This window comes from Scyliorhinus canicula, chromosome 1, assembly GCF_902713615.1.
Source record: "Scyliorhinus canicula chromosome 1, sScyCan1.1, whole genome shotgun sequence".
Lineage (NCBI taxonomy): Eukaryota > Metazoa > Chordata > Chondrichthyes > Carcharhiniformes > Scyliorhinidae > Scyliorhinus > Scyliorhinus canicula.
Window position 1 is genome coordinate 270,446,576 of NC_052146.1, and position 1,153,433 is coordinate 271,600,008.

At 46.3% G+C, this 1,153,433-nt stretch overlaps 2 protein-coding genes and 1 long non-coding RNA gene across 4 annotated transcripts; 2 read left to right on the top strand and 1 right to left on the bottom strand.

The window, feature by feature from the left end:
- Window positions 1-6,619: 6,619 nt before the first annotated feature.
- Window positions 6,620-703,967, bottom strand: prkcea (protein kinase C, epsilon a). Of its 2 annotated transcripts, XM_038813231.1 has the most exons (16): window positions 703,415-703,967; window positions 517,524-517,587; window positions 335,522-335,587; window positions 328,369-328,528; window positions 319,323-319,357; window positions 316,048-316,133; window positions 311,875-312,004; window positions 288,732-288,874; window positions 281,552-281,648; window positions 278,125-278,330; window positions 265,144-265,317; window positions 143,785-143,939; window positions 59,843-59,981; window positions 55,579-55,767; window positions 23,573-23,719; window positions 6,620-9,357 (listed from the first exon to the last, which is right to left on the bottom strand). In XM_038813231.1, the coding sequence occupies exons 1-16, from the start codon at window positions 703,760-703,762 to the stop codon at window positions 9,211-9,213; spliced, it is 2,286 nt and encodes a 761-aa protein (XP_038669159.1). In that variant the 5' UTR covers window positions 703,763-703,967; the 3' UTR covers window positions 6,620-9,210. The 2 variants fall into 2 exon arrangements, with proteins under 2 accessions (XP_038669159.1, XP_038669166.1); XM_038813238.1 differs by lacking the exon at window positions 335,522-335,587 and having other exon boundaries at window positions 6,823-9,357; window positions 703,415-703,966.
- Window positions 703,861-720,248, top strand: LOC119974408. Its single transcript, XR_005462503.1, has 3 exons — window positions 703,861-703,928; window positions 709,896-710,127; window positions 719,320-720,248. It is a non-coding gene; the product is annotated as an uncharacterized LOC119974408 (long non-coding RNA).
- A 56,897-nt stretch (window positions 720,249-777,145) lies between these two features.
- On the top strand, window positions 777,146-1,118,479 carry srbd1 (S1 RNA binding domain 1). Its single transcript, XM_038813261.1, has 22 exons — window positions 777,146-777,293; window positions 783,863-783,898; window positions 787,035-787,105; window positions 795,483-795,714; window positions 797,379-797,696; window positions 808,991-809,157; window positions 812,883-813,000; window positions 815,535-815,673; window positions 845,334-845,430; window positions 851,733-851,877; window positions 860,003-860,106; window positions 863,013-863,120; window positions 875,367-875,524; window positions 887,576-887,666; window positions 889,662-889,769; window positions 931,131-931,222; window positions 958,448-958,530; window positions 1,034,450-1,034,556; window positions 1,043,334-1,043,510; window positions 1,043,796-1,043,990; window positions 1,102,577-1,102,761; window positions 1,117,070-1,118,479. The coding sequence occupies exons 2-22, from the start codon at window positions 783,896-783,898 to the stop codon at window positions 1,117,357-1,117,359; spliced, it is 2,988 nt and encodes a 995-aa protein (XP_038669189.1). The 5' UTR covers window positions 777,146-777,293; window positions 783,863-783,895; the 3' UTR covers window positions 1,117,360-1,118,479.
- Window positions 1,118,480-1,153,433: the final 34,954 nt, after the last annotated feature.

Genomic DNA, 1,153,433 nt, shown 5'->3' on the forward strand with positions numbered 1-1,153,433 from the left:
CCGATGCCGGGCGGCGAGTGGCAAAGGCCGTTAGCGCCGGTTTTGGCACCAGTCGGCGTGGCGGAAAACACTCCGGCGCGGGCCTAGCCCCTAAAGGTGCAGAATTCGCCGCACCTTTGGGGAGGCCCGACGCCGGAGTGGTTGGCGCCACTCCGCTACGCCGGGACCCCCCGCCCCGCTGGGTAGGGGAGAATCCCGGCCCAGAAGTCTAAAGGTAACCATGAGACCATTGTCAATTATCTTAAAAACCCATCTGGTTCACGAGCGTCCTTTAGGGAAAGAAATCTGCAATCCTTAGTGGTCTGGCTTCCATGTGACTCCAGATCCACAGCAATGTGGTTGACTCTTAAATGCTCTCAGGATGAACATATAAATGCTGGTCCAGCCAGCAATGCCCACATCCTATGAACGAATAAAAACATTTTATTTACAGGATGTGCATTTCGCTGGCGAGGCCAGAATGCTGCCCATCCCTAATTGCCATTGAGAAGGTGGTGGTGAGTTGTCTTCTTGTACCACTGCAGTTCATGAGGTGTAGGTACACCCATAGTGCTGTTAGGGAAGAAGTTCCAGGATTTTGACCCAACGACAGTGAACAAATGGTGATATATTTCCAAATCAGGATGGTGAGAGATTTGGAGGGGTACCGCCAGGTGGTGGTGGTCCCGTGTATCTACTACCCTTGTCCTTCGAGATGGTAGTGGTTGTGTCTTTGGAAGGTGCTGCTGAAGAAGACTTGGTCAGTTCCTGCAGTGCATCTTGTAGATGGCAGCTACTGTACGTCAGTGGTGAGAGAGTCAATGTTTGTAGAAGGGGTGCTTTGTCCTGGATGGTGTTGGGTTTTGAATCTTGTTGGAGCTGCACTCATCGAGGCAAGTGGGGTGTATTCCATCACACTCCTGACTTGTGTCTCGTAGGTGGTGGAAAGGCTTCTGGGAGTCCGGGAGGATTCCTAACCTCTGACCTGCTCTTGTAACCACGGTATTAATATGGCTAGTCCAGTTCAGTTTCTGTTTAATGATAACCCTCAGGATGCTGATAGTGGGGAACTCAGTGATGGTAATGCCATTGAATGTCAAGGGGCGATGGTTAGATTCTCTCTTATTGAAGATGGTCATTGCCTGGCACTTGTGTGGCCCGAATGTCACGTGCCACTTGTTAGCCCACGGCTGGATATTGTCTAGATGTTGCTGCATTTGTACGTGGTCTGCTTCAGTGTCTGAGGAGTGATGAATGATGCTGAACATTGTGCAGTCATCAGCAAATAGTGAAGGAAGGTCATTGATGAAGCAGCTGAAGATGGTTAGATTGAGGATACTACCCTGAGGAACTCCTGCAGTGATGTTCTAGGACTGAGATGACTGACCTCCAACAACCACAATCATCTTCTGTTGTGCTAGGTATGATTCCAACCAGTGGAGAGTTTTTCCCTTGATTCGCATTGATTCCAGTTTTGCTTACGCTTCTTGATGCCATACTTGAGCAAATGTTGCCCTGATGTCTAGGACAGTCACCTTACCGTTGGAGTTCAGCTCTTTTGTCCATGTTTGACCAAGACCATAATGAAGTCAGCACCTGACTGACCCTGGCGGAATCCAAACTGAGCATCAGTCAACAGGCGTTTGCTAAGAAGGTGCCACTTAATAGTACTGTTGATGACTCCTTCTATCACTTTACTGATAATTGGGAGTAGACTGATAGAGCGGTAATATGCCAGGTTGGATTTGTCCCGCTTTTTGTGTACAGGACACACCTGGGCAATTTTCCACATTGCCAGGAAGATCCTAATGTTGTAGCTGTACTGGAACAGCTTGGCTGGGGGCGCGGCAAGTTCTGGAGCAAAATTCTTCAGTACTATTGCCGAAATGTTGTCAGGGCCCATAGCCTTTGCCATATGCAGTGCCTTCAGCTGTTTCTTGATATCACATGGGGTGAATCGAATTGGCTGAAGACTGACATCTGTAATGTTGGGGCTCTGGAGACTGAGATAGATCATCTACTCGGCACTCTGACTGAAGATTACTGCGATGCTTCAGCCTTGTTATTTACAGAGATTTTCTGGGTTCCTCCATCAGTGAGCATAGGGATACAACTGAGTGGCTTGCTGGGCCATTTCAGAGGGCATTTAAGAGTCAACCACATTGCTGTGGATCTGGAGGCCAGACCAGGTGAGGACTGCATTAGTGAACCAGTTAAATGAATCCTGTGAGGTATGATAGTTGGAACTGAACGTAGTACTCTAAATCAGGTCCAACCAGAGCTTTATATAATTATCACATAACTTCCACCCCTTCATATTTCTTTTTTTTAATTTTTATTCAAAATTTTTCAAATTATTCAAACATAACTTTTGCATAACTGTGCGCAACCATTAACATAACAAAATAAAATAAAAGTTAACCATATATACAGAGAAAAGAACAATACAACGTAATGATTCCCCCTGCCCCCCCCCCCCCCCCCCCCCCCCCCGGGATGCTGCTGCTGTTGAACATTACTGCTCTCCTAGAAAGTCGAGGAACGGCTGTCATCTCCGAGAGAACCCCGCCATGGACCCTCTCAAGGCAAACTTTATTTTCTCGAGACTGAGAAACCCAGCCATGTCACTAACCCAGGTCTCGACGCTCGGGGGCTTCGAGTCCCTCCACATTAAAAGGATCCGCTCCGGGCTACCAGGGAAGCAAAGGCCAATAGGTCGGCCTCTTTCGCTTCCTGAACTCCCAGATCGTCTGACACACCAAAGATCGCTATCTCTGGACTCGGCACCACCCGCGTGTCTACGATCGTGGACGTTGCGTGAGCAAAACCCTTCCAGAATGCCTTAAGAGCCGGGCATGCCCAGAACATATGGACATGATCTGCAGTGCTTCCTGCACACCTCGCACATTTATCCTCAACCCCAAAGAGCTTGCTCATCCTGGTTGCCGTCATATGCGCCCAATGGACCACCTGAAACTGGATTAAGCTTAGCCTGGCACATGATGAAGATGGGGCAGCACGGTAGCATGGTGGTTAGCATAAATGCTTCACAGCTCCAGGGTCCCAGGTTCGGTTCCCGGCTGGGTCACTGTCTGTGCGGAGTCTGCACGTCCTCCCCGTGTGTGCGTGGGTTTCCTACGGGTGCTCCGGTTTCCTCCCACAGTCCAAAGATGTGCGGGTTAGGTGGATTGGCCATGATAAATTGCCCGTAGTGTCCTTAAAAAAGTAAGGTTGGGTTACGGGTATAGGGTGGATATGTGGGGTTGAGTAGGGTGATCATTGCTCAGCACAACATCGAGGGCCGAAGGGCCTGTTCTGTGCTGTACTGTTCTATGTTCTATGAATTGACCCTACTTAGGACGTCCGCCCACAGGCCCGCATCCAGCTCCCCACCTAGCTCCTCCTCCCATTTGCCCTTAAGCTCCTCTACTGGGGCTTCCTCCGCCTCCTGAAATTCCCGGTAGATGTCCGAAACATTCCCCTCCCCTACCCAGGTGCCAGAGACCACCCTATCCTGCGTGGAGGTAGCAGCAGGAATGATACCCCCTGTTTTTTTTCAGAAAGGCGCGCACCTGAAGGTATCTGAAAGCATTTCCAGAGGGCAAACTGAATTTCTCCTCCTGCGCTTTCAGGCTGGGAAAGGTCCCGTTTATGAACAGGTTCCCCATCCTTTTAATGCTTGCCCTATGCCAGCTTTGAAACCCTCCGTCTATCTTGTCCAGGACAAATCTGTGATTGCTGCGTATTGGGGTCTAGACTGAGGCTCCCTCTACCTTTCTGGGTCTCAACCATTTTTTCCATTGAGGCCTTCATTGGAGCCAGCATCTCCGTTTTCAGGTCAGCAAAGCAACTTCTAAGGAACTGCTGCTGTCCCTGCGACCACTGGGCCCACACTGCCTGATCCAAGCTGGCCGCCATTTTCTGTTTCCGTGCCCGTTCTTGCTGCTTCTCGTTGCTCATTTGTTTAGCCGTCCTGCTCCTGGTCCCCTCAATAAACTACTGTGGAGAGCCTTCTAGCGCGTTTGCCTGCCGATTTGTGCCGATAAGGGGCTGGCAAAGGTCCTTGAAAGGGCCCGTTGGTCCGTTAGCGGTGGGGGCTGCCAAAAACACGACCTACCTGTGCATGGCCGCCACCGGATGTCCACCCCTTCATATATCATCCCCCTTCAGATAAAGGTCAACTTTCCATTAATCCTTTCGAATTATTTTTGTGAATTTGATAGCCCCCAGAGCCTGGCAGAGGCAGCAGATGTTGAAAGAATAGAAACACTGGGCGAAATTCTCCGACCCCCATGACGGGTCGGAGAATAGCGGGAGGGCCTTCCCGACATTTTTCCCGCCCTACCGCTATTCTCCCCCCCACCCCCCCCCGCGCCCAACTCCCGACACGAATCGATGCCGCCATTTTTTTACGGCCGGCAGCGATTCACAGCTGTTCGATGGGCCGAAGTCCCAGCCCTTTACGCTGTTTTTACGAACGGCAAACAGACCTGGTCTGGCCGTTCGTAAAAACGGCAGGAACAACTCGCTTTTTATAACCATGGCACCGATTGGCACGGCAGTACCACGGCCGTGCCAAGGGTGCCATGGGCCCGCGATCGGTGCCCACCGATCGCGGGCAGCGGGCCCGATGCCAGCGCACTATTTGTCCTTCCGCCGCCCCGCAGTATCCATTCGCGGGGCGGCTGAGGGGCATCCCGGCCCGCGCATACGCGGGTTTCGCGCAAATACGCGATGACGTCATCCGCGCATGCGCGGGTTGGAGTCTTCCAATCCGCGCATGCGCGGCTGACGTCATATGACGCGTCAGCCGGCGCTAACTCCGGGAAGTGGGCTTAACGAAATTCGTTAGGCCCGTGATGCCGGAGCTTGCGGCGTCGGGCTGCTAGCCCCGACCGGGGACCAGAATCGGTTCCCGGTCGGGAAGGGGCGCGCTGGCGTCAAACCCGCCCGGGTTTGACGCCAGCCTTACGATTTCTCCCGTTTTGGGAGAATCGCGCCCATTATTCTTGGGCAGAATCTCTTGTCAATGAGAGTTACGTGACAAGGTTGGCCAATTTTCATCGAATTTAATGAGTGGTCAGTTGACGAGGTGAGCTGTTTGTGAGTGTGTGATCTTCTCAGCACAACCTTTCACTATGCATCATGTTCAAGTAATCCAATAAACCCAGGCACAATTGTCGGAAAATATGTCCCTTTAGACTTTTCATCATTCTGATTGTTTTCACAAGTCAAAGTCGCAATTCTGTATAAAAGACTTGGTGAAATTTCTTGTTTTCGGCCCTTCCTTTTCTGCTTCTATTTGGGGAACAAATGTATCTCCAGGGTGAAACCAAAATTCAGCAAAAGGGAAAAAAGTCAGAAAATGCTGCATGTCTGGCAGCATCTATGGAGAAAGACACAGACTTAACAATTCAAGTACATGTGGCTCTTCTTCAGAACTGAAGAAAGATAGAAATATACTGAATGATATAGTTGGAGCAGGGGGTGGAAGAGGTGGGGCAGAGCATTGAAAGTGAATCAGAAAAATAACTGAAACACATTACTGCGTGTTCACAAACTATCATTCAGCAAAAAAACAGTAAAATCTTCTGCGTAAAGTTGGAATCACCGGAAAATGGCATTAATAGCTTTTCATTCCTTGGATGGCATGGAAAACAAGGTGCACAATGCTCTGGAGAAAAACAGAAAGGCGTTGTATTAATAATCACTTACAAAGTATTTCCAAGATAAAACCCTATAACGTGCTTAGATGGGCATATATTGGTCACAACCCCGAAAATGCGCAATGGAACCCTCAGGGATTCTAACACAATGACTCCTTGGGAATTTCCCAGAGGGGTTGAAATTCCGATCGCGAATTCCCCTGTCTCCAACTTTGAGTTAGAGTCGGAAACTTTGGATGGTTCTGACTTACTTTCTTGAATAGTGACCCAGAAAATGTTGAGACAGAAAAGTCCTAATTCCGTGGTAGCTATACAACCAGTCCCGACTCCCCACATGACCCTCTGACCTGACCACCTGACTCCCCACCGACATCTTAACTACCGCCACCCACACCTCGACTACCTCAAGCCCAGCCACGATGACTCCCACAGTGACCCCCCCCGACCTGACCTCACCACTTGACTCTCCCCTGACCCTCACTGATTTGCTCCCACCACCCGACTCTCCACACCACCTTAAATCTCTCCACACCACCTTACCTTATCAATCCTGCCCCCTCACCCACACTACTCCCTTACCCACTTATCTTACCCACCCTACCCACTTACCTCACCAGCATTCCCCATACATTCTCTCTGCAGCTTCACAAAGAAGCTTTGGGACTTTTTATTACTTTTATCTCTTTACTTACCAGAATATGACAGGTCGTGCCGTGAAAAGGGGACATGGTTTCTGTGTGGTTTCCCTTTGCTGATGTCTCCAAGGTTTCCTGCTCTGAGACTGTTTGGAAGGGTCCTCCATTGGAAGGGTGTTCACAAAAATCAGAGGAAGGTAAGTGGGTACTCTTTGGCTAGGGTCAGGATCAGAACAGGAAGTACCAACATTGAATGGAAGGTCTGGGCCATTAAGTGATACAGTACAATGATTTTGACATAAATTGTACAATGCAGAAAGAAATCAAACAGACCTTGCCTTGACATTGTTTTTTTTATTATTGGGTTTTAAAACAAACATTACACATTCACGTCCTGCTGAATACAGTACATTTGGCACACAGTAATAATGTTTACAATAAAATAACACTAATGATGGCAGGAAATTTAAAATACATCCATGAAGAAAATACCTTTTGTACAAACAAAGCATCACAAAAAAACAGAAACTAAACTTAAAACATTTTGATTCAGCCAGACTCATGTTTTGTACATTGTTTAAGTTAAAAAGAGGTAATTTTTTGCCTTGTTTTTGGAGACAAACCTTTTATCGCTCTCCATAAAGCAGACATGCGATTCTTTTCTTCCATGTAAAATAGAGGAGGAAGGAGAAGCAAGGAGACCGAGATACTGTCGCTTTTTTTTGCACTTAAGTACTCCAGAGGCAGGCAGACACAGGAAAGGGGAAGATCTAACCACAGACAGGGAAGCAATGCAGTAGTGCATTCACATTTAAGAGAAAAAAAAATCAACAGTCAAGCAAAAAGGTAACACTTTTCTGTGAATGTAAACCAATAATAAATGGTCAGACAGGCAAAAGCTGATAATGGAGCAACACCTGTCCATGCAAAGACTTCACAATGAACCGACTTGACCACCTGTTTTACTTGTCATATACTGTACAAACCAAACACAAGTGTGTTTAAGTCTGAGACCTGATCTATATCACTAATACTATGAATGCTCATGCTCAACACAGCAGACTGAAGAACATATCTGTAGAAGCGCAGGAATGTACGGAATAAGAAAAATGTACTAATTTTTACGTCTTTTGCTTCACATAAATAATCAAAAAATGCCCTTCGACTTTGAGTCTCCATTCTAAAATATCTTGCTTTAAGAGAGCAACTGTGACAGCATTGCAAATGTCTGCATTAATTTCCATCCTAATGTTTAATAACACCCTTAAATACAGTTTGAGCACTGTACTTGAGGTCCAGTATAGCTTAATACAAGGTTATGATGTTGGACAAAAAAAATAACCCAACTTGTTAGACTTGAGTTAGCAACTTGAACAAATACACATACAGAGTATTGCACATGGACATTATCATTAATTACTTTTTTCAATGACTAATATATATATATATATATATATTTATAATATATATATAATATGCCTGAACATGCAGCAGTTGATACTGTTCAATGAACTCCACAGGCCTTGCAGCAAACAGTATTTACAACTTCTTGCCTGTACAAAAAGCAAAGAGCCCTTTTTTGTGCTACTTTGCCACTCACAAGTATTTCTGTGCATCTGGCAATCCAGATGCATCAGATAATATGGATCCCAGAGACTGGGAAACCAGTCCAGTAAAATTCTAAGTGACTTTAGGACACGCACGCATGCATGCTCACACACATATACGCACACACACACACGTTCACACACACACACATGAAACAGTAAAATAGAACACAACCAGACATGACCTGCTCAAACTGGTAGCATGTGTGTACATTGTCACTTCCTCAACCACAGCCACACTTATCATAGCATAACTCATAAAAAGCTAAACAATGTACACCATCATATATCTTGTCAGTTTTTGTGTCATTTGATCGTCAGTCATCCATTATGTCTCGGTATAATGCTCAATATTTCATAGTCTATTCTTTGTTAAAAAAATAAGATACACACTTGAAAATATAGTACAGATAAGGGACAGTAGTATAAATAAGGATTTGTGCAATGTGCCAAAGTAACACACTACTATAACAAAAAAATCTCAAACAACTCTGGTCTTGGTGATGAACATTGGTTGTGAAGTAAGCCTACTATTCAGTGCAAGGTGATTGTTCAAGATCTAAGTTACAGTAAAATATTACACTGTAAGTTGTAGGACTGTCACCAAAGAACAGAGTAGTTAACTAGGTGAGCACAATAATCATGACTGACTCGCAATCTACTAGTTTGAGTATTTATCTAGGCTGGGTAACAGCCAGATGTGTGAAGTAATTTCAAACACCCTAATTCACTCGAAATTGCACAAAATAGTGACAACTTAAAACAGTGTAACATCTCCACAATAAGATAAAAAATAACTAAATAAAACTTTCTGTTCGCCTGAGCAATTTCCATAATGTTGGAATAATCAACTGATTGACAAGACAAGCTGGCCAACTGGTTGACTTTCCTCGGCTTCTATTTCTAAGTCAAGCTCTGGTATGTAGTTCTGCTTCACATGCCTTTGTTGTAAGGTTGTTCCACTTCCTTGTACCGGAGTTCCTGCTGTATATGAATGAACCTGCAGTACTACAAGTATAACAGTACATTACTGTTTGCATTACACACACAAGTCTCCTCTGAAAAGTCCAGATGGAGCGGAGGGCTTGAAACACAAGCAAAAATAACTATTTATTTAAATAGAAATCAAACGAAAATCCTTGGAGTGCATTAATTTAAACAGACACCAGGAAATGGAAACAAGGTAGAAACATTAAACACTTACTACTGCAGGGAAACGCAGGTACTACACAGTACTGAACAAAAACTCAATCCTAATGACTTGCTAGATTTCTAGGACCATTGCATTGTAATGACAAGTCGTGGCAGCACCATGAAAATGTCTTAGGCTATTGATTCTTCACCAAAATAGGAGAAACCTTTAAATTCATCTTGGTTTATCTGCTTAACAATGGCATCATCCACCAGCGTCAACACAGGTTCCTCACGTGTGAAGTCTTGGTCAAAGTTATTCACGTCCCTTTTGGTTTTCTAAGGAACAATGAGAAGGATTTCAGGAGAGCAGATAATGACAATTGCATTGAAATCTGAGACAGAAAGCAAGTTAATACTTGGAGGGGAGACTGCATAAGTGATTCCAAAGGCTTGAAATCAAGCTGTGCAATATTAATAACTATGGGTGGGACTTTCCACCCCCTACAGCGTGTATTGTGGCAGCCCACCATTGGCAGAAGGCGGGGGTTTCCCATTGTTTGCACTCACTGCAGCCGGGGAACTCACTTGGCGGGGGAGAGGGGTGGAGGGGTTTACCACCTGCGGGACTGGACGATCTTTTTGGCATGACGGGCTCGAAAATCCCACCCTTGTCCTAACATGTCCACATGCAGTGGCCCTGTCCACTGTCTTAAACATAGAAAGACTTGTGGCACAGAAGGAGGTCATTCAGCCCATCATGTCAATGCTGGCTAAATATGACATTAACTTCTTATTTGAAACAGGAATTAGAAGCATTTTTAATAAGATTGACTTTGTGGCAAATATTTCAGCCTCCAAATTCTCTTTATTGATTTAAAATGCTTATTTTCCATCTTTAATGCCCCGTCTAATTTCACATAGAAATTATTCTGTTGAATTCTCTCACCCAGACCGTAGTGGAGGCTGGGTCATTGAATATATGCAAGCCTGAGTTGGACTGATTTTTGGGGGACATGGGAGTCAAGAGTTGTGGGGTGCAAATAAGAAAGTGGAGTTGAGACCACAACCAGAATAGCCATGATCTTATTAAATGGAGCAGCAGTCTCAAAGGGCTGAATAACCTAAGTCCTATCTTCTCAAGGTGGCATATATATATATATATATGTATGTACAGTTCCTTTGACAAATTAAACATCATAGGAATTTTCTCAAACACATTTGACATTTTGTACAAAGAGTGGTTTTCAGAGCACCAAAACCCAAGAAAACATATTCTTCAACATTTCTTATAGGATAAGTCCTTCATCCCAAGAATGATTCGGGTGCACTGCTCTCTGTACTGCTTCTAATACGATTATATATTATTAATCAAATAAGTAGATCAAAACTGTGCACAGTGTTCCAGATGTGGTCTCACTAAGGCCCTGTATAGCTACAGTAAAGCTCCTGTGATATTCCATTCCCCGTTGCAATAAACACCAATATTCCATTAGGCTTCCTAATCACTTGCTGTACCTGCATACTAACCTTTAGTGATTCATGTACCAGGACTCCCAGATCCCTCTGCAATCTCTCTTTTTAATTGTATAGTGCTTTTCCATTCTTCCTCCCAAAATGGACAAGTTCACATTTTCCCACAGTAAACTCAATCTGTAAAATGTTTGCCCACTCACTTAACCTGTCTAATTCTTCTCCCGGCTCTCGACCTGCTCTTGACAACATACTTTTCTATCTATTTTGGTGCCATCAGTAAATTTAACTGCCATACATTTGGTTCCTTCTTTCAAGTTATTGATATAGATTGTAAGTAGTTGAGGCCCCAGCATTGGTCCATGTGGTACTCCACATGTCACAGCTTGTCAACCCAAAAGAGACCCATTTATTCCAATTCTCTGCTTCCTGTGAGCTAACCAATCCTTTATCTATGCTAATATGTTACTCACTACACCATGTACTCATATGTTGTGTGTTAGCCTTTGATGTGGCACCTTATCAAATGTCGTTTGGAAATCCAAGTGTACCACATGCACAGGTTTCCCTTTATTCAGCTTGTTTGTACTTTTTTATTCATTTATGGGTTGTGGGCATCGCTGGCTAGACCAGCCTTGCTTCCCATCCCGAGTTGCCCTTGATAAGGTGGTGGTGAGCAGTCTTCTTGAATCATTGCAGTCCCTGAGGTGTATGTACGTCCACAGTGCTGTTAGGGAGGGAGTTCCAGGTTTTTGACCCAGTGACAGTGAAGCAACGGTGATATAGTTCCAAGTCAGGATGGTGACTGATATCAAGGAGCCCAAGCAAAACTAGAGTCAATGGGAATCAGGGAGGAAACTCTCCGCTGGTTGGAGTTACACCTAGCACAAAGGAAGATGGTTATGGTGATTGGACGTCAATCATCTCGGCTCCAGGATATCACTGTTCCTGCAGTGCATCTCGTAGATGGTACACACGACTGCCATTGCTCGTTAGTGGTGCAGGGGCTGGATGTTTGTGAAAGAGGGAACAAACAAGCGAGTTACTTTGTCCTGGAAGGTTTCAAGCCTCTTAGTGTTGCTGGAGCTGTAGCCATCCAGGCAAGTGGAAAGTACTCTATTACATTCTTGACTTGTGCCTTGAAGATGGTGGACAGGCTTTAGGGAGTCAGCAGATGAGTTACTCGCCATAGGATTCTAGTCTTTGACCTGCTCTGGTACCCACAATATTTAGATGGCTAGTCCAGTTGAGTTTCTGATCAATGGTAATGCATAGGATGTTGATAGTGGGGAATTCAAGAATGGAAATGCTTTTGAATGTTAAGAGGTGATGGCTAGAACATCTCTCGTTGCTGATGGTCATTGCCTGGCACTGGTGTAGCGGTAATGTCGCTGGCCACCTGTCAACCCAAGCCTGCCTATTGTCCAAGTCTTGCTGCATATGGACTGCTTCAGTGACTGAGGAGTCACAAATGATACTGAACGAACGTCCCCACCTCTGACCTTATGATGGAAGGAAGGCCATTGATGAAGCAGCTGAAGATGGTTGGGTGTAGGATATTACCCTGAGGAACTCTTTCAGTGATGGAACTGAAACAAGCTTGGCTGGGGCGCGGCAGGTTCTGGAGCAGATGTCTTCCGTATTATTGCTGGGGCCTAAAACCGTTGCAGTATCCAGTGCTTTCAGCTGTTTCTTGATATCACATGGATTGAATTGAATTGGCTGAGGACTGACATCTGTGAGGCTGGGGATCTCCTCAAAAAACTCTAATAAATTAGTTAAACACTATTTTACAATAAGACGCAATGCCGCCTGATCACATTATGATTTTCTCAGTGTCGTGCTATAAACTTCTTAAAAATGGATTCCAGCATCTTCCCTCTGACAGATGTTAAGCAAATTGGCCTGCAGTTTCCTGCTTTCTGTTTCCATCCTTTCTTGAATAAACACGTTAGATTATCTATTTGCCAATCCACTGGATCCTTCTAAAATCAAAGGAATTTCAGAAAATTATAACCAATGTCGCTACTATATCTGCAGCCACTTACTTTAAGATCCTAGGATGCTGGCCATGTGGTCTGACGAACCTGTCACCCTTTAGGTCTAATAGTTTTCACAACACTTTTTCCCTAGTGATGATGCTTGTTTTAAGTCCTCTTGATTTTCAAGCATTGTTTCATCTTCCATGAAGGAAGACCCAATATACCTGCCCAACACCTCCACAATTTCCTCATTTTCCATTATCAATTCCCCAGACTCACTCTCTCGCCAAACTATCTTTAATTATTCTTTTCCTATTTGAATACTTTCATAAACTCTTACTATCTGTTTCGATATTACCAGCTAGCTTTCTTTCATACTCAATTTCCTCTCTCTTTGTTTTTTAATCATTCTTTACATGTTCTTAGAATCTGCCCTACCTTCTGGCCTGCCAATAATCTTTGCAGATTTGTACAGTGTTTCTTTCAATTTGATACAATCCTTAAGTTTTGTTTATTCAGCCATGTCTGATGCATCCTTCCCAAAGTCTTTTTTCCGACTGGGATAAATCTTTGCTCAGAGTTATTAAATATCCCCTTAGTAGTCTGCCATTGCGCCTCTACTGTCCTACCGTTTGAACTAATTTGCCAGTTCACTTTCTTATCCTAATAATTAATTACCCTTATTCGTGCGTAAAACACTAGTCTCAGATCTACAATTCACCCCTTCAAACTGAACATGAAAGTCTATCATGTTAGGATCGCTATCACCTAAAGGCTTCTTTAACATGAGATTATTGATTAATCCAATCTCATCACCAAGACTAGCGTAGTCTGCTCCATGATTGGCTCTAGAACATTCTCTCCAAGGATTGTCCCACATACATCCTGTGAACTAATTTTTCAGGCTACACTTGCCAATTGGATTCTTATAATCTACATGTAGATTAAAGTTACACATGATTATTGTGGTATCTTTCTTACACGCCCCATTTATTTATTCCCTGTTAAGGCAAACAGACACCAAATTTATATTTTCAGTGCTCCTCATGAATATTTTCTATTTTATTCGCCACGCCTCAGACTGGTATTCTGGGGGTGGTCATAGGAAAAGGGAACGCCTTTAAAATATGTCTGCTCTCTGTTGCTCTTGGAAGCAGCACTTAGAAACTGACTGTTGCCATTGATTTCTTTCATGATTCTGTTGCGTATTCGGTAAATTAATGCGGTACATTCTTAACTTTTTTACTGTCGTTAACCTGCTCCTTAAATTCAATAGCCACACAAGTTCAACACGCTTTGTGTGTTTATATATGTGTGTGCATGTGTGTGAGAATGAAGTGACACTCATCTGAAAGTTCACACATCTGAAAGTTTGTGACCTTTTTCAAGGTTTCGGGTCACTTTCAGGCACCAAAGATCGACAGTTATCGTTGTGGTTACTTGTCGAAAAATAAGTTGGCACTAGGTCACTGCGGTTAGACCACATACCAGTGCCCTCTCCATCACCTTTCTCAAGAATCTCCCTGAAACCTCAATGCAGATGTCAGGCAAGATTCTCGCAGACAGACACTATCCTATAATTAGTGTGCACTCAAGCGTCAGACTAGCAGGAAATGGAATAGCTGCACAGGCTGGTTGGATGAGCCACCCAAACCACAAAGTGCACACTTAGAAGCCCTTCGCTCTTTGATGTGAGCTTCTTCAAATAAGGTTCATTCTGCGTATCTAATGGTTCATCGTTACCGAATCTCGTGTGTGACCTCCGCCCTTAGACATTAGCTTTGTCATTATTTTAGTTACTTTCCCAAACCTTCCATCAGCCACATTTAAGTTGCTGACATAATTCGACAACAATGGGGAAAGTATAATCAACAACATTTTTAAATTTGAGAAACTAAGGCTTTTTAAAATTGAAGGACAATGCACTAATTACAGAACATGAGTGCAGTTGGAACCAATAGCATATGAGGTAAGTCAAACAATAATGATCAGAAAACCCTTAGATTTTTTGTTTACAACTGTCCACTGGAGTTGGTATGGCCCTTGATGTTTCGTTCTCACTTCTTTTGCTCTCTCCGAGAATTACACTCGAGTTCCCTTTGTGCTCCCATAATACCCCACACGCCTCTGCATTCAATAGGTCTACTCTGCCATTTCTGCTGCGTCAGGCAAGATGGCACCAGCAAATATAGCTTCCCCTCCATTCTCCATTGAGCATTGTAAAGAGACCATTCCATTCATGACACACTTTCCCATTTCTCAATCATCTCCAACACCCTCCCCTTCCCACAGCATCTTCCTGTGAAAGCACAAAACATGCAATACCGTTACTTCGCTTCCGCTCCGCCCATTGTCCATGGCCCCAACACTCTTCCTGGAGTAACAGTATTTCACTTGCACTTAAAATTTAAAAAGCCGGGGGGGAGGGGGGGCACGTGGCACAGTGGTTAGCACTGCTGCCTACAGTGCTGAGGACCTGGGTTCGAATCCAGGCCCTGGGTCACTGTCCGTGTGGAGTTTGCACATTCTCCCCGTGTCTGCGTGGGTTTCACTCCCACAACCCAAAGATGTGCAGGTTAGGTGGATTGGAAACGTTAAATTGCCCCTTTAATGGAAAAAAAAGTTGCGTACTCTAAATTTATTTTTTAAAAGTTAAAAAGCCATATCCTCAGCTCAAAGCATGGCCTCTACTGGGGAGAGCAAATGTCACCTGGGTGATCATTTTGCTGAACCACTTGATCCTTGGCCTCCGATACCATTCCAGTGATGCTCAACACAAACTCAAAAGACCGCATCTCATTCCACCGGGCAGTTTGCACAACAAGTTGGCCACAACATTGAGCTCAATAACTTTGGAGATATACCATCACTTCCATTCTCTTGGAGAGCAAGTCCTGGTAGTAGAGCTCTGTAACAGAGCCCCTGAGAGTTGAGTGGTTGGGAACTGGTGGTTAGGGTCGATAAGCTGATCCATTTCAATGGAGTCCACCAACCTTTCTCGATCACATTTCCAAACCATCAGAACCTTCAGCTCTTTGCCAGCTTTTCCATGTCCCCCTGGCCCTCTGCTATTGTCCTTTAGACCTCCTCTCAAATCACCGTTTGTTTCTCTACTCACTCCATTACAACCCCTTTTTGCCTTGCACCATCACCCCATTTGTTGTTTCATCATTTCTGCCCTACACCCGATCATAGACCTTCCCCGTTGTTCTTTCCTCCACCACCACCCTCTCTCACATGTCCTGACTGTGTGCTTGCTCATAAATTGTTTAACCTTTTTAACATTCTCTAGTTCTGATAAAATATCAATGACTGAAAAAGCTGACCTTTCTTCTCTCTCCACAGATGCCGCCTCACCTGCTGAATGTTTCTGGCATTTTCTATTTTTAAGGTTTAAAAACCTTATGATTATTGGATGAAAAGAGAAACATCACCTGCATGAAGTATATATAAATATAACAGGTCGGATTTTAACCCTCTGGAAATGATTGGGCTTTGAATGAGTTTTAAAATCTTGCCCAATAAGTTAACAGCGGAAGAGATAAGCATTGAATGCAACATCATGAAGCTGCAAAGATAACTTTAAATAATTTCCAAGTTATTCATGCAAGGCGAACATGGTCAAATCTCCCTGGGGTTAATTTATTTTCAAAATACAGAAGCAGGTAGGTTGTGGTTTTACAAAATCCCTCACGAAAGATGTGAACATGTCAGAGATACAGTATCTTTGAAGACTCAACCTATGAGCATGGTGCTCTGGCAGTTTTGACTTCCTGACTGCTTTCAGAAGATGTGCAGACAGCATGCGTGACATATCATCAGGCTTGATGGAACCTTTCTCTGCTGCTTGAGAAATATGTGGGCAGAGGCAATGTGGGTGTGTCACACTTATGATGCAAAATGTTCAAATCAATGCAAACAAATTAAATAAAAAGCAAATTTTCCAGTAATTGAGCTGGAGTAAGTTTTTCAGAGGTGTGATTATTTTCCTTTGCGGGCTTCTGTATCAGCAGACCAGCTAAGAACTGCTCCTCGAGGGTTTTATCCAATGGCCTTTTGAACTGGTCATTAGGATGTACAACTAGGAATGATTTTGTTTCCTCTGATGCACTTCCCAAACCTGGAGAAAGCACTTCACCATCAATGCTGATCAGTGAATTTACAGTGCAGAAGGAGGCCATTTGGCCCATCGAGTCTGCACCAGCCCTTGGAAAGAGAACCCTACTTAAGCCCATGCCTCCACCTCATCCCTGTAACCCAGGAACCCCACCTAACCTTTTGGACACTCAGGGGCAATTTTATCATATCTGATGCACCTAACCTGCACAGCTTTGGACAGTGGGAGGAAACTGGAGCACCCGGAGGAAACCCACGCAGGCACGGGAAGAAAGTGCAAACTCCACACAGACAGCCATCTGAGGCCGGAATTGAACCCGGGTCCTTGGCGCTGTGAGGTTGCAGTGCTAACCACTGTGCCATCATGCCATCCACTGTGCCACCGTGCTGCCCACAATGATCCAATGATTCTTACACGGATGTTCCCAGAGTTGACTCTTTGTTACAGAAATATGCATGGGTGAGTGGTATTTTCTTCTCTAAAGACTGTGTTGGCTAGATTAGGAGACAAATTTCATCAGGCTGCAGGGCGCTCAAAGCTAGAGTGGCATGGGGGCACAGTGGTTAGTCCTGCTGCCTCACAGCTCCAGGGTCCCGGGTTTAGTTCCGGCCTCGGGTGACTGTCTGCGTGGACTGTCTTGGGTGGAGGCATGGGCTTAGGTGAGTTGCTCTTTCCAAGGGCCAGTGCGGACTCAATGGACCAATTGGCCTCCTTCTGCACTGTAAATTCTAAAATTATATCAGTTTTGATCAGAATCCCACCCAGGGTTACCTTAAATTTGTCCCTAGGTTTTCTTTACAGCTAAAATCTTCAACTAAAATTTGCATAAGGAATTTTCCTAATTTGTTGAATTTCTCCACTGAAGTAAACCTTTCAGGACCTTAGTATCTCATTGTGACACAATGCATGAATTGTTTTCTTACAGTGAAGCAAATTGAGTACAGGTATAAGGCTTGCCTGAGTTTTCTACAGCTCCAGTGTTTCTGAATTATGGGCACCATTTTTCGGATGGTGGAGTTTCCCAACAGGAGAGTCAGCAGTACCATCTGCCCTACGGCCATTTAATGCCCCAAGACAGCTCCCTGGTCCCAGCAGCGCCAGTAGCAGCAGTGGCCAGGACTGGGAATACAGGCAGTCCCAGCTTCAAAGTCCAGAGTCCAGGACCGGTGGAATGAGGGACGCGGAATGGGAAGTACACGATCCGCTTTTGCCGTTTCAGCAGAGTGAATCGAGCGTTGACCAGCCTATTGGTGGCTCCCAGTGAGATGGTCGGCCAAATAGCACTGGGAGCATTGTTCCGCGCTCAATTTGGTTTGTAGGGTAGGACATTCGCCAGAGCGGGTTAGGCTGTGAACCAAAATAAGACATGCTGGCATTGGGTGGGTGGCAGCATCATAAGAAAACCACATTTGACGACAACATTTTGAAAAAGGCAGCATCCATAGCCGCCACTCAAGCAGTGAAGCAACAGCAGGTGAGAGTGTGGTTTTCCATCCTGTGGATGATTGTGCCAGCAGTGTCGTTCAAGACCCACTTCCCCTTCTGAATAATAAATGTTCAGAAAAAGTATCGCATTCTACTCTGTAACCCTATTTGTCTTTCATCCAAGTCTGAAAGACAAACTGACTATTTTCTGTTTTGAATCGTCACCACCTCTTGCAGCTGCTAAGCCAAATGGTTGGGCTTTGAATATGGTTCAACGATGATTTCCTGCTCGTCCTTAGACTCGTTGTCAGAGGATGCGGCTCACTCATAGTAACATAGAAAAGAGGAGCAGGAGGGGGCCATTCGGCCCGTCGAACCTGCTCCGCCATTCAATGTGATCATGGCTGATCATCCAAGTCAGTAACCTGTTCCCGCTTTCCCCCATATCCTTTGATCCCTTTAGCCCCAACAACTATATCTAACTTCCTCTTGAAAACATATGTTTTGGCCTGCACTGCTTTATGTAGTAACAAATTCCATAGGCTCACCACTCGCTGGGCGAAGAAATTTGTCCTCATTTCAGTTCTAAAAGATTTACCCCGTATCCTTAGACTGTGACCCCTGGTTATGGGCTCCCCTGCTATTGGCAACATACTTCCTGCATCTGCCCTGTCTAGTACCAATGTGTACCACAACCACTGGCTGTTCACTTCCCCCCTCCAGAATGTCCTGCAGCTGCTCTGAGACATCCTTGACCCTAGCACCAAGCAGACAACATACCATCCTGGGGTATCGTTTGCGGCCACGGAAACGCCTATCTATTTCCCTTCCAATTGAATTCCCTGGAAATATTGCCTTCCCACATTTTTTACTCCACCCCGATGCAGCAGAGCAAACCGTGATGCAAATTTGGCCGTTGCTGCTTTCACCTGATTCAAATAATATAAATTCTCAAGGGCCCTTCTTCCCTGGTTCTTGTTACAACAGATATAGCTCTTACAAACATAGACCACGAAACATAAACCATACAAACTATAGGCAATAAAATTAGTAGACACTTTTCTAACCATACTCACCCACTCAGCTGCTTCCACTTGTCTCCCGTCACTTTTGAAGCCTGACATCATCTCAGTTGAGATCCAAACTTACACTCCACTCTCAGTCTTGCTGTTCCTTACACTCTTTTATCCTCCCGGCCCCGCGCTCAGTCTCGCTCTTTCTCACACTCTTTTATCCTCCTGGTTCCGTGCTCAGTCTCGCTCTTTCTCACACTCTTTTATCCTCTCGCTCCGTGCTCAGTCTCGCTCTTTCTCACGCTCTTTATTCTCTCAGCTCCGTGCTCAGTCTCGCTCTTTCTCATACTCTTTTACCCTCCTGGTTCCGCACTCAGTCTCGCTCTTTCTCACACTCTTTTATCCTCTCAGCTCCGTGCTCAGTCTCGCTCTTTCTCACACTCTTTTAGCCTCCTGGTTCCATGCTCAGTCTCGCTCTCTCTCACACTCTTTTATCCTCTCAGCTCCGTGCTCAGTCTCGCTCTTTCTCACACTCTTTTATCCTCTCAGCACCGTGCTCAGTCTCCCTCTTTCTCACACTCTTTTACCCTCCTGGTTCCACGCTCAGTCTCGCTCTTTCTCACACTCTTTTATCCTCTCAGCTCCGTGCTCAGTCTCGCTCTTTCTCACATTCTTTTATCCTCCTGGTTCCGTGCTCAGTCTCGCTCTTTCTCACACTCTTTTATCCTCCTGGTTCTGCGCTCAGTCTCGCTCTTTCTCACACTCTTTTATCCTCTCGCTCCGTGCTCAGTCTCCCTCTTTCTCACACTCTTTTATTCTCTCAGCTCCATGCTCAGTCTCGCTCGTTCTCACACTCTTTTATCCTCTCAGCTCCGTGCTCAGTCTCGCTCTTTCTCACACTCTTTTACCCTCCTGGTTCCACGCTCAGTCTCGCTCTTTCTCACACTCTTTTATCCTCTCGCTCCGTGCTCAGTCTCGCTCTTTCTCACACTCTTTTATCCTCTCAGCTCCGTGCTCAGTCTCGCTCTTTCTCACACTCTTTTATCCTCTCAGCTCCGTGCTCAGTCTCGCTCTTTCTCACACTCTTTTACCCTCCTGGTTACACGCTCAGTCTCGCTCTTTCTCACACTCTTCTATCCTCCTGGTTCCTCGCTCAGTCTCGCTCATTCTCACACTCTTTTATCCTCTCAGCTCCGTGCTCAGTCTCGCTCTTTCTCACACTCTTTTATCCTCCTGGTTCTGCGCTCAGTCGCGCTCTTTCTCACACTCTTTTATCCTCCTGGTTCCGTGCTCAGTCTCGCTCTCTCTCACACTCTTTAATCCTCTCAGCTCCGTGCTCAGTCTCCCTCTTTTTCACACTCTTTTATCCTCTCAGCTCCATGCTCAGTCTCGCTCTTTCTCACACTCTTTTTTATCCTCCTGGTTCCACGCTCAGTCTCGCTCTTTCTCACACTCTTTTATCCTCTCAGCTCCGTACTCAGTCTCGCTCTGTCTCACACTCTTTTATCCTCCTGGTTCCGTGCTCAGTCTCCCTCTTTCTCACACTCTTTTATCCTCTCAGCCCCGTGCTCAGTCTCTCTCTTTCTCACACTCTTTTATCCTCCTGGTTCCGTGCTCAGTCTCCCTCTCTCTCACACTCTTTTATCCTCTCAGCTCCGTGCTCAGTCTCGCTCTTTCTCACACTCTTTTATCCTCTCAGCACCGTGCTCAGTCTGGCTCTTTCTCACACTCTTTTACCCTCCTGGTTCCACGCTCAGTCTCGCTCGTTCTCACACTCTTTCATCCTCTCAGCTCCGTGCTCAGTCTCGCTCTTTCTCACACTCTTTTATCCTCCTGGTTCCATGCTCAGTCTCGCTCTTTCTCACACTCTTTTATCCTCTCGCTCCGTGCTCAGTCTTGCTCTTTCTCACACTCTTTTATCCTCTCAGCTCCGTGCTCAGTCTCGCTCTTTCTCACACTCTTTTATCTTCTCAGCTCCGTGCTCAGTCTCGCTCTTTCTCACATTCTTAAATCCTCCTGGTTCCGTGCTCAGTCTCGCACTTTCTCACACTCTTTTATCCTCCTGGTTCTGCGCTCAGTCTCGCTCTTTCTCACACTCTTTTATCATCTCGCTCCGTGCTCAGTCTCGCTCTTTCTCACGTTCTTTTATTCTCTCAGCTCCGTACTCAGTCTCGCTCTTTTTCACACTCTTTTATCCTCCTGGTTCCGCGCTCAGTCTCGCTCTTTCTCACACTCTGTTATCCTCTCAGCTCCGTGCTCAGTCTCGCTCTTTCTCACACTCTTTTAACCTCCTGGTTCCACGCTCAGTCTCGCTCTTTCTCACACTCTTTTATCTTCTCAGCTCCGTGCTCAGTCTCGCTCTTTCTCACATTCTTTTATCCTTCTGGTTCCGTGCTCAGTCTCGCTCTTTCTCACACTCTTTTATCCTCCTGGTTCTGCGCTCAGTCTCGCTCTTTCTCACACTCTTTTATCCTCTCGCTCCGTGCTCAGTCTCCCTCTTTCTCACATTCTTTTATTCTCTCAGCTCCGTGCTCAGTCTCGCTCTTTTTCACACTCTTTTATCCTCCTGGTTCCGCGCTCAGTCTCGCTCTTTCTCACACTCTGTTATCCTCTCAGCTCCGTGCTCAGTCTCGCTCTTTCTCACACTCTTTTAACCTCCTGGTTCCGCGCTCAGTCTCGCTCTTTCTCACACTCTTTTATCCTCTCAGCTCCGTGCTCAGTCTCGCTCTTTCTCACGCTCTTTTATCCTCACAGCTCCGTGCTCAGTCTCCCTCTTTCTCACACTCTTTTACCCTCCTGGTTCCACACTCAGTCTCGCTCGTTCTCACACTCTTTTATCCTCTCAGCTCTGTGCTCAGTCTCGCTCTTTCTCACACTCTTTTATCATCCTGGTTCCGCGCTCAGTCTTGCTCTTTCTCACACTCTTTAACCTCCTGGTTCCGTGCTCAGTCTCGCTTTTTCTCACACTCTTTTAACCTCCTGGTTCCGTGCTCAGTCTCGCTCTTTTTCACACTCTTTTATCCTCCTGGTTCCACGCTCAGTCTCGCTCTTTCTCACACTCTTTTATCCTCTCGCTCCGTGCTCAGTCTCGCTCTTTCGCACACTATTTTATCCTCCTGGTTCCACGCTCAGTCTCGCTCTTTCTCACACTCTTTTATCCTGCGAGTTCCACGCTCAGTCTCGCTCATTCTCACACTCTTTTATTCTACTGGTTCCACGCGCAGTCTCGCTCTTTTTGCTCTCTTTTAACCTCCTGGTTCCGCGCTCAGTCTCACTCTTTCTTGCTCTCTGTTATCCACCTGGTTCCACGCTCAGTCTCGCTCTTTCTTGCTCTCTGTTATCCACCTGGTTCCACGCTCAGTCTCGCTCTTTTTGTTCTCTTTTATCCTCCTGGTTCCACGCTCAGTCTTGCTCTTTCTTGCTCTCTTTTAGCCTCCTGGTTCCGATCTCCATTAGATTATTAGATCATATCTGCCAGCGCCACTCGCTCTGGAATGCCAGGTGGTGTCCTGCTCCGTCTCTCCATCACCTTGCTGTTCCCTATCTCTGTATTCTCCTCAAGCTCGACAACTGTCCTGAATACAGTAAGTCCTCACTGTCAGCCACTCTGCTTAAAGACGTTTTGTTTTAACGATTTTTATTCTTTTGCAATTTGTTTTGATTTGTACCACCATTCCCGGTTTTACATCATCTGCACTCTCCCACCCTTCCCGTGTTGCACTCTCGGCCAGTTGACGCCATGTTCTGATGCTAGAGCTGCCTTTGCCTTTGCAGTCACCAGAGGCCCAGGCTGCAGAGAGAGCAAGGCCTGAGATCAAGAAGCAGGAGCACAAGGAAGGGAGAGGATGCTCCCTTCCACTTCTACATCGTTTTTTCCAGAAAAGACATGCCTAAAGGAACCTAACTCTGAATTGAACATTGATTCCTATGATTCACTTAAGTTGCTTCATTTAAAACCGTGGCTTTCACGGATGCAACCACAACTTTAGGTGAAGACTTACTGTATTTGCATTTATCTACTTCCTGCCAATTGAACATCCCTAATTTTAATTGCTCCAGCTTCCTCGGCCCTATCCTCTGGAATTCCCACCCTAAGCCAACCCAACTGGCTCTGTCTCTTTTTTCATTCAAGACACTCCTTAAAGCCTACTTCTGGGACTAAACTTTTGGTTATCTCTAATAAGGCTCCATAACTTCCATAACTTTCAAAGTTGGACATCCCCAGTTTCCGGAGGCCTTGTGTCGAAGGCAGGCGAGTCGGAGGTAAGGAAGTCATGCCTCCTTTTTATAGCAATGGCTGCCATAAAGCACATAAGCTTAAAGATCAAGCCACTTTGAGAAGCTAGGGAGCAGCAAGTCTGTAAGGTAAGTGGAAAGGATTGGGGGGGGGGGGGGGTTGGATGGTAAGTGACAGGGAGGGGGGGTCAGGTACTCAGGGGGCATGCTAGCTCTTCCATTTTTACACATGAATAGTTTCTCAATAATTCTGGAAAGAAATTTCCATTAATTTCCCTGTAAATGAATTGCTGATCAAAGGTACTTACAATCCTGGGTTTAAATGGTGGTTTTATTTTCTTCTGTTCCAGCAGGACCCAATCAATTTCCTTGAAAAATGGGTGCTGTTTAATGGCTTCCTCCCCACCTTGTGATGTAACACAACCCAAACGTTTATTTGGGCTCTTTGTCATAAACTGAAATCAAAAAAGTAAAATGTAAGATCTTTGACTTGTAAGTTATTTCATAGAAAAAGTTACAGAGTATTTCCTCATTGTCTTCAATTATATAACAGTAGAACAGTAACAAATGATGTAGCTTCCTGTTATGAGTAAAATTTCAACAGACCAGATGCACACTGTGCCGTTAACACTTTTGGTTTAAAGAAGTTATCAAAGCCAACTGTAGGGACAAGACATCAATGCAAACATACAGATCCAGTCTTAGGCCAGGCTTGGGCCAGGAAGCAAGGGAGGGTAAGGGAGGCTCTGGTAATCAGAAAAGTAGATGCACTTGACGTCAAAATGGCTGACATTTATTAAAGGCGGTTAGAAATATTGCCAATTTAGGTCACAATTATCTGAGATTTGTGACGCTGGGCCCAACTTTAAATAATCCAATGAGAATATATCCCAAAACTGGTCTCAGGAATATCTGCACTGTAATCAGGCTAATGGTCACTTAAGCTTCTGAAAATGTTAGTTTCTAACTCTTTGTAATGTTTGGCTACCATTGAACACTTCAAAGAACAAATGCCAGGAAGTATTTCTTTACATAAAGGGTGGCCAACTAGGACTACCAGGAAGCATAATTGAAATCAAGACAATTGACTCATTTTGGAAAAAGCTAGATGCTGTAATGGGAAAGCAGTAGGTTTGGTATTCTGAGAGGGTGAGATCAAATAGGCCAAAGGATTTTCTTCATGTGAACCATTTGTGTGATCTTAAGAAAATCCTTTAAATTAGCTGTGTAGAGAAAAGCCAATTAGACTGTGGAGCACAAGCTTGAACGATACGAGGGCAGCACGGTAGCACAGTGGTTAGTAGGGTGGCTTAACAGCGCAGGGTCCCAGATTTGATTCCCGGCTGGGTCACTATCTGTGTGGAGTCTGCACGTTCTACCCGTGTCTGCGTGGGTTTCCTCCGGGTGCTCCGGTTTGTTCCCACTAGTCCCGAAAGATGTGCTATTAGGTAATTTGGACATTCTGAAATTCTCCCTCGGTGTACCCGAACAGGCGCCGGAATGTGGCAGCTAGTGACTTTTCACAGTAACTTCATTGAAATATGAAATGAAATGAAAATCGCTTATTGTCACGAGAAGGCTTCAATGAAGTTACTGTGAAAAGCCCCTAGTCGCCACATTCCGGCGCCTGTCCGGGGAGGCTGGTACGGGAATCAAACCGTGCTGCTGGCCTGCTTGGTCTGCTTTAAAAGCCAGCGATTTAGCCGAGTGAGCTAAACCAGCCCCTCTTTATTAATCTATTAATCTAAGCCTACTTGTGACAATAAAGATTATTAAAAAAAAGGTTTAAAATAGCACATTTAATAATGTAACAGGTTTGTTTCAAACACAAGCTTTCGGAGCGCAGCTCCTTCCTCAGGTGAAGTGAGAGGTATGATCCAGAAACATTTATATAGACAAAGTCAGAGATGCCGGACAATGCTTGGCATGCAAGCATTTGCAGGTAATCAAATCATTACAGATCCAGGGAGAGGGATAATCACAGGTTAAAGAGGTGTGAATTGTCTCAAGCCAGAAGAGTTGGTGGAATTTTGCAAGTCCAGGCCAGATGGTGGGGGGTGGATGTAATGCGACATGAATCCAAGATCCCGGTTGAGGCCGCACTTATGCGTGCGGAACTTAGCTATAAATTTTTGCTCGGCAATTCTGCGTTTTCACGTGTCCTGAAGACCGCCTTGGAGAACTCTTACCCGGAGATCAGAGGCTGAATGCCCTTGACTGCTGAAGTGTTCCCCGACTGGAAGGGAACATTCCTGCCTGGTGATTGTCGCACGGTGCCCGTTCATTCGTTGTCGCAGTGTATGCATGGCGAGACCGGGATCTTGGATTCATGTCGCATTACATCCACCCCCCACCATCTGGCCTGGACTTGCAAAATCCCACCAACTGTTCTGGCTTGAGACAATTCACACCTCTTTAACCTGTGATTATCCCTCTCCCCGGATCTGTAATGATTTGATTACCTGCAAATGCTTGCATGCCAAGCATTGTCCGGCATCTCTGACTTTGTCTATATAAATGTTTCTGGATCATACCTCTCCATTCACCTGAGGAAGGAGCTGCGCTCCGAAAGCTCGTGTTTGAAATACACCTGTTGGACTTTAACCTGGTGTTGTAAGACTTCTTACTGGTGTTTAGCCATACAGATCTGGAAGATGTCAACATGACTCGTGAGTTGTGCTGTGTGAGCTGATCTCACCAGAGGTTACAGTAGGGACACTACAATTACCCTCAAGATCAATAGACTAAAGAGACAGTGGGGAAAATGGTCAATTTCCTTCAGGTGATTTCCGTTTATGGTCCTTCTGACGTCCACCCGCCATATTTAGATAGATAGTCAATTAGGCTTGCTTCCAATCCAATTGACCCTGATAACACGTTCATATCGTAAACCTGTGCATTGGCAGCCAAATGTTTTGTTAAAATCGAGTGGCAAGGAAAGGGTAGCTCTATCTTCGAGACTGCACTTTGCAGATAGGGCGACCCTTGTAAGATAGAACACCACCCCCCTCCTTTTCTTCCAACCACCTGTTGCCTTAAATTCACCACCGCTGACCGCCCGTCCACCTCCATAACCTGTCCAAACACTGCCCACCCAAGACCCTACATGTAGCCACTTCAGGGATCTATTGGGCCTACTTCTGTTTCCTCGCTGCCGTCTCAGCAGTGCCCACTAATGCCCTCTTGGCACTGTTGGGACTGGTGGTGCTACCGGCCAATCGGATTGGTTGACAGCTCCCAAGGAAGGGACGTCCTCCCCAGTCAGGGGCAGAAGTCCCACTCTGCCTCTTTTTGGCCTGCCCACAGTGCGGGGTGGGCTAACATAGAACATGTTGGCTCCACGCTGACTTTTCTATCAGGGCAGGGGAGTGAGCCCAATTCAAAAATATAAGTATTGGTGAAGGGTGCGGGATTTGGTGGAGAAATTCAAAAAGATCTTTGTTTCCCAAACAGCAATAAATATTAATTTGATAGTACAGACTTGAGCATTGCTGAATAAACACATTTTGTCAAAGTTTTTTGTCTTGCACTCATCAGGGTAATCACAAGAATACCAATGTCAGACAAAACAACAACTTTATACTGTGTGAAACAAGGGTGCCGATTGGTTGGCAAGTGGACTTTGATTGGGGAAACTTGCAGTGGGGGGTCACCTTTGGGGTACCAGAAGATCCTGCCAGCGGGAATGGCTGTGAAAACTTCAGTCACAGTCTTTAAATCATGTAGGTATTTCAATGGATCACATGCGTTTTGGCATTGACAGTCCATCCAGAAGACGCCAGTTGAGAGCATTGAAGGTTTGTACCCTAAGTGGCTTTTGTTTATAATGTGTTTTCACAGGTCTATACTCAGCTGGTATCCTGCCCTTCAAATCTTCCACTTCAGCTCTGATGTGAACATTTTCCTGTAGAACTGCTTCGTTAATCTTCAGTTTGGTCTGACGTGGTCGTCAACTATCTTGTGGTTTACCTGAATATTGTCTCCCTCTCTCTGGGTTCTTCTGTCGTCCTCGCTCCGGAGTGTTTTGTTTTCCATTCTCTGGGCGGGAATTTCCTCCTCGCCAGTGGCTGGTGGTGGGATTTCCTGGTCCCACCGTTGTCAACAGGTTTTCCCGTTGAATGCACCCCTCACTGGCGCTGGTGTGAACGGCCAGAAAATATCGCCCTCTGTATTTTTTCTGTTGTCCTTCTCGGTGGTCTGTTGTTGCCCTTTCGCTTTTGGCACGTTCAGGGTTAGTGGCCCAAGCTTTAGACTTGCTCCAGGTGAGATGAGTGGGTGTTGCGTCCCATCTATGATCTGGAACTCACGATTTTCCGTCCTGCCACTGCATTGGGCTCTCAGACTAATTTGTCCTCTTGGTAAGAGTACCATCCCTTCATATAACCTCAACCTCACTTTTGAAGGTTTCATTTTCAGATCGCTACGTTGAGCCACTTTGTATAGATCTGTAAAGTTTATGATGTTGCATGACGCACCAGTGTCTATGACATTTTTCTTTGCTTGATACTCTCCCCCCTGTGGTCATCATTGTAACAGTCACAACTTTTGCCACCTTTAGACTTGACTAAACCAACCTGTTGTATCATTTTTAGTTCTTCATCAGTCTCCTCTCCTGATATCTCTCCAGTGGCCATTTGTATAGGCTTATTTTCCTTTTTTCTCGGCAAGCACTTGTGTGTGAAATGATCCTGCGTCTTACATGGAACATACAGTGTAGAAAGAGGCCATTCGGCCTATCGAGTCTGCATGACCCACTTAAGCCCTCACTTCAACCCTATCCCCCTAACCCAATAACCCCTCCCAACCTTTTTTTGGACACTAAGGGCAATTTAGCATGGCCAATCCACCTAACCTGCACATCTTTGGTCTTGTAGTTAAAACACTGTTTTTCCCATTCTGAACAATCTTTATTTTCCTTTGTCTCTCTCCTCCGCATATCTGCATCCTGCCCTGTGTCTGTAATTGCTTCTGGACTGTCTCTCAGCATAATGTATCCCTGGTCTGCTCTGCCATACTTATTGCTCCAGTTGATGTTTAACAACATCTGCATTTCAACACATCAATCACTTTCTTTAGAATCAGTTTTTGAACTTTCAGTAGACTTCCTCTCATTGAGGGGTCACACATGTTTAAGACTAATCTATCTTCAATCAGGTAATTTGTAAGTTGTCCGAATTCATATGATTCTCAAAGCTGCATACCTGCTGTTAGATACTGTTCAGTGATCTAATTTTCACCCTGAACTCTACTGTTGAAGATATGGCGTTCATACATTAGATTTAAGGCAGTGTACAATATGTAGCAGCCCCTCCCTAACAGTGTTAGGAGTGCTGTTACTATTATTGGTTCCGGCTTTTTAATTAAGTCCGTTGCAATCTCATAGTTTTGCCATTGTAGGTGGAGAAAAGCCATGTTACTCACTCAGTATTTACATTGCAGACTTTGTCTGCTTTCCTTGTCATTTTGCATTTCCTTTTGCTGTAGTTTTCTGCAGATTTGAACTTTTCTTAGCTGCGCCTTCTCTGCAGCCATTGTGTGCTTTTCCTTTGTCCTTGTTTGAGCAGTTTGTTTTTGCAGATTTAACCTTTCTGTGTGCCTGGGATTTCAGTGTCTTCTCTGAAGAAATGCAGGATTCAAAAATCTGTTTTATCACCACTTCTGTTTCATGTACAAAGACAGCAGAGATTCTTCAGTGCGAGGCTTGATGGAACTGATCAGAAATGGCAATCTACGGTGCATACCTCATGTCAGTGTCACATGACTATGCCAAGCCAGATCAGGCCAGTGGTACTGTTGCTTTTCAAAACCCAAACAGATATACATAATCAAAATCATCAAATAAAAATGGTGGTTCTTGAAGTTTTGCTGCCATGCTAATGCATTTCAATGAAACGCAATTGGTTAAGATTAAATAATATAAATTGTGCAATTTAGATCTTGTGAACAGTCACCTAATTTCCTTTGGGGGGTAGCCGAAAGAAAATCTGTAGCACTTTACAACGATATATATATATATATACATATTTGAAACCCGTTCTGTACTCATGGAGAGTGACTGACCTGAAACACTGACATCTCTCGATGGTGCCAGACCTGCCTAGAATTTCCACCAACTTCTGTTTTTATTTCAGATTCCTGGCATCCACAGTATTTTTCTGTTGTATCATTTTAATCATGTTTACCGTACCAATGGTTTTATATTTCCCAATATTGTGATACACAGAACCATAGGCAGTATTCAACTCTGGCCTAACCATATATAAATAAACCATTCCTTTTTTGTTTTTATTCAATGTCTTTGTATATAAAAAATGGCAGCAGGGAAGGGATTGGGGGGTATGGCCAAGATTGCCCAACTTAATGTGCAGCATAGTGGCGCAGTGGTTAGCACTGCTGCCTCACGGTGCTGAGGACCCGGTTTCGATCCCTGCCCCCGGGTCACTGCCCGTGTGGAGTTTTCACAGTCTCCTCGTGTTTGCGTGGGTCTCACCATCACTATCCAAATATGTGAGTGTAGGTGGATTGGCCACGCTAAATTGCCCCTTAATTTAAAAATTAAAAAAAAAACATTATCCAACTTCATTACCTGGAGCTGCCTATTGCTGATGTTTGCTTATTTTAATTTGCACGACTGAGCGGAGCTGACAATCGCAGACCAAAACTAACAGTGACTATTTCTACACTTCTGAGGCCTGACTCTAAAGTTAAGGCGACAGCTTTTGTGAAAAGCTGCAGTGACTTTCCCACCAGGTAAAAATAACGGGAACAGAATCTCGGGCCAGAAGTGGTCTAAATGGGTGAGCATTTTACTTTCCTTGTGGGCCCACAGACTTCCCCAACCCCCACTCCAAGCTACCTTCCTCACTGACAGAATCTTCCTCCCATGGGGTGACCTGTGCAGTCGGTGTCGGCACCAACCCACTGGTGGCCAGCCATTCCGCTCAATATTCCCCCATTTCTCAGCAACTGCTCCCTGGAGCAGGAGCCCAGTTGACTGGAAGGATTTAAAGGAGACTTCAGAGTTAAAATATCTAAGGCCTCACTTTTGGAGCAACAAGTGAGTCCGGAATTTACTTCACAGTGCTAACCGCTAGCCCAAAGTTGGTCCAGATTTAAACTTTAGCGTCAGTATCCCATTTGCTATTTTTACGGCCTTTGTTAGAAGACTGCATTCTTACTTTTAAAGGGCTTTGCACTTATTTCCCTGGATTTCTCTGTTGTTATTCCTTTTTTCTAATAAATATTTTATTGAGGTATTTATGGTTTTACAACAACAACAAAATAAACAATGTACATGAATTTATAAACATAGTGAAAAAGCCGTCTTCCTCCCTTGCAGGTCCCACCTTTACTAACCCCCTGCTCTAAACTAAGATAACCACCCCCCCCGCCCGCACTCCCCCCCTTCTGCTGACGGTTAATTTGCCGCAAAGATGTCGACGAATGGCTGCCGCCTCACGTTGATCCTCTCAAGGCAAACTTGATTTTCTCCAGAAAGAGAAAGCTAGCCATGTCAGTGTGGTGGTATGATTTGCACAGCTGTCTGCCATTGGTGCAGAACACCGGCTTACCATTGGCCCTGGTCGGTCATGTGCCTCTCGACCGATTGGTTGAGACCAGTCATGTGACGACTCTCCGATTGGTCGAGAGGCTGAGTTAACCACGCCTCCATACCGAGGTATAAATAGTCAGAACGCCTGGTCGTCTCACGTGCAATTGATGGCTCATCAATTTAATAAGCGAGATTTTTGAAGGTGGAGTTCCGGATCAAGCCCGAATGCCTCCGCATCAGCCCGCAAACTCAGAACGCTTCAGAAATTTTTCAACATTGGCTGGCATGTCTCGAAGGATACCTGGAGTCTGCAAACAGCCCCCCCCACCATGGCACAGAAGCTTCACGTCCTCCACTCCAGCGAGGGCACAGCAGCCTATGCGATAATCAAGGAAGAGGAAGATTACGATGCGGCCATACTTAAGCTGAATGGACAGTTTCTTAAACCAGTCAACAGAGTATTCGCCCGACATCTGCTGGCCACCAGACAACAGCTCCCCGGTGAGTCATTAGACCAATTTTACCAGGCCCTCGCTGTCCTGGGGAGGAATTGCTCCTGCCTCCCAGTTTCAGCCACGGAGCACATGGAACTGCTGATCAGAGATGCTTACGTGGCTGGGATGCAGTCCCCCGCTGTCCGCCAGCGGATGCTGGAGAAAGACGACCTCAGCTTAACTGAGGCACGGACTCTCTCCACCTCCCTGGAGGTCGCCGCTTTACACGCCTGCACCTATGTCTCCAGCCGCGCTGCACCACCCTGGGCCTCCTGGCACGCTTCCCCACTGCCATCCACCGCGCCAATCTCCCCCCCACCCCCTCTGGGCCTTTCTGGGTCCCTCCAGTGCACCGCGCTATCTCTCCCCCCCACCCCCTGCGCTCGGCATGCGCACCTCCCCCTCTCCTCCGGGGCCTTCCAGGCCCTTCCAGCGCACCGCGCAACTCTCTCCCCCCCCCGCCCCCGGGCCCGTGCGCCTGGCCTGCGCGCCTCTCGGCCCCCGCTCTTAGCCGCCAAATCAGCCGCTCCTGTGCCGCGCTGCGACCGGGGATCTCCTCCGCCGGGCCTTTCCAGGCCCCTCCAGCGCACCGCGCTAATCTCCCCCCCCCCCCCCCCCCCCCGCCGCCGGGTCCCTGTGCCCGGCCTGCGCGCCTCCCTCTGTCCTCCGGGGCCTTCCGGGCCACCCAGTGCACCGCGCAACTCTCTCCCCCCCCGCCCCCGGGCCTCTCGGCCCCCGCTCTCAGCCGCTCCGGTCGGCCCGCTGGCACCGCTAACCCCGCCCCTCTCAACCACGAGGGCCCCACGGGCGCCGCCATCTTGGGGCGCCGACTCCACGTGCGGGTCCTGGGCGCCGCCATCTTGGGCCGCCGACTCCACGTGCGGGTCCTGGGCGCCGCCATCTTGGGGCCCCGACTCCACGTGCGGGTCCTGGGCGCCGCCATCTTGGGATCCCGACTCCACGTGCGGATCCAGGGCACCACCTTCCGGGACTGGCACGCAAGGTTCTTCCAGCACCTACTCGGCCGACGACGACGACTATGGATCTTCTCCACGGCTCGCCATTCAGCTCGACCAGTCACGTCCACGCACGCTCGTCAAAACGACAATGCTGATCCACCTCAACGGCCACGAGACGGGCTGCCTGCTGGACTCCGGGAGCACGGAAAGCTTCGTTCACCCTACCACGGGAAGACGCTGCGCGCTCCCTCTCCACCCTGTAAAACACAAAATCGGGTTAGCCTCAGGTTCACACTCCGTCCGCATCACCAGGTGCTGCATCGCGGACCTCACGGTCTAAGGGAAGGTTTTTTAAAATTATAAACTCCTCATCCTCCCTGACCTTTGCGCAGCGGCACTCCTAGGACTGGACTTCCAGTGTAACCTGCAGAGCTTGACCTTCCAATTCGGCGGCCCTATACCCCCCCCTCACTGTCTGCAGCCTCGCGTCCCTCAAAGTGGACCCCCCCTCCTTGTTTGCTAATCTCACCCCCGATTGCAAACCCATTGCGACACGGAGCAGACGGTACAGCGCCCAGGACCGGACCTTCATCAGGTCAGAGGTCCAGAGGTTACTGAAGGAAGGGGTCATCGAGGGCAGCAACAGTCCCTGGCGAGCCCAAGTGCTGGTGGTCCGGACTGGGGAGAAAAACCGGATGGTCATCGAATATAGCCAGACCATCAACTGGTTTACGCAACTGGACGCGTATCCTCGTATTTCCGCCATGGTAAACGATATCGCGAAATACAAAGTATTCTCCACTATGGGCCTTAAGTCTGCTTACCACCAGCTCCCCCTCCGCGCGAGTGACCACAAATACACCGCGTTTGAGGCAGATGGGCGCCTCTACCACTTCCTCAGGGTTCCATTTGGTGTCACAAATGGGATCTCGGTCTACCGATTACGGGCTACCTTCCCGTATCTCGATAATGTCACCATCTGCGGCCACGATCAGCAGGACCATGACGCCAACCTCCAGAAATTCCTCCAAACCGCAAAACTCCTTAACCTCACATACAATAAGGATAAGTGCGTGTTTAGCACCGACCGTCTAGCCATCCTCGGCTACGTAGTGCGTAAAGGAGTGATAGGCCCCGACCCCGAACGCATGCGCCCCCTGATGGAACTCCCTCTCCCCAATACCCTCAAATTCCTTAAACGCTGCCTGGGTTTCTTCGCTTACTACACCCAATGGGTTCCCAATTACGCTGACAAGGCCCGTCCCTTCATTCAAACCACGACCTTCCCGCCGTCGACAGAGGCCTGCCAGGCCTTTAGCCGCATCAAAGCGGACATCGCAAAGGCCAAGATGCGCGCCATCGACGAGTCCCTCCCCTTCCAGGTCGAGAGCGATGCATCAGAAGTAGCTCAGGCGGCCACCCTGAACCAAACGGGCAGACCCGTGGCCTTCTTCTCCAGAACCCTCCAGGCTTCCGAACTCCGACACCCCTCTGTGGAAAAGGAATCCCAGGCCATAGTCGAAGTGGTGCGACATTGGAGGCACTATTTGGCCGGCAGGAGGTTTTCCCTCCTCACAGACCAACGGTCAGTAGCCTTCATGTTTGATAATGCACAAAGGGGCAAGATTAAGAATGACAAGATCTTATGGCGGCGGATCGAGTTGTCCACGTACAACTATGAGATCTTGTATCGTCCTGGGAAGCTCAATGAGCCTCCTGATGCCCTGTCCCGCGGTACCTGCGCCAGCGCGCAGATAGACCGCCTCTGCTCCCTCCATGCGGACCTCTGCCATCCAGGGGTGACCCGTCTCTACCATTTCATTAAGGCCCGCAAGCTGCTTTTCTCCATCGCGGAAGTCAGGACAGTAACCCGTGACTGCCACATCTGCGCAGAGTGCACTTCTACCGCCCCGAGCGCGCACACCTGATCAAAGCATCCTGCCCCTTCGAACGTCTCAGCATTGACTTCTAGGGGCCCCTTCCCTCTAACAACCGCAACATTTACTTCCTGGCGGTAATTGACGAATACTCCCGCTTCCCCTTTGCCATTTCCTGCCCCTACATGACCACATTGACCGTCATTAAGGCCTTCCTCTCCATCTTCTCCCTGTTCGGCTACCCCGCATACATCCATAGCGATCGGGGGTCCTCATTTATGAGCGACGAACTGCGTCAATTCCAGCTCAACAGGGGCATTGCCTCTAGCAGGACGACCAGCTATAACCCTCGGGGTAACGGACAGGTCGAGCGGGAGAATGGTACCATCTGGAAGGCCATACTACTGGCCCTCCGGACCAGAGATCTCCCTATTTCCCGATGGCAAGAGGTTATCCCCGATGCCCTACTCCGCTCACTCCTCTGTACCACAAAAAATCAGACACCTCATGAACGTCTTCTTGTTTTCCCCCGGAAGTCGTCCTCCGGATCCCCTCTTCCGACGTGGCTGGCCGCCCCCGGACCCATCTTGCTCCAGAAGCATATGCGGGTGCACAGGTCCGACCCGTTGGTGGAACAAGTCCAGTTACTCCAAGCTAACCGGCAGTACGCGTATGTGGAGTACCCCGACGGTCGGCAGGACACGGTCTCCCTCCGGGACCTGGCACCCGCCGGCGTGCGGCCTTCACCCCCTTCACCACAGACACCCCCCCTGTTTTTTTTCCCCCAGCGCCCCACCCAGGCCACTCCTTCCCCATCCATGGCGTCTCCACAGCCAGCTCGGGTGACGGAGACTGTTCAAGGACCATTGCTCCCGGACTCTAGGACGTCAGCGGAACCACCACCATCGGCTGAACCAGCATCACCAACTCCACTGCGGCGGTCTGCCAGAACGTCACGGGCCACGAAAAGACTGATCAAATCGATTTAAATTACAACAGCTCCATGGACTTTGTTGGGACTTTGTGTACTATTGCTAATTGTCTGGGCCAGTGGGAAGCCAAAATTGTAATAAAAGAAAAGAGAAAATATTTGTTCTCCCGGCTGCTACTCATACCACCAGCTCCCCCCCCCCCCCCCCCCCCCGGCTCTCGTTGATCCCCCCCCCGGGGCTTCTTTCTCCGCAAGGGGTGAATGTGGTGGTATGATTTGCATTTCTGTCTGCCATTGGTGCAGAACACCGGCTTACCATTGGCCCTGGTCGGTCATGTGCCTCTCGACCGATTGGTTGAGACCAGTCATGTGACGACTCTCCGATTGGTCGAGAGGCTGAGTTAACCACGCCTCCATACCGAGGTATAAATAGTCAGAACGCCCGGCGGTCGTCCATTTATTGTAGTCAACCGCAGGGCTAAGTTCTAGCTTATTAAAGCCTAACTTTTGTACAGCAACTCGTCTCACGTGCAATTGATGGCTCATCAGTCAGTTAGCCAGGTCTCCGACTTCAGGGGCTTTGAGTCCCTCCAAGCTAATAATATCCGTCTCCGGGCGACCAGGAAAGCAAAGGCCAGAACATCTGCCTCTTTCTCCTCCTGAATTCCCGGGTCTTCCGACACCCCAAAAATTGCCACCTATGGACTCATTGCCACCCTTGTTTTCAATACTTTGGACATGACATCCGCAGACCCCTGCCAAAATCCCCTAAGCTTCGGGCATGTCCAGAACATGTGGACATGGTTCGCTGGTCCTCCCACACACCTTGCGCACCTGTCTTCCACCCCAAAGAACCTGCTCATCCGGGCCACTGTCATGTGAGCCTGGTGAACAACCTTGAATTGTATCAGGCTGAGCCTGGCACATGCTGTGGACATGTTGACTCTACTCAACGCATCCGCCCATAGACCATCCTCTATCTCTCCTCCCAACTCCTCTTCCCACTTGCACTTCAGCTCCTCCTTCTGTGTCCCCTCTAACCCCATGAGTTCCTTGTAAATGTCAGAGACCCTCCCTTCTCCCACCCACCCTCTGGAAACTACCCTGTCCTGTATCCCCCTTGGTGGTAGGAGCGGGAAGGTTGAAACCTGCCTGCGTAGGAAGTCCCGCACCTGCAGGTACCTAAATTCATTTCCCCATGCCAATCCAAATTTCTCCTCCAGCTCCCTCAGGCTAGGAAAGCTCCCCTCTCTAAACATACCCCCATCCTCTCAATCCCTGCTCTTTGCTATCTCCGAAACCCTCCATCCATCCTTCCCAGGGCAAATATTACAGATTGGGGACCAGACCGATGCTCCCTCCGCTCCCACATTCCTCCTCCATTGCCCCCAGACCCTCAGGGCCGCCACCACCATGGTGGAGTACCCAGCCGGTGGGAACAGCAAAGGCGCTGTTATCAACCCCCCCAAGCTGGTGCCCTTGCATGAGGTCACCTCCACATGCTCCCATACCACCCACTTCCTGATCATGGCTATATTCGCCACCCAATAGTAATTACTGAAGTTTGACAGCGCCAGCCCTCCCCCCCCCCCCCCCCCCCCCCCACCCCGGCTCCGCTCAAGCATCCCCTTTTTTACTCGCGGGGCCTTACCTGCCCATACAAAGCCAGTGACCACCTTATTGACCCGTTTAAAAAAGGACCGCGGAATAAAGATGGGGAGACACTGAAACACAAACAGGAATCTCGGGAGGACCGTAATTTTCATTGTCTGCACCCTCCCAGCTAGTGTCAATGGGAGCACATCCCATCTCCGAAAATCCTCCTTCATTTGGTCTACTAGTCGGGCCAGATTAAGCTTGTGCAGCCGTTCCCATTACCGCCCCACCTGGATGCCAAGGTACCGAAAGCTTCTCCCTTCCACTCTAAACGGCATCTCCCCCAGTCGCCTCTCCTGCCCCCTCACCTGGACCACAAACATCTCACTTTTCCCCATATTTAGTTTATACCCCGAAAACCGGCCAAACTCCCCCAGCATCCTCATAATTTCTTCCATCCCCTCTAATGGGTCCGATACATACAGGAGCAGATCGACTGCGTAAAGCAAGACTCTGTGTTCCACTCCCCCTGGACCAACCCCTTCCAGCCCCTTGAGGCTCTCAGCGCAATTGCCAGTGGCTCTATGGTGTGGTGCATGTATAAATACTGTTAATTCACCAGTATACTGTGTTGCATTATACCATGCTATTAACCCTGTGGGCTCCATCTGTGGGCCATTGTATGGTTTCACCCACAGGGGGCGATGTGGAGCATGTACGGGCTCTGCCCATGGCTCCGACCCTAATAGGAAGTATAAGAGCAGCAGACCTGCGGGACTGCCTTCAGTATTGTACCAGTCGCAGGCAGGCAAAGTTGTAAGCTGGGAGTACCACTAATGTACCCCCACACTATACCCCACCCAACCTCCCATGTCCTGCCCCCCCGCACCTATTTGGTTTCCGTGCTCCCTTCCACCCGGCACACCGGTCCGCAGGAACGAAGCTCAGGAAGAACCGCCCCCGGAGTCCACCCCCGGGCCCGCACCAGACGCACTTCCACAGCCACCAGAAACAGCTGCGACACCAGTGCTTCGTCAGTCGCAACATATGATCCGGGCACCGGACCGACTGAATTTGTGAACCCGTCACCCCCGCCGGACTTAATTCTTTTACAGGGGGTGAATGCGGTGAATGTATAAATACTGTTAATTCACCAGTATACTGTGTTAGATTATACCATGCTATTAACCCTGTGGGCTCCATCTATGGGCCATTGTGTGGTTTCACCCACAGGGGGAGATGTGGAGCATGTACGGGCTCTGCCCCTTATAGGAAATATAAGAGCAGCAGACCTGCGGGACCGCCTTCAGTATTGTATCGGTCGCAGGCAGGCAAAGTTGTAAGCTGATTAAAACCACTGTTTACTTCGACTCGAGTCTCCGAGTGAATTGATGGTCGCATCATATGGCACGCGAACAACAGTGGGGAGAGGAGACAGCCTAAAATAGTCCGATGTTGTCCTATTCGTCCGTAAGCTCGCAACAGGAGCCTGATACAACAACCAGACCCAGTCAATAAAGCACCACCCAAATCCGAACCGTCTCAGTACCTCCCACAGATATTCCCATTCTACCCGATCAAAATCCTTCTCTGCGTCCATTGTGGCCACTACCTCCACCTCCCTACCTTCCGGGGGCATCATGATTACACTTAACAACCTTCTTACACTGGCCACCAACTGCCATACCTTAACAAACCCCGTCTGGTCCTCCCCAATAATGTCCGGGACACAATCCTCAATCCTAGAGGATAAGATTTTGGCCAGCAGTTTGGCGTCCACATTCAATAGGGATATGGGCCTATAGGACCTACACAGCTCCGGGACCTTGTCCCGCTTCAGGATCAATGAGATTGTGGCCTGTGACATCGTTGGGGGAATCGCTCCCTTGCCTCATTGAATGTCATCAACAGCGGCCCCAATATCCCAGAGAACTTTTTATGGAACTCCACTGGGTACCCATCTGCTTTACCCAGGGCTTTACCCGACTGCATGGCCTTCAGACCCTCCGCTATATCTTCCAACCCGATCGGGGGTCCTTCTACCAACCCCTTGTCCAGCTTCGGGAAATTCAGCCCCCGTAAGAAGTCCCTTTTCTCCTCCGGCCCCACTGGCGGTTCCGACCCATACAGCCTACTGTAAAACTCCTTGAATGCCTTATTCACCCCCGCTGAGTCCCCAACCAGGCTCCCGTCCCCATCCTTTACTTTCCCAATCTCCCTGGCCGCCTCCCTTTTTCTAAGCTGCTGTGCAAGCTTCCTGCTGGCCTTCTCCCCATGCTCATAAATCAACCCCCTTGCCTTTCTCAGCTGCTCTACTGCCCTCCCTGTAGTTAACAAGCCAAACTCCGCCTGTAGCCTCCATCGTTCCCTTAAAAGCCCTGCCTCTGGGGTCTCCGCCTACCTCCTGTCAACCTACAATATCTCCTTTATCAGTCGGTTTATCTCTGCTCTGTCTACCGTCTCCCTTTGGGCCTGTACCAAGATCAGCTCCCCTCTAACCACCGCCTTCAATGCCTCCCAGACCACCACTGCCGAAACTTCACCCGTGTCGTTGACTTCCAGGTTGTTCTGAATACATTTCCACAGCCGCTGGCACACCTCCCCATCAGCTAAAAGTCCCATGTCCAGCTTCCAGTGCGGCTGCTGGCTACTCTTCTTACTCACCTGCAGGTCAACCCAGTGCGGAGCATGGTTTGAGATTGTGATCGCTGAGTACCCCGTGTCCATCACCCCTGCCAGTAAGGCCCTGCTCAAAATGAAGAAATCGATCCGGAGTACACTTTATGCATGTGCGGTAGAAGGAATACCCCTTCACTATCGGCTGCCCAAATCTCCATGGATCCCCCCCCCCCCCCCTTTCTCCCTGAACCCCTTTAGCTCCTTTGCCATTGCTGGCACCCTGCCCATCTTTGAGCTCGACTGGTCTAAACCAGGGTCAATAACTGTGTTAAAGTCCCCTCCCATGACCAACTTCTGCAAACCTAGGTCCACGATCTTCCCCAGCATCCTCTTTATAAACTCCACATCATCCCAATTTGGTGCATACACATTTACTACTACCACCTGCACCCCTTCCAGTTTCCCACTGACCATAATGTACCAGCCTCCCACATCCGTAACTATTCTTCCCGCCTTGAACACCACTCGTTTATTAATCAGGATAGCGACTCCTCTAGTCTTCGAGTCCAGCCCCGAGTGAAAAACCTGCCCGACCCATCCCTTCCTTAATCTGATCTGATTCAGTTACTCTGGGGTGCGCCTCCTGCAGCATTACCACGTCCGCCTTCACTGCCTTCACTGCCCTCAATGAACCCACACAGAGCTTGCTTGAGACAGTCACACCTGCATATGAACATACAAATTAGGTGCAGGAGTACATCGTCATGGCTGATCTGACTGTGACCTCAACTCCACATTCTGCCCACCCCCCAATAACCTTTGACCCCCTTGTTAGTCAAGAATCTTACTATCTCTGCCTTGGAAATATTCAATAACCCTGCCTTCACTGTTCTCTGGGTAGAGAGTTGCAAAGGTTCACAATCCTCAGAGGAATAAATTCTTCTCACCTCCAGTTTGAAATGGAAGACCCCTTATTTTTAAACCTTTCTAGTCTCTCCCACAAGGAGAAACACCCTTTCAGCATCAATCCTGTCAAGTCCACTCGGATAAGTTTCAATAAGATCACCTCTCAATCTTCTAAACTGCAATAGATACAGACCCAGCCTGTCCAACCTTTCCTCACAAGGTAACCCCCCTATCCCAGGGATCAATGAGTGAAAATTTTCTGAACATCTCCTGATGCATTTGTGTCTTTTCTCAAATAGAGAGATCTAAGCTGTACAAGGTAGTCCAGGTGTGGTCTGTACAACTGTAACAAAACATTCCTGTTTTTATATTTCATTCCCCCTGCAATAAACAGCTACTTTCATTTACATTCCTCATCACTTGCTGTACCTGCATTCTAACCTTTCCTGATTCATGGACCAGGACACCCAGATCTTTCTGTACCGCAGAATCCTGCACTCGCTCTCCATTTAAATAATATGCCGCTTTTCTATTCTTCCTGCCAAAGTGCACATTTTCCCATATTATGGCTCATCTGTCAAACATTTGCCCACTCACTTAACCTATCTACATCCCTGTGCAGACTCCTTGGTCTGGATTCTCCAGCTTTCCAGCTGCACCATTCGTTGGTTGTGGGATTCTCTGTTCCCACCACTGTCAATGGAAATTCCCATTGAAACCACCCTGCTCTGCTGGAAACCCACGGGTGGTAATGCGCTGCCAGTGGGGATCAGAGAACGGCCGGAGAATTCCGGCCGTTATGTACTCTTCACAACTTACTTCTCTACATAACTTTGCATAGGAAACCAATAATAAACCAAATTTATTTTATATATGGGGATTAAAAATCCAAATAAATATACTTAGAACAGCACAATCCTATCTTTTCTGCACAGTGGTTTGTTACATAATTCAGAAGTAAGTTAACTATTTTGCTTTTGTCCAAGCTTTTGGGATACAGTATAGACAACATTGTGTCATAACCAAGATCAAATGTCAAGTTGCACAATGTTAGGAAACCAAACCTTCCAATTCGAATCCCCAGCTAGCATACAAAAATAAATCTCCCCAGTTGCCTGCTTAATTCCAGTGCCTCTTCCTGTTCTCTACCTATACAACTGACAGAAGCTAGACAACAAAAGCTGCAGGGACTCGACGCTCTGCAGTTACTGTGGCAACTACTGTGCGTAATATTAACTCATACTTTGTTAATTGTGGGATTGCTAATGACACAGTAAAAGCCAGCAATGCTCCCAAGAAAACTCTCTCAGGAAAAAGAGCACTGATTGATAAAGACCTTAGAAATTGCTTTGAAAGCAGTCTCAATCAAACAATTAGAAAGTACCACCATTGTAATCACATGCCACTGAAGCAGCATCCACTCAAAACTTGTTTCATTTCGCTCTTCGAATTACGTGTAAAAGCAAACAAAATTGTCAGTGTGATGGTTCAACTGAACCTTTGCAGAGTCGCCAAAATTACACAATGTTTTCTCACATAAGAGAGGAGGAAATGGTCATACCTTCCGAAAAAGTACTGTTAATGCCTTCGTGAAGAGGGAAAAACAGGTTTTAAAGTCACAGAAATGTGAGAAATGACTATGGACAAATGGGACCAGAATAATCCAAACAATATATATAGGCCATAAAACAGATCCTGGGAGTATTTGCCACTTGCTAACGTGTGATTTACATTTTTCACTTCATCAATTTGTGTCAAATTATTACAGGCATAAAAATTGAGATTGCACAGCTCAAAAGGAGCTAACTTGAGTGTAATTCTCTTGGAATTTGGCGAATATCTTAATGAAGGATTTCTGAGGTATCGAGAGGACCGAGAGGTATAGGTACACCCACCGTGCTAGTATTTGCAACAAAAAAATAGATCGAGGTCCATTCATACCACCGTTTGATTTTCACAACTATCATGTATCTTATTCGTCTGAGGTCAGGTAATGTGCCCTAAGGGGGTGTTGGTGACCATGGACTCCCATGTGTTGGTCAATGGTTACGCTTGGCAAGGTACTGAAGCGGTTTGCCATTGGTTACTGTAGGTTCAGACTCTCCCACTCTTAGTGCCCACCATAGTCATACTGGCTGGATTTGCAGGTTGTTACTCAACCACTTTAGCTGTGTTTTGAATGAACCTTCCATGGCCATCATGCCCAGGAGTGGGAATGGCACCCAAAGCTTCTGGCTCAGGGATATGGATGCTATCCACTCTACCACAAGGTCTGCCTTAATATTAGTTTGGTGAAAACCTCATGAAGTGCTGTTACTGGGTTATCATTGAAACTTCTTTTCCCTTTCCTCTTGTTTAGTTTAACATTTCTCTCTTCCCCTCCAGATGTTGTTCTTCCATCAACTACCGTCAGTCTACACTACAGCTTTGAGGTAGGATAGTCTGGTCAAATGGAGGTTCAAATTAGTGCATGGTGCATCATCTGAGTTACTTTCCTTTCTGAACGGAAATGTGTAGCCCACAACAGCACCATAGTTTAGTGCAGTGAGGCACAGGTAGTTTCCAGAAGCAGTTTCAAAGGCTTCACAATCAGACAACAAGATGTAAAAGATCAAGGGCGGGATTCTCCTTCTCCAAGCCCCGCGCCGGGCCGGAGAATTGGCGCAACCACGCCACGCCGCTCCAAGGCCGGCACGTGATTCTCCGAGGAGCGGAGAATCAGCGGCATTTGCGCTGCACGTTTGGCGCGTCGCCGGTCGCGGGCTGCTGTCTGCGCCCAGGCTGCTGATTTTCCGACCTTGATGGGCAGAGCGGCCGCGCAGAAACGGCAGAGTCCCACCGGCGCCGTCCACACCTGGCGGGAACTCTGCGCGCAGGGTCGGGGGGCGGCGTCCTGTGAGGGGGCGAGCTCCTTCCCCGGGGGGGGGCCTCCAATGGGGTCTGGCCCGCGATCGGGGCCCACCGATCAGCGGGCCGGCCGCTCCAGCCTCGGCCCTATTTTGTTACGCCGCCGGACTCTGAACCCCCACGCCATGTTGCGTTGGGGTCGGCGCCTTGAGGAAGTCTCCAGTGCATGCATGGGTTGGCGCGGCGCCACTGCGCATACACGGGTTGGCATGGTGCCCAGTTGGCACCGGGAAGGGAGGCTGGAGCGGCATGAACCCTGTGGTGGCCAGAATCGAGTGCCCGCGCCCGTTTCGCATCGTCGTGAAATGCGACGGCGTTCACGATGGCGTGGACACTGCCTCCATTTCAGAGAATCCCACCCCAAATTTAGTGAAAGTGTACTACTTCAAAGTGACATTTTAACCATGTATTTCTGAGTGTATTAGCTGGTATGCTGCTGAGCCATACAGACCAGAAAAGTCCCAGGATCAATGCTCAATGTGTACTGCATTAACTGATCTCAGTGAGGGCTGTAATAGGGGAACTACCATTGACCTTTGCACCTCTGAGCTATTGAGGGTTAAAAATTAACAAAGGTTATTTCTCTAGATCATTACCCAGTAACTCTCATTGGATCATATATGTATACATTGGGAAAGACATTGGACGAGGATGTGCCTCAAAGGTAGAAGCCTGCTGGCATGTTCTGTCTTCACTCAAGCCTGAAGGATAGCTAACTCGGAAAGGTATAAGAAAGTACTTAACATTTATGGAGCCATTGTCCAGAGTGAGGCAACACTCTTAGGAGTTTCAGTGCATCAATTTTAAACACTGCATTTGATGAGAAGACAAAGTTGAACATTTGATTTGATGATTAAACCAGCAGAGTTTCTTAGCACAATTGATGGGTGGGTCCAAGGAAGTTTTGGAGACCATTGAAGCAATGAGATAAAAATTGAGGACAGAAAAACTGTCCCTTCTTCAAATGAACATTAGGAAAAGCACATCAATAAGAGAGCAAGAGGGTGGTAGATAGAGTAGATATGGTGGTAGATAAAGTAATGCAGGGCATGAATGAATGACAAGAAAGTGAAGGAAATGAGTATAAACATAGAAATATGAAAGTGGACAACAAAGAGCAGGTAATCAAGATGAAAATATGCTGGAAATGTATATTAAAAGAAGAAAAAGGAAAACTAATTTGCAAATGATCCTAAAGCCAATGCTATAATTTTTTTCTATATTAACGTGGACATGTACAATTGATTGTCTTTTATCCTTCATATGTCCAACATAATAAGGTCATTTGAACCACATTTTCTGACACAAAAGCAAAATACTGGAAATCTAAGATGAAAGCAGAAAATGCTGCAAGTTCTCAGGGGGTCAGGCATCATGTGTGGAGAGAGAAACAATGCTAACTGGCCGCATTTAATGCCCCCCACCACTCCAAGACATGGGGTTTGGAGGCAGGGAAAGCTATGTGATTGGGCAAGATGGGGAAAGATGGAGATCACACCACCCGCCCATCTCCCTCCAAGGGCCTCCCCACCTAAAGGCCAATTGACACCCTCAAGAGTACACTTAAGTGTTTGATCTCGTCGCTGCCTGTATTTAACCAGAGGCCATTTAATCAGGGTCTAGACATGTGGGCAATTTGCTAAGCAAGCCCCGCACACTAGTGGTGGCGGTGGGAGACATGGGGGTCCAAAACCCTGAATAATAACTCCCCTTCCTCATTCAGTCAGGGCCTCCCTATCTGGTTCCAGAAAACCCATGCCTTATCTCTGGGGCACCATCACCAAGCCTCTGTCTGGGCTCCAGGCCCGGCGCTGGTCATCCCTCCCAGTGCTCTGCTGATGCTAGAGAGCTGCCCATCTCTGATCATCCAGCAGCTCTTGGGAGCGGCATGTCCACCCTCCACAAGCCAGGAAGCTCGACGACAGGAAGGAAAGGCAGAGAAAAAGCAGGAAGGCAGTGCAGGTGTCACCTGCGGTCATCTCCCTCCAAAACAGGTATACCGTTTTGGATACTGTTGGGGGAGATGGCTCACCAGGGGAAGGCAGCAGTAGCCAGGTTCATGGCACCATGGCTGGCTCTGCTGTACAGAAGGGCGGGAAAAAGAGTGGAAGGGCTATAGTCATAGGGGATTCAATTGTAAGGGGAGTAGATAGGCGGTTCTGTGGTCGAAAACGAGACTCCCGAATGGTATGTTGCCTCCCAGGTGCACGGGTCAGTGATGTCTCAGATCAGCTGCAGAACATTCTGAAGGAGGAGGGTGAACAGTGAGTTGTTGTGGTGCATATAGTCACTAATGATATAGATAAAAAAGAGAATGAGGTCCTACAAGCAGAATTTAGGGAGTTAGGAGCCAGGTTAAAAAGTCGGGCCTCAGATGTAGTAATCTCAGGATTGCTACCAGTGCCACGTGGTAGTCAGAGTAGAAATGAAAGAATAGGTAGGATGAATGGGTGGGTTGAGAGATGGTGCAAGAGGGAGGGGTTCAGATTTTTGGAACATTGGGACCGGTTCTGGGGGAGGTGGGACTACTACAAATTGGACGGTGTACACCTGGGCCGGACTGGAACCAATGTCCTTGGGGGTGCTTTTGCTAACACTGTTGGGGAGGGTTTAAACTAATGTGGGGATGGGAACCAAATGAGGAGGTTAGTGGACAGTAAGGAGGTAGTAACTAAAGCCTGTAAGGAACTGGATCATTAAGTCAGCGTAACTAAGGGGAAGAGTAGGCAGGGAGCAGATGATAAACGCAAAGGGACTGGTGGTCTGAGGTGCATTTGTTTTAATGCAAGAAGTGTAGTAGATAAGACAGATGAATTTAGGGCTTGGATTAGTACCTGGGAGTATGATGTTATCGCTATTACTGAGAATTGGTTGAGGGAAGGGCATGATTGGCAACTAAATATCACAGGATTTCGATGCTTCAGGCGGGATAGAGAGGGAGGTAAAAGGGATGGAGGAGTTGCATTACTGGTCAGAGAGGATATCACAGCTGTGCTGAAGGAGGGCACTATGGAGGACTCGAGCAGTGAGGCGATATGGGCAGAGCTCAGAAATAGGAAGGGTGTGGTAACAATGTTGGCGCTGTACTACAGACCTCCCAACAGCAAGCGTGAGATTGTGGTACAAATATGTACCCAGATTATGGCAAGATGTAGGAGCAACAGGGTGGTGGTGATAGGAGATTTTAATTTTCCCAAAATTGACTGGGATACACTTAGTGTCAAAGGTCTAGATGGAGCAGAACTTGTAAGGAGCATCCAGGAGTGTTTTCTCGAGCTGTATGTAGATAGTCCAACTCGGGAAGGGGCCATACTGAACCTGGTGTTGGGGAATGAGCCCGGCCAGGTGGTTGAAGTTTCAATCGGGGATTACTTTGTAAGTTTTAGAATACTCATGGACAAAGACGAGAGTGATCCTAAAGGAAGAGTGCTAAATTGGAGGAAGGCCAACTATACCAAAATTCGGCAGGAGCTGGGGAATGTGGATTGGGAGCAGCTGTTTGAAGGTAAATCCACATTTGATATGTGGGAGGCTTTTAAAGAGAGGTTGTTTAGAGTGCAGGACAGACATGTCCCTGTGAAAATGAGGGATAGAAATGGCAAGATTAGGGAACCATGGATGACAGGTGAAATTGTGAGACTAGCTGAGAGGAAAAAGGAAGCATACATAACGTCTAGGCGACTGAAGACAGACGAAGCTCTGTACGAATATCGGGAATGTAGGACCAATCTGAAATGGGGATGTTGTCCCTTTGTTTAAGAAGGGTAGCAGGGATAATCCAGGTAATTATAGACCGGTGAGCCTGACGTGAGTGGTAGGGAAGCTGCTGGAGAAGATACTGAGGGATAGGATCTATTCCCATTTCGAAGAAAATGGGCTTATCAGTGATAGGCAACATGGTTTTGTGCAGGGAAAATCATGTCTTACCAACTTAATAGAATTCTTTGAGGAAGTGACAAAGTTGATTGATGAGGGAAGGGCTGTAGATGTCATATACATGGACTTCAGTAAGGCATTTGAAAAGGTTTCCCATGGTAGGCTGATGGAGAAAGTGAAGTCTCATGGGATCCAGGGTGTACTAGCTAGATGGATAAAGAACTGGCTGGGCAACAGGAGACAGAGAGTAGTAGTGGAAGGGAGTTTCTCAAAACGGAGAACTGTGACCAGTGGTGTTCCACAGGGATCCGTGCTGGGACCACTGTTGTTTGTGATATACATAAATAATCAGGAGGAAGGTATAGGTGGTCTGATTAGCAAGTTTGCAGATGACACTAAGATTGGTGGAGTAGCAGATAGCGAGGAGGACTGTCAGAGAATACAGCAAAATATAGATAGATTGGAGAGTTGGGCGGTGGTGATGCATTTTGGATGATCGAATTCAAGAGCGAACTATACGGTAAATGAAAAAGCCCTGGGGAAAATTGATGTACAGAGAGATCTGCGTGTTCAGGTCCATTGCACCGTGAAGGTGGCTGCGCAGCTCGATAGAGTGGTCAAGGAAGCATACGGCATTCTTTCCTTCATCGGAAGGGGTATTGAGTACAAGAGTTGGCAGGTCATGTTACAGTTGTATAAGCCTTTGGTTCGGCCACATTTGGAATACTGCGTACAGTTCTGGTTGCCACATTACCAAAAGGATGTGGATGCTTTGGAGAAGGTGTAGAGGAGGTTCACCAGGATGATGCCTGGTATGGACGGCGCTAGCTATGAAGAGAGGTTGAGTAGATTAGGATTATTTTCATTAGAGAGATGGAGGTTGAGGGGGGCCTCTTTGCGGTCTACAAAATCATGAGAGGTATAGACAGGGTGGATAGCAAGAACCTTTTTCCCCAGAGTGGGGGACTCAATTACTAGGGGTCACGAGTTCAAGGTGAGAGGGGAAAAGTTTAAGGGAGATGTGCGTGGAAAGTTCTTTACGCAGAGGGTGGTGGGTGCCTGGAACGCATCGCCGGCGGAGGTGGCAGAGGCGGGCACGATAGCGTCATTTAAGATGTATCTAGACTGATACATGAATGGGCAGGGAGCAGAGGGATACAGATCCTTAGAAAATAGGCAACAGTTTTAGATGGAGGATCTGGATCAGCGCAGGCTTGGAGGGCCGAAGGGCCTGTTCCTGTGCTGTAATTTTTCTTTGTTCTTTGTAAGTATCCAATTGGGACTTAATACCACTGGCCCTGCAGAAAAAGGCTGTGGCAGGGTTGCCACCAGCATTCCAGCTGGGGGAGTCCCCCTCACCTTGACCACTAAATTCCAAGCAAAGTTTCAGATTGATGACTTTTCATCAGAACTCTGATGGAAGATCATTGACCTGAAACGTTAACACTTTTTTGATAGATCTTAATCTCACCCATTTACACTTAATACTTTTTTCTGTTCTCCATAAACCTCTTTGATTATCTAGTGAGCTATTTATACGGTTTTCTTTAATGGGCTTCCATGGTATCTTACACCACATTGACCAATTTTACAGTGGCCAGGATTTAATGTTAAGAAAGCAGCATCAAATGGATTGCTAATGGACATGTTGGATGGAAGTCACCAAACATTACTGTTTCAGTTGTTTTTCTGGTCTAAAATGTCTAGGCTCTGACCGCTCTGAAGGGAGCTATGCCACTCGTGATTTAGAATTCAATTTTAATTTTTGCGTGGCTCCGTTCATATTGAATCCTATAAAATTCCATTGGTGGGACCTTAGATGGGCTTCCTGGCTCTGGACTGACACGATACTGGGTGGATTGGAGGCCCGCCTGGCTAGCTGAAAGGTAGATTCTGCTCCTTCTGACCCCACAAAAATAACTTTAGGCCTATATTTTGGAGGCATCTTTCTCTTGATCACCAATCTTTACTAAGGGGAGAATTCAACACACACTCTCCAACAAGCCGGCAGTCTAGATTGCGTAAGGTCCTCATTGGAGGACTCAAATTTGCACAGATCAATGAGACTCCTGGCTGATTTAGTCAGGTCCTTGGGCCGGCCTATATCAGGCAGATTCAACTGGAGGGGGAGCAGTTATGGGCTGGTAAGTTGACCACCTCAATTTACACCCTGCAATGGCCTTGTTTTCTGTTCAATTATTTTAAATATCATAAAGAACCCATTTCCAATCTGTGCTTGAACTTTACCTTAAAAAGTTCTCTAAAAGACTTCCGGTGGCAGTTATGCAGCGATAAGCCACACAGGTGGGAGCTCCCGTTTTAAAGAGATTTTTCGGCTCTTTTGAGAGCCCAAAACGGAAATTTTTCAACGTCTCCCGGTGGGGGAAGGTGTGCTGAACGACTTTCCCTGCAGTCCATGACTCGAACTCGGAGTGGAAAGGTGGAAAAAACAGCAGCAGCTCCTCAGAAAAAACGGGGGAAGGGATCCAAGATGGCCACTGACAAAGCTCCAGGGGAGTGGAGACTCTGGGCCCAGAAACAACAAACTGATCTCCTGCGCTGCTTTAAAGAATTCAAGGATGAAGTACTGAGCTCTCTGCAGGAAACAAACAGAAGGCTGTCAGAGATTCAGTCCACCCAGGGTGCTGCCATCAAGAAGTTGCAGACGCAGGCCATTGAACGAGAGGAGGAGGCCGTGGTCCTCGTGAGTAAGGTGGAGGGGCACGAAGCACTCCACAAGAAGTGGCAGGAACACTTCGAGGAGCTGGATCACCGCATGAGGCGGAAAAACCTGCGGATCTTGGGCCTTGCGGAGGGGCTGGAGGGATCGGACCTGACAGCCTATGTGGCTGTAATGCTGGGTTCGCTAGTGGGGGCCGGGTCTCTCCATCTGCCCCTGGAGCTGAAGGGAGCACACAGAGTACTGGCCAGGAGGCCTAAGGAGAATGAACCCCCGCGTGCGGTGCTGGGGAGGTTCCACCGGTTCAGTGATCGGGACTGCGTGCTGCGCTGGGCCAAGAAGGTGAAGAGCAGCAATTGGGAGAATGGGGTAGTGCGGATCTACCAGGACTGGAGTGCGGAGGTGGCTAAGCGGCGGTCCGGATTTAATCGGACGAAAGAGGTGCTTTATAGAAAAAAGATAAAGTTTCGAATGTTGCCGCCCGCGCGCCTGTGGGTAACTTATTCGGACCGGGACCATTATTTCGATTCCCCGGAGGAGGCGTGGGCCTTCGTGCGGACGGAGAAACTGGACTTGAACTAGGGGTTGGGGGTTGCGAGGTCGGCTGTAAGATATTAGTGCTGGATTCGGCTGTTGCTGTGTTCTCTTTTTCTTCTGTTTTTTTCTTCTTGTTTTAGTACTTTTGCAATTTTGATATGGTTATTTACGGGGGGGTTGTTCTGCTATGTTTTTGTTTTTGTGCTTGGGGCATTGTTTGGGCTGTGTATCTTGCGGGGAGGGTCGGGGGGGTATGTTGTATTCTATGTCGGAGTGGGGGTATGGAGGGGGGCTGATATTTGGAAGCTGCGTCAGAAGGGTGTGGTGGGGCAGGGCGAAAGCACGGGCTTTCCTCTGGTTTCCCGCGCTGCGGGGCTGGGGGGGCGGAGATGGTGACGGGGGAGGTGGGGCCTTAACTGGTTCTTCCCCGCGCTGGAGCGGTGCCAGGAGGAGGGATAGATTGGGGGATGATCCCACTTCGGGACGGGTCGGGCTATTGGCGGGAGTTTCCGGGGTCAGCAGAAGTTAGCTGACCCACGGAAGTACAATGGAGGACGGTTCGCGGCTGGGAGGGTTCCTAGCCTGGGGGGGAAGGGAGGGGGGGAAAGGGGAATACCGGGTTGCTGCTGGTAGGGTCAAGAAGGAGCTGGTGGGGGCTGGGGGGACAGAGGTGAGGGGTTGTCGCTATGGGGACGGGGTCGAGCAGGGGACGCTGGCCTGGGGCGGGCAGTCGACGGGCTATGGCTAGCTGACGGGGGAGGGGGGCGGGATGCCCTCTGATCCGGTTGGTCACCTGGAATGTGAGAGGGTTGAATGGGCCGGTGAAGCGGTCAAGGGTACTGGCTCACCTGAAGGGGCTAAAGGCGGATGTGGCAATGCTTCAGGAGACCCACCTGAGGGTGGCGGACCAGGTCCGCCTGAGGAAGGGATGGGTGGGGCAGGTTTTCCACTCGGGGTTGGATGTGAGGAACCGGGGAGTGGCGATTCTGGTGGGGAAAAATGTGTTGTTTGAGGCATCGGAGGTGGTGGCGGATAAGGGGGGTAGGTATGTGATGGTTAGGGGCAGGCTACAAGGAGAGAAGGTGGTACTGGCTAGTGTGTATGCCCCAAATTGGGACAATGCGGGCTTTATGAGGCGTATGTTGGGACGGATCCCGGATCTGGAGGCGGGAGGTCTGATCATAGGGGGGACTTTAATACGGTGTTGGATCCTTCACTGGATCGGTCCAGCTCTAGGACGGGTAGGAGGCCGGTGGCGGCCAAGGTACTGAGAGGGTTTATGGATCAGATGGGTGGAGTGGATCCATGGAGGTTTGTGAGGCCGAGGGCACGTGAGTACTCTTTCTTCTCCCACGTACATAGGGTCTACTCTCGGATAGATTTCTTCGTAATGAGTAGGGGACTGATTCCGAGAGTGGAGGAGGCCGAGTATTCGGCCATTGCAATCTCTGACCACGCTCCGCATTGGATAGAGTTGGAAATGGGGGAGGTGCGAGACCAACGTCCGTTGTGGCGGTTGGATGTGGGGTTGTTGGCGGAGGAGGAGGTGTGTAGGAGGGTCCGGGCAAGTATTGAGGGGAATGATACGGGGGAGGTTCAGGTGGGGATGGTCTGGGAAGCCCTGAAGGCAGTAATTCGCGGGGAGCTGATATCCATCCGGGCACACAGGGAGAGGAGCGAGAGGAGTGAGAGGGATAGACTGGTGGGAAAGATGCTGGAGGTGGACAGGAGGTATGCAGAGGCACCAGAGGAGGGACTGTTGGGGGAGAGGCGCAGCCTGCAGGCTAAATTTGATTTGCTGACCACTAGAAAGGCTGAGGCACAGTGGAGGAAGGCACAAGGGGCAGTGTACGAACATGGTGAAAAGGCGAGTAGGATGCTGGCTCATCAGCTCCGTAAGCGGGATGCGGCTAAGGAGATTGCTGGAGTGAGAGACAAGAGTGGGAATGTGGTGCGGAAGGGGGTAGAGGTGAATGAGGTCTTCAAGGACTTTTACGGGGAACTGTACCAGTCGGAGCCAACAGGGGAGAGGAGGGGAATGGAGAGGTTCCTTGACAGGCTTTCTTTCCCGAAGGTGCAGGAGGAGAAGGTGGAGGGGCTGGGTGCGCCGATTGAGCTGGAGGAGCTAGTTAAGGGGATCGGGCAGATGCAGTCAGGGAAGGCACCGGGGCCGGATGGGTTCCCGGTGGAATTTTATAAAAAGTTCGTGGACCTAGTGGGCCCCTTGCTGGTGCGGACACTCAACGAAGCGTGGGAAGGGGGGACTTTGCCCCCGACGATGTCACGGGCGCTGATCTCGTTAATTTTAAAGAAGGACAAGGACCTCCAGCAGTGTGGTTCATACAGGCCCATATCTCTCCTCAACGTGGATGCTAAGGTGCTGGCAAAAATCTTGGCCACCAGGATAGAGGACTGTGTGCCAGGGGTTGTGCATGAGGACCAGACAGGTTTTGTGAAGGGAAGGCAGCTGAACACGAATGTGCGGAGATTGCTGAATGTCATTATGATGCCGGCGATTGAGGGGGAGGCAGAGATAGTGATGGCGCTGGATGCGGAGAAGGCCTTCGATAGAGTGGAGTGGGGGTACCTATGGGAGGTGTTGGGGAGGTTTGGATTTGGTGAAGGGTTCATTAGATGGGTAAGGCTGCTATATGAGGCCCCGATGGCGTGCGTGGCCACGAATAGGAGGAGGTCGGAGTACTTCCGGCTTTACCGAGGGACCAGGCAGGGTTGCCCCTTGTCCCCCTTGTTGTTTGCACTGGCAATCGAGCCGCTGGCGATGGCATTGAGAGATTCAGAGAGGTGGAGAGACTTGGTGCGAGGTGGAGAGGAACATAGGGTGTCGTTGTATGTCGACGACCTGTTACTGTATGTGGCGGACCCGGTGGGAGGGATGCCGGGAGTGATGGAGTTACTAGCCGAGTTTGGGACCTTCTCAGGTTATAATTAAACTTAGGCAAGAGCGAGGTGTTTGTGGTGCACCCTGGAGACCAGGAGGAAGGAATTGGTAGGCTCCCGCTTAGGCGTGCAGGGGTGAGCTTTAGGTACCTGGGGGTGCAAGTGGCCAGGGACTGGGGGACTCTCCACAAGCATAACTTTACCAGACTGGTAGATCAGATGGAGGAGGAGTTCAGGAGGTGGGACATGCTGCCATTGTCGTTGGCGGGGAGGGTGCAGTCCGTCAAAATGACAGTGCTTCCGAGGTTCTTGTTCCTTTTTCAGTGCCTGCCCATATTTATCCCCAGGGCCTTCTTTAGGAGAGTGACCGGCAGTATTCTGAGCTTTGTGTGGGCACATGGGACTCCGAGAGTGAGGAGGGTATTCCTGGAGCGAGGAAGGGATAGAGGCGGGCTGGCGCTGCCCAACCTTCTGGGGTACTATTGGGCAGCCAATGTGTCAATGGTGCGTAAATGGGTGATGGAGGGGGGAGGGGCGGCGTGGAAAAGAATGGAGATGGCGTCATGTAGAGGTACAAGCCTGGGTGCCATGGTAACGGCACCGTTGCCGCTCTCCCCCAAGAGGGTTACCACGAGCCCGGTGGTGGCGGCGACCCTAAGAATCTGGGGACAGTGGAGACGGCATCGGGGGGAATCAGGGGGCTCGATGGAGGCTCCACTGGGTGGCAACCATCGGTTCATCAGCAAATTGAGGGACCTGCTTATTGGCGGGAGGTTTGCGGACCTGGGGGAACTGGAAGATAAATTTGGCCTTCCCCAGGGGAACATGTTCAGATACCTGCAGGTAAAGGCGTTTGCTAGGCGACAGGTAGAGGGATTCCCTTTGCTGCCCTCGCAGGGGACGATGGACAGAATGCTTTCGGGGGTGTGGGTAGGAGAGGGGAAGGTGTCTGACATCTATAATATAATGCAGGAGGTGGAGGAGTCGTCAGTGGAGGAGCTGAAGGCTAAATGGGAGGAGGAACTCGGGGAGCAGATAGAGGATGGGACTTGGGCGGAGGCCTTGGAGAGAGTCAACTCCTCCTCCTCATGTGCGAGGCTTAGTCTCATCCAATTTAAGGTGCTGCACCGGGCCCATATGTCCGGGACTAGGATGAGTAGGTTCTTCGGGGGTGAGGACAGGTGCACCAGATGTTCGGGGAGTCCTGCGAACCACGCCCATATGTTCTGGGCATGCCCAGCACTGGAAGAATTCTGGAAGGGGGTGGCGGGGACGGTGTCGAGGGTGGTTGGATCCAGGGTCAAACCAGGGTGGGGACTCGCGATTTTTGGGGTTGGGGTGGAGCCGGGAGTGCAGGAGGCGAAAGAGGCCGGTGTCCTGGCCTTTGCGTCCCTAGTAGCCCGTCGAAGGATTCTGTTACAATGGAAGTATGCAAGGCCCCCAAGCGTGGAGACCTGGATCAGTGACATGGCGGGATTTATAAAATTGGAAAAGGTCAAATTTGCCCTGAGAGGATCAATACAAGGGTTCTATAAACGATGGCAGCCTTTTCTGGACTTCCTGGCTCAGAGATAGGTAACTGGGTCAATAGCAGCAGCAACCCGGGGGGGGGGGGGGGGGGGGGGGGGGGGGTGCATTATTGTAGTGTTTATTCTGTAACTTTATAGTGTGTTAATTTGCGTTGTTGTTAAAATGCTGGGTTGTTCATGGGGATGGGGCGAATGTATATGATTGTTAATATTATTGTTATTTTCGGTATTTTACTAAGGTGCGTTATTGTTGTATAAAATCAAAATTTCTCAATAAAAATTATTTAAAAAAAAAAGTTCTCTAAAAGCCATAAACAAGTTGTCATTGTAGCTTCTCTCCATTTCTCCCACTTTTCCCACAAATCACTCCCCACTCTCTCTTTACTTGTTGCTGTCCCCTCAACTCCCCATAAGTTTCCCAACTCTGAGGCAGAATAGAGAGTGCAAACTGAACTTCAGACTGGGGGGGGGGGGGGGGGGGGGGGGTGGGGGGGGGGGGGGGGGGGGTTAGTGTTCACAGATGACCAGAAGTCTTAGCAATTACCCCCTGGGCCACATTGCTCGGAGGTTGCTGGTAACTCGTTAATTGGAATCGTTGGACAAAATATCTTAAAACTTTGTCCCACCAGCTGGCAGCAAAACAGATAATATTTGTGGCATTTGATAAGTTTGGAAGGAACAGATCTCTCTGCTGTGTAAATATAAGCCAGTATAAACATATACACATCACAAAACATTCTGTCCTTTTCCCACAAGTTGTGTAATTTATCCCAAGCCCTCGTGTCCTAGCCGTGACACTATGAACTGTGTTTCAACTCCCACTGGTGGATATGCAAAGTTGATAAATCCAGTTTTAATTGCAACTAATTCAAAGCAAAATTGTGGCAAGGGACAGGTGGGGGGATTGGGGGGTGGGGTTGTGGACAACAGTAGAAATGGGGTGAGGAACTCACCGCTTTCAGAATACTGACTGCTTCCTTACTGAGCCAGACTGGGTAGAGCACGTCATCGTGTAAGATGGACTCGAATAGGTCGTCTTCATTGTCAGCCTCGAAAGGTGGCTGGCCGGCCATCATCTCGTACATCAGGACCCCTAAAGCCCACCAGTCCACTGAAGGGCCATACTCTAATTCTTGTAGGATCTATTCAGAAAGACAAGCAGATGTTAAACGAATGTACTGCACTGCTCAGCTGATACAATTCATTACTTATTTTAGACCGTCACTTTGAGAATGTTTACCCTCTAGCCACTTCCTTGATGCACAACATTTTTACTCAAAGCTTCCAGTATTTTCTCATGGGTTTTCTAGGATGGTCATAAATGGACAGTTTTTATAATTTGTTGTTTGAATACCTTTTGACCTGTTTTTAACAAATCATCTACTCCTCTTAAACAACAAATAACCTTCATAAATAATGGGGACGAAATTAATTTGGGCAGAGATGAAAGAAAGATGGGTAGTTGTTAATTGTATGCAGGCAGTGTGCATTAACTGGAAATTCTCTTGATCCTCTTAGAGGAGCAGATAAGGGAACTTTAAGGGTAAGGAATTATGAATCATTAAAAAGATAAATGTAAAAATGCTGCAACGTCAATACCAAACCCAATGGGCACGATCCAATGGTCACGCTGCGCCCAAAAAGCAGATCACTGTGGTGCAGTGTGGCTGACAGAAGCTGGGACATCCTGTTCCTTAGATCTACCCGGCTCACAGCACCACACGGGATTTAACGCAATCTCATGAGTTGTTGCAATGTAAATCCCACCCATTATGGGCAGGATCCCTTTCTTTTTTTTAGCAAATCTGAGACAGTTAGTCTTACTTTAAGTGCAGATTCCCAAGTTATCCGGGGTGTGGGATCAATCCCCTTCACCTCGGAGATCTCGGGCGTGCACCGTTTAGTACGTGTCTCCAGAAATGGAGACCAGGTGGAATGGCACTCGTGCGGGTCTCCCAGTAGATATCGGAGGCCCCCAGGTGCATGCCCTTTGGGAAGGGTGATGCCACCCTATCACTGCCAGGGTGCCAGGTTGGCACTGCCAAGGTTCCAAGTTGGCATTTTCTGTGCCCTGTGTGGTTGATGGAGGGAGGCACATGGGGGGGGGGGGGGGGGGGACCCTCCCATATTGCATTTGGGCTTGGTGGGTAGGGGGTTGCATCGGGGGGGGGGGGCTAGGAGATTGGATTTTTAAATGGCGTCCTGAAATCCCGCCACACTGAGGGGTTCCGGCGAGCGGAGCTCCTCAATGCACAAAATGGGGCTATGGGCGGCCTCGGCCGTGCGTTCCCCGCTGAGGCCTTCTATCAATGAATGTGGCATTTTATAGCCTTGTGCTTCTCGGCATTGTGAGCATTGGGAAATTCGACGCTAAAAGTGCTCGCTATGGGTCTTTGTTCCCTTTCCGTAAAATTGCTCCCATTGAGTTTACAGACGGATATAGATAGGCAAGGACAATGCACCAAAATCTGGCAGATGGAGTTACATGTGGATAAATGTAAGGTTATCCCTTTTGGCCATAAAAATAAAAAGGCAAATTATTATCTAAATGGAAAGCAGGTTTAAAATGTGTCTGAGCAGAGGCATCTGGGTGTCTTTTTTCATGAATCGCAGAAAGTTGGTATGTAGGTGTAGCATGTAATAAAAAAGGCATGAGAGATTAAACAGTTTGGGCTCATACTTGCTGGAGTTTAGAAGAATGAGAGGAGGTAGATTTAAAACTGAGATGAGGAGGAACTACTTCCGGCAAAAGGTGGTTAATTTGTGGAACTCATTTGGGAACTTTTGTCCCATACTGCAATGGAATCCGAATCATTACATGATTTCAAGAAGGCGATAGATATATTTCTGATTTTAAAAACGGGTGAAAGGGATATGGGGAACAGGCAGGGAGCTGGACTTAAGATCAGGAAGAGATCAACCATGATCTGATTGAATGGCGGAGCAGGTTCAAGGGGATGAATTGCCTACTTCTGCTCCCAGTACCTATGTTTCTAATCTCAGCATCAATATATTACTACGTCAATGCAAGCAATATAAAATGACAATTTCTTATATTCATCCGCAGTTGCTGGATAAATATTGTTCACAATGTCAAAGAGCACTCCGCCATTCATCTTTGAATTGTGTTTGGAGTACTTTAGACAGATGGAAGCTCAACTTAATATCTCATTCGAAAAATTTAGTACAGTACTGAAGTGTCAATCTGGATTACGTGCTCAAGAATCTCGAGTGGGACTTGAACTCACAATGTTCTGATTCAAAGCTAAACGTGCGACCACTGAGCTAAGATTTGACATCTTAAAAATTTGAAGACTTCAGTGACAGAGTTCAGGTTTGTACCCATAAATGACTCCACCATTAATGAGCCTAATGCATCCAACTTGATAGAACAGTCACTTGACAGACATCAGTATTTGAAATGCTGTCCGGTCATTTTGAGTTATAGCATTACATTGAATGCTCTACTTGGCTTCATTCATATGCTGCACTACAAAGCAATAGGGACGAACATTTCTGCTCATGATTTGTTAGTTAAGATTCTAATCTCGGCTGGCTTTTCTGCAGGATGTGCAATGTGTACACTTCCTGAAAGAAAAAGAACAAAAATCAGGGAGCCAATAAACTGTGCACATTTCCTGCTGTCCAGGCTACAATACAGAATTGGCAGCCCAATTCTTTCAGCTATAGGAAAACCCCCAAAAATAAACATTTATCAAAAAGGTGGGTGGAAATATATTCAAACATAAAGCAAAACTATACAATTATACTGTATTTGGTGCATTTTACAAGAATTGATTTGCAAGAATTGATTCAATTATAGGGTGCGCTGAACAACATTGTAGTCCTGATCATTTTTATCTTGAGCACCACGGTATTATGATCACATTGGTGTGGGACAGGAGTCACATATAACCAAGCCTGGGTCAGAATGCCACTTTTACTTCCTTTGGGATGGACAATGAATCCAGCTTTGTATAGAACCAAGATGCGAGAGCACCTGCAGTATTGTATACAGTTTTGGTCTCCTTACCTAAGGAAGGATATGCTTGTCATAGAGGTAGTGCAACGGAGGTTCAACGGACTGATTCCCACGATGGTGAGATTGTCCTATGAGGAGGGGTTGAGGAGATTGGGCTTGTATTCTCGACAGTTTAGAAGAATGAGAGATGGCTTCACTGAGAAACGCAAAATTCTTACAAGGTTCGCCAGATACCGTCTCAGAATAAGAGGAAGGCCATGTCGGGCTGAGATGAGGAATTTCCTCACTTTGGAATTCGCTCTCCCAGAGGGCTGTGGAGGCTTAGTCCTTGAGCATGTTCAAGACAGAGATAGATAGATTGCTAGTTATTAAAGACATCAAGGGATATGGAGTTACTGTGGGAAAATTACCTTGAGGTAGAAGTTCAACCATGATCTAGTGATAAGCTGACCAGGCTCGAGTGGCTGAATAGCCTAGTCCTGTTCCTATTTCTTATGTTCCTTTGTTGTTATGTTCCTTTGCCAGCCTCACCCACATCACATTAACAACACTTTAAGCATTGCAAAAGGTTGACTTCACGATTTCAGCTGGGTCATGGAGACAACCGTGAACCACAGGTCTTCTCTGTCTCTTGCTGATTATTTCCAAATCATCAGCAACAGTGGTCCAACCTTTTGCTTTTATATCATACATAAGATGTAAAGATAGGAGCTACAGAAAGATCCGAAAGAAATAATGGCTGAGAGACAATTGGTGATTTATATAAACAAATTGCAAATCTTATTATTAAATCCAATTTATTTATTTTTTATCTGAAAACTACACCCCGAGAACGGAGACAGTCTGGCCTGCCAACCTGTCCATAACCAACCTGATGAGGCTGGTCACTGCTTGGTACTGTTTGGCACTTTTGTGGAAAGGATAGGTTTTCCTGCTAATTGTCCTCTCGCTTGAAATTGACATCTGTGCCCCGGCATAATACTTCCGCCAACAGACCAGCCAAGTACCAACTTAACTCACCAATTGAGGGGAATCCAATTGTGAATATTAATCCCGTCTGGGATTTGAAGTCACATTCTCTGTAGGCATCTGACAGGTTATGGCGAGATTTAAATTAGAATTTTTAAAACTTCTTACTGTAAAGGCAATGCAAAACCAATTGTTTCACCTACACGAACGGCTAATTTGCTACGGTGTATTGGTACATAAAGATCAATGGGACAAAACAAACATACCTCAGGGGCAATGTAATCTGGTGTACCACAGAAAGTAGTTGTTGTGATTCCGTTCAGAATTCCTTCCTTGCACATGCCGAAGTCAGCCAACTTGCAGTGCCCCTCAGCATCCAGCAAGATATTGTCCAGCTTAAGATCTCTGCAAGTAGCAAACAGACACTCTAATTATTAGTATTGATGTACTGTAGGAAATCATTTTAATAGATAGATAGATAGATAGAACAGTACAGCACAGAACAGGCCCTTCGGCCCTCAATGTTGTGCCGAGCAATGGTCACCCTACTTAAACCCACGTAACCCGTATACCTGTAACCCAACAATCCCCCCATTAACCTTACACTACGGGCAATTTAGCATGGCCAATCCACCTAACCCGCACATCTTTGGACTGTGGGAGGAAACCGGAGCACCCGGAGGAAACCCACGCACACACGGGGAAACACACGCACACACACAATTTTATTAAATTCTGAGAAATGTATTGATTATAGGAATAGCACTCTTTCTCTCTTATAAAATAGTTTGCATACCAGCTTCAATGAATATTGAATAAATGATTTGCAGAAGCCTCCCAGAAATAAAGTATATAAGACGATTCGCGAGAAAGAATTATGTTGGAAAAGGGCTTCTCGAGGTGGACCAATGCTAGGTCTTGCCGAGCACCTTGGTTAGCCCAGAGCTTTTTAAAGTGATTCATGCTGACCGCACCCCAACACTTTGTCTAGCTCCAGAAGCTTGAAGAAAACACATGAGACTGCCATTGCCAGTCATGGAGATCAACTTCATCATCTGTTGGTCTGATCCTGGACTAGTAAATTGTTCAGAGGAGACTGCCACCGTCAGCCATGAAGATCAACACCCCCCCCCCCCCCCGCCCACACTTCTCCCCCCATCCATTTTCCGATCCAGGATCAGTAAATCATTCTCAACCTGTCCCATATCTTTTCTGCTTATTTAATAATAATAATAATCACTTATTGTCACAAGTAGGCTTCAATTAAGTTATTTTGAAAAGCCCCTAGTTGCCACATTCCGGCGCCTGTTCGGGGAGGCTGGTACGGGAATTTAGATCATGTATCATATCTGAATTGTTGCTTCTTAATAAACTTAAGAAACTACCTTAAAATCACTTATCAATTTTCTTTTTGGAAAAGATTTTAATTAAAGTTTTTGATATTTTAACATTTGAAACACACATTCCAAAGCGAAAACCATCACATAATCCCCCCACCTCCCCCACCACCTGAGCAGTTGAAGGTATCCAGCTCCTTGAAATGTAGTGCAAACAAACCCCATCTCTTGTGGAACCCCTCACTCGTTCCCCTCAAAGCAAATTTCACCGATTCCAAATACAAAACCTCCATTAAATTCCCCCAGCCACACCGAGGCGCAGGTGGAGAGACAGACCTCCGCCCCAACAGGACCCGCCTGCGAGTGATCAATGAGGCGTAGACTAAAACATCTGTCCCGCTCCCGTCTGCAGCTCCGGTAAGTCCGACACCCCAAATATGGCCCCCAGGAGGTTGGGCTCTAAATCCACATGTAAGGCCGCCAACATGGAGCTGAAGAACGAGCTCCAAAATCTCTCCACCTTCGGGCAGAACCAGATCATATGTAGGTGATTGGCCGGGCCCCTCCCATACCATCCACAGGTGCCCTCCACCCCCTCAACCAACCGGCCCATCTTCAACTTTATCAGGTACGCTCTATGTACCACCTTTAGCTGTATCAGCCCTGGCCTCACACACGAGGTCAAGGCATTCCGCAGCACCTCACAACATAACCCCACCTCCAGCACCATCCCCAGCTCCTCCTCCCGCTTGGCCTTAATCCCCTCCAGAGATGCCCTATCCTCCTCCAAGATCCTCCCATAGATCGGTGAGGTGACCCCTCCCCCTCCACCGACAGTTCCCCATCCAGAAACAAGGATGGCGCTGCCAACAGAAAATTCGGAAATCTCCCCCCTGGGGACCTCAAACATCTCCCTCAACTCCTTCAAACTCGCAAACCACCTTTCTAAAAATAAGTCCTTCATTTCCACCACCCTCACTCCTCCCAAACCCGAAACCTACCATCCATCCTCCCTGGCTCCAACCCTTGGTTCCCTCGGATTGGCATCAATTTCAACCCCACTCTCAACCTAATGTGCTTCTGAAATTGCCTCCATATTTTCAGCATGGCCACCACCACCAGACTTCCTGAGTACTTCCCTGGGCAAACATGAGTGGCACCATTGCCAGCACCCACAACCCTGACCCCCGGCAAGAGCCCTACTCCATCCGCACCCACATAGCCTCTGGCTCCCTGCTCCAGCACCGCACATTCTCAGCGTTTGCCACACAATAATAGTACAACAGGTATGGAAGGGCCAGACAACCTCACTGACGCCCTGTCTGAAGTACCAGTGTTCTAATCCTTGCCACCTTACCTGCCCAAATGACAAAATCAACTGTTCCACCCCACAAAAAACGACTTTGGCAAAAAGACAGGTAGGCACTGAAACAAAAATAAAAACCATGGCAAAATGTTCACCTTAACCGCCTGCACCCGGCTAGGCAACAATAGGGGAATGCTATCCCATCTCAATAAATCTGCCTTGACCCTACCCACAGACCTAAAAATCAACTTATGGAGCCAGGCCCAATCCTGAGCCACCTGCACTCCCAGGCACCTAATGGGCATAATTGCCACCCGAAATGACAACCCCCCCAAATCGATTCCCACCCCTGGAGAAGACACCACAAAATGCACTTTTCCCCAAATTTAGCTGAAAGCCTGAAAACCCCAAATCTCCTCACCACTCCCATTATATCCCAACTGAAGAGCCCGGGTTGGAGATACATAACAACAAATCATCAGCATACAGGGACACCCTATGCTCCAGCAGCCCCCTCCCCTCTCTTTATCCCCCTCCATTTACCCTAACCCCTCAGCGTTCTATCGCTAAGGGCTCTATCACCAGTGCAAACAGGAGTGGAGACATGGGGCACCCCTGCCTCCTTCCCTATCCAACGGAAAGGACTCCATATCACCTCATTCGTATATACACCCACCGTCGGTTCCTGGTACAGTAATTTTTCTTTTACAATTAAGGGGCAATTTAGCGTGGCCAATCCAGCAACCCTGCACATTTTTGGGTTGTGGGCTTGAGACTCATGCAAACACGTGGAGAATGTGTAAACTCCACACGGACAATAACCCGGGGCCTGGATCGAACCCGGGTTTTCGGCGCCATGAGGCAGCAGTGCTAACCACTGTGCCCCCTTGTACAGCAATTTAACCCACTCCACAAACTTGGGCCCAATCCCAAATCTCTCCAACACTACAATCAAATAGCTCCACTCCACACGATCAAACACCTTCTCTGCTCATCCAGCGCCAGCTCCGACTTTCTCTCTTCTGCCAGAAAAAGCACCACATTCAACAGACGCTGCACATTTGACGACAACTGCCTACCCCTTACGAACCCCGTCTGATCCTCCCCAATCACCTTTGGAAAGCACTCCTCCAACCTGAGCACCTTAGCCACAGTCTTAGCATCCACATTCAACATACGACCTATATGACCCATACTCCACCGAGTCCTTGTACTTTTTTTGCATCAATTAAATGGATGCCTATCCCATTAACCCCTTAACCACTGTGTCCTCAAACATCTCGACCAACAGAGGAGCCAGCTTATCCAAATCTTTTTATAAAACTACACTGGGAAACCATCCGGTCCAGGTGCCTTACCCATCTGCATCTTCCCTATCACTGCCCACACTTCTTCCATCCACTGGCTCTTCCATCCACTGGCTCTTCCAACCATGCCCTCTTCTCCTCTCTTACTTCAGGACACTCCAACTGCCCCAAAAACACCCTCATGTCTGACTCATCCTCCGGAGGCTCCAACCTATACAATGTTTTGTAGAACTCCTGAAATGCCTCTTTCACCTACTCGGGTGCCACCACCAGCTCCCTCGCCCCATCCCGAACCCACACAATCTCTCTTGCAGATGCCTGCTGGCGGAGCTGGCCCACCAACAAGCGGCTGGCCTTCTCCCCATACTCGTGCAAGGACCCCCTCGCCCGCGTCAACTGCTGAAGCGCCTTTCCTGTGGACAGAAAATCAATCCTTGTCTATAATTCCTCTCTCCTCACGGGAAGATCTGGAGTAGGATCCTTCGCATACTTTCCATCCACCTCCAAAATGTCCTCGATCAGCTGCTACTGCAGCTCTCTTGCCTCTCTGTCCACCTGGAGCCTCAAACAAGATGATCTTGCACCTCACTACTGCTTTTCCCACTAAAGCTGAAACCATGCTATTCCTATTCAACCCCACATAATCCTCAATCACTTTTCCCACTTTTGTACAAATATTTGGGTCTGCCAACAACCCCACCTCCAACCTCCACACAGGCCTCTGTGCTGGCCCCTTCTCCAGAACTACATCCACCCAATATGGAGCTAGGCCCGAGATAACAATCGCCGAGTATTCTGCCTTCCTCATCCCGGCTGGCAACGCCTTCCCCATAACGAAAAGGTCAATCCTTGAACACGCATTGTGTACTGGCGAAAAGAACGAATACACTCGTCCCATGGATGCAGAAACCTCCATGGGTCCGCCACCCCATCTCACTCATAAATGCAGCCAACACCTTCGCCATCTGCCTCCACCCCCTGAGGGGGTCAGCGAATACAGCTTGGACACATCCACCTTTGGATTCAGCACTGTATTTAAGTCCCCCCTCAGTATTTACTGGTGCGTATCCAAATTCGGCATGGCAGCCAACATCTTCTTCATAAATCCTACGTCATCCCAATTAGGGGCACAAACACTAGCCAGCGCTATCAATTCCAAAGCACCCATTACTGTAATGTATCTGCCCCCGGGTCAGCCAGCACCTTCCCCATCTGGAGCCTCACCCTCTTACCCACTTGTATTCACTTATGAATCTTGGGCGAGATTTAACATCCAAAAAACATAGTCACGTTTTGGGCATCTATACACTAGATTATTTTCTCAGGATAAAGGATCTCTGGCTACAGGAGTGCAACCTTCTTTTTAAAAAAATGCCACTGTATGGTTTTATCCTTTTTAGTCCAGTTAAAAAAACCCTGTAAATCATCACTGCCTCGATCTACTTTCAGGACGAGTAGCTGACATCCTGTCAGGCCACAACTGATGCAACGTACAGCCTGTGCCTGGAGGCTCTCCAACCTTTGAGGTGGGATCTGTCCATCTTATTTTCCTTCAGTTCTGTCGGAGTTGTTGCAGCTTCTGCTTTGGTCCTCCGACCTTATATCTCAAAGCTGCAACAGCAATGTACAGTGCAATGTACATTGCGCAACTTAAACTTTATGCCTCAACTGGAAAGGGTGCCAAATAAAATGACGTAGCAGCATTAGAAAGAAAGGCTTAAAGAACTCAGTTCACGTTCGAAAGAAAGGAGAAGACTGAGGGACTCACAAACCAAAGAGGAAACTGGTAATTTAGCACACTAGTGTCCCACTGCGGTGTTCCACCCTTGATAAGGCAGAGGGTTATGACTACGAGGCAAGATTTCAATCACCTCTGTGGAAAAGAGCGATTTCCATAAGAAATTAGCAAGTCAGCAGGACAATTCAGCAACACCATCTAGCACTTGTATAGTTGCTTTTATGTAATGGATCTCCCGAGGTGCTTTACAGGAGATCAGTTGATAAGGAGCAGATATTGAAAGACATGTTCCAATGGATGACTAAAGGGGTAAGTGAAGAGGTGGATAGAATCATACAAACTGACAGCACAGAAGGGGGCCAGTTCATCTGTTTTATCTGCATTGGTCCTTTGAAAGAGTGGTCATGCTTAGAACCGCTTTTTGTCTGTAACCCTGTATGATCTTCAGCCACAATTCCCTTTTAAAATTATTTATGAAATCAGCTTCCATCACCTTTTCAGGTGCAGAGTTCTAGATCCTGACAAAACCGAGAAAGAATTCCCATCATCTGCCCCCTCGATTCTGTGACACTGAATTGGAATCTATGACTTCTGGTTATTGACCCGCATTTCAGAGGGAACGGGCAGGATTGTCCGTCTGCGAGGTCCTCCGCTTCGCCGTCAGCACACCCATGCCCGCGGGTTTCCCGACAGCGTGGGGTGGGCCCCAATGGGAAACCCCATCGGGCAGCTACGGGAACGGAGAATCCCGCTGCCAGCGAGGGCACGCCTCGCCGGAAAACGGGGATGGTGGGACAGAGATTCCTGCCCAATATACTTTCTCTATCAAATCCCAGCAACCTTGAAAACCTTTATTAGGGACACGATTTAATGGCCTTATCGTGTCCGACTTTGTGTCAGGACGAGGCTGTCAAATCTTGCGAGGTTTGCGATGCTTAAAGTGCCTCGCGAGATTTCACTAAAATCTCGTGAGACGTCGCAATCTGGACCTCATCTTCGCTGGGACACCTCTCAGGATGCCCTGTAGTACTGCTTTCCACAAACGTGGCCCAGTCCTAATGGCATCAGGGAGGGTTCCCAAGACCACTAGAGCATTAGAGACCCCCAGGTGGTTGGGGACACGGAAAGGTGACACCCTGGCATTCCCTCAGGCGCATTGGCATTGCCTGGCACCCTGACAGTGCAACCGAGCACCTTGGCAGAACCAGGGTGCCAGCATCGCATTACCAGGCTGGCAGGTGCACTGCCAGGGTAACAGCCTGGCAGTGCCAAGGTGCCAGGTTGGCACTGCCAGGGATCAGGCCCCGGGGAGGGGGGCGCAGCAGATGGAGGGACGGTGAGGGGGTGTTCCAGGGGGCCGCCCTGAGGTTGGAGGTTAGGCTTGGGAGCTGATGACAGAAGTGGAGGGGAAGGTTCGGGGCAGTCAGACAAAATGGCGCCCCGATCTGTGAGGAACGTTTCCTGCTGGCAAACCAATGCAGCCTTGGCGGGCAGAAACTCCCCAAGACCAATTAAATGGCAAAGTAACGCGGTGTTTCTTGGTGTTGCAGCTGCCGAGAAACAGCCGCTAAATGCACTCAAAACCGGACATCGATTTGTTTCTGGTTGAATTGTGCATTAGGTCTCTACTTAAGCTGCTCTGTTATAAAGAGAACAGTACAAACATTTCTTAAAGTAAACTTGGGAGAAAATTTTTCTTTTGTTGAAAAATAGATGGTGGAAGCTGAATCCAATAAACATCTGGGGCTGGATTCTCCAAAAATGGGGCTATGTCCCCACCCTGGTGTAAAAACGCTGGCGTTCCACTCCTGGCATTCCTAAAAAAAGTCAAGAGCGATTCTCCTACTTTCAGGGAGCTAGCAGGGCCCCGGAGTGCGTCTTCAGCTCTGGCTGCAGATACAGGTCCCCGCATTTCCGGTCAGGAGTCCGCGCATGCGCACGGCGATGGCCGCGCCACGAACCATGGCGGACTTGGACCGACATCGACAATGTAGCCCCCCCCGAGCTGGCACGTGCCCACGGATTGGAGTCGGCCAATTGTTGCCCTGGCCGCACATGGCCCCCTACTCACACCCCACCCCAGTGCTCAATCCCCTCACCCCTCCACCAGGGCGGCCTGACCGGCGATACGTGGTTAGAACCATGCCGTCAGGAACTTGGCCAGTTATGCCCAGAGAATTGCTGGGGGGGGGTGCCTCTGCCAATGGCCCCCCAGCTGTGCTGCGTAATCAGCAGGCGAGCGATTCCCTGGAGACCGGAAAATCGCAGGAGGGCGCAGGGCACATTTCCCCGATAATCATCGATTCGCCGCCCCCACGTCAGAGGTGATTTCGGAGCGAGGCTACGGAGAATCCAGCCCCTGGAATTAAAAGTCTTATGATGACCATGAAACCATTGTCGCTTTTCGGATAAAAATCCATCAGGTTCACTAATGGCCTTTAGGGAAGGTAATCTGCAGTCCTCACCTGGTCAGGCCTACATTGACTCCAGGTTCACAGCAATATGGTTGACCCTTACCATAGGAATCGTACAATTTACAGTGCAGAAGGAGGCCATTCGACCCATTGAGCCTGCACTGGCTCTTGGAAAGAGCACTCTACCCAAGCCCACACGTCCACCTTATCCACATAACCCAGTAACCCCACCTAACACTCAGGGCAATTTTGGACACTAAGGGCAATTTAGCATGGCCAATCCACCTAACCTGCACATCTTTGGACTGCGGGAGAAAACTGAAGCACTCGGAGGAAACCCAAGCAGACATGGGGAGAATGTGCCGACTCTGCCCAGACAGTGACCCAAGCCGGGACTCGAACCTGGGACCCTGGAGATGTGAAGCAATTGTGCTAACCGCTATGCTACTGTGCTGCCCCACCTCTTAAATGCCCTCTGAAATGGCATAGCAAGCCACTCAATTGTATCAAACCACTGCAAAGTCAATAAAAAGGAAACTGGGTGGACCAGCTTGCATCGTTCTAGGCACTGGAAACGACAACGGCAAACCCAGCCCTGCCGACCCAGCAAAGTCCTCCTTACTAACATCTGGGGGCTTGTACCAAAATTGGGAGAGCTGTCTCACAAACTACTCATGCAACAGGCCGACATAGTCATGCTCACGGAATCATACCTTACAGATAACATCCCAGACACCATTATCACCATCCCTGGATATGTCATTTCCCACCGGAGGGAAAGACCCAGCAGAGGTGGCGGCGGCACAGTGTTATACAGTCAGGAACGAGTTGCCTTGGGAGTGCTCAACATCGACTCTGGACCCCACAACATCTCATGGTTTCAGGTCAAGCATGGGCAAGGGAACCTCCTGTTGATTGCCACGTATACTGTCAGCTGATGAATCAGTATTCTTCCACAGTCCTTGTGGAGACAAAGTCCTATCTTCACATTGAGGATACCCTCCATCATGTTGTGTGCCACTACCATTGTGCTAAATGGGATAGACTCAGAACAGATCTAGCAACACAAGACTGGGCATCCATGAGGCACTGTGGGCCATCAGCAGCAGCAGAATTGTACACAGCCACAATCTTCAACATCAAGGTGGCATATCCAACACTGTACCTTTACCACTAAGCCAGGAGATTAACATTGGTTCAATCAAGAGTCCAGGAGGGCATTCAGGAGCAACACTATGCATACCGTAAAATGAGGTGTCAACCTGGTGTAGCTACAACACAGCGCAACTTTCATACCATACAACATAAGCAGCATGTAATGTGCAGAGCTAAGCGATTCCACAACCACCTGATCAGATCTAAGCTCATCAGTCCTGCCACATTCAGTCATGAATGGTGATGGACAATTAAACAACTCACAGGAGGGGATCCACAAATATTCCCATCCACAATGATGGAGGAGCCCTGAACTTCCGTGCAAAGGGCAAGGCTGAAGCATTCACAATAATCTTCAGACAGATGTACCGAATGCATGATCTATCTCAGTCTCCTCCAGAGGTCTCCAGCATCACAGACGCCAATTCAACTAAGCGGCTATTGGATAGGTACATGGATTAGGGTAGAATAATGGAGTGTAGATTAATTTCTTCTTAAGGGCAGCACGGTAGCATTGTGGATAGCACAATAGCTTCACAGCTCCAGGGTCCCAGGTTCGATTCTGGCTTGGGTCACTGTCTGTGTGGAGTCTGCACATCCTCCCTGTGTGTGCGTGGGTTTCCTCCGGGTGCTCCGGTTTCCTCCCACAGTCCAAAGATGTGCAAATTAGGTGGATTGGACATGATAAATTGCCCTTAGTGTCCAAAATTGCCCTTAGTGTTGGGTGGGGTTACTGGGTTATGGGGATAGGGTGGAGGTGTTAACCTTGGGTAGGGTGCTCTTTCCAAGAGCCGGTGCAGACTCGATGGGCCGAATGGCCTCCTTCTGCACTATATATTCTATGTAAATGATGGTTTTGCATGGATCCACTGGCATGGGGTGCAAACATCCATACCATCGCCATGGCGTCAAAATCGGTGCCAGGCACAAACCTTGATTTTATGATTACCCGCAATTCTCTGCCTGATTGTGATTCATTTTTCCGGCATTGCAAAGTGGAGAATCCAGGCCACAATGTTCAGCACCATTCATCACTCCTCACACACTGAAGCAGTCCATGTGTAAATGCAGCAAGACCTGGACAATATCCAGATTTGGACTTACATGTAGCAAATAACATTCACACCACAAAAGTGCCAGGAAATGACCATCTCCAATAAGACAGAATCAGACCATTGCCCCTTGATATTCAAGGACATTGCCACCACTGACTCCCCCAATATCAACGGCCTGCCGGTTAACATTGATCAGAAACTGAATTGGACTAGCCATACAAATACCGTAGCCAAAAGAGCAGGTCAGAGGTTAGGAATTCCTGTGGTGAGTAACTCACCCCCTGACTCCCCAAAGCCTGTCCATCACCTACAAGATACAAGTCAGGAGTGTGATGGAATATTCCCCACTTGCATGGATGAGTGCAGCTCCAACACTCAAGAAGCTCGACCCCATTCAGAACAAAGCAACCTGCTTGACTGACTCCCTTCTGCAAACATTAATTTCTCCACTAGTGATGCACAGTAGCAGTATTGTGCACCATCTACAAGATGCACTGCAGGAACTTACCAAAGCTCCTTAGGCAGCACCCTTCAAACCCACAAATATTACCATCCAGAAACCCAAGGGCAGCAGATATCTGGGATCACCACTACCTGGAGGTTCCCCTCCAAGTCACTCACCATCCTGACTTGGAAATATATCGCCACTCCTTCACTGTCAATGGGCAAAAATCGTGGAGCTCCCTCTCTAACATCACTGTGGGTGTACCTGAGCCACATGGAGAGCAGCGGTTCAAGATGGCAGCTCACCATCACCTTCTCAGGGGCAATTAAGGATGTGCAACAAATTCCGGCCTAGCTGGTGGCGGCCACATCCTGTAAAATGAGTTTTTAAAAAACTGATGTCTACCATTCTGATGGTGAAATTCTTGCTAAACCTGTATAGGGTCGACAAGCAAAAAGGAGTTAAGATCACACACAGCAAATTCTTCCGCATGGTTTTGAAACATGGAAGTGATTGTTGTTTCTTTCTTGCATAATTTCTACATTTTCTTTCACCGTCAGTTAGGCCACACTTGGAGTACAATTCTGGTCGCCACATTACCTAAGGGCGTGTAGGCTTCATAGAGGGTGCAGAAGAAATTTACCAGGATGTTGCCTGGTATGGAGGGCATTAGCTATGAGGAGAGGTTGAATAAACTTGGTTTGTTCTCACTGGAACGAAGGAGGTTGAGGGGCTACCTGATAGAGGTCTACTAAATTATGAGGGGCATAGACAGAGTGGATAGTCACAGACTTTTTCCCAGGGTAGAGGGGTCAATTACTTGGGCATAAGTTTAAGGTGCGAGGGGCAAGGATTAGAGGAGATGTATGAGGCAAGTTTTTTACACAGAGGATAGTGGGTGCCTGGCATTCGCTGCCGGAGGAGGTGGTAGAAGCAGGGACGATAGTGACGTTTAAGGGGCATCTTGACAAATACATGAATAGGATGGGAATAGAGGGATACAAACCCCGGAAATGTAGAAGATTTTAGTTTCAACGGGGGGCATGATCGGCACAGGGTTGGAGGGCCGAAGGGCCTGTTCCTGGGCTGTACTTTTCTTTATTCTTTGTTAGTTTATTTGTTATCATCAACCTGAGGAAACTTAAGTTTCTTTTTCTCCAGATGCTGAAAACCTGCTGAGTATTTTTGCTGTTTGTATGCCAAGAACAATTAAGGTAGATACTGAGAAATCTTTTTCAAGGAAGCTGACACAAAATTAAGATAGAGAATGCAAATATAAATTAAGAATGAGCAAGGTAGAGGTGTGAATGTACGTGTTAATAAATCAGGAATTAATCCTCAATCAGGAGTTCAACTGGTTGCATGCGGGAGACTTTAACCTGTAGACATGAATTGGGGAACAATAGTCACATGAAAAGCCTGGAAAACATTACAGAGTGAATCTAGACAATTAAAAAATTTTTTTTTAGTGTATCCAATTATTTTTCTTTCCAATTAAGGAGCAATTTAGTGTGGCCGATCCACCTACCCTGCACATCTTTGGGTTGTGGGGGTGAAATCCACGCAAACACGGGGAGAATGTGGAAACTCCACACGGACAGTGACCCAGAGCCGGGATCGAACCTGGGACCTCGGCGCCGTGAGGCTGCCCCATGAATCTAGACAATTGCCAGAATCAGGCTGGTTAGACTTCACCATCATATTCATCATAATCAGACTTCTCTCCTGTCAACTCCTGCAATTCTCCACCCATTGTCAATCTTGCATTCAGTCCCAGCATCTCAGCTTAAGAATCACCAACTCTTCAAAGACTGAAACTAATTTTCTCGTTGTCTAAATACTCCAATAAATGGCGTTATGGATGATGCTTCTGCAGTACATTGGCGCGACTGCATGTGTTGATGAAATTATAGGACAACTAATATCGGCACAGTAGGACAGTCATTAGCACTGTTGCTTCACAGCTCCAGGGGTCCCAGGTTTAATTCCCGGCTTGGGTCACTGTCTGTGCGGAGTCTGCACGTTCTCCCCGTGTCTGCGTGCGTTTCCTCCAGGTGCTCCAATTTCCTCCCACAAGTCCTGAAAGACGTGCTTGTTAGGTGAATTGGACATTCTAAATTCTTCCTCAGCGTACGCGAACAGCTGCCGGAGTGTGGCGACCAGGGGATTGTCACTGTCACTCCATTACAGTGTTAATGTAAGCCTACTTGTGACAATAAAGATTATTATTATATCTTACAGTCAGCATCTTGAGCCCAGCCCCATCCTTCCCCTGGCTAATTTGTTCCATTTATCCAGCTGAGATATGTGAGGCCTGAAAACCAAAAAGATAAAGCAGATTGTCTCGTGATCAGAAATTGCTGAGTTTACAAAATGTATTTCTCTGTCCCAGTCCAGTTTATTGAGAAGTACGTAATTTATTTGTATCAGATTCATACTTCCTCTCAAGATGTTCTCACATGGGGCATTCAACGTGAACAAGATCCATGCTTTGGCTGTTAGAAGGTCTAAGACAGCCAGTTTTTGTTTATTTATATGCTTCGCGGATGCTCGATTGGATTTTCAAATCTCCTCCTTGAACTCAAATCACCAAGTCACAGAAACTAAGACTACCATCCTCGAAAAAGAGTTAGAGCAGAAGTGTCAACATTTTTTCCCCTCACTACTCCTCTTCTATTTGCTTTCCTCTCATGAAGACATTTTACTGTAAGATCATACCGCTGCAAGGCCAGCAACCCAGTTACTCAACACCAATCCTTTGCTAGCAGACTAACCACCATCCAGGCATGATGGACAAGTCAGTTCCTGTCCTTGTCCACCATTCCATACTAGCACTATTCAACAGAGATCATTGGAATTGGAAAATGTGCCGAAATATTCCCCTGCCTAGCCTGAGAATACTATTACCATTTGTAGTGCCTCCAACATCCACTATGATCAGCTGAGTGCAGCAGAGTCCAAAAATCGGAATTGGAGTATTTCTGGTCTGCATAGCTTCGTATCATTTCATAGGGTGGAATTTAATGGCAGCGATGGAGGTTTCACCCACCAGCTGAACAGCTGACAAGAGTCCTATGTTGCTACTTTTCAGGAAAGCCTGTTGCATTAAGTACAAATTAGGCATTTTACTGGACAATGGCAGGGCCTTTCCTGGGCTAACCAAACCCTACCAAGACCTGTGAGCAGAAGGTCCCTCCCATCCAAGAGTCAGTGATCAATCAGGCCCCAGCAGTCCTTCATTGCTTGGCAGTACCACCAGAGAAGCTGGTAATCCACCCGCCCAGGGGATTGCTAAGGGACCTAGGCCACAAGTGGGTGTTGGTGGGAGGGAATAGTTGGTTTGGGATCATAGGGGTAGGTCAGCTCTCAGTAAGTCCCCCTATCTTCAGTCCTTTGAATGAGTCCCACCCTGGCACTGAAGTCTGCAAACAACCATAACAGGGCTTGCTTTTCAGGCTTCGTGTATGGCAAACCCTCCCCCCCACCTGCACCTTCGGTCAATACTCACAGGGGTGGGATGAGGCATTTAAGCAGGTATTATTTGTCAACTTAAGAGCCTCAATTGACAACAGTGTGGGAAGACTGTCCATGATCATTCCTGCCACAGGCTTAACTGGGCAAAGGTGAGAAGGCAGCAGGGCCCCTATCCGTCACCAAACTCCACATGGGGGAGGGCATTAATTCCAGCCAAAAAGTGCATTTATCCATCAATCCGATAAAGGAAGAGAAATTTTCAGTAACAATAATAGAGAAAGTTAACGCTAACAAGCGTTTTAAAAATAAAATCATGAATGTATGGCAAAATTACAAATTTTAGTTATTAGAAACTTGGATCCCTACAGTGCAGAAGGAGGCTATTCAGCCCATCTGAACTGACCCTCTGAAAGAACATCCTACCTAGGCTCACTCCCTCACCCTATCCCTGTAACCCCACCTAACCTACACATCCCCGGACACTAAGGCAAACTTTTATCATGGCCAATCTACCTAACCTGCAGATCTTTGGGCTGTGGGAGGAAACCAGAGCACCTGGAAGAAACCAACGCAGACATTGGGAGAAAGTGGAAATTTCACACAGACGGTCACCCAAGGTCAGAATCGAACCCTGGTGCCTGGCGCTGTGAGGCAGCAGTTCTAACCACTGTGCCGCCATGCCACCCTGGTGGGATTCAAACCCAAGTCCCCAGAACATTACCCGGGTCTATGGATGAGAAGTCCATCATCGACAAGGCCACTGCACCACTGCTTTAAGAAAGTTGAGACAAGTAACAAAGGTGCATATGAAGGCAAGCTAGGTGAACACATACGAGAGCAAGGAAGAGCAGGTTATGCTCCCAGTGTTAGGTGAGGAGGGGTGAGAGGAGGTTCATGTGGGGACAGCAATAGGCAGAATTATCCTATCGCTATACTGTACATTCTACATCATTCTCTAGAATTAAGAAGTCAGGAGTTAATCATGGATTATTACAGAATTGTTAACGTGCAGGGGAAAAATAACTTCCACCCCGTGCAGTGAATGCTGGGTCTGTGGAATGTTACAAAAGAAAACTGACCAGATTTCTGTCACGTGATAAAAGTCTTAAATCTTGTGCCAAATGTTGATAGAGGAAATCTGGTCTGGAGCTGGGAGAATTAAAGAATACAATAGACTGGGACTGTAAGCAACACTGGTAGACAGACGAAACAAGACATGGTCTGAACAGTCTTTTCTTGATCCAGATATCCTTATTTCTATTGTTATTCTTGTATCAAAGATCAAGAGACATGAGTATTACAGGAAAAATGTCATATTGTTTACACTAAATAAACTACTGCTTGATTGTTCTGAGTTTGTTGAATTGAATAACCTTTCCCTATTATTCTATCAGATCTCCTCTCAATTTATGCTTCTCATTTGAGGTAAAAGCTTAGCCAATATCTTAGGTACCTTGCGCACAGCGATGACAACATTCCTAAAGTAGGGTGGTTTTATCATAAGTGGTTCAGGCACAGATTTTTCTCAAGGGCGTGATAAATATTAGAGGCAGAGGAAGGTATGCAACTACGGGGAGAGAGAGCAAGAACTATGGAACTAGCATTAGATTGCACCAGAAAATGCATCAAGCGTGAGGCTGAATTTTTGGGGTCCCTGAAGGCGGGTATGGAGATGGGGGCGGGCCTCAAAAATACCGACATTGGGGCGCATGCAAATTTCAAGGTGCTGGCAGGGTAGCAGGAGGATAGACCAAAAGTCCCACTCTCCTCTCAATTAATGCTAAAACATCAGTTCAAAAACACATTACGAAGTGACCTTTAAATTTTTGTGAGATTGGACAGATTTCCTGCCCCTTCAGAAACTGACCAGCTGGAAGTAGGTGGATAAAGAAAGGGGAGACTGCCACACCCTCCCCAGAGCAGTGCAGAGTCAGCAAGGCATGGGCAGGCTGAGCTCTTGGTAAGAGGGTGCCAAAACAATTTTCCCCTTGGTTCGACACAGGTGGTAGGGAAGAGTTATGGAGCAGTTATAATAGAGGATATCAATTATCCAAATATAAGGTGGAATGCTCCCATCTGAGACTGAGTCCTGTGACAGGAGCGGGGACAAGGAATGTTTCCCTTTTAGAGGCCGAAGGGAAACCAACCATTATCTTCTGTCCTCGGCATAATTAATTATACGTCCAGGGGTTTTGTGCCACCTTCTCTAGTGCGGCAGGCTTGATGGCACCAGTCCCGCCATCATAGCTGGATGCCAACTTTAAAAGATGCCCAACATCACCAACCCACTATTGCAGAAAGAAAATGGACCTCCCGAAGAAAGTTGATGAATCTCCAAGAACACTCTGAGATTGGAATATGAACTTGCTCGATGGCACTGAAGCTGTGAGATCCACCTGATGGCTGCTCCCCCCACCCACTGCTTTGGTGTTCCAGGGTCGGTGTCGGCCTCCTTACCGAACTCCGAAGGCACCCCCGGTTTTCCGCAGGTAAGTCCTGACATTCTGCATTCCACATTGCTCTGGACATATTTCAGGCTGGAGTGTATGCCGCTGGCGTCGTGGAGAATAGGGGTTGGGCATTCATTGGCATCCCATTAACAGGATGCAAACTGGTTTCACACTGGCCTCCATAAGTATTCCCCATCTGCCATGAAAAACAGCATTGGAAGATCCCACTGCAAATTCACACTAGTGTGAAACCGATCGTTGGGCTTCCCGCCAAATTCCCTCCCCCTCAACCCACAGCCTGCCATTCATCCCGCCAATGGGGCATGGGACAATTCCATCCATACACAGGGTGGTAGTAGTATTAGTGCAAAGGGCAGAGAAGGTCAAGAGTTGCAACTGGGTGTTCAGGAGAACTTTGTGCAGCAGTATGTTCCGGATATGAGTCCAGTGCAAAGGAGGCATTGGTGCACATGATCTTGGGGAATGATGAGGGCCAAGTAGATCAAGTGGTGGCAGGGGAACATTTAGGGAACACTGATAATTGTATCATAAGGTTTAAGATAGCTGTGGGAAAGGATAAAGAACAATCCAGATGAAGAATAATTAACTGTTGGGGAAAAGCCAATTTCAATGAGGCAATAATTGATTAAAGCCAGAGAATTAGAAGGTTAACAAAAAAATCTATAAGTGAACAATGGGCTGTATTTAAAGAAGATATAATTTAACTAGAGTCAAGGTATATTGCCATGAAGGAGAAAGATAGGGCAAATAAATCCAGAGTTCCCTGTTTGATCAAAGAGATAGAGGGCGCGATTACCCGCTGCAATGCACCCAAACTGGGCGAAACGCGACCGGTAAATGCCGGAAGGGGCCTTCCCTGGGCTTCCCAATGGTCGTTGCGCCTCAAGAGATCTAACCAGACCTCGCAAGGTATTGCGATCATGATCCCACTCACAATAGGGAGGACCCAGTTTTGCGCGGCTAAGTGGGTCTGAGCACGCACTTAACCTTTTAGTACAAGGATTAGTACAACGGGCAGCACGGTAGCATTGTGGATAGCACAATGGCTTCACAGCTCCAGGGTCCCAGGTTCAATTCCGGCTTGGGTCACTGTCTGTGCGGAGTCTGCACATCCTCCCCGTGTGTGCGTGGGTTTCCTCCGGGTGCTCCGGTTTCCTCCCACAGCCCAAAGATGTGCACGATAGGTGGATTGGCCATGATAAATTGCCCTTAGTGTCCAAAACTTGCCCTTAGTGTTGGGTGGGGTTACTGGGTTATTGGGATAGGGTGGAGGTGTTGAACTTGGGTAGGGTGCTCTTTCCAGGAGCCGGTGCAGACTCGATGGGCCGAATGACCTCCTTCTGCACTGTAAATTCTATGATTCTATGATCTAACTAGCATCCGGCATCTACCAGCCTCGCCAGAGAGACTGCAGCTGGGGATTATTATTCAATTATTAGGAGCGACCCCATATCTAATGGCCTCCCATCAATCAGAGGCCTCCCCAGCAAGTGCTCAAGCTGCCACCGATTAGTACTCCTGTTGAAAAACATGAACCTGACGGAAGGGAGTCTGTGGGGAGCCGAGGAGGGGAGTAACCATTTTTGTTTTCAGGCAAAGAGCGCGGGGGCGCTGGGCTTGCCATCAAAGTGCTCAGCGGTGGGTGGGTGGGGGACCTTCTGCAGGGGTGGGCCACCATGGGAGGGTGGGTGGGTGGCATTGGAGGGGCAACCGGGAGCCAAATGCGCGCAGCACCACCATGCCAATCCCTGGATTATGTGCACCCATTCTGCCCGTTTGCCCCATTGACCACCCATTAGCCTAACCGATTGCTGAGGCCTCTGACTGGTGGCTGAGGTTATTTCTAACAGGGAATTGGTAATCGTGGTTAAGTGAGCACCTCATACAACCCAAGTGGATTCCTGTGGGTGGGCGGGCCATGTAGCATGTGGGAGCAATTGCCTAGCATCCCAATCAGACCACGATACCTGGGCACTGTCTGAACACTGGGAGAGGCAACACCACACACGCAGCAGCCAACATTCAAACACCCAGAGGACATGGAGAGGATTTAAATTATTTTTACAGAATAGCAAATGCACAGAGTACTTACATATAACATTGCTGCAGGAAAGTGTGGGAATCACTGTATTTGGCTCTGGCCTGCTAATGCAGCGCCTCGGCCATTCCCATCTGAGAGCGGGACATGTCCCGCAGAACCTCATCAAGGTCGGCCTGGTACTGGGTGACATCCCCCAGTGAAGCGGTCACTGTGTCAAGACCTTCAGCCATGGCCATCACCGACTGCGCGACGCCTTGGCCGCCAATGCTGCCAACGTCGTGCAGAAGGCTCTCCACTGCAGTCACCACCCTAGCTGTGTTGGCGTCGGTGCCAGGTGTTGCCGGCAACATCTCATGTGCCCAAACCTTTCGGTCTCCTCCAATCGGCAATGGATTTGCTGGAGTGTTGCTGACATCTGTCTCTGCTTTTGCTGTCTCAGAGCAGGAGCCGGAGCTAGGGAGGCAGAGCCGGACTTGGAGCATGAAAGAGAGGAGTGTGTGAGAGAGATGGGTGAGTGTGTGAGAGAGGAGGGTGAGTGTGTGACAGAGGTGGGTGAGTGTGAGAAGAGAGTGAGTTGTGAGAGAGAGGAGGGTGAGTGTTTGAGAGAGGTGTGAGTGTGTGACAGAGGGGGTGAGTGTGTACCAGAGGAGGGTGAATGTGAGAGGAGAGTGAGTGTGTGTGAGAGAAGAGGGTGGGTGTGTGTGAAAGAGGGGGTAGTGCCTGTGCAATAGAGGGGGAAGAGTGTGTCTGAGGGGATAAAGTATGTATAAGAGAAGGGGTAGAGCATGTCTGAGAAAGAGGGTGAGTGTGTGAGAGAAGAAGACGTGTTTGTCAGAGAGGGAGATGTGTGGAAGAGTGTATGTGTATGTGTGAGTGAGGGAGAGAGAATTGCCTGTGTCCGATATGAGTATTAGCTGTATAACATCACTACTCCCATTAAAAATGACAAAAGGTAAGACATAGAGCCACTGGAGGGTGACAAGGCCAGGGTTGAAAGGGAGGGGGCGTGTAGCTGGTGAATGTATTAATCATTATGAGCCCCTTGCTAATTCCCCATAGATGCAGAAATACATATGGAAAAGACTCGTTTACATTAGATTTCTGTGTCTGCACTAATTTTGTGGCAAAAAAGGGGCGTCGACATTATGAGAAGGCTTGGGGTTCCATGATGTACTTGGACGGTCACTAAGGGTTCTGGGGTTCAAACAATTTGAGAAACCATGTACTAGGCCATTTTGGAGGGCAGTTAACCACTTGGTTGTGGGTGTGGAGTCACATGCAGGCCAGACCAAGTAAGGGTGGCCGACTGCCTTTCGTAAATGACACTGGTAAAATAGATAGATTGTTATGACAATTGGTGATAGCTTCACCGTCACCATTGCTGAGACTAGTTTTTAATTCCAAATTTTGTAATTTAATTTGAATTCCACCTGCTGATGGGATTTGAACCTGTACCGCCTGGACATTAGCCTGGGCCTCTGGATTACTTGTCCAGTGACCTTACCACTACTCCGTCATCCACCTCCCCCACACAATCCAAGGAGGTGTAGGAGCAGGAAACTTGGATGCTGATAGAAATATAGAAAATAGAATCAGAAGGAGGCCATTCGGCCCTTCGTGTCTGCTCGCCATTTATTTTGATCATAGCTGATCATCCAGCTCAATAGCCTAATCCCACTTTCCCCCCATATCCTTTGATTCCCCTTCACCCTAAGTGCTATATCTAATTGCTTCTTGAAAACATACAATGTTTTGGTCTCATCTACGTCGTGTGGTAACTAATTCCACCAGCTCATCACTCTCTGGTGAAGAAATTTCTCTTCATCTATGTGCATCAATCTTTGAAAGTGACAGGTTAGGTTGAGAGAGAGGCTAAGAAAGCACACATCATCCTGAGTTTTATCAACAGAGACCTCGAGTACAAAAGCAAGTATGTTAAGGTAAATCCATATAAAACGCTGGTTTGGGTTCAACTGGAGTATTGCATTCGGTTCTGGGCACCACATTTTAGGGTGGATGTGATGACATTAGAGAGAGTGCAGATAAGGTGGCATGGTAGTGCAGTGGTTAGCACTGCTGCCTCATGACGCCATAGACCCAGGTTCATTTTCCGTTTGCAGTTTGAACATTTTCCCCGTGCTTGTGTGGGACTCATCCCAACAACCCAAAGATGTGCAGGCTTGGTGGATTGGCCACATTAAATTGCCCCTTAATTGGAAGAAAAAGAATTGGGTACTCTAAATTTATATTTTCTTCAAAAGAGAGGGTGCAGAAAGAAATTACGATAAAAATTCCAGGCCAAGGAACATAAGTTACTTAGAAAGCTTAGAGAGATTAGGCTGTTCTCCTGGGAAACAAGAAGGTTGAGAGGGGATTTGATAGAAGGATTCAAAATCATGAGGCGTCTAGATAGATGGGGGAGAAAATATTTCCATTGGTGGAAGGATCAAGAACCGGAGGCCACAGATTTAAGATAATTGGCAAAAGAAGCAATGGTGACTTGAGGAAAAACGTTATCACGCAGCGAGTGTTTAGGATCTGGAATGCACTGCCTGAGAGCGTGGTGGAGGCAGGGTTTCAAAAGGAAATTGATTATGTGAAAAGCGAAAGATCGCATGACTACAGGGAAAAGGCAGGGGAGTAGCACTAAGTGAATTGCTCCATCAGATGGCCAGCACAGACACAATGGACTGAATGGCCTCACGCTGTACTGTAACCACTATATGATTCCACGACTTATTTACCTTCGCAGAAGAACTAAAATCTAGAGGACTCAGACTTAAAGTAATTAGTAAAAGGATTAGAGGGAACATAAGGAATTTTTTTTTCAGGTGATGGGCCTGGAATTCACTGCCTGAGGGCTGGTGGAGGCAGAAACTCTCACCACATTTATCTGTCTCCTTGAAGCACTGTGATCTGCAGGCCCAGGGATCTAGCACAGAAAGGTAGAATTAGGCCAGGTAGCTCTTGGCTGGCTAGCACAGGTATAATGGCCTTCATGGCCTCCTGCTGTGTCACGTATGATGCCCATGATAACCCTGTTCCAGTTGGAAATTTCAGGTAGTGCAAGTCATTTTATTTTAAATAAGGAATGGATCAGTCATAGAAGTGTAAGGACTGTCATATTCAGTAATAAATAAAAGGCCATTAATGTCTGGTTACTGGCTTCAAAAGATTGTGAACTTTTGCCCTTTGCTTTCCTATTGTTCTGTTCCCGAGTGAACTCATTGTTTGCAAATCATACAGAAAATGTTGCTGACTCTTCAAGGGAATGTTCAATGATTATACTGTATGCATAGTCACTGCTTATTCTATAAGCTTGGAAAATGTTCACATGCACAATAAGTCTACAATTTAAGTTTCTCCATTACAAATTTGTGTGGTGAACTTTACTTTTATTACAATTCACGGTAATAGGGCAAAGTGAAAATACCATTATATTTTATTTGTCTAATAAGGTTGGGTTTCCTGAAAAATTTGAAAAATACACAACATTTCTTTTCTGATTCAAAGTATTTTAGATGAACAACAATTTATAGTCTTCTGACTGAAAAGAGATTACACATTTATTAAACATCCTTTTTCAAAGGGAAAAAACGATTTCTACTGCGTTTGCAGTTAGAAACCACAATTGGTCAAACTGTCCCTTCACTAAAATAGGCAGAACGGATAACTCCCAAGTAAGTGACCCCCCTCGTCTACAAAGTGTACTACGATTGGTGAAAATGGGGTGTGGGGACCCCATGAATGAATAGCCCAATAATACTCATTATCAAAACTCATTTGAATTTCAAACCAAACTACTGAACAAACCCATGGGCAGAACTTATGTGTGTACACTCTCTTCCCATGGGGTATATTCCACTAAAGTCCAGAACAATTATGCACAGATTGACAGGTCTATGGCTTAAAGTGTTGACTACTCCCAGGAATTAATGAGCTACAACCCCGCAGTTTACCAACACTCGGCACTGGTAAGATACCCGCTATTGTTCAGCTGGGGTCGCCAACGTGTTGGGGCACTTGTTTGGAGGGTTATTTGGAACAATCCCCAGCTCCATTTCATAGGTTCACTGCTCCGGGTCATATTACAGGACCAGGTTGGTTACCATTCAGTGGGCGTGCCTCTGGTTTGCCTCTCAGATTACTGCATCTGCCACAGAGGATCCACTCAATTACTGTCTCCAATTGCTGGGTGTCAACACTGTGCTTGCTGACTTACATTAGTCCACAGAAAAGCAACATCTTGATTTTTAAAATCTCATCCTTGGTTTCAAATCCCTCCATGGCCCTTCCCCTCCCGAGCTCTTTAATCTCCTCTGAGATTATATTCTGAGATATCTGCGCTCATCTAATTCTGGCCTTTTCAGCATCCTCAATTTTAAACATCCCATCATTGGGAGCTGCATCTTCAATTGCCTAGGACCAAAGCTCTAGAACTTAATACGGCTGATGGGCTTCCAAAAGGCATTTAAGAAATTATCACATAATTGTGTTGCCTGCAAAACTGAAGCCAACAGAATAGAAGGCACAGTGGCAGACGGGATATGGAGTTGGCTGAGTGACAGGAAAGAGTAGTGGTGAACAATTGTTTTTCGGCCAGATGCAGGTAGATAGTGGGGTTCCCCAGGGATGGGTACTTAGACTACGATTTTTCTTCATAGTTCTTCTGTTCTTATGTTAATGATTTAGGGCGTGATTTAATGGAAGCATTTCTAAGTGTCATTTCAGGTGCGATTGGCGGGGTGTGCCTTGATGGCCGTGTTGGCGAGATCGCAGCCTGTATTTATCTAGTGCTGGAAACGATCCCCCACAAGCCTCTTGCCATAACTGGTTGTCCCACCATCTGATTCGCCAAACTCATGCCTCAGAAGCCTGCCGCTAACAAGGGGGATCCGCTTTTAAACATTCCCTCACCACTCACCCCAGTCAACACGCAAACATGGCAGCATGCAGAGCTGCTCCTCGCTTTGGGGGTGCCGACCTGGTCAGGCTTCTCGACGCTGTGGAGGCCAGATGGGGTTGGAGGACTTGTTTGACCAGGAGGACCCCCGCCCAATGTAGGAAGAAACCAATGACCTCCACCGAGCTACAGGGGTAGGTTACCGCCTCTCTCCTGCCATTACTTCCGTCTGCCACCCCTCAAATTCCCAACATCCCACCATAAATCACTGGCTGACACATTGCACTCTCCCTACAACCGATCATGTTCCTCAGCACCCCCGGCACAACCCCTTCATGCCCAGTTGCGGTGCCCACACATGCCACCTGCCATAGACCTCCCGATCCATCAGGTGCATGGCTCACAAAGCCCTCTCTTTGACCCTGCAGGAGAAAATGGCCCTAAACAAGTGGGAAAGGGCTAAGCTGCGGGGTTGAGTACTAGAGGTCCGACTCCTCACCCCCTATGAGGAACAGTCTCTAGAATTTGCAGGGTTGCCTGAGGAGAGAGCAATCACTGACAGTGAGATTGGCCTGTGCCCCAGAGGTGAGGATTCACTGCCCCTTCACCCAGATAACCTGTCTCAAGTGAGTTGCTTATGTCAGACAAAATGATCCTTCCCTCTCACTGACCGCATGTCTATTATCTTGCAGGATCTCCATCTGATGAGTCTGGGCAATCCGGAGTCATTTCCCGCCCACCATCCAAGAGGCCCTCCAAGGAGACCACCATCAAGGTGTCACAGCCATCGCCCCCACCTTCCACTAGCGCAGAGAGACGTACCTTGGAGGGCGGCATTAGGGACATGCTTCTGGGGCACAAGCTGGTGAGCACCACACAGTTGCTGATGCACATCAGGGGGAGGCAGGAACATCCAAGGGAGTCAACAGTCAGAGGTCTGCGGGATCACGGGATTCAGCTGAGTCCCAGTCAGATGCCAAGCCTCTGGAGAAGGTTATTCCACAGAGCTGATGCAGATGCTATGGCACAGTCGTGAAATTCAGGCGGGGATGTCAGCAACATTCTAGTGAGTGCATAGCCGATCGGAGGAGTCCCAAAAACTACGGGCGCAAAAGATGGTGACAATGTGTGGAACCGAGGCCAACACTGCTAGGGTGGCAACCGCAGTGGGAAGCCTGCAGCACAAGGTCAACTCTTGAATAGTGGTATCCAAGGCTGGATTTGGATTTTGTTTATTGTCACGCGCACCGAGTTACAGTGACAAGTATTTTTCTGCGAGCAACTCAACAGATCATTAAGTACTTGAAAAGAAAAGGAAATAAAAGAAAATATATATTTGCGCAACACAAGGTGCACAGTGTACATAACACCGGCATCGGGTGAAACATACAGGGGTGCAGTGTTAATGAGTTCAGTCCATAAGAGGTTCATTCAGGAGTCTGGTAACAGCGGAGAAGAAGGTGTTTTTGAGTCTGTTTGTACGTGATCTCAGACTTTTGTATCTCCTGCCCGATGGAAGAAGTTGGAAGACTGAGTAAGCAGATGGGAGGGGTCTTTAATTATGCTGTCCGCTTTCCCCAGGCAGCAGGAGGTGTAGATTGAGTCAATGGATAGGAGGCAGGTTCGTGTGATGGACTGGGCTGTGTTCACGACTCTCTGAAGTTTCTTGAGATCTTAGGCCGAGCAGTTGCTATACCAGGCTGTGATGCAGCCAGATAGGATGCTTTCTATGGTGCATCTGTGAAAATTGGTAAGAGTTAATGTGGACATGCTGAATTTCCTTAGTTTCCTGAGAAAGTATAGGCGCTGTTGTGCTTTCTTGGTGGTAACGTCGACGTGGGTGGACCAGGACAGATTTTTGGAGACATGCACCTCGAGGAATTTGAAACTGCTAACCATCTCCACCTCGACCCCGTTTATTCTGACAGGGGTGTGTACAGTACTTTGCTTCCTGAAGTCAATAATGTGGCTCAGTCTGTGATCGCCATGGCTGAGGGCCTGGGCATCATGTCCTATTTGATGAGGCACATGTCCCATAGCAGGTGGAGGTTGCCGAGGCATTGCAGAGCATGACCCAGCCAATGAGAAGCATTGCTGAGGGCGTCGACACCATGGTGCAGGTAACGGGGAGGTACCAGAACTGGCAGAGCCAGATGACACAGAGGCCTCTGGAGCTCACTCCAGTGCCAGGCTGGCACTGCGAAGATGGCATTTTGCCCATGCCAGGGATCGGCACTAGGGGTGCCCTGCTCTTATGACGTGGGGTGACGGTGCTTGAGGATCCCAAAACAGCTGAGTTGGGGTGTTGGGTGGTGTTCGAGGGTTGCTTTGGACGTCGAGAGATCGGGACGCAAATTTGAAAATGGTGGCCCGATCACTTCTGCACTGGTAAATGGAGCTACTCAGTGCACCTAGATGGCATGCCAGGGTGCCAAGCTGGTACCACCAGGGTACCAAGGTGGCATCAGCAGTACTAGGACACCACTCAGCTCAACGGGCATGCAGCTGGGGGCGTCCGATTCCCTAGGAGGCCCTGGGCTGGATTCTCCACGAGTGCCATTCCATCTGGTCCCCATTTGTGGGGAACAGTCCTGAACAACACACGCCCAAGGTCCGAGGCGAAGGGGTTGAATTCCAAAGCCTCAGGCACCTCGGGAATCAGCGTATTAGAGTGAGGCTTACTGCATGCTTTATTTTGAAGGTAATTGATCCACTCTGAGATTGATAACAACAGTCCAGGCAATTTACAGGAACTTTTCAATACATCTGAGAAGCCCCAAACCAGTAGTTCATTCGTGAGACTTCCATTGGGGACTTCGAACTGCATACTGGATGGACTTTCCAAAATAGCCTCGGACTTCCCCAGGCATCGGGTGGAGGGTTGGGCAGAAGACTGTACTTGTCCCCTGCTACTTGAATTTAAAATGGGACTTTGTGCATGGCAGCATTCTGATGGAAATGGATACTGTCCCAAATAGTAGCCCCTATCAGACTTCTAAATTAAGTCCTGGCACCTCATCAGAATGGCAACGACTTAGATTTTTTAAAAGTACAGCACTAGAGGAATGATACAAAGTAACTCTTCACTCCTTCAATCCCTTTCTAGCTTTTGATACATGTTTACACAGGAAGAGAATCAGAGAAAGCAGACCAAAGCACAAGTGAACAAATCCACCAAAGACTCAAAGCACTATGATTTGCATTTTGCAGCATATATCACCATTTCTACATGTCAGGGCAGATTAACCGGATCAGTTTAAGGACACTCTTGTGGAAATGCACCAACAGATCGGGCGAAATTCTCCGACCTCCACGACGGGTGGGAGAATAGCGGGAGGGCCTTCCCGACATTTTTGCCGCCTTCCCGCTATTCTCCCCCCCCCCCCCCCCCGCCGAAGTCCCGACCCGAATCGCTGCCGCCGTTTTTTTTACGGCCGGCAGCGATTCTCAGCTATTAGATGGGCCGAAGTCCCAGCCCTTTCCGCCGCTTTTACGAACGGCAAACACACCTGGTCTTGCCGTTCGTAAACACGGCGTCACAAACTCGCTTTTTATAACCATGGCACCGATTGGCATGGCAGTACCACGGCCGTGCCAAGGGTGCCATGGGCCCGCGATCGGTGCCCACCGATCGCGGGCAGCGGGCCCGATGCCTGCGCACTACTTGTCCTTCCGCCGCCCCGCAGTATCCATTCGCGGGGCGGCTGAGGGGCAACCCGGCCCGCGCATGCGCGGGTTTCGCGCAAAAACGCGATGACGTCACCCGCGCATGCGCGGGTTGGAGTCTTCCAAACTGCGCATGCGCGGCTGACGTCATATGACGCGTCAGCCGGCGCTAACTCCGGCAAGCGGGCTTAACGATTTTCGTTAAGCCCGTCTTGCCGGAGCCTACGGCGTCGGGCTGCTAGCCCCGACCGGGGACCAGAATCGGTCCCCGGTCGGGAAGGGGCGCGCTGCCGTAAAACCCGCCCGGGTTTTACGGCAGCTTTACGATTTCTCCCGTTTTGGGAGAATCTCGCCCATCATGTCTTGAGCATGGTTTCCCACAGTAAGTCTGAACAGAAACAAGGTTCCACCTGCAAAAACCCATCCTGGAGATGAATTCATGCCAGGTTCACCTCAAAACAAAGGCGGCAAACCCAAGGGAGCGATTTGTTTGGCTCTCACACTGTTGCCCTGAGGCTCATTCAGAGGTTATGCAATCTGAGAAAAAAATTAATGTATCTCTAAAGTTCAACCATGAAATTAAATGAGGAACACTCATGAGGGTCTGTCTTCAATTTGACTTGAAGCTTGCACACTTAACTGCCCGAGTATTTCCTGGGAGTGCCAGCAATCGACGCAGTCATCACTTGGGGCAAGTGCTCCAGGACACTAGGTGCAGTGTTCAATGGCTTGTTTGATTATGTTTGCCTGTCCTCTGATTCTTGTGACTGTGCTTGATTGCTTAAGCCTGTGGATGGGGAATGTGTAAATAAATACGGCGGGAAAGGCTGGTAGCAGCCGTCAGGCTACTCTCAGCTTTTCCTGCCTGAAATGACACTTTGTCAATAAATGACAAAATTCCACCCTCTGTTGCAGACTCCCCTCTCTCCGCAGAGACATTTGCTGATTTAAAACAGTGATCAAACTTTCAAATGTGATCTGCATGATTAAGCGTTTCTGACACCCTCTGTACTTAAGGGTCATAAAAAGACACATACTGGAAAAAAGAGACGATTTGTCTATATTGTGATCAGATGTCTGCCAGCAATGGGGCAATATGTGTGCATATTTGGGAGTACACTACCAGTGCCCCTACTATGACAAAGCTTTCAGCAAAATGCATATGAGAATTAACACATGCGAAATATTACCAGTGTGCACAATGTAACAAGTCTGAAGAGGGGTCTAGATGAACGCATGAGAACAGTGACGATGAGGATAATTCCTATTCCTATGGGTGATAGTGATCATCTGTTTCATCCAGTTGGTCACACAGAACTGCATTAAATTCATAGATCTCACCACAGATTGGAGACCTTAATATCTCAAACTATTTCTGTACTTAGAGGAAACAGACAAGTTGAACTCTAAAGACCTGCTTTTTTGTTAATAATTTCTTAAAAGGTGAAAAAATGTTGGTCTAGAGTTTGGCCACGACAAAGAAAATGGCGAGAAGTTCTCAGCCATGTCCTGAACACGGCATGTTCTACTTTTGAGGGGGTTGGAGTGTAGTAGTACATGCATGGTTTACAAAGACAGTTGACCATTTAAATCACCAGTAGCCCCCATTGAAGTAGGATTTTGATAGGACAGTCGTGTGAAATCTGCAGCTTGCAGATTAGAGCAGATAAGAGAACTTTGTATATATTCCAAAATACCCCTTTCAGTATGGTCCTAGGGCACCTTTGGGAGAGGTAAACACTCTTTGGAATTGTTAAATGTAAGCATGATTGCGCATAAATTAATTGGAACATTCAAGCTGTCAAAGAACCGTCCATCTGTCAAGGAACTGTCAAAGCGGCCAATGACCTGTCAAAGCAATAAAGGGACAGTCAAAGGATACTAAGTGAATTGACATGGAGGGTGTAGGGGAAAAGGGTGGTGGGTGAGGCACATGGGTTGGCATGAATTTGCACTAAATTAGCATAGGGGCTATAAAGGGCCATGGGGATGAGGGGGTAAAGGGGATATGGGTGGGTAGAGGAGCATATGTTGACATAGTGTGTATAAAAGGGATGGAGTGAGTGAGGCAACATGAGCTGGCATGGGTTGGCACAGATATGGCTTGTGCAATGAGTGTGAAGGGGGTGGAGTTCTGTTTTCTGTTTAATTAATTTTCAAAATTTAATTCAACATAATCCAGGGGCAGAGAGGGAAGCCTGCCACTCAACCTGCCTCCACATCTAGCAGCCTCGGCATTCATTCCAGCGACAGTGCGCCTGACTTCCAAACCACCCTACACCTTCAGAGCAAAAGTCCAACCTGCTGACGGTCAATTCTCCGAGCCTCCGTGCCAAAATCTCGCTCGGCATGGGGGCGGAGAATGGGGTCTCAGATCCGCGATCGGCTCCGATATCGGGACGTGATTCTCCAGTCGACCGACCGAGTTCCCGCCGGTGTGGTTCCCGTATGGTATCACCCAGCGGGAGCTCCGACTCGCGGCCACGGTGGCCGTCCTGGTGGGGGGGGGCGGGGGGAATCAGACTCCAGGGGAGGGCCTCCACGATGGCCAGACCCCCGTTCGGGGGCTACCGATCGGCGGGTGTGTGCGATCCGGGGGGGGGGGGGCTATCTTCTTCCGCGCCAGCCCGCTGTGTGGCTCCGATATGTTACGCATGGGCAGGCGTGAAAACGGCCGCCGTACGCATACGGCCGGAAGTGCAGGGCCCCGTTTCCCTCTTGAAGTCGGAGAATCACTCCGGACTTGTTGAAAAAAGACGAGTGATTTGTGCCTGTTTTCCGATGGGTATGGGGACATAGCCCCATATTCAGAGAATCCTGGCCCAGATTCGCAGAACTGGCAATTCTCACATCTTTGCGGATCCAATGCAGCAGCACAAATCTGGGCCATAGTGTTCAGTGGATTAATCGATGTGTGTTTGATTCTGATTTTTTGTTCTCTGGTCCTTGGAGCACTATTTAAGCCTATGGGTGGAACTAGAGAAATCTGAGACTGTTCCAATAATCCTCTGAACACTCAGGCAATCCGCAGAAGTGTGTACAACATCCTGCGTGTCCTGAGATGCTTTGAAGTTTTGTAAATAAATCTTTGGATTTAGAATTTGAGTCATCTTCACATTGCTGTGAGATTAATAACACACACAGCAAACAGGTGAACACATAATACCAGGTATCTGAGCCAGAGAAACATGTCTGCAATAATTTGCTGTCCAGATTCTTTCTGGTGTCTGATAAAATCTCCCTTTCTCAAAGCCTATTTAATATACTGCTAAATGTTTGAAAATATTTACAAATCATGCATTTGGTATGCAAACTGATGTCAGTTAAAATACCAGGTGTAGGCCTAAGTACCAGAAATAGAACATATGACAAACATTGTGCGGTACCTTAATTATCAACAATTGTAATCAACTATATAAAACTACTAAAAAGAGATAAAACCAACTGATAAAAGACTAAAGAAATGGTGAGGGACAGTATGGAACAAATTTGATGGTTGACTGCACAAAAAATGTCAACATCTCTTCGATGTCAGACTTTGTACCTCAGTTCTATATTAAACTTTTATTTCATCAGTGTACTTGAAGGTCTCTTTCACTTAGGGTGAAATCTTTTCTGATGGGCCTCCCTAGAGTGTATGTATTTTTTTTTCACTTTTTGCCTTTTCCTTTTTGTACATAATCGGGAAATTGTTACAAACAAATAAAACAATAACAAGCACAGATCTCGCAAAGATTTTCACTGTTTGGTGGTCGCACAACAGAAAGACGCGATTGGAGGCAACAAATTTTCCATCAATAGATTTCTCATGACCTGGCGCACATTACAGTAGTTAAATTTACTTTTTTTGATGTTTTCTGCATCTTTATAGGGCCTTGCAAATAGAGTGCAACAGGAAAGATTCATGCAGTCACAAGCTCACTGATGGTTTGCCTGGCGGGAGCCTATAAAACAAAACTGGACCTAAAATATTTTTTTTTTGTCCACCTCAAATAAATCAATACCAATTATATGAATAAATCTGTTCACAGATTTACAGATTACATGTCGGATATTTTGTCGCTCTTCAAATTCTCAGCTGTGACTATTTAGAATGCATCATAAAATATAAAGGGCGGGATTCTCCGTCCAAACCCGCTGCAATGAATGGGAGATTTGGCTGAGCGCCTAATTCTCCGTTCTTGCTAACAGCCGTAGCGGGTGCACTGGGATCTGAGAATCCTGGACATCAAGTTTCTACTTTGAAATCCCGCATTGTACAATGATTCATTTTTCACATGGGGATACCTAGATTGATCTCTCTGCAAGAACTCTGGCATTTGTTACATCGTTGAGTGGGGCTTTTGCCTGCCTGATAACTGATCCCCTGAGTTGGGGTCATTTCTCATGATTAGTTTACTTTAGGTTTTCCTGTGGGCTCCCAGCAGGGTTCCCTCTGCATTAAGTCGGTGTCGGGGTTTGGGCAGGAGGGGGTAGAAAGTCACTCCCATTGCTTCAGGACTGTGCAAACGGTACTGGTTATAACCCAGTCAGAAACAGATGGGGCAAAATTGGGCATGTGCGGTGTTGTCCAACAGTTGATATCAACATCAGCCATCTGATTTACCTTCTGCCTGACATTCGCTTGTATTGGTTTTGACATATAATGCTCAGTAAATACGACCGTCTTTTTCAATATCATGCCTCCCTTCCCTGTCCTCCACTGATTTGTGGACTATACGCATCCAAGCTGAATCTGCCAATATGGGGGATGGAGTGCATTAACTGCACTCTGAGGTGCAGAACCTTAGTTGACAGTAACCATTTTGCTATCTACTATAGAGAGATGTTCTTAATACTGAGCATCACTTGAGCAACAATAATAGAAAATGTGATGTATGACATGTTAGGAGGGGTTATTGGGTTAAGTGGGTCGGTGCAGACTCAATGGCCCGAATGGCCTCCTTCTGCACTGTATTTTCTATGTTTCCATTCATAGCATCTCATTTTGCACAAATATGGATGTATCCGTTGGGGATCTGTCACTTCCAGCAATAAATACCTCTGAAATGGGCAGTGAATCAGTGATATAGGTCCTACCCTGCACAATACACACCAGCAAAATGTTATCAAGAAAGAAGAAAGTACTGCCTGTATCATACTCCTTGAATACATTCAACCTGCTTCTCTGAGTTGGGTTCAAGAATTATCCTTGTTACTGATGCTTAATACAATGACCATTTTTCAGTTTCTTTCAAATTCCTAAAAATGTTCCAAACAGGAGGAAAAAAAGGGACTTGAAATGAGTGTATCTGCAGAAGCCAACTTAACAGCCACAATTTCTCTACATATTATAACTACTTGGGTCACTGATAAAGAATTCAGGTCCTCGGAGGATGCAAAAGAGGTTGAATCCTAGCACCAACTAAAAATATTTAACATATAAAATTATTACTCGCTGTATTGATCATGACAGAAGGCACTGGTAACAGAAGATTCTAAAACCTTGATGACTTTGATATTACTTGAATAAACATCCGGGACAGGGCTTAAACTGCTCTTCTTTAAGGCCCTCCTTTAATTGGACCACTTTGGCAAAGCCTATAGTCACCCTTAATATTTATTTATCTGACACTTTGTCTATTTTTGTGAAGCACCTGGAAACATTTTTCGACATTAAATGTGCTATATCCATACAAATTGTTACCCTTATATTGACCTCAAGAAATGTTCAAATGTTTTGCTCCTTTTTGAACTGCCTTTGGTTTTACGGATAGCTGTAGGCCATACTTGTCTTGAAAGCCTAACTTCACACTGTTTCCAGTATTTTGTATAGTTAGTGAACTAATTGAGAAGAGGGCATGTTTCCCTCACAGATAAACACTCCTCTCTTCAAGCAGCATTTTTGCTCCTGTATTCAATATCAGCTTTGGTTTTCCTCTGCCATCAACTGATCCACAAATAAATTGCAGAACCTGCTAAAATGAAGAACCACTTGGGGAGTTACATGTTTTAATTCGCCCATTTGTTGAAATCAATAAACAAAATGTGCAATTTAGATTCAGGATCACTTCTCGTTGAACTTCAACAAGGGTTACATTAGCTTTGATGGAAGCTGACCAACTATTATATTCTCACTGTGCTCCCTGACATGAAGACACATACGCAGCAAGACATGGCTATGGTTGAAAAGACTTGGAAAGAAGACAGGAAACATCAAGAAGTGGTGATTAAGTGATGGGGTTTAAAAGTCTGAGTATTGTAAGCAAAGTGTAATCTGAGGGGTGATATGGAATTCCATAGTTTAGAGATTCTCGGCTGCCATGAGTTGGACTAGGTGATACTGAGAGACCTCGAGTGGCTGTGGAGAGGATGTTTCCACTAGTAGGAAAAGCTAGAACCCACGCCTACAGCCTCAGACTGAAGTAACGACCCTTTAAAATTGAGATGAGGAGGAATTTCTTCAGGCAGAGGGTGGTGAATCTGTGATCTCATTGCGGCAGAAAACGGTGGAGGCCAAATTACTGAATGGCTTTGAGACAGGGATATATAGGTTCTTGATTAATAAAGGGATCAGGGATTATGGGGAGAACGCAGAAGAGTGGGGATGAGAAACATATCAGCTATGATTGAATGACGGAGCAGTCTCGATGGGCCAAATGGCCTAACTTTTCTCTTACGTCTATGGTCTTATGGAATGTGTGATAGCTAAATAGCAAGAAAGCAGGATGAAGGAGCAGCGCATTGAACAAAAGATACAGGGCAAGATTCTCTGGCTTCCACGTGACATATTTCTCGGCGGTGGGAGGCAGCCCGCTGTTGGCCAGTGGCAGGATATTCCAATCCCACTGCTTCCATCCCATTGAATCCATCCAGTCCCGCTGGAAAACCTGCGTTAGGGGTGTGCTGCCAGTGGGACTGGAAGATCCTGATGGCATGAACAGCCGAAAGATCTCGCCCACAGTATTGTAACAGAAATCTAAGTTGAAACCAAATAGTTTAAATACAAGGATAAAAGGTTAGTCTTGTCTGCTTCATTTGATTCAAGAATGATATTTGGACCAATGAAGATATTGGGTACAATTCAACAGACACGGGTTAAAATGCACTGAATGGTGCATTTAGCAGGGGTGTTAATTCAACGCAACTTTGCCATTTCCTTTGGCCTCAGCAAGGAATTCCCTCTCGAGGTTGAACTTCAGTCATTTCCGGCACTGGCGAGGAAGACTACTCGCAGATCTGGGCGCCATTTTTAAAGGCAGCCCCAAATTTTCGGACCCTTTAGTGCCATCACCATGGCCTTCGAACCCCCACTTAACCCAACTTACCTCTTCCGGTGTCCTCGAACACCGCCCATCCCCCATCTCCTCACCCCATCTCTTATGTCCAAGGCACTCCTGAGAGTGACCCCTGGCATAAGCAACCTGGCACTGCCAGTCTTGCACCCTGACAGTGCCCCTGCCTGCTTTGCAGTACCAGGATGTCAGTGCCAAGGTGCCCAGGTGCCACAGTGAGTTCCAGGGTGCCACCCTCCCCAGTGCCCAACCACCAGGAGGTCTCCAAGGGCCTGGGAGACCCCCCCCCCCCCCCCCCCCCCCGTGCCGTTACGACCGGTCCACGTTTGTCTGGACCAATACTAAACGATGCCCTGGCAAGGTCTCCCAGGTGCAGCTGGTGAATCCTGGGCCCCGGGTGAATCCAGTGAGCGCATACTGAAATGAGCCTAATGGATAATTTCAATATGCAGATCTGGATCTTGCCCAGCGAGAGCGGAATCCAGATCGCGACGTCTTGCAAAATTCTATTGAATCTCGCCAGACATTTCAAGCACCACGGAAAATTCAATGGCCTTGTTGCACTCATTATTTTTTAAACAACTGCAAGGTACGCTTACTGCTCTGAATATGTTGGAAGAGAAATTTTAAAAAGCTAAATTTTGGGTTGGGTCAGGCCTTGAGATTTTTGTGGTATAGTTGCCACTAGAAATAAACACAAGTGCCAACAAGCTAAAAATATCATAATGTTAATTGGACGGTATGCAAAACCATCAGTCACATTATTGCATCTATCAACCCATCTAGTATTTATTTTCCCGGCTTGTAGCTATCAAGTTTAAACTGGTTGTATTAAGTAATCTTGAAGGGCATCATCTTCAAGAAAATCCTGTTGGAAAACCTTTCCCATTTGTCGATAGAAATATATCTGATTATGGTTTTGCAACCCGATCATTTTGAACATATTGCGCAGCTTGAACAGCTTTTGGCTCGCTCCTCAACAGAACGTTTGCCAAGTATTTTTTTCCATGAAGGTAATGTCCTTTTGGCGTCCCGAACTCTTCCTGCACTGAGGAGTTCCGGCGGGCAGAGCTGAGGCCTCATATCTTCCCGAATGGCCATACAGTAGCGTGGTATTTCTTGATGCTCCGAGCGCCGGGAAACACTTAAGTAATCGTGCGCTACGGGACTCTGTTGACTTTCGAGTAGGTCACGCCCCATCTTTATAATTTGGGAGAAGGCATGTGGGGAGGCAAAAACTTTCAATAAACAAATAATGTTAACTCGGGTGTTGTGAGACCACACCTGGAGTTTTGTGTCCAATTTTGGTCTTGTTATTTGAGGGAGGATGTGGTGGCATTGGAGGCAGTTCAGAGGAGTTTCACCAGATTGATTCCAGGGATGAAAGGATTGATGTATGAGGGGAGATTGAGCAGTTAGGGCTTCTACCCGCTGGGTTTAGAATAATATTTTAATTTTTTTTCCAATTAAAGGGCAATTTAGTGTGGCCAATCTACCTACCTCGCACATCTTTGGGGTGTGGGGGTGTGACCCATGCAGACATGGGGGGAATGTGCAAACTCCACACGGACAGTGGCCCGGGGCCAGGATTGAATCCGGGTCCTAGGTGCTGTGAGGCAGCAGTGCTGCCCATTGCGCCACTGTGCCGCCTTGGAGTTTAGAAAAATGAGAGGGGATCTGATCAAGATATATAAAATACTAAGAGGGATTGATAAAGCAAACGTAAACCAAATGTTCCCCCTTGTGGGGCAATCTAGAACGAGAGGTCACAGGTATAGGTTGAGAGGTGGTAGATTTAAAACTGAAATAAGGAGGATCTACTTCTGGCAGAGGATGATGAATTTGTGGAACTCGCTGCCCCATAGTGTGGTAGGGTTTGGATCATTAAATGGTTTCAAGAAGAGGATACATATATTTCTGACTTTAAAAAAAGAGTTAAAGGGAAATGGTAAACAGGCAGGGAGGTGCATTCGAGACCATGAAGAGATTAGCCATGATCTGGTTGAATGATGGAGCAGGCTCGACGGGCCGAATTGCCCACTTCTGCTCTTAATTCCTATGTTAACTGTACTCAAAGCATATGTAAGCAATTTTAGCAGACCTGAACCATGTGAAGAACTGATAAGAATTACCCCTCAACCCAACCAAGATTTTATGGGAATTTTAATCCTGATTCTCTGATCCTCCCTTCCATGCAACGTGGCTCCATGTTGGGAAGTGTGCAATTGTGGAACTGCCACTGGAATGCAAAAATACAAATTCTAGAGTACAAACCGTTCCTTTGTGCTTCTAATTAAAAAAATGGTAAAATAATATTTGAAAAATCAGAAAAATGCTCACAAAAATGAATTACAATAACAGGTAATTTCTTGATGTATCCTAATTAGAGCTTCAGCTGTGTCACAAATGAAGTATCATTCATAATTTGCTGCATTAGGCTGGAGGAGCAGGGAGGCGAGCGGGTGGTGAAGGTCAAGGAGAAATGGGAAGCGGAGTTGGAAGGGGAGATCAATTGGGGCGTATGGAGTGAGGCACTGCGTAGGATAATCGGGATCTCCTCATGTGCAAGGATGAGCCTGATACGGTTTAAGATGGTGTGCAGGGTGCATATGGCTTGGGCGAGAATGAGTGGGTTCTTTCAGGGGGTAGCAGATGAGTGTGAGAGGAGTGGATGGGGGCCAACAAATCACGTGCACATGTTTTGGGGTTGCGAAAAACTGGGAAGATTCTGGGCATGAGTGTTCGCAGTCTTAGCCAGGTAGTGGATGAGGAGGTGGATCCGGACCCTTTGGTGGCGATATTTGGGGTTTCAGAGAAGCCGGAGCTCATGGAGGGGAGGAAGGCCGATGTTTTGGCCTTCGCCTCTCTGATTGCACGGAGGCAAATTTTGCTGGAGTGGCGGTCGGCATCGGGGGTCGTGGCTTTGTTGGTTGACCTGTACGACTTCCTGGAACTAGAGAAGATAAAGTATGAGTTAAGGGGCTCTTCAGGGAGGTTTGAGGAAAGGTGGGGGATGTTTGTGACCATGTTTGAGGAGCTGTTCGTCGCGGGGGAGGGGGGTGAAAAAGTGGAAAAATCTTTACAGAGTGTACAGTTGATTGTTGGTAAGTTTGTTTCCCGGGGTGTTGTTCGCTGTAACTTGTTTTGATACATGTTTGTAATGAAATACATTTTTTTTAAAAAGTAATTTGCTGCACTCTTAATTTTCTGGTTTTCAAACGATTGTCTTGTATTTTCACTTTGCAGGGACAGAAGAATACCTATGCCACACAAAGTTAATAATTAGCAGCAAAGCAATGTCTGAGGTGCCCTTGTTTCTTCATCTTGTAACTAAAAGAGTGGCAATGCTCTATTGGGGTGTTTTAATTAGTTCTATGTCGTCTTTATCTTTCAGAACAGTTTTTCTTTGCCGGGATTGTGGGCTGAGGATCAGAGCTCTCCGATGTCGAAGAGCACGGATCACAGGGCACCTGATGCTACAGTGAAACAGCAAAGCAGTTTTACATGAAAATAGTTATACATCCCCCCCCCCCCCCCCCCCCCCACGCTCCACAAAAAAAGTTAATTCACAGATAAGTGTCATGGGAACCATTTGAAAAGCAGCCAAAACAGAAGTACAATGCAGCAAAGCAGTCAGGCAGGCCAGCGCCATATTTCCTTTGTGGAACTGTGCCATTGTATGAATGGATACCAACTAGGAAAAAAATCTGATTCAAACAAGGAACAATATAGCACAGGAGGCCATTTGACCCATCGTCCCTCTGCCAGCTCTTTGAAATAGCTTTCTAATTGGTCCCACTTCCCTGCTCTTTCCCCCACCTCCTTGCAATTGTTCCGATTCCCTTTTGAAAGCTATTATTAAATCTGCTTTGCAAGCAGTGCAATCCAGATCACAGCAAATTACCGTGTAATATTTTCCACCCTCATGTCATCTCTGGTTCTTTCGCAATCATCTTAAATCTGTGTCCTTTGGTAATCAACCCGTCTGCCAGTAGGGATAAGGAGAAACTATCAAAGCCCTTTATTATTTTGAAGACTTCTGGGCAGCATGGTGGAGCAGTGGGTTAGCCCTGCTGCCCCACGGCGCCGAGGTCCCAAGTTCGATTCCGGCTCTGGGTCACTGTCTGTGTGGAGTTTGCACATTCTCCCTGTGTTTGCGTGGGTTTCGCCCCCACAACCCAAAGATGAGCAGGCTAGATCGATTGGCCATGCTAAATTGCCCCTTAATTGGAAAAAAATGAATTGGGTACTCCAAATGTATTTTAGTAAACTGTAAACTGTAGGTCATCAAGCACAGGGATGATAGGGGAATGGGACTTTTAAAAAAAATAGGGCAGCACGGTAGCACAAGTGGATAGCACTGTGGCTTCACAGTGCTAGGGTCCCAGGTTAGATTCCCCACTGGGTCACTGTGTGTGGAGTCTACACGTTCTCCCCGTGTGTGCGTGGGTTTCCTCCGGGTGCTCTGGTTTCTTCCCACAGTCCAAAGACGTGCAGGTTAGGTGGATTGGCCATGATAAATTACCCTTAGTGACCAAAATGGTTCGGAGGGGTTATTGGGTTATGGGGATAGAGTGGAAGAGAGGGCTTAAGTGGGTCGGTGCAGACTCAATGGGTCGAATGGTACAGAATCTTTCCTTTACCATGTCCACTCTGAGGAAAACAACCCAGTTTTCTCCGATGTGCCCACCCGACTAAAATGTTTCACCCATTTTGATTCTGGTAAATTCCCTCTGGATCACTTCAAAAGCCTTGACAGTGGTAGCCTAACTTGAGTTTTATAACATTTCAGTATAACCTGTTTGCTTTTGGACTGTATACTTCAATTTATAAAGCCATCATTATCATAGGTTTTTTCAACAACTTTCCAACTTGCCCTGTTACCTTAAAAGATGAGAGTATGTACAGCCCTAGGTTTCTCTCTTCCTGTATTCCATATAAAATTGTAGCATTTAATTTATATTACCTTTTCTTATTCTTCCTAGTAAAATGAATCACTTCATACTTCTCTGTTAAATTTCAACTGTGATGCGTCAATCTATTTTATTAGTCTATATCCTCTTCATAGTTTACTACCTTCCTGAGTTTTGTGTCATCTGCAAACTTATGCACTGCATGCACAAGTCCAGGTCATTAATGTATATTAAAAGGAGCACTGGTCTTAACTGGTCTTAGTGGGTTTCCTCCGGGTGCTCCGGTTTCCTCCCACAGTCCAAAGATGTGCGGGTTAGGTGGATTGGCCATGCTAAATTGCCCGTAGTGTAAGGTTAATGGGGGGATTGTTGGGTTACGGGGTTACGTGGGTTTAAGTGGGGTGGTCATGGCTCGGCACAACATTGAGGGCCGAAGGGCCTGTTCTGTGCTGTACTGTTCTATGTTAACATCTACCCCTGGGGAAGACCACTTTCCTCTTGTCTGAAAACCAGATGTTCACCAATGATCCAAAGATGTGCAGGTTAGATAGATTGGCCATGCTAAATTGCCCTTAGTGTCCAAAAATATTGGGTTAGGTGGGGTTACGAGGATGGGGTGGAGGTGTGGGGGTAGGGTGGAGGTGTGGTTTCGATAGGGTGCTCTTTCCATGGGCTGGTGCAGACTCGATGGGCCGAATGGCCTCCTTCTGCATGGTAAATTCTATGATTCTATGATCCCTACTCTGTTAGTCAAGTTAATATCTATGCAGCAGCTTCCCCTTTATTCGCAAGGGTTTGAATTATATTAACACGTCTATTACGTGGTACGTCAATAAATGCCTTTTGAAAGTAGATACACACAATTCCAGTTCCACTACCCTTATCAATCGTCTCCATTTTTCCAATGATACTGGAATCCCAATCCAGCTCCATAATGTAACCTTCACACAATGGTCTTAATCTCAATCCATTAATTACAACCCCCATTTTGAGCGCGTAACACTTCCAATATCACAGCAGCTAACCTGTGTGACACGGACAATTTAGTGCCAATAGTTTGTAAACTGGTGGCAGTAATTACGTTATTTGTTTGTACTTACTTGGAATCAGTTAAACCATCAAACATAAAAGGCTTTCATCTCATCACCCTGGGCTGGTTCAAACTCAGGTACATCTGAATCCATGAAGTGCCACCCAATTGCCTTCCACTTGTAAATATAGCATCAATTCTTTAACAGCAACGTAATGAGTTACATCTGGTCTTATTTTCTGTCTGATGCAGGTTGCTAACAAACCAGAAATGTTGCTGCAAATGCTTCACTTTAAACTAAGCATCTGACTGTTTAGTTCTGTTCACCATTCACCCTTAGACATCCTCTAATTACTATAAACCATTTAATAAATACAACAAACAAAGTTATTCCATTAAAGCCAACCAAACAGGATGGAGATTTAATTTATTTATTTTCATGTGTATTCTCGTAGAATGTCTGTTTCTTTCTAGATCCTTGTTATGTTAAATTTTTAAACTTTGGACTAGTAGGTTCTCAAAATTCTGTGGGTGTGAAACTCAATGACTTTGTGCTTCTTTTAGCCACTTAGATTACTGACGTGACATGTGCAGTTGTGCCTGACAGAAGCCCAAAGGGTTCAAAAGGGCAAGATCATGACATCACAGATACTTTTGGGCTGATGTTGTGCAAAAGTACAAAAACTAACCAATCAATGTGCTGGGTTGTATTCCTTATTCACTCCTGAAACAACAAGTGGTGGCAGAAACAAATGAGCCTTGGTTTGGGGTCTATGATGATGGAGAGTGCCACTCAACAAATTGACGCTGAGTTGCTTTTGACTTACTTATGCTCAGGCCAAGTTGGGTGGAAACACTGTGGTGAGTTGGTGGATGAAATTGAAGGTTTCTGCTGGCCATATGCAGAAAGACTGAAAGGGTTACAAAACCTTTGATAATGAGAGCAGTAGCTGCAGTCCACTTGCTCTGCAGTATGAGCAGGACAGACAGTAAAGGAAGAGATGGGAATTGGTGTGAGGAGGTAGAAGGAGGACTCTACCTCCTTCAAAGGCTCTATCCTGAGAGAGTCTTGAGGGTGCACCTCTCCTACCTTAGGTCGAGTTAGTTTTGCCGCAGGAGGTTTCACTTTGCTCAGAGGTAGTGAAAGAGTTGTGTTATCTGCTTCACAATGAAATGCAGATTCAAACCAGGGTGCGATTGCTATCCCAGTGCCAGTGAAGATCACTGTTGTTCTTTGCAATCCGTTCCTTCCAGGTGATGTCACAAAAGTATCTGGGGCTGACAGAGGCACTCCACTGGAGAAGAGGGGGACCTCACCATTCTCCATGGGGAGGGAAGATCAGGGAGGGAAGGCCTCTGAGTGTGGCAAGTTATAGACTTCCTGATATCTGGGCCTTCTCATCAATGGTGAGTGATGCTACTATTACAAATGCTATAAATAAATGTGGAATTGGTAGGCAATGACGAGATATTTTGACTGGTGAATGCTGTTAACTTTGAGGCATCCATGATGCTTTCATCCTGTGGCAGTCAGTAATTGTCAAAATCTTTGGGTTTCCAAGACAGGCAAAAAGATGGCTACCTGGAGGCAAGAGATATTCCCTCGTTGATGGCCCTTGACCTTCTCCCACCATTCTATCATGCAAGGTCAGAATGCCTTCAAAGAGTCTTGGATCCGCAGGTTTCATTGTAGAGTAGCCAATTAATTTTTCCAATTAAGGGGCAATTTAGCATGGCCAACCCACCTACTCTGCACATCTTTGGGTTGTGGGGGTGAAATCCACGCAAACACGGGGAGAATGTGAAAACTCCACACGAACAGAGACCCAGAGTCGGGATTGAACCTGGCACCTCGGTGCCGTGAGGCTGCAGTGCTAACCACTGCGCCACTGTGCTGCCCCCTAAATTTTTAAAGTTACAGCAAGGTAACAAATACAATTTTTATGGTCACAGAGGAGAGTATAACAAATTGATTTATTGTTAAAGCAAACTATTTACAAGTCACAATCCAGGTCCCAGCCGGGACTTCTCTGCTCAGGCTCTTTTGTGGGCTGGCTTTTATGTACATCTTCAATTATCTTGTACTCCACGAGGTTTATGGAGAGACTAATCGGTCTCTCCCTGTAGAATTTGTGAGGGTTACAACAACAACCAAATAAAGACTTCAGTTCCTCAATGTTGTAAAAGTGTCTGGCTCATATAGGGTAATTGGGACTGAGTTCCGTACTGCCCTCACAGTGATGCAAGAGAGCACATGGCCTATGTGCATGGCCAATCCAGTGTTAGACAGAGCCATGTCGATCAGCAAACTGCACCACCGTGCTGCCCTGTGGAGCCTCATACCTGAAGCATACTGAAGCAGAAGTTTCACTGCCTAATTCATTTGTGAGACCCTCTGCACTATGTGCCTGAGATAATCTCCATATTTATGGTACTGTGTCATCTACAACTTTGTTGCTATCATGGCCCAGCCAGTGCCCCTTGGGATTTGGAAGCCACCTCTGGATGGGATGGAGGTGGAGGTGGCAGAAGAGTGAAGACCACACACACACCATCTACAACTCAATGGAGCAAACATAGCTGCAGTGAATTTTCATTTTAGTGGAACTTTCTCACTCCCAACGCAGACGCACCATCCTCTCACAGTACATCCATGACAAAGTCCCTTAGCCAAAATCACTCTCTAAAGGTCAGCAGCAAAAATGTTTACTCAACAACTTGATCCAGCAGTACTCATACAATATATAAAAACATATATATAAACACCCTTGTGAATTCCCTTAGTGCCTGCCTTGCAGGTGACCTTGCCTGGCTTACACTGCTATCCCACTGGCTATTTCCAAGGGATGGAGAAATGGTGGTTAATGAATTTCTCCCCTCTGTTTCTGTCTGTCTTAATTATAGAGAAAAATCAGTATTTGTGATCCAGTATGCAGTTTGTATTTGACTGGACCAGCAATCCAGAGCTTATGAGTATAAATCCCATTGCAGCAAGTTGTGAAACTGAATCCAATCAATCTAGTAATTCATGAGCAAACACCAGAAATATAATCATGAACCATCTTCCAGGCAGAGGCCTTACAACCCCTACCCAGTCTGGCCTGCAAGTTACTTCAGTTGCAGAGTACATGATAAAATATTAATGGCTTTTGGCAATGAAAATGGCAATATATTTGGGGCGGGATTCTCCCTCCCGCGGCGTGTCCCCATTGGGATTCTCCATCTCGCCAGCCGGCCAATGGGGTTTCCTATTGAAGGGAGCCCCACGGCGTCGGGAAATCCCCGGCGTGGGTGCGCTGCCAGTGCAACGGAGAGTCCCGACAGAGGAGAATCTAGCCCTTGGTCATTCCAGTACCATCCACATCTTAAGAATTAATTATCTAGAATGTTTCATTTTATAGCTGTGCGTTGAACACACTGTGGAAATGATAACTCACGTGAAGGTAATTTGCAGATAATCCCAGGACTCCAATGCATATCTTTCTCATCAGAAACTTTTAGAAAATCTTCCAGTTCTGGCACTGAAACGATGTCCTATCTGTTGACATTGTTGTGGGTCAATTTCACTGAGTTTTTTGGATTTTATATGAGATTCACGGTGAGCTGCCAGATTGGGTATATTGCCTCACTGTCACAAGAAGTAGAGCTGCTATAAATAGCTGCCAGAAAAATTGCTGCTATTTATTGAAAGTGTTTCATTCTTGCTGGACACATATGAGTAATGGCTGATACAAAGGTACAGCGATATCTTAGAGGTGTTTATGGAGTCTCCTGAATGACTCTCTTATGGACTGAACTAATCTCTTCACACATCTTCTCTACTGAGTAGTACTAAACTCCGTATGTTTTCTGATGCCTGTGTCTATGTAATTATAGTGTGTATTTCTGTATGTCCGATTTTTTTTTTCATGTATGGAACGATCTGTCTAGACTGTACGCCGAACAATACTTTTCACTGTACCTCGGTACACGTGACAATAAATCAAATCCAAATACCATTTTTGGTCCTCCAAGAGAGGAGGATGCGTCGGCCAGAGTTCCTCCAAGAGCCTGTAAGGAGCAGCAAAGTGGTGCATTCAAAAGACATTTCATAGAAGGAATGTTCAGGCCATCAGTCAGTGCAGCGGCAAGCACCAAGACAATGTGGGAGCATTTGTGGAAAAAAGGTTAATTTCATAGCCATCTCATTCTGGGGAAAATAATTAAATTGTTCCTGAGTCATCTGACCGGCACATCTGTGAGTTGCAGATAGACAGATGTTGTCATCCAATGCTGCAGCTTGGAATGGGTCAATTGCACAGAGGTTCAAGGCTGTGGTAACCTCGAAGGCCAGTTGCAGTGAAGCTCCCGTGATGGGGGTTGGCTGGAGGTCAAAATCTAGGAGACACTACAACGTTTCTGAACGCTGAAATAAAATAATCACTCAAAAAAACCTATTTAGTACTAAACAGAAAAAAAAGAAGGTATGTTTGGATATTCTTTTCAAAGCACAGCAACTGACTTCCTATCAGCAAGTGCATTACTGTTCTCAATGCCTGGCTGATATCAGTGAACTCAATAAATCGCTGAAAATTGTGCGTGCATTTTATAATATATTAACATATTAAAATCAAGTTCTTGCTTGCAATCAGCTAAGGCGTTCTACTTCTGCATTAAGATTTAATCAGCCAATAATCATCACAGGAAGAATGAAGTTCTGACCCCCATGCACCCATTCAGATCCAGCACCTTGAGTATTGTTTGAAAAATGTACCTGCAGCTGAACTACAACAATCCTCAGTTCTGCTGTCTACAAATAAATGTGAGGATGCCAAGATAGACATCTTGCGAACCGCTTTAAAAACACGTGATTCTTTCTGGTGAGAGGGCACTGGAAAAATGATGAGCCAGTTCCTTCCCTTGAGATGAGAGGCAGCGTGTGTACGGAAACATATCCCATTCAAATTTGATTTATAATAATAACAATCTTTATTGTCACAAGTAGTCTTACATTAACACTGCAATGAAGTTACTGTGAAAAGCAACATTCCGGTGCCTGTTTGGGTACACAGAGGGAGAATTCAGAATGTCCAAATTACCCAACAGCACGTCTTTCGGGACTTGTGGGAGGAAACCGCAGCACCCGGAGGAAACCCACGCAGACACGGGGAGAACGTGCAGACTCCACACAGACAGTGACCCAAGCTGGGAATCAAACTTGGGACCATGGAGCTGTGAAGCAACAGTGCTAACCACTGTGCTACCATGCTACCCAATTTTGATTGCTAGTGAAAAATTAAAAGGCAAAGCACATAATTAGCAAACCTCAAGTGAGGAACTTGATAAGGATGTGAACCAGGCTCCAAGCAAAAATAAATTGATGCTGCCTGCTGATGACACCTACTCTAAAGCAATGAAGTGCTTTGTGCAGAGAAAAAGAGGAAGTGAGAAGTCACATCATTAGGAAATTGCTTGTACTAGGCAGCGATTGACTGCTTTGACACAGCCAGCTGTCTGGATTGTTTAATTTCATTTCCCTTCATGCTTGAATGGATCTCAAGTACCCTGCTGTTTATTAACCACAATGTTTATCAACATCTAGCTATGATAAACAGCTCTTGACCACATCAAAATCAGTTAAGTGCGCAAAGAAAAAAGAGGAGAGCAAGGGCTGAGGGGGGGGGGGGGGGGGGGGGACTGCTGGGGGGTGGCCAGGGGGTGGGCTGTGGGGTCGCAGTTGGCAGGTTAGCGTTCAAGCATGGCCGGCGCCATGTTTTCCAGCGTGACTGGTGCAGGTGTCAGACCTGCGCATGCGCGGCCCGGGACCCAGTCATTCTCCGGCCGTTTTCAGCACATTCCGTGGGCATTTCACTCGGCGCTGGTGCTAGCCCCTCACCTGCATCGCAATGGGTGAGGGGTTCGTGCTGACTTTCCTGTTGTGGAACACCTGCGGATTCCCCATTGGAGCCGGCACTTAGCCTCAGGAACAGAGAATCCAGCCCAGAGTGCCCAAACCTATGGGTGCATCTGCAGATAAGATTAGAGGTTACAAAAGTAGCATCTTAAAGAGTTTAGCATTCGTAACAAGACAGATGAATTGACAGCACAAAGAGAAATAAATATGTATGACCTGATGCCATTACAGGGACATCATTGTCGGATGAAAAAGGCTGGGATCTGAATATTCAAGGATACAAGAGAAAGCTAGCTAGAATTATAAAAACAGATAGTAAGAGTTTCTACAGGTATTCAAAAAGGAAAAGAGTTAGTACAGTGAACTTTGGTCCTCTAGAGGATGAGAACATGGAATTAATAATGGAAAATAAGGAAATGGCAGATGAATTCAACAGATATTTTACATCCCTCTTCACTGTAGAAGATATAAGTAACATCCCAGCAATAATTGTGAATCAGGAAAGAAAGGGGGAAGGAGGAACTTAAAACACAGCAACCATGAGGAAAAAGGTGTTGAAAAAATTAGGAAAACTAAAAGCTGACAAGTCCCGGGTCCTGAGGAACTTCATTCGAGTGTCTTTTAAAAAGTGGTTGCTGATGTTGTAGATGCACTGGTTTTAATTTTCCAAAATTCCATAGATTCAGGACAGTGTCATCAGATTGGAAAATAGCTACTCTATTTAAGAAAGGAGGGAGACGGTGCCGGGGGCACTGGCAGTGGGGATTATTTTTCATTTATTTATTTATTATTCATTTACAGGATGTGGATGTCGCTGGTTAGGCCAGAATTTATTGCCAATCCCTAGTTGCCTTTCAGAAGGTGGTGGTGAGTTGCCTTCTTGAACTGCTGCAGTCCCTCAGTTGTAGGAGTTCCAGGATCTTGCCCTGGCGACAGTGAAGGAACGGCGATATATTTCCAAGTTTTATTGGGGAAGTTTGGGGTTGGGGTTCCCTGGGGGAGGTGGGTCCCAGGTATGTGGGGGGAGAGGTTCATAAGTTCAAGGGTGGAATGTTTTTTGAGACCATTGGGGGGGGGGTTCCTGAGTGAGGGAGGGTATCGAGTCCATGGGGGGGGTTCAGATTTGTCAGTGGATGGGGTGTTGTGGGGTGGGCTCTGCCATCCAGGATCCAGCAACCCAACTCCAGGATTCTTTTTTCTTTTGGACACAATGGCAAAACATATGGTGGATAAAGCTGGCAGTATGGTCGGTGGGCTACACACCACTTTATCACTTGACTTGACACATTGTCAAAAAAGAAAATTCCGCTCATTATTTTTATTAAAAGAGGGATCTTATATTATTCATCAGGAGTTAGGGACTAATTATATATATCCAGGGTGCCACATTTACTGCTGCACTGCAGTCAGGTGCTTAAGCAAGAATGTCTTCTGTCAATCCTTCTGAAATTCTAGCCTTGAATCCATCAACAACTGCTGGCTGGCATCTCAAGCTATGTCTAGAAGTGCAGATCCTTGACACTCAGTTCAACCCTGAGTTCAATTCCTCAGCAGCTCATCTATTTCTTTGTCAAAACCATTGCTCCAAATTGTTTTTTTTCTTTCGTTAAAATGCAGGTCCATGCCTTCGGCAATCAAGGCTTAACTCTCCAATTTGTTTTCGCTAACCTTCCAGCGTCAAACTTCAACAATCTCCAATTTATTCTAAATGCTGCATTACAAGTATTATCAACTGCATGAAATGCCACATTCACACCCAGCCCCACCTTCTCTAAGTTCTAATGATCATGCTGGTCCAGAATGCTGATTTCAATTTTTTTTCTTCAAATCTCATTGTGGCCTTCCCAGTGTACCTTAGTGTGCTACGCCTACCTTAGTGTGCTACCCCAACCTTAGTGTGCTACCTCTTATTTCTATGCAAACGCCACACCCCGTTCATTTACAATTTACTGTTCTCTTTCTTTCGGAATCTTTCACTCAGTTCTCGCTACTTTGCCACCTTTTGTTTTCAAAAGCCATCAACCACGTTCCCCACCTCAGTCTCTCCATTCTTCTCACCTTCCCCATTCTTAATGCCCATCATAACTCGTTTTGTTCCCCTATTGTGAAGCATTTCCTGTGTGTAAGGAGCACCACACAATTGTGAGTTGTTTATCAAGAGGAAGCTAGATAACTTCAAAGAATGAACAAGAGGCTACAGAGAAGTACTGATAGAGTAAACTGCAATGATCAAATACTCAACAAGACGTTATGCTGCAGTCATGAGAGGGGACAGTCTTGGAGCCTTTCTGGTGGACAATGACCAGGTATTACAGTAGCAAGAGCCAATCAGTGGCCAATCAAACAATAATGGAGAAGCAGATCCAGAGAAGGCGTGGTGCAAACTACCATCCAAAGAATAACTTTAATTGATTACACAGCATTAGGCAGTTAAAGTTTGGTGAAATGAAAACAGAACAAGCTGAAATTGCACAACACTTTTATCAACATCTACAAGAAAAGGTATGAGGTTTTGGGTGCGGACAGTTCATCACTTCAATTCTGACAAATGGTCTTCTTCTGACACCAAAGTTTGTCTTCTCCGCAGCCACAGATGACCTGTAGTACGTTTCGTGTACTTTTGTTTTTACTTTATTTTTTTTACTTCAGTTAATATTTTTCCCTCATGTTTTGGATGGAATTTAATGAAGTTAACGGCCATCTCACCTGCTGGATGGAGAGCCTCGAGAACTCCACGTCGCTTCTTTTCAGGAAGGTCTGTCACTTAGGCATTTAATTGGGCAGTGCCAGGTCTTCCCCAGAATCAAGGACCCAGAGGTGGAAGGGCTGCCCGTCAAGAGGTGCCAGTCAATCAGACAATTTAAGGCCAGCAGCAATGCCCTGCTCGTCAGCGCCACGAGGGGAGTGGTGGTAGCTGCCGGTAATGAATGCACCTAAGGCCCAGGATCGCTGAGGGACCCTGGCCATGGATAGTGATGGTGGGAGGGGGATCATGGTTGGTGGTCGTGGGGTTGAAGGTCAGCTGGAAGGGCAGGAAGATGATTTTCAGTGGGCCCCTAGGCTAGCTTCCTGATGCCAGGTCCCTTGATCAGGCACCAACTGTCTTTAAACGAGGGGCACCCCTAGAAGCCTGCAAGCAACCCTGACAGGGTTTTCTTTTCTGGCTTCCCGCATGGTGAGCTCCCTGCCTGCTGCTGAGTAAATATCAGTGATGACAGGCTAAGGCCCTTAAGTGAACATTAGTTGCCCATTTAAGGTCCTCAGCTGGTGACGGGATGAGAAAGGCTGTCGATGAGCCTTCCTTTTCTGGACTTAAATGGATCAGAAACAGAAAGGTGACAGGGTTCCTACTTACCACCCTCCTTGCCAATTAAATGCCCCTTCCATCAAACTCACCAAAGGGAGAGTATTAAACTCTATGTATGATCGTTCCAACAAGCTGAATTTGCAAATGTAGGCAAAGTTCACATTTTCCACAAAATGCTCTGAACAAATAAAACACATACCACATGGCTACTCTGTTCAGATGTTTAGTGGACAATCTAAGCCATAGTTACATGAAAAAAGTATCAAAGTTTACCAACGAATTGAGGCATTTCCTGTTTTTTCACATCAAACAAGGGTTATTTTCCATTACACATCAGTGAACTTGAGCTGGGTTAGAGCTCATGAAAACACAGAACCAGCAGCTGCCTTAAATTGTACAGAACAATTTAATTAATCCCATACCCAGATTTATTTTATCAAAAAAATGCAGACCTCCTGTATTGCTACTCACAGACATTTGGAAGGGCGTGTGATGGGAAAGTGTGACAAGAGGTATGTGACGCTATGAGGAAGTGCATATAATAGGTGAGACTTCATACCTTTACTAGTGGGCTGCCCAAAAGTTCATGACTACTCATGGTAAGAATGCAATGTGGTTTGAATGATATTCTCACTTCAAGCACTTCTCCCAATGCTGAAGGTTCTGATGTGTATTGTCAGTTACCTTTAGTTCTGTGGCCATCATCTTGTCGATACCCACCTTTCCTGTGAACTGAACTGGTGTACGTGGTTCACATGTAAAATGCCCTAATCTAATTGGTACTTTTCTTCCCTGGAACTCCCTTCCTCTGTAATGTCACCAGGACCAATGCTTTGTCCTGTATATATGTTTCTCACCTAAAGCCCGTTCTCCATAAATACCTTAATGATTTTTACGAAGATTTTTACCATTTCCCTTTTAATGCCTTGCACATCCTGCATCGCTCACCTATTGCTCTAGAATGTTGTTGCCAACTGTCCAGCATTTAATCGCATTTCTTGTCTCTATTGTTATTATTATATTCAATTCCACGGACTCTGAGACCAGCTTGTTGGTATTGTGGCCTAAGAAGCGGGAGTAATACAGGCTTCGAGGTGGGGCTGTGAAGTGGTCAAGCAGCAACAGAGTTTCCAAGAAGCAGAGTAACAAAACAAAATTGTGGCAGGGTCTAAGGAGGGTCTTGGGCAGCAGCAGTACTGGGGTGGGCCAGGTTGGTGAAATCAGACTGTAATAAAAATAAAATAAAGAGCAGGTCCATAAATTCTGCAAGGAATAATGGACTCACTGGGATTAATATCTGAAACATACGAGAAGGGTGATTAAATGAACAAGTGGAAACGAGGGAACTGTAGCAGCTGTGGCTAAACGCAACATAAATATTCATTCAAAATTAAGACAGCAGTAAGAAGAGGTGAAAATAGTAAAAGATACAAACAAGCTTGAAACTGAGCCTGAATGTAAATAGTAGATATTCTGAATATTTTTCCAATGATTTACAAGAGAGACATGAGTAATATACATTCCTCAAAAAGAGATTCCCTCGGAAAAAGGTTGGGCGGAATTCTCCGACCACTCGCCGGAGAATCGGCACCATCGGCGCCGGCATGGTCGGCGCAGCGCCGGTTGGGGTATGCGCCAACACTCCGGCCCGGGCCGGCGCGCCGATTCTCCGGGTCAGATAGACCAAGTGGCCGTCAGCAAAAAGCCAAGTCCCGCCGGCGCCGTTCTAACATCCTCTGAGCTGGCGGAATCTCAGCATTGAAGGGTCCGGGTGCGGCCTGTGGTAGGGGGTCCGACCCTGGGGGGTGCCTCCATAGTGGCCTGGCCCGCGATCGGGGCCCACCGATTGGCGGGCCGGCCTCTCTGCCCCCCGGCCTCCTTTCCTCCGTGCTGGGTCCTGTAGCTCTGTGCCATTTGGCGTTGGGGCCGCCACGGGGAAGAAGGCCGCTGCGCATGCGCTAGTTGGTGCCAGCTCAACTACGCATGCGCGGCCCCCACGGCGCTGGGTTCAGGTCGGGATCGGTGGAGGCTGCTCCAGAGCCGTCCTAGCCCCCTGTGGGCCGCAGAATGGGATCCCGGAACGGGCGCTGACGCCGGAGTAAAACACCCCCGTTTTTACTACGGTGTCGGCACTTAACAGCCCGTTGGGAGTATCCTGCCCGTTGTTTTTAATACAAACTAGATGGAAGCACAGGCTGCCTTCGTGAACCATTGTGTTAAATGGTTTGATAAAATAGGGGGTGAAATTCATTGTTTTGGCAAGTATTGATGCCAGACTGAATGGCATGCGGTTCTTGAGGGGCGCTATTTGTGAAGCAATTCAGGGCATGTTAATGAGCCAACACTCTGCTGGTGAGAATTGAGAGCAATTTCCGGCCCAGTGGATGTCGTAGCCGCCGGTTGGTGCCAAAGAGCCTGGCAGCTGGAGCTGTTTTTAAGCCCTCCACTTGCCACACACTCACTGCAGCCACCAAGATGACTCAGAGAAGACCTGTCCCCTGAGGTCAGGAGTCTGAGGTGGACCCACAGCTCCATGCGAGTGTGGAGTGGAGGGACACCCTCTTCTGCAGCGTGGGCCGCAGATTCAAGCCTGACCTCCTGGACGCAGCCTGGAAGGTGATGGCAGAGGCAGTCAGTGCTGCCAGCCTCACCAAGAGACAGCTGGTGATCTGGAGGAGTGGAGGTCACTGGTAAGTTCAATGCCCTGAGAAAGGCAGAGAACCAGGGAGGGTTCCAAAGGCTGCAGTGTAGGTGTCCTCTGGTTGGGATGAGCTCTGCTGATCCCCTGCTTCCTCTGCATTGGGGCAGCGCTTCTGAGGAGTGCCAACACCTGGTGGGAAACTGAATGATTTGTGGGTTGTCATTTTATTACTTCTAGAACACTGTCAAATGAATAACAATGAACATGAGGAACTGCTTTCTCTGATCGACAGTAACATTTCTAGCCGAAGACATCTGATTTATGAAATCAGAATAAATCCTGGTAGATACAAAATGCAGGTCAAGGATAAGTCTAATTAAAAAAACTACATAACCAGCCTGAAGTGAAGCACAATATTTTGCACTAAATTAAGAAGTGCACAAGAACTTGACACCCTGCAATAAATTGATTAGAATCTGATAGCGAATGCATTTTGCGGGATTTCAAGGGCTTGGCTGATATTCACATGCAATGCGAATGTCTGGTAGTGTTGAGGCCTGAAGGCCAACCCAAACATACATATCTGTAAACCCAACAAAGGGGCTGGATTAGTAATTCTCAACAAGTGTGACTATATCAACAAAATGCAAGCATTCTTAATGAAAAGTCGAAAAACATATCCATTGGATCTGTTGCTCAGCAACACCAGACAGCCTTATTCAATAGCATGTTTGGGAATTAGTTGATAGTTAACCAGTTATATTTGTTGTTTATTTCATTATAGTTCTTGTCATAAATTAAAGTAATTGTGTTCAAATTTACAAATCTGGAGGCTGTAATTATTGGGCGATATTTTTCGAAGAATTACTGGTTAATTCACTTGTATTGTGACTCTGGATCAAGGGGGCTGAAATTGATCGCGTCCTAGCCCAGGGTGTCAAAACAGAATGTATGGGCTGTCAATACATATGTGCACCATGAACTTGCCAAATAGTTGGGCAAGTTGCTAAAATCAGTTCTGAGCATGCTAAAGGATTCCTCCACTTTTGCAAAGACCATGTAGGACTTGCATATTGATAATGATGCCATGTCTATTTGACATTTTGCTCGCCTATTCATCAATTTGCTGCTGAAGGAAGCCATACACATTTGCAATGCAGCAGTATTGGGTGAATCAGTATTCAGTAAACATTTTTTAAAAATTTATTTATTTATTTTTAAAATTTAGAGTACCAATTCATTTTTTTCCAATTAAGGGGCAATTTAGTGTGGCCAATCCACCTAGCCTGCACATCTTTGGGTTGTGGGAGCGAAACCTACTCAAACACGGGGAGAATGCGCAAACTCCACACGGACAGTGACCCAGAGCCGAGATCGAACCTGAGACCTCGGCGCCGTGAGGGAGCATGGCTAACACTCTGCCCTGTATTCATTGAACTAATGAACTCAGAAAATTGCCCAGTTGAGCTCAATTTTAACAACACCAGGGGCGGGATTCTCCGAGCCTCTGCACTGAAATCGCACTCGGCGTGGGGGCGGAGAATGGAGCTTCAGACCTGCGATCGGGTCCGATCGCGATTCTCCGTGGACCGGAGAATCGCTGCCAGTCGCACATGCTTGGTCGATGTGGCGCTGGTCGGGAACCATTGAAAGAGGCCCCGCGGCTATTCTCCGCCAACAACTGGCCGAGTTCCCGCCAGCGTGGTTCACTCATGGTTCCACCCGGCAAGAGCTCGGAGTGGCGGCTGCGGACCACTTGCCAAACAATCAGCATTCTCTTCTCATGAAGTACAAATTGTAGTACTCTTTATATTAATAACAGTGATGGTGGGAAGGGGTTCTTCAGTGGGCTATTAATTGGTCACTTCAGGACCTCAGTTGGCTGAAGGACAAATGGGTGACCCACCACCTCTCCTTCCGCTGATAGTTTACTTGTAGCGGCAGGAAAGTGAATGGCATGGTACATCCGATTTTACTCATTCCTTTACCTCCCAGTCTGCCCTCGGTCCGCGTGTGTGTGTGTGTGTTGGGGGGAGGGGTGCAAAGAGAGGATAACTGCCCCATCTTCTCATGCAGCGACTTCCCTCTCCTTTAGCAGCTATATGGGACTCAGTGGGGAAGTGGACATGTTACATATATTACCTTTTGAATATTTTTAATTTTACTTAATATTCCTCCGCTTGAATCCATAACAATAGTCAAGCTAGCAGTGAAAGCGAGACCTTGCTCTTGGGAGGTTACAGCACTAGACGTCTCTGCAATTTTCTCAAGCCTGATGTCCCCTACCTTGCTCTCTGGTATTCTGACTTTCATTCCAATGTACCCATCACCATGTCTTCACCATTAATGAAGGCAGAGCCTTCACTGCCTTAGTTCTACATTGTTGTTTTTATAAATTTCAAGTACCCAATTATTTCCTTTTCAATTAAGAGGCAATTTAGCATCATCAATCCACCTAACCTGCACATCATTGGGTGGTGGGGGTGAAACCCACGCAAACACGGGGAGAATGTGCCAACTCCACATGGACAGTGACCCAGGGCCGGGATTCGAACCTGTGTCCTCAACGCCGTAGGCAGCAATGCTAAACATTGTGCCACGTGCTGCCCCTTAGTTTTACATTTTATACCCTACTCAATTCTTTCTACTCCTTGTTTAAAAATCTTTTGAAAACACAGAGTTTAGAGTAAAATTTTGCTTTCCATTCCTAAAGCTCCTATACATTCCTATACTGCATGGCGCATGTTCATTTTCCTCTATTTTTCACCCTTGGGTGTTATTCTACACAACTATGTAATGCTGGCATGTAATGGAAAACAAAAATGTTGAATTATAATGATCATAATGCTAACTCACTTATCACAGTCTAGGTATTGCTGTGCATGGGAGAGGGTAAAGGGGGAAAGAATATAGGGTTGGAAAATTGATAAGGCCTGTTAGCGGGCATGGAGATTATAATGCATGACTAACTCGCACCTGGTCAACATCCTAACAAGATTCCATCGTACCCTTGGTCTAAAAAATTGTAACATTGCCCACATTGTGCTCCTAGCTAGTCAGTATTTTTTCAGGTTTCCAACCATCAGACAATTAAAGGATACCTCAAGTATGGACACAGTGAGTGTAATGTTCAGTTTGTTTGATACACCTGAGGAGATCATATCGGAGAACAGGGCGCAGTACCTTTTAGGGACCTGTGTGCTAAATGGGGCAGAAACTATGTGATAACCTCATCACATTACCCCAGATCCAATGGTCTTGCCAAGCAAATGGTTTGCACAATTAAGATACCAATCATAAAGTGAAGAAAGACAAAAAAAAACTCTGCATTGCCATGTTACATTTAGAGCAACACCTTTGGGTATAGGCTTACGGTCAGCAGTGGAAATCACGTTCAGAAGGCAGGTCAGGGTAACCCCGGCAAGCCATCACCTGTCCAGTTCTCAGAAATCCAGGTGAAACGTCTGGAAAAAGAAGGGAGAATGAAGATGGCACACGACCGATATGGGGGTGTGAACCTGCTTAGGCTGTGAGTATGACAAAAGGTACGGGTTATATATCCAACCCAGGGAAACTAGTCACCCACAGAAGTATCCAAAGTGTGTAATCAGCCTGGATCCTATGAGGTCGCAACACTGAATGGAGCTACGCGCAGGAGAAACAGAAGCTAGCTCAGGGAATTGAACAACTGTATAATACCCAGCACTACAACTGCATCCTACAACGTACCCAAAAGTAAACTTTGAAAATGAAATTAGTGGAAGACCACCATGAAAACAATCAATATTACGATAACACACAAGGTGCCAACATACTTCCAATCAAGACTACCTAAGTGACAAGTCTAGATCTCAGGAAGGTTATACCATCATGAGATCTGGAAGGAATATGATGTGACCCAAAGTTTGTCCAGACTTTTGATCCTTTAAAATCTTAAACAGGCATCTAACTTCTGCTTTCACGACCACTCTACTGTGCACATCCACCTGGAAAAAGCAGCTATCAGACCGGCTGACAATTGCCTTTTGGGACAGTTGACCATGATTGATCATCAGTCATCACATGTGATTTACCAGACCTGTGTGCGAAATTGGTAAGCTTGTCTAAAGCAAACGAGAAACGAAACACTTACCTCCGCTCCTGGTGCTGTTCCATATAGTGGTAGAATGACCTAATCTTGCAAGAATTCTTTCCCTAGTGTACAGCGGTGGTCAAACAACTACAACAATAAGAGAATATGGGAACTCTGGTGCGGCACTGGGAACAGGAAGGGGTAACAAGGAGGAGACCATGCCACAATGATTTTCATCCATGAAAGTGGGCATGCAGACTGTCTCTACAACACAGAAGTATTCATATCAAACGTGAACATTTGGCACGCTAAGTCTGAATTGAATCTAAATTAGTTTTAGATGTTAACTGTGAAAGTAGTCCGAGGTTAATGAGGGCCACAAATAAAGAAAGCTTTTGCTGTTGTGGCTATTTAGATTTTCTTCACAGCACAATGCGTTCTGTATTAAATTTTCTTAACTGATCTCTCTGCAAGCCATAACATGCTTGTGAGAACACGTGATGAAGAACAACACAGTTTACTGTTGAGATTTTCAACAATTTTTCCTCTCAGTTACACATCAGCATAATAAGCACTGGGAAAAGGTCAAATAAAGTTAAATGAAATGTGATGAAAAGGAAAGATTTCTACCAGCGTTCTACACAAAGCAGTGGCGAGTAGTGTAAGCCTTTCTCTTCTACCTTTCTGATGATCAAACTTTTTACCAATGAGACAGAAATCCCTGTGATAAGATATTAAAGAAGCTTAAAGATCAAAGGCAGAATCGTCCAAGCAAAATAAGGCTAATTCCATCCAAGGAACAAATTAATGCTGGTTGTAAAATGCTCGAGGTTTATATATATCTTAATATCTCCGTTTGATTTACAGTGCCTGCATCATTTGCAGGAAGGACTTTTCAAACCATTTAGTTTCAGGGTAACTCTTGCATCAAGCAGCAATTAAAAGAACAAACAGAAACTCAAAAAGAAAATGCCTGTCCCTCTTCCCCAGCAGAAAAACCAATACTTCATAATGATAAAATATAAAGGCTGATGTCAGCTTAAGTTTGAATGTGTGGTGGTAAAGATCTTGCAAGATACTGACAGAAGTGTATTTTCACTGTATAACTGAGATTTTTCTTGTCATATTAATATATTTCCTTCCTCAGGTGGCTAACTGCTTGAACTATTCCGAGCTCCACAGACCAAAAAGCAAACTCAAATTTCTCACTGCACTTGGAATTTATTTATATTCGTTCATGGGATGTGGCCATTACTGTCGATGCAACAATTTATTGCTCATTTCTAATTGCCCTTGAGATGGTGGTGGTGAGCTGCCTTCTTGGTCCGCTGTAGTCCATGTGGTGTAGGTTTTGACCCAACAACAGTGAAGAAATGGCGAAATGGTTCCAAGTTAGGATGGTGTGTGGTTTGGCAGGGAACTTGCAGGTGGAGGTGTTCCCATGCATTTCCTGACCTTGTCCTTCTAGATGATAGAATTGCAGGTTTGGAATAGTTTGTCGATAGCATCTTGGTGAGTTTATAATAATCTTTATTATTGTCACAAGTAGGCTTACATTTACACTGCAATGAAGTTACTGTGAAAATTCCCTATTCGCCACACTCCGGCGCCTGTTCGGGTACACAGAGGGAGCACGCCCTTTGGGACCTGGGGGAGGAAACTGGAGCACCCGGAGGAAACCCACGCAGACACAGGTAGAACGTGCAGACACCGCTCAGACAGTGACCCAAGCCGGAATTGAACCCAGGTCCCTGGTGCTGTGAAGCAACAGTGCTAACCACTATGAGTTACTGCAGATGGTATACCTGCTGCTATTGTTCATTGGTGGTGGAGGGAGTGAATATTTAGGATAGTGGATGGAGTGACAATCAAGCGGGCTGTTTGCCACCTGCAATGTATCAAACTTCTTTAGTGTTATTGGAGCTGCCCTCATCCAGACAAGTGTAAAGTATTCCATCACACTCCTGACTTGCGCTTTGTCGATGGCGAACAGGCTTTGGGGAGTCAGGCTGAGTTGAGTTGCACATCACAGAATTCCCATTTTCTGAAATGCTCTTGTAACCACAATGTTTGTATGCCTGGACAAGTTCAATTTCTAGTCAATGGTAAACCTCAGGATGTTGATGGGGGAATTCAGTGATGGTAATGCCATTGAATGTCAAGAGGGGATGGTTGGATTCTCTCTTGTTGGAGATGATAATTTCCTGGCCATTGTGTGGTGTAAATGTTACTTGTCACCTATCAGCCCAAAGCTGGATTTTGTCCAGGTCTTGCTGCATATGGATATGGACTGCTTCAGTATCTGAGGAGTTGCAACTGGTGCTGAACACAGTGCAATCGTTAGTGAATATCCCTACCGCTGACCTTATGATGAAGCAGCTGAAGATGGTTGGTCCTTGGACACTACCCTGAGGAATTCCTGCAGTGATGTTCTGGAACTGAGATGATTGACTTCCAACAACCAGAACCATCTTCCTTCGTGTTAGGTATGACATCAACCAGTGGAGAGTTTTGCCCCTAATTCCCATCGACTCCAGTTTTGCTTAGGTTCCTTGACGCCATATTTGTTCAAATGCTGCTTTTATGTCAAGGGCAGTTACTCTCAGCCCATGCTTTGAGTTCAGTTCTTTTGTCCATGTTTGCATGAAGGCTGCAATGAGATCAGGAGTAGAATGGTCCTGGCGGAACCCATTGAGCAGACTATTGCTGAGTAAAGTGCCACTTGACAGCACTTTAGACAACACCACAACATCATTCATCACTTTGCTGATGGTTGAGAGCAGACTGATGGGGCTGTAATTGGCTGATTGTATTTGTCCTGCTTCTTGTGTACAGGACATACCTGGACAATTTTCCACATTAATAGATAGATACCAGTGTTACAGCTACACTGGAACAACCTGGCTAAGGGTGTGGCAAGTTCTGGAGCGTAACTTTTCAGTATGATTGCTGGAATATTATCAGGCCTTTAGTCTTTTCAGTGTACAAAATGAATCTAGATATCTTTAACAGTCCTTAAGGAATGCTGATTATAATTTGCCCTGCTCTTTGAAAATTATTTCTCATTTACTTCCTAAGCTAACTGATGGGAACGATCCTGGAAACCAAGTGAGCAGACTTTCATAGTCGATCGGGCACAGAAGGAGGCCTTTTGGCCCATGAAAGCCATATTGGTTCTTTGTGGAGATGCAGCATGACTTCCCTACTTTTATACTCCACCCCTCTTTCAATAAAAGCCAACATTCTATATGCCTTCCAAATTAACTTGTTCTATCTGCATGCGGACTTATTGTGATTCATATATGAGGACACTTAGATCACTCTGGACCACCGTATTCTGTAATCTCTTTCTATTTAAATAACATTCAGCTTTTCCACTCTTCCTGCCAAAGTGAACTTCATATTTTCCAACATTACACCCCATCTGCTAAATTCTACCCCATTCACTTAACATTTCCATCTACTTTGCACACTCTGTCCTCGCACAACTTTCAGTCCTACCTATCTTTGTATTATGAAGAAATGTGGCGACTATACATCATGCCACTTCATCCAAGTCATTAAATAGATTGTAATAATTGAGGCCCCAGCACAGACCCCTGTGGCACCCCACTATCCCAGTTTGCCAACCTAAAAATAACCCATTTTCCGCCACACTCTGTTTTCTGTTTGTTAACCAATCCACTATTCATACTCATATATTACACCCAACACCAAGAGTATCTTGTGTAGTAAATCTTTATGTGGCACCTTATCGAATGCCTTGCGGAAAAGAAAATACAACACATCTACTGATTTCCATCCATTCACACTGCTTATTACATCCTGAAAGAACTGGAATGAATTTGTCAAACATGATTTCCCTTTCATAAAACCGGTTTGATTGTATTAAAATTTTCCAATTCTTTTGCTCTGAAATCCTTATTAATGGATTCCAGCATTTTCCAAGCGACAACTGTTGGGTTAAATGGTCATCGTTTCCTGCGTTCTGTCTCCCTCCATTCTCCATCAACTGTGGCTGCTGGATGCTCCATGCTTAACTAAGGCGCCGGAATGTGGCGACTAGGGGCTTTTCACAGTAACTTCATTTATTATTATTTTGCTTTGATTTGAATGTTTTACACCAGCACTGCTGAACAGATCATACCACTCTTTTAAACTAGCTAAGGCAACACTTGTGGTAGTATCACAATAAAATACATTTTTATCCACGTCACTTGGGACTCAGGCTACTGATTTCAGATGAGAGCTAGCTGAATAAAGGAGATCTTTTGAAAATCAGACTTGGCTTCCACCCTGACATCATATTTCACCTGCTCAGGGACTAAACTAGTTTTCTTTAGTCTTTGTCTTCCCAAAACTCTTCTTTTTGACATGTTCCCAGTGTAAATTAGTAGTTTTGCATATTTAATTGTAAATTATGAAACAGGTTTCTGTTTTATAATAAACAGTGACTAATGCTCTCAAATCTTGGGTTTATTTTACTGTATACATTTACTTTATGAATATTTGTCATCTAATATGTGCCTATTTTGAATTATTATTAATTTTTAAATTTATGTTTATGTAGCGCTTTTCAAGTCCTCTGGATATCCTGAAATCATTCATAGCTAATTAGCTACGTTTGAAGTGATTAAATAGAAAACTTCACAGAGCAAGCTCCCACAAATGGTAATGAGGTAAATGATCAGATACACAGTTTTGTTGGTTTTCATTGAGAGAGAGAAGTTGGCAAACTCCCTGCTCCCCTGCTTTTTTTCAAGCAATGCCAAGGATCACTCCTGCTGAGGAGATGCAGCATCAGACTCTAGTCAAACTCGAATCCCAGCAGCCTATTGTCTTTTTCAGATTGCCTTTTATCATAATTAAAATCCCACTAATGCTTCATTCCTCCCAGGATATTCCATTTTTAATGGATCCCAATGTATACTCAAGGAAAGATAAGATGGTCAAAAACAATTCTGCAAGCTTGAAATTGTAAGAGTTCATTTACATTAATAATGATAGAACTACCAAGAACATAGAAGCCTATGAGGTTGATTTGATACAGTCTCATTTTTCTGTCTTTCGTCCCAAACTAACCTCATATATCTATTTTCTCCCCAGATGAACCAATTTTCCTGTCGCTTCCGCAGACACTTTTATATTTTAAGTTATTAGTCAGTACCTTTTCAAATGCTCTAATCAGTTGATTATTGATCAGTAATTACTGCATCTAAATTTCCTCTAACCTTCCTTTTTATCTATCTAATGTTTACCATAAGATCATGACATTTTGGGCTGAATTATACAACATAAAAATAATCTACCTTCTAATTTCAAGGATGATGAGCTTTCAGGGCGCACTGGCTATTGCTGTTTCCCTATCATTAGAGTAATACTCAGATTTATAATACAAAATGTAACCCTTACTGTATAACTTGGGATGCAGAGGGCATTACCTCAAGGGCATCGTACTCTCTGAATTTGTTTGCAGTGTGTGGGCGATCACTTAAAATGTACGTGTCCCTTAAATTATTTAGCGTGGCTGCATATATGCGGTAACTTAAGGGTTAACTTGTTGGGACCTGCGTGGAAATGTTTGGGCCATGGCCAAGCAGTTTAGAGGGAGAATTGCTCAGGAGCCAATTTTGTTCTTCATCTCCAGATATAAAGACAGCTTGCCAGCACATGGGATGGCTGACATCAACATTGTTTGCTATCAGGTGTAATACCATACTATGGTTGTGGACGAAGTGAACTCTCAGCTCACACTGTACGTGTCACTGATGTGGGGCGGCATTCCCCTACCCGGCGTGACGGAGGGTGCCGGCGTAGGGGAGTAGCGCCAACCACTCAGGGGTCGGGCCTCCCCAAAGGTGGGGTCTCCCCACCTTTGGGGGCCAGCCCCGCGCCGGAGCGGTTTGCACCAGAAGACTGGCGCAAAAAACCGGCGCCCCCGGCAGCGGGGCTGGCCGAAAGGCTATCGCCGGTCGGCGCATGCGCCGGCAGTGACATCAGCGGCAGGTGGCCGCTGACGTCACTGCCGGCGCATGCGCGATGTGGGGTTCTCTTCCGCTTCCACCATGGCGAAGGCCATGGCGGCCGCGGAGGAGAAATAGTGCACCCAGGGCACTGGCCCGGAGTCTGAGCGGGGGGCCCCGATCGCGGGCCAGGCCACCGTGGGGGCACCCCCCGGGGTTCGATCGCCCCCCCGCCAGGACCCCGGGGCCCGCTCGCGCCGCTGATCCCACCATTCCAGAGGTGGTTCAAACCTCGGCGGCGGGAGAGGCCTCCCAGCGGCGGGACTTCGGCCCATCCGGGCCGGAGAATCACCGCAGGGGCCTCTCCGATCAGAGTGGCGAGATTCCCGCCACTGCCACTTCCCGGGTGGCGGAGAATCTCTGCCATGGCAGGGGCGGGATTTTCGGCGGCCCCAGGCGATTCTCCGACCCTGCTGGGGGTCGGAGAATTTCGCCCATGATCTTTAAATTGGCGTTCGATTCAGATTTTCTCTGCCATCTCAGTAATTGAATGGGCTCAAATCGCAGGTGTGTAAAGCTTCTCTGCATCAACAAGTTTCCCTGCAACATAAATTCTGTCAGATTGCAGAACCACTTCCAGAATGTCTTATGGTTTTAAGTCACAGATTGTGTGTCGAGTCAAAGAAGAATGTGTGCATGAAATATTTTCACTTTCACTCCTGTATTGTGTCCAGAATGCTGGATTAAAGAGGGATGGAAGTTATGTTCAGCTGTTTGGCGAGACCCCCTCTGTAGTACTGCATTTAGTTCTGAGCACCACACTGCACTGTCAGAAGGAGATGTTGACCTTGAACCGGGCTTCACCAGACTGATATAGCAGCTAAAAGGCTTAAATAATGAGAATAGGTTTCAGACGGTAGACTTGTGTTCTCCTAAATATAAAGGTTAAGGCGGTATTTAATTGAGGTGGTTGAGATCATGAATGGATTTGATAGAGTAGATAGAAGCTATTTCCTCTGGTGTAGAGATCCAGAATAGGCACAAACTTAAAATCAGAGCTCAGCCAATCGGGAATGACAACAGGAAGCATTCTTTCACACACATACAGTAGTGGACATCTGGAATTCTCCTACCAAAAATGCTGTTGATGCTAGGTCAAATTAAAATGTCAAAACTGAGGTTGATACCGACTTTTGTTAGCCTGGGGTACAACGTGTTACAAAATGAAGGTTAATGGACTGAAGGTACAGATCAGTTATAATCTAACTTGAGTTGTGGAACAGCCTCAGAAGGCTGAATGGATGCTCTTATGTCAAAGATGTGTAATCAAGCAGATCCTACGATAATCCTGGCCAAAAGCATACATGTTGCTGACAGAACCCCTTTTTCCGCTGATTCGGGGATTGCCCTAATTGCCTTGGTTTAACAAAGCATCTAAATAAAATAAAATAAACCTTTTCTTTTAAAAGGTCATTTCCATCAACACATTGTTTTTTAATTGCAATGTTTAGAATATCATTAAACAATAGGGCTTTGCAGACAGCTGGGGCCATTGACAGAGTGTCAAGGTGGGGAGGTCTATAATGGTGTCCATTCAGCACAACGTTTCCAGGATTTGCTGAGGAATAGAATCAGAATGTGGGACAATGCAGCCAGAAGCATTTTGTAAACCGTCAAATAACTTGTCAGTAATTATCTGGGACCCACACTGTTCACTATACCTTTGAATGACAGGGAGAAAGTTTAGGAGCTAAAGTGGATACCGCTGGAAAACAGGGGCACTGATCATGATTAACCTGCACCTTTTGGATGTAATGCAGGAGGCATGACGTGCTCATGCTGCCAGCGCAGTATTATGATTGCCACAGGCACTCAGTACTAAAATCAGGGTTAACCCGCTGCATGCATCGGCAGGGGTCCAAAGTCAATACTTAGACAAAACTGAATCTCTTAAAGGGGTGTCGCATTGCAGTTAAAGCAGATTTGAGAGCACTATGGGAGCTGAATATGACCAAGAAAAGAGAGAACAATGGTTGGGCATGGAACTATGCGGCACCCAGCTTTTCCGGTGCTGAACTGCACATCCCGGGAGCAGGAGGTAAAAAGCAGGAAAGTGGTTGTACAGATGCCAGTCACATGGTGAAAAAGCAGTAGGATCACATAGCTATGTAGATTAATGCCACATGTCTAGCCTCAAGGGCCTGGATGAAAAGTCACCAGGATGTTTAAGGACCGTATCTTCATATGCCATATCCTACCTAATGCACCACAAGCCTCAGTGGCTGCTCAAATAACCAGAGCACCTCCCAAACCCACACACTTTATTACTTAGAAGAACACCTCAGAAGGCTCATGGGCGCACTGCCACCTGCAATTTCCTCTCCAAGACACACACCATCATGACTCAGAAATATATGACTGTTCCTTCATTGTCGCTGATTCAAAGTCCTGGGAGTCCCTCCCAAACAGCACTCTGGGTATACCAACACTGCACAAACTGCAGTTGTTCACCAACGCCACAAGAGCAATTAGGAATAGATAATAATTACTGGCCTTATCAGAAATGCTGACAACCCATGAATGGGAGAAAATAAAATCACCATCATCCGCTGGCCACCAATCTCTATCAGTTGGGACTCATATCTGATTGCACATGCTTCACCTCAAGCTCACACATTTAGCACCGTTGAAACGCTTACACCCACACCACACAGCCTGCGCACATATCCAGCTTTTCAACTGTGACCATAAGAAATTAGGAACAGGACTCAGCTGTTTGGCCCCTCGAGACTGCTCCACCATTCAATAGGATCATGGCTGATCCGACATTCCTCACGTTCACTTTCCTGCCCTTTCCCCATAACCCTTGATTCCCTTTTAGTTCAGGAATCTATGTATCTCAGACTTAAATATACGCAAGGAGTCTGCCCGCACAGCTCTGTCTGTCAAGGAGTGGCAAAGACTCAGAACATTTAGAGAAGAAATTGTTCCTCATATCAGTCTTTAAATTTTATTGTGAGATTAACCCCCTGGTCCTAGACCCTCCCATGAGGGGAAACATCCTTTCAGCATTTACCTTGCCAAACCCTTTAAGAATCCTATATGCTTCAATTAGATCACCTCTCATTCTTTGAAGTTCCAATGAGTAGAATCCCAACCTGTTTCACCTTTTCCTCATCAGACAATCATCCTAATGAACCTTCCCTGAAGCTCCTTCAGCGAAACAATGGGCGGGTTTCTCCGTCCCGCCGCACCAGATTTGTGGTGCGGCACGCGGTCAGGATTCCCCGTTTCGCCGGCTGGTCAGTGGGGTTTCCCAGTGTGGGGTAGCCACGTGCCGTCAGGAAACCCCCTGGGCTGCCGGCAAAATGGAGCACCCCGCCGGCGGAGAATCCAGCCCAATATCTTTCCTCAAATAAGGGGACCAAACCTGCTCACAGTACTCCAGATGCGGTCCCACCAGTATCTTGTGACAACCATATTACCCAAACATTACCCAATCAGAAGACACTGATTTGATTGGCAAATGAAGCAAAGGAAACATAATGAAAAACTTTTCTACACATCATATAGTTGGGATCTGGAATGCACTACCTACGAGTGTGGTAAGGCAGGTTCAATGAGGCATTCGAAAAGGAATTGGATTATTATCTGTAAAGGAAAATGTGCATGGCTATGGGGAAAATAAAGGGAAATGATACTAAATCAATTCCTCCTGCAGCGGGCCCGCTGAGACACAATGAGCCAACTGCCTCCTTCTGTACTGTAATCTTGCTATGGTTCTACATTGCTCAACATTCATTGGCATGCAGCATAGCGGCGCAGTGGCACAATGGTTAGCACTGCTGTCTTATAGCGCCAGAGACCCAGATTTGATTCCCACATTGGGTGACTGTCTGTGGAGAGTTTCCTCCGAGTTTTCGGGTTTCCTCCCACAGTCCAAAGATGAGCAGGTTAGGTGGATTAGACATGCTAAATTGACCCGTTGGGTGAGCTTATAGACTGGGCATAGGGCCTAGGTTGGGTGGTCTTTCAAAGAGTCGGTGCAGACTCGATGGGCCAAATGGCCTTTTTCAATACTGTAGGGATTTTATGCTTCTCTGCCCATTGCAGAAGGTGGTGCACAGCCAGACGCAGCAAGAACTAACTGCAGGGAGAGAGACTTCCCTGTATGTTCCATTGCCCATGGGTGAGATGGTTCAGGCCAATGTTGGAAGGGCCATTGCATAGAACATGGTCAGCAACAGAACTGAAACCATTGAAGATAGCTGTATCCTCATACTTAATCTTCCTTTTTCATCCCACTTTACTCCCATCCTGCTATCTCGGGGCAGCATGGTGTCATTGCGGATAGCACAATTGCTTCACAGCTCCAGGGTCCCAGGTTCAATTCCGGCTTGGGTCACTGTCTGTGCGGAGTCTGCACATCCTCCCCGTGTTGTGTGTGGGTTTCCCCCGGGTGCTCCGGTTTCCTCCCACAGTCCAAAGATGTGCAGGTTAGGTGGATTGGCCATGATAAATTGCCCTTAGTGTCCAAAATTGCCCTTAAGTGTTGGGTGGGGTTACTAGGCTATGGGGATAGGGTTGAGGTGTTGACCTTGGGTAGGGTGCTCTTTCCAAGAGCCGGTGCAGACTCGATGGGCCGAATGGCCTCCTTCTGCACTGTAAATTCTATGATAATCTCTTCTGCTTTGCAAGCTGAAGATGGTGTGAACATGCAATTCTTTACTTTCCCCTCTCCCCTCACCACAACCTTTCCTGACAGTGGAGAAACAAAAAGAAGTCAGTTGTAATGGAAAAGGAAAGACCCTTCAGCCCTCATTCCTCACCCAGCCCCGTGCCAAGGTTGCCTCCTCAACTACCCCATGGCCACTCACCCACACCCTATGTCTCCTTATCCGCACATGCCAAGCTATACTCCCCCTCCACACCCAATGTCCCTTATATGCCTATGCCAAGCCACAGAACTTCCATGTCCACTGTATAAAACCAATGACTCAATAATGATAACAATAGGTTTTTAAAAAGCTTTAAAAAACAGTAATTCACTGGTAACTTTCCACTTCCTTGAAAAAAAAACTAATTTTTTCTACAGCACAATACGATTACCAATCGTCCAGACCATTTAAAGTATCAATAGCAGAAACAACAAGCACATCATCAAGTACTCTTGGCTGAGAGCCCATAAATTCATTAGAGTACTGAAACACCTGTGACACTCAGAGAAAACATTAGTTGATTGATAGCTCTAGCTTTCACTCCAGGCCCGAATGCTCATGACTCATGACCCAAACCAGTCTGCACCTTTAAGAGGCCGCCTTTTCGTCCCTCCCAAGGAGTTTCCCGAACTCCATTAAATTGTAGCCACGAGAGTGGACTTTATTGGCAAGGAGGGCATGTGTCTTTTAACATTTGAGTTTGCGGTTTAATGTAGCCAGTTAGTGGAACTTTTTCTCTCTGTTTCATTTGCAACAACGTTGTAAAAAGCTGACAGTGCATGGGGGATTTTGTCTCGCAAAGGAAAGGAAAACATCTTGTTTACTGTCTTGCCCATGAATCCTGCAATACACATACTGATTTCCACTGATCACAAGACAATTTTGACTTTACTTTCAACAGACATATTCCACCTGTCAATAAAGGGGGCTTACCGTAATAGAAGCTTAAGTTTTATTGCAAAAACTGAGGTACAGCTGGGCTGGAGAACCAGGTTTTGCAACTGGATCCAAAGCAGCCAATCTGGACTTGGTCGGAGTGTATTATATATTTTTGACATGCATCATGCAGCTACATGTAAATGTGCACACGCAACACACAAACCTATAAGGAATGTTATTATGATTATGCCATGAGATTATACAAGTTAGGGCAGTCGTTTTTTGTTCAGTACATACTTTTGCTAATTACTTCACTAGTGTAGTTTCGTTTGCATAGGAATGTCTGAGGCTATTAATTGAAAATTGGGTGACACTGGTAAACAAATGGGAGAGAATGTATGGGAAATTAAGAAAGGTGTGGTCACAGGGGGTTTTTGAAGGTGGGGAGTGGTAGCCAGGTAGAAAGGCTCAGGGAGTTTTAAAGTGAAGGGCATTATTGCTGGCACTTTGCATTGATCATCGAGTGGATGGGAGAAGACGCCAATTGGACCAGAGTTGGAACAGTGGAGAATGCGTGCTGAAGTAAGGTGGAAGAAATATCAGGGTTAGGCTGGAGTAGTATTGCCCCTCTATGATCCTATGGTCTCTCATACCCTCCATACCAATCTGTGTCCCTCTACCCACCCAGTGGTCCCTCATATCCTTCATGCCAAATGGGATAGCATGGCCCCTTTAAGGTTCCATGGACTATGTGACTGGCTCAGGGCCAATCACACAGGAGCTCGCAAAGTCAGGCCAAAAGGGAGCTTGCTCGGGGCCCTGGTAGCAGGACCCTGGGCAGTGTGGACCAGGGTGCCGAAATGTTAAGACCTGTTGTATAGTGTTCTGTGCTTGTTAATTAACTGCCTTTGCCTTTCATCAATAAACCCCTTTGTTAACCACTCAAAGCCTCCAGAGTATGTCTTGAACCACCAAATTGGCGATGAGGTAAAGGTTTTCAATCGTAGCTGACAGTAATTGTGAATTGAAGGGGGAAGGGAGGAATAGTTGAGAAAGTAGAGAAGCTCCAACGAGACTCGGAATTATTCAAACCATGGGCGAAATTCTCCGACCCCTAGCAGGGTCGGAGAATCGCCTGGGGCCGCGGAAAATCCCGCCCCCGCCATGGCAGAGATTCTCCGCCACCCGGGGAGTGGCGGTGGCGGGAATCTCGCCACTCCGATCGGAGAGGCCCCTGCGGTGATTCTCCGGCCCAGGATGGGCTGAAGTCCCGCCGCTGGGAGGCCTCTCCCGCCGCCGAGGTTTGAACCACCTCTGGAACGGTGGGATCAGCGGCGTGAACGGGCCCCGGGGTCCTGGGGGGGCGGGGGGGGCAATCGAACCCCGGGGGGTGCCCCCACGGTGGCCTGGCCTGCGATCGGGGCCCCCCGCTCAGACTCCGGGCCAGTTCTCTGGGTGCACTATTTTCCTCCGCGGCCGCCACGGCCTTCGCCATGGCGGAAGTGGAAGAGAACCCCACATCGCGCATGCGCCGGCAGTGACGTCAGCGGCCAGCGGCCATATCCTTGGAGGCACCCGACTCGAAGACTTTTGACCCGATATCCAATGTTATACGTTTAACTTCTGCAGTGAGGGACCATGAAAGCTCTGTCTCAGCCTTCATAGCCAGGCTTCACTTGCTGAGCACTGTAAGTTCTAGACCACATTCAGCGACATGTGCAATTAGCTGGTTTGTGGGATGGATAACCTTAAGATCCAGATGAAGCACCTGGCAGCGACCACAATTATGTTGGAAAAAGCAATTATGATGGCTCTGGCAATGGAGTGCGCTTAAAAAGGCTCCACTGAGCTTCAAAGCATGATTGAAGGGGAGGTTAACCAGATATGGGGCAATATGACCACAAGGTCTGCAGCAGGATCAACAAGCACAGTGCAGAACCAGACGGTCCTTGCCACAGGACTGGAACCCAAGAAGTGGGAAGGAGCCAGGGCGTCAACCCAATTCCGAAGTGGACTGCTATCGTTGTCGGGGAGGCTATCCCCTGAAGACCAGTTTGGGAGTTTGTGTGCTTCCAATACAACCAAATATGTAGCCACATGAGGCAAAGCATGCCAATGCAAAAACAAACATCAGCAGCATTCCACAGCACCATTGACCATAATGGAGAAGAACTCTGAAGAAGAGCATGCAATGTATTGGTTGAATGCAGTCCAATTGAATAAGGTGGCACCAACTGTCATTGTCTTAAGGGTAAATAGTAGACCCCTTAAAATGGAAGCCGGCACCGGGCTTTGGTGATCGTAGTGGGTGAGCAGACATCCCAATATCTTCGTGAGAAACATAGGGCGGGATACTCTGACCCCCGTCGGGTCGGAGAAGCCCCAGGGGATGGCGTGAATGCTGACCCGTCGCTCAATGCCAGCTGGTGGATTCTCCGGCGCCGGTTTGCGGGTTGCACCCCCCCCCCCCCCCCCCCCCCCCCCGGCAATTCGTCAGGCCCCGATGGGCCGGGTGGCCACCCGTTTTCGGCCAGTCCCTGCTGCCGTGAAATGGACATGGTCCATCACAGCGGGACCTGGTTTGTTGGCCATCTAGCGGGGGGATACGGCTCCAGGGCGGGAGGGAGGAGGCCCCCACAGTGGGCTGGCCCGCGATCGGGGCCCACCGATCTGCGGGCGGGCCTGTGCCATGGGGGCACTCTTTCCCTCCACGCCGGCCTCTGTAGGGCTCCGCCATGGCTGGCGCGCAGAAGAACCCCCCTGCGCATGCGCAGGAACACGCCGGCGATTCTGCGCATGTGCCAGAACACGCTGGCGATCCTGCGCATGCGCGGGATGAGAGCGGCCCTTCGGCGCCGGTTGGCATGGCGCCAACCCTTCCGGCACTGGCCTAGCCACTGGAAGTGTGAGGATTCCACAACTTCTGGGTGGCCCGACGCTGGAGTGGATGGCGCCGGCGTAGGGCCATCCCGCCAATTGCAGGAGAATCCCGCCCATAGACTTTAAGCTTGAAGAATATCATAGCCAAACTTTCTACACGTACAGGCGAAATTCTGAAGATCCTCAGAACAGACAATACCCCAGTGGCCTACAAAGAGCAGGAGCCCAATCTACCTTTGGTTGTCATCAAAGGACATAGACCCAGTCTGTTGGGATGAGGCTGGTTACAGAAGATTAAACTCAATTGACTGGAAACGGTCAAAATATCTAACGGGGTCCTCCAAGGTGCCTTAAAGAGGTATGAAGGTGTTTCCACAAGAAATTTGGCCAGATAAAGGGTGTCAAAGCCTTTATATATGTTAATCCGGATTCAATGCCCAAGTTCTTCAGAGCCAGGCCGGTGCCATTTGCATTGCATCAGAATGTTGAAGCAGAACTAAAGTGATTGGAAGAACTGGGTATAATCAAGCTGGTCCAGTTTTCCAGAGTGGGAGGCACCGATAGTCGCTGTCCTTAAACCTAGTCGTTCGATAAGGATTTGTTGGACTATAAGATGACAATAAATCAAGCTGCCTAGGTTGATCGATATCCTGTTTCCCGAATTGATGATTCCTATGCTAAGCTGGAAGAAGGGGCCTCGTCTATTAACTTGGAGTATAGTGTTCAATTCTGGTTGCCTCACTACCAGAAGGATGTGGAAGATTTAGAGAGGGTGCAGAAGAGATTTACCAGGATGTTGCCTGGTATGGAGGGCATTAGCTATGAGGAGCGGTTGAATAAACTCGGTTTGTTCTCACTGGAACGACGGAGGTTGAGGGGTGACCTGATAGAGGTCTACAAAATTATGAGGGGCATAGACAGAGTGGATAGTCAGAGGCTTTTCCCCAGGGTAGAGGGGTCAATTACTAGGGGGCGTAGGTTTAAGGTGCGAGGGGCAAGTTTTCGAGTAGATGTACGAGGCAAGTTTTTTACACAGAGGGTAGTGGGTGACTGGAACCCGCTGCTAGAGGAGGTGGTGGAAGCAGGGACGATAGTGACGTTTAAGGGGCATCTTGACAAATACATGAATAGGATGGGAATAGAGGGATATGGACCCAGGAAGTGTAGAAGATTGTAGTTTAGTCGGGCAGCATGGTCGGCACTGGCTTGGAGGGCCGACGGGCCTGTTCCTGTGCTGTACTTTTCTTTGTTCTTTGTTCTGTTCAAAATTGGATCTCAGTCACGTCTACCCGCAACTAGGGCTGGATGAGGAGTCTCAGAGGTTTGCTAGAATCAACACTCACAAATGTCTCATCCAGTATACCAGACTGCCGTTGAGAATCACTTCAGCCTGCGCTACCTTCTAGCGCACGATGGAAAATCTCCTCCAGGAAATTCCCAAACTGATGATTTTCCATGATGACGTGGTAATCACCGGCACCAAACCAGAAGAACACATGGCCAGACTAGAGGAAGTATAAAAAGGTTTGTGATGCAGGAGTCTGCCTAAAACGCAAAAAAAAATACTTTTCGTGCCTCAGAGGTGACATACCTTGGATTCTGCACTGCTGCAACAGGGTTGCACCCCCTGGAGAAACGTTCAAGGCCATAGATATATTCCTCCACTCAAAAATGTCACTAAACTTAAATCCTTCCTCAGTATAGTCAAATATTATGGAAGGTTTATTCTGAATTTAGCCACAACATTGGCAGCATTACATCTGCTTTTAAAGAATAATCAGCAGTGGTAATGGCGAGAGCCCAAGAGGAAGTCTTCCGAGTCATGAAGCATGCATTACAGTTTTCAAACCTCTTGGTGCAATTTGGATTGGATTTTGTTTATTGTCACGTGTACTGAGGTACAGTGAAAAGTATTTTTCTGCGAGCAGCTCAACAGATCATTAAGTACATGAAAGGAAAGGAAATAAAACAAAATGCATAATAGGGCAACACAAGGTATACAATGTAACTACAGAACACCCAACATCATATAAAGCACACAGGGGTGTTAATGAGGTCAGTCCATAAGAGGGTAGTTTAGGAGTCTGATAACAGCGGGGAAGAAGCTGTTTTTAAGTCTGTTTGTGTGTGTTCTCAGACTTTTGTATCTCCCGCCCGATGGAAGAAGTTGAAAGAGTGAGTAAGCAGATGGGCAGGTTCTTTGATTATGCTGCCGTGGGTTTCCGGAGAGGGGAGGCCCGAGGTGGGGGAGCTGGGATTAGGCCGTGAAAGGGAGCTGCGCCAGAGGGGGCGAGGCCGGCTTGGTGGAAAGCGCGGGCTTTTTCTCGCGCTAGGGGAGGAAGGGGGCGGGGTCGGGGGGAAGGGTGGTGCCGGAGAGGAGCGTCCGCTGATGGACTGGAGGAGGGAGGGGAGATTCTCACACTGGGGGGTTGATGGAGAGGCGGGAGCGGCCGGGGTCAGCAGGAGTCAGCCGACTTACGGGAGTGCTATGGGGGAGCAACACAACTAGGGGGGGTACCTAGCTGGGGGGGAAACTGGGTTGCTGCTGCAATGGCCAAGGGGGAGCTGGAGTCTGTAGAGAGAATCGGGGCGGGGGTCTGCTGCTGGGGGGAACGTAGAGTGCGGGAGGCGCGGGCACGTGGCTGGCCTAGAAAGGGTGATGGCTAATCGGCTGGGGGGGGGGCTAGCCCCTTGATTCAGCTGACAACTTGGAAGGTGAGAGGCCTGAACGGGCCAGTCAAGAGGGCCCGGATGTTCGCGCACCTGAAGGGAACAAAGGCAGATGTGGTAATGATCCAGGACACGCACCTGAGGGTGGCAGACCAGGGGTGAAATTCTCCGACCCCCAGCAGGGTCGGAGAATCGCTTGGGGGCGCCTAAAATCCCGCCCCCGCCGTGGCAGAGATTCTCTGCCACCCGGGAAGTGGCAGGGGCAGGAATCTCGCCCCGCCGTTCGGAGAGGCCCCTGCAGCGATTCTCCGGCCCGGATGGGCCGAGGTCCCGCCGCTGGGAGGCCTCTCCCGCCGCCGAGGTTTAAACCACCTCTGGAACGGCGGGCACAGCGGCGCGAGCAGGCCCCCGGGGTCCTGGGGGGGCGGGGGGCGATCGGACCCCGGGGGGTGCCCCCACGGTGGCCTGGCCCGAGATCGGGGTCCCCCGCTCAGAGGCCGGGCCAGTGCCCTGGGTGCACTATGTTCCTCCGCGACAGCCACGGCCTCCACCATGGCGGAGGCGGAAGGGAACACCACATCGCGCATGCGCCGACCGGCGAAAGCCTTTCGGCCAGCCCCGCTGCCGGGGGCGCAGGGTGTTTGCACCGGTCTTCTGGTGCAAACCGCTCCGGCGCGGGGCTGGCCCAAAAGGTGGGGAGAATTCCCCACCTTTGGGGAGGCGCGACCCCTGAGTGGTTGGCGCTCCTCCCCTACTCCGGCACCCTCCGTCACGCCGGGTAGGGGAGAATGCCGCCCCAGGTTAGGCTGAGAAAGGGGTGGGTAGGGCAGGTCTTGCATTCGGGGCTGGACGCAAAGAATCGAGGGGTGGCGATTTTGGTGGGGAAGCGGGTGTCGTTTGAGGCCCTGAGCATTGTGGCAGACAATGGAGGTAGCTACGTGATGGTGAGTGATAGGCTGCAGGGGGTGCGGCTGGTGAATGTGTATGCCCCGAAGTGGACGATGCCGGATTTATGCAGCGCATGTTGGGCCGCATCCCGGACCTGGAGGCAGGGACTTCAATACGGTATTGGATACAGCATTGGACCGCTCTAGGTCCAACACGGGTAGGAGGCCGGCGGCGGCCAAGGTGCTGAGGGGGTTTATGGACCAGATGGGATGAGTGGACCCATGGAGGTTTGTTAGGCCGGGGGCCAGGGAATTCTCATTCTTTTCCCACGTCCACAGAGCCTACTCCCGGATTGACTTTTTCATGATGAGCAGGGCGCTGATTCCGAGGGTGGAGGACATGGAGTATTCGGCCATAGCCATCTCTGACCATGCTCCGCACTGGGTGGACCTCGAGTTTGGGGAGGAGGGGGACCAGCGCCCGCTGTGGCACCTGGAGGTGCGGTTGTTGGCAGATGAAGAGGCGAGCGGGCGGATCCGGGGGTGCATAGAAAGATACCTAGAGGTCAACGATAATGGGGAGATGCAGGTAGGGGTGGTCTGGCAGGCGCTGAAGGCGGAGATCAGGGAAGAGCTAATCTCCATTTGGGCCCACAAGGAGGGGAAGGAGAGGAGAGAAAGGGAGAGGCTGGTGGGGGAGATGGTAAGGGTAGATAGGAGGTACGCAGAGGTCCCGAGGAGGAACTACTCAAGGAGCGACAAAGCCTCCAGGCTGAGTTTGACCTGTTGACTACCAAAAAGGTGGTGTATGAACACGGGGAGAAGGCTAGCCGGATGCTGGCCCACCAGCTTCGGAAGCGGGAGGCAGCGAGGGAGATCGGGGGAATTGGTGATAAAGGGGGAACACGGTGCGGAGTGTGGTGGGGATAAACGGGGTATTTAGAGACTTTTATGAGGTCAGAGCCCCCGACGGAGGAGGGGGGGATGTGCCGGTTTCTGGTCCGGCTGAGGTTCCCGGGGGTAGAGGAGGGGCAGGTGGTGGGGCTTGGGGCACCGGTAGGGCTGGAGGAACTGGCTAAGGGACTGGGGCGTATGCAGGCGGGGAAGGCACCGGGGCCAGATGGGTTCCCGGTGGAATTTTACAGGAAGTATATGGACCTGCTGGACCCACTACTAGTGAGGACTTTCAATGAGGCAAGAGAGGGGGCGGTCCTACCCCCGACAATGTCTAGGGCGCTGATCTCGCTGATCTTGAAGTGGGACAAGGACCCCTTACAGTGTGGAGCGTATAGGCCAATCTCGCTCCTCAATGCGGATGCAAAACTGTTAGCGAAGGTGTTGGCTACTAGAATTGAGGACTGTGTCCCGGGGGTCATCCGCAAGGACCAGACGGGTTATGTGAAAGGAAGGCAGCTAAACACCAACATGCGGAGGCTCCTAAACGTTATCATGATGCCGGCAGTGGAGGGGGAGGCGGAGATAGTGGCGGCTATGGATGCGGAGAAGGTGGAGTGGGGGTACCTCTTGGAGGTATTGAGGAGATTCGGGGAGGGGAGGGGTTCGTCAGTTGGGTTAGGTTACTATATGAGGCCCCGGTGGCTAGTGTGGCCACGAATCGGAGGAGGTCGGAATACTTTCGGCTGTATCGGGGGACGAGGCAGGGGTGCCCCCTACCCCCCTGCTATTTGCATTGGCAATTGAGCTTTTGGCGATGGCTTTGAGGGAGTCCAGGAACTGGAGGGGGGTGGTGGGGGGGGGGGGGGGGGGGGGGGGGGGGAAGGAGGAACACCGGGTATCGCTGTATGCCGACGATCTGTTATTGTATGTGGGACCCGGGAGCGGGGGTGGATGCCGGAGGTGATGCGGATCCTCAGGGAGTTTGGGGACTTCTCCGGGTATAAGCTCAACATGGGGAAGAGCGAGCTGTTTGTGGTACACCCAGGGGGCCAGGGAAGGGGGATAGATGAGCTTCCACTTAAAAGGGTGGAAAGGAGTTTTAGGTACCTGGGGATCCAGGGGATTATGGGGTTTGTATGGGCGAAGAAGACCCCGAGGGTGAGAAGGGTGTTTCTGGAGCGGAGCAGGGACAGAGGAGGGCTAGCGTTGCCTAATCTATGCGGGTACTACTGGGCTGCTAATGTGGCGATGATACGCAAGTGGGTAATGGAGGGGGAGGGGGCGGCGTGGAAGAGGCTGGAGATGGCGTCCTGTGTGGGCACATGCCTGAGAGCACTGGTGACGGCACCGCTGCCGCTCCCGCCGACAATGTACACCACGAGTCCAGTGGTGGCGGTGTCCCTCAAAATTTGCGGGCAATGCAGACGCCACAGGGGGGAGGTAGAGGCTTTGGTGTGGTCCCCGATCCGAGAGAACCATCGGTTTGTCCTGGGGAGAATGGATGGGGGGATCCTGAGCTGACACAGGGCATGTATTAGAAGGATGGGGGACCTGTTTATAGTCGGGACGTTCGCGATCCTTGGGCCGTTGGAGGAAAAATTCAGGCTCCCCCCTGGAAATGCCTTCAGGTACATGCAGGTAAGGGCGTTCGTAACACGGCAGGTGAGGGCATTCCCGCTGTTGCCAGCATGCAGGATCCAGGATAGGGTGCTCTCGGGGGCATGGGTTGGAGAGGGCAAGGTCTCGGCGATCTACCAGAGATGCAGGAGGAGGAGGAGGCCTCGGTGGAGGAACTAAAAGGTAAATGGGAGGAGGAGCTTGGGGAGGAGATAGACGATGGTACGTGGGCGGACGCCCTGGGTAGGCTAAATTCTTCCTCCTCCTGTGCCAGGCTTAGCCTGATACAATTTAAGGTTCTGCACAGGGCGCACATGACTGGGGCAAGGCTGAGTCGGTTTTTTGGGGTAGAGGACAAGTGTGTGAGGTGTTCGGGGAGCCCGGAAAACCACGCCCATATGTTCTGGGCGTGCCCAGCGCTGGATGAGTTCTGGAGCGGCGTTGCGAGGACGGTGTCGAAGGTGGTGAACACCCGGGTAAGCCGAGCTAAGGAGGCGAAAGAGGCCGGTATTCTGGCCTTTGCGTCCCTGGTAGCCCGGCGGTGGATTCTGTTGCAGTGGAAGGATGCAGGGCCCCCGAGTGTGGAAGCCTGGATCAGCAACATGGCAGGGTTTATTAAATTAGAGAGGGTAAAATTTGCCTTAAGAGGATCCGTGCAAGGGTTCTTCAGATGGTGGCAACCGTTCCTAGACTTTCTAGCGGAGCGTTAGGAGATGGTCAGCAGCAACCCGGGACGGGACGGACGGGACGGGGGGGGGGGGGGGGGGTAACTTTGTGTTTACTGTTGTATTTATTATTGTTTATCGTTTCATGGGGGGCATGTAGTCTGGGGGGAATGTGTGATATAGCTATAATCTGTTTATTTATGCGTTTTTTGTTGTTTCTCTTATTTTTGTAAGGGGGGGTTTGTTTTTTGTTGAAAATATGTGAAAAATTTTGAATAAAAATTATTTAAAAAAAAAGATTATGCTGCCCGCTTTCCCCAGGCAGCGGGAGTTGTAGATGGAGTCAATGGATGAGAGGCAAGTTCGAGTGATGCACTGGGCGGTGTTCGCGACTCTGATGTTTCTTGCGGTCCTGGGCCGAGCAGTTGCCATACCAGGCTGTGAAGCAGCCCGATAGGATGCTTTCTATGGTGCATCTGTAAAAGTTGGTAAGGGTTAATGTGGACATGCCGAATTTCCTTAGTTTCCTGAGGAAGTATAGGCACTGTTGTGCATTCTTGGTGGTATAGTCGGCATGGCTGGAGCAGGACAGATTTTTGGAGATGTGTACCCCTAGGAATTTGAAACTGCTAACCATCTCCACCTCGGCTCCGTTAATGCTGACAGGGGTGTGTACAATACTTTGCTTCCTGAAGTCAATGACCAGCTCTTGAGTTTTGCTGGCATTGAGGGATAGATTGTTGTCGCTGCACCACTCCACTAGGTTCTCTATCTCCCTCCTGTATTCAGACTCGTCATTATTCGAAAACCGGCCCACTATGGTTGTATCGTCGGCAAACATGTAGATGGCGTTGGTATCAAATTTTGCCACGCAGTCGTGTGTGTACAGAGAGTATAGTAGGGGGCTAAGTACACAGCCTTGCGGGGCCCCAGTATTGAGGACTATTGTGGAGGATGTGATACTGATAGTGGTCTGTGGGTCAGAAAGTCGAGGATCCAGTTGCAGAGTGAGGAGCCAAGTCCTAGGTTTTGGAGCTTTGATATGAACTTGGCTGGGATTATGGTGTTGAAGGCGGAGTTGTAGTCAATAAATAGAAATCTGATGTAAGAGTCCTTGTTGTCGAGATGCTCTAGGGATGCATATGGGGCAAGGGAAATGGCATCTGATGTGGACCGGTTGCGGCGGTATGCAAATTGCAGTGGATCAAGGCGTTCTGGAAGTATGAAGATGATGCGCTTCATGACCAACCTCTCGAAGCACTTCATTACGACTGAAGTCAGGGCCACCGGACGGGAGTTATTGAGGCACGTTGTCTGGTTCTTCTTTGGCACCGGTATGATGCTGGTCTTCTTGAAGCAGGTGGGGAACTCTGAGCGGAGTAGGGACAGGTTAAAGATGTCCGCGAACACATCTGCCAGCTGATCCACGTAGGCTCTGAGTGCATGACCAGGGATCCCATCCAGACCCGTCGCCTTCTGAGGGTTCACTTTCAGGAAAGCCGATCTGACTTTGGAAATTGTGATGGTGGGTATGGGTGTGTTGTGGGCTACTGGGGCACTCGTCAGCAGATCGTTGGTTTCCTGCTCGAACCGAACATAGTATGCATTGATCCAGAGAAACCAATTATGTTGACATATAATGCGTCGTCTTACGGTACAAGGGCAGTTTTATCCCACAAAATGGGGGTCAGTTTGCAATGCCATATCATTTATGCCTCAATTACCCTTTCTGAAGCAGAACAAAACTATGCCCAGTTTGAAAATGAGAGCTTAGCAGTTATATTTGGTGGGAAGAAATTCCACCTGTATGTGTACATTCGATGGTTCGACAGAGTGCCAAACCACACACTATTCTAAGGTCTTTTAAGGGAAGATACACCCATACCTCCCATGGCCTCGGTGAAGGTACAGCATTGGGCATAGTTGTTGCTGGCCTACAACTATGCATTTCAGCATCGGCCTGGGCCGCAAATTGCTAATGTGGATGCATTAAGTCACCTGTCCCAACCCAAGAACATTCTGCTACCACCTGCACCCCAGGTCATTCTAGCTTCAAACCTCCTAGACAGTCTGCTAATGTCCGCAGGGCAGATCTGCAACTTTACCCAAAGAAACTCTATTTAAAAGGTCAAATTACTGGCATTGCGAGAAGTCCAAACAGCTGAGACCCTACTTCACTAGTCAGGATGATTTGACGTGAAGACAGCGTGATTCTGTGGGGGTCATGGTTGATTGTCCTGTCTCAGGCAAGGGGGCCCTCCTTCAAGAGCTACAAACATCCACCCAGGGCACACAAAAATTAAGGTATTGGTGCGGAGTTATGTCTGGTGGCCAGGCATAAATGAAGCCATTGACGAACTCGTACAACAGTGACACCCTTGCCAAATGCGGCAATCTTTGCTGCCTTCACCTTTGGGAATAGCCAGGCTGCGCATGGACTCGGGTCCACGTTGATCTTGCGGGCCCCTTTATGGGTAAGAAGTTTTTGATGCTCACAAGTGGCCACCCCTTCAAGGTATGGACCCACTACCTCAGTGGCCACAGTAGATGTGTTGCACAAACTGTTTGCCATTCATGGGCTTCCCGAATCAATTGTTTCGGACAATCCCACCCCCTTCACCAACGATGATCTCCAGGTTTTTGTGTGAGCCGATGGCACATGCCACATGAGGACAGCCCCCTAACACCCAGTGTCAAATGGTCTGGCTGAGAGCGCGGTCCAAACAATCACGAATGTCATGAAAACACAATCTGACAAACCCCTTTGCCAGAGGTTGGCTAATTCTTTGTTGCTGTACAACTCAACCCCTCATTCAACCACAGGGGTCACACCAGCTGAACTGCTCCTGGCTCATTGGTTGAGAACCCATTTTGATCTTCTGTTGGCGGGGAAGATGGAGAAGGCACATCAGGCGTCCCGGAAGAGTCATCGGTAAGAGCAGAGAGGTGACAGGTCGTTCCGGGTGATAGATCTGGTTTTGGTCCATAATTTTGCCTCATGTTTGCCTTGGTCAGAAGGACAGGTTGTGGCCCAGCCAGGGCCAGTGCCTTATGTGGTCAATGTAAATGGCAAGACTGTCAGAAAGCACGTCAACCACTTGAAGAGTTGAGGGATGGCGACCACCTACTTGCCATCGACAAGTCCAGCGAGTATTGTGAATACTCCTGGAACTCGGTCTGACCAAGTGGTGTCAGGGACTTCAATTTCTGCTCAACCAGCTGCACCTGTTGAGACTGGTTCGTCTGTCGTTGAAGTGGTGTGCCACCGATTGTTGACCGCTCGATCACCCTAAAAAGTCCTGAGCTTGTGTCAGGGCTATGGAGCTCCAGGTCGATTGGATTTCTGATGTATTCTCTCTCCCCTGTTCTCTCTGTAAACATTTGTAAATTCTGTATATGGTTTTTGGGTTGTAATAGGGATGTAAAGGGGGAGGGATGTGGTAGCATAGACCACTTAACTGACTTGGCACCAATCACATGGGAGCGTGTCAACCCTGACCAATGGGGAGTTTGAGTGGGGCCCTGGGGCCAGGACCTTGGGCAATGTAGACCAATGGAGCTGAAGTGTTAATAAATATAAAACCAAATTACTGCGGATGCTGGAATCTTAAACAAAAACAGAAAATACTGGTTTGACAGAATCTATGGAAAGAGAAAGAAGCTAATGTTTTGAGTCTGGATGACTCTTTAACAAAGAGCTGAACTGTTGAGACCTGTCGTATAGTGTTCTGTGCCTGTTACTTAATTACCCTTGCCTTTCATCAATAAACCCCTTTTTTAACTACTGAAAGCCTCCAGTGTATGGCTCGAGACACCACACCAATCTAAGCCTTCTAACTACCTCAAAGTCCCTCAACACCTCCATGCCAACTATATCTCCGTTCATCCCCATGGTCCTGTATATCCCCTATACCAACTTAGTGGCAACACATGCCAATCCATGACCCTCCACCCACAACCCTCCATGCCAATATCCACCATTGGCAGACCTCAGGAGCCATGATGAGATGAAATAAAATAAAGATCTAAGTATCTATTACAGACCTCATAAGAAAGGAAAGTACTCTAATTGATAAAAGCCCATTCTGTACATTTAAATCCATTACTCTCTCGTAAGAAACAAAGGGCACAGACGAGCAGCCACGTTGCGCCCAAAAGGCAGCGCGCCACAGAGCCATTAGAAGCAGGAGGACCCTGCTCCCAGGATCTACCCAGCTCGCAATGCCTTGAGACGTTGCAAAATAAATCCTGCCCATTGTGGGCGGGTTCACTTTTTGGAAAATCTGCATAATAGAGCAAGACAGCTAGTCTCACTTTAATATACAGTTTTCCAAGGCATTGGGATCTATCCCCTTCGCCTCGGAGGCCATGGGCCAGCGCCATTCAGTACTGGTTTCCGCAAATGGGAACCAGATGGAACGGCACTCATGGGGGTCTCCCAGGTGATCAGAGACCCCTAGGTGCATTCTCTTTGTGCAGGGTGACGCCCTGGCAGTGATATGGCTACCTGGGCACCCTGGCAGTGGCAGCTGGTTGCCAGCCTAGCACTTCCAGGTGGCACTGCCAGTTGGCAGGGGCACTGCCAGGGTACCAAGTTGGCACAGCCAAGGTGCAAAATTAGCATTTTGGTGGCAATTGGATCTGGGGTGCCCTTTCCAAGTATTGGTGGGGTGCAGGGTAGCCTGCCCCCCCCCCCTCATTGTGGGTTGGGACTTGGGGGGGGTCAGGGGTCACGTTTGGGGCTCCACAGATTGGGACACCATTTAAAAATGGCATCCCAATCTCTTCTACACTGGGGAGTTCCGGCGAGGGAATTTCCTCAGTGCAGAAAACGGGGCTATAGGCACTCGCTATGGGACTTTATTCCTATTTAGTTAAATCGCACCCAAGCATTTGGATTCATAGCCTCACATCAAAGATAGGTCATCTCTTTATCGCTATTTGGAGCTGGTTTTCATACTGTGAACTTACAGGGCATATATTGTATAATGATATGTTGTGGAAGCAGTCAAACAAATGTGTGAAATGCCTCCCAACCCCATTCTCCATCCAGAAATAATAGTGTATGCCGGGTTTAAGGGAAGGACTTCTGGAACTACAACTCCATTTTGGCTAAGGCCTTTCTGACTTGGTGAAAATTCCTATATGATTGACATCTATATGTCAGACTTCCATGTGTCAAACTTCTATGTGTCAGACATCTATATGTTAGTCATCTATAGGTCAGACTTCTATGTCAGACTTTGATATGTCGTCCAAAATGTTGCCAATACACGGAGAAAAGTAAATGCAGACAAGTCCCACTCATATAGCATACAAAGTTCCAGGAACAAAAGTGAATTACTTCTGCCTGAAATGACTATGTTAGGAGTTGACTTCCAATTTTCTGGATTTGCAGTGTTCACATTAAGTATGTGTATTTGTGAAACTCACTGTCTTGGTGCAGCAGTTCAGTTTTTGGTCATGGATTTCCAAGCCCCCACCCACCCAACCCTCCTATATTTCTCACCTACTCACAGTTAGGAGAAGCTCTGCACAATCCAGCAACGTGAAAGGTGACCGAGAAATTATTCAGAGAGTCATGCTCTGACAAAATGGCCACAGTTTGCTGGGAGTTGATTTCCTGGGATCCGCAGCACTGGCTTTACAGGCCAGAACAAAGTTCTGGTCCTCAGTGAATTGAATGGAGCTGCTCTGGGATCCAAGCCATTCACTGCTGACATAATTGGGGGAAATTGGCTTTGGGGGAAAGAAACCCCAAAGTGTTTAGTCTCCGTGAAGCCACACAAACTTTGAGAACTGTAAAAGTATTTTGATGTATTTCCTTGACAGATGTTGGGCAAGCCACTTCTTGAGCAGCAAATACTTTGCCTCGACACTCCTCGCCATTGAACAATTTTGATCACTGGGTTCGAGCAACCGCAGTTAGTTTTTGCGAATGTGTAGATTTACACTGATTATTTTTTTAAACTCTGAGAAGCATTGCAAGGTTTGCTTATCCTGGAGGTAAAACACAGGCTCTTGGCTCAATAATGCAACTGGCAGAGCCTTTCCTTACACTTCATTAACAGCTACTTCCTGCGAGTGACTCATGGTTTGTCCTGGTTTGTCCGCTGAGAGAAAGAGGGAAGAAACAAGGATCCTGTGACTGTTGTCCTATTCAATCAATAAGAGGACAACACAAATAAACAAAGAAAATAGGAGAATGTTTCTTTTTGGAGATGGGAGTGGGGGGAGTGCGCACAGGGGAGGTGGAAATGAAAGGCCTTTTTTGAGGTTTGCACTGAATTTGGAGAGAAAGTAAAAAGCTTTGTGTCCCTCCGTTGGCAGGCAGTCAGGCTGTGCCAAACATTTTGTAAAAGCCCCAAGTCCATCATAATACAAGCCTGGCTTCGCCTCTGACTGCAGCTTCTGGTGCTATTCAAATGTAAACATTTTGAATGACAAACAAAAAAAAATACAACACAGACCCATGTCTCAACATGCACGAGAACTAAGGCAGTGTGCTTTGACCCAAACTGGTTGCTAAGCTATGAAAGTGTTCTGGACAAGCCAACCATGAACCCCAGCTGTTCTTTTTCAGCAAGTACCTGTAGATGACACCATTTTGGTGAAGGAACATGAGGGCTGAGGTGACCTCCGCTGCATAAAACCTCGATCGAGCTTCATCAAACTTGCGGGAACGCTGGATTTGAAACATTAAGTCACCTCCGTTTACGTATTCCATGACGAAAAAAAGGCGGTCCTAAACGAAGAAAGAAAGACCTTTTTCAATTAAGTTTCTGAAAGCCCGACAAGTAGCTGTTGTTGTGGGTAAACAACTAAACACTTGTACAGAAGGGGTTTCATTATGTCAGCAAAAGCTGATCAGTACAAACAGCAATTAGCTGATGATAAAGGAAGAATACATTTCAAAAGCACATCTGAATGAACCATTATACCAAATAGCTTTCATTCTTCAATCGTTTTAGTCCCACTGACCTATATGCTCCGGCAAATCCAAAGGTTTTTAGTTTATTGTTCTGCATTTGGAGATGACACAGATCTCAGAGAGTACTTCCACCTAATGCCACTCGACCAAAAGCTATTGGTAATATTCTAACCCATTTTTATACAGTGAAGTTAACTCAATATTAAATATAAAATAAGGAATGAGAAGGAAATATCTGATCCCAAGTAAAGTTACCGTACGTTTTCCTTTAGTGCCTCTCTCACGCACACATTTGGCGAAAGTGTTCAGTAAACAGATCTACGATTTTGTTAACAATGTGAACAAGAAATCTCCTATTCAGTGCTAGAATTGTCCAAGCAAACTCTCAAACACTCATTTATTTATATGTGTTCTCTCACAGCACAAACGCACTGGACGGGTTCTCCGTTCCTGAGACAAAGCGTTGAGGCCGGGGCATGATTCGTGGACTTATACAACAGCAAAACTGGCACCGCCACCTGGACCGATTCAACGATCATTGAGGGGCTAGCAGCGACGCCACGTGGAACACAATCGGTTCCAATGAGAAACAGTGCTGGATTCGCCAGGTTCGATATTGACACGCAGGAGGCTGACAGGCTGTAGCCCCATACATGCACATCACTCCCAACACACACACTCAGCCCAGCCAACAAGATGGCACTGGTTGCGCTGGAGTGCGTCCGTCCATTGATGGGTCAGCTGGGGCCAAAGGGGACCTAGGAGGGTGGCCATGGGGACACCCATACAACCCGTGACACTAGGTTCACAGTGTGCAGTTGCCGACGTGTGTAGATTCATGGCTGCCTTGCAGGCTGCGGCAACGGTGTTCCATGCCCGTCCACCCCGACCCCATAGCCCACCTCCTGGCCATCTACCGTCACTACCCCATGTCCTGGCAGAAGCCCCCCGGCCAGCGGCACACTATGGCGATGTTGGACACTTTCCATACCCCCCTCTTTCCCCCCCCAGCAGCCACTGCGTCTGTTTCATGATTTTTAAAAGCACAGGTGAATCTTGCTGTTGGGAATTCCCCCCCAGTGATCCTCCGGAGGCACTAATTTATACAGCCCCCGGTAGAAAGCCTCAAATGTGCCATTACTTTTATCTGGAGTAATAACCAGCTTTCCTCCCTTGTCCTTGACCTGGGCAATCTCCCGCATGGCCACATGCTGCCTCAACTGGTGAGCTAATAAATGGTTGGCGTTCTCACAGTACTCATCAAAGGCCCCATGTGAACGTGAAGCAGGCTCAACCTCGAACTCCATCTGTAGCCTCTTCCTCTGTGCTAACAACTCCTTGTCAGGGCTGTGGAGCATTGTCAGTCCAATTCCAGAATGGAGTCAACCAACCTCTGCCTTTCCGCCCTTCCAACCTTATTCCTGTGGGCGTTATACAAAATTATCTCCCCCCCCCGATCACCACCTTCAATGCCTCCCAGAACGTTGAGGGTGAGACCTTCTCATTGTTGTTAAAACCCACATAGTTCCCGAGGCTGAAGCCATCCTCTCACAAAACCCCTTATCTGCAAGGAGTGTCATGCCCATCCTCCACAGGGGACACTGGGCTTGGCCAGTCTGCAGCCACATATCCACATAATGTGGGGAGTGGTCTGATATTACATTCACCGAGTACCCAGCCCTCACCATCCCTGGGAATAATGATTTCCCCGCCACAAAGAAATCCATTCAGGAGTAGACCAGGTGCACGTGCGAGAAGAAGATAAACTCCCTCCCTCTTGGGTATCTATACCTCCACGGATCCACCCCGATCTGCTCCATGAACACTGCCATTCCTGAAGTTACAAAGACTTGCGACTCGGCCTATCTATCCTTGGGTCCATAACACAATTGAAACTCCCCCCCCCTTAATCAATTGGTGCGAATCTAGCACTGGGATGGCCGCCAACACCATCTTGATAAATTCCACGTCATCCCAATTCGGTGCATATGTGTTCTAAAACCACCGGAGTGCCCGCCAGAGCCCCACTCACTATCACATATCACCCCCTCAGGGTCAGTCAAAATATTGGCTGCTGTAAAGGCTATCCTCCTGTTAATCTAGTCCCTTGTCCTCACATCCCTTCCTTCGCCTCGTCTGATCCCTAATCCTCAAATATGTCTCCTGCAATATGTCTACATCCGCCTTCAAACTCTTCAAATGGGTAAACACCCAGACTGCTTAATCCCCTCATATTCCATGTAACCATCCCAACTGGGGGTCTCTGGACCCCACCTCTGCTAGAATCAGCCATATCCCACCCATGAGGAGAACCAACCAGACCCAAATCTACCCCAATTCCAGGCCCAACCAAAATGTCCGCCTTCACCACCCTCACACAAACTCATAAAGAAACCGTCATCGCCAGCACTCTACCTTCCCCCACCAATGCCCGCCCTCGACATCCAATCCAACACCCCTCTCCAGTCCTCACCCCCCCTCTTCGAACCTCAGCTAACCAACCCACCCAGCTCCAAAAGGTACCCTACCCCACCCCGTAAACAAAGAAAACCCAACTAACATAGGCTTGTTACTTTACCACACAAAAAATACAGAAAGCACCACATCACCAAGTAACCAGTTGCAGTCCTCTCACCCACTTCGCTCCCGTTAATTAGCATCCACCTCTGGAGGGTTTGCACAGACCTCTCCCACACCAACCTCCGGAATATCTTCGCCACGTACTCCATGGAGTTCATACCTTCAATGCCCTCTGCTAGCCTGACAATCCTCAAGTTCTGGCGCCTGAACTTGTTCTCCCAGTCATCCACCTTAGCCTTCCAATGCTTTTTGAGTCTCCACCAACAACGTCACTTCTGCCTCCCAAGAGGCAATCCGGTCACTGTGGTCTGAGACAGCCTTCTCCCGAATCGTCGTGCCCAACCGCTGCTCTACCCTATACAAAGTCACATGAATGGGTGAAAGCGTCACCTCAATCACTTTGGACAGGTCCACCAACATCGCCAGTGCTTCATTCTGGAATTCCCCAAAAGGAACTCCACTAACTTCTCCACTGTCCTTTGGGAGGGCGTCAGTGACACAGAGGGCTCCACCATTTTTCTCTTCCACTTTGCCATGAGAGCCTTCTCCGTTTACCCAACTTCTGTCTTGTGTAGTATCCTATAGACATCCCACATTTTGTTCCCAAAAACGGGCCTGTAAATCGGGCCAAAAACTAAGTCTCCAAGAGGAAGGCACCTTGCGTGCGACAGCCCCATCTCAGCTGCCACTGGGAGTCATTAGAGGCTTTCATAAATCAAGAAAGTTGAACATAGGAACATGCATACAAACATACAGGAGTGGACCTTTTGGCCCCTTGAGCCATTTGATAAGGCAATGGTCAATCTGATTGCGGCCTCAAAACTACTTTCCTGACTACCCAACATATGCTTTGACTCTCCAATCAAGAATCTATCTAACTCGGTCTTAAAAATATTCAACGGCACTGCCTCTACCATTCTTTGGGGAAGAGAATTCCAAGGACACATAACCTTCAGGGAAAAGAAAATCCCATTTCCATCTCAAATGGAAGACCCCTTATTTTTAAATTGTATTCTGTGTTCTAGTCTCTAACAGGGAAATACCTTCTCAGCATCCACCCTGTCAAATCTCCTCAGGAGCTTATGTTTCAATAAAATCACCCTTCAATCTTTCAAACTCGAATGGATACAGGCTCAATCTGTGAAACCTTTTCTTGTAAGATAACCCCTGCTCCCAGCTCACAGTTGAGTGATCCTTTTCTGAACTCCTTCGAATGCAATTATATAATTTCTTAAGTAAGGAGACCAAAACTGAACACAGTACTCCAGCTGGGGTCTCACCAACAGCCTTTACAACTGTAGCAAAACTTCCCTACTTTCATATTCCATTCCCCTTGCAATAAACAGCAACATTCTATATTTCTTCCTAATCACTTGCTGTGCCTGCATACTAACTTTTTGTGATTCACGTACCAGGACACCCAGATCTCTCTGGATCTCCGAGTTCTGAAATCTCTCTTCATTAAAAAATTCTACAGGCGGGATTTTCCAGTTCCCCAGCCGCGTGTTTCAGATTGGCTGGTCAATCCCAGGAATCACATGTGGGCCAGACTAGGTAAGGATGGCAGATTTCCTTCCCCAAAGGACATTAGTAAACCAGATGGGTTTTTACGACAATCGACAATGGTTTCAGGATCATCATTAGACTTTTAATTTCAGATTTTTATTTTAATTGAATTCAAATTTCACCATCTACAGTGACGGGATTTGAACCTGGGTCCCAGAGCATTACTCTGGGTCTGGTCAATGTGGTAGCATAGGTAGCATGGTAGCATAGTGGTTAGCATAAATGCTTCACAGCTCCAGGGTCCCAGGTTCGGTTCCTGGCTGGGTCACTGTCTGTGCGGAGTCTGCATGTCCTCCCCGTGTGTGCGTGGGTTTCCTCCGGGTGCTCCGGTTTCCTCCCACAGTCCAAAGATGTGCGGGTTAGGTGGATTGGCCATGCTAAATTGCCCGTAGTGTAAGGTTAATGGGGGGATTGTTGGGTTACGGGTATATGGGTTACGTGGGTTTAAGTAGGGTGATCATTGTTCGGCACAACATCGAGGGCCGAAGGGCCTGTTCTGTGCTGTACTGTTCTATGTTCTATGTTCTATGTGCGGGGTTAGGTGGATTGGCCATGCTAAATTGCCCGTAGTGTCCTAAAAAGTAAGGTTAAGGGGAGTTGTTGGGTTACGGGTATAGGGTAGATACGTGAGTTTGAGTAGGGTGATCATTGCTCGGCACAACATCGAGGGCCGAAGGGCCTGTTCTGTGCTGTACTGTTCTAAATTCTAAATTAGTCCAGTGACAAACCACTATAACACCACTTCCTGCATGGAAGGCTCAGGGCTGTGATCCAGCGGATACTCCTCCTTCCGGGTGCTCGTGAACCCCTGGGTTACTCCATGGGATGGAAGGGCAGCTTAGTGAGATCCAGATGCCTCTGGCGCTGCCAGTCCTGGAGGTCCATCATTATCTACACCATGCAGCTGCTCCTCAGCCATGGTCCTCAAGGTTTGAACCATGCTTTGGAATTCTCCCACCATGGATCTAACCTCAAGCCCCAGGCTTTCCACTGTGGACGTCACCCTTGCAATGTCTGCCTGGGTGTCATGCATCGTGACAACATCTCCTGCAATAGAAGGCTATGGTGCTCCTCCATTCAGCCTTGTAGTCGCAGGTTTGTCGACAACACCTACTGGCATTTCCGGCTCTGCCTTTGTATCTCAAGCAGCTAAGGGACCTGTGTGTCAAGAGGCACAGCACCTGGCTGGGGCACAGCTGAGTTCTGGGATCCAGCAGATCTCTAACTGCCCAAACGTTGGGACATTCCTGCCTCCACCTGATGTGTATCAAAAGCTGTGCGGTGTCCACCAGTTAGTGACCCAGAAGCCTGCCTGCTAAGATCACTAACCGAAGTGTGATTATTGTGACAAACCTTTGAGATTGTGTTGAGGGTGGGCAGTGGGTCACTGCTGGTGGACATTCCAGAATATTTTTCGTCTAGATAAACATGCAGTGTCTCCTCACATTTCTCCCACTGGCCCACTTCTGCTCCTCCCGCGGGAGCTCCAGGGCTCTCTCCTCAAAGGGAGTCAGGATCCTCAGCTTGGGCATCCCACCACTTGGCTTCTATCACTCGCAGCGGTTGTGAGCAAGCTTCTGCTGCAGGAACACAAATGAGGATGAAGCGAGCTGGCTGCCTGGTGGATCAGGTATGAATAATACCTGGCATGTGTGGACATGGTGAGTGAGCAGTGATGGGGTCTGAAGAGCAGTGAGCGGTTCTGAAGAGGAGTGCCGTGGAGATATGATGAGGCTTGTGGAAGGTGGGGCGCTGGGGCTCTGCTGGGTGGCAGCATGTGGGTTCGAGGTGACATTCCGAGGGGTGACAGCAAGGTGCCATCCTATTGTGCAGGCTGCTGGCACTGACCAGTGCTGTGACCATCTCCCAGGTGGGATTTGTTATCTTTCAGGAAGATCTCCTGTAGCCCGAGGGTATATTGTTGCCTGTCCCTCCTCAACTGCATCCAGCATTGGGGTGAAAGCCCCCTCCGTGAATCGAGGAGCTGTCTTCCTCGCCGCCATCCTTCTGGCTTGAATGAGAGCAAGTGCTGCGGAGCTGGTTAACGGCAGCGCCCTCTTCATTGAAGTGCTCAGATGACCTCCACCGCCCGGGGTGGACGATTCAGATGCTTTACGCCTCAGATTTTTCACGTGGAAAAAATATTTTCTTCAAAGTGCCTATAAAGTACGGTCTGGATCGCGACACTGGGGCCGGCGGGAGTCACAGTAGTTTTCACGCCGAGATTGACATTTTGCCATTTTGGGGGAAAATGCCAGCCCCAGCCTTTTCTTTGAACTGCTTCCCTCTTAATCTAAATATGGAGTAATGCAGCATGTGTTTTTTTTTAAATTTAGAGTACCCAATTATTTTTTCCAATTAAGGGGCAATTTAGCGTGGCCAATCCACCTACCCTGCACAACTTTGGGTTGTGGGGGTGAAACCCACGCAGACACGGGGAGAATGTGCAAACTCCACATGGACAGTGACCCAGGGCCGGGATTCGAACCCAGGTCCTCAGCGCCGTAGGCAGCAAAGCTAACCACTGTGCCATCGTGCTGCCCTTTGCAGCATGTGTTAAGAACCACGGTTGGAAAGCAGCCATTCCAAGGTGATCTGTGTCTGTAAACCAAAGGTTTGATTTCTTCCTTTGCAACATATTTATGTATGTCCTATGTTTTTTCATGGATGGTACGATCTGTCTGGACTGTAGCAGAACAATACTTTTCACTGCACCTCAGTACATGTAACAATAAATCAAATCAATAAATCAAATCAGGGCAGCACGGTGGCGCAGAGGGTTAGCCCTGTTGCCTCACGGCGCCGAGGTCCCAGGTTCGATCCCGGCTCTGGGTCACTGTCTGTGTGGAGTTTGCACATTCTCCCCATGTTTGCGTGGGTTTCGCCCCCACAACACAAAGATGTGCAGAGTAGGTGGATTGGCCATGCTAAATTGCCCCTTAATTGGAAAAAAATAATTGGCTACTCTAAATTTTTTTTAAAATCAAATCAATCAATCAATGTATGCCCAGCGACTAGGTGCCTGAGAAAGTGCTTGTATTAACCAGTTCACCAATCAGACCAGTGAATTATCCTGCCAAAATGCTCAACTCCATGCTGTGCTTTAGCGAGTAAATGGTGTTCTTTTCCTTCCCGCTTTCTATTAATTGCTTTAGAATTCCTGAAACGGTCCCTTGTCAAGGTGTGTCTACTGCATGTGGATTCAGAGGTGAGAAAAATTTCATAAAAACTAAAGCTTGAATGCAAACAAAAATCTCACTTCATGTTATCTGGAGTTCAGTCTATCTGAATTCTAAACGTGGGTTTGGGCAGGGAAAGCCGGAATGAAGACATTCTCATCAGTAGCACATCCATTAAATTGAGAGCTGGAAGCACTTTGTGTACTCTTCCAGCCTAAAATGTTCCCACAGACAAAATAGGACTGTTGAGCATTTCATCATTTATTAATTTTCATTCATATCTCTGCAGTTAATCGTTTAAGTAGTACATTGGTGTGGCTTAATATTCAGTAATAATGTGGGAGCCCAGTGTATCCGAGATATAAGGAACATCAGGAACAAATGATGAATGTGCAAGTGAGCACACAAAGTTAGATAGCTCTTCCAGCATAACTGGTTAAAAGAAAATAAGTCAAAGAGGACCAGCCCTAAATTTAAGTCTGCGTTACATTCGTTTTTATTAAATAATTGTATTCCTTTCTCAGAGTTGCAAAGCCAATGCCCAAAATGGACTGGGGAAGCGTTGAATCCATCTCCTTGCTTGCTCCGCAAAACAATTCAAATCAAATCCAATTCATGATCTCCACAAAAGTGACGACCAGGTCCAAGCTGACAAGAATGAGCATTACACCTGGTCTTGCGCTTGATCCTACACTTGACCTTAGACAAAAGGCTGAGACACTAGTTGATTGCATCCAAGGTATTGGGTGAGGCACAATATTTGACGAGAGAGCAACAATTGGCATGAGTTTCCACCTTTAATCACTACACAGTGACACTTGCTGGAAAGGTTGATAATGTGCATTGGCTGAGGACAAGATGGGGTTTGACTGTGATGTGGTTTGCTGTCAGAAAGCCTCCCACGGCTAAGCTCACAAATGAAGAACTGTTGGATTAAGTTCGAGAAGATGGGTATGTGGAATCAAACCCTAATGCGTTTACAAAAATCTGGAGGGCTTTGACTGATTGGACAGTCAAAATTGAACAATCGGGTCGACTAAGGGATGATCAAAGACATGGTAGGGAGTCAGACAACAGCCCTTCTATTTGCCAGCAGCTGTGTTTCAATAAGGGGAGCAAATGATAAAAGTTGCAAGGAGGCAGAGCACAGAATCAGGCAGCATCAAATCCAATAAGTAAATCAGAATGCAGAAATTACACGAGAACCGAAGGACAAACTTCTGATTCTCAAAGCCCCATCTGGTGACGGATTACTGACAAATGATTCATTTAGAAAATAATCAGTTTTTGATACCAATGGCTGCTCAAGATGCAGATTCCTTTGGGTCTTACTGCTACTGAAATTATTTTCAAGGTAATGTTGATGCGAATTGTTTCGCTGCTTTTCCTGAAGTCCTCATAACTTTCTGAATTACGTTCTCTCTCCAATTCGCCTGGATAAAATAAGGAACATTCTGTCAGTGGAACCACAGACATGGTCCCACGTACTGTCACAGTATACTGAGGCAAAACTGCACACCTATTTGGAACTACCAATGGAATTCTTTTCAGTAGTCTTTATATTTCTTTTGTTCCTCAAGATGGCTGGGGAGGCAGGATTTTTAGATTTTTAAAATCAGATTTATGAAAATAAAAATGTATTGCTCCAAGATTTTCCTGGTACAATTGGTGAATCCATGTTTCTTTGGCCCTCTCCTGCTGGAATATGGCCTGCCCTCTGAGACATCGCTCATATGACTTACACACACAAATGCACGCTCGCACACACATATTTATACTCACCAATGCACTCGGACGTTTGTTGGATTGGGGCTGGGAATCTAATAACACTTGGAAAAGCCAAATATCCAGGTCCAATTTCCTTGCATGCTCTACAGCCTGAATGCCATGGAGTGTGATGGTTGGCCCTGACAGGTTACCCACTTTGTTATCCTGACTGACAGACTTGGCTTCATGTTGGGCAGGGAGCATGCTGGTGGAAGCCACAGAACCAGGAAGTTATCTGAGGCCTGTGAAACCCAGCTATCCACAGTTTAATCTACAAAGCAGGTTACATCTGAGACTTTTAACACCTCCTCAGATCAGGTTAACTGCCATCGCCTTGTTCCACCTCAGTGAAATCTGGAAGTTGGTGGGTTGAAGCCCAAGTTCTAAATGTATTTGGGTTTTATTTGCCAATTTAACCCCCCGTCCATACCCAATCCCACCCATTCGCTCACACTTTCCAGTGGGAGTCACTGAAGATGTTTGCAAGGAGTTGGGAGACTGATTGCTCTACTCTTCCTTGAGCACGGGGCACTTATGTCAACTGCTGCACCATTATTCTCGTACCTAGTGAGTTCAGTTAACCTGGAAATCTCTGGGTTTGTGTGGCCCAGTTTCACCTCCAAAGTGGAGAGTGCACTGACCAATTCAGCCAACAGGGAAATAGTCTGAATTGTACTAGATCAAATGCTAAACTCAAACATAGGCTAATACATTTCATGGAACAATTTCCAAATTGTCACATGGCCTGGGTCATTGAGGATAACTTCACTACTTAGCCTGATATAGATTTCATAGAATTTACAGTGCAGAAGGAGGCCACTCTGCCCATTGAGTCTACACTGGCCCTTGGGAAGAGCACCCTACCCAGGCCCACACTTCCACCCTATCCCTCCACCCTATCCCCATAACCCAGTAACCCCACCCAACACTAAGGGCAATTTTGGACATTAAGGGCAATTTAGCATGGCCAATCCACCTAACCTGCACATCTTTGGACTGTGGGAGGAAACCGGAGCACCTGGAGGAAACCCACGCACACACGGGGAGAACGTGCAGACTCCGCACAGACAGTGACCCAAGCCGGGAATCGAACCTGGGACCCTGGAGCTGTGAATCAATTGTGCTAACCACTATGCTACCGTGCTGCCCTTATATGTGCCATATAAGTTGCTTTTGATCCCAGAATTCCATGCATACTACTTCAAAAACTATTTTATAATCATGCACTAGAAATTAAACAGGATGAAAGAGAAGTTTGTTTAAATGTGCCTAAAATTACAGAGCTGTCTCCACCCACTGAAAACTTCAATAAACATTTCCTGCCTTCTAATTAGGATTGTACAATATTTGGCTCTTATAAAATGGTGGAAAGAAAGTCTGGAGATGGAACGATAATGGGAGAGTTACACAGTTCATTTGGCCTCACCGTTTTTCTTTCAGTTGTGTTACAATTCAGCAATTTGAATACATTTAGAACTTTATGATGTGTACTTTGTCATTTTTTTGTTTTACACAGCAGCAAGTAATGAAAATTAATTCAACTGTGTTTGTTTTACTAATTTAGGTAACTTAATAGTTGAGTGAAATACGTATGCTCCCTGTGTAAAGAGGCATTAGCAAGAAGTGAAGCAAAGCAGAACACTCTTGTAATATGGAACTTCTAAGTGGTCCAACAGGTTCAGTGAGGTTGTGTATGTTTTGTTTTAAATTAGTCTCCCCTCTGAGTCTTTGACAATATACCACAACCGAATGAAGAGTTGACCATTACTACTCTGTAACTGGTTACTCAAAGGGGTTGAGTGCAGTCTCTGTGATTCCCTGTCTAATTATAATTGTGGAGTGGTAATGTTACTGGCCTAGTAATCCAGAGGCATTACTAATGTACTGGAGACATGAGTTCAAATCCCACCATAGCAGGTGGGCAATTTAAATTCAATCATTAATTAATCTGGAAATTCTAGTTTATAAAAAATGATCATGAAACTATCAGATAGTTGTAAATATCCTGGTTCACTAACACCTGACAGGGGAGGAAATCTGCCATTCTACCTGGTCTGGCCCACATGTAACTCCAGATCCACAGCAAAGTGGTTGTGCCTTAGCTGCCACTCAGATCTAACAAACTGGTACAGGGAACTCGGGTAAGAATAAATTGGGTGGCCAGCCCAGCATTGATCTGGGAACGAGAAACAACAAAGGCCCAGTTAGTTCTGCAAAGTCCTCCACAGTAACGTCTGTGGGCAGTACCAAAATTGGGAAAGCTGCCAAGCAACAGTCTGACATAATCATACTCACCTTACAGCCAATAACGCAGACCCCCTCATCACCAGCCCCCATTGAAGGACAGACCCACTAACGGTTGTGCACCGTGCTATACAACTGGGAGGGGGTGTTCCTATGCATCCTCAGTATTAACTCTGCATTCCATGAAATCTCATGGCATCAGGTCAAACGTAGCAAAGAAATCGGCTGCAGATTACCACCTGCTGCTCTCTCTCAGCTGATAAATTGGTGCATTGAACACCACTGGTAAGAAGCTCGGAGGGTAGCAAGGAACACAGATTATACACAGAATGGGGCACTTCAAAATCCATTGTATTCAACCACAATCTGTAACCGCGTGGCCTGGCTTATCCCCGCTCTACTATTATCATCAAGACAGAGGACCTATCCTGGTTCAATGAGAAATGTAGCAGAGCACGCCAGGAGCAGCAGCAGAAATACCAAAAAATGAGGTATCAATTTTGTGAAGCTACAACTCAGGACAAGATGCATTCTAGTTAGTGACAGCATGCTATGGTCACAATAAAGCAACCCCACAACCAATGGAGCAGGTCAAATCCTGCCACATCCAGTTGTAAATAGCAGTGGACAAGTAAAAAACTAACAGGAGAAGGCTCCCCATGCTCAATGATAGCAGAGTCCAGCATGCCATTGCAAAAGACAAAGCTGAAGCATTTGTAACCACCTTCACCGGAAGTATTGATCAGATGATCTATCTGGGGTTCCTGATACCTCTACCATAATAGTCAGTCAAACTGAGAGAGAAAAATCAAATAAGAAAAAAATGGATGGATCACCAACATCACCCCGGACACCGGAAATGCCAAAAGCAGACCAACTAGTATACAAACACTGAAGGCACTGGATAATGCAAAGGCTTTAGGCTCTCCAGAACTAGCCATGTCCTTATTCAAGCTCTTCCAGTATAGCTACAACACTGGCATCAACACAACAATGTAGAATGACCTACCCTCAAAAAGTAGAACAACTCCAATCTGGCCAATTACCACCCCATCAATCTACTCTCCACCATTGGCAGTAACTTGCTCAACGATACTCAGTTTGGGTTCTGGCAGGGCCACTTGGTCCCTAGCCTCACTGCAGCCTTGGTCCAAACATGATTGAAAGAGCTGAATTTCATGGATGACTGTCTGTGTGGAGTTTGCACTTTCTCCCCATGTCAGTGTGGGTTTCCTCCGGGTGCTTCAGTTTCTACCCACAGTCCAAAGATGTGCAGGTTAGGTGGGGTTACAGGGATAGGGTGGGGGATTGGGCCTAGGGAGGGTTTTCTTTCAGAATGTTGGTGCAGACTTGAAGGGCCGAATGCCCTCTTTCTGCACTGTAGGAATTCTATGATATGAGAATAACTGGTCTTGATATTAGGACAGCATTTGACCAAGGCTGCAAAGAGCCCCAGTAAAAGTGAAGCCAGGGGAATGATGGAGAAAACCCCGCTGGTTGGAGTCATGCCTAGCACAAAGGAAGGTGGCTGTGGTTATTGGAACAATCATCTCAGTCTCAGGACATCGACTTCACCAGAGTCGCGTGCTAGGCCTGATTGTTGTCAGCTGCTTCATCAATTATGATCCCCCATCATAAAGTCAGAAGCGGGGAAGTTCGCTGATGACTGTACAATATTCAATACCATATGCAACTCCTCAGATACCATAACAGTCCGTGTCCATATGCAGCAAGACCTGGACAACATTCAGACTTGGTCTGGTAAGCGGCGAGAACCATTCTGGTCACACAATATTTACCTCCAACAAGAGAGAATCTAACCATTTCCACTGGACAATTAATGGCATTACCATTGCTGAATCATCTATCAATAAAATCGTGTGTGACCATTGACCAAAATCTGAACTGGACCAGCTATAAAAATACTGTGGCTACAACAGCAGTTCGGAGGCTGGGAATTCTGTGGCAAGTAACTCACCTCCTACCTCCCCAAAACCTGTCCACCATCTACAAGGCACAAGTAAGGATGTACAATCGAGTAACAAAACACTTGCTTGGAAGACAGCAGCTCCAACAATGTTCAAGAAGCTCAACATCACCAAAGCAAAGTAGTCCACTTGTTTGGCATCTCGTTTGTCACCGTAATCATTTACTCCTTCTCCCACTGGCACAGAGTGGCAGTAGGTGTGACCATCCACAAGAGGCACTGCAGGAACTCGTAAAGGCTTCTTCCCAAGATCTTCTTAACCTGTGACCTCGAGAAGGACAAGGGCAGTAGACAGATGGGAACACCACCAGCTGCATATTTGCCTCCAAGTCAAGGGCAGCAGATAGTTGGAAAACCACCTGTCAAGATCCCTGACTTGGAAATATATCAAAGTTCCCTCATTGTCACAAGGTCAAAATCCTCCAACTTATTTCCTAATGGTCCGTGCAGTGGGACAAGAAGGCAGCTCACCTTTCCTTTCTCAAAGGCAATTGGGAATGGGCAATAAATGCTGCCCTAGCCAATGGCGCCCGCATCCCATAAATGGATAAAGTAAAAAGTTAAACTTCTTCTTCCTTGGAACTGTATCACTGCTATTCCTTCACTGTCGCTGGATCAAATATCTAAAACTCCTTCCTTAACAGCACTGCTGCATCACATGGGCTGGAGTAGTTCAAGGAGGTGCTGATGATCACCTTCTCAAGGGCAATTTGGGACAACAACTTATTTTATGGAGCACCTTTAATGTAATGAACGTCCGAAGGTGCTTCGCTGAAGCATTACAAAATAAAGTATGACACCCAATCCCAAAAGCAGGCATTAGGTCAGATAACCAAATCTTGGTCAAAGAGATAGGTTTTAAGGAGTGACTTGAAGATGGAAAGTGAAGTAAAGAATCATTAAATTTATCCTACCCACTGAGGCACAGAGTATCAGAATGCCAATGCATTGCTGTCAATTATTTGGTCTTTGTTGAAATTATAACTAAAAGTGCCACAAATATATATCAGTGTGTTGAAGCACATAAGGAGTGGCATCAGCTCTGAATGTGGAAATGTGGGCTTGAGGTAACAATCAAAAGTGCTGTTAGTTGAATTGGACATTCTGAATTCTCCCAGTGTACCTGAAGAGTTGCCAGAATGTGGCGACTAGGGGATTTTCACAGTAGCTTCATTGCAGTGTTAATGTAAGCCTACTTGTGACAGTAATAAAAAATATTATTATTATGTAATTCTCAGGCCTTTACGCCTGATCGTTCCCCCTCAGCTCCCATTAGAGTGTCCATTCAAGTCAGCCTCCCCGAACAGGCACTGGAATGTGGCGACTAGGGGCTTTTCACAGTAACTTCATTTGAACCCTACTTGTGACAATAAGCGATTTTCAATCTGTTGGTCAGGACATCAACAAACACAAACAAAATCACCATTCTGGCCCCCAGGATGTTCAGAGGAAAAAGAAGCAACAAAGACAGACTCACTCATGGGCCTGTTTTTAGATTATGATATATTCCAAACATCTCAATCTTAATAACTCTTAATATTCAGTTTTCAGAATCCATTACTCTCCATCCTTCTGTCTTATATACAGGCAGCAGAAAATACTTTCAAGACAGTGATCAAATGTCAGGATTTATGTGAAAACGATAAATTCTGTAATTTTCCCTCTCAATGATCTTGGACATTATTAGAAGACTGCTGGCCAATTGTCCTAGGGTAGTCAGACATCAGTTGCATAACCGGTTGATGAGTTGATCTTGTATTAAAGTGCTGGTGCGCCATTAAACTATCTGCTAAATGAACACTGAATTTATCAGATTATTTCATGCATATTTGCAACAAAAATTCTTACCACTTGAATTTAACACAATATTTTAAAAATAAAATTAAGAAGATTAATGTACCGACAGTTAACAACAGTTCGGACTGCAAACTGCACCAAGGAGTGGAGGTTATAGGTTTGTACCACATCCTCTCACTTTGCGAGTTCCTGATTTCAGTCTGATAATCAAGGAGAAGTGCCAAGCCATATGCTTCTCTACGTGAAGGAAGCTAAAAACTCCAAAGGTGAGTCACATACTTTTGAGCACTTCCTAGTTTATAAGCAGAGACAAAGGGCACGATCTAATTGGAAAGGTTTTAAGTATCATTTTGGGTACTATTTCCTGGGTGTTTCCTGACAGTCAGGCAGCTGAGGTCGCGGCCCATATGTAACCACTCAGTACCGAAAATGTGTCTCCACGAGCTTCACGCCAAACCGCCTGTCCCACCAGCTGATTCACTAGACTCATGCCCGGTAGCTCTTGGCTATCATAGGGAGGGCTGCTTTTAAACGCTACCCCCAATGCATTCCCAGTCAGCACACAAGCATGGTACCACGCAAACCTGCTCCACGCTTCGGGGTGCCGATCTGGCCAGGGTTCTGGATGATGTAGAGGCGAGACAGGACACCCTGTTCCCCCAAGGGGGTCGGAGGTCCAGCTGCAGAGCTACCAATGCCACCTGTGAGGCAGTAGCAGCGGCCATCAGTTCAGACAGAGTGACCAGGAGGACTGTCTACAGCGCAGGAAGACGACCAACGCCTTCAAATGAGCCGTAAGGGCTCCCTGGCATCAGTTCCGCCAGCCTGCCTCCTGGAATCAGTTCCGCCAGCTCGCCCATGATCACGGGCCCCTGACATCAGTTCCGCCAGCCCGCCCCGACCTCCGCCCTCCCACCCAGTTAGTGGCTGGCACCTCACACCCGCCGCACATCCAAGCACTGCGTTTGTGGTAGATGCCCAAGTTATGGGTATGCACAATATTGGAGAATGGCCTGGAGGCCCCACAGACGCTAAGCCTCTTATCCCTGAGAGGCGACCCCAACCTATGATGTCCAGCCACACACCCTCCCCCCGAATCAAGCCTATCCCCCCAGCCCCCCCACACCATCCAGCACTGGGGCAGCAGCTCCAGAGCCACTGGGCTGCGTGCTGGGAATGGAAGCGGCTTCTCACCTCTTCAGCTCCCCTCGGCAGCCATTGCGCCAGCTTCCTGTTTTTAAATAATGGCGCCCGCGAGATCACTGGCTGGGGAGCCGGTTAGTTCCTGGGAGGCAATTGAAATTCCATCTCGCAAATGAGATGGAGTTGGTCTTATTTGGTCTCAATGATCTTCTTGCCACATTTGGGCAGGATCTGGAACCTGCCACCGGGAGCGGGCCGGTTAGATAGCAAATTGATTTGCAGGCAGCTCGGATCCCTGCCTTTGGCCTCTCACCTAATCACGTCCAAAGGACGGAATTTAAAAATGTGACAAGTTGTTCGAAACTCCACTGACTTTGGCGGGACCAGAAAACCCCGCAGGTGTGAAATTCTGCTCGAAGACCAGGGAGCAGATTATCAGCATACCCATTCATTGCAGCAAATACAACATGGCATTTGGAGACTAAAAGGGAAGGGGGAGTTTGTCTTGCAGCATTAATACAACCTGACTGAGTAACATCTTGCTTTAAGATGAACTTTCAGAGTGGGCTAATTCTGCTAGGCACAAAGGATTGCCAACATGGATTTAATTTTCAAACCCCCCCAGCTGTCTCTCAGGATTTTCAGTTTTCCTCTCATTTCCTGAAGGACCACAGATGCCAGAGGCTCTAACAGCTCACCAAACTGAGCCCTCCTCAACTGTGAATTTATGCAGTTAAGTTAAATGCAGAGAGAAGACTATCATCCCTTCAACTGAACTTGTCCACACCGGCACCAAGATGACACTTTCCAAAGTGAGCTCCTGGATAGTGTCAGGAACATAAATCCTGGATGATTTGTTCCCGCCCTGTACTCAGGGATGCTCATGTCCAATTTTACAATCTTACAAATGCCCTGGTTGAAAATGATTCGTGGAGGACAGATGAAACACTCATATAAAATAGAAGCTGGATGAGGCCATTCGGCCCCTCGAGCCTGCTCTGCCATTCATTATGACCATGACTGATCATCATGTTCAAGAAATACCCTGATCCCTTCTTCCCCCCCCCCCCCCCCCCCTCATAATCCCTTAATCCCTTCAGCCCCAATAGCTTTATCTAATTCCTTTTTGAAATTCCACAATGTCTTCGCCTCAACTATTTTCTGTGGTAGTGAATTCCACAGATTCACCACTCTCGTGCTGAAGAAATTTCTCCTCGCCTCATTCCTAAAAGGTTTACCCATTATTCTCAAACTATGACCTCTAGTTCTGGACTCCCCCGCCATTGGGAACATTCTTTCTGAATCTACCCGGTCTAATCCTGTTAGAATGTTATAGGTTTCTAAGAATCAAACCTGAGTCCTTTTAATCAGTATTACATTACATGGTGAATTTATCAAAACAATCAGTTCAGAATCTGCACCCATATAACTCTACAATCTTGTAACTCGGTTAAAGATTGATTTTTAAAAAACAATCCTTTTACTTAATTTTTCCTTGGTCTTGCTTACTTCAAATGGTAATTTTAAGCTGATGGTTAAGATTCAAGAACTCACGCATACCCAAAGTCACCAATGACCCTATGAACTAAAAATGTAAACAATACAAACAGTGCCCCATCACCCAGCCACCACTCCCCAGTCACATGGCAGAGAATAGCATGCAACAGGGCAAAGTAATCCATTTACTGGAAACTATATTTAGTCTACTTGTGCTACAAACTCTTAATTAAGTTAATCAAATAATCAGTGAACCATTAATTAGTTCTCAGCAGCATGAGGCAAATTTGACTTGGCTGTTTAGAAATCCATGTCCTCCCTGTGTGCAACAAGATTTTCTCAGTAATCAGGACTTTTACCAAAGTGCAGCAGGAAGCAATTATAAGTGTAGTACAGAATGTATTTTGTGTGGCCCTAGATTGTCTTCAGGAATGTTTATCCCAATGCTTAATACCATGCAAAAGTACAGTGACCTCTCCATGGTAGGACTTACAGTTGTTTTTCCTCTTCTCTTGAGATTTAGCTTCTGAAATTCCTTCCTTCAATGCATTTTGCAGCCTTTGTCAAAATACTTTGAGCTGGATCACACACCACCACTGGCAGAAATGAACACAAGTGAAGGATGAACTGAGGTATTTTTTAAAAGGATAGGCTTGTAGACAACGAAGGTACAAACAAGAGCTTTATTTAAGGTGTTTATTCTTCAGGCTGTTAGGATAGCCTGCCAGCAAATGGCTGATTATGTCATCAATATATCACATGATCAGACTCTCAAAGTGACCTTGTTCCAGCTAGGAACAAACATGAATACACTACACGTTCTTCCCCCTTTACATTAGAGGTTCCTGCAATGAAACACAATGTAATGTTAATCGGAATTTACAATATGAACAATTAGTGAACACAAAGTTTCGGACGACGTCGATTTCTGTGCGGTTGTTGGCGATCCTCAGGTGCCTTCTTTGTCATGTTGACTGCAACCTCTGATGTTTTTGGTTTTGTTTGGATGTCATCCGTAGTTGTCTCACCTATAGTTGAGTGTTCTGAGGTTGACTCAGTGGTGAAGTGTCCTCAGCTGGGGTACAGTCTTCCACAGTTGTTTCTGGTATTGTCAGGTTCTTTACTTGGCACAGTTTGTTGCGGACTCTCGGTTGACTCTTTCTCTGTTAAACTAGTTGCTAAATGTTGATCAGCGTGTTTCCTCCACACTATATCATCCCGAGTGTGAACGGTGTAGGAGACCGGTCCTGTCTGTGCCAAAACAATGGCAGGTATGCACTTCTCACCGGTGGTATACGTCTTTGCCAATACTTCCTGACCTTTCTGAAAAACAAGGCATTTAACCCTGTTCTCACATCGCAAAACCTGACTTTGCTGTTTCCTCTCAACAAAATAAATTAAAAGTTCTCTTCTCTTCGCCGGTTTCAGCAAATCAAAAACTGTGCTTAACTGAGGTTTTGCCATGAGTAATGCCGGAGAACTTTGGGTTTTCAAATGTGCTGTATTCCTGCATGTTATTAGGGATTAGCTTATTCGTTCGGACAATGATCCTTGCTCATGAGTTAACCTCAATGAATGTTTCATTGTCTGAACAAACCTTTCAGCCATCCCATCTGTGGCAGGATGATAAGGAGTGAATTGGATGTGTTGGATTCCATTCTCCTTTAGATCATTTGTGAATTCTCTGAAATGAACTGGCCCATCGCCACTAGCATGTTGTTCAGGGTAATCGATTCTTGCAAAAATCTCACCCAGTCTTTCTGTTGTTCTCTTCACAATAGCGGCTTCAGGCCATTGTGAGTGCATGTCTACCACAATGGAAAACATTCATCCTTCGAATGGCCTGGCATAATCTATATGAAATGCTTGCGATGGTCCTTCTGGTCATTCCTAAAGGGGTGACGGTGCTAGGGGTGGCAGACTTCAAACTTTTTCACAAGACGAACACATGTCGGCCTTCTCGAATTCACTATCGAGTCCTGGCCACCAAAAATGCTTTGACATCTCCTTCACCCATAATAACCTTCATTAAGCTGGTTCAGGACACATTTCATTATGATGACCCTCATTCCCCAGAGGAGACAACCAGCCTGCACAGATAGTTTGAGTCTGCGGGTAACATATGGCTTCAACTCTAGATTTTATCCTGTGGTCTTGCCACAAAGTCCAATGTCCATAGATTCTGACAGTTGTGGATTATTTCTGGTACACCTTTTACCTTGTCCTGCGGTTACAGGAGTGCTATCGACTTCTTCGAAGTAGAAAATATTACCACTCAAACTATTCATTGATGAATCAATAAGTAAATGTAATCTAGAGAGTCCATCAGTGTTCCCATGGTGATCTGATTGAAGATATTTTAGCGAGTATGTATGTGCTGACAACAGCAATGCCCATCTCTGCATCTGGCTCGCAGCTAGAGGTGGAATACCCGTGTATGGCCCAAGCATCGTTGCCAATGGTTGATGATCCATGAGTAAAGTAAGTTTCCTTCCATTGGTAAAAACATTTGATTCCAAAAATGATGCCTAATGCTTCCTTCTCTATCTGTGCATCTTTCATTTCTGCTTTGTTCAAGGCTCTTGGTGCAAACGCTATTGGCTTCTCTTCACCATTGGGAATTATGTGAGAAACCACTGCTCCCATCCCATAAGGTGATGCGTCGCAAGTCAGTTGCAAGTGTAACTTCGGATCAAAGTGTGTAAGGACTTCGGACTTTAGTTGTGCTTCTTTAGCTCTTGCGAAAGCCTTCTCGCACTGATCCACCACTTACATTTCCTGTTTTGACACAAGTTGTGTAAAGGTTGAGATCAGCTGCTAGATTAAGGATGGACCTTCCTTTATAGTTGAATAAACACATAAACAATTGAAGTTGATTTATGTTTTGAAGTGCAGGTTCCTCAGTTATGGCTTTTACACTTGAAGGTGATTTGTGCTGTCCCTTTGCATGCATGGTGTACCTCAGGTATTCAATAGAAGATTTTATGAATTCACATTTATGGTTCCGTATTCGTAGTCCGTAATTTTCTATTCTGGAATGTAGCATCTAAATTTTGAAGATGCTCTTCTTCATTCCTTCCAGTAACTGAGATATTGTCGAAGTACCAATGGACTCTTTCTAGTCCACTTAGAATGTTATCCATGGCACGCTGGTACAATGCAGTGGTGAACGTGATACTAAATGGTGGTCTTTTGTATCTGAATGGTGGCACGGTGGTTAGCACTGCTGCCTCATAGCGGCAGACCTGGGTTCAATTTCAGCGTTGGGTGACTGTGTGGAGTTTGCACATTCTCCCTATGTCTGCGTGGGTTTCCTCACAGTCCAAAGATGTGCAGGTTAGGTGGATAGGCCATGCTAAGTTGCTCCTTAGTGTCCAAAAAGTTAGTTGGGGTTACAGGGATAGGGTGGAAGGAGTGCTCTTTTTGGAAGGGCAGTGCAGACTTGATGGACCTAATGGCCTCCGCTGTAGGGTATCTATGATTCTATGAATAGTTTATATGTGTCACGATTGTCTAATATTGTTGTGAATCTTGTAACCGCATTTATCTGGAGACAAGCCCCACTAAGGTCAACTTTACTGAATTGCTGGTCTCCAGCCAACCCAGCAAATAAATCATCAATTAATGGCAGAGGGTACTGCTCTGCACAAAGTACTGAATTGATCGTGACTTTAAAATTGCCACACATGCGTACCAAATCATCTTTCTTCATCATGGATACTATCAGCATGGCCCAATCACTTACATCAACAGTTCAAGGAAACCCCCCCCCCCCTGACCAGTTCCTTGACCTTAGGCCTTATGGCTTATGGCACTGAGCTGACCTTTAAGAATCTTATTTGGCTTTCATCGTTAATCTTTAGCTTGACTGAGATCTCTTTCATGCTTCCCAGCTCTCCATTAAAGGCAATGGCATGTTTCTTTAAAATCTTCGATAGACCTGCTTCGGATTCCGACATGAGGTTCACCTCTGCCCAGTTTAGCTTGATTCTCTGGGCTGGACGGTTATTTTTAACAATGTGCAGGGACAAGACTGTGGTTTGTCTGTTTAGCTGCACATTCACATCAATACAGCCACTCAATGGAACCACTCCCCCAGTATCAGTTTTCAGTACTATCTTTGAGATATAAGGTGATAAGTCGCAGTTTTTCTTCGTAAACAATTTTTCGTACCAAAGAAACTGCTGCTCCAATGTCCACCTCCATTTTCACTGGTTACCAGTCCAGTAAAGGTGTGACCCAGTAGAGGTTTGGTGTGCCCACAATGGTCAGTACATTCAATGTCAGTTCATCAGCTGAATGTGACTCTGGTCCTTTCGTGCACACTTTTGTATCATTTTTAGGTATGCCTGGTGTTGCTCCTGGCATGTCCTCCTGTACTCTTCATTAGATATTCAAAACTTAGAGTGCTGTGCCTGCCTATAACTTAACAATGTTGATACTTTAAGAGTAAATCATGCTTTCAGACTCATTCAGGGTGGTGATGAACTTTAGGAATCCCTGAAGATGTGATAAATACAATCAAAATACAAGTCTTTATCCGAAATTTGAATTTCACCACTTTGATTCTAAATTCCGTTTACTATTTCTATGAAATAACCTGCTCGAATCGATGCTCCAAATGAGCCTATTCTTTACCATTGTATATAATTCTATTACTCCCTCCATCAAACACCTCCGTCCAGGGCTGAAGAACTAAGATTTGACCAGACTTTCCTCATAATTGAATCCCCATAATAGGAATCATCTACGAGGCTCTTCCATTATGTCGAATGTTTTCCCTGGGTCTTGGACACAGGGAAGTCAATTATAATTTCGGAAGTGAAAGGAAAATGGGTGATAGTGGATTGACCACTTTTATAAACTCTGCTCCATTTTCCTTCCCATGTCTGTTAATAGTAATCCACCCCAGCCAGAGCTGCAGTAACATGGCACAGATTTAAAAGAAAAATGCCTATAGTAGTCATATGAATTATTTATGTTTTCACATAAGCTCTACTTGTTGTGAGGAATTTTAAATATATGTGGTATGCTTGTCCTTTTCTACCTTATTATCAGTCTACATGCAAATATTGAAATACCAATCCAAAATGACTGCAGAATTTCATTAAAAAGTGTGTTCAGGGCATCAATGTGGCGCAGTGGATAGCACTGGGACTGCGGCGCTGAGGACCCGGGTTCGAATCCTGGCCCTGGGTCACTGTCCGTGTGGAGTTTGCACATTCTCCCCATGTCTGCGTGGGTTTCATCCCCGCAACCCAAAGATATGCAGGTTATGTGGATTGGTCACGCTAAATTGTCCCTTAATGGGAAAAAAATAAATAATTGGGTACTCTAAATTTATTTTTTTAAATGTGTGTGTGTGTAAATTGCATAAGTTTAGTTCGCTTGGCTCGACAGCTGGTTCATGATGCAGAGAGAGGCCAGCAGCACGGGTTCAATTCCCATACTGCTGAAGTTATTCATGAAGGTCCCACCTTCTCAACCTTGCCTTTGCCTGAGGTGTGGTGATCCTCAGGTTAAATCGCCACCAGTCAGCTCTTCCCCTCAAAGGGGAAAAGCAACCCATGGTCATCGGGGACAATGGCGACTTTACTGTACCTGTGTAAAATTTACAGCGAGTCAGACTCATGACTCACCTTAATATAGTTGAGCTGCAGCCATGGATGAGAAGGCCACATTTTGTTTGCTGAATTTTAAATGATGGAAAACCGATTAGAGGGCAGTTAGAAGTGGGAGACTAATCTTTCGGAATTCCATTTCTGCCGTCTGTATTTTAAAATTAAAATTCAACTGCGTTAGTCAGGTAAGATGAGCAAATAGTAAATGAGATGTGGATGCTTGCGTCTGTCTGTGCCGACTAATTCAGCCACTGGTTTTCGAGATGGGTGTGGGCACATGAGGCTTGTGTTGCTCCGGGCTGGAAAATCGCCGGTGGGCGGCGTGAATCCCGCCCCGCCGCCAGCTGCCGAATTCTCTGGTGCCGGTTTTTTGGCAGGGGCGGGAACTGCGCTGTGCTGGTCAGGGGCCATTGGCAGTGCCCCCCACCCCCGCCGGCGATTCTCTGCTCCGCGATGGGCCGAGCGGCCACCCGTTTTTGGCCAGTCCCGCCGGCGTAAATTACACAAGGTTCTTACTGGCGGTACCTGGTTCTGCGGGTGGACTGCGGAGTCCTTGGGGGCGTGCGGGGGGATCTGACCCGGGGGGAGGGGGGGGGCCACAGTGGCCTGGCCCGCGATCGGGTCCCATCGATCTGCGGGCGGGCCTGTGCCGTGGGGGCACTCTTTCCCTCCACGCCAGCCTCGGTAAAGCTCTGCCATGGCTGGCGCAGAGAAGAACCCCCCCTGCGCATGCGCTGGGATCACGCTGGATCCTCCTGGCGCTCGCGTGCATGCACCAACTCGCGCCGGCTGGCGAAGGCCCTTCAGCGCCGGTTGGTGTAGGGCCACCCCGCCGGCGCCGGCCTAACCCCCAAAGGTGCGAAGGATTCCTCACCTTCCGGGCAACCCGACGCCGGAGTGGTTCACGCCACTCCTCGGCGCCGGTACGGCAACCACCTGAGGGCATATCTTTTATTGACCTGGATATTATGGCACATAGGGCGGGATTGTCCGACCATCCCCCGAGGGATCTACCAACACCGCCATTGCCAATGGGATCTACCAGTGTCAGCACCCCTCGTTGCCAGGAAACCTGTGCGCCAACATGGTACCAGAATTTTCTGCTGGCGTTAACATCAAGTAAACCCCACCCATTATGTCCTTACAATGAGGCCAGCATAAATAGTTTTCATAAATTGGAGCTCGCTGTATTCCAGATTTCGTGCCTTCACTGGAGGGAATTTTAACCTTGGCACAACCGGAGTTTAGATATCCTGTATGGAAATTCTAATCTGTTGCTCTAGATTTGGATGTGCTCAAATTAACAGTGGGACCTCCATTTTTTTTCTCTCTGCATTCAATATTACAAAATTCAGGAAGTAAGGAATCAGGAAGTAAGGTACTAGTTAGCAACTGTGCAATCTTAATTTGTAGTGACGGATTTCTCAGGATTAGATAAACACATTAATCCATCTGTCAAATCAAATTTTGTTCTACCTTAAGGTTTGCTTTACATGAGGGTTAAGAGTTGGGAGTGCTTCGGTACAAACTTTCTGGAAAGGTCAAGTGGAGTTTCATGCCTCCATGGTGCCAACTAACTTATCTGTCATCATTTGTTGACAGACAAGGTACAGCAAAGTTTTCATTCAAGTCTTTTATCTCTTCAATTTCTGTTTTATTTAATCTTGGAATGATCTACTGAAATCAGGATGAGGACATGTTGAGGAATGCCCTGTGAAACTGCTTATTTGGCTCCCTAGACCGACAGAGACTACAAGGATAATCTAGCAGGAGTCTCCTATTTCAAGCAAGCTGTCTGACAACGTATCCATCTTTAAAAACTCAAAATCCTGCCAACTTGTAATTCAAAGGGATTCTTCCATAACATAATTTATTGATATCCCAACATTTTTACAATAAAAGAATAATGGTCTGGAGCCTCCATTTCTGCAGCTAAGTGTCGGTGTCAACGGAGAATCAGTGCAAATCCCTCACCGAGGGAGGCTGGGGAGGGGCTAGCACCGGCGCCGCATGGAACACCCAATGATCGTGCAGAGAACAGCCAGAGAATCGCTGGGTCCCGGGCCACGCATGCGCAGGGCTGATAAGCTGCAGCCGTGCACACCTGCGCCCCACCGGTTGCGCCAGGAAACATGCGCCGGCCATGCTGGACCACATACCTGCCCACCCCGACCCGCAGCCCACACCCTCGCCATCCCCCACCACTCTCCCCAGCCCTAGCAGAAGCCTCCCGGCCAGGGGCATGGATCCCAGCGGAGTGTGGTGGCGGAGACTACGCAGACGTCTTTCTCCGCCCAATCGCCGATCCCGATTTCGGCATCGAGCTATGGAGAACCCCACCCAACATGTTTGTTTCCCTTTCTTGTTTTTTCATTTGGATTACTCTCCCCTGAGATGCCCATAGGCGGGCAGTTAGCCAATTTGCCAAAACGATTCTCGAATTGCCTGTTTGTCAGAAAATGCAGGAGAGTGACTAGTTAACTCACTCTTTTGTTTTCACCCTCTCTCTATTCGCCACCTCATCAGAGAGACTATCTGAGATTGGAAAGAGGGAATTAGGAAGAAAGAGAATGGAGCTAACCTGCCCGACAGTGCATCATACATTATCAAAGAACAACACCGAAGACCAGGCCCTTCGACCCTCCAAGCCTGTACCGGTCATGATACCACCCTTGGCCAAAACCCTCAGCACTTCCTAGTGCTGTATCCCTTGATACCCATCCTATCCATGTATTTGTCAAGATGCCTTTTGAATGCCATTAATGTGTCTGGTTCCACAACCTCCCCTGGCAATGCGTCCCAGGCACTCATCACCCTCTGTGTAAAAAACCTGCCTCGCATATCTCCTCTAAACTTTGCCCCACGGACCTTATACCTATGCCCCCTGGTAACTGACCCCTCCACCCTAGGAAAGAGTACCTATCTAATCAGACCAGCTACATTTTCCTCCAAATCGTTTACATATACTACAAACAACAGAGGCCTCAGCACAGATCCCTGTGGAACACCACTAGTCACAACCTTCCATTCAGAAAAACACCCTTCTACTGATAGCCTTTGCCATCTGACCGAGCCACTTCCATATCCATCTTTCCACCTCACCTCTGAGCCCGTGTGACGTCACTTTTTGTACCAGTCTGCCATGAGGCACCTTGTCAGGCTTACTGAAGTCCACGTAAACAAAATCCATCGCCCTCCCCTCATCAATCATCTTTGCCACCTCCTCAAAAAACTCGACCAAGTAAGTGAGACACGACCGTCCCTTCACAAAACCATGCTGTCTATCGCTAATGAGTCAATTTGTTTCCAAATGGGTATAAATCCCGGTCCGGCCCAGCACTGGGAGAATCCCGGAGAACGGACCACGCCAGCCCGACGCCAGCACGTGATTCTCCGCAGAGCAGAGAATGGCGCCATTGGTGCTGGCATGGTTGGCGTGGCGCTGGTTGCAGGCCGCACTATGTAGCCGGCCCGCCGATTCTCCGGCCTTGATGGGCCGTGTGGCCGTAAGTAAAGAGCCGATTCCCGCCGGCACCGTTCTAACCTGCTCTGGGACGGCGGGACCACGGTGTGGAAGGGTTGGGTGGCGGCCTGTGGAGTGGGGGGGGGGGGGGGGATCCCAGGGGGGGCCTCCGATGAGACCTGGCCCACGATCGGGGCCCACCAATCGGCGGGCCGGCTTCTGTAGCTGGGGGCCTCCTTTCCTACGCATCGGCCCCTGTAGTCCTGAGCCATGTTGCGTCGGGGCCGGCGCATTGAAGGAGGCCATTGTGCATGCGCGTGTTGGCGCCGGCGCCACTGCACATGTCCTCGTTGGCGCAGGTGCAACTGCGCATCCGTGGATCCCGCGGCACACAATTCGCACTGGGATCGGTAGCTGGAGCGGCACAAACTGCTCCAGCGCCGTGCTGGCCCCCTGTAGAGGCCAGAATTAGTACTGGGTGCGGCCCGTTCACACCGTCGTAAAACACGACGGCGTTTATGACGGCGTGGACACTCTGCCACGGGCTTGAAGAACCCCGCCCCCCCGTCTCTGATAATTTTCTCCAATAATTTACCAACTACCGATGTGGGCTCACCGGCCTATGGTTTCCAGGATTACCCCTGCTACCTTTCTTAAACAGCGGTACCACATTAGCTATTCTCCAGTCTTCTGGGATCTCACCTGTCGCCAATAAGGATACAAAGATGTCAGTTAAGGCACCAGCAATTTCCTCTCTTGCTTCCCTCAGTATTCTGGGGTAAATCCCATCCGGCCCAGGGGACTTATCTACCTTAATGTCTTTTAAAACACCCAACATCTCCTTTTTTTCGATGTCAACATGACCCAGACTGTTCACACATACCCTACCCAAGAATCATCTCCTACAAAGTCCTTTTCTTTGGGGAACACTGATGCAATGTACTCATTTAGTACCTCGCCCATTTCTTCTGCTTCAACACAAAGATTCCCCACATTGTCCTTAAGTGGTCCAATCCTTTCTCTGGCCATCCTCTTGCTTTTTTAATATGAATACAAAGCTTTGGGATTTACCTTAATCCTACTCGCCAAGGACTTTTCACGACCCCTCCTAGCCCTCCTCATTTCCCGCTTAAGTACCTTCCTACTTTATTTATACTCCTAAAGGGTTCTGACTGTCCCCAACCTTCTAGACAGTACAAAAACATTATTTTTCTTTTTGATGAGGTTCACAATATCTTTCGCTGTCCAAGAATGCCTAAACTTCCCATACTTATCCTTCATTCTCTCAGGAACCTGACTTTCCTGGGTCCTAATCAACTTTGGCTTGAAAGACTCCCACATGTCCGATGTTGATTTACCCTCCATCAGCCACACCCAATCCAAATTCTTCAATTCCTGTCTAATGTTATCGCAATTTGCCTGTCCTCAGTTTAGCACCATGAGGGTTACCCTCATACCTATCCAAATGTATCTTAAAATGAACGGAATTATGGTCACTACTCCCGAAATGTTCCCCTACTGAAACCTCAACCACCTGTTCAGGCTCATTTCCCAACATCAGATCCAGTACTGCCCCTTCCCTAGTTGGACTATCTACATATTGCATCAAGAAACCTTCCTGGATACACCTTACAAACTCTGCCCTTCCAAGCCCCCAGCACTAAGTGAGTCCCAGTCAATAACTTCGGTAATAGGGAAGATGCTGGAATCTATCATCAAGGAAGAAATTGCGAGGCATCTGGATAGAAATTGTCCCATTGGGCAGACGCAGCATGGGTTCGTAAAAGGCAGGTCATGCCTAACTAATTTAGTGGAATTTTTTGAGGACATTACCAGTGCAGTAGATAACGGGGAGCCGATGGATGTGGTATATCTGGATTTCCAGAAAGCCTTTGACAAGGTGCCACACAAAAGGTTGCTGCATAAGATAAAGATGCATGGCATTAAGGGTAAAGTAGTAGCATGGATAGAGGATTGGTTAATTAATAGAAAGCAAAGAGTTGGGATAAATGGGTGTTTCTCTGGTTGGCAATCAGTAGCTAGTGGTGTCCCCCAGGGATCCGTGTTGGGCCCACAATTGTTCACAATTTACATTGATGATTTGGAGTTGGGGACCAAGGGCAATGTGTCCAAGTTTGCAGATGACACTAAGATGAGTGGTAAAGCGAAAAGTGCAGAGGATACTGGAAGTCTGCAGAGGGATTTGGATAGGTTAAGTGAATGGGCTCGGGTCTGGCAGATGGAATACAATGTTGACAAATGTGAGGTTATCCATTTTGGTAGGAATAACAGCAAACGGGATTATTATTTAAACGATAAAATATTAAAGCATGCCGCTGTTCAGAGAGACTTGGGTGTGCTAGTGCATGAGTCACAGAAGGTTGGTTTACAAGTGCAACAGGTGATTAAGAAGGCAAATGGAATTTTGTCCTTCATTGCTAGAGGGATGGAGTTTAAGACTAGGGAGGTTATGTTGCAATTGTATAAGGTGTTAGTGCGGCCACACCTGGAGTATTGTGTTCAGTTTTGGTCTCCTTACTTGAGAAAGGACGTACTGGCGCTGGAGGGTGTGCAGAGGAGATTCACTAGGTTAATCCCAGAGCTGAAGGGGTTGGATTATGAGGAGAGGTTGAGTAGACTGGGACTGTACTCGTTGGAATTTAGAAGGATGAGGGGGGATCTTATAGAAACATTAAAAATTATGAAGGGAATAGATAGGATAGATGCGGGCAGGTTGTTTCCACTGGCGGGTGACAGCAGAACTAGGGGGCATAGCCTCAAAATAAGGGGAAGTAGATTTAGGACTGAGTTTAGGAGGAACTTCTTCACCCAAAGGGTTGTGAATCTATGGAATTCCTTGCCCAGTGAAGCAGTTGAGGCTCCTTCATTACATGTTTTTAAGGTAAAGATAGATAGTTTTTTGAAGAATAAAGGGATTAAGGGTTATGGTGTTCGGGCCGGAAAGTGGAGCTGAGTCCACAAAAGATCAGCCATGATCTCATTGAATGGCGGAGCAGGCTCGAGGGGCCAGATGGCCTACTCCTGCTCCTAGTTCTTATGTTCTTATGTAATATAGGGGAAGTTAAAATCCCCTACCACAACAACCCTGTTACTTTTGCACCTACCCAAAATCTCTCTACTCCTCTATCTCTCGCTGGCAGTTGTGGAGCCTGTAATAAACACCCAAGATTATGATTGCCCCCTTCCTGTTCCTGAGCTCAAACCAGATTGCCTCATTGTATGAGCCCTCCAAGGTGTCTTCCCACAGTATGGCTATAATATTCTCCTTAACCAGTAATGCTACTCTCCCACCCCTTTTACATCCCCCTCAATCTCTCCTGAAGCATCTATATCCTCCAACGTTTAGCTGCCAATCCTGCCCTTCCTTGAACCACATTTCTATGATAGCCACAACATCGTAGTTCCAAGTACTAATAAGTGCTCTAAGTTCATCAGTCTTACCTGCTATACCTCTGGCATTGAAACAAATACACTTCAAACCACCGCGTTTCACCAGACAGGGTGATGCTTTTCTCTTATTTCTGTCCTCAATTTCCCCTTCAGTTATTTCAGCTTCTAAGCTAACACTCTGGTTCTTACCCCCCTGCCATACTAGTTTAAGTCCTCCCGAGTGACTCTAGCAAACCTCCCACTCAGGATATTGGTGCCCCTTCAGTTTAGGTGCAACCCGTCATTCGTCCTTCTTGTACAGGCCCCACCTGCCCAGAAGAGATTGCAATGGCCCAGAAATCTTAAATCCTCCATCCTTCACCACCAGTTTAGCCACTTACTTAGCTGCACTATCCTCCTAATTCTAGCCTCACTGGCATGTGGCACAGGGAGTAATCCTGAGATTACAACCCTAGAGGTCCTGTTTTTTAACTTACTGCCTAACTCCCTGAACTCCTTCTGCAGAACCTCATCGTTCTTCCTGCCTATGCCTTTAGTACCTATGCATACTACAACCTCTGGCTGTTCATCCTCCCCCTTCAGGATATCCTGTGTTCGTTCAGAGATATCCTTGACCCTGGCACCAGGGAGGCAACATACCATCCTGGAATCTCTTTCACATCCACAGAAGTGCCTGTCTGCGCCTTATTATGCTGGGTCACTGGGAAAAACATAACAATTACCTTTATAGAAACCTAACTTAGCAGGAAACTGACATTACTTTTAGGTTATAAACTTATCACCCTTCCCTGTGCAATGAATATTACTCTATCAATCCTGGCCATACCATACTGGGCGTGGGGGCCCAATTGCTGTTCTCAGAACTCTACATATGCTGATTTGTGACTAATTACTAAGAGGTAAAAGTGGTGGTTCAATTCGACTGCCTCTGTTTTCTCCCATTTCAGGATGAGTCTTGACTTCTTCCCCATCAGTTTTTCAGCTTAGATTAGACAATCATCTTGTGGATACTCAAAAGGTTGCACTCCCTCTGTGCTGAATACATCCCGCTGGCGAGAACGGCTGGAAAATCCCCCCAATGTAGACTGAGAAGTTAAATCAAAATGTGTTTCTTTAATCAAATGTAATCAAGCAGAATAAATTAATTCATACATATCAGCTCTATCTATGAAGGTTTTATTCACAATGTTGTCCACAAATGAAAAAATGGAATAAAAATGTATTTTGTTTAGTCGTGCAGTTTCTTATATTAAAACAGTGATCTAACTGCAATACTACTTGATTGGCTGGAAAGCATTTTTGGGAGGTTGTTAAACAAAACTCCTTGGGCAGGATTCTCCTGTCTCCGACGCCAAAATTGCGTTCAGTGATTAGCCGGAGAATCCACGTTGGCGGCGAAATCGTGGGCGGCGCCGCTTTTGCGATGGTCTAATCAAAGCCCAACTTCAGTGGAAGCATCTGATAAATAAAATGCCCCAATAAACATTGCATGTGCAAATCCTGGCCCGACTCTATTCCTGCCCCTGCGAAAATAGGAAGTGCCATATTCAGGGGCGAGACTTTTGATTTCCAGGCTTGTCCCCAATTTTTTCCACAGCAAAAGAGGCCCTCTGCCACGGTGAAAATCCAGGCCTCGGTGTTTGTATAACACAGTGTAATGTGATTCCCAGGTATACTAAAGCATTTATGTCTCTCCTTATACCATGGTTAAATTCTCAAATACACAACACTATGTTAAATCACCAGAGATCAATATTATGGATTTATAAGCTCTGTCATTATTATTTTAAGCCACAAAGAGATTTGACAAATCACCCTAGGGTGCTCCTCCAATCTTCCCCGTCACCCAATGGGAAGTCACCTAACTTCAGATTCCACCTCCTTACAAATATAGAAGTGAGGTAGTACCATACTTGTCGATATTGTAGATACATAACCCCTGCCCTATCAGTAAACAATGTAGCCTGCTGGTTCTAATGTGTTGTATCTGTGTGGCGTTCTCAGACATATATTAAATAACACAAAATGCTAATAAATGAAGCCGGCCAGTAATAATTACTAAAATTCGGCAGGCAAGCCCCCCCCCCCCCCCCCCCCCCCGATTCCTCTCAAGCATCACCTTTTTCACCCGTGGGGACTTACTCGCCCAAACAAAGCCCAAAATGATTTTGTTGTTCCTCTTAAAAGACCGTGGTATGAAGATCGGGAGGCATTGGAACACAAATAAAAATCTCGGCAATATCGTCACCTTAACCGTCTGCACCCTCCCCGCCAGTGATAGCGGAAGCACATCCCATCTCCGAAACTCACCCCTCATCTGCTCAACCAGCCGGGGCAAGTTCAGCTTGTGTAACCGCCCCAGTCGCGCGCCACTTGTATCCCGAGATATCTAAAGCTGTCCCTCACTGACCTGAACGGTAGCTCCCCCAGCCGACCCTCCTGGCCTCTTGCCACTCTTTGTCATATTCAGTTTGTATCCTGAAAACCAGCCAAATTCCCCCAGAATCGTCATAATCTCCCTCATCCCTGCCGCTGGATTCGGCACATATAGGAGTAAATCATCCGCATACAGCGATACCCTATGCTCCAACCCCCCCCCCCCCACCACCACCGAACCAGCCCTTTCCAGCCCCTAGAATCTCTCAGTGCAATTGCCAGTGGCTCTATGGCTAGCGCAAACAGCAGCGGGAAGAGGGGACATCCCTGTCTTGTCCCCCAGTACAGCCTAAAATAGTTTGAGGTTGTCTTGTTTGTCCTTCAACTAGCTTCCAGAGCCTGGTACAGCAGCCTGACCCAGTCGATAAAGCCCCTACCAAACCCAAAGCGGCCCAACACCTCCCATAAATTGTCCCACTCTACCCGGTCAAACGCCTTCTCTGCATCCATGGCCACAACTACCTCTACTTTCCTACCCTCCGGGGGCATCATAATCACATTAAGCAACCTTCTAATATTGGCCACCAACTGCCTACCCTTGACAAATCCGGTTTGGTCCTCCATAATCACCTCCGGCACACAATCTTCAATCCTGGAGGCCCACACTTCGGCCAGCAGCTTAGCGTCCACATTAAGCAACAAGATCGGCCTGTAGGACCCACACAGCTCCGGGTTTTTGTCCCACTTCAATATTAACAAAATGGTGGCCTGTGACATCGTCGGGGGCAGCACCCCTCTATCCCTAACCTCGTTAAAAACCTTAACCAGCAACGGTCCTAATATCCACGAATATTTCTTGTAAAATTCTACCGGGAACCCATCCGGCCCCGGAGCTTTGCCCGACTGCATTGCCTTCAAGCCCTGTAATTTCTTCGGCCCTAATCGGAGCCCCCAGCCTGTCCACCAGCTCCCTGCCCACCCTTGGGGAAAGTCCACCCATTCCACCCACCTGCTCCCTGCCCACCCTTGGGAATGTCAACCCGTCCAGAAAGCGTTTCATCCCCTTGGGCCCCATGGGGGGCTCCGAGTGGTAAAGTTTGCTATAAAAATCCCTGAATGCCCTTTTTAGCCCAGCCGAATCCCCTACCAGGTTCCCATCCCCGCCGACCACCTTATTGATTCCCCTGGCCGCCTCCCTCTTCCTCAACTGCTGTGCCAGCATTCTGCTGGCCTTCTCCCCATATTCATACAGCACCCCCCTCGCCGTTCTAAGCTGCTCCACTGCCTTACCCGTGGACAGTACCCCAAATTCCGCCTGCAGCCTCCGACACTCCCATAACAGTTCCACGCCTGGGGTCACCGCATACCTCCTATCTATCCATAGGATCTCCTTGATCAGTCGGTCCATCTCTGCCCTATCCATCCTATCTCTATGAGCTTGGATTGAAATCAATTCGCCTCTTACCACTGCCTTCAGCACCTCCCAGACCACCGCTGCTGAGACTTCCCCCGTGTTGTTGACCTGCAGGTAGTCCAGCACACACTTCCTTACCCTCTCACACACCGCCTCATCCGCCAACAGGCCCAAGTCCAATTGCCACTGCGGGCGCTGAAAGCTCTCCTCACTGACCTGCAGTTCCACCCAATGTGGGGCATGGTCCGAGATAGTGATGGCTGAGTACCCTGTGTCCACCACCCCCGCCAGCAGATCCCTACCCAAAATGAAAAAGTCGATCTGCGAATACACTCTGTGTACATGCGAGTAGAAAGAAAACTCCTTGGCCGTCGGCTGTCTACGCCTCCATGGGTCAATCCCCCCCATCTGCTCCATGAACCCTATCAACTCCTTTGCCATTGCTGGCACCTTCCCCGTTCTCGAGCACGACGGGTCCTGGCCGGGGTCAATAATCCCCTCCCATCACCAGCTTGTGTGAGTCCAATCTGGTATCTTCCTCAGTACCCTCCTAATGAAATCAACATCGTCCCAGTTTGGCGTATAGACGTTAACCAATACCATCTTCCTCCCCTCCAGCTTGCCGCTCACCATGACATAATGGCACCCCCCCCCCCCCGTCCAAAACAATACTGCCCGCCTGGAATTGCACCCGCTTATTAATTAAAATCTTCACCCCTTTCGTCTTAGTATCCAGCCCCGAATGGAAGACCTGACTGACCCAACTCTTCCTCAGCCTAACTTGATCCGCCACTGTCAGGTGCGTCTCTTGCAGCATCACCACGTCCGCCTTCAGAGCCCTCAGATGCACGAGCACATGTGCCCTCTTGACAGGCCCATTCAGCCCTCTAAAATTCCAGGTGAGCAGCCTGGGGGGCACCGCCCCCCTACCCCCCCCCCCCCCCCCCCCCCCCCGCCATCAGCCATCCCCTTCTGGACCGCCCATGTGTCATGCCACCAACTGCCCGCCTCCAGGCAGCCCCCACCCCCGACCTCCTCTCCATCCCCAGACCCAAGTCCCTCCCTCGTCAGCAGAATAGCTTCCCCCCTCCCCCCCCCCCCCAGCAACATCATTCTATAGCCCAACCCCAGCCCTGTATTGAACCAGTATACACCCCCCAATGTGCTTCAGTGTGGCCCTCGCCTCCGGCACCACAAAATCTCTCGCCTATTGATCCCTACTGCCCCCCGCCCATCGAAACCACTTCCCTCATCAAACCAAGATCGAACAATCTCTTAATTACTATAGGAGACAGCCCAAGACAGACAGAGACCCCCCACAGCACACCCCTCAATAGTGCAATATAAAACATAGAAAGCCCCCACCAACCACCCCCATCAAAACACCAAATAAAACCTCAACAAAGACCGAATATCTTTTACCTCCCCCGTCTTCACCCAAACTTCAAAGACAAACAAAAAAAAGGACAACAAATCAAACCATATATACATCGTTCAAAAAAGAAGAGAAAGACACTGCTGCTTAAGTCCGAAAAAGTCCTCAGTTCTGTGCCAGACCCTCATTCTTAGCAAGGTTCATTGCCTCTTCGGGCGGTTCAAAGTAGTGGTGCTGGTCCTCATGGGTGACCCAGAGGTGGGCCGGGTAGTGGAGCCCAAATTTCACTTTCCTCTTAAACAGGATCTCCTCCTCAAGTCTGCCCTCCTTCTGGCCACCTCCACACTCAGGTCCTGATAGACACGCAGTACATTATTGTCCCACTTGCAGCTCCTGGTACGTTTGGCCCACTGGAGGACACACTCTTTATCCAGAAATCTGTGGAACCGCACCACCATCACCCTTGGGGGGGGGGGGGGGCCCAGACGTGGCTTCCTCGCCATCGCCCTGTACGCCCTGTCCACCTCCAGCGGCCGGGAGAAAGTCCCCTCCCCAGAAGCTTCTGGAACATATTTACCACAAATGCGCCCGCACCAGCCCCCTCAGGGTGACCGACAATTCTCAAATTCTGTCGGCGCGCGCTGTTCTCCAGCTCTTCCACTTTTTCTAACAGCCTCTTCTGCTGATCCCTCAGCATCCCCACCTCCAGCTCGACCACCGTTTGGTGCTCCTCCTGGTCTGCCAGTGCTTTCTCCAACTTCTGGATCGTCCGATCCTGGGCATCCAGCCTACGTTCCATCTGATCAATCAACTCCTTTATTGGGTCGAGACAATCTCGTTTCTGTCTGGCAAAGCCCTCTTGAATGACCTGCATCAGCTCCTCCATCGATGGCTGGGTCATCACAGCAGGGGTCCGAACCTCGGCCATGTTAACTTCAGCAGCCACTTCTATCCCGCCCTCGCTTATCTTTCTGTTTCTTCCCTTACGGTTCCTTGGGGTTCTCTGTTCCATGCACCACTGTGTGGATCCAGTACTTAAATGTCCGCACTTTCCAAATCAGGAGTCAAAACCACGAAAAAGTTGGGGGAAAAGGTCGAAAAGCCCGGCCAGAGCGGGAGCCACCAAGTATGTGACCTGCTCCCTCATAGCCGTCACTGGAAGTCCGACCAAGGCAGTTCTGATGAACAATATCACCCAACATGTTATCCTGCTTGACTTTTTCTTCCAGATAGACAATCTGTTCATACTCATTTTTGAAACAGAATTTTTTTTTTTTTAATTTAGAGTACCCAATTCATTTTTTCCAATTAAGGGCAATTTAGCGTGTTCAATCCATCTACATTGCACATCTTTGGGTTGTGGGGGTGAAACCCACACAAACAATGTGCAAACTCCACACGGACAGTGACCCAGAGCCAGGATCGAACCTGGGACCTCAGCGCCGTGAGACTGCATTGCTACCACGTGCTGCCCGAAACAGAATTCTTTAATAGTCTGTTAGATATACCGTAGAATAAGTGATTGTTAGAATCATCAAATCCCTACAGAGCAGAAGGAAGCCATTCGACCCTTAAAGTCTGCACCAACCCATCAAAAGACCACCCTAGCTAGACCCAATCCCCCGCCTTATTTCTGCAATATTTCTTGGTCTTGCACCCTAAGGGGCAATTGATCATGACCAATCCACCTAACCTGCACATCTTTGGACTGTGGGAAGAAACCAGAGCACCCGGAGGAAACCCACGCAGACACGGGGAGAATGTGCAAACACCTCACAAGACAGTCACCTGCGGTTGGAATCGAGCCCGGGTCCCTGGCGCTGTGAGGCAGCAATGCTAATCACTGTGCCGCAATGGCAAGGCTTTCAATGAATGTTATCCAGTATTTTAATTACAGGGTCAGATAACTAAACATAAATGACTCTAGCTCTGTTCTCCTGGATTATGATCTCATCTAAAACTCAACTCTATTGTCTTATAACTCAGCGACAGCCATCAGAATCCTGAGTATAATACCCTCTGTGTGCTTGAAATATCCACATTAACAAATTAATTGTAATAAAAACTCAGTTCTGCTCAGTTATCTTTAATCACTTACCATCCAGGGCCCTCACAGTGCTGTTTTATAAAATGTCATCATAGCAGAGCTACCGCGCTTTACAGTGACATAGAAGATAAGAAAGAAGTATAGTTCAGAAACAAACCACATTATCAGCAGTATCTGAGACACAGACACAGAATACTGAAAATGAGTGTTATCATCAAAATGCTTTGGTTTTTAGCTAAATAGTTTAAAATAGACCAATCGTGAGATAACAAGTGTCGATTCTGAAACACATCTGCAATCATTTGTTTCATAACAAGGTGACAGAAATATTACATTCCAGTAAAAGAGAATGTGCGCGGTTCTCCCAAAGATTTATGTTCTCGTCAGCTAGTTAGAACACCATTCTGATGTCAATAACCCTGCATTTTTTTAAGAAAAAAGGTCTCCTCCGAAACACATGACAACTTGGAGACTGCCATGATGGTAAATAGCAGAAGTAAGGAAAAAATTGGTGCTGATAAGAGACGATGGGCGCAATTTATCAGCCCCGTCATGCTAGACTTGGTGTCGCGACAAGGCTGTTGACTCTCACGAGATGTCGCGATCTGATCTCGCCGGTGCTGGATGAGATCCAGATCAGCATATTTCAATGAGCCACTAGGCTCCTTTGAATATGCATGCACTGGATTCTCTGGCCTTCCCAGTGAGGCACTGTTTAGTACGGGTCCATACAAACGTGGTCCAGGCGTAACCGGGTGGTTGGGGAAAGGGCAAGGTGGCATCGTAGTTCTTCCTCTGGCACCTGGCACCACCAACCTGGCAGTGCCTGGGTGCCTGGGTGGTACTGTCAAAGATTGGGGCCTGAGGGGGGCCATGTCAATAAAAGGAGGGATGAGGTGGGGTATAAAAGGTTGGGGTGTTGTTGTCGGGATGCTCCAGGGATGATTGTTGGGCCAGGGAAATAGTTCCTGCTATGAGCCTGTTGTGGTGGTATGCGAATTGCAGTGGATCAAGGCATTCTGGGAGTATGAGGTTGATGTGTTTCATGACCAACCTCTCGAGTGCTGAAGTGTTCCCCAACTGGAACGGACATCATGCAACAATCGCCAGGCAGGAATATTCCCTTCCATTCGGAGAACACTTCTGCAGTCAAGGGCATTCAGCCTCTGATCTTCAGGTAAGTGTTCTCCATGACGGCCTTCAGGACGCGTGACAACGCAGAATCGTCGAGCAGAAACCTGTAGCCAAGTTCCGCACACCTGCGTACGGCCTCAACCGGGACCTTGGATTCATGTCACATTACATTCGCCCCCCACCATCTGGCCTGGGCTTGTGAAAACCTACCAACTGTCCTGGCTTGAGACAATTCACATCTCTTTAACCTGTGATTATCTCTCTCTCCAGTTGCTCCGTTTGGACCTGTAAAGACTTAATTACCTGCAAAGTATCATCTTGCATCTTTGACTTTGTCTATATAAATGTTTCTGGAACCTACATCTTCATTCACCTGAAAAAGGAGCAGTGCTACGAAAGCTAGTGATTCGAAACAAACCAGTTGGACTTTAACCTGGTGTTGTAATTCTTACTGTGCTCACCCCAGTCCAATGCCGGCATCTCCACATCTTGAATGGACTGGGAATTAACCAGCATTTGTATAATAGGTTGACCTTTGTAGTAGCCGACAGGAAGGAGTAAGGATCCGGTAATGTGTAACAGGGCCCTATGTTTGTGCTGTTGTAAAGCTGAATAAACGTCTCCCTGTGAACCAACCGGACTAACCTTGACATTACTATACTGAAAATAACAGCAAAAAGAGCAAAGCCGCATAAGACAATATTCAGGCAAAAGTTAAAAGAGGTAGGATTTAAAGAGCTTTTTAAAGATAGAAAGAAAATGAGAGAGCTGAAGAAGTTTAGAGAGGGAATTACAAAGCTGAGGGCCACGGCAGCTTTGGTTCGGATGGTGGCACAATTAAAATCGGAATTCCTCAAAAGCTCGGAATTAGACGATCGCATTATAAATCTCAGAGGGTTTGCGGGTCTGGAGAGGAGCTTGAGGTCATGGAGGCATTTACAAATGTATAAGATTTCTAAAATCAAGGATTCGTTTGACTGGGGCCAATGTAGGTCAGCGAGTGTAGGGGTGAAGGAGGAATGGGATTGATGCATGTGAGGACATGGCAGAAGAGTCTTTGATGATTGCAAGTTTCTGTCGGGAGAATATGAGAGTCTAGGCAAGAGTGCAGTGGAATACTCCAGTTGGGATGTAACAAAACGCACGAATGAGGCTCAGCAGGTGGGCAGTGGCGTGAGTAAAATCTGGTGCTGACATGGAGGTGGAAATAAGCAGTTTTAGTGATGGTCAGAAGCACATCTCAAGAGTCAAATAAATTACGTAGAACGCAGATCTAAAGAATAGGGATGGCATGGTGGTTAGCACTGCTGCCTCACAGCACCAGTTACCTGGGTTCAATTCCGGCCTTGGGTGACTGTGTGGAATTTGCACTTTCTCCCCATGTCTGTGTGGGTTTCCTCTGGGAGCTCTGGTTTCCTCCCATAGTCCAATGATGTGCAGGTTAAGTAGATTGTCCATGAACAATGCATGGGGTTGTGGGGAAAGGGTGGGGGAATGGGCCTAGGTGGAGTGCTCTTTAGGAGGGTTGGTGCAGATTTTATGGGCTGAATGGTCTCCTTCCACACTGTAGGGATTCTATGGAATAAGCGCTGTGATTGTAAAGGTCAAGTGCATCACAGGGTTATCTGAATCTCTTCCTACGAAAGTTGATAAAAACAAAGGAAATGCTGATAGAATGCTATGAGCAACTCTTCTATGGATCACTTCCCTCAAACTCATCTGTAGTTTTTTTTTTAAACAAACTGAATATACTATTTGTCCATGTATGCACCTCACAAGCAAATGTTCATGGCATGCTATCTGAATCGTAAATTGTCAATTCTATTTCTGTACCTGCAATGTCTCGATGTCGCATCATTCTGCTGGTGAATTTGATCTGCAAATATGCAAAACTTTCAAAGGACAGATGTCTGAACTGTGTGTGCCACAATTGAGAATGTTCTTGACATATATATTTAATTTAAAAAGTGACTAGTAGCTATATTAAAAAGATAGGGACTTAACCACTGAAACAAATACAGGCATTCTTCAAATTATTTAGCTGGATGAAAATCCATATCCTAATAAAAGTTTCATCAATTTTTATTTTTTTAATTTAACTTTCCCAATTAAGAGCAATTTAGCATGGCCAATTCAACTACCCTGCACACCTTTGGGTTGTGGGGTGAGACCCACGTAGACACGGGGAGAATGTGCAAACTCCACACGGACAGTGACCCAGGGCCAGGATTGAGCCTGAATCCTCGGCACCACCATGAGGCAACAGTGCTAGCCACTGTGCCACTGTGCTGCCCTCGCATCATCTACTTTAAGCTATCAGCACATCAGCATCCTTGATTGTGACAAATTTAAGAAACCAAGTGACTAAGGTGCTTAATTCTTCTGTTAATTCTTTCATTTTTTAAGATAAATTTAGAGTACCCAATTATTTTTTTCCATTTAAGGGGCAATTTAGCGCGATCAATTCACCTAACCTGCACATTTTTGGGTTGTGGGGTGAGACCCCGCAGACACGGGGAGAACGTGCAAACTCCACACTGACAGTGACTTGGGCAGAGATCGAACCCGGGTCTTCGGCGCCGTGTGGCAACAGAGAGCGATATGTGTCCCTAAACCTGGCCTTGTAAAATAAGAATGGGCAAAGCACGGGCTACGTTTTCACAAGGCAAGCTGCATGTTTTAGTCCAAATACAATAGAGAAATTGCAAAAGAGTGAGAAAAATAAAGGTACATCTCATTTACAACATCAATAACTTACATTTATATAGTGCCTTTATCATAATGAAATAGGAGCAAAAAGACACCCCCACAACCACATAAGGCAATATTAGGCCATAAGGATATCAATACAGCTAGGATTTATAGACCCTCTTAAAGGAAGAAAGAAAACTAGAGAGCTGAAAAGGTTTAGAGAGGGAATTACAAAGCTCAGGGTAGCGGCAGCTTTATCACTGATGGGGGCACAATTAAAATTGGAGTTCCTCAAAAGATCGGCCTTCAATGATGGCAGTATAAATCTCAGACATTCAGATGCATAATGCATTCTTTTTTGTGAAACAAATAGCTTTAGTCATCCAAAATGGTGTGATGCATGGGTACATTTCTGATGTGAGTCATGCCAGTTGCCATTTTATGAGCATCGCTGGATGTATGTCGAATAGGCGGATCATCACGCCACTCAGTGTGTAATGCTGATTTGACTTCAGTGCTGCTATTTTGGAGTTCAACACTCCTGCTAATCTTGCACATTTGAACAAATTAAGTAGCAGGAAGGACCTCCCACCAGTGCTGTTTAAAGGGATTATGAATTACTTTAGCAGGCATTCTGCTTGGAAAACAGGTCTGACTGGGAGATTGCACCGAGGGCACACAGAGCAGGGCAAACTGATGAAAGAGGGAGGAGGAGGATGAGAAGATTCTCAGAAAGAAGCCTTATCTTCCCTAGATACTCAAGGAATAATTCTAACTGAACATTGCTGAAGAACAGTGTGCCAGACATCTACATTTCACTAAGGATACTGCCATTGAAATCTGCCACTGCTGTAGCAGCAACTGAAACCTCAGAACAGGATAAAGATTGCCTGGCCAGTGGCTGTGACGTGACAGTGGCCTTGAACATCTGTGAATGGATTCCTTCTAAGATAGAAGCACGGGGGAGCACGGTAGCATTGTGGATAGCACAATCGCTTCACAGCTCCAGGGTCCCAGGTTCGATTCCGGCTTGGGTCACTGTCTGTGCAGAGTCTGCACATCCTCCCCGTGTGTGCGTGGGTTTCCTCCGGGTGTTCCGGTTTCCTCCCACAGTCCAAAGATGTGTAGGTTAGGTGGCTTGGCCATGATAAATTGCCCTTAGTGTCCAAAATTGCCCTTAGTGTTGGGTGGGGTTGCAGGGTTATGGGGATAGGGTGGAGGTGTTAATCTTGGGTGGGGTGCTCTTTCCAGGAGCAGGTGCAGACTCGATGGGCCGAATGGCCTCCTTCTGCACTGTAAATTCTATGAAAGATCTTGAACTATTTGCAACATCTTTCAGTTTGTCATCCATTCTTGCGGAAGGGATCTCTCTATTCAAAAAACTAATTAGATTTAATTCTCTCTTGCCAGAGAGCACAAGATGGAGCGAGCACATTTTTCTATAGTTCAGGGTAACACCAGTCAACTCTAAAATCTACAGAAATTAAAAGGATTACTACTCCCTTAACATTCATAAGGTCTACATCCATGGGCAGTGAATGATGCAGGTCAATCACCAGTATCCTGGTAGCAGTCATGATGCCTTCACTCCGCAGCAGTCTGCACCTGCATCTGAGCCACCACAGCAAACCAAAGTGCAGTACTGGGTGAAAAGGGCTATTCACTGACCGTACTGGCTAATGACACTTGCGTGTAACTCATGCAAACTTGGCAGCACAAATAAGATGAAAGTCATGCAGCTAGGATAGACCACTGGTGTGTGGATAAAATGCTTTCACTATCCGGAAGGCACTGCAGGGCCATGCAGTATTTGGCAGAGTGCGTGGCGGGATACATAAGGGTCTGCTGTATGCTGTCTAACCTCATCATCATGAAGGCACTGCCCTTGCCACCAGCTACAGTGAGCAGCTTTGGAAGAGGTTAGATGGGAAGATGAAAAGGAAGGCAGGAGGGAACCGACAAAGTCCCTTTCTGTTGGGGGCCATCCTTAACCGGATCATCCAACTCTCGTACCAGTAAATGCAACCCAAATTTCCCATTCACCAACAGACCATATACTGACCATCACAGCATGTGAATGGCCACAATGCAAAAGCCAACAAAAATAAATATCTGACACCAAATAAAAAAGCAAGCCAAGCCATATGACACACAAGCGTGAACCAATAATCCATGTGTATTCCCTTAGTGTCTGTCTTTAATTTCCCTTTGCCTGTTCCAGAGCTCCTACACAGTGCTTATCCCTGTGGCTGCAGCATGGCTTGTAGAAGGTTGCTGACTTCTGATGAGGAGACAGCAGATGAAATTGGAGGATGATCTGCGAGTAGAAATCCTGGCCTTGGACGCCATCATCTGGGCATGCCTGACAGCAGCTGGGGCTGAATATTTGACAGGAAACAGGAAGACCATTGGTGGAGTAGCAGTGCTGGGAGGATGGATGATGGCCTGAGAAAGGACAGTCAGTCTATGAGTTGTGGTGCCTCTGCCACTCCTCAAGCAGCATCTCAGCATTTGATAGACAGATTGATGGACTCATGTGACACAATCTCAGCTTAGGCGACATCAGCCTGTAGTTCCACTGCAGCATTCATATGTTGGATGGCTCCTGGTTGTGCCACAGTGGAAGCTGCTCCATCGGCCATCAGGCACTGCACGGTGGTTTGGCGCACAATTATGACAATGGTCTTTACTGTCATTCTTATGCTGAAAAAGAGGCTCTAGGAGTCTAGGTGCTGCACAGTGCCCTGACATTGCACACAGGCTTTTTAGCAGCCCTGAAGCCCCAAGAATTTCATTATGCATACACATTGGCCATCTTTTGTAGCCTGCCCTATTGAGGTTTCCATTGGAGTCCTTCCACTGCCCCACATTCTTCTCAAACAATGCATGTGGGCATCACTATGAATTTTGTCAATACATAAGACCACTGCACATTGTAATTCAGTGATAAAAAGGTTGTAATTCTAAAATTGAGCGACACGATACTGTCAGTGATCATGCTTGCTATGGGGTCCGATCATAAGTTAGCTTGAAATGTTCCCACGTTCTATAAAAGGAGGACAGCCACGCACAACAGTCAGTCCTGCTCATCCTCCCAGCAGGATGCTAGTACTAGTGTCACCAGCTGCTACACTGCTGCTTATATTGGTCGAGTTTATTTGTGGCAGCCTGTCACTAAACATGTGTAATAGTTAATGTGCCGTAAAATGGCCAATATGCTGGACTCGATTCCGAAATAATAGCCAGTTCAGATTCAGTTGAATAGATTTATTCGAATGCAATTTTAAACCCGCCCTCACACAATTTCAGTCAGTGCTGCTGAATCTTTCAGCGGCTAGGGCAAATCTCTCTGCTAGTTTCTGCCAATTCAAATTCTGAGATATCTTCCAATGTTGCATCCAAGATTCTGATTTAACTTTTTCACATGAAGTAACTGCAGAGACTGTGAGGAGCATCTGATTGGCCTTTTGCCACCTAGACACTAAACCATGTTTATGTCCCACTTTGAATGACTACAGTCAAGAATGAGGATGCGGCAAATCCCTGGGAAACACAATGAGCACAGCTTTTATGCTGCATGCAAGGAATGGTCTTGGAAACAGGAAAATTTAGGCACTATGTCACTTGCTAAGGATGCATAACATGACCGTTCTGGCTGAACATTAGGGGAAATCCAGAAATTATGCAAGAATATTTAGCAATACAAAAAATGTCACGAGGTACAAACTGTTATGTCAAGCCCTTGCACAGGGTGATACATTGAACTTTATGATTTATTTTCATTTGACAAACTCAGTCTAGTTTTGGGTCCAAGTAGCAAATATATATATTTTAATTTCTAACATGATAAGTCAAAACTGTTTGTACTGCATTTAGTGACACAATAGTTGACATGGGCTGAAATGTACACTCCGCTCACATACAAGTTGGGGGTGAACCCGGCTGTAATTGCCCGCTCATCCTGCAGCCATTTTACAGCCATAGGGCCTTTAATTGGTTCAAGGTGTGACTCTCCCCACCAGCCCCCCACCAGAGAAGAATTCCTGCCTCGGAGACCTGCTGGCCAATCAAATAGCTAGCAGTTCTCTTGTCCCAGAAGTGGCACCAGGAGCATCACGGACTGTCCTGAAGGAGAGGAGTCAGAAGCCCAGTCAGGTCAGGGGTCTCATGGGGACAGGGGTCAGGAGAAAGGTGGTCTGATTGTTAGGATCCTGTCACAATGAAGTGCATGCTCTAGTTGCAAGTGAAAGCAGCTGTTATTAATTGTGGAAAAATTAGGGCATTGTTGTTCAGTATATAAGAACTGGTTTCCATCTGTGTGGGAGGAAGGGAAAGGTAGTCTGTGGGTGGAATTCTCTCGAATATCGGCAAAGCTTGAAAGCGGGTGGGAAAAGCAGCGTTGAATTCGCTGGCACCAGTGGAGGCTTTCTTTGCTGTATCATTCAGTGCATACTGAAAAGTGAAGGAATGGGGCGGGTCCCACAAAATCATGCTGGTGGAATGGGGTCTGATTGAGCCTGTCCTGCCAGCAACTTAGTTTTTTTGAAAATTGGGGCACCATTCTGAAAGTCCGCCCCAGTGCACAGAGGTTCACTTGGAACCCCTGCCCGCACCACTCACACCCCCACATAACCCTTCCCCTTGACAATGCCCCTTAGGCACTGCCCAGGCATGACCCTCTCCACCATGAGTTATGCACTTGCCTGAGGTCCTCTGAGACATCTGTTCACCATCAGCATATATGGGAAGGGGCCGGTGGAGTGCTCGTATGGGTTGGGGTTGTTAGGATCCTGTGTGTTGGAGTTGGAAGGCAGTTTATTTTTATCGCAGATCAGGGCGCCATCTTTCTCTGTGGAGCTGGCCTTGCTGGCTCTCCCTGCCCTTCCAGAGTGATGGCGCAAACCAAGTCCCCAGATTTCCTATGCACTGAGTGCCAGAAAATCTGGTCTGAAAACTTGGCTGTGATTCTGGAGAGAAACACGTCGGTTTTCAGTCATGGCCTGAGAGCAAATATCTTTTTTAACCTTTTTTTTCATTAAAGATTGTCAGTAAAGTCATCTTTAAAATAAACCATAAACTAGGACGTACTGAATGAAGACAATTTTTTGGCCTATTGATTCTCGCAATAAAAAAAGTTTCAAGTAGCACACTGAGAATAATTAGCAACTCACCTATAAGAGAGACAATAATAGTTCTAACCATAAAATGTGCTCCTTAGACCAAAGGCATATCTATAAGCACAGTATAGTGATGCCTCTCAAACAGCTTTATTTATGTTCAGGTGATTAAAATAATGAAGTGAAGCCATAATGTGCTGCGTAATGATTAGACTTTTATCCCCACAATAAAACACAGCTCGTACTTTTCTTGGCTGAATTTGTTGTTTAGGTTTTTCGTGTCAATACGATCCAAGTTGAAAAGGTTGGGAACCACAAACGAGATGCTAAAGAGCTGCATGCAGCTCCATAGCTGCAGATGTAATCCCGAGATGAGGCAAATGTTAATGCATTTTACCGTGTTTTTCGATAAAACAAGTTAACTTTAGAAATTTCCAGTTGTACCAGATTCACAAACAAAGTTAAAGGAGGATGAGTATTAACATAAAAACATTTTCTCCCCCAATATCTAGGCCAACCATTTGATTTTGGAGTTCCCTTTCTTTCAAATAAATCGTGCTGCGTTCAACTGGATGTTGGTATCTATTGCTAAATATTTGAATCTATTCATTTTAATGCCAAATATTTGTACCCCAATAGCGCAGGAAGTCCTGAGGAACAAAGAGACCTTGGTGTGTTTTTAAATAGATCTCTGAAGGCAGAAGGGCAGATTAATAGGGCGGTGAAAATGGCATATGGTACACTTTATCAATCGTGGCATAGATTACAAAAGCAGGGAGGTCATGTTGGAGTTATATAGAACATTGGTGAGGTCGCAGCTGGAGTACTGTGTGCAGTTCTGGTCGCCATATTATAGGAAAAATGTGATTGCATTGGAGCGGGTGCAGAAGCGTTTCACCAGGACGTTGCTTGGGATGGAACATTTAAGTTGGAGAGGTTGGATGGGCTTGGTTTGTTTTCACTGGAGCAGAGAAGGCCAAGAGGCGACCTGATCGAGGTGTACAGGATTATGTGGGGCATGGACATGGTGGATAGGGAACAGCTGTTCCCTTTAGTTGAAGAATTGGTTACGAGGGGACACAAGTTCAAGTTGAGGGGTGGGAGGTTCAGGGGGGATTTGAGGAAAAACTTTTTTACCCAGAGGGTGATGACGGTCTGGAACGCACTGCCTGGGAGGGTGGTAGAGGCTGGTTGCCTTAAATCCTTTAAAAAATACCTGGATGAGCACTTGCTACGTCTTAACATTTGAGGCTATGGGCCAAGTGCTGGCAAATGGGATTAAGATTGGCAGATCAGGTGCCTTTTATGCAGTGGTGCAGAATCAATGGGTCAAAGGGCCTTTTCTGCACTGTATTTTTATGTGATTCTGTGAAGGCATTTTTCTGAAGTATCAGAAAATCCATAGAATCCCTACAGTGCAGGAGGCCATTCGGCCCATCAAGTCTGCACCGACCCTCCAAAAGAGTACTCTACCTACGCCCACTCCCCGCCCTATCCCCGTGACCCCACCTAACCTGCACATCGTTGGACACTAAGGGGCAATTTGACATGGCTAATCCACCTAACCTGCACATCATTGGACACTGAGGGGCAATTTGACATGGCCAATCTACCTAACCTGCACATATTTGAACTATGGGAAGAAACCGGAGCACCTGGAGGAAACCCACATGGATACGGGGAGACAGTGCAAACACCACACAGTCTGTGACGCAAGCCACACAGACAGTCAGCAACCCTAAATCTTAAATGAATAATTTCTCAGAACCGTGCTCTTTTGTTAGTTTATCAATGCTTCTATTTTGTTCCATCTTATTTCTCTATAAAAAGGTCAATTCCCTGCTTGTAAACCAAGAAATATGAAAAGGATAGTACAATTGTTAAAAAAAAAACTTGGCCACGCGTGCACATCATGGTGTAAATTTAGTTTTACTTCATTCCTGAGTTCCTCAATCTCAACCTTGTGTATTAAGTTTTGCATCACAGCCAATTCACGTATTCCCTATTCCCAAGAATTTTTTCCAAAGACCCACGCTGATGTTACCATATACTAGGTCACTATAAAATTGACTGTGATGTCCACATATACCTCTTACACCTGTGCTTGCTGGCGTACACTAGTTCCTGGTCCACCAATATTTAGATATTAAAATTCGAATCCTCATAATCAATCTTGATGCCCCCCCCTCGCTCACTTCCTAGCTTGGAAACCTCGACAGGTCCCACAATATCTAAAATCTCTGCACCACTTAAATTCTGCGAATTCTTCACCACCTTTGTCCCACCATTGGGGCTCTGCTTTCAACCATTTCGGCCCTAAACTCTGGAATTCCCTACCCAAGGTTCTCCACAGAACCTTCATCCTTTAAAATCATCAGCTTTTTAACCAAGTTATTTGTCACCCCTTCCCACTGATAACATAGGGTTTTACCAAGCTCTTTCTGCTGTACTATATTTCCAACGTCAACTCAAATGAAATCCCTATTGTAGGGTGTATAATGCCTACAAATGAATATATTACTTGGAAGGGTCCTTCCTGTTTATTCCCAATTTCCCCTTTCTTTAATTTTGCTGTTATCATTATTGATTCATGGATAATTAAGGGACATGTATCTTTAAATCAAGCAGCACTGAGAAATTCAGACGTGTTAGGAGAGAACACTCTGCTAATTTGAATTGGAGACCTCAGACCTTTCTGCACCAGGGAGAGAGGTTGGTGGGACTCAGTTGGATTGATTGGCTGATGGCCAATAATTGGTGAAAAGATCATACTCGGCATGGTAGCAAGTGGTGATTGGATCCTATCCCAGTGGGATGGATCTCAGAGACTTCACGGAATAGCTGAGTCCGAGACACACAGATACATGAAGCTACTCACTCTCTCTCCTCCATGTTTTTACCAGAAAGGCTGTGAGTGCTGTATTTCTGAAGCTGTAGTGAGCCTGAATGAATGAATCTACAGGGAAAACTTCATAGGCTCAAACAAAGTCCAGAGGCGGAATTCTCTGCAACGGCCGACGTGAAACCCAGAGTGTTTCACGACGGCGTCGGAGGCCTCTCCTCACCCCCTATTCTCCCCCCCCCCCCCCCCGGGCTAGGAGCGGCTTTTCGTTAAACTTGGCCGCCTTGACGCTGGCGTCAAGGCGGCGCGCCGATAATGACGCGGCCAGCGGCGCCTTAGTGACGTCAGCCGCGCAGGTTGGCCGGCGCCAACCCGCGCATGCGCGGTTGCCGTCTTCCCCTCCGTTGCCCCGCAAGACGTGGCGGATTGATCTTGCGGGGCGGCGGAGGGGAAAGAATGCGTCTCTTAGAGATGCCGGCCCAATGATCAGTGGGCACCGATCGCAGGCCAGCTCCCTCCTGAGCACAGCCGTGGTGCTCGATGCCCTCTCCATCCTCCACAGCCCCCAAACTTACCTTTCGTGCTATGTTCACGCCAGCAGCGACCAGGTGTGGTTGCCGCCGGCGTGAACAGGTCAGGAACGGCAGGCCACTCAGCCCATCAGGGCCGGACAATTGCGGGTCGCCGTGAAAAACGGCGACCCGCAATTCTTCAAAATGCAACACACCATTTTGGGGGGGGGGAGAATCGCGGGGGGTGCCAGAGCAGCCCTCCCGCAATTCTCCCACCTTGCCTGGTGAGCGGAGAATCGCGCCCCAGGACTTGCTCTATCTCTCCAGAAAGACTGTGAGTGCTGTATTTCTGAAATTACAAAGGCCTGAAGGAGTCTACAGTAAAAGCCATGGATTGAAATCAAACTTTGAAGAGGAGTCAGGTGCAACTATCTGAAACACAGAGGGCGCGATTCTCCGCTCCCCACGCCGGGTGGGAGAATCGCAGGAGGGCCGGGCGACTCACGACACGCCGTCCTGGCACCCCCCGCTCTCAGAATCGCCGCTCGCCGTTTTTCACGGTGTCCGGCAATTCTCCAGCCCGGATAGGCTGAGCGGCCTGACGTTCCCAACCTGTTCACGCCTGGGGCAACCACACCTGGTCGCTGCCATCGTGAACATGGCGCCAAATCTTCGTTTGTGGCTTGTGGGGGGCGGAGAGGGGAGTGAGCACCACGGCCGTGCTAGGGTGGGGACTGGCCCGCGATCGGTGCCCACCGATCGTCGGGCCGGCGTCTCCAAGCGACACACTCTTTCCCCTTCGACACCCCACAAGATCAAGCCGCCACGTCTTGCGGGGCAGCGGAGGGGAAGACGTCAACCGCGCATGCGCAGGTTGGAGCCGGCAGCCGTTGTGATGTCAGCTGCGCATGCGTGGGCTGGAGCCGGCCAACCTGCGCATGCGCGGCTAACGTCACTTACGCTCCGCTGTCGCGTTATTCTCGGCGCGCCGCCTTGACGCAAGCGTCAAGGCCCGGCTGCCGAGATTTACGGAGCGCCGCTCCTAGCCCCCTGGCGGGGGGTGAATAGGGTGCGAGGAGAGACCTCCGAGGCCATCGTGAAACTCGGCCGAGTTCACGATGGCCTTCCCGATGCCGCGCGTGAGCGGAGAATTCCGCCCAGACTCTTTTTTCCTTTTACTTTGGGTTTTTACCCATTTTGTCCCTTCTGTGTTTGTCTGTCGTGTCTGTATGTGGACACAGGGTGGGGGCAAGTAAAAATTAAAGTGGGTAATTAGGAATTAGATGACAGTTAACCAGTTGTATTTGCTGCATATGTCATTATAGTTCTTGTTATAAATAGAAAGTAATTGTGTTCACATTTACAAACTGGTGACTGTGATTATTGGGCAGCCAAGAGCCAAAGTCTTTGGGTATTATTCTGAGATTTATCGATTAATTCACTTATGTTAATTCTGAGTCAGGTGCCGCCAGAATTGACCACGCACTAGTCCAGGGTGTCATAACATACTCGAAAAATGAAATGCTATAATTTTGTACATTAGATTTCCGACGACAATAATCAATAACACAGTTTATTCAAACTGTTCTCTGTGAACAATACATTGGCTTTTTTTTAGACAATAGTGTCATCTTTCAACCAGTTGGCTGTTGGGTTTTTTTGCACTCTAATGACAAAGTGTTCAGCTTTTGCAATGTAATTGCATAGTCAAGTATATTTGATAACCAGTTGCTATATTTGCAAAAAATAGGTGGCACACCATTCAAAAAGATTAGTTGAAAGAGTACAGGAATGTTGATTTTCCTCTCCGGGTCTGTGCTGGCCAACTAACAAGTGCAGTGGACCAGAGTGCATTGTATCCATACATGGAGAATGTTGGGTTATTGTTTCTGCCCTGGCTCTCTACCAGTCCAGGTTCTACCCCTGGCAGTGCCAACCTACCCTTTGCTTACATACCCACTCTATTGCAGCCATCTGAGAAACTGCAGCAATATTAAAAAACATTCCACGGAGGACTTTAACATAAGATAGGCTGACTTCACCTCAGTATGGAGGTGCCGTCTTTTAGGCAAGTCATTGTTGTTTTTCTGACGTTCAGAGTGTAAACTGGCTGCTATTGTTCCTTCATTACAACTGTGACCACACGTCAAAGATACTCTATTGGTTGTAAAATGTTTTGGGATGTCCTCGGGTAGTGAACAGCATATTTCTTTCTAAAATAAATATATTAAAAGATGACACTGTTGGTCCAAATCTTTTACCAGAGAACAGAAAGAAACCACCTTAGTTTGACCTTTTCCTGCATAGTTGGTACAGTTGTGGGTAGGAAGCTACTGTTCTAAGGAGTTCCTCTTTTGGAGGCAGTTAACCAAAATCATCTTATTTTTAAACTCATATATTATAACTTTTAAAAAGGCCTATGGGCACAAGCTGTTGGACAAGGTTGGCTTGTGTGCTGCATACAGCTCGTGACAGAGAAAATTCCTGTCCAAGATTGCACTACCATCTGAAAAGATGTGCTGACCATGACATTAAGGCTATGACCTTGACATTAATATAAAGGTAAGTGTAGAAACCAGTAAAGTCAACTTTCTGATATCAATTTAAATGAGGCAGTTACTTTGGAGTCAATGTGCATCCTTATATTGTGATCTGGGATCCATTATTTAAAAAGTCAATGCATAAATGGAATCTGTGAATCAAGGTGTGGGCAGCAGGGGTTTGAAAGATCTCGGGGCTGGATACTCCCTTTGAGAGACTAAGTGCTGATGGCGGGACTGAATCATGAGAGTTCTACGCTGCCAAAAGCGGTACCAGTCTCAGAGCAATTTAGAACATCCTAAGTGGCTACCACGGGCGCCACATGGACCTCGTGCAATTCCAATGGACGCTAGCATGTGATTCGCTGGGTTCGGGACTGCCACTGGACGGCCTGACAAGCAGGAACTGCATATAAGCACTCCATTCCCCACACACCTCATCCCAGACAGGAGGATGGCACAGGTTGAGCTGGAGGACACCCATCCCTTTGATGGGTCAGCTGGGGTCAGAGGGTACCTAGGGGGGTGGCCTCAGCAGCACGAATGGCGCTATATTCACAGTGAGCAGTCAGTGGTATGCACATCCGCATGGCTTTCGTGCAGGCTTTGGAAATGGTGGTCCATGCCCGTCTACCCCGACCCCTCAGCTGACCTTCTGGCCACCCCGCTACACCCCCAGGCCCTGGAAGAAGCCCCCTTGGCCAGCGGCACTACTGTCAGCATACTACAGCGATGTTGGACACTTACCCCGTATTCCGCCCTCTCCCTCAGCAGCCACAGTGCCTGTTTCCCAATTTAAAATAAATAAATAAGGGTGTAGCATCACGGGGGCCCCCAGAAATTGCCGGCTCAGGGCGTTAATGTTGTGCCAAAGGCGTTTACTGTACAATTTGCATGGCCATGCCAGCTTGCGGTGTGGAACATATTCACACTGCTGTCGATGCACAGGAGCGTGGCATTCCATATGGCGTCGGCCTTGATGTTCGGCTGACATGCAATTCTCCAGCCGATTGTATTTTGCGATTCTGGCGTCGCTGGACGGAGAATCCCGCCCCCTCAGGTTTACGGTTGGGGGGGGGGGGGGGAGAGAATATGAAAGGCTAACTAAGAATGCATCAGAATAGTCAAGTGTAGGGGTAATGAACACATCAGTGAGGGTTTCAGCAGCGGATAAGCTGAAACAGGGCGGATTCTGGCCATGTCACGGAAGTGGAACTATGCAATCTTAGCAGTGGCCCGTACATGAGGTCGGGAGCTTGTCTCAGGATCAAATGAAAGACCAAGCTGTGTACAGACTTTTGCAATCTCAGACTGTTGCCAGGGAGAGAGAGAGGGAATGGGAGAAAGAAAAATGTCGCTCTTACCGGGAAGGAATGGTTGAAGGTGGCTGAGAAGCTGTAATGTATATAGTCCACAGATGCTGTACAGGAAGCAGTTCAATGATCAAAACCAGTCAGGAAAATGAGCACCAAAATAAAAGCAAAATACCGCGGATGCTGAGAATCGGTAATAAAAACAGAAAATGCTGGAAAACTCAGCAACTCTGGCAGCACTCTGCAGAGGGACAAACAGGATTATCGGTTCGGGTTCAGCATTCTTCTGGAATTGTTCACTTTGTTTCTCTCGTCACAGGAAAATTTGCTGATTCAGCCCTCATCTGGCGGTGTAAACTGCTCCATCCATTCCCATTCACCCTGTCTTCCTTCCCATCACTCCACTCAGCAGCAGACATTTCAACAGCGCTCATCCTTCACTTGCTGTGTATTGCCTCACCTTCCCATTTATTCATGCACAGCTGCCACTCACCCGAATATAGGTGCAACGGGTTATCTCTGCCTGATAGTCACTCTCACCGGGTGCACTGCACCCATCAATAAGTTTCTGACCTTCAGTGCGTCACAGGCCTCGTTCTGCTCGAGTGGACAAAACGCAAGGGGGAAAGGCGGACAGAACTGGAGTTGAACTGCCATAAAATGTGTAGCTCCCAGAAGCAAAGATGGGTAGCCCAAGCACAGCTGCATCCCTCTTAATTGGAAGTGGTGAGATTGAGAACTCACAGATGACTGGTGGCAAACTGGAAGCAAATCATTGTGGAAATTAGAAATAAAAACAAAGTGTTGGAAAAGCTCAGCAGGTCTGACAGAATCTGTGGAGATTGAAACAGAGTTGACATTCTGTGTCGAATATAACTCTTCGGTATTCAGAAGGAACTTATGGTGGTATTGTCACTGGGCTAGTAATCCAGAGACCCAGAGAAATGCTCTGGGGCCACAGGTTCAAATCCCACCATGGCAGATGGTGAAATTTGAATTGAATAAAAGCCTAATGATGACCATTAAACCATTGTCGAGTGTTGTAAATAAAATCCTTCAGGGAAGGAAATCTGCCGTCCTTACCTGGTCTGGCCTACATGTGAAGACAGACCCACACAGTGATATGGTTGACTCTCAACTGCCCCCCACTGAAATAGCCTAGCAAGCCACTCGATTCGAGGGCAATTAAAGATGGGTAACAAATGCTGGCTTGGACGCCCATATCCTAAGAACGAATACACTAAAAAAAAAACTCAAAACATTCACACAGAATGAAAACGATCTCTCACACACATTGGGCGCGATTCTCCCAAAACGGGAGAAATCGTAAGGCTGGCGTCAAACCCGGGCGGGTTTGACGCCAGCGCGCCCCTTCCCGACTGGGAACCGATTCTGGTCCCCGGTCGGGGCTAGCAGCCCGACGCCGTAAGCTCTGGCATCACGGGCTTAACGAATTTCGTTAAGCCCGCTTGCCGGAGTTAGCGCTGGCTGACGCGTCATATGACGTCAGCCGCGCATGCGCGGATTGGAAGACTCCAACCCGCGCATGCGCGGATGACGTCATCGCGTATTTGCGCGAAACCCACGCATGCGCGGGCTGGGATGCCCCTCAGCCGCCCCGCGAATGGATACTGCGGGGCGGCGGAAGGAGAAATAGTGCGCGGGCATCGGGCGTGGTACTGCCGTGCCAATCGGTGCCATGGTTATAAAAGCGAGTTGTTCCCGCCGTTTTTACGAACGGCCAGACCAGGTGTGTTTGCCGTTCGTAAAAACAGCGTAAAGGGCTGGGACTTCGGCCCATCTATCAGCTGTGAATCGCTGCCGGCCGTAAAAAAACGGCGGCAGCGATTCGTGTCGGGAGTTGGGCGGGGGGGGGGGGGGGGGAGAATAGCGGGAGGGCAGGAAAAATGTCGGGAAGGCCCTCCCGCTATTCTCCGACCCGTCGTGGGGGGCGGAGAATCGCGCCCATTGACTTTCGTTAATCAACAGCTGATCTATAAGAAGACTGAATGGTGTCAGACCATATTGTTACTTTGCCAGAACTAATTCATATCCCTGATTTTTGTCTGCCAGAGTTTTTATACATAGAAAGAAAGTGATTGGAGATGCATGATGATGGTTCCTCAGAAGATCTCATTCCTGTCAGAGAATATATAGTCAGCACAGCTATTCACACTTTTGTCGGTGCAGTTGTGGGACTTCAGCTGTTAGGTTTTCTTAGTTCACAGGTGTGCATGAGCAGACACTGATGGCAGGAACAGGTGCAGTTACATCCACCTGCATCCCAAATCGCTTAACTCCTGAAGTACTTTTGAAGTGTAGTCACTGTTGTAATGTGGCGGGGGTAGGAAATCCTCTTCAAGCTATGCTTAGCTGGACAAAGATGCTGAACTCCATGGGTTAGGTGCGTGATATAGATAATTCAGCAACTTAGTTGGGGCTGACGGACATGATGTATTACTGAATCCTTCAATCACTTCAACAGTGTGTTCAGCAAAAAAAAAAAGACAGGTTGACAGTCTAATGGGACGCCAAGTCTCAATTTGCACAACTGGCTGCAAATACTGCATATGAGGTCGGTGTTGGAAAGATGGATGGAGGCATTGGTTTTGTGCCGGGCTGACTTGCCAGAAGGCACTTCATTCCATTCTCCTCAAATGTTGAAATCCCTTGATGACAGAGATTTCTCCATTTGCGTCTGCGCAAGGTTATTTTTCCCCATGTACTAAGAACCAACTTGCAAGTTCTGAGGTTGGCTTTCAGATGTCTTGATATCTAAATCTGGAATGTTCTGTGTTGCGGGTTCCCATGCTCAGCTGCCTATACAGTCCTGTCTTTGGTATATATGGTATCATCCATGTGAACCACATGACTGACACAGCAGAGCTGAGCACTGCTGAACATACTCTCGATTCCAGTTACGCAGCACCTTGCAGGAGCCTCGATGTTGGGGATTTTGTCCTGCCTGATAATGTTTCAAATAGATCTGAGAGAGCGAAGGTGGAATTCTTCCAGGTGCTTCAAGTGATGCCGGTAGGTTGTCCAAAACTCGAACCCAGAAAGAAGTGATATTAAAATCCACTGCCTGGTAAACTTTGATCTTTGTTCTGAGATAAATTCCATGCTCTTTGCAAAGTTTGTGAGTGAGCATATCAAATGCTAAGCTTGTTTTTGCAAGGTGATGGTTGGTGGTGTCATCCAGTGTAGTATTATTCGAGAGGAGTATCCCAAGATACCAAAACCTCTATGGAGGGGTGTGTTGTTGACAGTGACTGTGGGGTCTTGGAATACGTGATCAGGAATGGGCTGATACAAGACCTCTGTCTTCTTCAGGCTTATGGTCAGGCTAAAGTGTTCTGAGGTTAAGGCAAAAGCAATCAACAAGCAGCTGAAAGTCCTCTGGAGTATGTGATACAGAACACAGTTATCAGAGAACAAGAGTTCACTCAGTAGTTGTTCAGTAACCTTTGTGCAAGCCGTGAGTATTTGCAAACTGAAGAGGTTGCTGTCTGCCCTGAATTGATGTGTTCTTCTGTGCAAAGATCTTTGAGCACAACCTGGAGGATAGTTGAGAAGTATATGTCGAACAAAGCTGGGGTCATTCATTACACAGCTTTTCAGGGGGTTGGTGACATGAAGGTTATCCAATGACATACCACTCTGCATAACCCTGGTCATCTTGACATTGTGAAACAAGTGAATGACACTGATCGTCATTTCAGAGCAGCCATATTAGTACAGAACCTCCCACGGGCCTTTCTGTTTTACTGCGTAAAATGCCTTGGACAGGTTAACGAACACCGTCACAGAGGTCCTTATTCTGTTTGCGGGACTATTGCTTGATTTGGTGTGCTACAAGGATCATGGACATGATTTAACGGGACAAAAACAGAGTCCCGTTTTGGGTGTGTTTAGGGGTGTTTATAGGTGTCTGCAGCGCTGAGAACGACACTGCTATTCAACGAGACATTGCGGGGTTTTCTGCCCTCGGGGAGGAAAGCCCAGACGAGGCCGCACTTAACTTAATTTCCTGCACTGATGAGCTCAGCTTGCCAGTGCAGGAAGAGTCTTTGTGGATCAGGAAGCACTACCCTCAGTCGCCCCACTGCAGCCTCCGGACCCCACCCCATTGCACCCAACCTGCCTCTCAGGGGGTCCTTCAGCCCCCCCCCCCCCTCACCCTCACCTTAAGGGCAAGGCACCCCTGGGCCTGGCTCCTGGTGGCACCAGCAACCTGGGCACTGCCAGCCTGACAGTGTCCCCGCCAGCCTGGCAGTGCCACTTGGGTGCCCTGGTAATGCCAGCAGGAGTGCGAAGGTACCAATCTGCCTAGAGCCCAACCACCCAGGGGCCTCCAATTGCCTCGGTTCCTCCCATTGCCGTTACGCCTGGTCCACGTTTTTATGGACCACGGCTAAGTGGCGCCATGGCAAGGTCTCTCAGGCAAGGCCGTTAGTTCCTGGGTGTCTGGAGAATATGGTGTAGACACCAGCTGGGCGAGATCCAGATCATGACATCTCGTGAGGCGTTTCAAGCATCACAAATCCCGGGAGAGACCGCTCGCAAGATTCAGTGGCCTCATCGCGTCACCAAGTTTGCCTTTTTTTCTTGAAAAATACTTTTATTGGTGTTTTGACATTTAGTAAAAACATATATAACAGAACAAAACAGCGGCATTGGCAAACACATAAACAAAGAAACTAGGAAACAACACACAACTGTACAAATTGCTGTCTCCTTGCCTGTGATGAAGGTTCGCCTTCTGTTATTTACATTCGTATTTACAGTCCATGTAAGAACTCTTGACTTTCTTTATGTGTGCACGTGTCATGTTCCCCTGTTGTGTTCTAAAAGAAAGTTACAATCATCCGCATCCCCAGTTTTCCATTTGTGTGTGTGGGGGGGGGGGGGGGGGGGGCCGCCACAGATGGGCACTGCTCCATCTCAACACCCACGACCTTGGACATGGCCTCAAAAAAGGCTGTCCAGAACTCACTGAGTCCGGGGCAGGTCCAGAACATGTGGGTGTGGTTGGGCAGGCCCCCTGACACTGCTCGCACTTATCGTCCGCCTCCGGGAAGAACCCACTCATGCGTGTCTTAGTAACCTGTGCTCTATGCACCACCTTGAGTTGCAAAGTTTTTCTTTTAATGAATCCTAGGACCTCAAAAGCTGTCTTGTAGGTAGCATCCTTTAATATTTTCCCAGAATCTTCAATGGCAATGTTGTCCTCCGGGATATCAATAATTCTTAGTTTGTGTTCTTGTCTCTTGGCATGCCTTTAAGAACTGTTACATCAAGCTTCCTCTGCGGGTTGACTCCGTGCTGAAGCAGCTTAGATTTTATCTTCAAAGACACAATGCTCCTGACAAGCCGACAGCCAGACCAGCATTCTGCACATCCAAGGGAGCGTGCAGAACGCACGTCCTGGAGATCTCTCCCACCCGGCTTACTCACTTTTCCAACTTCTTCCATCGGACAGGAGATTCAGAAGTCTGAGAACACGGACGAACAGACTCAAAAACAGCTTCTTCCCCACTGTCACCAGACTCCTAAATGACTCTTTTATGGACTGTCCTCATTAACACTACACCCTGTCTGCTTCATCCGATGCCAATGCTTATGTAGTTACATTGTAGATCTTGTGTTGCCCTATTATGTATTCTCATGTATTTTCTTGAATTCTGTTCAATTCCCTTTTCTTCCCATGTACTGAATGATCTGTTGAGCTGCTTGCAGAAAAAGACTTTTCACTGTACCTCGGTACACGTGACAATAAACAAATCCAATCCAATCCAATCCAATCTCCCTGTTGGACAATAACAGAGTCCAACATGTCCCAGTGTTTGGATCGGCAGTACAACCATGTTGTTCTGATGTTGTCTGCTTGCTGGAAGTCTGTGTTTCTGATGGTTAAACCAAAATTGCTTCACTTACAGAGAAGGAGCTGACTTTGCTGTGCCAATAACACAGAAATATTTTTGTTATTTCTCTCCCTGCATCTAGTGGTGCGCATCTGTTCTCATAGACAGGTTTTTACTGGAAAGGGTAGCTAGTCTGTCGCCAGAGGCTTACAGCTTGAGGGGTGCCGCTCCATATCAAGCATGGCTGACCAGGAAGCTCTCCCATTATCATCACCCGCCATTGGCGTATGTTGGAGGGATTTTGTAGGTTAATATTCAACTTATGAACGCATATTTCGTGGTCAACGAGTCCTGAGTGGATTTCAAACCGGGAGCTTCAGGCTCAAAGGCAGAGACGCTACCCATGCACCAGAAGACCTCCCTGAGCTTAAATACCCCTCTGCATATATTACAGGCTAGGCTCACTCATCATCAAAAGTAATTAGTTTGCCCTGTTTGGGCATGCCTCTAGCTTGCTGAAGTCATCATAGAATGCTTCTTTGACTTCGCTGGATGTGTCATTGTTGGAGGAGAGGTGCTAATGAGTGTTGCATGCTGGTTACAGGCAAGCCTTAAATGAAGAGTATGAGTCAATCACTGATTCCTGAAGGAAGTGAGTCAAGCTTGCATGGCAGTTCAGGTTGAATAGCAAAGCCATTTGAGATGATCCTTGGACTTGTCAATGCAGTAGAAGGCCAATTTCTTGGTGAGAGCCCTCAGCGAGCCTTATTTTGCTCAGGGCGGCTATGTCAAAGTCGAATAGCATTCTGGCTATGCGGGCTATTCTGCACTCTGGGGCACGATTCAGTGACCTCCTCCTCTACATTCGCTGCGATCTGCAGAGAGCGATTATCATCCTGAGACCATCTTTGTGCTGGGTTATGACTGAAGACTGCAAGTACCTCTACCTGTCCCCATCGGCACTTCCAAATTATCGAAGGGCTTGGCACATCTGCTGATTTGGTTGATGACTTGCTGAATAACCTGCACAGTATATTTAAGTGGATAGGGTCTCCTCGTCCAAGGTGGCTAATACTACACTGGTACACTGCATGCCACATGCCAAGCAGCTGAAAAGATGCAAGTTTAATTTTGGGGTTGAGCTGCTTTTCCTAGAAGTGCTGCTAAGCAGGCTGAAGGGCCTCATCTACTGTTGCCATTGTCATCCAGTCCGTTGGTACAGTTTGTGATCTTCCCCACTGTCAGCCGGTATATACGTGTCATAGCTAACCCATAGCTGGGGGTTTTGAAATCAGAGTTACCCTCTCTTTGGTAGGCTGCCAATGAAGCCTGACAAGCCCTCTGGAGCTGTGTGGATGAGAGGATTCAAACACCGGCCTTCATACTGTGCCCACAGTTCTAAACATAATCACAGAATTGTTACGTCACAAAAGGAGGCTATTTGGCTCATTGTATCTGTACCAGGATCAGCGCATGAAGGCAGGACTTTGATCAGAAGAGGTTATTTGAGACAGTGACCATGTGGAACCTCTTGTGAATGAAGAACATCTTAACGTTCTTTATATCCAGATTCTTTCCTAAAATTCTACCCTTGCACTGTACACTTTCCTCGATAAAGGATGAAAAAGTCCAATTTGAACACCGTGGAGGTGACAAAGTGAATTGTAAGAATTTCAGCCATGAAGAGAGAGACTCTCTCCAAAGAGCTTCAAGCGTTGCTCTCAAATTAGTCCAAGCAGGTCATGGCCATACCCATGCAGTCCAAGCTATCAGCCATCTTTGAGAAGAGCTTTCAGTTTCTCATGGGTTTTGCTGAAAGGTCACTGTCTTTTCACTGGTGAATTTTGCGAGTCCCAGGAAACAAGTGCAGGAAATGTTAAATTAAAAAGATGATAAATCATGTGACAGGCCCCTCATTTACATGGAAATTATGCTTTGATACTGAGAGAAAAAAAAAGGTTGTGATATGTGGGCCAAGTTTCCCTTCGATTTGCACGGCAACTAACACCTGCTAGATCATGACACTGCTTCTTTTTCTTCTTTCATGTTGGCTTCCCACCCAAGCTAACCCACCCACCCATTCCTGAGTGTAAAACGTTGTTCCCCACAACCCCTGCAAGTCTACAAATAAACACAGTTGAAACAAATCGCAAGGTTGAGCACCAGAAGCGCCACTTGACGTGAGTGCCACCCACTGTTGCTGTGATGTAAAGTCCAGTTTTGTGAAATGGTGCAAGGCACAAACATGATGTGCAGACAACTGCAGTCAGGTTAGAGTGCGCGCTAACAGGTTGTGGCCACAGGGTAATTTTTCTTTAAAAGACCATGCTGAAGGATTACAAATTAAGTTTCACCGAATACACAAACAACGCAAAAGAGAGGAAATATGCTTGACCTCTTGAACCTCTACCGCTGCACTTCTAAAAGGTTCCCTCTTGATGCAATCATTACAAATTTCAACGGGTGCTCTGCTGTTTTCTACTGTAATCAAAAATAGGAAAAAATAAAACTCAGCAAGCACCAGTTCACACAGCCCCAGTGAGCTTTTACAAAGCTGAGACCAACCCGGTCAGGTGGACAGGCCAATCGTTTTGCCAACAAAAACATGTTCCTTCATCTCTGTTGAACATGACCAAAACAATGAAAGATTATTTCAGCTGCTGGGTGTTCAGGAAGTGGAACTGAAAACATTCTAAGTGCAGGAGAAGATGAAATGAAATCCTCGGTCCCAATTTCCCAGTTGTTTCTTGTCCGCCTCTTTATCCCAGTGCTAAAGAAAGGATGGCGTAATGTCGCTTTACCTCCAACTCTATTGACCCCCTGAGTTGACATGTAGAAAAAGGAAATGTTCCTGCAATGCCATCTTTGCAGGCCAAACTTATGTCAAAATACGTACAACGTAAATAGGGATTCAGGGCAAGTTGTTAATAAACCGTACTTACCATTAGGTGTGGTGGTGGCAAAGTTATATTAAAAGCAGGAAACATTGGAAATTCACAAGCCCATTGCATCTGAAAGAGGAATGCTAGGAGATTTTGCTGATAAAATATCCCTCATGAACCTGTTCCTGTTCTCTCAGATACTGACGGTTCTACAGTGTATCTCCAGCACTTTTGGCATTTCAGGTTCGCAAATTATCGTTTTTTCCCCATTGTATAAGCTACATTAAATTTAGAAACGGAAACTAACTGCTGTGTTACACTACTCATTGGCTTGTAGAATTATAATTGCTCACCTGAAGACTCCTTTGGTTCACAGGTAGAAATATATGTGTCCCTCAGTTGGAGATGAGGGGCGGGAATCGCCCGGGGCCGGCGTCAATCCCGCCCCCGCCGTGTCCCAAATTCTCCACACCCCTGAGATTCGGCGGGGGCTGGAATCGTGCCGTGCCAGTTGGCGGGCCCCCGCGGCGATTCTCTAGCCCACGATGGGCCGAAGTCCCGCCGCTGACAGGCCTCTCCCGCCGGCGTGCATTAAACCACCTACCTGACCAGCGGGATTGGTGGCACAGGCGGGCTCCGGAGTCCTGGGGAGGGGCGCGAGGCGATCTGACCCCGGGGGGGGGGGGGGGAGAGGTGCCCCCACGGTGGCCTGGCCCGCGATCGGGACCTTCCGATCGGCGGGCGGGCCTGTGCCGTGGGGGCTCTTTTTCTTCTGCCTTCGCCATGGTCTTCACCATGGCGGAGGCGGAAGCGACCACCTCCCCTGCGCATGCGCCGGTATGACGTCAGCAGCCGCTGACGCTCTGGCGCATGCGCGGACTTACGCCGGCAGGCGAAGTCCTTTCGGCCCCGGCTGGTGTGGCGCCAAAGGCCATTCACGCCAGCCAGCGGAGTGGGAACTACTCTGGCGCGGGCCTAGCCCCTCAATGTGAGGGCTTGGCCCCTAAAAGTGCGGAGAATTCCGCACCTTTGGGGCAGCTCGACGCCGGAATGGTTCACGCCACTTCGACACGCCGGGACCCCCCGCCCCGCTGGGTAGGGGAGAATTCCGGCCGAGGTTTCTTAATAGGTGTGATAAAGACATAAGGCGTGATTTAACTAAATGGGGGTAAAGTCCCACAGCGAGCGCGTTTAGCCGCGTGTTTCCTGGCACTCACAGTGTCAAAAAACACAACACAATTAAACGTCACTCGGGTTAGATAGGGGACCTCAGCGGCGAACGTGTGGCTGAGGACGCACATTGCCCCATTTTCTGCACTGAGGAGCTCTGCTCGTTGAAAATCCACAGTGTAATGTGATTCGAGACGCCATTTTAAATGGAATCCTGATCTCTGAAGCCCCCGACATGACCCCTCACCCCCCCCCCCCCCACAAGCCCCAATTCACTATGAAGGGTCCCATGACCCCCCCCCCCCCCCGGCACCTCCAAAACCTGTGCAGCACATCCCCAGCCTGACCACTGCTATGTGAAAATTGACATCTTGGCAGTGCCAACCTGGTACCATGGCAGAGCTCTTGCTAGCTGGCAGTGCCACCTGGGCACCTTGGCAGTGCCAGGCTGACACCCATGCGGCACTGCCAGACTGGCACTGCCAGCTAGCAGGGTACTAATAGAGTGCCCAGCTTGCACTAGCAGTGCCAGGGTACCACCCTGCCCAAAGGGAACCCATCTGGGGGTCTCCGATCCCCTGGGAGACCCCCACAGGTGCCATTCCGTCTGGTCGCCAATTGTGGAGACCAGTACTGAATGGCTCTCGCTCAAGGTCTCCGAGATGAACGGGATAGATCCCAATGCCTCGGGAAACTGCATATTACAGTGAGACTAGCTATCTCGCTCACACATGCAGATTTGCCAAAAGGTGATCCTGCCCACAATGGACGAAATTTACATCGTAATGTTTCGTGAGATCGCGTGAGATTTCGCGAGGCGCTGCGAGCCGGGTATAGCCCGGGAGCGCTGCAGCGTGTTGCTTTTCGGGTGCAGCGTGGCCGTTCGATCGCGCCCGATAATGCTCATGGATGCATACAATGGTAAAACAGTGGTGAGTGAATTGTTTCAACAAGAATTAAAATGATGGATTCAATGTCTGACTTGAAAACACTATGCCCCTGAAATGAGACAGAATCTGAAAAATGGTGTGGCTTCCACAATGCAGAATGATCCTGCTCGTGCCTATACCACCTAGAGCCATCCTGCACCTCCTAAAGGAGAGGGGCACTGTGGCTGCAGCAGGCACTTGAAGCCATCCTGAAAGTGATTGGCACAGCGTAAGCTCCAATATTTTCTGGTGCTGCACTGGAGACTTTGGTGAAGAACTCTGTGGGGAGTCGCGATCACTCTGGATAAACTTGGCAAAGGCAGCAAGACTGGATATTCATGGCAGTAAATACCGGAGTCTGGCCCACACTCCCATCACCTACCAATCAAAATAGTTTTCAGTCAAGACCCCAACCTGCTTCATCTAATCTTCACTCTGCTACAAACCTCACATTCACTTCTCACAACTTCGCACACATTACCAGCTAATCACCACAACAGTCATATCACCCAAATTCATTGCACCAAACTCACTGGCACACTTCTCTCTTTCTTGCAGGACAAGGTGCCACATAACTGGAGGCAGCAAGGGTTAGCAGTTAGGGACAGCCATATTTGGTTGCCTTTCTCCCCAACTGGGATGGTGTTCACCATCATTATCGAGGTTGTGGCCCGTGGCATGCTCAAACCATTGATGATAGTCGCATTCTCACACCTAGGGGCGGAATGCTCCGACCCCCGCAGGGTCGGGGAATCGCCCGGGGCCGGCATAAATCCCGCCCCCACCGTGGCCGGAATTCTCCGGCACCCGGGAATCGGCGGGAGCGGGAATCAAGCCGCGCCGATCGATGTGCCCCCCGCGGTGATTCTCCAGCCCGCGATGGGCCGAACACCCTCCGCTGACAATCCTCTCCCGCCGGCGGGAATTTTGGAGCACCTCTGGTGCCGGCGAGATTGGCGGCGCGAGCGGGCCCCGGGGGGGGGGGGGGGGGGGGGGGGGGGAGAGGGGGGGGGCGCACGCGGGTCGATCGGACCCCACGGTGGCCTGGCCCGCGATTGGCAGATGGCCTAGTGCCGCATTGGCACTCTTTTTCTTCTGCTGCCGCCACGGTCTCCACAATGGCGGAGGCGGAAGAGACCCCCCTTACCGCGCATGCGCCGGTGGTGACGTCGGCGACCGCTGTCGGCCAGCCCCGACTGCGGGCGGCGGGCATCAAAGGCCGTTGGCGCCGGTTTTGGCGCCAGTTGGCGTGGCACCAACCATTCCGGCGCGGGCCTAGCCCGCACCTTTGGGGAGGCCCGACGCCGGAGTGGTTGGTGCCACTCCGCTACGCCGGGACCCCCCGCCCCGCCGGGAGAATCGCGGCCCTAACCTACCATCTCTCATCCCACTTAACGCTCAATGTCTTCTGATTTACAAGCCACAGGTAGAAAAGACAAACACCTCTTACTTCACTCCCTCTCCTCACCATCAATATACCCTTGTACCTTTTTCTTTTCAGATACTTCAGAACTGCACCCTGGTCAGGCAATGGTGGAAGAGTAAAAGATGGAAGAGCAGAAGGATAATTATGAAGGAGAAACGGCATTACTTGCTTACACTCAGACACTAACAATGCACACAGCCTAAAGGATGACTTTGAGATAGGATCTGCACGTGGCGAGACAGGACAACAGGAGTGCCAAGTTGCCAGAAGGTGAAGGTACACATGAGTTTTTGCTGCACAGGACTCAGAGGTGAAGTTCAATGGAATGCCTACAGAAGAAGGCTCATGGTTACACAAAATGAAATGACTGACGCATTGGCAGACCTGCCAAAAACCCTAAAGTCCATGCCAAGAGTCATGGCGAAGTTCAGCACTAATATGGCACAGGTCTGTGTGCAAAGCTTGGAGCTCAACCTTTCCAACATAGAAGTGATGGCCAAATATACTTGCGCAAGTGTGGACCCAACCATGATACAAAGCCTCATGGCCATTGTCGCAGTTTCCATCAGAGCTCAAGGAAAAGCCTGGATGTTCTGACTGAAGTCATACTGGTGAGAGTGAACCAGCCCAGACTGCTGCTCCCATTCTGAGATAGTACAATCTGAATCCAGGCCCTCAAGGTCCAGAACTGTGCATGCCACTCGGAAAGATCATTTGTCAGCCCTGCAAGTGAAAGTCACCAAACATATTGCAACCGCAGGGAAACTGCTGTGAAGGAGCATTAGAACTGGCAAAGGCACATAGAAAACAGATAATAAGGGTGATTAGTTGACACGCGTGCAATAAAACATCATTTGACGTATAATTTTCATTTGGAATGTTTACTTTCAGGCGAGGCGGCATTTATTTTAGCATTGTGGCCAGGGAAATGCTGTGATGGTCAGTGAAAGGGAAGGTGTAGGAGGACTGTTGGTGAATGGGGAATGAGGGCTATGGTTATAAATTCATAGAATGGTTACATCACAGAAGGCCATTTGGCCCATCATGTCAGTGATGGCTCCCTGTATGCGCAACTCCACCAGTCCCACTCCCCTGCCCTTTCCCTTTTGCCCTGCAGTTATTTTTCTCTTCAGTTCATTTCAAATTCCACTTTTAAAGCCATGATTGACTCTGCCTCAACCACACTCTCAGACAATGCATTCCACAGCCTAATCACACACAACGTGAAAATCGTTTTCATGTTGCCTTTGGTTTTTTTTTGCCATCCACCTTAAATTTATGCCCTCTCGTTCTCAACCCTTCCATCAATCCCTGTACCAGCCTCCCCGAACAGGCACCGGAATGTGGCGACTAAGGGCTTTTCACAGTAACTTCATTGAAGCCTACTTGTGACAATAGGTGATTATTAATGGGAATAGCTTCTGCCATCTTCTCTGTCTAGTCCTCTCATGATTTTGAGCACCTCAATCAAACCTCTCAATCTTTTTTCCTCGAAGGAAATCAGCTTCCCCAATCTATTGATGGAACAAGTCCCTCGTCCCTGGAATCATTACCATTTCCTACATGCTCTGTAACACCTTCACATTCTTCATGAAGTGCGGTGTTTTGAACTGGACTGAATATGCCGGTTGGCAAGACCTGTTATGCCAGTTAAGACCAGCCTAGTGCATTATAAAAGTTCACCATAACATTCTTGCTTTTGTACTCTAGGCTTCTATCTATAAAAAACAGGATTCTATATGTCTTAATCACTTTCTCAACCTGCCCTGCTATCATCAACAACTGGTGCACATACACCCCCATGTCCCTTTGCTCTTGCATCGCCTTCAGAAGTGTATCCTTTATTTTCATATCACTATCCTCATCACAGTTCACAATACTTCCAAGTTTTATTTAACTGTACATTTTCAAACTGTACCCTGTACACCCAAGTCAAAGTCATTAATATGGAGCAAGAAAATCCTGGGGAACCCCACTCTCTGCCATCATCCAGTCACAAAGGCAACTGTTCACCACTACTCTAGTTTCCTTTCATTCAGCTAATTCTGTATACATGCTGCATCTTGACCTTCAACTTTGATGCATGTCTACTATGTTACACTTTATCAGATACCGCTTGGAAGTCCATGGAAACCAAATCATTCACATGACCCTCATGGGTGGCAAGGTTCTGGATTCACTGCCCGAAGAGTGTGATGGAGACAGATTCAATCATGACTTTCAAAAGGAAATTGGCTAATCATCTGAAGAGAAAAGACTGCAAACTAACAGGGAAGATTGGGGAGTAGGACTAGCTGAATAGTCCTTACAGAGTGCCAACATGGAAACAATGGGATGAATGCTGTAACCATTCTATGATTGTATGATTTTATGAGGGTGAGGATTTCACTTCCGGTGGCGGCCATGGAGTAGGTCGCACATTTGATAGCTCCCGACTGTGACGGACGTTTGGACCCTTTCCCCCTGTTTTTTTCTGGATTTTATGGGATAACTCGGTGAAGAGTGAGACAGTAAGGAGAAATCGCACTCCGGTGTATGGAGAATTGGACCAGAAATAGCCATGTGAGAAGACAAAGTCCAATAAGGAAGACGCGAGCAGAGCTGGTAACGCGGGAAAGCACGGCGGACAGCAAGGGCCGCAGGGCGATGGCACAGTGGTCGACGGAGCAGCTGGTGAAGTTTTTCGAAGGCTGCTTCGCCAAGCTGAAGGAGGACACGCTGGACCTGATTAAGACTTCGATTGATCAAGTTGTGCAGAATCAAGAGACCCACAGGACAGCGGTCCAGGAGGTGGAGAAAAAGGTGACCGAGCACGAGGAGTACATAACCGTGCTGGAGACCAAAATGGAGATGATGAACGACCACCAGAAAAAAATGTAGGAGAAGCTGGAGGACTTGGAGAACAGGTCCAGGAGGCAGAATCTTAGAATTGTTGGCATCCCTGAAGGCATGAGGGATCGGATGCAAGGACGTTTGTGACGGATATTTTGGAGAAGTTGATGGGGGCTAGGGCGTTCCCTCGGCCCAGGAAGTGGATAGAGCGCACAGAGCCCTCGCAAAGAAGCCCCGAGCGAACGAGCCGCCGAGGGCGATGGTGGTATGCTTTCACCGTTTCCTGGACAAGGAACGCATTCTGCGGTGGGCCAAGAAGGAACGGAGCAGCAAATGGGAGAACTGTGAGCTGCGCATTTATCAGGATCTTGGCGCGGATCTGGCCAAGAGGCGAGCTGGGTTTAATCGGGCAAAACGGCCTCTTTAAGAAGGGGGTGAAGTTCGGGATGTTATACCCAGCCCGTCTGTGGGTCACACATGAGAAACGGGACTTCTACTTTGAAACACCAGACGAAGTATGGACTTTGATTAAAGAAAGAGGCTGGAGGCAAATTAAAAGACACTGAAGCCTTGGAGAAGTAGTGTGGCTGCGATTTGTTGTGCTGGGTTGTGTAAATATAAGTAGTGCTATGTGTAATAAGAGGCTGTTTGGATGGCTTAAGGTAACTTTGTCTTGCAGGAAGCTGGTTAGAGGGGGGATGGGCTTTGGGGTTGGTGCTGCTTTTTAGGTGATTATTTTTCTAAAGTGGCTGTTTCTTCACTGTTTTTTCTGATGTTTTTTACTGGGCAATGTGATGCTTTTAAAATGTTTGTCCATGTGGGAGGAGAGGGGAGAGAACAATGGGGACAAATGGGAGGTCGGGAACGGCGACTGCCCGAGGGGGGGGGGGGCTTGAGGAGGCGGAGGCTGGAGGCTGGCCTAAAAAGGGCTATGGCTAGTCGGCGGGGGTGGGGAGCAGCTGGAAGCCCCCCGATCAGGCTGATTACATGGAACGTCAGAGGGCTGAATGGGCCGGTCAAGAGGGCTCGTGTATTTATGCATTTGAGGGTTCTGAAGGCAGACGTGGCAATGCTACAAGAGACACACCTGAAGGTTACAGACCAGACGAGATTGAGAAAGGGGTGGGTTGGCCAAGTATTCCATTTACAGCTGGACTCAAAGACCAGGGAGGTAACGATCTTGATCAGAAAATGAGTGGCATTCGAGGCGGGTAGAATCGTGTCAGACAAGGGTGGTAGGTACATAATGGTGAGTGGGAAGCTGGAGCTCTGAGAATCTGGGGGCAATGGAGGAGATATAAGAAGATGGAGGGAGCATCGATTTGGACCACAATTTATAATAACCACAGGTTTGTGTCGGGTAGGCTAAATGGTGGATTCCGTAGTTGGCAAAGGGCAGGAATTAGGAGGATGGGGGAATCAATTTATAGATGGCAGCTTCTCCCAGCTTGAAAGCTTTGGAGGATAAATTTAAATTGCCAGCAGGGAATGGTTTCAGGTATTTGTAGGTGCGAGACTTCTTGAGAAAACAGGTGCCAGCCTTTCCGCTGCTGCCGCCACGGGGGATACAGTATAGAGCGGTCGCCAGTATCTGGGTGGGAGAGGGGAAGGAGCTTAAGGACAAGTGGGAGGACGAGCTAGGAGGAGAGATAGAGGCGGGTCCATGGGTGGATGCCCTAAGCAGGGTTAATACATCCTCATCATGTGCCAGGCTTGGCCTGATACAATTTAAGGTAGTCCACCGGGCACACATGATAGTGGCTAGGATGAGCAGGTTTTTCGGGGGAGAGGATAGATGTGCGAGGTGCGCGGGAAGCCCAGCAAATCATGTCCACATGTTTTGGGCATGCCCAAAGCTTAGAAGGTTTTGGCAGGGTTTTGCTAAGGCAATGTCCACGGTGCTAAAAACACGGGTGGTGTCGAGTCCGGAGATAGCGATCTTGGGAGTGTCAGAAGAGCCGGGAGTTCAGGGGGCGAAAGAGGCCGACGTCTTGGCCTTTGCCTCTCTGGTAGCCTGGAGACGGTTCTTGTTAATGTGGAGGGATTCAAAGCCCCCGAGTGTAGAGACTTGGGTTAGTGACATGGCTGGGTTTCTCAGTCTCGAGAAAATAAAGTTCGCCTTAAGAGGGTCAATGGTCAGGTTCACCCGGAGGTGACAGCCTCTCGTCGACTTTCTCGGGGAAAATTGAAAATGTCAGCAGATGCAGTATTCCGGAGGGGGGGATCTGCAGCATTCAGCAGACCACCATGACTCGAGATAGTCACTCTGCCGAGTACTACTGGGCTCTTTCAGAATGGTTCAGTCGTGAAGGTTTTGTTTAAGCATCCCAATGATCTGCCAAATTACATATTGGATGGTAAAATATCTTTTGGTATGTGCATGCTGCTCACATGTGGATAATATTTGTACATCAGCCATAACCATTATCAAATCACAGCCTGCGCTGCCTAGTAGCTAGCCTGTGGTTTGTCCTGGTGACTCAAATAGAGGTGGCATAGTGAACTGATGCGAAATGACGGCATGACTGCTGTCAGGATTCTGGACATTAACGTGCTTTTTATACAATGAACAGTTGCTCACCTGCTGCATGTTGAGGGAATGTAATACATTTGGTTGTGGTACAGGGCAGAGTTGACTTGTGAAGCCTGCAGAGGTGCAATCATTGGCTCACTCCAACATGGGGAAGCTGGCAATCCTCACAAAGCCACCTGCTTGATCCTTCTGCTTGAAAGAATGAAATGCATTTGGTTTTCTTTTTTTTTTATAAATTTAGATTACCCAATTATTTTTTCCAATTAAGGGGCAATTTAGCGTGGCCAATCCACCTACTCTGCACATTTTTGGGTTGTGCGGGCGAAACCCACACAGACACGGGGAGAATATGCAAACTCCACACGGACAGTGACCCAGAGCCGGGATCGAACCTGGGGCCTCAGCGCCGTGAGGCGGTTGTGCTAACCACTAGGCCACCGTGCTGCCTTGCATTTGGTTTTCTTGGAATACAGAGCCACAGTGACCTCCCTTATGCAGCAGTGGACAGTAAACAGTGAGATGTAGCAAATATCCCTAGCTCCCAGCTTGGAGGGAGCCAGATGCATAGAGGTTTATTGCCAATGCCGTCTTCGCCCTGCTGTGAGGATGTAGTTGTGCTCGCACTGGCAGCAGATTTCAGTGAGGCAATCTGAATGGAGCAAAGACTTCTGTAATTGTTCCTTTCTGAAATTCAGGCAGGATGATTTTTCCACGAACACCTTGGTCAGAAATGGACATCAGCTGATGATCCTTCTTCCCCCTCCTCTGACCCCCTTTTCCAGAAGTGTGTCCTTCTCTGACACCCCTGCTCTTTTCCTGCTATGTTAGTAGTTTGCGCATAATCCTAGGAGTCAGATTAAAGTCCTTTTATGCCATACCACTTACTGTAGCCTTCAGCAAATTTAGACAACTCTGGAAACCAACAAAACCTCAACCATTACACAAACCACCAATAGAAATCAATCAGTAGCTAACGTACAAGTAGTTAATGATCCTTTGAAATAGCGTTGGTGGAAGATCCTGCTGCTGAATGCTTGCTTAACCATGCAAGGTGGAGCGTTGAACACTACAATGATATAGTGGTGTTAAATCAGTGTTACACGTTGATTGAGGTCAGTGTCTGCTGATGCTGCGTGACTGCTAATGGCCTCATTAAAATGGTATCGGGTGCTGCACTATTTTGTTTGAAAAATGGCCACCACGGCACTGAAGATTGGGTGCTCCAGAGTCAGCCTTTGCAGCAACTAAACGGAGCAACTGAGTCAGATTGCGAATATGGATGTTTCTTGAACAAGGAAAATTCAAAGCACGCTCGTCAAATAGGAAAATAGGACCAGCTTATCTCAACTGTCACAACCACCCTGCCATATATTTAGATCAACACAAAGGTTACTGGTTAATTTCCTATTCTCTGCATATCTTGATAGGCAATTTCTTTCTCTCTGACATTTGGATTTCCTACCTCTGTTCAAAATTATATGCAGTCATTTAATCTGAATACCATGTGCTGCTTCCTTTAATAGCTATCCGTTGCTGCATTTAAATTTTTTTGAAGGATAATTTATGATGCCAAAAACAAGGGGATTTGTTGCTTAGATGGGACAGCTGCTGTCACTTTGTACATAAACAGTCCCCGCGCTGCTGAATATCGCTAGAAGTAATTAAACTGCACACTGTTTACCAGAAACTCAACCTGGACTCTCATGTTTCTTATTTTGAGAAAAGGCAGTTAGTAATCGAGTTGATTATCACTGAAGTAATAAATTACCACAAAAAGGCTGCTCTTCACAAAATAAAAGGGAACAGATGTCGATCAAATGCAGAGGAAAAGCACAACAACAACAACAACCTACCAGCAGCAAAACATGCATCAAAAATTTACAAATGATTACTGAGCTAATTGAAGATGAGTGCAGATCATGCAGCTATTAGTGCACTGTCCCTTCTCGGTAATGATCTGGTTTTGAGTGCAGCACACACTGACAGGATGAACATTTCTTTTTACATCCCTGTTGATTATAAGCATCGTACATGAAATGTGCAGTGCAGTCTCAACCCAGGTGGTCAGTGGCATGAATAAACAGTCTACAATATCCACAATTCTGTTCGAATTGACACAAAACTGTCAATCGTCAACCACAGTAGCAGTTTGCATTAACGCTGTAACTTGGGCAGCACGGTAGCACAAGTGGATAGCACTGTGGCTTCACATCGAGAGGGTCCCAGGTTCGATTCCCTGCTGGGTCACTGTGCGGAGTCTGCACGTTCTCCTCGTGTCTGCGTGGGTTTCCTCCGGGTGCTCTGGTTTCCTCCCACAGTCCAAAGACATGCAGGTTAGGTGGATTGGCCATGCTAAATTGCCCTTCATGACCAATAAGGATAGGAGGGGTCATTGGGTTGCAGGGGTAGGGTGGAAGTGAGGACTTAAGTGGGTCGGTGCAGACTCGATGGGCCGAATGGCCTCCTTCTGCACATATGTTCTATGTTTAACACAGGGAAACCTACCGAGGAGCTTTAATGAAATCACCCTCATTCTTTTAAACTCCAGTGAATGTATGCACAGTCTCCTCAATCTCTTCACACAGGGCAATCCCACCATCCCCAGGATCAGTCTGCTGAACCTTTGCTGCACTCACTCAATGGCAGGTATATCCCTCCTTATAGAGACCACTTGTGCTGGTGGACAAGGATAAGAGTGGTCCTAGGGTGAATGTGCTAAATTGGGGGAAGGCTAATTATAACAATATTAGGCGGGAACTGAAGAACCTAGATTGGGGGCGGATGTTTGAGGGTAAATCAATATCTGACATGTGGGAGGCTTTCAAATATCAGTTGAAAGGAATTCAGGACCGGCATGTTCCTGTGAGGAAGAAGGATAAATATGGAAAATGTTGGGAACCTTGGATAACGAGAGATATTGTAGGCCTCGTCAAAAAGAAAAAGGGAGCATTTGTCAGGGTTGGAAGGCTGGGAACAGACGAAGCCTGTGTGGAATATAACGAAAGTAGGAAGGAACTTAAGCAAGGAGTCAGGAGGGCTAAAAGTGGTCACGAAAAGTCACTGGCAAACAGAGTTAAGGAAAATCCCAAGGCTTTTTACACGTACATTAAAAGCAAGAGGGTAGCCAGGGAAAGGGTTGGCCCACTGAAGGACAGGGGAGGGAATCAATGTGTGGAGCCAGAGGGAATGGGCGAGGTACTAAATGAATACTCTGCATCAGTATTCACCAATTAGAAGGAATTGGTGGATGTTGAGTCTGGAGAAGGGTGCGTAGATAGCCTGGGTCACATTGAGATCCAAAATGAAGAGGTGTTGGGCGTCTTGAAAAATATTAAGGTGGATAAGTCCTCAGGGCCTGATGGGATCTACCCCAGAATACTGAAGGAGGCAAGAGAGAAACTTGCTGAGGCCTTGACAGAAATCTTTGGATCCTCACTGTCTTCAGGTGATTCATAGATTCATAGAATTTACAGTGCAGAAGGAGGCCATTCGGCCCATCGAGTCTGCACCGGCTCCTGGAAAGAGCACCCTACCCAAGGTTAACTGGGTAACTGTCTGAGCGGAGTCTGCACATCCTCCCCGTGTGTGCGTGGGTTTCCTCCGGGTCTTCCGGTTTCCTCCCACAGTCCAAAGATGTGCGGGTTAGGTGGATTGGCCATGATAAATTGCCCTTAGTGTTGGGTGGGGTTACTGGGTTATGGGGATAAAACATAAGAACATAAGAACTAGGAGCAGGAGTAGGCCATCTGGCCCCTCGAGCCTGCTCCGCCATTCAATTAGATCATGGCTGATCTTTTGTGGACTCAGCTCCACTTTCCGGCCCGAACACCATAACCCTTAATCCCTTTATTCTTCAAAAAACTATCTATCTTTACCTTAAAAACATGTAATGAAGGAGCCTCAACTGCTTCACTGGGCAAGGAATTCCATAGATTCACAACCCTTTGGGTGAAGAAGTTCCTCCTAAACTCAGTCCTAAATCTACTTCCCCTTATTTTGAGGCTATGCCCCCTAGTTCTGCTGTCACCCGCCAGTGGAAACAACCTGCCCGCATCTATCCTATCTATTCCCTTCATAATTTTAAATGTTTCTATAAGATCCCCCCTCATCCTTCTAAATTCCAACGAGTACAGTCCCAGTCTACTCAACCTCTCCTCATAATCCAACCCCTTCAGCTCTGGGATTAACCTAGTGAATCTCCTGTGCACACCCTCCAGTGCCAGTACGTCCTTTCTCAAGTAAGGAGACCAGAACTGAACACAATACTCCAGGTGTGGCCGCACTAACACCTTATACAATTGCAACATAACCTCCCTAGTCTTAAACTCCATCCCTCTAGCAATGAAGGACAAAATTCCATTTGCCTTCTTAATCACCTGTTGCACTTGTAAACCAACCTTCTGTGACTCATGCACTAGCACACCCAAGTCTCTCTGAACAGCGGCATGCTTTAATATTTTATCGTTTAAATAATAATCCCGTTTGCTGTTATTCCTACCAAAATGGATAACCTTACATTTGTCAACATTGTATTCCATCTGCCAGACCCGAGCCCATTCACTTAACCTATCCAAATCCCTCTGCAGACTTCCAGTATCCTCTGCACTTTTCGCTTTACCACTCATCTTAGTGTCATCTGCAAACTTGGACACATTGCCCTTGGTCCCCAACTCCAAATCATCTATGTAAATTGTGAACAATTGTGGGCCCAACACGGATCCCTGAGGGACACCACTAGCTACTGATTGCCAACCAGAGAAACACCCATTTATCCCAACTCTTTGCTTTCTATTAATTAACCAATCCTCTATCCATGCTACTACTTTACCCTTAATGCCATGCATCTTTATCTTATGCAGCAACCTTTTGTGTGGCACCTTGTCAAAGGCTTTCTGGAAATCCAGATATACCACATCCATCGGCTCCCCGTTATCTACTGCACTGGTAATGTCCTCAAAAAATTCCACTAAATTAGTTAGGCATGACATGCCTTTAACGAACCCATGCTGCGTCTGCCCAATGGGACAATTTCTATCCAGATGCCTCGCAATTTCTTCCTTGATGATAGATTCCAGCATCTTCCCTATTACCGAAGTTAAACTCACTGGCCTATAATTTCCTGCTTTCTGCCTACCTCCTTTTTTAAACAGTGGCGTCACGTTTGCTAATTTCCAATCCACCGGGACCACCCCAGAGTCTAGTGAATTTCGGTAAATTATCACTAGTGCATCTGCAATTTCCCTAGCCATCTCTTTTAGCACTCTGGGATGCATTCCATCAGGGCCAGGAGACTTGTCTACCTTTAGCCCCATTAGCTTGCCCATCACTCCCTCCTTAGTGATAACAATCCTCTCAAGGTCCTCACCTGTCATAGCCTCATTTCTATCAGTCGCTGGCATGTTATTTGTGTCTTCCACTGTGAAGACCGACCCAAAAAACTTGTTCAGTTCCTCAGCCATTTCCTCATTTCCCATTATTAAAACTCCCTTCTCATCCTCTAAAGGACCAATATTTACCTTAGCCACTCTTTTTTGTCTTATATATTTGTAAAAACTTTTACTGTCTGTTTTTATATTCTGAGCAAGTTTACTCTCAGGGTGGAGTTGTTGACCTCGGGTAGGGTGCTCTTTCCAAGAGCCGGTGCAGACTCGATGGGCTGAATGGCCTCCTTCTGCACTGTAAATTCTATGATTCTATGATTCCTTTGATCTAATACAATCTTTAACTTCTCTTGTTAGCCATGGTTGGATCGCTTTTGCTGCTGCGATTTTGTTCCTCAAAAGGAATGTAAATGGTTTAAACCAGGAGAAGCTACAAGCTAAATACAACTGAGAAAAGGAGAAAGCATTGGGGTGAAACTCAATTTTAGGAAGAGAATCTTGACTCAGTGGAAAATAAGATCAGGCAGGGAGGACAATTTGTGACCATCCATTTTGCATACCTACCCACGTTAAATTTCCTCCCTCCCCACTATATACATCAATAATCTCCTGCTTTGTGCAAAATAAATTATAGAATAAGATGGAACGGACTGGATGACTATTATATCTACATTTTTATGTTTTGTGGTTTTTAAAGAAAAGCAATGCTGATATTTGAGAAATATTAATTTTCTTGAACATCACAATGGGTTTTCAAGGATGATGCAGGGTGGATGAAGACAGTACTTACAATTAATGATTGCTCCTATTAGAAGCCTTATATCACCATACACAGCAGATAATATGAAGCTGCATCCAAATAATTATGTAAATTCAGTGGTAGGGAAAAAGTAAAGTTTATCAGCTTTTGGTTCACTGAAAACTTATTTGAAAAGCTATTGCGTTTGGAAAGGAATTATGAGATTACATTTGATCAAAGGGGCTAAATTAGATAGCCTGTGAAAACAGGCATGAGGATCACAGTGTGTGGCTTTGATGTAATGCAGGCAGTACATACTGTGTGCAGCCAGCGCCAACCACATGGATCAGCAGGGGGCCCAAACTCGTAAATTGCTTGCACTACATAAAACCATCCTGCACTACTTAAAGTTCGCCTGTAGCTCTTAAAATAAGATGCATTATGTCAAATGCTAGGAGTCCTTTGTGCACGGAATCTGAACTGGGAAAGAGAGAAAAATGACAGAATGTAGGGGAGAGTGGGCAGCTAGGTGTTCTGACATATTGGAGGTCTTGGTGGAAGAGATGGAAAGAGGGAGAGATGTCCTATATCCACAGGGCGCAGAAGGCCCTCCAAACCTACAGTGAAAGGTCAGTGGCAGTAGATTTCTGTGGAGGTCAATGACAGGAGTGCAGCACTAATAATCTGGATGCAGTATCGTAAAAAGCTAAAGGACCTCACATGAATGGTCAAGGTCAAGGGATACGTCTTCAAATGCTCCGTCTTACCAACTGCACTACATCTGAAGACAATGCATTAATCACCACACCCCCATCACTCATAAACCAATAATCTCTATCAATCAGGCCTCATACCGAATATTAATAGCTCCATCTTTCCCGCTCATCACTCATATGCTGCCTCTGCCTTGCTGTTGCCTGTCATCCAGCCCAGGCATATGCTTGTTATGTCAAAGACCTTCTAATCAGAGAGCTGCTAGAGTTCATCCTCAAGGACCATCTACAGTCTCCGCCAATGAAAGTCAGCAGCTTTTCACCAGTAATGTTGCCTCTGGGGTAGCACTGCATCTTTTGATTTCTCTGTCAAAGAAGGCGGCGGCGGCAGGGTCATTGAATATTTTTCTGGCGTATGTAGACAGATTCTCGTTAAGCTAGGAAATGAAAGGTTATCAGGGGTAGATGGAAATGTAAAATTGGAAACACAAACAGATCAGCCAAGAACTTACTGAATGGCAGAGAGGCTGGAGAGGTCAAATGGTCTACTTCTGCTGCTCTTTCGTATATACATATACTGGTGACCGGACGTTTGACCGAAGATGCGCATCGAGAACCTTGTGGAAGTCCTGACACACAGACCTCGATGGGACTTGCCCAGGAAGGTTCAACTTCCAATGCACAATTCCCCTGTTGCCCAAGACCATCCACAAATGTCTCCAACTCTGAACTAGAATTGATACTTACCTGTGTAGTTAACAGATAAGACAGATTAAAACCTAGTCTAGCTCATGGGTAATTACGCATTCAAACTCCAATCAGCCCTCTCACCCTCCAATCACACTCACTTGAGTACCTCCCTGACCCAACCCGACTAGCAACCCCACCCCCCCCCCCCCTCCCCCCACCGACCTGACCCAACCAAACCCCTCACCCGACCTGACAACCATGGACCACCCAACTCGCCGCCAACTTTGCTCCAATCCTACTCAACCACCTATCTTACCCACCCTACCCACTTACCCCCACCCACCTCACCTACTTATCCCTACCCATCCACCCATTTGCCCAAATCATCCACTTACTTACGTCATCCACATGCTCCCCTATCCTCACTCACCTATCCTCTACACACCTCAATTATCTACCCACCTATCCACTTACCTTCCTCACCTACATACCCAAACACCCACTTATCCCCTACCCAGTTACTCACCTTACCACCTACCACCCTGCCCGCATACCAACCTACCCATTCACTCGCTCACCCCGTCACTCATTCTACTCTCCTGTTCACTATTATTCAAACTGGAGTTTTAAACCTACCTTACAGTAACTAGTGCCATCAAAAGGGGGCATGCCCTGTCTTCCCTGGACTCTACTCCCCTCCAAAGGATTTCCCCAGGAGATGCTGTGCTGTGGATTTCTGTGAAAGTTAGGTTTGGAAAACCCCGGTAGAAGTGCAAAGCAGTGGCGAATCAGAGGATTTAACATTCATTGTCACTACTCAGAAGATCCATGCCATTAAGTGCTTGCTACTATCTTTACCAAAAGGTTTCTTGTTTGCATGTGTCGCAAGTTATGCTGCAGGCATCGCTTACCGATCCCTAAGAGCACTCTAAGCACCAACAGGGCTGGTGCTGTGGTGCCTAATTTCTTGCCACAACTGTTCTACATGTATTGAAGTCATGCACCATTCCTATGTACAAAACACCTCAACGTATTCCTGGCATTTTTGACCGAAGCATAACATTTTCTCCTGATTAACCAGCGTTTTATTTTTAAATTTTCTCTCTATTTCTCCTGGCTCATGCTGAGGCACAGGTCTACATGTGCAAGAACCCCGCATCTCACCTGTGTGGACACTCTCCATCATACGATCTTAAATAACAATTTCAGCAGAGTATTTAATCCTGATGGCCTCACATCCAAGTGGCAATCATGTTCTTAATGGGCATGGGTAAATCCTCACTATCCAGCAAAGACCACTGGACGCAATCAGGAGCAAGGTCGATGGCCAATTCTTCACCTCTTTAACCCAGCTTTTATGGCTCAACTCAGTAAAGTCTATTACCAACTCCTGCCTTTTGAAATGGCACGTTCCATTTAATTAATTTTACATAACTATTTGGAGCATGATTGGGAAATTTGTAGATGACACAAAGATTGACCGAGTAGTGACAGTGCAGGGGATATCTATAATCTTCAAAACGATATAGATGGATTGGAGAAGTGGGCGATAAAGTGGCAGATGGAATTTAATTCAGCGAAGTGTGAGGTCATGGATTTAGGGAGGTCAAACAGTTGTTGGGAGTACACAATAAATGTTAATATAAGAGGGGTAGATGAAGTGAGAGATCTTGGTGTACAGGTACACAGGTCCCTAAAGGCAGCAGTTCAAGTAGACAAGACTGTTAAGAAAGCATATGGAATGCTCTCCTTCATTGGCAGAGGTATAGAATCTAAAAGTAAGGATATAATGTTGGATTTGTACAAAACACTCGTGAGGCCACAACTGGAATATTGTGTGCAGTTCTGGTTGCACATTACAGGAAGGACATTATTGCTCTGGAGAGAGCGTAGAGGAGGTTTTCAAGAATATTGGCAGGGTTAGAAACGTGTGGTTACGAGGAGAGATTGTATACTTGGGGTTATTTTCCTTGAAACAAAGAAGGCTGAGGTGACTTAATTGAGGCGTACAAAATTATGAGGGAAGAGATAGGGTGGACAGAATAAAATTGTTTCCTGTGGTGGAGAATAGTAGAACCAGGGGACATAGATACAAGATAAGTGGCAGAAAGTGTAGAGGGGACATGAGGAAGAATGTTTTTATGCAGAGGGCAATGGGAGTCTGGAATTTGCTGTCCGAGTTGGTGGTGGAGGCAGAAACCCTAAACTCTTTTAAAAGGTACCTGGATCTCCACCTTAAGTGCTGTAAGCTACAGGGCTATGGACCGGATGCAGAAAGGTGGGATTAGAAAGGGCACCTAGTGGCTAGCACTGGGACTGCGGCCCTGAGGACCCGGGTTCAAATCCTGGCCCTGGGTCACTGTCCGTGTAGAGTTTGCACATTCTCTCCATGTCCCCCACAACCGAAAGATGTGCAGGCTAGGTAGATTTGGCCACGCTAAATTGCTCCTTAATTGGAAAAAAATAAATAAATAATTGGGTACTTAAGGGCACCTGGGTGTACTTGGGCTGACATGGACAAGATGGACTGAATGGCCTCCTTCTGAGCAAAATATTTTCTATGATTCTATTTTGATATCTATGTTCCATTTTAGGTTATTTTTCTTCCACCATTAGTCGAGAATGGACAGATGACGATGCCCAAAAGGGCAGTTCTGCAAAAATTTGAATTCTAAATTTACAGACATCCTGAAGCAAACAGCATAACATTTGTACAGCATGCAAGAAACAATACTTTTCACTGTATACTAATACATGTGACAATAATAAATCAAATCAAATCAAAAATCAAAACATTTCTTGACAAACAAGTCACATACATAGCAGGATTTGACGGTCCGGGTACATAACTGCTTATCCATGTTGTTGCTCTACAGTCACAATTCAACCAGGACCACGGGTCAGAAGAAAATAAATACTGTGGTTACATAACCTACACTTTGTCAAAAAAAAATCTTGTTTATCTGTAGCAACCACAGCAAATTATCACTGTGTGTTAGTTAATCCCCCCATTTTGAATTGCAGCTGATTTGCGAGATATTTTCTCTGCAATGCAAGCATGTCTATAAGAAGTACAAACATGTTCCAAAATGGTTGCATAATGTTATTTACATTTCAGAGCTGTAATTACCATGCTAAAATTTGGCAAGGATTCCCAATCAGAGATAAAGGAAGAAATGCTGTGAAGTGGCTTGGCTTGTTAACAGTCGGACCTGCAAAACCCATAAGAATACTTTTTCTGTCACTTAATATGTTTTCATCTCTGGGCCTTGGATGTGTGAGCTTAATGTTCTGCATTGCTGGGTTCTTGATTTTTAAAAACAATTGATGGGTCAAATGTCACAGGAGCATTGAGTGAAATCAGGAAGAATTACGGTTTTCTATTTCAACCTGAAAATGTGCGCACTGCCTGTGGGTTCTGTCCCGTTTCTGGTCGCTGTTTTTCACTCAATGGTTTCGGATCCCACTGATGCAAACCTAGCAAGTATGAAATGGAAGTGACCTTTCTATCCACAAGCAAACAGTTGTCTGATGGCAATCTAATGGGCTACTGGTAGATAGTTGATCATTTACTTTTACATGTGAAACTATAGTTGCTTCAGTCCCTGAAATCAGATTTTGGGGTACTATCGCACAGATATTTAATGCATTTATTTGAAATTGCTCTCTCTACTATTTCGATAGCTCAACCAAAGTAGACGGTATTTTCAGATAGGTGCATTAAGCATATGAAACATAGTACATGAGTAATCTGTGACACAGAGTGCAGCATGCTTGAGAGAAACAGTTGATTTAGAGTGCTGGATTTTCACAAGGTCGCAATGACTCCAGGGACCTTCAGAAATGGCAGGCATGTCCTGACCGAGGTTCCTGCCTCTATCCCATTTCCGGCAATTTTTGCCAGCCGGATAGGTAAACTCCCAAACTGGCTGGCCCTTTTGTAGGGGTTGGCATCTCAAACCGCCTCCTCCCTCCCCAGCACCACCTCCCAAGATTTCTGTGCAGTTTCCCGAGGACCCATAAGTGTTGTGAGCCATAGTCTGGGTTTGGGTACCTTTTGGCAGGCAGTTTATAAGTTTTACCCATGTCCCCTCATAACCACCATGCCCATATGCCTGCCCTTTGCAATCCATGCACCTTCGTGCCTTGATGTGCCCTCCATGCGCACCCCCACCCCCGCATTCTCCATCCCCACTCACCCAGAATGAACTATGTACAGAACCAATGAATCACTTAATAAAAGTGGCAAGTCTTAATGAGGCCACCTGGAGAAACCGATGTCACCCCATCTATTTATGTTGATACAGTTGCCAGATGGCCTAATTTTGAATACTTCCCTGAGCTCCAAGACCGACGAATGGAATTGGCTCAGCAGGGCTTGTTGAAAGGAAATGTTAGGTTTGATTATTTGCCAACTTTATGAGGTTATGGTAATATTCTTGTATTATTATAATATTCTATAATACCTAGTATGCCTTTCTTGAATTAGTTTTCTCAATGTATATATGTTTATTTGGATAAGATTAAAAAGTGTAAAGTTCGGTAAAGCCTATGCTAGTGAGACTATGAATGGCTGTGTCTGATTGATGCTTTTATAATGTTGTATGAGCAGTAGTTCTTTCAGAAGGATATTTCCAAATCTTGTGGTTTTTCTCATGAGCTTTTCAATATTCCGCAGGCCGAACACTGTCTAATGTATTTGCATAAAATGCCATCTTCATTTCGGCCAAGTGAAGATGGCACTGTATAACATCAGGGTGTGGTTCAGCATAGTGTACCCAGCTAAATTGAGGGTGACCTACAACTCCAAAGACCTTTATTTCGAGACGGTGGAAGTGGCAGAGGTATTTGTGAAGGCAGAAGGACTGGGGCAGAAGTGAGAAATGGGACTGAGGATGGGTCTTGGACTGAGGGTAGGGGGGTGGAGGAGTGTATATAGCTCTATTTTTCACTGCATGTTGTTGTTATATGTGCTAAATGAGTTGAAGTTGCTGATCTGGACAAGGCAAGAGTTGACGGGCGTGATTCTCCGCTCCCCACGCCGGGTGGGAGAATCGCGGAGGGCCAGGCGACTCACGACACGCACCCCTGGCGCCCCCCGCGATTCTCCCACACCCTGCTCGGAAGAATCGGCGCTCGCCATTTTTCACGGCGACCGGATATTCTCCGACCCGGATGGGCTGAGCGGCCTGGCGTTCGCGACGGGTTCACGAGGGTGGCAACCACACCTGGTCGCTGCTGTCGTGAACATTGGCGCCAAACGCTGGTTTGACGCTTGTGGGGGGCAGAGAGGGGAGTGAGCACCTCGGCCGTGCTCGGGAGGGGACTGGCCTGCGATCGGTGCCCACCGATCGCCGGGCCGGCGTCTCAAGGGGACGGACGCTTTCCCCTCCGCCGCCCCGCAAGATCAAGCCGCCACGTCTTGTGGGGCGGTGGAGGGGAAGACGGTAACCGCGCATGTGCGGGTTGGCGCCGGCCAACCTGCGCATACACGGCTGACGTCATTGGGCGCGCCGGCTGCGTCATTCTCGGCGCGTCAGGCCTTGACGCCAGCGACGTCACGACAGCTGACGGCTGAAACCCGTGCATGCGCGGTTGACGTCTTCCTCTCCGCTGCCCCGCAAGACGTGGCGGCTTGATCTTGCGGGGCGGCAGAGGGGAAAGAGTCCGTCCCCTTGAGACGCCGGCCCGACGATCGGTGGGCACCGATCGCGGGCCAGTCCCCTCCCGAGCACGGTAGTGGTGCTCACTCCCCTCTCTGCCCCCCACAAGCCACAAAACAGCTGCTGGCGCCATGTTCATGCCGGCAGCGACCAGGTGTGGTTTCCGCCAGCGTGAACCTGTCAGGAACGGCGACCCGCGATTCTCCGAGCGGCGTGTCGCGTTTTGGGGGGGTGGGGGAATCGCGGGCGGTGCCAGAGCGGCCCTCCCGCGATTCTCCCACACGGCGTAGGAGCGGAGTATCGCGTCCAAGGAGAGGGGGGAAATATATATATATAAAGAAAGACAAGAAATAAATAAAAGGTTAAAGACAGTTAAAATGAAAACAAAAGTGTTGAGGTGAGATAGATCGAATCATCTGAAGTTGTTTGTCAAAGTCGGATCCACAGACCAGGGGTAGTAATCCAGAGACCCGGAGTAGTAACCCAGAGACCCAGGGTAGTAATCCAGAGACCCGGGGTAGTAATCCACAGACCCAGGGTAGTAATCCACAGACCCGGGGTAGTAATCCAGAGACCCGGGGTAGTAATCCACAGACCCGGGGTAGTAATCCACAGACCCGGGGTAGTAATCCACAGACCCGGGGTAGTAATCCAGAGACCGGGGATAGTAATCCAGAGACCTGGGGTAGTAATCCAGAGACCCGGGGTAGTAATCCACACACCCGGGGTAGTAATCCAGAGACCCGGGGTAGTAATCCAGAGACCCGGGGTAGAAATCCAGAGACCGGGCGTAGTAATCCAGAGACCCAGGGTAGTAATCCACAGACCCTGGGTAGTAATCCACAGACCCGGGGTAGTAATCCACAGACCCGGGGTAGTAATCCACAGACCCGGGGTAGTAATCCACAGACCTGGGGTAGTAATCCACAGACCCGGGGTAGTAATCCACAGACCCGGGGTAGTAATCCAGAGACCGGGGATAGTATTCCAGAGACCTGGGGTAGTAATCCAGAGACCCGGGGTAGTAATCCACAGACCCGGGGTAGTAATCCAGAGACCCGGGGTAGTAATCCAGAGACCCGGGGTAGAAATCCAGAGACCGGGGGTAGTAATCCAGAGACCCAGGGTAGTAATCCACAGACCCTGGGTAGTAATCCACAGACCCGGGGTAGTAATCCACAGACCCGGGGTAGTAATCCACAGACCCGGGGTAGTAATCCACAGACCCGGGGTAGTAATCCACAGACCCGGGGTAGCAATCCACAGACCCGGGGTAGTAATCCACAGACCCAGGGTAGTAATCCACAGACCCGGGGTAGTAATCCAGAGACCCGGGGTAGTAATCCAGAGACCTGGGGTAGTAATCCACAGACCCGGGGTAGTAATCCAGAGACCGGGGATAGTAATCCAGAGACCCGGGGTAGTAATCCAGAGACCCGGGGTAGTAATCCAGAGACCGGGGATAGTAATCCAGAGACCTGGGGTAGTAATCCAGAGACCCTGGGTAGTAATCCACAGACCCGGGGTAGTAATCCACAGACCCGGGGTAGTAATCCAGAGACCCGGGGTAGTAATCCAGAGACCGGGGGTAGTAATCCAGAGACCCAGGGTAGTAATCCACAGACCCTGGGTAGTAATCCACAGACCCGGAGTAGGAATCCACAGACCCGGGGTAGTAATCCAGAGACCCGGGGTAGTAATCCAGAGATCCGGGGTAGTAATCCAGAGACCCGGGGTAGTAATCCAGAGACCGGGGATAGTAATCCAGAGACCCGGAGTAGTATCCACAGACCCGGGATAGTAGTCCAGAGACCCGGGGTAGTAATCCAGAGACCTGGGGTAGTAATCCAGAGACCCGGGATAGTAGTCCAGAGACCCGGGGTAGTAATCCACAGACCCGGGGTAGTAATCCAGAGACCCGGGATAGTAATCCAGAGACCCGGGGTAGTAATCCAGAGACCCGGAATAGTAATCCACAGACCCGGGGTAGTAATCCAGAGACCCGGAGTAGTAATCCACAGTCCCGGGATAGTAATCCAGAGACCCGGGATAGTAATCCAGAGACCCGGGGTAGTAATCCAGAGACCCGGGGTAGTAATCCAGAGACCCGGGGTAGTAATCCAGAGACCCGGGGTAGTAATCCAGAGACCCGGGGTAGTAATCCAGAGACCCGGGGTAGTAATCCAGAGACCCGGGGCAGTAATCCACAGACCCAGGGTAGTAATCCAGAGACCCGGGGTAGTAAACCAGAGACCCAGGGTAGTAATCCAGAGACCCGGGGTAGTAATCCAGAGATCCGGGGTAGTAATCCACAGACCCGGGGTAGTAATCCAGAGACCGGGGTAGTAATCCAGAGACCCGGGGTAGTAATCCAGAGACCCGGGGTAGTAATCCACAGACCCGGGGTAGTAATCCACAGACCCGGGGTAGTAATCCACAGACCCGGGGTAGTAATCCACAGACCCGGGGTAGCAATCCACAGACCCGGGGTAGTAATCCACAGACCCGGGGTAGTAATCCACAGACCCGGGGTAGTAATCCAGAGACCCGGGGTAGTAATCCAGAGACCTGGGGTAGTAATCCACAGACCCGGGGTAGTAATCCAGAGACCGGGGATAGTAATCCAGAGACCCGGGGTAGTAATCCAGAGACCCGGGGTAGTAATCCAGAGACCGGGGATAGTAATCCAGAGACCTGGGGTAGTAATCCAGAGACCCTGGGTAGTAATCCACAGACCCGGGGTAGTAATCCACAGACCCGGGGTAGTAATCCAGAGACCCGGGGTAGTAATCCAGAGACCGGGGTAGTAATCCAGAGACCCAGGGTAGTAATCCACAGACCCTGGGTAGTAATCCACAGACCCGAAGTAGGAATCCACAGACCCGGGGTAGTAATCCAGAGACCCGGGGTAGTAATCCAGAGATCCGGGGTAGTAATCCAGAGACCCGGGGTAGTAATCCAGAGACCGGGGATAGTAATCCAGAGACCCGGAGTAGTATCCACAGACCCGGGATAGTAGTCCAGAGACCCGGGGTAGTAATCCAGAGACCTGGGGTAGTAATCCAGAGACCCGGGATAGTAGTCCAGAGACCCGGGGTAGTAATCCACAGACCCGGGGTAGTAATCCAGAGACCCGGGATAGTAATCCAGAGACCCGGGGTAGTAATCCAGAGACCCGGAATAGTAATCCACAGACCCGGGGTAGTAATCCAGAGACCCGGAGTAGTAATCCACAGTCCCGGGATAGTAATCCAGAGACCCGGGATAGTAATCCAGAGACCCGGGGTAGTAATCCAGAGACCCGGGGTAGTAATCCAGAGACCCGGGGTAGTAATCCAGAGACCCGGGATAGTAATCCAGAGACCCGGGGTAGTAATCCAGAGACCCGGGGTAGTAATCCAGAGACCCGGGGCAGTAATCCACAGACCCAGGGTAGTAATCCAGAGACCCGGGGTAGTAAACCAGAGACCCAGGGTAGTAATCCAGAGACCCGGGGTAGTAATCCAGAGATCCGGGGTAGTAATCCACAGACCCGGGGTAGTAATCCAGAGACCGGGGTAGTAATCCAGAGACCCGGGGTAGTAATCCAGAGACCCGGGGTAGTAATCCAGAGACCCGGGGTAGTAATCCAGAGACCCGGGGTAGTAATCCACAGACCCGGGGTAGAAATCCAGAGACCCGGGGTAGTAATCCAGAGACCCGGGGTGGTAATACAGAGACCCAGGGTAGTAATCCACAGACCCGGGGTAGTAATCCAGAGACCCAGGGTAGTAATCCACAGACCCGGGGTAGTAATCCACAGACCTGGGGTAGTAATCCAGAGACCCGGGATAGTAATCCAGAGACCCGGAGTACAAATCCAGAGACCCGGGGTAGTAATCCACAGAACCGGGGTAGTAATCCAGAGACCCGGAGTACAAATCCAGAGACCCGGGATAGTAATCCAGAGACCTGGGGTAGTAATCCAGAGACCTGGGGTAGTAATCCAGAGACCTGGGGTAGTAATCCAGAGACCCGGGGTAGTAATCCACAGACCCGGGGTAGTAATCCACAGACCTGGGGTAGTAATCCAGAGACCTGGGATAGTAATCCAGAGACCCGGGGTAGTAATCCACAGACCCGGGGTAGTAATCCACAGACCCGGGGTAGTAATCCACAGACCCGGGGTAGTAATCCACAGACCTGGGGTAGTAATCCAGAGACCCGGGATAGTAATCCAGAGACCCGGAGTACAAATCCAGAGACCCGGGATAGTAATCCAGAGACCCGGGGTAGTAATCCAGAGACCCGGAGTAGTAATCCACAGACCCGGGGTAGTAATCCACAGACCCGGGGTAGTAATCCAGAAACCCGGAGTACAAATCCAGAGACCCGGGATAGTAATCCACAGACCCGGGGTAGTAATCCAGAGACCCAGGGTAGTAATCCACAGACCCGGAGTACAAATCCAGAGACCCGGGATAGTAATCCAGAGACCCGGGATAGTAATCCAGAGACCCGGAGTACAAATCCAGAGACCCGGGATAGTAATCCAGAGACCTGGGGTAGTAATCCAGAAACCCGGAGTACAAATCCAGAGACCCGGGATAGTAATCCAGAGACCTGGGGTAGTAATCCAGAGAACCGGGGTAGTAATCCAGAGACCCGGGGTAGTAATCCAGAGTCCCGGGGTAGTAATCCACAGACCCGGGGATAGTAATCCAGAGACCCGGGGTAGTAATCCAGAGACCCGGGGTAGTAATCCAGAGTCCCGGGGTAGTAATCCACAGACCCGGGATAGTAATCCAGAGACCCGGGGTAGTAATCCAGAGACCCGGGATAGTAATCCAGAGACCCGGGGTAGTAATCCAGAGTCCCGGGGTAGTAATCCACAGACCCGGGATAATAATCCAGAGACCCGGGGTAGTAATCCAGAGTCCCGGGGTAGTAATCCACAGACCCGGGATAGTAATCCAGAGTCCCGGGGTAGTAATCCACAGACCCGGGATAGTAATCCAGAGACCCGGGGTAGTAATCCAGAGACCCGGGGTAGTAATCCAGAGACCTGGGGTAGTAATCCAGAGACCCGGAGTACAAATCCAGAGACCCGGGATAATAATCCAGAGACCCGGGGTAGTAAGTCAGAGACCCGGAGTACAAATCCAGAGACCCGGGGTAGTAATCCACAGACCCGGGGTAGTAATCCAGAGACCCGGAGTACAAATCCACAGACCCGGGATAGTAATCCAGAGACCTGGGGTAGTAATCCAGAGACCTGGGGTAGTAATCCAGAGACCTGGAGTAGTAATCCAGAGAACCGGGGTAGTAATCCAGAGACCCGGGGTAGTAATCCAGAATCCCGGGGTAGTAATCCACAGTCCCGGGGATAGTAATCCAGAGACCCGGGGTAGTAATCCAGAGACCCGGGGTAGTAATCCAGAGTCCCGGGGTAGTAATCCACAGACCCGGGATAGTAATCCAGAGACCCGGGGTAGTAATCCAGAGACCCGGGATAGTAATCCAGAGAACCGGGGTAGTAATCCAGAGTCCCGGGGTAGTAATCCACAGACCCGGGATAGTAATCCAGAGACCCGGGGTAGTAATCCAGAGTCCCGGGGTAGTAATCCACAGACCCGGGATAGTAATCCAGAGTCCCGGGGTAGTAATCCACAGACCCGGGACAGTAATCCAGAGACCCGGGGTAGTAATCCAGAGACCCGGGGTAGTAATCCAGAGACCTGGGGTAGTAATCCAGAGACCCGGAGTACAAATCCAGAGACCCGGGATAATAATCCAGAGACCCGGGGTAGTAATCCAGAGACCCGGAGTACAAATCCAGAGACCCGGGGTAGTAATCCACAGACCCGGGGTAGTAATCCAGAGACCCGGAGTACAAATCCACAGACCCGGGATAGTAATCCAGAGACCTGGGGTAGTAATCCAGAGACCTGGGGTAGTAATCCAGAGACCTGGAGTAGTAATCCAGAGACCGGGGGTAGTAATCCAGAGACCCGGAGTACAAATCCACAGACCCGGGATAGTAATCCAGAGACCTGGGGTAGTAATCCAGAGACCTGGGGTAGTAATCCAGAGACCTGGAGTAGTAATCCAGAGACTCAGGGTAGTAATCCACAGACCCGGGGTAGTAATCCAGAGACCCGGGGTAGTAATCCAGAGACCAGGGGTAGTAAACCAGAGACCTGGAGTAGTAATCCAGAGACCCGGGGTAGTAATCCAGAGACCCAGGGTAGTAATCCAGAGACCCGGGGTAGCAATCCAGAGACCCAGGGTAGTAATCCTGAGACCCTGGGTAGTAATCCAGAGACCCGGGGTAGTAAACCAGAGACCCGGGGCAGCAATCCAGAGACCCAGGGCAGTAATCCAGTGACCCGGGGTAGTAAACCAGAGACCCGGGGCAGTAATCCAGAGACCCGGGGTAGTAATCCACAGACCCGGGGTAGTAATCCAGAGACCCGGGGTAGTAATCCACAGACCCGGGGTAGTAATCCACAGACCCGGAGTAGTAATCCAGAGACCCGGGGTAGTAATCCAGAGACCCGGGGTAGTAATCCACAGACCCAGGGTAGTAATCCACAGACCCAGGGTAGTAATCCAGAGACCCGGGGTAGTAATCCAGAGACCCGGGGTAGTTATCCAGAGACCTGGGGTAGTAATCCAGAGACCCGGGGTAGTAATCCACAGACCCGGGGTAGTAATCCACAGACCCGGGGTAATGCCCTGCAGTCCCAGGTTCAAATTCCTACACTGCAGATGGAATTAAAAGTCGAGTGATGACCATGAAACCACTGTCGATTGTCATAAACACCCATCTGGTTCCCTAATGTCCTATAGAGAAGGAAATCTGCCATCCTTACTTGGTCTGGCTGACATGTGACTCTACACCCACAGCAATGTGCTTGACTTCAACTGTCCCCTCAAGGCTATTTAGGAATGGGGATAAATACTTGCATTTGTAATGCAACTTTCACATCTTGGGGAAGTCCAGAAGTTTACAGCCAATGAAGTACTTTTGAAGTGTTGTTCTAATGTGGGAAACATAGCTCAAATCATAGCACAAGCACTTCACAATAGAACACTGAGCTGCTGTGTTTCTGGGCTGCCTGATTGGATTGGATTGGATTTGTTTATTGTCACGTGTACCGAGGTAAAGTGAAAAGTATTTTTCTGCGAGCAGTTCAATAGATCATTAAGTACATGGGAAGAAAAGGGAACAAAAGAAAATACATAATAGGGCAACACAAGGTATACAATGTAACTACATAAGCACCGGCATCGGATGAAGCATACAGGGTTCAGTGTAATGAGATCAGTCCATAAGAGGGTCATTTAGGAGTCTGGTAACAGCGGAGAAGAAGCTGTTTTTGAAGAAGCTGTTAGTACGTGTTCTCAGACTTCTGTGTCTCCTGCCCGATGGAAGAATCCCAATTCAATATATGTCAAAGAGTGACTTGAAGCCCATGGAATGTGGTACAGTAGATGTGTCTGCATTAATTAGTAAATATAGGTGAAATGTAGGAATTAAATTGTATTTCATCTCATGCTAGGCCACATGGAAGTCACAGTGCATGCGGTTTGCCGCACTGATTCTCTTTTGGTTGAACCTGATTAAATCAATCGAGAAACTGATCACAGTGAACCAATCAGAAAAGCTCTTACATGAGGCCTTGGAATGATAGATAAATCAATGGATCGAAAGCGATCTATCAGGCAATAAATGAATTCACCTCCTCTCTCAAGGTAATTGTGTATATCTTAGACACTAGCCAATGTCAAGCAACATTCTCCAACCAAGAAGGTTGGCAGGAAACCTGCTAGCGGCCTCTTGGAAAACACAATAGGTATTCCTCCCTAAAGAAATGATGTGGAGATGCCGGCGTTGGACTGGGGTGAGCACAGTAAGAAGTCTTACAACACCAGGTTAAAGTCCAACAGGTTTGTTTCAAACACGAGCTTTCGGAGCACGGCTCCTTCTTCAGGTGAATGGAAAGGCTTGTTCCAGAAATGTTTATATAGACACAGTCAGAGATGCCCCGGAATGCGAGCACCTGCAGGCAATCAAATCATCAAAGATGCAGAGAGAGAGGTAACTCCAGGTTAAAGAGGTGTGAATTGTCCCAAGCCAGTTCAGTCGGTAGGCCTCTGCAAGTCCAGGCTTGTTGGTGGGGGCCGAATGTAATGCGACATGAATCCCAGATCCCGGTTGAGTCCGCATTCATGCGTGCGGAACTTAGCTATAAGTTTTTGCTCAGCAATTTTGCGTTGTCGCGTCTCCTGAAGGCCTCCTTGTAGAATGCTGACCCGGAGATCAGAGGCTGAATGTCCTTGACTGCTGAAGTGTTCCCCAACTGGAAGGGAACAGTCCTGCCTGTTGATAGTCGCACGATGCCCGTTTATTCGTTGTCGCAGTGTCTGCATGGTCTCGCCAATGTACCACGCTTCGGGACATCCTTTCCTGCAGCGTATGAGGTAGACTACATTGGTCGAGTCGCACGAGTATGCGCCGCGTACCTGGTGGGTGGTGTTTCCACGTGTAATGGTGGTGTCCATGTCGATGATCTGGCATGTCTTGCAGAGATTACCCTGGCAGGGTTTTGTGGTGTTGTGGTTGCTGTTCTGAAGGCTGGGTAATTTGCTGCAAACAATGGTTTGTTTGAGGTTGCGCGGTTGTTTGAAGGCCAGTAGTGGGGGTGTGGGGATGACCTTGGCAAGATGTCCATCCTCGCTGATGATGTGTTGGAGGCTGCGAAGAAGATGTCGTAGTTTCTCCGCCCCAGGAAAGTACTGGACGACGAAGGGTACTCTGTCAGTGGTGTCCCGTGTTTGTCTTCTGAGGAGGTCGGTGCGGTTTTTTGCTGTGGCGCGGTGGAACTGTCGATCAATGAGTCGAGCGCCATATCCCGTTCGTACGAGGGCATCTTTCAGCATCTGTAGGTGTCTGTTGCGCTCCTCCTTGTCTGAGCAGATCCTGTGTATACGGAGGGCTTGTCCATAGGGGATGGCTTCTTTAATGTGTTTCGGGTGAAAGCTGGAGAAGTGGAGCATCGTGAGATTATCTGTGGGCTTGCGGTAAAGCGAGGTGCTGAGGTGACCGTCCTTGATGGAGACGAGTGTGTCCAAGAATGGAACTGAATTTGGAGAATAGTCCATGGTGAGTTTGATGGTGGGATGGAACTTATTGATGTCATCGTGTAGTCGTTTCAGTGATGTCTCGCCGTGGGTCCAAAGGAAAAAAATGTCATCGATGTATCTGGTGTATAGCATCGGTTGAAAGTCCTGTGTGGTGAGGAAGTCCTGTTCAAACTTGTGCATGAAGATGTTGGCATATTGAGGTGCAAATTTGGTCCCCATGGCTGTTCCGTGCGTCTGGATGAAGAATTTGTTGTCGAAGGTGAAGACGTTGTGGTCTAGAATGAAACGGATGAGTTGCAGAATTGCGTCTGGAGATTGGCAGCTGTCGGTGTTGAGGACTGAGGCTGTTGCAGCAATGCCGTCGTCATGGGGGATGCTGGTGTAGAGTGCCGAGACATCCATTGTGACGAGGAATGTTCCTGGTTCAACTGGTCCATGGGTGCTGAGTTTCTGTAGGAAGTCCGTCGTGTCGCGACAGAAGCTGGGTGTACCTTGTACGATGGGTTTCAAGATGCCCTCGATGTGGCCAGAGAGGTTCTCACACAGGGTCCCATTGCCTGAAACGATAGGACGGCCTGGTGTGTTGGCCTTGTGTATTTTCGGGAGGCAGTAGAGATCTCCAATGCGGGGATTACGTGGGATGAGAGCACGTAGGGTGTTCTGAAGGTCTGGATCTAAGGTCTTGATCAGTCTGCTGAGTTGGCGGATGTGTTCCTTGGTTGGATCTGCGGGTAACTGCCTGTAGTGTTCCTGGTTGTCGAGTTGTCGGTATACTTCTTTGCAGTAGGACCCCTCCGGAAGGCCGCTGCCCTAGACTCGACATGTATGCTCAAGCTGTCAGAAGTCGTGTCAATGCCAGATTCATCACTCGCAATCACAAGGCAGCCTCAAACGTCACCCAAGCACAACGCAACGCCATCCGCACTCTCAAGACCAACCGCAACATCGTCATCAAACCAGCAGACAAAGGAGGGGCCACCGTCATACTGAACAGAACAGACTACTGCAAAGAAGTATACCGACAACTCGACAACCAGGAACACTACAGGCAGTTACCCGCAGATCCAACCAAGGAACACATCCGCCAACTCAGCAGACTGATCAAGACCTTAGATCCAGACCTTCAGAACACCCTACGTGCTCTCATCCCACGTAATCCCCGCATTGGAGATCTCTACTGCCTCCCGAAAATACACAAGGCCAACACACCAGGCCATCCTATCGTTTCAGGCAATGGGACCCTGTGTGAGAACCTCTCTGGCCACATCGAGGGCATCTTGAAACCCATCGTACAAGGTACACCCAGCTTCTGTCGCGACACGACGGACTTCCTACAGAAACTCAGCACCCATGGACCAGTTGAACCAGGAACATTCCTCGTCACAATGGATGTCTCGGCACTCTACACCAGCATCCCCCATGACGACGGCATTGCTGCAACAGCCTCAGTCCTCAACACCGACAGCTGCCAATCTCCAGACGCAATTCTGCAACTCATCCGTTTCATTCTAGACCACAACGTCTTCACCTTCGACAACAAATTCTTCATCCAGACGCACGGAACAGCCATGGGGACCAAATTTGCACCTCAATATGCCAACATCTTCATGCACAAGTTTGAACAGGACTTCCTCACCACACAGGACTTTCAACCGATGCTATACACCAGATACATCGATGACATTTTTTTTCCTTTGGACCCACGGCGAGACATCACTGAAACGACTACACGATGACATCAATAAGTTCCATCCCACCATCAAACTCACCATGGACTATTCTCCAAATTCAGTTCCATTCTTGGACACACTCGTCTCCATCAAGGACGGTCACCTCAGCACCTCGCTTTACCGCAAGCCCACAGATAATCTCACGATGCTCCACTTCTCCAGCTTTCACCCGAAACACATTAAAGAAGCCATCCCCTATGGACAAGCCCTCCGTATACACAGGATCTGCTCAGACAAGGAGGAGCGCAACAGACACCTACAGATGCTGAAAGATGCCCTCGTACGAACGGGATATGGCGCTCGACTCATTGATCGACAGTTCCACCGCGCCACAGCAAAAAACCGCACCGACCTCCTCAGAAGACAAACACGGGACACCACTGACAGAGTACCCTTCGTCGTCCAGTACTTTCCTGGGGCGGAGAAACTACGACATCTTCTTCGCAGCCTCCAACACATCATCAGCGAGGATGGACATCTTGCCAAGGTCATCCCCACACCCCCACTACTGGCCTTCAAACAACCGCGCAACCTCAAACAAACCATTGTTTGCAGCAAATTACCCAGCCTTCAGAACAGCAACCACAACACCACAAAACCCTGCCAGGGTAATCTCTGCAAGACATGCCAGATCATCGACATGGACACCACCATTACACGTGGAAACACCACCCACCAGGTACGCGGCGCATACTCGTGCGACTCGACCAATGTAGTCTACCTCATACGCTGCAGGAAAGGATGTCCCGAAGCGTGGTACATTGGCGAGACCATGCAGACACTGCGACAACGAATAAACGGGCATCGTGCGACTATCAACAGGCAGGACTGTTCCCTTCCAGTTGGGGAACACTTCAGCAGTCAAGGACATTCAGCCTCTGATCTCCGGGTCAGCATTCTACAAGGAGGCCTTCAGGAGACGCGACAACGCAAAATTGCTGAGCAAAAACTTATAGCTAAGTTCCGCACGCATGAATGCGGACTCAACCGGGATCTGGGATTCATGTCGCATTACATTCGGCCCCCACCAACAAGCCTGGACTTGCAGAGGCCTACCGACTGAACTGGCTTGGGACAATTCACACCTCTTTAACCTGGAGTTACCTCTCTCTCTGCATCTTTGATGATTTGATTGCCTGCAGGTGCTCGCATTCCGGGGCATCTCTGACTGTGTCTATATAAACATTTCTGGAACAAGCCTTTCCATTCACCTGAAGAAGGAGCCGTGCTCCGAAAGCTCGTGTTTGAAACAAACCTGTTGGACTTTAACCTGGTGTTGTAAGACTTCTTACTGTGCTCCCTAAAGAAAAGTCACATTGCTACCTGGAAACAGAGCTGCCAAGGTGATGGATAAACTACCCCATGTGGGGAATTGTGTGCATAAACCTGTGCCTTTCCTGCCAGTGCACCATCCAGCAGCCCCATCGGCAAAGTGGAATTGAATTGTCACTCACTTTTCCCCTTGGATTATCTCAAGGATTTTCACTTTCTCATTACTTCTCTAATACATGTGTTTTCCCAGCCGGTCTGAATGAGCAATGTGCGAAAATCACAGGAAGCTGCAGTTGTAGTTCAAAAGGTCACTCATTTATGTTATAATGATGTATTGCAAAATAATATAAATCTTGAGCATTTCTTTCGAGAAAAAGACATCCCCACCCTGTTGTGAAATCGTTTGACAGTCAATTTCTGGGGTCAGCAAGTGGAAAGTGTTGATAGATGGATTCCACTATATAGATAGAAAAATATATACACATGTATATGCACACCACATAGACGTATATGTATATATAAAACTGCACCAGCAATGCAGACAGCTCAGGTAGCTATTATCAAAGGCATCTGTAACTGTTATCAGCAATGTTATAAAGTTCAGTCCTAGGTCATGTCCCCTTGAATGCCTCAATGTTATTTTAAACTTGGGAGTACAAAACTTATCACTCATTTGCGACAGAACATGTTGCTGAGAAAGTTTTTTTTCTTTTTTTTGATGTTTATACATAACTTATCAACGTACAGAATGATAAGATCTGAGGGGGAAAAAAGCTTTTCACAATACAGGTCTCCCGAAAGGAACACAGGAATGAAATTCTCCACCCATTGTGTGAGGATATGTTTGGAAAATGAAGGAACATCATTAACATTCATCCGTAATCAGAATCCATATCAGGGGACGTGCAAAATGCTGAAAGACTTCGGAAAGAAAATGCTTGCTCTAAAGATGTAATTATTTTCTGTGGCATACAATCACATTGCTGACATCTTCTTATCTATTATCTATCAAATGGTTGTATTACTAGTTACCCAGTACCACAAATGTTCATTTTCAGTCAGAGACGTCTCACCCTGTTCAACTTGTTCCACCAAATATGGACGACACACTGCTTCAGTTATGAACAACTGCAGGCCAAAGCCATGCACATTATTTGGAGCCCTAATAAAATGGGTCTGCAGCATTTAATAGACCTCAAATGGGGTAAAGTAATGGGGTGAAGCACAGACTATTTAATAATGAATGACCACCTGTACCCTTCTCTCAGTCACTCAGAAGAAACAATTAGAGTCCAGAGCAATTAGTCCCTTACTATTCAGACTTAGATTCTGTTACAATTTAATGCGTTTTATTGTTTTGTGATCATTTGCAACTTTCAAAAATCACCTGTACAGGGATGTGAAATCCCAACTGCTGAAGGTAAAGATGATTTTTTTTGACACCTCATTTGTTTACTTTAAGGGCTCCTCAAACAGACTTGACTGTCTGCAGTATTCACTTTGTAATAGCTCAATGGTAAATGAATACCCTGCAGAATAGAATCACTTTTGTTCTTATTCTGGTGTGTTCCCAGTATAATTTTAATGCAGATTCCACTCCATGATTTCTGCACGTGTGGTGTAAGAATCACTTCTCTTTGTTCTTCTGCTCGTATAATATGCTCCGAATAGCAGTATACTGACGGCATCCAACAACAATAAACACAACTTACATCTTTGTTCGTATAGCACCTTTACCATAATGAAATGTCCCAAGGAGATTCATAAGAGCATTACACCACCAAGCCACAGGAGATATTTGGCCGGATAACCTTGGTCAAAGAGGAAAGTTCTAAAGAAGTGCCTTAAACAGTACAAGCGAGATCAAGAGGGGTAGGGAGGGTAGTCCAGCACTTGGAACCATTGCAACTGAAGGCATGGCCACCATGATGGAGCAATTGTGACTGGAAATGCAGAAGTGGCCAGAATTAGATGACTGCGTTTATTTGGAGAATTGTGCGGTTGAAGGAAATTACAGAGATAGGGAGAGGCAAGGTCATGGAGGGATTGGGAAACAGGGATGAGAATTTGAAAATCAAGGCATTGCATGGGAATATTGAACAGGAAAGTGTTCTGAGAAGACCAAGACTAGAAGTTCCATTTGAAGTAGATTTACTATGATCAGCAGTGCAGTGTGAGATGCCACCAGAGCAATGGATTCATGAAAATACTTGCACTTCTACTGTACCTAATAAAATGTTTGAGGAATTACTTTTGGAACACATTTGTTATAAAGGTAAAAGTAGGGCAGCATGGTAGCATGGTGGTTAGCATAAATGCTTCACAGCTCCAGGGTCCCAGGTTCGATTCCCGGCTGGGTCACTGTCTGTGCGGAGTCTGCACGTCCTCCCCGTGTGTGCGTGGGTTTCCTCCGGGTGCTCCGGTTTCCTCCCACAGTCCAAAGATGTGCGGGTTAGGTGGATTGGCCAGGCTAAATTGCCCTTAGTGTCCTAAAAATAAGGTTAATGGGGGTTGTTGGGTTACTGGTATAGGGTGGATACGTGGGCTTGAGTAGGGTGATCATTGCTCGGCACAACATCGAGGGCCGAAGGGCCTGTTCTGTGCTGTACTGTTCTATGTTCTATGCACTCACAATATACCACAAACATCTGTTAAATGAATGGCCAATTCATCAACTTCTGGATGATGGAAGATTATTGGCTGGAATACCTATAGAACTCTCTGATATGGGTAGAGTACCTACAGGCATGGGTGGGGATATTTTTTTATCACACTGCTGGACATAAATTTAACTTTTGCAAGTGACTGCCAGCTGCTTGCAGGCATAGGCTCCCTGCATTCTCATGGTACTAGACTTCCACAAGGTGTCTGTCACTGGCAGCCACCTCCTGCCTCCCCCAGCCAGGTATCGTTCTCTGCCAACTTGTCACGTTGTGCGTGCTCTTCTGCAAGGAGAGAAAACAGGGAGGTGGGAGTCACCATCATGGCTTGCTTACAGAGGGGTGAAGGTGACCATTTGTGGAAGGCGACTGGGAGGCATGGGTGTGAGAGGGGTGGCAAACTTCCCAAGCATTGCCTCAATTCCTGTGGGAGCAGCTGGGTAAAAAAAACTCAACTGCTGGTGACCTCCTCCGCAGCACTCCATTACGCAGAGATGCTACCTCCTCAAGTAGATGTGACAAAATCTATGAGACACTTCAGCGATGTGCTATCTTCATGAGCGATTAAGGAAACTGACTGAAGGAAATGCCACTGAATGTTAGACACCCACATGAGAAATGAAGGAGGCTAGGCTTGTTTAAAGATGCTTCTAATAAACGTGGACCGTTGCTTCTTATAAAGGTTCCCCATAGCTGCTGTGTCTCACGCACTGGCAACCCTTATCACGCTTTCACATGAGCAATCAAAAATCTCACTACCAATCTCTGGAATAAAAAATATGTTTCACAAAAATCCCAGATAAGAAGCATCCATGTTATGGAGACTGCCTGTTGTTTCATATTTTTTAAAATGTTGTTTCACAGGAGCTCTTATTGTAAAAAGTGGTAAGAGATGTCAAATTTTAAATTTTGTTAAATTAATTTTTTTGGCTTGAAACTTTAAAAATCAGTCTGCTGCAAAAAACTGATTCATATCTTTGTTTAAATAATGACTGTTGGTATGGTTCAGGAGGTGGGTCTGACTGGAAGGGGTTACCCAGAACTAAACTGAGTTAAAATGAGATACGTGGAATGCCGTTGCTTACTGAAAAACGCTTATCGTAACTGTCATTACATTTTGTCATTCTGTCATATGACAGAACAACTGGTAACAACTTCTTACAGAGGAGATTGATAGGAAACAGTAGACGCCTTGACCCGTGACATGTCTTTGCAGCATCTTAACCATTGCATACTGAAATAACACTGGTGTAGGGGTGAGTGTTGGAGGCTGCAATAATCTTGGCAACCAGAAAACATTCATAAGGTGCTTGAGCTTTGTTCCTGTGGTTTATGACATAATTGAATCAGCTATAAAACCTTTGAATGCCGACAGCTCTATTGTATTTAATCCAGTTGGCAGGACAGTGGTTATTTTAAAAACACAAAAAATAACTGGGATATGTCTAAACCAACATGGTCGCAATGTACCTGTGGTATATTGCAGCTGGTTCTCTGTTGTCCTCTGAATTGGGAAGGCAAAAATAAATTTGCTCAATGATGGCTGCCCGCTGCTGGGTATGTGTTAGTTTTATGCAGGCAATATGCAACAGAAAGTTGATGATTGGGATAGGGTGACTCTCTTTTACATTTCATTTGAAAAATTAAGAACTGATGAACATTTGGTCACACTTTTTATAACTCCTAAATTTGATTTTGAAGACATTTCCTGTATTTCTCCTATTCTTATGTTTCTTGCAGCCTTGGTGCTTACTGCACATGCACTGCCTTCCTGGAGTTGGACCTGAGCCAGGAAGGGGCCTGAGGGGTGTTTGAGGATGGACATGTCTCAGTTTGGTGGGTGGGGAAGGGGGGTAACGGCACAGCCCAAGGTTCGGTGGAAGGTTCAAGCCCAAGGCTTGGTCAGGGAGTGAAGGACTGAAGTGCAGTTGGGGGACAAGAGCTCAGGTCTCATGGCGAGCGTCCAGGTTACTCCATACCGTCCCCTCCTCCCCCCTTACAGGTTTCATCACCCCTTCCTTGTCTCAACAACCCCACAGTTTCACCGACAACGACTGCCCAAGCTCGCCAACAATCCCTGACCCCCTGCTTTCTGCCTTTCTAGCCAACATCTTGACAACAATGTCTACATTCCTGTCCTCAGCCCTTGGCTGACCCATCCCATTAATTAACCTTACTAGCACCCCTGTTCCGGTTGGTAGCTACACCAGGCCTCCCTCCACCTTGATTGCTGGTCCTAGCACTCCACAACCTGCGAAGCGTCCCTTAATTTACTTCCTTGGAGTTGGCCACCCTGCTATTCATGTCATAATGAGGTACAGCTTAATAAATCAGCACAGTGCATAATTGAAGAAATGGCACTGAGGTTCCAAGTTACAGCCATGCACCGTGAAGGCCCTGGTAAATCTAAAGCTAGTTCAGGAGTCTACAAATAAAATCGTCAAAGGCTCATCTGATAAGATATGGATACTGAAGTTATGGAACAGGAAGATCAAGACCTGCACTGAGATGGGAGGAAAAGGGCTGAAGATAAAATTCCACTGTCCACATTTGAAATGAAAGTTGGGAGGTTCACAACTTGCTTTCGTCGTTGGAATTGACTGAAGAAAATATGGTAAAACTGGGCAGGGTTATTTACAGTAAAGATCAGTAAGAGTACGTGTGTCTGTCGTTGGAAAAGTGCTAAGGGAGTACAATGTGATCTTTGAGCAAGGAGGACCAACTGATAAAAGTGGCCATCACACAGCAACAGTCAAGATAAAGGAAACTATACAGCTGACATTTTGCAAAAGGAGGCCAGTACCTTATGCACAATTAGAAGCAGTCAGTCAAGAGCTGAATCGATTAGCAAGTACAGGGCAAAGAAGAAGCTGAAGAGTGGTGAATGGCCACACCCATTGTGTTGTTCAAAAAGCAGAAGGGTCCATTTGGATTTGTGCAGATTATAAATGACTGGTGATTGAGAATGATACTGCCTTACCTGTGAAGATTTGTTTTCTAATTTGGCCAATAAAAAGGTGTTCAGCAAGATTGATTTGTTGAATGCATTTTTGCAATCAGAATTAACTGACAAGAGCAAAAGCCTGATTTCTATTCATACACAAAGGGTATCACCAGTATGAAAGATTACCATTTGGTATGACTGCTGCTCCCACAGGGTTCTAGAGCATTATAGATCATGAATGAAAATGAAAATCACTTATTGTCACGAGTAGGCTTCAATGAAGTTACTGTGAAAAGCCCCTAGTCGCCACATTCCGGCACCTGCCCGGGGAGGCTGATACGGGAATCGAACCGTGCTGCTGTCCTGCTTGGTCTGCTTTTTTAAAAAGCCAGCGATTTAGCCCAGTGAGCTAGATCATGTACTAATTGTGATGAAAGGAATGGCCTGCTTCTTAAATAGCTTTCTAATTTGTGGTAATATTGAGAAATAGCACATTGTAAAGTTGGACAAAGTCTTGGATTGAATTTAAGAATATGGCATCAAAGCTAAAGGCTTCATGGTGTCAAGTATGGGTCATCAAATAGATAGTGAAAATATCGAGCCAATGCAAGAGATGGTGGGGTGGGGGGATTTTGATAGCAAAGGGAAAGAGAACAAAGATGAATTTAAAACATTCATAGGAATTGTTGTGTATTATTCGAAGTTCATCCTCAGCTTAGCTAATACACTTGCTCCATTAAATTAACCGCTCAAAGATGGAATAGGTTAAGACTGGTCTGTGGAGCGCCAGAAGGTATTTGAAGAAGCAAAGAAAATACTGATTAGCGTTACAGATGGGGAGAGGTGTGGGACAAATTCCATCCCTCACTCCTTTATCAAAAGAATGGATAAACATTTACTTTCATTTACTTTAAGGGCAGCACGGTAGCATAGTGGTTAGCACAATTGCTTCACAGCTCCAGGGTCCCAGGTTCGATTCCGGCTTGGGTCACTGTCTGTGCGGAGTCTGCACATCCTCCCCGTGTGTGCGTGGGTTTCCTCCGGGTGTTCCGGTTTCCTCCCACAGTCCAAAGATGTGCAGGTTAGGTGGATTGGCCATGATAAATTGCCCTTAGTGTCCAAAATTGCCCTTAGTGTTGGGTGGGGTTACTGGGTTAGGGGGATAGGGTGGAGGTGTTGACCTTGGGTAGTGTGCTCTTTCCAAGAGCCAGTGCAGACTCGATGGGCCGAATGGCCTCCTTCTGCACTGTGAATTCTATGATAATCTATGATAATTTCACAATACCCAATATACAACCACAACAAATGCTCACTCAGCAAACACACTGATACACACAAACAAGAAAAGATGGTATCTAGAGATGTAACATGCACCTAGATTATTAACAGAGTAACAATAAACCGGTCACTTGTTTATAGTCCTTAAGATGGCTGTTGAAAATGTTACAGGCCTGAAGGATTCTCTCAGTTTATGGAGGTTGGAACGCACACTTCGCAGACCTGTCCTCCACCCCAAAAAATCTGCTCAGCCGGGCCACTGTCATGTGAGCCCGGTGAACAACCTCAAATTGGATCAGGCTGAGGCTGGCACATGTTGCGGTCGCATTGACCCTTCCTAACCCGTCTGCCCAAAGGCCCTCCTCTATCTCCCCCGCCCCCCCCCCCAGCTCCTCCTCCCACTTTCACTTGAGCTCCTCGGTTTGCGTCCCCTCCAAACCCATAAGCTCTCTATATATAGAACATAGAACATAGAACAGTACAGCACAGAACAGGCCCTTCGACCCTCGATGTTGTGCCGAACAATGATCACCCCACTTAAACCCACGTAACCCGTATACCCGTAACCCAACAATCCCCCCATGTCCGAGACGCTCCACTCCCCTATCCATCCTCTAGGGACCACCCTGTCCTGAATCCCCCTTAACGGCAGGAGTGGGAAGGTTGGTATCTGCCTCTGCAAAAAGTCCCGTACCTGTAAATATCGGAGTTAATTTCCCCCCGCCAATGCAAACTTTTCCTCCAGCGCCCTCGTATTGGGAAGCTGCCTTCCAAGAACAAGTCCCCCATCCTCTCAATCACTGCGCTCTGCCAAATACGGAACCCCCCTGTCCATCCTCCCCGGGGCAAACCTATGATTGTCGCAGATTGGGACAACACCGATGCCCCCTCTGCTCCCACATGCCTCCTCCACTGCACCCAGACTCTCAGAGCCACCACCACCACCGGACTGGTAGAGTACCGTGCCGGCGGGAACGGCAGGGGCGCCGTCACCAGTGCCACTAAACTTGTGCCCTTACACAAAGCCGCCATCATGCGCACCCATGCCGGCTCTCTCCCCCCCCCCCCCACCCCCCCCACCCACCCACCAACCACCTCCTCACCATGGCTATGTTAGCCGCCCAGTAGTAATTACTGAAATTTGGCAGCGCCAGTTCAGCATCTCCCCGATTCCGCTCGAGCATTGCCCTTTTCACCCGCGGTGGCTTACCCCCACCCCACAGAAAGCCCAGAATAATCTTATTAATCCGCTTAAAAAAGGACAGCGGGATGAAGATGGGAGGCACTGGAAAACGAGAAGAAACCTCGGGCGGACAGTCATTTTACCGACTGCACCCTACCCGCCAGAGACAATGGGAACGCGTCCCATCACCGGAAATCCTCCTTCATCTGGTCCACCAACCGGGCCAGGTTCAATTTGTGTAACCTGTCCCAATCCCTCACCACCTAAATACCTGATGCACGATCAATTGCACAAAGACGAGAGTTGAATACAACTGAGGCTTTATTACACTAAGATGTGTGGCCTCCTACAGCAGCTGGCGAAATGGCTACTGTACGGGGAGCACATATATTTATACTCCGCCTACTGGGCGGAACCAGCAGGCAGGAACTATCCCCATACCTGTAGTACAGGGCCTTACCACACCTCTCCTAATATATACAACAGTGGTGATTGCCACAATACCCAAGTACCTAAAACTGTCCCCTACCACTCTAAACGGCAGTTCCCCTAGTCACCTCTCCTGACCTCTTGCCTGAACCACAAACAACTCGCTCTTCCCCATATAAAGCTTGTACCCCGAAAACCGGCCAAATTCCCCTGGGATTCCCATAATTGGAACTTCCTTCTTAATAACACAGTTGGTGTACCTACCCCGTGTTGACTGCAGTAGTTGAAGAAGGTGGCTCCCCACTACCTTTGCAAGGGAAGTAAGGGATGGACAATGACATTCACATCTTGTGAAAGTATTTTTAAAAATTATAGTATTGATGTATTCTATTGTCCATACAATGGTTGGAGCTGATGGCACACAGTGGGAAAACGCTTGATATGCCATTAACATTCCTATGAATCCCATCTTCATGAGGCTGGCAGATCTGGCAGCCATTTCCATTTTAAGGTTCTTCCATTGAAATGGTGAAGAATAGTCAATTAGCACCTGATAAAACAATTTACATTTTAAGTAGTTTCCCAGAGTTATGTTGCCATGTCTGTCTTGATCAGTCCAAAAAGACAAAAGGAATCCTTTCCTGGGGCAATTTTATGAAGGTACAATGTCAAAATCCATGTTACTGTTTTCTTTTAAAAATAAAGTGTCCATTTCTCAATAGGCCTTATGGGCATATTGTGACTGTCACACCAGCAATACTATTTTTTTAATTTTAGTTTTTGGAGTACCCAATTCATTTTTTCCAATTAAGGGGCAATTTAGCATGGCCAATCCACCTACCGTGCACATTTTTGGGTCTGGGGGCAAAACCCACGCAAACACGGGGAGGATGTGCAAACTCCACACAGACAGTGACCCAGAGCCGGGATCAAACCTGGGACCTCAGCGCCATGGGGCCACAGTGCTAACCCACTGCGCCACTGTGTTGCCCTCAGCAATGCTATTTTTGATCCACTATGATCCCAAGAAGCAATTGGATTTGGTGTGTGCTGCCTCGCTACAGGGTTAAGAATGGTGTTATCTCACATAATAGAAGATGGCATGGGGAAGCTTGCAGCATATGCTTCACGTATTTTAATTACATCAGAGCAAAATTACTCACAAGTTGATAAAGAGGCATTAGCGAACAAATTTATTGTCACTGGGTTCCACAGATACATGTAATGAAATGAAAATCGCTTATTGTCACGAGTAGGCTTCAATGAAGTTACTGTGAAAAGCCCCTAGTCGCCACATTCCGGCGCCTGTCCGGGGAGGCTGGTACGGGAATCGAACCGTGCTGCTGGCCTGCTTGGTCTGCTTTAAAAGCCAGCGATTTAGCTGAGTGAGCTAAACCAGCCCCTTGTTTATTGTCACAAGTAGGCTTCAATGAAGTTACTGTGAAAAGCCCCTAGTCGCCACATTCCAGCGCCTGTTTGGGGAGTCCGGTACGGGAATTGAACCTGCGCTGCTGACATTGTTCTGCATTACAAGCCAGCTGTTTAGCCCATGGTACTAAAGCAGCCCCTGTAGCCCCTGTACGGTCCGTAGTTCGCATTGCCTCCTGACCCCCAAGCCCTAATGGTTCAAAGAAGGGAGTATCATCCCTAGAGGCAGTATCGATTTTGATAGCTCATCTATATATTAAATACAATAAGAAAATGCACACAATCTTTCAAGATTTCCTGTGAAAACTGATCAAATCAAGATTCCTTACATTCCATGGTCAAACAAAAGAAAACATTGGCAATGTCAATTTCTTTGATGTTGAAGGGAAAGAGTATGTTGTTGTGGTCGATAGCTAAAGCATATGTTGAGTGTCTGCCCAGTACAATAAGTGCCAAAACCAGTCAGGTTTTGACAAGTTGGTTTGCATTTTATGAATTGACAGAGCTGTTGAATAATGGTCCACAGTTTACATCAGAATATTTCTGAGTAAGAATGGAGTCAAATTTGGCCAGATACCACCATATCACCCAGCATCAAATGGACCTGCAGAAAGAAGGGTACAGATTGTTGTGCAGAGGTCTTTACTGAAGTATTTTGCTAGGTGACAAGCTAGGCTGTAATTCACTTGTTTCTCTTCGACACAGGCTAGACAATTGTCTGCACTCTTCCAGAATAATGTCTAGCCTATAACAGGTTGCTCACCATACAAATTTGTATGTGAACACACTCCGAGGACAAGGCATAAGATGTCTAATTCTGATGTCAATAGCAAAATCAGAGGAAATCAATCCAAAGTGAAGATGAGTCATGATACATGAGGCATGAAACTTGTAGAGTTTGTTGCTGGTCAGAAAATCACTGACATGATAAGGAGCAAAATGTGATTGAAGTTGTATAATGAGGCTAGGTGTAGTGACATAGGCACTGAGGATTGGAGAGAAACCATGTAATTTGCTGAAAGAGGAAATCTAACAAAGGGAGAGCATGACAATCCTCTAATAGTTCAAATTGCTCCTGGAGTCCGACATGAAAATCATATAGAAAGTGAAAGTTTGCCAGAATTACAGAATCCACTCACAGAGCAAAGTGAGTAGTGGGCAGGATTCGCCATCCCGCCACACCTGTTTTCTGGTGTGGCACGCGCCCCCCTCCGCCAGCAGGGGGATCCTCCGTTCTCTCAGCTGGCCAATTAGGTTTCCCATTGTGAGCATCCCCACGGCGTCGGGAAACTCGCTGGCATGAGTGCGCTGCTCCCACCAATGGAGAATCCGGCCCATGGTCTTTGATTAAGATGTATAAATCAATTTCACAGTTCAAACCGTTCAGTGGTGTTGGAAGTCAAAATCAAACTTCAGGATTAATGCAGTCAGAGCTGTTCAAAGAGCAGAGTCAGGCGAATGAAAATGGTAGGATATATTTGGTCATTAATGGCAGGATTCTACATTCCAGAGTGTTCCCGCCAGCGGAGAATCAGGACTGGTCCCCGCTGGTGCTAGGAGTGGCACCCAGGTGCGTGTCACAGTCCTTTGACATGCAAATATTTACAGAATGGCAAGTGCATCAGATTCCTATCACTCTCTGGCTCAGGCTGCCATTTGGAATGGGCTCCCTGTCCCAGAGTCCAGCGGTAGATTCCCCTTCCCATTCACAGTGCACATTTCGACCCCCTCTCCCTCCAGCTGATAAGTGGACATGCAGCCAGCCCCTCAGGAAGGAGGGTAATTTTCTCCCCAACCATGGGAATAATGGGTAACCCCTCCCCACTCTACACATACACAGCAGTGACCCAAGCCCCCAGCATCCCCTTCAACCCTCCACCCCCTTTCAGGTCCCCCACCCCTTTGACTAACACTCTTCAGACGCTGCCCCCTGTCATTGCCAATGGCGCACTGCCACTGGCACTATGGCACTGACACCCTGGCCTGATGTGATGGACCCGAGGGGGGGGGTCAAGGGAGTCATCTCATTGCTAATGTGCCCCTCTATCATTGCCAGGCTGCAGACGGGGGTTCCCCAAGGTGCTAGGAGGTTGGATGGGCTTGGGACATGGGGTGAGGGCTTGATCCCGGGACCCTCCCCTGGGATTGGGGTCCAGTGTCTAGACTTGTCCCTTCCGACCCTCAGCAACTTGAAGATAACCCTTGACATGGTGATTTAAGGCAGCTCTCTGTTCAACAGCATCATTCTGGTCAGACATTTTAAACTATGAAGTGGCTTCCTCATCCTGAAATGCTCTGCCTGACAACTGATGAACACTTCAGTCAGTTACGTGAAGAATCAATACAGGAACAATTTCCCTTTCCTAACATCTGCTCCCTCAGCCCTATGCCTTTTAAATTGCAGCTGTTTGACGTGGCAGAGCCTTCACAGAAAGCCCTCAACACTTCAAAAGGCTGGGAATCCCCTGTGATTCTTTGAATTGCTAAGCATCCATTCAATTTCATAGAGAATACCTTTCACTAGCCTGTGATAGACAGCTTAATGCTGTTAGAGGGTTTGTTTATTTATATTTCTCTTCAAGCTTGAATGCATCTCAAGTACCCTCCATTGATCCTAACCACAGTATTTATAAATGCTCTTGTCATGATTGCCAGTTCCTGACCACTTTAACAATGCTAAGTGCTTTTTGTGGTTACAAAAAAGGAAGTGAAACCACTTAACTGCTTTGTGGCAGAGGAGCACATTAACAATGGGATAACCACCCACCCTCGGGGCCCCACCGTGCCAGGGTTGCGGTTGGTCATAGCCCGCCCAGTGGATTTTCCGCTGTGGGGGTCATAGCAACACGCAGGTGGAGATTGGGCTTCCAGCCCATTAATTTCATGTAAATCAGCACTTTGCATGTTCCCGCCGGTGCGGGTGGGTAGCCCTCGACAGGCGGTGGCGTGGGAATGGAGTTTGAGGATGGATCTGTCGTCTGTCACCGATCCCATTTTTCAGCTGACGCTCAATTCTCTGTACGATCGGGATTCCCGATCGCAGCGGCAGAGAACGGAGAATCCCGGCCAAAGAGAAAGAAGCCAGGGAGGTTAACTAAAAGTATATCGGAAAGAAGAAGAGAGAAGCTGATTGTTCCATTATTTCTTGTCAAATGATACTTTTGCCAAATACATGTTGGTGTTATGGAGAAATGTTTTTTTATATGTAAACTACTCTGGGAATATTGGTCATATATGTACTGGTTATTACTACAATAAAGTTAAATATGCAACCTAACCTGTCACATTTTCCGGTGTTGCTGATGTTGGTTTAGTCATATTGTATTCTGGGACATTATGTGCATGTATCATTTTACATTTTAATGTATACATTGTTTTCTTTGAAGTGGGGAGTGAGTGTAGTATATTACAGCTGCCTCTTTGCTGCTGTCTCAGTTGTGGAGCTGTGAGTAAAGTTGATCAATAATGGTTGTCTGCTGTAAGCTCCCATGTTAATCTGCCACACAGCACCAATAGTAGCCACGAGTGACAGCAGGACAGATACTTATTAAAATGTGAAATAATGGGCGGGATTCTCCGATAATGAGGCAGAGTGTCCGTGCCGTAGTGAAAGCCGTTGTGTTTCACGATGGCGCGAAACGGCCTCGGGCACGATCAATTCAGGCCCCGATAAGGGGCCAGCAACGGGGCTGTGAGAAACGCGGTGGGCGTGGCGCCAGAGCGGCGTCATCATCGCACGACGACCGGCTGACGCCACGCCGTGTCAGCTAAAGTGCGTGATCCACGCACAGAGGACCCGACCGATGGAGATGGCTGTACCCCGCCGTGCCGCTCCCAGGTTCAGCGACAGTGATCTGGACACGATGCTGAACGTCGTGGAAGAGCGCAGGGCCATCTTGTGTCCAAGACGTGGGCACCGGCAACCAGCAAGCACTGTGAGGTGCAGCTGGCGTGAGGTGCGCACCGCGGTAAGCGCTGTGGGGCACACTCTCCGGTCTGGAGAACAGTGCCGCAAGAAGCTGCACAACCTCACGAGGGCTGCCAGGGTAAGTACCCCGAGGTTTCCCCCGGGCCATCCACCCCCTCCCCCCCTCCCCAAAGCCCACCATCACGTATCGTGGCCCCACCTTCTGCCCACGCAGGGGGGTGTGGGGGATACCACGTTGTACCTGACCCACAAGGGCCCCCCCTAACCCAGTCATAATGGTGACAACATCTGCGCATCTTGATGGCGAACGCCTAACTCGGATGCTCTCTCTCCCCCCCCCCCCCCCCCCCCCCCAACCACCTCTGCCCCCGCAGGACAAGACTGCTCACAACCTTCGTGAGCGTTCAAGAACCGGAGGGGGATCAGCTGTGCTTCACCCCCTCACCGTCCATGAGCAGAGGGCTCTGGACCTCGCTGGGGGAGCCGCCACCCGGGAGGTAGCACTATGCCAGGTCGGAGGCGCAGGAATAAGTGAGACTCCCCTGCCTGGCTACACCCCCTCAGCTCGTCACCTCCTCCCCCCCACCACTGCCCCAAGCCCCCCTTTTCAACCCACCCCGTGACACATACCCCCCACACTCTAACCATGCCAATACTGCACCCACTCACAATGCCCCCTCACCCCCTAACCCCCCAACACTGCACCCACTCACAATGCCACCCCCACCCCATAACCCCCCGACACTGCACTCACTCACAATGTCCCCCACCCCCTAAACCCCCCCTGACAATGCACCCACTCACAATGCCCCCCACCCCAAACTCCGAGTGTCTAGCAATGAAGGCCTCATTGTCGTCAGCAGGGCCCCTCCAGAGCGGTCCAGGCACCGAAACCTCATCTTCAGGAGGCCAAAGCACCTCTCCACAACACCCCTGGTTGCAGCATGGGCCTCATTACAGCGGGTCTCCACGTCGGACTGTGGCCTCCGTATAGGCGTCATCAGCTACGACCGCAACGTCTAACCCCTGCCGCCCAGCAACCAGCCCCTCAGCCGGTGGGGAGGGGGTGGGGTCCCTCGAAAATAGTGGGGATGAACAAATAAGCGAGTATGAAGGCATCATGCACACTGCCAGGGTATTGGGCGCACACGTGCATAATCCTGATGCAATGAATGCACTTGAATGTTCATATAGTTGCCCTTTCTGTTCAGGAAAATGTCCTTGTCGTCCAAGGGTGGACACATGCCGACATGCACCCAATCAATCACTCCCTGAACCATCGGCATCCTGGCCACGGAGGCGAATCCTGCTTCCCGGTCAGCCTGGTGTGCGCGGTCCTCTGGAAAATTAATGTATCTGTCCACGATGTCATACAGGGCATCGGTGACGGCCTGGAGCATCGGTGCACCAGTGCCTGCGAGATTCCAGAGAGGTCCCCACTCGGCGCCTGGAAGGACCCCGTTGCGAAGAAATTAAGGGCAACCGTCACCTTGACGGCCAACGGAATAGAATGTCCTCCCCTCGTTCCACGTGGTGCCAGGTGCATATTTGTGCCACGGTCTCCCGACTCAATCAGAGTCTCCTGCTGCATGCCGCATCCGGAGGCTCCTGGAATGACATGCTGTCCCGATACACTCAAGGCCGCATGGGGCGCCTCTGGCTCCTTGGCACCACCACCTGCTCCTGCTCTTTCCCCTGCGCCCCAGAAGGATTCAGCATCCTCCGCATGCCCGACAATGTGGTGGTCATTGTCACCCTCCGCCTCCTCATGCACCTGTCGGGCGGGAGGCCCTGCAGCATGACCCGCTGGCACTTGGTCCTCTGCAGCCAGTCCCTCTGCTGCAGCCGCCGCTACAGCAGCTGCTCTGAGCCACCTTCGTTGGCGGCAAAGAATCAGCCGCTCCTGCCACGGCGGCAAACATTGCTGGATGGTGCGCGAACATAACGACGTACGCGAATGGAGGGGGGGGTGGTTGGGAAGGAGAGACGACAACAACATGTTTAACGATGGCGCTTTGACACCTTGACAGCCAGGGGCATGGGATACATGGGTGCCCTGGCTGCCCTGTACCGCTGCAGACACACATGCAACCTCCGCCCTGCCCACTGTCTCCGTCCACCACGCTCTCAACCCCATCCCACCTCACTGAGGCGCTACTTGCCTCGGCCCATCAGCGTGACCTGCACCTGCACTTGGAAGCGTGTCTTCGCCACCGTTCTGCCATGGAAGGCTGGCTGGCATGTCGTTCCCGCGGGTAACCACGCCCGACCCCCCCCTCCCCCCAACAGCACGGCGGCATTATTTCCTCCACCCCCTCCTCCTTCCTCCACCCCTCCTCCTCCCTCCACCTCCCACCACCCCCTCCTCCTCCTTCCTCCAACCCCTCCTCCTTCCTCTACCCCCCCTCCTACCTCCACCCCCTCCAACTTCCTCCACCTCCTACCTCCACCCCCTCCTCCCACCACCCCTCCTCCTTCCTCCACCCCCTCCTCCTTCCTCCACCCATCCTCCTACCTCCACCCCCTCCTCCTACCTCCACCCCTCCTCCTTCCTGCACCCCCTCCTCCACACCCTCCTCCTTCCTCCACCCCCTCCTCCACCCCCTCCTTCCTCCACCCCTTCCTCCTACCTCCACCCCTCCTCCTCCTCCTTCCACCCCCTCCTCCTTCCCCCACCCCACCTCCTTCCTCCACCCGTCCTCCTACCTCCACCCCATCCTCCTCCTACCTCCACCCCATCCTCCTCCTCCCTCCACCCCCTCCTCCTACCTCCATCCCCTCCTCCTTCCTCCACCCCCTCCTCCACCACCTCCTCCAACCTCTCCTCCTCCCTCCACCCCTCCTCCTACCTCCACCCCCCTCCTCCTACCTCCACCCCCTCCTCCTTCCTCCACCCCCTCCTCCTTCCTCCACCCCCTCCTCCTCCCCCTCCTCCTACCTCCACCCCGTTTCCTCCACCCCTCCTCCTACCTCCACCCCATCCTCCTCCTACCTCCACCCATCCTCCTCCTCCCTCCACCCCCTCCTCCTACCTCCATCCCCTCCTCCTTCCTCCACCCCCTCCTCCTTCCTCCACCCCCTCCTCCAACCTCTCCTCCTCCCTCCACCCCCTCCTCCTACCTCCACCCCATCCTCCTCCTCCCTCCATCCCATCTCCTTCCTCCACCCCTCCTCCTTCCTCCACCCCCTCCTCCTACCTCCACCCCCTCCTCCTACCTCCACTCCCTCCTCCTACCTCCACCCCCTCCTCCTACCTCCACCCCCTCCTCCTTCCTCCACCCCCTCCTCCACCCCACCTCCTTCCTCCACCCCTCCTTCCTCCACCCCCTCCTTCCTCCACCTCTTCCTCCTTCCTCCACCCCTTCCTCCTACCTCCACCCCCTCCTCCAACCTCTCCTCCTACCTCCACCCCCTCCTCCTCCATCCACCCCCTCCTCCTACCTCCACCCCTCCTCCTACCTCCACCCCTCCTCCTTCCTCCACCCCCTCTTCCACCCCACCTCCTTCCTCCACCCCTCCTCTTTCCTCCACCCCTCCTCCTACCTCCACCCCTCCTCCTCCTCCTCCTCCTTCCACCACCCCTCCTCCTACCTCCACCCCCTCCTCCTACCTCCACCCCATCCTCCTTCTCCCTCCACCCCATCTCCTTCCTCCACCCCTCCTCCTTCCTCCACCCCCTCCTCCAACCCCCCCCCCCTGCCGAGCACTGTGATATCCTACTCCAAGAGCCCCCCCCCCACCTCCTGCTGCCGACGGTGAAGCCGGCCACTCACCTCCTTCCTCCACAACGTCAGCCAGCATGACTGGCTGATGAATGTATTTACCAGGTGTGAACCTGCAGTCACGCCGTCAGGCCTTCGGCCCATCCGGGCCATTGAATAGCTGGGGCCCGGAGAATCACCGTACTTGGTACCTCGGGCGATTCTCCAGCAGGCGCGGCGTCGACCTCGATGACACCGTTCTCGCCGTCTGGGAGAATTGTGGAATGGCGTCAGACCGGCGCCGCGGGAACCAAATGGCGCGAAAGACGATTCTCCCATACAGCGCAGCATGGGAGAATCGCGCCCAGGATGTTTAGACTGAAATAGAAAGCTGCAGCTACACAAGCTAAACCTCCATTTTTACAAAAAATCATCTTAGAATAGATATTTAAAAATCAGATGAGTCAGCACTTAAGGAAAATGTTTTCACAGGAAGGCGACTGGGTACAGAGCTGCATGTAAAGAACGCTACAGGAAGGTGGAAAATTGCAAATTGTTTTTGAAAAATTCTATCTTCCAACTAGTGGATAGACTTGACAGAGGAACGCATGGAAAACATCTGAAGCAAATTCAGGTACGAGATGCCGCATGGGTCACTGTAAATTCAAATCAGGGTTCTGTTGATTCACTCTTGCATCCTGGAGGTCAGATTAGATACAATTGGTGCATTTTCTGACTGAAGGAATCAAATGGGAAAAATGCATGAAGAAATGATTTATGATCGATCTCATCTGTATAGCATGCTATCCTGAACTTTCAGGTCACTGGCACCAGAAATACCTGTTTGTTTGCTTTTACCTAGACCCAAAGTATCCGCTCAATAATGTGCATAAGCAAACCATTTCCGATGATTATATTGCTGCTCCAGCTAATCATATGCCCATCAAGGCTTTTAAGGTGTACCTTCAAAGAAGGTTATAGAAAGACTTGCAGCAGAGGGGCTGAATGAACACTTTTCTTGTTTTTTTCCCCCACTTCATAGAATTTACAGAGCAGAAGGAGGCCATTCGGTCCATCGACTCTGCATTGGCCCCCGGAAAGAGCACCCCACTTAATCCCACGACTCCACCCTATCCCCGTAACCCAGTAACCCCAACTAGCCTCTTTGCACACCAAGGCCAAATTATCATGGCCAATCCACCTAACCTGCACATCTTTGGACTGTGGGAGGAAACCGGAGCACCCGGGGGAAACCCACGCAGACACAGGGAGAACGTGCAGACTCCGCACAGCCAGTGACCCAAGCCGGGAATCAAACTTGGGACCTTGGAGCTGTGAAGCAAGTGTGCTAACCACTGTGCTACCGTGTTGCCTTAAGTTGTAGATGCCAAGCGTGTGGCTTTTGAGCAAGAGATGCATTTTATGCTACTTACCTGTTGTCCCTAATTCCTGCACATCTTAACTTGCCGTTGCTATGTCTTACATCTCATCCCTTCTGTGCACATGCAATGTTTCAGCATGTATGCAGAAATGAAAGGGTGCAAGGCATTGTAGTGCTTTTTGGTCCCCCAAAGCAGCTTGCTCAGTTTGACAAGCCCCATATTCTGCCCAAAGTTTACTCCATGCTCTTTCTTCTGATTCATACACACATCATTTGCAGAGGTCAATACCAGTGCAGGGCAAAAGTCTTTTATAATTACTTGTCATTTTGATAAATCAAAGTTTTTCTTTTTTGCAGGTCACCGAAATTAAATTTTCATTCACTGAAAACTATAGCAAAGTTCAAACAGCGGGTGGAACTTGTTCTGTCACGAGAAGTGTTCCTAGTGATATTGGCAAGCACCAGTGTCTAGAAATACAGTTTTTAAGAGGATTCTGTTTTTTTTTAATATATTTTTTTAATATTTGAAGCTTTTAATTTGCCTGAGGCTACAGGGAATGATGAAACGCATATGTCAAATAGTAGCTGCAGTTAATTTTTTAACTCTATGGATACAAAAGCTTGAGGTTGAGGTTTCTTTGCTCCCTTTTTGAAGTCAGGGTACCAGCTTTTAGATTGGAAAATGTAACTACTTAACGAAGAGCGAAGCACATTCAAACAACTTGCACACAATCACACTGAGGAACTGTTGCAACCATCCATTACAATGTCCTGCTCGTCATTAACACATGTCTAAATTATGTAGACGAAACACTTTAACAATACTGTAGAACCTGAGAGGGTCACTTTATGTTCCATGCAAATAAAGCATTCTTTTGTTATCAATAAAAATTAATTACGATGGCTGCTTACAAATCATGAAATTGCATAATTCAACAGTTTTACCACTGATGGTGCCCTCTTAATAGAAATACATTAATGTGGCTGATGTACCATCAATTGGACTCGAGACACGATGAAGATCCAAACTGTGGCTTTAATCAGCTTGTTGTTAGCCCGGTGGTCGACTACAGAGAAAGGCCGACCGCCAGGAAACCTGGGTACTTATACCCCGCCTCAGAGGCGGGTTCTACTTGCCTCTCGACCAATTGGTGAGCTGTCACATGACTAGTCCCAGCCAATCGGATGAGAGGCACATGACCAGCCAGAGCCTATGGGGAACCAATGCTCTGCACCAATGGCAGTGCTCACATTCATACCACCACAGTGACCAATTTTCATTGGGGGTATTTTAGGCTATCACTGTAGACATTTATGGTATATACTCAACTGTGGCGTGCTCCCATATAAAGTAGGTCACAATTGTACTAATAAATTCTTCTCAGTCTCCACGGCCACAGCAACTGACATGAATGTATAAGGTGCATCGACGATACACCTCCTGACTCTAACTAACAAGGCTGATACCTTTGTGAACTGGAGGAGGTTTAATTTTCTTGATGTGCAGTGATATGGCCACCGTCTTTCCAGGTCGACATCCTGCAACACTCCAAAATAACCCCTTTTTGAGGTGCAAGGTGCCGTAGGTTAGGAAACCAGGGATATCCCCTGCAGACCTTGGCTATGATTCAATAAATGTTGGCAGAGATCAGATATAAAAACAGAACATCCCTGAGCAGTCAATAGGCGGCCTTGAACAATAATTCCACTACCCGGACCTGTTTAGGAGTTGCTGAGCTGGGGTGGGGGTTTCCTGCAGTACAGCCCTGAGACAGTGCTGATATTCCCGGTAGTTGCTGCCTCCCTCATAATATTGCCATGCAATGAGGAGAGCCAATGTTGCTAACAGACAAAGAGAACCATCTGTTGCATGAACAGGAAGAAACATATGAAGCGGATGATGCAGTTGCAGTGGGAGATCTCCAAGAGTAGCCTGTCTAATGCCAGTAACTCACTTAACACAGCTTCTCGTAAACTGCTCTACCACACCCTTGCCATTTCCTGCTCGGAATGCGATCAAAACTAGTCCATCCCTATGCCAGTAAAGACATTCCATCCCACTGACTATCTTTCATAAACTGCCTTCCTTTGCCATGTTCACAGTTCTGATAGAAATACTCCATAAGGGTGGCACGGTGGCGTAGTGGTTCGCAATGCTGCCTCACGGCACTGAGGACACGGGTTCGATCCCGGCCCCGGGTCATTGTCCTTGTGGAGTTTAAACATTCTCCCATGTCTGCGTGTGTCTCACCTCCATAATCCAAAGATGTGCAAGGTAGGTGAATTGGCCACGCTAAATTGCCCCTTAATTGGAAAAAAATGAAAAAGAAATACTCTATCGACACGATCAGAATAAAAAAGGTTTTACACTTTAATCATGTTCACAAATGCAAAGACAAATTATATGCATCTCGGTATCAGTCTTCCGCGCCTTTTTACATCACCATTATAATGAACTGCTCATCCAGTGACTTGGGCACAGAAAATGAAAGGCTGCTGAGAAAGTGAGATGTAAGATTGACTTGGGTGAGATGTGGGAGGGAAAATGATGCAGCAGCATGAATTGTAACTTTAAAAACTTGGAAGAAGAACTGTGTGCCTAAAAAAAACGAAGAATTTGGCCTGCATCAAGCAATTTGCAACAGAATTACCCAATACTTTAAGTCTACCATAAACAGCTTATAATAATAATCTTTGAGTGTCACAAGTAGGCTTATATTAACACTGCAATGAAGCTACTGTGAAAATCCCCTAGTCGTCATACTACGGCGCCTGTTCGGGTACACTGAGGGAGAATTCAGAATGTCCAAATCACCAAACAGCACGCCTTTTGGCTTATATAATACATAGTCTCTCACCTCCCAATAAAAAAATTAAAAAATCCTTTCACTTGATGTGGGCGTCACCGGCTAGGCCAGCATTTCTTTCCCATCCCTAATGGCCCTTGAGAAGGTGGTGGTGCGCACTCTGCCATTATTTCCACAGACCATGTGGCAGAGGTACAGCAAGATTTTGACTCAGCGACAGTGAAGGAATGTCGATAGAATTCCAAATCAAGATGGTGTGTGGCATCGAGGGGAACTTAGGTGTGGTGGTGTTCCCTGCATCTGCTGCCCTTGTTCTTCTCGGTGGTAGAGGTTGAAGGTTTGGAAAGTGCTGTTGATGGAGCCTCAGTGAGTTGCTGTGGTGTATTTTGTATATGGTATACAATGCTGTCACTGTGCATTGGTGGTGCAGGGAGTGAATGTTTCAGCTGGTGGATGGGGTGCCAACCAAGCGGATTGCTTTGTCCTGGACGGTATTGAGTTTCTTGAGTGTTGAGCTGCACTCATTCAGGCAAGTGGCAAGCATTCCATCACACTCCTGACTTGTGCCTTGTAAGTGATGGACAGGCTTTGGACAATCAGAAGGTGAGTTACGTGCAGCAGAATTCCCAGTCTCTGACCTGCTCTTGTAGCCACAGTATTTATATGGCTTGTCCAGTTCAGTTTCTGGTAAATGGTTATCCCTAGGATGTTGAGTGTGGGAGATTCAGTGATGGTAATACCATTCAATGCCAAGGGGTTAGATTATCTCTTGTTGGAGTTGGCCAGTGCCTGGTACTGTGTGGTGCAATTGATACTTGCCACTTTTCAGCCCAAGCCTGAAAGTATCTTGATTTTGCTGCATGTGGCCATGGGCTGCTTCAGTATCTACGTTGTAAATGGTGCTGAACATTGTGCAATCATCAGCAAACATCCCCACTTCTGACCTTAAAATAGAGAAAAGGTAATTGATGAAGCAGCTAAGACGATTGGGCCGAGGTCACTACCCTGAGGAACTCCCGCAACAATAGCTTGGACTGAGACAATTGACCACCAACAACCACAACCTTTGTGCAAATATGATTTCAACCTGTGGAGAGTTTCCCCCCTGATTCCCATTGATGCCAGTTTTGCTCGGGCTCCTTGATGCTACACTTAGTCAAATGGTGCCCTGATGTCAAGGGTAGTCACTCTCTCATCTCGCGAATTCAGCTTTTTTACCATGTTTGGACCAAGGCTGTAATGAGGTCAGGAGTTGAGTGGCCCTTGCTGGACCAAATCTGAGCAACTATCATAGGCTTTTACTGTGTAAGTGCCAGTTGATAGCACCTTCCATCACTTTGTTGATGGTCGAGAGTGGACTGATGGTGCGGTAATTGGCTGGGTTGGATTGTACAAAAAGACCTCATGAGTAGTGGTGGTTGTGGGCCTGTGCCAGAGCGAAGGGGATGTGAAGGGTTCCAAGGAACCTTGGAGCTGTACTTGCTGCGGCTTTGAATTCCTGCTCACTTGTAGACTTTACACATCTCTGAAACAGATTGGGGTATGTAACAAAAGAAACATGCCAACTCCTTCACAAGCCATATATCATGCAAAAAGGACTGAAGCAGTTATAACGTTGAGTTGACACTTACGAGTGCGTGCTTTAAAATGACATGACGAAAACGTTGTAGAACATATGTTTTCAATGTAATGAATGGCACTCTGAAGATAAAATGAAAATAGATCTCCAAGAGGATCAGAAACTTTTGAAAGTTTCTTATCAGCACTCCAAATGACAGCGGGGAGATTTTCAACTGACTTAATGAATGGCAATAGTGAGATTGCAATAGATCAGTATCTGGACAGACCTTATAGGAGCAGTTGAAACTGGTAACAGTGTGAGTTTGAGAGCAGATTGAAAATCAGATTATCTTCAATCAAGTTTTAATGTTTTCCTCTCAGTTTCCTCCCCCTCACTTGGCTCCTAAACACGTTAACTCCTTGCTGAGACTTAGTACCATGGGTGCCCTTTCGTACTATTCATGTGTAAGTAGTAAGTTATGGCAGGCTAGTAGATCAACTACGTGGATACCATAACCAAGTTAGACGCTGTCCTCGTCCAATGCCCACACACAAAGGGGTCACTACATAGGAGATAATGATCACAAGCAAAAAGCTGAAATGACATCTCCATCCTGAACCCAGGGGGCCTTGCATACCCTTAAAGCTACCTTAATTGGAATCAGTTGATTCAGTGCAAGTCCCTGAGATAAAATCGAGAGTCCTCCTGATTTGACTGGTCCATGTGTCCACAGAAGTGCAATGTTGGCTGAGCCATCGAGTTGTACCTTCATAGGGTGGCATGGTGGCACAGTGGTTAGCACAGCTGCCTCAAGGCGCTGAGGACCCAGGTTCGATCCTGGCCCCGGACACTGCCGTGTGGAGTTTGCACATCCTCCCTGTACCTGCGTGGATCTCACCCCCACAACCCAAAGTTGTGCAGACTAAGTGGACTGGCCACGCTAAATTGCCCCTTTATTGGAAAAGAAAATAATTGAATACTGTAAATTTATAATACAAAAAAGAGTTGTAACTTCTTCTGTTGCACAATACCTATCTTTACATCGAAAATGCTCCTCACACAACCATATTGCATTGGGACTTTCAGAATATAAGTGTAATTCATCTGTACATTCTGGGGTGAATGAAGTGTTGGTCCGGAAACACTTACCTTTGTCTGGAAGCAGCAGAATAGTTGGGTCAGGTAGGGGTGCTTTCTTGCTAACGCCAGTATCCTCTTCTCAGTCATTGTGCAGTCCACGTCATCGTCTTGGAGAATGACATCTTTCTTTAGCACTTTTACAGCGTAGACTTCATCGGTACCTTTTAACTCAGCTAACATGACCTACAATTTATAAATAAGAACAAGAAACATTTGTGCCCTATAACAAGAAGTGGATCCAGAGATGTATAATGCAAGGACAGGATACTCCCACATCATGGAGATTCGGTTGGAGAACAGGGATCCAGGAAAATACCATGTCGGAATATTTCCCTGATGTATTCCTGCCATATAGGGAACCTTTCTTGAGTGGCAGGCCGGGATGCGGATTAGCTGCCCACTCCATGGAGGTGGGCAGCAAATTTAAAGCCCCAGTTAGTAATGATTTTCCAGGCTCACCAGCATTTTATCAGAAGCAGAGTCGTTCCCCTGCCAGGTGGGGAGCCTGCTAACTCTGCGGAGGCAATCTCCCTGTGATAGGCCAGGGTCTATAGAGCTGAAGGCTCCATGCACCACTGATGGGGCCACAGGAAGGTAAAGCTGCCCATGTGGTCCCAATAATCCCCCCAATGGCCTTTCCCTTCCATTCCACAGGGCATTCAGTGTTCGCCGCTCTGCACTGTTAATTTAATTCTATGCCTCTGAGGGCACCTCTATGTATTCGACTTGCTTCAGTAGTGCCAACCTCTCCCCATGGGTCTGCCACAGCTCCAGAGCTGTCAGCCTCTGAAATGACCAGCAAATTTAAGGGTGCATCCACCATTCTTAATGGGCCACCTTTGAGAAAATTGTAATGCCAGTCTTGTTGGCAGCAAGTGGTGGGCTTGGAATCCCCATTTGATCTTGATGTCTGGGTTCCGATGCCCATGGGAAAACCCTGCCCCGTGTCCATTCATATTCTTGTAGGTAATTTTCTAAATGCAATCAGTGGACAGGAACATCGGCCAGAGTGTAAATTGTGCAGTTGATCTGATTCTCCCAATTTCTCGCTGGATTAAGTGACAATTTCTTTGACAGAACAATGCAGACCTGTCAAGTCTCATTTAAAGCTAAACAGGGCTCTGCGGGGTACCAATTCATTTTGCCCTCTTTTCTGACAGCATGTTCCAGAAACCTTAGTCCTGAGATTCATCTGAAATTAGGCCTTGCCAGCAAATTTCCAGTGAGCTGCAAATGCCAACTGCGCATCCAGAGGTAGCCCAGGGGATCCTTGAGGAGAAATCTGGGCCAGTTGTGTCCCTGGCAAAGGGCTCTCTGGTCGACCGTCAATGGCCGATGATTGGGGAAGGTGAGTAGCAGAATGATCAAGAGCAGGATTGATCTTCCAAGCTCTACATTCCCATCAAGCTCACAGTGAGTTTCGACAAAGCATTGACATCTGAAATGCTAACTTCCCTCCTGATTGATGATCGCGTGTTTTCAGCATTTTCTGTTTTTTTTATGATGAGAAGTTAATGATTGTCTTGCATAAGAACAAAAGAACACAAAGGTAGGATTGTCCGTTTGAGAGACTACGTCCTCCCGCTGTGGCTGAATTGCACCTGATTTGCGCTCACGCCGGAACTTCTGCATAGTGAGGATTGTAACGGATTCCTGCTATTGGGCCACTATTTTGAGCAGGCGGCCCGATAGCGAGGCTCCATGCTGGGACGCCCGGCAACACAATTCAGCACACCCTCTCTTCCCCCCCCTGCCACCCCACCGGATTTTCTTTTTTTTTTTGTAAATAATTTTTATTGAAGAAATTTTTCAAAATACAAACATTTTAACCCCCCCTACATTTACATTTAAATTATAACAAAACAAAGTCAAACCCCCCTACTTAACAAGAAAAAGAAAAAAAGTCCCCCCCCCCACCTACTCGCGCGTGTCCCCCCCCCCCCCCCCCCCCGCCGGCGAACCGACAGTCAGACCAACTTATCATTTCTAGCAGCGTCCTCGGGCAGGCCTTGCCCGTGCCACCACCGCTACCGTACTTCCTTCGTCTTTGTCCCCCCTCCCCCCCCCTCCTCCCCCCTCCCTCCCGCCCTCCCCTCCCCTCCCGGGTTGCTGCTGTCACGGCCTCAGTTTCTATCTCTGATCCAAGAGGTCTAGGAAGGGTTGCCATCGCCTGAAAAACCCCTGCACCGACCCTCTCAGGGCGAATTTGATCCTTTCCAATTGGATGAAGTTTGCCATGTCGTTTAACCAGGTGTTAACACTCGGAGGCCTTTCGTCCCTCCACTGAATCAGGATCCTCCTCCGAGCCACCAAGGACGCAAAGGCTAATATTCCAGCCTCCCTCGCCTCCTGTACCCCCGGTTCCACCCCAACCCCGAAGATCGCAAGTCCCCATCCAGGCTTGACCCTGGACCCCACCACTCTCGACACCGTCCCTGCCACCCCCTTCCAGAACTCCTCCAGTGCCGGACATGCCCAAAACATATGTGCATGATTCGCAGGGCTTCCCGAACATCTAATACACCTGTCTTCACCCCCGAAAAACCGACTCATCCTTGTCCCCGTCATGTGGGCTCTATGCAGTACCTTAAATTGAATGAGACTTAGTCTCGCACATGACGACGACGAGTTGACCCTCTCCAGGGCGTCTGCCCATGTCCCGTCCTCTATCTGTTCCCCCAGCTCTAACTCCCACTTATCTTTCAGCTCCTCTACTGGTACCTCCTCCACCTCCCGCATAATCTTATAGATGTCCGAGATCTTCCCCTCCCCGACCCAGACCCCTGATAGCACCCTATCACTCACCCCCCTGTCGGGGAGCGCGGGGAACCCCGCTACCTGTCGTCTGGCAAATGCCTTCACTTGGAGGTACCTGAACGTGTTCCCCGGGGGGAGCCCAAATTTCTCCTCCAGCTCTCCCAGGCTCGCAAACCACCCCTCTATAAACAAGTCCCTCAGTTGTCTAATACCCACCCTCTGCCAGCTCTGGAATCCCCCTCCTGTGTTTCCCGGCGCAAATCTGTGGTTCCCTCTTAGTGGTGCCCCTATCAGACCTCCCACTTCCCCCCTGTGTCGCCTCCACTGCCCCCAGATCTTGAGGGTGGCCGCCACCACCGGGCTCGTGGTATACCTCGTGGGAGGGAGCGGCCATGGTGCCGTTACCAGTGCCCCTAAGCTTATGTTGCTGCAGGACGCCCTCTCCATGCGCTTCCAGGCTGCCCCCTCCCCTTCCATCATCCACTTTCGTACCATCGATGTATTTGCCGCCCAGTAATATCCTGAAAGGTTGAGTAACGCCAGCCCTCCACTATCCCTACTCCGCTCCAAAAAGACCCTTCTAACTCTCGGGGTGCCATGTGCCCACACATACCCCATGATACTACTCGTTACCTTCTTGAGAAAGGCCCTGGGGAGGAAGATGGGCAGACACTGGAACAAAAACAAGAACCTCGGGAGGACCGTCATTTTAACTGACTGCACCCTCCCTGCCAGCGACAGCGGCACCATGTCCCACCTCTTAAACTCCTCCTCCATCTGTTCCACCAGTCTGGAAAAGTTCAACTTGTGGAGGGTCCCCCAGTTCTTTGCCACCTGCACCCCCAAATACCTAAAACTTTTAACTGCTCTTTTGAAGGGGAGCCTCCCAATTCCCTCCCCTTGGTCTCCCGGGTGTATTACAAAGACCTCACTTTTCCCCAGATTTAATTTATATCCCGAAAAGTCCCCGAACTCCGCTAGTATCCCCATTACCTCCGGCATTCCCCCCTCCGGGTCTGCCACATACAACAACAAATCATCCGCATAGAGCGAGACCCGATGTTCCTCCCCTCCCCTTGTCAGTCCTCTCCACCCCCCTGAACCCCTCAGTGCCATCGCCAACGGCTCAATCGCTAATGCAAAGAGTAAGGGAGATAGGGGACATCCCTGCCTAGTACCTCGATGTAGCCCAAAATATTCTGACCTCCTCCCGTTTGTTACCACACTTGCCATCGGAGCTGAATAGAGCAGTTTTACCCACTTGATAAATCCCTCCCCAAACCCAAACCTTTCCAACGTCTCCCACAAGTATTCCCACTCCACCCTGTCAAATGCCTTCTCCGCGTCCAGCGCTACCACTATCTCCGCCTCCCCTTCCACTGCTGGCATCATAATCACATTTAACAATCTCCGGACATTTGTGTTAAGTTGGCGTCCCTTCACGAACCCCGTCTGGTCTTCATGGACTACCCCTGGCACACAGTCCTCTATCCTGGTTGCCAGGACCTTTGCTAACAGCTTGGCGTCAACATTCAGGAGGGAGATGGGCCTGTAGGACCCGCACTGGACCGGGTCCTTGTCCCGCTTCAAAATCAAGGAGATCAGGGCCTGCGACATTGTTGGGGGCAGAACCCCCCCCTCGCGCGCCTCATTAAAGGCTCGCACCAGCACTGGACCCACCAAGTCCACAAATTTCCTGTAAAACTCCACCGGGAACCCATCCGGCCCCGGCGCCTTCCCCGCCTGCATCTGGCCTATCCCTTTAATTAGCTGCTGCAGCTCTATCGGCGCCCCCAACCCTTCCACCAGCTCCTCCTGTACCTTTGGGAACCCCAATTTGTCGAGAAAGTTCTTCATTCCCCCTCTCCTCTTCGGCGGTTCAGACCTATACAATTCCCTATAGAAGTCCCTAAAGACCCTATTCACCTCTTGCCCCTTCTGCACTACATCCCCACCCCTCTCTCTCACTCCCCCAATCTCTCTGGCTGCATCTCGCTTACGAAGCTGGTGTGCCAGCATCCTGCTCGCCTTTTCCCCGTACTCATACGCCGCACCCTGCGCCCTTCTCCACTGCATTTCCGCCTTCCTAGTGGTCAGTAGGTCGAACCTGGCCTGCAAGCTACGCCGCTCCCTTAATAGCCCCTCCTCTGGTGCCGCCGCATATTTCCTATCTACTTCTAGGAGCTCCCCCACCAGCCTCTCCCTTTCCTGCCTCTCCTTCCTCTCTCTGTGTGCCCTTATGGAGATCAGCTCTCCTCTGATCACTGCTTTCAAGGCCTCCCAGACCGTCCCCACCTGCACCTCACCTGTGTCATTCGTACCCAGATAGTTCTCAATGCCCGTTCTCACCCTTCTGCACACCTCTTCGTCCGCCAACAGCCCTACATCCAGGCGCCACAACGGGCGTTGGTCCCGCGCCTCCCCCATGTCCACGTCCACCCAATGTGGTGCATGGTCCGATATCGCAATGGCCGAGTACTCCGTGTCCTGCACTCTCGGTATCAGCCCCCTGTTCAATACGAAAAAAATCGATCCTAGAGTACACTCTGTGGACGTGGGAGAAAAAAGAATACTCCCTCGCCCTAGGCCTACCAAATCTCCATGGGTCTACCCCTCCCATCTGCTCCATGAACCCCCTTAACACCTCTGCCGCTGCCGGCCTCCTATTCGTCCTGGAACTCGATCTATCCAGCCCAGGGTCTAACACCGTATTAAAGTCCCCTCCCATGATCAGGCCCCCTGCCTCCAGTCCCGGGATGAGGCCCAGCAGGCGCCTCATAAAACCCGCGTCGTCCCAGTTCGGGGCATACACATTTACCAGTACCACATTCTCTCCCTGCAGCCTACCCCTCACCATCACGTACCTGCCCTCCTTGTCTGCCACCACCTCTGCCGCCACAAACGACACCCTCTTTCCCACCAAAATCGCCACCCCCCCGGTTCTTGATATCCAAGCCTGAGTGGAACACCTGTCCCACCCACCCCCTTCTCAGGCGGACCTGATCTGCTACCCTCAAATGAGTCTCCTGCAGCATTGCTACATCAGCCTTCAGTCCCTTCAGGTGTGAGAAGACCCTTGATCTTTTGACCGGCCCATTCAGCCCCCTTACGTTCCACGTGATCAATCGGGTCGCAGAGCGACCCGTCCCTACTCCCTGTCGATTAGCCATGTCTTGTCCCTTGCTCGCCCCGGGTCATCCCTTCTTTTCTGACCCGCTTCCCATAGCGATGGCCCCCCCCCCCCCCCCCCCCACCCCCCCCGGCTCTCCCCTTCTCGTCCCTGGTCTTTCCAGCAGCACCCCGGTGTCCCCCCACAGCCCCCCCCCCCCCTTCCCCCCCCCCCTGGCTAGGACCCCTCCTAGCCGCGATGTACCCCACATCGTACTCCCGAGAGTCAGCTGGTCTCCGCTGACCCGGCTGCTCCTGCCACATTCCGACTCCTCCCGGTTCACCCCATCTGCGCCCGTGAAAGATCCCCTTAAAACCCCCGAGAAAGACCCGCATAATCAACCCGCTCCCCCCCGTCCCGTCTCCCCAACTTAACGATATAAATACCCAATGGCAACTAAATACATAAATACTTAACTACATACTTAAATAACAAAATAATTAACTAACTATCAACTAACAGTGTGCCCAACCATCACCCTCCATCAAACAGTATAAATAACCGCAGATAACCATAACCCGAAAAGAAAAGAAAAAAAAAGGAACAAAAAAAAAAACCCCCCCCAAGCACCCAAAGAAAAAGGGTAAGAGGGGTAAATACCTAAGGGAAATTGGAAACGGGAAAAAACACCCCATAAGAAGCCAACGACCCACAATAGAGATTTCAACAGTACAAATATACAGAAACACCCAACAACTCGAAACCTTCAAAATATTCAGAAAAGTCAACCGTTCGAGAAAAAAACACCCCAAACAATCCACGAAACTGTTACCCAGTTCCGACCTGGCCTGAAAAAGAAAAGGGCCACTTGCTCAATCAAGAGTCCCCCGGCGGCTACGACCGCCGGTGCTCCCAGGTTTTAGTTCGTGTCCAACTTTTCCTCTTGTACAAAGGTCCAGGCCTCCTCTGGGGACTCGAAATAATGATGTTGGTCCTTGTAGGTGACCCACAAGCGCGCCGGCTGCAGCATTCCAAATTTGATCTTTTTCGCGTGTAGCACCGCCTTTGTCCGGTTGTACCGGGCCCGCCGCTTTGCCACCTCCGCACTCCAGTCCTGGTACACCCTTACCGTCGAGTTCTGCCACTTGCTGCTTTTCTCCCTTTTTGCCCACCTCAGGACTTTCTCTCGATCACTTAGCCGCTGGAACCGCACCAGCACCGCCCTCGGGGGCTCGTTTGCCCTAGGCCTCCTGGCCATGACCCGGTATGCCTCTTCCAATTCCAGGGGCGCCGGACCGGCCCCTTCCCCCATCAGGGAGCTCAACATCTCCGCCACATATCCCGGGAGATCCGACCCCTCCAGGCCTTCTTCCAGGCCCAGGATCCTCAAATTTTTCCTCCTCATCCGAGTGTCCAGCTCCTCGAAGCGGCTCTGCCACTTCATGTGGAGTGCCTCGTGCACCTCCACCTTTGCCCCGATGACTGTGGCCTCCTCCTCCCTCGCGGTCATCTCCTGCTGCAGATCTTTAATCGACGCCTCTTGGATCGCCTGGGCTCCCACCAACCTGGTGGCCGTCGCGTTCATGCACTCTAAGAGCTCCACTTTCATCTCCGTGAAAAAACGGAGGAGAGCGGCCTGCTGCTCCTCCGCCCATTTCTTCCACTCCTCCGATGCACCGCCGGCCGCCATTTTGATTTTCTTCCCCCGCTTTTTTTGGGGAGCTGCTGCCGTTTTTCTTGCCGCTCCACTCCGGGTACCGACCATAAAATCGGTCTAGTTCTCCTCAGGGGACCTTCCCCCACCGGGATTCGTTTTTTCAGCGCCGTTGGGGCCCTCCAATTGGCCCAAAAACACCTTTGTTGCAGGAGCTTCCAAATGTGCGGCTTAGCTAGTCATAGCCGCAACCGGAAGTCCCCACCGGATTTTCTGAGTCAACTCCAGGGCTCCTGGTACGGGGTGACCCAATCCCCCTTCCCAGCGACCAGAGGCCTCCAAATTAAAGAGACCAACCCTGAGACCCCCTAATTAAATAGGTTGTGTTTGACAGCTTCCACACACACTTACAGCTACCAGTATTGTTCCATTCATCTCTCTTTAGCTTGAGTGACTTTGAAGTAGTCAGTAGTGAAAGTAACAGAAAGCACTTAACTCCCTTTGATGTGGTCCAGGAGCTGTCAATCATGGCTTGATGTTTATAAACATTGCTCAGTTTCCCAGCTGACCACTTCAATGTCACTCAATGTGAAGGGGGATAAATGGAACAATGTAGACAGCTGGGTGTGGGTGGAAGCTGTCAATCACAGCATAGTAAAATCAATATCTCCGAGAAATGAATGAATGACTTGCAGGTCAAAGAACTGAGGGGGTTCAAACCCAGCTGACTGGTTTTCTCTTTCCAGGTATTGGTAGGTGCTGTTTCCTCTGCCTGAGTCAACAGGTGTATTGCCCAGGTGAGTTTTAAAGCAGTGATTTTTTTTTCACTGCCTCTGTCTGGACTGTTCTAGCTTCAGACAGAGGGCTCTCTTCTGGGAGACTTCCAGACAGGGGGCTCACTTCTGGAAGGCTTCCAGACAGGGGGCTCTCTTCTGCAGGGGTTCCAGAAAGGGGTCTCTCCTCTGGGGGTCTTCCAGATACAGTCTCTCTTCTAGTGGGGGGCTTACAGACAGGGGTCTTGCTTCTGGGATGATTCCAAATCGGGTCTCTTTTCTGCGGGGTTATAGACAGGGGACCGGTGAATCATGCCAGCCCAAAGAATTTGATACATATAGGTCTTAAATACTCCTTCTGGCACAGAGCGCGAACCTCAATCCCAATGCCTCCAGAGGACTGGTGCCCTTTTTCCCCCCAAAGCTGGCTTCCCTGTTGCATCGGGAACTCTGCTACTGGCGGTAGGAGGCGGAGAATCCAGCCCAAGGAATAGGACTAAGTAGAGGACATTTAGTCTTCAAGGCTGGTCCACGATTCAACAAAATCATGGCTGATCTTCTACCTCCAATCCACTTTCCCGTATTATCCCCATATCCCTTCATTTCGTCAGTAACCAAAAATCTGGCAACCCCTATACTGAATATATTCAGGGACTAGGCAACCACAGCTCTGTGGGTCACAGAATGCCAAAGATTTGCAAATCTTAGCGCGAGGAAATTTCCCCTCATCTCAGTTCTAAATGACTTGACCTCTAAGACTGTGATCCCACATTCTAGTGCCCCAGGGAAACATTTTCTTGCCATCTACCCTGTTGAACTACACAATAATTTTATATATTTCAATTCACTCGCCTCTCACTCTTCCGACAACCAGGGAATATAGACTTAGTCTATTCTCTCCTCGTGCTCTATCCCTTCATCCCGGGAACCAGCCTAGTGGATGTTTGTTGGGTCCCACTCGGACAAGTAAGGAGACCACAACTGCACACAGTACTCCAGGTGTGGCCTTGCTAGTGCCCTGGATAACTATATTAAGATTTCCTTGCCCTTATATTCTAAGCTCTTTGTAACAAAAGCTAACATACCATTTGACCTCCAAACAGCTTGCTGCAGCTGCATGCTAACTTTCTGGGATACATGTGCAAGGTTACTCAGGTTCCTCTGAATGTATGCATTTCCTGGTCTCTTACTATTCAAAACATATTCCACTTTTCCTTTATTTACTGAGGGTATAATATTTGCTTTACATCTGATTTACTAAGAAACGCAGGTTGCCTTTTTTACGGCACTAGCTGCTGTAAAGCAGGTAAACTTAAAGGTTCAGCCACTTTGAGAAGCCGGGGAGAAGGAAAGCTTGCAAAGTAAATAGTTAGGATTGAGGGGTGGGGAGACGTGGGGTCTTGGGGAAGGTTGAGTGGGGGCAAGGGCATTGGGTGGTCAGTGGTCAGTTGGGGTGTGGTCAGTTTGGCGGTGCTAGTTGGTCAGTGGGCAGGTCAGATGTTCAGGTTTGTCTGTCTGTCAGGGGATAGTCAATGGGCAGCTTGGGTGGTGATGGAGGTAGTGGTCAGTAGTAGAGATGGTCAGGTGGTCAGTGTGGGGTGGTCAATGCGGGGTCAGGCGGTCGGAGGGTGTGTTGAGTACGGGATTGGCGAGGGTAACGCATGGGTCCGTTTTTGTCCAATGTGTGCAGGAGGGTTTCCTGAGACAATATGTAGATAGGCCAACAAAAGGTGAGGCCATATTGGATTTGGTACTGGTAACGAACCAGGAAAGGTGCTAGATTTGGAGGAAGGTGAGCACTTTGGTGATAGTGACCACAATTCAGCTACGTTTACTTTAGCGATGGAAAGGGATAGGTATATACCGCAGGGCAAGAGTTATAGCTGGGGGAAAGGCCACTGCTGTTTGTCATTTTTATAAATGACCTGGTGGAGGGCGTAGAAGGATGGATGAATAAATTTGCAGATGACACTAAAGTCGGTGGAGTTGTGGACAGTGCGGAAGGATGTTGCAGGTTACAGAGGGACATAGATAAGCTGCAGAGCTGGGCTGCCAGGTGGCAAACGGAGGTTAATGCAGGAAAGTGTGAGGTGATTCATTTCGGAAGGAGCAGGAAGACAGAGTACTGGGCTAAAGGTAAGATTCTTGGTAGTGTGGATGAGCAGAGAGATCTCAGTGTCCATGTACATAGGTCCCTGGAAGTTGCTACCCAGGTTGATAGGGTTGTTAAGAAGGCATACGGTGTGTTAGCTTTTATTTGTAGAGGGATTGAGTTTCGAAGCCATGAGGTCATGTTGCAGCTGTACAAAACTCTGGTGCAGCCACATTTGGAGTATTGCGTGCAGCTCTGGTTGCCGCATTATAGGAAGGATGTGGAAGCATTGGAAAGGGTACAGAGGAGATTTACCAGGATGTTGCCTGGTATGGAGGGAAGATCTTACAAGGAAAGGCTGAGGGACTTCAGGCTGTTTTTGTTAGAGAGAAGAAGGTTAAGAGGTGACTTAATTGAGGCATACAAGAGGATCAGAGGATTAGATAGGGTGGACATTGAGAGCCTTTTTCCTTGGATGGTGATGGCTAGCATGAGGGGACATAGCTTTAAATTGAGGGGAGATAGATATAGGACAGATGTCAGAGGTAGGTTCCTTACTCAGAGAGTAGTAAAGGCGTGGAATGCCCTGCCTGCAACAGTAGTGGACTCGCCAACATTAAGGGCATTTAAATGGTCATTGGATAAACATGGATGTTAGGGGAATAGTGTAGATGGGCTTTAGAGTCGTTTCACAGGTAGGCGCAACATTGAGAGCCGAAGGGCCTGTACTGCGCTGTAATGTTCTATGTAACTGGAAGTCCTGTAGGGAGGTCAGGGGGGGGGGGGGGGGGGGGTCCATTTGGAGAATCGGATGGGGTGGAGGGAGTCATATGGTATCTGGTTGGGGGAGGGGGGTGTTAATACTACAGTAACAAAGAAGTTAGCGGAGGTTTTACTTCTTCTGACCTTTTCTGGATAAATATTACCATAAGAGAGTCAAAACCATCTGAAGTTTGCAATTTACATCATACTTTCCGGTGTCCAACTGAAGTTTGTACTTCTCAGGCATTTGCTGTGCAACCCTCATCTGGGGACCTCAAGGTGGGGGTTTACTGAGTGCATTTTTGGAGTACCCCGAGTTACAACGCCCTAGAACTCGGAGGTACAGGCCTATATTTTTAAATTGTATGTCAAAAATTTATTATGGGTTGCAGAATACCCCTAAGTCAAAAATTGATCACTGATTTTCCCACTGGCAATCAGCACCTACAGCATTCCCTTTGGGCTGGGAGAACTCTACCTGCTGTGCACAAACAATAACGGATAAAGCACAGGAATAACAGTGTAATACTGATCTGCAGTTAAAACTATATTGGTTATTGATACTAAGTGTATTCTTTGTTTGATGTTGGATTGAATGTTTAAGCTACCTTTCAGACCCCAGCTGAGTAACATGAAGCAGGATGTGCTCTCCCAAACTGACAGAGTGATCGATGCTTCCCTTCCCTGGCAGGATGTGATTCCCTCCTGAAGTTGCAGAGTATTAACACCGTCAGTCATCGATGGAACGTCTGGAAGACCAGCGTGATTGACTGCGTTCAGACGGGCGGCTAGCTGTCATCGATGGGCACAGTAACAGATAACATAGAACATACAGTGCAGAAGGAGGCCATTCGGCCCATCGAGTCTGCACCGACCCACTTAAGCTCTCACTTTCTCCCTATCCCTGTAACCCAATAGCCCCTCCTAACCTTTTTGGACACTAAGGGCAATTTCACATGGCCAATCTACCTAACCTGCACGCCTTTGGACTGTGGGAGGAAACCGGAGCACCCAGAGGAAACCCATGAAGACACGGGGAGAATATGTAAGTACGTGCCTGAAACCAGGGCCTGGTAACGGAGGTCAACTACCTTGTGGGTACGGCTGTTGGGGGGGTGGAGGCCTGATCCTGGAGGCTCCTCAAGAAGGCACTAGTTTCATGGGTGATGCTCGATCAATGGCTCCAGAAACAAGATTGGACGACAATTGAAGGCTTTATTGGACTAGATGTTTCCCCCAGCAGCACAGGTACAGAATGCAGTTACTAGGGAGACACAGGCTCTTATACGCCGCCTTACTGGGCGGAACCAGCAGGCAGGCTTCACCAATGATATTGCTGTCTCAGGTACCTCCCACACAGGTGGTCTTACAGCATCAACCTGGATACCGTAATACCCCGAATACCGACTACCACATTGGGTAGTGTGATGCACTTACCTCATAAATCCACCAAGTCTTCACCTTGAGAAATCTGAGAGCTCCCACAGCTCGGGAGCTGTCAAATTTCAAAAGCAGAAATATGATGAGGCTCACCACCTTATTGTCATACGTAAAGTTACAACTCGCCTCCTTGGAGCTGGTCGGTCGATCAATCCCCTCACAGCCTCAGTTAAAGCTAGAAATGGGCAGGTTAGGGTCAGGAGACAGACTCCTGACACGTTAACCTATTCTCCCACCACCTGACCAAAGCTATCGGTTTATTAAAATTCACCTCAAAGAAAATACTGGTGAGAGGAATCACAGTGGGCATTACACCACCGATAATTAACATCCGTAATGTAGAATGTCTCCTTGATAAGTATGATGTTGAAACAGATATTTTGCACAATTGTTGAGTACTCACCTTGCCAAAGCTGCCTTTTCCTAATACTTTTATGAAGGAGAAGTCTTCTAAGTTATAATGTTTGGTCTGGAATGTTTTCAGCTCTCCATTTTCACCATTTTCACCGGGTGTCACCGCTTGTTTATCTGCTCCTGCTACTTTGTGTTCTTCACCTCTATTATCGAACGAAAGAGCTTTTCTAATGTTATTTTCAAGCTCCTTGAGTTCTGGGGGAACAAAGTGAACATTTGATTGAGGATTTAACTTAAGTCCATTTCTGTTACACAACTAAATCTTCACTTACTACCAAATTCCAGCTCTTCAAACTTTAGTCTCCTCTTATTGTCAATCTTACAATCCGCTTCTCGCACCATCTCTCACTGAGAAAATAACTTGCATTTATATAGGACCTTTCAGATCCTTGGCACATCCTAAGATTTCTTCACAGTCCAATAAAGTGCTTTTGAAATGATGCAGGCAGTAATCCTGCTGCCAGACTCCTGTAAATACCACCAATGGCTGGATATGTCAGCAAATGTGCATGAGTAATTTGGGTAGATTTAGAATCATACTGGGGTGGCATGGTGGCGTAGTGGATAGCACTGCTGTTTCACGGTGCCGAGGGCCCGGGTTCGATCCCAGCCCCTGCTCACTTTCCATGTGGAGTTTGCACATTCTCCCCGTGTCTGCATGGGTCTTACCCTCACAACCCAAAGAAGGGCAGCACGGTAGCATAGTGGTTAGCACAATTGCTTCACAGCTCCAGGATCCCAGGTTCGATTCCCGGCTGGCTCACTGTCTGTGCGGAGTTTGCTCGTTCTCCCCGTGTGTGCGTGGGTTTCCTCCGGGTGCTCCGGTTTCCTCCCACAGTCCAAAGATGTGCAGGTTAGGTGGATTGGCCATGCTAAATTGCCCTTAGTGTCCAAAATTGCCCTTAGTATTGGGTGAGTGGGGTTACTGGGTTATGGGGATAGGGTGGAGGTGTGGGCTTGGGTAGGGTGCTCTTTCCAAGAGCCGGTGCAGACTCGATGGGCCGAATGGCCTCCTTCTGCACTGTAAAGTCTATGATAATGAATGTGCAGCGTAGGTGGTTCGGCCTTCTTGAACCGCTGCAGTCCAGGATTCCTCAGTTTCCATTCCATCTCCGTCGCCGTGCCAAAAAAATGTCAAGCCCAGCCCATTATCAAATCTCCTCTTAAGCCTGAGGGGACCCAGGTTCTCTAATCTCTAGTTTGGTGTATCTCACTTTTTGCTGAGTGCCTCTCCTGGCGGTTGATAGCAAAGATCACGTACATGCCCAGTAAATTGGCCAACTGTGTGTATGCATCCTACTTGATGGCAAAATTTGAGAACAACAGTGGTGTGGCAATTGCTTACATCAGCTCCATTCTTGACCATCATCACCTTGTGATCAAATTCTGGAACAACCCACCGAACAGGAATATAGGAGGAGCAAGTTCACCATATGGTCTGCAGCGATTCAAGACAAAGGTACATGACCAGCCTTTGAGGGGCCAACGCGGGATGGATAATAAATGCTGCCCATGTCAGTTGGCACCCACATCGCAAGAATGAGCATTCACAATAAAAATATATATTGAACGACTTTTAAAGAGACTACATTTCTTTGTTTTCATTCATATTCCTCATTGCTTTTTGGACAATACTCAGCCTTGCTATCTACAGGGTGAAGAGGGACCAGCGGCACTTGGGTACCTGTAGCACCAGGTCATTTACATGTAGAAGGCTAGTGATGACGTATCAGTTGATAATGGGTTACAATGCAGTTGCACCCATCTCCTCGCCCAGCACATGTGCATTCCTAGCATGGGCGCCACCAGATCCTGATCCAGCTTAATTAGACATCCTGCTTAATTTCTCCTTTTCCTGACCCAGTGGCATTGAGCTAAATTGAATCCCCTATCATTGATGGAATTGGCTAACACTCCACAAACTGAGGATTGAACATTAACAACAGCACTATAGCAGACAGTACCTTCACTTACTGAGTTATGAGGGGAGCTCAATGAGTAGTTTCATGAACAATCTAAACACAAACATTGATCAGTAAACCTTGAGTTCCAAAATGAACCAGAAAATTCAGAAGCATCAAACATATTCTGGACTGCAGTGCTTTGTTAGCCACAATTATTTTGGAGGAGTCCCTTTATGTTTAAAACTACAGTGCATGTTGCTCTGGCAGGAACCTTTCTGAATATTTGAGCTGCCTGGAGCTCAGCTGGAACTGTGTGGTCAGTTCTTAGGTCAGCAGCTGAGATATCCGCTGTTGCGTTTGCAATTTTGCTGCAAAAACTGGGTAATCGAAGGATGGGATTTACCGACCAACCCGCCGGATGTTTTCCGGCAATGGTGGCAGACGCCAGCGGGAATTACCAACCCCGTCGCTGTCAATAGGATTTCCCGGTGAGTGCACCCCTCATCACCGGGAAACCCGTGCGTCGGCGTGGGACCGGAATATCCCGCCGACGTGACAGACGGTAGATTGCACACAAGGGGTGGTGCTCTCTGTTTTAGCGGCAGAGTGTTGACGCTGTCGTAAACGCCTGAGCGTTTAACATTGACGTCATCTGGCCACTAGGAGCAGCGATCCCCCAACCCACAGGGGGCCAACATGGCACTGGAGCACTTCATACAGCTCCAGCTGCCGATACGCACCCCAGCACGGCTGGTGCGGATCCACGCATGCGCGCCATGACTGGCGTGGGTCCGCACATGCACGCCACGGCCGGCGTGGGTCTGTGCATACGCGCGGGATGCCGTCTCCGCGACGGCCCCCACGCAACATGGCGGAGACTTACAGGGGTCCGGAACGGAGGAACATAGGGCTCCCCCCCCGAAATTAGCCCGCCCGACGATCGGTAGCCCCCGATCGTGGGCCTGGCCACCGTGCAGGCCCCCCCCCCAGAGTCGGATACCCCCTGCCCCCCACCTGGACGGCCCCCGCAGCCAGAACGCCGAGGTCCCACCAGGTAGGACCACACGCAAACGACGCCAGCGGGACTTGGCCCGTCGAGCGCGGAGAATCGCTGCGGGAGCCACTCTCAAGGGCACCCAACCGTGCCGACGCTGATTCTCCAGAGAATCAGTGGCCCGGCGTCAGAGCGGCGTGGCAGGATTCACATGCCCCCCCCCCCCCCCCCCCAGCGGTTCTCCGACCCAGCGTGGGCTAGGAGAATCCCGCCCAAGATCTTTCCTGACTGGAATACGACTATTAAATGACACGAGTCAGAGAGGGAAGGAGAGGAAATATTAACATCTCATGTTTTTGTCTGGATCAACTGTGCCCTTGCCCACTGGGCCATGACAATAGGAGGGCATTTTGCGTTTTTGCGTGGGGGGGTGAGAAGCAAAGTCTGAATCATAATTGGTAAAGAAAGGAATCAAGTTTTTACAAATCATCTACAATTTGACAATTTCTTGATCTTACCCTGATCACACGGTGACGTTGGTGCTGATTTTGATCTGTCTTCCTCAGATGGTGCCGCTCCAGGGATTGATTGTTGTGGGTCCTGACCGGTGTTCAACTAAAAAGGAAAGACGTACATAAATGTATATATATAGATATACGGGACATAAAAACAACCAGAACAAACATTCTACTTACACAATATTATAACACAAGTGCAACTGTACTTGATAGAATGAAGACACATTTTGTTTGGGTTAGAATAAATTATTTGTGGTATTATTTTATTTCCAATAGTTACCAAATTATTCTGTATTGTTCAAAAGCTGAAATTCAAACTCAGAGTAGACTGACCACACTGTCCTTTCTTCACAGAGTAACTCACTTCTTCACTGTTGTTGCTACTTAATTTCTGGGTGCTTAGAAGATCAACGTAAAAATTTACATACCCCGCATGCCTGATTTATAATAGCCATTAGTCATATATCTGAAAATGAAGAATGCCGCACAATTGTGAAATTCATTTGTATCCGAGTTTAATGTGGGTCCAAAATAAATGCATTGCTAATTCACTTAAAGTGAAAAATTCTGCCTGAGTAAAAGCAGGCAGTTGCCTTGCCAGCACGGGCTCCACGGCAAATTCTCGGAACAGGAGTTGTGGCAACTGGTGAGGGGGTGGAAGCGATCACTAATACTGAGCCTGGGAGGGCTCCTTGCCCGCCTGGTTTCAGAGCTGGATTTGCGAAGAAGTCACTTTTGTTGCCGACGGCTGCCTTGCCCCTTTCATTGCAGAATGACCTCTATAAGGGCCACAAACAGATGTCAACCACTCATTTATCTTCGTAAGGGGTCTAACACGCTGTTTGCCTGAAAAACGGCCTGACCCAACACTGGGCGCCGAAATTGGGCTGTGTTGCCCTGGTCTTACATCTGTAGAACCGGTGCGAGGAGATTCAACTTCCCCCCAGAGGGCATAAGACTCTGGAATCCTGTCTGCCAGCAGAGGCTTGGCAAGGCGGAACCACCAGCCAACGATGTTTAATTTATGGGGGTGATGATATTACTTGTAAAATTGGAGTGAATGGCCCACGGGCTCCCTCGGCCTGCAAAATCACAGCAGCGTCCTGTCATTCTGAGGCAGGAAGAGAATCCCTTGAAGGTTCTACTGAACAAGGATATTCATTACTCCTTCAGCTCTCAATTGAGCTTTTGGGTCTTGAGCTTAAGGTAATTGATCATCTCTGAGAACAATAACCTTTGACTGCGGATGGTCTGGAACTTTTCTTGGTCCCTCAATCACACGCTTGCCAACTCTGGTGAGTGTTCTCCTGAAATTTTCAAGGAGCACATGGCAGAGACACCGGCACAGCCCTCTAACTCCTCCGAACATGTCCTTCAATATGGAAGGTACAAGCCGTAGATGTGCTGAAGCCCTCTCCACTGGAAATTCATTCACTGTAAAACATGAAATTCCCAGGAATCCTGTCCTGGCCCTGTTTAGAGTTGCAAGTCCAAATTTTAACCGGATTAACTCAGAAAGGAATCTCTTCTGAATATTCAGAACCAGGCAGAAATTCCGGCAGCAGGAGGCTTCTGCCCACGGTCTCACCGGAATGGCCTACGACAGTCAGGGAGGAGACGGCAGGTGGTGTGGGGACGGGGGCGAGGGTGCAAAGGAGGAGGGGGCAGTGGGAAAGATTGAAAATAGAAAAGAACATTTCAGAAGGTGCTTGAACTCTATCTGCACAGTGCGAACGAATGAAGTGACTGAAAGCATGTTCTCACATTCATCAAATCTGCTCTGGTGTTTATACTTCTGTCCTGTGATTTCTCTCTGCTGCCAAACTCCAGTTGATGTATAATACCAGTCCCATATGTGTGATGTAATGGTAGATTAGCTCTTCATAATACAGTAGCTACTTAGGGAAGACCAATATAACATTATCAAAGAAAATGAAGGTCCATCCACAGAATAATATACTTTAATATCGTATTCAGGATAATAATGTTTGCTGAACTCAGAGACCACACACTGGGAGGGAGAACTGGCGAGGATGGGGAAGAACTGGGTTTCTGCCAAGAAGGCATGAAACACGATTCTGTTTTGCGATGTTTGGTATGTTAATCTTTAAGGTATGGTGCAAATATAAGTTACTGTCTTCACTTGTGAAATTGTACCATACAAAACTGAGCTTCACAGCCAAGTCTGTTGAACATAAATTGTTCTGGTACTCATTAGGTGCACACAAACCTCTATCATAGGATGTGACCCAACAGTTTCTCTTGGTAATATTTATAAAATCCTACCCTTGATTTACTTCCACCCTTAATGACAGATCACGCAACCATCAACAGAAATGGGTGTATGCCTTTTTAAGAAAGAACAGTTAATATTAACTAACTTATCATATAAAGTGCTGCCAATGAAGTCACTTTGTAATTCTATCTCTTTAAGCGAAGGTACAAGCAAAGACAATTGGCCTTCATTCAAGAGGTTATAAGATTGGCAGAAATAATAGACCAAAAAAAAGGACAAGGAGCAAAGCTGAATGGATTAGGGCGATCCAAAATACATTCTGCCTCAAGGCCATGGGAAAATAGCGATCATACAAAACAACAGGAAAAAAAATCATTTAAAGCTGTGGCTTTTAACTCAGTTAACTCCTTGTGTACTGGAGGAACAAAATTAATGCCATTACTACCACCCATCTTTATTTGCAGTTTTGCTATTAATGCAGCCCCAACATTAGTGCAGCCTGCTCATGATAAGGTGCTGCTACCTCTGGAGGAGTTCAGGTTCACTAAAGGTGGTGATCTTTACTGACACTTTCAGCATGTTCTGCCACCTTCTCTGGTTGTGGATGCCTTGCCAGTCTCTCCAGACCCAATAGCAAGAACAAAATTATACGTAACTGTTTTGAAGCAACCGCACAAAACACAACTTTGCTTTCTTCAGCAGCTTGTCTTTTATTCCAGTGCTGTAACACCCAGCCCTCAATAAAAAAGACACACTGCTAAAAGTGTCAGCAGTCCCACAGTAAACTGCAAAACCATTTGTCAAATTGGCTTTGGAATGAGAGCAATGTTATAAGGATAACTTCCATCAGATTCATTTCCAGAAAGGAAACAAGATACATGCATGAGAGCTTTAGTAATGGGTCTGCCCAGGTAAGCAAGGGAAGACTGGCGGTGCAATTTAACCTGAAAAAAGCTGGGTGGGATTCACTGTCCCGCCAGCCAGCCCCGTTTTCTGGTGCCCCCCCCCCCCCTCGCGCAGCAGGATCCTCCGTTCCAGCAGTCACCGATGGGGTTTCCAATTGTGGACATCCCACGCCACCTGGAAACGAGAGGGCCCGAGGGCATGGGTGCGCTGCCGACGAAGCAGAGGATCCACCAACAGAGAATCCCGCAGTTTATGCCGATTTGGGGTGCATTTACCGGGGTATTGATCGGCGGATGCAGTGCTGAGAAACACCTGGCTATTCAATGGCAATTTGCTGTTTCTTTTGGCCTCGGGTGTTTCTCTCTGCCGAGGCCACACCTACAGTAATTTCCTTCTGGTGAGCTTCAGGGAGTGCCATTTTGGAAGGCTGCCCCAATCTTTTCCACCCCGCCTTTCAACCCCCCCTCCCCCGGGAACTCCTTTTCATCCCGTGGGCACAATTCCTGGCAGTGCCAACTTGGCATCCAGACACCCATGGACTGCCACACTGGCAGTTCCCCGACCAGCCTTGCAGTGGCACCAAAGCACTCTGGGATTGCCAGGGTGCCAGGCTGGCAATGCCAAGGTGCCCAGGTGCCAGTGGGAGTGCTAGGGTGCCATCCTCTGCCCAACCACCATTCTAATGGCCTGGAAGATCCCCCCAGGTGCCATTAGGACTGGTCCACATTTGAGGAAACCAGCACTAAATGACGTCCTGGCAAGGTCTCCCACTGAGGGCGAGATCCAGATCGTGACGTCTTACAATATTTTGTTTCAAAGTGTCACAAACCTCACAAGGGGCCTCTTGGGAAATTCAGTGGCCTCGTCCCCAACCCAACTCGGGCACGATGAGGCATTTAAATCCGCCCCAAGTTTTAAACACACTCCCATCTGCCTCATGGCTGGCAGAAAGCAGGTCAGCCGGGGGGCAACAAGGGGAGGAGGGGGAAAGATAAAATAAACTGGACGGTGTAACCACTCCAAATTGGCCATTGGTAATTTGAAATTGGGCAGCAAGGACACTCACCACAAGTCAGAGGGGTCTCTTTTGAACATGCAGGTTAGGCTCAGTTACCATAATCTGCTATTTTAATCAAATGCCTGAGTGAGAAAGAGCAGTGATGGTTCCCGTGCCAGAAATCCTGCTGGGAAATGGTTCCCGGGCTAGGAGACACCCTACCAGAAGAGATTTTTAAAAAAGTTTCCTTGTTAAGTCCCATCTCCACAAGTAGCTGGTGAGTCAGATGACCGGCAGCTGTCTACTCCCATTAGTGCCACTGGGAGCGGTGGCCACTGTTGGAACTGAAGGCAGTGCACCACGCTGAGGAGCCAGAGGTGCTGGAATGTAAGGTGAGTGAGGTTTTGCTGAGCCCAGTCAGAGGACCTGGTTCGGGGATGACCTACAGGGACCACAAAACCTTGCCACTGATAAAATACCAACAGAGCAGGCTGGCGATGGCTATGGTGCTGCCGTAAAGCCACCCGATTTTATGCCAGCTCAGCCTGCCAACCCATTCCCGGGGGGCGGCAAACTCCACCACATATCGCCAAGGTTGAATAGGATGTAGCTCACTAGGAGTGCATATAGAAAAGAAACAAAGCTCATTCAGACCGTGGGAGGGTTTCTCCCTCCCGGCGCAGCACATTTCTGGTGCAGCACGCTGTCCGGATTCTCCGTTTTGCCGGCTGGTCAATGGGGTTTCCCATCGTGGGGCAGCCCCACACCATGGGGAAACCCCCGGGCTGCCAGCAGAATGGAGAATCCTGATGGTGGAGAATTCAGCCCCATAGCTTTCATGTATATTTTAGGTTCTCACCTTTTCAGTAGGTGATTCAGAGGTCTTAGAATAATTGAGCTTTTTTTCTCTCGAGTTTCCCTGTCCTTCCATTGTGGGCACTCCTCTTCGCTGCATCTTTATGATTTCCCTTGTAGGTCTACCCTCAAAAAGGTTTTTTCTCCCCCCAATTGAAACATGTGCACAGACTGAGAATCAAACCTGGGGAATGATCACTCAATGTGCCTGCAGCTTTATGACAGAAAACAATGTTATCAAAGAGGGTGTAATTCCAGATTCAAAATATGGTCTGACTCCAGAACAAGGCAATGTCAGATTCCTCATCGAGATCTTCCCTTCACTACCTGGGTGTCACCATACAGATTGTCGCACCCGCAAAAGTTCAAGTCGAGGTTAAAAAGGGCAAACAGACCGTGCACATTCTCATTCAACTAGAGGAGGCCTACTGGATTCATAACCAGTTATCAAAGTGACTAGTTACCATAAGAGACTGCTGGGGCCATTACTTTGAAAAACGTTAACTTCAGGGAGAATATGGCTGAGGCCTTATCAATAATGGAAGAGTTAGACTTTGCTCAGGCAGATAGGCTATTTGAGCTGGATAGGTTCACCAATACCAGGGACACAAGCATAAGTTACAAAAGCATAAAGCTAAGTTAAATTCCAGGGACACTGAATTTTACAGAGCTGCCAGTCTATGAAATAGTTTGCCGGCAGGTGAAGCGAGTGCAAGTTTGCTGAGAACCTTCAAAATGGAGCTGCATGGTCACCCTGTGTGGAGTTTGCACATTCTCCCCGTGTCTGCATGGGTTTCACCCCCACAACCCAAAGATGTGCTGGTTAGGTGGATTGGCCACGCTAAATTTCCCCTTAATTGGAAAAAAAACAATTGGGTAGTCTAAATTTAAAATAAAATGGAGCTGCATGAGAAAGGCCAACAGATATGCAAATAGATTGCAGGTGGGTCCTCCTAAATTATGTCACCCAGTCCTACCTATGTCATTAATGCCCTGATTTGCGTAGAAAAGAGACCTCATTTTTACTTCAGAGAGGTGCCTCAGTTTCCCAGAGTTAGGCCACTGTGAAAATCACAGCACGATGATCATCGGGGTGAACAGGGTGGTAAAAATTCATCTGTAAGCCCTTTCCCCTTTGAATGCAGACCTTCCCCAGTGTTGAATAGGACACATTAGTTGACTGTACTGGCAAGACATGGTTGACACAGTGGCCCAATCCATTGGAGCATCAAGATGAGAGTAGATAAATGACAACACTCACTTAAAGATCCCGGTGGCACAGTGGTTAGCACCGCTGCCTCACAGCGACAGGGACCCAGGTTCAATTCCGACCTCGGGTAACTGTCTGTGTGGAGTTTGCACATTCTCCCCGTGTGTGCGTGCATTTCCTCCAGGTGCTCCGGTTTCCTCCCACATTCCAAAAATGTGCAGGTTAGGTGGATTGGCCAGAACAAATTGTTCCTTAGGGTGGGGTTAGAGGGCAGGGGAATTGGGCCTCGGTAGGGTGGTCTTTCGAAGTGTCTGTGCAAATTCGATGGGCCGAATGGTCTCGTTCTACACTGTAGGGATTCCATGGTTCTATGGTCCCAAAATTGCTTAATTGCTGTGCAGCGATGACTTTCCCACAGCAGGGATTGTGAAAATGAAGAGTGGTGGGAAGGAGAGGTGGCGAAGTGGCTCTCTCATAATGTCTAAAGACTAGATAAGAGAAACACTGCTAGACATCCAGGAACAAACCTTTCAATACCAACTATCCACCTTTGTTCCCTGCATTCTCCACCATTGTATAACCCCTCAGTCATTGCTGAGGACAGCAGCAGGGCGAATATTGCCATCACAGATGAAATTAGCCCGATTGGGTTAAGGATCAAATCTGGAACTTCACTGGACTGCAGAGCTTTGTTTTATTGCTTCATAGTAATTTTAACAATTCAGACATTTTAAGCTGTTGGGTAGTTAGGTCAAAGAACTTTATAGAGAGACCAAATACCTGAATATCTATTTGTGCACAGACAGTTCTATTTTGAAGAGGAGCCATAACCACGATTTATTACATCACTGGTTTTAATTTTTCAGGGTACCTGATCTCAGTTAGACTGACGACGACAGTGTGTTGTAGTGCAAGAGCACATTATACCACATTCAGTCACACATCCAGCTGTACACCCCTACTTTTAATACTCTACCTTTTTCTTCCGTTGTCCACTGTTGGTGATCTTATCTGGAGTGACACCGAGATCCGCTAGCACTTTAGCAATCCCTCGAGCATCGACGCCACAATTTGGTGCCACGTTGGTCTCACAGCGTCTATGGACGTTCATCTTACACACTAGATAAAGGACAGGAACATTTCATTAGCAAACAGGGGATTTATCTGCCTTTGTCGCAACTGTTTCGCTTTGAAACAAAAGCTAAAGGTTAAAGCTAAAATGGAATTCGTTTTTTTGAAGACTATACCCATCATTTTAACAGCTTGAGACAGTTCATCATTCATAGACAAATGAAAAACAATGAAACAGTTATCGATGAGCACCCGGCCCCAAGAGAGAAGCAAGGTCAATGGAGTATAATACATCATATAGTTGTTGGCTTCCTTTCATAATATTGTTCTCATCACAACACCTTTCAGGCTAAGGAAGCCTCTAAGAGTTGAACAATATTGCACCCTGAGCCCTGTCATTGATCAGAAATGCATTGTGTAAAACAGCATTAAGAAAATAATTGGTCTTTCCAAAAAGGATTTCACAAAAGCAATCTATTTATTGGAAAACAAAATTCCTGAAAAGTGTCAAGATCCTGAAACCGTCACCAAGCAAGTTTGCAACATGCATGGCAATTGAGGTTGCAGTTGCTCAGTTGTTCAATTGGTCACTTCTTCCCCTTCTGACGAGTAGGAAAGAATCAAGAGTGAGACAGACCACTGTTACTTTCTGCACTAAATCTCAAACTGAAAATCTGTCTGAATTTGACAGAAAACTGACTGTGAAAGGTTCTGGGGAAATAAACGGACTGAACTGGAACTACTCAAGTTGATTCCCAGGATTACAAAAGAAATACGGAGACAGTCAGAAAGCAGTGGCCAAAGCCAAATCAAACAAAATCCAGCAGCTAAAAGCTTGCTGTCCCTTCAGCTGCTACTAATTTCAATAACTGTTAGTCATTTCTGATTTTGATTAAAAGGTAGGATCTGATCAGTAATCACTGAAGACTTTTTTTTTCATTAATTGTTAGTGAAGCAAAAAGTTACAGGAAGGAAGATTTTCTTTGTTCATTATTTATAGAAACTCAGAGTAACGTAGAGAAAGGACCTGGTTTATTACAAAAGTGAATTTTTAAAAGTCTTTCTCCACAAGGTTTATTAAAAGTTGTGAAAGCCCAGAAAGGGCGGGGCACCCGTGACATGTCGATGAGGGTCACAACAGATTCTCGAGGATGGGAAACAGTTGAGGGAATCCTGCTGAGGATGCCAAGGTAAGAACAGCCCCCCCCCCCCCCCCCCCCCCCCGGAAAGGAGCGTGCTGAGCAGCGCCCTGGCACATATGGACACTGCCAAGTTAGCACAGTGCCACCCTGTCCTAGGGGTCAGTGACAGGCTCTCTGGGAGCCCAATGGGTGGGGAAGGAGGGGTTCCCATTATGTGTGGTGGTGGTAGAGCGCACCGTGGTGGAGATTCAGCAGAGCGGTGGGACACCTGGCACTGGACGATGGAGCACCGGCAATAATGTTGTGGTGGTTGGTAGCCATGGGTGTGAGGGGACCAGAAGTCTGATTGTGCCATCCATTGGGGGGGGGGGGGGGGGGGGGGGGGGCCTTTTAAAGATGGTGCCCCGATCCCTGTGAAGCTGGCCTTCCTGTCTCTATTACCCCACCACACTGGCAGGGTAAATCATGCCGCCAGGTTTTATTTTATCAGAATGTCAGAAAATCTGGTCTGAAAACTCAGCTGTGCACTGGAGAGATACATGGTGCCAGTTTTCAGTCAGGCCTGACACTCTGACAAATTATGGAAACATTCCGCCCCGTATATGTTTAGGCGCCAGTGTTGTTGCGCCTGCAGAATTGACGTGCAGCATCACTGTTCTAGGCCTTGACATTGTTACTTTCACATAACATGATTGCGCAGAACAGCTTTACAGGGTCAGCAGCTCTCTGCAATTTTATCTGCAAGCCAAGATACTAAGTACTATCTGGCCTGCTCCCCTCCAATGTTGGAGTCCACACTGCAGTCTGTTCCTGTCAGGGGGATTATTAACCTGGTGTTGTAAGACTTCTTACTAGGGGGATTATTATCACTCTTCTAACAGCCCCAGGGATTTGAAGGTTAGCAAAGTAAGGCAGGTAAGTGGGGGTGGCTTGCTCCATGCCATCACCCCTCCAGCATTTGGATAGGATAATAAAGCTCTTGAGGCCCACGCATGGGAATTCCTTCTTTAATCCTCTCTACCTCTTTATCTCTTTCTCCTCCATTAAGATGTGCCTTAAAATCCACATCTTTGACCAAGCATTTAGCCAGCATTCCTAACATCCCTTTATGTGCATCAGTGTCAAAGTCTGTTTGTTTTTGCTATACAAATGCAAGAATCGAACCTGGGACCCTGGAGCTGTGAAGCAACAAAAAAAGTCTGTATAAATGCAAGTTATTCTGTCTGTTGTTGAAGGTTTTCTGACAATATCCAAAGAAAAGCAGAACAAGTTTCCTGATGTCCTGACCAATATTTAATCTTGAACCAACATTAAGGCTAACCAGTTATTCATCTCACTGTTGTTTTTCTACATTACAGAAGTGACTCGACTTCAGATTCATTTAGTGGACCGGTGGTATCCTAAAGTAATGAAAGGTGCCATGTTGCTTACATGGACAGGAGATATTGAGGGAACAAAAAGAAGGAAGCAGCGAACTGCTCATCAATTAATTTTGTTACATGCCCATTTCCTCAGGTTGGATCGTCAGGTAAATTCCTTTACAGCACTGTGTGTGAGCCAGGAGGAATAGGAGCCCTTTCTCATGTCCACCATGTGTACCTGCTTCCCTCCCTGCCATCAGATCTGCCAGTCTGCTCATGGCCCCCAATGTCTTCTCTGGTTTCCCCATGTTTTATTCAGATTCAACCCTTCCCTCCCGGACTGAATCCATGAAACTCCCAGCCCCAATCTCTCCCAGCCTGCTCCCAACTCCACAGCTGTGGGCTGGTGCTACAGGCCTTCTCACCACCCAGAAAACAGAGTGAAAAACTTCAAAAGAGATCCTCCTATTAAGCTCAGCAAGGGATCAAGTGAGCCCATACCACCTGCCTCGTTAGTCCCCCACCAATATCAAGGCCCAAGTGTCTGTACTTCGTAACGCAAGCTTCAAAACTTGGAAATGGGCAGATCTAGTGAGAAGTCAGTGCCCAGGTTTTCTTCTTCTTAATACTGAGAATGAAAAACATTTTATCGCAGGTGCCTGGCATCAGCAAAAAGCTTGATCAGCTCAAACGTGCCAAGGAACTGATGCTAGCTTTTCTCTGTTCCAACAATAACACTGAGCTTCACCTTCAGATAGGCTTGGGTCACTGTCTGTGCAGAGGATGCACGCTCTCCCTGTGTCTGCGTGGGTTTCCTCCGGGTGCTCCTGATTTCTCCCACAAATCCCGAAAGACATACTGTTAGGTCAATTGGACATTCTGAATTCTCCCTCTGTGTACCCGGACAGGCGCTGGAATGTGGCGACTAGGGGACTTTCACAGTAGCTTCATTGCAGTGTTATTGTAAGCCTACTTGTGACAATAAAGATTACTAGAAAATGACGCTTAACCATTTGTGGGGCATTTCTTTCCCAGTTAATCTTCTTTGTTTTTGTAATTTTCTTTGTTCTTTTAGATCCTTGGAAAATAGACGACAGGTTTAGGTAAAGGATCTGGATCGGCGCAGGCTGGGAGGGCCGAAGGGCCTGTTCCTGTGCTGTAATTTTCTTTGTTCTTTGTAGTTCCTTTCCAAACCCGGCATAATTATACTGACAATTTTGGTCAGATTTTGTGGTGCAGGGCCACACCTGCCAGTCACTTGACTGACACGATCCAAATTAATTTTGTGGACCCTTAGAGCCAATAGAGGAGACTTTGATCCAAAGAGATTGAGTTGTGCAAGTGAATGTCTAACCCACTGCACAGCCCAATTCCCAAGGCAAAGGTGCCCTTTGTTATAACTGCAAAGTGACCAAGTAACTATTGTTTCACCCAACAGGATAAGAAGCTTGTCAACATCACTCAAGAAGCAGTCAGAGAAGCTAAAGAGATACAAAGCTCCAATGTCATTATAAGTTAAAAATCAATTAGCGCTAAAACCTACTCAAAGCTTTTGCCTTTGATTTTTGAATTTCTCTTAAACATTTGATTGTGAAGGAGTTGGCAAGAAACGTAAATAAGTGAAACCCTCAACAATACCACTAAACCTAATTATGCTACTTCAACTACCCTTGCCCATAAAGACAGCTGACAGCACAGATGTTAGAACTCTAATCTCAGTAACCCACGAGGACAAATCCACATAATTGGAGGGAAAGTATTTTCATACCTTTACAGTTAAAATGGAAAGTTAAGTTGTCGCCAATTCTATGGTGAATATAATAATCTTAATTGACATTTTTTATATTCGGCAGGATATGCACAAGGTTGCATCTCCCTCCTTAAACCTGCTCCATTGGAAAGTTCATCCGTGCACCCCAGAATATCTCCGTTATGAAGAACTGTGGACATGAAGTCGGGGTAGCTTTGAGAACCATGAAACCTGGGAAGTCACATCTCTAGCTGGCTGAGGGTAGGAGCGTACAACTAGTATTACAATTTTGGACAATCTCTCAGAACACGCTGTACACCTCAGCTCCTCTTGCCAAAGCCCTTTGAAGGATGTGCTGGATTACTGTCCATTGGGGACATGAACAGAACATCTTACCAGGCAGGTTATTAATAATTAATAATTATATTAAAATCAACCGAGAAATTAATAAGTTGTTTATCATGTAAAATGCGTAACTACTCTGAAGAAAAGGTCATTAAAGATTTATATCTTCCTTTGAATTGAAGAGGATCCGAGCAGCCTCTATTATAGGGCACCATCGAATAGCCTCATGCGCCCGACTAGGTGATGCAATGCTGACGTTGAGTCTCCTCTTGCAAGATCTGCGACCCTCGGAATGCCTTGCAAGATCGAACGAGATTAATGTATTTAAGTGAGCTATTAGGCTCATTTAAATATGTGAGCGCCTGACTCTCCCGGGGCACAGACCTGGACCAGGTGCAACAGAACCTGGGGGGGGGGGGGGGTCTCCCAGAGGCCAGCGGAGGCCCCCTGGGTGGCCGGGCACTGGGAAGGATGGTACCCTGGCACACCCACTGACACCTGGTTACCTCGGCACTGCCAGACTAGCACCTTCACTCTGTCTCGTGGGTACTCTGGCAGTAACATCCTGGCACTGCCAGGGTGCCCTGCTGGTACTGCCAGGCTGGCAAGGGCATTGAAACTGGCAGCACCAAGGTTCCCGGGTGCCAGGTTGCCTGTGGCAGGGATTGGGCCCAGGGGTGCCCTGCCCTTCAGTGGTGGTGGGAGGGTGGGGGGCTTGAGGACTCCCGAAGAGGTAAGTTGGGGGAGTTGGGGGGGGTGTCTGGAAGCTGCAGTGGGGCGTATGAGGAGTTTGAGAGATGAGAGCGGCGTTTAAAATGGAAATGAGGTAAGTGTGGCCTTGGTGGGGCATTTCTCGCCGAGGCCAAAAGGCAAGTTTAATAGTGGAGTCATTAGCAGACAGTCAAAATCTTGCTCCTAAATAATTACTGAAAAACCTTCTTCTGGCCCTGGGTCTGTTTTCACCATGTTCAGCTTGACAGGGCAGACATCATTGTTAGATCCCTGCTCTACCTATGCATCCCATCCCAGCCTGAGTGAAAACTCCCCTATCATTGCCAGCTTTTCAATTCTGATATGTTAAATCCCTTAACCGACACCAAAGAAATATTTGAATGAAAATCACTTATTGTCACAAGTAGGCTTCAAATGAAGTTACTGTGAAAAGCCCCTAGTCGCCACATTCCGGCCCCTGTTCGGGGAGGCCGGTACGGGAATTGAACCCGGGCTGCTGGCCTTGGTCTGCTTTACAACCAAGCTATTTAGCCCACTGTGCTAAACCAGCCCCTGTCTAAAAAATATTTTAGCTACCTTGTCCATCAAATATTGCGGGCAGGATTTTCACTCCTGGGACATACCACCTCAGGAAAACGTCCTGTGAATGGCAACATCTTTGATCCAGGGAAGGGGTTTGGGGGTGGATGCGGGATGGAGTTGGATCCAATGCTCCTGGACACAGATGGGAGGCAGACACAGGGAATGCCTCGTGCTGAGGTGAGATGTCTAAAAGGCTCACCTCAGTTCTCTAGGACTTGATTACATTAGACCCTGTAGCCCTTACCCCTCGCATCCCAACCACTCGCTTTGTTCATAAATACCAACCCATGCCAACCTACACACCCCATCCACTGCCAATGGCTTCTCATACCCTTCATGCCAATCCATGCCCTCCACCAAACCCAATGGCCCCTCATACCCTCCATGCCAACTCATGTCGCCTATCCACCCTATAGTCCATTATATCCCATTTGCCCTTACAGCCTCCATGCCAACTAACCCAGTATATGCCATAGGCAGACCTCAGGAGCCATGCTGAAATGTGACATAATAAAGTTCTAAATATTTATTACAGAGTTCACTATATATTTAAAAATTCCCATTCATGAAAGCCCATTCAAAGAATTTGAATCCCCTCAAGTACTTAAACCCATGTAAAAACTAACATTTGTATTCATAATCCTATATCAAGACAGCTAATTCTTTAGAAAACCTCTTTGGGCTGTCAATAAAACCAAACTTACAAACCCCCACTGTGATGGCAGGTTGTGGAAATCAGCCAATCAATAATAATGCTGTAATGATAGCACTTAAGGTTGTGCCAATGAACAGCTACTGACACTTTGAAAACTGATTTATTTTCAATTTTCATAAATACATGATGTGGAGATGCCGGCATTGGACTGGGGTGAACACAGTAAGAAGTCTTACAACACCAGGTTAAAGTCCAACAGGTTTGTTTCAAATCACTAGCTTTCACCTCCTCAGGTGAATGAAGAGGTATGTTCCAGAAACATATACATAGACAAAGTCAAAGATACAAGACAATGGCTTGAATGCGAGCATTTGCAGGTAATTAAGTCTTTACAGATCCAGAGATAGGGGTAACCCCAGTTAAAGAGGTGTGAATTGTCTCATGCCAGGACAGTTGGTAGGATTTTGCAAGCCCAGGCCAGATGGTGGGGGATGAATGTAATGCGATATGAATCCAAGGTCTTGGTTGAGGCCGTACTCATGCGTGCGGAACTTGGCGCTAGGTTTCTGCTCAGTGATTCTGCGTTGTCGCGTGTCCTGAAGGCCACCTTGGAGAACACTTACCCGGAGATCAGAGGCTGAATGCCCTTGACTGCTGAAGTGTTCCCCGACTGGAAGGGAACATTCCTGCCTGGCGATTGTCGCGCGATGTCCGTTCATCCGTTGTCGCAGCGTCTGCATGGCCTTGCCGATGTACCATCCTTCGGGACATCCTTTCTTGCAGCGTATGAGGTAGACAACGTTGGTCGAGTCCTACGAGTCGTACCTGGTGGGTGGTGCACTCACGTGTAATGGTGGTACCCATGTTGATGATCTGGCACGTCTTGCAGAGATTGCCATGGCAGGGTTGAATGGTGTTGTGGCCGCTGTTCTGAAGGCTGGGTAGTTTGCTGTAAACAATGGTTTGTTTGAAGTTGCGTGGTTGTTTGAAGGCAAGTAGTGGGGGTGTGGGGATGACCTTGGCAAGATGTTCATCTTCATCGATGACGTGTTGAAGAAGATATCATAGTTTCTCCGCTCCGGAGAAAGGAACTTGTGCAGCAATACCGAATAACTTTAGTTGCAGCCTTGTCAACAGGTGTTGGAAGAGAAGTTTTTTGGGCCTCAGCGAGGAAAGTCCTGCCAAGGTCACATTTAGATACATTTCCTGCAGTAATATGCAGGAAGAGGCCGGATGCCATTTTTAAATGGTGCCCTGAACTCCCAACTCCCCTACCACACCATCTTATCAATTAGGGGGTCCCAGAGGCCCCCCCCCCCACTCACAAGGGCAGGGCACCCCAAGGCCCAACACCTGACGCAGGCCGCCTGGCGCCTTGGCACTGCCAGCATGTCACTTCCAGTTTGCCAGGGTGGCACTGCCAGGCAGGCCGTGCCAAGTTGGGCCATTCGGGGGGGGGGGGGGGGGGGGGGGGGGGGGATTCCAGGGGTCGCGTTGGGAAGTCAAAAGCTCAGGGCGCTATTTAAGATCCTCAGTGCAGGGAATTACGGTAAGTACGGCCTCGGGGGGCACTTCCTCACTAAGACCCGAAAAAGGAACGGAGTCCCGTTTAATAGCGGGGTTGTTCTCAGCACTGCCTCCTTTGAGGATGAACATTAATGACCTGACCAGAATAGCTACGCACTCCTTACCCTTTCCTGCAATCTCTTTATTTTTCTCGCACTCATTCATCAGTACACTGCAATTTTGGACTGCACTCTAAATCTTGGGACATTTTTCCATCCTGTGTTACCTGCTACCTAAAAATGTCCTCGCCCTCAAGAGCGTATCAAGTGTGAGCAATAGTAGCTCACTTACAACACCATTACTTTATTGTTTTTCCTGTTAGAACTCCACGGATCAAACTGTTCTAATAAAAACTCATTCATCACTGATGTAGACATGCTTCCTCTTTGCTTTACTCTTGTACGAGAGAGTAGCTCATAATATCTGGAAACCTAAGGTCATGTCAGTTGCATTGAAAATAGCTCTCTAGTCACCCATGATGAGAAAGCTCTTGACATCCCGATGTGCCAATGCAACTTAATTTGTTGTGGTTGGGGATGTTTGCCGAGCAACTTGGTTTATGGGTGAAAACACAGCAATGAGAAATTTGCATTGTCAAAACAGGGGAATAAACAGTTTTAATAAAAACAGACCTCGCTGGAAATACTCTGCACATCTGGCATCAGTTTCTGATAAAGGATCACAGACTGAAACATTGGCCTGGATTTTATGCTACCCCTGCCAACGGATTTGAAGGCTTGTTATTTATCTAATGGGTTGCCCGCCCACCCGCCTCGTCCCACTGCAATTAAAGCAGCGGCAGGGTTGGTGGCCAACTGACCACTTGAGGCCCTCACCCCGCCAGTGTTGGGGTTTAACTGGCAGCGAAAGAGACCCATCCAAAGTAGCCGGCCCAGCAGGTTTCCCTACATGGGCCGATGATGGGGAAGGGGATTGTCCCTCATTAACAGGCCTCCTGGGACCATTGGATGGTCCCCTCCAAGGTTTCACTCCCCCCCTCCTAGTTTGCCCTCCCCCAAGACCTCTCAGACCCCAGCACCCCCATCCCCCCATCCTGGGGCCTGCCAACTTGGCACCTGGCAAGGCCCTCAAGCACTTACCCAAATTCTGATCCAATGCCACACATCTTTGTCGCAGTGTGCTGGAGAGCTGCCAGCCTTTGATTGAGTGTAAACTCTCCAAGGCGGTACTTGTCCCTGAGGGGCAGGATGGCCTGTCTTGAGTCTAATAACGGCCCCCCAGCCAGGGCCTAGGAATTTCTCCACAAATGCTGCCAAGCCTGCTGAATGTTTCAAGCATTTTCTTTTGTTTTCCTCTCTCAGATCATCCACAGTGTTTTGCTTTTGTAATAAAAAGCTGTATGTGTGAGTGACTGTATGTGGGAATGTACATGGGAATGACTGTGGATCGAAGAAGGGCACTTCTGAATATTTATTTGCAGAGAGTAGGAGCTGCGGAGATGCACATGGATTTTGATGTTCATCTTCACAAATCACTCACTCCAAGTCAGCGAAAAGGTACAATAGCAATCGCAAGGATAACAGAGCATTGGCTTTTATATCAGAGGAACCAGAATGCAAATGTGAGGAGATAATGCTTTGGTGAGGTTGCATCTGAAGTGCTGCATTAATTCTGGGCACCAATCCTCGGGGAGGATACATTTGGCTTTGAGTGGACACAACACACATTCACTTGAATGACACCGGGGTTAAAGTAGGAGAACAGGTTAGGTGAACGTGCCTTGTAGCCTCTTGAGTTTAAAAGGCTGAGGAGTGATGAAAACAAAGATGTTCAAAATGATAAAGGGTTGCCACAAATGAACTATTTATTCCCTCTACTTGAGGAAATCCACAACAAGAGGGAATAAACTTAAATTAGAGGTGTGTCATTTCAGAGTGAAAGGCAGTGGAAATCTGATACCGGCTCCCCAAAGGTGTGCTGGGACAAATTCAATTTTCCAGACTGAGATGGAAAGATTTTTCTTTGTTAGCTGAGGGTATCAATAGCTATGGAGGAAAGTTGGATAAATGGTGCACAGGTCCAGATCCGTCATGCTCTAAGAGAATGGTGAACCTGACTATGGAGGGTTCTGAGTGGCCTGCTGCGGTTCATATTGTCTAAAAGCTACAGAGGAGCTATTGGGAATGTCTTCCTTTTCTCTCTCTACAAAGTCCAAGGCAAGGTACGCGTCAGGGAGGAGGAAGAAAAAGGAAAGTGACCTTCCACCTCTGCTCAATCAGCGCATGTCCGCTGCACTGCTCAATTCACCTCTTTCTCTCTCTCAGCCCAGAGAAAAAAGAAATCAACACCTCAGGGCGGAGGGGGGTGAGGGATGAGGGGGGAGTGGGGTATCACAATATGGATCGGATGCTCTGCAGCACAAAGAACAAAGAACAAAGAAAAGTACAGCACAGGAACAGGCCCTTCGGCCCTCCAAGCCCATGCCACCATGCTGCCCGACTAAACTACAATCTTCTACACTTCCTGGGTCCATATCCCTCTATTCCCATCCTATTCATGTATTTATCAAGATGCCCCTTAAATGTCACTATCGTCCCTGCTTCCACCACCTCCTCCGGCAGCGAGTTCCAGGCACCCACTACCCTCTGTGTTAAAAACTTGCCTCGTACATCTGCTCTAAACCTTACCCCTTGCACCTTAAACCTATGCCCCCTAGTAATTGACCCCTTTACCCTGGAGAAAAGCCGCTGACAATCCACTCTGTCTATGCCCCTCATAATTTTGTAGACCTCTATCAGGTCGCCCCTCAACCTCCGTCGTTCCAGTGAGAACAAATCGAGTTTATTCAACAGCTCCTCATAGCTAATGCCCTCCATACCAGGCAACATCCTGGTAAATCTCTTCTGCACCCTCTCTAAATCCTCCACATCCTTCTGGTAGTGTGGCGATCAGAAATGAACACTAAGTATGGTCTAACTAAGGTTCTATACAGCTGCAACATGACTTGTCAATTCTTATACTCAATGTGCTGGCCAATGAAGGCAGGCATGCCGTATGCCTTTTTGACTACCTTCTCCACCTGTGTTGCCCCTTTCAGTAACCGGTGGACCTGTACACCTAGATCTCTTTGACTTTCAATACTCTTTAGAGTTCTACCATTCACTGTATATTCCCTACCTGCATCCGACCTTCTAAAATGAATTACCTCACATTTGTCCAGATTAAACTCCATCTGCCATCTCTCCGCCAAATTCTCCAAACAATCTAAATCCTGCTGTTTGGGCAGCATGGTAGTATGGTGGTTAGCATAAATGCTTCACAGCTCCAGGGTCCCAGGTTCAGTTCCCGGCTGGGTCACTGTCTGTGCGGAGTCTGCACGTCCTCCCCGTGTGTGCGTGTGTTTCCTCCGGGTGCTCTGGTTTCCTCCCACAGTCCAAAGATGTGCGGGTTAGGTAGATTGGCCATGCTAAATTGCCCGTAGTGTCCTAAAAAGTAAGGTTAAGGGGGGTGGGGTTGTTGGGTTACGGGTATAGGGTGGATACGTGGGTTTGAGTAGGGTGATCATTGCTCGGCACAACATCGAGGGCCGAAGGGCCTGTTCTGTGCTGTACTGTTCTATGTATCCTCTGACAGTCCTCATCGCTATCCACAATTCCACCAACCTTTGTGTCAGCCACAAACTTACTAATCAGACCAGTTACATTTTCCTCCAAATCATTTATATATACTACGAACAGCAAAGGTCCCAGCACTGATCCCTGCGGAACACCACTAGCCACAGCCCTCCAATTAGAAAAGCACCTTTCCATTGTTACTCTCTGCCTTCTGTGACCTCGCCAGTTCTGTATCCACCTTGCCAGCTGACCCCTGATCCTGTGTGACTTCACCTTTTGTACCAGTCTACCATGAGGGACCTTGTCAAAGGCCTTACTGAAGTCCATATAGACAAGCAGTCAGCCTGCAGCTAAAAGGAAAGATGCTGAAAGAGTATAACACTCACATGGAGGCAATGCGGGCCATCTCAGAAAGGCCTGATTCCAGTTGCATGTGCCGAAATCAAATATAATAATAATCTTTTATTGTCACAAGTAGGCTTACATTAACACTGCAATGAAGGTATTGTGAAAAGCCCCTCAGCGCCTGTTCGGGTAAACAGAGGTAGAATTCAGAATGTTCAAATTACCGATCAGCACGTCTTTCGGGACTTGTGGGAGGAAACCGGAGCACCCGGAGGAAACCCACGCAGACACAGGGAGAATGTGCAGACTTCACACAGTGACCCAAGCCGGGGATCGAACCTGGGACCCTGGAGCTGTGAACCAACAGTGCTAACCACTGTGCTCATCTGCTCCAGTATTTCAGAGTTATGGTGAGGAGCAGCCATATCAAACAAGCTGCATTTTCACCTCTCCCTTCTGGTTGGCCTTGACCTGACCCCAATACTCAAACACCCTGTGACCTTTCACGTTTTAATACCTTGCAGACTCTCCTAACTTGTCTCAACAGCTCTGTATCCACCCCTTCGGCTTGAGTTGCTGATTAACATCAGAACCTAATTGTTATTTTGTAACCCTAATGGTTACAAATTTCCACACACTTTGTTTCTGCCGTCTCCTCTTGTTCCAACAGCTGACAATTCAATGCCTTTTTATGATCCTGTAAACCTAATGACATGTCTTCACTTAGTAAACAGCTCTATTTTCAACGATCGTCCCATTCCCAACCTATATCCGACTTTTCTCCACATTTTAGCGAGACAAATACACATTCAGTTCAGGAGATTATTGTTAAAGTGTCTTTCATCAGTTGAAACATCATTTAAGCTTCTTCTCCGACACACACTTCACCTCCTATTGCGCTATTCATTTATATACTCAGCTGTAAACATGAAAATATTAGCTCAATGTAACAAATCTCTTTTACATTCATGTTTAAATTCTCATGACCTTGAAAATGACTGGTTACAAAAATATTTGATTGTTCTGCATTTCACTGCCATCTATTGGGGGATGTTGGTACAATCTGTTCTCACTCACACCGTCAGATCAATTTTTGAGTTCTCAGGAAATAAGGGGCTGAATCTTGGGCGGGATTCTTTGAAAACTGGCAGGGCGGGCAACTCCGGCGGGAAGGAGTGGCGTGAACCACTCCGGCATCGATCCGCCCCGAAGGTGTGGAATCCTCCGCACCTTCAGGAGCTAGGCCGGCTCCGGACCGGAGTGGTTTGCGCCGTGCCGGCCGGCGTGGAAGGGGCTTGGCGCCACGTCAACCGGCGGCGAAGGGCCTCTGCCTGCCGGCGTGATTTGGCGCATGCGCGGGAGCGCCAGCGTGAGCTGGCATCATCCCAGTGCATGCACAGGGGGGTTCACCTCCGCGTCAGCTATCACGGACTGTTACAGTGGCCGACGCAGAGGAATAGAGTGCCCCCGTGGCACAGGCCCGCCCACAGATCGGTGGGCTCCGATCGCAGGCCAGGCCACCATGGGTGCAGCCCCCGGGACCAGATCCCCCCGGAACCCCCCCCCCCCGGACCACTCCGGAGGCTGCCCGCGGAGCCAGGTCCCGCCGGTAAGTACCTGTCGCCCCCGCCAAATCCCCGCCATTGGTGAATGCGGCAGGCGGCGTGGGCGGGATTCCTGCTACCCCCCCGGCAATTCTCCGATTCTCCAACCTGGCAGGGGGTCGGAGAATCCCGCCCAATATGTTCTTCCTCATGGGTCAGTTGGTGGTTGGGGGGAGAGGTTGTGGCCCTGCCGTCCTCCGGCCTTAATCATGATTACATCTGTGACGGGAAGGACCGTGGACCGCGTTCACGCCCAGTCGCCAACTAATGCCTAAATAAGGGTCTCATCTCGATGCCGCTGGTATTAACCAAGCAGCAGGCAGGGGGCTTGCCATGAAGGGGGCACAACAAGCAAGCCTGTGCAGGCTTGCCTCCATGCTCCTCAGGTGTGGGGCTGGTAGTTGTTTTTCATTCAAAGGCACTCAGTGTATGATCACGGGACCCAGCATCGGGAGGGACGGGGGCGGGGGCGGGGGGCAGTCCCTGGCCTTGTTGAAAGCCATAAGTCCCCTGTCTTCCCTGCCAACCACACCCCTTCAACTGCAGCCCCCACCCCCTGACCCCCCTCCCCAAATCCTGCTATGGTATTCAGCGACGATACCAGACCTCAGATGGATGCCTCCCTGGTGACACTTCTGATTGACCAGCAGCTCGCAGTTGACAGAACTTCGATCCGTGCGGTCCTTGATTCAGGGATACGGCCTGCTGCTGGTCTGTCAAGTGGAACAAGACATGGTGGTCTAAAAGGGCAATGGGGCTCTGTCTGACTCTCCAGCTGGCGGCTGAGACCCCTATTGCCCGCACAAATATTCCACTTGAAGCAGGAAAATGGGCTTACAGCAAAGGATCAGCTATGGGGCTGGATTCTCCAGTTCCCTGGCCACACGCCATTCACTGGCGACGGGATTCTCTGTTCTCGTCGTTTGTCAGCGGGATTTCCCATTGAAGCCACTCCAGGTCACCGGGAAACCCATGGGCAGGAGTGCACTGCCGGCGGGAATTACGTTCTCTTATATACTAGCTTCCCGCAATAACCAAGACCATTACAACAATAACAACAACAACTTGTGTTTACGTAGCACGTTTAACATCGTAAAACATTTCAATGTACTTCAAAGGAACATTATCAGACAAATAATGGCACCGAGCCACAAATTAGGAGAGCTGGTCAAAACGCTTGCTCAAAGAGTTCGTCTTTAAGGAGCATATTAAAGAAGGAAATAGGGTAGAGAGGTGTCGAGGTTTATACTGTGGGCTCGAGTTGTTTGAAGGACAGGACTGTCATTAATTTTAGGTTGGACCACTTCATTGTACAACTGCCAAGTTTCCTTTTTATTGTCGGTGTCACATGCAAGTAACATTATCACAACATTATCATAAGTGATACTTATCCCACATGAATGACATTTCTGTAACGTGGATAGTATTACATTGTAGCCTATTTATAAAAAGCAATCTTACCAGTTTAGTTTTCTGAAATTTTTCTCAACCTTTCTGTGAGTAACAGAGTGGTGGATTTCTTTTGATGGAAGCTGGCAGTGTAATATACAGTGTAATATACAGTCCGAACCTGGCCTCCACACCCAATTTGAGACTTGGGCTTTACAGACTGCCACGGTCCCAGCCGCCGGCTGAGACGTCAGGTGGCAGGTTGACCAGGTGAGAAGCAGCTGCCCCACAGCCATTTAATGGCAAATTGACATTTAGTAGACTAAAAGTGGCACTTCGCCTGCTCTTGGAGACAAGAAGTCCTGCCTCAAGGAGGCTCCTGGCCAGTCAGAGGCTGGTAGCCTGTTAAATGCCAGCAGCAGTGGGATGAGGCCATTAGTGTCCACCTAAGGGCCTCAACTGACCCACTGGTGGTGGGCCACCGACCACAGCTGACAGAGGTGCAATAGGGCAGGGACTGGTCCACTGGCATGAGGGTGTAATAGTGAGCCTTAGGTGTTCGCTGTAAAAAACTCTGGATGAGGCAGTGTATGCCAGTTTTGTGGGGAGTCAGTTTGGGCCTATATATCTAGCTTAATACATCCAGATACATAAATATATTTTTGCCATGTAATTTTTATGCATTATTTCAATGTTATTGCTTTTAAAGTTATTTACTGGGAAAATAATTTATAGATTGTTAAATAGCACGGTAGCATGGTGGTTAGCATAAATGCTTCACAGCTCCAGGGTCCCAGGTTCGATTCCCGGCTGGGTCACTGTCTGTGCGGAGTCTGCACGTCCTCCCCGTGTGTGCGTGGGTTTCCTCCGGGTGCTCCGGTTTCCTCCCACAGTCCAAAGATGTGCGGGTTAGGTGGATTGGCCATGCTAAATTGCCCGTAGTGACCTAAAAAGTAAGGTTAAGGGGTGGGGCTTGTTGGGTTACGGGTATAGGGTGGATACTTGGGTTTGAGTAGGGTGATCATGGCTCGGCACAACATCGAGGGCCGAAGGGCCTGTTCTGTGCTGTACTGTTCTATGTTCTAAAACTTGAATTATCAAGGTTAAACCTTACATGCAAAATTACCTTTATTCCATTAGAAATAAATGCAACACTTAAAGACACCATGAAATGGAAACTTACATTCTTTACCCTGCTGTGATATACTATTAGCTTAGTTGTCATCGAAAGTGACACAGCAAGAGAAATTACTGACAAAAACATGTTGACTTCTTACATCTCTAAAATATGACACCATTTCTATAACTGCACACATTGTTCAGTGACAAAGTCGGGAACACTAGTTGTCCATGGCTCAGAATATTTATTTATCAGTTTTCCTGTAGTTTGTTTTATTTGTAAGTGCATCAGCAGCGCTGATATCGACCGGGCACCATTTAGTATGGGCCACACAAACATGAGTGAGGCGGAATGGCACCTTGGTGGGGGGTGGGGGTCTCCCAGGCCATCGGAGGCCCTGGGATGGTCGGGCTCTGGGCAAGGTGGTACCCTGGTAATCCCACTGCCATATGGACACCATTGCACTGTCAGCCTGGCACCTTAGCAGTGCCACCCGGACACTGTCAGAGTGTCAGGCTGGCACTCCCAAGGTGCCTGGGTGGCAGGTTGCCCGTGTCTAGGATCGGGCCCGGGGGGGTGTCCTGCCCTTAAGAGGTGGGGTGAGGGGGGGGGCTCCAGGATCCTCTCAGAGGTAAGTTGCGGGGGATGGGGGGGTGTCCCCGGATGCCGTGGTGGGGGTCCAGAGATCTCTGCCCCCGCCAATAAACGGGCGCCGGAGAATTCGGCAGCCGGCGTCGGAGCGGTGGGGCAGGATTCACTGCGCCCCAGGATGGTTTTTAAAAATGGTGTCCCGATCTCTTCCTGAACTGACAAGCCGAGTTCATCACTGCAGGAAGTGAGGTCTGTGCGGCCTCAGCCGAGCATTCCCTGCAAAGGCCCTTCAAGAAATAAAGGGCAGCACGGTAGCATAGTGGTTAGCATCAATGCTTCACAGCTCCAGGGTCCCAGGTTCGGTTCCCGGCTGGGTCACTGTCTGTGTGGAGTCTGCACGTCCTCCCCCTGTGTGCATGGGTTTCCTCCGGGTGCTCCGGTTTCCTCCCACAGTCCAAAGATGTGCGGGTTAGGTGGATTGGCCATGCTAAATTCCCCTTAGTGTCCTAAAAAGTAAGGTTAAGGGGGAATTGTTGGGTTACGGGTATAGGGTGGATACGTGGGTTTGAGTAGGGTGATCATTGCTCGGCACAACATCAAGGGCCTGTTCTGTGCTGTACTGTTCTAAATCTAAAAGTCCCATTCGATAGCAGGGTCGTCTCAGCATTTTGGGCGATGAGAAGCACCCTGCTGTTCACACCCACTAGCTTTCGGAACGCAGCTCTTTCATCAGGTGTCTCACTTGATGAAGGAGATGCGCTCCGAAAGCTCGTGATTTCAAACAAACCTATTGGACTTTAACCTGGTGTTTTAGACTTCTTACAATCACCAGAAAAGTAAACCATGTCACACACTGCCACCTGCAGGTAAAATGAGGCACTGTTTCATCGCAAAAATTACATTTATCGTTTTCCCCTTGCAGTTTGTAATATCAACTTAAAATTCATAGCTCTCAAAACCTGGCACCTAGAGAAAATATTTTCTGCTACGCTTACATTCACTTCACTGAGTGTCAGAAAATTGTGCAGGCAGAATATGTGAAACATCTCCAACTTGGTCCATTGTTAACTTTGTTTCCATATTTGTGAGCATCCTCACAATGTACATGTACAGATGTAAGTGCATTACAGGGTCCACTCACACATACAACATAACACAACAGCAATAATAATTGGTTTCATTTATACAGTACATTTAATACTGAAATGTTTTGTAATTGGACAAAAATGGATGCTGATTCAAAGAAAGAGACAGCAGGAGAGGTTGCCAAAAAGCTTGGCCAAAGAGGTGGGTTTTAAGGATGGCCTTAAGAAAGGGTAAGAGGTGTAGAAGTGAAGTGGTTTCGGGGCAGAATTCCAGAGCGTACTGCTCAGAAGGCAGTGGGTATTAAGAGAGAGAGTGTCGCACAAAAGGACCAGAATCAGGTTAGAGTTTGGTGCAGTACTCAGCTGGAGGTTGCACAGAGCAAGCAGGTATTTTAACACAAACTGGAGAGTTTTAAATTGAATGCACTGGCATGAGAGGCAATGCAGGTCAACACTCACAGGGGTACTACATGATCTGGAACTGCTGTGGGTTATGATACAGGTAGCTGCATTTTGCAAACGCCGATGTTTACAGAGTGTGGGGCCTGGGAGACTGAGCAGAAGATCTTTGGAAGCCAAGTCAGCAATTGACAGATTTGCTGAACACACCCTATGCTCCCCCTCACCCCCGCCAATATCCCCTTCCACTTATCCGAGTACCTCAGTGCAATGGCCAAGGGCTCTATCACCAGCGCAAACAGGAGGGCGAACATGGGACGCCCTTGCCTCGTTCGTCTATGTAACTGAAAATACCTCAAATTCACCTCATTCATGTGCATGCTCTCCTTCGGTTCCCTATAACAATTTAATCCACGCCAAAAACTTAGGCCTAATCCCAAACCTCTCCAACACCACGAAGAAGTAATTCCACTCTACACAACAAACACCTTCTCTGCATCCAGTACCATCAACACCTCCGGCTCCCTCCCCTCCGACTGGGAGAGCACCACGTTTAACAAACAACGCACATTCAAAGACAACTGCCTACCCTTTACGAACCCCGTCTGATCCTTGCTAATCATCTGCGGGAGGCACTCATCAAACTTAAGCGGCAACACATAGGCAAGAACCTTGGCATCCACATTTCGCAGAGATATTGGCCTGTGCGATCCACATTCCTCCAGGTCCTTAGCTTTTTCAGCAACAATGAAATGGATGCCTGGCCCATAATCTCGGGGAGTCTCCCCTTAGCTACCATATCCTCAAACACCTCCGGTCCCAGTGCCTTGCCCATTTAAATCTTCCCTATCTCCATCCAAATCACCTTAATCCCCACTGACTGCTCCAACCCAGTCTCCTCCTCCTCACCTAATCCCAAAGAAATCCCTCATATCTGCATCGTCCCCCGGGGGCTCCGACCTGTACATTTTATAAAATGCCTTGTTCACCTGCTCCGGCACGACCACCAGCTCCCATGCCCCATCCCAGGCCCGCACAATCTCTCGCGCAGCTGCCTGCCGGCGAAGCTGGCCGACCAACAAGAGACCGGCCTTCTCCCCATACTCATATACTACCCACTTCGCCGCCTCAACTGACACGGACAACACGTCACACTGTGCCTGCAATTTCCTCCTACTCACCAGAGGTTCCGGAGCGGGATCATCCACATACTTCCCATCCCTTCCAAGATTTTCTCTCCCAGCCACTGCCACTACTCTCTTGCCTCCCTATTCACCTGAGCCTTAAACAAGATTATCTCGCTCCTTACCACCACCTTCAACACTTCCCAAACCACACAGTGAGACCTTCCCATTCCAATGAAACCCACATAATTACCAATCACCTTTTCCATCTTTACACAAACATTTGGATTCGCTAACAGCCCCACATCTAACCTCCAATCTGGCCTCTGTGCAGCCTCTTTCTCCAAGACCACATCCACCAAATGCGGAGCATAATCTGAAATATCAATCGCTGAGTACTCCGTCATTTCTCACCCCCGACAATGATGACTTCCCCATACGAAAGAAGTTGATCCTTGAGTACACATTATACACTGGCGAAAAGAAGGAATACTCCCTACCCCCTGGGTGCAAAAACCACCACTGCTCCCCACATCTCCTTCATAAACCCAGCCAACAACTTCGCCCCTCCCCTGAGGTGGTCAGCGAGCTCACCCTAGACCAATCCACCTTCGGATTCAGCACTGTATTTAAATCCCCACTCAGAACAAACTGATGGCAGCCACCATCCTCTTCATAAACCCTACATCATACCAATTCGGGGCATAAATACTAACCAGCACAACAAACCTCCACTTCAAGGCACGCATTACTGTAACAAACCTGCCTCCCTGGTCTTCCGCCACCTTCTCCATCTGAAACCTCATTCTCTTCACCAGTATCGCAATCCCCCTGCCCTGCTATCGAAGCCCGAGTGCAGCACCTGACTCACTCACTCCTTCCGCAGCCTCATCTGGTCCTTCACCCTCAAGTGGGTCTCCTGCAACAGCACAACATTCGCCTCTCAAGCTCTTCAAATGCAAAAATACTCTCGCTCGCTTCACCGGTCCACCGAACCCCTGCATGTTCCAAGTTACCATTCTGACCGAGGGTGTCATCCCCCCTGTCAGTCATGATCACCACCCTGGCCCCGCCCAGTGAGTGGAACCCGATCCTGCCCCAAGTCACTGTCAACCAGCTACCCCTCCCACCCTCCCCAGAAACCTCCCAGCCACTTCTTTCTGCATACCCCCCCCCCCCCCCCCCCCCCCCACATTCATACCTCACAGGCCCATTGAAATCTGTCCACACAGGCTCTGACGACTGCGTCCCCTCCCCCCACCTCGCTTCTGTTCACTAGCCAACTTACACTTGCTAGCAAGGTGGCCCCTGACAGAGCCCCCTTCCCCCACATGCAACTATCGAAAAACAAATACAAAGCCCCCCCAACATCCAGACAAAGGGAGACAAACCCCAGCATATGACCCCTAAAAACCATCCCCTCCCAGCCACAACATGAAGAAAAACAAAGCTCAAACTCAGCTCAGTCCCAGTCCTTCAGCCTTCACAAAACCTCTGCCTCTTCCGCCGTCTCAAAGTAATTATCCTTGGAGTTATGCGAGACTCTCAACCTCACCGGGTAGACCACCCCAAACCGCACATTATTTTTATACAATGCAGCCTTCGCCCTGTTGAAGGCCGCTCGCCGTTTTGCCAGCTCCACTGTACGGTCTTGGTATATATGAAGACCACTGCCTTCCCACCTCACCTCTCGAATCTACTTCACCCATTTCAGCACCTTCTCCTTCATCTGGTAGCTATGAAAGCAGACTATCACAGCTCTCGGTGGTTCATTTGCCTTTGGATTTGGCTGGAGCAACCAGTGAGCCCTATCCAGCTCAAAGAGCGACGCATCCGCCCCCAACAACTGAGCGACCATTTCTGCAAAGTACTCTGTGGGCCTCCGGCCCCCCAGCCCCTCAGGCAGTCCCACAATCCACAAATTCTGCTGCCGTGACCTGTTCTGCAGGCCCTCCACTTTGTCTCTCTGCCCTCTGCTGCTCTCCTCCACAGCACCTCACCCATCGAGGTGAACTGGTCACTGTGCTGCGAAAATGCCTCCTCCATCCCCGTCAACACCTCTCCCTGCTCCCGCACTGCTGTGGGTGTCTTTCCCAAAAACTCCCTTATCGGGGCCAGTGTATCATCCACTAACTGCTTACGCAAAGCATTCGTCTCCTTCCCCTGCTGCTCAAAAAGCTTGGCGAACTGCCGCTCAAATTCCACTACCATCACCTCAGCTAAGCTATTAGCCATACCCGCCAAGCTTGGTCCTGCCATCTTTCCTCCCACAGAGCTTTGCACCTCAGGCGGATTTTCACTCACACCTGTATTTTTCCGCTGGGTTTTCGGCATCCTTTAGTTCCCACAACTTTATTGGAGATCAATGATATGAAATTTCTCCCCAAATCCGGGTGAAATGGGCCAAAAAACTCACACAGCAGCCACCCAACCTGTGACCTCCACCTACATGTCGCCACCAGAAGTCTGCACAAACCTAGAAGATCCCATTACGTTCACAGACTTTAGAGAGGTGAGGTTAGATACGGGCAGGTAATTTTTGTAGAATTTACAGAATCATAGAATTTACAGTGCAGAAGGAGGCCATTTGAGTTTCAAAATCAAAGAGGTCAAATGTAAGTCTTTTGAAGGGAGGGATGGCTTTGATGGTGTCTGATTTGAAAGCGGGGAGGACCGTACCGAAGAACTGTTAACGAATATCAACTAAAATGGAAATCAGGAGGGGGGTGATCATATGTTTAGTGAAAATGGGGACATGGGAACAAATTATGGATTTACAGGCAAGGTGAGCTTGTAAAGGGCAGGGTGGTAGTTATGAGAGAAACTAAAGATGATGCAGACTCAAGACCACAGCAAGGTAAATCTGAAGGGAGGTTTTGTAGAGGCAACTGGAAATGTGATCTCAATCTTACTGGTAAAGAAGCCCATTACTTGTTGGAGGTGAGGGTGGAAGGGGTAGGGGAGAGGTTTTTAAGGAGACTGTTGGCAAGATTGAAAAGAATTTGTCCTTTGTTTTGCAAGGTGATTGTGGAGTAGTGGACAGTTCTGGTGAAGGAGAGTCAAAGCCGATCAGTGCTTGATGTGACCAGCGAGCATGTATTACTGGGCTCCTTAGTGTGGGGGAAATTATGTTTTTAAGCTTTAAAATCCAATTTCATATCCCCATGCAACATGAGAAATAAATACCATGTTATGCAGCTCTGTAAACCAGAAATAAACAAAATACAAAATAAAAATCCATCTTTCGGATAAGATATTCATCTGAGGTCCTGCCTCTCAGGTGAACAGAACAGGTCCCATGGCACCATTGCGAAGAAGCACGTGAGAGTTCTCTCCAGTATCCTGGTCCACATCACTGAAACAAACGATCTGGTCACGAGCACACTGCTGCTCATGGGGACTTGCTGTCTGCAAATTGGTTTGTGCATTTCATACATTACCACTGTGACTACACTTCAAAAGTATTACAACGCCTGTAAAACATTTTGGGACATCCAGAGGTTGTGACAAGGGCTGTATAAATGTAAGTTTTTCTTTCTTCAGACTCACTTACCTCTTCTTCCAAGAGCAGATATTGTTGATTAAAACGTTATTGTGTGAAAACATTGTTAAACGATCAGCATTTGACATTTTTCGCTTACGAAGTAACTCACTAAAAGGAAAAGTGATCATGGATTTCTTACCTTTGCACTGTAACCCTTGTTTCATCAAACCCCAGAGCAAAGAGCCACAATGATCACAGAACGTGGGTACTTTGAAATTGTGAATGCTAAACTTATGAGGCATGTTGACGCTGAAGCGCTGGGAGCCCACCTGCACAGAAAGTAAATAGAAAAGATGCTTTTCAGCCAATTACTCTGAAGACTCTCACACCCAAAACAGTTGTAGGAACCATAGAACTGAAACAGAACTGTATTATCCAGAGCCAATGATAGGTAGTACGCAAATGTGTACAGTATGATGCTGATGCACTTTCTGTTAACTTTGTTACCGCTCAGCTACTATTACTCTATCAATATGAGTGTGTTGTCACATTTGGTCACGGTCAAAGTAAGTTAGTGAAGTCAGAGAGGCTGCTAAGCCAACAATGTCATCATACTATTTATTGTTGGCAATGTGACAAAAAAACCAATTCCATTAGTCCCCTTCCCTCACAGAAATATGGCTGTTGTCTATTCCAAGTCACTATAACAGTAACTTATATTTGTATTCTGTATTTAGTCATAAAACATATCAAGGTGCTTCACAGGAGTATTATTGAACATAATGTGATGCTGAGCCAAGTAGAAAAGATATAAGGTAAGATGAAAGCAAGATATAATGAAAGAAAGAAAGCAAGAACGAAAGAAAGAAAGCAAGCAAGAAAGGAAGAAAGCAAGCAAGAGCGAAAGAAAGAAAGCAAGCAAGCAAGGAAGAAAGAAAGAAAACAAGAAAGAAAGCAAAAAAGAAAGAAAGCAAGAAAACAAGAAAGAAAGAAAACAAGAAAGAAAGAAAGCAAAAAAGAAAGAAAGCAAGAAAGAAAGGAGAGAAAGCAAGAAAGAAAGAGAGAACGCAAGAAAGAAAGAAAGAAAGAAAGCAAGAAAGAAAGCAAGAAAGAAAGCAAAAAAGAAAGAAAGCAAGAAAGAAAGAAACAAAGAATGAAAGAAAAAAAGAAAGCAAGAAAGAAAGGAAGAAAGAAAGAAAACAAGAAAGAAAGCAAGAAAGAAAGCAAGAAAGAAAGAAAGAAAGCAAGAAAGAAAGCAAGAATGAAAGAAAGAAAGAAAGAAAGAAAGAAAGCAAGAAAGAAAGCAAGAAAGAAAGAGAGAAAGCAAGAAAGAAAGCAAGAAAGCAAGAAAGAAAGCAAGAAAGAAAGCAAGAAAGCAAGAAAGAAAGAAAGAAAGAAAGAAAGAAAGAAGAAAGAAAGAAAGAAAGAATAAAGAAAGAAAGAAGAAAGAAAGAAAGAAAGAAAGAAAGAAAGAAAGAAAGAAAGAAAAAAAAGATCTAGGATGGAAATTCCAGAACTTAAGTCATAGGCAGCTGAAGGTATGGCCACAAAGAGAAGAATGATTAATGAGGCCTGAATTAGAGGGGCACAGATATCTGGAAGAATTATGGAGCTGTAGACGATTATTGAGATAGAGAGGAGAGAGACTATGGAGGGATTGGAAAACAAGGATGAGAATTTTTAAATCAAGGAATTACTTAACCAGAAGTTAATGTTCATTAGCAAGCACCGAGGTGATGGATGAATAGGACTTGGTGTGAGTTAGACCATATATAACTGAGTTTTGGATGACCTCAAATTTACATAGAGTAGAACATGGGCTGCCAGCCAGGATGGGTTAGAATAGCCAAGGATGGTTGCAGAGGAAGGTTTCAGCAGCAGGTGAGCTGAGACGGAGGCAAAGTGGGACAATGTTACACCTCTGCCCTCACCCCTTCCCCTCCCTCCCAGAAACATGACAGGGTCCCTCTTGTCCTCACTTTCTACCCCACCAGCCTCCACATTCATGGGATCATCCTCTGCTATTTCCATCAACCGCAGCATGATGCGACCACCAAACACAAATTCCCCTCACCCCATTCAAGGCCACAAACACTCCTTTTCAGGTTAAGCAGTGTTTCATTTGTACTTCCTTTAATCTGTTTTATTGCATTCGCTGTTCCCAATGCGGTCTCCTCTACATTGGGGAGACTGAATGCAGTCTGGGTGACCGCTTTGCGGAACACCTTCGTTCAGCTCGCAACCATGAGCCCAATGGTGGTAGAGTCTTCAACTAAGATTTGGAACCAGCTGAGGAGGCACTTTATACTAGGGTTTACGTCAGCATTGACCTCAATATGTGGGAACCACAGGTTTATATAGGAGGGGATGGATGGAATGTGGCGGGAGGGAAGGGATAGAATGGTTAAGAGACCAGTTTGTAGAGGGAAATTTGTAGGGCAGGAGGAAGTGCGAGAGAGGTTTGACTTACCGAGGGGGAGTGAGTTTAGATACTGGCAGGTCCGGGACTTTGCGTGGAAGGAACTGCTCTTGTTTCCTCAGTTGCCAGAGTATACCTTGTGAAAGAAGGTGTTGTCCCGGATGAGTGGGGAGAAGGGAAAATTGGAGATATCTTCTGGTGGTTGTGTCAGACGGAAATGGCGCTATGGAATGCATCAGGCATAGGTCGGAGGAAGAATTGGGGATCGAGGTGGGGTGAGGAGTTTGGAGTGAAATAATGCGTTGGATCAACTCCCCCTCCTCTTGTTCGAGGATGAGCCTTATACAGTTTAAGGTGGTACACAGCGTTCACATGACTCGGGCCCGGATGAGTGGGTTTTTCTCATGAGTAGAGGAGGTGTGGGAAGGGGCTGGTGGATCATGCTCACATGTTCTGGACGGTTTTTGGGAGGTGGTGTTTGAGAGCTTGTCGGGTATTGTGGGGATTAAGATAATGCCATGCCCCCTGGTGGCAATATTGGTGGTCTCGGAGGCGCCGGGGTTGCAGGAGGGAAAGGAGCCAATGTCGTGGCCTTCACCTCTCTGATTGCTTGGCAAAGGATAGTATTGAACTGGAGGTCGGCAGCGCCGCTGGGGGTCATGGCATGGTTGGGGGATTTGCATGAATTTCTTATGCTGTACAAGATAAAGTTCGCCCTGAGGGAGGTTGTTTCTGTCCGTGTTTGAGGAATTGTTTGGCACCGGGGAGCGTGGAGGGATTAAAAGGGGGGGAAATTAACAAACTCTATGTACCCTATTTATTTTGAGGTGTTATGTGGTGATGTGTTTGACTGTATTTGGAATATATATATTTTTTAGAAAGCATGACACCAACCTTCCCATTGGTTGCCATTTTAACTCATCACCTTGCTCTCATGCCCACATGTCTGTCCTTGGCCTGCTGCAATGTTCCAATGAAGCCCATAAGCTGGAGCAGCAGAATCTCATCTTCTGATTCGGCACGTGACAGCCTCAGAGCTCAACGTTGAGTTCAACAACTTTAGACTGTAACCTTTCTCCTCCATCTTAACCCTTTTTTTATATTCCAGACATTGTTTATCTCAATACAAAAGCTCTCCATTCCTATTCTTCCCCCCCCCCCCCCCCCCCCCCCACCCCCCCCCACGCCTGCTCATCTCTCCGGAGCTCTTAAGTTTGCTACACTTTGTTGCAATCTCTTCCAGCTACAGTATAGTATCCAACAGATTTTCCCTCTTTCTCAGTTCCAGTGAAGAGCCAAAGAGACTCGAAACGTTAACTCTGTTTGCTCTTCCTACAGATGCTGCCAGATATCCTGAGTTTTTCCTGCATTCGGTATCCGCAGTACTTTGATTCTGTTACACCGGGGATAATAGGCAATTTTAGTGATGGTGTGGATACATGGTTGAAAGATCATCTTGTGGTTGAATATGACTCCAAGGTTACAACCAATCTGGTTCAACCTCAGTTACCAGGGAGAGGGATGTAGTTAGTGGCTAGGGAACAGTGTGTATGGCAGGGGCCAAGGACGATAGCTTCTCTCTTCCCCAGTATTTAGTTGGAGAAAATGTCTGCCATTCCAGTACTGGATGTTGGACATGCAGTTGGACAAGTCTTGGAGACAGTAAAGGAGTGTTGGTGGTGAGGTAGAGTCGGCATCATCAGCCTAAATGTGGGTCAGAAATAAGAGATGGACCCAGGACAGGTTCTTGGGAAACACCAGAGGTAATGGTGCAGGACTGAGAAGGTACATTTCTGTCAATGATTAGATAGCTAGCAATTCAACGAGGCAGTCCTACCCAATTGGAAGATGGTTGAGAGATGCTGGAGGGCGATAGTCAACTGTGTCAAAGGCACAGGCTGAGAAGTGTGAGGTTGCTAGGGATCAATGGCTCAATTCCAGACAAATACATACCTCATCCTGCGTTTCTTGCTTCTTCAAACCAGCACACTTGGTTATGATGAGTTCATGACATCGTTTATGCACCACACAGGTACAGACTGCAAATTCAAATAAATAACACTCTTTAGTTCACTGTCAGCTTTAAATTTCACTGAATATCAATCAAAGTGAGAAACAAAAAGTGCGAAAAACAAGATGAATTACCAGCAACCAAATCCATCGATTCAAATTGTCAGTCAAGGTTTCATTACATTTGCTCTCTTTACAGTTTATTTTCTTTCTTTCAATATAGAAAGTTAAAAAAATTGTACGAGCATCAAAATTAGTGTGTGGGCAAAACTGCAACTGGAATCAAGCAGAAGGACTAATGGGGTTTGGCCCCAATCACAAATGCAATGTTTGCTCTGAAGCTTTGCATTTTCTGTCTGATTTGAGGAACTAATATCATGAGATGATCAGAGCAGCCACAGATGCATCTTTGATGTCCTAACATCAGTTTATTATACTTAGTCTAGCCATAATCATTCAGTGCTGATTTACTCGCTTTTCAACATGATGCTACTTTATGGACCTTCATCATTACAATTTGAAATAGTACAGCATTCTGTAATGTCAGCAGTTTCGTTCAATATTACCAAATATTTAAAAATCCACCAAACACTATGGGCGGGTTTCTCCAGTCCGTCCGGCGACCGGAGAACCTCGCCCGAGATCAATGGACTTTTCCATTGTCCGCATCCCGCCCGTGGCGATCGTGCGGCGGGCGGGGCAAAATAATCCAGCCCCCTATGTCCTGGGCAAGAGGAGAGTCAGACAATATTTGTTTTTGCTTCTTTGCTTAGTAAAACAGAAGGTTAGTGCACACACTGTGAACCACAGGCTGTTCTTGGTGCAATGATCACAATGACAGCCAATTTAACCATAGAATTTACAGTACAGAAGGAGGCCATTCGGCCTATCGAGTCTGCACCGGCTCCTGGAAAGAACACCCTACCCAAGGTTAACACCTCCACCCTATCCCCATAACCCAGTAACCCCACCCAACACTAAGGGCAATTTTGGACACTAAGGGCAATTTATCATGGCCAATCCACCTAACCTGCACATCTTTGGACAGAGAGTTCCGCTGCTGCACCAGTTCCTTAATATATCAGCAAAATGAATGATTTATTAACATTGGTAAACCTTTTATCAACACATCTCAGATTTAGGGTCAATTTCTCAACATCAGTTGGCTGCACAAAGCAAAAGAAATCCTGTAAAATGTTCAAAAACAATCTTTGTTAACCAGTCTCTCTGGATTTCTTGATTGTCTGTAAGCAGTAGTAGGTAACCTGTACTCTCAAGAAATATCCAATGTAGTAATTGGAACAATTGTACGTAAACACAGCTAAGGCTGAATGGTGAATAAACTGTTCCCTGCCAACCTACTGTTTAATTCATTGAAATATTTTTTTAAACTGGCATGAAAAAGTCAATAAGGCTGTCAATGGAAAATTAGTTCACTGATAACAGACTCTTCTGCAAATAGATTAATTCAATTACATATCCTTCCTGCCCACTGTGGTGGTGACCGTGATCCATTAATTGTACTGATGTCAAGTGGATAATTTGTTCCCGAGTTACTACTTTCATTTTTTTTTTTTCTAATGTGTTTTTGTGACAATTGATGTTGTGGCTCCGCCACAGTAGGCCAGATGAGTTCCCTCTCACCCCTACCCTTGAGTAGCTAGTTGCATTTTAAAGATTCTCACAAATGACTAAACATTAAATACATTTCAACATCAGACAGATGATTCCCACCTGATGGCAAGTTTTGCATTTATACTGTATTCCTTCTCGAGGAATAGCATCCAGCAGCAGGAATAATGTTGAGCTTTTTTCCCCCTCATAAAACATACCAGGTGGTTTGGGACAGTCACCCCCAATAGGCCACTGAAGTATAGGCCATTATTTGGCCAGGAGGCCTGAAAAGTCAGGCGGTAAAGAAGGATCTCCACCCCGCCACATACAAGATATCCTCAATTATTAATGTAATGAACTCCAATTGGCTTTATTGGTTGGCCAATTGGAGTATGAGCTCCTTCAATGATAGCTCATTGAGGGGGCCCATATAATCACCTGTGTAGGATTTGTGAGCAGTCTTAAGTTGACTGGACTGCTAGCAGCACTGTTTGTAGCTGCTCCTGTAATATCGTTATTGTAAATAAATATTGGTGTGGTGACGGAACTCCTGCCTCCCGTGGATTACTACAATTAATAATTCACAGCATTTCACACCTGGAAGATTCAAGAGTCGGAGAGTTCTACAATTCGGTTAAACGGGAACATAAATGCTGCAAATATTTGTGAATGATATCTCCAAGCAATTTTATTGGCACAGTGGAGAGCTCTTTCAGGCATTGAGCTAAAAGCCAAAAAGCCCATCAGGGATGTGAACAACAGTCATTTAACCAGTGTTCTTTCAGCAAACACATCCATTGAGGCATGAAGGGCTGGTCGGCCTGTTCAGGGTGCCACATCATGAAAGGATCATCTGAAGAGGAAAGGTTGGACATGCTGGGCTGGTAACTATTGTGTTTAGAAGAGTGAGAGGTGACCATATTGAGAAGATGTTTCCCTTTTGGGAGATTCTAGAACTAGGGGGACACATTTTTAAAATAAGAAGCGCGATTCTGCGGTCCACCAACCGTGTTTGCAAGTGCCAGCAGCGGGATTCTCCATTAATCCACAGCCGGCCAATGGGATTTCCCATTGTAGCCACTCCACGCTGCCGAGAAATTGCGGGCATGGGTGCGCTGCCGGTGGACTGGAGAATCCCACCGATGGAGAATTCCGCTGAAGCTGTCTCCAATTTAAGACGCAGATTTGGATTATTTCTTCCTCTCAGAGTTTGTGTGGAATTGTCTTCCCCAGAGAGCAGTGCAGGGAGGGTCACTGAATATTTTTAAAGCTGCATTAGATAGAGTCTTGATTGGCAAGCGTGTAGGCAGGCAAGTAGAGTTGAGGCCACAATCAGATCCGCCATGATCTTATCAAATGGTGGAGCAGGCGGGAGGGGCCAAACAGCCTACTCTTGCTCCTAATTCATATGTTCATACGTCGGTGACATGAACTTCACAAATTCAAACTTGGCCTATCAGAAATCCACGTTTATCTTTTGTTTCAACATGCATCTGTCATAAAACCCCATACAGCCAACTGAAATAGAACAGTGAAACTGTAGAGAACAGCAAAAGTATAAAGACAAATAACTGTTAATATAGAAATTTGAACTAATTTCTTACCCTGGCATTGGTATCCTTGTTTACCTATTACTCCCCTGTAAAATAACACAAAACAAACAAGTGTTAATTAGATTATTGGTATATTGCCATTTATGCATTAATTTTCAAAAACACAATCTCAGTTTAGTACAAACAATATTTCCACATGTTTAATGTGGAGAAAAGGGTTCCTTTTAATCTGTTTTGGACGGGAGGGGTTTAATTTAAACAGCTCTGATTTCTCCTCTTGTCACTATTCCAAAAGTGTTGATTTCCTTTCCCCTTTATAAACGGTGGTGTATTTCCAAACCCCTCAGTTTTGGTGTGATCCAATTTCTATAAATAACCCCACAGAAAGTCGAAATAGCGTAAACTCTGAGGGTTAGTTTATTTGCACACACTCAAACAGGAGATAAGGATCACAATGTAGCCCCCTGTGCACTCACACAGTAAAAGAACAATAGAGAAAAGAAAGATCTACAAGGCAAAGACCACAAAGAAAATAATTATTGTTTCATGTGTGTCCAAAGTCCTGAAATAAAGTCTGATGAGGTATCCCTTCGTGGAGGCCTGCAGGTTGCAACCCAATACTGTATAATTCACTTTTCTAAAATAGTGTAGCTGGACCAGGTATTCTACCTGGCAGAACTTATTTTCTGTGAGGTTGCTTGCAGATGGTAAAATGGCAGACTGCGTTTTCATTACAGCAAGACGATATAACTGGTTCCATCAGCTAGAGTCTCATGACTCCCACTTCTCCATTCTGACTTTGACAAAGGGTGAGTATCCTTTTGTCTGGGTCCCCTAGATTGTTAAATGTTCCAACCATTAAGACTTGAAAGGAACATTGCATGGCCCTTGGTCCTCGCAGATGAACAGCCGGCTGATTAGGCCTGGGTTATGAAATGCAAGTGACCTTTGTATACTTCTCTTTGAGTTTGGTCTCTTCAGCACACAGGGGGCATTAGCGAGATAATGAAGTGCACATTTCTGCAAAAGCGCCATGGTAGCTCTTTTTATTCAGGATTCTAGGCAGACATAGCTTCAGCCATTTGAAATGTTCACTGTCTAGTTTAAAAGTTTATAAATTAGCCATGAGGATATATATACATATATAAACATCCAGTGTGAGATCATAGTACCTGGGCAAATCTATCATGCCAGTCTATGATTTGTGCGGGATTTTGAGCACACCCACTGCGTGTTTTGCATCACCGGAGATGGCCGGCCATTGGTCCCGCCCTTGTCAACGGAGTTTCCCGTTGAATGTACCTATCGGCGCTGTGAAACCCATGGCACGGGTGCACCTTTGCCGGGACTGGAAGCTCACTCTGTCGTGAATGGCCAGAAAATTCAAGACTTTATGTCAAAGCCAGTCAAGATTTCAAAAACAGAAGCACAACATCATGAAGAATAAGTTTTCATTTCCCCTAGTTTGCATTTTAATTAATTTTTATGCTCCACGACTTCACATTCACATAATATGTTATTAAACATTTGCATGTATTTATTGTATGATGCTGTCTAGAGGAGCAGACTGATATATTAAAGTTTCACTGAGGGTAATAGAGGTCTAAATACTGAAAGTATTTTATTGTCCTCGGTTGCCAAGGTTCAGTTGTTTGGGAAGTGAGAGGATTCTATTTACTTAGCTCTCTTTGTTCTATATACCAATTAATATATCATATGGCTTATGGATTCATGTTCACAAGGAGTTGCACAGGGTCTGACAGTATCATTTAAATTGAGACTAACAAACAATAAAAAGTAATAAATAGCAAGGGGAGTAGATCGTACAGCTCCTTACCAACCTGATCTGCCATTCAACACAAAAAGGGTGGATCTTATGTTTCAACTGCACTTTCCTGCTCATTTCTCATGTCCCTCAATTCGCTGAAAAGCTAACTATTTATCTATCTCAGCCTATATTCATCGATGTAGCATCCACAACACTCTGGTGTAGAGAATTCCCAAGATTCACAACACTGTGAGTGGATAAGTTTATCCTCAAATTTATCCAGCCAGTGTGAAACCCCTTCAGGAATGACATAGAATGTAAGAAACCCATTGGTACAATCATCACACTTGAACATAAAGGGCGCATTTCAGCCACCACGATGTGCCAGGCACAGAGATGGGGGACAATGGGTGAATCCCGCAAAAGCCAAAACAGGGCTCCGTGCCGGGCCGATCGCAAGTCACCCGACTCGTCCCGCCCTGCAAGATCTGGATGACGCCCTCAGCATCATCCAGATGACATTTAAATGAGACTTAAATATCTTGACGCCGCTTTCACCCGGCACCCGGAAGTCAACGGCCGCGCCTGCGAGACCTCAACCGAATGCCGTTTAGTGTTGGTTCCCACAAACGTGGATCAGGCGTGATGGCATCTTGGGGGGTCTCACTAGTCATTAGAGACCCTCAGGTGGTCGAGGACAGAGCAGGGTAGTACCCTGGCACTTCCCTGACACCATAGGTGGGATTCTGCAGGAATAGGCGGGGCGGGCAACACCGGCGGAAAGCAGTGGCATGAACCACTCCGGCGTCGGGCCACCCCAAAGGTGTGGAATCCTCCACACCTTCAGGGGCTAGGCCGGCGCCGGAGTGGTTTGTGCACGCCGGCCGGCGGGGAAGGGGCTTGGCGCCACACCTACCGGCGCCAAAGGGCCTCCGCTGGCTGTTGCGAGTTGGCACATGCGCGGGAGCGCCAGCGTGTGCTGGTGTCATCCCAGCGCATGTGCATGGGGCCTCTTCTCCGTGTCGGCCATGGCGGAGGACCACAGCAGCCGACGCAGAGAAATAGAGTGCCCCCACGGCAGAGGCCTACCCGCAGATCGGTGGGCCCCGATCGCCGGCCAGGCTACCATGGGGGAACCTCCCGGGGCCAGATCCCCCCGCGCCACCCCTAGATCGCCTACACTGCCAGGTCCCACTGGTAAGAACCTACTCTAATTTACGCCGGCAGGACCGGCAAAAAATGGGCAGCCACTCGGCCCATCGCGGGCCGGACAATCGCCGGGGGGGGGCTGCACTGCCAGTGGACCAATCGGTGTGCCGCAATTCCCGCCCCCGCCAAATCCCCGGCGCCGGAGAATTCAGCAGCAGGCGGATGCCGCCCCCCCCCCCCCCCCCACCCCCCTCGATTCTCCGACCCAGTGGAGGGTCGGAGAATCCCGCCCCTGAGCACTGCCAGCCTGGCACCCTTACAGTGACATCCTGGCACTGCTGGGGTGCCAGGGGTACTTCCAGGATGGTAGTGCCAAGGTGCCTGGGTGCCAGGTTGACACTGCCAGTGGTCGGGCCCTGGGAGGCCTTGCCCATGAGAGGAGGGTATAAGAGGTCAAGAAAAGGTTGAGGGGAGGCTAAGAGGGGGGAGGGAGGGGGGAGGGAGGGGTTCTTCTGAAAGCGGGAGGGGACTGAAAGGGGGAAGGGGACAGTGTAGAGATTAAGGCAGCCAGTCAAAACGGCACCCCAGCTGCGAAGAGCTGGTCCTGCTCGCCAGTGCAAGAAATCTGTGTAAGTGTGGCCTCGACGGGATGAAACTCCTCAAGGCCCAAAAAACCGGCAATGCCGATGAATAGCGGGGTGAATCTAGGTGCTGCAGCCACCATGAAAGGAAGGGAAGGGAGGTGCCTGACATGGACCAGGTGAAAGTGAAGGAAGGGTGGAAACTAGAAACAAAGTTGATGAATTTTTCCAGGTCCGGACGAGAGCATGAAGCAGCATCAAAATAGTCATTGATGTACCGGTAAGGGAGTTGTGGGAGGGGACCGGGTAGGCCTGGAACAAGGAATATTCCACATCCCCATAAAAAGGCAAGCGTAGCTAGGACCCATGCGGGGTACCCATTCTTGCGCCTTTGATTTGGAGAAAGCCGGATGAGGGAAAGGAGAAGTTGTTGTGAGATTAGAACTAGTTCAGTCACACGGAGTAGAGTGGTGGTGGATGGGAATTTTTCAGGCCTATTTTCGAGAAAGAAGCAAAGAGCTCTCAGGCCATCCTGGTGTTGGACGGAGGTGTAGAGAAATTGCACATCCATGTTAAATAGGAGGCGGTGAGGGCCTGCAAACTGTAAGTTGTCAATATGACGCAGGGCATCAGTGGAATCTCGGATGGAGGTGGGGAGAGAATGGACCAGAGAAGTGAGGAGCCAAGATAAGAGGAAATACGTTTGGTGGGGCAAGAGCATGCTGACACAATGGGTCCACTGGGCAGTCCTTTTTGTGGATTTTGGGAAGTAGGCAAAAGCGTGCTGCCCGGGGTTGGGAGACTTTGAGGTTGGAAGCCTTACGGTGAAGGCATCTGGAGGAAATGAGGTCACTAACAGTGTTGGAGATAATGGCTTGATGTTCACTGGTCTGGTCATAGTCCTGAGAGTTGGCGCTCAGCCTGTGCAACGTAGAGGTCAGTACGCCAGACGACAACGGCACCCGCTTTGTTGGCAGGTTTGATGACAAAGTCGGGGTTCGACCTGACAGAGTGAAGAGCAGACAGTTCGGAAGGAGAGAGGTTGGAATGGGTGAGGGGGACAGAAAAATTAAGACTTCCAAAGTCCCGTCGACAGTTCTCAATGAAAAGATCGAGGGCAGGTAATTGTCCCAGAGATCCAGAGTAATGTTCTGGGGGATCCAGGTTGAAATCCCGCCACTGCAGATGTGAAATTTCAATTCAATAGAAAAAATCTGCAATTAATAGACTAATACTGACCCATGAAACCATTGTCGATTGTCTTAAAAAACCTATCTGGTTCACTAATGGTTCACTAATGTCATTTAGGCAAGGTAATCCTTACCTGGTCTGGCCTACATGTGACTCCAGACCCCACAGCAATGTGCTTCACTCTTAACTGCCCCTTCAAGAGCAATTAGCTGGCACAGCTTGTGATGCCCATGATGAATTAAAAAAAACAATAAATATTTTATATATTATTAAACTTACTGATTTAATAGTCCAAAGATATACCTATGACATGAGGGTTTTACAAATGCTAAATTTTAAAAACATTTTGCCATGGTTAAATAAAATCTGTTGATTGCCATATGTATGAGATGGCTTTCGAAACTTTGGACTTGATGTGTTTTATGTATCGCCTGCATATTCTAGGCCATGAATTTCCTGCCTCAGAGCAAATGCAAATTTGAAATGCTGGATTCTGACCTGCATTCCATACTGCATTCTGAATTGAGTCGTTAGGCATTTCTGCTCTCAGCTGAGAAAATAGACATATAGTGAGGATCTGTAATGGCTACTTTAACCTTCCCTCCCGTTGAAACGGGCTCAGCATCAATCAGAAACATTTCAATTATCTTTGCAGCTGCTAAACTGTGACGCGTGTACGTTTTTCTTTAACTTTCTCTCCTTTTTTGAAGGCATTAGTTCACTTTCCTCTACCTTTGCCTCAAGACCTTCAGAAACCCGCAGTTTTAATCAGGAATTCCTTTTGCCGAACTCCACTACCTCTTCCATTCTTCTCAGAACCCATTTCCTCAGTCGTGCTCTGCAGGCTCACAGTTGCCAATCTCTCTTTAATTGGTTTCTAAGTTTGGGGCATTTTTACGTTTTCACTCTTTTCTTCGCTAACTTTCACAGAATGTTGAATGTTCACAAAAATATGTTGTGACTGCATGAATCAGTGGACAAATTTGCTTCTGCCATTCACAGCTGCTCATGGGTGTTACATTTACAATACCGTTACTAAAATAAAATCTGTAATTATAGCTTTAAACAAAGCCACGCATAAGGAGTTAATCAAAAAATGGAACAAGTCAAAGCATATCAATTACATCTGCCTCTCATTCAAACTACTGACCCTTGACCTTGCATAATGTCTTCCATCAGGTTCAACTTGTCTGTGAGAAGACAACAGCAGGTTTCCAGTTGACAGTAATGGAAATTACCACTCTAATGTCCAAATTTATTACTGCTGCACTGACTAAAGACTGACCACCAACTTATCTGAGCAGACTTGTCAGTGCTGTGCACAGCCCGAGAACAACTAAAAAGGTATGTAGCAAATGAACAATTTGGCTTGTGCTGTTCTTTTCTGAAAGGTTTATTGGCTTCGTAGCTCAAATGTCCTACTAAGGATGCATATCCAAGCCATAAGTTTTTGTTTTATTCGTTCATGGGACGTGGGCACGCTGGCTGGGCCAGCAATTATTACCATCCCTGCCTGCCCTTGAGGGGACAGTTAAGAATCACCCATGTTGCTATGGATCTGGAGTCACATGTAGGCCAGACCAGGTAAGGATGGCAGATTACCTTCCCTGAAGGACATTAGTCCCTAGAGACACCAACGGTGACAAATAATTTACTATAGTAAATAAGCCAACAATATTGGTGCAGTTCTTCTGGACCTGCAAGGAATTTATACTGACCCACAGTGTCTCGAGGACCAAAATTATGGGCCATCAATTCTAAAGAATGAAAAATGCACTGGGGCCCACAGTGCCCAAGCAAAGAAAGGAACATGGTCAATGTGTTAACATGCCATCCCTAGTCAGATCATTAAGCCTCATATGGTACTGGTCTGTAAGATAATCAGGAATGCAGAGTGGGATTCTCTGATCCTGAGACTAATTGTTGACATCGTCGGAAAAGCTGTCGCGATCAGGATTAACAATTCTGGCCCCGATAGGGGGCCAGCATGGCACTGGAGCACTAACGCGCGCATGCGCAGTGGGACTGGCGTCAACACGCGCATGTGCGCAGTGACTCCCTCTCTGCGCCGGCCCCGACGCAACATGGCGTAGGGCCGAAGAGGCCGGCGCAGAAGGAGGCCCCCAGCCCGAGAGGCCGATCGCTGGGCACCGACTGTGGGCCAGGCCCCCCCCACCCCCCCCAGGGTTGGACTCCCCAACCACCCCCCTCCTCCCACAGGCCGCCCCAGACCCTCCCACGCCAAGGTCCCGCCGAGATAAGACCACACATGGACAGCGCTGGCAGGACTCGGGTGTTTTGTTACAACCTCTCGGCGCATCCCGGGCCTAGAATTGGCGGGGGGCCACGTAGAGCAACCCCCAACCGGTGCCACGCCGACTATGCCGGTGCCAATGGTGCCGATTCTCCGCAGAGCAGAGATTCGCGGTGGGCGGCATGGCACAATTCGTGCCGGTCGCGGTGATTCTCCGGCCCGGTTGCACTCTGGTTTTGAAACACTCCTAGCATTCCTACGGACACGATCTGGCAGAAAGGTTCTCAGCGTCATTTATGGCAGGTTTTGCTGGGAGTTTCCTGCTGTCTCTGTCAGCGAGTTTTCCACAGTGATCTAACCATGTTTAATCACTTTTCTGGGCCCTGGCGAGTTTCGCCCCGGTCAAGCCCACACTAGAATTATTTTCATCACTGGGGAGTTGAACTCGCAGGCCAGACTAGCTCCTCAGAGATTGGGTCACCATTTTGAAAATCTCTAAGAGGGCTTGTGGGTCCCTCCACAACCCCACCATGGACAAAGTCACCCCCATACACACACACACACATGGATATTACCCCACACACCCTCAAGTGGGCCCCCCATTTCAGGCCTTCCCAACCCCCCCTTATGCTTCCCCCCCCTTTCCAGGATCCCCACCCTTCACTCCCCCAAAATCTTCCAGAGGTCCCTTGAGACTCACCCTGCACCTCCCTACCCTTCATACGCCTTCACCCTCCTTTCAGGGGCAGGGCTCCCCAGGCCCTGACCTTGGCAATGCCACACTGGCATGCTGGTAGTGTTCCTGCTGGCTTTGCAATGCCACCCCAGCACCTTGGCAGCGCCAGCCTGGCAGTGCCAAGGTATCCATGTTCCAGTGGAGGCAGGGGGTCATCCTGCACTGTCCCTGACCACCCAGGGCCCACGACGGCCCAGATGACCAGCGGATGCTGTTCCACCAGGTCCACGTTTGTGTGGACCAGTACTGAATGGCATCTGGCTGGGGACTCCATGAGGAGGCCGTTAAAGGCCAGGAGCCCGGTAGCTCCTGGGTGAGCACGCCTCAGTAGGTTCAAAACCTACTTAGACACGGGAGGCTGGGTCCCACTCATTGTGGGTGGCATCCTGATCATGATGCCTCACTTTACTGGTTGCCGAAAGCGTGTGGGAGGCTTCTCTCGGCATCTACGTTCAGCCACGCTGTGTTCATGTTCGGGTGCGTCACTGCCGGTAGATAGCGCGCTATGATTTTCTAAGTGATTTTCACTGGAGACCATTCACCAGATGGTATATGAAGTTTAGGCAGATATAGCTCGGTTGAGCATCAGTAGGTAGAGCTCTGGGCATGTTGGTATAAGTCCAACAAACTCTACGCATGGACTTTCAGGGCTAACATTCTGAGCACAACTTTTTTTATGAATTATCTTATTATCATATTTTTAAACTGTAATGCAGCACAAGTTAATCCTAAATTTATATATAGCGATGGCCATTGAACATTTTCACTTTGAAACAATATTTCTCCGCTTGAACACAAACTGGACTATTGTCACACAAATAAATTAGAGTTAAAAAAATATACGACATTGTTGCATGCAGACCTCTATATTGCACAGCCATTGAGTGCTTAAGCATTGTACCTTTCTCGTATCAACAAATAAAATCAAAGGCCTCTTAATGGTTAATCTGGAATACACCATCTGTACAATCTACAACATATAAGTACAAATATATTTGCAGGTTCTCATTCTTTTCCTGACCTGTTCCATTTACTCCACACCATTAGTTCACAACTATTCATCAAATTCTCCAATTTACATGCATTGTTAACACCATGTTTAGAAATGTAAAAATTGCTAATAAAACATGATGATATGTCTTTCTTTTTACCAAGCCACGTCAATAATAAATGCTCACGACAGCTTAATTGATATCAGAGTCAACATTGAGGAGCTTGTAGGACAGTTTATATTTCTCGATTGGTTTGTCTCCATTAATGTGTGATCTCACACTCGTATCTTTCACCTTACCTCATCATCTGCAAAGAAAAGTTGCAACATATTGTATTCTTCATGTCCTCAACAGAAATTGGTTGAGATCTACTTATCTGCAATCAGGGCATGATGCAATACACTTTGACAGCTTTCTTGCTCTTACCAAATAAAGTCCCGACAATGTGAACAATATGTTGGTTGTCTAAGGTAGGTGGCCATAAACTTGTGCCCGTTGACTTGATGGACCCTGCGCCGTACAGCTCCTTGTCTCTTCCTGGGCCGCATTCGCTCTCTGAACACACGTTCTTCATTCTCCTTTGGTGCTACAGAAAGCAAAGAAATTATTACTGAAACAAATCTGAGGTAACAAAATTCAGGGAGAATCACAGCTGCCAATTCTCCTGGCATAAAATCTCTATGAGCCTTTCCAAGTTTCATGAACATTGGAATGTTCAAATTGAGTCTGACCCATATTGTCTTAGCTGGCATTTGGGTCCCGAAACAGGACCCAAATGTGAAAGTCAGGTACGAATGGGCAGAGCTTGCTCTATCTCACTGCACCGCGCGTAGGGCAGCCTAAACAACAATCAATGATTAACATGGCAGCGACAGCCTGTTCTCTTCCTGAAAAGGCAGCGGCAGCAGGGTCTTTGAATATTTTGAAGGCAGAGGTGGATGAGTTCTTCGTGAGCAAGGGGGTGATAAGTTATCCGGGGTAGGCGGGATGCAGGTTTGAGATTACTATCAGATCAGCCATGATCTTATTGAATGGGAAAGCAGGCTCGAGGGGCTGAATGGCCTCCTCCTGCTCCTTGTTTGTCTGCTCGTAACACAATACACCACAGAATGTAGGCTGGACATTCATATTCATGATTCCTGAATTTCCTCATACAGACCTCAGTGGGACCCCGTGAGGGTCTTCCACACAGGAAGACAGAGTGCAAATGAACACATTGCCTTCTCGAACTAGAAATTGGTTGAGACCTCAGATTAGGCTGTCTGAAGCAATCCTCAATCTAGGCATGATGCAATAAACTAAAAAAATTCAAAGATATCTAGAAATGGTTCCTAAAGGGGACTTTGGGATTCATATGAATAGTAAAAATGGGTGGATAAAGTAGTACTCCATGGTGCATAAATTTTCCCATTTTCTCATTTTATAAATGGAAAAAAAGTAAATTGCTGCCAATAATTTAAACAGATTGTTCAACTGGTGCAAGAGGTGTTTACTCTGAAGAGAGTTAAACCCATTGGTGCACTTTCCAAGAGTAGAGTGTGCAATTAACACTTGATGCATATTTAATTATTCCTAATTTTTTTTGAACACACATTTACAGGGGTTATTACTGTTGTCGGGCTCTATTTCAAAAGCATGGATAATTTATACAACAGTTTTGAAATATATATATAGCTGTACCAAGTACATCAGAATATGCCCAGAATATGCAAAAGTTATAATGAAATGAAATGAAATGAAAATCGCTTATTGTCACAAGTAGGCTTCAAATGAAGTTACTTTGAAAAGCCCCTAGTCGCCACATTCCGGTGCCTGTTCGGGGAGGCTGGTACGGGAATTGAACTGTGCTGCTGGCCTGCCTTGGTCTGCTTTCAAAGCCAGTGATTTAGCCCTGTGCTAAACCAGTTTTTAATTTCAGAATTGGTTCATAAAAATGGACGGCCCTATATATTCTACACACCCAAATTTTAAAAAGCTTTCAAACTTCCAAGGCAGGCAATTTTTAAGGGACAAATCACCTCAAACTTTAGTGAAAGGATGAAAATATAGCCCGTAACTTCAAACTAAGATTTCATACACCAAAAAAATGTTAATTTAAATCTCATTTTTTCTCTGCTTAGCATCACAGTTATACTTCTTGAAAGATAGCACACTTGTTTGGGTGTAAATTAATGTTAAAATACATCATAAATTGCACCAATGTCGCAATCTTGATTCTCGTTAATAACAGACTGTAACTCACAACAGCATATAAAGTTTTTAATGAGAGGAACTGAAAATATGCACAAGGTGTAATGTGCATTCTAGTAAGGGCACCTAAAACATGCATAAGGTGTGACTTAGAACCAATGAGAGGAATTTAAATATATTTAAGACACGACTTACGAACCATATTCAAATGAGGGGATTTTAAGTCCACATGAAATGAGACTTAGTCTACATTTTAGTAAGAGACATATAAAAAAAACGGACGTGACTTATAGCCCACAATATGGAGGCACTGGCCATAATGTTCCAATCTTTCTTTGACTTGGGGTGGAGTCAGAAGGCTGGCTTATTGCAAAAGTTATACTCTTGGCCAAATGAGGGTGTAAAGATGAAATGAAATGAAAATGAAAATTGCTTATTGTCACAAGTAGGCTTCAATTAAGTTACTGTGAAAAGCCCCTAGTCGCCACATTCCGGCACCTGTCCGGGGAGGCTGGTACGGGCATCGAACCGTGCTGCTGGCCTGCTTGGTCTGCTTTAAAAGCCAGCGATTTAGCCCAGTGAGCTAAACCAGCCTCTAGGATAAGCCCACCATCTACAGGTCAGCCAGTTTAACTTTGTTGCCGGGGCAATGCAGGGGGGGGGGGACTTCTAGAAACAATAATTTGGAACAAATGTAGGTAAATTAAAGAGAGCTAGTAGGGATTTGTTAAGAGAAAATCATGTTTAACTACCTTCCCGGAGCTTTTTTAAGAGGTGACAGAAGGTTCATGAGGGCAATGTAGTTGATGTGTGGTGTATATGCTGTGGGATTCTCCTTCGGGAGAGGGTTCCTCCGTTTCGACGGAATGTGGCCGGAGAACCACCTGCGCCCATAGTTTCCCAACGGTATAGGGGTAGCCATAATGGCAAGCCCCATTGGCCGGCTGCGGCAGAATCCCATTGCCGCCGCAGGTGAACCGTGACGGAAAACGGGGCGGGCGGGACGGAGAATACCGCCTCACGGTGTTCCAAAAGGCATTTGATACAGGATTGTGAGCAGTTATAGGTCAGGGAATAAAAGGGAAAGTAGCAACATGCATATGGAACTGTCTCGAGTGACAGGAAACAGAAAGTTAATGGCTGCTTTTCAGGCTGGAGGAAGATTTATATTGGTGTTCCATGGGGATCAGTGTTGGGACCCCTGCCTCTCCTGATATATCTATATCTTAATGACCTAGATCTTGGTGTGCAGATCATAATTTCAAAGTTCGCAAATGATACAAAACTTGGAAGCAATGTCAACTGTGAGGAAGATAGAACTTCAAAGACACAGGCAAAATATTGGAATGGACACAAATGTGGCAAATGAAGTTCATTGCAGAGAAGTGTGAAGTGATTTAATTTGGTTGGAAGAACATAGAGAAACAATATATCATAAAGGGCACAATTCTAAAGGAATTGCAGGGGCAGAGGGACCTGGGTGTATTTATGCATAAGTCATTTGAAGTAGCAGGATAGGTTGAGCGAGCAGTTAATCAAGCAAGTGACTCGTGGGACACCTCAGGGATCTGTCCTGGAACCCCAACTTTTAACATTATATATTAATGATTTGGACAAAGGAACTAAATGTAGTGGTCTGGATTCTCCGGTCGCTGACGACAGAATCGGGGGCGGCGCCGTTTTTGCAATGCTCCACCCCTTCCAAAGCGACGTAGTCTCCGAGTACGCCATGCCACGTATCGACGGCCTCAGGACATTGCCTGAGGTCCATCCCCGATGCTCCGACCCCAAGCAGCCGAGGGCCCGATGGCATCGGTCGCGTGTGGTCTCAAACATCGTGAACTCGGCGTGAAGGCTGCGGACTCAGTCCAGGACCGCCATAGTCGGGGAGGGCCAATTCGCGGGCAGGGGGTGACTTTATCAGGGGCTGGGGGCACTGTGGGGGGTGGTCCAGGGCATGTGAGCTGGCCAAAGAGGGGGACTATTTTGTGGGCCGGGTCCGCGAGTGGCCGCCGCCATGTTGCACCGTGCGGGCGCAGTAGGCCCCACTGTGCGCATGCGCAGCCACGGACCTGGCAATTCTCTGGACTGTATCGGCAGCTAGAGCATGCTAGCCCCCGGCCAAATGGCGGATCGGTGGCCGTTTTACACCATTTTTTCTGTCGTAAAACGACACCGTTCCCACGCCAGCATGAGGACATAGCCTTAGATTCGGAGAATCCAGCCTATTATCTCCAAATTTGCAGATGATACACAGATGTGAGCTGTGAGGAGCATGCAGAGATGCTTCAGCGTGATTTGGACAGGCTGAGTGAGTAGATATGCATGGCAGATGCAGTATAATGTGGATAAATGTGAGGTTATCCACTTCAGTTGCTAAAATAGGAAAGCAGATTATTATTTGAATGGGTGTAAAATTGAGAGAGTTGGATAATCAGTAAGACCTTGGTGTCCTTATGCATCAGTCTCTGAAAGTAAGCGTGCAGGTACTGATGGCAGAAAGAAGGAAAATAGTATGTTGAACTTCATAACGAAAGGATTTGAGTCTAGGAGTAGGTGCGTTTTACTGTAATTGTATAGGGCATTGGTGAGGCCACACCTGGAGTATTGTGTGCAGTTTTGGTGTCCTTATCTGAGGAAGGATGTTCCTGTGATGGAGGAAGTGCAACAAAGGTTTACCAGGTTGATCCCTGGGATGGCAGGAATGTCATATAAGGAGAGACTGTGTCAGTTAGGATTATATTCATCGGAAGGCTGAGCGGGGATCTCATACAAATGCATACAATTCTAACATGATTAAACAGGGTAGAGTCAGAAAGAATGCTCCCGATCGTGGGGGAGTCCAGAACTGTGGGTCATAGTTTGAGGATAAGAGATAAACCTTTTAGGGCTGAGGTGAGGATAAATTTCTTCTCCCAGAGAGTGGTGAATCTGTGGAATCGCCGATCACAGGAAGTAGTTGAGGCCAAAACGTTGTATGATTTCAAGAATAAATTGATATAGCTCTTGGGTCTAAAGTGATTAAGGGATATTGGGGATCAGGATATTGAACATGATGATCAGTCACGATCATAATGAATGGCATAGAAAGCTCGAAAGGCCGAATGTCCTCCTCCAACTTCTATTTTCTGTGCATGTTCCTAGGCATACAATATCCTAAGTTTTTTTAATAGGGTCATAGAGTAAAAGGGCAAGGAGGTTATGTTGAACTTGTAAAGGACACTCGTTTGGCCTCAGCTGGATGATTGCGGCCAGTTCTGGACGATGCACTTTAGGAAGGGCATGAAGATGTTGGACAGAGCGCAGAAAAGATTCATGAGAAATGTTCCCGGGATGAGGAATTTCAGTTTTGAAGATAATTTTGAAAAAAAAGGACTGTTTTCTTTGGAGAAAAGACAGCAGCGAGAGATTTCACAGAGGTGTTTAAAATCATGAGGATTCTGGACAGAGCAGATAGGGAGAAACTGTTCCTACTCATCCAAGTATCGCGTGCAAGAGGGCACGGATTTAAAATAATGTGTAAAAGAAAGAAAAGCGAATGGCAAAGGTCTGGAATGCCCTGGTGGAGAGTGTGGTGAAGGTTGGGTGAAGCGTTCGAAAGGGAATTCGGCAATTATCTAAAAAGCAAGTATGTTCAAGCAAGTATGGAGCAAAGGCAAGAGAGGGCATTCATTCAATAGCTCATTCAGCGAGCTGGAATGGCCCCTTTCTGCACTATAACATTTCTGTGTTCTGTGGTCCTGAGTATTTAAATATACATAAGGTATGACTCACAATGCAGATTTAATAAGGGGAATTTAAACGTAGATACATTTTGAATTAAAACCCATATTTTGCACCCACACAAAGAACTGAAAACAAGGTGTTGCTGAATTTTACATGTGAATCGCTCCCACAATTCACACTGGCATTCATCTGAATTGATACAAATACAGCACAAATAAGATTGTGCTGGCAGAAAACAGGCTCGCGCTATATCTAAAGAGGGAAAAGGAACTCAGCAGAGAAGTGTTTTATGCTTTCAGAAAAAGTTTTGAAAACAGTATCTGTGATATCTTGCAGCTTGGTAGCAGGCAAACGTTGAAGAAGCACAAGCAAGCAAACTCCAGAATTTATACTATCAATCAACACAGGTTAAACCTGGATCAAAATCACAACCTTCTCGATTCCGGCTGCATTTCTTAGCAACCTCCCCTGTGGGTGTCAAATGAATCATTTCAGTACCAGAGAGGTTAATGAATGCATAAGATGACTTTAAGTAACATGCATTAACCCTTCTCACTACATCCAGACACACTTATCTTCGCACTTGGCTTGATACCGTACTAATTTTTAATCAAACTACATCTTCTTCAAGAAGAGGGAACGTTGAGCAGAAATTAATATATTAATTAAACACAGTGTAAAAAAAAGTCGGTAGTGCAACAAAAGAATTATGTTACTCCATGCAACATGTAAAGTCTATATATATATTTGACAAACAATCGCTTTGCCAACTGTTTTGGACTGGGGAATGACAACCTCAGTGAGTAAATTTAAGGAGCAGATAGATTTTTAATTACTAATGGGTTGAAGGGTTATGGAGAACGGGTGGGAAAGTGAAGTTGAGGACAAGATGAGATCAGCCGTGATTGTTTTTGAATGGTGGAGCAGGCTCAAGAAGCTGAAAAAGTGCCTACTCCTAGTTCTTGTGTTCTTCTGTTATTGTGATATCTCGAAGATTAAAGCACTAGTCCAGGAAGAAAAATATATTGTTCCTCTCTGACCAACGTAAACACTCTGCCTGGTATCACTTAAGGAAACAATCCATCTGTGACTGGGTTACAATTGCATCTCTGCCATTGCACATTAAAACCATCTACAAGTATCAATCGCAGCAACTCAACATTGCAATGAATACGCCTTCAAGTGGTATGCGAGAAAAATACATCAAGTTTTAATCAAATACACCACTTCATGGAATCTTTCTAAAGCGATAAAAACGTCAAACAAGATGGTGCCTGTAGGAGATCAGAGTATTCTATACAAAAGAATATCAACAAAAACTTGATGACAGTAAGGCTGCACTATAACATTGGTCAGTATCTGACAGCAGAGTGTTGTGGCTATTTCCTTTTGTTTTCTAAACTCTCCTCTTCTGTCTGGTATAAGTTAGTAAGAATTTAGAATCCTAGTAAAGAGTGAGTTGAAATAAGAGCAAAAGTAAGAGTTGAAAGGTGGAGCATTGCAGTAGCTGCGATAGGTCAGAAAGGTGATTCGAAAGGAGTCTGCAAGCATCTTGTGTAACTATCATGAAGTTGCAAAATTATGCATCAGTTTTACAGGCTGTTAATCATGTGACAGGTTTAAAATTTCAAGTGTTGGTGCCTTTTGACGAAAAATACCCTACCTGATTTTTGGAGACCAGATAGCGGATCAGTTCCCAGCATGCCCATTTTCGAAAGGAAACCAGTGCCTGATGAGAGGAAGTCACCTGTGAAGTTTGGTTAAAATCTACTTTTTTAAAACTTACTGAGGTGAAAAGGCAATGTTTATGTGCACAAGGACATAAGTTCGCAACATATCCATTCTCAAGAGAATCGTGGTGTCGGATGAGAGGAAATCACTAGTGCAAAAACAGATTTCCATTGGGGGTCCTGGGCTGCAGCTCCCCATTTCTAGAGGGGGGGGGGGTAGACAACTGGTAGGTTCCACCCACTGGGTCAGCCGGCAGTCAAAGCCTAATAATGTAGGGAGGTAATCCCTTCCAAGGTTTGGTAGAAGGGGTCTAAATATGCTTCTTACAGGCCAGGTGTTTGGCGTGAACCCAGGAGATCCTCCTCTTCTGGCTCATTCTAAAGAATTACATTGGGTCCAATTGGGCTGATTGTTTGAGCAGCCTCCAGCTGTCCCTGTAAGGACCCAGGTTAGATCGCCCCCACTTGTAGCTCAAACTTTAAACCAGGATACAGAATGCATTTCCCCAATCTGCATAGATTAACATGGCTCCTGTCCAGTTCAGATGGGTGACTGCAGTGCCATTATAAATGCTCTGGGCAGTGAGCAGCAGTAAGTACAGCACTCTGATCCGAGGGCTGCTACAACCCACGTCCTGGCCGGCAGACCAAGTTAAAATGAGCTCCATAAGAATAAAAATTAAAGATTGATTCTGAGGTGACACATTAATATGTAAGCAAAGTGCTTTTATGGTGATCCCGTCTAATCACTACATTCATTTTTAAAAGGAAGCCCGAGGAAGACAAGCAGGTGCCCAATTAGGCCCCCTTTCAAAAGAAACCTACTGTCTCGGGCTTCCTGCCTAGATAGGAACTAATTATGATGAGCAGGAAGCTGAGTGAGTTGTAACTTGAATGTGGCATCATGGGAGAAGCTCTGCCAAGATTGCTACACCTGGCACAACCAAATAACAAAATGGTGGGACTTCCCTCAAAAGCTTATCAGAACAGAGAGAGAACGCAAGGGCAGGGCATTCTAAGCCACCGACTTGTCCAAAAGTGAAAACCAGTCTTATCTGCACTGAACCTTCCATGCACAGATCATCTTTAGCAGTTGGAACTCTACCGAAGACCTCAGATGAACATAATGACATTTGCGTCAAAGAATGCACAACAAAAGTAAACAATTATCAGCTGTTGCAAAGAGCGGTAATGATCAGAGTGCACCGTAAACAAAGTGCAATGTTTGGGAATTTTGTGAGAGTAGAAACCCAGTGCAAAATGGGAAGGAGGTGCTGCTTACTGCCTCCGCTATTTACAGTGGGTCACGATGCAGGTAAATATTTAATTTAATATACCTGTAACTTAAACTAGATCAAGTAATTTGTTAAAAATTAACAATTATGTTCATTTTGTACATAACTTACTGTAGTAGAGAACATCAATCCAGTGGGCCGAGTGTAAAGGACTGTGGCAGAGGTAGACGGGTATATAGTCAGGGGAATAGATACTATTTGCTGCAGATCTGCAAGTTCTAATGGTAGTTTTTGCCCTCCCGGTGCCAGGATTAAAGGCATCTCCTCACGGCTTGAGAAGAACTTGGAGGGGCAGGGAAGACCCACTTGTCGTGGTTCAGGTAGGACTAATAATATAGGCCCAATCAACGGTGAGGGTGTTTGAGGAGTTAGGATCCGAATAAATAAGCAGAGTCTATGGATTACTCCCTGAGCCACAGGTAAATTGGCATGGTGACAAACAGGTCAGAGAGTTCAGTGTGGCCCAAGAATGACATGAGAGACTGGAGTTTCAATTCCTGGAGCAGTGTCACCAATACTGGGAAAAGAGGGAGCTGTTCAATTCGGACAGGCTCCATTTAAACTGGGCTGAAAGCAGTGCCCTGGGGAATTGAACAACTCGGTTTGTAGGTAAAGCTTTACAATAAAAAGAGGGGTTCAGAACAGTGTGTATGTGTGTGTGTGTGTGTGTGGGGGGGGGGGGGGGTTGGATTTATAATTCTAAAGAGAAAAATTAAGGCCAGTGGTTAGTGTAGCAATTTTGATGAAGATAAGCACAGTATGACAGGAAGAGGCAAAGAGTTAAATAGTAAATGTGCATCAGAGAATAAGGTCAAATCAGGGGGAAATGGTAATATTAAAATTTAAGAAACTTTTTCTAAATGTATGAAGCATTCAGCAAAATAAAAAGAATGAATTAATGGCACAAATAGAAATAAATGGATTTGATCTAATAGCTATTGCAGGTTGGATAGTGGTCAAGGTAGGAAACAAAATATTTTATGGTATGTGAAGTTTTGAAAAGAAAAGGAAGAAAAGGGGATGGAGGAAAGCCTTGATAATGAATCTTCAAGACAGCAATGAGTATGGATCTTGCTTTGAAAGAGGAAGAAACCGCACCAGTGGAAATAAGAAATAACGAGAGACAGTAAACAGTGGTGGGGATAGTTTATAGCCCCCCCCAACAACAGCCCAAAGAATAAGATGAACTTGCAATTAACAGAGGGCTCTAATCTTCATGTAAACAGGACAAATTCAAAGTGCAAAATCAGTCTGAACCTTCAGTTCGCAGGAGACATTCAAGAAAGTTCCGAGGACAATGCATGTGGAACCAAGCAGGGAGCAAGTTACTTTTTAAGATCTTGTCTTGTATGATAAAACAGGGTTCTCATAGTAATCTCAATGTAAGGGATCCTGTGGGGAAGAGCAATCATAATATGATGGAATTTCATGATTTTTTTGGGAAAACGTACATATCTGAAACGAGAGCATTAAATTTAAGTGAAGTCAATTTGTAAGTCGGCTAATGTAGATTGGGAAATTATGGGCGGGATTCATCATCCGTTCATATCAGCGGGATTCTCTGTTCCTTCACGTCAGCGGGATTCTCCAATCCCGCTGCAGTGGATGGGAAATTTGGCTGAGTGTTAAATTCCCCCTCCTCGCTAGCAACGGTGAATCCCGGCCCATAAGGAAAGTTATAGTGGGAGATAAGCAATTTAAATAAACCATTCTTAGCTTTCAACAAATATGCATTATATCTGGAAATAAAAATCTACGGGAAAGGTAAACCATCCATGGTTACCTAGCCTCCACGAACAGGCACAGGAATGTAGTGATGAGGGGCTTTTCACAGTAACTTCATTGAAGCCTACTTGTGACAATAAGTGCTTATTATTATTATCAAAGAGATTAAAAATAGCAGCATCTTGAAAGAAGACAGTTATAATATTGCCAAGAATATTAATAAGCCAGAGCACTGGTAAAATTAAAGAACCTAACAAAGGATCAGCAAAAAATAATAACTAGGGAGAAAGAGAATATCAAAGAAGCAAGAAATTCTGAAACCATCATGTAACAAGCGAGTGGCAAAAATTAATCTGGGTCCCTTGGAGACTGAGGCAGGTGAAATTATAATAGGAAATATGAAAATGGCAGAATCATTAAAGAAATTATTTGTGTCTGTTTTCACAGGCGAAGACACAAAAAGAACAGCAGAAATAATTAGAAACCAAGGGTCGAATGAGAATGAGGAACTTTAAATAATTAATGTTGGTAAGGAAGTAACACTGAAAATTAAAGGGACTGAAAGATGTTTGTCTTCAGTTGTTGTGATGCATCAACTGTGTTACAGTAGTGCAGTGTTAGTCCGCTGAGTGGTTAGTCCGCTTGTTACTTCCTACTTTCGCTTTCACTAGCGGCACAACTATTGTTTGGGCGGGAAAGTGGAGATGAGTCCACAAAAGATCAGCCATGATCTCATTGAATGGCGGAGCAGGCTCGAAGGGCAGATGGCCTACTCCTGCTCCTAGTTCTTATGTTCTTATGTATTGAGAAAAGAGAGAGGAGTATTCAAGCATCTCCCACTATTACATACTATTACGCCCGCAGGATCGGCACCGAAAGAGGAAAATCTTGCGAGAATCGTGAAATGCAATTCTTGTCGGAGAAATCGCGGGTGCGATTCAGCAGACTTGAGTTAAAGTCCACTGAACGGCGCGATTATTTTGGCCTTAAGGAGATTCTCCCGCCCGAAGCCACATTTAGAGGAATTTCCTGCTGGTGAGCTGATTTGCAGATCAGAGTGCCATTTTGATTGGCTGCCCAATCCCCCCCCCCCCCCCCCCCACCCCTTCAGACCCTCCCTTCCGTTTTTGTGACCCGCCCCTCACCCCCCCCCCCCAACCTTTGGGAGGTAACCTAGAACCCCCTTAATTACCTCCCATTCTACCTGGCAAGGTCGCAGCCAGACCCAACCCCTGGCAGTGCCAACCTAGCACCCAGACACCACCAGCCTGATACACGGTCAGTGCCACCCGGGAACACTGGCAACGCCTGGGTGACCCTGGCGGTGCTAGACTGACAGTAAAAAGGTGGCTGAGTGCCAGGGAATGCCAGAGTGCCACCCTACTCTATCCATTGGGGTCTCCAATAGCCTGGGAGACCGTGCCATTACGCCTTGTCCACATTTGTGTGGGCCAGTACTAAAGAGCGCCCTGGTAAGGTCTCCCAGGCGCGGCCGTTGACTCCCAAGCGTCGATTAAACCCGGGTATTTAAATGAGCAATTATGCTCATTAAAATATGCTGATCTGGATCTCGCCCAGCGAGGCCTCTCGCAAGAGGTTTCGAGCCACGAATCTTATAAGAGGCCTCTCACGAGATTCAACGGCATCACCCCACATTTCCCAATTTTCCCTGCCCCTCGTCGGCGATGCCACAAAATGCGTGGCCGAAGGCCTATACCTCATTTTCATAAATTTGAATACATTTCCATGTTTGGGGAAGATGGTGGCACAGTGGTTAGCACTACTGTTTCACAGTGCCAGGGACCTGGGTTCAATTCTGATCTTGGTTGACTGTCTGGGTGGACTTTAGACGTTCTCTCCGTGTCTGCGTGTGTTTCCTCCGAGTGCTCCGGTTTCCTCCCACAGTCCAAAGATGTGCAGGCTGGGTAGTTTGAACATGCGAAATTTTCCCTTCATGTCCAAAGATGTGTAGGTTGGGTTATGCGTTTGCAGGGATGGGGAGGGGAGTGAGGCTAGGTGGAGGCTTTTCAGAGGGTCGGTGCAGACTCAATGGGCTCAATGGCTTCCTTCTGCACTGTATCAATTCTATAATTAGCCCCCCATGCCAAATAATCCCTCCTTACTAAATATTCATGCCTCATGGATGTGACATCACGTCAGGGAGGTTTACAAAAGGTTTGGCCAGGTGAGAGACAATCGAGGAAATTCTTCTGGGGGCACAGAGGAGGAGGACCCCGGCACAGTTTGGCACTGCCAGTTTGGCACTGAAATCCATTAAAGTGGAAAAGCAGCTACATCTCAGGGAAAACATTGCTTGATTGACAACCCTTGTTCTGTGATCTATTCCGGCAACTGCACCATGTTTATGAACACAAGATAAAGAGGTTTTAAGTACTTGCAATTTCTGCACTTGATACTTTAAAGGGTTTGGATAACAGACATTTTTAGAGGGCGAACGAAGGGAGATTTTTAAATTAAACAGTAGAAAGGTATAAATGAATAAATGCATTTGTTACAGCTTTTTCACATATACTGGGCCTTCATGAATCACCTCAGCCGGTACGGGAATTGAACCCACGTCCGTCAGCACCTGCTCCTCCGACACCGTCTCTGCTGGCACTTTCTCTGGAGGCAGCTGGGCAGAGCCAATAAACTTCCTGGGCAGGATTCTCCGAAATAGAGGCAGAGTGTCCACGCCGTCGTGAACGCCATTGTGTTGCATGACGGCGCAAAACGGGCGTGGGCACTACCACAGGGGGCCAGCACGGTGCTGGATTGGTTCACGCCGCTCCAGCCTCCTTGGCGCCGCAGCAACCCGTGCATGCGCAGTGGCGCCGCAGCAACCCGTGCATACGCTGGGGACTTCCTCAACATGCCGGCCCCGCGCAACATGGCGAGGGGGTTCAGGGGCCGGCCGCGTAACAAAATAGGGCCGGGGCTGGAGAGGCCAGACCCCATCGGAGCCCCCCCCCCCTCCCCCCGACCACCCCCGACCCTGCACGCAGAGTTCCCGCCATCTGCGAGCAGGTGTGGCCAACGCCATTTCCGCGCGGCCGCTTGGCCCATCAAGGCCGGAGAATCGCCGGTCATGGGCCGGTGCAAATGGCGTTGATTCTCTGCTCCTCGGAGAATCGCATGCCGGCGTCGGGCAGCATGGCGCGGTTGCAGCGATTCTCCGGCCCGGCGCGGGGCTCGGAGAATCCCGCCTCCTGACTACCGCTACCTGCCTCTAGGATGAAAATCAAACCCAGTAACTGTGTTCGAATAATGAGGCAGTGTTTGCAGACAGAGTGCTTCTAAATGATGTTCCCAGACTTTAACCATTGTCGAGAGTTCAATCTAAAGAAGAAATTTTTTAAAAACAATCATTTGACAATGGATATAGAGAAGAATAAATGAAAAGGAAATTTACAACCTGCGGAAGTAGAAAAGACTATCCCTAAAACCTGACAGCTCAAAAGCAGCCCACAATTTAGGTTTTGACATGCAGCTACATTCAAATCATAGTGGAGAATGGGCCTGACAAATCTTAAGCACAGGGATACTTCATCACTTGCATGCCAGAAAAATGGATCAAAATTAAGCTCTGCAGTCCTGCCACATCCAGCCGAGAAAGGTGGTGGCCAATTAAACAACTTGCTGGAGAAGGAGGAGGCTCCACAAATATCTCCATCCTCAAAGACGAAGAGGCCCAGCACATCAGTACAAAAGATAAGGCTGAAGCATTCACAGCAATCTTTAGCCAGAAGTGCTGAGTGGATGATCCATCTTGGCCTCCCCTCAGGCAGCCTCCAGCATCACAGATGTCAGTCTTCAGCCAATTTGATTCACTCCACGTAATATCAAAAGCACTGGATACTGCAAAAGGCCAGGACTCTGACAATATTCCAGGATTAGCACTAATGACTTGTGCTGCAGAATTTGCTGTGCCCCTAGCCAAGTTCCCGTACAATTACTGGCATCTACCTGGAAATGTGGAAAATTGCCCATGTATGTTCGACACACAAAAGGCAGGAATCCAGTCAATTCCCAGCCTATCAGTCTACTCTCAAATATCAGGGGCGAAATTCTCCGACCCCCAGCAGGGTCGGAGAATCGCCTGGGGCCGCCGAAAATCCCGCCCCCGCCATGGCAGAGATTCTCCGCCACCCGGGAATTGGCGGGGGCGGGAATCACGCCACTCCGATCGGCGAAGCCCCTGCGGCGATTCTCCGGCCCAGATGGGCCGAAGTCCCGCCGCTGGGAGGCCTCTCCCGCCGCCGAGGTTTGAACCACCTCTGGTGGCGGCGGGATCGGCGCCGTGACCGGGCCCCCGGGGTCCTGGGGGGGGCGCGAGGCGATCGGACCCCGGGGGGTGCCCCCACGGTGGCCAGGCCTGCGATCGGGGCCCCCCGCTCAGACCCCGGGCCAGTGCCCTGGGTGCACTCTTTCTCCTCCACCGCCACCACGGCCTCCGCCATGGCGGAGGCGGAAGAGAAACCCACGTCGCGCATGCGCCGGTGGTGACGGCATGCGCCGGTGGTGACGTCAGCGGCAGCTGGCCGCTGATGTCACCACCGGCGCATGCGCCAACCGCCGAAAGCCTTTCGGCCAGCCCCGCTGCCGGGCGGCGGGCCTGAAAGGCCGCTGGCGCCGGTTTTTTGCGCCAGTCCTCTGGTGCCAACCGCTCCGGCGCGGGGCTAGTCCCCAAAGGTGCGGAGAATTCCCCACATTTGGGGAGGCCCGACCCCGGAGTGGTTGGCGCCACTCCCCTACGCCGGGACCCCCCCGTCACGCTGGGTAGGGGAGAATCCCGCCCCAGTAAAGTAATGGAAGGGGTCATTAACAGTGCTATTAGTTTAACAATAGTTTGCTCACTGACTTTCAGTTTGGGTACCACCAGGTTACTCACTACCTGACCTAATTACAGACTTGAGTCAAACATGGACAAAGAGCTGAATGCCAGAGGTGAGGTGAGAGTGACTGGTCTTAACATTGAGGCAGCATTTGACTGAGTATGGCATCAAGGAGCCCCAGCCAAACTCGAGTCAATGGGAATCCAAGGAGGGAAACCCTCCACTTGCTAGAGCCATACGTGGCATACAGGAAGCTGGTTATGGTGGTTGGAGGTCAATCATCCTAACTCCAGGATATCACTGCAGGAATTCCTCAGTAAAGAGGCCCAACCATCTTCAGCTGCTTCATCAATGACCTTCTTTTCATCGTAGGGTCAGAAGTGGGGATGTTTGCGGATGACTGCAAAATGTTCAGCTCCATTCATGGCTCTTCAGATACTGAAGCAGTCCATGTCCAAATGCAACAAGACCTGGACAATATGCAGACTTGGTCTGACAAATGGCAAGTTACATTCGCACCACACAAGTGCCAGGCAATGACCATCGCCAACAAGGATCAATCCTTCACATCTTGACATTTAATGGCATTATCTCACTGAATCATACTGCTATCAACAACTTGAGTGTTCCACTGGCCAGAAGCTGAAATGGACCAGCCATATAAACACTGTGGTTACAAAAGCAGGTCAGAGTCTAGGAATCTGGCAGCAAGTAACTCTACCTCCTGAGCCTGTCCACCACCTAGAAGGTACAGGTCCAGAGCGTGAAGGAATATTCCCCACTTGCCTGGATGAGGGCATCTCCAACAACACTAGCTCAAAACCATCCAGGACAGAGATGTCACTTGACTGGCATCCCTTCCACAAACATTCAATCCCTCCCCACTGATGCACACTTGCAGCCGTGTGCATATCTACAAGATGGACTGCAGGAACTCACCAAGGCTCCTTAGGCAACACCTTTAAAACCCATGGCCCTTACTATCTAGAAGGACAGGCCCATGTGATACCTGAGAACACTAACACCTGAGGGCTCCCCTCCAAGTCACTCACCTTCCTGACTTGAGAATATTTTGCAGCTCCTTCACTTTTTTAATTATCATTATTAAATGATGAATCAGATCTGACTTCTTATAAGCTTCTCACTGGTTTCATACATTTCTAGAAATTCCATAGTCCTGTTCTGTTCAAGTGTGAAATATCAAGGGAATGCTTCCTTGGCCTCACATTATTCATGCAATGGTGCTACGATGTACAACACTACTGTAAAAGTCATTGCTGACTCACTGTATGAGAACAATCAAATGTAACACTGGCCCCTGAGCAATAAAAGTGTTTTACACATTCAGCGAGAACAGATTCATTTTCCAAAATTGATTATTCGGTAGTCGTTCTTCAAAATATAAAAAGCAAATATGCACTGGGACATCAAGCAGTCTAAATGGCCATCGACCTTTTTAAAAATAAGATTCACATTATTATTACAACTGCTGGTGTTTCAATATTGTTCATTTTATGTAATGTGTTTGAACTTTGTGTGCACAGGGAGAATTTGATGCACAGCCTGGTCCTTATATTTCATTGTGATCAAACTGCCTGCTCTGTAATGAATTTTGAACAGCACAGTCCTTAAAGCCATTACATCCTGTATTAAAACGTCCACAGAATAATTCCAACCACAGCTGTCAATGTTAAATCTGTTTTACAGTCAAACACCTGATAGATTACACCATCAGGATTTAAACGGTCAAAAACTAAGCTGTATGAATATCATTATAGACGGGAATTCCCCCAGACTGATAAATAGAGTGCGCTTGACTTTCAAACAGAAGGTTACAAATTTGAGTCCCAGGCTGCCTAGCAAACTCATTTATCTAATTGACATGAGTGCAATTGGCTTTCTCCCATGCCCCTGGGTAAAGAAACAAGGGACTGATGATGTGCACAATCTTAAAATGGATGCAAATATCCACCACAGCCTGACTCACCTTGAGTCGGCTGCCTACTAATCTCAGAGCAGCACAGATGGCAACGGCAAAGAAAATGTTTTTTTTTTAAATATAATTTTTTTTTAAATGGATTTAGAGTACCCAATTCATCTTTTCCAATTAAGGGGCAATTTAGCGTGGCCAATCCACCTATCCAGCACATCTTTGGGTTGTGGGGGTGAAACCCACACGTCTTTAAAAAAGCAAGAAAGTAAGAATATCTGGAAAAAGCAACTAAGGAGTCCTTGGGATTGTATTCTTTTTTGGTGTTTGGTCATTACATGAAGTTTTCTGCATAAAGTCTTCCTTGAATGTCCAGACGATAGATACTTGCATGATTACACAAACAAAAATACTTCCTGTGTTCAGTAATTTGGGCTTCATTTTTAAATGTTGTCTCACCTTTTGAAAATGTCACTGGGAGAATGTGCAAACTCCACACGGTCAGGGACCCAGAGCCGGGATTGAACCTGGGACCTTGGAACTGTGAGGCAGCAATGCTAACCACTGCGCCACCGCGCTGCCCCAAAGAATGTGGTTTTGCTCTGCAAAGCTAGCACTGCACGAGAGAATATTAGAAGTCTATATGGCGAGAAGAAAATAAGAAATGAGAAGGGTTTGAATTTTACTTGTCGCTTGGTGACAGAGGAGGTGGTGGGAAAGCTGGCAAAACAGTGCGGGGCGGCATTAGCGGGGCCCAACACCTTCTTGCCACCATGCCATTTTGCCAGTGACAGGAAAATTGGCAGATTGGCTGTCCACCAGGAGCCCAATTAAGCCACTCAGGTGGGCTTCTTCCTGCCTCTGTGGGCATTTTGCCCATGTGAGACAGGCCTGCCATCATTGAGGAGATCCCCGGGCTCCGGAGGAGTGGGGAGGGATCTCCTTTTTGAGCATTTACAAGGGGCCCCGTGCACCTGCAGCCTCCACACTGGACACCGCTAGCGCTAACAGTGCAGCTGGCAGCCTTCTGATTTGGCTGGCATCTTTGGGGGCGGGCCACCATTCCTAATTGGACTGCTGCCCTGGCAGTGCCGCTGCCAGCAATATGCTTCGCCAGGTTCACCTCCCACATTCAGCTCAAGCGGATGAAGTTTTCCCTCCTGCATAAAATCCAACCCATATTATTGTCCGAGTAGTAGACTGACAACAATGCATGATTACCTAGTGCCTTTAATGTAATAAAGGGCAGGTTTCTCCGAACTCCGCCAGGTCGGAGAATTGCCAGGGGCGGCGTGAATCCCGCCCCCGCCGGCTGCTGAATTCTCCGGCACCGGGGATTTGGCGGCGACGGGAATCGCGGCAGTCGGCGGCCGCTGGCAGCGCCCCCCCCCCCCCCCAGTGGGTGTTGGGCCCCGCTAATGCCGCCCGATTTTTTTTTTGTTGGTCCCACCGGCGTATATCGGAGTAGGTCCTTACCGGTGGCATCTGGTGGCTTGGGCGGTCTCCGGGGGGGGGGGTCCGGGAGGTGCCCCCATGGTGGCCTGGCCCGAGGTTCCCGACGGCGTCAACATGGCCTCAGGATCATCAATTCCGGCCCCTACAGGGGGCCAGCACGGCCCTGGAGCAGTCCACGCCACTCCAGCACCTGATCCTGGCGTCAACTGTGTGCCGAGGGGTCCGTGCATGCGCAGTGGTACTGGCGCCAATCCACGCATGTGTAGTGGCACCGGCGCCACCCTTCTCTGCGCCGGCCCCGACACAATATGGCGTAGGGCTACAGGAGCCGGCGCGGAAAAAAGCAGGCCCCAGCCCGAGAAGCCGGCCTGCCGATCGGTTGGCCCTGATCGCGGGCCAGACCACAACGGAGGCCCACCCCCTCCATCCCCTGGGGTTGGACCCTCCTCCCCCGCAACAGGTGCCCCCAGACCCTTCCACGCCGAGGTCCCACCGGATAGGTGCAGGTTAGAACAGTGCCGGCGGGACTCGGGTTTTTTTGTGATGGCCGCTCGGCCCATCCCGGGCTGCGAATCGGCCGGGGGGGTCGCGTAGAGCGCCCCCCCAACTGGTGGCGCGCCGACCTTGCCGGCATTGCATGCCGGTGGCGTGGCACGATTCGCGCTGATCACGGCGATTCTCCAGCCTGGCCCTGGGCTGAGAGAATCCCGTCCATTGAGTCTCAGACCTTCAGTTTTATTTTAATATAAATTTAGAGTACCCAATTCATTTTTTTTTTCCAATTTAGCATGGCCAATCTTTGGATTGTGGGAGCGAAACCCACGCAAACACGGGGGGAATGTGCAAACTCCACACGGACAGTGACCCAGAGCCAGGATCAAACCTGGGACCTCGGCGCCGTGAGGCAGCAGCACTAACTACTGCACCACCGTGGTGTCTATCAGTTTTATTTGTTATTAAATATTAGAATAAGTGCAAAATATTCAATTTGACGTTTTTTTATTCTCCTTTCTTTTTTTCTCTCTCTTAATTCAGTCTTTCTTTCTCTTTCTTATTTCTCTTTCTGTACCTGATCTGACTTTGAACTCATCCACCCTTCTTGATATTTCCTCCTCAGTATTCATGCTGTTAATTTCAGAATCCTTCTATTATATTGCCTGAGAAGATAGTCTGTTGCTTGTCCTGTTCATCCAGGCCTCAGATGCCCTGCTTCTTTCGCCGCACTGCTCTCACCTTCAGAAACATGCTGTACAAAAATAATGTAAAAACCTAAACATGTTGTGACATGATGGTGACAAAATGTCATTCAACATCAAGATACACCAAATTGTAGCCTACAGTAAAGTCACCATTGTCCCAGATGACCACAGGCTGCTTTCCCCTGTGAGGGGGAAAACTGACTGGTGGTGATTTAACCTGAGGATCACCACACCTCAAGTGAGGGGCAAGGTTGAGAAGCCGGGGCCTTCATTAATAACCACAGCCAGTAGGGGAATTGAACCCGCACAGTTGGTATCGCTCTGCATCATTAAACCAGCTGTTCAGCCAACTGAGCTAAACTGGCTCCCAAAGGAATGTCAGGAGTAGGAGCTCATGATGTTTCGCATGTGGGGACAGCCTTGTCCGGCTGCAAAGTAGTGCCAAGAAATGGCTATGATGCAGGGGTAAAATGGGTGCTCATCCGTTATACTGCTGACTGGCACCGCACATACACTTCCTCTCTGACTTTCTCCGTGCCAACATTTGACTGCACTTCCAGAGAGTCCACCAATATAAGTGACAAGCAAATTAAATTGCAGACATTTGTGTACTTAAATTTGGAGGAAACTACTCATGATAAACCTGTCAGTACTGATTTCATAGTTGATGTTTCAGCGATACCTGTCTGATATTGCCAAGAAAGGTTTCTACATTTGATTTTTTGAGTAAAAGTATTGATCTTGCATTTTTACGCTTCCTGTTGGTAACCTTTTCAGTTCTCAGCCACTCTTTCCTCGGTGATTGGGCTTGTTTGGAAATGGATGGGTGGAAACAAACACAATCCCCTTGACAGCAACGGAAGAAATTGTCTGCCTTCTGCTGAAATGCAGATCCCAATGTTCCTCTCCAACAGTGTAGCAATTCCCCTATCCTCGGACCAGACACCTGCAACATGCTCCTAAAATCGGAGCTTTCCTCAGTTGAGACCGAGAGCAGGATTTACCCTCCAGGGGCTGTAAACCGAGGCTGGCATCGTTTCCAGTGCCTTAGCTGCCCTCGGGGGGAAGCAGTCTCTCTTTGTGAATTTCTTCAGGATGTCCAATTAATGGCTAGAGGGCAGGCTCGTTGCCCAATTAGGGTCAACGGGCAGGTTCTCAAAGCTGGGGGACCAATTAGACACCGTCCAGTGCAATAGGAGCAACAGGCAGCAGTAGAAGGTGAGTTAGGGAGAGGGTGCTTCAAAAATGAAGACGTCATTCTCCAACTTTCTTAATCTGTTTAAAAATTAATCTCGAAGACAGGTCAGTCAGGGAGGGTCACAAAGTCTGCATGCAGCACTGGCCCCAGAGTCTGCAGTTTGGAGATTGCCTGCAGGTACCTAATGGTCCCCACAGCCTGCAGCAACCAACACTGTTTGGAAAATCCCATTAATTGGCTCCAGTAAGTCTCGATTTCGGCTCCCCACTAATTTCAAGCTTGATCGTTATCCTGACATAGCCACTGGGATTGGAGCTGAAGGAATTTTCTCTTCTTGGGGTAAGTCACAATCCAGCATTCATTCCTGATGGAATTTCACATGGGAATCTGTATCTGTGGTATATCACAGTGGATGCCAGGATGCACCACACAGAAACAGTTCATTTTCTATTAATTACTGTACTGTTTATATCATTCGGGTTACATCATTATTACGCTGTGCTCAGCAGACAGGAGATTTCGCACCACTCGGCTCAGCTGACCTTTCATTTCCACCTGATCTGAATATTAATTTCTTTGATACTCTCTTGGGAAATATCCTGCTCGGGAAATGCAGCTGCCTTTTCTTTCAAAAAAAAGTTACATATATTGTCAAAGTGCTAAAAGGCGAAAACAAAACAATGATATGAGAGTTTTACAAGATTGTTACAGGTTCAGATACAGTAGGCAAAAAGAGCTATGCCCATGGTTCAAGGACAAGGAGACACAGACACTGGGGAGGACATGAGGATGAACAGTCTATACAGTGAGTGGTAATGACCTGGAACTCACTGCTGGGAGGGTGGTGGAAGCGAAGACGATGAATGATTTCAAAGAGAAATTGGATGGGTGCTTGAGGGAGATAAACCGGCAGAGCTATGGGGATAGATCTGTGGAATTGGAGTGACTGGATTGCTCTGCAAAGAGCTGACGTATGGGCTGGATGGACTAAATGGGGCCTTATTTGTGCTGCACTGATTCTCTAATGGCTGAGACTGTTCCGGGAACCACATAAGCAGATTTTTCCAGCAGATGGAGAGGCCCATCATTGTTCAAACCTAATCCTGTTCTAACCTAACCTAACCTAACCTCCAGAGCATTCTCAGCTGGTGACCAGAAGCAGTAAGCTACCTGGTGTTCGACTCCCTAATCTAAGTGTGAAGGTAAGTGTACCTGCCATCCCAGTTGAGATCAGTCGAAAGATGTGCAGGTCAGGTGGATTGGTCATGATCAATGCGCCAGGTTACGGAGAAAGGGAGGGGGAGTGGGCCTAGGTCGAGTCCTCACTTGGAGGGTCAGTACAGACTCGATGGGCTGAAAGACCTCTTCCTGCACTCTAAGGATTCTATGAACTGAGCAGAGAGAAATTTGTGGTCGCTGTGGCTCAGCTACTCCCTAGAGCCATTATGGGAGCCCTGCTGCCAATTATCTTCATTTTTCCAGGAAAATGAAACAAATAAAATGTAAAAATTGAAAACTTTCCAAGTAGGTGAGGGGAATGCCCGCAGATCTCATGATAAAGTAAATCTCATGTTGTCAGTTCTCACTCATCCTCAAATTTTCAAATCCATCACTACCGCAAGATGCATGTTTGTATCCTTGAGATTTTGCTCCATTATAAAAATGGTTGAATACGGGACATGTCTGCAGCTGAATCTATGACTAACTTGGATTGGATCCCACTGCGCTTTGAATCTAACTCTTTATTTTAGGTATCACCGGTTAATATTCCACAAATGCTCTGAAGCTGTCAGCAACCATTTCTTTAAAAATTGCTCGTCATGGGAAAACGATCAGAAGTGAGAATAATAAAAAAAAGCCGAGAGACGCGATTTGTTTACTTCAAAAAAACACCGAGATGTTTGAAAATTAAAATCTTCTGAGAAATTCATTCTGCATTTAGAAATGTTAAAAATGGAAAAGAATGTTGCAATTGTGATGTTTGATGTGTCTAAAATACCTGAGTATAAATTGTGAAATTGAGGGACCAGAGTGGCCCGAAGCATTTTGGGCTAATACCCTTTCTGATCATATATTTTGAGGGACGCGTATTCAGTTAGTTTTCCGGTAAAACATTGTTTTTTACACTTTTGATATATGCACGGCTGGTTGAAATTTCCATTATGAAAATGATCTGTCAGGCTGCATTAACAAGATCTGCAGTAACTGAATCACTCCCCTAAAATAAGCAAGCTCTTGTTTTTCAACGTCTGATGAAGCCAACAGTAAACCTAAGAAACAGTTCCTATCCAGCAGAAGGAACTGAACCCATACTGTTGGCACCATTCAGCACTACATTCTTCACCATTGGAGCTCCTTGAGCCTTCAACCTTCCATTACATCAATGTGCTTCTCATTCTCGCCCCTCTTCAGCAGGCCCTGTTTTAATTGTTCCACCTTTGGTAACTGTGTCTTCAGCTGCCTAGGCCGACAGGTCCTGGAATCCCCCAAACTCTTCGGGCTAGATTCTCCGATTTTGAGGCTATGTCCAGAGGAAGTGTCCAGTCTTACGATGAAAAAGTCAGCAGCGCCCCCGCACCGATGCTCTGCCCAGTGGGGGGCTAGCAGCCATGCCACATAAAACCCCTGGCATTCCCGACAGAAAGCACCGGAGGATTTCCGGATCCGTGGCCGCTCATGTGCACGGCGACAACTTGCAGCGGCTGCGCCGTACAACATGGCACCGACCGTGTGAGGACCCGGCCTGCCAGATAGTGCCCCCCCGTAAACCCGTTGCCCCCCCCCCCCCCGACCACCTCCCACCAGTCCCCCCCAGCCCTCGCCGAAGCCCACCCCGGCCAGCAGAATGCACCCCCCCCCCCCTCGCCCTGACTGTGGCACCTCTGGGCACAGTCTGCAGCCGCCACACATGGTTGGCGAAAACTCAGCGCATAAGTGAGCCACAACGTCGGGAAGTGGGTCCATTAGCGGCGGAGCATCGGGAGAGGGCTTTTGGGTGACGTCCTGAGTCTGTCCCACCAGCGTGCTGGGTACTCACCGATGACGCCGTTTTGGAGGTGGCGAAGCATCCAAAAACAGGCGCGGCTCCCGATTTCAGCGTCAAAAGGGATTCTCAGTCCGATCGCTGAATACGATTTTGTCATCGGCAAGCGGACAATCCCGCCCTTCATCTCCCAACCTCATTCTCCTTTTGAATACACCTACCACTTTGGCCAGGCATTTGGCAGTCCTATGTGGTTCGTTATCATATGCTGTTTTATAACGTTTCTGTGAAGCACCATTGGGACATTTTGGGCGGGATTCTCCCCTACCCGGCGGGGCGATGGGTCCCGGAGCCGAGGAGTGGCGTGAACCACTCCGGCGTCGGGCCGCCCCAAAGGTACGGAATCCTCCGCACCTTCAGGGGCTAGGCCCGCCCCAGAGTGGTTGCACCCCGCCGGCCGGCAGGGAAGGGGCTTGGTGCCACGCCAGCCGGCGCCGAAGGGCCTCCGCCGGCCGGCGCGGTTTGGCGCATGCGCGGAAGCACCAGCGTGTGGTGTCGTCATCCCCGCGCATGCGCAGGGGGCTTCATTTCCGCAGCGGCCATGGCGGACTGCTACAGGTACATGGCGCTGGACTGAGTCCGCAGCCGCCACACCGAGTTCCCGACGGATGAGACCACACACGACCGACGCCGTAAGAAACTCGTCGGTCGGGGGCGGAGCATCGGGGGGCCGGCCTTAGGCAACGTCTTGAGTCCGTCGATATGCGGCTTTGGAAGGGAGGAGCATCGCGAAAGCGGCGCCACCCTGATTTGGTCGGGAACTTTGATTCTCTGGCCAATCGCCGAACGCAATTCCGGTGTCGGCTACCGGAGAATCCATTCTCCCCAAGAAGCTCACTGACATATTCTGCACAAGAAATGGACGGAATGCATCTCACTTCAAAATCAAACCAAATAATCTTCAAATTATAACTACGATTAGATTAAGCTACATTGCTTAAGATGCCTGAGCAGTCAATCACAGTGACACTTTGGACAGCAGTATCCTGCAGATTTATTGCACAACTAGTTAGTCTACAGAGAAATTAGTACCTATGCTGCACGTGAACAGCAATTTTATAGCATTCTCATCATCAGTCTGACACCATGTCGGCCCCAGTTTGTCTTGGCAATGTCATACAGCAACAGTGTCAACAAAATCCAATCACTCATACAGGGAGGCCTGAGAATGACTTTTAAGCAGCTTCATTCAACAAATTGAACACCTCATGAGTACTCTGACAATACATTTCTACAAGCATTAATCCAAACATTAACACCTTCATTATCCAGTCACTGAAGAACATAAGAAAAGCAAGGAGTGAAAATAGACCATCGAGCCCTGAAGCTCATCCTCACGCACACTCCCTGAGACTTTGGGAGAACAGATCTGATACCTTTTTTTGAAAACATGCTCCACAAAGTGTAAGGGCAGCACGGTAGCATAGTGGCAAGCACAATTGTTTCACAGCTCCAGGGTCCCAGGTTCGATTCCTGGCTTGGGTCACTGTCTGTGCGGAGTCTGCACGTTCTCCCCGTGTGTGCGTGGGTTTCCTCCGGGTGCTCCGGTTTCCTCCCACAGTCCAAAGATGTGCAGGTTAGGTGGATTGGCCATGCTAAATTGCCCTTAGTGTCCAAAATTGCCCTTAGTGTTGGGTGGGGTTACTGGGTTATGGGGATAGGGTGGAGATGTGGGCTTGGGTAGGGTGCTCTTTCCAAGAGCCGGTGCAGACTCGATGGGCTGAATGGCCTCCTTCTGCACTGTAAATTCTATCTATGATTTGCCTGTGCGATAGGAGAGATTTTCACTCGGAGGGATAGAAACTTGGCAGTAAAGACAGGGCACTCGTTCTATAGCCTGCCCGTTTTTCTTTCATTTCCATAGAATCCACAGAATCCCTACTTTGCAGAGCGAGGCCATTCGGTCCATTGGGTCTGCACCAACCCTCTGAAAGAGCACTCTACCAAGGCCCACTCCCCCCACCCAATCCTATAACTGCACCTAATATGCACATCTTTGGACACTGAGGGGCAAATTTCTAGCATGGCAAATCCACCTAACCTGCACATCTTGGGACTTTCCATCTCTTCCAAAAGTGAAAATGACCCTGAATGACACGTATAAATGGAATTGTAGAATGACTGTTACTCTCAAAATTCATCAAAACAATTTTACAATTTCTTGTGAGGCAGTTCCTTGCATCCGTAGCATTAGCCCACTATTCAAAAAAAGGAGGTAGTGAGAAATCAGGGAACTACAGACCAGTGAACGTAATGTTGGTAATAGAGAGGTTGCCAGAGTTCATTATCAAGGAAAATTCCAGGAGAATTCCATAGCACAGCATTTGGAAACCAGCAGGGTAAGACAATGCCAGCATGGATTTATGAAAGGGAAATCATGCTTGGCAAACCTTTGAGTTGATTTGATTTATTGTCACATGTACCGAAGTATAGTGAAAAGTATTTTTCTGTGGCCAAGGGAACGTACACAGTACGTATATTGTAGACAAGGCTGCGTACTTAGCCCCCTACTATACTCCCTGTACACACACGACAGCATGGAAAAATTTGGTTCCAACTCCATCTACAAGTTTGCTGATGATACGACCATAGTGGGCCGGATCTCGAATAACGACGAGTCAGAATACAGGAGGGAGATAGAGAACCTGGTGGAGTGGTTCAGCCCCGACCGCGGTACAGGTCACATCGGAGGCCGCCCCGGGGTTGGACCCCCTCCCCCCGCCCCACAGGCCGCTACCCGACCGTTCAATGCCGATTCTCCTGGATGGGCCATAATTAAAGAGCCGGGTCCCGCCGCCGGCATTCTGACCTGCTCTGGGCCGACGGGACCCAGCTCTTTACTTACGGCCCATCCAGGAGAATCGGCGGGCCGGCCTCATAGAGCGCCCGTGACCGGCGCAGCACCAACTACGCTGCTGCCGATTCTCCATTCTGCGGAGAATCGCGTGCCGGCATTTGGGCGGCGTGGCCCATTCGCGGGGATTCTCCATCCTGGCCCAGGGCTGGGAGAATCCCGCCCATGAGAGGTTATCCACTTCGGTAGCAAAATTAGGAAGGCAGATTATTACTTGAATGGGTGTTAATTGAGAAAGTTGGGGACCCAGCGAGACCTTGGTGTTCTCATGCATCAGTTGCTGAAAGTAAATGCGTGTGTACAGCAGGTAGTAAAGAAGGCAAATGATATGTTGGCCTTCATAGCAAGCGGATTTGAGTATAGAAATAGGAATGCTTTACTGCAATTGTACAGGGTATTGGTAAGGCTACACCTGGAATAGTATGTGCAATTTTAGTGTCCATATCTGTTCTTGTTATAGAGGGAGTGCAATGAAGGCCGATGCCTGGGATGGCAGGATTGTCATATGAGGAGAGATTAAGTCAGTTGGGATTATATTCATGTTGTTTCAGAAGAATGAAAGGGGATCTCACTGAAACATATAAAATTCTAACAGGATTAGACAGGGTAGATTCAGAAAGAATGTTCCCGATTTGGGGGTGCAGGGGTGGAATAAGGGGCAAACCTTTTAGAACTGAGGTGAGGATGAATTTCTTCACGCAGATTGTGGTGAATCTTTGGAATTTACTACCACAGAAAGTAGTTGAGACATAGCGTGTGTGATTTCATGAAGGAATTAGACATAGTCCCATCTCTTGGGGCTAAAGAGACCAAGGGATATTGGGGGGGGGGAGAAGGTGAGATCAGGGTACTGGATTTGATGATCAGCCATTATCATAATGAATGGCGGAGCAGGCTCGAAGTGCCGAATGTCCTCTTTCTGCTTCTATTTCCTGTGTATGTTTCCATTTTATGTTATGCCTCATATTCCCATTAATCTCATATGTGATTGGGCGGCAACAGGAAGGTACAGCTAAAATCATTGAATGAACACAAACTAATAGAGTTGGTGAAATGTGAAGAAGGAAAGGAAAGCTCTATTTTCAGGGAAACATACATATTAAGAACCTTGCACTTGTGGTTATTTCCTCCAAAACCTTTCTTACTGCTGTCAGATTTTTTTGCATCAGCTTTTCCTATTGTAATTTGCTTTGCAAATATTTATATTGGAACATGAGTTACATCCCCCTAGCAGCGCAGTGATGTAATGCCTCAGTTTTGCTTCTCCCATTGAATTACCTCTGCATTATCTCATTGCGTTCTGCCCCATGGCTGCGCACTCCACCTGGTACCCCAACTGGAACACCAATGGGAGATGATTCTGTGCATTTGGCCTTGGTTGAATCGCAGCATTCCTATCCCTGAACCAGAAATTATGGATTCAAGCTCCCGGGATTTAAGTACGTAACCGAGGCTATCAATTCAGTGCACTATTAAGGGAGTGTTGAAGATGTTGGGCTACATTTTACCAGCCACCAACGGGCATATTTTCGGCAGAGTGGCATGTAAAATAGAGCGGGTCGGATGTCCAGCCCACCATCTTCTCACCTACCCCCATAATGCTGTAATTGGCAGCCTGACAGCCATATTTAAATAGATAATTAAAGGTCAATTTGGCTTGCCAATTGACCCCAATAATATGCTGCCCATGCCAGGTTTACACGGGCAGTCGGGTGGGAGTAGGCTGTCCAATTTCAGAAAGAAATTCGTCAAAGGGCGGGAAGGAAGGCACGGTGACACAGTTGCTAGCACTGCTGCCTCACAGCACCAGGGACCTGCATTCAATTGCGACCGTTGGTGATTAGTGTGGAGTTTGCACTTTCTCTCCGTGTCTGCGTGGGTTTCCTCCGGGTGCTCCGGTTTCCTCCCACAGTCCAAAGATGTTCAGGTTTGGTGGACTGGCCATGCTAAAATCGCCTCTTAGTGTCCAGGAATGTGCAGGTGTGGTGGGGTTAAGGAATTACGGGTAGTGGGATAGGGCATGGGCCTAGCTAGGGTGCTCTTTCAAAAGGTGGGTCCAGACTCGATGGGCTGAATGGCCTCCTTCTGAACTGTAGATATTCTATGGTTCTATCTTCGGGTGCTGCTCTTTCTGGATTGGGAGGGATTGGCCCACCTGAGAGAGAAGCCCCCCCCCCCTCCCCCGCTTTTGTCCCACCTGCCTGCTGTCTTAGACCCACCACCCCCACATCCCCGCCCCCCTCCTAACCTGCCCAAACGCCATGTGCCCACGGTCCTGGATTTACCTGTTTCTAGGGAAAACATTGGTCTTCTTCTGCTTCCTTGTTGCAGTCCTGGCAGCGCCCACTAATACGCACTTGGCACTGCCAATCGGCTTAGCCGGCAGCTCCCGGGGTGGGACTTCCTCCGCTGTGAGAAGCTTCAGTCCCACACTGGCCCTTTCTAGCCTGTCTGCAATGCATTATGGCTGGTGGCAGGCTGGCATGGAGTGGGTTGGCACCACATCAACTTTGCTTTCAGGTGGATGTGAAGGGTCCATGGGTAACATTTATCTCATTTATCCAACACCATCAAGACCAGCCTATCTGTTTATTTATCTCTTTTCGGTATGTGGTTCCTCACTGTGTCCAAAGTGACTGCCAGGTCCCTACATTATAATAGGGAGTTGAAAGAAAGCACTTGGGTCATTCTGAGTGAGTGAAAGTTGCCCCGTGAATATTAGCTCTTTTATATACAAGCAGCTTGAAAGTGGGATCTAGTAAACTATATGTTTAGGATACAAGTCCTTTAATCACAATGGAAAATGGAAGACAAATTAAGGTTTATGCTAATTTCTTTGCTTGTTTTAATAGGAAGTTGAAGGCAGGAGGAAGTATCAAAGAATGCTTTTCCATACAATCTCATTCTCTATACAGGGTGCATTAACTTGTGTTATGACCAAACTAAATAATTAGGAATGTGATACTTTGATGTTACATTCCTTCCTCCGTTACAAGTTATTCATTTGAGAGCTTGCAGTAAAGGAGTCAGCACCGCTTCCTGCATTCATTCTCAAGCACCACTTTTATAACAGTTAGCAGGGAAGAACACGCACATGTATACACACACGTACACACACAAGAGGAAACACTTCCCAAATTTCTCTACAGCATAAATTAACTGCTCTAAAGAAACATCATTTCAATATCAATGCCATGAACCGAAGTAATCATCAACATAAGCAGTCACATTTCCGCTGCAAATTAACATAACAGTATTAGTTCAACAGAAACATACATTATGGCACGATCTAATGACCTTGTCATCCCCAACTCGGTGATGCAACACGGCCGTTAAATCTCGCGAGAGGTTGAGACGCTTGGTAAGCCTCGCGAGATATTGCGATCTGAATCTCGCCCTCGCTGGGCAAGATCCAGATCAATATATTTAAGTGAGCCATTAGGTCTGAAGCCCAGGAACTAATATCCTCTCCTGGGTGACCTAGCCATAGCACCGTTTAGCACTGGGCCACACAAACGAGACTAGGCGTAATGGCACCCATGCCATTCGAGGCCCCCGGGCCATTGGCTCTCGGTAGGATGATACCCTAGCACTCCCCCTGGCACCCGGGCACATTGGCAGTGCCCCCTGTCATCTGGGCACCCTGGTAGTGTCACCCTGTCACTGCCAGTGTGCCTGGGTAGCACCTCCAGGATGGCAGCGGGCAGTCCCAAGGTGGCAGATTGCCTGTGCCAGGGATTGGGCCTGGGCTGCCCTGCCCTCAAGAGGTGGGGTGGGGGAGGGGGTGTCTAGGACCCCTTAAGCAGTAAATTGGATCAGTGGTGGTGGTGGGGGGTCGGGGTCCAGTAGCCACGGTGGTGGAGCAGAGAAGCTCAAAAGATCAGGGCAACATTTAAAAATGCCACCCCGAGGGCAGCACTATGGCGCCGTGGTTAGCACTGCTGCCTCATGGTGCTGTGATCCAAGGTTCGATCCCGGCTCTGGGTCCGGGTCCTTGTGGAAATTGCGCCCCATGTATCTTAATGTAAAACTGAATACATGATATTAGATCATAGAATTTACAGTGCAGAAGGAGGCCATTCGGCCCATCGAGTCTGCACCGGCTCTTGGAAAGAGCACCCTACCCAAGGTCAACACCTCCACCCTATCCCAATAACCCCACCCAACACTAAGGGCAATTTTGGACACTAAGGGCAATTTATCATGGGCAATCCACCTAACTGCACATCTTTGGACTGTGGGAGGAAACCGGAGCATCCGGAGGAAACCCACGCACACACGGGGAGGATGTGCAGACTCCACACAGACAGTGACCCAAGCTGGAATTGAACCTGGGACCCTGGAGCTGTGAAGCCATTGTGCTATCCACAATGCTACCGTGCTGCCCAAATTGCCCAATTCAGAATGAAATAGCATTCATCAACCCAAAATAGCCACAAGCTATATAACATCAACCGCCCAAAATTTCCATGATGTTAAATATTCCTTTTATTCCCATACACATCATTCAACAGAACAATATACAACTGGAAATCAGAGCAGGGTAATGGCCCGTGGCTTAGACCTACGCTTCAAGGCAACTGAATAAGTGGATCACATTTTCCAAAACAGTTTGTTTTCCTGTGAAAATCAGACTGCGGGCCCCGGTTTAATATATGAAAAGAGCGTCTCTGAGTAGGATATGTCATGTCTTAGCCTTCAGCTATACCCAATCTTCCATCAGCCGTATTACAGGGGAATAAACAAAACTGAGCAGTGGAGCAGCCAGATAACACCTCCCAGCCCACATCCAATTGAATCACTCACATGGCCTCTGTGTACTGGCACTGACAGATGGTGATACCATTAAGAAGTATTCAAATATGTAGAAGATAGTTCAAGATTAAGAAAGCAGAGAAATAACTTCTATCTAACTAAGATAGCCTCTAAAGACTAAATAAGGTAGCCTCAACGACTACCATCCGGTGGCCTTGACATCTATCATTATGAAGTGCTTCGAGAGGTTGGTCATGAGACATATCAACTCCATACACCCAGAATGCCTTGATCCACTGCCGTTTGCATATCACCACAACCAGTCGATGTCAAACGCTATCTCCCTGGCCCTGCACTCATCCCTGGAGCATCGCGACCACAAGTACCTCTACGTCAGACTCCTATTCATTGACTATAGTTCCGCCTTCAACACCATAATCCCAGCGAAGCTCATATCAAAACTCTAAAACCTAGGACTTGGCTCCTCCCTCTGCAACTGGATCCTCAACTTCCTGACCCATAGACCAGAATCAGCAAGGATAAACAACGACACCTCCTCCATGATAGTCCTCATTACCGAGGCACCTCAGGGCTGCGTATTTAGCCCCCTACTATACTCCCTATAAACACATGACTGTGTGGCAAAATTCAGCTCAAACTCCACAAGTTTGCTGATGACAAGCCGTAGTGGGTCAGATCTCAAACAATGATGAGTCAGATTACAAGAGAGAGATAGAGAACCTAGTGGCATGGCGTAACAACAACAATCACTCTCTCAATGTCAACGAAACTAAAGAGCTGGTCACTGACTTCAGGAAGCGAAGTGTCATTCATGCCCCTGCCTGCATCAATGGTGCCGAAGCGAAGATGTTGACAGCTGCAAATTCCTAGGTCTGCACATCACCAACAATCTGCATTGGTCCACCCACATTGGCGCTGCGACCAAGAAAGCACAACAGTGCCTATACTTCCTCAGGAATCTAAGGAAATTCGGCATGTCCACATTGATTCTTACCAATTTTTAAAGATGCACCTTGGAAAGCATCCTATCTGGCTGCATCACAGCCTGGTATGGCAACTGCTCGGCCCAAGGCTGACCTGTAAGAAACTACAGAGAGTCGTGAACAGTGTCCAGTCCATCAAGCGAACCCGCCTCCCATCCAGTGACTCTGTTTACACCTCCTGCTGCCTTGGGAAAGTGGGCAGCATAATCAAAGACCCCTCCCACCCGGGCTATTCTTCTTCCAACCTCTTCAATTGGGCAAAAGATAGGCTGAGATCACACACTAACAGATTCAAAGACAGCTTCTTCCCCGCTGTCATCAGACTCCTGAATGACCCTCTTACGGAAACTGATCTCTCCACACATATTCTCTACTGTTGTAGACCTACATTCTGTATGCTTCACCCGATGTCTATGTCTATATATTTACATTGTGTATTTATCGTCTGACGCATGTTTTTCATGTATGGAACAATCTGCCTGGACTGCATGCAAAACAATACTTTTCACTGTACCTCATTACATGTGATAAGAAATCTAAATCTAATCTAAGAGAAATAGCACCAAAACCGTTGCGTCTGAATTTACAGAAAACTCAACTTCTTAGGTCTCTGAATGGGGATTGGAGCTAGATTAATGAGCCAAGTTGATTTTTGGTAAACCTCACATGAGAATAGTGCAAAGGGTCAAGAAAGGTAGTCCATGGTAATGTGACATAAAATCAGCACATATCAGCCACATGTAAATTTTTCTCAGCAACAAAATTGTGCAAATGCACTCTTACATTGAAACTTTCTAGGAGAATCATCGCTGCTTGTAGAAGATGTATTATCCCACACAGGACCTACGGGGTGGGAATGCTTGTCTTCCCTGTGCTCCTTGCGGAGTACGAGCTCCCCCTCTAGGGATGGGATATCTTAATTTACCACATGTAAATAAGATCGGCTGAAAAGGCACCGACCAGAGAGGAGTCCGGTAGGGATCTACCGGGTAGTAGATATATTGTTTGGGTAAATAAAATGTTTTCATATTTTGCTCGATGTGGGGAATCTCCCTTCTGGGGACTAAGTCCCCACTCCGGCGGGAAAACCGATGCCAACCACACCGGCGTCAACAGCCCCCGAAAGTGAGGAATTCTCGGAATTTCCGGGGGCTAGGTGGACACCGGAGGGGTTGACGCCACTCCAGCCGGCACCGAAGGGCCGGTGGCAGTTCGCGCATGCGCGGAATGGCCAGCGTGATCTCGTGCATGCGAAGAACGGCTGGTGTATTTCTGCGCATACGCAGACCGGCCGGCATATTTCTGCGCATGCGCGAGGGTTCTCTTCTCCGCGCCGGCCCCTGGGCAACATGACGGAGCCCTACAGGGGCCTGGTGCGGAGGAAAGAAGTCCCCCCATGGAACAAGCCCGCCCGCAGATCAGTAGACCCCGATTGCACGCCAGGCCAACGTGGGCCCCCCCCCCCCCCCCCCCCCCCCCCCCCCCCCGGGTCGGATCCCCCCCACCCCCGAGGACCGCCCCCTCACACTTACCTGCCAGGCCCCGCCATGAGTAAGGTGGGTAATTCACGCCGGCGGGACTGGCCAAAACTGGACAGCCACTCGGCCCATCGGGGCCCGGAGAATCAACGCTGCCAACAGCCCCCGACTGGCATGGTGGGAATCCCGCCATCACCTGAAAAATGGCGCCGGAGAATAGGGCAGCCGGCGTTGGGGCAGTACTCGCGCCTCCTCCCGGGGATTCTCGACCGGCGGGGGTTTGGAGAATCCCGGCCCCCGTGTCTTTATTAAAGCGACGTCCAGTTTTTTATCAGCTTTGGGCAAGGGTCAGAGTATTTTCTCAGGGTAACATTTTTATTCAAAACTTCTTGAGATTGAGACTGCACAAATATTTATTTTAGTTAATTTGTGAAATTAAATAAATTTTCCACACTGGACCTTTGTAACGTGTCGAATTGTTTTGAAAATAGCACCCCGCCATGTTTTCGCGGTGGAAAGGAGTGCGTCCAACGGGAAACCCCGTTGACAATGGCGGGACCAAGGGCGGCACATGGCGCCATGGTTAGCAGTGGGACTACGGCGCAGAGGACCTGGGTTCGAATCCCGGCCTTGGGTCACTGCCCGTGTGGAGTTTGCACATTCTCCCGTGTCTGCGTGGGTTTCACTCCCACAACCCAAAGATGTGCAGGTTAGGTAGATTGGCCATGTTAAATTGCCCCCTAAATGTAAAAAATAATTGGATACTCTAAATTTATTTTTAAAAAGACAACGGCGGACCCAGAAGATCGCTTCACTGGCCACTGTCAAGTCGTCCTATGCTGCTGCAGTACACACCGCGGAGGGGAAAGAAAATCTCACCTTCTATCTTTTTAGAAATGATCATTGTGTGGCGCAAACATAACCTGAATGCTAACAAGTAGTCAATTGTGAGTCAAACCAGGCATCTTCCAGGTCTGTGTGGTTGGGTGTACACAAGTCAGGGGGGGCTGGTTTAGCTCAGTTGGCTGGACAGCTAATTCGTGATGCAGAGCGAGGCCAACAGCGCAGATTCAATTCCAGTACTGGCTGAGGTTACGCATGAAGGCCCTGCCTTCTCAACCTTACCCCTTGCCTGAGGTGTGGTGATCCTCAGGTTAAATCACCACCAGTCAGCTCTCGCTCTCAAAGGGGAAAGCAGCCTATGGTCCTCTGCACCAATGCCACTGTTACTTTACTCACTCTAGTCAGTGCCTTGGCTCGTCTCTCCATTAGGCCTATTAGACATGGGGACTTGTGCAACATAAATAATGAAAAAACAAACTTACAATAACGTTGATACTTTCATAAAATGTGCCGCAGTGTTCTGGAAAATAATCTATACGGTCAACATTACATTAGACAGTCAAAGATATACTAAATTGGCTATTTGTTACCAGCTCCTGAATACTGGGCGATTCATTTTAAAGCTCTTTCTCCCATCCACCTCAAATTTTGATGTAATGTGTGCTTATTTAAGAGAACAGAAACACGGGAAATGTGTCATACATTATATCAATCTTAGTGGTTTGTAATGAAACCACAAGAGGGCAGTACATTCTAAACTCTCCATTCATGTGAATCAGAATGGATTCAGTAAACCGGTGTCATTAATTGTGGAATTGATTTTTTTTGCCAATAATTTTAATGATGTTAGTCACAGAACACACCATGCTGGTGTCTGAGAAACGTAATCCTCTATTTTTTATTTCAGTTACATAGAAGAGCTTTTTTTTTATTTCAATTAGCGCTATCAATTTTGGCCTAAAGCAATCCCTGTTTAAGTTACCATGGAGGCCACTGTGTTTTCCGTTATCACATCACATAACCGCTTCTCAGCCAAGAGGTCAGGGTAGTTGCACTCACTGTGCAGCTGAAAAGGTGCCACCAACATTGTTCCTCTACGGACCAAATGAAGGGGTAGCTGAGCAATTAATGTAACACAGAGGTCAGGGGCTTCGGTGGCAATGCTTACAGTGATTCAATATCCAACCTTATTTATTGATGTAAATTCCAGATGAATATTCAATGAGCAAATAATGTTCACCTGGATAGTAGACTCGGATTCGCTCCTTTCACCTGGTTTGCGTCACTGTAAAATCAATGTTGGGTCTGTTGACTGCAAATGGTAGTGGTCAGATTTTCATCTCACTTGTTAAACAGGAACATTACCGCTGAGTCCATTATTCCCTGTGCAGTAAACGGGTTGGGGGGGGGGGGGGGGGGGGGGTCACAGTGAAGCTGGCTAGTGTTCCTGCTCCTGATTCATATGGAGCCAATCCTGCAGCAAACTGATGAGAGTGCAATTCAGGTGAGAAACTGTGCGTGGCTTCTCACGGGCATCGAAATCCTAAGATTTGTATCCAGGCTATGTGTAAAGCGATATGAAAACATGGTAGATTGAGGAAGTCAGCAGATGTAAAGCTTCACTTTTCAGTCCCTATACGACATTGAGCGGTAGCGACGTAACTGAGTGGCGCAATGTGGGAGAAAACATTCTCTTTCATTTTTCAATTATCTTCTATCCCCTAGTTGCAAACCTACCCTCAGAATAAAACACAGTAAAACTCTTGGGCTGTCCTGCCGTATACTGGTTTAATGAATATAGACTGTGTCAGGTACCTAAGAGCAGCCACAGCCTGCATAACATGTACTGAACGTGAACTTAAAATAGAATGTTGGAAACACACGTCAGGACAGCCAGCATCCGAGAAAGGAAAAGGCAGTTCCACATTTTGCATGTGGCATGTATACCCTCCCTCAGAACTATTTTAATGAAGCATACGCATAGTTGAAACTTTTTTTTCTGTTTATAGATGCCGATTTATCTTCCATGTAATTCTAGTCTGCCCCTGTTTTTATTTCTGATTTGCAGCTCTTTTTCTCTTTTTTCATAACCTCCACCCTCATGGAAGAATGAGATAAACATGAGAAGATAAGAAAAACACTGCATAGCTACCAGCTGCAAAGAAAACACTTCTTTCACAGGATTTCTTAGCTGCCAGGCGTTCCCTGGTTTTTCCACCACTGGCATCTCTTGCGAGTGTCAACTAAACTTCAATCTTAGCCGAGTAAGGCATCACCATCAAACCCCATTTAAATCTAGTGGGGCGGCGTGGTTAGCACTGTTGCTTCACAGCGCCAGGGTCCCAGGTTAGATTCCTGGCTGGGGTCACTGACCGTGCGGCGTCAGCACGTTCTCCCAGTGTCTGTGTGGGTTTCCTCCAGGTGCTCCGGTTTCCTCCCACAGGTCCTGAAAGACGTGCTTATTAGGTGAATTGGACATTCTAAATTCTCCCTCTGTGTACCCAAACAGGGGCCAGAATGTGGCAACTAGGGGATTTTCACAGTAACTTCATTGCAGTGTTAATGTAAGCCTACTTGTGACACTAATAAAGATTATTTTAAAAAAGGACGTCAGGAATTCCCAGATAGCAATCAGGTAAAGGATCTACTCAAATTATACCTAGTTTGAGTTCAAGAGTTGGAAGTACCTACTTCAAATGGCACTGCACTGACTAACTTCTTCATGCCCAATCTGGGAGTAATTTGCAGCAAACAGACTTGACAACTCCCATTAAACAAAGTTTCTACTGTTACTGCAGCCAATTAGTCGATCACCGGACTGGAAATACAAAATGAACACCCTTTGATGAAAACTGGTAGAATGTCCAAGTTAATGAAGTTTCCTGTAATTTTACGCATTAAAATACTCCGGATGCTAGAAATCTCAGTAATAACAGAAAATGCTGGAAGTATAAGCAGCATGCGTGGAAAGAGAAATGGAGTTTGCGTTTCAGGTCGGGAATCTTTGGTCAAAACTGGAAACAAAATTCGAGATTTAACAGATTTTAAGGAAGTACAGGGAAAGGAGAAAAGGGGAAGGTACCCAGAACAAAAGGGAGGTCTATGATAGGGTGGAAAGTTGGAGAGATTACAAGGCAAAAACATACAAGGCCAAAGGCGATGGTAACGGGTAAGTAAAGGGGAAAATAGATGCAGGTCAAAGAGATGTAAATGGCAATGGGATAATCATCAGCCACTGCTGCTGTGACCCACATCACCGAAGAATCAGGTATGGATGGAAGTGGCCGAGAAAGTCAGCAGCAGGAATATGCTCCCTTCAATCTGGAGACGGTGCAGCAAGAGCATCCAGGAATTCAGGAGGGTGGTGAAGGCAAGTGGCATAACAACTTCAGATGTCAAACCCCACACTCTGACCTTCCCAGCATTCATTAGGTCACACACCATGCAGCTCCACTCATTCCTCTCTCCGCGCATACCCATCTAAGCAGCGATACGCTTACCCTCTCTCAGCCTATTGCCTTCTCATACCCTCAGTCACCCTCCACCAATGATGTTTTTCCTTCTCCACACAAGTCATCACAAACGAACAGACACACACACCTCTCTGTTTTCTCTCCTTGCGGACGACAACATACAATTTGGTAAGATGAAGGGACCTATCTTGGGGTTGGGGCGGGGAGTTGGGGGCAGACTCTGAGATGCCGAGAAGGCTGATCCTCTGCCTGTAGATCTTGTATTGGGTGCCTCGCCTCCTTCCAGCTGGATCTCGGTATCCAGCCCATCTACCATTTGGAAGAGCATGCGTCTGAGGAGATGTCAGCTGGTGCTGCTTCTGGTGTTACTCCTGCTCCTAGTGGAGATGTTGGTAGTGATGTGGCCTCTGCTCTTGACCCTCAGCAGAGGTGCAAGGTGAAGCTACAAATGATGCTCCCTGGTCATGGTGAAGGCTGCATTACAAAAGCATGGCAATCACCTCTCAAGGAGTGAAAGCACTCTCTGTGAGAAGAAATGCTTTGAAATGGACATGGTTGGAACTCTTCAGTGACCCTGATCAAAGCCTTCCCAGCTTGTCAGTTTCAGTGAAGAAGCTCTTCCTGCTGTGCACCACCTCGGTGACCCTGCTGAGTTGTTGACAGGTCAGGAAACAAAGCCAGGATTTTCTAGTCCGGCCTACACGGGAGTTGCCATAGGCCAGAGAGAAAATTTAGCTGACCAGCCAAAGTTCCATTCCCGGCCTAGGTTTGCACAGCTGGGAAATTCAGGATTCAAGGCTAGGCAGCACATAATTAGTGTTTTAACAACCTCAACCATTTTTTAATTACACAGCTGGCAGCGCCAAGTGGCTCCCCGCTCACCTTCAATGCTGCCTTGGGGAAAGTTGGAACGCAGTATCACATCGAGATCTCAATATGACATTAATTTCTGGGACTTTTCCACCCTGCTCCATTCACTCCTAACCTGCTTCCAAAGGTGTGGGAAAATATTTGTATATGTGTGTATGTATTTGTGTGTGTATATGTGCGTGTGTGTGTCTGTATGTATATACAGTAAGAAGTCTTAAAACAACAGGTTATGTGTATATTCTTGTGTCTATGTGTGCATGTATTTGTGTGTCTGCATATATGTGTATCTGTGTATAAGTGTGTGTGTGTACATAAGCTTGTCTATATATGTGTGTGTGTGTGAGTGCGCCCACATGTTTGTGGTTGTATGTGTATATGTACGTGTATATATGTACATGTGTGTGTGTATATATGTGTGTGTGCATAGGTGTGTGTATGCATGTGGGTGTGTGGTTTGTGTGTGTGTGTGTACATATGTACAACACTAACCTTAACCGTACCTAATGTGTTTTTATGTATGTATGTATATATGTCTGTGTGTATGCATGTGTGCACGCATGTTGACAGCTGCACATTAAGGAGAGCAGCTGGGCCAGTTCTGCCTGGGTGGTGGAAATACCAGTGTGCCCTGAACATTTCATTAATAATGCACGTTTTACAATGCACTTCACTTCACAAGTCACTTAATATGAGCAGCTTCCTCTTGAGGGTAACTGATCCCCGCACAGCAGTTGACTGAGCAAGAAATAACATGGAAAGATTAAATGTACACAACAGAAATCTGGGCTCCACTATATTTATCCTGTACTGTTTATCTTCAAAAAGAAACATTTGTTTTGGGGACATAAAAGCACAAGAGGCTGAATTATACAAGGTCAGGCAACATCTGAATAAGAAAAGAAATAGATTAATGTCTCTGGAGAAGGGCCATTGTCAGCACTGCTCTGACAAAGAACCCCAAATCAAAGTGTTAAGCTACCTCATTTCTTCCTTTTCCTGATGCTGACTGACCTGTCGGCAATTTTTAAGCACCTTGCTTGTATCTCACAATTCCAACATTCATTATCTACCTTTAAGTCTGCTAAATTGCACTTTTATCCTGTGTTTTTACAAGCTTCTAACACACTGAGCTGTGTTAATACTGCCTGTGCTGGTACAATGACTTTCGATCAGCAACGTCACGCAAATATATGTGAAGAAAAGAATGAAAACTCTGCAGAGGCCCGAGACTCTGAAATTCCCTCTCTAAAACCTACCCCTCCTCCTTTATCATGCTCCATAAAACATTCCACTCGTGTGTTCTAATATCTCCTCGTAAGACCCTGTTTGGTCTATCTGTTTGGTATCACTCCTGTGATGCACATTCGGGCATTTTCTTGCTTTAAATGTTTCCTGTTGCAGTGGTTGAAGAATTTGAGCATGTATTGCAATGGGATCACTGCAGAATAATAAGAACAGATGGTGCACGAAACGGCCTCAGAAAAAAACTGTCACATTGATTTTGAAGCAGGAACAGGAATGAGAATCCAGGAATATACTCAGTGGGCTAAGACAGCTGGCTTGTAATGCAGAACAAGACCAGCTGCGCGGGTTCAATTCCTGTTCCAGCCTCCCCGAACAGGTGCAGGAATGTGGCAACTAGGGGCTTTTCACAGTAACGTCATTGAAGCCTACTTGTGACAATAAGCGATTATTATTATTATTATTATTATTATTATTATTATTATTAAATGGAATTCTGGGTGGTTTGCTAAGATTAGTGATTTTATGAATTACAGAATTAAAGTTCTGATCTATGAAAATAATCACGACTCCATGACTAAATTACACCCTCATTATCCATTCTTAGCCACCCAAAGTAGTATTGCTAGGCTGTATGCTGACACATTTGCACTTGATTTACTCGTCATCTGGCATGATTTTAATACGGCGTCTAGATCAGAGTCTGCTTTTGAATTTGCAACTCACCCAATAATGGCTAGATCGCTTTCTGACTGAAGTTTTGTTGACCAGAGTCATGGCAATGTATGATAGCCCCAAATTACATATGTACACATTAAACTTTAAGACATGTGTTTTTATTCTTTTTTTTAAGAAGGACCTACAAGCCGAAATTGGCTGAAACTGCAAAGTAACCATTTGCTGGAATTCCAATGTGGAGATAATGGAAGGTGATTACCATCCCAGCAGAAACTACCACCATCCTGTGATGGTGTTTGCTGTTTCCCGTTTCCAGGAATACACAAGTAAAGGGGTTAAAAACTAACTGCAACTATGGTCTCTATGTGCCAGTCTGGTGTTCTAGTTCCACTGTGCCAGTTTATGCTGTGAGAATCACAGCTCCAGAACATCAAGTAGGTTCCCCTGCTGTTTGCAGGGAAAATCTTACTCTCGCTGATTGCTGGAAGCAGGTCAAGTCAGCAAAGTCAGAGTTGAAAAGGACGCAGGACAACTCCTTCCAGTTACCTTTCAACCAAGAATCTCCAAACCAACTGCTCAACAGTCGAAGTCAGCGCTACCGGAATGAAAAACTTAACGGCCGCAACATTTCACCATCTCCTCTACATGTACAAGTTAAAGACTGGTTCGTATATTTTTTTTACTTTTATTTTTCGGCTCACTTCATTTCTAATATGTCTGTATATGTGTTGCATTTTATTATTTTCTTCTTGGGTTTTAGTAACTAGTAAACTCACTTGTTCTTTAACTCAAAAAGCCTGGTTAAACTGGCTCCTTTTAAAACATAAATACATTTGAACTAGAAAAATGGCTCCACAAGGGAAGGGATGCTTTTTAAAATAACCTTGTTGTGACTGGCCAGGAGGGTTGAATAAGGATGGGGAGCCAGTTCATCCCTCCCCACCCAGGACCATAACAATTTGGGGGCATCCCGCCCAGAATCATAACACATTTGGGGACCTCGCCCAGGAACCAGTCGTGACGCCAGGTTAACAACATAATTCAGGGTGCGATGTAATAGTTTTGGCTTCCATCAATACTGATCTGTGCAATTTAACTCTGCCCAAAGTCACTTTGAGCTGTCTTTAACCAAGAGTTTGAGACAACCTCCATGGGGTGGTCTTTGTTGTCTAATGCCAAGTTTGAGTGCTTCCCAGGTGGTCCAACCTCAAAATGTAACCATTACTAACCCTTAAAGAATTTGTTGAATTCTTTGAGACCTGTACATAGGCCAAGAACAGTTTCTGAAATTAAGCCAAGGCACCATGGACGTTCGGCTAACAACAATGAATTGAAAAAAAAAACCATCACACAAATATTGATGGCTAAGTCACTAAATGGGTGAATAACTTTCAGGGCTGTATTTTCATGGAGTCTTGCCTACTCCACAAACTTTTAAAAATGGTGACTGGGCCCCACTGCCAGGATTCGCAACCTCGTTCACCGATTTCCAATTTTCAACGTTGCCTTTTAAGGATGTGGGCTGGTTCAGTTCGCAGGCCCGCAATCTGCATTCCCAATCTGGACGTCCCAGGCCTCCGCAATGAAGTTGGACCAACTTTTCAGATGTGTCCTGAACCACTGTCTGCATCAGGGAATCTGTTGAGAGGTAGGTTCAAAAGGTGCTCCTCATGTCCCATCCCCCCCTCCTATGGTCCCTCATGCTCCCCATGCCAAACTACAATAAACTGTGTAGAAACAATGAACCTCATTGTGACAATAGGATGTGAAAGGAAAAGCTTTATAAAATGTAATTCATTGTTAACTTTCCACTTTCTCTACAAAAACTCCTCCGTACTACAGGCCAATAAAAGTATCAATCATCCAGACCCATTAAAGTATCAACAGCAGAAATTTCATGCAGTTGATAAAAATGATATTGTCCACATAAACAAATAAACATTCCAAAATTGACTGCATAGATCAGAGAACTAAAACTGTTAATCAACCAATGTTTTCTCAGGTGTCAGACTTTTGAGTAATTTAATATATTTTGAGGCTCTCAGCCAAGCCCTATTATGTATTCTTGGCTTCGGAAACTGGAAAGTTATAAATGAATGGCTTTTAAAAAAAAGTAAATTTTACAGATACTACTTTCACTGTAAGGTTCATTGGTTAGGTACAGTGCATTGTCGGTGAATGGGCATGGACGTTCCCAAGCTTGGCATGCGGGCATGAGGCGCCATACGGGGTGGGTGGGGGATACCTTGCTATGGGAGGGCATGAGCAGCTATAGGAGTTGGGACATATCTGGACATGGGAGCCTAGGGGTTGGTGTGGCATCACAGTTTAGCATAGAGGGCATAAGGGGTGTCAGGAACATTAGGGCTGCCAGGGCTTTCTGGGGAGAATAGCTTGGCATGGAGGGTGTGACTGGTCATGGGGTGTGTGGAGGGGCTTAGCTTGCCCTGGGAAAATGAGAGACCATAGGCGATGAGTGATGGAAGCGTGAGGAATGAGTGGTGAATGAAGGGGTTGAGGGCAAGGAAGTCTTACCTTTTTCATTATAACTGTGATGATGTTCCCCAGCACCAAGGCAATTTAATAAGGACACAGGGAGTCCACTCCAAGTAATATAAGAAACAAAGTCTTATTTACATAAATGATATGTACACTACCCGGTACGTCCCTACCAGGTTCTTATTCTGGTTGGTGCCTTACTGGCTGACCTTTTATACATTGGCTATCTAAGGTACCCCATCCCTAGTGGGGGAGCTTGTACACCGCAAGAAGCACAGTGTCATGTGAGGGTCCCTTTAAGAAAAGTGTGTTTTATCAAATAGCTGCAGTGATGTCATTGTGTGGGTGGAGCTGGGTTGTGATTCCGTCTTTTACTTTCATTTTGAGCTGGAAGCTGCTTTGTGGCTCTGAGTTTTTTGGTTTTGTTTTCAGTTGGGTGCTGCATTCAAACAAAGAAGGTGTATTTTTGATCTCTCTCTCTGCTTGTTAAAGAATGTCTCCAGACCACTTGACAACTTCAAAGTAATGCCTGTTTTCTGCAAGGAATTCAAACCTACTGTTTTGTAGAAAAAGGGTGGTTTGGCTTAAGGATGTTATTAGGAAAGTTATTAAGAGTTACCTATGGAGTACTGTGGGCGGGATTCTCTCAGCCCGGGTCAGGGCCGGAGAATCCCTGTGGCTGGCGTGAATCGCGCCACGCTGCCCCGATGCCGGCACGCGATTCTCCACAGAGCGGAAAGTCAGCACATGGTTGGTGCAGCGGTGGTTGCGGGCCGTTCTACGCGGCTGGCCCACCGATTCTTGGCCCAGAGTCTCGCCGGCGCCGTCCACACCTGCTCTCAGCCGGGAAATCGGCGAGGAAGGGTCAGGGGGCAGCCTGTGGGGGGGGGGGGGGGTCCCAACCCCGGGGGGGCCTCCAATGTGGCCTGGCCCACGATCGGGGCCCATCCTCTCTGGCTGGGGGCCTTGTTTCCTCCGCCCTGATACAACATGGCGCAGGGCTACAGGGGCTGATGTGTTGAAGGAAGGCGCTGCGCATGCGTGTGTTGGTGCTGGTGCCATTGCGCATGTGCGCATTGGCACCGGTGCCACTGTCCCTGTAGGGGCCAGAATTAGTCGTGGGGTCGGACAGTTCATGGTGTCGTAGAACGCAATGGCGTTTACGACGGCGTGGACACTCTGCCGCGGGATTAAAGAATCCTGCCCCGTATCTTTGGGGGGGGTGGGGTGGTATTTGTGTTGGTAGTTGATAAGATGTTTATGTGTGTTTATAAATTGTTAACTGGATTCATAGAATAAACATTGTTTTGTTTAAAAATACTTAAGATCCCTATTGCATCACACCTGTAAAGTGGGCCCTTGTGCTCCTCATAACCAAAATTTATTAAAAGTTGTAGGTCAGGTGAACTCCATGATCTACTTTGGTGTTCTCTAAACCCTGGCCCATAAAACCCTGGTCCATCCCGTAGGACCCGTATGGGATAATATAGTCGGGTCTTCTAAACAGTCGTCTTGAGGGCCCCTGTAGCTGCCTCTGAATTTATTCCCAGGTTGACTGGCCCAACTGCACAAATCAAACTTATAGTCTGAGATTCTAACTAATCAGTGGGGCTGGAGATTTACCCAGAGAGCCAATGGGCAGAATACATAACAATGATCACTCAGACAAGGGAGAGCAGACTCACACTCTCCAAATCCAGCTACCTCAACAGCACCTCCCAAACACATGACCTGTGCAGCTGATGCACAGGAACATGCCACCAAATTTACCTCAAAGCCACACACCATCCTGACTTGGAACTATATCACTGTTCCTTTGTTACTGGGTCAAAATCCTGCAACTGCCTTTCTAACAGCACTGTAGGTGTACCTACACCATATGGACCACCGAAGGCAGGCCACCACCACCTTCTCCAGGGCAATTAGGCCAGTGCAACAAATGCTGGCCGAGCGAGTAACACCCACATCCCGCGAAAGAATGAAAACCAGTCACAAAACTGAAGACAGAAAAACCTCAACAACTCCAGTGCCATCGAGAAAACAGCCGCTAAAGAAACACAAAGAAATGTGACGACCCACGGCCCAACAAATTTCACCTCGTTGAACCTTCCTTCATTGTTGAGCATCATACAAAAATTAATGTGTAAGTTCGGCCTCTATCTGACTTGCTCTTTAACTGTGCTTCGTTCCCTAAGCTTTTCAGAATTGTTATTCTGATATTTTGGTACTTTTATTAGCATACATATAAACGCCTGAAGTTGATTGGCACAGGGAGTTCCCCTGGGAGTCTTCAACATCAACTCTGCACCCAATGAAGTCTCATGGCTTCAGGTTAAACATGGGAAAGGAAACCTCCTGCTGATTAACACGCAGTGGTTACCATCAGCTGGTGAATCAGTACGCCTCCATGTTGGACAGCACTTGGAAGAAGCACTGAGGGTGGCAAAGGTGCAGAATATGCTCTGGTGGGGGACTTCAATGTCCATCACCAAGAGTGGCTTGGTAGTATCACCACAGACAGAGCTGGCCATGTCCTAAAGGACATAGCTGCTAGACTGGGACTACAGGAGGTGGTGAGGGAACCAACACGAGGGAAAAACATACTTGACCTCATCTTCACCAATCTGCCTGCTGCAGATGCTTCTGTCCACGATAGTATCGGTAGAAGTGACCACTGTACAGTCTTTGTGGAGACAATGTACCGTCTTCACATTGAGGATACTCCCTACCACCGTGCTAAATGGAATAGACTTCAAACAGGTCCAGCAATGCAAGATTGGGCATCCATGAGGCGCTGTGGGCCATCAGCAGCAGCAGAATTGTAATCAACCACAATCTGAAACCTCATGGCCCGGCATATCTCCCACTCTACCATTATCACCAAGCCAGGGGATCAACCCTGGTTCAATGAAGAGTGCAGGCCAGGAGAAGCATCAGGTATACCAAAAAATGAGGTGTAACCTGGTGAAGCTACAAACAGGACTACCTGTATGCCACACAGCATAGGCAGCAAATAACAGACAGAGCTAAGCAATTCCACAGCAAACGCATCAGATCTAAGCTCTGTAGTCCTGCCACATCCAGCCTTGAATGGTGATGGACAATTAAACAAGTCATTGGAGGAGGAGGCTCCACAAATATCCCATCCATGATGATGGAAGAGCCTAGCACATATGTGTAAAACAAGGCTAAGGCATTCGCAACAATCATCAGCCAGAAATGCCAATGGTCTGTCGGGAAGGTAAGTTTCCCGCTTTAAAAACTTACCTTTCAGGAGAAGGGACTTTCAGTTGTTCTGTGATAGCAGCGAGAGCAGTAACCAGGGGTCTGTCGGGAAGGTAAGTTTCCCGCTTTAAAAACTTACCTGACAGGAGAAGCGGCCTTTGTTTTTTTAGCTAACTTTTTTTTTGGAGTTGTTTTTTTTTGTTGTTTGTTTCAGAGCAGAAGGAAACCGGAAGTCGGCCGTGGGAATTTCTGGGACGGTGTGTAGTACCTGTATATAAGTTGGCGGTTGCTAAACCCGAGACACTACACTTGTAGTGTCCCCCACCCTTCCACCTCCTCTAACCTAATATCAGGTAAGCTCTTCCTTTCTTTTTCTTCTTTTATCGAGAGGGGATGGCAGGGAAGGCAGTGAAATGTTCCTCCTGCAGAATGTTTGAGGTGAGGGACGCCGTTAGTGTCCCTGCTGATTTCATCTGTGGGAAGTGCACCCATTTCCAGCTCCTCAGAAACCGTGTTAGGGAACTGGAGCTGGAGTTGGATGAACTTCGGATCATTCGGGAGGCAGAGGTGGTCATAGATAGAAGCTTCAGGGAGGTAGTTACGCCAAAGAATAAAGTTAGATGGTGACGGTGAGAGGGGCTGGGAGGACGCAGTCACTACAGGGATCCCCTGTGGTTGTTCCCCTTACTAACAAGTATACCGCTTTAGATACTGGTGGGGGGGGGGGGGGGGAGACTTACCAGGGGTAAGCCATGGGGTACAGGTCTCTGGCACAGAGTCTGTCCCTGTTGCTCAGAAGGGAAGGGGGGAGAGGAGTAGAGCATTAGTCATTGGAGACTCCATAGATAGGAGATTCTGTGGGAACGAGAGAGAGTCGCTGTTGGTGTGTTGCCTCCCAGGTGCCAGGGCCCGTGATGTCTCGGATCGTGTTTTCGGGATCCTTAAGGGGAGGGGGAGCAGCCCCAAGTCGTGGTCCACATAGGCACAAACGACATAGGTAGGAAAAGGGATAGGGATGTAAGGCAGGAATTCAGGGAGCTATGGTGGAAACTTAGAGCTAGAACAAGCAGAGTTATTATATCTGGGTTGTTACCCGTGCCACGTGCGAGCAAGGCAAGGAATAGGGAGAGAGAACAGTTGAACACGTGGCTACAGGGATGGTGCAGGAGGGAGGGTTTCAGATACCTGGGTAATTGGGGCTCATTCTGGGGTAGATATGACCTCTACAAACGTGATGGTCTACACATGGACCAGAGGGGTACCAATATCCTGGGGGAAAAATTTGCGAATGCTCTTCGGGAGGGTTTAAGCTAATTCAGAGGGGGTTTGGGCACCTGATTTGTAGCTCCAGTATACAGGAGGTTGAGAGTAGTGAGGTTATGAGTAAGGTTTCAAGGTTGCAGGAGTGTACCAGCAGGCAGGAAGATGGTTTGAAGTATGTCTACCTCAACACCAGGAGCATCCGGAATAAGGTGGGTGAACTTGCAGCATGGAATGGTACCTGGGACTTCGCTGTTGTGGCCATTTTGGAGAGATGGACAGAGCTGGGACAGGAATGGTTGTTACAGGTTCCGGGGTTTAGATATTTCAGTAAGCTCAGGGAAGGTGGTAAAAGAGGTGCAGGTGTGGCATTGTTAGTCAAGGACAGTATTACGGTGGCATAAAGGACGTTTGATGAGGACTCGCCTACTAAGGTAGTATGGGCTGAGGTTAGAAACAGGAAAGGGGAGGTCACCCTGTTGGGAGTTTTCTATAGGCCTCCTAAAAGTTCCAGAGATGTAGAGGAAAGCATTGCAAAGATGATTCTGGATAGGAGCGAAAGTAACAGGGTAGTTGTTATGGGGGACTTTATCTTTCCAAATATTGGCTGGAAACGGTATAGTTCGAGTACTTTAGATGGGTCCATTTTTGTCCAATGTGTGCAGGAGGATTTCCTGACACAGTATGTAGATAGACCAACAAGAGGCAAGACCACATTGGATATGGGACTGGGTAATGAACCAGGCCAGGTGTTAGATTTGGAGGTAGGTGAGCACTTTGGTGATAGTGACCACAATTCAGTTGTGTTTACTTTAGCGATGGAAAGGGATCAGTGCATGTCGCAGGGCAAGAGTTATATCTAGGGGAAAGGCAATTATGATGCAATGAGGCAAGACTTCGGATGCATTGGATGGGGAAGGAAACTGCAGCGGATGGGCACAATTGAAATGTGGAGCTCGTTCAAGGAACAGCTACTGAGTGTCCTTGATAAGTATGTACATGTCAGACAGGGAGGAAGTGGTCGAGCGAGGGAACCGTGGTTTACTAAAGTAGTTGAATCACTTGTCAAGAGGAAGAAAGAGGCTTATGTAAAGATGAGACGTGAAGGTTCAGTTAGGGTGCTCGAAAGTTACAAGTTAGCTAGGAAGGACCTAAAGAGAGAGCTAAGAAGAGCCAGGAGGGGACATGAGAAGTCTTTGGCAGGTAGGATTAAGAATAACCCTAAAGCTTTCTATAGGTATGGCAGGAATAAAAGAATGACGAGGGTAATAGTAGGGCCAGTAAAGCACAGTAGTGGGAAGTAGTGTGTGGAGTCCAAGGACATAGGAGAGGTGCGAAAATAATATCTTTCGTCAGTATTCACACAGGAAAAAGACAATATTGTCGAGGAGAATACTGAGATACAGGCTACTAGACTAGAAGGGCTTGAGGTTCATAAGGAGGAGGTGTTAGCAATTCTGGAAAGTGTGAAAATAGATAAGTTCCCTGGGCCGGATGGGATTTATCCTAGGATTCTCTGGGAAGCTAGGGAAGAGATTGCTGAGCCTTTGGCTTTGATCTTAATGTTGTCATTGTCCACAGGAATAGTGCCAGAAGACTGGAGGATAGCAAATGTTGTCCCCTTGTTCAAGAAGGGGAGTAGAGTTAACCCCGGTAACTATAGACCAGTGAGCCTTACTTCTGTCGTGGGAAAAGTCTTGGAAAGGTTTATAAGAAATAGGATTTATAAACATCTAGAAAGGAATAATTTGATTAGGGATAGTCAACATGGTTTTGTAAACGGCAGGCCGTGCCTCACAAACCTTATTGGGTTCTTTGAGAAGGTGACCAAACAGGTGGACGAGGGTAAAGCAGTTGATGTGGTGTATATGGATTTCAGTAAATCGTTTGATAAGGTTCCCCACGGTAGGCTATTGCAGAAAATACGGAGGCATGGGATTCAGGGTGATTTAGCAGTTTGGATCAGAAATTGGCTAGCTGCAAAAGGACAGAGGGTGGTGGTTGATGGGAAATGTTCAGACTGGAGTCCAGTTACTAGTGGTGTACCACAAGGATCTGTTCTGGGGCCACTGCTGTTTGTCATTTTTATAAATGACATGGAAGAGGGCATAGAAGGATGGGTGAGTAAATTTGCAGATGACACTAAAGTCGGTGGAGTTGTGGACAGTGCAGAAGGATGTTACAAGTTACAGAGGGACATAGATAAGTTGCAGAGCTGGGCTGACAGGTGGCAAATTGAGTTTAATGCAGAAAAGTGTGATGTGATTCATTTTGGAAGGAGTAACAGGGATACAGAGGACTGGGCTAATGGTAAGATTCTTGGTAGTGTGGATGAGCAGAGAGATCTCGGTGTCCATGTACATAGATACCTGAAAGTTGCTACCCAGGTTGATAGGGTTGTTAAGTAGGCGTACGGTGTGTTAGCTTTTATTGGTTGAGGGATTGAGTTTCGGAGCCATGAGGTCATGTTGCAGCTGTACAAAACTCTGGTGCGGCCGCATTTGGAGTATTGCGTGCAGTTCTGGTCACCGCATTATAGGAAGGATGTGGAAGCATTGTAAAGGGTGCAGAGGAGATTTACCAGGATGTTGCCTGGTATGGAGGGAAGATCTTATGAGGAAAGGCTGAGCGACTTAAGGCTGTTTTCGTTAGAGAGAAGAAGGTTAAGAGGTGACTTAATTGAGGCATATAGGATGATCAGAGGATTAGATAAGGTGGACAGTGAGAGCCTTTTTCCTCGGATGGTGATGTCTTGCACGAGGGGACATCGCTTTAAATTGAGGGGAGATAGATATAGGACAGATGTCAGAGGTAGGTTCTTTATTCAGAGAGTAGTAGGGGCATGGAATGCCCTGCCTGCAACAGTCGTGGACTCACCAACATTAAGGGCATTTAAATGGTCATTGGATAAAAATATGGATGATAATTGAATAGTGTAGATTGGCTTTAGATTGGTTTCACAGGTCGGCGCAACATCGAGGGACGAAGGGCCTGTACTGTGCTGTAATGTTCTATGTTCTATGTTCTAAGTGGATGATCCATCTCAGTCTCCTCCAGATGTCCCCAGCATCACAGATGTCAGTCTTCAGCCAATATGATTCACTCCACGTGATATCAAGAAACGACCAAAGGCACTGGATACTGCAAAGGCTATGGGCCCTGACAATATTCTGGCAATAGTACTGAAGACTTCTGCTCCAGAACTTGCCATACTCCTAGCCAAGCTGTTCCAGTACAGCGACAACACTGATATCTACCCAGCAATGTGGAAAATTGCCCAGGTGTGTCCTGTACACAAGAAACAGGACAAATCCAACCCAGCCAATTACTGCCCTATCGGTCTACTCTCCATCATCACCAATGTGATGGAAGGAGTCATCAACAGTGCTATCAAGCAGCACTTACTCAGCAATAACCTACTCACAGCCCCTCAGTTTTGTTCTGCCAGGGTCACTAAGCTCCTCGGCAAAAGAGCTGAATGCTAGAGGTGAGGTGAGAGTGACGGCCCTTAACATCAAGGCAGCATTTGACCCAGTATGGCATCAAGGATCCCGAGCTAAACTGGAGTCAATGGGAATCAGGAGGAAAAATCTCTGCTGATTAGAGTCATACCTGGCAAAGGTATGAAGCAAAGCGGCTTTGCAAAATATTCATGGTCACATTTTGAGAACTAAATCCGAATGTAAAATATTGACGCTCAATTTATGCTATTCATGCATGATTAATGTTTTAAAATATTATCTCAACTTCAGGACATCATTGCTGGAGTTCCTCAGGGTAGTGCCCTAGGCCCAACCATCTTCAGCTGGTTCATCAATGACCTCCCTTCCATCAGAAGGTCAGAAGTGGACATGTTTGCAGATGACTGCACAATGTTCAGCACCATTTGTGACTCCTCAGATAATGAAGCAGTCCACGTCCAAATGCAGCAGGACCGTGACAATATCCGGGCTTGAGCTCAGAAGTGGCAAGTTACATTCACGCCACACAAGTGCCGGGCAATGATCATCACCGACAAGAGAGAATCCAACCACCGCCCCATGACATTCAATGGTATTACCATCGGTGAATTCCCCACAATCAAATGGGGTTACCATTGATCAGAAACTAGCCATACTAATGCTGTGCCTACCAGGGCAGGTCAAAGGCTAAGAATTCTACGGCAAGTAACGCACCTGCTGACCCCCCAAAGCCTATCCACCATCTACAGGGCGCATGTCAGGAGTGTGATCGAATACTCTCCACTTGTCTGGATGAGTGCAGCTCCAACAACACTCAACAAGCTCAACGCCATCTAGGACAAAGCAGCCCGCTTCATTGCTCCGCCCTCCACATTCAAATTCTCCACCACCGATGAACAGTGGCAGCCATGTGTACCATCAACAAGATGCACTGCAGTAACTCACCAAGATTCCTTAGACAGCACCTTCCAAACCCCATGACCACTACCATCTAGAAGGACAAGAGCAGCAGATGCATGGGAACACCACCACATGGAGCTTCCCCTCCAAGTCACTCACCACCCTAACTTGGAAATATATCGCCATTCCTTCACTGTCACTGAGGCAAATTCCTGGAATTCCCTCCCTAACAGCACAGTGGGTTTACCTACACCTCAAGGACTGCAATGTTTCAAGAAGGCAACACCAGCACCTTCTGAAGGGCCCTAGGGATGGGCAATAAATGCTGGCCTAACCAGCGAAGCCCACATCCTGTAAATTAATTAAATTATAAAAAAATCCTTCTCGATTAAAATGTCAAGATGTTTTGCACAGTTGTCACTTCGTTGAATACCACATTGTGTTCGAACTACTAGCATTAATACAAGGACATTAAATTATTGAGTGGGTAACTGAAAATTACATATTCATTTATAGTCAGGTGGTTCCAGTAAGGGCCTCTGTACATCCTTCAGGAACTGACAAATGCATCATAGACGAAGGGGGAACTATGGGAAAATGATTGCATTGACCACCACACAGTTTTTGATAGCACTAAACAACAACTTCTCAGTACCTCACTCATCAACAATTCGAGCCACAAGCTGGTAAGTCTGAAGTCCACATCCAAGCGCAGTTCGAAATCAAAAGTATTCCACAGAACTCTCCAAATCGGGCACAGGAAAGGCAAAAATGGAAATCAGGAACAAACAAGCATACAAAATAAGAGGGAGTCCACTCAGACGACCGAGCCTGCTCCACCATTGGATAAGATTATGGTCGATCTGTTTGTGTTTTGAATTCCACATTACCTTCTACCCCCAATAACCTACGATTTCCTCGGCAAAGTCAGACAACCCTCTAAGGGAAAAGGTTGTTCCCCATCTCGGTCCTGAAAGGGTGATTCCTCATTTCAAAACAGTGTCCCCTAGTTCATTGCTCACCCACAAGAGGAAACATGCTTTCCACATCCATCTTGTGGAACTAGCAGAACTGGGGGCATAGCCTCAAAATAAGGGGAAGTAGATTTAGGACTGAGGAGGACTTTAGGAGGAACTTCTTCACCCAAAGGGTTGTGAATCCATGGAATTCCTTGCCCAGTGAAGCAGTTGAGGCTCCTTCATTAACTGTTTTTAAGATAAAGATAGATAGTTTTTTGAAGAATAAAGGGATTATGGGTTACGGTGTTCAGGCCAGAAAATGGAGCTGAGTCCACAAAAGATCAACCATGATCTCATTGAATGGTGGAGCAGGCTCGAGGGGCCATATAGAACATAGAACATGGCCTACTCCTGCTCCTAGTTCTTACGTTCTTATGTTCTTGTCAAGACCATTCAGGACCATACATACTTCAATCGAATCATCCCTCACTCTTCAAAACATCAGTGGAAACAAGCCCATTCTGTCTAACCTTTCCCTATCAGACAACCTGCTTATTCTTGGTATAAATCTAGTTAAACTCCCCTGAATTGCCTCCAATGCACTTACATCTTTCCTTAAATAAGGAGACCAAAACTGCGCACAGTATTCAAGGTGCGATCTCACCAATACCCTGTATAACTGAAGCATAATATTCGTACAATCAATTCTTCTCGTAAAAGAATAGAATTCCATTAGCCACCTTAATCACTTGTTGCGCCTACATTCTAACTTTTTGTGACTTGCACTAGAATACCTAGAACCCTCTATACCCTGGAATTCTGCAGTCATTCTCCATTTAAGTAATACTCTGCTTTTTTATCCTTCCTGCAAAATTAACAACTTCACATTTTCCCACATTATACTCCATCTTCCAGATTTTTGCCTGCTCACTCAACCTATTTTTATCCATCTGCAACCTCCTTATATCTGCTTCGCAACATATTTTCCTACCTATCTTTCTGTCATTTGCTAATTTAGCTACCGTTCTTCACTCCCCCCATCCAAGTCATTGATATAAATTGTAAAAGGCTGATGCCCCAGTACAGGCCCCTGTGGCACTCCAATGTGGACTATCAATTAATTTACTTTGTTCTGAATGCTACGCACAGTCCTACACAGAGTCATTAGTTTGTCTTTTGATTATCTTTGTAACATCTAACCTTGACTTTGATGTCAGGTTATTATTTTATTTTTGGGGACGGAGAAGCAATTAATAAAGGACATTAAGGCAACGGTCATGTTCTTCCATTAGGCCAGGTCTTAAGCTTTTCCCTTCCACATTCAAAGTTGATGTGTTTTCGTACATTCTGAATTCTTCCTCTGTGTACCCGAACAGGTGTTGGAGTGTGGCGACTAGGGGCTTTTCACAGTAACTTCATTGCAGTGTTAATGTAAGGCTACTTGTGACACAAATAACGATTATTATTATTATATCCAGTCCTACATTGAAGTACTCTGTTGAATTCTCAATCTCAGCAACTCTAAAGTGAAGGGATACCCCCAGGGCACCCTTCTCGTAGCCAGGTTAATGCTGATGGAGTGTTAAGGACGACTTCCCTACTTGTGTTTTCCCTAAACTGAAGTCATGAAATTTTTGAGGAATTGGGAAGAAAACAGAGAAAATGATAAATACCAGTTTGCCCTCAAGCTCAACAGCAAGTTCCCAGGAGGTAAATGCCTCATTGTTGCAGGAACGTTTAGCTCACAGATTTGAATTCAATTTTCAGTAATCATCTTTCATGTAAATAATTCTTGGCACGGTCCACAAGGGAGGAAAGATTCTATTAATTAGCGGGTTTTTTTGCAGTCAGTGGCACTGATTAAATTGCTGAGAAATGTTTTTAATTTTAAAACTCCAGCATAAGCTCCCTTCTGCAGCTTTGTTGAACAGGTGACCTTTAAATAATTTGTAACCCTCATATACTGCAAGTAGAGAGAAAACAGGGTTGACAGCAGTTTGTGGGCAGCACGGTAGCATGGTGGTTAGCATAAATGCTTCACAGCTCCAGGGTCCCAGGTTCAGTTCCCGGCTGGGTCACTGTCTGTGTGGAGTCTGCACGTCCTCCCCGTGTGTGCGTGGGTTTCCTCCGGGTGCTCCGGTTTCCTCCCACAGTCCAAAGATGTGCGGCTTAGGTAGATTGGCCATGCTAAATTGCCCGTAGTGTCCTAAAAAGTAAGGTTAAGGTTGGGTTACGGGTACAGGGTGGATACGTGGGTTTGAGTAGGGTGATCATTGCTCGGCACAACATCGAGGGCTGAAGGGCCTGTTCTGTGCTGTACTGTTCTATGTTCTATGTTCTATGACAGGTAGTGAAAATTTCAAGTATCAATACTGTGGATTGAACGGGAATTTATTTTGAATGGACAAAGAGTTCACATCACCATTCCGGAATTTAGTTCATACACATTTAAAACTGCACAATACATCCAGCTTGGACATGTGCAGGTACAGGCACACAATTACATTGGGTTGGGCAATATTACAGCAAACAATTGAGAAAAGCAGAGAAAAGCAGCATCTTAAACAAATGCTACAAAAGTTAAATGTCAGAAAAACAGAAATACTGGACAATCTCAGCAGGTCTGACAGCGCCTGTGGAGAGAGAAGTGAGCTAACGTTTTGAGTCTGGATGACTCTGTCAAAGCTGGAGAGAACTGGAAATAGGATGAGATTTATATTGTTGTAGGGGGTGGAGGGGAGCAATGGGCCTGGATAGGGGGCCAGCAATAGATGGAGATTGACAAAGATGCCATGGACAAAAAGTCAAGGGAATGTAAATGGGGTGATAATGACTAAGAAAGGTGCTGATGGTGGCAAATGAAGAGATCAGAATGTATTAATGACAGAACAAAGGTGAGCATTGTGTCAAGGACAACCTGGAACAGGGAACGGATGGCCCAAGTGGGGTGGGGCGGGGGGGAGGGGAGACAGTGGCGAGGGAAAAACGGATCAATGAAGAAATGAAAGTGAATTGACAGAAATAAAAATGGGGTGAGGGTGGAGGAGAGAGTTCACAGGCTGAAATTGTTGAACTCAATGTTAAGTCCAGAAGGCTGTAACATGCCTAATCAGAAGATGAGGTGTTGCTCCTCCATTTTGAGTTGGGCTTCACTGGAACATTGCAGCAGATCAAGGATGGAGATGTGGACATGAGAGCAGGACGGTGAGTTGAAATTGTAAGCGACAGGAAGGTCTGGGTCCTGCTGAGAGCAGACCGAAGATATTCTGCAAAGCGGTCATCCAGTCTGCATTTAGTCCAATGTGAAATGTTACCATCTAACCTGAGGTGTGGTCTATCATACCTGTGTTGTATGGGTCAGCCGTTGTGACTTAAAAACACAATATACAATGGAAAGGACAAGGACAAATGACACTCCTACAGTAATCAAAGACAAGCTGGAATAACTTTGTGCCACAATGGCAGGCTGTCCGGGAACATGACCATTGAACGTTTGTGTGTTGTTTATTTTATCAATGCAAGCAGACAGAGGTTTTACAGCAAGGGAGTGCAGGAAGGAAAGAGAGAGAAAGAGAGAGAGAGAAAGCCTGGAAAAGGATTTTAAAAAACAGGTGTTAGCTGTGACTCAGTGATGTCATGCACACCTCTCGAGTCAGACTTTGTGAAGGTTCAAGAATCACTCCAAAGATTTGAGCACATAATCAAGCTGATGTTTCACTGACGTTTTAAGGAAACAACATGTTGGAAGACGTTCTGTTTTTTCAATGAACATACAGTGCAGAAGGAGGCCATTCGGCCCATCGAGTCTGCACCGACCCACTTAAGACTTCACTTCCACCCTATCCCTGTAACCCAATAACCCCTTCTAACCTTTCTGGACACTAAGGGCAATTTAGCATGGCCAATCCACCTAATCTGCACGTTTTTGGACTGTGGGAGGAAACCGGAGCACCTGAAGGAAACCCACACACACACGGGGAGAAAGTGCAAACTCCACACAGACTTGTACCTGGGACGCGAGAACTGTGAGGCAGCAGAGCACTTTAGAAAGGGCACTTGAGAAAAGTAATCTGGTTCTTTTTAACAGAGACTACACGAGGAAGGAAACACATCGAGGGGAACAGGGAAACAGGGAGAAGGCAGTAGCGAGAAAGAAACTGGAACAAGGAGGGGCAGAAAAAAGTCTTGAACAAGGGGAAATGAATGAGCTCAGTGTGGAGCGAAAAACATACACAATGAAGCTGGAACTGCAATACAGCAATTGGGGGGGGGGGGGCTTTGAGCAAAAGAGGACAAAGCTTTGAAGAAGGAAGGGGAAAGAGTTAAATGTGCAGTGTTTGAAAAACAAAGATAGCTTTAGGGAATTAGATGTGTATTGGTGGGGGTAGCGCGGTGGCACAGTGGCTAGCATTGCTTCCTACGGCGCTGAGGGCCCAGGTTCGAATCCCGGCCCTGGGTCACTGTCCGTGTGGAGTTTGCACGTTCTCCCCGTGTCTGCGTGGGTTTCACCCCCACAACCCAAAGATGGGGCGCGATTCTCCAACCCCCACGCCGGGTGGGAGAATCGCGGGAGGGCCGGGCAAATCACGCCACGCCGCCCTGGCACCCCCCGCTATTCTCCCACCACCCCCCCAAAATGGCGTGCCGCGTTTTGCGACAGGCCGCTCGGAGAATCGCAGCTCGCCGTTTCTAACGGCGACCGGCGATTCTCCGGCCCGGATGGGCCAAGCAGCCTGCCGAACCCAACCGGTTCACGCCGGCACCAACCACACCTGGTCGCTGCCGGCGTGAACAGCGCGCGACTGTGTGTGGGGCCTGTGGGGAGCGGAGGGAGGATCGAGCACCACGGGCGTGCTCAGGAGGTGTCTGGCCCGTGATCGGTGCCCACCGATCGTCGGGCCGGCGTCTCTAAAAGACGCACTCTTTTCCCTCCGCCCTCCCGCAAGGTCAAGCTGCCATGTCTTGCGGGGCAGCGGAGGGGAAGAGGGCAACCGCGCATGCGCGGCTGATGTCAATTAGGCGCCGCCGGCCGCATCATTCCCGGCTCGCGCTTTAACGCAAGCGTCAAGGCCCGGCACCCGAGATTCACGCGCCGCCACTCCTAGCCCCCTGGGGGCGGGAGAATAGGGGGCGAGGAGCGGCCTCCGATGCCGGAGTGAAACAGCGTCGGCTGTTTGTCTCCCTTTGGGAGAATTGCGCCCAAGGGCAGGGTAGGTGGATTGGCCACGCTAAATTGCCCCTTAAAATGTAAAAAATAATTGGGTACACCAAATTTATTGGAAAAAAAAATTTGTATTGGTAAACGTTAGAAATAAGGGTGGGATTGTCCGGTCTGCCAGTCGCATTTTCTGGCGCAGCGTGCCTCACCAGCAGCACAATCCTCCATTCCTGTAGCTGGTCAATGGTGTTTCCCATTATGGACACTTCACGCCATCTGGAAATACGGGCATGGGTGTGCTGCCGGCAGACTGGAGGATCCCACCAATGGAGAATTCCGCTTTAAGTGTGTTTAATTTAATATTTATGTGCAATGGAAGGGTAAAACATATAGTTAGATTCATGAAAGACAAAGGTGTTTGTGTGTGTGTGGTGGTTGGTTTCCATTTCCAAATGTGCTTAGAGAGGGTTATGGCGCGAAGAATAAATAGGCCAGCAGAGGTATGTGGATGTTGCTTAGCAACTAGGGCCTTTTAAGGCAGAGAAGCTTCTAAATTTTAGTTTAGCTAATTTGATTGCGGTTGGAGATACAAAGAAGGCAGGTCTCACTGCTCTGCTAGAAGCAGTTGCTTTAGAAGACTAGAGAGGCAACGGGCGAGATTCTCCGCAAATGCGGAGAATCGTAAAGGCTGCCGTGGGACAGGCCATGACCCACGGCAGCCTTCACGGTCACTTCCGGGGCCGATTCTCCCCCCCCGGGTGGGGCTAGGAGCGCGGCCCCGTGCGTCACGGCGGCGCGGCCTTGACGACGGTCAAGGCCGCACGTCAAGCGTCATGGCGGCTGCCGTGGCCGATGACGTCAGCCGTGCATGCGCAGGTTGGAAAACGCCAACCCGCACATGCGCAGTTGCCGTCTTTCTCCTCAGCCGCCGGGAAAGACGTGGCGGCTGGATCTTGCCGGGCGGCGGAGGGGAAAGAGTGCATCTGTTTTAGATGTGGGCACCGATCGCGGGCCTGTCTCCTTCCGAGCACAGTCGTGGTGCTCCCATGCCAATCGGGCCTCTAGATGCCCCAAACGAGCATCTGGTGCCCGTTTCACGACGGCAACGAGCAGGTGTGTTTGCTGCCGTGTTGAAACGGGCGTAAAGGCCCAGCCGCTCGGCCTCAGAGAATCGCCGCAAAAAACGGCGAGCGGCGATTCATGGCGTGTTTCGGGCGTGGGGGGGGGGGGCGGAGAATAGTGGCAGGGCGTGAAAAATGTCGGGAGGCCCTCCCGCTATTCTCCAACCCGGCGTGGGGGGCGGAGAATCGCGCCCAACATCTCTCAGCATTGTTGGATGAAAAGCCATTTCACGCAGTAATGGTTAAGAAAACAAGTGCAGAGATCAGGAAGGTAAGAAAACTTACCTTTATTGTTTTGCTATTGGGCAGCCAATATTCAGAAGATATTGTCGTAGTTTAGAGAACCTGGTTCCATATGGGGAAGCAAGCTCCTACATTGTTTCTAGCCTTTACACAATAGTTACTGCACCATTGCTTTTCTCTCTGGGGTAATTTTCTTTGAATCCAGTAGTAGTCTCCACCCTGAACATTTGGAAGCTGTTCAGGCAACATTTCAAGCTCTGTTCCCTGCCTTCACTAGCCCGTATCTGTAACAATACGCTTTTTCTACCAGTGGTTTTGAACTCAAAAGTTTATGGCTCGGGAGGGGGAGGGTCTGGAGGGGTTTTAAGACCTGTTCTTGGAGGGGACATTTGCAAGTGTCAAGGTGTTGGCTGAGAAATTTCAACTGCGTGGTTCCAGACTTTTTTGGTATTTTCAAATTCACGATTTTGCACTCAAGGCTTTCCCCTGGTACCACCCTCTTCCTTGTTGAAGAAGATTACGTCTTTGGCCAAATTTGATGGGGGGGGGGGGATTATTTTGGAGGCTGCTCCATTGAGTGAGGTGAAGACAAAATGGGAGGGTGAATTGGGTCTCATTCCTGATAGTGAGGAAGGCCCTTCACAGGGTCAACTTCACATCTTCATGTTTAGCAAAGTGTTTTTCAATTCAAGGTTTTGCCCAAGATGTATCTGACTAGAGTGAGCACGAGTGGATTCTTCCCCAGGGTAGAGGGTAGGTAAGTGCTTCCGGGTTCCAGCCAACCATACACATATGTTCTGGTCCTGTCCCAAATTGGTAAGCTTCTGTGCCTCTTTCTTTTACACCAAGATGGAGATACTCCATGTAGATTTGGATCTATGTCCATCAGTGGGCATATTTGGGGTATCGGACTCACCGGTGCTTCAGTCGGGGAGAAGACACGTGCTTGTGTGGAAGTCTCCTACTCTGCCCAGTGCCTCAGCCTGGTTGGGTGACCTCATGTCTTTTCTACATTGAGAGAAGGTTAAGTACATCATTAGAGGGTTGGTGGAGGGGTTCTACCTAAGATGTCAGCCATTCATTTGCTTCTGCAAGGAACTAGTCACTGTCAGCTGTTAGGGGATTTAGTTTAGCGTTTGTATTAAAGTTAATATGACTTTTGCTTTTTGTCTCTTTCTGCTATTGTGTATTTTTGTTTGATTGTTTCGGGCGGTTTTGCTGAATGTGAAATTTTTTAAATAAACATATTTTACAGAAAAGAAAACAAGCGCAGAGATCTCAAGAGTAGCGAGGTGAGGAGACTAGAGAAATTAATAGAAGTTTCCAATAATTCTGAGGTTAAAAGTACTAGAATAGAGAACTTTTTAGTAAAGACAGACCATGCTAAGAAGAAGGCTGAGATGCCAGAAAAATATCTGAAGTGATTTTCATGTTCGTGAAATTTTACTCCAGTCTGTGGAATAAAGATGAAATTAAGATGGAAATCGGGGGCTGGATTTCAAGGTTTGTGTGAAAGCAGTTATGAAGGAAACCTAGAAGGAGGTGGCGTAAAATTCTGGACTAGATTCTCTGTTAAAAGTGGAATAGAAGCTTTGTCTAAAAGTGTCATTTGGAAACCATTTTGGATTGCAAACCGCTAAGAAAAAGCCTCATCATAAAAGAAGATTTTAGAGCTTGTTTTTGGGAGTGGAGTTTGGAAACTCTCACATGACAATCATCTATCTGGTGGTGATTCTGAGAAAGCATGCACAAACATTCACTTGGGGTTCAGAGTGGAGAGTGTATTTGCTCACTGTCATCTTGTGTGCTTAAAAGGAACTTGGTGATCATGAGATTATTGTAGATTCAGATGTACTTTGTAATCCGTGTTAATCCTAAAACGTGGGAGTATTTGTTAAGATAAGGGGGGACGGAGTAATGTATCATAATCCAATTTTTTAATGTTTAATAAATGTTTTTCCTTGTTGTTAAAACTAATTAACAGTGCTCTGACTTTGTTCCTCCACATTTTATACTTTAAAAAAGTTAGGAGACAGGGTTGCATTATTGGATCTTCCCATCCAGTTACAACATCAACTGGGACCGTAACAGAAGTGGGGGGCTCTTGGGGGATTTCAGAATGTCTAGAAAGGGTTATTGGATACTGATTAGTAGCAATTCTTTGGGATATTTCGAAATATGGAAAGCAAGTTACTGGATGTTGAACAGTGAAACTTGTGCTGGGACATATTGTTAAGTAGTGGAATTTGTGAATCCTTAAGTAAAATTGAATAGGGTCCTGAGATACAGGACACCGTGGCGGCATGGTAGCACAGTGGTTAGCACTGTTGCCTCACAGCGACAGGGTCCCAGGTTCAATTCCGGCTTGGGTCACTGTCTGTGAGGAGTCTGCACGTTCTCCCTGGGTCTGCGTGGGTTTCCTCCGGGTGCTCCGGTTTCCTCCCACAGTCCCGAAAGACGTGCTGTTAGGTAATTTGGACATTCTGAAATTCTCCCTGAAAAGGCGCCAGAATGTGGCGATCAGGGGCTTTTCACAGTGACTTCATTGCAGTGTTAATGTAAGCCTACTTGTGACAATAAAGATTATTATTATTATTATTATTAAAAGAACTGGAGTTACTGTGAGGTATATGGCACAGGTTAGAATCCACAATGACATTGCCAAGACTTTCCTGAAGATGGAAGATTTAAGTCTGACAGATTTACAGGAAGTAACTAAGTGTTAGTTAACTGAATTGGCAGCTTAATTAGAATTAGGGTTACCTGCAGGAGTGAAGAAAACTGAGATTATCGAAAGCAGAACAAAAACTGTAAAATTTCAAGGGTTGCCTGATGGACCAAGGGCTGGATTCTCGAATTTTCAGGTTATGTCCTGGCGCCAGCGTGGGAACGTGGCGTTTTACCATCGACAAATTGGCACGAAACGGCCACCGATCCCCCATTTGGTGGGGGGCTAGCAGGTAGGCAGCATAGAGCACCTGGCTGTAGCTGCCGATACGGCCGGGAATTGCCGGGTCCATGGCCGTGCACGCACACGATGGCGGCCTGCAGCGGCCGCGCCTTGCAACATGGCCTGTCCTGCCAAATAGTGCTTCCCTTTGGTCAGGCTCGCGACCCCCGGACCACGCTTCAACAGACCCCCTGCCCGCGAATCGGCTCTCCCCTGACTTCAGCGGCGCTGGACTGAATCCACAGCCGCCATGCCGGGTTCACGACAAAAAATAGCATGAGAGACCCACGCTGTTGGGAATTCTGCCGGTCGGGGGCGGAGCATCAGGGCATCTGTATCGTCCTGTGGCCGTCGGTACAGAGAGCACGCCGCTTTGGAGGGGGCGGAGCATCGCAAAAGAGGCGCCGCTCCCGATTTCATTGCAATACAGGGATTCTCCGGCCGATCGCCGAACGCAATTTCGGCGTCGGAGACCGGAGGATCCCGCCCCAAGTTCTCCAAAAAGCGGGGCAACTGAATTGGCTAAAATTCAATTACAAAGAGAAATAGGAATGGAAATTAAGAAATATTAAATGCAGGAAAAGGAAAGGGGAAAGCTTTTTGAAGGAAATTGGTAATGAGTTGGGAAGGTTCTGCAGGTCAGTTTTTAGCACCATTGAGGCGGGTCTGTATGTAAACATGGAGCCCGGTCCCCGGAGGCCATATTCGATGTGCTGGACCTGCTGGAGTTGCAGACAGGTGCGGGGGCAGATGTTTCAGCCTTTGCCTCAGCGATTGCTTGCAGGCAGATCCTGTTGGGGTGGAGGTCAGTTTCTCCACCCTTGCCTCGGTGTGGCGGGGTCCAAATGGAGTGATGGGTTGCACAAGAGCTGGTGTTTGTTCATTTTGAATTTTGGAGAGCTGGTTACCGTCTACTGTTAAGGGGCGGACAGGAGGTGGGGGAGGGGATATTCTTGTATAGGGGGTTTAATAAGTTGGGTGTTTTTCTTTGTTATTGTAAAATGTACAAATGTTGAAAATTGCAAAATCAATACTTTAAAAAAGGGTAATTGGTAATGGAGAACTGAGCAATGGTAGAAAAGGAAAAGGGGAAAGAAAGAGTTTCAGCTTAATATGCAGGAAGTTAAAACAGAGGCACGAAAGCAGATTGAGGAAGGAAGTAGTTCTCGACCTGAACCTTGTGGGAAAAGTTTAAATTTGAATAAACTCTACTAACATTTGAAGAAATGGGTGTGGAAGCATTCTTTATTTATTTTGAAATGGTAGCCAAATGGATGAAATAGTCAGAAGAAATTTGGACATTACTTTTAAAAAGTAGACTGATAGGTACAGCGAGTGATGTATGTGCATCATTGTTGGAAGATGCATCTGTAGATTATGATATAGTTCAGAAAGTTATCTTTAGTATGTATGAGTTGGTTCCTGAGGAGTGCTGGCAGAAATAGCAAAACGCGAGAAAACAGCCTGGACAAATTCATATTGAATTTGAGAGTGTGAAACAAAATAATTTTGCCTAATGGATACAGGCATTAAAGATAGAGAAAGCATATGATGCCCTTAAAAAGGTGATTCGTTTAGAAGAATTCAAATATTCACTTCCTTTGGTTATTACGACTCATGTTGAAGAGCAAAAGGTTAAACGTGCTAGCAGGCAGCAGTTAGATGATTACAAGCTGGTTCATTGAAACAAACTTTTTTCTGTTATCCTTTTAACCATGAAAAGGAAAGAAAATGGGAAGGAGAAAATCAAGCAAAGAGTCAAGAAAGGGATGACACAATTGGAAATGGTCAAGAAATTACACCTCAGATCAGAAAACAAGGTGTTGAGGGTGGAAGGGGCATTCAGAGGCCTTAGTGTTTTCATTGTAACAAAGTGAGATGTATGCAGGCGGTTTGTTGGAAATCAAATGGAAGAGCAGTTGCTGTCATAGAAAAGGAAGCGTCTGAAAAGGAAATGGCTGTTAAAACTGTCGCAGTGGTGCAGGCAAATTGCTCTCCTTCAGAATCAATGATAAAGAGGGATAGGTCTGAAGATAATTCAGAGAATTATTTGAATACTAACAAAGTAAATCAAGCTATTGGAGGTTCTGGATGTTTTATTTCAAAGGGAGAAGTATTCCCTTGCTCGCCTAACAAAATAAGTAAACAAATTAAAATTTTGAGTGATATAGGAGCAGATCGATCATCGAAGGTAGCTGATGATACAATTTGTATTCCAGGGAGTTTTATGAAGAAAAAAGTTTTAATAAGGGACATTAATGGAAGGGATGTGTAAAGTTAATTTAAGGAGTAATTTTGTAAATAGAACATAGAACACAGAACATACAGTGCAGAAGGAGGCCATTCGGCCCATCGAGTCTGCACCGACCCACTTAAGCCCTCACTTGCACCCTATCCCTGCACTCTGTAACCCCTCCTCACCTTTTTGGTCACTAAGGGCAATTTATCATGGCCAATCCACCTAACCTGCACGTCTTTGGACTGTGGGAGGAAACCGGAGCACCCGGAGGAAACCCACGCAGACATGGGGAGAATGTGCAGACTCCACACAGTGACGCAACAGGGAATCGAACCTGGGATCCTGGCACTGTGAAGCCACAGTGCTATCCACTTGTGCTACCGTGCTGCCCAAATGGAATTGCTACAGTGGGAATTATTCACAAATTACCTATTGGAGGAATAGATTTCATCCTAGGCAATGATTTAAAATCAGTTAAAATTTGATGAACAGAAGTATCTATGAAGTATCGTGGAAAATGCCTTGAACAAGGAGGTTCTGGTAAGTCAGAATAATTGGCTGAATGCAGAATTAAAAAGCAGGGAAGCAAGATGACGCAGTGGTTAGCACTGCAGCCTCACAGCACCGAGGTCCCAGGTTCGATCCTGGTCCTGGGTCACTGTGGAGTTTGCACATTCTCTCCGGGCTTGCATGGGATTCACTCCCACAATCCAAAGATGTGCAGGTGAGGCGGGTTGGTCTCGCTAAATTGCCCCTTAATTGGAAAAAATGAATTGGGCACTCTACATTTATTTTAAAAAAGGAAAAAAAAGAAAGAAAACGAACAAACTGTTAGAATTTTGTCGTGAGAAGATGGAAAGAGCAGGAATAGCTGAGGAAAGAGGGCAGGAAGGAGAGGATGGAATAAGAGAGAAGCTAAACTGGGAGAGAAAAGCTGTAGCATGGAAAGACGGTCAGAAGATGGAAGGGAAAGGGAATCGGGAACGAGAAGACAGCAGGGAGACACAGTAAATGTTCAAGTTGGCATGAGATGAGAGAATCTAGTCCAAAGGAGAGAGGGGGACTGTTAGTTCCTGAGGGAGAGAGCAGAAGGGAAGCAGGTTAATGCAAAATAATATTGAATGGAAAATCTAGCTGAGATGTTTAGGAGCAGAAATTTTATGTTGACACTCAAAAACCTTGGGATGAATTCTCCTCCTCCCCAGCCGCACGTTCCTCGGCAGTGTACCGTTTCCAGCAGCAGAATTCTCCGTTCCCGCCGCCGGCCAATGGAATTTCCCGTTGTAGCATCCCCACCCTGCCAGGCGGAAGGGAAAGTCCCACAGGCAGGGAATTCACCCCCTTGTAAATTTTTGTTTTAGGATCATTCTCATATGACTGCAGTGTCACTGTTACATTCTTGGACTAACATCAGCCAATATTATACCAGATGAATGAATACAGTTGGAGGTCCAGTGTCAGCAATTTATTTTTCAGGATTTAATTAATGATGTATTGATGAATGGAAATTTCCATGATTACATAATATCAGTGTTGCAATTAAGCATGAAACAGTACAACTTCAGGAAAGCCTGAGCTTCAACCATTAAACTTTTTTTTTACCCAATCATTTTTTTCCAATTAAGGGGCAATTTAGCATGGCCGATCCACCTAACCTGCACATCTTTGGGTTGTGGGGGTGAAACCCACGCAAACACGGGGAGAATGTGCAAACTCCACACGGACAGTGACCCAGAGCCGGGATCGAACCTGGGACCTCGGCGCCGTGAGGCTGCAGGGCTAATCCACTGCGCCACCGTGCTGCCCATAACCATTAAACTTTAATGCTGGACTATTATGGTAAACTATGTGATAGTAAATGACAAAACTGAATGGACTTCTAAAAATGAGGTGCTTTGGAATGCCCTCATGACATGGTAAAGCATTACATCAGGATGTCAGCCTTCCTTGTGAGGTGGCACTCTGGCCTCGGAATCAGAGGATTGTGGACTCAAACCCTATTCCAGAGAGGGCAACACCTAAGCCATGCTGGCGATCCATTGCTCTACTGAGTGGGATACTGCACAGTCACACGAGCTGTCTTACAGAACAATATTAAATCAAAGCCCCCTCTGTCCTCTCAGTTGGGAATAACTTTTCAATGGCACTATGTGTAGAACAGCAAAGGAGTTCTTCCAGTTGTGCTGATCAATATTTATCCCTTCACCAACACCACTGACAAAGAGATTTTTAAAAAAAATTATTTCATGGGAGGGTCTTCTTGGAGCGTGGTAGAGATGGGGGGGGGGGGGGGCTGGCATTACCCAATCTCTCGGGGTATTATTGGGCGGCCAATGTGTCAATGGTGCGCAAGTGGGTGATGGAGGGGGAGGGGGCAGCATGGAAACGGATGGAGAGGGTGTCCTGTGGAGATACAAGCCTGGGGGCCCTGGTAATGGCGCCGTGGCCTCTCCCTCCCACGAGGTATACCACGAGTCCGGTGGTGGCGGCTACCCTCAAGATTTGGGGGCAGTGGAGGCGACATAGGGGAGAAGTGGGGGGCTCGATGGAGGCTCCGTTAAGGGGGAACCATAGGTTCGTCCCGGGGAACATTGATGGGGGATTTCAGGGTTGGCACAGAGCGGGCATCAGACAGCTGAGGGACCTGTTTATTGATGGGAGGTTTGCGAGCCTGGGGGAGTTGGAGGAGAAATTTGGACTCCCCCCGGGGAACATGTTCAGGTATCTGCAGGTAAAGGCGTTTGCTAGGCGGCAGGTGGAGGGGTTCCCTTCGCTTCCCGCGAGGGGGGTGAGTGACAGGGTGCTTTTGGGGGTCTGGGTCGGAGAGGGGAAGATATCTGATATCTACAAGGTTATGCAGGAGGTGGAGGAGGCGTCAGTAGAGGAGCTGAAAGCTAAGTGGGAGGGGGAACTGGGGGAACAGATCGAAGACGGGACATGGGCTGATGCCCTGGAGAGGGTTAATTCTTCCTCCTCATGTGCGCGGCTTAGCCTCATCCAATTCAAGGTGCTGGGTCTAGGATGAGTAGGTTCTTTGGGGGTGAAGACAGGTGTGTCAGGTGTTCGGGGAGTCCAGCGAACCATGCCCAAATGTTCTGGGCATGCCCGGCACTGGAGGAGTTCTGGAAGGGGGTGGCGAGGACGGTGTCGAGGGTGGTGGGATCCAGGGTCAAGCCAGGATGGGGACTCGCGATTTTTGGGGTTGGGGTGGAGCCGGGAGTGCAGGAGGCGAAAGAGGCCGGTGTGCTGGCCTTTGCGTCCCTAGTAGCCCGGCGAAGGATCTTGCTAAAATGGAAGGATGCGAGGCCCCCAAGCGTGGAGACCTGGATCAACGACATGGTGGGTTTTATCAAGCTAGAGAGGGTCAAATTCGCCCTGAGAGGGTCGGTACAAGGGTTCTTTAGGCGGTGGCAACCTTTCCTCGACTTTCTGGCTCAACGATAGGGTACTGGGATAGCAGCAGCAACAACCCGGGGGGGAGGGGGGGAAGGGGGAGGGAAAAGGGGAGGGACGGGGGGACGATGACTATGTTTGTTTATTTAATTTTAATTTATTTTTAAGTTCTCTTGTTCATTGGGGTTGGGGGGGTGGGGGGGATGTGATACATGCGTTGATACGGTCTGGGGGGTGTTACAGTTATTATGGAGTTATTTTGTTGCATTTCATTGTTTGTTGTTATATTTTCTGTAAAAAATTCCAATAAAAATTATTTAAAAAAAAAAAATTTATTTCATGGGATGTGGGCATCACTCGCAAGGCCAACATTTATTCCCCGTCCCTAAATGGCCATGAACTCAGTGCCTTCAGTTAAGACTCAACTGTGGGTCTGGAGTCACATGAGGCCAGCCCAGGTAAAGATGGCAGATTTCCTTCCCTGAAGGACATGAGTGAACCAGATGGATTTTTCCAACAATCAATGATAATTTCATGGTCGACATTGCTTTCAATTCCAGTTTTATAAATTAAATTTGCATTCCATCAGCTGCTGTGTTGGAATTTGAAGCCCTGCCCCCAGAGTCCGAGCCTTTGGATTATTATTCCAGTGACGTACTCCGCAGTTCCCCTTTTTTCCTGCTGTTAGTGGGATCTTACTTTGCAGAAGTTGGTTGTTGCATTTCCTATATTATACCAATGATCACACTTTATAAAAAAATTTCTTGTTAACAAACTATTTCAGGGCAACGCTATGAGATCAAGAACGGCACTATGCAAATTCTTTCTTCTATAAATAAATCCAAGCTGGGAATTCACCACGGGTGCACATAGTAGACACCAGGACCTAACCCTCCTTCACATGTTTTCTCCAGACTTATACCCAAGTTTGGAAGAATCCGTAACAGTGCTGGCTATATTGTTTTACAGTCCAAGTGAACATAGTTTAAAAGTTAAATACATTCACCATTAAACTATAGGAATCCAAATGAGAAAACTGCAACAATCTGGACTATATTCTTGGATTTTCACTGTGACATTAACTATAGTAAAAGGAACCGCGTTGTGGTTGAACAAGCAGAACAAATCAAAACAACAAGCTATGATACTGGAAGAATCAAAGCACCTGCAATCATATTTGGGAAGGAAGTTGAGAAATGCATCTAATTTAATGATCTATGTAAAGAAAATAAACAAAAGATACTACTTAGAAATACACCATTTTTAACACTGTTCTAAAGCTTGCGGTTTGATAGGTTAATCCTCTGACAACTCAACGACTGTGTGGCAAAATTCGGCTCCATCGACAAGTTTGTTGATGACATGACCGTGTTGGGTCTGATCTCGAACCACGATGAGTCAGAGCATAGGAGGGAGATAGAGAACCTAGTGGAGTAGTGTAACGACAGCACTCTCTCCCTCGAAGTGAGCAAAACTAAGAAGCTGGTCATTGACTTCAGGAAGCAAAGTATCGTACACACCCTATTTGCATCAATGATGCTGAGGTGTAGATGGTTGACAGCTTCACATTCCCAGGTCTATACATCACCAACAATCTGTCCTGGTCCACCCATGTTGGCACTACGACCAAGAAAGCACAACAGCACCTATACTTTCTCAGGAATCTAAGGAACTTTGGCATGTCCACACTGACTCTTTCCAATTTTTACAGATGTACCATTGAAAGCATCTTATCTGGCTGCATCACAGCTTGAAATGGCAACTGCTCGGCCCAAGACCATAAGGAACTCCAGAGAGTCGTGAACACAGCCCAGTTCATCACACGAACCTGCCTCCCAACCATTGACTGTCCACACCTCCCGTTGCCTTGGGAAAGCAGGCAGCATAATCAAAGACCCATCACACCTGAGTTATTCTCTCTTCCAACCTCTTCCATCAGGCAGGAGATTATAAAGTCTGAGAACATGCACTAACAGGTTCAAAAACAGCTTCTTCCCCGCTATTACCAGACTCCTGACTGAACTGATCTCTCTATGCATCTTCTGTACTGTGGTAGCAGTATCCTCCGTATGCTTCATCCGATGTCTATTTATTTTTTTCTCTAATCATCCAAAATCTCTCTAGATTGGAGCTTATCCTTCTCCCCCTCTATCCTCAACCTCTGCCTCTTGTGAAATCTTTTTCTGGAACTACAGAGAGTCGTGAACACAGCCCAGTCCATCACGTGAACCCGCCTCCCATCCAGGATTTTCCGGCTCGCTCTTCCAGTCCTACTGATGAGAATCCTCTCTTCGGGTTCCCCGGCTGCGGAGGGGGTTGAAGGTTGAAACCCCGTTGATAGCTGGGGGGATCAGACGCTCTCGCCGCCAGCCAATGGCGGGTCATCTCAGTTGCCGCAAAACACACATTGGGGAGTGCGGAAAATCCCACCCCTTTATCTGCCTCTGTTTTAGCAATACTGTACCAATATTGGCATTGCTCCTTTGAAATTCCCTCTCTTGCATCTCCTAAGCTACAAGTATGCTGTGCCGAGGGTTATTGTTCCTCCCTACACCTTCATGTATTGAAATCGAAGGGCAGAACTTCTGACAGGTGAAAGTCACATCAAAGCACTTAATGGTACGTTTGTATAACCTCGCTGTGTACAGTATTTTTAATGTGACTGTTAACCTGTTTACAAGTGGATCAGTGGTGTCTCTACTGCTTCCTTCCATCCTTCCAAGCATTTTCAAACAGTGGAACTCCTTACCCCTCTCAGTTGTTGCTTGTCACTAAAACTTTAAAACTCAATCTTGCCATCATCTAAATTACTTTGGTTGTGTCTCAGTGTTACTCAAACTCTCAACTATAGATAACCATCAGCTTAGCAATTGTAATGACGTGAAGTGTAAAGATCCTCAATGTCAATATCCCAAGCATAACGATCTTCATTCTAAAGATCCTCAGTGTCAAGATGCTGAACATAATGATCTTCATTCTAAAGATCCTCTGTGTAAATATCCCAAGCATAACAATCTTTCTTCTAAAGGTCCTGAGTGTAAATATCCTTAGCCTCCGCCTTTAATTCACAAAGTTCCCATAGCCATTATCATTTTCTCCTGTTTGATGTAGACATTAAAATTACGGAACCATACCTCACAGCAGTCAGTTTTCGACATTACCAAATGGTTTCATGAACACAGCACGGACAAACTGGTCCATCTGCTGTGCTCTCTCGGAGAATGTATACCACCATTGCACACAGTTTCTAAAACTCACGTAACACTTAAAACATGGCAATTTAATAAAATATACCACGCCCAATGTTTAACTGCAACTGCCCAATGCAAATGGCAAGTCGTGGTCTGAGTGTCACCTGTCAACCTGTTTGTGTTGACACTCCAGCTGTTTATATCTTAGTAAGGCTCTTTAAAAAGATGTCAAAATGCCCACCCATTTCATGGAGAAAGCCACTTACAATGAAATCAGGATGACGAACATAAGGCACCAAACACAATCTGTGCTCTAAATGGGCTGAGACTTCTCAAAAATGGGCACAAACCTCTTCCACATTTTATTTTGTGATTTCAGTTGGAGCAGAAATGTTTCTCAAAAATTCTCCAGCTCGCTATTGATTATCTGTGCTGCCATCTCCTTGATCCCCATTTGCAGCCCCCCACCCAACCCGTTTCCTCCTGGATTTGATTTGTACAACTAGCTGGACACATTAAATGGGACGCGGGTCTCCATGCAATAAAAGGCAATAAGTGTGCTCCACTTGCCAATATCGTACAAAAGGTTAAAATAAGCCTCATAAGGTGGCTAAAAGCAGTTTTGAGAGCAATATCTGCCCAGAGCAATGAGAGCCAGCAAACCAGATATCTCCCCATCTAGCTGGACAGGGAAAGCAGAATATGTGCAAATGTGGATGTATTCATTTGCATGCAAATAAATGTACATTTTACATTAGCAGTCAACTTTCTTTGCTCACATCCAAGAGATGGAAAGCTCCCAGGGAGCTTATGGCAGTTAGAGTGAAGTTCAAGCAATGTGGACACGCGTACTAGAGATGGTCTCACATCTCTTACTTCAAAATCATCTGGATAGCTTGACACTCCCAATTATACTGAGCAGTTTCCATTCACATGAAACTAAAGTACTTTATGATGATGCAGTATATGAAGCACACTGGTCAATTTGGTTAGCAGCTGATTAAATTGATGTTGAACAGCACCTTTGAGGGCAATTTTGAGCCCACATTAGCCGTGTGCGGAATTAGCGACGCGGGCGGAAAATCCAGAGAGAATGGGGAAACGGAATTCTCTCCGGAGAGATCATGGCCGGGATTCTCCGACCCCGCACCGGGTCGGAGAATCCCCGGAGGGAAGCGAGAATCGCACCCTGCCGCCAACTTCCCGATTCTCCGGCACCGATTCTCGGGCACCCGCGGGATTCCCGTTGCGCCGGTCGGGGGCCATTGAAAGCGCGCCCCCACCCCCCCTCCCCTGGCGATTCTCCGGGCCCCGACGGGCTAAGTGGCCGCCGAGTTCGGCCGAGTCCTGCTGGCGTGGGTTACTCAGGCGGGACCTGGAAGGTGTGTCTGCGGGGACCATCCTGGAAGGGGGGGTGGGCGAATACCCCGGGGTGGGTGGGGGCCCCCAAGGTGGCCTGGCCCGCGATCGGGGCCAAACGATCGGTTGCCGGGCTGGTTCCGTGGGGGCCTATGTTCCTCCATGCCGGACCCCTGTAGGGCTCCGCCATATTGCCCGGGGGCCGGCGTGGAGAAGGGAAACCCGCGCATGCATGGAATCACGGCAACTGTAGCGCGCATGCGCGGAATCGCGCCGGCCGTTCCATGCATGCGTAAACACGCGCCGGCCATTCCGCGCCAGATGGAGCTGCGGGGACCACTCCGGCGCTGACCTAGCCCCCTAGGAAGGCGAGCATTCCTCAGTATTGGGCACCGTTGATGCCGAAGTGCTTGGCGCCGCTTTTCACACCGGCTTGGGGACATAACTCCATTATTGGAGAATCCTGTCCCTTACTTCTAATTTTCCATGCCCCTCACCAGCAACATCACGAGCTTCACACCCACAAAGGGGCGGAAACCTCATACAGACAGATTTCAATGCATTTAAATATAGTTAACCGCCCTCACTCCACCACATGATGCCCCCCCTCACTAAACATTCGTACCTCACTGAGGTACCGTCATGTCGGCGAAGTTTGCAACAGGTTTGGCCAAACAAGAATCAGTCGAGGGGATCCCTCTGGAGGTTCAGAGGTAGGTTTAGAGGTACTCCCCACGGCACAGGTTGATACTGTCAGGTTGTCACAGTGCCGGGGGTAGTGCCAGTGGAGTGCCCTAGTGGGAGGGAGCCCCATTGTTGGGGGGGAGGGGGTTCATTTATGTGTGGTGGTGAGGCGGAGGCCGAGGTCCCTCCATGGTGGTGGGGGAAGGGAGCCCCCGATACCTCCTTGGTGGGGGCTGGCGCCACTAGTGCTGATTAGAGTATCCTTTAACGATGGCGCCCTGGTCTCTATGTAAAACCCAAGCAGACGCGAGAAGAATGTGCAAACTCCACACGGACAGTGACCCGGGGCCGGGATTGAACCCAGGTGCAGGGCGGCGGGCGGCAGCAGTGCTAACCACTGGACCACCGTGCCGCCCAATGGCATTCAAGCATGCTCAAATGCCATCTTCAGAATTAAATTCACAATCCGTGCTTTCGCATTTCCAAATTGACAGAACCAGTAGAGAGTCAAAGCTAATTTCAGCAGTCTTTAAAATGCAACACAGTCAGTTAAAATAAGAGCAGGACACAGGGAGGAGATTACCTCTGGCTGCTGCCCGTTTGTGACATTGTAAACCACGGAAGGTTTCCAATTATTATTTCCAGTTAAAGCAACGTAGAATAATATGTTTATGATGTCACTACGAATAGTAATCAGAGCAAATCCTCTCCTCTAGTTGACATGGCAAACAGTGAAATTTAGCTCCTCTTCCCTCACCTTTTCCATTCTTTCTAACGTGTGACATCTAAATAGTGTTGCAGCTTGTGGAACATCTAACCTCTCTTAGGTTTTCATTTTAAAATCTAAGTTTGGTATCAAGCTTTCTCTTTTATTCTATTCATTTCATAGATTACTTCAGGCATTTCATACTCAAGAGTACTTCAGGACTTGCATATAAATTTCTCAATATAAAAAATGCTATGTAGATGTAATTATGTTCCAAATAGCATGATTGATTTTTATGAGTAATTCTTCATTCAACATTGAGTACTGAATGAATCTTAAAATTAACTTTGCCTGAACCTAAGTCGTGCAAAGCTTTCTCAGCGCAGGAATAACAGTGATGGAATACATTTTTGAAGAGGTTAGCACAGAAGATCACTGAAATATGACAAAGGTTTTCAGTAGGGTTGTTTCTTTTGGCGAGGTTAGAGACTGAGAGCTGGGCGAGAGAGAAATTTGTAATCTATCAAAATGGTGAGCTCGTTGGGCCTGACGGCTTTCTCCCCCACTCTAAAAATGTCTTCTTACCTTAAACTCATTCCTCCCCACATATTACAAACACACATTCAATTTTGACCCATGTTGAAAAGACGGTTAGGATTCCGGCTTATGATACTTTCCAGCTTGTGCGCTTAAAAAAAAATATTATATGTACTTGTCAGAGATTCTCCATAATCTGCTGCAGATCAGTTCTTGATGAGGCTTGCAATAATGACGACAGTCTTTAATTCTTCACACACTAATAACATGGAGTGTATCAGCAATTGTGACCATCAACAGCTGCACAAAAATGGACCTCAAAGTGGATACGACCAACCCGATAACAGTATTCAATGTACTAATGACATCCTGCAGTGATTTCAAGGCAGCAATCGAATCTCAAGGTTGCGTTGGCAGTTATTAACTATTTCAATGAATGTTACACAAACCCCTTCATTAGATTTCTGCCTTGTATTGACTCATAAATATACATTATTCCTTTCGTAATCGTTTGTGACTTTCGACATGTTGATTTTAACAGATCACTGCAGATTAGCATTAAAAGCCATTCATCGCCTTAAAACAAAACCTCCTAAATTCAGTTCAAAGGATAATTCCAGTGAAAGTGCAGTGGAACACAGATTCATTATACCCTAAGCTTCCAACTCACCTAGAATTCCATTGTTTAAACAATGCGAGGGGAGGCCTGGCGTGGGGTGGGTGTAAAGTACATCAGGTTGAGTTTTGACAGTGGAAGATTCGGAAGTAATCAAAACAAAATCTGAGTGCTCTGGTGAGAGACTAACTTTGGTGGAAATTGGGGGATCTAGCTGCCCATACTGAAACGAGGTTTTTGAAACTGCTATTTGGGACATTTCCCAGTATTTTGGGATGTACTGCAAGCCTACGTTTCAAGCCAACAACGATTAGTCCTATAACAGTTACAGATATTTTAAGTATAAAACTAAAGCAGCAGTGCAGACTTCAGTGCAAATGTCATGGGATCCATCCGCAACATTCGGAATTTAACCCAGCCACATGTGATTGGGGAGTGGTGTTGTGCTGCACTGGCTCCTAAATACCCTGTGAAATTGCTCAACAAGCCACTCAGTTCAAGATGAGCAATAAATGCTGGCCCAGCCAGCGAGAACGAATGGGGGAAACAAACCTCTGTTCCAGAAGCTTTGGGTCAAGTCCCACTTCAGGACTTGATGATCACAGAAGGAACATTAATTCATAAGATGGCCAAACAGGTTGATCATCATGGTAACTGAAGGAGGAGGACATCATAAACGACAGGCCACAGGGTCATGAAAAAGATCATTTGAGCCAAAACTATTCGCTGGCGTGTAGAATCTTCATTAGGTCTCAATTTTTTAATTCCCTCTAATTGTTCAATATAAATTTGCATAAACGTGACAGCAAAATGATTTCTAATCATTGTTCGATAATGAATAATAGCACTTTCAACAGGATCAGTGGCCTAGCACTGACTGCTACATAAAATATGGGCAATAGGAATGTGGAGATTGTTAATGCACTTAGAAATTAAAAAGGTGCCTGGGGAAATTGTGTGCTTAATAAAAGAGACAACTATTTAAAATCTATCTGAAACTGCTGCAATTACACAGGTTCCAAGTCAGCATCAGTATGAGGAAAGGAGAGTCAATAATTCAGAAGAGCTTTAATCGGGCAGCACAGTGGCGCAGTGGTTAGCACTGCTGCCTCACAGCGCCGAGGTCCCAGGTTCGATCCTGGCTCTGGGCCACTGTCCATATGGAGTTGGCACATTCTCCCCGTGTTTGCGTGGGTTTCACCCCCACAATCCAAAGATGTGCAGGGTAGGTGGATTTGCCATGCTAAAATTGCCCCTTAAATGGAAAAAATGAATTGGGCACCTTAAATTTATCAAAGAAAAAAAAAAGAGATCAACTCTCCAGCCCAAAGGTTAATTCATCTTCCTTTTTTGAGGCACTGGTTTTATTTCCTACAAAATAATATCTTTTCTCAACAGTTCCAATATAAGCACATATTGCTGACAAGATATTTGTTTTCTGCACTTTCATGTCATGTTGGATGGAAGCTATTATAATGGGTGGGTTCAACCCCAAGGGCAGCAGAAGACTGCCAGAGAATAGAAACCGCCCCTAACATTCAGGATAAGGATTACTCAGAGTGCACCCCAGATGATGATATGCTTGAGTGCATCACCTGAGAGGCAGGCATACTGGGATTATAAAGCGCAAACGCACAGATAATTACAGGGAAAATGAAGAAACACGGAACATTGACATCAACTATTCAGTTAACTCACTTGCAATATCAAGCAAACAATGGTTAAGCTTAGAGTGGTACTAATTTGCTTCGCAGCATTTAATTCATTTCTAACAACTGTACCCTGCTGGCCAATCAGTTTGGATCCCATAGAAGAACAATTTGCATCTTACTTGGCATTGTGTCCCCTTATTCAGCTGCTTCATTCCCCGGTTCCCTGATTAAGCCACTGTTAATTAATTAACAGTGGCAAGCAATAAAATTCAACGGCTAAAATTATCAAAGGCTTTTTATTTCTGACACCAATATGCAGTAAATAATGAAAAGATGTGAAAGTTCATAAATTATAGGTCAGCAATGCTTAATGAACTTATACCAAATTGCTCTCTTTCACTTTAATGGCACTATTGCCCACTTAAAATCATAAAATCATATAATGATATGGCACAAAATGATTCCGCCCATTGTGTCCACTATTTGGTACAATTCTACAAAAGTCCCAACTCATAGATCATAGAGTCATAGATGTTTACAGCATAGAAACAGGCCCTTCGGCCCAGCATGTCCATGCCGCCCAGTTTCTATCACTAAGCTAGTCCCACTTGCCCACATTTAGCCCATATCCCTCTATTCCCACCTTGCCAATGTAACTGTCTAACTTTTTTAAAGGAAAATGTTGTAGCCACCTCTACCACTGCCTCTGGCAGCTCGTTCCAGATGCTCACCACCCTCTGTGTGAAGAAATTTCTATGCCCCTCATTATTTCATACTAGGTCCAATAGACATTTTAAATATCTATGCTCCTTATTATTTTATAGACCTCTATAAGATCACCCCAAAGCCTCCTCCGCTTCAGGGAAAAAGCCCCAGCCTATCCAGCCTCTCCTTATAGCTCAGACCATTAAGTCCTGGTAGCATCATCGTAAATCTCTTCTGCACTCTTTCTAGTTTAACAATATCCTTCCTATAATAGGGTGACCAGGACTGAACATAGTATTCCATGTGTGGTCTGACTAATGTCTTGTACAATCCCTTATCTAGTGAAGACAAATGCAAAATACTCATTTAATGGACTAAATTCTCTGCCTCGCAACACCGCAAATGTGAACCACGATCGGGTGGAGAACCTGGCATCCGGCCAAAATAGAGGTCCACGCACCACGTGGAATCAGGCCGTCGTCGCTGGCACGTCCCAGTTCCAGGGGGTGATCAACGGAACACATGTCCCCCTACAAGCACTAGCTCATCAATCAGAAGGGCTTCCCTCGCTGAATGTGCAGTTGGTGTTTGACCACCATGCTGCACATCATGCACACCTGTGCCCGATATCCAGGCAGCGTGCATGATGCATTCATCCTGGGGCACTCGTCAGTTCCTCGAACCTTTGAGACGCTCCCTCAGGTGAGGGGTTGGCTCTTGAGCGACAAGGGTTACCCGCTGATGTCTTAATTAATGACGCCTGTGCGGGAGCCCCGACCGACGTGGAGAACCGTTATCACGATGCCCATTCATCAACCAGGAGTGTCATTGAGCTGTGCATCGGTCCAGTGCCTGGACCGCTCTGGTGGGATGCTCCAATATAGCCTCGAACATTGTGCTGAGCTGCACAACATCGCATAGCAGAGGGGGCAGGCTGGAGGAGGAGGAAGAATGCCAGGTCTCATCTGATGAGGAGGATAGCCATGAAGAATCGGGGATGCAGTCTGGGCTGGCACGGCCGGCTGCTCGTATGCTCCAGGGCCACCGTACACGGGAAATCCTCATCACCTCCAGATTTGCGAAGTAAGAGGCCTGGCTACTAGCAGTTCTGCCACCCTGTTCCACCTCTCCATACTCTATACCCTCCACTTCCTTCCAAGTGGTGCCCCCTTCACCATAGTTGCTCACATCCTCCGGTCTTCTCCTGCTCCCTTCTGTTTTGGGCCGTCTTTGCTAGGGGACACATATAGGACATAGTGAGATGCATGGTGAGTTACACAGGGCGGAGTCAGTAGCTGGTGGCATGTGTGAGCAAGGCACCTGGCCAAAGTGAACAATGGAGTTTGGTCCTGGGTGGGATGTGAGGGAGATGCGAGTAGGTGGGATTTGAATGGCATCTATGGGAGTGGGGTGTGATGTGAGGAGTGAGGGACAGGAGTGTTGCCAGGGGAACAGAGATGGTGCCTCACCAAAGCTGTCCTAAGGAGGTCTCTCATCTTCTTGCGACACTGCGTGCCAGTCCGCCTGATGTAACTCACCACACTGAGCACCTCGGACACCTCCACCCAGGCCCGGTTGATCACTGCGGGCAGTATGATCACTGGTGAAGAGGGTGTCTCTCCCTTTTCCTCCGCCGTATCCAATATTCTCTCGTGTTCCGCATTCGCGAAACGTGGTGCTGCTCTTCGTGAAGACATCTTCTTGGCTGGAATGAGAGTGTGTCAAGCTCTCCAGCGCTAATTCCAGCCCCAGTGAATCCGACACCAGGGGGAATGAGAATTGCTCTAGGTCCACATGGGCAGAGTGCTGGCCCATTAGCATACCATGAATTGCTCTGGAATGGGAACCAATGGGAAAGCGAACAGCACACAGTTCAGTCCCGGCATCAACACTGAGGGCATGATCTACCGTGGGCAGCACGGTAGCATTGTGGATAGCACAATCGCTTCACAGCTCCAGGGTCCCAGGTTCGATTCCGGCTTGGGTCACTGTCTGTGCGGAGTCTGCACATCCTCCCCGTGTGTGCGTGGGTTTCCTCCGGGTGCTCCGGTTTCCTCCCACAGTCCAAAGATGTGCGGGTTAGGTGGATTGGCCATGATAAATTGCCCTTAGTGTCCAAAATTGCTCTTAGTGTTGGGTGGGGTTACTGAGTTATTGGGATAGGGTTGAGGTGTTGACCTTGGGTAGGGGGTAGGGTGCTCTTTCCAAGAGCCGGTGCAGACTCGATGGGCCGAATGGCCTCCTTCTGCACTGTAAATTCTATGCAAATAGGGGCAGAGTTCAGCAGCGCAAGGTTAACCGGCTGTTTCCTGGCACTCACAATGCTGAGATACACTGTGCTATCTAACGATCTAACGCCATTCCAGGTAGATACACAGCCTCAGCAGGGAACTATAAATGAGGCCGCACTTAGCCCCATTTTCTGCTCTGAGCAACTCCGCCATTTTTAAATGGGGCCTTGATCTCTCGAGCTCCCACGCGACCCCCGAACCCCCACTCACTAGCCCAATCACTGCCAGTACACACACACATAAACCAAGCACCACAATTTTATCAGCTTTAAAAGGAGATTCAATTCAGAACTTTCAAATTTCTCAATGCTATATAAAGCACTTGTGTGTTCGAAAGCACTCCATAATTCAAAAAAGAGAGTGCTAATTTTTGCTGCTGACACATGCAGAATATGATAGTCACCTGGCAACAAAGATAGCTGCCAAGCAACTGGAAGAGCTGCAGCTAAATCACTGCATAATTTGCAGCCTCTTGGGAGAAAATAGTTTGAAGCCAAATGTCGCTTGCATCAGGTCCAACACTTTTATTTTGCAGGTGATCAGCTCACTGTGTTGCAAGTAACCTCAGTTGCACCAACTACATTTTATAGCCTCGTCTCCTTCCATCATCCTCTTCGGTTTATAACCCTCCGAGGGAAAGTGTCATTTGGGAGAGAATTCCTAGGCAAGTTCGTTGAGGGTGGAAATTGGAAGTCCTTGTGATTCCAAATCAACTTGTTGGACTTTAACCTGATGTTGTAAGACTTCTTATGGTATAGTTGATGGAAAGGGATAGTGTGATGTGCCTCCTATACTGACGTTTGTACTGAAATCTTTTCAACCATTTTGTCTTGTATAATAGTTATTTTTTTTCTTGTTTAATTAACATGTTACTATTTATGTTTAAAGTACACAAAGAGACTCCTGTGAATGTGTTTAGTAACTGCCCTCCATGGTTTCTGGAAATAATAAAAGTTAGACACTATCAAGCCAGGTTTCACTCTGGGATCTGATTTGTTCAACATTAACATCAGCTGGGATCATAACATCTCCATAAAACCTATCTCTTTGATCAAACATTTAATTACTAACACCTCTCCCCCAATGTCTCTTTCTTTGGTTAAGTGTCAATTTTCGCCTGAAACCACTTTATTGGGATACTTTCCTATATTAAAGACGCAATAGAAACATAAGTTATTGTAAACGTGAGTTAGCCAAAGTACACCAAATGTTTGAACACTATTCCCATAACTTGCATGTTTATTGCTTGATGTAGAAAACTCCTCTCTCCCCTCCAGCCTCCACCATACCTCACCTTCTTATTGAGTCCCTTTTAATTCCTAACTATGATGATCCTGTTTGTTTCCTCTTTTTTTAATCACTTTATCTTACTCACTTCCTTCTTGCATTCTCAGTGTTGTGATCAAAATGTGTACTTATTCTTTCCAAGCAGTGAATCAACACTGAAAGTGCTAGAAATTCACAGCAGGTCTGGCAACATTTGTTGAGAGTCAAACAGGATTGACGTTTCGAATCGATATGAATCTTCTTCAGGACCATTCTTCTGAAGAAGACATATTCAGCAAGAAACTTTGGGTGCGGGGCGGCATGTGGCGCAGTGGATAGCACTGGGACTGCGGCGCTGAGGACCCGGGTTCGAATCCCGGCCCTGGGTCACTGTCCGTGTGGAGTTTGCACATTCTCTCCATGTCTGCGTGGGTTTCACCCCCACAACCCAAAGATGTGCAGGCTAGGTGGATTGGCCACGCTAAATTGCCCCTTAATTGGAAAATAAAAATAATTGGCTACTCTAAATTTATTGAAAAAAAAACTTTGGGTGCAACCTACCAGCCACGTTGTGCCCGAAAGGCAGCGTGGTGGGTAGGTGTCGGAAATCCCTCTTCCGGGATCTACATGGCTCGCCACATCTCCTGAGATTTAACGCGACCTCGCGAGACGTCGAGGTCTGAATACCACCCGTTGTGGGAAGATCACAGCTAGTCTCACTCTAATATGCTCTGCCATGGTCTACCCAAGGTGATCTAACCCCTTTGCCGTGGATCCTTCTGTAGGCGAGTTGGGGGTTTGGGGGGTCACTTAGGGGAGCCAAGAGATCGGGACACCATTTTTAAATGGCATCCCAATCTCCTCCTGCATTTAGGAATTTCAGCGAGCGGTGCTCCTCAGTGCAGGAAATGGGACTAAGTGTGGCCTCACGTGCGTTCCCAGCTGAGGCCCTGAATAGATAGTGCAGTGTTTCTCGGCGCTGCGAGCACAGGCAAACACCTGGCTAAACACGTTCATTACAGGACTCTGTTCCCATTTGGTTAGATCGTGCCCTTTAACTCTGCTTTTCTCTCTCTACAGATGCTGCCAGACCTGCTGAGAATTTTCAAGACTTTGTTATTATTATATATCCCAGCATCCATAGTGCTTTGTTTTTATTTTAGTGAACATCCGTCTTCTCTCAGTGTTTACAAGCCCCCTTGTGTAAATGCCTTTATATTTTCATAGTGGGGTTGAGAAGAATTTAACTGCAGGCACCTTTCAGTAGGGTCCTGTCCATGGGCAGCCTGATTGTCAGGCCACAGGTCTTAGGTGCAGGAAATCACCTGCACAGGGCCAAAGCCTTCAACAGCAGTTAGGTACATTGGAGAATGTGATGGATCATGGCATGGAGAGGTGACCATGTTGCGGGGAGGAAGGGGGGATTTTGCATTGCAGGGACAGGGGCTAACTGTGGTCTGGGATTCATGGTTGAAAGGTGGGATTGCGGTAGATTGTTCAATCGGAATTGGAGGTGGGAAGAGGCTGGGGAGGAAGAGGGATTACAGTTGGTGGACAGGAGTATCAATTGGTGATCAGAGAGGGTGTTCATGGTGGTGGTGGTGGGGGGGGGGGGCGGTTTGCAGAGAGACGGGGAGCAGATTGTATTTACTGAGTGGCTTGTTTGGCCAGTGAGCAGCTTCTCCTGAGATGATTGGTTTGCCATCCCTGTCCACCTTCCGTTGGTGGCATGCTGGCACAGTGGTTAGCACTGTTGCTTCACAGCACCAGGGTCCAAGATTTGTTTCCCAGCTTGGGTCACTGTGCGGAGTTTACGCGTTCTCCCCGTGTCTGCGTGGGTTTCCTCTGGGTGCTCCGGTTTCCTCCCACAAGTCCCGAAAGACGTGCTGTTCGATGAATTGGACAGGCGCCAGAATGTGGTGACTCGGGGCTTTTCACAGTAACTTCATTGCAGTCTTAATGTAAGCCTACTTGTGACAATAAAGATAATTAGAAAACGGGGGTGGCATGTGGTGCAGTGGTTAGCACTGGGACTGCGGCGCTGAGGACCCGGGTTCGAATCCTGGCCCTGGGTCACTGTCCGTGTGGAGTTTGCACATTCTCCCCGTGTCTGCGTGGGTTTCACCCCCACAACCCAAAGATGTGCAGGTTAGGTGGATTGGCCACGCTAAATTTCCCCTTATTTGGAAAATAAAAAAACAATAATTGGGTACTCTAAATTTATTAGAAAACAACAAGTGGCCAAGCTTAAGGCAGGTTAAGCTAAGTTCAAAAGTGTTTGCGTTTTAACTTCCGACACTGCCGTAACACACCCATTTTTGGGAGTCAAGATTCTGCCCAGGAAGTGGAGATAACAAATGCGAAATCAGTGAAAGTGATGTGCTGCAAAATGTGCTGAACTACCTGTATTCGTTTCACTGAGCACACTTGCAGCCTTTAGAGAGTGGGGACTTCATCTCATCAGTTGTACCTGATTTCGAGCTGAGATTCAAAAAGTCCAAACTATAGTTTCCCAACACTTCTTCCATTGTCCCTTTAAAAGGAATGTTCGGAATAGAAACTTATCTCGTCTTTCCACTGCTCTTACAGGAACAGTGTTCAGACAACTAGATTAAACCACAGTGACCAAAAAGAGGAATCTCAAATTCATTGCTGTGGTTTAACATTGCCATGTCATTGCAGCCTTTTGTTTGCCAATGTGTTTATTGGCCTGTTGGTTACATAACTGATTCCCTGAAAAGAAGAAAATCCACTAATATATTCCAGAAATCAGCTGGGGTTTTCCATGAAGCTAAAATATTCATCTCTTTATAATTGTTCCCACTAAATATGCTCGACAGATTGTATTTAATAATAATGAAAGCTGCCATTTCTGACCTGTCGATTTATGCCCAAAGTATTAAGGCCCACTAAATTCTCTCCCGCAGCAGATTAGGCTTTGCTCCATAAGTCTTTAATGGCATGAAATAACTGAACAGACAGCACAATCATGAATAACACTGAATAACCACTTTAATAGATATTAAACTCTGACATCCGAGTGGCAGCACGGTAGTACAGTGGTTAGCACAGTTGCTTCACAGCTCCAGGGTCCCAGGTTCGATCCCCGGCTTGGGTCACTGCCTGTGCGGAGTCTGCACGTCCTCCCCGTGTGTGCGTGGGTTTCCTCTGGGTGCTCCAGTTTCCTCCCACAGTCCAAAGATGTGCAGGTTAGGTGGACTGGTCCTGCTAAATTGCCCTTAGTGTCCAAAAAGGTTGGGTTCGGTCACTGGGATAGGGTGGAGAGTGCTCTTTCCAAAGACCGGTGCAGCCTCGATGGGCCGAATGGCCTCCTTCTGACTGTGAATTCTATGAGTGATGAATGTGCAACAGGCATTTGACAAGTGTCAGTTTCGCTCACTGTTGAGTCAGAAGGTTGCATTTTCAACTTCACTCCAGGATTCGAGCATGTAATCCAGGCTGGTACTTCAGTGCAATATTGAGTGCTTCATTGTCAAAGATGCACCCACGCAGCTAATTCTGTTCCAAAACAATAATCAGGAGGGCAGATGAGCAAATCATGGCACAGCCTGAAAAACAGCTGTCATGGCCACTATCAAGGTTGCTTCACAATTTAAAAAGTGTGCATTTCTTTTTTTTTGAATGGGCTAATACAACACTTTATTTTTTTTTAATAAACAATCTTAATGAGGTATTTTTGGCATTACAAACAGCAACAGTATAAAAACAATGTACAAAGAACAATGGACATGGTGCAATCACCGACTCCCATCCCACCAAGACCCGCCTAATTGACCCCCTAGTCTACGCTACCCTAACCTCCCCACCCGCCCCCCGACGATTAATTCTCCGCGAAGACATCGATGAATGGTTGCCACCTTCGCGCAAACTCTAACAGTGACCCTCTCAAGGCGACCTTCTCTAGGCCGAGAAAGCTCGCCATGTCAGTTAACCAGGTCTCCGACTTCGGGGGTTTTGAGCCCCTCCAATCTAGCAGTATCGTCTCTGGGCTACCAGGGAAGCAAAGGCCAGAACATCTGCCTCTTTCGCCTCCTGGCTTCCCGGGTCTTCCGACACCCTGAAAATCGCCCCCTCTGGACTCATTGCCACCCTTGTTTTCAATACTCTGGACATGACGTCCACAAACCCCTACCAATACCCCCTAAGTTTTGGACATGCCCAGAACATGTTGTAGCCACCTGGGATGGCCACTTCCAACTAGGTACAGGGAAACTCGCAAAGCCTAGTGGGTAAAATGGGCAAGCCAAGACTCAGGCAGGCTCAGAGCCTGAAATGCATATTTGTAAGGCAAGAAGTCCAGACGGTATCAAAACTCTGACCAATTAGCATTGTGATGGGGCGATTAGCATTTGATGGCCCATCTTCACCAAGACAAAGAACAGGTTCTCGAGCAACCGGGACAGTCCCAGACATTTCGGCGCCACTCCCTGTTCAGGGGACGCGTAAACAACGGGGTCAGTGACCGCTTGGGACACGCTCAGCCATCCAGATCCCTGCCCACTTATTGGTTAGGAATCGAACAGAGTGATCAGGGTTCACCCAATTAGTAGGGCCCAAACCGAAGGACCGCCCAAAAGAGTGCGAAAACACCCAAGTATAAGAAGAAGAGCTTGCCATATGTTCGTCCTCTCCTGGACCTGGTGCCCTGGTCACGGCCATCTCCAATTGCAGCAACACCAGAAGCAAGTATAAGTTCAACGCCCGCTACCAGACGGATGAGCCTAGCTGAGCAGCAGTTACTCCTTCGGACTCGATAAGATCCAGAATCGAATAGCGGCCACTGTTTCTCTGACCAAAGCCGGGTACTCGAAGTTAAGTACAGGTTGTCTTAGTTGATAGGTGTAGTTAACTAGTAGTGTTTATGTTGCATGACTAATTGTGTGTAAATAAAGTACCCTTGACCTTGAATTAACAAACTGGTGTTTGGCTCTTTGATTGATAGCCGGTCGAAACTTGTGGTGGTATCATTTGATACCTGGTGTCTCTAAGCATTAGGACATAGATAACATAGAAAGAAGGGCAAATTCACTGATTGCCATAATTGGAACAGAGCCACAGAAAGGACAGAGTAAAAGAGTCAGAGGAGAAAAGGCAACAATGTGGACATGGTTCGCACATTTTACACACCTGTCCTCCATCCCAAAGAATCGACTCATCTGGGCCACTGATATGTCAACCCGGTGGACCACCTTGAATTGGATCAAGCTGAGCCTGGCATATGTTCTGGTCTGCTCAACACGTCTGCCCATAAGCCATCCTCCATCTCACCAACAAGCTCCTCCTCCCACTTATGCTTCAGCTCCTCGGTCTGCGTCTCCTCCGCCCCCATAAGTTCTTTGTAGATGTCCGAGACGTTGCCCTCTTCCACCCATTCCCAAGACATTACCCTATCCTGGATCCCCCCCTTAGTGGCAGGAACGGGAAGGATGATACCTGCCTGCGCAGAAAGTCCCGCATCTGTAAATATCTAAATTTGTTCCCCCTTGCCAGCCCAAACATTCTCCTCCAGCGCCCTCAAGCTAGGGAAGCTCCCCTCTAAGAACAGGTCCCCCATCCTCTCAATTCCTGCCCTTCGCCAGACTCGAAGCCCCCCCATTCAGGCTCCCTGGGGCAAACCGGTGGTTGTCACATATTGGGGACCAGACCAATGCTCCCACTGCTCCAACGTACCTCCTCCACTGACCCCAGATCCTCAGGCCGCCACCACCACGGGGCTGGTGGAGTACCTCACTGGCGGGAACGGCAGAGGTGCCGTTATCAACGCCCCCAAACTGGTGCCCCGACATGCAGCCGCCTCCATCCGCTCCCAAACCGCCCCCCCCCCTCCCCCAACATCCCGATTCCTCTCAAGCATCACCTCCTTCACTCGCGGAGACTTACCCGCCCACACAAAGTCCAGGATGATTTTGTTAACACTCTTAAAAAAGAACCGCGGGATGAAAATTGGGAGACATTGAAATACAAATAAAAATCTCGGTAGGACCGTCATTTTGACTGTCTGCACCCTCCCAGCCAGTGACAGCGGCAGCGCACCCCATCTCCGAAGCTCACCCCTCACCTGCTCAACCAACCGGGACAAGTTCAACTTGCGTAGCCGGCCCCAGTCGCACGCCACTTGTATCCCCAAGTACCTGAAACTGTCCCCCACTAACCTAGACGGCAGCCCCCCCCCCCCCCCCAGCCGACCCTCCTGACCCCTCGCCTGGACTACAAACATCTGGCTCTTTGTCATATTCAGTTTATATCCTGAAAACCGGCCAAATTCCCCCAAAATCGCCATAATTTCACCCATCCCTGCCCCTGGATCTGAAACGTATAAGAGCAGGTCGTCCGCTTACAGTGAGACCCTATGTTCCACCTCCCCCGAACCAGCCCCTCCCAGCTCTCAGAGCAATTGCCAGCGGCTCTATAGCTAACGCAAACAGCAGTGGGGAGATGGGATATCCCTGTCTTGTCCTCCGATACAGTCTAAAATAGTCTGAGGTCGTCCTATTCGTCCTCACACTAGCCTCCGGGGCCTGGCACAACAGCCTAACCCAGTCGATAAACCCAGCCTAACCCTAACGAACCCAAATCGTCCCAGCATCTCCCATAAATAGTCCCACTCCACAAAAGTGGGCATTTCTAATGTGGCAGTGGTCCTTCCCTGTTACCACATTCCCCTTCCTCCACCCACGTTCTATCTGTGGGAAATGAATTGGGAGTAGGCAAATATACCCAATAAGCTGTCGACTGTTGGTTCGACCATCATTAATCTGCAACGGCCTTGCAAGCGTTTTTGCGCAGCTTGTCTGTTTTAAGATGAACAGTAGTAAATCCAATTGTTTTGCCAGTTCAGTACTTGGAGTCTTTTCCGACATTGCATTCATTGGGTCATGTCTTGTACAGATGGCTTGGCTAGGCACAAAAAGCAGGCATTTGAAATATGATTGTTGCACTCCATGACGTGCAATGATGAAGCATTCCTTTAGTGGCCTGCATAAGAGTCATTGTTTGGAAGATGTGATCAAATGACAGACCCGTGACTCAAGCCTTTTAAAACCACCATGATATAGCAATCACAGACACTATCTCCTGGACTATAACAGGAGCGGCAGAACAGTTCAGTGTATGATTAAACTGGTATGTTAACTTAAATATATTGTATTGTGTTTAATCCTTTAGTATCAAAGCCTCCCACTTTCCTGATAAATACTCCCACATAAAACTTCAACTTAGGTTTATGAATGTTTTAATAAAAAAAACACAAGGAAAATGATGGTCAGACTAGAAGCTGCTGAAAAGTTTGTATGTAGTCAGAAAGAGAAGTGCTTAATGTGAAGAGGATGTAGCTGGGGTCAAGTAAGGTCAAACATATTTTACTCTATACTTATATCTGAAGTGCAGTTGAATCGAACAGGAAATGTAATATTCATGGAAACATTAGCATTGGAAGGGCCATATATTCATAACTGTTCTTGATCCCTGGTCCCCAACCTATCTTAGTCTCATCACACACCATCCTCCTGCCGTGTCCTAAGATATTGCACCCATAGCTGTCAAGGAACTCCCCAGTTGCCAAGGAACTGTTAAAAAGCTGTCCAGTAGCTAAAGCTGTCAACATTATCGAGGAAATGTCATAAACGTCAAAACTACCAAGTGTCAAAGGCGTTAAACCAGTCAAAGCTGTTCCAGGAATGTCAAAGCTGTCAAAGAACTTTCACAGAATACTACAGTGCAGAAGAGGCCCTTCGACCCATCGAGTCTGCACTGATACATGAAAGGCCCTGACGTGCCCACCTAATCCCACTTGCCAGCACTTGGCCCACAGCCCTGAATGTTATGACATGCCAACTAAGGGGAACAGCTGCTCCATATCCGACCTGTACATGTCCCCCATAATATTGCACACCTCAATCTGCTCACTCCTCAGTCTTCTCTGCTCCAGAGAAAACAACCCAAAACTATCCAACCTCTCTTTGTAACTTACATGTTCCAATCCAGGTATCATTGTGGTGAATTTTCTCTGCACCCCCTCCAGGGCGATTACATCCTTCCTATAATGTGGTAACCAAAATTGCACACGTTACCCAAGCTCCAAGTATCTTAGGGGAGTTGGCATGGAGGGATTAAGGGCAAAGGGTAGTGGATATGGGGCATGGGTTGGCACAGGGGTATGGGGCCATTTGGGGTTGAAGGGCACTAAACTGGCAGAGGAACCTGGGTAAGGAGTGGGTGGAGCGTGAGGTGGGTGAGGGAGCGAGTGCAGGAGGATTGTCTTGTTTTATTATTATTTACATCGTACTGGAGCACAAAGGCAAGCTTTGGCGCCCAGTGTACCTCCACACCTGGCAGCCGGCGCATTCATTCCAAGGTTTCCCACCCCGGCTTCTATTTCACTCCAACTCCCAACCCCAGCCAGGAAAGCTCCTGACTCGGCAAATGTGACCCAGGAACCAGAGTCCGGGCCTGACTCTCCATTTCCCCTGGTAAACTGACATTTCTGGTGGTTTGGCTAATTAACACGTTTACAATTTAAGATGATTCCAAACAGATACCATGGCAACATGAGAAGAACTTTTTTTTATTCACCAATAGGCACATGGAGCACACCAGAATGGCAAGGAGTGGGATAACTTGATCTTGGTTTCGGACAAGGCTTGGCACAACATTGAGGGCCGAAGGGCCTGTTCTGTGCTGTACTGATCTATGTTCTAAGTGGTTAGAATCTGCAATGCACTGCCTGAAGGTGTAGATCCAGTGGTAGCTTTCAAAGGGAAATTGGATCATTAACCGAAGAGGAAATATTTTGCAGGGTTACAGAGGTACAGCCAGGGAATGGTATCAGATAAATTGCTCTTGCATGAGAACCGGCACGGAAAGAATGGCTGAAACAGTTCAATGATTCTATATTAACCATGAGCAATTTAAAACCACTTGATCTTGAAATACCCACTTTTTTAAACAGTGACCCACTATTAATTGTTGTTTGCAGTGACGGACTCCTTTTGCTTACTCTGACTGGAGGCAAATATAAATATTTGTATAGAGAAATACACAGAATGGAAAGCAAAACAAACCATTTGTAGTACAGGTTTCGAATAAAAAAAGAAAAATGTGTAATGAAGCAGAACATGCTGGAAAACACTCAGCTGGTCTGGCATCACCTGAAAGGGAAATAATAGATTAACAATGAAGGTTTTCCACATGAAATGCAAACCTGCCTTCTCCCTTTCAAATGTTGATTGAGCTGCTGAGCATTTCTAACATGGTGTATTTTGATAGAAACCAGTTTGTTGCTTTAATGATCGGATAAGGGCTCATCCAGCCTCATTAAGAAGGGGGTTAGAGAGCGGTGTACTGCATCCCCTAGGGGTGCTTTCAATGTTACTCCATCGCACAACTGTATAGAGATGTTCTCTTCGCCAGAATTGCATTCACACTAATTGTCGTGTCGCATCTGAATCACTAATCATTCATTACAGAGTAATGAGTACTATTTAAACCAAACACTAATTTGTACGATGCCTGAGGTAACAACACATTATTATTCTGTGCTGCCTAAATCCATTACTAAATGTTAATCTGCTTGCACTCTTCCACCCTATTGTGTTCCCAACGGTGTGGAGATAGTTCATGCCACCGTTGTTACCTCAGGCAACATAAGGCTGTGGTTACTCACAGAAACAAAAGGTTAAATATTCAATGGACAATGAATTAAAACTGGCATCTCCAGTCTTAATTGATATCATACACACGAGTCCGGTGTCACTTCCATGTGGAAGAGATCTGGAAGAACCCGAATGGCCTTCTGATATTATCTAGTAATAAGTAACCTACAAGACAAAAAATTAATTGCCAAACCCATTCAAACAGACCACAATAATGATTCCTGTGGTAAATGTCTTTTTGCTAAATAGCTTGATGTTTTGCTATGATAAGCCTGTCCACATGTGAAAAGCACACATGTTGTTATGGTTAATTTTGAAAGGAAGGGGCAGATTCTTTCACTCTCTAAATTAGCCCCATGTGTCTGCAGTTGTGTGAAAGAGCGAGATGGTCTGATTTGCGTTCACACGACGAGTGTCTCTCTCACTTAAATCTCAAAAGCGTGAGCAGCATGGTGGCACAGTGGTTAGCACTGGGACTACGGCACTGAGGACTCTGGTTCGAATCCCGGCCCCGGGTCACTGTCCATTCAGAGTTTGCACATTCTCCCCATGTTTGCATAGGTTTCAACACCACAACCCAAAAGATCTACTGATTAGGTGGATTGGCCTGCTAAATTTCAGCTTAATTGGAAAAAAACAATTGGGTGCGCTAAATTTATTTTTAAAAATCTCAAAAGCCTGCATGCAAGGGATGCATTACAGAAGGAAAGGTCAACTGTTGATGGACCAAATTTAAGGTACAAAATATCAAGCATTAACACGGTTTCTAAAAGCACTCTCAAATCGCTATAATCCTGGATTACCGCCCCCTAATTTTCTCCCCTTGTCTCTGCAAACAATGGTCCTGGAATCTCTTCAGTGCCTTGCCCAAGTGGGAAGATGCATGGCTTTAAAGAATGACAGCCCCCGGGTAGGTGGCCTTTATCCCCCTGTGGATCGAAAAAAAATAAACAAGAGTGATTTCCTGGCCTGTGTTGATTTAACCAATCACAGAGGCAGCATAACAATTAGCCTCAGCACCTGCATGGGTTAAGAGAGAAAAAAACAAGTGAACGCGGGTGAAAGTGGTTGTGAACAGACATCTGGTGGGCCATATTGGGAAAGATTCCCTGCCGACGTTCGTCATGGGCGAAAATTGTAACGCCGGCAGAAAATCTGGTTTAGGGGCTGGTTTAGCACAGTGGGCTAAACAGCCCACTGGCCTTGTAATGCAGAACAAGGCCAGCAGTGCGGGATCAATTCCTGTACCGGCCTCCCCGAACAGGCACCAGAATGTGGCGACTCGGGGCTTTTCACAGTAACTTCATTGAAGCCTACTTCTGACAATAAGCGATTATTATTAAAAGCTCATGAGACTGGTCAAACGAGGAGCTCATTGTGTGATTTTCCTGGCCGTTCACTGGGATGATGTAACAACGTTCCTGCCCAGAAAGGACAGGAACCTCATTTAAATGTATTTTAATAAATTTACATGCACTTAAAAGGGCTTCCCCGCCATATAGAATCATAGAACTCCTACAGTGCAGAATAAAGGCCATTCAGCCCATCAAGTCTGCACCAGCCCTCTGAAAGAGCACTCTACCTAGGCAACCCCCGCCTCCCCCTCCCCCTCCGGCCATCTCCCCATAACCCAACCTAACTTACACGTCTTTGGACACTAAGAGACTATTTAGCACCTCCAATCCACCTAACTTGCATATGTTTGGTCTGTGGGAAGAAACCGGAGCACATGGAGGAAACCCACGCAGACACGGGGAGAACATGCAAGCCCCGCACAGTCACCCAAGGCTGGAATTGAACCTGGGTTCCTGGCGCAATGAGGCAGCAGTGCTAACCACTGTGCCACCATGCTGCCCCTAGATCAGGGTGTCATTTCACTGTGGCGCTAGCATTGGTGGCTCTATCAGCCCCCACTCTGCTGGGGTGAGGACAGAAACCATGCCCCCAGATGTTTTGTGCACAGGAGTACCAGAGGATCAGAGAGAAAACCCGGCCATGCAGCTAGCGCACTGCACGCCGATTTCCCAATGGCAGCCAGCACTCTGGTGGGAAATTCCACCCATTATGATCAGCCTTTGTTGGAATACCTCTCAAAAGAACCCAAGAATTGTTAGCTAGAAGAAAACAAGATCCACCTGGTTCATCTTTAACCATTCCAGTCCTCTCATGACACAATGATAAATGGACTTACTGGCTAATCAGTGCAATCAACCTGCATGAATTAGTCGACAACTGACCCAAATGTGCGATGAGGAAACTTCCAGTGTTGGAAAGGCTGGGAACCATTGGTTCGAGAGTACCTATTCCTCCCAAGCGTACTAACAGCACTTGGTGAAAGGTCAACAAAGGCCTCTACTGCAACTGCATGACCAGATGGTAAATTTTATTTTCTAATCTACACCAGGTGGCCTGTCAATTGAAGCAGTCCAGCAGAGATTCTTTTCCAACCCTCACTCTGATCATGACACTTAAACGGACCGTCCCTGCTCTTCACAAATGTCTATGCCACCTACCTCAATTTGTAACACCCACATTGTGGGCTAAGGTCATTGAAACAGCCAAAACGGGGTCTGTTTGAATGCAGCACTCAGTTCAGATGGCCATACTGAGTTTGGGTGAGACACTCCCTGTGAAGGTCATGTCCTGCTCCCTTCCCCCGCTGACAAAAATGCAATTTGTTCGAAATGCCAAATGGAATATTGTATCCAGGTCCCACATGACATTTTTAAATGTTGGATCCATGTCTCAAATTACTCATATACTGTATACCAAAGTGTTATTTTCTAAAATAATCTAAATTGCATTTGAATGACTCAACAACCAGCCATCACTGGCTCCAAGGTTCCATAGATTTATCACTTATTGAAATAATGTATAGAATTTAACTCCCTTAAAGCACAAACTATGTCCTCTGGCCCTTCTCTCCAAGACAAAATTAAACAGCTTTTCATGCCATTCTCTCATCGCTTTATTATCCTAAAGCAGTAATCATATCACATCTCAATTTTTCATTTCTCGTGAGAACATCAACAATTTAAATAATCGTCCCTAATACTCCAATCCCTCTATTCACGCAATCAATCCGGTTGCTCTCTTCTGTTCCTTTTCCAAAGCTGCATTGCCCTTTGCCTGCTGAGGTGGCGCAAAACGGCATAGGTATATTTTAAGTGTAGGCACAACTTAACGTGGCCTGGATTACCTCCCTATTTCAGATCAATACTATAGTGATCTGTATATCTGCTAGTTTGTAAGGGTTTAACATCTGTATTATAGTGCTAAACAACCACTAGATGGCAGCACCAGATCTATGTATATAAGGGGGCAGGGTTCTCTCAGCCCAGGGCAAGGCCAGAGAATCCCCGCGACCGGCGCAAATCGCGACATGCCACCCCGACGCCGGCACGTGATTCTCCACAGAGTGGAGAATCGGCGGCATTGGTGCTGCCGCAGTTGGCGCAGTGCCAGTCAGGGGCCACTCTACGCAAATGGCCCACCGATTCTCAGCCCAGGATCGGCCGAGCAGACAACGTAAAAACGCCGAGTTCCGCCGGCGCCGTCCATACCTGCTCTCAGCTGATGGGACCTCGGCATTGAAGGGTCCGGGGCGGTTTGTGGGGGGGGGGGGGGAGGGGGTCCGACCTTGGGGTGGGGGGCCTCCAACGTGGACTGGCCCACGATCAGGGTCCACTGATCGGCAGGCCGGCCTCTCTGACTGGGGGCCTCATTTCTTCCGCAACGGCCCCTGTAGTCCTGCGCCATGTTGCGTCAGGGCCAGCGCGGAGAAGGGAGCCACTGCGCATGCGCGCATTGGCACCGGTGGCACTGCACATGCGCGGATCCCGCGGCGCCCATTTGACGCCGGGATCAGCAGCTGGAGTGGCGTGAACCGCTCCAATGCCATGCTGTCCCCCTGTAGGGGCGTCAACACTTAGCCTCAGGATCACAGAAACCCGCCCGGGATTCCACCTCTTCGTATCAGGACTGACTCACGAGCAGAGTGTCAGAGATATAGATTAGTTAGCAAGTGTAGTTAAACAATATATAATTATTCTTACTTACCTAATATTTACTTAACATTGTAGAAGAGTGAACAAACTCATAGATATTTATAATCGTTATTCAATAAACAGTATTTGCTTAATTTGAAAATTGATAGTTTTACTGAACATCAACCATCAGACCATTCTGGAAGTAAGCAAAAGAGTAACGAAATATTACTATAACATAATATAACAATTACTGACCTCTTAAGGAATAACGTCTGATTTGCTTTACTGACTGTTACTAAACATTTACAATAGTTTCAATTTATTGTCAATCAAGGCCCCTGGATAAGTTACATCTTCCATGCAATTATTATTTTTTTCCATTTAAGTAACAGCCATTTCTTGGATGTTTGTTCCCGTGTGAAGCACTTTGCAAGGTTGAGCAGCAGGTGAAGTAATTTGTAAGGTTGAATGGCAGCCAATATGTACTCAATAAGACAGGCCCCTGTGTATTATCAGCATCCTCTATTTTTATTTCACGCTTCCTGCATTTTTACTTTACTTTTTCTGGAGAATCCCCACCTTCTAGTCAAACTCCATTGTACAAATTAATGTGTTTAGATCCTGACTGCAAAAAAAGTAAACTTTAATGGAACTGTCAGAAGCAGTGGTAGAATGAAATGAAAGCGATAGCTGAAATGGTGTGTTTGAAATTGAATACCGCAAACCAATTAGATGGAGAATGGAAAGTTATTGCAGGCTCCCTTTGAGCCACATGGGTCCATGATCTCACTCGCACAGTGTTCAACTGTGACATGGCATTTCTCTGCAACCCTTTGCAACATGAAACAGAAGATATCCCCTCTCTTATCAGTTCAACTACAGGTCTCTCATTTCGAAGGCTAAAATTAATTGTCACTAATTAGCACGTGCAAGCTGTTTTACATGGAATGTTTCAGCAGGTGTTCAACTCCATTTACACCAGTCATATTATTCTGATTAGAACCATCAACTGAAACAAGATTTTCATATCCTTTTTTGAAAAATACTCTCGGTGTTCATGCTGATAGGTGCAGTGTTTATGTATATATTTGATTCCTATCAGGAAAACAACTCACAATTAAAAGATATTGGAATTATAAAACAAAAACATCATTCGGATCAAATCCATACATCCTCACAATTCCATCTCTGAAATTCTCAAATACGTCACAGCCTCACCATATCTAACTCCTTTGGCTGTAGTTTAAATCATTCCAAAAAGGTTAGGTGGGGTTACTGGGTTACGGGGATAAGGTGGAGGTGTGGCCTTGAGTAGGGCGCTCTTTCCAAGAGCCGGTGCAGACTCAATGGGCCGAATGGCCTCCTTATGCACTGTAAATTCTATGCTAGGAAGAAAGTCTTGCATTTCTGGAGCACCTATCGCACCATCAGGAGATCGCAAACCACCTTACAGACAATGAAGCACATTGTTTGAAGCGGGGCCATTGTGGTGATGGAAGAAACATGGCAGAGAGCCTGAGCACACCAAGCTCCCACAAACAGCAATGCGATAGTGACCAGATCATCTGTTTTGGTGCTGTTGATTGAGAGATTAAATATTGGCCAACAGCTGAAAACAAAGTTCTGTGTCGCACACTCAGCAAAACCTTAACACTAAACACATCAAAGGGACATTTTTCCATGAATGCATGTTTGGAAACAAGTTTGGGAAAGCTGTCTTTACTTATTTACAAATGTGGGGTATGATGACAAATCACATCACTATCATTCCATGCTCAGAGTGACAGAAAGGACACTCTTCATATCATTTTACCACCGCCCAAATGTAAGTTTGCCTCGCACGTTTCCATGAAAACAGAAGAAAAGGAAAAACTTAATTTCCCTTTCATGTCCACAAAGCATTTTGAATTGCACCTGAAACGCCAGCACTGTTTTTACACATGTAAACATGGCAGCACATTTACGCACAGCACGGCAAATGGTATATTAGAGAGAAATGACCAGAGATAATGTTCAGGATTACAGCAGGGAAATTATAGAAAGACTGGAATAAATTACAAAAAGGGATGGAGAGCAAGCCCATGTGGGAACGACAACAAAGGGAACAGAAAAATTTGAAGTTCTGCAAAAGATGTTCATGAGACTGGGCAACAGGTTTAGGAGGAAGACTTTAAGAGGCATCACCTCTTGATTATTCGGATAGTGAAGCAGAAGATAACAGAATTCAACACAAATGGCTAAAGGGGTGGTGTCAGGAACTGTATAAACCATTAACACTAGTTCTTTGAAAGATAATCCGCTCCTGAGACTAAGTGTGGACACAGGGGCAGGATTCGTGGATTTACGCAACAGCAAAACTGATCCGGCACCTGGACCAATTCAGCGACTGTTAAGAGGCACTGGCGCCATATGGAACACGGTTCCAATGTGAAACGGTGCAGGATTCGCGATTCACACTCAGGAGGCTGTCAAGCTGCAGCCACATAGACCCACTTCACTCCCCACATACACCATCGCAGCCAACAAGGTGGCACTGGTTGCGCTGGAGCATGTCCATCCCACTGATGGGTCAGCTGGGGCCACAGGGCACCTGGGGGGGGGGGGGGGGGGGGGGGGGGTGGCCTGCGGGAATATCCATACAACCAGTGGCCCTAAGCTCACAGCAGCTGCATGGCTGCTTTACAGGCCGCAGCAATGGTGTTCTGTGCCTGTCCACCGTGACCACACAGCCCATCTCCTGGCCACCCCCCACTATTCCCCCCAGCCCTGGCTGAAGCCCTCCGACCAGCGGCACGACTGTCAACAAACTATGACAATGTTGGAAATTTTCCGTACCCCCTCTCTCTTCCTCAGCAGCCACGGAGCCTGTTTCACAATTTTTAAAAGCAGAACTGAACGTTGCGGTCGGAAATTCGCCACAGTGGAGGCAGAGAATCACGGAGGCCCCGGAGATACCGGGTCAGGCCTGTTAATGAAATGATGGCAAGGGTGTTTACTGTACATGTGGTGTGGAACGGATTGACGCCACTATCGAGGCACCAGAGAATTGGGATTTGTCGTGAAACCAGAACCCGCCACAATTCCGGCCAATCGCATTTCCTGATTCCGGCGTCAGCCGACGGAGAATCCCGCTCAAGAGCTATTCCACAAGCATGAGCTACATAGCGACGTGAAGGAAGATAATGAATTGGCAAAATGGACAAATAGGGAAGTAAACAGTCATGCAAAATGAATAAGTGGGGGCAGGAAGAACGAAAGCAGTTAGAATAAAGCAAAAAAGCAGTGTAGTGAGAACATTTTAGCAAAAGAGATGAAAAGCAGCAAGAATAAACGAAGAGTTGGAGTATTGGTGAAGGATGGAATACATGGTGTGGAGAGACTGATGCACATGAGAAAGAGGAAAAATTATTCAAAGGAATTGGTACATTCTATTAGAAAACCTAAATTGAAGGCAGAAACAGAAGAGAAAGACCACTGCTTGTGTGAAGTGTAAACATGTTTGGATTGAACAGGCTGACTCTGTGATGCAATTTTTATGGGGACAATTTTTAGCCCCATTAGCCATCAGCGGGAATGGCGACTTGGCGGAAAATTCAGTGAGAATCAGAAAACGCAATTCTCTCATGCAAGATCATGATTTCTGATTCTCCAGGCCCCTTGCTGACAATAAACGAGAAATCCGCTGCAATAGGCCAAATTTTAAGACATTACATGATTAGCGAACCCTTCCTCCAGGACTTCCCCACACACAGAAAATTCATTGATCGTCAGCGAGACATGACGCCGGTGTGATTTACATCAGCTGTGTGTAAATGAGAACTTGCCGACCTCACATCGAAAGAGAATACCAGAGGTGAGCATTCAAGTCACATTACAATGCAGGGCGCCTGTCACAGAGGAGGCACTGGAGAGGGCGTAGGGGCCCCTGATAAGTCTCAAGGCCCGGGGGACGATGTTGTGTTCAGTCTCGGCATCTTGAGAGGTGGGGTCGCTTGCAGGCCTTAGCGCCCCTCATGCCTATAAGCCTTTAGGCTTAAAAGGTCTGCCAACTGGTTTGCAGACAATGCATCCCGTGTCTTCCTTGCTGGGCTTCTGGCGATATCACCGCTGAGAGATTGTCCTTCCAGAGTGGCAGCTGGAAAGTGGTTTGAGCGGATGAATCTATAGGGTCAGCACTAGGGGGCAACCGTGAGGTTCTTGGGTGGGGTCCCCTGAGAAGCCTGGCTGCATGGACTGAGTGAAGGACTCTGACAAGAGGTGTTTTCCAACCTCATTAAGCCTGAAGGCCCTCACACAAGGGGGAGTACAACTGCAGTCAGAATGAACACCCACACTCAGGCAGCACTGTCAAGCTAGGTGTATGAAAGCTCGAGGCCACTGGTTAGGCTGTCAGGAATTAGTTTTTGGGTGGCTGGTTGTTCAAGTTGGAAGGCTTTTTAAACCCATAGCCCAGGTGAGTTGGGGAATAAGGGTGCCCTTTAAGGATGAAGCTCACATACTAGTGGCAGCCTTCACATGAATCCAGTGTGTCACATCTGCCACAAGGGGAATCCAATTGCCTGATCAGCTCCTGAAGCTTGCCTGAAGCGTCAATTGTGCCAATTAAGTCAGTATTGCAATGCATGTGTGTGCAACTGATTGACAGCCAATTTTTAAACCTTTGTTTATGATTCGCTTTTTGTTTTAGGCAGTTTCCCTTTAAGGGACTGTCCCTTTAATTTTTCCCTCAGTTTACTTGGTTATTTGTATTCAGCAAAATATTTGAACGGGTAACCCCCAAATATTGAACTCCAAGGCTCATAATCACGCCAACATAACAGAGAAGTGACATAGATGTAGCCCCCAATGCAAGGCATTATGGTGAAGTCTCTCATTAGTCACTCCACTCAAGGAATGATGGTGGTAGCATCTTGTTCCCACGTGAGGGTACAGTGCAGGTCCATTGAATATACTCAACTTGCCTTTACTCCTCACAGTTGGGGTGGGCACGCGGACCAATGAGGCTCTGAAGGCACGAAGCACTTTATTCAGGTGGAGTTGAGAAGTTGGGGAAGTGTCTATTGTGTGACAGGGAGGGAGTGAAGCTAAGTAGAAAGGTGCCCTCTGTGACCTTGCTTGATGGTCAGCTGCACAATCTGGAGTAGAGGATGTAACACCTCTGCTCCACACAGTCCAGAAGTTTAGTGAGGGCTTCAACCGGAAATCATGTCTTCCTGACATGCATTCGCTGACTGGACTTGGGGACGGGTTTAAAAGGAGCGCTCCACTGATTGCAGAGATAGTTTTCCCGGGACAAGCAAATCAGAAGTCAGCCACCACGGGTATGGCACGAGTCACGTGGGAAAATAAAGCTTTGTTAAAGAGTCAATATTCGGTGAGTTTTCCTGCCGACGGTGAAATTCTCACCGTTTTCTCATCAGAACTGACACTGAAGAAATATGGTCAGATTCCATCCGATGTAATTCTCTGGCCTTAAGATTTCTTTATTATCCCAGACTCCAATTCTGCACTTCAGTCAAGTTCACTATGTTAGCAAAAGGACTGCAGTCACACAAACACATCTTGTTCCTATCTTGGATAGATCTCAACATCAAATATATGAGAACTTGGCAGAGGAACGTGGAGAAACAAAAACACTAAAAAAGTAAAACATTAAAATGCTCTGTATCTTAACATAAGGATTTTATGTGAAGTGAGTTTGAACAGACTTTCCCTTGTTCTGGGCTACGGGTTCAATCACAACACACAAAGACCCAATAATCTGGCACTAAACTGTTCGACTGCACATTCACAAGGATCAACTGAAAATCGCACAGATTCACGCAGGCCTGTCTGGTTGCTGTTATGTGGGCCCTGCCTACTTATTTGCCTATTTACTACAGCAAAACGAAGGTCTTCCTTTGGATGCCATTTCTTTTTTTATATAAACATTTCATTGAGGTATTTATGGTTTTACAACAGAAACAAAAACAAACAATGTACATGAATTTATAAAGATAGTGAAAAAGCCGTCTTCCTCCCTTACAGGTCCCACCTTTACTAACCCCCTGCTCTAAACTAAGCTAACTCTAAACCCCCCCTCCCCCTTCTGCAGACGGTTAATTTCCTGCAAAGATGTCGACGAACGGCTGCCATCTCCGGGCGAACCCTATCAGTGACCCTCTCAAGGTGAACTTGATTTTCTCCAAACAGAGAAAGCTAGCCATGTCCGATAGCCAGGTCTCCGACTTCGGGGGCTTTGGGTCCCTCCAAGCTAATAGTATCCGTCTCCGGGCTACCAGGGAAGCAAAGGCCAGAACGTGCCACTCGCTGATGACGTAACAAATACCTTTTTCTCCTGGATTCCCGGATCTTCCAACACTCCGAAAATCGCCACCTCTGGACTCAGCGCCACCCTTGATTTTAACACCGTGGACATGACATCTGCAAACCCCTGCCAAAATCCCCTAAGCTTTGGGCATGTCCAGAACATGTGGACATGGTTCGCTGGTCCTCCCACACACCTTGCGCACCTATCTTCTACCCCAAAGATCCTGCTCATCCGGGCCACTGTCTTGTGAGCCTGGTGAACGACCTTGAATTACTCAACGCGTCCGCCTAGAGTCCATCCTCTATCTCTCATAGGTTATCATAGAATTTACAGTGCAGAAGGAGGCCATTCGGCCCATCGAGTCTGCACCGGCTCCTGGAAAGAGCACCCTACCCAAGGTCAACACCTCCACCCTATCCCCATAACCCAGTAACCCCACCCAACACTAAGGGCACTTGTGGACACTAAGGGCAATTTGTCATGGCCAATCCACCTAACCTGCACATCTTTGGACTATGGGAGGAAACCGGAGCACCCGGAGGAAACCCACGCACACACGGGGAGGATGTGCAGACTCCACACAGACTGTGACCCAAGCCGGAATCGAACCTGGGACCCTGGAGCTGTGAAGCAATTGTGCTATCCACAATGCTACCGTGCTGCCCAACTCCCTCCCAACTCCTCCTCCCAACTCCTCTTCCCACTTGCACTTCAGCTCCTCAGTCTGCATCCCCTCTGACCCCATGAGTTCCTTGGAAGTGTCAGAGACCCTCCCTCCTCCCTCCCATACTCTGGAAACTACCCGGTCCTGTGGGTGCCATTTCTTTACAATCAGTCTGACTCACACAGCTCACAAACCTATTAACATAGCTGTGTTTTACTACTGAAATACATCCATCTCCGGCATAATGGGCTTAATGCTTCTGTGTTGTATCATTCCTTGATCAAATCAGATTACAATAACACCAAACAAATTGATTTTGACATTTTGTTTTCCGGCTGAGTTTCGAGTTACCATGGATTTATCTCCACCGTACATTCAATCAACTGTTTGGGAACTTTAAATTACTAAAAGAGCTATTAATCTTTGAACACATAGGGGGCGATATTGTGCCCGTGTTTGCCATCAGTGAGAACAGTGAAGCGGCGCAAAATATCATAAGATTCGGGAAATGCGATCGCGTTTCCCGATTTTCCGTGCCACTCGCTGATGATGTAACAAAGTTCCCGCTCACAAGGGAGAGAACCTCATTGTACTGCACTTGAATAAATTTTAATATATTTAACGAGCTCCCGCTACGTGATCCCCGTTCACTTAATATTCATACCTTGTCGACATGACATCACATCGAGGTTTGTTAAGACAAGGAGCAGTCAAGGGGATCCCACCCAGGACGTCAATGTAAGTATTAGCCCCTGGGGGAGAGGGATCTACCCAGGCTTGTGCTCCCCTGGTTTTCACTCCGAGCCTGACACTCTGGAAAAACATATGGAAAATTTCCATAGAAGTACAGAATTTCAAAAGAAGAAATCTAAAAATACTTGTTCATAGAAAAGCAAAATACTGCAGTTATTGGAAATCTGAAATAAATGCAGAAAAGCTGTAAATAATTATTGAGTGGTTTAATTGAATAGAGACAAGGGGATTTTCACAGTGTAGTATTGATGTAAGCCTACTTGTGACAATAATAAAGATTATTATCATTATTTAAAACTTGGCAGGTAGACATTTTTACTGGAAAACTGAACTGTAGCTAAATTCTTACCCGTCAAATTTGTCTACTCATGTTTGTTTGTGCAGATACATCTTTGCAGGACTAAAATTCTAATCAATAATTTTCTCCAGATATTGGGAGGTGAATCCAGCTGGTCACCCGATCTGCCATGGCAGGCACCAGCGGAAGATTCTGCTTTAAATTCATCCCAACGTAAAAATTATTTTTGGGTCTCTTGCCAAATTCTCTCCCCCATCAGCTGATGGTGGAAGGTACATGATAATCAGCAGCCGGGTTCCTTGCCCATGTTCGACCTGGTGCCATGTGACTTCATAGGGTCATAGAGGTCAGCAGCACAGAAAAGGCCCTTCTGTCCATCATGTCTGCACCAGTCCTGGTCAAAAACGCACCATCTAATTATTCCAATCCCATTTTCCCCAGTAGTTGGCCCATGGCCTTCTATCTCTTGGCATCACAAGTGCACATCTTAATACTTCTAAATGTTATGAAGGTCTCTGCCTCCACCACCCTCAGGCAGTGAGTTCCAGGCTCCCACCATCCTCTGGGTGAACAAGTTTTTCCTCACATCCCCTCTGAACCTTCTGCACCTTTTCCTAAATCCATGCCCCCTGGTCAATGATCCCTTCACCAAGTGGAACAGTTTATTTCTGTCTACTCAATCTACGTCCCTTATAATTTTATACATCTCAACCATGTCCCCCATCAGTCTCCCATGCTCCAAGGAAACAACTCCAGTCTATCCAATCTCGCTTCACAACTAAAACTCTCCAGCACAGGCAGCATCCTGGTAAATCTCCTCTACACCCTTTGCAGTGCTACACATCTCTCCTCACACTTTCTGCTAACTTAACGTTTGCCACTATTAGCACTCTTCAGTCCTTAATGGCACCATTAACACCCCTCTTTATCTTACGTCCATGACATCCTTGTCAATCTCTCCTTTGCTCCGACCTACCTCGTGCTTCTATTCCGCCCCACCTCCTCCAACTATATAGTGCCCTAATTTTTTTAAAATAAATTTAGTGGACCCAAATAATTTTTTTCCAATTAAGGGGCAATTTTAGTGTGTTCATTGGGTTGTGGGGGCGAAACGCACGCAAACACGGGGAGAATGTGCAAACTCCACACGGACAGTGACCCAGAGCCGGGATTGAAACTGGGACCTCAACGCCATGAGGTAGCAGGGCTAACCCACTACGCCACGGTGCTGCCCCATAATGCCCTGTTATGTATTTTCTTTTCTTTTCATGTACTTAATGATCTGTTTGAGCTGCTCGCAGAAAATGCTTTCACTGTACCTCGATACACGTGACAACAACCATGGACTTGAACCATTAACTCAGTTCTCTATCCACAGATGCTGCCAGGACCTGTTGAGATTATTCAGCATTTTCTGTTTTTATTTTGGCATTTACTACATCTTTTTTGTTGATTTGAAAGTGGCTGACTGAAATTAATATTTTACCATGGTCTATTAAATGAGCAAACTGTGAACAGAATTCTAATAGCGGTCTACAGTGGGGTTTGTGCATAATGATCTTGTCATGCAATTGTGTTGAAAAATAAACATTGTACTGGTGGGATAACAATGCCACACATTAAGTATGCTTCTGCCATCCTGTTCAGCCATCCCCATTTAAAAAGGAACACGGCCACCTACCGGTCAGGAGCTATTGCCTTCTAAGAATGATTTTATTTTGTAAAAATATAGACAATGACATAGATTCTATTTGCAAACTTCCCCCATCAGAGACTCAGCTTTGTCAGGGATATTTTTTCTTTCTTAGGCTAACGGTTTTGGAAAAGGTGATGGAACAAGCCCTTCTCCTATACATACAAAGTAGTCTTAACAGTGCTGCAATGAAGTTTATATGGTTGCGAAAAAAAATGAATTTGCAGTTTGCATCGAGCTGAATTTTATGCATGGCCAAATACCATATTTTGTCGGTGGCAGTCAATTAGAGGTCTGTTGCAGGGTGACCTTCCTGTGAAGATCTACGACCTGCTCCTAGGAACCGCCAACTACCAGCAGCATCACGACTAGCGATGACCACTGCTTGGGCTGCATCTGCAAAGTGAGGGTGGGGTACTCGCCAAGAGTCGGTGAAATGCCAATGGAGACGGAAGAGGCCCTTAATTGGCTCAATTGGGCTCCAGGGAAGTGGGTGGGCCATCTGCAACCTTCCCTGGCACTGGCAAAATGGTGGAAAGGCATCAGTCACGCTACCATGCGCCTTTCGGTGCCATTTTGTAAGCCTTCCCACCTCCTAGCGCATCCCCAAAGAGCTGGCAAAGGTCAGCCACCAAATCAATTAGTGTTCCGAGTTCAATCTCTCTCTTCCCAGCAGGCCATTCCAACCATGCAGCAGTAAAAGGAATTAGAAAGGAAAACCTTGTGCAGCTTGTCGGAACGTTCAGCACTCCACATCCTGCTGCCAGAGCCATTGTAGCGAGGCTGCAAATCAAATGGAATTGTAGTCCTTTTGTGTTGAGCACTATCTGAAGAAGTGCCAACATTTTCTTTGCAGCAAAACTTCAAAAGGCAGCCTTCTGTTATCAATTACTTAATCCTTTAAAGGTGCAAATAACAGTATAGCCTTTGTACTGCAGTCAAGGTAAACGATGAAGTTAGACGGTCACAGTTTAACATCAGTATTTTTTTACTTGGATGGGCAGCCGCATTTTTTATTAAATGACAAGGTAACTCGACGGGGTTGTCCTGATTTAACGGGAGTTCTATTACTGCTTTATTCTACCTCGCATCTTCTTGTCTGTTGCAGTCATTCTTAGATTTCTTTTTTGTCTCCTTCCTTTGGATCTCCCTTCCGGATTTATTTTTCCCATGTCTGATACTTTTTGCAATGCGACGGCTTTTCATTTTACTTTCTTTATCCATGCAGGGCTCCACTTTCTATTTACATCATTCTCAAAAGTGGGCTGTCGGATTAGTCATTGATCATAAAGTTCCATCCTTCCATCATTCTTTGCTCAAGTATACTGAAAAGGGAGACCCTCTTTCGTATGGGCTGAATGGCCTCCTTCTGCACTGCAGGGCTTGTACAAATATTGATGGATCACAGGTGAGTGAAGGCGGGTGGGCTGATTTGTGGGGTAGGGGGATGGCGAATGGAGAGGGGAGGGGGGTGATGCAGCAGCAATGGTGGAGGGGGGGAGGTAGGGTCCCCTCCGCTCACTTCTGGATGCTGGGTCCCTCAACCAGGTACAAAGTGCCTTTAAATGAAGAACTTCCCTGGAACCTGCAACCAGTCCTGCACACAGCACACTGGGCTAAACAGCTGGCTTGTAATTCAGAACAAGACCAGCAGCGCGGGTTCAATTCCTGTACCGGCCTCCCCGAACAGGCGCCGAAATGTGGCGACTCGAGGCTTTTCACAGTAACTTCACTGAAGCCGACTTGTGACAATAAGTGATTATTATTATTATTGCTTATGTGCTGCATGGAATGTGAGCCCTCACTGCTGCTGGGTTAATACCCACAGCAAACATGGGATGGTGCACTTAAGTGGACATGAATTGCCTTTGTAAAGACTTCAACTGGTGGCTGGATAGGAAGTATATCCATGGGGCTTCCTGCAATGGATTTAATGGGAGTGAAGGCAAGAATGTGGCAGGGTCTTGACCCTCCCATCGAATTAAATGCACCCACCCCTCTCCCACTTTCTCAGCACACACACTCCCCGCCCCCAACCCGCTCCTCCTGTCTATGAGTCACCAAAATTGCCACGGAGGCAAGCAGAAGATTCACCCAGTATATCACTAAAGCAATTACAAATGATAAAATATGCATAACCCTTTTAAGTCATCACTTCAGTAGAATTAAATGCAACCCTACGCCAGTTTTATTAATGGTCTAATAGAGGAAGTAGTATAATGGATGTGTTAAAATTCATATTCTCCTTAAGGAGCAGAAAGCTGCCTCTATAAAGATATATAGGTGCTTGAAAAAACACCAATGAATATTTAATGATAAGAAACAAGAAAAATCAGCTGCATTCATCAACTCAGCTGGAGTTATTATCTTACCACAGGAATAAAGGCTTTGATTGGCCATTTGTTCCAATATTCCCTGAATATTATTTGATAATTATCTTAAACAGAAAAAGCAGGCCTTTGCCAATTCCCTTACATTAGGTTGCTGTAGAAAACTGCACAAGAATGAAATCAGTGAGCTTCTACTTCAATCTTCCCTCTGTGGGGTTATGCTGTTCTCCTAGTTACAAAACTAAAATTGGGAGATTTCTGAGATTCGTCACAGTGGGGGAAATTTTGAGGCCTCTCTCTCTGTGTCCATGAGAAACACAACGTGGGCTCAAAAATCCCAGAGAACCGGAAACGTGATTCTCTCTGACGTGATTTGCAATTTACAGCCCCCCTCGCTAGTGAGTGGTGTGATTTGCCACAGAAGCTCAGGAGCCTCATTTTAATACACCAGCATGTCATTGGCAACCACTCACTCCGGTCCTTCCCCACTCCCTTCACAGAATATCTACCAGGCACCAACAGTCATTTCCAACAGGTCTGCATGAACGTCAATCTGGCGGCCTCATTTCTGAGGGTGATACTGGAGATTGGCGCCTTGGCAGCCATGATTCCCCAGGCTCTTCACTGCTCAGGGTACGCCGGAGAGGACGTGGGGGACACAGTTAAGTTCAAATCAAGCCGGGGTTGTGTGTCAGTCACTCATTCTTTTTTTTTTTTTTTAAACCTTACACTACGGGCAATTTAGCATGGCCAATCCACCTAACCCGCACATCTTTGGACTGTGGGAGGAAACCGGAGCACCCGGAGGAAACCCACGCACACACGGGGAGGACGTGCAGACTCCACACAGACAGTGACCCAGCCGGGAATCGAACCTGGGACCCTGGAGCTGTGAAGCATTGATGCTAACCACCATGCTACCGTGAGCCAGTCACTCATTCTTTGGGGGAGAGCTCGCTACTTTCTATTTGCTTTGGGATGCCCTGTGCGTTAAGTCTGGAGGCTGGCATGCAGGCATCAATTCCCATCTCCTCCTTGCTGGGCTTGTGGCCAAATCACCACTGAGGGTGGGCCCATCCTCAGTCAGAGCATGAAAGTGGGTGGGAGGTATTGAATACTGTGGGTCAGCACTGGGGGCGGGGCGACGGTGAGGTTACTGGATGGGGTCCCGTGTGAGGCCGGACTGTAATGGCTGAGTGGGGTTCTCAGGAATGGGTTACATCCCTGCCTCATGAGTAATTAAGCCTTCTCACTTGGGGAAGCACTGAAGGCTGTCATCACTCACCCGGTTACAGGTTATGATGGGGAAATTCTTTGAGGTGCCCCTCTCCGCTGCGCTGTCCACAACCTGGTGCTGCAGGAGGAGACCACCTGGACCCAGAAGAGATAGAGCAGCACCACCTCTCCTCATTGAGGAGGGCAGCAAGGGGTAATCCGAGGAGGAAAGACTTTAGGCCATGGCCAGGGGCTGCTTGAGTGGTTGGGCTACGGATGTCCTCATAACCTCGGAGTTTGCGGAAGAGCTTGACTAGGGGCGAGGATATCTCCAACAGTGGAGATTGCTTTCTCAGCATTAGTGTGCTGCCAGCAATAGGTTTCCATGATGGATCCTGATTCCATGGGCAGCGTGCTAAAGCCATCGCAGGAGAATGATGATGACTTGCACTGAGGAGCGAACAATGATCCTGCATTCCTCAGAAATATGTCTGAAATCCCATCCTGATTCTCACAACCCTCCTTATTCTCACAACTGCCTTGCAGTTCCATTAGCTCGACAACAACCAGACCCTAGGGCATGTCATCAGCCTGGGATTCAGCTGTGTCCAGGGATCCAGCATCCCTCCAAGGGCCGGATCCCTGGGACGTCCCTGCCTCAACCTGCTGTGGATCATCAGCTGTGAGATGCTTACCAGTGAGTGACGAGAAGCCTGCCTGCGAGATGCGTTGGTGGAAGGTGCGGGTGACAGATGGGGCGCCTCTTCAATGGTTATATCTCCCTCAGAGTTGCTCAGGTCTGTTGACTCCAGGCAGCGCGAGGATGGTCCAGGCTGCCTGTCTGATTGTCTTACAAGGGAAGAGGATGGCTTTCGTACATCACGGGGGATAAATGATGCAACATGTTTACTCATTTAAGGCTTGACGATTGTTTGTCCTTAGGATTCTCACTTTTGCTCGCTGCCCCTATTCGCCATCAGTACACGCACGGTCAGACTCCTCCCTGACCAGCTCTATGGCTCTTTCCTCATGCGGGGTCAGGGTCCAGAGCTCCTTCATGACTCCGCATGGCAGTGCCCTCCCATGCTGGTTGTGCTCGGAGAGACAGATGGGGAGAGTGTAGGCGGGAGTCCTGCCAGTTCAGATTGTTGAGGAGTGACATGTGTGGGACTGGAGTGCGAGCAGGGATGTGAGGAGCAGAGTTGTCACTGGGCCGGGTATGCGGGTGTTCTCGTTACTTGTGGGCAACGGGTGAGGTGGCTGGCTGAGAGATCACCTTGGAGGTGTGAGGGGTGGGCGAGGGGGGTGCAGTGAGAGACTGCAAGTAACAGACCTACCTTGGCTGCGCAAAGAAGGTCATTCATCTTCTTCCTGTACTGCTGCCCCGTCTTCTTCCAGAGAGTGCTGGCACTCAGCAGGGTAGCTATTGCCTCCCAAGCAGGGGTGGAAATCCTGCTGGTGGGCCACTTTCTGGACTGCGGGTACAGGACCTACCACCTCTGCTGCTCACCATCCAGGAGTCCGATCAGAGCTCACTGCATGAAATGTGATGCTGGTTTTTGTGCTGTCATCCCTCGGACTAGATGTGGAACAGTGCTGGGCAGAGCTGGGGGAGTGTTTATTTGGAGCTCCCAGGTGATTGGGTTTCCCCGGGGCAAGCGGATCAAAAGATAAATATCTCTAAATAAATATCTTTATTATTGTCACAAATAAGCTTACATTACCCGCAATGAAGTTACTGTGAAAATCCCCTTGTCGCCACATTCCGGTGCCTGTTTGGATACACTGAGGGAGAATTCAGAATGTCTAAATTACCTAACAGCACATCTTTTGGGACTTGTCGGAGGAAACCGGAGCACCCGGACGAAACCCACGCAGAGACGGGGAGAACGTGGAGACACCGCACAGACTGTGACCCAAGCCAGGAATCGAACCTGGGACCCTGGCGCTGTGAAGCAACAGTGCTAACCACTGTGCTACCAAGCCGCCCAGCGGGATCAGCAGGAGGGTTTCAAGAACGCGGTGTGATTCTCATGGGGAGAAATACATTAAAAGGCTCAAAATTCCATGCGAAATCCTCAGTTTTTCTCACCAGAACTGACACTTTTCCAAGTTTTGGTAACATTCTGTCCAAAGTGGAGAATAGTGGCAATGAGCATTTGCCCTCGAAGACAGAATATTATTACATGTTTTGCCTGGAAGGCGCTCAAAGTCAAACATGAGCACACATTTTCACCATCACTGCTTCTTTCAACATCCGTGCATGAACTCTCATGCCAGCCTCCCCGGACAGGTGCCGGAATGTGGCGACTAGGGGCTTTTCACAGTAACTTTATTGAAGCCTACTTGTGACAATAAGCGACTTTCATTTCATTTCTCATCAAAAATCCAATGATTTTGAATCACAGAATGTTAGCAAAACTTAATAAAAGGCCATGGTAGGTTTTGTATCAAATCTGGAAATACGTAGCAGGTCAAGCAGCAGGAACAGCTGATGGCCTGAATTTTACCAGCTCTTTGTCAATGGGGTGGAATGAGGGAAGACTGGCAAAATGGCGCCAGAGGTTTTCGGAGAGGGTGCCTGATGTTTTGGCTCCACCATGTAATTTACCTGTTGCAGGAAAACTGGCAAGACGGGCCACCCGCCAGGTGTCCAACTGAGTACACAACCATTGCACCAGACCCTGCATTAAACCATTTGCTAAACTGGTGAAGGGTTACATTTAGTTCCATTAAAGCAGTGACCTAATAGGCTGATGAATATTTTATCATACATAATGGCTTTACTGACATAATGGCCGGAATCTACGTCCCAATTCTGTGACAATTTAGATGGCCCGGCAGGGGGTGCATTCCATTCAGAGGGAGGATGGGTGGGAACCCGCACCACCTTCCTGCCTCTACTCCAATTAAAGTTATTGCAGGAAGCCCTATTACGGCCTTCCCACCCAACCACCAAAAGAAACCTTTAAGTGGGAAATTAATACCCATTGAAGGGCCTAATTAAGGGCTGGTATTAAACCAGCAGGTGGTGGTGACGGTGGGAAGATGGGTTTCACCATGTGCTCAACAAGCAAACCCATGTGGAATTGATTGCAGACCCCCAAGAGGATCCTGGTTCAAATAGTAGTGTCTGAAAGGAAAGAGATTGGGGAGGGGGAGGGTCTGCCAAAAGCAGATCTGAGCTCTCCTCCTCCGTGCCTTAATGACCTCCATTGAAGTGGCCAATTAAGTGCCACTTTCCGTCCAGTGCCTCCAGCTGGAGGCACCCTCTCAACAACTTTGAAATATCAAAAATAGAAAATGGTCACAAATGCCAGGGCAACATTATGGAGGGGTGTTCCTCAACAGTGTGGCCTGCGGCCAGAGCTTTGTCCAGGTAGGTGGTGTGCGTGTGTGTTGTTGGGGTGGGGGTGGTGGTGTTAATTCCAATCAACCTCTGATAATTGACCTTTAGCTCATTTCAATTGACTCCCCATTGCATGCAGGCAGGTAGCTTGTCAGTCCCCAATTCCACTTCTGGGAAATTATATTGCTGGGAAATAGGTGTGCTACATGCGTTATGAAATTACACACTCGTCTGACCCCATATCAGGGTGAAAATTCTGCCCAAAGTCCTTGCAAATTGGCTTTATTGGCACTAGGACTTTTAATGAAATGTCTGTTGTAAATTTGGAAGAACACACTCTGTTACATACACCATATGATGTGGGTTCCAAGTTTGCTGCAAATCAATCCTGAGTCAGATGGCCTGACTTGGGCCTACAACTAGGGCACTACAATTAATTTTGGTACAGGGAAGGGGAAGGAATTTGCCTGGGTCCCTGTCTATTATAACCACTGGAGAACACGTGTCTATCATGGGGGTCAGGGTGGAGTTGTGTTACCCAGCCATCACTCTGTTGAATAATCTGAACAATATGTGAAGACCAGACATCAAGACAAAGTCCTGAGGTATCTCAGCAACATTCAAGTACTGGAGAAAACCCAAGTCAAGGAATCCTAAATCGAAACAATGAATGAAAAGGACAATTTTTACTTCTTAATGCCCTTTCTGCCAGTGATAATATTGCAAAATAATGAGGCACAACAGAACTTGTATTTTAGAACTGGATTATAGTCAACGGTGTATATTTGTTGGAAGAGGAATATGACAGGTAGCACCCATTCTCAACTGACCCTAATGCACACAGTACAGTATTCATTATTACTCACTGGGTGTCAGTGATGTTTCGATATCACAAACGCATGCACATTTGCAAAGCAGCTGTCCTCCAAACAAACTTAAACACTCAATCAACCACTGGAGAAATAAGAATCTAGTAAGGCATCTGCTGCGCAGTTTCCAAATGTGGTCGAAAATACTGCAGAGATGTTTGTGTTTAGATCTATCAGAACTATGGTCAGCAGCTGTTGGAGGCAGCCAAGCTGATTCTAGTGATATGTACGTGCATCCTTTCACTGTATGAAGGCCAAATGTGAATGTGTTGTTAGTTAGAATTGTTCTTCCAGAAATACGTGGTTTAAGGTAAATTTACTGATCACGCTCTGAGCAAAATGTCATGCGAAACAAAAGAGGCAATCAATGCTGCCATGTTGTAGACTGATCTCAGCCACAGCTCCTGCACCAAGGTTAGTTAATTTATCCACCCAATCCTACTTTACTTACTTATCTAAATAAAGATTACTGTAGTAAAATTATCCCCAAAACATAAATCTATCATTTATTATGATAAATTTCATTGTCATTTCTTTTCACTCGGTCTATTTAGCAGTTTGATTTTGAGTAAGGTACTTTGATTCTTTGTAATTTGCTTTTTTTATTTGATTCTTTTGACATGTCATCTCAATTTAGAACCAATGGTGATAAAGTTGTAGTGGGCAATATTTCACTCAATGACTCGGTTGTTTTCGGTGCAAACAGCCAAATTTGGAAGGACAAGGTTTATAAATATACTACCAGGGACTTTTATAGCTCAAATTGACAAGTTTCAAATGTCCAACACTGCACTGACAGTCGGCCAGATATTCCTGTAGTCGAGCATCTAATCCACTGGTTAAACATGAAATGGCATGTTTAGATTTTTATGTTTTTTATGCAACAGGTTGTCGAAAGTGTGAATTCAGTGGAGGGAAAGAGGGCACCCAACACCTTAGTAAACAGGATAAGCAACTACGTATCTCTTTAACCAATCAGGTTGAAGGATTGTGAAATTAACAGAGCAAGGGCAAAATAAAGGATGAACACAATGTAAAATCGGTGCAGAACAGGAAGGGAGGGAAAGAAAGACGAGGGGGACGATTCTCCGAGCCCCACGCCGGGCCAGAGAATCGCCACAACCGTGCCCCAACGCGCGATTCTCCGAGGTGCGGAGAATCGGCGCCATTTGCGGCAGCCGCGCGGATACGACAGAGTCTCACCGGCGCCATTCACCCCTGGTCGCTGCCGGCGGGAACTCTGCATGAAGGGTCGGGGGTGGCGGCCTATGGGACAGGGAAAAGCGATCCTTCACCGGGAGGGGCCTCCGATGGGGTCTGGCCCGCGATCGGGGTCCAACGATCGGCGGGCCGGCTTCTTCTCCCCCACCCCCGGGCCTACTTTGTTGCATGGCCGGCCCCTAACACCGACGCCATGTCGAGTCAGGGTCAGCGCGATGAAGAAGTCCCCCGCTCATGCGCGGGTTGGCACGGCCCAACTGCGCATGCGCGGGTTGGCGCGGCACCCATTTGGCGCCGGGAAGGGAGGCTGGAGCAGCGTGAACCACTCCAGCGCCGTGCTGGCCCCCTGTGGGGGACAGAATCGGTCATACCCGGGCCCATTTCACGCCGTCGTGAAACGCAACGGCGTTCACAACGGCGCGAACACTTGGTCTCCATTTTGGAGAATCGCCCCCTAGATTATTAGAGAAAGAAAAATGAGAGGTAAGGGAAAAGTAAAATAAATTATGATCGTTAACATGTCAGATGTGAATTGCTTTGAGGCCTATACAAAACATGGGAATTTCTAGGCTAAGAAAGACAAAGGTCCATCCAGTTTGTGCTTTTACATTTTTATAATCCCCAAAAGTAGTTCTAGTCTGAAGGATTGAGACTACATTTTAAGTAACTGCACCCATTCAGTCCATTTCAACAATGAGTCAGGCAAAGCTAACAGTGGAATGGTACATTGCGAACAGCATCTTTTGGATGTTGGAGTTTAATAACACAGTTACCCATGACTTGGAGCTGCTGATCCCTATGCAGCAACACGCACCATTACCCTTACTTGTTATTTTGACAGGAAATTCTGCCCCAGCCTTTTCAATGTATATTGAAGCACAACAGTACAGTATCGTACTTCAGAAGATAGTATTTTTGGTATTCCTCACCTCATGTTTAGGTCTGTCAGAGACTAACTGATAAAGGTAATTGCTTTAATTAATCAACAACTCCAATACAATTGCAGCGTGCGACTATCAGGATGGTAGAGGGCAAACTGGGTGGACCTTGGTCTTTCTTAGCTTAGAAATTCCCATGTTTTGCATAGGTCTCAAAGCGATTGAAATCTGACATGTTGTGAGGAAGTCACCATTACTCATTGACGATTAAGAGATAAAGGAGTGCTGGGGCTGAATAACATCTCACCTCACCTCACTCAAAGTGCAACACCACATTCAAAATCGCCAGGAAAGTGATTCAGCAGGCAAACAGAGCGGATCAGTTTAGCATTAAAACCACTGCTCATAGGTAACCTGCACAATCATCTGCATGCTAAGCCACACAAGAGTCAGCAATCCATGCCACAAACACCGCATCTTGTATACTGCATGTGCAATAACGTAGCACCTATCCTAAAAGATGTATTTTTCTCTCTCACTGCTGTAAACTGTTTAATTTCTGGAAGAATTTATTTTCACATCTGCCCATTTGTCAGGAGAATAAAGCCCATGAGAGTGTCTTCCCATCAATAATCTTAACACGACAGATGCAAAAATCAAAATGCATCAAATCTGTCTCCAAGGCCACTTCTGTGAATATTAAATCCTGCATAAATTCCTCAATTTAAAGTATCGAGAATTACATATATATTTGAGATGGAAATGCATCCCTTCCTATTATACGTGTAAATCATCTTACCTGGAGTCTGGATTCGGATGAAGTATACTATCATATAGTAGCCACTAATTCTGAATTTTTTTTCACAATTAGATTTATTTTCTTCTTCTCTTGATAGCCTATTAAGTAACCAACATCTGCTCTCTGGATTCAATTTACTCATGCATGTGTAAGCTGCTTGATGTGTTTATTGTGATGTAACTTAATTTTCCCTGAGATTTTACTTGGGATAATTTTTTACTTAGCAGTGTTTGTTTCCATAGAAGCAACTTAATTAGGTAACTGTTCCTGGCAGGTTGGAATAGGCTATGAAGCTAATTTGCATCTGAAAACTAGGTGTAACATTACATGTGATTGGATAAAAAGAACAAATACACGTTTTATTTCAGTAAATTCAGGGAGCAGTGGCATCTTTTTGCTTTATCTTTTCAAGATTTTAAGTCAAGCTAATAAGACCAAAGTTTTTTTCATCACATGATATGCAATGAAAATCGCTTATTGTCACAAGTAGGCTTCAAGTCTGTTCCGTGATGCTTTGATATCATAAAATCACTGACTGGGCCTGATGTTAAAAATAAGCTTCTTGTTCCTACAATAAGTAAATGCACCACTTGATATGGTATTGAGCAACACAGAAGCAGAAGTTCTCAGCTCTGTGCCAAATTAGCTCATCTCTGCTTGAGTAAAAGATGTAAGCACTATAATTGTTCTCGGTATTATCATGCTCTGAGCAAGACAGGTATAGTTTCTGCTCCTAATCACTATTCCATTACCCTTGCTGGGAAACAAATATAGAATCATAGGGTGGGATTTTCCAGCCATTGCCGCCAACAGGCACTCCCGGCCCCGCTGATGGCAACTCCCTACCACGGGGTCCCCGGTGGTGGAGGGTGCGAACACCGAGAGACCCTGTTGACAATGGCAGGACAGGAAGATACCACCACTGGCCAATGGCAGGCCACCGCAAAACACACCATGGAGTGGGGACGGAAAATCCCACCCCATTGTTACAGCGCAGAAAGGGGACATTTAGCCCATCGTGCCCATGCAGTTCTATCCCCCACCGTTTCCCCGTAGCCTGGCAAATTTCTCCACTTCAGATAATTATCCAATTCTCTTTAGAAAGCATTGCGTGAACCTGTCTGTACAACTTTCTCAGGTAGTGCTTTCCCAATCCTGCGTTTAAAAAAAAAACATTTGTATTACTGAAGAGATATATTGCCAAAGCTTTCAGTCTTGCACCCATCAGTACAAATACAAGAAACAATACAGACTGCATCTTAAAACTCAGTATAAAATCTATTTTTCAAACTTCACATGATCACAGCACTCTAAACTACAGGAGAAAAATATGCAAGCCGACTCTGGTTGTTCAGGAAAAACTATTCCTCATTTTCTGTTGCTTCTTTTGCCAATCATCTTAAATTGATGACTCCTGTTTCTCGTCCTTACACCAATGGGAATAATTTCTCCCCATCTACTCTGCCCAGAACCCTCATGATTTTGAGAACAAAGAAAATTACAGCACAGGAACAGGCCCTTCGGCCCTGCCAGCCTGCGCCGATCCAGATCCTTTATCTAAACCTATTTTCCAAGGATCTACTGCCCTCTGTTCCCCGCTTCATACATCTCGATACAGCTCTATGAAATCTCTTCTTAATCTTCTCTTCTCCAATGAGAACAGCCCCAGGCTCTCCAATCTCTCTACTCGACTGAAGTTCCTCATGCTAGGAACCAATCCCATGAATCATTTCTGCACCCTCTCTACTGCCTTCACATCCTTCCCGAAGTGCGATGCCCAGAACTGGACGCAGTACTCCAGTTTGCACATTGTACATGTGTGCATACTTTAGATGTGGACAGGATTTAACTTAGCTATGAAGCTCCATCCATAGTTAAATATCCCACTGATACTCCCCTACTAAACGACATAGAGAATGAATGGAAGGGCGCTATCAAAGGTCAGCTGATTCTCATGGAATGTCACCCCAGCATGACTCACTATGTTGAGAATAAAATGAAAGGTTTTCTGCGAATACACTAATGTGAAAACAGAACTTAAATAAAGCCATCCCTTTAAAGGAATTATCTGTTTTTAAAAAGGGCCTCAATTGAACACAGAATCCAGATGATAACAGTCCAGAACAAAAGGGAGTCATTTATCTGCATTTTTTCTGTGAAATGCTGTGAGCACTTCTACTTGCAAAGGAACAGGCATCCTGTGGCAAGGCATAAGGAAGGCTATTCTTTATTTCTGCAGTCATCGTGACATGATGCAATTTTTCATGAAATACTTTGACATGGTAAATTTGCTGTGACCCTTTTAAACATAAAGTACAATCTTCCCTCTGTTCTAGTGCATTCCAACTAACACCCTAAATTTCCATCAAATAGCAGTAGCCCACATTTACCTAATCAGTCTAATATTAAATAAAGGTATTCCAAACACTCCTATCAAAAACCTCATGGGTTGAATTAAACGGGCCGCCCATAGGTGGGAACACAGGTGGGTGGGCTCATAATATATAGATGGCACTGTTCGATTGGTGGCATGCCCCCTGCTTCACACGAACTAAAGAACCATTGGCCAGAAAATTGGAAGTGGGGCGGGGCAGCGATGCAGAAACGGGTTCATCCCAAACATTTGCACTTGAGTGCAGGAGCTCAACCTCAGTACATTATCCAGCCTCATAAGTGTTTGGAGTATCACTGAAACAAAAACGCAAAGCGATTGAGTGGTATGCAGTCACACCATTACGATCTTTCAACTCTAAAACACGAGATTAAAATTCAGCCCAGACTGAGAGATTGAAAATTTCCTCTCCCTTTCCAGCTCTGAGTGAGATATCCCGGAACATAGACAACCTCATTACAAAAACATTTAAAACTACAACATAAATCCAGTGCAATCTCTCACGAACCGACAAATGAAGGTGTGGAAACACAATAGCACTCATGAAGGTACGATATGGGGTATATTCTGCACTTTAGGTCAAGACAAATTGTTGATGGGGTATGAAGTAAGCCTCCCTCCACATCTTGTCACACTGTTCATAATCTGTTGGGTGCCTGATGCTAGTACTGGATGCAAAAACTAAGAAAACACTGCAATCCACAGAACAATTTTGACTTTGGTCACAACAAAGTATTTGAGAAAGTGTTTGAAAATATACATTAATATTGGTAAAGACAGATGTGATTTAAAATAGATCCGAAAATTCTAATGCTATGTAGTGCTCAACTTATATGCAATTAAAAAAGGTCAGTGCAAAGTTCAATGGGTGATGCTATGTCAAAATTGATAATAATGTGATCTATTAAATTAAATTAAATCAATATCCTAAATGAAACCAGTCACCAATGAACATGGATCCACAGTGAAACATGATTGATGAATACTATGCACTGTTACAATTATGACATTAATAGGATTGTTATGCTTTGGGACTGTCTCTTTAAATAAAGGTAAAATGACAGGGGTCATGTGACTTGTGCTGAAAGTCTGCCTGACAGTAAGCCTGGGCAGTTAGATTGCTAGAGATAAAGGGAGATTTAGATTGTTTTACCAGGAAGAAGGTGCAAGGTATTTACACTTGGAGATAATGGCAGAATCTTCGGCCATTCTCATAGAGGGGATCTTTCGGGGCGGTCAAAGTTGACCCCGCTGTGGGTTGCCATGCAAATTGCCAGTGACTTTGGCAGGGCTGGAAGATCCCTCCACAGCCAATGGCAAGCTGCGTCCTCCACAGGAAAACCTATCATGGGGGAATGGGAAATTCCAGTCTGAGAATCTCCGAAGTCCCAGAAGGTGTTGGGAATGTTGGGTTGCAAAACATTGTGCTTTAAACTGTCCACTTATATCCAAGATGAAAGAGAGTTGAGCTACCTAAGATTGCTAAGTAGCATTTTGACCTAGCTACACGGCCCATGTGATTCACATTACCATGGGGAAGGGTGCAAAGGAAGCCATTGTAAAGATCAGGGCCGGGATTCTCCCCTACCCGGCGGGGAGGGGGCGTTTTGGAGTGGCGTGAACCACTCCGGCGTCGGGCCTCCCCAAAGGTGCGGAGAATTCCGCACCTTATGGGGCTAGGCCCATGCGGGAGCGGTTCCCGCTCCGCCGGCCGGCGCGAACGGCATTTGGCACCACGCCAGCCGGGGCCAAAAGGCCTTCACCGGCCGGCGGAAGTCCGCGCATGCGCCGGAATGTCAGTGGCTGCTGACGTCATCCCGGCTCATATGAAGGGGAGGGGGTCTCTTCCGCCTCCGCCATGGTGATGACCATGGCGGAGGCGGAAGAAAAAGAGTGCCCCCGTGGCACAGGCCCGCCCGCGGATCGGTGGGCCCCGATTGCGGGCCAGGCCACTGTGGGGGCACCCCCTGGGGCCAGATCGGCCTGCGCCGCAGGACCCCAGCGCCCGCCCGCGCCGCAAATCCCGCCGGCAGCAGAGGTGTTTTAATCCAGGCCAGCGGGAAAGGCTTGTCAGCGGCGGGTTCAGCCCACCGTGGGCCAGAGAATCACCGGGAGGGGGGGGGGGGGGGGCCGCCGACCGCCCCCGCCGATTCCTGGGTGGCGGAGAATTCGGGACACGGCGGGGGCGGGATTGACGCCGGCCTGGGCGATTCTCCGACCCGCCCCAGATTACAGACTTTTCCTTGCATATCATTGAATATCACAGACAGGGTATTGTGTCTTCCAGGGTTCAGAAGACAGGAAGCAGCGAGAAATCAAAACGTCTGTGGTTCACCATGCAGGAATGCAGATGGGAGCTCGCACTCAGGGAATGAAAATCCAACTCATGGGCAGTTAAAATTATCCTGGAAGAGTCACATAGCTTTGGCTAGGAGGAGAGTCTCTGGATGGAGAAAATCCTCACGATAAAAGACAGTTCTAAGATTGAAAGTTACCAGGCTGAGAAAAGAAAAGAACGGGAATAAATCCTTGGAAGCTAAGAACCATTTTGGATTGATTCTCGGGAAATTGAATGTCTTAGTACAGGACAGTGTTAAGTATACCAATAAAGAGAGTTTTTTCAGTTGGGCTAAGAATATTCTGTTCTGTGATTTAAAGTATAGGTTGCCTGTAGTGTTTAGTTAATAATGTTTTTTGTCATTTTTTACAGTAAATGTCTGAGAACGTGAAATCTTGACATGTCATTCTTTGAACAATGAACTGGAAGTTTAAATTTCCTTTCAAAAGTTAACAGTCTCTCTGAATCACAACAGTAATCTATATATGCTTCTGTGAGAGGTCACAATGAACTTTCCACCATTTTAGGACAATTTGAAATTATCTCTAATCCATGGTTTGAACATCCATTCAAAGTTGAGCCATTTAGCTGGATTTATAAAGGTCCATAAACAGAATGAAAACAAACAAGGTTTGTTTAATCGCAATACAATCTACTCTATCTAATCTAGTCAGTTGTGCAGAATAAAAAGCAAAGTCCTGTGGCCACTATTAGCACAGTTTCAGTGCGGACAACTAAAAATGTTATCATGCCCAATTATCAGTGTCATATGGAGAGCTATCTTGCACTATTTGTGGTGTCACTGAAACCATTAGAATAGTCAGTTAGCAGTTTCAGTGTGGACTTTTAGTGCGGTCTTTACATTTTGTCTCTCATATTCCAATCTACAGTCACAATATTTTGAGAGGACTAGAATCTTTGCCCTCTTAAGTGGGGATGAATTTGAGATTCCTTTAATCATCTCCTTGCGCGAGGCAAAAGAGCTGTGACGGGAACGACAGAATAAAATAAAGTAGCGGATGTGCCCTAATCTATCAGGCAAGAGGAACAGAATGGCATGCAAACTCAGCCTTTGAGAACACAACTGAGTCATAATGAACACCACTATCATCTGTGTTTATAGGCAGAGGAAATAGGGCAGGATGTACCATCAATTAGTTTGTAATGCAATGTCTTCTCCATCCTCAAGATTCTTAGTTCTTGCTCGAGTGAAGTTTCCACAGGCGCATGTATGTCACCTGAGTGAAATACGCTGCATCCATTAGCCTCAGCAGTGTATACCATTGATGCTGCCAACAACTACATCACTGCGTTCACCAGCAGAGTGAGTGACTGAAATCACTCCAATCTCCAGCTCCATGTCCTTCCAGCGATAATATAGAAATATATTATCGATGTGGTTGCAAGGGTTAGCAAGCTGGTCAGTTTTGGACCAGCTAGCTTCTCATGCAGAGGAAGCTTGAAGTGAGCACGATGTTGAATGAGGATTCTATAAACTGGCAAGTTATTTATTATAAATCATTTGAGCTTTTGCACTTGCAAAGAGGCTAGGTTATCACGGTCAGAAAAATCAACAGAAAATGGCTGCATCCCCTTCATTGTACCTCAATGGATTGAATTCATGTGGAGTGGTATATGTTAGCTGCCAGACATCAATGTATGTTTGCACTTCAGCAACATATAGGTATTAGCTATTTTTTAAGAAGGAAAATTCTTCTCTTTCGAATATTATACACAATGGGTGCGATTCAGTGACCCCGTTGCGCTAGGAGCCCCATATCAGGCTCCCCACAGGGCCGAGCGCAAGTCACCTGAATGGCTCTGCCCAAGCCATCTCGATCTCACCCAGTGATTTGCATATTTAAGTGAGCTTAGTTGCTCATTTAAATAGCCGGATGCCGAATTCATCCGCCGCCCAGAGAGACCTTGTCAGGGCGCTGTTTGGTACTGGTTCGCAAAAATGTGGACCAGGCGTGACGGCACCTCAGGGGGTCTCGCTGGTCATTGGAGACCCCGTGGTAGTCGGGGACAGGGAAGGGTGGTACCCTGGTATTTTCCCTGGCACTGCCAGCCTGGCACTCATATGTGCCACCAGGGCACTTGCCCATGTGCTTGGGTGGTACTGCCAGGGGCCGGGCCAGGGGATGGGAGGGGTTCACAGAGGGTTGGGGGATTGATAAAGCAGTGGGGTGGATCGGTGCTGCCGATCACACTCGTGCACCCATCTGAGAGTAGCTATTCCTGCTGGCAAGATCAGCTCGCCAGTAGGAAATCAATCTAAGGTGGCCTCAGCCGTGAGAAACTCCTGAAGTCCAGAAAAAAACGGCCTAGTGTCATTGAATATCAGGGGCGGGATTCTCCCCTACCTGGCGGGGCGGGGGGTACCGGCGTAGCGGAGTGGCACCAACCACTCCGGCATCGGGCCTCCCCAAAGGTGCGGAATTCTCCGCACATTTAGGGGCCAAGCTCTCACATTGAGGGGCTAGGCCCGCGCCAGAGTGGTTGGCACCACGCCGACTGGCGCCAAAACCGGCACCAAAGGCCTTTGACGCCCGCTGCCTGGCGTTGGGCTGGGCGAATGGCCTTCGCCGGTTCGCGCATGCGCCGGTGCATCAGCTGCCGCTGACGTCACCACCGGCACATGCGCGCTGGTGGATACTCTTCCGCCTCCGCCACGGTGGAGGCCGTGGTGGCGGCGCAAGAAAAAGAGTGCCCCCACGGCACTGGCCCGCCCATCGGTGGGCACCGATTGCGGGCCTGGCCACCGTGGGGGCACCCCGGGGTCCCCCCCCCCCCAGGACCCCGGGGGCCCGTTCGCGCCGCCGATCCCGCCACCACCAGAGGTAGTTCAAACCACGGCGGTGGGATTGGCCTCTCAGCAGCGGGACTTCGGCACATCGCGGGCCGGAGAATCACCGCCAGAGTGGTTCACGCCACAACTTCGCGCCGGAGTTTCCCGCCCCACCGATTCCCACAGAATCCCACCCCACTTATCTAAAAATCCATTATGTTTGACGTTATGCTTAGCAACGTTGACAGATATACGGGGTGGGGTTCCTGGGTTATGGGGTTACTGGGATAGGGTGGAGGCGTGGGCTTAAGTGTGCTGCTCTTTCCAAGGGCCGGTGCAGACTCGATGGGATGAATGGCCTCCTTCTGCACTGAAAATTCTTTAATTCTATGATATATGCGAGTTCTCTACTTTGAAACTTTCTGAAAACCAAAGAATAAATTATGAGATCACCTGAATCTAACTTGAGTGTTACTGCAAATTCTCATCCACATCTGCCAATTTACAAAAAATACCAGGTGCAGAATTAGTGGTGCAGTGGGGTCAAGGACCAAGTGGAGAAGGTGGGTTGAGGACAAAGTGGCACAATACGTTGGGCACTGGGTGGTACATTGGGTAGTACAGTGGGTTTTGCATTGAATGGGAGGTTCAGTAGGTTGACTCACTTGCCATGTTATCTGAAGAAGCTAAATTTGGTTGGAATATATCTCTTGGAAAATATGTTTGTATGATTTCAGTGAGGACTAAACACCATTAAGACGTCTCTGATTGATAGAGATTGTTGGTTGGTGAGTGATTGGAGCCTGGTGAATTGTGCAGTGAGCCCAGTGATCTGGCTTCTGAAAATACATTCACTGAGTTTGATCACTTGTTTGAGGTCATTGACCTTCTTGCAACTCGGCCTCCAGGTCCTTGGAGCTTTAATCCTAGCACTGACCTCAATGTCTATCTGCTCCCACTGCCTTCTGAGCATGTGTCTGGAAGGTCTCCTGGTCCCCTGTTTAAGCAGAGCATCTTGCATCCTTTTCACCTCGTCCACTAAGGCCTCTGGAGCACATCTGTAACCCGTGGAACCTGTGCTCTCTCTTGTTGTGGCATTCTTCAATGATTCACAGGCCAGCCTCACTTCCCATACCACTGGCGGTACTTGCTCCAACTACAATATACCTCCTTTTTTAAGAGATGCAGGCTAATGGTGCTAGCCAGCCACAATATTGGTGCCTTGCTGACCTATCCAGCCATTCAACAACACAATTACCGTTAAGGTCATTGACATGGGCAGGCAGCACAAAGTTTGCTAGTTCCTTGAAGTATCTTGGGATGTTTTAATACGTCTAAAGGCATGATAAAAATATAAGTTGTTGTTTGGAAGGATTCAGGAGAGGACAAAGCACCGGAGAGGGTGGATGGGAGGAAGATAAAATGGGGGATGGGTCGATATTAATCATGTTCGCAGAAAATCTAGAGGATCACATAGATTATAGTTTCAAATGGATATTTATTCTTAAACAATACATTGTGGTTAAAACTCGATGTTGACAGAAGGTCAGTATAGTCACCACATGGGAGTTCCTGACCTTGGCTAGACTGTTAAAGGTAGAGAAATAACGAGTCAGGTGACACAGATATCAGTAAAGTCTCTGAAGGAGAGTTTAAATCATTCACAATGCAAACACTGAAGTTACATAAACACACAGAAAAGGTTGCACTATCATGCCTGCTTTACACGCTTTGAAGCTAACAGGTTCACTTTAACCTCAAGTGTAAACTTCTGGTGTACCTTTGTGTTAATTAAAGTGGGTCTGACCGTGTTGGGGAATGGAACACTTTTCTGTTTTTAGCTTCAACTATCAGCATCATGCACTTTGGTTATCAGGAGTTAAGGGAGTAAACAATTCTACTGATTAATATCTATCACATGCTCAGAAAACTATGACCAGGATTTTACAGCCCCACCATGTCTCCCCCGGTGATGCAGTGGGCCATTTAAATTGCGGCACTGTACTGTCCTGTCAGGCGGGAACGGTCGTGAAATGATTTTCATGTCAAATGTCTGACTATAAATGCCTCAAAAATAGTAGGAAAAAGCAGCTGAATTGTGTTCTAGTTTAGCTCCTTCTTGACTGAGACCCATTGAAACTGCCCATTCTGTGTCTACAAAGCCTATGCTCTTTTTTTAAACCCGTGTTTTCCTTTTTTTTCTCTTCATACCCAGCTTTGCTATGTAGTGTTTCCCAAGCACTCTCTTATTATCTCACTCAAACTTTTTTTTAATGTGTGAATATTGTAGCTGAATTTCTGCATGTCATTCAACTATGGAGTTAACTCAGTTTTCTTATGAGGCGAGGTTGAGTAGATTGGCCTGTACTCACTGGAATTTAGCTGAATTAGAGGCGACCTTATTGAGACATTATGGGCGCGATTCTCCGCTCCCGCGCGGCATCGGGAAGGCCGTCGTGAACTCGGCCGAGTTTCGTGACAGCATCGGAGGCCGCTCCTCGCACCCTATTCAAACCCCCCCCCCCCTCCGGAGGCTAGGAGCGGCATTGTGAGAAACTTGGCCGCCGGGCCTTGACGCTTGCGTCAAAGCGGCGCGCTGAGAATGACACGACGGCGGCGCCTAAGTGACGTCAGCCACAGGTTGGCCGGCTCCAACCCGCGCATGCGCGATTGCCCTCTTCCCCTCCGCTGCCCCGCAAGACGTGGTGGCTTGATCTTGCGGGGCGGCGGAGGGGAAAGAGCGTGTCTCTTGGAGACGCCGGCCCGACGATCGGTGGGCACCGATCACGGGCCAGTCCCCTCCCGAGCACGGCCGTGGTGCTCAATCCCGTCTCCGCCCCCCACAGGCCCCAAACTTGCCTTTCGCGCTATGTTCACGCCGGCAGCGACCAGGTGTGGTTGCCGCTGGCATGAACAGGTCGGGAACGTCAGGCCACTCGGCCCATCTGGGCCGGAGAATCGCCGCTCGGCGTTTTTCACAGCGAGCGGCGATTCTCCGGCCCAGATGGGCCAAGCGGCCTGACGTTCCCGACCTGTTCATGCCAGCAGCAAACACACCTGGTCGCTGCCGGTGTGAACATAGCGCGAAAGGTAAGTTTGGGGCCTGTGGGGGGCGGAGAGGGGATTGAGCACCACGGCCGTGCTCAGGAGGGCACCGATCGTTGGGCTGGCGTCTCCAAGAGACGCACACTTTCCCCTCCACCGCCCCGCAAGATCAAGCCACCATATCTTGCGGGGCAGCGGAGGGGAAGACGGCAACAGCGTATGCGCGGGTTGGAGCCGGCCAACCTGTGCATGCGCGGCTGACGTCACTTAGGTGCCGCCGTCGCGTCATTCTCGGCGTGCCGCTTTGACGCAAGCGTCAAGGCCCGGCGGCCGCGTTTCTCACAACGCCTCCCCTAGCCCCCTGGGGGGGGGGGGGGGGGGAGGGGGGGGGTGAATAGGGTGCGAGGAGCGGCCTCCAATGCCCGTCGTGAAACTCGGCCGAGTTCACGACGGCCTTTCTAATGCCGCGCGGGAGCGGAGAATCGCGCTCATAAGGGGGACGATTCTCCGACCCCCCCCCGCTGGGCCGGAGAATCGGCGGGGGGCCGCGCGAATCTTGCCACGCCTTCCTGACGTCGGGACGCCATTCTCTCGCCCGTGACAAAACGGGCGGGCGCACATGGCGCCGGGCCGAACGGAGAATCGCCGCAAATGGCTGTAATGGTGATCCTCTGGCGGCACCGCGCTTCTCTGGCCCGGATGGGCCGAGCGGCTGTCCAAAGAAATCTGTGTCCCGCTGCCGCCGTTCTAACATGCTCTGGGCCGGCGGTACCTCGGGGTTGAAGCGTCCTGGGGGGGGCGGGGGGGTCCAACCTCTGGGAGACCCTCCATAGTGGCCTGGCCTGAGATCGGGGCCCACCAATTGGCGGGCTGGCCTCTCTGGCTGCGGACCTATTTTCGTCTGCGCCGGCTCCTGGATCCCTGTGCCATTTGGCGATGGAGCAGGTGTGGGATGACGGCCAGTGCGCATGCGCTAGTTGGCGCTGGCCCAACTGCACGTGTGGATGCCGCGGCGCTGGGTCGACACCGGGACCAGCAGCTGGAGCGCCGTGGGCCAGTCCAGCGCCGTGCTGCCCCCCCCCCCCCCCCAGGGCCCGAGAATTGGGTCTCGGAACCGGTGCCGGCGCCAGCACTCTGCCGCCGGACCAGAGAATCGCGACAAAGATTCTTAAGGTTAGATGATGAGAGAATGTTTCTTCGTGTTAGAGAGCCGAGAATCAGAGGGCATAATCAAAGAGTAAGGGGTCGGTCATTTAAGATAGAGATGAGGAGGAATTTCATCTCTCAGCAGGTAGTGAATCTGTGGATCTTTTACCGCAGAGGACTGTGGAGGATGGACCGTTTAGAATGTTAAAGGCTGAGGTGAACAGATTTTTAATTAGTAAGGGAATCGAGGGTTATGGGGACAGGGCAGAAAAGTGAAGTGGAAGTTTATATCAGAACAGCCATGATCTCATTGAATTGTGGCGCAGACTCAATGGGCCAAGTGGTTCAGCGCATGTGCAGAACGGCCGGCGTATTCTGGCACGTGCACAGGGGGTGTCTTCTCCACGTCGGCCATGGCGGAGCCCTACAGGGACCAACACGGAAGGAAGAAGTGCCCCCATGGCACAGGCCCGCCTGAAGATCACTGGGCCCCGATCGCGGGCCAGGCCACCGTGGGGGACCCCCGGGATCAGATCCCCCTGCCCCCCGCCCTGAGGACCGCACCAGCCGACTTACCTGCCAGGTCCTGCCATGTGGGACCATGTCCAATCCACGCCTGTGGGACTGGCCAAAAACGGGCGGCCGCTTGACCCATCGGGGCCCAGAGAATTGCGGGGGGGGGAGGGGGTGCCAACGGCCCCCGACCGGTGTGGCGTGATCCCCTCGCCCGCCCAAAAACCGGCGCCGGAGAATACGGCAGCTGGCGTCAGGGCGGGATTCCCGCCGCCCCCCCCCGGTATTCTCCGACCTGGGGCCGGGGGGGGGGGGGGCGCGGTCTGAGAATCCCACCCTAGGTTTTTTGCTGGTGAAAAGCTGCAATCTGGCTCTTGGTAAAATAAGTTTATTGGGAACAACATTACAATCATCTTTCAACTGATACTGTTGTCACAGACACTTGCTGGAAAATTCATGTGAATCTCATCTGAGGACAGGATAAGATTCTTTTCACCAGAGCAGGATCGGAACTTTCCATGTGAGAACCTGAACAGTATTAGGAGGATATATGACAATGTTGGCAGCCGCGTGGTCAAACTGTTGGCTGCCATTCGCTGTCTTTTTAAAAAAATTGTTCATGGGATGTTGCTCGCTAGACAGGTACGTATTGCCCATTCCTAATTGCACTTGAGAAAGTGCTGGTGGGCTGCCTTGTCCATGTGGTGTATGTACACCCACAGTGCTGTTAGGGAGAGAGTTCCAGGATTTTGACCCAGTGACAGTGAGGGAACGGCAAAGTCTTTGCAAGTCAGGATGCTCTATGGCTTGGAGAAGACCTTCCATGTGTTGGTATTCCCATATTTCAGCCGCCCTTGTCCTACTAGATGGTACTGGCCATGGGTTTGGAAGGTGCCATCTCAGGAGCCTTGGTGAGTTCCTGCAATGAATCCTGTAGATGGCACACATTGCTGCCACACTACGCCAATGTTTGTTCGTATTTATGCATGCAGGATGGCCACTTGTACAAGTCACCCATGGAAGTGCGCTACAGGAACAGTCAGCACACTCAAGAAATCAAAGAAGGCGAGGAGAAAAAAATCAAGTGCGGAATTAAAATGCTTTTTAAAATGAATTTTTACAGGATGTGGGAATTGCTGGCTAGGCCAGCATTTAATGCCCATCCCCAATTGTCCTTGAAATGCAGTGGTGAGCTGCCTTCTTGGAACGCAGCACTCTCTGTGATGTAGGCATAACCACTGTGCTGTTAGGGACTGAGTTCCAGGATTTTTACCCAACGACAGTGAAGGAATAGCGATATATTTCCAATTAAGGATGTTGACTGACCCAGAATTGAGCTACCAGGTAGTGGTATTCCCATATGTCTGCTGCCATTGTCCCACTAGATGGTAGTGGTCGTGGGTTTGGAATGTGCTGCCTAAGGAGTCTTGGTGAGTTCTCTCAGTGCATCTTGTAGATGGTACACACGGCTGCTATTGTGTGTCGCTGATGGAGAGAGTGAATGTCTGTGGAGAGGGCGCCAATCAAGCGGGCTGCTTTGTCCTTGATGGTGTTGAGCTTCTTGAGCGTTGTTGGAGCTGCACTCATCCAGGCAAATGGAGATCAGATGGGATGCCCGTTTACCCCTGAGAGGCTCGGAAGGTCAGCTACAGGGCAGTCAATGCTGCCTGGGAGGAAGTGGCAATGGCCGTCAACTCAGGGAGTGTGACCAGGAGGATGGTCATCCCCCTGGCACCGGTAGGGAATACCAGGATAAAAGCAAAATCTTGCAGATCTGGGCCAGGATTATCCCCTACCCAGCAGGGCGGGGGGGTCCCAGCAGGAAAGAGTGGCATGAACCACTCCGCCGTCGGGCCGCCCCAAAGGTGCGGATTTCTTTGCACCTTTAGGGGCTGAGCCGTAACCTTGAGGGGCTAGGCCTGTGCCGGGGTGGTTGGCCTTTGGCGCCATGCCAGCCAGGGCCAAAGGGACTTTGCCGGCCGGCAGAAGTCCGCGCATGCGCTGGAGCGTCAGCTGACGTCATCCCCGCACATGCGAAGGGGAGGGGGTCACTTCCGCCATCGTGAAGACGATGGCAAACGCGGAAGGAAAAGAGTGCCCCCATGGCAGAGGCCCGCCCGCCGATCCATGGGCCCCGATCGCGGGCGGGGCCACCGTGGGGGCACCCCCCGGGGCCAGATCGCCCCGCACCCCCCCGGAGCCCACTCACGCCACCTGGTCCCGCCGGTAAGGTGAGCCCCGATCGCGGGCGGGGCCACCGTGGGGGCACCCCCCGGGGCCAGATCGCCCCGCACCCCCACCCCCCGGAAACCAGGACCCCGGAACCCACTCACGCCACCTGGTCCCGCTGGTAAGGTAGGTGGTTTGATTCCCGCCGGCAGGACCAGCATGACAGCAGCGGGACTTCGGCCCATTGTGGGCCGGAGAATCGCCCGGGGGGGGGTGGGGGGGGGGGGGGGGCGACATGCGCGGCGCGATTCCCGCCCCCGCCGAATCTCTGGTGCCGGAGACGGCGGGGGCTGGATTCACGCCAGCCCCCGGCGATTCTCCGACCCAGCGGGGGGTCAGAGAATCCCACCCCTGGAATCTGAAACAAAAATAGAAAATACATGAAAAACTCAGCAGGACTGGCAGCATCTGTGTTGAGAGAAAATAGAATTGACATCTTGAGTCTGTGTGACTCTTCTTCAGGGAACCAAGTTATTGACTCAATTCGAATGAAGGGACGATGACATGTGTTCAAGTCAGGCTGTTGTGTAACCTGTTCTTGTTCTTCTCAGTTGTACAAGGTAGTACTGTCAGGCAACCCTGGTGAAGCTTCCCACCTCCTATATCTAGTGCAGGCTTTCTTCCTTCAGGGTTTCCATTACATTTTGCTCAGCATGGCGAAAAGAAAATTCTGCAGTTGAAGTTCGGGTAAAAAGTTAATGGTTAGCAGAAGGCTTCCTTCATCTTCTTCCTCCTGGAGACAAGAGATTTCAGGGCAGTTAATATTGAGAACTCACTGCTGATGAATCCAAAGTCTGGGATATTGTCAGATAGATGTGATTGGGTGAGTACAACTCAGACAGGCTGTTGCTGGATTAGTCTCTGGGATAATCCTCCCAATCTAAGGACCCAGATATCCCTGTGCTTTTCAGAATTTACTAGATGATACAATGCCTGGCTTTTGCTGAGATGTTGGGACTATTTCTTCCTTATTTTTGAACTTAACAGTGATCGTTTACTAGTTAAACCATACATACCGTGTTAGCCTGGAGTTACGTAAAGCCATGACATATTGTGGTGGGGCAATTCAGAAATGAAACCTTTAATTTCTGGTAATTTATTTAATTTCACTATTTGCTACAGCGGGATTCGAACTCACAATCTCTCAGTCACTAGCCCAGTACCACAACCAATGGGTGACTCCACCTAACAGATGGATCGATACAAAAGCGATTTAAAAAGTGTTGAATAGATAAAGTTGAACCATGCTATGCAAAAAAATTTGGGTTGGCTCAATCAACATTGAAGTCAGATCGAAAGAAAAATCCCACACTAGTTTTGGAACTGGTCAATTTATCCAAAAAAAAGGTTACTGTGGCGACCAACATGACAGTAACAACCCATCGTTGCAAAAGTTAAAAGAGGTGACAGCAAGTTATATCAAACTCTTCTTTCGATCCCTTCTGTTTAAAAACGTTGAAACTAATGTGACATAGCATAGTGGAAATTACAATCTCATCAATGCTTAAAAGTTTAACCTTCAATGGGAATTCCTTTACTGAATCTCAAAAAGCATATGTAAGAAATCTGAATTTAACTTCCAGTTTCTACAGCACCAACAGGAGAGTGGAAAAGATGGCCACAGTAATCAAATATCCCAGTCTGATTGCCTCTTGCTTTCCACATCTTTTTCCAATCCTGCGTCTACCACAATGACATTTTTACAGCGTTTCTCTGCAACATGACTAATGAACAACCCTAACAGAATGTCAGCATCTAAGTATCCAGAGTATATGCTGCTGCAAGAACAAGCAAGTGCCAGTTGTATGGCTAAGGCCTCTGCCAAAGCCCGTTGCCTCAGTTCATCTGCTGTAGAATCTCCCACCCCATGCCTTAGTTACCTCTAGACTCAACTGCTCTCCTGACCATTTTGCATCCTTCATACATTTGAGCTCATCCAAAATGTTGCTGCCCATATCCTAACTCACAGCAAGTCTTGCTTCAACCATCATCTTTGTGCTCGCTGACCTACATTGGCCTTTGAAGCAAGAATGCCTCAATGGAACACCTCAATTTTATAATTCTCACCCTTGTTTTCAAATCCCTCCTTAGCCCCAGCCTGAACCTATAAACTACTCCAAACCTACAACCCTTCAAAATCTCCTCCAATTCTGGCCTCTGCACATCCCAGATTAGAATCACTCAACGTCTGTCAGTCAGCTGCCTATGGCATACACTTTGGAGTTTCTTCCCTAAACGTCTCCACCTCTCTCTTCCTTTAAAAGGTTGCTTAAAACCTACCTCCTTCCTGCTATATCTCCTTATGCAGTTCGATGTTTGCTTGACAATGCTCCTGCAAAGTGCTTTGGGATGTTTTACTAGCTTAAAGCAGGTTACAAAGATCAGTACGGACTTAAAATGGGAAACAAACAAGAGACATTCAGAAAGATTCTGGCTCCAATCCCCCTCGGGGATCACATTGCGGGTCGGGAGATCGGGGTGCCATTTCTAAACGGAGGAGCTCCACTCGTCGAAGGTCTTCAGTGCAGGAAATGACACTATGTGCGGCCTGCGGGGTGTTCCCCGCCATGTCCCGAAAACACAACAGAGTGCCGTTAGATAACACCAGGAACGAACCCGACTGAATGGGACTGTTGTTATTTTCATTAAATCACACCACCCCTGTTTCATGCACCAGGTCAATTGTGCCTGATCAGCAATTATAGCTCAGGGCAGACCTATCTGAATACATAGTCAGCACACTTTAGACTGTGGAATGTATTGAATGTTTTCATGTCCAGCAACACAAACTTAATTAATGTTTTTTTTTGTTTCCCCTTTCCTAAATGACCCAGTCAGAGAGACAGATAGTCAATCAAAAAATCACTAACCGTGCTCTACTAACTAATATAATCAGTCACTGCACTTTGCAACAATTCTATGCAAAATGCTTCTCAAAGATGAGTGACGGTGCTGTATAAATCCGAGTTCCTCTTTAATGTTCTTGTTTAATCACTTTTTGTCTCCATAACACAATGCTGCAACAGGCCTAACAGGCCTCTATGTCTGAGCCAGTGTCCAAAACATCAAACAGCATCATACAGACATTCATCGCAGACAAACAAAATTCCTGACTCTTTAGCGCATAGTGCGTCTCCTCCATAACCAGAACCTGGACTGTGCCTCACCGGTTGAGGATGTTAAATCAATTTCAATGACCACATTCATTAGGAAGCTACATATTTTTTTCTTTCTTGATATTAATTTATTTTCTTCCTCTCTGAAGGCCGAATCTTTTCCCAAACCAACCTACTGGCTGCACAGTACAATTAGATCCACAGTAATCCCATCAATATAAGTGTCCCGACATACTTGAACTGATAAATATAAAAGAACATTTTGGAATGGAACGGTTAACTTTCTAATTACAGCTTAGAGCCCAAGGTATCAAATGCAAAATAAAGATAGAGAAACTACAGTTGGCAACTGGCTCGGAGAATCGCCCCCATTATTCTGGGTGGACAGGCTGGGCCTCAGTTTAATATTTTAGCTGAAGGATGGGGCTCTGCCAATACAACATGCTCTCCACATTGTTCCCAAATACCAGCCAAGACTACATGATAAATTATACTGGAGGACTTAAACATTCTCACTGAGAGGTGAGAGGGTTGTTAACTGAGCTGAACTGACACTGTAGCTAACCTGCGTCCTGCATGCTTATGCAAGCATGAGAAAAACTAAAGGGCTTTTGCTGTTTTGCTGACCGTGAAAAATCGGTCGTACCAGGGCCCGGTTCGCGCCGTCGTGAAACGCAACGGCGTTCACGACGGCTCAAACTCTTGGGCTCCATATCGGAGTATCGCCCCCCCCTAGTAAATGCTCAACAAGCCGACTGCTCTGCTCCTGCTCCTTTGTTCCTCTATCACGGCACCAATTAAAGATCAGAAAGCCCTTCTACTGTCCTGGCCACTAAACAACATTACCAAAACAGATTAACTGGCCATTTACTCACTGCCGATTGCTGTTTGTAAATCGGCTGCCATTCTTTGCTATTTAACAGCAGTGATCAAACTTCAAAAATTAAAACTGTGGCACTTTGGAGTCCTTCCTTCGGATGTGGGATTTCATAATATTTTTGACAGCTGTTTTGTAAGACTCACTTTAAATATGACAGTTTAGAGGCTAGATTTTGTTACCCAAATTGATGAAGTTATATTCAAATTTCATCTGACTGATAATGACTGCTTTGTTTGACTTCATAACCCAAGGCTGAATATCGATCGATCTCGCCTGATTAGAACCATGAAGAACAGTGCACCAGAAACAACACCAGTCAAGGGGAAATAGGTGATGGCTGCATCTTTGCATATCCTCAGGTTGCACAATTCCTGGAGACTTTGAATGTTGAACAGGCTACAATTTGCATCAAGTGTGCCTTTTTCAAAAATATCTTTATTGAAGGCATTTTCAGATTATATACAAAGCACACGATATAAAAAGGACTTTGTGCAAGTGTATTTCTCAACAAAGCCCCTCTGTCTTAAACTCTACCTGCCCCACTTTGTAATTATACTTTAAAGAATATATTAAAAAGAGAAAGGGGGAACCCCAATAGGTCCCACCCCCTAACTCCTCCACCCCTCCCTACGCTCCCCTCTGCTGACGTTTACTGATCCTTAAAGAAGGGGATGAATGCCCCATGAGCAGAAACCCTCCTTTGATCCCCTCACAAAACCCTCCTCTGATCCCCTTTCAAATACTTCAGTCCAAACTCGGAGATTTGAAACCCACTGTGAAAGTGCCTCACATTTCAAATACTTGTTACAGCGCTTCAGAGAACATCCATGGAATCAATTCCCAATTTCAAGTATCTGTTAATGCTACTTTTTAGTGGACCCAGCTGGATCTATGGCTTTAATTTACCAGAGCAGTTCCTCAAAGCTCCCTGAGGTGGTCCAGCTGAGTGGCTTACATTATAGTAGCTGTCTGGGTAGTTATTTTTCCATCTGCCAATCTTCACCACACAGACAGGCAAACGAGGCAGACAGCTCTCCAGATACTCTCATGCCATCAAGCATTAGCAATGAGATACTGATCAAAAAGCTACAGCTGGCACAGCCTTGTTTCTTGCATATGCTCTCTTCACAAGGTTATACTGCTGATTTTCTCATCTTCTCCTTCAAGCATATTCACTGAATTCTCACCCTCAAATGAATTTCCAAGCATGCCAATGAGGGACTGTGGTACCAGAATATCAGACTAGTTATAACTGAAATTTGTTCTTTGATATATTGCAAAATTCTCTTTAATTAATTGACAAGTAAAAGGCCTCAATTCGCAGGTTTTAGCAGAAGGTTCTCTAATACTGTCGTTTCAGCATTAATTATCTGGTCAATGAAAAAGCCTACCACTTATGGCAAATGAACCTTCGTAATTTTAACGATTGTAAATTTTGAACATTGGATTTTTAAAAAAAGGCCCACACATTCCATGAACGGTTGAGGTGAAACTGACGGGGATGTAGGGATTTGGTGCACTCAGCACTTCAAGTCTAGTTGTGTAGCAGCAATCAACAAGGCAGACATACTGCGGATCTGTATAGCCAACATAGTAGAATGGGCATTAGAGGAAGTTGAACTTAAACCGCATTGTGCTCTTGTTAAAGCACTGCACATCTTGAATAATGTTTCCACTTTTTGTCATTGAGACTCATGTGAGACACTGGCACAGTCATACATGACTGCTGCCTCATAGCGCCAGGGACCCCAGTTCAATTCCAGCCTTGAGTCATTGTCTGTGTGGAGTTTGGACATTCTCCCAGTGTCTGCGTGGGTTTCCTTCGAGTGCTCCGGTTTCCTTCCGCAGCCCAAAGATGTGCAGGTTAGGTGGATTGTCATGGGTTATTGGGGGGGGGGGGGGGGGGGGGGGCTCTTTCAGAGGGGCGGTGCAATCATGATGGGCCGAATGGCCTCCTTCTGTCCTGTAGTGTTTCTATGAGACATTCAAGCTCTAGAGACAAGAAAGGGATAAACCACAAAGACAAACTGCTTCCTCTTGTCAGGAGGCTAAGTAGTATGGAAAGGCTGGAGAACCCCAAGTTTTGTCCATGAAGTGGCAAATGACCTTTCTGAAAGAGTAATAATAATAGTTTATTGTCACAAGTAGGCTTCAATGAAGTTACTGTGAAAAGCCCCTAGTCACCACATTCCGGCGCCTGTTTGGGGAGGCCAGTACGGGAATTGAACCCACGCCGATGCCTTGTTCTGCATTACAAGCCAGCTGTTTAGCCCACTGTGCTTAAACCAGCCCCACAGAGAAAATACTGACCTGTAGTATAACTTCAAACTAAACTATGTCAATAAGACACGGGACTCTGGTTTTAAACAAGGACATTTGAGAATGAGCACCCATGTCAAGAAGTGTTCTTCTTCACCCAGAAAGTGGTCAACACTTTGAATGGAATTTTGGTTTGAGCAGTCAAAGCAAAAGCCCTGGAAATATTTAAGCAGCTGGTGCCAGCATGCAGGATCTTTCTGGATGGCTGAACTAACATGTGGTGATCGGCTGTCTTCATCTTTACTGGCCTTGTGAGAAAAAAACCCCAGGGAAGCACAACGTACTGGTGCAGTAATCCACCGCCTCACAGAATTCACTTTTGTGTCTGGGGTCTCCACACCTGGGAGAGGATTTTCTCTCTGTGTATTGTGAAAATCTTCTCTCGCTGTGAGTTCCCAATCTCATCCCGGCAGGTGGCACAAAGCAGGGAGCATGAACAAAATAGAGTAACTTTCTCAGTGGGATAAGGATAAAGAGATCTATGTATTTATATTCAGGATCCTCAACGTGCGGTCACCAGATGCTTCTTCACAGAGAGAAATTTCGAATAGTTTTGCATGATGTGATGTGTGTGCTGATCAGTTGATGTAATTAAGTATGAAATGCTCATGATCAGTCTGTGTGAACAGTGATTGACCGAGATGCTAGCCCACAGCAAGTGTTTCAAGGTCATTGCAAAGACCATCCTCATACAATGCTGATATGAAGCACTCAAATACACTCTTGAGCGCAGAATTACAACTTAACCTTCTTATTATCTATCTGTGCAAAAAACAATGATAACATGTAAACACGCTTCAATCTGATAACCCGCTTTCAACTGTTGATATCAGTTGTACTTGAGTAACTGCTGTTTGCTATACCATAATAGAAGCTATTATACTTGCAACTACTGGAGTTCAAATGTTTAACTTTCAGTGCATCTGTGATTAACTTTATCCATTGTCGCATGTGGAGAGCTAATCTATACGCTGATAACAGCAACAAAGGAAAGAACAGGCTTGCAGCAGTTCTGCTTCTAGTCGCATTATCATTCTTTCTGCTCAGCACCTTATGAAAAGATATCAAGAACTTGGATGATACTGAGACCATAGAACTCCCAAATTTCAGTCAGAATAATAAAGGGGATGCTACATATTTCCTTAGTGACTCTGGGCGAGGCCGAATTCAATGACTTTGGGGGACAGGATTTTCCTGGCTCTTCAGAGCCAGAGGCATCATGCCCAGTGAGGGGGTTATCATAAGTGAAAGGCTGTGATTGCAGCCACGTCAGATCCTGCAAAGGGGTTTGCTTACATCCGGATGTCCCTGCCGGATTCGGGTGTCTTTAGTTTCTGTATTCTATGTAGGCTAGCAAAGATGTCTCCATATTGAGATGCCCTCATGGTTTGCAACCTGCCTCAGCCAATCCTGATGGGGCTGCTGACACTCCAGAGCTGTGGGCCCTGTGACTGGGCATGCAGGATTGGGAGCTCACCCTACCATCCATAATAGGATGGTGAGCACAGAGGCGATGAATTAGGACGCTACCTCCCGGAAGATTGGGATGACAGTCATGCTGCCATAATGGCCCAGTGTTGGGATACTGATGCCCATGGGAGAATTCAACTCTAGCTGTCTCTGTAAATGCTAACTGTTGACGGGATCAGGCAGAGCTGTGATATTCTTCATAGCAAAATAGCCTGTCAATATTTACCAATTGGGTTCACAACTGGTATTTATATGGTACCTTTGTAATAAACCGTCCCAAGGTACTTTGCAGCGAGAGTTTAATATGAAGAGGATATACGGTATATTTCCCAAAGCTTAATCAAAAGTTTGATATTAAGTAGTGTCTTAAATTAGGAATGCAAGGTAGAGAGGGAAAGAGGATTAAGGAAGAATTCCAGAGTTTAGGATCCAGGCAGCTGAATAGCACAACTATCTCAGGAGAGCTGAATGAAACACCAGACTGAAGTCAGCAATTGTAAAATGTAACTCAACATGATTTGACATCTGCAGAGAAAATGAGGGAGGCTTCCTGGGAAAAGCAAAACAAATGTGAATACTTCAAAGACAACAGCTCAGGGACATTTTGAAGTAGAAACAAATATGGGATAGGCCCCTCCAAATTCATCAGTGCTTTGCCCAGCCCTGCATCTGTGGTGCATTATAGTCTCCTCTGATCCGTTTCCTGATCCACTCTGTCATGATATGCAGACACACAAACAATGGGTCATCAGAACAGGACACAACCAATGGGTAATCAGGACACTCAGAGGTGGCATTACCACAAGGGGGCACTACGCAACCACTATAAAAAGGACAAGGCATACAGGCTCTGCCTCTTCCACCAGCAGAAATCTAGAGAGCAAGACAGGATTGATTAACAGCAAAATCACACCCTAGCACATGGTCTAGAGCAAGCCTGTACAGTTAGCAGAGTAGACTGAGTTACTAGAGCCAGGTTAGCAGAGCTCATTTAGAAGCATTGTTAATCGTTCAATAAATACGTTGAACTTATCTCAGAGTCTGGAGCATCCTTCACCATGCCTACATCAAGAAGCAGTAACATAACACAACACACTCAATACTTACCACTGGCAGATAACACTCACCCCCACAACAGAAATGACATTTAAAAGCACACGTCAATGACCTTTATGACTGTTAGTTTGTTTTCTCTTCCACCCACATTCCCTACTCTGTTCACTACTCTCTATCAACTGGGAATGTTTGTTTCACATTCTGTTATTTCCTTTGAGCACTGCTTGTACTCTCATCAGCGCATCGATGAATGGTGGTTGCAATTAATTACAATGGTTGAAGTCTGCAATTAAGCACCAAGTGCAACAAGCCTGAGATCGTCAATTGACCTGATGGTAAAAGTGAGAGCAATATTTGAGGTTGGTATCATAGAGAATGAAAGTGGCACCGCAGTGGTATCATAGCACTTTCTTTCTAAAATCAGGGCCCTCATTTTAACAGGCACTTAGGGTTCTCAAGAACAGCTGAGTGCTGATATGGCTTCAGTCCAGCATCATTTGTATGCTTCTGTAATTGTTCACTTCCTGCAAGATAACCACCCAGCAAAACACCTGTGCCTGCAAAGATCACAAGCTAATTATGAAGGCCAGTCAACTGCTGTTTAGCTATCATGTCTCCTTCATTTCTGTTCATCCATTCAGAACAGTCCCAAAATGTACCCACAGAAAAGGAGAAAGGCTTGGATTTATACGTCACCTTTGACAATCTCAGGGCAACTCAAAGTACTCATGAGTACTTTCTTAATGTGTAGTTATTTTGTGCACAGCACGAGTCCACAATCATCACTGTGACAATAACGATAGTCTTTAGTAATATTGGCTGAGGGATTAATACCAGCAAGTATATCGGGGAACTCTCTCTGGGCTAAAAAGCTGGACAGTGCCAGTTGCTGGCATGAGGATCGTGATGCAGAATATAAATATATTGCTATTGTAGCCTGTGCCAGGTCAAGGCAATGCAGGCAATACACCAAATTTTTTCTGCCTACTCATCTCAATTATTTCAATATGTAGCCTGGCCCTAGGCCTGTTGCTTAATGACTGCATGCTCAGCAGAGAGCTCAGTTACACAAGTAGTTAGCACGCGGTGCAGCCTGCACCTCTTAACGGTACCTACACCTCGTAAAAGGAAAGTACATTCTGGCTCCTTCAGGTGGTGGAACTGTAACAGAAATTGTTTCAGTGAAAGAATTAGATTACCAGTGGAGACACAGTCCACAGCAAGAGATTCAAGATTCTCTGATATCGCTTTGGTGTCCTTATATCCAGGCAATGAGAAGAGAGGCGATGTAACTGCAGAGGACCAGGAGGCCCTCAAGACAAATAGTCAATTCAAAGAGGGTGGCCCTGAGGCCTGCCAGCAATGTCACAAATCGTTCAATTACTTTGCATGATGAGTTCTTCATGGTCACCTTCAAATTTTATCTCCGATTCTGCACATGCGCCAAAATCGTGCACTCAATAATCCACTCAGGACTCTTGTCTACCATTCAGGACCTCTACCTCACCCTCACATTTACCATGAAACTAAGCCTCGCACCCACTTCTTGCAGCTTCTAGGTGTACAGTTATATAATTGTGACAAACACACCACATAAACACTTTTTCCACACAGTCAATGGCATATTTCCCTCTATCTTGTAGCGCAAAGTCACAAATAACAAGAGGCAGTAGCAGAGAAATGGTTAGATAGGCACACCTGCATTGATTGGCAGGCATGCTACAGAGCTTGCCTTATCTATCAGGGAACATGGTGAAGACCTGTTCCCACTCGGTACAGCATAGAGCATTACACAAAGCTTGGAGGCTAACCTTTCCAGTGTGGACATGGTGGCCAACTCACATCTTAGCACTTGTAGACCCAACTGTGACACAGCATCTCGTGGTCCAAGTCTCATGTTCCAATGTGACACAGGCAGAAGGTACCCAATTTTCAATGCTGCACTGGAAATTCAGACTGAGATGATGAAATCTCTGCTTGTTGGAATGTAGGTCCAGGCTGCTGCCATCATTTCAGTGCTCAAAGAGGAATGCAGCCTCTCACAGCAGCCCTGTAATCTGTGCTCCAGCACTCCCGGAGGCAGTACCTCTGTGGAGCACAAACCTGCTGTCCTCTCTCCCATCTCCCCACCCCCTACGCAGGAGAGACTCAACGTGAGGAGCTGTTCCTTCAATCAGATTATGTCTCTCCCATTCCCAGTGTCCAAGCACCTCAGGTTCCCTATCCCCTGCTTGTGCTGCTCTTCCCCAAGAGACAGAATCTATGGTTGGAGGACCACTGATATGGTAAATCAGTAATGACAATAATTTGCTGCAATCTCCTTCCATGTTGGAACGTATATTTGCAAGCCTACATGACTGACTGACATAAATTAGAGACTAATGAGGCAAACTACTGCAAGTACGGCTGTCTGAGACACTGTAGCAAACAGGCAAAGATTTAATGATTTGACCAATTTCGCGGAAAAGTCAAGCTTGAACATCCAGAATATTGGCTGGGGTTCTCCCCTACCCGGCGGGGCGGGGGGTCCCGGTGGAATGGAGTGGTGTGAACCACTCTGGCGTCGGGCCGCCCCAAAGTTGCGGAATTCTCAGCACCTTTAGGGGCCAAGCCCTAACCTTGAGGGGCTAGGCCTGCGCCGGAGTGGTTGGCGCCCCGCTGGCCGGTGGGAACGGCCTTTGGCGCCACCCCAGCCAGGGCCAAAGGGACTTCGCCGGCCGGCGGAAGTCCGCGCATGCGCCAGAATGTCAGCGGCTGCTGAGGTCGTCCCCATGTATGTGCAGGGGCGGGGTAGTTGTCATGGATGACTTTAACTTTCCAAATATTGATTGGAACCTCTATAGGTCGAACAGTTCGGATGGGGCAGTTTTTGTACAGTGTGTGCAGGAGGGTTTCCTGACACAATATGTGCATAGGCCGACAAGAGGGGGGGCCACATTGGATTTGGTACTGTGTAATGAACCGGGCCAAGTGTTAGATTTGTTTGTGGGAGAGCACTTTGGAGATAGTGACCACAATTCGGTATCTTTCACTATTGCAATGGAGAGGGATAGGGCCATACGGCAGGGCAAGGTTTATAATTGGGGGAGGGGTAATTATGATGCGATTAGGCAAGAATTAGGGAGCATAAGATAGGAACAGAAACTGTCAGGGAAAGGCACAAATGAAAAGTGGAGCTTGTTCAAGGAACAAATACTGCGTGTCCTTGATAGATCTGTCCCTGTCAAGCAGGGAGGAAATGGCTGTGTGAGGGAACCATGATTCACAGAAGAGGTTGAATGTCTTGTCAAGAGGAAAAAGGAAGAGTATGTAAGGATGAGAAAACAAGGTTCAGTTGGGTCGTTTGAGGGTTACAAGGTAGCTTTTTACTCTTCTGTGAGAAATAAAAGAATGAACAGGGTGAGGGTAGGGCCGGTCAAGGACAGTAGTGGGAACTTATGCATGGAGTCAGAAGAAATAGGAGAGGTGTTGAATGAATACTTTTCTTCAGTATTCACCAAGGAGAGGGGCCATGTTTTTGAGGATGAGAGTGTGATACAGGCGGGCAGGCTGGAGGAGGTAGATGTTCTGAGGAAGGATGTATTAGCAATTTTGAAAAACCAGTGGGTCGACAAGTCCCCTGGGCCAGATGGGATATATCCAAGGATTCTTTGGGAGGCAAGGGATGAGATTGCAGAGCCTTTGGCTTTGATCTTTGGGTCCTCACTGTCCGCGGGGATAGTGCCAGAGGACTGGAGAGTGGCGAATGTTGTTCCTCTGTTCAAGAAAGGGAATAGGAATGACCCTGGTAATTATAGGCCAGTTAGTCTTACTTTGGTGACCGGTAAGTTAATGGAAAAGGTCCTGAAGGATAGGATTCATGACCAATTGGAAAGGTGCAGCTTAATCTGGGATAGTCAACACGGATTCATGAACAGTAAGTCTTGCCTCACAAATTTGACTGAATTCTTTGAGGAGGTAACTAAGTGTGTAGATGAAGGTAGAGCAGTTGATGTCATATACATGGATTTTAGTAAGGCGTTGATAAGGTTCGCCATGGTCGGCTCATGAAGAAAGTAAGGAGGTGTGGGATAGAGGGAAATTTGGCCAATTGGATAAGTAAGTGGCTATCACATAGAAGACAGAGGGGTGGTGGTGGTGGATGGAAAATTTTCAGACTGGAGACCAGTTACCAGCGGTGTACCACAGGGATCAGTGCTGGGTCCTCTGCTATTTCTGATTTTTATCAATGACTTGGAGGAGGGGGCTGAAGGGTGGGTCAGTAAATTTGCTGATGACACCAAGATTGGTGGAGTCGTGGATGAGGTGGAGGGCTGTTGTAGGCTGCAACGAGACATTGATAGGATGCAGAGCTGGGCCGAAAAATGGCAGATGGAGTTTAACCCTGATAAGTGCGAGGTGATTAATTTTGGTAGAAAAAATTTGAATGCGGATTACAGGGTCAATGGCACGGTTCTGAGGAATGTGGAGGAACAGAGAGATCTTGGGGTTCATGTCCACAGATCTCTGAAGGTTGCCACTCAAGTGGATAGAGCCGTGAAGAAGGCTTATATATAGTGTGTTACCGTTTATTAACGGGGGGCTTGAGTTTAAGAGCCGCGGGGTTATGCTGCAACTGTACATGACCCTGGTGAGACCACATTTGGAGTATTGTGTGCAGTTCTGGTCACCTCACTATAGGAAGGATGTGGAAGCATTGGAAAGGGTGCAAAGGAGATTTACCAGGATGCTGCCTGGTTTGCAGGATAGATCTTATGAGGAAAGGTTGAGGGAGGTCGGGCTCTCTTTGGAGCGGAGAAGGATGGGAGGCAACTTAATAGAGGTTGATAAGATGATGAGGGGGATAGATAGAATGGACATTCAGCGACTATTTCCTCGGGTGGAGGTAGCTGTTACAAGGGGGCATAACAGTAAGATTCAGGGTGGGAGATATAGGAGGGATGTCCGAGGTAGGTTCTTTACTCAGAGAGTGGTTAGGGTGTGGAATGGACTGCCTGCTGTGGTAGTGGAGTCGGACACTTTAGGAACTTTCAAGCAGCTATTGGATATAGGCACATGCAGAGCACCAGAATGACAGGGAGTGGGATAGCTTGATCTTGGTTTCGGACAATGCTTGGCACAACATCGAGGGCCGAAGGGCTTGTTCTGTGCTGTACTGTTCTATGTTCTTTCTGTGCAAGACTTGGAATCTGGCAGAAATCTACCGAGGCACATCGCGTGAGATCCGCCAGCTGTTCATGTCGACAGGATCTGCCGTCCCGACGATGGCGCACCCCCAGGTGGTGTGTGGCGGATTTAGTAGGAAATCTTATTGGCAGCGGTGGGACCAGAAGATCCCACTGCCAGCCAATGGCGGACGCCTTCCACCGGCGAGAAACACGCCACGGGGAGACCAGAGAATCTCGCCCACAGATTCAGAGTGGGAGCCAGGGTGTAACTATCTTGGCAATGTCTCATGGTCACTCCGTTTGTACTCTAATTTCTCCTTTTCTTTGCAAACATTATTAATAGCACTTATACTCAGGTTACAGGCCAAATATAGCATCCCTGGTTACAAAAGGCATTAGTTAATTCAGACAATCAGGTCAGCAAGGATCAGTCTGGCCTAAGTAGTTTGCGCCCGACTTTGCATCTGTGGTGGTTAAAATAGTGTCAGGAAGTCACTTCTCAGCAGGCACTGGCACAGCTGGGTCCATCTCTTATAGGATTCTAGTGGTCGACCAAAGGTACCCACAGACACATTGCAAACTAAAGTGGCGTCAAAACATAAAGGGGAAGTAGCCCTTTCCCCAACTGCAATTTGGCATTTTCTCTCTCCCTCCCCAGACGCTTATTTGGCAGAATCACAATAATGACAAATCTACCAACAATATTTTATAAAAACATACTGAAATGAAATGAAATGAAAATCGCTTATTGTCACAAGTAGGCTTCAAACGAAGTTACTGTGAAAAGCCCCTAGTCGCCACATTCCGCCGCCTGTTCAGGGAGGCTGGTACGGAAATTGAACCGTGCTGCTGGCCTGCCTTGGTCTGCTTTAAAAGCCAGTGATTTAGCCCTGTAAGTTATACAGAGTTTGCATTAATGGGCTTGATTTTCACAATATCCACAATATAACCAGGCGGTGAAGTCAGTAAACTGACAATACATTTAGTTCTGAAACTGATGCCAAATTTAACCTCAGCTGAAGGAAAATTAACTTTTAAAATGTTCACAGATGGAATTCAAGGAACAAACTGACCCAATGTCTCTTCACTAACACTAATAAGCTTTCAACTAGCTTATGTACACCTGTTGAGGAAACACCATTTTGCCTTACCAGAGCAACATGGAATGCTAATAGTTGCCTCTGTACTGCTGGATCCTCTACATTCTCAGCATGTACTGGTCTGAAACCAGTGAATGTAGGACAGTGCCTTGCAAACTGTCTTCAAAAATAGAGGTGTTGAGTGAAAAGCAGGGAAGGAATGTCGAACCGAAGCTCTGGTTAGGCCCTCATGGCATATTCAGTTCTAGTCACCACACTTTAGGAAAGATCTGACGGTCCTTCAGAAGATGCAGAAGTGATTAACCAGAATGGTTCCAGGGATGGGGAGGGGTTAATTACAAGGTTAGGTTGGAAAAGCCAAGCTTGTTCTCCTTACAGCGAAGGAGATTGAGGGGAGAAAGGATAGACGTGTACTATATAACGACAGGTTTGGATAAGGTCGATAAGAGAAAACTCTTCCCATCAGCTGGTGTTGCAAGGACGAGAGGACACAGATTTAAGATTTTGTGCAAGACATACAGGGGAATAGGAGGAAGAATTTTTCTTTTTTACTCCCTTGAGTGATAACGACTTGGGGCTCGCTGCCCATAAGAGCGGTGGAAGCAGAAGCAATCAATGATATTCGAAAAGAAATTGGAAGAGAACTTGAAGAAAACACACCTACAGGTTTATGGAGATTAAGTATGGGATGGGAAATAGCTGGATTGCTCCACAGCGCTCTGATATGGACATACTGGCCAAAAAATCCACCTCAGTGCCACATATGACTCTTAATTTGCTGGTGCTCACATTCTAGGGCTGAGTTCAGAAAACCTGTGTGTATGATAAACTATACAACCCAGGCTCCCTTTAGCATTAACACAAGTCAGTTCAACTACAGTCGGCTCAGTAATGTGAAAGTTAAACATCTTGGCAGAAATTCTGCAGAAACACTCTCACATCATAAATAAAATTCCATTAGTTTCCCAAGATGTAAGATCTGCTTAGCAAGCAAAAATGTAGAACGATTCTTTCAGACATCTGCTAATTCGCATATACAAACTCATCACTGACTTTTTCTCTCACAGCCATGAGAAAAATCTCTCTTAATTACAGACCGATTTAAACCCTCAAATTCAATTCGCCAGAAGAAAGGAAACAGATGTTTACATATGCAGTCGAGGCAAAGAGGTGCTGGATCTGCTTCACTGGAAACTGAAGTTGGGGGGAGGTGTTCAATTGAATCGCCAAGTCGACATCACCAGTTTTATCACTTAAAGTCAAAATTATCACCACTGTGTGTTTCAATCTTGAGGCCAGACTTAGGCAGATAATAGGCTGATGCTTTAATACAGATTTGAAGGGGTGCTGCACTGAATTTTGAGTGAAGGTCATTTCCCTCTTCAGGTGGGTGTGACAGAAGTAGTTCTGCCATACCTTGACCTTAAATGGCATTGCCAAAAATAGAAGTGGCTCGGTCTGCTGGCAGTCGGTTTTGTTGTTAGTAAGTGGGGTGAGTTCTCACATTGGAGGAAGGTCAGTTGCCACAAATGTAACCACGAATGAAACCCCTGAGGAAGTGCATATGCCCAAGGTCCAGCTTGGACCTTTGACCCCTGTCATTGATGGTCTGCAATGCCCTGCAATATGAGGGTCTGCAATGCCCTGCAATATGAGGGTCTGCAATGCCCTGCAATATGAGGGTCTGCAATGCCCTGCAATATGAGAGTCTGCAATGCCCTGCAATATGAGGGTCTGCAATGCCCTGCAATATGAGGGTCTGCAATGCCCTGCAATATGAGGGTCTGCAATGCCCTGCAATATGAGGGTCTGCAATGCCCTGCAATATGAGGGTCTGCAATGCCCTGCAATATGAGGGTCTGCAATGCCCTGCAATATGAGGGTCTGCAATGCCCTGCAATATGAGGGTCTGCAATGCCCTGCAATATGAGGGTCTGCAATGCCCTGCAATATGAGGGTCTGCAATGCCCTGCAATATGAGGGTCTGCAATGCCCTGCAATATGAGGGTCTGCAATGCCCTGCAATATGAGGGTCTGCAATGCCCTGCAATATGAGGAGGTATATTTCACAGGACCAACAGGCACAAATAACTTCACTTTCAATTTTCCCTTCTTCCCCAAAAGACGTAGTAGTATTAACTCACAGTGGAGCAGGATGCTATAGACGGTAAAGCTTGCTCCAATTGAAGTCAACATCATGGCATGATCAACTACCAGGGAAGGTGGGGAAGAAGAAATGGGCACAGAGAGGCTCCAAAATGTGCAGATCCAACAGGTTGCCGGGTTAGAGGTTAATATAAAATAACCTCTGAACTTCAATAAATAAGCACTGGCTAGCCACATCTTGAGAACGAGATGGGCAGGGCTGAACCTCGGCACCAATAGCCACTTGTTAAATATGGTTTACGTTATGTGGAAGCAACATGTTCTATTCACGTTTTCCACATTTGTTCCACACTTACGTGGGATTCCAATTTTATTGCTACTGTTCCTAATAGTAATATTTATTAAACCCTGTATTGTTTATGGATTAAGTATTTCTATGAGGTGTCAAAATGTACTTCAGTTAAGATTTTAGATGGCTTTGGCTTTTAACTATGTTTACTCATTAGGCCGACTTGAAAAAAATCAGCACCTTGACTGCAAGGAAAGATATCAGTAATGAGTGGTATGCCGAATCTTTTGGTGATTTTTTTGGCTACCCAAGGCAAGGGATGGAATGGTGCAATGGAATGGAATATATTTTCCACTGGATAAACTGACCGAACGTTAACTATTTACATGTGCATCATAGTAATGGAGGCCGCAGAATAAGTCTTCTCCATTGAATCAATTGGACATTTTCATTTACTACACCAATTGAACTGACGCTCTTACCAATATTATGGATTCTATCATGCCACTGAAACCAAAAATAATTCATTCTGGAAGAGTTATATGGGAAAATAAATTAACCATAATTTATAACTGAACTTTGATTTTGTTCCCATTCGAAGATTGCAGGCCGCAATGAATGCATTTATCATGAATAAATAATCTAAAGAGTGTAAAAAAACATGCCACTGACATTTACTAAACAGAAGTGGGCCACATGGAGCATAGAAACTTAAAGGGGTATTTAGCGTGGCCAATCCACCCACCCTGCACCTCTTTGGGCTGTGGGGGTGAGACCCACACAAGCATGGGGAGAATGTGCAAACTCTGCATGGACAGTGACCCGGGATCATATCCGGGGTCCTCGGTGCCGTGAAGCAGCAGTGCTCACCACTGCACCACCGTGCCGCCCCAGCATCCCCATCTCCGCGGAGCCGGCCTTGCCAGCTCTATCATGCCCTTCCCAAACCACGGCTACTCATTTTTTTAACTCAGAGAGGCTGAAGATCTGGAGTGAAAACTGGGCTGTGCAGCTGGAGAAAAAACATGGGAAAAGTCCATCCATTGTATTGTGATGCATAAAGCATCAAACTTTGTGGGGCAGGCTGTTGGATGTGCCAGTTGGTATTTCCATTTGTCATTTCTAGTCTGTCGCTAGGATGTTTGTATTTACATATTTCAAGTGCTTCAGCATTCCGTTCAGGCAGGCGTCTAAATGTTTTGCCCAAATTTTAGTTAAGGTGACTTAAAATCTGCTCAAGCAAGTATTGCAACCATCGCCCAAACATCAGACCTCACTTTGTGGCCTGAAAAGACTTGCTTTCCTGCTCGGTTCCATGCCTGCTACATGATTTGCATAACATTCTTTAGTCAGAATCTCTAAACAGCAGTCATTCTAAAATCTTTTCAAACATTGTTTGGTTTGTATTTCTGGATCCTTTAATCTGTTATATTCAAGCTGTTCATAATTAAACACAGTTGCCAAACAATGGTGAAGAAAGATCAAAGGATGGTTTATAGCAACCAATGCTCTTCTACGCAAACAGACTTTGAAATTGTAATGATTTCATTTGCAGTTTCAAAGGCTGATGACATCATTTCCTGTATATTTAGCCTACTGCTTTGTGGCTTACATATATTACCATTCTTTTTTAATTGTTCATTTTCCTAATGCATAATAATAATAATAATCTTTATCATTTCACAAGCTTACATTAACACTGCCATGGAGTTACCGTGAAAATCCCCGAGTCGCCACACTCCGGGGCCTGTTCGGGTACACTGAGGGAGAATTCAGAATGCCCAATTCATCTAACAAGCACATATTTCAGGACTTGTGGGGGAAACCCATGCAGACATAGGGAGAATGTGTAGACTCTGCACAGGCAGTGACCTTTGGCCAGAGCACAAATTAATGATTGAATAAATGGCACGGCACAGTAGCACAGTGGGGTGGCATGGTAGCACAGTGGTTAGCACTGTCGCTTTCCAGCTCCAGGATCCTAGGTTCGATTTCCGGCTTGGCTCACTGTCTGTGCGGAGTCTGCACGTTCTCCTCCTCATGTGTGGTTTCCTCCGGGTGCTCCAGTTTCCTCCCACAGTCCACAGATGTGCAGGTTAGGTGGATTAACCACGCTAAATTGCCCTTCGTGAACAAAGGGGTTGGGTGGGGTTGCTGGGTTACGGGGATGGAGGGGCAGTGTGGGCTTAAGTGGGGTGCTCTTGCAAAGGGCTGCTGCAGACTCGAAAGGCGGAATGGCCTCCTTCTGCACTGTCAATTCTATGTCAATGTCTATGACCCAAGCCGAGAATCAAACCCATTTCCCTGGTGCTGCAAAGCAACTGTGCTGAATACTGTGCTACCGTACCGTGCCGTGTGCTCTGGCCAAAGGCAGGTCCTTGGGCTCACTGTCTGCTTCATCCTGGGCTGTTTCTCATTGCAGTTTTTTGTCAGTGGTGGTTTGCCACTGCTTTCCACTCCCATGGGCAGAGCCAGGAGATACAAAGCCAACCTCAGCAGTAATGGGAATTGAGCCCGTGCTGTAGGTGTTAATTCTGAAACAGGTGCCAGCCAAATGCCCTAATTGGTGCCAATGGGCTACCGTCTTATTGTTCTTGTCCTCCAAGTTGTGTTGTTATTTCTGAGATAATACTCAGAAATGGTCATGGGTTTTGGTTGTTCTCTTTGACTCTCACAGCTGAACTTCAGTCGCTCCCTCAGATATGTCATCCTGCCACTGTGAACCTGGAAGTTATTGGAAATTATGTATTCAGCATTGTCAGTTTTTCGTAATTGCAGGTAAAAGGTGTTTTATTAATAAATGAACAGTGACATATTTATTCTTCAAAAAGATTTTGCTGCCACTGCAAGGGACACTGCCCGTTTAACAGATGGAATATATATATTGAAGTTACAAAACACCTATGCTTCTATGAAGTCAGATTATGCCCAGATAATCTTTACTAATTAATGGTACCTCAATATCTTATCACATTAATTTTACCGGTGCTGTTTAGAACAGCTGAAATAACTGTGAAAGCTGTTCCAAAACTCCAGTTTCCTCCCACAGCCCAAAGATGTGCAGGTTAGGTGGATTGGCCATGATAAATTGCCCTTAGTGTCCAAAATTGCCCTTCGTGTTGGGTGGGGTTACTGGGTTATGGGGATAGGGTGGAGGTAGGGTGCTCTTTCCAAGAGCCGGTGCAGACTCGATGGGCCGCATGGCCTCCTTCTGCACTGTAAATTCTATGAAACAAATTACTGAATGTAAAAGAAAAGACTATGGGCAATATATATTGGAGATGACTGGGTAGCCAGTGATCTCCAAGTCACCTATTTTAGAAAAGATCCTCCTTATTAAGAGCCACTCATGCACTGGACAACACCGTGTCTTCCCCAGGGGCAGATGTCTCGCCTGTCGAGAACACCAGCGATTCAGGCGCTGATAGCTCTATTGAACGGCTGCACCACTCAGGAGGCAGTGGCAACTGCCGGTACAGCACCCATTTAAGACCTTGGATCACTAATCAGTGTTTTTTAAACTTTTTCTTCTGGGACCCACTTTTTTTAAATTTAGAGTACCCAATTATTATTTTTTTCCCAATTAAAGGGCAATTTAACGTGGCCAATCCACGTAACCCGCACATCTTTGGGTTGTGGGGGTGAAACCCACGCAGACTTGAGGAAAATGCGCAAACTCCACACGGACAGTGACCCAGGGCTGGGATTTGAATCTGGGTCCTCAGCGCCAAAGTCCCAGTGCTAACCACTGCGCTGCATGCCGCCCCTGGGACCCACTTTTACCAACCCGCCGACCTTCGCAACCCATACCGGCCAACCTTCACGACCCATGCCGGCCGACTTTTAAAACCCATGCCGGCTGACCTTTGTGATCCACACCAGCCAAATCTTTGCGACACACCATTATTGTTTACATTTAATGCGACAGGTGAGCCTGTTTGGTCCTCACGCTCTCACCTGCTTTGTCATTCAATGTTACATTTCTGCTAAGGACTTTAGCTGACGATTTAAGTTCTTTGTATCCTTTGAAAAAAATCAAATCTTTGAACCCGTCATGCTTAGTCTTCAAATGCCTTTGAAGTAGAGAGGATTTTAAACTTTTATTTGCCAGTACTTCCTTGCATATATCATAATGGGCTTTACACCTGATTTGCCGTGGCACAATTAACAAAACCAAACCTCAAGAAATCAACTTTTTACTGCTTTGTTCCCGCTTTAATTTTCTTCTTAATCGAATTTTCACCAGAGGTCGTGGAGCTCTGCATACAGCTCACAGCAGCACTGCTGTGTCCTGCCGTGGACTCTCCTGACAAGCTCTCTCCAGCAGATTCAGTTGTGAGATCCTGTTCTGTTTGTATCTCTGGCCCTCTCTTCCTTATTACAAAATGACCCATCTTCAGTTTTTCACACAGTCCTGTTGCTTGCTTGCTGGCAGCTACAAAATGGAGGAATCTCTCCTCCGTGATTTTGAACCCAAAGCATGGACATACAACGCGCATGGCATCAGTATACGTGCCAGGCACGTGACCTGCTCCCTGCCACTGCTTCTGGGGAGGAGAAGACTCCATCGTTTGTATTTAAAGGCCGGTTGTGTCCAGGCCGGATTGCTCAACCTTAAAGCCGGTCATGACCATTGAGCATTTCTCCCACGATTGGGCACACCATGACTGATCGCTCTGCGACCATCCCAACACTCTCCCGCGGGTCGCAACCTTGAGATTGAAAAACCCTGCACCAATGGTCACCAGGTCATAGGTGAGTGATGGTGGGAGTCACAAAGGAGAGAGGTCAGCAGCAAGGGCAAAGTGAGATCTCTCAGCAGACAATACCCCCACTTGGCAATGTTCCATCAAAGACAGACGGGGGAGTCAAAATCTATTCTCCCCTTTCACATATATGCGAAACATTCATTTTGGCAAACTGTTTCCACACTTAATTCAAAACTAATTATGCAGTGATAAACAAAAAGACTGCAGGTGTTGAGGATATTAACTCAAAACAAAACATGCTGAAAAGATGGAACCTGGAACAATGAAGAAAGAAGATGTAGACGGCCAATCACTCTTACGTGCTGACAGATGGTTCACACCAAAAGCTTAACTTACCCCATTACAGATTCTAACAGACTTTTAGTCGTTAATCACATGTCATTGACCACTAGAGGGTGCCTGTGCTCAAAATGATGGAATTGACGGATTCATGCACAATCACATCCATAATACACATACACATATACACACACACACTTACACACACACACTCACACACAGCAATGGCCTCTGTTGATGAGATATGGGATGGTGCCTGTGAACATCCACACCTTGAATTAATGATGGCTGCCACAAATCCACATTATGCTGGGAGACAAGAAAAATCACCTTTGGGATTCTCCAACTTTCTGTCATCCACTGGCTTCAGAATCTGTACTTCCTTGTGAAATTTCCTTTTGTTCTATCCACCTACTCGGTCTCTATAATTGATACATTGCAAAACCACTTAATAAGAACAATAGTGAACATCAGCAATGCCAACTTCTCATTAGGGTTTATCTGTTGATTCGAACAGGCTACAACAAACATCAATTAGAAATGGGATTATGGATTTTCCTTAATCTATGTTTGTTGCCGTTTTTTTTGATTTCCTAATTTGTCTTGACTGACATGAATCCTGAATCACGGCCAGTATAGAACATAGAACAGTACAGCACAGAACAGGCCCTTCGGCCCTCAATGTTGTGCCGAGCCATGATCACCCTACTCAAACCCACGTATCCACCCTATACCCGTAACCCAACAACCCCCCCTTAGCCTTACTTTTATTAGGACACTACGGGCAATTTAGCATGGCCAATCCACCTAACCCGCACATCTTTGGACTGTGGGAGGAAACTGGAGCACCAGGAGGAAACCCACACACACAGGGGGAGGACGTGCAGACTCCACACAGACAGTGACCCAGCCGGGAATCGAACCTGGGACCCTGGAGCTGTGAAGCATTTATGCTAACCACCATGCTACCCTGCTGCCCCCAGTATGTATTTGAACACAATTAGTATCAGGTGACAATCCAGGGTGGGACAAATTAACTAATTTCCCAAGGTTCCCACCTAGTCTGTAATCTCTGTGTGTGACAAAATGCCAGAGCTTTGCAAGCAATTCCTCTACTCTGTGCTGGAAGTAAAATCACCAACATGCTCAAAAAAGAATGGCGATCAGGGGCTGAATTCTTCACTTCACAACACTGGAAGTGGGAATCGCGAGCGGGTGGTGAATTCGCAAAATTGGAAAAAATCAGGTTTGCGCCTGCCGCCATTTCTTTTTAAAAAAATTTAGAGTACCCAATTATTTTTTTTTCAATTAAGGGGCAATTTAGTGTGGCCAATCCACCTATCCTGCACATCTTTTGGGTTGTGGGGGTGAAACCCACACAGACACGGGTATAATGTGCAAACTCCACACGGACAGTGACCCAGGGCTGGGATTCGAACCCGGATCCTCATCGCTGGGGGCAGCAATGCTAACCACTGTGCCACCGTGCCACCATTTCTAACGCCATGCTCCATATCGCTGGTGGCAATATTGAAGATTGCGCCCCGCGCTGGCGGGTCCATGTAAAACTGTAATTTGCATGGATTTCAATATCATTTGCAGCTTGGAGACTTCATACTCCACCCCGCCATGATGCTATAATAATCTTTATTAGTATCACAAGTAGGCTTACATTAGCACTGCAAAGACATTACTGTGAAAAGCCCCGAGTCACCACATTACGATGCCTGTTCGGGTACACTGAGGGAGAATTCAGAATGTTCAATTCACCTAACAGAACATCTTTCAGGACTTGTGCGAGGAAACCGGAGCACCCGGAAGAAACCGATGCAGACACGGGGAGATCATGCAGACTCCGGACAGAATGTGACCCAAGCCAGGAATCGAACCTGGGGCCCTGGTGCTGTGAAGCAACAGTGCTAACCACCATGCTACCGTGCCGCCCGTCTCCGCCCCTTTAGGCAGAAGTCTCATGGGAATGAGTTAGTGCAAGTATTGACAAGTGGGGCCTGGGCTGCGGAGGGGGAGCTGGAAGCATCAAAAACCCAGAAAAAGCCTCAAAGATTGTCGAGCTTGCTGGGGGGGTGCTTCCTGGATCGGGGGCCATTTTGGGGACCGACTTGGTGCCGAGTCTGTGGACTCGGGGTGTCCCCCTTCGGGATCTACGATGCCTAGCTCAGACTGCCATTGCTGCAGTATGTGTTTTAAACACAGCCCTCTGGTACTCCTTAAAGGCTCTTGGCTGCTCACATTGCTCAGTGCTGCCCATGTCCTTTGAATGCTCAGAAGGCCTCTGGTCACCTGGGAGCCCACCCAGGCCGCCACTCTGGACACCCTCATTTTCACCCACCTTTTTCATCAAGAGGATGGGCATGGCCAAATTCAATCAGGGGCCAAAAAGTTATTGGCACTCTTCAGAAGCGCTGTCTCACTGCAGAGGAAACATCAGCAAAGCCCACATCAACTAGAGGATACCTAGAGGACATCTGCACCATGAACTTTGGAATTCTTGTTTCTCTGTCCCTCTCAGGGCAGAGGCCCCACTGGTGACCCACACCCCTCCGGATCACCAGCTGAGGGTAAGTAGAGTTCTTTAAAAATGTTCTTTGGCGCAAACTTCAGCCCCAGCGATTTCAACGCCCATTGGGTTGGAAATTGCTTGATATTCAGTCCCAGCAGCAACACTTAGGGCGCAAAAGGGAACAAAGTCCCCTAGTGCCGAGAAACACTTTGCGTTGAATAAGGGGTCTGAACGGGGAATGCGTGGCCAAGGCCCCACATAGCCCCGCTTTTTACAGTGTTCCCGGTTGTAGCTGCTTTTCCAGTGCAGCATGGTCGTAGGATCACGGTCTCTCAACCAGAGAATTCCAGCCCAGATTTTCAACTTTGCCAGACAGAATCTTCAACAATGCATTAACAATGTTATTTTTGAGAAACTAGAGGAATGATTACACTTTATTCCCGGATTATTCAAACAGAATCAGAAGTAAATGATAACACTTCTGGAGAAAGACTGATGCCACCAGGCCATTTTCAAACTGACTTTTTAAAAAAAAATTGCATAACTGGTTCACATCACTGGTTGGATAGACCCATCTGCAAACAATAAACACCAGGCTATAAATATGGAGAATTGGCCTCAATAACAGATGACAGAAACATAGAAATTAGGAGCAGGAGGAGGCCATTTAGCCCTTTGAGCCTGCTCCACCATGTATTATAATCATGGCTGATCATTCAACTCAATCGCCTAATCCCGCTTTCCTTCCCATATCCTTTGATTCCCTTTGCCCCAAATGCTATGTTTAATTGCTTCTTATACACATCTACGTCCTGTGGTAACGTCTTCCACAGGCTCACAACTTTCTAGGTGACAATATTTCTCCTCATCTCAACCTTAAATGGTTTACCCTGTATCCTCAGACTGTGACCCCTGGTTCTGGACACACCCACCATTGGGAACATCCTTCTTGCCACGCATTCCCCGTTCAGACCCCTTATTCCAGTCCTGTTCGAATTTTCTAGGTTTCTATGAGACCCTCCCTCGTTCTTCAAGACTCCAGCGAATGCAGTCCTAACCAACTCAATCTCACCTCATATGTCAGTCCTGCCACCCAGGAATCAGTCTGGTAAACCTTCGCTGCACTCCCTCTATATCAAGAGTATCCTTCCTCAGATAAGGAGATCAAAACTCAACACAATATTCCAGGTGTGGCCTCACCAAGGCTCTGTATAATTGCAGCAAGACATCCCTGCTCTTGTACTTGAATCCTATCCTCTCACAATGAAAGGCAGCATACCATTTGCCTTTTTTTCCACCTGCCGTACCTGCATCTTACCTTAGTGACTGATGTATGAGGATACCCAGATCTCATTGCACAGTCCCCTCTCCTAATTTATGGCCACTCAGATAATAGTCTGCCTTCTTATTTCTGCTACCGAAGTGGATAACCTCACATTTCTCCAAATTATACTTCAGCTGCCATTCATTTGCACACTCACTCAATTTGTTCAAATCATGCTGCTGGATCTTTGCACTTTCCTCACAGCTCACCCTCCCACCCAACTTGGTGTCATCTCCAAATTTGGAAATATTGCATTTTGTTCCTTCAACTAAATCCTTAATATTTTGTTGTGGGCTTAAAAGGATTTAAAAACTCCAAAGTGTACTATGGAGTCCACCTGACCTACAACTTTTATGTTGAATTTGGCTAGGGTGAGCACAAGAGACTTCCTTTCAGGTGTTATTCAACAGACTTCTTCGGCGCTTTTAATAAAAAGAAACAAGCTTTATTCCAAGAACTTAGTTAACATTTATATATAAACAAACAGCAAGAACTTTTATCAATTACAAACATAAAGGCCCCACACAGCTACAGCAATTTATGTATAACCTTTAATGAATTCCCCTTTAACTGTTCCAATTCAATAACAAAATCCAAGTAAAACCAGAAACCCCTTTTCAAAGGCAGGGCCCAGCACACGGCATTCTCACTTGTATAAGACTATTGTTATTGATACATTGTTCCCCTTTTCAAACAGCAGATTTGAATTCCTTCCAGAAAGCAATTATCTCTTTTAAGTTACCAAGCAGTCTGGAACAGGTTTTAAAATGATGATAGAGAAAGACACTTCTTTCATCCTGTGCAGTTCAAACCAGTCCAAAACTCGAAGCAAAAGAAAAACTCAGAGCCATAACCCAGCTCCACCCACAAAAATGTCCTCACTGAAGCCATGTGATAAGACAAAAACCTTTCTTAAAGGGACACTCACATGACAATATATTGTGATCCATAGTTGGGGTCCTATGACCGATTCCTGTCGTACCCAACTTGTGTGTCAATGTGAAAAGGACCCATTAATTCCCAGTCTTTCCTGTCTGCCAACCAGTTTTCTATCGATCTCAGTACACTATCTCTAATCCAAAGCGCTTTAATTTTACATGCTATTCTCTTATGCGTACTTTTCAAAAGCCTTCTGAAAATCCAAATAAACCACATCCACTGGCTCCCCCTATACTTGTTACATCCTCAAAGAATTCCAGTCGATTTATCAAGCATGATTTACCCCATCATAAATCCACGCTGACTCTGTCTGATCCTGCCACTGTTTTCTAAGTGTATGCTATAAATTCTTTGACAATGGATTCTCGAATTTTCCCCATGACCGATATCAGATTTACTGGTCTATAATTCTCTCTCTACCTCCCTTTTTAAATAGTGGAGTTACATTAGCTACCCTCCAATCTGCAGGAACTGTTCCAGAGTTTATAGAATCCTGGAAGCTGACAACCAATGCATCCATTTTTCTAGAGCCACTTCCTTAAGTACTCTGGGATGTAGATTATCAGGCCCTGGGATTTATCAGCCTTCAATCCCATCAATTCCCCCAATAACATTTCTCTACTAATATTGATCTACTTCAGTTCCTCCCCCTCAGTGAACCCTGCATACTCCAACATTTCTGGTAACTTATTTGTGTCCTCGTTTGTGAAGGCAGAACCAAGGTATGTACCGTATATACTCGCGTATCCTGCAATCTCGCGTATCATGCGACCCCTAAATTTTCATCCCCAAAACATGATTTTATCATATATCTTATGTATCATGCGAGTCACTTTTTTGAGATACCAGATGACACTAGGCTAGGCTTTCCGCCGTAAACAACCGAATGAGAAACAGCTGTTTTGCTGTTTCTAATCACGATAATAAACAGTTACCTAACACGTAACAAGTACCGTAACACATAACAACGATCGAATACATTCTACCCTTAGCCACTATGGAGAAAAGATCTGCAAAGAAATATACTGCCAAATTGAAGCTGCAAGTTGTTGCCGAAGCGGAACAAAGCAACAACGTTAAAGCTGCAAAGCTGTTTGGTGTCGGAGAAAGCTGTGTCCAAAACTGGAGAAAACAAAAAGAAAAATTGAATGAAACTCCTTCCTATAAATGCGCAAATCGCGGGTCGAAATGTCATTGGCCGCAGTTAGAAGATAAAGTATCAAAGTATGAAAATATTGAAGACCTGGAAGATGATCAGTATGACGACTGCCTCGATGAAGAAGAATTCCAAGCTTTATTTGATGATGACACTGATAACAATGAAAGCGAATTTGAAGGATTTTAGTTTACCTGTAATAGTTTGTTTTAATAGTATTTTTATTTTATTAAATGTTAATTAACCTACATATGTATTCCTGTTTTATATTTCATTATGTCCAAAAATAAATATAATAGTTTCATTAACTACTGGGTACTATTTGACTTACCGTAAATGGATACGGTCTGCTTAACAGCCTAATCTTGGCCAGCACTTCACACCCGCAAATTTTGTATCTCGCGTATCATGCGACCCCCCAAATTTAGGTTACAATTTAGGTTCTCAAAAGTCGCATGATACGCGAGTATATACGGTAATTAGTTGCTCAGCCATTTTTTTGACCCCTATTATACATTCCCCTGTTTCTGAACATAAACGCACACAAAAGAAGGTAAAATAAGTCACCGAAAATAAGTCACCAAATGAAATCACATTTCACTTTTTTGATCACTGGATAAAGATTACCCTTATTTCTCTGGCATGGCAATTGACTCACCAACATCAACAAGTTGTTGTAACATAGCATTCTCAATGGCTAAGATAAGCATTCTTTCTTGGCAGATATGGCCAAACTGGTATAAAGAGCAGAAAGATTTGTTGCAAATACTGAAGAGTGCCTCCTGTTTCGTTAGAAGAATTTTCAGTATTCCAATTGTTTTGATTAGGTGACGATCTGGACTTATGTATCCCAATGGATTTGCACTCTCTGGCAGTTTATGGATTATGTTCAGGCTTATGTTATGGAAATCCCAGTTTGGAGGCCACCCAAAAACTTTGCACGTAATCCCATCACCTGCCTCAAATCTACGCAGGCAGAATGAAGCAGAATGCATTAATGACTGAGCCATGAATATGCAGCATAATGATATTCCGAGCATTATAAACCACCCACAGGTACGTTGTCACAGGCACCAAGACATTGTATATTGGAAATGTAGCTTCACAATTGCATCTGACAACAGAAATATTGGCCTTGAAATACTGGGTATACTTCATAATAATGATCTTTATGGTCACAAGTAGGTTTACATTGCAATCAAGTTAGTGTGAAAAGCCTCTAGTTGCCACATTCCGGCGCTTGTTAGGGTACACAGAGGGAGAATTCAAAATGTCCAAATGACCTTACAGCATATCTTTCTGGACTAGTCCGCGGAGCACCTGGAAGGAACCCACACAGACACGGGAAGAACATGCAGACTCTGCACAGACAGTGACCCACCCGAGAATCGGATCTGGGACCCTGGTGCTATGGAGCCAGAGTGCTAACCACTGTGCTACCTGCTGCCCTATGGTGGAATGTTACATGGTGCAATGTTACAAACACAGTTGACATTATAACTGGACGGGAAGGTCCCATAATGGAACCTTGCTCAAAAGGCCATAATTTTAACTTTATTTTTATAGAGCTTGATTGAATAGAGTCACATGATCGGGGCAGCACGGTAGCATGGTGGTTAGCATAAATGCTTCACAGCTCCAGGGTCCCAGGTTCGATTCCCGGCTGGGTCACTGTCTGTGCGGAGTCTGCACGTCCTCCCCGTGTGTGCGTGGGTTTCCTCCGGGTGCTCCGGTTTCCTCCCACAGTCCAAAGATGTGCGGGTTAGGTGGATTGGCCATGCTAAATTGCCCGTAGTGTCCTAAAAAGTAAGGTTAACGGGGAGGTTGTTGGGTTACGGGTATAGGGTAGATATGTAGGTTTGAGTAGGGTGATCATTGCTCGGCACAACATCGAGGGCCGAAGGACCTGTTCTGTGCTGTACTGTTCTATTCTATCTATTCTATGATCGACAATTAGTTTTAATAACAAAGAAAAACATTTATTGAACGTGAAAAGTTGGATTATTATGCAATACTCTCCCTTATCTTAACAAATTCACAGATTTTAAGATTAACTCAAATTACAAAGTACATTTTAAGATACAATGGTCTAATTTAGTGTCAGTGGTTTGCTCCTCAGAATTCCCCCAGATCTGCTGTACAAACTGTTCGCAATTGCTTTAACTCTAAATTCCCAGATTGTCTAAAATGGTATCAGACGTTTGTTTTAACCTTGAAGGCTGTTGGCCCACTTTAAATCTGGTTACTGCAATTGTCTCACTAACTCAGAACACTTGGTTTATTCTTCCTTGAATTCTACTGAACAATACTTCCATACTTCTTGGACACTTCTCTACATTTCTCTCGTTTCCTTATCTCGCTGCTCTTCACATCTCTGCACTTGTTTTCTTAACCATTACTCCATAGTATGGCTTTTCTTCTAACAAAGCTGAGAAATGTTCCCCCGCTAGCCTTCTAAACTAACTGCTTCTCTAACTTACAAGGCCCCACTTGCTAAGCAACACCCACTTGCTTATGCCTTTTATTTATTCTTCACGCCATAGACCTCTCTTCTCATAGATAGAATTTACAGTGCAGAAGGAGGCCATTCGGCCCATTGAGTCTGCACCAGCCCTTGGAAAGTGCACCCTACCCAAGCCCACACCCCCACCCTATCCCCATAACCCAGTAACCCCACCCAACACTAAGGGCAATTTTAGACACTAAAGGCAATTTAGCACGGCCAATCCACCTAACCTGCACGTCTTTGGACTATGGGAGGAAACTCACGCACACACGGGGAGAACGTGCCGACTCCGCACAGACAGTGACCCAAACCGGGGATCGAACCTGGGACCCTGGAGCTGTGAAGCAATTGTGCTAACCACTATGCTACCATGCTTTGTACAACAGAAACACAGTTGGAACTTAACCAACCGCACACATACAACACCTTTGTCCCACATGAATCCAGCTGTAGATTTTACCCTTCCAGACTCAGAAACATTAAATGAAACCCATTTAAACCTATACCTTATTTCTAATGTTGACCAATATAAATATAGATCCCTTGAAGCCACTTTTGTTTTCCCAATGGTATGTGTTAATTCCTCACTCCTTTAGGCAAATGTACAGATCTCTGAATCAGCAACCTCCTGAATACAGCCAAGTGTGGTTGCTTGAATGATTCATGCATGTACATAGCCAGGAGCTCAGACATTCATGGGAACAGTGAACTTCAACATTAAATGTAAAGCAACTGAAATTAGAGAAGCTCTCTGCTACGCATGAAATGGCATAATCGTCAATATAGAATAGAACAGTACAGCACAGAACAGGCCCTTCGGCCCTCGATGTTGTGCCGAGCAATGATCACCCTACTTAAACCCACGTAACCCGTATACCCGTAACCCAACAATCCCCCCATTAACCTTACACTAAGGGCAATTTAGCATGGCCAATCCACCTAACCCGCACATCTTTGGACTGTGGGAGGAAACCGGAGCACCCGGAGGAAACCCACGCACACACGGGGAGGACGTGCAGACTCCACACAGACAGTGACCCAGCCAGGAATCGAACCTGGGACCCTGGAGCTGTGAAGCATTGATGCTAACCACCATGCTACCGTGAGGCCCCTTTTTTTTTTTTTAGGATGAAAGGAGACTGAATATAGTTAATCCAAAATACCTTGAACACGATTTAACCACCGCATTGCGCCGGGCACGGATCAGAGTGCACCAGTTAAATTGCAGGGATGGCCAAGATACAGATTCTCGCCAGGCGGAAATCAGTTTGCCATCTAACCGGCCTGCTCCCGATTGCGAGTTCCGTATCTCACGCAAATATGGTGAATGTATCATGAACCCCTATTCGCATTAATTTCCATCTTAATAGCGAGATTGAAATCAAATGTAATAACGTCCTGGGAATTAATCGGTTCCCCAGCAAGAAATCCCACCGGCGTTGTTTCGTACTCCTTTTTAAAAACGTCAGCTGGCGCAATGGCTACTGTGGGGAATTAACGAGGTGCATAGCCATTTCTGTTTTACAGCACACAGCTTAAGGGCACTGGAGTGGCTTCACCAGTATTCGTGGTGTGGGGGAACCCTCTGGGAGGTTGGGCCTGGTCGAGACCTGAAGCATTCCAGGTTGGAGGTCAACCCTGGATGGGCGGGGGCTTTTCATCTGTGAGGCCTTCAAGCTATCTTTAAATATTGAGAGCCCTGTTCTTGGTTATATGCTGATGGCTACTTGAACTCCCTTTGGCTGTGAGCAGCCTCTAGTTTCACAGCTGAAGGCTATCACTAATAAGAAATTGGCCTAGTTAGTTGTGAGAACACTTCACAGCTGCAGGCTGTGTTTGTCGCTTACTCCTGCTGGTAGCTGCGAATGCCTGGAGGCTGCTGTTGCTGTTTTCTTCCTTTTCTGTAGCCGGAAAGAAGGCCATATTTTCCTCAGATACCTGGGTCCTGGAACACTGGGCAATCTGGTTTGAAGCAAGAAGATGCTTTGGGACCTGGTGCGTGACATTGATCCAAATGAGCCACCTGATGACGCCATTGAAAAAATGCTTTCGCAGATTTCTGATGCTTTTGCTGCTGTTGTGGTGAGTGCTGCATGTAACTGGCACGTCACCGCGGGTTCAATGCGCTGGAAGTCAAGGATGTTCAACTGCACCTTGAGTGCCAATGGAATATGTGGATGCCTGGATTTGGTTCCGGTGAGATTGGGCCATGTGGGACGGTCTGCATTCCTGGATGGAGAATAGCACTGATATGTGGAATAAGTCACACATCGATGAACAGATAATTTCTACGACAAAGTTCTGGACAGGATAACATATTCTCAGGCTTATCCTCTGTTGCTGTCGTGGAACCTGCGAGGGGTGATACCGTGTGTTTATTTATTTTTGTGAAAATGAGCTGATGTAGCTTTGTATTGGTACCAATATGGAATGGTGATGTCTCCTTGTTTATCGGTTAGTTTGAAATGTGGAATGTTACGTAGTTGATTTTTGAATCTTACTGTTGACAGTTACTGTTTGCATTTTACAGATTAAACCTGTGACCCTCTGTTCTACTCTCAGTTTAATTTAAAATAATTGTTCTTACTTTAGTCAGATCTGTCCTTTAATAAATTGTTGCACTGTTAGCTTAATACCTATCTAGTAATGCATTACACCCATGATTAATTAATATCCTAAAATGTGACTTAATGGGAATAACAGCAAAAGTAGTAAAGCCCTTTACTATATCCATTAAGTGGACACTAATGGCCCTTCTAGTCTATGCATAAATGCACTTAGCCACATTGCTAAGTACTGGCAAATCCCTGCCTTAATATTTACATATATTTATTATTTTCACAACTGAAGCCAATCAAATCCCACTCATGGAAATTAAAATAAAACTTAGTAAACGTCCGTTCTTTTCATCTGAATTTAAAGGGAAATTGTGTGGACTTCCTCGTGGTTTGATTCTAGATCATCTGCAATATTGAAAATCGTGTTTTTGGTATTTGATACTTAAAAACATACAAAAGCATCAGAAGGAAAAGACAGCTGGGCCACCTGGCTCATCCCACATAACTGTGATGCTGAAAACTGCCTTACTCCCTCGGTGCCATTTTGTCGCGTGGGAGAGGTGAAAAACCAAACCAATAAAGATCCAAGGCCAATTAAGGGTGAAAGAGCGGGGGGGGGGGGTCAGAATGGGGTGACCATAGAATCTTATGACACATCGCCCTGTGTCTACTCTTTAAAAGACCTATCCATTAATCCAAGTCCACTGACTTAAGACCCTGCAATGAGTTTTACGCCCTCGAGTTTAGAACTATGTGGGTGATCTAATCAAGGTCTTTAAAGTGATAAAGAAATTTATGAAGGTAGATAAAAAGAGAGCACTATATTAAACCTAGAGCTACGTCACCAAGTGAAACCAGGAAGAACGGAATTAAGTGGAAATGCGGAACTCCCCTCCAAAAAGCTGTGTAGATGTTGATCCAATTGAAACTTTCAAGGCAGATCAATATTCAGCCAGGATTGATAGAACCCGCTCGATGGGCTGAATGGCCTGCTCCAGCCCTGTCTTGCCCCTAATGAAGAAATCCCAGTCTTCCCAGAGCACAGGAATGCTACAACTTAGAAATCAAAATGAAATGCTTCTTCTCTGCTCAAGGAAGTTTTAGAGAAACTGAAAAACGTTTCCCCGAAAATCTTGGAATTTGTTTTTTGCTTTTTAATTTACGTTTTCTCTTTTAAGCAGCAAATGAATAACTGAATTAGCTCCAATGGTAACAAGAGGTCACGTGGCAAAATGGCATATCAAAAGTAACATGCATTGGATGAATGTTGTCCTGACTAAAGACTGGCAGCTCTGCAAGGTGAAAACATTTTAAAAAAAAATTAGAGTACCCAATTCTTTTTAAAAGCAAATTACTGCGGATGCTGGAATCTGAAACGAAAGGGAAAATGCTGGAAAATCTCAGCAAGTCTGGCAGCATCTGTAGGGAGTGAAAAGAGCTAACGTTTCGAGTCCGATGACTCTTTGTCAAAGCTCTCTGCCAGACTTGCTGAGATTTTCCGGCATTTTCCCTTTCGACCCAATTCTTTTTGTTCCAATTAAGGGGCAATTTAGCATGGCCAATTCATCTACCCTGCACATCTTTGGGTTGTGGGGGTGAGACCCACAGAGACACGGGGAGAATGTGCAAACTCCACACAGACAATGACCCGGGACTGGGATCAATCCTGTGAGGCAGCAGTGCCAACAGTGAGAAACTTTAATAAGCCACTGTAACAACTGAAAATCCCTTAGATCTGTCAGTGTGCTCACAATGAAAATAACTGCAGTAGGCTGGACCAGCTGATAGAACCATGAACATCTTATCAATAGGTTCACTGGTGCAGTCTGGGAAGATCTGATATTTGCCCTTCAATTTAAATTAGCAAGTTTGGCTTCAAAAGTTGATTCATTTTACTCTGTTACAAAAACAATTTTTAAAAAGGGAAAGAAGGGGGTATTTAAAAAAAAATAATTTCCTTTAGTTGCCCTACATTTTTATTAAGTTATTTTGATCAGGTTATGTATGATGAATTTAGCTGTCACACCTGCAGCTGTGACCTAGATTTAATTCTAACATTATAATGCCAACACCAGCTCGCCAGAAACTTCTTTTCGTTTAAAGGGCTTCACTGCCGTCATAGCTGAATAAATGGAGATGATATATGTTTCACTCAATCTCTCATATTTTTTAAACTGTACCTTGCAATTATAACTAAGCATGTCAATTTGTTGTGCTCGAGGTGGGTGGCAAGTCCTTGTGACATAGCAAGCATAGGGCTTGAACCATTTTAATTCCCGAGACTCATTAAATTAATCATGTTTATCACAATTCACACTTTGGTCTGCAGTTTGGTTTTGTCGCAGCTTCTGAGTCTGCACTGTCACTGATATAGAACTTTGCTGAATGCTTTGAATGTTCTTCAGATTTAAAGTGATTTGCAAAAGAAGCAAATGTGATGGGGGAAAAAACTTTTTTGCACAGCGAGTGATTTGCATCTGGAATGCACTGCCAGGAAGTGAGGTGGCGGCAGGTTCAATCGAGGTATTCAAGAGGGTATTGGATGATTTTTGGTATAGAAACAATGCGCAAGGATATAGGGAAAAGACAGGAGAATGGCACTAAGTCACAATGCTCATTGGGAGAGCCGGTGGTGACTCGATGGGCCGAACGACCTCCTTCTGAACCATAACAATTCTGTGATTCTGTGAGGACCTATGAGTGACTGTGGGATTTTCTTTTTATTTGTTATTTAAGGTTTTTTGTGTTAAACAAAGTAAAGAGCTACATCTGGCCTGCACGGTAGCACAGTGGGTAGCACAGTTGTTTCACAGCTCCAGGGTTCCAGGTTCAATTCCGGCTTTGGACACTGTGCGGAGTCTGCACATTCTCCCTGCGTGGGTTTCCTCCGGGTGATCCAGTTTCCTCCCACAGTCCAAAGATGTGCAGGTTACCTGTATTGGCCATGATAAATTGCCTTTAGTATCCAAAAAGGTATGGTGGCGTTATTGGGATAGGGTGGAGGCGTGAGCTTAAGTGGGGTGCTCTTTCCAAGGGCCGTGCAGACTCGATGGACCAAATGGCCTCCTTCTGCAATGTACATTAAATGATTCTATGTTTCTAGCTTCAATGGTAGCAAGAAATCACAGGAAAATGACAAATGTGATGAAGGTAGGAATTTCAGATTGTATTATTTGTATTTTGGTGCAGTACGGGTTAAAAGCCTGGGTTAGTGTGTGTATGACTGTGGCAGTAGTGTTTTTGAAATTCCTGGTTTGCACGCCAGCTAGGCTTTTTGGGAGCTAGAGGTGCAATTAAAGCATTGTAAAAGCTTGGACTAATGGATTTTTGTTTATATAAGAGGGTTCCCTGTGGATTAGTTCATTAGATACATACTGTGTAGTTAGTAAGGTGATGTAGTTAATGGGATAAACTAGCGTACCAGGCATTTTTCAGAAAAGCAGGCAGTTTGGTTTTAGATGGGGATGTGAACAGAGGTCAAAGTGTCTGCTTTCGATATAATTCAGTTAAAGATCTGTCTGTAGACAGACTAGCAGATCCTTTCCAAGTAGTTCAGAGTTTTAGTTGAGAGTTGGCAGATGGAAGTCAAACTATGAAAACAGTTTCTGAAGACTTTAGCTAGAGATCCTGCATTGTTCTGACAGGGTCAGGTCTATTTCTTTAAATCAGTGTCAAAAGATCTTTCATTCTCAAAGTGGAGTATCCGGAGATCTCTGCACATCACGTGTTCCTGAGTCTGCTAACTCTATTTAAGATTGGGTTGGGATCTTGGATGGTTGTTTGAGTAGAAGTAAATGTAGCAGTTAAGGGTTACCATAGAATTTACAGTGCAGAAGGAGGCCATTTGGCCCATCGAGTTTGCACCGGCTCTCGGAAAGAGTGCCCTACTTAAGCCTACACCTCCACCCTATCCCCGTAACCCTACCAAACCTTTTGGACATTAAAGGGCAATTTAGCATGGTCAATCTACCTAACCTGCACATCTTTGGACTGTGGGAGGAAACCGGAGCACCCGGAGGAAACCCACACAGACAATGGAAAGAAGTGCAAATTCCACACAGTCACCTGAGGCTGGGATTGAACCCAGGTCCCTGGAGCTGTGATGCAGCAGTGCTAACCACTATGCCACCGTGCCCCACCGTTATTGTGTCACTATATTGATTACATTGTTTAAGGGGTCATTGTAAGCTATTTTATTGTGCGATGTTCAAGATATTTAAATACTGTTATAATAAAATTTGTTTCATTATCCAACTGCAGGATTCTCCATCGGTAGGATCCTCCACCTCGCTGGCAGCACACCCATGCCTCTAGGTTTCCCGGCGGTGTGGGATGGCCACTGTGGGATGTCCCATTGGCCGGCTGTGGGAACGGAGAATCCCGCTGCTGGCGGCCCGCACCAGAAAACGCAGCTGGCGGAATGCATAATCTCACCTCAAATCCCTATTCTGTGTAAAATCACTCCTGGAGCGAGGTATCCTTTCCTCACAGTCTTACAAAATTAAACTAAAATATTGGGGTTTCTGTCCTGTATCCTCGCCACTGTGGGGGTCTGCTCCTGGATCGTCATAACAATCAAAAATACATACATTGGATGATTGGTGCCCTCAATAAACCACATGAACTACCACAAATAGGCTCCCCTGAAATCTGGGCCATTCATTGGAACATAAGAGCTTTGTGTTCACTTCAGTGCATGGGAATGAGTTGGTTACTGAAATTGCAGAATTAGCCAATCCCTCACATCTCTTGCAGCTTGATGCTGAGGTGTCCCTTCCTCTTCTGCTACTCCTTCACCTTCCTCCTTGACTTCCTCTTCAAATGAGGACTTCTGTCCATGAGCTCCAACTATTTGAACCATCTGTCTGCCCAGTTCCTCTCAGAAATACAGGACCTCCCGAGTTAATAGCAATGATGGACTTGCTTCAATGAAACTCATAGTTCAGGGAAAGGCAAACTGCGCACGGGACCATAGGAATTTTGGGAGGAAGTGACTATAAAGTGCCCATGTACTGCTTATGCAAAGGAATCATTTTTCAATCAGATTACAACACTGTGAAGTTCAGATGAAAAGGCCAATTTCTTGGTAGAAATGTGAAAGGGAGAAAAATACATCCAGACAAATCTGCTTCTCTTTTCAAGTGCACAACTCCTCCAAATCTCCATAGGGCGACGTTGTGCAAATCCTTGAGCTCCCTTGCTTTTACTTCCGAGATCAATAGCAAAGTTGCCAAACTGACAAATAAGGGCCTGAATTGTCATCACCAAGGTGGGTAGCAGGAGTCAGGATAATTCCCGGCTCAGCCTGCCCACCTGGGGAGCAAGTGTAGGATCTTAATTGCCCAGTGGTGGGTGCAGGCTGGATTTGGGGCAGCCCACCTGAGAAAAAGCCAAATGTACAAAATGAGGCTTGACCAAAAGTCCAGAGATCCAATACTCTTGGTGAATCAGCTGAGCCCGGGGAAAACATTACTTGATTAACAGCTGTGGCTCCCTGATCTCTGCTGTCAATTTCTCAATGTTTGTTTATTAAATGGTCACATTGATACTCAAAAAGGTCTGGACGATTGACACTTTTATTGCCTTGTGGTGAAATTACTTTTTAAACTACAGTGGCAAGTAATGAATAAATGACTTTTTTAAAGCTTTGTTTTTAAATATCCTACGGTTGCCATAGGGTTTATTGGTTTTATACAATGTATAATAGTATGTCAATGGCCATACTTGGCATGCGGAGTGCCTTCAGAACTCATGTTATAAAAGTTTCTTCATGCAGACTCGGTGCTGTGAACCACAGCTCTTTAAAAGCCTGGCCCAACTCCTTGAAAATTACAGAGGGGTACGACATGCCTATCTCCACAATGGAGCCAGCCAGGTCTGTAGTGCCGAGTGCAGACATTTGACAGGAACCAGCCTGCAACCTTTAAAGGCGCTCTCGAAAAGCAGACAGCCCAGGAATAGAGTCTGGAATCCCAGAATCAGGACAGGCCGATTACAGAGCTCCCGAGTCATCCAAACCCGGTGAAAATCCAGCCCAGGGTGTCACCGTTTAGTGCAGCTTTGCATTCCAGATCTTGATGTGCAGCTGATGTCCCCGAGAGCAGACCAGAATTACCAGTGGTGACTTTCACAGACACTAGAAAAGCATCTACCCCTCTTTGCAAATCCAGCAGGCAGCATGTCCTGTTGCAGGAATCTGCACAGAATAAGGACACTCCCCTGACACACTGTTCTTCAGATAGATCCAAGAAAAGTGACTCTTGGCATATGCAGTGCGAGTCCTGCAAATAGCTTCCTACCAACATCACCCTCACCCACTGGCTTCTGATGAGCATAACTGATGCTGCATGAGATTGTGGTTACTGAAGCTGCTGATACCCCAATCCCTCCAAGTGTCCTTCTGCATCCAAATGAAACTAGCCACAACAAAACCATTACAAACAGAGCAGGATGGCAATAAAGCAAAAAAAAAAAACCTTTTAATTCATTCCTATCTAGCAATCTGGATGTTAGAAACATTCCAGGCAAGTCAAATAGCAGGATGATCACATAAGTCAATCAGCTGCTGGTAAGTGTCCCTTTAAATATGGCTTCAGTGGCTCGGTTTTATTGGCAGCCCCCCACGATTTTGTGTTAAAATGGCATTAATGTCCTAATTGCACCATAGGAGCTCAATTTAAATATATTATTGTTAATGCTGGCTCTCGTGGCCAATACACCCACTTAAACAATGTGTGAGTGCAGCCAGACAGCAGTCTGCAAGATATTGTGCAGGCATTGTTCTGTGATAAGTAACATGTGGGCAGCAATGCAAAAAAATATTTAAAGGGACCGCAAAATGTAGAAAGTAGCCACGTATGACAAATAAATGTTAAAAGAAACGTTGGTCTCGGCTGCCTGTGGTAATGTCTGGTTTAAACGGTGGTGGGGGAGGCATGTTGGAAATATAGCAGGAAACAATCTACCACTATTTTACGCACCCGCCCACCTTGTTTCTCACAGAAACACAGGGTTCAAATTGGACCTCCAGAGTTAATAACAATGATGGGCTTACTTCAATGAAATCTTGTTGCTCAAGAAAAGGCAAATTGCATAGAACATCATAGGAGCTATGGAGCTTAAGCGACTAAAAGTGCCCCCGTACTGCTTATGAAATACTTCAATCAGATTACAAAAGCAGTGCTAAATTCAGATGAAAAGGCCAATTTCTTGGCATAGGTGGGCAAGGAGGAAAGACACATCTTCATAAATCTGCTTCTGCTTTCAAGGCACAACTCAGAGCAGGCAAAAGAGCTCTTTGGAAGTTCTGATCACAGAGTAATAATTCACATAACTATCTCTGCCACTGCCCAAACAGCAGAGTCAGCTGATCAGAGTTAGAGGAATAATTGTTGGCAGTCACTCGGATCGAGGCCTGTTATCTTATTGCTGCAAGGGTGAATTAAAAATCAGGAAGAAGGCAACCCAATTTAATTTGATTAAAAGGAGCACTTAGGGCACAGGAAAGCAATAAATTTGTCTAGTTGTTTAACAAACGCTGAACAGCATTTGGTTTTGTCCGGAACGACACAGAATTGCATCGTCATGCAAGTTGCCTGTCACAGTCCATATTCCTTCCTTAAATCTTCTTCTGTCTGCCTTTCGTCTTACTGTCTGTGTTAGACTTCAAGCTGGTTTACATTCCTTATGCAGTAATGTTTAAGTGGCATATCCATAATAGTACACTATCGACCCTGATTTCAGAAGTCACAGGCAATAGGTCAGCAGGTGAAATAACCGAAGGAGAACTAGAGAATTTGGTCAGTAAGACTCAGAGGAGGAGCAGGCAAGGAGATATTGCTTAACACAGCAGGGTTGGTGGTCTGAAGCGTATTTCTTTCAATGCGAGAAGTATAACATGTAAGGCAAATGAATTTAGAGCTTGGATTAGTACTTAGAACTGGGATGTTGTTGCCATTACAGAGACTTGATTGGGGGAGGGACAGGATTGGCAGCTCAGCATTTCGGGATTTAGGTGATTTAGGCAGGATAGAGGGGGATGTAAAAAGGGTGGGGGAGTTGCGCTACTGGTTAAGGAGAATATCACAGCTGTACTGTGGGTGGACACCTCAGAGGGTTCGTGCAACGAAGCAATATGAGTAGTGTTCAGGAATAGGAAGGGTGCAGTCAGCATGTGGAAGAACAGAAAATGGAAGATGTGACCCATTGCTCCCTGCATTCACCATAGCTTCGGAAGAATAAAAGGGAGGATCAAAATCGTTTTCTTCCTCTCTTTTGGGAAACAAAATGTTAAATATAAAAGCCAAAAGCACAGACTGCAACGCAATGCATGAAACTCACTCTGAACTGCTGCAGGTAGGCTGGCAATTTGCTCCTGGTGATTACCAAGAAAGACGCAGACTTGACAATTGTAATTTAATAACAGGAGGAAGAAGCATAATCAAAACAGCGCTCGCTGTGTTATGAGGTGACAGTCCTGGCTCTATTAGCTGACACCAAACATCCTACACACTAAATTGCTCTTTTTACATTTTTGTTTATTCAGACATGAGGACTTGATACACAAAGCAACATATAATAGCTTAACATTGATCTTTATTTATCCATAACATTCAGGGGTCATGTGGAAATCAGTTTTTTTTTTAAATAGTTGCATGTGTCATTTTAAACAAATGGTAGATCTCAATAATTTTCCTATTGCTTTACTACTTAGCGTTCTCCCTTTGGACGCGATTGAACCAAATGGGAACTATGTCCCATAGCTCGCAGCGCCAAGAAACACAACCTACCTAATGCAACTCCGGTTAGATATGGGTCGTCCTCAAACCACCTCACCTAAATGGGGATGCTCGTCCTCCCCCCGCCTCCTCCACACCCCACCTCACATGAACAGGGCATCCCGGCCCAATCACCGCCACTCAAAGAATGCCAGCTTGGCACCCTGACATTGCCAGCCTGGCACCCTGTTAGTGCCCCTGCCAGTGCCAACTGGGCATTTTGGCAGTGCCAGACTGGCACCCAGGGCATGCACCTGGGAGTCTCCAATCCCCTGGGAGACCCCCTATGGGTGCCATTCCGTCTGGTCCCTGTTTGTGAAGGGCGCTCGCCTGAGGTTTCCAAGGTGAAGATCCCAACATCTTGGGAACCACAATGGGTGGGCTTCACATTGCGACGTCTCCCGTTATTGACCGGCCATGTTGCGCCACGGCGCGCTCTTTTTCGGGCACAGTGTGGCACAAAGATTGTTTCTTGAAGACGAGGTGGAATTTTCCCATCCCGCCCGTGGTGGGTTTGGTGGCGGGCAGGAGTGGAGAAGTCGGAAACCTGCCGGCATAAAAGCAGTTTGAAATTTTCCCAATGGGGTAATGGGAGTTGGTTCATCCGCTCTCGGGTGGTGTGAATATCACTTGTATTCATTTACATCTCATGAAGGCTCAAAACAGCTGCACCCCAAAATCTCATTGCGCATTCCAATCTTGCATCACGCCAGCAGCAATTCACGTCAGAATCAAATCCATTTGAAAAAGAGTGCTGTTCAGTTCATTCGAGACTTCAAGGTGAGTGCATCATATACAGCCTACCTACCATAGCGCTATGCTGCTCATTTTGCGCTGAACACCTATCTGCTAGGGCAGGCCATTTTGTGTCCTCCAGCTCCATACTGTGTTGCGAGACTCAAGGACCAGGGACAGGGCTCTGAAAACAAGGGGGCAATATGGAAAGAGGGTTGTACCCAGGCTGGGGGATGGGTGGGGGGCGAAAGTGCATTATGGCAGGCAGAGGTGCAACAGGTGGATGAGGATGACGAACAATGGAAGGCAGAGGGAAAACTGAGGGAGGGAACCTGGACCCCAATAAGGCTGCATGCATTGCTCACAAATAAGGGGTCAAAGTGATACCACATAGTTTACTGGAAGGGGATGCAGGCAGACTCCATAGAAGTCTAAGTGGGGATTGGGCATGTTGTAGGTGATGATCTCCGGGGGGGGGTGAGGGAGAGAAATGTTCACCACAACAATGACTGAATTCAGATTGTCTGCAGGAATGGTTGTTTGGGGATAAGGGATACCCCCTTAAACAGTGGCTGATGACGCTAATGCTTCACCCTCAGACTTGTGCCAAGGAACAGTACAGCACTGCTCACAGCTCCACACGTTCCCACTCAGAACAGACCACAGGACGTCTGAAGGTGCGATTCCGATGTCTGGGCCACTCAGGTGGCTGTCTGCATAAGTACCGGAGAAGGTTTCCTTCATGATCACAGTTTACTGTGTCCTTCACAATCTGACTGCACAGAGAAGTGAGCCCTGTCCAGAAGGACCAGAGGACAGAGTGTGAGAAACTTGCAGGTGAGATTTTGGTGATGTAAAAGTGTCCATAAGAGAATCTGTGTGCCCCACTAACTGATGTGTGAGATACATGAGTTGCCATTTGAGTACACAATGTCATGATGAGGGTTTGATAGTTGAGGGAGTTGAGAGAGGATTCATCCCGGCGGAGCGGATGAGATCATTCATCCATTTCCTGCACCGTGTGATACTTCTGACCTCCTGGGCAACCGCCTCCCAGGCCAGAGAGGTGACGTTGCTTTGCCTCCTGGAGCCTTCCCTTGGGTAAGGGTCATGCCTCTGTGCCCAAACTCCTGGAATCAAGATCCCGAGGCATGGTGGTTGAGTCAGGCGACAGACTTCTTCTTGAGGCTGTTAGCCTTTTGCCTCTCGGTTCTGGACATCCTGCACAGTCTTGTGAAGACTAGTGGATTAGAGAGAGTGAAATGAGTGTGCTGGACTGGTATTTACATATAGTTCCCAGACCTTCAAACCCGCCAATTGATTTGGAGATGCTCGCTCGTGCCGAATTAATGAGGTTGCAGATGCGGAACTGGAAAACGGATCATGCCATTCTAGCCGCCGGAATTGCCCACCACTGCACTTAGAAAGAAAATAGACATTCCAGCCATTGTATTTTCCTTTGTGTATTTTTAACCCCGCTCAGGTCTTTATGAAATCCACTGTTCTTCATGCAGCTGTAGTTGGTTAATAACCTTAGCAAGGATATTAACTAGTGTTTCTAAGTCAGAATTCAGCAAGTTTGGACTGATCTTAACAGTGAGCAGGCATGAAGAAAGCAGCTCAATATGCACAGCTGCTATCAACGATGTGCACATTATGAGCAACAGTCACTTCCCTAACAAAAGTGTAAGATTTGAATAAATGATGTCACCACATTATAGGAGGGATGTGATTGCACAGGAGCGGGTGCAGAGGTGATTCACCAGACTGTTGCATGGGATGGAACATTTAAGTTATGAAGAGAGGTTTTTTCGCTGGCGCAGAAAAGACTGAGGGGCAACCTGCTCGAGGTACATAAGATTAAGAGGGGCAGCATTCCAGACTGTCACCACCCTCTGGGCAAAATAACTTTTCCTCAAATTCGCCCTAAACCTCCTGCCCTTCACCTTGAACTTGCGTCCCTTTGTAACTGACCCTTCAACTAAGGGGAACAGGTGTTCCCTGTCCATGGAGGGTGATGGTGGCGCTTGCCTCACATCCTTTAAAAGCACCTGAATGATTGGACGGCACGGTGGCCCAGTGGTTAGCACTACTGTCGACAGCGCTGAGGACCCGGGTTCGATCCAGGTCCCGGATCACTGTCTGTGTGGAGTTTGCACATTCTCCTCGTGTCTGCGTGGGTTTCACCCCCACAACCCAAAGATGTGCAGGTTAGGTGGATTGGCCACACGAAATTGACCCTTAATTGGAAAAAAATAATTGGGTACTCTAAATTTAAAGTTTTTTTTTATAAATGTTTTTTTATTGAGTTTTCATATTTTATATATGACAAATTACAAGTTATTAGAGAGAGAGAAAAAACAAAGGAAAACACAAAAATTTTACATGAATATTTACAGGTAGGCATCTTCATAACAATAATTGTGGCCGCCCCCTTTAGCCAGCATACATATTTTACATTCCCCAATATGGCCGAGGCACATGTTTATAGGCATTTATTTATAGTTTGGTTTTGGGCCTTGGCTTGCCATCAAACCCCCATACCGAGCCCGTAGCCCCCCCCCCCCCCCCCCCCCCCCCCGGCTACCTTCCCCCGATTCCCGCCCATTTTCCCCTGGTTCTTGGCCACCCGACTATTCTTCCTCATATACGTTGGCCACAAACAGGTCCCGGAACAGTTGCATGAATGGCTCCCACGTTCTGTGGAAGCCGTCGTCCGACCCTCGGATGGCAAATTTGATTTTCTCCATTTGGAGAGATTCCGAGAGGTCGGACAGCCAGTCTGCAGCTCTGGGTGGTGCTGCTGACCGCCAGCCAAACAGGATTCTACGGCGGGCAATCAGGGAGGCAAAGGCAAGGGCGTCCGCCCTCCTCCCCAGGAATAGATCCGGCTGGTCTGAAACCCCGAAGACCGCCACTATCGGGCATGGCTCCACCCTCACCCCCACCACTTTGGACATAGCCTCGAAGAAGGCTGTCCAGTACTCCACAAGTCTGGGGCAAGACCAGAACATGTGGGCGTGGTTGGCCGGGCCTCTTTGGCACCGCTCACATCTGTCCCCCACCTCCGGGAAGAACCTACTCATACGGTTTCTCGTTAAGTGGGCTCTATGTACCACTTTTAGTTGCGTCAGGCTGAGCCTTGCGCACGTGGAGGTGGAGTTGACCCTATGCAGTGCTTCGCTCCAGAGTCCCCACCCTATCTCCATCCCCAGGTCGTCCTCCCATTTCCTTCTTGTTGCGTCCAGTACGGTGTCGTCCCTATCTACCAGTCGGTCATACATGTCACTACAGTTCCCTTTCTCTAGGATACTTGCGTCCAGTAGGTCTTCCAATAGTGTCTGTCGTGGCGGTTGTGGGTACGTCCTTGTCTCCTTTCGTAGGAAGTTTTTGAGCTGCAGGTACCGTAGCTTGTTCCCCCCAGCTAGCTGAAATTTCTCTGTCAGTTTGTCCAGTGTTGCGATCCTGTCGTCCGTGTATAGGTCCCTGACTGTCAGTGTCCCCCCGTCCTGCCTCCACCTTTTGAAGGTGGCGTCGACATTTTGTACAGGCTAAATTGCTGCCGCAGTTGGTTCCAGGATTGGAGGGTGGCTGTCACCACTGGGCTGGTGGAGTGTTTTTTGGGTGGGGATGGGAGTGCTGCCGTGGCGAGGGCCCGGAGGGAGGTTCCCATGCAGGAGGCCTCCTCCGCACGCACCCACTCGGCTTCTGGCTCCTGGATCCATCCCCTTACTCGCTCGGCTGTTGCCGCCCAGTGGTAGAATTGTAGATTCGGGAGGGCTAGCCCCCCCCGGATTTTGTTTTTTGTATGACCTTCTTTGGGATCCTAGCATTTTTACCCCCCCATACGAACGCCATGATATGTTTGTCCAGCGCTTTGAAAAAGGCCTTGGGGATGTAGATCGGAATGGATCTAAACAGGAAAAGGAACCTGGGCAGTACGTTCATTTTGATCGTCTGGACTCTCCCCGCGAGGGAGAGCGGGAGTGTGTTCCATCTTTGCAGGTCCTTTTTAACTTCCTCCGTCAGGCTGGTGAGGTTCCATTTGTGGATCCCTTTCCAGTCATGGGCTATTTGGATCCCCAGGTAGCGGAATTTATTTCGGGCTTGTTTGAACGGCAGGCCCTTTAGTGCTGCCCCCCCCCCCCCCCCCCCCCCTGCGGGTGTACTGGGAAGATCTCACTTTTGCTCATGTTGAGTTTGTAGCCCGAGAAGGCTCCAAACTCTTTCAGGAGCGCTATGATTCCGTCCATGCTGCTTTGTGGGTCCGAGATATAGAGGAGCAGATCATCCGCATAGAGTGAGACTCTGTGCTCTCTACCTCCCCTTCGGATCCCCCTCCAATTTTTTGCTGCCCTGAGCGCGATTGCTAGCGGTTCGATTGCTAGTGCGAACAGCAGCGGGGACAGTGGGCATCCTTGTCTGGTGCCCCTGTGCAGCTGGAAGTATTGGGAGTTGGTATTGTTGGTCCGTACACTCGCCATGGGAGCGTTGTATAGGAGTTTTACCCATGTGGTGAACCCTGTTCCCAGCCCGAACCGCTCCAGTACCTCTATGAGGTATTTCCATTCGACTCTGTCGAAGGCCTTTTCTGCGTCCAGGGAGACGATGACCTCTTGTGTTCTCTCCCCGGAGGGGGTCATTATCACGTTCAGCAGGCGCCTGATGTTCGCGGTAAGCTGTCTACCTTTGACGAAGCCCGTCTGGTCCTCTGTGACCACCTCAGGTACACAGTCTTCTAGCCTTTTGGCTAGGATTTTGGCCAGTATTTTGGCGTCTGCGTTCAGCAGAGATATGGGTCTGTATGACCCACATTCCGTTGGGTCTTTGTCTTTCTTAGGTATCAGCGAGATTGAGGCCTGTGCTAACGTGGGTGGCAGTGTGCCCCTAGCTAGCGAGTCTGTGAACATCTCCCGCAGGTGCGGGGCCAGCGCTGTCGCGAATTTTTTGTAGAAGTCCGCCGGGAATCCGTCCGGTCCCGGCGCCTTCCCCGTCTGCATGGAGCTAATGCTCTCCATGAGTCTAAATTTAAAGTTAAAAAAAATGTTTAAAAAGCACCTGAATGAGTGTACTCGGCACGTCATAACATTCAAGGCTATGGGCCAAGTGCTGGCAAGTGGGATTAGGTGGGCAGGTCAGGGCCTTTCATGCGTCAATGTAGACTCAATGGGCCGTAGGGCATCTTCTGCACTGTAGTATTCTGCGATTCTGAGAGGCCTGGAAATAGAGAGTACTTCTTAAGAGTTCCGTTCAGATGGGTGAGCTGTAGAGGATCACTTCTACTCCTTTATACCTTAACTGAAGGCAGATGAACTCATCATTCATCCCGCCTGTTTGTTTGCTGTCTGATAATTGGCTGTCACATTCTTACAATAGCAGCAACTTATCCGTCCAAAATAATTCATTGGTTGTGCAGTGCTCTGGGCATCCTGGGGAATTGAAAGATGCGACGTGAATACAATTTATTCCCGATCAATACATGTTAATACATGATGGACTTTGGGTCTCCTTCCTTTATGAAGTATTGTTGTTACAAAGGGCCAGCATACTATCTTGAATGCGATAGGGAAAAGATTGATTCACAATTCATGTCACCCCTCGTGTCAGTGACACCAAAGAGTGGTAGAAGGTTGGAACTCTTTGCGGCAACCGGCAATTTAAGCTAAAGCAATTATTCATTTTATATCTGCGACTGGTTCATTTTTATCATTCAAAAGGTATTGAGGGATATGTGGAAAAGTCAGGTTTCGGAAGGTAGGTCACAGATCAGCGCAATCTCATTGAATGGATAAACAGGTCTGCGAAATAGCCTATTCCTATGTCGATTGCCTCTTTCAACCAGTAAGTCAAAAGTTACATTTACTGTCCTATTGTTTGGGAGATGGAACTTGCTATATAGCAACCAGACGGGAAGAAGGAAAAGGGCACTCACAATGAAACTTAGTAATTGATGCACTATCAATTACGAGAAGACGAGAGTAGAATGTAATCGAGGCTTTATTACACTGAGATGTGTGGCCTCCTACAGCAGCTGACGAAATGGCTGCTGTACGGGTAGCACACATATTTATACTCTGCCTACTGGGCGGACCCAGCAGGCAGGGATCTACCCCCGTACCTGTGGTACAGGGGCCTGACAGTAAAACACATATATATACAGTATATAAATCAGTGGTGACTACCACAGTAATCATAGCAAAAACTGATGCTTTGGAGTTCAATTCAGAGTTTTTTTTTTTAAAGAAGGGAGGAAATGACCCGCCCCGCCCCCGCGCCCCGCAGCGGGGGTACCCTCAGCAGGAGCAGACCAATCCCACTGGTGAGAGCAGTCGAAGAATCCCCCTCAACCTCCCCGTAAATTTACACCAGAAAACGATGGTTACTCTTGTCATAAACCAGTAACAAAGAACAAATAGGTTTGCAACACAGAATTCTCCACTGGGAATGCTTTAGTTTACTCACTAGATTTTAGAAAGATATTTGTTTAGCATTCAATTGCAATATGAAATGATATAACAGAAGGCAGGCTGCTGAAAAAAACAAAAACAATGCTTGTTGATATTACCAAACACCCTATTTAGTGAACAAAATATGTCTTTTTGCACAACAGTCTTCTTTGGTCACATTATTTGATTAAAATTATTTATAATCTTTTTAAAAGTAAATCAATATTATAAATATAAATCGCGGCTCTTAATTCTGTGCTAATTCGGGTTTAAACTGCAACTAATTCCATTTTTTGGATTGGCCTGTTAATCATGTGATCGTGTTATTTTGCAATGACAAGATAACAGACTCCTACTCATGTGATCATACAATGCGCCTGTTAAATAATTTTGTGTTTTTATCCCCAATGATTTTGACCTTTTTGCCACCCCGTTTATTGATGGTAGGTTATTTGTGACAACAGCCCTTCATGTGTGAACTAAGACAATGACACCAGAGTCTTGGAAGATTTGGATTTGTTCCCTTTTACTAAATTTTATTGAATCTTGAGCCATCTAGCAAAGAAGGGGGCTATTCAATCCGTTGTGTCAGTGTTGTTTTTTGGTGACAGCAATTAAAAACTAATTCCACTGCCATGGTCTACTTTGACAGGACCGACTCTTCCTCTTTTCCCTAATAAGATAAAATTGTTCCTGGCGGCACTCCTGTGCTAAAGCAGAGAGGCTACAAAATGATATTTCGTACATATATGGGAAAATGATGTCTGTAAAGCACTCAAACCTCACCTTTAAGGACAAAGTCACTGGAAATTGCACCACGGCAATTTGTGGAACACCAACAGCATGAAATGTGTTAACTGCCTGCTTCAGAAGCTTCCGTGCCATTGAAGTCAAAGAGCTTGCCTCCGAGAGCGGCTGATCAATTGGAAGGGCAGAAGGTCTTCAATCCCAGCAGCATCACTGAGAGCACTGGCCACTCCTAGTACTGCAGTAAACCCCAAAACACCTGGTGAGTGGGATGGATTCATCAGGACCAGCCAGGCACGTTCTGGCGATGGGGTAGAAGGAGTCATTGCAAATGGTGGGGAGGTAGCTTTTCAATAAGGACAGCCCTCGTCTCCAGGGGAGCGCTCTCTGTGGATCACACCCTGTGGATCACAATGTGCCTGAATAGCAGGCCCTCCACACACACGCACATGCACACATACACAGTCACACACACACACACACACACACACACACAGCCCCCTCCCCGAACCAAACCAAAGCAGTTGTATAAAACTCTGGTACGGCCGCATTTGGAGTATTGCGTGCAGTTCTGGTCGCCGCATTATAGGAAGGATGTGGAAGCATTGGAAAGGGTACAGAGAAGATTTACCAGGATGTTGCCTGGTATGGAGGGAAGATATTATGAGGAAAGGCTGAGGGATGTAAGGCTGTTTTTGTTAGAGAGAAGGTTAAGAGGTGACTTAATTGAGGCATACAAGATGATCAGAGGATTAGATAGGGTGGACAGTGAGAGCCTTTTTCCTCGGATGGTGATGTCTAGCACGAGGGGACATAGCTTTAAATTGAGGGGAGATAGATATAGGACAGATGTCAGAGGCAGTTTCTTTACTCAGAGAGTAGTAAGGGCGTGGAATGCCCTGCCTGCAACAGTAGTGCACTCGCCAACACTAAGGGCATTCAAATGGTCATTGGATAGACATATGGACGATAAGGGAATAGTGTAGATGGGCTTTAGAGGGGTTTCACAGGCCGGCGCAACATCGAGGGCCGAAGGGCCTGTACTGCGCTGTTATGTTCTAAACCAAACCAAACCTGCAGAGAAGCCACCAACCTCTACTGGGTGGCCTCCCCATATTGTGTACAGCTCTCCCATTGCTGGCAGAATACCAGCACAATGGCAGGGTGTAGCCCTTATGTAGCCATTAATTAGCCACTTAAGGGCCACAATTGGCTGAGCAATTCCTTCCTCACCCCTGATTTAATCAGAGGGAGTTGAGAAAACAGCAGTAACTCTGCCTCCTGCCTTCCAGATTCTACAGCCCCATCTTGCCGCCCACACCACTCCTGGGGGGGGCTTTGAATTCTACCCGTTGTTTCTAAGAACTGGGGGGGGGGGGGCTTTGAATTCTACCCATTGTTTCTAAGAACTCTGAACCTCTGAAGTAAATGACAGCTTTCATATTCAATACCACCATTCAGAATTCAATTTGTGTTCAGAATGTTATAAGTAGGGAAAGAAGATGCTTTCAAAGTCCTCCATTTACATATTTGACAATTTTATAGGCAAATAAGACAATTGTCAAACTAAAGATCATCCTCATATAGTAAATTGAAAATTTAAATTTATAAGTGATGAGGTAGGTCTGTATTTCTCAGACCTACATATTTCAAGTACATTCAAATAATTTTGATCTGATGATTGAAAGATGTAAACCCTACATTTATGCCCTGAGAAATTATCAGATGAACACTAAACATTTTACCAGATTTCGTAATCCGTTTTTAATGGAGTGTCAATCCATTAAAATGCAGATGTTCAGGCCTCCATTTAAGCTGCGAATAATTTGATACAAATGCATTAAACATTAAACAAAATATTCCACAGCTTACTTCACTGATGAGCTGAGCCGCTGAAGACCCACTTGGCTGTGCTGACGCCGGATCGAACGGCTATCCAGCATCTACCAGCCTCGCCGAGGAGACCCAAGCCGGGCACCGATTAGTACTGTTCCCCTCAAACGGGGACCAGGCGTACTGGCACTTGGGGTGATCAGAGGTCCCCAGATGGTCAGCCTCTGGCCAGGCTGGCACCCTGGCACTGCTGGTGCCACCTGGGCACCACAGCATTGCCAGCCTGGAGCCCAGAACAGCTGGAAGTTCTGTGCCAAGGTGCCAAGCTGGTATTTTGTGGGGTGAAGGGGGAAGCTTACGGACCCCCCAACAGGTGAGTTGGGGCGTTGGGGAGTCCGAGATTCGCATCAGAGGGGTCAAGAGATTGGGGCATCATTTAAAAATTGCGTCCTGATCGCTAAATGACGCTAAGTGTGGCCTCGAGAGGGCATTCCCCGCCAGGGCCTAAAATCGCAACAAAGTGCCGTGAGATAGCAGGGTCCTTCCCGGTGCAAAAAACGGGAATGACCCCACTAATCCCACCCAGAACAGACTCTGGGTTTATTTTGGTTCACGAAGGCAAAGTGTGAGATAGTTTGTTTTGCAGGATGGATAAGAAAACCACTTATTCCTTGGAAGATAGAAATCTAAATGAGTTAGAAGGACTTAGAGGTGTGGCATTGCTAAAAGTAAAAATGCGATTTGATATGGTCATAAAGTGCGCAAACAAAATAGTTTACCGAATTGGAATTGATGGGTGGGATTGTAGCTCCAATCCTCCAGTTTATAGCAATGAGAAGGGCATTAAGCTGATTCTAACCAGGGAATCAAAATCTCTGCCCCAAGTTTGCTTGCCTAAAGGTCTTCACCCTTGCTATTCCTTTGCTGCTCTGCTTCAATCTATGTCATACATTCTGCAAATGATTACAGCAATTTAATTAAGATGTCTTAAGTTTTAACAAGTGCCTTTGCAATTTGTGTCAACTGTAATTACAGTAGTTACAGTGTTCAGAAGGGAAACAAGTTCTGAAGGGATCTTGGAACATTCTTCATTTCTTTTCAATATTTTGAATATAAAAGGCAATTTTTAAAAATGTTTTCTTCCACATCACCCTGCAATCTTTTCTGAGCTTCTCTGACAAATGCAACTTATTTTGGAGTAAATTACGGCATTGGGTCTTTTCCGGTGAAGGCACAGTGTTCTAATGCACTACAGGGTCCATGTGGACATGCTAATCTGATAAAGATCTCTGTGACAAAATATCACAGCTGGACTATCAGTAATAACACTGTCTGCACCAAGTAGGCTCAATCAAATCTTCCATTTGGAATTCACTTGTTCTCTCTGTGTGTCTCATTCTTACATTATAACTTGATGTTGTTCTATTTTAAAATCAGGCGTGTTCACTCAGATAACGTGAGACAATGACCCTGATATTTACTTGTGAAGAGATGGGAGTGGAGAGAAGCTGGGGAGGGTTCCCAGACAGGAAATCCAGATTTTCAGGGTGCTCTGGAAGATTTAACTGCGGGGCATTGCTTCAATTTCTTCGGTATGGGCAGAATTCTCCAGCCCTTCCTGCCAACGGGAAGTTCTGGTCCTTCCAGAGCTGCCCCCCCCTGCTGCAAGTTCCCCAATGGCAGGTGGCACAGGCACACAGTGTAAATTGCCATTGACCTTGGCAGGGCCAGAATATCCCGCCAGCAGCCAATGTTGAGCCACCTCCATAGCTGGGGCGGTCCCCATCTGACAGCCATGGTAGTTGACATGTTGTGGGCATTTAACCAATCACTGTTTGTCAATGTACCATTTGTCAATGTTTTCTGTTGATTATTCTTTTGTCTACTATGTACGTACTGTACACGTTCCCTCGGCTGCAGAAAAATACTTTTCACTGAAGTTCGGTACATGTGACAATAAATCAAATCAATCAATGTTGGGAAGGAAAGCAGCCCACAAACAAATGCCTGGTGCGTGGGGGTTGTCAGAGAGATTCAAAGAACAAATTAGGAGGAAGGATCGGAAATCACACGGAGGTCAACGGTTGAGATGGAGGTTGGAGATTGGTGGGAGGTCAGATATTGGGATGGGGTGGGAGGGTGGCAAAGACCCTTGGAAGGTCAAAGATCAGGACAGAGGTGTCAGAGATCGCAGGAAGTTCAAAGAGCAGGATGTGGGTGGGATATAGGTGGATGTAGCATGGGGATAAGGAGTCAAAGACCATGGGAAGATTAGGATGGGGGGAGTAGGTGATTGGGTTGGAGATTATGAGGTCAGAGATCAGGATAAGGGTCATAGATCATGGTAGGGATATTGAGATCATGGTGATGGGGAGGTCAGAGATCATTGGGATATGTTGCAAATGGCTGGGCTGAGCAAGTTGGAGATCACAGGGATGGCGTTTTGGAGAGTACAGGAATGGAGGCAATCATAAATATGATGAAGTCAGAGGGCATATCCTGGCTTCTCAGCAATATTATTGGAATTTTAAAAACTAGATTTTAGTTGGCAGCTGCTGCTTAGGCAGAACAGTCCTGAGCAAGACATGCCCATCACCTGCCCCATTCTGGGCAGACTCATTTTGTAAGGGAGCCATAAACAGAAATTAGGTGACCTTGTTTACATATAAAAGAGACCCCATTTTTGGATTTTTATATGATGAGTTACTGCCCTCGACATAAAGGCAGCATTTGACTGAGTTTGGCATCAAGGAACCCAAACAAAATTGAAATCAATGGGAATCAGAGGGAAACTTTTACACTGGTTGGAATTATACCTAGCACAAAGGAAGATGGTTGTAGTTGTTGGTGACCAGTCATCTCAGCCCCAGTACATCGCAGCAGGAGTACCTGAGAATCCTAGGCCAAACCATCTTCAGCTGCCTCATTAATAACCATCCCTACATCTTCAGATCATTAGTGGGGATATTTGCTGATGATTGAACACCATTCAGTGCCATTTGCAACTTCTCAGATACTGAAGCAGACTTTGCCCATATGCAGCAAGGCTGAACAACATTCAGGCTTGGGCTGTTAAGTGGCAAATAACAAGCGTCAGGCAATGGCCATTTCCAACAAGTCAGCAGCCATCTGCCCTTGACATTCAGCAGCATTACCATTGCTGAGCACCCCACACATCATTCTTCAAAAACTTGTCACTGGTGCAATGGTTGACATTTCAAGCTGACATTAAAATAAGGTTCAATATTTACCACAAAGTATTTAGCTATCATTCCCTTGTAATGATTGTTTTTTAAATTTTGAGTAACCAGTTCATTTTTTCCAATTAAGGGGCAATTTAGCGTGGCCAAACCACCTAGCCTGCACATCTTTGGGTTGCGGGGTCGAAACCCACGTAAACACGGGGAGAATGTGCAAACTCCACACGGACCAGAGCCGGGATCAAACCTGGCACCTAGAAGCCGTGAGGTAGCAGTGCTAACCACGGCGCCACCGTGCTGCCCTATTCCCTTGCAATAATGATAAATAACAACCTGGCACACAGCTTGCATTCTAATGCCTGATATCACCAAAGCTGGACAACTAGTTTTTGATGCAGACCCAGGCCAACAGTGTGGGTTCAATTCCCATACTAGCTGAGATTCTTCATGAAGGCCTCGCCTTCTCAACCTTGCCCCTCACCTGAGGTGTGGTGACCCTCAGGTTAAATCACCACCAGTCAGCTCTCCCCCTCAAAAGGGGAAAGTAGCCGTGGTCATCTGGGACTATGGCGACTTCACTTACATACTTTCTTCTGACATTTTCTGACCCCGAATTTATCTAAATTACATTCAACTGGCCCTTTCAAACAGCAAACCCTTTTTACTTTCTTCCTTCAGAATTAACTGCTGTCAGTGTCCATAGTTTCAAAACATTTGAGGACAGAACAGAAATGATTTCACTGTTTCGACCGTGATCGGAATACACTGGTCAGAGCGGTTAGTGGTTTTGGATTTTTCGAAAACTTGTCACTGGTGCAACAGTTGTCATTTCAAGCTGCCATTAAAATAACCATAAATATACTGGGTACATTTATTTTAATCAGACTGATGCTTTTGTTTAAATTTCTTCAACTAGCTGATTTGACAAGTTGGGAGTTTCTGATCCCAATAGTTACAGGGAGGCCCAGAGGAAGATGCAGCAGTGAGGGCTCCGATTGTACAGCGAAACCAACAGTTACAAAGGCCACAGACAGGGACAGGACAGAGAGGAACTCCAGCAGTCAGATAAGATATGGGGTTTGTGGAGAGGCTTTAGTGCATGGATTGAGGAGGAAGGGAAGATCATTCAATTTGAGGGAAGTTGAGTAGATCACAAGGAAAGATGCAGATTGTGGGTGGTTCTGCTGGGAGAAATGTACGCCTGCTCCTGTTGGCTCACTGTGGTGCGCGTACCTACATTAAAATCCTTGTCCTACAGCCGATTTCTGTCTTGTAAAGAGTTTTATTACTGCCCCATTGTACTAGCCAGACATTACCACAAGATTTTTTTCAATCAAGTTGAACATTTTATTTATTACTTTCCACAATGCCTGCTGCAGGTGATTGTTTAAATGCTTCCAAGTCTCAGCTTTTCCACCCTAAGCTTGAAGGAGACCCATTTCCCAATGATGATGTGAACAATGTGAGCAAAATGTAAACTATCCTATTCCCTTACAAATTAGAATTGTTCCCCGGGCACACATATATAAGATCCATGAACACTTCAAAAAGCACAAGAGAAATACAGAAATTTTCATTAAAAAAAATACACAATGTAAGGTACAAATGTGCTAACTGCTGACAATAATCCTACATACCATAGATGCTCATGCCCTTATGTATTGACATTCCTACTGCTTCTGTATTTTAGAAGAACCTCTCTCCAGGGACAATGCCTTAGGGCAGTGTTCTTCAAACTTTTTTCCGAGGACCCATTTTTACCAACCGGCCAACCTTCGGGACCCAACCCGGCCGACCTTCGTGACCCACGCCGGCTGACCTTCACGACCCACGCCAGCCGATCTGCGTGACCCACCGTTTTCTCTCACCCTGTTTGCTGCTGGTAAAAATGGAGGAAATGGTTTTGGGTCCCTTTGGCCCTCGTACACAGGCAAATAAACACACAGCGCAAATTTTAAAAAACAGTAGGGCTCCGCGCAAGCTGCCACAGGACCAGAAGTTACATATGGACTGCCAGCCAACTCAATGCCAACAGAGTCTCCAGGCACAAAATCTGCAGTCCTACAATAACTGTCAGCTCACAGGCAAAACATCACTGTTGCAAATCCCACAGTCCGAGCAGTCGCAGAACAGTCTTCCAAACACAAATCCGCACTCACGACCAAAACAACGTTCCAAAACGGCGGCGGCAACTCGAAAACAGACTCTCCGGTGGACCACTCTGCCAGCATCAGGAAACAACAGCAGACAGGGATGGATAAAATGCTACACAACATACACCAGAAGTCGCTCAGAAGATACCGCATCCAGTACTGCCGGACACGTCAGACTCCAGATCACTCCCAGCTGGACACACTTCACAAGCCAAAACTTGACCCGGCACTCGCCTTCCATGACATTACAGGCTCCGGGAAAAAAAACACCACAGAAACAAACTCTGCCATAATCCACTCATTTTAAAAAAGAATTTCGGGGAGGTAGCTCAGCTGAACAAGCAGCACGGCGACAGCTCCAATCCCATCCTCGTTGCCAATGTGATAAAGCCAGGGGTGTCCCAACGAGCTTCTTAAAAGCCCTTTATTTCAGCAACAGCATCATACATGCACAGGGTCTGGTTACCTTTCACAGGTCCTCATTCCTTTTTAGCTGGCTCCACAACTGCCGCCTTTTATGCTAGTACTGGGTTAACTCAGTCCAATTGAACACAGGGAACAATCATCCCCACTTGGATGAGTCCTGTGCAAGTTATTACAATAACATACCAAACTTCCCCCAGCCCTAAATCCTAACTACCCATACATTAGATTCCCTACCCTTTTCCTTCCTTTCTCTAACCCCACCGATAGTCAATTTACCATGAAGAAGTCGATGAACGGCTGCCACCTCCGAGCGAACTCCTGTAATGAACCCCTTAAGGCAAAATTAATCTTCTCTAGCCGAAGAAACTCTGCCCTGTCACTGACCCAAACCTCCGCCTTTGGAGACTCCGAGTCCCTCCCTCCCAGCAAAATCCGTCTCCGGGCCACAAGGGATACAAAGGGCAAAACGTCGGCCTCTCTCCACTCCCGCTGGGCTCCCGGATCTTCCGACACTCCAAATACTGCCACCTCGGGACTTGGAGTCACCCTCCCTTCCAAGACCTCTGACATGACATCTGAAAATCCCTGCCAAAATCCCTCTCCACAAATAGTTTCAATTAATTGCAAGTAAAGCAGCGTACAAGATTCCTGAAGTGAAAGCAAGCACGTAAAACATCCAGAAGTGCTCCAAGAATATTACTAATACAATCTGATATAATACAACTTATATACCTGCCCATATAAAGTGTAACCCCACTTGGGTTAACTATATTTTATACGTAGCGCAGATAAAGTGATAGGGTGCACTGTGCACAAACAATATTCAAACAATGTCCAGCTGTAGCTGTGCCATAATTAAATCCTTTTAAAATTCAGATCCTTTACTTCCAACCTTGAAAACTGTTCACAGAGAGGCCTGACAAAAGGGTAAAGGAATTGACAACAAATAGTGAAAGGTTAAAAAAGAAAGATGTAAAGGTGTTGGACATGAAGCAGTCATTTATCTGATAGTGTATTCAAAATGATCTTCATTATAGCAGAACAGCTGAAAGCATCGTAAATATTTAAAGTTCCATGAAATAATGAGTCAGTAGTATGTTGTTATATTACAGTTATTTTGTTCGATATTGAGAAAAACATGGTACTGAAAGGTTTCAAAGTAACATATGGCCATTGAGAGAAAAGTGACAGCGAAAGAGAAAGCTGAGGAATTCGAGTTGCTAGATCAAACACAGCGACGATATCATGCTGGGACTAATTGTTTACTGAAACTTTACCTTCACTCGATGAGCCTGATAGATCTATGACAACATACACTCTTCCTTCTGGCTCCAGGTCTATCTGCAATTAATAAATAAAATCAAGTGTCAATTATAATGCAGACGTCTTGAGATTGAACAAATGTTCAAAACTCTCAATTTTATTCCTTGTTTCATAAATATGGCCAAAAATACAGCCTTTTCCACAAGTAGAATACAGTCAATGAATTTCTCACGTCAAGCTAGTTCGAACACTTGAGCTTGCAACATGTAAATTAGACATCAATGATGGAAATAATCAGCAACGGGGTAATATCCAAATTATCAATCAAGGAATAGCCTAAGAATCTGAAATTCATCAGCATCCTCCCCTCTTAGGGGATTTTCACAGCATCTTCATTGCAGTGTTAATGTAAGCCGACTTGTGACAATAATAAAGATTATTATTATAGTCACTGGACAAGTAGGTGCAACCAAGATAAGTTAAATGTAATTCATTGAAAACGTCTATTTGCACTTCAGCAATTCCTTTTAAGGATTGAAGTTGCCGTAAGAGACTAGTTACAAAATTAAATATGGCATCAATGTCAGGGTTTTGGAAGCAGCGGCGGAGGTGGGAAGAAGATCATTGTTATCTCAGCCGAACACAAACATGGGGTGTGGCACATGTCTGACATGCCACACGCTGTAAACATATACTCATGGCTCACTTTTGCAGTCCTAAGTGCGCATGCCTTACCCTTGAGGCAGTGCTAATCGCTGCTCCGACAGAAATGTGGAAGAGCTTACAGAGTGGCATATCGGATTCAAAGAAGTGCAAATAACCCTGCTCGAGCAACATTGTTTAACGTGGCTCATTCGCAGTAACACGGGCATTACTGGATTAAGCAAGATCTTTTTCCCTGTTTAAAGGAAAGGCTTGAGTGGATCATTACAACAAACATGATATAACATGACAGACACTATCAGTAAATCATTTCAACTCCATTTAACAACATACTGCTATTCCTTCTATCAATACACCTACTTAGTGTAACATTATGCTTCACCTTCAAACGACACACTAATTATATCGCATTGTCACTAAACCTGTTTCCAACCTGGTTTTTTTGGTAGTTTTATTTAAACTTTCTCTTCATATACCATTTCCCTGCCAAATAAGTGGGACCAAGAAAGTTCAGTGATATTAGAGGACTCCAGTTGTCCAATACCACAGAATTTTCTTGGTGACATCAACCCTCTAATAGCATCCTCTTGTGGCCATTTGTGTACGTATGTACAAAAACCAAACCAGATTAAACCAGTTTTCACTTGGATGCTGTGCAGCATGGAAGCTACAGTGTTTTTGGCCTGGAAAGATATCACAGTCTGGTGATGAGCTGGAATTGTGGATTCCATAGCCGAAAGAATTTAAGTTCGAGAAACTTCCAGCAAGCAATCTGAGAGCAGCATGGTAGCACAAGTGGCTAGCACTGTGGCTTCACAGCGTCAGGGTCCCAGGTTCTATTCCACGCCGGGTCACTGTCTGTGCGGAATCTGCACGTTCTGCCCATGTCTGCGTGGGTTTTCTCCGGGTGCTCCGGTTTCCTCCCACAATCCAAAGACGTGCAGGTTAGGTGGATTGGCCATGATAAATTGCCCATAGTGACCAAAAAGGTGAGGAGGGATTATTGGGTTACGGGGATAGGGTGGAACTGAGGGCTTAAATGGGTCGGTGCAGACTCGATGGGCTGAATGGCCTCCTTCTGCACTGTATGCTCTATGTCTATGTTAATCCAACGGAGGAACCTGTGAGATTTTGTTGGTGAGAAATAGGCATACAAATTTGGTTTTGGAGAAAAGTTCATTCGACACGACTGAACTGACCTTCAGAGATGACTACATGAACGTGTATTATTAGGCACTGGAAGAGTATAGCCATGACCGGGAGGTCTTTCGATGCTTATTTGGAATGGCTAGAGATGTTATGCACTGCTTATAATGTTCTTGAAAATTCTCATAATCCATTTGTAATATATTTGATGGAGACAGGTGTATGAAACTCTCAAGAATTTGTTCACTCCTGCGAAGATAATATACACGCCACTTATGGGATATATTGTGTAAGCTTGAGTGGTACTGGATCCCCAAGCCATTAGAGATAAGCTATTGAATTGGAACAAGGAAGAATTTTCCCAGTGAGGACAGTGAAGACTGTACCGCAGTCTTTAGAAAGTTGCCTCTTCACTGTAACTTTGCAGAATTTTAAGAAGGAGCTTGCAGGACAAAATATATATACACTCACACATCAGAGTGTAAAGTGACTTATATTAAAGTGCCTTGGCCCTAGAATAGGACTGTTATGTACAATGGGAAAAGAATGGGTTATTTTCTTCTGGAAATCCATGGGGATTAATTTATTTTCCCTGGTGACAAAAGCAAATACTGCCCAATTAGGAATCGAATCAATAGGTTTACTTTAAGCAAAGGATTCCAGGTTAGTACCACAGGATGGGTGGTACCAGTATGAAATTTGAGTCAATCACACACAAGGTTATGGGCCAAGTGCAGGGAAATGGGATTGGAATTGGGATATGGCCTCATCGTGTGCAACTCGGTGACGCGACCGAGTCATTAGATTTCGCGAGAGGCCTCAGGACGCCTTGCAAATAAATGAGCAAATCTGGATTCCGCCCAGTGAATGCCCTGCATTTATGCGGTGGGGTGATTGGGGGAGGGGGGGGGGGGGGGGGAGGAGAGAGAGAGAGAGAGAGGAGCTCAAGGACCCCCCAATAAGTAAGTTGAAGGGAACATAGAACATAGAACTGTATAGCACAGTACAGGCCCTTCGGCCCACGATGTTGTGCCAAACTAGTCTGAACCTAAGATCAAATCAACTACTCCCAATCATTCTAGTGCACTCCATATGCCTATCCAATAACAATTGAAAGTTCCTAAAGTGTCTGACTCCACTACCATAGCTGGGAGTGCGTTCCACGCCCCAACCACTCTCTGAGTAAAGAACCTCCCTCTGACATCCCTCCTATACCTTCCACCATGAACCTTATAGAGGGGGGGGGACTCTGGAAGCCGCGGTGTGATGGCTGAGGGGGTTGTGAGATTGGGGCAGCATTTTAAAATGGCGCCCCAATCGCTTCCTGTATGAGCTGAAATTAGGCTAAGTGTGGCCTCAGAGGCCGGGGGGGGGGGTCTTCACCAAGGCATAAAGAAACACAAAGTCTCATTTGATAGCGGGGTCGTTCCCGGCGTTGTAGGTGCCGAGAAACACCCCGTTATATGTGCCTAAGTCGGACTCTTTTTTTTGTTGTTAAATCGCGCCAAACAAATAGGTGTTTGAAAGCCGGCACAGACACGATGGGCCAAAGGGCCTTTTTCTGTGCTGTAAAATTCTATGACTCTATGACTATCCATCCATATGGCCTCTCTGAATTGATTTTCCAAGAAGTGGCAAATTCTGTTTCGTAGTCTTAGTTCACATCCACGAGGAAGTGCATGGAATCACCAAAACATCTTTCCCTTAACAGTCATTACAGATCGAAAACTTCCATCTCCAGCTGTCTGAGATGAAGCAGAAAGCAAGTTCAGTCCCTCAGCGTAATGACTATAATTGGGCAATCTGGGAATCAGATTTGTCCCAGATCATCCAAATCGATTCGCTTAACTTACTGCCAGTTTCCTAGCTATAATCCTGTACATCTGTAATGTGTATAATTCAGCGACCAGAATAAAATCCAGTAAGAACTTTACACAAAATGGTATTATTGCATCCACGTATGATGGCATCACCATGTAAATTTATCTTATACACAGAGCTGTAAACTCGGAACCAATGCAGAGGAACTGGCCAACATTACTACTGAACTGGATTTGTTTGCAATCTACCAGAGCCCCGATGCTTGGGGGGGCTGGAGCTTTTTTCTGTCCTGATCGGGCCACTAGTTTTAAAAGGTGCTTCGATCTCTGTGAAACCGGCCTCACCGACTTTATCAGGACCCTCCCGTCACAGTGATAGAATAAACCATCCCAGAGAGGCTCAAAATGTGGGCTAGAAATTCAGCTGTGCAGCTGGAAAGGTGCACGCTGGGATTCAGTCAGAGCGAAGCACTGAAAAGACATGGGAAAATTCTGCCCATTGTGCCTGTTACTGTGTTAAAACTGTGAATATTGATCCATAGAGAAGATTACGTTTAAACTAGAGTTTGATAATTAAAGATTTATAGCTAATGGTGTGTTATAGCACAAACCAGTATCTACATTGCAAAGAAATGTCCTACTAAACAGGCGCCAACATATTTAAACTTCCACTTAAATCCCATGGTCATAGTTAATCTAAAATTTAGATAATTTTTGAATTTACTTTTCTGACATGTTTTGCATACTTCCACACTGCACCAAATTTGAAGTGTGCTTTTTAACCAGTTTTAAAGGAATGCTTTATAAATAACCATAATCGAATTTTCATTGAAATTATTTGTTTACCCAGCATCTTTCTACATTTGGCCAAATCAAATTTTTTAATTGAAAGTGAAAATGTGGTGCATGTTGGAAATGCACAGCCAGTCAGTCAGCATCTGCAAGAGGCTGGATTCTCACAGTCTCTCGCCAATATAGTGACTTGGGCCCAGATTCTTTGGCCTCCCTGTGGTGTGTTTCTTGGCAGCAGGAGGTGTCCCGCCATTGGCCGGCAGTGGGATCCTCTGGTCCCTCTGCTGTCAATGGGATTTCCCATTAAATCCACCCCACGGCATCGGGATACCCGCGGAGGGGGTGGGCCATCGACAGGAGCGTAAGATCCCGCTAATGTGAACAGCCAGAAGATCTCGCCCTGGTATTATATCCTTCTTCATGCCAACGGACCAACCATGTATTCGCAGCTTGATGAATACTTGCTTTAAATTAAGCGTGAGCAATATTTGATTTCAGAGATGACCCTGATGTTAAAATAATATTAAAGCGGTCAAATATTTTGACACCTCTGGTACAATATTGGGTGCCTTAATTAATTGATGCATGTCAATGATGCATGTTGTAGGAATGGAATACGGTCATTGTATATGTTTACTTACTACAACTCTACCACCTTCAATGCAGTGAGGGTTAAAGGGCTCCAAAAAAGGGCAGAAGGCTGTGGAGGCCAAATCACTGAATGTCTTTAATAGGTTCTTGATTGATAAGGGGATCAGGGCTGATGGGGAGAAGGCAGGAGAATGGGGATAACAAAAATATCAGCCATGATTGAATGGTGGAGCAGACTCGATGGGCCGAGTGGCCTAATTCTGCATTTATGTCTTATGGTCTAATTGTAACAAGCCTTGTAACACCCTCAAAAGGTGGTGCTGCCGTTTTTTTAGTGCTATCAATACAGTTCTAACAGGCACTGAGTCCACACCAGAGGAAAACTACACTTTTCAAGAGAAACTAGGTTTTTCAATGTTTGTTATGTCAGCTGTGGCTCAGTTGGCTTTACTCTTGAGTCACAAGGTTCTGAGTTCAAATCCCACTCCAGGGCTTGAGCACAGAATTTCTCACCGATGTTCCAGTGCAGTACTGCGGGAGCGCTGTACTGTTCATAGAATCGTAGAATTTACAGTGCAGAAGGAGGCCATTCGGCCCATCGCGTCTGCATCGGCCCTTACAAAGAGCACCGTACTCAAGCCCACGCACCTACACTATCCCCGTAACCCAGTATCCCTCACTGGAAGCCTCATCTGCCTGCTTGGGCAGATGCAAAGGACTTCTTGTGACTATTTCAAAGAAGGGCGGGGAGTTATCCCAGGGTCCTGCTCAATATCTACCTCTCAAACAAAATCACAAAAAAGTACTATCAGGTCGTTATTACATTGTTGTTTGCGGAACTTTGTTCGTGCAAAATTAGCTGCCGCAATTCCTACTTTATGACAGTGACCACATTTCAAAAGCTCATTCATTGGCTGTAATGTGCTTTGAGATGATCAGTGGTCATGAAAGAAAATATATACATAAAAGTCATTCTTTCTTTTTTAATACTTGGTGTTTACACCCAAATCAGCATTTTGGAAAATTGTTGGCACAACAAAAGGCTTAGACAACATGGTTAATTAATGATTGCTTGTGGAGAAAACTAGGCAGCTGAAACTCTGACATATGTATGGTGGGAAATATCCACCCAGAGTCAGAAACTGTTACCCTACTCAATGCTTTAGTTTACTTTTCATCCACAAAAATTAGTGTAGCTGAGAGAATCTCTCTTGATGTTTCGATTTTGTTGGATAGATGGGCACCAATTCAGTCAATTTTACCAAGATCAGAAGACAATTTCCACAGATATCTGGAAAGGCCATTTCTGCAACTCTACTAACAGTTATCTTGGCACATGTTGTGTTACATCTTCAGAATCGAAGGGGAAAAGTACATCCATTCCTGCTGTTTGTTTCAGCGATTACATTCCCAACAACTAATTACCATACTACATGTAAAATATTTGAAGAATTTCAGAACAGTAATGTTGTTGGGTTTAATCCAACTGTTGTTATCAACCAGGAAAGGTCAGATTTCCGACTCAACTCGGGCAATCTAAACATATTTGTGTGGTTAATTCCAACAATTAAAGTTGACTACGGTGCACTGAGCAGACAACTTTACTATGTGACCTAACTGCTTTAGAACGGTATGTGTTCTTTGTTAGATCACAAAAGATTTCCCAGCCAGGCATTTTTTCTATTTTGTATTGCATGGGCATTGTGTTCCCCACTTGATTCACAAATCTGAAGTGTCGTCTTCTCATTCTGCTCACGTCACAAGGTATTCTCTGATAGCCCAGTTTTATAAAAGGCTAAAAGGAGAGTTATGAGTGGCGTAGAAGGACACGGGCCGGGATTCTCCCCTACCCGGCGGGGCGGAGGGTCCCGGCATGTCGGAGTTGCGTGAACCACTCCGGTGTCCGGCCGTCCCAAAGGTGCGGAATTCTCCACAACTTTAGGGGCTAGGCCCGCGCCGGAGTGGTTTCCACTCCGCCGGCTGGCGTGAACGGCCTTTGGCGCCACGCCAGCCAGGGCCGAAAGGACTTCGCCGGCCGGTGTAAGTCCGCGCATGCGCCAGAGTGTCAGCAGCTGCTGACGTTATACCAGCGCATGCGCAGGGGAGGGGGTCTCTTCCGCCTTCACCATGACGGGGGCGGAAGAAAAAGAGTGCCCCCACGGCACAGGCCCGCCCACCCGCCGATCGGTGAGCCCCGATCGCGGGCCAGGCCACCGTGGGGGCACCCCTGGGGTCAGATCGGCCCACGCCCCCCCCCCCCCCCCCCCGCGCTGCCAATCCCGCCGGTAAGAGATGTGGGGCGCGATTCTCCCAAAACGGGAGAAATCGTAAAGCTGGCGTCAAACCTGCCCGGGTTTGAATGGATACTGCGGGGCGGCGGAAGGAGAAAGAGTGCGCGGGCATCGGGCCCGCTGCCCGCGATCGGTGCCCACCGATGGCGGGCCCATGGCACCCTTGGCACGGCCGTGGTACTGCCGTGCCAATCGGTGCCATGGTTATGAAAAGCGAGTTTGTGACGCCGTTTTTACGAACGGCCAGACCAGGTGTGTTTGCCGTTCGTAAAAACGGCGTAAAGGGCTGGGACTTCGGCCCATCGAACAGCTGTGAATCGCTGCCGGCCGTAAAAAAACGGCGGCAGCGATTCGGGTCAGGAGTTGGGCGGGGGGTGGGGGAGAATAGCGGGAGGGCGGGAAAAATGTCGGGAAGGCCCTCCCGCTATTCTCCGACCCGTCGTGGGGGTCGGAGAATTTCGCCCGTGGTTTAAACCACGCCGGCGGGAAAGGCCTGTCAGCCGCGGGACTTCGGTCCATCGCGGGCCGGAGAAACGCTGCGGGGGGCCCGCCGACCGGTGCGGGGCAATTCCCGCCCCCGCAAATCTCAGGGGTGGAGAATTCGCAACACGGTGGGGGCGGCATTGTCGCCAGCGGGGGGTCAGAGAATTCCGCCCACGGTTTGGTTTTCTCTCTGTTTCCCCCCTGTAGAGGAAAGTCTTACTCAGCACCTTCCTCTGGCAGGAGAGCTGAGATCAGAAGCTCATCAAATGGGGAATCTTGCAATATATAAATGCACCATAGGATCCAGCAGCAAATGTCTTTTGATACTGAAGAAACAAAGGAATAAAGTCAGATCTGTGCATTTCATTTTTATGTTGCTGAGCACTTACAACCTTTTCTGTTTTTTATTTCAGATTTCCAGCATCTACGGTATGTCGCTTCTTTATTAATAAAATCTGCCAAATCTCAGTCGTGCAGCTCCGTTTGACAAATCTGACTGGAAGGAATCCTGGAGGTATTGTCACATGACCTCCTGCTGCCCAAGACCACAAATCTATCATTGGTTGCCTGACATGTCAATCATCACAGCACCCCGCCTTCCCATGCCAAATAGAAAGCAGGTAAACTCATAATTTCTCAACTGGATGATTCTTGCCAACTTCATTTCAGAATGAAATGCTGTATAATAAGTTATATATAGCTTTAATGCAGTCATTTATGGTAAACCTTTGATTGGAAAAGGTAAATGACTATTAAACTGATCGGCAGCATGAAAGTGGAAAGTATAAAAGTCTTCAGATAAAAGTGTTATTCAGCATTGAACAATATTGATATTCAGAATTAACTGTCAATTGTTCACTGTGATTTAATCTTTTCATTGAAGGACTACTCAGACATCTGGGGCGGGATTCTCCGAAATGGAGGCAGAGTGTCTGCGTCGTCGTGAACGCCGTCGTGTTTCACAACGGGGCAAAACGGGCGCTGGCACTACCAATTCTGGCCCCCTACGGCACTGGAGCGATTCACGCCGCTCCAGCCTCCCTTCCCGGCACCAACTGGGCACCGCGCCAACCCGCGCATGCGCATTGGCACCGTGCAAACCGCCGCATCTTCGGGGGACTTCCACAACGCACCGGCCCCGACGCAACATGGCGTGGGGCTTCAGGGGCCAGTCACGTTACAAAATAGGGCCGGGGCTGGAGAGGATGGCCCTCTGATCGGTGGCCCAGACCCCATCGGAGCCCCCCCCCAAACAGGCCACCCCCCCCCCCCCCCGACCCTGTCGCAGAGTTCCCACCGGCTGCGAGAAGGTGTGGACGCCGCCAGCAGGACTCTGCCATTTCCGCACGGCAGTTCGGCCCATCAAGGCCGGAGAATCGGCGGTCCGGCCACGGATAGCGGCCCGCAACCGGCGCCACGCCAAACGCGCCATGCAAATGGCACAGATTCTCCGCTCCTCAGAGAATCGCGTGCCGGCGTCGGAGCAGCATGGCACGGTGATTATGTGGCCCGGCACGGGGCTCAGAGAATCCCGCCCCTGTTTCCCAGTTTTAAAACTTGAACAGATGGCTATCCTCTTTCAATTACTTCAAAGGCGTTAATATATTCAGCTCTGAAAGTTTTGTTGACACAGTTGGGTGATTAAATTTCACTATATATTCCTGACTGAGTTCCACACTCCACTAACAGATTCAGTTCACCGGGCTTTCTATGTGTTTGTTTATCTTGACAGTTTTATGATCATTTAATGGGATAATGATTTTATGAATTGGCTTCTGAGTGAGTTTATATTGACAGTTTTATGACCACTGAGCAGGATAATTGTTTATTAAATGATTTTTGAATGACTGTTTGTTTACCCTGACAGTTTTATGGCCACTTAATTGGATAATGTTGAGCAGTTTTTAATTGACAATTTATTTTGACAGATTTAAGTGCATCTCAAAGAATTCCAATGTTTTTATAGGGCTCTTTAAATAATGGATACTAGGCGAGTGGGTATTGGGGAGGGTGAGGGGATATGGGGGGGAGGGGTGGAAGCCTCTTATTCATTTACAGAACTGAGCCTATATCCCAGCAAATGGAGACGGGCAATTTGCCCGCCTCAGCATCCGCCTGCTCCCATTTCTAACTCCAGCCCATCTCCGCCAAAATAGAATGGCCAGGCACTGCTGGACAGGAGACAGCATCTCAATGTCAGGAAAAGGAGTGACTCACAATTACCACTCTGAAGGCAAAATTCTAGCCTCACGTGTTGGATCTGTGAGAGACCGAGGTTCAACCGGTTTTACTAATACAGTCAGTGAAGTACTTGAAGTCTGCAAAAACTTTTTTTTTTTTAGATTGTCATAGGTTATAAGTCCATGAAGTCACCGTGCTTGCTGTCTACAACAAGAGCTTTGCATGTTTCAAAGCTCCCTTCATTCTGCCCCCCTTTTCCCATTGTTATTCTCAGTTTTCCTCCTTGTAATTTTTATTATTCTCCATCAATCTCTCTGTTTATCTCTATTACTCTCTCAATTCTCCCAATGTTTCATTGGTTACTCCAAGTGTCTCTGCCAATTGTTGTCCCTTCCTCCAGAAACCTCACAATCGGATCAAAGCTTCAATAGCCACATCCAAAAGTAACAGCACTGTCCGGCATAGGTGGGAGAATGTTTGTGGCCCACAAAGGCACCAGAGGACAGGGTTAGATGGAGTAGTTAGTACGTTACACATGTATGTGTTCCTCACATCGGACCTTGGGATGCCAACTGAGTTGAGCTCGGGTTGGGAGTACAGGCCTCTTGGGGAGGGGTGGGGGGAAGAGGGGCGTTGCTAGCAGGTACAGAGGTTTGACACTCCTCCTTTCACTCTTGGATGGGGAAAACGGTCACGTCATGGTGACTGGACTGTACTTCAGAATCTCCAGTATTCACAGTATTTTGTTTTTTATTATAGATTGGAATGTATGATGAGCCAATTTTGGTGTAAGTTCATGACTTTTCCTGAATCGGTGCATTTTTTGAGAGTCAATTGTGTGTTTCTTATTTTCAGTATGTGGTGAGGTGAGTGAGGAACTGTACTGGCGGCGATGTCTTCCTGTTATGCGGGCAGGTTGGCGGGTGAAAGCATAACTAGGGGCCATAGCCTCAAAATAAGTGGAAGTAGATTTAGGACTGAGCTTTGGAGGAACCTCTTCACCCAAAGGGTTGTGAATCTATGGAATTCCTTGCCCAGTGAAACAGTTGAGGGTCCTTCATTAAATGTTTTTAAGATAAAGATAAATAGTTTTTTGAAGAATAAAGGGATTAAGGATTGTGGTGTTAGGGCGGGAAAGTGGAGCTGAGTCCACAAAAGATCAGCCATGACCTCATTGAATGGCGGAGTAGCCTCGAGGGGCCAGATGGCCTACTTCTGCTCCTAGTGCTTATGTTCTTATGTTATATTTTAACAGTACTACACTTCGAAGCACGGTTTAGCAGAATGGGCTGGTTTAGCACAGTGTGCTAAACAGCTGGCTTGTAATGCAGAACAAGGCAGCAGCACGGGTTGAATTGCCCTACCAACCTCCCCGAACGGGTGCCGGAATGTGGCGACTAGGGGCTTTTCACAGTAACTTCATTGAAGCCTACTTGTGACAATAAGTGATTACTGTATTATTAAGTCCCCGATTTTAAAGCATGTTGGGATGCTCTGAGGTCATGAAGGGTGCAACATAAATGAGTCATTTTTACAATTTGTGATGGTGAAGAACATTACCTGGGGGAAAGAGGTTTTATGCAATATGATTGATGAACATGAAAAATCAAAAACAATCAATCAATAAGGGGCAGACTACAGAGACTTAACCAATAAGAAAAAAGAAAATTGGAAGACATCCAAAAAAAATTATATTCAAGGACAGATTGTGCAGACACCCCCCCCAAACAGACCCATGACATTTTGGATAAAATAGAGGGCCGCTTGTGATGTTCACAATTTGAGAGATCAGGAATATTGCACCATGTAATGCACTATTTATTCTTAAATTGTTAAAGAGAGTGGCGTTCTTTAAGGTGCAAAGTCCAATTTCTTTCAGAGTGAGGTTAATCCAAGTTAGCTGCTCTTTGGTGAGGGGCGTTTGGAGACAAGGAGGCTTGTCACAAATTTCAGGCCACATCCCTGAGCGAAAAAAATGTCCGGCTTTCCTTGTTAAAAAATACAATTGCTGAGGTCAGTCTGAGGGTATAGACATTAGCAGCAGTTTGCTGCCCCATGCTGCCACAATCAATAAATGGTCAGAAAATGATGGGCAGCAAATGTATGAATTACTGATATGTGCTGCTGTCAGACAAGGTTCACTACCAGCAGCACAGACATAACATCACCCCCACTGTGCCCCCAGTGTGGATAAAGGTACTCTCTGCTCCTGGGTAGTTGTGCTGTGCATTCCAAATGATTTGCTTTCTTGACCTTTCAAATTTCTGTAATTCAGAAACTTGCTTACGGATAAACATATCTAACAGAACATTAGAGATGCTCTACTTGTGAGCTGACATGATCCATCGGGATGGTCAATTACAAGAAAAAACTCGAGGGATTATTCGTATCCATGGTTCAGATTTATTTTTTTAAAAGGCCCAATACAAATATGTGGGAAACATCAACTAAATTTAGTTAAAAGCAAATCAATAAAAAGGCTCCAAGATATGGTTCAGGATTTTAAGGAAAACCAAGTTTCGCTCCCTAGCATCCAATGAGTCCATGGAGATTACATTCCCGCTGACACTGCCTTTCCCGCTGCCCTTTAACTCTCCAACAAGGGTTAATTGGCTGGAGGTGGGTTTCTGTCCCTCACTGGAGAGTAGGTCCCGTCTCAGCGAGCTGCAAGCCAATCTGATTGGTCGGCAGCTCTCTAGTCTCTGCAGTGTCAGATGCTGCAGTGGACAGGACCAGGTACATTTTGGGAGGGGTTTCATGGCAGGGAGAGGAGGTGAAGCCCGCTGGGCCAACCTAGAACTCAACCATCCAAGTGTAAAATTGCAGAACCACCACACACATATCTGCCAGCGGGGGGAACTGAGAACATAAAGATCTCAACATGGGAGATTTCATGGAGAAATTGAACAGGGAATATTGAAAATAGAAGATGAAGCAAAAGAATGAGAGAAGTAAACAACTAGAGGGAGGGGTGACGGTGTTCAAGCCAGTACCCCCAATATTTATAGGGTTGCACTTTCAGAGTAGGAGATAGGAGAAAATATGGACAGGAAACCCAACAAAGTGCTGGCTGTCTGAACGTATCTTGGCTGCTGCATTTCACACATTACCACAGTGACTGCATTTCAAAAATTACTTAATTGGCTGCTGAACAATTTGGGACATTCTCAGGTTGTGAAATTTGGGATATAAATTATTCCTTTTATGTGTATTCTCCAACTGAAAGAGACCTTTTCAATCTTTTCTCCATGTTTCTTGCCCAACAGCCGACCTGACTGACAGGCCACCTGCTGAGGAGTGTACAGGGAGAGATTGCTGCCAGAGGTTGTAGTTGGGTGAAGTGAACAAGACTGCGGGTGTGGAGACAGAGGGAGTGCTAAGCTCTGATCAATACTCATGCCACAGCCTGTGACAAATGGCGGTGGACAATTAAACAGCAAACAGGGAAAAAAGAGACTCCACTAACACTGCCATTCTCAATGATGCTGGAACCCAGCCCGTCAGTGGAAAGAAAATGGCTAAAGCATCTGCAATCAGCTTCAGCCAAAAACATTGTACAGATGATCCATTTAGGCCTCCTCCTGAGGTCCCCAGCATCAAAGATGCCAACATTCAGCATAGCAAATTGCCCGGGTTCATCTTGTCCACAAAAAGTGGGACAAATAAATACGACCATTAATTTACTCTCGAATAGCAAAGTGACGGAAGGCGTCTTTGACAGTGCTATCAAATGGCACTTACTCCGCAATAAGCTCCTCACCAATACTCAGTAGGGGCTGAAGCAGGACCACGACTCAAAGCTTGATTCCAGCTTCAATCCAAAGAAGGACAAAAAAGTTGAATTCCAAAGGTGAGGTAAGAGTGATTCATGGCGGCATTTGACTGAGTATGACATAAAGGAGCCCTAACAAAATTGTAATCAATGGGATTTGGACTTCCGCTGGCGTTTTTGGACTGCCGCAGCAAAGAGGCTCCCGCAGATCCACAAACTCCCGGCTTTCTTCGGGGGTTTTCCCGGCGGGTTCTTCAAAAGAATTAAAGCCCTGTCTCCCTCGCCCTGCCCAGGCGCCAAAGCTCCATTCCACGGAGCTGAAGAGAAAAAAAGCGGAAACTGGTCCTGGTCACTGGTCCTGGTCAGCGGAGCAGCTGCATGTGGAGGAGGAGTGGGGATCGCAACCAGAAACTGCCTGAAAGTCGCAGCACGGAGAGGATAAGACAAAAACAAAATAATAATTTTTTTATTCAACTTTTTTTTCCCCTCTCCTGAAAATTTTAAAATGTTTTCAAAAAGCAACTCCCTAAAAAAAAAATTCCTTTTTAAAAGGAGAAAAAACCCTTGGGGGTTTTTCTTTGAGGGGGGAAAAAAGAATCTCTTTATCGCACCAAAACCCAGGGAAAAAAAGAGAAAGGCAGATAACAGGAATATGCCTTCAAATAATAATAAATCGGGGGACGGCGAGATGCAAGAAGGAGCAGCAGCGAAGCGAAGGAAGAAAGCAGGAGCTGCGGCTGCACAGGCAGACGACACCACGGGGCGAGGCGGAGGTTCAGGCCCTTAGGACGAAGCTCCACACAATGATGAAGGAGATGCTGGCGGAGACAACGGACAAAATGCAGCGAACGTTCGATGGCCGGGAAAGGAAGCTGGAGAAAACGATTCAGGAGTTGGAGAGGGCCGCCTCAGACCAGAGCGACGGGATGGTAACTCAGGAAACCGAGATGAAAAGGCTGGTAACGACTCAGGGGAGCCTAAGAGGGAAAGTGGAGGATCAGGAAAATAGGTCCAGATGGTAGAATGTTAAAATAGTGGGTCTGCCGGAGGGGTTGGAGGGCAGAGACCCAATAGGTTACGTAACCCAAATGCTGGGCAAGCTACTGGAGAGAGAGAAATTTCCAAACCCCCCAGAAATCAACAGAGCTCACAGGTGTCTCTGACCCAGGCCCAAAGCCGGGGAGTAGCCCAGAGCGATTATCGTGAAGCTGTACAGGTTCCAAGGCAGGGAGAAAAATCCTAAAGTGCGAAATCAAGCATGTGGGAAGGGAAGATCATAAGGGTATACCAGGACGTTGGCGCGGACCTGGCCAAAAGAAGGGCTGAATTCAACAGGGCCAAATCAGCACTCTACAAAAAGCATGTGAAATTTGGGATGTTATTCCCAGCCAAACTCAATGTGGTAGTCAACACTGTTGTATTATATTGTATATACTGCACTGCACACAAGGGTATTACGGTAAGGCCCCTGTACTACAGGTACGGGGGTAGATCCCTGCCTGCTGGCTCCGCCCAGTAGGCGGAGTATAAATATGTGTGCTCTCCGAACTGCAGCCATTTCGGCAGCTGCTGTAGGAGGCCACACATCTCAGTGTAATAAAACCTCAATTACTCTCCACTCTCGTCTCGTCGTAATTGTTAGTACGGGCAGCACGGTGGCGTAGTGGGTTAGCCCTGCTGCCTCACGGCGCTGAGGTCTCAGGTTCGATCCCGGCCCTGGGTCACTGTTCGTGTGGAGTTTGCACATTCTCCTCGTGTTCCCCCGTCACTCCCACAACCCAAAGGTAATTGTTAGTGCATCAATTTATTACACAGAGATTTTTAAATGATGGATCTCCGCATCAGGCCTGATCGCCTGCAGCTGCACCCTCAAGCAAACAACGCCAAGTCAACCTTCACACATTGGTTAGCCTGCTTCGAGGCATACATAGAATCTGCGACTGACCCACCCTCAGAGGCACAGAAGCTCCAGATCCTCCACACACGCCTGAGCTCGGACATCATCCCCCTTATCTGGGACGTGCCGACATATGCTGAGGCCATGGCGCAACTGAAGGAGAACTACACGCAGCAGACCAACAAAATCTACTCCAGGCACCTCCTCGCCACGCGGCATCAACTCCCCGGTGAGTCTGTGGCGGATTTCTGGCGTGCCCTCCAAATCCTAGTGAGAGACTGTGATTGTCAGACCATCTCGGCCTCTGAACATTCGGACTTGCTACTTAGAGACGCGTTAGTTACAGGCATAGAGTCGGCCTACATCCGCCAGCGACTCTTAGAAGTGGCTACACACGACCTCGCGGCGACCAAGAAACTAGTGCTCTCGCTCACGGTCGCCTCGCGCAATATTCAAACATATGCCCCCAACCGTGCAGCCCACCCTTCCTGGACATCATGGACCCCACCAGCAAACGCCCCACCATGCACCCTATCAGCGACCTCCCCCAGCCAACCCCAGGCCTGCGCCGTGTGGCAACCAAACAACCCCGGGAGACCCAAGTGCTACTTCTGCAGACAGTCAAAGCACCCCCGACAACGCTGCCCGGCACGGAGACGCTCTGCAAGGCCTGCGGTAAGATAGGACATTTTGCTGCTGTGTGCCAGGCCTGCTCGGTCGTCGCCGTTGCCCCGACGTCCCCCATGTGCGACCCCCGGGCACCGCCATCTTGCTCCCATCACAACACATGCGGGCCGTGGACGCCGCCATCTTCCTCGCCATCTTGCTCGCCTCCCACATGCGGCACGTGGGTGCCGCCATCTTGCCCACCTCAGGACACGTGCGGTCCGTTGGCGCCGCCATCTTGTCCACCCCAGGATCCGTGCAGCCCGTGGGCGCCACCATCTTCCCTGCCTCAGGATCCCTGCTCGTCGTACACCGCATCGGGCTGCTCAGCGCCTGCAACCGCCGCCGACCAACCATGCCTGACCTCCGTTACGATCGACCGGACACGACCGCACAACCTCGCGACCGCGTCGACGACGGTGAAGATCGATGGGAATAAGGTTTCCTGCCTTCTGGACTCCGGGAGCACTGAGAGCATTATCCACCCCGCTACGGTAAGGCACTGCTCCCTCACGGTACACCCCACCAACCAGAGAATCTCCCTGGCCTCCGGATCCCACTCCGTGGCAATCCAGGGGTACTGCACTGCCACCCTCACTATCCAGGGCGTAGGGTTCAGCGGCTTCCGCCTCTTCGTCCTCCCCAACCTCTGCGCTGCCTTGCTACTCAGCGTGGACTTCCAGTGCAACCTCCAGAGCCTAACCCTGAAATTTGGTTGCCCCTAACACCCTCACGTGTGGCCTCACAACCCTTAAGGTCGACCCACCTTCCCTGTTTGCGAACCTCACCCCGAATTGCAAACCCATCGCCACCAGGTACAGACGGTACAGGGCAGGACCTTCATCAGGTCTGAGGTCCAGCGGCTGCTGCGGGAAGGTATTATCGAGGCCAGCAACAGCCCTGGAGAGCCCAAGTGGTAGTGATAAAAACTGGGGAGAAAAACAGGATGGTTGTTGACTACGGTCAGACCATCAATCGGTACACGCAGCTCGATGCGTACCCCCTCCCTTGCATATCTGATATGGTCAATCAGATTGCACAGTACAGGGTCTTCTCGACAGTAGACCTGAAATCTGCCTACCGCCAGCTCCCCATTCGCAAGGCGGACCGCCTGTACACCGCGTTTGAAGCGGACGGCCGCCTTTACCATTTTGTTAGGGTTCCCTTCGGTGTCACTAACGGGGTTTCGGTCTTCCAACGGGAGATGGACCGAATGGTTGACTGGTACGGACTGCGGGCCACTTTCCCGTACCTGGACAATGTCACCATCTGCGGACACAACCAGCAGGACCACGACGCCAACCTTGCCAAATTTCTCCACTCCACCAAACTCCTTAACCTTACCTACAACAAGGGGTTAAGGAGTTCAGCACGGACCAATTAGCCATCCTCGGCGATGTGGTCCACAACGGAGTTCCAGGGCCCGACCCCAATCGCATTCGCCCCCTCATGGAACTCCCCTTCCCCCATTGCCCAAAGGCCCTCAAACGTGCCTGGGTTTCTTTTCGTACTACACCCAGTGGGTCCCTAACTATGCGGACAAGGCCCGCCCACTCATCCACTCCACCGCTTTCCCACTGATGGCCGAGGCTCACCAGGCCTTCAACCGTATCAAGGCCGACATCGCCAAAACCGAGATGCACGCGGTCGACGAGACGCTCCCCATCCAAGTCGAGAGCGATAGATCAGACATCGTCTGGCCGCCACCCTCAACCAGGCAGGCAGGCCCGTGGTATTCTTTTCCCGAACCCTCCATGCCTCCGAAATTCGGCACTCCTCCATCGAAAAGGAGGCCCGTGCGATCGTTGAAGCTGTGCGACATTGGAGGCATTACCTGGCTGGCAGGAGATTCACTCTCCTCACTGACCAACGGTCAGTTGCCTTCATGTTTAACAACACACAGCGGGGTAAGAATGTGAGTCAGTCCTCTGTGAGTCAGTCCTCTGTGAGTCAGTCCTCTGTGTATCCATCCTCTGTGTATCAGTCCTCTGTGTATCAGTCCTCTGTGTATCAGTCCTCTGTGTATCCGTCCTCTGTGTATCAGTCCTCTGTGTATCAGTCCTCTGTGTATCCGTCCTCTGTGTATCAGTCCTCTGTATATCCGTCCTCTGTGTATCAGTCCTCTGTATATCCGTCCTCTGTGTATCAGTCCTCTGTGTATCCGTCCTCTGTATATCCGTCCTCTGTGTATCAGTCCTCTGTGTATCCGTCCTCTGTGAGTCAGTCCTCTGTGTATCCGTCCTCTGTGAGTCAGTCCTCTGTGTATCAGTCCTCTGTATATCAGTGGGGCATGGGGTGAGCGGGGGATGCAGTGGGGCATGGGGTGAGAGGGTGCAGTGGGGCATGGGGTGAGCGGGGGGGGTGCAGTGGGGCATGGGGTAAGCGGGGGTGCAGTGGGGCCATGTGGTGAGGGGTTGTGCAGTTGGCCATTGGGTCAGGGGGTGTGCAGTGGGGCATGGGGTGAAGGGGTGCAGTGGGGCATGGGGTGAGCGGGGGGGGTGCAGTGGGGCACGGGGTGAGGGGGTGTGCAGTGGGCCATGGGGTCAGGGGGTGTGCAATGGGGCATTGGGTGAGGGGGTGCAGTGGGGCATAGGGTGAGGGGGTGCAGGGGGGCATGGGGTGAGCGGGGGGGTGCAGTGGGGCATGGGATGAGGGGGTGTGCAGTGGGCCATGGGTGAGGGGGTGCAGGGGGGCATGGGGTGAGCGGGGGGGTGCAGTGGGACATGGGTGAGGGGGTGTGCAGTGGGCCATGGGGTCAGGGGGTGTGCAATGGGGCATTGGGTGAGGGGGTGCAGTGGGGCATAGGGTGAGGGGGTGCAGGGGGGCATGGGGTGAGCGGGGGGGTGCAGTGGGGCATGGGGTGAGGGGGTGTGCAGTGGGCCATGGGTGAGGGGGTGCAGGGGGGCATGGGGTGAGCGGGGGGGTGCAGTGGGACATGGGTGAGGGGGTGTGCAGTGGGCCATGGGTGAGCGGCGGTGCAGTGGGGCATGGGGTGAGGAGGGCAGGGGGGCATGGGGTGAGGGGGAAGTCAGGCGGGGGAGTCTCACTTGCTGGTTTGCATCCAACCTGACAGCTGGCAACCTCCCGGTCCTCGGCTCCGCCTGCCAGGTCCAATGCCCTCTGCTCTTGACGGTGAGCGGGTGCAGTACGGGTAGACTCCCTCCGGTTCTCTCCCGCTCCCTGTGATTGTCGGCAGTCTTCTCCTGGGGGGTGGGGGGGACCAAACATCAGTGCTAGGCGGTCCGATGCAGGCAGCGCAGATGTTGGGTATATGATGGCATGGCAGCACGGGGAAACCGGCCAAAGCACCTGGCATGGGTGGGTGCAGCACATGTGCGACAGGTAGGGGGTTGCGCCGTATCCCTGGGGGGGGGGGGGCTTTCACATGTGTGGGTGGTATGGGGGGGGGGGTGCCAGGGGCATGTCACTGTGTACTCACCCTGCCTGTCCTTGTAAGGTCGTGCATCTTTTCGCGGCACTGTTCGTCGGTACGTGGGGTGTGCCCCACGGCTCTGACGGCATTGGCCACCTCCCTCCACAAACGCCAGACGGTGCTGCATGGATGGTGGTGTCCACGTCTTGGTCCCAGGATCGCCCTCCTCTCCTCGACCGTGTCCAGCAGCATATCGAGGTCGTGGTCCCTGAACCTCGGGGCGGCATGGCGCGCGGTGGCCATCTTGCGGGTCTCAGGACTCCGCGCCGCTCGCGCACCTTTAGCGATGCGTTGCAGCATCATTGACGCATCATTCCTATTCGGTGCCTGTCTGGGGCCGCTTCCTCCCTGCTTCTCGTTGCGGCTGTGCTGGCCCCTTTTGCGGGGCCGTATCAATACTGACAGTGGCCCGTTCACGCTGACATAAACCTCTCCAGGTTTTACGACGGCTGGGCCGGCGAATTCCCGCAACCGAGCCACACCGCCCCGACGCTGGCACGCGATTCTCCACGCCGGCGCATTTGGCGCGGTGCGGTCGTGGGCAGCTGTACGCAGCCGGGCCGCAGATTCCAGGCCCGTGATGGGCCGAGCAGCTGCTCTAAAAAGGCAGAATCCCACCGACACCGTCCACACCTGCGCGCAGGGTCAGGGGCTGGCCTGTGGGGGCGGATGGGGGGGCTCTGACCTGGGGGGGGGCCCGCGATCGGGGCCCACCAATCTGCAGGCGGCCTCTCGCTCCCCGGGCCTATTTTCTTCCGCGCCATGTTGCGTTGATTCCGGCGCGTTGAGGGAGGCGCAGATGCTGCGCATGCGCAGATGCTGCGGCGCACAGTTCGCGTCGGGATGGGAGGCTGAAGCTGCGTGAACCACTCTAGCGTGTGCTGGCCCCCTGGAGAGACCAGAATCAGTACTCCCAGCGGCCTCTTCACAACGTTGTGAAACGCGTTGCCGTTTCCTACGGCGTGGACACTCTGCCGCCGAATGGGAGAATCCCGCCCGTAGCTTTTCACAGTCATTGTCCCCAGTCTGTGACATGGCTGTTAAATGTGAAAACTGTTTCCAGCATTTCCTACAAACTTGCCCTCATACACTTGTCTTGCCCTCAGTTACACTTGCTCACCCACACACGTTGCTCTTCTATTCACTTGCGCAACTCCCAACCACACTCCTTTTGTACATTTATTACACCATTGCCTCAATTTGTCATGCCACTCTCATAATAATCCAGTGCAATCAGAAAATGACTGGAAAAAGTAGGTGTGGGTCAAGTGATTACATTAGAGAGCTTGGGGAAATGTAGTGTAGACTTGCTCACAATGTGCGCTGACCCAACACATGAAATCAAAACAAGGCGCAACGCGATTTGTTTTCAGTCTCCACAGGAAACAATTTTAAAACTTTTTTCAACTGATCTGTACTCTGATCGACACTGAGGAGCCAGAAGCACACACAATGCACACAGCCACACACCCAGCCACACATTTATTCACACTCACAGAGTCACATAAACGGGCATTCACAGATCCATACACGCCAATACATACATACAAAGGGTTAGACCCACACACCGCACACTCATTCACACAGTTTTCAAAACATTTGTAAAGCAACAAACTGGCTTACTGTATTCAAATCGCTGCAAGGTGTGGGTAAAATTAAAATGTTTACAGTTTTATAACTGAAACCATCTTTAATTTTGTCACCAGGTTAAGAATTAAGTTAATTCCTGCTTGTTAACTTACTGTCTTATAATGGAGGTACAGTTTCATAATTTCTAGACTCAGTTTGATGGAGATAAGGAATAGAGAAGTCTTAAAATCAGTGGTCCAAGTAATCCATCCACCTCCCTAACCGGGGCTATACTAATAATAATAATTTTTAGTATTGTCACAAGTAGGCTTACATTAACACTGTAATTAAGTTACTTTGAAAAGCCCCTAGTCGCCACAGTCCGGCGCCTGTTCGGGTACACAGAGGGAGATTTCAGAATGTCCAAATTACCTAACAGCACGTCTTTCCAGGCTTCTGGGAGGAAACTGGAGCATCCGGAGGAAACCCACGCAGGCAAGGGAGAACGTGCAGACTACGCACAGACAATGACTCAAGCGGGAATCAATCCTGGGACCCTGGCGCTGTGAAGCAACAGTGCCAACCACTGTAGGGCAAAGTATAAATCAAGAAATAATGGAGATTTGTAAGAAAGGCAGCAATAATCGTGAGTTTCTTATAGACTGAAAGCCAAAGGGAGCCTTGAGGGCGAGTTCATAAAGTCTGTCCAGAACACTTTCTTCAAACAAAACGTACGGGCACCAGGTCTGGATAGGGGTGGGGAAGGAGAAGGACCTCCTTGTGAACCTGCTCCTGAGTCTGGCCAAACTCGCCATCCACAGGTTCAGGCAGCGGGCGATGAAGGGGGATGTCCAACCCGACTGTCAACACCTCGACCGCGGCTACATTCGCGGTTGGGTGTCCCTGGAGAGGGAACATACATGGTCCACTGTCGCCCTTGAGACTTTGCGTGCCCATTGGGACCACGGGGCTGGGGTGCCTTACTGACCCCATTAATTACATTTTGGTTTTCAGTCTCATTTGTGATTACTTTTTTTTTGTTTAAGGCAGTTTCCCTTTAAGTGACTGTCCCTTTAATTTATCCATCAGTTCACTTGATTTAGTTTACTTGGTTGTTTACGTTAATCATAATATTTGGAACCAAACAGAGAACAGGTGCATTAAATGTGCTAGTGTGTAATGAGCCAGGATTCATTAAGGATTTCAGAGCAGAGGATTGTCTGGGAAAACGTGATCATAAGATGCTGAAATTCACATTCAGTTTGTGAGTGAGAATCTATTGCCTTAAACTGAAAACAAAGTAGTTATAAAGGTATGAAGTCACAGTTGACTAAAGTAGACTGGGAAAATAGATTAAAAGATAAGATGGTAGATAAACAGTAGCAGGTACCTCAAATATGTAACTCTCAATGAAGATATATCACATCGAGAAAAGAAGACCACGAGAAGGATGCATCATCTCTGGCTATCAAAGGAAGTTTTTAAAAATAAATTGAAAGTACCCCATTCTTTTTGTTCCAATTAAGGGGCAGTTTAGCGTGGCCAAGGGTACCCTGTTTCTCCAACACAAAATTAGTGTTTGTACCATTTGGCTTTGAATATATTTTTTACTGTTTTATTAAAAAGATATGGCCAATCCACCTACCTGCACATCTTTGGGTTGTCAGGGTGAGACCCACACAAACACGGGGAGAATGCGCAATCTCCACACAGTGACCCAGGGCCGGGATCAAACCCGGGTCTTCAGCACCATGAGGCTATCAAAGGAAGTTAATGTTGATATCAAATTAAAAGAAAAGGCATGCAATACTGCAAAGATTGGTGATAGGCCAGAAGATTAGGTAAAACCGTAGCAACCAGAAAGGGATGACTAAAAAACGAATAGACGGAGAAAATAGTTTGAGAGAAAGTTCATGAGAAGTTTAAAAGCAGGCAGTATGAGCTTCATCAAGTGTATAAAAAGGAAGAGTAGCTAGATTAAGTATTGGTCCCTTGGAGCAGAAAATGGGGGAATTAATATTAGGAAACAAGGAAATGGCAGAGACTCTGAACAAGTATTTTGTGTTGTCTTCACAATACAAGAACAGGGAGGTTATGCTGTAACTGTATAAAACGTTGGTTAGGCCACAGTTGGATTATTGTGTGCAGTTCTGGAATCCACATTATAGGAGGTATGTGAGAGCACTGGAATGGGTGCAGAGGAGGATTACCACAATGTCGCCTGGGCTGGAGAGATATAAAGAGAGATTGGGTCACTTAGGGTTGTTTTCCTTGGAGCAGAGAAGACTATAGTGGGGTGGGGAAGATTGAGATATATGCAGTTATGATGGGCATAGAGAGACAGAGACTGGTGAAGGGATCAATGACTAAAGGGCATAGATTTAAGTTAAGGGATAGGAGGTTTACAGGGGATGTGAGGAAAAGCTTTTTCACCGAGAGGGTGGTGGAAATCTGGAACTCACTGCCTGAAAGGGTGGTAGAGACAGAGACCCTCATAAACATTTATGAACTATTTAGATGTGCATTTGCCACGCCAAGGTTTACAAGGCTATGGACCAAGTTCTGGAAAATGGGTTGACTTTGACTGGCGCAGATGCGATGGGCCAAAGGGCCTTTTCTGTGCTGTAGACCTCTATGACTCAAAGAGAATACAAAAAGCATCCTAAGAACAGCAGAAAATGAAGGGTACAAGAGAGGAACTTAAAACATTCACTATCACTTCAGAAAAAGCACAAAGCAAACTGATGGAACTAAAGCTGACCAGTCCTCTGCATCTGAAATCCTGCATCTTGGTTTCTTAAAAGAAGTGGCTGCAAAGATACTGGATTCCCTGATTGTAATCTTCCAAAATTCACAAGGTTCTTCAAAGGCCTCAGTGAGTAGGAATACCACAAATGTAATATCTCTATTCAAGAAGGGAGATACGAAACAGAAAACGACAAGCCAGTTCGTCTAACATCTGTCACTGGGAAATGCTGGAATCCATTATGAAAGAAGTACCATCAGGACATCGAGAATATAATAATACAATCGGCGATCAGGCAGAGTCAACATGGTTTTGTGAAAGAGAAATAATGGCTCTCCGCTCTGGAGTCTAAGTGCTCAGGCCAGCGGAGAATGGCTACAGGTCTCTGCTGGTGCCAGGAGCTGGGCCCAGTATACAAATCTCTCACCTTCACATGCTAATTTATGCATGGAGAGCTCGCCAGCCAGATACCCCCACACCACTGCCAAGTAGGGGGATCCTTCACCTCCTCACCGGAGGAATAACAAGTCACGGTACCGCCAAAATGCAACTCTGGGCAACCAGGAAGTTATGGGCCAATTTTAAAAAAAATAATATTTTATTACAGTTTTCATATTTAACAAACATGATCCGAACTACACACAACTATAAAAACTGGTCAAACATGGTAGAATTGTCATGCTAACAACCCCAGAACAGCAGCACCCCCCCCCCCCCCCCCACACACACACATGTTAAAGAACAAGCGATCTTGAGGGCTCGATTCAACAAATTGGGAAGAAAGTCCCATAGCGAGCGTGTTTAACCGTGTGTTTCCCGGCACTCGCAGCGACTCAGGTTGTATAAGGGGCCTCAGTGGGGAACGCACAGCCGAGGCCACATGTAGCCCAGTTTTGTAGACTTATGATTAGCTCCACTCGCTGGAACTCCACAGTATAGCACGAGATTGGGACGCCATTTTTAAATCTCCACGGCCCCCGAAGCGACGACCCCCCAGCCCGGATGCACTATGGGAGGCTTCCCAGCCCCCCCCCCCCCCGAAAACCCACGCAGTGCACCCCCAGTCCAATGGCACACACACAAAAAATGCCAGCTTGGCACCTTGGCAGTGCCAAACTGGCAGTGCCCATGCCAGCTAACCATGTCACCTCGGCACCTTGGCTGTGCCAGGCTGGCACCAACGTGGCACTGCCAAGGTACCCAGGTAGCATCAGCAGTGCCAGGGCACCACCCTGCCCAAAGGGCATGCAGCTGGATGCCTCCGATCCCCTTGCAGACCCCCATGAGTGCTGTTCTGTATGGTCCCCATTTGTGGAGACTAGTGCTGAACAGCGCTCGCCCACGGTCTCCAAGGCAAAGGGGATGAATCCCAAAGACTCTGGTACCTCGACAATCGGCACCTTAGAGTGAGACTAGCTGGCCGGGATTCTCCCGCAATCGGCGGGGCGGACCGTACCACCGCCAAAGAGTGGCGTGAACCACTCCAGACCAGTGCTGGAGGGGTTGGCTCGTGCCAACCGGCGCCGAATGGCCTCTGCCAGCCGACACAAGTTGGCACATGCGCAGGAGTGCCGGCGTGTTCTGGCGCATGCACAGAACTGCTGCCATGTTTCCTGCGCATGCGCAGGGGGTTTCTTCTCCGTGCCAGCCATCGCGGAGCCTTACAGAGGCCAGCGTGGAGGGAAAGACCGCCCCCACGACACAGGTCCGCCCGCAGATCAGTGAGCCCCAATGCCGGGCCAGGCCACCGTGGCCCCCCCCCCCCCCCCCCCAGGGCCGGATCCCCGTGTGCCCCCCCCCTCCCCCCCGAGGACTCCGCAGGCCGCCCCCTAAGCCAGGTCCTGCCGGTATGGACCTTGCCTAATCTACGCCGGCGGGACTGGCCGAAAATGGGTGGCCGATCGGCCCATCGGGGCCCGGAGAATCGCTGGGGGGGGGGGGGGGGGGTACTCTGCCAACGGCCCCCGACCAGCGCAATCCCCGTCCCCGCCCAAAAGCCAGCACCGGAGCATTTGGCAGCCGGCGTCAGAGCGGCGGGGCGGCATTCACGCCCCCCCACCCCGGCAATTCTCCAACCCAGCGCCGGTCGGAGAATCCTGCCCGCTGTCTCGCTCTAATATGCAGACTTGCCAAAAAGTGATCCCGCACACAATGGCAGGATTTGCATCACAACATCTTGCAAGATCGCGTTGGACCTCGGGGGGGGTGTTGTGAGCCGGGTAGATCCCGGGAGCGGGGTCTCCTGGCTTTTCTCGGCCAAACTGCGCCACGGCGAGCTGCTTTTCGAGTGCAACGTGGCCACTGGATTGTGTCCCCAGTCTCATAATCAGGAACTAGAATAGAAAACTGGTAACAGCTGCAGCTGTTCAGAGAAGCAGCAAGCAATTAATACTTCATTTTAACCCATCTGACACAAAGGTGCAGCCTTGGTGAAGGCGATGAAGTGAAATGCTTTTAACTCCTCGGCTTGATCCCAGCAGTTTAAGAAACCACTACTTTTTTTCAGAATGGTACGTGGAAGATTCAGAAATTATTCCAAAATATGTAGAATGCCATAAACACTGTGAACAGATTAAACAATCCTTTATCATTCATCATTTCCAAGCAGTATTTGGGTTGTTTGAAAGTACATTTCTATTTAAACATGGTGCTCAAGTGTTCATTTTTTGGTAATGATCAAAATGAAGAGTCTTTGTTTCTTCTTTCGTGAGATGTAAGCGTCACTGGCAACGCCTGCATTTATTGGCCAATCCTATTGCCGTTAAACAGAACGGCTTGCTGTGTCATTTCAAAGGGCATTTAAGAGTCACCCATATTGCTGTGGGTCTGGAGTCACATCAAGGCCAGACCACATAAGGTTGGACGTCTAATTTTGTTTTGCTGTGAGGGGACAAGTGATCTCCGGTGAGAATAAGCAGCACAGTCGCTGTAACAAATATCGAAGAGTACTTATTAAAGTAAAGAAAAGACACATACACACAAAAAGGACTACTCGACTCAAGCCGATTAAGGTAGTTGAGTTACTACACACACACAGTTTATATAGAACGTACACCTTATTCCAAAATATATCTACTATATTTGAACTCCATAAGACCTCCCCTGTTCCCCAAACAACATCCAAATTAAATAACCAGCTTATAGTTTCCACACAAAACAGTTCATCTTTGATTATGCCTTCTGTGTGTTTGGCCATCTGCCCCTATCAACTTCCTTGACTATATATTAACATGTATATATCACATTGATGCTCCCAAACATCTATAAAATAAGCTGATTCTCCTCATAAACCATTCACATCTGATTCTTATCTATGCAGCCTTCTAAACCCATTACTGGGAAGAGACACATCTCATTGAGGATTTGTCAATACTGGCTACTGCTGTCTCTAGGCAGATTTCCACCTGTTGCCGGACATCTCGTATCTGATCATATTTTGTTTCATAGCACTACCTTTTTTTAGATCATTAACGGAATTGAAATTCAGCAGCTGCCATGGTGAGATTTGAACCTACGTCCCCAAAGCATTAGCCAATAGCTACCATCTCCTAGATGGTTCTGCAATATTTTACGCTTCAAATAGTGTGTTGGGCACTCTCCCTTTTATGATCTCTGAAACCTGACCCCAAACAGCCATCTTGGTTTAGCCATGGCAGGTGGGCGGACATCTGAATCAATTATTCCTGAGAGGTGAGACAGTTATTTTTATATCTTAATGAGGCTGTGTTCCTCAGAGTTTGGCAGCTGCTTCATTTAATGGATACAGGCCACGTTTCCCTGGGCTCAGAAAACTCAGCGAGAGAATTGACGGATCTAGAAGGCAAGTGGTTTCTTCAAAACTGTCCGCCAGCCAGAAAGCTTCCCTTCTCTCACTCCCATGATCTGATCTTTCTCTCTAATTGGATCTCTCTGTCACAGCTGTCGAATGAACAACAATCTGATCAATTTCCTTGAAATCTTATCCTTCAGTCGCATTTCAATCTCACCCTCCCTCTAGCTCTGCGACCTATGCCCCCCCCCCCGGCCCCACCATTCACAAACTCCTGATCATGATGCCGGGGCCGTCCCCATTCTGACTGCTGCCTTCTACTCTGGCAGCCTTTAAAGCAGCCCTGCCACTAATCCCGGATTTCCTGGTTTCCCAGACACAGCACCCTGGTTCCCTCCTCAATTCCCAGTAAAAATCAGGACCATGAAGTCTCTGATGATTCAATTATTGAATTTTATTCTTCCAACTTGAGAAACAAATGTCTCATTCCTGTTAACATGCATGAGTGGTTATTTCTTCCCTATTATCCCAATTAACACCAACGCAGTAATGACCAATCCTGCCAAAACACCTTTAAATAGCTACATTAATATATGATCTAGTAAGACAAAAACGATGGGTGGGATTCTACCGCAGTTGGCATGATGGCCCGACGCCGGCTCCAAGAGTGGCGTGAACCACTCCAGCGTCGAGCCACCCGGAAGTTGCAGAATCCTCCGCACTTCTGGGGGTTGGCGCCGCGCCAACCGGCGCTGAAGGGCTGCCGCGAGTTGGCGCATGCGCCGAACCGCCGGTGTGTTTCCTGCGCAGGGGGTTTATCCTCCGCGCCGGCCACGGCGGAGCCTTACAGAGGCCGGCGGGGAGGGAAGGAGTGCCCCTACGGCACAGGCCTGCCCACAGATCGGTGGGCCCCGATCGCAGGCCAGGCCACCGTGGGGGCCCCCCCGGGGCCGGATCCTCTCCCCCCCCCCCTCCAAAGGACCCTGATAGACGGCCGACAAGCCAGGTCCCGTCGGGATGGACCATGTCCATTTCACGCCAGCGGGACAGGCCGAAAACGGATGGCCGGGTACCACTGCCAACGGCCCCGACCGGCGCAGCGTGATCGCCGCTCCCGTCCGAAAACCAACGCCGGAGAATTCGGCAGCCAGCGTCGGAGTGACGGGGCGGGATTCAAGCCGCCCCCCGGCAATTCTCTGACCCAGTGGGGGGGGTCGCAGAATCCCGCCCACTAGTTTTTACTTCAGAATAAAATTCCCCTTTCCACTCACCTACACCATTTGATTCTTAATATGTTCAGTGCCGTTCCTGTATTTTGTTGAATAAAACTAACATCACAAAATGCCAGTCCAGTGACGTCTTTGTTTCCTTTAATAATTGCCACCTTTTAACATAAACTGTGCTGCCTTTAATGTATATAAAGGAAGAATCCATGGTATATGTTCATGTTTATGCCTCTCATTAGTGAACTTTATAATCTCAGTTGCAACCTCATTTCTGGGCACTTCCCTGGCTTATTGACAACTGCCTGTAGGGCAGCCTTAACTGTGGCTTAGGTTCAGGTTCAGCTCACCCTCTTAGCATGGGAGAATGTAAAATCTGTAATGTGAGAAGATGCCAAGGAGAAAGAAAAACGTAAACACGGCACATGTATTCTCGGCCACAAACTTCTCTGGTTCAAAAGATGAACTGGCAAGTAATGTGACTCAAATAGGATTGGTTGATTAATGCCAAGTTCTTACTTGGGTGCCCCTCTCCCAGCCCAACCCTGTTAAGAGTTTCCCACGTCATTAAACGCTCCACTCAACAGCCCAAGGAGACAAGTCTCACCCTGCTGAGAAAGGAAAATTCTTCTCACAGGCAATCTTAGCACTCAAAACTGGTATTTGTTTGGTTGGAAATCCAGTAAAATAACCACAACCACAGACCACAAGTATTCAGTAAGCTTCTGTGTCACCTATTTTTTCACACGTTGAACTGTGATAACCAACTGAGATGAACTAGCTAAATGGATAACAGGAGGTGGGTGGCAGCCACAGTGCCTAATGTAACCACAAAGATTAAAGCTCTATCACGTAAATCATAAAGTCATTTTATTGGGTCAATCGGTGATGGCAGTGTTCAACGGAGTCAAACGTACTAGAAAGTTCAAGTTTGATTGTCAACGTGTTGCAAGTATGGAGTCAGTATGGTGCTGCAATTATCTCCTGAGGGGACTACCACTTGACAGCTATTCAGTGACTCCTGCTCGACAGCGTATGGGGTGGGTGTTTGCTGAGTGTGGACATAATATAGCTGATGGGACGAGGTGGCAGCAGCTGTGAGCTCGGGGAGTGTGACCAGGAGGATTGGCCTCCAGTGCCGATAAAAGGTCAATGACCTACACCGGGCAGCACAAGTGAGTAGGCACCAACAATCTCTCTCTCCCCAAGGGAGCATCCATCCTCCAACTCCCCATGTGACCCCAACCCTTCCTCCACCATCCTCAACTCCCCTAACCCCTCCTTCACACCTCCCTTCCCACCACTGTGAACCACACCTGTGACTAACGATGCCCCCTCTGTGTCTCCGCAGGAAAAGCTCCCCCATACTCGTCGGGGGAGGGCCCAGACTGGTGAAGGGGTGCCGGACTTAAGAATCTTCACCTCCTTCGAGGAGCATGCCCTGGAGGTGACTGGGGTGGGCGAGGGCAGAGCGGTCAATCGCACAGAGGCTGGCGGACGCCGCAGAGGTGAAGAAGCACCGAGCCTTACCCGGGGGACTGTCAAACGTGAGTTATTATTGCCTTACTGACTGACCTGTCCCTCCCACTGACCACAGGTCCATTCTCCCACAGATCCTCCAGCCGATGGCGCCTGCCCATCCCGGGTGGCCATGCTCCTGCCTCCCAGGGGACCACATCGGAGGAGAGCTCCGAGAATGCTACAGTAATAGTCGCGGCACAGCAGTCATCCCCACCCACCAGCAGCACAGATACACGCAACTCGATGGGACTCTCAGTGGACAGGCTTCGGGGGCACAATCTGGTGAGCGCCACACAGTCGCTGATGCACATCAGGTGGAGACAGGAACCCCCAGGCGAGATAGCAGTCAGAGGGATGCTGGATCCCAGGACCCATATGGGTCCCAGCCTGAATGCTGAGCCTCTGGAATAGAGTTCTCCAGAGCTGATGGAGACGAGAAGGAGCAGCCGAGACATTCAGTGGGAGATGTTAGCGTCACTCCAGCAGATCCATGGTCACTTGGAGGAGTCCAAGAGGCTACGAGCACAGGAGATTTTGCCAGCAATGGTTGGCACCGAGGCCAACATTGCTAAGGTGGCAACCACAGTGGAAAGCCTGGTGCACGATGTTGGCACCATGAGTAAAGATGTCCAAGACATCGCGCAGTCGATGACAGCCATGGCTGAGGGTCTCAGCAGGATGTCTGCCTCGCTGGGGAAAGTCACCCAGTAACAGGCCGACCTTGATGAGGTTCTCCGGGACATGTCCCGCTCTCACATGGGAATGGCCGACGCACTGAGGAGCTTGTCCCACTCGCAGGTGGACATTGCCGAGGCGCTGCAGTGCATGACCCAGACATGGAGGAGCATCGCTGAGGCGTCGACATGATGGTGGAGACCATGGGGACCCATATGATGCAGGGGCAGCCCGGGCTCGAACCAGATGCTCCTCTGTCCCAAGGTGACCCCAGGGCCCCATGGGTACCGAGCAGAAGGAAGGGGTGCAAACCCAGACCCTTATCATGGAGTGGCAATGGTGGCCACCAGCACCCCCATGTTTCACGCCTCTATGAGGCCACGTCTCAAAGTCTACACACTGGTCAGGGTGGCACGGCTGTGCATGTGCCGCTGACAAGTGAGCCGGGGCCCTCCGGCCATAAAGCCCTCAGAGGAAGCCTGCCAGGGGGATCGAAGACCACAGGATGAGGTAAGCCGCTGGCTGCCTCCACCTCTGATGTGCACCCTGCAGAAACACCAAGATGCAGTGGCAGAGCTAGGAAGGCCAAACACGTTTAAGATTAGGGAGCATCAGGGATGGGGTAGGTAGGGAGTGAGGAGAGGGAGGGGATGGCACCATCAGGAGAATGGAGACTTGTATTACACATTAAACACCCTTATGTACACCCAGTATGATGTCTGTCACTTTCTTCCTCAATGCGGGCTGACGCCGAACCCTTGGCCCATCTCTCCAGGCATCTCACCCTCCCCGTGGCACCCACGCAGCCTCTGGCCGTGGACATGTCCCCGGAGCTGTGTCCCATCCCCTGGTTGTTCGCATGTAGGCTGCCTCATGTGTGGTGTTGCCTCCCGCCATGTTCAGGCATCGTGGTCTGATTGGGATTCCAGGCAATGACTCCCACATGCTACATTGCCTGCCCACACACGGGAATCCACTCGGGACGTGTGAAGTGCTCACTTAACCATGATTGCCAATTCCCTATCACCAATAGCCTCAGCCGCACGGCCAGAGGCCTTGGCAGTCGGTGGGGGTTATGGGTGGTCTGTGGGGCAGACAGACAGGGACGAGGATTGCCCCAGGAACAGGTACACAAGATCCAGGGATTGGCATAGTGGTGTCCCGCCCGGTTGCCCCCCCGGCCACTCTCCTATGGTGACCCACCCCTGCGGAGGGCCCCCAGCCCGCCACCGAGCATTGGAATTGCAAGCCCAGTGCCCCCGGGTTCTTTGCCTGGGAACAAAGATGGCTATTCGCCTCCTCAGTTCTGCACAGAAGCCCTTCCGCCAGGTTCACGTTTTTCAAAAGGAATACTAATTGGCACCAGCTTGGGCACTTGCTGGGGAGGCAGCAATGACAGGAAGCCATTGGATATGGGGTGGCTCTCGTTAGTTGTGTGGAAATGGGGCTTAAGTGGTAATAATTGGTATCTCGCCACACTACGGAGAGATCCCAATTTCGCCGACCGGAGAAGGCCAGTTGCATCGCAAATTGTTTGGCACCTGGCGGGCTTCCCGTTTTTGGCCTCTCCCGTTATTCACCTGCCTCGTTTCGCTTGAGCGACTGCGAACAAGACCTGAGAATCGTGCCTTTGTCTTTTATAAAGATGTACTTTGCTCCTTTAAAGTACTCTTGGAAAAATCTGACCTCTAAGAAATTTCTTAATGATGATTTGGAGATTTGAAAAATAACAAAATATTATGATTTATAACTATATAATAAAATAAAAATGACTATAGAATGATATATAACTACATTATATGTCAAAATATGATTAAAATCAGAAGAATTGTGTCAATGTATACTAGTGTATCAGTTTCAAATTTTTAATTGGGAATGGCAAAAGATTAAATTACAAATATAATCTGCAAATTTGGAATATACAATTTGGGTGGAGAGAAAACTACAGGTTGTTCCAATTTTAACTTGTGTGTGAGGGGGTAGAGAGCTTCTGAGAATCAAGCTTTGTTTCTGTCAGGAGCAGTGAACTTTTTCTTTCTCCTTGTCATCTCCATCCAAGATGTTCCTTTTTTCCGTGAATTGGTTTCTTCCTTCATGTTTTTATTTATTTATTTTGTTCCGTCCACTTGCTTTGTACTTCTGTTTTCATTCTTTTTTTTTGTGACAGGATTTCTCATTCTGTTTTTCTGTAACTTCGTCTCCTCGTCTATTTTGTTCAAGGTTTTACGTTTAAATTTATTCCAACTTTCCTCTCGTGTAATGCTTCTCTCGCATCACATCTTTGGTCTAAACCAAAGCTGGGGATAAACAATGTGTAGCTTGAAAAAGGTCCTGTTCAAGTGTGTCAATGTTTTTTCTGAGGTATATGGGGATGTCAGCCACTGCCGTCAAGGCAAATTGGTTTTCCTGGAAACACTTGGCTTCGAAAAACAATTCCAGAGCCAAGTTAAAAATATTGAGGCCAAGACATGTGTACTATCAGAGGTTACTGTTACTGCTAAATAGAGGATTTGTAGGGACAGCACGGTGGCGCAGTGGTTAGCACTGCTGCCTCACAGCGCTGATGTCTCAGGTTCGATCCCAGTTCTGGATCACTGTCCGTGTGGAGTTTACACATACTCCCCGTGTTTGCGTGGATTTCGCCCCCACAACCCAAAGATGTGTAGGGTATGTGGATTGGCCACGTTAAATTGCCCCTTAATTGGAAAAAATGAATTGGGTACATTAAATTTATTTTAAAAATTAGAGGATTTGTAGATATCTGAAAGTACAGAACATTTTGAGCAGAATGATAGAAAAGACAAGACCTTGGCCCAAATTTTCGCTCCCAGATCTGGAGAGCAGAACTGGGACATTTCCTGGCTCCACAAGCTCAACCCTGAAGACGGTGCCACGGAAAGTTGAATTTTTGTTCGGGATGTACGGAAGGACAGAATCCACACCAACAGAGTATTGAAGTTTTACATAAAAAAACAGAAAAAGTTAAACTAACCCTCCAGCTCTCACACCCCTTCAACTGCCCCCCACCCCCATGTTGGCAACCCATACCACATCTATGACGATCCATATGACCACAAGCTCCCAAACTGCCTCCTCAGCTCCTTGCACCATCCATGCCAATCCTTACACCTCAGCCCAACTCCATGGTCCCTCATACCCTTGATAATACCCTGTCAAACCTTTTGAAAATCCTAGATGTCTCAATGAAGTCACCTCTCATTCTTCTAAGCTCCAATGAGTACAGGCTCAATCTAATTAACCTCTGCTGATAAGAAAATTCTTCCATACTCTGGATCAAACTAGTGAATCTTCTCTGGACAACCTCCAATGTAAGTATAACTTTTATCTGGTAAAGGGATAAAAACTGTTCCCCGGATTTTAAAAGTTTTCTAACTTGTGCCTTGTATAATTTTAACAAGATTTGTCTATTTTTATACTTCATTCCTTTTGAAATCAAAGCTTTGACAAAGAGTCACCAGACTCAAAACGTTAGCTCTTTTCTCTCCCTACAGATGCTGCCAGACCTGCTGAGATTTTCCAGCATTTTCTCTTTCGTCTAACATTTAATTTGCCTTCCCTGTTATTTACTGAACTTGCATGCTTTAAGTTCCTGGGGGTCACCATCACCAACAGTCTGTCCTGGTCCTCTCAAGTTGATGCAACAGTCAAGAAAACCCAACAATGTCTCTACTTCCTATGGAAGCTAAAGAAATTCGGCATGATTCTATGTCTGCATCGACTCTCACAAACGTTTACAGATGTGCAATAGAGAGCATCCTATCCTGCTGCATCACAGCCTGGTATGGCAACTGCTCAGCCCAAGATCGCAATAAACTGCAGAATGTGGTGAACTCAGCCCAATGCATCACACAAGCTTGCCACCCCCACATTGATTCTGTCTACACCTCCCGCTGCCTCAGGCATGCAGACAGCATTATCAGAGACCCCTCCCACCCAGGCATTGCCTTTTTCCAGACCCTTCCATCAGGTTTGACAGGGTATTATCAAGGGTATGAGGGACCATGGAGTTGGGCTGAGGTGTAAGGATTGGCATGGATGGTACAAGGAGCTGAGGAGGCTGGTTGGGAGCTTGTGGTCATATGGATCGTCATAGATGGGGTATGGGTTGCGAATATGGTGGGGGGGGGGGGCAGTTGAAGGGGTGTGAGAGCTGGAGGGTTATTTTATCTTTTTCTGTTTTTTACGTAAAACCTCAATACTCTGTTGATGTGGATTCTGTCCTTCCGTACATCCCGAACAAAAAGTCAGAAGACCCGCACATCCAGGCATAGGAACAGCTTCTTCCCCACAGCTACACGACTCCTCAACGACTCCCCCTTGGACTGATCTGTTCCCTGCAAGAACACTGTTCACGACTTCCGGTTGCGGCTATGACCAGCTAAGTCGCACGTTTGGCTGCTCCTGTTAGGAAGGTGTTTTCGGGCCGATTGGAGGGCCCCTAACGGCGCTGGAACGGCAATTCCCGGTGGGGGAAGGTTCCCAGAGGAGAACCCCGAAAAATTTATGGTCGTCACCCGAAGTGGGGCAGGAAAAAAAGCGGCAGCAGCTCCCCGAAAAAAGCGGGGGAAGAAATCCAAAATGGCGGCCGGCGGCGCACCCGAGGACTGGAGGAAATGGGCGGAGGAGCAGCAGGCCGTTCTCCTGCGCTTCTTCACGGAGCTGAAAGTGGAGCTGCTGGAGTCGATGAACGCGACGACCACCAGGCTGATGGGGGCACAGGCGACCCAAGAGGCGTCAATTCGGGAGGTGCAGCAGGAGATGGCTGTGAGGGAGGAGGAGGCCACGGTCCTCGTGGGAAAGGTGGAGGTGCACGAGGCACTCCACCTGAGATGGCAAAACCGATTGGAGGAGATGGATACCCGCATGAGGCGGAAAAACCTAAGGATCCTGGGCCTGGCAGAAGGGCTGGAGGGGTCGGACCTCCAGGGGTATGTGGCAGAAATGCTGGGCTCACTGATGGGGGCAGGGGCCATCCCTTCGCCCCTGGAATTGGAGGAGGCCTACAGAGTAATGGCCAGGAAGCCAAGAGCAATAGAACCCCCGAGGGCGGTGCTGGTTCGGTTCCAGCGATTCAGTGACCGGGAGAGGGTGCTGAGGTGGGCCAAGAGAGAGAGGAGCAGCAAATGGGAGAACTCGACGGTGAGGATCTTTCAGGACTGGAGTGCGGAGGTGGCAAAGCGGCGGGCCCGGTTCAACCGGACGAAGGCGGTGCTGCATGCCAAGAGAATCAGATTCGGGATGCTGCAGCCAGCGCGCTTGTGGGTGACCTATAAGGACCAGCACCACTATTTCGAGTCCCCGGAGGAGGCGTGGGCCTTTGTCCAGGAAGAAAAGCTGGACTCGAACTAGAACCAGGGGATACTTGGCGGTCGTTGCCGCTCTGGTACTTTAAGCTGGACACGTGGCTTCCTTTTGGTTGGATTTTCACTTGGCCGTATTTTTGGACCCTTTTTGTTCTCTATACCAGTTTTTTCTCTCTTTTTCTGTTATTTATAATGTTATGTTGGGAGGGCGGGGTGGGGGGGGGGAGTGCCGGGGGTATGTGTTTCTTGTGGGGTTTTTGGTTGTTTTGTATTTATCGGTGTGAGATCGGGGACGGGGGTGGAACTGAAGATGGAGAGGCGGGGAGCGGCAGGGCGAAAGCGCGGGCTTTCCTCTGGTTTCCCGCGCATGGGGCAGAGGAGGGAGGGGGGTGGGAGTAAGGGGCGTGGTCAGCAATGGCTCCCTTTCCCGCGCTGGAGCGGGGTCAAGGAGGGGTGGTAAGGGGGGGGGACGTCCCCCAAGCCGGGAGGAGCCGGAGTGTGGCAGGGGCAGCCGGGTCAGCGTAAACCAGCTGACTTACGGAAGTACTATGGAGGGTGCATCGCGGCTAGGAAGGGTCCTAGCCTGGGGGGGGAGGGGGGTGGGGGGGGGGAGGGGGAGGGGGGAAGGGAGGGGGGAAGGGGGGGCCACCGGGTTGCTGCTGAAAAGGCCAGGGAGGAGAAGTTGAGGACTGGAGGGGTGGGGGGGGGGGCGCCATCGCCATGGGGAGCGGGTCAGAAAGGGAGGGCTGACTCGGGGCGAGCAGGAGACAGGATATGGCTAGTTGGCAGGGGAAAGGGGCGGGCTGCCCTTCGACCCGGCTGATCACTTGGAATGTGAGGGGGCTGAATGGGCCGGTCAAGAGAACGAGAGTAATCTCGCATTTGAAGGGACTGAAGGCGGATGTAGCAATGCTACAAGAGACCCATTTGAAGGTGGCGGACCAGGTCCGCCTGAGAAGGGGGTGGGTGGGACAGGTGTTCCACTCAGGACTGGACGTAAAGAACCGGGGGGTGGCGATCCTGGTAGGGAAGAGGGTGTCGTTCGTGGCGGCGGAGGTGGTGGCGGATAAAGAGGGTAGATATGTCATGGTGAAGGGTAGGCTGCAAGGGGAGAAAGTGGTGATGGTTAACGTGTATGCCCCGAACTGGGACGACGCTGGCTTCATGAGGCGCCTACTGGGCCTCATTCCGGACCTGGAGGCAGGGGGCCTGATCATGGGGGGGGACTTCAACACAGTGCTGGACCCCATGTTGGACAGATCGAGTTCAAGGACGAGTAGGAGGCCGGCAGCGGCAGAAGTGTTAAAGGGGTTCATGGAGCAGATGGGAGGGGTGGACCCCTGGAGGTTTGGGAGGCCGAGGGCGAGGGAGTATTCCTTTTTCTCCCATGTCCACAGAGTCTATTCTAGAATTTACTTTTTTGTATTGAGCAGGGGACTGATCCCGAAAGTACGGGAAGTGGAGTACTCGGCCATAGCGGTCTCAGACCACGCGTCACACTGGGTCGATTTGGAAATGGGGGAGGTGCGAGACCAGCGTCCGTTGTGGCGCCTGGACGTGGGGTTGCTGGCGGATGAGGAGGTGTATAAGAGGGTCCGGAAGAGCATTGAAAGATATCTGGACATTAATGACACGGGGGAGGTGCAGGTGGGGATGGTATGGGAGGCCCTGAAGGCGGTGATCCGGGGGGAGCTGATCTCCATACGGGCACATAGGGAAAGGAGGGAGAGACAGGAGAGGGAGAGGCTGGTGGGGGAGCTTCTGGACGTGGATAGGAAATATGCGGAGGCACCAGAGGAGGGGTTGTTGGGGGAACGGCGTAGTTTGCAGGCTAAGTTTGACCTGTTGACCACCAGAAAGGCGGAGACACAGTGGAGAAGGGCGCAGGGCGCGATTTATGAGTATGGGGAGAAGGCGAGTAGGAAGTTGGCGCATCAGCTCCGCAAGCGGGATGCGGCTAGAGAAATTGGGGGAGTGAGGGAGAGGGGTGGGAACATAGTGCAGAAGGGGCCAGAAGTAAATAGGGTTTTCAGAGACTTCTATAAGGAGCTGTATCGGTCAGAGCCGCCGACGAGGGGGGGGGGGGGGGGGGGGGGGGGGATGGAGGGCTTCTTGAACAAACTGAGGTTCCCCAAGGTCCAAGAGGAGCTGGTAGAGGGGCTGGGGGCGCAGATAGGGTTAGAGGAGCTAGTCAAGGGGATTGGGCATATGCAGTCGGGGAAGGCGCCGGGGCCAGACGGGTTCCTGGTGGAATTTTACAAACAATATGCGGATTTGGTGGGCCCTGTGCTGGTGCGAGCCTTCAACGAGGCATGGGAGGGGGGGGGCTCTGCCCCCGACAATGTCGCAGGCACTGATCTCTCTGATCTTGAAGCGGGACAAGGACCCCGTGCAGTGTGGGTCATATAGGCCTATCTCGCTCCTGAATGTAGACGCCAAGATGCTGGCAAAGATCCTGGCTACCAGGATAGAGGATTGTGTGCCAGGGGTGATACACGAGGACCAGACGGGTTTTGTGAAAGGGCGGCAGCTTAATACGAACGTGCGGAGACTGCTAAACGTCATCATGATGCCGGCAGTGGAGGGTGAGGCGGAGATAGTGGTGGCATTGGACGCGGAGAAAGCATTTGATAGGGTGGAGTGGAAGTACCTGTGGGAGACGCTGGAACGGTTTGGATTTGGGGAGGGATTTATTAAATGGGTGAAGCTGCTCTATTCGGCCCCGATGGCAAGTGTAGTGACGAATGGTAGGAGATCGGAGTATTTTGGGCTCCACCGGGGGACCAGACAGGGGTGCCCCTTGTCCCCCCTGCTCTTCGCACTGGCAATTGAACCGTTGGCGATGGCACTGAGGGGCTCAGGGGGGTGGAGAGGGCTGACAAGGGGCGGGGAGGAGCACCGGGTATCGCTATACGCGGACGACCTGCTGCTATACGTGGCAGACCCAGAAGGGGGAATGCCGGAGGTGATGGAACTGCTAGCAGAATTCGGGGACTTTTCGGGGTACAAGCTAAACTTGGGTAAGAGTGAGGTATTTGTGATACACCCAGGGGACCAGGAAGAGGGAATCGGGAGACTCCCGTTGAAGAGAGCGGGAAAGAGTTTTAGATATTTAGGGGTGCAGGTGGCAAGGAACTGGGGGACTCTCCACAAGTTGAACTTCTCCAGGCTGGTGGAACAGATGGAGGAGGAATTTAAAAGGTGGGACATGGTGCCGCTGTCGCTGGCGGGCAGAGTGCAGTCCGTTAAAATGACGGTCCTCCCGAGGTTTTTGGTTTTATTTCAGTGCTTGCCCATCTTCCTCCCTAGGGCCTTCTTCAAAAAGGTGACGAGCAGCATCATGAGCTACGTGTGGGCGCACGGCACCCCAAGGGTGAGGAGGGTCTTCTTGGAGCGGAGTAGGGAGAGTGGAGGGCTGGCATTACCCAACCTTTCGGGGTATTACTGGGCGGCTAATGTATCGATGGTGCGCAAGTGGATGATGGAAGGGGAGGGGGCAGCTTGGAAACGAATGGAGAGGGCGTCCTGTGGCAACATAAGCCTGGGGGCCCTAGTAACGGCGCCATGGCCGCTCCCTCCCACGAGGTACACCACGAGCCCGGTAGTGGCGGCCACCCTCAAGATCTGGGGGCAGTGGAGGCAGCACAGGGGGGAAGTGGGAGGTCTGATGGAGGCACCGTTAAGAGGGAACCATAGATTCATCCCGGGGAACATGGACGGGGGATTCCAGAGCTGGCACAGGGTGGGCATCAGGCAGCTGAAGGATCTGTTTGTAGATGGGAGGTTTGCGAGCCTGAGAGAGCTGGAGGAGAAATTCGGGCTCCCCCCGGGAAACGTGTTTAGACATTTGCAGGTGAAGGCATTTGCTAGACGCCAGGTGGAAGGGTTTCCCTTGCTCCCCAGCAGGGGGGCGAGCGATAGGGTGCTCTCGGGGGTCTGGGTCGGAGGGGGGAGGATATCGGACATATACAAAGTAATGCAGGAGGCTGAGGAGGCATCAGTAGAGGAGCTGAAAGCCAAGTGGGAGGGGGAGCTGGGAGAGCAGATAGAGGATGGGACATGGGCTGATGCCCTGGAGAGGGTTAATTCTTCCTCCTCGTGTGCGAGGCTTAGCCTCATTCAATTTAAGGTGCTACATAGAGCCCATATGACGGGGACAAGGATGAGTCGGTTCTTTGGGGGTGAGGACAGATGTGTCAGGTGTTCGGGAAGTCCAGCGAACCATGTCCATATGATTTGGGCATGTCCGGCACTGGAGGAGTTCTGGAAGGGGGTGGCAAGGACGGTGTCGAGGGTGGTGGGATCCAGGGTCAAACCAGGATGGGGACTAGCGATCTTTGGGGTTGGGGTGGAGCCGGGGGTACAGGAGGCGAGAGAGGCCGGAGTACTGGCCTTTGCGTCCCTAGTTGCGCGAAGAAGGATACCGATACAGTGGAAGGACGCGAGGCCTCCAAGCGTGGAAACTTGGATTAATGACATGGCAAGCTTTATCCAGTTGGAAAAGGTCAAATTCGCCCTGAGAGGGTCGGTACAAGGGTTCTTCAGGCGGTGGCAGCCTTTCCTCGACTTTTTGGCTCAAAGATAGGGTGCAGAGGTCGCAGCAGCAGCAACCCGGGGGGGGGGGGGGGGGGGGGGGCGGGTGGCAACAACGGGTGTGGTGGATTATTTAAGGTTGTAATGCGGGCAAATTTGTTCGCAGTTCATGTTTGATGTTAATTGTTGCTTTGTTTGTTTTGGGGGGGGAGGGGGGAGGGACAGCGCGCGCGGGGGGTCGGGCGGGGGGGGGGGATATTTGTTAAGAGGGAATATTTTGTAATAGTCTATGGTTAGGTGGGGTAAATATTTTCATGTAAAAAATCTTTTCAATAAAAATTATTTTTTAAAAAAAGAACACTGTTCACAATGCCCTATGCTGCTCTTGCTCATGTAATTGCTTTGTTTGGCCCCTTGTTCCACACTGTAACCAATCACTCTTTGCCGATATACCATTTGTCAATGTTCTCTGTTGATTATTCTTTTTGTCTACTATGTATGTACTGTGTACTTTCCCTCTGCCAAGAAAAGTACTTTTCTTTTATGCATGAAGACCCCCAAATCCCTCTGAGCTTCAGATTTTTGCCATCATTCTCCATTTCAATAATATTGAAATGTGCTGCCCTGTGCCACTATGAATATGTGTAAAGGTTTCATATACATGTATGACTATATGTATGTATGACCATGATCGATGCAGCAAGTGATCTGGTGTCCCGATCTCCGAGGCCCCTGTAACAATCCCCGACCACCCCCCAGCCCGAACAATATGGCAGGGTCCCCCAGCCCAACCCCCCAACACCGAGCAATCCCGGCTTGAACGCACATGTGCAAAATATGACACCTTGGCAGTGCCAGGCTGGCATCCAGGTGGCATTGTCAGGGTCCCAATTGGCACCAGCAATGCCAGGGCAACACCTTTCCAAAACGGCATGAAGTTGAGAGCCTCTGATCGCCTGGGAGACCCCACAAGTGCCGTTCCATCTGGTCTCCATTTGTGGGGCCCGGTTCTGAACGGTGCTCCCCCAAGGTCTCTGAGTCACAGGGGCTGAATCCCAAAGCCTCAGGTACTTCAGGAATCTGCACAGTAGAGTGTGACTAGCTGCCTTGCTCCAATGTGCAAATTTGCAAAAAAGGTGATCCTTAATATAACGTCTTGCGAGATTGCGTTGAATCCTGGAAGCGGGGTCTCCCGGCCTTTAACGGCCATGCTGCGCCGCGGCGCACCCATTGAAAAACATTGGCAGGTTCTACGGCGGCAGGACGGGTGAGCAACATAAAAAGGCCATGGACATCAGCAGGACTGGGATATCATGCCAGCAACCAATGGCAATCCGCCACTGGAAAACATTCCGGGAGGAGACCAGAAAATCCCACCTATTCATTGCACAAAACGCTGACTTCCAGGGGTGGCCATGGAGTGAGTGGTCGCACACAGGGCACCGCCTGCTCGAAGGTGAAGGACTGAGCTCTTTTTACCCGAAAACAGGTGAAACTTTGATGGGAAAAATGCAGTTGAAGGTGTGGAGGAGATGTCCACCCCAGGTGTGGCATGTCTGCTAGTTATCAGACCCAGCAGAAGAAGGTGAAAGACCTGGCCAAGGAACTGGAAGAGACCTGTGGCGCAGTAGCTATTTTAAAGATGGAGGAGGGGGAAAGGTCGGGGCAGGTTGGAAAATCCCAGATGGCTTTCTGAGAGAAGAGCTTCATCAACAAAGAAAGGAGATGCAACAGGATAATTCAAAGGCCATCGAAGAGGCAGATTCACCTCTGGAGGGTTTGATGGAGTTGGTCGAGAAGTACATGGAGGCACAGAGGTTGCAGATCCGGGAGATGGAGATGGTGATGTCGGACCACAGTGATTGGGCGGTGGCAGTGGAAGCAGAGGTGGGGCTCCTGCGGGCCTTTAAGAGCAACGGTGGAAGAGCAGGAAAACAGGTCTAGAAGGCAGAACCTGCATATCATCGGCTTGCCTGAAGGTGTGGAAGGCACGAGATATGGCTCAAGGATGTTGGCGGGGCTGGTGGCGTAGGGGTGCTGGACAAGGCCCGGAGGTGGATAGAGTGCACAGGTCTATAAGGCAGAAGCCAAGAGTGGGGGAGCTGCCAAGGGTGGTGAACGTAAGACTCCACAAGTTCCTGGAGAAGGAAAAGATCCTGCAGTGTGCCAGGGAGAAACGGAACTGGGAATGGGAGGGGAACAAGATCCGAATATACCAGGACATACCAGAACTGGCAAAAAGGCGTGATGAGTTCAACAGGGCCAAGGCAGTTCTCTAGCGATGACTAATCAGGTTCGGGGTGCTGTACCTGGGGAAACTGTGGGTAACCTATGAAGGCTGGGAGTATTATTTTGAAACCCCTGAGGAGGCTAATGACTTTATTAAGGAGCATAAACAGGGGGAGAACTGAACATTGGAGAAAAGCAAATTACTTCGGATGCTGGCATCTGAAACGAAAGAGAAAATGCTGGAAAATCTCAGCAAGTCGGGCAGCATCTGTAGGGAGAGAAAAGAGCTAACGCTTTGAGTCCGATGACTCTTTGTCAAAGCTAACAGACAGAGAAAGTTAGCTTTCTCTGTCTGTTAGCTTTCTCTGTCTGTTAGCTTTGACAAAGAGTCATTGGACTCGAAATGTTAGCTCCTTTCTCTCCCTACAGGTGCTGCCAGACTTGCTGAGAACTGAACGTTGATGGGAGACGGAGGAGTTGGCACAATAGAGTTCTGTGGATACAGTTAGTGTGGAGGTTTTTTGTTGGCTATTTGTTACAGGGGTAATATGTTTGTAAGGGGTAACTGCCACCCGCCCCTCCCCTCCTGTGGTGGTGTTACTTCTTGGAGGCGTCGACCTGTGGTTTTGGATGTGTCTTTGTTTGGATGTGGAAGGGGGAGGTCCACAGGGAGCCATTTACACAGATCAAGGGCGTAGATTGGGGGAGGGCGTAGATAGGAGGCGCCTTCGGACAGGAGCTGCCACGCTGGCAAGTAATGCTGGTGAAGGGAAGTGAAATGGGGGAAATGGCCTGCGGGGGTGGTTTGGCATGATTCGAGAAGTAGCGTGGTCAGGGATGGTCTCTCCTCGCCTTCCATAGCTACCCAACCTCCCTTCCCGTCATCAACCAGTCGAACTGTCCCTGTAGCTTTTTCCTTTTCACCATGAGGGCCTCCACGGTGGGGACCCTCGAATACTCCCTATCCACCTCGACTGTCTCACCCGATAATAATTCGTACTCCTCTCTCCTTTTCTTATCTTCATGCACCTTGAAAGAAATAATCTCCCTTCAAACCACCGCCTTCAATGCCTCTCAGAATGTAGCCGCCGACACCTCCCTATTTTGGTTCAACTCCACATAGTCCTTAATTACCAACCGCTTCCGGACGTGGAAGGGGAGGGGAGGACTGGGGACATATGTGGGTGGCTGGGAGAGCAGGGGAAGTGTGTATGTGGTGAGGATGAAGGAGAAATGGGAGGAGGAGTTGGGGAGGAGTAAATAGATTGGGGAGTGTGGAGTGAGGCGCTGTGTAGGGTGAATTTGACCTCCCTGTGCGTGAGGTTGAGCTTGATACAGTTTAAGGTGGTGCACAGGGTGCACATGACTCGGGCGAGGATGAGTGGGTTCTTCCAGGGGGGCAGACGAGTGTGAGAAGTGTGGGCGAGGACCAGCAAACCATGCGCATATGTTTTGGGGCTGGAAGAAGTTAGAGAGATACTGGGTGGGAGTGTTCAGGACACTAGCTAAGATTATGGGGTGGAGGTACGGCCAGATTCTATGGTAGCGATTTTTGGGATATTGCAGGAACCGGAGCCGATGGGCGGAGGAAGGCTCGCGTTGTTGCCCTCACCTCTGTGATTGCCCGGTGGAGAATTTTACTGGAATGGCGGTCGGCAATGCTGCCAGGGGTGGCGTCTGGCTCGGGGGTCTATACGACTATCTCGGGCTGGAGAAAATTAAGTTTGAACTGAGGGGGTTCAGTGGAGGGCTTTGAGGCACGGTGGGGACTGTTCGTGGCCACATTTGAGCAGCTGTTCGTCGTTTGGTGGGGGGGGGGGGGGGGGGGGGGGGTCCTCCGGATTATTTATGTTTTGTAGCTGTTTGAATAAATTTGGATTTTACAAATTATTTGCACAGAACAGCATGGTGCAGTTCAACCCACGTAATCAGATGAGCAACTTTAAACTGGGCATTAAACTGTAAGTGCAATTTAAGAGGAGTGGACGTGGGAGACAATTAGGTGGATTTCTGAAAGAAAGGAACAATTGTGCTCAGCGCAGGCTTGGAGAGCCGAAGGACCAGTTGCTATGCTGTACTTTTGCTTCTGGTTCTTTGAATGAGGAATCAGCAGAAGAGCTCAATCAATGAAAGAAGGTGAAGGCCTAATAACCGTTCCCCCTTCTTAATAATTTTAATCACAGCACATTACAGCATTATTAATAAGATCCATTACACAGAACAACATAATTATTTGAGTTGGAGGTCGTCTTCAAAATCAGATCGAAATGTACTCTGAATCTCCCACTTCGCAAAAGTGCTATCGCAGTGAGGTTTCTGAGTCGGTCTAATAACTGCTTCCTCCCCCTGTGGCAGCAGGGTAGCATGGTGGTTAGCATAAATGCTTCACAGCTCCAGGGTCCCAGGTTCGATTCCCGTGCTGGGTCACTGTCTGTGTGGAGTCTGCACGTCCTCCCCCTGTGTGCGTGAGTTTCCTCCGGGTGCTCCGGTTTCCTCCCACAGTCCAAAGATGTGCGGGTTAGGTGGATTGGCCATGCTAAATTGCCCGTAGTGTCCTAATTAAAAGTAAGGTTAAGGGGGGGGGGGGGGGGGTTGTTGGGTTACGGTATAGGGTGGATACGTGGGTTTGAGTAGGGTGATCATGGCTCGGCACAACATTGAGGGCCGAAGGGCCTGTTCTGTGCTGTACTGTTCTATGTCTATGTCCCCACTTCAATCCAGCAAATATGCTGATAATCAAATACATAGCTCTTCAGTTATTTAACTGACAGTGAACTCTCTAACCTATCATTCCCCACCTTTCAAACTTTATTTGAACCAAACAAGATCCTTCCAAGTTTTCTGTGAAAAGCGAACATGTACTAAAAGCATGTTGCAATTATAATACAGCGCCAGAGGTCAGATTAGCTCAGAGAAATTCAGATATTTTTTCTAATCCACTGCATATTGAATTATTCTCAAATAATGATAAAACAGAATTGCCAGCAACATCCAAAGTTATATGCCCAGGCCTCAAATATAATGACTCTTAAGGGTATAATAATTGAGATGTGGTAATTCTAGTTAAATACATTTAAGGCCAACATCTGTAATCTTGCACTTTCCAAGTTAGCCAATAAAGAAAGAGAAGGAAGTAAAGGAGAAAGAACAATTTGCATTTCGGTAGTTCCTTTAATGCAGCAAATGTCCCGTAGAACCTTACTGTGTGTATGTGGAGTCAGAGAGGCGGGAGCAGGGAAATAATACAGATGGATTGAGACAAAGGAAGTGATGTTGGCCCTGGAGAGAGACCCAAGAGGTGACTGAAGTTCAGTCAACGCAAGAAGTTTTTTGGAAATGGAGAAGTAGAGTGATTTCGACAGAGAGTTCCTGAAAGTTGGGCCACGGCAGGAAGGGTCCCAGAGGACTGGAAAATGGCTAATGTAACACCACTATTTAAGAAGGGAGGGAGGCAGAAGACGGGAAAATATAGGCCGGTTAGCCTGACCTCGGTCATTGGTAAGAGTTTAGAGTCCGTTATTAAAGATGAGATCGCAAAGTACTTGGACGTGCATGGTAAAATAGGACTGAGTCAGCATGGCTTTGTCAAAGGGAGGTCATATCGGACAAATCTGTTAGAGTTCTTTGAGGAGGTAACAAGGAAGTTAGACAAAGGAGAACCAGTGGATGTGATTTATTTAGATTTCTAGAAGGCCTTTGACAAGGAGATTATTAAATAAGTTAAAGGCCCATAGTGTTAAGGGTAAGATTCTGGCATGGATAGAGGATTGGCTGACTGACAGATTGCAGAGAGTGGGGATCAAGGGGTCTTTTTCAGGATGGCAGCCAGTAATTAGTCAGGGGTCAGTGCTGGGACCACAACTTTTCACAATATACATTAATGATCTGCAAGAAGGAACAGAAGGCACTGTTGCTAAGTTTGTGGAAAAGTGTGAGGTTATGCACTTTGGAAGGAGGAATTTAGGCATAGACCATTTTCTAAATGGGGAGATGCTTAGGAAATCAGAAGGACAAAGGGATTTGGGAGTCCTTGTTCACGATTCTTTTAAGGTGAACGTGCAGGTTCAGTGGGCAGTTAAGAAGGCAAATGCAATTCATGTCAAGAAGGCTAGAATATAAGACCAGGGAGGTACTTCTGAGGCTGTATACGGCTCTGGTCAGAACCAATTTGGAATATTGTGAGCGGTTTTGGGCCCCGTATCTAAGGAAGGATGTGCTGGCCTTGGAAAGGGTCCGGAGGAGGTTCAGAAGAATGAACCCTGGAATGAAGACTTGTCGTATGAGGAACGGTTGAGAACTCTGGGTCTGTACTTGTTGGAGTTATGCATCTGGAATGCACCTGTTATATATTCCATTGAAGTCAAACTACCCAATGTCAAAATTACCATAATTGAGTCGAGAGGTGACAAGTGTGGGTAAGGGTCTCTGTGGCAATGGGGTTGTGGGAGCAGAGAAGCGAGCAAAGTTGAGGGGTGGAATAAAGGTGTCTGGTGTTGAATAAAACTGCACCAGGTCCTTAATGTACCGGGCAGCACGGTAACGTGGTGGTGAGCACAGTTGCTTCACAGCTCCAGGGTCCCAGGTTCGATTCCCAGTATGGGTCACTGTCTGTGCGGAGTCTGCTTGTTCTCCCCATGTCTGCGTGGGTTTCCTCCGGTTTCTTCCGGCAGTCCAAAGATGTGCTGGTTAGGTGGATTGGCCATGCTAAATTGCCCTTAGTGTTCAAAAAGTTTAGGTGGGATTATTGGATTACGGAAAGGGTGTGGGCTTGGGTAGGGTGCTCTTTCAAAGGGCTGGTGCAGACTCAATGGGCCAAATGGCCTCCTTCTGCACTATAAATTCTATGTATCTATGTTAACACAAGTTAAACAGGCAGAATCTACTTAAATCAAGTTTATTTCCTGCTCTATGCAGAGATAGCAGATGGCCATGCTAATGCTTGGATCAGCGCAAGGCCAGGAGATCCCAGTTAGATGGGAAGAAGGCAAACCAATGAGTTAGTCACTACATTTTGTTATTGCATTGGAAGAAAAGATGAAATCGCTGACTCACATCTCAACCATGGATCAGCGCCTGGCAGAGAAACCAGTCAGCCCCAGATATCAGAAGCAGTTGCTTTAAATTCCTTCAAGTTTCATTACTCACAATAATGCAAAACATTCTTAATAATAATCTAATAATCTTTATTCGTGTCTCAAATACACTTATATTAACACAGCAATGAAGTTACTGTTAAAATCACCTAATCGCCACACTCCCGGTGCCTGTTTGGGTATACTGAGGGAGAATTCAGACTGTCCAATTCACCTAACCAGCACGTCTTTCGGGACTTGTGGGAGGAAACCGGAACACCCGGAGGAAACCCACGCAGACACGGGGAGAATGTGCAGACTCCACACAGACAGTGACCCAAGCCAGGAATCGAACCCAGGTCCCTGTCGCTGTGAAGCAACTGTGCGAACGACTGTGCTACCGAGCCGCCCATCTAATGTGTCGGTGTACTGCTGCAGGAAGGACTTTGCGTTCAAAATGTGCCATTGCTTCATAAAATATTTATATAAATGTAAACTTTTGAAAACAAATAAAATAAATTCTGTCCATTGATGAAAAATGTCATGAATAGATGAAATACACAAGATCGGTGTTCATCGAAAAAAACCCGTGAGCTGCAAAAATGTGTGGTAATTTCCCACATCCTGCTACCACTACTGCTACCATTTATCTTTCTCTTTGACAGCTTGTTTCCCCAATTATTTCAGTTACAGGTTCAATATAAATAAAAATAAAAGTAAAAGGTGGACCTGATTAAGGAGCTGCGCTCCGAAAGCTAGTGATCCCAAACAAACCTGTTGGACTTTAACCTGATGTTGTAAGACCTCTTACTGTGCACAAAAAAATGAACTTCCAACTACACTTTCTTCCTTTCTAAATAGCGGGCAGCACGGTAGCATTGTGGATCGCACAACGGCTTCACAGCTCCAGGGTCCCAGGTTTGATTCCGGCTTGGGTCACTGTCTGTGCGGAGTCTGCACATCTTCCCCGTGTCTGCGTGCGTTTCCTCCGGGTGCTCTGGTTTCCTCCCACAGTCCAAAGATGTGCAGGTTAGGTGGATTGGCCATGATAAATTGCCCTTAGTGTCCAAAATTGCCCTTAGTGTTGGGTGGGGTATTGGGATAGGGTGGAGGTGTTGACCTTGGGTAGGGTGCTCTTTCCAAGAGCCGGTGCAGACTCGATGGGCCAATTCCCTCCTTCTGCACCTGTAAATTCTATGATCTATCTATTTGGGATTGTGCTAGCTCTTAGTATCACTCATAAAGATACAATGAACCTTCCGACAAGGAAGATTACTCTACGGTCAGCGACAACAAAATCATAAACACATTCTTTATAATGTGTTTGTGATTTCTCGACATGTTGTGGAAAGAGGGAAATGCTCCCTTGCTGGTAGTATGTCTCAATGGGGTCGCAGAATTCCAACACACAACACTGAAGAAAAAGCAAAATAAATCACTTGGCGGGTTTTGAATTTTTTCACCAAAAGGACAACCCGTGAAAAGAAGCAACAACATTCGTCCTTTAATCTCCACCAAAGGGACTCTGTTTCTGATTTTTGTTTTGTATGAACCACCCCACTATCTGTTCTATCCACTGCTCACTGCTCTTTAACCCTGTGACCACTACATTCTTAAATCTATTCTGAATTTGTAAAAAAAAAACTTGTGCTTTCAAAAGATTGAAAAATCAAAGCAAATTGAAAGACCCACAGAACAGGCCACCGGCAAGATTGAAAAGACTTGGAAAAAGGCAAAGGAAATCAGGAAGTGGTGATTAGGAGTAACTAGCTGACGCCATTCTTGGGTTTGTTTTCAGAACCCATAAACTTGTTGGAGGAAGGGAAGGAGTTCCACAGATACCAAAATGACCTAGAACTTTTAAATTCAGACGCTAATTAAAGATAAAAGTATTGAATTGAAATTGAATTTTGTGACCAAAGTCATTTAGCCTGTCTCCCTTTATTTCAATATATGATTGATTGAACAGTTATTTCAAGGCCATGGTTGGGCTCAACCCATGACCCAATAGTAGGTGTCTATTGAAAATCATCATCATTGTGGTGAATGTAATTCACACTGTATTGTATTGTATAGTATTATGTCCTTGGGTTTACATTTTTGAGATAATCTGGGAATTTAAAGCTTTTAATAGTCTGATGAAATTTTATCAGGGAAGATTAGAATCTCTGCAGTCAGGGCTCATTGAAGTTGTGGTTTGAGATACCTGAAGTCCTGCTCGAAAACCATACAATAGTAAACGCTCACATAGATGATCAGATCTGGAGACAGATGGAGAAGTCACAGCAAAGGTCAATGGCCACCTCCTTGCTAATACTGAGCCACGGTTCACCAAAATGCAAGCACCCACTGCAAGGGATGGTAGAAAGAAGAATAACGATGATCCATCCATTTGATAGAGAGAAGTATCAACCGATTACTGCATTCAAAGTGGACCAGCGGCATTCAAAGCCGGAAGAAACTTTGAATGGTAATAATGAAATACAAATTTTAAGCGTTTTACGGTGACATTTCTCACATTCCACCAGATCAAAGTGATGCCATCAGATTTGCCTTCAGTGAGAACTCAACCACTCAGTACAGCTGGGGTGCTCAGGCTCCACATTTCTAACCTGTAGCTTCAATTCTGGTGACAGCTTATTGAATCTTTCCTGCTATCCCTTCTCAGCTGCCCACCTTATAGTTGACAAAGCACAAACCAGGTGATCCATTCACCTGTCATGGTGAGTTTTTTCCAGAACACAAAATAACACGATAAAGCCTGGGTACCTGTCTTCAGCTCTCATCTTGTAACACAAGAGAACCAGTGGGACGGTAAAAAAGAAAGTTGTAAAGCTTGAAAAAAGGTTCACGCACCAAAGATAAGAACATGGGCGGGATTCTCCGTAGCCCGACGGCCGAATTCGTACTTGGCGACTCGGGCGGAGAAATCGACACTGACGCCCAACTCGGCGGGGCCAGCGCCAGTTTCGCTGAAAAAAAATTGAGATTTTGACCCCTCGTGTCAAAACATTGGAGAAACCATTGGATTTTTTAGCCTTGAAATGATGGTATTCAAGGTAGACGGTGAGTCTCTCCAAAGGCAGCTAGCTAACACTATGGGCAAGGTTACATTAGGAAATTACTTCCAATTAAATTGCAACAAGAGCAGTATCAGGAGCACAGGTTCCTACACTTAGTCACACTATCTCCTTTGTTATCTGTTGTTATCTTTGTTGAGTAACACTGTTCCAGGCATTGTCTTTGCCCACGCATAACAGCAGTGCAAAGAAAGGCTGTAATTGATGGGGAGGTAGGGAACAAGATAAAGCTGTCAACAAAGACAGATTTGTATATATTTACACTTCCCATCTATATCATTAATGGTATTTGGTCGTCATATAAAGGAAACTAAAAGCAGATTGGTGCTGTTCCCACCCCCTCCTTGCTGGTCACTGGTAACATTCTGCTTCTCTGATCTCCGTCCTTACCACTAATCAATCCATACCTCTGCTCAATCCATTCTCACTTCTTGTATTAGTTACATTGTGAAAAGCTGCAATTATTTATTGTAAATGTATCTATTTTAGCACAGCTTTGGAGTACAGGCAGTTTTTATTTACACTAACTTGAACATAGAATCCAAGATAAAAAGGGAAAGCAGTAGCAGGTAACATATGGAAACAATTAAGGAGGTTTGCAAGAGCAATAGTCAGGTAGCTCAGCAATTACCTAATATCCACGTTCCCAGAACAGGAATGGGCACCAGACAGTAATTCCTAGAAACTCACAGAGAATCCAGGGCGGTTTCAACCCTATATATGTATCTCAGGAAGACCATCCTGATTAACCCCAATTCCAATTTACTTTTGAGCCACTTTCGCTGAGCCCTGTCTACATCTGTTCCCCTGATGTACTCACGTGACAGTTAGCAATTGCCTGTTATGTGTAATACAAATTTCAGACTGTTGTACTCTAACATCTACCAGAAGATTGGTTGTTGTTTCGTTACTGAGAAGGTTTTGTCAAAGCATAATCCACCCACACCAGTTGAGCCACATACAGGATCTGTATTTAAAGTGGTTACTGTTCCAGCAGACTCAACTGCAAAAGTCTTAAAAACAATCTTGACAGGTAGAACACAAATCCTGCTTACTGCTATTAAACCCCCAACACCCCTCCCGATGTGTTAAGTTTTAGTTCTGCATTCTAGAGTGTTAGCTATTCTTTAGATGTCTAACATAAATTGTGCCAACTGCCTCCAAACCCCCTCCCCCCTCCTTCCCAGTAGTCAAACTAAATAAAGCTGGTGACCTGGTGTGTGTCCGGCTGGAATTTCTCCAGATTTACATGGGTCCAGCTCGATAAAGGCTAAAACTATGTGGGTCTGGTTTTCAGAGCTCTTTCGGAGGACTATGCTCTTAATTGTCAAATCACTCACAGCTCATGTCACCCTCCATGGTAAAACCTTCACTGTTATGACTAACAGACAATTTATAATAAACTTTTGAGGGGTTTTACCAACTCGGGAACTATCCAAATATGTTTCACCTCTCTGCATTGGCTATAATGAACGCAAACAGCTGTGGTATGTTCAGTGCTTCTCAATCGTGTGGGTATAATGCCTGAATGAGTACAATTATAAAAGCTTCTCTTTTTGAAGTTAATGCTTTCTGAAAGCGTTTCTGAAACGCTTTCTGAACTTAAGTAGTGGGCTGAAGTAGGGTGCTCTTTCCAAGAGCCGGTGCAGACTCGATGGGCCGAATGGCCTCCTTCTGCAATGTAAATTCTATGATTAATGCTCTCTGAAATGGTGACCAAGCTACTCAGCTAGCACAAAAACCACCGCAAGACAGAGCAATAAATATTATCGAGGACACACCTGACACTCCAAAGGAACACCAGGAAAGAAATAGGCCATTCAGCCCCTCAAACCTGATCCACCATACTTTAATATCATCTGAACTTCAACTTAATTTACTCGTATTTGATCCATATTCCTTCTCATGCTAATGTAATTTTTAAAAGTTGATCTTATTCTTGGAAATGTAATTAACCCAGTCTCCAAGTCTTTTGGAGAAGATATGTCCCATTTTCTCCACTCTTTGGATAGAAAGGTGTTTCCTAATTACAACTAAATATTTTTTTAAAGTATTTTTATTAAGGTTTTGCAGAATTTTTCATAATCCAACAGTAGTAACCATAATAACAAAACAAACTAGAGTGAACATTAACATAGTGCAAAAAGAGAATATACAATAACTATTAAATAGACATTACCCCATGCCACCCAGTCTTCCCACACCATCCCAATGAAGCACTCACCCCTCCCCCCCAACTCCACGGATTGCTGCTGCTGACATTTTAATTGTTCCCGAGAAAGTCGGCGAACGGCTGCCACCTCCAAGAGAACCCTAGCGTAGACCCTCTTAAGGCAAACTTTATTTTCTCAAGGCTAAAAAACCCAGCCATGTCGTTAACCCAAGTCTCTACACTCGGGGGCTTTGAGTCCCTCCACATTAATAAAATCCGTCTCCGGGCTACCAGGGAGGCAAAGGCCAAGACGTCGGCCTCTTTCGCCCCCTGAACCCCCGGGTCTTCTGACACTCCAAAAATCGCTATCTCTGGACTCAAACCCGTGTGTAAGCACCTTGGACATTGCCCTCACGAACCCTTGCCAAACACTCTAAGCTCCGGGCATGCCCAAAACATGTGGACATGGTTTGCAGGGCTGCCCTTGCACCTCATACACTCATCTACCCCATAAAACTTGCTCATTCTCGCTGCCGTCATGTGTGCCTGGTGGACCACCTTAAATTGAATTAGACTAAGCCTGGCACATGATGAGGACGAATTAACCCTGCCCAGGACCTCTGCCCATAGACCCGCTTCCAACTCCTCACCTAGCTCTAACTCCCACTTGCTTTTGAGCTCCTCCGCCGGGGTTTCCTCCGCCTCCTGTAGTTATGGTAGATATCCGACACCTTCTCCTCCCCCACCCAGGTGCCGGAGACCACCCTGTCCTGTATCCTCAGTGGCGGCAGTGTCGGAAAGGCCACTACCTATTTTTTCAGGAAGACTCGCACTTGCAGATATTTAAAGGCGTTTCCTGGCAGCAGATTAAATTTGTCCTCTAATGCCTTCAAACTGGGAAAGCTTCCGTCTATGAACAGATCTCCCATCCTTCTGATGCCTGCCCTCAGCCAGCTCTGGAACCAACCATCTATCCTACCCGAGACAAATCTGTGATTGTTGCATATCGGGGTCCAGACCGATGCTCCCTTCACCTTCTTGTGTCTCTTCCACTGTCCCCAGATTCGTAGTGTTGCCACCACCACCAGACTTGTGGAGTAACGGGTCGACGAGAATGGCGAAGGAGCCGTTATCAAAGCTCCCAGATTAGTAACTTTACATGATGCCACCTCCAGCTGCTCCCCCCCCCCCCCTCTCCCAATCGGCCACTTCTGAATCATAGCTATATTGGCCGCCCAGTAGTAGTTGCGAAAGTTTGTCAGCGCCACCCCCCCCCCCCCCCCCCCCCCCCCCCCAACCTGGGCTCCAACAGCGATCTCCTTACTCGCGGGGTCCACACAAACCCCGTAATAATCTTACTCACCTGCTTAAAAAAGGCCTAAGGGATGAAGAGATGGGGAGGCACTGAAAGACAAACCAAAATCTGGGGAGGACAGTCATTTTCACGGTCTGCACCCTCCCGGCCAGTGACAGCGGGAGCATGTCCCACCTTTTAAAGTCCCCTTCCATTTGCTCCACCAACCGGGTCAGGTTGAGCCTGTGCAGGGCATCCCATTTCCTGGCCACCTGTATACCCAGGTATAGTAAACTTTTCTCTACCATCCTGAGCGGCAGCTCTTTCAGTCTCTCCTCCTGCCCCTAGGCCTGGAACACAAACAACTCGCTCTTTCCCATGTTCAGTTTATACCCTGAAAAACTACCAAAATCCCTCAGGATCCGCAGAACCTCCCCCATCCCCTCCACAGGATCGGAAATGTCCAGGAGCAAATCGTCTGCATATAGCGAGACCCGATGTTCCCCCACCCACCCCGAACCAGCCCCCGCCAGTTCCTCGAGGCTCTCAGCGCCATAGCCAGTGGTTCTATAGCTAGGGCAAATAGTAACAGGGAGAGGGGACACCCCTGCCTCGTTCCCCGGTGAAGCTTGAAGTACCCCAACCTCAGCCGGCTTATACATACACTTGCTCCAGGCGCCTGGTACAGCAATTTCACCCAGCCAATAAAGCCCTCACGAAACCCACCCCCCGCGTTCCCCAGAGGTACTCCCACTCCACCGGTCAAAGGCTTTCTCTGCGTCCATCGCTGTTACCACCTCCGCCTCCCTCCCTCTGAGACCTCATAATAATATTCAAAGTCTCGGACATTGGTGTTGAGTTGTCTGCCTTTAACAAACCCAGTCTGGTCTTCCTCTATCACCCCTGGGACGCAATCCTCAATTCTTGTGGCCAGAATCTTAGCTAGCAATTTGGCATCCATGTTTAAAAGCGAAATCGGCCTGTATGACCCGCAATGTTCTGGGTCCTTCCCTCGTTTAACAATGAGTGAGATCAAGGCCTGTGACATTGTTGGGGGGAGGGTTAATTACAACTAAATATAATAACTTAATCAAGATTATTAATGGCATTGAAAATGGTAAATATGCAATTGGGTGACATGTCAGACCTTGATAACCTCATTAGATACAATACAATAGAGATGGCAGGACAGGAGATGTGTTGCAGCTGGAGCACATGGATGCTGGCAGACACTAGTGTGGGCCCCAAGCAATCACATCTGCAGTAACCTCATCTTGAGGAGCTTCAGCTCAGAGCTGGTAGGCTGGAATAGAGTTTTGGATGTTGTGATGCATCAGGGAAAGAGGAAATTACCTCGACACTTTGAGGTAGATTCTCTGCCCATGTTGCACCCGGTGTACATCCCATTATGCCTGCAGAATAGGGAAGAGCCCCTAAATGAGTTTTGCATGAGATGCCGAATGGCATGAAGTGCCATTACATAATTGCCCTTACATAATTGCAAGGGCTTAACCAGATTAGCATACTCTGGTAAGCATTTAAATATGCTTTAGCAGCTTCTTCTCCCCTCCCACCCCCCCCCCCCCCCCCCCCCCCCCCCCCCCCCACCACCCCCCCCCCCCCCCCCCCCCCCCCCCCCCCCCCCCCCCCCCCCCCCCCCCCCACAAAGAAAATCCACCCCTGCCAGCACAGCTGTGGCTGGCGGGAATCACTACTGGTTTCCACCACTGGAGACAAGGCACAATGACCACGCCAGGAGTGGGAGGCCGTTGGATCCCTGGGTGGTTGGAGACATGGCATGTAGGGCCAAACTGGCAACCTGCAAGAGGGTGCCCCACAGCTGCTCTTTCCAGGAAGCACGTAAAAACAAAGAGGCAGCTTCAGAAACAAAACTGCAGCTGGGAAAACACCTGCTATCATGAGGTAATGGGCCCCTGCAGAGCTATATAAATAAACAATCTGAATCTCCTCTTTGAAACTGCCTCAACCTGTCAATGAAAATGCTTTTAGCGGACAAGGGGGCATGTCATTAAATGTAAACAATGCAGTTCAAAGCTTTCAGCCTCCTAGGCCTGCACACAGATGTTTACAATTTAAAGGGCAATCAAATTGATTATATGAAAACCACTTCAAAGGTTTCCACCATTTTAAATGGATTGCTTTAACATTCATCTTTAAACTTTAAACGTGGCATATTGACAGCTTTTAAAGAGTTCAGGGGTACAGATGGGATCACTTTCACTTTATTATGATAAACTTTAAATTTTTACATACTGGCTGACTCTTTAAAGGCTGTAGGTGGGGAGAGAAGCCAAAAAAAGCCCCATCCTAGGAAATACCCTGGACCTGAGGTCCTCAAGCCCAGCACCAGCTCCCTTGACCCCCCCCCCCCCTCCTCCACCTCCTATGAAGGACCCCCTCAGCACCCTGTGGAAAATTGAGAGGGTCCCTTCCACCCCTCGGACTGCAAGGTGCCAGATTGGCGCTGCGGGGGGGGGGGGGGGGGGGGGCTGAAGGGGTTACTGGGGGGCCCTTCCCAGTGATTAGGGTGAGGAGGTTCCCTGTCAGAGATCGGGGAGGGGGTGGGCTGCAGCATTTGAGATCGGAGCACAGTTTTTAAAGGGCACTCTGATCTCAGAGTTGTGGGTCCTGTCAGAAAGATTAGTTCATTCTCCCCTCAGTTCCCAGTGCGCAGTGGAATGACACAGAAAACCCAACATCAGGGTCACTCCTAGCACTAAAGGGAATTACTCTGGTTTTCTGGTACTTAGTTGGGGATCGGGAGAATAGCGGCTATTTTGTTTATTTTGGTTGAAGATTTTCAGCAAAACATGAAAATCCTTTAATTTATTGTATTATCTGTTACTATTTAAACCTGACTGCTGATGGCATAAAAATAATCAAGATTCAGGGGAGTGACTGAGGCGAACAGAGTAAAGGAGCTGGAGTAACAATACCTGGAGCACACTTGCTCAGTGAGTTTCTATGGTGAGAAGCTGGGACTGTTTCTACCCAAAGAGAGAACATTCAGGATGACAGAGTTATTTAAAATTGCAAAGGGATGAGACAAGGTACACAGAATCAGAATGTTTCCGATAGTTCAGGAGTTTAAAAGGAGGAACATGGATAAAAGATTAAATGCGAGAGAATTATGTGAGAGAAGCAGCAACTTCATTTTACCTAAAACTTGTGCAAAGATCATGGCCTGAATTTTCATAAAGGTGAAAGGGTTCTGTGCCAGAACCAAAGTGACACTGGAGCCCAATTTGAGACATCCCACACCCAAATTCAGCACCCCCCCATTTTCATTGGGGGCAGATGGGGCAGTTAGGCTCTCTTGAATATGTCAGCGCCCGATGTTCCCGAGACCTGTGAACGAACGCCCATGCCTAGGTGACCTTGCCAAGGCGCCATTTCACACTGGTTCACACAAGCATGGCACAGGCGGAACAGCCTGTGGGGTCCCCCAGTTCATGGAAGGTCCCCGGGTGGTCGGGCTCTGGGAAGTGGCACCCTGGCACTTCCAGGACACCTTGGCACTGCCAACTGGGCATCCCTGCCGCGGATCGAGCCTGGGTTGCAATGTCCAAAGGAGCTGGGGTGAGGGGTGTTTGAGGATCCCCTAACAAATAAGTTGGGGGTGTCCGGAGGCCACGGTGGTGAGTCCGAGGGGATTGAAAGATCGCAGCAGCATTTAAAAATGGCGCCCCAATCTTTTCCTGCACTGACGAGTCCAGTGAGTCTCATGTCAGTGGTAGGGTAACTAATGGGGAAAATTCTGAAGGAGAGAATCTATCTTCACTTGGAGAGGCACGGGTTTGATCAGGAATAGACAGCAAGGCTTTGTCAGAGGGAGGTCATGCCTAACAGATTTGATTGAATGTTTGAGCACATGATGAAATGTGTAGATGGGAGTGGTGCAGTTGATGTAGTTTACATGGGAGACTTATAAAAAAGGCAAATGCACATGGGATACAGCGGAACGTGATACTGTAGCCACCTGAGGTGGCCACGTCCTGATTACAAAATGGACACTTTGCAAAGAATGCAGGGAAAATGGACAATACTGAGAAAGCAAGCAGGTGCTAGGTTTGTCTGTTGATTGGAGCTGTAGCTCCTAGACAAGTCCGATACTGCAAAGCCATTACCATATTAATGAGCCATCTCCGGAAACAAAAGAATAACATTTAGGTAAACGATACTAAGGCAGACACCCCGGCGCCAGAGGAGACTAGAACAAAGCAGGCCAACGGCCCAGCAATCAGGGCACCTACCCCTTTATTGAAGGAAATCGATAAGAATGATTAAGATGCGGTCCAATTAATTAGGGCCAAGTTCAAGACCCGCCCAAAAGCGTGCAAAGCCCCCTTTGGTATAAGAAGCCCCCAAGAGAGAATCGCTCTCTTGGCCTTGGCTCTCAGCGATGAGAGACCTGCCTAGCAGCTGCACCAGAACAAGTAAGTCCAAAGTCAACGCACGCTACGAGACAGATGCTCCTAGCTACTATTCCGTACCAGCTCAACCCCAGCAGCCTCAGAACCGGACAACGGCCATTGTTCCTCTGACTGAGTGGGCGCCCGAAGCTAAGTATAGGCTTTAGTAGTAGTGATAGTTTAGTTGGTAGAGTTTTGTGCATGAGTATATTGACTGTGTGTGTAAATAAATGAACATTTATTTCAAACTTACTAACTGGTGTATCGAGCCTTTGATCAGTATTCGGTTTTGAACCCTGTGGCGGTATCGAAAGATACCTGGTGACTCTTGAGCAAACGTAATTAGAATTAAGGAAGGCGACCATATTAACCGCCATAAATAGAGCCAATTAAAGATAGAACACAACGAGCAACAATACGGTGGATTCAAAGCTGGCTGAACTGTAGGAAACAGGGTGATGACAGACGGCTGCTTTCATGATTGGAAGCCAGTGTCCAGTGGCGTACGACAGGGATCTGTGTTGAGTCCCCTATTATTCATCACTTATATAAATAACTTAGGTGGCTATGTTGGGGGTAGGATCAGTAGGTTTATGGATGACACAAAGATAGGCCCGGGTGGTTAATAGTGAGGCTGAGAGTCTTGAGTTACAGGAAGATATAGACGGGATGGTCAAATAGGCAGAAAATTGTGAGGAATTACAGTTTGGAAGCAGCAATTTGACAAGGAAATATTCAATGAATGGCACCACACTGGGAAGTCGTAAGGAACAAAGAGATCATGAAGTATTTGTAAATAGATCTCTGATGGCAGAGGGCAGGTTAATAGGGTGGTGAAAAAGGCACATGGTACACTTGTCTTTCTCAATTGTGGCATAGATTACAAAAGCAAGGAAGTCACGTTGGAGTTGTATAGAACATTGGTGAGGCCACAGCTGGAGTATAGTGTGCAGTTCTGGTCACCAAATTATAGGAAGGATGTGATTGCATCGGTGCGGGTGCAGAGGCAATTCACCAGGATGTTGCCTGGAATGGAACATTTTAAATTATGAAGCGAGGTCGGATAGGCTGGGTTGATTCCGCTGGAGCAGAGAAGACTGAGGGGCAACCTGATTGAGGTGTACAAGATTATGAGGGGCGTGGACAGGTGGATAGGGAACAGATGATTCCCTTAGTTGAAGAGTTGGTTACAAGGGGACATCAAGTTCAAGTTGAGGGGCGGAGGTTCGGGGGGATTTGAGGGAAAACATTTTTTATCCAAAAGGTGTTGACGTACTGGAATGCACTGCCTGGGAGGGTGGTAGAGGCGGGTTGTCTCACATCCTTTAAAAAGTACCTGGATGAGCACTTGCTACGTCTTAACATTCGAGGCTATGGGCCAAGTGCTGGCAAATGAGATTAAGATTGGCAGATCAGGTGCCTTTCATGCGGTGGTGTGGATTCAATGGGCCAAAGCGCCTTTTCTGCACTGTAGTTTTCTGTGATTCTGTGATATGGAAATAGGGTGAACACAGGAACTGCTCCTAGATTAATTATAAACCAGAAAGGTGATAAGATTTATAATTGTTCATAAATGTTCAATCTTAAGTAGCAACATCCATTTTTAAAGTCCCTTCTCCCTTTTGACATTTGCCATCTGTGTCATAATGTAGAGCACAACAGTAACATTTCTCACAACTTGTAGAGTAGCATTGAACTTCATTTGATTTAATCTCGAGAGAGGGAATAGCTGAAGCATGTCAGCAACGTAATTTATTGGTGGCTAATATAACATGGTCTCAACTAAAATGCACTCTCAAGATATGAGGCGGGATTCTCCCTTTACCCGGCGGGGTGGGGGGACCCGGCGGGACGGAGTGGCATGAACCACTCCGGCATTGGTCCGCCCCAAAGGTGCGGAATCCTCCGCACCTTCAGGGGCTAGGCCGGCGCCAAAGTGGTTTGCACCCCACCAACTGGCATGGAAGGCCTTTGGCGCCACGCCAGTTGGGACCGAAGGGACTCCGCCGGCCACCGGCAAGTCCTGTGCAGTGTGCTGGGAGCGTCAGCAGCTGCTGATGTCATCCCCGCGCATGCGCTGAGGGGGTGGGTTCACCTACGCGTTGGCAATCGCGAAGGCTGACACGGCCGTGCGTAGAAAAAGAGTGCCCCCATGGCAGAGGCCCGCCTGCGGATTGGTGGGCCCCGATCGCAGGCCAGGCCACCGAGGGGGCACCCTCGGGGCCATATCGCCCCACGCCCCGCTCCCCCATGCAGGTCCCCGGAGCCCGCCCGCGCCGCCAGGTCCCGCCGGTAAGGGACCGAATCTAATCTACGCCGGCCGGAGAATCACCGGGATGCCGCTGCGAGCGGCTGCCGACGGCGTGGCGCGATTTCTGCTCCCACCGAATCCTCGGTGCCGGAGAATTCAACGGGATGGGATCACGCGCCCCCCAGCCATTCTCCGACCGGTGGTGGTCGGAGAATCCCACCGTTATGTCAATGCAATCAACCCTAAGAGCTTATATTGGCAACGGTCTTGTTCAGGGGAGTGCGACGTCATTCATATTGAAGGCGTACAGAGAGAGGCAGTAGAGATAACTAATCTGCTGGCAAAGTCCATACGGTCACCATTGGGAGGACAAGTCGGATGGGATGGAGATTGGCATGAAATGACCCCCAGCAGGCCTTCTTGTTGGGAAATTTGGCAGAAGAAAAGGATTGGTGCATTGTGGCTGCTGCTTGGAAGGAACACTGATGAGGACCTTTAGAAGGTGTCAGGATATGCACCAGAGAGGGCTTATCTCAGAGGAGTTAAGCCTGGTTTGGCAGAAAGCAAGTAGGAAGGTTGAGAAGCATTGAAAAATTGAAAAGGGGTTTGGGAGGGAAAAGCCCCCAAGATGGTGAGAGGGAATGAGTCATGATAACAGGAGAGGGGGTATGAGAAGGGTAAAGTAGCGGCATAAACCTTTTAAAATAAGTCTGTCATAAATTGCATGAAATATTTATCCAAAAATACTGGCAACGATAATTCTTTTAGTTCTAAAGGTCACAACTTACCATGCAATGGTCTGATAAATACAAATGAAATGAAATGAAATGAAAATGAGATGAAATGAAATGAAATCGCTTATTGTCACGAGTAGGCTTCAATTAAATTACTGTGAAACGCCCCTAGTCTTCAGTATCTAAAGTTTCATGTGCTAATCAATTCACCACAAATTTTTTAAAAGATAAAGCCAACCTGATCTTTCATTTTTAAAGGAATGCTTCCCCATACCATTTTTACATTGTAAATTTTTTTAAAAGTTTTCTCGACTCTGAACCCTTGTCCGACCCCAACTCCTCCAGAAGTGTACTCCCACTTTCCCAAATTCCTTTAAACTACTATTGATGGCCAATACTTTCAGCTTTGTAAGCCAAACCTCTGGAACTCCCTGGCAAAAACCTTTTTTTTCTCTCAATCTCCCTCCTCCTTACAGAACCTCACAGAAACCTCCATCTTTTGATTGAAACATTGTCACCTGCCCTGATGCCTCCTTTGGCTCTGAAATATGTTCCATCTAATCATGATCCCGTGAAGTGTCTTGGAAATGGTTTTCTGTGAACAAGCTACTTCTTCTCATCTGGTTGCACAGATTCCCAAACTTATTTTATTTCGCTCCATTGGTGCAGAATCATCTCCTGCAGCATTTTCTGTTTTTCTTTGCATGGGAGGGCAAGTACTTATAAAAATGACACTGAATGATAGAGCAGTAAAGATTCTCAGGAAAAGGAGTCCCAGATCCCTTTAACCTTGCACTCACCCAGAACATACACAGGGCTTAGTTTACTAAACTTCATTCATGGAGCTTCTCTCTGTCAAGTGTGAACTCTATCTCCATTTTTTCTCTTGTTTATATCTCCCTTTTGGTTTTTGAAGAGTTCATTGAAAGTGAGAGCCCTCAGGTGCCAAATTCCATATATAAGTAGTTGGTTCTCACAAGGCCGCGCTAATCCAGCAATCTCATAAGATTATCTTTTATGGTTGCAGATACACATTAAGCCAACAATAAGTGCTTGTGCATAGTTCAGCTATTTAGGCTTTGTCCTGCGGAGAGACAGCACATATCCAGGGACAGTGATGGTGTTGTCTGACACCCTGACCATAAGGTATGATTCGGTGAGAATGACTGTCAGACTGCGTTACTTCTTTAAATTAATTTTGAGTACCCAATTCATTTTTTCCAATTAAGGGGCAATTTAGCGTGCTACCCTGCACATCCTTTGGGTTCTGGTGAAGAAACCCACGCAAAGACGGGGAGAATGTGCAAACTCCACACGGACAGTGATGCAGGGCCGGGATCGAAACTGGGACCTCGCCGCCGTGATGCAGCGGTGCTAACCACTGCACCACCGTGCTGCCCTTAGGCTGCGTTACCTGAATAGTCAGTGGGACAGCTCTCCCAATTTGCTGAAGGAACAAATGAACGGTCCCACCTATTTTAATTCCGGTCACTACCAATTTCATTTTGAGTTTTAATTTCCAATTTGCGTTCACAGTCTCGCTCCCCCTACCCCCAACATTCTTGGATTCCCAATTAATGCACACAGTTGATCTTCTGACCTGTAACAGTAATTTACAAAATTAATAAAGTCAAAAAATTGTTTAAGGAACACACACGCACAAAACGCACATGTCCTGAACACCTCAAATATGGTTTGCAAATTAATCTAATCCTGGTGTTCTGAGTGAAGGAAGAGGTAAAAAACAACCATTGAAAGATTTGTAATTAGTTAACTACGAAATGTTTTTAAAAATGAGTATTCAAAGGGATGTGAAAACTCCTGTCAGATATGATCAAGCTTATCACTTTACTGTCATTTTGATTCTCAATGATTTATAGTAAAATACTCACGGCCATTCCGGTCCTGCCCAATTTGGTTTAAATTGATTTTTCTATTTCTAAATGAAATTCTAAATGCGTGTGGTGTGCGTGCAGTGGCATACCTGTCTGCCATTGGGGCTTACCATTGCCTTGGTCGGTCATGTGCCTCTCGACCGATTGGCCGAGAGGCTGAGTTAATCACGCCTCCATTAACGAGGTATAAATGGACAAACGCCCGGCGATCGTCCATTCCATTGTAGACGATCGCAGAGCTGTGTTCTAGTCTATTAAAGCCTGACTTTTGTAAAGCACTCGTCTCGCGTACAATTGATGGCGCATCAATGTGTATATATAAACTAAAAAGACTCCAGAAGGAATTATTACTGTTTCAACCAATCACCAGGTTTTTATATTCATACATCCCTTCTGTAGCTAATCTTTCTTCCCTTTATTACTATAAATGCTCAGGAGATAAAAACACTGAAGCGACTCCTGTTATCTTAATTGCTTAGCTCATCTTCTTCTGTGTAACTGAGCCATAAAAAAGCAGCAATTCCAGTGTTCCATCGCAGGTCAGCGCTGAAGCAGCTCATCTCAGGAGGGGTAGCAGTTGTGGGACAGGGAAGAGGTGGCGGCACAACAATTAACCTTTGAACCCTGAGCTATGCAGGGTAAAACTCAACGAGCCTCACGCTCCTAGTGTGCAAGTGCAGACAGTAGATGAGGAAAACACAAGGTTGAATGCAATGCCTGTGTCATCCCACATTATTGTAAGCCACCATTTACGATTACCAGGTTTGGCGTTATTTATTGGTGACATGATTTCAGGGGGGGGGGGGGGTAGAAATTATGATGATCCTTTGTTCACCAATTGAGTGGAAGTGATGGATCATTCAAAAAACAGGTTAGTCAGCTTTAAAATTACTAAGAAATGCCACGCCGTATATTTGTCAACTATTCGCATTTAAATTATTCCGTGACCATAGTTTCACAGTAAATAACTAAACAAATTATTTGTAACATGAAACAACTTAATATCTCAATATAATGTTCTGATATAATTTGCCAGTAAATAGCTTTGGTTATAGATTGAGCATAATGAATCATCTCTTTTCTCTTATATTTCACTCTCCAAATGATTGTCATTTTTTCAAGAAATAACAATGTGTGGAATGCTGCCGATGCTCCTCGCCCTGAATTTGGATCATTTCAGGGGTTGTTAGGGTTGGCTTGAACCTTACATTAAATCTTACTCTTTCTTCTAAAAAGAGGAATTTGACTGAAAAGATGACCATCAGGTTGAAGAAAGCAACTTCTGCCCTGTGAATTCAAAAAATAGATTTAGATTCAGAAGGCCAAAAGCCCACTGTAGCTCAACCACCGAGCGAGAACCTATTGTTCCCTTTCTAGCATCCACCAAGTTCTGAACTGATTCTATTTTCCTGTTTCCTTGCTGTGCATTAAGACATGGGCATCTGAGCTTTCGCTGACCTCAAGTAGACGGTGGGTAAAAAGTGGTAGACAAGCCATGAGCGAAGGTGAGAGCAGTGCCACCCAGCTTTCTGACAGCGGACAAGCATTGGAGAAGGATGGAGTTGTCAGCCATGACATTGGAATTGATGAAACATGCAATGTACTGTGATATCCACCAGTCCAACAAAATTTCTAACAACTGCTGGACACTGCTTTATCATATTCCATTATCTATCAAGCACGTGCACAGATTTAAACCTGGACAGCAGACAAAGACAACCTCCTCAGTGATTTTTCACATCTTGGATGCACATTTAGAAGATTAAACAGCCCCACCCAAAGGCTCTCCAATATGTTTGGACAGCTGAGCAAATATAAGCAACACTGTTTTTTTTTAAAAAGGTACTTGCTTGTTCCTTTTCCTAGTGCTATGGTTTGACTTGCAGCACTATTCTTTCTTCTTGTACCATTTATTATCTTAAATACCTTAATCAAGTCCTCTCTCACTCCTTTCAAGCCTGAAATGGTCACATTTCTTCACATTCTCACAATTTAGTCCACTGATGTGGAGAATTAGACTTGTGCATCTTCTCTGCATACACATCCCTCCCCACACCCAGGGTTTGTGTGTTGGTAACCAAACCTAAACATAATATACAAAATATAGAATCATAGCATTCACCAGAGGAGAATGTGGCCATTCGGCTCATCAAGTCTGCACCAACCCTCTGAAGGAGCACCCTACCTCGGCCCACTCTCCCATTCTATCCCTGTAAACCCTTAACCCCACGTAATCCCGTAAACCACCTAACCTGCACATCTTTGGACTGTGGGAGGAAACCGGAGCACCCGGAAGAAATCCACGCAGACACGGGAAGAATGTGCAAACTCCACACAGTCAGTCACCCAAGGCTGGTATTGAACCCGAGTCCCTGGTGCTGTGAGGCAGCAGTGCTAACTACTGTGCCACTCTTATTCTGACTTGTACTCTGGACTGTACGGGGATAAATTAATGGAATAAAAATTGGATGAGTTCTATAACAGGCAAGTGATCTACTTTATTAGATTACCATCCTTGTCATAAATGAATATTTATCCCAGTGATTTTGTTATACTCTGCAGCCAAAATGTAAACAATTCAGTAATTTCACCTCTCCACCTAAGTATTGTGACAATTTACAGATAAGAAATTCATATATAGCGTGTGAAAAGACTGTGTAGAGTGAAGGCCTATGGTTGAATCGAAAAGATAAGGCACTGCGCATTGGTGGTTACTACAATGCAGAAACCACTTGTGGTTGGCAGGCTGACAAATTTATAGCCATGTTACTCTAACAGTGCAAAGCTGCTAAATGAACATATTTCCTGTTGGTCTGGGGAGCATAGCAAGCAACACCAAGACATTTTTGTGAAACACTTCAATGTTAAGTTTCAGGACAAGCACTCATGTCTCAATGAGAATCAACACTATGTGATATGGCATTGGGACATTAAAAACCAGGAAGGTCCCACATTCCTGGCCCCAGTTTGATGATGGGCAGCAGTAGAACAATTGACTTAATAGTCCTTTAATCGCAGAAAGGGGATAATTACCAACTGGAACTGAAAGTGGGGGCGCGATTCAACTATTTAGGAACAAAGTCCCATAGCAAGCGCGTTTAGCCACGTATTTCCCGGTGCTCACAGCACCAAGATACACATGGCTATACAACGTGACTCGTCTTGCATAAGGGACCTCAGCAGGGAACACTTGGACGAGGCCGCACACAGCCCCATTTTGGACACTGCTTGCGGGAACTCCACAGCATAGTGAGAGATCAGGGTGCCATTGTTAAATGACATCCCAATCTCTGAGGCTCCCAAAGTGACCTCCAACCCCTTCCCAGCCCATATGCACTTTGGGAGGGCCCCACCTCCCCCAAACACCCACACAGGACAGCCTCGGCCTAACTGCGCAGGCACAGAAAATGCCAGCTTGGCACTGCCAAATTGGCACCTTAGAAGTACCCATTCCAACTGGCAGTACCACTGGGGCACCTTGGCAGTGCCAGGCTGGCATCAAGGTGGCACTGCTAGGGTACCAGGCTGGGACTGTCAGGATGCCCAGGTGGCATACTAACACAAAAGCCAACAGTGCCAGGCACTACGCTGCCCAAAGGGCATGCAGCTGGGGGCCTCCAATCCCCTGGGAGACCCCCACAAATGCCGTTCTGTCTGGCCCTCGTTTGAGAAGACCAGTACCGAACGATGCTCGTCCGACATCTCCAAGGCATGGGGACAGATCCCAAAGCCTCAGGTACCTTGTGAATTTGTCCATTAAAATGAGACCGCCTGTCTCTCTTTAATATGCAGATTTTACAAAAAGTGATCCCGCCCAATGCCTCGCTAGATCACAGGCGATACGGTAGCACAGTGGTTAACATTGTTGCTTCACAGCACCAGGGTTCCAGGTTCGATTCCCGGCCTGGGTCACTGTCTGTGTGGAGTCTGCACGTTCTCCCCGTGTCTGCGTGGATTTTTTCCAGGGTGCTCATCCCACGAGTCCTGAATGACATGCAGTTAGGTGAATTGGACATTCTGAATTCTCCCTCTGTGTACCCGAACAGGCGCTGGAATTTGGCGAATAGGGGATTTTCACAGTAACTTTGTTGCAGTGGTAATGTAAGCCTACTTGTGACAAAGATTCTTATTATTATTAGATCTTGCGAGGCATTGCGAACCAGCTGGATCCTGCGAGCGGGGTCTCTAGGCTCTTATCGGCCGTGGCAAGATGACCTTCAGGCGCACCGTTGCAATTGGATCGCGCCCTGCAATACAGTGACTTGCTGGAGTAATTGCAGCTACTTTTCCACTGTCAGTGTGGGTTATGCACTGCTGTTTCTGAATGAAAGTGTTGCGTGGAGGGAAGCAATCCAGTATTGACCTGTAAGATTTGCTCTGGCTACAAGAGACTTTTAGTCAGATCTTCCTGAACATTGGCCTTAGAGCATCCCATAGGTTTATCTTGGGAGTGTTGCAATTTACAGAAGACCCGCAGTTGAAAAATTAGTGGCAAATACTGCAGTACCACAAATATGAAAGGACAAGCGAGTCCTGCACTGCCGTAATGCTGTTATTTGGCTGAGATGTTAAACCAGAGCTTTGTCTGTCCTCCCATGATCACAAGGCATTATCAGTGTCCTGACCAATAGTTATTCCTCAACCAACACCTAAAAAAATGTTCTGGACATTTATTTCAATGTTAGTGAGGCTTTGCTGTGAGTACACTGGTAGTCGTGCGCTAAAGGACAACAGGAGACCTTGCAAAATTGAAGTCAATGAGAAATGGGGGAAAACTCTCTATTGATTGATCTCATACCTAGCACAAAGGAAGAATGTTGTGGTAGTTGGAGGTCCATCGTCTCAGTTCCAGAACATCGTTGCAGGAGTGCGCCAGGGTAGTGTCCTATGCCCAAACATCTTCAGATGCTTTATCAATGATCTTCCTTCAATCATAAGGTCAGAAGTAGGGATGCTCACTGATGGTTGCACAATACTCAGCACCATCCGTGACTCCTCAGCTACTGAAGCAGTCTGTGCAAATATATAATACCTGGACAATTTTCAGGCTGATATGGGGCAAATAACATTTACGCCACCAAATGCCAGGCAATGAATATCTCCAACAAGAGACAATTTTTGGAACTCTCTTTCTCAAAAGGCACTGGAAGCAGAGTCTTTGAATATTTTTAAGGCAGAGCTGGATAGGTTCTTGATTAACAAGGGGGTGAAAGGTTATTGTGGGTAGGCAGGCATGTGGGATTGAGGTTACAATCAGATCAGCCATGACCTTATCGAATGGAAGAAGAGCCTCAAGGAGCCATCTGCTCCTAATTCAGATGTTCGCAAATACCTTCTCAAGAGAAATTAGGGATGGACAACAAATGCTGACCTTGCCAACGATGTTCATATCCCATGAAAATTAATAAAAGAATGAGTTTATGTGGACTCCTCATTGTTATGGCTTGTACTGTGTTGCCTCCCCCCTACACCCTGGTTAGTGTCATTCCAGTGAATAGACTGATCAGCCTTGATCAGGGAGATGGGTGTGAGAGTGATGATTGGACTGGGGGCAGTCAAAAGAACATTGTTTGGGGGGGGGGGGGGGGGGGGGGGGGGCAGGAGATTGCACAGGGTTCTTGATGGAAAGCTTAAAATGCTGCAGGCATGTTCTTCAAGTGAAAAATGCCTGAATGAGTGTAATAAATCCACAGAGGCAGAAGCCATTTCACCAGAATTCCTTTTATTAATAAAACCAACAGCAGTACAACCATGTGCATTTAGCTTGCTGTCTACACTGGGAGTGCAGAGGATTTGACACTCCCTGTTATATACAGAGAAGAGGTATTCGTATTCCAATTGGCAAATCTCAAAGGCCTGGTCTAAGTCATTACAATGAGTCTATCACAGGCTCCAGTGACAGTCAGGTCAGCAACTGCAGACCCTATCACCACCTCCTCCGACGATGATGGTGACGCTGTCCCTTGGCACATAGACCTGTGCTGAGGGTATTGCCTCCTTCAAGGTGTAGCTGTGTGCTTATCCCCTCTGTCCCATGGTGTTGTATATGGCTGTAGAGAAGGCGATTGCTGCTGCAGCTGGAGTTGCTGTTCCTGTTGCTCTTGGTGCTGAGCTGGATAACGCTGCAGCTCCTCCTACCAGGTACTTGTAGGCAAGTCTCACAGGCAAGAAGTTAAGATAGATCTCAGTGGACTCCTTTAATACTGGATAAACATACCGTCCCAAAGCTTCGAGTGAATTTAAGCTGGAAGAACTAAAAGCATAGCGTCGTAAGTGCAGAAAAGGCCCTTCGACCTATCGAGTCTGCACCGACAATAACTACCCCTAATCTTGCACTAATCCCATTTACCAGCACGTGTCCCATATCCTTGAACGTGTTTCAAGTGCTTTTTAAAGGTTGTGAGGTTTCCACCCTCCACTATCTTCCCAGGCAGTGTATTCCAGATTCTCGCCATCCTCCGAATGAAAATGTTTTTTCTCAAATCCCCTCGGAATCTCCTGCCCCTGACCCTAACACTGCCTGCCTGCAATTGACTCCTCAAGCAAGGGGAACAGCTCCTTCTTATTTAACCTGACCAATCCTCTCATAATCTTATACACTTCAATTGTTGCCCGCCTCAGCCTTCTACTGCTCTAAAGGAAACAAGCCAAGCCTATCGACTCTCTCCTTTTAGCCCAGATGCTCCAACCCAGGCACCATCCTGGTGAATCTCCTCTGTACCCCCTCCAGTGCAATCACCTCATTCCTATAGTGAGGTGGCCAGAACTGCACACAGTACTCCAGCTGTGGCCAAATCAACATTCTGTACAGCTCCAACATAATCTCCTTGCTCTTATATTCTATTCCAGCATTGATGAAGGCAAGTGTCCCAAGCACCTGCTCTGCCGCCTTCAGGGGTCTGTGAACAAGTTCCCCAAGATCCATCTGTCCCTCTGAGCTTTCTGGTGTCCTGCCATTCATCCTTTTTCTGTTTCTTCTTCCAAAGTGCATCACTTTGCACATATCAGGGTTAATACCATCTGCCACTGCTCTACCCATCTGACCAACCCATCTGTATCATCCTGGAACCAACGACCCTCTTCTTCACTGTTCACCACCCTAGCAATCTTGATGTTGTCCGCAAGCTACTCCTGTAGGCGCCCGCCCTTCACTAAACACAAGCTTGCCGATTTAAGCCTCCACACTGTAGAAAGCAGGTTGGTTTAATTCAGCAATGGCTTCCCACCTCCTGCAGCCTGGTGAGGTGGTGGAACAATGTGCATTGTACAGGGCAGGTTACCATGCAGGGTTGAAGAAGCAGTTTTATGTCTTAATTGGTTTCCTGCCAGATCCAAGGGAGTTGCCAACTGCCCACAGAACCCATTCCAGGTAAAGGAGGCAGGATGACATCAGTGGCCTGAACTGACTTCACTTTTTGGGAATTTAACTTCCTGCATGCATGCGAACCCGCCTCCCTTCCCTGGAAAAATATCCTATTCAAACTCCTTTTGGATGCTCCTTAAAACTTATCTCTTCGGACAAACTTTGAAGCCACTGACTCAATAATGCCATATGTGATTCAGTGACAAATTTCACTTTATAAGGCTCAGATGAAGCACCTTGGAATGTTTTATTACTTTAGAAATGCAATATAAATAGCAGTTGTTGTTAGACCTCAAATGTCCAACAAACATCACTATTGGCTGCTGGAAGTCCAATTCTGACTCAAAATAAGTAAAATGACTCTCTTGACACATTTGCTAATTTAAAACATGTGGGCTGTGAATAATTCAGTGGCTTTGTTGTGGTGTCTCTTGAATGACCCTTCCCCAGAGTGTCCTCCACAGACACAGCTGACAAATTTCCTCTCAGGATAACGGGAGGGGTTTGTGCTGTGAATGATCAAAGGAAATGGTGCAAGCTTAGACTCCCAGCCAGAATTAGATTTCGGTATCTGAGAGCCAGCAGCAGATTGGATCAGCCTCCGAGCACTGTGGTCTTCGGTACCACCAACAGACCAACAAAATGGTCCCACTGCAGCAACCAGGTTGAAACAAACATTAAATATATATACAGTAGAAGTAGTAAGACTATATTTTCAGATGGGAAAGTAAAATGTACTGAATATAGCAAACAAATGGACATTGAGCGCCTTCAGCTCAAATCACTGATAGGACATTTCCTGGGGGCAGCAAGGGGTCAGAGGGTTTTTGGAAGCCATGTAAGAGAGGGAACAAAGGGGAGGATGGTGTAAAACTTTCGGATCTTAGGCAAGGGTGTTGTCCCTCATGTACACAGGGCATTCTAATAATGGTGTATCCCCTTCTCTTCCCCGATTTTCAACCAAGTTGTTGAAAAAAAAGACTTTCTACTTCTCATGTGCTTTACCACGCCAGCACCATTATGACGTGGGCTGTGTGTTTTTTGGGTGAATTAGTTTGTTAACAAGCCCATCGATGTTTATGGCAGGCTTCTGATATTGGCACCTGTACCCCTACCATTTTATATTTTGCATTCCTCCCCACCACCACAGCAAACATGTTCAGCAGGATGGAGGGAGGGAGATAGAGAGAAGGGGGCATAAAATCCAGCTCACATTACCTTATTGTCATTACAAATTCCTACATATCTCCTGCATTTTCCAGGATTTTCCATTTTTATTTCAGCTTTCCCTATCGCAGCAGAGGAATATTTTCAAAGAGACTAACCCACCGACTGGTTAACCGGCCATTTGGCCCATTCACCTATTGGTTGATTTTCGCTAATCGAACTACTGGCAAACCCACCTACTGACTAACATACCTACTGGCTAACCCACCAACTGGCTAACTCACCTACTGATTAACCCACCTACTATCTGACCGACTGACTAACTCACCTACTGATTAACCCATCTACTGGCTAACACACCAACTGGCTAACTCACCTACTGGCTAACATACCTACTGGCTAACCCACCAGCTGGCTAACTCACCTGCTGGCTAACATACCTACTGGCTAATCCACCAACTGGCTAACTCACCTATTGAGTAACACACCTACTGGCTAACCCAAATACTGGCTAGCCCACCTACTGGCTAACATACCTACTGGCTAACCCACCAACTGGCTAACTCACCTACTGATTAACCCACCTACTATCTGACCGACCGACTGACTAACTCACCTACTGAGTAACCCATCTACTGGCTAACACACCAACTGGCTAACTCACCTATTGAGTAACCCACCAGCTGGCTAACCCAACTACTGGCTAACCCACCTACTGGCTAACCCACCAGCTGGCTAACCCAACTACTGGCTAACCCACCTACTGGCTACCTCATCTATTAAGTAACCCATCTACTGGCTTACTCACCTACTGGCTAACCCTCCTACTGGCTAACTCACCTACTGGCTAACCCACCTACTGACTAACTCACCTACTGTCTAACCCACCTACTAGCTAACCCACCTACTGACTAACCCACCTACTGGCTAGCTCACCTACTGTCTAACCCACCTACTGGCTAACTCGCCTACTGACTACCTCACCTACTGGCTACCACACCTACTGGCTAACTCACCTACTGGCTAACTCACCTACTGTCTAACCCACCTACTGACTAACCCACCTACTGGCTAACCCACCTACTGGCTACCACACCTACTGGCTAACTCACCTACTGTCTAACCAACCTACTAGCTAATCCATCTACTGGCTAACTCACCTACTGTCTAACCAACCTACTAGCTAATTTACCTACTGGCTAACCCACCTACTGGCTAACCCACCTACTGGCTAACCCACCAACTGACTAATTCACCTACTGGCTAACACACCAACTGGCTAACTCACCCACTGGCTAACCCACCTACTGGCTAACCCTCCTACTGGCTAACTCACCCACTGGCTAACCCACCTACTGGCTAACCCACCTACTGGCTAACTCACCTACTGACTAATTCACCTACTGGCTAACCCACCTACTGACTAATTCACCTACTGGCTAACACACCAACTGGCTAACTCACCCACTGGCTAACCTACCTACTATCTGACCAACTGACTAACTCACCTACTGACTAATTCACCTACTGGCTAACCCACCTACTGACTAATTCACCTACTGGCTAACACACCCACTGGCTAACCCACCTACTGGCTAACCCACCTACTGGCTAACTCACCTACTGACTAACTCACCTACTGGCTAACTCACCTACTGGCTAACTCACCCACTGACTAACTCACCTACTGACTAACTCACCCACTGGCTAACTCACCTCCTGGCTAACTCACCTACTGACTAACACACCTACTGGATAACCCACCTACTGGCTAACTCACCTACTGGCTAACTAACCTACTGGCTAACTCACAAACTGGCTAACCCATCTACTAACAGATCCACCTACTGACTGAACCCCTACTGGATATCCCATCTAGTGGCTACCTCATCTACTAACTGATCCACCTACTGACTGACCCACCTACTGACTGACCCACCTCCTGGCTAACTCACCTACTGGCTAATCTACCTACTGATTAACCCACCTACTGGCTAACCAACCTACTGATTAACCCACCTACTGGCTAACTGACCTACTGTCTAGCCCACCTACTGGCTAACCCTCCTACTGGCTAATCCACCTACTGGCTAACTGACCTACTGTCTAGCCCACCTACTGGCTAACCCTCCTACTGGCTAATCCACCTACTGGCTAACTGACCTACTGTCTAGCCCACCTACTGGCTAACCCACCTACTGGCTAACCCACCTACTGGCTAACTCACCTACTGGCTAACTCACCTACTGGCTAACCCACCTACTGGCTAACCCACCTACTGGCTAACCCACCTACTGGCTAACACACCTACTGGCTAACCCACCTACTGGCTAACTGACCTACTGTCTAGCACACCTACTGGCTAACCCACCTACTGGCTAACCCACCTACTGGCTAACCCTCCTACTGGCTAACTGACCTACCGTCTAGCCCACCTACTGGCTAACCCACCTACTTGCTAACCCACCTACTGGCTAACCCTCCTACTGGCTAACCCACCTACTGGCTAACCCACCTACTGGCTAACCCACCTACTGGCTAACCCACCTACTGGCTAACCCTCCTACTGGCTAACTGACCTACTGTCTGGCCCACCTACTGGCTAACCCACCTACTGGCTAACCCTCCTACTGGCTAACCCACCTACTGGCTAACCCACCTACTGGCTAACCCACCTACTGGCTAACCCACCTACTGGCTAACCCACCTACTGGCTAACCCACCTACTGATTAACCCACCTACTGGCTAACCAACCTACTGATTAACCCACCTACTGGCTAACTGACCTACTCTCTAGCCCACCTACTGGCTAACCCTCCTACTGGCTAACCCACCTACTGGCTAACCCACCTACTGGCTAACCCACCTACTGGCTAATCCACCTACTGGCTAACTCACCCACTGGCTAACCCACCTACTGGCTAATCCACCTACTAGCTAACCCTCCTACTGGCTAACCCTCCTACTGGCTAACCCACCTACTGGCTAACCCTCCTACTGGCTAACCCTCCTACTGGCTAACCCTCCTACTGGCTAACCCTCCTACTGGCTAACCCACCTACTGGCTAACCCTCCTACTGGCTAACCCACCTACTGGCTAACCCACCTACTGGCTAATCCACCTACTGGCTAACCCACCTACTGGCTAATCCACCTACTGGCTAACCCACCTACTGGCTAATCCACCTACTGGCTAACCCACCTACTGGCTAACCCACCTACTGGCTAACCCTCCTACTGGCTAACTGACCTACTGGCTAACCCTCCTACTGGCTAATCCACCTACTGGCTAACCCACCTACTGGCTAACCCTCCTACTGGCTAATCCACCTACTGGCTAACCCACCTACTGGCTAACCCTCCTACTGGCTAACCCTCCTACTGGCTAACCCTCCTACTGGCTAATCCACCTACTGGCTAACCCACCTACTGGCTAACCCTCCTACTGGCTAACTGACCTACTGTCTAGCCCATCTACTGGCTAACCCTCCTACTGGCTAACTGACCTACTGTCTAGCCCACCTACTGGCTAACCCACCTACTGGCTAACTCACCTACTGGCTAACCCTCCTACTGGCTAATCCACCTACTGGCTAACCCACCTACTGGCTAACCCACCTACTGGCTAACCCTCCTACTGGCTAACTGACCTACTGTCTAGCCCACCTACTGGCTAACCCTCCTACTGGCTAACCCTCCTACTGGCTAACCCACCAGCTGGTTCTTCGGCCGATCGCTGAACGCGATTTTGCCGTTGCCGACCGGAGAATCCAGCCCAGTTCCTTTAACATAGAAGAGCATCCCAAGATAATTCATAGAGAGATGCAATTGGAAGAGCATCCCTAGATGATTCATAGAGAAATCCAATCGGAAATTTTTTTTTTGACCAATCCAGCCCATTATAAACTGGTTTGAGAAAGCCAAACTGACTGTCAGACATAAAAAATGAAATATTTATCCTATCAACCTGTATTCAAACAGATCTAACACCATTCAGCAGTGGTGGTTTTCAGTCAGACTGGAACAGAAAATGTTTGTAACTTTGGTTATTTATCAATTCAGTTCATTGTTTTTAAACCAACACATTAAATCTATGCAAACGTACTTAGTTATGGTACAGAATTATTTATTTTTGTCCAAAGCGTAACAATGTATTTTATTTTCCTTTCTCCATGGTATTTTAGCTAATAATGATCAGTGCCTCAATAGCCAAGCTCCCTTTTTACAAGAAAAATCACATCTAATGAGAGGAAGTCACCTATGATTTTTGGTTAAAATCGAAAGAGCATTTTTACTCTGTTTTAAAAACAAATGATAAATGTTATTAAAGTGAAGGATGTCAGTGCTGAATAATAGGAAGGGCCACACACCAAACATGATCGGCTTTGTTAATGGAAATTAAATACATTAATTTACAAAATAAATCCAAAGAAACAGAAATTCAGAAAATAAATGACTAAACTGTTGTACTTTCCATAGAGGATTCATTGGAATTCTTACTTTACATTGAGAACCTAAATGGAACTTTAGAACAATGCAGATTAAATGAAGGCTGCAGTAATATGACCAATAAAAGCTTTGATTATCCTTCATAAAAAGGATTTAATTCTGTGTAGTCAGGCCTGTGAATATAATAACTGTCTGGTTATGGATTTTTAAACTAGCTGGAAAATTTTGGATCTCTTTCAGCTTGCTTTATTACAACATTTCTCCAGCTGCCCATAAAAGTCAGATAGCAAGCGCACTAATATGTTCTGCAAGGCAACTGGAGGAGTCAAGTTCTCAATCAAGATCACTAATTGGTGAAGTTATTTCAGAAAATACAAAGTTAATGATTACATGGGGTAGGGGAGAGGAAGGAACAGGATAACATTTTTTCCATGAGATCCGATCGTGCAACGTTTCCCCACCCACCAATCCTTCACGACCCCCGGTCCTCAAATACAGTTTTCAATGTTTCTTGCAATAACGGCAGCAGCCGGTACATTGTTTAAGTGGGTTTTCTTCGTGCACGAACCAATGTAGGCAGTGTCAACAAGCGAGTCAAACATGTGAGAGCACAGCAGTCGAGTCTGACGCTTTTCTTACGGAATGACGGTGCGTGTGCACCGGAAATGAAAAATGAAAATCGCTTATTGTCACAAGTAGGCTTCAATGAAGTTACTGTGAAAAGCCCCTAGTCGCCACATTCCGGCGCCTATCCAGGGAGGCTGGCACCTTCTACGTGGGACAAATTGGTTAGCAACCTGGATTGGTTACCCCCGTTGGGCTCAAATGAATGTCACAATTTACCTGAAAACCTGAAGAAAAGCAAACAACAGCGACTTCTGCATAAGGCACATGAATGAAGTGCAGTGATACCATGGCTTTCTGACGGCAGACACAAGAAAAATGGATCTGAGTTAAGAGGCTCTGTCCTGTCAGCCTGCTGCTGAGGCCTGCTGCTGGGTTCCAAAAGCTGCAGCGCAAACAACTGACAACTGACAAAGCTGAGAAAAAACAGTGTCCAAATTCACACGAAGCAGAAAATAAGGAGTTGTAAAAGAGACAGGAATGTATTAGCCTGAGGCTGGAAAATTAGAAAACAAGCTAACTGAGGCATAACCTGTTATTAAACATTTTGCTGCTTTAGATTCCTCACAAACTCCGAAAGCAATCTGTTTATGTACATTTTGGAACAGCACAATGAAATAATAAAATTCTGCCTTTTTATGCAAGCAAACACACTACACGTGGATGCCTCACACACAGAGCAATTTGAAATAACCATGGGCAGCACAGTAGCACAGTGGGTCACACTGTTGCTTCACAGCTCCAGGGTCCCAGGTCCGATTCCCGGTCTGTGTGGAGTCTGCACATTCTCCCCGTGTCCGTGTGGATTTTCTCCAGGTGCTCCGGTTTCCTCCCACAAGTCCTGGAAGACCTGCTGTTAGGTAATTTGGACATTCTGAATTCATCCTCCGTGTACCCGAACAGATGCCGGAATGTGGCGATTAGGGGCATTTCAAAGTTATTTCATTGCAGTGTTAATGTAAGCCTCCTTGTGACAATAAAGATTATTAAGAAATTTTTTTTTTGCCTGTATGTAAATGCAAAATTGTGCTGGGAGCTTGCGCCTAATTTATGCAGGTACCAGAAGGCAAGCTACCACTAGAGGCACTCCCCTCTTTTGGTGGGAATCCAACAATGAAAACCTGGGGTGGGATTCTCCGACCCCCCCCCCGGATCGGAGAATTGCCGGGGGTCGCCGTGAATCCCGCCCACAGGTCATGCGGGCGTAAATTATACGAAATTATGACATGTCGTTGTCGTCCCCTGCCCCCACCCCCTGCAGGCCGTTATGTTTGCTGACCAGCCAGCGATGTTGGCCGCCGTGGCGGCAGCCGCACTTCTAGATGTTGCCCTGGGGGAGGAACAGGAGGAGGAGCGTGCCAGGGAGGCGGCGCAGGCTCCTGCAGAGGAGCATGCCGCAGAGGGGCAGGTGGCAGCCGCCCAGACTGGAGGGCCGCCCGCCCGACAGGATGAGGAGGAGGAGGAGGTGGTTGCGCCACGGCGATGGAGACGCCCGAGGAGGCCCCATGTGTGCCAGCCCTGCTCGTCGTACCAGGACCTGAGCGGCACGGTAGCACAAGTGGATAGCACTGTGGCTTCACAGTGCCAGGGTCCCAGGTTTGATTCCCCGCTGGGTCACTGTCTGTGCGGAGTCTGCACATTCTCCCTGTGTCTGCGTGGGTTTCCTCCCACAGTCCAAAGACGTGTAGGTTAGATGGATTGACCATGATAAATTGCCCTTAGTGACCAAAAGAAAACGGTTAGGAGGGGTTATTGGGTTATGTGGATCGGGTGGCAGTGAGGGCTTAAGTGGGTTGGTGCAGCCTCAATGGGCTGAACGCCCTCCTTTTGTTCTGTATGTTCTATGACCTCATGGAATGGGCATACAGGAGGAGACTCCGGATGAGCCGGGAAACCGTGGCACACATCTGCCACCTGATGGCACCGTGTGGCACTGGGGGAGGACACCCTCTCCCCATGTCCGTCAACGTTACGGTTGCCCTGAACGTTTATGCCACGGGGTCATTCCAGGCTCCGAGTGGGGACCTGTCCGGCATCTCGCAGGCATTTGTGCACCGATGCATCCGGGCAGTGACAGACGCCCTATATGCCATTGCGGACCGCTACATCCAGTTCCCTGTGGACCAGGCCAGCCAGGATGCCCGAGCAGCGGGCTTTGCTGCCGTGGCTGGGTTTCCCATGGTCCAGGGCGCGATCGATGGGATGCACATCACCGTGCGGCCACCTGCAGATAACAGGGCGTGTTCACCAATAGGAGGGGGACCTATTCCATCAACATTCAGGTGGTCTGTGACCACCACATGATCATCCTGCACGTTTGCACCCGGTACCCGGGAAATGTACATGACTCATACGTATTGGCGCAGTCTTACACCCCCGGCATGTTCGAGGGATGCCAACCCTGGCTGAGGGACTGGTTGCTGGGCGACAGGGGTTACCCGTTGCAGTCGTGGCTGATGACGCCTATACGGAGGCCACAGACTGGCGCGGAGAACAGCTACAACAATGCCCATGCAGCAACCAGGGGTGTGATAGAGAGGTGCTTTGGCCTGCTAAAAATGCGTTTCAGGTGCCTGGACCGCCCTGGAGTGGCCCTCCATACCCGCCAGATAAGGCCGGCCGCTTCATTGTGGCGTGCTGCGCCCTGCACAACGTAGCCCAGCAGAGGGGCGATGTGCCGCAGGCAGAGGAGGGGGAGTGGAGAAGCAGCAGGATGAGGTGCAGTCCTCCACAGATGAGGAGGATGGGGGCAATGGTCAGGACAGACGGGCTGGACATGGGCGGGAGGCTGCCCGCCGTTACTGGCTGGGCCAACGGGCACGGGACAGGCTGATAGCCACCCGGTTCATTGACTAGGGGGGCGTGGGAATCGCCACGTATGGGCACAGACGGCACACCACAGCACTAGCCGACCACCCTCTCCCCCCCCCACCCCCCCAACCACACCCACCCTCGCCCCCCACCCACCAACCATACCGACTCTCACCCCCCCTCCCACCAACCACACCCACCCTCACCCCCCACCCACCCATCAACCATATCGACTCTTACCCCCCCTCCCACCAACCACACCCACCCTCGCCCCCCACTCACCCACACTCAGCCCCACACCCACCCACCAACCATACCGACTCTCACCCCCCTCCCACCAACCACACCCACCCTCACCCCCCACCCACCCACCAACCATATCGACTCTCACCCCCCCTCCCACCAACCACACCCACCCTCGCCCCCCACTCACCCACACTCAGCCCCACACCCACCCACCAACCATACCGATTCTCACCCCCCCCCCCCCACCAACCAGCCCCACCCCACCCGCATGCACACCACCCCTCCATTGCAGATCCACCTGCGGCACAACGGGCTGGGCTCACACGGTTGCCGGTGGAAGCGTGTCTATTGCAGGCCATGGAGGATGATGTCGACCCGCTCTGCGATGAGCTCCTGGCTCTACATCGTTGGACAATGTCTGACCCATGGCCACAGTCCCACCATCCACCCGGATCATCCCTGCATGCGGCCGAGACACTGCAGCACACGGTCCCATCCTCTAACCGGGGGGATGGCGAGGCCGGCCCGGGGGGGGCACACTCACCTGGGGCCGACGTAATACCACCCCTCACACACACACTGACGCTCACCTCACACCCCCGCAAACTTCGGACAGAGCACAAAGGCGGATTAGTATGTGTGAAAGTTATTTTAATGGCGAACAGTCCATACACGTCACACGCCTGCGTCGCCGCACTCTCACGAGACGGAGGCGTCGTCTCCGTGTTGCTTCGGGACTGGCCCTGTCTCATGGCTGCCTTGGGGCGTCCTGCGGGCACCGCATGCCAGAGAGGCAGGGATAAAGGGCAAAAATGTTAGGCAGGGATATACATGCAGGCCAGCGGTTGTGCGTATATTGGCATAGGTATGTGGCATAGGGTTAGGGTTAGGGTGAGGGTGAGGGTTGGTTGCACCTTGGGTTGTGCCGCACATCGGAGGTGGGGTAACTCACCCTGGCTGCCATGACGAGGTCATTCACCTTCTTGTGGCATTGTGCACCTGTCCTTGGTGTTACAGCCACAGCGCTGACGGCCTCTGCCACCTCCCTCCACAGGCGCCGTTTGAGGCGTGGGGCAACCCTGCGGCCGTGTCCGGGGTACAGGGCCTCCCTACTCTGCTCTACTGCATCCAAGAGTGCCTCGATGTCACGCTCCTGGACCTTCGTGTCTGCGCGGCGGGCGGCCATCTTGTCAAGTCTCGGGGGGGGGGGGTCTTTTATGCTGTGATGCCGCGCATCTGTGGCGGGTGGCGCCACCGCGAATGGTGTCACGCCGCTACTAGCCCATTCCAGGCCAGAGAATTTGCACCGTTCGGGGGGGCCCGACGCCAGATTGATCCGTGCCGTTTTTGCCGCCGGGTCCCGGTCATCGCGCCGATTATCGGAGAATCCCACCCCTTATCTTGCTGGCACAGCAGCTGTCATTGGTAGCAGTCTGGCAATGTAAATGCAGCAGTGAAAAAGTTGAAATGAAATGAAAATCGCTTATTGTCACAAGTAGGCTTCAAATGAAGTTACTGTGAAAAGCCCCTAGTCGCCACATTCCGGCGCCTGTTCGAGGAAGCTGGTACGGGAATTGAACCGTGCTGCTGACCCGCCTTCGTCTGTTTTCAAAGCCAGCGATTTAGCCCTGTGCTAAAAGTTTCATCACAATCTGGACAAGTATCAATTAATTGAGTAAAACACATTCACATGTAATTCAGATAGTTTCAAAATTCCAAAAGTATCTGTTTAAGAGTTAATCCTTGAAAGGAATGTCACACGTGGCAGCAGTGTAACTGTGCCGAAGTCAGAAAGAATGTAACTCAAAAATAACATTTATTTTCTGCCAAAGTGCTTTCTCGTTTGTCTATGTGATAATAATGGACAATAGCATAACACAGGCGGAGTTTCTAGCATATTGTTTAAAACTAAAGGGGCGGCACGGTGGCACAGTGGTTAGCACTGCTGCCTCATGCCCTGGATCACTATCTGTGTGGAGTTTGCACATTCTCCCCGTGTCTGCATGGGTCTCAGCCCCCACAACCCAAAGATGTGCATAGTAGGTGGATTGACCACGCTAAATTAGAAACGGCCCCTTAATTAGAAAAAAACATATTTAAAACTAAAACACTACAGTTATAACTGGACATTGGTAAGAACTACGCTTCGCTTTCTTTGGATTCATGGATTGCATGTGAGGAACGTGAACTGGTTGAACACTTCGGGTAGCGACACCAAGATCTTCTGGAGCTGATGATCTTTAACAAGGCCCAGGGGATGCCCATGTTGATGAGAAACTAACACTTTGTTGTGGCAGATGATTCTGTGGGAAAATACCTTAAAAGAAAGATAGCTCGAAACTTTCTGAGTGGAAGTTCTGCCTTCCAGCAATTTCGGAAGATTGAACACTGGCGATCCTGAGAGAATGCTACTACTTCTCCACCCACACCCTATCAACGAATGGATCCCTTTCCTTTTCGGCTGTAAATAAAGCTCTTCTCAGCCAAATTAACTCTCTCATACCAGCATTGTTTTATTTTCTTCAGCCACCATTTGCAACGAGTTGTTCCTTTTACATGTTGCAGCTGCCCCCATGAACTGCAGATGTGCAAAGTACCATTTGCCCCTGTTTCCCCTCGGGTGAAATGGTGAGTGCCTGGTTCTGAGGTGGGGCTTTTGGGATCAAGCCTCTGATGTCGTTTTGGATAAGTCAGTGATCCTCTCTGTCCTTGTGCAAATTCAGACCGTAGTATTTTCCTCATTAAAATAGATTTTTTTATTAGTATAAAGCAACATTCGAAGTGAAAGAAAACATATATCAAAAGAAAATCTGTGGAACAGGAAGAGTCGAACAATCCTCTTCTGTCCAGTGTGGACAATGCATCTGAAATCATATTTTCCAGTCCTCGATCTATTTATCCTTTGCTTACCTAATGTTATCTGGGTCTTATTTTTAATCTCTGGCATTTACAACCTACTACAGCAGATAGCCATTTGGAAGAGTCAACAGGTTTCATGTTCAGCGTGGCAGCTTATTTATTCCACAAATTCTTAGTTCATTGATTCAGAATTTTGTCTTCACATGAGCTGGACCTTTTTAATATTGAAAGTACATGACTGATCCTGCATACTCAATTTCATTTAAAGTATCGTACCTGCTTTCATAATACCTACTTGTCCTTGTTATTTTAGAAATCTTACCTTTCTGTTTAGTCTGTGTGCAGGGCTCCTATTGACAGGTTTGTACTGCCTTGACGGGAAACTATAAATATGGGGAGGGATTGGGCAATTAAAGTGCACCATCAGTTCTGCTGTCAAATTTATGCTCTTAGTGCTTTTCAGTTAGAAATGATTGTCATGTTGTGTGACAGCCAGTGCAGCTTGTAAAGGCACTGAAGTACAACCAAATTAAAAGCTGTGATTTTAACTTTTCATAAACAGTCCACGGTTTTAATTGAGAATTTGAATAACAAAAATGAAAACGAAAGACATAGGGTTATTGGATTGTTGTATAAACCCAATTGATGCACTAATGTACCTTATGTGACTCAGTCCCAAGGTTGACCTTCCACTGCCCTCTGAAATGGTACGCGGTTACACCAAATGGCCACACAGAACACTGCAGTGCTTTGGAAAATATAGTAACACAGGATCAGGAGTCGGCCCCTCGAGCCTGCTCTGCCTTTCAATGAGATCATGGCTGATCTGTCATCTAAATCCATATAAATGCCTTTGTCCCATATCCCTCAATACCTTTGGTTAACAGAAATCCAGCAATCTCAGATTTAAAATGAACGATTAACTGAGCATCAATAGCAATTTGCAGAAAGTATTAAAAACCTTGAACAACCATTGCACGTGCAAGTGTTTCCTAACTTCAGACCTGTAAGAATTGGCTCTAACTTTGTAGACTTCCCAATCAGTGGAAACAGTTTCTCTCTATCAACCTGGCTGTTCCCCTTAATATCTTGAAAACCGAAACACCCCATCACCTTCTAAATTCCAGGGAATACAACCAACACTCTCTCTAATCCAGAAGATCCTGCAGAAGCATTTCAGAAATCGTCCCTTTAAGTCAGGCATTGTCAAACTCGGGGGCGCAACCCACGGGTGGATCGCGGGCGGGTGTCGGGAGGGTCACGGAGCCGTCCGTCGCGGGGCTCACGATCGCGCAAATCTGTGCGCAACAGCCGCAGCAGCCGGCTGTTAATAATACCGGCTGCAAGCGGCCTTCAAAATGGCTGCGAACATGTAAAAGAAATGCCGCCGCACTGCGCATGTGTGGCAGATCATCGGCACACATGCGCAAAACTACGTGCATGCGCGCCGATGATCGAGCACGTATGCACAGTGCAGCCGCTTTTTTATTTAAAGGTTACAGCTTGTTGTTTTACAAGTTCAGGGGGGTTTATTCATTTTATTCATTTATTTTATTCATTTAATTTTTTTATTTATTTTATTCATTTTTTTTTAACAAGTTGGCGGGGGTTTTATTTGATAAAATTTTACAGGAAAAAAATGCAGAACTTTGGGCAGATGGAAACTCCATACTTTCTGACACCGGAAGGCTTCACCTTCATCCAATAGGTTCCATTGGAGGAGCGTGTACGAGGGCCAAAGGGACCCAACACCATTTCCTCCATTTTTGTCAGCAGCAAAGAAGGTCAGAGAAAATGACCTTCATCAGGTCGGCTGGCGTGGGTCGCAAAGGTCGGCTGGCGTGGGTCGCGAAGGCCGGCTGGCGTGGGTCGCGAAGGTCAGCTGGCGTGGGTCGCGAAGGTTGGCCGGTTGGTCGCCAGAAAAAAAGTTTGAAGAACACTGCTTTAAGTAACCGTGCGTGCGCAGCCATGCAAAAAATTAAATGTCCCATGCACTTAGATGACTAGGCTAGATTTAGATCTGTTGTCACGTGTACCGAGGTACTGTGAAAAGTACTTTTCTGCACGCAGTTCGCAGATCGCTTCCTACGTGAAAACATAGGACATACGATAAATACGCAATGTAAATACATAAACATAGACATTGGGTGAAGCATACAGAATACAGTGCTACAGAGAATCCAAAAAGAAAATAGATGGGTGGGGGGGACATTGCATACAATCCCAGTCTGTGTAATCTCTTCTCATACTTTAACCCTTGGGAGTCCAAAGTATCATTCTGTTAACTCTGCACTGCGCAAACCTGACACTTCCAGGGTGGACATTTTGGGGAGCCACATTGGCAGGGGTTTGGGGGGGGGGGGGAAGAGGTGAGGAAGGGTGAGAGCCCAGGTGCCTGTGACGGGTGAAGAGGGGAGAGCCCAGATTTCTGCATCGGGAGGAGAGGGGACAGCCCAGATGCCTGTAAGGGGGTGGGATGAGGGAGACTCTTTTGGACCTGCCCCTCCAGCTGACAGTGTGAATCTATCCCTTTTAAAATGCACAGAGCATTGTTCAATACGACGAGGAAAGACAGCTGTGAAGCCTGTAAACTGCACAACGGTTTTCTCACCTGAGCCAGCACTCTGTGCATTATTCCACTCAGCATTTCAGATATGGTCTGATCAGAGCTTTGTAGAGCCGAAGCATGGCTTCTAACCCCATTTCCAGCATCCCATTAGCCCTTTTGTACTTCTACATGACATTTTAATGATCCAATCCGTTAAGTATCTTTAGGCCTCCACTGCTTCCAGTTTTTCATCATTTAGAAAGTACTCTGATCTATCCTTTTCAGGTGCAAAGTGGATGACATCATATTTGCCTACTCAGAAATCCATTTAACGCAAATTAGCCCATTCCCATTCACTTCATCTATTAATGTTACTTCGTAAGTTATGCTTCTATTGACAAGAAGTTCAAGGGGAAGGTCCAGCATCCCATAATTTAAACAACTAGGCATGACAGCGACGTCCTCATCCTTAGAAGGAAATAATAAAACACATTTACAAATGTTTCAAATAATTTTCATCATGGAATCCTTCTATTATAATCTCCCTCCATGATGAATTCATGTCTTCCCATAACATTAATAATTTAATTGTAAAATTAAAGCATTTGTCCAACTTCCCTGATACTTTTATTTGCTGACCTCCCACGGTCCAGCCCAGCTTGAGTTCATAAAGAGCTTGCGACCTGCTTTTCACCTCACGTCAACACATTAGTGATCATTTTAACCTTTATCCCTCAGGAAAAAATCCTCATCAGCAAATCCGCTGCCCATTTTACCCCCACACAATATTCTTTTCCAAAGCAGTCATGGGGAAATAAAATTGGCCATGGTGCAAACGGTGCGACCAATTCGCTATCGACAGTTTTTCTTTTTTATTAAATTTAGAGTACCCAATTCATTTTCTTTTTCCAATTAAGGGGCAATTTAGCGTGGCTAATCGACCTACACTGCACATCTTTGGGTTGTGGGGGTGAAATCCACGCAGACACAGGATCTCCACACGGACAGTGTCCCGGGGCCGGGATCGAACCCGGGTCCTCGGCGCTGTGAAGGAGCAGTGCTAATCATTGCGCCGCCATGCCGCCCCATCAACAGTTTTTCAAAACTGCCCCCATTGATTTCAAAATATTTCTCCTTGTCTTCAAATCCTGCAAACCCTTGCTCCCACACTATCTCTTTCGTCCTTGGTCTCAGTTCACACGCTAAATGCGTGTACTAGCAGTGGCAGTCTTTAATTACCACCATTAAAACAGAACTGAAAACCACATGTGGAGGGTGAAATTGGTCGCTGCCAGATGCAAAAAGAAGGCTTGTATCGAACCGGCAGCCAATCCTTCATGGTGCTCGATCTTGAATCCAATAAAGTTCACAAGAACATATGAAGGAGGAGCAGGGATAGACCATTAAATCCCTTGAATCTTGAGCATTCAGTGAGACTGGGGACTTGTTGGAATTTTTGTCCTTGGTAAAAAAAATCAAGTAAAAATCAAGAGAGGTTCGGCTGGGAGGGTTCCACCTGAGATGGCAGCCGTTTATTTCCTTTTTCAGAGAGTTGGTCACCATCAGGTGCAACGGGAGTGGAGGGGGGAGGGAGAGCAGAGCGGACTGGTTGTTGTTTATTTTGGGTTTGGGGGGTGATGCCAGGGTTGTAATTATCATAGAATTTACAGAGCTGAAGGAGGCCATTTGGCCCATCGAGTCTGCACCGGCTCCTGAAAAGAGCACCCTACCCAAGGTCAACACCTCCACCCTATCCCCATAACCCAGTAACCCCACCCAACACTAAGGGCAATTCTGGACACTAAGGGCAATTTATCATGACCAATCCACCTAACCTGCACATCTTTGGACTGTGGGAGGAAACTGGAGCACCCGGAGAAAACCCACGCACAAACGGGGAGAACCTGCAGACTCCACACAGTGACCCAAGCTGGGAATCGAACCTGGGACCCTGGAGCTGTGAAGCAATTGTGCTATCCATAATAACTGTTGTACATACATGGTTGTAAAGATGTTATTCTGAAAAATATATATTTTTTTAAACAGAATGGGGGTGGGAGGGGTTGGTTGGTGTGGAATACTTTTTTGTATTTTATATGAATCGGGCTGAATATGAATGGGGCTGGTTTAGCACAGGGCTAAATTGCTGGCTTTGAAAGCAGACCAAGGCAGGCCAGCAGCACGGTTCAATTCCCGGAACAGGTGCTGGAATGTGGCGTCGAGGGGTTTTCACGGTAACTTCATTTGAAGCCTACTTGTGACAATAAGCAATTTTCATTTTCATTCCATTTTCATATTTTTTATGTTTGCAAACAGAAAAAAGAATGTCCAATCTGATTGTGGCCTTAATTCTACTTTCCTGATTGCTCCCCCACCCCTTCCCCAACAACCTTGCTTCCCTTGTATTCAATGGCCTAACCTCCACTGCTGTCTGGTGTAGGGCATTGCAAAGGTTAATGGCCCTCTGAGAGAAGAAATTCTTTCTCATCTCTAACTTAAATGGGAGACCCCTTATTTTGAATCTGAACCCTTGTTCTGGATTCCCTCACATGACGAAACAGCCTCCCAGCATCAACCCTATCAATCCTCCTTAGAACCTTATATGTTTTAATAAGATCTACAACGGAGATTTAATAAATGCTACAAGGGAGTATTTAAACTAGATGGCAACTGGTGGGACCCTCAGCCGCAGAGAAGCAAACAAGGGGCTGAAAGGAGATGCAGTGCTCAGCAACGGCATGCTGAATGGACATGATAGGCAGGAGCACATCAGGGAGCAGGGAAAACCTGTTGGATTAAATTGCATCTATTTCAATGCAAAAGGGCTGACAGGTAAGGCTGATGAACTCAGGGCATGGATAGGTACGTGGGACTGGGATATTATAGCCATAATTGCAACATGGTTAACGGAGGGACAGGACTGGCAGCTTAATGTTCCAGGATGCAGGTACTTCAGGCAGGACAGAGGTAGAGGAAAGAGAGGAGGGAGAGTTGCATTTTTGATTAGGTGGAGCATCACGGCAGTAGTCAGAGATTAAATAACTAATGGGTCATCCAGTGAGGCTTTGTGGGTGGAACTAAGAAATAAGAAGGGGATGGTGACCTTATTGGGGTACTAAAGGCCCCCCACTAGTCATCTGGAATTAGAAAAACAAATATGCAGGAAGATTGGGGATACTTGCAGGAGTAATAGGGTTGTCATAGTAGAGGGTTTTAATTTTCCTAACATAGACTGGGATTGCCATAATGTGAAGGGCTTAGATGGGGTGGAATTTGTTAAGTGTGTTCAGGAAAGTTTCCTCAGGCAGTATGTGGAGGGTCCTACTCGGGAAAAGGCAAAACTTGACCTACTCTTGGGAAATATGGCAGGGTATGTGACTGAGGTGATGGTGGGGGATCACTTTGGGACCAGTGACCATAGTTCTATTAATTTTAAAATAGTAATGGAAAGGGACAAAATTGGTCCACAGGTGCTAGTTCTAAATTGGTGCAAGGTGAATTTTGATGGAATTAGACAGGAGCTTCTCTCCTCTCGGTGCAAGGGTTGATTGGAGTCGCTTGTTTGAGGGCAAAGGGACCTCCGGCAAGTTGGAGGCCTTTAAAAGTGAAATAGCTAGAGTTCAGGATCTATGGGGCGATTCTCTGAGCCCCGCGCTGGGCCAGAGAATCGGCGCAACCGCGCAACGACGCCCTGACGCCGGCACGTGATTCTCCGAGGTGCTGAGAATCTGCGTCATTTGCGGCGACGCCTTTGGCGCGGTGCCGACCGCGGACCGTTGGAATCAGCGGTGCCGTTCGGCGGCGGCGTTCTCCCCTGGTCGCTGCCGGCGGGAACTTAGCGGGAACGGTTGGGGGTGGGGGGGCTGCTTCACTGGGGGAGGCCTCTGATGGGGTCTGGCTGATCGGGGCCCACCGATAAGCCCCCCCCCCGGCTTACTTTCTGGCGCGCCGGCCCCTGAACACCGACTCCATGTTGCGTCGGGTCTGGCGCACTAAAGAAATACCCTGCACATGTTGGCGTGGCCCAACTGCGCAGGTTGGCGCGGAGCCCATTTGGCGCCGCAAAAGGAGGCTGGAGTGGCGTGAACCGCTCCAGCACCCCCTTTGGGGGCCAGAATCGGTTGTACCAGGGCCAGGTTCGCGCCATCGTGAAACGCAACGGCGTTTACGACAGCGCAAACACTTGGGCTCCATATTGGAGAATCGCCCCCTATATGTTCTGGTTAGAGCCAAGGGCAAGGCTGGCAGGAGAAGGGAACCTTGGATGACAAAACATATTGAGGTTTTGACCAGGAAAAAGGAGTCATGGCTTAGGGTCAAGCAGCTGGAATCAAGGGATTCCCTGGAGGTCGACAGGGGATACAGAAGTATACTCAAGAAGGAAATTAGAAGGACAAAAAGGGCATGAGTTGGCTTTGGCCGAGAGGACTAAGGTGAACCAAAGAAATTCTTTAAGTATATTAAAGGAAAAAGAATAACTGGAGAGAGAATAGAACCTCTCAAGAACCAAAGTGGACACAGATGTGTGGAACTGCAGGTGATGGGCCAGGTTCTCAATGAATATTTCTCCTCTGTGTTGACCATGGAGAAAGACATGAAGACTTGGGAATCTGGGACGGTTAGTGGCAATATATTGGGGACAGGTCCCATTACAGTAGAGGAGGTGATGGACGTGTTAAAATGTATGAAGGTAGATAAATCTCCTGGCTCTGACCAGTTATATCCAAGAACACTGTGTGAGGATAGAGAAGAAATTGCGGGAGCCCTAGTTCAGATATTTGCATAATTGTTAGCCACGGGTGAGGTACCAGAAGACTGGAGGGTAGCAAATATTGTCCCCTATTTAAGGGCTACAAAGAGAAACCTGGGTATTATAGACTGGTAAGCCTACCATCTGTGGTGGTTAAGTTACTAGAAAGGGTTCTGAGGGATAAGATATATAAGCATTTGGAAAGATAGGATTTGATTAGGAGTAGTGAGCATGGCTTTATGGATGGGAGATCATGCCTTCCAAATTTCTTCTTTGGTGAAGTGGCCAGGGAGGTTGATGAGGGCAGGGCGGTAGACGTTGTCTATAGGACTTCAGTAAGACCTTTGATAAAGTTCCACATGGTAGGCTGCTCCAGGGAGAACTGGCAAATTGGATATACAATTGGCTTGATGGTCGGAAGCAGTGGGTAATGGTGAAAGGATGCTTGTCGAACAGGATGGTGTGCCTCAGGGGCCAGTGCTGGGCCCATTGCTGTTTGTTATCCATATCAACGATTTGGATGAGAATGTACAAGGCATGATCAATAAGTTTGCAGATGACACTAAAATACCGTAGACTTGAGGAAGGTTATCAAAAATTGCAGCAAGATCTTGATCAGCTGGGGAAGTGGGCCGAGAAATAGCAAATGGAGTTCAATACAGATAAGTGTGAGGTGCTGCATTTTGGAAAGTCTAATCAAGGAGAACTTTCACGTTGAATGGTAGGACCTTAGGGAGTATCGTGGTAGAGAGGGGCCTGGAATTCGGGTGCACGGTTCTCTAAACGTGGGAGTCACAGGTAGGTAGGGCAGTGAAGAAGGCTTTTGGCATGCTGGCCTTCATCAATCAGGGCATTGAGTATAGAAGTTGGGAAGTTATATTGCAGTTACAGGACATTGGTGAGTCCACACTTGGAGTATGTGTTCAGTTTTGGTTGCCATGCTATAGGAAAGATGTGATTAAACTGGAGAGGGTGCAGAAGAGATTTACAAGGATGTTGTCAGAACTCAAGGGACTGAGTTATAGGGAGAGATTGAACAGGCTAGGATATTTTTCTTTGGAGCGTAGGAGACTGAGAAGTGATCTTATAGAGGCGTATAAGATCATGAGAGGCATGGATAGGGTGAATGCACTCAATCTTTTTCCCAAGCCTGGGGAATCGAGAACGAGAGGGCATAGATTGAAGTTAAGAGGGGAAAGAATTAATGGAAACCTGAGGAGCAACGTTTTTACACAGAGGGTGGTATGTATATGGAATCAGCTACCGAAGGAAGTGTGTGAGGCAGGGACATTGACAACATTTAAAAGGCATTTGAACAGATACATGGATAGGAAAGGTTTAGAGGCATATGGGCCAAATGCAGGCAAATGGGGTTAGCTTAGATGGGCTTTTTGGTTTGCATGGACCAGTTTGGGCCAAAGGTCCTGTCTCCGAGCTGTAGATTCGATGATTCTAAGATCACCTCTCGTGATTCTAAACTCCAATGAGTTCAGGCCCGAACTTGCTCAACTCTTCCTGATAAGACAATTCTTCATCCAAAGAAATCAACCTTGTGACCCTTCTCTGAAATGCCTGCAATGCAAGTATACCTCTCCTTAAGTAAGGAGGCCAAAGTTGCACACTGTACTCTGGATACTGTCTCAATGTCCTTACAGTTGTAGCAAGACCTCCCTGCTTTTATACTTCATCCCCCTTGCATTGAAGGCCATAATTCCATTTGCCTTCTTAATTACTTGCTGTATCTGTGATTCATGTACAAGGACACCCAGATCGCTCTGGACTGCAGCATTCTGCAGTCCTTCTCCTTTTCAATAATACTCCTGTTTTTCGATTCTTCCTGCCAAAACGGACAAAATTTGGCAGAACAACAATTCAGTCTCCTTTTTGGAGAGTTGCTTCCTGGTCTCACTGTTGCTTTTGCTTGGTTCGAATTTTAAGAGGGTGCTGATCGGTCATGGGTTAATTTCACCCTGCTGGCGTGGTCCAACTTCACTTTTATAATATTGCCTTTGGAGATGTTTGTTCAATCTGAAGGTTTTATTTTGGCTGAAGAGCCAAACAGTTCTTAAACCACAGACCTCTGTCATTATGATTATAGATATTAACTGTGAACCATAATGTGAGGACCTAGCTGTGCACTCAGGTGTATATAGCAATTTCCTGGCTGCTTAACCGAGGTGTTTGCTCCATCTATGTTTAAATGACTCATCTTGGCAGTTTATGATTAGCTCCATCTAATGCAGCTAGCTCTCACTGTGAAGAATAATGGGAAATAAAGACATTAAAACATTTTTTACAACATAGGAGATATATTTTATTGCAAACCAAAGGGGTCTGTCAAAAGCCACTCTCCATCCCAGCTCACCCTGTCGAGGCTCAAGCTGTTCTCTTGAATTCAAATCACAACTTTGGATGGAGCCAGAGAAAGCTTCACCGTCATGAAGTCTGTAATAAAAGTCTGTTGATACAAGAGGATTGAATTGTGTTGTATTTACTAGGCTTTCGCTTTCACCAGTCTCAGAGGGAACCCACTAGTCGTTACAGTGATGCTACAAATTCTATTTAAAGGAGAAAGTTGCTGGGGGTATAATGCTTTTGAAGTAAGAAGCCTCCAACTGTTATACCGATGATGCATACGTTTTCCTAAAATGTTTTTCACCGGACATAGGTCAGTAGCTCAAAGCAGTGCAGGAGCTATAAAAATGGGGTTGCGCAGGCTTAATTCCAGCATGTCACTACTGTTTTGCTTGCTACAACAGTGACAACTCTTCAAAAATACTTCAATGGCTACAAAGCACTTAGGTCTAGGTTTGCTAGTCATTACAGGCGCTACATAAATGCAAGTCTTCGGCCGGGATTTCCCAGCCCCCCTTCCCACCCCGGTTGCATGTTTCCCGGCAAAAGAGGTCCTCGCCATTGGCTGCCGGTGGGAATTTCCTGTCCCGCCAAAGGCTGTGGTGCTTTGTTCAGCTCGCCAGGGAACCCGCCATGTGGGGGGGGGTTCCTTTGGTCTCCGATGCATTATTTCAAGAAGGCGTTGAAATCCTCTCATACAACAAGCTCAGAAAAGATAAAAGCAAATTTCTGCGGATGCTGGAATCTGAAAGGAAAACAGAGAACACTGGACAAACTTAGCAATTCTGACGCCATCGATGGAGAGAGTACAGAGCTAACAGTTTGAATCTGACGACACTTTATCAAACCAGAATGAAACGTTAGCTCCATTCTCACTCCACAGATGCTGTCAGACCAGCTGAGATTATCCAGCATTTTCTGTTTAAGCTCAGAAAAGTATTGGCAGAGGCCAACAAGAGGGCCAACCATTAACCACAAGTGACAGGCCGAGGGAGACCAGAGGAGAAAAATGCGCTAAAACACCCGAATGTTTTTTCAAATAAAAACAAAATAAACTCTAGCTGTGAGCAGTATATATTTATGCAATCTAAGAAGTCATATCAAAACCCTGCCCTGGCATATACTTCTGCATTTAAGTCGGTGTTATAACCTGACAGGAGGCCCAGGAATCCAAAACCTCAGAGTCCCTGTGGCCTCACCCGAGTAAGATTTGCCCAGATGAGTGGGAACGGGCTACCCCCCTTTTCCTGGGACTTCTGGGACATAAATACCCCGGCCCGGGTGTGAGCTGGGTGCCGGAGACCCTTCGGGGAGTGGGAAGTGTAAATAGTAAGCAGAATAAATCAAAACTTTTCTACAGTCATCGCTTCTGAGTGGTCACTTGCCGAAGACTTTACAGTCAGGGCCTGGCTGAATTAAGATTTTCAAGTTATTTCTCTTCTTTTCTCCTTCACCTATTCCCAAGCATATTTTCAGCCAATAGCAAATTGGAAGCTGCCATTGTCAACACTACTCAGCTCCTCCAGAATGTCTCCCATGTTTGTGGCTTTCTTCCCCACCTTGGAAGAAGCACCAGTTACAGAAATGAGAATAGAAAACCACCATGTGAGGAGCTGCAGGGGTAAAATTGAATCCTAATACTTTGCACAGACACAGAACACTGACAGTAGATTGTACACCGAATTCCCAGAAGGAGATGGCGTAATCAAGATGACCCGAAGAACATGTTTGGAGGTAAAATAACACAGATTGACAACATAATGCTTTTGGGATCTATTACCGGTATCATATGCCTGAAATCATTGCTTGTCTAATAATAACAAAAGTTTTGGTCATTTCAAAATCCAGAACAATTGTACAAACTGTGATGCAAATTACCACGGTTTTCCACAAAACTCTTAAAACAGCACACCAAATTTACATGTGAGTTTCCCTTCTTGTCTACCATCAATTCGGTGAAAAAAGCGCTTGAACTCCCATAAAAGTGACTTTTACCAGGGTTGTTTCTCCAGCTTTGTGGCTGTAGCTACGGCAGAATAGCAGGAGAATCCCTGCGGAACCCTAAGGATGTTAAACGTGTGCCAAACGTATGTTTATAGATGATGGATCTCTTGGATTACCTTCACTACTTCTCACTGAAACAGCAAAATCCCACAAGGATGGACCAGCATCCAGAGGTGAATACCAGAAACTTTGCTTATTCCCTTTGAATTCTCCCCTTGATCAGCCACTTCTGCAACCTTCAAACTTCACAAATGAACGCTCAGTATCACTGGTCACCAGTTCCTGATGTAAGATTAGCACTCGATCATTAATGAATTGTTCTTTAGATAACCCGCTCCCCAAATTCCACTGAATGGCTGTAGACGAAAGATCATCTGAGAAGGCTGCTGAAGACTCGTATCTAAGTTTTCGATTATAAATGTGGTGTTTTAGAGGGATCATGGAGCTGAGCACCCAGGGGCAATATTCTGGTTGAAGTTTAGAGATGTTCCTGCTGTGAAAACTGGAACCAAGTCTGCTGGAGTTTTCAGGGTCAGTGGAAGGTCCCGTCCAATTGGGAGAAAAAGAGCTCCTCTGGTTGGGGACTGTAGCCGATAAATCAGGAATGAAGTTAAAAAAACACGTCCAGAGATTGGTACAAGTTGGCAACTCCCTGCTGCAAAATGCAAGATCAATTGTTAGTTTTTAAAATGAGATTGTCAGATTTCTATTCATCAAAGATATTAAGGGATATGGAGCAAAGGAGAGTGATAAGATTCAGGTCACAGATCAGCTAGGATGTCACTGAGGGGAAGAACAGGCTCAAGGGTCTACATGATTTTCTCCTCTTCCTATGTTCCCATGGTGCTGGTGGGTCTGCGATAGACACATGTCAGACAGCCATCTTTCCCAGATGCACAGATTACAGCAAAAATGCACAGTCCACAGGCAGCGTGTGGTGGGACCTCCCGTCACAGTGCCAACTAAGGCCAGAAGTGGATAATTGATGCCCACCTAAGGCATAATCCTGCTGCCACTGGTATTAACCAAGTGGCAGATATGGGGACTCACCACGCGGAGAGCACAAGAAGTAAACCCTGGCACGTTTGCTGACTGAGCGACCCAACATCAGAAAGGAAAAGGGAGGCCTGCTAAGAGCCAACATCCTGCCCGTGCTGCTAACTCCCTTCTCCTACCCTGCCCTCCCCGCCCCCCCTCCCCCCCAACTTCACTCACTCGGGTGTTGTACCATCAGCTGCCAATACCTCGCTGAGGGTCCTGCCCTTCAATAGTTGGCAGCTCTCAAGAAGTGACGCTGGGGTTCCTTGATCCCACAGGAGGCTCGATACTGGCCTGTCAAGTGCCTCAGTGTCACAAGACCTTCCCGACAAGAGGCAGCGTGGGGCTCTCGCCCGTTCTCCAGCTGGTGGCCAAGACCCCATCATCTCCACAAGATTCCTCATGGTATCTGGATCTCAACCTAATCTATGGCCCTTCTACCACACACCTTGTCAGAGTTACAGTGTGCCTGCACTGGGCATGGTGTCTAATTTTGGCCCAAATGTCATACAATGTTATATGCATTTCCAGTATATTTCTTCTGAATTGGCAGAAATGCCACTGCTGTAAAGATTAGTTTTCAAATTGATCAAATAAAATCAAACTCAGTTCTCCAGCAGTTCTGTACTTTTCTTTGTTCTTTGTACAGTCGTAATCAATAAAATGTAGTTCATTTCAACATGTTCTCAGAGTTGCCGGTGATCATAACTGTTCAAACCCTTAACCCTGCCCCAGTCCAAACTCTAACCTCAACAATCACATCGCTGTGCAGCCTCAGAATTATTGTTACAAACAGGAAACAGATCCTTTTGTGTCCATGATTTCTTTATTTTTAGACACAGATGCTTACTACATCCTCTTGCCCTGTTCATCTAGCCCTCTTGACACAAGAGCAGTCAGCACTAAATTATTTTTTTTTTCCTAAACACTTCAGCTTCACAGCAGCACATTTAGCATTAGTGAATAGGTCTTCATTTGTTGCCTCAGCATTCAATTTAAATAGAAAACTACTGTCAACTAGGTACGTCCACAATGGCACTTAACAACCAACTTTAATTTCAGACCTGCCTGTCTGTATTTCATGTTCTAATTCACATTCAATGATTTGATTTTTGAAATGAAAGGTCTGTTGTGAAAATACGACCCATGTAGAAATCACTCCGTCGATAGAATTTGTTCTATATTTTCTCTTTCTCTACCTATCATTATTGAGGCCAGGCAAGCTTTATTTTATCTCGCTTCCCTCTCAGTTATTTTGGTTCTCTGTGGAACACACTGTTCTTGACCTAAAGTGACATTGACTACTTCAACATCTCATTTGCTGCTATATGAGAGCAAACCAAGGGGAAATCAGACTGGAAAATTATTTTGTGGACTATCACAGGCACATAGAATCAGAGAATCCCTACAGTGCAGACCCATCGAGCCTGCACCCACCCGCTGAAAAAGAACCCAACCTAGACCCAAACCCCCACCCTATTCCCATAACACCACTGTTATAACCCCCCCCCTGGAGGTCACAGTATATGGGCAATCCGATTCCCCATGACCTCCACAGAATATGAACTTCCCCAGAAACGGGGGTGAGGCTTCCCCTTAACTAGAGGAACCCTCACTTGTATATCAACCCAGACATGGGTGCAGGTCGGGGAGGGAGACTCTTCGGAGAGTGGGGACTTATTGTTTATCAAATAAGCTTTGTTATTATTTTCCACTGCTGGTTCATACGTGCTACTTGGCGGATTCTACACTGGCGTCGAGGATGGGATTGGCCAGGCCGACCTTGGTCCACATAAACTTTGTTGGGCCATTCCAGGGTGCAATGTTCCTCATAGTCCTGGATGCCCGCGCAAAGGGATGGATGCCCACAAAATGCAGATGACGACCGCTCGGCCCACCATCGAGTGGCTGCGACAGTCATTCAGTATGCACAGAATACCCACGGTGCTGGTTTCAGGGGTGGGGCTTCCCCTTCACTCGGGGAACCCTCACTTATGTATAAAGGTCAGCGAGGCATACCCTTCGGGAAGTGGAGACGTTTTGTGTATCGAATAAACTCTGTTATTGTTTTCTACCTCCTGATTCATGTGTGCTACTTTGGCAGATTACACACCCACCAAACCTTTGGGCTCGAGGGGGCAATTCAGAATGGCCATGTTTGGGGAGGTAATCAGTTAGAGATTTCTAAAATTAGGTATAGAATCCCTACAGTGCAGAAGAGGCCATTTGGCTCATCGAGTCTGCACCGACCTTCCATAAGAGCAATCTACCGAGACCCAGTCCCCCGCCCTGAATCTGTAACCCCCATGCATGATCAGGGCCAATCCACCTAACTTGCACATCTTTGGGCTGTGAGAGGAAACTGGGGGCCCCAGAGGAAACCAACACAGACATGGGGAGAATGTACAAATTCCACACAGTCACCCAAGGTCAGAATTGAACCTGGTTCCCTGGCCCTGTGAGGCAACAGTGCTAGCCACTGTGCCACCGAGCCGTCCTGCTTCAAATCTGCAAAATGTCACTTCTTTTCTATTACGTTGTCTCTTCAGCTGAAAAGGCTTACTGATCCTCCGATACAGTAAATGCCCTACAGTGTCTCACTCAAACAGACATTTTTTATCTACCAGCCTAGATGATAGTTATGATAAGCTACTTGGAATTCAAAGAGATCACAGCCTTTTCGGAAAGCCCACCCACAGAATCACCGAACGATACAGCACAAGAGGCTGTTCAGCTCACCGTGCATGCGCCAGCTCTTGGAAATAGCCATCCAATTAGTCTCCTTCCTCACTGCTTTTACCATAGCCCTGCAAATATTTCCTCTTGAAAGATTTATTCAATTCCCTTCCTCCATCCTTTCAATTAATGCAGTCCAGATCATAACAAAATGTATTTATTATTCTTGTCACCTCCAGTACTTTTGTCAATCACATGCAATCTATGCCCTCCAGTTCCTGATCCTTCTGACAGTGTAAACAGATTCTTCTTATTGGCATAACATTTCATGTTTTTGATCGTCTCTATTAAGGTTAACAATCCCATACGGTGTTAGACCCTGGGCTGGATAGATCGAGTTCCAGGACGAATAGGAGGCCGGCAGCGGCAGAGGTGTTAAGGGGGTTCATGGAGCAGATGGGAGGGGTAGACCCATGGAGATTTGGTAGGCCTAGGGCGAGGGAGTATTCTTTTTTCTCCCACGTCCACAGAGTGTACTCTAGGATCGATTTTTTCGTATTGAGCAGGGGGCTGATACCGAGAGTGCAGGACACGGAGTACTCGGCCATTGCGATATCGGACCATGCACCACATTGGGTGGACGTGGACATGGGGGAGGCGCGGGACCAACGCCCGTTGTGGCGCCTGGATGTAGGGCTGTTGGCGGACGAAGAGGTGTGCAGAAGGGTGAGAACGGGCATTGAGAACTATCTGGGTACGAATGACACAGGTGAGGTGCAGGTGGGGACGGTCTGGGAGGCCTTGAAAGCAGTGATTAGAGGAGAGCTGATCTCCATAAGGGCACACAGAGAGAGGAAGGAGAGGCAGGAAAGGGAGAGGCTGGTGGGGGAGCTCCTAGAAGTAGATAGGAAATATGCGGCGGCGCCAGAGGAGGGGCTATTAAGGGAGCGGCGTAGCTTGCAGGCCAGGTTCGACCTACTGACCACTAGGAAGGCGGAAATGCAGTGGAGAAGGGCGCAGGGTGCGGCGTATGAGTACGGGGAAAAGGCGAGCAGGATGCTGGCACACCAGCTTCGTAAGCGAGATGCAGCCAGAGAGATTGGGGGAGTGAGAGAGAGGGGTGGGGATGTAGTGCAGAAGGGGCAAGAGGTGAATAGGGTCTTTAGGGACTTCTATAGGGAATTGTATAGGTCTGAACCGCCGAAGAGGAGAGGGGGAATGAAGAACTTTCTCGACAAATTGGGGTTCCCAAAGGTACAGGAGGAGCTGGTGGAAGGGTTGGGGGCGCCGATAGAGCTGCAGGAGCTAATTAAAGGGATAGGCCAGATGCAGGCGGGGAAGGCGCCGGGGCCGGATGGGTTCCCGGTGGAGTTTTACAGGAAATTTGTGGACTTGGTGGGTCCAGTGCTGGTGCGAGCCTTCAATGAGGCGCGCGAGGGGGGGGCTCTGCCTCCAACAATGTCGCAGGCCCTGATCTCCTTGATTTTGAAGCGGGACAAGGACCCGGTCCAGTGCGGGTCCTACAGGCCTATCTCCCTCTTAAATGTAGATGCCAAGCTGTTAGCAAAGGTCCTGGCAACCAGGATAGAGGACTGTGTGCCAGGGGTAGTCCATGAAGACCAGACGGGGTTCGTGAAGGGACGCCAACTTAACACAAATGTTCGGAGATTGTTAAATGTGATTATGATGCCAGCAGTGGAAGGGGAGGCGGAGATAGTGGTAGCGCTGGACGCGGAGAAGGCATTTGACAGGGTGGAGTGGGAATACTTGTGGGAGACGTTGGAAAGGTTTGGGTTTGGGGAGGGATTTATCAAGTGGGTAAAACTGCTCTATTCAGCTCCGATGGCAAGTGTGGTAACAAACGGGAGGAGGTCAGAATATTTTGGGCTGCATCGAGGTACTAGGCAGGGATGTCCCCTATCTCCCTTACTCTTTGCATTAGCGATTGAGCCATTGGCGATGGCACTGAGGGGTTCAGGGGGGTGGAGAGGACTGACAAGGGGAGGGGAGGAACATCGGGTCTCGCTCTATGCGGATGATTTGTTGTTGTATGTGGCAGACCCGGAGGGGGGAATGCCGGAGGTAATGGGGATACTAGCGGAGTTCGGGGACTTTTCGGGATATAAATTAAATCTGGGGAAAAGTGAGGTCTTTGTAATACACCCGGGAGACCAAGGGGAGGGAATTGGGAGGCTCCCCTTCAAAAGAGCAGTTAAAAGTTTTAGGTATTTGGGGGTGCAGGTGGCAAAGAACTGGGGGACCCTACACAAGTTGAACTTTTCCAGACTGGTGGAGCAGATGGAGGAGGAGTTTAAGAGGTGGGACATGGTGCCGCTGTCGCTAGCAGGGAGGGTGCAGTCAGTTAAAATGACGGTCCTCCCGAGGTTCTTGTTTTTGTTCCAGTGTCTGCCCATCTTCCTCCCCAGGGCCTTTTTCAAGAAGGTAACGAGTAGTATCATGGGGTATGTGTGGGCACATGGCACCCCGAGAGTTAGAAGGGTCTTTTTGGAGCGGAGTAGGGATAGTGGAGGGCTGGCGTTACCCAACCTTTCCGGATATTACTGGGCGGCAAATGCATCGATGGTACGAAAGTGGATGATGGAAGGGGAGGGGGCAGCCTGGAAGCGCATGGAGAGGGCGTCCTGCGGCAACATAAGCTTAGGGGCACTGGTAACGGCACCATGGCCGCTCCCTCCCACGAGGTATACCACGAGCCCGGTGGTGGCGGCCACCCTCAAGATCTGGGGGCAGTGGAGGCGACACAGGGGGGAAGTGGGAGGTCTGATAGGGGCACCACTAAGAGGGAACCACAGATTTGCGCCGGGAAACACAGGAGGGGGATTCCAGAGCTGGCAGAGGGCGGGTATTAGACAACTGAGGGACTTGTTTATAGAGGGGAGGTTTGCGAGCCTGGGAGAGCTGGAGGAGAAATTTGGGCTCCCCCCGGGGAACACGTTCAGGTACCTCCAAGTGAAGGCATTTGCCAGACGACAGGTAGCGGGGTTCCCCGCGCTCCCCGACAGGGGGGTGAGTGATAGGGTGCTATCAGGGGTCTGGGTCGGGGAGGGGAAGATCTCGGACATCTATAAGATTATGCAGGAGGTGGAGGAGGTACCAGTAGAGGAGCTGAAAGATAAGTGGGAGTTAGAGCTGGGGGAACAGATAGAGGACGGGACATGGGCAGACGCCCTGGAGAGGGTTAACTCGTCGTCGTCATGTGCGCGACTAAGTCTCATTCAATTTAAGGTACTGCATAGAGCCCACATGACGGGGACAAGGATGAGTCGGTTTTTCGGGGGTGAAGACAGGTGTATTAGATGTTCGGGAAGCCCTGCGAATCATGCACATATGTTTTGGGCATGTCCGGCACTGGAGGAGTTCTGGAAGGGGGTGGCAGGGACGGTGTCGAGAGTGGTGGGGTCCAGGGTCAAGCCAGGATGGGGACTTGCGATCTTCGGGGTTGGGGTGGAACCGGGGGTACAGGAGGCGAGGGAGGCTGGAATATTAGCCTTTGCGTCCTTGGTGGCTCGGAGGAGGATCCTGATTCAGTGGAGGGACGAAAGGCCTCCGAGTGTTAACACCTGGTTAAACGACATGGCAAACTTCATCCAATTGGAAAGGATCAAATTCGCCCTGAGAGGGTCGGTGCAGGGGTTTTCCAGGCGATGGCAACCCTTCCTAGACCTCTTGGATCAGAGATAGAAACTGAGGCCATGACAGCAGCAACCCGGGAGGGGAGGGGAGGGCGGGAGGGAGGGAGGGGGGGGGGGAGGGGGGAAAACGACGAAGGAAGTACGGTAGCGGCGGTGGCACGGGCAAGGCCTGCCCGAGGACGCTGCTAGAAATGATAAGTTGGTCTGACTGTCGGTTCGCCGGCGGGGGGGGGGGGGATGCGCGGGTAGGGGGGGGGGGGGATTCTTTTTCTTTTTCTTGTTAAGTAGGGGGGTTTGACTTTGTTTTGGTATAATTTAAATGTAAATGTAGGGGGGGTTAAAATGTTTGTATTTTGAAAAATTCAATAAAAATTATTTAAAAAAAAAAGGTTAACAATCCCCTTAACATTCTCTCCTCGAGGGAGAAGCTTGTTCTCACTTGGATGTGCACATAGCTGCCTTGGGGCAGCAGGGTAGCATGGTGGTTAGCATAAATGCTTCACAGCTCCAGGGTCCCAGGTTCGATTCCCGGCTGGGTCACTGTCTGTGTGGAGTCTGCACGTCCTCCCTGTGTGTGCGTGGGTTCCCTCCGGGTGCTCCGGTTTCCTCCCACAGTCCAAAGATGTGCGGGTTAGGTGGATTGGCCATGCTAAATTGCCCTTAGTGTCCTAAAAAGTAAGGTTAAAGGGGGGGTTGTTGAGTTACGGGTATAGGGTAGATACGTGGGTTTGAGTAGGGTGATCATGGCTCGGCACAACATTGAGGGCCGAAGGGCCTGTTCTGTGCTGTACTGTTCTATGTTCTATATACCTTCATTTTTTAGGAGGAATCACCGGTCAATCTTCATCAGCAGAACTGCTGGTGGAATGGTAGCACAGTGGTTAGCGCAGTTGCTTTACAGCATTAGAGACTCGTTCTCGATTCCCGTCTGGGGTCACTGTCTGTGCAGAGTCTGCACGTTCTCCCCGTGTCTGCGTGGGTTTCCTCCCACAAGTCCCGAAAGATGTGCTTATTAGGTCATTTGGACACTCTGAATTTGCCTTCTGTGTACCCGAACAGGAGCCGGAATGTAGCGATTAGGGGCTTTTAACAGTAACTTGATGACAGTGTTAATGTAAGCCTACTTGTGACAATAAAGATTATTATTCCTGTTCACCTGCAAACCCCTCCCCGCAACCCACTGACCTTCCCGTGCCAATCCTGCTGAGTCCAATGCACATGCCCTACATCAACCAACCAATATATATATATAGGTGGAATTCTAACATCCAAAAACAGGATTTTAAAGTCTAAAAAATCTCACCCCGAGCTGGCATGAGGTTGCCCAGTTACGGATTTGACGGAGGTGCGACAGAGGTGGGTGGGCAGGGCAAGATGGGGGAAACCAACCCGCTTCCAAGAAGAAAGTCCCTTACTCAAATATATAAAAATTTAACCTTTCCTGGTAAAAGAAAAATTGAGCCATGTTTTTGGATAAAGAGTACAAAATCGATTTTGTACCCTTTATCCAATAACATGGCTCAATTTTTCTTTTAATAGGTTTCCTTCTATTATCAGAGAATAATATTTTCAAACTTCACACAGAAAACTGCTCCCTAAACATAAAGCAGCTAAGGGAAGGAAAGATACAACCCTACCAACAATGTCTTTTAATTTTACACAATTGTATTTAAATGATGAGACAGACATTATAACATTTATTTCAAGACAAAGGACTGCTTGGCAAGAGTGGGAAACTGCTAGAAAAGCAAGGGCTGTGATCAGATGTACAACCCTGAAACGGTGAAGCTGAATAATTACCTGGGTGTGGTGACATCAGTATATGTCCTGTCTCATTGTTTTTTTCTCCCCCCCCCTCCAGATTGGGAAACAAAAAGGTGCATTGCAAGGAGTTCATTACAAGGTTCAACATTAATTGCAATCGCTACAGATGGAAGTTAAACTTTGCTTCCGGTTAACTAGGATAATCAAAGCAAAAAACAAGGTAAACATTGATTGACTATTAATAAATTGAAGGCTGCAGCCCGCAATCTCAAGATGAGTACCAGTTACACAATGAAGGAGTTTAGAAGAAACTTATTCGCGCAATGTATTAATGGCATATGGGTAACTAATAGAGAAGTATAAAGGAGTCTAAAGGAAATGGGAAAAATGAGACTTGTTTGGGGAGAAGGTTAGGAATTGAGCACTGGGTAAAATTAGCTCAGAGAGGGGTAAAAATACTGTGCAGTCAGGAACCAAATTGTTTCCTCTGCTCATAATTGTTATGCTTCTGCGTCCTTCAACTCTGATTCAGATTACCAAAATAGTCTGAAAATACTCTTTAAACTTTTAAATCAGCGGACAGAATCTTGCCCACTTAGAATCACAGAATGATTAAGTACAGGAAGCCATTCAGCCCTTTGTGACAGGTACAGGCTCCCTGTAAAAGCCAGTCTGCTCGCCCCACAACCCCATCCTTTTACCACAGCCCTGGATTTCCTTTCTGCTCTTATGTCCAATTTGCTTTTGAAAGCCATGGTTGAATCTGTCTCCATCGCTCTCTCATTCTAACCATCCTAACCAATCGCTGCATAAAAAGTTTATCCTCATCTTGATTCCAGTTCTCTTGCCTGTCGCATTAAATTGGTGTCCTCTAGTTAGTTTATGCCGGAACAGCGAAGTTCTTTTACAAAGCACTTTAACTCACTATCTAAACCAGCTACAGTTCAAAATCCACTCATAGATAAAATTAGCTATCAGAGTTACTTTCTGTTCTCTATGCAGACCTATGACCTGCTTAGCTAGAACTAAACACTATTCCTTCAAATTATTGACACCCCAGGGAACCTCCATCAAGCAAAACATATTCCACAGTCATCTCTCTATAAACAAGTAAATGGTTAAAATCAATGATTGCCTCACCTTTTACTATCCCTTAATCACAGTTTTAGCAGACAGACTGCCTGTATTTATTTGAACCCAGAGTTTTCAATGACATTACTGCAACAAAATATAAAATATATTTAATAGTTTCTTACTTTCACAACAAAGTGCTTTTATACAACAGTCTCTCAATGACCATAGCTGGAACTCCTCAATTTCACTGATCAAAGCCTTTCCAGCATGCAACTAAAGAAGCTCTTCCCGCTGTGCACTTGACCCTGGTGAAATGGAGGTAGAGCTTAATGTTCTCCCAAATGGTGAGTTTGGTAGCAGGGCATTTAACCAATTGGGAGGGTGGTAGCTGGGGACCTTGCTGCCTTCCGGCTACCGCCGTGATTAAGTTTGACGAAAGGCTCGTGGACGACCTTCATGCCCTGACACCAACTGAGGCTATAAGTGGATAGTTAATGCTTACATTAAGGGTATCGTCTCACCTTTGCTCATATTCACTGATCAGTAAGCAGGAGACCTCACTAGACGAGAAGCCCAAAAGTAAATACTAGCATGATTGCTTGCAGGATTCTGGGGGCAGAGGAAGAGGGCACTGTCCCTCCTTCAAAGGCATTCAGTGCCTGATCCAGGGACATAGCAATGGGGGGGGGGGGGCTTGCTGCCATTCCCCAGCTCACTCACACTCACACGCCCCCCCCGTGGTCTCGCTTCCTACCCTGTACCTGGATCCACTGAGGTCCTCAAATTTGGATGCCGATTGATTGGCCGACAGCTCCCAACAAGCAGGACCTCTACCCCCAGGGTTCTTTATCTGGGGAGGGCCTGCCACTGCCTTGTTTAGTGCCTGATTGGCACTGAATTTGGTGATCATCCAGAGCAGAAGCAAGACAAGATTCTTGCCAGACCCCTAGTTGGTTTCCTGCCATTCCCATGGGAGTTCGCTGCTGAGTTCAGAACGCATACCAACAAAAGCCAGAAGAGAGTAGAATGTCACGAGAATGATCTGGCACCATTTTCTGGGATGTTCCCATCCCCACGAACATCAGAACATGCCTCCACCTAGCTGAGAACATACTGCCCAATGTCAGTGCCGCAGCTCTCTGTACCTTTCCTTCTGAAATTCTCTTTTTTTTTAACACTTACACCCACAACCCTGCCAAAGGAACTCCCCCAGTATCAGGGTCAACGTTTTTCCTTCAGCAGAGGTTTATCTCACACCCTCCTATTTTGTTCCTTAGTATCATTTCAGGGTTAGTTTTCCTTTAGATAGTGTCCAATAATTGACACTCCTGCTGCTTGCTCACACTTCTGCTGCCTGAAAGCATGTGAGTGTCCACATCACATCTGGCAAACATGCACCCTCCTTTTTGAATGTATTATTTGCTTCCTTCCAAGATTCTTAAACATAAGATACATTTCTCTGCATGTCACCCCGCCATCGTCAGGAAAAAAATGTATTATTGGAGTGCAGCAAAATTGGAGCATCTGGGTTCTGATCAAATGAAATTTAATGACCAAACTGAATAGCTTTACATCTCCAAAAGCTATTGGAACAAAACTCAATGAGGAGCACTAGGGAGGACAGCACTGGAACTGTCTCGAGACTGTCACAATTAACATTTTGTTGTAATCTCATGACCAGTGGTGAAAGGAGACTTCTATCCCACCAAGCTGAGCCGCAGTCATATTCATGTTCCAGAGTTACAAGAAAGTTCTAACCCACTACGTCACCCAGTTCTCCATACAATAATCTTCAATTCATTGCATTTCTAAATTCTTCTCTCACAAAAAAATTAGTTATCCCATCGCTGTCTTTCAAATCAGTGAGATACTGGTACTGATTTTGATGGGACAGAGAAATGTTCAGGTAGATGAACAGGAATCAAATGGAATTCAAAACGTTATGCATAAGCACATTTGGTCCATGTAAGCACGTGGTACAAGTTAGACTTATGTTGGAAGAAATAGGAGTTTTAGTAGTACCTTTGAATCCATAAAAATTAAACTTGTGTGTTTTTCTGAGATGTAAAGTGCTAAGAATAAAGTTGGTATTATTCTTCTTGTCAGTAAAAACTCCTTGGTGACCACAAATAATTGTGTACAAATATAGCTCTTTGCATGCTCCAAGGACGGTAGTAGGACAAGATTCAACACTCGAAAGATTCCCGAGTTATGATTTGGCTTTGCTAGCTCAGTAACATTTGTATTTTTTCTTCATCATTCAGCAGTTTTTGAATCCAACAATCAAAGCACTGTAAATTAATCTTAAAATGGTCAGAAAAAACATTCAGGTTTCTAACTGTGGTATCAAAACTAATCATTCCCTTCTCTTTATATTGTGAAGTAGGGATTCTATCCATTTTGAGGCGCTGAAAACATTTTAGAGATTGGCCTCAGTAATGACCTCTATATTAATCTACAATGCAGACATACCTCTTCTCTGAATTCACCTTTTATTGACACACATAAACAATGCAAAAGTAACATTTCCATAGATTGAGTTGTAATTTGTACAGTTAGGAGAAATTCTTACCTCTGCTCCCATACCCTCAAATAAGTGGTCTATTTAAATGTGATGTGGGATATATTATGTAGAATTATGTGGCATGTACAACAAAAAGGCCATCTGGTTCATATTGAATCAGCTCCACATGGACCTGCTCCTTCGCTCTTCATCTAACCCTATTATTTTTAAAAAAATAAAATTTAGATTAGCCAATTATCTGCACATTTTTGGGTTGTGGGGGCGAAACCCACGCAAACATGGGGAGAACGTGCAAACTCCACACGGACAGTGACCCAGAGCCGGGATCGAACCTGGGACCTCAGTGCCGTGAGGCGGTTGTGCTAACCACTAGGCCACCGTGCTGCCCATCTAACCCTATTATAAACCTTTAGCACAGTGGGCTAAATAGCTGGCTTGTAATGCAGAACAAGGCAGCACGCGGGTTCAATTCCCGTACCGGCCTCCCCGAACAGGTGCCGGAATGTGGCGACTAGGGGCTTTTCACAGTAACTTCACTGAAGCCTACTTGTGACAAAAAGCGATTATTCTTATTATTCTTTTCCCCCTCGTGTTTACCTAGCTGTCTCTTATGGTAGCAATTTCAATATTCCAAATTCCAACCAATCTCTGCCTAAAGATGTTGCTCTTGAATACCCTCATGTATTAATTAGTGACTACTTTATAATTATGGTCTCCCCCATAAGTGGAAACATCTTCTCTACGCCTACCCTTTCAACTATTCCATAATTGTAAAGTCCTCGATCGGGCTACCTTCAGCCTACCTCTTTCTGGCTCCAGCACGATCAAACTTCCCTGACAGATATAACCTCTCACTTTGACATCATTCTTGGAAATCTTTTTTTGTATCTTCGCCAATGTCTCTGTATCTTTTTTTTAGAATATGCAGATCAGGACCGTACACTACATTCCAAGTGTGGTGGAGTGATGGTTCCTTACAAGTTTACCATAACTCCCCGGATATTCATCCTTCTGGAAATAAACTCCAGTGTTTTGTTTGCTTTGTTATGCCTTATTAACCTACATTAGTACTTTAAATCATTTGTTCCCCTACCTTGTTCAGGCTCTTATTTTCCAAACAGCATGTTCGTGTTGCTTCATGGCCAAGAAATCAACTTCACAATATTCAGTGGATTAAACCTCTATTTGGGCTGGTGCTCCACCTTGCAATCCATGTTCCACCCTTTCCTGCTCACTCAAGTGATCATTTGTGAGTCTAGACAGTGGATGGCATCACAGCCGAGCCTGATTCCCTTCTCATCCAGTGTTCAAATGTTTACATTTCAACAGGGTTTTGCTCGCTGACTTTTCCTTATGTTGCCCAGTCCAGTGATGCTGACAGCCAAAATGTAAAATCTCAGCTGCTGCCATTGCTGGGATCAATGAACAGACATTGGGATGTAAGTTATTTGTTTCCACAACGATTCTTCACAGGGAACAGGCATTTCATAACATACACCTTAACTTGATTAATAGAATAAATGATTCACAGTTAGTTTGACTGATGGCCTAAGAGTAAAAACATTGCAAATTGACCATTTAAGATTTACAATTTACTGGCAGCACTGGGATGGAGTCTTACAACCAGAAAGTCGGTGGTGCCCCCGCACTGATCCTCCGTCCGATGGGGGGCTAGAAGCCACGCAGTGTAACCCCCCCCCCCCCCCCCCCCCCCCCGGCTTTAACTGCGGATAAGGCTGTAGAATGGCCAGGTCAGGCAGCGGCGGCCTGCGGCCAATCCCCCTCACCATTCCCGGACCACCCCCACCAGTCCCCCCAGCCCCTGCCGAAGGCCCCCCTGCCAGCGGAACGGCTCCCCCCCCCGGGACTGTGGCGGCGCTGGACTGAGTCCGCAGCCGCCACGCGAAGTCCCCAGACGGTGCAAACATGTGTCCCACACCGTCGGGGACCCGGCCCATCGTGTGCGGAGCATCGGGTGAAGGCCTCAGGTGACATCCTGAGGCCATCCATACGGCATGCTGCGTACTCCTCGAGTATGCTGTTTTTGAGGGGGCAGAGCATCGCAAGAATGGCAGCGCCCCCACTTCTGGCGCAAACGGGGATTCTCCGGCCGAACGCTGACGATTTTGGCGTCAGCGATCGGAGAATCCCGCCCCCCATTTTTGTTTCATTTAAAGGCGTGCCTTCTGTTAATCAACGATTCCCTTTTTTTCTGACCACCCTTTGCCCACAAAGCAATGAACTTCACAAGTAGAGTAGTCGCTACAGAACGTGGAATTATATTACATCTGCCACGAGTGCACTGTAGAAATTTCCATTCCACGGGCAATTTAGCATGGCCAATCCACCTAACGCGCACATCTTTGGACTGTGGGAGGAAACCGGAGCACCCGGAGGAAACCCACGCACACACGGGGAGGACGTGCAGACTCCGCACAGACAGTGACCCGGCCGGGAACCGAACCTGGGACCCTGGAGCTGTGAAGCATTTATGCTAACCACCATGCTACCGTGCTGCCCAACATGTTCTTTGTTGATTATTCTTGTGATTACTATGTACGTTCCCTCGGCCACAGAAAAATACCTTTCACTGTACTTCAGTACATTTGACAAAAAATCAAATCAATCTATCAATCAATTTTGCTTATCAAGCCAATAGGAGTCCAGGAGAAAGATATCCTCAAAACGATAACCGAGACATGTGCATTCTACAAGAATGACTACAAATATTCATAAAAATGGAAACCATTATGACCTGAGAATGTTTTAAGTATCTGATATTTTCACTTAGTTTCTCAACTGTGTTAAGACACCGGGAAGCTGTTAGCGATATTGCAACTCTAGGAGGTGCAAATGAGTGCAGTTTTCATTCATAGCATCAGGATGTGGATGATCACAACATCGACCATGAGACTCCCACTGTGGTTTGAAGATAACGTCTATACATGTCTTGCCATGCCTTAGAAAGTGATGAGCATTCAGAAATGAAAATGCACTGCAGTTACAGATCTGCAGCAATGTGCAAGTACACTGAAAACATGAATCTGAAATGTGTTTGATTCTCCCATTTCAGCTGTGAGGGCTGTTAACATGAATATATAACGTATAGAAAGATGTCTGACAATGCACACAAATACTCGTAATACTCTTCTGTAGCATAGTAAATAATACAAAGGGTATACATTTTGAAACTCATGGGACTCCCTATGTGTTTAAGTCCAGTCAAGAATATCTTTACTATTATTTCTCTTGCACTGATTTACTGCTGCCTTTGCCAGATTTGTCACATATACCTCATGGCATTTAAAAAAGGCAATAAAAACAAATTGCACATAAATGATGATGGATATTTGCTTACAGCATGGCAAAATCGGAATATCTCAATTATCCTTTTGTAACTCACTCTGTCTTTCAAAAAATACATCAGACCAACATTCTGACTGCATGTTTTCTGTTCCAACTGTATGTATATGATCCCACGACATTCTATTCCAGAGTAATGGCAATGTCCCTCTCTCGACCAAAAGCACCAACAACAGATCATCAGGTTATGCATCTTACTGGTTCCCTTCCATGATAAATGATTATACTTAAAAGAATAATTCGCTGGATGTGAAGCATTTTTGTACATCTTCAAAATGCGATAAAACATGACATAAATGAAATATTTTCCTTATCAGCCACTTATTATTTGAATGCAAACATGGTAAACTATAACATCCCACACTGGAGGAATCTCATGAATCATATGAAAACTCTGTTCAGATGGAAGCAAATATCGATATCCCCAATGCAAGATGATTAAATATAATTAGCATAAAACACAGAAACTGCCGACCACATATCTTCAATATTATTGATCAAACCGCAACAGAAAATACGAACAGTGTTCCCTATCTTAAAATCGAAGATGGCATACATCTGATTTCAACTTTTATCAGCTTCAGTCTGTTGAGCAGATCTTTGATACAAATATAACATATTTTGGGAGTGTACAAATTATTCTTTCCATTGGGTCACAATGTATTTCAAAAGTATCAAAAACACACAAAAAAAATTTTTCTTTAGTTTATTAAATATAACCAAGAGTTGACAGGTTGGTGCCTGTGAATCCTGTAATTCCATGTTGAGCTATCCAGGCAAAGGTTTGAACCTTTCATTAACTTTCAACGGTGTTTGACATACTGTGATGAATTTATTCTTGCAGTAATGTTATTGAAGCTGAGGTTAAATGCTTATAGCTAGTGGGCGGGATTCTACATTGGCTAATACCGGAATCGCAAAACGCGATTGGGCGGACAATCGGTTCCAACAGCAAAATCGTGGCAGGCACCGAATTCATGTCAAAGCACAATTCTCCGTCGCCTTGACAGCGGCGTCAATGCGTTCCAGAATGCACATACAGTAAACACCATTTGCCTTTCATTAGCCGGCCCGACCTGATATTCTCCTGGGCCGCCACGATTCTTCACCTCCAATGGGCCGAATTCCCAATGGCGAGGTTCACTTGTGCTTTTAAAAATCGTGAAACCGGCGTTGTGGCTGACATGAGTAGCACAAGGGTCACAGAAAATAACGTTAGCGTGATGGAAGCCATCACCAAGAGTGGAATGGGTGGAGGCCAGGATACAGTGGATGCACAGCAGTGAGTTTCCCATTGGTCCAAATAGACTATGCTGACCAGATATTTACCCCCCATCTGGCCACAGTTTACTTCAGGCAAGTAGGATGGGCCTCGTGCTTTTTAACGGCGTGGCAGAGGAAAGGAACTGGCATAGGATGATCCATGGTTAGGCTGGGCATTGATTAGAGCGACAGCAATGGGCAACAGCACAGCATCAGGCAGCTCAGGGTGCTAGTGCAGTGCTAAACAATGGTTTAGGACTGAATATACCACAGGTGGAGTAGCTACCTGTAAATGTCAGAGACACAATGTCAAAGATGGCCGAGGATGTCATGGCAGTCAATCAATGACCAATGACAGTTCCTGCAGGAAGACCTACGGCCTTGTGGGATGAGAGGCAACCCTATGCCATCAGCCTTAAAAATCGCTGTAGCCTTGAACTTCTGCCCCACTGGGTTGTTCCAAGGCTCCACAGGAGACATAAGTGACATCACCGAGTCAGCCACACAGATGCATAAGAGAGTTCACCAATTCCACATTCTAAAGAGTCAATGACTTTGTGCGATTCACCGGAGACTCTGAAAGTTAGGCAGCCAGTGCTGTTGGATTTGGCTCCATTGCTGAATTTTCATATTGACAAGGGGCTAGTGGTTGAACACATGTGAGGCTAAGAGCTCCCTGGGAATAGCTATCAGCCTTCATAAACCACAAGGGGATTCAGTCCATCAACATGCAGCTGGTTTGTAACCACCAGACATGGGCAGCACGGTAGCATGGTGGTTAGCATAAATGCTTCACAGCTCCAGGGTCCCAGGTTCGATTCCCGGCTGGGTCACTGTCTGTGCGGAGTCTGCATGTCCTCCCCGTGTGTGCGTGGGTTTCCTCCGGGTGCTCCGGTTTCCTCCCACAGTCCAAAGATGTGCGGGTTAGGTGGATTGGCCATGCTAAATTGCCCGTAGTGTCCTAAAAAAGTAAGGTTAGGGGGGGGGGGGGGTTGTTGGGTTACGGGTATAGGGTGGATACGTGGGTTTGAGTAGGGTGATCATTTGCTCGGCACAACATCGAGGGCTGAAGGGCCTGTTCTGTGCTGTACTGTTCTATATATCTATATGTATATTGGAGGTGTGTGCATGCTTCCCAGGCAGCTCTAATGACTCTTCACAGCTTCAAGTGCAAAACTGCAGAGATGGCTCATTAGTGACAGGGGATATCCTCAGAAGACTTGGTTCATGACATAGACGGGGAATCCAAGAAGCTCTGCCTCCTCAACAAGGGCAACAATAGAACATTTGAAAGCATCCCGCGATCAAGCACTCACCACACTGCTCCCATTTTATTCAAAATGTGTTCATGTTTGTGGGGAAGCAGGGTGGTAAATTGGCTTTCCACATTGGCCTTTCACTTTCAGGTGTGAAGCTAGTCCACACTTACAGGATTTACATTTCCTCACCCAAAGGGTCCTTTGTGGAATATGTTTCAGACATTGGTAATCCTGTTACTAGTGGGTGCTGGTTTTCAGATGTCAATAGTAACTTAAAAATCTAATTTAGAAAGACTATTAATATATGTGCGTGGAGTTGAAAAATCTACACTGAACAAGAAGGCGATGCTCCTCTGACATTGGGGTAAAGGATGGGCTAAAGAAACTTTATTTTTTTTTAAATGTATTGGTTCACAGGATGTGGGCTGTGCTGGCTGGGCCAGAAGAAATTAATCATACCTAATTGCCCTTGAGAAGATGGTGGTGAGACACTTTCCTGGAACCGCTGCAGTCCATGCGGTTAGATACACCCACAGTGCTGTTAGGGAGAGAGTTCCAGGATTTGGGCCCAGCAACAGTGAAGGAACGGCAATATAGTTCGAAGTCCAGATGGTGTTGTGGCTTAGAGGGGTACCTGTGCTGTGCTTGACCTTCTAGATGGTAGAGGTGGCGCGTTTGGAAGGTGCTATATACATCTAACCTTGCGATAAAAATAGCATAACCAGCACTGATATCACTCTGATAAATATGAAAAATCGTCAATTTTTGTTTCAATTGTTTTCATTCCAGTGTTAGTTCTCAGCTGGATAATGTGATCTTTTGGATAATATCCAGAACACCAATCAAATCTGTGCTAAATCCCTTTGAATTATAATGTGTGTTGGTGGAGATGGTATTAATGGGATGACAGGGTTTTGTTTTGATCTATGATCTGACAGTTTCCTATCAGTAAAAAGCAATGTTTTGTTCAACAAATGTACTGCTCATCTTAAGCTTTTATGGAAATACAGATCTGCAGCATAAGCTCATGCCCATAAGCTATTTTGGAAAAGATTGTGTTTGATTTTGTACATTTGGTGCAAATCAAAATATCAGCAATACATTTGTACCTATTATCCTAGCTCTGTCAAAAAGAAAAGCAGGAGGGGCCTGTTTTCTGCTTTCACTATGGCGGGGCAGGGCCTCAGAGTTTGCATGCCCGGCTACACAGAGATGAGGGCGTCATTTTTAAAGGGCACCGCAATCTCTAAGTGCAGTTCAAGGCCCCTCTGCACACCATCCCCGGACATCAGGATTCCCAGCAGACAAGGCAACATCCCCCAATCCTGCAACACAGAGGACCAGCCTTCCCATCATTGTGCAGCCCCTTCCCCCCAGCCAAACAGTCAGGGTGACCCAAACCCCCACCACCACAATCCTTGTATCATCGGGCAACACACACCCCCACCCCATTCTAAGTCTCCACCGCCTCCCGCCCCGCAGAATGGGACCCCTCTCCCCAATTGGGTTCCCCAGGGGACCGTCACTTGCCCTGCCACTGCCTCTGCACCTGGCTCATCTCCCAGCCTCTGGCATGCCCACCTCCCAGGGGCCATACTAACCTCTGACCCCACGGCATGGTCATCTCGATTGGTTTTGTTTTTAGCGTGGATTTAGGCACAATGGATGATTCATGCGTGAGCCCTAAATCAGGCTACACCCAGGCGCAGAACCTCAACTCAATGTGTATAATTGCACATTTAAATACCCATACACTGGAATCGCCCGTGCCAAGGACTCACCAACTGCACCTGAGACACCTCGCCAGGGTGCCGTTTAGTGCTGGTCCACTCAAACGTGGACCAGTGGTGACAGCACCTGGGGGAGGTCTCCCAAACCATTGAGCAGCCTGGGGAGTGGGGGGCAGGGCAGGGTGGCACCCTGGCATTTCCCCAGGCACCTGGGCACCTTGGCACTGCCAGACTGGCACCCTGCCAATTCCACCCAGGCACTGCCAGTGTGCCGTGCTGGCATTTCCAGGGTGCCCAGATTGGCACTGCCAGGGTCAGGCCTTGCCTTGCCAGGTACAAGAGGGGCAAGTGGTTTCCAGGCACCTCCCCAGATTTGAGGGCATTTCAAACTGAAATCTCAAAGTTGCAAATCCCTTATGGCCCTCTCGCGAGAGTTAGCAGCCATAACGGAACTTGAGCCCAGAAAATTTAATTCAACAAGATTTCCATTATTACAAATGCTCGGATTTGAAAACATTCGCAATGCAGAGTAGATTGGAACAGAGGAAAAAGGGGTTGCTATTGCAGATGGCAGACTTAATCAGAATCATTTTATTTGGTTCTCATGCGGATGCATAAGATTATGTAAGCTTTACTGGCATCTAAAATACACGTGGAAAAAGGAAGTAACATTTGTTGTGCCCTTGGGGCATTCTAAATTGCCTTGCAGCCAATGAATTACTTTTATCAGCTGTCACTCATCTGTTTCTCACCTTTTTTTGTTAAATTTAAGACTACCCAATTAATTTTTACAATTAAGGGGCAATTTAGCATGTACAATCCACCTAACTTGCACATCACTGGTCAGTGACCCAGAGCCGGGATCGAACCTGGGACGTCGGCGCCGTGAGACAGCAGTGCTAACCACTGCACCACCCGTGCCGCCCCCATCTGTTTCTCAGCTGAACAATGAGCAGCTAACAGTTGCAAATTGAGGAGGAGGTTGTTGGGGTGGAGGGACATTGCAGCTCCTCCACTCTTGCCCAAGGCCCCTAAAATGGGTGAGCATTATACAAACGTATTTAAAGCCAGAGGCTGCGAGAAGTTTCAAACTGGGGTCTTTAATAACCTGAACGGAATATGTGGGGCGGGGTTGGCTCTTTTCCCCGTGTTGCTCGAGGAGTATGAGCTCCCCCGCTAACTACGGGGGATAACCATGTTATACAGTAGTCCCCCGTTATACCGCGGGTGTTCGGGTCCAAGACAGCCACCCGCGTTGTATCCGAGCCGCGGATATCCAAGATGGCGGATATCCAAATGAATGAACGAGAGGAAACATCGCTGACTGTGCTGAACATTGCTGAATGGAAGGGCGTTTTAAATAAAAAATAACAAAGTTCGTTCAAGTCTTAAATCAAGTTTTAAATTTATTAAAATATTTACAATAATATACAGTATACATACAATAATACTGTATACTTAAAATTGTACTTACAAGCATATTTTTAAAAATCATTTAAAAAAGTCTGTGAGTTTCCTCTGGCACATCCCCTTCCTCATCTTGACTTGTGCTTGTCTCTGGAGGTTCTTCAGGTGTAGGATGTATATGGGGTCGCAGTCCTGTTGCTCTGTGTATGCTATGAGCCACTTCAGGTGCGTGATGGCATCCGAGTGGCTCTTTGCCACTGTGGGCTGGGGTTCTTCTTCTTCTTCTGCCTCCTCTTGGGTGACCTGGTTGATGATCTCCTCCTCTGTGAATGTTGCTGCGGGTGCCATGTCGTCCTCTGCTGCTGACCACCTGTTCACCCAATCCTGGAGTGTTAGGTTCTCATCCAGTTGGTCCTCTAGCCTCTCCTCAGCTGCCCTGGTCTCTGCTTCAGTAAAGCCTACGAAATCCTCTTCATCCGGGTAATGTTGGGGTCGTGGGAGTGCTGCTCCTAGGGCCTTGTTCCAGCAGTTGGCGATGGTCTTCTCTGTCACAGCTCCCCAGGCCTTCCCTGCCAGATAACAGGCATCCTTGATGGTGATGGCTTTCAGGTAATCTGGGACAGTGAGAGGAGAGTCTATCATTTCCAGGATCAGTTCCTTTTTGTACACAGACTTGAAGGTCTGAATGATGCCAGCATCACATGGTTGGATCTTGCTGGTGGTGTTCTTTGGGAGATAGAGCACTTGGATCTGCCCATCCCTGGTCTTGAGAACATCTCCCTGAGGGTGGGCTGAGCAGTTGTCCAGTAGGAGTGTGGCCTTCTGCGGTAAGTTGCGGGCACTAAGGTGGTCCCTGACACTGGGTACGAAGAACTTGAAGAACCACTCCTCAAATAAGGAAGCTGTCATCCAGGCTTTGCCAGAGTTCCGTCCGGTAGGTAATGGGTAGGTTCTCCATGTTGATGTGGTGAAAGCATCTAGGAGACTTGAATTTGCCCACAATCAATGGCTTCAGCTTGTGTGTTCCCGTGGCATTGCTGGCAAACAGGATGGTGAGCCTGTTCTTGGCTTGCTTGTACCCCAGAGTCTTGTGGGAATCATCCTTGACAGCTAGGGTCTTGTCAGGCAGCATCTTCCAGTAAAGCCCTGACTCATCTGCATTGTAGAGTTGCTCTGGGGTCAGCTCCTCTTGCACCATGTAGTTCTTGAGGATGTCGGGAAAGGCTGCTGTGGCTCCTGAGTCGGCGGATCTCTGTTCACCACTGATGGTAACTGCACCTCTCCCATGTCTTTTCTGGAACCGATGGAGCCAACCCTTGCTGGCTATGAAATTGCTGTCCTCTGGGTGGAGCTGGTGATGGAACTTCTCAGCCTGAGTCCTGATGATAGGTCCAGATAGGGGCGTGCCACCAGACTGTTCCTGGACAAACCAGGTGAACACCGCCTTCTCCAAGTTACTGTCACTAGCGTTCCTTGCCTTTTTCCTGCTAAGCCCTTCACTCTGAGAAACTGTCCCAACATATGCTCTTAAATTGGGCTCATCTTTCACCCACCCACGGAGGGTTGACTCTGGTACACCAGTCTCTTTGGATAATTTTGCCTTCGTTTCCCCGTTTCGAAGCCGGTCTATCAAATGTATCTTTTGACTCACTGAGTAAGACTTGCGCTTAAACATTTTGAACGACAGTAACTGAACTCGAAGATACCTGCACTGGAAAAGGTATCCCTTTTATGGCTGGGTAATCGGGCTAATCGGTCGTGGCTACTCATTGCGGCTAATCGTTCTACAGTAATCATCGCTGCTAATCGGTCTAATCATCGCGGGTAATCATCGCTGCTAATCGGTCTAATCATCGCGGCTAAAAAAGGTGCTGTTTCAAAAAGAGTTTAAAATGAGTCAAGTAAGTTGGGGTCCATAAGCCCCCCCGCCGTATATCGCGAACCGCGGTATTGCGGAGCGCGGTATAACGGGGGACTACTGTATAAAAGGTCAGCCAGTCAGGAACTGACCGACATAGAGAGAGGGCCCGATGAGGTATAGCCGGGCCTCATGTAAATAGTTCTTGTAAACACATGTCTTCTTTTGTTTTCTCATCGGACTCCTCTTGCCTTTATTAAAGGCAATTGCCAGTTGCCAGACCCAGGTTGCAATTTTCAGATATAAATGAGCAAAGCTCTTGTTCTGTCACGCTCTGCCTTTTTATACCAAGCAGCGAGCATCCGACCCCAACTTTTATAAAGAGACTGCTATTCGCCACAAATGGAAAACCGACAACTTTATTTGAGAACTTTTGTTCAGCCAGCAGAGCTCACCCCAGAAGATCTAAGTTGCCAACCTGCTGTGTGTGTGTGTGTGACCCAACCAATTTCCTGGATCCAGTAAGATTTGTAACTCAGCGGCCGGAATTTTCCAGCCTTTGGGATTCTCTGTTCCTGCCGGCAGCGCACCGCGCCTCCCACCCTCCCCCAAGGTTTCCTAGCAGCATGGTGTGGCTTCAGATGGTAAATCCCATTGACAATCAGCGGGAGTAGTGAACCCCGCTGCCAGGGAACGGATACCTCCGAGGCTGGGGAACCAGAGAATCCAGACCAGCAGCCCTTAGTCCTGCACTGATATTGCTTAGATTATTTGTTTTGGAATGGGGTTCACACCCATCAGTTCCTGAGACAGAGGCAAAAGTGCTCCCACTGAACCAAGTTGATACGTTAACCACAAATGAAAACCTCTATATTTTTTCAGTGACTGTCGCTGAGCACAGATATCAACGGGAACAGGTTTGTGATGCCAGTACAACACAAAAATACTGTGTTAAAATGCTGGGTCAAATGGCTAACATTTTGATTCTTTACTGTTCAGACAACCAGTGCAACAAAGTACTAAACGGGTAAATGACCCAAAATTATGATAGGACAGGATAAAGGGATTAACATAATTCTTTACACGATATAGGCTGCCGTCCGAGATCCAATCAGATCAGGGCTCAAATTACATGTCCAGAATATCCCGGGGTGTCATGAATAACCTGGGTATAAGTCCACTGCATATCACTGTCACAAGCAGCTTTAAAATGGTACCAACAGACCCTCATGACAATGATCAGGACCTACTGTTCTCAAGTACCCACATAACTCGGGTAAAGGACTGGGTTTTCTTCTGTTTGCCGCCAAATGAGTCCATCGGGTTTAGTACTTTTAAGTTAGTTAACACACATCAAGTGAGGGGTCCCATGAAACTAATCATGGAGAAATTTGTCGAATACAAGAGGTCTCCCATGTACCTGTCACCATTAGATCTGAGTTCCGTGAGCAGCTCACAAGAGCCTTTGATGTGGCTCAGCAGCACTTAAAACTTCCAAGCAGCTCTGAAAAAACAGGCAAACAAACATGAAAATGAATTAAATGAAAATCGCTTTTTGTCACAAGTAGGCTTCAAATGAAGTTATTGTGAAAAGCCCCTAGTCACCACATTCTGGCGCCTGTTCGGGGAGGCTGGTACGGGAATTGAACCGTGCTGCTGGCCTGCCTTGGTCTGCTTTAAAAGACAGCTCTTTAGCCCTGTGCTAAACATGCCAAAGCCTGAACATTTCAGCCAGATGACTACTTGCTCATACTCCGATCAATACAGGGTAAACCCCTGAAAGGCAGATTAAGTGGTCCATACAGAGCAGCAAAGACAATTGGGAAGGTAAACTATTTAACAATATCCCAGATCATAGGAAAAAACAGCGGCTGTGTAATGTCAACATTCTAAAACAGTACCACAGCCGGGCAAGAGACAAGCATGTAAAAGGTAAGGGAAATAATAATAATAATCTATATTGTCACAAGTAGGCTCACATTAACACTGTAATGAAGTTACTGTGAAAATCCGCAGTCGCCACACTCCGGCGCCTGTTCGGGTACACAGAGGGAGAATTCAGAATGTTCAAATTGCCTAACAGCAGGGGCGGTATTCTCCGACCCCCCGTCGGATCGAAGAATCAGCGGGGAGCGGCATGAATGCCGCCGCGCCACGCCGGCAAACGAATTCTCTGGCGCCGTTTTTTTGGTGTAGGCGGGGTTCACGCCGCACCAGTCGGGGGACATTAGCAGTGCCTCTCTCCCCCCACCCCCCCACCCCAGCAATTTTCCGGGCCCTGGTGGGCCGACCGACCGCCCATTTTTGGCCAGTCCCGCCAGTGTGTATTAGACAAGGTTCATACCGGCAGGACCTGGCTCTGAGGGCGGCCTGAGGAGTCCTCGGGGGGTGCTGTGGATCCGGCCGGAGGGTGGGCGGGGGCAGGGTGCCTGGCCCGCAATCGGGGCCCACTGATCTGTGAGCAGGCCACTCTTTCCCTCTGCGCCGGCCTTTGTAAAGCTCCGCCATGGCGAGTGCAGAGGATAAACCCCCTGCGCATCACAGGGGATCACGGCAACGGTTCCACGCATGCGCCAACTCGCGCCAGCCGGCGGAGGCCCTTCGGCGCCGATTGGCATGGTGCTACCCATTCCAGCGCCGGCGTAGCCCCCAAAAGTGCGGAGGATTCACGCTGGAGTGGTTCACGCCACTCATTGGCACTGGTACGGCCCGCCTGCCGGTTGGGAGAGAATCTCGGCCCACGTCTTTCGGGACTTGTGGGAGGAAACTGGAGCACCAGGAGGAAACCCATGCAAACAAGGGGAGAACATGCAGACTCCGCACAGACAGTGACCCAAGCTGGGAATCAAACCTGGGACACTGGTACTGTGAAGCAACAGTGCTAACCACTGTACTACCGTGCTGCCCAAGCCACCATTCACCCAGATGACCATAGGTTGCTTTCCTGTTAGGCAGAAAGCTGACTGGTGGTGATTTAACCTGAGAATCACCACACCTCAGGTGAGAGGCAAGGCTGAGAAGGCGGGGCCTTCATGAATAACCTCAGCCAGTACGGGAATTGAACCCGCACTGCTGGCCTCGCTCTGCATCACAATCCAGCTGTCTAGACCACTGAGCTAGTGTCAAGCAGGTAACTAACTGTCTGTCAGGTAGCAAAAGAACTGGAGGATGAATTAGAGAGAGGCCTGGGTGAGCCCCAAATTGCACCCCCTATTCTCTGGTTAGCAAACACGGAAATTTGAGGGACATTTTAGACTGTATTCTTCCATTTAAACATGGAACAAAGAAGCAACTTGGCAAGGTTACTCACCGCATTTAACAACATCTGTAGACTTGAACCAGGCTGCACCACTTTAACTCAACTAAAAGTGGATGTGGGATAGACCCCTCCCATTAAACAAAATTCCTGCGGTCTAGACCCAGAAAATCTGACCTCAATATCAGCAGTTGTAGTTCCTAGTATGCCATTCCCAAACTGCAAGACTCTGCATTATTTACCAAAAGGTTAAAGCAGTAACCCAAAACTGACTCCAAATTGATCTCCCACCTGGATGATTGCACAGACAGAGGAGGTAACACAACCGACATCGCTAAGATAGACTTATTAGAGGGATACTTTTAGCCACCCGAGCAAAGGAGATCTCTACCTTCATAACTCCAGATGGGTTATACCAATGTCAAATCTTGTCATTTTGATTCAGAAATGTCCCAGTCATTTTCCAATGGCTGATGAACCAGGTAGTGATGGGCTTACCCAACTGTGTAGTGTACCTAGACAGCCTACTAATGTAGAGTGACACCTGGGAATGTCGCTAGAACAACTAAAAGCCCTCTTCCAAAGGTTACAATCAGCTGACCTTGTGGTCATGCTCACAAAAAAGCTGGTTTGCTGAGGCTCAGTTGGCCTACCTCGCTCAAGAGCAGCGAAGGTACAGGCAGTAGTGAATTCTCCCATCCTCACATCAGAATCTAGGAATCACAGGTTTCTCCCTACCTTCAGTGCTATCCCTGCCCCACTAACAAACCTATTGCAGGAAAAGGCAAAGATAGTGTGGACAGGGAGTTACCAAACAGCTTTTGAGAAGCTGAAAGCCCATTTAGCAAACAAACCAGTGTTGGCAGCTCCATACTTCAACAAAGCATTTCAAGTAGGCATTGTGCTAGTGACCTCAGGGTCAGGCTATCCTACTCCAGGAGCATGAATCAGGCATAGAGACCAAACAGGTATTTCTCCAAGAAGGGACAGCACTGTAGCATTGTGGATAGCACAATCGCTTCACAGCTCCAGGGTCCCAGGTTCGATTCCAGCTTGGGTCACTGTCTGTGCGGAGTCTGCACATCCTCCCCGTGTGTGCGTGGGTTTCCTCCGGGTGCTCCGGTTTCCTCCCACAGTCCAAAGATGTGCAGGTTAGGTGGATTGGCCATGATAAATTGCCCTTAGTGTCCAAAATTGCCCTTAGTGTTGGGTGGGGTTACTTGGTTATGGGGATAGGGTGGACCTTGGGTAGGGTGCTCTTACCAGGAGCCGGTGCAGACCCGATGGGCCGAATGGCCTCCTTCTGCACTGTAAATTCTGTGTAAAAATTTGAACAAACACCAGAAATGCTATTCCACTGAGAAGGGAATCTTAGAATTATCAGTACTCATGTACTTTGATATGTAAGTCCGAATCGTCTACCTCTTAACCTCTGTCGAAAAATTCAGAACCAAAAAAGACTATTGCAGGAAAAAATAATCCTTAATAGGAAAACTCAAAACGCAACCAAATATTTTTTTTAATTTATTCATGGGACGTGGGTGTCTTAGGCTGTGCCAGCATTTATTGTCCAAGCCTAATTGCCCTTGAGTGACAGTTAAGGGTCAACCACATTGCTGTTGGTCTGGAGTAAGGATGGTAGATTTCCTTCCCTAAAGGACATTAGTGAACCAGATGGGTTTTTAAACCAATGGTTTCATGGTTAGCATTAGACTTTTAATTCCATTGAATTAAATTTTCATTGAATTCAAATTTCACCATCTGCAGGATTTGAACCTGGGTCCCCAGAACATTACTCTGGGTCTCTGGATTACTAGTCCAGTGACAGTACCACTATGCTACCACCTCCCCTTACAGTTCTCAAAAGAGTAAAAAAGGAAGATATGAGGTAGTGGATGATTGTTATGGGTATGAATTTTGTTTATTTTTAATAATTATTATTGTACTTTTTCCCAGTCTTCTAATGAAATGAGATTGGGCTTTCATAGAATCATAGAAAATATAGAAAAAATAGGAACAATACGCGCATTCGGCCCTTCCATCCCGCTCCACCATTCAATCTCATCCAACTCAATAGCCTAAACCCGCTTTCCCCCATATCCTATGATCCCCTTCGCCCTAAATGCTATAACTAACTACTTCTTGAAACCATACAATATTTTGGACTCAACTACATCCTGTGGTAACAAATTCCACAGGCTCACCACTCTCTGGGTGAGAAATCTCTCCTCACCTCTGCCCTAAATGGTCCACCCCGTATCCTTAGACTGTGACCCCTGGTTGGGACAATCTCACCATTGGGAACATCCTTCCTGCATCAACCCTGTCCAGCCCTGTTAGAATTTTATAGGTTTCTATGAGATCATTCCTCATTCTTCTGAATACCAGTGAATACAATCCTAATCAATTCAATCTCCCCTTTTACGTCAGTACTGCCATCCCAGGTATTAGTCTGGTAAACCTTCGCTGCACTCCCTCTATAGCTAGAACATCCTTCCTCAGGTAAGGAGACCAAAACTGCACACAATATTCCAGGTATGGCCTCACCAAGGCCCTGTATAATTGCAGCAAGACATCACTGCTCCTGCACTCGAATCCTCTCGCGTTGAAGACCAGCATACCATTTGCCACAGACTGAAGATGGCTGCCATAGTTCACCAAACACATCTGCTATTACAAATTGGCCAATTTCTGAATGTTCCAATGTTAATTACAATTAAGACATGCCAAGACAATCTCCGATGAAATTTCACATCTGCTGATGTGAAGAATTACTTCAAAGATGAACTGAAATTGTATTGGCTCTCAATGTTTACATAAAGCTACCTTTCAGACAAAGACAGAAGGTCTACTGGGACCATGGCTGCCAAGGTGTTCTTCCTAGCTTATCACAAATAAGAATAGTCTATTCAGAAACAATTGCTGGGACATCAAAGAAACTAATTACAAAGGTCATAAAACAATAGACAAGATCTGTCCGGATATGTGATAGTCAATTACCTTCTCACGAATGCCCAACTCATTACTGTGACCAGAATAATAATTTTGAAATGTTATTTATTAAAATCCCCAAGTGGCCGAGATTAAATCTAGCTGTGGAGCAGAAACACCGAGCGCGATTCTCCCAGAGAGGGAGAAATCGTAAGGCTGGCGTCAAATCCGGGCGGGTTTGACGCCAGCCTCCCCCTCCCCGACCGGGAACCGATTCTGGTCCCCGGTCGGGGCTAGCATGCCGCCGCCGTAAACTCCGGCATCGCGGGCTTAACAAATTTCGTTAAGCCCGCTTGCCAGAGTTTGCGCCGGCTGACGCGTCACATGACGTCAGCCGCGCATGCGCAGATTGGAAGACTCCAACCCGCGTGCGCGGATGACGTCATCGCGCATTTGCGCGAAACCCGCGCATGCGCGGGCCGGGATGCCCCTCAGCCGCCCCGCGAAGTGATACAGCGGGGCGGCAGAAGGACAAAGAGTGCGCGGGTATCGGACCCGCTGCCCGCGATCGGTGCCCACCGATCGCGGGCCCATGGCACCCTTGGCACGGCCGTGGTACTGCCGTGCCAATCGGTGCCATGGTTTTAAAAATCGCCACTTTACGGCCGTTTTTACGAACGGCCAGACCAGGTGTGTTTGCCGTTCGTAAAAACAGCCGTAAAGGGCTTGGAACTCGGCCCATCGGCCAGCTGAGAATCGCTGCTGGCCGTAAAAAAACGGCGGCAGCGATTCGTATCGGGAATCGGGCGTGGGGGGGGGGGGAGAAAAGCGGGAGGGCGTCAGACTAGCGTGGCCGTAAAATTTTATGAACCCCGCTATTCTCCGCACCGTCGTGAGTGCGGAGAATTGCGCCCACCATCTCTCTCTCCCCTGTTTTCAAATTTAGAGCCCTACCCTGTTATATTGTGGAATCCATCACAGAGATAGAGAATTTCAATCAAAAGAAGCCTCATGTACAATATCATCAACTTTTGGAAAAGTCAGATTACAGATTAAGAGACTGCCTCCAGAAACTGTAATTTACATAAACCTTAACCTCACTAGAATTTCAAGACCATCAAACTCCAGCAAAGGACTCATAAACAGTGACCTCTCTTTGTTTTAACCATTCATCATTGAATCTTAAATTTGGCCAAAATGTAACCTCTTCCTGTATAACTTGTAATTGGGGTCTGGACATGGCTTCACCTTTTTCAATATCTTTACATCTTTACCTGGGAGGATTTTTAGCACAAAAACAAACCTAACCCCTATGTGTTTAAATTCAAGAAAGTCTGTTGGACAGAGTACTTTGCAATCATCGCGTAAATGCGTAAGTGCAAGCATTGAATTAATGGCTTCATCCTTCTAAATCAAACCAGCCACAATCAATTAAGAAGTGGAAAAGAAAGGCCAAGCCCTGACACGTGACCTCACCGATCACAATAACAATAAATAAGATAGCCCTCATATCTCCTATGCTCTAACACCCAACCAAAGCAATATGTTTCACTAGTGTTTCAGCAAACATCATTGCTTCTGGGAACAGCTGCTTGACTCAGAGATGAACAGATTTTCTTGCCCTGGAAGGTTGGACTTATTCTAATGTCCATCCAACTTGATATGGCTTCCTTCTTACTGACCAGCCAAAAGAAAAGTCACAAAACATGACAGAAAGCAATATTTTATGCACAACTGCATTTGTGCATTTGTTCTAGTGTTGTGAAATCTCAATGCCAATACCGAGCAAAGTAAAAAAAAAGCCATTTAACAGCTAAGAAAAAAGCAGAAAGCATCTGGAATAGATGGAATCCCTGCCAATATTCTGAAACACAGCGGAGATGCTCCTGGCACAGTGGCAGAATCTGGCTTCCCTCCTCTGGGGTGATTGGTGCATGCCAGGAATCTGAGGGATGCCGTGATCATGATTATGTACAAAAAGGGAAACAAGTTCAATTGCAGTATCCACAGAGAAATCTGCCTGCTGCCTTTTGCGGGGAGGATCATTGCAGGGATACTCGTCAATCGTCTCCTCACCGTGGCCGAAGAGCTCGTTCCAGAGGCTCATTGTGGTTTTCACCAATTGAGCGGCAGCACAGAATTGATCTTCAGTGCATAGCAAATTCAAGAAAAGTGCAAGGAATATTCAAACATCCGAATTAGGAGCAGGAGTAGACTGCTCGGCCCCTGGAGCCTGCTCCGCCATTCAATAAGATCACGGCTGATCTGATTGTCGCCTCAACTCCACATTCCTGCCTGCCCCGATAACCTTTCAGCCCTTTGTTAATCAAGAATCTATCTAGCTCTGCCTTAAAAATAGTCAAAGGCTCTGCTTCCACCACCTTTGTAGGAAGAGAGTTCCTGACTCATGACCTCTGAGAAAAATATAATTCTCATCTGTCTTAAATGGGCAACCCCTTACTTTTAAACAATGAATGCTGATTCCAGGATCTTCGACAAGAGGAAACACCCTCCCCAATCACACCCTGTCAATTCCCATCAGGATTTTAAATGTTTCGATCAAGGCACTTCTTATCTTCCAAACTCTAGTGGATACAAACCTACCCGTCTCCAAGCTGTCCTGATAAGAGAACCTGCCCATTCCTGGTACTAGTCCAGTAAACTAATAGTCTAGAACAGTTGCAACCTCACAAAGGCCATTGACTCTGTCAACCCTGAATGTTTGTGGAGTATCCTCCTCAAATCTGGATGCCCTCAGAAATGTTTTGGCATTCTCCACCTACTCCACAATGACACGCAAGCCATAATCCTTATTAACAGAACCACAGGCCCTATCTTAGTGATGATTGGGGTCTAACAAGGCTGTGCGATCGCACCACCTTTTGTCTCTATCTTCCACGTTGCAATACTGCACATCAACTCCAGTGAATCACCCACAGGTGTGGAGATAATATGCAGAACCAATGCCAAACTGCTCAACCTACACAGCCCTCAGTCCCAAAGCAACTTCAGATATCGGGCTTCAGTGTATAGATGACACTTGTGTGTGTGCGCTCACTCAGAAACTGAGCTCCTGGTCATTGCCAACTCCTTCTCTGAAGCCTTTGAGAAAACAGACCTTTCACTAAACATCCAGAAAACTAAGGTCATCTTCCAACCAGCTCCCACAATACAACACCTTCCGCAACTGAGTAACATCAATGGCAAGATGCAGACTGCTTTCTATATCATGGGAGCCCCCTCACAACGTAGGCAGATATAGACAACAAAATACATCATTGCCTCCTGTGCCAGTTTAGCCTTCGGTCAATTAGGACCAACATTACAAACTCAAGAATGAGGTTCACCAGGCAGCAGTGATCCCAGCATCCCTATATGCTTCAGAGACTTGGAGAACCTACAGCAACCACTCCAAACTCAGGGGAGACCGTGGCTTGTAACTGACCAAAATGGAGCAGATTCAATCGGGGAGGCACCGAGCACAGCGAGAAACATAGCTGGGAACATGCAGAGCCAAAGTCATCGTGGAAAAGTGAGTGCACAAACCTTCAGACAACTCATCTACACAACCCTCCAAGTATCTCCTACCCTGCATGTGGCAGATCTTCAGCTCACACATTGGACATCAGCCATCACAGAACCCATCAAACCCGAATAGAAGCAAACCATCCTTGATCCTGGGGGCCGACCTAAGACTGCCGAATAAGTTGTGAAATCAGCCACACTGTATAAACAGGGCAAACGTTAAGAAGGATCATCAAGGAATATTGTTGTATGAATCACGTCAAGACCACAAATGATTCTTAAAGGGCAAAGAGAGGAAATGAACCAAGAATGGCAATTAACATGAAAGGGAAGCCAAAAAATCTTATGCTGGCATGTAAATAGTAAGTGGCTAGTCAGAGGTGGAGTGCGGCCTATTAGAGATAAAGATATCTGGTTCAATTCTGACCTTGGGTGACAATGTGGAGTCTGCACGTTCTCCCCCTGTCCGGGTGCTCCGGTTTCCTCCCACATTCCAAAGATGTGCAGATTGGGTGGATTGGCCATGCTAAAATTGCCTCTTAGTGTCCAAAGATGCGCAGACTGGGTAAATCTGGTGGGTCTACGGGGATAGGGTGGGAGAATAGGTGTGGGTAGGGTGCCCTTTTTGGGGTTTGGTGCAGACTCACGGGGCCAAATGGTCTCCTTCTGCACTGCAGGGATTCTATGGAATCCATATTTCTCTCAGAAGAAATAATAGCTGAGGTTTATTGTATTGCAATAAGACACTTGAAAAGTTTAAGTGGCATCATAATTCACAATTTGACAATAGTGCTGGAGCTTTCTGTTGGAGGAGGTAGTTTCCATTGCTGTCATTAACACTTGGCATTATGGGCATTGACTTGTTCCATCTTGCTCTGAGTCATGTGACAGGATGGGTGTTTTCAACATTAAAGGACAAGACTATTATAATGGAGTCAACTGACAGAGTGAGTTTCATGAAAAATGATATTTTTAAAACAGGAGTACAGCATCCCGATGTAAATTAAAAGCAGCAACACTATCGTAAGCTAGTGGCTTATCATTCCATTCCTGGGACTGCATACAGGCTCTGATATACATTTCCAGCATTTGTATTATGCAATGTACATTATCACTTCATAACTACTGAGAATGCCGAGGAAGCCTGGTCACGAATGGCATCTTGAATAATCTGCAAATCTCATAACTAATGGACAGCTGTCGCCTGTTTGTCAAAAGGCTGCAGAAACGGCAACTGAGTATTGACCAATGGTACACAGTTTACCGCAGACCTCATGTAAATGGCCTATTCAAGAGCTGAATCCATTCAAGCAGATGTGGAAAAGCAGTCAGCCGTCCACATGAGTATGGCTCGAACAGTACATAATTTTGCACTAAAGCCAGCTTTCCTCACTGATGCCAAGAATATAAGAGCCACTGCAGCCGATAGTCTATAAAGAGCGTCCAGTAATTATGCTCCTGATACAGCTTTTCCTGCCCGGGCAGTTCTCTCCCTGGTGCTTTTATTTGCCTAGAACTCTGACTCTTGAATAGAGAAATTTGAATGATTGCTTGCTGAAACAGCAGTAGGCAACATTAAAAGCATTGAACTGCAGGAAATCTATGATTTTCTCTATGATCCACCAAAAATTCTTTCAAGTCATTCTGCGCAAACCTCAGGGTCATATGCGAGAGGCCTGTCCAGGTTACAGTTAACCTCCAACTGCACCCTGCTATATCACCTAATATTAAAAAAAATGTGGAGCAATTAAAACACAGTCATTAATCCTGAAACACCAGCATTCTCGTGAAACAAATAGAAGGAGTGCAGAGGGTAGCAACATCTATCAGCAGCATTTTTTAAAAAGACCATAAATTTAATAAAACTGTCTTTGGAACCCAACATATATTTAATAAAACAGATATGTGGGAGTGATTTCAAGGATGTAATTTCATTTTCGGTTTCAGTTGATAGTTATAAAAAGCACTTAAGTTTGCTTTCCACCTCTGAATGTAATTACTGCCTTATAATAACTCCCACATATCCACTATTATCTCTGTAGAATAAACATAATTTCCTGTTCCATTTCATATTCGCGCAGACTTGTCACACGGGTTTATATTTTGTACTGTCGATTGTGTGGGTTTGAAACCCCTGCTTCTCATGTTATTTTCTGATGTTTGGTTTCTCCTGTTCAGTTTCGTTTTGGTGGACTTGAAATTTTCCATCTCTGGAACCGTGTTTCCATCATCAATCATCATTGCTTAATGTGATTGCCCAAATGACTGAGTAACACAATAAAATGGCGGAGGGAGTGTTAGCATACCGGACCTGACCCCAACATTTGTTAGGGTACTGGACGAGAACCCCAAACAATTTTTTGTTAATTTGTTAAACTGTGAGAAAAGGATACTTCACCCCAGGAGTGATGACTCTGACCAATATGTATATTTTATGTTGAAACAATCTTTAATTTAAACACAGAATTAACCACGTCACCATCAAAGAAATAGCTTTACAATTATCAGTTACAAAGTTCATAAACACAAGGAAAAACTAACTCCAATTAAGCAACCAAATACAATTCAAATGTCATTTATAAATAAAGTTAACAAAACAGGTTTACTTGCTTAGCAGAGAGAATTCCTTTCAAGAGCAGTTCCAGTACACTTCTGCTCAACCTAACAGCATTTGGCAAAACTGCTGCTCAACTTGAAATCAGAGAACAGACTGCAAATTTACAGACAGATCTGGCGCCTCCAGCTTACGACATCATCCGTGTCCCACTATGTTCCATGACCTGCTGGGTTAGGACTAGACACCGTTCCCTCATAAATTATCTACACTCCAGGGAATCTCCAGCAATCAAAACACAATTCCATTAGCCCCTTAACTGTAACCAAGTGGTTAAAATCAATAATTACCTCACTCTTTTCTAACTCTCTAACTACAGCTTTAGGGTTGCGGCACAGTGGTCAACACTGCTGCCTACGGCGCAGAGGACACGGGTTCAATCCCAGCCCTGGGTCACTGTCTGTGTGGAGTTTGCACATTCTCCCCCTGTCTGCATGGGTTTCACCCCCACAATCCAAAGATGTGCAGGTTAGGTGGTCTGGCCACATTAAATTGCCCCTTAATTTAAAAAAAATAATTGGGATTCTAAAGTTTTTAAAAAATGAGTTTTAATAGACACACAATCTGGATACCTTAACCTAGGTACTTGAATAATATTACTGCAAAAAATATATACCTTAACCAGGTTTTTTAAAACATTACTGCAGCAGATATAAAATATAGGGTGCAATCTACTGTCCACGTCACACCTGGTGCGAAAACGAGCGAGCCGGTTAGATAGAAAGAGAGACCAAAATCGGTAAGCACACCGGGCGCCGATCGGCTTCCAATCTAACTGGCCTGCTCCCATTGGCGAGATCTGGCAAAGTCTACTGAGATTGGGACACATCCCCCAGTGACCGCAAAAATGCTCCGTAGTGCACACCTGAGACTGGGACATTCTCCATAGTACCTCGGAAAGGCCCATCTGCGACAGGGATCTATCCCACAGTGACTCGGACATGCTGTTGAGGTTTTCAGCCATGGCCTTCACTGACTGAGTTACGCCTTGGACACCACCACTCAAGCTGCTAACAAAGTGCTCCAAGCTCACCACCCTAGCAGTATTGGTCTCGGTGTCACGCATTGCCGGTGCCGTCTCCTGCACCCGTAGCTTTTGGGACTCCTCTAATTGGCTATGGACCCACTGGAGCGTCGCAGATATCCCCTCCAATCCTCATGACTATCGACTGCATCAGCTCCAGGATAGTCTGGTTCAGAGGCTCATCATCTGACTGGGTCTCAGCTAGCCCTGGGATCCAGCAGGCATCTGACTGCTGTCGCCCCTGAGTGTTCCTGCCTCCACCTACTGTGCATCTGCAACTATGTTGTGCACACCAGATTGTGCCATAGAAGCCTGTCCATTACTGTCACCCGCCAAGGTGTGTCTCTGCTAGTGGCGGATGGGGATGACATCGGTGAAATCCTCAGAACTCTCCTCCGAGGTGTTCCCTTGGGTGGCGTGGGGGGCGATTCCCTGATGGATTGGCACCACCGTATGGCCATCCTTCAGTCGGGAAAATGGACATGTGGTCAGTGGGAGGAAAGGATACTCATGCTGGCATCAACAACTCATGTGTGACAGGTCATCTGGGTGGGAGCCGGTGGATACTCACCTCCGCGACGCAGACCAATCTCAACATCGGTGACCGATCTGTACTCAGCCACTCCTGCGACCTCCAAGGCGTGTTCCACATAGGGGGGGAGGACCCTGAGTTCCAGCAGCCCACCGCCCATCTGGGCCCTTTCCTGTCACTTGTGGGCAACTTCTCCTACGGGGACACAGATGGGGATTTGTGAAGCGTTTACTTCATGCATCGTGGATGGGCGGGGGGGGGGGGGGGGGGGGGCGGGGGGGGGGGGGTACAGGCTCACTACTCTGGGGTAGCAGGCGGGATCGGTGCCGGCGGCTGATGCCAACTCACCACGAGCGGTCCTCCTGGTGACACTCTCCTAGCTGCCGGGCACGGCCACTGCCTCCCGGCGGCACTGTTGCCCTGTGAGCCCCTCGGGGGAACAGGGTATCTCGTCTGGGCCTGACCGCATCCATCAGCCTGGCCAGGTTGGCATATCCGAATCATGGTGCTGGTCTTTGCGGTGGCATGGCTGCGTGCTGTCTGGGGTTTGCTCTGTGGGATTGGTTTGTGTGCTGCTCCCCCTCGTTAATGAGGAATTGCCAGACACAATCCCAGTCATATGCAGCATGAAGCCCAGGAGGCATCATTAAGTGCCCGAATTAACGTTCAATACCAGTGACGGCCTCGCTTGGTCAGCTGTTGGGAAACACCCGGCATCTCCCGCTTGAAAATTTATCATTAGATCGAGCCCATACTATATAACAATTTTTGCATTCATCACAGGAGATAAGGACTATGATGTAGGGAAATTAGAACAGAGGGTACAATGTGACAAGGAGAAAAAGTGCTAAATGGATTTTCAATATCTCAAAATCTTATAATATTACAACAATAATATCAGTAAATTCATTGCAAGACAGATCAGTGGAAGAGCTCATTGGACATTATGAATATTGTATCAATCCCAAAATTGATTGCAATCTACTCCTAAGAACGTAAAATCATTTTTTGGACTCAAAGATTTTCATTACCCAGCAGTTGGAAGTAGGCAACTGAAATAACATGGCACTGCTACATTGGATCCCAGAACTAAGCTTAATGTAACACCAAGGACCGGATTCTTACGCCCCTCCGGCAGCAGGATCGCCACCAGTGGGACGTGGACTATGTAACGGCTCATTGACCTCGGGTGGGAACTTCTGGTCGCCGGGCAGGCGTGGCCGGAGAATCCTGCCCCAAGTCTTGATATTGCATGTTAATATGTTAATCTCTTGCCCAATGCGTAAATGCACTTCTCAGGTAATGCAGAGGCAATCTATTCGCAAAGCCTTTACCAATCCTCCTGTCGATCGGCAAGCAGTGTTCTAGATGTATGGAAGTCTTTAAGACAGAGATAGATAGGTCTTAATTGATATGGGGATCAGTGTTATTGAGAGAAGGCAGGAGAATTGGGATGAGAAACATATCAGCCATGATTGAATGGCGGAGAAGACCCGATGGGCCGAATGGCATAATTCTGCTCCAATGTCTTGTGGTCCAAGTTGGCAGTTCCTCCCTATGATCCCTATTCTGCACCCCAAACTGTTGCTTAACATTCCTCTTTACATGATAATATAGAAATACATATTTCCCTGTGGAATTAACAGAAATTATAGGATTGCACATTTGAAGTATGATATTCTGTTTAAAAAATAGCATCCAGGACACAGAACAGCAGTGTTAATGATGCTTTTATTTTTCTCAATTAACCAAAAGGGCACTTAACAAAAAATAATTCAAAAATTTCTTTAATCCAGCTGTGGTATGCAAAACTATTATTAAACGTTGCTGCACTGTAAATAAGTAAATATCAATGGAACAACAAAGCACGAGTGCCGGTAGGCTCAATAATGGAATTATGCTAGCGCTATTTTCATAGTTGGCGATGATTCCCAAATATACAGGAATGCTACATGTGTCAAAGTAAGTGACAAGTGAACACTGATTCGACAACTGGGTACAAGCTGGTTACATCACAGTGATACAAAACCTGGCTTCCGAGCTCCAAGTGAACAAGGCAGACAACTTTGATCTCTTTAGAAATCAGGTTGTTGGATAATTTAAAGTATTTTCATTAAAATGAAATCCCTGCCTGATTATTACTTGACATACATGGACTGTACTCGACAAAAAGGAATAGGTTAATTTCATAAGACCTAATCAACTCACTTCTTAAATCATTAAGGAGTATTCTTAACTTCTTTAAATCCACTTTAATAAATTCCTTGATCATATTGTATGAATTATCTCAACTGTTTGGAATTCAAATGGAAAAACTGTCCTCAAGATATTGCTTTCTGATAAGATGGTGGAAAGGGGGTGGATGCTGCCACACTATCTTTCTCATGCAAGTTTAATAGCCTTCTCACCAATACAAGCCACTGTACTATTATATATTACACATTTCTCCCCCACTAACAGGTAACCTTTCTTATTTTGGTTTTGTAAGAAGCAAATTCTGAGGTCACCACTAACATTACAAATCACCACTGATAATATCTTCTGACAATGTAGCACTTCTTAACTTTACCTGGTCCACCTGTCCTTAAAGTGAGAAGAATATTTGAGCTCCGACATCTCGCATCTTAAATTGTTGCACACTTTTCCTCGACAATGCCAACAGGGGAGCACAGTAGCCACAGTGGGTAGCCACTGTTGCTTCACAGCGCCAGGGTCCCAGTTCGATTCCCAGCTTGGTCACAGTCGGTGCAGAGTCTGCACGTTCTCCCCATGTCTGCGTGGGTTTCCTCCGGGTGCTCCGGTTTCCTACCACAAGTCCCAATAGACATGCGGTTCGGCGAATTGGATATTCTGAATTCTCCTTCTGTGTACCCGAACAGGCGCCGGAACGTGGCGACACAGTAACTTCATTGCAGTGTTAATGTAAGCCTACTTGTGACAATAAAGATTCTGGGCACAAATTTCCAAAGAGGGAACAAAGTGCCTGACACGTTTAGCCATGTGTTTCCTGGCGCTCGCAGTGCCAAGAAACATATGGGTATTCAACGCAACTCGTGTTGAATAAGGGCCCTGTACGGGGACACTCGCCGTTGTAGCGAGAGATCGGGATGCCAGTTTATAATTGGGAATATGAGAGGGTCCCCCAGCAGCCCCCTCCCCAACACCCAGGCTGGGCAACCCTGGCCCGATCGTGCGTGCACAAAATCCCACCGTGGCAGTGCCAGACTGGCACTCAGATGGCACTGCAAGGGTGCCAGGTTGGCACTGCCTGGATGCCAAGCTGGCACAGCCAGGATCCCCAGGTGGCACCATCAGTGCCAGGGCACCACCCTGCCCAAAGCGCATGCAGCTGAGTATCCGTTTGTGGGGGCCAGTACCAAACAGCGCTCACCCGAGGTCCCCAAGGTGAAGGGATTCAATCCCAAAGCCTCAAGAACCTCAGAAATCTGCAGACCTGGCTGGGAATGCAAGGAAATTGGCAATTTAAAAAACAGGACAAAGCTATGGAACAAATATTACTGCAACGCAGCAACACGGAGCACAAAATAAATTGGTCGTTGCTATCAAAGGTTTCTATAAGATATTTTGAACTGACAAAGAATTGTTAGCTATGATGTAGCAGGTAAATTGCAAGTAATGTAACTAAATGGATTGTGCAAACCACAGTCTAAAAAAGAGAAACTACTTTCCAAGAGTTAAGTCATCATGTCTCAATCTCCACTGCTCTTAATTTCAACGGGAAAATTAGCAGATAACAGGAGGTCTCTGCGTGAAACAGGTGATGGGCTCTGTAACATTACGCAACTCATTCCATATGGAGAAACAATCACTGATTTATTCAGGAGAGAATATGCTGAAAGCTTAACAGTCAGAAAGGAAAATTACTAATGTGCACCATATTAACCATATTCTTCATTGGCATGATATATCACATATACGTGTACCCAAAATGATTATCTAGAAGTGAATTTAATGTTAATACAGGACCCAACTATATCTGCAAGATCAAGCATTCATGCAACACATTTATGGTGACAGAGTGCATACAGGAGACATCAGGCATACAGTTCTTCCAACATTCATGACATACTCTGCACTAAACTCGGTTTCAGAGGCCGGATGGCATCAAAGAGCCACACTTTCATTCATTCCAAACTATCTTGAGTCATCTCTTGATAGTAACACTCTTTTATTGAACACACATAAATAGAGGTCAGGAAACCAATGCAGTCTGTCATAATTTCATTGTGCAAAGAGCACGGCATCAGTCATCTGAAAATCAAACAAGCTGGGTGCTTGAAAGGCTCCGGTGACACATGAATTAAGACAAGAGATGACCTTCCCTATCCGGTGGCAGACAGTTGACTGTTGCTGCTGGTAATCCCAATCCAATCGTAGCCTTCTTGCCAAGGATAAAACTTTCATGTATTGCTCCCCAACTCGGCCCTCTCTCTGCTCTCTCAAGGTAGCTGCCTCTGAAGCAGCGTACCTCCCTACGGCTTAGGGATACGCTTCACCATTTGATAATTCTACCACTCTCGTCCCACTCTCCTGAAGTACAACCGCCAATTGAAACTGAACAAATGTTCTAAAGCAGATATTCATCTTGACTAATCACTGATGCAAATTTTTACCTTGCATTAAGTTCACAGAAGGGTAAACTTTGACTTCGAAGGTTACGCATTAGTAAATGGCGAATTGAAAATCGGTTGCCCATTTAACACCCTGCCTCATGAGAAAGAAAATTGATTGGGGCGTAAAAAGATCAGCCATTTCACTCGGCAGAACTTTACTGCAGAGGCAGGGATCCCACAGCCGGGGCTAAATGGCGGGGCTGGGGAGGGGGAAATCATCACAATTAAGCAGGCAGGGGGACTTGGAACTACATTCTGCTCTGGGGCTGCCATTCTACCAGCAGTAGCCATTGTTAAAGCTGCACCTTGAGAATGGAGGTACATTGATGACCGCATGGTCCGAAGGTCAGGGAGGTGGGGTGTGGTTGCTCTGAAACAGGTCAAACAGACCCCAGTGAGAGTGTAATTGAGGAAAGGCAGTGCTGGTGCCATGGGCCTGGTCACTGCCATCAGTGCCCCGCTATGGACCATCGAGTGCCCAAAAAGGAGGGCCTGCCCCCCATACCTCCACCACCCCTACCCTCAACCCTGCCCTGAAACTCACTGTGAGGCTGTCAGGTTTATTTGTCAGTCTCTCCACATTAAGGCCTTCCCACCACTAGATAAATGGCCATGGAAGCTGGAAGAGGCCCTTCATTGACCATTTAAGTGGCTCAACTGAGCTCTCAGTGAGCAGTTCACCTGCCACCTTACTCGCTGCTGGCATAGAATCATAGAATTTACAGTGTAGAAGGAGGCCATTCAGCCTATTGAGTTTGCACCGACCCTTGGAAATAGTATCCTACTTAAGCTAACGCATCCATCCTATCCCTGTAACCCAGTAACCCCACCTGACCTTTTGGAAACTAAGGGACAATTTAGCATGGCCAATCAACCTAACCTGCACATATTTGGACTGTGGGAGGAAACCGGAGCACACAGAGGAAACCCACGCAGACACGGGGAGGAAGTGCATACTCCGCACTGACAGTCACCCCGAGGCCGGAATTGAATCTGGGTTCCTGGAGCTGTGAGGCAGCAGTGCTAACCACTGTGCCACAATGTGTATCATTCAAAGCTAACAGAGAACCCATGAAAATGAGGGAATAAAAGTTTGAACCGGCTCCAGGTCAACTGAAGTTGCTGACATGCAGAAAAGATTTATCCAGCGAGACAACCCAAGAGAGAATGCATACCATATCTACAGATTGGGTTTCACTGAACATACATCCTATTTTTTGCCACTGCAGATCACTCCCCGTCTGCCTCTCTCTGAATGCATGGAACAAGCAGGTCAGGTTATACAAGTGATAGCAATCAGCACTGCGATTCAAATATAATCCATCAGTTGTAAGGGGCTGGTTTAGTACACTGGGCTAAATTGCTGGCTTTGAAAGCAGACCAAGGCAGGCCAGCAGGATGGTTCAATTCCCATACCAGCCTCCCCGAACAGGCGCCGGAATGTGGTGACTAGGGGCTTCTCACAGTAACTTCATTGAAGCCTACTCGTGACAATAAGCAATTTTCATAAGGCACTGAGAGGGGGGAATATCTTCAGTAACATTCTTCCTTGTCAGGTGATGGTCATTGGTACTCATGTTTTGACTCGGGACTTATCTAGTCCTACTACTGTCTGGGGGAGAGAACTTACCCATGATCAATAATATACTATAATTTGCATGCCATGTAAACTCATTGCCTGCCATGTAAAGGTTTCTGCCATGAGTTACAATTGCTCTCCTAAATTTAGATTTGTAAATTTTTTGCATGGAAAATTGCTGAAGGTACAAGCTGGTTACATCATAGTGATACAAAACCAGGCTTCTGAGTTCCAAGTGAACAAGGCAGACAACTTTGATCTCTTTAGAAATCAGGTTGTTGGATAATGTTAAGTATTTTAATAAAAATGAAATCCCTGCCTGATTATTACTTGATATACATGGACTGTACTCGACAAAAAGGAATAGGTTAATTTCATAAGACCTAATCAACTCACTTCTTAAATCATTAAGGGGTCTTCCTGACTTCTTTAATAAATTCACTTCATCTTATTTGTGTGAATTAATCTCAACTGTTTGGAATTCAAATGGAAAAACTGTCCTCAATATATTGCTTTCTGATAAGATGGTGGAAATGGGATGGATGCTGCCACACTATCTTTCCCATGCCATTTTAATAGCCTTCTCACCAAATTACAAGCCACTGTCACTATTATATATTACACGGGTGAGATTCTCCCATATGGGGAGAAATCGTAAGGCTGGCGTCAAATCCGGGCAGGTTTGACGCCAGCCCCCCCTTCCCGACCGGGAACCGATTCTGGTCCCCGGTCGGGGCTAGCAGCCCGATGCCGTAAACTCCGGCATCGCGGGCTTAACGAATTTCGTTAAGCCCGCTTGCCAGAGTTAGCGCCGGCTGACGCGTCATATGATGTCAGCCGCGCATGCGCGGATTGGAAGACTCCAACCCGCGCATACGCGGATGACGTCATCGCGCATTTGCGCGAAACCCGCGCATGCGCGGGCCGGGATGCCCTTCAGCCGCCCCGCGAATGGATACTGCAGGGCGGCGGAAGGACAAAGAGTGCGCGGGCATTGGGCCCGCTGCCCGCGATCGGTGCCCACCGATCGCGGGCCCATGGCACCCTTGGCACGGCCGTGGTACTGCCGTGCCAATCGGCGCCATGGTTTTAAAAATCGAGAGTTTACGGCCGTTTTTACGAACGGCCAGACCAGGTGTGTTTGCCGTTCATAAAAACAGCCGTAAAGGGCTGGGAACTCGGCCCATCGATCAGCTGAGAATCGCTGCCGGCAGTAAAAAAACGGCGGCAGCGATTCGTATCGGGAGTCGGGCGTGGGAGGGGGGGAGAATAGCGGGAGGGTGTCGGAACAGCGTGGCCGTAAAATATTACGAGCCACGCTATTCTCAGCACCGTCGGGAGTGCGGAGAATCTCGCCCCACATTTCTCCCCCACTAACAGGTAACCTTTTTACTTTGTTTTGTAAGAAGCAAATTCTGAGGTCACCACTAAACATTAACAAATCACCACTGATAATATCTTCTGACAATGTAGCACTTCTTAATTTTACCTGGTCCACCTGTCATTAAAGTGAGAAGAATATTTGAACTCCGACACACATCTTAAATTGTTGCACACTTTTCCTCGACAATGCCAACGGGGGAGCACAGTAGCACAGTGGGTAGCACTGTTGCCTCACAGCGCCAGGGTCCCAGGTTCGATTCCCCACTTGGGTCACAGTCTGTGCAGAGTCTGCACATTCGCCCTGTGTCTGCGTGGGTTTTCTCCGGGTGCTCTGGTTTCCTCCCACAAGTCCCAATAGACACGCGGTTCGGTGAATTGGATATTCTGAATTCTCCTTCTGTGTACCCGAACAGGCGCCGGAACGTGGCGACACAGTAACTTCATTGCAGTGTTAATGTAAGCCTACTTGTGACAATAAAGATTCTGGGCACAAATGTCCCAAGAGGGAACAAAGTGCCTGACACGTTTAGCCATGTGTTTCCTGGCGATCGCAGTGCCGAGAAACACATGGCTATTCAACGCAACTCATGCTGAATAAGGGCCTTGAACGGGGAATACTCGCCGGAACTCCCCGTTGTAGTGAGAGATCGGGATGCCAGTTTTAATTGGCGTCCCAATCTCCGAGGTCCCCAAAAGAATCCCTGACCTCCCCCAGCCCGAACGCAATATGAAAGGGTCCCTGGCACCCCCCTCCCCAACACCCAGGCTGGGCATCCCTGGGCACCCGAGGTCCCGAGGTGAAGGGATTCAATCCAAAAGTCTCAAGAACCTCAGAAATCTGCAGATTAGAGTAAGGTTTACTGCCTTGCTCTTACACACAGATTTGTGAAAATGTGATCCCACCCATTGTGGGCGGGATTCAACTTGCAACATCTTGCGAGATTGCGTTGAATCTCGCTCTGGTAGTCACCACTGATATATATATATTGTATATAGAGGATGTCGGTGTAGGTGTTTTGTAATAAGGCCCTATACTACAGGTACAGGGGTAGTTCCCTGCCTGCTGGCGGAGTATAAATAGGTGTGCTCCCAGTACAGCAGCCACTTCGCCCGCTGCTGTAGGAGGCCACACATCTTAGTGTAATAAAGCCTTGATTGCATCCAGCTCTCATCTTTGTGCAATTGATTGTGCATCAATTTATTACACTAAGTTTTCAGAAGATGGACCTCCGCATCAAGCCAGATAGCCTGCAGCTGAATCCGCAATCAGACAACGCCAAAAAGGACTTTCAACATTGGCTAGCCTGTTTTGAAGCATACATCGGGTCTGCACCAGACCCAATTCCAGATGCTCAGAAGATTCAGATTCTCTACACGCGGCTGAGTTCCAACGTTCTTCCACTCATCCAGGACGTGCCGACCTACGCGGAAGCCATGGCGCTACCGAAGGAAAACTACGCTCAGCGGACTAACACGCTCTATGCCTCTCCACTCCTCGTCAGCTTCCTGGTGAGTCAGTGGAAGATTTCAGGCGTGCCCTGATTCCCCTAGTTAGAGACTGTGACTGTCAGGCCGTCACGGCCACGGACACTCGCACTTGCTCATAAGAGACACTTTTGTTACAGGGATAGGGTCCGATTACATCCGACAGCGCCTCTTAGAAGGGGCCACACTCGACCTCATGGAGACAAAAAAGCTAGCGCTCTCGCTTACTGTCACTTCGCGCAACATCCAGGCCTACGCCCCCGGCCGCATGGCCCACCCCTCCTGCGCATCATGGACTCCGCAGACAGCCGCCCCATCGTGGAACTCACCAGCGACCTCCCCCCCACCAACCCCACACCTGTGCCGCGCGGCAGCCAACCAACCCCGCGGGTCCCAAATGTTACTTCTGTGGGCAGCCTAAACACCCGCGACAGCGCTGTCCGGCCTGGAGCGCCCTTTGCAAGGCCTGTGAAAAAAAGGGACACTTTGCTGCGGTGTGCCAGGCCCGCGCAGTCGCCGCTATTGTTCCGACTCCCCCCACGTGCGACCAGTCGGCGCCGCCATCTTCCCCTCCTCGGACCACGTGTGGCCCGTGGGCGCCGCCATCTTGTTCGACCCCCACCACGTGCGGCCCGTGGGTGCCGCCAACTTGTTCTCCCCAGGATCATCGGGTGCCGCCATCTTGTCTTCCCCACGACACGTGCAGTCCGTGGGCGCCGTCATCTTACCAGGACCCATGCCCCCGGGCACCTCATCGCCTGCCACCATCGACGATCAGCCGCGTTTCGCCTCAGTCACGGTTGACCAGTCTCGCCCACACAACCTGCCAACTGCTTCCACCAAAGTGGAAGTCGATAGGCATGAGATCTCCTGTTTGCTGGACTCCGGGAGCACCGAGAGCTTCATTCATCCCGATACGGTAAAATGCTGCTCCCTCGCGGTACACCCCGCCAACCAGAGAATCTCCCTGGCCTCCTGGTCCCACTCTCTGGCGATCCGGGGGTACTGCATAGCCACTCTCACTGTCCAGGGCATGGAGTTCAGCGGCTTCCGCCTCTACGTCCTCCCCAACCTCTGCACTGCCTTGCTACTCAGCCTGGACTTCCAGTGCAACCTCCAGAGCCTAACATTGAAATTCGGCAAGTCCCTACCACCCCTTACTGTGTGCGGCCTCGCGACCCTAAAGAGCGACCCACCTTCCCTATTTGAAAACTTAACTCCGGATTGCAAACCCGTCGCCACCAGGAGCAGACGGTACAGCGCCCAGGACAGGACCTTCATCAGGTCCGAAGTCCAGCGACTGCTTCGGGAAGGCATTATCGAGGCTAGCAACAGCCCCTGGAAAGCCCAAGTGGTAGTTGTGAAAACTGGGGAGAAACACAGGATGGTCGTGAACTACAGCCAGACCATCAACAGGTACACGCAGCTCGACGCATACCCCCTCCCTCGCATATCTGATATGATCAATCAGATTGCACAGTATCGGGTCTTCTCAACTGTGGGCCTGAAATCCGCCTACCACCAGCTCCCCATCCATAAGGCAGACCGCCCATACACTGCATTCGAAGCAGATGGCCGCCTTTACCACTTTCTCAGGGTTCCCTTTGGCGTCACCGACGGGGTCTCGGTTTTCCAACGGGAGATGGACCGAATGGTTGACCAGTACGGACTGCGGGCCACCTTCCCGTACCTGGACAATGTCCCCATCTGCAGCCATGAGCAACAGGACCATGACGCCAACGTTGCCCAATTTCTCCACACTGCCACTCTCCTCCGCCTAACTTATAACAAGGATAAGTGGTGTTCAGCACAAACCGCTTAGCCATCCTCGGCTATGTGTTCCAGAACGGAGTTCTGGGGCCCGATCCCAACCGCATGCTCCCCCTGATGAAACTCCCCCTTCCCCACTGCACCAAGGCCCTCAAACGATGTCTGGGGTTCTTCTCTTATTACGCCCAGTGGGTGCCAAACTATGTGGACAAGGCCCGTCCACTCATTCAATCCACTCTGTTTCCCCTCATGGCCAAGGCTCACCAGGCCTTCAACCATATTAAGGCTGACATCGCCAAGGCCGCGATGCACGCAGTCGATGAGACGTTACCATTTCAAGTCGAGAGCGATGCTTCAGACGTCGCTCTAACCGCCACCCTCAACCAGGCAGGCAGGGCCGTGGCATTTTTCTCATGAACCCTACACGCCTCCGAAATTTGGCATTCCTCCGTTGAAAAAGAGACCCAAGCCATCGTTGAAGCTGTGAGGCATTGGAGGCATTACCTGGCCAGCAGGAGATTCACTCTCCTCACTGACCAATGGTCGGTAGCCTTCATGTTCAACAACACACAGCGGGGCAAGATCAAAAACGATAAAATCTTGAGGTGGAGGATCGAGCGCTCCACCTACAACTATGAGATTTTGTATCGCCCCAGTAAGTTCAACGAGCCCCCCGATGCCCTATCCCGAGGTACATGTGCCAGCGCACAAGTGGGTCGACTCCGGACACTGCACGACAACCTCTGTCCCCCGGGGGTCACACGTTTTTACCATTTCATCAAGGCTCGCAATCTGACCTACTCCGTCGAGGACGTCAGGGCTGTCACCAGAGACTGCTAGCTCTGCGCAGAGTGCAAACCGCACTTCTATCGGCCAGACCGTGCACGCCTGGTGAAGGCCTCCCGCCCCTTTGAGCGCCTCAGCGTAGACTTCAAAGGGCCCCTCCCCTTCATCGACCGTAACACGTGCTTCCTCACTGCGGTCGATGAGTATTCCACATTCACCTTCGCCATCCCATGGCCCGACATGACGTCTGCCACAGTCATCAAAGCCCTCATCACCATCTTCGCTCTGTTCGGCTTCCCCGCCTACGTCCACAGCGACCGGGGATCCTCATTTATGAGCGATGAGCTGCGTCAGTTCCTGCTCAACAGGGGCATTGCCTCGAGCAGGACGACCAGCTATAACCCCCCCCGGGGAAACAGACAGGTGGAGAGGGAGAATCCGACGGTCTGGAGGGCCGTCCAGCTGGCCCTACGGTCCTGAAATCTCCCGGAATCCTGCAAGCAGGAGGTCCTTCCCGACGCCCTGCACTCCATTCGGTCGCTCCTGTGCACCGCAACTAATGAAACACCCCATGAACGTCTCTTTGCCTTCCCTAGGAAGTCCACCTCCGGGGTGTCGCTCCCGACTTGGCTCGCAGCTCCAGGACCCATACTCCTCCGTAAACACGTGCGACTCCACAAGGCGGACCCGTTGGTTGAGAGGGTACAGCTACTTCACGCCAACCCACAGTACGCCTACGTAGCGTACCCCGACGGCCGCCAAGATACTGTCTCTCTCAGGGACCTGGCACCAGCTGGTTCCCCCCCCCCCCAATCCTGGCACCACCCTCCCCTCCCCCGGCGCACCCCACCGCAGCCCCCGCTCCGGGACAATCTGTTCTCCCCTTGCCCACACCCAGGGATGAAGAGGATTTTGATGCTCCCGGAGTCACCGAAGACCAAACGGACACCGGAATCACCACCAGCACTGCGGCGCCCCCGACGGCAGATCAATGCTCCGGATCGACTGAATCTGTAACATGACCTGGACTTTTAAAGCACCATCCCTCTGTACTTAATTTTCCCCTCCACCCTGCTGGACTCAATTTTTTTTGCTCTCTGTGCTTTGAAAAGTCTACCTGTATATCGTTCTCCACCACCCCAGCCGGACTCAATCTTAACAAGGGGTGAATATGGTAGTCATCACTGATGTACATATTGTATATAGAGGATATCGGTGTAGGTGTTTTGTGGTAAGGCCCTGTACTACAGGTACACGGGGGTAGTTCCCTGCCTGCTGGCTCTGCCAAGTAGGCGGAGTATAAATATGTGTGCTCCCAGTACAGCAGCTACTTCGCCCACTGCTGTAGGAGGCCACACATCTCAGTGTAATAAAGCCTCGATTGCATCCAACTCTCATCTTTGTGTAATTGATCGTGCATCACTCGCGAGACGTTGCGAGCTGTGTTGATCCCAGGAGCGGGGTTTCCCGGCTTTCAACAACCAAGCTGTTGGTTTCCAGTGCAGCGTGGTCGGAGGATCACACACTATAACTAACAATTTTTGCCCTCTACAAATTTCAGGACTACAATCAGGAACAATTTTAAATATTGCAATTGTTTTAAGTTTATTCTAACAACACTAACAACTTAAGAAATGTCTTCTTGAAAAAAAATTCCTGAAGGTTCAGGAAAACCAGATTGGTTCCAAATTTGCTCCCAATCACTGTAACCATGGCTGACCTCAGCAAAGTGGTGATGGGCAAGCTCCAAGAAATAATAATACTCAAAGAGTTGGAAATAAAATCAGCAGAAGTTTCCACTTCTGATCTCTGTCCCATAATCTCTGCTGGAAAGTGTGAGGGTGTGAATATTGGCAGAGGATCTGATCAGACTTGGCTGTGATGGCAATGATTAAACAACCTGATATCATTCACTGGACATACATGTGAAGAATTCCCACTTGGACAGGGTAGTGACAGGCTGCAAGCACCTGTAGATATATTGCTGAATGACATGTCACTTTCAGGAGGAAGGGGAAAAGTACTTAAATGAAACAAAGAGTCTATACAAGTGCACGAGACAAGACAGCGGATTGAGGTTTGTGTGTAAAAGCTCAGCTAGCTTTCTCCAGCAGCACCACTTCCTTAGGTTTAAACCGCTTGTAATGTACTAATGTAAGAATGGTATCAATGCTCTATAATTACATAAAAGAGCAGCGGGGTGAGGTTAATTAAAGAAAGCAGGCTCACTAATCCGAGCAGCATTATTCTTGCCACTATTAGTTGGTTTTCCAGTTTCTGTTTTAACTTGGAATACCACAGGGCAGCATGGTAGCATAGTGGTTAGCACAAATGCTTCACAGCTCCAGGGGCCTAGGTTCGATTCCCGGCTGGGTCACTGTCTGTGTGGAGTCTGCACGTTCTCCCCGTGTGTGCGTGGGTTTCCTCCGGGTGCTCCGGTTTCCTCCCACAGTCCAAAGATGTGCAGGTTAGGTGAATTGGCCAGGCAAAATTGCCCTCAGGGTCCAAATTGCCCTTAGTGTTAGGTGGGGTTACTGGGTTATGGGGATAGGGTGGAGGTATGGGCTTGGGTAGGGTGCTCTTTCCAAGAGCCGGTGCAGACTCGATGGGCCGAATGGCCTCCTTCTGCACTGTAAATTCTATGAAATAGGACGTGACGCATAATACTGGAATAATTTTCCAACATGCATTGCTGGCAGGTGAGGTTTACTACAGCTACCCTGTACTCAGATCCCCTGATGCACTTACAGGCTGCACTTTCATTGTGGTACTCTGCATTACTTAGTTCTGTGTTGTGGCCTGCTCAGCTCAACTGTAGCTACTTGAATCTACCTATGTTCCAGATTTGCCAATTTGAGGAAAATAAACATTTAGCACAGATCATTGAAGCCTCCTACGTAAGTGGGTTTTAGAACAGATTTTCTTGTCAAAACAACTTCGGGGAAGAATTTAATAGAACATTTAAGATATAAGACTTCACAGAAAAGAACATTAAAAATACCTGTGCGTAGGACTGAATCTTATTGCCACCTTTTGCCTCCTTTGAAGCATACTCCGTCACTGTTGTTTATAACCATTGCTTAACCTATTGTGTCAAACACCTCACCCAGTGCAAGATGTCAATTAATGCAAGATGCCAGTTACCAATTCAATTCAGTAATATTACTGCACATTGTAGATCATTTTTACTCCTCAAACTGTTTGCCAGAGGATGGATGCGGAGAGTCAACACTCACATTTTGGTAAGTTACTTTACAATAACCTTTTAAAATACAATTTTATAAACTAGAGTTGAATACCAAAGTGGAAAAATAGCACATAGAATACAATTATGCAAGTGTTTCAATGAAAATTTAAAAACAGCCATATTAGAGACATGTAAAATGTGTGGTACTATGATGAATGGGATCAACTCAATGTCAATATGGTAGGCCTCTAAGGAAATTGTCAACTGTTTCAGAAAATAATGCAGCTATTTTCCCTGACAGATTCTAGGCGGCAGCCTTCAAGAACATATTTTACTTTGCTTATATCCTGAAATCTGTCATAAATTAGGCAATAATTCTGAGGTGGATCCAAGCCTTGGACTCGATTTTTAATCCTTAATAAGAAAAACTCTGCCTTCATAGCATGTGTATCATAATTCAAGTACATATGAACGTGCTTAGAGGGCAGCACGGTGGTGCAGTGGGTTAGCACTGCGGCCTCACGGCGCTGAGATCCAGGTTCGATCCTGGCTCTGGGTCACTGTGGAGTTTGCACATTCTCCCCATATTTGCGTAGGTTTCACCCCCACAACCCAAAAATATGCAAGCTAAGTGGATTGGCCGTGCTAAATTGTCCCTTCATTGGAAAAAATGAATTGGGTACTCTAAAATTTATATTTTTAAAAAATGAACGTGCATATAATATATACTCGTAAGACTTTTATTGCTCAGTAATTAACAGTTGGCTCTGGGTCACTGTCCATGTGGAGTTTGCACATTCTCCCCTTGCCTGGGTTGGTCTCATCCCTACAACCCAAAGATGTGCGAGGTAGGTGAATTGGCCTCGCTAAATTGCCCCTTAATTGGAAGAAAAGAATTGGATATTCCAAAAAAAAATTTTTAAGAAACATTTAAAAAAACACTCAATAAACACTCCTTACAACAGTTATTAATCTTTCCTTGTGGAACATTTAATGAGGAGAAATCCCAATATATGACATAGCTAGTGGAACGACTGACCAAGACTGAACAAAACCAATGAACTCCACTGTGTACATAATAAAAATAATAGATATTAGAGGTAGGGGTCGGTCCGGATGGACTCCATTAATACACACAATTCAAAGTGCCCTGTTAAAACAAAATTTTTTGGCCTTATAGTTTCTTTTCCTGCCACTACAACCAGAGGTATAACTGAAATCAAGACAGTGATAGACAGATCATGAATTGAGCTTATTGTGTGGGGAAATGTATAAGAAGACCTGCAGCCCACGACTCCCATGAGGCAGTAATTTTGATAGCCCTCAAGCAAAACATCTGTTAGGACTGTTGGCTTGGATAACTTTCGAGTACCACTGTGAGACGTGCATTTCAGAGTTAGAATGACTGCCTCAAACTGGTCAACCCCTTGTAAAATTGGTGCATTATTTTCCATTATTTTCCATGGAATGCATCATGATTTAAAATTAGTGCTTCAAACGTGGAGCCTGACTGTTGCTGTAAGAAATGGGAATGATCTGCTTTGATAACAAAACATATTTTTTTGTGCCTTTTTTAATATTCCACACATTTCCTGCACATTCCAGTCAGTAATAAATTAATGAGCCAAGGAGCTTTGCACTACTCCTGCTGTGATTATTAAAACCTTTTTACTTTCACTTAAGTTTAATAGAGGAACATTCAACCGATTCATATGTGCAGTGAAATTATAAAAAGGAAGTTTATAATGGAAGATATTCTATTCTCAATCAACTATCGTGTCAAAGTTGGTTAAGGAATTTCATAATGTCTGTTTAGGCAATTAAATTTTTGATCAAATCATATAGTTATTTACAAATTTTTAAAAGTGACTAACCTTCATACATCTGTATTCAATAGATACTGAATGCAGGCTTTCACAAATAGGATTCTTTACAATATATACACACTAATTGTGTTTTGTTCGGGTAAAAGGTTTACAGGATTGCTGTGACAAAAATATTCATAATTTCATTTTTGCCAGTCAAAAGTACTAAATGAAAGCAAAACCGGTTCTTAATTTACTAATTGGCAATAAGGTATGCTGAAAATGTATGGAATATTCGCCAAGTAGCTGAAGTAGCTGTAGCATATAAGAAACTGGATAACACACCAGGAGTAGGATAGTTTCTACCTCAGTCACCTGCAAAGTTCATTTCAGAACAATATTTAAAAGCTATTATATTCCCTTGCTAAATAATAGTTAACACTTTTGTCACGTCTTGTCTCACCATGCAATTCTGCCAGAGGACTACCATGCACTCCTGTCTGACGCAACAAACACACTAGAAAACAATGAACATTAAAAATGCAATGATCTTCGGTCAGCAGCATTTCTACTTCTGCTTCAGATGGTTAAAAGCTACTCTCGTTCAAAGTTGATAAAGCTTACAGAAACAACTCGTGTAATTATGATTATTTCTTGAAATTAATGAGGCCAAACTGGTAACCAAAAAACAATCATTGGTCCTAGGTCAAGTACCTGCTGTTTGCAGATCAAAACCAGCAAATATTGACATTATATCAGCTCTATCTATGGTTACAATATACCGTTGTCTAAAAATAACTTTTTTCTTTTATGACATGGGTGCACCAGACTTGAATTGGGCAGCACAGTGGCACAGTGGTCAGCACTGTTGCCTCACAGCTCCAGTGTCTCAGATTTAATTCCTGTCTCGGGTGGCTGTCAGTGTGGAGTTTGCAATCTCTCCCCGTGTCTGCATGGGTTTTCTCCAGATGCTCCAGTTTCCTCGCAGAGCCCAAAGATATGCAGGTTAGGTGAATTGGCCACTCTAAATTGTCCCTCAGTGTCCAAAAGGTTAGGTTGGGTTACTGGGTTACGGGGAAAGAATGGAAACCTGGGCTTAAGTAGCGTGCTCTTCCCAAGGGCCGTTGCAGACTTGATGGGCCGAATGGCCTCCTTCTGCACTTTAAATTCTATAATTCTAATTCTATGAATTATGTGCAAACATGGTTTTACAACAATTGAACAAATAAATTAAATTTCTTTCCAACCCCATATTCTCCATGAATACCTGAAGGCAATTCAACCTGCTGGGCGCGGTTCCACGCTTGTCAGTCACACTGCAGTGTCTCAGTCAAGAAGCCATTTTTTAGTTCTTCAACCTGTACAGCAACAGCAGGGTATTCAATTGCCAACAAACACGCATGCGCACAGTTTCTCACAGAACTCAATGCGAGCTATGGATGTAAGAATAAAGGATTGGAGCTTTGAACAACTCCCTAGCCTCAGAGCACTGAGTCAACTTGCCGTCCAAACTTACATCAGCAAGTTCAGTGCAGCCTGGGGGCTAATCAAGTGACTCCGTACCTGTTAGATTATCAAGGGAGCCTTTAGAACATAGGCATTGAGTGGATATTGCATCTGCATTTGTTCTTTTTAGTTTCTAAATGAAATAATATACTTCACATGAAGCAGGGTTCTCCGAATCTACATAATTTGGCTCGGATTCTTACCTGTGTTAGAGAGCCAGCCATAGAAGGGAGAAACTGGGTGATGTAGGCCTCAGACATGTGCAGTAGCAAAGCGGTCCTTGGGCTTGCTGAGCAGCTGACATTCATGACATCAAGTTAAGAATATCTCAATTATCAATTATAGAATGAATCACTGCCTATCAGCATCTCCAGGCTGGCTTCTCACAATCCACAGGCTTCTCACAGTTCTTGGAAGAAACATTGGCAAAAAAAAATTAACCATTTGATTAATTGTTTTATTAGTTTCTGACTGTTTGCTTTTCTTGCAAGAGTAAAGCAGCATGGCTAACATAGCATAGTGCTTCGAGACAACGAAAAGAGCGTGATCCGCTCCTTTCAAGTCTGTTTCCTTTGAGGGGCCATATGGCAACAGTGGGTCACTGCAGCATGCTAACAGAATGGCGAGTTTTCAATTTTAGCACCTTGATAAGCAACTAGGATCTCCAAGAGCGCTCCTCCTGCCTACACAACAATATTGTGGCTGCTGCCATCCCACATTCACCCACTGCTGTCTGTAATGTTCTTGTTGGATGGCCTGATTTATATTACACGAACACTTGTAGGTAAAGCTATAAACAATTTATTAACATTAACTGTGGGTCAAATACTTACAAAACAACAGATGAATAACAGTATGAACATGCACATGGCAACCTCTCTCCCAGCTGCTTAATCAGTCTGAGGTCACCGGATTCTAACATTCACTTATATTCTAATGAGACTCCTAATGGTCAGTCAGTGAATCACAACACAACCATGATATTACTACACTGTCGAGCTCCACCACCTTCATCTGGACCCACCTAGGGGTTGCTACTGTCATCACAACTGGTTCAAACTGGACTGGAGAAAACCAGCAAGCTGTCACTGAATGTCTGAGTGACACTGGAATTACTCAGAAATGCCCAAGACTGAATTTCAAACAAGCCTCTTGGCTCTAAAGAGCTTTCCATTTACATCAAATCTACAAATGGACGATTCCCAATATTTGACAATCTTTTGATTATAGAGATTAGTTCAAATGGTACATTTGGCAAATAAAAAATTGTCAGTCACAACATTGAGATATCCCTAATCAATCAGATTGTTTCTGGAAATGCTGCGTTACTAGTCAGCAAAATAAGTTGCTGTTTTCTTAATCCTTTGTCCCGTTTTATGAGTTACAATGCACTAGACTCTGTCAAGATGATTAGGGCAGTCAGGTTGTTCATTTCCTCATGACCATTGTTAGTGATTTTTACAGTCGGCTGGCAGGTAACTTACTTATAGCGAAAGGATTTTTTTTTCTCTTTCTTGTGACCCTGAAGAGTTAGAATTCTCTGCTGTGCTGCTCTGCTAAGACTGCAATACTTGTGCGTCTCAGATCACTACTCTACCAATCTCTACTCTATTAGGACAGCTTCTGCCATCTCAATCCATTACGACTATCAATTTGATTATTAAACATGTTACCCTTTCAACAAGAGTGCTGTATTGCACACTGACTTGTCTAAGCGATGTCTCCCATTGGTGCCCGCAATCAGCCAGTGTTGTATCAGCTGAGAGCATGATTTTCATTCTTACGGAGTGTCACCTGGATGTTACTCCCTTGCTGTGGGTCTATTTCTAGGGGCTGGCACATTATTAAGATCAAAACCATTCTGAAGCATTACCTCCTTACATGCTGCTCCTCACTGGGGTCATATTAATGTGTGACAAGTGTCTAGTTCATTATTAATTTTTCTTATTTTAGAGATAATTTTTAGTTCTTGAAGATTATTGATTATTGAAGGTTTGCTAACTAAAATGCTGGGCTTTGGAGGTTGCCAGAACACCTAAGAACTAAATGGTAGTTCAGAAGTTTACCCCTGTTTGTTTAGTAGAGTCAGTGTCAAAGGAATTAAGTCATAACACTGCAGGTGAGCTAACGTAGCTCTGGTTTAGGGCTGGTTTAGCACAGCGGGCTAAATAGCTGGCTTGTAAAGCAGACCAAGGCCAGCAGCACAGTTCGATTCCCGTACCAGCCTCCCTGAATAGGCGCCGAAATGTGGCAACGAGGGTTTTTTCACAGTAACATCATTTGAAGCCTACTTGTGACAATAAGCGATTTTTATTTGCATTAGCTGGAGCACTGGAGATGTATACACTGCTCGCAAGTAGTGCAAGCCAGAGAGATCTTTTGTTTTGGGAGTTACAACTAGATTGTTTAAAAGCATTCAGTGAACTCTGAAAGGCTATGTCGACATGGAGGTGGATGGAGTGTAAGAAAGTCCCTAGTTCCAATTTAGCTGTGTGCTTGCTGGTTGAGAGAGAGAGAGAGAGAGAGAGAGAGAGAGAGAGAGAGAGAGGGGGGGGGGGGGGGGGGGGAGAACAGCTGATAAGATAGTGTAAGCTCACTGGTTCCATGCCAGGCAATTAGGGCCCATAAGAAGCCCTCAGAGCCATTTACATATCTGGAAAGAATGGAGTTCAGAGGAATCCAGCGGCAGTGCTGGCTTAGCGAAGCTAGTGGTTTGCCAAAGAGTTGGAATTGTGCTGGTGATTAGAGGCTTTGTGAATTCCATGGTACACAGGAGGAGAGAGTGAACCATTAGAAGGTGAGCATTTGTTGAGGCAGCTTGACTCAGAGTGACTTTTGAGGAACTTCAGTGGCTAGATCTTCAGACGTGAAGGACTGAAATCCGTCATGAGGGAGACAGAGTTTTAGCAAGATATTGGGCTGGATTTGCAGTCCCCTTGTCACCTCTTTCTCAGCGGTGCATCGCTCGCAGGCAACGGGATTCTCTACTCTCGTAATCAATGGGAATTCCCACTAAAGCCATCCCATGCCGCCGGAAATTCACAGTCCACTGCCGGCGGGAACAGAGATTCCCAACTGCTGGAGAATTCCGGACATTGTTTCTCACAGGGCTCACTGATGTCTGGGCGTGTTGCTAAGAAATCCGTGGGATCGGTCTTGGTCATTTCTGCCATTTAATGGCAGTGTGTTATGTTTGCTACATTTACCTGTTAATTCAAATTTACCTCATGTTCGTTCTGAATGTTAGAAGACAGATGGATATTGTAAATTGTTTTACTTCACTGACCTTGGTAAAGTTTATTTTATTTGCTTAAAGTCATTGAATCTTGTCTTTTAAAAACCTCAGATGAGAAATTACACAAAAGCTAAATACAGGAGGTGGCAAATAAAGAGACACTTGAGCATGTGACGAATCCTGATAAAACACTCGAGGTTTGGTCCACATCAGAAACTGCTTGTGGCTTCAGTCTCTTTGACGTACGGCATCCTAGATTTGTATGCCTGCTTTGTATGAACAGACTCCCAACCATCACTTATCCTCTGTTTAATCAACCCGAGGTATTCACTATTGTTTCTGTCTGTGACATATGATTCTGAAGCTGTAATATAAACTCAGTTCATTGCTCTGATGTTATAGCTCACTCTAACCAAGAAAAACCGCTATACAAGACAGCGTATCAGTTTCACCTACCCTGACCCGTTTACCAAGCTGTCAAAAAAATAAAACAACTGTTCGAAGTTGAAACTGAAACAACGGTTCTCCCGCAAAATTAATTTTGCTGCCTCAGAATATTTTATTTGGTTTGGGTTCTGTTAACTTGTGGAATAATTTTTTCAGCTCCTCAAACTTTTCATGCCAAATAATTTAACAAAAGATTTTGCAAATTGATCGATGCTGAAAACAGTGAGAGAGTTTGCAAAGAGGTGGTTCTCAGGGAATGGCTTCATGCCTGAAATTTGTGCACTTTGTTCATAATCACTGTACCATGTAGGGTAGGTAATGATGGCGGAAGATCCTTTCCCTAATTAAAGTAGACAAAACTAGTCTATTCTCCCGTTTCCCAGATTGGTACTTCATACTTGGAACCTAACTGCTACAGATAATCAAAGCCTAATTCCATCTTAAATATAAGAAAACAATGTGGAGATTATGGCTGCTAGTCCAAGGCCTAATATGCTGTGCAAGCAGCATGCTGGCATTCCAATGTCCTGAAACATTACGTTAGCTCCAGCTATATATTAAAAGCAGAATTGGCTTCAAAGCAACGTTTTTAAAACCTATCCACTGAGGCTAATTACTTTCTTTTTAAATATTTTTAATTTACTTACTTACAGTTTGACATTTTAAAGTGGTTTCAGCTGCATATCGCTGGAAAAGCAGCAATATAATTTCAGAGTCATCTCACATACCGGGCTCAAGCAAACTGAAACCAGAATCTGTGAGCCGGCACAACTTGGTGGCTGCCCACAACCTGGACTTCACACAAATAACTAAAGTTCAGGGCAACAATAACCTTTCAAAAGTACCTGATGGCTATGAAGGATACTGAGCTCAGCATTGAGCATATTTTAAAAAAAAAAATTTTAGAGTACCCAATTATTTTTTCAAATTAAGGGGCAATTTAGCGTGGCCAATCCACCTATCCTGCACATCTTTTGGGTTGTGGGGGTGAAACCCACGCAGACACGGGGAGAATGTGCAAACTCCATACGGACAGTGACTCAGAGCCAGGATTCGAACCCGGGTCCTCAGCGCCGTAGGCAGCAATGCTAACCACTGTGCCACCGTGCTGCCCTGTATCGAGCATATTTGACAGTATAACTGCATCACACTGCATTGGTATCAAAGCAACAGATTCATTTAGGAAAAACTGTTGTGCAGCTTGCCCCATCAATAATGCAATCATTATTCAATACTTCTAATACTTACTGGAACATGCAAAATTTCTGTATTTAAATTTCTAAGTATGTAACTGAAGTGGATTTAAGACAAGTGAGGCTGCCAGGGCTTTTGATGAAAAATTCCAATTCCAAACGTTTGAAAGCCAGCAATCTGCACTTTAGCATCTCATTAACAGAGATGCTGTTCCTTAAATCCCCGAACAGTGGTGCATTCATAGCCAAAAGCACAGTGCACCATGTGAGCTGCAAGTATCCAATGCAGCAATATACCTTAACGATGTTTCAGAGTCTTTGGGGGCGATTTTACGCCCGTGTTAGCCGTCAGCAAGAACGGCGACACAGGCAGGAAATTCAGCAAGAATCAGAAAATGCGATTCTCGCATTGTGTTTTCCCATTTTCCAAGTCCCTCGCCGGTGTCGTAACTAGAAAAACGCCGTGGAATGCTGGGAACCTCATTTTAATGCATTATAATATCATTAATGAGCCCTACCATCGAACCACCCCCCCCCCCCCCCAAAGCCCCACCCCACTGTATATTCATTAGTCGCTGGTGTGGTGTCACGCCTGCACAATTTACAACAGCTGTATGAAAACGAGAACCTGGCGCTTTCAGCTCCGACGGTATTTCAGAGGTCAGCGCTCAGGTCGCCATTACTAACCAGTGTCCTGAACACAGTGGGGGCAGTGGGGAGGATCTGGGAACCCAGGTAAGTTCAGCCCAGGGCTGACAAGGGGTTCTGTTCGGCATCTCAGGGATTGGGTTGCTCACAGGCCATAGCTGCCCTTCACATCTGTCAGCCTCTAGCTTTAAAGGGGTCTGGTGGCTGGAATGCAGGCTGCGCTTCCCGTGTCCTCCTTGCTGGGTTTGTGATGATATCACCGCTGAGAGATTGCCGTCCAGAGTAGCCGCAGGAAATTGGGTGGGAGGAAGTGAATCCATAGGATCAGCTCTGGGGCGACTGTGAGGTTCTTGGGTGAGGCCCCATGAGAGGCTAGGTTGAATGGGAGTGTGGGGAACTTTGACAAGGGGTGTTTTCTAGTCTCATGAAGCCTGCAGGCCAGCACACAGGGAGGGGGACAATTGCAGTGCGAATGAACCCCCTACACTCAGGCAGCACTGTGGAAGCGAGAGGGCAAGTTCAATGCCACTGGTTATGGTGGTCAGCCTGTCAGGGATTAGTGATGGGTGGAAGGCTCGTTCAATCCGCAGCCCATGAGAACTGGGCAATGAGGGTGTCTTCGAAGGGTGGCGCTGACATGCTAACTGCAGGCTTCAAATGCATTAGTTGTGCATCGCCTGCCTCAAGGGGAAGCTCGTTGCCGAATCAGCACCCTGACCCTGCCTTGATGAGTCAATTGTGCCAATTTAGTCAGCATTGCAATGTATGAGTGTGCCACTGATTGGCACCGAGGTTTTAAAACTTTTTCTTGGAAGTCTGGCCCCCAAGCATTAAACTGCCATGGTTCACTTTCACATCTGCATAACAAGCAGGTGACACAGATGTGACCCCCATGCAAGGTGAACTGTGGGGAAATATTATTGTGTGACAGGGGAGGAAGCGAGGCTTAGTGGAAAGGTGCTTGCATAGGGGAATGTGCATGGGTGGGTGTCCCAGATCATGAGAGTACTGTGGGTCAAGGCATTGTCCGGAATCCTCATTCCTCACTTTGAGGTTTTCTTTCAAGTTTTGATTCATGAGAATCATGGGGCCAGTCGAGTTGGCAATTCTTTTGATTGCGACCGACCAGCAGCAGCAACATCGGCTGGGCCAGCATTTATTGCCTATCTCTACTTGCCCTTGAGGGGGCAGTTAAGAGTCAACCACATTACTGGATCTGGGGGTCACATCTAGGCCAGGTTGGGTAAGGATGGCAGATTTCCTTTCCTAAAGGACATTCTTGAACCAGGTGGGTTTTTCCGACAATCGGCAATGGTTTCATGGTTATCATTAGACTTTTAATGTCCAGATTTTTATTCAAATTTCACCATCTGCAGGGTCCCCAAAGCATGTCCCTGGGTCTTTGGTTTGGCAGTCCAGTGACAATACCACTACGCCACCGTCTCACCTGGTTTCTATGCCAGCGGCTCATTTGAGGACGGCACAGGTGTCCTGTGCATCATATCCCAGTCAGCAGATGCGCTATTTGCAAAGGCCCACATGTACATCAACTTGGACTAGGTACCACTGTAGTTGACTCTTAAGTGTCCTCAATCAGGGATGGGCAATAAATGCTGGCCCAGCCAGCGATGCCCACATCCTATGAATGAATTTTAAAAACCAAACAGGCGGGCCAGGAAGGCAGGATGATGAGCTTCACCCACATAGCTGGTCTGCCCCAGGTGCAGAGTGTCATCAACAACACCCATGTGGCTCTGCACTCCCCAAGGCAGCATGGGCCGCCATTTGTGAACCGCAAGGGGTTGCATTCCCTCATGTCCACATGATACGCACCATGCAGATCTGTGCCCATTTCCCAGGATGCGTCCACGATAGTTACATCTTGGGGCATTCACAGCTCCCAGCCATTTTTGAGGGAGAGCAAAGACCGGAGGCATGGCTCATTGGGGATAAAGGCTATCCATTTAGGAGGTGGCTGATTATCCAAGTACGGAGGCTACAAGCACCCAATGCGACTCGCTACAACAAAACCCATGCGTCAACACATGCCCTAGTCGATCAGGCAACCGGACTGCTCAAGATGCGATTCCAGTGCCTGGACTGGAATCCTCTAATACAGTCCCCAGAGGGTATGCCCGTGGTCTGCCTTACTCTGCACTGCAGCAGGGAGAGCAGCTGAACCAGGAGTATATGGAAGATCGCCGCCTCCTCAAATGAGGAGGATGTCAAGGAGGCGGTGAGGGGCAAACCATAGAGGAGGAGGATGGCTAGGGCCCGCATGGGGTGCAGGACTCATTGACTCTTGATTTGACGATGTCCAGGACTAGGTTATGACGACTTCTCCCATCATGGGGTCTGACATCCTCTCACTACTGAGGTGTCTGTGGGAGGTCATCATGATAGTGGCTACATTCATGGATAAGGCGCTAAAGCAATTGGCCAAATGGTGCAGGAGAATGATGATAATTTGCAGTGAGGTCAGAGGTCAGAGCAATGTTCCTCTTATCCTCAGCAACATGTCTGACTCCTGCCTAACAGAGAGCTGAATGTGACCTGCCAATGAACGGGCTTATCATAGGGCTCAGAGGAGCTGGATGACAAATCTCAGCTGCTACTGCACCCTCCGAGGTCAGGGACCCTGATGTTTTTTTCACCACCTACATACGAGCTAGACAGGCTCTCCGCTTGTTTTCCACCTTTGGCATTATCATCATTAGGGAATACTATCAGATATTAGAGACATTAGCGTTGGTATTGGGAGAGTGGTTTAATCTTCCATGGATGGCCTGTGCCATCTTTACATCAGTGTGGGAGGTGGGAGATGCATAGTGCTGCCATTCTCAAACTCCACAAGGATGAAGCCCAGAGTGTGGGTTTGCAGAACATGCAGCCATGACATGACAGTGTGGAGGTTCTGTATGGATGAACAAGTGCCTGTGCCCACCAGGTGCCTATTGATGCCTACTCTTACTCACCCTTCCCCAACAGCTGAGATTGAGGTAATCTGCTGACTTCCACACCCTTTTGCCCGAGATGACCTTGATTTGATTTGATTTATTATTGTCACATGTATTAGTATATACTAAAAAGTATTGTTTTTTGCATGCTGTACAAACAATGCATACAGACTGCAGAACATAATGTTACAGTTATAGCAAAGTGTAGAGAAAGGATCAACTTAATAAGAGGTAGGTCCATTCAAGTCTGATGGCAGTAGGGAAGAAACTGTTCTTGTGTCGGTTGGTATGTGACCTCAAACTTTGGTATCTTTTTCCTGACGGAAGGTGGAAAAGAATATGTCCGGGGTGTGTGGGGTCCCTAATTATGCTGGCTGCCTTTCTGAGGCAGCGGGAATTATAGATAGAGTCAATGGATGGGAGGCTGGTTTGCGTGATGGACTGGGCTACATTCACGACCTTTTGTAGTTTCCTGCGGTCTTGGGTAGAGCAGGCTCCATACCAAGCTGTGATACAACCAGAAAGAATGCTTTCTATGGTGCATCTGTAGAAGTTGGTGAGGGTCGTAGCTAACATACCAAATTTCCTTAGTCTTCTGAGAAAGTAGTCGTTGGTGGGCTTTCTTAATTATAGTGTCGGCATGGGGGGTCCAAGATAGGCTGTTGGTGATCTGTGCACCTAAAAACTTGAAGCTCTCGACCCTTTCTACTTCGTTCCCATAGATGTAGACAGGGGCATGTTCCCCACTACGCTTCCTGCAGTCGATGATAATCTCCTTCGTTTTGTTGACATGGAGGGAGAGATTATTGTCGTCGCACCAGTTCACCAGATTCTCCAGCTCATTCCTGTACTCTGTCTCGTCATTGTTTGAAATCCGACCCACTACGGTGGTGTCATCAGCAAATTTTAAAATCGAGTTGGAGGGGAATTTGGCCACACAGTCATAGGTGGATAAGGAGTATAGTAGGGGGCTGAGGACACAGCCTTGTGGGGCACAGGTGTTGAGGATGATCGTGGAGGAGGTATTGTTGCCTATCTTTAATGATTGTGGCCTTTGTGTTAGAAAGTTCAGGATCCAGTCGCAGAGGGAGGAGCCGAGGCCGAGGCCACAGAGTTTGGAGATGAGTTTCGTAGGAATGGTGTTGAAGGCTGAGCTGTAGTCGATACATAGGAGTCTGACATAGGTGTCTTTGTTATCTAGGTGTTCCAGGGTACAGTGCAGGGCCATGGAGATGGCGTCTGCTGTGGACCTGGCTAACTGTAGTGGATCAAGGCAATCTGGGAGACTGGAATTGATTTGTGCCATGACTAACCTTTCGAAGCACTTCATGATGATGGATGTCAGAGCCACTGGACGATAGCCATTAAGGCACGCTGCTTGACTTTTTTTTGGTACAGGGATGATGGTCGTCTTCGTGAAGCAGATAGGGACCTCTATTGTTGTAAAGAGAGTTTGAAGATGTCTGCGAATACCCCCGCCAGCTGATGCGCGCAAGACCTGAGTGCCCGTCCAGGTACCCCATCTGGGCCAGTGACTTTCCGTGGGTTGACCTTCAAGAAGGCTGCTCTAACATCTGCAGTGGTGATCTCAGGTACAAGTTCATCCGCGGCTTCTGGGGTGGAGGGCTTGCTCTCGCTGACCTCTTGCTCAAAGCGGGCATATAATGCGTTGAGCTCATAAGGGAGGGGTGCATTGGAGCCAACGATTTTACATGCCTTCATTCTGTAGCCTGTTATGTCTTGCAGACCTTGCCATAGACGGCGGGGATCCGTGTGGCTAGCCTGGGACTCGAGCTTGGTCTGGTGCTGTCTTTTGGCAGCTTTGATGGATTTCTTGAGATCATACCTGGCTTTCTTGTAGAGGCCAGGGTCGCCTGAATTGAATGCCTCAGACATAGCCTTCAGCAAGCAGTGGATATCCCTGTTCATCCAGGGTTTCCGGTTGGGAAACGCGCGGATTTGCTTCTTTGGCACACAGTCAAATCAAATCAAAAATCAAATCAAAATCAAAGGTCTTGAGCTTAACAATGAAGTGGCAATCCCCCGCCTTGGCGTGCACCTCCTGCACCAAGGCCTCCACTGCAGACGCCACCCTTGCAGCATTGGCCTTGTTGATTTGGAATGACGGCACCCTTCCCTCAACAAAAGACGACGGGACTCCTCCAGTCAACGTTGCAGTACAAGGAGGGATGCTGACATCTCATCCAGGTGCTCGCGACTCTACCTTTGTCGATCTAGCAGCTCTGGGATGACCAGACCCAGGGACACATCAGCGGCACAGCAGAGTCCTGGGCTCCAGCATCCCTCTAAATGCCAGATCCCTGGGACATTCTTTCCACCACCTGCTGTGGATCTTCAGCTGTGAGGTGCTCACCAGGGTGTGGCCCAGAAGCCTGTTGGCAAGTTAATCCCACCAAGGTGAGTATCTGCACAGGTGGAGGGTGTGGGTGTCAGCTGTGATGCCTCCTCAATGTTTGTCTCCAAGATATCTCCTTCGGAGCTGTTCTGGTCTGTGGTCTTCAGAGGTGTGAGGATGGTTCGGATTGGTTGACTGATTGGCCTGCAAGGGAAGCGAGATTACAAGTATTGGGAATCCGTCACTTGGCTGGGCGAGAGATCATCATTGAGGTGTAAAGGGTGTGTGCAGGGGTAAAGCGTAAGTCCAATTGGAACACTGTAGGTGACCACCAATAGAGAGGTGAGGATGGATCTGGGAGGAGCTGGTTAATATAAGAAATTGTAGGAGGCTTAGGGCATCACTTTGGATGGAATGGAAGCATATAGCAATCGCGTGGGGGTGTTGTCGTAGAGAGTGGGATCGGTAGTGTTGAAAAGGGATCTGCAGGTGCACTCTGTACTAGTAAGTAGGAGGGAACAGTCACAGTCAGAGGCGGCAGTGGGATACAGGAGGTGGCAGGTCGCTGGTTCGGGGAAGGTTTCGGGGATGAGGTCATGGAGGGAGGTGAAGTAGGTGGCAATGTTAATGGGAGAGGCAGGGAGGGCATGGGGACAATAATGGGTGTCTCAACTCTGAGAGGAGGAACAGCATGTGCAAGTGGATCGTAGCAGGGTCTGAGGTAATGGAGGGAGGTTCAAGAGTGACAGAGGGGAGAGAAATCGTGATGTTGAATGGTTCAAGTGTGATGAGGAGAAGTTGGTGGGTCACAGGGGGAGGGTAGAAGGTGTAGAGCGAGTCTGTAATGTGTTGCACACCATTTTTCAAATCTGAGTTTGACCACACAGTTAGTCAGTAAAGAAATCCCTCAAAATGGGAGGATGGTCTTTTCAAGTAGAGTTCAAGTTGCCATTCATAATTATGAGGCAACTGGATATCAACTATGCTCAGTTGTGTTCTCTCCATGGTGAAGCCTACATTGCGGCAGGTTTGTTCCTGATTTACCGGTCCCACGGTCGCAGCAAGGTGTGGACCTGCCATTCATTCTGTGTCATTTGCCATCTGCTCTATTCAGAGGCAGGGATGAAGGAAGGGAGTGAGGTGAAATATTGCCACGGGATATGACTGGTGGATGGCAGACAAGTCATGACTGCCAATCTCCATCATCCCAGCTGAATGGTCATGACTGACATGGGATCATATGGTTGTCGTTCTATGCTGCCACGGCAATGGTCTCCCTGTGTAGTCTTGAGGGTAGTGAAGGCAAGCAGAATAGTATCAAATGGAGGCTTCTTGCAGGTAGCTTTCATCACCCAGTTCAAAGAGCAATGTCTCCATGCACAATTATGTATGAACAGGAGGAACACCAATCACTGGTCCTCCAGATGTCCTTCACCTACAAGGAATGGGGTGGGGATGCCATGTATGGATGGCGGCTAAGCAAGGGGCTTAGCATAGGTCTGCTGGCTTTGAGGTGGAGGGAAACCTGTAAAGGACATGCTCACCACGTTTATCACTTCAATTCATTGACAGATCCACCGAGATGTCATTGATGCAGGCTGAAGGCAGCCCTGCCTAGATAATCCAGAGGAGGAGAAGAAGGCTAGGAGCAGCAACAGCCTGAGCAGAAAGAAGGTCAAGATGCTGGAAAACAGGATCTACTGCAAGGGTGAGCATTGGCCTGATCATGGGCATATCACACCCAATGTTCTGATCTGGAAATGAACAAAAGCCAATGCCAGATGCACCTCTGTGGTCGCTCACATCTGCTAGCTTCGCCAGTATGAACTGCAAGGACTCTGGAGGAGTAATACAGAGCTACTGGCCTGCATTGAGTGAATGGTTGTCAGTGTCCTCTTTAAATATGACGCCAGAGCCTTCGACCCCATGAGATAATGGCGATTTCCTGCCCGCCCCATCATGAGAAATCGCTGTGGGCCTTGTAGTTGCATAATTAATTAGGTGAATGGCAGAAGATTACGCATGTTCAGCTGTCCCTACTTTCCCACTCGCCACGGGACTGAAGACTCCAGATCGGAAGGTTCCAGCCCTAGTTTTTCCGAATGCAGTCAGCACTGGCATTGTAAGAAATAATAAATATATATGAATAAAAGAAAATATGAATGAAACTGCAGATAGCTTCATGCAGTGGCGGTGCATGATGATGTCAACGCAAATGGAAATGAGGGGAAAATGTTAACCTAAATCGCACAGCAGAACGGCAATCCAATTTACACATCGGATCCCACTTTCTGCTGAAGGCACCTAATCCACCTCATTTGGTGTCCCGCTGGGTGAATTAGGTTAAAATTGCCACTGTAGTTTTTAAGACTGACGGCACGTGAATGTTTCTATAGGACATTTTGGGCCTCCTGATCGCAGCATGTTCATTGGTTGTTATGTGGGGTTGCTATGAGAACAGTGGCTGTTTAACGCCATTTTCTACAACAGGGAGGAAAGAGAAACAGATGCTCACAGTTTTAAAAACATATCACAATCTGAATTGTTTGCAGAAGGAACAATAGCTCTGTGAAAATGATGCTGTTACCTTACAGTCAGATGGAATTCATTGCACAGTTGTTTTAGATCTCATCATAGTGAGTAACTCTTGAGTCTCAGAATAAAATGGATTCTTTTACAATGTAATTATCCAAGAATTACCCCTTACTTCTCTCCAGAAGACAAGTTAGTAATACATTGGTTAATCTTTCAATATATTGCATTTTGCAATGGTAGGACCTATGTTTTTCTACTCTTTATTGATCTAAGACAGCGAGTTCCTGTTTCTGGTTAGACCATGAAAGAAAATACAGTGAAGAGGCAAGTTGATTTAACTTCAAAGAGAGGAAGAAAATCAAAAATGAAATGAACTTCCTCAATGCAGTGTAAGTGGCTCAGAAGTGACTGGGGGAATTTCAAAAGGGAATGCGATGTGATGTTGGAAAAAGGAAGCTGAAAAGGGGAGAAGAGTGGATTTTCAAATGGTGGTAAAGGACACATCCATCTCCTCCAGCACTGTTCAGTTGATAAACAAAGTGTATTGCTTTATGAGCCATTCACATCAATGGCTCTGAGGAAGTCATACACACTCAAAATGTTACCTCTGTTTCTCCCTCCACAGATGCTGCCAGTTTTGGGGGCAGGTTTAGCTCAGTTGGCTGGGCAATTGGTTTGTGATGCAGAGTGAGGCCAACAATGTGAGTTCAATTCCTGTACTGGCTGAGGTTACTCAAGAAGGCCCTGTCTTCTCCACCTTGCCCGAGGTGTGATGGTCATCAAGTTAAATTACCACCAGTCCGCTATCCCTGTCAAAGTCCAAGGTCATATCTAATCATAGAATTTACAGTGCAGAAAGAGGCCATTCAGCCCATCGAGTCTGCACCGGCTCTTAGAAAGAGCACCCTACTTAAGCCCACATCTGAAACCCACCTAACCTAAGGGCAATTTACATGTCCAATCCACCGAATCTGCACATCTTTCGCCCCAAGTCTACGAGGGTTTCCTCCAGGTGCTCCAATTTCCTCCCACAGTCCAAAGATGTGCAGGTTATGTGGATTGACCATGCTACATTGCCCTTAGTGTTCCAAAAGATTAGGTGGGGTTACTGGGATAGGGTGGAGGTGTGGGCTTTGTGCTCTTTCCAAGGGTCAGTGCAGGCTCGATGGGCTGAATGGCGTCCTTCTGCACTGTAAATTCTATGATTTGCTGCGCTGATCCAACATTTCCTGTTTTCATGCCGTACACATCAAGTTAAGTTATATTCTCTGTTCAGTTGGATACAGCAAGTTGCCTCAAAATCCTTGCCTTGGATTGTGAGGGGGTGGGGGAGGGGCAAGAAAATCCACTGATTGCTGCCTTGTTGAAAGTTTCCATATAGCAGTATCAATGGAGGGTGGGTCACTTCAGCGATGACAAGTCTCGTCGATAATGTCCCGCTGATACTTACTGTCCAATCTCACAGCAGGAAAGTAGTAATTGGGGCAATTGAACTGAGTACTAAATTCAGGAGGGAGATGAAAGAGATGAAAGCTGAGGAAAAACATAGAGCAGCCAATAAAAACATGATTAATGAGTTTTCTTCAGCAAAACGCTGGCTGCCACGTTGCCCACATTACAACAGTGACTTCACTTCAAAAGTACTTCATTGTCTGCAAAGCACTTTGGGGTGTCCTGATGTTGTAAAAGTTGCTTAATAAATGGTAACTTTCTTTCCTGTGAGGATTACATAATGCGAATCAATGGAAACAACGGAGCAACTCCTATTGTTACCTGTCAGACCTCTCTCTAACCCATCAGCAATCAGCTGGTATTCCTTTCTTCAAAATATGTGTTTTCTGCCTTTCAGATACCAAGCAGAAAATGCTTTCAAGCAACCTGTGTGGACAAATGTACGAACAAAAACAAGTGTGCTAAGGAAAGGCTTCTCCATAAGGTTCCCCCAAAAATGTTGCCAAGGTTATCCCTGTGTACAGATGTTTTGTAAAGCATAAAAGTAAAGAAAAGATAAAAATGTCAGGAAGAAGCATGCAAAGGTATCTAGAACCAAAAGGTGAAGAATGTATTCTCTGAAATTGTTGCAGCTGCTAAAGAATAAGTGAATATTTAATATAAAGTAAATTAAACCGACAAAGCAGTCCCTGGGCACATCAAGTTAAAATGCACCCATTACACTAACCACTGCTCCAGAAGTTTCAACTGATATTGCTTCCCCCCCCCCCCCCCCCCCGCCCCCCCCCCAACTGATAGATCCACAACAGAACAGGCAGAATCATTGCGTGTTCATTCAGCAGAAGATCTCCAAATACATCTTGCAGCAAAAAAGCAAGGTTTCCTGACTTGCTGCATCTTGCCTCATCTCCATGCGGAAAAGGGTCCACCTAGAGTCATGCTCTAGGGATGCAGATTCCAACCCCAGCATGGCAGATGGTGAAATTTGAATCCAATAAAAATCTGGAATTAAAAGTCTAATGGTGACCAAGAAATCATTGGCGTAAAAACCCTTCTAGTTCACTAATATCCTTTAGGGAAGGAAATCTGTTGTCCTTACCTGATCTGGCCTACATGTGACTCCAGATCTACACAATGTGGTTGACTCTTAAATCCCCTCAGGGAAAGGCAATATTTGCTGGCCCAGTCAGCAACGCCTACATTCCATGAACACATTTTTTTTAAAAAATCATTTCCACAGGCAATGAAGCTCAAGAGGCCTGTCAAAGGTAAATGCGGAATTATTTTGAATAGCTTGGTGACATATACCTTCAAGTCTCAGGCATGAGTAACAGCCACTTGGGCTGGAGAGTGCCACCCAATAGGGCAACTGCGTCCCTGCAGCCAGTGAACAACATCAGGGAAGGAGAGATCGAAACTGACAGGAGATGAAAATATTTCATGCATTCTAATGGCTATCTGTTATTTTCTATATTACATGTAGCATATCTATTTCAACAAAGAAAAACATCCTTTTACGATGTTAGCAAAATTGAAACTCATAAGATTAAGAAGACAATGGGTGCGTGAATATTAAATTGGCTAAGCGACAGAAAGTAAAGGGTTATTTGCAGATTGTACATCAAACGTGTCATCTTATCTCCCAACAGTCGTTATTAGCCTTTCTGATGACCATCAAAAGGTGGAGGCACTGGTGGTGGTATTGCCACTGGACTAATAATCCAGAGACCCAGGATAATGATCTGGGAACCCAGGTTCGAATCCCACCAAGGCAGGGAATGGAATTTAAACTCAATAAAATATCTGGAGTTAAAAGTCTAATGATGACCATGAAACCATTGTTGATTATCGCATATAAACATCTGGTTCACTAATGTCTTTTAGGGAAGGAAATCTGTCATCCTTACCTTTCCTGGTCTGGCTTTCATGTGACCCCAGACTCACAGAAATGTGGGTTGACTCTTAATGGCCCTCTCAAGGGCAATTAGAGATGGGTAATAAATGCTGGCACAGCCTGCATTGTGGCTGCTCTAACTCATTGATGATCAATTAATCTAGCGCCATTCTTCCGCCTTCTCCCCATAACCCTGCACATTCTTTTTCTTCAGATAACGGGCAGCACGGTAGCACAAGTGGATAGCACTGTGGCTTCACAGCGCCAGGGTCCCAGGTTCGATTCCCCACTGGGTCACTGTCTGTGTGGAGTCTGCGCATTCTCCCCATGTCTCTGTGGGTTTCCTCTGGGTGCTCCGGTTTCCTCCCAGTCCAAAGACCTGCAGGTTAGGTCGACTGGCCATGATAAATTGCCCTTAGTGTCCCAAAAGGTTAGGAGAGGTTATTGGGTTACGGGGATAGGGTGAAAGTGAGGGCTTAAGTGGGTCGGTGCAGACTCGATGGGCCGAATGGCCTACTTCTGCACTGTATGTTCTATGTTCTATAACAACCTAAATCCATTATGAATGCCTCATTTGAACCTGCCTCCACCACACTCTCAGGCAGAGTATTCCAGACACTAATCACTTGCTGGTTTTCCTCCTGACACCATTGTTTCTTTCGACAATTACCTTGGACAGGATTCTCCAGTCGGCCAGCCATGTTTTTATGGCTGGCATGCCTTCGCCAGCAGCGGGATTCTCCGTTCCCATTACCAGCCAATGGGATTTCCCATTGTGGCCAGTGGGAAACCGACGGGCATGGGTGCCCTGCTGGTGGAACGGAGAATCCCGCGGGTGGAGAATCCAGCCTATCTCGTTCTTGACCCGTTCACGAGTGGGATCAGTTTCTCCCTATCTATTCTGTCCAGGCACCTCATGATTTTGAATGCAGTCAACTCCCGTCATTTATGACCCCTTCAACACTAATTTGTTTATCCACGCAACTCTGTTTGTGTATCCAATCGCAGCTTGTGCCCCCGAATGTTCACTCAGCCATGGTTTAGCACATACCAGTGCAGGAACCATTACAATAAGTTACTTAACTTCAGCTATATACAGAATTGTAAGTACGCCCAATGACTCTCACTTTATTAGACCTGTTAGAGAATTAGCCGAAGATGGTCAAACTCTCACCTTTTCCATGGCTTTCTCACGTACTCAATGCCCCTTTAATAAAGCCTAGGTTACTGTGTTTCATTAACTGCGCTCCCAACCTTCCAAAAAACACCGAGGTGCCTCTGCACTACCTTTAGAATTATACCCTATTTTCTCGTCTCTCCATATTTTTACGAGCAAAATGAATCATTTCACGCTTCTCTGCATTGAAGTTCACCTGCCACTTGTCCAGCAATTCCAGCAAATTCTCTATGTCTTTTTGAAGTTCTACACTATCGTCCTCACAGTTCACAATGCTTGCAAGTTTTGTATCATCCTCAAATTTGGAAATTGTGCCCTCTATGCCAAGGTATAGGTCATTAATATATATCAGGAAGAGCAAGGATCTCAATTCCGACCCCTGGTATCAGAACATATGGCATAACAAAATGGGCAAGCATGTGGCAGATTAATTCACTGCAGAAAAAATGAAATTATTCATTTTGGTCGCAAGAGTGAGAGCAATATAAATTAAATGCTACATTTTATAAAGGATGCAGGAACAAAGAGACTTGGTGCATATGTACTGAGGACTTTGAGGGTGTCAGGGACAAGTTGCAAAATCTGTTAAAATGGCAAATGAGATCCTTGGTTTTACAGAAGCACAATTTTAATTGTGCACACAAGATCACAAGAATTAAGAGGAGTTGGCTATTCGCCCCTGCAGCTTGTTCCACCATTTGATAATATCATGGCTGCGGCCTGAACTCCACTTTCCTGTCCATCCCTCATAAGCCTGGACCCCCGTGTTGATCAAAAATCTAAATGAATGAGTTTTGAGTAAGTTGAAATTGGGTCCCAGCTGGAATATTGGAAGTACAGGCAACATACTTTAGGAGAAATATTATGGCCTTGGAGAAGGTATAGAGGAATTTTCAGTCACATTGAGGGATTGCAAAAACTCGTCTTTAAAGTAAGGAAATTTGATAGAGGTGTTCAAAGTCTTGAAGGATTATGATAGAGAACAAATATAAATTGTTTTTTACTCCTTTACGGGATGTGGGCTCAGTCAGCAATTATTTCCTATCCCTAAGGGCTGGTTTAGCTCACAGGGCTAATCGCTGGCTTTTAAAACAGACCAAGCAGGCCAGCAGCACGGTTCGATTCCTGTACCAGCCTCCCCGGACAGGCGCCGGAATGTGGCGACTAGGGGCTTTTCACAGTAACTTCATTGAAGCCTACTCGTGACAATAAGCGATTTTCATTTTCATTTCATTTAACTGCCCGTTAGAAGGTGGTGATGGGCTGGCTTATTGAACCGATGCAGTCCACGTGGTGCAGGTACACTCGTGGTGCTGTTAAAGAGGGCATTCCAAGATTTTGACCCAACATTAGTGGAGGAATGATGATCTATTTCCAGGTCAGGTTAAGTGATTGGCAAAGGAATCAGAGGTGACACAAGGAACGAAAGCTATGCTGTGAGTTGTAATGATCATGAATCCATGTCTATGAGGAGAGAATATGGGAGTGGAACTAATTGGATATCAGGATGCCTGTTTTGAACAACCAGAAAAAGTACAATAGGCTGAATAGCCTCCTTCTGTAGTGGCCTCCTTCTACCATTCTATTCTATGCAGTGCATGAATAGATTGTCAAAATAAATAGTCTACACAGAAGATATGGGGCGCAATTCTCCACTCCCCACGCGAGTGGGAGAATCACGGGAGGGCCGGGCGACTCATTTCACGCCCCCCTGGCGCCCCCCGCGATTCTCCCACCCCCCACTCAGAAGAATCGCCGCTCGCCGTTTTTCACGGTGATCGGCGATTCTCCGACCCGGATGGGCCGAGCGGCCTGCCGTTTGCGACCGTTTCACGACGGCAGCAACCACACCTGATCACTGCCATCATGAACATGGGCGCCAAAGGCCCGTTTGAAGCTTGTGGGGGGCGAAGAGGGGAGTGAGCACCACTACCGTGCTCGGGAGGGGACTGGCCCGCGATTGGTGCCCACCGATCGTCGGGCCGGCTTCTCAAAGCGACGCACTCTTTCCCCTCCACTGCCCCGCAAGATCAAGCCACCACGTCTTGCGGGGCAGCAGAGGGGAAGACGGCCACCGCGCATGTGCGGGTTTGAGCCGTCTGCTGTCGTGACGTCAGCCACGCATGCGCGGGTTGGAGCCGGCCAACCTGTGCATGCACGGCTGTTGTCACATAGGCGCCGCCGTCACGTCATTCTCAGCGCGCCGCCTTGATGCAAGCGTCAAGGCCCAGAGGCCGAGAATAACGGAGCGCCGCTCCTAGCCCCCCGGGTGGGGGTGAATGCGGTGAGAGGAGCGGCCTCCGAGGCCGCCGTGAAACTCGGCCGAGTTCACGACGGCCTTCCCGATTTTTCCCAGGAGCGGAGAATTCCGCCTATGTACTATAAAAGTACCCGTACAAATACACAGTGACAGCATCTGTAATTAAAAACTAGATGAATGACTTAAGAAGGCAAAAAACTACATGTTTACTCTTGGCATTTTGTGATGTCAGAACATGAAAAATCGCAAAAGTAATTCTCTTCCAAAACAGTATTTACAACAGTATGTGATGCACTGTGCATAAAGTCAGCATAGTCCTAGATGACTATAGGCTGCTTTCCCCTTTGAGGGGGAGAGCTGACTGGTGATGATTTAACCTGAAGATCATCACTCCTCAGGCGAGGGGCAAGGCTGAGAAGGCTTCATGAATAACCTCAGCCGATACAGAGACTGAACCCGTGTTGTTGCACTCTGCATCACAAGCCAGCTGTCCAGCCAACTGAGCTAAACCAGTTCACATCTGCATTACGATCAAACGATCAAAGCCAGTAAGACTATTTGACAAATTCAGCAATAGGCTTTACTGAAACATTCATGAAAATAGTTTGATAAATTTTTACTTCAAGAAAGAAGCTATTGAGAAAGTTTGATTCCGTTAATTTAAATTTACTATTGAAGAATATGGGTGGGGGGTGGGGAGGGTAACTGAGTGGATGGCATCGGCTAACCACCACTGACAAAGGTTTATCAAGAAAATCGTTCAGGATGAAACACCAGCTGACAATGAGCCAAGGACCGCCATTGAGCAGAGCACACATGACATGACATTTAAGAATGTGTGAAAGACAGGGAGAAAACTAGCCCTATTTGAGCCAATAATAACTGAATATAGATCACATACACCAATATCCTCCTCCTTGGGCCACTTAGAATGGAGCTGAGATGCCAAAGTTCTCAGCTGACGTTCTATATTTTGTTTATAAAATTAGATGTATCAATGATGATACTTAGGTTAGGTCAAAACTAACTGCATTCAGTTCCATATGTTGCACTGCAGGACGGATAGAACATAAGAAATTGAAGCAAAAGCAGCCCGTTTGGCCCCTCAAGTCTGCTCTGCTATTAAACAAGGTCATGACTGACCTTCTATGTCACACTATGTCACTGACCTTCTATGTCACACCAGCCCAGTATCCCTTAATTCACTTAGCATCCAGAAAATTCCAACATCTATCCTACATACATTTAACGACTGAGCATCTGCCGCTCTCCGGGTAAAGATTTCCAAAAGTTGCAACTCTGAGGGAAGAAATTTCTGTTCATCTCATCCCGAATGACTGACCCCTTCTTCTAATGCTGTGAGCCCATATTCTAGATGTCCCAATATGGGGAAAAATCTTCACAGCATCTACCATGTCAAGCCCATTAAGAACGTTACGACCCAGATCTTCCGGAAAGTCAGAGACTGGGTGCACTCCAAAAGATATGCTACACACTGTGGGAATTTCTGGAGAAGTTTGAACTTCAAATGCGCAATTCCCCAGCTCCTCTGGATCATCGAAAAAACTCCTCAACTCTGGGTTAGAGTCAGACAGTTCTAACTTGGTTACCTGGATAGATACCAAGGAAACATTAGACAAGAAAATCTTAGCCTATCACCTGGGTAACTACAGAACTGACCACTCCCCCTCCCCGATTGGCCTGACCCTCCCCTAACCCAACCTGACTAGCCTACACCATCTAACTAGTTTCCCCAATCCCCAACTACTCCCTGACTAGCCCCCACCATCTGACACCTCCCCAACCTGATCTGAATAGCCCCCACCATCCGATTTCCCCGTTATCATGACCCAACCTGACTCCCCTGACCTACCTCACCCACTTGCTGCCCTACCCACCTCACCCACCTGCCACCCTACACCCTTACCCACCCTAACCCTTACCCACTTAGCTTATACATTGCCTTCACTTTGTAGCTATTTTCAAAGCAGCTTTGGGACATTTAAACTCTTTACTTAAACAAATATAGAAGCTGGAGCTTCAGGGAAAATAGGCCCTGTCTACTCAATCCCCTCACCCCATGAACCAGTCTAGTGAAGTTTTGTTCCACTCTCTCTAGGGAAAGCACGTTCTTCCTTAGGCAAGGAAATACACAGTAGTCCAATCAGTGCGGAGAGAAAGGAACAGCAGATCCCAGGTGAACAAAGATCAGTATGGACAGGAAGTTTTGAGGTAAGGATCTAAGATCTAAAATAAGGAACCAGGAAAACTAATCAGGGTCTCAAAGCTCAAATTTGTTTCAAAGTTTTATCATAACTTTTAGTTAATTGTTAAATAATTAAGCGGCGTGGTAGGGAATCTCAGTCCCATTGTGACCCTAGAATAGTGGATGCATTGGTGGTCATCTTCCAAGATTTTATAGACTCTGGAACAGTTCCTACAGATTGAAGATTGCTAATGGAACGTCACTATTTAAAATGGGAGGTAGAGATAAAATAGGGAATTCTAGGCCAGTCAGCCTGATGTCGGTAGTGGGGAAAATGCGAGAGTTATTAAAATATTTAATAGCCAAGCACTTGGAAAACAGTGGCAGGATCAGACAGAGTCAGCATGGATTTAGGACCGGGAAATCATGCTTGAGAAATCTACTCAAATTCTGGATGTAACTAGTAGGGTTGATGAGGGGGAGCCAGTGGATGTGGTTTATTTGGACTGTAGAAGGTTTTCGACAAAGTCCCACATAATTAGCGTGTAAAATTACAACACATGGGATTGGGGGCAGTGTTTTGAGATGGTTAGAAAACTGGTTGACAGACAGAAAATAAAGAATCTTTTTCCAAATGGCAGGCAGTGACTCATGAGGTACCACAGGGAGTAGTGCTAGGACATCAGCTATCCACATTATATACTAATAATTAAGATGAAGGAACTAAATGTAAAATCTCTAAATTTGTGAACGACACAAAGCTAGGTAGAAGGTGAGCTGTGAGGAGGATGCAGAGATCTTGCAGTGTGATTAGGACAAGTTGAGTGAGTGTGCAAATGCATGGCAGATTCAGTAAAATGTGGATAAATGTGAGGTTATCCACTTTGGTTGCAAAAACAGGAAGCAGATTGTTGTCTGAATGGCTATAGGTTGAGAGAGGGGAATGTGCAACAAGTCCTGAGTGTCCTTGTACACGAATCACTAAAAGTAAGCATGTAGGTGCAGCAGGCGGTAAAGAAGACAAATGATATGTTGGTTATCATAGCAAGTGGGTTAGAGTACAGGATCAGGGATGTCTTGCTGAAATTATATTGGGCCTTGATAAGACCACACCTAGAATACTGTGTGTAGTATTGGTCTCCTTATCCGAGGAAGGATGTTCTTGCTATAGAGGGAGTGCAGCATAAGTTTACCAAATTGATTCCTAGGATGGCAGGACTGACGTATGAGGAGAGATTGAGTCAATAGGATTATATTTGCTGGAGTTTAGAATACTGAGGCGGGAATCTCATCAAAACATATAAAATTCTGACAGGACAAGACAAGGTAGATGCAGAGAGGATGTCCACGATGGTGGGAAGTCCAGAACCAAGGGTCACAGTTTAAGGATAAGAGGAAAACCATTTAGAACTGAGATGAGGAGACATTTCTTCACCCAGAGAGTGGCTAGCCTGTGTAATTCTCTACCTCAGAAAGCAGTTGAGGCCAAAACATTATATGTTTTTAAGAAGGGGTTAGATTTATCTCTCAAGGCTAAAAGGATCAAAGGATATGTGGGGAAAGGGGAACAGGTTACTGGGTTGGGTGATCAGCCAAGATCATAATGAATGGCGGAGCAGGCTCGGATGGCCTGCTCCTGCTCCTATTTTTATTCTATGATGCAAATCTTGATCCACGTGGGAACACCACCTTGTGTCCTGGACAACCATATGTGTAAGAAATGTCATCAGCTGAAGGAGCTCCAAGTTTCAGTTTCAGAGCTTGTGCAGTTACTGTGGTTCATTGTGAGAGTGAGAGCTTTGTGAATAGAACATTGCTGGAGATGGCCATCCCATACCTTAAAGATGTACAAACAGGGGGGAAATAGGTGACCACTGGACAATCAAGCAGGACCAGTCAGGGATTTCAGGAGTCCTTAAGAGGTATTAAATGACCAGTTAAGGGCCTCACTTAACCTGCAGGCTGGCAGGTCACCAGATTCCCCATCACTGGCAAAATTGTAACGGTGGAGGCAGGGGGCTAGCTGGAGGACATTGTGTCCAAAGGATTTTACATTACCCTGACCTCCACCTTCATACCAGGCAGTGAGGGGAGAAAAGTTAAATCTAACACCATGCTTCCTTCACACCCAACAAGGAAGGAAGCATTGCCAGATGTGGTTCTTGGGAGTTAGGTGGGTCAAGTGGACTGGGAACATTTAGGAAAAGTGATCATAGTACCACATTATCATAGTAAAGTTTAAGTTAGCCATGGAAAAGTAATAGGAACAATTTAAAATATGAAATACTAATTGGAGGTGAACAGATTTTAGTAGGATGAGAATGGATGTGTCCCACATAAATAGAAACCAAAGAACAGTAAATGGAACATGGGCTGCATTTAAAGCAGAGATGGTTCAGGTACAGTTGAACATACAAATTAGGAGCAGGAATAGGCCAGTCGAGGTATATTCCCAAAAGGAGAAAGGTAAGGGAACCAAAGTCATTCCTGGATGATAAGAGGGGAAGAAGGTATGATCAAGCAGAAAAAGCTGTGTCTGACAAGTGTCAGGTTCTTAGTACAATTGAAAACCGGGCTTAATAAAGAAAGTTGATCATGGAAGTAAAAAAGAAATTAAAGAGGCAAAGAAAGAGTATGGGAGAAGGTTGAAGCTAAAATAAAAGGGAATTCAAAAGTGGTCCATAAACACGTCATAGTAAAAGGCTGTGAGATTGAGGTAGGGCTGATTAAGGACTGAAAAAGAGACCTATCTAGAGAGGCTGAGGTGCCAAATACGTGTTTTGCATCTGTCTTTATCAAGGAGCAGATGCTGCCCAAGTCATAGTGAAAGAAGAGATAGGTGAGATACTGGATGGGCTAAAATGGATAATGAGGAGATATTAGGAAGGCTGGCTATGCATGTAAAGTTTATAAATCATGTCGACGGAGAGATCATGGCACATAATGTTAATGTTATTGGACTCGTAATCCCAAGCTAACTTCTCCGGGGACATGGGTTCAAATCCCACCATGGCAGCTGGTGGAATTTAAATACCCACATCCCATTAAAAAATAAAAGAATGGGATGCATCCAAGGTTGATGGGTAAGGAGCAAATCCTCCTTTGATTCCTGATGGTCCCAGAGGATTGGAAAAAGGGTGCAAGGATAAACCTAGTATTTACAGGCTGTTCTTTTTAAAGAGAAGCTTGCATTGACTACCTTAGACCTAGGAGCAGGTGTAGGCTATATGGTCCCTTGAGCCTGCTCCGCCATTCAATAAGATCATGGCTGATCTTTTTGTGGACTCAGTTCCACTTATCCGCCCACTCACCATAGCTTTTATTCTTTTACTGTTCAAAAATCTATCTATCTTTGCCTTAAAAACATTGAGGTAGCCTCAACTGCTTCACTGGGCAGGGAAATCCATAAATTTACAACACTTTAGGTGAATAAATTCCTCCTCAATTCAGCCTAAATCTGCTCCCCCTTATTTTGAGGTATGTCCCCTCGTTCTAGTTTCACCTGCCAGTGGAAACAACCTCCCTGCTTCTATCCTATCTATTCCCTTCATAATTTAATATGTTTCTATAAGATCCCCCTCATTCTTCTAAATTCCAATGAGTATAGTCCCAGTCTACGCAGTATTTCCTCATACGCCTCTCTCAACTAAAAGCAGGAAGACACTCACCATCACTGTCGTAAATGAAGGGATTGGCAATGAAGCACCAGGACTAAGAGAAGGACCTGCAGTTCACAGATTCAGCAATGGAGGCCTTAGTCATGGATGTGAATAGGCGAATAGATGCCATATTCTGCAGAAGGCCCTCAAGGACTGTCCGCTGAATGGAATGGGAGCAGATGACCAACTGCCAATAGACTTGGCAATCATGCCAGCAGAAGCTCAATTGCCCCACACAGGTAAAGGTCAGTGAATCTATCTTCACATAACATCTCCTATCCACCACACTCTCACCAGTTACCCATCAACAATCCCTTGCATACGGGACTCGCGCCTAATGGGCAGATATTCATACATACTTACACACTTTCCAATGCTGCCAGTTTCACACTCACCTCTCGCTGCCTCCACATACTTCCAGCTATTCAGTTTTGGCAAGGACTTCAATCAAACATAGTGCAACATGATCACTTACATTCTTCCACTCCCTTGCAGGAAAAGGTAATACACACTAGAAAAGAGTAAAGCCAGTAAAGGGGACAGGCACAACTTCATTCCCTGAACCTGATGAGGAAGTGGTGCTGCACGTCATGGGGCCGGCTGCTCCTGGGCCCTAGTATCCAGTGTCACTGAGAGCATTCAAGACTAAAGTATATTACTGCGTTATTCTCCTTCTCAATTCCCTGATCCTACTATCTGGAATGAACTGTAATCAGCAGCTGGTGTGACCTTGGATCGACTCAGTTACACCCGTGATCTCCATTCTGATTTTATGCTTTCTGATATGCAGCCACACAGCTCCAGGGGAAAAAGCTGCACCAGACCTCTGAGAAAGTAGCACCATCACTTGAGCTGATACTCATATCCACCAGCTCAGATATTGGTATTGACCAAACTTCAGAGGTTAGTGAGTCATTGGGCATGACTGAGCTGCAAGCAGGCCAGGATGAAAGGACAGCTTACTTGCCAGCTCAACAGGCAAGGCTGCAGACAAGTTCTGCTGCAGGTGACACAGATGAGGGCTTAGATGCATCCTACAAGAGTGAGAACGCTGATGGGCATGCTTACAGTGATACCTGGTGCACTGGCAGAACTTCACAGAGCTGGTTGTCACTGACAAGGAGCTTGGAAGAGCCAAGCTCAAAATTGGCACAGAACTTTTCACAGAGTTTGGAGCCCAACCTGTTCAGCATGGACATGGTGGCCAACTCTGACAGCACTTACAGACCCACCCATGATGTAGCATCTGGTGGACAATGTCTCGACTTCCAATACAGCATAGACAGAAGGCACCGAGCACTGCAATGCTTGAGCATGTCTTGGTGGTCTGCTCGATGGTGTCTCTAGTTGCTTCATGGCTTGCATTTAGAACAGTACAGCACAGTACAGGCCCTTCAGCCCACGGTGTTGTGCCGACTATTTATCCTAATCTAAGATCAACCTAACCTACACCCCTTCAATTTACTGCTGTCCATGTGACTGTTTAAGAGTTGCTTAAATGTCCCTAATGACTCTGACTCCACCACCTCTGCTGGCAGTGCATTCCACATACCCACCACTCTCTGTGTAAAGAACCTACCTCTGACATCTCCCCTATAACTTCCCCCAATCCCTTTAAAATTATGTCCCCTCGTGACAACCATTTCCACCCTGGGAAAAAGTCTCTGGCTATCCACGCCTCTCATCACCTTGTACACCTCTATCAAGTCACCTCTCTGCCTTCTTCGCTCCAGTGAGAAAAGCCCGAGCTCCCTCAGCCTTTCTTCATAAGACATGCCGCCCAGTCCAAGCAGCATCCTAGTAAATCTCCTCTGTACCCTCTCCAAAGCATCCTCATCCTTCCTATAATGAGGCGACCAGAACTGGACACAATATTCCAAGTGTGGTCTAACAAGAGTTTTATAAAGCTTCAGCAAAACCTCGCGGCTCTTAAACTCAATCCCCGTGTTAATGAAAGTCAACACACCATACGCCTTCTTAACAACCCTATCAACCTGGGTGGCAACTTTGAGGGATCTATGTGCGTTGACCCCAAGATCCCTCTGTTCTTGCACACTTCCAAGAATGCTGCCTTTAACCCTGTATTCAGCATTCAACCTCGAGCTTATAAATTGAATCACTTCACATTTATCAAGGTTGAACTCCATCTGCCACTTCTCAGCCCAGCTCTGCATCCCGTCAATGTCCTGTTGTAACCTGCAACAACCCTCAACACTATCTACAACTCCACCAACCTTCGTGTCATTGGCAAACTTACTAACCCACCCTTCCACTTCCTCATCCAAGTCATTTATAAAAACCACAAAGAGCAGAGGTCCCAGAACAGATCCTGGCAGGACACCACTGGTTACCGACCTCCAGGCGGAATACTTTCCATCCACTGCCACTCGTTGTCTTCTTTCGGCCAGCCAATTCTGTATCCAGACAGCCAAATGTCCCTGTATCCCATGCCCCCTAACTTCTGAATGAGCATACTCTGATTGTCCTGCTCTTTAGCTTCCAACCTAACTCCCTAAAATCACTTTTTAGATCCTCATCCTTTTTCTTAGCAATGTCGTTGGTGCCTATATGCACCACGACATCTGGTTGCTCCCCCTCCCCCTTAAGAATACTGTAAATTCGATCCGAGACATCCATGGCGCTGGCACCTGGGAGGCAACATACCTTCTGGGAGTCTAGATTGCGACCACAGAATCTCCTATCCATTCTCCTAACCATTGGGTCTCCTATCACTATTGCTTTTCTATTCTCCCCCCCTTCACTTCTGAGCCACAGAGCCAGACTCAGCGCCAGAGACCTGGCTGCTAGGGCCTTCCCACGGTAGGCCCGGTAGAACCTTTATTTAAAGCTGATTGAAAATTCACCTTCTTCGAAACCAACAGCATCCAAAACGGTATACTTGGTTTGAAGGGGAACAGCCACGAGGGATCCCTGCACTGTCTGTCCATTTGTTTTCCTTCCCCTGACTGTAAACCAGCTACTCCTGTCCTGTACCTTGGGTGTGGCTACCTCCCTGTAACTCTTCTCTATTACCCCCTCTGCCTCCTGGATGATCCAAAGTTCATCCAGCTCCAGTTCCCTAACACGGTCTCTGAGGCGTTGCAGTTGGGTGCACTTCCTGCAAGTATAGTCAACGGGGACACCGGTGATATCCCTCACGACCCACATCCTACAGGAGGAGCATGCAACTGCCCTAGTCTCCATCCCCTCTTACTTTACAGAATGCCCTGTGGACCAACTGGAACGCCGCCCTCCGACTCTGCTCCCAGTAAGCTGCACTCCCTGTAAACCCCCGGCTCCCTTCTCACTCTTTGAGGAAATGAAATGAACGGAGCGCCTTGCTTCCTCCTCACCTAACTCCCTCAGTCACCAAACTCTCACTATAGCACTCAAATGCACCCAAATTCAGCACTCCCTCAGTCACCAAACTCTCACTATAGCACTCAAATGCACCCAAATTCAGCACTCCCTCAGTCACCAAACTCTCACTATAGCACTCAAATGCACCCAAATGCAGCACTCAGTGCTGCTCTTGCTTGGTCACGTGATGGAAAGGGGTCATCTTCCATTTGTACAGGAGGTAACCTTTTCCCCAAGCAATCACCCTCTGATGATTCAACGGAAGGCTAAGATGGCACCAATGGGAGACTGCCTCAGAATAAAGACATGGTGGCTACCGCAGGGATAGCAGGCATTCGCTGACATGATATATTGTGTATGGTCACAAATCAACTGCACGTTGAGATGGGTAACCATTGAAGATTTTATAATCTCTTCCCGTTGACATGCACTGCCCACAGATTTATGAGCATGCAGCTGATGATGACCCACATCATTAAGAATTTCAGCATCCTGACAAAAACCATGTGTCCACTCTACCTGCTTCTCCCTGCTGAGGGAGAAAATTATAAATTTGGTTCTCCTAGCATAGATGGCCAAAAACATCTAGGTGCATCAATGAATGGCACACTGTGGTATGTTGGAAATGTCATATGCTTCTGCCTGGAAAGATTCAACACATAGATTTCAATGTCACTATGACCTTTATAGCTACTGGCAGCAGCATCCTTGCCCTGGTGCAGGGTTCTAGAATGAGTTGAAGGAGGTGGCATAGGTCTGTCAACACCTCCTTGCTGAACCCGAGTTGCCTCAGATATTGCTCCTGGCGTGATGGAAGTGAAAAAAGTGCTCGAGAATCCAGTGATGGGTAGGGCCATTTGGGGATAGGCCTCTTTCTCCTCACACTTTGTTTCTGCAGCCTTCACTCCATTTATTGGCCATGTTGCAGACCCAGAGGTACCTATACCTCATGCAGAGATGGTCACCAAATCCTATTGCCTCCCTGAATATATGTAGCAGCTCTCAAAAACAGGCAAAAACAATCCACTGTCCTAACACTAACTTTACCAAAGCAGGGCTCATTCAAAAGCACCACACTTGCAGGTTGGTGATCGGATCTTTACATAATAATTGTAGCGGCGGTACGGTTCAGGCCGCTGTACAGCTGTGAGTAATTAGCACAGGTGTTCAGAGCACATCATAGTGTCACTGGACTAGTAATTCAGGGACCAAGGTAATGCTCTGGGGTACTGGGTTCGAATTCCACCACAGCAGATGGTGAAATTTAAATTCAGTAATTAAAATGCCGAATGATAACCATTGTCATGAAAACCTATCTGGTTCACTAGTGTCCATTAGGGAAGGAACTCTGCCACCTTTACCCGGTCTGACCTATAGTCGACTCTTAAATGCCATCTCAAATAGCCCAACAAATGATGGCCCAGCCAGTGATGCCTACATCCCATGAATGAATTTTTAAAAAAAGATCAATGGTTTTTCAGGGCATATTGGTCGGGGCAATAAATGAAGCCAGCATCATACACATCCTGCAAAAGGAATGAAATGCTCAGAACAAGTTAATGGAATAAGTGTCAGGTCAGCAGGAATGACTGTTTGCCATCACTATATGACTTCTTCTGAAGCTTCCATGCAGGTACAGCATGCCTACCCCAGTGGCCTTCACAGCATAGACCAACACACCACAAGTGCAGACAGTGCCATTTAACGTCTTTTGAGCTTCTGTAGCCAGTAGCAGCAGCACTGCACAACCCAATTTCACCGCCCTTATTTTAAAATTGTAACCGGGTCAGTCAGGAGTGGGATCAGAAGCGCAGTGGTTAGCATTGCGACCTCACAGCGTAGAGGTCCCAGGTTCGATCCCAGCTCTGGGTCACTGCCCGTGTGGAGTTTGCAGATTCTCCCCGTGTTTGCATGGGTTTTGCCCCCACAACCCAAAGATGTGCAGGGTAGGTGGATTGGCCACGCAAAATTGCCCCTTAATTGGAAAAAATGAATTGAGTACTCTAAATTTTAAAATTAATAAATAAATACATTTTAAAATAGGGGTGGGATTAGAAAGCATTCCTTCACACAAAGGGTCAGAGAATCCTGGAAATTTCTCTCCAAAGAGACTGTGGATGCTAAGTCAATTGAAGATTTCAAGAATTAGATCGATAATATGGAGGTAGGAGAAGTGTTCTCGATAACCAGATGTGGATTGGGCTTTCAGTGGTGATCCCTCCTCTTCCCTCTCTGATGCTTCCACTCCATTTGTAGGTCCCTACCACAAACTCTGTTTCCAAAACCAATTTCATCTCTGGCAACAATCAGACCAAGCAACACTCTTTGGCACCTTGGTGTCATATCTGACCCCAGGATGAGCACCCAACCTTATAGTCACGCCACCTCCAAGACCATTTATTTCCACCTCAACAACATCAGCCGACTTTGCTCCTATCTTAGTTCACGCTGCTGAAACCCTCATTTATGCCATTGTTCCCTCTATACTTGACCAGTCCGACACACTCCCAACTGCTCTCCCAAATTCTACCCTCCATAAGCATGAGGCTATCCAAAGTACCGCTGCCTATGTCCCTACTCAGACCAAGCCCTGTTCACCCATCATCCCTTGTACTCACTGACTTTTAGCGGCTCCCAATCAGGCAATGTCTTGGCTTTAAAATTCTCGTCCTTGTTTTCCAATCTTTCCTTTGTGTACGATTTGTAATAAAGCTGTAAACACATTCTTTATAAACAGCCTCAAAATTATGTTACACATAACACAGATTTTTTTCCCTGAGGATATCTATGGAAATGGATACTGTAAAATGTAAAGTCTAAGTCTGCCAAGAGTTACTACTTTGTTTTTTTTTAAGTTGCACATACTCAGCATTTTCTGTAACTAGTGCATCTGCACTAAAATTCATACGACAAAATAATAGAAAACGGTGTCACCGTTATCTGTCCAGTATCACTTTGAGCAGATAATACAAAGAGTGCAGAATTTTTAAAAAGCCAGAGTGCATTACTGAATTTTTTATATCTCCAAACTGCCAACTAAAGTTTCTGTTACCCTTAGGATGCTCACCTCACACAACCCTCAACTCGCGTTTATACCTAATTATATTTATGTGTTTTTTTTAAATGTTTTTTGTTTGAGTCATCACAGAAAACTAAAAGCAGAACAAAGAACATTGAAACATCTTAAATCTTGATGGTCTCTCCCTATCTCTGTGATCTCCAGCCGTCCCACAATCCTCCAAGATATCTGTGCTCCTTTCATTCTGGCCTCTGAAGCATCCACAATTTTAATTGCACCGCGATTGCTGGCCATGCCTTTAGTTGCCAAGGAGCCAAGCTCTGGACTTCCCTCCCTCCACCTCCCTGCCTCTTGATGTTGCTTTCCGCCTTAAAGACATTCCTTAAAATCTATCTCATAATAGTAATAATCTTTATTGTCACAAGTAGGCTTACATAAAGACTGCAATGAAGTTACTGTGAAAAGCCCCTAGTCAACACATTCCGGCGCCTGTTTGGGTACACAGAGGGAGAATTCAGAATGTCCAAATTACCTAAGTCTTTCAGGACTTGTGGGAGGAAAGGGAGTACCCGGAGGAAACCCTCGCAGACACGGAGAGAACGTGCAGACTCCGCACAGACAGTGACCTAATCCAGGAATCAAACCTGGGACCTGGCGCTGTGAAGCAACAGTGCTAACCACTGTGTGGCTGTGCCGCCCATTGAGCGTTGCTCATTAAGCAAACATTTGGCCATCTAACCTAATATCTCCTAATGTTTCCTTGATTATGTTAATGGAAGCTGGATAGATTTTCTTTAGCTAAGGGTATCAAGGGAAATGCAATAATAGCAGGGAATAGAGTTGAGATGTGGATTAGCTATAGTCTAATTGAATGGTGAAAGAGGCTTGGAGGGGCTAAACGGCCTATGATCTGGTAACTCAAAGACGTGAGTGTGGACAAAGAAGGATTTTCTACCTTAAAAAAAAACATTTATTTGTCACCGCAATATCTATCCATTAAGGCATACAAATGGCTTCGCCAGGGAAAAATAATCACTTAAGTACCATTACTTACCAAGATGATTGCTATCATTCCACCTCCTCCCCCCCCCCCACCCCTCCACAATACACTGCAAAACCTAATGAGAATATATTTGAATGAATAATTCACACTGTTAAATTAGCTCAATGACAGGTACCATTGTGGACATAGGTCACTACTCTCATTTACGCTAGTTTCCTCTGCATAAACTGACACTTGAGGAGGGAACAGATTTCCTTTGTAAACTATGTGTAGTAAAACTGCAAACAGATTCTTCATAAACAGCCTCAGAATTATGTTACACATAACACACAAAGAAAATCTCCCTTATGCTATCTATCTAAATGGCACACTTTATATCTTGCAGTATCCAAGACACGGAGAGAACGTGCAGACTCCGCACAGACAGTGACCTAATCCAGGAATCAAACCTGGGACCTGGACTTTTTTTAAAAGCGTCACATTCTTGGCATTATCTGTAACCATTTGCACCTACACTCAAATTAATACTATAAATTAATAATCGGTGTCATGATGACCATTATACCTTGAGCAGACAATACAAAAAGTGGAGAACGTTTACAAATCCAGAGTATATTGCCTATATTCAAATCTTCCCAAGCTGCCAAATAATGATCCTGAATCTTTTAAGATCTCACTACATCCTCAAGTCAAACCTTCACTTCACACAACCATAGGCTGCATTCATATCTGGTTACATTTGTTCTCGTATATTTCTAAGTGTTTTTTTTTAGGTAGGAAGTCACCACGGAAAAATAAAAGCATAGTCCCCCCCCCCCCCCCCCCCACCCCCAGAAGGGAATAAAGGGACAATCTGAATTCTTAATAGCTTTATTGCAATAATGTCTGTAACTGCTGAGTTATTTATATGTAGGCAATACAACGGTGACCAGACATTGTGTGCACTGGAAGAAATCGGAAGACAATAATTATTTCACCCACCAGCTATGTCGAAATCTATACAATGTACATTAGCACAGATTCCATGAGCATTTAGGTTCAACCAAAAAGGTTCTTGGAGATGTGAACTCATTCATGTTAGTGCCACTTAATACGTGCACACAATGTGCTTATGGGTGCGGTATTATAAAATAAAACATGATGGGGGGAGGGGGGGGTTAATCAATCCTTCCACAATTACTACACCATAGAATCAATCAATAGGTGCAAAGTAGTATTTGGCGGCGACACAAGTCGTCGGTTCGGGAATAAATGGTCAAAGCAATGTACATGCACTGTGTCCTCAATGAACTGCAACTCTGCTGTCAATGACAGGCTGGGGACACACGTTGTTCAAAGAGGGATGTGGCGAAGGGAAGAACACAAGCAAAACGCCGCATGTCATCTTGACGGTCACACTGTGTGTGTGTGGGGGGGGGGGGGGGGGGATGATTTGTTTGTTTGAAGTGTTTAGACATTGGCCTTACCCAGTCTTCGAAGTGCCTGCTGCCGTTCTGTAACAGATCCTCGAACTGAATGGTGCAGTTGGCCACAAAATCATCGTAGCCGATGGGCGCATCGTGGAAGACGGCCAGCTCGATTTTCCGGCCGTTGCACACATCGGTCACGAAGTCGTCCTTCCAGGCGGGGCTGTTGGTCTTCTGCTTGGTCGAGGTCTGGCCGATCCTCGAGTCGTCAACGTTGACGGCAATGTAAGGGTCCAGCAGGAAACTCTGGGGCCTGGAGCCCACGGCATGCCTGAGGGACCAGGGAGTGGGCTTCAGGTCCACAGCCTCGGTGATTTTGATCTTCAGCAAGCCATTGAAGACGACCATCGCTCCGGCTGGCGCCCGAGCGGGAGGAGGTGGTGGTGGTGGCGGGGGGGAGATCCGCCTCGCAAATCCAGTCCCGCCACTCACTCACTCTCACTGATCTGCCCCTTGACTGAGTTGGGAAAAGGCGAAGAGAGGAAAAGCGATCTCTGTGTCTCTCTGAGTGAGTGTGAGTGGATGTTTGGTTCTCTCCCCCCCCCCCCCCCCTCCCTCAGCACCTTCTTGCTCTCGCGACACCCCAATCGGCTTGACCCGGGAAAAAAGGGGGGACGACAAATATATAATTCCCCCCTCCCCGCAAATTAAAAAAAACACCCCAACAACCCCCTCCTCCTCCTCTCAGCGCGGAACAGCCCCCCCCCCCCCCCCAATGACACCTCGGGAGGGCGACTGGAAAATGGGGAGGATGAGAGGAGAAGGGAGGTGGAGAAAGCGAAGAGATTTGTTCCTTGAACTAATTAAAATAGCCTGATAAAAATCAACGGGGGCTCTCCCGCTCCTCGGCTAGCGGTCCGCATCGCGCTCCCTTCCTCCTCTCGCCCGGATCAGATCCACACACTCTCTGAAATGAGGGGTTTTCATGCAGGAAATCGACTTTTTTCCCCTCCTCCTCCTCGCTCCACCTCCTCCTCTCTCTTGGTTTGTGTCAAAAACACGTTAGATTTGTTTTTTGTTTTAAGCACAGGTACGATCCACCCCCCCCCCCCCCCAAACACACCCACCCACAGAGAGAGAGAGAGGCGGATAGAGAAATGGGATCCTCGCCACTACCTGCTTCCTTTTTTTTGTTGTTGTTTTGTTGGCTGCTGTTGGCAACTCGCGGAGCCAAACTGCAGAGAGGCTTGTTTGTTGGTTGGTGGTGGCTGCGGTGATTTCCTTCTCACTGTGTCGCCCCCCCCCCCCCCCCCCGTCTGTTGTCTCTCCTCCCCGCCCCCTCCTCCACTGTTGGCCTTGATGCAGGAAATGCGCAAAAGACGTCAGAAAGTCCTCCCGGGCTGAGCAACAGAGTGCTGTGCTATAACTCCACTCAAAGCAGCAGCCCGGGCGGGTACGGTGCCTTCCTCGCCTGCCTGCCTGCTGGACAATCCGCACACCAGCAGCCACTCCCGACCGGACCGCTGTCAGTGTGAAAACACTGATTTCGTGAATGGACGCTGTTCAGACATTCAATGCCGACACAGTGCAAACAGTAGTCACGGACTACGACAATCGTTCGCCTGTACAAACCACGAGTCACCAAATACTGATCGATCAGTCGCTGGGGCAAGAAATGCCCCCTTTTCGGGTTTGGTTTCGGCAGGGCAGAGGCATTGCACTCTCCTTTGGAACCCCGGCTTGCCCGAACGGACAGCGTGCACGTGTTGCATTTCATGTGTAACATCTGAAATACATAATTGCAACATTTCCAAAGATTCGGTGCCACCCAGGACATTTGGGGGGAAATATGCCAAATAACTGGGCATTCCCCCATTCACAGCTACTGCTGAATTGCAGCCAAGCATTGTCACCTCGGTTTTTTTTTGTTTAATGTTGTTGTCGAAATCCTACTACTTAGAGGTCCTTAGAGGATAGGCGCAGAAAGATTATTTTTCTCTGCAAGATATTTTGTGGGATTTCCCATTCTCATTACAATATCTGCAGGAAGGAAGTCAACTCGTACAGAGATTCGAATTGAAATATCGCTGATTCATAAACTGCAGCGACCCATGCCCTAATAGTAAAAGTAAGGCCATTTCGATTTGTTTCAAAAGTTGCACATTTCAAATGCGAAGACCAGACAACCCAAGTTTTGGTTGAACATCAACATTTTTTAAAAAAATTGACTCAAAACTATTTTATTTATTTTAACTGAAAATTATTTATTTTGACTGTTGCTACCGATTTATTGTAATTAAATTATATCTGAACACCGTCATCATCACCCATTCACCAACCAAGCAGGTTTGTGGGCAATCTGCTCAAAGGGTACTGCTGTGAAACGAGCTGGTACGAACAGCACGAGTCCCGAGTCACATCGCCACACCTCCCACATCCCTCCTTGCAGGAGAACGTCTGTTTCCATGAAGCATTTCCACCCATACTATGACAGAATTCAGGGAGTTGCTGTGTGGGGAAAACACACGTTCTATTATCAGCTGGTTGATACATCACGACATTCCACCTTCGGGCTATGTTCGTTTTAATTATTGCAGCACAGCTGGTGAGGAAAGAGTTACAATGCCAGAGATTATTTTTTTGCCATAAGTCAAAGCTTGGTGGTGAACAATTTCTGATGCAATAAAATCTCTGGCATGGAGATGGACAAGATGTTTTGGTGTTCATTATAATCATGGCCTGTACAAATCTGCAGTACTTCAAGGTTAACATGCGTGCCAAAACAACATAAGCACAGGGATGGGGCCTGAAAGCTGCTTGTGCAAATGGAGCTGACATCCCCAAAGATGATTAGGGCACAAGCATTCAAACACACTCAATGCCTAATGCCTGACAATCGCATTCGTAGAGGATTTATAAATAATGGATTGGCCTTATACAAATGTGATAACAGTTTATTAGTAGATTGTTTGTGACTCACTGTCTGATCCAGTAAAATTCTGGTATGTTAGCTGATCATTTAAATGACAAATTAAACAACAAATTCCATGTGAACTTAAGGTCACTGATCAACCACAGACTCATTGTATGGTGGAACAGACTCAAGGCGCAGAAAGGCCTACTCCTGTCACTATGTTGCTATGTTCCTGTATAGTCTGAGTAGCCAATGGAATATGTAACAACTTAAGAACATTCAGAGATGGACAAAGGCCAAATAAATCCATCAATATTCATCCTATATTAATAGCATCAGGATATCAAATTGTATTTTAAATAACTGCAATATTTTTGCCTTTGTTATCTTGTTTGGCATATTATTATAAACATTTATCATACTCCGAGGGAGTAAATTTTCCCTGGTATTTATTTTTCCTTCACTCTTTAGTACATTGAGAAAATAATTGGTTTTTCTTCTCTGTATCATTTTGCAAACTTCAATTAAGTCTCCACTTAGTCACTTTGTTGCTCTCACAGAAAGGTGAGATGGTGAAAATACGTCACATCTGGATTTCATCTTTATCACAGAAAATAAATGTGGGATTTTCTTACACAGGACATTTTTTTCTCCCTCCCAATTTTCCTATTTTTCTTCCTTCGTCTCTTTGTTGTACAAGTGTTACAAATCATCAGTGCTTCCACTGGAATTTAATATTTTTTACTTCAGCCTAGGCAGAACGGGTTGTCACGTTACTTAAAGTAGAATGGCTCAGGTTAGTGGGGTGGCGGGGGAGGTTGGAAGGAATTGACAGTCAAGCTAAATTTTGCCATCATCCATCTATATATCTGCAATTCTGTTTGAATCATGAGATAGCAAGTAATGATTTTTCACTCTCTCGCCAAGGAACAAAAAGACTAGTTCTGTTAGATTCATTCCTGCTGAGATCAGCTAACTAAACACAAAACAGGGAACCATTTGGTAAAACTTCCCGTTTCTCTCTGCCTGGAGTAGACTTGAAGCACATATAGTGCAATGTTCCAATGTCCAGAACTTTCGTCCAATAATTTGAGTGGATGGCAAGTCATTTGTTCTTGTTCTGCAGTTTTGTGATATATGTTCCGAGCACTGTCCAGGGGTGCAGAAGTAGCATTTATATGTCACTTATATATATGGGCTGGTTTAGCTCAGTGGGTTAATCAGCTGGTTTGTAATGCAGAACAAGGCCAGCAGCATGGGTTCAATTCCTGTACCAGCTTACCTAAACAGGTACGCTCTTTTTTAAACCATAAATGAATGACAAGGCATACGTATGTCAGTATTTAATCACTTCTATGCTTAACTGATACAAATTAAAGCATTTGCTTATTTTGAAAACATAGCCTCCAGAGTTTACTACTGTCAATATTATTTCCGAACACTATTTGTGTCCTTGTTTTAATTAACATTTAAAATGAGAAGTGACAACAGTAATCTTATTTATAATGATTGGTTTTTTTTTGTTCACCCGAACATGCATAAATGTTCTATAATCACCTTTAGTATAAACATATTTATTGATTTATTAATGTACTAGAACGGATTGATCAAGTTTTATTTATTTTCATTTGAATCTATTTGAGAGAAAATTCTAAAATCCTATCCAGGAAACATACTGAAAGTTAAATATTTAAATAACTCAAGTGACAATAATTCACATTTTTATAGCATTACATCCCAAAGTAATGAAAAGAGTTATTCAGGATGAGTTGCAATCAACCTTTAAAAAGTACAAACATCTGTTGTTATTGTGATTCATTGTGTGATATTGAAGACAACTAGAATGCCATCTCATTTTTTTGTGATGAATTCTACAATGGCTGATGAGACCTACCTTTGCTTGGGTTAAGGATTCCCAGATTGAATAGTGGATTCTGGATCCGCCAGGCGGGGAATTTTAATTTCTCAAGTGAGACTTCCTCAGCTGCTGTTCATATTCGGTATCAGTAATCCAACAAAACTCACAGTATCCTAGTTATCACACCTTTATTTTGTAGTCAATTTCAATATGCCTTGCATATGAGGAGTGAAGGCCACATGCAGTCTTGCAGCAAAGTAGACTTAAGGGCAAAGGTGCACAGATGTAACTCAGTCCCCATAATTCGCAACCAAGTTTAAATGGCTACATTTGTAATGGAATGTGGCTCTGTAAATTGAGCTGTAAACCATGCAAACTGATCATGCTGTCATTTCAGCTGCTTGCAAGTGGTGGCCCTGCAGTGCCTCCATTGGTGGGAGGATATAATTAGGGTGTGACAAGTTTAGCTACATAGTTTACATTATAGCTATGGGCATAGAACATAATAGGTTGTATCGGTGCCAACTGTTTTTCTACTACAAATCCCTCTGTCGGCATTGATAATAGCAACTGTCTATGTAAACTTATCACATTGAAATGGCACTGCCTCCCCAGTCAAGTTGTCCAAGCACCGCCAATGGCAGAAGAGTGTAATTACAGCGTGTCAAGGTTACACAGTCAATTTGCAATGGCAATTGGACATCTGAGTAATAATGGGGATTTGAAATAAAGGACAGAATGAATTGGCTCACAGCTCATGTGGAGCACAAACAGAGGCATGCTAACCTCACTTCACTTGAAAATGACACTCGGTTTTGATCCCCTGTGTCCAACTCCATGGGAAATCGATTAGTCGACACCCTAAGAAAAATACTTGAGAGGTTTGGTGGGGAAATAGTGAAATAAAAAAAAATCATTCAAGTCCATGACTATAGCATGGTGTCAAAACCAGGACTGTAAACTAACATATTCAAATTATAACGTATTCAAATTGTTGTTTAGTCTAATGATGTAAAATATAATGTCAGGTTGTTTTATTAATGAAGTGTCTTGGCATAGCTTTTTATATTACCAGCAACCTTTCACTACCGTACAGAGCGTTATTTTTAAATCACATCATTCTCTCAAAATTTTAATACTAAACTAGTGTGTAACATAAATCATGACGTTTATAAAATTGGACTCAGCAAAGTGGTCAAATGGGAATCCTCGCAGTTGAGTTTTGTAAACGGTTTCAGCCCATCAACAATTTACGATCTATTACCTTCTAAGGCGGTGAGTAGGGGGACAGGTCTGAAGTTTGTGGGTGCGCAGCGCCCACTAGCGGCTTGCAGCTTTGCGAATGGAGACGCCACTGATTGCAGGACCTGCAAGTGGCACCGAAACTGATGCTGCCTTCAGCAGACCTGGCACCGGGCAACATTCAAACTGGATCCAAAAAATTGGGGAAGGAGCCGTACTCCCCAGTGATCTAGAGCCAAATTTGGTTTGGGTTAGATTAGTGCTGAATTCTGGAATAACTGGAGCTCGAACATTAAATCGGATTTTTGTTTTCTCCTCTTATCATCAGCTTAAATGAATGAATTATGTGGTTGTTCATTGTAAAACTGCTTACCCCTCCCCAGAGAAGCATTCAAGTTTCCATTCAAGTGACTCTGACTAAACTGCAGCCAAGCCGGCTGCACAGAGTTCTTCCTTCTGCCTCCTTCTGCTTTTCACCTCATTTCCCCCTCTCTCACCCCAAACTTCCCTTCTGATTTTGCTTTCAGACACGCAAGAACTTTCACCTGCCTAGCCACAGCAGCCCCCAGGAGGGGAAGAGGAACCAACAGCAGAGCATCGGTGAAGAGGCACCATCACTCGGTTTGACACTGGCAGCCACCAGCTCAGATGTTGACAGTGTAACTACTTTAAAAGTTAACACTGAATTTAGATCAGTCCGTACAGGCCAGGAGCAAAGAATGGTTCACCTGCCTGCTGACTGGAGGGAAGAGTTGGCAGGTAAGCTATGCTGCAGAAGACTCGGATGAGCATCTTGTAGGAGGCGGGGAATATAACATGGATGGACCAGGACAAATTGTTGGTGATGCATACGCCTAGGAATTTGAAGCGATCAACTATCCCCCACCTCGGCACCATTAATGCAGACAGGAGTGTGTACGACACTTCACTTCCTGAGCTCAATGACCAACTCCTCAGTTTTACTGATATTGGAGGAGAGATTGTCATCATTGCACCGTGCCACTAGGTTCTCTATCACCCTCCTGTCCTCTGACTCATTGTTTGAGATCCAACCCACTACCATGTCCAAACGGAACTGCATGTCCTTGTTCATGAGTCACTAAAAACAAGTATGCCAGTTAAGCAAACAATTAGGAAGGTAAATGGTGCGTTAGCCTTCAGGTACAGGAGGAAAGATATTTGACTGCAATTGTAGAGAACCTTGGTGGGACCACACCTGGAGTATTGTGTACAGTTTTTGATTCCTGACCTAAGGAAGGATAGACTTGCCATAGAGAGAGTTCACAGAGGTTCGTCAGACTAATCCATGGGATGGCTGGATTGTCTTGTGAGGATAGATTGAGGAAACTGGACCTGTATTCTGTATAGTTTTGAAGGGGTGATCTCATTGAAACTTACAAAATTCTTAAAAGGGGGACAGGGTAGTTGTAGGTAAGATGTTTCCCCTAGCTGGCAAGTCGAGAACCAGGGGGCATAATGTCAGAAGAGACAAGCCATTTGAGACTGAGATGTGGAGAAGTTTCTTCACTCAGAGAGTGGTGAACATTTGCTACCCTAGAGGTCTGTGGAAGTTTAATCACTTGAGCATGTTCAAGACATAAATCAATAGATTTCTGAATACTAATAACATCAAGGGCGACAGGACAAAGCACAGCAAAGTGGCTTGGAGATGATCAGCCATAAACTAATTGAATGGCTGAGCAGGCTCAATGGGCCAAATGGCCTACAACTGATCCTATGTTCCTAATTCAGAAGCTTCTGTGCATGGACGGGGTTGCACGTGGGAACACCTTTCACGAGATGGTATGCTGTGCTTAAAATGGCTGCTGGCATATCCTCAGGAGGATGATTGGCTCTTGTAACACTACCAGAAGAAGCACTGTGGATCTGAACTTTGCATCCCAATAGTTTATCATCCATGTTAAGTAATTAAACAATAAAAGGTAACCCCAAATTATTATTTGGAATTGGAACTAAGTTGATGTTTCCAGTGAAGGAAGACTCCTTCCTCACAATGCTGTCTGTTCTCACTTGTGATCACAAGATAATTATGGATGTCAAAGATCATTTAAAGTTTAAACCATCTTAATTTATTCATTCAAAAAGACTCAAGTCCTTTTGTTGCAGCTTTAAATTGTTTCATATATGATTCTCAGATTATTCCTTCCATTAAGGCATTTAATGAGAATTATCCCCAAATTCAATCTTTTATCATTAGATCATAATTCATAAGAACCATGAGCAAATTGCTTGCCACACCACTCAATAAGATATTGGCTGATGTGATTCTGGCTTTAACTCCATTTTCCTGTCTATCCCCCATAACCCTTGACTCTCTTGACAATCAAAATCTGCCTAACTCATCCTTGAACATATTCACTGACCATTCCTCGACTGCTCTCTGTCAAAGAGAGGGCCCCAAAGACTAATGACTCCCTGAGAGATGAAATTCCTCCTCACCTTTGTCTTAAAAGAGAGACCACGGGCGAGATTCTCCGGACTCACGACGGGTCGGAGAATAGCGGGCGTCGGAAATTTTAACGGCGACGCTGTTCCGACGCCCTCCCGCTATTCTCCGAACCCCGCAAAATGTCGGAGTCGCCATTCCCGACAAACGCCTCCTTCCCGCCCCTGACACGACCAGAATCGCCACTGATAGCCCCCCCCGCTATTCACCGGCCCGGATGGGCCGAAGTCCCGACGTCATGGCGCCCTGTTTGCACGTCGTGAAACACACCTGCTTTTTAAATTCGTCAACCAGTCGCCTGGCTGACGACAGCTTGGAGGAGGTCAGGGCACCACTCAGCGCACCGCTCAGCGCACCGCTCAGCGCACCGCTCGAGTCTGGCCACAACGGGGAAGGCATCCCTGAGAACGGGAGGGGGTCCAGAGCGGGGGGAGTGTGGGGCGACGGGGGAGGCAGTGGGGGGCGACGGGGGAGGCAGTGGGGGAGACGGGGGAGGCAGTGGGGGGAGACGGGGGAGGCAGTGGGGGGCGACGGGGGAGGCAGTGGGGGGCGACGGGGGAGGCAGTGGGGGGAGACGGGGGAGGCAGTGGGGGGCGACGGGGGAGGCAGTGGGGGAGACGGGGGAGGCAGTGGGGGGCGACGGGGGAGGCAGTGGGGGAGACGGGGGAGGCAGTGGGGGGCGACGGAGGGGGGGGGGGTTAGGTAGAGAGTGAGCCATCCAACCCCGTAACAATATGTCTGCCAGCATGCCATGGTGTGCCGGTGACGAGGACACGGCCGCTGGTTCCCCTGTGGCTTCCGGACACAGGCCACTGACGCACCCGTGAGGAGGCCATAGTTTACTGCCCGTTGGTTGCAGAAAGTGACCAGGGGTTAGGCTGACCGCGAGTCAGCAGCGCGACCAGGCCACCGGGACACACAGGTATCCCGTGGCTGGCGGCTGCCGAGGTGTCGACTAACCTCCGTCTAACATGTCCCGTTTCTCTGCCTCCCACCACCCTTCTGTAGGTTAGCACGATGTATGGGAACAGAACGGCGATGTTCTGCGCAGTGGTTGGGGCCGCTCTACTGGATTTGGAGATGCAGCAGCATCCACACCCACAACCCGCAGTGGCTGCAGGGCCAGCTGCAGCAGCAGAGGGAAGGGCCGAGGAGTTGCCAGTCGTCGAGCAGCATGGGGGGGAGGAGGAGGAGGAAGAGGAAGAGGAGAGAGTGAGGGTGCAGCCACGGCGCCAGAGGCGACGACCAAAGCCGAGGGTGTACCGTGTCCGGGTCTCTTTCCTAACAATGCCGGACATCACCTGCAGGAGAAGACTCCGGCTGAGTAGGCAGACGGCGATACATATCTGCCAACTCCTGTCGCACCTCGCCCCACGTGGAACGGGGGGAGGACACGCGATCCCGGTTGCCATCAAGGTGACGGTCGCTCTGAACTTCTATGCTACCGGCTCCTTCCAGTCTCCAAGCGGGGACGTCTCCGGGATCTCCCAGTCATCGGTGCACAGGTGCATCCGGGATGTGACCGACGCCCTCTATGCCATCGCGGACCGCTACATCACCTTTCCCGAGGACCAAGCAAGTCAAGACTCACGAGCCCGTGGATTTGCCAGTGTGGCCGGGATACCGAGGGTTCAGGGGTCAATCGACTGTGTTCACGTCCCCATGCGCCCGCCTGCTGTGGACAAGGAAGTGTTCACAAACAGGAGGGGGACATACTCCATTAATGTCCAGGTGGTATGCGACCCCCACATGAGGTTCATGAACGTCTGTGCAAGGTTCCCAGGGAGTGTGCATGACTCCTACATACTAGCGCAGTCATTCATCCCTGCGATGTTTGAGGGACGTCCCCCCCGGCTGAGGGGCTGGTTGCTAGGCGACAGGGGTTATCCGCTGAGGTCTTGGCTGATGACGCCTATACGGAGGCCTCAGACCAATGCGGAAACACGATACAACGAGGCCCATGCAGCAACCAGGGGTGTGGTGGAGCGCTGCCTTGGCCTCCTGAAGATGAGATTCAGGTGCCTGGACCGCTCCGGAGGGGCCCTGCAGTACCAGGCCGACAGGGTCGCTCGCATTGTAGTGGTCTGCTGTGCGCTGCACAACATCGCGATGCAGAGGGGAGATGACCTGTTGCAGGAGGAGGAGGGAGAAGCTAGTGGCAGTGGTGCCAGCACAGAGGAGGAGGAGGAGGAGGAGGAGGAGGCGAGGGAGGAGGAGGAGGAGGAGGAGGCTGGCGGAGTGGCGGGCGCAGAACGCAGACACGACCCAGGTGCTGGTGATGTCCAGGAGGCGGCACGACGGACCCGGCAAGGACGGCGGGCACGCAACGCCCTGGTGGCAGCACGGTTCACGCATCGCATGTGACGTCCCCGATGAACACCAAACCACCACCTGCATCGCTAGTCATGCAGAGGGTCACCACACAACTGCCACCACCACAACCCCCCCCCCCCCCCCCCCCCCCCCCAGTGTACACTGCTCCACTTCGACATGACGCTTATCACTGGGTGCAGACGGAATGGCACAACATTGATGGCTGTGTCAGCGGGTGTGATCAGTGCCATGTGGAATGATGACAGCCCGCTCTGCGAAGAGCTGTGAGCTCAGAATCGTTAGAGAGAGTCTGACCCATGGCAATAGCTGAACCATCCACCTTGGTGGCCGCTGAGTTCATCACTGACACTCCATCACGTGCCCGCGTGGGCTAGCTGTGGGAGGGGGTAGGGGCAGGGACTGCACACCCGGCACCGAGGTTTCACCACCCGTCACCCCCAGCGACACTCGGTCACCATCACGATTCCTGTGGCTGTGGAACAATCACACGGTATTACAAGTAAGGTGGAACAGTGCGTTTAATATTAACAATTATTTACAGGTGCCCTAGCCCCTACAACTAAACTGTGCCCTTCACCCGTGCCAACTTACTCAGTGTCTATCTTAGTTGCCTTACGGGCCCTACCACTACGTCTAAGTGACTCCTCAGATGATACAGCAGGAGTGGAGGAGGATTGCTGCGAATCGCCCCCCTCGACTCGTTTCTCCTTGGCTAAGCGTTTCCAGGGGCGACCAGGCCTTGATGGGCCAGGCTGCTCTGCGGGCGTCTCGGGTGACATTGTGCCACCCTGCTCTGCCTGCTGCCCACCCGATGCACCAGGGATGGGACGGGGGGAGGCCGAGAATTCCGGGACGTCCCGTGATGGAGTTAATGGGACGGACCCCGAAACCTCCTCCTCCCTCGGGGAGCCCGGTGGCCCCCGGGCCTCACTTTGGGACAGAGGTGCGAGCGGGGAGGTGCCCCGTCGCACCACCGACACCTGGCGCTGCCAGTCCTGGAGGCCTGCAACGGTATCCACCAGGATCCGAAGGTTTGCAGAGACGGAGTCCAGGGAGTTAGATATTCCTGCCAGGGACTGTGCGATCTCAACCTGTGTGTGCACGACGCCATCCAGCACATGTGTCAGGCGGTTGATGGTCTCCGCGACCGACTGCTGCGACTAGGCCATGACCTGCTGAGACTCGGCCATGGCCCGCAGGGCGCCGGCAATGTCGTTTTGGCTCTGGCACATTGCTGCCTGTGAGAGGGCAACCCTCTCCAGGGCCGAGGATGACGCGTGCACATTAACCCCAACGTCTTGCATAACCTGACCCATTGCCTCCACCGCGGATGCCACCCGTGCGGTGTCGGACTGGGTCTCTGCCATGAGCGGCACCACTCCCTGCTCTTGGACGCGGTTCGACTCCTCTAACAGCGTCTGCAGAGCCAGGAAGGCTGCCCTCCTCCCGCCATTGTTTCCCTGGGTTTCCTGAGGCATCGGCTGTGCGGGTGGGTTGATAAACCCCAGGAACTCAGAAAACGTCTGGGAGCCAGCTGCATCCTGGGCCTAGTCTGGCCTCCGCGAGTCCGGGCCCTCTGTTGCTCCGACCTCCACCTGCTGTACCTGCTCAGCTGTGATGTGCCAACCAGACTGTGCCCCAGGAGACTCATCACTAAATAGGCCCGCCGGGGTGTGTGTCTCTGGGATGATGGATGTGGTGGGAGAAAGCAGTGCCGCAAGCCCGACGCTCTCAATGTTTAGGGCCTCCTCCAGGGTGTGGGGCTGCTCAGCGACAGGAGGGTTGTCCCTGGCCATTTCTGGTGGTGGTGGTGGACTTCGAACCCTCTGTGCGTCGTGGTCCGCAGATTGGGTTGGGGCGGATAGGGCTGCCCGCTGATCGGGCACCCTCTGTTGTGAGGCCCCGGGTGAGGTGGCGGCAGATTCCTGTCTCCGTCTGGAGGCAGACGGCCCTGGTCGTTCGGCATCACGTCCTAGGGAAGAGAATGAGACGGGTTATTTCGATTTGCTCGGCAGGCCGCTGGACGGTCCCAGTGGGCAGGGTTTGTGAAGGGACAGAGGATGGGGGAGGTGTCCCAGTGGGCAGGGTGTGTGAAGGGACAGAGGATGGGGGAGGTGTCCCAGTGGGCAGGGTGTGTGAAGGGACAGAGGATGGGGGAGGAGTCCCAGTGGGCAGGGTGTGTGAAGGGACAGAGGATGGGGGAGGTGTCCCAGTGGGCAGGGTGTGTGAAGGGACAGAGGATGGGGGATGTGTCCCAGTGGGCAGGGTGTGTGAAGGGACAGAGGATGGGGGAGGTGTCCCAGTGGGCAGGGTGTGTGAAGGGACAGAGGATGGGGGAGGTGTCCCAGTGGGCAGGGTGTGTGAAGGGACAGAGGATGGGGGAGGTGTCCCAGTGGGCAGGGTGTGTGAAGGGACAGAGGATGGGGGAGGGGTGAGTGTTTGTCAGGGAGGGTTGGCTCACTTGCTGCAGTTCCGCCAACCTCGCATTGCGCGATATTGCGGGTGGCAGACCCCCCAACAAGGTCCAGGGCCCTCTGTTCAAAGGTGCTGAGGGGGTGCAGGTTGGGCGAACCCCCTCCAGTCTTGTGCCGCTCACGGTGGTTATGAGCGGCCTTGGCCTGTTGGGGGAGGGAACATAGGTAGATCATTACAAAACGGTAGGTATCAGCAGTCCGTTCAGATACTGGCACAGTTTGGGGGGGGCAAGTTGACATAAGACGATTGCATCTCTCCTCGGGGTCAGAGCGCTGGGTCTGTGACAACTTTGTGAACCACCCTCAAATAACTCTGCCCCAATCCCTCTCCCCCCCCCCCTCCCGTGCCGGGGGGGGGGGGGGGGGTGCTTAAGTTAAGGGGGAGGGATGGTTGTGACTAGGGGGCACCCTCATGGCACTTACCCTGGCAGACCTGGTGAGGTCGTGTAGCTTCTTCCTACATTGCTCTGCTGAGCGAGGGGTCTGCCCCACAGCACTGACGGCAGCAGCCACGTCACGCCAGGCCTGGCGTACCGCGCTGGCAGGTTGGCGATGCCCTCTCCGCGGGCGGATGATGCCCCTCCTCTGCTCCACGGCATCGAGCAGCGCCTCGACGTCAGCATCTACAAAGCGAGGAGCAGCTCTCCTCGGCTCCGACATCCTGCCCGACAGATTCTGTGGTCGCCCGCGCCTTTTTACGGCGTCGGGCGGCGTCACGTGGGCGTGATCGTGTCGTCGTCGCGTTCCGTCGTCATCACTCACGTAATTGACGCGGCCGCGCCATTAGCCCATTTCCAGGAAGTGAATCCGTCGGGAAATGAAGCCTTCGCGACCGTCGTAAAACGCTCCCGATTTTTACAACGGTTTTACGGCTTTCCGCGAGTGCGGAGAATTTCGCCCCACTTATTTTTACATTGTGCACCTTAGCTCTAGATTCCCTCAGGAGAGGAAACATCCTCTCAGCATCTGTCAAGCCCCCTCAGAAGCTTATGTTTCAATAAGATCACCTCTGATTCTTCAAAATTCCAATGAGTGTAGGCCCAACCTGTAAGGCACACCATTCACCCTGGGAACAAGAACGGGGAAGCTGGATAAACTCAGCAGGCCGGCTGGAGCACCAGGGGAGGCCGCATTGCTTACGGCTGAAGAAATAACTAAGGTGATGGCCGTGGAAGTCGAGAGGCAGTTTACAAAACACTTGGAGGCAATGAGGAAGGAGATGGGGGCAGTTTTGAAAGTGCTGGTGGAGGGGGCGATTACCCCGATGAGGACGGCGGTGGCGAGCGCAGTTGTGGAGGTGCGGGAGCAAGGTGAAGGAAGTGGAAGAGACATTACGGCAGCACAGTGATCAACTTACCTTGATGGGGAAGGAGATGCGGAAGGTGACAGAGATCAACAAGGATCTGCGAGGCAAAATGGAAGTCCTGGAAAACAGATCAAGGCGACAGAATTTGAGGATTGTGGGGCTGCCAAAGGAGTGGCAGGACCGAGGCCGACTGAGTATTTTGCCACGATGTTGGCGAAATTATTGGGGGAGGGTGAGGATCCCTCCCGATATGAGCTGGATCGGGCTCATCGGTCATGGAGGCCTGTACCAAAGGCGAGTGAGCCGCCAAGAGTAGTGACTCTGTAGGTACAGTGTAAAGGAGAAGGTCCTGTGCTGGGCTGAGCAGAAGTGGGTGGTGCAGTGGGATGGAGCTGGTATACGCGTTAACCAGGACTTTACGGTGGAGCTGGTGAGAAGGCGGGCTGCCTTCAACCGGGTGAAGAGGGCACTGTACATTAGCAAGGTGCAGTGCGGCATTGTATATCCAGCGAAGCTGAGGGTGACCTACAAGTTCAAGGACTTTTATTTTGGGACGGCGGAAGCAGCGGAGGAGTTTGCGAAGGCAGAAGGACTGTGGCAGAATTGAGAAATGGTCATGTATTGATGTAGCCTCGTGACTGTATTTTTTTCCTTTTTTTTGTTTCACTGCGTGCTGGTGTATGGGCTACAGGAGCCAACGTTGTATATATTTGGACAAGGGAAGAAATGGGACTTTCAGTCGTAATGAGGGTTCTTTGGGGTGTGGATGTGTATGCGGGGTTTGTCTGCTAAAGGGGACTTCTGGGTTTTTTCCTGGGCCTGGCAAGGGGGAAAGAGACCCGGGCGGGGGCCTCCACGCTGGCCAGTGAGCGGGGGTGAGGTGGGGGTGAGGGGCTGCGGCCATCGGAAGCTGGCAGAACAGGGTCCGAGGGTCTAGCCGGGTGGAAAGTTGGGGGGAAGGAACCGAGGTTGGGGGGGAGGATTTTTACAAGAGGAAGTGGAGGGCAGGAGTTGGGGAGCGGGCGGGATTTACAACTCGTGGATGTCATTTACGGTACTCTTTTGGAGGTTGGATGGCATTGAGTGTCGTTGGGGGTGGGGGGATCTCTATAGGTTAACGGTGACCATGGGCGATTCCGGACTCCTTTCTCTTTTTCGCCCTTGTTTTTTTTCCACCATGGGAGGGTTTGTTTTATCTAATGCATACATTGACAGGTGGGCCGTTGGTTGGGGTGGTGGGAGGATGGTGTCGTTGTTGATGTTAAGGGGATTGACTTTGTATCTGTTACCGTTTACTGCTTGTTGGTGGGGTGTGCATTTTGAAGGAAAATGTGAAAATGGAGAATAAAAACATTTTTCTTTAAACTCAGCAGGCAGGCCAGCACCTATCAGGGGAGAAACAGAGTTAACATTTCAAGTCTGGACCCCTTGTCGGAACTGAAAGGAGGAAGAATGTTAAAGCAAAAAAGACCACAACAAAAAGTAACAACTTTAAGAACAAACGACACATGGTGTGAGAGGGGGGTGTTTTGCATTGAGATAATACATGTGTGGAATATTTTTTTAAAAAGGAAAAGCGAAGAAAGTGGAGGTTTAAGATGGAGAAGAAAGTTCAAAACTAAAGTTGCCGAACTCAATGTTGAGTTCCGAGGGCTGTAACGTGCCCAACTGGAAGATGAGGTGCTGCTCCTCCAGCTTACACTGGGCTTTACTGGAACACTGCAGCAGGCCAAGGATGGACATGTGGGCATGAAAGCAAGGGCTGAGTTAAAATGGCACGCAACAGTATATGTTTAGCCTCCCTGATGTAGAGGAGAGCGCATTGGGAGCAGCAAATACAACAAACCAAATTGAAGGAAGTACAAGTGAAACACTGCTTAACCTGAAACGAGTGTTTCGGGCCTTGAATGGTGAGGAACTGAAGGGGCAGGTATTGTACCTTCTGCAATTGCAAGGAAAAGTGCTGTGGGAAGGGAATGGGGATTTGGGCATGATGGAGGAGTGGACAAGGTGTCACGGGGGAGCGGTCCCTGCTGAATGCTGACAGTGGGGGGTGAGGGGTAAATGCATTTAGTCATGGCATTATGTTGGAACTGGCGGATTCATCCCAGGAACAGACAAGTAAACCTTTCCTGAACTGCATCCAATGCAAGTATATCCTTCCTTTGATATGGAGGCCAAAACTGTCCACCATACTCAAAGTGTGGTCTCACCAATGCACTGTGCAGCAGTAGCAAGAAGTTAATACTTGTAAACTCCATTACCCTTGCAATAAAGGCTGATGAGTCTGTTTTCACGAGCTGATGTCAACCAGCTCGACATTGGGTTCTTTTTGTTGATCTTAATATTTTTGGCAAAATCACTTAGCATTTCTGCTTCAAGTCACAGTCATGTCATTCTTATTGGAAAATGTACCTATGAATTTCATGGCGGTTTGACTTATCTATCAACACAAGTTGAATAGGCACTCAATATATAAGTTAACACAAAGCCTTTCATGTTGGTGATATACTAGACCACAGTGACGTTCCAGAGATTTACTAAGGGGGATACAAGTGTTAAACATACAGAATTCACATCCTATAGATATCTGTGATCATATACCTTCAGAAAATTTTGAATATGGCACTTTATTATGTATTTTTTTAAACTAAATTTAAGAATATATATTTTAGTGAGAAGAATTAGCATTCTGGTAAAACGGCGAAAGCGGCACCATTATGCAGCCAGTAATGCTATTTCTCAGAGCTACTTGTTAAAATGTTACATTTTGTTACACTTTGCTAAAAGTAGGAATGTTATATCACAATATAGGAATCACAGGGCATGATTCAGTGGCCTCGTTGCGCTAGAGCGAGAGCGCGACGAGGCCGGTGAATAACGGGAGAGGCCAAAAACTAGAACTGCGCCAGGCGCCAAACTGTTTGCGATGCCACTGGCCCGCTCCCGTAGGCGAAATCAGGACCCCGCCATAGCATGGCGCCAATAATCACCACTTAAAGCCCTATTACAATACAATTAATGGGAGCCATCTCATATCCAACGGCCACCCATGACCCAGTGGCCTCCCCAGCAAGTGGTCACGTGGGTGTCGACGAGTATTCCTTTGAAAAAGCATGAACCTGATGGAAGGGCTGTTACGGGGACTCGAGGAGGTGAATAGCCACCTTCGCTCAGAGGCAATGGGACTGGGTCATTGGGCTTGCTGCTCCTTTGCTTGGAGGGGGTTGGGAAGGGCAACCGGGGGGGGGATGCAGACCCAGTTGGAGTGGGGGGTTGGGGATATCGGGACAGGGGAGTATAGGAGCTGGTGTTTTTTGCTGGGGGGGGGAACGACTGTGCGTAGGCCCTCCATGCCAACCCCTGGATCATGTGTATCCGTTCTGGTGACAAACTTAGTTTCTGCCTGTCTGCCCCACCGATCATCCATAACTCCCACTGACCATGGAGGCTTCTGGCCATGAGGCTGAAGGCTATTGCTAATAGTGAATTGGCAATCGTCGTTAAGTGAGCCCTTCACACATCCCAAGTGGATCATGTGGGTCGGCGTGCCATGTAGCATATGGGGCTTATTGCCAAGCATTCCAATCATACCATGATGGCTGGACAGTGTGCTTGAACACAGGCGCAGTAGCCAACATCCGAACACACAGGGGGTGAGCCTCAGTCCTGGACATATGTCAGCGGCCACCATATGGCAACGTTCTGCCCGTACCCCCTCATACTGGCTGATGCCCAGAGGCCCCTGGGGTTCACCTCAGAATGGTGGGGCAGCTGGATTGAGCGGCAACATTCCCCAATGTTTGCACCATGGTGTTGCACCTGTGGTGATGCTCCTCAGTGACTGGGCCATGCTCTGCAGTACCTCAGCAATGCCCACCTGCAACTGGGACAAGCTCCACATTGCCTTGGACATTCCCATCTGAGACTGAGACATGTCCACAGCGCCTCATCAAGGTCCACCGGGTACTGGGCCACATCCCCTATCAAGTCGGACAGTCTACCAAGGCCCTCAGCCATGGCCACCACCGACTGTGCCATGTCTTGGACACCTCCACTCATGTTGCCAATGTGGTGCGCCAGGCTCTCCACTGTGGTTGCCACCTTAGCAGTGTTGGCCTTGGTGCCATGCATTGCCGGTGCTATCTCCCGAGCCCGAAGCTTCTGGGACTCCTCCAATCGGCTATAGACCTGCTGGAGTGTCGCTGACGTCCCCTCTGAATATAATGGCCGCACTCAGATGTCTGCACCAGCTCCGGGCAAACCTGTTCCATCGGCTCAGCAACTGACTGGGACCCAGCTGGGTCCTCGGATCCAGAAGTCCTCCGACTGCTGTCTTGCTGGGTATTACTGTCTCCACCTGAAGTGCATCTGCAACTGTGTGGTGCTCACCAGCCTGTGCCCCAGAAGCCTGACCACTAACGTTGCCCACCGAGGTGCATGTCTCTGCACTGGTGGAGGGTGGGGATGACAGCTGGGACGCATCTATGGTGGCAGCCTCGGAGCCGTCCTCCGAGGTGATCCCATGGGAGGCCCGGGGGGGAGGGGGGGGGGGATCCACTCTGCATGGGCCTGCACCGTCGGCTGGAGGTCCTGCCGGAGAATGAACACATAGTCAGTGGGACGGATGGGTCAGTCTGCATGGCATTAACAACTCAGGTGTGACTGGTCATCCAGGTGGGGCCCAATGGATCCTCACCTCTGTGGCATGTGCCAACCTCTGCATTGGTGAACGCTCTGTCCTTGGCCAACCTCATAACCTCCAGGGCCCGTTCCTCGGCGGTGGTGAGATTCCTGATGGCCGCATGCCGCCGTCAGTCTGGGCCCTCTGTCAACGTTTGTAGAACAACCTTCCCTGCGGCGAGACAGAAATGGCATCGTTAGCGCGCGCATAGTTCACCGTGGGAACGGGAGGGGGAACAGAGGGTTGGGACGGTGGTTCGCATGGGGGTGGGATGGTTTTGGGGGGGTCCCTGTGCCAGCTTACATGTGCGGTCATTGACCTTTTGGCATGGGGGCCTGTCCTCCTCACCACACTTCCCAAACTGACGGCCGCTCCCACTTCATCCCGGGCAGCACTGGCTGCCCTGTGGCTCACCCTCGGGGATTGTTGGGGGATTAGGACAACCCTCCTGGCCCAGGTCACCATCTCCAAATCTTGGGGCCAATCCTCTTGGTGCCATGACTGTGAGCTGAGTGGGATTGGCTATGCAAGAGCTGTTTAAGTGCTGCTTGACCTGGTCAGCGAGGGGTGGCGTGTACAGTCCGGCTGACCTGGCTGGCGAGCCATGATTCATGGCATGAAGCACGTGGGGCCTCCTTAAGTGGACAAATTAATGCTGTATTGCGGTGCCAGGCTCACTGGGCTCGCCGGGCTGATCACTGGGAAGTTTGCGACAGTTCCCACTCACTACCACATTTTGAAATCTTTCCAGTGAATTTCACCCACAATGTCAGGTCAGCATGTTGAATGAATCAATGAAATGATATTTATATAGCTCTGTAGGAGTCAACCAAGATCAGATGGGACTAATAATCTATGTTTATATATCTACACATACCTTGCAACTGCTTGCAACTTCTGGTTGACATAATTTTGGACAATAGAAGAACTTCCATTTATATAGCTGTTTTCATGGCACCCCGAAGAATTCCACAACCAACTTACAATGAGGGAAACATGTTAGTCAATTTGCTGTCTCCAAAAAGCAATGAAATAATTGACCATATCATCTTTTTTTGGTGGTGCCAAGGGATCTTTGATGTCCACTGAAGAAGTAGACAGGTCTTCAGTTTAATAACTCATCCTAAAGACAGCATTTCAAACAGTGCAGTGCTCCGTCAGTATTGCAATGAATCAATATTTTATGCTGCAGAGTAGAACTTGAAGCTTAACTGGCTCAGGGACAATAGTATTACCAACAAACCAAAGCTGACGGTTAAAACAGAAAAGATAGATTCCAACGTTTTACATTGTGTATTCAATATCAGAACAGTATGCCCAGCATTTTCTGATTTTATTACTGTGTCATCGTGACAATTACAAACAAGCAAAACCTGTTAGCTGAAGAACCAATGTTTATTGCACTTTATATTCATTAGCATTAAGTGGGGCATCTGTAGCTCTCCAGTAAATAAATACAAGATCATTCACATTAACTTTATGAATTCGGCTTCTTGAGACCAAATTGCAGACGCAATTTTACTCTGGGCAAATTGGATGACAAAATCATGATAATAATTATGAAGCCAGAAATTACTTTATCTTGATTTAGAATTATTGTGAAACATTTTACTCAGCACAAAGATTTGTCGCACATTGTGTATACCAAGTAACGCAATAAATATTTCTCATAAAAATATACAGAAAAGCGAGCAAAATCACTGATATAGTGGCTAGGCAGCTGGTTTGTGATGCAGAACAAGAGCAGCAGCGCGGGTTCAATTCCCATACCAGCTGAGAATTCTGAATTCTCCCTCTGTGTACCCGAACAGGCGCCAGAATGTGGCGACTAGGGGCTTTTCACAGTAACTTCATTGCAGTGTTAATGTAAGCCTACTTGTGACAATAATGATTATTTACATATACATTTTTACACACATTCAGGATGTCTCATTGCTGTAAAAGTGTAAACACTGTATTTTGACAGATTCAAAAAATGCTTATATGTTAACATACACAATTGAAACTATGTGTACAAACATTTCTAATAAGAATTTCCCCTATGTAAATAGTTGCTTGTCATGGTGTAATTGCAGATTTCCTGCCACTAGGTAGCACTGTTGAGAATTTGCCCAAGTCCAACGCCCATTTTATTTTTTCTCTTCATTTTCCTTTCTGCGCAAGTGAACTTGATAATTTCATAATTCTCAGAACTATATGAATCAGATGCAACAGGCACACAACACTCCTGCCCCCATGTTGTTCACAATGTATTACTGAGGTCACTTCTCCCTTGCTTACACAGAATCTCAAGATGTTCCTGTTACTTCTGGGTCTTCAACATGCTTTCTCTTTGAGTTCCTCACAACCTTTTCCATCTCTCTGTAATCCACGGAACATCTCCATGATGGTTTAATTGTGGGTTTTAGATATTAAGATATTAATTCTATTTATTTTACTTTACTTATTTGTCAACTGTGACTTAGTTGGTAGCTTCTCTCACCTCTGAGTCACAAAGCTCCACGTTTAAGCCCCACTCGAGAGCAAAAAACAAAGCTGATACTCCCCTGCAGTACTGATGGAGTGCTACTCTGTCAGAGGTGCTGTCTTTCAGGATGAGATGTTAAACTTAGGCCCTGTCTACTCTCGCAGGTGAACATAAAATGCCGTGGTTTTTTTTCAAAGAAGAGGAGGGAAATTGTCCCTGATATCCTGGTCAATATTTATCCTTCAATCAACATCAAAAAAACACATTATCTGGTCATTATCTCATTGCTATGTGTGGGAATGTGTGCACACAAAAAGACTGGCACCAAGCCGAGATTACAACAGTGTCTACACTTGTCTGCAAAGCACATTGAGACGTCCGATGTTTCTAAAAATGCCACATAAATTCAAGATTTTTGTTTTTTTATTAAAAATTGTTAAATTTCCCTGGATTTTGTCAGTCTGCCTCTGAAAGCTGCATGTTCCAACATATGTTAGCTAATATAAGATAGATGTAACAGATTTATTGAAACAAATGAGCCACTTGATAAATCCAGTGATGTGACCCAGTACCTTGATATTGGGGGACAGGTAAAATCACCACGAAGCAATGGCACAGGAGGTCACACCACAGTGAAATTGAATTTGAGGTGCTCGTTATTGAATACTGAAGGGGGGAATGAACCTTGTTGAGTAGCGAAGGTTTACGTTCCATCCACATTCTGCCAGGTAGCAGAAGGCATGGGCCAACACCTTTAGAAGGATGAATCATTGTTTTAAATAGTTACAGAGTTGCCGACAATTGTCAATTACTTTCTCCTTGCAAGTGCCTTGTAGTTTCACAAACCTCCTGCAGATGAGAGATTAGACAGATGACCTTTCTGAAAGCATACTCAATCCTGTTCTTCAGCAGGTCACTAAAGCACACAGTAGCAAGACAATGGTCTACCTCTGATTTTCTGGATTCAATTATACCGATAAAAAAACTGTATGTATATATAAAATATGCATGCATTGTATATTCTAAATAAAGAGGTAGTTCTAACTGCATCGAATTATCCAGGAAACACTGGATTACAAATACAATATTTATTTAAGTTCCATTCACGCACAGTATTTCACTGAAAAGGACCGATGTTTGATGCTGCATGTATTACTACTGAAATAATGGACTTTGCTGTTTGTCACACTATGTTTTGTCCTCTTATGTTTATTGTGTCACCCACTCCATATGTTGGCAACAGTCCATAGCTGCTCCAATCCTGAATTTCAATGTTTAATTCATTCTATTTCTTTTAAAAAGCCACTATTCGCTTGATGCAGAATTACAAGCAGAAGCATATTATTGAATAGAATGAATGAGGCCTTTTTTTAACATCCTATAAGATTTGGAATCCTTTTTGTTTACATGGGTTGTACATGAGTTAAAATATAAATGAGGAAATCCACATTATAAACAGCAAATGGTCCAGCATTAGGAATGATCAATAAATCCCTACAGTGCAGAAGGAGGCCATTTGGCCCATCGGGTCTGCGCCGACCCTTCGGAAACCCCCCCCCCCCCCCCCCCCCCCCCCCCCCCCTTTAACCTAACCTGCACATCCCTGGAAACTAAGGGGAAATTTAGCATGGCCAATCCGCCTAATCTGCACATTTGTGGACTGTGGGAGGAAACCGGAGCAGCCGGAGGCAACCCACACAGACACGGGGAGAACGTGCAGATTCCACACAGACAAGGCTAGAATCAAATCCATGCTAACCTCTGTGCCACCACGATGCCCATTACAGTACTACCTATGTAATTCACCTTTATATCAAATTAAAGTGCAAAATATTTTAAAAAGCACATCTTATTTTCTGTAATCTATACACAGTGTGAAAGGGAACTAGAACTTTTTAGATAACTCAATTACTCATACCATGTGGTGCTAAATTGAATAGATCACTGTGATCCCTGGTTTTATTTCTAGTCCACGCTCAATTAGTTGATTACAGTCACAAGATATATGGAATATGAGACTTGCTGGTCTAGAAATGAGAGCACACTTAATCATGCTGTAACCCAGTGTTGGGCACATTGCATGCACTCAGCAAGGCCAGTGACCAGACCTCAGTAAATTGAGACTCAATGACCAGCCCACCACCAGTGCAAAAGACAAAGCTGCCTTGTTTACAAACATCTTCAGTTTGAAGTGTCAAGTGAGTGATCCTTTCCAGTCTCCTCTAGATACTATGTCGTGCTAAAAACCCAAGACACAAGCTCAGCTGTTCCACTAAAGTTAAATGGGATCAGAAGGAAAATCACTTATGGCTGGAGTAATAACTGGCACGAAGGAAGGTGGCTGTGGTTTTTGGAGACTAATCATCTCAGTCCCAAGACATCACTGCATTCCTCAGGAAACCCTCGGGTGTTCTGCAGTGAGTGATTCAGTTCTTGTCTCTGCAAAGCTTCTGCTACTAGGCACTAGCTTGCCTGGACACAGCTGCAACAACATGAAAGTCTATTTACAACATCCAAGACAAAGCAATAAACCTAGAACGTGTTAGAAGTACTCAGCAGACCAGGCAACATCTGTGGAGCGAGAAACTGATGTAATGGGACAGATTTTATTGTTGAGCATGGTTCTGACAGCGGATTCATTTCCAGGTCATGACTCCACATGCCCAAACTTTTTTGTGCCATTTGAGCAATGAACCACAAACGTGTGGGAATGCTGAGGAATTACAGTTGGCAGACAGATGTCGGTGTCAGTAGCTCAATTGAAAACACCATCTTTAAGGACAGACTGCAGCCTTCATACTGGCTGAACACGAAAAATAATTTAGAGGTTCAGCAGAAGGCATTGTGTGGAGAATTTGAAGGAATGTGAGGAAGAATTGTTCCTCGGTTTAGTGACACCTTCCTGGAGTTGCACCAGCGGGCAGGTCCTTCCCCCAGAGAACGGAAGAAGGAGGGCAGACAGCCTCACGTTTCAGATGGTGAACTTCGAGCACCCCTTCCTTCAATGTAGGCTGTCAGTTCAAGAGTTCTGCTTTCAATTTGTAATGATTTTCATTGTAGATTCATTCAGGTCTCTGCACAACTATGCAGTTTTTATGGAGAAAAAGAGAGACAAAAGAGAGTAGGTCCTTTTCTCTGAGAGTCCAGGAGCCAACTGCTCTTCCTTGGTTCTCAGAAAATCATCCCATTGGAGTAGGATCCAGTCGCCACCTATGACCGGGCAGAATATGGCCTTTTGGCTAATTCATTGGCCATCAGTCAACCAATCAAATGGAGTCCTGCCGACCTCTCGGGTGCCGTAAAGTTTGAGTTCTGCTGTCCGGAAGCTAGCACAGTGTTCTCTTTTGTACCTTTTGACTTCCTCACTTCCCCTATTCGACTTAAAGGTATATGTCCATTAAGCATCCATGGATCAACAAGGTCCCTTACAATATTGTATTCAGGTACACAGTGAGTCAGTAAGGTACATAATTAGGAAAGGCACTAGTGGCATAGGACAATGGGGGAATATAACATTAAGAATAGCATAATTATGACCAGGAGTTACATATTTGTAGGGTGGCATGGTGAAAAATGAAAATGAAAATCGCTTTATTGTCACGAGTAGGCTTCAATGAAGTTACTGTTAAAAACACCTAGTCGCCACATTCCGGCGCCTGTCCGGGGAGGCTGGTAAGGGAATCGAACCGTGCTGGTGGCCTGCTTGGTCTGCTTTAAAAGCCAGCGATTTAGCCCAGTGAGCAAAACCAGCCCCTGGTGGTGGATTGGTTAGCACTGCTGCATATGATGCTGCGGACCTGAGATCGCTCTCAGCGCCGGGTCACCATCCGTGTGGAGTTTGAACATTCTCCCCGTGTCTGCGCGGGTTTCACCCCCACAACCCAAAGATGTGCAGCTTAGGTGGATTGGCCACGCTAAATTGCCCTTTAATTGGAAAAAAATAATTGGGTACTCTAAATTTATTTAAAAGAAGAAAAAAAAAACACATTTATGGAAAGTGAATAAAATAGGAGATGAGGGTGAAGTAAATGTTTTCCTCACCATGATGGAGCCAGATGCTTTTGAGGTGGTGTCGAACCTATTTTGTCCAGGATACCCCAGTACTAGGAACTATTCTAAAATTCATGGGAACCTGGACTCATATTATGGCACAAGCCAAGAATGAGATCGCATCAAGCAAAGGCAATGGGCTGGTGTGAAAGGAGGCCAGAGCCATGGAAATGGCAGAAGGAGATGGGCAATAAATGTGCAACAAATGCTGAACAATGGGCAGTAGATGTTGGCCAAGCCAGTGACACCCGTATCCTGTTGTTGGTCATTCTGGGTGAGTGTGCTTAACTCTCAATTTGGCTCTGTTTCTGTTCTAAGCTCTGGAGTCGCCAGGTGTCGTTAAGACACCGCCACAAGCTTCAAGGTGAAGTTCAAAGTAATAAAACCATACACCAATTAGTAAGTCCAAACAACTGAGTTTATTATAATACAATTATAATAACTACCCATGCACATGCTAAAAGGATTAAACTTATTCCTACCGCTAAAACGAATACTTATCTCAAAGGAACTGCTGGGTCAGGGAACAAGGCCTCTTGCTCTGCTCTAATCTGCAGACTTCAGGTTGGTATCAATTAAAAAGGTGTCAGGAGTGCCTATCTCTGGTAGCGGTCGTTGGGAGGCACTTACTTGTTGGTGGCTGCTGTCCGAAGGCTGGATCAGAAGACTGAACCATGTGTGGGACCTGTCTTTTATAGGTCCCAGGGGATCCGCGCCCCTTTGGGAGGACTCCCTTACCTGCTTGGAATCGATTGGGTCTCTTCCCAATCGATATGTTTGAACCCCCCAATCACGGGGCAGTTCCTCGGTCACTGGGGCGGTTCTTGGGACTTATTGTTTTGGGCTTCTCTGGCGTCGAAAGGTCTGGCCTTCCATTCAATGTATCGATCTGTGTTTAACTTGTTTCCATTGTATCTGGGGATCGCCCGGTATCGCCTCATTAGTATGTTAACTGGTTTCTTTTCACAGTGCTGTCTGGTTTCTACAGCAGTCAAAACTGGTTTCTGCAGCCGTCCCAATATATAATCGCTTTGCAAGCTACTTGCTTTACAACATGTCCATTTTCCCTGCATTCCTTGCGATCTTCCATTTTGTGTTGGGCAGTGGCCACCCCAGGTGGCTATACTGTGAAATAATTTGTAAAATATAGTTGATTTAAAGAAAGGAATACCATCCCTAGTGGCAGCTTGGCTTCAGCGATGGGTGTTGATTTTGATGGCCCATCAGTGTGATATTAAATATTTTTAAAATCAGCCTATCTTGCAAAATATATTCTTTCAAGATTTCCCATGATTGAATCATTTTTAGCAACTAAGTTTGAGTTAACATGGATATTTTTACGTGCACAAATAACATACCAGTGCCTGCCAAGGAAATTAGTGAAGAAACGCGCAAGGATGTGATGCTCAGTGAAGTGCTCAATTGTGTCATGAATAGTTGGCCTAAACACCACGAAGATGAGAAATTGAAGGAGTATTCCACACATAGAAATTAACTGAATGTAATCAAGGTTGTCACCTGTGAGGTTTAAAACTCATTATTCTGACAGGGTTTAGAGACTGATTCTTAGAGGAACTTCATCAAGAGAAAACAAGAATAGGCCATATGAAAAAGTAGACAGAAGCCATTTTTGATATTTAAAGGTAGATGCAGGTATTGAAGACTTCGTGAAAAGTTGTGAAGTGTGTCTCAGAGTGAGAAATGATCAAATCAAAGCTCCTTTCATTCCATGGTCAAACACAAGAAAACTATGGGAACCAGTATACATAGATTTCTTTGAAGTGGAAGGGAAGGCTGTGGTCGTATGGCTAGAGAGATCATATTACCGGAGAACCAAGCTGCTATTGGGACAGCAGCCTCACTGCCCATTGGCCCAGTCAAGTCATGTGCCTCTCTGCCAATTGTTTGTGGCTGGTCATGTGACTCCCCGCCAATTGGCTGAGAGGTTGGTAGCTCCGCCTACAAGGCGGGGTATAAGAGCTCGTACTGGCTGGCAGTCGGCCTTTCTCTGTATGACCACTGCCAGGCTCACATCTAGCGTATTAAAGCCTGTTGTTTGGAACTTCACTACGACTCGAGTCCAATTGATGGTGCATCAATTTAATACACTAGACTTTGAAAATGGAACTATGGATTAAGCCAGAATGCCTCCGGATCAGCCCGCATGCTGCAAACGCGTCAGCAACTTTTAAACATTGGCTGGCATGCTTCAACAGCTACCTCACTACTACAGAAAATCAAACAAAAAATGAGCAGAAACTTCAGATCCTCCACTTGTGCGTGGGCACCGCCGTTTACTCGATGATAGAGGACGAACTGGACTATGATGTCGCCATGGATCTACTAAAAGGACATTTCATCAGGCCAGTAAACCAGGTCTATGCGCGGCACCTCCTGGCAACAAGGCAACAATTCCCCGGTGAGTCTCTCGACGAATTCTATCGGGCCCTCATTGTCCTGGGGAGAAATTGCGCCTGCCCGCAGGTCACTGCTGCGGAGCACACCAAACTCTTGATTAGGGATGCCTTTGTGGCGGGCATGCAGTCACCCCAAATACGACAGAGACTTTTAGAAAAGGACACTCTCAGCCTCACTGAGGCACGGACCCTTGCATCCTCCTTGGAGGTCGCTGACCGCAATGCGCGCGCATATGCCCCCGGCCGCGCGGCAGCCTCGTGGGCAGCGTGGCACACCCCACTCGCCCCCACCGACTCAGACCCCCAGACCTGCACTGCAGGATTCCCAGGCAAGCCCGCGGGCCCCCGCTGCTATTTCTGCGGGCAGGCCAAGCACCCCCGCCTGTGCTGCCTGGCCCGCACTGCAGTCTGCTAGAGCTGCGGCAAAAAGGGCCACTACACGGCTGTCTGCCTCTCCAAGTCGGTCGCTGCCATTCCAGCAGGGCCCCCCCCTGCACTCCTCTAGGGCCCCGTGCGGCCCGCAGACCTCGCTGCCTCCACCCCCCACTGCCACGAGTGATCCCGGATGCCGCCATCTTGGGCCCCCGATGCCACGTGTGGCCTGCGGGCGCCGCCATTTTGGGCCCCCGACTCCATGTGTGACCCCAGGGCGCCGTCATTTTGTTCATCCCCCACCACGTGCGGCTGACAGGTGCCGCCGTCTTAGATCGGCACGGAGGACCCCGCAAGCGATTACTCCATATTGGATGACGACTCCGGGTTCCTGCCACGACTCGCCTCGGTGACACTGGATCAGTCACGGCCCCGCACGCTTTCCACGGCGACCACACAGATCCACCTCAACGGTCGTGAGATTAGCTGCCTACTGGACTCCCGGAGCACAGAGAGATTCGTCCACCCCGACACGGTAAGACGCTGCGCGCTCCCTGTTCACCCAGTAAAGCACAAAATCGCTCTGGCATCTGGTTCGCACTCCGTCCAAATCACCGGGTGCTGCGTGGCGGACCTCACGGTCCAGGGGAGGGTTTTAAAAAACTATAAATTCCTCATCCTTCCCCGCCTCTGCGCACCGGCACTTCTTGGACTGGACTTTCAGTGCAACCTGCAGAGCTTAACTTTTAAATTTGGTGGCCCTATTCCCCCCTTACTGTCTGCAGCCTCGCGTACCTCAAGGTTGACCCCCCTTCCTTGTTCACAAACTTCACCCCGGATTGCAAACCTGTCTCCACCAGGAGCAGACGGTACAGTGCCCAGGACCGGACCTTCATCAGGTCCGAGGTCCAAAGGCTTCTGAAGGAGGGGGTCATAGAGGCTAGCAACAGTCTCTGGCGAGCACAAGTGCTGGTGGTTAAGACTGGGGAGAAAAACCGTATGGTCATCGATTACAGTCAGACCATCAACAGGTTTACGCAACTGGACGCGTATCCTCTCCCCCGTATCTCCGACCTGGTTAACAGGATCACGCAGTACAAAGTTTTTTCCACGGTGGACCTTAAGTCCGCCTACCACCATCTCCCCATCCGCACGAGTGACCGAAAGAACACTGCGTTTGAAGCGGATGGGCGACTCTACCACTTTTTAAGGGTTCCTTTTGGTGTCACGAATGGGGTTTCGGTCTTCCAAAGGGAGATGGACCGAATGGTTAACCAATACGATTTACGAGCCATCTTCCCGTATCTCAACAATGTCACCATCTGCGGCCATGATCAGCAGGACCACGACACCAACCTCCGCAAATTCATCTGAACCGCAATACTCCTTAATCTCACACACAATAAGGATAAGTGCGTGTTTGGCACCGACCGTCTAGCCATCCTCGGCTACGTAGTGCGTAACGGAGTGATAGGCCCCGATCCCGAACACATGCGCCCCCTAATGGAACTCCCCCTTCCCAGATTTCTTGGGATGGTTTACATCAGGAGAAATGTTATACTTATGTATAAAGTTTCAGGTATAAACAATGTATCATTTATAATCTATTTAACTGATCTAATAAAAGGTATTTACACTGGAAGATACAGATTGTGAAAACCCACAGTGCAGGTGACGTCTTGCATACACCTCATTTGACACTGTGATATGAATGAAAAATTTGAGGCAAAATTTGCAGTATTGAGCTTCTTACCTGCTGTGTGCAGATGTTGCTAGTGCTGGAATGGTTTGTGCAGAATTCACCTTGAAGTTTACAGTTGTCGTCTTCCAGAAACGACAGGGATAAAGCTTGTCTTTGAGCAATGGTGTAAAATGAGTGATACAGAGTTGTGGGTGGCACAGTGGTTAGCATTGCTGCCTCAAAGCCCCAGGGACCCTGGTTTGATTCCAAACTCGGGCGACTGTCTGTGTGGAGTTTCCACACTCTTTCGTGTCTGTATGGGTTTTCTCCGGGTGCTCCAGTTTCCTCCCACAGTCCAAAGATGTGCAAGTTAGGTGGATTGGATATGCTAAATTGTCCCTCAGTGGGGTTACAGGGATAAGGGGAATTGGGCCGAGGTTGAGGTGCTCTTTCAGAGGGTCGGTACAGACTCAATGGGCTGAATGGCCTCCGTCTGCACTGTAGGGATTCTATGATTCTACTGTAGTGTGATTTACGTCTCTGCCAATTTTTATTTCCATTGACTTGAAAATGAACAAATCATACTCTACTTTTGATTATATTTGGATTTTATTGGCTATCTTTTTTTCTAACTGTGGTAAAAAAGTTTTAGGCTTGTTTCAAATAGAGAACATTTGAATAATTTATGCCATACTGCCATGAGCCAAGTAATCCAGAGACCCAGGTTCAAATCCCACCATGGCAGATGCTGGAATATGAATTTATTAGAAAAATCTGGAATAAAAAGTCTCATGATGGCCATGAAATCATTGCCGATTGTCATAAAACCCATCTGACTCACTAATGTCCTTCAGGGAAGGAACTCTGCCATATTTACCTGGTCTGGCCTACATGTAACTCCAGATTCACAACACTGTGGCTGACTCTTAAATTCCTTCTGGAATGGCCTAGCAAGTCAATCAACCATATCAAACCGCTGGCGCCAAAATTGAGAGCTGTCCCACAGACTAGTCCAGCAACAGCCTGACATAGTTATACTCAAGGAATCAAACCTTACAGATAATGTCCCAGACACCACCATCACCTTTCCTGGGTATGTCCTGTCCCAACAGCTGGACAGGCTCAGCATTGTGGTATACAGTCAGGGGGGAGTTGCCCTGGAAGTCCTCAACATCGCCCCCTGACTCCATGAAGTCTCATAACATCAGGTTAAACATAGTCGAGGAAACCTCCTGCTGATTACCACATACCATCCACCATCAGCTGATGAATCAGTACTCCGCCATGTTTAACACCACATGGAGGAAGTACTGAGGATGTCACGGGTGCAGAGCATACTCTGGCTGGGGGACTTCAATGTCCATCACCATCGAATGGCTCGGTAGTACCTGTACAGATCGAGTTGGCCACGTCCGAGAGGACATAGTTGCTACACGAGGTCTGCTGTAGGTGGTGAGGGAATCAAAAAGAGGGAAAACATTCTCAACCGTATCCTCATCATATTGTCTCCCACAAATGCTTCTGTCCATGAGGGTATCAGTAGGAGTGACCATCGCACAATCCTTGTGGAGACAAATTCCCATCCTCACAGTGACAAAACCCTCCATTATGTTGTGTGGCACTACCACCATACTAAATGGGATAGATTTCAAACGGATCTAGCAACTCAAGACTGGCTAACCATGAGGCACTGTGGACCATCAGCAGCAGCAGAGTTGTGCTCAACCACAATTTATAACCTCGTGGCCCGGCATATCCCTCACTCTACTATTACCACCAAGCCAGGAATCAACCCTGGTCCACCAAGCCAGGAGTCAACCCTGGTCCACCAAGCCAGGAATCAGCCCTGGTCCACCAAGCCAGGAATCAACCCTGGTCCACCAAGCCAGGGATCAACCCTGGTCCACCAAGCCAGGGATCAACCCTGGTCCACCAAGCCAGGGATCAACCCTGATCCACCAAGCCAGGGATTAACCCTGGTCCACCAAGCCAGGGATCAACCCTGGTCCACCAAGCCAGGGATCAACCCTGGTCCACCAAGCCAGGAATCAACCCTGGTCCACCAAGCCAGGGATCAACCCTGGTCCATCAAGCCAGGAATCAACCCTGGTCCACCAAGCCAGGGATCAACCCTAGTTCAATGAAGAGTGCAGGAGGGCAGAACCAGGCATAAAAAATGAGAAGTCAAATTAGTGAAGTTACAACAGAGGATTAGTTGCATGCCAAACAGCATAAGCAGCAAGTGATAGACACAGCTAAGCGATTCTGCAACAAATGGACCAAATCTAAGCTCTGCAGTGATGACATATCCAGTCATGAATGCTAATTGAAAATTAAACAACTCACTGGAAAATGAGGCCCCACAAATATACCCACCCTCGATGATGGGTGGGTGCAGAACATCATTGTAAAAGATTTGCAACAATTTTCAGTCAGAAGTGCCTGAATGGATGATTAATCTTGGCATCCTCTGGAGATCCCCAGCATCATAGCTGCCAGACTTCAACTAATTCAATTCACTCCACGTGAAATTAAGAAATGGCTGAAAGTACTGGACGCTGCAAAGGCTATGGGCCTGACAACATTCCAGAAATAGTACTGAAGATTTGTACTCCAGAACTTGCCACACACCTAGCTAGGCTGTTCCAGTACAGCTGCAACACCAACATATAGCTGGCAATGTGGAAAATTGTTAAGGTATCTCCTTACACAAAAAGCAGGACAAATCCAAGCCGGTCAATTTCCATTCCATTAGTCTATTCCCAATCATCAGTAAGATGATGGAAGGAGTCATCAACAGCGCTATCAAGCGGCATTTTGTAAGCAATAACTGGCTCAGTTTGGGTTCCACTGGAGCCACTCAGCTTCTGATCTCATTATGAACAGAGAACATACAGTGCAGAATGAGGCCATTTGGCCCATCGAGTCTGCACCAACCCACTTAAGCCCTCACTTCCACCCTATCCCCATAACCCAATAACCCCTCCTCACCTTTTTGGACAATAAGGGCAATTTATCATGGCCAATCCACCTAACTTGCACGTCTTTGGACTGTGGGAGGAAACCGGAGCACTCGGAGGAAACCCACGCAGACACGGGGTGAATGTGCAGACTCCGCACAGACAGTGACCCAGCGGGGAATCGAACCTGGGACCCTGGTGCTGTGAAGCCACAGTGATATCCACTTGTGCTACTGTGCTGCCCTATTATAGCCTTGGTTCAAACATGGACAGAAGAGCTGAACTCCAGAGGTGAGGTGAGAGTGGCTGCCCGTGACATCAAGGCAGCATTTGACTGAGTGTGGCATCAAGGGGTCTTCGCAAAACTGGAATCAATGAAAATCAGACAGAAGACTCTCCTCTAGTGGAGTCATACCCACCACAAAAGAAGATGGTTATGGCTTTTGGAAGCCAATCATCTCAGTTCCAGGACATCACTGCAGGAGTTCCTCAGGATAGACTCCTGGGCCCTACCATCTTCAGCTGCTTCATCAATGAATGTCCACAAATCATAAGGTCAGATGTGGGGCTATTCGCTAATGATTGCACGGTGTTCAGCACCATTCACAACTGATACTGAAGCAGTCCATGTCCAAATGCAGCAAGATCGGGCAATACCCAGGCTAGGGTTGACAATTTGCAAGTAACATTCTTGCTGGGGAGGGTTTAAACTAATGTGGCAGGGGGATGGGAACCGATGCAGGAAGTTGGAAGGTAGTAAAACAGGGACAGAAGCAAAAGGAAGTAAGGGGAAAAGTGCAAGGCAGAGAAGACATAGTCAAAAATCTAAAAGGGCGACAGTACAAGGTACAGTGACTGAGGGGAGCTCAGTGAATAGGCCCAGTAATACTAAAAGGAATAAAACTAGAGAAGTTAAGATTCAAAACAGAGGTAAAAAAACCAACATAAGTGTACTTTACCTGAATGCTCGTAGTATTCGGAATAAAGTAAATGAGTTAATGGCACAAATCATCGTAAATGACTATGATTTAGTGGCCATTACTGAAACATGGTTAAAGGATGGTCACGACTGGGAGTTAAATATCCGAGGGTATCAAACTATTCGAAAGGACAGAATGGATGGTAAGGGAGGTGATGTTGCTCTGTTATTTAAGGATGACATCCGGGCAATAGTAAGGGATGACATTGGTGCTATGGAGGATAAGGTTGAATCCATTTGGGTGGAAATCAGGAATAGTAAGGCGAAAAGGTCACTGATAGGAGTAGTCTATCGGCCACCAAATAGTAACGTTATGGTGGGGCAGGCAATAAACAAAGAAATAACTGATGCATGTAGAAATGGTACAGCAGTTATCATGGGGGATTTTAATCTACATGTCGATTGGTTTAACCAGGTCGGTCAAGGCAACCTTGAGGAGGAGTTTATAGAATGTATCCGCGATAGTTTCCTAGAACAGTATGTAATGGAACCTACGAGGGAACAAGCGGTCCTAGATCTTGTCCTGTGTAATGAGACAGGATTGATTCATGATCTCATAGTTAGGGATCCTCTCGGAAGGAGCGATCACAATATGGTGGAATTTAAAATACAGATGGAGGGTGAGAAAGTAAAATCAAATACTAGTGTTTTGTGTTTAAACAAAGGAGATTACAAGGGGATGAGAGAAGAACTAGCTAAGGTAGACTGGGAGCAAAGACTTTATGGTGGAACAGTTGAGGAACAGTGGAGAACCTTCCAAGCGATTTTTCACAGTGCTCAGCAAAGGTTTATACCAACAAAAAGGAAGGACGGTAGAAAGAGGGAAAATCAACCGTGGATATCTAAGGAAATAAGGGAGAGTATCAAATTGAAGGAAAAAGCATATAAAGTGGCAAAGATTGCTGGGAGATTAGAGGACTGGGAAATCTTTAGGGGGCAACAGAAAGCTACTAAAAAAGCTATAAAGAAGTGTAAGATAGAGTATGAGAGTAAACTTGCTCAGAATATAAAAACAGACAGTAAAAGTTTTTACAAATATATAAAACAAAAAAGAGTGGCTAAGGTAAATATTGGTCCTTTAGAGGATGAGAGGGGAGTTTTAATAATGGGAAATGAGGAAATGGCTGAGGAACTGAACAGGTTTTCACAGTGGAAGACACAAATAACATGCCAGCGACTGATAGAAATGAGGCTATGACAGGTGAGGACGTTGAGAGGATTGTTATCACTAAGGAGGTAGTGATGGGCAAGCTAATGGGGCTAAAGGTAGACAAGTCTCCTGGCCCTGATGGAATGCATCCCAGAGTGCTAAAAGAGATGGCTAGGGAAATTGCAGACGCACTAGTGATAATTTACCAAAATTCACTAGACTCTGGGGTGGTCCCGGTGGATTGGAAATTAGCAAACGTGACACCACTGTTTTAAAAAGGAGGTAGGCAGTAAGCAGGAAATTATAGGCCAGTGAGCTTAACTTCGGTAGTAGGGAAGATGCTGGAATCTATCACCAAGGAAGAAATAGCGAGGCATCTGGATAGAAATTGTCCCATTGGGCAGACGCAGCATGGGTTCATAAAGGGCAGGTCATGCCTAACTAATTTAGTGGAATTTTTTGAGGACATTACCAGTGCAGTAGATAACGGGGAGCCAATGGATGTGGTATATCTGGATTTCCAGAAAGCCTTTGACAAGGTGCCACACAAAACGTTGCTGCATAAGATAAAGATGCATGGCATTAAGGGTAAAGTAGTAGCATGGACAGAGGATTGGTTAATTAATAGAAAGCAAAGAGTGGGGATTAATGGGTGTTTCTCTGGTTGGCAATCAGTAGCTAGTGGTGTCCCTCAGGGATCCGTGTTGGGCCCACAATTGTTCACAATTTACATAGATGATTTGGAGTTGGGACCAAGGGCAATGTGTCCAAGTTTGCAGAGACACTAAGATGAGTGGTAAAGCGAAAAGTGCAGAGGATACTGGAAGTCTGCAGAGGGATTTGGATAGGTTAAGTGAATGGGCTAGGGTCTGGCAGATGGAATACAATGTTGACAAATGTGAGGTTATCCATTTTGGTAGGAATAACAGCAAACGGGATTATTATTTAAACGATAAAATATTAAAGCATGCCGCTGTGCAGAGAGACCTGGGTGTGTTAGTGCATGAGTCACAGAAGGTTGGTTTACAGGTGCAACAGGTGATTAAGAAGGCAAATGGAATTTTGTCCTTCATTGCTAGAGGGATGGAGTTTAAGACTAGGGAGGTTATGTTGCAATTGTATAAGGTGTTAGTGAGGCCACACCTGGAGTGTTGTGTTCAGTTTTGGTCTCCTTACTTGAGAAAGGACGTACTGGCACTGGAGGGTGTGCAGAGGAGATTCACTAGGTTAATCCCAGAGCTGAAGGGGTTGGATTGTGAGGAGAGGTTGAGTAGACTGGGACTGTACTCGTTGGAATTTAGAAGGATGAGGGGGGATCTTATAGAAACATTTAAAATTATGAAGGGAATAGATAGGATAGATGTGGGCAGGTTGTTTCCACTGGCGGGTGAAAGCAGAACTAGGGGACATAGCCTCAAAATAAGGGGAAGTAGATTTAGGACTGAGTTTAGGAGGAACTTCTTCACCCAAAGGGTTGTGAATCTATGGAATTCCTTGCCCAGTGAAGCCGTTGAGGCTCCTTCATTACATGTTTTTAAGGTAAAGATAGATAGTTTTTTGAATAAAGGGATTAAGGGTTATGGTGTTCAGGCCAAAAAGTGGAGCTGAGTCCACAAAAGATCAGCCATGATCTCATTGAATGGCGGAGCAGGCTTGAGGGGCCAGATGGCCTACTCCTGCTCCTAGTTCTTATGTTCTTATGTTCACACAAGTGCCAGGCAATGAACACTTCCTACAAGAGAGAATTCAACCATTGCTTCTTGACATTCAATTACATTACCGTCCCTGAATCCCCCACTATCAAATGCAGATAATTACCATTGGTGAGATACTGAACTGGACTAACCATATAAATACTATGGGAACAGAACCAGGTGTGGGTCTAGGAATCCTGCGGTGAGCAACTTACCTCCTGACTACCCAAAGCTTGTCCACCATCTCCTTTTTAAAAAAAAAAATTTTTTAATTGAAATTTTTTGGGAAAATATATATCAACAAAACAATGCCATGATAACAATAACAATAATAATAATAAACACCCCCCGGCACCTGTAACAACGCATATAACAAACCCCCCCCCCCCACCAACCCCAATAAACAACAGAATAAATTAACAATAAGCAAATTAACTTAAACACTATCCCCTAAACGTCCCCCCCCCCTTCCCCCCTCCCCCCCCGGGTTGCTGCTGCTGCTGACCTAGTACCTTATCGTTGAGCCAGAAAGTCGAGGAAAGGCTGCAACCTCCTTTAGAACCCTTGTATTGACCCCCTCAGGGCGAACTTAACCCTCTCCAACTTAATGAATCCCGCCATGTCATTAATCCAGGTCTCCACACTCGGAGGTCTCGCATCTTTCCACTGCAGCAAGATCCTCCGCCGGGCTACTAGGGACGCAAAGGCCAAGACATCGGCCTCTTTCGCCTCTTGCACTCCCGGCTCCACCCCAACCCCAAATATCGCGAGTCCCCAACCTGGCTTGACCCTGGATCCCACCACCCTCGACACCGTCCTCGCCACCCACTTCCAGAACTCCTCCAGTGCCGGGCATGCCCAGAACATATGGGCATGGTTCGCTGGACTCCCCGAACACCTGATGCACCTGTCTTCGCCCCCAAAGAACCTACTCATCCTAGATCCGGACATGTGGGCCCGGTGCAGCACCTTGAACTGGATGAGACTAAGCCTCGCATATGAAGCGGAGGAGTTCACCCTCTCCAGGGCGTCCGCCCATGTCCCCTCCTCAATCTGCTCCCCCTGCTCCACCTCCCACTTAGCCTTCAGCTCCTCTACCGACGCCTCCCCCACCTCCTGCATTACCTGGTAGATGTCAGACACCTTCCCATCCCCGACCCACACCCCCGAAAGCACCCTATCCCTTACCCCCCACGGGGGCAACAAAGGGAACCCCTCCACCTGTCGCCTAGCAAACGCCTTGACCTGAAGGTACCTGAACATATTCCCCGGGGGGGGAGCTCAAACCTCTCCTCCAGTTCACCAAGGCTCGCGAACCTCCCGTCAATAAACAGGTCTCCCAACTTCCTAATGCCCGCCCTGTGCCACCCCACGAACCCGCCATCCGTGTTCCCTGGGACAAACCAGTGGTTCCCCCGCAGCGGGGCCTCCACCGAGCCCCCCACTTCCCCCCTGTGTTGCCTCTACTTCTCCCAAATTTTCGAGGGTAGCCGCCACCACCGGGCTCGTAGTGTACCTCGTTGGAGGGATCGGCAGCGGCACCGTTACCAGTGCCTTCAGGCTCGTGCCTCCACAGGACGCCATCTCCATCCGTTTCCATGCTGCCCCCTCCCCATCCATTACCCACTTACGTACCTCGAGACGTTAGCCGCCCAATAGTACCCAGAGAGGTTGGGCAGCGCCAGCCCCCCTCTATCCCTGCCCCGCTCCAAAAAGACCCTCCTTACCCTCGGAGTCCCGTGCGCCCAAACAAATCCCAGAATGCTGCTGTTCACCCTCCTAAAAAAGGCCCTCGGAACAAAAACGGGGAGGTACCGAAACAAAAACAAAAACCTCGGGAGCACCGTCATTTTAACGGACTGTACTCTACCCACCAACGACAACGGCAGCATGTCCCACCTTTTAAATTCCTCCTCCATCTGCTCCACCAACCTAGTAAAATTGAGCTTGTGTGGAGTCCCCCAGCTCCTAGCCACCTGAACCCCCGGTACCTAAAACTCCTCACTGCCCTCTTTAGTGGGAGCCTACCAATCCCCTCCTCCTGATCTCCCGGGTGTACGACAAACAGCTCACTCTTGCCCAGGTTCAATTTATATCCCGAGAAACTCCCAAACTCAGCAAGAATCTCCATCACCTCCGGCATTCCCCCCACCGGGTCTGCTACATACAACAGCAAGTCGTCCGCATACAGCAACACTCGGTGCTCCTCCCCACCTCGCACCAAACCCCTCCACCTCCACGACTCCCTGAGAGCCATGGCAAGAGGCTCAATTGCCAGCGCAAAAAGCAAGGGGGACAGGGGGCACCCCTGCCTCGTCCCACGGTGGAGCCTGAAGTACTCGGACCTCCTCCCATTAGTCGCTACACTCGCCATCGGGGCCTCATACAGCAACCTCACCCATTTAATAAACCCCACCCCAAACCCGAACCTCTCCAATACTTCCCACAAGTACCCCCACTCAACCCTGTCAAAGGCCTTCTCCGCATCCAATGCCACCACAATCTCCGCCTCTCCTTCTGCTGCCGGCATCATTATCACATTTAGCAGCCTTCGCACGTTAGTGTTCAGCTGCCTCCCCTTCACAAAACCCGTCTGATCTTCATGTATCACCCCCGGCACACAGTCCTCTATTCTAGTGGCCAAGATCTTCGCCAGCAACTTGGCGTCTACATTCAGTAGTGAAATCGGCCTGTATGAACCGCACTGCAAGGGGTCCTTATCACGCTTCAGGATCAGGGAGATTAGTGCCCGAGACATCGTCGTGGGCAGAACACCCCCATCCCATGCCTCGTTAAAGGTCCTGACCAACAGGGGACCCAGCAGGTCCGCATATTTCTTATAAAATTCAACCGGGAACTCATCCGGACCCGGCGACTTCCCCGACTGCATGTGGCCAATCCCACTGACCAGCTCCTCCAACTTGATCAGCGCCTCCAGTCCCTCCACCTGCTCCTCCTGCACCCTTGGAAATCGGACCCTGTCCAGAAAATTCTCCATTCCCCCTCCCACCGCTGGCGGCTCCGACCGCTACAGTTCCCTATAGAAGTCCCTAAAGACCTCATTGACCTCTGCCCCCTGCCGCACCACAGTCCCATCTCTATCCTTCACTCTACCAATCTCTCTAGCCGCGTCCCGCTTACGCAGCTGGTGCGCCAGCATCCTGCTCGCCTTCTCTCCCTACTCACAGACCGCTCCCTGCGCCTTCCTCCACTGTGTCTCCGCCTTTCTGGTGGTCAATAAATCAAACTTGGCCTGCAAGCTACACCGTTCCCCCAGCAATCCCTCCTCCGGGGCCTCCGCGTACCTCCTATCCACACTCAACAGCTCCTCCACCAGTCTCTCCCTCTCCCTGCTCTCCCCGCTCTCCCTATGGGCTCGGATGGAGATCAGCTCCCCCCCTAATCACTGCCTTCAGAGCCTCTCACACCATCCCCACCTGGACATCCCCAGTATCATTGACCTCGAGGTACCTCTCGATACATCCCCGAACCCTCCTACACACCTCCTCATCAGCCAACAACCCCACCCATCTCCTCCCATCTGGTCCATAAACCCCCTCAATACCTTGGCCGCCGCTGGCCTCCTGACTGTTCTTGAACTAGAATGATCCAGTAGGGGATCCAGCACTAATTCAGCCGGGGGATGGGAACCTAAATTGTAGTCCCAGTGTACAGGATGTTGAGAGTAGTGAGGTCAGGGATAGGGTTAAAAGTTCGAAAGAGGGCACCGGCAAGCAGGACGCTGGTTTGAAGTGTGTCTACTTCAACGCCAGGAGCATCCGGAATAAGGTGGGTGAGCTTGCAGCATGGGTTGGTACCTGGGATCTCGATGTTGTGGCGATTTCGGAGACATGGGTAGAGCAGGGACAGGAATGGTTGTTGCAGGTTCCAGGATTTAGATGTTTCTGTAAGAACAGAGAAGATGGTAAAAGAGGGGGGGGGGGGGGGGGGTGTGGCATTGTTAATCAAGGAAAGTATTACGGCGGTAGAAAGGACGCTTGAGGACTCGTCTACTGAGGCAGTATGGGCCGAGGTTAGGAACAGTAGAGGAGAGGTCACCCTGTTGGGAGTTGTCTATAGACCTCCGAATAGTCCCAGAGATGTCGAGGAAAGGATTGCAAAGATGATTCTTGACAGGAGCGAGAGTAACAGGGTAGTTATTATGGGGGACTTTAACTTTCCAAATATTGACTGGAAATACTATAGTTCGAGTACTATAGATGGGTCAGTTTTTGTGCAGTGTGTGCAGGAGGGTTTTCTGACACAGTATGTAGACAGACCAACAAGGGGCGAGGCCACATTGGATTTGGTACTGGGTAATGAACCCGGCCAGGTGTTAGATTTAGATGTAGGTGAGCACTTTGGTGATAGTGATCACAACTCGGTTATGTTTACTTTAGCAATGGGCAGGGATAGGTATATACCGCAAGGCAAGAATTATAGCTGGGGGAAAGGCAATTATGATGCTATTCGGCAAGATTTAGGAGGTATAGGATGGGGAAGGAAACTGCAGGGGATGGGTACAATCGAAATGTGGAGCTTTTTCAAGGAACAGCTACTGCGTGTCCTTGATAAGTATGTACCTGTCAGGCAGGGAGGAAGTTGTCGAGCAAGGGAGCCGTGGTTTACTAAGGAAGTTGAAGCATTTGTCAAGAGGAAGAAGAAGGCTTATGTTAGGATGAGACATGAAGGCTCAGTTAGGGCACTTGAGAGTTGCAAGTTAGCCAGGAAGGACCTAAAGGGAGAGTTAAGAAGAGCGAGGAGAGGACACGAAAAGTCGTTGGCGGATAGGATCAAGGAAAACCCTAAGGCTTTCTATAGGTATATCAGGAACAAAAGAATGACTCGAGTAAGATTAGGGCCAATCAAGGATAGTAGTGGAAAGTTGTGTGTGGAATCAGAGGAGATAGGGGAAGCATTAAATGGATATTTTTCGTCAGTGTTTACACTGGAGAAAGACAATGTTGTCGAGGAGAACACTCGGGTTCAGTCGACCAGGCTAGATGGAATTGAGGTTCAAAAGGAGGAGGTGTTAGCAATTTTAGAAAATGTCAAAATAGATAAGTCCCCTGGGCCAGATGGGATTTCTCCTAGGATTCTCTGGGAAGCCAGGGAGGAGATTGCAGAGCCTTTGTCCTTGATATTTATGTCGTCTTTGTCGACAGGAATAGTGCCGGAAGACTGGAGGATAGCAAATGTTGTCCCCTTGTTCAAGAAGGGGAGTAGAGACAACCCTGGTAATTATAGACCTGTGAGCCTTACTTCGGTTGTGGGTAAAATGTTGGAAAAGGTTATAAGAGATAGGGTTTATAATCATCTTGAAAAGAACAAGTTGATTAGCGATACTCAACACGGTTTTGTGAAGGGTAGGTCATGTCTCACAAACCTTATTGAGTTTTTTGAGAAGGTGACCAAACAGGTGGATCAGGGTAAAGCTGTTGATGTGGTGTATATGGATTTCAGTAAGGCGTTTGATAAGGTTCCCCACGGTAGGCTATTGCAGAAAATAAGGAAGTATGGAATTGAAGGTGATTTAGCGGTTTGGATCAGTAATTGGCTAGCTGAAAGAAGACAGAGGGTGGTGGTTGATGGCAAATGTTCATCCTGGAGTTCAGTTACTAGTGGTGTACCGCAAGGATCTGTTTTGGGGCCACTGCTGTTTGTCATTTTTATAAATGACCTGGAAGAGGGTGTAGAAGGATGGGTTAGTAAATTTGCAGATGACACGAAGGTCGGTGGAGTTGTGGATAGTGCTGAAGGATGTTATAGGATACAGAGGGACATAGATAAGCTGCAGAGCTGGGCTGAGAGGTGGCAGATGGAGTTTAATGCGGAAAAGTGTGAGGTGGTTCACTTTGGAAGGAGTAACAGGAATGCAGAGTACTGGGCTAATGACAAGATTCTTGGTAGTGTAGATGAACAGAGAGATCTCGGCATCCAGGTACATAAATCCTTGAAAGTTGCCACCCAGGTTAATAGGGCTGTTAAGAAGGCATATGGTGTGCTAGCCTTTATAAGCAGGGGGATTGAGTTTCGGAACCACAGGGTCATGCTGCAGCTGTACATAACTCTGGTGCGGCCACACCTGGAGTACTGCGTGCAGTTCTGGTCACCACATTATAGGAAGGATGTGGAAGCTTTGGAAAGGGTTCAGAGGAGATTTACTAGGATGTTGCCTGGTATGGAGGGAAGGTCTTACGAGGAAAGGCTCAGGGAATTGAGGTTGTTTTCGTTAGAGAGGAGAAGGCTGAGAGGTGACTTAATAGAGACATATAAGATAGTCAGAGGGTTAGATAGGGTGGACAGTGAGAGTCTTTTTCCTCGGATGGTGATGACCAACACGAGGGGACATAGCTTTAAATTGAGGGGTGAGAGATATAGGACAGATGTCAGAGGCAGTTTCTTTACTCAGAGAGTAGTAGGGGTGTGGAACGCCCTGCCTGCAACAGTAGTAGACTCGCCAACTTTAAGGGCATTTAAGTGGTCACTGGATAGACATATGGATGAAAATGGAATAGTGTAGGTCAGATAGGCTTCAGATGGTTTCACAGGTCGGCGCAACATCGAGGGCCGAAGGGCCCGTACTGCGCTGTAGTGTTCTATGTTCTATGTTCTAGCACCGTACTGAAGTCCCCCCCCATGATCAAGCCCCCCACCTCCAGGCCAGGAATGCGGCCCAACATACGCCTCATGAAACCAGCATCATCCCAATTTGGGGCGTACACATTAACCAACACCCTCTCCCCCTGCAGCTTACCGCTCACCATCACGTATCTGCCGCCACTATCAGCCACAACCTCAGATGCCTCAAACGCCACCCTCTTCCCCACCAGGATCGCCACCCCCCGGTTCTTCGAGTCGAGCCCTGAGTGGAAAACCTGCCCCACCCACCTCTTCCTCAGATGGACCTTGTCCGCCACCTTCAGGTGGGTCTCCTGGAGCATGGCCACGTCCGCCTTCAGCCCCGTCAGATGCGAAAACACCGGGGTCCGCTTAACCGGCCCATTCAACACCCTCACTTTCCACGTAATCAGCCGGATCAGGGGGCACGGGGCACCCCGCCCCCCTCCCCCGTCAACTAGCCATAACCCATCGACTGCTCGCCCCTCGCCATCACGCCGTTTCCCACGGCGATAGAACCTCACCCCGACCCCACCCCCGAACTCCTCCCTGGCCAATCCAGCAGCAACCCGGTATCCCCCCCCCAGGCTAGGACCCCTCCTAGCCGCGACTCTCCCTCCACTGTACTCCCGTGAGCCAGCTGACTTCTGCTGACCCCGGCAACTCCCGCTCTAACTACGACCCCTCCCGATATGAGGTCCCCCCTCCTCCCCTGCATCAGCTCCTGGGCACCGCTTCAGCGCGGGAAACCCGGTCTAATAGCCACGCCCCTCGCCACCAGCTCCACCCCCTCGTCCCGCTGTGCGGGAAACCAGAGAAAAGCCCGCGCTTTCACACTGCCCCACCCCACCAACGCAGCTCCCAAACCGCAGTCCCAACCCAACCACCAACTCCATACAAACAAAGACACAGATCAACCACAAATCCCAGTACCCCCCTTAGAACACGAAACCATAACCCACATCGTCCGAAAGCGAGAGAAAAAACAAAAACAAACAGAATAACCCGCTACAGCATAAACAATGATACATGAATAGAACAGAAAAACTCCCACAGCCCCCAATCTCTAGTTCAAGTCCAGATTTTCAGCCTGCACAAAGGCCCACGCTTCCTCCGGGGACTCAAAGTAGTGATGCCTATCCTTGTAGGTGACCCACAGGCGCACAGGCGGCAACATGCCGAACTTCATCTGCTTTCCATGGAGCACCGCCTTCGTCCGGTTAAACCCGGCTCTCCGCTTGGCCACCTCCGCACTCCAGTCCTGGTAGATACGCTCTACCGAATTCTCCCACTTACTGCTCCTCACCTTCTTGGCCCATCGAAGAACACACTCCCGGTCACTGAACCGATGGAACCGCACCAGCACCGCCCGCGGGTGTTCATTCGCCTTAGGCCGCCTGGCCAGTACTCTGTGGGCCCCCTCCAGCTCCAGGGGCAGATGGAAGGATCCTGCCCCCACCAGCGAGTTCAACATCACGGCCACATAGGCCGGCAGGTCCGACCCCTCCAGCCCCTCCTCGAGGCCCAGGATCCGCAGGTACTTCCTCCGTGACCGAAGCTCCATCTCCTCAAACCGATCTTGCCACTTTTTATGAAGTGCCTCGTGTATCTCCACCTTCCCCACGAGGGTTGAAACGTCCTCCTCGCGCTAAGAGGCCTGCTGCTGCAACTCGAGTATCGCTGCACCCTGGGTTGTCTGGGTCTCCAGCAGCTTACTCATCATCACCTTCTGGGATTCCAACAACTCTCCTTTCAGCTCCGTGAAATAGCGCAGAAGGGCCGCCTGCTGCTCCTCAGCCCACTGCCTCCACTCGTCAGGGGCTCCACCGGCCGCCATTTTGTCCACCTTCCCCCGCTTTTCCAGGGGAGCTGCTGCCGTATTTCTCCTCGCCCCACTTCAAGTCCGAACCATAAATCCCGGGGGGTTTTGCTCCAGACCCCTTTATCCACCGGGAATCGTCGAATCAGCGCCATTTGGGGCCCTTAAAAGAGCCCACAAGTCCTTTTAAAGCGGGAGCTGCCGAACGTGCGGCTTAGCTCCGCATAGCCGCAACCGGAAGTCTTGTCCACCATCTCCAAGGCACAAGACAAGAATGTAATGGAATACTCTCCACTTGCTTGGATGAGTGCAGCCCAACAACACTCAAAAAGCTTGACACCATCCAGGACAAAGGAGCCTGCTCAATTGACACTCCATTCATAAATATTCACTTCCTCCACTACTGATGCACAGTGGCAGCAATGTATAATATCCTAAAGGTTTACTGCAGGAACACACCAAGGCTCCTTAGGCAGTACCTTCCAAACCCATGACTGCTACCATCTGGCACGGCAGGAGACTCATGGGAACACAACTACCTGGAAGTTCCCTGACAAGTCACTCACCATCCCGACTTAATATATTGCCATTCCCTCACTGTCGCTGGGTCAAAATTGATGGACCTCCTTCCCTAACATCACTATGGGTATATCTACACCACATGGACTGTAGAGGTTCAAGAAGACAGCTCACCATCACCTTCTCAAGAGCAATTAGGGATGGGCAATAACTGCTGGCTTAGCCATGATACCCGCATCCCACGGATGATTAAAGAAAAAGCAGTTTTAAAATTGAGTCAATGCATCCTCCCTTTCGGACATGCATTTCTTATTTAAATAATGGTCAAAGACATCTACTGTAAATTAGAAGCTAGGTGGGTGCGCAGCCCACTGTGATATAATAGGTGAAAATCTTATTATAATGAAGCCTGGTGATTGGGCCAAGGATTTTCCTTCTGCATGTACTGCATGCTTTCATTCACTGTGTATTGATCATGCCATCAAAATCAAGCCCATGTTATTTGAGGTAAAGCAGCTCACAATGATTGATTTGGTAATTAAAGGGTTAGGAGAACTTTATTTTTGGTCTGGGGTTTTCCAGTTCCATTAGTTCGTCTGTTCATCATCACATCAACCACCTGCATTCAGACCCGTATTGCTAGTGTCTGAGGCCGGTGGGGTTGCTTTAGCTCAATTGGCTGGACACCTGGAGCGGGATTTACTCATCCTGTGGCAGAGTGTCCACGCCATCATAAACGCCATTGTAACGGGCACTGCCAGGACTAATTTTGGCCCCTACAGGGGGCCAGCATGGCGCTGGAGCGGTTCGCGCCGCTCCAGCTGCTGAATCCAGCGGGAATTGGGCTCCACGGGATCTGTGCAAGCGCAGTGGCCTCCTTCAATGTGCCGGCCCCGGCGCAACATGGCGCAGCACTACAGGGGCCGGCGCGTAGGAAAGGAGGCCCCCAGCCAGAGAGGCCGGCCCGCCAATCGATGGGCCCCGATCAGTGGCGGACTGGGTCTAAAAATATTGGCTGCCAGGAGACAAAGGGGGCCCACCCACAACTACAATGCTATCATTTAATTTTCATAACAAATAAATACAATTTTCAAAAAATACATATGGAAAAAAGGGTCCAATTAAAATTTTTGTGGAAAAAATGTGTATTTCTTAGTAATTACAGTGTACATGTACTGTATATATTACTGGCAGTAGATAACAAATGTAAATACAGAATGTTATAATTGAATTTTGTATTTTTTTTTAAATTTTAAGTCATTGGTTGATATTTTTAAATAGTTTACTGCGCAATTTACACATTAACAGATCGTTCAAAAGCACAATAGAGCATTGCATGCAGTCCACTATATTAAGAGCAATTGTTTGTGTTCGCTAGATGATTGTGCGAATCTGCCAATAATTGCTTCTGCATCCAATTCATCTAACAATTCCTTTTCAATGGATAGCAACATGTATGATTCCAAATTCTCCTCAGGCAGCGAATTTCTTAACCTTGTCTTTATGATCTTTAGCTTTGAAAATGCCCTCTCACATTGGACTTGAGTAACTGATAGTGTGCAGATGACTTTATAAAGTTCATAAAGGTTATCATATGCCTTGTCATGAAGTCTGTTGGATTCCAGAATTTTTAGTACACACGATGGGCAAGTGCTGCAAATTTTACAATTGTTGCAACTGGAATCCATATTCTCACCATCATTAAGCAATAGAACATAGAACATAGAACATAGAACAGTACAGCACAGAACAGGCCCTTCGGCCCTCAATGTTGTGCCGAGCCATGATCACCCTACTCAAACCCACGTATCCACCCTGTACCCGTAACCCAACAACCCCCCCTTAACCTTACTTTTATTAGGACACTACGGGCAATTTAGCATGGCCAATCCACCTAACCTGCACATCTTTGGACTGTGGGAAGAAACCGGAGCACCCGGAGGAAACCCACGCACACAGGGGGAGGACGTGCAGACTCCACACAGACAGTGACCCAGCCGGGAATCGAACCTGGGACCCTGGAGCTGTGAAGCATTTATGCTAACCACCATGCTACCCTGCTGCCCCTAGCTTTAATACATCAAAGTTTGAAGCAAAAGAAAACAATTCCAATATTACTTGATCTTTGCTGATTTGTGGAAACAGCTTAATAATACCTTCCAATGCTTCATCTTCAAGGCCCTTCTCTGCATTAGTTTTAAACTTTGCTGGGTCCAAGCAGGACAAATCTTTATACAACTGTTTGTGTTGTACAAAGCGTGATTCTAGTGACTGGACAATGCGATCCATTATTAGGTTAAACACATTTACTCGAAAATCAGCTAGAGAATCTGAGGAATTTCTTTCATCATCAATAAGCTCATCTGCCATTCTTTTCTTCTTCCTCTGCCTCTTAACTGGCAATGCTGCTTCCAACGCATCAATTTCCAATGTTTGATTTTCATCCATATTCATCTGTGAAATCCTGTCATTACATTTATTTACAAATTCCAAAGCCTTGCTGTGAACGTTATCAAATGTTCTTGTCTGTTCCTTCAACTTTGTTGTAGCTGAATCTACCAAACTCCATGCAGTAAACGTATCTAAACCACTTGTCTGTAGATAACTTGATAACGGGGTTGTAGTTTCAAATATATACAAGTAAGTAAATGCTGTCAATATGGTTTCAAACTTTAGAAGACTTTGAAGTAAAACATTTGCTTCATGTTTTGTTTTTGCATTAAACTTTTCTGAATCTTGTATCATTGATAAGCATGTCAATAGATTTACGAAAGTACTGGCAGCGGCATCATCAAAACGTCCAAATATAGTTGTTGCTGCATTGGATTTTCACCAATTATCTTTAATCGTTTCATTTTTTGTTGTCCTAGATGTTTTCCAACAACTTCTATCCATACAGCCATTCTCTTGTATGATGCTTTCACAAAAGTTGCTATATTCTGGAGCAAATTGAAAAAAGAAACTGCAGGCACACAACATTTTGTTGTTTCAGTTATCACCAAATTCAAGACATGGGCATAGCACCATATATGAACATGTTGATCAGCCACATCAGCAATTTTACTTTGTAAACCATTATACTGGCCATGGTAGCTTGCAGAGCCATCTGTGCTATCAGATAAACATTTTTGGGGGTCAATTTTAAGATGCTGTAATGTTTCAATCAATAGATCAAAAAGTCCCTGTCCTGTACCATCATTACTTGGCACAACTGAAAGTAGTCGCTTACAGATAATACCTTTAAGCACATACCGAATAATAATGCAAAACTGATCGATGGATGAATTATCTTGTGTTGAATCAACCTGAATAGAATAATATTTTGCTTGAGAAACTTCATGACTAATTCTTTCTTGTATCATATTCTTCATAATTTTGATTAACATGTTTATAGTTGTTTTACTCAGGTATGTAACAAGTCCACCACAGCCTTTACTTTGAGCTTTTCCTTGTTGCTCTAATCGTTTGATTCTTTGTTTAGACTTGTTTTGCACTGCAGAAACGTGAGCTGCCATAATGGGGTCATATTTTGCCATCAACTGCACTGTAGCTAAAACATTGCCATGATTCAGAACCTCATTATCTAGAGTGTAGGCTGATTCATTTCTGTGACCTTGAAAAGGAAGTGCTTGCTTGCCTAACATCTTTATGCTGTCTATAATCCTCATGACAATACTTCTCTGCTTCAATACTTCGTCTTTCCTTTTAATTAGTGATGCTGCAAAAAATGTATCTAAGGTGCCATCATTAACCACACTGATATATTGCTGAGTATTTCTGACATGTGTTGTTGTCGATTCATGTAAAGTCAAGCTCTAGCTAATACGCCTGTAGTCACTAAAGCCACGTACAAAGGGTGATGGATTACAAGTGTTGGGAAACTCAAAGGCTAAGCAGTATGAACAATATAAGCATCTATTTTCTTTGTTATATGTTAGCCATTTTCTTGGGACTGAGTCATTCATAATTTTCCTCTCATACAAACAAGCATCAAATGGCAGATCACCAAGTGGCTGAAGTGGATGTTCAGCAAAAAACTGTTTTAGCTTTGCTCGTGATGGATATTGGAAGATTCCAGTAATGATCTTTCATTTTCTTGCATAGGTTCATTTACAGGATGTGCTTCAGAAACCAAGTCATTTATGCTTGAAGGACTATCTGATTCCCTGTCACTAGTTGAAGCTATGTGTTCAGATGTTGCAACTACAGGCAGTACAGATACCGGAACAAGGATGCCAGAAGAAATATTGGGCCTGGGTTGATTAGTAATGGATGCACTTGTATTTGTCTCTACATTCAAAGTAGCTCTTCTCTGTTCTTGTAACTCGCATGTCATTGCATCATCACCATGAGCATTGTTTCTTGCTTCTTGATTATTTGTTGCAGAACTGGATATTGATGTGGATTGTGCTTGTGGTATTATAAACTCTGTAATAGGCCTGCATCGCTTGGCTGATCCCTTCGTTTCTGCTTCTTTTTGTTCTTTGCGTTTTAGTGACCCAAATTAATGCTTTTTCTTTTCCATTCTGGTAGGGGTAATATTCCTGAAATAAAAACTTAATTAAAAATAGCCCACATTGGGGAAAATGAATATTGATGATTGCAAGAGTAACTTGAAGGAACGCCAGATAAACCCCTACTTAATAAAAAAATATAAAATAACTTACTTACACTTCAATAGGCTATGTTCATCAGTCAATACTACTGTGGCCTATGCAGCTTCAGAAGAGGAGACAATCCACTGTCCAGTGTTCACACCAGCAAGCAACTGAGACAACTGTTGAAACTTAGAAGTTTGGTCCGACTATAGTAAGACATTAAGAATGGTCCCACGACCAAAGTTAACATGTCCAGTTTGATGCCAGTGTAGTGTTACAAGTCGCAACCCTTTGAGTTTACCGATCATGGCTTATCACTTCAAAATCTTTGACCTCATGATTCACGGTCAAAGGGACTGCCTCTCCCTTTCGGTGACCTCACGACCCTATGTACTGCTTGATATCCTTTCAAGTTGCCGACCATCTCAAATCACAAACTGTAACTTTATCTTTAAATTCACACACTCTTGCTGAAAACGTGGATTTCCAATATGTCCGACCCGGGTGAACCAGCCCCCCCCCCCCCCCCCCCCCACCTCCACTCCTTTTCACATCCGTGTAACACTGCTTCGTTCCTTCATACACTGAGTGATTATTTGTTTGTTTCTTTATTGCATTTTTATTTGGTATTGCTCTTTTTAAAAACAATTATATTTTATTAAGTTAGAATACAAATCTCAGGAAAGAAGTTGGAGATTTATTTATCTAATTAATTATAATTTTTAAGGGCCCTTCAGAGATTCACGGGCCCCTTCTTGGCTCTCCGGGCCCCGGACCGATGTACTGGCTGAACCAAGATTACTACTTGATATCCTTTGAAGTTGCCAACCATCTCAAATCACGAATTTATCTTTAAATTCACACACTCTTGCTGAAAACATGAAATTTCCTTAATTATTCCCGACCCGGGCCCTCCTATTCCACATCCTTCCACTACCTCCCCTGCTTCGTTCCTTTTCATGCCCTGCTTATTTGTGTCCTGTTCTCTTTTTTTTCTTATTCCTTTTTATTACTAAAACAGTTGTCTGTGTTTGTTTCTTTATTGCATTTTTATTTGATATAGGGGGCCAACTTCATCAGGGGCCCACTTGCCATCGGGCAAGCTGACACCCTGGCCAGTCCGCCACTGGCCCTGATCGCGGGCCAGGCCACATCGGGACCCCCCCGGGGTCGGCGCCCCCTTCCCCCCACAGGCCGCTACCAGACCCTTTCACCCTGAGGTCCCGCCAGCTCAGAGCAGGTTAGAACGGCACCAGCGGAACTCAGCATTTCCACGAAGACCGCTCGGCCCATCCCAGCACGAGAATCGGCGGACCGGCAAGCGGCCCACCACCAGCGTCGCGTTAAAGACGCTGGCACCAAGCGATTCTCTGCTCTGAGGAGAATCGTGTCCCGGCGTTGGGGTGGCATGGCCCTGTCACGGGATTCTCCGGCCCGGCCCTGGGCTGGAGACTCCCGCCCCCTCATCTGAGATGTGGTGATCCTCAGGTTAAACCACCAGCAGTCAGCTTTGCACTCAAAGGGGAAATCTGTCTATGGTCATCTAGGTTTATGGCAACTTTACTTACTTATGTTTGACCTTTGCAGTCCATCTGTCTCTAATTCAGTTCAACCTCTCACGCCCCCATTAGCTTGTTTTCCAGTATATGATAATATGACAGTGATAGGGCAGCACGGTGGCCTAGTGGTTAGCACAACCGCCTCACGGCGCTGAGGTCCCAGGTTCGATCCTGGCTCTGGGTCACTGTCCGTGTGGAGTTTGCACATTCTCCCCGTGTCAGTGTGGGTTTCGCCCCCACAACCCAAAAATGTGCAGAGTAGATGGATTGGCCACGCTAAATTGCCCCTTAATTGGAAAAAATAATTGGGTAATCTAAATTTATTAAAAAAAATATGACAGTGATATTGCAAAATAGAACCATTACAGCTTTTGGTTTTCCTGACAGAAATGATTATATGTTCAAGGGGATTCAATATAAATGCTGCAAGGATAGATTTTTAAAATATCTTGCAAAGTAAGTGAGAAGAAAAATCTTTGGTCAGTAGTAAACCAAGTTACTTGTTTATTGTTACGATTCCAGTGGATATTATTTATAGACAAGTCAGATGCCAGAGAGGAACCTGTCTTGATAGATCCACTTTTTTTAAACTGTGGGGGAAAGTTACTGAACAAATTCACAAAGGAGTTCGCTGATGAACTTTTAACACCAAGAATAATTCATTTATTGAAGAAGAAAAACGAACTATATTACACCAGACAAAGAGGTTGGAAAGATCTCAATGCAAACACAAGAAAATGATTCAAATATTCGCTATTCCTTCACCTCAACTATATGTTTGCAAACGCATACAAATTCAAGAAGATAAAATATAACAGACAGGAAGAGGATTAATTTAAACAGCCCTGATTTCTCCTCTCACTCATTGCCCTTTATCAGATAAGTGTTTTTGATTTCCCCCCTTTATAGGTATTTTCCCCAATCCTTACATTTGGAGTGTTCCAATCCTCTATTAATAACTAGCACAGCAAACACAATATAAGATAACAAAAATGGGTTGGTTTATTTCACACACACAAAACGTGGGAAAGGGGTTTCACAATGTCTGCCACTTTTTACACTCATATAATAAAAGAGGAATTAGTGAAAGGAAGGGGTACAGGGCCAGACCATAATAAGAATACCGGTTATGGTTTCACATGAGTCCACAATCCAGAATCACAGAGTAATTGAATGTTTCTTCCGAGGGTAGAGTGGTTGACTGTCGCGGGGTGATCCGTCTTTCCAGGAGTGCGACTTCCACAAGAAGAGCTGGATGATAGAGTTAAATTATTCTTGGAGGCACCAGTTCATATATTTAAGTCGTTCACAATGTAGATAAGGGCCAGGCGATTGTACCTGGACAGAGCTCCTTTGACTGCTACCTGTTTGATGGTAACGTGGTAGATCATACTCTGTGAAACTCTGTCTTTCTCACAATCTCCGTGTTTGAAGAAGTTGCCTTGGAATTCTCTTAAAATGTTGCAAGCACTTGGACATTTTCACCAAGGATCCTCCTCCAGGGTTTCAATCTCTCCTTTTGAGATTATTTTCCTCTGGCTCTGCGCATACACTCAAACTTCATCTTCCAAGTACAATTTCAGATCTTCGGTCATGCCAAGCAGACCACTACTGTTCCAAAAGAGGAGGTATTAACCCTGCTTAGGGCATCCGTCCATAGACCCACATCTATCTCTCCTCCCAGCTCGTCCTCCCATTTGCCCTTAAGCTCCTCCACCGCAGTTTCTTCCGCCTCAGAAAACTCCTGGTAAATAACCGATACCTTCCCCTCTCCCACCCAGGTACTGGAGACTACTCTATTCTGTCTTCCCCGTGGCAGTAGCAGCGGAAAGGCTGGCACCTGTTTTCTCAGGAAGTCTTGCAAATACCCAAAACCATTCCCTGCTGGCAATTTAAATTTATCTTCCAAGGCTTTCAAGCTGGGAAAGCTCCCATCTATAAATAGATCCCCCATCCTTCTAATTCCTGCCCTTTGCCATCTAACCTACTCGGTACAAACCTGTGGTTATTATAAATCGGGGTCCAAATCAATGCTCCCTCCCCTCTCTTTTATCTCCTCCATTGCCCCCAGATCCTCAGAGCAGCCACTATCACCGGACTTGTGGAGTATCGGGCCAGCGAGAATGGCAGAGGTGCCGTTCTCAGTGCTCCCAGACTGGTGACTTTACATGACGCCGCCTTCATCCGCTCCCATTCCGACCCCACCCCCATGACCCACTTCTTAAGCATGGCTATATTAGCTGCCCAGTAGTAATTGCAGAAGTTCAGCAGGGCCAACCCATCCACTTTCTTCACTCGCTGGGTTTTACCCACCCACATAAAGCCCGAAATAACCTAATTCACCCACTTGAAAAGGCCTTTGGGATGAAGATGGGGAGGCACTGAAAGACAAACAAATCTGAGGAGGACCGTCATTTTCATGATCTGAACGCTCTCCGCCAGTGATAGCGGGAGCATGTCACATCTCTTAAAGCCCCCGTCCATTTGTTCTACCAACTGGGATAGGTTTAACTTGTGTAGTGCCTCCCATTCCCGGGCCACCTGGATTCCCAGATATCAAAAGCTCTTCCCTACCATTCTAAGCGGCAACTCTCCCAGTCTCTTCTCCTGTCCTCTTGCCTGGATCGCAAACATCTCGCTTTTCTCCATGTTCAATTTATACCCCGAAAAATTTCCAAATTCCCCCAAGATTCGCATTACTTCCCCCATCCCCTCCAACAGGTCCAAAATGTACAAGAGCAGGTCACACGCGAGCCCTCTTGACCGGCCCATTCAGTCCTCTAACGTTCCATGTTATCAGCCTGGTCAAGGGGCTTCCAACATGTCCGTCACATAGGCCCTCGTATCCGATCCCTCACTGCCCTCAGGGAGACCAACAATTCTGCAATTCTGCCTCCTGGACCTATTCTCCAGGGCCTCCAGCTTCTCCCGCATTCTTTCCTGACGGTTGTTCATCATCCCCACCTTGCTTTCCAGCACGGTTATATACTCCTCATGCTCGGACAACTTTTGCTCCACCTCCTGGATTGCTCTCCCATGGGTTTCCTGATACTGAACCACTTGATCAATCGAAGCCTTAAATCGGGTCCAGTGTGTCCTTCTTCAGCTTGGCGAAGCAATCCTCAAAAAAACTTCACCAGTTGATCTGTTGACCACTGTGTCGTCTCCCCACGGCCATGCTGCCCCGCGTAACCAACTACACTTGTGTCTCCCTTATAGGACTTTGTCTTCACACATGGCCACTTCTGGTCCAATTCTCCATACACCGGAGGAGGATTTCTCCTTACTGTGCCTCTTCACCGATTTAGCCCCCAAAATCCGGAAAAAACCAGGGGAAAAAGGTGCAAAAGTCCATTACAGGTGGGAGCTATCAAATGTGTGACCTATCCTCCATGGCCACCACCAGAACTACCCCACCTAACCTTTGAACACTTGGGGCAATTTAGCATGGCCAATCCACCTAACCTGCACATCTTTGGACTGTGGGAGGAAACCGGAGCACCCGGAGGAAACCCACGCAGACATAGGAAGATTGTGTAAACTCCACACAGACAGTCACCCAAGGTCGGAATCGAACCCAGATCTCTGGCGCTGTGAAGCAGCAATACTAACGACTGTGCCACCATGCAGTCAATAAGATCATGTCTGATCTGGTTGTGGTCTCAATTCTACTTTTCCTGTTTCCATATCAAACAAAAATAAATCCACTCAGCCTTGAATAAATGTAAAGACCCAAACTCCACTACCTTCCGGCAAAGAAATTCCACATTCCAATGATCCTTTGAGAGAAATTAATTCTCCTCCTCCCTGTCTTAAAAGGGAGAAATCTTATTCTTAAAATAGATCCCCAAGTTCTACTTTTCCCCATAAGAGGGAACATCCTAGAGGGGTTGGTTTAGCTCACTCAGCTAAATCGCTGGCTTTTAAAGCAGACCAAGCAGGCCAGCAGCACGGTTCGATTCCCATACCAGCCTCTCCGAACAGGTGCCGGAATGTGGCGACTAGGGGCTTTTCACAGTAACTTCATTGAAGCCTACTCGTGACAATAAGCGATTTTCATTTCTTTTCAGTAGTCCACTCAAGATCTTATATGTTTCAATAAGATCACGTCTCAATCTCATAAATTCCAATCCCTATAGCCCTCAGCTGTTCAACCTTTCTTCACAAGATAACCCCATCATCCCAGGAATGAGTCAAATGAACCTTCTCGGAACTGCTTCTAAAGCAACTATATCTATTTTTCAAATTAGGAGATCCAGTTCTATGGTCTCACCAAGGGTATGGGTAGCTGCAGTACAACTTTCGCACTTCTACCTTCCATTTTTCTTTTTTTTAATAAATTTAGAGTACCCAATTCATTTTTCCAATTAAGGGGCAATTTAGCGTGTTCAATCCACCTACCCTTGCACATCTTTTGGGTTGTGGGGGCGAAACCCACGCAAACACGGGGAGAATGTGCAAACTCCACACGGACAGTGACCCAGAGTCGGGATCGAACCTGGGACCTCAGCGCCGTGGGACTGCAATGCTACCACTGCGCCACCGTGCTGCCCTACCTTCCATTTTTCTTGAAATAAATGCCAAAATTCTGTTTGCCTTCCTAAGTAATTTGGACATTCTGAATTCTTCCTCTGTGTACCCGATCAGGCGCCGGAATGTAGCGACTCGGGGCTTTTCGCAGTAATTTCATTGACGTGTTAATGTAAGCCCACTTGTGACAATAAAGGTTATTATTATTATTAATCACTTGCTGTAACTGTATACTAACTTTATGCAACTCATGGACTGGGACATGAGATCCCTCTACCGCTGAGTTCTATAGAACATAGAACATTACAGCGCAGTACGGGCCCTTCGGCCCTCGATGCTGCGCCGACCTGTGAAACCATCTGAAGCCTATCTGACCTACACTATTCCATTTTCATCCATATGTCCATCCAGTGACCACTTAAATGCCCTTAAAGTTGGCGAGTCTACTACTGTTGCAGGCAGGGCGTTCCACACGCCTACTACTCTCTGAGTAAAGAAACTGCCTCTGACATCTATCCTATATCTACCACCCCTCAATTTAAAGCTATGTCCCCTCGTGTTGGTCATCACCATCCGAGGAAAAAGACTCTCACTGTCCACCCTATCTAACCCTCTGACTATCTTATATGTCTCTATTAAGTCACCTCTCAGCCTTCTCCTCTCTAATGAAAACAACCTCAAGTCCCTGAGCCTTTCCTCATAAGACCTTCCCTCCATACCAGGCAACATCCTAGTAAATCTCCTCTGAACCCTTTCCAAAGCTTCCACATCCTTCCTATAATGTGGTGACCAGAACTGCACGCAGTACTCCAGGAGCGGCCGCACCAGAGTTATGTACAGCTGCAGCATGACCTTGTGGCTCCGAAACTCAATCCCCCTACTGATAAAGGCTAGCACACCATATGCCTTCTTAACAGCCCTATTAACCTGGGTGGCAACTTTCAGGGATTTATGTACCTGGATGCCGAGATCTCTCTGCAGCTTATCTATGTCCCTCTGTATCCTATAACATCCTTCAGCACTATCCACAACTCCACCGACCTTCGTGTCATCTGCAAATTTACTAACCTATCCTTCTACACCCTCTTCCAGGTCATTTATAAAAATGACAAACAGCAGTGGCCCCAAAACAGATCCTTGCGGTACACCACTAGTAACTGAACTCCAGGATGAACATTTGCCATCAACCACCACCCTCTGTCTTCTTTCAGCTAGCCAATTACTGATCCAAACCGCCAAATCACCTTCAATCCCATACTTCCTTATTTTCTGCAATAGCCTACCGTGGGGAACCTTATCAAACGCCTTACTGAAATCCATATACACCACATCAACCGCTTTACCCTCATCCACCTGTTTGGTCACCTTCTCAAAAAACTCAATAAGGTTTGTGAGGCATGACCTACCCTTCACAAAACCGTGTTGAGTATCGCTAATCAACTTGTTCTTTTCAAGATGATTATAAACCCTATCTCTTATAACCTTTTCCAACATTTTACCCACAACCGAAGTAAGGCTCACAGGTCTATAATTACCAGGGTTGTCTCTACTCCCCTTCTTGAACAAGGGGACAACATTTGCTATCCTCCAGTCTTCCGGCACTATTCCTGTCGACAAAGACGACATAAAGATCAAGGACAAAGGCTCTGCAATCTCCTCCCTGGCTTCCCAGAGAATCCTAGGATAAATCCCATCTGGCCCAGGGGACTTATCTATTTACCCATGTTATATCCTGTCTGCCAATGTTTTGCCCACTCACTTAACCTGTCTATATCCCTTTGCAGATTATCTACCTCCTCTTGACAACAAACTATCCTTGGTGTTATTGCCAAATTTAGCTGTGATATATTCTGTCCCTTCATCCAAGTAATTGCTATAGATTCTAAATAGTTGAATGTCCTTGTGGCACTCCACTAGTTACAGTTTACCAATCTGAAAAAACCTCTCTGCTTCCTGTTATCTAACCAATTCTTTACCTGTGCTAATATATTACACCTCATCTGATGTGCTCTTGTTTTGTGCTGTAACCTTTGATGTGGCTCCTTATCAATTACCTTTTAGGAATATAAGTACACCACATCAACCAGTTCCACCTTGTCCCCCTTGAATGTCACCCCCATGTATATGTCCAAATACATTTAGTTTGCTCTACATAAAACTTTTAGAAAGTATTTTGATTTTAAGTCTTTGCATTTCCTGGTTAACATACAAACATAGAGAGTAGGAGTAGGCTATTCGGCCCTTCGAGTCTGCACCACCATTCCTTTTTAAAAAACTATTTTTATTGAACATTTTAATACAGAACAATAAAATAAAACAAAACAGACCCTCAAACAAAACCATCCCCCCACCCCCAACAACATCTGACAGTGACTAGCTCTTTAAACAGCAGAATGAAAGATGCCATCTTTTATAAAACTCCTCAATTGCACCCTTAACATATATCTAGTTTTCTCAACATGTAAAAACTCCATAAGATCCCCTCTGTCGAATCGACTACATGGTGCTGAAGAAAGAAATCCAAAATCTCTTCAGCTCAGGACATGCCCAGAACATATGCACACGATTTTCTGAGCCCCTCCCACAATGCTCACACTTATCTTCCAGCCCCTCAAACAACCGACTCACCCAAGTCCTAGTTAAGTGCGCCTGGTGCACCATCTTCAACTGTTCAGCCCCAGTCTCACTCATGATAAAGCTGTGTTCACCTTACACAAGGCCTCACACCGCATCCCCTCATCTTATTCCATCCCCAACTCCTCCTCCCATTTGGCTTTAGTTCCCTTGAGGAATGCAGTATCCTTTGCCATTATCCTCCCATAAATTCCCGAGGTGCTTCCCTTCTCCAACCCCGCATGCGACAGAACCCTCTTCAACAATGAGACTGGCGGCACTACCGGAAATGGCGGGAAGACCTTTCTCACAAAGTCCCTCACTTGCAGATATCTAAAGTTCTCTGACTGTGAAAGCCTGAACTTCTCTGATAACTCCTCTGGATTCATGAACTGCTCCTCTAGAAACAAGTCCCCCAAGCCTTCCACCTGTTTGTTTATCCAGCCTCAAAACCTGGCACTGCACCACAACTCTTGATGATCATGGTTGACCATCCAGCTCAGTAATCTGTTCCTGCTTAACACCCCCCCCCCACCCCCCATATCATTTGATCACTTTAGCCCCAAGAGCCATTTCTAACTCATTCTTGAAAATATACAATGCTTTGGCCTCAACTGATTTCTGTGGTAGAGAATTCCACAGGCTCACCTTTCGCTGGGTGAAAAAATTTCTCTTCATCCCAGTCCTAAAAGGTTTACCCTATATCCTTTAAAAAAATAAATTTATAGTACCTAATTCATTTTTTCCAATTAAGGGACAATTTAGCGTGGCCAATCCACCTACCCTGCACATCTTTGGGTTGTGGGGGCGAAACCCACGCAAACACGGGGAGAATGTGCACACTTCACACGGATAGTGACCCAGAGTCGGGATAGAACCTGGGACCTGGGTGCCGTGAAGCAGCAGTGCTACCCACTGTGCCACCATGCTGCCCTTACCCCGTATCGTTAGAATGTGACCCCTGGTTCTGGACTCCCTGTCATCGGGAACATCCTTTCTGCATCTACCTTGTCTAGTCCTGTTAGAATTTTACAGGTTTCATTGTTCTAAACTTCAGCAAATATAATCCAACCAACTCAATCTCTCTTGATATGTCAGTCCTGCCATCCCAGGAATCAGTCTGGTAAACTCTTGCTGCACTCACTCGATAGTAAGGTATTCCTTCCTCAGATAATGAGACCAAAACATATATTCCAGGTGTGGTCTCACCAAGGCCCTGTCTAATTGCAGCAAGATACACCCTGCTCCTGTACACTAATCCTCTTGCTATGAAGGCCAACATCTCATTTGCCTTCTTTACCGCCTGCTGCACCTGCATGCTTACTTTCAGTGACTGGTGTGCAAGGACACCTAGATCTCGTTGCACATTCCCCTGTCTCAATCTATAGCCATTGAGATAATAATCTGCTTCCTGTCTTTGCAACCTAAGTGGATAACCTCACATTTATCCACATTATACTGAACCTGCCATGTATTTGCCCACTCATTCAAGTCCAAATCACACCAAAGCATTTCTGCATCCTCCTCAAAGCTTACCCTCCCTCCCAGATTTACCAGACTGATCCTGGGATGGCAGGACTGACAGATTTGCAAATTTGGAGATATTACATCATTCGTATATATTGCAAATAGCTGGGGTTCTAGCGCTGATCCCTGCCATACCCCAGTAGTCACTGCCTGCCATTTGGAAAAAGACCTGTTTATTCGTACCCTTTGTTTCCTGTCTGCCAATCATTTTTCTACCCATCCCAAAACACCACCCTCAATCCCATGCCCTACAATTTTACACACCAATCTCTCATGTGGGACTTTGTCTTCTGAAAGTCCAAATGAACCACATCCACTGGTTTTCCCTCTTCAACTCTACTACTTACATCCTTGAAGAATTCCAGGAGATTTGTCAACCTTGATTTCCCTTTCATAAATCCATGTTGACTGTCCAAGACTGCCACTGTTTTCCAAGAGCTCTGCTATTAAATCTTTTGCAATGGACTAGCATTTTCCACACTACCGACATCAGGCTGACTGGTCTATAATTCCCTGCTTTCTCTCTACCTCCCTTTCTAACTGGTGGGGTTACATTAGCTACCCTCCAATTTGTAGGAACTGTTCCAGAGTCTATTGAATCTTGGAAGATGACCATCAATGCATCCACTATTTCTCAGGCCTGTTCCTTAAGTACTCTGCAATGTTGATTATCAGGCCCTTGGGATTTATTGGCCTTCAATCCCATCAATTTCCCCAATACCATTTATTATCTTTATTATTGTCACATGTAGGCTTACCTTAACACTGCAATGAAGTTACTGTGAAAATCCCTTAGTTGCCAAAGTCCGGCGCCTGTTTGGGTACACAGAGGGAGAATTCAGAATGTCCAATTCACCTAAAAAGCACGTCTTATTAAACTTGCATGGCGTGGAACACTGAATTGCTTACCGGTTTGTGCTGCCCGGAGGGAGCGTAAACCGGTTGCAATTCTGCTCCATCGGGAAAAATGTTGCTAGTTTTGCTAAGTGTGCTTTACACTTAATTGGCTCTGTTTTATAACCTTGCTCTAGAGTCGCCAGGTATCTTTATGATACCACCACGAGGTTCAAGTTCAAGTGCTGATCAATAACTCAATACACCAGTTAGTAAGGTTCAAATCAAAACACATTTATTATATACACAGTCAATCGCTACTCATGCATAAAATACTACAGAACTAGACTATTTCTACCACTAAAGGCCAATACTTAGCTTTGGAAAAGGAACCCACTGGGTCAGGGAACAATGGCCTCTTGTTCGATCCTGAGACTGCAAGCTTCCAGCCGGTATGGACTAAGGGTCAGGAGCGCCTATCTCGTAGCGTGCGTTGACTGGACACTTACTTGTTGGTGCAGCTGCTAGGCAAGTCTCTCCGAGTTGAGAGTCATGATCAAGAGTTCTTTGAGAGCTGCCAAGAAGACTTGCCAAGAGACCGAATTGAACTTGGGGACTCTATTTTATAGTCCCCAGGGGCTTCGCGCCTTTTTGGGCGGACCCCGTACCTGGCTCCAATTGATTGGACTATGTTCCAATCGATTGGTTTGATTTCCCCAATAATGGGGCTGTTCCCTGATAGCTGGGCGGTTCCTAAGTTGTCCGTTGGCTTCTTTTGTGTTGGCTCCTGCTGGCGCCGAGGAGTCTGGCTTTACCTCGATACAGGAAGCTTTGCATTCTGCTGCTTTTCTGAGCCTGTCCATTTTTCCCTGCGTTCTTAGCGAATCTCCATTTTAAACTCGGGAAGTGGCCAACCCAGGTGGCTACAAAATATAGTCTGCCAAACAGAAAATCCAGTTTGTTAGCTCTGCTTTCTCTCCTCACAGATGCTGCCAGGCTTACTGAGTTTTCCCAGTATCTTCTGTTCTTTTTTCAGATTCCAGAATCCGCAGTATATTGCTTACCTAAATATATTTAATGACCTATCCTTCACAGCTTGCTAGAGGAGAGAATTTCAAACAATAATGATCCTTTGAGAGAAGAAATTCCTCTTCATTTCTGATTTAATTGGGGGACCCTTTATTTTGAAACTCTGCCCCAAGTTCTAGATTCCCCCATGAGACAAAACTTTGTTTCAGCATCTATCCTGTGATGCACAATCAATGGACACGAAACGTAGATAAAGTCCGAATGATAGGCTTTAATACACAAGAAGTGTACCCGGCAGCAGACGTACAGAAGAATGGCAGACTGCGGGGAACACGGGTTCTTATACCCCGCCTCGTAGGCGGAGCTATCTACCTCTCAGCCAATCGGCTGAGAGGCACATGACATACCTAGGCCAATGGGCACAAGCTCACACTTCCAGGTACCGTACTACCCCTAGTCATACAACCACATTCACCCCCTGTTCAAAAGGGAACCGGGGGGAGCGGTAAGGGAAATGCGGACATGGGGGGGGGGGGGGGGGTGCGTGTCCCCTGAGTATGTGAGAGACTGGTAGTATGACTAGAGATGTTAGGTCGTACGATTGCATTGATGGCTGCCTACTGGCCCGCAATTATGTGCAAAATACAAACAAAACTATGTACAGTGTGTAGAAAAACTGGGGTGGGGTGGGGAAAAATGGAGAACAGACAAAAAAAAGCAAGAGTCCATCAGCAGGTCACATGGATTCGATCAGCCGATCGGGTGCCTCGGATGTCCTGTTCGACCTGCGTAGCTGTGCCGGCGACGTTGGAGCGGTGGTCGTCCATGACTCCGGGAGCGATGGTCCTGTTCTTGTGTCCGTACCCCTAGTCGGAGGTAGTGGGGGCCAGGCCGGGGGAGGGTCATCCTGTCCGCTAGGCCGTGGGTGTGTAGGTGTCGGTTGGGGCCGGGGAGGGGGCGCCTGCCGGGGGCAGTTGGGGTTGGGGGGTGGGTTGGGGGATGCTGGCGCCGGGGGGGGGGGGGGTGGCCAGGTTCCGGCGGGTGCCAGGTCCCGAAGGGAGACCGTGTCCTGTCGGCCGTCGGGATACTCCACATACGCGTATTGCGGGTTTGCGTGGAGGAGCTGGACTCATTCGTCCAACGGGTCCAACTTGTGCGCCCGCACGTGTTTCCGGAGCAGGATGGGCCCGGGAGTAGCCAGCCAGGTCGGGAGCGGGGTCCCTGAGGAAGACTTCCTGGGAAAAACAAGAAAGCGTTCGTGAGGTGTTTGGTTAGTGGAGGTCCAAAGGAGTGACCGGATAGAATGGAGGGCGTCTGGGAGGACCTCTTGCCAGTGGGAGACTGGGAGATTTCTGGACCGTAGGACCAGCAGGATGGTCTTCCAGACCGTACAGTTCCCCCTCTCGACCTGTCCGTTACCCCGGGGGTTGTAACTGCTCGTCCTGTTGGAGGCGATGCCCCTGCTGAGCAGGAATTGACGCAGTTCGTCACTCATAAAGGAGGACCCCCTATCACTATGAATGTAAGCGGGGAAACCGAACAGGGAGAAGATGGTATGTAGGGCTTTGATGATGGTGGGTGTGGTCATGTCAGGGTAGGGGATTGCAAAAGGGAAGTGGGAGTACTCGTCAATCACGTTGAGGAAGTACGTGTTGTGGTTGTCGGAGGGGAGGGGACTTTTGAAGTCCATGCTGAGACGTTCAAAGGGGCGGGAAGCCTTTATAAGATGCGCTTGTTCAGGGCGGTAGAAGTGCGGCTTGCATTCCGCGCAGATGTGGCATTCCCTGGTCACTGTCCTGACCTCCTCGATGGATTAGGGCAGGTTGCGGGTCTTTAAAAAATGGAAAAGGCGGGTGACCCCCGGGTGGAGGGTTCGGAGGCGGTCCACTTGTGCGTTGGCACAGGTGCCACGGGACAGGGCATCGGGAGGCTCGTTTAGCTTCCCAGGACGATACAAGATGTCATAGTTGTAGGTGGACAGTTCTATCCTCCACCGCAAGATCTTGTCGTTCTTTATCTTGCCCCTCTGTGCGTTGTCGAACATGAAGGCCATTGACCGTTGGTCTGTGAAGAGGGTGAACCTCCTGCCGGCCAGATAGTGCCTCCAATGTCGCACAGCTTCTACTATGGCCTGTGCTTCTTTCTCAACCGAGGAGTGGCGGATTTCGGAAGCGTGGAGGGTACGGGAGAAGAAGACCACGGGTCTGCCCGCTTGGTTGAGGGTGGCTGCCAGAGCTACATCGGACGTGTCGCTCTCGACTTGGAAGGGGAGGGACTCGTCGATAGTATGCATCATGGCCTTCATCGACAGGGGAAAAGTGGCTGATTGGATGAGTGGGCGGGCTTTGTCGGCGTAATTGGGGACCCACTGGGCATAATATGAAACGAAGCCCAAACAGCGCTTGAGGGCTTTGAGGGGGTGGGGGAGGGGGAGCTCCATCAGGGGGCGCATGCGTTCAGGGTTGGGGCCTATTACTCCGTTACGCACTACGTAGCCGAGGATGGCTAGACGGTCGGTGCTAAACACGCATTTATCCTTGTTATAGGTCAGATTAAGGAGTTTTGCAGTTCAGAGGAATTTTCGGAGCTTGGTGTCGTGGTCCTGCTGGTCGTGGCCGCAGATGGTGACGTTATCGAGATACGGGAAGGTTGCCCATAAACCGTATTGGTCGACCATTCGGTCCATCTCTCGTTGGAAGACCGAGACCCCGTTAGTGACACCGAAGGGAACCCTTAAAAAGTGGTAGAGTCGCCCATCCGCTTCAAACGCAGTGTACTTTCGGTCACTCGCGTGGATGGGGAGCTGATGGTAGGCGGACTTGAGGTCCACCGTGGAGAAGACCTTGTACTGCGCGATCCTGTTGACCAGGTCGGAGATACGTGGGAGAGGGTACGCGTCCAGCTGTGTAAACCTGTTGATGGTCTGAGTGTAGTCTATGACCATCCTATTCTTCTCCCCGGTCTTTACCACCAGAACTTGTGCTCGCCAGGGGCTGTTACTAGCCTCGATGACCCCCTCCTTCAGAAGCCGTTGGACTTCGGACCTGATGAAGGTCCGATCCTGGGCTCTGTACCGTCTGCTCCTGGTGGCGACGGGTTTGCAATCTGGGGTGAGGTTTGCAAACAAGGACGGGGGATCGACCTTGAGGGACGCAAGGCTGCAGACAGTAAGGGGGGTTATAGGGTCGGCGAATTTGAACATTAAGCTCTGGAGGTTGCACTGGAAATCTAACCCCAGGAGTGCTGCCGCGCAGAAGTGGGGAAGGACGAAGAGCTTGTAATTTTTAAACTCCCTCACCTGGACCGTGAGGTCCGTTATGCACAGGACTAAATCGCTGGCTTTGAAAGCAGACCAAGCAGGCCAGCAGCACGGTTCGATTCCCGTAACAGCCTTCCCGAACAGGTGCCGGAATGTGGCGACTAGGGGCTTCTCACAGTAACTTCATTTGAAGCCAACTCGTGACAATAAGCGATTTTCATTTCATTTCATTTCATTATGCAGCACCCTGTGATCTGAACCGAGTGCGAACCAGAGGCCAGAGCGATTTTTTGTTTGACTGGGTAAACAGGAAGAGCACAGCGTCTTACCGTGGCTGGGTGGACGAAACTCTCTGTGCTCCCGGAGTCCAGCAGGCAGCTTGTCTCGTGGCCGTTGAGAAAGATCTTCGCGGTTGCCGTGGATAGCGTGCAAGGCCGCGATTGGTCCAATGTGACTGAGGCGAGTCGTGGCAGAAACTCCGAGTCGTCATCTGGCAGAGAGTAGTCACCTGCGGGGTCCTCGGTGCTGATCCAAGATGGCGGCACCCGTCGGCCGCACGCGGTGGGGGATGAACAAAATGGCGGTGCCCGGGGATCGCACGTGGGGTCGGGGGCCCAAAATGGCGGTGCTCGGGGATCGCACGTGGGGTCGGGGGCCCAAAATAGCGGCGCCCTGGGATCGCACGTGGCGGTGGAGGATGGGGGCAGCGAGGTCCCCGGGCCACAAGGGCCCCTGAGGAGAGCGGGAGGGGGGGACCCGCGGTCGCTGTTCGGGACCGCAGCGACCGCTTTTGACTGACAGACGGCCGCAAAGTGGCCCTTCTTGCCGCAGCCTTTACAGGTTGCGGAGCGGGCCGGGCAGCGGTGGCGGGCGTGCTTTGCCTGGCCGCAAAAGTAGCAGCGGGGCCCCGTGGGGTTATCGGGGCGCCCTACGGCACAGGTCTGGGGGGGGTCCGAGTACGTGGGGGTGATGGAGGTCGCGTTCCACGCTGCCCATGGGGCCGCCGCGTGGTCGGGTGCGTACGCGCCGGCGTTATGATTCGCAACGTCTAGGGAGGAGGCGAGGGCCCATGCCTCCATGAGGCTTAAAGTCTCTCTCTCTAAAAGTCTTTGGCAGATCTGCGAAGATTGCATACCCGCAACGAAAGTGTTTCTGATCAAAAGTTCGGTGTGCTCGGCAGCAGAAACTTGTGGGCAGCCGCAGTTCCTCCCCAGCACGCGGAGGGCCCGGTAAAATTTGTCTAGAGACTCACCAGGAAGTTGCTGCCTCGTGGCCAGTAAGTGCCGAGCGTAGACTTGATTCACCGATCGTATGAAATGTCCTTTAAGCAAGTCCATGGCCGCGTCGTAGTCTGTCGTGTCCTCTATGAGCGTGTACATGGCGGTGCCGACGCACGAGTGGAGGATGTGCAATTTCTGTTCCCTCGTCGGGACGTTTTCAGCTGTGCTCAAGTAGCTATTGAAGCAAGCCAGCCAGTGCTTAAATGCTGCTGTTGCATTTGCTGCGTGCGGGCTGAGTTGAAGACACACCAGCCTGATGCGAAGCTCCATCCTTTAAAATCTTGTGTATTAAATTGATGCACAATCAATGGACACGAAACGTAGATAAAGTCCGAACGATAGGCTTTAATACACAAGAAGTGTACCCGGCAGCAGACGTACAGAAGAATGGCAGACTGCCGGGGAACACGGGTCCTTGTACCCCGCCTCGTAGGCGGAGCTAACTACCTCTCAGCCAATCGGCTGAGAGGCACATGACATACCTGGGCCAATGGGCAGCGAGTCCTCTGCACCAGCTCACAATTCCAGGTACCATAATACCCCTAGTCATACTACCACATCCTGTCAAGGCACTTCCAATGAGAATAGGTCCAAACCGGCTCACCCGTTCCCCATTAGACAAAGCTTTAGTTCCAGTAATCAGCTTCTCTGAACTGCTTCCAATGCAACTATGCCCCTCCTTTGCATCATCCTTCCAATTTGCTTCCTTACCTGTCTTTGTATCATCAGCAAATTTGCCAACATCCAAGTCATTAATGGAGATTGCAAAAGTTGAGGCCTGAAGTTTGATCACTTTAGCATTCCACTAGTTACAATTTGTCATCCTGAAAACGACCCATTTATCCCAACTGTGTTTTCAGATATTTAGCCAGTCTACCATACCAATATATTAACCCCAACACCATAGGTTGAGGGGTGAATTAGCTTTGAAGCACTTTGGAACACCCTGAGGATAGAAATGACATTACTTTCTATGATGTTGTTGCCATTACAGACACTTGGCTGAGGGAGGGCAGGACTGGAAGCTAAATCCATGATTTAGATGTTTCAGGCGGGATAGAGGGGGATGTCAAGGGGTGGGGGAGTTGCACTACTGGTTAAGGACAATATCACAGCAGTGAGGCAATACGGGTAGAGCTCAAGAATAGGAAGGATGCAGTGAGAGATAGAGGAGCAGATATATAGGCAGATTTTGGAAAGGCATACAAGCAACAGGGTTGTTGTGGTGGGTGATTTTAACTTCCCCTATATTGACTGGGACTCACTTAGAGCTCGGGGCTTGGATGGGGCAGAGTTTGTAAGGAGTATCCAGAAGAGTTTCTTGAAACAATATTTAGATAGTCCAACTAGGGAAGGGGCCGTATTGGACCTGGTATTAGGGAATGAGCCTGGCCAGGTGGTCGAACTTTAAGTAGGGGAGCATTTCAGGAACAGTGACTATAATTCAGTAGTTTCAAGGTACTGTTGGATAAAGATAAAGGTGCTAAATTGCGGGAAAGCTAATTATAAAAGTATTAGGCAGGAACTGAAGAATCGAGATTCTTTTACAGCTGAACAGCAGTGGAATTAATGTCTCACATGAAAGACAGGTGCTCTGATAATACAGCACTCCTTAATTGACTTTTAGCCCTGGATTGTAATTAGAATCTATAACCTTGTTCGCAGGCTAAAGTATGACTACCAAATGAAGCTGATGAAAAATGAAAATTGCTTATTGTCACAAGTAGGCCTCAAATGAAGTTACTGTGAAAAGCCCCTAGTCGCCACATTCCGGCACCTGTTCGGGGAGGCTGTTACGGGAACCATGCTGCTGGCCTGCCTTGGTCTGCTTTCAAAGCCAGCAATTTAACCCTGTGCTAAACAGCCTTAAATATATTTGATGTAATATATTTATGATGTAATATAGTCTGAAGTACAATATATAATATAACCTGGGATTCTCGTTTTAACTTTTGGACCTTTCCAATTTCTAAATACCCTTTCCAGAACACTTTCCCATACAAGCGCAGTACAGTCAACACTTGTGCATTTACTGCCTCTCACCTGATTGTCCATAGAATCATAGGATAGAAATTACAGTGCAGAAGGAAGCCATTCGGCCTATCGGCTCTGTACCGGCCCATGGCAATACCACCCTACTTAAGCCCACTCCTCCACCCTATCCCGATAAACCCAGTAACCCAATCTAAACTTTTGGACACTAATGGCCAATTTCGCATGGCCAATCCACCTAACCTGCATATCTTTGGACTCACCAAATGTGTGTGATAGCTCTAGTCAAAAAGGTACAAAGAAAGCACTTTTAGGCTGTTGGTCACTTCAGTGTTACATGTACTTTAATCTAGCTTTGAAAAAAGTAGTAAGAAGGTGATGTGGGTAAGATTGAGTTTATTAACTATTGTTAGTTGGCCTGAGGTGTGTTCGGCCTTCCTCTTGATTTAATTGGGGGACTCTTTATTCTACAATCCTTGTCGCTCTACAGTGGAGGGAGATGGAGAATTCCTAGATCCTGTGACAGTGAGGGAATGGAAATTAATGTCCAGCTTTTCGAAGGGAACTTGGAGGCAGAAGGTATTCCCACTGCTCTTGATGGTGGTCAATGGTGAGTTGCTGCATTGTATCTGTGGACCATACTTACTACAGTGACATCGGTGGTACATTCTGGCAGGGGGACCAGTAAATCTCTCAGTTCTGGTTGTTGTCTAGATGAGTAATGATGCAGGTTTGTCAATGCCAGACCCAGGGTGTTCTTGGCCAACTTTCTTCGCTTCATGAATGAACATTCCCCCATTATAAAGTGAGGAACAGGACTTCCACTAAAAATTTCAATATTCATCTGCATTCAGAGCTCCTTCAAAAATTAAGCAGGTTATCTGACCTCTCAGCTGGATGTAAAAGATGCTTACTACGAGAAGAAGAATTGCTTGATTTGTACCCATCATCTGTCTCAATATTCATGCCCATGATCATTCGAGCACAGTGATCAGAGTGCATGGCCCACAGGATGAATAACTCATTAAGGTTGCATCAACTGCATCCCCCTCTCCTGTGATCTCTACCACCAAAACGTGCACAGCATGTTACAAGAACGTCTTCATCTGGTTTAGCCCAGTGGGCTAGACAGTTGGTTTGTGATGCAGAACAATGCCAGCAGTGCGAGTTCAATTCCCGTACCAGCTGAGAATTCTGAATTGTCTCTCTGTGTACCTGAACAGGTACTGGAATGTGGTGACTTGGGGATTTTTACAGTAACTTCATTGCAGTGTTAATGTAAGCCTACTTGTGACAATAAAGGTTATTCATATTTTATCTCCATGTTTTATGCACACCACCCCAACAACTTATAGTTATATAATGCCTTTAATATGTTATCTCAAGTTGCTTCACAGGAGCATTAAAAATGTATACACCAAGTTAAATGAGGAGATATTAGATCAGATGAACAGAAACCTGATCAATTAAAGAAGTAGATCTTAAGGTGTGCCTTAAAGAATGAAGTGGAGATGCCGGCATTGGACTGGGGTGAGCACAGTAAGAAGTTTTACAACACCAGGTTAAAGTCCAACAGATTTGTTTCAAACACGAGCTTTCGGAGCACTGCTCCTTCGTCAGGTGAATGGCGAGGTATGTTCCAGAAACATTTATATAGACAAAGTCAGAGATGCTGGACAATGCTTGGAATGCAGGCATTTGCAGGTAATCAAATCTTTACAGATCCAGAGAGAGGGATAATCACAGGTTAAAGAGGTGTGAATTGTCTCAAGCCCGAACAGTTGGTAGGATTTTGCAAGTCCAGACCTGATGGTGGGGGTGGATGTAATGCGACATGAATCCAAGATCCCTGTTGAGGCCGCACTCATCCGTGCGGAACTTAGCTATAAGTTTTTGCTTGGCAATTCTGCGTTGTCGCGTGTCCTGAAGACCGCCTTGGAGAACGCTTACCCGGAGATCAGAGGCTGAATGCCCTTGACTGCTGAAGTGTTCCCCGACTGGAAGGGAACATTCCTGCCTGGTGATTGTTGCACGATGCCCGTTCATTCGTTGTCGCAGTGTCTGCATGGTCTCGCCAATGTACCACGCTTCGGGACATCCTTTCCTGCAGCGTAAGAGGTAGACTACATTGGTTGAGTCGCACGAGTATGTGCCGCGTACCTGGTGGGTGGTGTTACCACGTGTAATGGTGGTATCCGAGTCGATGATTTGGCATGTCTTTCAGAGATTTCCCTGGCAGGGTTGTGTGGTGTCAACTTGTCAACTATTGTCAACTTGTCAGACTACACCCTTCAACCAAACGAAATCGAAGTCCTCAGCAGAGGGCTCAATTTCTGCACCACCACCAAAATGGACCCCATCAGTCTCGCGGCAGACACGGAGGAATTCATCAGGCGAATGAGGCTCCGGGAATTCTTCCACAGACCCCAAGAGGCCAACAGCGAACCCAAGGAGACGACCAATGAACCGGAACAGCAGACCGCGAGATCTGCGGTGCAGCAAACGAAAAGGAAAGTGTTGAATTGGACCCCTCCGGAAGGCTGCTGCCCTAGACTCGACATGTATGCTGAAGCCGTCAGAAGTCGTGTCAATGCCAGATTCATCAGTCGCATTCACAAAGCAGCCCCGAACGTCACCCAAGTACAACGCAATGCCATCCGCGCTCTCAAAACCAACCGCAACATCGTCATCAAACCAGCAGACAAAGGAGGGGCCACCGTCATACTGAATAGAACGGACTACTGCAAAGAAGTATACCGACAACTCAACAACCAGGAACACTACAGACAGTTACCCGCAGACCCAACCAAGGAACACATCCGCCAACTCAACAGACTGATCAGGACCTTGGATCCAGACCTTCAGAGCACCCTACGTGCTCTCATCCCACGTAATCCCCGCATTGGAGATCTCTACTGCCTCCCGAAAATACACAAGGCCAACACACCAGGCCGTCCTATCGTTTCAGGCAATGGGACCCTGTGTGAGAACCTCTCTGGCCACATCGAGGGCATCTTGAAACCCATCGTACAAGGTACACCCAGCTTCTGTCGTGACACGACGGACTTCCTACAGAAACTCAGCACCCATGGACCAGTTGAACCAGGAACATTCCTCGTCACAATGGATGTCTCGGCACTCTACACCAGCATCCCCCATGACGACGGCATTGCTGCAACAGCCTCAGTCCTCAACACCGACAACTGCCAATCTCCAGACGCAATTCTGCAACTCATCCGCTTCATTCTAGATCACAACGTCTTCACCTTTGACAACAAATTCTTCACCCAGATGCATGGAACAGCCATGGGGACCAAATTTGCACCTCAATATGCCAACATCTTCATGCACAAGTTTGAACAAGACAATTCCTCCGTGTCTGCCGCGAGACTGATGGGGTCCATTTTGGTGGTAGTGCAGAAATTGAGCCCTCTGCTGAGGACTTCGATTTCGTTTGGTTGAAGGGTGTAGTCTAACAAGTTGACAATAGTTGACAAGTTGACACCACACAACCCTGCCAGGGCAATCTCCCTGGATCTGTAATGATTTGATTACCTGCAAATGCCTGCATTCCAAGCATTGTCCAGCATCTCTGACTTTGTCTATATAAATGTTTCTGGAACATACCTCGCCATTCACCTGAGGAAGGAGCTGCGCTCCGAAAGCTCGTGTTTGAATCAAACCTGTTGGACTTTAACCTGGTGTTGTAAGACTTCTTAAAGAATGAAGAGAACAAGGTGGAGGACTTTTGGCAGGAAATTCTAAAGCGTAGGGCTCTGGTAGCCAAAGGCATGGCATCCAGTGGGGGAGCAATTAATATCAGAGATACTCAGGAGGCCAGTTAAGAGCAGTACAGCTATCTCATGGGAGCTGTGGGGTTGGAGAGAAGCTCACAGAGATAGGGAGGGTGAGGTCATGGAGCAATTTGAAAACATGGACATGGATATTATCAAATTATGTTTAACCCAGAGTCGCTGTAGGTCAAAACACACGAGTGACAGCGGAAGGGGACTTGACATGAATTAGCGCACGGGCAGTATTGGATGATCTCAAGTCCAGGGCATATAGGATGTGGGAGACCAGACAGGAGCACATTGGGAGAGTCAAGTTGTGAATAGTGTGGTTCAGCAACTGCAATAACACCCTTGACACCAATGAAGATAAAATAAAAGCAAAACATTGCAGATGCTGGAAAGACTCAGCATGTCTGCCAACATCACTGGAGAGACAGAGTTAACATTTCCAGTCCGATAGAACTCTTCAATATGCCTAGGCCAAGCCCACAATAGGAGCAATGCCCAGAGCCAGTGCGCATGTGCATTGGAATCAATGGAATAGCCCACACGATAGAGAAAGGGGGATGTTCATCTTTTACACTTAACTTTAGGGAGGCTCAAGATGAACCTCCGTTCAAGATTCTTGAAAATCGTTGATTAAATCAGTTTGCAGATTTCGGTACGTGCTCGTATGCGTCATCGCCCCTTCGGGAAACGAACAACTTTCACAATCAATTTCGACGAACACCCCCAGGAGTTCGAATAGTGATGGGGCATTCCAGACGGCGGAAGCAACGTCACGTCAAGCGACGGCGTGGCGCGAGCGGGTTCTCAGGTAGTGCGAGACCGGGAGAAGGGCAAGCGGTAGAGCGGCACCTCCGGCAGAGCGGCGGCGAGGAGCAGGCGCTCGGGCCTTGTAGGAAAAAAATCCCTGGTAAATTTAACATGCACTGGCCATCAGTGGCTGACAGTATCTGATGTGGAGGCATATAGTTTGGAGATGTGGTACCATATTCCGTACCTCACCGTCCCCTAAAGTATAAGCCAACAGCTTCTTGTACTTCTCATGTTACTCACCAGCTCATTATATTTTGTACTGTTACCTCTGGTGTCCCCTCAGGAATTGATCTTGGTTGTCATCTACATGCTGCCCCATGGCGATATAATCTGAAAAACACAGCATCACTTCCCTCATGTCGGCTGACAATCCCCAGCCAGCTGGACCTCCTCACCACCTACCCTGCCAGTCCCTCCTCTGCCTCTGAATTGATGTGCTACTTGTTTGACATCCAGTCCCAGACCAGCAGACATTTCCTCTGCTTAAATATTAAGAGGCTCAAAGCCATCGTCTCCAGTGCCTGTTGCAAACTGTTGAAGGAGCTGCTGGCTCATGTCTGAATTTGAACCAGAATGATCACAACTTTTGTGTGCCAGATTTGACCTTGAGATGGGCTTCTGCTGACATAATCAGTGCCATTGGCGCTGTGAAGTGACAGTACTAACCACTGTGCTACCGGGTTGCCCAAAATGACACGTGACTTAATATTGCCAGATGAAGGTCAACAGTTCATTGTCTTCTTTGGCGATGTGCAAAGAACTCCATGCTATGATGTCAGTGCAGTACTGAGGGAGTGCTGAATGTCACAAGCGTTGTCTGTGAAGTGTGAACCTGATGCCTCATCTGGCCTCTCTGCTGGAAGTAGAAAATCCCATATTACTATTTAGAAAGAGAGTCAAGGCAGTTATCAATGGTGCCCTGGCCACCGTTTTTTCACTTGACTAACAACACTAATGAAAGAGATTATCCAATTGCTATGAGCAAATTGACTGTCCTGTTTACTACAATAGTGATTACACATTTAATTTCTTAATCGGCTGTAAATTACTTTCAGATATCCTTTGATTGTATTGGATTTGTTTATTGTCATGTGTACTGAGGTACAGTGAAAAGTATTGTTCTACAGTTCAGACAGATCATCCAATACATGAAAAGAAAATACATAGGGCAAACATAAAATACACAATGTAAATACATAGTTACAGGCATTGGGTGAAGCATACAGGAGTGTAGTACTACTTCGTAGAGAAGATGTGTGAAGAGATCAAATCAGTCCATAAGAGGGTTATCGGAGTCTGATAACAGCGGGGATGAAGCTGTTTTGAATCTGTCCGTGTGTGTTCTCAGACTTTTGTATATCCTGCCCGATGGAAGAAGTTGGAAGAGTAAATAAGCCGGATAGGAGCGGTCTTTGTTTATGCTGCCTGCTTTCCCAAGACATCAGGAGGTGTAGACAGAGTCAGTGGATGGGAGGCGGGTTTGTGTGATGGACTGGGCGGTGTTCATGACTCTTTGTAGTTTCTTACCGTCTTCGGCCGAACAGTTGCCATACCAGGCTGTGATGCAGCAAGATAGGTTGCTTTTTATGGTACATCTGTAAGAGTTGGTAAGAGTCAATGTGGACATGCCGAATTTCCTTAGTTTCCTGAGAAAGTATAGGCGCTGTCGTGTTTTATTGGTCGTAGCGTCGACTTGGGTGGACCGGGACAGATTTTTGGTGCTGTGCATACCTAAGAATTTGAAGCTGTCAACCATCTCCACCTCGGCACCACTGATGCAGACAAGGCTGTGTGTATGATACTTTGCTTCCTGAAGTCAATGACCAGCTCTTTAGTTTTGCTGACATTGAGGGAGAGACTATTGTCGGTACACCACTCCACTAGGTTCTTTGTCTCCCTCCTGCATTCTGACTCATCATTGTTCCAGATCCGACCTACTGTGGTCGTGTTGTCAGCAAACCTGTAGATGGCGTTGGAGCCAAATTTTGCCACACGAGGCAGCATGGTCGCGCAGTGGTTAGCACATTCACGCAGTGGTTAGAACTGCCGACTCATGACGTCGAGGTCCCAGGTTCGATCCTGACTCTGGGTCACTGTCCGTCTGGAGTTTGCACATTCTCCCCGTGTTTGCATTGGTTTCGCCCCACAACCCAAAGATGTGCAGGCTAGGTAGATTGGCCATGCTAAATTGCCCCTTAATTGGAAAAAATGAGTTGGGTACTCTAAATTTAAAAAATAATTTATTTTTTTTGGCCACACAGCTGTGTGTGTGCAAGGGGTATAGTAGGGGGTTAAGTACGCAGCCTTACTGGTGCCGGTATTGAGGACTATTGTGGAGGAGGTGTTGTTTATCCTTACTGATTGTGATCTATGGGTCAGAAAGTCGAGGATCCAGTTGCAGACTGAGGAGCCAAGTCCTAGGTTTTGGAGCCTTGTATGAGCTTGGCTGAGATTATGTTGTTGAAGGTGGAGCTGTAGTCAATAAATGGGAGTCCTGAGGTTGTGAAAGGTACTATTTAAATGCAAATCTATTTATGATGCCTTACATGGGAGACCCTGCAGTCTGCATATGTACATTGATCTTTGATCGCAAGGCTAACTGTAGTCAACCATTTCCTTGGTATCATTGGATGGAATATGTAATCACAAAATTGTTATGATTCAGAAGGAGACCATTTGGCCCATCATGTCTTCACTGGCTCTCCAAACGAGCATCGTGACTTAGTGCCATTCCCCTGCCTTTTGCCTGTACCTCTGCATATTGTTTCTGTTCAAGTAATCATTTAATGCCCTCTTGAATGCCTCTATTGAATCTGTCTGCACAACATTTCCAAGCAGTGTGTTCCAGACCTGAAACACTCGTTGTGTGAAAAAAAAGTTTCTTCGTCACATTGTTTCCTTCGCAAATCAAGAACAAAGGAAATTACAGCACAGGAACAGGCCCTTTGGCCTCCAAACCTGCAGCGACCATGCTGCTGTCTGAACTAAAACATGCTACCCTTCCGGGGACCATATTCTCTATTCCCATCCTATTCATGTATTTGTCAAGACGCCCCTTAAAAGCCATTATCGTATCTGCTTCCACTACCTTCTCCGGCAGCGAGATCCAGGCTCCCACCACCTTTTGTCCAAAAACTGCCTTGTACATCTCCTTTTAAACCTTAGCCCTCGCACCTTAAACCTATGCCCCCTAGTAATTGACTCTTGCACCCTGGGAAAATGCTTCTGACTATCTGTCCATGCCCCATATCTTGTACACTTCTATTAGGTCGCCCCTCAATCTCCAAAACCAAGTTTCTCCAACCTCTCCTCATAGCTAATGCCCTCCATACTCGGCAACACCCTGATAAATATTTTTTGTACTCTGTCCAAAGCCTCCACACCTCCTGGTAGTGGGGCAACCAGAATTTTATTTTTTTTAATATAAATTTAGATTACCCAATTATGTTTTCCAATTAAGGGGCAATTTAGTGTGGCCAATCCACCGATTACACATTTTTGGGTTGTGGGGATGAAACCCCGCAAACATGGGGAGAATGTGAGAATGTGCAAACTCCACACAGACAGTGACCGAGAGCCGACATCGAACCTGGGACCTCAGCGCCATGAGGCAGCTCTGCTAACCACTAGGCCACCGTGCTGCCCCAGGGCGACCAGAATTGAACGCTATATTTCAAGTGCGGCCTAACTAAGGTTCTATAAAGCTGTAACATGACTTGCCAATTTTTAAACTCAAGACCACGGCCGATGAAGGCAAGCATGCCGTATGCCTTCTTGACTACCTTCCAACCGATCTACATCCTGCTGCATCCTCTGACAGTCCTCATCGCTACCTGCAGTTCCACCAACCTTTGTGTCATCTGCAAGCTTACTGATCAAACCAGTTACATTTTCCTCCATGTAATTTATATATATTACAAACAGCAAGGGTCCCAGCACTGATCCCTGAGGAATGGCACAAGTCACAGCCCTCAGAAAAGCACCTTTCCACTGGCACCCGATATCTTCTCTGACCGAACCAGTTCTGTATCCATCTTGCCAGCTCACTTCTGATCCAGTTTGACTTCACCTTCTGTACAGTCTGCCACGAGGGACCTTGTCAAAAGCCTTTGAACTCCATGTAGACAACATCCACTGTCCTACCCTTCTCAATCAACTTTGTCACTTCCTCGAAAAACTCAATAACGTTAGTGAGACACGACCTCCCCTGTACAAAATCATGGTGACTCTCGCTAATATGTCCACTTATTTCCAAGTGGGAGTAAATCCTGTCTCGATGGATTCTCTCCAATTATTTCCCTACCACTGATGTAAGGCTTGTGAATGTGTCTCTAATTCACTTGTCTCTCAGTTCGGAAGAATGTCTCGAACACGTTCGTACTTTAGAATATTCTTTATTGCGATCGGGGCAGCCCTCTAGGTATTCCAAAGGACCACCTCTGAGAGTGCCAAAGTTTTGCTCAAAACATCCTGTCTTTATATGTTTTTTAAGGGGCTGTCCCTTACATTCACTTGAGCTTGCCCCCATTACAAAGCATAGCTTGTTTTTGCCATAGTTTCGATACATGATTTTACAGACTTTGAGGTTATCTATTGGCACATGAGTATACAGCAGTTTTAGCAAAAACAGCAGGTGTTTAGCCACAGTATCAATGGCTCCCACATTTCATATTCCGCCATCCAGCCATCTTCCTTGTTTCTTAAGGCTATTTGGCTTACAGTCATGAGTCGGCTCACGAATTCAATAACAACTCCCTTATTTGTAACTTTCCACTAATGTGTCCCATTAATTCTGGCTTGTTCTAGCTATTAACCCTTGCTTCACATTCTCAGGCTCACCTGGCCTGTAAATACCTGGATTATCCTTACTACCCTTCTTATCAAAGGAGCAACATTGACTATTCACCAATCCTCTGGGACCTCCCCTGTAGCCAATGAAGATACAAATATTTATTTCAAGGCTTCAGCAATTTCCTCCTTTGCCTCTCTCAGTATTCTGGGCTAAATCCCATCAGGCCCTGGGGACTTATCTACCTTAATGTTTTTCAAGATTCCCAATACCTCCTTTTTGATCTCAACATGACCCAAACTATCACTTTAAATCTGTGCCCTCCCGTTCTTGATCCTTTTACAAGCAGGAACAGTTTTGCCCTATCTACTCTGTCCAGTCCCCTCATGATTTTGGACATATCAAATCTCCTCTTGGTCACCTTCTCTCCAAAGAGAACAGTCCCAACCCCTCCAATCTATCTTCATAGCTGAAATTTATCATCCGTGGAACCACTCTTGTAAACCTCTTCTACTTTCTTTCCAATGCTTTCACATCTTTCCTGTAGTATGGCACCCAGAATTGCACACAGTATTCCAGCTAAAACCTAACTAGTGCTTTGCCTGGTCAGCCTGTCAGCAATTGCTGTTTTTTTTTGTCTGCATTGAAACTGAAACTTACCGTAGTTTTCTTTATTTTATTTTCACTATTGGGATTGTGCACTTGTGTCAAAAATCTATCCATCTAGGATGGAGCAGACCTGAAATAATGGTGGGATTGTTTGACTGGTGGGAGATGACTTAATCATACTACTTTCAGGGTACCTGGCATGATAGAGTGAGAGTCACAGATGACCATGCCTTTTTGTTTGTATGTTATTCCCTTGTTTGATAGCCACATGGGTGGCATAATGAGGCCTTCATAATATCCTGCTATTTCTTTTGTTGCTGCTTGTCCTTTATGGAGATGAACCAAGATTTTTCTGCTCCTCTGTCTCCAGTATCTTTGACGAGTGGGACTTGATCCTGGTCAATCTGCAAGGAGGCAAACTCCCTTGTTTCTGAAGGCGAGTTCTGCCAAGATCAAGTTGGAGTTGAGTTCCAACATATACTGAGGTTTGTTGTAGAGTGACACATTTGTTGACTTGGCAAACAATTCCTCCTTCATCCACAGCAACCAGTATTGCACTGCAAGCTCCTTGATTGGTAAATGATGCTCCAGAAATTTCATAGATTTCAAAGAATTTACTGTGCAGAAGGAGGCCCATCGAGTCAGCATCGGCTCTTGGAAAGAGCACCCTACCCAAGCCCACACCTCCATCCTATCCCCATAACCCAGTAACCCCACCCAACACTAAGGGCAATTTTGGACACTAAGGGCAATTTAGCACGGCCAATCCACCTAACCACATCTTTGGACTGTGGGAGGAAACCGGAGCACCTGGAGGAAACCCACGCAGACACGGGGAGAATGTGCAGACTCCGCACAGACAGTGACCCAAGCCGGGAATCGAACCTGGGACCCTAGAGCTGTGAAGCAATTGTGCTAACCACAATGCTACCGTGCTGAAAAGGAGCCAGTGACTTAAGCATTCAACGTTTTTCATGAAGAATGAATGGAAGCTGGTTGGGGAATGGAAGGATTTGACTGTTGCTTCTCTGGCACTTAGTAAATTACAGTCAGATGGCACACATTGGCATGTCTTCCTCCTCCATTCCTGGTTCTTGCTACTGTTTACCTAGCTTTTGGGAAGTTAAAGGCAAATGTTAGGAAGTCGGACACCCAGTATTGGCCTCCAGGCACGGTTAGTGATCCTGAAACTGATTTGTAATATCCAGTGTTAATCCCAGAAATATTTTGCATACGTTTAACAGTTTCTTTTCCCTCTTTTTTTGAAGGTGGTGAAATACATTGCTAAGCACTTGAATTCAATGGTAAGTACATTTGTTGAGGGTTTAAGTAGTGGAAATGTAAGTAGTGAAATGAAGTTAAACCTGTTGGCATGCAAGCCATTTTGCCAAACCAATAGTTGCACACAAATAAGGATACGTGAACGGAAACAGAAGGAGAAATAGTTACAGCCCTTATTTATCTTCAAAAATAATAAATCCTAAGCCCCAATACTGTTTGCTATACAGGTCAGTTGATAACATACAAAAACCACATCTCTGCCATGGCAGCAGTGAACATGCTGATAGAAAATGGAAGGATCTGCATAGAATGTCAGCAAGTGTCAATCTCTTATAATTACTAATGAGTTCATGTGCATGAACTTTATTTATTAACAGCTGATGAAATGGCTTGAGTGCTTATTGTACATTTTGTGTAGCTTCTTGATGTTGATAGTAACATTGATTGTATGTGAAGCATTGTCACTGAATCTAGCAGTGGGAAGCCCCTCTTGTTCCTCATTAGTGGCATTTTTAAAATAAAAAGTCTGTATTCTTTCATGTGGCATGAATGTCCCTGGCAAATTTGTTGTCTGCCCCTAATTGCCACGAACATAGAACAGTACAGCACAGAACAGGCCCTTCGGCCCTCGATGTTGTGCCGAGCAATGTCCAAAACCAAGATCAAGCTATCCCACTCCCTGTCATTCTGGTGTGCTCCATGTGCCTATCCATTAACCGCTTGAAAGTTCCTAATGGTGATGATGAGCAACCTTCTTGAATCGTTGAAGATCAACTGGTGTAGGTGCACCAAGAGCATTCCAAGGAAGGGAGTTCCAGATTGTTGACCCAGCGACAGTGAAGGAGTGATGATATTGTTCCAAGTCAGGATGATGTGTGGTTTGGAGGGGAACTTGCAGTTAATGGTTTCCATGTACCCGCCACCCTTGTCCTTCTAGATAGTTGAAGTCGTGAGTTTGGAAGGCGCTGTCCGAGGAGGCTTGGTGGGTTGCTGCAGTGCATCTTGTTGGTGATACACATTGCTACTAATGTGCACCGGTGGTGGTTGGGATTGCAATCAAGTGGGCTGCTTTGTCCTGGAGTTGTTTTGAGTTTCTTGAGTGTTGTTGGAGCACCACTCATTCAGGCTAATAGAGAATATTCCATCATGTTTCTGACTTGGGCCTTGTAGATGGTGGGCAGGCTTCGAGGAGTCAGGATGTGAGTAACTTGCCACAGTATTTATATGGCTGCTGCTGTTAAGTTTCTGGTCGCTTCACTTCTTAAATTTATCTCTTTTGTCCATATTTGAGCCATGGCTGTGATGAGGTCAGGAGCTGAGTGACCCAAATTGAGCATCTGCAGACAGGTTATGGCTGTAAAAGTGCCGTTGGTAGCACTGTCATTGACACTTTGAATCACTTTGGTGTTGATTGAAAGTAGACTGATGGGGCAGTAATTGGCTGAGTTGGATTGTGCTCCTTCAGTGGTCCAGACATGCATGTGGTAGTCTCCACATTATCTGGTAGGTGTCAGTTTTGTAGCCGTACTGGATCAGCTTACTGCTGAGATGCTATCAAGGCCGTTGCAGTATCCAGTGCTTTCAGCTACTTCCTGCTATCACATGGAATGAATTGAATTGGCTGAAGACTGATATCTGTGATGTTGAAGACCGTGGGACGACACCACCTACTGTTGAATATTACCAAGTACTTAAAAAAAATAAATTTGATCGTAGGTGGGTTGAGTGTTGAACTTGCTTTGACATACTAGTAGACTGTTCTTGCACTTCTGCTGTGCATGGACTTGTCTCAACCAGGTCAGACACTAAAGTTGCTGCTACAGATATTTATCTTCTGGTGCTTTGTCATTTGCTCAACTGTATAAAGGTGACTGATTGGGGAACACCAAGAATCTTGGTGCACAGAGCTATTTGTATGAAAAGATGAAGAAAGTAATGTAAATGTATTAACATTAAAATTGTCAGAATTTTATTTCTCCCTTTATTTTATCTGGTATTATTTGCCTACTGAACTTCATGTTTTGATGTCGACCCATGGGTTAGGTTGACTCTTGCGGTGTTTCACTCAGTTGACTATTCTTTAACTAAGTATGGATGATGAATAGTGTTGCGCGTTTTACTGGAGTGTATTAACACGCCTCCGTTTAAAGGCCGTGTGCTTAACACTGCTATGGCTCTGTGTATCTAATTATGCTCAGGAGTCGCCAGGTGCCGTATTTAAACACCTCGCAAGTATATCAAGGTCAGGTTCAAAGTAATAAATCTGTACACCGATTAGTAAGTCCAAACGATTGATATTTATTATGACAAATATAATAAATACACATGCATACGCTAAAGAGACTAACTTACTTCTAATACTAAACAACTAAAATACTTATCTAGCCAGGAACAGGCAAGGTCAGGGAGCAAGGCCTTCGTCCCGTTCTTGGTCTGCAACTCTCATGTATTACTGAAATATTAAATCCTCTGTTTAAAAAGTTTGACATTTTGCCTCTGCACTTAATGTTTTAATCTTGATTGTGATTATATTTGGTAACTTATAAAGTAATTAATACGGGCGTTTTAAAAATACTCTGGGCGATGTACCACACAAAAATTATATGAGGAGAAGCAATTATTGTTCAGTGGAGGTGAGGAAATTGCAGATAATGTTCCACAGTACTCTGTTCAGGAATTGTGCCTCTGAATTGGAAAATTGCAAATGTCACTCCATTATTTAAGAAGGGAAGGAGCGAGAAATCAGGTAAATACAGACTTGTCAGTTGTGGAAACATTAATAGAATCTGTTAACAGAAGCAGATTGACTGTGCATAAGGTGATGAGAAAGTCAAAACACACACACCCTAGACTCTTGAATGACTCCTCCCACCCCCCCGACTGACTACTTGTCTTGCCCCGTGGCACCCCCCACCCCCAAATCCTGCACAACGCAACCTGTCTCGTGACTACCCCACCCTCCCGAGGTAGAGAAATAAGTTGTCATTGGGAAAGAAGGGTACTACTCTCTTCCGTGACCCCCATCGTCACTTTCATTGCGCAAAACCTGCCACCTTGCAGCCACCTTAATGCCGAACGTTTCGGCAGCAGCCGCAATTCTATTAATAATTGAAGTTCTTTTTCAATATTAAAATGATGTTGATTCAAATTTATTTCCAGATGTCGGAATTAACAACGGTAAAATGCCAAAAACGACCATTTTCAGATGATGATGATTCATTTCTTAATATGTAAGTGCAGCTCTTCAAAACATTTCATTTTAACCATGTAGTTTTTTTAAAGTACTGAATGTTCTTCCTCCTACTTTTGCAACATATTTGTGATTTTGAATGCATTCAAATCTTTTGCCTTATTTTGTTTAAATTTTAATCTTCAGAAAATTGAATGGAACATATTTGCAGGATGGGTTCAGCGCTAGCTCCTTTTTTATGATGCTGTCTTTTTTGGCAGTTTGAAAACAAGAATTGTTTTGAGTGTATTTTTCTTGTAGTCTCAACTTGTTTTGCAGCTGCCTTTCATATCAGCGATCGCAAGCCATTTTCAGTGGCCACTTTCACCTTTATTTGAGTTGAAAATTGTTAAATATTTATCTTAAGCATTTTTGCGCTCAAAGGGTAGGTTTACTGTCTGTTGTATATGAAAACTACTTAAGTGGTGTATTCTCAAGATTTTTATTTTGAAGAAATTTGTAGACTGTAATGCTGATTTTTACTCGGGGCTGCAATTGGTATGTACAAGGTGAACATCACCAAAGAAACAGTCACCGGCAATTAGATAATTTGTGGGGATGAGTTTCGATATGTTCTTGTATACTGGAATGGAGAGACCTGGGCAGTCCTGTTCCTTCCGGCTCTATGGGAATGTTTATTCATTTTAAAAAATGCACTATGCCTATTTGAGCAGGTAGGGTTATAATCTCGCTCTAAAATTCAAGGAGCAGTAGTAATGCATCAAATGTTTTAAAGGTGAAATATGAAGACTGGGGAAGGACGTCAATGGAAAAGACAATTTTTCTCGTGGAGTTTGGGGAGCAAAGCGGAGGGCGGGAGGGTTTGCAGAGAAAGAGATGCCTAATGCAAAAGAGACTTTTGGTGTGAGATGTGGGAACTCTACAAGTCCTGGTGTTTTGAACAAGGCCAGTTTAGATTCCATTGTCTTGGCCACTTTCATAAGGTTTCTAGACCTTGCTACCCCAATACTGGCTTGACTGTTCTCAATGCTCAAAAAAACCCTCATCTTTCTTACACTCTCAAATTGAGTGAAACCGATTCTGTGGGATGCCAGCAGGAGGGGCTAGGACATCAATGTGAGGATAGTATTGGATAGGTTTGTTACAGAAAAGGTGGGCAATGAGGAATGGAGTGTGACAAATTGGAAAGGGGAGAGGAATTCAGCACAGGGATGAAGCGTTTGAGGCAAACTGGGAGACATCTGATCACAGACAGTAGATTATTAATTACTGAGTGAAAGATAATATATGCATGTCGAGGAGTGTCTTTGGCTTACATATATAAATTGTGAATAAAGATACTTGGCTATAGAGACTTGAGGGTGGCGGATCAGGACCAGCTGGTGGTTGAAGTCCAGGTCCTGGCTGGCAAAAGTTGGGACCATCCTCTGATTGTGAGCTTGGGAGAGGCTTGGAATGCTTAAGTTGGGGCACTGAATATTAATGGCATTACTGTGATGCCCCAGTGAAAATATTCTGTAACCCTTCAAACCACCATTCATATTTTCTCCATCTTGACAATTTAGTAAAATTGCTGCCTGCAGAAGAACTGCACTGTGATGGTGTGTTACAGACGATTGATAATTTATCCAATGCCAGAATGAAATGGAATTTGCCCAAGAATTAATGTCGATATTGATGTGAGGATAATTCTTTTGAACCCTTTACAGCACTAAAGGAAAGAAAAACCTACTTTTCTCTATTGTGTTGTATAGCCATTTTCTAAAATAAGTACGTTTTCCGGATAGGGAGAAATTATACTCCACAGAGACCCATTGTCTGATTTAGACAATATCAATCGAGGTGACAGTAAATATCTTGGTTACTCTGGGTCGTCAAGTAGAAATCTTTGCCAGGGCTTCAGTTCCAGATACAATATCACTTGATGGAAAGACTAATCTGCGGATGTCAAGTGCAGGCAAGATTAGAACCATAGAACCTTAGAAAGGTTACTGCGCAGAAAAAGGCCATTCAGCTCTTCGTATCTGCGCCGGCCAATAATAAAAACAAAGAAACTAGCCACTCATTTTAATCCAACTTTCCAGTATCTGGTCCGCAGCCTTGCAGGTTACAGCACTTCAGGTGCAGATCCAGGTACCTATTTAGTGAGTTGAATATTTCAACCTCAACCACCAATTTAAGCAGTAAATTCCAGGCACCCTCTAACCTCTTGAGTGAAAACGTTTTTCCTCATATCAACTCTAATCCTTCTACCAATCACCTCTACCCCCAGGAATTGACCCCTCAGGGGAAACAGGTCTTTCCTGTGTACCCTGTTTGGGCCCCTCATAATTTTGTGTACCCCAGTTAGGTAATCTCTCAGCCTCCGCTGTTCTCAGGAAAACAACCCTTGCTGTTCTAATCTTTCTGCATAGCTGCAATTTTCAGGCCCTGGCAATATTCTTGTAAATCTCCTCTGTACTCTCTCCAGAGCAATTACGTCCTTCCTAAAATGTGGTGATCATAACTATACACAAAACTCCAGCTGTGCCTAACCAGTGTTTTGTAAATTTCCAGCATTACATCCCTGCTTTTGTATTCAATAAAGGAAAGCATTCCATATGCTTTCTTTCCTACCTTCCCTGCCACTTTCAGGGACCTGTGAACGTTCATTCCAAGGTCTTTCACTCCCTCTCAATAACCTCCTGTTTTGCGGTGTTCCCTTACTTTGTTTGCCCTCCCAAATGCATTACCTCACACTTCTCTGGATTGAATTCCATTTGCCACTGCCCACTCAGCCAAACAATTGATATAATTCTTGAGACAACAGCTATCCTCTTCACTATCAACTACACGGCCCAAGATTGCAAAAAACTGCAGTGTGGTGAACTCAGCCTAACGCATCACACAAGCTTGCCACCCTCCCATTGATTCCATTGATACACCTCCCACTGCCTCAGGAAGGCAGACAGCATTATCAAAGACCCCTCCCACCCAGGATCTGCCTTCTTCCAGACCCGTCCATCAGTCCGAAGACCAGTACATCCAGACATAGGGACAGCTTATTCCCCGCAGCTACTAGACTCCTCGACGACTCTCCCTTGGACTGATCTGTTCCCTGTAAGAACACTATCCACAATACCCTATGCTGCTCTTGCTCATGTATTTGCTTTGTTTGGCCCCTTGTTCTGCACTGTAGCCAATCACTGTTTTGTTGATGTACCATTTGTCAATGTATTCTGTCGATTATTTTTTCAAATCTACTATGTACGTACTGTTTACATTCTCTTGGCCGCACTGTAGTTCGTTACATGTAAAAATAAGTTAAATCAAAATCAAAAACGGTCAATCTTTGCTATCTGCAAATTTCCCAATCATGCCTCCCACGTTTAAGTCGAAATCATTAATATAGATGACGAACAGCAAGGGCCCCAACACTGAGCTCTGTGGAATGCTAGTGGAGCTGCTTTCCATTCCCAAAAATATCCATCAACCACTACTCTTTGTTTCCTGTTGCTGAGCAAATTTTGGCTCCAATTCACCACTTTCCCCTATATCTCACTTTTGTCATCAGTCTGCCATGTGGACCTTGTCAAGTGCCATACTAAAATGCAGGTAGACAGCATCCATTGCACTACTTTAATTAATCCGTCTTGTTACTTCCTAAAAAAAATTTATTTAGTTAGTAAGACAATCTTCCTGAACAGAAACATACTGGCCACCTCTGATGTGCCTTTCTAAGTGACAGCTTCCTCTGTCTCTCAGAATTGATTCTAATAATTTGCCCGCCACAGACTGACCGGCCTATAATCTTCTGGCCCTACCCTCGCGCTCCTTTTAAACTGGCCTATAATCTTCCGGCCTTTCCCTCGCGCTCCTTTTAAATAATGGTACAACGTTCATAGACCTCCAGTCCTCTGGTTCCCTCACCTATAAGTAGAGAGGATTGGTAAATGATCCTCAGTGCATCCACTATTTCCTCCCTGGGACTTAACAGCCTGTGATATAATCCGTCCAGACCTGGTGATTTATCCACCTTCATGGATGTCAGTCCTGTCAGCATTTCCTCTCTCAGTATGCTTATTGTATCTAATATTTCACACCTCCTCTTCAACTAAAATGTCTGCATCATCCCTCCTTAATGAAGACCGAGACTAAATACTCATCAAGAATCCTGCCTATATCGTCAGCATCAATGCATAAGTTACCACATAAATCTTTGATAGGCCCTCCCCTTTCCTTAGTTATTCTCTTACTCTTTTTTAAAAAAAAATCTATTGATTCAAAGTTTTTCAAAAAGTTTTACAGAACACTCCAAAAAGGAAAATAATACAAAGAGAAAAGGGCAACATGCCAACCAACCAGAACAACTTAACCCTCTAAACGATAAACAGTTTAACAAATTAACACCCAACTCAAAACAAAATAGGGCAAGCGCCCCTTTCAAAAAGGAACCCCCACCCCCCCCCCCCAACCCCGCCCCGCCTGGTTGCTGCTGCTGTTGACCTCCACCTAACGTTCCGCGAGAAAGTCAAGGAACGTTTGCCACCGCCCGGAGAACCCCTGCAAGGACCCTCGCAAGGCAAACTTTATCTTCTCCAACCTAAGAAATCCCGCCATGTCATTGATCCAAGCCTCCACACCTGGGGACTTTGCATCCCTCCACAATTACAAGAGCCTTCTCCGGGCTACCAAGGAGGCAAAGGCCAGAACTCCAGCCTCTTTCGACTCCTGCACTCCCGGATCCTCTGATACCCCAAATAATGCTATCCCCCAACTTGGTTTTACCCGAGTGTCCAAGACCTTGGACATGACCTTTGCAAAGCCCTTCCAGAACTCCGCAAGGGCCGGGCACGCCAAGAACATATGGGCGTGGTTTTCTGGGCTCCCCGAACACCTCACACATCTGTCCTCCACCCCAAAAAACTTACTCATCCTCGCCCCTGTCATATGCGCCCTGTGTACCACTTTAAACTGGATCAGGCTGAGCCTGGCGCAAGATGAGGAGGAATTGACCCTGCCCAGGGCGTCAGCCCACAGGCCCTCATCCAGCTCCTTCTCCCATTTGCCCTTCAACTCCTCCACCGAGGCTTCCTCCGCCTCCTGCAGCTCCTGGTATATCTCCGAATCTTACCCTCTCCGACCCACACACCCAAAATCACCCTGTCCTGTATCCTTCGGGCAGGCAGCAATGGAAATTCTCCTACCTGCTTCCTGACAAACGCCCAAACCTGCATGTACCTGAAGGCATTTCCTGGGGTAACCCGAATTTCTCCTCCAGTGCCTTTAAGCTGCCAAAAGTCCCGTCAGTGAATAGATCCCCCAGCCTTCTAATTCCTGCCCGGTGCCAGCTTCGAACCCAACATCTATCCTGCCCGGGGCAAACCTATGGTTATTCCGTATGGGGGACCAAACTGAGGCCCCTGTCTCCCCCCTGTGCCGCCTCCATTGCCCCCAAATCTTCAGAGTCGCCATCATCACCGGGCTCGTGGTATACCGCGTCGGCGGAAGCGGCAACGGTGCCGTCACCAGTGCCCCAGGCTAGTACCTACACAAGATGCCGCCTCTAGCCTTTTCCATGCCGTCCCCTCGCCCTCCATCATCCACTTCCGAATCATCGACACGTTTGCTGCCAGTCTTTTAACCCTCAGGGTCTTATTGGCCCACACAAATCCCATGATACCCTTGCTCACTTGCTTGAAAAAGGCCTTAGGGATGAGGATGGGCAGGCACTGAAACACGAACAAAAACCTAGGGAGGACCGTCATCTTGACAGACTGCACCCTACCCGCTAGGGAGAGCGGAAGCATGTCCCACCTCTTAAAGTCCTCCTCCATCTGGTCCACCAGCCGCGCCACATTGAGCCTATGCAAGACCCCCCAACTCTTGGCCATCTGAATACCCAAATACCGAAACCTCCTCTCCACCATCTTGAGTGGCAGCTCCTCCAACCTCTTTTCCTGGCCCCGCGCATGCACCACAAAGAGCTCGCTCTTCCCAACATTAAGTTTATACCCTGAGAAGTCTCCAAACTCCCTGAGAGTCTGCATAACCTCCCCCATCCCTCTACCGGGTCCGTAATATACAAAAGCAAATCATCTGCATATAGTGAGACGCGGTGCTCCCCCCCCCCCCCTCCCTCCGAGGGCATCATAATCACATTCAGAAGCCTCCGCACATTTGCGTTCAACTGCCTGCCCGTCACAAATCCCGTCTGATACTCGTGTATCATTCCTGGGACATAATCCTCAATCCTAGTAGCCAGGACCTTCGCCAACAACTTGGCATCCACATTAAGGAGTGAAATCGGCCTATACGAGCCACACTGCAGCGGGTCTTTGTCCCGCTTAAGAATAAGCGAGATCAGAGCTCTCGACATCGTCGGGGGAAGTCTTCCTTTTCCTCTCGCCTCGTTAAAAGTTCTCAACAGCAATGGAGCCAACAGTTCCAAAAACTTCCTATAAAATTCATTCGGGAACCCATCCGGTCCCGGGGCCTTGCCCGCTTGCTTATTCCCCCCCCCACCTCTGCCCCCAAGGACATGATCCAATTGCTCTGGTTGGGCACCACCTTCTCCACTTTTTGTGTTGTTGCCCCTTGTGCCTCAAAGTACTTATCTTTTTCAAAAATGTATTTTATTCCAAACATATTCAAAAATACAAAAGCACAAATCACTCACGTTGTCAACATCCCCACAATTCAGTTTATACAATTTTTCCCACTTTTCACCCCCCCCCTCCCGTGACGAACAATTCCTCAAACATTGTCATGAACAATCCCCAGCGTGTCTCAAAGCCCTCCGATGATCCTCTCCATGTGAACTTTATCTTTCCAGCCGAAGGAAGTCATACATGCCCTCCAGTCAGGCCGCCACCCTCGGTGGCATTGCCGATCGCCAATCCAACAGTATCCTTCGCTGGGCAGGTAGAGAGGCGAAGACCACAACACCGACCCTCCGCCCTTCCATCAGCTCCAGCAAACCCCGATACCCCAAAGATCGCCACCATTGTTCTGGCCTGACCTCTACTCCCACAATCTTTGATAGTGTCCTGAATACACCTCCCAGTAACTCTCCAAATTCTCATAGCACCAGAATGTGATTTGCTGGCCCTTGGCTGCACTTCTCACACTCGCCTGCCACCACCTGGGTGAACTCACACATCCTCGTCCGGGTCATATGCACCCTGTGCACCACCTTAGACATAGAACATACAGTGCAGAAGGAGGCCATTCGGCCCATCGAGTCTGCAACGACCCACTTAAGCCCTCACTTCCACCCTATCCCCGTAACCCAATAATCCCATCTTTTTGGTCACTAAGGGCAATTTATCATGGCCAATCCATGAATTGGATCAAGCTCATCCTCACGCACTAGGAGGTCGAATTTACCCTGTGCATCGCCACACTCCACACTCTCCATCCTATCTTCTCTTCCCCCACACCCCTCTCCCCAGCTCCACCTCCCATTTATTCTTGATTCTCAACACCTGCACTCTCCCTTGCACCCCAGCCCATCATGTACATATCACTAATCCTACCCTCCCCCCTCCACATCTGGGAGCAGCAACCACTCCAGCAGGGTGTACTCCGGCAACTTGGGAAACCTTCTCCATTCTTTCTGAGCAAAGTCTCTCACTTGCATACACCTGAATTCACTTCTCTTCCACAGCTCTACCCTCTCTCCAGGCACTTCTCTACTCGGTCCATCTACCCTCGCAGAGGTGCTACTGCTCCCTCAATGGCCTTCGACCAGTCGCCATGCATCGCCTTCCTATGCTGGTGAAGGTCATCAACTGTCCCATCTGGGGATTTCCTGCTGCTGACGACCCTTCCCCCTCCGCCATTCTTGCAATTATTGCTATGCGACATGTCCCCTCCAATTCCTAAGCCAGATCTTTAACCATTTTTTTTCCAGGTCCAGTAGACATGCCAATCTTGGGGCGAACCTCTCCTTCAACACCTTCTGCACCACTTTCCTGCCGGGGCTACCCCGCTAATGGTGTAAAATGCCCAAACCGACGTCTTCAAGCCAGAGCTGCCCTGAGTGTGCAACATCTTACTCCATGACCGCCACCGGAAGTCCCTCTCTTTTCTAATTGCCTTTTCTACTCCACCGCTGTACTTTCTATACTCTTCTAGGCAAAACCCGTATTAAGCTTTTTGTGAGTGCAGTGGGCTTCCTTTTTCTGCTTTATCATATCCTGTATGCTTCTGGATAACATGGGGGCTCGAGATTTGCCAATACCGCCCTGACTGCCATAATTAAATAAATCTGACGGTAGCTTTCTAGAGTCGTAACTCAAATAGGTCACTTGCTTGAAGTGACATTAGCGGAGTACAGAGGTTGTCCATGAAACGACATGACAGCATGTGCCACTGTGTTTAGGGAAGAAAATGTGTCTTTGTTTTATATTGAGTTTTTAATTATCATTGTGCAGTACTTCTGAATCTGATTCTGAAGAAGAAGAAGAATGGGTTCCGAAAAATAAAATTGCCAAGAAGCCAAAAAAATCTGTAGCAAAGCCGGTGACTGTAAAAAAGAAAGTTAAACCTGAAGCAGAAAGTACTAGGACGAAAAAAACACCTGTAAAAAGATCTACAGTCAAGACAGCGGTCAAAAAGAACAGGAAAAAAATACCAGAAAAGACTAATGTGGATCCTAACGATATGGTAAGAAAGCTGCTGAAGATCATGTTTTAAAAGCATCGTCCAAGAATTTAGCAATGCTTAACTTCTCAACTCTCTGAAGATGCATTTTTGTTAACTGGATGTCTAAACCAAGAGTCACGGGTTTTGCCAAGTAATAGACCTGAAAAGTTAACCAGTTTTTATCATCACAGAAATTGCCTGACCTGCTGAGTATTTCCAGCATTTTCTTTTTACATTGCAGATTTCTGTTATCTGCAGTATTTTGCTATATTGTCACAGGTTTTGATCCCTGGCTGTGCCATATCAACCAATCCCCGCAAAAGGAATTCCAGCAAATGCGCTTTTGTATGTAAAGTTTAAATGGCTTGTAATGTCACCGATATTTGTTTATTCTGTTTGCTTTCCCCACTTCATCATTATTTCAGGTTTTTGAATAGGCTGCTGACCAACAGCATGGCCTGGTCACCTCAGGCTTAGTGACAGCCACTCTGAAGCAAGCTGCTAGGATTTGCACCACAGGCATGTTTGTCTTAGGTCCTTTGTGGGAAGCACTCTCTATCTTCCACAGATGACATAGCCAAGATGAGAAACCTGAGTTACATAAACTCACTTCTAACCATTCCGTGACACAACAGGTGCATCTCCGTTGTGTCCTTTATTGTTCTTGTTCATCCAAATTTTGCCTTTACCCATCCATCGGGGATTTGATTAAGAAGAAAATGGTGAAGTTAAGCATTCACATTGCCTCTCTCTTGAGGGAAATAATTGCTGCAAGATATGTGTGCACACAATCGTTTTAGACCATGAGGCCACCTTTCAATCAATTCTTTAATTAGTTCATGCTTAAATAACACACTGGATTTTATGTCCCAACATCATTTGTAAATCATAACAGTTCCAAAGAAATGCAATTTTGAAAGTTGCTCTCGATCCTCAATGAAAAGATCTGGTATGTATCTCTTGTGGGGACCATGAATTGGATTCAATTTGAATTGGTTTTTGGAGCAGGCAAGGAGCTGGATTAGGGGTTCGCCCCTGTCCACACTCTGAGCCCTGGCTTTGTAACTCAGCAAAAGTAATAAAAAAAAAGAAAAATAAGTAAGTGTGCCGAGTGTTTGTGCACATTTTAAGATAGATTTGATGAATGCCCTTTATAAACATCTGTGGAAGGTTTTTATCCAGCGAAGTGATCTAGAAATGCTGATTTGAATCACAATCTGCATGGAGTTCATTGATCTCAGCCAGCACCCTAGGTTATGAAGGGGAACATTGATGAGATTCCTTCATCTGACTGCTATCCAGCAATTCCTGATGGAATGGTGTTATGGGGCTGTTGAGTGAGGATATGATTTTAGATAGCTGTGATATTCTTAAACCCTTTCTTTCCACAACCGTTGAATAGGCTCACACATGAATAACAGGCAGGAGAGTGAAGAACTGTAGTGTGAGTAGAACTCAACAAGGCATCAGTGCTTTCAGGAGTTAGGAATTGCAAGGGATAAAAAGCATAACCGGGATAGGGAGTCAGTTGAACTGCTGCAAATCATTATTGACAACCAAGCACACAACTAAAATCTTGGAAGTAGAGGAACAAACAGATTTGAAGAGAATTTAAAAAACCCAGAATGGTTTATGATGATTTTACTCGCTGTATGCAAGTCTCATAAATGTTATTTATCTTCCAGAGACCATTGCCAGTTTTGAACAATAATGAAGATAAGTTAACTGCAGAAATTAAGCAAAATTTAGGAAATGTGAAACCAACGCCTCAGCAATCTACAATGCAAATAAAGAAAGAAATGGAGCATTGTGGGATTAAGTTGGAACAACCGTCAACGAGCAGTGAAAGGAAAGTCAAGGAGGAAGCGGACATATCTTTTACATGGGAGGAACCAGCTTTAAAGAAGCAGAAGGTTGAGAATTACCCAGGTGCGAAACCAGTAAAACTACAAAGAGGATGTGTAGAGATTGGGGACACGCAGATGAACTGGAATATAACACAGGTATGCGTGTTTCATTTAATCTTGTTGAATGGTGGAGCAGTCTGTTGCGATCAGTTAGTCTAATCCTACTCAATTTCTATACTTGATGTTCAGTTATTTTCAAGGAGCATAGAACATGTTGTAACCAGTTTGAGCTTTAAAGATTTGTTTTTGGAAATGATTGGAGTAATACTGTTTTATTTTGTGTGCTGAAATTATCTTTACCGTTCAGTGTCAGCAGTTCACAAGATAATTAAAGGTGAGGAATTTGTTATGGGCCAGGGTTTAGAGAACACCAAAGTGTATCATGGAGTTCACCTGACCCACAACTTTTAATATATTGTGGTATGGGGAGCCCATGGCCCACTCTACAGGTGTGGTACAGCAGAAATGGAAAAGTATTTTTAAAAGCAAAACAATGTTTATTCTATGAACTCAAGTTAACCTTTTTAAAACATACAGTGAACATCTTAGCAACCATTAATTCAAAAACAACCCCCAAAGAATACAACGCTAAGTAATCCTTAATACCTTCCCAAACAACATCCAGAAGACAAAAGAAACATCTTTTAACAGAAGCACATCAGGTTTACATTCACTACTGAAAATATTTATAATTCTGACTTCAGCAAATGAACCAGAGATAGTCTTTTGATGGCAGAGAGATCAACAGTACACCTGCTTTGTCTGGCTTCAGCTCTAACACTGAAAACAAAACTAAAACACACCCTACAGCAAAAAGCCTAAAACGAAAGTAAAAAGCTGACAGCCCAGCTCCACCCACACTGACGTCATTGATAAACATCCATGTCTTAAAGGTACTCTCATATGACAAAGGCCATTTGTCGCATCTACACTCAACCAACCTGAAAGACCTTAAAAGTCATTTTATTGCCTCGACTATTCAGTTTGGAAGTCCATTCCATGTATTGATTACTCTGTGAATAACGTGCTGATATGTGAGATAGGGCAGGGTTTCATCACAGTACATGTGAAAACTACTGTTTGTAAATGAACAGACACTTTGACCATTTTATTTTTTACTGCTGCCACCTCTGGACAAACCCAGCATTGACCCTCTAAGGGCGAACTTGATTTTGTCAAGACTGAGAAACCCGGCCATGTCGCTAATCCAGGTCTCTGATTTCGGGGTCTTCGAGTCCCTCCACGCTCGCAATATCCGTCTCCGGGCTACCTGGGAGGCAAAGGCCAAGACATCAGCCTCCTTTGCCCCCTGGACTCCCGGGTCTTCCGACACTCCAAAGATAGCCACCTCCGGACTCAGCACCACCCTTGTTTTTAACACTCTGGACATGGCATCCGCAAAACCCTACCAAAATCCCCTAAGCTTCGGGCATGCCCAAAACATATGGACATGATTTGCTGGCCCCCCTGTACACCTCGCACACCTGTCCTCTACCCCCAAAAACCTGCTCATCCAGGCCATCGTCATGTGTGCCTGGTGAACTACCTTAAATTGTATCAGGCTGAGCTTGGCACAGGATGAGGATGTGTTTACCCTGCTTAAGGCATCTGCCCACAGACCCGCCTCTATCTCTCTCCCTAGCTCGCCTTCCCACTTGCCCTTTAGCTCCTCTATTTGAGTTTCCTCCGACTCCTTAAGCTCTTTGCAGATGTCCGATACCTTTCCCTCTCCAACCCCCGTTCTGGAAACTACCCTGTCCTGTATCCCCCGTGGTGGTAGGAGCGGAAAGGTCAAAATCTGCCGTCGCAAACAATCCCGTATCTGCAGATACCTGAATCCATTTCCTGCTGGCAGTTCAAACTTCTCCTCTAAATCCTTCAAGCAAGGGAAGCTCCCATCTATGAATAGATCCCCCATCCTCTCAGTCCTTGCTCTCTGCCATCTCCGAAACCTCCCGTCCAGCCTTCCCAGTACAAACCGATGGTTATTGCAAATCGGGGCCCAGATCGATGCTCCCTCCATTCTCATGTTTCCTCCACTTCCCCCAGACTCTCAGAGCCTGCGCAAATGGCAGAGGTGCCGTTATCAATGCCCCCAGACTTGTGTCCTTGCATGATGCCGCCTCCACTTGCTCCCACACCGACGACGACCCCCCCCCCCCCCCCAACCCACTTCCTAATCATGGCTATATTTGCCGCCCAGTAATAGTTTGGCAGTGCCAACCCACCCTCCCCTCGACTATGCTCCAACAACACTTTCTTCACTCGCATGATTTTACCCACGAAGCCCAAAATCACCTTGTTTAACCGTTTAAAAAAGGCCTTTGGGATAAAGATGTGGAAGCACTGAAAACTGAACCGAAATCTGAGGGGGCCCGTCATTTTCAGTCTGTACCCTCCCCGCCAGTGACATCGGGAGCATGTCCCAAGATACTCTGAATGCCATCGCCAATGGCTCTATGGCCAGAACAAACAACAACGGGGAGAGGGGGCACCCTTGCCTTGTCCCTCGGTGCATCTTAAAATAGCCTGACGTTAGCCGATGCATTCGTACACAAGCCACCGGTGCCTGGTACAACAACCGAACCCAATCAATGAAGACCTGCCCAAACCCGAACCGTCCTAACACCTCCCACAAATAATTCCACTCGAGCGGTCAAAGGTCTTTTCCGTGTCCATCGCAACCACTACTTCCATCTCCTCCTCTCCCCCCACCCCCCCCTCCTGAGGGCATCATGATAACATTTAAGAGCCTTCTAACATTGGCCGTCAGCTGCCCGCCCTTAACAAACCCCTTCTGGTCCTCCTCTATCACCTCAGCGACACAGTCCTCTATCCTTGAGGCCAATATATTAGCCAACAGTTTAGCATCCACATTCGATAGGGAGAGATTGGCCTGTATGACCCACATACTCTGGGTCCTTCTCTCGCTTCAGGATCAGTGAGTTCGAAGCTTGTGACATTGTTGGGGGAAGGATACCCCGCTCCCTTGCCTCATTAAATGCTCTCACCAACAGCAGACCCAGCACATCGGAGAACTTCTTGTAGAATTCCACTGGATAGCCGTCCGGTCCTGGGGCTCACCCGACTGTATGGCCTCCAGCCCCTCTTCTATTTCTTCAATTCCAATCGGGGCTCCCAACCCCTCCACCAATCCTTCCTCCACCTTCAGAAACTCTAACTCACCCAGGAACTGCCTCAACGCCTCTACCCCCACTGGGGGTTTCGACTCATATAGCTTGCTATAAAACTCCTTAAACACCCTGTTCACCCCTGCTGGGTCCAAGACCGCGTTCCCACCTCTGTCCTTCACCCTCCCTATCTCCCTGGCCACCTCCCTTTTCCTCAGCTGGTGCACAAGCATCCTGCTCGCCTTCTCTCCATACAGTACTCATATATCACCCCCCTCACCTTCCTCAAATGCTCCACCGCCCTCCCTGTAGATAACAGACCAAACTCCACAAGTAGTCTCTGCTGCTCCTTCAGTAACTCTGCCACCGGGCCTCTGAATATCTCCTGTCTACCTGGAGTATTTCTCCAACCAACCTATCCATCTGCTCGCTCCACCTTCTTCCTAGGGGCCCATATTGAGATTAGCTCCCCACTAACCACTGCCTTCAGCGCTTCCCAGACTGTTGCTGCCGAGTTTTCCCCCGTGTCATTTATTCCCAGATATTCTGGATGGGCTCCTTCACCCGCTCGTACACACCCTCATCCGCTAACAGTCCTACATCCAACCTCCATTGCGGACATTGCCCTCTCTCCTTACTCACACTTAAGTGGGGCATGGTGTGACACAGCAATCGGCGAATACTCGGTATCAACCACCCCCGCCAGTAAAGCCCTGTTAACAATTTTTTAAAATCGATCCGGGAGTATGCTTTGTGCACATGGGAGAAAAAAAGAAAACTCCTTCACTCTTGGCTGTCCGATCCTCCATGGGCCTACTCCCCCCATCTGCTCCATGAACCCCTTTAGTTCCTTCGCTATGGCTGGCACCCTCCCTGTCCTTGATCTCAACCAGTCCAACCTTGGATCAATGACCGTATTAAAGTTATGCGACTCTAGGTCCGGGATCTTCCCTGACACCTGCCTCATGAATTCCACATCGTCCCAGTTTGGTGCATATATATTCACAAGCACAACCAGCATCCCCTCAAGCTTCCCATTCACCATGATGTACCTGCCCTCCAAGTCCGCCACTATTCTCCCTGCCTCAAATGCAACCCGTTTGTTGATCAGGATCGCGACCCCCCTTGTCTTAGAATCCAACCCAGAATGAAATACTTGGCCGACTCACTCCTTACTCAATCTGGTCTGATCCATTATCCTCAGGTGTGTCTCCTGTAGCACTGCCAAGTCCGCCTTCAATCCCCTCAGATGGGCGAACACGCGAGCCCTCTTAACCAGCCCATTCAGCCCTCTAACGTTCCATGTAATCAGCCAAGTCATCCCCCCCCGCCAATCACCGTTCTTCGGCCAGCCTCCAGTTCGCGTCTCTCGCCTCCGTGGACCCGCCCTCGGGCATCCACCATCCTCGACCTCCTATATGTCTCCCAGCAACAGTTCCCTTGACCCTCCACCCACTGAAACAAAGTTAACTTACAGATCTGAGCAATGGGCCAAAAACTTGTTACAAAGGGCACTGCATATACAATTCAAAATTAAAATAACTTTAACAGAATCAATACCGCAATATCCTACCCAAAGGTTCAATGCCCTCAAACCCCTGGCAGCCCTTTGTCTTTGATAAAATCCATCACTTTGTCTGGCGATTCAAAGTAAAGTTCCTGGACCTCATAAGTGATCCACAGAAGCGCTGGGTATAACATCCCAAACTTCACTCCCTACTTGAAGAGGGCCGATTTTGCCCTATTGAATCCAGCCCGTCTTTTGGCCAGTTCCGCGCCCAGGTCCTGGTAGATGCGCAACTCGCAGTTCTCCACTTTTTGCACCGTGTCTACTTGGCCCACTGCAAAATCTGTTCCTTGTCCAGGAACTGGTGCACTCGCACCACCATCGCCCTCGGCGGTTCATTCACTCGCGGCTTCCTTGCAAGCGCTCTGTGCACTCAGTCCACTTCCAAGGGTCGAGTAAATGCCCCATCTCCCATCAACTTTTCCAGCATACTTGCCACATATGCCCTTGTGTCCGGTCCTTCACTGCCCTCCGGGAGGCCGACGATCCTCAGGTTCTGTCTCCGGGACCTGTTCTCCAGGTCCCTCACCTTGTTCTGCAGCCTTTTCTGGTGGTCCCTCATCAGCCCCACCTCCGCCTCCAACGCTGTTTATGGTCCTCTTGCTCGGACACCTTCTCCTCCATCTTCTGAATCGCCAGTCCGTCGGCTTCCAGCCTCTATTTCACCCGATCAATCGTTGCCTTAATCGGGTCTAACCCTTCCTTCTTTTGCTTGGCGAAGCTCTCCTGAATGAACTCCACCAACTGTACCGTTGACCACTGTGCCACCAAACCGGGATCCTGCACCTCCAACATGCTTTCCTGTGCTGCAGGTTCTACAGTCGCCTTTGTTACTCGACAAATTCTTCTTATACGACCACTTCTGGTCCACAGCTCCATGTACTGATGGGGAATTTCTCATCAATGTCTCACTCTCCACCGATTTTTCTCATAAAATTCCAAAACAATCTGGAGAAAAGGCCCAAAAGGTCCGTCACGAGCGGGAGCTACCAAACGCGCGACCTCCTACTCCATGGCCGCCACCGGAAGTCCTTTGACCAGTTTATAAGTAAAGCGTTTTACCCAGGTGCCCTTATTTTCAAGATGAATAAAGTACAAACACAGGTTCACGATTCAACCCAAATATATTCACAAACGCAATAAAACAGCTACTCTTCCAAATTATCCCAAATATTACCCGTGGCCAAGAACTCGAACGAGCTATGGGTCCAATCCTCTGAGTCTCTGTCGTCTCAGGGACCTTGTCTGCGAAAGTGATTCTTGCACGCTTCTTCCATCCATCTGTGGTTCGCCTCCGCCAGGTTCGTAGTCCCCCTGTCAAGTCATCGCTTGGTTGGGGGGAGGAGGGGTGCCCTCTGAGTATCCCTTATCCCCCTCCTCGCGCCCTTCCAGAAGTTTCTGTGGCCTGCTGCTGATGAGGTCACTGGGCGGGGGTCACAGCACCCAATGGAGTTGCTGAATGAAATTCTGCAGGACACCGGCCCCTCCCCCCGGCTGTTTGAATTCCAATCAGGCCAATCTGTGGTTCAATTTAAAGTGTTCAATTCTGTGTCAGGCCTAAGATTCAGGCCATTTGCCATTTTACCACACTACCCATGTTTTCTGCATTGGCTTCTGATTTATGTCATTGCCTTGAGGTTAAATTCATCCCTGGCCTTGTTTTCCCTGCCGCTGCCTGCCCTTACAGAGGATGCCGTAGCCACTGGTTAGGTACTGGATGGGAGGCCCGAGGCTTGAGTATTCAATTCCCTCCATGGCAAGTAGTCAAGCTTGAACAAAGAAATGTACAGCACAGGAACAGGCTCTTCGGCCCTCCAAGCCTGCGCCGACCATGCTGCCCGTCTAAACTAAAATCTTCTACACTTCTGGGGTCCGTATCCCTCTATTCCCATCCTATTCATGTATTTGCCAAGATGCCCCTTAAATGACACTATCGTCTTTGCTTCCACCACCTCCTCTGGCAGTGATTCCAGGAACCCACTACCCTCTGTATAAAAAATCTTGCCTCGTACATCTCCTCTAAACCTTGCCCCTCGCACCTTAAACTTATGCCCCCTAGTAATCGACCCCTCTACCTTGGGAAAAAGTCTCTGTCTATCCACTCTGTCTATGCCCCTCATAATTTTGTAGACCTTTATCAGGCCACCCCTCAACCTCCTTCATTCCAGTGAGAACAAACCAAGTTTATTAAACCTCTCCTCGTATCTAATGCCCTCAATGATCAAAGCCCTCACTTGCTTCAGTAAATTTGTGGATTTCAGTAAAAGAACCTGCTATCCCTTGGTCTGGCTGCCATGCGACTTGCAAGATGGTTGATTCTTGATGTTCTTTAAGCAACAAATGCTACCTTGATATAGTTAACCGTGTTTCAACAATACTTTTTATCAAATGTCTCTGGTTTTGCCTCCCTCAAAACACTCTTTTGTTCTGCCTCTGGTCTTTAACTTGATCCTGTGAATCACATTCAAGTCAAGCGAAACACCATGGCTGTTCCCAGTCCCTCACTTGAGTGATTTTGTTTTGCACGCTACCGTTTGTTTGTTGGAAATTCTTTGTGTGTGGTTCAAAAATAAGGATGCTTGAGTCAGCTGTTGTGCACTTACTGGTGATCCTCCTGCAGTCATTTAAAAAAAAAAGTCCTGCGTGCTGTCACCTGTTTCATTAACCCTGGAGCTGCTGATGTAGGAGGAAGGGTTTCAGATTTCTGGACTATTGGGATCTCTTCTGGGCAGGTGGGACCTGTACAAGAAGGAAAGGTTGCATCTAGATTTGAGGGGCACCAATATCCTGGCTGGGAGGTTTGGTAGAGTCACTCTGGACGATTTAAACAAGTATGGTAGGGTTTTGGAACCAGGGCTTAGCTTACAAGGTGTGATAACTGAAGAGGAAATAGAGAACAAAAGTAAGAGAACAACAACATCACCCTATCTGCTTAAACGCAGTGGTCTGAAGTGTTTTAACGCCAGAAGTATAGCAGATAAGGCAGATAAACTTAGAGCACTGAATAGTTCTTTAACTATGATGTTGTGGCTATAACTGAATTGTGGTTAAAGGAAGGGCAGGATTGGCAGCTGAATGTTGGATGATTAAGATGCTTCAGGAGAGATAGAGGGAGATGTAAACGGGTGGGGGAGTAGCATTACTGGTTAAGCAGAATATAGCCGTACTGCCTGAGGACACCTCAGAGGATTCATACAATGAGGCAATCTGGGTAGAGCTCAGGAACAGGAAGGGGGCAATCATAATCTTGGGCGTTTATTACAGGCTCCACAACTGCCAGCGAGAGATAGAGGAGCAGATAGGTAGAGAGATTTTGGGTAGGTGCAAAAGTAACAGGGTTGTTGTGGTAGGGGATTTTAACTTCCCCTATATTGACTGGGACTCATTTAGTGCTGGGGGCTTGGAAGGGCAGAGTTTGTAAGGTGTATCCAGGAAGGCTTCTTGATGCAATATGTAGATAGTCCAACTAGGGAAGGGGCAGTACTGGATCTGATATTGGGGAATGAGCCTGAACAGGTGGTTGAGGTTTCAATAGGGGAACATTTCGGGAGTAGTTACCACAATTCCGTATATTTTAAGGTACTTTTGGATAGGTATGAGGGTAACCCTCATGGTGCTAAACTGAGGAAAGGCAATTTACAATAACATTAGACAGGAATTGAAGAATTTGGATTGGGTGTGGCTGTGGACGGTAAATCAACATCGGACATGTGAGAGTCTTTAAAGCGACAGTTGATTAGGAGTCAGGAAAGACACGTTCCTGAGAGAATGAAGGATAAGTATGGGAAGTTTGGGAGCCTTGGATAACGAAGGATATTGTGAACCTCGGCAAAAAGAAAAAGGAGGCTTTTGTACAATCTAGAAGTGTGGCGACAATCAAAACCCTGAAGGTGTATAAACAAAGTTGGAAGGTACTTGAGCGGGAAATTAGGAGGGCTAGGAGGGGTCATGAAAAGTCCTTGGCAAGTCGGATTAAGGTGATTCCCAAAGCTTTTTATTCACATGTAAAAAGTAAGAGGGTGGCCAGAGAGAGGATTGGACCACTTGAGGACAGTGGGGGAAACTATGTGTTGAGCCAGAGGAAATGGGCGAGGTACTAAATGAATACTTTGCATCAGTGTTGACCAAAGAAAAGGACTTTGTGGAAGATGATTCTTGGGTCAGGTGTGTGGATAGTCTGGGTCATGTTGACATCAAAAAGGAAGAGGTATTGGCTTTTTTAAAAGACATGAAGGTAGATAAGTCTCCTGGGCCTGATGGGAGTTACCCCAGAATACTGAGGGAAGCAAGGGAGGAAATTGCTGGGGCCTTGACTGACATCTTTGTATCCTCATTGGCTACAGGTGATGTCCCAGAGGACTGGAGAATAGCTGTTTTTGAAAGGTAGCAGGGTTAATCCTGGAAACTAGAGGCCGGTGAGCCTCACATTGGTAGTAGGTAAATTAGTGGAGAGAATTCTCAGGGACAAGACTTATACCCATTTGGAACAAATGGACTTATTAGCAACAGACACAGCATGGTTTTGTGAAGGGGACGCCGTGCTTCACTAACTTGATCACATTTTTTGATTGATAGGAGGGTTGTTGTTTACATGGTCTTCAGTAAAGCCTTTGACAAGGTGCCTCATGGCAGACTGATACAAAAGTGAAAGTCACACAGGATCAGAGGTGAGGTGACAAGATGGATACAGAACTGGCTCGGTCACAGAGGCAGAGGGTAGCAGTAGAAGGGTGTTTTTCTGAATGGAAGGTTGTGACTAGTGGTGTTCCACAGGGATTGATGCTGGGACCTCTGTTTGTAGTATACATAAATGATTTGAAGGAAACTAGTTGGTCTGATTAGTAATTTTGCGGATGACATCAAGGTTGGTGGAGTGGCAGATAGGGTTGAGGATTATCAGAGGCTACTGCAGGACATAGGTTGGAGACTTGGGCAGAGAAATGGCAAACTGAGTTTAATCCGGATAAATGTGAGGTTATGCGTTTTGGTAGGTCTAACATAGCGGGGAAATAGACAGTAAATGACAAGACTCTTAGGAATATGGAAAGTCAGAGAGATCTGGGCATACAGGTCCATAGATCTTTGAAGGTGGCAATACAACTAGACAAGGTAGTTAAGAATGTACATGGAATGCTTCATTGGACAGGACATTGAGTATAAAAATTGGCAAATCATGCTACAGTTGTATAGAACCTTGGTAAGGCCGCACTTGGAATATTGCGCGCAGTTTTGGTCGCCACACTACCAGAAGGACGTGGAGGCTTTGGAGAGGTGCAGAGGAGGTTTACCAGGATGTTATTAGGTCTGGAGGGTGATATGCGGAGAGGCTGAATAGAGTTGGACTGTTTTCATTAGAACGAGGGAGGTTAAGGGGTGACTTGAGGTTAAGACGTCTACAAGATTATGAGAGGCATGGATTGAGTGGATGGGCGGGCACTCTTACCCAGGTTGGAGGAGTCAGTCACAAGGGGGCATAGGTTTAAGGACTGTGGGGCAAAGTTGAGAGGAGATGTGCGAGGGAGGTTTTTTAACGCAGTGGGTGGAACACGCTGCCAGAAGAGGTTGTGGAAGCAGATACATTTACGGCGTTTAAAAGGCATCCTGCGCAGTGGTTAGCGCTGCTACATCATGGCGCCGAGGTCCCAGATTCGATCCCGGCTCTGGGTCACTGGCTGTGTGGAGTTTGCACATTCTCCCCGTGTCTGCGTGGGTTTCGCCCCCAGAACCCAAAGATGTGCAGGGTAGGTGGATTGGTCACACTAAATTGCCCCTTAAGTGGAAAAAATGAATTAGGTCCTCCAAATTAAAAAAAAAAGGCATCTCGACAAAAGCATGGATAGGATGGGTATCGAGGGATACAGCACTCTGAAGTGCTGAGGTATCATGACTAGTACAGGCTTGGAGGGCTGAAGTGCCTGTTCCTGTGCTGTATTCTTTGTAAATCTCCAGAAGCTGTGGAATACGGTAGGATGTGTCTCTTTGACTAGAGCCTGTCTCCTTCGTGCATCTGGCTGTGGTAGATGGCCAAGTCAGGCAATCTATTTTCTTTGACCACATAGATCTTCTTTTAACTGTCTGCAATATTGATTGATTTGTAGGGAAGCCTGTAAACTGATCGACAAAATTGTTTCCTCTGCTCCCTTCCCCATGCAATGTGAAACACTTCAGTCTTGCACTAGGCAGAAGTGCCAATTAGCTGTCCATCAACTCTGCTCCCTTTCACTTTGGAAGTAAATGGATAATTTACAGCATAACTACTTACAAACCAATACCTCCAACACCTTCTGGGGGTTTGGGTGACTCGAGGTCTACTGGTAAATTCAGAGACTTCTGTCATGATCTCCATGCATAAAAATCCTCTACCTTTTCCCCAGCAAAATAATTTGAACCTCCCTTTGATCTTAAACAATCAAACTACCCAGGCTTACTATCAGAAAGACTTGGAACAGGTCATATGCCCTAATTATAAAATTACAGTCCCAAAATGTCGTAACCTTTTAAACCTCATAATCGTAACACCAGAAAGACAAATGCAATGGCAGTCACAGGGCAGTTCCTCTGGCTTACCATGAGCACGGCCATGAAAATGTTACTCATTTTCAATTATTTTCTCAGCTAAGAAATCAAAGGTGACTGTTCAAACGTGACGCCCAGTATTGCCTCAACTGTAATAAAACTTGCTGTATCTCTAGGTTTTGTCTGAGAGAACAAATACAGAAGCATGGGCTTGCGCAAACCTCATTCGCCTCTTCAAAGAAGAAAATACTATTCCATTTATTGCCCGTTATCGAAAGGAACTTACTAATAACATGGATGCTGATGCATTGCGAGAAGTACAACAGACGCTTGAAGAACTGACGTAAGAAACATAAGTAGTAAAATCAGCATTGCACTATGTCTTCCTTTGAGCAAAACTCTTATGCCTTTTCTGAAAAATGATTGGGATATAGTTACCTATCGTTGCAGATATAATTGGAAAAAGGCAGTATTAAATCGGTTGACAGGCATGAAATGTACTTGGCTATTTTTTTGGTTTACCAATGAGGAACATATTATGTTGCAGTTGTAAAGGTTTAGATTTTGTAGGAATGTTATAATTTTGAACTGATTTTTAGCTTGATTTTACTTATTGTATGCTTTCACAGTGAATTGACTCTGTAATTGTTGGTGCTAATTGCAAACATCAGAATGTGTGTTCATTGTCCATGGGCATTAATTGTGTTTTCATCCAATGCAAGTGTGGTCAATTCGTAACAAAATATAATTCAAACAAACAGTGCTTTAATCATGATTTGAAAACTTTTGATTTTGTGAAACTGAGGTATTGAATGGAGGAAAGGAAAGACAGAACCTGTCGGAAGACATAAAATTACAGTCCCAAACATTGAATATTGACATTCTTTCACAGCAGTTGACTAAGGTCGTATATGGGAGCAGTGTACAGACCCCAAATAGAAGTTACCTAAAAGACAAGATGTACAGGAAGAAATCAATAGGGTGTGGATGACAGGAACTGCAATGCTTTAGGATGTGAATAGAAATATCGATCAGGCGAATCAGATTGGCAAAGGTAGCCTGGAAAATGAGTTCATCGAGTGTAATTGGGACAATTTCTTAGATCTGTACATTCTAGAGCCATTAACAGCATCATAGTAAAGGAGCTTCCAGCTGACATTCATCATAACACGATAGAATTTCATATTCAGGGTGGTGCAGTGGGTTAGCCTTGCAACCTCACGGCGCTGAGGTCCCAGGTACGATCCCGGGTCTGGGTCACTGTCTGTGTGGAGTTTGCACATTCTCCCCGTGTTTGCGTGGATTTCGCCCCCACAACCCAAAGATGTGCAGGGTAGGTGGATTTGCCACGCTAAATTGCCCCTTAATTGGAAAAATGAATTGGGTACTCTAAATTTAAAAAACAGATGAATTTCATATTCAGGACTTCCGATGGCGACATGTAGGTGGAGGTCGCACATTAGGTGGCTCTTGCTAGAATCTCTGATTTTTGGACTTTTATGTTGGTTTCAGGGGTAGTTTGTGAATCAGTTGATGTGGGAAATTATAAGGAAGACATGAAATATCGAAGGCCCAGAAGAAAGGTGCTGGAAAGAAGGGGGCGAGCAAAAGTCACTGTTGAATGAGTGAGTCCTGCAGGAAGAAAGATGGCGGGGGTTGGGTCGAAGGGTGGGACCACTCCTCTCACGGTGGAAACTCTGACAGAGGTGATGTTGGTGGAAATCGAGAGGCTGTTTGCCAAGCATGTGGGGTGCTTTGGAGGGAGATGATGACTGTGTCAAAAGAGTGGGTGGCGGAGGCGATTGCCCTGGAAAGGCGGCAGTGATGACGATGTCAGTTGAGGTGCGGGGAGCAAGGAGAGAAGTTCCATGTGAAGGAGAAGATCTTCACAGATGGAAATAAGACTGAAACCTTCAAGGTCAAGACTGAAGTCAAGCAGGGATGTGTAATTGCCCCACCCTTTTCTCCATCTTCACCGTTCCTATTCTTCACCTTGTTGAGAACAAGTTTCCCAGTGGAATGGACATCATCTACAGAATGGACGGAAAACCTTTCAACCGTAACCGGTTGAAATTCAAGAAGGAAATGTCAGTGACATTACTCGTGGAACTTGAGTATACAGATGACATTGTCATCTCCACTTTCTCAGAAGAGAATCTCAAAGCCTTGCTTGACACCTTCGGGGCAGCATACCAAAGAATTGGTCTCAGCCTCGAGAAGACTCAAGTCCTTTACCAACCTGTCCCAGGGCAAGATCTGGTCTCTCCTTCCATCAAGATACACAGAGAAACACTATCAAATGTGGAACATTTCTCATACCTGGGTAGCCACCTCTCCTCTAAGGCTGACGTTGATACAGAGAACCAACATTGTATCCAATCCGCAAGTGCCTCGTTCAGATGCCCAAGGCTGTGAGTCATTGCCAACGGCAACATCCGTGCTGACACCAAGATCCTTGTGTACAAGGTGTTGTCATCCCATGTCTACATACAGGTGCCACCTCAAGGCCCTGGAGAGGTACCATCAACACTGTCTGAGACTGATTCACTGCATCAGCTGAGAGGATAGGTATACTAACATCAGTATCCTTGAAGGAGCCAAGAGCACCAGCATCGAGGCTATGATCATCTGAAACCAACCGCTGGACTGGCCATGTGCTTCGGATGTCAGAGTCCCTACTGCCAAAACAAATCTTCGCCCAGCTCAAGGAAGACTGCCGAGCAAGAAAAGGGTAAAATATGTGCTTCACAGACACCTTGAAGGCTTACCTCAAGAAATGCAATATAGATGTCATTGCCTTGGAGACCCTTGATCAGAAGAGACCTACTTGGAGGAACCTCCTGATTAAAGGAACACAGATAGGTGATTGGTCATGCTAAATTGGCCGTAGTGTCCAAAAGGTTAGTTGGGGTTACAGGGATAGGGTGGGGAGCCGGCCTCGGTAGGGTGCTTGCTCAGAGGTTCGGTGTAGATTTGATGTGCCGAATGGCCTCCTTCGACACTGTAGGGATTCAATGATTCTTATTCCCAATGGTATGAAAAGCCCCGGAAAAGGAGCCTGAGAAAATGATCTAGAGTCCATGGACCGATCCCACCGTCCGGAAACACCTGCCAAGCGTGTTTTCAAAGATGCAGCTCTAGGATCAGGATCATTTGCCATGCAAGAACCCACACAACCCATGACCAGTAACACAGTTTTTTAGGTGGACAATCATACTTGCTGTGAGCGATCGCCAAAGTCCGAAGAAGACTGTCTTGGTCTCCTTTTTTTGGAAAAAAGTTGTAACTGCTTTAGACGCAGTTCAGAGAAGGTTCACTTGACGCTTTCCTGGGATGAAGGACTTGTCGTATGAATAATGGTTGGCCATTATCCATTTATATTTAGAAGAATGACAGGTGATCTTATTGAAACATAAGAGCTTGAGGGGACATGACCGAGTGGCTGCTGAAAGGATATTTCCCCTTGTGAGAGAGACTAGAATTAGGGGACATTGTTTAACAGTGTGAGGTTTCCCACTTAAGACTGATATGAGGAGAATAGTTTTTCTCTTGAGGGTCATTATGGAATTCTCTTCCCGTTAAACCTAGATCCTGGGTCATTGCATTTAATTAATTATTGGCGGGAGGAGGGCAAGGGTGCAGACACTGCAAAGTGGAGTTGCGGACTCAATCAGGTCAACCATGATCATATTGAATGGCGGAGCATGCCTGAGGGGCCGAATAACTTACTGCTGGTCCTAATTGGTCTGTCCCTTTGCTGCTTACTGTGCATTGCAGTTGTTTCATCTTGTACCAGAAGATGTCACCCTGCACAATCTTTTACTTCTTACCTTCTCCTTCACCATTTCTGACCACCAGTTTGTTTATCTGTGAATGCCCCTCTTCTGCCAGCATGGCATCTTGATGAGCGTTTCTTTTTAAGGATTTCAAACTTAACAAGTCCTGTCAGAAACCGTCAGATCAAGTTGTGTTTTTCTGTTTTGTGGGAATAAATCGCAGAGCCTGTTCTTTGTGCGAAATCCTAGGAAACTGATTTTAATAAAGGTCTTTATTTTTCTTCCTTTTTAGCACAGTAATAAAGAAAGCACACACAGCCGTACAGAAACTAGCAAAAGAAGAAAAGCTTACACCTTATTTAAAAAATGCTTTGCTGAACTGTCAGACTCCAGAAGAAGTGGAACATGTGGTGAGTAAAGTAGTTGGTTTGAAACGCGTCTTTTATAATCTTTGTAGGTATTAAAAAATAAATAAATTTCGAGTACCCAATTCATTTTTTCCAATTAAGGGGAAATTTAGCATGGCCAATCCACCTACCCTGCACATCTTTGCGTTGTGGGGGCGAAACCCACGCAAGCATGGGGAGAATGTGCGAACACCACACGGACAGTGACCCAGAGCCGGAATCGAACCTGGGACTCCTGTGCCATGAGGCAGCGGTGCTAACCAGTGCGCCACCGTGCTGCCCCATAATCTTTGTAAATATAAATGTCCGTCTGGAGCATTCATTTTTGTTCCTGATTTTCATTTGTTATCCTTAGGTTTCAAAACAAACTGTTTGGATTACATTTGCTTGATTATAATTGTGCTTCAATTAAATCCACCTCCAGCTAGTCACCAATGTTACAAGCTTAATTTCTGTAAATCTTGGCTGAATTTACGTTCCTGACACTTTGAATTGGTTCATTGTTTTGCACTTTTAAAAAGTGACCATCTTTCCTTTGACTAATGGTCATAATTCCAAATGGGAACAGGCGAGTACTTTTATTCAATAACAATAACTTCTTTAGTCATCATAGGATTATATATATTACCAGGACAAAAGGGTGCTGAATGGTTTGAAAATTGACTCTGATTGGCCAAAGCGTTGACATGGTAAAAGTAGTGCAGCACTATAAAATCCCCAAGCTCCTGGATAATTCATAAAAGAGGCAAGGCTTGAACATGATCTTTTTGTTTGCAGAGAATGGGTTCCTGCGTGTGAATGTAAGCGCAAACAAGCCACATGAACGTAAGCGCAAACAAGCCACATTAGAGCTTGACAGATGACCTTAAATTGGTTGTTAGTGTAGCTATTTGCACACACAGGGTTGCATGCAGTTGAGTTTAGTTTTAAGGACACCATGTATGCCGAAGTAGATGGTGTAGTCATGTGATCCCCTCCAGGTCCAGTGCTCGCTAGCATTTTCGTCAGTTTTCACGGGAAACATGTTTTTGATGGAATAAGGGCCAACATCCTTCTCTGTGTATGTTTCTGATACATAGGTTTTATGTTTGGAATCTTTGGATCTGCAGATGCGTGTGAAGATTTTCCTGTACACCATGATATGCGCTTTCCCATGCTCATGTTCAATTTTGAGATGGATTAGTCTAAAGTGCTGCCTTTCTTCAACGTATCAGTTGAGAGATCTGCGAATGGGTTCGCTACTGCTGTATTCTGCATGCCGGACAGTATACACGTGGGATTTGTATAGCGTCACGCACTATAACATTGGCCGTATCAGCAATCTTCCAAGTAGGGCCCGAGACATTTGCTCATCCTGCAAGACACCCTGTGGAACAATGATCCTGATCAGATCATTGCACTCTGTGTTGCTCAAACTTGTGAATGAGCCAAAGACTACCACTTTCGTACCTGAAAAATGCCTGATCTATCCTAAATTACCCTAGAAAGGCAAATTATCTCACAAATTTGAACAATAGGTTAAGTAAACCGTTTCCTGCTGCTACTGTGCAGTGACTACGCAGGTGGTGTTTTCCACTAACCGGATGCAGCTGCCAGTCCAAAAAAACCTCAATTACATGGTAGGCAGAACAACATAGTATATGTATTTCAGTGCTGGCACGATGCCAGGTATGTAGGCAGCAGGTCTCCGAGATTGGCTAAACGAATCAAACAGCAGGTTGCCTCGGTTGTTATATAGGCAGAGTACAGACAATACTCAACCAGCCTGCGCAAGCAAAACCCAAAACACCTACTTTTAGATATGATTCTGTGATTGGGCAGTATTTGCTGAACAATCTCCAGTCCACTAACTGCTCCACCCATATTCAATTTAAGGTAAGCAGTCAAGCTTGTTGTGTGGCTCTTTTAACATAGAATCCTTACAGTGCAGAAGGAAGCCATTCGGCCCATTGGGTCTGCACCGACCCTCTAAAGAGCACTCTACCTAGGCTCACGCATCCATGCAACCCAGTAACCCCACCTAACCTTTTGGTCACCAAGAGGCAATTTAGCATTGTTAACCACTGTGCCACCGTGCTGCCCTTACGCTTGCTCGAAGTGACATATGTTCATACGCAAGGTCCTGTTCTCTGCAAACAAAACAAATATGTTCAAACCTTGTGTTTTTTTTTCAATTACCAGGAGCTTGGTGAGCCTATAGTTTCCCATTGCTTTCTCCATGCAACGCAGCGGCCAACCAGAGTCGACTTGCCAACCAGTCAGCACCCGTTCCGCCTGTTGAATACATTTTTGTGATGGTTTTTGCTTTTGTCCTGATGAATGCAAGACAATCACCTTCGGCAACATATCTCTTTTCAGCAGAATTCAACTGCTATGCTGCAAAGCGACTTTTTACCTCTTAGTTTTATACTCTGTGATCTGCTTACAACCAAGTGTTTTATCTGTCTTTTTATATTTTTTATTTGTTATTGTGTATTCTGCACTTTTACGTAACTTCTAATTTACACTCGTCTAATTAATTCCTTGACTCTTTTCAGTTTGCTCCTTATAAAAGTGGAAGTAAGAAGACTAAAGCTCAGCAGGCACGTCAACTTGGCCTAGAACCTGCAGCAAATTTACTGATTGACCGTCCGGGAGAACTTAATCTAAATAATTACATTCAAGCAAATGTGAAAGGTAAGTTGTCAATTTCAGAGACAGACGAATGGCAGAAAAAAACAAGTATCACAGTAGGAACAATTGCCATGGGCCCTCATTACAATGTAGTTATTTTCCTTCCGCTTCAACGCAGGGAAGGAAATTGTATAAAACATGGAGGCAGCGGCGTAGTGGTCCAGAGTACTCTGGGTCCCAGGTTCAAATCCCGCCACTGCAGATGGTGGAATTTGAATTCAATAAAAATCTGGAATTAAAAGTCTAATGATGACCATTGTCGATTGTTGTAAAAACCCATCTGGTTCACTAATGTCCTTCAGGGAAGGAAATCTGCTGTACTTACCTGGTCTGACCTACATGTGCCTCCAGATCCACAGCAATGTGGTTCACTCTTATTTGCCCCCTCTAGGGCAATTAGGGATGGGCAATAAATGCTGGCACACTCTGCGACGCCCACGTCCCATGAACAAATAAAAAAAAGGCACAGTCTTCATTTTATCTTCCATTTTGAATGGGGAAGTTATGGGTGAATGGCAGAAAACAAGTATCACAGTAGGAACAATTGTCACGCGCCCTGCTTCAACGCAGGCAAGAAAATTGTATTAAACAGTGTAAAAGTGTGTATTATGAAGTCATTCCCCCCACCCCCCAAGTGACTCACCTGAGGTCTGTGATCCAACATTGATCCTAGGCCTCAGGTGGGTGTTGTACTGGAAGCAGCCACTGCCTTCCTGTGTTGCTATTGAATAGAGCTGCCAGCGTTTGATAGTGATACCAATCAATCCAGTCGAAACGGTAGTTAACAAGAACTGTGGTTTTAATCAGCTAGAATGTGCCCGCCAATAGCTCCTCCCACACTGGGAGACTGTCCCGGATCGATAGGTTATATACCTTCTCAGAAGGGAGGTGCCACAGGCGGAGCCAACAACATCAACACAACAACAGTAACAGTGAATAAATACAATAATATATACACCAGCCATACGTGGATCACCATATTCACCCCCTGTTTAAAACGAAGTCCGGCGGGGTGAAGTGGACTCACAGGTTTAGTCTCACAGGAGGGTGTATTGTCCGTTGTGATCGTTGCAGTGTAGGCGCTGACGTCGAGACCTTTGACTCGGGGAGCACGTCGTCCCCACAACAGGGTCCCGGGCAGGGTGATGTCATAGGGGCGGTGCTAATGGACCCCGGATGAGTTGATGGGGTTGATGGGCGGTAGAAGGAAGCGGTGAGGTGATGGTGGGCGCAGGGGTACCAGTTGATAGGGTAGATGAGGAGGTAGAAGGAAGCGGTGAGGTGATGGTGGGCGCAGGGGTACCCACGGGGGCCAGGTCCCTGAGGGAGACTGTGTCCTGCCACCCGTCGCGGTGCGTCACGTATGCATACTGAGGGTTCGCATGGAGGAGGTGAACCCGCTCGACCAAGGGGTCGGCTTTATGGCTCCTCATGTGCTTCCGGAGGAATACTGGCCCAGGAGTCGTGAGCCAGGTAGGAAGCGAGACCCCGGAGATCAACGTCCTGGGAAAGACAAAGACGGTCGTGAGGGGTCTCGTTCGTGGCAGCACACAACAGTGACCGGATGGAGTGGAGCGGGTCAGGGAGGACCACCTGGCAGCGGGCGACTGAGAGACTTCTAGACCATAGGCAAGAAGGATGGCCTTCCAGACCGTACCATTTCCCCTCTCCACCTGCCCATTTCCCCTGGGGTTGTAGCTGGTAGTCCTGCTCGAGGCGATGCTCTGACTGAGCAGGTACTGACGCAGCTCATTGCTCATGAATGAGGATCCCCGATCACTGTGAATATAAGTGGGGAAACCGAACAGGGTGAAGATGCTGCGCAGGGCCTTGATGACTGTGGCAGAGGTCATGTCAGGGCATGCGATGGCAAAAGGAAAACGTGAGTACTCATCAACAATGTTGAGAAAGTACACGTTACGATCACTGGAGGGGAGTGGCCCTTTGAAATCCATACTGAGGCATTCAAAAGGGAGGAAGGCCTTCACCAGGTGGGCCTTGTCTGGCCAATAGAAGTGTAGCTTGCATGCCGCACAGACTTGGGGAGGTAGAAGGAAGCGGTGAGGTGATGGACGCAGGGGTACCCACATAGGGGCTGTTTAGCACACTGGGCTAAATAAACTGGGCGTTGAAAGCAGACCAAGCAGGCCAGCAGCACGGTTCGATTCCCGTAAGAGCCTCCCCGGACAGGCGCCGGAATGTGGCAATTAGGGGCTTTTCACAGTAACTTCATTGAAGTCTATTCGTGACAATAAGCGATTTTCATTTTCATTTCACTTGGCAGTCCCTGGTCATGGCCTTGACATCCTCCGTGGAGTAGGGCTTGACAAAGTCGAGAAGCCGGGTGACCCCCGGGTGACAGATGTCATTGTGGATATCCCGTAACTGGTCGACCTGTGTGTTGCATCTGGGGGCTTATTGAGCTTCCAAGGACGATACAAGATCTCGTAGTTACAGGTGGAGAGCTCGATCCTCCACCGCAAAATTTTGCCCTGCTGCGTGTTGTTGAACATGAAGGCAACGGACTGTTGGTCTGTGAGGAGAGTGAATCGCCTGCCGGTCAGGTAATGCCTCCAGTGCTGCACAGCTTCCACAATGGCTTGCGCCTCCTTTTCAACAGAGGAGTGTCGAATTTCAGAGGCATGGTGGGTACGGGGAAAAAAAGGTGACAGGCCTCCCTGCCTGGTTAAGAGTGGCTGCCAGGGCAAAGTCAGACGCATTGCCTTCCACCTGGAACGGAATGGATTCGTTCACGGCATGCATTGTGGCCGTGGCAATTTCGGATCTTATCATAGAATGTACTGTGCAGAAGGAGACCATTCGGCCCATCAAGTCTGCACCGGCTCCTGGAAAGAGCACCCTACCCAAGGTCAACACCTCCACCCTATTCCCATAACCCAGTAACCCCACCCAACACTAAGGGCAATTTTGGACACTAAGGGCAATTTATCATGGCAATCCACCTAACCTGCACATCTTTGGACTGTGGGAGGAAACCGGAGCACCCGGAGGAAACCCACGCACACACGGGGAGGATGTGCAGACTCTGCACAGACAGTGACCCAAGCCGGAATCGAACTTGGGACCCTGGAGCTGTGAAGCAATTGTGCTATCCACAATGCAACTATGCTGCCCTCAATCTGATGCAGTTGAAGGCCAGACAGGCCTCAGCCGTCAGGGGAAAAGCGGTGGACTTAATGAGTGGGTGGGCTTTGTCCACGTAGTTGGGGACCCACTGGGCATAGTAGAAGAGCCCCAAGCACCTTTTCAGGGCCTTGCAGTGGGGGAGGGGGAGTGGCAGGAGGGTGCGCATGTGTTCGGGGTCAGGCCCCAGGACTCCGTTTTCCACGACATAGCTGAGGATGGCTAGCCGGGTTGTGCGGAAAACTCATTTCTCCTTGTATGTCAAATTAAGTAGTCTGGCTGTGCGGAGGAATTTTTGAATGTTGTCGTCATGATCCTGCAGGTCATGGCCTGCAGATGGTAACATTATCCAAATACGGGAACGTGGCCCGCAGCCCGTACTGGTCGACCATTTGGTCCATTGTTCGTTGGAAGACTGAAACCCCGTTGGTGACACCGAAGGGGACCCTGAGGAAATGGAAGAGATGGCCATCTGCCTCAAAGGCAGTGTATTGGCGGTCCTCCTGCCGGATAGGGAGCTGGTGGTACGCGGACTTCAGATCCACCGTAGAGAAGACTTGATACTGCGCAATCTGATTGACCATGTCAGACATGCGCGGGAGGGGGTACGCATCGAGCTGCGTGTACCAGTTGATCGTCTGACTGTAGTCGTTCCGGTGTTTCTCCCCGGCCCTGATGACCACCACTTGTGCTCTCCAGGGGCTATTATTGGCCTCAATGATCCCTTTCCTCAGGAGTCGCTGGACCTCTGACCTGATGAAGGCCTTGTCATGAGCACTGTAACATCTGCTCCGGGTGGCGACGGGCTTACAGTCTGGGGTGAGGTTCGCGAAGAGCGAGGGAGGGGTGACCTTCAGGGTCGCTACAGACGGTGAGAGGGGGCCGGGGTCCCCTGAACTTCAGGGTTGGACTACGGAGGTTGCACTGAAAGTCTAAACCCAGAAGGAGAGGGGCGCAGAGATGGGGGAGGACGTAAAGTTTGAAATTGGCGTATTTGACGCCCTGTATTGCCAGGTTAGTGGTGCAGTACCCCTGGATCTGCACGGAGTGTGATCCGGAAGCTAGAGATATGACTTGTGAGACGGGAAGGACCCGGAGGGAACAGCGCCTTACGATGTCCAGATGGACGAAGCTATCCATGCTCCCGGAGTCGAAGAGGCAGGACGTCTCCTGCCCGTTGAGGCTGACGGCTATCATCGAGCTTTGAAGATGGCAAGGCCGGGACTGGTCAAGTTGAATGGAGCTGAGTTGATGGCGATGAGTGTTGTGCTGGTCACAAAATTGCGGCGTTGACGAAGTTGAACAAAATGGCGGCCCCCATGGATTGCACGCGGCGAGTGACACGTCAGCAGAGGGTGTTCCGGGCAGGCACGATGCCACGCTGCGGGGTCTGAGAGTCTCAGACTGGGCTTGACAGGCTTTTGGTTTTTGATTTTGATTTTTAGGTTTAGCTGGGCATACCTTAGCATAGTGCCCCTTCTTGCCACACTCGTTACACGTGGAGTTGCGAGCTGGGCAACGCTGCCTTGGGTGCTGGCCCTGCCTGCAGGAGTAGCAGCATGGTTCTCCGGAGCTGGACGGCTGCCGCGCGGCGCAGGAATGAGGCACGCCTGGGTCGGATGATAGCTGCGCCTCCGACGTCCCAGAGGATGCCGCGTGGTCGGATGGGAATGCATTCAGGCTCTGGAAGGCCACTTACAGCGAGGTAGCTAGCTTCACAGTCTCCTCGAGGTCGAGGGCCCCCTTTTCTAGAGGCCGCTGCCAGATGTAGCCGGACCGGACACCTGCCACATAGGTGTTCCGGACCGTCATCTCCGCGTGCTCAACCGCTGTGACAGCCCTGCAGTTACAACTGTGGACGAGTACTCTCAGCTCACGCAGATATTCAGCCAGTGACTCACCCTGGCACTGAAGCTGCGTGGTTAGGAGGTGTCGAGCGAGTACCTCGTTCACCGGCCTCACGAACTGTCGTTTGAGCAGCTCCACTGCCTCTGTGTATGAGGCCACGTCTCTGATGAGCTAGAAAATCATGTGGCTCACCCGGGCGTAGAGGAGACGCTGTTTAATTTCCGGGGAGACCTCGGCAGCGCAGGAGCTGAGGTAGGACTCAAAGCAATTGAGCCAGTGCTCAAATATTGCCGGTGCCTGGGGTCAAGATCAAGGTGTTCTGGTTTTAAAACAGCTTCCATCGTTAAAAAAAAAAATGTAGCTGATCAAATTGATACCAATCAATCCAGTCGAAACTGTAGTTAACAAGAACTGTGGTTTTAATCAGCTGGAATGTGCCCACCAGTAGCTCCTCCCGCACTGAGAGGCTGTCCCAGATCGATGGGTTATATACCTTCTCAGAGGGGCGAAGCCACAGGCAGAACCAACATCAACACAGCAACAGTGTGTAAATAGAATAATATATACAACAGCCAAACGTGGCTCACCACAGATGGGCAGGACTCAAATCTCAGGGACAGTGCGCTGCTGTCCAGTTAATTTTTAAATTAAAAAAAAAAATTTAGAGTACCCAATTATTTTTTTCAATTAAGGGGCAATTTAGAGTGGCCAATCCACCTAGCCTGCACATCTTTGGGTTGTGGGGGTGAAACCCACGCAGACACGTGGATAAAATGCAAACTCCACACGGACAGTGACCCAGGGCCAGGATTCGAACCCAGGTCCTCAGCGCCGTAGGCAGCAATGCTAACCACTGTGCCACCGTGCTGCCCCTGTCCAGTTAATTACCTGAGTGGCACTTAATTTGTGCCTTCCCTCAGGAGGCAACAGAGGACTGTTGCTGGCTTCCTAGCCAGTGAAGGAAACCTTTCTCGCCTCTAGATCATATACTCAAGTCACCCCTCCTTCTAGGCTCCCTCCTACTCGCCTCCCCCACCCTCCCCGCAATCCTTGCTGTGAACAAGGACTTGAGAGAGGAGTGGTAAGAGGGAGCACAAACAGCTGACAGTGGGTGGTAAGTGGAGAGGTAAGTGGGAGGATTGTGGAAGCCAGCGGCGAGCGAGAGGGTCAGCTGGCAAGCAGCGAGTGGGAGAATCCGTTATCTCGAGACTTGATTTTTCCAAAATACCCCTGACCAGTTTTCCCCTTTCTACCTGCTGTCAACTTGAGGTCACCTGGAACTCTATTAACTGTATCCTAACTCGCAACAAATGCCATTGATTCATCATCTCTGTGCTCGCTGAGCTACACTGGCTCAGTTTTAAAAATCTCATCTCATATTTGTTTTCAAATTCTTCCATGGCCGTGCCTCTTTCTTTTTCTGTAATCGCCCTGAGTTCCACAACCACTGGGCATCTGTGCCCCACCATTTCTATCCTCTTCGGCATCCCATATCTCAACATCACTCTCTTTTTCCCCTATTAAGGCACTACTTAAAACTTAGTTGTTTAGCCAAGCTTTTGATCATCGTTGAATCATAGGATCCCTACAGTGCAGCAGGAGGCCATTCGGTCTATCGAGTCCCCGCCGACCCTTCGAAAAACCATCCTGCTTAGGCCCAATCCCCCACCCTCTCCCTGCAACCCCACCCAACCCTAAGGGCAATTTAGCACATCCAATCCTCCCAGCCTGCACATATTTGGACTGAGGGGGGAAACCGGAGGAAACCCACGCAGACACGGGGAGAAAGCAAACTCCACACAGACAGTAACCCGAGGTCGGAATTGAACCAGGGACCCTGGCGCTGCTGGCTGCAATGCTAACCACTGTGCCAACTTCATCAGGCCTAACATTGCCTCATGTGGCTTGGTATTAAAGTTTGTTTGATAATGTGCCTGTAAAAAGCTTTAGGATGTTTTGTTATGTTAAAATTAATATCCGTGTAAGGACTAGCACAAGTAGTTCTTCCCACTTCTTTCTTCATTATCTTTTCTTATCGACCACTGGAGAAGTTATGGCCTACTCCTGATCTTGTTTCTTGTGTTGGATGAGTGCCTCCTATTGGTGCTATTATATTTATGACTGTTCGTTTTGCTTTGTTGAATACTGATTTGAGGTGTCTTATTTTAAAACTATTTTAAACTATTTTGTGTAGTTCCTCTTTTAGGACTCCAGGGGGCAATCTTTGGCAATGAATGCAGTTGATGTGCACAATAAACGTTAACTGTTATCTGTGGACCTAACCTGTAAAATTTGTGAAATAAAAATAAGGTAATGTAGCAGCACAGGAATTTGCTTTGCTAATGCAATAACACATGTAGGGTCAAGGTTTATCACGTGTGGAATGAAAGATTACTTTAGAAAAAGGGAGATTATTTGTCCCAAGTAGCATTTTGTGTTCAATAATTTTTGGTTCTGTATATGGTTAATTTAGCCTTTGGCGTTCCTGCCAGTAATATATAGAGCGAAAAAAGTTTCCTGTAGTTCAGGACAGCGGTTACTTGTGGTGAGTCAAATGTCGAATTTGACTGATTTTCCATTCTGCCCAATTTTGACTGCCTATCGTGGTGAGATGAGACTTCAAAGAATATTTTCACAATACATTGATCTAATTAGACAGGTTCTTGGAAATTTGGCTGCCATTTTGTCGCAGTGACTCTGTACAGAGTGTGAAGATCCTTCTAAGAGTATCACTCATTCATCAACAGGGAAGTGTTGGCAACTGTATAACACCAGATCACATTGGTGGGGAGAAATAATGGAATTCTGTTTATTTCTTTTGGTATATGAAGAATGTTTAACTTGGCTTGGTGCAAGTTGCTACTTGCTTTTTTCTGCAATAACATTGTAAAAGTTAACTTGGATCTACTTTTTGGGTATGAAGATGGGTGATCTGCATTCGCAGGCTCTGATTATGTGTAGAATTGTGATTTTGAGCCCATATCCTGCTATTCTGTAATAATTCAGATTGGCAACATTTTACAACTCCTCTTCTTGCCTTTATTTGACATGCTACTTTCTCCCATGTACTAGTTTTAAGAATGAAGATTACTGATCTCTTTTTTCCAAATGTAAATCCTTTCTACATGTGATTGCGTGCCATCCTGGCCTCACGTGGGGGGACTCTCCAAGCCTACTTAATACAGCCTGATCCACACCTTTCATGCCCTTGTTCTAATTAAAACCACAACACTCTCTCATCCTAGTGTCTATGTCATCTCCACTCCCTTTAGATCTAAGGACGCAAACATAGACGGCTGCATCAGCAGGTCTAACTGGACCATATAAACCAAAGATCCTGATCTTGTCTGCCCAAATGGCTCACTATTGCCAGATCATGCTAAAATGCAAAGACAACCACCAGTTTCTCTTCTCAAATATAAAACCGTCCTCAAAATCCCACTTTGCCTTTTCGATATTTATTTCGAGGAAATTTGTGCTCATCTAGCACTGAATATTGGACTAACTGCATGAGAAATTAGGCATTACGTGCTGCTCCTTGGTATCGTCATCTGAAAACGCAATGTCAGGTTCCACATTTATATTGCTGACATCCAGCAACTCACTAACACCTCTCTCAGCTCCACAACTGTCTTTGATTTCTCACTTCTCATTTGTGATGAATGATAAGACAAGATTTAAAGATGAGCAGTGTATGTTTGTGTCTGGAATACGTTGTTGAAGGACGGACTGCTTTATGCTGGGGACTGGGAGAATAAAGTGGGTTCAGAATTTGGTTGCTGTAAGCATTCTCCGCTTTCAGTCAAACTGAAATGTGCCTGAATCTGGACAGCTGTGTGGGTCACTGCCATATCAAGTTGTGTCGTCTCCTCTCCTCCCCAACTCCTTAGCCTTCTTCCTCCCTGAGCACTAGTCTCACTGCTGTGCTATGTAATGTAAAACGCAGTCCGCCACTATCGTTCTCGATCTGGACTAGTGAATATTGAATGACAACTGCTCCTGGTGATGTGATACCACCTAGTTCACTTGCCAGGAGGTTTTCTTCCAGGTGAGTGCAAATGTCAATGATCACCAACACAATAGCATAAACGTCCTGAAGCACTCGTGCTCTGACTTCAAATGGACGTTGATCCTCTGCCTATCAATCTTGTGTTGGTGATATTGTCTCCTGAGCTGGATCTCTGCACGCATTCCCTCCCTCCCTCCCTCCCTCCCTCGTCAAGAGGCTGCTGCTGCTACTGCCTGTCTTGGTCCTGATCTGAGGTCTATGTTATAGCTGCAGAAGCAGCACCAACGTTGTAGTGACGCTTGACATTCACAATGTCGATCAGATGACAAACATTCCAAGTTAAAAGAAAAGAACCTGGGACCATGGCGCTGGGAAGCCATAGTGCTGACCACTATGCTACCGTGCTGCCCATTACAGAGACCGGGAGGGGTGAGGCCATGGAGGGAGAAGAATTTTAAAATCAAAGCATTGCTTGACTGGGAGCCAGAGGTGATAGATCAGCGTGCCTTGATGTCAGTTAAGACGGGGACAGCAGGGTTTTGGATGACTTCAAGTTTATGAAGGATAGAATATGGGAGACCAACCAGGAATGTATTGGAAGAGTCTACAGGTAATATGTGGCATGGGTTTCATCAGAATATGATTTGAGACACTGGCGATATTATGAGGTGGCAATAGGTGTTCGGGCAGCAATAGGACGGCACAGTGCCAGGGCCCCAGGTTCAACGCCAACCGTGGGGGTGACTGTCTGTGTCAAGTTTGCACTTTCTCCCTGTGTCTGCGTGGGTCTCCTCCAGTTAAAGAAAATGTTAATAACATTTTTTTAAAGGATATTTGATGCACTGGGGGTGACTTCCAGTCATAGATCATAGAATTTACAGTGCAGAAGGAGGCCATTCAGCCCATCGAGTATGCACTGGCCCTTGGAAAGAGCACCCTACCTAAGCCCCACGCCTCCACCACATCCCCCATCATCCCATAGCCCAGTAACCCCACCTAACGTTTTTGGACACTAAAGGCAATTTAGAATAGCCAATCCAGCTATCCTGCACATCTTTGAACTGTGGGAGAAAAATGGAGTACCCGGAGGAAACCCACGCACACATGGGGAGATCATGCAGACTCCATGCAGACAGTGACCCAAGCCAGGAATGGAACCTGGGACCCTAGCGTGTGAAGCAATTGTGCTAACCACTTTGCTACCATGCTGCCCGTTTTCTCCCACAGTCCAAAGATGTGCAGGTTAGGTGGTTTCGCCATTCTAAAACGTCCTTTATTGTTCAAAGGTTAGGTGGGAGTTACAGGGATAGGGCAGGGGAGTGGCTCTCCATTGGGTGCTCACTTTAGAGGGTCAGTATAGACTTGACAAGCCGAATGGCCTCTTGTACTGTCGGGATTCCATGATTAGTGTTGGCAGAAATAAGAAGCAGTGAGAACAAAAGCATTTTACCGAGGCAAGGGAGCAGGTATGCAGTCTGAGGACTCGCCAGAATTTTTGGCTACCATTTGTTCAGCCCCCTCAATTCCCACTGTCCCCCCTCCTTTCACTGGAAAGTTGGAGGAAGTCTGGGAGACCTATGTACTCGGGAGTTAAATTTGAAAAGCCAAGTAAAAACAGCTGTTCTATGCCTTTTTACATATAATTGGCGCCTCACCTCTCCCGAGGGGGTTACCTGCACATCACTGAACACAGTGAATTTAAAGGTGAAGGTCTCTGCCCCTGCCTCAGCTAATTTGCTGGTGAAGTCCTCATCCATGCTGTTGTTTCTCACCGGCCTCCCATCTTCTACCCTTTGTAAACTTCAGCTCATACAAAATTCTGCATCAAGTACCCTAACTTCCACCAGGTCCAGTTCTTCCATTTCCCCTTGTACTTTCTGGTGTACATTGGCTCCTGATCCAGCAACACCTACAAAACCAGAAGACATAGGAACAGAAGTAGGCCATTTGCCCCATCTAATCTGCTCTGCCATTCAATGAAATCATGACTGATCTGATGTAATAATCCTCAAATCCACTTTCCCGCCTTAATCCGATAACCCTTGATTCCCTTACTGATTAAAAATCTGTCTACCTCAGTCTTGAACATACTTAATGACTCAACCTCTACAGCCCTCTGATTCATTACCCTCTGAGAGAAGAAGTTCCTACTCATTTCCGTCTTAAATGAGAGACCCCTTACTCTGAGATTATGCCCTCCGATCCAAGATTCTCCAAGAGGGAGAAACAATCTTTCAGCATCTACCCTCTCACGGCCCCGGGCTAGCGCGTGGTCAATTCCAGCCCCACTTGCCACTCCGGGTTAACACAGGTGAAATTAGATTTTATTTAAAGTATCTAAGGTCATTGGCTGAGCCCAATAAACTACAGTCACCAGGTTTGTTACTTTAAGACGCAAGTAAAATTTTATTATGCACAATATTATAATTAAACGGATAGAAAATGTAACTGACTATCTGCTACCCCTTTCTGAACCCCTCCCTTTCAAACTCACCCCACTCTCGCAAATACATAGAGGGGGAAGGTGGTGGAAAGTGTAAGAAAATGTGAATAAAATTATTTTTTAAGGATATTTGATGCACTGGGGGTGACTTCCAGTCATATCATAGAATTTACAGTGCAGAAGGAGGCCATTCAGCCCATCGAGTCTGCACCGGCCCTTGGAAAGAGCACCCGACCTAAGCCCCACACCTCCACCACATCCCCCTTTATCCCCATAACCCAGTAACCCCATCTAACCTTTCTGGACACTAAAGGCAATTTAGAATAGCCAATCCAGCTATCCTGCACATTTTTGTACTGTGGGAGGAAACTGGAGTACCCGGAGGAAACCCATGCACACACGGGGAGATCATGCAGACTCCAAACAGACAGTGACCTAAGCTCGGAATGGAACCTGGCACCCTGGAAAAATGCAAAAATTACCTAACCGCTCCTCATAATAAAATCCCTCCATACCCAGGATCAACCCAGTGAGCCTTCTCTGATCTGCCTCCAATGCAAGAATATCTTTCCTTCGATAAGGAGACAAAAACTGTTCACAGTATTCTAGGTGTGAATTTTAAAATCCTCATCCTTGTTTCAAAACCTTCCATGGCAGTTGTGGGCAACCTGTGGCCTGGGGGCCACAGGCAGCCCATCTGGGTTCTGAGTGCGGTCTACGAGACATTTTGTTGACAATTGCCCATGCGCAGAGTTGCCACATTCTGCTGGTTTCCTTCCACGTAGTTTTCTCCCTGTTATTATGATTGAAGTGGTATGCTTTTAAAGCAAGGGCAAGTGAGGTGCCTGCTGATTGCACACAGCATTGCCTGCGATAGCTCTGCGTTCGAAGTGTAATGTTTTGCCATTTGGAGGTGATAGTTCCATTAATATATATATAATTAAGCATTTTTAACCACTCGATATAAAATAGTTGGTGTGTATTAAATGTATTTAATGTTATTCCTGGTGTCATGGTCAGTGAACAAGCCTTGCGGCCCACTGCGATGAAAGGAGGGCCACTCGTGCGGCCCACTCACTAGCCTAGATTGCTCATCGCTGTTCCACGGCCTTGCTCCTTCGTTATCCTGTAATCTTTCCCAGATTTACAACCCTCTGTGTAACTGTGCTGCCCTAAATCTGCCATTTGAGCATCCTCAATTTTGATTGCTCCACCTTTGGTGGTTGCACCTTCATCTACATAGGCTCTAAGCTCTGGAATTTCCTCCATAAGTCTCTCCACTCACTCTTTCGACATTGTTTTTCTCCTTTAGCGCACTGCTCAAACCTACCCCTTTGACCAAGCTTTTGGTCTTCTGCCCCAATATTTCATTATATGACTCTATTCTATTTTCTTTCCACAGCCTCTGTGAAGCACCTTGGGGTGGTTTATTATGTTTAAGGTACAATATAAATACAAGTCATTGTTGTCAAAATTCATGCTGCTGCTTCAATTTTGACCTTTTGAGTGACCCCCTCTCCCAACTCTCGCTTTTCAGTCATCCCACACTCAGCCCTCAGCTCTGGAATGCCCTCCCTACACTCCATGCTTCTCCTTTAAAATACTCCTTAAATCTACCTTTTAGGCCAGGCTTTAGGTCACCGTAGCCTAATACCTCGTTGTACGGTGTTTACTTCCTATGAAGTGCCTTGGGTGATTTTACTACCATAATGGCAGTATGTAAGTGTAAGCTATTCATTACCTTTGTTTAATCAAAAGTTGGGAACTTCAATGAAACAGAACAGCTTAATGATTGAAATTGAAACTTGTTTTCAATAAGTAATCTAAAACTTGGTCTGTTTGTTTATATCTTGAGTGTGAGGCCGTGATGACATTTTATTTTGAAATTAGTTTATTCCAAGGTAATAAAATAGCTGCAGTTGTATAGTTTTATAAAGTGTTATTTTATTTGAAATACACAATAATGTCATCAACTTTGGACACTGAAAAGAGTTCTCCATCTCACCTGGTCAATGACGTAATATGCTTCACATTAATTTCTCTTCGCAAAAAGAGCAAGTCTTTTTTTCCCCACTAATGTCCCAGTCGTGCTTCCTGTTCTGTTATCTTTAAGAGCGTTATCCCAGCAAGAATGATGTGTATTTATATAGTGCCTTTAATGTAATGAAAAATGAAATGAAAATCGCTTATTGTCGCAAGTAGGCTTCAAATGAAGTTACTGTGAAAAGCCCCTAGTCACTACGTTCCGGCACCTGTTTGGGGAGGCTGGTACGGGAATTAAACCCGCGCTGCTGGCCTTGTTCTGCTTTACAGGCCAGCTGTTTAGTCCACTGTGCTAAACCAACCCCTGTACAATGTCGAGAAACATACCACTGTGCTTCATGTAGGAGCAGTCTGCCAAAACTGGATAGAGCCATAGAAGGGTCAATGCAGTGGCTTTGGAGGACGAACCTCAAAAAGGAAAGGTGGCAGGATGGGGATGGTGGAAAGGTTTAGAAAAGGAAGAACAGAAAGTGGCATCAAAACCATTTCTAATGGTGGGACTAAGGAAAGGAGGAGTAATGCACAGATGGTCCAAGTTGGAGCATTAGGGTATTCTGGGGAGTGGGTGGGTGGATGACATGAAAAATTGGGGGGAAGTAGGCATTCTTTGTCACAGAAAGGATATGAAATTGGAAACTGAACTTGTTGCCGAATAGCGAGGCTGTGCATTGTCTCCATCAACTTGAGACTGGAGAAGAGGTTTGGAATCAGTGGCGTGGGTTCAGAGTTTGTGGAAGGGCCAAAGGTGACAGCAGTAGTGGGCAATAAGAATGAAATGAAAAAAAAAAAGAAAATCGCTTATTGTCACGAGTAGTTTTCAATGAAGTTACTGTGAAAAGCCCCTAGTCGCCACATTCCGGCACCTGTCCGGGGAGGCTGATACAGGAATCGAACCGTGCTGCTGGCCTGCTTGGTCTGCTTTAAAAGCCAGCGATTTAGCCCAATGAGCTAAATCAGCCCCTATGTTGTAACTGATCCCTGCAATCCTGCTATTATCTACCCTTTGCCATTATATGAAGGTGACCAAACGTCCCAAAATTTTACGACTTTGGAAATAACTTGGTCTTTCTGGATCATTATGTCAAAGATCAGGTTTTTCTTTGTGGTTGTCAAGGCAATCTGTGTGTTGCTTCTTCACCGCATAGGATGTTGGAACTCAAATAAGATGTGTGTCCATGCTGATTTTCAGCCTTTGCAAGGGCAGTTTACGTAGTCTAATGCTCCAAGTAGAATGTTTCAATTTGGCATTAAATTAAATTTACATAGGACAATGTTTTTAAGCATTTCATATCCTATTAGTATTTCAATCTATAAAATGGTTGAGTGAAACTTTTTCCTCCCTGTAGATTAGCGTTTCAGAGTTCACATTGCGCTGCATAATCTCTACCTCCATTCTATGGAACAAAAACTCAGTTGATCTGAAGAGTGCATATTTGTACATATGCAAAATTAACTCCATATGCTTTTTCTAGGCAGAATATGATTTATTGGACTTGTGTTCAAAGGTTTTGCTCCAGAAATGACAAGTAATTCTGTAAACCCATTACCTACATCGATGTAACAAAAAAGGAATATTGATGAATATGGATAACTACATTGGGTCTCATTTACTGTATCAGGACACCTAAAGGCATTGATGGTTCGCCTTGCACATTTCGGGTTTTAGAATTTCTGTGTGGCAAGTGCAAGTTGATAATAGATGCAACATGGGAAACAGGATTATCTGTTTCTCTGCGTGAACAGAGCAATCGACAATGTTCTCTCTTTAATCAAGCCTTGGGAAGGATGTGTAGATTAGAGTGAATGAATTCAATCTAAAATCAGGTACGGAAAGACTGGGTTAAGAGTCGGGAAGAAAATATTTTAAATTCAAACATGAAGGAATATGCCTGCAATTATTTATTTTCACTGCCTGATTGGCAGTAATTAGCACCTATCAATTTGTTAAAAGGATACCTAGACTGGGATTGATGAGGTTTAACTTCCTGTGGCAAGTTAAGTTTGTGTCTACCGTGTGTAGAGCAATGTCATAGTATTCAATGCATTATAATGAAGAGGAAGATAAAGAGATACTGTTTTTGTGAATCTAATGCTGCAGTGGCAATTTGGGATAACAACATTTGGATTTCTGCATGAACCAAATGTATTCTTGTCCTCTCCTGTGCAGTTATGCATCAAGAACTGTTAACCGTATCATTGTTTTGACAGCAAATTACTTTTCTTTATCAGTAGCTCTGAACAGTTTTGATCATTATAAATTATAGTCTTTTATATAGCATGATTTATCACTTGGAAATTAGGAGTTAATTATAAATTTACAACCGAGAAGAAGGCCATTTGGTCCATCCGATCTGTGCCAGACTTTTGCTTGAGCATTCCAAAAGGAATCACACTGCCCCATGTTCTCATGATTGCCTTTGGATTAATTTGCAACATTGAAGGAGGTACTTTGGCCTACTGAAATTTGTTTTGTTGTAAATACGTAACTGTTGAAGCAGGATTTTGTTTATAGATTCCTAAGGCAGATTTGCCATTCTCAACATGAAGATGCAACGCAATCAATATGTATTGCTCAAATTGATTTTTTTTTTTCAAATCATAGCTACCCCAACTATACCCCTTATATGCACATGACTGTGCGGCAAAATTCGGCTCCAACACCGTCTACAAGTTTGCTGATGGCACAGCCGCAGTGGGTCGGATCTCAAACAATGATGAGTCAGAGTACAGGAGGGAGATAGGGAACCTAGTGGTATGGTGCAATGACAGAAATCTCTCCCTCAATGTCAGCAAAACTAAAGAGCTGGTCATCGATTTCAGGAAGCAAAGTGTTGTACACACCTCTCTGCATCAATGGTGCCGAGGTGAAGATGGTTAACAGGATCAAATTCCTAGTTGTACACATCGCCAACAATCTGTCCTGGTTCACCCACGTCGATGCTACGACCAAGAAAGTAAAACAGTGCCTATCCTTCCTCAGGAAACTAAGGACGTTCTGCATGTCCACATTGAATCTTACCAATTTTTACAGATGTCCCATGGAAAGCATCCTATATGGCTACATCACAGCTTGGTATGGCAACTGCCCGTCCTAAGACCGTAGAGTTGTGAACACAGCCCAGTCCATCACATGAACCCTCTTCCCATCCATTGACTCCATCTATACCTCCCGCTGCCATGGGAAAGTAGGCAGCATAATCAAAGACTCATCCCGACCGGGTTATTCTCTCTTCTAGCCTCTTCCATTGGGCAGGAGGTGCAAAAGTCTGAGAACATGCACTAATGAATACAAAAACAGCTTCTACTTCGCTGTTACCAGACTCCTGAATGGCTGTCTTATGGACTGAACTGATCTCTCTATGCATCTTCTCTACTGTTGTAGCACTATACTCAGTATGGTTCACCCGATGTCTACGTCTATGTATTTGCATTGTGTATTTATTGTATGTCCTATGTTTTTCATGTATGGAAGGGTCTGCTTGGACTGTATGCAGAACAATACTCTGCACTGTACCTTGGTACACGTGACAATAGATCTAAATCCAAATGCTATTTGTTTCACCCAAATTATCATTACTAACTGGATACCCTCTTAAATTAGAACCATTTTTCTGTTCAAACAGGGAAGGACACTTAGTAAATTCAAATCTAAAGATTTGTAATTCAGTTGACAAGGGCACAGGCAAAAGGTTCTAAGTTGATTTTCCATATTGTGTTTGTTAGCTAATGTGACAGCAGAGGTGGTACAGTTAGGCTTTGTATCTCTGATAGCACCACTGTGGTGACTCTCCCTTTATGGCCAGCACAGCAGAGTAAGGGTCACCTAGCTTGGATGACCAATTGGGATTCCGAGTGGGGAATCACCCCAGTGAGAAGGAGTTCTCTCTGAAGCAGAGACACCTGGAGGGAGCTAGGAGCAGCCATGTAGCTGCTGTATAATTCTTATGAATAAATCCTTTGGTGTTTCTGATGAAGTCTGTGACAAAACATCATTACATTTGGCAGTTAAGATAAAATTACCATGATGCTGTCTCTGGCCCGAAACCTGTGCGTGCCTTGTTTTAATCGAAGTCGGAGAAAAGAAAAGTATGGACGAGACTGCCTCTCTTTGGTTGAATAGATTAATTTGAGATATTGCCAGACCCTGAATAGTGTAGAATCAGAAAGGATATACTGTTACAAGAAGCTCAGTGCATTAAATAAACTGAAGGAGATGTAGAAAACCAAGTCTTGTAAACTTGGCTGGCTAAGCCAAAGGTTTAAAAAAGAAATGCACGGAGTTAAAAAAACAAGAGAATGTGGATGGAGCTGGCAGTTAGAAATTTAAAAAAGAAGGAATTTGTATAAAAGGCAAATAATTACTGCAGTTAAGAAAAAAAAGTTGAAAAGCTTAAAAAAATGGCTGGCACCATGAAGCAGGCTGCAGCTTTAAGAGTTTAAAAAAAAAACAGGCAACGTGCCTCAATGACTACCATCCGGTGGCCCTGACTTCAGTCGTAATGAAGTGCTTAGAGAGGTTGGTCATGAAGCGCATAAACTCCATACTCCCAGAACGCCTTGATCCACTGCAATTCGCATATTACCGCAACCGGTTCACAGTAGACACTATCTCCCTGGCCCCACACTCATCCCTAGAGCATCTCGACAACAAGGACTTCTACATCAGACTCCTGTTTATTGACTACAGCTCCTCCTCCAACACCATAATCTCAGCCAAGCTCATATCAAAGCTCCAAAACCTAGGACTTGGCTCCTTGCTCTGCAACTGGATCCTCGACTTTCTGACCTACAGACCACAATCAGTAAGAATAAACAACACATCCTCCACAATAGTCCTCAATACCGGGGCCCGCAAGGCTGCATACTTAGCCCCCTACTATGCTCCCTGTACACACAGGACTTTGGTTCCAACTCCAACTACACGTTTGCTGACGTTACGACCATAGGCCGGATATCGAATAATGACGAGTCAGAATACAAGAGGGAGATAGAGGACCGAGTGGAGTGGTGCAGCGACAAAAATCTATCCCTCAATGCCAGCAAAACTGAAGAGCTGGTCATTGACTTCAGGAAGCAAAGTACTGTACACACCCCTGTCTGCATCAACGGGGCCGAGCTGGAGATCGTTAGCAGCTTGAAATCCTAGGGGGACACATCTCCAAAAATCTGTCCTGGTCCACCCACATCGACTTAACCACGAAGAAAGCACAATAGCGCCTATACTTCCTCAGGAAACTAAGGAAATTCGGCACATCTCCATTAACTCTGACCAACATTTACAGATGCACCATAGAAAGCAACCCATCTGGCTGCATCAGAGCCTGGTATGGCAACTGCTCGGCCCAGGACCGCAAGCAGAGAGTTGTGAACACTGCCCAGTCCATCACACAAACCTGCCTCCCATCCATTGTCTCTGTCTACACCTCCCGCTGTCTGGAGAAAGTGGGCAGCATAATCAAAGACCCCTCCCACCCGGCTTACTCACTCTTCTAACTTCTTCCATCGGGTAGGAGATACAAAAGTCTAAGAACACGCACAAAACAACTCACAAACAGCTTCTTCCCCGCTGTTATCAGACTCCTAAACGACTCTCTTATGGACTGACTTCATTAACACGACACCCCTGTATGCTTCACCCGATGCCGGTGTTATGTAATTACATTGTGTATCTTGTGCTGCCCTATTATGTATTTTCTTTTCATGTAGTTAATGATCTGTTGAGCTGCTCGCAGAAAAATACTTCTCGCTGTACCTCGGTACACGTGACAATAAACAAAATCCAAATCCAAAAAGAAAAGGCCCTGAACACTCAGTACCTGCATTGACACGCGTTGCAAAATACATCTGCAGAGGGAGGCCTGTATCCGAGGAACTAGAGCCTAAGTGTTGGGGGGGGGGAGGGGAGAGAATGATTACTACACAGTCTTAAAGCGAGGTAGTACACTTTTTAAAATTTAGAGTACCTCCCTTTATCCCCACTCTCTGCCTTCTGTCAGTCAGCCAATCCTCTACCCATGCCAGGGGCAGCCGGTGAACTTTTAACTTACTTAACAGTCTCCTATGCAGCACCTTGTCAAAGGCCTTCTAGAAATCAAAATAAATCACGCCCACTGGTTCTCCTTTATCTAACTTTCTTGTTACCTCCTCAAAGAAATCTAACAGATTAGTCAGACACGACCTCCCTTTGACAAAGCCGTGCTGACTCAGTTCCATTTTACCATGCACTTCCAAGTACTTCGCAATCTCATCTTTAATAACAGGCACTAAAATCTTACCAATGACCGAAGTCAGGCTAACCGGCCTATAATTTCGCGTCTTATGCCTCCCTCCCTTCTTAAAAGAGGGGTGTTACATTTGCCACTTTCCAGTCTTCTGGGACCCTTCCTGCCTCCAACGATTCCTGAAAGATCGTCACCAATGCCTCCACAATTTCCTCAGCTATCTCTTTTAGGACTCTGGGGTGTAGTCCATCTGGTCCAGGTGACTTATCCACCTTCAGATCTTTCAGTTTCCCCAGAACCTTCTCCTTAGTAATGGTCACTGCACTCACCTCTTCCCCCTGGTCCTCCTGGAGCTCTGGCATCCCACTGGTGTCTTCCACCGTAAAGATTGATGCAAAGTAACCATTCAGTTGATCTGCCATTTCTTTGTTTCCTATTATTACTTCTCCAGCCACATTTTCCAGTGGTCCAATGCCTATTTTTGCCTCTCTCCTACCGTTTATGTATTGAAAAATACTCTTCCTATCTTCCTTTATATTACTAGCTAGCTTGCACTCATACTTCATCTTCTCCCCCCTTATTGCTTTTTTAGTTGTCCTCTGCTCGCTTTTAACGGCTTCCCAATCCTCCAGCTTCCCACTAATCCGAGACAACTTTGCATACTTTTTCTTTAGCTTTTATACTGTCCTTGACATCCCTTGTTAGCCATGGATGCCTTGTCCTCCCCTTAGCGTGTTTCCTCCTCCTTGGGATGAATTTTTGTTGTGCTTCCCTAATAACCCCACAAAAACTCCTGCCATTGCTGTTCCACTGTCTTCCCTGCAGGCTCCTTTTCCAATCAACTCTGGCCAGCTCCTCCCTCATGTCTTTGTAGTTACCCTTATTTAATTGTAATACCGTAACATCTGATTGCAGCTTCTCCGTCTCAAACTGCAGGGTAAATTCTATCATATTGTGGTCACTGCTCCCTCAGGGTTTCTTCACCTAAGTTCCCTAATCAAGTCTGCCTCATTACACATCACCAAATCCAGAATTGCCTGTTCCCTAGTAGGCTTTGTCACAAGCTGCTCCAGAAAAAACATCTCTTAGTCATTCCACAAATTCCTTTTCTTAAGATCCACTACCAACTTGATTTTCCCAGTCCACCTGCATATTGAAGTCCCCCATGATTATTGTAATATTGCCTTTTTTACATGTCTTTTCTATCTCCTGATTTATTTTCTGCACCACATCCTGACTACAGGGGGCCTGTGCATAATTCCCATCAGGGTCTTTTTACCGTTGTGATTCCTCAACTCTACCCAGAGAAATTCTATGCCTTCTGATCCTATATCGCTCCTTGCTATCGATTTAACTTAATTCTTTACTAACAATGCAACCCCGCCCCCTTTGCCCATCTGCCTGTCCTTTCGATAGGACATATATCCTTGGTGATTTAGATCCCAGCCCTGATCCACTTGCAGCCACGTCTCTGTGATGCCTACAACATCATACCGGCGAATTTCAATGCGCACAACAAGCTCATTTACTCTGTTCTGTATACTGCGCGCATTTAGGTACAACGCCCTCAATCCTGCACTGGCCACCTCCCTTTTCGCACTCTCCTCAGTCACTGTACCCTGTACTGTGGCCCTTTTTGATTTTTCACTATGGCTTCTCTGCCTTACACTTTCCCTCTTACTGCTTTTTGTTTCTGGCCCCGTTTTACTTCCCTCCGACTTCCTTCATTGGTTCTGATCCCCCTGCCACATTAGTTTAAACCATCCCCAACAGCACTAGGAAACACCGACCCCCTCCCGGGACCCCCCCCCCCCCCCCCCCCCTCCAAAAAGAATGTCCTGCAGCCGCTCCAAGATATCCTTGACCCTTGCACCAGGGAGGCAACATAGCATCCTGGAGTCTCGATTGCGTCCGCAGAACCGCCTGTCTATTGCCCTGATGATCGCCCCCTATCACTATAGCCCTGCCATTCTTCTTCCTGCCGAGCCACGCAGCAGAGCCAGCCATGGTGCCATGAACCTGGCTGCTGCTGCCTTCCCCTGGTGAGCCATCTCCCTCAACAGTATCCAAAGCAGTATACCTGTTTGCAGGGAGATGACCGCAGGGACACCTGAACTGCCTTCCTACTCTTGCTCGGTTTTTTGGTCACCCGCTTAAGCTTTCCGCTTAACTTCCCCTATTGGGGCACCCGCCCAATCCATGAAATCCTTATAAATCTTTGACACGCTGCTGTCGCAAACTCCTGTTTTCGACACCTGCAGCCCCTGGGGGTGGCAGGCTGGGAAAGATGACACCTACTTCCTAATGTAATCCCATACCTTTAAGTATTGGAACCCATACCCGCTGGGCAATTCGTACTCCTCTTCCAGTTCCTTTCTGCTTGGAAAGCTGATCCCCACAAATAGGTCCTCAAACCGTTCGATCCCCACCCACCGCATCCAGCACCCCCTGGGCAAACCTGTGGTTCCCACAAATCAATGCCCAAACCGAGTCACCCTCCAACCCCGGTGCAGCCACCACTGCCCCCACACCCTCAGGGCTGTCACCACCACTGGACTCGTGGAGTACCTGGCCGGAGAGAACAGCAGAGGCACCATCAACAGTGCCCCTAAGCTTGTGTCCTTCCAAGAAGCTGCCTCCATCGGCAGCCACATCCACCTCATCCCCACCACCCACTTCCTAACCATGGCTATATTTGCTGCCCAGCAGTAGGTCATAAGAACATAAGATCTAGGAACAGGAGTAGGCCATCTATCCCTTTGAGCCTGCTCCGCCATTCAATTAGATCATGGCTGATCTTTTGTGGACTCAGCTCCACTTTCCTGCCTGAACACCATAACCCTTAATTCCTTTATTCTTCAAAAAACTATCTATCTTTATCTTAAAAACATTCAATGATGGAGCCTCAATTGCTTCACTGGGCAGGGAATTCCATTGATTCACAACCCTTTGGGTGAAGAAGTTCCTCCTAAGGTCAGTCCTAAATCTACTTCCCCTTATTTTGAGGCTGTGCCCCCTAGTTCTGCTTTCACCCGCCAGTGGAAACAATCTCCCCGCATTTATCCTATCTATTTCCTTCACAATTTTATATGTTTCTGTAAGATCCCTCCGCATCCTTCTAAATTCCAACGAGTATAGTCCCAGTCTACTCAACCACTCCTCATAATCCAACCCCCTCAATTCTAGGATTACCCTGGTGAACCTCCTCTGTACATCCTCCAGGGCCAGTATGTCCTTTCTCGGGTAAGGAGACCAAAACTGAACACAATACTCCAGGTGTGGCCTCACTAGCACCTTATACAGTTGCAGCAGAACATAAGAACATAAGAACTAGGAGCAGGATAGGCCATCTGGCCCCTTGAGCCTGCTCCGTCATTCAATGAGATCATGGCTGATCTTTTGTGGACTCAGCTCCACTTTCCTGCCTGAACTCTGTAACCCTTAATCCCTTTATTCTTCAAAAAACTATCTATCTTTATCTTAAAAACATGTAATGATGGAGCCTCAATTGCTTCACTGGGCAAGGAATTCCATAGATTCACAACCCTTTGGGTGAAGATCTTCCTCCTAAACTCAGTCGTAAATCTACTTCCCCTTATTTTGAGGCTATGCCCCCTAGTTCTGCTTTCACCCGCCAGTGGAAACAACCTGCCCGCATCTATCCTATCTATTCCCTTCATAATTTTATGTTTCTATAAGATTCCCCCCATATCCTTCTAAATTCCAACGAGTACAGTCCCAGTCTACTCAACCTCTCCTCATAATCCAACCCCTTCAGTTCTGGGATTAACCTAGTGAATCTCCTGTGCACACCCTCCAGTGCCAGTACGTCCTTTCTCAAGTAAGGAGACCAAAACTGAACACAATACTCCAGGTGTGGCCTCAATAATACCGTATACAATTGCAGCATAACCTCCCTCGTCTTAAACTCCATCCCTCTAACAATGAAGGACAAAATTCCATTTGCCTTTTTAATCACCTGTTGCACCTGTAAACCAACTTTTTGCGACTCATGCATCAGCACACCCAGGTCTCTCTGCACAGCAGCATGCTTTAATATTTTATCATTTAAATAATAATCCCGTTTGCTGTTATTCCTACCAAAATGGATAACCTCACATTTGTCAACATTGTATTCCATCTGCCAGACCCTAGCCCATTCACTTAACCGATCCAAATCCCTCTGCAGACTTCCAGTATCCTCTGCACTTTTCACTTTACCACTCATCTTAGTGTCATCTGCAAACTTGGACACATTGCCCTTGGTCCCCAACTCCAAATCATCTATGAAAATTGTGAACAATTGTGGGCCCAGCATTGATGCCTGAGGGACACCATTGGCAACTGATTGCCAACCAGAGAAACACCCATTAATCCCCACTCTTTGCTTTCTATTAATTAACCAATCCTCTATCCATGCTACTTTACCCATAACGCCATGCATCATTATCTTATGCAGCAACCTTTTGTGTGGCACCTTGTCAAAAGCTTTCCGGAAATCCAGATATACCACATCTATTGGCACCACGTTGTCTACTGCACTGGCAATGTCCTCAAAAAATTCCACTAAATTAATTAGGTACGACAATAAAAATTTTTTGTTGTCTTAATCCAGGGGGGATTTCCCCGCTCAAACAAACCCCCAAATCACGGCATTAACTTTCCTAAAAAATACCTTTGGGAGGTTCTGAAAAACAAATAGGAACCTCGGGATACCGTCATTTTCACGGTTTGCACTCGGCCCTGCAAGCGACAGCGGGAGCACGTCCCACCACTTACAATCCCCCTTCATCTGCTTTACCAACCACGCCAGGTTCAATTTGTGCAAATGTCCCCATCCCCACCCACCTGAATGCCCAAGTATTTAAAGTTCACCCCACCACTTTAAACGGCAACTAGCCCAGCCTTCCCTCCTGTCCCCTTGCTTGAATCGGGAAAACCTCACTCTTCCCCATGCTTAATTTAAACCTGGAAAAACAAGTTGCATTTCCACACCGAGGCTCTCTTTCCTAGTGTTTGTGCCCCTTTTTTTTTTATAAATGTTTTTATTCAGTTTTCATATTTTATATTGAACAAATTACAAATTGTTTGGAGAGAAAAAAAAACAAACACGCAAAAATTAACATACATATTTACAGGTAAGCATCTTCGTAGTAGTAACTGCGCCCCCCCCCCTCAACATGTTTATTTAGTTTGGTTTTGGGCCTTAGCTAGCCATCGAACCCCCGTACCGAACCTGTAGCCCCCCCCCCCCCCCCCCCCTCCCGCTACCTTCCCCCGACTATTCTTCCTCTTGTACATTGGCCACAAATAGGTCCCGGAACAGTTGCATGAATGGCTCCCACGTTCTGTGGAAGCCGTCGTCCGACCCTCGGATGGCAAATTTGATTTTCTCCATTTGGAGAGATTCCGAGAGGTCGGACAGCCAGTCCGCAGCTCTGGGCGGTGCTGCTGACCGCCAGCCAAACAGGATTCTACGGCGGGCGATCAGGGAGGCAAAGGCAAGGGCGTCCGCCCTCCTCCCCAGGAATAGATCTGGCTGTTCTGAAACCCCGAAGACCGCCACTATCGGGCATGGCTCCACCCTCACTCCCACCACTTTGGACATAACCTCGAAGAAGGCTGTCCAGTACTCCACGAGTCTGGGGCAAGACCAGAACATGTGGGCGTGGTTGGCCGGGCCTCTTTGGCACCGTTCACATCTGTCTTCCACCTCCGGGAAGAACCTACTCATACGGGTTCTTGTTAAGTGGGCTCTATGTACCACTTTTAGTTGCGTCAGGCTGAGCCTTGCGCACGTGGAGGTGGAGTTGACCCTATGCAGTGCTTCGCTCCAGAGTCCCCACCCTATCTCCATCCCCAGGTCGTCCTCCCATTTCCTCCTTGTTGCGTCCAGTACGGTGTCGTCCCTATCTACCAGTCGGTCATACATGTCACTACAGTTCCCTTTTTCTAGGATACTTGCGTCCAGTAGGTCTTCCAGTAGTGTCTGTCGTGGCGGTTGTGGGTACGTCCTTGTCTCCTTTCGTAGGAAGTTTTTGAGCTGCAGGTACCGTAGCTCGTTCCCCCCAGCTAGCTGAAATTTCTCTGTCAGTTCGTCCAGTGTTGCGATCCTGTCGTCCGTGTATAGGTCCCTGACTGTCAGTGTCCCCCCGTCCTGCCTCCACCTTTTGAAGGTGGCGTCGGTCAGTGCTGGTTTGAACCTATGGTTGTTGCAGATGGGAGCCCTGTTCGACATTTTGGTCAGGCCAAGTTGCTGCCGCAGTTGGTTCCAGGATTGGAGGGTGGCTGTCACCACTGGGCTGCTGGAGTGTTTTTTGGGTGGGGATGGGAGTGCTGCCGTGGCGAGGGCCCGGAGGGAGGTTCCCATGCAGGAGGCCTCCTCCGCACGCACCCACTCAGCTTCTGGCTCCTGGATCCATCCCCTTACTCGCTCGGCTGTTGCTGCCCAGTGGTAGAATTGTAGATTCGGGAGGGCTAACCCTCCCCTGGTTTTTGTTTTTTGTAAGACCTTCTTTGGGATCCTAGCATTTTTACCCCCCCATACGAACGCCATGATGAGTTTGTCCAGCGCTTTGAAAAAGGCCTTGGGGATGTAGATCGGAATGGATCTAAACAGGAAGAGGAACCTGGGCAGTACGTTTATTTTGATCGTCTGAACTCTCCCCGCGAGGGAGAGCGGGAGTATGTTCCATCTTTGCAGGTCCTTTTTAACTTCCTCCGTCAGGCTGGTGAGGTTCCATTTGTGGATTCCTTTCCAGTCGTGGGCTATTTGGATCCCCAGGTAGCGGAATTTATGTCGGGCTTGTTTGAACGGCAGCCCCTTTAGTGCTGCCCCCCCCCCCCCCCCCCCCCCCCCCCCCCCCCCCCCCCGCCGCGGGTGTAATGGGAAGATCTCACTTTTGCTCATGTTGAGTTTGTAGCCCGAGAAGGCTCCAAACTCTTTCAGGAGCGCGATGATTCCGTCCATGCTGCTTTGTGGTCCGAGATATAGAGGAGCAGATCATCCGCATAGAGTGAGACTCTGTGCTCTCTACCTCCCCTTCGGATCCCCCTCCAATTTTTTGCTGCCCTGAGCGCGATTGCTAGCGGTTCAATTGCTAGTGCGAACAGCAGCGGGGACAGTGGGCATCCTTGTCTGGTGCCCCTGTGCAGCTGGAAGTATTGGGAGTTGGTATTGTTGGTCTGTACACTCGCCATGGGAGCGTTGTACAGGAGCTTTACCCAAGCGGTGAACCCTGTTCCAAGCCCGAACCGCTCCAGTACCTCTATGAGGTATTTCCACTCGACTCTGTCGAAGGCCTTTTCTGCGTCCAGGGAGACGATCACCTCTTGTGTTCTCTCCCCGGAGGGGGTCATTATCACGTTCAGCAGGCGCCTGATGTTCGCGGTAAGCTGTCTACCTTTGACAAAGCCCGTCTGGTCCTCTGTGACCACCTCAGGTACACAGTCTTCTAGCCTCTTGGCTAGGATTTTGGCCAGTATTTTGGCGTCTGCATTCAGCAGAGATATGGGTCTGTATGACCCACATTCCATTGGGTCTTTGTCTTTCTTAGGTATCAGCGAGATTGAGGCCTGTGCTAACGTGGGTGGCAACGTGCCCCTAGCTAGCGAGTCTGTGAACATCTCCCGCAGGTGCGGGGCCAGCGCTGTCGCAAATTTTTTGTAGAAGTCCGCCGGGAATCCGTGTGCCCCTTTTAATAGGAAAGTCTTCACGGATTTGCTAGAATGCCTCTTGAAATCAGCAGAGAGAGAGGAGAGCGGGACTTCAGGGTCCTGACTCGCTGGCTTTCCACACAACTGAACAACAGATGGCACTGTCCAGAAGATCCGCCTTCTTTCCTGAAGGTTTCTGACTGGCTTCACCAACCGCAGGCTGCAATAGGAGAAGGCCAAAAATTCTACAACACATGCCAAGTCCATCAAGTAACATCACAGATTCTGCCCCAGAACCAAAAGGGGATGTTTTTGGACCAGCCCATCAGAACGTGGATGGGGACAAGGGGGCGATTCCAGTGTCCAAAGACTGCAATTTAAACAGAAAACTGTGGGTTAGAACAGGCAGCAAGACGGGCATTCAAAGGGAACACAGGACAGACTGGCAATATCCTAATATAGTGGATCAAGTTACATCCCCGGAATTATTGTCTTTGAGATGGACCTTTGTCGTATCAAGTAGACATGGAGGGATGGTTTGTTCGTAAATAAGTGAACCACTGAGAAGTAGAGAGACGTTCCAGCAGTCAGTGTTGCAATCGAGAAATGTTTTCGAACCCGTAAGCATCAAAGTACTTGTACAACCTGCTATAGACCTAACTAATGTCTCCATGGGAGCAAGTAGTAATGAACTACCTGTACCAGAAGATTTACGTGTTATTTCAGTTCCTGTTAATGTCGCTCCTGTGGAAGCACCTCAAGAGAACAGAAGTATTCTGCTCTACAAGAAACAGAAAAACCCCTCAAAAGATTCAATTCAAAATTGTCCAATTCATGTACATAATATTTAATTATAATTTAGGTCTGAGTAACTTAGTTATTGAAGATTGTATAAAAGAGTTAAAAGGACAGTGATTTGTGGCATAGACGTATTTTCAAAATGGGAAAAGGCTTAGGAAATCAGAAGCCAAGGGCTTTGGAAAAAGTTAGACAGTTACCTGGGCAGGGTGCTTATAGAGGTGTTTGGGCCAAATGTGGGCAAGTGGGACTAGCTTAGTGATAGAAACTGGGCGGCATAGACAGGCTGGGCTTAAGGGCCTGTTTCCATGCTGTAAACATCTATGACTATGGCTTAGGAGTCATTGTTCAAGATTCTCTTAAGGCTAACGTGCAGGTTCAGTCAGCAGCTAGGAAGGCAAATGCAATGTTAGCATTCATGTCGAGCAGGCTAGAGCAGGGATGTTCTTCTGAGGCTGTATAAGGCTCTGGGCAGACCTCATGTGGGACATTGCGAGCAGTTTTGGGACCCGTATCTCAGGAAGGAAGTGCTGGCCTTGGCGAGGGTCCAAACGTGGTTCACAGGAATGATTCCTGGGATGAAGAGCTTGTCATATGAGGAGCAGTGGAGGACACTGGGATGAAGAGCTTGTTTTTTGAGGGGTGGTTGAGGACTCTGGGTCTGTACCTGTTGGAGTTTAGAAGGATGAGGGGAATCTAATTGAAACTTGCAGAATACTGAGAGGCCTAGACAGAGCAGATGTGGAGAGGATGTTTCCGCTCGTAGGAAAAACTAGAACGCTAGGACACAGCCTCAGACTGAAAGGACGATCTTTTAAAACTGAGATGAGGAAGAATTTCTTCAGCTAGAGGGTGATAAATCTGAGGAACTCTTTGCCGCAGAAGGCTGTGGAGGCCAATCCGCTGAGTGTCTTCAAGACAGAGATAGATAGGTTCATGATTAATAAGGGGATCAGGGGTTATGGGGCGAAGGCAGGAGAATCGGGATGAGAACAATATCAGCCATGATTGAATGGCGGAGCAGACTCGATGGGTTGAGTGGCCTAATTCTGCTCCTATGTCTTATGATCTTATGGTGATTGTTCCTTTAAGGGTAACACAGCAGAATAGAGTCACCTAGCTTGGGGGACAATTGGGACTGGTGGATCCTCTTCGAGGCAGAGAGACCTGTCGGGAGCTAGCCATGTGGCTGCTGTGCAATTCTTATTAATAAATAATTTTGTGCTTAAAATTAAGTCTGTGAAAGCACATTATTACACCCACTTTCCAGTCATCTCTGCTGTGTGGGACTCTTGGGTAGTTGGTCTTGGGTATAGCTAGTGTGGCACCTGTGATTGAATAGCCAACAAATACTTACGATGCGATCCTATACAGAGTTGTCACATAACTGAGGTGCTGGAGAGAACTAAGTCAATGAGTGAGGAGAAGTGGAGTGGAGTTGGGAAGTGAAAATAATAAATTACAATAAATGATTTTAAGTTTTCTGCTTGCAAATTTCTAGGTCTTTCAAGTTTGGCAGAAATAGAGACTGGAGTCCAGCACATTTTGGCGGATATGATGTCTAAAGACAGAGATACGTTGAACTGTATCCGGAATCGGTAAGTATTCATTTAAAACTGTTCTGTATACGAACTGCGGGTATGTACACATGATGAAGAAGCCTTAGTTATAACAAACAAAACAACTCATTGGTGAGATGAATGTTCTTAGTACTATTAGTTTGCCGACTTTACAGCTACATCAGCTGTTCTGTTCAAAGTCATCAATGTGAATGTCGACCTTAAGAATATTTATACCTTTTGCTTTTGCTTTGGTTGCAATTTTATACTGCTAGTGACAGTTTGGTGCATCCTCTGTCGTGTTCATCTACATAACTGCACTTCAAAAGTAATTTGTTTGAATAACAAGATAATTTATCCTGATACGGCACTGCATAAGGATAGGTTATATCTCTGCTGTAAAGTTTTTGTCACTGGTGCAGAGTAGCTAGCCTCATCCAGGATACTGGTCCGCATAGATTTCACAATCAGTCTCAGGTTAAAGTAACAGGCTGACACACTAGATGATGGACATTTGGGAACAGAGTAATCTGATCTTTAGACCATGCAGATCTGCAGAATACTAAGGCACCGTTAATGATTGACCAGCCAGTCTGGCTCACTAATTGACCTGGAAGGGGCTATTAGTGCTTGGGACTCTTTCCTTTACACTGAACAAGCCAATACTCTAATGGGTACTGGGTACTGTAATTCTACAAGGAGGGGAAAGCTTAGCAGAGATAATTTTGGGTTGGCAATGCAGTATCAACTAGTTTTATGATGGGTGAAGAAAGCAAAGGGAGTGGTTGCTTGTTGTTTGTCTTATTTCTCATGTATAATTCAGTTTTGACACAGCTCTGTACATATTTTTAATTTGGTTTTAATTTTAATTGTGGCTTTAAATTGAAGTTTGAAGCTCCTTTCTGGCATGGTATTTCGCCTCATTTCAGTACCTGTACTGATTCTACTCCTTAATCTGAACTAGCTGCGGGACTAGCTGCGGTTTAATATTTACCACAATATTTCTCATTTTGAACCATTTAATGTAGCGAACTAAAATTATGTCCCGTTTTAGTTCTTCTATCCAAACATAAAAAATCCATAATCCCTTCATTATGCCACTTAATGAGTTCTTGGGTGACTCTAATTGTTCTCACTGCCACTATTCTTGGAAATCTATTCCGACTGTGTATGTGAAGAACACTTTTCAGATATTACTCTTAAATGCCTCCTTTACCTGTTTGAACCAATGCCAGTTGTCCTACTTTAATGGACTAAGCTCTGGGTTTCGTTTAAAAAAAAAGATGTTTTTATTAAGGATTTTTCATATTATACAGCGCAAAGGTAAGCGTGAACATGCATCGAAAACAAAAATATATTTACATCGGTCGTCTCCATTATTTACGTCAATTGTCTTTTGTTATTTACAACCGTTCCAGCTTCTCATTTTACGTTCTCCAGTAGGTGTTCAATTCTTGCTGGTTCCCCTGCTTCCCTCTCCCTGTTTTCTTCCTGACCCCTGACCCCCCCCCCCTCTCTAGTCGTCCGCCGTGCCTTCTGCCCTCATCAGCTCTTATATCCTGTTGGATTGGTGTGATGCCGTGTATTTTGTTATTTGCTGGGCATGGTTGGGCCCCATGCCTCTTTATTCCCCCTGCCGTTCATTGTTATACCATGACTACCCTCTCCCTTCCTCTGGCTTATTGGCTACAAATTGGTCCCAAGGTGGTGGGGATATGGGTGGAGCAAAACAGTCAGATCTCTTCATGGGAAGGAGGGCCGCCGCCCTTGCCTTTGCCTCCCTAATCACCCGCCAGAGAATCCTGCTCGGCTGGCGATCAGCAGCATCACCCAAAACTGCAGCTGGTTGTCCAACCTATTGGAATTTCTCCAGGTGGAGAAAATTAAATTCGCCATCTGGGGGTCGGAAGAGGGCTTTCACAAAACATTAGGTTTCACTTTTTAATACTGTTTTCGTATTGAATACAAAGTTTTACTCCCAACCATTTCTTTTCAGGGGCTGGTTTAGCACAGGGCTAAATAGCTGGCTTTTGAAGCAGACCAAGGCAGGCCAGCAGCACGGTTCAATTTCCGTACCAGCCTCCCTGAACAGGCGCCGGAATGTGGCGACTAGGGGCTTTTCACAGTAACTTTATTTGAAGTCTATTTGTGACAATAAGCGATTTTCGTTTCATTTCATTTCATTTCATTTCAAGGCTGAATAGTCTCAATTTTCTCATCTACCCTGTCTTTTGATGATGAGGATGAGTCTTGTGAACTGCCCCAGTGCCTGAATTTTGTGCTTTGGTGACCAAATGTGGACATTGTAATGATTTGGCCGAGTATTGGATTATATTTTCTAGTCTATCTTTTTTTTACACAATGGAATTAGCTGAACAGGCATTGAAATCCACGTCAGTGTTGCTTTTAATGTTGGATTTTTTTTATAGAAAAAATTTTATTGAAGCATTTGTAATTTTCACAGTTTAACACATTAACATTTCTTAAACAACCGCGTGGGCCGACACACTTAAAAAAAACAAAAACCATTGTCCCCTACTGCCCACGTTCTATTCCCTAATTATTAAGTTGGATATTTATCTAGGTAAAATCATATGCTGAAAAAATGTACGGTTTAGAGCTAAATTATAATTATTTTTATATATCTGCTTGATAAAATATTCTATATTTCGAACCACGGTTGTAAACGGAGGAAATTATGCAGCACGGTAGCACAAGTGGCTAGCACTGTGGCTTCACAGCGGCTTCACAGCGCCAGGGTCCCAGGTTCGATTCCCTGCTGGATCACTGTCTGTGCGGAGTCTGCACATTCTCCCCGTGTCTGCGTGGGTTTCCTCCAGGTGCTCCGGTTTCCTCCCACACTCCAAAGATGTGCAGGTTCGGTGGATTATCCTTAGTGACCAAAAAGGTTAGGAGGGGTTATTGGGTTATGGGGATAGGGTGGAAGCGAGGGCTTAAATGGGATGGTGCAGACTCGATGGGCCGAATGGCCTCCTTCTGCACTGTATGTTCTATGTTCTACATTAGTTTCTTAAGCAAAAGCAAAATATTGCAGATGATAGAAATATTCAGCAGGTCTGGCAGCACCCAAGGTAGCAGACGTGGATGGTAACTCTGTTTCTCTCACCACAGATGGTTGGTGCCAGATTTTCCTGTTTTCACTTTGGCAGAGTTGGTTGACACTGCAACTGCAGAGGGTGCACGAGCCACCCATGTAGCTGCAGTGCTTGTGATGGCAAAGCAAGGAATGTGTTGGGCAGCTGCAGTCACCAAAATCTGCCAAATCAAAGGTGGGGAGAGCAATTCCTGGATTCATCCTTGATCAGAAAGTGCAATGTGAGTGGCAAACTCCATGAGTAACAGCAAGTGCTGGGAACTGTTAGGGTAGTGTCTGCATGTGGAGGAGGAATGGTGTCTGTAAATTGAGGAAAAACGGGGAATGTAGCTCGAGTGGGGCGACGGGGGTTTGGGAAGGAGATGAGCAAAAGGTGGCGGAGAGAACGGGGAAGTGGTTGAAAGAATGGCTCCCCAAGTTTCAGGCAGTGAGAATTTTAACAGCATCATGTACAGGCGCAAATCAGTGCTGGGAGCAGTAAGTGGGTGTACAACAGTGTGGTTGTAGAAACTGTATGCGCTGGCATAAATGGTCTGGGCGAGATGTGCATGCACAACTGTGTCTGATCAGGGCCATGTGGCAGTGTTTTATTTGTGGCTTTTTCTTGAGTCTAGTTTGAATGTAAGGAAATTGCTATTACTGAATGCAATATATGTTCAAGGAGAAATTAGGGAACAGAGGAACACCTTATTGTCACTGAAGCAAAACCAGAAATAAAGCTGGATTTGAGGTTGCAAGCCAGTGCGAGTGCCAAGAGAAATTTAAATACTTATCAATTTTGAAAACCCTTTTTAAACCTCCTTCCCCTGCTCATCATTTTTGTAATTGATGCAGATTTATTGAATTGGACTGTCTTTGTGCATTTTTAATTTTGTGCACTCTTTATCAATGCTCAATATGTTTAATAGGAAGCTGCACTATTTGTTCGGTGTGTGAGATGTGAAAGTGTGCAAGGAGAGGATAATTCTTTGACTGCACCATTCCTTGAATACAACAGCAAGCCGCAATCTAATCTCCGATTTCTGGCAAAATTGTTCTTAGAAAATGAGCGTGCTCCTACAATTTTAGTTCAGATTTTTTTAGTCTGTTTATTTTTATAAAAGTAACTTTTGTGCTATTCCCCAAAAAAACACACTTTACAGAACCGTTAAGAACAGAAATTACATGAACCACTACAACACTTAGCATATTTCCAACAGAAAGCATATTTCCAACAGAAAGCCCAAGGGTGTGCTGGCTCTTTTCAAGGACAAAAAGTCCACTCTAATAAAAGGAGTTGAGGGAGATGATCTAAGAGCACTATTAACATATACTTGAGCTGACACATATTCTTCTAATCGGATGTCAGTAGAAAACTACACCTAATTGACACTTTTTCAAATGGACATGTTGCTTTAACTGCAGTCACCCAACTTCTTTTTCTTGTGGTCTCAAGCATTATAAACTGTTACAACAAGATGGCAATCTGATCACTTTTTCAGGACACCTGATCATCAATGCTGGTTTGATTTTCCTCCTGCAAGGGGGAATATGCTAGGCATTGTCTTCTTACAATGGTAACGATCTCCATAAGAGACCGATAACTTTTAGGAAGCTATTCAAATTTCCAGAGGGTGACTGGAAGGATCACACAACAAAAAAAAAATCAAGTTTTAAGACTTTTACTGAAATAAACAAAATAAAAACAACATAATCCATTGAATGGTGTTTAGACATCCAAATGCTAAACTATGGAAAAGATGCCCCATTTAACTTTTAGAAATCACAGAAAATCCTTCTCCACGGTTATACTTTATACTGTCCATTCAGTTGACGCTTAATTCTTCAGGAATTAGTCCAAAGCTACTCTCGGCGCCCAATGGCTTGCTTCATTTTGCTTTTCCAGCAGGATAATTTTCAATCTGTGAACTGACTTATCCAGTTAGGGATGGATTGTAAATTCTACCCTATATCCAAGCTGGTGAATCTTCTAGTCTAATTTAAGTCCTCACAGCCTCGGGCTCTTCCACCTAAATGCAAACTCCTACCAGCATTTGGCATGGTGAATGCCAGAGCCAGTATTTTACAGGCCTAAGGTACGACTAGTTGCCTTCAGATTTTTCTGCTCTCTTTCGCTCCCATTTGCTCCCCCGCTCCCTCCCCATCGCACTCCTGCTCTCGCCCTCACTCCCTCTTTCACTCTCTTTTGCTTCCAAGCCTAAGATTCATGCATACTGACCTATCTGCGAGGTTCATGGATATCTTAAGTTTAACATGATTCTTCAATAGCTTGCTAAAGACGAAGCAAGCTCTCTTGACAATTCACTCCCGAGCTGCATTGTCAGGGTTGGATTGGAGATTCTACCCTCTATCCAATTTGGGTGAATCTTCTAATCTAGTTTAAATCCTCACAACCTCGGGCTCTTCCAGCTGAGTGCGAACTCCTACCAGCTTTTGGCACGGTGAATGCCAGAGCCAGCATCTTCTGTGCCTAAGGTAGGACGAGTTGCCTTCAGTTTTTTCTTCTGCTCTCTTCCACCCCCCCTTCGCCCTCCCGCTCCCTCCTGAGTTTTGGTTGAGATGTTGTTCCCCTGACTAAGTGGAGGTCATAGATCCCATGCCACTATTTGAAGAAGTGTCCCAGTCAACATATTTCATTGTTTGTCGTAGAAATTTGCTGTTTAATTTGGCTGCTGTGTTTGCCTATTTACCAGTAGCTACATTTCAGAGGTACCTCATTGATCAGGAAAAGCTTTGAGATGTCCTGAAAATGTTTAATTGTTCTTTTGTAACTTTCTATAACTTAAGACTCACCATTCGTGGGAATTTGTCCAGCTTTGGTTTGAAGGACTGTAATGTGCCTATACTTACAGCATGTTCTGGTAATCCGTTTCATTGGTTCTGTGAGAAAACATTACTTTGCGCATCTGAACTAATTCTTTGCTTCCATGCTTTATACACACTCACCCAAGTTCTCCATTTGCTTTCTGGTTCAAATAACCTATCTACCCAGAGAAACTGTAATTTCATTATTTTAGAAATCTCTATTGTATCCTCTTGAAATTTGCAAGTAATTGACAATGAATGATTTCTTTAAAAGGGTATGGTTATTAAAAGTAAAAGTCTGACCTGGCTGTAAAAATAAGAATTGAACACTCATGCCTGATGTCTGTTTAACAGTAACTACATTGCAGTGTTAATGTAAGCCTACTTGTGACAATAATAAAGATTATTATTATGTTTATAGATGTCAACAAAATACTGTTTTTATTCAGTCAACTTTGGCAAAAGCAACTTCCAAAGAAAAAGAAGATGGGAACAAAAAAGATACTGAGAAATTCCGTCTGTACCATAACTTTAGCAACAGTATTGGAAATATCCATCATCACCAGGTGAGAAATGTTTTCAAGTTTTACAACGCAGTTTCATTATTTGGGCAAGTTGGAGATATTGCTGTGGCATCATAAATAAATGTTCTTTAAATTTCAGTACTTGCTCTGCAATTCCCATGAAGCTGTTCCTGCTTTGTTAAAGCAACTTCACCATATGCATGGCAGAGTCAAACTTAGGCATGTAAATGGTGTCTCTGCCATGCTTTCTAACGAGTGCCTGTGAAGGGAGCAGCTCCACAGAAATTCTCAGGTCCTTTTATTCTCCGCAATGCTGGTAGAAGGGGATGTGGGTGTTGCACAAGAGGTGTGAGCCTTTGGAATGGAGGCATTTTAGGGTTGGTGGAGGCCATGGAGATGGGGAAGATAGGGAGAGGCAAGACTGCAAAGGAATTCTCTGTGCAAATGTAGGTTAGCCAGAGCAGCTGTGATAGATGAAGTGTTATGGTGCAGGATAACTTTCAGGCAGCAGTTTATAGAGGGTGGAGAATGGGAGGTCAGCCAAGACGGCATTGGAGATGAGAGTTCCAGCAGCAAATAAACCTTTTGATGTTTAAAGTACAGTGACTGGCATAGCCAGCTCAGGACTAAAAATGATAATTCTGATTTGGAGTTCAATGGAAACAAATGTAAATCTAGATGTCGAGAACTGTGTGAATGGTACAAGATAATCTGACACTGCTCTAAAATTGGTTTCAGTGGTGTGTGATACAATAACTTCTGCTTGAGTTCTCTGTGTGAAGGTAGGTCTTTGGCCGTTATTCATCTGACCACGCAAAGTGCTGTGATTTTATACTGTGAGGGGGCAGGCTCTGATTGTACCTCCACCAGAATGGGAATCAAACCCCGTGCTGTTGGTGTTAATCATCATAGATTTACAGTGCAGAAGGAGGCCATTCGGCCCATCGAGTCTGCACCGGTTCTTGGAAAGAGCACCCTACTTAAGCACATGCTTCCACCCTATCCCCATAACCCAGTAACCCCACCTAACCTTTTTGGACACTTGAGGACAATTTATCATGGCCAATCCACCTAACCCGCACATTTCTAGACTGTGGGAGGAAACCAGAGCACCCGGAGGAAACCTACGCAGACACTGGGAGAACGTGCAGACTCCGCACAGACAGTGACCCAAGCCGGGAATCCAACCTGGGGCTCCGGAGCTGTGAAGCAACTGTGCTTACCACTGTGCTAACCACTGTGCTGCCCACATGCTAGCTGTCTAGCCAGCTGAGCCTGCTATCCAATAATAACAATGGCAATTTGAGCCTTTCTGGTTGTATTTCAGCAGAACTTTGTTTTTTTTTCTATAAACATTTCAAATTCCTCACAACTTCAGATTGTGATACTATATACTAAATCAACCATTGTCAAAAAAACATGCATTCAATTTTGACCTTATTTGGCAGCTGGTCAATCATGGTCCGAATTTCAGCATAGTGTCGTAATAGGCACAAAGCTGAGTTGTGGGGTTAACAATGTTACTGCCTGTCATAGCGCCAAATACCTTTTTGAAGATTCTGAGAGAACATAGAGTGAATTTTGTCAGTTTTGTTTTCCATACTCTGACAAGCGAAGTATCTACTCTGGCAGCATGCTGTACTTTCTGTTCTATTCACTTAAATGTGATGCACATAACTGTTTTTGTTACTTTTTCCTCCTATAAAATGTCAAGCCATTTCTGTCACTGGTATGGTGATGCTGATGTCCATAAATCAGTATTGTGCCTTGCAGCCATATAAAACCATTGCGTTTAACATATGTGACATGTCTGAGTTTGCCTATAATTGAATTAAAGCTGTCTTAATGACATACTATGTGCAGTTGTGACAGTGCTTTCAGCATCTAACAAGTAGGAGAATATCAATAAAGAGAAAATGTTCTGAGATTTTAAGTTTGATTTATCCAAGAGTTCACTTTGTGACATTTGCTAAGTACTTTGTTTCATATTTCCAATTCCACTTATGTTTGTTTTTTAAAATAAAGACGCATTGTCCTCTCTTCCTAAATGTCCTCACCTCTTGAATCAGTGCTTGTCTGTGTAATAGCTAGTAGCAATTATGGTTGCTGCAGGGGGAGGCACGTCAGTTTTATGTCTTTCAAGGTGAGATATTCCACTTCCATAAGGTGGCCAATGTAGCAGCCAGCTGCAGATTAACCAGAACTCATTGCAATTCTGTGGAAGGTGGATTCACAATGCTCACAGTCAAATCTACAAGGAAAGGTTATAGAGGAATCATTTAAATACTGTATTCTCCGTTCTTAAGTGGCTCTTTTATAAAAAATTAAAAAAAATTGTTCATACTTGCATTTAAAAATTGTTTTCTAGAAGGGCACATTACATAATAGACCTGATCTATCTGGCTGAATGATAGGTTTTTCAAACTGTGGATATTTGAAACGTTTTGTTTTGCACAATTTTGATGGAACTGAGGCCTACTTCTCTTTTCAATCCCTTGAACCTGTTCTGCCATTCAGTGGGAGCATGGCTAATCTCTCCCAACTGCCTTGCCTTAATACTCCATAATACTTTTAACTAGAACACTAATGACTCAGAAAATTCTTACTTAACCAGTAGTTGCAAGCACAATTCATCATTTTTATTTACGGGAGAGATTTCCATACTTCATGGAATCCTCACAGTGCAGAAGGAAGCCATTCTGAAAGAGAACCCTAAATAAGCCCACACCCCTGCAACCCCACCTAACCTTTTGGACACTAAGGGCCAATTTAGCATGGCCAATCCACCTAACCTGCACATCTTTGGACTGGGGGAGGAAACCGGAACACGAGGAAGAAACCCACCCAGGCACTGGGAGAAAGTTTAAACTCCACAGACACAGTTACCCAAGGTTGGAATCAAAGTGCTAACCACTGTGCTACCACGCTGTCCTTCTACCATCCTTTTCAGGACAAAGTATTTCCTCACATCACTCCTGAATGCCCTGGCTTAGATTATATGGTACAATAACAACAAAATACTGTGAATGCTGGAAATTTGAAATAAAAACAGAAAATGCTGGCTACGTTCAGCCGGTCAGGCAGTATCTGTGGAAAGAGAAACATGGTTAATGTTCCCAGTCCATTGATCCTTCTATAGAACTGAAAAGGGACAGAAATATGATGAGTTATATACTTGGAGAGGTGGAGAATTTATAAAATGATTTTATGGACCAGTTCATTTCATCTGTATTGATCTAAATAAAGCAAGGCAAACTTTACGAGACAACTCATGGATCTGAAGCTTGTTCAACTATTGGCTGATCAATGTGGGAACATTTCATCATTTCATTTGGGCTCATTAGAAAAAGAATCGTGTTGTTGTAAAATTAGTCTTTCTGGTATTTGACCAACACAAGTTTCAATAATGTAAATAAAACACTATCACGATTCTTTTTACATAATTTAGCCTATTTTTTAAGTGCACCAGGAACTCTCCTTTTAGCACTAGTGTTTCTATTATGTTTTTCTACACCTATGTTAAACAAGAAGCTGGAGGTTATGTATATATTGTTATACTCAACACGGTATCGTCCCCATCCCCATACCATTCATGCCTCCCAGGCCCATTGAAACCTTTCCTTACAGGTTCCAGCAGGCGCGGCCGCTCCCCAAAATTCGCTCTCCCATACAGTAACCAATTTACATTGGCTAGCAAGGTGGCCCCGACCAGAGCCCCCTCCACTACATAGAAAAAAACATCAGCACCCCTCCCCCCACCCAAACCTTCAAAACTCCGAGCACAGTAATACCTCAAACCCAAAAGAAACAAATCTCAACTATTCACTACATAGCCTCAAACCGTCCCTCCCAAATACAACTTCAGCAGAGAAAAAAAAGAACCAAAAGGGAAAAAAGTGAAAGGACAAGAAAAGAAAAACCAATATAAAACCGCTTAACACCACCAAAGTCCAAACTCATTTCAGTCCCAGTCCTTAAGCCTTCATGAAGGCCTCCGCCTCCTCCGCTGTCTCAAAATAGAAATCCTTGGAGTTGTGTGTGACCGTCAGCTTTGCAAGGTAGACCACCCCACCGTACGCTGCTTTTATACAACACTGCCTTCGTTCGACCAAAGGCCACCCGCCTTCTCGCCAGCTCTGCCATGAGATCCTGGTATATCCGAATACCAACGCCTCCCCAGCTCACCGCTCGATTCAGCTTTGCCCACTTCAGCACCTTCTCCTTCACCTGGTAGCTGTGGAAGCATACTATCACAGCCCTCGGAGGGTCATTTGCCTTTGGTTTCGGCTGGAACAACCGGTGAGCCCTGTCCAACTCCTGGAGGAAGGGGTCCTCCTCCTCGCCCATCAAGTTGCCGAACGTCTCCGCAAAATAATCCATTCCTCTAGCCTCTCAGGCAGTCCCACGATCCACAGATTCTGCCTTCGTGATCTGTTCTCCATGACCTCCACTTTGGCTCCCAACCCTTTGTTACTTTCCACCGCCCTCCGCAGCTCCTCACTCATCGAGGTCAACTGGTTGCTGTGCTATGATAATCCCTCTTCCACCCCCTTCAAATCCTCTCCTTGCTCCGCACCTCCACCGATGTTTTTGTCAAAGCCTCCTTTATCGGATGCAGGAGTCTCATCCGCCCAATCCTTGAGCGAGGTCATCATCTCCTTCCGATGCTTGTCGAAGTGCTTAAAAAAACAACCGCTCAAACTCCCCCGTCATCACTTCGGCCAGCTTTATCCACTGTTAATGGGCGCTGCCCCACTCGGCAAGCCTGCACTCCATCTTTCCTCCCGCCGGACTCTCTACCAAACACGCCGGCAGACGCTCACACCCTTTTTCCCTTGATTCGTTTTCCGGATTTTCGACATCCTTTCGTTGCCTTAGACGTTCGCACAAATAATCATACCGAATTCTCCCCAAAAACTGGGTGAGAAGTGTGAAAAACCAAAAGCTCTATCAGGAGCCACCCAACGTGCAACCTCCACCTACACTTTGCCTTTGGAAGTCCCTCGAAGCTGGGGATTATAAATATGTCTTCTTGATCGGCTTAAGAGGCCTGCTGAAATTTAATTTTAACATTTAATTTTTGTTGGCTATCTCTTTCTCTTGGGAATATGCAGTGTGGGTGTTCATGGAATTGTTTTGGCCAACTCACTTCAGTTGGGCTAGGTACCAGCAGAACCTAGCGGTAAAGATCGCAATTTGTTTCAAATCTGTAAACTGAGTTTCTGAAATATACCTAGCTGCAAATATTTTGGTAACTTCATTGTAATAACAATTTGTTTACATGTCCACTTTGGCTCCTTTTGTCTTTTAATGGGGTTGGTCAGTTTAGCCAGATGCATGAAATTTGGTGTGATACAATGACACAACACCACTTTTAATTCCCAAATGTCTATCCTTTGGCTCACCATTTGCCAGAAATTTTCTGCAGCTACTGATCTGCTCAATCATATCCTCAACTCAACCCTTTTAGGTTCCTGTCCCCAGTCGAACCATTACACTCTCGCAGCCTAGGTATGGGCCTCATTTCCACTCCATTGAGCCCAAAGAATGCACACTTGAACATTGATGTCAGATAACTGGTTTAGCCATTCAGTGCTAATCTGGTTGTGCCACATGAATTGCTAAAGTATCCTGCTCCCCTTTGCCAAAACACCTTACTACTCCAGGATCACCTTGGAATGTAAAGATCATGCTTGGATTGTCTTCACACAGTGGGCTAAACAGCTGGCTTGTAATGCAGAACAATGTTCTGCGCGGGTTCAATTCCCGTACCGGCCTCTCCGAACAGGCGCCGGAATGTGGCGACTAGGGGCTTTTCACAATAACTTCATTGAAGCCTACTTGTGACAATAAGCGATTATTTATTTATTTTCTCCACTACCAACTGTCTTTTTAAACTCCATCTCCCCTGACTCTTCCACTCTCACCTCCAACAACTCATTTCTTATGCAGTTTCTTAACTCTCAAATAGCCAGCACTTCAGGTGAGGACAAAGAAAACACTTCAAAGACACTCTGAAGCTCTCCATGAGGTGTTTCAACATTGACATTAATGACCTGTGTAGCTTGCTACCAATCATTCAAGATGGCAGCAACTTGTCCATCAAACTGTATCAAGCTTTTCAGTCCAAACTCCTTAATGATGAGGTCGAGTGGTGGCAGAGTAGGAAAGAAATGAAAACAAATTCTTTGCTCTGGACGCCTCTGCCTCGCGCAGCATCCTACACCATTTGCCTAAAGGTCTGCAGGTCGAGAATTGGCCTTTTCAGTCACATGAAGACCCATGTCAGAAACCGACCCTGACTGCATATTATTCTCAAATCGAGGGGCAGCTAATGACTTATTAATAATGCATTTGCATCAACCGTGGGACTAGCTGAGTGAATGTAGAGAGCAACAGATTCCTGTTGCAGGACATATCGAGATGTTCAGATAGCATCCTCAATGAGATGAGAGTGATTTACAAATCAAGGTCTCGAGAATAAGTTAGAATCTTAATCACTTGTTTAATATATTGTTTGGAATACTCGCAAAGAAAATTAATTCAGATATTGCGCTGATATGTCTGTAGCCACCGTCTGTCAGTACAATTCCTCTCTTCAATTCACACAAACATTAACAATTGTGATCTCAATACTTATTTTTATTTTTTTCATGGAAGTGAGCACTGCTAGCATTGTTGCTCATCCCTAATTACCCTTGAAGGTGGTGGTGAGTCTTTATGCAGATGTAGGGTGGCACGGTAGTACAGTGGTTAGCATTGTTGCTTCACAGCGCCAGGGTCCCAGGTTAAATTCCAGACTTGGGACATCGTCTGTGCAGAGTCTGCCTGTTCTCCCTGTATCTTGGATTCCTCCCACAAGTTCCGAAAGACGTGCTGTTAGGTGAATTGGACATTCTGAATTCTCCCTCAGTGTACCCAAACAGGTGCCGGAACGTGGCGACTAGGGGCTTCTCACAGTAACTTCATTGCAGTATTAATGTAAGCCTACTTGTGACAAAGATTATTATTATTATTATTGACAAAATCTCCAGTTGATTATGCTTATGTGTAGTTTTTATCTATGAAAATGGTACTCATAAGATTAATTTGTCAGCTATATTGCAAATGACGCTTTACTGCAGCCCGTCAAAAATTGTTACTTGAAATTTGCCCTTTTTAAAAGAACAAGCGTATTAAAAGCTGAATTATTATACTTTATTCATAAAATACCTAGTATATTTCAAAACATTTCATCCTGTAATTGAAGCTGCATTGGGAATTATAACTATAAGTTCTAGATCTCCTTGTTGTTTGATCTAATTTCTTTGGCAACATATTAAGGTTACTGTGTAAACAGGCTCATTGCCCTATCTGATGCAAGGCAAAAGCAGAAATCCAATAAGGCTGGCCATTTGTAGCTGTGCTATATATATATTTTTTCAATTAAGGGGCAATTTAGTATGACCAATCCACCTACCCTGCACAACTTTGGGTTGTGGGGGTGAGATCCATGCTGACACGGGGAAAATGTCCACACAGACAGTGACCCAGAGCCGGGATCGAACCCGGGTCCTCGACGCTGCGAGGCTGAAGTGCTAATCACCGCGCCAATGTGGCGCCCTTAGGTGTGCTATTTCTAGGATGTTAGTTAACTTTTTTTTTTAACGTTGAAAAAATAACTTTTTTGCAGTTATGAAAGTAACCAGATAAAAGTCTTCCAGGGACAACTAACTTTGTTTTCCTGCTTTGGTAAAATGGGGAAACTTTTTGATCGAAGTATGCAGTATTATTAAACATAGTCTTATTATTAAAGTAAAAGATTTCAGATCCACTCAAAAACAGCATTTTTACTATCCGTGGTATTTCGGCAGACCATTGCACTTTATTCAGTAAGGATAGAAATATATGCCATTTATCACAGAATGTTGTGCAATATCCACTTTTAAAATATATTTACCTGATTTAGCACCAGCTGACTTAACTTTTCTGTATTTGCTGTGTTTCCTTATCTATTTCTATCAAGTCCATGCTTATGACCTTAACCATCCATAAAAGTACCTTTCTTAATTGATTATGTTCAGTATGATTTACTACAAAGCATCAAGCAAGCACCTACATGTAAGGAGACTTGATAAGTTTGTCATTTTATGTGTCATCTGTCTGTGCTGTTTATGTTTACACTCAGATTCTGGCCATTAACCGAGGGGAAAAATTGAAAATCCTGACAGTGAAGGTCAGCATTCCTGACAGAGTGAAAAATGACTTCTGTAGATGGTGTGTCAATGAGAGGTCTGTATACATACAAAGCTTAATGTTCAAACATACTTTCTACACAGTCATGGTGAAATTAGTTATCTCTTCAGTTGTTCCCTTTGCACCCAAAACTGCTAGGTAGGGGATATCTTTGAATATGAGCTTATCTGACCTGGTTCTGGGCATCTGCAAACGCCAGGCTCCAGTAAGTGTGCAGATTGATTTGCCCTTTTATTCTTCCTTTCCACTTGTCTGTGGAAAAGTGCCTTGTATTTCTGTAGGATGCTGTAGACAGGGGGTCATTACGTAAGAGATCTGCATGGGTGAATATAACATACCAAAATGCAGAAGCCAGGCTGCTAATGCAGTATAAAGGTTGAATGAGATCTAGAGATTCTGTACCTTTTTGTATGTATTGAAATATATCCAGTTATCAATTTCACTCTTGGAAACGGAACAGGAATTCAGGAATCAATTCTGTTAGTCCTTTGGATATGTTAATTCCGCTCAGTACTGAACTTGTTTAAATTTATAATGTACTTGGAAAGTCTTGAATTTATATGGCACCTTTCATGTACTTCTGACATGTAGTTTTAATGTAGAAAACGGGGCTGCCAATTTGTGCACAGCAAGCTCCCACAAACAGCAGTCGTATAACCAAATAGTCTATTTTTGCAATGTTGGTTGAGGGTTAGCTACTGGCTAGGACACTGGAGGTAACTCCCTTGCTCCTCTTCAAAATAGTGCCATGGGATCTTTTATGTTCATCTGTGAGGGTAGACTGGCCTAGGTTTAATGTCTCAGCCAAAAGAGCAGCTCTAACAGTGCAGCACTCACTCTGACCACTGCAGTGTCAGCTTTGATTGTTGTGCTCCGGTTCTGGAGTGGGGATTGAACCCACAACCTTCTGATTCAGAGGTGAAGGTGCCACCAACTGAGCAACAGCTAAAACTTGCAGAGGCATGAATTGAACTGCAATCTTACAAATTAGCATTTATGCCAGCACAGCTTTTCAAAGACATTTTAGAACAGGAAAAGACCGTTGAGTCTCCATATCAGAGGTCTTTAATTCCATTTCCCTTTTCTCTTTTCTGATACATTTGGTAAAACTTGTTTTATGTTAATCTAATTCCATTTTAAATGTCATCATTTACTGAGCTTGAGTGTTCGTTTTGTGGTTATGCACCCATATTCAAAATCATGAAAAAACTTTAATAGTGCAGAGCATTTCTGCTGTATCTTCTTTAAATTTATGTGGCCTAGTGAATGTACCTGCAGTGTATTCAGGTCGCTCATTAAAACTACATTGTATTATCTCTGATCTCATTGCTAGTGAATCTACAGGAATCTACACATGAAAAACCAAGTTCACCAAGATTTTGTTTCTTCTGCCACCCTGATTGCTGTATTATGATTGTATCATCAGGCTATCAATTTCTATCATTTAGTCAACAACAGATCCTGCATTGTCACCAGCAGAACCCCAGTTATTGACAACTTTGGAGACCATAGGTCCGAAGTTACCTTTTTCTTCCCAAGTCTAGGGTGGTAACCTACAGGCTCCCCAGCGTCAGATTTGGGGGGTACCCTAAATAATAATAATCTTTATTAGTGTCACAAGTAGGCTTACATTAATACTGCAATGAAGTTACTGTGAAAATCCCCTAGTCGCTACACTCCGGCACCTGTTCAGGTAAACTGAGAGAGAATTCAGAATGTTCAATTCACCTAACAAGCACGACTTTCGGGACTTGTGGGAGGAAACCAGAGCACCCGGAGGAAGCCCATGTACACACGTGGAGAATGCAGACTCCACAGACAGTGACCCAAGTGGGAATCGAACCCAGGCGCTGTGACGCAACAGTGGTAACCATTGTGCTACCGTGCCGTCCTGTCAGAGCTGTTGCCTTTTGGCTGAGACAGTAAATCTTGGCCAGTCTACCCTCCCAGGTGAACTTAAAAGATCCCAGGAGCAAGGGAGTTATCTCCTGTGTTCTAGCCAGTAGCTACCCCTCAACCAACATTGCAAAAATTTGGTTGTAAGACTGCTGTTTGTGAGAGCTTGCTGTGCACAAATTGGCAGCCCCACTTCCTACATTAAAGATGTGTTGGGGGATCCCCTCTGAACTTCCCAGATAAACATTTACATGATAATTGTCCAGAAGTGCTAACGTTCCCTGGGCAATTACACTGCACTTTCAACCATCTGAAAAAACGATTTGAATCACTGACTTTGGATGGTTTGGTAAGGGTTACGCCAATAGCTACTCAAAAAAAGTTAGAAGAAATAAAACCTATTCGTACTTCTGTTTAACTGTTTAAACACCCAGGCTGATCCCCACATGGGCCTTCCCGCACGGGCCTTCCCCCACTCCTCCACCCTGACCCGATCGCCGACCTCCGATTTCCCCCCCCCCCCATCGCTGCAAATCCTATCCACTTATCTTCTCCCTGGCCTGTCATTTTCAATTGGACCTTTAAACTTATCTGAATTAAGGCAACTAGTCCAGTAAAAAAGGGGGCATGTCCTCCTTAAGTTCGATTCTCTTAGACTCTGACGCTGGGCCTCATGGACAGCTGCGCTGTCTGGATCTCACCCGGCCTGAGTCAGCAAGGTCAGGCATGGAAAATATTTGGCGCAGGTCACTGAGTACACGTTGTATCTTTTCCGTGCCTTCAATATTTTTCTATAATTGGATGCAACAGTTAAATGTACACTAATTGTCACTTTCATGTCTTTGTCTTCAGTATTAGATGCGTGATGGAGACTGCTGACACTCCAGGGGGCAGTCTCTTAAACTGCAGATATCCTCTGTCATTGAGTTATACAGATGGCAATTTTATTTCATACATAATCATCCTCAGAAAAAACAATACAGTATTTGAAAAGAAAATCACAATTGAATGTTTATACTAAACAACATGTTTGAACATCAACGTAGATGGAGACCACGCCACTTTGCAAAGCCTGAAATCATGAAAATCTTGAAGGATTCTGCTGAAGATTCATATAAACGTCTCATTTATCCACTTCTGTGCAGGGAATTCAGGTGATGACTGTTTTCAAAATCTTTTCAATTATTTTTCTTTCGAAAAGCATTAAATCTTGGCAGTTTGACAGGCTGACAATGGCAAAGGTAGTGGGGCAGTTGTGGAGGGGTGTGTAGTATGACTATGGAGAGAAGGCGATCTGCATGCTGGCCCACCAACTACGGAGGCAGGGAAATTCTAAGGGTGTGGACAGTGAAGGAGGAGGTCATGTCGGAGCCGGGGAGGATAAACAAGATATTTAGGGATTACTATGAGATGCTGTACAGGGCTTAGCTGGGCAGAGAGGAGGGGGACATGGGGGGGTTTTCGATGGGCTGGAGTTTCCAAGGCTGGAGAAAGAGAGGAGGCAGGCGCTGGCGGAGCTGTTGGGGCTGAGCGAGGTGATGGTTAGCACAAGGGGGAATGGGGTGGGGAAGCCCCCAGGGCCAGATGGCTTTCCCGCGGAGTTTTATAAGGAGTTTGTGATGGAGTTGGCAACGCACTTGCTGTGGATGTTAAGTGAGGTGCTGGAGAAGGGGGAGCTGCCGGAGATATTTACACAGGCGTCGATTCCATTAATCCCAAAGATGGGAAAAGACCTGTTGGAGTGTAGATCATATAGGCCCTTTTCACTGTTAAACGCGGATGTGAAAATGCTGGCCACATTTGTGGCGGGGAGGATGGAGGGGTGTGTGCCCAGGGTGGCCACTGAGGACCCGACAGTTTTGTAAAGGGCAGGCAACTCTCCAGCAACATTAGGAGTCTGTTAAATGTGATTATGACCCCGTTGGTGGGTACAGGAGGTAGTGGTCTCTGTGAATGGGGAGAAGGCTTTTGATTGGAATGGAGGTACCTGTTCGGGATCTTGGGAAGGCTTGGGTTTGGCCTGACGTTTGTGGCATCGGTCAGAGTGAGTTAAGATGGAGGAGGACTGCTGTAGAGGGTTCAGTTTAGGGCCATGGTGACTGCATCACTTCCACTATCTCTGGTGGGGTACAAGGTGAGCCCGGTGGTACAGTCCACATTCAGGGTGTGGAATCAGCTGAGGAGACACTTTAGAATGGAGGAGATGTTGATGCTGAAATCATAGGTTTAAGCTGGGGGAGATGAATGGGATATATGGGAAGTGGAGGGAGATGAGGCTGATGAGGGTGAGGGACTTGTACCTGGAAGAGGTTTGCAGGTTGTTGCTCCCGGATGTGGAGAGGGAGGGCAGGTTTGGTAATGTGTGGTTGGCTGGGGGAGTAAGGGGGAGAGCAGGTGGTCAGGATCAAGAACAAATGGGAGGAGGATCTGGGGCGGGCGGCGAGATAGCATGGGGAGTGAGGGGTTGCATCGGGTAAACTCTACATCCTCATGTGTGATGATGTGCTTGATCCAGTTCAAGGTGGTGCATGGTATGCATATGGCCCGGGCGAGGATGAGTGGGTTCTTCCACGGGGTGGCGAGAAGTAAAGGTGAGGGCCCGTGAATCACGTGACCATGTACTGGGGCTGTGAGAAGTTAGAGAGATACTGGGAAGCGGTGTTTGGGATGCTACTATCAAAATGCTATCAAAGATTGTGGAGATAGAGGTCAGGCCAGACCCAATGGTGGCGATCTTTGGGGTATCGGAAATGCTGGAGCTGATAGAGGGGAAGGGGACCGATGTTGTGGTCTTTGCCTCTCTAATTGCCTGGCGAAGGATATTGCTGGATTGGCGGTCGATTACGCCGCTGGGGGTGGGGCCTGGCTGGGGACCTGCTATGATCAAATCAAATAATGTGGTAATTGTACTGTGCAACTTCAATCCTGAAATCGGTAAAGGAACATCAGGAATGTGCTTCAGTCAATATGGCCGTGGATCGAGAAATGAAAGTGAACGTTGGTCCTATAGAAAGTCAATCTGGGTAATTAGTAATGAAAGTAAGGAGATGGCAGACAAATTGAACTGGTGCTTTGTGTCAGTGTTTACAATAGAAGAGACAAATAAATTCCCAGAAATAGCTGTAAATCAGGAAATGACAGTGAGGGTGGAACACGAGAAACTACAAGCACCAAGGAAGTGGTACTTAGCAAATGGTTGGAACTGTTGGATAAAAGGTCCCCTGGTTCTAATGGATTTCATCCTGGGGTCTTAATAGAAGTAGTTCATGGTATAGTTTCTGTTTTAATTTTCCAAAATTCACTAGATTTGGGGAATGTTCCATTGGATTGGAAAATGGCTAATGTTACTCCTTTATTCAAAAAGGGAAGGAGACACAAACAGGAAGCTATAGGTCAATTATCTTAATATTTACCATAGGGAACATGTTAGAAGCTGTTAGTAAGTATGTTATGCAGGGTACTTAGATAAATTCAAGATAGGCAGAGTCAGCATGGTTTGTGAAAGGGAAATCATGTTTAATCAATTTATTGGTGTTCGTTGAAGAAGTAACATGTGCTGTGGATAAAGGGGAACCGATTGATGTACTGTACTTAGATTTTCAGAAGGCATTTGATAAAGTTGGCTTGTTAACAAGAAACAGAGTAGACATAAATGGACCATCTTCTGGTTGGCGAGATGCAACATTGGTGCTTTAGAGGTCAGTCCTGGGGCCTCAACTTGTATTTATATATATGATTTGGATGAAGGTCCGATGGCATGATTGCTAAATTTTCTGATGACATGAAGATCGGTCGGATAGTATATTGTGGAGAGGACGTAAGGAAGCGACAAAAGGATATTGATAGGTTCGGTGAGTGGGCAAAGATCTGGCAAATGGAGGATAATGTGGGAAAATGTGAAAATGTCCATTTCTTGCATGAAGAAATAAGCATATTATCTAAATGGTGAGAGATTGTAGAGCTTTGAGATGGAAAGGGATCTGGGTGTCCGAGTGTGTGAATCGCAAATAGTTAGTCTGCAGATACAGCAAGTAATTAGGAAAGTTAATAAATGTTATTGTTTATTGTGAGTGGAATTACAAGAGTAGAGAGAGGTTATGCTTCAGTTATACAGGGCATTGGTGAGACCAAATCTGGAGTACTGTGTACAGCATTGGTTTCCTTAATTATGGAAGGATGCAAATGCATTGGATGCAGTTCAGAGAAGATTTTCTAGATTAACACCTGGAATGGGCAGGTTGTTTTGAGGGAAGCGTGAGCAGGTTAGATTTGTATCCACTGGAGTTTAGAAGACTAAGAGGTGACTTGATTGAAACATATACGATCCTGAGGGGTCTTGATGGGGTGGATGTGGAAAGGATGTTTCCTTTTGTGGGAGAATCTAGAACTAGAAGTCACTATTTAAAAATATGGGGTCACCCCTTTAAGTCCGATAAGAGGAGAACATTTTTCCCTTGATGGTTGAGAGTCTTTGAAATTCTCTTCTTCAAAATGCATTAGCGACAGAGTCTTTAAATATTTTTAAGGCATAGATAGTTAGACATTTGATAAGCAAGGGGGTGGAAGATTATCTGGGTTGGGCAGGAATGTGGAGTTGAGGTTAATACCAGGTCAGCCATGATCTTATTGGTTGGTGAAGCAGGCTGGAAGGACTGAGTTACCCTCCTGCTCCTAATTTGTATGTTCTTATGCAAGATCTATCTTGTAGCACGTGGAACTGTAGGAATCCCACCCTGTATATTGACCAGTGAAGATAGGCTTACGGTAAACAGTAGTCAAGAACCCACTGGCATATTTCTCAACGAGCATGTTGAGAGGAAAGGGAACAAATCTGCCTGCTACACTTCGAAGATGAATTTGAGGACAGATGGAGCCCATTAAGGTTGCCAGAAAGGTCTTGTATACAAACCTATCATCTACATATCAGAAATATGCAAGGAGTAGGAGGTTAGGTGCCCTTACATCAAGGATGTGTTTCTTGTGGAAGCTGACAAAGGTGGTTGTTGTTGCATGCTGTGACTGTGCAGTAACAACACTAATTCTCCACTAACAGGATGTTAGTGCCAAGCCAAAAAGATATTCTGCCTATTGCACAAAGGAGTAATGTGGCATATGAATTCCACTGCTGGTGTGATGCCAGGTATATAGGCCAAACATTCCAATGACTAGCAGATTGTATCAAGCAACACGTCCCTTGAGCTGTTTGCATCAGGCAAGGTACTGACGGTACTAAACCAGCCCGTGATTGCAAAGCCCACACATAGTGTCCAACATAAGACTTCATTCTTCGATTGGACAATACATGATAAACAATCCTGATTTTGCTAATAATTACACTGAAAACCAATTAAGATTATCAGTTAGACTTGCTGTATGGCTCACGTAGGTATGCTAGAAGCGAGAATATTCACACACAGGCACTGTTCTTTTCAGAAAGAAGGAGCATGACTACGTTATGTTGTTTCTGACTAAACAAAAGGATGGCGGACAGCCATTCCTTAGTTCACTCCCTATGGCAATACTGTGACCAATCAGAGTCAACCTGCCTGGTTGAATTTGAAACAAAAGCTTGCTAGTTAATGGTTCTCTACTGCATTCCCCATGGCAACGCCTGTACCAATCTGAATCCACTTGCCAACCAATTATGCTCTCTTCTGATGGACGATAAATTATTGTTTCCTTTACTGTTGGTTTATTTTTTGTCCTAACCAAAGGGCAATTTAGCATGGCCAGCCCACCTACCCTGCACATCTTTGGGTTGTGGGGTGAGACCCACGCAGACACGGGGAGAATGGACAAACTGCACACGGACAGTGACCCAGGGCTGGGATCGAATCCGGGTCCTTGGCGCCGTGAGGCAGCTGTGCTAACCACTGGGCCGTCCGTACTGTTGGGTTATCTTGAATAGCTGTCTGGAAGAGTACAAGGTGAAAAGCTTCAATAGTGTGCCATTTTGTTCAATAGTACTCAAGTTCTGTTCGACCAAACGACTATATGAAAAAGGGAATACAGCTAACTACAAAGTAAATATTACCAAAACGGAGAAGAAAAAAAACAAGGAGTGGATGACAGATGAGATCCTAGCAATGTTGACAGCGAAAGAAAAGAAATACACACAGAATGTGATGAAATTGAAAAGCAAAATAAGAATGCATGCGGGGAAGTAAAGAGAAATAGGATAACGAGTTATGAAATGAATTATTGGAGCTGGAAAGAAATCGCAAAATCAGATTTATGCAGAAGAATGTGAAATCTTTGACAGATAGAAAGAAAAGGATAACTGCAGATAGTGGGTACACAAGTATTGTTTAAAGAGATGCAGTCGCAAAAAGATGGATTTGAGTGAATTGTATGATGATCAAAATCACATGAATCCCTCAGGAAATAGAGGCAAACAATCGACCAAATATTATGGTATCAAGAGGCATAAAATGCTTTGTAATTGATGAGTTGAGGAAGAGCTCCAGGCATTGATGAAGTAACAGCAGGAAATCTTGGAGAAACAGAATTAGAAGTGATAACGGACATTTGTGATCAAATATATACCAAAGGATATGTTCCAGTGATTGAGACTTTCATTATTTGTTCAGAAACTGTAGATACCTAAAGCAATAAAGTGCAATTAGTTTAGAACTACAAGCTTAATGAGCAACTCATTAAAGTGATCCTGAAAATGATAATAGAAAGAAGTAATAATACATTTGAAGCAGAAATTGGTGAAATGCAGTCTGGAGTTAGACCCGGGTAGGAACAATAAAGGGGAATATTTTACCGAAGATCTTTGAGAAATACCTAAAGTAAACATGAACACATACATGTGCTTCATAGACTGAAAAAGCATTTGTTTATCACCAAAAGAAAAAAGACGTGCTGCTAAATGGGATGTTACAGTTTAAATATGTGAGATTTATCCAGAGCATATATTGGAACCAAATAGTGAGCATAGAGCTTGAAGAGCAATCAGATATTTTGCAAGTGAAGAGAGGAGTACAACAAGGCTGATATATTATCGACAAAAATATTCAATCTGTACAGGCAACAAATATTCTGTGAATCAGACTTGCGCCCTGGGGTAAATTTTGGAGGCAAGAATATAACAAATTTGTGGTACACTTGAGATAAAACTTGACTTGCAAAATTAGATGAGGCCTGACAATATATCGTAGATCAAACAACATCTAGAAGCTGAGGATACGGATTGAGTATGGACACCAAAAATACACAAACAATGGTGGTCAGAAGGAATATCTTAGAATAAACAGTATTGAAGATTGAAATGGATGGTGTCACACTGGAACAAGTAAATAAGTTTGTCTATTTGGGAGAAATGATAACAGAAGACGGTAGATGCGTGCCAAGGTCAGACGAAGGATAGAGATATCCGGAAGTAATTTTGTGAAGATGTATTAACACTAGGAAAACTCAGGCTTTTAACAAGAAAAAACTTCATGCTACATTCTATCTATTTTCCTGTACGCCTCAGAACCCTGGACAATAAATAAAGATCTGTGGAAGGAACTAGAGGCCGTTGAAACATGGGTGCTAAGACATATGTGTCAAAATTAAAGAACAGGTCCTCAAGGGAAAAATCTCTCGATTACTACCTGAGCTATGTGCAAATTCGCATAGGGATGAGAAACTTAGGGAAGTAAACACATGGCGAAAGGAATGGTGCGGGAAAGAGGGGTTCCATTTCTTGTGACACTGGCATCAGTATTGGGGCAGGAAGGATCTGTACCGTTGGGACGGTCTCCACCTGAACCGATCTGGAACCTTAGTTCTAGCAGAAAGGATAAAGAGGTTGATCACAAGGACTTTAAACAAGCAAATGGAGTGGGGGGTGGGAGGGGGGTGGTGGAGGATAAAACTACAAGAAGTATAATAGTTAATGGGAATGAAAGCAGCAGTTTAGCATGTGAGGAGAAGGTAGAAGTTAATAAGATTAACAGGCAGGGCCAGTCTAATGACTACGGAGGGGAAAGGAAACGTAAAAAATCAAAATGCAAGGTGACTGAAGCTGAGGATTATCAGAGATTAATAAAGGAGGTCAGAATGTGTGAAAAGCGTAGTGCACAAGAATATCCTGCAAGGGAAAGTCAAATCAGTAGGACATATTTAAAAACCTTGTACCAAAATGCACGCAGTATTCGGAATAAGATCAATGAGCTGACGGCACAAATAGAGACAAATGGGTATGATTTGGTGGGGTTACTGAGACATGGTTCCAAGGGGGCTGGGAGTTGAATGTAAATGGTTACTCAGTATTCCGAAAGAATAGACAGGGTGAACAGGAGGTGGGATTGCTTTATTATTTTTAAAGATGACATCAAGACTGTATAAGAAATGATATTGGCACTAAGGGCCAAAATGTTGAATTGATTTGGGTGGAAATAAAAAACAAGGAAAAAAAATTCCTGATAGGGGTAATTTACAGGCCCCTGAGCAGTACTTACAATTGGGGCATTGTATAAACCAATAAATAATGAGGGCTTGTGAGAAGGAAGCAATGGTAATCATGGGTGATTTTAACATTCATATTGGCTGGATTAATCAAATTGGCACGGTTGTAGCCTCGAAGAAGATCTCCTAGAGTGTCTGAGAGATTGTTTCTTAGAGCAATATGTTATGGAGCCAACCAGGGAGCTGGCTATTTTAAATGTATTATTATGTAGCAAAAGGAGGTTGATAAATAGTCTTCTCGTTAAGGATTCTCTTGGAAGGAGTTATCATAGCGTGCGAGAATTTCAAATTCAGATTGAATGAGAGAAGACAGAGTGCCATTCTAGAGTTTTAGCGTTGGACAGACGTAATTATACAGGCCTGAAGAAAGAGTTGGCCAAAGTAGATGGGGAACAAATAATTGAGGGTCGGACAAAGGTGGATGTTCAGAGAGATACTAAATACCTCTCAATTAGAGTATATTCCTGAGAGGAAGAGGAATTGTAAAAGGGAGAAAAACATTCCATGGCTAAACAAGGAAGTCAAGGTAGACAGAAAGGCAAAAACTAGGGCAAACATACTGCATAAACTGCACTGAGTGCTCAATTTGGGTGCATTTGAGTGCTATAGTGAGAGTTTGGTGACTTGAGGGACATTAAGGCTTCATTTTTATCTAAAGTCTAGTCTTTTATTTAGTTAATTAACTTAAAAGTTGCTGTTTGGTTTCGAAGAAGATGAATTTTCAATCAGCTTTAAACTAAGTTTCTACTTGCAGCTACTTGTAGCTGGAGCTTGTTAATTAGTTAATTGGATTAGGCCAGTTTTCAGATGCCAGAGGCACAGTATAAAGGTGAGCCAGCTTACAGTGCAGACTTTGTTTGCACTGAGTGCTGAATTTAGGTACATTTGAGTGCTATAGTGAGAGCTTGGTGCCTCAGGGAGTGCTGAATTTGGGTGCATTTGAGTGCTATAGTGAGAATTTGGTGACTGAGGGAGTGCTGAATTTGAGTGTATTTGAGTGCTGTAGTGAGAGTTTGGTGACTGAGGGAGTTAGGTGCGGAGGGAGCAAGGTGCTCCTTTCATTTAGTTTCCTCAAAGAGCAAGAAGGGAGCCGCGAGTTTACGGAGTGCAGCTGACTGGAAACAGAGTCGGAGGGCGGAGTTCCAGTTGGTCCACAGGGCAGCTACATTCTGAAAGATCAGAGAGGATGGAGGCTAGTGCAGTTGCATGCTCCTGTAGGATGTGGCTCAGAAGGGAAGGGGGGAGAATAGAAAAGCATTAGTGATAGGAGACTCAATGGCCAAGGATGTTTTGGACCGAGTCTACAGGATTCTTAAGGAGGAGGGTCAGCAACCAGAAGTCATGGTGCACATAGGCACCAGCGACATAGCTAAGAAAAGGGATGAGGATCTAAAAAGTGATTTTAGGGAGTTAGGTTGGAAGCTCAAGAGCAGGACAAGCAGAGTAGTGATCTCAGGATTGCTACCGGTGCCACATGCCAGTGAGGCAAGGAACAGAGAGTGAGTGCAGCTGAAGACATGGCTACAGGGCTGGTGCAGGAGGGAAGGCTTTAGATACATGGATCATTGGGATATCATCTGGGGAAGGTGGGACCTGTACATGAAGGATGGATTGCACCTAAATTAGAAGGGCACCAATATCCTGGATGGGAGGGTTGCTAGAGCTTTGTGGGAGGGTTTACACTACTTTGGCAGGGGAATGGGGACCAGAGCTATGGATCAGAGGATAGGATAGCTGTTGAACAGGCAGAAATAGTATGCAGCAAGTCTGTGAGGAAGGATAGACAGTTGATAGGGCAAAGTTGCACTCAGTAGAATGGGTTAAAGTGTGGCTGTTTCAATGCAAGGAGTGTCAGGAATAAGGGAGATGAACTTAAGAGCATGGATCAGAACTTGGAACTACGATGTTGTGGCCATTATGGAGACATGGATTTCACAGGGGCAGGAATGGTTGTTAGCTGTTCCGGGGTTTAGATGTTTTCAGAAGAATAGGGAGGGAGGTAAAAGAGGAGGGGGAGTGGCACTGTTAATTAGGGAGTGCACCACAGCCGCAGAAAAGGAGGTAGTTGAGGGGGGTTTGTCTACTGAGTCAGTATGGGTGGAAGTCAGAAATAAAGGAGCAGCCACTTTATTGGGAGTTTTCTATAGACCTCCCAATAGCAGCAGAGAGATAGAGGAACAGATTGGGCGGCAGATCTTGGAAAAGTGCAGAAGTAACAGAGTTGCTGTCATGGATGACTTCAACTTCCCTAATATTGACTGGAACCTCCTCAGTGCAAATGGTTTGGATGGAGCAGATTTTGTCAGGTGTGTACAGGAAGGATTCCTGATTCAATATGTAGATAGGCCGACTAGCGGGGAGGCCATATTGTACTTGGTGTTCAGCAACGAACCAGGCCAGGTGTCAGATGTCTCGGTGGGAGAGCATTTCAGTGACAGTGACCAGAACTCCTTGACCTTTACCATAGTCATGGAGAGGGATAGGAACACACAGTATGGGAAGGTATTTAATTGGGGGAGTGGAAATTATACTGTGATTAGACAGGAGCTGAGGAGCATAAAGTGGGAATAATTGTTCTTGGGGAAATGCACAACAGTAATGTGGGGATTGTTTAAGCATATGTTTCATAGAATTTACAGTGCAGAAGGAGGCCATTCGGCCCATCGAGTCTGCACCAGCTCTTGGAAAGAGCACCCTACCCAAGGTCCACACCTCCACCCTATCCCCATAACCCAGTAACCCCACCCAACACTAAGGGCAATTTTGGGCACTAAGCGCAATTTAGCATGGCCAATCCACCTAACCTGCACATCTTTGGACTGTGGGAGGAAACCGGAGCACCCGGAGGAAACCCACGCACACACGGGGAGAGTGTGCAAACTCCGCACAGACAGTGACCCAAGCCGGGAACCGAACCTGGGACCCTGGAGCTGTGAAGCACTTGTGCTATCTACAATGCTTAAGGAAGTTCTTGAGGAGCACTTCCTGCGAGTGCTGAATAGTTTTGTTTCACTGACACGAAGAAGGAATGGTAAGGTGAAGGAGCCTTGGATGACAAAGGTGGAGCTTCTAGTCAAGAGGAAGAAGGAAGCTTACGTAATGTTGAGGAAGCTAGGATCTGACTCGGCTCTAGAGGGTTAGAAGGTAGCCAGGAAGGAACTCAAAAATGGACTGAGGAGAGCTAGAAGGGGGAATGAAAAAGCCCCGGCGGGAAGGATTAGGGAAAACCCAAGGCGTTCTGTACTTATGTGAGAAATAAGAGGATGATCAGAGTGAGAGTAGAGCCGATCAGGGATAGTGGGGGGATCTTGTGCCGAGAGTCTGAGGAGATGGGGGGGGCCCTAAATGAATACTTTGCTTCAGTATTCACGAGAGAGAGGGACCTTGGGCGCGATTCTCCGCTGCCCACGACGAGTCGGAGAATAGCGGGAGGGCCTTCCCGACAATTTTCACGACCTCCCACTATTCCCCCCCCCCCCCCCCCCCCCCCCCCCCGACACGAATCGCTGCGCGCCGTTTTTTATGGCGAACAGCGATTCTTCATGGGCCGAATACCGCGGAGTTTACGGCCGTTTTCACGGCCGCGATCACACCTGCTTTCAGCATTCGTGAAAATGGCCGCAAAGTGCCCGTTCCGGACAACCATTGCGCCAAGGGTGGCATAGGCCTCCGATCGGTGGGCACCGATCCGATACCCAGCGCACTATTTGTTCTTCCGCCGCCCCGTAGGATCAGTCCGCGGGGTGTCTGAGGGGCATGACGGCCCGCGCATGCGCGGGTTTTGATGTGTCTGCGTGATGACGTCATTGTGCGCGTCAGCCGCCGTGACTCTTGGCGGGCGGAGTTAGCGACATTCCCCTGGCCCCGATATGAGCCCCGCCCGGGGGGGGGGGGGGGGGGGGGGGGGGGGGGGGGAATCGGGTCCCGGGACGAAGCTCCGAGGCTGGCTGGAGTCATCAAATGGTTTCAAGAAGGAGATAGATATACCTCTGATAAATTGGGTGAAAGGGTTATGGGGAACGGGTAGGGAGGTGGATTTGAGACCAGGAAGAGATTTTTTAAAACTTAATTATTGTCACAAGTAGGCTTACATTAACACTGCATGGAAGTTACTGAAAATCTAGGCGCCACACTGTGGCACCTATTCGGATACACACAGGGAGAATTCAGAATGTCCAATTTACCGAACAGGCACGTTTTTCAGAACTCGTGGGAGGAAACGGAACACCCGGATGAAACCCACGCAGACATGGGGAGAACGTGCAGACTCCGCACAGTGACACAAGCAGATATCGAACCCAGGTCGCTGGAGCTGCTAACCACTGTGCGACCGTGTCGCCCATTTCATCCATGATCTGATTGAATGGCGGAGCAAGCTCGAGGGGCTGAATTGCCTACTTCTGCTCCTAACTCCTATGTAGCTTTAAATTCCATCCACATACCATAAGAAGTTGTAAGAGCGAAAAGAAGTCTTAAAAAGTGACATCCAGAAAAGATGTCCATATTTCGACCATTTGAGAAGAGCTGAAAAGCTGCAGAGATCTATCCGAGGGAAATGTGGAGGAGAGCATAAAGAGGAGTTGAAAGTGTAGCTGGATGATGAACTTCATAGGGTGCTTGCAGACCAGCTAAAGTGGATATGTGAGGAAGACCTATGACGAACGTGTGTGACATACCATGACAGAGGATTTCCTGGTAGAAGTAGCTACAAACAGAGAGAAGGAGTTAAAAGACCCAGATTTTCATAAATTCAGTTTCTACTATTGCAGGACATTAGTGTCCTCCTTATCAATATTCTTCTCTGTCACTTTTTAGAAACTCTGCACGGATGAAGATAAATCCTGAAATTATGTCAAGCTGTTAATAGACAAGCATATAATATATTTATGTAAAATCTGATTTATTTGGAGAACTTAGACTTTGCTTATCTTTCTTTTAAGGTCCCGTTTAAGCTCAGATGCTGAGAAGGAATCCATTGCAATGTTTGGAAGAAACCTTCGACAGCTTCTTTTGATTAATCCTGTTCGTGGGCAGGTTCTGATGGGGATTGATCCTGGTTTTCGGCATGGCTGTAAAATGTCAATAATTTCAGCTACAAGTAGGTTTCTCTCTTTGCTTTGGAGTGATTTGATGTGGTAAAAAATGTATATATATATGCACTTTTTACACTGCTTGGCATAGGATATAATGTATTAACATTTAATTTACAACATTTAAGAAGTTGCTATGGATACAGAGTGGCCCAGTGACTCCCTCGAAGGTAATACACCATGGGATGGTAGGCTATGATTTGCAATTTATCTTGCACTGCATTTGGAGCTTTACGGTTATGATCCCCGAGAGAGAACTGTGAACCAAAATAACCAAATTTACCAAATGGCACCCGATTACCAACAGTATTTCTCTCGTTATTTTTACTTTCATGAATCAAAACCAATGCAAATTAAACATGAATTAACAGGCAAATTATACTTCAAATAAAAAGGTAAATTTCACTTTCAATGGTCAATGTTCATTGGAGCAATATTCATCTTGGGTTCCAGGATACTCATCACTCAAATGGCACACTCCTGCAGAACCGTCTTATCTAAGTTCATGACAATATTCATGGCACATCATGTTTCTCACGGACCCTTTATCGGAACGTTCTAATAAACCCTGTTAAACTATCTGGTTAGCTTTGTCAAAACTGACACAGCAACAGTAAAATTGCCACTTCACAATCCCTGACTTCCACTTTCTGCATTGTTTAACAGTATCAATGGCACACACACACAGTGTGTAAATGTGTCTTCTCTGTTCTTCCCTTTGCTGCAGTTCTTCTCTGGGTCTGGCCATAGGCTTTCGTAAATTAACTTCCTTCCTCTTGATATTGCTCCAAGGTCAATGGTCACCGGGTCACATGGAGCAGTTTCTTAATAGTCAAGAAAATTACATTAATCCATTTGCAAATGATAACTTTTCAAGTTACCATTATGGAGCTTTTGATTTCCTGGATTTTTTTTTAAGTTACAAATTTTCTTGACTACCATTTCTGGGTCAAAGACTGCCACAACTGTCATGAACATGTCGAGTAGACAGTAACTTCTTCATCACTCTCATTGGGATCAATTATTTCAGCATCAATAAGGGATCCTCCTATAATATGTGGCCCCGGACCATCTATAGAACATAGAATGATACAGCGCAGTACAGGCCCTTCGGCCCTCGATGTTGCACCGACATGGAAAAAAAAAACTAAAGGCCATCTAACCTACACTATGCCCTTATCATCCATATGCTTATCCAATAAACTTTTAAATGCCCTCAATGTTGGCGAGTTCACTACTGTTGCAGGTAGGGCATTCCACGGCCTCACCACTCTTTGCGTAAAAAACCCACCTCTGACCTCTGTCCTATATCTATTACCCCTCAATTTAAGGCTATGTCCCCTCGTGCTAGCCACCTCCATCCGCGGGAGAAGGCTCTCGCTGTCCACCCTATCTAACCCTCTGATCATTTTGTATGCCTCTATTAGGTCACCTCTTAACCTTCTCTCTAACGAAAACAACCTCAAGTCCATCAGCCTGTCCTCATAAGATTTTCCCTCCATACCAGGCAACATCCTGGTAAATCTCCTCTGCACCCGTTCCAAAGCTTCCACGTCCTTCCTATAATGAGGCGACCAGAACTGTATGCAATACTCCAAATGCGGCCGTACTAGAGTTTTGTACAACTGCAACATGACCTCATGGCTCCGGAACTCAATCCCTCTACCAATAAAGGCCATCACACCATAGGCCTTCTTCACAACCCTATCAACCTGGGTGGCAACTTTCAGGGATCTATGTACATGGACACCGAGATCCCTCTGCTCATCCACACTACCAAGAATTTTACCATTAGCCAAATATTCCGCATTCCTGTTCTTTCCAAAGTGAATCACCTCACACTTCTCCACATTAAACTCCATTTGCCACCTCTCAGCCCAGCTCTGCAGCTTATCTATGTCCCTCTGTAACCTGCAACATCCTTCCGCACTGTCTACAACTCCACCGACTTTAGTGTCGTCTGCAAATTTACTCACCCATCCTTCTGCGCCCTCCTCTAGGTCATTTATAAAAATGACAAACAGCAACGGCCCCAGAACAGATCCTTGTGGTATGCCACTCGTAACTGAGTACGCCACTCGTAACTGAAATCTAATATGGTACAATTTGCCTGCAGAGCCTTTGAGGTTCCCCACATTTGCTTTAATAACTTAATGTTGGTGCTGTTGTAAATTTTTATCTTCATGACCTTTGACACTAAACATTTTAAATTTATTTTTCTTGAAAACCACTGATAGTTTTAGAAGACTGATTGTTGGCACTGTTGAGGTTTCCTTTTATGTTAATATGTAATGTAAAAGTGTCTGGAAGATAGGAATATGAGCAAAATTTATGACAAATTATTAAAATATTGTTACAAATATCAAATCTTATTCATATGCTTTAGGTGTATAACGTTTAGTTGGGGGTATGACATTTGAAAGTGCAAGATAAAGAAAGCACTTAGTTTGAAAAACTGGTAAATGAACCTAAAGTAATTGTAAATCAAAGGGTGGACTATGTTTATTTCATAAGGTCATAGTGGAAAGCGTTGGAAAGTAAAGTACCTCTCTGAGCTTCTTGGTGGAAGCAGGTTGTTTACAACTGTGTCAATAAGGAGCTTAAGTTATTTATATTGTTTCCTGGAACAAAAGGAAAGTTTGGGAATCGGTGATAATTAGTTTAAATCTCTTTCTTGGTGGTGGGGGGGGGGGGGGGGGGGCGTTGCTGGAGAAATAGATTGCAGGGAAGAATCTTTTTGGTTTTGGATTTTGGCTGTGTGATTGTCCACCGATGAGTTGAAGTCAGCATGGGAGCAGGGAGAGAATTCGCCTGGACTTGTAGATAGTAGAAGAGGACTATCCGAAACTGAAGTGCGTTTTCTAATTTGAGATCCACTGAGCAGGAATGCAGTGAAGACTATGCTTGAACTGGAGAGTCCGCAATCAAGGTATGCTGAAGAAGAGTTGGAGGGTTTGCCTAGCCAAATGCTAGTGGAAGGACCCCAAAAAATCTCATGGCTCAGAGAAAAGCACGGACACAGAGCGAATCAAAGTGAATTTATGAGAGCTGTGGCACGCCTTGGTTTGGTCCCAGAAGTAAGGAGCCCTCAAGATCCCGTAACCCGTAAGTTCCTACAACACATGGGCTGCAGTAGTTCAAGAAGGCAGCACACCACCATCATCTCGAGAGCAATTGGGGATGGGCAATAAATGCTGGTCTATCCAGTGACTCTGGGTGAAAACAGAAGTAAGACAAGGATTCCTGTTGAGATTTTTGAAAGTGTTAAGCTAACAGTACTTGTTTCTTCAACGCTTATAAGGTAAAAGTTTCTGTGTAAACAGTGCAAACTTGTGGCATAATTCTTTTAGTACATAAATGTGAGTTAGAATTTATTTTAAAATGCACCGGTCTCTACCAAGATCATAACATTATACAGTAGTCCCCCTTTATAACGCGGGTGTTGGGGTCCAAGACCCCCACCCGCGTTGTAGCCGAGCCGCGGGTATCCACGATGGGGGTTTTAAATTTATTTTAAAATCTATGCTAGCGCTTCCCATTGTGAGTCTGCGGGGGGCGGGGGGAGAGGTCAGACCCCCGTAGACTCACAATGGGAAGCGCTAGCATAGATTTTTAAATAAATTTAAAACCCCCATCGTGGATCCAATTAAAATTTCAGCGGCCGGCTCACTTTGATCCGGAGAGAAGCTGCTCTCAGTGAAATAATCAGCCGGCCGCTGAAATTGACACTGCCGGCTGCTCTCTCCCTCCAATCCAACTTTTAAGTTTTAATGTTTCTGATTGGAGGGAGAGAGCAGCCGGCAGTGTCAATTTCTTTTTTTTTCCTCCGGCTTGCCCCCTCTCCCCCCACATCCCCCAACTAGACCCCCCTCCCCCCCCACCCTCCGGCTCACCCCCCCCCCCCCCCCCCCCCCACCCCCTCCCGTTCGCCCCCACATCCTCCAACTAGACCCCTCTACCCCCCCACACCCTCCGGCTCGCCCCCTCTCCCCCAACACCCACTGGGCTCTGTCTCCTCCTCTCTCCCAACACCCACTGGGCTCTGTCTCCTCCTCTCCCCTCCCTCCCCCCCCCCCCCACCCCACCCACCTCACACCCTCCGGCTCGCCCCCTCCCCCCCCCTCTCCTCCCCCGTCCCCCAACACCCGCAGGGCCCTCCTCTCTCCCCCAACACCCGCAGGGGTCTCTCCCCCAACACCCGCAGGGGTCTCTCCCCCAACACCCGCAGGGGGGTCTCCCCCACACCCGCAGGGTGGTCCCCTCCACACCCGCAGGGGGGGTCCCCTCCACACCCGCCCCCCCTCCTCTCCCCCCCCCTCCTCTCCCCCCCAACACCTGCCCCCCCTCCTCTCCCCCCAACACCCGCCCCCCCTCCTCTCCCCCCCCCAACACCCGCCCCCTCCTCTCCCCCCCAACACCCGCCCCCCCTCCTCTCCCCCCTCAACACCCGCCCCCCCAACACCCGCCCCCCCTCCTCTCCCCCCCAACACCCGCCCCCCCTCCTCTCCCCCCCAACACCCGCCCCCCCTCCTCTCCCCCCCAACACCCGCCCCCCCTCCTCTCCCCCCCCCAACACCCGCCCCCCCTCTCCTCCCCCCCAACACCCGCCCCCCCTCTCCTCCCCCCCAACACCCGCCCCCAACCCCCGCCCCCCCTCCTCTTCCCCCCCCAACACCCGCCCCCCCTCTCCTCCCCCCCAACACCCGCCCCCCCTCTTCTCCCCCCCCCAACATCCGCCCCCCCCTCTTCTCCCCCCCAACACCCGCCCCCCCCCCCCCCTCGGCAGTGTCAATTTCAGCGGCCAGCTGATTGTTTCAGTGAGAGAGCAGCTTCCCTCTCCGGATCAAATCAGCCGGCCGCTGAAATTGACACTGCCGGCTGCTCTCTCCCTCCAATCCAACTTTTAAGTTTTAATGTTTCTGATTGTATGGAGAGAGCAGCGGGCAGTGTCAATTTCAGCGGCCGGCTCACTATGATCCAGAGAGGGAAGCTGCTCTCTCACTGAAACAATCAGCTGGCCGCTGAAATTGACACTGCCGGCTGCTCTCTCCCTCCAATCAGAAACATTAAAACTTAAAAGTTGGATTGGAGGAAGAGAGCAGCGGGCAGTGTCAATTTCAGCGGCCGGCTGATTATTTCAGTGAGAGCAGCTTCCTTCTCCGGAGCCGGCCGCTGAAATTGACACAACTGACAGTTGGGGTCCATCAGCCCCCCCGCGGTATATCGCGAACCGCGGTATTGCGGAGCGCGGTATAACGGGGGACTACTGTACTTGTAAATAGGGGGCACTTCTCCTCAAAAAATAACAAAGTGTCATTTCAGGCAGGAAAACCGGTGAGCATCCCGCTGGCTGTTGCAGCACAATTCTCATCGCAATCCATCTCCATTTAGTTTTTGGGCTGGCTTCTTCCGCCCCGCCCGCAGCAAGAACGCCGTGGGCGTGACGCGAACTATGTAAAGGTCCGTTGACCTCGGGCAGAAATTTCCGGTCGCTGGACGAGTGTGGCCGGAGAATCCTGCCCACTATTTTGAACCTTGGGAAGATTTTCACTGAATTCTCCCACACTTCGACTTATTTCTGGAGAGGGGACCTAAAGACCCAATGATCGGGGCACTATGTTTAAAGGGTGCTCTGATCTCAAAGTTAAGTAGAAGGTCCCCTACTCCCCCCACCCATAATCATCGTGACGCCCTCCGCAGACATAAGCAATACCCTCAACCATTGACCCCAGAGGGGAAACTGTTCCCTGCTCACTAAATGTCCAACTTCCCCCTCCATGCCCTCCCCCCTTCATGTGCCCCCTTAGGCCCTCCTCTCCGTGTACGCACACCTCTCCCTCCGTGTGCCCTCTTCAGGCCACACCGTTCCATGCGCCCCTTCTGGGCCCCCCTCCCCACATCCTCGGGCCCCGCCCCTAGGCAGCGTCCTATGACACCCTGACCGTGCCTTCCCGGGAGCTGCTAGGGTGCCAGATTGGCACTCCTAGGGTGCTGAGTTGGCACTTGCATTGCCTTGGCTTGCCCCTGACCACCCAGGGGCTCCAGTTGCCTCCGGGAGCCCCCAACGTGGTTATCACGTCTGGTTTCTGTTTTTGGAAACCCAGAAGCTGGGAGACTCTGGTCTCGATCGAGCTAAGCATATTTAAATGAGTTCAAATAGTCCAGTGAGAGGTGTGCCGGACACAACAGGGCGTTCGAATCGCACCTATAAGTTCTAAATTTAATTGCTGTTTTCAAGATGAGTTCTTGTTTTCAAGATTGGAAATTAACTGTGTGGGAAACAATGCTATTTTCAAATATACAATCATATCAATATACTTTGTGAATTTCAGAGCTCCCAACAAAATTTAAATATGCAGTAGTTGTGGATTCTTTCTATTTGCTCACTGGCAGGATTCTCTGAGAAGGCTACATGCGAACAGACACGCAGCTCACTTGGGAATTGTTTATATAATAACTATACATTCAACTGATACCCGATGAAATATTTTCAAGATAATAAATATACAAGTGTAACTATACAACAAAATTCACAACTATGATAACTTAATGCTGAAGGTTTTGTGCCAAAAAGTAAATATTTCTTTTTAAAATATATGTTTTTGAAATTTTTAAATATTTACAAACTTCGCAACAAAAGAAGGAACAAGAAAACCAGCCATAGGTGTCAGTGTAAAGCAATTGCAGCAAATCACAGAAGTCATTACAAACATCCTCAACATGTTCCCTTCACGGATACAAGACCTGTCTGCATCAAACCAGGACACCGCCTGCAGAATTGCATCATGCCCATGACTTCAAAGAAAAGCAACAGAGGAAAGAAAAGCCACGCGAGCCCCAGTGCTAGTGGGGAATTACACTACAGTGATACGCGACGATGGAATCATGGCCTAGGACAAAACAGACAGCCATCATATGACTACAATACCACAAAGAGAGGACTGGTTACCACATATCCAATCAACCCTCAGACCTCAAACCCTGGACCCAGGGTCTCCTATAGAGAATAATGAAAAGAGTGGGGAGCGAGAAACAAAGACCCGAACCAGTGGAGTCCACCCATCGGGCAAAACAAAGAGGGAGACTAACATTAGGCGAAAAGACCAACCTGACCTGAGGGAAGAGTCAGACAAGCCCAGCCCTCCTCAGGATAACATGCAGTCTACTGGAGCAGATAAAGGATTAAAGCACGAAATTCAACAATAAAAATTAAGAGTGTAAAAACCAATGCCCGAAACTGATTAGCTCTAACTTTGCACACCACACCCTCCGCGTGAGAGCCTGCTCAAAAGCAACTGCCCCACTAAAGGCAGGCCCCACCTCCGTTCCTTCCAGCCACCACGAACAAAGGAGGACTTGGACGCTCTTAGACATTCTTACTCGGCTCCATCATGCAGAAATATCAGCCAACAATTCTCGGGATATAGTTTAAACCATGTGCACCAAGGAAAAGGCAAAAGAGAAATGTGCACAAGGATGGAAAGACGGACTAAAGGATGAGCAGAGCCGGAGCTCGCGGAATCACAGCCGCTTCTGCACTCACATCACGTGACCCCTTCGTAAAGCTTTGACAAAGGGCCATCTGGCTCTTTTCTCTCCCTACAGATGCAGCCAGACCTGCTGAGATTTTCCAGCATTTTCTTTTTGGTTTCAGAGTTGCTATTTATTGAAGATAGCCAAAGAACGTTCATGCTTTAACTACTCTTCTTCAAATGGCACATAGGGCTATCTTTCAAATGAATACTTTTTTAATGTTTTAATCTAATTTTGGAGTAGAGATTATTTGAAACCCGTTAAGCTTTGTAAACATGGTGTACATCCATTGTCATTCAAACCCATGTTTCACATCAGAAATAGCCTTATAATCGCTCCCAGACGCCCATTGTTCTGTTTTTTTATTGTAGTAATGTAAGCACTAAAATTTGAAATCTCATAAATTGAGTAAATGCCTGGAATAGTAATCGATTCAATCCCAAAGTTTCAAAAATGAATACATCACAATGCAGCAATACCAGTTTACATTTATGTATAATGTTTAATGCAGAAAACCATCCCACTGCACTTTAGAGTGAGCAGAAAAAGGTGTGGGTATTGAACCAGGGTGGAAGAGTTGAAGACATGACCAAAAGTTTTGTTTTGAAGTTTTTTTTAGCTTGAAAGAACTAATTAGGCAGAGGGGTTTCAAGACAAAGGTCAGAGATTAGGACCATGGCAGCCCTTGATTGAGCTGCATGAAGGGAAGGAAGATGCACAGAAGTCCAAGGTTGGACTAGCAAAGGAGGGCCTGCAAGACTGGAGATATTGAAAAGAAACTGTTGCTGAAGATACCTGACTGTTGGGACAGTTAGGAGCGGGACAATGTAGAGGTGGTAGATGGCCACCATGGGGAGAAGTGATTCGAGACTACCGTACAATTGGAAAAGATCAGGGCATGGTCAGAGGGCTCTGAGCACAGGAGTAAAGAGAGAGGGAGAGAAAGATTAAGACCTAGTAGACAGTGGGTCTGAAGATAATGGCCACAGAGGCAGATCCCAGCAGTAGACTTTCTTGCGGGTCTGGGGAAGCATTCCTGCTCCTGACTCATCAGTGACATCGCCCCTAATTTTTATTTTACTGCGTACGGTCTGTTTGGCTTATGTTTGCAATATCCTTAAATTCTTGTGAGGCCATGCACTGTTGATATTTTAAAGGACAAGATTTGAGTGCAGCCTGCAGAGTAACTTCTGAATCACTGAATGGCCGTGCCCCTGTGCATCATCGAGGGAACATTGCCTACAAATAATGCTCATTGATGTACTTGCATTCTGGAGCTGGCAGCTCCTCACTTTAGCTCTCGGATTTCCCGGGTGGGATTCCCCATTGGCTGACGCCAGAATCGGGAAACGCGATTGGGTGGACAATCAAGTCTGATGCCGAAATTGTGGCAGATGCCAGTCTCACGCCAAATCACAATTATCTGGTGCCTTGACAGCGGCGTCAATGTGTTCCACTCCGCACGTACTGTAAACGCCGTTGGCATATCATTCGCGGACCTGACCCAGTATTCTCTGGGGCCTCCGTGATTCTCCCCCTCCGCTGGGGGGGGGGGGGGTACATTCCCAATGATGAGGTTCACATGGGGGTCGGGGGGGGGGCAGATACACTGGAACGGTGAATGCTGGCTGTACTGCGGTCCCTGTGCCAAGCCCACCTCCAACACCCCCCCCGGTGGCCAGACCAGCCCACCCCTCACACCCATCTGACAGAGCACCGAGGCAGGCTCTAATATTGTGCACTCTTGTTTAATGGGAAAACATATTTACAGATACGTGCACTAGCCTCAATCACTAAACTGTGCCCTGAACCCATGCCAACTTAACTGTTGTTTAACATTCTGGCCTTGCAGGCCCTGACGCTACATCTTGGTGGATCCCCAGATGGTACTTCAGGAGTGGAGGCGATCTGCTGTGACCTGGGTCCCCTTTGGCGGGTATCTTCTGGGACAACCAGGCCTGGATGGACCCGTCTGCTGCTCAGGTGTCCTAGGTGGCCTTGTGCCACCCTGTTGTGCCTACCAGTGATGGGGGGGTACCCAGGTCAGCGATGGGGGGTGTGGTGAATCCGAGGTGCTGCGGTGTTCCAACACCTCCCCTGCAGGAGTCACTGGCACGGGTTCCATGACCTCCTCATGCCGGGTATCCGATGGCCTCCGGGCTACTCCCTGTGACGTGGGTGCGAGGGGAGCTGACCCCTGAGGCTGCCCCACAACCTCGCTCTGCCAGTCCTGGAGACCCACTCTAGTCTCGACCAGGATCTCCATGCTCACGGCTATGGAGCACAGGGGGTGGACAATCTTCTTGAACTCTGCCTGTGAGAGCAGCCATGTCCTGGGTCTTGGCCACTGCCTGCACACATTGCCTCAGGCTTTGGGCATGCTGATCCATGGCCAAACCCTCTCCCCCAAGACCTCCACCACGGATGCCACCCATGAGGTGTTTGGCCTGGGTGACACGCATGGCTGGCACCGCCTCCTGCTCCTGCACGCGATTGGACTTCTCCACCTGCAGGTGCCGAAAGCTTGCCGACAACCCCTCATGTAGTCACTGGATTTGTGACTGTATCTCCACAATCGATGAGACTGTCCGTTCCAGAAGCCTGAAAATTGTCTGGACGGTAGCTAGTCCCTGGGGTCGGCCCTCTGACTGCCCGCCTTGGGAGTTCCTACTTCCACCTGCTGAACCGGAGGATGTGTGTGGTTACGGCTGTGTGCGACGGGTGTTGGTGCCAGGGGCACAGTGCTACCTCCTCACCCTGTCTGCCCTGAGGCGGTCATGCAGTTTCTTTCTGCACTTCTGGCTGGTCCGGATTGTGTTTCTGCTGTCGCCTACTGCCTCTGCCACCTGCACCTGGGCACAGGAAATGGTGGCGCCTGGCAGCCTTCTTCCCTGGCCACGGGTACTTGGTTGCTCTCCCCTCCTCCAAGGCGTCAAGCAGGGTCTTGAGCTTGGCGTCCTTAAAATAGGGAGCCCCTCTCCTTTCTACCATCTTGTTGGCTGGGAAGGTGCTTTTGGGGAGTGCAGTGTGTATATGCAGCTGAAGCTGGGTGTCAGTCACAAATCCCGTTGCATTTCTCATTGGAATTGTTTGTGTCCCATGTGGCGCCGGTGCTGGCCGTTAATAGTCCCTGAATCGGTACAGGTGCAGCACCAGTTTTGCTGTTGGAGAACTCTGCGAATCCTGTTCCAGCATCAACACTTAGTCTCCGGTAACGAGAATTCTGTCGCCCGTTTCTCTAGCCATGTAACTCTTTGAACTAGCCTCGCTCTTCGAGTTTGACCTTTTGTGAATCCCCAATTTTAAATGCAGCATAGTTGGTGGCCATGCCTTCAGTTGCCTGGTCCCTAATATAGAGCATTTCCTTCCTAAACCTACATTTTATTACATTTAAGACATTATATAAAAACAGGTTTCTATTGAAGAGCCCTGTGAAACCTGGCTGTCCAGTGTTAAATTCAAGTGGCTGCTAAGCTCTTGAGGAATGTCACCTAATTTAAATTCATAGAACATACAGTGCAGAAGGAGGCCATTCGGCCCATTGAGTCTGCACCGACCCACTTAAGCCCTCACTTCCACCCTTGCCCCATAACCCAATAACCCTTCCTAACCTTTTTGGACACTAAGGGCAATTTAGCATGGCCAATCCACCTAACCTGCACATCTTTGGACTGTGGGAGGAAACATGAGCACCTGGAGGAAACCCACGCAGACTCAGGGAGAACGTGCAGACTCCGGACAGACAGTGACCCAGCAGGGAATCGAACCTGGGACCCTGGCGCTGGGAAGCCACAGTGCTATCCACTTGTGCTACCGTGCTGCCCTATAAATGTTATAATCACAGTCCCGCCTCTCTAGAGTGGGTTACTCGGGTGCCCTAAAGCCATTAAAGTAAAACAGGAGGTTTGTGGTGGGTTGAAGCCGTTTTCACACATTTATCAACTTAACCCCCAACTTTCAACCCGCTGTGTTGGGGTATAAAATTACCCCAGCGAATCAGTCAATTCAAGGACAGCTGTGCCGTGAGGTTGGTTCCATGAACAGTCCTGCATTTAAAAAAAATAAATAAAAAATCTCCTTCACATTTGCCTTGTTACAGGCACTTTTTTAAAAGAAAGGATTTAACATCCTATTTTGTTCAAATTGGATACTCTGCCCAGCTTCCAAGAGCGCATGGCAGAGTACCCATGGCCAGCATGTATTTGCAGAATAATACATTTTTAAACGTTCTATTGAAGACCAGTGCATTTCTAATGTTTCTATAACTTACTTGAAGTTAGAGGAGTATTACAGTCACTGTAAAGATCTATGTTATTTAGCAATACAACTTGTGGTTTGTTCCAAGATCTGGTGATCTCTGGAGTGAATGCACTTTTACTAATCTTGAATGGCAAATTGTATCATGAAACTTGTGTGCTCGCGCTTGTTTTGATATAATGAATCCAGTAGCTTTGGATGTTTGAAAATGTGTCATCCTATTCACAAAGTTGTTTGATCTCTTGTTAACTATGCTGCTGTTGTTCTAGGCCAAATCCTTCACACTGATGTGATGTACCTACATGGTCAAGGAGCGCATCGTGAAGCTGAAAAGATAAGATATTTGCTTCATAAATACAGGTGTGGTAGCTGTACTTTGCATCTAGCATTGCAACACCTAATTTTGTGATGTGATTTTCAAACGAATAAAGTGATCAATGGTTTTGGCATATAAATTAAATAATGCTGGTAATATTGCAGAATGCATCCATTCAATTTGGATATCTTATATAGGGATTGTATGGTAAAACAAAAAAGGGATAAAATCACTTCTAAAGTTAATAAGGCAAAATAATGGAAGTTCATTCGTGGTATTTTCCAATGAAATATAAATTTGATCTGACCCAGACGCACTTAGTCATGTTGTTTAAGATAAGTATTGTGCCAAAAATATTCAGAAGACTACTTATGTCTGAATAAGTGATTGTTTCACATTAGGAGCCAATGTCCTTGACCTGATTGGAGATAAATTTGGCTAAAGTACTTTATAAATTTATTTTAGTGCAGTATTCCTTTATTTTATGTTCAGAGATTAGTTTTTTTAGGGGGTAAAGACCTTTTTAAACTGTGTGGCAAATGGGCCATCTGTATTTTACGAAGAATACCTTTCACGTTAATAAAATCTTTAATGATATTGTGATTAATATATGAATATCTTTAGGTCAATGCTGTGTGTGTAATTTGTTTTTTACACGGGGATAAAGATAGAACCGCTTTCTTAGGAGAAGTTTCAGGAAGGAGAATTCCTTTATTTTGGTCTCTAGGGGGCTTGTTGGATGTCCATACTATCTGTCATTTATTGTGATTGTTGTGGAAGATGTATATAAGTTGAAGTAAGTATTTCTCTCCTTTGGTCTAATTCATAAGGGTTGCCTGGGATGTATGCAGTTCAAATAAGAATTTGTGGATGTTGGTAGCCTGTAAAATAATTTACAGAGTAAGGTCAGAGGAACTAAAACTGTGAAGGGTTTAACTAAGCCATTTTACTTTTGGTAGATACGTATGCCTGCCCACGATCTGGCTTAAATTGACATTCCCTTTATTTTCAGTGGCTTAATTGAATTTTTCACCTACAACACTTGAGTTAATGGGGAGAAATCCATTTACCCTGAAATTCAAACCACACACCATACTTTGGAATACAAATGTAATATATCTCAGTTTGTGAGAGTGAGCACAGGTTTTTACAGTGTAAGAAAACAAAAGGGTTCAACTATCTCGGCTGAAGGATCAATCCTTCAGAGCACAAAATAAGCAGTTAATCATCTTGACAGCATATTCTTTTATAGAAACAGTCTGCAGAAAAAATGTAGGTGATTGAAAATTTCTCCTTGCAAAGACCGGGCGACTGTGATTTTCTTTTCCCGTTCTGTGTGTATGAACTGAATTTTGAAGCACTGGCTCAGAATAATTCAAGGACCTTCAAATATTGTAGATTTCCAGTTTTACTTTATATCCCGGCAATCCGATTATATAAATTAATATGCGTTGATCCACAAAGATTTCAGTGACTCAAGAAAAGAGCTGACTAGAAACCTCTTGGAACAATGAGGGAGAGACAATAAATGTGGTTTTTCCAGTCTTTTATATATACCAATAACAAACAAAAAATTAAACAACTGCAAAGTGCCTAGGTTAGAGTAGAAAGTAATTGAACAAGGAACTTAAAAATCATCAGTATTTTAATCAATACTGTGAATCGAGATGCGTTTCAGACTTGCAGCATTAGAGCGTCAAACAATTTATACTCTTCCAATAAATTAGTCAGTAAGGGGAAATTTTATTTGATAACTGGCTTTGAAAATATTGCAATGGCTTTTTACTTTCATACGCGAAGCCAAAAAGTTATGCTTTGAACCAAATATTTCAACAGTTGTTTAGGAAGAAATGCAGAGTGCACATATGATATGAACCAATTAAGTGGAAAGGTAAAGTGATCATGGCAATTTGAAGTCTTTCTATGAAGTACATAATCTATTTTCGCTTTGTTGATTGAGTGGAGAAATATTTTGACTTAATTATTGGTTGCTTTCTGAATTTTGTTATTTGTATTTCTTTTTCTCTTTCTGCCTAAAGCTGTTCGACCATTGTTATCGGTAATGGGACCGCTTGCAGGGAAACGGAGTCTTTCTTTGCTGACCTGATTTGCAAGAAATATTTTGCTCCACTGGACATTGTCTACTGGTAAGGTCTCTTCAGTTTTCTTCTTCATGATCATGTTTGTCATTAGAACTGAAATGCTTAATTCAAAGCAAAACTTATTCGTCAAGATCTGCAGGCTATAGATTGAATGACGCCACTGATGATATGAATACTATGTAGATGCACTTCACCAATTTATCAAAGTGTTTTATGACAATGGTGATAATTTGCTAGAAAGTTAGAAATTTTAACGAATGACAATTGACGTCTATATCAGACGAGAAGTATTCGACCATCAACCTCTTGAAAATTGATCACAGCTGACAGGAAAAAAATTAAATGTTCTGAGACTCTTGGCACTCGTTTTCTTGCAGACAGTTTAAAGCCAGCAGCTGAAACCAACTGCAATGTGCAGAAGTGGAAAATGCGAGTGCAGTACTGCACTTCTAATGTATCATCATAGAATCATAGAATTCACAGTGCAGAAGAAGGCCATTTGGCCCATCGAGTCTGCACCCGTCAGCACATATCTCCACCCTATCCCCACACCTCTACCCTATCCTTGTAACCCCACCTAACCTTTTTTGGACACTGAAGGGCAATTTAGCTTTGCCAATCCACCTAACCTGCACATCTTTGGACTGTGGGAGGAAACTAGAGCACCCGGAGGAAACCCACACAGACACGGGGAGAACATGCAGACTCCACACAGACAGTGACCCAAGCTGGGAATCGAACGTGGGACCCTGGAGCTGTGAAGCAACTGTGCTAACCACTACGCTAACGTGCTGCTGGTGTATCTAGGTGTAGATCACAGCTTACTTCTCAACCTGCAAACCTGAAAAATGAGAACAAATGTTGACTATCAATAATATTTTGTACAGTGCTATGAATATTCAACTCAACTAATACCCGTTTTTAAGCACAGCAATTTGCATTTATCTAGCACCTCAGACGTGTATCAGAAGAAAACATCAAGTGCTTTACAGAAGTATATGCAAACAAAATTTGTCATGGGATTGGATTGGATTTGTTTATTGTCATGTGTACCGAGGTACAGTAAAAAGTATTTTTCTGCGAGCAGCTCAACAGATTATTAAGTACATGAAAATAAAAGAAAATACATAATAAGGCAGCGCAAGGTACACAATGTAACTACATAAACACCGGGATCGGGTGAAGCAGACAGGGGTGTAGTGTTAATGAGGTCAGTCCATAAGAGGGTTGTTTAGGAGCCTGGTTAAGCAGGGAAGAAGCTGTTTTGCATCTGTTTATGCGTGTTCTAAAGATAATATTGGGAGGAAGTTTGGTGCAAGTGGTATGCTGAAGGAGAGATTTGGGAAGGGAATTCCTGGGCTTTGGGTCTAGATAGCCAAAGGTATATCTGCCAATGCGCAAACAAAGGAGAGGGGGAGTTTCAGATATTGGAAGGGATGTCTGTGAATTAATTCGTGCATGAGGGGTTTTAATTTAAAGATATTGGATCGAAGAATGATGGCTGAGCAGGACTTTGGTGCAGAATATGATAATTGCAGTAGGGTTTTGGAGTTTATGTAAGCCCAAGTTTATGTAAATTCAGAGACTGGAGAGGAGAAAATTGGAAAAGCTTGGGTTTGGAAAAATAAGCATGGATGAAGGTTTCTGCAGCAAATGGGCTGACGTGGGACCAGATACAGATGACGTCACAATGTTAGAAGTGTGCATCACTACGTCTGGCTTGAATGGGCCATTATCTATCAGACCTAGCTTCCTTTGTCAAAACTACCTGTTGCACTCTGATCATCCTGGAGAGCAGATAGTCACAACGTCACCATGATTGAGATAATTAGTGTATATGTTTCTTCTGCTTTCTCGTCACATTCTGACTTTAAACATCTTACTCCCTATAGCTTCTTCCGGCACTCTATGCCATCCTTGGGACTTCGTGTTGGTGATACCTACCTCACATCCTCTTCACCTCCAATCCAACTAAACTCCTGACTGCCCAAATTCCCTTCTTTGATTTCATGTTTATATGATTAGAACTGGTTTCCTCTTGTCAACTACTGTTGCAGACTTTTTCATAATTACTGTCATCAGGTTTCATCTCAACTAAAATCCATCTGTGCACTTCCAAAATTTTTTTTTACAGTTTACCGTGGCCAGTTCACCTACCCTGCTCATCTTTTTTGGGTTGTGGGGGTGAGACCCATGCAGGTTTGTCTCTGCCACCTAATGCTCCAACTCTGACCTACCTGGATATACTCTTCCTGTCCCCACTACTAACACTAACTGTTCAGAGGATGCTGAGGCCAAATGTGGCACTAGTTCCCAATTGCAAGTACCGCACAGCCAGGTGCATTTACCTACTGAAACATCAAGGGTGCCTCAGATGATTTCACTGCGGTAAATAGATTCTCAAGAATCGATCGCATTTAGTGGAAATTTTGTATTCAGAAACTAAAGTATGTCTGCGATAGCTTATTTTGAAATTAATAATACCTCTTATTTGAAACCATGCTTCAGAATTAAACCATACTTAAAATAAAACTAAACTGGCCTTGGTGTCAGTGGAAGTAAAGTTAGTGCCTGTGCACTGTTTCCATGTGACATACCTCACTGTACTCCGAACAGGGTAGGGAATTCATCCCATTTAGTTGCTCGAATGGAAATCTGGAATCATATTCCGATGAAATGGAAATATAAACATGAATGCAAGATGGTGCATGCATTGACAAAAGAAAAATATTATTTCTTTAGCAGCAAAAGGAAAAGGTGGAGAAAAATATTTAGAGTGACTAAGGACCCCCAAGTACTCTAAATTGTAGAACTATCAAAATTTATTTATTGTGACATCTGTTTTAACTTTCCATTGAATTCCACAAAAGTTTTAGAAGTAGAATTTTTGTTTTTTTTCAGCTTCCTATCATTCCCTCAATTCTAATTCTGCTATACGGTGTACAGATTTTGAATATAAATATTGTCACATCTGGAAAAAAAAGCAGTGTGAATAAAACTGGAGAGGCATTTCTGGGGGGGGGGAGATGTGTAAATGGATTATTAAAATTAAATATTGTAGTGAAAAAGAGACATAAGAAAAAATACTTTGAGTTTATAAATACCATCTGGATTTTATTTGACATTAATCTCAAATAAAAAAACAAATATTTCTTACTGTGCCTTTTAGTGATGATTGTTCTCCTGGTTTTATGTGTTTTAGTCCAACATAAATAACAAGGATTTTTTTTCATACCTTCTCCACTGGATCCTTCATTATTGACTGAGATTTGTATTGGGCTTCTGCCCAGTGCAAATTTCATCTAGTCATGAGGTTTTCTGTAACAAATCTTTATCCATTGCCAACACCAGTATAGATTTTGACTGTTTTTTATTAACTTTATCTGTTGAAGCCAAGGATGCAGTGTATTATAATTGAAGCAGATGTCTCGAACGAGCATTTAGAATCATTGTTTTCATTAAACACACTAATCATGGGCCCTAAAATGGGTATACAGGTCTGAGAATGCCCAGCACCAGAACATTGTCAAACACTTGCTGGATTTGTAGATCAGAAATATGAGCATTTTGTTTTGAGAATTCAACAAACATAATCCTGCATCAAAGCCGTTGTCTAAGTTCTTAAAAATTTTATTAAACCTTTAAAACAAATCTCATTTTTTTTCCCATTCAAACTTAGGTGTTTGTTATGTCTCAATGCCAACTGTTTGTGTTCTTGATATGCATTAGTCTTCTTCATTTGCATTATTTAGAGTAAATTGAGATGGGTAGCACGGTAGCATAGTGCTTAGCACAGTTGCTTCACAGCTCCAGGGTCCCAGGTTCGATTCCCGGCTTGGGTCGCTGTCTGTGCAGAGTCTGCTGCACGTTCTCCCTGTGTGTGCGTGGGTTTTCTCCGGATGCTCCAGTTTCTTTCCACAGTCCAAAGATGTGCAGGTTAGGTGGATTGGCCATGATAAATTGCCCTTATTGCCCAAAAAAGGTTCGGTGGAGTTACTGGGTTATGGGGATAGGGTGGAGGCGTGGGCTTAAGTGGGGTGCTCTTACCAAGGGCCGGTGCAGACTTGATGAGCTGAATGGCCTCCTTTTGCACGGTAAATTCAATGATAAATACCAACAATCTCTTTGTTCGTGGTACAGTGTAAGGAATTGTGCTGCTTTTCTCTTGGACCAGTTTAAATGTTCGTTTGAAAAAACTCCTTCAATTGTAAAAGGTAGTATTCATGCTGACGTTGAATCTTTCCATTATAATATTAAAAATATTGAGGTTTAACCTTTGTAGACGCAGTAGGATATCCTAATACTTTAAATGAAAGGGAAACTTAAATCACAGAATTGTGCCCAGAAATAATGCATCGCATTCTTTGTTCCTAGCTGTTGCTGAATTTCCAGTGCTTGAATGCTTAAAAAGTAGAGACTCATCCTCATTTCCAGCAAAAGGTTAAACATTATTGAATACAGGATTGACATACTTTTGAACTGCTTTTTGCTAGAGTATTAGTCTGCCGAGCAATGCGAGGTAAAATGTTTGTTTGCTTCTAACTTTGAACTTCCTGCTCATGTTTATAGTCCAGGTGACTGCTTTTATCCTTGATATTTTATGCTTTCTTTGGATTCTAGGCCCCAAAAAACTCTGGAGTGAAATGGCTTGGAATGTTGACTTCCTTGCCAAATTTGTACTCACCCCTTGGTAACCTCTTGTCTCCTCTCTTTTGTACCCGATGCTGCTGTTAACACCACTTCAAACTCATCTGGGGCTGGTTTAGCACAGGGCTAAAGAGCTGGCTTTTAAAGCAGACCAAGGTAGGCTAGCAGCACAGTTCATTTCCCGTACCATCTCCCCGAACAGGCGCCAGAATGTGGCGACTAATGGTTATTCTCAGTAGCTTCATTTGAAGCTGGAGGGATGGGAATAGCGGCGGCAGGCAGTGTAGAGGGAGGAAGTTTGAAGGGAGTTCTTCCAGCGATGTTCACAACTGATTAAGCCAGAGTGGGGAGGGTTTCGTTTAAAAGCCAGCATGTTGGCGCAGTGGGTTAGCATTGCTGCCTCACGGCGCCAAGGTCCCAGGTTCGATCCTGGCCCTGGGTCACTGCCCATGTGGAGTTTGCACATTCTCCCCTTGTTTGCGTGGGTTTCACCTCCACAACCCAAAGATATGCAGGGTAGGTGGATTGGCCACACTAAATTGGCCCTTAATTGCAAAAAATATTTTGGGCAGCACGATAGCATTGTGGATAGCACGATTGCTTCTCAGCCCCAGGGTCCCAGGTTCGATTTGGGTCACTGTCTGTGCGGACTGCACATTCTCCCTGTGTGTACGTGGGTTTCCTCGGGGTGCCCCGGTTTCCTCCCACAGTCCAAAGATGTGCAGGTTAGGTAGATTGGCAATGTTAAATTGCCCTTTATGTCCAAAATTGCCCTTAGTGTTGGGTAGGTTACTGGGTTATGGGGATAGGGTGCAGGTGTGGACCTTGGGTAGGGTGCTCTTTCCAATGGGCCGAATGGCCTCCTTCTGTACTGTGGATTCTAAGCCTCCTTGTGACAATAAGCGATTTTCATTTCATTTCAGTTCAGCTGTATCCCCGCTGCACTTATGAGTTATGTTTCCTCAGAAAAAGGAAGGGAATGATAGATGGCAAGTCAATCTTAGCTGTCTTTGGGTCTGTCAGGTTTTATTTAAAAGCGTGACACTAGTCACGTTAAATGTTTTGAACATGGAAAGAATGCTTATTTCTGGCTGAGCTGTTACAGGACACAGTTGTTAGCAACATGATTGATGTTGTCACTGATGCTGTTTTGTAAGGCACTTGATATTCAAATAGTGTGGCATTTAAGAACATAATTGCGCCCACAAATGTTGCCAACTCTCACCATTATTAGTGGGCAGAATGGGCAGCAACTTCTGGCATCCATACCTGTGTGAATAAATGTGGAAATCCAAACGTTGCTGTCTGAATATACTCCTCCACCAGAGGATGAGCTGTTGCAGTTTCTGCTGCTGAAATTGCACGAATATCACTTTGAAGGCATGTATTTAAACTAATTATCTACTATTATTAGGGCGGCATGGTAGTACAGTGGCTAGCACAGTTGCTTCATAGCGCCAGGGTACCCGGTTCGATTCCCGTCTTGGGTCACTGTCTGTGTGGAGTCTGCATGTTCTCCCCGTGTCTGCATGGGTTTCCTCCAGTTGCTCCGGTTTCCTTCCACAAGTCCTGAAAGAAGTGCTGTTAGATAAGTTGGATTTTCTGAATTCTCCCTCTGTGTACCCAAACAGGTGCCAGAATGGGGATTTTCATGGTAACTTCATTGCAGTGTTAATGTAAGCCGACTTGTGACAATAAAGATTATTCTTATTATATTGCACAAAAGAACGATGGACAAGGTTTCAATCAGGAATGACTGCGTTTTTACTGACTGAATAAGTGATAATTGCTGCAGAGCAATCCCTCTGGCCCTAATCTTTTTTATTTTACATGTGTGGAGTCTTATTTCTTGGATTTTAAATAAATAACAATTAAGATTTTAAAAAACTACATTTTCCTATTTAGTTTCTTCCTCAATCCAACATATATATTGCATTTTTTTGTACAATGATTTTGATGTAATTTACAATTCCTGTTCTTTACTGCTTACTTTTCCATCCGTGAAGATTTTCAATCTGCTACTTGATCAGTTCATAGATGCCCTGTAGATGGTGCTGAATTCAAACAATATCAGAAAAGTGGACACCTGCGCTGCAGAACTTACAAAAAGTTTGCGGGCATCTTTTTCAAGGTGAAGGGCCAGGGCCAATTCGTAGTTGTTGATGGCCAAATCTGGATAATTATAATTGAGGATTTAAAAGAATTACAATTTGTAGTGTCGCCTCAGGAATTCATGATCAAAATAGAATGTTTGACCTATATTTAGTCTGTGGCTTTCTGATATTGAACAACTTTTTAAATAAAAGAGCTATTTGCTGAAGTCGAACATCATTAAAAGGTTTGCGAAAGTGAGGTCCAGATGGGTAAAAATTATCAGCAAGAACTGGCAAAATCAATTTGCCTTTTTTAAAATGAGGACAAAATGTGCTTGGTTCAATTTTATATAAAATTTACAGTGTTCCTTCTCAATTCAGAAACCCTATCACCCTATGCTTAATCCCTGTTATTACCCATGTACTTTCATCTCTTATCATCTGTTCTCAGCTCGCCTGAACTACCTGGCATCTAACTACCTGTTGACCCATTTTTACGGCCTTTTTAAATACCTGTTTCGATTTGGCTCCGCCCATGTACTTCTCATCTTACATTTGACTTTTTTCTTCTGCATCACTGCCTGTTAGGTATGGTTAACATTTTGATAATTGAGCCTCAAGGACATGGGGCTCTGAAAACAGCAGGTCTGTTTGCAGAAATGAAAGTAGTTCAGTGGCTCCCGTATTATTTACCTGATTGGCACATTGAACCAGTGGCATTCATTTTCTATTCAAACAGCATTAATCTGTATTTCATCAGGTACCTGCCATGCTGTAACTTTAGATGCGTCCTTGAGACTCGGATTACTCTTTGAGTTGCCATTATTTTTATTAATGTACCATGAAAGAAGTACACGAAAGAGAGTCAACATCAAAGACTCCTTTTAAAAGGAAATGGCTGACGTGAATCCCTTGGTATTAAATGCTGTCTGTCCAATGATTTGGCTGTATTGCATCCTTTCACAAATCCTTGAAAAATAATTAATTGCAGGTGTTGCTGGGGATTACAGTATTGGATGAAATAGGATGAAATGTGTTATGGTCCATAATTGAAGGACACGAGTTTATTTTTGCAGTTGTGCATGGGTAAGTGCATGATTTCACTCTATCCAAATACAGGCACAGTTTGGAGACAAAGCATTCCGTCTTCAAAGGATTCCGTCCCTTAGCTGGCTTTGTTTCACTGAGGTAAAAGGGAAGTTCTCTTTTTTTAATGTGATAGTTTATTGCACATTCACCTTGTAATGTGTAGTGCTGTTAAATATTGTATATTGAAATCACATCCACATTTTCTCTATTCAACTATACCCAGAAATACTGTTAAAAGATAGTTGACAAAAGGCATATTGCCACTTGCTGCATGGTTGTGGTAAATTATAGCACCTTAAACTGTCTCCTAAAATGGGAATGTATAATTTTTACAGGACAGAATATTTGCTTTTGTCTTTGTGCTGACCTGTCGCTTTATTTGAAATCTGAAATACTCCACACAATGTGTTTTTATCAACTGCCTAGGTTTGTATCACGAGAGATCATGCTGACAGGCCGCTGAGGTTTCATTACAATAAGGATGAGGTTGAATGGTTCAGGGTTTAGACCTGCATAATTCTGCCTGGGGCAGCAATCTGAAATACCTATACTCTTTGGTCAACAACCAACCTTACCACCAAAAGTGTCAGGTTGAAAATAACTTTGAATATGTTAAATATAGCTCTTAATAGAGAAATATCTTGAACACTGCATACTTTGTTGCGTGAATGTAGAATCCTATATTATGATCTTTTTTTCTTTATTTTTTATAAATTTAGACTACCCAATTTTTTTTTTCAATTAAGGGGCAATTTTGCACCTATCCTGCACATGTTTGGGTTTTGGAGTGAGACTCACGCAGACACGGGGAGAATGCGCAAACTCACACAGACGGTGACCCAGAGCCGGGATCGAACCCGGATCCTTGGCACCGTGAGGTAGCAGTGTTAACCACTGCTCCACCGTCCCGCTGCTCCTATATTCTGATCTTAAACACTGGTGTATTAAACACATACTGACAGTGTTCTTCATTAGGATCAGATTTATAAAGCAGATTTTCCAAAAAATGTTTAACACCTTGCCATGACTTTGTGTAATGAAGACATTACATCGTTCAACTACTTTCTAATAACAGTGAAGGAAGACAAAAATCTGTTATGCAGAGCAGTGAAAAAGTACTCGTTTAAAAGCCAAGGTTAGTTAGAATACCCCTTCATCAGAGGTTTCCCGAGTCCTATGATGCATTTGGTGGTGATTGATGAACCTCGTACCAAGCCTGAGATCTTCTCACTGATTCCTAAGATGACGTGGATGGATTGTCTATTACAGTAACTGCATGGTTTTTCAAGGTGTTTGATTTTCTGCGCAACCCATGTTTGTTTTTGAAGTGGGATATATACATTGACAGAATCTAATGCCATCGGGAAATGACGTTAGATTTTGCTTTCAGCAGTGAAATAAACTGCACTAACTGTTCAATATATCTGCCCTTGCCACAGACTCTCTGGGAGGTTTAGCACTGAATCGTGCAGTGGAGGATTGGTTTTGTGCTGCACCCTTTGCAGGGAATCTGGGACATGTTTGAAGTGGGCAAGCAACTGTATATCTTTTTTCAAAAAAATTTCCAATTAAGGGCAATTTAGCATGGCCAACCCTTCTACCCTGCGCATTTTTGGGTTGTGGCGATGTGACTCATGCAGACACGAGGAATGTGCAAACTCCTGGGGTGACCTGGGGCCGGGTCCGAACCTGGGCTCTCGGCTCTGTGAGGCAGTAGTGCTAACCACTGTGCCACCATGCCACCCTAACTGTATATCTTCTTGACCAATCAAATTCAATAATGGGCCGTGCAGAGTCTCAACCAGAGTTTGTCAAATTATTTTTTTCAATGTTGAATCAGTTGCAGAAAGAGAAATAGACAGAAGAAAAGATTTAATTAAAAGAGAAAGATAAGAGAAAGAAAAGGTTTCTTAAATTCCCAATAATATTGTTGAAAATATTGTTATTGTGTTATGGCGCTGTGCCCTATACTGCTCTTGGTCTGAGGTGTGTAGATTTATGTCATTTTATGATATGATCTGTTTGTGCCATGATGTTGCCTCAATAGATAACCAAACTATAAACAGTACCTGCTTGAAACATGCCTGCACTGTAAACTCATTTAAGTCGAGGCTGTTTGGCAACGCAATTAAATTGCCACCAGTTATAAATCTGCCTGATAATGTCCTCTAAATTGATGAGTTTGTTCTCACGCATGGCTTCAATTTTGGCCTTCATCCCACATTAAATGGGAAGAGATATTTGTTGAATTTCTATCTATGCCTTTGCAAACCACCATCCAATGAATAATACGCTGAATCTTTGAAAGCGTTCCTAGCCGATCAAGCGCACGCATATTGCGGGATACCTAATGACTTGGCTGATTTTCTCATCTAGCGTGAATGTCTGGTAGTGTTGAGAGGTCTCAAAGCCAGCCCAGACGTGCATATATGTAAACCCGACAAAAGAGGCTGGAATAGTTATCCGTTACAAATGTGATTATATCAACAGAATGCACTTTGTTCTTAATGATGGGCCCAGATTCGTATCTATTGGACTTGCTGCTAAGCATGAATGCTCAGCCTTGCTCAAAAGCAAGTTGCAAAAATGCCTGATGAACGTGCTATTAATTAATATATCGCCCAAGGAAGCATAGACATTTACACCACATCACTATATCATGGCGATCTAGATGAACTACCATTATCTGAACATATTAATTGAACTTGTGAACTCACAACTTCGATGGAATGACATCCAACCTTTTACACCTCAACATGCTAATTGAGAAATCTGCCAGGGGTTCTCTACTAATGTCTACTGCAGTCCAATTTTAACTGATCAATATAAATGTTGGGATTTTGACAGTTCTATGCGCTAAAGGATTGGCCTTATTGGCAACTGCATAAATAGGGCCCAGGCTGTTTGCTCACCATGTAAATTTGATGCTGAAATAGATGCAACAGAGCTATCCTATGGGATAATCGTTACTCTGATCAGATTATTGGTTGCTGTATGTTGGTCAAACTCATGATTTGACCTAAGGCTGTCACTTTTTATTCTGAAAAGTACCCAGTCTACCTCATATTACCCTGGGAGGGTAAGGTGACTCAGAAATTTGAACATAGGATCATAGGATTTTGTAGGAGTAGTAGGTCATTTGACCCTTCTAGCCTGCTCTGCCATTCAATAAGATCCTGGCTGATCTGCTTATGGTCTACGTTCTACCAACGTGTCTGCTTCTCCTCCCCACATACACATTCCATTAGGCTTGAATAACTTATCTATCAAAAACCTATGTAACTCAGCCTTGAATAGATTTACAGACCCAGCCTCGACTACATTCTGGGGAAGAGAATTCCACTGACTAACCTCAGAAACAATTTCACCCTGTCTGAAAAGGGTGACTTCTTATTCTTAAATTATCCCCCACAAGGTGAACATCCCTTCAGGATCGAGTCATGTTTCAATAAGTTTACCTCTCATTCTTTTGAACTCCAATGTGCACAGGCCTAACCTATTCAATCACACAGGCCTTGCATATAAGTGAAGCTAACCATTTCACACACTTTCTCTGTGGTCTTCAGAGCAAAAGAGATGTTCTGTCTACCACACAAATGAGTAATTTAGCAGATGAATGCTGGTGTGATGCCAAGCATGAAGGCCTTGCATCCCAACGATTTTGGCTATTAGCAGCAAAGTACTGACCGCACTCAACCAGCCTATGCTTGCAAAACACAGAACATGGTGTCTAGGATTAGATGTGATTCCATGATTGGACACCATTGCTGAACAATCTAGGTTATGCTAAGAATTATACTGACAACCAATTTAAGATTATCCATCAGGCTCATGTATGGATGCTAGAAGCTATATACATTCACACACAGGGCCCTGTCCTTTGCAGACACAAAGAAAGAACATGTCCACACATTGAGCCTTTTTCAACTAAAAAGATTGGAGGAAAGCTATTCCCTGGATCATTCCCTATGTCATTGCCTTGACAGAGTTGATCTGCCTGGTTTGAATTTAAACAAACGCATGGCAGTTAACTGTTGCCCGGCGCATGCTTCATGGTAATGTCTCTGCCAATCAGAACCCACTTGCCACCACTCAGCACCCTCTTCTCACACAGTTCAAATATCTGTCCTGATTCGACTGCATGACTCTTCTTTCAGCAATACTGAAGTTCTGTACTACCAAGTAACTATTGCCAATAATTAAAATCTGAAGGAATGACATGTAAACAGTTTTCAGTGCTATCAAGGTTGTTGAACAGCAGTTAAGACCTATCATGGCATTCATAATTTGCTTATATTGAATAGACAAGCCCAAACTCTTTCTGGCAAGTTTAGTGGGCATATAAAGTCATCGTCATTTATGGTGCAAAAATATTCAGCCTATTGAGTCTGTGCCAGCTCTCTGTGGAGAAATCAGAAATCCAGGCAGTCATATTCCCCTGCTCAATTCATGTAATCTTGCAATTTATTTCCTGTCATGTGTTCATCCAATTTACATTTTAAACCATTTCTCTGCATCTGTCATGCTCCTGGGCAGCAAATTCAAGGCCATTACCATTCGCTGCATTAACAATTCTTCCCATCCACCTTACTGGCTTATCCTGTTTTACCAAGTCTGTCTTTCCTGTACTTCTTTTCAGCCACTCAGGCCTGTACTTTAATCCTCTTGCCAGCCTCGCCGTGCTTGCATTCCTAGGGTGACTTCGACAGCCATGTCCAGTTTTTTGTGTTTAACTGCCATGTATAGCCTTTTATATGTTTTTACCCTGACCCTTCTTTCTACAACCAAGTGCAGCACTTTATCCTCTCACTCATTGGGATCACGATATGACTTGAGGTTGTTTGTGAAGAGTACAGTGTACAACTTCATCTGTTTACATTTATCATGTTTCAGCTTACAATAGAACATTTTCAAGAGAAACTTGTTGCTTCCCAAAATTCAAGTCAAGCATATTTTTTTGTCCTTACGAGTTTCGATCTTCCTCTCCCTTGTTGGGAGGTTGCTTCCACTGGTACTGGGTGTCCTTTGGTATCTCATCAAAAGAGTATTATTTATGCAATAATTGACTGTTAAATTATTCTATCAATTCTGGGTCATTATTGCTTCCTAATTGCATGCACCTATCCATTTTGCACATAAGGATGGAGATTCCTTTTCAGTCCCATTTATTTGCCCCTTCCCTCCTGTGACTCCTAATACTAAGGAAAAAATACAAGAGCAACACCATTGGATTAGAGGAACACTGAGCAGTAATTTTCTAAAATAAATTGGATGCGCCTTAGAAAGTAAACTTTTGCAGGGTAGTGGGGAAAGAGCAGAGGAGTGGAATTAGGTTTTTCAAAAAATCTGACATAGGCATGAGAGGCCAAATAACCTCTTCAAGGCACGTACCATGTATGGACATATATAATTCTTTCATTGTTGCCACATTAGAATTCTGGAATTTGCATCCTAATACCATTGCGGGAACATATATTACCGCAAGGTTTGCAGCAGGTGAAAGTTTGGACACTTGTTAGTGTTGCCTGTTGCTTGAGAATTGAAAAAGGAAAAAGAAAAAATCTAACTGGCTCACATGGACTGGGAATAGGAAAATGAGACCTCGTGTTTCATCCTCTCGGACTGCACCAATCTTTACTGAAGGCCGCATATCTGGTGAAGTTAGCTTTAACATCTCAAAATCATTCAAACCTCTAACCCTCTTCGGAAAATTGCAGTCTAATGCTGAATAATAAGTGAGGTGGGAAGGCATCTTTATTTAAATAGGTATTAATGACAATATTTGCTCAGGTTGAGTACAGTGACGTTCACAAATGTCCTGTTTCCACTTGCCCTTTTAAAATTTGTGTGGGGATAATACTTGGGATTTATTTGTTGTGGTTTGCGGAGGTGTATGTTTCTAGTCAAACCAAGTAGCACACTGGCGTATTTGCCAGACTTTTTGTTGCCATGGAATCCGTTTATAATCATGAGAAGTCAGACCTTTTTGAATAATTATCTAATTATTCCTCAACCAACTAGTTTTTGGACATGTCCAGATACAGTGATTATTGAAATATTGAGATGAACTACTTCATTATAAAACCCATACTATGCATTTATTTTAACAAGTGTACATGGTCTGGAAATATTGATTTTTTTACAAAAAATACCATAGTAGTTAAGTTGAGTGAAAATCACAGCAATCTGTAGTGCTCTGTGGAAGAAGTCCTTGCATGTGCATTCTGTGTATGAAGCTGTCGGGAACATGGCAAGGCTGTATTTCCTTGGAATTTAATCTACCGATTGAACAGAAGAGACTGGTAAAACCCAGCCTTGCTGTAGTTCCAAACCGAGGTGTAGTTAGGTAATTGAAGAAAGTGACCTGACTGATGAAAGTCGTCATGAATATTCATTTTGTCGGTGCTGTAATCCATGCTTTTTAAAATTCATTTTTTTCCAATTAAGGGGCAATTTAGTGTGTTCAATCCACCTATCCTGCACATCTTTGTGGTCATAGAATCATAGAATTTACAGTGCAGAAGGAGGCCATTCGGCCCATCGAGTCTGCACTGGCTCTTGGAAAGAGCACCCTATCCAAGGTCAACACCTCATAACCCAACCCAACACTAAGGGCAATTTTGGACACTAAGGGCAATTTATCATGGCCAATCCACCTAACCTGCACATCTTTGTGACTGTGGGAGGAAACCGGAGCACCCGGAGGAAACCCACGCACACACGGGAAGGATGTGCAGACTCCGCACAGGCAGTGACCCAAGCCGGAATCGAACCTGGGACCCTGGAGCTGTGAAGCGATTGTGCTATCCACAATGATACCGTGCTGCCCTTTGGGTTTGCGAAACCCACGCAAACACGGGGAGAATGTGCAAACTCCACACGAACAGTGACCCAGAGCCGGGACCGAACCTGGGAACTCGGCGCCGTGAGGCCACAGGGCTAACTCACTGCGCCACTGTGCTGCCCTCTGTAATCCATGCTGTGAACTTGCTTAGAATGAAGTTAGAAAGATGCAGGCTTTCATTATTAATGTCAGAAATTCTCATTAAAGTTTTATTTAAATATGTTTATTTTGTGAAAGCATTTCACATCAATGTATTGAGGAACAGTTGTAATGCAACTGCTGCAATCAAAACTCATGCACAATCTCCTATTCTAATTCATTTCGCCTTGCCTTTCTCTGACATTCTTCATCTCTTAAAACCTTAGCTTGATGTCATCTTATCTGATGCAGCTTTTTTATTATTCTTCATGTTGGTGGTCTGCACAGCGAACCTTAAGCCCTTCAATGTGATGGACTACATTTCTAAAGGTAATGCCTGATAGAAGGACATTGATTTTAGGCAGGTCTGCTTCTGAAATCGATATTGACACTACACATTACAAGGTTACATATGGAGTAGCTTTCATTTTACAGTTTTATTCTGTTATGGGCAGTTTATGGGATGATTTGGAGATTCTGTTGGAAGGAAACATCAGGTTGTTAAAGTAGTATGAATAATATGTGTATTGACAATTAGACGTGCCAGTAAAGTAAACAAATTACCGAAATGGGTTTAATAAAGCAAATCAAAACAAAAAATTGTTTTGGGCTATTTTGAATAAAAGCTGTTATTAGCCTAAATGGTCACTGTTTGCCATTTTACACTGCAGAATGGAGTACTGCAGCAAAATAATGGAAGGAGATATTGACAATGCTATCAAGCAGCACTTAGTCAACAGTAACCTGCTCACTGGTGCTCAGGTTGAGTTCGGCCAGGGTAACTTCGCTGCTGACCTCATTAAAACGTTGATCCAAACATAGATAAAAGAGCTGATGCCAGAGCTGAGGCGACAGTGACTGCCCTTGACATCACATCAGCATTTGACAGTGTGTGGTATCAAGGACCTCTCACAAAACCTAAGTCAATGGAAATCAGGAGATCACTCTGCTGGTTGAAGTCACACCTAGCATAACGGAAAGATGGATGTGGTTGTCAGAAGTCAAATTTCTCAGTCCTAGGACATCACTGCAGAAGCTCCTCGGGGTATTGTCTTCGTTCCAACCATCTTCAGCTGCTTCATCAATGACCTTTCCATCATAAGGTCAGATGTGGGGATGTTTGCTGATGGTTGCACAACGACTCCTCAGATACTGAAGCAGTCTGTGTCCATATGCAGCAAGACCTGGACTGGCTTTGGCTAATAAGTAGCAAATAACATGAATGCCACACAAATGCGAGGCAATGACCATCTTCAAGAAGAGAGAATCTAACCATCTCCCCATGACATTCAATGGCGTTAACATGACTGAACTCACCACTATTAACATTCTAGGGGTTACCATTGACCATTGAACTGCACCAGCCATATAAATACTGTGGCTACAAGAACAGGTCAGAAGCTTGGAATTTTGCAATGAATAACTCATTCCCTGACTCCTCAAAGTATATCCACCATCTCCAAAGTGCAAATCAAGAGTGTGATTGAATATTCTCCACTTGTCTGGATGAGTGCAGCTCCAGCAACAATTGAGAAGCTTGGCACCGTCCAGGACAAAGCAGCCCACTTGGTTGGCATCCTATCCGCCATCTTACATATTCATTCCCTCCACCACCAATGTTTCGTAGTGGCAGTGTGTACAATCTAAGAGACACACTGCATCAATTCCAAGGCTCCTTCAACACCATCTTTCAAACCAGCAGCCTAGCGATAAATGCTCTGATCATTACAACCTTTGTATTAATTGAATGTAAAATTCTAAAGAGAAAAAGTTATTCTAAGAAAAGAAACAGAAAAGGAAAAGTTGCAAAATAAAATTGGCTGGTGATAATTTCCTAATTTCAACAGTTTATAGAATTGCTGAAACAAAAATAAACCTGTAGTGGGCTAAACAGCTGACTTGTAAGTGGGCTAAACAGCTGACTTGTAATGCAGAACAATGCCAGCAGCGCGGGTCAATTCCCGTACTGGCCTCCCTGAGCAGACGCCGGAATGTGCCGACTAGGGGCTTTTCACAGTAACTTAATTGAAGCCTACTTGTGACAATAAGCGATTATTATTATTAATATTATTTTTGATGATGGATATTTGCATTGCTCTAATGCATGCGGTGTATTTGTACAATGCTGGCGTTGGAAGACCAAGGGGGGCAGATTTTTTACTGAGAGATTCTTTTACTGGAGTATTCATTAAAATATGTTCACTTTTGCATCAGATTTAAACCCAACAATTTGGCCTTAAATTACATTTTCTTTCGAAATATTTAAACTCGAAATTATTTAATTGATCAGTCTAAGAATGCTACTTCATGTAGAAACCTTGACCTGGCTTGCTTTTTAGAGCCTGTTGAGATTAATAGCACGCATCCGTGAATGCAACCTTCACCTCAAGGCTTCAAAGGTGCCATACTTTGTATCCTCTTCTTTTTGGTGACTTGGAATGTGCATTTCTCCTGGGGATGAATCTACAGCACCAGCTTTGATCTGATAATAACATCTGGCACCAGATTGATGTAACAGATTATGAGGTTTGCTCTTTTCAGATATGCACTCCTGCAGCAGCTAGAGTGTAGACTTGACATTGCCACACGCTGATGTCTGTTCTTGTGCCTTCTAGCTGCATGTGTGAAGTTAAACCTTTTTGACACCTGCCATTTGGACCCCTTTCTCAACAAAAAAACTCATCAGTTTCAGACAAGATGAAGACAGAAATCTGATCGTTCTTTCCTTGATGGATTTTCTGAGGGCTCGGCTCTCAGATGAATGAATACACTCATTGTGGTGTCATAGATGTGTTGTTTGTTTTGTTAGTGAAGAAAAGGTTAGAAAGTTGTCGTCCTTCAATCAGATTGTGTTAACATATGTTGTTATATCTGATATATACATGGTGTCATGTGTGGTTGTCAGTCCTTTTTATAAGTAGCATGGACATTTTCAGATAACAGTTATGATTGTCATATTGTGTGATAGACAATATCTTCTCTTGGAATTATTTAAGTATTTCCAGTATCACAGTTTTTAGGGCCGTTTTTTACATTTTCAGTTTGTTATAATGCAGTGTTCAGAAGGTTTGTGGACTGTCAAAATGCACAGGATAACGATCTAATGTTAAGAAGCTGTTGTGTTTTAGCATAGTCTACAGCAGTGACACGACAATGTAGTCTTGATGACTATTTATAACAGTTGGAACTGGAGGAAGTTTGTGACAAGTATAGCAAGTTTTATGAATGCTTTGGTGGATCATTTTATCTAACTTTTCACCTGCATACAAGATCAAGCTAATCCATTGAGCATGTTTCGTACAGCCATGGTTCAACTGAGCTCTAATGCTGCTTACCCATCAGCAGCCAAGTAATTTTCTGGGAGAGTCGAACATTTTTTTCAATCTGGGGTGAGAAAAATGAATTCTAGGAAGTTCCTGCACAACACCTTTAGGCGATCAAAGCGCATTCCAGAAGACCATAGTGACTGTGAGGCGCATCACCCAATATCCCACCTACTTGTTGTATGCAATGATAAGCCTCAGCCATGTCTTTATCTTGTGGCCTTTCTTAGCCTATTTACTTTAAAGTTTTCTACTTTTTAAAATTTCAGTTCAGACTTTCCAACCGGCCTTATTTTAATGCTGGTAATGAAAGAGTTTAAGGGGTGAGCGGGAGATTGAGAAGATATGATAGATGGAGAGGTGGAGGCGGATGACTTTACGGTTTTGACTGATAATCAGACAGGGGACGGGTTAAAAGGGAGCTGGTAGACTGCAGCAGGGTTATGGGATAAAACTGTGACCAAGAGGAAAGGCAGCTGTGCAGCGAGAGGCAGGTATGGCTAATGCTAAGAGTAGGTGTTACCAAACCTGTTGGGAGGAAGGGGACAATGAGGGAGGATGAACAGGATTTGAGAAGCAATGGAAGTGAAGGTGTGAAGTGAAAACAGTGGAGGGGGGGGGGGGGGGACAAGGAATGAGAATGGAGCCATTCATGAACTGAAATTTGCAATTCTCATATATCCACACCACCAAATTAAACCTGCGGTGCTCTGCATCTCCCGCAGCACCATGCCATGCAGCATCCACCATCCATTGAGGAAAAGAGAGTACAAGAAGATTCAGATATAAGCAAAACGGAGGAGCAGAAGGGACATGAGCAACGCAATGGAGATCCACTAGTTAATTTTAAATTGGAGCGAAGCGTTGTTTTGGTTTACCAGGTGATTATTTTGCACTTGTATTACAAATAAGTCCTGATTCTATAACTCAGGAAGCTATCTTTAAGGTTTTGCTGCATTTAAAACTGTTTGTCAAGAACTCTTTAAAATAATTGTTTTTCAACAGATATTAACATATCAAATTAGCATGCTCCTCTTTTTTTACTCACTCGTTTTCTCCTTCCTAAAGAAAGTTGACATTCAGCTCTGTGTTATAGGTGACTGCCATATAAGTGCAGTGAGGGCAAGGTTAAATTACAAACTGGGACATTAAAAACATTAGATGGCCAGAACATTGAGTTTCCAGCATTTATTTTGGACAAAGTAAATGCATGGCAACTTAATGACCATTGGATGTTAATTAGCGTATTGTAATTTTGGCAATTTGGGTGGTTTCATACTGCAATATTACTTGAATATTAGAAAGAAGTATATGCTAGAAGCATTTTACAATAAGCTGATACAGGATTTAGATGAAGTCCACAATGTGCAACTAGGAAACTGGATTTATCAAACCCTGAAACATTGTTCATGTTCAAAATTATGAGGTGGCTGGACTGAGTAGATGGGGAGAAACTGTTCCCACTTGTAAAAGGATGAAGAACGAGAGGGCACGGATGTAAAGTCATTTGCCAAAGAAGCAGATATGAGATGAGAAACATGTGGTTCAAGTCCGGAAGTTCAATCAAGGCATTCAAGAGGACATTCGATGATCACTTGAATAGAAAAATGTGCCAGGGTACGGGCAAAAGGCAGGGGAATGGCACCCAGACATGATGGCTCATTTGGAAAGCCGGTGCAGCTATGATGGTCCCAAATGACATCCTGCCCAATAACAATTCTGTGATTGGGCAGGATTTTCCGTCCCTTCCAAACAATGGTGACACCCCCCCCCCCATTGTGGTGGGATGAGTGAGCCACACAAAACGGTGTAGACATCAATGGGACCGTAAGATCTCGCTGGCAGCTAAGGTGAGCCATCTCTGCCGCCGGAAACACTACCCATTGTTATTTGATGTGTATATTCCATGTAATACTTCCAGAGAATTACTTCATTTTATAGCTGTAGGTGATAAAGTTGAGCACGATTTTACAAATTGAAACAGAAGTGATCATGTACTTTGAAGGCAGGGCGAATACACTGTCTTTTTGCTGAATATTAGAGAAATTATGCCATTTGCTATTTATTTTACATTTGATCATATGAGTTTTGGTATTTAGCATTGACGTCAGCCTCAGCTCAATAGTGTGCTCTCGCCTTCGAGGTGGGCAGTATAGGTTCAAGTCTCATTCTAGAAACTCGAGCACATAATCTAGACTGCTGGTCCATGCAATACTGAGGGAGTGCTGCACTGTTGAACTTGCCATTGTTTTATTAAATGTTAAACTAAGGCCCCCATCTGCTCCCTGTGGTGAATTTAAAAAATCTTACTGTACTATTCGAAGAAGGGCAAGGATGTTCTGGCCAACATTTATCCCTCAGTAAAACTGTAAAAAACAGACGGTCAGGCCATTTTTCTTTGCTGCTGGTGGAAACTTGCTATGTATGTACATTATCGATGGCCATATTTCCTACATTACAACAGTGACTACGTTTCAGAAGTACTTCAGTGCCTGTAAAATCCATAGGGATGTTTGGATGCGATGGAAAAACGCTACACGAATGCTGTCTTTTTCCTTTGTAGTTTCTTCTCGGATCAAATTGGTTTCTATTTAGAGAAAACCATGACATTTGTGCGGTGCCATAGCATATCAAGGGATTCCCAATGTTTTCTAGTTCTTGAAGATAGCAATAAGGTGAGTGACCATTGAATCTATTTTTGGTGCTGCTGGTTGGTTGATGAAAGATTAGTAACTAAAGGCCAGCTGATTGACGCCAATTGGCAGACTTTGTTTTCACCAAAAGGATGCAAAACTGCACTGAAGTCTAAAGGTGTACTTTGGTTTGGAATGAGGCTCTAACTTCCCATTTCCTGAAAGGCAGTGGAATAAGTGCCGAAGACCTGCTGAGCTCCACAGATCAAAGCCAGACTCGTGTAAATCAACGAGGAGAATATGGTGCATCAAAATAAAAATCCAAACCTGCAGGTTCTGAAAATCTGAAACAAAACTGGGAAACCTAAGCCAGTCATTCAATATATGCGCAGAGAACAGTCACATCAACTAGCTGTTGATGATTGACAATTACTTACACAGTAAGTACAAATAACAGACAATTCAGAAAATGCTTCTTGGAATCTACTGTGAATGAATTAGCTGCTTTCACCACCAGTGTGGACCTAACATTGAACAGATGATCACAGCAAATCCATTCACAGCATGGAGAGCAAAGGTGTCACAGGGAAAACAACTAGCTCTTAGTTAAAACACCTGTGCCCCAGGCAAATGAAATTGCTTAAAGGTGCAGATTGATCTCTGACCGGCTCAGAGCTCCCAAAAGAATATTGTCAAGGGGAATAAAGTGAGAAATACACACTATAACACTTCTGGTTTTCACAGCATGCTCAGATTTTTTGATCCACACTTGCTACTGACCTTATGACTCACTGTTTAAATTTCATTTGAAGCAGCTATTCACAACTTCTGTACATATGATCTTATAAGCAATTTAAATAGGAGCGACAAACCTAATTTGAATTTTGTTTGTTCCTTAAGAAGTTATTACCTCTATAGACATAAATTGTAATGTTTTGTGGAATTCATTTAGTTTATTTTCTGACCTGTTCTTTCTTAATGACATGACTTTATCACTGCTGTACAGACTTGTGTTTTTGCTCAATAACTCCTGAATTACATTGAAAATGATGGCAGCTCTGAAGTAATGGCACATTAGCATTCTAATTGAGAGAACATTAGTATAGGTGTAGGCAGTGCACATCACCAGAAAAGTTGATTTATTTCCAATAACAATAGAAATTAAAAGCTTGTTGGCAGAGAGCGCTATGATTTATGGCTATTTAATGAGTAGAATAGAAATAGATAACTACTTGAAATAGGAAGAGATGGGGTTTTGCTAATGGGTTTAGATGAAGTAGGATGGGAAGAAGCTTGTGTTCATCATAAACACCAGCATTGACCAATTTGGCCTAATGTCCTATTCTTGTGCTATTAATCCTATGTATTTAGAACATAGAACATAGAACGATACAGCGCAGTACAGGCCCTTCGGCCCTCAATGTTGCACCGACATGGAAAAAAAAACGAAAGGCCATCTAACCTACACTATGCCCTTATCATCCATATGCTTATCCAATAAACTTTTAAATGCCCTCAATGTTGGCGAGTTCACTACCGTTGCAGGTAGGGCATTCCACGGCCTCACCACTCTTATTTGGCCTGCCGTTGTAATTTCCTATGTGTTCAAGGTATTTCAATTAAATGAAGCCTGAGATCAATTATTTTAATACATCTTTTGATGAATTATATCATTAGAAAATATTTGAATACATGAAGAAATTAGATCTTTTTCACATGAATGGAATTAAAACCCATGCTTGGGATTCGAAAGGTTTCAGATAGGGAAACGGCAAGATATTATTTGATGTTACTTTAGTTACTGTAAAATTTATAGTATTTGGTTATATCAGAGCTGTCATGTGCCATGTGCTACTACACTGTCATACCCAGCTTGCTTTCTTGAAACTTTAAAAAAAAAAAATAATTTTTATTGAAATTTTTGAAAAATGTAAAACAACAAAACAATAATAATAACAATAATAAACACCCCCCGGACCCGTAACAATGCATATAACGAGCCCCCCCCCCCAAAAAAAACCCGATGAACAACAAAATAAATTAAAAATAAATTAAATTAACATAAACAATACCCCCCTGAACCCCCCCTCCCCCCGGGTTGCTGCTGCTGCTGACCTAGTTCCCTATCGTTGAGCCAGAAATTCGAGGAAAGGCTGCCACCGCCTAAAGAACCCTTGTACCGACCCCCTCGCCGAATTTGACCTTCTCCAGCTTAATGAATCCCATCATGTCATTGATTGGGGGGTCTCGCATCTTTCCATTGCAACACGATCCTCCGCCGGGCTACTAGGGTCGCAAAGGCAAAACACCGGCCTCTTTCGCCTCCTGCACTCCCGGCTCTACCCCAACCCCAAATATCGCGAGTCCCCAGCCTGGCTTGACCCTGGACCCTACCACCCTCGACACCGTCCTCGCCACCCCCTGCCAGAATTCCCCCAATGCCGGGCATGCGCAAAACATATGGGCATGGTTCGCTGGGCTCCCCGAACACCTAATGCACCTGTCCTCACCCCCAAAAAGCCTGCTCATCCTCATCCCGGACATATGAGCCCTGTGCAGTACCTTGAACTGGATGAGGCTAAGCCTCGCACATGAAGAGGAGTTCACCCTCTCCAGGACGTTCGCCCATGTCCCCTCCTCAATCTGCTCCCCCAGTTCCACTTCCCACTTAGCCTTCAGCTCCTCTACCGACGCCTCCTCCACCTCCTGCATCACCTGGTAGATGTCAGACACCTTCCCATCCCCGACCCACACCCCCGAAAGCACCGTATCCCTTACCCCCCGCGGGGGCAGCAAAGGGAACCCCTCCACCTGCCACCTAGCAAATGCCTTGTCCTGAAGGTACCTGAACATATTCCCCGGGGGGGAGCTCCAACTTCTCCTCCACCTCACCCAGGCTCGCAAACCTCCCGTCAATGAACAGGTCTCCCAACTTCCTTATGCCCGCCCTGTGCCACCCCAGGAAGCCGCCATCAATGTTCCCTGGGACAAACCGGTGGTTCCCCCACAGCGGGGCCTCCACCGAGGCCCCCCACTTCCCCCCTGTGTCGCCTCCACTGCCCCCAAATCTTGAGGGTAGCCGCCACAACTGGGCTCGTGGTGTACCTCGTTGGAGGGAGCGGCAACGGCGCCGTTACCAGTGCCTTCAGGCTCGTGCCTCCGCAGGACGCCATCTCCATCCTTTTCTATGCTGCCCCCTCCCCATCCATTACCCACTTGCGTACCATCGAGACATTAGCCGCCCAATAGTACCCAGAGAGGTTGGGCAGCGCCAGCCCCCCTCCATCCCTGCCCCGCTCCAAAAAAGACCCTCCTCACCCTCGGAGTCCCATGCGCCCAACCAAATCCCATGATGCTGCTTTTCACCCTCCTAAAAAAGACCCTCGGAATAAGGATGGGGAGGCACTGGAACAAAAACAAAAACCTCGGGAGCACCGTCATTTTAACGGATTGTACTCTACCCGCCAACGACAGCGGCAGCATGTCCCACCTTTTGAACTCCTCCTCCATCTGCTCCACCAACCTAGTAAAATTAGGCTTCTGCAAAGTCCCCCAACTCCTCGCCACCTGAACCCCCAGGTACCTAAAACTCCTCACTGCCCTTTTTAGCGGGAGCCTACCAATCCCCTGCTCCTGATCACCTGGGTGTACAACAAACAGCTCGCTCTTGCCCAGGTTCAACTTGTAGCCCGAGAAACTCCCAAACTCAGCAAGAATCTCCATCACCTCCGGCATTCCCCCCACTGGGTCTGCTACATACAGCAACAAGTCATCTGCATAAAGTGACACTCGGTGCTCCTCCCCACCCCGCACCAGACCCCTCCACCTCCCCGACTCCCTTAGCGCCATGGCCAGAGGCTCAATTGCCAACGCAAAAAGCAAGGGGGACAGGGGGCACCCCTGCCTCGTCCCACGGTGGAGCCTGAAGTACTCGGACCTCCTCCCATTTGTCGCTACACTCGCCATCGGGGCCTCGTACAGCAACCTCACCCATTTAATAAACCCCTCCCCAAACCCGAACCTCTCTAACACCTCCCACAAGTACCCCCACTCAACCCTTTCAAAGGCCTTCTCCGCATCTAATGCCACCACAATCTCCGCCTCTCCTTCTGCCGCCGGCATCATTATCACATTTAGCAACCTTCGCACGTTAGTGTTCAGCTGCCTCCCCTTCACAAATCCCGTCTGATCTTCATGTATCACCCCCGGCACACAGTCCTCTACTCTAATGGCCAAGATCTTTGCCAGCAACTTGGCGTCCACGTTCAACAGTGAAATTGGCCTATATGATCCACACTGCAGGGGGTCCTTACCTCGCTTCAGCGCCTGTGATATCGTCGGGGGCAAAACTCCCCCCTCCCATGCCTCGTTAAAGGTCTGAACCAACAGGGGGCCCAACAGGTCTGCATATTTTTTATAAAATTCAACCGGGAACCCATCCGGTGCCGGCGCCTTCCCCGACTGCATGTGGCCAATCCCTCTAACCAGCTCCTCTAACTCGATCGGCGCCCCCAGTCCCTCCACCTGCTCCTCCTGCACCCTTGGAAATCGCAGCCTGTCCAAAAAACTCTCCATTCCCCCTCCCACCACCGGCGGCTCCGACCGGTACAGTTCCCTGTAGAAGTCCCTGAAGACCCCATTAACCTCTACCCCCTTCCGCACCACATTCCCACCCCTATCCTTCACTCCACCAATCTCCCTAGCCGCGTCCCGCTTGCGGAGCTGATGCGCCAGCATCCTGCTTGCCTTCTCCCCATATTCGAAGATCGCTCCCTGCGCCTTCCTCCACTGTGTCTCCGCCTTTTTGGTGGTCAGTAAATCAAACTTAGCCTGCAGGCTACGCCGCTCCCCCAACAATCCCTCCTCTGGGGCCTCCACATACCTCCTATCTATCTACACTCAACAACTCACCCACCAGTCTCTCTCTCTCCCTCCTCTCCCTCTGGGCTCGGATGGAAATCAGCTCCCCCCTAATCACTGCCTTCAGAGCCTCCCACACCATCCCCACCCGGACCTCCCCAGTATCATTGGCCTCGAGGTACCTCTCAATACGTCCCCGGACCATCCTACACACCTCCTCATCAGCCAACAACCCCACGTCCAAACGCCAAAGCGGGTGCTGGTCCTGCACCTCCCCCATCTCCAGATCCACCCAATGCGGAGCATGGTCCGAAATCGCCATAGCCGAATATTCGGCATCCTCCACCCTCGGGACCAGCCCCCTACTCAGGACAAAAAAATCAATACTGGAATAAACCCTGTGCACGTGGGAGAAAAAAGAGTACTCCCGAGCCCTCGGCCTCCCAAACCGCCAGGGATGCTTTCTTGAAACTTGAAGATAAGTTCATCAAATGACAGGCATACTTGACTAACCTTTTTGAGTTTGATTTATCACGTGTACCGAGGTACAGTGAAAAGTATTGTTCTGCGTACAGTACAGACAGATCGTTCCATACATGAAAAAACATAGGACATACATAAATACACAACGTAAATATGTAGGCACAGGCATCGGGTGAGCATACTGAGTGTAGTACTACTCAGTAGAGAGGATGTGTGAAGAGATCAGTTCAGTACATGCGAGAGTCATTCAGGAGTCTGGTAACAGCGGGAAGAAACTGTTTTTGAACCTGTTCGAGTTGTCAGACTTTTGTATCTCCTGCCCGATGGAAGAAGTTGGAAGAGAGAATAACCCGGTTGGAAGGGGTCTTTGATTATGCTGCCCATTTTCCCAAGGCAGCGGGAGGTATAGTCAATGGAGGGAGGCGTGGTTGCGCGATGGAATGGGCTGTGTTCACGACTCTCTGTAGTGTCTTACGGTCGTGGGCTGAGTAGTTGTCATAGCAAGCCGTGATGTAGCCAGATGGAAGTTCTTCTTTTCCTATGGCAAAGTTGAAAATAGACATTTGTAGAAAAATAGCCTGTGCACCAAAGATTGATGGATTTCTATCTTGTCTTAATTTATTGGTATGTGGTCTATGTCGGAGTCGGTGTCGGCGGGTGGAAGAGGGAGCTAAAAGCATTCAATTATGGGAGCAGGTTTCCTCGATGCAAGCTTGCATTCCTTTGAATTTAGGTGATTGAGTGGTGATCTAATAGATGATTAAAATGATTCACTGATTCGATAGAAAAGATATTGAGAAACTATCTAATAAACTAATAATCTTTATTTGTGTCACAAGTAGGCTTACACTGCAATGAAGTTACTGTGAAAATCCCCTAGTCACCACAATCCACCGCCTGTTCGGATACACAGAGACAATTCAGAATGTCCAAATTACCGAGCAAGAACATCTTTCGGGACTTGTGGGAGGAAACCCACGCAGACAGTGTGTGCATAGACAGTGACCGAAGCCGGGAATCAAACATGGGTCTCTGGCGCTGTGAAGCAACAGTGTTAACTACTGTGTTACTGGTCAGAGACTGTACATGCTCCCTTCAAATTTTCATAAGTCTAATCAGCATTTCTTTAAAGAAGGACTTTTTAATCTATTTGCTCTAAATATGATCACGCAGGGGGTCATCGGGAAAAAGTGATACTGTCTAGGAACAGAACTTGGGGCAGAAAAAAGGTCCTTGTAAACTATATTGAAAGCAGATTTAGTGGGGAGGGTACCAACCTGCTGCCAACTCATTCATTTTCTCTTTGGCTGTTGGAATCTTAAAGCCTTTGAGGAACCCTTTTAAGAAGAAATTGATGCTGCTGGTATTCAGATGAGGCAGACATCTCTTTTTTCAACTGAAAGAAATGGCGTGAAATGAGGAGTACTGGAAAAATACATCTGTGGACTGTCATTGTTTGAAGGGAATGCTGTATGTTCATGCAGATGAACATTAAGTATCCAGAGTGCCACATCACTACAGTCTGTATGCCAGACAAACATTGTATCAGTCCAGTGATCTGAGAAATGCTCCAGCATTTGAGCCTAAACGTGATTATTTCAAACAAGTCATAGCAGAATTCTTCAATCTGGCCAGCAGATGGCAAAGTTGAAGCAAAGATACAAAGTAGTAGTGAAATGTGCAGATGACCTCCTTTTGCCAATTTTTTGTAATTTTCAAAATAAATTGGATGTATATTTGAAAAAGAAAATTCACAGGACTCTGGGTAGGGGAAAGAGCAGGTTTAATTGATTTAGTACCGCTGCCTCACAGCACCAGGGGACCCGGGTTCAATTCTAGCCTCGGGTGACTGGGTGGAGTTTGCACATTCTCCCCATGTCTCCGTGGATTTCCTCCAGGTGCTTCGGGTTTCTCCCACTGTCCAAAGATGTGCAGGTTAGGTGGATTTGCCATGCTAAATTGCCCATTAGTGTCCAAGGATGTGCAGGTTAGGTTAAGGGGTGATTGAGATAGGGCAGGGACGTGGGCTTGAATTGAGTGCTCTCTTTCAGGGGGTCGGTGCAGACTCAGTGGTCTAAATTGCCCCCTAATCCTGTAGGGATTCTGTGATTCTATCTGTTTCAGTGAGTCAACACAGGCATAATGGATCAAATGACTTCCTGTGTGATACCATTTTATGGTTCTGCCTCTGGTCTTTGATTTTTGTTTCGTCAATATTTTAATTAATCCATTGTTTTGGCTGTTCTGTTTTTATTTCTAAGGTTACGTTTCCTGGATAGAGAAGAAAAATTAATGCTGCCTAAGTTGTGAAAATCATGGGCTGGTAGCTGTATTTGTCATTTGACGCCTTTAGTCGAGTTTTGTTAATTACATAAGATTTTTGGACGAAAGGATTCTATATGTTTTGTTCAGATAGAAAGTAGTAAGTGACATGGGTAGAATATATCGTACATTGTTAGGGAAATTCTGTTATCTCTGATCTGAAATTGCTAATATAGTAATCTGCATCAGATTTAGAAGGATTATGTTGAAGCTATGATGTGGAGATGCTGATGTTGGACTGGGGTTGGGCACAGTAAGACGTCTGACAACACTAGGTTAAAGTCCAACAGGTTTGTTTCGAATCACTAGCTTTCGGAGCGCAGCTCCTTCCTCGGGTCTGAGGAAAACCTCCCTTTTTGACCATTTGATTATCTGGCTTATTGGGTGCGATTTGCCATCTGTTCACGCCGGCGCATGAGTTTCCCAGCGATGAGGGATGTAGTCACTGGGAAATCCCATTGTCAGTGGCGTTGTCGGTAAATCCCGTTGCCGCGCCCTCTCCACTGCTGAAAAACACATGGCGGGTTGGTTAGTAAATCCCACCCTTTAACTCCTTATGTCGCTCGATGTCATAATTTGTTTTATAAGGGTTTGGTACGTTTCGGCGTGGCCAGTTCGGCGTAGCCGATTCGACGGAGGTATTTTTCGGCGGAGGGACGTTTCGGCGTCAAATTAGTTATAGTCGCAAAATGTTTGTGCAGCCCATTTCTTGTATCTTTTCCTTCCAGCCGCCTCAGATATCGTGTTTGTGCACCAAACCGGGTCTCGTAAAGAAAGGCACCAACATTAAACCAGTTCGCCAGTGATCTACACTGCTGTCTGACTTTACACAGCCGGTGTTACTGAAGATATCGTGTTTGTGCACCAAGCCGGGTCTCTTAAAGAAAGCCGGTGTTACTGAAAGTATTGAAGCAGCTGCCCAGTGATCTACATTGCTGTCTGACTTAACACATTGTGTAAAGTCACAATATCTTCAGTAACACCGGCTGTGTAAAGTCAGACCCGGTTTGGTGCACAAACACGATATCTGAGGCGGCTGGAAGGAAAAGATACAAGAAATGGGCTGCACAAACATTTTGCGACTATAACTAATTTGACGTCCCTCCGCCGAAAAACTCCTCCGCCGAATCGGCCACGCCGAAACGTCCCATTCCAATCGGCTACGACGAACTGGCCCCGCCGAATCGGCCACGCCAAACTGGCCACGCCGAAACGTCCCATCCCCGTTTTATAATGCCCTTGTGAAGGACTTTTAGAGGTTTCCTTTTTTTTTAAAGATGCTATAACAAACGTAAATAGTTTTGTACAAGCTGAAGGCTAAAACTCATGGATCCAAATGACATTTATTCTAATGTAGCAAGTATGACTTGTGGCTGAAACATTTTATTCCTTGGGTCGGCTTCACAATAAGATTTGCAATTAAATTTGAAGTTGCGGTGTCCTTTAGTAGTATTTCAGTACAATTTTTAAAATAAATTTAGAGTACCCAATTCATTTTTTCTAATTAAGGGGCAATTTGACGTCGCCAATCCACCTAACCTGCACATCTTTGGGTTGTGGGGGCGAAACCGACGCAAACACAGGGAGAATGTGTAAACTCCACACGGACAGTGACCCAGAGCTGGGATCGAACCTGGGACCTCGGCACCGTGAAGCAACAGTGCTATCCACTGTGCCACTGTGCTGCCCTGTATTTCAGTTCATTTTAATTGAATGAGCAAGTTACCTGATGTCAATTAAGAAATCTGACTTGATAATGTTTATTAATCAAAACCTAAGGAAGATACTGGAACTCAAATATAATGCATATTAATTTTATTCACTATGTCCTTTTACAGATTAAAGTTTTATTGCTGAATCTGTTCTGTCTTTTCATTCAGTGGTAAAACTCTTGCCCCTGTGCCTGAAGGTTGTTTTCAAACCCCACTGTAACACTTGTGCAAGTAATCTCGGCTGGCACATCAGCGCACTTCTCAGAACCAAGCTTCCATTTGCCCGCTCAGGTGAATGTCAGTGGTCCTTTGGCACTATTGGATGAAGTACAGGGAGTTCTTCAAATGTTCAGTCAACCTCAACAAGCATCCCAAAACAGCAGTGACTGCACTTCAACTATAATTTATGGGTTGCAAAGTACTCTGGGATGCTAGAAAATTAAATTCTTTTGACTTGTTTTGTTTCCAAAAATAGTTGACAGGGACCAATTGGGTTTATAACGGAATGCATGAAAGTTGGGGAAGAGAGAAATGGTCTTTTCTTTTAGCAACTTCAAATTAGCAAGCAGTATAACGGTTCCAGTTTTTAAAATAAATCGGTGGAGTAAATTTGGAAAAGAAAATCCTCTGTTAGCGATTTGTTGTGGCAGGGCAAATGGAAGTATAGATAATGGATTAATGATTTTGCAACATAGCCATACAGAGGAAATCTTCCCCGATGATGTGGTTATATGCTTATTATAGATGATATGTACAGAAAGTTGTAGCTTGTAGGTAATGGTTTTGTGGACAAGCACCATCGTAGGTAAAAATCTAGACAACTTTAATGAGCAGGTCTACTCGTTAAGTGAAAAAAAAAGTAAAATTCTATTTTTACTGTGAGCACCGTTTCAAATTATTTCAAAATTCAGAAGGTGAATTGTTCTTTCACTCCAGACTATTGAGACATTTTCCGCATTCATACACAGCAAGTTAATTTTCACAGGTTTTAAAACAATTATGCAGCTTAAATGCTGAAGTAAATTATTCTGAACTACTCCAGTCAGAAAAAAAATAAGAACAGAAAAGGAAGTTGAGTAAAAATTTGCTGCCTTATGTTTTAATATGTATCTAATCTTAGAGCCTGAAAGATTGTGCGGCCTTGTGTCACTTGAAAATTTGTACTTCTGGATATTTATTTTCAACAAGAGTTCCATTTAATTAAATATAATTTTAATAAACCAGCTAGCTCTAAGTTTACACTCTTATCCCAGTACATCAGTCTTAAAAATGTAATATTTATAACTTTGGTTCTTATTAAAATGTAATTTAAAATGTAATGAGAACAACAGCCAAAAATGATCTGATTCTCACATTTTGGCATTGGTTTTAATAGTTTGATGAAGTACCGCACCCAAAGTAAGGTGAGATTCTGCTGTTCATTTTTATGCATCCATCCATTCACTGCCATGCAAGGACAGGGTCAGCTTCACTCACAGTAATTAATTGTAATGGAGAATTGAGGATGATTTTAGTAGCAATATTCAGTTAAATCTCCTTGGAAAGCTTACATTTTGAATAAAAAAGACCTGATCTTTTGGAAGCTAACTCGCAATTTATTGCAAGGACCTTTAATTTTAGTTCTGTTTGGGGGCAGAAATAGAAAGAAACAATGTCCTGCATAAACAAATTGAAAGTAGTTGCAAGTCCAAGTGTAAGCCTCTGAATGCTTAAAAGCTTGTGAGACTAAAAAAAGCGCTGTTAAATAAGTGTAACTTGATTTTCGTGTGTTTCTAATACAGGAAGTTAAAAAGCAAAATGTGAATGATTTAAGTAACCTTTCAAAAACAGCTAATAAAGACTTGATTTTTTCAAGAGCTTTAGTCATGTATTAAACAGCACGAGCTAATGACCATTCCTTGTCTCCCTGTGCCTGGCTTATAGTTTTAAGTATTTTTAATAAACTCAGAAGTTTCTTGATTTTAATGTTTTATAAATGGTTAAATATGTGAAGGTGTGCTGTGCTGTGTGACATAATAACCCGTTTGGTAATTCCTGGAAGGTGGTGTTTGAAAATAGCGATTGTTACTTCATTCAGCCTAATATAAGAGGTGTGTCATGTTTGCGTTGGGGGAAGTTGTTCCCACAGGGGGTTCCGGCCTAATCTCAGGTGTGACTAGATCTGCCATTGGAATTCAGAAATAACTGTTGCAACATTATGAGCAAGTGTATTGTGTCGGTGGAGTTCTGTCATCACCTGTGTGTCCTTAATCAGAAAGCATCTGTTTTCCATTGTAATTGGCAAAATATTTCTTTTCTCTAACTGCATTCTCATATGCCGGCATCAGAAGATTTTTTTTCAGCAAACTGTACTTTAAAAATAATTTTTTTATTGGAATTTTTTTACAGAAAATATAACAACAAACAATGAAGAGCAACAATAAAACCCCATAATAACTGTAACACCCCCAAGACCGTATCAAGGCTTGTATCACATCCCCCACCCCCCCCAAACCCAGTAAACAACAAGAGAACTTAAAAATAAATTAAATTAAAATTAAATAAGCAAACATGTGGGCCCGGTGTAGCACCTTGAATTGGATGAGGCTAAGCCGCGCACATGAGGAGGAAGAGTTAACCCTCTCCAGGGCATCAGCGCATGTCCCATCTTCGATCTGTTCCCCCAGTTCCCCCTCCCACTTAGCTTTCAGCTCCTCTACTGACACCTCCTCCACCTCCTGCATTACCTTGTGGATATCAGATATCTTCCCATCCCCGACCCAGACCCCCAAAAGCACCCTGTCACTCGCCCCCCCCCTCGCGGGAAGCAAAGGGAATCCCTCCACCTGCTGCCTATCAAATGCCTTTACCTGCAGATACCTGAACATGTTCCCTGAGGGGAGCCCAAATTTCTCCTCCAACTCCCCCAGGCTCGCAAACCTCCCATCAATGAACAGGTCCCTCAGCTGTCTGATGCCCGCTCTGTGCCAACCCTGGAACCCCCCATCAATGTTCCCTGGGACGAACCGATGGTTCCCCCTTAACGGAGCCTCCATCGAGCCCCCCCCCCCCCCCCCCATGTCGCCTCCACTGCCCCCAAATCTTGAATGTAGCCGCCACCAACGGACTTGTGGTATACCTCGTAGGAGGGAGCGGCCACGGCGCTGTTACCAGGGCCCCCAGGCTTGTGCCTCCACAGGACGCCATCTCCAACCGTTTCCATGCTGCCCCCTTCCCCTCCATCACCAACTTGCGCACCATCGACACATTGGCCGCCCAATAATACCCCGAGAGGTTGGGTAACGCCAGCCCCCCACCATCTCTACCCCGCTCCAAGAAGACCCTCTTCACCCTCGGGGTCCCATGCGCCCAAACAAAGCTCATGATGCTGCTAGTCACTCTCCTAAAGAAGGCCCTCGGGATAAAGATGGGCAAACACTGAAAGAGGAACAAGAACCTCGGGAGAACCGTCATTTTGATGGACTGCACTCTACCCGCCAGCGATAGCGGCACCATGTCCCACCTTTTGAATTCCTCCGCCATCTGCTCCACAAGCCTGGTAAAATTAAGCTTATGGAGAGTCCCCCAACTCCTGGCAACCTGCACCCCCAGATATCTGAAACTCTTCACTGCCCTCTTAAACGGGAGCCTCCCAATTCCCTCCTCCTGATCACCCGGGTGTACTACAAATACCTCACTCTTGCCTAGATTTAACTTCTAGCCAGAGAAGCTCCCAAACTCAGCCAACAGCTCCATCACCCCCGTCATTCTGGGTCCGCCCATACAACAGCAGGTCGTCCGCATACAGCGATACCCTATGTTCTTCCCCACCCCGCACCAGGCCCCTCCACCTCCCCGACTCCCTCAGCGCCAAGGCCAAATGTTCTATTGCCAATGCAAAAAGCAAGGGGGACAGGGGGCACCCCTGCCTGGTCCCACGGTAGAGCCTGAAGTACTCTGATCTCCTTCCATTGGTAACTATACTCGCCATCGGGGCCTCATAGAGCAACCTCACCCATTTGATGAACCCCTCCCCCAATCCGAACCGCTCCAGCACCTCCCACAGGTACCCCCACTCAACTCTATCAAACGTCTTCTCTGCATCCAGAGCCACCAGTATCTCCGTCTCCCCCTCCACCGCCGGCATCATAATAACATTTAACAATCTCCGCACATTCGTGTTGAGCTGTCTTCCCTTGACAAATCCTGTCTGATCCTCGTGTATCACCCCTGGCACACAGTCCTCTATCCTGGTGGCCAGGATCTTCGCCAGCAACTTAGCGTCAACATTGAGGAGCGAGATTGGCCTGTATGATCCACACTGCAAGGGGTTCTTGTCCCGCTTCAGGATTAGGGAGATCAGCGCCCGTGACATTGTCGGGGGCAAAGCCCCCCCCCCCCCCCCCCATGCCTCATTGAAGGCTCGCACCAACAGGGGGCCCACCAGATCCGCATACTTTTTATAATACTCTACCGGGAACCCATCCGGCCCCGGCGCCTTACCTGACTGCATTTGACCAATCCCCCTGACTACCTCCTCCAACTCTATCGGCGCCCCCAGCCCCTCCACCAGCTCCTCTTGCACCTTTGGGAAACGCAGCCTGTTCATGAAGCTCTCCATCCCCCCCCCCCATCGGTGGCTCCGAACGGTACAGTTCCTCGTAGAAGTCCCTAAAGACCCCGTTCACCTCTGCCCCCTTCTGCACCACATTCCCACCCTTATCCGTCACTACACCAATTTCCCTAGTCGCATCTCGCCTATGGAGCTGATGCGCCAACATCCTGCTCGCCTTCTCCCCATACTCATATACCGCGCCCTACGCCCTCCTCCACTGTGTCTCCGCCTTTCTGGTGGTCAGCAAGTCGAACTCGGCCTGCAAACTACGCCGTTCCCCCAGCAACCCCTCCTCCGGGGCCTCCGCGTACCTCCTATCCACGTCCAGGAGCTCCCCCACCAGTCTCTCCCTCCTCTCCCTATGGGCCCGGATGGAAATCAGCTCCCCCCCGGATCACTGCTTTCAGAGTCTCCCAGACCATCCCCACCCGGACCTCCCCCGTGTCGTTGGTCTCAAGATACCAAGATACCCCTCAATACTTCCCCGGACCCTCCTACACACCACCTCATCAGCCAGCATCCCCACATCCACGCGCCACAGCGCGCGCTGGTCCCGCACCTCCCCCATCTCCAGATCAACCCAGTGCGGAGCATGGTCTGAAATTGCTATGGCCGAATACTCGGCATCCTGCACCTTCGGGATCAATCCCCTGCTCAGGACGAAAAAATCTATTCAGGAGTAAACCCTATGTACATGGGAGAAAAAGGAATACTCCCGCGCCCTTGGCCTACCAAACCTCCAGGGATCCACCCCTCCCATCTGGTCCATAAACTTCCTCAGCACCTTGGCCGCTGCCGGCCTCCTACCTGTCCTTGAACTGGACAGTTCCAGTGGGGGATCTAGCACTATGTTAAAGTCTCCCCCCATGATCAGGCCCCCTGCCTCCAGGTCCGGAATGCGGCCCAACATGCGCCTCATAAAGCCGGCATCATCCCAATTCGGGGCATATACATTAACCAGCACCACCTTCTCTCCCTGCAGCCTACCCTTCACCATAATATATCTGCCCTCCTTGTCCGACACCACCTCAGACGCCTCGAACGCCACCCTCTTCCCCACCAGAATCGCCACCCCCCCGGTTCTTCGCGTCTAATCCTGAATGGAAAACCTGCCCCACCCACCCCTTCCTCAGACGAACCTGGTCCGCCACCTTCAAGTGGGTCTCCTGGAGCATAGACACGTCCGACTTCAGCCCCTTCAAATGAGAAAGTACCCTAGTTCTCTTAACTGGCCCATTCAGCCCCCTCACGTTCCAGGTGATCAGCCGGATCAGAGGGCACCCCGCCCCTCCCCCGCCGACTAGCCATAGCTCATCGACTGCTCGCCCCAGGCCAGCGCACACCGCCCGACCCGTTCCCCATAACGATAACGCCTCTCCTCTACCCCCCCGGCCCACGCCAGCTCTCTCCTGGCCCTTCCAGCAGCAACCCGGTGCTTCCCCCCCCCCCCCCCCCCCGCCCCCCCAAGGCTAGGACCCCTCCTAGCCGCGACGCACCCTCCATGGTACTACCGTGAGTCAGCTGACTTCTGCAACTCCCACCAAAACCCGGCCCCTCCCGACATGGGGTCATCCCCCCTCCTGCCACACCTCCTTGGCATCGCTTCAGCGTGGGAAAAAACCAGTAGAGGCCACGCCAGCTCCGCCCCCCCCTGCCCCGCAGCGCGGGAAACCAGAGGAAAGCCCGCGCTTTCACACTGCCCCACCCCACCCTTCTGACGCAGCTCCCCAAATTCCAGCTCCACCCCATCCCCCAGCCCCATACAGAAGAGGAAATACAAAACTAACCCCCAACATTCCCCACATAACCCAAAACCATACCCAACAGACCCACCCGGAAACAGAGCAAAAAATCAGCATAGAAAACACATGTCAAAATTACAAAAACAGCAACAGCAAAAACAGCAACGACCATAGTGCACCGGACCCCGCAGCCCCCAGACCCTAGTTCGAGTCCAGCTTCTCCGCCTGTACAAAGGCCCACGCCTCCTCTGGGGACTCGAAGTAGTGGTGCCGGTCCTTATATGTTACCCACAGACGCGCAGGCTGCAGCATTTCAAATTTGACCTGCTTGGCATGCAGCACCGCCTTCATCCGGTTGAACCCGGCCTGCCGCTTAGCCACCTCCGCACTCCAGTCCTGGTAGATTAGCACTACCGAATTCTCCCACTTGCTGCTCCTCTCTTTCTTGGCCCAGCGCAGCACACACTCCCGGTTGCTGAATCGATGGAACCGCACCAGCACCGCCCGCGGGGGTTCATTTGACTTGGGCCTCCTGGCCAGCACTCTGTGGGCTCCCTCAAGCTCCAGGGGCAAGTGGAAGGACCCCGCTCCCATCAACGAGCTCAGCATCGTGGTCGCATAAGACGGAAGATCCGACCCCTCCAGCCCCTCCGCCAGGCCCAGGATCCTCTAATTCTTTTGCCTCGTGCGAACGTCCAGCTCCTCCAAGCGGTCTTGCCACTTTTTGTGAAGTGCCTCGTGCAACTCCACCTTCCCCACGAGGACCACGTCCTCCTCCTCCCGCTCAGCGGCCTGCTGCTGCAACTCCCGAATGGACACCTCCTGGGCTGTCTGGGTCTCAGGCAGCTTGTTGGTAGTCGCATTCAGGGAGTCCAGCAACTCAGCCTTCAGCTCTGCAAAACAGCGCAGAAGAGCAGCTTGCTGCTCCTGCGCCCACTTCCACCAGTCCTCGGGTGCTCCGCCGGCTGCCATTTTGTCCTCCTTCCCCCGCTTTTCCTGGGGAGCTGCTGCAGCCTTTTCCTTTGCCCCACTCCGGGTAAGCACCATAAATTTCAGGGAATGTTCCTCCAAACACCTTTCTCCCACCGGGAATCGTCGAAACAGCGCCGTTTGGGGCCCTAAAATAGGCCCGAAAGTCCTTTAATATCGGGAGCTGCCGAACGTGCGGCTTAGCTCCGCATCACCGCAACCAGAAGTCAGCAAACTGTACTTAACAGTTACCTTCCTGATGACTTTATGTGCCGATCACAAAGGCTATGGGCAGGTGATTGCTGAGGCCAGATTGCTAGTTCTGTTAGCAAAGACCTTGTTAACACTAAATGCCTCATCATGGATGCAATACTGAAGCAAAATTTATAATATGAGTCGTGCACTGTGCATTCCTCCGGCGTTAAAATCTCATCCGTTCAACTATAAACGTTAGCCTGGTAGGATTCCAGTGGCAGCACACTGTTTAATAACGTAATCTCAGTGGGATATATGAAAAATGCAGGATTTTGGATATATTGGATTATAAACATTTGACAATTTAAGGGTTAAAAGTCTGGGGCTAGATTGTGTTTGACTGCAGTAGTCATGTTTTTAAAAATAATCTTGTTTTGTAAGACCAGAAACCTTTTGGGAGTCATAGGTGAAATTGTCCAGAGTAAAAACATCCTGGGCTAATGCAATGTTATTTGATTAGGGGGAGTAACTGGGGTGTTAATGTGCTTTCAGCATGGAGAGTTAATTTGTTTTCAGCTTGGAGAGGTGATGGGCATGCTTCTCTGGCCGCATCTGCCCGTCGACTGGAGAATCCTGCATGAGGTCAATGGAGTTCTCCATTGTACTAGGCTCGGCCATGGTGTTCTTGCGGTCAGCGGGGCGGGAGAGTCCAGCCCAATGCCATTGCTGGGTGGAACAAAGGTATTCGGACATTTTGAGAGAGCTTTTTGAGTTGTGTTCTGATCTTGCTCACCCGTAGAAAAAAGTAAAGTATTTTGGCTCTCACAGTAGGATAGTTTAAAAAAAAGATTGATGGTATTTAACGCAGTGTAGACTTGTCTGAGGATGAGGGGGAAGCTGAACAAATCAGTGGAAGGAGCGTTTGAAGACATCCAGCCAGAGTCTGTAGCAGATCTAACAAAACCAAATCTGTTCAGGAAATCAAGTATTACTCGATGCAATTGGGTATGGATTGAGAGCAGTATGTTTTTTTTACCTTTCTTGTTGTTTAATTGGCAATAGACATAGTTATTAAGGGCATGGCATCCACTGTATTGAGTGGTATTGTTTAAAGGGGTAATTGTGACCTATTTTCGGGTATGTTGTTAAATAGTTTAATATTGTGTCAATAATATAGTTTTGTTTTAAAATACCAAATCACTCTTTCTTCGTACAATCACTCCCGGAGCGAAGTATTCTTTCCGCACGGTCTTACAAAAATACAGTAAAATATTTGGGTTTCGGTCCAGTATCCTAGCCACTGTTGGGGTCTGGTCTGGAATCGTAATAGATATCTGTTGCCCATTGTTTAAAAAAATTGGACTTGCCACAGATACTTGCTGGGCTGGTTTAGCTCAGTTGGCTAGACAGCTGGCTTGTAATGCAGAACAAGGCCAGCACCGCAGGTTCAATTCCCCTACTGGCTGAGAATTTTGAATTCTCCCTCTGTGTCACATTAACTTCATTGCAGTGTTAATGTAAGCCTACTCGTGACAATAAAAGATTATTATTATTGATTCAGCTGCTGCTGTAAGTGGTGTTTTAATGCCTCATCTTTTATGCGAGCTGACACTCAGTGGTATGTACTTCCTCCTGTGTAATGGTGAAACCAGAATATAACAATATCATCCTCATAATCTCAAACGGGGTTCATGTTTTTCATTAGAGAGATGGATTGAGTTATCACTTAATGATGTAAGGCTTGATGAGAATTGTTAACCTGATTTATTTCACAGTAAGTGTTTATGTAAAGTATGTTTGGTTGACCGTACTCCGTTATAAGACCATAAGAAATAGGAGTAGGACATTCAGCCCATTGAGTCTGCTCCGCCATTCAATAAGATTGTGGCTGGTCTGATTGTGACCTTAACACCACTGTCCCGCTTGCCCCCCATAATCCCGGACTCCCTTGTCGATCGAAAATCTGCCTTTAACTCTGTATATCTTATCCTTGCATAATGGTGAAAAATTAGTGCGAGACTTTTTTGGATTACTTAAACAAGCTAACGTTGCTTTTTGTTTAGTCTCCTTTTATCCAGTTGCTTATGATTTTTCAGACTCTTGCTTAAAAATGAACTGATTTGCTGACCGTTTATCTGCCTTATTTGCTTTCAGGCACCTGGGCAAGAGATGGTAAAATGAGATTAATGTCCCTCTTACCCCGTTTTGTTCCCCGGATTATGCTGTTCAGAGTGTGAAATGGTTCATTTCAGCAATATCCTGGGATATCTCTGAGGAATAATCAAAGCATAGGGGACAAAAACATTGGAAAGTCTGCTACAATAAAATGCATTTTGATTTGAAATATTGAAAATATTGTTCGTGAAATACATTTTTTAAGATTAAACTGGATGCCACTAGAAGAATTGATACTGTATTACAACTTGGTTAAGTGATCTTTACTCTGAGGGTTATTGAAATATTTTCAACAAAAATGTTTTTTTCATTTTTAATCAGACTTTAAAAAATACGGTATATGCTATAAATTAGTCAATTAAGTTGCATAGAGGTGAATGGCTCAAATTTGGAACGATGTTAGAGATGTAATCAAATTAGATTGGGGCCCAAGTGGTCTCTAGGTGGCGACAATGTTACAGTAAGAAAACACTGCTTCCTTTTTATTAAAATCATTTCTCAGTTCTTATTTATCCTATTTCTTTTCAAGTTCTCTCATAGTCAGTAGGAGAGGTAACAGAAATATCATTCTCTTTCTGTATTATTTAAGGTGGTTACAATCGGAATATCCAAAGATGGATACGCTCAAAACAGTCTTTTCACCTTTTCTTTCCAAATAACATTGCGGTATTTAAATCTTACATCTGTGGTGAACTAATACACTTTTTTTTTGTTCCTATGTATTACATCTTAAGCTGTTTGCTAGTGTACGGTGACATTTGTTTTGAAATATTGATTTGATCCATTGATCTTGGATTATAAAGATAGGCAATGATTTATTACAAAAGATTCAGGAGACTTTCCTCCATTTGCCTTGCCACCCTCCTGAAATTGCTAATTTACACTGGGCATACATAAGTGCCTGCTGCCCTTTGGCCAGCTGGTGTGCATGTAAAGAGAGCACCCGGACTATCTTGCTCACTACCTGATCACAGGGAGCATATATCCACTGAGCCATCAGCTCCTCCATGTATTATATATCTAGAGAAAATATTTAAATTGGCTTTCGGCAGACCCTTGATGGTCAATCTTTCACTAGCTGTGGGGAGGAAGGAGAAAGTGGACATTTCTAATTATTAAAAGCAAAACACTGCGGATGCTGGAAATCTAAAATAAAAACAGAAAATGCTGGATAAACTCAGCAGGTCTGGCAGTGGTGGTGGACAGAGAAGCACAGATAATGTTTCCAGTCCATATGGCCCTTCAACAGTTCTACAGAAGGATGATATGAACTCGAAATGTTAACTGTGGTTTTCCTCTCCACAGATGCTGCCAGACCTGATGAGTTTATCCAGCATTTTCTGTTTTTATCTCTAATTATTACTTATTCTGAACTGAGCAGCAAAGTGATAGTTAGTGTAACACTGTCATACTAGATGTGACGCTGACACAGTGCCCTCTGATAGTCACATACAGGATGCTGTCGCTATCTGAGGTAGTGAGAGTGAATAATGCTTATATCCAATGTTACCTGTTCAAAATCATTTGGCAGCTTAGGATATTCATTCAGCCCAATTACTTAAAAACATGTTTCTTGACCATTTATAGTATTACCAATGAAGCTGGAGCATCCATATACAGTGTCAGCCCAGAGGCTGCTAAAGAGATGCCGGATCTGGATCCTAATCTCAGAAGTGCAGGTAAGTGAAATTCCAGTTTACTTTTTATAATATCAATGAAAGTATACATTTAGATCAAACTTAAGAACATAAGAAAGAGGAGCAGGAGTATGCCACTCGGTCCTTCAAGCCTAAAAATTGGAGTACTGCCTGTGTTTTTAAAAAAAAAATTGCATACCATTGTTCTGAAGCACAGTAATCAAGAGGTGAATTAGCTCTTTCAGCAAAGCAAGGGAAGAGTCCTCATCCTACAGTGTTAATAATTTGCTAGTAAAATTAAATGTTGAGAAATTGGACATATTTTCAAAGCAACTCAGTTCTGAGAGCAGGCATCATGTTAGAATCCTATCCCAAGTTGATATATTATTTCAGCAGGAGTCACTGTATAGTAAGCAGGAACAGGAAGCCATCCCTCCTCTGTCTTCCCTCCCTCCCTCCCCCCCCCCCATCCCCCAATCCTGCCAATTCCAACTTCTTTCTTCATAGTTTCTTCTATTTTTATTATTGTACTTTAACTTTTACATCTAGTATACCATATTTTAACTATTCCAGAAGTTCAGCAAGGGTGCACTTTGCCAGATCTATAGGAGTTCCACTATGTGTGTTTTCAGATCATAAAGAATTAATCGGGCAGGTTTTCTGAGTTTAAATAAAGCAATAAGGCTAGGTTTATTGCCTCAACTGAATTTTAAAAGAGTAAATTGTTACCTCCATTCATATGTCTCACACATTCCCTGGCTTCGTACTCACACACACACTAGTACAACTGATAGAAGATGAGCATAGACTTGAGATTTTTTACAGCTCAAGGAGAAAAATAAACAATCAAAGAAATATACGGTTTCTTTGGCTGGTCTCAATGTGCTGGTTCCACATTCCGACCGTTTTGTGCAGTTACTGGGTATAACTGTACGGAGTCGATTCCCAGGTTTTATTTCTAAAAGATCTTGGTTTGCAGTTGATTTTCTCTTCTCAGAATGGTTACTCTGCAATATCTGTAAACAGTACTTCCGAGAGAGAGAGAGAGGGAGACATGGCCCTTGCAGTCTTTCAATTTATCCTTTTGGTCTCTTTTCTCTGACTTGGTAGAACAGTTCTTAAAGAGCCTTACTGGCTGTATACTCCACAGGAATTTGATTACCGTGTCTGCTGTAGTCATTGTGCTGTAGAACAGGTAATGGCATTTTTGATGTCTCATGGTAGAAACGTTTGAAGAGTAATGGTATAAAAGGCACCAAGCGATGGGGTTTTTCATGCTCCTGGGAGGTGTTGGTGGGGGGAGGGGTGCGGTGGCAGCGTAGAGGGTGGATTTAAGAGTGTTCCTTTTCCTCTCCCTTGGGGTGGAATGCAAGCTGTATGGCTGACTGGCTGCAGTCCTTCCATTGTCTTAATGAGATGCGTTTAGCAAAATCCAGCGCCAGAAAAAAAGCATTAGAAATGGTGTCTTCTTTGTTTTTTTTTTTTGTTTTTTTTTATAAATTTAGATTACCCAATTATTTTTTCCAATTAATGGGCTTTTTAGCATGGCCAATCCACCTACTCTGCACATTTTTGGGTTGTGGGGGCGAAACCCACGCAGACACGGGGAGAATGTGCAAACTCCACACGGACAGTGACCCAGAGCCGGGATCGAACCTGGGACCTCAGCGCCGTGAGTTCTTTGTTTTTAAAAAAAAAAACCACATCCATATAACGCAATAAAGCACCTCAACTTTGACTTGTTGTATAGTGGAGCATATTTGGAATGCGGACATACAAATTTGAGCAGTTTTTAGTTGCTCTAAAACAAAATCCGTTGGATAAACAATTTTAAGTTAACTATTACTCCTGGGCAGCACGGTAGCACAGTAGTTAGCACTGTTGCTTCACAGGACCCTGGTTCGATTCCCGGCTTGGGTCACCGTCTGTGTGGAGTCTGCACGTTCTCCCTGTGTCTGCGTGGGTTTCCTCCGGGTGCTCTGGTTTCCTCCCACATGTTTTGAAACACATGCCGTTAGGTAATTTGGACATTCTGAATTCTCCCTCTGTACCTGAACAGGCGCCCGAATGTGTCGGCTGGGGGCTTTTCACAGTAACTTCATTGCAGTGTTAATGTAAGCCTACTTGTGACAATAAAGATTATAAAAATAATATACTTGCTGGTATCCCCATGTGAACTCATAAGCATATGCAATCACAGTTTGTCGTCCAGCGCATCATCTGATGATATAACCTGGGAAAGGAGTAATTTGGGATTGCAATTTCAAAGTTGTCTGCTTCATAATATTTCATTATCTGCCAATTAGATAATGTAGATTCATTCAAACCATACATGTGGCTATAGTTATGTATGTTTTATTTTGTGAGTAACTTCATTTTTAAAATTTATTAAAGATCCCCAACAAAAGCTAGATTTGTTTCTTCAAATAGTTTCTGAAACAATCAGGTGCTCTTTAGTATTAGTTTTGTACATGGAGCAATTTTACTGGAAACATTGTTACAATGGAATTTTATTGTGGTTCATACTGTTTCATACTTTTAAAAGTAGATCATGAAAAGATTTTGTTTTACTGTAAATTACTTCTAAAAACTTTACTAATTCTTAATCAGGAAATATATTTATCAACTGCAGATAAACTTTGCCCATCGTAGACAGAGACTTGAATGAGATTTAATCATAAATTGAGCCAACATGTATCTAAAAATAGAGATTTTGCTGAGCGGCAGCTAGGTCTATCGTAGACACCACCGCTCGAAGGAGAACCCCCAAGATAAGGGTAACATGGAGCAAAAGGTCATATAGCGTGGCGTTGTCAACTCCCATCTGCCTGCCATTTCTCCACAGGCCTAAATACATTGGATTAATTTACACTTAAACTAGAGCAAACTGCTTACACTTTCTTTTGTGAAGTGCCTTCTGGCTTTCTTTGTTACGGATTTAAAGCCATCGTATTAGTGAGGTCATACCCTAGAGGATTTGCCATAAAATTAGGTGTACAGTCAGAGCTGTCCTAGTACCTAGCGAAAGAAAAAGTACAGCACCGAGAAAAGATAATTTCTTCTGACTGCCTGTTAAGAAATAAGAGAATTTAAAGATTAGGTGTGTTGGAAGTTTCCCCTTAATGTCAACTTTAGCTAGCATCTATTTTAACCTTCTTAAACCTAAAAGAGCATATCTTGCCTTTGGCTATGTAAAAGAAAAGGTCAGCATTTAGAAAACACAATTATTCAGTGCAATTTTCTTTGTTAATGATTACATAATCTGCAACTATCATTTAGGCAATATGTTCATTGGTCTTAGTAGCATGTTGTTCGTCTTACTGATTCCACCTTGACTTTTTAAAATAGCTTTTTAAGAGTAATTTCCATTGGTTATATATTGCAAATTTAAAAACAGCAAATTTAAAAACAAAAGCTTTTTTTATGGGAGATCCTTGTCCTGTTTCATCTCGACGTCTTCAGAAATAATTTAATCCATTAGAACCTTATAGTAAATTAGAATGAACAATGCCTTTATGAAATACAGCTACAAATGAACACATTATATTTGATTAATATAGATTATGCATCTCAGTGCTCTGAAAATGATAAATGTTATCCTTGTGTATCTTGAGCTTAAGTGTTTCACCTAAGGCCACTTAATGTAGTGGTTATGGTTGTATTTGATTTGCTGAAATTCGGGCCTGAATCTTGTTTCTTCTACCGCCGCAATCTCACTAAAAGGCTGCTTACGGAATAGACAGATAGCTTATGTAAAACAACATCGTCCATGGTGTAACTTATAGGCCTGTAGCAATAGACTTTCCACAACTCAGAAGTGGCAAAGCATGCCATCCCCAAGTGTTATGAGCAGTGCACCTATTTGAATTTTTCAGAGTATTTTGATGGTTTGTTGGACAGCTACAATCATGTCACAAAAAAGGTGTTTTTTATTGCATTTATCTTAGGCCAGTGCACGTAATTATACAGCAAGACTGAATGATTGTTTACTGGAACCCCAGAATGTTTCAATGCACAATGGCAATGAAACAACAGATAAATGCAAATGCTCAAACCGGGGATTTTTTCCTGGCATGATTTGTGGAGCAGCACACCTCCGTTGTCATTATTGTTAGTTCCAGTTGTGCTAGAAGTGGAATTTGTGTTTGAAGCCAGTTGAGAAGTCTTGTTCATCTTTTTTTTTTTAAGGACACTTGAGTTTGCCTGGTGAAGCATTACAATGGATGGAGTGAAGTGATGTGTACCATTGTATCTTTATGTGGTGTTTGTTATTTATTCAGTTTGGAACCTGAATGGGTTTTTACCAGTTCTGTGACAAAACTCTTGCAACATTGAATTTAAGTTCATAATAAACTAGTTCTCAATCTTTAGTATTGGGTTGACCAAATTAGTAGCTATTCAGGTATTAAGCATTAAAATGTTTGTACTTTCAGGGTAACATAGTGCCTTCATCTGCCCCTGCCTCAACTCGCCCAAGTCTTTGTTACTTCGAAATTTGACTGTTGTAATATACGTCTGGCTGGCCTCCATAAACTTGAGGCCATCCAAAATTCTGCTGCCTTTGTCCTCGCCTCCTAAATCCTGTTCACCCATCATTATTGCGCTTGGTGACTTAAACTGGCTCCCAGCTAAGCATGCTGTGGTTTTAAAATTTTAGTCCCTGTTTTGGAATCTCTTCATGTCCTTCGGCTTTTCTATCTCTGTAATATCCTCCAACCCTGTAGGTATAATCATAGCTGTGTTGCAATTCACCGATTGACAGCTAGGAGTCTCAGTATATATGTGAATGTTAGATTCAGGTGACCTCAGACTGACTAGGGAACTGGGATGGGAGAGAAATAGTGGTTTGTGCATGTTATTACAGTTATTCATTTATTGTTTTGTATGTATTTGACATACAGTTAATGTTAACAAATCATTTATAGCTTTAGCTACAAGTGTTCTTGTAATATAAATCAGGCCATCTGACAAGTTGTGTGGTATTAAACACCTGAGAAAAAAAACTCATATCATCAAGTGAAGCCCGCCACAAGGTCCACAGAGATTTGAAGATTTTTCAAACTGCAAGAATGAACTACATGGAGTTGTTGAAGCCACCAATTAGTCTCCGATTTCATGGTAATGTGGACAGCAACTGCCATGCATTTAAACAACAATTTAATCTGTTTCTTACTGCAGATTAGGAGATTAATCAGATTTGTGTAAGGTAGCGATGCTCCTAACAACGACAGTCCCGAAGCAATTGCTGTGTTTAATACATTTAAATTTGCAAACGATGAAGATAGCAAAAATTTTAACAAAGGAATTCAAAGATTTTATGACCATTGCACCCCCAGAAAGAATGACATTTATGAACGCTATGTGTTTAGATTATGATTACAGAAGAAAGAAAAGTCCATACATCATTTCATCATTGATTTAAAGTTAAAAGCTAAAACCTATAATTTTTCTGCGGTAGAATCCTCCATGATTTGGGACCAAATTGTGTTTCGTGTGAATAAAGATAAGGTGAGGGAACGGGTGCTGAGGGAATCGGAGCTGTCCTTGGAAGAAACAGTTTATTTGTCAGGCTCACGAGCTAGCAGCACAACATTCTGAAATGTTTCTCAGTAATGGCAGCGTCTTCTTGGAGGAAAGCACTCAGGTGTTCATCCTTTTTCCAAAAAGGCCAGAAACTTAGAAAAAAAGGCAGGAAATTTCCTACAGCTCCTCGCACACCAACGAACAGGTTAATTTTTGAATAATCTTTATTGTTACAGGTAAACTTATATTAACGCTGCAATGACGTTACTGTGAAAAGCCCCTAGTCGCCATATTCCGGCGACTGCTCGGGTATACAGAGGGATAATTCAGAATGTTCAACTCTTTTGGAACATGTGGGAGGAAAGCGGAGCACCTGGCGGAAACTCACGCAGACACGGGGCGAACGTGCAGACTCCACACAGACAGTGACCCAAGCCGGGAATCGAACCTGGGACCCTGGCCTGCCGATCAGGACAAAGTATTTCTGTCTAAAAGATGTGGTCAAAGGCACAAATTAAGGCAGTGTTCACCATTTGGCAAGTTTTGCTCCAGATGCAAAGGAACAAAATCACCACCCAGATCAATCAGCACAGTGGAAGACACAGAGTGTGATTCTGCCCCAGTTGGCTGGGCGGCCGTACCGGTGCCAAGAGCAGCGAGAACCACTCCAGCGTCGGGCCGCCCGGAAGTTGCGGAATCCTCCGCACATCCAGGGGCTAGGCTGGCGCTGGAGGTGTTGGCGTCGCGTCAACTGGCAACGAAGGGCCGCTGCCGCGAGTTGGCACATGCACAGGACTGCCGGCATGTTTTGGCGCATGTTTCCTGCGTATGCGCAGGGGGTTTAATCTCTGCGCTGGTCATGGCGGAGCCTTACAGAGGCTGGCGTGGGAAAAGTGCCCCCACAGCACAGGCCCACCAGTAGATCGGTGGGCTCTGATCGCAGGCCAGGCCATCGTTGGCCCCCCCAACCCCCCGGGGTCGGATCCTCCCGTGCGGCACCCGAGGACGCCATGTGACGGCCGACAAGCCAGGTCCCGCCGGGATGGACCATGTCCATTTCATGCCGGCGGAAATGGCTGAAAACGGGCGGCCGCTCGGCCCATCGGGGCCCGGAGAATTGGTCGGTTGCCATTGGCCCCCAACTGGCGCGGCGCGATCCCTGCCCCTGCCCGAAAACCGGCGACGGAGACTTTGGCAGCCGGCAGCGGAGCGGAATTCACCCCCCACCCCCCCCCCCACCCCCCCGGGCTATTCTCCGACCCAACAGGGGGTCGGAGAATCCTGACCACAGTCTCCACTGAAACATCATTGTTTGTTGGAGTAAGAACAGAGGAGAAGAATATTTTGGAGACATAAAATTATTTTCCAACACTTAAAAATAAAAATTCAAAACAAATATGGTTGGCGAGGACAAATGGCTGCTTCCACTTGAAGTTCACGGTTCGTGGTCCAGTTGAAGTTGGACACTGGTGCCAAAGCCAATTTAATCAGCATGACTGATTTTAAAAAAATCTAAAGATTCAGCTAATTAGAAGAAATCATAAAATATTGTTGAGATTATAATGGTTCAAGCATTAAATGTTATGATGCTTGTGATCTGAGTGTGGTGGTGAAGAACACAGTTTATTCTGTCCCATTCTGTATTGTATCCAAGGGCTTGGATTCATTATTAGGTGATCAGTCCTGTGAAGAATTAGGTCTAGTGCAGTTGGTATATAGAATCCACAAAGGATTGGATCAATACTCCAACGATTCTGAGAACATTATCAGCAAATTCAATGATATGTTCACTGGTTTTAGTGCACTACCATTCGCCAACAAGATACAATTTAAAGAAGATGCCTTGTATAAAGCACCGATGCAAACTAATAGTAGTGAAATTGCTGAAGATGTAAATCTGCATGTCAATCTCATTTCTACCCTACCACCTGTATTAGATACAAAAACGCAAGTTATCAAGAAGATAGAAGAACTTAACAATGGGCTACATTCCACGGTATGTGTAAAACAAAAAATGGTGATGCTCGTATAAGCATGAGTCCAAAGATCTTAACTAAAAGATGTACATATTGTAAAACAATCATTACAGAAAGCAATGGACAACCAATCTGATCCATAGCTCACATTCACAGTACGAAGCAAGTAGAATTACTCATGAATAGAAGATTGCGTACCACACTTCCATACTTGGAAAAGATGGAAGAGAATGCAGTGGTACTGCAGGAAGTGCAAAACATTAAAGCAGAACAAAGCAGTTCCATGATGGAGTGTCTAGAACTTGATCACTTCTGAGTATTGATGACATTGTGAGAATAGATGATTCAGGTAAATGGTCGAGAAAAGCCATTGCACTTGAAGAGGTCGCACCTCGTTCTTACAATGTACTGACAGAGGAAGGGTTGGTTTTAAGAAGAAATCGTTACGCACTCTTGAAAATCAGCCAAGACTTTACAACAACGTGATGGATGACGAATCTACATCAGAATCAACAGCTGCAGTGTCAGATAGTTCAGCAGTTCCTGAGCGTGAGAATGTCTAGGAGACATTTGAATCCATAAGTTCTGAGCAGCAAGGTCAAAGTTTGAGAAGATCAACCAGAGTCAGAAGAAAACCTAATTGACTCAATTTGTAGATTTGGACTACTTTTGCATGCTATGTTTGCTGTTCTTGGGTATGGGTGTGTGAGTATATGTATTTGTTAAACCAGTTTAAAAAATTATAAAGAAAAGAATTAATTCTGTTAATAATATCACATGTAAATATATTGATGGTAATGTATTCATTTATTCCTTCAAAGGAAAGGGGATGTAGTGATATCATGGTTGCATTGTAATTCACCAGCTGACCACTAGGAGTCTCATTAGTATAAAATAATAATAATCTTTATGATTGTCATGAGTAGGTTTACATTAACACGACTTCCGGTGGCGGCAATGAGGAGCTAAGCCGCATATTCGGCAGCTCCCGCTGAAAACGGACTTTGGGGCTCTTTTCAGGGCCTCCAACGGAGCTGTGTCGGCAAATCCCGATGTGGGAAGAGGACAGGAGTCGACCCCAACGGTCCTATGGTCCGGACCAGGAGTGGGGTAAGGAGAAAACAGGAGAAAGCACCCCTGAAAAAGCGGGGGAAGGAAGACAAAATGGCGGCCGGCGGAGGCCTTGAGGAGCTGAGGCAGTGGGCTCAAGAGCAGCAGGCGACTCTGCTGCGCTGCTTCCAGGAGCTTACGTTAGAGCTGCTGGAGTTGCTGAAGGTAACCAACAGGGAGCTGATGGAGACCCAGACAGCCCAGGGGGTCGCGATCCGGGAGCTGCAGCAGCAGGCCTCCGAAAGGCAGGATGAGGTCGTGGCCGTGGCGGGGAAGGTGGAGATGCACGAGGCGCTCCATAAAAGATGGCAGGAGCGGTTCGAGGAGCTGGACAACCGGTTGATGAGGAGGAATTTGCGGATCCTGGGCCTCACGGAGGGGCTGGAGGGGTCGGACCTAGCGGCCTATGTGGCGGCTATGTTAAACTCGCTGATGGGGGCTGGGTCCTTCCAAGGGCCCCTGAAGTTAGAGGGGGCCCACAGAATTCTGGCTAGGAAGCCCAAGCCGAACGAGCCGCCGCGGGCGGTGTTGGTGCAGTTTCATCGGTTCGTGGATCGTGAGTGTGTGCTCCGGTGGGCCAAGAAGGAGCGGAGCAGCAAGTGGGAGAACACGGAGGTGCGGATCTTCCAGGACAGGAGTGCGGAGGTGGCGAGGCGGAGGGCCGGGTTTAACCGGACGAAGGCGGTGCTCCATAGACGGAGTGTGAAGTTCGGCATGTTGCAGCCGGCGCGTCTGTGGGTCACCTATAAGGATCGGCACCACTATTTTGAGTCCCCGGAGGAGGCGTGGGCCTTTGTGTAGGCCGCGAAATTGGACTCAAACTGAGGGTCTAAGATGGGGGATGCTGTATAATACTGTATTTGTATTTGCTTGGTTTAATGTAAGATGTGGGTTGGCCTTAGGGTGGGTGGGGTGATGTCGATTTGTCTTTTCTATATGGGTTTCTCTGTAAGGGTCTGGTGGACGGGTTCGGGCAGGGGGGTAAACGGGGAGTTCGGGGAGCTGGTGGGGGGGGGACTGACAATGGGAATAGCCCTGGAGGAGGCGGGGCCGGGCAGGGCGAAAGCGCGGGCTTTCTGCGGGTTTCCCGCGCTGGGGGATGGTGGGGGCGGGGTCGGGGCTGAGAAGCGCGGGTCGTTGCTGGCTGTTTTCTTTTCCCGCGCAAGAGTGGGGGGGGGGGGGAAGGACCCGTTGACGGGCACGATGGAGGAGGGGCAGTCCCACGTGGGGAGGAGTCGGAGGTAGGGCGGGAGTCGCTGGGGTCAGCAGAAGTGAGCTGGCTCACGGGAGTGCTATGGAGGGAGGGGCACGGCTAGGAGGGGTCCTAGCCTTTGGGGGGGGGGTACCGGGTTGCTGCTGAAACGGTCAGGAAGGAGCTGGAGGACGCAGGGGGTGCTGGAGGGGGGGGGAGTTGCCACTGTGGGAAACTGGCAGAGCGGGGGACGCTGGCCGGTGGTGGGCAAGGGATGGGGTATGGCTAATCGGCAGGGGAGGGGGGCAGGGAGCCCTCTGATCCGGCTGATAACCTGGAATGTGAGGGGGCTGAATGGGCCGGTCAAACGGGCCGGGGTATTTGCGCACCTGAAGGGGCTGAAGGCGGATGTGGCCATGCCCCAGGAGACACACCTGAGAGTGGTGGACCAGGTTCGATTGAGGAAGGGATGGGTGGGCCAAGTATTTCACTCAGGGCTGGATGAGAAGAGTAGGGGGGCGGCGATCCTGGTGGGGAAGAAGGTGTCGTTTGAGGCGTTAAATGTGGTGGCTGACAGTGGCGGGAGATATGTGATGGTGAGTGGTAAGCTGCAGGGGGAGCGGGTGGTGTTGGTGAATGTTTACGCCCCAAATTGGGACGATGCGGGGTTTATGCGGCGTATGTTGGGCCGCATTCCGGACCTGGAGGTGGGGGGGACTTCAACACGGTACTGGATCCCCCATTGGATCGACCCAAGTCCCGGTTTCGAGGGTGGAGGATGTGGAATACTCCGCCATTGCCATTTCAGATCATGCCCCGCACTGGGTGGACCTCGGGCTGGGGGAAGAGAGGGACCAACGTCCGCTCTGGCGCTTGGAGGTGGGGCTGCTGGCAGATGAGGAGGTGGCCGAGAGGGTTCGGGGGTGTATCGAGAGGTACCTTGAGGCCAATGACAACGGGGAGGTCCGAGTGGGGACGGTCTGGGAGGCATTGAAGGCGGTGATGAGGGGGGAATTGATCTCCATCCGAACCGATAGGGAGAGGGGGGAGCAGAGGGAGAGACTGATAGGGGAGATGGTGCGGGTGGACAGGAGATATGCGGAGGCTCCAGAGGAGGGATTGCTGGGGGAGAGGCGTAGCCTTCAGGCCAGATTCGACCTATTGACTACCAGAAAGGCAGAAGCTCAGTGGAGGAAAGCACAGGGGGCGGTGTATGAATATGGGGAGAAGGCGAGCAGGATGCTGGCACACCAGCTCCGAAAGCGGGACGCGGCCAGGGAGATTGGGGGAGTGACGGATAAGGCTGGGAAGGTGGTGCGGAGGGGAGTAGATGTTAATGGGGTCTTCAGAGACTTCTATGCGGAACTGTACCAGTCGGAACTCCCGGTGGAGGGGGTGGAACGGGGCGCTTCTTGGACAAGCTGCGATTCCCGAGGGTGGAGGAGGAGCAGATGGAGGGACTGGGGGCGCCGATCGAGCTGGAGGAGGTGGTCAAAGGGATAGGGAGCAGGCAGTCGGGGAAGGCGCCGGGGCCGGCAGGTTTCCGGCGGAATTTTATAAAAGGTATTTGGACCTGTTGGGCCCCCTGTTGGTCCGGACCTTTAACGAGGCAAGGGAGGGGGGGGGGGCTTTGCCCCCAACTATGTCACGGGCGCTGATTTCCGTGATCCTGAAGAGGGACAAGGACCCTCTGCAGTGCGGGCCATATAGGCCGATTTTGCTGCTAAACGCCGACGCTAAGCTGCTGGCAAAGATCCTGGCCACTAGAATAGAGGATTGCGTGCCCGGGGTCATTCATGAGGACCAGACGGGGTTTGTGAGGGGAAGGTAGTTGAATACGAACGTGCGAAGGCTCCTCAATGTCATTATGATGCCGGCCATGGAAGGGGAGGCGGAGATAGTGGTGGCATTGGATGCGGAGAAGGCCTTTGATAGGGTTGAGTGGGAGTACTTGTGGGAGGTGTTGGAGAGGTTTGGGTTTGGGGAGGGGTTTATCCGGTGGGTGAGGCTGCTCTACGAGGCCCCGATGGCGCGTGTAGCCACAAATAGGAGGAGGTCGGAGTACTTTCGGCTGAACCGGGGGACGGGACACGGGTGCCCCCTGTCCCCCTTGCTCTTCGCGTTGGCGATTGAGCCCCTGGCCATGACATTGAAGGAGTCAGGGAACTGGAGGGGCCTGGTGCGGGGTGGGGAGGAGCATCGAGTGTCGCTATATGCGGACAACCTGTTGCTGTATGTGGCGGACCCGGTGGGGGGGGGGGGGGGGGGGGGGGAATTACGGAGGTGATGAGGATTCTTAGTGAATTCGGGGGTTTCTCTGGGTATAAGTTGAACCTGGGCAAGAGTGAGTTGTTTGTGGTGCATCCGGGGATCAAGAGGAGGGGATTGGTAGGCTCCCACTGAAGCAGGCAGGGAAGAGCTTCAGGTACCCAGGGGTCCAGGTGGCTGGGAGCTGGGGGGGCCCTGCACAAGCTCAACCTCACAAGGTTGGTGGAGCAGATGGAGGAGTTTAAGAGGTGGGATATGTTACCGCTGTCACTGGCGGGGAGGGTGCAGTCCGTGAAGATGACGGTGCTCCCGAGGTTTTTGTTCCTGTTCCAGTGCCTCCCCATCCTTATCCCGAAGGCCTTTTTTAGGAGGGTCAACAGGAGTATCGCGGGATTTGTGTGGGCGCATGGAAATCCGAGGGTGAGAAGAGTGTTCCTGGAACGGGGTAGGGATGGGCGGGGCTGGTGTTGCCCAACCTCTGTGGGTACTATTGGGCTGCCAACGCAGTGATGGTGCGTAAGTGGGTAATGGACGAGGAAGGGGCAGCATGGAAGAGGATGGAGGCGGCGTCATGTGTGGGCACGAGCCTGGAGGCGCTGGTAACGGCGCCGTTGCCACTCCCTCCAACGAGGTATACCACGAGCCCGGTGGTGGCGGCTACCCTCAAAATGTGGGGGCAATGGAGACGGCACAGGGGAGAAGTGGGGGTCTCGATGGAAGCCCCGATACGGGGGAACTATCGGTTTGTCCCAGGGAACATTGATGGCGGATTTCTGGGCTGGCACAGGGCAGGGGTTAGGAGGTTGAGGGACCTGTTTGTGGAGGGGAGGTTCGCGAGCTTGGGGGAGTTAGAGGGGAAGTTTGGGCTCCCCCCGGGGAACATTTTTAGGTACATGCCGGTGAGGGCGTTTGCCAGGCAGCAGGTGGAGGGGTTCCCCTTGCTGCCCCCACAAGGGGTGCGGGATCGGTTGCTGTCGGGGGTGTGGGTTGGAGGAGGGAGGATTTCGGACATATACCGGGTGATGCAGGAGGTAGACGAGGCCTCTGTGGAGGAACTGAAGGGCCAATGGGAAGAGGTGGGGGAGGGGGTGTTTGGATCGGTGGGAGGGAGAACTGTGTACATGGGTTTGTGGGATGTGGCGGGTGTTATCTCTTTCCCTTTTGTTGTTGGGTGTTCTTTTGTTTGTAGTTGGGAAGTAGCTTTTGAAGTTGGATGGGTATTGTTCTTGGGGTGTTACCGCGGTTGTTTTGTTAATAGAGTTGAGATGTTTATATTTTGTAAAAATTTAAATAAAATTTATTTAAAAAAAGGTTTACATTAACACGGCAATGAAGTTACTGTGGAAAGCCCCTAGTCGCCACACTCCAGCGCCTGTTCGGATACAGAGGGAGAATTCAGAATGTCCAATTTACGTAACAGCCCAATGAATGTTAGAGTCAGGTGATCTCAGACTTGCTATGGAGCTGGGAGAGAGATAATGGTTTGTGTATGTTCATACTAATATTCATCAGTTTTGTATATATTTGACCTACAATTAATGTTAATAAATCATTTATAGCTTTAGCTACAAGTGTTCTTGTAATATAAATCAGGCCATCCGACAAGAACATTACAAAGCCCACAACCTTCTGTTATATCTGTGCTCCTCTAATTCTGGTCCCTTGAACCCCCTCAATTTTAATCGCTTCACCATTGATGCCCATGCCTTCAACATCTGATATCCTAAACATCTCCACTCGTTAAGATGCAGCGATGACCAAACATTTGGTTATTTGCTCTGATATCTCCTTATGTATCTTTGTGTTATATTTTGTTTCATAATGCTTCTGAAGAATCTTGAGTCATTTTATTATGTTAAAGTGTTATGCCATTAGAGTTTGTTACTGAACTGTGATTTCCCACATGATCTACTCCTGTTCCTGTTTGAAGACACTTCACTTCAGTATCGTATTTTGTGCCAATTGGTAGAGCAATTGCAGAATGGTCATGAAAGGGTAACTTTGAATAGGGCGAAGTACAAAGGAATTTTAAAGAAATGTAAGGAATATTTACTTATGTTTTCCTTTGAGTTTAATTTTCAAAAAATATTTATATTGAAGATTTTACATATTATGCACTATACAAGCAGTAAGGGTAACTGCGATTGCAATGTACAAATCAACTTCCTTTGTGTTGGTCCCTCTCCCCCTTTCCTCATTGTTTCAGGTTGCTTTCCTGGTCCCTTCACAAAACAATGGTTCGTTATTCGTTATTTACAAGTGGGTGGTGCCCTCCCTCCTCTCCCCATTTTGTTCTTGAGCCTTCCCCCTTTTCTCCATCCCCTGTCCCTGTCCTCTATTTTGCCTTCCCCTGGGGTTCCTTTTCCTGCAAACAGGTCCTGGAACAAGTTGGTGAATGGCCGCTGTGCTCTGTGGAAGCCATTCTCTGGTGGTGAACTTGATCTTCTCCAAGTAGAAAATTCTGATAGGTTTGCAAGCCAGCCTGCAGCTGTGGGTGGTGGTGCTGATCGCCAGCCGAGCAAGATTCTCCGGAAGGCGATTAGAGAAGCAAAGGCTAGGGTGTCGGCCCACTTCCCCGTGAATAGATCTGGCTGGTCTGATTCCTTTGAGTTTCATCAGGGCTATTAAAATCTCACAGTTTTAAACTATAACAATTTGCTAAACAAGTAGATTTTATGAAAGCTAATGACCATACATAGCTCAAATAATTATGAACTTGTTAATTGCCTTTGGGTAACTCTGGACAATTAAGTGCGAATGTAAAATCTGAAATTTAGAGATTCTGGGGGAAGTGAATTGCAAACTTAGAAAGAAAATTTCCTGAATGTGCGCTGTGTACACAATTCAATTAAATTATTCTCTCAAGCATCCAAAAGCAAGTTGGCACTTGAGAACTGAAATTCACTAAGAGTCAGGTTTTTATGAGGACCTTATGTGGATCATATAGAAAAATGTTTTATGCATTTCCAAACTTTGCTAAAGTGAAACCGGGGTGTTAAACATATGGCCCAATAAATATTGGAGAACAGTCGGAAGTTCAGTGACCCAAAAGGGCATATTTTAGGTTAGAAAATGTTCTGCATTTCAGTTTACAGTGTTTTTGTAATGAATGAAGACCAGATTCAAAAATTAGGCTCTAGCTTGAGGATCTGCATTAATATTTTCTTTAAGCTCTAAAAAAAAAATAGATATGTAAAAATATAACGCAAAACATATATAAAAATATAAACACGGTTAAATTGAAAGACTTATTTCCAGGTGTTTCAGTTTTGCACTCGTAATTATAACTCCTCGACTCGCTTTTCACCTCTGTCTCATACCACACACCATGGTACACAACTACTGTACTGTCCTTTCAGGTATGCTGTGACTGCCTGTGAGGAATAAAAAAACAGCATCAACATCATTAGCGCTTTATGTATTTTCTTTTGCTCCATAAATCCCTTATAAGATCTGTAAACATTTTAGGTGTTGTACAGTGATACCATTGCCTATATTTGCATTGGAACCTGACTTATGTTTTGCTCTAATTCGGGCCTTTGTCAATATACTATGATGGCAGAATTTTGACTGCAATGCTGGCTAGCTAGCATTCCCTTCTTTAAAACAAATGGCAGAGTGAAACAGTTAACCTAGAGACAAACCTCAGAAAAATGCTCCCTACTCAAGTGTACGTCGTCAAAACCCGGGTGTCTGGTCAGTGCCCAAATGAAACCGCTACCTTGCTTTCTGAATTGCAATTCTGCGCCACCTTTGGTGGAATTGCAATGAAAAACCATGAAACTGGTCCCGAGGGAAAATAAATTTGTCTTGGGCTGTAATGCACAACTGGATATTTGGCCGAATTTATATTGTTACACTTCTTCATTGCTGCAGGGGGGGAAAGGTATGGAGGTGCTCACACTCTGGATACTGGTAAAACAGAATGAGAGATTTAATAGGGATGTTGCTCATACAATCAAGATGGTGACCTGTTCAATGCCCGCGCAAACATTCTGCTGATGTCGCTACACATCACATGATGCAGAACCAGCAGGAATGGATTCCCAGATACATAACAGATATCAATGCAGCTGAACATAGGGCTTGGCATGAGACCGGTAGCCAATTTGATACCGCCCTTTCTGAGCTGCTTCCTACAATGAATTTATACACCTTTGTGGTGTCAAAGATCTTCGTAAGAGAGTAGAGTAGCATTTGGATTTTTTCAATTTCAAACAGAACACTGAGGGGGTGATCATATAAAAGTATATAAGCTAGTAAATGTTATAGGCAAAGGGAAGCCCAAGCAAACTACTTTTATGTTGTGACAGTGATGAGAAATCAAGGTTGCAAAGTAATAAAAGTCAAATTTAGGATCAATATTTAAAGTTTTTCTTTGAATAAGAAGTGCTCAGTACATGCAATGATCCTCTGGACAAGAATTGTGGGTGTGAAACCCTTGAAAATTTTAAAGTAAGATTTGAATGCTGCAGCACAGTCTTTCTGGATGGATAAATTCCTATCCATAATTACCTTGTCACGGAGACTGCTATAAATACATCACAAATGTCAAGCTTGTTGGTGGATTTATTTTAAATTCTTGCCTGCAGTGCTGGTCAGCATACTACTTTGGATATCATCCATAGGAGGTACTGTTTTTTTTGCCAGCTCCCCATCATGAAAGTCGAAATGTTCACTTGTTACAGCGGCACAAGATCATTAGATGCACCATGAGATGTATTCAATTACTGCACAGAGAGGAGTCTGGCATCATCTAAGATCACTGTGACCGTATCAGACATATTGAATTGATTACTTGAGAGGCAAATTATAAACATACAGGGAGGCCACCCTGTACTAGCTTCTTCCAATTGTGTGCTAGCAGCTACTAAAAGGAACCTTTTTTTTTCCGTTTTAAAGGAAGAACTTTTATTTGGCTTGGATTTGGGTCAGGCTTGCAGGCACGAATTATAAGTGTTCTAATTCGGTGTCATCAGTCTTCAGATTATGTATTTAAGTAATAATTACTCACGGTGCATATGCATGAAACAATAAAAATGTATCTAGATCAGCAAGGACACCAAATTATTATGGCAGTTGTTTTCTCAAATAACTCAACATGATAATCCTGGCAACAAAAGACAAATGTTTTTGCATCATTACTAATGAGAAAATACCATGAGAAATCGAATGAAAAGTATATTTATTTATTTATCTATTATTTTTATTGTTTTTAATAAATTTAGAGTACCCAACATTTTTTCCAATTAAGGGACAATTTAGTGTGGCCAATCCACCTACCCTGCACGTCTTTGGGTTGTGGGGGCGAAATCCATGCAAACAGGGGAGAATGTGCAAACTCCACACAGACGGTAACCCAGAGTCGGGATCGAATCTGGGACATCGGTGCCATGAAGCAGCAGTGCTAACCACTGTGCCACCATGCTGCCCAAAAAGTGTATCTATAAACAATCTTGTCATTAGAATGCTTGTACTTGTACAACGATTGTAGTTGTCATTAGTGATCCATTTAAAACTACAGAATGCATTAAATTGTAAATGCAAAGAATAGCATAACAAAATCACATACACTGTAAGATTACTTGAGCTATGAAGGAAAAATGTTGAATTAAAATAATGCATTTACTGCATCAAGATTTGCGGACATGGCTCTATTGGTCTAAATCAATAAGAATGAGGTGGGGAGGGGGAAATAAAGGATCTTCAGCATATCTGAAGCCTGCAAATTTAATGTGACAAAGTTTCTGATTTCCCTCACAAACCCAAATACTTTTACTTCCCAGTGAATTGGGAATCAACCCAATTTCAATTTGCATGCTGTCCTCAATACGTGTTTGCTGCACTAGATGGCAGCATGCTCCATAAATCATGATGATCTTCTTGTTTCTAACGTTTATAAGCCTGGTTGCAGGTTCTTTTCTTAGTTATACATAAATATATTCATCATTGATTTTTGTTCAGCATTTTCTAAAGCTTGGACTAACTACCCCCCCCCCCCCCCCCCCCCCCCCCCGAACCAGTCATTTTCTTCCTCACAAAGAATAGATTTAGCTCCCTTTATCTTTTATCATGGTTCAATTTATCAAAAAACGTTTTCATTTTTTCGGAAATCTTTCCGTTCCCTCTATATCATTCTGGAGTACAATGAAATAATTCTTGTTCCAGGTCAATCTCCTTGCAGATGAATTATTCCACAGTTCAGCATTTATATCATGCCTGCTTGAGGGAAAGGTAGTGGGTGGTCTCTTCATGGTAGTTTATACTTGAAACAGTAACGTATTGTTGGCACAATTAAGGCAGTTACTGCAGACAGGTGGTCTTTGTGTACAGGATTTGCGCTTAGGACTCTAGTGCAATTTCCAATTTTCTCCACTCTCCCTGGAAGAGGCTTGGCCCCACCTGTAAGACCTGAACTATGAGAATGGGCTGGATCTTACCAGTCCTTTGGAATCAGACTGTTTTTGGGGGGGGGGGGGGGGGGGCATTTTACCAGCGGCGGATGGCTGTCTTCCCAGAGGGTATAAGGGCCCCTCCCTGCTGCCGCCATTTTACCAGTCAGTCCTCTGCCACGTGAGACCACTTGGTAAACCGAGAGGAGGTGGGGGTAGGAACTATCCTATTTAGGCACTCAGTGGCCAATGGAGGAGTCTCGGCTGCAACGGCCATGCCCGCAGCACCCGGCCCTCACGACCTCCTCTTCCCAACAGCGAGGGTGACCTCCTTTCATGGTGCAGTCCCAGCAGTAGCCACCGCCTCCGACGGAGCTGCTGAGACTGAAGAGCTGCCAGCCTTCCAATTGGCCGGTAGCTTTGGCAATGAATTAGTTGCAAAACAAATGGAAAACGCAACCTGGGATCCCACTGCCGAGTGGATGTTGTCCGTGGCTGCACTGACAAAATTCTGGACAAGGCATGCAATATCAGCCTAATTCTGTTTTCTGATTTTAACGAGAAAGAAAAAAATGTAAGGTATGTTTCAAGCAAAAGCACTTTCAAAGAAAGTTTACATATATCTTTCATGAGTGTCTTTCTGGCCAATTAAAGGGTTAGAATAATTAGGGAGGCTTGAAAAAGTGCTAGTTTGGTTATCTGCAGTCTGTATCTGAATCCATTATACACTTCCTGCATTGCTTTGATGCATTGCCTCCTGTTTTACAGCACACATGAGTTACTCATAGTTATTTTACAAATGACTAGATTAGCAGATTGAAGGATCAGTGGGTGAAACTTAACCATGGCCTGCAGCTAACTTTTGCATTGAGAAGTTCCATGTCTTGCTACTGAGGTCATAATTTCTTGCAGTAAATTGTTTCTGTTGATAACAGTTCAAGGTCTCCAGTTAATACGGCTGTGCATTGTACCTTGTTTGTGGAACACAGGAGACATTTCCATTTGAAAATTTTGCTCTGTATTCTGCCCGATATTAGAAATAATATGATCTTTAGAGTCACAGCCCATTTAGTTTTGCCTGTTCATAAGTACTTAGCAGTGTGCCATTTTAACCCCCTTCTGTTGACTGGCTTCGCAACAGAACAGCAGGGAAATGTTCTAATCGGAATGAGTAATAGCATTTAAAGTATTGAATTTCAAAGCATCATTTTTGGTGAGGTGAACTAAATGAATTAGGCATACAGCAGGTGTAAGCTTTTTAACCTTTTGAACTTGGTAGCTGCATTTCTGAATCCACCCTGCACAATAATAATAAAAAGTAATTTCCTGCTTACTTATTATCATAACTCAGTTCACTCATCTTTTGAACAGTTATAAGTCAGAAAATAGTTTTGGTTTTGCTGCATAAATTCAGGCCATTTAGGTTTAAATCTGTTTGATTTAAATTGTCTGTTTGAAGATACCATTATTATTGAACCCTTTAAATTTGCTCATGGCAAGTTATTGGCATTCTTTTCCTGCCTTTGAGGGTGCTATTTGTTCAAGCTGGTGTGCATGTTTTTGAAGATAAAGGTGGTGCAGTTACTTTAACGGTAATTTTTCAATGTGTTTACAAATATATGTTTACAGTATGTTATTTATGGAAGGGGAGGATATTTATTAAAATGATCAATTATATTGACATGGATTGAATATTTGACAAATAAATGATTAATGACTTCATGTACTTTCTTGGAGGAAAAAGTCAGAACGATAAACAACCTAGAGATTGGCATCTCTGATTATGTCTGTTACATTGAGCTAAAATAGAACAAGTGCAAGTTCCACACAATTGAGAAGTGTACTTGGTGTTGAGCAAGCATTTCCTCGTGATCAGGAATTGCAAGACCAAAATCTGGTAACCTCGAGTAATGAGATCAAATGGGGCAAAGGTCACCTTCACTCCAACCTATCTTGAGATCCAGTTTCATGTTGTACCAAGAGTGAGTGTACCTAAATCAATAATTCACTAAATGAATAATGTCCTGTATAGAGCCTGCACTTGTATGTGTCATACATACTTCTTGTGTTGCTTGTCTGTTGTATCTTTTTAATCATATTTTGTTGATAATACCCCTTCTATAAAATATATTTTCTGTTAATTTATCGCGAGCAACGCTATAGTTTTAAAAAAAAAAGGCTGCAGGTTAACCAAAAACCGCTTTCATTCATTTTGGCTCCATTGATAACTAGAGTAGGGATAATGGGCCTATCTCTGTAACCTCATAGAGCCCCACAACCCTCCGAAATATAGGCAATCCTGTAATTCTGGTCTCTACAGCCTCCCCAAATTTAATTGCTCCACCGTTGGTGCCTGTGTCTTCATCGACTTCGGCCCTAAGCTCTGAAATGCTCTCTCTAAACCTGTCCATCTCTTTATCTCTCAACTTTTTAAAGATGTTCCTTAAAATCTACCTCTTTGACCAAGGTTTTGGCTGTCTGACGTGATATTGCATTATGTGGCTTAATGTCAAATATTGTTTTGTAATGCCCCTGTGAAATACCCAGGGACTTTGTATTGCATTGAAGGTACTGTAAGCACAAATTGTGTGAATTACTCCCACTCCATCATGTAATTGAAGGGGATTGGATAGAATTTCTTGCAACGTTGTCCCAAAAAGAATCAAATTACTGTGTTCATTCAGACACCACTCCTCTTCTAAAGTGTTCCACAGTTCCTAGTAGTCACAACTTGGATGCACGCAGTTGCCTTCTAATAACCATTTGATGGAAAATACAGAGAACAGTCATGCATTTTTGTTAAGTTCAGTGTGGTTTGATCACATTAATTTGAATATTTAGTGTGACATGATTATCCATATCAAATAGCAAGAAATGGATTGCTCTGTACTTTCAAGTTGAATGTGAATTGATTCAATACTCTGAGTGGTTCTATCAGATTTATAATGCGCGAGGCCTTTTCCTATTGTGTGCCTGTTAAGATTGAGGCTGTAAATATTGTACTAGAATTTCTTTTCTTTTTAAAAAAAAGCAAAACTATTTTTTTTGGACACCCAAGTACTTTTAGACGTTCCATGTATTTCTTGTTCACTTCAGTAATCAATTATGTTAATGAAATATTCCATGTCTAGTTTCTTTATTATTTAATTAAATGTTATATACATATAATACGGCAGTGGACTAGCTTGTGTTTCCAGTGAACAAATATTTATTAATCAGCCGCAGAGCAGAATGTCAAACAGTGGTCCATGTCTCCATATGTGTTCGTGGTGCTTTACTGGGAGTGGGCAGGGGTCATCATTGCTCAGGACACCAACCAATATTAGTTGTGTGCTTAATCTAAATATCACCAACCTTTTGCTTCATAAGTGAAATAAAAAAGTGAAAAACTTAACAGTCTGACCTGACATTCAACCCAGCCTCAAACTTGTATTGAATGCTTTATTGTGATGTGCTCTTGTGGTTTCCAGCCTGAATCCACTCTTACCATGGCTAATGTTATGAGTGTCTCCTTTAAAAGTTTAAAAAATCTCTGACATGCACATCAATAATGTTTCAAAATCACCTTCTTGGAGATCAGAATTTGCTCTAATTTTTCCCCCCAAAGATTGCCATATCCCCTGCTCTGAGAGGGTCCAGTTCACACAGCGGCACAGGAAATATATATTTTTTTGTAACAAAGATCCTTGTGGACTGAGCAGAGCAATTAATTTAGTATGTGTGCACGGGTGTCCTGCCCTCATCTTTCTGCAAGTGTCAGGAGGAGGATTGTGGCTGACTGTAGTGTGAAATTTTATTCAAATTTTGTTTATGTATCCTGAACTTCATTTTATATGATTGCACTGTGAAGCCCATAGAAGTATGTCAACATTTGCACAGATCCTCCACACAAAACATGAAAACTATTGCCATAAGAGGAAAGTGAATAATGTGAACTGAGTTACAAAGATAGTAATCCAACCAAGGGAGTGGTTGGGAGGATGTTCAAAACTGTCAGAACAATTTATGACCGCATTTGAATTATGAGTTTGGAGCAATGCGTTCAAATCACTTGGACTGGTTTTTGCTAGACAAAACAGTAGATTGCTTCATCATCAATCTATTGCTTCCTTCACTGTTGTCCACTTTGGCACTGTCACAGTTTATACATAGTTTCATTCATACCTGACCCAATGCAACTTGCCCACATCCGACAATGGTTTCTCCGTTACTTTTTTGACATTCCCTCTTGTCCCGCCTTTAGCCATTTCATCTAAATCCTGCTGTCAAGAGTATTTTTTCGTACCCATGAGGTCAACTTCCAAATGCAAGTTCTGGTCTCCTCACAATAGGAAGGATGTGGAAGCATTGGAAAGGGTGCAAAGGAGATTTACCAGGATGCTGCCTGGGTTGCAGGATAGGTCTTATGAGGAAAGGTTGAGGGAGCTAGGGCTTTTCTCTTTGGAGCGGAGGAGGATGAGAGGCAACTTAATAGAGGTTTATAAGATGATGAGGCGGATAGATAGAGTGGACGTTCAGAGACTATTTCCTCGGGTGGATGCAGCTGTTACAAGAGGGCATAACTATAAGGTTCAGGGTGGGAGATATAGGAGGGATGTCCAAGGCAGGTTCTTTACTCAGAGTGGTTAGGGTGTGGAATGGACTGCCTGCTGTGATAGTGGAGTTGGGCACTTTAGGAACTTTCAAGCGATTATTGGATGGGCACATGGAGCACACCAGAATGACAGGGAGTGGGATAGCTTGATCTTGGTTTCGGACAATGCTCGGCACAACATCGAGGGCCGAAGGGCCTGTTCTGTGCTGTACTGTTCTATGTTCTATGTTCTAGAAGTACCTCTTCATTTAACCTTTATTTAGCCAGGCATGTCAATTGAGAACCAATTCTCATTTACAATAACAACATCTATGCCAGCACTTTTGATTCCTCACCTGTTCCTGTAGTATTGAATTGTTTGTCCATTGTAAAGTTGTGGATAAACAAAATATTTTTCCAGCTCATCAGTGTTAAAGCCAAAGCTACCATATTTGTGTCTTGCCAAAATATTACATCTTTGCCTTTGATTCCAGTCTCCTTCCTGCCTTCTCACAGGCTGAACTCAATCCACAATCTCAGATTGATTTTCAAACCCTACAATCAAAGACGAAGATTACTATTTACCCATCTGAAATATATCTAATCTCCCCCATCTGCCCTACTGCTGAAATTCTGATCCTTATAATTATTGCCGCCTGACTTGGTTTCGGCAACACTTTGGGCGGAATTCTCCCAATCCACGAGCAAACCTGGCGAGAGTCAAAAAGTCACAAACCCTTCAGCGTTAAATTACGTTGCAATTCTCCCAGTAGCAGGTTGGTCATCCCACAGGCTGGTGGCATGAACACCATTTGCATCCCATGAATGCTCATTAAAACAGCTGTCTGCTGATGTCCCATCAGGCATTCCAATCTTGAATTACGTAAACAGGAAATCACATTGGAATCAAATCCAATTGCTGAAGTGGGGTGTGGGCACCTCGCAAGTGATGGGCTCGGTGGGGAGAAGGTGGTTGAATCGAAGAACTGGGTTGTTGACATCCTGCACAATATAGTGAAGATGGGTGGGCTGAAGACAGCGACATGAGTGTGTTGGGCTGGTATTTAAATATGGCAGGACCTTCAAACCCATCTGCTGAGGACAGGTGGCAAATCAGCTGCCAACCCACCTGGAGATTGGGAGTGGAATTCGCTTGCGCATAATTAATGAGCTTGCAACTGCAGAATCTGGCGCAGGATCTCACCATCTGGTCAGTGGGACTGGTGTCACTGGAGTGCCCACTTAGTTTCAAAATGAGAGAATTCCTCCCTCTGTTTGGCAGAATCTTAAAAGTCCAACCCATTCAGTCAGCATTAATATTTCACACTAAGCCGCATTCACCTATTGGTTCTGCCTTTGCTGAGCCGCATTGACTTCCCATGATTTTTAAAACCTTGTTTGTTCTTCCTTTATTCCGCCACTGAGCTTTCAGTTTCAACTCACTGGGATTCTCTTCCAAAGCTTCGCCACCTTTTTACCTCACTTCCCTTTCAAATCCTCTTTAAAAGTTACTTACCAGTTCAAATGAACCTTTGGTCCCTTCTAATGGTTCTTCCCCCAATTTCTGTTCTGTTCTAACCCCATGATTCTCTGCACCACCCCAGATACTTGGTTACATTAAAATTGTTGTTTTTGTACAAGTAATTGATGTTTTGGCAGTGTAACCCTTTACCAAAAATGAAGACTGAAAATAAACAAGGATTTTAATTAAATTTGAAAAGGAGGGGAAAAGGTTCAACAGGCACACCAATCACAAGGAGTAAATAGGTAGAATGACCAATGATAAATATTACACAGATGATTGTTTAAATGCTGGCTCCTTCTCTTGTTCTTATCTGGAGAATTTAATTTCCCCTTATTCCTTGCAATCTAAATCTTAGTCCTTCCTTCTGGCCATCTTTCTCCCCCCCCCTGTGGTTTGAAGTTTCAACAGACTTTTCTGCTATAGTATTACAAGATAAACTTGGAAGTTAGTGAAATGACAGAAATATTGAATAGTTCCTTTGATTCGCTATTTTTCAGGAAAACTAATGACGTGGCCATGACATGAGAAGAGAGATTAAATAAAAAATGAATTTAAAATAGAAAGGGGAAAGATAATTGATAAGTTAATCAAAATTAGAGAGATGGTCCAGATGAATTGCATCTACAAAGATAAAAAGTTAGGAAAGAGATAGGAGACTATTACAAATATAAAGCAATTAATTGGAAAAATAAATAATGACAAAAGACTGGTGGACAGTTGATATTATTCTTACAGTTTAAATAGGGTGATAGGACAAATCCAGGGATGATAGCACAAAATTAAAATACCGTAGATCCTGGATAACTGAAAATAAAACGAGAAAATACTAGAGATATTTAGTTTTGGCAGAATCTGTGCAGAAAGAAGCAGAGTGAATGTTTCAGATCTGTGATCTTCCATGAAAACAGTTCATTGAGGGCGACACGGTAGAGCAGTGGTTAGCACTGCTTCCTCATGTCGTCGAGGACCTGGGCCCGATCCCGGCCCCGGGTCACTATCCATGTGGAGTTTGCACATTCTCCCTGTGTCTCAAAGATATGCAGGGTAGGTGGATTGGCCATGCTACACTTGCCCCTTAATTGGAAAAAAAACAGTTCATTGAGGAATTACAGACCTTGATGCCAGTGATAGGCAAAAAACTTCAGAAGCCATAAATATATAGAGTAGCATGAATTTCAAAAGGGAAGGTCATACTTGACCAATCGTATTAACCAAGTTAAATTGAAAAAGTAATAGTTTACAAGAGTGGATGTTATATATTTAGTTTTTCAAAGAACCTTCGATAAGGTATTGTACAGTAGACTCAATGCTCAGGTCTGAGTATTTATAGTGGGGGGGGGGGGGTCACGGGATAGGTGGTGAGCTGAAGGCAAAACAATAGGAGTTGAGGGATGCTACTCAGACTAGCAAAGAGTGGAAAGTGGTGTTCTGCAGGTATTAATGCTCAGCTCATGGGTTGTTCACAATTTCCATTAATTATTTGAGCTCTGGAATCAGATGACATCTCAAAATTTGAGGACATCACCAAATTGTGAGGTGCAGTTAATACAAAAAAAGTGACAAAATACTGGAAGAGATTAACTAACTTGCAGAATGGACATGTAAGTGGGAAGTTACTTTCAATTTTCGCTAAGTTGATGGGAAGGATAAGGAGACCATATATTGCTTACATGATCTAAATGGGGTAGAGGTGCAAGGGGATCGAGGGATATTGATCAAAAAACGATAATTAGAGACAGTGGTTAATGAGGTCATTTGAATAATTGCAAACCAAACAGTGGGCTTCATTTCTAGGGGGATAGAACAAAAAAGGAGAGAATTTGTTAAACTTGTGCCAAGCCTTTTAGTACGCACTTGTACCATTGTACATTGGAGAAGTTAGAAAACTATTCATGAAGTTGTCACAAGAACTGTGTGGATGCACTTGCCAGTTAAATGTTAAACAGGTTAGGGTTCATCTCTTTATAAAAGAGGTGGCTGATGTTCTGATATAGGTCTTTAAGGTAATATAATGGTTTGATCAGATAGTTGTTGAGAAATTGTCTTCAGTTAGAACATAGAACATAGAACAGTACAGCACAGAACAGGCCCTTCAGCCCTCAATGTTGTGCCGAGCCATGATCACCCTACTCAAACCCACGTATCCACCCTATACCCGTAACCCAACAACCCCCCCCTTAACCTTACTTTTATTAGGACACTACGGGCAATTTAGCATGGCCAATCCACCTAACCCGCACATCTTTGGACTGTGGGAGGAAACTGGAGCACCCGGAGGAAACCCACGCACACAGGGGGAGGACGTGCAGACTCCACACAGACAGTGACCCAGCCGGGAATCGAACCTGGGACCCTGGAGCTGTGAAGCAGTTATGCTAACCACCATGCTACCCTGCTGCCCCTAGTTGTGTTGGGAGCTGAAAACTGGAGATCATAAATATAAAATAATCAATAATACATCCAATAGGAAATTCATCAGAAACTCAGTTACCCAAATAATGGTAGAAGTGTGGAATGTGCTACCCTAAGAGGTGGTTGAAGCAAATGGTATTGATGCATTTAGAATTTTAGTAAAATTTCCCTTTTATGTGCGATTGTAGACAAAATTAGAAACAATACAAGGAAAAGGCATTTTTGATTATTATGAACTGCAGTAAGAGTCACAGTTTCATCAGTCTTGTACTTCCTGTCTGTTTTCTCCCCTTCAGTCTCCATAGCAAGGCGTGTTCAGGATCCACTGGCTGAGTTGGTGAAAATTGAGCCAAAACACATTGGCGTTGGAATGTACCAGGTAAGATATCCATGATCTGTTTTGCGAAGGCCGTCTGCTTCACCATCAGCTGCTGTAATAAAGTGGACACTTTTGAAACATGGCTTTGTAATTAAACATCTGCCAGTTTTCAACTATTTTTATAAGATTTGCACAGTCAACCAAATGGCCAATAAATGTTCTGAAGCTTTTTTTGTCCCCCTCAGTAGGTTTTACCATAAATGATCCAGACTCTCAGAAATAGCTGCAGCTAGATTTTACAGTCTGTTAAAAAGCCATCAGATTTACCCTGTAACACAATCCTCATAGCCTTTTCCTTTCGACATCATTACAGTGATGTGTTTCAGTGCTTTGTGTAAACTGGTACCGGATATTGATCCCATACTTATAAAAACCCTGTACTTGCATCATTCCCAGCATTGTTAATTCTTTCCTCATTATTTTGGTGATATTCCATTATTATTTTCATTCATTTTTTTGTTGAGCTGACATATATGCATTTAAACTGTTAAATTCTCATTTAATAGGTTTGTGTACTGGTTGTAAAATGGGGCACCGGTGCCATAGGATATCAAAGTAAAATTGTCATCACATTAGAAACAGCAAATAGTTTGTTTCTATTCTGCCAGTAGCATGCCGATTTGTATCATTAGTAAACCATGTCTTGTTGGACAAAATATTAGGGTTAGTGTTATTATAAATAATATTTATGGGTAGGTTATGAGTTTGCCTGGTTGGAGGGATTTTGGTATTATTTAAAATGTGATCCATTTATGTAGTCTGTTCTTGAACCAAATCCTCTTTTCAGCTTCTAAACTGATCCTCTGGACAGAGTTGCCAATAAAAATGATTTCACGAGAATATATTACCTGGAGCAGGGGGTTGAAAAATACTGTTGTAATCAAGTACTTCAAGCAATGTGTCTGTCCCACCTGAGGCAATATCATATTATGTGTCATAGTCACTGAGGCAGCTGAAACTCAAAAGAGTGCAACTTGTTCAAAAAATGTTTTGAGATGGGCACACAAATACATTGATAGCCCAGAGCTATCTGTGGCAGCCTTTTGACTCAAGACTATGGTTTATGCCTTGATGTGTTAGCTATCTGTGTTAACCATCTCTGTGTTAACCATCACCTGGTATTGGTTAGGAACCTCACCCTAATATTGCAGTCTCCGCTGCAGATGAAGACTGTGGGCTGAGGAGCACACTTTGCTGGCCTCTGTTTTCTAGGGTCCCTTCTCAGCCAGCTGAGCTTTTTGTTGCTGCTCACCACTTCCAATACCCTTCCAGTCACCTCCAGAGGTCATGTCCCAAAGTGACTACCTTCCTGTTATCTTCAATGAGTATATGCCACTGGAATTAACACGCTCCAGGACCTCTGAGATGGTGACCTTGTCCTGCCGAAGATATGCCAAGAATGCATCTGAGACTGTGAAAGTGGAATTGTTCAGCCTTTTCTCCTGTCGTACATGTTTGTCCATGTTGCGCTTGTCAGACGACAGATCCTGCCTGAACAAATCTACTCCAAATCCATCCCTGGGCAGCACGGTAGCACAGTCCTTAGCACTGCTGCCTCACAGCTCCAAGGTCCAGGGTTCAATTCCAGCCTCAGGCGACTGTCTGTGTGGAGTTTGCACTTTCTCCCTGTATCTGCGTGGGTTTCCTCCGGGTGCTCAGGTTTCCTCCCACAGTCCCACGATGATGTGGAGATGCCGGCGTTGGACTGGGATGGGCACAGTAAGAAGTCTTACAACACCAGGTTAAAGTCCTAACGGGTTTGTTTTGAATCACTAGCTTTTGGAGCGCAGCTCCTTCATCAAGTATTCGAAACAAACCTGTTGGACTTTAACCTGGTGTTGTAAGACATCTTACTGTGTCCAAAAATGTGCGAGTGAGGTGGATTGGCCAATGCTAAATTGCCCCTCAGTGTCCAAAAGGTCAGGTTGGGTTATGGGGATAGGGTAGAGGTGCGGCTTAAGTTGGGTGCTCTTTCCAAGAGCTCGATGGGCTGAATGGCCTCCTTCTGCATTGTAAATGCTATGATTCTATGAATCCCAGTGTGGTTTCAGAACTGGAAGATTTACAATTGACATGATCTTCTCAGCCCAGTTGCTGCAAGAAAAATGACATGATGAAGATAGACTGCTAAATATCGCATTCGTCGGTCTCACCAAGGCATTTGCCCATGTGAACAGTCAGTCTATTTAAGTTGCAGGAGAAAATTAGCTGCCCACCGATGCTGCATAATGTGACCTTTTACCATGAGCCCAGAGGTATAATGAGGTCCGAAAGCAAAGACATCAGATACTGGAAATGTGAAAGAAAAACAGAAAATGCTGGCACCCCTCAGCAGGTCAGACTGCATCTGTGGAAGGAGAAACTGAACATTTCAACTCGGTGATCTTTTATCTGTGGAGAGGTCTATGCACTCATGAGATGAGGTTTAGTTGGGGCACCAGTGGTCCCACGGTGGGCAGGAAAGCCGGCGGAAACTCAGCCTGGGCCTTTTCAAGGAAACCTGACCCGATTCTGTGGCAATCAGGCAGCTCATGGACCGTCTATCTTTTTAAGGGATAAGATCCCACTGCCAAGGGCTGTCGACCAATCAGAGGGCTCGCAGTTTTTCAGTCCCAGTAGTGCAAACAAGAGCGGTGGCCACTACTAGGACTGCACCCAGCCCTGAGCAGCACATGGACGCAGCCCTTAAAAGAAGGGGTCACCGGGGCCAGGCAAACTGCAGCGAGGGGGTAGGGGTGGTCGTCAGTGAGGGCAGGGGAATGTGTTACAGGGGCAACCATTGTCAATGAGAGGCCGCTTTTTGGACCAGAGGGTGCCTGAAATGGAACCTAAATGTGCAGGGAGGCTGCCAGGGTTTACCAGACAATCTCCCCACATGACAAGAGGGCCCAAATGCTGGTAAAATGTTAGCAGTGGTGGTAAGATGTCCTTAAATTACCACTTTCTTTCCAGCGTAACTTCACATTTTTTTTCCTTTTGCGGAATAATGGTGAAGTGTTGGAAGGATTCCCGGGCTGACTATCCTTCCTTGTCCAACAATCCTGTCGTTGGGCTTGAACCCAGAGCTTTTTGGGCAGAGGTCTCTGTGCCACAACACCTCCTTTGCCACTTAAGGAAATCAGTTGACAATTGGACAGGAAAGCAGTTCCCCATGTTCTCTGCTGCTGATAGAATTCCATCGAGGTGACAAGGCAGCAGGTCCTCTATCTCTGGAATCTCTTGCCTTCCAGCATGCTTCCCAGGGCCCCATTAATTTCTGCCCATGGGGCAGTGGGAGTGGATTTTCTTCTATCAGGGCATAAATTCAACAAACCTCAACAGAGAATCTAACTGCTCCCCTTGATTGCATCAGGATCATTTATTGATATCATTTTCAGGAGGCGAATTGTCAGCAACAGGCATAAAAAAATTAAGACTCTCATTTATGTAACACCTTACCACAGCTCTTCAAAGTGCACATGCACATAAATAATTTGAGTATCAAGTCATTGTTGCCGTATAAGATGAATTATTCCACTTTTTGTATGCTGCAAAGTCCTACAAATGACAATAGCCAAAATTTTACTTTTCCCACACTGGCGGGTTTTTAGGTGGAGGTTGGGGCGATAATGAAGGGACGGGATTCCCTCTGGATGTTCACTTGCCACGACCTCTTAAAATGAGGGTGAATACGCTCTGAAACATTAAACTTTCCAGCATTTAAAAGCGTGAATATTGTATATTGTTTTAAAAGATAATGAAAAATCCTGGTGCCTTGAGATTTGCTTTGTGCAACAAAGAATTATTACAATAGCTAACAATATGTAAAGAGGCGAATACAGTATAACATCTTTAAAATTAAAAACAACTGTTCGTGTCTACGCAACTCTACTAATGCTGAGAAGTCATCTAAATTCTATTCTGAGTGGAGACCAGAAGTCAGCAACCTCCTCTTTCTCATTAAAATAAACAAGCCTTTCACTTACTTCTGCAGCATGGTAGCACAGTCTTTAGCACAGTTGTTTCACAGCTCCAGGGTCCCAGGTTCGATTCCCGGCTTGGGTCACTGTGGAGTCTGCACGTTCTCCCCGTGTGTGCGTGGGTTTCCTCCGGATGTTCTGGTTTCCTTCCATAGTCCAAAGATGTGCAGGTTAGGTAAATTGGCCATTGTAAATTCTTCTTAGTGTCCAAAATAGAACAGGTGCCAGAATGTGGCGACTAGGGGCTTTTCACAGTAACTTTATTTGAAGCCTACTTGTGACAATAAGTGATTTTCATTTTCATTTTCATTCAATAGGTGGGGTTAGTGGGTTACCGGGATAAAGAGGATAGGGTGGAAGCGTGGGGCTTGAGTAGAGTGCTCTTTCCAAGGGCCGGTGCAGACTCAGTGGGCTGAATGGCATCCTTCTGCACTGTGAATTCTATGAGATTCTATGATTCTGACTCGCTGAATCGATACAGAACTCTGTTGAATCTACCATTCTAACTTGGGAAATTTGTAGCTCTGGCAAATCTTAATTTATATCCTCTGCAGTCTCGGGGGCAATTTTCCCAGCCCGTTTGCTGTGGGCGCAAACCCCGATATGGCTGCTAACTCTTTGAGAGAACCGAACCAGGATTTGCACCGCAAATGACACACCAGAATGAGATCTTCCCCAGTCTCTGCCAATGGCGTAATCAGGTTCACATCCAGGGAGGGAGTAAACATGATTACCACCAATTTGCATTGGCACATCGACATATCTTCCGGGGAAGACACACGTTCGCCGCGTCGCCTGCGTGATGTCACCCCAGTGGGAATCACTAATGTTCTCCAGCAATCGGGATGACCACGCCGGGGGCCCAGAGGTCAGTATAGTCCCCAGGTGTCAGGGACATGGCACTGCCCTCTGGCACCCAGACGCTGCCAACCTGGCCAGGGGAAATGCCAGGTTTGCAGGGGTCAGGGCCTGCAGCTAATGCCATTGGGGGACTCCCACCAAGCCCTGATGTCACCAATGGGGAGGGGGGAGGAAGGGTAGAGGCGATGGCAGCAGTGCTCAGAAGCCTTGATACCGGTGATGCTGGTGGAAGGGTGGCACTGAAACCCTGATGTTACCGATGGTGGTGGGGGCCCTTTACTTTCACTTTGAGATTGGGGCTCTTTTTTAAAATGGTACCCTAATCTCTGTAGAGCTGAGCTTGCCGGCACTATGAGGCCCTGCCACAGTGATGGCGCAAAATATGCCCCCTGCTTTTTTTGACAAAGTGTCACAATATCTGAGGAGAAAAAATACACTAATTTGCAGAGAACAAATGCTTCTGTATTAGTCATTTCTCTATGGATATGTTGTTAGATAGTAAAACCATTTGGACAGCACAGTAACATAGTGGTTAACACGGTTGCTTCAGAGTTCCAGGGTCCCAGGTTTGATTCCCGGCTTGGGTCACTATCTGTGCGGAGTCTGCACGTTCTCCCCGTGTCTGCGTGGGTTTCTTCCGGGTGCTCCGGTTTCCTCCCACCGTCCAAAGACGTGTGGGTTAGGTAGATTGGCCATGCTAAATTGCCCTTAGTGTCCAAAAAATGTTAAGTGGGCTACTGTGTTATGCGGACAGGGTAGATATGTGTGTTTCAATAGGGTGTGCTTTGTAGGGGCCGGTGCAGACTCCATGGGGCAAATGGCCTCCTTCTGTAAATTCTATGATTCTATGTGAAACATTAAGAGCCAGATCATGGCAAGTGGCATCTTCGATGAAAGCCGTCTCTTGCCCAGTTTTCTCATCTTGTCATTGAAATACCACAAACAAGTCCTGAAAATAGTTTGTGTTGCCTGCTTTCATCATCATTTGGAAAACTTTTCCCATTTTAAAAACAATAATGGTTCCTGTTTTTCAGAGTTATGAGCTTGCACCTTGTCTGACCCCAGTTGATTAACTTAAAACAGTGCACTGTGTTACTTTCTCATCTTACCATCTTTATCGCAGTAGGTTTGATAAGGCAACACAAGAGTAAATTTGGGTCTTGTTGCAATTGCAAATGTAGTTGGATTGATGCTCTGCTAGTCTGGCAACACATCCTCACCTGTGAATTTATCGATCTCTGCTTTTTCAACAGAGTGTTTTGTAAACAAAGTTGAGTCTCTCTTTTCGTGGCACAAGAATTTATGTGATGCTCCAAGGCTTTCCATCTTGGCAGGTTCATGAGCTTTAGCTTTCAACAGGCAGCTGCAAATTGAGCTTTTCTGAACTCTTTTGTGACTGAGTTATCTGTTCGGGCTCAGTGGTAGCCTTTGAGCCAGACGGATGTGCCCTCAAAGACATATTATCCAGACACCTCAGTGCAATATTGAGAGTTTACTTTCGCAGGTGCTGTGTTTCAAAGATAAATAGAGATCCCTTCTGCCCTCTTGGGCAAGCATAAAAGATTTCATGTCACTATTCAGGGAAGAACAGAGCACTTATTTTGATGTCCTGACCAATATTTATCCCTCAACTAACATCACTTAAAAATAAATTATCTGGTCATTATGTGACAGAATAGGAACTAACTAACACTTTTTAAAATAAAAAACATATCCTCATTACTACATGGGTGGCACGGCAGCACACTGGTTAGAACTGCTGACTCACAGCTCCAGGGATCTGGTTCGATTCCTGCCTTGGGTGACTGTGGAGTTTGCACTTTCTCCCCATGTTTGCGTGGGTTTCCTCCGGGTGCTCCGGTTTCCTCTCACAGTCCAAAGATGTGCGGGTTAGGTGGATTGGCCATGCTAAATTGCCCGTAGTGTAAGGTTAATGGGGGGATTGTTGGGTTACGGGTATAGGGTGGATACGTGGGTTTGAGTAGGGTGATCATTGCTCGGCACAACATCGAGGGCCGAAGGGCCTGTTCTGTGCTGTACTGTTCTATGTTCTATGTGCAGGTTAGGTGGATTGGCCATGCTAAATAGCCCCTCAGTTTTTAAAAGGTTGGGTGTGGTTATGGGGATAGGGTGGAGGCATGGGCTTAAATAGGATGCTCTTTCCAAGAGACGGTGCAGACTTGATGGGCCAAATGGCCTTCTGCACTGTAAATTCTGTGATTCTATATGATTCTATTACTAAATTTTAAACTGGCCCTTTTGGCTGAACAATGACAATAGGATTGTTGGCCCTCTGAGTTATTGTCTGTGACTTACAAGAACAAAATAAGTAGTGCCACAGTGTCGGAAATGTCACACCTCGTTATATCCAAGGAGCTTCTAACAGGTCACCTGGGGATTGCACAGCCCAGCTTCAAAGGGAGTGTCACAAAAGCCATCTACATTTGATGAACCAGGCTCAGTAGCAGAGTCAGAGAGTCTACTAAGCCTATTAAACATTCCTTAAAAGCCATAATGTAAGACATTAGTAGTCCTGAAGACCAAGCCTTATTTCCAAACACTGGGTGATGTGAAGAGGTATGGTAACTTGCCATAAGACATTGGCTTGCTGTACAGGTTAATATTGCCTTCTGGGCTGCAAACTCAGTCTGCTGCTTTAACATCTGATGAGCAGGCCACACAGAAGGAACTCTGGCCATGCTGGACAAGTAGCCCCATCTACCCTGCCTCTGCAGGTAGGGGCAGCAGGGTAGCATGGTGGTTAGCATAAATGCTTCACAGCACCAGGGTCCCAGGTTCGATTCCCGGCTGGGTCACTGTCTGTGTGGAGTCTGCACGTCCTCCCCGTGTGTGCGTGGGTTTCCTCCGGGTGCTCCGGTTTCCTCCCACAGTCCAAAGATGTGCGGGTTAGGTGGATTGGCCATGCTAAATTGCCCGTAGTGTCCTAATAAAAGTAAGGTTAAGGGGGGGGGGTTGTTGGGTTATGGGTATAGGGTGGATACGTGGGTTTGAGTAGGGTGCTCATGGCTCGGCACAACATTGAGGGCCGAAGGGCCTGTTCTGTGCTGTACTGTTCTGTGTTCTATGCTGAAAACTCTGTCCCATTGCCTACAAAACCGATTCATCCCCATGTGCTTATTTCATCTTGTGCCGATAATACCATTGGAAAAGCGAATTTTCACCACCTGTTTTCAGCCTGCCAACCTCTGTGAAGGAATTGCTTGTGGGATGCCTGGACTTTGGGCCTCAACGTGAACCAGTATTTATTTATTCTGTGGTCTTTTTACTGTTAACCTTATTTTCTCTGTCCCTCTCTTTGTGTGTGGAGGGGATTTTGCAGATTTTGAATGTGTGCAATAAACTAACCTTTTGAGTTCACCCTGCCTTGAGCTATTAGTAGGAATTGGACCGCATAAAACCCAAAAGGTTGGGAAATAGGCCATCGTTTATTAAAAAGGGATCAAATCAAAACACCGTTCTGTTTATGAATGGGCGGAATGGGAAAAATGAGTATTGTTTGAACAGACCCCCTCCTGTCCGTAACAATGATCTTTTTTTCTTTTGCTTTGTACAAAATGGCAGTTGCATTTCCATGTATTATAACAGTGATTGCACTGCAGAAAGCACATTGGTACATTCTGAGTATGCGAAAGGTGTGATGGAAATGTAAACTCTTTCTTTCTATTAAACAACCCAAACAGCATTCAATCAAAATCAGCCATCTTACTTTTTATGCGTTATTTTCTGTAATGTTCTCATTTCTTTTCTAGTCCTTCAAGGTACCTGTTTTTCTTCTCGGGATTCTAGAAACCTGAGACTCAGAATTGTCCTACTTCGGTGAGACTAACTTTTGAAGCCTCAATTTCTTCAAACTGCTTAAAACATCTACATGCGCAGCAAAAAGTCATGATGCTTTTTTGTCCAGTCATATGGAAAATCGACTTCCATTTCTCCACCACCCACGTACTAATATGTTTGTTAAGCACTTTATCACTGAACTCAATTCAAGTTGAGAGGTTGAAAACTCAGATTCAAAGACAATTGATCTTGTTATAGCAGAATTTCTCCACGCTACACTTGGATACTCGAAATAACATTAAAACAAACTTTTCATGATTGCAAGTGCAGGGGAACAGAACAAACTTTCGTATTAAAACAGGAATTGCAATTATGTTGTGAAAAAAATGTTTTTTTCTGCCATATTAGAAATTCTCCTCTAAAAATATACCAGAGATTGATTTCCGCATTTCAGCAACAGGTATTCTGTTGCTTTGTAGACTTATTTTATAAAGCACATTTATGTCATTGTATCACATGCCTTGCTCTTTTTATTTTCCTATTGCAAACCTTCAGCAGTATCACATTACTAATTTTACTTCAATCGTTAACAGCAGCTGTCAGTTTACACAGATCCCAAGAGTAGGAGCTTCTGTAATACTAATATGTTGATCTTTGATCTGTGAGTCAAAGTCTTGTTTGCGTTTTCACACTTATTTGTGCAAATTCACTAGAGTTTCTTCTTTTTCTCTCTGTCGTTAAGTATTAATATATTTGGACTGTAGAAGGGTTCTCCAGTTGCAGCCAGTTAAATTTGCTTTCAAAATCACAGTTCCCAAGAACTGGCTTTCCAAACTCTTGTCATTTCTTCTCCCAGATCCAATTCTGCTTCCTTCAAGCCCTGGCAAAACCAGATCAATGCAATAGAAAAAGCAAGCGTGTGAGGTTATCCATTTTGGTTGGAAATATGGAAAGACAACTTATTTTCTAAATGGAGTGAAACTTATTCATGAAGGCACGCCTTCTCAAACTTGTCCCTCGCCTGAGTTGTGGTGATCCTCAGGTTAAATCATCACCAGTCTGTTCTCCCCCTCAAAATGGAAAGCAACTGATGGCTTCAGCGCAGAGAGATTTATGTGTCGTTGTGTATGAATCGCAGAAAACTAGCATGCAGGTACAGCAGGTAATTAGGAAGGCAAATTGAATTTTGGCATTAAGAGCTGAAGGAATAGAGTATAAAAGTAGGGAAGTGCTGCAACTGTACAAGGCAGTGATGAGACCGCATCTGGAGCACTATGTATAATTTGGAGGAGGAGGTTCACCAGATTGCTTCCAGAGATATGGGGTTTGTCTTATGAAGCAAGTTTAGAAGAATGAGAGGAGACCTAATTGAGGTGTGTAAGATGATAAAAGGTATTCGTAAAGTAGACGTAGAGTGGATGCTTCCTCTTGTGGGGCAGTCATAGAATCCCTACAGTGCAGAAGGAGGCCATCCCGCCAATTGAGTGTGCACCGACCCTTCGAATGAGCACCATGTCCACCCCCTCCTATCCCCATAACCCCATAACCTAATCTGCACATCACTTGATATTAAGGGGCAATTTTGCATGGCCAATCCACCTACTCCGCACATCTTTGGACCGTGGGAAGAAACTGAAGCTCCCAGAGGAAACCCACGCAGACACGGAGAATGTGCAAATTCCACACAGACTGTGATCCAAGGCTGGAATTGAACCTGGGTCCCTGGCACTGTGAGGCAGCAGTGCTAACCACTGTGCCACCGTGCCACCTGAGAGGTCATAGTTTCAGAGTAAGGGGTAGCAAATTTAAAACTGAGATGAGGAGAAATTACTTCTCTCAAACGGTCATGAATCTGTAAAATTTGTTACCCCAGAGTACGGTGGTTGCCGAGACATTGAGTAAATTTAAGGAGATAGACAGATTTTGAATTAGCATTGGGTTGAAGGGTTTTGGAGAATGGGCAGAAAGTGGAGTTGAGGCCGAAGTAAGATCAACCATGATCGTACTGAATAGCGGAGCAGGCTCGAGGGGCTGAATTGCCCTCTCCTGCTCTTAGTTATTGTCGTTTTAGCGATTCCCTCATCAAATATTTGGATGGGAAAGTGCTCAGCATGAGCATGGTATATATCGTTCAGTCTCTTTTTTAAAAAAGTTTTTAAAGAAAGTTGTTCTTGGATTGTTGGTGCTGCTGAGAGCATACTTTTATTGTCCTTGCCTTTTTGCCTTGGAACCATGAAGTGATTGACTAGTTTTAACTGCATTCTGTAGCATTTATGGTCACTCTGGTGCCAGCCCACAAATTGATGGATTCTCTATTTTGCACATTCTCAAATTTGAAGTCTCAAACTTTGGCTTGCTCATCCAGTGTCATGATCAGTATACTTTCTAAATGATGCCGTTGTTGTTTTGAACAGAGAAGACCTAACTTCCCAGATGCAGGGAAAACACTAACACCATTGCCATTCTCCACAATTGATAGCTTGTTGATCAGGTAAGCATGATTAAATGTTAAAGCTCTAAAGGAAGGAATTATTCAGAATCTGATAACATGAAACGAAACAATTCAGATCTGTAAGATGGCAAGTGAATTTATTGTTTGATCTTTAGATATGGGCTGTGCTGCCCACCTCCTCTTGCTCTGAGATGATGGCGTGTTAAACTGACACCGTGGGCACGATTTAATGGAAACATTTCTAAGTGTGGTGGTAAGCGGGAAGTGTCATGAGCTTCCCGACGCTCGACCTGGCGAGGTCGTCTCTGGTATCAAACATAAATTGGTCCACTTAATGAGGCCATACAGGCTTCAAGCCGCAAATGATAGTGCCTGCCAGCTCCCCGCTAACAAGGGGGAGCTGCACTTAAAGCAATCCTGCACATCAAACAGCCATGCCACCGAGGAGACCAGCCTCATGATCCGGGGATGCCGACCTGGCCAGCATGGTGGATGTGGTCCCGTCCAGATGGGATGCCCTGTTCCCCTAAGGGGCTTGGAGGGTCAGCCACAGGGCAGCCAGTGTCACCTGGGAGGAAGCTGCAGTGCCGCAGGGAGGACCCAGTGTCGTGCGCGACACAGTTGTCATCCCCACCCTCCACAGCACAGAAACACACAATTTGGTGGGTGACAGTAGTGGTTAGATTTCTGAGGCCCATTCTGGTGAGCACCACACAGTAACTGATGTATATCAGGTGGAGACAGGAACGCCCAGGCAAAACAGCAGTCGGAAGTCAGGTGGATCCCAGTGCTCAGCTGGGTTCCAGTCAGATGCTGAGCCTCTGGACCGGGTTTACCCAGAGCTGATGCAGTTGATAAGGTGAGATTCCGAGGGGGGCGTCAACAACATCCAGCAGATCCATAGCCGATTGTAAGGGTCCCAGAGGCTAAGGGCGCAGGAGATGGTGCAGTCAATGCGTGGCACTGAAGCCAACATTACTAGGGTGGCCTGCTCAGGTAGCCTTGTGCACAACAGCAGTAGAGGAGCACCAGCTCTTATTGGCGCCTGGCGCGTTTCTCGATTTTTGGCTCCTCCCACAATCTTAACAGTTGCGTTCTCGCTTAAGCACGAAGCGACCATTAAATCGTGCTCCTTGAGTTGCACCAGTCCACATGGTGATACTGCATGTGTAATGTTTAAAGGCGAGAAATTTCAAGCTTTTGACCAAACTGCAATGAAGTAATTACAGTGTGTGTCCGAGCCAGTGTGGTGTATGACTTAGGAATTTGGAGATGGTGATGTTCCCAGTGACGTTGCTGCTTTTTTTCCTGGTAGTAGAGGTTATAAGGCAGGCAGGTGCTGTTGGTATAAGGGTATGTTACTGCCATGAATCCTGATGATAATACACACCATAAGCACATGTGTCAATGGGAGAGGGGTTCAATATTGAGTTAAGTGGCACCTTTTTAATTAATTGGGCCGCTTTGCCTTGAATGGTATCAAGCTATTTGAGAGGTATTGCAATGGCATAAATAGATCCAACGAAGTATTGAGTATTCTATCACAATCCATTAATTCACATCTCTGGCAGTAATTACCAGAAAGGCAATTATGCTATTATATAAGGGTCCCTTTTAAGTGATTAATGAGCTTAGTGCCAGGAGTACTGCAAAGGTGTGTTGTAGTTCTGTATAATTATAGTCAGGAATTTTTTCGAACTAAAGTGGGAGGCTGAGTTTGCCTTTCCATCATCTATTAATTCCTAAAGTCTGTGCCGAGTGATGCTGCCAAGCTGGAGGAACAATACTTTTCGCATAAAACATTGCAATGTAGGTATCAATTTTACGCTCCCCCACTGGCAGGTCTAAAGTATGCAGCATGTGACCTGCCAACCACCTACCTACCTGCCCCTGACCTGTCTCAAATTTAATTGGGGATGGGTGGAGGACAGCAGGGTAGCATGGTGGTTAGCATAAATGCTTCACAGCTCCAGGGTCCCAGGTTCGATTCCCGGCTGGGTCACTGTCTGTGTGGAGTCTGCACGTCCTCCCCCTGTGTGCGTGGGTTTCCTCCGGGTGCTCCGGTTTCCTCCCACAGTCCAAAGATGTGCGGGTTAGGTGGATTGGCCATGCTAAATTGCCCGTAGTGTCCTAATAAAAGTAAGGTTAAGGGGGGGGGTGGGTTTTGGGTTATGGGTATAGGGTGGATACGTGGGTTTAAGTAAGGGGGATCATGGCTCGGCACAACATTGAGGGCCGAAGGGCCTGTTCTGTGCTGTACTGTTCTATGTTCTATGACACCCTCCCCTACCCTTGAACCTAGTGAAGTCCATTTAATGGTCACTTATGGGCCTCTTGTGGCCATTTAATGGTCACTTATGGGTCTCTTGTGTTCTCTTCGCCTCCTCCTCCCCCCCCCCCCCCTTTCCAAAACCACCACCACCACACACACACACACACACACACACACACACATAAAGTCACTGGGGCCTGCCAGCCTGGCCCCAGCGATACCCCAAAGCTACCTCTGCAGGGACTACAGGCGGGACTTGTTCTCAAGACAGGGTGAAAGTCTCACCTCAAAGCATGAAATTGCCGAGGGGAAACCATCATTATTGGGGGTGGGTGGGGGGGGGGGGGGGGGGGGGGGGGGGTGGAATCTGGGACCACGGTACCCCATAAAATCCAGGCCATAGTTCCAAACTTGCATGGAGTTCTGCTTTTTTAAAATTAGAATTGAAATCCGAATATTATCAGATTAAGGGTGCAAGTGTTACAGTAGAGCCTTCTGATCATTCAATGAGTTGCACAGTTTTTTGTCACCGTTCAGCTTAACCAGAGTCCTAGTAATATTTGTACCGTTGCCCATTGCTCATTTCCTATCTTCAGTTGAATGTATTAAAATTATCTGCTGGTCCATAGTTAAATCTTTTTAGCATGGAGCCAGTTTCGCAAAAGTACTGCTGCAAAAATGAAAATCTCTTCTGTGGAAAGGTGCACTGAAAAAGAAACATGCAATTTCTGCAATTTTTCATCTCTGACTGCTAAAGAACCCCTACAGAAAAGGTGGGGGAGGGGAGAGGTGGGAATGAAGGAACCGTTACTACAGGAAATATGTAAGAGGTTTCATTTAGCGTTCTCAATATTATGGCAGAAGCCATTTGAGAAGGGTCGGCAGGAACAGAGAGGCTGCTCTGTGTGACTGAATGAATCCTAAAAGGTGGAGAAGTTCAACTTAGTCTGCTGACACCATTTTTAGCTTTAGCATCAAGATGGCTTTCAACTAAATTAAGACAATAAATGTATATTGACTCACAGGGCAATACAATTGTAGTAAAGAATTTAAACTAGGGATGCATTGGAAAGGGCGTAGCAATTTTTAAGATGGAGTATTTTTTAAAAAATTATTCTTTCATGGGATGTTGGCATCACTGGCTCGACCTGCATTTATTGCCTTTGAGAAGTTGGTGGTGAGCCATCACCTTAAACTGCTGCAGTCCATTTGGTGTAGGTACTCCCACAGTTTTTTTTTTTGTAAATTTGGAGTACCCAATTCATTTTTTCCAATTAAGGGGCAATTTAGTGTGGCCAATCCACCTACCCTGCACATCTTTGGGTTGTGGGGGCGAAACCCACGCAAACACTGGGCGAATGTGCAAACTCCACACGGACAGTGACCCAGAGCCGGGATCGAACCTGGGACCTTGGCGCCGTGAGGCAGCAATGCTAACCACTGCCCACCGTGCTGCCCCCCACAGTATTTTTAAGAAGGCAATTCCAGGATTTTGATCCAATGACAGTGAAGTAAGTGATATATGTTCCAAGTCAGGATCGTGTATGGCTGAAAGAGAACTCACAGGTAAAGGTGTTCCCGGATGCATATGCTGCCCTTGCCCTTCTCGCTGGTTGAGGTCAAGGCTTTGGAGGGTGCTGGTGAAGGAGCCTTGATGAATTACTGCTGTACATCTTGTTGATGATACACACTGCTGTCGCTGTGCGTTGGTGGTGGAGGGACCGAATGTTTATTGACGGAAGGGGTGTCAATCAAGCATACAAGAAGCAGGATAAGACATGTTCTGCAAACTATTTCACATGAAGCAAACTCTGACCATCTGCTTGTATTCCTAAAAATCTGCAATCTCTTCCACACTTCCATTTATACTACATTCTGTGTCTACTGATTCTTTGCAAGTCGCTTAAAACTTCATTTTTAAACTCCCATCTGCATATCTTTTGGCCCACCGTTTTCCATTATATCTGTGTAGCAATGTTCCCTTGTATGCCATACAACAAAATTTCACGCGCAGGCCGAATGCAAGTTGCTCTTTTAAGTTGCCACACATGCACGGTTGCACAAAAGATTCAAAGATCCCTGGAACTTAAATGAATAGGCTGCATACAACCAAAATAGAGGGGATGTTTTTGGTCGGTAGCTGGTTAGCTCAAGTATTCCCTCATGTCCACTTGTAATGTTCCCATTATTAATCCAGAATTGTTTCATATGTTCATATTGCTTCATATAGGACAGAGGCTAGCACTGTTGCTTCACAGGTCCAGGGTCACAGGTTCGAATCCCGGCTTGGGTCACTGTGTGGAGTCTGCACGTTCTCCCCATGTCTACGTGGGTTTCCTCTGGGTGCTCCGGTTTCCTCCCACAGTCCAAAGATGTGCACGTTAGGTGGATGGGCCACGATAAATTGCCCTTAGGTGAGGTGGAGTTGCTGGGGTTACGGGGAGAGTGGAGGTGTGGGCATAAGTAGGGTGCTCTTTCCAAGAGTCAGTGCAGACACGATGGGCCAAATGGCCTCCTTCTGCATTGTAAATTCTGTGATTCACGTTATTACTGTAACTCCGTCTTGAAATGCAAATCATACATTTAGTTGACCAAAATTTATACTTCAAAATGTTTGTTTCATTCAATTAAGGATATCAAATACAGTATAGAGTAAATCAGTACTTATTTTTTCAAATCTGGTCATTTGCAATATTTCTTTGGATTGTCCTCATGACCATTGAAAGTAATACACCTTGATTAGGCCAGTGCCACAATCTTTTCATTATCCCTGATTAATTTCTCTCAGGAGATGGGAATGTGCAGCTTTATTTCCTTATACAGCAGTTAATACACAAATGGGGTTCTAGTGGACAAGAGTGAACATTCCATATTTATTTTAAAGATTGTGAGCACTATAAAAACTTAAAATGCTCACACAATGTCTACTGCCATTATTAATGCCCCGGAAGGAGAGTTACTTTGATAAGTGGAATTTTTATTTTTGCAATCGTAAAATTCTTCATTTCAACAACGTTTTGGTTCCTGTAAAAAGAAAAAAAGCCTTTTAAAAGAATCATGTATTCTTTGATATCAGAGGGACTTATTTTATTCTTTTAAGGTATTGCACTCTGCATTTTGTTGCAGCTGAATGATCACAACTGACTCATGGTAAAAGAAACAGCTTACTTTTTATCAATTTTCATATTTAAAAATATTTAAATGACAGGATCTCAAGATATTTTTTACATTTATAACATGGTGAAAATGGATCATGTACAATATTACACACAGTTTTAGACAGTTTATATGATCCGGCTAGTGTTTAGACAGCACAAAATGAAATAAAGCCCATCTGTCTCTGAAACAGTTGACAATACAAGTTATCAGTTCTTGAATGTTATTTAATTACAGTAAAATAATTAATGTGAGCTTGAGAAGATTGGAGTTGTCACTAGTTCTCAAAGGACTGGAACAGCTGTACAATGAAGATGTGAAATGAGAACGAAAAACAACTGCATAATCTCTGGCAAAGAAAACACGTAGATATACACACACTGCAGTTTTGCAGAGGCCACCAAGAAGTCTCTGGTGATTGACATTCTTTCTGGCTCTTTCTGTGTGCAGTGTTGAAATCAGTGGAATCATATAGACTAAGCTGTTTCAATACCAACTTCCCCAGTACAGGGACTATTTTTTAAAGAAGTCTAACTCGAACCAGATGTTCTGCCGAGACCTATAGTTTGCTTCTGCCAAACTTATCATCAGAGGTCATAGTTCTGGGCTTTGGGCCCTAAAAGATTCTTCCACAAACTGTAATTCATAGAGGGTTTAACCTTGGTGGAAAGAATAATATGTGTCTGCATAATCTAAATTTATTTTAATAACATTCTAGCATATAGTTTCTTTTTAAAAGAGATTATTAGTGAGATGCCAGGGTAGATTGCTTTAAATTAACGGGGTAAAGTTGTTTGGAGCAGCACGTAATCATTTTAAACCATTTAGACGAGATCTAAATGTGTGGCCTGTCCTTTGTAATAAAGGCTCCTTTGACATTTCATCTTGGATGATACACCAGTGATGTCTTCCTGTTATTACTGTTAAAATCCAATATGCAGAGTAAAGCCTATATCCTGTTTCTGCGCGCTGCCCCAAGTAGGATGAGGAACATGAAAAAATATGCATTTATTTTTTTTGTTAATGGGACTGGAGGAAAAAGTTCAAGATGAATTCTGTAGATGTACTTAAGAGGAGGAAAGATATCCTGGGTGATTATCACAGGTAAAACAGTATTCTGTCTGCATTTTCTTGTATTTCTTAGATATTATCTACCAGCATTTCTAATGTGTGCACCTCTTTATTTGTGCATCCATTAAATATAAATGTGGCAGAACTACAAGCCAGACAAAACTTATGCTGTGTTCACTTGATGTTGAATGTGCAAATATTGCAATTTGTATATTGTAGAATATTGCGACACCAGGTCAAACATGGGCAAGGAATCCTCCTGTTGATTACTGTGTGCCATCCCCCCTCAGCTGATGAATCAGCACTCCTCCATATTGAACATCATTTGTAGGAAGCACTGAGGGTGGCATGGGTGCAGAATGTACCCTAGGTAAAGAAGATCAGTGTCCATCACAAAGAGTGGCTTGGTAGTACCACCGCAGACCGGGCTAACCAGGTCCTAAGGGACATATCTGCTAGGCTGGGCTTGTGGCACGTTGTGAGGGAACCAACAAGAAGGAAAAACATACTTGACCTCATCTCCACCAACCTGCCTTTTGCAGATGCATCTGACCATGACAGTATTGGTAGGAGTGACCACTGCACTGACCTTGTGAAGATAAGGTCTCGTCTTCACATTGAGGATACCCTCCATCGTGCTGTGTGGCACTACTACTGTGCTAAATGGGATAGACTTCAAACAGATGTAGCCACTAAAGATTGGGCAGCCATGAGGCGCTGTGGACCATCAGCAGAAATAGATTTGTTTTCAACCGCAATTTGTAACCTCAAGACCCAGTATATCCCCCATTCTCATTACTTTCAACCCTAGTTCCATGAAGATACAGGAGGGCATGGCACGAGCAACAGCAGGCATACCTAAAAACGAGGTGTCAATCTGGTGAAGCTACAGGACAGGACTGCTTGCATACCAAACAGCATCTAAGCTCTGCAATCCTGCCACATCCAGTCTTGAATGGTGGTGGGCAATTAAATAACTCGCTGGAGGATGAAGCTCCATACATATCCCCACCCTCAATGGTGAAGGAGCCCAACACATCAGTGCAAAAAACACAATATTCTGTAATAATATAGAATCTTGTGGTGAGTAACTCACTTCCTGACTCCTTAAAGCCTCTTCATTAATCTACGAGGCACAAGTCAGGGGCATGATGAATTGTTTTCCACTTCCCTGGATGAGTGCAGCTCCAACAACATTCAAGAAGCTGGACACCATTCAGGACAAAGCATCCTGTTTGATTGCTATCCCTTCTACCAAGTTCCCTCCTCTACCACTGACGCACAGTGGCAGCAGTGTGTACCATATATAGGATGCACTGTAGGAATTCACCAAGGCTCATTAGGCAGTATCTTCCAAATCCACGATTGCTACCGTCTAGAAGGACAAGGGATGCATATACTTTGGAATACTACCACCTGGAAGTTCCCTTCTAAGCCACTCACCATCCTGACGTGGAAATACATCAATGTTCCTGCACTGTCACTGGTTCAAAATTCTGGAACTTATTCCCTAACTGCACTGTGGGTGTACCTGCACCTCGGGAACTGCCGTGGTTCATGAAGGCAGCTCACCACCACCTTCTGAAGGACAACTAAGGATGAGTAAAAAATGCTGGCCTTGCCAGCAACATCCACATCTCGTCAATTAATTAAAACATGCCTTCAGTTTCAAAGCTCCAGTTAAAGCATGGGCTGAAGTTTGCTCTGAGCAGCGAACTAGTGGAGCCAGCCACTCATTGCACTTGCACTCATCCATAGACTTTCTATGGGCCTTTGCACGCAAATTGCTGTCAGCCAACCATCCTGAACCATGGCAGCCATTGCATAGTTCCCAGATGCCCCATAAACTGGGCCCTTAACTGGGTAGCCTTTAACTAATCAGATTAAAGAATAGCTATTGAGTAGTGTACTGTCTAAACCGAGAAATATCAGTTAGAATAATGAAGTCAATGTCAAATCCGATTCAGGTAGTAAATAAAGATTGAATTGAGAGAGGAAAATTTAATTTAAAAAGTTATATGTATTTAACAGTTAAGGATCCAGTCTGCACTTTTTAAGACAGGTTGAAAATAAAATTATTTTCGAGGGAGGTGGGGAAGATGAATTCCTATGTATTATTACAATTTTATCACATGGCTAATTACAGAGGAAAAGTTGATTTCTTAGGCGTGGTTAACAAGAATATCTCACAGTTTGCGAAAAGAAGACCTCATTCAAGGCACCACCAAGGTTAAAAATAGCAAATGTGAAGCTGAGGATATGTGGGAATTGAGATTGTTCATACTTGATGAGGGTTTTAAAATTTGAAGATTGCAGAGGAAGAAAAGGCTCAAAGGGGATGAGTAGTTTTGAGATACTAGTAAAGCAGGACTTAGTGTAAGAATCAATTGCAGTGATTCTTGATTTCAACCAATAGGGTTATATGGAGGAGGAGCAATTTATTTGGACTGTACATATGATACTTTGGATGAATAAGAGAGAAAAGTGCAGAATAACAATGATTATTGCAACATTGGTAAAGTAGATAAATATTAATAAGGTTGTCCCACAGAGAGAGATGTCAGAGTCAGGATATGAAACAGGCATTGTCTGTCAAAGATAATAATTTGACAATCTTATCTTTGCTGTTCACTAAATCTGAGAAGTGCCTGTCTGTAATTGCCAAGTCTCAAAAGAGGTCCCTGTCAAACACCTTATGTGTTTGCACTACCAAAGAAATGTGTTTTGCAAACCTGCATCTAGTTATTGCTGCAGGAGTTCCCACTTACAGTAAGACCTGATTGACATTTTTTGATGGCAGCTTTTCATGAAAAGCTGTTAACTTGTAGAATTTGGATATGGAGCAGAAACAGACTGACTTTGTTCTGTTGCTGGGATCTGTCCAATCTAAACAGGACCCTGCACCTGAATTTAATACAGCTACACAGGGTAGACGGGCAACATTTTTTCACACTGCTGGTTCTGATGTGTTTCCAAACTTAGGGCAGTAGAAAGTTACGCTCGGAATCTCCCCTTTGGTTTGATTGCTTTAATTGCTTTTTGTGTTTTGTCTTCCCCTTGCCGCTTTGGATTAGAAAAACACGTTAGTTGTCAATCTTTGCAAAAGAGTTTGTTTTTCTCCTTTTGATGACAGCTATAGAACCCAGGTGCAAATTCTTTCAGCTGTATCATGAAACTGAACCAGTCAAAAACATAGTATGTAATTAATGCTTCATGGTGAGTGTAAAATAACATATTTTGTTTGAAACTTTGGGACTTAAATTACCAGCAGGCTAGTAATATCTGATCTTTGTGGTGTTGGATTGTTCTACTGTCGGATTCTTCTGAACCATAAAATTGGTGTGTAAGGAAATATGAAGCTTTGCTTGTGCCTCTATGTTCATTCTATTCAGCGTACTTCATATTCTACTACAGATATGGTTGTGTCTGCCCCTTGTGAATTGCATCAGTTGGGCATTATTATGAGGAGGTTCCTGGTAGATCCGATCAGCTTAGCTCATTTTAATTCTGCAGTCCTAATTTACTGCCTCTTCTATAACATACTTGTGGGCTGATCACTGATGGCTTATTTCCACGACAGTGATTTGGATTTCGTGGCAGTACAACCCTCGTGGCATCAATGCGCACCTGCAATGATAATCCCTATCAGTTTTGCTGAATCCTCCTCTTTATGCTCCTCAGCTTGTTCCCTTATCAACGAGGAGAACAAATTTCAGCTGACTAAATCGCCACCCACTGTTTCATGATGCAAACATGAATTCTGCAGTAGCACAGGACGTTTATACTGATGAGACAACACATTTGTTTCTCATCTAAATCTATGATATCTGTTTTTGTTTAAATCCTACCTTGAAAAATAATAGTTGTACATCGACAAGGCGTTTAAATGTGAATGGTAAGGTCTATTATCCTAATGAGGGGGAAGAAAGACTGGATTCATGAGTTACTGCTGTGCTTCTAATGCTCTGCCGTTTATTTTCCTATAATAAACAACATTTCCTGTGTGTCTTAAAAATCTGTTAGTTTTAGACTCTTATCCATAATTGGAGCATTTTTCCATGATTGTCATTTTTCTCTTCCTTTACTGCGTTTATTTTCTCTTTTCCCGTGTAGTAGTTATTGGTTCATTAGATGCTCTACCTGGCCATGAAAGTTGTCACAAATTTCTAAGTGCTGGGGCAATAGAAGGGCATAAATTATGGGAAATTCATGGAATGACTTGATAATAAAATTGCAGTTTCCTGTAATTATGCTTTTCTGCTGTCAAAATGAGCTCGGGTAGCCATCACTTAAATTTTCTATTTTCTTCCTCACGCTTTTAGTTTTGCAGATAGTTAACTTTTTCAGTTATTTGCAATTCGAAGATGTGTACTGTCTTTGCTTACATTTGTTTTCTTGTTATCCCAAAATTCGATGCAGCTGCAACTTCAGAATAAAGGAACAAAATGGTAGATATTCACTGAGATTTAATCAATGATGCAATTCCCAAGTCATCTCCATCGCAATCACATAATAAGTTTAGTGATCTCTTGTGTGCATGTACATAAGGGGTTAATGTGTAATCAGTAGCACCAGATGATCACTAGAGGGCCAGACCAACAGGGGTCTAAAAGCAACCGCATAATGACTCTCTCTCTCTTTTGGATGTACTGTGACCAGGACAGGAGTATCCGATTAGCTCAGATGATTAGTGTAGTTACGCATAGTTACTGTAGTTAAATTTTGTTAACCTTATCACTGGTATCAATGTTAAAGTAAAGAACTCACACAATTATTGTTATAGTTACTTAATAAACCTTTTGTTACCACCGGACGAGTTTGAGTCTTCGAGATTCAGAAGACCTCATCAGTAACCAAGGTTTGAGTAACACATATTACACTGCGTAGTATATCAAAACACACAAAGAAGTGTAATAAAATATGTTACCGGAATGTAATAAAAGGATATGGTTAGTTCCTTTATGGATATCACAGTTTAATTTGCAGTATCTTTCAGGGTTTATATATTTTAGCTGGTGTTTCTACAGATGGTGTTTCTAGTTTTGTGCATTGGAGCTTGACATGGATACCCACAGTCAAAGCTATCAGGCAAATTTGGAAGCATCTTGCAATTCTGCAAATAAATTGGTCCCTTTTGAATATTATTTATTGAGTTACAGGTGCTTAATCAGTTATCAGTGGGTGGCACGGTAGCATAGTGGTTAGCACAGTTGCTTCACAGCTCCAGGGTCCCAGGTTCGATTCCCCGCTTGGGTCATTGTCTATGTGGAGTCTGCATGTTCTCCTCATGTCTGCGTCGGTTTCCTCCGGGTGCTCTGGTTTCCTCCCACAGTTCAAAGATGTGCAGGTTAGGTGGATTGGCCATGCAAGAATTGCCCTTAGTGTCCAGAAAAAAGGTTAGGTGGGGTTAGTGGGTTACGGGGATAGGATGGAGGTGTGGGCTTAAGTCGGGTGCTCTTTCCAAGGGCCAGCGCAGACTTAATGGGTCGAATGGCCTCCTTCTGCACTGTAAATTCTATGATTCTATCGCGGACAGGAACAGGAAATTACTGAAATTGCATAGTATTTTAGAATACATGTTTCTTCCATCATTTGAGGAGAAATTTCGCCCAATTAACTATTGAGAACAAAAGCCATCTTCATCACATAGCTTGACGTCACATTATGAAATACCCTGGTACGTTTCATTATGTTAAGAGATGCTATGTAAATGCATGTTGTTGTTGATGTCATACTGAAAAAACATGGTCACAATTAAACTATTTAAGTAGTAGAAGGAAACATTTTTTCATATCTATAATTTACAAATGGGATACTTGGCTTTATAAATAATAGGCACAAAGTAAAAAAACTGAAACTATGCTATACCTGTATAAAACACTGGTTTGTCCTCAGCAATTCAACAAACAACTTATCAGATCTAAACTCTGCAGGATTGCCACATCCAGCGGTGAATGATGATGGACAATTAAACAACTCATTGGAGGAGGAAGCTCCACAAATATCTCCATCCTCAATGATGGAGGAGCCCAGCAGATCTGCAAAAGACAAGGCTGAAGCATTCACAGCAACCTTCAGCCAGAAATGCCGAGTACATGATCCATCTCTGCCCCCTCTGGTGGTCCTCAGCATCACAGATGCTAGTCTTCAACCAATTTGATTTACTCCACATGATATCAAGAAAGGGCTGAAGGCATTGGATACTGCAAAGGCAATGGACCGTGACAATATTCCTGCATTTCACCTGAAAACGAATGCTCCAGAATTTGCCGCACCCCTTGCCAAGCTGGTCTAGTACAGATAAAACAGTGGCATATACCCGGCAATGTGGAAAATTGCTCAGGTATGTCCTGTACATAAGAAACAGGACAGATCAAACCCAGTCAATTATCCCATCAAGCTACTCTTGATTATCAGCAAAGTGATGGAAGGGGTCATCAACAGTGCTATCAAACTCCACTTACTCAGCAACAACCCTGCTCAAGGATGCTCAGTTTGGTTCCTCCAGGGTCAGATCCTGACCTCATTACAGCCAGGGTTAAAACATGGATAAGCGAGTTGAATGCCAGAGGTGAGGTGAGAGTGACTGCCCTTGACATCATGGCAGCATTTGTCTGGGTATAATTTCAAGGAGCCCGAGCAAAACTGGAGTGAATTGGAATCAGGGGGAAAACGCTCGCTGGTTGGAGCCATACCTGGCACAAAGGAAGATGGTGGTGGTCATGGTTGGAGGTTAATCATCTCAATTCCAGGACATCACTGTAGGAGTTCCTCAGGGTAGTGCCCCAGGTCCAATCATCTTCAGCTGCTTCATCAAAGACCTAATGTGCAGATTCTCAAGGTACCTGAAGCTTTAGGATTTATCCACTACACCTCGGAGACCTCGGACAAGCGCTGTTCACCACTGGTCTCCACAAATGGGGACAGACGGAACAGCACTTCTGAGGGTCTCCCAAAGGATCAGAGGCCGCCAGCTGCATGTCCTTTGGGCAGTGTGGTCCACTGGTGCTGCTGGTGCCATCTGGGCACCCTGGCGGTGGCAGCCTGGAAGGGAACTGCCAGGGCGCGAGGTTGGCACTGCCAAGGTGCCAAGCTGGCATTTTCTGCAAGTGAGATTGGGCCCGGGTGCCCTGCATGGGTGTTGGGGGAGGATTGCCGGGGAGGGGGCCGAGGAACATCCAATTGTGTGTTTGGGCTGGGGGGGGGGGGGGGGGGGGGGGGGGAGGGGAGGTTGGGGGTCTCTTGGGGCCTTGCTACACTGGGCAATTCCGACGAGCAGAGCTCTCAAGTGTACAAAACTGGGCCTCGGATGCACATTCCCCGCTGAGGCCCCTCATACAACGCGAGTGCCGAGAAACACATGGCTAAATGGGCTCGCAATGGGACTTTTCCCAATTAGTTGAATCACGCCATAAGTGTACAAGTTCACAGTAGACACCACAGGAAAATCTGGGCTATTTAGTTTCAAAATTTTAAACACAATTTTATACGCCCAAGAGTTGCTTAAAAACATGTTCCAGTATTTATTTGAAGGCTAACACGAACTGGAGGAGCAGCATACATATTGATTAGGCACGTTACAGTCCCAGAGACTTGATGTTGAGTTCAACAACATTAGACTGTGACCTTTCTCATCCAGCTTAATCCCTTTTTTTTCCAAATATATTTTGTTTCCATGAACCCCACCCTCGCATCTCTCCCCCTCTGGACCATCTGTCTTGTGTTCTTAAGCTTGCCACATCTTTTTGCAATCTCTCCCAGCTACAATATAATATCCCAACATATTTTCCCTCATTTAGTTCTGATGAGCAATCAAACTGACTTGAAAAGTTAACTCTGTTTTCGCTCCCTACGGATGCTGCCAGATCTGCTGAGATTTTCCTGCATTCTCTGTTTTTGTTCCAATGTTCTTTTCTTGGGTCAGACACAACCTTGTAACATTTAGACTGTATTGATGGTGTATGAGGGAAATCCCATTCCATTTTTATCGTGGTAGAGATGCTGATGATGAGAAATGTGGGCAGCACGGTAGCACATGTGGCTAGTACTGTGGTTTCACAGCGCTCGGGTCCCAGTTCGATTCCCCACTGGGTCACTGTCTCTGCGAAGACTGCACGTTCTCCCTGTGTCTGCATGGGTTTCCTCCCATCATCCAAAGACGTGTGGGTTAGGTGGATTGGCCATGATGAATTGTCCTTCATGACCAAAAAGGTTAGATGGGGTTATTGGGTTATGAGGATAGGTTGGACATGAGGACTTAAGTGGGTCGGTGCAGACTCGATGGGACGAATGGCCTCCTTCTGCACTGTATGTTCTCTGTTCTTGTTCTAAAGCTGAAATGATCTCACTGAGAAAGGATGGATGCCCGATCTATGCTCACTAATTGATGACTTTGTCAAAGCAGCCAAAATAAAGCACTTAAGAACGGCTTCGTAGATTTGTAACAGATTTTGTAGGCAAGCCACCCAGAAGTTTTTATTTTGTTTGAAGTCTGATTAATGTGATAAAGCTTGAGACTAAATCTAAAATGTTACCACCTTTATACACCATATAATAGTTTACTATTTGATCATTTACAAGACCTTTTTATAATTACGGTGAATATATAATTGTTATAGTACAAATATACACAACTGTAATATTAACCCAAGTACCATCTTTGTTGGCCATCAAACTACAGTGAAGATAACACTATCTTTTAGTGGTGAATAGCTTAGTATAATTTCTGTTGTTGACATGCTTTCTTGACCAGGTTCGGGGCAGTGAACATTTTTATGTTGACAATAACCACACTGACTAACATTCTTTTATTAAGAATTCTGTGGCATTTTCATTTGTATTTTTAAGAAAACATTTTGGTCACAACAGACCAATAGGTAATTAATCTGGTTGTTAGAAAGGTAGAACTTTAGAAGCTAGTTCACAACTATGAAGTTAATAACTATATGTTTATACATACTGATTTCTCAGAAGAAATTACAGTTTGACACTGTAAGAGGTCTAATTTTCTCACTACTGAAATATCAGTTGCTTAAAATTGGTGGCTAGGAATGAAACAGTACCACTTTGTTGACCCGAAATTATACGTAGATTGTTAAACATCAATTAACGCTCTCCCACCTTGCTATATTTTTTTCTTAGTGGGTTTAACGATTAACTTTGAATAATCACTATTTTCTTTGGAAATGCAATTTTGAAGTTTTAATTTTCTCTGCCATTTGATTTTCTTTTTGCTGAAAGTTGGGTTCGATCTAAAAGTGGTTAATAAACTGTGCATTTACCATTTCCAAGTTTCCTGTTTCCTTGATAACCCTGTCAGCATTCCAGACAGGAAAACCTCCTGCCTGCCCTTTTAAGTGTTTGTATGGCAACAACAAGGTTATTCACACAGTGTTGAATATGGCCATCACCCATCTGATATATGTGCCCTGCTAAATTCAATTTTAATCCAGTCATTTGTGAAAGTTTGCAAAATATGCTGTGTCTGTGAGCAACCTCAGTGTATATTTAGATTTTTCAGTCGTTAATTATTTCTGGTGGTGGAATGGGTTTTTTGGTGCTCTGTATTCCAATCGAAGTGATTGCTGTGCGCCATCCAGGATCTCTTATTTTTCAGTGTAACGAGGATAACTATAATCAAAAGCAAAATATTGCAGATACAGGAAATCTGAAATAAAGCTGGAAGGCTGGAAATATTAACTTGGTGTAGTGGCATTTGTGGAGAGAAAAATAGTGTTGAATTTTCAGATTGATGATCTTTCGTCAGAACTGGGAAAAGATAGAGATATCATAGTTTTTAAACTAGCGAAAAGTGGAGGGTGGGGGAAAAAAGATCTGTGATGTGGTGGGGTGGAGGTGGAAAAGAGGGGAGTATAATAAAATCATGAATAGCTCAATTAAATCTCTTAGCTTGCTCCAAAGAAAACAAAATAAGTCTCGCCAATCTTTCTTCAGCTGGGTGTTGGTGCTCCTGTTGGATGCATTTTCGGTGGGGTGGGCACGTAAAATTGGATGGGTGCCCAGCCTACTGCCTTCCCACTCACCGCCACAACAGGGTAGGTGAGCAGGTGCCAAAATCAGCAGCCCGCCTGCCATTTATACATATATAATTACGGGTCAATTGAGCTTGTTAACAAGCTGTTAGCCTGTTAACAGATTCTCCTGTTTTTTTTCTCTTGCTTCCATAAGCAGTCTCGGATACATTTCATCCAGACCTGGTGGTTTGTCCACTTTCAAGGATTCTAATCACCTTAATACTTCCCATGCTGTGTTATCCCAATTAACATTTAACACGCTTCATCCTGAACTACAATGTTTGCTTCACCCCTCCTTTTTGCAAAAATAGATGCAATTTAGGAGGTGGAGTAAGCCATTCATCCCTTCGGGTTTGCTCCTCCAAGTACAAGATGCTAAGTAATCATTAAGAACTATGCTGACATCTTTTGCCTTCACACAAGTTATCATTTTGTTCTCTTTAGTTATCCTTTTCACTTCCATGCTCCAAATGCTATGTAAACGCAAGGAACAGCACCTCATCTTTCGATTTTGCACGTTTCAGCCTTGAATTTCAGTATTGAGTTCAACAGTTTCAGATTGTAACCTCTGCCCATTTTGTTTTCGTTTTCTTTGCTACTTTTGGTTTATCTCACTTGTTTCTCTTTGTTTTGCTGTCAGGTGGCAGGTGTTCATGATTCTGTTGTTCACACCTTCTCTAGTTGCATTTTAAAAATTTATCTATAGGATGTGGCTTCACTGGCTAGACAAGCATATGTTTCCCATCCCGAATTGTCCTTGAGAAGTTGGTGGTGAGCTGCCTTCTTGAACCATTGCAGCCCAAGTGATGTAGGTAAACCCACAGTGCTGGTCGAGAGGGATTTGCAAGATTTTGACCCAACAACAGTGAAGTAACAACAATATATTTCCAATTAAGGAGGGGGAGTGAGTTAGAGGAGAACTTCCAGGTGTTGGTGTTCTCGTGTGTCTGCTGCCCTTGTCCTTCTGGATGGTGGTGGTCATGGGTTTGGAAGGTGCTGTCTAAGCAGCCTTGGTGGGTTGTTGCCCTGCATCTTGCAGATAGTTCGCATTGCTGCTACTGTGTATTGGTGGTGGTGGAAGTAAATATTTTTGGAAGGGATGGCAGTAAAGTGGGCTGCTTTGTCCTGGATGGTGTCAAGCTTCTTGTGCTGTTGGAGCTGCATTCATCCAGGCAAATGTATTCCATCACATCCCCTGACTTGTGCCTTGTAGATGATGAACAGGCTTTGGGGAACCAGGAGATGGGTTACTCGCTGCAGGATTCTTCGCCTCTGACCTGCTCTTGTAGCCACAGTATTTATATGGCTAGTTCAGTTTCTGGTCATGGTAACCCCAGGATGTTGATACTGAGGGATTCATAGATGGTCATGTCAGTGGGCGATGGTTAGATTCTATCTCTTGTTGAAGAGGGGCATTGCCTGGCACTTGTGTGGCGTGAATGTAACTTGCTAGCCCAAACCTGGATATTGTCCAGGTCTTGTCTCATCGGATATGGACTGCTTCAGTATTTGAGGAGTCATGAATGGTGCGGGACATTGTGCAGTCAACAGCGAATATCCCAATTTCTGACCTAATGATGGAGGGAAGGTTTTTGATGAAGCAGCTGAAGATGGTTGTTCCCAGGACACTATGCTGAGGAACTCCTGCAGTGATGTCCTGAAACTGAGATGAGTGACCTGCAACAACAACAACAATCATTTTTCTTTGTGCCAAGTATGACTCCAGCCAGCGGAGTTCTTCTTCCTGATTACCTTTGGTTATACAATTTTGCTAGAGCCCCTTGATGCCGTACTCAGTCAGATTTTCCTTCGCTAAATGAGCTTTGTGAACGAGGTGGGTTTTTATGAAAATTGACGATCATTTCATGGTCATCATTAGACTTTTATTTCCAGATTTTTAGTTATGCCATGGTGACATTTGAATCTTGGTTCCCAGAGCATTATCCCAGATCAGTGTTCTTCAAACCCAGGGGCGCGACCCGTGGATGGGTTGCAGAGGGGTGTCGGGAGGGTCGCGGAGCCGTCCTTCACGGCGCTCTCGATTGCGCAAATCCCCGCGCAGCGGCCGGTTTTTAATAACGCTGGCTGCAAGCGGCCATTAAAATGGCCATGAGCATGTAAAAAAAATTCGGCCGCATTGCACATGCGCAATAGCGCCGATGATCGCACATGCGCAGTGCGGCCGCTATTTTTTAAAACGGTCACAGCTTTTTGTTTTACAAGGTCGGGGGTTTTTCTAAAAGTTTTAACCAATAAGAAACGTTGAGCACGATTGGAAAGCTATCACGACAACTGTTGCAAAGAAAATCATATTCAAAATGTCTGAACTATGCAAATTTGTGGTGACTTGTATTGCAAGTAATTTTTTTTGCATATGATTAATGTGTAACAGTTACAATTAAAAGACTTGTGTTAACAATGTTTGTTGACTGTTAGATCATCCAGTAGCAGAATATCAGCAATAATCATGCTAAGCATCATAATGAGCTGACAAAGAGGACATTAAACCATGTGAGTTAGCATGGAGCACTCCTAATAGCTGACTGATAAGAACATGACAGCTGCTCTAAGAAGAAGGGTCTTCATTGTTTCCCACCAGAAAACATATGTAGAGCAGTGTTGTGAATTTTGCAAATAACATTAGTTTATGCATTCTAAACTGTACCATTCATTAATATTACTCGGGAGCCAAGGTAGTAAACGTAAGTACTGTTTGCATTTCTAATGGGCAGAATGGTAGCATAGTGATTAACACAGTTGCTTCACAGCTCCAGGTTCCCAGGTTCGATTCTTGGCTTGGGCCACTCTGTGGAGTCTGCATGTTCTTCCCGTGTGTGTGTGTTGTTGTGTTATGTACTCTGGAATAACACAGGCTGCAACTCGATGCAGCTTTGACCAAAAGATACTCCAGACTTTGAAGTAAATTTAATGTGATTTAATGAACCATTAGCACAGTTCTCTATGAGTTCGACTCTCCTGCTAATCTTGCTGTAGTAACTCAGTATAACTAACAAGGCCACTCGTTTGTAATTTTCATTTATAAATGGGCAAATTGTGGAATTTGATCCCCCAACCTCCTCGAAAATGATCTAAACCATGTAATAAAACTTTAGGGGTCCTGTCCATGTTCACTGTTGTTTAATCATTGTAAAGTATGAAGTCAGTAATATTGTAAAAGTGTCCCTCTCACCTGAAGTGCCATTTACCAATATGTACATTTTGGTGGTTAAATGATTTGAGAGTTTGAAAAAGCTACCCATTTAAAAATAAATGGATAGCACAAAGTGGCATTCTGCTTCCTTTTACTATCATTATTAGGATCTCAGACCAGACCCCAATAATGGCTAGGATATTGAACCGAAACCCCAATATTTTAGTTTATTTTGTAAGACTGTGGAAAGAATGATTGACTTCAGGAGTGATTGCATGAAGAAATAGGGATTTGGTATTCTTAAAACAAAACTGTATTAAGAATGCAATATTAAACTCTTTAACTTCAGACCAGAAAAGAACAGCTTCCTATTACCCCCTAATCACTACTACTCAATTTCATTGTGGTGTCTAGCAATATTGTTTCCTTCCATGCGATATTTAGATACAGCTGAGTGCATCAAACACAAATACTATGTCCCTGACAACATTCTGATTGTATCGCTGAAGGCCTGTACATTGAAGCTAGCTACAACTCAAGCCCACTTGTTCCAGTGTAGCTACAAAACTGGCATTTTTCCAGTGTGAAATATTTCCCAAATATATCCTGTCTGTAATTATCATCCTATCAGCCTCTTCCCAATCACCAGGAAAGTGTTGGAAGGATTCATCAATAGTTAGCAAGTGACTTCTCAAAGTCCTGCTCATTAATACTCACATCCAGATATAGACTGAAGAGCTGAATGTTCGAGGGAAGCTAGGAATAACTGACTTAAACCTCAAAGCAGTTTGAGTAAAGGCCCAACAAAACAAAGATCAGTAGTAGTCAACAGGAGACCCTGTCAGTGGCTGGAGTTGCATCAGACACTAAAGAAAATGGTTGTGCTTGTTAAGACTATTTTTTGCAGACTTAGCACATTATCCTAGGGGTTTCTCAAAGAAGTGTAAGCATATTGCAACCATTCTCTCCGAAAGGCATATCATACTACATGGAATTGTGGTTCCACTCATTACTGGGGTGGAGCTTTAACACGAGCTGTGAGTCTTTCTGCACCCTAGCCATGGTAGGCACTGAACCTTGCCTTAGTATATGTATCTGGTAATGTAGCATTGTCAAATAGAAAGTCTTGCTGTATTAAGTGGTTTAATGGATTGTAACGAGTCCTCTCATTATTCGCCTGGTAATCTGATTGTGAAAAATAAGTGTTATCAAAACAGTCTTGGTGCTAAATTACAAATCTGGTTTATTAATAGTAAAAAGTAAGAAAGCATAAAATCAATGCAGCAGGTTTTACTTCTTTACAGAATGTTTAACTTTTACCGACTCAGATATGTACAAAAAAAACCAAGACATGATCATTTGCTCCATCTCCTGGTTATTGTAAACCTGGAACAGCATTGAAAACATAAACACATGCATGAGATTTTGTCCAATCATCACTTTATTATTGAGTTTTGTTTTGTCATGTTGCCTGGGATATACCCATGTAACATTTTGAAGTTCAAAACTAAGATATAAGAAATCAAAACATGTATTTGAGTAGGACCAAGCTGACCAAATTATGACATTGTGTTAATTAGCTGGCACATTAAGGCCTCAGCCCATTTGTACATGCATCAAGCACTTCATCCTACATTTTCGGAAAAGCAATCAATTTTTGATGCCTGTTTTTGACTTGTTTTACAATCAGACTGTATAATGAGCAGGAATAATGCACTTGTCAGGACATTTTGCCCCTCGTATACAGCATGCCATATACAGACAAAATCAGCAGAAGGCAGCTGTCATATTCCTATTGCAGATAATTAAATTGAAAACGATCAGCTGTATTTGTTATAGTCGTTACAATTTGTAATGAAACAAGCATCCCTATCCTTAACAGAGGAGTAAATATCACGTTTCAGACATACTCGTCAACTGTGTAATTTACTCTTCATATGAGAGGCCTTGATCAGAGCTGTCAGGAGTGGCCCCTTCATGGTGCCAAATGACATATTGGTCAGGCTGGAACCCACTCTCCAGATCTGCTTCTCCCTTTACCACAAATATAACCTTAATCTCGCAAGTGAGTTGGGGAGGCCCTTTGGAGCTTAGGAATCCTGAACCATGAAACAGAACCGAAAGAAGACTGCGGTGACTTTTCCTATTGCTCAGTGAGGCCTCAAAGGACTGTTTAGCCTGCAGTTACTTCCATGAGGTTGGCTTACTCTGTTCCTTAGCCTACTCTATACAATACCAAAGAGAAATGACTCTGGGGATGTGTGGTTACTGGCACTGAATGCAAAAAATGGCCAACCTAAGGAAAAGAAGGTGATTTAAAAATAAGAAATTGCTTCAGTATCCTTATTAGATATAAATGGCCATTGTAGGAATTAGAAAGCTTCATGCTAGAGCCAGATAATTATGGTGGTCCTCGTACTATGTTTGTGAGAATTTTTATCAAATGTACCTTTCCCTTTGGAATACTGTCATGGAAGTAATTTCTATTGTTTCCATTGGGTCATTTCTAGGCAGATAAAAGAAAGAGACTTACCAGCGAAGTTCCCCCTAAACATAGAACAGAGAAGCTTAACTCACCTTTCTTCACACAAAAGTGATTGGAATCCTTTGGTCAAATTTACATGGTGATTTTAACATGAACATTATTTTGATTTTGTGTCAAAATTAACAGTTTCTTGCGGTAACTAAAACTGTATTTGCGCGTATCTATCTTGCGCAGTTGTAATCAATGCTCTGAAATTTAAAACTGGCCACTGGATCCTGTCCAGGTGCCGACTTTTGCTGAGCCTGAATCCTTTCTATTTGTAAATGTCAAATGATTAAATATATAAAGGAGTTGTGCTCTGACAAAGTACAGACCGTGGGTATACAGAGAATGAAATTTGCCTTGAGCGTTAGCACAAAACAGACATTGACATTGGCTGCCTGTTATATGCCCACAGAATCCGTACAGTGCAGAAAGAGGCCATTTAGCCCATTGAGTCTGCACTGGCCCTTGCTCTGATAGCACACTCTACCTAGGCTGAATCCCCTGCTCTTATTCCTGTAACTCCACCTAACTTTTGGGCCAATTCACTTAACCTGCATATCTTTGGACTGTGGGAATAAACCAGAGCACCCAGAGGAAACCCATGTAGACACGGGGAAAAGGTGCAGACTCCGCACAGCCAGTCACCCGAGGTCAGAATCGAACCTGGGAGCCTGACTTTGAGGCAGCAGTGCTAACCAACGTGCCACCCCATCTTTGTATTCAGTTCTACTCTGGTCAACTGAATATTAGGTAAAGAGTAAAATAGACAGCCTATATTTGTTCTGTGCTACCCTCAGGCAATTTTCTCACCCACGTATATCACAAATTGAGAATGCACTACTGTTATCTGGCATGTTACACACATTGTGTTCATTCAAAATTGGAACAGTTGCAAAAAAATCTATTTATTTGCAGCATGAAAATGTTTTACAGGAGTCTTCTTGATGTCAGTCTAAGTCCATGCCTTCAATATTGATCTGGCTTGGAGCAGTTGCCCTGTGCTGCCATTCCTTGTTGAAAATATCTAGATCTAACCTTGTGTTTACCAAACATTAGTGAAATTGTTTGGTGAAGCAGTAGCATTATGGTGTTAGTCACTGGATGAGTAATCCAGAGGCAAGTTAAAATCCGACATGGCAGCTGGAAATTCAAATTCAATTAATAAACATCTGGAATTAAAACTAATCTCACTGATGGTGACTATGAAACCATTGTCAGTTGTGAAAAAAATATCTGATTCTCTAATGTCATTTGCTATCCTTACCTGGTCTGGCCTACATTGACTCCCACAACAATGTGGTTGACTCTTAATTGCCCTCTGAAATGGTCTAGTCAGCCACTCAGTTCAACCGCAGTTAGGAAAGTCAACAAATTATGGCCTAGCAAGCCACTCAGTTACATCAACCGCGGCAGAGTCTGAAAGGAATAAAACGGAATTGACCACCCAGCATCGACCTGTGCACCAGGCACAACCATTGTCCTGTATGTAGAAAAAGGGGGAGGCCATTCAGCCCATTGAGCTCTCTTCATAGGACATCCAAGGAACAGGTCTGGTGCATTCCCTTTATGGCAATAATTTCCTTCCTGAGGTAAGGAGGCCAAACCTGCACACACTACTCCAGGTACAGCCACCAAGGTTCTATGCAATTGCGGCAAGTCTTTGCTACTACTATTGTACTCAAATCCCCTTGCAAAAAAGGACAACATACATTTAGCCTTCCTACGGCACACCCAGGTCTGACAGTTCTGCAGAGTCCTCCTTACTCACATCTGGGGATTGTGCCAAAATTGAGGGAGCTGTTCCTCAAGTCTGACAGAATCATACTCAGTGAATCATACCTACAGACAATGTTCCAGACACCACCTCACCATCCCTGGGTATGCCCTGTCTGCCCCATTGGCAGGACAGACCTACCAGAGGTGACGGCACACTGGAATACAGTAGAGAAGGGAGTGCCCTGGAAGTCCTCAACATTGTCTCTGGACCCGATGAAGTTTCTCGGCAGGAGGTCAAACATGGGCAAGGAAACCCCCTGTTGCTAAAGGGATGGGTTTCGAACAGATCTAGCAACTCAAACCAGGCTTCTATGAGCTGCTACGGGGCATCAGCAGCAGCAGAATTGTATACAACCACTATCTGTAACTTCACACTCTACCATTACCCTCCAGCCAATGGACCAACCCTGGTTCAATAAAGAGTGCAGAAAGCCATGCCAGGAACAATACCAGGCATACTTAAAAATGAGGCAGCATTTCACTGAATATGGCCCCAAGGAGCTCCATGCAAAACTGGAGTCACTGGGAACCTGAAGGTACATCATACGTAGGCAGCTAGAACACACGGTTGTTTGCATGCCAAACAGCAGAAGCAGAATATGATAGAACAAAAGGTCACACAGTCAACGGATCAGATCTAAGCTCAGCAGTCTCTTTTTATCAGTGTCACAAGTAGGCTTACATTAATACTGCAATGATGTTACTGTGAAAATCCCCTAGCTGCCACACTCCGGTGCCCGTTTGGGTACACTGAGGGAGAATTCTGAATGTACAATTCACTTGACAAGCACGCCTTTTTGAACTTGTGGGAGGAAACCGGAGCACCTGGAGGGAACCCATGCAGACACAGGGAGAACATGCAAACTCGGCACATACAGGGATCCAAGCCGGGAATCGAACCCGGGTCCCTGGTGCTGTGAAGCAACTGTGCTAACCGCTGTGCTGCCAATAGTTGCTGCATCCAGTTGTTAGTAGTGGTGGATAATTAAGCAAGTAACTGGAAAAAGAGGCTCACAAATATCCCGATCCTCGATGATGGGGGACCCCAACAAAAAGACAAAGCATTTGTAAGTATCTTCAGTCAGAAATGTCAAGTTGATGGTCAATCATAATCTCGACCGGAAGTCTCCAGCATTATAGATGCCAGTCTTCAGCTAATTCGCTTCACTCTACGTCAGTGTTTTTCAAAGTGCAGGTCACGATCTGTGGGTAGTTCGCGGGGGCATGTTGGAAGGGTTGTGGAGCGGTTGGTTGCCTCATTCCCATGGTGGCCTGGATCACAGAGAAACGCATAACAACTGCTAATGGCATTTCTGTTGAAAATGGTGTCCACTGCCATTTTTAAAATGAGAAGCAAATAAGGTTGTATGCAGTGTTCCGATCATAAGCAGCAGCAGTCACACACCTAGAACGTACACTTGACATCAAGGGTCCTGTATGTACGTGCTTTTGGCGCCAAATCACAGAGGAGAGCGTATTCCATTTTGTAGCTGCTGGAAAGCAAGGCAAGAGGAATGTGAAGATGAATGATTTTCTTGCAAGAAATAAACAGCTGGAGGCACAAATAGGCCTACTGACCAGGATCTCCTATCTCAATCTGTGGGGAGCTGCTCAGAAGAGCCCGAGGTAGAACAGAACAGTACTCGTGCTAGCTCTATACAAAGCTTAAGGGCCTCTGGTTAACAGTCTACAAAGAAAGACCAGGTTCTGCCAGGACCACTTAGTCCCTGATCTCATTACAGCCTTGGTCCAAAAATGGACAAAAGAGCTCACCTCACAAGGTGAAGGGAGATTGACTTCCCTGGACATCAAGGCAGCATTTCACTGAATATGGCCAAGTGGAGCAAAATTAAAGTCACTGGGAATCCGAAGGTACATCGTACATAGCATAAAGGCTGTGGTTGCTTCAGGTCAAACATCTCTCCCCAGACATGATAGGAGTTTCTTAGCCCTAGGCCCAACCATCTTCAGCTGCTTCACCAATTACCTTTCCACCATCATAAAGGTCAAAAATGGGAATGTTCGCTGATGATTGCACAATGTTCACCATTTACAACTCAAATACTGAAGCAGTCTGTGTCCATGTGTATAATATTCGGGATTTGGGCTGAAAAGTGGTAAGTAAAATTTGTGCCATAAAGGTGCTACCTCCAAGAAGAGAAAATCTAACCATCTCCCCATAAAATTGAATGGGATTACCATTGCTGAGCACTCTTCCCCCCCCCCCCCCCCCCCCCCCCCCCCAACACTATCAGCATCCTAGGGATAACCATTGACTGTAAAATGAACTGAACAAGCCCTATAATACTGTGGCTGCAAGAACAAGGTAGAGGCTGGGAAATCTAACTTAATTACTGACTCCCCAAAGGCTGTATACCATCTGTAAGGCATAAGTCAGGAGTGTGATGGAATACATAAGAACTAGGAGTAGGCCATATGGTCCCTTAAGCCTGCTCCGCCATTCAATAAGATCATGGCTGATCATTTTGTGGACTCAGCTCCACTTACCCGCCTGTTCACCGTAACCTTTTATTCATTTACTGTTCAAAAATCTGTCTACCTTTTCCTTAAAAACATTTGGCAGGAAATTCCACAGATTCACGATCCTTTGGATGAAGAAGTTCCTCCTCAATTCAGTCCTAAATCTGCACCCCCTTATTTTGAAGCTATGCCCCCTAGTTCTAGTTTCACCCGCCATTGGAAACAACCTCCCTGCTTCTATCCTATCTATTCCTTTCATAATTTTATGTTTCTATATTCACTTCACTCTCCTATGATCCCCACCACATTCTTCTAAATTCCAGTGAGTATACTCCCCAGTCTACTTGGTTTCTCCTCATAAGCTAATCCTCTCAACTCTGGAATTAACCTAGTGAATCTCCGCTGCACGTCCTAATGCAAGTACATCTTTTCTCAAGCAAGGAGACCAAAATTGTACCCAGTACCCAGCACCGTATACAGCTGCAACATAATTTCTCTGCTTTTAAACTCTATCCCTCTAGTAATGAAGGACAAAATTCCATTTGCTTTCTTAATTGCTTGCTGCACCTGCAAACCAATTTTTTATGATTAATGCACAAGGACACCTAGGTCCCTCTGCACAGCAGCATGCTGCAATTTTTACCTTTTAAATAATAGTCCATTTTGCTGTTATTCCTGCCAAAATGGATGACTTCACATTTACCAACATTAAACTCCATCTGCCAGACCCTTGCCCACTCACTTAAACTACCTATATCCCTCTGCAGACTTTCAGTTTCCTCTGCACACTTGGCTGTACCACTCATCATAGTGTCATCTGCAAACTTTGACACATTGCACTTGGTCTCCAGTTCATCTATGGAAATTGTAAACAATTACGGACCCAACACTCATCTCTGAGGCACACCACTAGCCAATGATCGCCAACCAGAAAAACACCCATTTATCCCCACTCGTTGCTTTCTGTTAGTTAACCAATCCTCTATTCATGCTAATACATTACCCGTACACCATGCACCTTGTATCTTATGCAGCAGCCATTTGTGCAGCACCTTGTTGAATGCCTTCTGGAAATCCAGATACACCACATCCACTGGTTCCTCCTTGTTTACTGCGCTTGTAATGTCCGCAAAGAATTCCACTAAATTAGTCAAAGATGACCTGCCTTTCATGAACCCATGCTGCCACTGCCCAATGGGACAATTTCTATCCAGATGTCTCGCTATTTCTTCCTTAATGAAAGGTTCAAGCATTTTCTCCACTACAGAACAAAGAACTAGGAAAATTACAGCACAGGAACAGGCCCTTCGGCCCTCCAAGCCTGCGCCGATCCAGATCCTCTATCTAAATCTGTCTCCTATTTTGTAACGATCTGTATCCCTCTGCTCCCTGCCCATTCATGTATCTGTCTAGATACATTTTAAATGACGCTATCGTGCCCGCCTCTACCACCTCCGCCGGCAATGCATTCCAGGCACCCACCACCTTCTGCGTAAAGAACTTTCCACGCATACCACCCTTAAACCTTTCCCCTCTCACCTTGACTCGTGACAAAGTTACGCCCCAGAGTCCAGCGAATTTTGATAAATTAACACTGCACTTGCCTGAATCATAGAATTCCTACAGTACAGCAGGAGGCCTTTCGGCCCATCAAATCTCCACCGACCCTCTGATAGAGTACCCCACTCCCCTAACCCCACCTAACCTGCACATCCCTGGACACTAAAGGGCAATTTAGCATGGCCAATCCACCTAGCCTGGACTGCCAGAGGAAACCGGAGCACCCGAGAAAACCCCACGCAGACAAGGGGACAATGTACAAACTGCACACAGTCATGCACGGCCAGAATTGAACCGGATCCCTGGTGCTGTGAGGCAGCAGTGCTGCCCCTGACAAATGCAGTTCCAGCAACTCTCTGAGCTGGATACCAGCCAGTAACCCGCTTGATTGACATCCCATCCAACACCTTAAATGTTCACACTCTCCAGCATTGAACAGTGGTGGCCGTGTGTACGACTTAGAAGATGCACAACAACAGTTCACTGACGCTTCTCCAACAACATCTTCCAGACTCGCAACCTCTACCACCTAGAAGGACAAGGGTAGCAAATGCATGGAAACACCACCAGCTTAAAATTCCTCTGGAAGCCTCACTCACTATCTTGACTTGGAACTATATCGCCATTCCTTTGCCATCGCTGCTTAAAAATCCTGAAATTCCCTCCCTAAAGACAGTGGGTGCGATTCTCCCAAAACGGGAGAAATCGTAAGGCTGGCGTCAAACCTGGGCGGGTTTGACGCCAGCGCGCCCCTTCCCAACCGGGAACCGATTCTGGTCCCCGGTCGGGGCTAGCAGCCCGACGCCGCAAGCTCCGGCATCACGGGCTTAACGAATTTCGTTAAGCTCGCTTGCCGGAGTTAGCGCCGGCTGACGCGTCATCGCGTATTTGCGCGAAACCCGCGCATGTGCGGGCCGGGATGCCCCTCAGCCGCCCCGCGAATTGATACTGCGGGGCGGCGGAAGGACAAATAGTGCGCGGGCATCGGGCCCGCTGCCCGCGATCGGTGCCCACCGATCGCGGGCCCATGGCACCCTTGGCACGGCCGTGGTATTGCCGTGCCAATCGGTGCCATGGTTATAAAAAGCGAGTTGTTCCCGCCGTTTTTACGAACGGCCAGACCAGGTGTGTTTGCCGTTCGTAAAAACAGCGTAAAGGGCTGGGACTTCGGCCCATCGAACAGCTGTGAATCGCTGCCGGCCGTAAAAAAACGGCGGCAGCGATTCATGTCGGGAGTTGGGCGGGGGGGGGGAGAATAGCGGGAGGGCGGGAAAAATGTCGGGAAGGCCCTCCCGCTATTCTCCGACCCGTCGTGGGGGTCGGAGAATTTCGCCCAGTGTGTCTGTACCTCCATCACATGGACTGCAGCGGTTCAAGACCGCAGCTCAGCACCACCTTCTCGAGGGCAATTATGAATGGGCAACAATGCTGGCTTTGCCAGTGACATCCACATACTGTGAAAGAATTTTTAAGAAGTTTGTTTGGGGAAACCTTAACAATCTCGAAGATTCTATCGGCAGACCAGTAGAAAACTACTTTACCTCAATGTTGGGCCATGCCCCATTTTCAACCTGGTATTTCTGAAGCTGTAGTTACAAATAATGTTAAAAATCCTTCGGGTTTTAATTAGTTGTTCCATGGACAAGCAGTACCAACATGGTTAAGTACTGCGTTTGACAAGTCTACCAGATGCCTGATATCTCCTGAAGTGCTGGGTGGCTGCAATAACTGAGATCAACTGGGATCTGCTGGTTTTAATGGACCTTGAGGTTTGATGCTGTGTTTTTTATGGATGGAATGAAATGGAGGTGGCAAGCTGTCAATAGCAGGCAATTGTGCTTGCAGTTCTCAAATCAAAAAAGGGCTGAGATTTCCAGGTTTATGTAAGGTTGAATTTTCCAGAATTCCTAAAGATGTCCACCACAATCAAAACTATGGTGCAGTATGACTACAAATTGCCTTGTGCAAGTACATTATTCATAACTTATTGCTGCAGTTTCCCTCAAGTAAAATAACAAACCATATAAATCATAGTAAGTGTATTTCTTAGTATCCTACTTCTGCACCCGTTTCAGAATTCATATAAACTGTTAGCTGTGCTGACTGAATGGAGACTGGACAGCTCACTGATGGTGGAACCCAGAGGTTAAAAAAAGCAGGCATCATTTGTAATCATGCTCCAAATGGTATTACAATGAATGGCAAAAATGATAAGTTAGATACCATCAGTAGTTAAGTTATGGTTTTTGAAATTTATTGAATTGAACCACAATTAATAAAACAAAACAAATCAAACACAAAACTGATTTTCTTTGTGACATGCTTCATGGTCCATGTGAACTCAGACCAGCTTCATTTGGGTTTTTGGGGAAATCAACAGCTAAGTACATGAACGTTTCTTTTTCTTCCTCTGTGTCAGGACACATGCTTCTCTAATTCTGACAGCTGCACCAGTTATTCTCCATCTCAAATGCTATTTTTCTTGTATAGTTGCGCCCTTCCAGAGCCAAGCCTTGCTTTGAAAACGTCGGCCTAGAAATTCGATGGGGTGTCATTGTTTGGGTACTGAATGCATACCTGAATTGCAAATGATGGGGAAAAGTGCAGACCCATTATAATCTGGAAATGTGCCATGTTGATTAAAAAAAAATAGGTGTCCCAGAGCTTTTGCATTACAGATGTCAAGCCCCTTATTTGCATATGAAATGAATGAAATGAAAATCGCTTATTGTCACGAGTAGGCTTCAAATGAGGTTACTGTGAAAAGCCCCTAGACGCCACATTCCGGCGCCTTTTTGGGAAGTCTGGTACGGGAATCGAACCGTGCTGCTGGCCTGCTTGGTCTGCTTTCAAAGCCAGCGATTTAGCCCTGTGCTAAACAGCCCCTCCCCGGAGTCTGATCCCTCCGCCACCCCCCACCCCCCAAACCCACCAGAATGGCCACCGCGGCTGCGCGTCCGATCTCCCGCCAGGTGGTACCAAGTTGGAACCATTTTGGCGGGAACGCGGCACATCGACGGCGCAGAATCGCCGAGGGGGCAGTTTTCAACCGCCGCAGCGTCGACCGAGTGCATGCATGACTGTCGTCGATTCGCCGGTCAGCGGAGAATCGGGTCCCGGCGTCGGAGCAGTGTGGTGGGAATTTCCGGCGTCACCGCCGATTCTCCGACCCGGCGGGGCTCGGAGAATCCTGGCCAATAGGTTTTAAGCATGGGCTGAGTGGGACAAGGACAAAAGAAAGGTCTGTGATTTGGTGAAAGATGGGAGAGTTTTAATACCAGAAAAGAAAGTCCTCCAAGACCAAAAAGAATGGCAATGGGACAGGGAAAGAAACAAAAGATGGGCCTAAAGGTGGTGTGCTGACGACTGAAAGCAAAAATAAGAGAAGAACCAAAACCAGCAAAGGAAAGGACATGAAATGGGGCAGAGACTATGATCTGAAATATTTAAACTCAATATTAAGTCTGGAAGTCCATATGATGCTTAATTGAAAGATGAGGTGCTGTTCCTCAAGCTTAAGTTGAGCTTCAACCCCAACTTGTGTCTTTCAATCCCTTTCATCCTATTGCAGATGTTCCTTTTGTCCTTGTCCCATCCACCCCTTGCTCAAAACCTGTTACAACTTTTCCCAGTTCAGATGAAGAGGGCATTGACTTAAAATGTTAATTATATTTCTTTGTCCACGGATTTTGCCCAATTTGCTATGTATTATTGACCCAAGATGGCGTCGGAGCATGGCGACTCTCTGCGAGCTCTCCCTAACAGATCCTGGCCGGGATTCTCCGTGCCCGTGCTGGTCGGAGAATCGCGCTGACGATGACAATTCCCACTATGCCGGTACATGATTCTCCGGCGACCGGAGAATCGGCACCAGTTGCGCGCATACAGTCGATGTGGCGTCGGTTGGGGGCCGTTGAAAGAGGCCCCCACGGCGATTCTCCGCAGTCGACTGGCCGTGTTCCGCCAGTGAGGTTCACATATGGTACCAGCCGGTGGAGCTCTGACCCATGGCTACGGTGGCCATCCTGGTGTGGGGGCAGGGGGATCAGACTCCGGGGGTGGCCTCCATGCCAGCCAGGCCTGCGATCGAGGGTTACCGATCGCCGGGCGGACGGGATTCGGGGTTTGGGGGGGGGGGGAGGCTACCTTCCTTGTGGGCCTGCTGTGTTGCTATGCCATGTTGTGCGGTGCAGGCGCGGAAACGCCCGCTGCGCGTATGCGGCAGCCTGGAAACGGCCGGCACGTGCATGCATTGACCTGCGCCGGCAGTGCTGGCTCCCTGTGGCCCACTGAATCGCTGGGCCAAGAGGCCTGTTGACGCCGGTGTGAAACACTCTGGTGTTTACGCCGCCGTCAATACTTAGCTGGGATTTTGGAGAATCCTGGCCCCTGTTTTTGCTTATCTTACAATCGTTCTAATCTTGCAAAGTTCAATCAATTCTAAGACTAACATTATTACTAACCTCCCTCTTTTACTGTGTGTGCCCTATTATGTATTTTCTTATATTTCCTTTTCTTTTCATGAACTTAATGATCTGTTGAGCTGCTCACAGAAAAATGCTTTTAACTGTACCTTGGTACACGTGACAATAAACAAAAATCCAAATCCAAATAATTGGAGCAGTTTCCGTTTTATTTCACATTTGCAGCATCTGCATTATTCTGTTTCTCAATGGAACTGGGTTTAATAGAGCCCTTGGAACTTGACTCAAAATAGAGAAGAACGTGACAGCTTGACTAAATTTGGGGCCATGGCTCGCACCTGTTTCTGATAAACAATGGCAGAAAACTAAGGCAATACAAGAGAATGGCAACCCAAGGCTTCAAGCATCATAAAAGGAACGTGTAAATTAAATGCATGTTTCAGTTACTTCCAAAATGTACCTTGGCGTTCCAATCTAAACACACCAACTCAGAATTAACAAATTGAAGATTTACAAAAAAGCAGAGTTTTATTTAAAGAAAGCAATCACTCTCTGCGTGGCTCTGCTGCCCCTTTTCCGATTTTTTTCCTCACCTTAAAGAGAAGTTAAGGTCGAACAGGTAGCTGTTAATCCAGAGCACAAATGAGCTTTGTGTAACATTCAGAGGAGGAAGTGTTGGGTCTACCAGTCAAATGCATAAATTGATCTATCCCTTGGGAAACATTCAGCAGTTAAACGTGTTGAAGATCAGCTGACAATGCCAGTTCAACAGTACAAGTGGCCTTAAAAGTGAAGCCAAGATATAAATCATTCTCACCTCTTCTAATAACAGGAAACCTCCATGAAGGTAACACTTTTATCCCCAATAGCAAAAGGTAAACAGAACATAAATGTTCTCTTAACTATTTGGGGTTTTCAGCACAATTACAGCATGTTAACATAGCTTTTCTGACCCTACGTCTTTAATGCAGAGAAAGTTTTGAGGTTTTAACTTTGGAATTATTGCTTTATTTTTTTAGATTCATAATGTGATCAGGGTCGCGTGGTAGAAACCAGCTTGGAATATAGAACATAGAACAGTACAGCACAGAACAGGCCCTTCGGCCCTCAATGTTGTGCCGAGCCATGATCACCCTACTCAAACCCACGTATCCACCCTATACCCATAACTCAACAACCCCCCCCCTTAACCTTACTTTTATTAGGACACTACGGGCAATTTAGCATGGCCAATCCACCTAACCCGCACATCTTTGGACTGTGGGAGGAAACCGGAGCACCCGGAGGAAACCCACGCACACAGGGGGAGGACGTGCAGACTCCACACAGACAGTGACCCAGCCGGGAATCGAACCTGGGACCCTGGAGCTGTGAAGCATTTATGCTAACCACCATGCTACCCTGCTGCACTTTTTTTAAAAAATGTGTTCATGGGATGTGGGCGTCACTGGCTGGGACTGCATTTATTGCCCATCCCTATTTGCCTTGAACTGGGTGGCTTGCTCGGGCATTTAAGAGTAAACCACATTACTGTGGATCTGGAGTCCCATTTGGCCAGACCAGGTGAGGACAGCAGATTTCTTTGTCTAAAGGGCATGAGTGAACTAGATGGGTTTTACAACAATTGACAGTGGTTTCATGGTCATCATTCAACTTTTCATTCCAGATTTTTACCCCGCTGCCTAGCCCCTCTGTAATATTTAGGGAGGTCAGTTGTTTTTCTGCAGGCGCAGAAAATTACTTTGATGATTCCTTGTGGCCACCTTTTTTTCGGCCACAGTAATGATAGTCTGAGCTGACGTTATAGCCAGCCTTAAAATGGAGCTGATTTCCAGAGTTTGAACTTCAGGGGACCCTTAGTTTATACGCTTGGCAAATTTCACAATTCTCTCCTGAGTTCCTTCCCCACACACCTCCAGTTTCCTTCACTTCCTGCTTGGTATTGACCACTCTTGTAAAGTCTCTGGCATGATTTTTTTTAATGACAAAAAACTGTATTAAATGCAAGCATTAGCATGAAAATTGGAGATAACCAGATGCAGCAGAAGGTTTGCAGAATGATTTAGATTGCTTGTGCAATTGGAAAAATATCAAATGAAACTCAACACTGATTAATGTTAAGTGTTGCACACAGTCTTCAAATATGTGCCTCCTAAGAATACAAAGAATGGAATTGAATTAGCAGAGGATGACTCAGATCTAAAAGTGACAATATACTCATCACTCTGAATGTCTAGACATTGCAGCAAAGCAATTAAAAGAACAAATAGATTTCTGGAGTATAAACTGTCAGAAAAATAGGTTATCTTTTATTGCACCCTATTTGGGTTCATTTACTGAAATTCCCCCTGTCAACCTTTTTAAAAATGGTATGACTATAATATTTTTACTAAAATTAGGAACATGCGCAATTGAGTTATTGGGCTTAATTGTACCATGGGCTTTGGGACCCCACTGTTATACTGAATGGGGGAATTATAATGAAAGCTTGTACTTGCTGGCAATAGGACTGAAGTCGGTCAATTGAAATAATGGCCAGAGATTTTCCGGTCACTGGAGAGTCGGAGATGTATGCCATGGGAAGCCTCCGAAGTCCCAGTGCCGTGACTCCATGGGAATTACCTAGGAAGTTTTAACTCTGATTGGCAATTCTCCTGCTCCTTGGAACTCCTAGAAAAGGAATCAGACTGTCCTGACTTACTTACCAGGATAGTTATCCAGGAAATGTTTGACAGGTTAAGTCCTTGACTAACTCCTAGGTAACGACAAAAGTAACCCACCAATCACTCATACTGACCACACTACCGAATTCCTTCCTGACCCTCTGACTCCCTCCGTTTCCTCCCACCGCCCCAAACCTGACCTGACCAATCTCCACCTCTTGATTCAACGCCATCCTCTCACTCAACCTGACAAGTTCGCAACCCGGGTTGGTAAACCCCAACCACCCGACAACCTCTGACCCTCCCTCAGATTGCCTCCATCCCTATCTCGCCAATCTACGCAACTGCCAACTTAGATCATAGGAACCAGGAACTGGAGTAGGCAATTACCCCCTTGAAGCTACTCCGCCATTCAATACAATCATGGCTGATCTCATCTCGGTCTCACCTCCATATTCCTGCCCACTCTCCTAATTAAAATCCTATCTATCTCCTCAACTTTGTTTAATGTACTCGCATCCACCTCACTCTGGGATAGATTCATGATGCTTTGAGTGCAGTAATTCCTCCTCATTTCTGTTTAAATCTGCCATCCCTTAACCTAAAACTATGGCCTCTCGTTCTAGAATGTCCAGCAAGGGGAAACATCTACTCTAACTCTACCCTATTAACCCCCTTTAGCACCTTATATACCTTCATTAGATCTCCTCTCACCCCCTTACCAATTTACCTTACCCATCCTAACCATTTATCCACTTAATTTTTTCAATAGCTTTGCAAAGAAACTTTGGGACTTGTAAACTCGCTAGATATGGCAGCTAGTGCTTTTAAAAGAGGACATGGATTCTCTGTGCTGCTCCACCTAAGATTAGTTCTGCAGGGTCCTCCATTAGAAGATTACCCTTGAAAATTGGAGGGGGGTTACTGGAGGTAACTATTATTTTGTCTGATCCAGGTTGGAAATAGGGATTCCGACCTTGAAAGGACGATCTGGGCCAATATGTATAATTATGTAATAATAAATTCAGTATGGCGACCCCTGTAGGGGGTATTGTTACAGCTACAAGCACTATGTTTCCCAACCACAATACCTTTTTGGGCCATGGATATGGGGATAAGGCAGGAAAGTGGCGTTGAGGATTATCATATCAGAGCAGTCTTGATTTGATTGGATGGCGGAGCAGACTCGCTGGGCTGAATGGCTAACGTCTGTTCCTACATCTTAAGATCTTCTGGCCTCTGGCCTCATTTGCCGTCATGAAGCTGGTGGCCCACCTTAATGAGCTCTAATAGGGGCTTTAATTATGCAGATAGGCTGCCCACCTGAGTGGAGCAGACACCTCATCCACACCGAAGCCTGACTCCTGCCCACTACGAGGAAACTTTTCCATTGGTGGGGACTGCATCAGATAGCCACCCTGATGTGGTTACCTGCTTTTGTACTGATTATTCCTTAGCTTCCATTCCCGACATCCAGGGACCAGTGAACTTCAGGCTACTGTCTATTTTTGGGAATCAATAAAAACATAGAGGGAGTGTAGAACAATAAGACTGATTTTAAAATATAGGGGGCAGGATTCTCTGTCCCAGCGAGTTACCGGGATTCTCCGTCTCACTAGCCATACAATGGGGTTTCCCATTGTGGGCAGCCCCACACCGGACTGCCGGACCAATGAAAAATCCTGACAGTGGAGAATCCAGCCTTTGATCTATGAGGGACAAACAGAGAATCATTACCTGTACATCGTGTAAATAGTACATTCTGCAGCTACAGTGTACAACTGGAGGGAATGGACAATGAGTCCTTCGGCAGTGATGTTAATCAAGTGGATTACGCTCGCATGGTTTGCCTTGAATGCTGCTGCAGTTGCACTCATTCAAGTGAGTGGACGTTATTCTTTCACACCCCTGACTGGCACTACAGATGGTAAACAGAGATCAGGAAGTGCGTCACTCAACAGAAACGAGCAAACATCTACCCAGTTCTTGTTACCAAACTGATAGCTGGTATTATAGTTAGGTTTCTGGCCAATGGTACAAGTCTCTGTATTAGCTCAGAACAGCGATGGTCAGGAAACGTCCCACCCCTGCTAGTTGCCTGCCCGTCGATCACCATCATGATACCTTATTTAAAGACCAGAGGTCCTTCTGCAGTCCCTGTTGAACTAAAGTTGATTTCATAGCTCGATGCTGTTGAAATGATGGATGTGTTGGGCCACAAGGTTGAAGTTTGTGCTTGTGTGCAGTGTTTTTGCTGCTGGTCAGTAGCACACCTTCAATTTACAGTCTTGTTCTTTGCAGAATAGATGGGGCCTTGACATTGTAAGCATCTGTTTAGGCACTACCAAAGTGTACTGGTTCACAATTAATTAAAGCCTGTAATAACTTCGAGTAGTGATTAATTATGAGGGACTCCAATAAATGCCTGAAAATGGCTGGGTTCCACACTGGCTTATAAGGTGGTGGAATGTTGATTGGTTTCAACTTTATTACAAGAACCCTGGTGGCTTTCTGTGATATATCTAAAGAGGTTCCCCCCCCCCCCCCCCCACTTATTGAGCTTGTCCAAAATCTGCATGTTGGATACCTTAAATCCTGATCGTCTATTGGAGTGATGTTGGCAGACTAATCGGCAATAAAATACAACATTTATTAACACTGACTTGCTTTCATATGGTGCCTTTAAAGTGGAAGAATGTTCTAAGGCACTTAGAGCAATATTCAAAATGTATTGACATTTGTTGGGAACTTTGATAATGATGCGCACAGCTGAGCAAGCACTGATGGAGCATTTTCTTAATGTTCTCATGGAAATTATTTAAATCAAATTACCTATATATTACCAAAAGAATCCCCATTTTCTGTCTGTAAAGAGTTACTTTCTATTGTCATGATTTTTGTCCCTCTTTGGTATCAACAATTTCCATTACGTATAAATTACTATGATCGCTCTATATTGGAAACATGTTTGTTGTCACGCTGTATTAGTAAAATCTAGCCACTGGATGGCACTGGATTTTTCCCTACAAATTGCTCAAAATGTTGACTAAAATGTTGCAGCTAAAATTTCTAAATTGTCTAAGTTTAATATTGTTTAAAAATTTAAGTTTGAACAATAAGAAAGCTACGTATTTCAAAAGTTTCTCCATTGATAGACTGTTTGCGATTTAATGCCGTAAGGCCTCATATGGTGATTTTAACTGAAGGCCTCAGCACTTTTGTGGTCTTGGACCTGGTACTTTTATTTAGAGCTGTGATGCTGTGTGTTGAATTCAGATTGTACAGTCTGAGTATGTGCTGCGTACCTAATGGCCCATGGTGTATCAGTACTAATCTTTTCTGTCACATTCCGCTCACTTGCCTTTCAAAAGTATTTGAAAATTGAACATTTCCAACGCTTTATTTAAGCAAAATGTATCTGGTGTGTTTGCTTCAGAACACAAGTTGTGATTGTGCGTTTGTAAGAGTGTGTGTGTGAGAGATATGCTGCTAATTGCATACATATTATAGCTTTTGTTTATGCTCCATAAAGTAACAAATTTATACTAAGCGGATCGTGTCTTTCTTTCCTGCAAATGCTATGCACGATTCAATGGAATGAAAATCTATGCCCGCTTTTTGGTCTATTTTGCAGGGTGTTCAATGGTACTTTGCCATTTTTTTGGCCTTGGGGAGTTGCTCTCCACTAAGGCCTAACTTACGAGAGTCGTTTTCATCTGGCGATCCCAGCAGGAAAGGCTCCTCGCAAATTGGAGCGCCATTCTGCCTGGCTGTCTCGACACCCTGCCGATGCAAGATAGTGCCAAAGTGCTGGGATGCTAGAGGAAGTGCCAGGGTGCAACCCTGTTCTGCCCATGACCACCCAGGGTCTCCAATAGCCTGGGAGACCCCCTTCCCACAGGTGCATAGTGGCAGTGTCACTGGACTAGTAAACCAGAGATCCAGAGTAATGCTCTGGGAACCCAGGTTCAAATCCCTCCACTTCAGATGGTGAAATTTGAATTCAATAAAAATCTGGAATTAGAACTCTAATGATAAAAATGAAACCTTTGTTGATTGTCTTAAAAACACATCTGGTTCACTAATGTCCTTCAGGGAAGAAAATCTGTCATCCTTGCCTGGTCTGGCCTACCTGTGACTCCAGACACACAGCAATGTGGTTGACTCTTAACTGCCCCCTGAAGAGCAATTAGGGATGGTCAATCAATACTGGCACAGCCTGTGACACCCACTTCCCGTGAACGAATAAAAAAAAACTGGTCCATGATTGTGGAAACCAATATTAAACAACGCCTTGGCAAGGTTTCCGAGGAACAGCCATTAGTCCCAAGTGCTTGTAAAATCCTGCACTTACTGCCTCATTTACATATGTTGATCTGTATCACGCCAGTGAGGCCGAAATCCAGATCGCGACATTTGTTAGACTTTGTTAAATCTTGCGAGGCATTTTGAGTGTTGCAAATCCCGCAAGAATCCTTTCATGAGATTCAACAGCCTTGTCCAGACACCACGTCGGGCATGACGAGGCCATCAAACCGCGGCCACTATCTCTGTTGCTTAAGTTGGGCACATTCGTGTTACCCTGATGTGCATGGTGGATGATAAAACAAGTGGAAGGAAGGTAGGGGTTAGCTGTACAACTTTGTGAGACTGTAGCACTGACTGTTTATCCATCTGAACAGTTTCCAAAGTGGCAGAGCTGGAAAGAAAAGTGAGAGAAGACGAAAAACGAACTCTCCAGCAGCTGTCAGAATCCGAGAATCAGATGAGAGATGAAAACCTAGTTATTAAAGCAGGAAAATCTATTAAAAGGATTCCAAAGTATATCCAAAATAGTCAGTACGCTTAATATGTTGTGAACAATGCCTTTGTAATTGACACCTATGATAATAGAAAATACTTAGTGCTAGTAGAAGCTGCCCATGATAATTGTGAATGGTATAAGTGGTGGGGAATGTATTTAATTTTCAAAATAATGAGTTGGATGTTGAAACCAGCAAATGACATCATGATGGTTAAAAAAGGTAAATATCCTAATTGCTAACACGTTTTTAGGAAAAAATGAGTGAGGGACAGCTATGCATGCCACCCATGCATTTCATTGAAATTACATACTGTCATTTGTAGCACTGTAAAACCTGAGCCACTGTGTTATTCCTCATGTCTACTGTTTTCAGAGAATTTGACTTTGGCAGCCTACTAATCAATTCACCTGTGTTTTTTTGAATTCGGAAAGGATAATTGTTAATTCTGTATAAGTGAAAAACAAAGTGAGAGAAGTCGACAATCACTTTCCTTATTCTAAATAGATTTTTAATCAACTGGAAGGAATTCGGGGGGAAAGAGAAATTTAAGGGTTAGAAGCCCTCCGGTTTCTCATCACATGCCCCGAAGGGATGAGTGGAAGTGGATGGCAGGGGTTTTAAGATTGAAGTCAGTGGCAGTGAGGAAGAAAGGAACATACGGGAGTTAATTCAAGGCGTCACATGGGAAGAGGTAAAGGGTGAGTGGAGACAATAGGACATGGATCGCATTGGTGGGAAAGGTCATAGGATGACAAGAGTGTGGGGGTGGGAGAGCATTTAGTTGGGAAGGGAGCCACTGAAATCTATGTTTTCCTGCAAACCAGCCTTAAACACAACCTCTGACTATTAGTGACTCCTTTCCCAACCACACCTCATGATGTGTAAAGTGCTATTTTCCAACTGAGTAAAAGGAAAAAAGGAAAAGGACAGAAGAAAGCTAAAGAAGAGGTCAGGAGAAGAACTTGGATATAAAGAGAATGGCAAGACAAACATATGCAAGAGAGAGACCATGTTGTCTAATCTTGTGCAACACCATGAGGATAAACATGAAAGCGTAAAACATTCCAGTTTAGAGATAGGTAAGTATATTTTATGCGGCTTTCTGATGATAAAATGTGGACAATTGGTTCAGGTTGGAACTATTTCGCCGCTCCTTCACTGCCCCAGGTCAAAATCTTGGAACACCCTAACAGCACTAGGTATGACACACAGGGACAGCAGCGGTTCAAGAAGGCAGCTCACCATCGCGTTCTTGAGGGCAATTAATAATAATAATCTTTATTAGTGTCAAAAGTAGGCTTACATTAACATTGCAATGAAGTTACTATGAAAATCCCCCAGCTGCCCCACACCAGCAGCTGTTCGGGTATACAGAGGGGGAATTCTGAATGTCCAATTCACCTAACGAGCATGTTTTTCGGGACTTGTGGGAGGAAACCGGAGCACCTAGAGGAAACCCACGCAGACACGGGGAGAATGTGCAGACTCCGCACAGGCATTGGCCCAAGCCGGGAATCAAACCCGGGTCCCTGGTGCTGTGAAGCATCAGTGCTAACCAGTGTGCTACCGCCCGCCCAAGCTATGCTACCGTGTTGCCAATGGGTATCGGTAATAAATGGTGGTTTAGCCAGTAACGCTCACACCCAGTGAAAACTATTTTAAAAGTTGATCCTTCGATAGGATTTCCCTTTGTAAAATAAGCAATTAGTTTTATGCTCCCAGTTCTGCCACTAGGTCCAGATGCACAGCAGATGGTGCTGCGGAGTCTCTAAATCTTCCATCATTGTGACTTTGATCACAAAAAGGTAAGTTTTTTAAAAATGACTAAAGATAAAAATGTATATTTGTATCTCATTCAAATATTTCAAAAGAAAGCTGATATTTAATTTTAATACATTTTAAACAATAAAATATGTATTTGCAATTTTTAAAATAAGTTATTTCATGAACCGTATCACAAAATTTCAAAATGCAGCAAAACAAATTATTTTAAACTTACCTTAAAATTTTTATTTTCACATACATTTGCGGAAAGCTTAACCCATTTTTCGATTTATCTACAATAATGCCTGGTGGAGGAGGCTGAAGAAAAACACTAAATCTGTTTATTGGCGGTTTGCATGTTTTGCATTCAAACTTGGGATCATAATTTTCCAAAAATGTCATTTTGCAACATGTTGTACATGGGATATAAAATAGTTCAAATGTAACTGTGCGTAAAGAGTTAAATTTAAGTGGCCCTTGTATATGGAGCATATGAGTTTTGACTCCCAAAATATAGTGACGGTATTAAATTGGGTTATTGCCTGTTTCTATTTTCCTTTTTATTTGGAAATGCTGGAAGTATTCCTTGAAAGTAAGTTAGTTAAGAATACTTATAAAGAACAGTCCAAATAATTAAAATTTCATATTCAACAAAGCTGCTTTAAAAAAAAAAGGCAACAGTGAATAAAGTATAGTGGGTGCAAGGGTAAGAATTTAGACAAGAAAGGAACATTTTGTCTCTATACTCCAATGTTTCTGTCAAATATGTTGCATATTAGTTATAAAAATAACGTATAGAATGGAAATTAAAATAATTCATGAGGCATCAGAAATTAACTGCATAGCTGCCAAGTCACACACTGTTGACATGAGAATAGCACATATTGGCCTGTCGCATGTTCACTTGGTCAGCCTGCCAAATTACCGCCAAATTAGGATTCCTTCTGACTTTGTACAGCCTTTTCATACATCTAATCTCCTTATTCAGCCATTTTCATTTATTTTGATTTAGAAGGAAACGCCATAAGGCTCCATAGTATATTACTTGCGCAACCTGATAGATCATTTAGATGTACTATATTCAACTTTACTTTTCTTGCCAAACTGAAGGGTTCAGAGTTCAATCTAAGCACAAGTTAAATAAAGAGATCTCTGTTAAGAACATACTGTATGTTATGGTGTCCTGTGATCAGGTCAGAATGGAAACAGTTGAAGACTTTGACTGATTAGGTGAGAGGAAAACTATGATGCTAGACTGCCTGGTGCTGGTATGACTAAAACAGCAGTAATCACAGAAAAATCAAGAAACCATGTTTTTGAAATGTTCCAATGCCAGATGAATGAGTCAGAATTTATGACAAGCAGGTCATTTCAGAAGGTTTTTCAGCACTGATTTTCCTATGTGCTTTGCAGAACACACACATTTTTCATCACTTAACATCTGCAAGAATATTCTGTAAAATTAAAGTGCCTCATACCATAAATGCTAACTAAACACTAGGGCTGTTTGTAAAAGGAATTTGTAGAGAAACTTAGGAAATGTTTAAAAACTGATTATATTTGAATTAGCCAACTGTGTGGGACATAGTTCATGAAAATAATTCTTGGTTCAGCGCAATAGAAAAATCTGCCAAGGCAGAGAGGCCATTGTTAATGCGGTCGGCCTCGAGAAGTTGCTTGAGTTATGGAAAAGGAAGTGAAAGCCAGCAGTGAGGGGCAGACATGCATGGAGGGGTCTTCAAAAATATCGGCAAGTGCTTAAGCTTCAGGAATGCAATGCTCAGGCAAGGTGCAAGCCTGCAAAAAGGAAAGTGGTTTGAGGCATTTCTAGTGCACAATGGCTCATATTTTGGGCGTGGCAATATTTGAGCATTATGCACGACAAATGAAACAATTCTCATAGATCTCAGTTTTTGAGGTGTGTACACATTGTTGATGGTAAGCCAGCAAAGTTGTTGAAAATAGTTTAGTTTTTGGATGAACGTTTTGAGTTTGGTGTGCCCCATGCTCTCCCCATGTGCCAATGATGTCCTGATTACACACAGAAGGATGCCAGATGCAAGACTTTTATATGAGCCTTATGGAACTTTGTGCTCATTAGAGTCTATTGTTGAGTCCATATTACATGAAAAGAAATCCAAAACTTGATTCTTCTGCCACATTTGAAAAAAATGAACTTTCTGCTGAACCAAAATATATGGCTGCTGCAAGCCTCAGATTCTTCACTCAAGTTGTGGAATCTCACATCTCATTGTAAAGACACCTTGTAATCAACACAACCAGAGGATGAAGACAAACTGGCTCCGCAACTTCTATGGGGTTCGGACCGGGAGAGTCGAGCTTCAAACAGTCACAGTATATTTAAATTAGAGTTTAAATATGCTAATCTGGGCATGAACTAGAATATGTCAGCTGGAGCGGACCTGGAGTATCATGCACTGTTTGATACCTGGCGCAGATAGTGTTTCAGGCTTCTCCTTTTGTCTCAACATAGCGGGATTTGAGCCGGGCGCAATGAGGCTGGAGAATTGCACAACATATTTGTTTGCTGTTTTGGGCTATTTTTAAAAATTAATTTACGCGATGTGAGCATTGCTGTCTAAACCAGCATTTATTGCCCATCCCGCGTTGCCCTTCAGAAGATTGTGGCGAGCTGCCTCCTTGAACTGCTGCAGTCTCTGAATTGTAGGTACACCCACAGTGCTGTTCAGGATGAAGTTCCAGGATTTTGACCCAACGACAGTGAAGGAATGATGATAGAACGGGTAACAATCAAGCGGATTGTTTTGTCCTGGATGTGTCAAGATTCTTGAGTGTTGTTGGAGCTGCATTCATCCAGGCAAGTGGAGAGTATTCCATCTCACTCCTTATAGATGGTGGAAAGGTTTTGGGGAGTCAGGAGGTTTGTTAATCGCCACAGGATTCCTAGCCTTTGACCTGCTCTGGTAGCCACAGTATTTATATGGCTAGTCCAACTCAGTTTCTGGTCAATGGTAACCCCCGGGATGTTGATAGTGGAGGAGTGAGTAACAGTAATGCTTCTTGTGGGAGCAAACCGGAGCAACCAGAGGAAATCCACACAGTCACGAGGAGAACGTGCAAACTCCACAGTCATCCAAGGCAGGAATCGAACCCAGGCCCCTGGTGCTGTGAGACAGCAGTGCTAACCACTGTTGCACCGTGTCGGCCAGCTTCAATTTATTTTGACATTCTGAAACCCAAACAAGTCTAAACTTATGGTACCAAAGCTAAAGAAATCAGCATTTTGTGATCTTCTGTTTACTTATTCAAATAATTTGGCACAGTAACAGCCTCAGTATGTTATATAATGGACAGTTATAATTAATTACAAGACATTATCTTCAAGTATCTTGCGTTCATAAATCCTTCAGAAGGACTATGGAGGAAGGGGCTTAATTCAGTGCCAGATCAGGTATAGAAGACAACTAAAGATAGAGAAAGAAAGATTATATAGAGTAAAGAGAAATATGAAATGTAAGAAAATGTAAAATTGAATTTAAAAAAAACCCAGAACAAATAATATTCTTAAGGGATGAGATGCTATATTTGTAATAAGTTTTTGGTGCCCGAGTGGTTGCGGTCTGTGCCTAGGCCACTGCTAAATTCGACCCAAGATACCCTAGCAGCCACCTTTAGAGAAGGAGCATTTACTTTACCATTGCAGCTGAATAAGGACCTATTTACTAAATTTGTGTGTTGAAACACCTGATTTGCTGGTTCTTAATGTCTTTCAAGAAGTGTTGCAGCTTGCAAACCAGGAGGGTGCCCCTGCTAAGTAGTGGTTATCATGTTTGCTTTATGCGCAGGGAAATTCTAAGTTGAAATCGCGCAAAAACTTATCAAAACCCATTTGTTTTAGTGTGTGGAAAAAGGTGCAAACCAGGAGGGAGCTTCATGGGCTTTGCGTGAGTGCTGGATTTCCTCAGGAACAGAAGTTACTCCTCTGATCCGACATACGCTAACATAAGAACTAATGTTAAAAATGTACTTGCAGTTATAATTATTAATTCTAGATGTTTGCAATGGAATTAGTATGTATTCATTTCACAAATGCAGAAACTTCACAGTTTCACGCCTATTTTCATGAAACTAATAGTGATATCATGTTATTTGAACAGGAACTTTTGGATATTTGCATTTAATTGTGGCTTTTGCCTGTAGTGTGGATAGATAACACTAAATCGTTAGCATCACCATAATTTTTACAGCAAATTCTGGAACTTTAATGCTCAGATTACTGTCCTAACTTTCACTGATTTAAAGAAAAGATTTCGTAAAGTTTTGTGATATTACTGAACTGTTACAACTACATTGTTTTCCTTTTCTCCAGTTCTGAGTAGTGAGAATCTCTCACGCTGTCTGTTATTATGTATAAGTCTTGGAAGATCATACTACTGCAGGCATCATCCAAACTGATCTCAATTTATTTGTCATTCAACACTGCCTGGAAAGTCAACACGGTGACGCAGTGGTTGGCACTGCTGCCCCACGACGCCGAAGACCCGGGTTCGATCCCGAACCTGGGTCATTGTCCGAGTTTGCATGTTCTCCCTGTGTCTGCATGGGTCTCACCCCCCCACAACCCAAAGATTTGCAGGGTAGGTGGATTGGCCATGCTAAATTGCCCCTTAATTGGAAAAAAAATTAAAAAGGAATGTTTTATGGTAGTTAGTGGTACATTTCACCTCAATTGGAGCTGGCTCTGGCCATGCTCAAGGATGGGAAAACCAGGTGCAAGAAATACCTCCTTGTGAGGCCAGAAGAGCCCTCTTGCCATTTCTGCCACACAAGCAAAGCCGCAAAAACATTTGAATTATCTGCTGAACTATGTCTGACCCAAGGTTTCTGGCTCTTGGTAGATTTTGCCTGACCAGGGAGCTGGAAGTGCAATTGTCGGGGGAATAAGTAACTCCCACTCCCATTAATTTAGCTGTTCCCCCATAGTCTGGTTTCCACCAATTGGGACCAGTTAAAATCGAGCCAAAATTTAAATGCAGAAACTGTCCTCTTTATTTCCATAACAATTGTGTAATATTTCCAGTTTGGATGGCGAGAGTATGACATGCTGGAATGCAGTGACTTCATCTTAACCTTGCATGGATTTTGCTAATCTTTTAATTAGCTGTAATTATTGTGAAACATTAATTTCTTTACAACTTGCAGCCATATTACTACCATTTCTTACCAAAGCTTATGCGTGCTGCTGTCTGTTGCCTCTTTATAGTTTTTTTGTTTCTTGGTTTTGTTGCACCATGCCCTTGTCATACAATCTACCTAATCCATCATTGTTCCTCTGTTAAACCTCTGTCCTCCAACCACCTGCTCTACTGATCTTCAGGACAGACAGTGTCTACCTTGTTTTCCTCTCCAAGTCTTTGTTCGTGTCAAGTTCTGGATAATTCTGCACCCCAGTGCTCCCTCATAACAACAGCCAACTCCCCAGTTTTATGCCAGTGCTTTGGCAATGAGAGTTCATATGGAGCAAAACACTTCCGCTCATATTTCATGATAATTTCAAGTTGTACTGTCTCTGCTTCTGTAGCCAAATCCTTTGGTTGCTCCTGTATTGTTTGGGAAGGCGAGGATAGTCTGAGCTCTCTTTATTTAAGCTGTCTTCTTTGACCTCCTAGCCCTTCACAACCGACAGGTTCGAAAACAGCTTCTACCCCACTGTTACCAGACTCCTGAATGACCCTCTTATGGACTGAACTGATCTCTTCACACATGAGTAGTACTACACTCTATATGCCTTACCTGATGCCTGTGCCTATGTATTTACATTGATATTTATGTATGTCCTATGTTTTTGTTATGTATGGAATGATCTGTCTGGACTGTATGCAGAACAATACTTTTCACTGTACCACGGTACACGTGACAATAAACAAATCCAATCCAATTGTCACATGTCATTTCCAGACATGAGCAGCTAATAAATTTCCAAAATGGAAGAAATCTCTGCTGTCTCTACCTTCCCTCCCATGACTTGAAATGAAATGAATGAAATGAAAATCACTTATTGTCACAAGTAGGCTACATTCCGGCGCCTGTTCGGGGAGGCTGGTACAGAAATTGAACTGTGCTGCTGGCCTGCCTTGGTCTGCTTTAAAAGCCAGCGACTTAGCCCTGTGCTAAACCAGCCCCTACTTGTACTCTTCTTCCACGTGTACCCTAGCTGTCATAAGCTTATTTCAGCCATGAAACACTCTTACTGATACCTCTCTTTGGAATTAACATAAGAACTAGGAGCAGGAGTAGGCCATCTGACTCTTCGAGTCTGCTCCGCCATTCAATGAAATCATGGCTGATCTTTTGTGGACTCAGTTCCACTTTCCTGCCCGAACATCATAACCCTTTATTCCTTTATTCAAATCATTATTTCAATCTGTTCCGGACCCTTTGAAATTATTATTCTTAAAACCCCATTCTTTGCACCATTGCCCTTAATTCTGATTTATCTTTGTCTCAATTTTTATCGCTATTTAACTAAACACTTGTCTTTCCCACCATTTTCCTAATCATATCCTGTATCACGACCACATAAAAGGCACTTCCTTAAAGTAGTCCATGACTAAGAATTTGTGTGTATATGTCGCCTTCTTTTAATTTGAGTGATTGAATTTTTTTAAATTGCAGATGAGCTTTAATCTTAAACAAGATGAAATATAGTTTATTAAAATAACAACTGTTGAAAGTGATCAAGTTATTAATTAAAATACAAAGATTAAAATACCGATTATCAAAACAAAAACTTAAAAGTTGAGATGTTAAATCAGCCTCTGCGAAAAATCATTGTGGCCCCATTGCTTGAATTCCTTCTTTCTGATGTGAAGAGGTGAAACTTGATTTGGTGTACCAGCTGCGATGGCTTCTGTGATCAAAGAGTTGGAGTTTGCCTTTGCAGATGGACTCAACAAGCAGGACAAGTCCTGGGAGTGAGTGAAGGATCCTGTTTTCACTTTTACGGCACCACAGATGCTGGCCCTTGGTAGCATGATTTAGTACAGGAGTCCAATATCTGATTTTGGAAACCTTTGTTCGTCTGTCTCTGTACAGAAGCAGCTTCTGTTTCGAGTTTCTTCTCTAATGATGTTCAATATGGTTCTCGCTGTCGGCAGCATCCAGCCTTTTCTTACAGTATAAAACCCAAAAGTGGCTGCTTCCAATCTGATGAATCATGTTTCCATATTAGATATCAACCATTCGAACGGCCTTTCTCACACAGGTTCTTTTTTAGCTTTTCCTTAAGATCTTCATCAATTAATTGTCAATTGTCTTTGTTCTGAAAGAAGACCAGCAAGTGGAACAATCTCATTTGCAATTGTGCAACAATCATTGAGCAATGTCTTTTGTGGTCCTTCTTGAGATGAGCAGTTTGATATGGTTTTGGAACCAACACAAAAATGTGCCATATTGCCTCTCCCTTTTCTGAACAATGGCCTTTTTTTTTAGCAAGCATGCGCTCTTCAAACATTTGTCTTCAAAAAAATCTGTAATATCATAACTACATGTTTGTGACAACTGCATTCTTTAACTGTGACCACAGCTCATTGTTCAATTGTTATTTTTCTTCCGTCCTTTCTGCTATCTGGGGCCCACTACATTCTCCTTTGTGCTCTGTGGCATTACTCTCTTGTCGCTCCATTCCTCCGAATGGTCTCAACATCATCGAGATATCTCAAATGGTGTCCAGCCCTATGCCCCCACTTTCGCTTCTGATTTATATCCCCAGGATTCATCCTCCGTCCTTCTCCTATTTGCCAATTAAATGCAGCTCTAGGGCAATATCCGTTAGGCCAACTTCCTAATGTATGTTAATGACGCTCAGCACTGTCTCTCTCTACCACAATCATTTGTTCCAGTGTTGTTAATTCCCAGATGACTTTTAGTTCCTGTGGCTTGACAAAACAAAATCTATGCTACTGGCCCTGCAGCAATGACTGTGTATTTCTGATCCCAATTTAATCAAAACTCTAAATTCTTGCATATATTGTGGTGCTCATGATATATTCTCTTTCAACGATGAGTGGAGCTTTCAATCACATATCCAGCCCATCACCAAAACCACATTCTGCACCTGGAAAATTACCTGTTTACTCCGTAGCATCATACATCAACTAATGAAACACTTATCCATCGCTCCATCACGTCAAATGATTTTTCATCTTAACCTCGCCAACCTTCTTGCCCCCATCCTCAACAAGTTTCAATTGTATCTGATCTTGTTGCCCAGTGACATCTCCCACAGAAAGCCCTGCCCTCGCCCAGTGCCACCATATCTTGTACCCAAGTGAATCAACTTCAGGAGCTTCATTCACACTTCAAATATCTCCTTTCCACTTTACTTATATAACCTATCCCTGATTCATATGACTCGACCTGTATCCCTAACTCCCAGCTCCTCTGACTACTTTGTTTACATTCTCTGCTGCATCAGAAGTCAATCTTTTTAGCCATTGCACTTCCAACCCAACTTCACCTTGCTATTTTTCTCTCTACTTTTTCCAGAAAGACCATGGATGGGATTCTCCGCCGACGTGATTCTCCGCTTTGCCGGCGCCCGGGGGTTTCCCGATGGTGAGGGGCTGCCCCACAATGGGAAACCCCATTGACTAGCTGGCGTAACGGAGAATCCCTCTGGCAGGTTGGGGCAGAAGTGTGGCGGAGCGGAGAATCCAGGCCTATGTCTTTAACTATGTTTGCAGTTTGTCTTTGTCATTTCTCCATGTGGACAAATGGTCATACTAGTTAGTTACCCTGAAAACAAAGATTGTACAATGGAAAATGTGTTTATGGTGAGCATACTTCCACTGTATCTATAGTATGGTGATGGCATATAGAATGAGTTGTAGGGCAGCACGGTGACACAGCGGTTAACACTTCTGCCTCACGGCACGGAAGTCCCAGGTTCGATCCTGGCCCTGGGTCACTGTCAGTGGGGAGTTTGTATATTTTCCCAAAGTTGCGTGGTTTACGCCTCCACAACCCAAAGATATGCAGGACAGGTGCATTGGCCACACTAAATTGCCCTTTAATTGGAAAAAATAAATTGGGTACTCTAAATTTATATTTTTAAAAAGAATGTGTTGTAAAACAAGGTTGTAAAGTTTGTGTTTCATATACTTAGTGTCCCTCGAGATGAAGTTCCAGATTCGCATAATCTTGACGCTTACTCAGTGTAGAATTATATGCTATTTCATGATATTAAATAAATTGACCTTTTGCAGTTGTTCACAAACTGGGATATGCGTACCCCTGGGGGACATGGCAAATTTCTTTGCTTTTCTCTTAATTACATAATCTTCATGGGTGAAAACAATTTTCCACTCTCCATCTCCCCCTCTACATAGTTAAGGGGTTGTAAAAGGTAAGTGTCTCTCGTGCTCAGGCTAATGTGCCATCACTCACCTTTCTGCTCTTCGCTGCTCCTCCAATCATAGGTTGTTTCTCACCCACACTTGCGGCCAATAGTCACAGTAGTGAGATGCAGTTGTACCTATTACATGCACGGGAGAGAAACAATCTGTGATTGGAGAAGCAGCAGGAAGGTGAATGGCAGTGCATGAACCTGAGCACCGGGTGTGTGGTGGTGGTCTGAGGGCAATATCTGCTGGTTGAAACGCTGTCTGAATTGATGAAGTGGCCACATGATCCGCAGGTCAGCAGACTCCTGGGAGGAGATCTGCCTGGCTGAGACCATCACCCTGTTGTAGCCATCCACAAGTGTGAGTGGAGTAGGGGGTTGAGAAGCGGGGCTGAGAAGAAAAACTAAGAATGACGATTCTGAGTTTGAACTCAATCTTGACCCTTAATGAAAATCTTTGCAAACTTGTACTTGAAGCAAGTGTGAAAGGTGTAAACTTTATGAAGTCTGAAAATAAATATCAATACATCCAGCAAGCAAGGGCTTTAACTTGCAGGAAGAGATATGTAGTATAGATATTAATGGGTCCATGCATGCTGATCCATGGAGGTCATCTAACTATGTCTTGGCATCATCCATTCTAATCCCTGACAGAGTATCTGCTGTCAGAGCACCACAAGCTTGAATATGCGATTGATGATCTTTAATAGAGGTCAGTTTAAAGAGATATTTCAGTTATGTGCATGGATTCATGTGAATGCAGGTGGGGGAGGAGGGACTGTGTGGGGGTGGGGGAGCGCAAAGTCTCATTAAATATTCTTTACAACCTCAACTGCTTATGTCCCAATAAACAAGATCATTCATCACATTAATGGCAAGTACAATACCACTATTATAGACATATGGTTAACTGTAATGTGTAATTATAATGATTTACAAAATGTGTGGTCATTCGAGGTGTCATTAAAAAAGAAAGGAGTAGGCAAAAGTTGGGGAGCCAGAATAAGGACACATGACCAAAGATCTTTGGGGGCCGATGATTTTCTTTTTCAAATGGTGAAGGAAAAGATTTGTAGCTGTTTTGAATCTGTGGTTCACTTACTTGCCAAGATGTAGGGCAGCACGGTAGCATAGTAGTTAGCACAGTTGCTTCACAGCTCCAGGCTCCCAGGTTCGATTCCCGGCTTGGGTCACTGTCCATGCGGAGTCTGCACGTTCTCCCCGTGTGTGCGTGGGTTTCTTCCGGGTGCTCCGGTTTCCTCCTACAGTCCAAGATGTGCAGGTTAGGTGGATTGGCCATTCTAAATTTCCCTTGGTGTCCAAAAAAAATTAGGTTGGATTATGGGGATAAAGGGGGATGGGGTGGACGTGTGGGGTTGAGTAGGATTCTCTTTTCAGGGGCCGTGCGGACTCGATGGGCTGAATGGCCTCCTTCTGCACTGTAAATTCTCTGATTTATTATTTCAGGCAAAACTTTGGGTTACTGCATGCATTATTCACACAGCTGCTTGAAATGCTGATTCAAAAGGGGTTTGAATTGTTTGTAACCTGTCTTTAAATTCGAATAAAATTATCAGAATCTTGTGAATTGCCTTGAGTTAACCTTTGTTTCATTAGAACGGAAATTGAAAACATACAGGTGGCCTGGATATAAAATGCATTGCTGGTTCTTTGTAGATTTGCTCCAGAAGAGTAGCTAAAATGAACTGCTTTCTGCACAAAAGGAAAAGCCAAACTTTGCATATTAGTCATATGTCACTTGTTGTTTATTGGCAATGCACAATTATTAATCAAAATTAGCTTTGTAAGTTGCTGTATACATTTAGTTCAGTATGCTTAGAAATATTTGTGATTTTTAGAACGGACTGGGTTACAATCTTTTGGAAATGTTTCCATCGTATGTGGCGATTGTGTTTTTAGATTGGAACCAATATTCCACCTAGGTTTTGATTTGTAGAATAACAAAGGTTTGCTAACTTTCATTACACGGCTCTTAATTTCTAACATATGGTCAAGTTGCTCCTTTGTCAGGTGCAAAATGTTAATGAAAACAAGTTGTAAAGAGAAGCAATTGTTGAGGAAATTCTGGGCATTTTTAAGTTTCAAGAAACAGCTACAACATTTTGGACACCATTCTCCATCCCCGGGACGCCCAGAATGTGTTCCCGCAAAATCAGGATCGCGCCCCCCCCCCCCCCCCCCCCCAATGCTCCAACCCCTCGCTGGCAATGTGAACGGGTTTCCATGCTGCACGTCGGCTGGAACTTGGAAATAAATGCAAGTGGATCATAATGGCCCATTTTCATCTATTTAGTGGGCCGCTACCCTATGCTCCGCCTTCCTGTGATTCTCTGGTCCCCGCTGCCGGGAATCACATGGGCGAGGTTCACTTGTGGTTTCTATAATCATGGCTCTGGCGTGGTGGACTTCGCGGTCGGCCAAGGGGACAACCGTTACACCCTTGGCCCACTGCCAGGTCCACTACGCCAGGATCACAATGGTAGAGACTATGTGAGGCCATTCCCCACCGCACTCCAAATCCACCCCAACTGCCGGATTGCCTCGGCCCAATCCCCTCCACCCCCAATAATGGGCATGACCTGACCTGACCCGCCGTGCAGAGACATCAGTAATACAGCGATCTCTGTAATAGGGGGATCCTCCCCACGGACCCCTGACCTGGTGTGGTGGACCCTCCCTGTGAACCTGTTTAAGGGGGACCCCCACATAGGAACCCCTGTAATAGGGGGACTCTTTCCCCCCCTCCCCCCGGGACCCCTGTAATTGGAGAACTCCCCCCCCCCCCCCCCCAAGGATCCCTGCCTAAAGGAGCTCCCTCCGCAGACCCCTTGCCCTTCCCAAAAAAGAGACCCCTGTCTGGAAGATAGAGAGCAGTCCAGACATGGGCAGTGGGAAGCATTATATCTGTAACACTTACCTTGCAGCTCCACGTGTTTGTAAACATTGCCCACAGCCTAGAGATGTAAGTTGCACTGTGTGCTTTTCAATACTTGTGCATGATTTCACTGCACTTACCTAGGTGAATGTCCACAAAGAAAGCAATAAATCAATTAGAGTAACCATACTTTTTTGAAATGGCATACTAGTCAGACACTGTACAGGTTGAACCCGATTCTGATCGGCAACACCTCCTCAGAATGTAAGAAGCCCAGACATAAACTGCTAATTGAAGATTGATATTGCATGAGAACTGAATGTAGACCTGATGTCTAAATTCTGTCACTGAATCTATTCCATTCTCATAAAACGGGTTGCTTTGAACGACATGCTAGGTTGGACATCCAAAATCCGGGATTAATCATAATCAGCCTTGGTGTCGCGGGCGCCAGATTTAGTGTACTAAATCCGTAGCTCTAGTTGAAGTCGGCCTTTTTCTGTGCTATAGTTTCTTAAGTTTTGAGATGATGAAGAGTGCGTAAGTATCTCGTTGTTAATTTTCTCACATTCACAGAAATGCATATCAAAAACGTGAAATAAGATTTCAGTTCATAGATTTTGACTATAAGAACTGAATTTTCATGATGTGGGGGAAGAAAATGGCGGGCAGGACCTGAGTTTTGGATTCCTGACCATATTCTTGGGTTTTTCAATTTGCAGGAATACCTTTTAAAGGTGCAAGCCGATTTGGGTTGTGAACCCACACCCTCTACCCCCGACCTCGCCAACTCCATTGCGGGGATGGGCATGTCCCAGTACTCCACAATTTTCCTGGTGTTGTAAACCATAGTCTGCAGGAGGAAACCTTTTGAAAGTTAAGTTCAAGAGGCCCTCTACATGCCCCCCATGCCGAGGAATGCTCCCTAGCCCATCCCTATGGCCCCACATGCCAAACCTTGGCACTTTCATGCCCATTCACACACTGGATGGAACCAATGAACCATACAATGACAATAGGATGTGGAAAAACAGCTTTTATTTAAAAAAAGTAATCCATTGATAAGTTTCCAGTTACTTTTTTTTTAAAAATCCCCCCTTTTATGCAATTTTGACTGAGAACTTAGCGTAACAAACACCCAATCCCCAGGGAAAACATTGCTTGACTGACAGCTTGGCCCCTTGATCTGTTTTAATTTCACTATTTATTTAACCAAGATAAACAGGTTTCAAGTGTTTGCAGTTTCTACTATTAATACTTTGAAGAACCGGGACGATTGACAGCTTTATTTGCCTGCAGAAAAAAATGGACGTTTTTAAGACCGAGGAACAGTTATCAATCAGTGACCTTTGTTTTAAAGCGTTTTTACACATCCTATTGTCACTGTATGGTTTATTGTATAGTAGTAATGTGGGTGAGTGGGAGGCATGAGGTGGCATGGATGGGATATGAGGTGGCACGAATGGGAATGAGGGGTTATGGGGGTGTGTGAGAGGCATGAGGTGGTCATTGTCGTGGATGGGGGATATGAGGTGACACTGATGAGGCATGAGTGGTGTGTGAGGGTGAGAGGGCCTTGATATGTTCATTACAACTGTGATGAAGTCAGCCATCCTCTGCATCCGGCAGCCCCAGAAGCTGCCTTTGAACTCTTTCCTGGTTTGACTGGCCCGACTGCAGCCTACACTCTCCAATCCCACAATGAAAATCCAATCTCTCCCACAATGAAAATCCTGGCACCATCTCCTGAAGCAGGCTGGCTGAACTGGGAGTTTTATTAACTCCAGCTACCCACCTTGAAGATTAAAATCCAGCCAGAGGTGTTTGCTTAATTTTTTTAGTTTTTTCTGAGATGTGTACTCAAACACTGCAATAGCTACCCTAACTCTTTCAACTGCAAACACGTCCAGGGAAATGCTAGTGATTGTCTCTCTGCATCAATTGCATTTGTTATAGTTTAGCCCCACACTTTGATGAAAAAACATTTTTGTCAATAGAGCTACCCAACTTGGATATTAACTTTATGGTGTAAAAAGAAACGCTTAAACAAGAAACTTTTAAACTTTTATTTTAATCTTCATCCTGGATCTCCCTGTGTGTCAATTTAGTTGGAAGTAGCACTGTTTAAAAAAAAAAAAAAAAGTTTTGATTGGCTAGCAATGCAGTCCATGGACTTGGATTCAATTAAACAAAATCTAAGAATGAAGATTTAGTCACTTGATAGACATTATATTTATTTTGGAAGAGGAAGGAGTGCAGATGGAATGTGTAAACCTATCCTTGATGGGCTAAGGAAATGTGAAACAAGTGTAAAAATAACTTTGATTTCACCATTTGTAAAAAGCTGTACAATTGTGCGAAAACGTACTTTGGCTTGAAGTTACTATATACAGTTTACACGTTAAATTTACATCCCATAGCAAATGATTTATGATTTGTGGATTTTATGATGGGTTAGCCTTGTTTTTGGTTGGTTGCTACACTTGATTGGATTGGCAACTCCATTTTATAGTTTTCAGTTAAATGGTAGGATATAGTGACATAGGTTAATCCGAGCGGTTTGGCTAATGTTTCAGTTTCCGTTCAATTACATAAAGGTTAATCTAACAACAAAACCAAATTTAAGGACAATTGATGTTTAAAGGTGACATGGTGGTGCTTTTTATTTGCTACAGCAGAAAATGGCTAAAATTGGGGCGGCACAATGGTGCAGTGGTTAGCACTGCTGCCTCACACCACTTAAGACCCGGGTTCGATCCTGGCCCCAGGTCACTGTCCGTTTGGGGTTTTCACATTCTCCCCCTGTCTGTGTGGGTCTCACTTCCCATAACCCAAAGATGTGCAGGGTTGGTGGATTGGCCACGTTAAATTGGCCTTTAATTGGGAAAAAAATGATTTGGGTATTCTAAATTTATAATAAAAAAGAAAATAGTTTAAACTGTCCAAAGGAGCAGGTTCGATGAAATGTGTAAGTTTTAATTTCCTGTATTATGCCAAGTTTCTCCCAATCCTCCTCGCGCAGCATATTTACAGTGGTGCCATGTGCTTTCTATTACTTGGCTCTGTTGATCCTGTTCTCATACGTGAGGATGGGTGGTGAGTGCAGGATGGATATTTGGTCATGGAGACGACAAACATAAGCCTCACTCCGTTCTTACTCATCATCCGCATGCACTTACTTTCTGCCAGGAATCACTGGTTATCAATCAAGAGCAGGAATGAAAAATGCGGGATCAACTCAGCAAGTCTGGCAGCATCTGTGGAGAGAGAAACAGAGTTCACGTTTCAAGACCCTTTTACTGGGCAGGAACCCTGACTGATGGTGTCCTCCCCAATCCCAGGGACGTTGAGGTAAATTGTAATGAACCCAACTCTGCACAGACTGAGATTTTGACCAATGGCTATTCTGGTTTTTATGACTCATCTAGCTTCTCGGTGCCTGAAATGAGTTGAGCAGCCAGTGAAGCTATCATACAAATAATTTAAAAAAATTATTTACAAACATCTTTTTTCCAATTGACGGGCAATGTAGCGTGGCCAATTCATCTACCCTGCACATCTTTGGGCTGTGGGGGTGAGACACACGCACACACAGGGAGAATGTGCAAACTCCACACGGACAGTGACCCGGGGCTGACATCGAACCTGGGTCCTCGGTGCCGTGAGGCAATAGTGCTAACCACTGCGCCATCGTGCCGCCCCACATACAAATTAATTAAATGCAAAATTGTAGCAGTGGCAATAAGCCAGTCGCAGTCACAATTATGCATATTTGTTTTTTTATCAAAATCAAAAAAATAGCCAGCCACAGATTTAAATCAACTGAAAAATATTTTGTATATTTCTTCGATTTCTGCATTTGCAGAGGATTTCCTTTTACGGAGGTAAGCTAGAAAAGAAATAGATGTTTTGAATGATGCTACGTTACTTAACCTCTTAAAGGGTTAACCTTCTAAAGGTTAGTGGAGAAGGGGATGGGAGAAGTTTATTTTCTTTAGTTTTGTTTTTCCTAAAATATAGAAGCAATACTGGGCATCCAAAATTCAAAAATTATGGATTTGCTCTGTGTTGTGAATAATAAAATGGGTATTTGTGTATCTTGTATTTAGAAATTGACATGTTCTGGTGCTGAGCAGACAGTGTAATGTTTTTTCAAACATTTCCTGTGCTTCTTGCAGCCTTTAGTCTTTCATGGGTCATTCAACACATGCTAACCTTAATGACTTCTTGGTGCTGTCACATGCCAATCAAACTGTGATTAGCATTCTCCAGTGAACGGGAAAGTAAGCATTCTTTCAGTCAAATCATTTTTGCTGCATATAAAGATGTCCATGGAGTGATTTTTATTTATCCTGCCCTGAGGGCATGGTTAGAAGATGATACCAGGAAAACGCGAATCCCAAAGACAAGCCTGCAATTAGTTTTGTCTTTAGCTATCTATTTACTAGAATGTGCAGATATTTGCACTCCTATTATGTATGTGCCCTGCTCATCAGAGAGAAAGTCGACTTACAATGCCACAAAATGCAAGTGAAAAGATATATACAAAAATGGCGCTTGAACCTACAGATAAAATCCAAGAGCAGAAAATATACAGAAAATCAACCTGTGTGCCATTTTACAATATTTTCGCTGTCGAGTGGTTCTGGGTCTCCAAAGTGGACCTGCTGAAGGCAGGTTCCACTGATCTGCATGGTGATACAATGGGCTGAATTATACCAACCCTCTGGAGACAGGCTGGAAGGTGGAAAGCTTGGCAAAATGGCTTCTGGAGAGGAATTCTCTGTCTTCCCACTACCACGGGATATTCTCAACAATGGGAGCACGGTAGCCCAGTGGTTAGCACAGTTGCTTCACAGCTGAAGGATCCCAGGCTCGATTCCCCACTGGGTCACTGTCTATGCAGAGTCTGCACCTTCTCCCATGTCTGCGTGGGTTTCCTCCGGGTGCTCCGGATTCCTCCCACAGTCCAAAGATGTGCAGGTTAGGTGGATTGAGCATGATAAATTTCCCTTGATATCCAAAAAGGTGAGGTGGGGTTACTGGGTTACGGGGATAGAGTGGATGTGTGAGCTTGGGTAGGGTGCTCTTTCCAAGAACCGGTGCAGAATCGATGGGCCGAATGGCCGTCTTCTGCACTGTAAATTCTATGGTTCTATGGAGCGTCAGTAGCATGACCGCCCACCGATCAGAGGCTAATGGGTTAGGTGAGCAGTACTACTAGTGCCGGACAGTAGGGAACTCCGATTCAGGATGAAAGTGAAAAATACACATCAGGGAGTTATTCATTTTCAAGTTAATTGTTTTGATGATTCCAAAATTTTTCAGATGAAAAGTAGAATTTACTCTGTCACGGCATCAGTGAAATGTGGTACAAAATGACAACCTTTAGTTTGGAAATTAATTTGGCTCTTTGAAGTTTGATATCTGAATGATGCGCCCCAAATTTCTGTATAGATAATTGAATCCATGTTCCTATGTGGTCATAATTATACGTGCTTTTAAAGGGAAGTTAAAGTAAGTACAGGAGGAAGATGGGAATAGAAAAATATGTTATGTAGGATAAAAGGAGACTCATTTGGAGTACAGAACAGTTGGGCAAATGATCTGCTTCTGTGCTGCCTGGGTAATGTTTCAGACCATTTGAGTATTTGATTCTGAGAGGAATTCTCCCAAAAAATTTTGAAGTGTGGCTTCCAGCAGGAAATGAGAGGCGTGATCCAACAGCCACGGGGCGCCAGAGAAGCAGCTCTTGCGGCGCAACGTGGCCGTGGAAAGCCGGGAGACGCCACTCTGGCTCGCGACGCCTCGTGGGACATTGTGACGTGAATCCTGCTCACAATGGGCGGGATCCCTTTTTGGCAAATCTGCATATTAGAACGAGGCAGTAAGCATTTGCCGAGGTATCCGAGGCTTTGGGGTGCAACCCCTTCACCTCAGAGACCTCAGCCGAGCGTCGTTCAACACTGGTCCCCACAAATGGGGACCAGACAGAATGGCATTTGTGGGGGTTTCCCAGGGGATCGGAGGCCCCAAGCTGCATGCCCTTTGGGCAGTGTAGGATATTGACTCTTCAGTTTCTCCAGAATTCTTTTTCCTGGGGAGAAACCCAAAATATTTATGGCATGATTCCGTGCCTCTTTTTTGAAGAAGAGCAGGAGTGTTAACCCTGGTGCCCTGGCCAATATTTACCCCTTAACATCATGAAAAACAAATTATCTGGTCATTATCACGATGTTTGTGGGAATTTGCTGAGAGCAAATTAGCTGTTGTGTTTCATCTTGTACAACAGTGCCAACACTTCAAAACAAAAAGTACTCATTGCCTGTATAACACTTTCAGATGTCCAGTGGTCATGTAAATCACTGTTGAAATCCGAGTCTTTCCTTTTCTCTCGCTCCCATCCTCCTTGCTTCTCTCCCTCCCTCCATCACTCCCTCTGACCTTCTCTCCTTCCCTCCCTTTCCCTCCTGCCTTTATTCCAAATCATTTCTTTCTCCCCATTCCTTTCCTCCCTCTCATTCCTTTCCCCCCCTTCTTCCTTCTGGCCCCCTTCCTTCTGCCCCCTTCCATTTTATTCCTCCTTCCTTCCCTTCAGCCTTCCTTCACTCCCTCTTTCCTTTCCTTCCTCCCTCCCTCCCACCCTCTCTCTCCCTCTCTCCATTCCTCCCCCTTCACTCTCTCCTTCTCTTCCTTCCTTCCCTCTGTCCTCCCCTCCCTCCCTCCTTCCTTCTGTCCCCTCTCCTCTTCCCCCTCCTCTTTCCACTTCCATCTTTCCATCCCCCTCTCCCTCTCTCCCTACATGCCTTCGCTCCTCATTCGAAGGATGGTAAATTGCTTACCACAACCACAGAATAAAATAGCATTTATAATTTGATCTTTAACAGAAATATTTAATGATATGATTGTTGGATAGAAGAGGTCGAAAGGTGTATGGAAATAAAATTAAGCCCACTTGTATAGATTCTGCCTGCCTAATTTTGGTAGATTCCAAACTATCCTTGTTGCTGCTTGTTAGTGCATTTAGGTGTGTTGGTGAGCAAGTGGCTAAAATTTAATGTGTTCAAGATGAGCTGCTGATTCCTTATAATTCAGTGCACTTAACATTGATATTAAGTGTGAAAACAGTGACCTATTCGTCGAAGATTTAAACGCCATGCATAAGTATGTTGTTGTAACAGAATGCAAATAATTGATACTGAACTATGTAGGTACCACAATAAAGTGCACTTTTGAAGAATTGCTCAAACTGCACAGCGGTCTGTTCAGACCATAACTTGAGTATTGTTTCCAGTTCTGTTCACTGAGACATAACAGGCAAATGGAGGCAGTTAAGCTATAAAGGATCAGAGGACTGATGTATGAGGAGAGATTGAAAAAACTATTTTTTTTCATAATTGAAAGAAAATAACTTGAGAGGTGATTTTGTGGAGAAATTTGATATCTCATTTGTATTTAGCGTGAGACAGCACCACACAAGAGGAAAAGAAAAATATGGCGCCTGTGTTAACTGAGCCACTGGCCTGCACTGTCGTCATCTAGTTCCGAGCAGCTCTGCTGGAGGCATAGCAGAAAGTTGCTTCTCCATCTATTGTTTTTACATGTGGATTGATTCATGGCTTGGACCTGGAACAGAATAAATTGCATGTCAGACATGCATTATTGTAAGGATATATAATCTGAGAGTAATGAGCTATAATATGCAGAGAGAGAAATTGAAAAGATTCAATTTCATTTCATTGTAGAAAATCTATTCGTTTCAAGAAGTTTCCATAAAAGACTAGATTACAGAAAAAACACGGAATAATTGGTGGATTATTCTTGCAAGAATGTAATCAAAGCAACATAGGGTTGCAGTTAGAATTTAGGGGGAAAGGAACCTGGCAAAATTATATCAGGAAGCATCTATACATGTGGTTTTGACTGCGTTTATGAATGAAAAAAGGTAACCACAAACATTCTTTATGGTTACCCTCAATATGTTTGACTGTTTATAGCACATTCGCGTGTTTAAAAACTTTCAGCAAATTCTTAATTATTTATGTGAGATTATCTAAAATTGTAAGGTTCAAGGTGGGAGATATAGGAGGGATATCCGAGGTAGGTTCTTTACTCAGAGAGTGGTTAGGGTGTGGAATGGACTGCCTGCTGTGATAGTGGAGTCGGACACTTTAGGAACTTTCAAGCGGTTATTGGATAGGTACATGGAGCACACCAGAATGGCAGGCAGTGGGATAGCTTGATCTTGGTTTCGGACAATGCTCGGCACAACATGGAGGGCCGAAGGGCCTGTTCTGTGCTGTACTGTTCTATGTTCTATGAAAGCAATAACTACAGTCTGCACCGAACTTCAAGCTCAAGTTATTTCAAGCTATAAGGAAAACATTTTAACGAAAATTAGAGGATTCTTATTAACATAAAAGATCTATAAGCATGCCAGCTATCTGCTCATTAAAATGAGCAACAATAGGTAAAAGCAATTTTGGAACTAAATTATAAAGATAGAAAAGCCCATCTGCAATCCCATATCCGCTGAGTTAGCTGGCCTCAGCTGAGGTATTAGTGGTGGTGAATTTCTGCAAGGACTTTGCTGTTTAACTACCATAACTTAAAAGAGGCGTGAAATCATTAGGAAAACAACAAATGCTGGCGAACCTCTTGGGAAATTTCACGTCAGTGGGATACACCTAATGGCCTCAGTATTCCTGGGCAATTGAGATTAAATTTCGACCAAGGTCCCTGTTTCTGACTGCTACCATTGAGTGTAAAAACAAAGAATGATAACTTAAATGAGTAACGGGGCGGGGGAGGGTTGCCAATACCCATGGAAATGTACTGTGGTGGCTTTCAGTTGAGAGTTGAGGAAGGTGAAAAATGTATGCTCATCTGTCTGATTTTTAAATAGAAGCTACCAGGAATAATAATTAATAGATATTGTGTTACTGAAGGCAAGCAAACTTTTGATTTAAAAACAAAAAGTGATCGAAAGAAACTTGTGTACACAACAAAGAAATCAGAGTTCAAGAAACCACATGAACATCAAAAGGGAAAACATGAAATGAGATGGCCTTTTATCATTTGCCTGAAGTATGAACATGTGTTTTTATTATGGGAACCTATAATTTTCGAGGGATTTTCTAAATCGACAGGTGAATGTAGCAACCTACAGGTGAATAAATAACTTCAAAAAACCGTCTTTTAATTGGAACACTTCTCTGTTCTGTGTCCTTTCATTTTGATGTAAATTGAAATGAAATTAAAATTACTTATTGTCACAAGCAGGCTTCAAATGAAGTTACTGTGAAAATCCCCTAGTCACCACATTTCGGCGCCTGTTCGGGGAGGCTGGTACGGGAATTGAACCGTGCTGCGGGCCTGCCTTGGTCTGCTTTCAAAGCCAGCGATTTAGCCCTGTGCTAAACCAGATGTGAGGTTACAAAAGAAATCAATGTAGTTTTACTTTGCCTCTTTTATTCCCCTCTGTATAAAAGTCTATATGGACTAGATGCAATGTCACAGGATATATATTAAGTCATGGGTAAATTGTTTGCTTGTTTAATTTTTCAGCTTTCGTCACCTGTAACACAAGTATACTGTTTTGGCTGTATGTATACCTCGATTTGTAAGGGGCCTTAAGAAAGTACAAATCTGAAAATACTGTTTAGCCCACTTTTGTTCAAGTTTCCTTTCTGGACCTGCATTGACCTTTTGGACCTAATATTCCCCTCTTTCTCCCCATTCTCTTAATTAATAAGGTGCTGAACAGGCACCTTAGTAGTGTATAGAAAACGTGTTCCACTGTGAGAGGTGAAGGTGGCTTGGGCCAGCAGTAAGATTCAGCTGCACCCTTAGTACAGGTTTGCTCCTTTAACCAGGGTTTTGTGCAACTCAGTTGCAACCCATGGGGCCTTATGCCTGTTGTTGAAAACCATTACAAGGTTCCATGGTCAATGAGCCTCTGAAAATCTAAAACAAAAAGTTCAAACTTACCATACAATGCTTTTATGCCTTGCTGCTGAGTCCCGCTCAGGCAAGACTAACCTCATAAATATGCCACCAAAAATGAGTACTCAGTGGTTTGGGAAGGAAATTCAGCTGAAAGATGGTGAGTGTTCTTTCCTTTCTTATTTACCTTCCAACCTGGGATGCATATCATTTTTTGAGATGGCTTCCAAAAGTCCTTCAAGCAGGGCCTGGATCTATGCAGAGCCTAAACTGGATTAGTGGAGGTAAACACCTGGGGAATGGAGAGTTTATTTTAGATCATATATAATAAATTATATCCATGCTGGCTATCATTCTTATTGCCATGCAGAGTAATGTTATGGTAAACGTAATTCCCAAATAATCACTTCTGCTTCGGTCTTACCTTTGTCTCCAGTTTCAGGATTGCGTAATACCCATTAGTGCGGTAGCACTCATAAATAGATCAGTGGCTAGAAGAGCACGCAAACTAGAAGTTTTAATAATATAGTTATCTATTCATAATAGACTTTTGAAACCACTTCTGAAGCTTCGGATTATGATATATGCAGTAGCTAATATGAATTATGAGCTGTTAATAGATTTATTCAGGTGAACTGTTAGCAACATTTCCAAATGTCAATCAGCCAATAATTCTTAACTTTGCTGTGTCAATGTGCTATGAATTGTACAATTTTAACTTGAAAATACCTCTGCTATAGGATACAAGAACTTACTTAGAAATGAAGGATCGCAAAATGTTGGATTGTAACTAACTGTGCTTTATATAGTTAGATAGGTATAGGTAGTATTATAATTTTATTTAAAGAAAAGTCCAGTGTCAGCGATGTTATAAACTGAATTATCGAAAGATGTTTTGCTAATACATTCTAAACAATAATTGGTGCTTGGTTTCAGCATGATGTGTCCCAAACGTTGCTTAAAGCCACCTTGGACAGTGTGGTTGAAGAATGTGTCAGCTTTGTGGGAGTGGATATCAACAGCAGTTCGGAAACCCTTATAAGGTAGGCAGATTATTTTCCAGTGCAGTAATTACATGGCAATGTATCACAGGGTCTCTGTTTAGACTGTCTCTCAACTTAATCTCAGCTGCTGCTTTGTGGTCTTGTTTCTAGATTGTCAGCTGTGTAGGGAATGGCAAGTTTAGGCAGTATTTTACCTGCAGCGTATTAACAGTCTTCCTTTGAAGAAAAAGTGGGATGAAGGACATTAAACAAAATGCGCCAAATTGTGAATTATGGTCCTAGTTGAATGTGCAATCTCTTTGAACTAATGCAGTTTACGTGTGTGTATTTATGTATTTTTTTTAATGTTTATATTTGGGACAGTGAATTAAGTTACTGGACGAAAACATGCAACAGGATTTCTGTAATAAAACGATTTATGTATAAAGTAGATTTTTTAACAATTCTTTCATGGGATGTGGGAGTCATTGTTGCCCTCTCTAATTGTGTGATGTTGTAGGCCTTTTCAACGGCAGTTAAGCGTCAACCACATTCCTGTGAGGCTGGAAGTCACATGAGGACCAGACCAGTTAAGGATGGCAGATTTCCTTCCCTAAAAGACATTAGTGAACCAGATATATCTGTACAACAATCAGTAGTCGCTGTTACTGAGACTAGCTTTATATTCCAGATATATAATGTATTAATTTAATTTAAACTCCACCAGCTGCCATGGTGGGATTTGAACCCATTTCCCACAGGATTAGCCTGGATTACTTTTTTTAAATACATTTAGAGTACCCAATTCATTTTTTCAAATTAAGGGGTAATTTAGCATGTCCAATCCACCTACCTTGCACATATTTGTGTTGTGGGGGCGAAACCCACGCAAACATGGGGAGAATAGAAAGGGGGGCAGTTTACGTGCATGGAGAGAAGGTGTGTCAGCTCTGGAGGGAGGCTGCGGCAAGGGAAATTCCAGGTGCAGGGCAGGGCAAGGAAGTTGGTGGTAGCTCCAGATCAGAGTAACAAGGTCTTTAAAGAATTCTATGAGAGGTTGCACAGGTCAGAGCCACTTGGGGGAGGCCAGGGGATGCAGGAATTTTGAGATGGGCTGGAGTGCCCAAGATTAGGGGAGGGGGACAGGGCTACATTAGAGAGGGCGATAGTGGAGCAGGAGATAAAAGATGCGATTGGGAGGATGCAGTCGGGGAAGGTGGCAGGGCCAGATAGGTTTCCGGTGGAATATTACGAAAAATTAAAACATAAGCTGGTACTGCTGATGGTGGCAATGTTTCAGGAGGCGATAGGGAAGGGGGTGCGACCACAAACTTTGGGGCAGGCATTGATTTCCCTGTTATAAGGATCCGACGGAGCGTGGGTTGTACAGGCCCATATCACTTTTAAATGTGGATGCAAAGATATTGGCGAAGGTACTGGCAGGTAGGCTAGAGGAGTGCCTCCTGAAGGTGATAGGCGAAGATCAGACGGGGTTTGTGAGAGGGAGGCAGCTCTTTTCAAACATTAGAGCGTGGTTATGGCACCGGCGGAGGGGAAGGAAACAGAAGTGGTTGTGGCATTGGACGCCGAGAAAGCACTTGACCGGGTAGAAAGGCGGTACTTGATGGCAGTTCTGGAGCAGTTTGGAATTGGATCCAGATTTGTGGACTGGTTAAAGCTATTTATAAGGAGCCGAGGGCCAGTGTCCGCACAGAAAACATCAGCTCTGAATACTTTCCCCCCAACCGTGGGACTAGGCAGGGATATCCTATGTCTACCTACCGTTTGCACTCGCGATTAAGCCATTGGCCATTGCGTTTGGAAGTTTGGGGGTATGGAAAGGGATAGTGCGGGGGGGGGGGGGGGGGGGGGGGAATAGAGCATAGGGTATCCTTGTATGCCGAGGACTTGTTATTATACCAGGGGGTGCAGGTTGCTCGGGATTGTGGGGTGGACTCCGTGGGTACAACATTTCTAGTTGAGTGGGGAGGGTGAAAGCTGATCTGGCAAGGTGGGATGGTCTCCCTCAGTCACTGGCGGGTTGGGTACGGGCAGTTAAAATGAATGTACTGCCGTGATTCCTGTTTATTCTCCAATGCCTGCCGATTTTCCTGCCAAAGGCTTTTTTTTTTTAGAGAGATTGAAGGGATGATTACCTCGTTCATATGGGGAGGGAAGGTGGCCAGAGTGAGGAAGGTGCTACTACAGAGAGGAAGGCAGGCAAGAGATTTGGGTCTTCCGAACCTGATGTGTTATTACTGGGCGGCGAATGTGAAGACGGTACGGAGCTGGGTCAGAGGGGTTGACTCCCAATGGGTTAGAATGGAGGAGAGTTTGTGTAGGGGGTCTGGATTGAAGGCGCTAACGACAGCGCTGCTCCCGGCGGCCCCCGGGAGATACTCAGGGAGTCCCCTAGTAATAGCTTCGTTGAGAATTTGGAGGCAGTTTCGCCAGCACTTCGGGTTGGGGGCAAGGTCAAAGGAAATGCCGATTCAGGGGAACCATAGATTTAAGCCAGGGAAGTGGGATGGAAATTTTCGGAGATGGGAGGAGAAAGGAATTAGGACACCAAAAGATTTGTTTCTTGGGGGTCGGTTTGCAGGATTGAAGGAACTGGGAGTGAAGTATGGGCTGGAGCAGGGGGAAATATTTAGATACATGCAGGTTGAGCATTTGCCAGAAAGGAGATACAGATCTTCCTGGTAGAGCCGGCTTCTGCATTGCTGGAGGAGGTGCTGACGACAAGGGGACTGGAGAAGGGGGTAGTATCGACGATTTAAGGGGCTATTGTGGAGGAGGTGAAGGTGCCACTAGAAGGGATCAAGGCAAAGTGGGAGGAGGAGTTGGAAGAGGGCATGGAGGAGGGGTTCTGGTGTGAGGTGCTCCGGAGGGTGAACGCCTCCACCTCATGTGCGAGTTTGGGGCTGATACAGCTGAAGGTGGTGTATAGAGCACACCTTACAAGGACGAGGCTGAGCCGGCTCTTTGAGGGGGTAGAAGATGCGTGTGAACGTTACGGGCGGGGACGATCCGCAAACCACTTTCATATATTTTGGTCCTGTCCAAAGCTGGAGGATTACTGAAAGGAGGTTTTTAGGATAATCTCTAAAGTGGCGCACTGGAACCGGGCCCTCAGGAAGCCATATTCAGGGTGTCGGGCCAGCTGGGGTTGGAAACGGGTGCGGAAGCAGATGTTGTAACCTTCGCCTTGTTGATCGCCCGAAGGCGGATCCTGTTAGGGTGGAGATCAACCTCTCCACCCTGTGACCTGGCGTGGCGGGGGGACCTGCTGGAATTCTTGACGCTTGAGAAGGTCAAATTTGAACTGAGGGGATGGATGGAGGGGTTCTACAATTCATGGATGTTATTCATGAATTCATTAGGGAAGAAGGGGCTGGAAGGGTTGGGGGGAGGGGGACTGTATGTGTTAATGGTAACTATGGGTGATTCCTGATTCCTTTTTGTCATTTGTTTATGTTAACATGCGGGCTAATGTTTGGTGGGAGGATGGGATCGTTGTTATTGATGTGAGATTGACATTGCATTCGTTACTGATTATTGTTTATTGTTGGGTGTAAATTTGGGAGAAAATGTGAAAAAGATGGAGAATGAAAATATTAAGAAAAAAACACGGGGAGAATGTGCAAACACCATATGGACAGTGAGACTGCAGTGCTAACCACTGCGCCATCGTGCTGCTCCAAGTCTGGTTTACTGATCCAGTGACTGATTTGATTTGACTTATTATTGTCACATGTATTGGTATACAGTGAAAAGTATTGTTTCTTGCATGCTGTACAAACAATGCATACCGTACATAGGGAAGGAAGGAGAGACTGCAGAATATAATGTTACAGTTATAGCAAGGTGTAGAGAAAAGATCAACTTAATATAAGATAGGACCATTCAAAAGTCTGATGGCAGTAGGGAAGAAGCTGATCTAGTGTCGGTTGGTACGTGACCTCAAACTTTGGTATATTTTTCCTGATGGAAGAAGGTTGAAGAGAGTATGTCCGGGGTGCGTGAGGTCCTTAATTATGCTGGCTGCCTTTCCGAGGCAGCGGGAATTGTAGACAGAGTCGATGGATGGGAGGCTGGTTTGCATGATGGATTAGGCTACATTCACAACCTTTTGTAATTTCCTGCGGTCTTGGGCAGAGCAGGATCCATACCAGGCTGTGATACAACCAGAAAGAATGCTTTCTATGATGCATCTGTAGAAGTTGGTGAGTGTTGTAGGTGACATGCCAAATTTCCTTAGTCTTCTGAGAAAGTAAAGTCGTTGGTGGGCTTTCTTAACTATTGTGTCGGCATGGGGCACCAGGACAGGTTGTTGGTGATCTGGACACCTAAAAACTTGAAACTCTCGACCCTTTCTACTTCATTCCCATTGATGTGGACAGGGGCATGTTCTCCACTACGCTTCCTGAAGTCGATGACTATCCCCTTCATTTTGTTGATATTGAGGGAGAGATTATTGTCATCGCACCAGTTCACCAGATTCTCTATCTCATTCCTGTACTCTCTTGTCATGGTTTGAAATCCGACCCACTACTGTGGTGTCATCAGCAAATATGAAAATTGAGTTGGAGGGAAATTTGGCCACACAGTCATCGGTGCATAAGGAGTATACTAGGGGGCTGAGAACACAGCCTTGTGGGGCACCGGTGTTGAGGATGATCGTGGAGGAGGTGTTGTTGCCTTTCCTTACTGATTGTGGCCTGTGGGTTAGAAAGTTCAGGATCCAGTCACAGAGGGAGCAGCTGAGGCCCAGGCCACGGAGTTTGGAGATGAGTTTCGTAGGATTGATGGTGTTGAAGGCTGAGCTGTAGTCAACAAATAGGAGTCTGATACAGGTGTCTTTGTTATCTAGGTGTTCCAGGGTAGAGTGCAGGGCCGTGGAGATGGTGTCTGCTGTGGACCTGTTGCAGCGGTAGGCTAACTGTAGTGGATCAAGGCAATCCGAGAGGCTGGAGTTGATTTGTGCCATGACTAACCTTTCGAAGCATTTCATGATGATGGATGTCAGAGCCACTGGACGATAGTCATTAAGGCACGCTGCTTGGCTTTTTTTTTGGTACAGGGAGGATGGTCGTCTTCTTGAAGCAGATAGGGACCTCAGATTGTTGTAAAGAGAGGTTGAAGATGTCTGCGAATACTCCCGCCAGCTGATCCGCGCAAGACCTGAGTGCCCGTCCGGGTACCCCATCCGGGCCAGTGGCTGTCCGTGGGTTGACCTTCAAGAAGGCTGCTTTGACGTCTGCAGTGGTGATCTCAGATACAAGTTCATCCACGGCTTCTGGGGTGAAGGGCTCACTCTCGCTTACCTCTTGTTCAAAGCGGGCATAGAATGCGTTGAGCTCATCAGGGAGGGGTGCATTGGAAGCTGGTGATTTTACATGCCTTCCACTTGTAGCCCGTTATGTCTTGCAGACCTTGCCATAGTCAGCAGGGGTCTGTGTGGCTAGCCTGGGACTCGAGCTTGGTCCGGTGCTGTCTTTTGGCATCTTTGATGGATCTCCTTTGATCATATCTGGCTTTTTTGTAGAGGTCAGGGTCGCTTGACTTGAACGCCTCAGACCTAGAATTCAGCAAGCAGTAGATATCCCTGTTCATCCAGGGTTTCCGGTTGGGAAACATGCGGATTTGTTTCTTTGGCACGCAGTCTTCTACATACTTATTCATTAAGTCAGTTACTGTAGTGGTGTACTCGTTCAGGCTGGTCACAGAGTTTTTAAATATTGACCAGTCCACTGACTCTAAGCAGTCTCGTAGGAGTTCATCCGATTCCTCAGACCAACAATGCACAACTTTCCCACTGTGCCATTGTAAGAGACCTTCCTGTTTATTTCTTTGTTCCCATTTATTTAATTTTATTATTGTTATTTTTGTTCCGTGCACCCATAATTGGAAAGTGCCTTTAAGCTGATGACTCAAGCTGAAGCAATCTGCTTGTGAGGAATTTGTGTTCCCAGGTTTTATGATTGGCGAGGACAGGCCAGACGTTTTGCTGCCAAGTGAATCTTAGGAACCGGCTTTGGAGGAAATCGGTTCAATTGGGTGGGTTGACAGGGATAGTGTTCTGTCTGACAATTCAGTGATTGGTTGTTGCGCGATACTTTCTGGGAGAAGTGTTTAGATTTTGGGAAGAGAAGGAACTCTCTCTCTCTCTCTCTCTCTCTCTCTCTCTCTCTCTCTCTCTGCCCCTATCTCCCTCTCGCTTGCTTGATGAAGTGAAAGAACTGCTTTATTGTTCTGAAAGCATTGAGTGTCTGGTACATCTTTGCTGTGAATTTGATATGATGCTGAGACTGCAGAGAAAGTAGACAACCTTGCCAGAGAATACCAATGGCTTGAACTTCAGAACCTGAAACGAAAGCCCGAACTTCAGAAAAACACTAACCGGAAATCATCCCAGTGCATCAAAGAATTCTATCCTTATATTTTATTTTATTTCCCTTTTCCCCTCTCTGGTGTTTGCCTGTGTGTGTGAGTGGGGCGAGTTAAGAACACTGCTATTATCGGCCGTATGCATTATCTATATTGGGCCATTATCCATCATAAAGAACTTCATGTGAAAGGAAAAGTCCATTTGCTTCTCTGTTTTCAAAGCTGAAAAGGTGTTGGCGAACTCCAACTACTCGGTGTGGTTTCTTAGAAGTTTCACTGTTTGACTTGGTAGTCTGTTGGGCAATCTGCTCAATTATCAAACTTGGAGGTTCATTGTTCAAGTCATCGTATATGTACTATCTGATATTTTGTGGCAATCTTCTTGGCCCCCTGTCTTGAGAGACAATAGGTGCACGCCAATGGGTCACTGATTGGTTTGCAGCATCTGGATCTCCAGATGCCGCCGTTGGACTGGGGTGAGCACAGTGAGCACAGTAAGAAGTCTTACAACACCAGGTTAAAGTCCAACAGGTTTGTTTCAAACACGAGCTTTCGGAGCACTGCTCCTTCACCTGAGGAAGGAGCTGCGCTCCGAAAGCTCGTGTTTGAAACAAACCTGTTGGACTTTAACCTGGTGTTGTAAGACTTCTTACTGTGCTCACCCCAGTCCAACGCCGGCATCTCTACATCATAGGTTTAGAGCATAATTGATGCAATCACATGGTTCCGTTGTCTCCTGCACTTAATAACAGTGCATTCATGAACAATAAGGCCTGCCACTGTTGACCATCTACAAAATATTGTGAAAATAATTCAGCATGCTCCTATTATTTGACGCACAAAGAAAACTGGGAGTTGGGACTGAGGACGCCAAGAATATCCAATTAAGACCTGACTCAACAGTTGTAAACAGCAACTGTTCACATGTTAAGTGAGTTGCACGTGACAACTAGAATCATGCTGCAGTTTACAAGACATGTTGAAACTTCCGATACCTTAATAGATTATTGGGTGTCCTACAATGCAGTTTAACCAAAATCTGTACGAGGTGGATGACTGCCACCTCTGTACGATTATCGTAGTGTTATGCATTCTGTACAGTTTATAATTTACATAAATTTGGAGAGCCCAGTTTATTGGCGATAATTTTATTTCAGGGACAGATAAAAAAGGAGATGGGGTTGGGAAGTGGGAGATGAATTTGGATATGGGTGACAGCCATGATGAATATTTGTGTATATACAATTTGCAATACATTGAGGTTAAAAGAGCCTGTTGGATTAATCTTCAAAAGGAGAAGAGTAAAGAAAGAGGTACAGGTGCAGTAAAGGAAGGAAGATGAGTGACTCATAAAATTCCTACAATGCAGGAGACCATTCGGCCGAGCAAATCTGCACTGACCTTCTGAAAGAGTGCCCTATCTAGAGGTACAGATGCAGTAAAGGAGGGAAGATGAGTGACTCAGAAAATCCCTCCATTGCAGAAGGAGGCCATTCGGCCGATCCAGTCTGCATTGACCCTCTGAAAGAATGTCCGACCTACACCCACTTCCCCATAACCCCACAGAGACTTTGGACACTAAGGATCAATTTAGCCTGGCCAATCCACCCAACCTGCACATCTTTGGATGAGTGGTTCTATAAGATGCCAATATCTTTCCAATTATTATTTTTAAAACATAAGTTGTGGTAACAACCTCGAAGAAAAGTTACCTCTATGCCTGTAATTTCTAAAGTCAAGAAACGTGATGCTTCAAAATTGTTTAACTTTTGCCTTGGTATAGCTTTGTTTATTACTTTAATTTGGGGGGCACCACGGTGGCACAGTGGTTATCACTGCTGCCTCATGGCGCCGAGGACACAGGTTCGATCCCGGCCCTGGTTCACTGTCCGTGTGGAGTTTGTACATTCTCCTCGTGTTTGCATGGGCCTCACCCCGTCAAACCCAAAGATGTGCAGTTAGGTGGATTGGCTACACTAAATTGCCCCTTAATTGGAAAAAAAAATTTTAAAACGAAAAAAATTACTTTGATTTGATACATGCAAATGGTGCGTTTTCCTAAGTGTGTCATCTCCAACCTTCCCACTCATGGCAAAAAAGCTAATACTAAACACATACCTGATTGACTTAATTGCTCCAAATACTATTTACTCAACCTCCTAGATGCTAGAAATCTAAAGATTGATGATATATCAACACAAATACTTTGGCACATTTTAACACATGAAGCCAGGAAGTACGAATGCTGCAAAAATGTTTTTTTTCTGTACTGCAAGCAGCTAGCTGTATGCGATAACTCCTCTTGCACTCCAAGAATGAAAACTCAAAAGTGCTTTCTTTTCTCAGAGCTCTGGTGTATTTCTACCTTTCAAGGATGTGTGTCTGAACAACTAACTCAAATCCAAAATATTTTTGTTGCACATTTGAAATTAGTTTCTGTTTTCCAGGCATATTGCAGGACTCAATGCTAGTCGAGCAAAAAATATAATTGAGTGGCGTGAGAAGAACGGACCGTTCATCAACAGGGAACAGCTAAAGGCAGTCAAAGGCCTGGGTCCAAAAACATTTCAACAATGTGCAGGTTTCATCCGAATTAATCCAGGAAACATAAGGAATTTCTGCAGGTAAATTAAATTTCTTTAAATTTGTTTTTCTTTTGTGTTGAAAGAAACCAAAATAGCGATCTTCAAACAGTTCCAAAATTGCTCTAAATTAGTTGTTTTTTCAGTGGATGATGCTGAAATATTCCAAATCAATTAAGCTTATCTGGGACAGAGGTGCGGCAGGAATGTATCAGAAAGTAAATGCCGTGACTGACGTGGATTGGAAAACGGAATTTTGAAGTGGATCGCAGTGCAATTTTGGAGCCAGTCATGTCATTTTACATTATTCTATTTTGGTTTCAACAGCAATCAGCAGCAGTCTGATAGCACCACGGGAGGACAACAGGCAGCTGAAGCAGGCAGCAGTTCCAAGGCAGGTGCCGGAGCAGGCACAACTGGAAAATCCAGCAAAAAGAAGAGTAAAACCCAGTGTGCCTCGGTGCAGCCAAATCCTTTAGATCAGACATGTATCCATCCTGAATCGTATGCCATAGTGATGAGGTAAGAGCACAAGCAGGAGATGAGAACTGCCCTTGTAAGTTAGATGAAACGTATTTCTGTTATAAGGACCAGCTGAAATCGTTTTCCCTCATAATGCCAAGTATGAGGCCATAAGTTAATTCCCATTCTTGTGTGCACCAAAGTAATAAATAGAAAAATTACCTGTTAATATACTTTAACAGAGGTTTATATTGCAAGCATAATATTGATAGTTTTATTCAAGCATAACATTCTAAGTGCCAAAGGTTTTTCTTAAATAAAAGTCAGCCGTGTTAAATTGCTGCAGTTGCAAATAACTAATTACACAATATAGTCAACCGTATTTTCCATCACGTCAGAATTTGTAATTTCAGCAAACCCTTCAGCCCTACCACCACTTTAATGTTTAAAATATTATTTAGAATGCGCAGTTGTTTTGTGTTAATGATAACAACAAGGAGTATAACATTGCACAAGAGGAAATCGGCCTATTTGTATTTTTGTTCATTCATTGAATGGTATAAGACCAAAGCATTTGGCAGGTGTTGGTGTAAAAGTAATCTTCTGTGTTGGTAGTGAAATCTGAGACAGGAAGGTGGCTTCTAGCAACCTTATAAAATCACACTTGCATGTGTGCATCATAACCTCGTAGTTATCACGGTTTTATCTGGATTTAATCTTAGCTTATTTTTTATGTGTGAAATTCGGATAAACTAAGGCTGCAACCTCCATGGTATGACAGAAGTGTTAAACGAGTGTCAACTGTTTGGGTTTAGACCTGATGGGACTTTTTAAGAAAACGACCACTATCTCAGAACCAGGGCCTTTTACTCCTCAGATACCTGGTGCACATATCTGGTGTCCTGTTACTTGCTCCACGATGCAAATATTTAACCATGTAATAAGATAAACAAAGGCAATGACCTCTGGCTAACCAGCTGACGAGACCAATTAGAAGCATTACAATAAATGAAGTGACTGAACTACCTTGAACATTGTTACCTCCAAAACAGCAGTATGTTCTCAGTTTCTGTCTTTAACTGCTTAGCAGTGATTCAGTTCTGAATGTTTGATTGACAGTGTTCTCTGTGTTTGGCAGAATTATAAGCTTGTTCTTTATAAATTGGTTTACAATTTTATTACATAGTGCGGGGAGGGGATCATTCCCTTAAGGGTTTATTTTTGCCTGCATTGATTTTCTTTCCAGGGAGTTTCTTTTGAGCCAGTATTTTCCTTATAAACCTTGCTAGGATGTCCTGACGTTATCAAGTTAAACTTATAATAGCCCTGCCGGGGCAGGCAACAGATGTGTGTATTTAAATAGAGTGGTATCGCCTTGTAACATTTGGTTTGACAATTCTGGATTTTTAATTGCATATGTATGAGCAAACAGGTTGCTGAAACAGTTTGGCAAATAGAAATTTAGTTTAGTCTGATGCTGTTAGGATGTCACCAAAAGGTGGGAATGTCACATTTGTGACAAGTTCATTCCTTGGATCCCTGCAATTTTAGAAATGTTCATAGTTATTAGTGCTTCTAAATTTCCCCTTCGGATGGGGTTGTAGGAATAGTGTAAGGGATTGGGCCTAGGTAGGGTGGTCTTTCTAAGGGTCGGTACAGACGTGATGGGCCAAATGGCCTCCTTCTACACTACAGGGATTCTATGATTCTTTTATCTCCACAATATTACTGCATGTGAGGGAAGTTGTAGAGTGAAAACTTTGGCTGTGATGATTTTCAGAGATAACTTGCTTAGAAAACTTGTGAAATGATGGGCTAAACCTTCCAGTTCCTGGATTGTCAGAGACCGGGTGTACAATTGAAGATGTACGTTGGGATCTTGTGGAAGCCCTGATGCACGGATCTGCATAGGAATGTCCTAGGAAGTTTGAATTTCTGATGGATAACACCCCAGGACCCTGCACAAAAGTCTTCGACTCTGAGTTAGAGTTGGAGACTGTGTGCCTAACCTGTATAGCTAACCCGATTAAAACCTAGTTTAACATCTGGTTAAATCCGCAACTGGCTCCCCCAAACACCTGCCTGATCTGAGCAGACTATCCTATTCGATTTTCTACTGCCCTTGACCACCCAACTATTCCCCTGACTCAAACACCCACAACTACCTCCTCCAGTCCTTCCAACCCCCAACCAAACCCTGTCTACCCAAACCCCAACCTGACCCGACTACCAACCCACCAGGGATTAAGTGTTTTATAACAAAACTTAATTATGAATACATTATTAAACTTCACACCAGAAAAGAACAGCTTACATTTACCCCTCAACACTACTACTCAATTTCCCATTAACCAAGAAAAGAAAGAAATGGCTCTCAATTTTAAAAAATAGCAGGACATAGAGTAATACTGGCTTTACAAAACAGATTTGGCTCCTGTTGGAACCCGTTCGGACTCTGGCTGAATATCTTCAAATAGCTGGTTCACCTGGTCTGTTTTAGCTTTTTTGTCCCCAAACAAGACTGTTCTGCTTTTATTACTCTTTTATAACTATCCTACTGTGAGAGAATTGTGGACTCAGTTTCAGGCAGATCAGAATTCACCTCCTCTCTCCCAAAGACTCTCCAAAACTAACTGCCTCTCTGCATTCTTGGGCTCTACCCAGCAATGACCCCATTTCCCCAAGCTGGGAAAACACATGTTCTCTGCAGGCTGCAGAGCGCATTTCCTCCCCAGGGACTTCCCCAGTCAAACCACATTCTCTGGTCAATTTCACCTGCTGTTTCCAAGAAGTAAAAGAAAATATTTTTTAAACACATAACCATTGCAGTCAAACACACTATACACCCATGCTTGTAACCCTTAAATTGTCCCAACATTTAGAAGGCAATATTCCTTATATCCTCCTTTCGTCATATCGCCCTCATTCGCCCAACAGGCCCAACTACTCTCCTGAAAAGACTGATCTGGCCCAGGTGCCCCCGTCCTCCCCCCACGACCACACCTGACTATCCGCACACAATAAGACCTAACTACAACCCTCTGACCAGACCCAACTACACCACCTGACTAGACATTACTAAAGTTGCCAGAGTCCCATATGACATAGGCTGATTTCCCCTTTGAGGGGGAGAGCTGACTGGGGGTGATTTACCCTGAGGAGGAGAGGGGCAAGGTTGAGAAGGCAGTGCCCTCATGAATAGCCTCGACCCTACTATGCCCCACCTGACTAACCCCCTCCCCTGCCCAGACATTTCCCCGTCTGACTATTGTATAAAAAGGGGGTGTGTCCTGACTTCTCCCCACTCTACTCCACTCTGACGCTGTCCCCGAGGGACACTGAGCTGAGCATTTCTGTGACAGCCAGATTGGAAGATCCCAGAAGAAATGTGCAACAGCATCAGGCGAAGGAAACCTTTGAACACAGCAGTTTTCATTATTGCTGCTTCTCGAAAGGTTCAGGTCGATGTCTATGATGTAAACTGTTAGCTGTTGAATAGTCAGTTTGAAAATGAGATTGATGCAAATCTTAAGCATACTGCTATTTAGTGCACAGACAGGAAGCATTGTGTTTACTGATATTATAATGTCTTCCCCAAGTCTTTTTGTATTTCAATTCCTCAGGGTGCAGCAATAGCAAAGTATGTAGTTGATCACAGCTACGTTTTCTTGTTGTGATTATTGTTCCATTTTTCTTTCTGGCACAGTGCTAATTGCACCTTTGAACTAAAGCTGTTTGAGATTAGCAACAAAATCCATAGCAAAAACAATTTAAAATTATAAACCAACTTTCACGCGAACACAGCATTACCAAATATATTTGGCCATGAAAATTGTGGACTCTAAACATCACACTAAAATGGAATAGACTACCTTTTCATAGGTTTTGAAGATGGAGTAAGAATACTGAGGACGTTGGGCAGCAGGGTAGCATGGTGGTTAGCATAAATGCTTCACAGCTCCAGGGTCCCAGGTTCGATTCCCGGTTGGGTCACTGTCTGTGTGGAGTCTGCACGTCCTCCCCCTGTGTGCGTGGGTTTCCACCGGGTGCTCCGGTTTCCTCCCACAGTCCAAAGATGTGCGGGTTAGGTGGATTGGCCATGCTAAATTGCCCGTAGTGTCCTAATAAAAGTAAGGTTAAGGGGGGGTTGTTGGGTTACGGGTATAGGGTGGATACGTGGGTTTGAGTAGGGTGATCATGGCTCGGCACAACATTGAGGGCCGAAGGGCCTGTTCTGTGCTGTACTGTTCTATGTTCTATGTTGAAGATGAGGAATAACCTTTGGTTGATAATCGAGGGACAGAAGTAGTGGTTATGTGGCACTTGGATATATTGTAGTTTGTGGAGTGCAGGATATTGACCAGAGATCTAGATGAGCTTGTGCAGGGAAGAACTAGGAAAGCTGACAAGGTTATTGGAGAAATTAAGGCTCGAGATAATTCAGTGAATGTGGACGGGCCATGTGCCAGAGGTAGAAATGCAATATCTTGATGATGGACTAGATAGATGTATGGTTTCATCGCAAAGTCAAACAGGATGCTGAGTTTGTGTGACTAGAGGTTCAGTTTTGAGGAATCGAACAAGCGGAGATGGAATTTGAGGCATGAAATATCTGATGGGAGCTAAACAGTGTTTACTGACTGGATTACTTCAATTGGCAGTGGAAATAGAATTAGTGTCTTGGTTGCCAACTGTGAATATTAGATGAGTGGATTGATCAGACATGTCTAAGACTGTGGAGAGGTAAATAAGGGCAAGTGGGATACCTCGCTGAAGCCATGGTTTACTCAGAGTGCTGTTGGACAGGGCAGTCGAGGTGCTGTGATGACAAATTTTAAATAAATTTGAACAGGGAAGTGGTGGGAAAGGTGAGGGGCAGTAATGTGAACATTTTGGTGAAACAAATTAAATAACATGAAATGTGAAATCATTACTCAAGTCTGATCCCAATTCCATCTCTCCAGTTATCTTTGATCGAAGGAAATGTGCAGTGTATGTATTTTATGATTTCCTGAATATTAATGCATTTTCAGTTTTTATAAATTAATCCAGCACACCTATTACAATAGGTTCTTTCAGTTTCAGTGCTTCAAATATCCAGTTTTTGCAGCTTCAAATCAAAATATGTGTGAGATGACCTCTGTTGTATTACGTTATATTCAGAAAGGTACCGATGATAAATATTAGAAGAAGAAAAATGCAAAATCACAAATAGTTATCGAATCAAAACCTTAGGGTGTTACAAATGTTTGTAGGCATATTGTGATGTGACTTCAGAAATACCATAATCTAGTTTTTTTTAAAAGTAACATTGGCATTGCAACAGTACTTCCCTTTTGCCTGTGATTAGTCACTTTACAAGAATATGTGCTGACAAAGCATAATTGAGATGTGCAAGAGAGATATTTATTGGAAGTCATCTCATGTTAGAGAACATAATTGCGATAGGATGACTGGTTGAAAGTATTGCATGTATAGCTAGTTAACAATCTGGCTGTACAAATGGTGTTTCCCCACAAAGTAAATGCTCTGGGTGCAGTTTAACGGGACAGAAACAGAGTTCTGTTTTGGGCACATTTAGCGGGCACCTGCAGTGCTGGGAAAAACACCTCTATTTAACGGCACCTTTTTTTTTGGCCTTGGCGGGGAACGCACAATCAAGGCCACACTTAAGCATCATTTCCAGGAAGAGAGTTTGCAAACTTTTTGAATGCCAGCCCAATCTTTCAAACCCCCTCTCCTAGCCACCTCACCCTAGCCTCCGGAACACCCAACTACACCCAACTTGCTTCTTCCGGGGTCCTCTATATCTCTCACCCAACCTCGTGAGGCTAAGGCACCTCTGGGTCTGATCCCTGGCATGGGAAGCCTGGCACCTGGGCACCTTTCCACTGCCAGCCCGTCACCCTGACAGTGCCCCGTCAGCTTGCCAATGGCACCCAGGCACCCTAGCAGCGCCAGAGTGCTCAGGTGACACTGCCAAGGTGCAAGGCTGGTAGTGCCAAGGTGCCTGGGTGTCAGCGGAAGTGCGAGTGTACCATCTTGCCCAGAGTCCAACCACCATGGGGTCTCTGGCCTAGGAGAACCCCCCCTGGTGCTGTTACACCTGGTCCACGTTTGTGAAAATCAGTGTTAAAACGGCGCCATGGGGAGATCTCCCAGGCCTTGGGAAAATACGGTGCCGACATATTTAAATGAGCTTAATGGCTCACTTAATTATGTTAATCTTAAATATGTTAATCTCACCCTCAATTGTCGAGATCCAGATTGCAACGTCTCACGAGATTCCATTAAATCCCCAGAGACGTTTCGTAGGTCGCGAATCTCGCAAGGAGCCTCTCACGAGAAAGGCGGCTTTATCGCGTCGCCGAGTCGGTTTCAACAAGGCCATTAAATTCCGTCTCTTGGTCAAGGGTGGTGGGATCCAGGGTCAAGCCAGGATGGGGACTCGCGATCTTTGGGGTTGGGGTAGAGCCGGGAGTGCAGGAGGCGAAAGAGGCCGGTGTGCTGGCCTTTGCGTCCCTAGTAGCCCGGCGAAGGATTTTGCTACAGTGGAAGGACGCGAGGCCCCCAAGCGTGGAGACCTGGATCAATGACATGGCGGGCTTCATTAAGCTTGAGAAGGTTAAATTCGCCCTGAGAGGATCGGTGCAAGGGTTCTTTAAACGGTGGCAACCTTTCCTCGACTTTCTGGCTCAACGATAGGGTACTGGGACAGTAGCAGCAGCAACCCGGGGGGGGTGGGGGGGGGGGGGGGCGTTGATTATGTTGGCTTATTTTATTTAAAATTCATTTATCTAATTTTAATTTATGGTTAAGTTCTCTTGTTTGGGGGGGGGGTGGGGGAATGTGATACATGTGATGTTACGGTATGGGGGGAATTGTGGGTGTTATGGGGCTGTTAGTTGCATATTACTGCTTTTTGCTATACTTGTTATATTTTCTGTAAAAAAATTCCAATAAAAAATTATTTTTTAAAAAAAAATCTTTATAAAACTGTGAAAGGTGTAGATGAGGTGAAGGAGTATTATATTACAGATCAGGCGTTTTTGTTTAATAAAGGTTTAATTCTTTTGGTAAAAGTTTTTTAAAAAATAAAAAATTCCGTCTCTTAAGTCAAAATTGGCACTAGTCAACTCTTGTTTTATATAGTTGCATAAATGTTCTCATTGTCTTCATTTGGATAGTTATATTCAAGCAACAGAGTTACAAGTAGCAATGTCATGAATTCTGTCTGAAGGAGAAATAATATGCAAATATTTGATCTATTACGACCTCCTGGGCTAGTGCACAGCATCAATTCCAGCCCCACTTCACTTAGAGTCACAACACAATTGAAATTAATAAATAATTCTGAGAAAAATCCCGAAGCCTTTGGCCCTTCGCTGCCCGATAACTACAGTCACCAGGTCTGTATAATAACAATAGCCATAATTAAATATGCAGAAAATACAACAGGATAGCTATCAACTAATTCCTAACTGCTCCTCTTTAACTCACCTCCAGCCTCTCCACACCCACACAAGACAGTCAAACAAACACAGAGGGGGAAAGAGGGGTGTAAAAATAATAATTATAGTATAAAGATAAGTCTTTGTCTCAGATGGTTGTCCTATAGCACACCTCCTTTCAATCTAGGCTTTTAGTTCGAAGTTTAGGCTTTCAGTCTGCTATGATTTTCACTGTAGATTCATTCTTTCTTTGCAGTTTCAGAAATATAGCAGCTGTGCAGCTTTTCTGGAGAAAACAAGAGCGAGAGAGCTCCTTTCCAGGACCCCACTGTGTTTTCCTTAGCTCTCTGAAAAATCATCCCACTCAGATAGAATCCAATCCACACCTGTTACTAGGCAGATTACACCACCAGCCAACCAGTTGAACTGAGTCTCTCCGATCTCTCTCTCTGATGCCAAAATGTCTGAGTTCTGCTGTTCAAAGCTAGCACAGTGTTGTAACTTTTGAAATCCTCACTTCCTCTGCTCTACTTAAAGATATATCTCCATTAAGCATCCATGGATCAAAATGATAACAGCAAAAATAAAAGATATGGGAATAAGAGAATCAACAGGAAGGGCCCTTCCAGATTTCAGTCTAATTTATGGACCATTTTGGATTGGAATAGAATGCTGAGGTTCAGCCGTGGTGGAACCAAGGCAACTCCTGACTATCTCAATCTTTCGGAGATAATATGAGGCAGACAAGAATTTGTATATTTGTTCTAACAATGCATTGTCAAGCAATTTGTCATAAACGACCCCCCCTCCCCACCTTGCCCTATTTCTATTCTCACTAGCCTCTAGCTGGACAAGTGACATTCTAAATGACTCTTCACTATTTGTGGCATTCTAACCTGCCTTCTATGCTCAGGATCATAGTTTTTATTGTTTCTACTAAGTCACTGAAAGCATTACTCAAGGAGGCAAGGTTATGCATATTGTCTGTCAGGCTTTCCAGATTTTCCTTAGTTTCCTCAAAGCCTCTTCTCAAGAAAGACTATTCAGAAGAATAGAGGAAGGGGCCCCTAAAGAGAGTCTACTCAAATAGGCACGTTTTGGTGACAAGCATTTTATGGCACAAAGTAAATATTTATGAATGGACTATTTATTCCATTTTGCACAGTATTGAAAGACCAGACTGGGTAAGGATGGTAGATTTCCTTCCCTGAGGGACATTAGTGAACCAGATGTTTTTTTGTTTCATTGTCATTATTATACTTTTAAATCCTGATTTTATTGAATTCAAATTGCACTATCTGCTATGGTGGGATTCGAACCCAGGACCCCAAAGCATGACCCTGATTCTCTGGATTACTAATCTAGTGACAATACCACAATGCCACCACCTCCCCATAAAGAAATGCCAACCCAGCTATGGAAAGAAACACTTGGTTTTTTTCTGATGCAAGTGATATTTCATGCAGAACACTGCTAAATGGCATACTGTATGAACACAGCTCAGCTGGGTGTACTTCATGCCTTTTTAAACTACAATTAATAAATTATCCCCATAATGTTCATTTGTTTTGCCTACTTTGAGAGCACCCTTACAGAAAGGAAACAGAGTATAAGATTGGTCGCTATTATTACCATTTGATTCAAAGACCATAGTTTAATCTTTGGAAATATATCAGCAAGTCAGGCAGCATCTGTGGAAAGAGAAACAGAATTAATGCTTCGGGTCAATGATCTTTTGGTACCCATCCTGCTGGGTTTGTTGCCGCTTTTATTTCAGCATCTGCAGAATTTTACTTTTGTAGTGGTTTTAATTCTCTTTTGCTTGCTACCCTATTCGAAAGATTTTGTTCACCAGGTCAGTGCCTCCTCAGTGTATGTGGATTGTCCAGGCGTTATTGTACAGAGGATAGATGTAGTGACCAGTGCAAATCTGTACTCTGAGGATTGAATTTGTGGGGAAGCAGTGTGTGGAGGTCAGTTCAATGGCATGTCAAGCTGTAATGGCACGGCATAAACTCTGGGGTTCTGGCTATTAGATTAGAGCCAATACAGCATTATTCCACAGTTGTACCTTGGAAGGATTATGATGGGTACAGTGCAGACAAATGAGAGTGAGATTTGGCAGCTCCGGCATCATATGGCATAGTAAATATCTGCAGGACAAGGAGTGAGCCATTCTGTGAGGGAGGTAATTTAATATCAGTAAGGAGGCCCTTTAACCTTAAATGCTTGAGTAAGATTATTCCTTCAAGTGTGTATGACTTGAAGGGTTGTCCTCAGTTTTCTCCTCTAAACAGATGTTTTTGTGTTGGCATTGGTGTCCCCGCTTAAATAGAAGTATTCAAAAAGCAGAAATTGGAAAGGGTAAGGACAAAGCTATTGAAGTTGATTAATTCATTCAAATTTATTTTTAAAGGATGCACCGATTGTGAGGCTCGATTTAATTCCCATTAGCACGTATTGTCACTGTTGCTTCACAACTCCAGGGACCTGAGTTCAATTACCGGCTTGGGTCACTGTCTGTGCAGAGTCTGCACGTTTTCTCGTGTTTGCGTGGGTTTCCTCCGGTGCTCCAGTTTCCTCCCACAAGTCCCGAAAGATGTGCTTGTTAGGTGAATTGGTCATTCTGAATTCTCCCCCAGTGTACCCGAACAGGCGCTGGAATGTGATGACGAGAGGATTTTCACAGTAACTTTATTGCAGTGTTAATGTAAGTCCACTTGTGACACTAATCAAGATTATTATTATTATTACTATTATTTGAAAGTCTCAGGATCTATTGATAACTGCTATTACCTAAACTGGATCCAGGAAAGTGTGCCTCTGTGTGTCAGACTTCTTCTGTAGCATCCAGTCCTGGATGATTCAAAATCTCTTCCATTCAACAATGGTAAGACTTAGATCATTAGCACAGGTCCCGGCACGGCCACCCTGACCATTGGCTCAGACTGAACTCCGACTATTCAGAACTTTAAACCTGAACTGAACTTCTACTCCAATATCCTCACCATCACAAAGACCACATACTTCCACTTCAGCCACAGCTGAGCCATGCTGCTGCTGATACCCTCTTACATATAATTCCACTTCCTGACGATTCCAATGCTTTCCTGAGCAACCTTCCATCATATGTCATTTGTAGATTTTAGCTCATCAAAAATTCTGTAGTCCATGTTCTGCCATGAAACAGGTTCTCCACATCCATCACCTCATTCACAATCACTCATCACCCATAGATAGATTCTTGATCGGCAAGATTTTCTGGGGATAGCGGCCCAGCCAGGTAGATGGGATTAAGGTGACCGAATTTTGGAACAGGCTTGGGGACAGGGAGGCCTATTTCTGTTCCCATGTTCCATGAGCCCATTTGGCCCTTTCACCCATCACTCCTCTGTATTTTGGGGCTTTCTCTCCCGATGCTAAAAGCTACATTGATTCAAGCTGTTACTGTAAAATAGAAGCCTGTGATTTAAGGAGTGAAATAAGGTGTAAGACGATGGGAAATGTGCCGTCAGTTGTAAAGATTGGAAATTTTGCAGAAGTGCTCACCATCTGATTTTACTTTATGAAAGAGATCATTCAACTTTTTTGTGTGAAAGATATTATTCCATACTTTGTAATTGTGCAGGTTTAAAAGTGTTGTACATAATATTTTAATATTCCTCACTCATAAGATGGCGCTTTATACTTTTCCCTAATTTAAATTAATTTTATTCAATTGGTTCATAAATATAGAGTGTATTATTTTGCTTCCCAAATGTAATTTGAATCTCATAACACAGTTCAAAGTGATATAAAGTGCAGATATCCTACAGATGATTCAAATGATGTCGGTAAACCAGTTAAAAAAGATGGATTTTCTCTTAAAATTGACTTTATTTTTTGCTGCCATATTTAACATATTTTTTTACGTGGAAATATTAATACTTTATGTTTAGGCAATTCATATTTATGTAACAATTAGGCCAAAACAAAGCCATAATGCAAAACAAACAGATTTTGAGCCAATACCCTTGAGTGATTTTAAGGCAGTAATCTAATGCTGTTTGAAGATGAAAGCAGTGTTGAATGTTGTAGGACAAAGAGTCAATGATTTTGATGACTTAGGACCTGAAGTTATAAAAGGTCTTGTGACCAAATCTGTTTATTTTTACCAAGTTATTTTTAACCACCGACTTACAGGAATGAACATTGAGGTGACTGGAATTCTTGTTCAGTCAGCATAAACAATTTGTGAGAGCACATTTAGCTACAGTTAATGATTGTCTCCATTTTTCTGAATTAGACTTTTTTCACCCTTATGTTTCTAATCAGGATGTGAACTAAAGTTATGTCTTATTTTCAACGCTATTTATGTTAGAAGCAGAGGGCAGCATTTAATGAAAAACTTTCGAAGTTCATTTGAGGCAGATTTTGTAGAGAGTTTGCCGCCAGCTCTCCAGGCTAGTCCCCCACCGCTATCAAATGGCACTTAGGGCGCGATCCAGTGGCCACGTTGCAGTTGAGCAAGAGCACAACGCGGCAGGAAAATCCTGGGAGAGGCATCCCAGTAGCCTTCGCGCCTCGCGGGATCTACGCAAGTCCCGTGAGGCATCGGAATCAGTACTCCACTCAAAAGGGGTGGGACCAAAGGGCACTTGCTAAAGTAGGTCTTAACCCTACTTAAGGCCTACCTACCCGGGATTTACCGCCCTCCCCAGGGAGGCTGCAGCCGGTCGCCGATCAGGACTAGTCCAGAAGAACGTAGACTAGGTGGAACGGCATCCAGGGTCTCCTTCCTATTGGAGGCCCCTGGATAGTGCAGGGTGGCCCCCTGGCCGTCTCCCGGGACGTGGGCACCTTGGCACTCCATCCTGGTATTGCAATGGTGACTGTGCGGTGGTGGTGCAAGGGTGTCAGGGAGGCACTGCCAAGGGACAAGTTCATTGAGAGATTGGGGCACCCTTTCAGAATGGCGGCCCGATCTCGGAGTTCAGTTCCCCAGTGCTGAAAACAATTCTAATTTAAACCAGTGAGAAACTCCCTTCATTGGATAGCAGTGGGGAACTGGGAAATTCCCTGAAAAACCTGTCACAAGTGAAGTTAGAAATTTTCCCATTGAATTCTGCACTTAATTCACTTTTTTGGGCTCCTGGACGCCTCTCCCGGGATCTACCACCGTTCTTGCTCAAGCACAGCGCAGCCGGTAGATCGCGGCTAGTATATTCCTACTTTTGAATCTGAGAGCATCAAGATATTAGCCTAGCTTGATTTACAATTTTTGCATTCTGAATTCATCGAATCCCTACAGTGCCGAAGGAGGCCAATCAGCCCATCGAGTCTGCATCAGCCCTCAGAAGGTGCACCTTACCTAGGCCCAACCCCCACCCTATCCCCAGAACCCCACTAGGGGCAATGTAGCTCAGCTAATCCACCTAACTTCCACATCTTTGGACTGTGGGAGGAAACCCATGTAGACACAGGGAGAAAGTGCAAACTCCACTCAGATAGGCACCTGAGGCGGGAATCGAACCCGGGTCCCTGGCTGACCACTGAGTACCGTGCCGCTAATTAATTTTTGCCTGTTTTAAAATATGTATTTTGTAAAGCTTTAAAATGATTTCTGATCATAAATCTTGAAAATTACCATTTGGGAATGCTACAGAAGTATACAACATTTGTTAAATGAATTTTCGGTTGTGAATAAGGAGCTGCTTTTTAAAATGTGCACGAACTGTAATACAATCTTTATGGCTGAGTTGTAGTTTCACACTCGTCTTAAACTTAACTCGCATAATTAAAGATATCTAATGGGGGTAATTGTGTATTCTAATTACATAATAAATATTATTGCAAATACAATTCTGCCACAGACAGTTACGGCCTGAGTATTTTCATTCTGTTGGTGATGAGCCTTCAGTGTAACCTTCTCAAAATGGTGTTTTGCTCGTACTGATGATTTGACTTTGTGGCTAGGTATTGTGTTTGAATCAATCACAATTTCTATGAAACAATGCACAAGCTATGGTTTTAATGTTTTGTTTTTAAAGTGATTGTATTGCATCATTATGAATTCTCTTGGTGCAGCGGTAGAGACGTAATGGCGTATCAGGTTTCATTAATGTGATTAACTTGATATTCTCGCTTCTTAAATAGCTTTGCTGGGAATGATTATGTAGTACGGCAGAATGACTCATTGAGATGGGCAATGGGCTGGTAACTTTTAATATCTTCAAAGGAACGCTATCTTAAAGCAATTAAAAGCTTATAGTTTATGCTACCTCTGCGTAATGTATACAAAATGGTGAAAATTCTGCTAAATACAATAAGACAAAAGCACTTGTCATGTTATATGGTTCCATTTCACTAACTTTTTTTCACCGTTGTCCATTGTTCACCCCCTTGAATGTGCCATGTACTGCTGAAGTGCAGCTTCCTGCCCATGCTAACTTCTTACATGGTGAGCCGTTAGCCCTGAGAGAAGGCATTTTTTCAACAGGCGAGAAGGTGGAAAAGAAATCAAAGAACAAATGATCTTCCTGCCCACATTGCAGCATATAGTTGCAGGGCGGTCGGTATTGGCAGAGGCTGAGGAGAAATGATGAATAGCAAATATCAAATCACCTTGAGGTCTTTGTATCTCTATTGTAAATGACAAGGTTTTTAAGCCGATGTGAATGGTCAGCGGGTTAGCAGCATCTGTGGGGAGAGAACCAGAGTTAACATTTTGGTGATCTTTCATCAGAACCTTTATTGGTATTGCTGTATTACTTAATTACAAATATTTATTTACTTTATTGTATATTGAAAATATGAGTGACAGATGAAGAGTTCTGTTGACTGGGTTACTGGTGTGAACCTTGAGAAGCTTGTGATACACCAGGAATACTACAGAGCTCAAGAGGCAGCAATGGTCTCGTCAATCTGCAGAAAATATATTTTCAAGGATCCACTCTGGATTCTTCTGTTTCTGAGCTCTCCAGCCATGAAACCCAGATTCCTGACTATATTTTTTTATCTGCCTTCCCCTCAGCTGCATCTCCATCCTTTAGTATGAATAGAGCTTTGCAATTTTCATAACCTATTGCACCAAGCCCAGGAGGTAAGAGTGTTGAAGCACTAAAATAATGATTGAAATACTCATCAGGTCTGACAGCATCTGTGGAAAGAGAGTTAATATTTCAGGTCAGTGAACCTTCATCAGAACTGAAAATACTGAGAGATTTAAGCTTTTTTGTGTCGTACAGGGAAAAGCGGGGAGGGGAGAGAAGAGAAGAATGACCAGGAAGATCTGTGATACGGTAAAGGCAGGAGAGATTAATTGACAAAAGGAAAAATAGTGAAAGCTAAAACAGCTTGCTCTGGGACAGGGATCAAAAGATGTGTGTAGATGAAGTGCAAATGAAAATTACAAAACCACTAACAACAGCTGCTATCAGGGAAAAAAAGCAGAGGTAGTGATGTGAAATTGTTGAACTGGGTGTTGATTCTGGAAAGCTGTAAAGTGCCTCTCAAAAGATGAGGTGTTGTTCCTCGAGCTTACACGGAGTTTCTTTGGAACACGACAGGAAGCAAAGCATAGAAAGTTCAGAGTGGAAGCAGGATGGAGAATTAAAGTGACAGGTGATCGGAAGCTCGGGGTCATATTTGCACACTGAATGCAGGCGCTCTGCAAAACGATCGTTCAATCTGGGTTTGGTCTCCCCAAGGTAGAGATCACCGCATTGTGAGCAGCAAATGCAGTAGACTAAATTGAAAGACAACCAAGTAAATTACTATTTAACCTGACAGGGGATTTGGGCCTTTGCTGATAAGAGAGGAGATATAAGAGCAGGTGATTAATCTCCTACACTTTCATGGGAGGGGGGTGTGGACTCAGGTGTGATCCAAGTTGTCATGGAGGGAATCTTCCCTTTAAAACGCTGTAAGGGGAAGGGAGGAGAAGTGTTTGGTGGTAGCATCAAGCTGGAGGTGGCGGAAATGACAAAGAATGATGCATTGGCTCTCTTTAAGAAAGGGGTGAAGTTTGTGATGCTGTACCCAGCCCACCTCTGGGTGACCTTTAACAACCGAGAACATTATTTCGGAATGCCAGAGGAGGCGATGGATTTTTTGAGAGACAGTGGACTGGCAGGAGAAGGAGGACACTGACTTTGGAGAAGGTGTGAGGAGATGTTTGTTTTTCTTGTCTTTGTTTGACGATCGTTGGAGAACTTTTCTCCTTTGTGATGTTTTGTTTGGTTTGCTGGTGGGCTGCTGGGGAACGTCGAGGATGAGTGCACCTTTTTCCTGTCTCTGAAGTTTGTTGTATGGAGGTGTTCGAGCGTGGGGGGGGGGGGGGGGAATATCAGTGGGAGGTAGGGGGCTCAGAAGCCTTGGGCGGGGGCTGCCAAGCTAGCTGGGCAGGCTAGCTAATGGGAGCACAGTGGGGGGTGGCCAGGTAGTTAGCGTGCAGAGGGGAATGGGGTTGTTTCTGGGTGGGGGGAGGTGCTGACAAAGATGTGACTGCTGTGACAGAGCAAGAAAAGGAGTGATGACAGTGGGTACCCGAGGGTGGGCCTGGAGGGTCGCATGACACGTGCCGGGTGGCTGCCCCAAAATAAGATGTGATTGATCAGCAGGGGAGAGGAGCGGGGCACCCCCCCCCCCCCCCCCCCCCCCCCCCGACCAGGCTGGTCACATGGAATGTGAGAGGGCTGAATGGGCCAGCCCAGTCAAACATTCAAGTGTATTCGTGCACTTGCGGAATCTGAAGGCGGACATGGCTTTTTTTTTACAAGAGACCCATTTAAAGACAGGGAATCAGACAAGGTTAAGGAAAGGGTAGATAGGGCAGGTCTTTCACTCGGGGTTGGGCATGAAGACGAGGAGGGTGGCTATGCTGGTAAACAAGCGGGTGGCGTTCGAGGTGGGGAATATTGTGGCAGATGCAGGGGAGGGAGGGTCTTAATAGTAAATGGAAAACTGGAAGGGATGCTGCTGGTTTTGGTTAATGTTTATGCCCCAAAGTGGGACGATGAGTTTATTAGGCGGGTGTTGGTGAAGATCCCGGACTAGGACTCGCACCGGTTGATCATGGGGTGGGGGAATTTAATGCAGTCATTGAACCAGGTTTGGACTGGTCGAACCCGTGGTTGGAGAAGATGTCATGTGTTGGCGAAGGAGATGAAGGGGTTCATGTAGCACATGGGCGGAGGCTGTGGGCGAAGGAGTTCTTGTACTTTTCCCATGTGCACTGGGTGTATTCCCGGATTGATTTCTTTGTGGTGGACAAGACCATGCCCTGCACTGGGTAGTTTTGTGAATGTACGGGGGGGTGCACAGTGTCCGCAGTGGAGGCTTGATGTGGGGTTACTGGCGGATGAGGAGGTGTGCAAGTGGATGAGAGCTGCCATCCGGAGGTATGTGGAATTGAATGACATGGGGAAGGTCTCGGCCACCACGCTATGGGAGACGTTCAAGGCAGTGGTTAGAGGGGGAAGTTCATTTCAATTCAGGCCATAGGTAAAAGGAAGAACAGGAGCAGAGATGACAAGGCTGGAGGACGAGATGTTGTGGATGGACAGGAGATATTAGGAGGCCCCGGAGGCAGGGTTGTTGAAGGAGAGGCAGAAGTTCCAGATGGGGTTCGGGCTGGTGTCCACAGTGAAGGCAGTAGGGCAGTACCGAGGGCCAGAATGGCTTTATTACAAGTACAGGGACAAGGCGAGTAGGATGCTGGCCCACCAACTTAAGAAGCGGGAAGTGGTGAGGGAGATTGGAAAGGTGAAGAATGGTACTGGACCCGTTGGGGTGAATTGGATATTTGAGGAGTTCTACAGGAAGCTTTATGAATTGGAGCCCCCGGCCGAGGTGGAGTGAATGCGGCGCTTCCTGGACGGGTTGGAGTTGCCCAAGGTGGAGAAGGGGCTAGGGGCTCCCATTGGGGTGGTGGAGGTGATGCAGAGCACGGGCAATGCAGGCAGGGAAGGCCCCAGATCCAGATGGGTTCCTGGTGGAATTTTATAAGATGTTCGGTGGGGACCTCTGCTGGTGAGGACGGAAAATGGGAAGCTCCCCCCCCCCCCCCGCCCCCCCCCCCCCCCCCCGACACTATTGCAGGCGTCCATATCCCTAATACTGAAGAAAGATAAAGATCTGGAACAGTGTGGATCCTATCGTCAGATATCGTTATTAAATATGGATGCCAAGATGCTGGTGAAGATCTTGACCTCGCGTATTGAGGACTGTGTGCCGTGGATGATAGGAGAAGACCAGATGGGATTTGTAAAGAGGAGGTTAGGAGAATGTTAGGAGGTTACTGAACGTGGTAACGATGTCCCCGGTGGGGCATGACATGGATATGGCAGTGGCTATGGATGCGGAAAGACTTCTGATTGGTTGGAGTGGGAGTATCTTTGGGAAGTGTTAGGACGGTTTGGGTTCCGGCAGAAATTTGTGGATTGGATTTGGCTGTTATACAGTGCGCCGTTGGTGAGTCATGTTTTAAGAAGGTCAACACTTAGATTTTAGGGTTTGCGTGGGCATACCCTGCGGGTTAGGAAAGTGTTGTTGGGGCGGGACGGCAGGTGGCCTTGCTGAACATAATGAATTATTACTGGGCAGCTAATATCGCTGTGGTTAGGAAGTGGGTAGTGGGGGTGGATGGAGGCGGCCTCTTGTAGAGGAATGAGTTTGGGGACATTGTTGATGCTGACTCTGCCATTCTCGCAAGCCAGGTACTCCACGAGCCCAGTGGTGGTGGCGGCCTTGAAGGTATGGGGGCAGCGGTGTCAGCATTTGAGGTTGGAAAGTGCCTCAGTGTGGGCACCGATATGTGGCAATCGCAGGTTTACACTGGGAGGCCAGATGTGAGTTTTCAGGGGTGGTGACAGGCAGGTATCGAGCGGTTAGGGGACCTGTTTGTGGCGGCAGTTTGCGAGCTTAGAGGACCTGGAGGAGATTATGAGCTGCCCAGCGGGAATGGGTTCAGATACTTACAAGTTCGGGACTTTGTGTGGAAGCAGGTGCCATCCTTCCCCAGTTTGAAACCCTTGGGGTTTCAGGACAAGGTGCTATTGAGCGAAGGTGTGGGTGAGGGTAAGATGTCTGAGATTTATAAGGAGCTAATGGACTGGGAGGGAGTGTTGCTCGTTATTCTTTTCCTTAATTGCTCTGTTTTAATAACCTTTGCTGTAGAGTCGCCAGGTATCTTTCTGATACCACCACGAGGTTCAAAGCCAAGTACTGATCAATAACTCAATACACCAGTTAGTAAGTTTGAAATCAATACACATTTATTATACACACAGTCAATCACTACTCATGCATAAACTCTACTTACTAAACTATCACTACTACTAAAAGCCTATACTTAGCTTCGAATGGCCCACCAGGTCAGAGGAACAATGGCCTTTGTCCGGTTCTGATTCTGTTGGCTTCGAGCTGGTACGGAATAGTAGCTAGGAGCGTCTATCTCGTAGCGTGCGTTGATCTGAGACTTACTTGGTTGATGCAGCTGCTAGGCAGGTCTCTCCTTGTTGAGAGCCAAGGCCAAGAAGAAGGAACTGAACTTGGGGATGCTATCTTATAGGCCTCAGGGGCTCTGCGCCCTTTTGGGCGGACCCCGGACTTGGTCCCAATTAAGTGGACCATGTCTCAATCGTTCTCATCGATTATCTCCAATACTGGAGTTGTTCCCTGATCGTTGGGGGGGCCCTAGGTGTTCGTTGGTCTGCCTTTGTTCTAGCTCCCACTGGCGCCGGGGAGTCTGTCTTGGTCCCGATCGTTTCAATGTTTCTGATTGTCCCTGGAGATCGCTCATTAATATGTTAATGGCTACTGGTTTCGGTTCTGTCTGGTTCTGCAAATCTTAATACACAGGAAACCTTGCACCTGCTTGTGTGCTCTGTAGTTGTCCAATTTTCCCCACACTCCTTATGAGTGTCCATTTTGAAATCGGGACGTGGCCACCTCAGGTGGCTACAGGAGCCCCAATAGGAAATGTCAAACGTAAATGGGACGGGAACTTGGGAGGAGGAGGAGTGGTGCTGGGAACTCGAGGCCAGGATGTGGGAGGAGATCCTGAGGAGGGTGAATGAATCCTCGTCATGTGCTAGGCTTAGCCTTATTCAGTTCAAAGTAGTTGACAGAGTGCACATGATGGTGGCTAGGATGAGTAGGTTTATCAAGAGGGTAGAGGATAGGTGTGGGTCGTGTGCGTTGAGGCCTGCAAACCATGTGCACATGTTCTAGGCACGTCCGAAGCTGAAGAGGTTCTGGCAGGGGTTCGCGGATCTAATGTCCGAGTGTTGAGGGTGAAGGTGGTCCTGACTCCAGAGGTGGTGATATTTGGTGTGTTGGAAGGCCTGGAATCCAGGGGACAAGCGAGGCTGATGTCTTTGCCTTTGCCTCCTTGATAGCCGGAGACGAATTTTGCTTGGATGGGGGGACTCGGAACCACCAAAATCGGGGATGTGGGTGAGCGACCTGGCGGAAATCCTGAGGTTGGAAAAAATTAAGTTTGTCTTGAGAGGGTCGGTTGATGGGTTTGCCTGGAGGTGGAAACCATTCAGCGATTTCTTCATGGAGGAGTGAGGTGTCAGCAGGGCGGGCAGGGGGTGGAGGGGCAGTACGGAGAGGATACTGGGGTTAAAATGGAGAAAACAAGATGGGAGGAGGGGAAGGACAGGGCGGTATGGGTGTTGATTAGCTGGTTATTTATTATGATCTTGTTTGTTCTTGGTCTTGTTTGTGCATTTGCTGTTTATATAAATGCCTTAATAAAAATATGTTTTTTAAAAGAGAATTTTGCATTGAATGCAAAGCTGGTGGTGGAAGGTGAGATCCAGGGGAAACCAATTATGGTTCTGGTTGGGATCACATTCCATCAAATTCACGTGGAAAACTGAACTGACAAGGTTGAGAGCCCAGTCGACAGTGTCAGTGGTTAGTCCTCAGTTGAGGAGAAAGGGAAATGTAAGCAAGCTTGGCAACATCTGTGAAGAGAGAAAAACAGAATTTTCTCAACATAGTCTCTAACCAAAGCGACTGGACCATTAGCGGGTTTATGAGTGGAATTTTCAGTGGATTTTGCCGTAGCTCTTTAACTGAGTCAGGGCATTATCATGTTCTGTATTCCTCAGTCAGTCATGTTAGGCAGACTCATTCACATACACCAACAAAACATTAAAAAAAGGGGAGATGTCATGATATGCAAACATCCTTTACTTAAAACTGCACCAAGTGGTAGCCTGTGTTATTCCAAACTACATAACACAAGACATGGTGCTGGGCGTGGAGGAGTGTGAAATACACATTTAATACTCCCTGCAGCTTCTCTCAAATGGCAAGGTTACAGTCAACTGAAACCCTGTAGTATAATTAGGAGCTTATCCTAATGAAAACAACAAAGGTTTTCAATAATGTTGATTTCACTGGTTGCCTCTGAACACAGTACGAACAGTGGCAGATTTAAAGAACCCACACTACAGTAGTGGCCCGTTGTCATTTGGATGTTGCCAATCGGTTTAATTGGACAAGCCAGCAAGCTACTTTCGGTGTTGCCAGTCTAAAAGACCTTTGTGAGCTTTGTGTACCATTTCAAACAGATCAGGAAGGCAGCTTTGCATAGGCAGTCATATGTGTGAAATAATGTTGCTGTTGGTGGTAGTTTGTGTTGAGTACTGTATGTACTGTAATAACAAAATGCTAAATACTCCGAGTGATAGCAGCATTTGCTGGATAATTGCAGCTCCTTGGGTGTGATAGTCTCGAAACATACTTCCACATATTTTCCATGTACTATATTACTTATCATGAGGAATGCTTTTAGAAACCAGGCTATTAATATCATTTATTTTAAGAGCAGCAAATAGAATTTTATTGCTGTACTTCATTTTCTCACATTGTGAATTTGTTCTGTAGGATTTAACTGGCTACATTTCTGCTGGCGTAACAGTCAGGAATTGCCTGCAGTAATGTTCATTTTGTACTTCTCAAGTGACTTATCAACCTTTTTACTATTTGGGTAATTTTCAGGAACATTAATCTGTTGTGTTGTGGGGAAGCTAGGAAATGAAGCAGATCAGTGAATTTCTACAACCCAGCTCGTGGCCATATCCCAGTTTTGAAAGAATGTTTTATATGGCATTGAAACTAAAGTATTTGCCTTTGTGTGTGATCAGCTTTTTGAGTTTTGGAATTGGAACGGATGAAACTGCAATTAAGTTGCAAAAATTGTACTGTGTTAAATATGGCATGACATTATCCCTGGCCTACACAAAGTTAGGCTCAGGTTTCAGATTGTTAGGGATAGCTTTCGTTTATGGAGCTGTCTTATAGGCTGTCAATTAGAACATGGTGTTTGAAAAATTCTCAACAAAAAGTAGGCCAGATTAAATCCTACCATTTAACCTCCAATCATCGGTAAAGGGATGGAAAAAGTCTTCAACATTGCAACCAAACAGCATTTATTCACCAATAACCTACTCAATGATGCTTTGTTTGGGTTCTAGTCACAATCTAATATTTTCTCCAATTAGTTCTGTTTTTAGTCTTCAGCATTCTGATCTAATCAGTTCTGCTAGGATCACTCAGCTCAGCACCTTATTACAGTTTAGTGAAATTAGACATTAATTAAATTTCAGAGGCAAGGTGAGTGACTGTCCAAGGCAACATTCAAATACAGGTGCATTTTAGAATCAGCACATCCAGATTTTCCTCAATGTCACACACTACCATGAATTGGACGTATATTGCAGTTCCTTCATCATCACTGAATTAAAATCCTGGCCTCACTACATAATTTTTTTTTACATTCATTAAGATTGGCAGATCAGGTGCCTTTCATGCGGCTGTGCAGAGTTGATGGGCCAAAGGGCCTTTTCTGCACTGTATCTTTCTGTGATTTATGGGATGTGGGCGTCACTGCTTAGATCAGCATTTATTGCCCATCCCTTGTTGCCTTTCAGAAGGTGGTGGCAAGCTGTCTTCTTCAACCGCTGCAGTCCCTAAGGTGTAGGTACACCCACAGTGGTGTTAGGTAGGGAGTTCCAGGATTTTCTCCAGCGACTGAAGCAACGGGGATATATTTCCAAGTCAGGGTGGTGGGTGACTTGGAGAGGAAACCTCCAGGTGATGATGTCCCAGATATCTGTTGCTCTTGTCCTTCTCAATGGCAGTGGTCTTGGGCTGGATTTGGAAGTTGCTGGGAGCACCTTCATCACAGATTGGAGTGGTACTTGTGTGGCTTGTACTGAAAGCAATATTAATGTCATGTATGTCACAATATTTCCTATATGATTGCCTCCCTACCAAGTCAAACAACAACAAAATTGGAACCAACTTTCCTTTCACCCTGTTCAAAAAGAAGCCTGCCAACGCAAGTAAGACTTGCCCGTTTATAAGAAAAGATCAAGACTTTGATTCTCTGTTCCTTCACGCCGGTGGGATTCTCCGTTCATGGTGCAGTGAATGGGGATTTGGCTGAGCGCCAAGTTCTCTGTCTTCACTGGCAGTGGTAGCAAGGCGGACTCGCAACAGAGAATCCCACCTCAAATTTCAATTCAGTTGGGACTTTCAGCTCAGTCTAAATAGTGACCGCATTGATTTTGTTTTGTAGCCATAGGCCAGCAGTAAACCCAACAATGCTGGCTTTAATTTGAGGTTTTACGTTTTTGTAATTACTATCCATGACTCATAGATATATAAAATCTCAAATAAAAGAACTCTTCAAAATTAAATCTATCATAGATACATATGATTTGGAAGATTAAGATCCCATGCAGTAATCTCCAAATTCAGGGAGAACATCTTTTTACAGTTAATGTCACATGGGCCCTTTGCTTAGCATATGTTCCAATTGTTGATGATTAGAAAATGCCACTCTTGGACTTCCGGTGGCAGCTATGAAGAAGTAGGTCGCACATTTGGTGGCTCCTGCTCAGGTCGGAACTTTGGACCTTTTTCCCCGATTTTTTGTCGGATGTGAAGTGGAAAATTGATGTTGGACGCAATTGTGAAGAGGAATCCTACATCAGTGCATGGAGAAGCGGACCAGGGGTGCTTGAAGGAAGAAATAGACGAACGGAGAAGGCTGAGGCTGCAGTGGGAGAAAGCATGGCGGAGGGCCGGAGTTGTGGCTTGACGACCCAGCGGTCGACGGAGCAGCTGATGCAGTTTATACAGGAGGGCTTCGCCAAGCAGAAACAGGAATGCTTGGACCCGATTAAGGAGTCGATTGCGTGGCTGGAACTCGGACTGGGTGCTCAAGATCGGGCGATCCAGAACGTGGAGAAGACACTGACTGAGCAGGAGGAGCATCAAGCTGCAGTGGAGTTGGAGGTGGGAAAGTTGAGAGACCAACAGCAAAGGTTCCACGAGAAGGTGGAGGATCTAGAGAACAGGTCCCACCGGCAGAACCTGAGAATCGTGGTCTCCCGGAGGGATCCAAAGGAACGGGCGCAGGGGCATACATAGCGGGTATGTTTGAGAAGCTACTGGGGGAGGGGATGTTCTCTCGACCCTTGGAGGTGGACAGGGCGCACAGAGTGCTAGCAAGGAAGCCTTGTGTGGGTGACCCCCCCGAGAGCAATGGTGGTGAGATTCCACAGGTACCTGGACAAGGAGTGCATTTTACGGTGGGCCAGGCAGACGCGGAGCTGCAAATGAGAGAACAGTGTCCTGCGCATATATCAGGATCTGAGCACGGACGTGGCCAGGAGAACAGCAGGGTTCAACCAGATAAAATCTACCCTTTTTAAGAAGAAGGTAAAGTTTGGACTTCTGTACCCGGCCCGTCTTTGGGAACAATAGTTGGGAGAATGTCTGCCGCCATGGGTGGGGGCCACCAAGCTAGCTGGGCGGGCTAGCTCACAGAAGCGTAGTGGGGGATGAGCAGATGGTATGCTTGTTGGAGGGGCTGGGTGTATCGTGCTGTTACTGGGGGAGGGGGGGAAATGTTCTGCTGACAGGGGAGGGACTTTTGCTGTGGGACAATAGGGAGGTGGGGGCGGAAGCTGCCTGGGGGCAGGCATGCGGATGCGTGGGGTGCGGGCTAGAGATTGGCCCAAGAAGGGGGATGGCTGATCGGGGGGAGGGGGGGCGAGAGCCCCCCAACCAGGCTGATCACATGGAGGGCTAAATGTGCCGGTTAAGAGGGCATGGGTGTTCGTGCATTTGAGGGGACTGAAGGCGGACGTGGCAATGTTGCAGGAGACCCACCTCAGAGTAATTGACCAGATTAAATTAAGGAAGGGATGGGTTGGACAGGTTTTTCACTCGGGGCTGGACTCTAAGACTAGAGAGGTCACGATCCTGATTAATAAGCGAGTGTGATTTGTAGCGGGAAGAATAGTTGCGGATGTGGGAGGTCGGTACATAATGGTCAGTGAAAAGCTGGAGGGCTGCCGGTGGTACTCGTGAATGTGTACGCGCCGAATTTGGATGATGTGGAGTTCATAAGGAGGATGTTGGGGAAGGCCCCGGACCTGGATTCGCATAAGCTGGTTATGCGGGGTGGGTGGGGGACTTCAACACAGTCACTAACCCAGAGCTAGACCGATCTACCTCCAGAACAGGCAGGGTGCCAGCAATGGCAAAGGAGCTAATGGGGTTTATGGAGCATATGGGGAGGATGGACCCATGTAGATTTGGGCGGCCAAGAGTGAAGGAGTTTTCCTTCTACTCGCACGTGCAGAAAGTGTATTCCCGGATTGACTTTTTTATCCTGAACAGGGCTTTACTGACGGGGGTAATGGACACTTGGAGTCAGCGATCACGAATTTGGATCATGCCCTGCACTGGGTTGACCTACAGGTGAGCAGGGAGAGTAGCCAGCGGCCGCATTGGAGGCTGGACGTGTATCCAGAACTATCTGGAAGTCAACGACACGGGGGAAGTTTCGTCTTTGTTCTGAGAGGCGCTGAAGTTGGTGGTTAGAGGGGAGCTGATCGTGATATGGGCCGACAAGGAGAAGGTAGACAGGGCAGTGACGGACCGACTGATAAAGGAGATACTACAGGTCGACAGGAGGTATGCGGAGACCCCAGAGGTAGGACTTCTAAGGGAACGACGGAGGCTACAGGCGGAGTTTAGCTTGTTAACTACAGGGAAGGCGGTACAGCAGCTGAGGAAGGCGAGGGGGGCGATCTATGAATATGGGGAGGAGGCCAGTAGAATGCTTGCGCAGTAGCTCAGAAAGTGGGAGGCAGCCATGGAGATTGGGAAAGTAAGGGACCGAGATGGGAACTGGGTCGGAGATTCAGCTGGGGTCAATTAGGCGTTCAAGGAATTCTACAGCAGGCTGTATGAGTGGGGACCCCCAGCTGGGCCGGTTTGGATTTGTACGGGGCTTCATTGACTGGGTCAGGCTGTTGTATCAGGCTCCAGTGGCGAATGTTCGGACGAACAGGCTGACGTCGAGCTGTTTTAGGCTGCACCGGAAGAGACAGGGATGCCCCCTCTCCCCGCTGTTGTTCGCACTAGCCATAAAACCGCTGGCAATTGCATTGAGAGCCTCAAAGGGCTGAAGGGACTGGTCCGGGAAGGGGTGGAACACACAGTCTCACTATACGTGGATGATCTGCTCTTATATGTGTCGGACCCATTGGAAGGGATGGAGGAAATTATGGGAATTCTGGGGGATTTTGTCCGGTTTTCGGGTTATAAATTGAACATGGGGAAAAGCGAGATGTTCGCGATTTGGGCAAGGGGGCAGGAGAGTCGATTGGGGGAGCTGCCGTTTAGAATGGTGAGGAAAGCTTTCGGTACATTGGCATCCAGGTGGCGCGGGAATGGGAACGGCTGCACAAGCATAATCTGGCCCGATTAGTAGACCAAATGAAGGAGGATTTTCGGAGGTGGGACGTGCTCCCGTTGTCACTGGCTGGGAGGGTACAGACAGTGAAAATGACGGTACTCCCGAGATTCCTGTTTGTGTTTCAGTGTCTCCCCATCTTTATTCCTCGGTCCTTTTTTAAACGGGTCAACAAAGTGATTTTGGGCTTTGTATGGGCGGGTAAGACCCCACAAGTTAAAAAGAGGATGTTGGAGCGCAGCCGGGGGGAGGGTGGGCTGGCACTCCCGAACTTTAGTAATTATTACTGGGTGGCGAATATAGCCATGATTGGGAAGTGGATGGTGGTGGTGGGGGGGGGGGGGGGGGGGGGGGGGGTTGATGTGGGGTCGATGTGGGAGCGAGTAGAGGCGGCATATTGTAAGGGAACTAGTTTGGGGACATTGGTAACGGCGCCTTTGCCGTTCCCGCCGACATGCTACTCCACCATCCCCGTGGTGGTTGTGGCCCTGAGAGTCTGGGGGCAATGGAGGGGACACGTGGGAGTAGAGGAGCATCGGTCTGGTCCCCAATTTGCAATGACCAGTGGTTTGCCCCAGGGAGGTTAGATTGAGGGTTCCGGAGGTGGCACAGAGCAGGGATCGAGAGGATGGGCTATATGTTCATAGAGATGAGCTTTCCCATCCTGAGGGAGTTGGAGGAGAAATTTGAATTGGTAGGAGGGAATGAATTTAGGTACCTGCAGGCGGGAGACTTCCTACGCAGGCAGGTCTCAACCTTCCTGCTCCTACCACCAAGGGGGATACAGGATAGGGTAGTTTCCAGAGTTTGGGTGGGAGAAGGGAGGGTTTCGGACATTTATAAGGTGCTTATGGGGTCAGAGGAAACACAGACCGAGGAGCTGAAACACAAATGGGAAGAAGAGTTAGGTGGAGAGATAGAGGATGGTCTATGGGTGGATGCGTTGAGTAGAGTCCACACATCCACAACATGTGCCAGGCTCAGCCTGATACAGTTTAAGGTTGTTCACCGGGCTCACATGACAGTGGCCCAGATGAGCATGTTCTTTGGGGTGGAAGATAGTTGCGCAAGGTGTGCGGGAGGACCAGCGAACCATGTCCATATGTTCTGGGCATGCCCGAAGCTTGGGGAATTCTGGCATGGGTTTGCGGAGGTCATGTCCAAAGTATTGAAAACGAGGGTGGCACCGAGTCCTGAGATGGCGATTTTCGGGGTGTCGGAAGACCCAGAATCCAGGAGGAGAAAGAGGCAGACATTCTTGCCTTTGCTTCCCTGGTAGCCCGGAGACGGATACTATTAGCTTGGAGGGACTCAAAGCCCCCGAAGTCGGAGACCTGGCTAACTGACATGGCTTGCTTTGTCTGGAGAAAATCAAGTTCGCCTTGAGAGGGTCAATGTTAGGGTTCGCCCAGAGGTGGCAGCAATTTGTTGACTTCTTTGGGGAAAATTAACCGTCAGCAGGATGGGGGGGGGGGGGGGGGGGGGCTGGGCGTGGGGGTAGTTTAGTGTAGAGTCGGAGGCTAGAAAAGGTGGGACCTGTGAGGGAGGAAGACGGCTTTTGCACTATGTTTATATTTGTATGTACACTGTCTTCTATTGCTGTTATAAAACCATAAAAACTTCAATAAAATGCTTATATAAAAAAAAAAGAAAATACCACTCTTTTATTATATCAAAACTATGCATCTTTTATTGTGCACGTATCATTGAGCGACTAAACAAAGTGCTTTAAATAAATGGGCAAAGCTATGGCTGATGGATTTCAATGCAGACAAATATTTGGACTGAGATGATGGAAAACAAAGCCATATATCCACGTTTGCCAGTGATACAAAGGAAGACCACACTTTAAGGAATATAGGTGGAAGCTTGAAATTTCAAGATATTTAAGAAAATGGTAATAGACTTCCAGAGGACAAAGTCTGGTTGATTGGGTGGACACCTGGCAGATTAAATTCAATGCAGAAAGTATGATGTGATACATTTGATGGGATGAATGAGGATAGACAATACACACTATGTGGTTGTACTGGGCACAAGAAAAGGGAGAACTGGGTGTGCTGCAATGTTTGCAGGTTGGTTAAAACAATTAAAGCATTTGTGATACTGCGCTTTATAAATAGAGTGCAAGAGCCAGTAAGTAAGCCAATAAGTGGGTAGCATTGTTGCTTCACAGCTCCAAGGTCCCAGATTCGATTCCCGGCTGGGTCACTGTCTGTGTGGAGTCTGCATGTTCTCCCTGTGTCTGCCTGGGTTTCCTCCAGGTGCTCCGGTTTCCTCCCACAAGTCCCGAAAGACAAGCTGTTTGGCAATTTGGACATTCTAAATTCTCCCTCTGTGTACCTGAACAGGCGCCGGAGTGTGGCGACTAGGGGCTTTTCACAGTAACTTCATTGTAGTGTAAATGTAAGCCTACTGTGACAATAATAAAGATTATTATTATTAAGTAATGCTGAACATTTATGAAACCCCAATTCTGAGCATCGCACTTGAGAAAGGCCATAAAGTCTTGGGAGAGACTAGAAAATAAGTTTACTATGATTATTTCAGGGTACCAAATGTGGTTCAGTTGGTAGCACACTCGCCTCATTAGAAGTTTGTGGGTTCAAGTCCCAGTCTAGGGCTTGAGCACAACAACCTAATTTCAGCAAGCAACTGAGGGAATGCTGTTTTATCAGAGATGCCATCTTTCGAGCGAAATGTTAACGAGGTCCTATCTATCCTCTCATGTGGATGTAAAAGATTCCCCGGGACTTATTTGAAGAAGAGTAAGAAGTTGTCCTCGTCAATATTTGTCCCTCAACCAACATCATAAAAACACAAGATCATAATGCTGTTTGTGGGAGCTAGCTGTTTGCAAATTGCTGCATTTCCTACATTTCAACAGGGACTGAACTTCAAAGGTATTTCATCGGTTATAAAGTGCTTTTGGATACCTGGTTGTCATGCAAGGCGCTATATAAATGCTATATTTTTCCTTTTCAGGAATGATGGATTACAGTTGCATGGATAGACTGGAGAAGCAGAGTTTTCTCGTTCATGCATATAAGGTTAACAGTTGATTTGTAGAGGTGTTTAAGGTCATGGCGGGTTTAGATAAACTAAATAAAGATAAATTGTTTCCAACAGCCAAATAGCTAATAACCAAATGGCACGGATTTAAGGTGATTGGCAAATAAACCAGCGGTGACTTGAAAAAAACTTTTACACAAGTGGTTGGGATGCATAGGATGGTGGATACAAATTAAGTAGAAGCATTCAGAAGGAAACTTAATGCATACTTGAAGGAGAAATACATGCAGAGATATGGGGAAAGAGCAAGGTTGTGGGACTAATTGGATTGCTCTGGATGGATTGAAGGGTCTTCTGTTTTGTACCATTCTATGATATTGATGGATTAAGTGGCAAATGCAAATCAGTGTAGGCAAATGTGAAGTCATGCACTGTGGAACTCTAAAAGATGGAAACAAATGGTTTCTAAATGGTGAAGTTCAAGAAACAGCGGAGGTCCAAAGAGAGTCCATGTACATAGATCATTGAAATGTCATGAGCAGGTATCGAAAATTATCGGAAAGGCAAAAGGAATGCAGGCCATTTATATATAGAGGATCATAATACGATGAGGCTGAGGCAGGAATTGCAAGCTATGCAAAGCCTGGTTAGACCACTCCTGCGATATTATGAGTTCCATTTCTTTAAAAGAATATACTAGCCTTGGAGGGAGTGCGGTACAGATGTTCTAAAATCGTACCTGTAACTGTAGGGTTAAATTACAAGGCAAATTAAACAAACTAATGTTGTATGCCCTGAAATTTAGACGGTCACGGGGCGATTTAATCAAAGTTTGAGACATGAAGGGTGACATACATAGAACATAGAACACTACAGCGCAGTACGGGCCCTTCGGCCCTCGATGTTGCGCCGACCTGTGAAACCATCCGAAGCCTATCTGACCTACACTATTCCATTTTCATCCATATGTCTATCCAGTGACCACTTAAATGCCCTTAAAGTTGGCGAGTCTACTACTGTTGCAGACAGGGCGTTCCACACCCCTACTACTCTCTGAGTAAAGAAACTGCCTCTGATATCTGTCCTATATCTATCACCCCTCAATTTAAAGCTATGTCCCTCGTGTTGGTCATCACCATCCGAGGAAAAAGACTCTCACTGTCCACCCTATCTAACCCTCTGACTATCTTATATGTCTCTATTAAGTCACCTCTCAGCCTTCTCCTCTCTAACGAAAACAACCTCAATTCCCTGAGCCTTTCCTCGTAAGACCTTCCCTCCATACTAGGCAACATCCTAGTAAATCTCCTCTGAACCCTTTCCAAAGCTTCCACATCCTTCCTATAATGTGGTGACCAGAACTTCACGCAGTACTCCAGGTGCGGCCGCACCAGAGTTATGTACAGCTGCAGCATGACCATGTGGTTCCGAAACTCAATCCCCCTGCTTATAAACTCCAGGATGAACATTTGCCATCAACCACCATCCTCTGTCTTCTTTCAGCTAACCAATTACTGATCCAAACCGCTAAATCACCTTCAATTCCATACTTCCTTATTTTCTGCAATAGCCTACCGTGGGGAACCTTATCAAACGTCTTACTGAAATCCATATACACCACATCAACAGCTTTACCCTGATCCACCTGTTTGGTCACCTTCTCAAAAAACTCAATAAGGTTTGTGAGGCATGACCTACCCTTCACAAAACCGTGTTGACTATCGCTAATCAACTTGTTCTTTTCAAGATGATTATAAACCCTATCTCTTATAACCTTTTCCAACATTTTACCCACAACCGAAGTAAGGCTCACAGGTCTATAATTACCAGGGTTGTCTCTACTCCCCTTTTTGAACAAGGGGACAACATTTGCTATCCTCCAGTCTTCCGGCACTATTCCTGACGACAAAGACGACATGTACAGTGTACATAAAAATGTTGTTCACTGGTTGGGGAATCTAGGCTTGAGGACGTGGTCTAAAATCTTTCAGGGGATGAAATTAAGAAGCACACTGAGCGGTAGAAATTTGGAACTTTCTTCCACAAATGGCAATCATTTCTGGATGGATGTTCATTTTAAATATAGGATTGTTAGAATTTAGTTAACCAGAGGTATTAAGGGTTATGGAACAATGGTGGGTATATGGACTGAAGTCACAGATCAGCCATGATGTCATTGACATGGAACCTACTCAATTGCCTCTTGCTCCTATGCTGTTTGTCTCGCATGCCATCTATCAGTAGCAAATAAAAACTTTAAGTACAATAAAAATGGCTCTTTGAAATTTGCAGTGTGTCTCTTTCAAAAAAATTTAGTGTTGCTGCATGAAACTAATTTATGCTGCGTAATGTGGAATCAAATCCTATCTACGTGAAATTTATGTGAGCAATTCTAAGCTAACTTTCATTTTAAAATCTGCACAGAATTCTCCGCTAAATTGTGTTTAATTCTCAATCACATTGCCTGGTGTGTGTGTACTGGTGCAATGGGCATGGCTATTTTGCGACTGGAAGATGAGTGCAGACCAAAGGGAGCTTTGGCCTGTATCTGACCCGTGTTATAATTGATAATGTATCTGTCGCTGACCCAGAATAATTAAAATTTGTTACAGCCACCAGCATGAACATCCCTTACTGAGGACAAATACAAATTGTTGCACATGGCAATGCTTTCTTGACCAAAGGGCTGCTCTTGAGTTTCAGAATGGTTATAAATTGAGAGAGCTTTGGCTTTACAGTTTTGAATGTAATTTGAATCGCTCAGTGACATTATTCTTTACGTAATCACTGCTGGGTATCCATTGTTCTCTAATCAGTCCCAGGATCTTTTATTCTTGCGTACAGTGACTCTGTTGTACCCTTGAAGAAAGTTTACAAAATGAGAAAACATCTCAACTGGCATATTCAGCTTTATGCTGAGCATTGACCTCCGAGCTGGAGATCAATATAGCATTGCTCATGGAGCCCAGCTAAATGTTGATAGCTATTGATTTTTGTACTGAGTGTCCTCTGCTCGCATTCATTTGAATAAGGGTGGTGCATTAAGTATGTAATCAGATTTATTTTCTGTTGCCTTTTGCTTCCAGGAAGCTTGTGCATGTATCAAGATTGATTTTGAAGGACGAAAAGTAGCAACCTGTATTTTTCAGTTAAAATGTTTGAAGTATTTTTATTCGAGAGATATGTTTGTTAAATTTATTCTTACGAATTTAAAGCCCAGTTAAATAAAACATGCTTTTCAAATTTGTAGTATAAGCTTACAGTGTATACATTTAAAAGTTAAATGTAATTGCACCTCTTGATGGATGCAGTTAAGTGATACAATTTAAAAACAAACATTGTCACTCGACTCCAAATTGCAACTGTTTTGTTAGTGAGATTAGAAGGTCTGGTTTATGCACACTTTTAATGTTTTTTGTCACTAACTTGAGTCTTTGAGCAGCATATTGCAGCAATCCCCCGAAATATTGAATATTTCATTGTCGGCTCCATTGTAAATGTTTATAATTTCTATCCATTTTAAAATTGCAACAATTCTTTCTTAATAAAGGCCTGACTGATGAATTAAAATAAAATGCAAAAGTATAGATACTAGCTTTTATTTAAAATGTATGTTCCCTTTATAGAAATTGTCCATGGGGGTAAAAATCTAACTCTTATATCCACCATCTTATTTTTGAACTATTATTTTTCTACACTAAAGAATTATATTACCCCTTGCGTAGAGCATGACATTTGAAAAGTAACACAAATTAACATTTCAAGGTAATTTTTTATACCCGTTCACGTCAAAAAGACGGAACCAATTACAGAAATAGAAATACAGAAAAGTTCTTTCGAAGTTTTTTCCCTCTTAAACTTTAGCTACATAATCATTGCGAAAACAGTGAAAGTCAGCAGGCATTGGTTTAATTGTGGAGTGAACTTAAATAGGTTCTGCTGGAAAGGCAGGCTGTCTTCAAGCATTAACTGTTTACTTTGATCCATGAAGAAATGCTCAAGATGACAAATCCTGTATTGAAGGTGGGTGGCTTTGAGTCTGAAAAATATTAATTAATTGTGAACTGCAATTCCATTATACAATGAACTTATTGTACTTTCCCCATCCTTCCTGCCTGATTTTCAACTACTTTCTTCATAAACATGATTTATGAAAACAGAATGCTGAGCAGTTCTTAATGAAAAAAAAATACATGTTAATTTTATACATATCAAGGTTATTTAAAATTCTGACTAAGTATCTTGAAAGCTATTGAGCCTTTTTTTATTGTCAAAGTATTTTTAATTGCTCTTTCCCTTTGGTTGCAGAAATTTCCAAATAGCTTTGCGTTTAACAGTGTTTGTCCAATATAAACTAAATTAAGACTCAGCGCATAATTTGGCAGGAAATTAGTTAACTTCTGAAATTCCTCATGTAATCATTAAGTACTGCTGATGTGTGGGATGGTGGGGGGCTGAAATAAAGGACAGCCTCTTTCCCACCTAAAGGAGAGGGCAAGAGTGGAAGATAGGTTACTCCAGGCATTCTCGAACATTTCCTATTTGCTAGCTGAACAGTGTCATTTGCAGAGATTTTGTAGGAAATTGTCAGCCTGCTCTAAACTTGGGAATGGTGTGTGTGTGGCCCAACAAGATCTCAGAAAGGAAAGAGAACAAAAGGTTTGCACAGCTTAAGCTATATATTTTTTATATTCTTATTTAAATATATATGTGTATATATATTATAATAAGTATATATTGTGCTGAATATGTGTCTATAATATATTGTGGTGAACATAGTGCAATGGACAATGCCCTTTGACAAAGCATTTAGTATTTTGAACTTTGTCCTCAGCAAGTTGCTGGTTTCACAAAATTATAGCTAGACAGCTGTTAATTGGCATGGGCATCATGCTTGTATGGTGATCTTCATCAATCAACAACTATAGTCAGCAGTTGATCGTCAGCTGTTCACGTTGAAGCAAGATCATAGAGTTTTCAAATGGGCGTCATTTCATACCAATGTTTCAGATTGCAAAACTAGCCAAAATGCTGGCACATTCCAGTTTTGGGGTTTCTGATCTTTAATAATAATCTTTATTAGTGTCACAAGTAAGCTTACGTTAACACTGCAATGAAGTTACTGTGAAAATCCCTTAGTCGCCACATTCTGGCACCTGTTCGGGTACACAGAGGGAGAATTCAGAATGTACAATTCACCTAACAGCACGTCTTTCGGGACTTGCGGGAGGAAACCGGAGCACCCGGAGGAAACCCACGCATACAATGGAGAACGTGCAGACTCTTCACAGACGGTGATCCAAGTTGGGAATAGAACCTGGGAACCTGGAGCTGTGAAGCAACAATGCTAGCCACTGTGCTACCGTGCCGCCCACTTGAGCTGTGGCTTAAATGCATTTGGGAATCAGGAAACTTATATTTTTCAGATCAATCTGCTGAGTTTCAAATTTTTGGGTGATAATGATACGAACAATAAACTCTTGATAAATGGTACTTAATTTGGATTTAAATAACAAACTTGTAAATAGAGTGTCGCCAAGAAGGGTAAAGTGGGCTAAGTTGTGTTTAATTTACCAGTGACACTTATAGTTTGATGACAGAAAAGGGACTTTATCCCCTTGTGAAGAATCCAAATAGGCACCTTATTTGGTTTGAAAGACAAAGATCTGCATAACATAATATAATTGGCAATGTGATATTGCCCTCATTACAATAAAGCGTTAAATGCAAAATAATATACAAACTCCTATTGATAGACAACCTTATTTTTATAATCTTTATTCTCACAAGTAGGCTTACATTAACACTGCAATGAAGTTGCTGTGAAAAGCCCCTAGTCGGCACATTCTGGTGCCTGTTCGGGTACACAGAATGTCCAATTGATCTAACAGCATGTCTTTTGGGACTTGTGGGAGGAAGCAGCCGGAGGAGACACAGGGAGAACGTGCAGACTCCACACAGACAGTGACCCAAGCCGGGAATTGAACCTTGGACCCTGGAGCTGTGAAGCAAGAGTGCTACCCACTGTGTTATTGTGTTGCCCAACCTGAAGACTAATGCTAGATTTGTTCTCGACAGGAAGTTTTCTATCTGTCACAGGGGAACTCAGTCCACCGGGAATTCTCCCTTTATGGTAAAAATGGCTCTTTTTAGATTGAAAATATATAGAACAGGTGAATTGAACAATAGTAGAACAATAATTGAAGTGCAGTAGCATGTGTTGGAAAAGAATGGTTTTAGCAGTGAGCATAATTTTTTTTTCCGATGATTTCTGAGCTGAGGGAAGTGATGTGTGGATTTCTCTTCGCTGTTCATTTTTCTGCTAAGTGCATCTCGCAGCATTGTGGCAAATCATTCACTGCCTTACCTATAATTGCACGTTTTAATCTACGAGGATTAAAATCTTAAATTTCGGATCTACTCAGCACGTCAGGCAACAACTGTTGAGAGAGAAGTGGAGTTAATGAGCTGAATTTTCCTAGCTGAGTCACCATCCCAAGTCAGCCTCAATTCTAAGCTGGGAACCTGGAAGTGGCCATGGCAGGACATCAGTTGTAATCTTCCTGGAGGCGACCAACTAAAAAGCCAGTCTCGGAAGCAGTATGCAATTAAGGATGATGAACGAATCAAGGAGCCGATTGGCCCAATAGGAGGGTCCACAGCAATCTCCGGCTGCAGCAGCGTCGGGCCGATAGCCCTGATCGGTGCGTCGGGCACTGTTGTACATAGAACATACAGTGCAGAAGGAGGCCATTCGGCCCATCGAGTCTGCACTTAATCCCTCACTTCCACCCTATCCCCATAACCCAATAACCCCTCCTAACCTTTTTGGTCACCTAAGGGCAATTTATCACGGCCAATCCACCTAACCTGCACGTATTTGGACTGTGGGAGGAAACCGGAGCACCCGGAGGAAACCCATGCAGACACGGGGAGAACGTGCAGACTCCGCACAGCCAGTGACCCAGCGGGGAATCGAACCTGGGACCCTGGCGCTGTGAAGCCACAGTGCTATCCACTTGTGCTACCGTGCTGTTCTGGCAGACCAGAGACCGCAACGGTGCCTCAAAATGTGCTGCTCCCTGAACAATTATGAGAATGTAAAATAAGAAGTTGGCTCCCCCTGTCAGGCCATCATTGTGGGGGAGCCCCGCCACAGAACGTCCCGAGATTGTGGCCCACTGATCCCTTCAGCTTTGGGGTGCAGGAAAAGACTGATGTAAAAGAGGAATTGATGTCACCCCCCTGTTGGCAACTGTTGGACTTCAGCCTCACAAAGAGCCTGCCCACAATTGGGAAGATTCTGGCAGAATTGCCACTTTGTCACTTGGTTGGGTGTTCAGCTGAATATAATTGACTACTCGTTGCTGCTGGGCAGCCATCAATGCCCGTTATACACCTGAGTGGTAAGATCACCTGGAGGTCAGAAAACTTTGGGGAGCCAATCTCGACAGGAGAATGTGTAATTTCGCACCCTGTCTATCCCATTTCCAAACCTGCCTCCGTGGAGTAGGGAAAATTCAGCCCAATGTTTCAGGTTGATGACCTTTCATCAAAACTGAAAAAGTAAGAGGTTAAAATGAGAGTTGGGCAAAGAATAAATAACAGGCAACCAAAATCTCGGGGTCATGCTTCTGAACTGAATGCAGGTGTTCTGCAAAGCAATCACCCAATCTGCATTTCATCTCAGCGGTGTTGAGGAGACATTGTGTGTTTTTTTAAAATATTTTTATTCTCCTCCTTTTTCACATTTTCATCCAAATTTACACCCAACAACAAATAATCAACAATAACAAATACAATGGCAATCCCCTGGCCAATGATCCCTTCATCCCACCCACCCCCAAACAGCCCCCAACATTTTAAATACAAAACACAAAAGAAAAATAATCAGGAATCCACCATCCACCCATACATAATCACTGATAACCTATACATTCCACCGCCCCAACCCCCCCACTAATGTTCGATGTCATCCAATTCATGAAAATGCATAATACACAAAACCCATGAGTTGTCGAACCCTTCGATCCTTCACCTCAGCTTGAACTTCACTTTCTCCAGCGTTAAGAATTCCAGCAGGTCCCCCTGCCATGCTGAGGCACAGGGCGGAGAAGCTGATCTCTGCCCCAACAGGGATTCGCCTTCGGGCAATCAGCAAGATGAAGGCTAAGACATCTGCCTCCCCGCCTGCTTCAAACCCCGGCTGGTCCGACACCCCGAACATGTCTTCTAAGGGACCTGGTTCGAGTCTCACATGCACCACCTTCGAGATTATCCTGAAAACCTCCCTTCAATATCCCTCCAGCTTTGGGCAGGACTAAAACATATGAACGTGATTTGCAGGGCCACCCCCACAGCGTTCACAAACATCCTCCACCCCCTCAAAGAGTCGGCTCATCCTCATCCAAGTGAGGTGCGCCCTATACACCACCTCGACTGTATCTGCCCCAACCTCACACACAAAGTTCAGGCATTCACCCTCCGGAGCACCTCACACCACAACCCCGCCTCCATACTCTCCTCCAACTCTTCCTCCCACTTTGCCTTAATCCCCTCCACCGATATCTTATCCTTCGCCAGAATCACTCCATAAATCGCTGACACCGCCCACTTCTCCATTCCCCCTGTTGTCAGTACCTCTTCCAACAATATGGGAGCCGGCGCCACTGGAAAGCTCTGTACCTCCTTCCTGGCAAAATCTCAAACCTGCATATATCTAAACATCTCCACCTGCCCTAATCCATATTTCTCCCCCATCTCCTCCAGCCTCGCAAATCGCCCCCCAGAAACAAATCCTTTAATACCTTAATTCCCATCTCCGAAAACTCCCATCCCACTTCTCAGCTCAAACCTATGGTTCCCCCGATTCGGCATTTCCCTTGACCCCGCCCACAACCTAAAGTGTTGGCGAAACTTCTTGCAGATCTTCAACGTCACCACCGGACTCCCCAAATTTTTTCCCGGGGCCATTTTGACCGGCGCTCAACCCCGACCCCCTGCCCAAACTCTCCTCCATTCTAAGCCACTGGGAAACCCCCCCCCCCCCCCCCCCCCCCCCCAACCCAGCTCCTCACCTTCTCAGCATTCGCTGTCCAATAATAATACAGTAAATTCGGGAGATCCAACCCCCTGACTGCCGTCCTCTCTACAACAGCACCTTCCTAATCCTGGCCACCTTTCTCTCCCCCCCCCCCCCCCCCCCCCCCCAATCCCCAAACAAACAACATTACCATCTTTTCCACTTCCTTTAAAAACACCTTTGGCAAAAAAGATCAGCAGGCACTGAAAAATGAATAAAAACCGCGGCAACACATTTATCTTAATTGCCCTGTACCCGACCCGCCAAAGACAAGAGAAGACCATCCCACCTTGCCAAGTCTGCTCTCAGAGGAGACGTTGTGTTGAGTAGTGAATGAAGTGTACAGAATTGAAAGGCATGCAAGAAAACTGCTGATGAATCCAGAAGGAGTGTGGAGCTCTGGACACGGAAAGGGAGGCGGTAAAAGGACAGGTGTTGCATTTCTTGTGTTTTTATGGGCAGAAGTGCATTGAGAAGGGAGAAGGTGTGGTGCTTCGCTGATAGAGGAGTGGACCAGGTATCAAAAAGGGAACAGTCCCATTGGAATGTTGAAAGGGACCCAACTCCACAGTCTTTGTGTCAGCAACACCTCTTTAAATTAGAATTTTAACCAGATTATTCTTCAAAGAATCCAAGCCGATCGGTGAAACTGAAACTAAGACCTAGGGCATTTCTTTATCAAGAGATTTGATTGACTTGTTCAGTCTCTCAACTCTCCTCCCATTCACCCAGTGTTCCAGCTCCCGTACCCGCCTCCCCGGACAGGCGCCAGAATGTGGCGACTAGGGGCTTTTCACAGTAACTTCATTGAAGCCTACTCGTGACAATAAGCGATTTTCATTTCATTTCATTTCAGCTGCACCCTATTTATATTCTCTTGTGTATTGAACATATGATTAATAAATTAAGTATGTGAGGGGTGACAGCCCCTGGTCGGGCACTGTAACTGGGACGAAACATAAAAGCAAACTTAATAAAATATCATTTTTATACTTTTTTAGTGAAGCAATACTCAATAAATTAAACAAAATAACAGGAAACTTAGCTAATTAAATTAAAAAGTCATTGCCAAGAGTGGTGATGTACCTCAGCCCCCGCGTGCCCACCAGTTGTGCTGGCCTCCCCGAACAGGCGCCGGCTGTCGCAACTAGGGGCTTTTCACAGTAACTTCATTGAAGTCTACTTGTGATTATTATTAAGATCCCCTATTAATGTGTACTCAAAGACAATTAATACCCATCAACTGTTTCTCTTAACCGTAACAATGTAATTGACAAGTTAATAGAAATTGTATCCTTTTTTTAAAAAGGGAAACATGTTTATTGCTGAAAAAAGACGAGCTATTGAAGCTTTTTATCTTGCATCATCATCACAGAATTTGCAAGAATACCAATATGAAAGAGAATAATTTATACCGAATGAGAAGAGAGTGCTGATTGGTTGGCAAATGAACTCTGATTGGCAGAAGCATTACAACCAGGAATTTATCAGGGAACCGCTTAACTAGCAAGTTTTTTTTGGTGAAAACCATACAGGACTTGCAGATCATAGCAATGCCCTATCCATGTGCTCGTTTGACATTGGTGGCTTACTCACCGATGTGCCGCTCAAGAAAGTGATGGACATTTGCGCCGTGTCACTATGTCACTCGGGGCTTTTCATAGTAACTTCATTGAAGCCTACAATAGGCGATATTATTATGTTATGCCGATCTCTAGAATCTGTATTAATTGAACTTAGGAACTCATTCGTGCAATTGAGGTTAGTTTTAACAACACCACATATGCCCAAATGAATGGTGTAGCCAAGGGATCCCCTCTCGGCCCAGCTTTTGCAAATATCTTTGTCGGTTTCCACGAGAAAATAATTTTTGATGGAATGACTCCGATTCTCCTACCGCTTTCATATTTTTGATATGTTTCCTGTATTTGAATCCGCAGCTGCAGGTGAGAATTCTCTTACACACCCTTAATGGGCTCCACCCTAGACTCCAATTCACTTTTCAAATGGAGCGGTCATATGAACTCCCTTTTCTCAATGTATTACGATACAGGACCGGACCCCAATGTTTGCGAGAATACCAAACAGGAACCCCAATCACTTTTTTAAATTTGTGAAACTGAGAAAAGGATGCTTCACTCCAGGAGTGATTCCATGCACAAATAGGGATATGATATATTAAAGCAAGCAGGGCAGCATGGTAGCATAGTGGTTAGCACTACTGCATTACAGCGCCAGGGACCCGTGTTCAATTTCAACCTTGGGCCGCTGTCTGTGTGGAGTCTACGTTCTCCCAGTGGGTACTCCAGTTTCCTCCCAAAACTGTGTGGGGTAGGTGGATAGGCCAGGATAAATTGCCCCTTAGTGTCAGAGATGTGCAGGTTAGCTTATGGAATGTACAGGGATAGGTTGGCATAGATGGGGGTGTGGACATGGGTAAAGTTCAAAGGGTCTGGTGGGTCTCACCCCCACAACACAAAGATGTGCAGGGTAGGTGGATCGGCCATGCTAAATTGCCCCTTAATTAGAAAAAGAAAATTGGGCACTTTAAATTTATAAGAAAAAAAATAAACCAAACCGTCTTTTGTCCTGTCTGATAAAAAGGTACTTGTCAGTATCCTTCAATTAAATTAAGTTTGATAATAAGATTTGCTTGACTAACCTTTTCAATATAGTCTTCCAAATGAGGAAGAGGATAAAAATCTGATTTCTTAACAGCATTGATTTTTCTATAGTCCACACATAGTTGATGCGTTCCATCTGGTTTTGGTACCATCACAATAGGTGAGCACCATCGCTGCAACTCACTTCAATTATATCATTCTTATGCGTGCTTTCAATCTCCTTTTGTACTGTGCCAGCTTTAGTGGATTGAATCTATATGGATGTTGCTTAATTGGAACATAATTTCCTACATCTGCATCTTCTGTAATTAGTTTGGTAATTTGTTCCCAACTTGTTCTCACATAAAGCTCTATGTGGCTGTGTTTCAGGTAACTTTGATTTTCATCTGGACGATAACTCAGTAATTTATCCCAATTTCTTATCACTACCTCATTGTCCAATCTAATTTATGCAATGCCAAATTCAGAAATATCTGTATTTATCTCTTTTCCACAACGGCTAACACATCCTCCTTCTTTCCTTCCCGATCAAAATACCTTTTGGGCACATTAACATGACACACTGAGTTTTCCTTCTATCTGGTGTTCCTATCAAATAATTTGGCACAAATTTCACTCAATTTCCTTTTGATTTGATAAAGCCCACTATATCTTGCTTTTAATGGTTCACTTACTACTGGTAATACGAATACATTCTCTCCACTAACAAACTTAAAAGTTTTAATTTTTTTATTGGCCTTTTTTTTCATCACATCACTTGCTGTGACAATTTTAAATGCTTTCTAGCCAACTCCCCAGCCCGAGTTGATCTTTCCCTAAAATTTGACACACTATCCAACAATCTAGTCTTGAAATGAAATGAAAATCACTTATTGTCACAAGTAGGCTTCAAATGAAGTTACTGTGAAAAGCCCCTAGTCGCCACATTCCGGTGCTTGTTCGGGGAGGCTGGTACGGGAATGGAACCCGCTCTGCTCGCCTGCCTAGGTCTGCTTTAAAAGCCAGCTATTTAGCCCACTGTGCTAAACCAGCCCCTGTCTTTGAACGATTACTCACCAAAAATCAATTTGAATGGACTGAATTTAGTTGATTCATTAGGTGCACTCCTAATTGCAAATAGTACAAATGGAATTCCTTTATCCCAATCCTCTGGACAATCCTGAGCATAGGTCCTCAACATGGTCTTTACAGTTTGATGCCACCTTTCTACGCTCCCTGGGATTCTGAATGATAATCAGTTCATTTAAATTGCTTTACTCCTAAGATATCCATAACTTCCCTGAATAACTTTTGACATAAAATTGGATCCTTGATCGGATTGAATTTCTTTTGGTGGTCCTTATCTGATAAAAGAAAATGGAGTTAACTCCTCTGCAGCCCTTTCAGCTGTAATATTTCCCAGACACAATGGGAACATTCAAATACCAGATTACCTTAATTTGGATGTAATTTATGGGCAGGACAGCTAATTCACCTGCCTCATAAGAACTAGGAGCAGGAGTAGGCCATCTGGCCCCTCGAGCCTGCTCCGCCATTCAATTAGATCATGGCTGATCTTTTGTGAACTCAGCTCCACTTTCCGGCCCGAACACCATAACCCTTAATCCCTTTATTCTTCAAAAAATCATGGGATGCTCCTGCCCTTCAGCCTGGAGTCCTGCTGACGTAAATTTGTGCATGTCCCAAGAAACGGGACCTGGTGGATTGTACTCCCAACGCATGGCAATGGAACCCGCGCTGCTCGCCTGCCTAGGTCTGCTTTAAAAGCCAGCTATTTAGCCCACTGTGCTAAACCAGCCCCTGTCTTTGAACTATTACTCCTAAAAATTGATTCCAGGATGCCAAGGTGGGTCCTTCAGGCGAGATAAGGGTCAGGGGAGCTTCAGCTGGGCTGGCGGGGCTCAGGTCGGGGGTCTTTATTGGAATGGGGGTCTTTAGTGGGATGGAGGTCATTTGGCTGGTCTTCCCACCTGCAGCCTTTAAACTAGCTATTGGCCTAGATTAAAGATCTGTGAGATGAAGGTAATGTATTCCCTTTAATGTGGTGGGAACCTTTGAATTTTTTTTCTGTCAATTTCATTGCCCTTTATCTTGTTCAAGCCCATGTACATGCCTAGAAGCCTAAAAGCATTGAACTGCATTGTTTACATTTAACTTCACGGACCATTGCCTTTTAAAGGCCTCTTGATTGACAGGTACAGACAGTTTCAAAGCAAGGATTACCATTGTTTATCTATGTAGCTCTACAGGAGTCCATTAACCCTGAAGAACAGCTGTTTTTCTGACAACAGTTCTTTTTAAAGAGGCTGCCTCTTTGTTCTGAGCAGTGGTGTAATGGTATTGTCACTGGACTAGGAATCCAGATACCCAGGGTAATGCTCTGGGGACCTGGGTTCAAATCCCACCAGGCCAGATGGCGGAATTTGAATTAAATAAAAACCTGGAATTAAAATTCTAATGATGACCATGAAACCGTTGTAGATTGTCATAAAAATCCATCTGGTTCACTAATGTCCTTTAGGAAATGAAATCTGTCATCCTACATGTGACTCTAGACCCACAGCAATGTGGTTGACTCTTAAATGCCCTCAGGAATGGGCAATAAATGCTGGCCCAGCCAACGACACCCACATCCCATGAACAAATATAGAAAAAAAACTGGTCTTTCTAGGAAGCGCTTCCATGAAGCACCTCCCTCGGCTCCCTGAAAGCACTCACCCCCTTGCCACTCCTTGGAGTATAAGGTGCCAGGTTGGCACTGCCAAGCGACGGGTCCTGAAGTGGGGACTTGAAGGAGGCCCTGAATGGGGTGGGGGTGAACTGAAGGACGTTGGGGGTGATGCAACAGTACTCGGAGATTGGGGTGCCCTTTCAAAATGGTGCCCCCATCTCTGTGGAGCGGGAACTCTGAGATTAGACATCGCCCCTCTCAGGTCTAGCAAAACCCCCGATCCTCTTTAACAAATTCACGATGTGCCATTGAATAGCACGAAAACCCTGATCCTGGTAAAAAGAAATTGAATGGCACGTCAGATTCACTCCTGGCCAGTGGGAAAGACTCCAGTTTTCCTGCTGGCGGGAACTCTTAGTCTTCAAATGGGAGAATCACCGCAATTATGTCAAAAATGCCTGTATCCACATAAATGCTGATGGTTCTGTCTAATGTATCATCAATATATACATTGATTTCAAACATGAATTAAACCCATTAAAGATCAAAAATCCTCCTTCAAGTTTATTTTTGTCACACTGCTGTGCTATGGAGAAATCCAACTTGTACCATAGCATTGTTTCAATAAACACTTCTCCTTCACAGTCCATTCGGGGCAGGATGCACTGTTATCTGCTTGTAATTTGTAAACAGCCTGTACAGTTTTTCACAGATGTTTCAGCTATCCACTGTCATTGTCTAATTCTGTTTAGCTGAGTTTTTCGAAGTGCGAGGGAGTAATGGAGGGGGGCGGGCGGGGCATAAGGACCAGTCTTGTCAGTATATCTTCTCACTCCATTACTGTGCTGCTCTGGCAAGATCAGCTGGTGGTGGAACAGTTGAATAACAAGCTTAGGGACCATCGACCCAGTGGCCCAAATTTTAGTTGTCAAATCTGAGGCACGTGATCAGAAATGGTCTCCTGTTAAAGGCAAGATGTATTAACCATCTGCTCAATTGAACCTTCCTTTGTGTAAATTTATTGTGTTAAGTGGTACTCTGATTAGCTGATATTACATTCAGCTTAGTTTTCATTCACCTGCACAGGAGCACCCTTCAAAAGACTGGCCGATTTTTAGAATACAAGACATTTACAGCACAAAAACAGGGCGTTTGGCCCATCATGTCTGTGCCAACCATTGACTGCCAAAATCCTAAACCAAGCTCCCTCCCTCTATCGTCAGTACATATTCTACTCATGTCGGCAATGTCTGTGCAGGAGCTTTTTTCTGGCAAAATATAAATAGCGAGGAAGGCCATTTATGATTGGTGTGATCCCCAGCTTTCATTTAGAACAAATGGGTATTTTTTGACCTTGCAGTACATTGAGAATGTGTAACGTTCTGTGACATTGCGCACATATTCTGTGGCCAGGATTCTTGGTTTGGGTGACAACGTTCTCCCGCCGGAGCTGAATTGCACTAGTTTTACGACCCCCTTGCGGTCGGAATGCAAGATGCAATTCTGTATTTCTTGCTATGCAGATTAATGCATGGTGTGGAATATGAGGGCATTCCCGAGGGGATCCCGATCTCGGGTCACAATTTTGAGTGGGTGGCTCGATAGCGGAATCCTGCAGCTGATACAACTTCCTGCACCGCAGATTAACCATGATTCCCCCACCCCGGCCACATCAAATCGGCCATGATCTCACTCCCCGCCGCCGCCCCCACCGCATGGCAGCCTCCCACCACCAGGTTGTCTGGGTGACTGCCTACCCTCTGAGTATGGGGGTGACCTGACTCTTCACCCCTCACCCCCCCCCCCCCCCTCCCCGGACCCCTGTAATGGGAGGCCCCTCAGGGACCCCTGTAATAGGGGAATGCCCCAAGGAACCCCTATAATAGGGGGACACCTCGCAGGGGCCCCTGTAATAGGGGGATAGGAACCCCACTCCGCAGACCCCCATCGCACATAAACCCCTCCCAGAAATGAGACTCCTGGCTGGAAGCTAGAGAGTAGTCGAGACTGGGCAGTGGGAAGCATTATACCTGTACTACTTGCATTGCAGCTCTATGTGTTCATTACTCGAAGCTGAGCAGCTGTGTCTGAGTCTGATTCCCACAGATTCACTGTCTGCAATCCATGGCTTTCCAGTAGTGGTTTATGATTGACAGCTTGTAAATGTTTACAAACATTGGGGTTTCACCACTGAAGCGTGAAGGGGTATGAATGGATCAAAGCGGGCAGATGGTTTTTACGAGCTTTCAATCATAAACCAGTACTGGAAATCCATGAATGGATTGCAGACAGTGAATCTGTGGGAACCAGACGCAGGCACCGCTGCTCACCTTCGAGGAATGGACACGTGGAGTTGCTGTAAGATTTACAGCTCTCGTCCTTCCCACAGCCCCTGTCTCGACGGTTCTCTAGCTTCCAAATGGCTCTCTTTTTTTGGGTGGAGGGAGAAGCATTTATTGGGGGGGGTCTGTGGGTAGTCCCCCTATTACAGGGGTCTCTGTGAGGGGTCCTCTATCACAGGGGTCCCTATGGTAAGTCCTCTTATAGCAGGGATCCTTGTGGAGGGTGGATGGGTCACTACCGTACTTTGAGGTGGGGGGGGGGGGGATGGGACGCCAAGGCAATCTGGGGGTTGGGGGTCTGGTGTGTGGTGGGGGGCAGGGGGGGGTCTCCAAGGCTGATTTGTGGGGCTGTGGGAGGGGGGGGGGGGGGGGGGGGAGGGTAGTGGGGATGGCCCCAGGTCGTCTCCACAATCAAGGCCCTGATGTGGTGGACCCCGCGGTGGACCAAAAGGACAATGGTTGCTCTCTGGTCCACCACGTCAGGGCCACGATTGTAGAGACCACAAGTGAACTCGCCCACGTGATTTCTGACTGCGGGGACCGGAGAATCACTGGGGGGCTGAGCACAGTGCACTGGGCCTGCTACATAGGTAAAAGTGGTTCATTATGACTTATTTGTGTTTACTTCCTTGCTCCTATTGGCATGTGGCTGGGAATGCCACCAGTGAGGGGCCGGAGCATGGCATTCGGGTCAGCGCGGATGCCGATTTTGCCCCGATGCCGGATTCTCCATCCCATTGGGAGCACGTTCTGGGTGTCCCAGGGACGGAGAATTCCACCCTGTATGTTCAATGCAGACTTTGTCTGTGTTGAATCATGCATGAGAAATATTGGTGCTCCAATACCTCATTGGATTAACTTTCATATTCATAAAATAAAGATAAATCACAAATAAAAAGATAATGCACTAACAAGGAAGCAACAAGTCAAACCACTGATGACAAAATTCATAAACTACAAATCAAAACTAGAGAAGTCAATAATAGATACAAAGCACAGGAACAGGCCCTTCGGCCCTCCAAGCTTGTGCCGACCATGCTGCCCGTCTAAACTAAAATCTCCTGCACTTCCGGGGTTCGTGACCCTCTATTCCCATCCTAATCATGTATTTGTCAAGATGCCCCTTAAACGTCACTAAATACTAGTAAACTAAATCATAGAATCCCTACAGTGCGGAAGGAGGCCATTCAGCCCATCAGATCTGCACCAACCCTTCGAATGAGCACTCTACCCAAGTCCACTCCCCCATACACCCCGCCCTATCCCTGTAACCCAATAACCTAACCTGCAAATCCCTCGACACTAAGGGTAATTTATCATGGCCAATCCACCAAACTGCACATCTTTGGACTGATCCAAAATCAATCCTCATTTTTTTGAAAATCATATTTCCAGCAGCAAATTAAACACTGCGTCAACCAAACTCACTGAAATTATGTCTCTCACAGGGGATTCATGTGTTCACTTTCGAAGATCAAACCTGCGAACTCTCTCCAAAGGTTGCACTAAATTGCATGGCCCACCTAGCATGGTTTCAATCTCACCTCCCGAGATTCAGTTCCCTGGATTTCAGGGTATGCACTCATGCACCAACGCATAGGCACAACCTAAGCTCTTCAGCCGCGCCGAGCAGAGCACTACTGCTCCAAAGAGGTACCTTTGCCCCAGCGACCCGCAGCATGGAGTCATCAATTTTTTATTGCCTTCTTGGATCTTTAGAGTTTCTCTTAAACCCTCGTTGATTACCAAGGTTTCTACTGAGCCCTCATCACTTAAACTCTGCTAACTGCAACCATTACCTATTTTTTAAACTTAATGGGGACATCTTCCTGTCTCTGTCCCCTGTCTGGGGCTCTCCTCTAGGACCTCTCCTTGCCACTCCTTCCATTGGGCCCTCTCTGTACCTCTCCCCCCTGCCCCCGCCTGAGACACTTATCTTCAATGATGCGCTAATCCTGGTCACGTGACCTTGGTTTTCGTGCCATTTTCCCTTTTGTCACCGGCACCCTGGGGCCCAATGCAGAATTGCGCACGTGCAGTCTTCTACAAAGTTTGGAAAATGGAGGTCCCGTCTTCTGCTGTAGACGAGAAGGTAAATCTGGCGTTCATAATAATAAGAATGCTGCAGTATGTTTAGTTGATCCCACGGCTACAGTCTTGGGCAAGGAGTCAAGTGGCATTGAAACAAAAATATATTTAATAATAATGCTCAGTTATGTGTACAACTGGCTGTTGCTTATGAATTTAGGAAACACAGATATTGAGATCCAAAATTATTGGAATACTTATGAATGTATACATTTCAAATCATTGAGTTGGCTTAGAACTGAGATAACCAAGACCAGTTTGCTCTACAATTTGTAGGCCTGTATAGGTATAAAAGCTTAATATAAAAGAGTTTAACATTGTTTTTATGAACATTTATTAAGACAGGGTGAAGAGATGGAATAGAGAAGATGGGTGGATGATTTGTGGTGAATGAAAGTGTTTCTTGGTGCCTGTCTGATGAGAGGGTAAAAGCAATATGGTAGGGATTCTATTCCAATTGGCAAGGAGGATAACAACTAACATCACGGTGAACAATTAACATTGAACCATCCCCATCCTCACCACCCCCCACTCCCATCACTCTTTCCATTGTAGAACCACCAACTGCTATTGCAGGTGAATGTGGATACCACCGTTTTCCCATTGAGAAAGGATAACATGAGCTTTTATAGTCATTTGAATTTACCAATTCAGTGATTTAAATAATGCATCACTGTTACTTGTTTGTTTATTCAGTAAATCTGCTTGATAGTGTCTTAACTGAAGTCTGGAGAAATTAAACGTTGCTGATTTTGAAAGTGTGAAGCCACCTGGTAGATTTAGTAGCTAAATAATTTTATGGGTTTCTGTTCATTATCCTGGGAATAGTATCAAACTTACTTAGATATTAATGCGCGAACTCTTCAGGTTGTGAGGAGTTAAAATCTCACTGATAATCTAAAATACAGAAGCCAAATATCAAGAACAAAATATATAAGAATATGGTTGCATTGGTTTGATTGATAACATGTCACTCCAACTTGCAAACAAAGAAAATCACAAGCACAAAAGTTTAACAATATCAACAGCGACAGTTGGGCTTTGTTAGCAGCTACGTCAGACTCCTAACGACATCTCCACCTTCAACACTATAATCCCAGCCAAGCACATAACAAAACTCCAAAACCTAGGACTTGGCTCCTCCCTCTGCAACTGGATCCTCTACTTCCTGACCCATAGACCACAATCAGTAAGGATAAACAACAACACCTCCTCGACAATAGTCCTCAATGCCGGGGCCTGGCAACGCTGCGTACTTAGCCCCCTTATACTTCTTATACATATGACTGTGGGACAAAATTCGGCTCCAATTCCATCTACATGTTTGCTGATGACTTGACCATAGTGCATCAGACCTCAAACAATGATGAGTCAGAGTACAGGAGGAAGAGAGCCTAGTGGCATGGTGCAACGACAACAAATGACAACTCCAATGTCAGCAAAACTAAGGAGCTGGTCGTCGACTTCAGGAAACTAAGTGTCGTAGACACTCCTGTCTGCATCAATGGTGCAAAGGTGGAGATGATTGACAACTTCAAATTCCTAGGTGTGCACATCACCAACAATCTGTCCAGGTCCACCCAATCAATTATACGACCAAGAAAGCACAATAGCGCTTATACTTCCTCAGGAAACGAAGGGAATTCAGCATGTCCACATTGACTGTTACCAATTTTTACGGACGCATCACAGAAAGTATCTGGCTCCATCACAGCCTGGTATGGCAACTGCTCAGCCCAAGACCATAAGAAACTACACAAGAGTCGTGAATACAGCCCAGTCCATCAAGCAAACCCGCACCCCATCCATTGACTCTGCCTACACGTCCCATTGCCTTGGGAAAGTGGGCAGCATAAACAAAGACAACTCCCACCCGGGTTGTTCTCTCTTCCAACCTCTTCCATTGGGCTAAAGATACAAAAGTCTGAGAACATGACTAACATATTCATAAACTGCTTCTTCCCTGCTGTTAGAGACTCCTGAATGGCCCTCTTATAGACTGAACCGATCTTCTCTACTGTTGTAACACTATGCTCCGTATGCTTCACCCGATGTCTATGTATTTACATTGTGTACTTATCGTATGTTCTATGTTTTTCGTGTATGGAATGATCTGCCTGTACATGTGATAATAAATCTAAATCCTAAACAAAAAGCAAAAAAAAGCGAGTTGCAGGCAGAGAAACTAAAACGTAAATCAGCAAAAGGAAATAAAATAAAAAGGAGAGAAAAAACAATGTGGATTCAAGGGGGAAAAGAACGAGACATAGTATTAATCTGAAACATATGAGAAAGAGTGATGGCAATATTGTGGGCATGTGTCGGTTGAGAAATGTGTACTGCCAGCAAACACAGTATTTGGGATTTCAACTCCTTTAGCTAATAATAATTGTTATTATTATATACCTCTGCTGGGAACAATTTCATTAAATCTAACTTGACATCAAGTTTTAGATAAGGAGATGATATTGATAATTTTATTAGAGCTTTTGAATATTCGGTAAATTGCTGTGAATGGAAGAATGAATGGTGTACAGAATGAAGTAATTACTGGAAGCTGCTCATAGTATTAGAGAACTGGTTATAGAGTTATAAGATATTTAGAAATTACTAATGGATCTCCCGTGGCACGGGTTACTATTTTCTATACCCTCCTATACCTTTTTAGGTATTACAGTGAATCCAGTGATTTACCTTGTCCAGTGATTTATTGTCCAAATAAATTTAAGTTTTAACTGTGCTCAGGGATTTTTAAGCAGTGCTTGGGATTGAATTTCATAGCTATGCCTTATTCTGTGAAAATTGGAAATGATTGGCCTACATATGTATTTCTGTACTTCATGTGTTTACTTTGTATCCACACGATTATAAAGGCGATAAACAGTGAAAAGGATTATTACAACTACACATTTCACATCCTCAGGACATTTCTCAGCCAATTATATACTTTTGAAAATACAGTCACTCGTTTCGTGGGCAAATGATCTAGAATTTGCATTAATTGGAGATGTACATATTGGTCTAAAGTTCTAGATGAGTTAACTTTGACCGATTTTTACTTCAAAATTTTGAGATGTCACTTCCTTTTTCCAAATGGTTTTGAGCAACCTTTGAACAGAAATTACTACTACTAGACTTTCATCATTGTTGAATAGCAACGCATCTTGGGAAATTGGGTGTATTACACATGCTCAGATTATGGAAGCAAAATAGAGTTCAGAGTCACACATGGGGAAAAAGGATCAGGTTCAAATCTATGCTTTTGAGAAAGAGTGAAGCCTTTAAGTTTAAAAAGTATTCAAGGCATTCTTCTTCTTTGTGAGTTCTCTATCCCAAGGTAGGTTCAGGATAAGTGCTGTAATTTTTTTTTACTGCGTGTAGGACAAGGAGGCAGTTCCCTAGTCTACCTCAGCCGAAATGGGGATTGAACTCCATGTTGTTGGCAGAAATCTGATCCACATGCTGGCAGTCTGGCCAACTGAGGTGGCCCGTCGCCCCATTCAAAACATTAAGGAATAAAAAGGTCAAGGATTACCAACCCTTCTGAATTTTCCTGCTACCTCCAGTATGTAAAGATTCATCCGCAAGTCACTGCAATGAGCAAAGCAGCAGAATATCATAAGGCGATAAAGATATTGGCGGGGGGGGGGATTTTCCGCCCGTTCTCACTAACTGGATCTTCCGGTCCTGCCACCAATGGAAAATCTCTACTGCGGGGTTCCCGGCAGCGCGGGTAGATTGACAGCAGCAGGAGCTGCCAAGAAACACGCCACAGGGGGCACGGAAAATCCCCCCCCCCCCAAAAAAAACTAATTAATTTTTAAAAACTTGTTCATTATTAAAATGTTTGAAAACTTAATAATGGTTGACAGTCAGAAGCACCATTCAGATAATGAAGAGTCTGTTTACTTTTAATTGTTGTGGAAAGGTGGAGTACCATGAGGAGAGACCTGTTGGACTATTGGGGATGGGGCAGTTGGAAATTGATGATCATTTCATGAAATCTGAATATGTCCAACCAGAGTTGGCAACCACAGATAATTCATTGCATAAATTCAATCATGACAAGCTGAAATAAATAATGGGTGCGATTTTCCCACCATTGTGCCAGCACCAACCCTGTTATGCTGGGTGCATACTAGGAGAAACCCAAAACTTGTCGGGCGCCGAGCCACGCGTGATGCACCTGACCTGCTATGTTACTAAGCTATGCTATGCTCGGCGTGATCAGGATCACGCCCTCCAGCTCATTTAAATATGCACAGCCAGCTTGAGGCTGCATTCTCCCGTCTCACGGTAGTCACCGGCATGGCCTTATGCCAGTGCGAATTAATATTGGTCTCCGCAAATTCAGACCAGGTGTGATGGGCACGTTGGAGGGGAGGTAAAGAGGGGCTCGGAGGCCATTGGAGACCCCGTCTGGTGCTAGGGGACAGGCCAGAGCAGTGCCAACCTGACACTGCAGGGTTGCCTGGTTGGCACTACCAGGGTGCCCGGACATCATGTTGGTACTATCAAGATGCATGGCCTGAGGGGAGCCATTCCCATGAAAGGGGGGGGGGGGGGGAGGGTGTATGACGGGTAGGGGGGAGCCTGAAAGCGGGGGGGGGGGGGGGGGGGGGAGGGAGCGAGTTCTAAATGTTGGGGGCCCTCAGTGACTCCATTATGGGGTGTGCTTACTTGAGTGGGCGATGCCTTGATTCCCACATAGATGGATGGGTGTGGAGCCGGTGGGGGGGCAAGTGGACTTTTAGTGATTGGATGGGGAGGTTGCCCCTCCCGGGTTGAGGTTTGGGGTTGTTGCCCATGTCTGTATGAGGGCCATGATATCTGTGTGGGGGTGGGGGGTGACCCTCAACCTCAACCTCATCCTCACTTTAACATCTGGGCAACCTGTAAACAAGTCGCCCCGATCCCCGAGGAGCCAATCTGCAGAAAGAAATGTGGTATTTTCAAGTGTGAAATTCTCCAAGCTCCAAACGAAATGACTAAGTATGCGTGAATACCGGTTTGAACACCTGGGGTGGAATTCTCCGACCCCCCACAGGGTTGGAGAATCGCCCGGGGCCAGCGTAAATCCCGCACGCCGTGGCCGGAATTCTCCGCCACCCGGGAATTGGCAGGGGCGGGAATCGCGCCGCACCGGTCGGCGGGCCCCCCGCGCCGATTTACCGGCCCATGATGGGCCGAAGTCCCGCCCGCTGACAGGCCAATCCCACCGGCGGGAATCAAAACACATCTGGTGCCGACGCGATTGGCGGTCGGGCGGGCTCCGGGGTCCTGGGGGGGGGGGGTGGCAATCTGACCCCAGGGGGTGCCCCCATGGTGGCCCGGCCTGCGATCGGGGCCCACGATCGGCGGGCGGGCCTGTGCCGTGGGGGCACTCTTTTTCTTCCACCCCGCCATGGCCTTCACTGCTGCGCATGCACCGGTATGACGTCAGCAGCCGCTGATGCACCGGCGCATGCGCGGACGTCCGCCACCCGGCGAAGGCCTTTCGGCCCCAGCTGGCAGAGTGCCAAAGGCCGTTCGCGCCGGTCGGTGGAGCGGCAACCATTCCGGCGCGGGCCTAGCCCTTCAATGTGAGGTTTTGGCCCCTAAAGGTGCGGAGATGCCGGAGTGGTTGACGCCACTCCAATACGCTGGGACACCCCGCCTCGCCGGGTAGGGTAGAATCCCGGCCCAGGTGCGAATCAACGCCCCGCCCCCCAAAATGACTGTTAGTCATTTCTTGGGAGAATCGCGCCCAATATTTTGATTTGTTTTGTTACCATTTAACATGTTATTGTAAGCATTTCAAATTTAAAGAAACAATGATGACAGGGAACATTTTCAAAAGCAGTCTGAACAAATGTTAAGTTCCTGGTGACCAAATTGTGCAATCACAAGATATTGCATCATTACCAAATAGTAATGTATAATGTAAGCTATGATAAGTAGTGTAACACTTAAAATTGGAAATATCAGAGACTGCACATACCCTGCATACCAAAATAATGTATAATGCCTTATAACCTAATGCAAAAATAGTGATAAACTTAATGCAGCTCACTATTATCTATACGCAAATCAGACAGTAACTTCAGGCAAGAGCAGAAACACAGTTACAGGGGGAAATCCGGAAGTTGTCATCTGAGATGTGTTGCTCCACTCTGAGCTTATGAAAATGGCATCTCCTGATCTGGCTTCCAGAACACCATGAAAGTCCGATACTTATGTCGTAAATGTGGACTAAACTTGCCCCAGAAGGTTGCAACTTGTCCATTTCAACGTAAGTACCCTTTAAATCGATGATAAATCTTAATTACTACCAACAACTTCCCTGGCACTGAAAATAGCCGTTACATATTTGGATTTTCATTCTTGCAGATTTTAGTTACTTTTCACTTTTTAAAGACTTCTCCACATATTTTTCCATTTCTTTGCCTCTCTCACTCTCTCTGAAGCCCTTCTTTATTTCTCTTTCTCTTTTTCTTTAATTTCAGTTTTTGTACCTCATCTGCCAATCAATTCAATTCAATATTCTAACTGACCTTTGCTGTTTCAGATACTGATCTATTCCGTAATAGTGCTTCAACTTGATTTCTTACGGCGATAAATAGTTATTAGCCTTGTTCAGACAGGCCTCAGATGCCCAATTGAAGATGTCAAGCTGTTTCCATCCCCCATTTACAGAAACTTGCTTTGCAGAAGCTCATGGAAATTAAATGGGTAGTGACAATCAGCAGATATCGTTTGCTTATCAACCACCGAGTTCACGCACAAGATATGACGAGAAAGAAAAGTTGTGATTCGGTTTTTTTCTCTTTTTGCTTTAATACTCCTGTCCTGCATTGGTGATATAGAATATAGAAGCATTTGGATATAGAATACAGTAACATTGGGGTATAGAATACAGTTACATTTGTTTCTTGGCAAATTAGTGAGGAGAATTCAGGTGAATGACAGATCTTGTCAACAGCCTCTAATGCTTTACATGCTAGATTGAATGCCCCTATATTTTCCTATTGCATAATAGGCTTTACGGTCATTGAACCTAATTATTTGGTTTTTAAAAAGCTACATCATTAGCAGATGAATTGTAGAGCAAATATCTGCTCCTCGTTCTATTTAGACATTTTATTTAACAATTTGTATTTTTCTGTTTACTTTTATCCGTATGTCTGTCTGCCTGTCTACTGCAAAGGAAACATTTTTTTTCATAGGAACCAATCAAAAACATTTATTTTGCTATCTCTAGTATGATTTCTTACAAGGTTCTTTTCCTCATGATATCAATCTGCCCACAGTCCATACCGCAGCCTCCCTTTATACCATGTTCAACTCACTGTGAACCATTTGCCACAAGGACGTTCAATGGAATAGCAGAAGGAGGAAATTAATTACGGGTATTGTTGGGAAGTCAATTGTCTCAGATGCCATTTACTCCAATTCCTAACCAATCATAATGTGAATAACTAGCTAAAATCTATTTGCATAAAAGAAAATAGGATACTGACACAGCATTAGCACTCGTCGGGGGATCTACAGTAACCTCCTCAGCTTTCACAGGTGTTATAGTTTTAAAAGCTACAGGCCTATATGGCATTCTTCACGTTTGAGATCACTAGTTTACCATATGGAGTCTGATTTTTTTTTTCAGAAGTGCTATAATACACCCGTATGCAGTAAGGGTGTATTGCATTCAATAAATAGAAAACCTGCAGGTTATACTTGGTTCTCTTTGATTGTAGATTTCAGTTTAATTAACATTGCTCTAGTAGCTTTCTGGTAGATGCAGTACATATTTTTTAAAGATGTATGAATTACATTTGGGTGAAATTTTACAAGGCTGTAATGCACAATTGAATTATTTAACTGATGTCCTGCACCACTGTAATGAAGCTCAGTTGGTTTCTGGTCTGTCATCTGAACCAGGGGATTATGTTACAGGCTATAAGTCACTTCAGCTCAACTGTTATTATAGTAGTAATGATATATTTGTACTAATTTTCAAATGGTTATGGTGCTGTAACATCTGTGTGGCTGTGGAATCTGTTAAAGTCTAGCAGTCTGCAGCATGACAGTCTTTTGAAGAGGCAATTAAGTTTTGAAGTAGGATGGAGGAGTACAACAGAAGCCATGATGAAAGTCTTTTGACATATCAATATATAACAAGAAAGGTATTTTTGAAGGCTACAAACCTAGTGCTAGGTTTAATGCAATGTTTCAAGTAGCATACTGATTAGAGGTGTGGGAAAAATATGAAGGCAGGCTCTTTTGTAGGAGCATTAAAAAATGTGTAATTAGAATAGACTGTTTAGCGACCAGGCTCACTGCTTCCACAGATTATGTACCTACCATGGACTTTAGACCAACAATTTAACCTTGGGTAACCTCCATACTCTTTGATTCTCAAAGATGACTAAACAAAACTCCAGGGATATTCATTTATCCTCACTTCTCCCAATATTTAACTGAACCCTGCCACTTTCCATGTGGCCTTTTTTTTAATTCATTAATGGAATGTGGAGATCACTGGCATGGGTTGTCTGTGGAGTAACCATTATATTGCATGGATTATAGGAACATCCCTGTTTATACCTCTCACAATAGTGTCCAATCCTGGATCGTAACAAATATGTATTCAAGTATTTTTGAAGGCCACATAACTGCTTTTGCTGCCAGTCTGTTCCACTTGATCATTTTTTCCAATACATGCTTTATTTGATGCTCATCAATTGGCATGTGCTGTACCTTGCATATTTATGGATCCTCTTCTATGTTGACAATCTGCAACAATTAAGCCTGAAAGAAATGGATCAGTACCGCATAACCCACCTCAACACCCCCTTCCCCATTTTGCATCCATCATCTTTCCTCAAATCAATCGAATTCGGATCTGTAAGAGTCTTGTATTCCTCGTCTGCGTTATTTCAACTTCTGTCAACGTTGGTTTTGACGATGAGTGTCCAGAATGCATATATTCGGAGCAAATTTAGTCCTGCCTGTCCAACTTAATCTGGGTTGTGACTGGCAGGTAAATCTACATATGGAATTTACCTGCTATCTTCCCACAGGTTCCGATTTGAACCTTTCTTTCAGAGCACGTGGGAAGAAAACACCTTAGAAACTGGCAGGGTCCTTCTCTAAATGTGTAGACTAGGCATCAAAGATGTCATCTTGTCGACTGTTATTTTGACCAGAGACCTTGCACAGGAAAACGTTTCTAATAAGCCAGCCTAGCAAGGCCCCCCCCCCCCCCCCCCGGCCACAACTTTTTTGGCTCTCTTTGTGGGAGCACGAGTGGTCCTCCAGGCACCATAAGAAATGTTTATGTTTCCCTTACCTCTGTTTGACCTCCATCCTTGACCTCAAGGCTCGGTGGCTTAACTTAATGCGTGGAACCATTCCTGCCTCACCTGCTGATTTTGAACAGAAACCTAACTGGATCTATGCAGATGAGGCCTGAGAGGTACAATCTCTTGGGCCTCGTGCTACAAAGATTAGGACATTAGACGGCTTCCTTAGCCCTGTTCCGGCCAATGCATCTGCTCCCCAAAGTTGAAATTGGAATTATTATTCCAAATGTGGCCTCATCTGCGATGCATACAATATTAGAATAACTTAAAATCTAATGCTTATGACATGGAATCTGCTTTTGATTAGCTGTTTTGGAAACTGCTTGATATCAACTGGAAACGTGTAGTGAACAATAATAATTGTACTTGCATCCTTTTCCTTTTCCACATGTGTTAATGGCCATCATTTTAATCATGTTCATGTGTTTGTTATTTTACTGCTCCAGTATGCATTGGTTTACATCTGTCTACATTAAAATCCAACTACTGTTTATAAGCCCATCTGGCCCTGATCTTTACAAAAACTCTTTTTTTTTTTTTTTTTGCTGCTTATATTTATCACTTTTTGAGAAATCAAGGCCAACACTCGTATACAAAGCACCACTAACTTTGGAAAATGAATTAAAAGATGAGATAAATCGGAAATTATTGCACCAGGACAGTAGGTTTCAGTTGTAAAATTCCGCAAGTTGCAGGAGGAAGGAAACCCTGAAGGGGGCAAGGAGTTCTATAGCTTCGAGGTACTAGGAAAGAATGAATAAAGTCTGAGAAGGATGCGGTTAGTCCTGCTTCTAAACACTGTGAGGATGCATAGAGAAAGAAGTGTGTGAAGGACACAGTGTATTTGGAGTTTAGGAGGAAAAGGTCCTGAAGCTCCACAAGTCATTGATACAGCTTTTTGTACTTAGCATTACCATCTGTTTCGTATTTCCAAGCTAGTTTTTAATCCATTTGTTTCATTAATTTCATGATCCGTAACTTCACATGTGGAATATTATTAACTTCCTTCACATAGGTGATGGCTTTGACAATTGTCTGTCTAGTGAGCCATTGATAATATGTTGTTTCCCCAATCCGAATCCTTTAGTTGTGTCATAACATTATAAGATGGGCCTTTACATACTTTCATTAATTCTAAGCAGTACTGTGAAGGAACCAGTTTGGTACAGCATGGAGCATTTTGAACAGGTGGTCTGCAGTTATTGTGTGCAATTTATTATTTTTTTTACTGTATATCATATTTTTCTTTACCTTTTCCAGATTTTTATCCTTTATCAATGGAAACCTGTCTGACATTGGAAGGCCTGCTTTGCAGCACAGTGTGAACGCAGCACTGAAAACGAATTTGCTGGATGCCTTTGCTCAAAGTCTTGATACAACGGTGCCAACGCTGCAGATGATTATTGATGGACTGACACAGCCTCATGATTATGACATTCGAGCAGGTAATGAGTTCTTACAATAGCGAATAGTTGCCTTTGTTAGTTCAATAACATTATTTAGTTTAAGTAAATTATTTTATAAATATCTGGATTTATATAAAGTTAATAAAATCCTTAGTTATTACTGTCAAGATCTGTATACTTGAATTTACCGTTATTGGTAGTAAACTAACAATGAAGTTCTAAGAAAAATCTCTAAAAGAGTCTTTCAGTTATAAATCTTGATTCACTTAATGTTGCTGTTTTGCTCACTTAAAGCTTACGACCATTTTTCATGCAGCATGCAGAGCAACGACCAGAGCTTACTGTTGCATCTTCACAGTAATTTATCAAAGGGAAGCAATCCTTATTTAAATGGCAATTACAAATAAGGATAAATAAGCGTTACATTCAATTTCAAACCACCTTTGAATTGCATCCCATATTTCACTGGATGCAAGAGAGCGAGGATGTATATTAGTTCTGCCATAGCTAAGGTGCAGGCATGAAGGTAGTGGGTTTTAACCAAGCTGACATCATAAGACGTAAATTCCAACATTTGTACATTAGGATCTGCTGATCAAACTTGCGGCACAGTAACACAGGAGTAGCTCAGATGAACCATCTAAGGAAGGCCGATGCTGGAATCTTCATTGTACGGTCGATCTTTTGTCATCAAAATGTCTTGCTCTTTATTCCATTTGCCAGTATCTCTTTCTCTCTCTCTCTCTCTCTCTCTCTCAGGGCAGAATTTTTCAGATAGCAGGATTTCCTACCCTGCTACCCGAAGAGTCAGTTTAAGAGAGCTACCAATCAGTCTCACTTCACTACTCTTTCTGTGTAGCCCTGCAAATTTTCCTTTTTACAGTTATTATTGAATCCGCTTTTAGTCAAGGCATTCTCGATAACTCGTCTCTGAAATAAAATCTGATCTCTCCACTGACTTTTTTGCCAACTTCATTCTGTCTCCTCTTGTTATTGACCCTCCTGCCTGTGTAGCCAGCGTCTCCCGATCAAAACCCTTCATCATTTTGAACACCGATGAAATCTTCCCTAAACCTTAAAGGGAACAATCCCCATTTCTGGCCTCTGCATATCACTGAAACAATTCATCCCTGGTACCATTCTAATAATTCCCCTCTTCACCTTCTCTGAGGCCCAACGTCCTTCCTAAAGTGTGGTATCCAGTAATGGACAGAATACACTAGCTGAGATCTAGCCAGTAATTTATAACATTATGACATAACTTTCTTAATTTTGAACTCTGCTTAGATTTATTTAGCTATGAATCTCATATGCCTTTTCAACAAATTTATCAACTTCTGTCACCTTCAAAGATATATGTACTAAGACCCCGGGTCATCTGTTACTCTTTTAAAATTGTACCATTTAGTTTATGGTAAATGCCTCTTCCATTTTGCTTTCCAAAATCATTTCACAAAAATTGTATTCTCCTCATTGCTGCATTTTCAAGTTCCATGTCATCTGCAGATTTTGAAAATATGCCCTGTATGCCCAAGTCCAGGTTATTAACATATATCAAAAGGAGCAACGTTCCTAATATAGTGGTCCCAGGGGACATCACTGTACAATTCCCTCCAGTCTGAAAACATTACTGCTCAGTGCTTCCTGTCTCGCAGCCAATTACATATCTGTGCTGCCACTACCCTTTATTCCTCTGGACTTCAACTTTTCTAACAAGTTTATTACATTTATTTGAAGCACTTCCCAAAAAATGATCAGAAAGGCTGCAAAATGTTTAGCCATGAGAAATTGGTGGATGAAGAACAGAGAAACAGGAAAGTCAGTCTTGTAGGGCACCGTATTTAGGGGAGATGGTAGCATGTTGGTACTAGCATGTTGATCTAGTCATACAGAGATGCAGGCTAATTCTCTGAGGGGCATATGTTTCAAATCCCACCAGCCAGCTAGTGGCATTTAAGTTTAGTTTATGAAAAATTGAAAGCTAGCCTCAGCAGTGGTGACAATGGAACTGTCATCGACTACCATGAAAGAAATCGCGTTCATTTGTCTTGAGGGAAGGGAATCTGCCATCTTTAGCTGGTCTGGCCTCTATATGATTCTAGACCCAAGACAATGTGGTTGTCTCTTAAATGCCCCCTGAAATGGTCCAGCAAAATACACAGTTCAAGGGCAATTATGGATGAGCAACAAATACTAGCTTTGCCAGTAACTCTCATATTACATCAAAGGATGTTTTTAAAACATAGACGACAACCAAGACCTTCAGGCAGTCATGAGGGTTTATAGCCTGGAACATTCATTCCTTTTTTTTAAAAAAAGTATTTTTATTGGCTTTTTTCGTATTTATAAACAGTTACTGTATATACACATTACATTTTATGTAAATTATGCCAATTTACTTTATTTTACAGAGGTTTCTTTTGTCCTTCATTTAACTAACTCTATGTACATTTTGTTGCCCTCTGGATCGGTCTATGATTCCCCATTCCCCATCCCCCCCATTGGCTTCAGCACCCTTCCTCTTCTCTTGTGGTTTCCCCACCTTCCTTCCGCCCTCCCTTTCAGGTTGCGTAGTCCTTTGGTTCCCCATCTATCTTCCCTCCCCCCCTTAGCTTACCCTTCGCTGCTGGCCTCAAACAGGTTTTGGAACAGGCCGACGAACAGCCCCCAAGGATCCAGGAAGCCTTCCTCTGACCCTCGGGTGGCGTACTTAATCCTCTCCAGGTGGAGAAATTCCGAGAGGTCAGCGAGCCAGTCTGCAGCTTTGGGCGATGCTGCCGATCGCCAGCCGAGCAGGATTCGCTGGCGTGTGATTAGGGAAGCGAAAGCAAGGCCGTTGTCCCCTTCCCCATGTGTAACTCTGGCTGCTCCGATACCCTGAAGATTGCCACTATTGGGCATAGCTTCACCCTCACCTCCACAACCTTAGACATTGCCTCGAAGAAGGCTGTCCAGAACCCAGCAAGCTTGGGGCAAGCCCAAAACATGTGGGTGTGGTTGGCCGGGCCCCTCTGGCACTGCTCACATTTGTCCTCCACCTCCGGGAAGGACCTGCTCATTTGGGTTCTGGTCAGGTCGCTCTGTGCACCACTTTGAGCTGCATTAGGCTTAGCCTTGCGCAGGAGGAGGTGGGGTTCGCCCTGCTCAGTGCTTCGCTCCAGAGTCCCCATTCCACATCTGTCCCCAGTTCGTCCTCCCATTTTTTTGTCTGCTGTCCAGTGGTGTTCGGGCTCTGTCCAGTAGCTGTCCGTATATTTTCCTACATAGCCCCCCCCTTCTTGCTGCTTGTGCCTGTCAGGTCCTCTAGTAGTGTGCTTTCTGGGGCCCCTGGGTACCCTACTCTCTCTTTGCGGAGTAAGTGTGTTATTTGGAGGTGCCTCAGTTCCTGTCCTTTTGCTAGTTTCCACTTCCTCGTCAGTTCGTCCAGTGTCACCAGTCTGTGCCCTACGCAGAAGTCCCCGACCGTCAATGTGCCCCCGTCCTGCCTCCATCTTTTGAAGGTGGTATCTAGCATGGCTGGGGGGAATCTGTCATTGCCGCAGATAAAGACTATGCATCATTTCTCACATATCATGAAGGTGTATGTCAACAGGCGTGTGCAGAAGTTCCTAATATTCTCTCTACTCTGCCACACATTTCAGAGACGCCCTCTCTAGTATTGCCACAAAGGATGACATTCAATTGACATTGTGTTATCTGCAACACATTTTCAGAGAGCTTGCAGTACCGTCATATAGTTCTACGGCCCTGCAGGCAGGGCCCTTGAGATCAATTGAATGTTCCTTGTCTGCTGTCTGGCATCACTTAATCTCCCACTCAGATTAATTATGCTCCACCTCCAGTACATCCTCTCCTGATTTATTTGCGAGTTATGAATCAGCCAATTCCATAAGACCATTAGACATAGGAGTAGAATTAGGCCACTAGGTCCATCGAGTCTGCTCCGTCATTCAATCATGGCTGATATTTTCTCATCCCCATTCTCCTGTCTTTTCCGCATACCCCCGATCCCCTTATTAATCAAGAACCTGTCTATCTTTGTCCTAAAGACATTCAATGATTTGGCCTCCACAGCCTTCTGCAGCAAAGAGTTCCACAGATTCATAACCCTCTGGCTGAAGAAATTCCTCCTCATCTCTGTTTTGAAGGATTGTCCCTTTAGTCTGAGATGGTGTCCTCTGGTTCTAGTTTTTCCTACAAGTGGAAACATTCTCCACACGGCCACTCTATCCAGGCCTTGCAGTATCTTGTAAGTTTCAATATGATCCCCCCTCATTCTTCTAAACTCCAACAAGTACAGACCCAGAGTCCTCAACCGTTCCTTATACGACAAGTTCTTCATTCCAGGGATCATTCTTGTGAACCTCCTCTGGACCCTTTCCAAGGCCAGCACATCCTTCCTTAGATATGGGGCCAAAACTGCTCACAATACTCCAAATGGGGTCTGACCATACCCTTATGCAGCCTCAACAGTACATCCCTGGTCTTGACATGAATGCTAACATTGCATTTGCCGCCTTAACTGCCCACTGAACCTGCACATTAACTTGAAGAGAATCATGAACAAGGACTCCCAAGTGTTTTTGTGCTTCTGATTTCCTCATTTAGAAAATAGTCGATGCCTAAATTCCTCCATCCAAAGTGCATAAGCTCGCACTTTTCCACATTGTATTTCATTTGCCACTTCATTGCCCACTCTCCTAGCCTGTACAAATCCTTCTGCAGCCCCCTTGCTTCCACAATACTACCTGTCCTTCTACAGATCTTTATATCATCTGCAAACTTAGCAACACTGCCTTCAGTTCCTTCTTCCAGATCATTAATGCATATTGTGAAAAGTTGTGGTCCCAGCACAGACCGCTGCTGATGCACACCACGACTCACCGGCTGCGATCCTGAAAAACACCCCTTTATCCCCACTCTCTGCCTTCTGCCAGTCAGCCAATCCTCTATCCATGCCAGGATCTTACACTTAACACCATCGGCTTTTAACTTATTTAGCAATCTCCTATGCGGCACCTTGTCAAACGTCTTCTGGAAATCCAAATAAATCATGTCCACTGGTTCTCCTTTGTCTAACTTGCTTGTACCTCCTCAAAGAACTCTAACAGATTTGTCAGACATGACCTCCCTTTGACAAAGCCGTGCTGACTCAGTCCTATTTTACCATGCACTTCCAAGTACTTTGCGGTCTCATCTTTAATAACAGACTCTAAAATCTTACCAATGACCGTAGTCAGGCTAACCAGCTTATAATTTCCCATCTTTTGCCTCCCTCCCTTCTTAAAAGTGGTGTTACATTAGCCACTTTTCAGTCCTTTGGGACTCTTCCTGCCTCCAGTGATTCCTGAAAGATCATCACCAAAGCCTCCACAAATTCCTCAGCTATCTCTTTTAGGACCCTGGGGTGTTGTCCATCCGCTCCAGGTGACTTATCCACCTCCAGACCTTTCCGTTTCCCCAGAACCTTCTCCTTAGTAATGGTTACTGGACTCACCTCTGCCCCCTGGTTCTCCTGGAGCTCTGGCATCCCACTGGTGTCTTCCACCGTGAAGACTGATTCAAAGTAACTATTCAGTTCATCTGCCATTTCTTTGTTTCTCCAGCCACGTTTTCCAGTGGTCCAAAGTCTATTTTTGCCCCTCTTTTACCTTTTATATATTGAAAAATACTCTTCCTATCTTCCTTTATATTACTAGCTAGTTTGCACTCATACTTCATCTTCTCCCCCTTATTGCTTTTTTAGTTGTCCTCTGCTTGCTTTTAAAAGCCTCCCAATCCTCTGGCTTCCCACTAATCCTTGCCACTTTGTATGCTTTTTCTTTCGCTTTTATACTGTCCTTGACATCCCTCGTTAGCCATGGATGCCTTGTCCTCCCCTCAGCATGTTTCCGCCTCCTTGGGATGAATTTCTGTTGTGCCTCCCTAATAACCCCCCAAAACTCTGCATTGCTGTTCCACTGTCTTCCCTGCTAGGCTCCTTTTCCAATCAACTCTGGCCAGCTCCTCCCTCATGTCTTTGTAGTTACCCTTATTTAATTGTAATACCGTTACATCTGATTGCGGCTTCTCCCCCTCAAACTGCAGGGTAAATTCTTTTTTTTTCAAATAATTTTTATTCAGATTTTCACAAAATATCAATAACAGAAAATAATATTGCCTTTTTTGCATGCCTTTTCTATCTCCTCATTTATTTTCTGCCCCACATCCTGACTACTGCTAGGGGGCCTGTACATAACTCCCATCAGGGTCTTTTTACCTTTGCGATTCCTCAACTCTACCCACAGAGATTCTATACCTTCTGATCCTATGTCGCACCTTGCTATCGATTTAACTTCATTCCTTACTAACAATGCAACCCCGCCCCTTTGCCCATCTGCCTGTCCTTTCGATAGGGCATATATCCTTGGATATTTAGATCCCAACCCTGATCCCCTTGCAGCCACGTCTCTGATGCCCACAACATCGTACTGGCCAATTTCAGTGTACGCAACGAGCTCATCCTATATCCACTTTCCCTTTGTGTTCATGACTGAAAAATTATCTTCGTAGGCAATAAACTAGAATAAGAAAAATGAAGACCTCCATACTTACTGCTGCCTGTCTTTTGCGTTTATTTACACACCAGTGCAGTGTATGAGGAAACTTTCTAAAGTTTAGTTTCAGGCAGCACGGTAGCACAAGTGATTAGCACTGTGGCTTCACAGCGCCAGGGTCCCAGGTTCGATTCCCCGATGGGTTACTGTCTGTGCGGAGTCTGCACGTTCTCCCCGTGTCAGCGTGGGTTTCCTCCGGGTGCTCCGCTTTCCTCCCACAGTCCAAAGAAGAGCAGGTCAGGTGAATTGGCCATGATAAATTGCCCTTAGAGTCCAAAAAAGGTTAGGAGGGGTTATTGTGTTACAGGGATAGGGTGCAAGTGAGGGCTTAAGTGGGTCGGTGCAGACTCGATGGGCCGAATGGCCTCCTTCTGCACTGTATGTTCTATGTTTTGCTCATTGCATGTGAAAATGATATCTTCACTTCATTAATGCAGAAGCCAAGTACTACAGATGGAAGAAATGTGACCTAAAACCATAAAGTGCTGGAAATACTCAGGTCAGGCAGCATCTGTGAAGAGAAAAAAACAAGTTAACAAATCCGGTCAATAATCTTTGTGGTGAAAGGTCATTGACCGGAATCATCAACTCTTTCTCTCTCCACACATGCTATCTCACCTGCTGAATATTTCCAGCATTTTCTGCTTTTATCTCCACTTCATTTTTGCATTCAGTTAGCATCCGTGTCAGTAAATTCCAATCCAGCATATGCCTTTTAAGATAAGATCCTTGACACAAGATTGCACTCTGATCTGTTTACAGTACCAGCACTGTGCTCCAATTATTTATTTGTTTGTGGTTTTCACAAACTAGAAGACAAAAAAGGCTGACAAAGTACCTTAAGAATGCCAGATAACTGCCACAGTATTCATCACGTCATCGTTCTGGCACAGAAAGTTTAAACACTACAGTACAAACTTACAATAATTTGTCTTGAAACAGTCAGTTGTTGTGAGTATGTCTGCTCTGGATACGGGTGGCAGCTACAAACATGAGTGGGCTTATTTTGTGATCAGTGCTGTAAAGCTTTCTGATCATTTGTGTTGATGCCATTCAACAAGTGCCTTTGAGGCCTTTGCACCATATTTGTTTTCTTCTGTCAAATTTGTTTGCGGACTTCAACTTCTCAAAGTTATTATTTTAAAAGGGCGGATATGTAGTATGCTGAAGGACCCTAAAGAACAGCAGCAACATGCAAGTTACTCAGCTTTTCACCTAATCTGCCAGACCTGTTCTGTGCACATAAGTAGTTGTGGTTGTTAGATTAGTAGAATCAGAAACAGATGACTGGTTCTGGAGTGGATATTAACAGAAAACGATCGTTACTTCATTCCTTAAACTTTTTATTTAGCCAATTCTTTTCCTTGCCAAATAGCCATAATTATGCTTGAGTGCTTATAAGTAGACTGAATAATAGTCATGATGCTAAGAGGTTTAACAGAAGGTGTATGCTGAACAGGGACCAACTGATATATATAAATTAGTGTCTTTAAAAAATCAGAAACAAATTGTAAAAAAAAAATATTCTGTACATGATTGGCAGTATGTGATGGATACCTTACAAAGGCATTATACAGAGTATTAAGACGTAAAACTGTTTCTGTGCAATCATTTAATGTTGTGTGTTTGTCAAGACCAAGAAGTTGTAATATTTAAGTACACTTGGGTGGATAGCTCCTGTTCAGCACTTCTTCAGCTTGTATGGATGCCTTTTGGAAATAATTCAGTTTTTCTCTGAGCACCTCATCTTGTTAAGCTAGTGAGAAACTGAACAGTACCATTCCAGAAATGCCCCAGGTTCAGTCTCTGGCCTGTGCTTTACCAGCTGATATCAAAAGAAGTACGGAAATTGCCTCCCTGCGCGTGCTGGATGGATGGGTGTGTGCGCATGCCAGGTGATCACTCCTTGGTTTAGTTGCTACCACATCCCATGCCGTCCACAGCTTTTCTCATGTCAGATTTTTTTAAAAGGAGGTCAAGGGGGTGAAGTATCATCAGAGCTTCTCTTGCTGGATTTCAGTTTTAACACCAGGAGGGAAAGCAGGGAATAAATTTGCCAAAGCAAAGAGAAATGTAATTGTTTTTGTCTTTTATCGAATAAACAGTATTACATTCCATGCATGTTACATTGCCTCATTCAAATCATATCGTCTATTAGCTTTAGAATCTGTTCTTTCAGCCCTTGGGATATATCCATTCCTCATTTGTGGTCAGGTAGCCCTGTTGCAAAACTACTCCATATTTCTCCTTATTAAGCGTAATTGGGAAGGGTAAAAGAGTTAATCCCCACGAGCATATGTGATTTATCTTTTTATTTCCCCTTGTTCAGTGTCACTTCTCTCTCCTCCAAGGATGCAGTCTACTTCTATACATTTCTATACATTTCATCACATATTTCTGTTTTAGACAAAATTGCTACACTCGAACTGAAAGAACGATTAAAAAATTGAAGTTTTGAGTGTTTTTACCATCCTCTATAATTTTCACTCACTCACACAGCAGATAAAAGATATTGACAAAAGAAATGAATCTTCTCATCCTGCTTCCTTAATTGTATGTAATTTAATGACGTAATTTGGCGTCAATTTCACAAAAGAATGCAAGTGAAGAATTCCATCAAGGGGCCGATGGGTCTATGAAGAGCACCAATCTACTTTTAGGGTGTTGAGGCTAAACTATTCAAGAACTTTGGCATGGTGGGAGAGGTCATTATAAATGACAAACATGTTTAGTACAATGCATTTTTGGAAAGTGCCTGATTAACGTTAACCTGCCTGGGCGATGAAGATAATTAAATGTCTTCCTACACTGCGTGATAATGCTCATACTGGTTGATTTGGCATTTATCACTGCGGACTTTTCCTTGCATTGACTGTGAGCTGCTTTCCTTGAAATCTCTTTCGCGTGCCTAACATCCTAGAACAGTACTTCCACATTAGGATTTACAAACGGGAATCTTTGTGATGTACGCTTCATCTCAGTGCCAGCACCTCTTAGTCAGAACATTGTAGGTTCAAGCCCGACTGCAAGACTTGAACATGTAATATAAGATGACACTTGAGTACAAAGGGAATGTAAAATTAAGCTTAATTTAAAATTAACTTCTTCAGGAGGATAGATATGCAAGATTAAGTGGTGCTGTTGGAAATAATAATAATAATAATCTTTATTATTATCGCAAGTAGGCTTGCATTAACACTGCAATGAAGTTACTGTGAAAATCTCCTAGTCGCCACGTGGGAGTTCATGATGCCAGTACCCTGGCCAACTGTATCTACCAACCAGGACCACTAAAACACATGAACTGGCTCTTTATTTCTTTGCTGTATGAAATAGCTGCCATGTTTACGAAAGAAAGAGGAATGACTAAACTTCAAATCTACCAGACATTGGGAAAGGTGCTGCACAAGTCATTTCTTCCTTTCCTGGAGCAGGTATTTCAATTCCACAGAAAAATATTTCTCCTATTCAGTCCAAAATATTGGAAGGCTGCCTGGTCCTTTAAGCTGTAGACATTGAAATCCTGTAACAGTACAACACTTGCCCAAATGGGCACGCGTTCGTCGAGAGGCAGTTTCAACATCTGGAGCGGACCTATACTATTCAGTTGAGATAGACCCTGAAAATAATATCACAGTTACTGCTCATGACATTGAGTGAGCCGGTGTTCCATGCTGCCACACATCTGGTGAGGCTTATGCCACCCCTGAAAAGCTAGATTTAACTGTGGCATAATATCTTCCAGCCTCTAATCTCCTCTCATCCTCAGAACTAAATGAAATTTGTTTTGGGTTATTTTACTTCACTTTTTGCACCACTGCATAATTTATAATTCAGTAAGAAGCCTTACAACACCACGTTAAAGTCCAACAGGTTTGTTTCAAACACTAGCTTTTGGAGCACTGCTCCTTCCTCAGGTGAATGAAGAGGCACCTCTTCATAATTTATCATCCACATCATAATTTATAATTGTTAGAGGTCACATTAGGGATATTTGATGGGAATTGGACATTTAAAGGCTGCATTTTATTGCCATATTAAACTGCCTAAACAATTACAAGGCCAAGGAAACCCATGAATGGCCTCCACTTGAAACAATATCAATATTTGTTTTTATTGCTGAAGAAAGAGATGTGCCATCGAAGATTTTCCTCTTGCGATCAACAAATTCTCTACTACTATCTACCGCAAGCCTACCTGCAATGGTCAATCTTGTTCGGCAATCACTTGCTAACGAGTATGATTGTCCACCTAAGAAACTCTGTGTTACTAGTCATGGATTCTGTGGGTTCATGCATGGCTGATCAGCCTGATCCTAGAGCCACATCTATGACCACGCACTTGGCAGGCATTTTTGGGAGGTGGGATCAGTCCTTGGACTATAGATCGCTGGTATTCTTTTCTCAGGCGCCATTTCTGGGCCTCCTCTTGCCGCCTGGTATCCTCGAAGAATTGTGTCCCTTCAATCAGGAGGTTCCTCCACTAGGTCTCTTCTGAGCAAAGGTCTCCCGGCATTGACCCCCATGTTACATTTGTTGAGATAAGCCTTCAGGGTGTCTTTGACGCACTTCATTTGTCCTCCGCTTGTTCGGGAGCCTTCCTTGAGCCGGGCCAAGAAGATTTACTTTGTTAGTCTGGACTCTTGACATCCTACGCACATGGCTGCCCCAGCAGAGTTGGTTTTGGATGATCATGGCCTCAATGCTGGTGCTCTTGGCTCCTTCAAGGTCATTGATGTTAGTACGCTTGTCCTCCCAGATGAGTCGGGGAATCTGTCTCAGATGGCGTTTATGGTATTGAGGAAGCAGGTGGGCTGCATAAGGACGTGGACAGGCTAGGAGAGTGGGCAAAGAAGTGGCAGATGGAATACAATGTGGAAAAGTGTGAGGTTATGCACTTTGGAAGGCGGAATGGAGGCGTCAACTATTTTCTAAATGGGATGATGCTTAGGAAATCAGAAGCACAAAGAGACTTTAGGACCTTGTTCAAGATTCTCAAGATGAACATGCAGATTCAGTCGGCAGTTAGGAAACCAAATGCAATGTTAGCATTCATGTCGAGTACAAGAATATAAGAGCAGGGATGTAGTTCTGGGGCTGTATAAGGCTCTGGTCAGACTCCATTTGGAGTAAGGAAGGATGTGCTGGCCTTGGAAAGGGTCCAGAGGAGGTTCACAAGAATGATCCCTGGAACAAAGAGCTTGTCGTATGAGGAACGGTTGAGGACATGGGGCTGTACTCATTGGAGTTTAGAAAGATGAGGGGGGATCTCATTGAAACTTACAGGATACTGTGATGCCGGGATAGAGTGGGCGTGGAGAGGATGTTTCCACTAGTAGGAAAAACAAAAACCAGGGTGCACAGCCTCAGACTAAAGGGACGATCCTTTAAAACAGAGATGAGGAGGAATTTCTTCAGCCAGAGGATGGTAAATCTGTGGAAATCTTTGCCGCAGAAGGCTGTAGAGGCCAAATCACTGCGTGTCTTTAAGACAAAGGTAGATAGATTCTTGATTAATAAGGGGATCGGGGTTATGGGGAAAAGGCAGGAGAATGGGGATGAGAAAAATATCAGTCATGATCGAATGGCAGAGCAGTCTTGATGGGCCGAGTGGCTCCGATGTCGTATGGTCTTATGGTACCTTTCCATGACCTTGAGATGGTGTTCGTACGTAGACCATGTTTTTGAGCCGTATAGAAGAGTTGGGAGGACGATCACCTTGTACACAAGGATCTTGGTGTCAGCATGGATGTTACGGTCGGCAAAGACTCTCATCCTTAGGCACCCGAAGGAGGTGCTTGCGGAATGGTTACGATGTTGGATATCTGCATCGATGCCAACCTTAGAGGAGAGGTGGCTCCCCAGGTGTGGAAAATTTTCCACATATGATGGGGTTTCTCCATTGATCTTGATGGAGGGAGAGACCGGATCTTGCCCTGGGGCGGGTTGGTAAAGGATTTGAGTGTTCTTGAGGTTGAGGCCGAGACCGATTCTTTAGTATAGTGTCTAGCATGGCTGGTCAGTTCACACGTTGGGATTCCTACTGTTCCACCCATTGCGCGATTGGTATTATCGGTAATCTCATAATTAGGATCTGAGCCACTAGTTTACTGTGAAAGCTTGACACTGACATGGAGTGCATCAAAACTATTCTGCAGGACAATGGCTGCCTGATCAGATCATTCCTCACTGTGCATCATGCATACTCATGAATGGACCTGAGGCTGCCACTTTCAGTCATGAAAAGTGCCCAGCCTACTTCAAATTACCCAGGGAAAGTAAAGTATCTCATAAATTGAGAAACAGGTGAGGCTAGCCATTTCATGTTGCTACTATTCAGTTGCAACACAAATGGTATTTTCCACTACAGGAAAATGCTGGACAACCCCAGCAGGTCTGGCAGTATCTGTGGAGAGAGAAATGAGTCCATATGAGCCTGTTAACTCAGTCTGCTATCTTAATTTATGCCACATTCAGATACTTCTTTAACATTACCATTGGCACTCCTTTTGTCTTGTGGTCCATGACATCCTTGTCAAATTTCTCCTTGGCTCCCAACTATTCCTGACCTTATATTCTGCTCCACGCCCTCTTGAACAATATGAAATCAATCACATTTCTCCCTCTCTTTAGCTCTGAAGAAGTCGTTAACTCTTGTGTCTCTCTCCACAGATACTACCAGACCTGCTGAGTTTTTCCAGAATTTTCTGTTTTCATTTTAGATATCCAACATTTGTTACAATTTACTGGCCAGTCTGGACGACGTTGCCCACGACGCAGATGGCCTCTGTCACCTGCGCTAGGCAAGGCGAACGGCGGCGCCTGACGGTCTTCCTCCCGGGCTGGGGTATAGGGTCATCCGTCTCACCGCCACGGCATCCAGGAGGGTGTCCAGTTCAGTGTCCCTGAACCATGACGCTGCTCTCCTTCCAGCCATCTTGTTGACTGGCACGGTGTGTGTGGGGAATGGATCGTTTGTGTGACTGCGGCGTGTGAGCCTCGTGCACCAATCACAGACCCCGCGAATCCCGCGCCGTTTTGCATGGAATTAATTGTGTTCCGCGTGCCGATGGTGCTAGCCTATTTAAACTAGCTGAATTGGTGCAGCTGTTGTACTGTTTTTCCTGTCGTAAAATGCCACTGTTACCACTTTGGCGTCAGCACTTGGTCTCAAAATAGAAGAATCCAGCCCGTGGTATATGAATTTCAGTGCCAGTGAATGCAAATACATAGGCTACATGCCTCAATGACTGACAGATTGTATCAAACAGTACATCCCTTCAGCTGTTCGCAATAGAGGACTGGCTGTACTCACCATAATATCGAACATTAGATCTACTTCTGAATGTGCTAAGAATTGAACTAACAAGGCTCACAAACATTTACTAGGGTCTACACATATTTGTACGTCGTGACCAGCCTTTTCAAGCAAAAGGAACCTGTCCAGATGTGGGGGCAATAGTTTGCTGGTGCTTTCTCCATGGGAATGCCTCAACCAGAGTCAACTTGCCAACCAATAAGCACCTGCAGTATAATGTTTTCTTTGAAATTTGGCAATCTTGCATCTGTCCTGATAAATGCAGGACAAGTAACTTCAATAGCATGTCTCAGTTTTTCAGCAGTGCTTGGAAGTTCTGCACCACCAAACAGCTATTTGGCTTCAGATCGGACTTCCAGAATGTACACTTTTTCTTTTTGCCTTGCAAGATCAGAACTTGCTGCTAATCCATCTTGTTTTGTGCCTCTATGCAGGATTTGAACAACAGGATTTTAAAAGGAACATCGTCTCTCTCAATGATCTGAAAACCGGAACGGTTTTGACTGGAAGAGTGGAAAATGCTACTCTTTTTGGTGTCTTTGTTGACATAGGTGTTGGTCGATCTGGTCTGATCCCTATTCGTTATATTACAGCAGCCAAGCTACCTGCATCTAAAAGACGTAAAAGTCTCGGGCTTGGCCCTGGTGAGAGGGTGGAAGTTAAAGTGATGGAGATCGATCACGCAAGAAACCGCATATCATTGGATCTTATTCGGGTTTTGTAAAATAAAATATCAGTTTGGTCAAATTGTCACATTTTTCACTTTTCCCCACCTTACTGCAGCAGAAATTCTGTGTTGTTCCTTGTAATGGATCTTGGATTTATCAGCCACTTTGTGGTTTTGCACACTGATGTTGCTGTGCACAGCATCGTCACCTTATAATTAATGGACCATTTTTGTTTTTGATGTACATGTTGCAAATTTCAGCAGCTATATTAAAAATAGTCTGTGTTCTGCACCATTTGGCAACTGAGGAAGAATAGTTTTCTAAATACGTGCATGCACACAAACCTTAGCACATTTGGGAGCATAAGGCTCCCGCAACATTTCATTGATTGATCCTAATATTATACAACCAAATTGGTCATGAATTGATTCCAAGTGACACCAAATTGGTAGCAGCCCAGCACGAGTCATGTCTGTAATCTGTCCATGTGTAAGTGTTCATTGTCTAGATGTAAAACTAAGTTTTAAACTTTGCAGTGTCATTGCTACTCAAATGCGTCTTGTGGATCTGGCCTAATGACTGATTATCTATGAAGAGGGCTGCATTGTCTGTTGATTACACAGAATCGTCAGAATTGGACTGCTTGAATTCTATCCATCTCAAAGGCACTCAAAAGAAGTTGTCCAAATCTTTAAAGCATTCCTTGATCAGCAATAAGAGGCCTTCAGTTTTAGCTTAAGTGAAATAACCACAGTTGCAGTTGCTGTTTGGATCAGGAATCAAATGCAAACCTGATTGCTTTAACAAATGGTCGTTCCCTCGCCAAACTGGATCAGGTGCAAGACGTGTCCGTCTTGAATAACTAACCCCCTTTGTTTTTTGTTCTTTGAAGTGTAATGTTAAAAAGTGTCTTTTTTAGTGGCAGTGCTGAATCCATACCTTCTTTTAATTGACTGGCAGTTCTTTCTGCAGCCTGTTGTACCCTTCCCCCAGCTGATGAGAAATTCAGTCAGTGACGACCCAGTTGTATCAAGATTCAAGAATGGGGGCCTTAAAAATAAATTCATTTTAATGGTCAGCCATGCCTATATGATTTGAATCCTATTTTGAATATACTTGTATCAGACCTGTTTGGATCAATGGTTTATTGTGATATTAAATATGTCCGATTTCAACACTTTGATTGACTGTATTTGTTTCAGCACCTGGAGTCAGCTTATAAATCAAATAATTAGAAGGCTTGATTCTCAATGTTGCGTTAAAATTGTATTTAATTTCACCTGGCAAATTACAATGCTAAAATGTATCGACCACCCATTTCTTGGAAAAAAAATGTTGAGATTCTGTGTTCACTGGAGTCAGAACTGGTCAGTTTCTAAGATTAAACCCATTGCAGTACAGTGCGGAATTTTCCTTTTGGAGACATGTGCGGTGGGTGGGGAAAGTCGGCACAATTCCAGATGGGGTGGGTTCTCATGCCAGATCTTCTGATTGTCAGCTCATTATTCATGCATCAGTGAGGAACTCGTGTTGTTCCTTTGTTTAAGAAGGGTAGCAAGGATAATCCAGGGAACTACAGGCCGGTGAGCCTTACATCAGTGGTAAGGAAATTACTGGAGAGAATTCTTCGAGACAGGATCGACTCCCATTTGGAAGCAAATGGTGGTATTAGTGAGAGGTAGCATGGATTTGTGAAGGGAAGGTCGTGTCTTACTAACTTGATAAAGTTTTTCGAACAGGTCACAAAGATGATTGATGTAGGTAGGGCAGTGGATGTTGTCTATATGGACTTCAGTAAGGCCTTTGACAAGGTCCCTCATGGTAGACTGGTACAAAAGGTGAAGTCACACGGGATCAGGGGTGAGCTGGCAAGATGGATACAGAACAGGCTAGGTCATAGAAGGCAGCGAGTAGCAATGGAAGGGTGCTTTTCTAATTGGAGGTCTGTGACTAGTGGTGTTCCGCAGGGATCAGTGCTGGAACCTTTGCTGTCCGTAGTATATATAAATGATTTGGAGGAAAATGTAACTGGTCTGATTTGTAAGTTTGCAGACGACACAAAGGTTGGTGGAATTGCGGATAACGATGAGGACTGTCGGAGGTTACCGCAGGATTTAGATTGTTTGGAGACTTGGGTAGAGAGATGGCAGATGGAGTTTAATCCGGATAAATGTGAGGTGATGCATTTTGGAAGATCCAATGCAGTTAGGCAATATACAGTGAATGGTAGAACCCTCAAGAGTATTGAAAGTCAGAGAGATCTAGGTGTACAAGTCCACAGGTCACTGAAAGGGGCAACACAGGTGGAGAAGGTAGTCAAGAAGGCATAGGGCATGCTTGCCTTCATTGGCCGGGGCATTGAGTATAAGAATTGGTAAGTCATGTTACAGCTGTATAGAACCTTAGTTAGGCCACACTTGGAGTATAGTGTTCAATTCTGGTCGCCACACTAACAGAAGGATGTGGAGGCTTTAGAGAGGGTACAGAAGAGATTGACCAGGATGTTGCCTGGTATGGTGGGCATTAGCTATGAGGAGCGGTTGAATAAACTCAGTTTGTTCTCACTGGAACGACGGAGGTTGAGGGACGACCTGATAGAGGTCTACAAAATTATGAGGTGCACAGATAGAGTGGATAGTCAGAGGCTTTTCCCCAGGGTAGAGGGGTCAATTACTAGGGAGCATAGGTTTAAGGTGTGAGGGGCAAGGTTTAGAGGAGATGTACGAGGCAGGTTTTTTACACAGAGGGTGGTGGGTGCCTGGAACTCGCTGCCGGAGGAGGTGGTGAAAGCAGGGACGATAGTGACATTTAAGGGGCATCTGGACAAATACATGAATAGGATGGGAATAGAGGGATACAGACCCAGAAAGTGTAGAAGATTTTAGTTTAGACGGGCAGCATGGTCGGCACAGGCTTGGAGGGCCGAAGGGCCTGTTCCTGTGCTGTACTTTTCTTTGTTCTCATCAAATCTCGTGCCGTCCTGCCGTTAGCTCACGGAGTCAAATATCCTGGAATTCTATTTAAGCAGCACCCACACGCACATTCATTCTCTGCAGCTTAGGTGTGTTGGTAGCCTACTGTCCATGACACCCAGAAAAATGAAACACTCTGCTCCCTGGAGAGACTACTCCATGCTGTCCAGTACAGGTGGAAGGCCCTCTTTCCTTGTGATAGGAGCAGAAGGACAACCAACATGACCATGTCGGCCTGGGAGAAGCTTATCAGGGAAGTCGGAGCCTGTGGGCCTCAAAAACAAGAACCACTTTGCGGTGCAGGAAGATAATGAATGATCTCATCTGCTCTGCCTGGGTGAACCTTCTCCTCACTCCAAACTCTCACTTCCATAGGGGCATCAGATATTCTGAGGGTTACCATCCACTGGGATGTCACACTCTTATCAGCACTGATTGGCAGTCACTTTAACTCCTGTAATATCCTGCACAAATGGCCTCTCATCCCTTACACAGCATGCTTCTAATCTGTTCTTTCATCTGTGGTGCTCACAGTCGGTCCATTTATCTTCATGCAGGACAAATCACCCACAGCAAGAGGGAGAGAGACGAGACTGGAAACAGGGATGCCGCAGTTCAGGGCATCTTCCCCTGATAACGAGCAGGTGACAGAACTGACTGGTGAAAAAAGGGATTGTTCCACAGAATCATGGAATTTACAGTGCAGAAGGAGGCCATTCGGCCCATCGAGTCTGCACCGGCCCTGGGAAAGAGCACCCTACTTAGGCCCACACCTCCACCCTATCCCCATAACCACAACTAACCTTTTGGACACTAAGGGTCAGTTTAGCATGGCCAATCCACCAACCTGCACATCTTTGGACTGTGGGAGGAAAACGGAGCAAGCGGAGGAAACCCACGCAGACACTGGGGGAAAAGTGCAAACTCCGCACAGACAGTCACCCGAGGCCTGTATTGAAACCGGGACCCTGGAGCTGTGAAGCAGCTTCCACGCATACACCAAGTGGCCAGCATTGTTCCAATCATCTCCCTTCACAGTTGAATAAGTTTGAAGTAGTGAGCTGTTAAACTAACCGCAATGTTTATAAACATCAAGCTTTGATTGACAACTCCTGGGCCACCTCAAACAGAGTTAAGTGCTTTCCATTCATCTCCCTCCGTGGCTGAGTGACTTTGAAGTAGTCAGCTATGAAACTAATAGATTTAGAGGGTCTCTGTCGGACGCCTCTTTATTTAGGGGTCTATTTAGAGGTCCTTTGAGGTGGGGGGGTTCTCTTTATTTTGGGGGTCTCTGGTGGGGTGGGCTGGGCAGGTTGTGCTTTGTGGGGTGGAGGGTGGCCCTCTCATGGACCTTGGAGCCAACTCCCTTAAAGAGTTAGCCTCTTGGCCACCGCATGAGGTACACACTTGTCAGAACCAGCACCAATTTCTGAACCAGAGGACCGGAGAATATGGTGCCTGGCCCATTTGCTTAACAACCAATTTGTATCCTCCACCTGAGGGCGTGTACCTCGATCCTGGCACCAACAGATGGCTGGGCACCAATCCTGTATTTTCCCCAATGCTAGATTCTCCGCTGCATTGGGAGCTCCGCTACCGATGGCAGAGAATCTAGCCCTATTTCTTTTCTCTACTCCACCCATCAACAAGAAAAGGTGGAGGGAGGCCGACAGCCAGCGCATCAATCCCAGACCACCTTGGATGGGGATCTTGAGGTAACATCTGATGAAGAACTGTCACTGCAGTTATCCGCAGGACCTCGGTGGTACCTAGTTCTAGAGTAGGATCAGGGTCATCAACCAGTGATCACCTCATAGACACAGGTCCACAGTAGGCAGAGACAGTGTCAGCCGAGGTCTCCGATACGCAGAGGATTGCCGGAAACCAAGCCCCCGCTGAGTCGAGTCCAATGATGAGCTGCTGAAATCAGCCATGAGAAATGTTGGAGCTGCAAAGACAGGCAGGGGAACATCAGGAAGAGTTGGCAGCGGCCATCAGAGGATTAGAGCAAAGGATGGAGGAGTCCATCCACGTTCTGTCTGATGCCGTGGCTCCGGCATACAAGCGCACCAAAGTCTCAATTGGAATGGTGGTGGTCACCTGGAAGACCGAGGTCTCGCAGAACACAGAGTTTCTACCAGATTTACACTCCATCGCTCTAGCCAAGGATAATTTCCAAAATAGCAAGCCGAGAGGTGGCCAGGGTACTTTGACCTCCCTCCAGTTGCCCATTCACCCCCCTCTGGCTGTTTCGCTGGGGTCCTCCAGGCCGCAGCCTCCAGAGAATGCTCACCAAAGGCATCTCCGAGCATCCCCCTCCAACATGACTGTGAATTAGCAACAAGACTTTGATCAAAGTCAATACGGCCTTGTGCCCTTACCTTCAATCAGGCAACTGTCAGCCTGCCTCCTTAAACTGAGACACGAGACTTACCCTCCCCTTTTTGAGGCCACATTGTTAGAGTTCTTCCTTTTGAATTCCCTTTGTTCTCATTTCTTTTGTTCTATTATTTTAGATCCATGTACTCCTAATCGGAATGCGCCTTTAAGCACTGGACTTAAAAACTGAGATAGCCTGCTTGTCAGAACAATGGGCTGGATTCACCGTTTTTGAGCCAAAGTGTGGAAGATCACTAAGGGGCTGGTTTAGCACAGGGCTAAATCACTGTCTTTGAAAGCAGACCAAGGCAGGCCAGCAGCACGGTTCAATTCCCGTACCAGCCTCCCCGAACAGGCGCCGGAATGTGGCGACTAGGGGCTTTTCACAGTAACTTCATTTGAAGCCTACTCGTGCCAATAAGCGATTTTCATTTTCATTTCATTTCATCTGTGGCGTTTTACGTTAAAACAATCGGCAGCGGCCCCTCACCGATCCTACGACCGGTGAGGGGCTAGCAGCCATGGCACATAAAATTACTGGCTCCCACAATAAAGATGGCTGGAGAATAGCCGGGTTCGTGTCCATGCACGCGCACAGCGACGACCTGCAGCGGTTGTGCCGTAAAACATGGCGCTGGGCGTGCGCGGATCCGACCTGCCAGATAGTGCCCTCATAGCCAGACCCCCAGCCCTTGCAGAAGCCCCCCCCCCCCCCCCCCCCCCCAACCAGGAAGCAGCACAGCTCCCGCCCAATTGTGGCGGCGCTGGACACAGTCCGCAGCCGCCACGCCGGTTTCCCGACTGCTGAGACCACACGTCAACCGAGTAGTCAAGAACTCAGCCCATCGGGGGCGGAGCATCTAGGAGGGCCTTCAGGTGACATCCCAACAGCGTGCGGCACGTGTCACCATGATGCCATTTTGGATGGGGCGGAGCATTAAAAACCTGCATCAAACAGGCGCGCCCTCTATTTTGGCATCAAAAGGGATTCTCCGCCTGATCACCGATTATGAAATCGACGTCAGGGAACGGTGAATCCTGCCCAATGTATTCCAGGATATTTTTTCTTGTTGAGAAAGCAGACTTGTCCGCCCCAAGGGAATCATTAAAAGCCAGAAGTCAGTTTTATTGGCTGGCTGGCAACCTGTGGGTTGGCCAGGGCCAGTGTTCTGGCTGACAACAGTCAGTGATTGTTTCCTGCGGGATGCTTCTGAGAGAGCTGAATGGAAGTAATTAGACCTGGAATGAAGAAGGAATTCTCCCTCTATCTCTCACTGCTGAAGTAAGAAACTATTATATTGGTCTAAAACCAGTGAGTGCCTGGCACATCTTTACTATATAATTGAAATGATCTTGAATCTAGAAAGAAAGTAGACAACCTTGCCAGAGCCTCAAGTTTAGAAGGAAGAAATATCAAAGCAAAAGTTTGAACTTCTGAAAGACTTTAACTGAAAACCATCAGAGATCTTTTATCCTTCTTACATTATCATTTTTTGTCCCTCTCCACCACCCTTACGTTGCCAGTCTGTGGAAGTGTGTGTATATAGAATGGGACGAATCGGAAAGGGGGAGGTGGTAAGGTGTAGTCAGTTACATTTTTTGTCAGATTAATTATATTACTGTTAAATAATAAAAGATTATTTGTGTTAAACTCACATAGCTGATAACTGCAGTTTATTGGTCACAAAAGGTCCTTGGGTATTTTAAAATAACATCTAATTTCACCTGTGTTGCGACTGTCAAATGGGGCTGGAATTGACTGCACACAAGCCCAATGGGACGTACCAACATGCAACATGAATGCACTGTCTACATACCCCATAGTCGGTGGTGAAGTGAAGGTCACCAGGTGCACACCACTTGTATCCGGTCATGAATCAGACTGTTACACTTATCAACTGGCAGGGCACTTCAATTTGGAGGGAGAATGGACAGAGAGAGAAACTATTTTCACGCTGGCAGGAAAGCGATTTTGCCACCACTCCAGGCTTTGTGCCCCCACCTGCCATGAGTTAGATCACTGGGGAGGCAGAAATTTCCACTGATCCTATCTGCCAAAACTGATTGTGGGATATATTGAGTTGTTATATCGTATTGATTTAAAACCACCAGGACAACCATCTCATTGTACTTGAGCTCTAACCATATTATGAGTCAGTATGCATAAGTTTGTCTTGAGACTGCCCATAACGTAGCTACACAGCTCAACACACACTTTAATAAAAGCATTACTGCATGGATTTGACTGCTTTAGATGACAAATTTAATTTGCTTAGCGTTGATTGTTTTTTAAAATTTATTTGTATGAAGAAAGAACTCCTGGAGTGTGACGGAATAAGCAAATCAGTGGTCCTCTCCTATGGGATTGTTAGATTTTAGATGGTGTTGTGACTAATTCCTCTGAAAATGGATGACCTCGGCCATCTTCTGCCATACTTCACTCCCCAAGGTCTCACTGGCACTCCCCGTCCCCGCCAATCAGCCGTTAGCTCCCTCCCTTCCCCTGCCCTCACTCTCTCCACCCACCCACCAACCAACATTCCAGCAATTCATGGGAACTAAAGTAAGGAGAGCTGAACTGACTATCCAGCGAGAAGGCTGGAGAATGATCCTGTAATTACCTTCTCTTCTTCCATTACCAAGACTTGATTTTTCTTTGTTAGTGTACAGAATATTATCAAACAAAAATGAGATGCCCGGAGGCAGGCAGTTCATAAAGGGTTAAATTAGAGGGGTCACAGTGATTAATCTGTTTGATGAAACTCCTTTGAAGATAAATTATGACTCAGACCCTAATCCGAGATGAAGGAAACAAAGCAGATGTGTTTAAGATGAAGGCTGCACCCACCTCAGCTACAGAACCAAACAGGTTACTGCTGTTGCCAGTCTGCCTCCTTCTTCTCGGAAAAGCTTAATAATTATAGTTCCTGAAACAAATTCTTTTTCCTATTCCGAAGTATGCTTTTGCCCTGACATAACCACCATTACCTGTTTACTGATGGTAGTGTTATTACAAATCACTGCAAAGCAGACACATCCCATGTCCCAAGTTTACCTTTCAATGCCAATTCTGCTATGATATGTTTGTAAGATTAATTTATGTTTATAGTGCTGATTTCAAATTGAATAGATGCCAGCATTTTGTGGATTTCTAATTGATCTTCCTCACAGAAACAAATAAAACAACAGAATTTCTACCCTAAAGGAATGGAAGCATCGTGGTATCCTTACTAGATTAGTGATCCAGAGGTCTGGACTGGGGAAATGAGTTCAGATCCAAGCATGGCAGCTCGGGACATTTTAATTCCACAAATTAATAAATCTGGCATGAAACTCCGGATTGTTGTAAAAACCCATCCGGTTTGCTAATGTCTTTTAGGGAAGGAAATCCTGACTCGATCTGGTCTACATGTGACTCCGGACCCACACTGACCTCTGAAATGACCTCGCAAGCTATTCAGTTGTAACAAAAACCATGGCAGAAAAGTTCAAAAATAAATCACCTGGTATCGACTTAGGTACTGGAAATGACAAAGGCACACCCTGCCCGCCTGACCCTGCTAAAGTCCCCCTCACTGACAGCTTGGGGACTTGTGTCAAAATTGGGAGAGCTGTCCCATAGACTCAATAAGCAACAGTCAGATATCATCATACTCACAGAATCACAGCCAATGTCCCAGACTCCTCCATCACCACACCACTGTCCCATTGACAGTACAATGCCAACTGAGAACGCAGCACAGTTGTATCTGGTCAGAAGGGGAAAGAACCTGTGATTCCTCAGCATTGAACCGAGAACCTATGATGTTTCATGGCATTAAGTCAAACACGGTCAGGAAATCCTGTTTATTATTACCTAGCACCTTCCCTCAGCTGATTAATCAATAATCCTCCATGTTGAACACCACTCGGAAGAAGCAGTGAAGGCAACAAGGATATGTTTGGGTGGAGAACTTGGATGTCCACCACCAAGAGTAGCTTAGCAACATCATTAATGACCCAGCTGATTGAATCCTGAAGGGCATACCTGTTGCAGATGCATCTGTCCATGACAGCATCCATAGGAGTGACCACTGCATCATCTTTGTGGAGAATAAGTCATGTCTTCTCATTGGGGACATCCTCCTCCATGTGTGGCATGACTGCCACGCTAAATGGGATAGATTGAGAACAGATTTAGCAACTCAAAACAGCATCAATGAAGCACTGTGAGCAATCATCTGTAGCAGAATTGTATTCTATCACAATCTATAACCGCATGGTTTGGCATATCCCTCACCCTACTATTATTATCAAGCCTGGAACCAACGCTGATTAAATAAAGAGTTTTGGAGGAAATTCCAGGAGCACTCCCAGGCATTCCTAAAAGTGAAGTACTCACCTGATGAAACTACAACATTGGACTGTGTGTATGCTAAACCATGGTAGCAAAGCACTCTGCAGTGTTGTCACATCCAATCATGCATGGTGGTAGACACTTAAACCAGAGGGTAAGATTCCACAAACATTCCCTAATCAATAATGGGAGAGCTCTGTAAATCAGTGCATAACTCAAGGCTAAAGCCTTTGCAAACATCTTCAGCCAGATGTACCCAGTGGATTATCCTTCGCGGCCTCCTCCTAAGGTTCTTATCAGTCTTCAGCCAATATGCAGCATGGTGGTACAGTGGTTAGCACTGCTGTATTGCAGCGCCATGGTCCCGGGTTTAAATTCTGGCCTTAGGTTGCTGTATGTGTGGAGTTTGCACATTCTGCTCATGTCTGTGTGGGTTTCCTCTGGGTGCTATTGTTTCCTCCCACAATACAAAGACTGGGTTAGGCGGAGTAGCCTTGATTTTAAAAAATTGCCCCGTAGAGTCAGGGATGTAAAGGTTAGGTGAGGTTGCAGGTAGGGTGCTCTTTCAGAGAGTCGGTGCAGACTTGATGGGCTGAATGGCCTCCTTCTGCACTGCAGGAATTCTATGACTTCTAATTTGGTTCACTCCATATGAAACCAAGGAATGACTGAATGCCCTAAGCCCTGGATAACAAAAGGCAAAACAAATGAAACCTGGCCAATTGTCGCCCCAGCAGACTATTGCCAATCATCAGCAAAGTGATGGAAGGTGTAAATGACAGTTCTATCAATGGGCGCTTAATCAACAGTAACCTGTTCACTGAGGCTCAGTTAGGTTTAAGTTCTACCAGAGGCACTCCGCTTCAGGCCTCACTATAGCCTTCATCCAAATATGGACAAAATAACTGAATTCCAGAGGTGAGAGTGATTGCCCTTGAATCAATGCAGCATTTGACCAAATGCAGTGCCAATGGAACAAAGGGAAAACCACTCCACTTAATGTAGTCATACCTAACACAAAGTGAGATGGTGGTGGTTGTTGGCGGTCATTCATCTCAGTCTGAGCACATCACTCCAGGATTTCCATCAGGAAGTATCCTAAATCCAACTATCTTCAGCTGCTCCATCAATGTCCTTCCTTCCAACATAAGGCCAGCAGTAGAGACGGTCGCTGATAATTACTCAATGTTCAGTGGGTAACAATTAAGCATGGGCTATTAAGTAATACTCAAGTGCCAGGCAATGAATATCTCCAGTAGGAGAGAATCTAACCATGTCCCCTTGGCATTCAACTGTAAACACTTTATCGCACCTCGGAGTCACTAACTGATGTCAGAGGAAAATGGCAACATCACCTGTGGCCTGGTGTGCCCCACCACAATATCCAATGGCTTGGCAATAATAATAATAATCACTTATTGTCACAAGTAGGCTTCAATGAAATTACTGTGAAAAGCCCCTAGTTGCCATATTCTGGCACCTGTTCGGGGTGGCCGGTACAGGAATTGAACCCGCGCTGCTGGCCTTGTTCTGCATTACAAGCCAGCTGTTTAGCCCAATAAACCAGCCCCTGAGGTGCCAACATTGATAACAGCAAACCACAATGACATTTCTTGTGCTGCACTAATCCAGAACCTGCCTCTCAATAATTGGCCTCTTTAGCCATCAGCAAAGGCGCATCTTATGGAGACACCCCGTCTGAAGTGGATTGTTGCTGCAAATCCATCATCTTTTGGAGATGTAAGGATACTGAAAACATTTTGCATCCTTGTAGAATTATTAACTGCAAAAAATGTGCAGACAGCCTTAAGATAAGTGATAACTCTGTTTTGTTGAGGACAACATTTACAAACATGACTATTAAATTAGTCATTAAATAAACAAGTTAAATCATTCCAGCTTTCTACTTACAATATACAAACACCAATATAAGCAGCAACAGTAAAAAATAGTTTGCCATGCACCGAAATGAAAGTAAATGGCGTCGAAGAAACATCAATTTCTGAGCCTGTTATATTGCTTTGTGTAGCAGTCCATCCCTGAAGAATTCCAAGAGTGGGCTTACTAAAGCACCTCCCAGCTGCTTGTACTGAGTGACAGATTTTGCAGACCAATACAGATGCCAAACTCTAATAAACTAAAAGCCTAGGGAAAACAAAAGGCAATTATTGGAGGGTAGCAATGCTCTAATCAGGCATTTTTAAAATTAATCCCATATTCCCCTACTGTATTAGATCTCTTGTTTATTTTTTATTTATCCAGCAACCCAAAGCTTGAATGAGAATTCTTTGCCTCGAGCCCATTCTGCTCTCAAAGGGAGTTTGTTCCAAGGAAGAAATATTGGAAGTGGCTTACAATTAGTTTCTGTACTTAAAAAAAATCACTAATGAGCTCCTGGGGAACGTGACAAAAATATGATAGCTCAAAATTGAACATTTGAATTGGGCAATGCAATATCAAAAAAAGTAGTTTGCAGTCAGCAATACGGTTTATAAGGGATTACACTGGCAATAGAATGAGGATTCTTTCAAATTAGCAATCTTCAAATAATGGTTTTTAGAAACATGAAATTAAAGAGCAAGGAAAATGGGATATTTAAAATTTGTAAAAAATAACATGCAGTCATGTATCATGACCTTAAACTGTGAATATCGATGAGTGTACCTGCACTATATTGTTGCACTCCAGAATAACACTACAGTTATAGCATAAATGTACACTTCAATCCAGACTCGGAGCTTGACAAGGAAAAGTTTTTAGCTTTTGCAGTTTTGCCATTATCAGCAATTTCTGCATCAATGCTAGACTTGTAAATGTGTTCTTAGATTCTGGCCTGTAAAATTCCCTTTTAGAAGTAAGGTTAGAAGTAAAGTTGCATTTTTAAACTTTCTATTTGAATTTAGAAATACTTAGAATTCAGTACTATTCAAAAACGGCACAAGGAAGCGGGTGCAAGGTGGAGTGGAAGGGGAAATGAACTGTTATTACCATGTGGTTGCTTTCCAGCTCTTGTGTGAAAAGAAAATGTGTGGCACTTTTTCCATTGTTGAGTCACCGGATGTAATTCAAGGCATGAACGTTTGGTTATTCACCAGGTTTTGAAGGCAATCGTTAAGCTGTACTTGCAATATGCAGCATACAAATAGTTCAACTGTGTCAAAATTTGAAATTTATGAAGTTGAAATGAATGACAATACTAGTTTAATATTAATTCCAGCGGACATTTTCCCCCGCTTATTCTAACTTTTCGCCGACATTCATTTATTTCCACTCGAATGTGGATGACCTGACATCAAAAAATATCTAAGTTCAAAATATGTATTTGATTGCACTGCCTCAACCTTTAATATTACATGATGTTAAGTGTGTTGTTCTAACAATTATATTAGATATCTATGTATAATGCACACTTCCTGTATACATTACCCTTGCATCCCAAGATTTGGAGTAAAGTGTTATAACTCAGTAAAATGGGCCAAGAGCAGTGGTTCATCACCTTATCCATGCTATCACCCTGGCCACTCCAATCATCAAAGGGGCCTTTCAATGGGTGGCCTGCCTCTGTCAGATGATAGGCATTTTAAACTTGAAAATGAAGCCTCATCTATAAATAAGACCCCAATTACCATTTTAGGACAGAATTGGATCAGCGTGCATGCTCTGTTCAGGCTTTACCGGTGCTACAGCAGAAGACATACCAGAAAAATAAGTTTATTTTTGTGTGGGTTCAGGATTCGGGTTCTATCAGAATAATGTAGGTCGCTTCCATCCCATGCTTCCCTCCTTGGTTGAACCCTCTTCCCACACCCGTTGACTCCGTTGACCTCTGTGAAATCTGACATTGTGCCAGCCTGAAGTAGGCAAGGTGCAACAGGTTGCTATTTGGCAATCAGATCTTGCCTTGGCATGAAAATGGTTTCCTTCTGTCTAGATTGGACTGTTGGTCTATATTCTCTCCAACCAAATGTCATCAATTTATGTAAACAAAGTCTGATGGTGAAATATTAGTTGCTTCAAGGATAAAAAATAGCGAATTAGAACTGAAAATATCAAGGAGCATACAAATCAAGAACACGATAAATGGGTAGAAAACTATCAATGAAAGGTAAGCATTAATAAAAATCACCTGGAGTGGCCAATCATGAAAACTTACCAATCAGAAAGTTATGAGAGAAGTAAAGGTGAACTGATTGATTCTTTGAAAAAAATCAATTCAGTTTATTTGACTTTCTTTAAATTTATGTTGTCCAAGGTAAAAGTTTAAGCAAAGTACATTTTTTAAACTATATAATTAATAGCGCGACTAAATGTATCCATTAAATTTTATTTTGTGCTTCAGTGATGGTGTTGGCTAATTGCAATGCTTACCAAGTTAGGACGGTGTGCAACTTTGAGGGGAATTGGAGATTATGGAGAATATATCCCAAGATATTTGTCCTTAGTGGTGCAGAGCACGAGGAAAAGGGTGCTTATTGAAACAACCCTGGTGAATTGCTGCAGTTCAACCTGTGGATAGTTTATATTGGAACATCAGTGTCCCGGATCGGTGGATGGCAGCACTAATCAAATAAATTGCTTTGCCCTCAATATTGTTGACCTTCTTAAATATCATTGCAGATACGCCCATCCAGATGAGTCGTAATTACTCCATCACATTCCTGACTTGAGCTTTGTACTTAGTGGAGAGACTTGGAGGAATCAGGAAGAACCTCTGGAGCTACAGTGTTAATAAATTTGGATTGACAGGAGACTATGTGCAATATCCATTTATAAATATTGGTGTGAGCTTGATCAAATTGTGTCACAAACAATTGTCTATATTCAAATTGATATTCATTATTAATGACAGCCAGTAGCTGTTTGATTACATATTTGGGCAATGTGGATTAATATATTGTTAGATACGACCTTAATAGCAGGTAGTGATAAAAATCTCAGGACATTCTCAAGATGTTCCAAAACTGTTCACATCTAAAGACTTTCTTTTGAGGTGCAATTTCTATTGTTTAAAAGGCAATGTGCATTCTAAAAGGTAAATACATTTCCTGGCTCCAAAATTATAGACCGCAATTAAGCTGTCATCATCTTTGCCCAAGGAACATTATTCAAAAGACAATAAAATGGTTATTGAATTATGCTGTGGAATGGAGCCTTTCAGCTTGTTTATACTGAATGGATTTGTGTTACTATTCCATTGCCACACATGGCGATGCAGTGCCTTAACTTAAACCCCCATGGATTTTGTTTTGCAGATTACTGTGAGATAGGGACAACGAAATCTGCTTTATCAAATTTAATTCTATATTAACCGTCTGCTTATTATATATGAATTACTAATTGCTGGATTTGTTCCCAGACAATTTAATACAATTACGAAGTCCATTAATGCCCCGTCTTTCCATCTTTTAGACAGCTTAAAAATCCTAAAAAGCATGTTCAGCTGCAATCAAATTCAATAGGTTAAGATGGACAAAGAAGTGCTGATACAGCAATTAATTATTGTGTGCAATTGCGGTGAGAGGAAATAAGAACATCCCCATCAGTATGAACAACAAGCTTGCTCTTGTTTTTCTTGTGTGTAATTCAAGCATCTTTTAAAAAGAAGTAAATCAAATTTGTATTCAAGTAAAGGAAATGAAAATGTATGCCTTTATTTTTCCACGTACCAATGGGCGGCATGGTGGCACAGTGGTTAGCACTGTTGTTTCACTGCGCCAGGGTCCCAGGTTCGATTCCCGGCTTGGGTCACTGTGCGGAGTCTGCACGTTCTCTCCGTGTCTGCGTGGGTTTCCTCCGGGTGCTCCAGTTTCCTCCCATAAGTCCCGAAAGACGTGCTGTTAGGTGAATTGGGCATTCTGAATTTTCCTTCTGCGTACCTGAACAGGCGGCGGAATGTGGCGACTAGGGGATTTTTACAGTAACTTCATTGTGGTGTTACTGGAAACCTACTTATGACAATAAAGATTATTAAATTAAATAAAACTCAGTGTTCACAACAGTGCACCAAGTGACATTTGTATTAATCGGCAGGTTTATGCTGGTTGTATCCACAAAGAGGCTACTATTTGGGGCAGCATGGTGGCACAAGTGGATAGCACTGTGGCTTCACAGCGCCAGGGTCCCAGGTTCGATTCCCTGCTGGGTCACTGTCTGTGCAGAGTCTGCACTTTCTCCCCGGGTCTGCATGGGTTTCCTCTGGGTGCTCCGGTTTCCTCCCACAGTCCAAAGACATGCAGGTTAGGTGGACTGGCCGTGATAAATTGCCCTTAGTGACTAAAAAAGGTGTGGAGCGGTTATTGGGTTATGGTGATAGGGTGGACGTGAGGCCTTAAGTGGGTCGGTGAGACTCGATGGGCTGAATGGCCTCCTTCTGCACTGTAAGTTCAATGTTCTATTCTTCACCACAGTTGAAATATGCAGAGCCAATTACAATCTGCATGTTAATATATCCTAATTATGGCAGAGTAGGCCTTGACTAGAATTCTATTTCCTTCAATATTGCTGGTCATATTGTTAAACTCCTTCAATCATTGATCATTGAAGTTTAACAGTATTTTTTGATGATTTTCTGCTTTTTCTATCAGTGCTTTGAAAGGGCATTTTACAGGATTTGGCATCGATGGTTTGTGAAGTTTGCAAATGGAGCGGCTTGCTTGGGCTCCTCCTTTGGAGTGCTTTTACTGCATGAGCTCGCCATGACCAGGCCGCTGGACGCAAGCATCTGTCAGCACCCATGCACATACGTCCCCACTTCGAACATGACCCCAGCTTGAACAGCACTGCTAACACCATTACAACACTTGCACATCACCTAGGCATCTGTCTAGGCTCTGGTGGAACCCTTAGAAGGTTTGATTAAACTGCTGTGTCGTTTTAAAAAAAAAGAACATGACCCCAGCTAGCATGGCATTGTCTGATGTGGTTCAACCTGGTGTAACGTGGCAATAAAGGGTGTGAAAGCACTTGATCTTGTGACTCAGGAGTGATATGTATCATGGCACACTTTTGGCATTATCAAGAGATTTTAGACTTCGTTAGGAACAAGAAGGTGTTAAAGAATAATAAGTAACTTGGTACAGGATTTTTGCAGCACTAGGCTGCTTTGGAGGGCAGATCCAAGTCCTTACACGCTTACTACATGGCTGCTGGATGCATTCTGCCCAAGAGAGGACTCCACCCTCTGGGGTGATCACTCACTCTCAGTTCCCATTGGTCCCTCAAGTCAGGTGACCCTTTTCAATTGTACTGTCTTAAAGAGCCAGCCACCACAGGAGTATGGTGAAAAAAATCAAGCCTCTGTGACCAGTTTTGCATGGGAAAAATGTGTGGTGGCATGGTTGAAGGAGAACATGAAGGCTGGATTCAGGAGCAGATGTTAAGCAAACACAAGGTCGCTGCTGCTGTTTCAGTTACTTTAAAGTTGATCAGAATCGGCCATAAAGTGGTTATGAAAGTCAGGTTACTCTCGTTGAGAGCCAAGGCCAGGAACACCAAATCCCAGCAGACCTTGGACTTACTGTGCATGGTCAAAACAGTGGGGTTCATATGCGAAATTCAGCATTTTTAAGGTCTTTGGGCCAAGAATAGGTCCAGTGCACCTGGGCAGAAAGGAAAAATGGTGCAAAGCCCAAAGGTCATGTGACCAGGAGTGGAGTGCCATTGAAGATGAGTGTACCAGGCAGGGGACAGGGAGAGGTCTCAAAAGGATGTACCAGGTAGGGGACAGAGACAGGTCCCAGTTAAATTAAAGAGCTGTGGTTAGCTGACGGTGATGAACAGTATTAATAACTGCTATAAACGGTACCTGTCCTTTAATACCTTGCCCCTTTAAGATGCTTGGAACCTGGGGGACTCCGCCTCTGGCTACGCTCCCAGGAAACGGTATATTGGATAAGGCTCCATGTGGTGAGCACACTTCTCTCGGATGCTGTTCAGTTCTCTGTAGATTAAAGCCTTTTAAAGCTCTCGCGTCATAATTGAGGGTGCCTCACTGACTTTAAGCGAAGAGGGCTCAGGAGAAGCCCTGGTAATTGAAGAGGACACAGGAGATGCCCTGGAGCTCTAAGAAGGCTTTTGTGAGCTGTTGGGGCAAAGGTGCCCATTTGGAGCAATAGCATTCTGCGCAGAGTTACTGAATTGCTGAAGTTGTGCTTGTGAGTTGGTGCCTGAATGCAGATTCATGAATCCAGGGGAATGGAATGTAGGGAGTTGAGCTTGAAACCCTGCAAGGTGGGCTATTTGAGTTGGAGCGACGTTTGGGGAATTCCAAGGTGAGATGTTCGAAAGTGAGACTGTTGACTCACATCTGGGTTTACTGGCATCTGAATGTTTTGTTGAGGAATCCGTGGACTCTGTTCTGGTCGCACCTGTTATTTCATGTGCAGTGTTAGGTGTTCTACTACAGTTGCTTGTTACTTCACATGTACCTCATATTAACCCTGACTTCGAGTACAGGTACATTTTGAAAATTGTTTTATCTTTCAAACTATATATAGTAAAAATGATTTTTGTTTGTTCAGAAACCCGTAGAAGTGTGGCTTCATTACCTTAGTAGGTGCCTTTAATATCAAACTTTATCCACTTTAAACAATAACATTATTGGTTCCTAACTGCATATTACCAAAAACATGGATAATTCCACAGTGCATAAAGTTGTTACTAATGGCGTAGATAAAATTGATTCTGGTGGATCCAAACAACCAAAACCGACAGAGGTAGAACTGTGAAGTCCAATGCCGGTATCTCTAAATATTTCAAGAAAAGGAGCTGCAATTCTACCTGAGGAAAATCAGAGTTATGAAGGACTGTGGGCTGGACGTTTGTGTTAGTCTCAGGCCTTTTCCCAAGTTTGGAAACCTGAGCCCATCCCCTCTGCCCATAGCCACTATATTTATGCCTCCTGGAGACATTGGCAGACAAGATACAGGTTTGCCAAGTCTTGAGGCAGCATCAGAGGATTGTGAGTTCTGAGGCAGGCTGGTTAGAAGGTTTCTGGGACATTGTCCCAGCTCACCAACATAGTTCCTATGTCCCCTTATCCTCACCCATTCATCCCTCCATCAACCCCCATGCTCCTCCAGGTGCCTGCATACACCCCATGGCCCCATGCTCAGCTCCCTCATACCTCCCATGCTACCTCCTTGTCCCTATGTGTTTTCCATTGCCACACACCCAGTATTCACCATGGACAACCCTAAGGATATATTTGAAATGAACATTTAAAATTAAACTTCGAACAAAACTTATAGAGTTGTCTGGGAAATGTCAACATGACGTCTGCTGAAATTGAAACGAAAGCCTGTGTTTCATTTCCATTTCATAGCAGATTGTCAGTCAGTGGCCGTGCGTAGTGGCACAGTGGTATTGTCACTGGACTAGTAATCCAGATACCTAGAGCAAGACCTGTGTTCAAATCCCATCACAGACGAAATTTGAATTCAATAAAAATCTGGAATTTAAAGTTTAATGATGACCATAAAACGATTACCGTAAAAACCTATGTGGTTCACTTTAGGAAGGGAAATCTGTCATCCTTACCTTGTCTGGTCTACATGACTCTCAAATGCCCTCTGATATGGAAGGCTGGGCAATAAATGCTCATGTCCTGTAAAATCAATTGTTAAAAAATCAACAGTGTAGCTTTTTTTTAAAGCTTTCAACAGCAGGGTCATTTCTTTCAAAATTAAAAATGGCTGGACATTTAAATCTCAGTTCAAAACATGAGAGAAAGGTTTGGCAACACACCTTTCTACAGTTTTGAATGGAGAGCGAGATGAGACGAGAGAGTGAGAGATGGGGCGAGCGAGATGTGATGCGAGAGAGAGAGAGATGTGCGAGAGAGAGAGATGTGACGAGAGAGAGAGAGATGTGACAAGAGAGAGAGAGATGTGACGAAAGAGAGAGAGAGGTGTGACAAGAGATAGAGAGAAAGATGTGGTGAGGAGGAGATGTGGCGAGAGAGAGTACAGTAATGCAAGTCAGCACTTACACAATTGCTGTAACAGTCAACTTCCCTTTGCAGGACAGAGCCCTGTGATCAATAATAGCATTACTCTACATTCCAACACCACATCGAATAATAATGTTTGAAGGTGTCAAAACATTTAACACTTGCCTGTTAGGATGTTTCAGACTCCTCAGCAGGTTGTTCCCATTGATCACAAACTATCAAACTTGATGGGTTTTCCCAGGGCTTCCAAAACCCACACAAGCACAAGAAAATAGCTTGGTGAAATGGTCCTCACTATGGCAACCCTGTCCTTAGAAGAGAGGTGTGTAGGGTTTGCATTCAAAGCTGACCTGAACTGCAAAAAGGCAACACCAAAAACTGTGGTCAGGGAAGCATTGCAAATTGGATTTGCAGTCAAAAGTCAGAATTTTTGGGCCGATTGGCTGTCAGTCATAATTTCATCTTTGTTTTTCCAGTCTTTGAACAAAGTGTCGGCAGCAACCATCATAGCCTCCTTGATAACTTTGCCATCGTTGAATGATTTCTTATGTTTCGCTAGCAGATGGCTAAAGTGTAAAGACGCCTCTTTGCCTTTAACAAAGGTTTGGAAAAGAGCGACTGTTGAGCTTTCAAAATTCTCTTTAACTCCCCAACTTTCTTCATTCAAATTGAGCTGTTTAAAGGGAAATTTTCTTGAAATTCTGCATGCATAGTTTTGTGATGCTATTTCAAATTACCTCTTTTACTCAAGGCTACACCCTATTGACAAATGAGACAAATGGTGTTACCTTTGACTTTCATAAAAATAAATAAGTTTTGTCATTCCTGATGGAAACGGTCGGCTTTTGCCCTCGTAGAGTTCTCTGGTTCCTCGCTCATCATTTTGTCCTCCACCAGCTTATTCCAAGTCTTGGCACCTACGAGAATCTCTTTGCCGGAGTCCCGCAAATACTTGGCATGGTTCGGCAGGCAATGAGCTGATTCACTCGTCATTACGAGAATCCGGAGTCTCAGTAATTTGGCGCGGTTCGGAGGCACTAAACGGATTCCTTCGTCATTACGAGAAATCCCAAGTCTTGTGCAATTTGGCAGGCAATGCCAATCAATTGTGCGAGACCCCAGGATTGACCTGTCGATCACGATCGACTGTTTGGAGGCCACTGACTTAGATGGATTTTTTGTTTAAAATGAAAGCTGGTATTGAAATTATAGAAAAGAATGTTTTATTTTATGTACTTTAACTGGTGTCTCCAATACTATGAGAAATATTTCCCTGTCAGGGAGAACTGTACACCAGACGTTGCATATTTCTCGAATAGCATCTTTTTAAAAAAACACATCTGTCTATGTATTTTGCACATTTTGTAAAAAATTGCAACCAGAATGGTCTATTTTCAATTATTTTATATAGTTTTTCACTTTCTGTCGAATGCTCAGGCATATCTAACCAAATACACTTATTTTCAAGAGTATAATAAACCAACTTCAAATATTTCCTGTTGAACAATAATTATTTTTCTGCTGCATGCAGATAATGCTCACTTTTATTCACTGGAGGTACGAATTAAGTAGGTCATTAGCGCACAAGTTATATGGCGTGTTGTTTTCATGAATAAATGGATCATTTTGGTATCAGTGCATTATCCTTAGTTTTCACATGTAGGCTGATGACACAAAGTTTCACCTCACCACCACCTCTGGACTCTTCCACTGATGCTAAATTATTTGGATGCTAATATTTCTGGAATGTGAATACTGGATGAGCAGAATTTATTTTTAAATTAGTCCGTGTGATGTAAGGCAACGCTGGCTAGGCCAGCATTTAGTGCCCATCCCTAATTTCCCTTACTGAGGTGGCGATGAGCGTCCTTCTTGGACCACTGCAGTAGCTGAGGTGTAGATACACCCACAGTGTTGGTGGGGGGGGGGGATTCTAGGATTTTGACCCAGCGACAGTGAAGGAACAGCGATATATTTCCACATCAACAAGCTGTGTCTTGGAGGGGAACCTCCAGGTGGTGGTGTTACCATGAATCTGCTGCCCTTGTCCTTTTGATGGTACAGCCATGGGTTTGGAAGGTGCTGACTATGGAGCCTTGGTGAGTTCCTGCAATGCATTTTGTAGATGGTACATACTGCTGCTACTGTGGTAGTGCAGGAACTGGATTTTTGTGGATGTGGTGCCAATCAAGCGGGTAGCGTTTCCTGGATGGTGTTGAGCCTCGAGTGTTGTTGGAACTGCACTCATCCAGGCAAACGTAGAGTATTCCATAAAGTCTCTGACTTGTGCCCTCTAGATGGTGGACAGGCTTTGGCGAGTTAGGAGGTGAGTTACTAGCAGCGGAGTTCCTAGCCTCTGAGCTGACCAGTAACCATTTGTCACACCAAGCCTGGATATTGATAGGTCTTGCTGCATTCTGACATTGACTGCTTCAGTATCTGAGGAGTCACAAATAGTGTTGATCGGTGTGCAATCACCATGAACATCCCCACTTCTGACCTTGTGTTGGATGGAAAGGAATTGATGAAGAAACTGAAGATGGTTGGGACTAGGAGCCCGGTGGAGCTCCTGCAATGATATCCTGGAATTGAGATGATTGACCTACAACAACCACAGCCATCTTCCTATATGCTTGGTACTTCCTCCAACAAATTTTGGGAACACTGAAGCTATTGCTTTCCGCACATGTCAAATTCCGTTCCCTATCTACCAACTCCATCTCTCTCTTTGTCAAGTGTCTGAGGCGAAACTGAACTCTTTCCAATCTTGGTCCCACACTTGACCCCGAGATGAACTGCTGTCATCATAATTCTACCTCTGTTAGATCTCAGCTGACTTCATCCTTGCCTCAGCTCATCTGTTGCTCATATCCTCATTTATGCCTTTGTTACCTCTAGAATTGACTCAATTCACTCCTAGTTGGTCCCTCACATTCTCTAATCTTGAGGTAATCCAAATGTACGCTGTCTATGTCATCACTCGAAGTTCTGTTCACCTATCACCCGTGTGCTTACAGGTCTACATTGGCCTCCAGTTAAGCTATGCCTCGATTTTAAAATCCTAATCCTTGTTGTTAAATCCCTCCATGGCCTCACCCTTCCCAATATCTGTGATCTCATCCAACCCCACAGTTCTCCCAGATATTTGCTCTTCTCTAATTCTGCTCTTTTGGGCATCACCAGTTTTAATCACTCCACTATTGGTGGCCGTGCCTTCATTTACCAAGGCCCGAAGCTCTGGAATTTCCTCTCTACACTTCTCCACTTCTTGACCTCCTTTAAGACACTTCTTAAAACAAAGCTTTTTATCATCTGACCTAATATCTCCTCTGTGGCTCGGTGCATGGAATTTTTCATTGTAGAAGCAGGGGGGATAGTCATCTATATTCCCACTGGTCGGTGATCTTCCACATCTTTTGGAAGCTCGGTGAATCTTTTGGCGTAGTGGGCATGTTGTTATCCACCTCACCATTGCCTCATGGTGCCAAAGGTCCTGATACCATATATAAATAGCACTCAAACCGACATTCATTTAATACAGTCCAGGAGCTCCGCACCACTTTTCCAAAGTCCTTGCAACCACAACTCGTACTAGAGAAGCTAGCAGATCTGAGTAACCTTATCCTGGGACATATGAGTGCACCGCCATCATTTCCTCGTGCTCATCTCTAGATAAGAGCACCACCGGCGATACATCCATGGGCGTTGCAGTATTCCATGTTGACCAGCCTCTTCATCTTACAGAATCCCTGCTGCCTCTTGCTGCTTAGGCCCTGGATGAGAGCCACCAACCAGGCAGGTTGACTGCAGTCTGCGTCATCAATGCCTTAGTGGATGTGTCAACAAATCAAAGTGATACATTGAGTGAGCATGCCTGTTATAGGTTTCACTCTTTCTTAAACCCAGCAGGCCAGTGCCAAGTCCATCACCTGGCCTCAATCCAGACATCCACCTCACCCCTTCCAGGACACCCGGGAGGTCAGGATTTGGGTGTTCCTTCCTTTCATACATGGATGCACATGGAGGCATTGGTCTTTGACTGAGATGATGAGATCCATGTGCAAGAAGCCTCACCCTGACACCTTTCCACTTGTCTCCAGGAGCAATTCTATAGAGCCACCATTGCCTTGGCAGCATAGAAAGGCCAACCATATGATCCCATGTCAGCCAAGACCATTCAGCTGGGATGATGGATATTGAAAGTTATGAGTTGCCTGAAGGCAACCAGTCGTGTCCCTTGGCAACATTCCACCTCTCTCCTTCCTTCATCCCTGTCTCTTAATGCAACAGGTGGCAAATGGCACAGGATGAATGGCAACTCCACATCTTGCTGGAATCTTGACATCATGAGAGTGGTGAGTCAGGAACAAACCTGCAATGTGGGTTTCACTGTAAAGACGAGGTGCAGCTGAGCATCCTTGACAACCAGTTACCTCATAACTATTAGTTTGTTGTTTCAGTTGGCCACTTGTGCTGAATTTGAACTTCACCCACCCGAAAAGACCCTCCTCCCACCTCAAAGGATCTCAATGGCTAACTGCGTGGTAAAGGTCAGCTTGGTAAAAAGGTGTACGTCACCTTTCAAACTCACTCCAACACCTGCTGTGCTCCCTTGTCATGCACCAACTTCGCTGCATCACCCTTGACCCACCAATATCCCCATTCCTCTCCCTTCTGTCGCGCTTGAACCTCAATCCATGTCCACATGCCTTTCCTCTCCTCAGAATGGACATCCATTACTGTCCCCTTGCCTGCCATTACCCATGTCACCTGTTTCATCCCCCTCGGTGATCCCTGCCACCCCATGAAACCCATATCTATCAGACTCCCTGGACTTGCTACTTTACCACACCCCTCTCTCTCCCCTCTAACTGTGACTGTTTCCTCCTATCACTTGTACCCGGGTTCCCCCCAGGGACCCCTTTTAGAGGAAAAATTTAATTCCAGCGAGTGGTCTGTAGAAATGCATGCATGAGATGCAAATGAATGCAATTGGGGTTGCTGACATTGTTCATCAGGAAACTCGACCCACCTTTAACCAGCTGTGAAAGTCTACAGAACAACAGTCGCATAGGTAACCACCATCTAGAAACTTTCTTTGCCTCCCACCAAATTACGTGCACCTGCCGGTCACAATTCCCACTGCTGGTGGGAGCAGTAAATTCCACTCGGTGTCTTATGTTATTTTATATTGCTTCTGAGAAGCACCTTGGGAAATTTATTACATTAAAGGCAAAGACTTACAATTATATAGCGCCTTTCATTACCTCAGATTATCACAAAGCCCTTTGCAACTTGAAAAGAGACATATCCAGCAATGAGATTTGTATTTTCTCACCTTGCCCAAGTCATGCCTTTCAGAGTAAGCTTACCTCAGCTGTCCCAAAGTTCAAATGGAACAATTCAATTGTTAAATGTTCTTCCTCACAACCTCCCACCAGTCCAGCATGTATAACATCAACCAGCATTCACTCCAGTTTGTCTTTATCCTACTCAAAATCTAAATAGGGACATGTTCACGAGGTTTCAAAGTCATTTTCATTTCCAATTTTATTTCCGCCAGATTATGCACTTTTTTTTTTCTTTTAATTCTCAGAAGTCTGGTCTGTTTACTGATTACTTAGCTTTGGATTTCCCAAAAGCATTTTTTAAATTCTTACTGACTTTACTTATTTTAAGAGATTCAATGTGCCCTGGTGCATTTTTCAGGTCAGGATTGATTCCAATTGGTCCATGTGGTTGAAATGTTCTTTTCCCGGGTTAACTTTATGGTATGTTTGTGGAGTGCACCATCCTTAAAATAACAACTTTTTTTTGGAAGTGTAATTTAAAATTAGCTTACTTCACTGGTGCAGAACCGTTCACAGTTTTCATCACTTGTGATCGCCTTTCCACTAACAACTAACTAGAATCCTATGGATGGGACATTTCAGCAATAGTACCTTGAAGATTTTGTGTCACCCAGTATGCAACTTACTCCCCTCCAACATTTTTAGATGATTATGCCAATAATTCTCTATCCCTCTGACGATTGGGTGATTTTAGGAAAATTGAATGATAAATGTAGTGGGACAAGTTAAGAGTTGAAAGACTGGGGGTTAGTGTGTGTTTGACTGCAGTTGTCATGTCTAAAAAAATTAAATTCTGTTTGCAGGGGCCTGGTGTTTTTAGCATCCAGAAGATGAAATTGATGAAGGAAAGGGCAGCACGGTGGCACAGTGGTTAGCACTGCTGCCTCACAGCATCAGGGACCAGGGTTCAATTCCGGACTCGGGTGACTGCCTGTGTGGAGTTTGCACTTTCTCTCTTTGGCTGCGTGGGTTTCCTCTGGGTGCTCCGGTTTCCTCCCACAGTCCAAAGATGTGCAGGTTGGGTGGATTGACCATGGTAAATTGCCCCTTAGTGTCCAAAAAGTTAGATTGGGCTTCTGGGTTGCAAGGATAGGGTGCAAACGTGGGCTTAGGTGGGGTGCTCTTTCCAAGGGCCACTGTAGACTCAATGGGCCAAATAGCCTCCTTCTGCACTGTAAATTCTATGATTCTGTGATGTGTTTATCAGTCTGGGCTAATGGACTGTGGTTTAACTGTGGAGATCCCTGGAGATTTAATGTGCTTTTGCAGCCTGCAGAGACAATGGGCCAGATTCCATGTTATCCCACTGGAGCTGAATGGCACCTGTTTTACGATCCCCTTGGGGTTGTAAAGCAGGGTGAAATTCAGTGCCCCATGCCATGCAAATTTATGCATTGCCGTGGAATGCAAGGGATTCCCTGGAAATCCCGTTATCGGGCTGCCTGCTCTCCCGCTATCGGGCCGGCATCTTGAGCAGCCCAATAGTGAGATCCCGCAGCCGGTCACCCCCTGACTGCAGATTGGCCCCCACCCTCTGCCCCACTGGAAATTAGCCCCGACCCCCCCCCCCCCCCCAGTAATAGGGAGTCTACAGACCCCCTCCCCGCACAGACCCCCTCATCCCCCAACCCACTCTACCCAGAAAATGGTTTCCTGACTGGAAGGTAGAAAGCACAGCACAGAACAGGCCCTTCGGCCCTCGATGTTGTGCCGAGCAATGATCACCCTACTCAAACCCACGTATCCACCCTATACCCGTAACCCAACAACCCCTCTTAACCTTACTTTTTAGGACACTACGGGCAATTTAGCATGGCCAATCCACCTAACCCGCACATCTTTGGACTGTGGGAGGAAACCGGAGCACCCGGAGGAAACCCACGCACACACGAGGAGGACGTGCAGACTCCGCACAGACAGTGACCCAGCCGGGAACCGAACCTGGGACCCTGGAGCTGTGAAGCATTTATGCTACCCACGATGCTACCGTGCTGCCTTGTATGAATGCACTTATTGAGCTAGTGCCCTTGATAGCTGTGAATTTGGCATGTGTGGTAGCTAGATACAAACAGGAGGCTTCCAATAGTCATCAAAGGGTTTATTGATTGAAGTCAAAGGCAGATAAGTAACAGGCACAGAACTCAATATAGCAGGTCTGATCATTTCCGGGGTTCACACTGCCAAGGTCCTGATCCCAAGGCAAACTCCCTATTGACCAGGGTTTGTACTCTCTTGTGCGATTGGCCCCGGACTAGTCACGTGGTCCATCAAGCTCGCCCCCTTAAAGGGGCCACGCTAGAACATCCCTATCCCCTTAAGTCCCTTATTACAGCTGCACAAAAAAACTGTATAGAAAGTTTACAAACATTATAAAAGACAGCAGGGGAAGAGAGTCCATCAAAAAGACAATCGGTCCAGAGACCTCCAGGTTCTCCCAGACCTCCTCAGCCCAACCACAGGCTTGGCATCCTGAGGCTGGAATTCTCCGTCTGTTCGGTGGCAGATTCTCTGGTCCCAACAGCAGTGCACCCCCACCTGTGGGTTTCCCGGTGACATGGGGTGGCTCCAATGGGAAGTCCCATTGACAAGTAAACAGCCGCTGCCTCTGAACGCCATGGCTGGAGGCTGGAGAAACTCGCCCTGGGTAATCGAATTGTCAGAAGTCTGTGACACCTCAAGAGGCACCACATCAACGACAGGCCAATTGGCCTTGCCGTCCTCAACATGTGCAGCTGGGTGAGTAGATTCAGAAGTCCTCGGCTCTCCTTGGACAGATGGAGTTACAGGAGTGTCTATAATACTAGTAGATACTTGTTGATTCCAAACTGGGGGCCACTAATCCCAGTTGCTTTCAGCCGGACTTCCCGTTGACATCAATGACATATCACATGGCACGGACTGTGCCACAACTCGTCCAGACAGCCAAGGCGGCTCTCAAGCAGAATTACCAACCAAAACCAAATCTCCCAGCAGGAACGACCTGTCGCCCCTCTACTCTGACCATTGACTATTCTGGCTGGCCTGATGTGCTTCCATCCGTCCCGCCAAATTTGGAAACACAAGATCCAACCGAGTTCTCAGGCGATGGCCCATGAGCAGCTCAATGGGTGTGATCTCCATGGTGACGTGGGGGGTTGAGTTGTACAACAACAGAAATTTTAGCCAAACTCTGGCGAAGTGGTTTGTCATATTGCTTCATATTGCATTCTTGAAGAACTGAATTGCCCCCTCAGCCAACCCGTTAGACGCTGGGTGGTACAGGGCCATCTTCTTGTGTCATATGCCATTGGCTCTTACAATAACCTAAAAGTCATTGTCTGTAAAAGGGGGTGCCATTGTGCGAATGATAGATTCTGAAACTCCATGAATGGCGAACATTCAGCGAAAGGCATCCATCGCGGTTGCCAAGGACGTGTCCCCCATCTCCTGGGTAGCCACTTAGAATGGGCATCCACAAGAACAAAAATATCATGCCCATAAAAGGGCCCACGTAGTCTATGTGGATTCGGGTCCATGGGTGACCTGGCACTGGTCCCAGGATGGCATTGGAACAAGGATAGCACTCTTGTACCAGTTTTTCAATGGCCACCAGACGTAGCTGCGAGCCAGCATCTAACTCCTGGCTGGAGTTAGAATGACTACTCACAAAATCACACCATCCTCGCAGGTCAACTCATCCTGAGGGGTGAACTAAGGCATTAGTTGCTCAGATTTCACGTAGTGCCACTTGTAATTTCAGTAATAACCTTTGATGTAGCATCTTATCAAATGCCTTCTGGAAATCTAAGTACAGTACATCCACCAGTCCTCCTGTATCCACAGCTCATGTTACTTCTTCCAAGAACTGTAATAAATTTGTCAAACATGATTTCTCTTTCACAAAACCATGCTGACTCTGCTTGATTACATTATTTTTTTCTCAGTGCCCTGCTATGACGTCTTTAATAATAGATTCCACCAGTTTCCCTATGACATATGTGAGGCTAACTGGTCTGTAGTTTCCTGCTTTCTGTCTACCTCCCTTTCTGAGTAAAGGAGTTGAATTCACAGTTTTTCGATCAAATGGAACATTCCCTACTCGAGGGAATTTTGGTAAATTAAAACCACTCACCACTTCTTCAAGACCCTAGGATGCCATCCATCAGGACCCGGGGACTTGTCAGCCTGAAGCTCTCATTATTTGCTCAGTGCCACTTACATGCTGATTGTAATTTTCTTGCTTTCTTCCCATTTCCTGATTTATTGATATTTCTGAGATGATACTTGTACCCTCCATAGTGAAGGCCAAAGCAAACTACCTGTTCAATTCATTTGCCATCTCCTGATTTTCCATTATTAATTCCCTAACTCACTTTCTGTAGGACAAAGGCTCACTTTGTTAACTCTTTTTTTAACTACCTTTACAAACACTTATAATCTGCTTTTATATTTCTAGCTAGCTTTCCCCTGTAAACTAATTTTTCCCTCCTTAATCTTTTAGTCCTTCTTTGCCTTTTTAATATTATGTAGAATTTTCTGACCGCCACCTTGTGCAATTATATGTTTTTTAAAAAGTTTGACACTGCCAGGGCAGCACGGTGGCACAGTGGTTAGCATTGCTGCCTACGGCGCTGAGGACCCGGGTTCGAATCCCGGCCCTGGGTCACTGTCCGTGTGGTGTTTGCACATTCTCCCCATGTCTGCGTGGGTTTCGCCCCCACAACCCAAAGATGTGCAGGTTAGGTGAATTGGCCACGCTAAATTGACCCTTAATTGGAAAAAATTATTGGGTACTCTAAATTTATTTAAAAAAAAGAAAAAAAAAGTTTGATACTGCCAATGATGACTTCCAAGACAGCCAAGATGGCATCTTCAACTGAAACATAATTTTAACCAGGGCGTACTGCCAGCTTGTTAAAGGGTTGAAGCTTGGAGGGTTATGGGGGCTGATTCCCAAGTAAATTGTCTGCTAGCACTCACAAAGGAGGCTGCATGGCATTTTGGTGGAGTGAACTAGGTCGAATACACACTCCAAACATGGACCAGCTGATTGGAAATAAGCTAGTCATTGCAGAGGACTTCAAGTGCTCCACTTCTTACTACTCACTAATTAATATTCATTACTTACTATTCACTTGCTGTTGGAGATTTGAAGAGGACTACATCAGGAGAAACTACTTTGTTAAGATTCTATCAACATGTATTCAATTCTCTGAAACCCTCACCTACAAAGAGAAACTGCAATGCTACTCATCCTTACTGGCCACCAGGAAGTCACCAGGAAAAAAGGATGGTTCGCATCTTTCTACGGGTCTCCCTTGCTCTGTAATAGTAAATGATGTGGCCAGGCAGAACAACAGCTTTTGCAGGAGAAAGAAAGGAAATGCTCCTTGTCCACGGGGAACACAGGACATTCCACCTCCTCTGGACTTCCTTTTGCCAGGACCCCCAGTGGAGCTTATGAAAACCTCTGCAGCATTTTTCATGATCTCTGAGCCAAACCGAAATCTGCCACAATGTGTCAGCCAGTGTAATCGACACATTCAGTGAAATTGGGTATGCGGGGCTCATGCACACTGCTCTGTGAAAATTGGGTCTCATCAGTGGCTGAGTGCTAAACCTGCAGCTGCCAATTTTAGCACCTCCAAATAACTTCAACTTCCTGGTAAGCACCGATTAAGACCAAAATTGCATGCTCAACCCAGACTTTCAAACTTACGTGTCCTATTAGTTCAGCATCCATTTAGTGCTATCTTTCACTAACATAGCCCAATTATTAACATGGCTGGTGACCATGTATTCAAATTATAATCTCAATGGCTCTATTTTTGCACAGTTTGTGTTGAGTAGTCTTCCCTAATTTGGGGAGAGGTTGTGGTAGTCCTTAGCTGTATTTTAGATTCTTCTCTATGATTGTGTCTTAGTTCAACACATTCTCATCGATTAAGGACAGATGAAATTGTGGAACAAGGAAAGGCCATTTGACAAGTCCAGCTCAATCGCGACACAGATCATGTGCAATATTTTGCATTGTGGACCTTAACAAACACACTCAACCTACTGTTAAACAACTAGGAAAACATCAATTTATTTCTGACAATATACCTCCAATATTAATCAAACAAACTGCAATAATATTTATCCAACTTTACAACATATTCTGAGAACTCTGTGCATTTATAATTTTTAAATTACATTGATCCACAGAATACATGATTATCTCTGCTTATTCTTATCCTTGAAACTTTCAATCCCATTCTCGTTTTATTACGTTCAGCTTTTTTTTAGGGAATCGAGAAAACATTAACAACCTTTGCTGCAGTTATGTTCCACGTACTCATTGCACTGTATAAAAAGACATTTCTATTTTATTCAGGTCTATTTGCTTTTGAAATAGAACATAGGGTCCATTGTGTGTTACTGTGCGCAGACTGAAATAAGTTCATCAGGAAGTCAAAACAGCTGCTCGTCTCCTGTGGGAGTCGGGTTTTTTAAAAGGCCCTTTTCTGAACAAAAGCTAGCTGATTGGTAAGTGAAGTGTTTTTTGCATTGTTGGCAACTAGCAAATGGTAGATCTCCAGGGAGGATCAAAAGTGTATTCAACTCAAGCTGTGGCTATCTTATAGGTCAATTTATAAGGCAATTTGAATGAGCTGTGCCCATTTTACAGGTATAAGATGGGTGACGATAGCTCCAATATAATGGGCTGCACATGTCTCTCACATGTTAGAAAGGCACTGCCGTCATTTTGGGTTGGGCTACATGTAGGCATAATGGGTTTGTAATCCGAGAATTAAAAAAACCTCATTATATTAAAATAAAAGTCCCATGATAGCACTCCTTTGGAAAATTGGTCAGCCCAGCAGTTGACTCCTCACATGGGAAACTCTTCTGACAAATCATGGCACTAATATTCAGCAAGGATCTTGCAAGAGAATTATTTAAAGCGATCATGTCTCTTTGGCTGCTAAATAACCTTTTTGAATTTTTTGCCTCTATTACATAGAATCATAGAATTTACAGTGCAGAAGGAGGCCATTTGGCCCATCGGGTCTGCACCGGCCCTTGGAAAGAGCACCCTATCTAAGCCCACACCTCCACCCTATCCCAGTAACACCACTTAACCTTTTTGGACACTAAGGGCAATTTATCAAGGCCAATTCACCTAACTTGCATGTCTTTGGACTGTGGGAGGAAACAGGAGCACCCGGAGGAAACCCACGCAGACACGGGGGGAACGCGCAGGCTCCGTACAGACAGTGACCGAAGCCGGGAATCGAACCTGGGATCCTGGAGCTGTGAAGCAACTGTGCTAACCACTGTGCTACCCTGCCCCCCCTTATTACACAAGTGATTCTTTTTTTTCCATAAATGTAGAGTACCAAATTTTTTTTTCCAATTAAGGGACAATTTAGCATGGCTAAAATCTACCTACTCTGCACATCTTTGGATTGTGGGGGTGTGACCCACGTCAACATAGGGAGAATGTGCAAACTCCACACGGACGGTGACCCGGGGCCGGGATCGAACTTGGGTCCTCATCACTGTGAGGCAGCAGTATTAACCACTGCGCCACCGTACACCACACATGTTGCCCATACACAAGTGATTCTGACATCTGGGAACAAATGTGTTCTGGTGCTTTTGCCTGATTTGAAAAGAAGCACATGTCAGTCTTGATGCCCTGGTAGATCTGCCTTTGGGACCGGAGCAGACAAGGAACCATTGAGGAAGATAGAAGTCAGCTGGAACAACTGGGCCAAGAGGAAGAAGGACAGAAGCACTGCACTGGAGGCCACAGTGGGTTTACAGGTACCTCTGCACCAAGTGGCAATGTGTGAGATGCCTGTTTTTCACCAAGTTGGCTGCCATGGTGCTTTGCTCACCTACTGCAGGCACAACTCAAGTCACAAATCAGGGTATGGATAACGCAGCTTGTGGTTGCCATGGTCACCGTGGCCTTTTTACACCTGCAGCAGGTGACATCAGCAACAGTTTTCTGGAGACACAGGTTTTCCATGCCTCAAGGAACATATACACCAGATTTCCAATGGACAGAATGAAGAACACTAGGCTTTGCCTATATTATTGACTTCCACAGGGACTAAAGTGCCATAACATTTCCTTATATTCTTCCCAACACCACTCTATAGAGAAGGACACCACTCCTTGAATGTGCACTTGTCTATAACCACAGGCAGCGAGTCATGCAACTCTACCTGGTTTATCGACAGCAATCATGTTTAATTTATCCTGTGTCAGTTCTCTGTGCCACCTTTATTCCAGCTAGACAGCCATGCCACTGATTAGCTACATGATAGCAACTCATATTCCCTCCAGACATGTCTGATGACCTCAACCAGGAACATGGGTAAATAATAGAGCAGCACCAACTATGCCACTGTCATAAATATAATTGAGCCGACAATTAGTGTGGTCAGGCAAATATTTCCAATACCTGTGTTGTGTTATGTAATTTAGAATAACACAAGCTGCGACTTGATGCAGTTTTGAGTAAAAGATGCTCCAGACTTTGAAGTGAGTTCAATGTGTTTATTGAACTATTAGCACAGTTCACAAATGAGTTAGACTCTCTGCTAATCTAATTGCAGTAACTCAGTCTAACTGAACCAGCCTTGCTCTGAGCCACGTGCTGGGGTGTGATGATGAGGGTACACCCTGTCTCACTCTGTCGATGTTGGTCTGTGGAAAGAGGTGGGGTGTGAGTGCCTCATCCCTTTTATAGAGAGATACCACCCCTGAGTGTCCTGACTGCTTATTGGTCGTGTCCTATTCTATGTGTTCATTAGCTGCATGTTTGCATATCATGACAACCTGGACCAGTCATTCTGATTGTGTTTCCTGATTTGTGGCCATGTGATTCATGCTGCAGAACTTTGCTGTATTGTGGGACCAGCCCTCGGCAGCAGGAACGACCAGAGTACACCTGGCTCTTAAAAAGAATACAATGTTACTGAACCCAGCCTTCACAATACACAAGCAAACTCAGCATGTTTAACACCACCATCACGTCCTTCTAAAATCCAATTGCTTTCAATCACTCTGGCAATGGGCCTTGCTCCCACTTGACTACAAATACTAACACCACCATGAACTCCAGAAGAATAAAAATATACCGCAAATGCATTTCATATTTGGATAACAGTCCATGTGTTGAATTAAGAATCATCTTTGTGAAAACCCATAGTTTCGATCATGTGTGCTTGATTGCCTACCCAAGTGCTCTTGTGAAATACTTTCCCAGTTTGTGAGGCCGGTTCAAATGGCTATACTAGCTGACCGCTTTTGGACCAGCTGCAGACTCCAGCACCTTAACATAGGCTGGGCAATGGCTCCAAGACATTGATGAGGGCATTGGCAGAGTTGTGGTAGGAGCACAGGCATTATGTGTCATTCGACAGGTGGATGGAAAGACAACACTTTCCTGGGGCTGCTACTCAGCATTCTATGGTTATGCATGATGAAGGTTTGATATCTCAAAGAAAGTTGACTTTTCAGAAGAAAATGTATAATCCGTAGAATCCCTACAGTGCAGAAAGAGGCTATTTGGCCCATTGAATTTGCACCAACGCTCCGTAAGAGCGCACCAACGCTCCGTAAGATCACCCCACCTAGGCCTGCTCCCCTGCCCGATCCCCACACAACCTGCACATTTTTGGACACTAAGGGGCAACCCACCTAACCTGTACCGGAGAACCCGGAGGAAACCCACAGACACGGGAGAATGTGCAAACTCCACACATACAGTCACCCAAGACTGGAATCGAACCCGGGTCCATGGTGCTGTGAGGCAGCAGTGCTAACCACTGTGCCACCTTGCTGCCCTTATAAAATGGCTGCTCAACTTTGACCCTTGTGGCACAATTGCCCACCAGTGCTTTCTAAATAAAGGAGTCTCCCCTGGCCAAATATATCTTAGTGTCCAAGTGGCAGAGTTACTGGAGAGGTGAATTTTAATAATGAATATGTAATATGCCCCCCGTCTCGTCTCCCCTGTGGTTATTTCAAACTTAATAAGTGCAAAGGTTGGAAGAAATATAAACTTCCTGGATGTTGGAATGTTTTACATCTTGTTGAGGGGCACTGAAACATTAATTCTTTCTACAATATACATACAATAGGAGCAACAGTGATAATAACTGCAGTTTATTAAACTTTGTAAAATTTTTGATTTTAAATATGTGATCATTAAGATGAAGAATGCTGATCCTGAAATGGGAACAGAGCACTTTCCATCTTATGCTGGATTTTCCTGTTTTGTCTGCTGCAATGGAAATTGTAAATCACAGTCTCACGATTTTCCAATGCATGCACAGCTGGATAGAGAGTGAAGTTCCTCCCGTTCTGACCCAGCTTCAGAATGGCACTTCCTCAGGACCAGTGAGGACAAAGGTTCCTCTCACACATGTTATCCTTACTATATGTAGTTGTAACCTGAACAATGTTTGCACATGAATTGCTTACAAATGGTTCTGTAACTGAGATTTCTCTGATTTTCGATGCTTTTAAAATGTTATTGTGACGAACTACGAACGACAATCAGAAGTGACCAATGTTTAAATTGTCATCCAGTTCAACTTATAAATGATTACAATATGTGGTATGAGTATTCTAACAAACCTCTTACAAAATTTCGACCTTCCTCTTTCCGTTTAACCTTCCAAACAGAATCAAGGCAGAATTGGTGTAAACATAAATGCAGAAGGAATGAGGGACAAAGGAAGTGAGGGAAGCTGGATGTTTTGCTGCATCTCCTTGGCTGACCATTCATGTTCTGAAGCCAAGAGAGCAATATAGCTTACTAATCCATAGGTCCTCTTCATCTTGGTCCACATCTTATAACCTACCTCCCATGTTTCATATTTTCTAGCCATGCACTTTCCCAGTGGGAATGCACGAGTGTCATAGAGTCATACAGTACAGGTGAGACCTTTTGGCCCATTGAGTCCACGCTGACAAAACATTTTAAAAATATTTTATTGAAGGTTTCACATTTAACAAACGGCAACTGAACTACGATACAATGGGCACGACCTTACCAAAAGGGAACAAAGTGCCCTAATCAGTGCGTTTAGCCGGAGTGTTTCCCGGCACTCGCAGTGCCGAGAAACACATGGCTATTCAACGCTACTCGTGTTGAAGG

Excerpts from the sequence above, each read along its gene's own strand:
- prkcea (XM_038813231.1), bottom strand. The coding sequence starts at position 703,762 with ATGGTCGTCTTCAATGGCTTGCTGAAGATCAAAATCACCGAGGCTGTG. Across the intron at positions 328,529-335,521 it reads ATCTGGTCTCCAAAAATCAG|CACCAAAGGAGAATGAAGAA; the intron begins GTAGGGTATTTT and ends TGCTTTCTGTAG. Across the intron at positions 143,940-265,143 it reads TCTGCTGCTTCCAGACAAAG|GACCGCCTTTTTTTCGTCAT; the intron begins GTAAGTGTTTCC and ends TTCTTCGTTTAG.
- srbd1 (XM_038813261.1), top strand. Across the intron at positions 887,667-889,661 it reads TATTTGCTTCATAAATACAG|CTGTTCGACCATTGTTATCG; the intron begins GTGTGGTAGCTG and ends TTCTGCCTAAAG. Across the intron at positions 1,043,991-1,102,576 it reads TCGTATGCCATAGTGATGAG|ATTTTTATCCTTTATCAATG; the intron begins GTAAGAGCACAA and ends TACCTTTTCCAG.